The 1,153,433-nt window shown below is 36.7% G+C and overlaps 1 protein-coding gene across 3 annotated transcripts; it reads left to right on the top strand.

Moving 5' to 3' along the window:
• The first annotated feature begins 209,065 nt into the window (after positions 1–209,065).
• On the top strand, positions 209,066–1,149,996 carry ZNF385D (zinc finger protein 385D). 3 transcript variants are annotated; one of them, XM_082729121.1, is made up of 9 exons: positions 209,066–209,536; positions 453,206–453,424; positions 920,420–920,562; positions 1,028,626–1,028,736; positions 1,063,843–1,064,005; positions 1,136,877–1,137,107; positions 1,143,745–1,143,923; positions 1,144,966–1,145,067; positions 1,146,914–1,149,996. In XM_082729121.1, exons 1-9 carry the CDS (start codon positions 209,431–209,433, stop codon positions 1,147,145–1,147,147), a joined length of 1,488 nt encoding a protein of 495 aa, XP_082585247.1. In that variant the 5' UTR covers positions 209,066–209,430; the 3' UTR covers positions 1,147,148–1,149,996. The 3 variants fall into 3 exon arrangements, with proteins under 3 accessions (XP_082585247.1, XP_082585249.1, XP_082585248.1); XM_082729123.1 differs by lacking the exon at positions 209,066–209,536 and adding an exon at positions 209,828–209,906; XM_082729122.1 differs by lacking the exons at positions 209,066–209,536; positions 453,206–453,424 and adding an exon at positions 845,086–845,699.
• Positions 1,149,997–1,153,433: the final 3,437 nt, after the last annotated feature.

Below are 1,153,433 nucleotides of genomic sequence, written 5' to 3'. Positions count from 1 at the left end.
TTACTGGTTGTCGGTCTGTTCAGGCTTTCTATTTCTTCCTGGTTCAGTTGTGGTAGTTTATATGTTTCTAGGAATGCATCCACTTCTTCCAGATTGTCAAATTTGTTTGCATAGAGTTGCTCATAGTATGTTCTTATAATAGTTTGTATTTCTTTGGTGTTAGTTGTGATCTCTCCACTTTCATTCATGATTTTATTTATTTGGGTCCTTTCTCTTTTCTTTTTGATAAGTCGGGCCAGGGGTTTACAATTTTATTAATTCTTTCAAACAACCAGCTCCTAGTTTCGTTGATTTGTTCTATTGTTTTTTGGTTTCTCATTGATTTCTGCTCTGATCTTTATGATTTCTCTTCTCCTGCTTGGCTTAGGGTTTCTTTCTTGTTCTTTCTCCAGCTCCTTTAGGTGTAGGGTTAGGTTGTGTACCTGAGACCTTTCTTGTTTCTTGAGAAAGGCTTGTACTGCTATATATTTTCCTCTCAGGACTGCCTTTGCTGTGTCCCACAGATTTTGAACCGTTGTATTTTCATTATCATTTGTTTCCATGATTTTTTTCAATTCTTCTTTAATTTCCTGGTTGACCCATTCATTCTTTAGAAGGATGCTGTTTAGTCTCCATGTATTTGGGTTCACTCCATACTTCCTCTTGTGGTTGAGTTCTAGCTTCAGAGCCTTGTGGTCTGAAAATATGCAGTGAATGATCCCAATCTTTTTACACAGGTTGAGTCCTGATTTAGGACCGAGGATGTGATCTATTCTGGAGAATGTTCCATGTGCTCTAGAGAAGAATGTGTATTCTGTTGCTTTGGGATGAAATGTTCTGAATATATCTTTGATGTCCATCTGGTCCAGTGTGTCGTTTAAGGCCTTTATTTCCTTGTTGATCTTTTGCTTGGATTATCTGTCCATTTCAGTGAGGGGAGTGTTAAAGTCCCCTACTATTATTGTATTATTGTTGATGTGTTTCTTTGATTTTTGTTATTAATTGGTTTATATAGTTGGCTGCTCCCACGTTGGGGGCATAGATATTTAAAATTGTTAAATCTTCTTGTTGGACAGACCCTTTGAGTATGGTATAGTGTCCTTCCTCATCTCTTATTATAGTCTTTGGCTTAAAATCTTATTGATCTGATATAAGTATTGCCACTCCTGCTTTCTTCTGATGTCCATTAGCATGGTAAATTCTTTTCCACCCCCACACTTTAAATATGGAGGTATCTTCGGACTTAAAATGGGTTTCTTGGAGGCAACATATAGATGGGTTTTGTTTTTTTATCCATTCTGATACCCTGTGTCTTTTGACAGGGGCATTTAGCCCATTAACATTCAGGGTAACTATTGAGAGATATGAATTTAGTGCCATTGTATTGCCTGTAATGTGACTGTTACTGTATATGGTCTCTGTTCCTTTCTGATCTACCATTTGTAGGCTCTCACTTTGCTTAGAGGACCCCTTTCAATATTTCCTGTAGAGCTGGTTTGGTGTTTGTAAATTCTTTCAGTTTTTGTTTGTCCTGGAAGCTTTTAATCTCTCCTTCTATTTTCAATGATAGCCTAGCTGGATATAGTATTCTTGGCTGCATGTTTTTCTCGTTTAGTGCTCTGAAAATATCCTGCCAGCTCTTTCTGGCCTGCCAGGTCTCCTTGGATAAGTCAGCTGCCAATCTAATATTTTTACCATTGTATGTCACAGACTTCTTTTCCCGGGCTGCTTTCAGGATTTTCTCTTTGTCATTGACTCTTGTAAATTTTACTATTAGGTGACAGGGTGTGGGCCTATTCTTATTGATTTTGAGGGGCGTTCTCTGAACCTCCTGAATTTTGATGCTCATTCCCTTTGCCATATTGGGGAAATTCTCCCCTATAATTCTCTCCAGTATACCTTCTGCTCCCCTCTCTCTTTCTTCTTCTTGTGGAATCCCAATTATTCTAATGTTTCGTCTTATGGTGTCACTCATCTCCCGAATTCTCCCCTCATGGTCCAGTAGCTGTTTGTCCCTCTTTTGCTCAGCTTCTTTATTCTCTGTCATTTGGTCTTCTATATCACTAATTCTTTCTTCTGCCTCATTTCTCCTAGCAGTGAGAGCCTCCATTTTTGATTGCACCTCATTAATAGCTTTTTTGATTTCCACTTGGTTAGATTTTAGTTCTTTTATTTCACCAGAAAGGGCTTTTATATCTCCCGAGAGGGTTTCCCTAATATCTTCCATGCCTTTTTCGAGCCCGGCTAGAACCTTGAGAATTGTCATTCTGAACTCTAGATCTGACATATTACCAATGTCTGTATTGATTAGGTCCCTAGCCTTCGGTACTGCCTCTTGTTCTTTTTTTTGTGGTGAATTTTTCCGCCTTGTCATTTTGTCCAGATAAGATTATATAAAGGAGCAAATAAAGTACTAAAAGGGTGGCAACAACCCCAGGAAAATATGCTTTAACCAAATCAGAAGAGATCCCAAATCGTGAGGGGTGAGAAAGGGGATAAAAAGAGGTTCAAAAAGAAAGAAAGAAAAAAGAATGAAAAGAAAAGAATTAATAAAAGAAAATGAATAAAGAAAAGTATAAAAAATAAAAAATATATATATTAGATAAACTAGTTAAAAAACGTTAAAAAAGAAAAGGGCAAAAGTTAAAAAAATTTAATAGAAGAAGAGAAAAAAAATGAAAAAGAAAAAAATTAAATTAACTGCAGACTGAAAGATCACAGGGAGAAAGCCATGTGTTCCGTGCTTTGCTTTCTCCTCCTCTGGAATTCTGCTGCTCTCCTGGTATTGAAACTGCATTGAAACTGCACTCCTTGGTAGGTTAACTAGGTCTTGGCTGGATTTCTTGTTGATCTTCTGGGGGAGGGGCCTGGTATAGTGATTCTCAAGTGTCTTTGCCCCAGGTGGAATTGCACCGCCCTTACCAGGGTCTGGGCTGAGTAAACGCTCAGGTTTGCTTTAGGAGCTTTTGTTCCCTGAGTGCTTTCTGTAGAGTTCCGGAGGATGGTAATACAAATGGCGGCCTCCTGGTCTCCGACCCAGGGGGGCTGAGAGCCCGGGGCCCCACTCTTCCTTGCGCCCTCAGAGAACAGCGCCCAGTAACTCTTGTCTGCCTGACCTCTGGCCGCGTTACGAACTCACCGAGCCTGTGGCTGGTTCAAGGTAACACTGAGCTGTGAGCTTACTGTCGGCTCTGTCTCTGTAGCTGGTTTTCTCGTTCCAATACCTGCAAGCTCTGCGACACTCAGACACCCCCGATCCTTCTGTGACCCTGCGGGACCTGAGGCCACCCTGACCCTGCATCGGCTTCGCCCCGGTTTAGCCTCTGGAGTGATGTCTCTCAGTGGAACAGACTTTTAAAAGTCCTGATTTTGTGCGCGGTTGCTCCGCCGCTTGCCAGGAGCCGGCCCCTCCCCCCGGGGTCTATCTTCCCATCGCTTTGGATTCACTTCTCCGCCAGTCTTCCCTTTCAGAAAGTGGTTGTTTTTCTGTTTCCAGAATTGCTGTTCTTCTCTTCGATCTGCAGATGGATTTGCAGGTGTTTGCAATCTTTAGATAAGCTATCTAGCTGATCTCCTGCTAGCTGAAGTAGTCTCAGCCTTCTACTTCTCCACCATCTTGACTCCTCCTAATACTAAAAATCTTAAATACAAAAATAATCTTCTATACAAAATATAATCTTATATACAAAAATAAGTTCCAGATGGATTAAATAAAGGTCTGTTTTTCCTGAGCCATTTGAGTTAAAGTCGCAGACAAGATGTCGTCTTACCCTTAAATACTTCAGTGTGTATCTCCTAGAAATAATCACAGTACAATCAAAATCACAATCAAAATCAGGAAATTACAATTAATGTAATATCGTCTACAATACCAGAAAATTCAAATTTTACCAATTGTCCCACTAATGTTAAATGAAAAGGGAATAGTAATTTGCTTTTTCTAGTCCAGGATCCATTTCAAGATATCCTGTTGTCCTGTCTCTTTAGTTTAGGTTAATCTGGGATAATTCCTTAATCTTTAACTTTTTGGGCACTTCTGATTGAAAAGTCTTTGGCTTTTATGACCCTGATGTTTTTGAGGAGTATAGAATTTATTCTGTAGAGTGTCCCTCAGTTTGATTTGACAGAACTAAAGACATTCTTAACCGTACTTTTGATTGATGTATTCTATCATGACTTTCAAACAGTGGGCTATTCTACTGGTTTGAGCTGTTCTGTGGCAACAGTGGGATGGACCTCTGGTTCAAGGGCTTACCATTCAAAGCCACTTGCTAATGACCTCCTGATAACAGCCACAGGCGATAGAAGAAAAACCTATCATTTCCATATTACTTGGAAATTTTAGTTTCCTTGTACTCTTCTTAGATTCACATTGTTTATAAATGACTAGAATGACTTTTGCCTACTTTTTGGTCATAAAGGTGATTATATGGGGAATACCCTTATGAAAACCTTAGTCAACTTGGTAATGAAATTTTATATCCAGTTTCATCAGGCTCTGATGACAAGTCTGAGAAGTAGACAAGTAGAAAGGAAAAGTAGATGGTTTTGTACTTAATTCTGATTTTTTTTTTAATTGGCAGGTAGTGGTTGTCTTTGTAGTAAACACTGCTATTTGGTCAGCTGGCAACAGTGTTTTATTTTGTGTAAATTCTTTTGACTTTCTGCCACTCTTGCAAAATCTCAAAGATTGCCAGCCAGATTTTCAGCTGGTCCAAACCTCTTTAATACATGTAATTTAATTTCCTGCCTTTTTCTTTGCAAAATACTAACATTGTAAAGTTTATCAAAACACTTATAAACTGATTACCTGTTTGCAGTGGACAGGCTAAGTGAAATAAGCACTGCTCCAGGAAACCAGAGCCCTGGGTTTTTCCCCAACTTTTCAATTAGTGTGGTTAGAAATCAGGACCTGTGATATTCCCTAGATAAGACCTTGGTTCTACTACTTTAATATCCATTTGACCTCAGACTTTGGTCATTTAAAAAAAATTAAAAATTTTATTTGAGAGACAGAGAGAGAGCAAGAGAACAAGAGATGAGGCAGGTAAGGGCAGAGGGAGAGGAAGAGGGAAAGATCCCATGCAGATTCCATGCTGAGCATGGAGCCCAAGGTGGGGCTCTATTTCATAACCCTGAGATCATGAGCTGAATCTAAATCAAAAGTCCAATGGTTAACTGACTGAGCCACCCAGAAGCCCTGTGAATTTGGGCAATTTAATTAATACCACCATATCTAAATTTCTCACTTACCAAACAGCAATAACAATGTTTGATTTTTCATAATACTCATCTTAATGTGTGGAAGAAATTAAATAATGATGCATGATACATAGCATCCATATAATAACATTTAGTAAATATTATTATTATAACCACTTATGTCACTTTGGTAAATTATGTAAATGAAAGTTCTGGTTATTTATCAATGTGTAACTATACCAAACCTAGAGGTTTAAAACAAAAAGAGCCTGGTGGTGGGTATTATGGAGGACACGTATTGCATGTAGTACTGGGTGCAGTACATAAACAATGAATTTTGGAACACTGAAAAAAATTAAACTAAGAAAATCATTTTATATTCATGATTTGGTGCAAGATTTCGGGAAGGGGTGGGCTGGTTATGGCATCACCTACTGATATTCAGTCATTTAAAACTGAAGCTAGGAGTCTTGCATAGTCCAAAAAAGCCTTATTTGTTCGGGGTCATGATTGTCTGATGGCTTGAGAGGGACAGCTGCAAGACTGGTATACTGGTATCAACTTGGTCTCCTTCCCTTTGTATTTCTCGGTCTTCTCCATCTGGTCTTTCCAGCAAAATAGACTACTTACATAGCAGCTCAAGACTCTGAGACTCTAAGCTCAAGACTCTAAGAGTGTTCCAAGATAATGGAACACTCTTAGAGTCTTGAGCTGCTGTGTAAGAAGAGAGGCAAATCTTCTAAATCACAGCTTGAGAAGTTAGTATCACATGTGCTACATTCTTTTGGTTTCACAGGACTGGCTCATATTCAATGTGGAAAGGGATAATTAAGTACATGAACACCATTAGGCATGATCCATTGTGATATTATTTTGGAGATAAGCTACCACATTGAATCACTGTGGTTCCTCAGGGGTATTCCTTCGCATTTGCGTGTAGAGCATGCACTAGTTGGGTAGGTGTCCAAGATGTGTTACTGCAAAAATGCTTGAAAAAATAATTACAGATTCATTACATGGAATGGCTTGAGATTTTCTGTATTTCATTTTTGGAATGGTATGGCCTGGGATATTCCAAGAAAGTATAACTAAGAACATATTCCTCTTTAGACTTTGTATTTCCTAATTTTTAATTTCTTCTAATTGACATTATTTGAGGATTTTGAATATATTACTTGGCTGTTGCTCAGATTGCATTATATAAAGAGCATTTCAGTGGTTTATAATACGTATTTCCTTTTCTCAGGTCTGTGGTTCCAGCTGTGTCTCATCTGAACTTGGCTGAGATTAGTTGGAGTCAGCTGAACTATGCTTTTGGCTGTGGGTGGGTCTGGGTATGTTCCACTTGTGTTCTCATTCTGGAACCACGGTATAGTTCCATTCTGAACTTCAGATAAAATGTAGGAGTTCTAGAGGCCAAAAAGACTCAGAACATTCAAGAACATCTAAGACCTCTGTTCATGCCATGTCTGCTTAAATTCCATTAGACAAGTCACACCACATGGATAAGGCCAAAGTCAACAGAGCTGGAGAGTAAATTCTACCTACAGGGAGGCCATGGCAGAAAGGAGTAATTGTGAACAAGTAATACTCTCTACCACTGAGTCTAGGCAGAGTAGAATAAGGACTGTTTTCCTGGGCTTTCATAAAATGCTGAAAGGATTGACAAATTTCCATTTATAAATCTATCTCCCACATAGTAGATGAGAGGATCTACCTTATAAGGGGTGTGTGGGTGTGTGTGGGTGTGTGGGGGTATGCTCAAAGTTCAATCCAAAGCATCAGATTTTTATTGTATAATATGTAGAAATTGCTACCCTATTTTTGGACTTTTTGTTATTTATATTCATACTGTGTTTATGAAGCACCAGTGCTGTATTCAGCTATTGACAATGCATAAGAAATTGGTCTCTGCCCTGAGGAATTTATTTCAGAGAAATTCAAGCTGTTTAAATCAGTGTCAGGCTCTCAACTTTGAACAGACAGCTGTGGAGAGGAGATAAGCTTTTGAAGATGCAGCAGAAATGGTGTTTATACAGGGATGAAAGTGGGAAAGATGATAGGCAACCAAGAAAGGAAGAGTTTATCCAAACTTGCAAAAGGAGTGATGGGGAGGCAAAAACCAACAGTTCAGGTGATGAAACAGACAAAGGTGAGGCTCCAGCTCTACTTTATACTTCACATTTTCAGAAATCCTGAGGAATTTAGATGTCAACTGGATTTATTATTTGACAGACTTACTTCTTGAAGACTTGAGGTTTATTATCTCTTCATCACATACTTGTTTTGTGCTGATAACATGGAGTAGTTCTCCTTGAATGTGGTGAATTTTTCTCTGTCCCTGTGGGTATGCTATAAATGGAGACTGATAGACCTTGATGATGCTCCAACTCAAGTTAGCACGTGACTTTAGATTGAAACAGAAACTTCCAATATATTGTCATTTCAGGGTTTCCACAGGCATTTATACCTTCAAAACAATTTTTGCAGCCAAACTCACCATGTACCTGATAATACAAAATTACATACCTCATGATAATTGCTCTGTATTTCACAGAAATTTAAAATGACAAGACTATGAATAGTCTCATAGATACTGTAGCTCATGGGATGGCCACATGATGGAAGGAGATTTGACAGGAAGATCCAGGCTGGCAGAAGAATCCCCCACCCCCACCTTGCCACCAGGAGCTGTCTATTCACTCTCGTCAAACTCCTCTGCAGGCTCTGTAATGGATGTTTGTTTTTGGCTGTATAAAACTGTGACTCTTGTTTTGTTTTGTTTCGTTTAAGATTTATTTATTTTAGAGTGTGCACAAATAAGCATGGGGTGGAGGAAGGGCAGAGGCAAGTAGAGGGAGAGAGAATCTCAAGTAGACTCTGCTGCATGCAGACATCTACGTGGGCTTTAATCTCCCAGCCAACCCTGAGATTCACAACCAGAGTGGAAATCAAGGGTCAGACGCTCAACCAACTGAGCCACCCATGTGCCCCTTACCCTTCTTGATATCCCTCATTATTGTCTTCAGGTGAATTATTTCTAGCACATGGTGGGTAGTATTTGCTGGTCTAAACAGAGAAACTGTTTTGCTACTCTGGTGTGTTGGTCTTCTGATGTGTCAACCTGTCTACCCTACTGTCCCTAGCTATTGAATGAAGCACTAACCTAGGTGATACTGTGAATATGTTTTACACATGTTATTGAAATCCATAATTCGTTGACTTTAAGGAGATGACCTTCAATAATCTGGGTGGGCTCAGTTCAATCCATTGAGAGACCTTAACTGCAGAGTTGAGGCTTCCCTTGGGAAGAAGTACTTCTGCTTATGAGCAGCAACTTTCAGCCTGTGCCTAAGAATTTCATCCTTCCCCTTCCTGATGGCCTGAGGAGCCTGGACTTACCTAGCCAGCCCCCATAACCTTGTAAAACAATTCTTAGCTATAAGTCTCTTCATACAGATCTCCTATTGGTTCTGCTTCTCTGGATTAACCCAGACACATACACCTTTCCATTTTTGCTTTCTTACAAATGGCCATTAAGGGATGCCTTGTAGTGCTTAGTTTCTTCCTCATCAGATCCCTGCTTTCATTGTCTCCATAAGGCCTGAGGGTGGACATGAAGCTAAGCTTGGCCAGCTGGTGATTTTGACTGTCTCTCTTTTATTTCTTGCATCATTCTACTCCAGGGAAAGTCTAATACCCTGATATTTTGAAGTTTTTTTTTTTTTCTTTCTAATAAAACTGTCTTAACAAGATCCTTTAATAGTTTCTTTTCCCTTTGTTTTTGCTTTATTTCCAGTTTCCAAAGAAATTTTCCTTTTGCTTGGCCACAGCGGAACAAAACAAAAAACTACCACACCCAATTCTGTCATTTGGAACAAGAACAAAAACACCTTAACTGATACAGCCCCTGAGCACTTTGAAAAATTTAAATAAAACTTGAGCCCCATGCAAACCTGAGCTCCCAGATTATGTCCAGAGAACCCCTGATAGGGTCTATAATCAAGTTGACTGGGCTTATTATTTTGCATTAACTTACAGGGTGGGGAAACTATTAAAAGGTCAGTGTTTTCTTGTGGGAGAAATACATTTAAGCTATTATCCATTACATAAATTTTAGTTCAACTTTGCCTATTCATTGAGACAAGCATGTGTGGAAATCCAAGTGAATGAGGGAAAACATCGTGTGGATTATGTTGCAAGGGATGTTAGGAAAGGGCTAGAACATGAGACAAAACATGAAATGTGTCAAAAGGCAGAACCTTATAATAGGAGATGGTGGTGTAGAAATAGGTGTTAGGTAGGGAATGGAGAAGTAGGATGCAATAGGGGAATGGCATTGCCACACCATTATAATGAAAGCCATGCTTACTCTCTAGGTAGGCAAGATAATAGCCCCAAGAGGTCTACATCCTAATCCCAGAAACCTTTGAATATGTTATTTTACATGGTTAGGAGGAATTAGGTTGCATCTGGAATTAAGGTTGCTAATTGGCTGGCCTTAAAGTTAGCCTGCATTATCCATTTGGTTCAGTGTAATCAAATGAATCTTTAAAAGTAGAAGAAGGAGGCAGAAAACCCAGTGTCAGGGCTGAAATGTGGGAAAGACTTGACCAGCTATTGTGGGTTTGTAAATGAAAGAGCCCTGTAAGCCAAGGAATACAATGTAGCCTCCAGAAGCTGAGAAGGCAGGAAGCAACTGATTCTGTAGAACGTCCACAAGGAATGCAGTCCTATGCACACCTTGATTCAGCCCAGTGAGACCTGCAGCACATTTCTGACTTACAGGACTGCAGGACAATAAATTCCTGCTGTTAATATGGATAATTTGTTCTGTTCAACAGAAAACTATTAGATCCTAGAACCCCAGAAACACAGAAAGAATAAGAAGTTTAGCCACAAGTCCTGAGGTGGTCTGTATAGTAGAAAGGTACAGATAGTTTTACTGCTCTGCCATTTAGTGATGCTTTGCAATTACTTAATTTCTCTAAACTTCAATATTATCATCTCAAAAATGGGCAGAAGTTACATATTTTTCAAGGTCTCTCTTTTCTTTCCAATCTTTTCCTTTGCCTTTTTTCCATAACGCAGTGCCTAGTTCTTGCTGAGAGAACTCTTCCTAGCTCTGACTGAGGCTGGGATTCAGGGGTGGGACTGGGTATATTCCGGCAGTCTGGGAAACAGAAAATAAGGGGAAAACTGATGTTTGTAGAATGTCAGGTCAGCATAGGTTCAGGAAGAGAAGAGAATTGGTGACATGAAACCCGAAGTGATAGGGCCCAGAGTCAACAGCTGGCTTTGAGCAGAGGGTTAGCACTCTGGCTTGGTGAGATTGAAGGGATGAGTTCAGGAGTGCAGATGCTGGAGGGAGTCAAAAAGGCAAGGGTTAGCAGCAGGCTTAAAATAATTATGTGTGTGTGTGTGTGGGGGGGTGTTTTCTAAGGAACCCCAGATAGTTTAAACATCTAATGGTAGCTGACTAAATACAGATTAGTGGGTTTTTTAAAATCATATTTTGGAAGATTCCAGCCATTAGTAGTTGCAATAATTTTTTCCCCTTCTCTCTTATCCATTATATACATGGCTTATATGCATGATGTTCCATATTTCTTTTTTTTTTTTTAAGATTTTATTTATTTGACAGAGACACAAGCAGGGGAATTGGGAGAGGGAGAAGCAGTTTTCCCATGGAGCAGGAAGCCCAATGTGGGGCTCGATTCCAGGACCCTGGGATCATGACCTGAGCCGAAGGCAGATGCTTAATGACTGAGCCACCCAGGTGCCCCATATCCCATATTTCTTTGAGATGTTTTTTTTTTTTTTCTTTATACTCCTCTTCTCTTTGTTCCTCAGATCATATAATCTATAGTGATTTATAAGTTTGCTGATTCTTTCTTCTGCCAACTTATATGCACTGTGGAGCCCCTTCAGTGGATTTTTAATTTTGGTTTTGTACTTTTCCATCTCTTCCATTTGGTTCTTTTAAATAACTTTTTATTGATCTCTATTTGAAAGGACCTTGCTGTGATAACTTTTTTTTAAAGCGTAGCTTCATTTAGTTTGTTAAACATCTTTTTTATGTCTGCTTTGTAGTCTTTAGCTTCTAGACCCACCATCTAGACCTCTTCAAAGGCAGTTCTTATTGTCTGTTCTTTCCTCCTCCTCCCCACTGCAGCCCCCCTCCAGCTATGGGTCACACTTTTCTGTTACTTTATGTCTCAGAATTTTTGGTTGAAAACTGTAAAATGTTTGGTTGAAAACATTTTAAATACTGTAGTAATTCTTGATACTGATTACCTCAGGAGTTACTATTTTGTTTGCCTGGTCATAGGTTTGCTTGGTCACTCATTTGTGTGATTTGGCTGAACAAATTCACCATCCTCTTGGTTGTACTTGCTTGGCTTAGAATGCTGTCAGAGGGGCGCCTGGGTGGCTCAGTGGGTTAAAGCCTCTGCCTTTGGCTCAGGTCATGAACCCAGGGTCTGGGATCAACCTCCCCCATTGGGCTCTCTACTTCGCGGGGAGCCTGCTCCCCGCCCCCCCGCCTCTGCCTGCTTGTGATCTCTGTCCATCAAATAAATAAATAAAATCTTAAAAAAAAAAAAAAAAAGAATGCTGACAGAGAGGGAAATTTAGAGCACAAAGCTGTATTGTGATGATATATAAGCAAGTGAGTCTTGGCAGAAATGCCACAGGCTTTGATTATTCTTCCAGATTGTCATAAATCAACATTTCTCCGTTAGTGGTTTTTTTTTTTTTTTTTTTTTTAAGATTTATTTTAGAGAGTGTATGCATGTGTGGGGAGGAGGGACAGAGGGAGAATCTTCAAGCAGACTCTCTTCTGAGCATGGACCTGACCCAGGGTTTGATCTCATGACCCGTAAGATCATGGCCTGAGACAAAACCAAGAGTTGGAAGCCCAACTGACTGAGCCACCTAGGCACCCCTCCATTTGATATGTTCTTAGGACAATTTCTAGAGACTTCAAATGATTTTTTTTTAAAGATTATTTATTTATTTATTTGACAGAGATCACAAGTAGGCAGAGAGGTAGGCAGAGAGAGAGGGGGAAGCAGGTTCCCCTGCTGAGCAGGGAGCCTGATGCGGGGCTCGATCCCAGGATCCCGGCATCATGACCTGAACTGAAAGAAGGCAGAGGCTTTAACCCACTGAGCTACCCAGGTGCCCCTCAAATGATTTTTAAAAATAAATTTTACTGGTTAAATTTTTGTTTTACTGGGGAGGGTCTGAGCTCCTTGTTATGCCATTTTGGGAGTCCTACCTCTCTTGTTCGTTGTTTTTATTTCATTAACTTGAATATATGCTAATACCCTTTTAATAAGTGAATGCACATTACTCCTCAGTGTTAACTTTGATAAATGAGAAGTTCTGAAATGTGCCCAACTTGATTGGGATCACTGACACTAATCGTCTATTTTCCGGTAAGAATCCATAGTCTCAGAAGCAGCAGTTGGAAAGCTAAGCTTCTATCTGAAGCAGTGGTTTTAATACAGTGATTGGTTGTGGCATCCATTTAGCAATGCTTGCTACAGTCTGACAGTGGAGTTGAAGATATATAGGGTTGACCCTCCCAGCATATTATGGGCACTTAGTAGAACTGCTTTTCATCTAGTAAGAAGGAAAGATGATAAATGAGCTAACAAATTGAAACTTCAGGTTTAAAACAAAAGGCTTTAATGACAACTGAAGAAACACAGGTAACGATCAGAGTACCATTGTGGCTAATAGTGTATCTTAGTGTGCTGATAAAACAACAGGGTCCTACTGACAACTTGATTTCTAGATTTTTCATATCCAGAACTGTGTGAGAATAAATTGCTTTTATCAGCTAGTTTGTAGTAATTTGTTATGGCAGCCTTCGGAAGCAAATGTCTACTTATGTCTCATGCTCCACTTCAGTGTAATTAATGTATATCTTTGCAATTGATTGTTCATGTATTTTGTGTGGATATATGGACATCCTTGATAAATGTCTAGGCTTATTAGCAATGAAAGAAATTCAAGTTTCTAATGGCTGTAAATCAGCTAAGTCTACCAACAAAAGGCCTTGAATTTGCCTAACAAATTCTGAGGGCAAGAAATCTATCTGGTAGTCCCAGAAGTCCACTTAGAAATTCTACTGCCAAAATTGGTAATCATCACCACAGAGCATCTTTTAAATTACTATAATGATAAAAATCAATCCATCGCCAATACAACAAACAGGTAAACCTGTGTATTACTGGAGGTATTATAAAGGGATGCAGTAGTTGTAAATAGCAACTTGACAATGTGAAGTAAGAATCATAAAGATGACACCACTTGCCTTGTTGACACTATTTTTACAATTATACCCCAAAGAATAACTACAAAAGAAAAAAAAAAAAAACTAAAGCATTTCTGTACCAAAACAAAACAAAAACAAAACCACTGGAATGACCCAAAGGCCAAACTGTGGGCTAGTAGCTAAACAGACTTTGTTTCACTCATTCATACAGTAATTTTTTTACTTATTGAACATTCTAGGTGCTGAAAATAAAGATAAATAAAGCAAAATGACATCTTGAAGAAGACTAAAACTTAATTTGTTATCTCTACTGTGACAGAAAACACTCTGAACAGTGATAGTGTCTCAATCTAATAATGATTCATAAGGGAGTAAGGAGGTATGTATGTGTGTGTAATTGTGAGAGTTGATGGTGGGGTAAAGGGTAGCCATGTTCCCAATGGTGCTTCTCAGAATTCCTGAGGAATAGGTTTTTAGTTTCAGATTAATTTTAATTTGAGAAAGCCCTTCTGGGGAGAGAGAAATTGAAACCACTCCCAAATAATGTTAAGAATTAACATCAGCTGAGCACTTACTTTGTGCCAGGTACTGTTCTACATATATTAACTTGCGTTACTCTTTGAGGTGGGGAACCCTGGCAGCCTACCTCCAGAGCCAGTGCTCATAAACCCTACACTGACTGCTTCTCCTCTGACCCAGTGAAGATGAGTGTGTTATTAAGCTGAACTTAGAAATCATGTTGAGTAGGAGAGACAGTCTGGAAGAAAAAAAATAGATCTTGCAATGTAAGAGGCCTATTGGAGAGCAATGTCATCATTATATAAGTATAAATAGGATAAAAAATGGTTACAGCAAAAGTTATGTTTTGTTGGAGCTGAGCACAGCCCTATTGAAAGCTACATGACACCTTCATCTTGGTGGACCCCAAATTACCAATCAAGGGTTGAATCTCTGTATTTCCTCATTTATTGATTACTTGATGCTAGGTCCTTGTTATTCTGGGTAATTATTTTTTGGTTATTGGTTCACTATACAGCTGAATATAATTGAAAATCATCAAAGGGAAAAAGCTCAATTAATATTCAGGTTATATTGTTTTACTCTGTGCACATACCTGCTTTACTAACATGCTTTGCAGGGTGTTGGCCTGTTTAAAATCAAAGGGAAGGAGTGCCATATTATTTAAATATACTCTGTGTGGTCAAGTATAATGCTACTTTCTATAGCTTCACATATTTCTTGTATTCTGAAGGCCTATCTTTTTTTTTTTTCTGAAGATTTATATATTTTTAGAAAGAGAATGAGAGCACAAGTTGGGGAAATGCAGAGGGAGAGAATCTTTGAACAGAGTCCCTAGTAAGTGTGGAGCTAGAGCCCAGCTGGAGCTGAGGCTGATGTGGGACTCAATCCCACAGCCCATGAGGTCATGACCTGAGCAGAAACCAAGTTAAACCTTACTGATGGAGCCACCCAGCCACCCCAAAGCCTATCTTTTTAAGTTCAGATTTTTAATTAGGAGGGGGGTTACATTATTTTCTCCAGTCTTTGGCCTTAAAATTTCTTAGAAAATGAATGTGAGTTTTCCACTTCACCTTGCTTACTATAAGAGGGCAGACTATTTAGTAATTATCACCTGCCATATAATTGGTTGTTTAGATAGTCATAGTAGATGTAATAAGACAATTTTAGTGCCCATCCAAGGGAGAAGTAATAAAAGCATCAAGTGAGATAATTGGTATATATATTACTTATCTCTAGCATGAAACACTAACAGCTGGTGTACATATATGGTGAGGTGCCATCACCTCATTTTATAATAAATACAGCTGAGACAAAAAGATGTCAAGTGATTTGCCAACAGTCCCCAAACATTAATTAGCTGACATTTAGGGACTAGTTCCTAGAGTTCACTAGATGTGTATATGATAACACTTTCTATTGAAAACAATCTAGGTATTTACTATCTATCAAAATTTAAACCCTCTGATCATGTATTATTAAATAGGTTAAACCAGTTCTCAAACTGGAGCAGAGGTCAGAATCATTTAGAGGGCTTGTTATATAATAGATACCTGGACTGCTTCCCTCCTAGGCTGTCATTCTGGAAGTAGTGCCTACAGTTTCAAATTTTTAAAAGCTTCCAGGTGATGCTGATGTTTATAATGTGGGGATAACACATTAAGAACTGTCATGAACAATAAAGAGGTTTATTTTGAATAGAAAGAAATCCTGGCAGGGTGGTTCAGTGGGTTAAGCCTCTACCTTTGGCTCAGGTCATGATCTCAGGGTCCTGGAATCGAGCCTTGCATTGGGCTCTCTGCTCAGCAGGGAGACTGCTTCCCCCTCTCTCTCTGTCTGCCTCTCTAGCTACTTGTGATCTCTCTCTCTCTCTCTCTCTCTCTCTCTCTATATATATATATATATATATATATATATATAATTTGTTAAATAAATAAATAAAATCTTAAAAAAAAATAAATCCTGGGATAGGGCAGCTTCAGGGCTGCAGAATTAAGCAACTCAGATAATCAATTTAACAACCTCACACTCCTGCCTCCTATTACTCTTACACAATAGCTACTTCAGTACAACTTACCTCAAGCAGTAAGAGAGTCCAGTGAAAAGAAAGAGATCATCTTTTCTGGTGTACTTTGTGTGTGTGTGTATGTACTTTTTTTTTTTTTTTTTTGAAGCATGGGGAAAACTTTGCTCAGTGTCCCTAGCAGACCACTATTTACCACACATACATGAATTTATACATAGCTCTTAACCAATCACTAGCAAGAGGAATGGCATTACCATCCTAGATTTGGATGAATAAGGATTTACCTCTGAGTGGAAGATAGGGACACATTGCCAAGTATCATAGTCATGACTTGGTCAACAAGGGAGATCTGGGTAAGGGGTTTGGACTGGCACCAATGGCATCATTTCTACTAGAAATTTAAGATCTCCTACAGTTTAGCTTGATAACAACCTAAGTACATAAGTACTTAGGCCAACATAAGTGTAACAAGAAATATGACCCTAAGTGCTTCTGTCTGCTACCTAGTAAGGATCCCAGTTAGTGGACTATTCTATCTTGCAATGGTGGAATGTAAGTAGACTACTCTTAAAAGGGTTCCAGAGATCTAGGTTGACTTTCCTCAGGTGGGCATGTATTGCATTAGAAATATTTAAAATGACATCTAACCTAATTTATTAGGAATAAGGCTTTTAAGTTTTTTTCTTGCCAAGTGAAAATTAGAAGAGGTGCTGCCTGCTTAACAAATTGGGTGAAGCTTTTAAGAAGGGCTGAAGAAGCATAAAGTGAGCAGTACAGGTGAGGTTTTCTGTTCCACGCCCTTCCCCCACCCCACTGGTTCTTTGCTTTGCCTTCTTTGTGTTTCCAAATATAACAAAAAGACTATCAGTTGGGATATTAAGACAGAGAAAATTCCAGCAGTACTTTGAAGGAGAAAATTACAGATGAGATCTATATGTGTGTTGCAGATCCATTTGTCCATGAATTTCTAAGACCGTCTTTGAAAAATGTGGGAATTGGTTTCTGTGTCTCTGTGTCAGATGGTGTGAAACCCATAGTGGACAGAGCAAATAAATTCTGGGCCTTTAGAGATGCTGTCTTAACACTGGTGAATTCGTCAGCTGTAATGAAATCTTTAGGAAGTAATGAGTTTTGAGTGTTTATTAACTTTGTTTTTAATATAATTTAATTGCAAACTGATATAAATTTATTTTAATATAGCATATTTAACTGGCTCACAAATTTCCTGAAAATTTATGAGCTGTTGTGAGCCAGCTCTAGTGAATCACTGGATAAATTGTATATAGGGAGATAGGTTAGAGCTGGTTAAGCCAAGGCCAGTGGTATTGCTTCTGCAGAACCTCTACTTCAATTGTTGGTGCTGAAATGAGGGTGTGCTCTAAATGTATATTAATTTTACTAGCTGAAGCCCATGTCAGAAGGTCTATTTCCTTCAGACCCAGGCTGACCCTGTGCTTCCATGGCTCTGAGTATTCTAAGTAAAAAATCAACTGTAACTCAAGTCGGAAAATTGCACGACAGGTGACAATATCAACCCCTACTTAACTGTCCTCCCCAATGTGTATAAACTCCTCTGAGCCAAGGGTATACCACTCAGTACTGTGGTTCCATTTACTGGTCCTTGATCATCATGTGCAAACCCAAACTTCCTTTTTAATGTATGAGTGAAAACAGGAAGAGAAGAGAGATGCAGTTGATGGTTGGGTTGAAGGGCATCAGGGATTAGGTATGGAACTACATTTTTTCCCATCCTGGTCTCAAAAGAAATTATAAAAACTGATAACATAAAATCATTACCGGCAACCAGCTTCAACAAAAGACTTGAGATGGTGTCCCCTACATCAATTATCACAGTTCTATATCTTGAGAGCCAGAGGTTCAGAAGATATTTTGAGATTTGTCTTATTATTTGACCTCTAAAGAAAGTCAGCATGACTCTTGTCCGCTTCCTATTGAGTTTCTAAAATGTGTGAATTGTACAGGTAACAGGACATCATGAATGGGCTGGAGCACAGACTTGGACAAGCCAGTGTGAGCTCTGGTAGGAATGTTTTATAAATTAGACTATATATATATATATATATACACACACACACACACACACACACAGATATTATATGTATTTATATAAACATATAAATACATTTAAAATATTTATTACAATAAATTTTTATAATTTTATAATTTTATAATTATAATTTATAATTTTATAAGTTTATAATTATATAAGTATATAATTATAATTTTATAAGTTTATAATTTATAGTAAATATATTTACTATAATAAAATATAAACTATTAATATACTTTAACATATTTTATATATAATATATAATAAAATATTAATAATAAAATATATACACATAAATATATATTTATAAAACATTTACATATATATTAGCATATACTTACATTTTCTGGCTTTCTAGTGTCTGGAAGTTTATGAGAAGGAATTTGAAATGTACCTTCCTTTAGAGTTCAGTCAAATAAAGATTTTCTTAACAGATCTTTGAAGAGAGGTAGAAATCCTATTGCAGGGACAGACAACACCTTAGCAAAGCATACCCATTGGTAAGAAGGAAATTTGGCGTGGAGGCTTACACTGAGCTTCAGGATCTATAGATGAAGAAGGAGCAGAGGTTCTAAGTAGACCTGCTCTATGGTCTACATGACTGCCTGCTCTACAAGGAAGAGAGATGGGAAACCCTCTCACACCACTAGATATTTATAGTGGTTGAATGATCGTCTTCCCATCTCCCACTCCTTATATGTCCATCGTGTCCTAGAAACGGAATTTGACCTTATTTGGAAAAAGGGTTTTTGCAGGTGTAATTAAGGTGATTGAGATGAGATCATGCTGGATTATTCCAGTGGATAGTAAGTGTTTTCATAAGTAATACACAGAGGAGAGACCAGAAGAAGGTGAAGGTGGAGATTGGAGTGAGGTAGCCATAAGCCAAGGATCCCTTGCAGCCTCCAGCAGCTAAAAGTGGCAGGAAGGATTCTTCCCTGAGGCTTGGGAGGAAGCATGCCCCTGCTGTTTCCTTGATCCTGGATTTCTGACCTCTAGAACTATGAGGGAAAAATCTTCTACTCCTGTAAGCCGAGTATTTGTGGTAACTTGTTATTGCAGTCCTGGAAAACTAATACAGACTGCATGAAAAAAACCTATAGATCTGAGCCACCCAGGTCGGCTGTGGTATACCTTCTAAGAGCAGGCCAGAAGAAGGGCATTAACCTTTCCCCCGTAGAAGGGGGCAATGGAATTTCAGAGTCAATGATACTGTCTATCAGCAAGCTGCAGAAAATACAAATACTGTAAGAGGTATCACAAACTCAGTGCTGCCACTCTCCTCAGTGGGGTGGAGCTACAGGATTGCAGTGGTCAGTGATGGCACCAACTACATCGTAGTGAGCACACCACTGGAGACACTGCAAGTGATGGATGACAAGAGCACACTGGTGAGCCAGTTCATGGCTGGGCTTATCTGCCAGATGTGCTCCTCCCTATGAAAACCTAAACTACACAGCAAGGAGAAGGGCTGGGGTCCAACAAGTTAACAAGACAGGGGATTTGATCCCAAGTACTGAAGAAGAAAATATTAAAGATATTTAATAATCTTTAATAATAAGTATATTAAAATATTTAATATTAAAATATTAATATTACATTGCCTAGGGCCTATAAATTGAAGGGTTCATAAGAACATTCTGGTCACATATTTTATTTAGCCATGAATAGACATAATCCTAGTACTAACATTTTCTACATTATTTGGGAATAAATTATTACTACTGTGAGAGTTAATTATTGTTGCCCCTATGGACAGAACCTGTATTTCAGTGTAGGTACCATGAATACATTTTCCAAGGCAGCTTAAAAGACCTGATGGTAATGTTGTGCCACCTTGAGTAGTAAATGAGATTCAAGGAGATACCATTTAGGTGATAAAATGCTGGAAATTTCAAATCATGGTGGGAATGGGCAGTTCAACATAAGACATAAAATTGGCTTTGTTCCAGAAAACCCAGATGGTGGAAACAAGGAATTAGCAGCTCTTATTTGTTTTTGGTTTTTGATAACTGAGACTGGAAAAAATCAACAAGGCATTTGTTTTTACCAAAATATAATTCTACTCAAAAATGGTGGTATTAATTAAATCTCTAATGACAACTCAGGTACCATAAATTTCAAAGTGAGACTGTACCTGGGGTGAAAGATGGTACGCGTACTAGTCAGTTTCTACAGTTTCTGAGTGTGATGAACCTTGAGGCCTCAAGGACTGTGTGGTTCAGTTTCCTCATTTTGCAGGTATAGAAACTGAGGCAGAAGCTGTACAGTCTCCAATGAGTCACCCAAAGTGTGGGTTCAAGAGGCTGGAAGAGAACCTGGACTACTGTACTGGGTTCTGGTCTATTAAACTTTTCACCTCGCTGAACCCTTCAGTGGTGTCTATGTAAATGCTGAACTCTCCCCGCTGACAGTATTGTTTTTGGCCAATTTTTGTAGCTCCTGGATGCTTATCATTGCCTTCAGCCTTTTCTCAGCTGCTTATCAGAAGTAAAGCTCTAATTGCCTCCTTAACACCCAGTCAGTTCTACTTGAAAGTCTGAGCTGGGCAGGCTACTCAATTCTTCAATGTTCCCAGACATTCTGAGCTCTCTTCCTCAGAGCAGCTCCAATTAAAAATCAGACCCTTTAATTACAAACTTTTATTTCCCTAGAATTACTTACCTCAGACTTAAACACTTTTTTTTTTTTTTTTTTGGCCAAAACTTATGAAGGCTTTAAAAGTGCACACATTTTTTTCATACATGATTAATATGGTCGGTGCTAATGTGGGTCTTTGTGAACTTTCACATATGTTGTGGGAGGAGTCATGGCATACATGTGGAATATAAAATCTAAGAATCAACAGGCTGTTAATTCAAATCCGAAATCAAGTAGATCAAGCCCAGTAGACTTTTCTCCCCCTCATCGTGGGATAACCCAATGGAGTTACTGTTATTTTTCAGTGGGTTTCTTGAGATACAATGAGAGAGGAGGGATGTAGGAAAGTTGAGCAGGAAAAACCTCACTCCTAACTATAGTCCCCCCCCCCTTTTTTCTTAATCTCTCTTGGAATTCCTTTGGCCAATAAGAGCAGTAGAAGGCCTCTAAGGAAGTCATTTCTAGTTGCTTGAGATTTCATAAAGCTATCCTTCACCATCCAGTGACTGACACAGGAAATTTACTTGCCAGCTTGGGGACCTAGAGGTAGCTCTGCCTCTCTTTCAGTTATATACATGGTAGCAGCCAGTGCTGAAAGCAGGAAGATATCTTCAAAGTGAGAGTAGTCCTAATCCAGTGGCTTTTGGAATCCCCTTCCTTCTCTGGGGATTCATCATTCTCTCTACTGCTCTAGCTGTGCTAGCAGAGACAGACAGAGACTCTGTCGGAGTGACTGCTCTAGGAATGCAGAGTTGGAATTGATGGTAAAAACTGTACTCTAAAACGGCTGACCAAACCAGCAAGGGAATTCCAGTCCCTGTCTCAAAGCCCTTCTGGATTCTTCGTTCCCGCCCCATCTCCTGTGCGCGCCAAAAGTACCAAGTGTGCGGAAGTAGAAGGATATAAATCCCCCTCCCTGATTGTGCTCTGGGCTCAGACCTTTGGAGAATTACCTCGTCTGAGCCTACCTGTGTTAAATAAACCTCCGATCCTCCAAAGTCTCTGAGTGCTGCTTGGTTCTTCCACCAGGATCCAGTCCATGTTCTGCAACAGAACCTGAATGCATTACTAGGAGGTACTTGAGTCCTGGTCCAGATTCAGCACTAAATTAATAAGGAAAAATACAACCCCAAAAGGAGTGCTTGTGGGAACCTATCTTGCATTAGTAGTGCTCTCTCTCACACTTTACCAAGCTGGCTCCCCTGTGGAAAAGTGGATGTGGGTGAGAGAGGGTGGCTCCAATGGCTAATCGTGTCTCCCTCTCAAGTTATTCATGAACTTACATTTAGTCTATAAAAAAAGTTTATGTTCCACAATTCAGGTAGCAATTCCCCACTAGACTTCCTATTAGTGATTTATTTAAGATATATTTAATGGATACCTACTCTAGGGCAGGACATCCACAGTATTCCCATAGCTGATAATGGTGTTTCAAGTTACTGTTAATATATTGCCTTGTATGCCTGTATCATCATCATCATCTAACCCACCTATTTAGCTTTTTGTGTAAATCAACATCTTTTTATCCCTCAGACTTTTATTTGTTTCTGCTTTGTTTTGTTTTATTTTTTGGTTCTCAAATCTGAGTCCCATGTCCTTGTTCAGCTTTACCTAGAGGTCTCAGTCTCATCTGGAGCCTGAGACCCCCCGAAAATAGTAATTTTTTTATTGTAACTCTGTGTATAGACTTGAGCCAAATATATTAGAAATTTCTGACTGTGGTGGATTTGCAGTTTATTCCTAGCAACTTGAGAATCACTCCCTCCTTCATAATAAAACAGATCTCTGTGTTTAAATACTCTGTATCTATTTTTTTTTTTCCTGGAATCCCCAACCCTGCTTGTAAGCAAGAAATAAAGCAGCAAAAACCACCAAAGCAAAAATAATGATACATTTTCAGCTTTTTTATTAGAGGTGAATTATTGTTTTTCAATTTATAATAATATCTTTTGGGTAAACTGCTTCTCCTAGCTTAGGAGTTTCCATTTGGTAAACTCAATTTTTTTCTCTTTTTGAGTAACATCGCAGTCTTGTAAGACTTTTTGCTCTTTCTTTCCTTTTTCCTAGAGAAATTTTACCCAACCTCACATAATTGATTGTAGGGGCTGTGAGTCCCTGTGTGGATACTATAAATGGCCTTCAGTTGAGATATAGCTTGTTTAAGCGGAGTTATTGGGTGTTGCTGTCTGTGTTTGCTGTGTCTTCAGGTGAGAAGTTTATGGCTGAATTAAAGCATGGCTTAAAATTCCCCAGCAGCAATCATGGAGAACCTAAGTATCTCTCCCTGCTGCTTGGCTCCTTGCCTCAGCCTAATCAGGTGCTACTGCCCTCTGTGACTCAGACGTTTCATCTCACTTCTGATCTTGAACTGTCCGGTACTCGGCCTGGATTGTAGGAGGTCCTTGGTCTGTATTACTGTGATCATTCAGTAGGTACATTGATTTTTAAATCTTCACCTGCTTCTTCTGTCTTTCCTATAATCATGTGTGGCCTTCTGAATCTTTAGCATGCATTTTGAGCAAGCATAGGGAAGCTGTATTTCTAGGCCATAATCTAGGATACCTGCCCCCTTACTCATGAACAGCATTATATAGTGTTTACACAAATTGTTAGACATGATGAAGTGGAAGAAGAACACCAACATAGCTGTGCTTAGATTCTTCTTGAAGCTATGTGGGATTTTTGCTGTTGAGCTTCTATTACCCTGAAGTTTTTACCATGAAGGATCTGTTGCCCCTTGGGCCTTTGTTCAGGGCATTAGAACATTGAGTTCCAGAGGAGAAACAATCTTACCCTGGTTATATCTCATCAAAATTTATTTCTGAAGTTGTACTTTTCTTTCTAAGGCCAGAGAACTTTGTAATTTTCCTTCTGTGACTAGAGCTGTGTCTCCATCAAGTTCTTTCTCTTCTGTAAGATAAAACTCTCTGCTCAGATTTCCAAGCTTTCCTGTTGATAAGTGAGTCAGGCTTGGGAATTTATAAGGTATTTTGTCTCTAAATAGAGCCTGGACATTCAGGACTCTTATCATGCTATAGACTCAAGAAAATCTATATATTTTTAGGTTTAAAGCTAAGCAATGATTTCTTTACTCTAGGCAGCCTCTGACTTCCCTCAGAAATGAAAGGCCATTAAATGAGAAGCCAGAGGCAACATGACTTATGGAGATAGAAGAATCATTGTTTTAAACATCTCAAAATAGAAGGCTTTTTACAAGAGCAAAGACCATATTTCATTTCTGAGTGCCTCGTGCTTAGCTCAGTAACTGCCATAACTGCCACACAGTAGATACTCAATAAATGTGTGGTAGATGAAAGGATAGTCTCATTTGCTTTTATTCAGATTACACTGAATAGGATACCCTAGTCTAAGGAAAATGAACTGGAGGATGAACAGGAATGAATGAAACACGTTTATACTGGACCTGTTTCTTGTGTCCCCCACATTCACTCAGTCCTGCCTAATTCATGGATCTAGGCTGTTGTCACCTCACTCCTCACACAATGATTCTCTATGTGTGGTGTCTGGATAAGCAGCATCAGCATCTCCTGAGAGCTTGCAACATCCCCCATGCCAGAACTATGGAATCAAAAACTCTGAAGTGGGGCCCATAATTTGTTTTGACAAGCCCTGTAGGTGAGTTTGAGGGATAAAATTTGAGACCCACTTTTCCAATACCTCTATCTAGTTCAGCTTTCCCAGGAATGAGAATAAGAATTTATTCTCATCTGTAGCCCACCTGGAAGGAGCCTTAGCTTCTCCCATACCCAGACTCTACTGGGCCAGATACTCAGTTTCTTAGAAAGTCCAGATAACACCCCCCCCCCCCCAGTGCCCAGGGTGTTAATGCCTTGTACAGATATGTTACAGTCATGGTGAGAGTCTATGCATGAACTCAAGTCAATGAGCTTTGTTTTCTTGTGTTTGTAGTTGAGATGAATTTAAGGCAGTATGAGGGTCAACGTATGGTCTGAGACTCACATCAAAATTGAACCTCTCAAGGGGGTGGAATTATGGACATTGGGGAGGGTGTGTGCTTTGGTGAGTGCTGTGAAGTGTGTAAACCTGGTGATTCACAGACCTGTACCCCTGGGGATAAAAATATATGTTTATAAAAAAATAAAAAAAATTAAAAAAATTGAACCTCTCTAAAACAGCACTCTGTAATGTGGACTATTTATCTGGCTTCCTAATCCTGATGACCAGAGTCTTACTGCTTTTAAGTCAATAAAATTATGAAATGCACTGTTAATATCTTGAGTCAAGACTTTCTAGAGAGACATTAAGAGGACTTTGAGTAACTAAAATTTAGGGGGAAATGTATAGGATGTAGAGTTCATCTAGCAGTTCAAGTAAGCATGATTATAAATTATATACGACATACTTCCCCAACATATAGTATTGTTCTGAAGTTAAATCTTCAGTACATTTTCAAGAAAGAATTGGTGGAAACCGTAGGGAACTATCTCTGGTCTGCTCCTATTTTTCTCCTTCTGGCTGTTAGTCATTCAGTGAGTCTCTAAGTCCCATCTGTTCCAAGTCCCAGGATGTCTGTGTTTGAATGGTTGCCTTCATCTTGACTGCAGAGACCTTTCAGTTCTTTGTCCGTCATGTTCAAAGTTTTTGGGTGTGTGTGTGTGTGTGTGTGTGTGTGTGTGTGTGTGTGTGTGTGTGTGTGTTTAACATACAATGTATTATTTTAAAGTTTATGTTGATAACATAGCAGCCTGATTAAGTGTGTGCATTGCTTTCTCCTCTGATTAATATCTACTGTAAATTTCAATTTAGTTCTGGAACTTGGGAACATTTGCTTTTGTAATGGCTGTTCCATTCCTCTGAGGTCTTCTATCTCTTGAGGGTTTTATCACAGTTTGCTCTCTCTCTTTGTTCTGAATGCTTGCATCCCTGAAATCTGTCCCTCTCCATTGAATAACAGTGGTTTTTCTTGGATGGAAAAAACTCTTTCCAATCAGATACACCTACAAAAAGTCTTGTCTTTGACCTTCCTTCCAACATAGATAACATTTCCTGATAATTGTTATATATTACTGTGAAATATTTTCCATGCCTTAGCCATATAAACTATTTTTAACTCCTATGTTTGCTTATGTAAAATTATTAGAGGAATAGTATCATTAGTAACAGAGGAAGGTATCTACTGAAAACATACCTGGTTGTGGGCCTTCAAAAGGGGATAAAAATGAAGTTAGTAAAAAAAAAAAAATAATAATAATTAAATGAAGATACACACACACACACACACACACACGAAGTTAGTAGGTTTGGGTAGCAAACCAGAGTCAAGGTGTGCCTGCCAAAAAGATCAAGGTCCAGGTTAAGACTGAATGGCACAGATGTAATGGACTTTGGGAGCATGTTTTATCAACCCATTTGGTAAAACTGTGATTCATAGGAATTGAGACCAAGATAGTGGAAGGTCAGTTGATTTGGTGGAAGATGTAGGCATTTAATCAAGGTTACTGAGACTGAGTTGGTGCTTGCAGAGCCCAGGAGGGTAAGAAGTTAAGGACAGCCAACAAGATAGCAGTTGGGTAGAGGAGGTGACATTGCAGAGTCCAAAGTGAGATATAAGAATTATTTCATGTTGCCATAAAACATGTTAAAACCCTTTGTTACCAAATAAAGCACTCCCAAGCTTCAGAAAATCACTTGTTAAAAATTCGTAGTGTGCAACACAAAGATTCTCATAATGTATTTGTATAATCAGGCTTAGAAGTCTCATCTTTATCTAGTAGCCCACATCATTTTCCCACACTTTCAGAAACATCTTCTGAGTGAAGTCCAAATTCCTGACCATAAAAAAAATGAGTGTCCTCCAAGATTTTTCAAAGCTCTTCAAGCATTTGTTGTTGTTTGAAGTAATTCTTAATGACATTGAGATTGAAACTTTTCTTTTTTAGAATGCTGCATTTGATACCATTACTGTAGAGCATTTGAACATAAAAAACAGCTACTTGTTTACATTTCTGTCCTCTTCTACAAGACAATGAGCAATGTCACTTGCCTCTGATTTCCCAATCCTTGGCACAGTGCTTAGTATAGAACAAGCCCTCAAAAATTAGTTCTATTTTGGGGCACCTGGGTGGCTCAGTGGGTTAAGCCTCTGCCTTCAGTCCAGGTCATGATCTCAGGGTCCTGGGATTGAGCCCTACATTGTGCTCTCTGCTTAGCAGGGAGTCTGCTACATGTCTCCTCTCTCTCTGCCTGCCTCTCTGCCTACTTGTGATCTGTCTGTCTAATAAATAAATAAAATCTTAAATTAAATGGTTTTGTTCTATTTTATCTATAAATGTAACCAAGTGAAAGTTACTCCCATCTCTTTAGGAGAACAGATATTGCTAACTAATGTTAAAAGATCAGTTATCGGGGTGCCTGGGTGGCTCAGTGGTTAAGCCGCTGCCTTCGGCTCAGGTCATGATCTCAGGGTCCTGGGATCGAGTCCCACATCGGGCTCTCTGCTCAGCGGAGAGCCTGCTTCCCTCTCTCTCTCTCTGCCTGCCTCTCGGTCTGCTTGTGATCTCTCTCTGTCAAATAAATAAATAAAATCTTTAAAAAAAAAAAAAAAGATCAGTTATCGTTATCCTCCCCCACAGAATCAGCAAATGATACTGTATTGTTACCATTGCTCTCCTTTCTTGTGAAGTCTGGCTTTGATATCAAGGTCATCTTAGCTTAATAATTTGGGGAAGTGTTCACTCTTCTATTCAAAATTTTGCTTTGAATTGGAATATGTGTTCGTGTATGTGTGTTTATACATACACATATACATATTTAAATGTTTGATAAAATTCACTAGTAAAGTCATCTGAGCTTTGATTTTTGTTTGTGGGAAGATTTTTCATTACCAATTTCTTTAATATATAGGCGAATTCAGATATTCTATTTCTTCTTGGGTCATCTCTAGTCATTTGTGTTTTTCTAGAAATTTCTCTTTTTCATCTAAACTGTCCAGTGTATTGATATAAAGCTTTTCACAGTGTTCCCTTATGATCCTTTTAGTTCTGTGTTTTGTAGTGATAGACCCTTTTGTTTTTTTATTCCTAATTTTGGTAATTTGTGTCTTCTCTTTCTTGGTCAGTTAAGGTAAAATGTTATTTTGCTTTTCAAATAACTTAATTTGGGTTTCAGTGATTTGTTTTGTTTTCTGTTTTCTACATTAGTGATTTCTGTTCTGATCTTTAGTTTGTTCTGCTTATCTTGACTTTGATATTTTTTCTTTCTTTAGTTTCTTAGGTCTAAGTTATTGACTACAGAGCTTCCTTTCTAATATAAATGTTTAAATTTACAAAGTTTCCTCTAAATACACAACTATATCACATAAATACTAATGTTTCTCTCCAGATTTTTTAATATTTAGTTTGATGTTTTAAAAATTTCCTTGTGATTTCTTCTTTGATCTGTTAGTAATTTACAAATGTAGATTTTAAGCATTTCCCAAATTTCTTTTGTTGTTTGCCATTTTATTCCACCATAGTCAGAATATTCTTTGTGTAATTTAAATCCTCTTAAAAATGTGATTTGTTTTATGGCCTAGCCTATGGTCTACCCTGGAGAATATTCAATGTATGTTTTAAAATAATTTGCAATATGTATTCTGCTGGTGGTATAAGGTTATATGCAAAGCAATTAGGTCAGGTTGATTGGGGTGTTATTTAAATCTTCTATAACCTTAGGGTTTGTCTGTCTAGTTGATACAGCAGGTGTTTTCATTGAATAGTAACTCACAGAAATAGAAATTGGACTTCTTCTAAGATTCTGTGATTATGCAGGATATAAACTGATAGAAAAGGAAAGATATTTTTATTACTAATTTGTTGAAAGTTATCTGTATCTCGCATAGAATTGTAAGTGGGATAAGAATTGTTTTTAGGGGCGCCTGGGTGTCTCAATGCATTAAAGCCTCTGCCTTTGGCTCAGGTCATGATCCCAGGGTCCTGAGATCAAGCCCAGCATCAGGCTCTCTGCTCGGTGGGGAGCCTGCTTCCCCCTCTCTCTTTGTCTGTCTCACTGCCTTCTTGTGATCTCGCTCTGTCAAATAAATAAATAAAATATTTTTAAAAAAATGGTTTTTAAATGAGTAATTTAAAACTGGCTTTTGTTAGTAGGGGTAATGCTTTTAGCATTAGTAGCAAAATTATGCTTTTTGGCTTTCTAAGAAATAGAAATATCAGTATGTATATATTGCAGGCACATGGTATGAGCTACATTAGCTTGGCTGGACTATTCTAATCAAATACTAATCCAGGTATTGCTGGGAAGGTATTTTGTCAATGTGGTTATCATCTATAATAAGTTCACTTTAAAGAAGATTCCCTTTGATATTGTGGGTGGGCCTCATGCAATCCAGTTGAAGGCTTTCAGGGCAAAAACAGATTTCCCACAGAAGAAGCAGTGTTACTTCAAGATGGCAGCACAAATTCTTGCCTGTGTTTCCAGATTGTCAGCCTGCCTTATAGATTTCAAGCTTACTAGCCTGTATAATTGTGAGCCAATTTCTTTTAAATAAAAGTCTCTGTGTGTATAATCAATGTAAGTATATAATATTTATGTAATACCAGTACATAAATACAGACACACATGTATTTCTATATACTCTCCTATTCCATTTCTCTGGAGAAGCATGACTGATCCTTCTGGCTCCTTCCTAGTTTCCTGGTACCATTGTGTTCTACTCTACTTCTTTGAAAAATACAAATTTATTGAGGGTATAATTTAATGGTATCAAATGCACACATCTTAAGTGTACAGTTTGATAAATTTTGACAAATTATACAGTCATGTAATTATACATCAATCAAATACAGGCACTTTAATCTTAAATGTGTCAGACAATGAAAATAAAACCTGGCATATGAAAATTTCTGGGATGCTATAAGACAACATTACAGTGTAGTATAACAGCACAAAGGTGTGTGGACACAGTATTGCTACTTCCCCCATTAACTGATCATAGTTCTTTGGTCCAATTCCTTGAATCTGGGCCAGTCTTGGGTCATACTTTGACTAACAGAAGTGAGGAAAATGATATTATGAGTTTTGAAGTTTCTTGTAATTTTTGTTCTCATACTATCGAACTCCTCAGACTACCCTGTTCTGAAGAAGCCTCATCTAGCCTACCAAGTGATAAGAGGCCACAAAGGAAAAAGGGAAGCAACCTAACTGATAGGCAGAGGAACTACCAGATATGTGGATGACACCATGTTGGTGGACCTTTAGCCTAGCCAGTCCTCCAGCTTAGGGGTTAGCAAGCTTTTCCTACAAATGACCTGATAGTAAATATTTTAGGCTTAGTAGGAACCCCACTGTACAGAACACTACCGTGCATATTAAATGTCCCTCCTAGATGCTCCTATAGACCCTGCTCATGTCTTCCTCCTATGTAATAGATGCTGGATAACTTTGTGTATTTCCTAGTAGACCATGGGCTCCATAGGGCCAGTGATCACATTTCCTGAGTTTATAATTGCCTTTGAGTGTCTAACATACTTGTTGTCATATAAGAGACAAATAATAATTGTGAATGAATGAAAAAGCGAAGGATACAGTAGGGGGAAATCTATTCACATTCTTGTTTCATGAGATATTTAGACAGAATTTTTAAAAAAACATGGATACTTAACTTGGGCTCTTGTTAGGTTATAAGTTTACAAACCGTAACATTTTCTGCCTTTAAGAATGTTAAAGAAGATAAGCCTAGAAATAGATATTACTACTAGTAATGGAACAACAGGCAACTGTTGAAATTGGTGTATTGAATAGACTTTGAATTTGAAATGACACAAATAGAAAATGGCTTTATTTTCCTCCAAAAAAAGGTGGGGGGAGGTCTTCAAGCACCCTATGTTGGATTATACTTCCTCATCCCTGGGTGATTTTTTTTTTTTAGGTAGATTCTGTAGGTATTAAAAAAGCTGAAGCCATTCAGAATGGAGTGCAATATAGATTTTAAGTGCTAAATGAGGGATTCTGATTACATTTTGTACTAAATGTTAAGATTTCTAAAGTTCCATTCAATATAAATTTACTGGGCAATCAACTAGACTGTGACTCTACAAAGGTTTATACGAAAAACTGTAATCTGTGTTTAGAGAGAAAGTGAAGAGTGCTACAGTATGTGTCTGTACACGTTGTCATGACAGCAGAGAGGAGAGGTCACCTATCTGGACTGGTGTTGTGTTTGGAGAAGATGCCTGATCTGAGTCTTGAAAGTTATTAAGGAGAGAAGGTATGAGGAGGCATTTCTAGTATAAAAACACAGCCCAAATGATTAAAAATGAAAAAGCAGCTTCATGTATTGCTGCATTAGTTTTTGGTTATTTGGGAAAGTATTTTGCAATTTGGGGGTTGGTAGAGATCCTGGAGTTAATGTAATTTTCCAATGCAGTTCACGCATTCTAACTCTAAAATCCCTAGCACATTACTCCATACAATGTTGTCTGTTATTTCTCTACATGTAGCTAATGTTACTGACATTCCAAAAAGGAAAGAGAATCAAAAAAAAAAAAAAAAAAAAGAGAACCTCTAGTCCCAGAACATACTGCTAAGGACTGAGCCTTCTGTTTTTGGATTCCCCATGATGCACAGAACTTTCCTTGGGGGCAAAATTAAGTATTTAATATATAAAAGCTTATTGCAAGATGCATCCTAAAAGCAGTTCAAAATGAAAAACCATCATTTCAGTGACTACAGGGAAATCCAGCCTTGCTCTTCCCCACCCCTCCAGAGTTACTGATGCTAGAGGATATCTGAATACATAAGCAACATAAGGTAGTCAGGAACCCTTATAGCTTGTATACCATGAAGGAAAGCCATGGGCATTTTGTAAGGGTGGCTATATAATGATTGGCTTTTAGTGGAAATTGCTCATCAATCCAATCCTTAATCGGGGTAACAGATGAAGGCAGGTAAATGCTGATGGTATAAGACACAACTAGCCAATTATAAAAAGAATCTCATTTTACATACACTGGAATTCTGGGAAGCACCTTAGAAGTATGGAGATTTTAGAGCGAAAATGGTCTTTACTTTAAAGTACTTCAATTCCTTTTTTATTGCTGTTGAGAAAACTGTAGCTCAGAACATTTTCTTCTTTCCTAAAGTTGTCCCGGGAGTGGTTCACTTCATTAATCTCACTGGTCAGCAGGCAGTCTGTCCAACTTGATCAAGCAGATAGACCTAGCCCATCACACAGATTTATTTCTAAGCCAGTGCTTTCATACAGGTAGAAAAGTCGATTGTGCTCTGTTAAGATAGCAGAGAAGGGAAAGAATAAATTTTGAAGATCTCACATTACCTGTTCCTGGAATATTTGCCTATAAAATACATATGTTCTATGCAATAGTTTTAATTGGTTTAACTCATACTATGCTTCCTAGTAAGAGGATCTAAGTATTTTGAGAATGACACTAGCATTTTAAAAGATTAAGAAATAATCATTATTGATAGTAACATAAGCAGATCTTAATCAGTATATTGATAGCAACATGAACAGGTCTCAGTATAAATCTATTTTCCTTTTTGTTCTCTCATAAACTCATATCTCAAACTCAAGAAAAATATGATACTACTCTGTATTCTTGAATATGATACCCTGAGCATAAGGAAATTTATTTTTTGCCAGTGAGAGATTAAAGGAGAGTTTTAAGACAACTATATATATTCAATGAATACTTGAATGCCCAGCATATGTCAAACACTGTCTGATGTGCATGATATCCAACAGTAAACAAAACATGCATGCATCTCAGGTCTCATTAAAATACGAACTTTAAGTGATAGAGATGGAATCATAACATTAGTGTACTGTTTAAGTCATTTGGTCACTGTGCATATTTAATAGTATATACCTTATAACAAGAATTTTGAATAGTCTCTTTTTCAAAAATCTCATATTTCAAAAACAATTTTGTTCAGACTTATATGCAATTTTTAATGTAATTCTTTTAAAAAATCATGATTCACTTAGCATTTTTCAGAGTAAGAATACAGTTTTCACTTTTATCGAAATTGAAATAAAGATGCGATGTTTCAAGAATCCATATGTGGGCACCTGGGTGGCTCAGTGGGTTAAAGCCTCTGTTTTCAGCTCGGGTCGTGATCCCAGGGTTCTGGGATCGAGCCCTACATCAGACTCTCTGCTCAGCAGGGAGCCTGCTTCCTCCTCTATCTCTGCCTGCCTCTCTGCCTACTTGTGATCTCTGTCTGTCAAATAAATAATTAACTCTTAAAAAAAAAAAAAAAGAATCCGTATGTATAACAGTAACATTGTTTTCTCTTTTTTTTCCTGTGGGTAGATATAAATGGTTTCCACAAAGTAAACCCTTATTATATTGCCATTTCAAGTAATTGGTGAAGGGCATCTTCACAATTACATTCAATGATGCAATAGTGATGTCATATCCCTACAAATATTTACTAAATTCATGTTAAATTTTTAGATCATGTTTTACTGATTGTGTCAGATGACCCCTACTAACATTAAAACTATTGTTGATTGGTGTTACTTTATGGTAAAATATCTTCCCCGAATAGTTTTATTCTTTAAAAATAAATGAGAGAGGTTCTTGGGTGGCTTAGTCAGTAAAGCATCTACCTTTGGCTCAGGTCGTGCTCTTGGTATCCCAGGATCAAGCCTTGAATCAGGCTCCCCTGCTCAGCAGGGAGTCTGCTTCTCCTTCTGACCTTCCCCCATCTTGTGTTCTCTTTTGTTCACTCTCTCTAAATAAAATCTTTGAAATAAATAAAAGTAAATGAGAAAGCTTGCCCAAGTACTACTACTAATCATAAAGACTTAAAGATAATTCCTTGGCCAAGTGGTACTCTTTTTTAAAGACTATGTTTATTTATAGAGAGAGAGAGAGAAAGACACTTTGAGTGGGGGTGGTGGGGAGAGGGGTAAGGAGAAGGGGCTCCCCACTGAGCAGGGAGCCTGATACGGAGCTCAATCCTGGGACTCCAGGATCATGACTTACACAGAAGGCAGAAACACCCATAGTTAGGATTGTACCTTCCCTGTGAGTGATCTATTTCTCCCACACTCTTCCTTTGGAACTCTTTTTACAAAGATTTAAAAAGGTAATGCCTTGGCTTCCGTGTCTTTATGTAATTTCTTTTCTCCCCCCATAGAGTATTCTAGGGCTATTTTCATTAGTTAATGGTGGATGATACTGTTAGAGGCCAATCATTGCTCACAGTCAGAAAGCTAGAGGGGTTTATACCTCACTAGGCTTCCTTGTGCATTTGGCAGAGAAATGATCCGAGTCAACAATCCCTATCCAACAAAATGAGAATCTGGCTTATGTACAGTTGCTAGAGGGATTGTTTTCAGTATCAGGTCTGTATGGGGTTGTTCCATCAACACATGTTTCTGGGGCATCTACTGGAAAAGATTGAAAGAATTTCTGAGCACTTAATCACTGTGTTTTGAGCCTGGGTTTGCTCCCTTTCATCCTCCTCAAAGCTGACAGGAGCTCTTTCCATCATTTTTAAAAGGATGTTAAAGCCATGTAAAGTAAGTGTCCATCACAGTGATGGGTTGTCCCAGGAATCTGCTCCAAAACCAAAGTATACATGGCATTCTATTTTTTTCTTTTTTACAAACCGTCAATATGCTATTTTATCTATCATAGTATGAATGTGATAGAATTAGTCTTCCAACTGTTCTTTTTGACAGGTGACTTTGCCTGCTTAGCACGTGGCTGTTGGAAAAACCCCATGATTAACACTGTTAAAAATCAAACATCATTATATGCTTATGATTTGGATCACTCTAAAGATTGATTTGGGAAAGGAATAGGGACATTGTTTTGAAAAATGTATGCCTCTGTTTTATCTTTATATATAGATGAGCCATAAACAACCATTACCCAAAAATATAGTTATGTTGCTGAGATATTATGACATCTTGCCCTGCTGCATAAACATTTTGCATGCATTTCCTTCCATAAATATATGTATCTTCATGTGCAAAAATACAGTTTTACACATCATAGAACTATTAATGATCCATTTTTAGAATTATGCAGATTTAGGTGTATAATATGGAATAAAATCACTTTTATTTCTTCAAGCCATAGAACTGGTAAATTGTTTTATAATTTGTTCTTGTTAGAACAGCTTCTTTTGAACTGATAGCTTATTTTCAAGGCTTCTTGTGAAAGTGAGATTATAAGTCCAAATGGTTCACACAAATTAGATTTGTTTATTTTGCATATTTTGAATTTTGGTAGAAATAAAAACCTACTATCTCCTAGTCTTTTGTTCCAGAGTTACAAATAATGCCACAGTTTAATAGACTAGTGCGAAGTAGCCGCAGTCCTCACACATTACATGACAGTATGTCTCATGTCAATCGGCTAAAAAGAGGACTAACTTTTAAAAAGATTTTTCTATTTAGACTATAGAAGTTAAGTTACTAGAATCTTATCAGGTTGAGAAATGCTAATCAGGTCTTACTCAATTCTACTATGATGGCCGAGATGTATGGAACAGTAACACAATAGTTCAAGACTGTCCTTCCTCCCGTTTGTTTTTGTTTTTGTTTTAATATCAGTGCTTATACTTTGACTCCAGAGTGTTTAAGCAAGCTTAAAGTTGATGCTTTGGGTATAAACAATTACATATTAAAAATTACACTTTTAAAGATTTTTTTTTAAAGATTTTATTTATTTGACAGAGATCACAAGTAGGCAGAGAGGCAGACAGAGAGAGAGGAAGGGAAACAGACTCCCTGCTGAGCAGGAGCCTGATGTAGGGCTCCATCCCAGGACCCTGAGATCATGACCTGAGTCACAGGCAGAGGTTTTAACCCACTGAGCCACCCAGGCACCCTTAAAAATTACACTTTTAGAGGGATGATGTCAACAGATGAAGATTACCCAAAGGAGAAATGAATGTTAAGTAAACACACTGAAATTATATTCATACAACAGAAATTCCCTCAGAGCTCCTAAAAGACTCTCTAATTAGCCTTAAGGAGAAACTTGGGGCTTATTTTCTAAAATCCCAAATGGGGCTGTGACTACCAGGCTTACACATAACCTTTGCCAGCACCCTGACTGCTTGGGGATAAGGTTTGGTTCCTGTGGCTTTGACGGTTGGGCCCCAGTACATTCTCTCATGTAGTAAAGACGTATCTGATAGACCTGGGTTCAAATCTTGTATCCTTCCCTGACACTACAATCAGAAATAATTTCTCTTTCTTCTTAATTCCCACAATAAAAGCACTGGAGGTTCTATTGCAATGATAAAGCATCTTATCTTGAATTAAGGTATTCTGGTTTATATCTTATTTCTGCTACTCGACTGCATATGCTTTGAAGGGCCAGGGGCGTACCCTTTATATTGTTGTGACTCCCAATACCATCCAATTAGAGAATTTCACAGGGTAAAAATAAAGATGCCTTTGACAATTCAACAACAACAACAAAAAAAACCAACAAAACCCAGGGTCTCCTGGGTGGCTAAGTTGGTTAAGCGTCTGATTGTTGATTTCAGCTTGGGTCATGATCTCAGGGTATGAGATTGTATCCTGAGTTGGGCTCTGCACTAGGTATAGAGCCTGCTTGAAGATTCTCTTTCTCTCCCTCTCCCTCTGCCTTTCCAACCCATTCCCTCTCTAAACAAACAAACAAAAAAACAAAAACAAAACCAAAAAACAAAACCCAAACTGCAAAACCCAATAATCAACCACAGAAAAATTATAAAGCTATTTAGACTATAGAAGTTAAGTTACTAGAATCTTATCAGGTTGAGAAATGCTAATCAGGTCTTATTCAATTCTACCATGATGGCCGAGATGTATGGAACAGTAACACAATAGTTCAAGACTGTCCTTCCTCACGTTTGTTTTTGTTTTTGTTTTAATATCAGTGCTTATACTTTGACTCCAGAGTGTTTAAGCAAGCTTAAAGTTGATGCTTTGGGTATAAACAATTAGACCATGACTTCCCAGTTATGCTCCTGGTAACAATCTGCTAGGGCCTTGCTGCTCAAAGTGTGGTCCTTTTATTAGTAGCTTCAGTGTCCCCCGGGAGTTTGCTAGACACACAGACTTTCAGATGCAACTCAGATCTACGGAGTCAGAATCTGCATTTTAACAAGTTCCCCAAGTGATTAGTTTTATATTAAAGTTTGAGAAATGCTGAGCTAGGACATTTGTTCAAAATACTGATTCACAGGCCCTCTGCCATAGATCCCTCTAATGCACAAGAGGGTTTGTGCAAATCCTTATTTTTTAGCGCCAGTGACTTTTTTAGAATCATAAATCAGATTTTTAAAAGTAGCAAAGTAGTCCAGTCAGGGACAGAATGTTTAAAAATGATAACAAGTTTACTTTTCCTTACACAGTTCCAGATGTTCTGTAGGTGGAAGGGAAGAAAAATGGAACAAATATCTATTATGAAACTCTTGGGCCCCCACTGATAATCTACAGTAGGTGTGTTCCTTATTTTTGTGGAGTATACCTGGGCTTTTTCTTTTTCTTCTTCTTTTTTTTAACCTTTAGTTCTTTTGGATGGAAATATTGTAACACTGAATTTTTATCCTTCCTTACTCTGGCAACATAATCATTTTTTGAGGATGATGTTTTCAGTTTGATGTGTATATTTGTATAAAGGTGTTATAAAACAGCATCCTGGGACATCTCGGGTAGGTACTGATGGCTGCACATGTGGGGGCTGATCCACACAGATGGCTAGAAAGTGTATATGTATGGGGGTGTGTGGGTTTGTGTGTATAATTTTATATTCACAAATATTAAATATATGCATGTATATTCACAAAAATTCGCATGTACACTTTAACATTTGTGTGTATAAATTTGTGTCAACACCAAACATTTTATTAAAGTGTTTTATCCAAAGTATTTGGATACTTTATCCAAAGTATTTATTCCTTGAAGGAAGGAATGAATTTAAAGCTACCTTTTTTCTTTCATATTTTGAAGTTAATTTAAAGCTCTAATGAGACATTTACTGAGTCAGACCTATTGTAAAAATAACGAAGGACAGATCTGAATCAAATCTGTGATGAGTTTTCTTCTAGCACTTGCCACAGAGAGAACAATATGTTTCAAAGCAATTCAGCGGCATCAAGGTGAATAGGGAGTTGTGGTGAATCAAGGCCCTTCGTGGGAAGGATATTCAGAACTGAAGAGCAGTTAGCGCAGAGAATATACTAGAAGGTTTGTTCGTGGAAAAATAATGACCTGACAGACTATGTGCTGAGAATCAATCTCTTTAAGCTCCACAGCAAAGGCTTTTTGGAAATCATGCCAAATGGTGACTACAAACAAAACTTTCTCCCTCACCACCTCCGTGAAAATTTTGTGTCCTCCACTCCCATGGTTGTCATGTTGCCAGGGGTGGCGTCTGGGTGCGGTTAGGAGTGTTCTATTTGGATTTATGGTTCTGAATACTGATGACGGAGGGCTTTGGGGGAAGAATGCCTCAAACTTTCCTATTTCCTATAAAATGTTTCCTTTTCTATCCACATGCAGCATTACTTGTCTGTGTCATACATCCTCGACTTATTCATAAACATGCTTTCAGTATTAGGTAACTGTCTTTTATGTATAAATCTCAATACTCTTTTGAGTGAGGATCATCTGGTTTAAATCCCGAACACTACTTATGAAGTATTCAGTGCTCAGTACACTTTGTCTAGATAATTTGAGTACAGATACACCATTTGGAAGGTTAAAATTCATTCCACAACTATTTTTTCAGTATCACCATATAATGTAAGCTGACTTTTATTAAAGTAATAAAAGTCAGGGATGGGATATAAGGTAAATGTGATCCCTTCTCTTAAAAAGCTTAATTTTAATGTTGGGATGGGCACAGAAGTAAAGCAGAGATAATTATTCTGATGGAAGGGGGGGACGTAAGGCCAACTAAGCTAGAACTGGGACTGAGGGAAGGTTTTCAAAGGAAGTGTTCCTTGCAGTAGTCTCAGGACAATAGGGCTTAGAATAGAAGGTGGTGGGGAGGAGTCAAGATGGCGGAGAAGTAGCAAGCTGAGACTGCTTCAGCTAGCCGGAGATCAGCTAGATAGCTTATCTAAAGATTGCAAACACCTGAAAATCCATCGGCAGACCGAAGAGAAGAAGAACAGCAATTCTGGAAACAGAAAAACAACCGCTTTCGAAAAGGTAGGACCGGCGGAGAAGTGAATCCAAAGCGACGGGAAGATAGACCCCGGGGGGAGGGGCCGGCTCCCGGCAAGCTGCGGAGCAACCGCGCACAAAATCAGGACTTTTAAAAGTCTGTTCCGCTGAGGGACATCGCTCCAGAGGCTAAACCGGGGTGAAGCCCACGCGGGTTCAGCGTGGCCTCAGATCCCGCAGGGTCACAGAAGGATCGGGGGTGTCTGAGTGTCGCAGAGCTTGCGGGTATTGGAACGGGAAAGCCGGCTACAGAAACAGAGCCGACAGTAAGCTCACAGCTCGGTGTTACCTTGAACCGGTCGCAGGCTCGGTGAGCTCGGAGCGCGGCCGGAGGTCAGGCAGACGGGAATAACTGGGCGCTGTTCTCTGAGGGCGCACTGAGGAGTGGGGCCCTGGGCTCTCGGCTCCTCCGGGCCGGAGACCAGGAGGCCGCCATTTGTGTTCCCGTCCTACGGAACTCTACGGAAAGCGCTCAGGGAACAAAAGCTCCTGAAAGCAAACCCGAGCGGATTACTCACCCCAGCCCCGGGTAAGGGCAGTGTAATTCCGCCTGGGGCAAAGACACTTGAGAATCACTACAACAGGCCCCTCCCCCAGAAGATCAACAAGAAATCCAGTCGAGACCAAGTTCACCTACCAAGGAGTGCGGTTTCAATACCAAGGAGAGCAGCAGAATTCCAGAGGAGGAGAAAGCCAAGCACGGAACTCATGGCTTTTTTCCTGTGATTTTTTTTAGTCTTGCAGTTAATTTAATTTTTTCTTTTTCATTTTTTTTTTTTCTTTTTCTTCTCGCCCTCGGGTAAAATTTTTTTTTTTTTTAACTGTTACCTTTTTCTTTTTTAACGATTTTTTACTAGTTTATCTAATATATATATTTTTTCTTTTTTACATTTTTCTCAGGTGTTTTCTATTTTAAAAAAAATTTTTTTTCTTTTCTTTTTTTTTTTTTTTTTTTTTCTTCTTTCTTTCTTTTTGAACCTCTTTTTATCCCCTTTCTCCCCACTCACGATTTTGGATCTCTTCTAATTTAGTTAAAGCATATTTTTCTGGGGTTGTTGCCACCCTTTTAGTATTTTACTTGCCCCTCCATTTACTCTTATCTGGCCAAAATGACAAGACGTAAAAATTCAACGCAAAAAAAAGAACAAGAGGCAGTACCGAAGGCTAGGGACCTAATCAATACAGACATCAGTAATATGTCAGATCTAGAGTTCAGAATGACAATTCTCAAGGTTCTAGCCGGGCTCGAAAAAGGCATGGAAGATATTAGAGAAACCCTCTCGAGAGATATAAAAGCCCTTTCTGGAGAAATAAAAGAACTAAAATCTAACCAAGTTGAAATCAAAAAAGCTATTAATGAGGTGCAATCAAAAATGGAGGTTCTAACTGCTAGGATAAATGAGGCAGAAGAAAGAATTAGTGATATAGAAGACCAAATGACAGAGAATAAAGAAGCTGAGCAAAAGAGGGACAAACAGCTACTGGACCACGAGGGGAGAATTCGAGAATTAAGTGACACCATAAGACGAAACAACATTAGAATAATTGGGATTCCAGAAGAAGAAGAAAGAGAGAGGGGAGCAGAAGGTATACTGGAGAGAATTATTGGGGAGAATTTCCCCAATATGGCAAAGGGAACGAGCATCAAAATTCAGGAGGTTCAGAGAACGCCCCTCAACATCAATAAGAATAGGCCCACACCCCGTCACCTAATAGTAAAATTTACAAGTCTCAGTGACAAAGAGAAAATCCTGAAAGCAGCCCGGGAAAAGAAGTCTGTAACATACAATGGTAAAAATATTAGATTGGCAGCTGACTTATCCACAGAGACCTGGCAGGCCAGAAAGAGCTGGCATGATATTTTTAGAGCACTAAACGAGAAAAACATGCAGCCCAGAATACTATATCCAGCTAGGCTATCATTGAAAATAGAAGGAGAGATTAAAAGCTTCCAGGACAAACAGCAACTGAAAGAATTTGCAAATACCAAACCAGCTCTACAGGAAATATTGAAAGGGGTCCTCTAAGCAAAGAGAGAGCCTACAAGTGGTAGATCAGAAAGGAACAGAGACCATATACAATAACAGTCACCTTACAGGCAATACAATGGCACTAAATTCATATCTCTCAATAGTTACCTTGAATGTGAATGGGCTAAATGCCCCTGTCAAAAGACACAGGGTATCAGAATGGATAAAAAAACAAAACCCATCTATATGTTGCCTCCAAGAAACTCATTTTAAGCCCGAAGACACCTCCAGATTTAAAGTGAGGGGGTGGAAAAGAATTTACCATGCTAATGGACATCAGAAGAAAGCAGGAGTGGCAATCCTTATATCAGATCAATTAGATTTTAAGCCAAAGACTATAATAAGAGATGAGGAAGGACACTATATCATACTCAAAGGGTCTGTCCAACAAGAAGATTTAACAATTTTAAATATCTATGCCCCCAACGTGGGAGCAGCCAACTATATAAACCAATTAATAACAAAATCAAAGAAACACATCAACAACAATACAATAATAGTAGGGGACTTTAACACTCCCCTCACTGAAATGGACAGGTCATCCAAGCAAAAGATCAGCAAGGAAATAAAGGCCTTAAACGACACACTGGACCAGATGGACATCACAGATATATTCAGAACATTTCATCCCAAAGCAACAGAATACACATTCTTCTCTAGTGCACATGGAACATTCTCCAGAATAGATCACATCCTCGGTCCTAAATCAGGACTCAACCGGTATCAAAAGATTGGGATCATTCCCTGCATATTTTCAGACCACAATGCTCTAAAGCTAGAACTCAACCACAAAAGGAAGTTTGGAAAGAACCCAAATACATGGAGACTAAACAGTATCCTTCTAAAGAATGAATGGGTCAACCGGGAAATTAAAGAAGAATTGAAAAAAATCATGGAAACAAATGATAATGAAAATACAACAGTTCAAAATCTGTGGGACACAATAAAGGCAGTCCTGAGAGGAAAATATATAGCCGTACAAGCCTTTCTCAAGAAACAAGAAAAGTCTCAGGTACACAACCTAACCCTACACCTAAAGGAGCTGGAGAAAGAACAAGAAAGAAACCCTAAGCCCAGCAGGAGAAGAGAAATCATAAAGATCAGAGCAGAAATCAATGAAATAGAAACCAAAAAAACAATAGAAAAAATCAACGAAAGTAGGAGCTGGTTCTTTGAAAGAATTAATAAAATTGATAAACCCCTGGCCCGACTTATCAAAAAGAAAAGAGAAAGGACCCAAATAAATAAAATCATGAATGAAAGAGGAGAGATCACAACTAACACCAAAGAAATACAAACTATTATAAGAACATACTATGAGCAACACTACGGCAATAAATTTGACAATCTGGAAGAAATGGATGCATTCCTAGAAACATATAAACTACTACAACTGAACCAGGAAGAAATAGAAGGCCTGAACAGACCCATAACCAGTAAGGAGATTGAAACAGTCATTAAAAATCTCCAAACAAACAAAAGCCCAGGGCCAGATGGCTTCCCGGGGGAATTCTACCAAACATTTAAAGAAGAACTAATTCCTATTCTTTTGAAACTGTTCCAAAAAATAGAAATGGAAGGAAAACTTCCAAACTCATTTTATGAGGCCAGCATCACCTTGATCCCAAAACCAGACAAGGATCCCACCAAAAAAGAGAGCTATAGACCGATATCCTTGATGAACACAGATGCGAAAATACTCAACAAAATACTAGCCAATAGGATTCAACAGTACATTAAAAAGATTATTCACCACGACCAAGTGGGATTTATTCCAGGGCTGCAAGGTTGGTTCAACATCCGCAAATCAGTCAATGTGATACAACACATCAATAAAAGAAAGAACAAGAACCATATGATACTTTCAATAGATGCTGAAAAAGCATTTGACAAAGTACAGCATCCCTTCCTGATCAAAACTCTTCAAAGTGTAGGGATAGAGGGCACATACCTCAATATCATCAAAGCCATCTATGAAAAACCCACCGCAAATATCATTCTCAATGGAGAAAAACCGAAAGCTTTTCCACTAAGGTCAGGAACACGGCAGGGATGTCCATTATCACCACTGCTATTCAACATAGTACTAGAGGTCCTAGCCTCAGCAATCAGACAACAAAAGGAAATTAAAGGCATCCAAATCGGCAAAGAAGAAGTCAAATTATCACTCTTCGCAGATGATATGATACTATATGTGGAAAACCCAAAAGACTCCACTCCAAAACTGCTAGAACTTATACAGGAATTCAGTAAAGTGTCAGGATATAAAATCAATGCACAGAAATCAGTTGCATTTCTCTACACCAACAGCAAGACAGAAGAAAGAGATATTAAGGAGTCAATCCCATTTACAATTGCATCCAAAACCATAAGATACCTAGGAATAAACCTAACCAAAGAGACACAGAATCTATACTCAGAAAACTATAAAGTACTCATGAAAGAAATTGAGGAAGACACAAAGAAATGGAAAAATGTTCCATGCTCCTGGATTGGAAGAATAAATATTGTGAAAATGTCTATGCTACCTAAAGCAATCTACACATTTAATGCAATTCCTATCAAAGTACCATCCATCTTTTTCAAAGAAATGGAACAAATAATGCTAAAATTTATATGGAACCAGAAAAGACCTCGAATAGCCAAAGGGATATTGAAAAAGAAAGCCAACGTTGGTGGCATCACAATTCCGGACTTCAAGCTCTATTACAAAGCTGTCATCATCAAGACAGCATGGTACTGGCACAAAAACAGACACATAGATCAATGGAACAGAATAGAGAGCCCAGAAATAGACCCTCAAATCTATGGTCAACTCATCTTCGACAAAGCAGGAAAGAATGTCCAATGGAAAAAAGACAGCCTCTTCAATAAATGGTGCTGGGAAAATTGGACAGCCACATGTAGAAAAATGAAATTGGACCATTTCCTTACACCACACACAAAAATAGACTCAAAATGGATGAAGGACCTCAATGTGCGAAAGGAATCCATCAAAATCCTTGAGGAGAACACGGGCAGCAACCTCTTCGACCTCTGCCGCAGCAACATCTTCCTAGGAACAACGCAAAAGGCAAGGGAAGCAAGGGAAAAAATGAACTATTGGGATTTTATCAAGATCAAAAGCTTTTGCACAGCAAAGGAAACAGTTAACAAAATCAAAAGACAACTGACAGAATGGGAGAAGATATTTGCAAACGACATATCAGATAAAGGACTAGTGTCCAGAATCTATAAAGAACTTAGCAAACTCAACACCCAAAGAACAAATAATCCAATCAAGAAATGGGCAGAGGACATGAACAGACATTTCTGCAAAGAAGACATCCAGATGGCCAACAGACACATGAAAAAGTGCTCCATATCACTCGGCATCAGGGAAATACAAATCAAAACTACAATGAGATATCACTTCACACCAGTCAGAATGGCTAAAATCAACAAGTCAGGAAATGACAGATGCTGGCGAGGATGTGGAGAAAGGGGAACCCTCCTACACTGTTGGTGGGAATGCAAGCTGGTGCAGCCACTCTGGAAAACAGCGTGGAGGTTCCTCAAAATGTTGAAAATAGAACTGCCCTATGACCCAGCAATTGCACTATTGGGTATTTACCCTAAAGATACAAACGTAGTGATCCAAAGGGGCACGTGTACTCGAATGTTTATAGCAGCAATGTCCACAATAGCCAAACTATGGAAAGAACCTAGATGTCCATCCACAGATGAATGGATCAAGAAGATGTGGTATATATACACAATGGAATACTATGCAGCCATCAAAAGAAATGAAATCTTGCCATTTGCGACAACATGGATGGAACTAGAGCGTATCATGCTTAGCGAAATAAGTCAAGCAGAGAAAGACAACTATCATATGATCTCCCTGATATGAGGAAGTGGTGATGCAACATGGAGGCTTAAGTGGGTAGGAGAAGAATAAATGAAACAAGATGGGATTGGGAGGGAGACAAACCATAAGTGACTCTTAATCTCACAAAACAAACTGAGGGTTGCTGGGGGGAGGGGGTTTGGGAGAAGGGGGTGGGATTATGGACATTGGGGAGGGTATGTGCTTTGGTGAGTGCTGTGAAGTGTGTAAACCTGGTGATTCACAGACCTGTACCCCTGGGGATAAAAATATATGTTTATAAAAAATAAAAAGTTAAAAAAAAAAAAAAAAAAAAAAAAAAAAAAAAAAAAGCTTGTTTAAAAGAAAAAAAAAAAAAAAAAAAAAAAAAAAAAAGAATAGAAGGTGGTGGGGATGGAGTCCTAGGCCCCGGGAGGACCATTTACAGGTCTCCTGCATTAGGGAGAACATGGTAAGTTTAAAGGCCCCCAGATTGGATGTGCTGGAGTGTGTTCTTGAGTAAGAATGTCTGGCATTTGTAGTGCTCTTCAACTGTTGCTAAGCACTTTATCATGCATTATCCCGCTTATTACTCACAACAACCACAGCTGACATAAATAAGATCAATAAAGATGAAGTAAGTTCCTGGCTCAGAATTACAACTGAACCTCAACCTTCTCATGCTGAGTTCACATTCCATAATGTTAATGTATGCCTTCTAATATATTGTCATTCAGTGTCTATAAACTTTGAGATCATCCTCAGAGTTTGGGGAAATCTAGTTGTCTATCAGCCTATTTTATATGTGAAAACAGCTCTTTCTCAACAAAAAATATATACATATATGTATATATTTATATTATAAAAATATATATTGTAAATTATAAAATATATAATGCCCTCTATATTATAAAATATATAATCCCTTTATATTATAAAAATATACACTTTATAATATAAAAATGCAGATCATAAAAATGTAATACATTTTATATTATAAAACAGGAATTTATATTGTAAGATATATAATATTTATGTTCTAAAAATATATAAAATATGTTTTGTATTATAAAAAATATATATATATAAGAAAGACTCTAGGGCCTTTAAGATATTCAAACCTCAGGGGAAACTCTTGGATAGGTTAATTAACTCAAAATTGACAGTAATTAAAATATGATAAAAAAGGATGCTTTATTGGGCCATAAATTTCACAAAGTACAGATTTAATGGATGTCAAGAAAGAGCAGTGTTAGCAATTATTTAAGGAGGGACTCTACCCTAATTATAATTTTAAAGAACTCTCAGTTATAGAGTTTTATTCAGCAAATGATCTTGAACTATCTCTTCAGTATTTTTAAATCAGATTGGCATTTAATCTATAAACAAGATAAACCTAAATTTTTAAAATAATTTTTTTGTTTGTGAGTGTGCTTTTTTTATAATTTAATTTTTTCAGTGTTCCAAGATTCATTGTTTATGCACCACACCCAGTGCTCCATGCAATATGTGCCCTCCTTAATACCCACTACCAGGCTCACCCAACCCCACACACCCCACCCTCCAAAAACCTCAGTTTGTTTCTCAGAGTCCACATCTCTTATGTCTTCCCTCCGATTTCCCCCAACTCACTTCTCCTCTCCATCTTCCAGTGTCCTCTGTGTTATTCCTTGTGCTCCACAAGTAAGTGAAACCATATGATAATTGACTCTCTCTGCTTGACTTATTTCACTCAGCATAATCTCTTCCAGTCCCATCCATGTTGATACAGAAGTTGGGTATTCATCCTTTCTGATGGATGCATAATACTCCATTGTTTATATGGACCATAACTTCTTTATTCATTTGTCTGTTGAAGGACATCTTGGTTCTTTACACAGTTTTTTGACTGTGGTCATTACTGCTATGAACATTGGGGTACAGATGGTCCTTTTCTCTATGTCTGTATCTTTGGGGTAAATACCCAGTAGTGCAATTGCAGGGTCATAGGGAAGCTCTATTTTTAATTTCTTAAGAAGTCTCCACACTATTTTCCAAAATGACTGCACCAACTTGCATTCCCACCAACAGTATAAGAGGGTTCCCCTTTCTCCACATCCTCTCCAACACTCGTTGTTTACTGTCTTGTTAATTTTGGCCATTCTAACTTGTGTAAGGTGGTATCTCAATGTGGTTTTGATTTGGATTTCCCTGATGGCTAATGATGAGGAACATTTTTTCATGTGTCTGTTAGCTATTTGAATGCCTTCTTTGAAGAAGTGTCTGTTCGTGTCTGCTGCCCATTTTTTGATGTGACTATCTTAAACCTAAATTTCAAATGGAAAAGTTAAATCCTCATGCTTAGAAAAATAATAGCATAAGGCAATGAACCTTATTGGAAAATAAACAGGTTTCAAAATCTTTCTACGTACTTGTAACAAAGAAATTATGTTCTTTGAGGCTTGGTTCCTATGTCTGTAACAAAGTCTTTTTTGTAAGGCTGTTGCAAAGATTAAGTAAAAAATAACCATTTTATATATTCATTTTATATTTATAGAAAATCTGGTTACTGAATAATAATTTTTGAAATCAATTCTTCCTGATCTTCCCTGTTTCTCCTTCTGATCTTTCCTGTTTCTCCTTAAATACTAAAGAAAAATAAGGCTATTACCATGAAGGAATTCTGGGAAATGTAAATTTATTTCGACGTATATAGAACATGGCCTTGGAAATGGAATATGGTGAGAAATGATTAGGTGAATGAATTCATCATTAATAGAAGGGCAGACTAAATATGTAGAACTTCAAGTACTCATTTGGAAAGAATGATGTGGATACAAGGAGATTTGCCACCTATTTTGATAAAAATCACTAAAAACTTGGAAATAAAACAAAAGGAGGATGGCATATGTTCTCATGTCATACCTGAGCATTGTTCAACAAATCTGTCCAAAGACTATTTAATTTTCTAGGATAATGTAACTTTGTTTTACCATTGATTATGGCTGGCCAAGACTGTGAAGTTACATGTTACCTGGTAGATTTTTGTCTCCCAGAGAAGCAAAAGACTTCTTCTGGCGCAGATGCAAATGAATGGGTAACTGTAGTAGTTACAGTTTTATTATCCTGGAGAGCACTAACCTGTCCTTTCTTGAGCTGAGCAAAACTGTTTTAGCAGATTTTCTCTGAGAGGCTGTATAACTCTGTTTCTCAAATGCTGTTTGAACCAGCTTTACCATCCTGCTGGGTCCCTCCCTTGTGAAATAAGTAAATCTTTGACATATATATGTTCTACTTTTGTAAAATGGCTCTTACTTTTTTGAAAATTAAGCTTGAAAGTTTTAAAGAAAATAAATTTGTTGGTTTCCAAAGAGAATGTCGGAAAGAGAAAAGAACCTATTTAAATGCTCCATTATTAAACACTCTTTCCTTTGTGAACAGGGTGAGTAAAGACATGAAGCATTATTTTATTTGCAAAATTTCTTTGGCCTCATATACTTAAAGCAGCAGGATGAAATAACATTTTCTATAGAAAGAGAACTAACAAATTACGTAGCTATTTTGATATAGTAGTACAGATTAGGTAAGTGGAGCTATATGAATCATTTGAAATAGCATAGATCTTCTAGTTATATGTGAAGGGATGCACTCTGGAGATTTAGATTTTGCTTTTATTTGTCCATTTGTTTTTCTTGGCTCTCTGGAAAGGGGCCAGAAAGTTACTATCTGAAAGGAGAAGGGGATTCTGGATGGTAGAAAATCTTGGAAGTATTTAGAATGCCTACTCTTAGAAAGAGTTCAAGCTGGGAAGTCGAATTTTGGGAAGGGACAGTTACCTGGTACGTGGATATATAAAATTTGAAGGGATAGAAGCTCAGGAGGAGATTGGGAGATGGAAGGTATATGTTGTCTCAGTGTCTGGGTTTATGACTTTGTGATTTCTTAACTCACTCTGACCAAGAATTCTGAGGCTGGGACTGGGATGGTACTTGGAAGACCCTTCAGCGTGATGTTGAATGGACCTGTGTGAACAGTGTTGTGTCAGAGCCCGTGGGTCTAACAGGAATTTAGGAATCAAAGCTCCACTGGTTCCTACCTCTTTTTCAGACCAAACACTACTGTGGATGGTGCACTCCCTTGTGGTTGCCCTGAGAAATGCATACTAATACCTCTAATGCCCTTGATGGAGCATCTGGGTTCAAGAACTCATTCTCTGGTCAGGCTTAGTACAGTAAGAACCCAAGAGATGATATTGGTAATAATGAGAAGGTTAGAAAAATGTCCTTGTTGAATTCATTCTGTAAGAGATCAGAACACTGGGAGTGAATGGAAACTTTTAAGATAACATAAGAATTGGTTCAAAAGATAAATGAATGGTAAAGAAACAAATCAAAAGTATGCGTGTGTGTCTGGATTTAGATTTCCAGGTAAAATGATACCTGGAAAAGGCTAGCCCCCTGATTTAGAGATATGTTTCATATGTATGACAGTAGTTTATTAGCATTAATTAGCATTAAAGGAGAGACAGGGTCTTTACATCTAACTTTAAAATCACATGAAAATATTAAAGCCTGTATTAGTTTCCTGTTACTACAAATTACCACCAGTTTGATGGCTTAAAAAATGCAAATTTATTTAATACCTTACAATGCTTGAGATTGGAAATCCAAAGTAGGTCTCACTAAGCTAGAATCAAGATTTTGGCAGAGCTGAATTCCTTTTAGAGGCTCTAGGGAAAAATATGTTTCCTTGTGGCCCACTTGAATAATCCGGGATTATCTCACTATATTAAGTTCAGCTCATGTGCACCCTTAGTTCATCTGTACCCTCAATTCTCCTTGACCAGGTAGCAGAATATTTAAGAGCATATTTATAGATTCTCAGGATTAAAATATGAGCATCTTGGAATGGGGAGTATTATTCTTCCTGCCATAGGTCACAAAGACAGAAAAGCAAGATGAAGTAAGAGAAATATGAAGTAAGTTCCATGGATCATAGGATATAAAAACTTTTAATTTTCTTGACTCCATTGAATGTCTTATTAGTGTATCATAAATATTTATAAAACATAAATGTAAAACATTTACACTGATGGGAATTTTCAAGCCAGGTTCATTATGATTTGATGTCATTTCTAAGTTAATTTTGGACCAATACTTAAGTAGCTTTTTTCAAGATAACAATTGTTTAGTTATCCTTTTAGTGATTATAGAATAATACCTTCTCATAAAAAAGACAAAAAGATGAGAGAAATATGTAAAGAAGCAAATGTTTAAAAAAAAAAGTGTAATGTATTCATGGTTTTGTCATACGGAGAAAACTCCGAGTGCATTTTGAAATATCCTTCAGGTATTTTGCTAAGCCTAAAAGCATATAGCAGTATGTTTGTTTAGATAATTGGGGTTATCTTTTGTCAGTGATGATAGAGATCTACATCATGGTGTTTAATTGCTTTTCAGAATCCTTTTTATGATGTATCATTATTTAAATGATCTCTTATTGTTGGACATTTCACATAACTCTCATTTTCCTTTTTTTAAAAAAATACTGCAATTAAATATAAAAAATACTGTTGACATTTTTGTACCTACTTATTTCATACAGTTTCTGTTGATTTCCTTAGGGCAAATTCTAGAAGTAGATTGAATGGTAACAGATATCCATTTAAATTAGTTCTTGAGGGGCACTTGGATGGCTCAGTGGGTTAAAACCTCTGCCTTTGGCTCAGGTGATGAACCCAGAGTCCTGGGATGGAGCCACGCATCGGGCTCTCTGCTCAGCGGGGAGCCTGCTTCCCTCTTCTCCTTCTCTGCCTGCCTCTCTGCCTACCTGTGATTTCTGTTTGTCAAATAAATAAATAAAAAATCTTTAAAAATAAAATTAAATAGTTCTTGATTCTCAAAGACATGAAGAAAACAACTAATAGTCTTGGAGAATAGAGATCTTACAACTGGATAATTTTAAGTAAACTATATTGAAGAATAGTAAGAATGACTTCTACATAAAACATTAGAATGCTTATTATTTGTATGATTGCATTGCATTCTAGTACAAATTGATTTTATTAATTGTTTAAAGCTCCCTTTCATTATTTCTTTGGGATTTTATAGATCCTAACACTAACAGTGAGATCCTTAGATAGGAAGTAAAAATGAACCACAAAAGGTCATTCCATCTATTCTGAATAGGAGGAGATGGGCATGTAGCTAGGGACCAGGTACATGCCTCAGGTCATTTAGGTTACCTAAGGGTGGCCCTTGCTTATCTGTGGCCCTTGCTTATCTAAGGGTAGGGCTGAAAAATGATTGAGTTCCATATGGCTCTGACATTCTGTCAATATTTAGTGCTCAGCACTGTATAAAATGACATTTTGATGTTGAATTTACTAGTTTACTTTATTTCTGTATCTTCTTTACTTCCAAAAAGGTTTTAGCAACTTATAATGAAAACTTGAATATAAGGCCAAGAATAGCTATATAATAAAAGTCATGTTACTCAAACTCTGTGCATCAATTTTATTGGTAGAAGCAGAATCTGGACAACTGTACTACATAGCTGTCAAGCGGATGGTCTAAAATAGTGTATATAAAATTTCCTGCACTGCTTATGGTCTATAGTTCCCATCCCTATTTTCTCAAATAAAAGAGAAAAAACAGGGAAATATTATAATAAAACTCTGGTTGAAGAATATTGTACCCTAACAGGCCCCAGCTTCTTAGCATCTAGAGAAAAGTGGTGAAATGTGGGGGTAGATGAAGCTGATGCTGGCTGGAAGCAAAATTGAAAAAGGGACAGATTTCTTTCTGTCCATGAATTCTGAGTAGATCTCATCTCAAGAGTCTTTATAAATGGCCTTAACCTATTGCATATCTATAATAAGAATCACATAAAAATGTTCTTCTAAGTAAAAAGGTTAATTGTAGATTTTAAAGTCAAAATTAGGGATGCCTAGGGTGGCTCCATCAGTTAAACGTCTGCCTTTGGCTCAGGTCATGATCCCGAAGTCCTGGGATCAAGCGGGTCCCTGATTAGCGGGGAGCCTGCTTCTCCCTCTGCCTGCTGCTCCCCCTATTTATGCTCTGTTTCTCTAACAAATTAAATCTTCAAAAAAATAAAATTCAAACTTAGATTGGAAAATTATTAGAAGTATATTTATCTAATATTTTGAAACAACCTATAACCAGTAAGTCCTGGCAAATTTCTTAGACATCTGACATTAATTAAAACATTTAAAGGTAAATTATTATAAGTAAAGAACTTTAAGTACACCAATCTCTGACCTACTAATTGAGCTTTTAAAGATCTAAAGTTAAACCAAATATAAAACCCAAAAGAGCTTAAGACATCAAATTTTTACTGCAGCATCAATTTTAGTAGGTAAATAGTCGACATGGTGTAAGCAAACCAAAAGTTTAATAAAAGGTAATGGATTTTGAGGGTGCTGGGTGGTTCGGTTGATTAAGTGTCTGCCTTCAGCTCAGGTTGTGTGATTCCATGGTCCTGGGATCAAGTCTGCATCAGGCTCCTTGCTCAGCAGTGAGCCTGCTTCCCCTTCTGCCTGTTCCCCCTGCTTGTGTACTAACTCTTTCTCTGAAAAATAAAATAAATAAAATCTTTAAAAAAAAAAAAAACAAAGGCAATGGATAAGTGCTGATATACATGCTTGGCAAAAAAATTTTTTAAATATTAATTATGATAAAATATAGTAACAAAATTGGCCACCTTAACCATTTTTTTTAAAGATTCTATTTATTTGACAGAGAGAGATCATAAGTAGGCAGAGAGAGAGAGTGGGAAACAGGCACCTTGCTGGGCAGAGAGCCCCAATGTGGGGCTCAATCCCAGGACCCTGAGATCATGACCTGAGCTGAAGACAGAAGCTTCACCCACTGAGCCACCCAGGTGCCCCACCTTAACCATTTTTAAGTGTACTGTTAAATAATGTTAGCGACACTCACATTTTTGCTCACCCAATCCCCAGAAGTCTTGTCTTTTGGCAAAACTGAACCCGTACCTATTAAACAATTCCCCATCTCTTCTTCACCCCCCATATCTGGCTAACCACCATTCTACTCTCTAGCTTCATGAATTTGACTAGTCTAGGTACCTTACATAGATGGAATCATAGCATATTTGTTTTAATTTTTGTTTTTTGTTTTTTCAGGGTTTGGGTTTTGTTCATTTGTTTGTTTTGTTTTGTTTGGTGTCTGGCATATTTCACTTAACGTAATGTTCTCAAGGTTTATCTACCTTGTAGCATCTGTCAGCTTTTTTTTCTTTGTATTATTTATTTATTTGTTTTAAGATTTTATTTATTTGCCAGAGAGAGGGAGCAATCACAAGCAGGGAGAATGGCAGGCAGAGGCAGAGGGAGAAACAGTCTCCTCACTGAGCAAAAAGCCCCATGTGGGACTTGATCCCAGGACCCTGAAATCATGACGTGAGCTGAAGGCAGACGCTTAACCACTGAGCCACCCAGGGGTCCCAGATTTTTTTTTTTTTTCCTTTTTAAGTCTAAATAGTATTCTATTGCATGTATACACTACATTTTATTGATCCAGTCATCCACTGATGGGTACTTGGGTTACTTCTACTTTTTGGCTTTAGAGAATAATGTTGATAAAAACATGGGTACACAAATATCTCTTCAAGACTCTGCTTTCAATTATTTTGGGCATATACTCAGAAATGGAGTTCCATAAATACACGGTAATTCCTTTTTAATTTTTTTAAAAGATTTTATTTATTTATTTGACAGAGAGAGATCACAAGTAGGTAGAGAGGCAGGCAGAGAGGGGGAAGCAGGCTCCCCGCCAAGCACAGAGCCTGGTGTGGGACTCGATCCCAGGACCCCGAGATCATGACCTGAGCCTAATATCGTGGCCTAACCCACTGAGCCACTCAGGTGCCCTCCTTTTTAATTTTTAAAGAAACTGTAACATTATTTGCCATAGTAGCTCCATTTTACATTCCCACCCAAGTCACGAGGGTTCTAATTTCTCCACATTCTCACCAACAATAATTATTCACCCCCCCCCTTTTTTTTTTAAAAATAGCCATCCTACTTTGGGTGACAAGCTACCTCATTGTGATTACAGTTTACATTTCCCTCATAATTAGTGATATTGAGTATCTTTTCATGTTCTTAATGACTACTTGTATTATCTTCTTTGGATTAATCTCTGTTTAAGTCCTTTGCCCATTTTTTTAATTGGGTGTTTTTGTTGTGGGTGTTCTTACTTAGTGATTTACAGATATATGATTTGCACATATTTTTTGCAAATACATTTTTCTCCCATTTTGTAGGTTGCTTTTCACTCTCTTAGGTCTTTTAATGCATAGAAGTTTTAAACTTTGATGTAGTCTAGTTTATCTACTTTTATGTGTGTTGTCACCTGACATAATTTATATATACATTACAGTGATGGTTATGAAAAATATATAACACATGATTATAATCATATTACCTAAAAAAACAAGACAAAAATTGTATGGAAGAAATCTCTAACAAAACATAAGTGCCACTTAATAGTTTCAGTGACACAGTTATATACTCAATACTTATTTCTGATAGACACAGTGTAACATACACCCTATTTAAGTTCTACAAGCCCATTTCATACCATATAAATGTTAATTGATCATAAAATGACAAAAATATTTTAAAGAATGTATTAACAATATGCTGCCAAGTATTTAAATTATAAGGCACATTACCTTTATAATTCTAGTACTTCTGTTTGCCCAAGTCATTTGTAGTTCCTAAAATACTAGAATGTTTTTATTAGAGATGACTCTCTTTTCCTGCTTTCTTTGTAGTAGACAAGCATTGTTTGTTATGTTGAAAAACTACTGCATTCAAATTTCACTGCATAAACTTTGTCTGCACCAATTTATTTGCTTAGTGCTTATGGTGGTTATAAAGGTGATTAAGTTATAGCATATCTTGATGGAGCTTCTTTTGGGGAAAAATATTATGCAGGGGAGGTACATAAACAAATGAGGTAATGCCAGAGAATAAAAGTTTCTATGAATGAAATAAAACAGAAATTGTGACCAAGGCAAAGGAAGAGCTATGCTCTTGAAGAGTAACATTGTTTATTTTACATGCATTTATAATTAGGAAAACCCTAGAATGTTTTACCTTAGATATAGTTTTTAAACCTAGTTCTTTTATATCCCCACCAATTCTGGGCTTTTACATTTCAGTAACAACTTCAATGCTAAGCTTTTTTAATCCAGTGATCCAAACTTTGAAAGAAACTTTGAATTCTAGGATACATGGGGTGTTTGTCATGATTGCACTGATAATTACTAATATGATATGCAAAGTCCTTAAAATCCTGACCGAGTTCAGGGTAGTTTCTTCCAAATTCCTTTATGATGGACCTCTGAGCTGTCATGCTGGGCCCACCAATTCTCCTGTTCAGGAGACACACGAAAACGGGAGTGTCAGGATCCCCAACCTGTTTGAATTGTCTGTTTAGAGGTATGTTAATTCACATCATCAGATTTTAGAAATCCAGAGTCAAGCTGTCTCATTCTATGAATCATCACAATAGCTGTCTTATTAGTGCTTGTCTTGGCCTGGCACTCTTCGCTCCTTCAAGTTTTTTTCCTTGGATGAGGGGCTCACTGTAGAATGGAACAATTTAATCTCACTGGGAGGTGGGTTTCTTTTTCCTTGATTCATGTTAATTTAAATCACCAGGGATTAATTTTACAGACAAAAGATTTTGCTGACTTGTTTTAAATTTGAAATTTTAAGGATCATGCATTGTGTTAGTCACTGGAAACATAGTTAAGTACAAAAGAAATTTAAAAATGGAAGAAAATCCACAAAAGTAAAAGTGAATTATGAAATAAGTGTCTTCACTGTATATACATGATTGTAAATGAGCTTTCTGTGTCCCAGTATGAAATATGTACTTCAATGGCAATCTTTCAGCAATGGTAAATGTGAGATATGGTTACTAACTGAAATTTAAGTTAAAAAAATTATAAATGTTCAAAAATCAAGCTGTCCTAACATAGATCCTTGCTTAAAAAAAAATTGCACATGTAACAGAACATAATCTCAGATTCCCAAGAGAAAGAGTGATATTTTGGGGCACCTGGGTGGCTCAGATGGTTAGGTGTGTCTGCCTTTGGCTCAGGTCATGATCTCCAGGTTGTGGGATCAAGTCTCATGTTGGGCTCCCAGCTCCGTTCAGAGTCTGCTTCTCCCTCTCCTTCTGCCTCTCCCCTGGCTTGTGCTCTGCCTCTCTGTCTCTCTCTCAAATGAATAAATAAAATATTTTTAAAATCTCTGTACCATAACATAATATTTATTAAAGAAAGTGATATCTCTTAGTTCTTTGCCCTGCATTCCCCCTATAATATGCCTTCTTAAAGAAAATACAAACTCACTAAAAAGTAAATGCAGTATAGTAGCAAGTATACATGGTGCATAATTCGGATGAAATACCCTGAACTATATGGAAGTAGATTGAAAACATATTAGTAGGAAAACTAGGAACAGGGAGGGGCATGATTCTATTAGGTCTTTTTCAATTTTAATGTAAATAATTTATGTCTTACTCCCATTGAAAGGAGAAAATAAACTATCAAGTCTTTGTTGTAAAACAAAGCTAAATTTAAAAAAAACCTAAACTATTAGAATTTTAGAATTGATAGAAACCATAGAGCTCATGTCCCATTTTTTCATGTCCTAGATGGGAACTTAGAAGTTCAGCCACGAAGTGATTTACCCACAGTCACACACAGCCAGCTTGACTTCCAACCTGGAGTTCTTCCACTGTCTATCTGTGGGTGGGTAGGGGACTAGGGACTGTGGGCTGATTTTCCAGCTGTAGGAGAAAGTTCAGCTTGGGCAGGAAGGGCTCCCCTCTTCCATGTTTCAACCCTTTATGGGGGAGAGCAGAGTGGGGGCTGTATCTGTGACATGACTATTGTCTTTTTACTGCCTCTGTAGAAGCAAGCTATTTCCATTTGTGCCTGATGTCCTTCATTTTAACATTAAATGAATGATACTTGGAACTCTTGTGTATCTTGGTTTTATATTCTGCTTCCATTAGTATATGCAAGTTATAATCATTCCCAAAGCATCTGAAGCTCTCCTTTCTATCACAAACACAAAGCCTAAGAGGTACATTAAATCTGTTTTGTTTTGTTTTGTTTCTTCCTTCTTGTTCCTTTATGAGCAACTCATTGCACTCCAGGTCACTTGTCAGTAACGTTTATTTAGCTGAGTTTGTCTTTCTGAGCTGAGACCAAAAAAATCGTTGATTGAAAAGTCAATGCTCATGAGTTCAACACTCTGCAATCAGCAGGATGATCAAAGGTGCTGAAGCATTTTCCCCAGGTTTAGATTGCCCTGTATCATGCCTGGATGCATGATTCTTAGCATTTGTACTTTAAATATTGTTGGGCCTAAAAGGCCACATAAACATTACCTGAACCCTGATTGCCACTGAATTGGAGGCAAAACAGCATGTCTAAAGATTTTAGAGTCAGCCTTGACATTTTTGTGGTTTGGGAGATTTGTGGAAGGTTTATGAGTATCAATAAAATGTGAAGTCTCACTGAGAATCTCCTTGAATGAATGAATGCACATATGTGTAGTCAGGCATGTGTGCAGCCCTGCACATTCCACGGTAGCAAAATGACTGACCACAACAGTCTTTGAGAAGATAGAAGGTAAAACATAGGTATCTTGTAAGTCATAATGAAAATCTGGGTGAGGATGTAACTTATTTTCTCACTTTTTCTGACCTTTTAGTTGCAAGTTGTTTGGTTGAGATTGTTGGCCTGGGCATAGACTTGTTTCCTTAGGCTGTGGTGCAGTAAAACTCATTTAGTCATCACCAGCACCACCAGGATCACCACTGACACCCTGACAACAAATCACTGTGCAATCTGCAAAATTGCAATAGTCCAGTGACCTGTTCCCACTAAACTATATATATACACACACACACACACACACACACACACACACACACACAGTTATCTAACAAGCAGTAGTTTTGAACACCTACTTACAGGTCTTCTGCATATACATTGCTTATTATGACAATTATGGTCCCAGCTATCCTGGACCTCAGGATCTAAATTAATAAAATTTTAAGTATTAAGAACTCTGAATTAGTGTCATCCAGAAAATGGCACCAAGGAGAAGGCATTTGAGTCTGCCCGTCCTAAGCAGTCATCATGTCAAAATCTGGAGAAGGTCTTTCCAGACAGATGAAAGAACAAGGGAAAAGCCTCTAAAATAGGAATAATCTTGAAGTGTTTGAGAAACATAATGGCAGCCAGCGTAACAGAACTTTTGGAAGCAAGGAAGTGGGTGAAATAATATGAAGTTGGAGAGGGCTGGGGTGGTGTTGGGCTATGGAGAGTGTTGCAGGGGATTCCTGTTGGGACACCACTGGGCGAGGAGGTTAAGTAGGGGGAATGAGATTGGATTTGTGTGTTAGAACTGCAAGGAATAGATTATTATTTTTCTTGGGCATGGATTGACTATAAAAGGGATGAGAATGAGTGTTCCATGAGGGCAGGATTTGTATGAGTTTTATTCACTACTATATCCCCACCCCAGAATGATACTGAGAATATAATAGGTGCTCTAAAATATGTTGAATATACAGATAGGGTCTGTGTGTGTGTGTACCCTCTACAATTATAGGAAAAATTATATTCCTGTAATTGTTAATCATTTTTGCTCTAGAGTTCCTCCATCTACATATTTTCCCTTTAGAAAAATAGCTTTATTAGAAGTTCAACTTGTCTTCACAAGAAAATTGATAATGTGTTTGTTCATCTGTGCATTTTACAACTACAAACTGGACATCCCTGAAATTTCATATAAGAGCCTATGCATTTTATATTCTTCAATCTGCTATACATTATATTTTATACCTTTCTTTTTGTAGCACAAAACTGTGCACCAAGTGATTTTTCCTTTACAAGAGCTCGATTTTCTTTTCTTCTTCCGGTTAATTTAATTCCTTTGCTACTAAAAGCATCCTTATCTGTTCCTTACACATTCACCTCTATCTTATTAGCTCATTTTCTCTTTTATTGTTTTACTGGATTTTGTATCAGGGTATTTAAATTGTGCATCTTCACTTTGTCTCACCTCTGAAGGTATATTTTAGATTTCTGGAGAGAGCTATTTCTTCCTTTATATGACTAACAAAGATGCTTACTACTTGTATAGCAAGTTGTTAGCTTGCCTGGGGATATGACTACACATCTAATGATGAAACTTAAACATTTATAGGTATGTTACTTCTAAACACATGCCTTACTGTCTTTTTCCTGCAAGTATTTCAGCAGTTTGAATCATGCATTCTTTTCTAGTACTTAATAAACCTATATGCTTGTATTTACTGTTAGGCCATAAATGAGTCTCAACAAATTTCAAAAAGTAGTCTTATGTAAATGATATTCTCTGATTGACATTAATATAGTAAATATTCATAGCTATAATTGACATAAACAGAAACTCTTCGAGGTCCTCTATAGTTTATAAACACATAAAAAGGTCATGACATTAAAATGTTAGAGAACCAGTGATGTATTTAAACTTTTCCTCCCTTTCCTCCCTTACTCATTCCCACATAAAAAAATTCATCATGGTTCAATAAGTTTCACAGTTTCATTTTACAAGACTAAACAAAGTATATGTAAAATATATTCTATATTTTTATGTTGGTAAAACTATCTTAATATCAAATTCTGATAAAGATTGTAAAGGAAGACAACTCACAACTCACGAATATAGGTACCAACTGTTTCAATGAAACATAATAATTAAAATCTAACATTGTATAAAATAAACATCAAGTATAGTTGATTCCATAATTACAAGGATGATACACATGAAAAATTAATGTAATCTATTGATTAATGTATTAGGGAAATACATATCACTTAAGTAAAAAAGCATTTGGTATAATCCAAAAATATGCTTGTTTAAAACCTCTTACCAAAATAGCATTAGAAGGGAGTTTCTTTAATCTTGTACACAGTACATATATATCATCATCACAGTAGTTAAGTTTAGAAACAACCAATTGTATCAGAAATAATACAAGTGTGACTGATGTCACCTCCACTGTTCTTCAGTCTTGGTAATTATAGCCTATGTAATAAGAAAAAATATTTAAAGGAAAAGATAAAATCATTATTTATAAATAAAAAGATCCATGAAATTTACTAGCTAAATTTATAAATTAATCTAAATTCTAAGTGCCTTTTTCATGACCCTTGACAAAATTATACCTTTAAAATTTAATGGAAGGTGGGTGGAAGTTCCAATAATAGTTGAGATAATTTTTATGGAGACAACCAGAAAACTCCTTCCATAATGAACAAATTTTTGCTGTTGTTGTTATGGTTAAGATAAAGTGATTAAAGTAGTGCAATATTGATGCCAAGATTGACAAGATCAACAGAACATATATAGAAACTCAAAACAATGACTTAGTAAAATGGCATTGGAAAGTGGCTGGCTGACATTTGAAAATAAAATTAGGGGGTGCCTGGGTGGCTCAGTTGTTGGGTGTCTGCCTTTAGCTTGGGTCATGATCCTGGGGTCCTCAGATTGAGGGTTCCCTGCAGTGGGTTCCCTGCTCAGTGGGAAACCTGCTTCTCCCTCTCCCTCTCCCCCAGTTTGTGTTCCCTCTCTTGTTGTCTCTCTCTGTCAAGTAAATAAATAAATACTTTTTAAAAATTGAAACATTAGGTGACTATAGCATCATATAAAAATATTATTGTGATAATTTTAAAGAAGACTCTCAAATTCTCAAAGACAACATAAGAAAACATTATTATGATTTGAAGGTAGAAAGGATTTGTTAAAGAAAACACAGGCATAATAATCCAATCAAGAAATGGGCAGAGGACATGGACAGACATTCCAGCAAAGAATGAGATATAACAATGAGATACTACCTCACACCAGTCAGAATGGCTAAAATTAACAAGTTAGGAAATGACAGATGCTGGCGAGGATGCGGAGAAAGGAGAACCTTCCTACACTGTTGGTGGGGATGCAGGATGGTACAGCCACTCTAGAAAACAGTATGGAGGTTCCTTAAAAAGTTGAAAATAGAGATACCCTATGACCCCATAATCATACTACTGGGTATTTACCCTAAAGATACAAATGTAGTGATCCGAAGGGGCACATGTACCTGAATGTTTATAGCAGCAATGTCTACAATAGCCAAACTATGGAAAGAACCTAAATGTCTCTCAACAGATGAATGGGTAATGAATGTACATATACACAATGGAATACTATGCAGCCATCAAAAGAAATGAAATCTTGCCATTATCAAAGACGTGGACAGAACTAGAGGGTATTATGCTGAGCAAAATAAGTCAATCAGGGAAAGTCAATTATCATATGATCTCCCATATGATCTCCCATATGATCTCTCATATATCATATGAGGAATTTGAGAGGCAGGTTGGGGGCTTTGGGAGGTAAGGAAGGAAAAAATGAAACAAGGTGGTATTAGGAGGAAGACAAACCATAAGAGCTTCTTAATCTCATGAAACAAACTGAGGGTTGCTGTGGGGAAGAGGGAATGGAGATGGTGGCTGGGTTATGGACATTGGGGAGGGTATGTGCTATGGTGATTGCTGTGAAATGTGTAAACCTGGCGATTCACAGACCTGTACCCCTGGGGAAAATAATACATTATATGTTAATAAAAATAATAAAAAATAATTTAAAAAATAATAATTTAAAAATTTATAAAAGAAAACACAAGCATTACTTGGAATAAAAGGTTGATAAATTTGACCAATTTAGTATTGAAAATACCATAAAGTTATATATTAATTTATAGACTAAATGAATTTGTGCAACATATTTATCAGAGGAGCTCAATATTAAGAATATATAAAGAATGTATATAATCCAATAACTAAATGATTAACAACTCAAAAGAAAAGTGGGCAAAAGTTAAAGCATAGGAAAGGAACCCAAATGGTGTTTAGACATAAGAGAAATTCACCCTCAGTAGTCATCAGAAATGTCAACTAATGAAAACAGTGAGATAGTTTCCTGTTAAATTAATACTAAACCACTAAAATTCATCATTTTCTATAGTAGCAAGTAGCAAGTTTGGAGAGTTTTGTCTACTACTAGTTTTTTTCCTCCTAAACTCATGTGGGGTTTAAATGAATAAAAACAAATGTAAAATGGACTATGCATGGCTGATGGCTATGGGAGGCTGAACAATGGCAAGTGGGAGATGTCCATGGATATCCCTGGAGCTTGTGACTTGACTGACCACCTTATATGGTAACCAAATTAAAGATTAAAGATGGGGAAATTATTCTGGACTTTCTAAGTGGGTCCCATACAATGGCAAGCCTCCTTACAAAAGGGAGGCAGGAGGATGCAGGACAAAGAGAAAAGCTGCTGTGAGGATGGTAGCAGAGGCAGAAAAGGCAATGTGATGCAGAACCTTGAGGTAAGAAATGAGGGGCAGCCTCTAGAAGCTGGTAAATGCAGGAACAGTTTTTTTTCTAGAGCCTCCAGAGGACTGCAGCTGAGCTGGTACTGATTTAAGTCCACTGAGACTGATTTTGGACTTCTGGCTTTCAGAACTATATGATTATATATATTACTTGAAATCACTAATTTATGGTAACTGGTTACAGCAGCAGTGTGAAACTCATACCTGTATGGAGTATGGAATTTTGCTTCCACTATTTAGTGAAATGACATCAGAAAATCCTTGATCCATCAGAAGGTTCCGTCAGGTTCCTCTAACCCCAGCCTATCTATTTGCCTCTACCCAGGCAAATAGCTCCCCAGGGGAAGGGTCAGTTTACTGTATTACTTTGTTACTCCCCAGTGACTCCTTCCGTGAAGCCTGCTTACATGACACACATTCTTGGGCTGTCATGAGAATTGATAAAGATGTAAACCAGTCCTTGAGAGGTAAGAGACAAGCTCTCCTCATCTGTGGGCAGGAAATAACTGTCATTGAGAGTACAAATAGCACCAATGGTAGATAGGAAAGAAGACTTACCTAATTTATGCAACTTGATGTTATTTTTGTTAGGTCACTTCCAGGCTAACATTTGGAAAGTACCCCGAGATTCACAGCCACCTTAACCTGAGTTCCTCCAGCCTGGGCTTTTTAAGTCTAGCCAGTGCATCTCTTTGGGGGAAGGGAGAAGGCAGGTTTGGGTTCCAGCTCAGTCAGTGACAGGTTTCAGTCTGTCCTTGTATAGCCGTTGATTTGTGAGGTGACCGAAAGTGCCAGACAGACTGAGAATGAATGGCCGCAATTTTCAGTGTTCTTGCTAGCAGACACTATGTTCCCGTAAGTCGCAGGAGCCAGACCAACTCGTTACAGCTGATGTACTTCTAATGTCTTTTTTTTTCTCTCTCTGTGTGTGGCTGCCTATATCTGTGGAAAATGGTCCATTTGTGTTCAGATAGGGATATTCTCATGTAATCGAATTTGTTGGTCACCTAACAGGGACCAAAGAGATCACTGAAAAGAGAACGAACCCCCACAATGGACCACAGGTGGGACATGTGTTGAACAATAACTGCCAAAGAGAAAGAAAAAGGCACCATTAGAGTAAAAATACTGTGTTATTAACCAGGGTGTACCTTGTGTCTTTTCTAGGCATACTGGGCATGCTAGATTATTCTAGAATTTGTGAAAAAATAGACTTTAGTTGGATTTTGGGAGCCTGAGGTATGCCTGGTAAGACTATAGTCAGCTGTAAATAATGTCCATTTAAAATGTGGTACAAGAAACTGTGATTAAAATTCCAAGTGAAAATTTACAGTGTGAAAGACAGATTTATAATTTATTTTAATCCCCTGGTTTATTTTTAAGCGTAAGTGGTCAGTTGTTTTTCTCTTTTCATAAAGTTATCAGTGTCTGGGTGTTCAAAGGTAGAGTGTCTCTGGTAGGTGAAGGCTGTTATGGTCAGAAAAAGAAATGTTGTTTTGCTCTTCTCCATATTAGGTGCAAAAGTGCCCCAGCCCACCCACTAGGTAGGTGGTCTCAGCACTTTGTGCTCCAAATGACATCTTGAGCTCATGGTGAAACAAAGCGTTCTTGGCAGCCCATAGCTGTTGCATTCCTTTGTATTTTTCTTGGCCTGTATTTTCTTTCTTTCTTCCTTACAATCATCTTTGCTAGGTACGTAAGAAAACTGAGTCTTAAGTAAGCCGAGAGATTTTCCCAAGTTCACAAAGCAGGTAAATAGCAGAAGTAACTTCTTGAGCTATTTTTTGGAGCAGCTCATACTTTTTTTTAAAGATAAGTCCACAATTTAGTTACACAGTATTTCCAAGAAATGATTAGAAATTATTCATTTACTGATTTGCCTGAACTTGTCTGTCTGATGAGAATATTTAATAATTTTCCTTTAGATGTATTTGTCACATATTCACAATCTTAACTCACAAGAATTACAGTGACCTAAATATAATTATTGTTCAGTTCTTTGCATATGGCTTTTGATATTCTTTTGTGTATTTGTTATTGCCATTGTACTTTTTAAGCCACAAGAAGTTGTTAGCACTCAGTTTAGGCTCCTTATTACCATTGGGTTTTGCTAAACATCAGATAATAACCCAAAGATTAAAAACCTTACTTTAAAAATTCGAGCCTTTATTATGCATTTTCCAACACATACTTTAAAGTAGCAGTGGTACGTTCAAATGACAGGGCCTGCTTCGTGTGTTTTGCTTTCATTATTTTTCTCTGTGCTTATAATTACACCAAGCTCCAATATATTTTTAATAACTTTTAAAAACGTCATTGCAAAGGCACAAAAAATAGAATGGCAGAGATTTGTAGCATAATAGAATTAATTTCAGTGTCCTTTTCATATGGCTGATAACAGTTGCCAGGTTTAATCACAGCTATCCATCCCCAAGGAACTATTTGGTTTGCAACAATTTTAGATATGAAAGTTCTTTGACCTGAATTCTGGGCATCCTGGAGTGGGGAAAAATGAGGGTTATAAGTAAAAATGATATCATCATTTAAAATATTTAAAATAAAAAAATGTATATACTTTGAAGTCACTAAAAAGCATATTCATAAAAATTTTAAGGTGTGTGTGTGTGTGTGTGTGTGTGTGTTTGTGTTTGTGTGTGTGTGTGTTGGGAGGAGGAAACTTGTTTTGTTGCTCATTTTTCTCTGAACAGGTGTGAAGAACATGCTTTGCCAGCGGGAGCCTGGGTGATTCATTAATTTCTTCTCACTTCATGCAAGGGAGCTTTCTCTCACACCTGAGGTGCTTACACTCTGGCCCACTCTGACCTTATCTAAGGCCAGGGAATCCACCTTCAAAATAACAACAGAGGGCATGTGTGTAGTCTGCACCCCTTTTCTCCCCCCTGGGTTATGTGGTCTCCAACACTTTACCCATTTTAAGGGTAAAGGGGCAAGACACGTTAAAAATAAAGAATTTGTATCCAGACAAAACTGCATTTGAGTCCCAGGTCTACCACTGGTAGTTTTGTTAAATTGTGGATGGAAGTTGCTTTACTGCTGTGAGCATTAGTTGTTTCATCTGAAAAATGTAATTAGTGGTCTCTATCTTGCGGGACAGTTTGGGAATGTGAAATCATGACATACACAGTGTATGGGACGCAGAAATCTTTTGATATATGGAAGCTATTTGTATAGATGTTACTGTCTTTGACTTTTCCACTAAATTCCAGTCAGTGGGGATTGTGGATGTCTCTTTACGTAATGTGGAACTAATAGGGTCCAACTTGCTTGGGAATATTGCTTCAAAAAGAAAAAAGTGATATGTCCAGAGTAGGGTCCACACAGGAAAACAAATTTGGCCTCTTCTTACCATATTGAGAGAATCAAAGATTTATCATTTAAATTGGAGTTTAATTTATGTAGAATAAATTGCACAAATCTTAGGTATATACCTTAGTAAATATTTACATATAAATGTATCTGTTTCATCAGTACGCAGATCAAAATAGAGAAAACATTTTCAGCACCCTGGAAAGATCCCCCTGGCCTTTTTGCAGTCGGTGACCTCCACTGTGCTCAGAGATAATCAGTAATCTGACTTTTATAACTACAGATTAATTATGTCTGTTCTTAAACATCATATAAAGAGAATCATATAGTATGTCTTTTGGGTCTGGCTTCTTTTGCTCAGTATAATGTTTTTGAGATTCAACCGTGTATTAGTAGTTCATTTCTTTCACCTCTGAATAGATATTTGGGTTGTTTCCAGCTCTTGACTATTATGAAAAGTATCTATCAATCTTTTATAAGTATTTTTGAGGACATAACCTCTCATTTCTTTTGACTGTATACATAGAATTGGAATTGGTAAGTCATAATGGAAACATATGCTTAAAATAGTTAGAAAATACCAAGTGTTTTCCAAAGCAATGTTCCAACTTTTACTCTCTATGGAAGTATATGCAAGTTCTAGGGCCCCACATTCTTACCAAAACTTGCATTGTCTGTCTACCTGATTTTACCCTTTTAAAAAATTTTGTGGTAGCTTTTTATTGAGTGTTTAATATGTATCTCCATGAATATCCATCAAGTTGAATGTATTTTCATATGCTAGTCATTCAGATATCTTCTTTTCTCAATTGTCTATTGATAAAACCAAAGATACAGACCAGTTGCATTTTTGGGGAGTCCTTGTGTGTAGACGGTAGATAAGTATTTTTCTTGGAAGTAATCAGTTTTTTAAAAATATTAAAACAATACAAATATACTTTAATTTTCTAGACCAAAGCTAATTGGTTGTAAAGACCTATGTCCTCCTTTAAGAAAAATACACAGTGGTCTCCTTCAGTTGGTTCCCAAAAGATACTGGAATAAGATGTTCCTACTGTTCACAGCCTGTTGGAACATAGACATCACTGGGGAATGCTTTATTGCTAGCCTCTGTTTTGTGCCTGGGGCTGGATGGCTGCTCGCACATAGAAGATATGATTAGGCATTTTCACAGAAGACAGCTCTGAAGGGAGCTGTCTGACAGCTTCCCTTGCGTCTGTTGCTCCACTGAGGTGTTCAGAGGCCCTCGGGGTGACATCCGGTGAAAAGGGTGGTTTAAGCAGAAAGTGTCTGGATGGCTATTACTTGGTGGCTGTTATTGAAAATGCATTTCAGCAAGCAGAATGTCATAAGCAAAAATGAACACACGGCACATAGAATTATAGGATTTTAAAGTTAGAAGGGGCCCTAGAGATGATCTAGCCTAAACATCTCATTTTATGAATGAGGAAATCAAGACTTAGTATGATACTGGACTGTTTGGAGCTTGCAATGCTAGTCAATGTAGGAATTAGATTTTTTATTTTTTTTTAGAGATTATTTATTTGAGAGAGAGAGCACAGCAGGGAGAGCAGCAGGCAGAGGGAGAAGGAGAGGGAGAAGCAGGCTACCCAGCAGGGGGCCCAATACAGGGCTCGATCCCAGGTATCCCTGGGATCATGACCTGAGCTGAAGGCTCAGGTGTCACCCAGGTGCCCCAGGAGCTCGATTTTTTATAGTCTTCATAAGAATTAGATTATCTGGAGTAAAATTAGATTGAATGTAAGGACTTGGGGGTAAACTTTTCTTTATTTAAGCAGTCTTACTAACTCTTACCACTGCTCTTTATTATACTCCCCTGAGCTCATTCTAGTGGGAATCTGCTGTGTTATTCTTCTGTTCCCCAGCACATGCATAAAGCCTTGCCTGGGGTCTGAGCCCCTTTTCCTAAGAAGGAAACTATGAAAAGCAGGCGGCAAGTAAGCAGCAACTTGAGTAAGTGGAATTGAAGAGTAAGTCACAGAATTATGCCTGAAGAAAAAGTTCAGGATCAAGCTGAAGAAGTTCCTCTCAAATTCTGTAAAAGTCAAGAGCCTTGATGTAAATTTCAATGTATTGGGCAAGTAATGGGAAATTCAACAAAATGTTGCCCTTTATGATCTCAAATAACAGTAAGCCTGGAGGCAGGGACTTTCCAGGTTTGGTTAGCTTAGTAGATCAGTGGCACCAACAAGGACCCAGACATCTGCCATCACTCCATATGAAATCCTCAGCTGACTGGCTTGCCTTGTGGTAGACTGGGGAGATGTGCTACCCAGGTCTTTCTTCAAGAAAGTGCTTGCTGTGAGGTGACCTTAAGAACCTGTCTGCCATCATCTGTCCACTCCTTCAGTAACCTAGGCCTCAGCTAAAGAGAGCTGCCTCATTCTTTGGATATCTGAGTAAAGTGAGGGTGTAATGAAGCAGCAATTTCAGTCTAAAGAAGGAAAACTTCTAGGGTATTATCGGTCTAGAGCTCTTCGTATTGTTGGCTGGAGCTTTGCTGGGACTGCATCACAGTTCACTTCTGCCTTGCCCTAATCCTACTCCTTCCCACTTTCTCCCACAGGTGTTGACCCCTATCAAACACATTGTACTTTATTTATTTTTTTTGAAAGATTTTATTTATTTATTTGACAGAGAGAGATCACAAGTAGGCAGAGAGGCAGGCTGAGCAGAGAGCCCGATGTGGGACTCGATCCCAGGACCCTGAGATCATGACCTGAGCCGAAGGCAGCGGCTTAACCCACTGAGCCACCCAGGCGCCCCAAACACATTGTACTTTAATCTCTCTGCGTGTATGTGTGTGTGTGCATAAAGATTTTATATATTCTAAATTATTTTCTCAGGTTATATTCTCAGATGTAGAATTACTGGATTAAAGAGTATGCCATTTTAGAGGCTTTTTGATTTTACAGCTTACAATTGAGATACAATTGATATGCAAATGATGTAACTGAAATACAATTGATACACAAAAATTATAGATATATATACATTTTGGTGAGTTTGGACAAATGCATATACTCGTGATATCATCATCACGATATATTCATCACTGTCAATACATTCCTTGTGTCCCTTTGTAACATGAGATGTACTGTCTTAAATTTTTAAATGCATACCACCATTAACTACAGGCACTATGTTGTACAAGTCTCTAGAATTTATTCATCTCCTGTAACTGTAGCCTTAATACCATTGAACAGTAAGTCGCCATTTTCTCCTCTCCTTTTCCTCTAGAAACCAATATTTCATTATCTGCTTCTGTAGGTCTGACTGTTTTAGGTATCTCATAAAGGTGGACTCGTGCAGCATTTATCTATCTGTGACTGACTTATTTCACTTAACATCAGGTCTTACAGGATCACTCATATTGTCACAAATAATAGGATTTTCCCCTTGTTCAAGGTTAAGTAATATCCCAACCCCTCTCTTAATGTCTGCTTCTGCCATATCCAGTTCATGATAGCTTCTAATGCTGGGGCTCCTTCCTAGGATTGCTGTCCCAACTCCAGGTGGCAGAAGTAGGTAGAAAGGTAGAAAAGAACACACCTCTCTTTAATCCCATTTAAAAAGTCTGGCAATCCATCCTGAAACACTCAGATTTTGTCTCGTTTTTATTGGCTGTCATTGTGTCACACGCCAATGCCAAGAGCAATCACTGAGGAAGGTGAATGAGACCATCATTATTGGTTTAGATCAGTCAAAACTTACCCCTTGGGACTTGGGTTGTGGCCCAGCTTCTCATTAAAACCAAGACTGTACTGAGGACAGCAAATAAAATTTCAGCTCTGAAGAAAAAAGACAGGGAGTAGGTGGGAGGGAGGAGGATAGGCAGTAAGACTTGCCTTGGTATCCAGTCAGAAGTGGCCAGGAATCTTATGGCTGAGAGGTATGTGTGAGGCTTATGAAAGGTAAAGGGAGAAGCAGTTTTACTGTATTGGAACATGTACATGGCATGGCTTAAAAGAAGGACACAAAATAATTTGGTCAAAGAATACTTGCTGAATCAGTGAGAACAGGTGTTTTTCTTTTTTTATTTATCGGTCCCTTTTGGGTAGTGGTCTTAAATCTGCCTTTCTAAATTGTGATTCCATTGCAAAACTACACATATGATACTTTAATGGACATGTGCATATTTTAATAAAATCACACCAAATTTGTAAGAAATAAGGTCTATCCCTGTAGACATTTTCCCATTTCAGCCTGGCACTTATAAAATAAATTCTAAAAGTACATGAATCACAAAGTTATTTATTTCTGGGTTTCAGAATAGAAATTTACATGAGAAAATAAATATAGCTATAATAATTAAAAATGAATTACTGAGTTTTAATTTCTCTTGATAAAAATGTGATGTTTTTCATAGATAACATTAATAAAGACATGTATATCTATAAAACAGTAAGAAAAATTAACTTTCATAGTTAAAATATAATATATTGAATTTACAGATAATTTAAATTTACATTTTAACAAATTAACATGAATAATATTAATAATAACACATGCATCATTAATTTTCCTGCTTTTGACTTGATATATAAAATCATTTCGTCTTTATAAAGATACCCTAACATTCTTCTTCCTGAAAAGCAATGTGAATATACACGCACTAATCACCCTGCTTTCATCTGTTTCTGCCCTTCTTCCTTTCAAGCTTTTTAACCCATGGATAAAATGAAAATCAGAAATATAAAGTCACAGCTAAGATGTGCAGTGATAATTTGCAAACTACTGTGAGGTGTGCCCATGGAGTTCTGTCCCTAGAATGGATGAATGAGACAAACTGTGCAATTGTAGCTGGCAGCTGCTACAACTCTAACCTTTCTATACCGGTTCAAAAAGCATACTAGATGCAAATGTGTGAGAGAGGTAATATTCCAAGACAAATCTTGAATCAGGACTGATGTGTATAAATACCAGCCTTCACAAAAGTTTTACGTTGACCACTGATTACAAAATATTAGTGACCTACCTCTCAATATTTAGTTAGGAGTCGAGAACTGAAGTCATACTTAGAACACAGAGTAGTTTATTTAACTCTAGGGTACCTCTTCTTTTAGTGTTTATTTTTTTCTTTTTTAAATTGAGATGAAATTCTCATAAGATAAAACGAATGATTTTCAAGTGCACAATTTAGTGGCATTAGTGCATTCAAGATGTGAAACTGCTGTCCCTAAGAGGTTCTGAATCATTTTCACCATCCTAGAGTTTTAGTATGATTCTGATCCCTTGTGCTGCTAAATTTTACATAAATCTTGTATTGGATAATGGAGGGACAGTATGTAGAGACCATTTAGGAATGATACTCTAGTAGAAAGTGGGTATATCCACCTTCTAGGAAAGTGGTGAATTTGGAAAAAGGCCACTCTATTATTTCATTTGTTTGGCAAATTGATAAACACAGCCATTCAGTCATCAACTTTGGGTATTTAGACAACTGAAATGAAGGTTGCAGTGCACACATGCACACTCGCACATGCCATCAGACATGTCTACTGCTAAAATGTAGAAGTATTTGTTCTAATCATAAGACTAGCAAGTAGCAGGATAGACGGAAATTTTTGTAGTCTTAAAATAAAGATTATTTCATCTTGTTGTGCTATAGCACTTCAAAGATGGCTTTTCCATAGGTTAAGTTGTCAGTCATTGATCCAGAATGACTGCTCAGATATCTTCATGGCATCCACCATCTGTCAGTGGATCTGGCTTTTGAGATGTTAGGTTGATGGTTGTTGAAAGACAAGAAGAATCTGTTGTGACTAACTGTTAATCTCCTTTTCTTCTGGGATAGATTTTTCCCAGAAATGGGTGAGAGCTCTTATAAGTAAATTGCAGAAGCTCAGTGGAGGAAAACCTCTGTGCTCTGTGTTTTTCCACTTAGGTTGCATTCTTATTTATTTACAGTATGAATTTACTTGCAGCCCTGATCTCTTATAAGTTCCAGTGCTATCCTTCTTGTGTTACAGTTGCTTGAAAATCTTTGTAGTAAACCAGAGAAATATTTGTGAAAAACTATTTGTGTATACTCTTTGTGGAGAATGAAAGGAAAGTGTTAACTGGATGGGAATCTTTACATTTAACCCGAATGTTAGAACTGTCAGTGTATGAAAAATACTAAAGAAGAGGATGCTTTCAAAGATTTAAAACATACCAACAACACAGGAAAAACTTTAAAAATTGAGGAAATAAAACTTTTAAAAATAAAACCCCAAACGTCTATAAAAGAAACAGAATAAGCAAAATGAAAAAAAAATAGGATAAAAATTAAGGGTACATATAAAGGAAATTACACATGAATGTAGAAAACACGCTATTCAATAGGTGACTGTCCTAAGAGGAATCTTAGTACTCAAACCCAAGAAACTCAAGATCACTAGTAAAGGAATGTATGCAAGTCAAATCCCAAATCAAATAATTAACACCATTTCAAACTGACAAAGTTGAAAAAGACTCAAATACCAAATGTTGGAGGAGTAGGGAAATACAAACTGACAAAGTTGAAAAAGACTCAAATACCAAATGTTGGAGGAGTAGGGAAATACTATGATACTCATATTATGATGTTTATGGGTTGTAATATCAGTTGGTTATATTTAACCACCTCAGAGATTAATTTGACAATATCAAATATGATTGAATGTTTATATCCTCAGTTATTCTCCTGGCTATAATTCAGGGAAACCTAATATAGATCACCAGGAAACACAAAAGGATGTATATTCCAGAATTATGAGCAGCATCAATATTTTAGAGAGAATTTAAATGTCAACCATATGAGTGATAATAGCATTTTGCTTTTAAAAGTAGGAGAGATTAAATATTATGAAGAGCTTTGTGCTGAGATAAAGAAGATATTGAATACAACTAAAACTTATGTATAAGGAGAGCGATTATCAGGAAGGAGTGAAAAGAAAGGGAAAAGGTGGTCCAAATTGTGAAATCAGGGCCATAAATATTAATTGCTTAAACTTTTCAATTAAAACACAGTGACCACTGGCCACCTGGGTGACTCAGTCAGTTAGTGTGAAGTGTCTTAGTGAAGGCTCAGTGTCTGCCATCAGCTCAGATCATGATCCCAGGGTCCTGGGATCCCATCCGCAGCAGGTTTTTTTTCTGCTCAGCCAGGAGTCGGCTTCTTCCTCTCCTTTACCCCTCCCCCTCTGCTTGTGTGCTCATGTATGGGCTTCTCTCTCTCTCTCTCTCTCTCTCAAATAAATAAAAGCTTTAAAAACAAACAAACAAGGGTGCCTGGATGCTCAGTGGGTTAAAGCCTCTGCCTTGAGCTCAGGTCATGATCTCAGAGTCCTGGGATCACGCCCCACATCAGGCTCTCTGCTCAGCAGGGAGCCTGTTTCTCCCCTCTCTGTCTCTGTCTGCCTCTCTGCCAACTTGTGATCTCTGTCTGTCAAATAAATATATAAAATCTTTAAAACGAACAAACAAAAAAAACCCGCAGTGACTACCAAACTGGATTTTAAAAAGTAGAGAAACAAAAATAGAACATCAAAAAGCCTTTTTTTTTTTTTTTTTTGCTATTTGTATGAACCATGCTTTAAACATAAGACTATAGGACAGTAGAAAATTAATTTGAAGACCAGAGTGTTTCTGGAGGGTTAGTGTTGGCTGAATACCTTTCTGTATGCTTTTCCTGCTTTTCAGCAACTTAGATTTAAGGTATAGGTCTTAGAAACAGCATGTATTTGTGTTTGGGTGGTCACCAAGAGTAGACAGACATTCCAGACACAAAAGCATTTCATAACATCTCCATCATTGGAAAGTTTTTATGTATAGATGTAATAATGTATATAGCTTCAATATGTAAAGGAACATAATAAAATAGATTTAATGCATATCTCTCAGTAGCCAATAAAATAAGCACATATGGATAACAAGAATATATACCATTTGAGCAATACAATCAGCAATTAATATACAGGACATCATACCCAACAGCTGCAGAACACACATTCTTTTCAAGCACATATTTGAACATTTATAAGCATTGGCTGTGGGCTTAGCCCGAGAGCAAGTTGCAATGAGTTTCTTAAAATATTACAGCATAGGGATTCCCTGGGTGGTTCAGTGGGTTAGGCCTCTGCCTTCAGCTCAGGTCATGATCTCAGGGTCCTGGGATCGAGCCCCACATCGGGCTCTCTGCTCAGCAGGGAGCCTGCTTCCCCCCCTCTCTCTGCCTGCCTCTCTGCCTACTTGTGATCTCTCTCTCTCTGTCAAATAAGTAAAGTCTTAAAAAAATTATATTATACAAACTATATTCTTTGATAATTGTGAATATGAAAATCAAAACCAAAATGACACTGGAAAATTTCCAAATAATCATTTCTAAATAACCCATAGGTCAAAGAAGACAAAGTGGATACTAGAACACATTTGAAATAAATAATAATGATATCCGGTATGAAATTATGTGAGATATAAACCATAAGTGTATATATTAGAAAAACCTGGTGAATACTAATGTTCAAAGATCCAGTTTAAAAATTTAGCAAAAGAATAACAATTGAAATCCAAAAAAGAAAGAAAAAAGCATTAACCAGAAATCAATGAAATGAAGAACACAATACAATTCACAAAACCCAAATGTACTTTTTTGCAAAAGACAAATAACTTGGAAAAACTTGGCAAGACTGATCAAGAAAGAAAGCACAAATATATGATATTGTATAAATACATTAATATATTTTGGACAAATTCTTAGAAAAACACAAGATCACTTCATTTGTGAATTTTTCCAAACATTTAAGGAATAATTACCACAACTCTTCCAGAGAATGAAAGATGATGAAACCACTTCCTAATTCATTTTTTTGAGGCCCCCAGAAGATGGTCATGAAATACTATTGAGAAAATTTCATGAAAGAAAAATTATAGTCTGTCTTTCTCATCTACATGGATGGAAAAATCCTAAACAAAAATATTAAGACTATAAATCTAGTGTGATATAAAAAGGCCAGTATATTATATATTTTGTTTATACCAGGAATATAACAGTAGTTTATTTGAAAATGAATTGATATAATTCACATTTACATTTAAAAGACAAATTATATAATTTTTACATTTAAAAGACAAATTATATAATTTCAATAAATGTAGGAAAAGCATTTGATAAAATTCAACAGCCATTGATTGTTCAATAAAAATCTTAGGACCAGAAGGATACATTTTTTTTTTAAGATTTTATTTATTTGACAGAGAGCTCACAAGTAGCCAGAGAGGCAGGCAGACAGAGAGAGGGAAGCAGGCTCCCTGCTGGCAGAGAGCCTGATGTATGCCTTGATCCCAGGACCCCAAGATCATGACCTGAGCTGAAGTCAGAGGCTTTAACCAGGTGCCCCTGAAGGATACATTCTTAATCTGATAAATGACATCTTTAAAATTTTAGAGCAGTTGCCATACTTAATAGGACAATTTTAAAGCTTTCTCCCCTGATATTTGGAGGAAGACAATGTTTGATATAATTCTTTTTATTGAATGCTGTACTTAGTATCCTATTAAGCATAATTTTCCATTAAAAATAAATAAAACTTGTGAGAACTAGAGAGGACAAAGTGATAATGTTATTTGTAGAAAACATAATTGTGTATTTAGAGAGTCCAAAAGATTCTACAGCTTAAACGTTATAATTATTAAGTAAATTAAGTAAGATTTCTGGATACAGTAGGAAAACTTTGAAAAATCAATATTACTATTATGTAGTATCAACAAGCAACTGGAAAATTAAATTTTAAAATTATAATTTCAGGTTGTATTAAAACATCAAATATCTAAAAATCTAAAAAAGCATGTTTAAGAACTCCACACAGAAACTATAATAATTGAGAAAAAAATAAAGCAGGCAAGTAAATTGAGGAATATAGCTTGTTCATGATTTGAAACACTCAATGTATGTTAAACTACCCATTCTTCTCCCAAAGTGTCTAAAGATAAAATGCATTGTTAATCAAAATTCAGTAGTTTTTTGTAAAAAATAACAAATTTGATCCTAATCTTGTGTTGGGAAATTCAAGGGGCCAAGATAATCTTCAAAAGACAAAGTTGGCTGATTTTTTTTTCTACTGATCATCAAGTCTTACTACTAAATCATAGTAATTATGAATATTATATTGGCACAAGTATAGATAAAAAGAACAATAGGGATTAGAAAGCATGGAAACAGATTTTCACAATCATGAATAATTTATTTGTGGGAAAATGGCACTTTTGGACAGCATTTACCGTAAGGTTGATATAACTTCCAAATGAAGAAAAAGATATTGACTTCAAACATCATAAACAAATACCTGTCCCCACATATATACAATTTTGAAGAAAATAAATACAGGTCCAAAAATGTGTGATTCTATTCATAGAAAATTTTAAAATTACTTAGAAACCTTCTGTGACATCAGAGGGGTCAGGGTAGTCGTTGCTATGGTGAAGGAATGAGGAGATACACCCAAGAAGTGCTTCTGGGTACTGATGGGGTTTAATTTCTGGAGGTTGTTGGTGGTTACATGGGTTTGTTCATTTTATGGAATGTCATTTAGCTATGTTTTTGGTTAGCATCCTTTTCTTTTGGTTTGCTATACTTCAATAAAAAAATTACTTCAAAATATGGTTAATTGATAGTAACATTTGTCAACTGTGTGTCTGATAAGTAGGTGTATGATTTATTCCTTGCACTTTTCTCCATTTCTAAAATAATTCTTAATTTATAAATAAAAAAATAAAGCAAAACAAAACCATTGGTAAGCAATCTTTCTCTTGAAGGGATTGAGCCTTAGTATACAGATAGACTTTTCCTAGTGTCAGTAATCAATTTATGAATTCAGTGAGTTAATTTAAGAGTTTAATCTTCCATTTTCTGGTTCTGCCCACTGTCTCTCTCACCCTCTTAAAAATAGCCATCAAACTATTTTTTGAATATATATATATATATATATATATATATATATATATCAGTATCTATATCTTTTTTTCCCATAAAATGATAGCCTTTGTGGAATATTCATGCTTAGCACTTTCTGGGAAATAGAGTATTCTCTGAGCTAATGAAGAATCCAAGCATCTTAACTCCTGTGTCTTCTCCCAGAAAGCTGTTCATCAATGAGCTAAATTGAAGGGCCACAGGATAGTAACACTTAATGTTTTTTCTTAATATCATAAAGGAGCTACATATTTATTACATTAAAAGATAATTATCCATATTCCCAGATAGTCTACCCATCTCTTCTTATATGCTGATTTTGTAGAGAAAAGCTAATTATAAAATTATAGTACTATATGTAAATAGTTTTATAATCTGCCTTTTCCCCTTAACATAGCATGAACATTTACATGTAATTCGATATGATGGTATTCTTTAATCAGATGTTCTAGGATCTTTAAAAATACAATGAATGCATAGAATGTAAGGACCATCATCCTTATAATGCAATTATTTACCCAATACTCGTGAGTATTGCTTTCTTGGGTGCTAGTGTAGAGTGTTCACTGTTAAACTGTGTATTTTCATTTTCCTTGTAAAACAGGCCCAACTCTATACCCAAGCTTGGATACCGTTCCATTTTAAAGAAATGCCCTTAAACCTGAGGAGGTTGCATGATGAGGGACTCTTGACAAATCTTTAGTCCAGGGTTGCTGCCCCATTTCTATTTCTGAAGTTACCTTTTCTCCTCCTGTCTACTGAACTCAGAGTGGGTATTTATTTCCCTTTTTCCCCTTGGCACATAAAATCATGATCAGAGTTACTCTAAGACTTACTTATATGGACTTGGGAAAACTAAGCTCACTTCTTTCCAAACCTAATTATGGGAACAAACAATATTCCAAAGTCATTTTTTGGCTGTCTTTCACTTAGTTTCTCTATTTCCATTTTCAGTGTAGCTTTAGAAGTCTTTAGAAATACTGATTACATTCTTTGTGCTTAGCTTGACAGAAGAGTGGTAAACTGTTTATTAATACCTCATAATTTTGTAGTTATATATGTTTAAATTGTCATTTTAAGCTAACTTGTGCATCAACCCAAAGATCTTTATTTTTAAGATTTTATTTATTTATTTGAGAGAGAGACAGAGAGACAGAGATAGAGCACAAGGAAGGAGAGGGAGAGAGGGAGAAGCAGACTCCCTGCTGTGCAAAGAGCTGGACCTAGGGCTTGATCCCAGAACCTGGGGATCCCAACTTGAGCCAAATGCAGCCATTTAACCGACTGAGCCACCTCGGTTCCCCAACCCAAAGATCTTGATGTGCTGCTTCAAAGTATATCATCTGCCTAAAATTAAAGCATAATTTGGAAGTCCCCTCTGGTAAATGTACAAAAACCTATTTAGAGGACTGTAACCAGAAAAAAGTTTTTGTAATTGAGCTACAAAGAGAGTTATCTATGGACTTACACTCTCAACTTACTTTTTTCTTCTTGCTAGATTGAGTCTGTAGGTACTTTAAATGAAATAATCAGAAATTAAATACATATAAAGAAACTTCTGACCCAATGTATACAATTCATAATAAACCACTAGAACATAATGGAATTTACTGATTAAATATTAAAGACAATGTTTTAGTTTATAACATTCTTTGGAGGAAATAATACTTTTTTAAAGAAGTTCAAAATGATCTGAAATGCTGCTGTTCCTTTCTGGCAAAGATGGGATGTCTAAGTGAATTCTGGCAATTGGCTTTAGGGACTTCAAAGCTTCATTTTATCTATGAAGTGCTTCATTATTAATGCCCTGATGTAGCTGGTAATGTTTAGTCTAATTGGATTTAAATAGCTTATTGTAGGAAGCCTTCATTTGAAGTTATTTTTACAGCCTCAGTGATAATATCTTGAGTTACTGACTGTTTTCCTAAGAATCTTTGCCGGGAGACAAACATTGTCAGCTGAATAGCTGTATCTGATCATCAGTTAATGATGGGATAGATCAATCTAGTAACTTTGCTCGTAATAATGATCCTAATTTTTCCTGAGTATATAAACATCAGAGAGATCTAGTTCATTTTAGTTGTTTAATCATAAGATTATAGGCTAGCCCTGTGAGGTTCAGATGGAAAGAAAGGGCTACTAGTAAAAATATCTACCTCTATCTCTACAAGAAATCTCAATATCCTTGATCCTGCCCCAGTGGAGCAAGACTAAACAGGGACTTCTGGGAAACCAAATGATTGGGACAGGATCACTGTATTCCACAGCTTACAGTCATTCACAAGGAAAACTGAGTGACATGTATGTATGTATGTATCTACCTACCTACCTACCTACATACCTATCTATCCATTCATCAATCTATCCATCCATTTATCTTACATGGAGTCTCACTGTGAGCTAATCATTGTTCTAAGTGCTTTGAAATATTACTGATAAGGAAGCAACATTCATAATGAGGTAAACTCTGTTTTGTATTTATGGCTTAAAAAGAAAGAACAATGGTAACATCATAAAACAAAACCAAGCTATAGCCACAACATCATGAATTATGAAAGGCAAGCAGACATGGGAGGGTAAACCTAATAGAGATTCCCTTCAACCAATCTTGACTGGGAAATGGGCTTTCTGCTATGGGCATGGTGGATTGTGTCTGTCAAAGGACTAGACAGCCTCGGGGAATAAGTCTTCAGGAGCAGCTAGGAAAGTCAGAAGGATGGATGAACCCAAATTTTGCTACTTTGCTCTATTGATTAAAGAATTTTACAGGTTTGAGAGAATTCACTGGTTATTTTGGAAAGTCCATGTTGTATTTAATAGAAATCAACAGATTGTCTGTTGTTCACTTTTTAAAAGAACACAACATGGGCCTCAGTTCCACAGACGCCCTAAAGTTACAGTTGGAATCAGTGATGATTTCACTGTTATCAGCTTTTTTATCTTCAATCTCTAATGTGTTTTCATTTTCCTTACTAATGATCTACCTTGATTTTTACTTCCCAAGCCACTGGAAGGGATAAATTCCCTTAAGCATTTTGAAGTAGAGTGGAAATTACTTCACTGCAATGGCCAGCAACTATCTCAGAGACTAGAAGGCTGTCAGGGTCACTAGACAACACCTGGAGTTATTATAAGCACATCAATTCTGAAAAATCAGGTTTAGAAGAAACAATCTCTTTAACAGATGATTATAATAGTCATCACCAGCAATATTATTTTTCTGCATTCAGATGAGATTTTTAGAAGTAGTAGTATAAATCTAAATAATAGCTAAAATACTTTAAAAAGGAAATGAGTCCAAAAGCAGAATTATCTTATGTACTCTAAGACTGAAAATCAATTTCTAGAACAGTGCTGTCCAGTGGAACTTTCTGTGATGATGGAAATGTTCTGTTATCTCTACTATCTAATATAGCCACTGGCCACATGTTGCTGTTGAGCAACTGTTAGGTAAATGGGATTGAGAAAATGAATTTTTAAATTACATTTAAATGTAAGTTTGATTTAAGTATAATTTAAGTGTAAATATGTGCCACATGAGCCAAGTAGTTACTGTATTAGGGCAGTTCTAATTCCTTTTCTAAAATTCTAAATAAAAATTGTGTTTGATAAGAAAATTACACACTGAAGAAAAATTGTATTTATTTTACATTATACACTATATATCATCATGTAATTTATATGAACTGTAAAAAAGGAAATACTTGGTTAAATATATAAATTTCCAAAATTACATTTGGCACTATGTTTTAGTATTTCAAATATTTTTCCTATTGACACTATGCATTTTTGGTTTTTTCAAGAAATGTGATTTTTGCTAAAAACATAAAATATAATTCTGGCAGTATTGAAACATTTTTGATTTGAGGTTTTATTCATTTGCTGAGAAGACCATATATTTTTAAAGTTTCAATGAGATACAGTTTATCTACCATAAAACTCATCTATTTAGTGTACAATGCAGTGTTTTTTTTGAGTACTTGAGTTGTGCAACCACCATCATAATCTAAATTCAGAACATTTTCTGCACCTACAAAAGAAATGCTATTCCTATTAGCAGTCATTCCCCATTTCTTCTCTAGCCCCTTGCAACATCTTTCTCTATTGATCTGCTTATTATAGAAATTGATAGGAATTGGAATTACATACTATGTAGTAATTTGTGACTTCCACTGGGAGTTGTATTTCTTCACCCCAAGAACCTCTTTCTTTGTCTGAAACAAAATAAGTAATTATAGTTTAAAAATGATAAATTTTATTTATAGGAATGTTATAAGATCCTAGAAAAGGGAAGGAAAAAGTCCAACCAATCTTAATAGGGAAGTAGCATAATTAATAAAACATCTACAAAACCAGTACCAGAAACCTAGTCCATAAAGTACTTAGTCTTTCTTTTGTCTACATTCATTATACTTGAAGGTGCCCAGTGCAGACACAATGACCCAAGGAGTTGTCCTGGGAAACTGTAATCTTCTTGAGCATGTTATTGTTGTCCCTCAGGTTCTCTGTGCAGTCTACCCTCCTACACAGGTGCTGCCTGTTCCATCATGGGAGTTCAGAAAGACTGCATGGAGTATACTGAATGTTGTGGTTAGTGAGGGAAGGTATCCTTTTCTGATTTTCTAGTAGTTTACTCCTTAAAGGAAATACCAAGACAGATCTGTTTCTGTCCCAGTGTTTTATGGAGCTTTAAGTGAGTAGCTTCTTATAACTTTTGCTTACTTCTTCCTTTTCCCCTCTTGCTTTTCTCTCATATGCATTCAGATAGGTGTACATTAAGGGGGACTAAAGGGTAAATGCCTCCTCCAGAATTGATGACCTGATCAGAATTTCTCCTTTTTGCTGAGGAATAAAGCTGTACTACTGTAGTGGGTCAGTGCAACATACTGTGTTCTGCTCATTCTTCCTTATAACAAGTTTTTGTCTAGAAATTGCCTTAGTTCCTCATAAAAGTTGGTTTCCAGTAGGTCAAACTCCCCAGTTTGTCAGACATGCCCAGCTATTTTGGAACACCAGATCTTTGTGTAGTTAAACTAAAGTTGGGAAATTTACTAAATTTCTCTTTGTTGTGTGGTAGGATATTTCAGTAGAGAACAAGGGTGGAAATCTGTGTGGAGTCATCTGTTGATAGGACCAACACACAAACCTTCCACCACGCCAGATTTTTACTACTGTGGAATTCTCATGTTATATAGGTAGAGCTTTTCCCTTACATCTGGGATGGTAGTTTCCAATTCTCTAGTAATGCCAAAAACCATCATGTTTCTCATATCCAATAAGTTGACTTCTCAAAAGTCTATTTTACAGTTAGAACTAAATAGAGTAAATGCTTGTCTAGAAAGTTTATCTTGAAAAGGGCGTATGGGGGTGCCTGGTGGCTCAGTGGTTTAAACCCCTGTCTTTGGCTCACATCATGATCTCAGGTTCCTAGGACTGAGCCCCACATCAGGTTCTCTGCTCAGCGGGGAGACAGTTTCCCTTCCTCTCTCTCTGCCTGCTGCTCTGCCTACTTGTGATCTCTATCAAATAAATAAATAAATCTTTAAAAAGAAAAGAAAAGAAAAGGGCTGTCTCTCAGTGACAGCAAGACAACTAGTAGGAAAACTAAGCATTGTGTGAAACATTACAAGTAAAATGTTTACAACATTCAGAGTTATTTGGTGCTTTGTGATCCAGAAACTGGTTAACTGGTTTTTGCTTATAGTAATTATCAAATTCTGTCAAATGAATGGTTTGTGTGCTCAAAGGTACTTACTATGCTAAAAACATGATATAAACGGAGTGAAAAATTGCTCATTCTTGTCACTGACACCATGAAAAAAGAGAAAGATGAAGAGTTTGGACTTTCTTTTTTTTTTTTTTTAATCTTTTTTTTTTTTTTAATTCATTTGACAGAGAGAGAGAGATCACGAGCACACAGAGAGGCAGGCAGAGAGAGAGAGAGGAGGAAGCAGGCTCCCTGCTGAGCAGAGAGCCCGAAGAGGGGCTCGATCCCAGGCCTCTGAGATCATGACCTGAGCCGAAGGCAGAGGCTTTAACCCACTGAGCCACCCAGGTGCTCTGAGTTTGGACTTTCTTGAAAAGCTATTTAAGTCAGTATTAAAAATTTTTTATTTTATTTTTTTAAGCTTTATTTGACAGAGGAAAAGAGAGAGGGAGTGAGTGCACAATCAGGGGGAGGCAGAGGGAGAAGCATATTCCTGGCAGAGGATGGAACCTGATGCAAGACTCTATCCCAGGACCCTGGGATCATGCCCTGAGCCCAAGGCAGATGCCTAACCAACTAAGCCACCCAAGCGCTACTCCCCTCACCCTCCAAAATATTTTAAACGATCCTGTATCTATACAGACCTCAGAAGGAGAAAGGAAATCGCTTCCTTCAAGAGCCTTGGAATGTAGCAGCCACCATTTCCGACTTGAGGGCTTTTTTTTTTTTTTAAGGATTTTGGGAATATTAGAGGTTAGATTTTATCCACAATACTTTAATTATTTTGTTCTCTAACCTTATTGTATGGACAGATGTGACCAGCATACAAAAGATGACTCTATTCTGGGGTTAGAGCAAGGCAAAGGACAGTAGCTGTTCTGGGCTGTGTCTTCATGGGGGAATAAGAATGCTGATTTCAGGACAGAAATAGTTATTTCTCCTGTTTGAGAAACTTGATGTTTTCTAGAGTAGTGTGTTAGAAGAACTCTTCCCATTTTCCTTTCACTTCCTTTGTCCTCTAACTGTAAAGAATCTATCAGGAGTAGAATTCAGACATAGTCTTCTAACTATATATAGTTAGTATGGGGTGAGCCTTAAGCCTTCCTAAGTTCTTTCGGTTATTTTTTTTTTTTTTAATTCTACAAACAAGTATTGAGTTTAGAAATTATTGGAAATAGGAGGAGGGTTAGTAAAACAGATCAGTGATAATGGATAGTTTGATATGGGGGAAAACAGAGGCAAAGTTTTCCTGTGCCTTGGAACCATACACTCTTGGTTGGAGAAGAGGGACTTGAGATATTTTTTAAGAGAAACTGGTGCTTTTATAGGAAGAGTGGGCTAGTATGCTGCTGAAGGCTCTATTATGGTCTGTGAATTCTGATATCAAAGCCAATTTTTTTTTTTTAACCTAATGAATACTCTCCCCTCCCTGTGGCCCTGGGTGAATTCCAGCTTGAAAGCAAGAACAGTGTCTCTTGACCCATGATTTAGATTTGGGAGGCCACATTCGTATCCTGACAGACACTGACAATAAAACAAGACATTCTTAGCGTTCTGAAGGAAATGATGATCTGATAGTAGGCACTTCCAGGTAAACAATCACTACCTGGCATTATATGTAGTGATAGAGACTCTTTGGATTCTAAAGGGAGCCTAGTAAAGAATACAACTATTTCAGTTTGAGGACAGTGACATTTGACCTAGGTATTGAGGGATGGGTGGAAAATTTGCAGGTAGTAAGGAACAGAAAGGGAAGAGAGTTGTTGAAATAACGCCTTGGGAGAAAGGTGTGCAGATAGGCCAGAACAAGCAATGCTCTCCACTCCATCCCCCAACAAAAATGAAACAACAACAACAAAAAAAAAAACTTCTCATTTTTATAATCCTTGGGCTGATAAGACCTTTGAAATGTGAGTGGGAGCTGGGTTCTTACTTTCTTTTATGCTATTCTGTAAGTTGATGTATGTGTGATGCCAAATGGAGTTTGTGCTTGAAATTTCCTAATCCATTAATCTTCAGGTGTTTTTCGCATTTTCCATTTGAGTGACTGCAGTAGATCCACTGACCCCTCAAAAGGTTGGTAAGGCAGAGAGGAAACAGCAGACTCTGAATGATAAGTATTTATAGAAAAAGCAGTTCACTTAGAGTAATTACTCAGGGAAGTTAGGGGGGAACATTTATTAGTTTAGAATTAAACCAAGTATAATCGATGGACAATGGATAGAGATGAGTTTTTAAAGTAAAACCTTTCACCCTAGTAATGCAAACCTCTGACACAAGGGCTGCTTCTGTGCTGAATCACTCAAACTGTGGCTCAATGCCCAAAACTCCATTTCTTTTGTTTGGTGCCCTCTAAAGCATGTTCTCTCTGAGACTTCGCTTACCCTGGCAGAACTTTGCCTCACTGAATTTTGCTTGATTTGCTCTTCCTTTTTGAGTCTGATTAAAGTTTCCTACCCTTTCCAGCACCCATTTGTTTCTGCTTCAAGTAAGGAGCTTGCTTAGTTAGCTCGATTTGATTTCCCTTGTGGGTTTTCCCCCTGCATGTTTCTTTATTGCGGAAGCCCTTACAGATAGAAATGTGGCCTCTTGAGCGGATAATAACAGCTCTTGTTAACTAACAGTACTAACCCCTCCTTGGCTCTTATTACTCGCTGGGTACGGTTCTAAATGCTTTTCATAAATTAATTCCATCTTCACTAAAACTGGCAAGTATCATTATTCTTCACATGTTGTAGATAAGAAAGGGAGGCCCAGAGAGAAGAAAGAGCTTGCCAAAAGCTCGCAGAATGGTAGCCGAGTTCTGCTTCCGTCCCAGGTGTCTGTGCTTCCAATAAATAGTATACTCTGTAACCCGTCACTGAGAGCCAGGGACTTTGCATAAATTTGCCTTCTTACTGCTCACACCCTCCTTGGAAGAAATGTGGGTAGTTTAATCTTAATTTACCTATGAGAAAGCGAAAGTTCAAAAAGCTTATGTAACAAGTTCAAGTTACCCACTGGCTGAGATGTGTTTCAATTGCTGGGGTCTCTAACATAAAATTCGTTGCTCTTAACCACTGCATTCAGCACTTTTTTTATTCCTCCCCAAAGCTGTGATCCTGGACCTCAGACCCAGATCTCCCCTTTTTCCTTGCATGATCCTCACTTATGGCTTTAAATAATTATCTGTAGTCTGATAATTCCCAGGTCTGACATCTTCCCTGAGTTTCACTTCATGTATTGGGGGGTTGTGTCAGAAAATGCTTTCTGTAAGACCCAGCTAGTAAATACTTTAAGGTTTGTGGGTCATAGTGATGAGGGAGCAGGAGGCTGGCTGAGGACAAAGCAAAAGCTGGCGCCTTGCACCCCCTCTTCACCCGCTCCTCTCCATATGTGTAGCATTCCTCAGGCACCCCTGACTGCCATAAAATGATAAATAGTTAACTTGCAGGGATTGCAATCCTGCAGAACAGGAATCTCCCTTGCTCTACAGATGTCCTAGAGACCTAAACAGGGAGGTTACCTTATCAATAGCACAAATTTCCAGAGGCAAATAACTCTTGGTTCCTGAAGCCCTAATGTCTCCCTCCCACCATAAACTGGAGGAGACTGAGGTAGAAGGGAATGTAAATGATAGCCGGATCATAATACCCCACCAAGAATCTCCCAACTATCTTGATGTTAATGCCTGACCTAAAGACGACATTGATCAGGCCATAAGGGCAAGGACTCCCCCCGGCACCTTGTAGGCCCTCCCTAACATGTGAAAACTCTGTTGAAATCTCCCATCCCTTCACCACCTCCCCCCCCAACTGTGAGGTATATAACATGCCTACCCTCACAACCCAGGGCAGCCACATCTCCTCCTGCCCACGGGCCCTGTCCTCGTGCTCTAATAAATCACCTTTTGTACCAACGACATCTTAAGAATTCTTTCTTTAGTCGTCGGCTCCGAACCTCCTCACCCCACCGAACCTGACTTAGGTTCTGGGACCTCATCAATAGGTTATGTCTCCAATGGCGTGAGCAACTTGAGTGTAAGAATTGGATCTTGTTCATCCTATTGTCCCTGGTGCCTAGACCAAAATCTGGCAAACTATGTTCTCGGAATTTGCTTGTTAGCTGAACAAATGAATGGATATACAATATTATCCTTGAAGAGATGTTGCTGAAAACCTTGCTTACAGATACTGTTTGCTGACATACTCCTAATACACATTAGCTACTCAGTGCAAGGGAAGTATTTCTCAAAACCCTGGTACCTCTGAAAGAAATAGGTTCTCTCTCCGTACTCTTAAATATAGTACTTTTGAAAAAAATATAGAAATACAAGGGGCCATCATCACTGTTGGTATTAATTTTGATGTGCATGGTCGTTTAGAATAGTATTTAGAGCCAGACAAAGCTGTATCAAATGGTAATGCTTCCCATTAGTACTTTTATGACAATATGCAAATAATTTAAGCTCTTAGCCTCAGTTATAAAAGATGATGTGAAAGTTTTACAGCCTCTGTAAAAGGTGCATTATGTCATGTAAAAGATCATAAGGTTATTATGAAGATTAAAGAATATATGTTCTAAGTAATATAGTGTCGTAAACTACTAGTTGCTCAATTAATGGAAGTTGGTGGTGTTGCTGTTCTCTTTTTCGTTAGAGCCATTGATTCTTACTAGGTCAAAGTTTCTTTCAAAAACAACAGTACATCTCAGTACAGGAAATCATAAACACTACCAACACATTGACGCTAGCCATGAAGAAGTTACTGTTCAAGGGGTTACTAGGAATGGAATGTCTAATATCAGTGTGGTTGATATTGATTCATGACTAAGGCAGGGTTCTAACACTCTCTTTAAGAGAAGCCAGCTGAGATCATCAATTATAGGTACTTGTTGGGTCAGATGCTATGCTAACAATTAGGGCAAATGAAGAGGAACCCTCCACCTTGAGGAGCATGTCATCTAGTTAACGAGATGGTATACCAAAGGGAAGGAAAACAGTGTAGATTCTATTGTAGTTGCTTGGTTAAAAAAAAAAAAAAAGTGTGGCCTAACATTTTAGAAGACAAAGATAACCCATCTAGTAGTAGGACTTTCAGAGGCTCCCTTCCTTTTGTTATAACCCTCATCCTAATTTTCTTAAATTATATTTAAGAATATATATATATATATATATATATATTCATTCCTCCTCAGTGTTCCCAGTGCCAAGCCCAGTGACTGATATATACTCCATGTTTGATAAAATCAGTTGAATAAATAAATGAATGAATAAAAAAGTGCTCAGCACAGAACATGGAAGAGATATAGGATTATAATAATATTGACAGATTCTTTGCCCTTCATATTACATATTTAATTTCATTATCCATAACTAATTCATGAAAAGGTAACTTCCTCAGCATCACCTTTATGATAACATAAAAGCCTGAGGGATATTAGTGAAAGTTTAAGTAAATTATCTTACCAAATCTTACCAAGAGCATGATGGTAGCTAAAATAAATATCTGGTTAGAGCCATTGATTCTTACTAGGTCCAAAGTTTCTTTCAAAAACAACAGGATTGGGGCACCTGGGTGGCTCAGTGGGTTAGGCCCCTGCCTTTGGCTCAGGTCATAATCTCAGGGTCCTGGGATCGAGTCCCACATCAGGCTCTCTGCTCAGCAGGGAGCCTGCTTCCCTTCCTCTCTCTCTGCCTGCCTCTCTGCCTACTTGTAATTTCTGTCTGTCAAATAAATAAATAAAATCTTTAAAAAAAAAAAACCAGGATTTCTTATTTCTAAAAATTTTCATTTAACCGTTTTAGTTAATACATACCATAATAATAATCTCAAATACACAATTTAGTGACTCAACACTTCCATACAACACCGAGTGCTCATCACAAGTGCACTCCTTAATCCCCATCTCCTATTTAACCTATCCCTCACCCACCTACCCTTTGGTAACTATCCGTTTTTTCTCTATAGTTAAGAGTCTGTTTCTTGGTTTGCCTCTCTTCCCTCCACCCCTCCCCCATCCCCACTGCTGTGTTGGTTTTGTTTCTTAAATTCCACATACAAGTGAGATCAAATGGTATTTGTCTTTTTCTGACTTACTTCACTTAACGTAATATACTCTAGTTACATCCATGTCATTGCAAATGGCAAGGTTTCATTCTTTGATGGCTGAGTACCATTCTAGCGTGTGTGTGTGTGTGTGTGTGTGTGTGTACCATTTCTTCTTTTTCCATTTATCAGTCGAGGGACATTTGAGCTGTTATAATTTGCCTATTGTAGATAATGCTGCTATAAACATCAGAGTACATGTATCCCTTTAAATTAACATTTTTGTATTCTTTGAGTAAATATCCAGTAGTGCAATTGCTGGATCCTAGAGCAGTTCTATTTTTAAATATTCGAGGAATGTTCATGCTTTTTTACCACAGTGACTGTACCAGTTTGCATTCTCACCAACAGTGTAAGAGGGTTCCCCTTTCTCTGCATACTCAACAACATTTGCTGTTTCTTAAATTAATTTTGACCATTCTGAGAGATGTGAGGTGATACATCATTGTAGCTTTCATTTATATTTCCCTAATGATGAGTGTTTTGGGGCATCTTTTCATGTGTCTGTTGACCATCTGTGTGTCTTCTTTGGAAAAATGTCTCGTCATGGCTTCTGCCCATTTTTAAACAGGATTGTTTTTGTGTTGTTGTTGTTTTTTTTTATCCGACATGTCATTGCAAATATCTTCTCTCATTCTGTAGGTTGCCTTTTAGTTCTGTTGATTGTTTCCTTTGCTTTGCAAAGCTTTTTATCTTGATGAAGTCCTAATAGTTCATTTTGCTTTTGTTTTCCTTGTCTCAAGTGGCTTACCCAAAAAGAAGTTGCTATGGCTGATGTCAAAGAGGTTACTAACTGTGTTCTCCTCTAGAATTTCTATGGATTTCTGTCTCATTTACATATTCCATTTGAATTTATTTTGGTATATAGTGTAAGAAAGTGATCTAGTTTCATTCTTCTGCATGTGGCTGTCCAGTTTTCCCAACATCATTTATTGAAGAGACAGTCTTTTTTCCATTGGATATTCTGTACTGCTTTGTTGAAGATTAATTGACCATATAGTTGTGGGTTCCTTTATCAGTTTTCTGTTCTGTTCCATTGATTTATTTGTCTGTTTTTATGTCAGTACCATACTGTCTTGATGATCACAGCTTTGTAATAGAGCTTGAAATCTGGAGTTGTGATACCTCCAGCTTTATTTTTCTTTTCCAAGGTTGTTTTGGATATTTGGGGTCTTTTGTGGCTCCATACAAATTTTTGTATTGTTTGTTCTAGTGCTGTGAAAAATACTCGTGTTATTTTGATGGGAATTGCATGAAATATTTAGACTGCTTTGGGTAGTGTAGACATTTTAACAATATTTGTTCTTCCAGTCCATGAACATAGAATATCTTTCCATTTCTCTGTGTCATCTTCAACTTCTTTCATTAGTGTTTTTCAGTTTTCAGAGTGTAGATCTTTTACCTTTTTGGTTAGATTTATTCCTAGGTATTTTATGGGTTTTGGTAAAGTTGTAAAATGGGATTTATCTTCTAATTTCTCTTTCTGTTAGTTCATTATTGGTGTGCAGAAATGCAACAGATTTCTGTTGATTTTGTGACATGATTTTGCTGAATTCGTATAACAGATCTAGCAGTTTATTGATGGAGTCTTTGGGGTTTTCTACATAGAATATCTTGCCATCTACAAATAGTGAAGGTTTGACTTCTTGCCTATGTGGATGCCTTTTATTCCTTTTTCTTGTCTGATTATTGTGGCTAGGACTTCCAGTACTACAATAAATAACAGTGGTGAGAGTGGACATCCCTGTCTTATTCTTGGCTGTAGAGGAAAAGCTTTTAGGTTTTCTCATTGAGGATGATGTTATCTGTGGGTTTTTCAGATATGGCCTTTATTATGTTGAAATATATTGCCTCTAAACCTACTTTGTTGAGGGTTTTTATCATAATGGATGTTAAACTTTGTGAAACACTTTTTCTGCATCTACTGAAAAGATCATATGGTTCTTACGGTTTTTTTTTAAATTAATGTAGAGTATCACATTGATTGGTTTGTGAATATTGAACCACCCTTGTGGCCCATGAATAAATCCTACTTGATCATAGTGAAAGATTCTTTGAATGTACTGTTAGATTTGGTTTGCTAATATATATTTTTTAAAGATTTTATTTATTTATTTGTCAGAGAGAGAGAGCGCACAGGGAGACAGGGGCAGAAGGAGAAGTAGGCTCCCTACGGAACAAGGAGCTCGATGTGGGACTTGATCCCAGGATGCTGGGATCATGACCTGAGCTGAAGGCAGCCGCTTACCGAACTGAGCCACCCAGGCGAACCTGCTAGTATTTTTTTTTTTTATTGTGTTATGTTAATCCCCATAAAATGTATCATTAGGTTTTGATGCAGTGTTCCAAGACGTTTATGTACAACACCCAGTGCTCCATGCAATATGTACCCTCCTTAATACCCTCCACCCCAAATCCTCAGTTTGTTTCTCTGAGTCCACGGTCTCTCATGGTTTGTCTCCCCCTCCGATTTCCCGAAATTCACTATTTCTTTCCTTCTCCTAATGCAGAGCATTAGGAGAAGGTTTGCTAGAATTTTACTGAGAATTTTTGCTTCCATGTTCATTAGGGATATTGGCCTGTAGTTCTCTTTTTCAGTGGAGTCTTTATCTGGTTTTGTTTTCAGGGTAACACTGGCCTCAACATGATTTCTTTTAGGTCTTAATTCTAATGGTTTATTTTGTACAACTGAATGCTGCTCAAATTTTAATGTGTCAAAGAATCACCTGGGGATCTTAATAAAAGACAGAGTCTGATTCCAGAGGTCTGGGTGGGATCCAAGATTTTTCATTTCTCAGAAGCTCCCAGGTGATGTCGATCCTGCGGTTCAGGGACCATGTCTTGAACATCAAGCACATGGTCATGATTCGCCATATTTCAGGTGGTTCTTTTCTTCATGGAATTAACTGCTGGCTATTTTGGTGACCCTGTCATTATTGCGACTAATCTCAGAACCATCTCAAGCTGAAGTTTATGTATATATTTCAACATACTTATTATTCATAGCATGTCTAATTCTATGGAGCTCTGTCTTTTTATCTGGAAAGCTCTACCAAATAAATGCAACCCCCAGGGGCTTCTGCATTTGAGAACAACTTTTGTGCTGTCCAAGATGATAGTATATGTATACAGGGTTTGACTACATAAATAACATAATCACTTATTACAGATTATAATCCTTAAGGGAAAAATGAAGGATTGCTTGGGCAATAGGGAACTTCAGAATTCTTATCAGACCTTACACAGCCAACTTTGCCACAAAGAGGTCAAATACAATCCTGTGATATTTTTATATTACATCAAGAATAAGTGTTACATAAAAAATGAATGAATGCTATATTATAAATGAATGTTGTTAAATTAGCTCTGAGTCTGTGTGCATATATAATGCAATGTTTTCAGTTTCTTTCTATAAGTAATTATCTAGCTATAAGCCAGGCAATTTTACCTCCTAAATTTTCAGTGAGTCTTATGATATGATTTAAAATACACATATTTTAGAACACTAGCAATTTATTTAAAAACACTGACATTTTTCATCAAAATAAATTCTGTGTTGGAATTTCCCAGTTTTTTTAAAATTTTTTTTTAAAGATTTTATTTATTTATTTGAGAGAGAGAAATCACAAGTAGATGGAGAGGCAGGTAGAGAGAGAGGGAGAGAGGGAAGCAGGCTCCCTGCCAAGCAGAGAGCCTGATGCGGGACTCGATCCCAGGACCCTGAGCCGAAGGCAGCGGCTTAACCCACTGAGCCACCCAGGCGCCCCTGGAATTTCCCAGTTTTATCCCAACATTTTACTTGGGATTTCCCTTACCACTGCAGATATATTGCATCATTATTTTGAATATTTTGTCACTTGACAATATGTTGATATTTTTTAGAAATAATTCTAATAGACAAGGCCAAGCATTTTTTAGTGCTCTAAAATAGCCAGCCATGTAAAATACTGAAACAGAAAGCTCTTTAACCATTACCTAGAGAGAAATAGAAAGTTTTCAGGGAAGAACATGGTCAAATGCTTTGAAGAAGATAAATATGCATTTGTGTGTGTTTGTCCCATAGGTTATTTTGTTGTCTAGCAATAACGTGTTCTTCCCACATAAGAATTTTAATAAAGAGCTTGTTGCCAGATTTAACTAGCAAGACAATTAGCCCCAGAAGAGGATCCAAACTATTGGCTTCTTTTAAGCCCAAAAGATCTCAGGTCACTAACTGCCCAAGGGAAAGGCAAAATCTGTTATAAAATTGCCAGGCCAAACTTTGAACTTTAGATTGAAGAAACTGGAAAAGAAAAGAAAGCATGAAAATAAGCTTTTCTCTCTTTCTTAGGCATTAGTAGGTCCAATCCTGGAAATGTTTAAAGACTGCCTTACATCAAAATGAGATATGTATGAAGAAAAATTGGGAAACTCATACTATGTGATATTAAAACATCCAGTGTTTATAAAGGCTTGTGTTATCTAGGGCATTGCAGAAACAAAGGAAAAATATGCACTCAGTTTTCTGAGAAATAACCAGACAATGACTGACCAAGGAAGAAAATCATGGTAGAAGGGGTGGTGTTTATACTTCAGGTCATACTTTGAGTATAGTTGACACACAGGATTATGTTCGGAAAACAATCAAAGTAAAGTGGTTTTATTTCCAGCACATTGTTAGTATGGCTATTTTATTTATTGAGTTGATAACTTCCCTTAAGGATTTAAAATTTTTGTTCTTTGGGTGTTGAGTTTGCTAAGTTCTTTATAGATTCTGGACACTAGTCCTTTATCTGATATGTCGTTTGCAAATATCTTCTCCCATTCTGTCAGTTGTCTTTTGATTTTGTTAACTGTTTCCTTTGCTGTGCAAAAGCTTTTGATCTTGATGAAATCCCAAAATTTTTGCTTTAAAATTAAGTATTTTAGGGGCACCTGGGTGGCTCAGTGGGTTAAAGCCTCTGCCTTCGGCTCAGGTCATGATCCCAGGGTCCTGGGATCAAGCCTCACATCAGGCTCTCTGCTCAGCAGGGAGCCTGCTTCCTCCTCTCTCTCTCTGCCTGCTTCTCTGCCTACTTGTGATCTCTGTCTGTCAAATAAATAAATAAAATCTTTTAAAAAATTTAGTATTTTATAATAATGTTAATCCTTTGCAACATTTTTATGTTAATCCTATATTTTTGTATTACACTTAAATCTATGTGTAATAAAAGAGCAAGAAGTAAAATAATTTTTTAAAAAATATTTGCATGATAAAGCTAAGCCAGGTTATGCTGCAGAAGTCATCTCTTGCCCCTCCTGCTATCTTCCCCAGAAAGTGGTTTGGCATAACACACAGTGTTCATTGGGAGTCTGAGTTGCTCTCCAGGCATCTCTGCTGGATGATCAGTCTTTCAGGCTGTTTTGCTTCTATGGCTCCTGCAAATAAATGCCTCCAGGTTGTTGAGGGCTGAGATGACATGGAAGAGCTCCCACAAGCTCTGAATGTTTGTATCCTGCAAGTTACAAAATCATTTTTACCCATACTTCTTTAGTTGAAGTAAGTCCTACTCTTACATGTATTTATCTTCAAAGGGCAGTTAAGTATAACCATCCTATGTGCTGGAAAGTAACATTTCCTACAGAGCTCTCTATTTGTATATCTCTGGTTAATTCTTTTCTTTCCTTACACGTCACTTTGCGGGTGAGGCCTTTTTAACCTCTCACGTAGACCATTGTTCTAGCCTTATCTGTAGACATCCTCATTATCCTCTCCTAATCCTTATTTATCTTATCCATAGTCACAAAATATGTTTCCCTAAACCAAAGAGGTTTCTATGCAACCTTTGCCCCATATCAACCCATTCTTTCCCTACTGGCCCTTCTCCTAATGTGGCATGACACTGAAGGGTTAAATGTGGTTGGGATCTAGGATAGAGGTGAGGGAAAGGCCAGAGAACAAGCTTAACCTATATGTGATCCAAGAGAGAGTAATGATAGACAGAATGTGGCATTCATCCAGACAGCAGTTGGCATTGAAAAGCCTCAACCAAGAGAGATAAGGGTCTCTTTTCAGTTAGGCAGATCACAGACCTAAGAATTTAAGAGCACTGACTAAGAATAGGAGCAGGAAACAGAGTGCCAAATAGAAAACTGGGGTCTCAGGATGCCTGGGTGGCTCAGTTGGTTAAGCCACTGCCTTCGGCTCAGGTCATGATCTTAGGGTCCTGGGATCAAGTCCCACATCGGGCTCCCTGTTCAGCAGGGAGTCTGCTTCTCTCTCTCTGCTTCTGCCTGCTTCTCTGCCTGCTTATGCTCTCTCTCTCTGACAAATAAATAAATAAAAATCTTAAAAAAAAAAAAAAAAGAAAGAAAGAAAAAAATAAAACTGGGGTCTGGGACTAGATTCCAGTCCCTGAGCAATGTGGAAGGAAAGGAATCTGTTTTGAAGCACTGAACAGGTTAAGAAAGTAGGAATTCATGTTTTAGAAGACAGCTAGAACTTAGAGACACATAGTCATCTACAAGGCACTATCATTTAAATCTTTTACTATTGTTTCAAAGGAAATATTCAGAGCCTTAATATATTTAGATGACAGCGGAAATCCTCTGGTTGAAGTAACCATGGTCTTCACCCCTCCTTGCTGTACAGTAGCAACCCCGACAGTAATTTTTTCAGCATCCATAGTATTCCACTAAGCAAAAATATAGTCTTAGTTTAAAGGAACGTGGCAGATGTAGAGGTTTCAAAGCTGGGCAAGCAGAGAGGAGGGTAGGAGACAGAAGGTCAAAAGAGTGTTAGTAATAAGAGCAACTGACGAGTGTTGCACTGTGACCCCCCGGTGTGATGAAACAGACCAGACTTTTAAACCCCATTGGATGGCTGTAAATTGGACCTAAATCTGGGAGCAGAGGGAGCCTACAGAGAGGTGCTTAGGGACCCTGAATGTGGGCAGCAAGGGCAACAGATGAGATGACACCTACCACTCCTTCTTTGTTCTTTTTCCATGGAAAAATGTCCCTGCTACAATCAAAAGTATTTGTTCTTTGGATCCCAGGCCCTCAAACCTTTTCAAAAACTTTACTCCTCAAGTTCTTTCTGTCTTTAATCACTGATGTCTTTCTCTATATAGGTCCGTTTTCTGTAGCACGAACACATATTCTAAGGTGTGGTTCTCAAAGTGTGGTTTCTGGATCAGCAGCAGCAGCATCACCTGGGAATTTGTTAGAAATGGGATTTCTTATGTTCCAACAAAACCTCCTGAATTAGAAACTCTGGCCCCACAATTTTTTTTTTTTTAATAAGACTGCCAGATAATTCTTACGTAAGTTAGAAATTCTGAGAACTTCCCCAGCATAACACACTTAAAGAAACTTGGCTCCTAACTTTTCTGTAACCACGGCCCATTTTTCTGTTCCCATCTATGATAAAACTCCTCCAACATGCTGTGCACACTGTCTTCACCTCCCACATAACTTTTAATTTGACTTCAGTCCCTACCACTTCACAGAAGCCGTCCTTTTCAAGGTCACCCAAGATCTCAATGCCAAAGTTAATGGGCACTGAAATTCACAAATGTTAACTCAGTCTTTTATCAGGATGTTTCTGTTAATCTCATCTTTTTGAAAGAAATTTACCCTCTTGATTTTCATGACATGATAGCGTTCTTTTTTTTCTTCCCTGTCTCCTTCACTGGCCTTACCTTCTCTACTTCATCTCTATTGGTATTGTTTGGGTTTTGGAACTTTGCCTGTTCCTTTCCCTCTTTTCACTCTCAGCCAAGTTGATTTCATCCAGGTCTAAGGTTTAAATGACATCTATATCAGACAACCCCCACATTTAGAGTTCTAGTCTGGATTTTTCTGAGCTGTAGATCTGCAAATTCAGTATATCTCCACCATATCTTAAATATAACATAATATAATCATATATTATACATTATTATGTATAGTAATATGTATTATATATATATATCACAGTATAATCAGACATACTAAATCCTTCCCCACAGCTCTATTCCTCCACTCCAGCTCTCCTTACATGATTCACTAAGACCACCATTCTTTAGTACCACCATTTACCTCTGTCCAAGCAAAATATTTAAGCATTGTCTTAGAATTCACCATTTCTTTTTTTTTTTTTTAAGATTTTATTTATTTATTTGACAGACAGAGATCACAAGTAGGCAGAGAGGCAGAGAGAGAGAGAGGAAGGGAAGCAGGCTCCCTGCCAAGCAGAGAGCCCAATGCAGGGCTTGATCTCAGGACCCTGAGATCATGACCTGAGCTGAAAACAGAGGCTTTAACCCACTGAGCCATCCAAGTGCCCCAGAATTTACCATTTCTATTTACCTTTCCACACCCCTCTGATTCATTTTTTTTTTTTAAGATTTTATTTATTTGGGAGAGAGAGTGAGAGGGGAGAGTGAGAGAACCCCCACAGAGCTGGGAGCCTGATGTGGGACTCGATTCTGGGACTTTAAAATCATGACCTGGGCTAAAGGCAGTTGCTTAACCAGCTAAGCTACCCAGGCACCCCCATATTACTGATTCTATCACTAATATATATTTCAAATCTATCCATTTCTGTGTGTCCACTGCCATCATCTTGGTTGGGATCATGGTGGTTTCTCATTAGCACAAAGTCTACCACCTGGCCTCCTAAATATCACTCCTTCTCTATGTAAACCCATTCCCTGCATAGTACTGAGGGATCTTAAAATAGAAATAAAATTTCTTTTATTCTTTCCTTAGAAACCCAGATTTCTCTAAATGGGCAAAGGACCAGATTGGCCTCCATCCTGCTTCTGCAGGGTCATGGGTGATCCCTCTCTTTTTGACTCCCTGTACTAAGGCCACATTCATCTTGAGTTAGTGTTTAAACTACTCATGGTTCTCTCCCTGTTCCAGACCTTTAGAGTTCTGTTCTCTCACTCAGAGGACTTTTACCTTGGTTCTTCCCATGGCCAACTCCTTCCCATGTTTCAGATTTCAGCTCATATGACCCTGTCATTTGGACATGGATAACCATATCATCTAAAATCCTGCCAGCCCAGTTATTCCCTATTACTGAATCCAATTTATTTCCTGCACAGCAGTTAGTACCTTCTGTAATAAGTTGATGTGTCTATTTGTCTCCCCACTAGAATAAACTTTCCATGAGGGCTGAGTCTCTCATTTTTCATTGTATCCTCAAGACCTAGATAAATCCTGATAATAAATATGTTTCAAATGAATAAAGGAAGAATAAAGAACAAATGCAACTCAGGTCTTGATATGCATTCTTTTCCAGATAAAATTCCTAAGCCTGTCATTAAATGGACCCTCACAGAGACGTGTTTCCTTTCCAGCCCTTCCTTAGGTCTGTACCCATGTTCCATCTTCTTCATGATAGTGTTCTTTATCATCTAGCCCTCCAGTGGTAGTGTTAGTTATCTCCACACATCTCACCCTGATGCTGTAGTATTGTTATTCATTTTGTGTGTTTATGTCTTATCCAGCTAACCCATTTATTGAGAAAATGCCCTGTATCCTCTGGTGTATTTGGAGCTCCTACTATGTGTTGTAGTGGTCTTGAGGGCAATGATATACTTTAAAACTTACAGTGTTGGGCAGGGGGTTGCTCATAAAATGCATTCAACAAATGATTGATGATTAATTGAATCCATCCTTGATGGATGTTATCTATCAGCATGGCTGTTAAGCAGTAGTTGTAACCTTTAGGGTAAGTGTTGTAAGAATTTTAAGTTTTGTTTTTGTTTTCATAATGGAAAAGATTCAGCCATCACTGAGGTATTCTCGAATCCCAAGGGCATCAGAATGAATTATCAGTTGTCAGCTTTTTCTTTTTTTAACAGGAATAGGTCTCATACTTTTTGCCTCAACATCTAGAAAATGAGTCCTTTCCTTATTTCAAACCAATTAAGTCATTCATTTGCCTATGACCTTTTGGAAAAGTTGTCATTTTGTTAATATATTGTACATATTGCTAATGTGAATTTGCAGTGACTTTGTTTAATTGTACTTAAAAATGGTGAACTCAGTTTTTGAAATTAAGCTTCTTTTCCACAATTAATATTTTTTTAAATCTAAAATTTTCATGGCAAGTTTTTTGTGTGTGTGAAATTCACTCAGTCATTCTATACTTGTTGGGATTTTGAGATCTATCTCAGATTTCCTATTTATCAAATATTTACTTACTTTCTGGGTCTGTATCCTGACTCTGTCACTTAAAGTTATATAACCTTAGGCAAATTTCATAACCTCACTTTGCTTCAATTTTGTCATCTGTGAAATGTCTACAGGCATTAGTAAGGAACAAGACTTTTTTTTTTAAAGATTTTATTTATTTATTTAACACAGAGAGAAAGATCCCAAGTAGGCAGTGGGGGGGAGGGTGGAGCAGGTTCCCTTTTGAGCAGAGAGCCCGATGTGGGGCTCAATTCCAGGACCCCAAGATCATGACCTGAGCCGAAGGCAGAGGCTTAACCCACTGACCCACCCAGGCACCCAGGAACAAGACTTTTGACTAATAATTTTCATTGTATATTGTATATTGAGGCTGATAGTAATTATACATGTGATTCTGCCTGTGGACCACCTCTGTTGTGAAGACATTTACTCTTGTCTACCATGTGGTATTTGGAGATGGTTAACCTGCCCAACACTGTCACTAGCTCATAATAAATATTTCTTTTGTCTTGAGGAGTCTGTGACCTCAATGTTTCACCTTCCCTGCATACACATTCTTTGTCATATAACTATGTATTACCCTCCCACTCTGACACTGGGCTTGACAGTGTGATTGGATTTGGTCATTTTTACTTTGAGGGTGCATGGCTTCTCACCTCTGCCATGGCAAGAAAGTGCTTTTAGGTGTAACAGGTAGAATAGCCCTCAAAGATGCTGCACCCCAGTCTTCAGAACCTGTAGTTGTGTTAGGATACATGGAAAAGATTTTGAAGATATAATCAGGTTTAAGATAGAAAGATTAGGGGTGCCTGGGTGGCTCAGTGGGTTAAAGCCTCTGCCTTCAACTCAGGTCATGATCCCAGGGTCCTGGGATCAAGCCCCACATTGGCCTCTCTGCTCATCAGGGAGCCTGGTTCCCATCCCCCCCACCCCACCTACTTGTGATCTCTGCCTGTCAAATAAATAAATAAAATCTTTTAAAAAAAAGATAGATTATCCTAGATTTTTAGGGGTAAGATCAATGTAATCACAGTATAAAAACAGATACCTTTCTTAGTCTGGGGTCTAAAAATGTGCAGAAGAGGCAAAAGATTGATGCAACAACGGAAGGGGAAATAAAAGAGAGTCTAAGGGTGAGAAGGGCTCAGCACCCTGCTATTGGCTGTAATATGCTCACATGTGAGGACCAGAGGAAAACCTCTAGGAGCTACAGTCAGCAAGGAAAAGGGACCTCAATTCTATAATTATAAAGAAATAAATTCAACCAACAACCTGAATGAGCTTTGAAGTGCATCCTTCCCAGAACCTCACAATAAGAGCCTAGGTAGCCGACAGCTTCATTTCAGTGTTGTAAAATGTGGAGCAGAAAACCCAACTAAGACGCACAGTCTTAGTTGTGGCTAAGTTGTGCACAGTGGCTCAGTCAGTTAAGCATCTGACTCTTAATTTCAGCTCATGTCATGATTTTGGGGTTGTGAGATTGAGTCCTATGTTGGGCTCCATGCTGAGCTTGGAGCCTCCTTAAGATGCTCTCTCTCCCTCTGCCCCTTCCCTCCACCCATTCTTGCTCTCTCTCTGTATACAAACAAACAATAAAAATGAAAACAACAACAAAACGGCTGAGATAACCCAGACTTCTGAACTGTGGAATCACGGGATAGTAAATTGAATTGGTTGAAGATGTTGGGTTTGTGGTTATTTGCTAAGACAGCTATAGAAAGCTAATATACAGGGCTATGATAGAACGGGGATGAATTACCCTCTCTTCACAACTGAGGGCAGCATAGATGAGTTGACAGCTATGGGATCCCAAGGTATAAGAGTGTGCCCAGCCACAGTCAGCAGCCCCACACCCCAGCCAACCACCCCACATGCATGAGCAATACAGGATTGTCTATTCCTCTTATGTTTTATTAGTGGTTATGCAACATGGCAATGGGTATTGGATGTGGAGGCCCAGGGACAGCTGGGTGGATGTCCTGTTTTTTTTTCACAGAGTGTTCTCTTGGAATAGGTGGGTGAGAATAATCTGATTAGTTATGAGATTCAACCATGGAGTAAGACTCTAAGGTAGGTTCTGACAGAAATACTCTACTAAGGAAGAGAGAGAGAAGACTTGGATTATTTATCTGTATCATTGATTTTATATTTATGAGAATACATTTAAGGGGAAATGGAATTTATTAGAACTTCACTTCTATTACAAGCTTTTTATGTATGGCCTAGTCAGTCCAAATGATGTTCACATTTTGAAAGGTTTGGAATTCATTAAAAGAAAACAAAGTATCAGTGACACTGCTTCTTTGCCAAACTAGTAAGTAAACAAAAATCCAAATGAAGCAGTTTAATACTTAGACTTAAATGAGATAAAAACTCCACAGAGTTAAATAAAGCATAAAATGGATATTTCCACTAAGGCTATCGTAACTGAAGAAGCTATTTTTTTAAGACAAAATTAATGTAATTCTGGCTTAATTTAGTTTTGTTTTATCAAGTCAGCAGAGTTAATTCTATGTCAATAAAAAAAGAAACTCAAGCTGTGCAAATCATTTTACACTCTATGTGAATTTCTGGAGGAAATACTGAAAACATATTTAAATTGCACCACAGGAACTGCGAGTACATTTAATTTTACATTAAAAAAAAAAGTGTCGTTTGTGTTTCTTGGAGAATAAAACAGATCCAAACAAAACAAACCATTCCATAATTCAGTGTTTGGGACACAGTGGGTTACCAATTGAAGAAATTCTCTCCCAGGCCAAAAACAAACACTGCCTAACATATTGTTCCTCTAAGGGATACCAGACTCGGCAAGGCTGAGGGTTTGTGGCTGCCTGTTTTCTCTCTAGCACTTTAAGGTAAGTAACCATACTGTTTTATGAATGAAGGAGATGTGGCTTCTGGTGGAGTGACAGTGTGGGAGTTATTGCACACAATTCACAGTGTTCTTTTTTGACCCCCTGAGAGATCTTGTCTGGTCTGAGCTTGTACCTGTAGGTAAATAACTGTTTAAAGAGAACCAAATAAACCAGTTGTGTGATGTGTGTACAGCCCAACTTCATCTCCAAAGAGCCTCTAAATAGCCTCAAAAAAGAATAAAAAGCAATTAAAATTCACATGCTATGTGCTTTAAAAAGATGAAATGAAAGACAGTCGTTTGCTTTACAGGCTGTTTTAATTGATTACAATTTGCCTTGGAGTACCTATGTGTGAGAAATTTGTGTACCGTGAGTTTTGTAGTCTATTTGATCTATCCATGGCAGTCTAATTTTCCTGTATTTTAAGAAAGGGAAAAATTGATCCAGGTCTTTCCAGGAAAGATAACTTTATTGTTTTCTCCAAGATGGAAAATAGAATTGGTATTAAAACATCAATTTTGCCAGCAGGATGAGACTGGAACCTTGGTAAGGAGACATGCAGGACAATTCATAAACATAGCTGATACTTCAAAACACAGATTCCCTAACCATGGGGAAGAAAAAAAAAATCATTCAGATGTAACTTCCCTAGGTGTTTCTGTGTGTGGCATCTCTTCCTACAGCTCTGAAGATCCTGTCATCTGATAGAATCTCTGAATATTTTAAAGTAATTTTCTCCAAAAGTACATGATTTATTTATTTCAAATGAGGATGAGATGATATGTTTTTGACATTGTTATTTGCATTTTGAGTTTATTATTCATTCATTCATTGCCTTCATTACACATTTATTAAGGCCTTGCTGTATCTAACATATTCAATATCTGGAGCAGACCATTTCAACATCCCGCTCTCCACCATGTATTTCAGCATCGTGTTCAGTAATAATGATGAAGTGAAACAAATACACACATGTAACTGAAACTTACACTTACCAAACAAAAACAGTACAGAATGCAGCTGACATTCTACTTCACTCTTCTGAAATTTAAACATAAGTAAAATCTGAGTGGTCATACAGAAGGAGAGAATCGGATTAACCCAAGTTCCATTTCTTTATCCTTACAATCACTATGTTACTGTTAATTTCAAATCTAATGTTTACATGCAGGAATCTTAGTACCACAGGGTTTGGAAGCACACTGAGTCTGAAGTGTGTCCAGATATTCCTAACTGCTATGAACTTACTCTTAAAATGAGCACAGGGTAGCTGAGTCCACATATGCTGGGGCAGATTACATAACTGAGATTTCTCCAAATTAATTCCATGTAGAATATAAGGCTTATTAGAAGACAGTAAAATTTTACTAACTTTAAGCACACACACATAAATATACACATGTGTATTATTATATATGAAATATCACATAAGCATATGTAAATGCTTGTATATTATCTATCTTGCTCGTTAAATCTCAATGTTGCCTGTAGCAGTGTTTTAGAATTTAAAGGGAAGATATTTTGTGGGGGGGGGAGGAGTATTTTGCTGACATTATTTAAAACTGCTATAGTACAGTGATAATAAAAAGCAGCAATTTTTTTTCCTTCTTTCATTGGGACAAAATATACATAACATAAAATTTACTGTCTTAACTGTCTGAAGGTATAGTTCAGTGGGATTAAATACACTCACACTGCTATGAAGTATCATTATTATTCATCATTAGAACATTTCCATCCTCTCAAACCGAAGCTCTCTATCCATGAAGCAATAAACTTTCCATTCCTCCTTTCTGCCATTTCCTTGTGGTCACCATTCTGTTCTCTGTCCCTGTGATTTTGAATACTTTGGGTACCTCATATAAGTGTAATCATTCAGTATTTATGCTTTTGTGTCTGGTTTATTTCACTTAAATCACCTGGTTTATTTTACTTTGTTGTCTTTCACCTGGAAGACAAGAGCATATTGTCTTCAAGGTTTATCCTTGTTGTAACTTGTATCAGAATTTTATTCCTTTTTATGGCTGAATAATAGTCCATTGTATGTATATGCCACCTTTTGTTTATCATTTAACCATTGGTGGACATTGGGGTTGTTTCCACCTTTTGGCTATTGTGTCCCATCAGTAATAACCAGGCTTAGCTTCCGAGATCAGACGAGATCGGACGAGATTGGGCGCATTCAGGGTGGTATGGTCACAGACTCACCTTTTGGCTATTGTGAAAAATGCTGCTATGAATTGTTTACAAATGTGTTCAAGGTCATAAAGCAGATTGATTTCAGTTGGGTTTATTATCTTTAAATCTCCACAATGCTCCCTCTTACCGTCTTCCTTACCATCCATGTGCACTTGGTATCTCAATATACTGAGCCACTGTGGTGGCAGGGAAAAGGTACAGTGGTAGGTACGAGATTCAGATTTTTGTATCAACTCAGTGGCTGTGTGAATGCAGATGTCACATCCAAGCCTCTGTTTCTTCACTGCTAGAATGAGATTGTTTGATGAAATCCTATGTACTATTCACTCCGTCTTACAACTTTATGAGTGTGGACAATAATGACACAACTCTGTTTGGAAAGTACTTCTGCCTTCGAGCATCTCATTCTTCACAGTAGTGCTATGATGTTAGTTTTATGGTCATTCCCATCCTATGAGGATAGTGATCCTTTTTTGTTTTGTTTATACTGTCTCCCAAGACTCTAGTGTACTGTCTGGTTATAAAAAGCTCACAGTAAATATTTGTTAAGGGAATGCATTTTCAAATGATATTAATAGAGTTCAGAGAAGTTGAATTACTTATCTTGAATCCTTTACCCAGTAAATAATGTCGGTTCTGGAACTTAGTCTTCTAAGTCCAATTTCTTTGCTATTTTCACCTTTCGCTTTTGACTTACTATATTTCCAGCTGTAGGAGCAAATATTAGTTTTGTGCCTTGCTGAAGACTTCATTTTTATTATTTCATTAATTTTACAATGTACTCTGAGTATATAAAACTGTTCTGGGTTTTATAGATGAGGAATATGAACTTAGGGAATTGATGAAATGATTGGTCCAAATAGGTAAGGGGTAAAGCTAGAATTTAGACCCCAGTCTTCCAAGTTTGGAGGGAAGTCCTATAAGTAACTAAAATGAGCAGATTCTGCTACTTGATAAAAAGGTATTTGAACTTAGCCCCAAAAGAATTGCAGAATAACTCAGGCAAAGTTATGGGAACAGTAGAATAAGCAAGATTAGGGAAGGAGATGAATGGGTCTGTTCAGAGGGGGCTTTTTGGGACATAGAGAAGGTAACTGGAGCTGCTGGAAAAGTTCAGGGCTGACGAGGTGGGTATTGAGAGATGGAGGGAAGTTTCTCGGTATTTCAGGGCACACTTGTAGTGGTTGGTAGGTTCAGCAGTCTGTTACTTAGCTTTACACAATAAGCCATTCAATTCCATGAATACACCAAAACATCATCAGCCTCTGGCAAGTTGATTCATATGGACAATATCATAAGAGAATGACTCAAGTCAGAATAATTTTACAGTAGGAAATTTGCTTCACCTGAGAACTAGTGAGGCCTGGTGGGTGAGAGAAATAGAGTGGAGATTTGGTAAGAGGACAGCAAGCATCAGTGCAAGAAGTTACTTTGGCTCAGGAGATAAAGCAAATGATTTTTTCTTGCATATTAAATCTCCTCCAAAGGAATTGATATCCTTTCTTTCTAAAGTAAGTTGATGAAATGTAATTCTAAACTCTAGAACTATCTGTGTAGGGGCCTGAAACTCATCATGTAAAAATCTCATCTCCTCCAGCAGGTACAGGATAAACACTCCTTCCTTCTTGCCTTTTGCTGCTCATTTCTTAGACCAGGATCACATTCTCGTTTGATCATTGTTTCTCTGACAATCCTGAAGTTAATAGTTGTAAAGCCATTTCAGAGCATTGGGTTGGGAGTTGAGGCCCATATTCAAATCTCGGTTTTGTCAGTAATTAGACAGGGGACTTGAGCAAGGCACTGCCACAGATAGGTCTAAAAATTCTATAAATAAGCCTACATTTCCTCATCTTTATCAGAAGTGTTACAGTAGAGAATAATAAAGATTCTGTTCTACTCTAATGGATTGTAATATATTTAAAACCGCTAAAGGCACGTATTTACTTTTTAAGGGAGTTTTCTATAATGGATCTCTGCTGTTTTTTGACTTCTCAGCATCTATTCATTTTGTTAGTTGGCTTAGTTGGAAGAGAAGTGACTTAGGGGAGTTCCTTGTGTGGGTTTTTAATAAGTCATTGTTAGAAACTGAATTCTAGTGCTCTGCCTCACACAGATTTGTTCCTTGAAATTCTAACACCCAATGTGGTGGTATTAGGTGGTGAGGCCTTTGGGAGATGGTTAGGTCATGATAATGGAGCCTGCATGAATGGGATTAGTGCGTTTACAAAAGAACCCCAGAGACTTTTCTTGCCCTTTCCATCATGTGAGGACACGGGTAGAAAATGGCCTCGTGTGAACTAGGAAGTAGGCTCTCCCCACACACTGTCAATACCTTGATTTGCCTTGCAGCCTCCAGAACCATGAGAAATAAATACTGTTTAAACCACCAAGTCTGTGGTATTTTTGTTACAGGTGTCCAACAGACTAAGAGAGTCCTCTTAATTCAACCCAATCAATCACCCATTTCTGCTTTTTCCTCTTCTTGGTGGTTAAGGAGACTCTGAGGATCTGGCTGGTATCCACCTCCCACAACCCTGGGTGCTTACATTCAGTGCTCTGTGAAGTCAGATGTCACTCCTCCCTCTGCTGTCCAGTGTCCCCACCCTGGTGGACATCTCTGCTCTTTTTCTCCTATTTTCATGGTCCTTGCTAGTTACATTTTTTTTTTTTTGAAATGTCTACTGTCGTTTTAATGGGGTTTCAGGAAATAATGGAGATAAACACATGCATTCAATTTGCTGAGTTTAGCCAGAGAAATCACCTCTGTAATATTTGATTGAAGGGATGCAATGGAAAATGTTGGGGGAAATTATTTTGGCAGCCATGTGTGAATAATGGACTGGAATAGGTCAGGAACCAGAGCCAAGGAATCAAAGAAGGCTGTTTCCATAAGTATAGTGTAAAACGATGAAATAGGGGTTTCCTGATGAGAACAGCTTGAGTCAGAAAGTTATATTTGGAGAAAGAATAAAGTAGGGTTTAATAAATTTTAAGGTGCTGAATAATCATGGTCAAACGGGAGAGAAATTGAAGTAAACTCCGGGATTCAAAGCTGTTTGAGTGCTGTTGATTGGAGTCAGGAAGACCATGTCAGTGTTAAAATGAAGCCAGACTTATATGAATTGTTGAAATGTTTAACACTGAAGTGAAAAAGCACCAGGGAAGGAATTAAAGGCACAAGAATTCAGACAAGGATTTCAGTTTTATTTTGAAAGGGTTGAGACCTGACCTGAGCATTAAACCAGCAAAAGAATAAAAGATTTTGGTCTATGGGAGGAAGTGGGTGCTCCCATTTAGGTAAACCAGAGCTCTTCCCAAAGTGTGTATTCTGGTGGTGCCATGAAGGCTGGTTTGACTACAGGATACTTTGTGAATTTGATGGGTGCCTGCCAGCAATGGTTGCATGCAAAACTTGGAATCATCCTGCTTCTTTCTGGATGGTCAGCTTTGGGTTTGCCCACTAGTTGCTACTGTTAAAATACTCAGAGCTACCTAATCAGATGGTTACAACTAGTTCTATATGATCTAACCTATATTTCTGGCACATTTCTGTTTCTCTGTATAGATTTTTAAGGGGACACTTACTGATTTTCCCTTAATTCCTGATGAATCCAGTTTCAGGATCTGTGCCACGTATGGCATCCACTAACTCATCCCTGAACACATTGGTTCTAAGACTGTACACTCCAACCCAGTGCCAGAACCCCCTCTCTGCCTTCTGAGTAGTTGACTGATAGCTCTTACAACCCCCACCAGGCATTTATGACTTAGGATCTGTATATATTTGATACTTCATTTTGTGTTGAGATATTTTATTCATCCCTCAAATCTTGCTTTATCATTTTAAAAACCACTTGAAAACTATCATAAAATTATAACATTTTTGATGTTGTTACAGTTACAGTCTGGCTCCTTCCAGCTTCTGGGATTAGTCTTTTGCCCTTTTCCTGATCCCTCTGAAAGAACAGATTCCTCTTGACATCGACATATTCTAACTTTAGAGGTGGATTTCTTTCTTTCTTTTTCCCCATGGCTGTGTCTCAGATGTTTCAGTGGGAGCGAGGTGTTTTAGGTAGTGTCATTCTTTTAATTTTAGGATTCTTCACACTTTGCAGAATCCTGCTTTGTCAGCTGCTGCTGTGTGTGTGTTCACAAGGGCAATGTATAGGCCCAGTCAGAAAATAGCCGTAAGAATCCAGAAGTTAAAACTTCTGAGGGTAAATTTGGGAAAACTTGGGACATACACATAGGAAGTTATTTATTGTGTAATTTCATTTCAGAATGAAGAAATACTATCAGTCTTGGGAAAAAAAAACTGAATACCAAGTATAGATTAGCCAAAGGTGTTTGTGACACAGATGGACAAAATATCTAGTTTTATGATGAAGTAATTGGGAGGAATGACAGAAATGAAAATATATTTCTGCCAAGGAACTGACTAGGGACAATAAATAAAATACAAGGGAGTATGTGTTGTGGTTTGAACTGAATAGATTATTAATACAGATAGGAAACAAAGAAGTAATTGAGTCAGTACAATAGAATATGGTGAAGAAGCAGTATATATATTAATTCATATACTATAACTGCTTTTTTTTCTTGGAATTTTAAAAAAGTGAACAGGTAGTTACTGTTGGAGAATATTGAACTCTAGAGTGTTTACATAAGGGATAGAGAATGGAGGTATTAATACATTATCTTAGGAGTTTGACGGAGGTCTCTAGATGATGTGTCTGGGGAGCAAATCAAGAGACTTCTAGGACATATTTTGAATGTGTATAGTTAAAAGGAATTTCAAAGGATAGAAAAATGACCAGAATCTCAGGGATTCATAATTGTCCAAATTTTCTACCAATAGAGAAGTACTGAATTATGTATTTATGAGTGGACATGATATGTTGAGAAATGGTGCTTATGAAGCAAAAAAGGTTATAAGGTAATAATTCATTTTTCTCCTCTTTATGTTGAATTGGTGGACACAAAATAGCAGGGGGAAGTGAATAATGATCTTAGGTTGAAGAACTATAGCTGGTGACAGTCTGTCTGTCTATCCTGAGTTTGGAAAAAAATAGCAATATTTATTAAGTCTCTGAAATAATAAAAATAAATCCTCATACACCCACGTTTTGCTTTAAAGCCACCTAGATATTTGAGCATCCAGATTTCGATTCAGAGGTGTCCCATGTTGCACTGGATGGGAAAGGTGCTTTGGAAGTGATACATAATTCAAAGATAAAAATGAAGAATCCCTCTTCCTTCTACATTTCTGGTCATAAGGAGTTAGTTTTTAAATGAAATTTTCCAACAGAATCTTGGAAGAAATCCAAGTTGTTAGTTGTATTGTTACCAAGACCCAGTAGGTTTTATTGTTTCCCTCTTAATCTCATTTCAAGAGCTTATGTACTCTGACAAGATTTTTGGAATCCCTCATTCTTCATGTGAGTTTCATTTCAATAAAGTATCCTGTCAGTTAAGCTAGAAGTACCAAGGAAAAAGGTGGAGAAATATTACTTTTGCTTGATTATAAAATGCTCTTGTTGGATATATTGAGTTGAAAAAATTACAGGAAAGCCAGTGAGTGGATCAGAAATGAGATACTCATAGAAGAAACAAGGGAAAGAAGCCATCACATGTAATTTAAAAGGAAATCAGGTTGTCAGAGGAAAGCAAGTGTTCAGAGAAGATGTGATTAGAAAAATTTCTTGCTATAAGTAGATTGTTAGAATATTTTATTTAGTTCTGCTGTGATACAGTGAGTATATAGGTATGAGGTCTGTGTGTATACTTAAAGTTATTAAATAAATGGACAAAAGAGAGTTGATTGTACCTAAGAAAGCAAATTAATAATATGTGATTCTTTCAAGTAAAAAATGATTTAAACTAGCCAATGAATAAAAGAAATGTGCAAAAGTCAGGCTTACTCTAAATACCTCAGAAGGAATAAACTTATAACCCTTGTAAATGATGACCCGTCAGAATTAAAGAATGTCATGGTACTCCTTTGTTAAATTTTAGTAGTGTGAGCCGTCGGCACAATTGGTAATAACTTCCTACTTTTGAGACATGGGCTGTAGATTTCATTTCCCACATGGGCTAGATAACTACAACATCTGGACTACTCGATAAAGAGTTTGGTAGTATGGCTTCTTATGACAGCCACCTATGAGCTCCAGGTAATCAAGATGTGCCATCCTAGTGCATACAACCCAGAATGTCTGCCTTTTTGATACATCTTGGAACAACCGAAGCTGTGGATATAGACATGACCTTGCCATAAATTTAAGTGTATAAAATCCTGTCTTTGGATAGTGGGGCAGGTAAAATCCCATTGCAATCTGCATACTGTTTTGTCAAGAAACAATTTTCCACATAGTATATGTAACTTGTAGCAGAAGTTAATGGTGCTAAACTGTGATAAGACTCCATTCTGTAAGTGGTGTTGCTTGCTTATCCAATCAGTTTGTCATCTCCCCCTGTCAACTAGGTTTTATCTACCTATTTCTTTATCTCATCTACTTTGGGCTTTCTAATAGTCACTAAACCTCAGTAAGAATTGAAGGCTATAGAAACTTTCTGTACACTCCCTGTAGCAAGCATGTATCAAGAGGCTTTTTGTCAGTTCCAGAGAATTTTCAGTCTCTGAAAAGTCTAGTGTTAAACACAGGGTTTTCAACAACTGCATTTTTACTGTTCCAGCTATTGTGTAGATATATGCTTATAGGATTTAGGATGACTTCATCTTTAACATAATTTTCAAAATGCCTGCTCCAGTGGCTGATGTCTCTAGGAAGAGTTGTACTGTTTGTGTGGCTTTAGTCCTTTAACCCTCTCTAATCTTTAGAATATCTATCTGTACTGTTCCTCTCTGATTAGGGGTGGGAAATAGCTTTGTTGAGCTTGCACACTTGTAACAAGTATTAAATAAAGCATAGAGAACTAATATACAGTATGATGAATATAGACAATATTATTTTAAACATCACTATGTACTATGATAAATATCACTACAATGGCAATCATATTATAATATACAAACATATCAAGGCAACACCTGTACACCCTAAACTTATGCTATGTTACACATCAAATTTATTCAGTAAAAGATGGAGCAACAAATAAAAACACACAAAAAAAGGACCTGATTTGAACAACATGAAAAACCCTTAACTCCTGTCTATTTCTCCTGCCTTTTGTCTTTCCTGAGTAGAATCATCTACCCCTTCTCTCCAGGAGGAGCATCTGCTCTCAGCCAAGAGCTCTTAGTGTCTTATTTAATAATCCCAACCAAGCATTCGTTCAGTTACCCTTGGCTTTTCAGCCGAGTCTTGTGACAATGCCTCAGTATTCCTTAAAAAAAAAAAAAAATGGGCAGTAGGTAGGAATATAACCATCTCTTATACTTGTAGTATATTTTATGGCTTTATTGTTTGATTTCCTGTAACTCTCTCCATAGTCCTATGAAATAGACCATTGTTGCTGGTGATATTTTACTTGATAAAGGAACTAAAACTCAGACATGTGTAAATTTGTAGGAAACAAAAGCAAGAATTTTGGGGTGCCTGGGTGGCTGAGTGGGTTAAAGCATCTGCCTTCGGCTCAGGTCATGGTCCCAGGGTCATGAGATCGAGCCCCGTGTTGGGCTCTGCTCAACAGAGAACCTGCTTCCCCCCCTCTCTCTGCTTGCCTCTCTGCCTACTTGTGATCTCTGTCTGTCAAATAAATAAATAAAATCTTAAAAAAAAAAGCAAGAATTTTAGCATCCTTTTCTCCTTCCATGCTATCCTTCTAAACCATCTTATAAAAAGTTGATTTCCCAGCAAGACAGTTGTATGACTTTAAATAGGACATCTGCCCGCAACATTGACAGGAAAGGGTAATCACCTTAAGAGGGGAGAAGAGAATGGGTCCAGAAGCCACTACCCATAATCTCTTATTAGGGATCAGGCATGGCTTGAAAAGGTGAGGGCTGCAATTATAGCTCTGCAGGAATTATAACATTTTCAAGTGTTAATTACCACAGTTCCTGAAGCCCTGAATTATTGCTTGGCACAACTGAAACTGTTGGGTGTACAAAATAATACTGTCATAAATTTAAGAGTATAAGTTCCTGTCTTTGAATGGTAATACAGATAAAACCCCATTGCAGTTTGTACATTGTATAGGTTATGAAATACTTCCTGCATAAGTGTAATTGTCTATTAGTAGTAACAGAAAAATATCTACAATAAATTTCCAAGACTCCCAACAGTGATGTGTGTGGGAGGGAGGTAGAAGGGATGTGGAAGGAACGTGTGTGTATATATGCATCTCTAGTAAATAAATGCTTAGCAAAAAAGCAAGGCCTAGAGTGTCTCAGACTTATGATATCTATTTGGATATGTTCCAGCATTTTAAATTGCAAATATCGCTGACTCTGTATTTTGTTCTCCCTTGCATAACGTCAGTTGGGACATAAAAGCAGAACTTTTAAATGAGACTCAGCTCAATATAAAACAGCTTCACTTGGTGCAGACACAGTTCAAATAGAATTATTTTAGGGAGTGGCCCTTTCAAAGACATGGTGCTCATTCATCTCAGGAATCTTAAAAAAAAAAATCCCAGGAACCAGACAACTTTTAACTTTTGTTGTACTATTTGATTCTTTAATTTTGCAGGTTTCTGTTGACTGAATGTGTCCCCTTCAACTTCAAAAGTTAAATCTTCATATTCCATGTGATGGTTCTGGGAGGTGGTAGGCCATGAGGGTAGAGTACTCATGAATGGCGTTAGTGACCTTGTGAAAGAGACCCTTCACCATGTGAGAACACAGCAAAAGATAGCCATCTATGAACTAGGAGCCGACCCTAACCAGATAGTGGATGTGCTGTCACCTTGATCTTGAACTTCCCAGTCTCTGTGAGGAACTGTGAGAAATAAATTTCTGTGATTGATAAGCTACCCAGTCTATGGGAGTTTGTTATAGCAGCCCAAACAGAGGAAGATATGAGTTAAAGGTTTGTGTCAACAGCATGAGCTTAATATCCAAATAAGAAGTGGTCTCTGGTTATGACAAGTGCACACTCATGTTTGGACACAAAAATGATACATCAGCCACATGTAGACATTAGTCATAATTAATAATTATCATCCATTCTTTGTGTTATGTTACAGTTCTCACCTCCCTCCTTGTCTCTTATCTGGCATCTTCAGCTCTTGTCACCTAAATGAATAGATTGTTCAAAGAATGCAAAAAGACTCCAACCAGCTATCCCAAGCACACATCCACACATCGTCAGCGGTGTTATCGGCCTTAGCAAGAGAGTGTGGCATTTAAATGAAATTGATTTTTTGAAATCATGAGTTATTCATTGGAAAATGGGGAATGAAGATAACCAGAATTTTTTTTTTATCTTTTATTAAGGTAGATAGCATAATTCTTCTCTAGAAATGGTGTGTTTGAAGATAACCCAGCAGTGGTTTGGAAACTATCTTTTGGTTAGACAAACAGATGGTATAATCTTTTTTGTTATCTTAGTAAAAGTCATTATTTGCTAAAAAGACATGAGTACTTTCTCTCCTTTGCTACTAGTCTTTTGCCTTACTCTTATATAACTTAATGCTTTTCAAAATACTTTCACTATTTGATCCAAAGGGATGTTTTCCAGCTCTCAAAAGAACAGCAGTAACAATAAAGTCTGTCACGGTGAAAAGATAAATACAAAAGGCCTGGAAATGAAAACACATCTAAATGTAGCTGAAACTATTGAGAAATAAGGACTATGAACCCTCCATCCCATGTGATAGGATGGTTCTTTAAATCATGGCTATACTAATTTACAAAGAGCTCTGTTTTAGGCACTGTTTACATACTGTACGTGAGTTTTAAGTCATTTCGTTATCAAAACAGCCCTATGAGTTTCAAGTCATTTCATAATGAACACAACCCTGGACAGTGTCATAATCTTTATTTTAACAGATGAAGAAGCTGAGGCACAGAGATATTAAGTAAATTATTTAAGTTATGTGGCTAGTAAAGCAAGAATTCAAACCCAAGGAATCTGTCATTCAAGTCTGCCTTTTCATGCATAGCTTATCAACAGAATTTGTTTTGGGTAAAGGAAGAATTTATCTTTGAAAAACTCAACTGAAATACTGAAAATGTACTTGTTCTCATCTAACTTTAATTTTTCTTTCCCCTCCTTTCTCTTCCAAGCAACACTGTTGAATGTTAATGAGTATATATTTTATTCAACCTCAGCCAGTCATTTGGGGGTAATTAATCTGAGTTTTACACATTCAGCCTCTGTTTTAATGAGTAAACTTTGAGTAAAGCATGCTTCCACCCTGAGTATTTGCTTCTGCTTGTAGAGGTAAATGAGCAGCATATATTTGGTTCCTATTTTGCTGTTCTTGTTACTGAATTCAGTAGTAAAGAAGAGTGGTAAAACCATTAATCAAAGTATAGCGATTCATTTTAGCAACAGATTGTGGGAACCTTGACATGTACAGATACCTAAATGCATCAACAAAAGACAAACACAGCCTGTGATTTGCACAGCTGACACGTAGGCACCAGTCATTCTACAGCACAGACAGTGGTATTTAAATAGAAAACTGTCAGCAAGCCATTTGCTCTTTAGGAATGACCAGCATTAAGTATCAAGTTTAATACCAGAATCAGGATGGTTTCTCCATCTCTGTTAATTTTGCTTATATCTTTCTGCCTTTTAACCTTGTTTGAGGTTTTGGGGCTTCCCTGAGTTTTGTTTCACAGCTTATCTGGTCATAATTTCCCAAGATTCTGCAAGTTCCTAGGAAATTCTTAAAGTGCTTGTACATGTTTAAAAGAGATGAGGGAACAATGCTCAGCTTCAGAGTATAATACTTGAGGAACTTGGGGTACAGGACTGCCCAAGGGGGTGTGGCTTGGGCTCAGGAAGAGATGACTAAGACTTTAGGAAAATTTACATTGGAGGGCTCAGCCCCCCTCACCCCCTTTTGTGAAGTGCAGTGTTTGACTCATGGTGGATATATCACAATCCCTTAGGGATTGAGTATATACATGACAGACCCACGTGTGTGCACATACATGCAGTCAGCCTTACCTCCATTTGTTCCAGCTCCACTGGCTGTTGGGGAGGACTGGGAAATGGCTCTGATGGAGGCACTGGTTTGGGGAAAGAGGCAGATGTGTCATGGTATGTGACTTTTATGCTCTAGTTGTAATCCTTGCACATGACATATAAAGGAATGCAGCATGCCAGATAAAAAAAAATCGCAAGAGCTTTGGCGCCAGATAGTCAAGGGCTTCAACCACAGCTCCGCGATTCGCTTTTTGCCTGTCACTGGGCAAAGCTTCTCTTTCTAAGTCTTACTTTACTCTTTTGTGAAATGGGAATGGCACCACCTACCTTGTAATGCTGCTGTGGGGATTTTCATAAATATATACAGCGCTAAACCAGAACTAGATAAGTGGCAGTCATAAAATTAAGGAAAACAAATAGTAGGATTTTTAAATTACACTTATTAGAGCATATCTATTAAGCACTTTACCCAGTTGACTATTAACTCTGTCAATTGGGTAAATTATTGACTATTTTGATAGAATTAACTGAATAAGTGAAAAGATTGAACCTGACTGCTTTTTAAAAATTTAACTATTTTTCCTACTACAGATAGGAACAATGGTGTATTTTTTTTTTTGGTTCTTTATTGTTTTTGACTTAGCACATGTACACATGTTCTGATGGTTACCACAGGAATATAGAAACATGCATGGTTTTAAAAATATTGGCTGAAAGGGTTTATTTCTTCATATATTTTTATAAATAATATGTGGTAAGGAAAATTTTAAATTAGAAAGGAGAACATGCCTTGGGCAGTATATGAGTCATTGTCAAGAACTAAGATAGGACAAGAAACAATGAGTATTGGCAAGAATACAGAGAAAAAAGGAAGCCTTGCGTACTATTGGTGAATAGCAAACTGGTACAGCCAATCTGGAAAACAGTATGGAGGTTCCTCAGAAAGTTAAAAACAGATCCACCCTATGATTCAGTAATTGCATTACTGGGCGTTTGTCCCCAAAATATAAAAATATTAATTCAAAGTGACCCATGTACCCCTATGTTTATTGCAGCATTATTTACAATAGCCTAATTATGGACACAACCCCAGTATCCACTGACAGATGAACGGATAAACAAGATATGATGTACACATACAATGGAATATTATTCAGCCATTAGAAAGAACGAGATCTCGCATTTGCAATGATATTGATAGAGCCAAAGAGCATAATGCTAAGAACATTAAGTCAGAGAAAGACAAATACCATATTTCACTCAAATGGAGAATTTAAGAAACCAGTAGAGAGGAGGGAAAAAAAAGAGACAAACCAAGAAACAGACTCTCAACTGTAAAGGACAAATTTATGGTTATTGGAGAGGAGTGTGGGGGGATGGGTGAAACCGGTGAAGGGGATTAAGAGTACACTTATCACAATGAACACTGAGTGATGTGTAGAATTGTTGAATCACTGTACGGTACACATGAAATTAATATAACACTGTATGTTAACTACACTGGAATTAAGACAAAAACTTAATAAATTTAAAAATTAAAAAAAGAACTAAGCATAGGATAGATTCTCAGCCTCCCCACCTTTTATTCTTCCCAAAGCACATCAAGATAGCATAATTGGAAGACATTATAGAATGAAATGATTAGAAATAGAGTGGTCCCCCCTCACACCCACCCAGGATTATTTGGAAGTATGAAATGTGCTTCTCATTTGTAGCATGCATGTGTCTTTTAATTTCAAAAATAAAGATAGACGCATATGAAACACTCAAAAGAGCTAGTTTATGAGTAATTCAGAAGGATCAGGCAGAGATAGTATGTGTATTATACGTAATTCACTGCACATGTAATGATTGCGCTTAGTGTCAGCCCATTAAGAAACATCTGCCTTCACAACTGCCACTAGACTAAATTATGTTTGTGCCTCAGAGGACATCTTCAGTGTAGATAAATAATATATGTTTAGAGATTTTATGGATTAACTTAAATGTGTCTTATTTTTCAATTCTATGGGAAACACACTCCTCAGGAACATTTGACTTAATTTCAGTTCGTTATGATTACCCTGTTTCAGACTTGAAAATCTCATCCACAAAACCATTTCAGATCATTTTTATCAGCATGTCCTCAAAATAATTGTTTAAAAAACTGATATTCAGCCTCTTCTAAATTCATTTTCTTGGTACCTTTTAATAGTTTCTACTAAGCGTTTTTGAGAACCATTTTAAGATGTAGTTTAGAGTATTTCTTGTCAGAACTTGTAAAATGCTTAGAAAAAAGCATTTACAAAACCTGCTATCATGTTGATTGTTACATTTAATGTAAACGTGTGTCCACATTTACATTAAGAGAACGTTTTGTGAACAAGGCAAAATATTTTCCTCTAATCTTTGTTCCAAGACTATACTAACCAGTAAATGAAGGAGATTATTTTAACCTCACCACATTTGTAATATTGTTACAATCAGTAGAAATTATATAGAAAGCAAATGGATTTATTAAAAGCAGGTGCATGTGTGTGTTATGGTATCATATGTTATTTAATATAGCTAAAGTTATTTCAGATATGAAAGGCAAAAGGTATATCTTGAAGAATTTCTCAGATGGAAATTTTATGAAGAGATGTTAGTGAAAAGAAGACCTGCCTGATCAGGCAGAGAACATGAAATGATGGATAAAGGAAGGAGTTTTCTTGGTTTGGCCAAGGGTCTGAGAGAAAGGGTCTGTGCCTGGGGTCAAGGTGAATTGAAAAGAGCTGGTTTTGAGAAGGGGCTCTCTATCACTGGTTGTATGGTCATGAGAAAGTAATTTAGTTTTACTGGCCTTCAGTTCATTTATTAACAAAGAGAGAAGATTTGGGCTGGTGATTTCCAGGGTCCTGTCCTGTGCTGTAGTTTATCATTATATTGTTCCATCATCCAAGGCTAGGCCATACTCTGCATCATTGCTTCTATGGTTCTGTTAGGATAAAACCTGGGATTGTTCTTTCCAACAACTTTACTCTCCAAGTGCAGTGTGCCTGCTGTCACTTGAATTATTTGATTCATACTATCACTACTTTTCATACTTTATAAAGTGTTGTTTTCAAGGACAATTTAATATTTAAATGACTTTGTTTCTCAGAGAATGCATTATTCAGATATTGCCATCATCAAAATTATAGAATCATAAAATATTAGAGTATAAAGGGCCCTTAGAGGAGCTGCTGTTTAAGGGAATTTGCTTTTTTAAAATTTGGATCAACACTTATCCAGGGTGATAAAAGCTCCAAAATAGAAATAGCCACACAATCACTGAGTTGAAAATGGAAGTGTCAATTTAGATACAATCTACTAATTAAGCTGATTGTTACTGAAGAATAGCCAGTCATAATTGTCAGCAGTTCTACTTTTAACATGGAACTTGTCCTACACTATTAGAAAATATAATTTTAGGAAATAGTTTCTGTGCATGTTTAAGATCAAATTTTATCAAAAGAAAGTAATCAGCTTCATGTTTCCATAACCCCTTTTTTCAAATATATATATGTGTATATATGTATATACATATATATATATATATATATATATATATATTATTTTATTTTTTCAGTGTTCAAAGATTCATTGTTTATTCACCACACCCAGTGCTCCATGCAATACGTGTCCTCCTTAATACCTACCACCAGGCTCACCCATCCCCTCCCCCCTTCCCTCCAAAACCCTCAGTTTCTCAGAGTCCATAGTCTCTCATGGTTTGTCTATACCCCTTTCTGCTTCACAGTCATAGGCCTCATCAAAGCTAAAGTTGACCAAGCCTTTTCTGGATAATAGTGTCTTATGTCAGGTTTCCCTTGAAGTAGACTTTTTAAGATGGAGATGGTTGTACATGAAGTTCGTTAGGAAATGGTATTGTGATCATCACCTGTAAGAGAATGATGGATGTCCAGAAAGAGAAGCTGGATTTTAGTACAGTCTTCTCTGCCACTCCATGGGTAGCTCAGGATCTGGCCTTTCAGAGTTGTCCTGAAATGATACAGTAGATGTCACTGACCAAGCATTGGAAGTAGGATACCCCCAGGAAGAGACAGCTCTTTGACTGAGAGCAATTCCCATTGAGTGACTCAGCTGAGAGCCGTGAACTGCCAAGAACAGTGGAAGAAGATCTGTGTGCCTGTCTGGAGATAGAACCCCATAATCAGGCACTGGCCAATGTGCCTTACATGACCTCTCTTGTATAATCCTAACAGTAATTCTGGAGTTAGTAATTATGGTTTTTTCATTTTTACCATGAGGAGATGAAGTCTTAGAGAATTAACTTGGTCGACATCATACAGCAGTAAGTGGGTGTAGCCAGATTCTTAGCTGTCTGACCAAAGTCTGAGCTCTTCCTTCTCTCTGTTCTAAGGATATGACCACCTGGATAATGTCCATCTGAAATTATGATGCTGTCTTGAATTATGTAATAGCTTTATAGTTTAGTTCTAGATTCATGACTATACCATAGCAGAGTGATGCCAATACTAAACCCGATCATCTTGAACTGTTTCTTTGAATCTATATTACAGATCTGAGATAATGTGGCACATTATATAGACTAAGTAGTGGCCTGAACCCACAAGGTAAGAGTTTCCCATCTAAAATGCAGTTTGTATACATATTTTGCTAAAGCATGGCTCTTCTATTAAATCTGTGAATCACAGTGTCTATTGTTCTGGAATTTGGGAAGTGATCCTTGGCTGGAATGGGGGTTACTGATTACTGATGTGGATTATATATTATATATATAAACCAGGGTTACTGATGTGGAATATATATAATACCTATCTCTTATTTTTTTAAAAATAAGTCTCAAATAGGGTACCTGGGTAGCTCAGTCAGTTAAGTGTCTGACTCTTGATTTTGGCTCAAGTCATGATGTCAGGGCTGTGAGACTAAGCCCCACTCCAGGCTCAATGCTAGGCATGGAACTTGCCTGGGATTCCCTCTCTCCCTCTCCCTTTGCCCCCCCCATCTCCCATTCTCCCTCCCTCTCTTGAAAAAAAAATAATAATAATAAAATAAAAATAAGCCTCAAACAATATAAAACATATTGATAAAAAACTTACTATCTGATATATTATTACAGAGTGAAAAAAGAATAATTGTGAGAGAGCTAGTGTTCAAAAAGTTGACACTAGCCCAACTCTTCTTTTGATTATGGGTAAAATCTTTAAGTAAAATGACATCGTTTAGTTTTAATTTCCCTCCTAATAAATATGCTTATATAGTCTGTGTTGATGTGACTTCTGCATACTCTGCTTTTGTAACTAATGTGTATATGTCTAAATGATACCAAAACAATTAAATAATTGAAAAGACCTTTGGCTCATGGAGTTAAAATTGTGAAAAGGAAAAATATTCACATTTAATTACATTATTTTCCCACATTCTCTACATACTGGTAATGGAGGATTTTGCCTAGGATTTGTACATTACAGGAAGGATTTTATTTCTTGTGTATTCTCAATCTCTTCATTCCAGCCACACTGAACAAACAGCATTAATTAGTATTCCTCTTGACTGTATGTGGCTGAAAACCCAACTTAAGCTGGCTTAAGCAAAAATGGGATTTATTGATCCAGGTAATTAAAGAATCAGCCATAGGGCTTGCCTCAGGCCAGGAGCTCAGGCAACTCTCAAGCTTCCTCTCTACCTCTCACTTACACTTTTTTTTTTACTTTGGTCAATATCTCTGATTTGCTTTTCCTGCCTGATGGCAAGAGGGCTGGAGTAGTTCTAGCTTATATTCTCTCATGTTCAAGATCAGGAAAAAGCATTTGCCTCTCTCTTTGGAGCCCAGTAGAAGTCTCTATTCTCATTGGTTCTGGATCAGTCACCGTGGCCAAGTCAAGCCTAATCGAAATGCAGCTAGGAGTGGAGTCAGTAGCAGCTAAGCCCCACAAGATATCTCTATGAATGGGTTCAGAGACAGCCTTTTCTCTGAGTGTAACTGGAAATGTTTTTCTTCCAAAACTAGATGTTTTTCTTCCAAACTAAATGTTTTTCTTTCAAAAACTAAAACCCTGTGCACATCCATCATTACTATTTAAATCTGTAGTTTCCTTTTCAGAGAGCTATTGCCAACAAACTTAAAGCCTAAATCATGTGATATATTATATGCCCTAGGGTCTGAAATGAAAATAAAGCAAAAAACATGTAAGAAATAAACTGTGACAGTAAAAAGGAGCTTCAAGAGAGAGGAAATATATGCACAGAAGTAAGTCTCAAGAGCAGGTGTGAGTTATATGCAAAGCACTTTAAACTATTCATGAATGTTGAGTTTCCTTGAACCTTAAGAGATACTGTTTTATTAGGATGAGAAACTTCCTTTCAAGCTCACTGTGAGTTGATAATTTTGCAAACGGTCTTTTATTGTTGCAGGAAAGATGTGAAATACCCCTATCAGTTTAGAGAGTGTTGATGGGTGGCAGCTTGTCAAGGTTACTCCTGTCAATTGGAAGAGTCATGTTTAAACATGAGTGCATTATTCTCAATGTTTGATTTTTGTCATGGTTTTTAATGGCTTTTGTGATTGTTCCGGGGGGAATGGAAAATATGTGTATATAGTAGATGACACTTTCCATTAACCTTGCCAGAATATAATCTTATAATCTAACTACAAGTAACAGAGCTGATGGGTTTCTTTCCCTAGCAAGTTTTCAGAATTTATACATACAGCTCTTCTGAAAGTTAGAAGGGTGATTATAATGGGTGGATTAGAAAATATAATTCTAAGCCTTGTTCTAGAGTTCTGCGTAAACTAGTTTATGTAACTTTCATGCTCGCACATTGAAGACTGCTTTCAAATAAAGCATCTGCTTATGAATACACACATTACTAATGGCATACCTTTGATGGGTTTAAGCTTCTTTCTCCTCTTCCAATATTGAAATGGTTTCTCTTGCCACAAATGGCTGCCAGAAAATGGTGGTGGTGGTGACTTACTTCTGTGCATATATCTCCTCTCTCTTGAAGCTCCTTTTTACTGTTACAGTTTATTTCTTACATGTTTTTTGCTTTATTTTCATTTCAGACCCTAGGGCACATAATATATCACATGATTTGGGCTTTAAGTTTGTTGGCAATAGCTCTCTGAAAAGTAAACTACAGATTTCCTTTACAGGAAAGGATCTAGAGTGAAACTACCCACTGGGCTTGAGAAATACTGAGGGGACAAATCCACATGTGGGCAATTGGAAGATTTTCCTTTGGACACATCCATACTGTGCCAAGACTACCTGTGGTGCTCCAGGGAAGCATTTGGTACCCACTTTAGTGTAAGGAAGAGAGGTGCATGTAGGGATAATGAAGCAATCGAGGCAACATAGCAACAGTGGATTTACAAGCATGAATTCTTCAGGGATTCACAAAGGAAATCAGAGTCTAGGGCCTTGTTGAGAGTAACTTCTATTCCTAAATTCAGAAACAAGTTTGCAGACTCTGAGAGGAATTGTTAGCATGTATCTAGGACCTCAGTCTTGGAGGGATTAGAATTACCTAACCAAGGACACAGAACAGGAGAATAAAACAGAAATCCAGTAATTGGAAGAGGGCACAACTGGAAACTTTGTTTCAAAAATAAAGCAAAAACAAGGGTCTTCTTCAGGAATTATGATCCATGGTCCAGGAGCTACAGCATGACCTAGCTACTTACTAGAAATGCAGTATCTTGGACTTTCCAAGATTAAGTGAATTATAATCTGTACTTCCTTATTTTAACAAGGTCTTCAGGTGTTTCATGGGTTCATTAAGATTTGAGACATTCTAGGGCCCAAGGCCAGGGCTAGAAGACCCAAATTTTGGTTAATCTTTAATTGGTCAACTTGAAGGGGATTCATGCCTGTAGAGCTCCTTCCTCATATGGACACTATCCCTAGTCCTTTTCTTCTATCTTTTCTCTTAATCTTTACATCAACTTTGTGATGTAGACATTACCCTTATTTATTAAATCATAGAACTGGGATTCAGAAGAGTTAAATTACTCACATAGAATTAAACTATTTATAAGTAATGAAAGGGAGGTTTCTAAAATCTTTTTTATTATGGAAAATTTCAAGGATGCACAAAATTAGACTAATATTAAGAACCCTGTGTTCCCTCACTCAGAGATTCCATAAGTGTCAATATTTTGCTACTTTTGTTTCATCTTCCCATATCCCTGCTCATATACTTTTTTTTTCTTCTTCCAGTTGCCACCACTCTTGTAGAACCTGGATTGAATGTGGGCCTGGTTGACCCCAGAGAGATTATGTTATATCTAAGATGTATTTGTTATGGAATATTTGACAATGATGGTCACCTACTTCAATTGCTATGATTGTTACGAGAATTGCCACAGAGGCTGATAGGGAACAGAGTCCAGAGACAATATAAATGGAGCAAAAGTGGGAGGGAAACGGGGAGGGAAGGTTTGGAGCCTGAAAATCAGACCCCTAGACAGTTACTTGATAGAAGTTCTGTAGCCAAGTCATCCTTGTGTGAGTAACACACTTCTTGCTTCTAGAAGTAGTTCATTTCTCAGTCTATAAACATTTGTGAACATCTACACTGGCACTCACTTCTTTAAAGGTCATTTGAAACTTATGGTCCTACATGGTGTTTCCTCTGTCTGGAATGGTTTGTAGCCTGCCCTCCAATTAAGTCTCTCTCAAATCCCAACATAAATATTATTCAGAAGAGCTTTCCTTGACCAGTGCACCATACTTTACCACCATCACAGACAAACATAAACTAAGTTATATTTCATCCTGTGGACACATCATACTTAGTAATTAGCACAGTCTAGAATCTGAGCTCTGAGGGATGGTGACTGGGTTTATATTGTTTGTCACAGTCTGCATTGTTATAGAAGACTGGTCTTCAGAGATAAGACAGATAGAATGTCTGAGAACTTGGGTATTCTTTCTCTTTCCTTCATCCGTCTAAGAAAGAACATTCTGGCATTGCTCACTTACTTTCTTCTTCTCCCTTGCTTTCCACTGAGGGCTCTACCATTGCCAGACCAGCTCTTTGCGATGTTTGTTATACAGATTTCTTGGAAAAATCATGGGCTCCTCAAGGAAATAGAAGAAACTGCTATAGGAGGTTTTGGAGAAGCTGTAGAGTGTGAGGAAAACTAATAGTTACTATAACTTATTGCTTATGAAATGTCTAGCTCAATATTAGATGCTCATGTGCCAATTATTTAATCCTCACATCAATTCTGTAAGGTAAGTATAATCACTGTATAATAAATCGACTATATCATTACTGATAAAATGGCAATATATTTTTGCTTCTTCCTGCCTCTTAACAAATTCTTATTGGCTAAAGCCTGATCTTAAAGTGAAGGAGACATGTGAAGAAAAAAGAGGATCTACGAATAGAAATAATAAGAAAAGTTGATTTCTATTCAGATATCACAGTAATGCTACATGGTCTCTACTTAGCCCTGTGCAGAGATCACAATATTGAATATAGAATGGGATATCAGCCATTTACTGAGCTCCTGTATTAGGATAGAGGTTTGTATATAATTTAAGAAGCAATAGGATATAGCAGAGTGAATTATTTATTTTCAACTCAATTCTGAGCAGGAGCTACTGTGGTTCTGTAATTCTTAAAATACCTTGGATACTTTTAAGCAGTTCTGATACTAGGATGAACTTGACACTATGTGCATATTTACTGTGGCAGTAGCCATTCCCCAAACAAAAACAAAACCGCTATTGACTAAACTGGTGGTGAATCTTAGAATTGATAGCATCTTAGAGAGGGGAAAAAAGTACTTTTTAGGAACATTTTCTAACCTGATTTACTATACCCTTGCTATAGAATAAGAATGCTCAGGTTAGAGGAGAATACAGAGCCACGTCATAGTTATTACTGTTCTTACCAGATCAACCAGTTAACCAGTTAGCAAACACTTAAACATTTTCTTGGGACTCAGTAAATTGTCAACTGTTAAGATCTGCATTACAGAGTACAGAAATATCCTTGATTAACCAAATTTATTCTTTTAGGCACAAGTTCTATAGTAAAGAACTGGAAATTGATTTCAAATCTATTTTTTTTAAAGATTTTATTTATTTATTTGTCAGAGAGAGCAAGAGCGAGCACAGGCAGACAGAGTGGCAGGCAGAGTCAGAGGGAGAAGCAGGCTCCCTGCGGAGCAAGGAGCCCGATGCAGGACTCGATTCCAGGACACCGGGATCATGACCTGAGCCGAAGCAGCTGCTTAACCAACTGAGCCACCCAGGCCTCCCTCAAACCTGTTTTTAAGGTCATTTTATATAATCAAATGCATGATAAACTGCCTCACAGTTCTTCTTCCAAAGAGTAGATTGGTCATTTTCTACATATCTATTGCCATCTTCAAATTTTTCCAGTAAGTTTCCAAAACTTTCAAATATATATAACATACACACACACACACACACACACATAAACACACACACACACACAATATGATGCCTGAATTTACTGGCTGCTTCTTGGCAATTAGTGAAGATGATGATGCCTACAGTTAGAAAACCATGTGAATTGTCTTTGCTTTTTTCTTGTATTTTGTTTTCAGAATAAATTGTCACTATCTTTTTTTTTTTTTTTTTTTTTAAAGATTTTATTTATTTATTTGACAGAGAGATCACAAGCAGGCAGAGAGGCAGGCAGAGAGAGAGAGGAGGAAGCAGGCTCCCCGCTGAGCGGAGAGCCCGATGCGGGGCTCGATCCCAGGACCCTGAGATCATGACCTGAGCCGAAGGCAGCGGCCTAACCCACTGAGCCACCCAGGCGCCCCAAATTGTCACTATCTTTTTAAAAATATTTTTAAAATCCCCTTCATACGAAGTACACCCTTTGGAATTATTGATCACTATACATATAGTGATCAATATATATATATTCTAAATATATATATTATATATGTAATTCCATATATACATATATATACATATATGTATACATAATTATAGTTTCAAGCATTTGAAACTTAAGGTGAATGCTACAAACATGTACCCAGTGCCTCACCAACCTCCCAGATCAACTGCAAACATAGAGAACTGGTTTAGTACCATCAACTTGTCTCTTTTATGCTTATCTTTTGCATACTTGTATGGATACAAATTTTTCTGGATATATATGTTCCTGCTGGTTTGGTTAGTTCTGAGACTTCTGGGAGTTCTGAAGGAATGACTCTGTATGCAGAGTAAAGTGACCAAACTTCAGTGTGACTCAAGAGAGGCTCCATTCCATTAGACTAAGGTCTTATTTTAGAGACGATGGAGGGTAGAGAATTACCAAATGCATCCTTTTGACTTTGGAGCCTTTTATACCCAAATTGGCGGCACTCTCTACTCAGCCTTGACAATCTCTCAGGAACAGATTGGCATAAGCCACCTGGTAGTAAGGCATCTGGTAATTCTCATCCTAGGATATTCTTAGCAACCCAACATGACCTTATCTTCTGATGTAAAATACTTGCCATTCTGTTTTAAATTTTAAACAGAAAATGCTGTAGGTTGTTTGTTAATGACAGTAAATCCTTGCTTATTTTTTGCACACAGACTAAAATTCCCCAATAAATGAGTTTCAGGGTACCATCTTCTCTAGTGTATTTCCCAAATATGGATCATTTTTATTATTTGTTTCTAAACCATCTCCAAGTTTCCTTTTTATTCAAGTGCTGGTTCTCAGAATGGAATACGGTCTTCTTTATGAGAATGAGTATCCCCAGCAGGAGATATTATTACTCACTGGTGTTGGTTTGTCTATGTGAGAGAGGCCTGGATTTGAAGTTACATAACATGGTTTCCCAGACCAGTCTCCCACTGATTTCCTTGGCCTTGAGTAAGTCTCTTAATAATTTCTTTTGGAAGTAGGTTTCTTGATGACAAATGGGAATGGTTATCTTCCCCGCCCCCCCATGACCACTTGACAGAGATGTCAAGGTAAGGATATAATTAAGTGGAAGTTATGAAAGTGCGTCATAAAAAGTCAAAATCCCTACACAGGTGTAAACTATTATTACTGAAAAGAAGTTTGAAAAGCTCAGATCACTCACCTAACCTTCATTTCTCCAGGGCTAAGAATGCATTTTTAATGCATTTTTTTTTAAAGATTTTATTTATTTATTTGTCAGAGAGAGAGTGAGCGAGAGCGAGCATAGGCAGACAGAGGGGAAGGCAGAGTCAGAGGGAGAAGCAGGCTCCCTGCGGAGCAAAGAGCCCGATGTGGGACTCGATCCCAGGACGCTGGGATCATGACCTGAGCCGAAGGCAGCTGCTTAACCAACTGAGCCACCCAGGCGTCCCTAAGAATGCATTTTTAGATGATATGTGTACTTTCTTTCATAGGGTCTTTTTAATCACATTAAAGGATTTCATTAGGACTGTCACTATTAATTTTATAACAGTATGCTGTGCCAAATCAGCCTTTAAAATTATGATTGTCCCCCTTTGACTAAAGACTGCTGAGAAAAGGTAATATGTTCATTTGTTTGTTTTGAGCTGGTATTATTATAATTGGATTATTTTTTTAAAAGATTTTATTTATTCAATGGACAGAGATCACAAGCAGGCAGAGAGACAGGCAGAGAGAGAGAGAGGAGGAAGCAGGCTCCCTGCTGAGCAGAGAGCCCAGAGAGCCCGATGTGGGGCTCGATCCCAGGACCCTGAAATCATGACCTGAGCTGAAGGCAGAGGCTTTAACCCACTGAGCCACCCAGGTGCCCCTATAATCTAATTATTCTTTCTAAATTCTTTTGTCTTTATCCAAGCCCTTTCATTTGCTTTCCTGCCTTTTCTTAGCTATACACTTGATGCATAATCAACATACAGATTCACCCTAGTGTCCACCTCAACCAGTTGTCTTTCTTCCTTTCATTGTACGCGTCACTGCCAGCCATGGCTCCACCTGATGATCCTGGAACCTAACACATGCCCACTGTTTTTGTCTCTTCCCAACTTGTAGCTCCAACAAAGGGCCTTGGCTAATTAGTTCTGGTTAGTTCTTGCCCTTCACCAAAGATTTTAAACTAAATTTAACAGAATTGGTGTGGTCAAGACATGTGTCTTTAACTAAGTAAGCCATTATCAGAGGATGGGGCCGAGGGATGCTTTTTATCCTTCACCGTTTATGGAAATGTGTTCTCTATGTCATCCCATGTTCTGCTTCAGACTGATTCAGAGTTGAGCACTCTGGAGATATGCTTTGATCTTTGCTATCCTAATCTTTTACTGAAGACTTTCAACTTTAAAACACTTGATACCCAGACCATCATCAAGTTCACATTAAATGCTTTAAAATTAATCATTTAAAATTAATGATTAAGCCTCTATATCAGTCAGGATTTATTACCTTGTGCTGCCATCACAACCCCAAAATCTTACTTCTCAAGCTGGTTATATATCTACTGATAGTGTTCTAAACATTGTTAACAGTCAGGAACCAAGGATGACAGAATTTCCAACTCACACATGTCTTTGTAATTACCATAAAGGGGCAAAGGGAAAATGACAATCCTGTGCTTGCTTCTACAACTTCTCAGAAGTGACATATTTACTTTCACTTACATTTGATTGACCAAACAAGTCCTATGGCCATGAAAGATCAAGAAAACACAATCTCTCCATCTGTCTGGAGAGAAAATGTATGAAAAGCCCTCTTAGGAAGCATGATAAAAACAAAGAATTAAACAAAGATATACAGTTGGGTCGTCAGCTTAAAATATTAGCCACACATAATGATACATGCTAATTGAAGAACTCTGATATTCTTAAAAAATAGAGTCAAGAGAACAGGCTCACTCTAGAAAAAAAAAATACAACTTTTAAGTTAAGTAGAGGACACTATATGTATCCTATAGTAATTTTTTCCCATATTTTTTTTTCTTGTTAGATGTATGTTTCTGGCCCTGTCCATGTTTTCCTTTCACTTACATGATGACAAAGTTACTTGTACTCTAAGTTTTAGTCCATTATTGAGTATGTTACACAGCTGTTACTCGACTGGGATGGTGACAGACTATTATTAGCTTCCATAACATATCTTTATTTTCTGATAGACTTGCCAGCAGCAGTGAGCCAGTAATAGCAATTGCAGTGGTAAGAACTGTGGAAGTCCATCTGGAAGGAGCTCACAGACACACACAGTCACGAGGCGGCATCTGGGGTACAGAGAAAAAAGAAACTCTCGGTTAGTTTACCAGAGAGAGTGGGAGAGAGGGTGCTACAGGAAGCACTATTATCCATGAAATTCCATTTTATTTTAAAATATTATATGAGAAAATTATAAAATATTATATGAACACTTTTCTCTCCAAAAATTTCACAGGGCAGGTGACCACCCTACTGCATCCTGGAACCTAACCTTGGGTTTAGGGAAAAGGAACTTTGGCAAGGGCATTCATCCTACTCTTTTTTCTTTTACTGAAAGTTACAGGGCAACTTTATATCCACACACTGTAGCAAAGGAGTCACTTTCAAAGTCTTATTTTAGAGACTTCTTTCAAGAATCACTGTCAATCCCAGAGAAGATGAGAAGACTATCAATGTCTAATCCTCGATTCTCTACAGTGAACAAACTTCAGCTGTTTATCAGGAAAATACTCTCCAGTGAAATCCATTATAGTCTTTGAGTCTTTACTGACTCAATTCAGGAAACATTTCTTGAGCATTTATCTTGCATAACAGAGTTTTAATACCTTAATTTGTTTTATGAATTTGTGAGATATTATTAGAAAGTTCTCATTTTACTGATTAAGAAATCTGAAACCCAGATTTTGGGCTATAATGTGTGTCTTCTTTTAGGAATTCAGGGTTTCTACTACTAGGTGCTGTTGCAGTGAATACAGACCTGATCTTAGGAGCTCTCTGGATCTATATGAGAGGAGGAAATGACTGGTGGACAAATGATTAAAAATGCAGAATACTTTGTATGCATAAGGCGATACTATATACCATTTATTTAGTTCTTAATATATCTAGGAATTACTTCAAGGTCCAATTTAAAAAATTTCCTTTACTCCTCCCCAAACCCACAACTGATTGATAGAAGCTAAGCTTTACAGATGCCAGATAGCTTGCCAAATTTATTAGCTCACAGCTAATAAATAGTGGGCCAGGGACTGGATCTTAGGTTTGACTCCAAATTCAGGTGCTTAGCTACTTGGCTAAGCTACCTTAATAAAGATTTTTTTTTAAGATTTTATTTATTTATTTTATGGAGAGAGAGAGAGAGAGAGAGACCACAAGTAGGCAGAGAGAGGGAAGCACGCTCCCCATTGAGCAGAGAGCCCGATGCAGGGCTCGATCCCAGAACCCTGAGATCACGACCTGAGCTGAAGGCAGAGGCCTAACCCACTGAGCCGCCCAGGTGCCCCAATAAAGATTTTAATAGGGAAAAAAAGATGTTCTACTTACCAATAGAAATAAAAGCTGCAAGGTGCTGTGGGTTCAGAGGAAAGATGAGTTCCTACAATCTACAACATTGTCTTTAAGCCTTTTTGTACTCTTCTTACATGGACTCTGGCCTGGACTGTCTTCCATCCTGCCTTATTTATTAATTTATTATTTCTACTGATTAGAGTTTTCCCTGCTGCTCTCCCTTCTTCCATTCTTCCTCCCTCTGACTTGAGTGTAAGCTCCGTGCAGGCAGAGATCATTGTTTTATCTGTGGTGAATACCAAAAGTGTAGAGTAACACCTGGCACATAGTAAGAGCTCCACAGATATTTTCAAGTTAATATCTTAATAATATTCTTACTTACTTCTTAATATTCTTACTTAGGAGAATACCACTTGGAAGGTATAGCAGAATTTCCAGGTGGTCATGAGATTTTTGTTTCAAAAATGGAGACTAAAGTATAACAAGTATGAGGATTCTCCCTAGAGTAAATAATCTTCAAAATCTTGGGTGACCAGGAATGTATTAGAAATGTATGTTACCTGCTGCTAGTCCTTGAGACAGCTGACAGTGTATCCTTATGTGATGCGAAAGAACAGCTATTCCGTTTAGGTGTTCTTTTATATCACTTGGATTTTGAAAAGCATTATCTTTTTTTAGAGAAAGCTGAAAAGCAATTTAAGGAGTTTTCCCTTTGCTCTTGTCATTCCAAATCTGTCTTTTGAGTCATTCAGATTTGTTGGCATAATATTTCCTCTGCCTTTTCTTCCGTTAATGGCAGAATCCCCTTCTTGGCTTTCATTGCTGGTATCTAGATTCTGTTGGTGAACGTTCTTTGCTGAGTGAGTTCAGACAAGGTGTTGTGACTTGACATGGGGGCTTCTGTGCAGATCTGCAGGTCTGCAAAGAAACCAGAGATTGGCCATAATTCTTGGTTAAGTTTCAGAACCAAAGATGGCAATGGGACTGTGAAAGACACCATCTGTTTGAGCGTAGAAATTACCTAGCTCTACTAGTAACAATTGAAATCTGAAATGCTTCCCATTTATGTTGGAAATGATAGTGGTGGAAGCCTTCAGAGATTCGAGGAGGTGATGCTGACCTCCTGGACTAGTCAAAAGCCTCTAGGGCCTCCCATTCTTTATTTCTCATCTTTTTGGTTAAGGGATTAGAAATGATGTCTGGGTGGTTAAATTTTTTTGCTTATGTTTTGAAACATTGGTAATTTGATCTATTGAGAATATTAGAAATAATTTTCTGGAGGATGACAGTTGAAGACAATACACAGTTCAAAGTCAGATTTCAGTTTTTAAGCAGCTAGACATGAAGCAGCAACCTAAGAACAGGGCCAAAGTTGGGTGAAGGTTTAGGAATCAACTGTCAACAAGACTGAGTTGGGAAGACAACTTGGACCAGAGGCAGAACAGCTGACTGTGGAATTCTGAGGCAAAGGCAAAATGCAGTTTTGTGTGTTTCTGTACAACCTTGTATGTGCGTATCAGGTGTACATAGATTGACTTAAACAGAATAAAAAGTATCTTGACAAGCAGAAAGAAAAATTAACATCTTCCTCACTGAAATGATAGCCAACACAGACATTTTTCTTGCCACCTCCCCTGGAAAAGTTCTAGGATTTATTATTTTAATAGAACCTAAACTTTTATTATTCACCCTCCCCCTATTTCATTCCACTATGAAACCTAAAGATTCCATTAATGGGATTCTGAGTTCAGACATGTAGGAAGAGGGAGCTCTATTCTTTTATATCAAAGTTATGTATCTTGGTATTATAAATTTTTATACTAAATTTCAGGAAATCTGCTAATGGGATTTTCCCAAGACTATTTAGGCAATAAACATATTAACCTAAAGAGTCTTTGCAAAAATTAAGTGTTTGTACAAAATGCTCTACTTTTATTTTTTATATATTTTTTATTAAACTTTTAAATTTTTTAATAAACATATAATGTATTTTTATCCCCAGGGGTACAGGTCTGTGAATCTCCAGGTTTACACACTTCACAGCATTCACCATAGCACATACCCTCCCCAATGTCCATAACTCCACCACCCTCTCTCTCTCCCCCTCCTCCTGGCAACCCTCAGTTTGTTTTGTGAGATAAAGAGTCTTCTTTGTCTCCCTGCCAATCCCATCTTACTTCATTTATTCTTCTCCTACCCCCACACCACCACGTTGCATCTCCACTTCCTCATATCAGGGAGATCACATGATAGTTGTCTTTCTCTGATTGACTTATTTTTCTCAGCATAATACCCTCTAGTTCCATCCATGTCATCTCAAATGGCAAGATTTCATTTCTTTTGATGGCTGCATAGTATTCCATTGTGTGTATATATATATGTGTGTGTATATATGTATGTTGTCTTCCCAACTCATATACATATATATGTATATATATATATATATCACATCTTCTTTATCCATTCATCTGTTGTTGGACATCTAGGTTCTTTCCATAGTTTGACTATTGTGGACATTGCTGCTATAAACTTTCAGGTGCATGTGCCCCTTCAGATCACTGAGTTTGTATCTTTAGGGTAAATACCCAGTAGTGCAATTGCTGGGTCATAGGGTAGCTCCAAAATGCTGTACTTTTAGAATAGGTCCTATTTACTTCTCTCAGTGGATATTAGGTAATACAAGCTAGAAGTAGCATACAGTGACACCTGGACATTACTGGATCCCAGAGAGCATAAAGCAGGTTTTCCTGAAGAAGCTGGGTCCTTCTTTGCCTGATTATTGTCTGTGGTGTTAAGGTAGGTTCTTCCTATATCTCATCTTAAGTCAGTGACACAGAGGATAGGAGAATTGATACAGGAGTCAAATGCACATCCTTAATGCCCACTGTATTGTCTTTGCTTTTAATACTAAGCTCCTTGCTCTGTGAAGTGTGTCTACAGCTAAGGACAGCCCTAGGCTTCCTCTCCATTGCCAGATCAGTTGATTTGCAGTCTGAGAGCACTTAGGCTCAAGAGATTGTGCTATGGTGGATTAACAATATTTGCTCAGGGTGTGGGTGGGAAAGTGAGTTTCAGTAGCCCCTAAGACTGATATGTAAAGTTAAAGGACAGAGCTTACGATGCCACTACTGGATCACAGATTCTGTGCTCCACTCGACTCGGCCCCCAAAGTTAACAGCTGTAGACTCTTCAAGAACGAGTTCTTCACGTTATGAATACAGAACTGGTTGTCTTCACAAAGAACCAGAGGGATCCTCATGTCCTTGACAACATGATGAATAAACTGGACCTTAACTCTGGGGAGCAGATGGATTTCCAAGAATTTCTTAATCTTACTGGTGGCATGGCCATAGCTTACCATGATTCCTTCATGATATCGTCTATTTCCAGAAGTAAAATTGAAGGGCTCTTGGGCCTGGCTTCCAGACCACCCACCCCCTTTCCTTCCAGCCTCCTAATTTTCTGTTCCTCACAGTGCACACTTACCCGGAATCCAGCACCCCACCAACCCATGCAAGACACCCCTGCTGGTAGTAATAATGCAGTAGCATTGGTAGAAGTCCATGCACACACAAATAAAATAACTTAAAAAATTGTAAAGGACAGTTGCAAAGTATTCCCCCTGAACCTTGAACATAACCCGTTTAGGACCTCTCTCTAATTACGTTTCCTAGAAAAGAGAAATGCAAAATTATAAATTTCTTAGCTATGGTACTGAACAAATTTTCATTCAACTGATCTTTGACACTTGTATTCTATTCAGTATTTAAAGTGGTTTTTTAGGGAGCCTGGGTGGCATAGTTTGTTATGCAATTGCCTTCAGTTCAGATCATGATCCTGGAGTCCTGGGATTGAGTCCCAGAGTCAGGATCCTTACTAGCAGGAAGTCTGCTTCTTCTGCTGACTGCTTTCCTCTCATGTTCTCTCTCTCCCATTCTCTCTCTCAAATAAATAATAAAAATTAAAAAAAAAATAAAGTGTTTTTTTTAAATCCTTTTCACTTTGTGTTTCAGAGTCCAGTAAGCTTGCTCTCTATTTTAGAGGAGGCATTTTCTTTTGTTTAGTGAAACTTACTTCAAGTATCAAAGGGGTGCATATTCATTTCTAATGCAATAAGACATATAACTAAACCTGTCTTGTCCTTATCCTTTCTCTTCACAATCACAAATATGCCACATTGCCTCTTGGCCTCCCCACACCAGAGCCTTGGTAGGGGTTAGGGCCACAGTGACAACTAGACTTGCTCTATCTACAGAAGAAGAATGGGAGTGGTTTCTGGGTCCTGTTCCAGAATGGTATGTCTTAGCTCTCAGATCCTCAGTCTCTACATTTTAGATTGCTGACCCAAATAATGGATCAGCAAACTACAGACTATGAGCCAAATTCTGACCACTGACTTTTTCTGTATGGCCAAGACCTAAGAATGACTTCTAAACTTTGATGGAGAGAATATTAAATTTGGATCCAAACGAAGTCATATTTCTTGTTGGTCCATAAAGCCTAAAATATTTATCATCTTGCCCTTGATCGGAAAAAAAATTGTAGACTCCTCATTTAAATGCACACATAATTAAATAATAATACATTTAACTAACTTTGAAGCATACATAATTACTGGTTTTTTTTTTTTTTCCCAGATATGCTGCCTCATGAGATATTCAGAATGTGAAAGTTTTGTTTTTATAAATGAAATCAAAGAATTTCAAAATCAAAATCAGGCTGGATAATTAATTGGCAGAGATGTAAGAATTGCACACATAAGAAAGTCATTTTGTATTGGATTATCATGAGAGATTAACCCTTCAATACAAGTGACACAGTTAAAACAATTTCAGATTCAGGTTGGGAGGGGCTGTTTTTGAAATCCACCTGAAGGGTTTTGAACTGCTGGAATATATTGCACACTAGGGGGCAATCTTTCTAGCCAACTTTTCATACATTAAAATACATTGTGAATCCCTAGAAATTGCTTAAGTGTTGATTCTGGATGGGGCAGGTCACTGGCTCAGCCCGAGATTCTGCATGTCTAGCAGGGGTTCCTGAGGCTGCTGCTCTGGAGTTCCTGAGTTGAGAAGACTCTGGCACTTTCCACTGGACCTCACCACTTTTCCCTTAAGCTATGATGAAGCCTGACTACAGAGGTAGTGCTTTGACCTTGAAAGTCAAAATCATAAAAATCACAAACACCTGGAACCAAGTTTCTGTTTTACTGAAACATTTTATAGCTCTGGTATTCCATCAATCAGAGAGGTTGGTATGGAAATGATAAAGAACAATTGCCTCAAAGCATGCATGTTTACCTCTTGGCAGAAGTGACAGTCTGATGGCTGTGCCTGTGAAATACAAATGCCTTGTATTAATTGGTCCATGTAAACAGCAGACAAATGCTGACGAGGAAAAAAAGACAATCCATAATAACCATAGATAACTCACATATCATAAGCTAAGTTAACTGTTATTGGGGTTATACTCAAGTTCAGCCCATCTGTGTCCTGTAAGTACTGCAGTCACCAATGTCCCATCATGGCATAGGATGCAAAATTGTGAAGCTTTGAGCTTTAACATTATTCTGGTTTCTGAATCTTGCATCATCGGTAATAAAAGTGCTTGTAAATAAGCTAGCAGATCGAATTAACAACTTCCATTTCTTGAGAATTGAGCCTTTTGGTATGCTTGCTTCTGATATCATTTTGCATATTTAAATTTATTCGTACGGAGCATCTTCTTCCTTTTCTCCTCCTCCTCTTTCTTTCTTCCTCCTTTTCTTGCTGTTTGCTTGATTCCTTCTACTTTTTCTCTTTTGCTTTCTTGGAAGGAGATTTTTTTGGAAGAGATTTCCTGGTATTTAAAGCAGAAAGACTTTGCTATATCTTATATTTATGTAATTCACAGTAACAGAGTAAAAAAAAAAAAAAGTCTTCTTCAGTCTTTTTTTTTTTTAGATCCACAGTCACATAAGGAAATGATTTGTGGAACTGAGAAGGCTATGTCTATAAAGCAAACCAAGAAAAAAAGAATTTGATGTTATTATTAATGAAGCAGGTGGCACATCTTTTCAAAATCCCATTTTAGCTGGGCAGTGATTTGCAATGAGAGCTGACATGTTCATTTTTGCCAGGCTAACACACCCAAGGCCTACTGAAAGTCAGGGTAGGAAAAATAAAATAAAGAAAAGGAAAATATCCTTGAATAAGCCTGAAGTTTTGTTGCAGAATTTTTGTTGCATTCCCTTTAGAAAGTTAATTCTTTGCTCTATTTGTTACTACAGACTTGCTAGCATGGTAAGATCAATCAAACAGGAGCTTTGCAGTTACTTGTAAGAATCACTCTACAAACTAATAGTAAATGGTTATTGATGCAGGAATGGAAAAGTTTGAGGCACTCTTCTTTCTGCGGCTATTCTGTAAGACTTTTATTAGATGAAAAATGTAATAGGTTACAGTAATCTCTGCTCAAGATTTCTGGGTTAAGCTGTAAATTATTTAGCTGTGATGAAATGATGAACATGTTTGGTCTATTAATTAGAAGTGTTCCATCACATGGTCCCTCTACTTTGATTAAATCATGTGACTAATCGAGGCAAAACAGGAGATAACTGACCTTTAAAAGTAGTCTCACATTAAATCTATCTGGGCCATAATTCTTTCTCATTTTAACAGAACAGATTTCAGTACTTATGAATATTTTAGAGTTCTACTTAGACTTTTCTCCCTTCAGTGAAAAAAAGAGCTATCCTGAAATTAATTTTTTTTTTTTTTGTAAAAGCAAGGTCCATGCACCTAGCTAGAAGCAATTCACACAGTAACTAATCCTAAAGCCCTAATGCACCTGTATTGTAGGTAGGAATGGTTTAGAGTATTAGGTGCATCAAAAATGACTGAGTAATAAGGATCATATCTGATTTAGGGCTGAGTTGCTAAGAGCCTAAAGAAAATTAATTCACCTGTAGGATACAGATTCTGACCCCTCAGTTCTTTCAGTTATTTAAACTGGGATGATTGTCAAAGAAATGAAGTAGACAAAAACATCATCTTCAGTGAAGAAGAGTATTTTACCTTTGTATTATGTAGCATATTATAATTTCTAATACTGTGTTAAGTGTTTTTTATCTAATTATGTTTTTGAGTTGGCATACCATTCATTGTTTAATATCTACACAAACACTGAAAAGAACAGGTGGCTTAACACCCAGATTTTCACTTTTTTGGCATTTCATGTGAAATATGGTGCTCATTATTAGCTATTCATACTGTGACATGTCACATTATTTTCTTCGAAAGCCAGTGTTTTCTTTTCCTTCCACTTTTATGCACAGTGTTGCTAGCTGATGAAACAATGTTTAAAAGAATCCATTTTTAAATCCATTACTTCCATAGCTTTGTCCTTACAGAGCTCACAAATTAAGTTTACCACTAGTTTGCATTCTTCTTTAGGTCAACCTCCACACACTTGAAGGAGAATCCCTCAGTCCTGTGGCTCTGTGAACAAGATTTTTCCTGACTCTCCTGATGCACAGAATTATAACAACAATTCCATTAGAATAACATCACCACTATTAAAGATGCTATTAAATTGCAGACACTTTGTCAATTGGATCTAAAGATAACTTCTAACTACCAAACTAACAGTGATGTGTATAAACAGTATTAAACAACCAAACCCTGCCATGTCAGAGAAGAAATAGTTGTTTGAAAAACAGTTCATGTGCAAAAAAATGTCCAATATAATGTGAGCTCTTTTAAAAATAGGATCTAAACTAGTTGAAAATATAAACTATAATACAAATGCATATGAAATGTTTCTCTAGACCGTTCTCAAGGAAGAAAAATGAAAGGATAATTGTAAACAGGTAATGAAGTGGATAGGTTGTGATCAATGAATTTGCTTATCCTGATGAGAAAATATAACTTCAGTCTTCATGTTTGGGTAGGAAAACTCCCTGTCTGCTCAGTGAAGGATCTAATGTCTTATATTTGCATTAGGATTTATGGCAAATTTATTTTTCTACCAGTTATTCTGAGAATAATGGTTCTTTTTTTAATGGCCTGTTTTTTAATATCTCCAGTTCTCCACCATATCAAGAATCATTGCAATGGTGCTCACAAACCATGTTTTTCTTTTTACCTAGTGTTCCTTGTTAGATGAGCAATTGTTCTGCATGCAATGCCCGACATGGCTGTCAGATGAATTCTCGTAAAACTCAGTATTGCATTGACTTTTATTTTTTCACCAATTTCTGAAGACTTTTCTTGGGTTTGGCAAAACTGAAGTTGCATAAATTATGGTAGGAAACAGAATTCTACCTGTCATTCCTACCAGAGAAGCAAAAGGCTAGATGCCTGCTTTTCTTGACCTCTGGCTTCTAAAGCCCAGCCAAATGGGTGCTCTTGCCTGGAATTTAATTGAGGAATGAGAACATAAAAAATAGAGATAGTCTAGAGGAGCAGTTCTTAGAGGATTGTTCAGGAATCTCCATGGGTCCCTGGAGCCCTATCAGGAGGATTCACAATATCAAAACTAATTTCATAAAAGCACTAGCACATTATTTGCCTATTTCCCACTGATTTTATCATGGGCTTACAGTGGAATTTTCTAGAGGTCACATGACATGTGCTATTACAACACACTGCTGCAGAAGCTAGGAGAATCCAGCTATCAGACATGGAAAAGATTTTTTAAAAATGCAAAAAAGTATCATTTTCACTAAATTTGTTTCCTTTAGAAAATATAGTTATTAAAAATATTTGTGCTAGGGGCCCTGGGTGGTTCAGTTGGTTGAGTGTCTGACTCTTGATTTTGGCTTGGGTCGTGATTTCAGGGTTGTGGGATCAAGCTCTGTGTTGGGTCCTGTATTCAGTGTGGAGTCTGTTTGTCCTTCTTCTGCTCCTATCTCTCTATCTCAAAAAAAAAAAAAAGAATAAAAATCTTTAAAAATTTTTGTGCTAACATGTAATATGTTTATTTTAAAAGAAAGAATACATAAATATTTAAAATTATTTTAATTTCTAATTCATTAAATATTAATAGAGATAGATCATATAAACAGAATCTCTTTGGCATCCTCAGAAAAATGTAAGAATATAACGGGGTTCTGTGACAACAGTAGAGTACCACTGTTGTATAATTCCCAGATCTATCATAACAGCATCATCTGGGCATTTGTTAGAAATGCAAAGTCTCTCTGAGATGTATGAATGAGAAATTCTGGACGTGGAGCCTACCAATCTGTTTTAATAAGCCTCGCATGTAGTTTTGATCAATGCTTGTATTTGAGAACCAGTGGTCTAGAGCAATAATTTTCACGTTAAACTTGCCTCAGAATTGCCTGGAGGGTTTGTGAAATGGCAAGTTCAGCTGAGGGCTCCCACCCCCCATCCCAGATTGTGATGAAGTAGTCTGGGATGGCAAGTTCAAGAATTTGCATATCTGACAAGGTTTAAGGTGTGATGTTAATACTATTAGTTCACAACATCGAAACTAATTTCATAAAAACACTAGCACATTATTTGCCTATTTCCCACTGATTTTAAAAAGACTGTCCTAAATCTTTTGGGTGGTGGTAGTGGTGATACTGCCCATTGTCCCAGCTATCCAGTGTCTAGTAGATCTTCTAATCTCTTCCACTGCATGACTTTGCCCGTAGTTTTGTCAGCATAAAGTCTCTTGGCTTGTATTTTAATTTTTTTTTTAAAGATTTTATTTATTTATTTGACAGAGAGAAATCACAAGTAGGCAGAGAGGCAGGCAGAGAGAGAGAGGAGGAAGCAGGCTCCCTGCTGAGCAGAGAGCCCGAAGCGGGACTCGATCCCAGGACCCTGAGATCATGACCTGAGCCGAAGGCAGCGGCTTAACCCACTGAGCCACCCAGGCGCCCGTATTTTAATTTTTTTAATGCAGTTCTCTAGTCTCAGCCATTATATATACACACATTTTTTAAAAAGACGTAGTCAACAAAACTTAAGGAAAGCAGTAGACTCTTGTTCTTCCCCTGCTCACTTTTCCTACTTATTTCCAGAAATAAGCACTTGCAATTCTTTTTTAGCTTTTTGGTATTTATCTTCACATCTTTCTGATAAAATACTTATTTTGCCAGTTCTTCATTTAAGAGTTTTAGGCATATCAGCTTCCCATTGTGGCAGATGAAAACATCACTCTTTTTCACTGCCCTGGCCCAGACCACAGATGAGTACACTTTTACCCCCATTTTCCAAATACAGTTATATCATAATTTTGTTTAGATTAATAGTCCTTATGTTTTTATGACTATGTAAATGTTATTCAGCTGACCTATGCTGTTTGCAATGATTACTTTTTCTTTCTGGCCCAACTTTTCCCCTTTGTTAGTAATAACTGCCTAATTCTGTTTGCTTACTTTTGTGAGTACTTAGTCTTTGTCTCTTTCTCCTTCGGGTAAAATTCATTTCAGTATATGAGGTACTTAAATTATTTCATTTTCTTAGTCCACTGTTTTTTTTTTTAGACATTTATTTATTTGGCAGACAGAGATCACAAGTAGGCAGAGAGGTGGGTGGGGTGGGGGGCTCCCTGTTGAATGGAGAGCCCAATGCTCTCCATCCCAGCTCGATCCCTGGACCCTGAGATCATGACCTGAGCAGAAGGCAGAGGCTTTATACCTCACTGAGCCTTAATCATCTTTGATTAGAATATTATCTAAATAAATTTTATTAGAGTATTGGAGTCTTGGACACAGAATGGTTGCCTTCTGTATGGATGCACTTCCTCTTTTATGAGTTATCTTTGTTATTGCTGGAATACCTCCAGTTATTTCCTTATAAGCCATGTATGGGATGGCAATTTTTGAGAAGTTTTGATTTTCTGAAAATTTCTGTAGATTACCTACCCATATGTAGTAGATTGGTTTCGTTGGAAATAATTCTTAAGAATTTTGAAGTTCTTTATCCATTATTTTTCCAGGTTTTAGTGTTGAGCCAATTCTTATTGCCATTTTTTCTATGTAACCATTTTGTTTTTAAAGTTTTCCTCATGTATTTCGTTGATGCTGTTTCTTTCTTAAATTTTCTTTCAACTTTCTTTCTAGAACTGCTATTAATTGAATGTTGGATCTCCTGTAGATTTCTCTAATTTTATCTTTTCTCTATCATTCATTTCTGACATTTTTCCTTTGTTCTGGGTATTCCAACTCTTCAGTTGAATGTTCAAATCTAAATTAATAGATCATATTTTTGTTTGAAGATTATTTCTCTCTGTAAGGCCTTTATTTTAGTGATGTAGCTTGCCTGCTTGCTTGCTTGCTTGCTTGCTTTCTTCTTTGTGTTTGCCTTCTATTTTCAAGTTTTTTCTCAAATGTGTAATCCATTTGCCTGTTTCTTTGTATTTAAAAGTGACTAATATGTTATCCATGATGAAAGATCTTGGGCTTCTTCCTTTTCTTATTTTTATTTTTTTTAAGATTTTATTTATTTATTTATTTATTTGACAGAAATCACAAGTAGGCAGAGAGGCAGGCAGAGAGAGCGGGGTAAGGGGGGTGTGAGAGCAGGCTCCCTGCTGAGCAGAGAGCCCAATGCCAGGCTCGTACCCAGGACCCTAGAATCATGACCTGAGCCAAAGACAGAGCCCCAACTGATTGAGCCACCCAGGCACCACTGGGCTTCTTTTAAAAAATTTTTTTTAAATTTAAATTCAATTAGTTAATACATAGTGTATTGTTAGTTTCAGTGGTAGCATTTAGTGATTCATCAGTTGCATGTAACACCCACTGCATATTCCATCAAGTGCTCTCCTTATTTTTTTTTAATTTTTTATTTTTTATAAACATATATTTTTATCCCCAGGGGTACAGGTCTGTGAATCACCAGGTTTACACACTTCACAGCACTCACCAAAGCACATACCCTCCCCAATGTCCATAATCCCACCCCCTTCTCCCAAACCCCCTCCCCCCAGCAACCCTCACTTTGTTTTGTGAGATTAAGAGTCACTTATGGTTTGTCTCCCTCCCAATCCCATCTTGTTTATTCTTCTCCTACCCACTTAAGCCTCCATGTTGCATCACCACTTCCTCATATCAGGGAGATCATATGATAGTTGTCTTTCTCTGCTTGACTTATTTCGCTAAGCATAATACGCTCTAGTTCCATCCATGTTGTCGCAAATGGCAAGATTTCACTTCTTTTGATGGCTGCATAGTATTCCATTGTGTATATATACCACATCTTCTTGATCCATTCATCTGTTGATGGACATCTAGGTTCTTTCCATAGTTTGGCTATTGTGGACATTGCTGCTATAAACATTCGGGTGCACGTTCCCCTTTGGATCACTACGTTTGTATCTTTAGGGTAAATACCCAGTAGTGCAATTGCTGAGTCATAGGGCAGTTCTATTTTCAACATTTTGAGGAACCTCCATGCTGTTTTCCAGAGTGGCTGCATCAGTTTGCATTCCCACCAACAGTGTAAGAGGGTTCCCCTTTCTCCGCATCCTCGCCAGCATCTGTCATTTCCTGACTTGTTGATTTTAGCCATTCTGACTGGTGTGAGGTGATATCTCATTGTGGTTTTGATTTGTATTTCCCTGATGCCGAGTGATGTGGAGCACTTTTTCATGTGTCTGTTGGCCATCTGGATGTCTTCTTTGCAGAAATGTCTGTTCATGTCCTCTGCCCATTTTTTTATTGGATTATTTGTTCTTTGCGTGTTGAGTTGGCTAAGTTCTTTATAGATTTTGGACACTAGTTCTTTATCTGATATGTCGTTTGCAAATATCTTCTCCCATTCTGTCAGTTGTCTTTTGATTTTGTTAACTGATTCCTTTGCTGTGCAAAAGCTTTTGATCTTGATGAAATCCCAATAGTTCATTTTTTCCCTTGCTTCGCTTGCCTTTGGCGTTGTTCCTAGGAAGATGTTGCTGCGGCTGAGGTCGAAGAGGTTGCTGCCTGTGTTCTCCTCAAGGATTTTGATGGATTCCTTTTGCACATTGAGGTCCTTCATCCATTTTGAGTCTATTTTTGTGTGTGGTGTAAGGAAATGGTCCAATTTCATTTTTCTGCATGTGGCTGTCCAATTTTCCCAGCACCATTTATTGAAGAGGCTGTCTGTTTTCCATTGGACATTCTTTCCTGCTTTGTTGAAGATTAGTTGACTGTAGAGTTGAGGGTCTATTTCAGGGCTCTCTATTCTGTTCCATTGATCTATGTGTCTGTTTTTGTGCCAGTACCATGCTGTCTTGATGATGACAGCTTTGTAATAGAGCTTGAAGTTCGGAATTGTGATGCCACCAACGTTGGCTTTCTTTTTCAATATCCCTTTGGCTATTCGAGGTCTTTTCTGGTTCCATATAACTTTTAGAATTATTCGTTCCATTTCTTTGAAAAAGATGGATGGTACTTTGATAGGAATTGCATTAAATGTGTAGATTGCTTTAGGTAGCATAGACATTTTCACAATATTTATTCTTCCAATCCAGGAGCATGGAACATTTTTCCATTTCTTTGTGTCTTCCTCAATTTCTTTCATGAGTACTTTATAGTTTTCTGAGTATAGATTCTGTGTCTCTTTGGTTAGGTTTATTCCTAGGTATCTTATGGTTTTGGGTGCAATTGTAAATGGGATTGACTCCTTAATTTCTCTTTCTTCTGTCTTGCTGTTGGTGTAGAGAAATGCAACTTATTTCTGTGCATTGATTTTATATCCTGACACTTTACTGAATTCCTGTATAAGTTCTAGCAGTTTTGGAGTGGAGTCTTTTGGGTTTTCCACATATAGTATCATATCATCTGCGAAGAGTGATAATTTGACTTCTTCTTTGCCGATTTGGATGCCTTTAATTTCCTTTTGTTGTCTGATTGCTGAGGCTAGGACCTCTAGTAGTACTATGTTGAATAGCAGTGGTGATAATGGACATTCCATGCCGTGTTCCTGACCTTAGCGGAAAAGCTTTCAGTTTTTCTCCATTGAGAATGATATTTGCAGTGGGTTTTTCATAGATGGCTTTGATGATATTGAGGTATGTGCCCTCTATCCCTACACTTTGAAGAGTTTTGATCAGGAAGGGATGCTGTACTTTGTCAAATGCTTTTTCAGCATCTATTGAGAGTATCATATGGTTCTTGTTATTTTTTTTTATTGATGTGTTGTATCACATTGACTGATTTGCGGATGTTGAACCAACCTTGCAGCCCTGGAATAAATCCCACTTGGTCGTGGTGAATAATCCTTTTAATGTACTGTTGAATCCTATTGGCTAGTATTTTGTTGAGTATTTTCGCATCTGTGTTCATCAAGGATATTGGTCAATAGCTCTCTTTTTTGATGGGATCCTTGTCTGGTTTTGGGATCAAGGTGATGCTGGCCTCATAAAATGAGTTTGGAAGTTTTCCTTCCATTTCTATTTTTTGGAACAGTTTCAGGAGAATAGGAATTAGTTCTTCTTTAAATGTTTGGTAGAATTCCCCCCGGGAAGCCGTCTGGCCCTGGGCTTTTGTTTGTTTGGAGATTTTTAATGACTGTTTCAATCTCCTTACTGGTTATGGGTCTGTTCAGGCTTTCTATTTCTTCCTGGTTCAGTTGTGGTAGTTTATATGTTTCCAGGAATGCATTCATTTCTTCCAGATTGTCAAATTTATTGGCGTAGAGTTGCTCATAGTATGTTCTTATAATAGTTTGTATTTCTTTGGTGTTAGTTGTGATCTCTCCTCTTTCATTCATGATTTTATTTATTTGGGTCCTTTCTTTTTCTTTTTGATAAGTCGGGCCAGGGGTTTATCAATTTTATTAATTTTTTCAAAGAACCAGCTCCTAGTTTCGTTGATTTGTTCTATTGTTTTTTGGTGTCTATTTCATTGATTTCTGCTCTGATCTTTATGATTTCTCTTCTCCTGCTGGGCTTAGGGTTTCTTTCTTGTTCTTTCTCCAGCTCCTTTAGGTGTAGGGTTAGGTTGTGTACCTGAGACCTTTCTTGTTTCTTGAGGAAGGCTTGTACCGCTATATATTTTCCTCTCAGGACTGCCTTTGTTGTGTCCCACAGATTTTGAACCGTTGTATTTTCATTATCATTTGTTTCCATGATTTTTTTCAATTCTTCTTTATTTCCCGGTTGACTCATTCATTCTTTAGAAGGATGTTGTGTAGTCTCCATGTATTTGGGTTCTTTCCAAACTTCCTTTTGTGGTTGAGTTCTAGCTTTAGAGCATTGTGGTCTGAAAATATGCAGGGAATGATCCCAATCTTTTGATACCGGTTGAGTCCTGATTTAGGACCGAGGATGTGATCTATTCTGGAGAATGTTCCATGTGCACTAGAGAAGAATGTGTATTCTGTTGCTTTGGGATAAAATGTTCCGAATATATCTGTGATGTCCATCTGGTCCAGTGTGTCTTTTAAGGCCTTTATTTCCTTGCTGATCTTTTGCTTGGATGATCTGTCCATTTCAGTGAGGGGAGTGTTAAAGTCCCCTACTATTATTGTATTATTGTTGATGTGTTTCTTTGATTTTGTTATTAATTGGTTTATATAGTTGGCTGCTCCCAAGTTTGGGACATAGATATTTAAAATTGTTAAATCTTCTTGTTGGACAGACCCTTTGAGTATGCTATAGTGTCCTTCCTCATCTCTTATTATAGTCTTTGGCTTAAAATCTAATTGATCTGATATAAGGATTGCCATTCCTGCTTTCTTCTGATGTCCATTAGCATGGTAAATTCTTTTCCACTCCCTCACTTTAAATCTGGAGGTGTCTTCGGGCTTAAAATGAGTTTCTTGGAGGCAACATATAGATGGGTTTTGTTTTTTTATCCATTCTGATACCCTGTGTCTTTTGACAGGGGCATTTAGCCCATTCACATTCAGGGTAACTATTGAGAGATATGAATTTAGTGCCATTGTGTTGCCTGTAAGGTGACTGTTACTGTATATGGTCTCTGTTCCTTTCTGATCTACCACTTGTAGGCTCTCTCTTTGCTTAGAGGACCCCTTTCAATATTTCCTGTAGAGCTGGTTTGGTGTTTGCAAATTCTTTCAGTTGTTGTTTGTCCTGGAAGCTTTTAATCTCTCCTTCTATTTTCAATTATAGCCTAGCAGGATATAGTATTCTTGGCTGCATGTTTTTCTTGTTTAGTGCTCTGAAAATATCATGTCAGCTCTTTCTGGCCTGCCAGTTCTCTGTGGATAATCAGCTGCCAATCTAATATTTTTACCATTGTATGTTACAGACTTCTTTTCCTGGGCTGCTTTCAGGATTTTCTCTTTGTCACTGAGACTTGTAAATTTTACTATTAGGTGACGGGGTGTGGGCCTATTCTTATTGATTTTGAGGGGCGTTCTCTGAACCTCCTGAATTTTGATGCTCGTTCCCTTTGCCATATTGGGGAAATTCTCCCCAATAATTCTCTCCAGTATACCTTCTGCTCCCTTCTGTTTTTCTTCTTCTTCTGGAATCCCAATTATTCTAATGTTGTTTCGTCTTATGGTGTCACTTATCTCTCGAATTCTCCCCTCATGGACCAGTAGCTGTTTGTCCCTCTTTTGCTCAGCTTCTTTTTTCTCTGTCATTTGGTCTTCTATATTACTAATTCTTTCTTCTGCCTCATTTATCCTAGCAGTGAGAGCCTCCATTTTTGATTGCACCTCATTAATAGCTTTCTTGATTTCAACTTGGTTAGACTTTAGCTCTTTTATTTCTCCAGAAAGGGCTTTTATATCTCTCGAGAGGGTTTCTCTAATATCTTCCATGCCTTTTTCAAGCCCGGCTAGAACCTTGAGAATTGTCATTCTGAACTCTAGATCTGACATATTACCAATGTCTGCATTGATTAGGTCCCTAGCCTTCGGTACTGCCTCTTGTTCTTTTTTTTGTGTTGAATTTTTCCGTCTTGTCATTTTGTCCAGATAAGAGTATATGAAGGAGCAAGTAAAATACTAAAAGGGTGGCAACAACCCCAGGAAAATATGCTTTAACCAAATTAGAAGAGATCCCAAATCGTGAGGGGGGAGAAAGGGGATAAAAAGAGGTTCAAAAAGGAAGAAAAAAAAAAAAAAGAAAAAAGAAAAAAAAAGAAAAGAATTTTTTAAAAAAGAAAACAAATAAGAAAAATATAAAAAAGAAAAAATATATTAGACAAACTAGTTAAAAAACGTTAAAAAAGAAAAAGGTAAAAGTTAAAAAAAATTTAACCAGAAGGCGAGAAAAAAAAACAAAAAATGAAAAAGAAAAAAGTTAAATTAACTGCAAGACTAAAAAAAATCACAGCGAAAAGCCATGAGTTCCGTGCTTTGCTTTCTCCTCCTCTGGAAATCTGCTGCTCTCCTTGGTATTGAAACAGCACTCTTTGGTAGGTGAACTTGGTCTCAGCTGGATTTCTTGTTGATCTTCTGGGGGAGGGGCCTGTTGTAGTGATTCTCAAGTGTCTTTGCCTCAGGGAGAATTGCACTGCCCTTAGCAGGGGCGCGGGTGAGTAATCCGCTCAGGTGGAGCTTTTGTTCCCTGAGTGTTTTCCCTAGAGTTCTGGAGGACAGGGAATACAAATGGCGGCCTCCTGGTCTCCAGCCCAGAGGAGCCGAGAGCCCAGGGCCCCACTCCTCAGTGCGCCCTCAGAGAACAGCGCCCAGTTACTCCCATCTGCCTGACCTCCAGCCGCGCTCAGAGCTCACCGAGCCTGTGACCGGTTCAAGGTCACCCCGAGCTGTGAGCTTACTGTTGGCTCTGTCTCTGTAGCCGGCTTTCCCGTTCCAATACCCGCAAGCTCTGCGACACTCAGACACCCCCCGATCCTTCTGTGACCCTGCAGGACCTGAGGCCACGCTGACCCCGCGTGGGCTTCGCCCCGGTTTAGCCTCTGGAGCATGTCCCTCAGCGGAACAGACTTTTAAAAGTCCTGATTTTGTGCGCCGTTGGTCCGCCTGCTTGCCAGGAGCCGGCCCCTCCCCCCCGGGTCTATCTTCCCGTCGCTTTGGATTCACTTCTCTGCCGGTCCTACCTTTCAGAAAGTGGTTGTTTTTCTGTTTCCAGAATTGCTGTTCTTCTTCTCTTCGATCTGCGGATGGATTTTCAGGTGTTTGCAATCTTTAGATAAGCTATCTAGCTGATCTCCGGCTAGCTGAAGTAGTCTCAGCCTGCTACTTCTCCGCCATCTTAAGTGCTCTCCTTATTAATGCCGATCACTCAGTTATCCCATCCACCCCTCCCCTCTAGCCACTCTCAGTTTGTTTCTTAGAGTTAAGAATCTCTTATGGTTTGTCTCTCTCTCTATTTTTATCTTATTTTTTCTTCCCTTCCCCTATGTTTCATTTCTAAATTTCCACATATGAGTGAAATCACATGGTATTTGTCTTTCTCTAACTGACTTATTTCACTTAGTGTAATACACTCTAATTCTACATGGCAAGATTTAATTCATCTAGATGGCTGAGTAATACTCTATCTCAACACACACACGCCATATTTTTTATCCATTGATTTATATCTGACTCTTTTCATATTTTCACTATTGTGGAAATTGCTGCTATAAACATTGGGGTGCACATGCACCTTCAAATCACTGTTCTTGTATCCTTTGGGTAATGTCTAATAGTACAATTGTGTCATAGGGTAGTTCTATTTTTAACGTTTTGAGGAACTTCTACAGTTTTCCAGAGTGGCTGCACCAGTTGCATCCTCACCAACATCTGTCATTGCCTGACTTGTTAATTTAGCCATTCTGACTTGTGTGAGGTGATATCTCATTGGGGTTTTTATTTGTATTTCCCTGATGCCAAGTGATGTTAAGCATTTATTCATGTGTCTGTTGGCCATTTGTAAGTCTTCTTTGGAGAATGTCTGTTCATGTCTTCTGCCAATTTCTTGACTGGATTCTTTGTTTTTTGGGTGTTGAGTTTGATAAGTTCTTTATAATTTTGGATACTACCCTTTATCTCATATGTCATTTGCGGATATCTTCTCCCATTCTATAGGTTGCCTTTTAGTTTCATTGATTGTTTCCTTTCCTCAGCAAAAGCTTTTATCCTGCTGAAGTCCTAATAGTTCATTTTTGTTTTTGTTTCCCTTGCCTTCGTAGACATGTCTAGCAAGAAGCTTCTGGGGACAAGTTTAAAGAGGTTGCTGCCTGTGTTCTCCTCTAGGATTTTGATGGATTCCTGTCTCACATTTAGGTCTTTTATCCATTTTGAGTTTATTTTTGTATATGGCATAAGAACATAGTTCAGTTTTATTCTTCTGCATGTGGTGTCCAATTTTTCCAACAGCATTTGTTGAAGAAACTGTCCTTTTTCCATTGGATATTCTTTCTTGCTTTGTTGAAGATTAGTTGACCACAGAGTTGAGGGTCAATACCCAGGTTCTGTATTCTAGTCCTTTGTTCTATGTGTCTGTTTTTGTGCCAGTACCATATTGTCTTGATGATTGTAGCTTTGTAATACAGCTTAAAGTCTGGGATTGTCTAGTCCTTTGTTCTATGTGTCTGTTTTTGTGCCAGTACCATATTGTCTTGATGATTGTAGCTTTGTAATACAGCTTAAAGTCTGGGATTGTGATGCCTTGAGCTTTGGTTTTCTTTTTCAACATTCCTGTGGCTATTTGGGCTCCTTTGTGCTTTCACACAAATTTTAGAATTGTTTGTTCTAGCTCTGTGAAAAATATTGATTGTATTTTAATAGGCATTTCATTGAATGTATAGATTTCTTTGGGTAGCATAGATACTTTAACAATATTTATTCTTCTAATCCATGAGCATGGAATGTTTTTCCATTTCTTTGTGTCTTTCTCAATTTCTTTCATGATTGTTCTATACTTATCAGAGTACAGGTCTTTTACCTCTTTGGCTAGGTTTATTCCTATGTATGTTACGGGTTGTTTTGGTGCAATTGTAAATGACATCAAATCCTTTATTTCTCTTTCTACTGTTTTATTGTTAGTCTACAGAAACACAACTGATTTCTGTGTATTGATTTTATACTTGTGACTTTGCTAAATTCCTGAATCAGTTCTAACAACTTTTTTTTTTTTTTTTTGTGGATTCTTTTAGGTTTTCTTCATAGAGTATAATGTTGCTTATGAAAATGAAAGTTTGACTTCTTTGTTGCCAATTTGGATGCTTTTTATTTCTTTTTGTTGTCTGATTGCTGAGGCTAGGACTTCCAGTATGATGTTGAACAACAGGGATGAGAGTAGTTGTACTTGTTGTATTCCTGACCTTAGGGGAAATGCTCTCAGTTTTTCCTCATTGAGGATGATATTTGCTGTAGTTGTTCATATAGAGCTTTTATGATGTGGAGGTACTTTCCCTCTGTTCCTACATGGTGGAGAGTTTTTATCAGGAAAGGATGCTATATTTTGCCAAAAGCTTCTTCTGCATCATTGAGAGGATCATATGGTTCTTATACTTTCTTTTATTAATGTGGTGTATCACACTGATTTGTGGATGTTGAACCTTCCCTGTAGCCCAGGAATAAATCCCTCTTAGTTGTGGTCCATCTAGCTACCCCCACTGCTCAAACTGCCCCAACTCAAGTATTTCTGACAGTCATGGGGGTAGAGGATTAGGGTTTAATGACATGTTCATATGCTCATCTGCCAGTGATAGTCACTGTGTATTGCTCACCCACATTGTTATGTATCTACAGCCCCAGTTACCTTCTGAAGTTGTCCTCTTCACAAAGTCATTTGTGGAAACTGTGTATGTTGTTGAGTACTATGTTTAAACTACTAATGATTAGGCTAAAAACATTCTTAAAATGCTAGATCCAGGGGCACCTGGGTGGCACAGTGGGTTAAAGGCTCTGTCTTCGGCTCAGGTCATGATTCCAGGGTCCTGAGATCAAGCCCCGCATTGGGCTCTCTGCTCAGCTGGGAGCCTGCTTCCTCCTCTCTCTCTGCCTGCCTCTCTGCCTACTTGTGATCTGTCTGTCAAATAAATAAAATAAAATCTTTTTTTAAAAAAGTGCTAGACCCATGTCAGGATCCATTGACACTTCAAGCTGGATAATTCTTAATTTTGAGGGGATGTCCAATGCCTTGTAGGATATTGAGAAGTGTTTTTGGGCTCTGTGTACAAATACCAGTACCACTCCTCCCTGGGTCTCAACCACCAAAAATGTCTCCAGACATAGTCAAATGTTCTTGGTGAGGGTGAGGATGGGGACAAAATCATCCCAAGTTGAAAACCAATATTTTAAAGTCTTTCTGTATGATATATATCAATTTGCAAAGATTATTTAAGCATCTGGGCCCACTTATGCTGTAGACAGCCATCCTCTTTCCCATTGGGTGGTCATGGGGGTTAGTAACTTTTCATTCTCCTATTCCTTGTTGTTCTTCAGTTTTCTTCTTCATTTTCTGTAATCATTTCAGGTACGAAAGCTAAATTCTCAGTCCCTCTCTTTACTTCTAGACTCAGAATCTTTTGAAAGTGACAAAAAAAGGAAAAGAAAAAATCTAACATCTGCTAGTTCCTTCACCCCATCTTAGTGTTAGTTTCCCTGTTTCTGCTTCCTCTCACAGGCAAATCCCCCACCTGAGTGTTCTCTGATTTATCTTCTCAGTGTACAAACTCGTTAGCATCTGTGAGTGCTTACATTCACTTTTATCATTCTTTGTAGCACCTTGAATATAGAGGCAAAGGGCTAGGTCTTTCACCATACCTGCCACCTGTTCTTCTTTTTATTTTTTTGCTAGCAATAAAAATATTAAAGGAAGTTAGTGTATGCATGGCAAAGAGCCTTTACAGCCCCGGACTGGAATCCTAGCCAAACTGACCAGCAGTGTAACCTTGAGCTAGTTACTTTACTTTTCTGTTCTTCCTCATCTATAAAGTGGAAATGATAAACCCTCCTCACAGGGTCATTTTGAGTATACAACTGTTCATTAAATCTATTATTTATAATTTATGTGTCTATTATAATCTATATCTCTGTCTACTTGTAACAATATCTCTTCATCTCTAATCCATATTCTTCTTTCTATATCTCTCTAGATGATAAATGCTCAATTGATGGTTTTTTTAAACAATAATAGTAATAGTGGATAACCAGTATTTGATATAATTGTACAAGCAATATTCTTTTTCTCATACTTCCCTTTTTTAGAAAATGTCATTGGCTTATCTTTTAAAAAAGGAAGGTAGAAATCTGGGTTTAAACTCAAAATTTAAACATTAAGGATGTTCTCCTAATTCTACCGCATTAGTAAAAGTACACCGTAAATTGAGACTGGGTTAAAACCATATGTTTCATTCTAGCAAAGTGTTTGAATCAATGATTCTAGAAACTTCAAAACTTAAAATTGGGTAGATATAATTATTGATAGATATGTATTTATTGCCATTTTATTCCTTGTTTGGTCATTGTTTCTGGAGATTTTCTCTGATCCTTTCTTGTCTCTGTCACTTTTGGTCTCTCCTATGAACTCAGAGTTCCCTTTAATATTGTGTGAGATATCTATCTATCTATCTATCTATCCTTCTATAGATCTCTCTCTCTCTCTCTCACACACACACACAATGGGATATTCCTCAACTATAAAAAAGATGGAAATCTTATCATTTACAATGACACAGATGGAGCTAGAGAGTATTATGCTAAGCAAAATAAGTTAGAGAAAGACAAATATGATATGATTTCACTCATATGTGAAATTTAAGAAACAAAACAAAAGAGCAAAGGGAGAGAGAGAAAGGGTGAGGGACAAACCAAGAAACAAACTGGTAACTATACAAACTGATGGTTAGCAGAAGGGAGGTGGGTGAGAGGACTGGGTTAAATGGGAGAAGAGGATTAAGGAGGGCACTTTACTGTGATGAGCACTGGGTATTGTATGGCAGTGTTGAATCCCTATATTGTACACCCAAAACTAATATTACACTGTATGGTAACTAACTGGAATTTTAAATAAAAACTTAAAAAATAGATAAATTGAGTAGGTATAAAATCATGTTTCCCTTAATGGGAATATAAGATTTCTTCTCTTGCTATATAAAGTTTGCCGTGAATTGCTTTGGAGTCTTTCAGTGGTGTTCTCTGAATGCCTAAAAACTGCTTGTTTTGGCTATTCATTAAGTATAATGTATGGGTTATGAGGACCAGTACTGGAGTCTAACTGCCTGGGTTTGAATCCTTGTTCTCTAGTCACTTGACAGAACCTTGAACATTTCTCTCAACTTCCTGTTAATCAGTTTCCTCATCTGTAAAGCAGAATAAGTAATCATTCCTATTTCATAAGGTGTTTGTGAAGCTTAAACAAGCTAGTATACTATGACAACCCTTAGAATATAGAAAATATTCATTATACTATTCTATTAGAGAAATTTTGCGATAACAGAAATCAAACATTATGCATATAGTACATGTAGTTTGCAAATGTTTTGGATTATATCTGCCTTATTTGTAATAAGTAATTTATAGTTCACAAAAATAAAATTTGGAACTTATTTTCTACTTTTTTGAGTTGGCTATAGTAGCCCCATGAATAAGAAATAAAAAGACAGGGTGCCTGGGTGGCTCAGTGGGTTAAAGCCTCTGCCTTGGGCTTAGGTCATGATCCCAGTGTCATGAGATCGAGTCCCGCATCGGGCTCTCTGCTCCGCTGGGAGCCTGCTTCCTCCTCTCTCTCTCTCTGTCTGCCTCTCTGCCTACTTGTGATCTCTGTCAAGTAAATAAATAAAGAAAGAAACAAAACAACATTTTCTCATATATTTTTGTTGGATAATAATTGAACCTATTCTGGGATTGAATTAGCAGTGTCTAAGAAAAATTTGTGTGATGTTTTTGATTAACTTTTAATTATTCTAACGGTAAGACGAATATATTTCTCTGCTCTATGATTCAACATGCATTTGATTAATCAACAAAAGCCTCCAGTATAAAATGTCTGTAAACATCAGCAAGTGCTAGATAAACATTCAATGTGACAGACATCTCATATTATTGCTAAATATAATAAAAATTAGTGGGACTTAATGTCAAAAGAGAAGACAAAATATGACACAATTAGTGTTTATTATCATCAATGTTGTGTAAAATTTATTTGTGCAGCATGCAAGATAAAACAGCTTTTCCTTCCTTCGTCTTAGCTTAAACAAAAGTAACTGCTACTCATTTTATGTTTAGGCCATACATTTTTGTATCTCAAAAAATCTATTACAACACTATGGTTGATTTTTTTTTCATTTTTTACTATTTAATTAATTACTTATTTAAATAGATTTTTTTCCAGTGTTCCAAAATTCCTTGTTTTTGTACCATACCCAGTGCTCCATGCAATACGTCCCTTCATAATACCCACCACCAGGCTGCTCCCCACCCGCCTTGCCTCCAAAACCCTCAGTTTGTTTCTCAGGTCCACATGGTTCATTTTTTAAGAGTAATACTATTGACCTGAGGTGAGAATTTGGATCAGGAATGTTTTTGTTATGTTGGATAAATCGTATTTTTTTTCCATTTTGATAATCTTACATGTTCTGCTGTCTTGCTCTCTTAGCATCTGTGAATACATGTCAGTGAATAGCTACGGGACATAGGGACACTATGCTGTATCTTGTAGGAAGGGTGTGTCCCAGTGCCTAGAACTGACAGAAGTTACCCATCTCTCTATTGAGAGTGATCATTTCAATAACACTCTTTTCAAATGTTAACTACTGATTGTCAAGAAAGGAGCAAAAGGGAAAATTTTATTTTAAACTTTATGGAAAGAAGATAATAATTGATATACTTAGTGGATGGAATCACATAGGAAGTAGTATCTTCTCTATATATTTAAAAAATTAATAGATGTTATTTTGCAGAGATGTAAGAAGTTCACAGAAATAGAGGTGGAGAGTAGAATTCCCATGTACCTTGTCACCCCCTTCCATTTTCCCTTATTAGCATTTTGCATTAGTGTGGTGGATGCATTAGCTGCAATTGATGAACCAAAATTGATACATCATTATCAACTAAAGCCCATACTCTATATTTGGTCTCACTCTTTTTGTGGTACATTGTATAAGTTTTTTTTTTTTTTAAGATTTTATTTATTTGAGAGAGAATGTGAGCACAAGTGAGGGGGAGAAACAGGTTCCCCACTGAGCAGGGAGCCTGATACAGGGCTTGATCACAGGACCCTGAGTTCATGACCTGAGCCTAAGGGGACACTTAAACTACTGAGCCACCTAGGCACTGCTCTATGAGTTTTAGCAAATATGTACAGGCGTGTGTCCATCACTATATCATATAGAATGTTTTCACTTCCACAAAAATCCCCTATGGTCTACCTGATGACCCCTCCTTCCCCTCATCCCCCTCCTCCTCCTAAACTGAAATCACATTTTTGCCATCCATAGATTTTTTTCTTTTCTAGAATGTCATATCTTACAGTACATAGCCTTTTCAGATTGATTTCTTTTACTTAGCAATATATATTTAAGTTTTTTCAATGTCTTCTTATGGCTTGATATCTTATTTCTTTTTAGTACTGATTAACATTCCAATACATGAATTCCACAATTTGTTTGTACATTCATCTGTTGAAGGACAGATGCTTGCTTTCCAAGTTTGGAAACTTATGAATAAAGCTGCAATAGGCATTCATGGGTAGGTTTTTGTGGAGATGTAAGCTTTCAACTTTTTAGGGTAGATATCAAGGAGTGTAATTATTGGATCATATGGTAAAGTATGTTTAGTTTTGTAAGAAACCATCAAACTGTCTTCCGAAGTGGCTGTACTGTTTTAAATTTTCAACAGTAATGAAAGATTTCTGTTGCTCCATGTCCTCACCAGTGTTGGTAATGTCAGTGTTCTAGATGTCGGCATTCTAGATTTGACCATCCTAATAGGTATGTAGTGGTATTTTGTATTTTGTTGTGTTAATTTTCCTTTGTATTTTTAATTTTATTATTTTTTTTTACAAGTTATCTTTATGGAAGGCAGTGTTCTCATTTAATGCCAATGTAGGGGTTACTTAAAAGCTATGCATAGAGCTACGACAGTCACACATACAGATATTTCTTTGTAGGCCAGTGTTAAGTGGGGAAAATTCATAAAGACAAACATCCTCCTAAATCTTGATTCAATAGGTTTAAAAAGCTAGGGAAAAAGATAATTTGACTTCAAAGAGGCTTAGTCCAATTGTTATTTTCTTTGAGAGTCATTTACGTTTAATATCAAAGTTGGAATAGCTTGTGTGACATTAACACCTGATTCATTTTAAATTTCTTATGGTCTTAAAGTCATTATCTTTTAATCAAAGCGTGTCACTGGAATTCAGATTAAATTTGAACATACAAGTAGGAGAGAATAGCCAAATCATTAGACTGAGTAAACAAACCAAAGTGTCCAGTAAGACTGTTTAGAATTTTAATACCCAAAAAATAGAATATTGAATGACAGGAACCTTCAGCCTGCCTTGACCTGTGCGCTCTCAGGCTCTGGACAGTTAAAAACAAAGCAAGCTGACTAGTTAACATGGTGGGATTTGACGGACTTCTCTCAGGTAGGACTAGGAATTCAGACTCATCTTGACCTGTGGCTCACTAAGGGGTAAAGAAACTGAAGTTAAGCTCCACTCATGGAATTTCTTCAGGGTAAAAGTTGAGAAATGTAATATAAATAGCCTAAATTTGTCTACCCTAATAGCATTTCCCATGCCCTTTTCAGAGTAATCTTTTAAAATTTGTTCTTCTTAGCTCATTGTGAAGATACTGGCTGGGTAGTTACCACCTACCAGGGCTTCAAGAATCAGGCACCCCATAATTGTTGATGGTCCTCTCTGCTGAACTCCCAGACACAAATGTCTTTCTTTGATTTCTTGATGCATTGATTGACCAGTAGAGAAACTCATTGATGCACATATTCATTAATGGTCAGGTAGATCAATGTATCAACTAAGAGGTTTTGCACAATTTATTAAAGTCTCTGAACCTATTTTCTTACCAACTTTGCAGGTATAATAGTACATGCCACTCGAGCCATAAAGTTATTGTTTTATTTATTTATTGTTAAAACAGTGTTTGTAATCTTTGTGTCTGGTTTCCTACTACCACTTCCTTAGCAAAGAGTATCTTCATTTCTTTCCTGGACTATTATAATAGACTTCTGATTAGTTTATTTACCTTTTGTATACTTACCTATTTATATAAATTCTCTGCCTGGTGATACACAGTCTCCACACTTCCACCAATGTTAGTTAGAGTTAGGGAAGCAGAGGCCAAGGGACAAAAGCAAAGTTCACCTGTGGAGGGAAACAGAAGATATTCAAAAGACCTGCATAAAATGTGCAGACCTAAAATCTTACTCATGCTCCAGAAATAGGTAATAAGCCCTCCCCACCCCAAACCTATGTCTCTACTTACAGGTGTCATTAAGGAAGGCAAAATGGAGTAGGGCAAATTTGAAAACTGACAGCATTTTCCTGCAAGGAATTTTTTTAAGCTAAGAAGACACTATTTCACTAGAATGAGGTAGAGATATCATTCACTGAGAACTTTATATTTCCCTGATAGTTAATAAAGAGTTCAGAGGAAGATAAATTAGTTCAGGAAATAATGAAGAAATATATTTTATCTTCACTTTGAATATGATATTTGTAAATTTGCATCCCTTCAAAAGAGACATAGAGTGGTGTCTCAAGGAATCATGGTCCTGCTATTTTCTAGGCAGTGGAACTTCACCAAACTCTTCTGACTGAGGATTGTTTCTTAGAAACCTTCATTTTTTCACATACTGTTTTATTAAAAATATATTATCTATAAATTTAGTCTGCTAGCATCATATTACCCCCAATATTCAGTAGAAATTTTGATAAGACAACCACTCATATCAGACCACACAAATCTGACCTTCAGCTTTTCCGCACAAGAACATAGTGATAAAAGGCCTTCAAAATCTTTAAGGAAATGAAACATGACATATTCTAGAGTTTATAATTAGCCAAATGGACATTCAGGTATAAAGACAACAAATAGTTTCGATCATGCAAACCTTCTCAAAGAAACCAGATGTTAAACATTACCCAGCCAAAGATAAAGAGACTGTTGGAAAGGACTTGGGATGGCTCACAAAGTCATTTTTGACTCTAAGTCAAAAATTAATAGTAATATGGGGATTATGGTAGGAGAAAAGAATAATAGAATCTAAAAACTTAGTCCCTGCTTTAGTTCTTTTCTTTGCTACTTCTTCATAGTTCTCAAGGCCCTTTCTGTGCTAAAATTCCCCTGTTTTTTCCTAATGAGAGAGAGAATCTTAAGTAGCCTCCATACCCAGCATGTGAGCCCAATACTGGACTCAATCTCACAACCCTGAAATCATGTCCTGAGCTGAAATCAAGAATCAGAGGCTTAAATGACTGAGCCACGAAGGCACCCCTCACACTAAAATTCTTGAAATCAATGATGGTTTACCACAGAGCCTCTACACAAACTCTTCACTCTACTGAGACAAGCTCACCCAGGTCCCATCAGGTATTCAGCCCTACCCAGACACTCTTTTCCTCTTCCCCACCTCTTCATCCTGACACAGCTTCATCATCCCAGGAATTTCCCACACCTTCCTCTATGGTGCTTCTGCACTGCATCCCTCACCACACTTATCAAACTGGAGGAGAAATTTCTTCTTTCTAACCATTCTCCCCTTTCACCGCATTGTCTAAAAAACTTAGTATTGTACCTGTGGAGATAGGTTCTGCTATCTTCATTTGATTTCAAATCCCTAGCATATCTCAAAATGCCTGATCTACATAAGCACTCAAACAAATCAATACACATCAGGGTGGGAATATGGTTTTAAGTTTTTTTGTTTTTTTGTTTTTTTTGCTTCCCCTTGTCTTGTAATTATATATGCGTGCGTGCGGGCACACACACACATACACACATTGATGTGAAAAATATTTCAATTAAGCCCAGATATGTATTTTTTAATGTTAAGTAACACATTTCACAATCTGTTTTGACTTGCCCAGCTCAAGATTTTAGGTAAGACCAATGAATACTTTTTTGATCGTTAAGCTATGTCATTTCACATGATGATTTTATACCATTGAAAGATTAACTTTAACACTTATATTTGCATAGCATGCCATTAACTTGATTTATTATGAAACTGCAAACTTACTTAATTTGACCAGACACCATGCTGTCAGTAATTTGACAGTAATGATACTGTTTTCCCCCTAGTGACTGAGATTAACAATATCAATTTGCTAAGTTAGTGCTTGTGTGGATATTGTCAATAAATAATTGAATGAATAACTTGGATAAATTAAAAGGCAGATTTTGATATCAGGACTACTGAATTGAAGAGTTCAAGTTTAGCCAAATAAGCTACATTTCTAAACTATATATGTGAAATATAATTATTTATTATTTTAAAAAATATATTTTATTGCATATTGAAAAACCATTGCATATAAAAGATCAAAATATCAGAGTAAAAGATGAAATCAAATTAGAAAATATTATTATCTAAATGGCTCTTTTAGAAAGCAATAATCATCTTTCCATAATTGTTACTATAAAGGTTTTCACCTGAAGAGCTCCTGGTATTATTATAATATCTTGATTTGCTAAAATTCACTTTAATGAATTATTTTTAAAACAATGTAATGATGCTGTTAAATATATTTTATCTTTTGAAGTTTATACACATCATATAAATATAGGGAGAATAGTAAGTCAGGGGCATTTAATTATCATTTCACTTCCTTTGAAATTAGAGTAAATTTAGAATTAAGACTTTTTTCTGCTTCTAATTTTTTATTTCTCTATAAAAAAAACTAGCTTAATGACTCTATGTTAAAACCAAATAAGGAATAGTTTCAGACTGTTCAGACTGGAAACATGATTTTCCAGCTGATGTTTGTAAATATGCCAACTGCATCAAATTTTGGACAAAAGCTCATCCTTTTTCTTGGGATTATTTCTTTGTTGCATTTGGAAAAGGATATGAGACAGTCTGGTATCTTAGTCACGTAATGACTACTTAAATGAAAACAATATGTACTTAATTTATTTCATTCTGAAAAAAAAATAAGAAACTGAAGAAATATTTTATTTTATTTTTTAAGATTTTATTTATTTACTTGACAGATAGTGAGCACAAGTAGGCAGAGGGGCAGGCAGAGGGAGAGGGAGAAGCAGGTTCTCCACAGTGCAGAGCCTGATATAGGACTCAATTCCAGGACTCTGGGATCATGACCTCAGCTGAAGGCATCCACTTAACCAACTGAGGCACCCAGGCGCCCTTGAAGAAATATTTTAAAAATTGAAATGTATAAGTTTTTGAAATTAGAGATGACCAAACTCCTCTCTTCTTTTGTAACTGGAACTGAGAATCAGGAATTTCATCCATATTGTGAGTTATTCTAATCAAGGTCCAAGAAACATATAGCTCTGGAGCATAGCTCTCCCATTGGATGTATGTGCTATGTGGAGAAATAAATGGATAATCTTGTAATGCCTGGGATGTGAGGCAAAGGGACTAAAAATGAAAAGTAGGATATTTCTACGAATTTAATGGTCACGATTCCACCAATAAACAAAGTTCTTCCAAAGTATGCATAGATACACTTTGATTTAGGCTTTCTGAGTGAATCTAACAGAATCAACACCTACCCCTTCTCCAATGTATAGCAGGGCGACTCTTTAGCTGTGAATAACTATAAACATTGATGGCTGCATAGTCATTTACATAAATGAAACACAGGATTATTATTTACATTGCATATAATGACATAGTAATGACAGAGGAGATTTTTTTTTCTTCCCTTAACCAGAATGCTTTGAAGGAGAGACTTGCTTATGGTTAGAATAAATACTTTATCTTATTTGGGGTAGGAAGTGAAACTGCCAAATAGCATACTCACTGACCAATAGGCTATCTTTACGGAACAGGAGGTACTCCATTAATTAGAGAGCTTTTGTTTTGCTAGAAAACAATATGAACGCAGTATGTAAGTGTGGGACCAAGTTGAAACATAGGACACTAGAGTGCCTGAGAATGATTACCTCAGGTGGCAGGGTATGTGACGAAGAAACTTTGGGTACCTGCTTTATCTGATGATGACTACAGAGGTGGATTTTGTATGGGATTTGTTCTGTTTTGATAAGCTGTCTTCTGTGTTGCCCTGTGAAATCTTTGATATCTTTTTCATTCCTCCATAATGATTTTTGTAAGTAGAATACATGGAAGATTCATGAAGAACTGCTTCAAGGTTGATGATAAGTGATAATAGAATACATGCAGAGGACACCTGAGTGGCTCAGCCAGTTAAGCGTCTGCCTTTGGCTCAGGTCATGATCCTGGGATCCTGGGATCAAGTCCCATGTAGGACTCCTTGCTCAGCTGGGAGCCTGCTTCTCCCTCTCCCTCTGCCCCTCCCCCTGCTTATACTCTCTCTCAAATAAATAAAAAAATTCGTTAAAAAAAAAAGAATACAAGCAGAAATCGTTGAGGATCTGGGTCATATGTGCATAGATTCTTACTCAATAACAAGACTGTTATCCATATAACCTATCTTATAAGTGATGTTATTGAGAAGTATTTTTTCACCAGGAAGTTTATTCTGGGGGCATATTCTGTTTCTACCTATTCTTGCTACATGTGTGTATACTTTTCTGTAAAACACACATGTATTGCCTCTTGATTCACTTACTAAGACAAACCCATGCTCTGTGCAAGAACAAAAAAAAATTCTTTAAGTCCTTCAAATTTGTTCTTTTGAGTAAACAGAACAAGAAACAACTTCTGTCTCTGTCTGAATAATATTTACTACATGGAACCAGAATTTAAACCTTAGAGATTCCTGAGTTCCCACACATTCCTTTAGGTTTTATATTTGAAAGGTCATCTTATATTTTGATTGGGATTGCATTGAATCTATAGATCAATTCAAGGAGAACATATATCTTAACAATATTTGTCTTCTAACACATAAACAAGACATAACTCTTATTTAGATCTTCCTTACATTCTTTCAATAATGTCTTAGTTGTCAGGACATAGGCCTTTCACTTATACTATTTATCCTTAATATTTTTGAGGCCAGTATACATAATTTCTGATTTGAATTTATTATTATTTGTTGTAGTATGTAAAAATATAGTTGATATTTGGTTGATTCCATTACATTTTCTATGTAGATGATCATGGTGTCTGTAAAGAAACCCTGTTTTATATGTCCCCCACCCCCTTGTCTGGATGACTGTTCTTCCTTTTTTTCTCTTTCAATTTACTTTCCTTGTTTTATTTTATTCTATTTTTTTATGTGACTGCACTGGTTGGAACCTCTAATGCAATGCTGGATGGAAATAGAGCAGAAATTTTTTCCTTGTGGCTACAATTAGGGGAAACCATAGAATTTTGTAGAACCATTTTTCAGATTGAGATAGTTCCCTTCTATTCCTAGTTTGCTGAAATTTTTTTTAAAAATAAAGAATGGATTTGAAATGTGTCAAATTTTGTGAATTTGTAGAAATGGTTTTATGTTTTGTTTGAATTTCTTTCTTTTTTACAGCTTGTTAATATGCTAAATTACATAAATTACATTCATTGATTTTTATATGTTAAAGTTCATTCTCAAGATAAATAGCTAGCTCTTGGTTATAATATATTTTTATATAGTGTTACATCCCAATTGCCAAAATCTTGTTTAGGATTTTTATATCAATATTCAGACAGATTGGTCTGTCATTATATTTGTAATGTCTTTGATTTTGTTATCAGAGCAATGCTGATCTTACAAAATGTATTAGGAATAATCCTCTTTAATTTTTTGGAAAATTTTGTATAGACTTGGTAATATTTCCTTCTTAAATAAATAAAGACGTATTAGTCTGGAATTCTCTGAGAAGATTTTTGAACTATAATTTTGGGGCACCTAGGTGATTCAGTCAGTTGAGCATAGGACTCTTGATTTTGGCTCAGGTCATAATCTTGGGGTCCTGGGATCAAGCCCAGATTGATATTGTTCTCAGCTGGAGTCTGCTTGTCCCTCTCCTCTCCCCCTCTGTCCCTCTGCTCTCTGTCTCTCTCAAATAAATAAATCTTTAAATGGACCATAATTTCAATTTCTTTAGTAGAGACAGGACTATTTATTTCTCCTTGAGAGAGCAGTGATAATTTGTGTCTTTAAAAGACTTTATCCATTTCATCTAAATTGTCAAATTTATAAGCATGGAGTTGGTACAGATACTTACTTATTATCCTTCTAATAATGTCTTTAGAATCTGAAAGTGGTCATCTTTCTCGTTTCTGGTATTGGTCATTTGTGTCTTACATTCCCCTTTACCCTCTAATTAGTCTGCCTGGAGGTTTATCAATGATACTGATCTTGAAGAACCAGCTTTTAATTTCATTGACTTTTCTGTTTTTTGTTTGTTTGTTCTTAATTTCATTGATTTCCACATTTATCTTTATTATTTTCATTCTTCTCATTTTGGGCATCATGTGCTCTTTTTTTTTTTATAATATCTTAAGGTATAAAATGAGGTCTCTCACCTGAAATCTTTCTTCTTTCTGGATAGAGGGGTTTATTGCTTTAAAGTTTCCTCTAAGGACAGCTTCACAGGCATTCTACAAGTTGTGACATATTGTGTTTTATTTTTGTTCACTTCAAAGAATTTTCTAATTTGCCTTTTGAATACCTTTAAATTAAATAAAATGTGCTATTTAATTTTCAAATATTTGGATATTTTTCTACCATCTGTATATTATTGATATCTAATTTGTTCCACTTCAGTCAAAGAACATGCCTTGTTTGACTTGAATCTTTTAAGACTTACTAAGATTTGCATTATGAATCAGAATGTGCCGGTAAATGTTCCTTATTTATCGGGAAAAAAAGTATATTTTACTGTTGTTGGGTAGAAAGTTTATTTAAAGTCAATTACGTTAAGTTGGTTGATAATGTTGCTCAAGTATAGCTTTGCTGATTTTTTTCCTACTTTTTCTATCAGTTATTGAGTGATGGTATTGAAATGTTTGACTATAGCTGTAGATTTGTCTGTTTTTGCAGTTCATTTTTGTTTCATGTATTTCAAAGCTCTGTAATTAATACATAAATATGCAGGATTGCTATGACCTTTTGATGAATTGACCTTCTAATAGTCCTAATAACATTCTTTGCTACAAAATCTACTTTGATCTTATTAACTGCCACTGCAGCCTTTTTTTGAGTAGTGTTCACGTGATGTTATGGGTTCTTTTCTTTCTTAGTACTTAGTACTTCAAAGTTGCTTCGCTGCTGTTGTCTTGCTTATTTCGTTTCTGATGATGAACGTGCAGCCATCTTTGTCTCTCTTCTGTACGTGGCATTATTTTATTCTGGCTGATGGTAAGTTTTTCTCTTTCTCTGGTTTTGAGTAATATGATTATTAAGTGCTTTTATGTTTCTTTTTCTTGGGATTTGTCAAGTTCCTTAGAACGTCACATTTAGGGACACCTGGGTGGCTTGCTTGTTGGGCATCTGTCTTTGGCTCAGGCTGTGATCCTGGGGTCCTGGGGTCGAGCCCTGCAACGGCTTCCCTGTTCGGCAAGAAGGCTGCTTCTCCCTCTCCCACTCCCCCTGCTTGTGTTCCCTCTCTCTCTGTGTCTCTCTCTGTCAAATAAATAAATAAAATCTTTTTTTAAAAAAAGTCACATTTATATTTTTTACAAATTTTGGACATTTTTCAGCCATATTTCCTCAAATATTTTTTGTTCTTTTCTCCTTTGAGGATTCCTAATTACATACAAATTAACCTGCTTAAAGTTTCAAAGTTTGCTGAAGTTGTGTGTGTGTTTTTTTTCTTTTAATTTTCTTTTTTCTCTGTTTCCATTTAGATAGCTTTACTACTATGTTTCCAAGTTCCCTATTGTTCTCTTCAGAAATGTTTAAATTTCTGTTAACTCCACCTAATATTTGTTTTACATCAAATATTGCAGTTTTTACCTCTAAGAAGTTTTATTTGATTCTTAAAAAAAATCTCCCATTTCGTTACTTAATGCTTTGAACATAGAGACTACAATTATAATATTTAAATCTCTTTGTCTGTCATTTATAACACCTGTGACAATACTGAGTCATTTTTGTTTATTTCCCTCAGAATGGGTCATGTTTCCTAGCTTCTTTGCATGCCTAATAGTCTTTGATTAGATGGCAGATAGGAATCTTAACTCCTTGAGTAATGGATATTTTTATATCTTTATTAATATTCTTGTGCTTTTTTTCTGGCATAAGTTAAATTACTTGGAAACAGTCTTATCCTTTCTGGTTTGCTTTATGATTTGTTAAATGTATCTGAATTAATGCTCATCTGGAATGAAGCATTTCCCATTGTTGACGCAAGACTTTCCTGAGCATGCTACCTATGCATGATCAACTTCTCCAGTCTGTCTTCTGGAAGCAGGAACAGGCACTGTTTCTATCCCCATGTGAGTAGCAGGCACTGTTGCATTTGTTCTTTTCAGATGATTCTTTTTCAGGTTTTGAGTAATTTCTTCATGTTCTTTTGTTGATTAGTATTCAGCTAAATAGTCAAGACCCTTTGCAGTTCTCCAACGTTCTTTTTCTGTGCAGTTCTCTTCTCTCTGGAGCTCTAAGTTGTCTTGGGTTTTCCCAGACTCTCATTTGCATCTCCTTCATTTGTTGAGATCCCCAAGTTTTGCCTGGTTCCCTCTCTCCTTGCTATAGCCTTGGAACTCTCTCAAGCTGGGGAATCATAGGGCTCATCTTGTTTCTCATTTCCCAAGGATCACCATTCTTCATTACCTGACCTCTGTTGTCTTGCAAATCATCATTTCAAATCTTTTACCTTTTGGTGGGGAGGGTCAGTTTTAGATGAGAGCCTAAATCTACTTCGGATTTATTTTTGTTGGAAGCAGAAGCCCACGTTTGAATTTTATATTTCAGTCTTTTCATAGGAGTGGAGGTAGTCTACAAAATAGGACTTACAGGATTGATCAGGAAACATGGGGGCTTCTCATGTTATGTGAGTCCATATTATGATAGGCTAATTTATTAGCCTTGAAAATATACACTCTCCCTCTGAAAACATTAGATTGGCTTATATCCAAACCCACCTGAAATTACAAATGGCATGGGTTACTGGTATCACTAAAGTTGTTACAACGGGAAGGAATTATCTTTCGTAATCTGCGATCTTGGGAAGGTAGTTCAACCCGCTTTGTCCCTCCTGCATTAATCATCAGATACATTGCATTTGAATAGTCCTTCAGAATATATAATGAAGAATGTTGAGTAGGTCAAGTAAGGCTGGCTGGCTTCTCCTGTCAGTTCTATTCATTTTATCTTTCAAGTAGCCTTACTTTTTCTGTAAGCCTTCTGCCTCTGGGGAAACAAGTAATAGATTTTTAATCTTTCCTCTTAGGATAACTAAGTTGGTCCCATTTTAAGTGTCCAACCTTCGGCCATTAATGACCTGATGAACAAGACTTTACAATGCTCTGATCTGCTTTCTTCTGGTTTTGTTCTTTTCAATGAGCAAGCTAACAACAAAAAACAACACTGTGGACTTTTATGAAAAACTTTTATGCTATATTCCATTGCAGAAAATTTATACCCATGTTATTCTTATTTTAACAATTTGTCCCCTCCCACTGCATGTACATTCTTAGGGAGCAAGACCATGTCCCATACCTTCTGCCACCTGGCTGTCTGTCATCCCATTGAACAATTTTTAGAGAATTTTCTGCTTCCAAAATATAAAAGCTTCCAATTATGTTATAACCTAAGTGTTTTTCACCTAATTTTCATATTTTAAGTTTCATTGCTTCCTATTTGTAATTTTAGATCACAGAATATTTTTTCCCTGTGTTTAAACCTTTGAGTTCATACCTTATCTAGGCAAAGAAAGTTGTTTGCACAGGTTTAAAATTACATTTTCTATTCTATGTATCTAATATAGAAAACCTCAAAATATTATGCCACATTCAACACAACACATGTTAGCTGTACTCTTAAAATATATTTTCATTGATTTTTAATGGATATACTATTTGCCTATCAAGAATTGTAATTAAGGGAAATATATGGACAATATCTTTTCTGCAGATGTTATTAAATTTAAAAATGGGTTTATCTTTGAGATATTTAAATATACATTACAAATATTATATCAATAGTCAATACCTAAAAACATCTCTTTTTTATTTCATCAAAATGGCGAAGGCTTTAGAGGTTTTTATTTTATTCCACAAGCTCAAGATCCGAGGAAGACTACCAAAGACTTTTTAATGAGAGGCAAGATTCAGATATTCTCAAGGGGGAGATGTAAAACAGTTTTAGTTATTAAAAGATAATATCAAAGAGAGCACAAGTGTATAACCTGAAAAATAGATCAATTAGGAATCTATTGTATCCTTGGGAGCAGGAGCACTTCAATTAAAAAATTGAGACCATGGCTATTAATATTTTTAAATGTAGACAACAAAGGTTATGATACATTTTCATTTACTACTGTAATACCCAAGGGCCAGCTGCAGCTAGCATAGAGGCCACTTCCTCATGACCACATGAACTCTGTACAAGTAGCTTTGATTACAAAAAAACTTCATCCCTTTGAAGAGTTTTCTTGATTTGTTTAAAGCTTCAACCTCCCTTCTGCATGATCTACAGTATTTATTGACGATTTGCTGGAGAAAAAGAGAGAAGTCCCTTCTCAATATTATAACCAGGATGTGATATCAGTATATCTATCATACATAAATACAAACGTGTATTTATTTTTTCCAGGAGTTTATTAGCGAGACACTGTTGATACTAGACATCAGAAAATTCTGTTAACTCTATCTTCTAAGCCAGTGGATAATCTGATCACTTTTCATCTCATCTAGTATTAGCACACCAGGCTCAGACATCATCATCTCTGCCTGGATGATGTCAGTAGCATACTAGCTGGGCTCCCTGCTTTGTCCCCTTCCCCTTTCTTTCTACCAAGAAGTCAGGATGATTCTTTTAAGGTCATGTCCAGTAATATTCCTCTCTACTTAAATCTTCAGTAGCTTTCCATTTCAGTGTAAGTAAAAGCAGAAGTTACTTAGGAGGAACTATAAGGCTTTATGTGATCCTTCATGTTTTTGCCACTCTGGCTGCTTCCAAAATCTCTTTCCCACATTCATTTGGCACCAGCAGCACTGGTTTCCTTGTTCTTCTTTAACACATAAGGCAAGCAAACATTATGAAGTGGGTGTACTCGCTTTTCCTTCTTCCCTGGGCTACTCTCTCCCTGAAATATTCTCATTGCTACCACATTCCCCTATGATATCTGAATCTTTGTTGAAATGTCTGCCTTCCAAAGGAGATTTTCCTTTGCCACCTATTTAAAATTGCCAATCTCATCTACCCCCAGCACTTGTCTCTTGAATAGTCTTTTTTTTTTCCCCATAGGAAATAATAGGTACTTAATTCGTATTTTTAAAATGAAGTAGTTGCATTAATTTATCTCAGTGACACTGCAATCAATTCTTTGTATATGGGATAAGGCAAGCCAGGATAAAAGATTTACTTTACATTTATAGGACAGATAGTCCTTTATTTAAATCTAATTTCAACATAGAGAGATTCCTTTATTTTGCTTCATTAGCATCATTTTGACCAATGCATTATGAATAATGAATGCTTTGTTGTACATCTTAGATTAGATCATGCATACACAGGATTTGTATTGTTTAAGCAAATTTATTGAATTCACTGGAGAGTGTATGGAGGAACTGATAAAAAGTAGAGTTCCACACTTTGAATCCAGTTTTAATTATTTATCTGTCCTTGGGTTAGAGTGTGAACTTCATTTCTGTATACCTAAGTAAGATGTCCTTCTTCTAGTCTGGGTGAGCCATAGAAATTCTTACTACCATAAAGCTTCAGTAGCCACTGCTTTTGTATAGAAGTTTTGGATGGGTTTATTCCAAAGGAAAGAAAAATGGATCGTATATGTGTCTCTTTTAGCTTACATATCCATGTTTTCATTAGACTGGACATCAGTATTAGAAACATATCTAAAGCTCTGGCAGCGTATTATTTATTTGAATTGATTTATATTACTTGAAAGGAATTTTTTCTAGACTACCCTTTGGTATGTAATGAAGCCAATGGCTAAACGTCCATAAAACCATTTTAAGGTTTAACAATATTTTCCTTGTGTAAAGTGGCTTTTAAAACAAAACATTGTTTACTAACCTGGAACACTTGACTATATTTATCTAGTCTGAATGTTAGAAATATTTCACACCTGTAAAAATAGTTACTGACATTGTAGCTAAATGAATTCTTAGTTTGTCTTACCAGCATTATTAATACATGTTTTTCACTCACCGTATTTAGGAAGAAGGGTTAGAGGAACTGAAAGCTTTTGCCAAGATGCTCTTAAAGTCTGTCTTGCAATTTTTTTTTTCCATTCCAAAATATAATGGTGATTGCAGTATGTAGTCATACACAATAAAAATGTTATATATGCAAACAATTTCTTAAAAACACCCAAGCATAATGGCATCTCATTCTAGCTATGAAATTACAACTGTGTGTGATCAAATACAGTTTTACTCTGTCTTCATCATTATTACTAGAGCATCTGGGTATTTTTACAGATCTAGTTGGAATACTCTGGGTTTGTACTTTGAGATCACCTTCTCAGTAATATTTCAATGACTCATACTTTCTATTCCCCTTTGTTAGAATAGTAGACATTTTGGTATTTTAATGCTTTTTTTCTTTCCTTTATTCAACAATTATTTAGCATACAGTCAAATCTGGGTATCACTTAAAATTCTTATACATTTAACTCAAGTCCCCTCTAGGTAGTAGTTTCTTGGTCATAAGTAAAGGTCACTTCCAGATCAGTGCTTATCAAGAGAGTTTTTTTGTGATGATGGGACTGTTCTATATCTTTACTATTCCATGTAATAGCTACTAGCCACATGGGATTTTTGAGCACTTGATATGTGGTTAGTGTGACTGTGGAATTGAATTAAATAGCTGTATGTGGCTATTGGAACTCTCAGGCAAAGATATTATTTCTACAGGGTTCATAGAACCTACAAGGAATTTAGACAAACATGGCTGTGTTCTCTCTCATTCAGCTCTTGGTCCCTGCTAGATTTGGGCCATTGCAGCTCCCTTTGAAGCTTTAATGTAGTGCTGATTATTAGGTTAACTATGGATCACTTACCCCACTGCCAGTTGGCTCCTTAATCTCTAGTTCTCTACCCACACTGTTGCTGGTGTCCCTTTGAACCCTGGGGTGACCTTGGAGAATTTGGAGTCTGAACTGCCCCTTGTTACTACTTAATATTTATTGCTACCTCTTGCCTTCCTAAAGCTATCGGTCACCTCTGGTGACCAACACTTGAAGAGCTCAGTCTCTTAGCATGAGGCAGATTCTGTGGAACTTTTTAAAAAGTATCTGCTGTTTAAAAGTATCATGATGTTCCACCATGTTCATAAAACCAAGCAGGAAACCAGTTTCATAATGGGTGTCATTTTAAAATTTTATTATAAAATTTATTGAAAAGATTCAAAGGGTGGTTCCTGAAGCCTGTTGACTTCCACACTACCACTACACCTCCACACTTGAATGCTGGACCTTGACCTCTTATTTACATTTAACTTGTTACACCAGTATGTAGGTGTATTTTCCAAGATGATATTCAGTAGGGGTGGAGGACTGTCTTGACACCAAATTTAAAAATTTCTCCTTTAATTCTCCTTTTCTTATCAGGTTGGTGGGATGACAGATGCTTCTAGGAATAGGGCATAAATATGTGGGTTTTGTGAGGGCACTCACTGGATTTTTATGCTCTTGCGGGCCTTTTCTGAGCTATCTATATAAACTTGAGCTGTCATGTCAGAACTTCTCAGGAGAGAATCTGTCCATGAAATATAGGTGTTCATCCCTTTTTCTAGCCAGTAAAATAATAATAATAATAATAATAATAATAATAATAATAGTAAAAAATCTTTTCTTTTCTTGTGTCAATTTCTATGAGAGTCTGGTCCTCCAGCACTGTGGTTTGTGCTCCTGGGGATACAGTTTTCATTTCTACTGTGGTTTCTGCTCTTCTAGGGTGCATAGGCATTTGGTTGGAGAAGCTGGTCTAAGGCCTGGTTGCATGTACCCTTGAAATGTGCTTAGAATTAGTCCCCTCAGAAACCCAAGTCACGGGCGCCTGGGTGGTTCAGTTGGTTGAGCGACTGCCGTCAGCTCAGGTCATGATCCAGAACTTCCGGGATCGAGTCCCGCATTAGGCTCCTAGCTCCTTGGGAAGTCTACTTCTCCCTCTGAGCTTCTCTTCTCTCATACTCTCTCTCACTCATTTTCTCTCAAATAAATAAATAAATAAAATCATTTAAAAAATTGATTAATTGATTAATTAAAAAAGAAAGAAAGAAAGGAACCCAACTCACTCTAAGCCATTCTGTCAGATTTCTTCTTCACCCACATGTATTTTCCTTTCTAAAGCTTCTTTGCTCCGTTCATTGGCTGCTTTTGATAATTAAAACTCCCAAAGCCCCAATCAATCTGTTTGTATAGGTCTGAATCTAAATTGTGGACAAAGTTCAAGATCTTTCCCACAGGAATTGTGGGCCCCACATAAATCATTGCGTATTGATGAAGGTTTAAATATTCCTGAATTGGTTGCAAAACCCTGTCTGCCTAATGTACCCACAGACCTCTGATGGCTGTTGTCCTAAACTCGACATGGTGGTGTAACAGGCCCATCTGACCCTCGCATTTGACTGACCCAGGGTGTTCTACCTTTAAAAAACTGTTCATAAAAATGCAAGTGACACCAAAAACCTTAAGCTAGAAAAGCCACAGATGTCATCATCACAACATAAATATTCTATTAGGGAAGAATATGATGGGCCTGGATCATATGACTGTATACCAAGCACATTTGCACTCTTGTCTTGAAGAGGTAAGACAAGCACATTTAGAAAGTGCTTTCACATACCTTGATTTACTTCATTCTGATGGAAATTTACTGACATGCCCAGGAATGAATAAACTGGGATCCAAAGAGGTCAAGTTACTCATTCAGTCAAATTATGATAAAAATAAGTTTTCCTAGTGGAAACTGTTCAAAAATCACTCAGAAGAATGCAACTTTATATTTTGGGACCTTTATTAACCTTTTATCAAAAACATAAACCTTCTGATTGGGTTTCTTTGCCATATGTTTAATGAGTTCCTTCATTTGTTTCTAAAACAGGAAAGTTCTAATGAATTCACTGGAGGTTTTTGGGGTTTTTTTTAAGTATATTGAAGTATTTTTCCTTCATTTTTGTTGTTGTTGTTGGGAATTTAAAATACAAAAGGAATCCGATCCAATGATGTCACAACTCCAATTGTTAGGCAAAGCAGGTGCTTGACAGTCCTCCATACTCCTGTGGCCTCAGAATGTAGTTGTCACATTTGTTCTGATATTTATTTTTCTTTTTATTGGGAGGTATTGGTCTGACAGGATTGCAAAACGCAAGTTCAAAAGAAAGTCTGCAAGATTGTCTTTGTTCCTTTCCCTTTATGGTCATTGTGAGCACAAAGAGAATATGAGCCTCTGATAGAGACAGAGCTTTGCTTCACTGTCCTCGTCTGCCTAACTTTTCACCCTGACAGTTCTGGAGGACAATGATTCTTTCCCCCTTTTGCTCATTTACAAACATGCTGGCTGATGGTGAGCTGTGCAGATTGGTTTTCTCAAGCCCTAAGGTGTACGTAATGGAGTGGAGACAAGAGGTAATGGAGAGTGTCCTTAAAACTGGCAGAAGAGTTCCTCGCTCTCCATCACCCTGTTCAGTTGGGTATCATTAAATGCATATTTACCTTGGGAAAGTTGCTGCTGCAGTAGAAGAAATATGTGCAGTAGAGGCTGGTGGTTTTTCTTGCCATAAAAGGAGAGTTTTAAAGTAATGGTCTTTCATTATCCTATAACTAAACTAGGTATGGATGTATATGCTCATGTGGAGTATATAAAATAAAAAATACATATATATTGATGGAAAAAGAGCAGAGTGGGATACTGAAAAGAGCTTAGAAAGAGGTGCCAGTGTTGCCTCTGATTAGTGATGTGACCTTAGAAAAATCCCTCCAAGTCACTGTATTTTACACTTTCAGATCAAGTAGAAAATGCTAAATCTGGCTGGCTTATAGAAGTTGTGTGTAGAACAAATGTGGAAATATTTTAAAAACTATAAAACACTGTGGAAAATGATTAAACTAATTACAATCACATTTAAGGTATCTCATTTGGAGAACAAAGAGATAGTGAGTATGCAACATCCTTTATTTTAAAATAATCTTTTAATTTGGAGGAACATAAATTTAATAAAATAGATTATTCCAGGGAATAAATTACATCTTAAGAATTAACTGGGTACTTTGGAAGCTACATAAATTTGAACAGTAATTTTCTAGATGAGGTTCTGATATTCTTAACTTTATGCGGCTTATGAATTGGTCAACTCACAATCAAATAATTTATGGATGAGAAAATCTGATACAGTAGTTTCAAACTCTTACAGTCAATTAGCAAAATGAATGCAGTGCTCTATAAATGTTGAGGACTGTATTAGGCAGTAATGGGGCACAAAAGAGATAGATACTACATATAATGAAGAAGACATTCTCTCAAGGAAAAGGCTTGAGTCATTTAAACAGAAACAGATGGCATAAAGTCAGCTAACTACGGTGAAGATATAGAGAAAGAAAGTAAAAATGAAGGTGAGCTGAAACTTGTCAAGGAAAGCTTTTGAGGGGTGACATTTTAAAAAAAGATTGCATTCTTTAATCTGCACTATTACCACAAATCAAGTTTACTTGCCCTGAGAACTTTGTATGATTAATGTGACTTTTGAATACCTATCCATTTTCTAAATAACAAAATGATCAATAAACATAAATCCAAACTGTATTAACTATGAATTCCTTAGTGAAAAATTTAGTCTAATTTTTCTTTTCTTCCATTAAAGGAGCATATGTATGGGTTTAGTTACACAAAATCCTTCCATAATTAAGTCTGAGGATAACATACATATCTCAAGGAGTGAGGAAGAAAAACAACATTTTTAGATAAGGTTGTTTCATGAAAGTCACTTATTCACTTTTAGTCCTTGTATACTTTCTAAGCCTAAGTATGCAATCTGCCAGGCAGTTTTTGCTTAAACTGAAATGTTACTTTATAGGAACTACCAAGGGCAGTGAGGTAGTCTCTCCATCTTACTGTCCCTGGGGTGTGTCCACTGTCCAGAGGATAAAACAGTGATCATTAGGGAACTAGCCAGGGTAGCATGTCCCATGGTCCATAATTCTCTTATTATCCTCTGTCCAATGTTAGCTGAGACCAAGTGCGAAGCCTCACTTTTCCTTATGCTCCTCCACTTTGTAAAAGGACATTTGTAAAACTTGAGTTTTGCCATAGCCTATGTGTATATTTCAAAGATTTTTTAAAAATTTTATTCATTTGAGAGAGAGAGCACAAGCAAGCGGAGCTACAGAGGGAGAGGGAGAAGCAAGCCCATTGAGTAGGGAGCCCGATGCAGGGCTCGATTCCAGGACCTTGAGATTTTGACCTGAGATGAAGGCAGGTGTTTAGCCTACTGAGCCACCCAGGGGCTGTATTTTAAATAGTATTTTAGAGATATAAAATAACTGTACAGGATTTCTGATCCACAGAAGCTGAAATAGCAAATATTGTTGTTTTAAGCCACTAGGTTTGGGGTTATTTGTTATGTAGCAGTAGTTAGCTAATACAGATATTAAGGAACATCTCAGGATATCTCATTGTTTGCTTTCAAGACTCATAAGACTTAGAATGGATTTTTTACTACTATTTTAGCTGACTTTCATCAATTATGCCAACTATACACCTGTGTGCTACATCTTGCTATTCTTTCAGTGTCCAAATTGAGTATAACTTGAGAATAATTTTATTTTAACAATTTCTGGATACGCTCCGCAGAGTATGGCTAAGGCAATATGATAAATGTTCCCTTGAAAACATGCAATTTTTTCTATCATTTTTGGACAGATAACTTATATTGGTTTTATAAATAGCCTTAATTCTTCTGGTACTCTGCTATTTGCCTCTGCATAGTATCTTTTATTTCCCCTGACCATGCTACAAGCCCCATTATCATGCTTCCTTAGACATAGAAAATGAGGTCCAGAGACTTGTCTCTTATCAAACACATACAGCTAGTATCAAACACATACAGAGTGAGGATATGAACCCAGATATGACTAGTTCTAAAGCCTTTTAAACTATTTGTGCTTGTCAAGGACATTATGCTTTTGTGGCCTTTATAAAGCCCATCTTACAAAGCATTTAAAGATACTGCATTCAAGGCAGAGATATTTCTTGGGTCACGTGTTAGTGAATTTCCATGTGCAACTGATTCAAGAGTGCCTTCTTGGATTGGAGGCTCTGAGAAGTCCCCAGTTCTATTCCTTCAAGCATCACATATGCCAGTAGAGTTCAAGTAATTAGTGCAAAGGCTGGGTCAGATGGAATTGTGCTGGGTTCCTTTTCTAGCTGAAATTGTCAATTCTTCTGAGAGTAATTTAAGAAATCCATTGACAGTTTCCTTCAGTTGAGTTGTTTTAATGGTAAAATGCTTTGTACTCTGGTATTTTTTCTTGACATGAACTTTTTTTTTTTTCTATCCATTTGTACTCCCCCTTGCTGTGATAAGTGAAACTTTCCCTGTGAAAAAGTTCTGCCTCATATTCACTTGAAAACACCCAGCTATAGCTTCATTTTGATCATAGACACATTCGAGAAGGCAGTGTGTTCAGTCACCTTGGTAAAGGCCCTCTTTGAGAAAATATGAAGTTGTGTTAAACACAGCATGGACCAATATTTCCCTTCCATATTTGGTCCTAAGTATTCTAGAATCTTATACTTTCAGCATTCATAAAATTCCTTTATTTGACATGTAATCATACAATGTGATATAAAACTGCTCTTTTCTAAGAATTTTGCATGAAATTTGAAAGGTTTACTATCTGAAATTTTCCTCTCTGTATATATATATATATATATATATATATATATATATATATATATATATATATATGCATCTTTTAGAGACCATAAAGAGGCCTCTTTCCTTTTAGAGACTGTAAAGAAGGCATGGGGCTGGTCTGTCCAGTAGATACTACAGAGGGTACATTTCCAGGATTCCGATCCTCCCTTTCCTTCCTTCAAATATAAGGCACATTTTAGATCTGTTTGCAAGTTCACTTATTGCATGAGTGTAGTATAAGCTACTTCTAAAATTTGCCTGGCATATAAAGACATAGCCTTACTGCCTTGTGCTTTTTATGGAACATTATAAATGTTGTATATATTTCAGTCAGGATGCATCCCTGAACTGCTGCATTGTAAATCCCAAATGCAAGGGAAGACTGCAGTTTATCGTTTATGGACCCCTTAAATTTCAGGGTTTGTACACACGGGGTGATTAAATATTAGCAAGTTAAGATGAGAATTATGGGTACAGAGCCCTAATATTAATCATAAGGAGATCTTTATATTCAAACACAAGTGGAAAACTGCAATGAACTCAGAGAGCCGGAAAGCTTGCATACATCTTCTCCCTCATTCTTTAATATTTTCTAAAGCTAAAAAGCCCTTTCCTACAAAAGGAACTTTCTAGTTTTACTTTTGACTGCAGATAATTACTTTAGAGTATGTTGTTAGACTGACTATATACTGATGTCTCGTAAGACAGATAGGGTTCTAAAAGATAAGAGGACTCCATGTACAATTTGGGTGAGAAGTTCAAAAAAAATCCCAAGTAAGTGTGTTGTAAATATTTTTATTCTGGTATAAAGTTTCTTAAAGAATTTAACTTTTTCTGGATTATAATAGAAGTATCAATATGAATTTATCACCTTTAAAAATAATTTCTAGCTATAGTATTAAATGGGCCAAAAGAGGTGTCATCTTTTTAAAAACTGTCATTAATCATGTGGAACAACCTATTTGCAGTTGGATTTTAGTTTTTCATACTTTTTTACCCAAAAAAAAAAAAAACAGAGTTCATTGTGAAAGCGAATTTAGGATGATCCAGGACCTTCTTGTTGTTACCAGAGAGAAACAATATTAAAAGAATAATATTGAATTAAAAAATAAAGGTGGTAGTGGTGGTAGTGGGATGTTTTTAAAAATGTTGGAGCGGTTACAATGGTTTCCACAAGGAAGTTGTTAAATTTTAAATGTTATAAAGAAAACAATAATTCCCCAAAGCTAGGAATCCCTAAACATACTCAAAATTAGGCAAATAATAAGAGGTTTTTAAAAAAGAAGACAGCTGAGGGTGCCTGGGTGGCTCAGTAGGTTGGGGCCTCTGCCTTTGGCTCCAGTTGTGGTCCTGGGATCCTGGGGTCCTGGGATGGAGCCCTTCAGCGGGCTCTTCACTCGGCGGGGAGCCTGACTCCCCCCATTTCTCTGCCTGCCTCTCTGCCTACTTGTGATCTCTGTCAAATAAATAAATGATTTTAAAAAATCTTAAAAATAAAAGGAAGACAGCTGTTAATTTCCAATAAGTTATCATGTAAGGATATATATTAAACAGCTTCATCTGTGCACATACTACATTCTAATTTTTGTTAAACATCTAAAGTTAAAACCTGCAAAATTTTCAAATTTTCCATTGCACCTAGTGAGTTAAAAAAAAAAATACCTTACATAAAAGACCGTGGTAGGTTATGCTCTAGTACCCATGGTGCCGAGGACCCTTGTACTTTCCATGTCATTTAGTCATGAAGTGTTGGCTTCCCTGTGAAGGTGGTTGTCTTGTGAGTCTACGTGATGGTAAGATGGCTCCCAGCAATTAAGTAGGAAGAGAGAACCGCTCTGCCAATCCCTCTCCTCAGTCTGCTCTGGACAGCTTTATCCCAATGCTTGCTTCTAGGTGGCCAACAAGAGCCTCCTCTGCTTTCGCTCTGATTGACTTAGATTCATTAGGAAGCACACTTGAATTAAGGGTGGGGACAGATTCCTCTGATTATTTAGAATGAATTCCTGAACAAAATCAGATTCTGTTAGGAAAAAATATGGTGTAAAGGATAGCTGATAGGCAGCTAAGCATGGCCACTACCCACTGTAAAGTGTTTGTGTGTGTGTTTTTTTTAAAGATTTTATTTATTTATTTGACAGACAGAGGTCACAAGTAGGCAGAGAGGCAGGCAGAGTGGGGTGGGGAAGCAGGCTCCCCGCTGAGCAGAAAGTCAGACAGGGGCTGGATCCTAGGACTCTGTGATCATGACCTGAGAGGACGGCAGAGGCCTTAACCTACTGAGCCACCCAGGCACCCCTGTAGAGTGGTTTTTGTTTTTTGGGTTTTTTTTTAAAGATTTTATTTATTTATCAGAGAGAGAGAGGGGGAGAGAGCGAGCACAGGCAGACATAATGGTAGGCAGAGGGAGAAGCAGGCTCCCTGCCAAGCAAGGAGCCTGATGTGGGACTCGATCCCAGGACGCTGGGATCATGACCTGAGCTGAAGGCAGCTGCTTAACCAACTGAGCCACCCAGGCGTCCCTGTAGAGTGTTTTTTAACCAAGATTTGGAGTTAAAAAAAAAAAAAAAGCCTTGGGTAGTCAAAGTAACATTAAGTTGTGACAGAGGTTAAAAGATAAAGTTTTTAAAATTATCATGAAAGGCACAGTAATAGTTATGTAAGATGAAAACCTAAGAACATCCAGGGGATCAATGATGTGCAGTTTGGAGGGAAAAATAGGGACTTGGGAAAACCAATTGTAAGGGTACAGCCCTTACATACCAGTTCTACTCAACTTACTTGGGAAGTGCCCAGGTTTCTGGTCCCAGTTACAGCTCTCTGATTGATAGCCCAAATTTATAATTGTATCCTACTCTTAAATTTTCTACTGTTAAGAAATGGTTGAAATTGATATAGTGACTTCTACTCTCGATAAGTACTAGATGACTATACAGTCCCTGTATGTAAATAGGGATAGAGATGATGAATAAATGAGCCAAAGTAATTCAATTTAATTATAATTATATTAACAATTTCTGTAAACATTTCATAATTTATGTAGATTTCTTTTCTGCTTCCTAAGGTGTTTTCAATCTCTTGGAAAATTAAGATTTAACTTGTAGGTGTTTTAATTGCTTAGAAAATTATGATTAATATTTAAATTATTTAAAGTAATTTAATCAATTAAATATGATAATGTTTAGAGAACATAAAACTGTCAGATTCATAAGCTAATCAAGAAAAAACGTGAAAGTGTGTATTTTTCATTTTAATTCCCAAGTCACTAGATTTTATAAATAAAATAGCAAGTTTTGTAAGTTGAGCTTAAGGGATTTAAGATAAAAAATTGTATTTAGACTTTTAATTGAAATTACGTATAATGACTATAAAGGTTACATTTTATACATACAGTTTCCCTTCAGATAGTATCTAGGATCAGGTTTGGCATGCTATGAGCAAGGATACAATTTGGGGAAGATGAAGAATGTATGCCTCCCCAAGCAGGTATATAAAATAGCATCTGTGTAACTTAGGACTTTGGATTTATTGACTAAGGTGATGAGGATTCTGGCTATGACTCTTTTGGTGGTGTAAATTATGAAAATCAAAGGACAAGAAAAGGCCCCTGAGTAAGATAAATATCCCAAACATCACTGCTTCCCTCTTTATTATGTATGTGGTGATAAGGTCAGAAAGAAGGAATTGAGAGGGGCTGAAGACTACTTTGCAAAAGTGGAGCTGGTAAAATCCTTACTGGCTTCTTTTTTCAGCCTTGGACCAGAGTTGTATTTGAGTTCGTAGTGTTGATATTGCGTTATTGAGAAATGAATCAAGTGTCTGTAAGTCATCTGGCTTCTCCTTCTTAAATTGTCTTTAAATCCCAAAGGGCTCCCTGTTTGATTGATGAAGATGGTGGGGGAAGGGTAAGGGAGAACAATGATGAGTCCCAATACCAGTTCCTGATAGTTTGGTTCTTTGCTGTAAAGATTATCTTTATTACTACAAGCTTATCAACTATCCTGTTTCTAAGTGAACGACGAATAGCAAACATATTATGATGCTAGTATGATGGACATTTGAAGGTTCTGCTCTAATAAAAGACAACCTTCTAAGCAACTCATGTACACTTAGGTTGGCTCAAATGCCTTGAAACACTACTTAAAGTGGCTCTATTATAGAGCTCAAGAAGGCTTCATACCAACCCCACTTCCCTTAATTTTTAGGAGAATCCTTTCTCATTTGCTAAAGATATGGATCATACTGCCCTAACCAGATTAACACAGGTTGTCCATGCTTTCATCAAAAGAGTATATTGCTTTGACTATAACAACGTCATAGAAGTCATTCCTTCCCCTATCCCCCACCCCCACTAACCATGACAACAGACAATCTTCCTTTATAAAATAAAAACAGAATTAAAAAAAAAAGGACAAGATCTGCTGTGGACTGGGTCTACCATATTATGGCAACAGGAATAAATTCAGGACATATTTAGTAAAAAGGGTCAACTGGACTTGGATAAGTGGGATAAGATAGTGTATTAGTCCAAATACTCCAAGAAGCAACATCAAGAATGAGATTAAACATGAAAAAGTTTTATTAGAGGAAGGAACTTTGTAAGAGAAAATAGTGAGCTAAATGAAGTTGGGAGAGCCAGCAGATTATGAGGCATGTCTAACCCTAAGTGAAGGAGAGAGGGAGAAAGTTAGGTGCAAGTGTTCTAGATTACTATATAGTCTAATAGAATTCCTACAAAGTTATTGGTGAGTACTCAAGCTAAATTTGGTCATCTGAAGAGTCTCTTTTCTCCAAGAATGGTTCTACCATGGCATTCCTAATATCCTCTGTCAATGGCTCCTGGGAATCATAGGGTCAGTGTAAATGTGGGAATCGAATTTCAAAGTGCATCACTTTATAGCCCTAATTGGTGATCTGTGAGTGTTTTCTCCTGGTCACCATGGATGACATCAGGGATAACCCTCAGGTTCCTCACTTGAGCATCTGGAATATTTATTAAAATAGGAAGATACTTGAGGACATACAGAGTTCAAGCTTGTACTTGACTGAGGCACATTCAAGTAGACAAATTGGAACAATGAACATATAATTTAAAAATAAGGCTATAGAACATACATAGTACAAAAATGAGCAATTTGGGCTGGAGATAAAGATTTGGGCTAATTATCAGACAGGTCATCGATGTAGATGAGATGAGTCTCATGATACAGAAAAGTACAAAACTAGCGTAATGGAAGGAATCCTCAGGGCAATGGTTCCTGACCTTGAAAGATGTGAAGGAGTTAGTAGAAAGAGTGGAGCAAAGGTGCTCAGGACAGAAGGGACGTCCTGTGCGAGGGTGTACGGGCAGCAAGGGCATCGTGCTTTCAAAGCACTGCATTTCTTTTGCTGGAGGTGCATATGGAAAAGTGTAACAGAAGTTACACTAGAGAAGTCCACAGTACCAGGCCATGACAAGCTTGCTAGAGTTTGGATTTGAGTGATTTCAGAAAGAAAGAAAGAAAGAAAAGAAAAGAAAGAAAGGAGGAAAGAGAGAGGGAGAGAGGGAGGGAGGAAGAGAGAAGGGATAGAGAGAGACGGAGAAAGAAAGAGATGCAGACATTCCAGAGAGACAAAAAATGTTCATTTTAGAAGATCGCACTGGAACTGGGTTGATGTAGGAATAGGGTGTCCTCTAGTAAACTGAAGAGGCCTACTCTGTCAGAAGGGCGGCGTAGGGTTGCCAGATTTAAATAAAGAAAAAAACTCTGATTTTTATGGGAGATTCCTAATTATTAAATTTTAAAGTAGTTCATGTAAAAATCACACACTTGTGCATTTTGTGGGGAGCTGTTTTCTGTGCCTTTCCCAATATGACTTCTGGAGGGATAGAACTCATACCTGCCACACTTCAGGCTCTGGAACCAGAAATCTGAGCACTGCTATTGTTCTTGTTGCTAAGGAGCTTCTCACCTACCTACCGGGATTTTAATTCTTTTTATGAATGAGCTCTCTGCTCTCTGGCTCTCCTCTTCCTGCCTCCCAGCAATTAACATAGTCCCTCCCAACCCTGCCCCTCCGTGGGTTACTTCACTGAAGAAATAGTTGTCTTTTTCTGAATTTTCATTCACAGTTTGTAATGGTTGTGGGATTTAATGCTCATGGTGCTGCTGCCTTTAACCACCCCTCCATGCTCAGTCTCTCTGAGACTTCCGGTTTTTTTACCCACCATCTTTGCCACTGCTGCAGTCTGCCTCTCTAACTTCTCTTATCCCATGTCTGCATCTCTTTTTCTCCGTATCTCTCTATCCCTTCTCTCTTCCTCCCTCCCTCTCTCCCTCTCTCTTTTTCTTTTCTTTCTTTCTTTCTTTCTTTCTTTCTTTCTTTCTCTTCCTTCTTCCTTCCTTCCTTCCTTCCTTCCTTCCTCTTCCTTCCTTCCTTCCTTCCTTCTTTCTTTCTTTCTTTCTTTCTTTCTTTCCTTTCTTTCTTTCTTTCTTTCTTTCTCTTCTCTCTTGCTTGCTTGCTTGCTTTCTATTTAAATTTCTCAGTCTCCCAAGTATCTGAGTTTCCATGTTGACCACTTTGTGATGGGAAATGACACTGTTTCTGAACCTCTTATAATTTTTAGTTGGTGAGCTAATCACTTATATAAAATGGGATAATCTTCATGTTTTTGTCAATTTTTTTATTTTGCAAGTATTAGAGAATAATAAGAGTCTACTCTTGAATTTAAATCCTATATCTACCACTTTCTAATTAACTTACATATGTTATTTTATACCCTCACAGTATCAAGTTTCCTCATTTGCAAATATGGGAATGTTAATAGTAAAGTTCTGTAGGGTTATGATTTGAACCAAGGAAGTTAGTCCATGTAAAGGGTACATCAAAATGCCTGGAATGAGGTACATTTTCAGTAAGCATTGGTTTGTATTTTCAAGATTTTCCTCCTTCCACTTATTGTTATATCTTCTCTCTCCCTTTCCCACTGTTTACTTCTTAGATTTAGAATCATTCCAGAAATTTGAAAACTCTAAGCAGGTGCTTAGGATACATACGATGTCCCTATGTGTGATTGTTGTTGTTATTATTCTTCATGGGGAAGATGTTGATGGGATTGGCTTCTATCTTACATAATCTCTGGATTTACTGAATAGCAAGCTCTGTTAATAAACAAGTTTCCAGGTAGAACTGGAAGTAGAAGCCATAGCTGGTGAATTATAGCCACAAATACTGATCTGTTGGAGCAAAATGTGGAATAGAAGACAAATAGACTGGGAGTTAACAGAATCCTCCTTATAGCATTACCATTGCATAGTTGCTGGTCGTAGTCGAGTTTAGCTGGATGTCATGGGTCTAGGTGGAGATTAGACCAAATCTATGCTTTTTTTTTTTTTAAGATTTTATTTATTTATTTGACAGGCAGAGATCACAAGTAGGCAGAGAGGCAGGCAGAGAGAGATTGTGGGGGAAAGCAGGCTTCCCGAGGAGCAGAGAGCCCTATTAGGGACTCCATGCCAGGACCCTGGGAATGTGACCTGAGCCAAAGGCAAAGGCTTTAACCCACTGAGCCACCCAGGTGCCCCAAATCTATGTTTTTTATTCAGGGATACTCATATGCCAGGACTTTAGGGTTCTGTGACTACAAGTGTTTAAAAAAATCTGTAGTATTAACATGGACATAACTTCTGGAGCACAGTATTATTTAAAGGTTTGGGAAAAGAAATATTATCCGAAAAATAATAGATAAATATATTATCACATTTTAAGGTAAAATATGTGACTTCAAAGAAATTGGAATTAATACTTTGGCTCCTTTGGATTAGTTCCTCAGATATGCTGGAGTACATGTCACACCTTCAGATATATTTTGGAAGAAATTTGAGAAGTCTCAGACCTTTAGGGCTAAAATGTATTAATTTTACAGTGTCTGCTTTTATTAGTATATAAATAATGTCTTTTACTTAAGATCCTTGGTTATCAACAAAATTAGTATATTTTTTCTCTTTATAATATATACCCTATTAAAATAGCTTAATATAAATTACATTTTCAAAGTTTTGAAAAAAAATATATTTGGGGGGTGCCTGGCTGGTTCAGTCAGAAGACCATGCTACTCTCGATCTTGGGATTATGAGTTCGAGCCCCACACTGGGTGTAGGGTTTACTTAAATAAACAAAACTAAAAATTAAAAAAAAGTATTTAGGATATATTGTTTACATGTTTTTTTGCATTACAGGACATTAAGCATATATTAAATTAGGTGTTGTGTCATTTCTTAAAACCCATCCTTTTTTGTTAAATTTTAAAAGATGAAACTAAACAAAATTTATCCATAAAAATATTATAATCTTGACTATAACATTGCTCATTTTAATGATGACCTAGTATTAATTTCTCAGTATTAGTTTAGGGAAATATTAGTGTCATTATTTTTTATGATAATTGCTGCTTGAATTTTAAGTTTTGCTTGAAGCTATTAATAAGCCAAGATAGGTGAACAATTATAATTTCTTTTTTCAAAGAGCATTTGAGTATTTGTAGTCAATTCTCATGAAAACTCATGCAGATAGAATTCTGGACTCTGACCTTATCATTTACATTATTTTAATTACTTTTGGGATCAAATGAAAGTTCCAACAGACTCCCATATAATGAGTAACACTTAATGTTATTTGTAAATTGTCATACTGACTTGAATCTGTAGGCACACTGACAAGAGATTAAATTTCTACAGCAATATTCACCATGAAAATTTGCTTTCTTTTCAAGCAGAAAATATCAGGATAATGATGCTAGCATTAAAAAAAAAAAAAAGTCTGCATAAAGTTTTATAGGCAACAAAAAGGTCACTTTTTATTTTCAAAAAGATGCCTTTTAGCCTGGCTTAATTTTTTTTTTTTTTAAATAAAAAGAGAGCAAAAACTTAAGTCCTTTCCCAGTGGCTATTTATATAACAGTAGTTACTGTTAATTTGGGAAAGATTATTTCCTGACCCTAAAACTTATTTGACAAAATTTTTTAAACAGTCACACAATTCTTGGGTAGTAATTTTCTTCAAATATTATACTATCATTTTGTATTCCTTCTGAATATGCCACATGATGGTTGGGTCTTCAAATGCAAAGTAAAAGTAGGGATAATTTCAGGCATTCAGTTCTTAAAAAATGCCTTCTGAAATATATAATTACTTCAAATATTTTAAAAGATTTTATTTATTTATTTTAGAGAGAAAGCAGGTGGCAGAGGGAGAGGGAAAGAGAGAATATCAAGCAGAGTCTGTACTGAGCAGAGAGCCTAACTTGGGACTCCATCACACAGTCCTGAGATCATGACCTGAGCTGAAATCAAGGGTCACATACTTAACTGATTGAGCCACGTAGGCACCCCATTACTGCAAATTTTTAAATATATATATCCATTATATAAACAACTACCTACCAGAAACTATGTAATATCTACCACTTAACATGTGAAGATGAAATGATAAAACATGTGTTAAAGGATCTGTAACCTACTGAATAAGCATATAGTTACCATTGTTTTAAGTCTTCCCAAGGTCTGTGTGTGTCTATGGGCATGCAGTTATAAAGTCCAAGTTCTTAGAAATGTTGCCTATGAAGCACATCAATTTCATCTTCATAAAATATCTGCTTAACTGCTATGGAAATATTGTAAATCACAAAGAATTTCCATTATGGAGTGCCTTTCTTTTAATAATTAAATATTTTAGAATAACATAATGAGGTTTTTTTTTTTCCTGGTGGTAAATTTTTCTTTGACATGTACCATTGAAAATTGGTTTCTCTACATTGATATTTGAATGATCTGCCTCTTTGTCTGATAAATATACCAGAGCATTTTAGGGTGGACACACCAGTTTTGCAAATACACTTAGTGCTTTATATCTCCAACTGGGGTTTTTTGATTATTAAAAATCCTAGAAGTTTATTTTCTATACAGGAATTCATGGAAGAATATGCATGTGTGTTAAGGTTCTAATAATTGTGATGATTAGTGATAGGCTCTTTAATCAACTGTTCCAATCTAAAAAATATTGGAAGGTAAGAAGATTAATTTTACAAATAAGATAGTATGCAGGCAGGCAGAATTTGATTGGAGATAAAGGTCAGTAGCCATCTGTTCCTCAGTCTTATTTAGAAGAGCAGAAGGTGTGGTATGTCATGCCCAAGCTGTTTTCAAATGCGTAATAACAAAAGATGTGAAACCATTTGGAAGGTGAATTTTCTGAAATTTCACCTTGAGACAAATTGCTTCCTAAGATAAACACAATAATATGTTTAGTGTCTGCTAAGAATTTTTCCTATGAATTTTGAAAAGCTGTGCAGCTTCCTAACCTAAATGAATGTACCCTGGAATTTAGTCTTTTGAAACAAATTACAGCAAACAGAAATGTCATAGAATAGAGGTATGAACTCTGTACAGTAAATTCTGCAGATCTGCCAATAATTGGTTAGTTTCTCACATAAACATTTTGTCTACCTGTTCTTTAGATGGATTAATAATTGATTATTATTATCACTGTTATCATTATTTACTTTGGGTATACATGCGTCTTTGTAGAATTTTTGTAAGAACGTAAGTGGGCAATACTTTTGAGCTGTGATGTCAGCAGTCAGGCAACTTACTAAGGGTTCCAGGTGGGCATGAGTCTTAAAGCAATAAAATATGTAAACATGACAATTCTTTTTAGCTGCATCAACTCTTTTTGGTATTCCTACAGCTGATCTCAATTTTCTCTTTTTATGCAACTCAGTAAGGGGTTTTACCAGAGCAGACAAGCATGAAATTAATTTTCCATAGAAGTTTACTGATGCTGGGAAACTTGCTGGTCAGTAATATTGATATAAGTCCTATACTGCCCTCGCTATTTCATTTTCTTCTTTTTAATTGCAGTGAATTTTACCAGCATCAGTTCTATAAAGCATATAATATGCAAAAGCTTTAAGTGAAGGAATATGGGTTCTTTTCATATTTAATCTAAATTTTTGCAAGATTTTTAGTAGTGCAACACTGGATTTTTTTGCTAATAACAAGATAACTTGATTTGTTTTGGCACTTGCTGCATTTGACCTACTGAATGATGGAAGAAAGAAGCTGCCCCAATACTCCGCATACTAACTAAAGAGCTGAAACTCCTCTTAGGCTTTTTTAGAACTAGCAAAACTTGAATACGTTAACTCTAATTTGGATAATTTCTTTCCCTACGTTGTTAAGTCTAAAACGCCTCTGGTGTCTTGCCAATCTAATAGATAGATCTCTGTTAGATGTAACTGTCACTTCAAATTCTTTAGGAATTATACACTACCTGTTTCAAGGGTGTAAATGATTGATAGGAAAGGTCATTCTGAATTTTATGGATCTAAGAATTTTTGGTTGTTAGATACCCTCAATTGAAAGAGGGACTTGTAAAGTATTTAAACAATCTGGGTTATTATGCTGAGACGTTTGTTATTCAGATCTGGTTCTGGGTAGTGGCTTTAGAGACTGGTCATCTGGACTGCCCTTAAGGTACCTTGCTCTTGAGGTGAACTTTCTTAGCAACCTCTGTCAGATGCATCACTTTCTTGTCTTAAAAGCCTCAGCATGGTTCTCCCTTTTGTGCTGGGTGCATCACCATGGAATCTGAGCTCCTGCCGACTTTCTCTTTCCCTGTTGATAACATTTAAAAGGAAAAATTCCTCCCTTAGTTTCTGAGACTAACATGTATTTTGTAAATGGTGTCCTGTGTGTCCTCAGGAGAGTGAAGCATTCACAGATGGAGCAAATCTCCTGCTTGTACACTACCCCTGGAAAGGTAAATGGGTTATATTGTTTGATTTTTTGCCATTTAAATGTATTTGAGAGGTAAGACATTGGATGTGTAAGAATAGAAATATAAACTCTTTGAAAGGATTGTGACAAGTGGAAGGTGAGGGGAGAGGAGAATGCCCTCTAGCCTCCCTGCCCTCCTCTGCCCAAGGATTGGAACAGACTTAGACTGTTTAACAAATACTCATATAACACTCATTCGGCGCAAGGCAAAGTGCTAAGTTAAAGGGCTACTAAACAAAAGAGCAAGAACAACAAAAGCCCATGGTCCCTATCCTCAAGGAGCTTGTGGGTACACTAAAAAGTGTGCAGGAGCATTTAAACCAAAAATCTGAGACTGTGTACAAATAGGCTGTTTATGGAATGCTTAAATGTATTAACTCATTAAATGCTGACAACTATTCATGAGGTAGGTACTGTTATTTTCCACATTTTCTAAAGATGAAGCTGAAGTTCAGGAAGGTTGAGTAATTTGCCTGAGGCTGTATACAGCTAGCATTTGAACCAGGGAAAACCCAGATCAGGAGCCCTCAAGCTTACCTGTTAAGCTGTAACCCGCCCTCCTCCCTGTATAGCTCAGAACAGCAGCACTAAGTGTTCTTACAGAACAAGGATTGATTAATTCTTTTTGATTGAAGTGTAGAGATGGAGTTACAATGGAGTGAGCAGAGTTTTGAAGAGTAAACAGTTTTCGTAAGAAAAGGGGGGGCTGAGGGCTTTATGGTGGTGGAGGCATCTTCTAGACAGAGAAGCCAAGGAATTATTTTTTTAAAAAGGAAAAAAAAAGTTTGGCTTTTCTATATCACAAACTTTCTTTTTTTGAAATTCGATTTAATTGTTTCATATAGCAAGATAACAGGCAGAGAGGGCAAAGGGAAAGGGAGAGAAAACCTTAAGCAGTCTCCATGACCGGCATGGAACTGACTTGCGGCTTCATCTCATGACCCTGAGATCATTACCTGAACCAAAATCAGGAGCTGGATGCTTAATCAACTGAGCCACCCAGGTAACCCTATATCACATACTTTAAAGGCAGAAGAGGCAGGGGATAAAGTTGGAGAGGGAAACAGGGCTGAATTCTGAAGGGTCTTATAAACAAAGTGAGATGATTAGAATATGAATTATGGGGAAAGCATCACTTGGTGTCTAAACCTGGAAAACTATACATTTCAAGTATTTCCATCAGGAGGAACCAAGCTCCAGTGGAAATGGAGGATAGAAAGCCCAACAAGGGGGGGCGCCTGGGTGGCTCAGTGGGTTAAGCCGCTGCCTTCGGCTCAGGTCATGATCTCAGGGTCCTGGGATCGAGTCCCGCATCGGGCTCTCTGCTCAGCAGGGAGCCTGCTTCCTCCTCTCTCTCTCTGCCAGCCTCTCTGCCTACTTGTGATCTCTGTCTGTCAAATAAATAAATAAAATCTTTAAAAAAAAAAAAAAAAAAAAAGAAAGCCCAACAAGGGATAGTGAGGTAATCCAGATGCTTATCAAAGCAGGAAACCATAAGTTCCCTAGGTTGGAGGAACAACAGAAGGCAACAATGCTGCATCTCAGGACCAGAATTACTGGTAGAAGCTAGGTCCATTTGAGCCTGACTTGTCAGATAGGGAATGCAGCCAATGCCAGAGTTGCTAAGTCATTAGGGAGTTAGTGGGGAAAAAGAGTCCTCCACTCTCTAGCCAGTGTTTCCCAGTGGACAAACAGCAGAAGCCTGGGGAATGCTGCTAAGGATTCAGCTCTCACCCTCTAGCATACAGATCAAGAAGGGAAGGGAAGGCATGAATCTGAGGGGGCAAAAGACCTAGGACCACCACTGTAGGTGGTCCTACCTAAATGTGAGACATGCAGTTGGCTATAATTGGTATAGAGATTTAGTAACAGAGATTGGTGGAGTCACAGAGGCTGTTTGGAGTGCTATAGCATTTGGCAGGGCTTAATAAGGAGTAGAATTAAATTAGGGTCTAAAGGAATGGATCACTTTTCTCATGGCTTCATTGTAGGGAAACATTTCATAAATAAGACACAAAAATCACTAACCATAAGTGAAAAAATGGTAATGTCATTATATTAAAATTGAATGTTCTATTTATCAAAAGACAATGTAGAAAACTGTAAATGCAAATTATAATCTGGGAGAAGATATTTACAGCACATATAATCAGTGAGTCATTAATTTTGAGAATAACACTGCTACAAATCAATAAAAAAATGAAAAACAACCAAACAGAAAAATGGGCAAAGGGCATGAACTTGCATTTCACAGAAGACAAAACCTGAAAGGCTGATAAGCGTATAAAAAGATGCTCAATATCAGTAAACTGGGAAATGCAAATTAAAACCATACCATGATACAATTTACACTAACCAGATAGGCAAAATTTAAAAACTCAGATGCTACAAAGAACCAAAGGACACTGAGAAATAGGAATGCTTTTTCCACTGATTCTGGGAGTATATGGGTATACCCATTTAGGAAGACATTGTGGTGTTACCGTCACACCCTCAAAAGATGGTCCTATATGTGTGCAACATTTTATCTGTAAAATAAAGACCATTGTTTATAAAATTAAAAGTAAAATAAGTAAAACAATGAAATAATCAGAGGCTACTTAAAGGCTTATTCTAAGACGAACAAATACCTTGTATCATATTCATACGCCATAATTATATACAATAGGGAAATGAATGAGTTATAGTTTACCTGCAAAAATGGTTGTATCTTGAAAATATAAAGTTGAATAAATATGCTGATCATAGAAATATATAAATAAAATGTTAACATTTATAAAGTTTGAAATATATAAAACTTAACCATATACTACGTACATGTATGTATGTATAACTATGACAAAAAGTTATGTTCAAAACTTCTGGGAAGGTACACAGGAAGAACTTCATAAGAAACTTCTGTTTCTCAAGATGTGTGGTAGAAACATATTTCTTTCTTTTTTTTAAAAGATTTTATTTATTTATTTGACAGAGAGAGATCACAAGTAGGCAGAGAGGCAGGCAGAGAGAGAGAGAGAGGAGGAAGCAGGCTCCCTGCTGAGCAGAGAGCCCGATGTGGGACTTGATTCCAGGACCGTGAGATCATGACCTGAGCCAAAGGCAGCGGCTTAACCCAATGAGCCACCCAGGCGCCCCTAGAAACATATTTCTTATAAAATTAATTATTCCTTATTCCTTTGTATTATAATATTTTATATTAAAAGCATGTTTAAAATTTAAGGAGGGTTTGAGCAGCAGATACAGTAGAATCAATGTCCTAGAAAGCTAGGAGTGAGTGGAGACTTGAGATCTTAGGGTGTTAAAGGTTGTTAAAGACTATGGCATTCTAATGTGTAAGAAATCAATAGTTTACCTCCATGGAATCATAGCTTAAAATATAAGCTTCCCGAGGAGAGGTATTCTACCTTTTGCCCTTTTATGTTCCTCTTTGTGCTAGTAATCTCTAGTGCATGTTTATGATTTAGAATGAGGGGGCTGCTGGAGAGAAATTAATTAGCCTTTCTCCTACCTTCCTCCCATTCCCATTCTGTGATTGGGGACAAAAAAATCTCCCTCATGTGTAGGAGAAACATAGGAAAACTGGACTGTGTCTCATTCTAGCTTTGTCATCAGTCAGATGGTTAACCTTAAATTCACTTGGCTTCTATGGCTAACTAGTTTCTTTAATTTCTGAAAGCTGAGGGTGAATCAGAAGTTCTCTTCCACTTTAAAATTCTAAGGTCAAGGATGTCACTGTAGAGATGGATTCATCATCTGCAGACCTTTCCACTTTTATGCACATAAATAGTTGTTTCTGTGCTTGAAATCCCTAGTTACATCCTGTCTTTTTTTGCATAACTGATAGCAGATAGTTTTTATTCTATGTGAAATACTGTGTTTCTGATTGCTGTACATCAAAATGATGGGTTTGCCATAATTTCTCAGCTGTCAATCTGAATGTTTTTAGGATTTTGAGTGTCCTTGAAGTGCTTCATCAACTTTGTTGGTATTATACACAGAAAATAGAGGAACGCATGATCCCGGCTTCAGAGTCTAGGGGCACTTGATTTTGGTTGCTTTTTAAGCATTGACTTTTAAACCACAGCAGTTGGCAAATTTTGTTTTTAAATGCATTGTCTTGTGATCTTAAACCTACAAATTCAGTTCATTTTCTGTTTCTGTCTGATGCCAGAAAGTAGAATGATCCAACAACTGTATTTTTATGAATTCACATTGGTATTCATTTCTAAATAACACTATCCATAATTTTTACTGTACCTATTTTCAGGACATGAGTTTGACATCTATAATTGTTGCTGTAAGTTATGAGGATAAGCTTCCTCTTGCAAGAATATATTTCTCTTCCAGCGCATTTATTTTCAGAAATATTCAAATTTAATAGTGAAATATATGGGCCTTTTGGGGATGCCAGCAGTGTCAGTGTTCAGGAACACCATTAGTATCAAATACTGTTGAATTGAGAGATGTGACTGGGTTGCTGTTGCTATCATGTTGTGGGGCATTTGGTTGAATTCTTTTATGTTTTGGGACTGCCAGTCTTCTCTTCTTGCTGATCTCTTGTTAAACTTAGGGAATCTGTTTGCCAGTCCATCATTTTAACTTCTATTCTTTATTTAAAAATTATAAAATTATGTTTCATTCTTAGTTTTTGAACATGCCATTCCCCTCATGTTCATGCATGCAATTCTGGAAGATTGGGTCCAGCATTCAGGTTGGAATCAGTTTTCAGGTATGCCTCTTTATGTTATCTGTTTTGCCTACATGATCCCAAATATTGGTAGTTCTTGGTGTAGAATTATTCTCTAGTGATTCTCTACAACTAGACCTTTTGTAAGAAAACAAATGGTTTTACTTCTACCAAATGTGTGTAGAATAGTTTATTATTTCTAGGCTAGTGCACAGTCAAGAAAAAATGATTAGAAGATTGATACATGCGAGCCTGTGTATGGGCTCAAAAAGCTGTTGTGATTAATACCTATTAATTCATTCCTTCATTTAACAACTTTTAAGTCAATATTTACCTTGTTTCAGCATTGTGGGCATTTGAAAACTGAGAGAGAGAATAGACAAGTTGTCAAACCTATTCCCAGGTTAGTCCAGGAGCTGGAAATAAAGATGCATTCTTCTCTGAAAATATTTCCAGCATTCAGGATTTTTACTCCAGTGTCAGTACATAGGAAGAGTGAGGGATAGTCACTCCTGTGAGATGATTTTCCAAGAGAAAAACGTTAAGGAAAAGTCAAGTCAACCTACCAGGACAGATCCTTTAATTGTTTAAGCTGGGTTCTAGAAGAACAGTGATCTTAGTGGAGCCATGAAAATGAAGATGGGAAAGGTCCAGATGGAGTATTCAAAGACTTGGCTTTATTACTGTAGGTAACTAGAAGTCAGTGAGGTACAAATCTGCACTGATAGCTAACAAAGGAATTTGTATTTTACTGCTTAAATATTGAAAATTGTGGGATTTCTTTAAATCCAGGATATTGTTGTTAAAATAGATTATGATTTCTGAAATCCTACTACTTGGGCTCACATCTGAGATTTGTCACCTTGAGCAAAGTCTATTATTCATTTGTATCTTAGTTTCTTTAAGTGGGAGTAATGATACTGCTTATTTCATAGGGTTTTTGTAGTAGAAAATGAGATAATGCATGTAAAGCACTTAATACAATGTCAAAGATAGAGTAAACATACATCAAGTAATTATTATTATCCGTAACATACTTTAATTGTAGTCAATTAGTACATACAATCTTAAACTTGGAAGAGATCCATTGCAGGAATTTTCTCCAATATATTTTTGAGATATGGTTGCGGAGTAATAGGGTGATTACTACTTTATAAGCATTCCATTTCCTCTTGAACAGTTCTAATCATTGGAAAATTCTTGCTTGTTGAGCCAACATCTGTAGTGTCTAACTTCCACCTATTGTTTCTGCTTCATGGAGCTTCATATAACATTTGAGCTTTTTTCCACTTGGCAGCCTTTCAGATTTAAAGACAGATATCTCGTTTTCCATATATTTTCTCATTTCTATAATAAATCTTCTAAATGGTTGGGTTTCTGTTATAATATTCCATTTATTGGAATATTACAGTGATGGGCTGGCTAATTAAATAGCCAATCTGAATTCTGTTTTCTCTTGCCTATCTTTAAAGTGAGGTTTGAAAAGCAGCTAAGGGAGCTATGAGATTCCATTTTCATTTATTGATAATTAATAAATTAATTATTAATTAATTTAATTAATAATTTAATTTGTATCTCATATCTCCTTATATGAGATATAAGGAGGACTCAGTGGAGACTTTTTGGGAACGCCTTTAGTTTTCTAACAAAAGTGATCTTCCCAACTGGCATTGTCTCTTCTCTTTTATCACCTTTATCTTCTTTCTTCCTGTCTGGAGTGAGAAATGATTACTGGAGCTTCAGCAGCCATATTGCAGACTTGAGATTATTTAGTTTGAAGGAAAATGTCAGCAAGCTAATTCCATGGGAATGGAATAATCAAAAAGAGCCTAAGACTTGTTGACCACGTCTAGCAGTGAATCTAAAGAAAGCCAGAACTAAAACTAGCAAAATCAGGTATAGGAATTTTTATTTCTAACTCAACAATGCACAAAATATCAAACAAATGCCCAAAACATATACTATGTCCATCTCATCTTTTTTCAGGACAATATGAAAATAAAATTAGCTTTACTGTTTTATAATACTTTGCAGTCATAAATTGCCTCTTAAGCAGCCTGACAACTGGATATTTGAAAATTGTCTCTGGGAACCTCTTTTTATAAGTAATTTTTCAACTGATAAGAGATGTTTAGTACTGCTATGCACCATCACAAATTTGCGTGAAGGTGCCAGTCTAGGTTACAAACCGAGACTACAAATCCCAGCCAGGCACCCTGGCATGAGACTACCTCCATCTAGAAAGGGGACATTTTCCCTCAACTTCAGAGCATAAGGAGCCAGAACCCACTAGTTACTCATCTCCCACAGTATCATAAAAATATCATGACATTCCCCTGGATCCAGACACCATTTCCAAAGGAATATGGAGCAAGAAGACATTTGGAGAGCAGAAGTGACCTTAAAGGAAATTCAAACTTTGAGTTGATGGAGTGTTTACTCAAACAATATGATCTGAAACCAGAAAAGACTGAATTAACTTTGATTTTAGATATTTTTTCTTTTTTTAAAGATTTCATTTATTTATTTGACAAAGAGGGAGATCACAAGTAGGCAGAGAGGCAGGCAGAGACAGAGGGGGTAGCAGTCTCCCTGCTAAGCAGAGAGCAGAGAGCCCGATTTGGGGCTCGATCCCAGGACCCCAAGACCACAACCCGAGCCAAAGGTAGAGGCTCAACCCACTAAGCCACCCAGGTGCCCCTTAACTTTGATTTTAAAATTGTCTTCCATCCTCTTCTCTTCTGCCTCCCCCTACATTCCATCAGCAGGGAAGAGGTCTCTCCAGGAAGTTGTTCAAGCTCAGAGACTTAGAGGAGCTACTTGTTTGTGTTTGTTTTTGTACCTTGTGAAGGCCAAGGGCAAGTCACTCCAGGATGTGTTGCTCTGGCATGCAGATTATTTCAAGCAGAAAATAATCAAGACCCAAAAGACTCAGGAAGATTCCTTGATCCTCCCCATTAAATTCCTAAAAGTCTGTAGAGGACCTGCTCCAGGAAGAAAAGGATCATCATAGATCACTACAGCATAATGTGAACTAGGCTTGGTAGACAGGGAGGAACTTAGCAAAGTCTCTTTTTAAAAATTCTTCTCTCTGTCCCATTGTTTCTGGATGGCCCAGCAGCCATATTTTGGGCAAATATTGAGGTTTTTTTTTTTTTTTTTTCATCTTCCTGAATTGTTTTCCTTCCTTTTGAAGTACCAAATGCCTACCTCCTCTTGAGTTCAGGATGACATACACACTGCATTTTGCTGGTCTTTGAAATCTCATGTCTATGTGGGGTCCTGATATGTACATAATTAAATTTGATTTTCTCCTATTAATTGATCCTGTCAATTTAATTCTTCTAGCTAGTCTCAGGGTAGAGTGATTATTTTTCTCTCCACCAATATCTTAATTGTGGTGTTTGAATTTCAACCTCACCATGTATGTAAAATTTACCACCTATTTCAAAGGGTAAGAATTAACCATAATAGGAACTTAGATGTGATAGCACACAACATATATAAAGTTTAAGTTCTTGCCCTGGAATTGCTTACAATCTAAACTGGAGAAAATTGACATTGATATAAACATTTCTGAATATAAGTAAAGCAATTCTAAGTTCATTATGCAGTTAGTGAATATTGTTCATTTGCACAATTAAATCGTATGCAATCTTCCCTTAATTATCTTTCTCTATTTTAGATGTTTTAAAATTCATGAGATATAACAATAAATACAATAAAAACTTCCCAGTTTTAAAGAATTTTAGTTAGTATACTATAAATAAGTGTGTATTGAAAACCATGTGGAGAAAGAGATGTAAATAGAACAACTGCCATTTCTTGGATGTTATTTTAGGAAATTTATCAAAATGTGAACTTAATTTCTGTTCAGGGCTGGGATTCTAATTGAAGTAGGCTATTTCCTATATGGTGTAATTTGCATAGTAATATTTTTTCTTTTTCTGATTATTGAAATTCAACCATTAGTGATTCATTCTCTAGGTGCAAGCATTGTGGTCTTTCTGTAGGCCTTTTAAAATGCAAATGCACATGGAAAAGTGCAACCAAATTAAGTTCTTTACAATTTAGAGTGGTTGCAAATATCAGATGCATTCTTTTCTCAGCATAGCAACATAAATGTTTTTAGGTGTTCCAAGCGAAACACACAGAGTAAGACATTAAAAGTAGGAGGGAAGGCAATTTTTCAGAAAAGTGAGTGGAAAGGTGCTAAAATCCAATAGCTTGTACCTCACAATTGTAGCTATTGCCACTCCTTTCTTTTTTTTTTTTTTTCATTCTGTATGTGTGTAGGTGCTAACTGCTGTAATGAGCACAGCATCTCATGAACTGAACAATAAAAGAGAATGTTCTGACAGGATGTTTGGCACATGGTGACACTGTCAGACCCTTGGACCTTGGAGTCTTCCATTGTTTCTCTGCTTCAATTCTACAGATGACAGGGGAGAGAGAAGGAGTGAACAGGTGTTTACACAAAAAATCCCAAAAGATTTTGGGGGCCAAGACTTGAGGCCAGTGTTTTCTGTTGATATTTCCCTGGTCAGAAGTAATCATAAGCCTTTTTTTCTGGATGCCAGGGGTTGGGAAAAGTAGTTTTTTCTTTTTCCCAGGAGAAAAATGAAATCATTTGGTAAACATACTGTACTTTCCTGTCACTGTTAACTTTCAGAATTATTAATAGGAATAATCATCTTAAAGGCAAAAAAGTCTTGAACATCTGACGTAGAACAGAAATTTGTTCAGCACTAGATATGATTTTCTAAGTCAGAGCAAGCCACTTTGTAGTCCTCCATAACATTTCCCATCTATAGTAAATTAATAAGTATTGACTGAGTTCCTGTTGTAGCAAATTTATAAAATCATCACTTTTGTTAATACCTATTTTCTATATAGGTGGACTCTGTGTTGTCTACACTAAAAAATTTAAGTAAGTAATTAGATAGAAAGTTTTATCTGCTATGTTCAGATCAGTAGGTCAGTTATAACAGGACATATATAATTCAAGTATTTTTATTTTTAATTTAGTACATATAAGTGTATATTCACCTTTTTTTTTAAAGATTTTATTTATTTATTTGACAGACAGAGATCACAAGTAGGCAGAGAGGCAGTAAGAGAGAAAGAGGAGGAAGCAGGCTCCCCGCTGAGCAGAGAGCCTGATGTGGGGCTCTATCCCAGGACTGTGGGATCATGACCTGAGCTGAAGGCAGAGGCTTTAACCCACTGAGCCACCCAGGCGCCCCTCACCTTTTTTTTTTTAATGTACGGCAGAGATATTCCTTTCAGTATGAGTGTTCATAGTCATTTGTCTTTTGTAACTCATGATGCATATTCTACCTGGTGCACATATTGTGGGTTTCCTGTCCAAAAGCTATTCCCCCCCCTTTTTTTTTAATCTCTCCTCACCTCGCCCCTTCCGCCCCCCCGCCCCATGTCCTCTCCTTTCCCAACTGAATTGGGCGATTTTCCACCTCATCAGCAAATGATATTAGGTATTTAACTGGCTCCTGGCCAATGAGACATATACACACAAAAAACCCTAAGGAGTTTCTTTGAAAGACATCTTTGCTCTTAAGGGGCAATGCATAAGGGATCCCAGGGTCCCTTTCCAGCCTTTGGCTATTGATTTATGAGGGTGGGATGCCTTGAGCTGCAGCAACCATTTTGACTCAATGAAGGAAGTCTGCCAATAAACTATAAATGGTTGGATAAAAAGGTGGAAAAAAGTTGATTTGATTAAATGGTCATATTAAACAACCCTGGAGGTTTTCTACCTCAGTACTTCTGGCTAGCTGGAATAATAATCCCATTATTATTTTGCCTTTCAAGTAGAATTTGTGTTATTTCCAGCTGAAACATCTTAATTAAAATACCACAATTCCTAGTTTGCTTCTTCAACTTGCAGTGAGATATTAAACACATTCATTAAGATACGCCATGTGAACGATCTTTCCAGATTGTTATGATTTTCCTAATCTTTTTCAGCTGTCTCCCACCTAAATTCAAGAGCAGATTGGTTAGTTCGTTGGTTGTTTTTGAGCAACTTTTTTTTTTAATTTTCCACTTTTACTGAGAAATAATTGACATACATCACTGTATACATTTGAAGGGTATAACATGATGGTTTCATTTACGTTACTGTGAAATGATTATTACAATAGGTTCAGCTAACATCTACCTTCTCATATAAATAAAAAGAATAAAGAAAAAAAATCCTCTGATAAGAACTCGTAGGATTTACTCTCAAAACAACTTTGCTATGTATCACACACAGCAATGTTACTTATAGTCATCATGTTGTACATTATATCCTACTACTTACTTATTACTGGAAGTTTGTAACTTTTGACTACCTTCCTCCAATTCCTCCTCCCCCACCCCCATCCCTACTTCTGGTAACCACAGGTCTGATCTCTTTTTCTATAAGTTTAGGTTTTAAAAAACATTTAAGATTCTACATACAAGTGAAATCATATAGTATTTCTCTTTACTCTTATTTCCCTTAGCATAGTAACTTCAAGGTCCATCTATGTTGTCACAAATGGATTTCCTTGTTTTTATGAATGAATAATATTCCAATATGGATATTAAAATTCCATTTCTTTCTACCTATCACAACTTCTTTATCCATTTACCCATCTACGGACACTTATGTTGTTTCCATGTCTTGGCTATTATAAATTATGATGATATGAAGAGGGGAGTGCAGATATCTTTTTCAGTTAGGGTTTTCATTTTCTTTGGATATATTCCCAGAAGTGGAACTGCTGGACTGTAGTTTAAATTTTTTGAGGATCCTCCCTACTATTCTTCATAGCCACTATTCTGGCTGTACCAGCTGACAGTCCCACCAACAGTGTATGAGGGTTCCTATTTCTCCACATCCATACCAGCATTTGTTATATCTTGTCTTTCTGATGAGGACCATTCTAACCGATGTGAGATGATATCTCATTGTCATTTTAATTTGCATTTCCTTAATGACAAATGATGTTGAACATATTTTCACATACTCCTTGTGCTTTTATAAATCTTCTGTGGGGAAATATCTGTTAAGGTCCTTTGCCCATTAAAAAGATTTCCTATTAAGTAGTGTGAGTTCCTTATGTATTTTGGATATTAACCCCTTGCCAGATATATGGATTACATTCCCTCCCCGCCCCCCCCATGGCTATCTCAATAGATACAAAGAAGCATTTGACAAAATGCAGAATCTACTCATGATTTAAAACTCTTAAATTAGGCATAGAAGGAATATATCTCAACATAACAAAGGCCATATATGGCAAGTACACACCGACATCATACTCAGTTGTAAAAGATTGAAAGCTTCTCCTCTAAGCCTAGGAACAAGACAGGATGCCCACCCTCACCACTCCTAGTCAACATAGAAATCCTAGTACTAGTCCTAGTCCTAGTACTGGAAATCCTAGCTAGAGCAAACAGGCAAGGAAACAAAGGTGATAGAATTAGAAAGAAATAACTGAAAGTATCTCTATTTGCAAACAACGTGATTTTTTATACAGACAATCCTAAAAACTCAACCAAAAAATCAAGCTGGGGATACAAAATTAACATACGAAAGTCAGTGGCATTCTTATACACTAACAATGAAGTTTTTGAAAAAGAAATCAATCAATCCTATTTAAAATAGCATAAAAACAAGGAGTTAATTTAACTGTAGAGGAAGAAGATCTCTACTCTGAAAACTATAAGATATTAATGAAAGAAATTGAAGACCTCTATGGAAAGGTACTTATGTTCACGGATTGGAAGCATTATTACAATAAAAATAACAATTCTACCAAAAATCATTTAAAGATTTAATGCAATCCCTATCAAGTTTCCAGTGGCTTTTTTTTTTAACAGAAGTAGAAAACACATTCCTAAAATTTATACAGAAGCACCTAATATTCTGAGTAGTCAAAGAAATCCTAAGAAAGAAAAAGCTGGAGACATCAAACTTAATGATTTCAAATTATACTATAAAGCTATAGTCCTCAAAACAATATGCTACTGACATTTGGGGGAATATACAAAGCATTAAATTTAATTTTCTTAGAGGCAACATGTTTTTTCACTTTCATATTCCATTATTTTATGTAATATTTAAATAAAATGCACAACAATAATAATTAAGTACAACAAATTGGTTGAAGCCCAGTAAATACTTATTATCAGTGTTAGGAACAGTAATTGGAGGCACATGAAAAAGTAGCCTTCACCAAGCTGAGAGCTTTCAGAAATAGGGTGTTTCTGATAGGCTGGAGGTTAGGGTACAAGACAGAAACTGATTAACAGTGGTTTTGAGATTCCAAGCCTGACAAGAATGAGGTATCACTACAAGCAAAATAGAAGTCAGTGGGAGGAGATGTTGCTGAAGAAGATAGAGTTTGAGGTGAGGGGAATTTGAGTTGCCAAGTTTATTCTTTTAAACATCCAGGATAGCAGTGCTTTCAAAAATCCAAAAGTACAAATTTCCATATATCTCCCTGGGAAGATAGCTAGATGAGCAAGATGAAATATATATAATTTATGCTTATATATTTAAGAGAAACTTCAGTCTCTGCTAATTTATATAACTCCATAGCAATCAAAACATTAGTTATAGAATAGATTTGTATTTGGGTGGCAAAATAAAAATGTTCTGAAGCATGAATGTATTACATAGCCCATAGTGCTATGTCCTGAGTTTATTACAGACTTGCCACCCCATGAAGTTGCTTTGTGTATATAATTCAAGGCATCCCTCCCGTTCAGTTGGTTTCAACAACATACCACTCTCTCAAGGCTGCATCCTTGAAAAAGGTTCCCACTGTGACAACGGTGTGTGGAACATACATTCCAAGGACAAGGAGAGGGTAAGGAGTCTCTGATTGCCTGAGTCTAGTTCCTAGATTAACCAGTGGTCACATCCTCTCGATGACTTCCTCTACGTCTTTCACTCATTATCAGTTTAATCTTTTTCTTTTAACTTCCCAACTATTGATTGAAAAAGATCCAGGATCTCCAGACAATCACAACTATGTTCTGTATTGGGCCATTACATTGATCTTTCTTAGTTAACATGTACTCAGAACTATTTTCTGTTGACCACAGTCCTCTCCTCAATTAGAGCTTGGATAAGCTCTGATTATTTTGAGCCAAGATTTTGTTATAGTTTTATATGTATTTTTCATTGGCAATTGCAGAATTTCACTAGTGATGGGAAAGGATTCTTAAAACAAAATTTTAAAGGAAAAATATATTAATCAGTGGTCCTTTTCTCATATCCTGTGAGGTTTTTAATGCATATTTTTGTTTGTTTGTCACTTCTAGTAGAATAGGTAGACACACTGGTGCCGAGGAATTCCACATGTAAAACATATGGAAGGAAATTTGTATTAAGATTTTTCTGAAAAAAAGCGAAAATAAAAACAATCTAATCCATGTATCAACATAGCATAGTTCAGTGCTTATGGGGTTCAGGGCAGGCCACCCCAAAATACAGCACTTTGGCATATTGATGATTTTGAATTTAAGTTACTTAAATAGCCAGTGCAAGAGGAACACTCTGACTTTCCTCTGTCTGCCTGAAATTAGGAAATAATTCCCCCATGTGAAGGGCGTTCTCCCTGCACTTGGAGAGTAGAAGGCATCCTTACTACCAAAGATAGGGAAGTCAGGGCCCAGAAGCTCTATTAGGAAATCTTGTTGCTTCATTAATTTGCTACATCAAGCTCAAGCTTCTCTGTCTTGGGAACACTTCACAAATGTTTCTTTGTCTAAAAGGTATAAAAGCTGCCTGCTTGGGTCAGTTCTTTTGAGTTTTATGCTTCTATGAGCACGTACAACAGTAAAATTTGTTTGTTTGTTTGTTTTTTTCTCTTGTTAACCTGTTTTTTGTCAATTTAATTATTAGACTAGCCAAAGAACCTAAAAGAGAAGAAAGGAAAAGTTTTCCTCCCCTGTGGTGCTGAGTCATTTGGTCAGAGACAGTCTGAAAAGATATTAGTAGACAGCAATCACACTCTTGAGAGTTAGAGAAGAGAATTGCTTCAGGATATTCCCGAAGGATATTTGCTCTGGGAAAACACTGAGTTAGAGAAACACTACAGCAGTGGTTCTCAAATTTGAGTGTGTATCAGAATCTATACTTGGAGAGCTTATTAAAACAAAGACTGCTGGGACCTACAGAGTTTCTGGTTCAGTAGGTCAGGGGTGAATCCCAAGAATCTGCATTTCTACTAAGTTCCCAGGTGATGGTGATATTGCTGGGCTAGGAGGAACACTTTGAGAAGTACTGCTTTAGAACAGTCTTTAGAAAGAGAGGTTAGTAGTAGGCAGGAACAGGAGAAAATCTTGCTTCCAATTTCTTTCGATTGGGCACAGGTTATTTTTCATAAAGCAGTTTTTTATTTACATTTCTAATTTGCTCAACAGTTTCACTCTTTATTTTCTTCTAAATTAAGTCTTAATAATTAACTAGACAACAAAAATCATTAGCAGTGTCCTTAGCCTTTCAGCTATGTTCTTGACCTACTCGTCTACCTGTTGGCCCTCAGAAACTGAACCCACTGATGTCTCTAGTTAACAAAGCTACACACTTCATAGCCAAAGAGGAGATGATACATAATCTACAATAAGGAGCTCAGTGTCCCTAGTGCTTTTAGAAAAGGGCACTACTTCTGTGCCTGTGCCTTCATGCTTTGCACACTGGTTCATTTTATTTTTCTTCCTTGTATGTCTTCCTATCTTCACCACTATTTTTGCATTTCAAAGTCCAACCCCTTCTTGAAGACTGAACTAAATTCATTTTTCTTCATTAAATTTTCTCAGATAAAATAATAGTCTCTTAATTTGGACTTACTGCATAATGTTTGTACTTGGTCATTTGTATCTTGCAAAACCTTCCATTCCCATTTATTGTAGTTGGAAAAAAACACTTTTATAGCATTTATTTTGTGGAGCGTTTTAAATTCTCAGATCCACCCTAAGACACAGATATTAAAACATCTATTTTGTAGGTAATTTACTTCTCTATAGTCCTTTGTACTTTAAGTTACATATCAGACATGTGACTTAAATAAATTTGTGTTCCCCCACAATACCTATCGTAGTACCTTGCAAAAAATAATGTTTATTAAAGTAATAATTGTTGCATTCAAGATAGGTTTCTTTGGGTTGCTATTAAGCAGTAATGATGAAATATTCAGATACTTGGGTGGGTTAGTTCTACAGGCTTCTTTGTGAAGTAAATTCTGATCATGAGGAATGACAGATCAATATGACAGTACAAAGAAGTATCTCTCTGTCCTCAATTCAGGATAACTCTGAAGGGTCTATTCAGCCCAGAATTCCTTTGCAATTGGTGGAGGATTTGGCTGAGACTGAACTGGAGTTCAAATTTCCCTTTTACTGAGTTCTGGTTCCTTTTCTCCCTCATAGGTGTTGACCCTAAGAGTCGTTCCATTGAACTCCCTGCACACAGATTTCCATGTTTCCAAATTTGTTTCCTGAAGAACCCAACTTAAGTCAAAATGAATGTGGACAGACAGGATTTATTAACCCTATTTTGTTATTTTATTTATTTTTTTTGAAAGATTTTGTTTATTTATTTGAGAAAGAGAGAGAGAGAGCATGAGAGGGGAGAAGGTCAGAGGGAGAAACAGACTCTCTGTGGAGGTAGGAGCCTCACGTGGGACTTAATCCCAGGACTCCGGGATAGTGACCTGAGCCAAAGGTGGTCGCTCAACCAACTGAGCCACCCAGGTGCCCTTTAGAGACATTTTAGAGTAGATATAAAATATGCTTTCTAATCAGAGAGAGTGGAATTTATTAGGTACCATCTCAGGGAAGGTACTTTATCTCTCTGAGCATGTTTTCTCATCTTGGAAGAGTGATTTTACTAGGTTGAAGACTGTCCTACAACAGCATTTGACAGAATCCAGGTGTTCAGTATAGGGAGGCCTATACGTGGGTAAAGCTGAGTCATTAGAAGGTTAAATGCCTCGATTACATTTTCTGAACCCCTCCCAGATGTGCTTTTTATTAATTGTGTTGTAATACTATGTCTTGATTTGTAGTAAAGCTTCCTCTTTAAGAAGCCACATGAGTTCCGAGTTGCTCAACGTTCCAGGGGTGAGCTTGTCCCTCAGTTTTGGGAGTAGGGGCAATTTTTACACCACGAGAGACTGGGATTTACAGATCTTCTTCTCAGACAATGACAATTATTTAACATCACTGACTCCTGATTCTCAGGGTCTTCCAAGGCTGAGAGTCTGGCCCTGTCTTCTCTCACAGTACTGATGTTAACCCACTCTATTGACAGATTTGCTGTTCTTTCTTGATCCAGTTTTCTCTCTCCATTATCTGATTTCATTGTTATGGCATTGGTGTTTTATTATAAAACATCATTTTGGAAAACACTGGGTTAAGCATAAATTGATGTCCAAGATTTTGATCTTGAATCTTTCCCATACTAAATACAATCTGTGTTTTTATGAACTTGATCAGTCTTTCCCTATAATCCCTGTCCATTATTCATCTTTTGTTTCATTTGTAGCCTTTTCATCTTGGACGCTACATTTGGCTATTATACCTGAAGTGAGCATGAACCCTAAACACTAACCACTGTGTATTTATTACTTACTATGTACCAAGTGTTTTATTAAATGCTTTATGACAAGGTTTACAAAGGGTGGTTTCTAGGCCAGAAACACCAGTTGTGCTGGTAAACTTCTTAGAAACTCTGATTTCTGAGACTCATCTAAGATCTAGTAAACACTAACTCTAGGGGTGAGGCTCAGCAGTCTGTTTTCACAAGCCCCAAAGTGATTCTGCTGAATGCTCCAGTTTAAGAACCACTGCTTTGCTATTACTGTCTCATTTTATTTTATTTTTAAAGATTTTATTTATTTGACAGAGAGAGACACAGCAAGAGAGGGAACACGGGCAGGGGGATTGGGAGAGGGAGAAGCAGGCTTCCCGCTGAGCAGGAACCCCAGTGTGGGGCTCGATCCCAGGACCCTGGGATCATGACCTGAGCCGAAGGCAGACCTTAACTGACTGAGCTACCCTGGTACCCCATTGTCTCATTTTATTATAAAGGTCTAAACTGAAAGGAAAATAGTCTTATCCTTATCCCTGTTTACAGTTGAGGAAACTAACTAAGACTCAGAAAGATTGGGTAAATTGTGCAAGGTCTCACACACTCCTTGGCAAACCAACCCCAGGTCCGAAAGACGTTGAGAGTCCCTCCTTTCAAGTTCCACTCCATGAAACCCCTTGCTGGATCTCCTACAGTTTCTAATATGTTGATTACTAAACTTGGGTAAGCCATACTGCACACTTCATTTTTGTGCTTTTGTGTTTTACCCCTGAGGTAGGTTCTCACCTCTCAGGATCACTTGGTGATCTTGATTCTCATCTATTGTGGATTCACTGAGATATCCCTGTCAAAACTTGTTCCAAATATTCTCTACTTTTTTCTAGCTCATAATGCTATTTGTTCAGTGGAAGTCCTCATCTCTGTTTTCCTAGACATTCAGGGACAAGATAATGTAAGCCTTTCTTACATCCTGTCATTTCACTTTAGAATCTCAGTACATCTTTTTGTTTCTATTCCTGTGTTCTTTCTTCTAAGGAAGAGGTGACCCTTTTCTCTGTTAAGATTGATTACCTGTACTCTTGGTTCACTAGTTCACTAGTTCAGATATTGCTCAATCAATTCTCCCCTTCTCTTACCTGGAACTTCTTTCCCATGCAGTTGACCCCTTAACCTCATTAATAAAGTGTGTTTGGACTTTTCCTTTTTCTACAGAGGAACACCCTTCCTCAACCCTGCTATCAGGGTTGCCCCCAGTCTCTCTCTTTCATCTTCAGTTGATTGTCAAATTTCTTTAAAGAAAAATCAAAGATTCTTCTTTAATTCCTTTGCCACACATAATAGTGATACCTTTTTGGTACAATAGTAATGTTGAAAATAACCAATTAACTTTGTGAAACTGGAGTCTCCTCCAAAATGAACCTAAAATGTTCCTCAGTGGTTTCAATGTTTCTCCTTTAATACCTCTGTCCCATTTGTTATCTGTTGTCAGTTCTGTCTCTGTAACAAAACTTTTCCCTTAGTTGGTTTTCATGACATTGAAATAACAGATCCCACTTAGCCATCTCTTCCCATCTTTTCAGTTGTGATTTGGTGTCTCTTACTCTACCAAATTAATTCATTCAGTGAACATTTTTGGAGGTTACTATTCATTAGGTTAGTGCATAAAATACATAAGTGAGAAAACAGTACACTATCTCAATCCTCAAGATGACTTTATGTAGAGGATTCTGTTATCTGTGGTTCATGGATGCTGGTGGAACTGAGGAACTGGAAGCAACACAGTTCTAAGCTTCTCTCCTAAGTAAGTACTTGTTTTCTTTCTCTGTTCAACCCCACTAACTTCATTCTCCAACAATTTATATACATGCCCAGGGCTCTAAAAAATGAAAGCAAACACAAGCTCAAACATACTACCAACTGTATGTTTCCTTCTTGACTTCTCCGTTCTTAATGGTGTCCCCCATTTCTAGTACTCTAGGCACAAAACCTTAGAGATCTCTTGAATAAATCTCTCTTCTCCACACAGTTACATTATGTTACTGTTAATTATGTCTCCTTTTAAATATCTTTATATTTCATTTCCCACAACTGGTATCATTGTTTGTATCTTCATGTCTCTTATGTGTGGCTTTCACTTCCTAAGTGCTTTCTACACCTCTATTTTCTAGTTCAGCCCTTTAACTGTTTTTATCAAGCCTTCTTGCTGTATTTCTGATGATGGTGGGTCCCTGCTCAGTACTTTTCAAGTGTGGTACAAACTGCTCAGGGTAGCCGTCTTTTAGCCAGCAGGTAGGTAGCACCTGCCAGTCTTTTAAGCCGTTTCTTCCAGCATCTTCCAAGCATGTATGTTTGGTTCAAGGGTCCACTACTTGCCATACATTTCTGGTCTTACTCTTTTACTGTTAAGTGTCCTTCCTTTTTACTTCTGCCTGATGGAATCATATCATATTTAAAGGTTTGTCTAGAATGACTTTCCTTCTATGAAGTCTCTCCAGACCTCTCTGCCTTTTGAACTCTCTGTGCTAATGTGTTTGGTATTCTCCTGTTCCCTATTCTCCTGTTAGGCGCCACGGACTGCCTAACATCATGTTTATTGGTATAAGTAAAATTGTTCTTTCAAAGCAAGGACTGTGTCAGATTCTGTTCACCCCAGGAAAGGCCTTTAATATGTTAAAGACTAACTAACACTTGCTGAACTAAAATGATAGGATGAGTATTTAAATGCAGATGAAACATGTGGAGAAAGGATCAACCCAAACTAACATAGTCATGATAAGTTGAAACAATATATCTTTTAGTACATTTACTATATTTCTTTTTATTTATTTCTTCTTGGCATTTACTCTTTCTGTTTTTTTTTTTTTAAATCTATTAGCTTGAAAAGTGATTTAACTACTTGATAATACATACTTGAACAGTACTGCATATCTGCCAAAGTCAGCAACTGGTTGAGAGGATGAATAGACTATACTTCAGAGTATGTTACTTCATGTTTTCTTTCTAAATGACCCTGTGTTTGGGGGGGGGGGGGGTCTGATTATTTTTTAGAGCTCTTTAGAGAACATACAGCAAATTACTATTATCTTTATATACTTTCATCAACATTAGTATTCCTAATAATTTTATCAACAGCAACATATATAAATAAAATATATATATATAAAATGACAATACTGACAGCATTGTATATATGGGGCATTTTATACCTTTGCACGCCATTCACATTTTTTAAGTTATTTGGCCTCCATAGCATGCTGAAACTCCATGCAAGACAGTGTCTCAGTGACTTGTTTCAGATTATCTTGCAAATAGTTGGTGGATCAGCTGGTACTAGAAAGCGAATTTATATTGTTTGTGTTTTGCAACTCAAAATGTGGTCCTTGGATCAGCAGCCTCTGCCACACTATTAGACTTGGGGAGAATCTCAGGGTCTACTCCAGACCTATTGGAACAGAATCTGAACTTTAACCAGATTCCCTAGATGCTAAGTATGGGATACAAAGTTTGAGAAACACCCCTCTACCTCCTAATAAAGGACAATAGAGGGTGTGTTTTCACCCCACGGTATTTGTAGTTGGGGGGAAGGGAGAAAGGGAAAGGGCAGGGGAGAGGGAGGTAGGGAGAAACAGAAAGGCCACTGGCAGAGGTATCTGGTGAAGGAAATAAATCCCTTCAGTAGGACCCAGTAGGACTGGGGTCCCTCAAAAGAGGTTGAAAACTGTGGTTTTGTGTAGGTGGAACTTTCATGTGATTTTGTAGTATCTTCACTTGGTCACTTTGTATCTGTACTCGGGTTGGAGATTCAATGTTTAAAAAAGAGGGGGGTGGTGAATGAGGGGTGGGGGTGAGGTTGTTTTCAGGTAGAACTGTAGGCAACCCAGGAGGATAAAGGATCTAAGCACAAAAGGAAAACCCCTTTCCTGAGTCTCCCAAAGCAGCTCAGGGAGCTCATTTCTAATACCTCTAGTTTCTGGATGCATTTCTCTCCCTCGCGTTTCCCTTTAACACCCGGGATCCACTCACTCCGTTAAAGCTAGTTCCTCGCCTCTTGGTTTCTTTCTCTCTGCTCAGTCTTCTTTCCATTCCCGGGCGCCCCCGGGCCGGCCCCTCCCTCCGCGCCAGCTTGCACCTCTCCCCAGCTGGGTGCACCTGAGGCTGGCTCGGGTTCCGGACGCGTGCGGAGCGCCGCCGGGTGCGGTGGAGGCAGAGGCGCGCTGACAGCCACCTCCAGCCCTCGCCTGAGGGACAACACGCGTGGCGCTTGCTTCGGGGACTATTCTCTGCGGCGGCCGCTCACGCCTCGCCTCGTGGTGACTATCAACCACCGAAGCTGCAGGCGGGCAGTTGTGCGCCCCCGGGGCCAGTCAGCCCGGGCGGCCGCTCCTGCTCCCCAGATGCCAGGGCCAGGGCGCCGAGCGGCCGCCAGCAGGAGGATGAAGGGCTCGGCGGGAGGAAGGAGAGAAAAGCTGCTGGGGGCGACGAAGGCTCAGCCCAGCCGCGGTAAGTTGAGTGCAAAAGAGGTGTTTCGGTTCGGGTGGCGGAGTTGGCCGAGGTGCTGGGCGCGTGCTAGGCTTGTGTCCCCGCGAGAGGTGAGGCGCACGGAATGGGCATTTGCGGAGTCCACACCCGGGACGTCCCCCTTCTCGTGTACCCCATAACACCAGTCTGCTCCCCTCCCTCTTCAGCTCAGCGGCCAGCAGAGATGTGAGGTTGATGTGGGTGGGTGGGGGCTGGAGTGTCCAGCGCAGAGCTTGAGGGGCTCCCGCTGAGACCAGGGGCAGAGAAAGCAACGGCGGGGGGCGACTGGGTCAGCCAGGCTCTGGCTGGAGTCGAGGGCTGGGCCACCGAGGATGGGCCTGTCTCCTATTGGGTATGTGTGTGGAGGGGGGCGCTCTGCTTCCTTGGGAAACCTGGCGAAGTTGTTGGGATAGGAAAGCACAGCGAGCCAGCTTCGTGATTGTATTTTATTTTTATTTTTTTCCTTCGTCTATTTTTTTTTTTCCTTCTTCTTTCCTTTTTTTGGGGGGGGGGCGGGGGCTTCTTTTCAAGATCTTTAGGATGCACGAGATTTGCGGGCAGTGTGGGAGGCTGTTGTGTTATAGGAAGCCTTCTTCCAGGGGAATAATTTTAAGATTCAGGTTGGACTTGGGAGGTTAGGGTAAATCAGTGTCCCGGGATCTGATTGCATTCCTGCTCCAGGAATGAGGGAGCGCAGGGTAAGGATACCTTGTGACTTCCAGCATTTGGGGAGAGGTTTTATTGTGGGCACAAATTGGGGTCAGAGGAAACCTGCCTGACCCAATACCGTCTTGCCCCTTGTGAAATGCTCAATTCCCTATGTGTCTCCCCACCCTCCCCCCTTGGAGTTCAGACTTGCCTGCATCACATATTTCTGGAGATAACGTTTGTCTGCTCCAGGGTGAGCTGCAGTGAAAGTAACAAGGGATGTGATGTTCCTGGGTACTTGAACATTCCCAAATTCTGAAACCTTGAACTGACTTGGAAGACTACTTTATGTTTTGTGGGTGTAACTAAGGACCCTGGAGCTAGGGACTTTTTTTTTTTTTTTTAAATGACATTCCAGTGTTGTTTTCTTGGAATGTCATGAGGGAAATTTCTCTCTTCTCTTGAGGTTGGTTGTTAGCTATCTGTTAAAAGTGATTTTCATGTCTAGTCAATATTGGTTCACCATGTTTCCTGGAACCAACTGGAAAGGCTTATCTCCCTCTGGGTTTTCATGTCACCCTTGCCCTATACTGGGTAATTTAGTCACTATACTCTGGTTTGTAAGCATGAAAGGCAAATATGGGTCATTTCAAATTATGTAGATTGATGCAGCACAGTGTGTCTGGGTTTTGCTGCAATTTCTTCACATTTCCTTCCAGATGTTCCTCGGAAATTAACTTGAACACTAACCATGGAGCTAAAATATAGACTGGGGAATGGGCAAACATCTTGAGTTAATGTATTACCTTGGATTTCAGTAAATGAAGTGCTGGAAGCTCGCTGTGTTAAGAAAAAAGATCCTAGGACAAAATATAGGGTATTTTAACTGTTTTTGCTCTGTGACAATGTGGCTGAAGAACGTTTGGGGTTATTTGACAACACCAAGAACATTAGTAATGGCATCTAACATTTTTTTTTTTTGCACACTAAGCAACGTATTAAGGGCATTACAGCTTCTGTAAATACATAACAACCCCAAGAAGCCAACATCCTTATATCTCCATTTTGTGGATAAGGAAAAAGGAGTCTTAGACATGTAAAACTTGGAAAAATTCCAGAGTTAGTATTTTAGAACCCAAGATTGCCGGACTCCAAAATTTGTTCCTTTAGGCACTATACAATCTGGTACTATTCAAAATGGGAGTACCATCTCAGTTCTCAACCCTATGAAAAATAAGTAAGGCGATGGCCACATCATAGATTTATTGATTCACAACTATTTAAAATTTTTAATTTAATAGAAGTTTCAAATTTAGACTTCAAATCAAATGAAAATTGAGTGGCATTTATGTAGTTGGGGCTGCCATCTCTAGAGAGAGCTAAATGCCGAGGTCTTGGTGTTCCCCTTGACAGTGTTCCTTCTTTGAGTCCCTTTATTGTAAATCAATAGTAGTATAGTCTAGCCTTTCTCTTAACAATGTGTGATTTATAACATCAAACATACCTGGTGCTAACATCACATTTGTATGACTCTCTAGAATTATTCTGAGGTCTACCTGGACACTCTTACATTTCAGCCAGCTTATAATTAATGCTCAAATCCTAACAAAATGTTGAATTTCTATTAAAAGATACTAGCAGCTTCTTTGAAAATTTCCTGTCTATTTTCAACAATATTTTCAAAACAATTACACCCCCTGCTGTGATTTGCTATTTACTAGGTGCATCAAAAGTTCAGTAATGAAAAATGTTTGCAATTCAACAAAACATATTGTCTCATCTATGATAACAACTTTGGCTAAAAGATTCACATCCAACTGAGGGCTTATTTTATCTGAAATTTAATTAAGATGTTGCATTTCTTCCTGCAAAGTTTATGCAGGTAGTTAGGTACGTGTCTTCCACTATTTTCTTATAATCTCCAACTTTATAAATTCATTAGTGATGCGTTCTTCAGATAATTTATGTTCGTGCTTGTCTAAAGATTTCGAGGTTTTAAAACTGAGAGCAAGAACAACAAATAAGATGTATGTATCGTATTTTTTCACAAGATGTAATTATGCTTATCTGGGGAATAGTGGTATATGTTAAGTCATAGTTCTAATTTGCCTGCACATGAATAGAATTACCAGATAAAAGTATATAAATCCATTGGGAAACTAATATTCACATCCCAGATGTGGGAACAGCTTTGGAAAATAGAGAGTCTTTGAGAAGTTAGGCTGTTTTACTATGTTTCATTGCACTTACACAGTATCTTATTGTTTTCAATAAGATACTGCATTTCTCTATTCTAGTAAACTAGTGGTTATTCCCATGATTTCTTTTGTTTTAGGGTTAAATTGTGTTTTCTGGTAGTAACTTGGCATTGCATGAAATATATATTTGTGTCTTTTGATGTACTCGAAGTCTTAAAATCATATTTTGCCTACTATAAACAATACATTTCTGAATATATATGGGTTTTAGAAGGAATATAAAAATAGTGTAGTAATAACTTGCCTAGAGGTTTTATTTTTTGGAAGTAGGTAATGAGGTTGTTATAGTGATTAACATGTTTAACCTTAGTTATGAAGTATTGAGACTAATTTTGAATATAAATTCATACGAATTCATGCAATGAATATGCAAATCAACAATTGCAAAATACTTTAGGAGGAGTATCTTGTAAGTGGGTTAACCTTATAATCACATGAACATATGTTCTGTGTTTTACAAATTTTTTTCAAATTTCATATTTGCACAATAGTTATATTAGTTTATTTTATATTATTTGATGATTTGAACAACTGGGTTTCTGGTAAATGATTTAAACTCAATAAGCATCTGAGTCACATTGATATCACAAACTGAAGAAACTAATATGGGGAACAGTTTTTAATTTTGAATGTTTCAAGAGCTTAGAACTCAAGGTAAGTGAGACTCCTTAGTATTTTGACAAGTGTTCTAAAGAGAGAGTCTGAATAAGATAAAGCCTGTGGGTTGAACATCGAGCAACCACTTTAGTAACCTCTTAGGAAACCTGGATCAGCTCAAATGGAGTTATGTGCCTGAAATTCATCAGGGCAATTAATCTTTTGAACAAGTGAATAACATGTTTGAGATCATTTTAAAAATTCCAGTACCTTAATAATGTGTTAATCTTTATGTTCTAGGGCCTGCTAAAATTAGCAGTAACACCTCTTTCTGGATTGACCCAGGCTTTTCTTTTAAAATAAATAAATAAATAAATAAAGTTCAATGACAGAGAACTTTAAGGATATTGAGAGGCAGAGATGAATCAAATTTCTTCATGACCTCTTTATCCCATTTTAAATATGATTGTAGTCATACCCAGATACTTCTGTATCACTTCTGTACCCAGATTGAGGATGGGATTCAAAGAGTATCTTATTCCTAACCTACTGACAAACTGGTAGAGAATACTAGAACAGCAGTCTAGAGTGACAATAGGGAACTTTAGACCATTTAATGATTTTATTACTTTGTCTATAGTGTCATCCAACCATATGTTTGTTTCATCTTTTGACTTATTTGAAACACAAAGGGGAAGTTCTCCCTGATAAAGGAATTGCATGTAACCAAAGCAGGCAGACATGCAACATTACTAATCTGGTCTTTTAAGTGAGAGGTTTACAGTAACAGAGTTCTTTCTTTACATCCATGCAGTTACGAAGCCCATATTCTGTCAAACAGTACTAATCTTGGCATATCTTCATTACCCATTAGACCTGCCTGTCACCATGAGAAGAACAAATACTAATACAGTGCAGTATTAGGGAGGTCCATTTGAGGATTTAACTAAGGGTTTCTCATAACATGGGGTCATACGTTCCCTGCTTAGTTGTTTTTGTGCGTGCGTGTGTGTGTGTGTGTGTGATCCTGTAATGTGTCCTTTTATATCTAAAGAGTTAATCACTGTTGTTTTTATAATTTATTATTAAAAAATATTAGAAATTTCTCTCTCCTTTAACAATCTCTCATCTACTCTGGACTGAAATGAAAGAAAAATCAATAAAATGTTTCTATCTTATTTTTATCTTACCTAGACAGAGGAATACACTTGAAACTCCAGAAGGCATCCTGAATAATCCAGATTTTAAAACTATTTTGTTTAAAAAACTCTATTTTTATGAGTTGGTCTTAGTGTACCAAATCTATCCAGAACACCTAGAATTTAAAGAAAAAAGATTTCAGGTACTGGGTTGAGTTTTTAGGTAGTCACAAATTTTATATTCATAGTACAATTTGCCATTAAAGTTAGAGAGATGAAACAGTCATTTAACAAGCTGCAGAATTTAGGAATGTGAACTCAAGAACTAGAATACCTGTATTTAAATCCTCACTCTGGATCCCAGGGTCCTGGGATTGAGCCCCTCATTGGGCTCTCTGTTTGGTGAGGAGCCTGCTTCCTCTTCTCTCTCTCCCTGCCTCTCTGCCTGAAATAAATAATCTTTTTTTTTTTTTTAAAAGGTGCTTCAAATAGTGTCTAGTGCAAAGTGAATATGCCATAGTTATTAGCTCTCATTGTCATACATGAGTTTTCTGTAGTGACTGCACCAGATTGCCATAAACCTGGCAGCTTAAGACACACAGATATATTCTCTCACAGTTCTGGAGGTCAGAAATCTGGTATCAGTATCACCAGGCTGAAATCAAGGTATCAGCAAAGGTGTGCACATTCTGAGGCTCTAGGGGAGTGCCTGTACCTTGCCTCTTGCAGCTTCTGGTGGCTGTTGGTGTTCTTTGGTTTGTGTCACATCACACTGATCTCTGTCTTTGTATTACCATTGCCTTCTCCCCTGTGAGACTAATTTCCCTCTGCTTTTCTCTTATAAGGACATTTGTGATTGCATTTGGGCCTATCCTGGTAATTCAGTATAATTTCTTATATTAAGGTCCTTAGCTTAATCATATCTGCAATGATTATTTTCCCAAATAATGTGACGTAGGTTCTAGGGGTTAGGATCTGAGCAGCTAGAGTGGGGAGTGGGAGGGTTGGGTGTACATTATTTTGCCTACTATAATCTCATCCTCATATTCTTATGCTGTGTTAGATGTATGAAGAGATGGCAGAACCAACATAACTAAATTATGGAAAATGTATAAAGGATCATGTATTTTTGAAGCATATTACCTTAATTTATGTTCAAATTTTTGACCAGATTTTTAGATCAAAGACTTCAGGGCCATTAATTATTTTCTGTTCACTTTAACATAATGCAGTCAGTAAATATTTGATGAGCGGTTACTATGTGCTAGAATACTGGTGCTAAGGATATCAGTGCTGACCAGAAAAGCAAGGCCCTGGACTCATGGAGCATTCAGTGTATTAAAAAAAAAAAAAATAGCTAGACAACTACTACCTTTTAACTAGTACTTTTAGGAATTACAATTGGCTCTTTATATTTAATCTCAAAATTTTAGGAACAAAGAATTGCTATTAAACTTACACTAGAGATAAGGAACTAGACTAAGAAATACACATATACATAGCTAGGATAGGACAACTTTTGAACTCAGTTCCTTCTGGTTGTAGTACTATATATGCCATTAAATAAAATGAAAAAATCAGGAATAAATTTAAGAAAAGAAATTAAAATACATTTTTAGCAATAAAAACAGAATTTTGTCAACCACATAATTAACTAGAAATATCAACTAATAAGATATTATGGTTAATTGGACTTGGGTTTAGCTGAAAAGTTAAGAGCTTTTCTTTTGGAATTATTATATTTTACATTTTTTTCCTAAAAGGTATTCATTGATTTTCTGGCTTTAGTGAATTGACACTATTTAATTACTTATTCTTTATCTTTATTTTTTTTAAGATTTTATTTGACAGAGAGAGAGCTCAGGAGCAGGAAGAGAGATAGGCAGAGGGAGAAGCAGACTCCATGCTGAGCAGGGTGCCGCACTAGGGGCTTGATCCCAGACCCTGGGATCATGGCCTGAGCCAAAGGCAGATGCTTAACAACTGAGGTGCCCAGGTGCCCCAAACTCTATCCCTTTTAAGCAATAACTCCACATGCCTCTTCCTCTCATTCCCTGGCAACCATCATTCTACTTTATGTCTGTAATATTTTGACTACTGTGAGTACCTCATACAAATGGAATCATTTAGTATTTGTCTTTTTGTGACTGGCTTATTCCACTTAGCATAACGACCTCAACGTTCATCCAGGTAGTAGCATATTTTAGAATATTTCCTTCCTATCATCAAATGTATATATTACACTTTGTTTATCCATCATCTATCAATGGGCACTTGGGTTGTTTCACATTATACCTGTTTTGGGGAATGCTGCTATGAACATGGATGTACAAACATCTCTTCCAGTTTGCCTTCTATCATTAAAAAGATACCCAGAAGTAGAATTCCTGGATCATATAGTAATTCTATTTTTAATTTTTTTGAGGAACTGCCATAATATTTTCCCTAATGGCTATACCATTTTTCATTCCCATAGCACAAAGATTCCAGTTTCGCTGATCCTTGCCAAAACTCATTTTCTGTATTCCTTCCTTTTTTCTTTCCTTCCTTCCTTCTTTCCTTCCTTTCTTCCTTCCTTCCTTCCTTTCTTTCTTTCTGTCTGTCTGTCTGTTGTTTTAATGGTAATGATTGTAGTAGACATGAGGTGCTATGTTTTCCTAATGATTAATGTATTGAATATCTTTTTGTGTTGTTTGTATGTTGACCATTTGTGTGTCTTCTTTGGAAAAATGTCGAAGTCCTTTGCCTATTTTTGAAGTAGATTGCTTGTTTTGTGGTTCTTGTTGGGTTTGAAAAGTTCTCTATGTAGAGATGCCTGGGTGGCACAGATGGTTAAGTACACAGTTCTTGGTTTTGGCTCAGGCATAATCTCAGGGTTGTGAGGTTGAGCCCCACCTCAGGCTCCACGCTTGAGTAGTGTTGTGTCTGCTTAAGGTTCTCTCTCTGCCTCTCTCTGCCCCTCCTGCTTGTGTTCTTGCTCTCAAATAAATCTTAAAAAAGAAGTTCTCTATATATATTGTTTGGAATATGATTTGCAAGTTTTTCCCATTCTGTGGGTTGCCTTTTTACTCTGTTGGTAGTGTTTTTTGATGTGCAAATTAAAAATTTTTCAAAGTCCAATTTGTTCATTTATTCCTTTGTTTCCTGGGCTTCTGGTATCATATCTAAGAAAACAATGTCCCTTCTTTACCTCCTGGTAATGAGTTTGAGATGTTTTAAAAACAATGTAAAATATTGTTAAATTAAATTTACAAAGTAAGGAACTAGAAAGAGAAGGAATTGACTATAGTTGCAGACTAACATACGAATTAGCTCACAAATGTAATGTTGACCGATGAAACTTAGAAAATTTAAAAAGCCTGATTCTATTCACACAAAGTTCAAAATTTAAGCTAACTTATGAATACATCAGAGTTATCAGGGTGGAAGGGCAAGGTGCTGAAAATGTTCGGTGTCCTGATTTGAGGGTTGATTAGTGAACTAATTCACTTGTAAAATTCATCAAATTGTACATATAATTTTTGTACTTCCCTATATTTGAATTATACTTAAGAAGGTTAAAAATCAATTTGTTGGGGCGCCTGGGTGACTCAGTTGTTAAGCAGCTGCCTTTGGCTCAGGTCATGATCCCAGGGTCCTGGGGTTGAGCCGCACATCACGCCGCTGCCTCTTGGAGGGAAACCTGCTTCTCCCTCTGCCACTCCCCCTGCTTGTGTGCTCTGTCTCTCTCTCGCTGTCTCTCTCTTTGTCAATAAATAAATAAATCTTAAAAAAAAGTCAATTTGTCATTCAGAAGTACATGATGAAGAAAAATTTCCTTAGGAGTCGGGGGAAATGTTCCAAGTTATTTATATTCTAAGGGTTTATCCATTTGGAGGACTTGGTCTATAAATTTGGCCTTCAGTTTTTAAACAACAATCAGATCCATTGACACAGATACCATCAGAACTCTCTTGTCTAGGAGAAAAACACCATTCCTAGGACTGAGACTGGAGGGAATTTTCTTCATGAAAGGGGAATTGAATGGTGCGGTGAGCAGCATCTGTGTTGTTAATGTGGCAGAGACTTTCATAGGATCTTTCTGACAAAGTACAGAGCAGTTTAATTACTGGCTACTTAAATTTGGCTTACCTCTGATTTGGCTTAACTTTAAGCATTTCAGAGTTTCTACAGGAATGAGAAAGCCATGTAGCCCTTAGACAATGCTCAATGCTTTATAAATTTTGTTCCCTTTGTGATACTTTAAGCCATTGTTCCATGGCAGTGAGCTTGAGCCCACTTTCTTAGATAAATTCGTAGTGCTGGTACTATTTTTTGATGAGTTATAAATTGGAGTCAGCTTGACTCTTTGGGGAGCCCGAGAAAATGGATACCTTTGGGAATGAGACTGTATGAGTTCCTGGCAAGTCCATGTTTGCCTAGATTAATAAGTAGGATACAGTGAACTGTACAGTGAACTGATTTGGATTTACCTTGACAATTCATCACAGTTCTTCACAGGCCTCCCTAAGCATCAATAATCTAACTAATGATAGCTACAGTCCCATAGAGAATAATTCCATTATGACAGGGACCATGTCGTATTAATCTTTTTACCTCTTGTAATGCTTGACAGTGCCTTGAACAAAGTAGGTATCCCTAAACATTGTTGAATGAGCAATTAAATTCCACTCTGTGGTTGACTTAGACTCTGTACAAAATTGAGCTAAATAATTACCAAAGTCCAACAGTACTCCAAAAATTGCCTCAAAAACAGCATAATAATCAATCAGATTTTGATATAGTGTGTCATTTGCTCTCTCCAGAGTTAAGTAGATACAACTCAGTTACTGGCTAATTAATGGCTTTAGTAGGTTGAATAATGTTTTTTAGCACCTCATAAAGAAGAGTTTGACTTTAGGAAATTGCTTACAAAATACATTTTTCAGTTCTTGTGGATTTTGTTGAGCACTCTGTAAAAAATTCTTATTAATTAGTGGCATAACTCTTAATTATTTATTAATCCTAAATTATGTCTGATGCCAATGCATACTTCTTTGACTCTTTATAAATAAAAAACCATAACAAGTTAACCTGAAGAGATGACACCAGAACTTTAAAAAATGTTTTCTCTTCTTGGATTGTAAATTAGAGCATGATTTCTTAATTTAAATTTTCAAAAGTTGAAGAAGAACCATTCAGAACTCTGAGGAAGTTAGAAGAAAGAATCTCTTCCTTTTTTTTTTTTTTTAAGATTTTATTTATTTATTTGACAGCGATCACAAGTAGGCAGAGAGGCAGGCAAAGAAAGAGGAGGAAGCAGACTCCCCACAGAGAAGAGAGCCTGATGCGGGGCTCGATCCCAGGACCCCGGGATCAGGACCTGAGCTGAAGGCAAATGCTTTAACCCACTGAGCCACCCAAGTGCCCCAAAAGAATCTCTTCATTAAGAGATTGCCTTTAACAAAGTAAAAGTTTACCTAATTAAGATGTTTTAGCATGCATAAGAAAGTTTGAGAAAACTAAATACTATTCAAGGTAGAAGAGGTTGCCATTATGTGAATGTGAATAACGGGTTTTACATTTCTATATTCATTTAGAGCAAGACTTCTTTTCCTCTTAATGCACATACTAAAATCTAATATCGAAATAGTTTCACTGAATATAGAAATGACATCTGTATTTTCTCATTTGTTTCTTCCCACAAATTAGGGGAGGTAGGTGTTACCATTAGCCACATTTACTTTTTTTTAAGATAGGGAAACAAAAGGTCAAGTGATTTTGCAAGGCCAAGTAACTTGAAGGTAGCAAAGCTGGATCATGAACTCACCATGTCTGACTCAAAGCCTTATGTTCTCTCTGCTACCCTGAATAGTTTCCTTTTCTTTTCACATACGCAGTGAAATAGCTTCTGTTAAGTCTATCATATGCTGGAATGAATTACGGGGGACAGTGATAGTGTATGACTGGCATGGAGATGAGAACAATCAATAAATGACAGTATTAAGGGAGTACTAATGAAACTTTAATTTGAAAATTGCTCTGAAATGTATTCCAAGATAGGTTTTATAACCATACTCAGATTTGATGTGAATATAAACTAATTTTATGCAAATGTTAAAGTGACTTTAACAGTTATGTTATATACCTTGATGTGGTCCTTAAGGAAAATTGTCAGGACCATTAATAAGTTTCTAAATTGATTAGGCTAATTTGGTACTCCAAAAGGCATCTTCCTATAAATTAATGCTGCCTATTACAATCTGATTACAGCAAATTGCTTGCTTTCCATGCCCAGGTTTGAAAGTTTCCAGTCTCTGCATTTTTGTGCTTTCCCAGTTGCTGGCTTTCTGTTTTGTCTTGCCACATCAGAACAATGAATCATCTTGTCCATTAACTGAGTTTGGAAATTCTGTGTTACTCAATGAAATTGTTTTTACTCCATCCCTTTGATAATTTGAAACCTGGCAACTTAACTACTTTCTCAAATGTGTTTGTGATGCAATGTCAATGAGCTTTGTTTTGAACAGCAAAAGACTGCAGTGTTTTTTTTTTTTTTAACCTTTATAAATAAAATGCAATATTTTAATAACTGACATTGTGTGTTTCAGAATAATAAAAGGTTTAAGGTAATAATAGCTAGTGATCTCTAGAGGGGCAGCATAATCAAATAATATTAGAAAGCTCTCAATTTTTATAACCTGATGGAAACAGAAATGTGCCAACTGAGTGATCACCCTGATTATCAGAGTCTCATAGGAATACACAGTTATTCATTTCCATTTCATGAATTCTGACTAAAGGAGAGTCAAAACATTAAAGTCAAAGTGTTATTTCTTTGTTTCTAACACTGAACGTATGAGGTGAACAGAGGGACACACAGTGAGACAACGTATGCCAACACAATATACCTCTCATGCTCCCTCCAGTGAACAGGGCATACAAGGGCATTGGTATTTGTTCATTTTGAGAGAATTTTTAAGATTTCATATAATTGTTTTCTCATTAAAATAAGCAACATTGGATCTTGGAAGTCAGCTTTTACTGAAGCATGAGTATAGTCTAGTAAAAATTATGGTAATAAATTATTGAAATTTGGTTGTCATAATGTGTATAGAGAATACAGTAAAGTGTGTCCTTTAAGATAGTTCCGAAAACTGCACAGTACTTATTGTGTCTGGGACTAGAATCATGGTGCTGACTTCGTGAATATGGCTATGTGTGCATGGGACTATAGCGTGTGTCCACATACTAAAATAGTTTGGACGTCACTGGGAGGTTGGAGGATGGTTTGGCATATTTTGTGGAAAATCATAAAAGTAGTTTGCTCTAAAAGAAAATTACCAGACATATGTTTCAAAGAAATAAATCATGCTCTTCCAATAGTCTAGTAAAGGTTTATTTAGGTCTTACTTTATTAGTTCCTGAAATTTTTCAGAAAATGAAACAAGTTGTCAGAGTTGAACTGTGAACACTTTCCAAGATAACATTGGAAATGTCCCCAGAGAGGTTGATTGTTAAAACTAGTCAAGTGGCTGTGATTTTAACAGGATAATCCCAACCTCATGTGTCATGCTGTTTGTAGCTCTTCTTTTGCCTTCCATTCAAATAGTAAGAAAGTGATCCCATAAACAATTCTGAGAACTGAACTCTCTGTTAAAAATGCCTTTTCATTGGACATTATGCTGCCTTTACTATATATATATCTCGTTCTCTTTTACAACGTACATAAAAAAATCATATGGCCAAGGAATAGAAATGATATCATACATTCATTTGTTTACATATGATTTATAACTAATTTTCATACCAGTGAGAGATTTACTATCTCTATAGGGCAGCATTTCCTGTCATTTCTACTGGTATTCCCATTGTCTTCTCAAGATGAGTTAGTTCATCACTTTGGCCCTGAATTCATCTCCATTTCTTCTTGACTTAACTTTTTCTTTCAATACCAACATTGTTTTCTCAGAGTTTAACTATTTTTGTACATTAAATATCAGGTACCAATATTGACTTACAATGACAGGAATTACCTTGTTACCATTTTATGTTAATAATCATGAAGAACATAAAAAAGTTCCTATAGTTAGTATCATTATATGAATATTTTCAGTTCTCACTGTTACTGTGACCTGTACTAAATTTCATCAATGTGCCCAAAGTAGGAGAGCATCTACATATATTCAAAGAAGTTTTTGCTTTATTTCTGAGCACAATGCAAAAGCTATCTATTTTTTTTTCTTGTAAAAAAGCTAATACCAGCTCATTTTTAAGGAAGGATTGGATTTTGCAAGACAGAAAAATCTCTTGGAAGTTGCATAATATTTTAAGTTAGTTGAATCAATTCCAGCCTCCTCCAATTCCAGCATTACCCAATGATGGTAGATTTAAAATGGTCATACTAAGAGAAACATTCTGCAATTATATTTTTATTTCATTCTTAGAAATTAAGTCAAAATTGGCAAGCATGTTTTCAGGTTCATTTGTTCGTTCGTTCCTTTTTGTACAGGGAGTGAAAGCATCACACTTTTTTGTTAGATGTCAGAAAGAGGTCATCTGTTTCCATTTCCTGGGTTCTGAGCCTAGGTGTGTAACGGGATGGTTTGGAGGATTATGATACTGGGTCACTAAATCACATAGATGGTTTTTGTAACTTTGGAGATGAGTATTTGCTTTTGCCATTTAAAATTTCAGTTCCAAGTGGACATCCATTAAAATGCCATCCATTCTTCTAATGCTCAGGGTGTGCCTTCTTATAACTGCCATTCTACCTTTTGTACTGCATTTCAAATCCTTGGTCCAATGCCTCCTCTTAAATTCAGAATCTTATCTGGTTTCTGTTTCTCAGATGAAGGAAAGATCATTAGACAGGGACGCCTTCAAATTTTCCTTTGGTCATTACCAGGCACAACTTTATAACCATCCTGATTCACTTACACCTCTATCTCAAAAGGATTGCTGTCCCAATGCCTGCTTACCTATTTTATGATCCCACTCCTTCCTGGTACCTCTTGGGCATTTTATCAATTACTCATCTTCTCTCTTAAAACTTCACTCTCCTTTTCACCTGCTCTTCCTCCAGATCTGTTGTACTCTCCTTTCTATATAGAAAAACTTCCTTCAAGTTGCTGCCCTAATTCTCTCCTTGTAATCATCGTCACACTTTTGGAAAGGGCAATCTCCATTCTTTTCTTCCATTTCTTCACTTCAATTTGCCTTACTTCTGAGACACTTTTCAAGGGTTACACATGAACTTTATGTCAAATCCAAAGGTCTCTTCTCAGTATTACTTAGTCCTGAACATGCTGAAATGCTTGACTCTGCTGACAGTCCTTGTTATTCATTCAACAAATACTTACTGAGGGCCCAATACAGCACAAGATTCAAAACCTGGAAATACGGATAAGATTCAACATTTTATCCCCAGGAACTTAAAGTTAACTGGGAAAGGAGGAAATAATCAATTTAAAATGGAACATATAAAATGTCTGTAGTGATTAGATCTGTTTACAAATCAGTCACTTGGAAGGCTTGCAGTACTCTACTTCCTTGAAGTAAAGTTATGACATATCAATTTGCTTTGGCCAAGAAAATGTGACTGGAAGTGATTTGTCACTTTTTGGCCAAAGTCTTTAAAAAGCTGGTGTGTAGTTTGTTAAGCTCCTTTTTTCAGTCACAGAGACCGGCAGTGTTTCAGATGGTAGAGACTTTGAAAGCTTGTGACCCCGACTGAGGATAATTTGCATTGAAGACCCTGCCGATCTCAGATGAACATGTTGCATGAGTCAGAAGCAAGTCTTTGTTTCCTTAAGACACTAAGATTTTAGGACTTTGTTACCGCAGTGTAACCTAGCATATCTTGACTGATGCAGTGCTACGCAAAAATGTAAAGTACTATGAAGATAGAACCCTGTACTTCCAGGCTTCTACTAGACTTTTCAAACAGTATGTTCCAGTTTCTCCTTGAACCCAGCATATTAAAAATAAAATTTCTTTAAAAAAATAAAAGTAATTGCTAAGCTGGTCATGATTGAATTTGATTATCTCGCCTCTAACTGAAAAGTGGTGGACGGTCTGTGAGAAAATGAATTCACAATCAACTATATACATTTCTTAATGGACTCGTTATTGTATTTCAGGGCTACTCTCAAGTTTTTATTTCCTTCTCCAGAAACTTCTTGAAACTTAAAAACGTTTCAAGTTCACTTAGAGATTTGGGGATAATGATATGCTTTGGTCTATTTTTCTTCCTATCTGAAAGCTTCATTGTGTTAAGGCTGGAAAAGTACTATGTAATTATGTGTGTGAACTTCTTGATAATCTCAATGATGGAATTTTCTTTTTATGTGCAAATGCTTATTCCTGCACTTTTCATATAATTAATGTGCTCACAATAATATAGGACCTATTATAACTTACTATCTCATTTCCTATACATACTGAAGAGAGTGCATTGTCTGGATGGTAAATGTTTTGCTCACTTAATGGTAGACTCTGATTTTGTTACCACCCTTACCTCTTGTTCTTGATACTTTATATCATATTTTACTTTCTTTTAAATGTCTCACCAAAGATTTTATTTTGTAATACGTCCAATAATATATATATAACTGAGGATGACATTGAATGGACCAAACCTTTAGAATGGTCTTATCTTTGATTTGTGCTTTTGTTTGTTACTTTATTGCTGTGTCTTTATCTCTTAAAGAATTAAGCCATAACAGTCCCTGTTCTATTAATCTATGTAATCTTGATACTTGTAATATTGATACTTGAAAACTATCTTTATGTTTCCTTGAAAACTGGCATACAGAAAATCATTTGGGACACAGAATTCCAGCATTGACAGCCTGCTGACTTTTGATTGAGATGGGAATTTCTGTGGCCATGAGGAAGGATACCATGATGTTTGCCCTCTTTTTGTCTCTTTCCTCTTCCCTTCTCTTAGGCCTACCCTCCCTCTCTGCTGCCTCTTCTCCAAATACCCCATGAAAAAACACTTTCCTTAAGAAATAAAGGTGATACTGAAAGAAAAATCCCATAAAGGTAACACTCAAAACAGCAGATTGTGTAAAATTTAACACTCTATATGCATCAAAATATACCTCCTGGGGGATTTGCTGTTTCATGTGTGGACCATTTTTACAGATGCTCAATAATAATGCAAAACTGGATATCTGTGATGTATAAATACAGATGCTTTGGTTAAATACTATTGTTTGGTCTCTTGGTTTCCATCTCAAGCTAGTTATTGGAACCCAAAGTAATTAAATCCCAAGCTGCTTAAAACACGCCCATGTGCTCACACAGGCATATATCCATATATATGAAATAAGAGTTTTTATGATTCCACATGTTTTTTGTGTATTTGTTCTTTAGAAAGGAATTGGAAATATTTGTAACCTATATGCAGAAAAGAGAAATAATACTAAAAGAATAACACAAGGAATTTACTAAGTTAAGTTCTATTTATTATACAGCTTTTCATGTTTCATAGCTTCTGTACATCATGATTTGGAAATAAATCTTTCCTAGTCTACAGGCTCTACCATTAAATTTGTGATACAGGTGTATACTGTATATGTTAAAAATCCTTTATTCTTTGAGTTAAGGACAAATAAATATTATTTTCTTAGATTCTATAGATGATTCAAAGTCATAATACATTTTAGCTTGCTTATTATTTGATTATGATATTCTTGTGACTTTATAAAACATTTTTTTTCCTGGAAACAAACTTACTTACTTTCTTTCTTTCTAATGGTGGTTCTAACTTTCTTCTTTCTTTCTTTTCTAATGGTGGATCTTTTTCTTTATCATCTTGCTAATGTTGTTCAACTTCTTTTAATTTCTTGGAATCATATAAGGATCCTTCTTTTAAGTTTTCATGAATTCACTGGTTTCTTCATTTCCATTGCTCTCCAGACCACTTAGACAGCTGCCACTATGGGATTTTATTTCATTTTTATAAGTGCTTATTTTCTTCTATTTTGTATTTCCCATGTCATCATTTTCCTGGATCTTAATATCATTTTACTGGAATATGTATTAGGTAACTTCTGTTAGAAAGGATGTGTGTGGTGTAAAAGATACCTGAGTCTTTGCAAAAGAGTTTATAACATATGTCCAATGCTTTAAAATGTATTTATCATTTGATACAACAAATGTGTGGGGATTTCTTCTAAAATAAATTTAATGAAAATATTATATATAAAAACTTAATGATCAGTTCATAGCTGCAAATTCTTTGCAAGACAATGGAGACTATATGAAGGACATCAAAATGGATCCTAGCAACATGATGGGAGCAGCCTAAACACATCCGTTGACACTGAATTACATTTACTATAATGTGAATGAATAAAAAGAATGGCAATCATATGTTGATTTTAATTTTTATTAATTTTTATTGTTAGGTGTGTGTAATAAAGTTTATAGACAGTGTTGTGCAGTAGAATTTTCTGTGATGAGGATAATGTTCTACATCTGTTTTGTCCAATATATTGTAGCCACTAGTTAATATATTGTAGCATTTGACATATTGTTAGTGTGACCGAGGAACTTAATTTTTAGTTTTGTTTAACTTAAATAACCACAACACCATATTGGACAGCATAGGTATAGAAAACTATTATATTACAAGGTGTTAATGGTGATTGTTTCTAGTAGGGGGTCATTGATTATAGGTTTTCTTACTTTTAAAATTTTCGTCTGTATTTTTAAAGTGAAATTTATGTTAAAAGCAGTACAGGAAGCTTTATTTTGAAGAAAACATACCTGATAGATATTGTTAAGCTATGAAAACCATGGCATCTAAATCATGATTTAAGATTTTAATAATATATAAACAAATTGTTCATTCACTTCATAGCAAAATTTCTGCCATATTTCAGAAATAATTTAATTTTCTTTTTTTTTTAAGATTTTATTTATTTATTTGACAGAGATCACTAGTAGGCAGAGAGGCAGGCAGGGGGACATGGGGGAAGCAGGTTCCCTGCTGAGCAGAGAGCCCGTTGCGGGGCTCGATCCCAGGACCCCAGGATCATGACCTGAGCTGAAGGCAGAGGGTTTAACCCACTGAGCCACCCAGGCACCCCAATAATTTAATTTTCATAAGGGATGTGCCTATGTCTTTGGGATCAAGTTTGTGTTTTAAAGGAAATAAATCTATTTTTAATAAAAGCAACAACAGCCAGCATTTATCAAGACTTACTAAGTGCCAGGCACTGATTAAGATGTACTAACTCATTTAATTCTTATGGTATATATTTGAAATATGTGTAGATAATTTCTCCATCTTACATGAAGAATCTGAATTTAAATAACTTGTCCTGATTACTCAGCTAGAAGATAGGCGTGTGGAAAGGAGAATCTGACTTTCAAACCCAGGCAGTACAAAAGCCCTATAATCAGCTCAACTCCATTCACATTCACAGGGGGCTTGCTGGTGAGAAGCAGGTGGCATATTAGATTTAAGAAAGAAGATAAAGCAAGGAATAGGTAAAGGAGTTGAGAGTTCATGTGTGTTTGTCATTAGAATGATTTTCCATGGAATTTAAGTGCATAAGATGGAAAATGAGAGCAGAGCAGGAGAAAGAGGAGCACTGAAATGTGATAAGAAGGGGTAAAAAGTCATGTCAGTTCTGGCAGAAGAACATGTAAGCAGGAAAGATAGGAGGTGGTGGTCAGAGAGCAGGATGTCTGAAATCCAGGAGGGGTTTCACTTACTTGAGGTTAAGACTATAGATACAAGAGTATGTAGCTGGGGTAGGGTAGAAGGTATGATCACTGTGGGTTAAAAAATTGAAAGAACAAGGATTTGGAAGGACATCTACATGCAGGAGATCACCATGACATATGGCAGGAGTAGTTTTGGAGAGAGCAGTTGTGAGCCAGGAACTAAAATCTTTTTATTATTTTTTTTAATATTTTATTTATTTATTTGAGAGATGGAGATCACAAGTAGGCAAGGAAGCAGACAGAGAGAGGGGAGGAAGCAGGGTCCCTGCTGAGCAGAGAGCCCTATGTGGGGCTCGATCCCAGGACCCTGGGATCATGATTTGAGCCAAAGGCCGAGGCTTTAACCCACTGAGCCACCCAGGTGCCCCAAGCCAGGAACTAAAATCTTGCAGTGGTTTGTGGATGACTGCATCCAGGAAGGGGCCTGGTACTACAGTGTGCCCCGTGGAATTCACTGCCATGTTCTATTGTTCCATGTAACACCAGGTTCTGGAAGTTGCACTAGGATATCATGAATTTCAACTGGGCCTCGTTCCTGCACCTGGTGGGTGGGCTAGTATAGAGACTACAACAATAAATCAGGGAGGAGTAAATATATCTTGCAGGAACATTGCTGAGGGGCTGACTTTGATGAGCGTGATGCTGCTGGGTCATAGATATGGTCCGGAGCTCATAGGAGGAATGCTGAGGGCACAGTCTGTGTTTCCAACTTTGGCATGACACAGATAAATGAATTTCCATGCATAGAGGACCATCCACTGAGTGAGGAGATTCCAGCAGCAAGAGGCTTTGGCAGCGTCGATGGGTTCAGCTATGACCAGATCACCCACACCAGGAAATTACTTGAGGTCATGGGAGTGAGGTCGGTGACAAGTGTTGTCCTCTTGAATGCTGCCCACACAGAGGAAATAAGCAGGAAGGAGTGCCTACGATCATTCTTGGCTTGTGGGATTGTTCAAGTAAGGAAGCAACAATCCTAAGAAGAAGACAGACGAATCTCCACGGGCTAGCACAGAATAAAAACATCTTTTCATCCTCTTCTCCCTTCATATGTCTTCTGCAGTAGAACTGGAAACTTCCTGGAAAAAAAGAAGTAGTGACATCAGCTGAGTCCTCATGTCCCTGCAGGCAGAACTCTGGAGCCTGGAGGAAGGAGGATTGGGGAGCATTTGACCCAACATTAAAGTTTCAAAATGGCTAGGAGTGACTTTTAGTAACTGAAACAAACTCTTAGATTATAGAATTAGACTGAAATCTTGTCTTGTTACAAGTCTCCCCTTGTTAGGGGCGACTGTTCCCTAAAGGAAAAGACTAACAGAAAGTATTTGGTAGCAGTTTTTTAGAAAGGTATATTTACCCCCAATTTTTACTGACTGAATATTTGTGGAGTGAATGAATAACTCAGACTTTATGACAACTCAATATTATGTACTAAAGAACTAAGATATTTGTACATAAATCTTTAGTGACAGGAAATTACATAGACCCAGTGGTTAGGTCCTCATCAGGTCAAGATGAAGCTACTGCTCTAAAAATGTGTTAGGAAATAATTACGTTGTAGGAATAAAAGTTCCAAAGAAAAATTTTAATTTAGAATCCAAGAATCTTAAGACAACTCTCCATCTGGGCTGTGAATTACACTTCTCACCTCAGAAAATGCAAACCTCAGTCACACCATGTCCTGCATAGGAACAGGGTCACGTGTTTAATTGTGAAAATGGGGCTCTGCTAACAGTGAGGGATAGAAACTATCACAAACACTTCACAATACTTTGGTGAACTTTGACCCATTGCCTAATTGAACATTGTTATCATCTCATTAGATGAGGAATGAAAGGAGCTCTTATCATAGTTTTTTTTAAAAAATATTTTATTTATTTATTTGACAGACAGAGATTACAAGTAGGCAGAGAGGCAGGCAGAGTGAGAGGGCGAAGCAGGCTCCCTGCTGAGCAGAGAGCCCGATGCGGGACTCGATCCCAGGACCCTGAGATCATGACCTGAGCCGAAAGCAGAGGCTTTAACCCACTGAGCCACCCAGGTGACCCTCTTATTGTAGATTTTTAAAGCAGGAAACTGATAACTTCTGTCTTTTTTTCTCCTTCAGATTTCTTTTATATGCTAAGAAAAGGAAGGGATGTAAACTCCCTTTAATTTCAGGTGATTATAGACTTCTCAGCCTTGCAGGAGAAGAAAGACTTTCTGTGATATCCATTGTGCTATCCAGTCACACCTTTCTTGCCTCTGTGGCAATGTCTGTGGCTGCCTCAGATAAGGAAACATTGACATATTCCTTTTATATTGGTTCCATGAATAGTATGAGGTAATGATAATATGAGATAATAATATCTATGTATCTATATAAATAAAAGAAAGCCCTGCTTAAAGGTCAGTGAGAAGAAACAAGCAGTCCTTTTCTTTCTATTCAAATTGACACCATTTTCATGCCATATTTGGAAGAAAAAGTAGTTTAAATCTCCCACTCATACTTAACTTGATTTGAATTACCCCCTCACCCCCCAGCCTTTTTTGGTAGGGAGGGAAGCAGTTTAGATCTTGGGACTATGAATTCTGTGAATCTCATAATTGTACCATTACTTGAAATCAATGTTGAAGATATGAGTTAATCTTAAATGTGCTTCGTGCTGATGGCTATTTATTTAGTCTTAAACTACTACATTTTTCACTATTGGCGTGTTTGCATTGGATTTTCAGCCTATTCTGATTATATAGAGTTCTTGGATATATTTGTATTTGAAGCAAATTAGTTATTGCAAGCATAGTACTTATATTGCAGCTTGGTGGGTAAAAATCTGGTTCAGATATTTGAAATGCGCTATCTCGGAAATGACAAAGTAATTTTTTAGTCTGATTGTCTAGGTTTTTTAGCAGTTATGCTTGTATATCCCTTTCTCTGAATATCTCTTTGAGCAGCCTACTCATTTCTGGAATATAGATTGTTCTAGAAAGTTCTGAGAGGTGCTCTAGGAACAAACCATAGTGAACATTATATTGCTGTGCTTTTCAGGGCACGATTTTGATAGAATCTCATAGACTTTGGAATGCAGTGTATTTGTTTAGCTAAATTAAAATTGCTATTTTTGTTGTCAAACATAAACAATTCTGACTACTTTGCATTTCTATTTTATAACCTGTTTAGCTGTTTTATCAGTCTAATTACTTTTTTAAATTAAACTTTTTATTTTGAGATAATTGTAGATACACATGAAGTTGTAAGAAATACTACTAATTACTTTTTGCTGAAGTCAGTATAGCATTGTGGTTAAGAAAATGTGCTGAGTCAGAGAGAAGCAGGCCTATTCAACCAGGTCTGACATGTCCTAGTTATGTGATCTTGTGCAGCCTCACTGAAGAGTTTCTTCATCAATTAAATGTGAAAAATAATTTAGATCTCTCAGGATGATTTTAGATGCACTCAGGGTGTAGGGTGCACCTGCCACTCCTTAGGCAGTGGTTATTATTAACAGTATCTTTAAAGTGTTGTGATGAATTACAGCTTTTTTAAAACCACAGAACACATCTCCCACATAGTAAAACACAGTGGAATGTATGCTTAGATTTATAGATCTGAACATTTAAATACTTATACATTTAATATGGGTACTCTTTTAAGACTGGATCCATTCCATAAAGGAAGCTATAATTACTCCCAATGTGTATCTTACTTATAAGAGATATTACTTCTTGGAGTATTGTTACTTGAGTATATGGTTATCTTTTAAATTCCGTGACTATAATGGCTAAATAGAGAAATAGTGTTTTGCACACAGTGTGTCTTCCAGAAATATCAATTAAGGTTTGCCAAGGTTTATTAAGCCCTAAGTCAACAGCTTCCAGAAATAGATTTGTTTTGGGCTACTGTTCTAAATGCTCATAGTGTTCTAAATGCTCATTAATAGACTGTTTAATTATGGAGAATAATTTTCATATTCAACATTCTATTAAGATTTCATCCACATTTGGGTTCAAGGGTGAATATGTAAACAGATGGACAATGCCATTCTAAAGAGTTAGGCCCAGAGAAATTTTTACTGAGATATTTCCCAACTACACATCTCTTTGTTTTTCTTTTTAAAAAATAATACTGAATTTCAAGTGATCGGATACTTTAAATAATGCAAAGTGGAGACACAATCATAAGTAATAATTGACTTAAGATGTTAAAACAATTGTACATGTTTTATTTTTTCCTAGTCTAAACCTTAAGTAAAGAAGATTAATTTGCATAAAATCAGCTTGGCCTAGAGTCATGGGTAAGTGGTATGGGTGCATTGGACATCCAGAGCTGAAGTATCATGAATTCATTCATAGGACAGAAGAACATTTTAATAAGTTCTACTGAACATTCTGTAGTTATATCCTAAGCAAATGAACTCACTTGAGTTCACTTTTACTTATATTCAAATTTTATTTCACATTTTACACGGTTGCATCATTATATTTCCTCACTCTTATTTAGTAATCTTATGCTTGTATCTTGTTTTCCATCTTACATTATTAATTGCTTAATGTCCTACTCTACAGTTCTACACTAAAAATAAAAATAATAGCAATGCCTAGAAGGTTATGGAAGTTAGTAGTTTTTAACACACTTTGGAACATCTTTTCATTTTGTTCTCACAGTAAGAGTGGTGAGACTCCGACTATAAATATTATATTGGAACTACATAACTCAGCTGCCCTTTTGATTTATGGTCTGTGCATTTATTATCTTTTACCAATCCTTGAACACAAGTGGCTTCCATTTTTTTTATAATGAGGGATACCAGATGCAGTAAAGGCATTGGGTTTGATCCCAGAAATGTTAAACCTCATAAAAGATGTTTTTAAAAATATATGCATTTGCACTATTTTGTTTATATCTCAGCCTTAGTTTTAGCATGTGTGTTAAGAAAGGAAGATAGCACCCATGTACCATTTGAAGAATAGATAGGGAGCTAAATGATTTATTCAGAGTTTGGCACTGCTCTCGGACCTCATAACTTGTAGCTCCACATCGAGCAGTCTTTCTGCTAAACCACCTTGTTTCCATGCAGGGAACAGTGCCACCCTTTGTTCACATTGTAACGGTGAATACGGTGAACCTGGCACCCTGATTACCTCAGGCTAACTTGACCGTCTGCTGCTGCTGCCTTATTCCACCAAATGAGCATCCGTTCATTCACTACAGATCTTTCTCGACTCACGGGATTACAGCCCGATAAACCCATCGTAAGCTGAAAATACCTTAAATCAAAAATGCATTTAATAAAACTAATCTACCAAAACTCATAGCTTAGCCTGCCTACCTTCAATGAGCTCAAAACCCTTCTGTTAGCCTACAGCTGGACAAAATCATCTTATACAAAACCTATTTCATATAGGTTTTGTAGAAGTAGGTATTGAATACCTACTGAATACTGTGCAGAGAGGGAAGAAAGGCGGTTGTTTGTAAGTGTAGCAGTCGTTGCCCTCCTGATAGTGCGTCTGCCTGGAAGGGGCTGCAGGGCAACAGAGGATTGTCCCCACATCACTAGCCTGGGGGAGGATCCGAATTCAAAGTTTAGAGCACAGTTTCTATTGAATGTGTATTGCTCTTGCACCAGGGTAAGGTCAAAAGAAGGTAAGTGGACCCACTGTAAATTGGAAACCATTTGTACTTCATGGGCTCATTCCTTTCTTTGAAGCATTTAATGTGTGTTAAGCACTCGGCCTGCTAAGAAGACTAAATACTGTGTGTATGTGTGTGTTTTCTCATGAGAAATCATCTGTAATCTGGTGGAGTCACAGGCTTCTGAATTTTAAGCAAATATTAACCTAAAAAGGAGACTAATTCCATAAATAAGAAAGAAAGATTAATTACTTGATTCATGAAGGTAACAATTAGCATTTGTGCTGGTTGGAAATCATTTGCTCTCAGATAACTACAAGAGTAAACAACTATGTATTTATACTATTTGATAACTAGCTTTGTTTACATGCCTGCATTAGTTTTTCTAGGACTGCCATAACAAAGAACTATACATAAACTGGGTGGCTTAAACAACAGAAATTTATTTTTTCATCATTCTGCAGGCCAAAAGTCCGAGATTAAGCTGTTGGTAGGGTTGGTTTCTTTGAGGCTTCTTTACCTGGTTTGCAGTTGTCTGCCTTTTCATGCATGTCCACGTAGTCTTCAACTTCTGTGTCCTAATTTCCTCTTCATAGAAGGACACCAGGAATAATGGATTAGGTCCCGTCCTAATGATCTCATTTTAACTTAATTACCTCTTTAAAAAAATCTTAAAATTTTTTTGTTTGTTTCTAAGATTTCCTAAGAGTTTCTGCTGCCCTGTTGTGAAATCTGTGGTATTATGGCACCTAAAATTAACTAGTTTTTCGTTTTTTAAGATTGTATTTATTTATTTGTCAGAGAGAGAGAGTGCACATGAGCATGGGAGAGGGGCAGGAGGAGAGGGGAAAGCAGGCTCCCCACTGAGCAGGGAGCCCAATGTGCGACTTGATCCCAGGACCCTGGGATCATGACCTGAGCTGAAAGCAGACGCTCAACCAACTGAGCCACCCAGGCATCCCAAAATTAGCTCGTCTAAAAATAATTTTATAGACTTAGCAACAATTTAGTTTAAACTTTGTAGTGTTACTACCAAATAGAGACTAGAGAATGGACTCTTCTCACTCAGATTTTGATGTTGTTGAGCTGTGAATGGCCCCAACTTCTGCTATGTCTGATTATTTGAAACTGCATTTTTCTCATGATATGCATCCTTACCTCAAATTGACTTAGCATCAACTTTCCTCTTCTTTGGGGGCGATGGATCAAGTACAGTTTACTATTATGGTTCAAGGAGAGACTTTTTGACTTCAATTCAGAGCCATATAGATCAAAACTCAAGGAGATAAATCTTTCTTCCCTGCTGTGGTTTGACCTAAAATAACTGTTCCAATGCTACTGACAATATATTTTCCTGTAAACTGTAGTTTTTAAAAACCTATTTGTAAAAAGGATAGCCATGATAAATATAATTAAATGCATTACTCAAATATATAAATGATTAAAATATGATTAATAATGTTGTGGACCAAACTACATGATTTTGGTCAGTAACTCAAAATGGAATAGATTATGGGAAGGATAATAAAATACACTACATATTATATAATATACTATGCCTCTCCGTTTTGTGTCACTTTCCTTTTTGTGATGTCTTATCTTAATACTGGAAATTTTTTTTTTAAAGATTTATTTATTTATATGACAGATCACAAGCAGGTAGAGAGGCAGGCAGAGAGAGAGGAGGAAGCAGGCTCCCCAATGAGCAGAGAGCCCGATGCAGGGCTCGATCCCCGGACCCTGGGATCATGACCCGAGCCGAAGGCAGGGGCTTTAACCCACTGAGCCACCCAGGCACCCCTTAATACTAGTAATTTTACTTCTTGTTTCAGCATACTTATATTAGGTGGGATTTAGTCACAAACTGTCAATGCATCATGTGGTCATTGGTTTTTTAATTGTTCTATTAGCATATTAACAACATTTAACTGATTAAGAAGTAGAACAAAATAAAAGAAAGCATTTTGGTAGTGGAGTGTAGCACTCTAGAGGGAAAAAAAGTATTTTTCTTTTTAAAGTAGGAGAAAGTGTCAGGTTGTATTTGAAATTTATACTTTTTAAAAAGTACACGGTTGTCTTTATTTTCCTAATTAGTGTAAAATATACTGAACTTCTTTTGGAATCTCGGAAGAGAATGGGAGTTTTAAAATAAATATATAACTTGGCACTTAACCCTTAGAATCATTCTCAAATGGTGTAAAAGGCAACTCTAAATGGTGGCCAAGGGTCAAGAGTCCACTGCCTGTGTTTAAGTCAAAATTTTACGAGCTATTGGATTTGGTTCATTGGACATATTTACTTATACCTGGTAAACTTCAGATTTCTTCTTACTATAAAGGGATAATAGTAATTTGTAAATCATAAAGTTTTTCTAAGGATAAAATAAGATAATGAATACGGAGGCACTTAACTTACTTGAATCATTGCAAATGCTCTGTAAATGTAACTTGCTATGATTGCTACTAAAACATTTCAGAATAGAGTGAAGGGAGATTTCCAAGTATTGTGTTTTAAATAATCCAGATTCTCTTTTCTTCTAACACATAAGTCATTATTTATATTTTATACAAATATTTTTGGAGAAAGTAATTCTTTTCTTTTTTTCTTTTTTCTTTCTTTTTTTTTTTTAGCTGAAGAAAGTGATAGACATGAGTTTATAGAGAGCCTGGCTTATAAATTAAGTCATTCTATAAGCATAAAGGCTACTGGGAGCAAGAAATAAATTCTGGTATGCAAGGGGATGCCAAGGGAGTCAAGCAGACATTCAGTTTCTGTTTCTAGCACATTGCAGTTGGGTTACACAAGAAGCAGACTCTGGAAGGAGATTAGTGCGCAAGGAGTTTATTGGAATCAATATGTGTGAGGGAAGGGAAGAAAGCAGGACTGAGATAAAGGAGAAGCTGGACTATGATGCAGTCACAAAAAGGATTTCCCCAAACTGTAAGCTCTAGAACTGGGATGGATCCTTAGAGATGTCCCAAGTTGGTGCAAGTGTCCAGGCTTTATATCCCCTTATTGACTAGCCACTGGGTACAGGTTGTCCTGAAAAGGGGGCATGACCTTGGGCCAGGGGACTCTCTTCACCTCAGTGAATACCAGGATAGGTATGACAGCTGGGTGTCAGCCAGTAGCATTTCTGGAAGCTGAAGTCTTATGGGGATACCTGGGTGGTACAATATGGAGCCCACAACACAGTTGTTCTCTTGTACAGAACTGTTTTATTTCTTCTGTATACAAGTTATATTAAGTATCCATTAAGTTATTTGGTTACTGTCTGTCTTTCCACCAGAATGAAAATCCCATGACATCAGGGTGCCTGTCCTGTGTATTTTCATTGCTTAAAATAGTACTTGGGACATTGTAGCCAATCATTGTCATAAAAAGTAATCCAAGATACTCATTTAACAAAAGAATTTGAAGGTTTGGTGTTATAAAATAAGGAATTTACTTCATGTGTGATGAGGTCAGTAACTGCATAGCTTTTAATTATTAGAAAGTAGGTACAGGGGCGCCTGGGTGGCTCAGTGGGTTTAAGCCTCTGCCTTCGGTTCAGGTCATGATCCCAGGGTCCTGGGATTGAGCCCCGCATTGGCTCTCTGCTCAGCAGGGAGCCTGCTCTCTCTCTGCCTACCTCTCTGCCTACTTGTGATCTCTCTCTCTCTGTCAAATAAATAAATAAAACCTTAAAAAAAAAAGAAAGTAGGTACATATATTTTTGAAATCCACACAAAGAAGTTTATTACTGTAAGGCAAACTGAGGAGTTCGGAACTTTCTGTTCTGAATCTAGGATGATCTTGTCATGGAAAATAACAGAGTTAACAGAGAACTACCATAAGCACAATTCATAATAAAAATAGTAATGCCATTAATCATTATTAATATGGTTTGCATTTTTTACGATTATTATTGTTATAGCTAATAGTCTACATCATTTGATTGTATCTTTTGAATACCAGTGTGTGAGAAATGTTACACTAGGATTCATGGTCATCATAAACATTTAAAAACTTAAAGAAACTTAGAGCTAGTGATTTTCACAATAAGATCCCCAAACCACTAGAACTGAATTATATAGAAATCATATAAAAGTAGAAATTATGGACCCAGAGCATCTCATTGGGCTAGGGCAGGGCAGCTGCATTTTTCAAAATCTCCCTAGGTTATGCTCTTGCACTGTAATGTTTTAGATGAATTGGTTAGTTAGTGAATTGATAGATTATAAAAACTCAGGAAGAGAAACATAACCATCATTTATGCATCATTTGTTTTGTGTCAGGACTGTGTTAGGTGTTATCTTCATTAACTTTATTTAGTTTTAACCAAAGAAAGGCTGAAAGGTAGATAGTAGTAGTTTTGCTTTTTAAATATGAGACTCAGCTTCGAAAAATTCCTAGTACTGAAGTTAGAAATGAGTGGAGATAAAAATTCTAACCCTGCTCTGACTTCAAAGCACATTTCCTTTCTGCTGGACTGTGAGGTTTCCCTGGCATGTAATTTACACACACACACACACACACACACACACACACACACACACACACACACACATATTCAACAAAACCCAAACAAAATAGAAGAGTTTGGGGCGCCTGGGTGGCTTAATAGGTTAAGCTGCTGCCTTCGGCTCAGGTCATGATCTCAGGGTCCTGGGATCAAGTCCCGCATTGGGCTCTCTGCTCAGCGGGGAGCCTGCTTCCTCCTCTCTCTCTGCCTGCCTCTCTGTCTACTTGTGATCTCTCTCTGTCAAATAAATAAATAAAATCTTTAAAAAAAAATAGAAGAGTTTGTCATTCATCTCCACAGGAAGAGTATACAGCTATGCAGTGAAGTCCCTGCAAACAAGAATCTGTCTTTGCGAAGGCATCATGAGGAAGGAGGAACTGTTGTCCAGTGGCAACTGTATCTGTGTCAGTACCAGTGGGGTACCCTATTGGTTGTTCAGGTTTAAGGGAAAAAAAATGTTGTAAAATGTTACCTAAAAGGTTACATAGAGGTTACATGTGCTCTGAAGTGTTGCTCCTCAAAGTGTGGTCCCCAGACCAGCCATATCCACATCACCTGTGAGCTTGTTAAAAGTGAAGAATCTGAGGCCCCACTCTGGATGTGCTGGATTTCAGCAGGATCTTTAGGTGAGTTGTGCACAGTAAAGCTTAGGAAGCACAGCTCTGAAAGTAGTGGGCTGGTGTTGCTAGAACCAAGAGTGAAAAATGGACTAAGTTAGCAAATATATCTGAGCCAGATTGTGAAGCACTTGTGCTTCAAGACTAAGGTATTAAGATTTTAATTGTCCAATACCCTATCAAAATTCTAAAACATCTAAGATGAAAAAAGTTAAAATATAGGAAACTAAATGCTATTTATTGAGAAGACCATGTAAAAGAAGCAGCAGGAATAAGAATTACTTGAATTGTGGTTCTCTAAGTGTGGTCCCAGGATCAGCAACAGCAACAGCTGTGCCACCACCACTGCCAAGAATTTGTGGAGATGCAGATTCTCAGACCCCATGCAGAATCAGAATCATTCTGAATCAGAAACTATAGAGGTAAGATCCAGCAGTCTGTGTTTTAAAGAAGTCTGTCAGGTGATCTCAGGTTGCATTCAAGTGTGAGAACCACTGGTATTAACAACACTGAATGTGACATGGGTTTCCAATGAAAAGAAAAATAGTAAAATATTCTAGATATATTTTTAAGCATTCTTAGACACATGCATAACTTAAGCTGGATGGGAATTTATTAAAAGAATACTGAGTAGCTCACAGCATCCATTGGATTACTAGGGAGTGAGGTGAAAGAAATAGAAACCAAGGGTATCAGAGCACCAGAGAACATGGCCATTGTCAAGGTCAAGTCATGGGTATAATCAATAGGGTACCCCACTGGTACTGACACAGATACAGTTGCCACTGGACATGTTTTGCTATTCCTAGCAGGATAGTCAATTGTAATTAGGCACCTAGTTGTTCTCTCTGTCCCTTCAGTTCCAAAGCCCTAGGGTAGAAGTTTTTGACTGGGTGAGCTGAAGCCAGATGTTTTACTCCAGATCCAGAATATAAAGGGAGGGTGTATCTAGACACTTTTGACTCTTATAGAGGAAAAAGTCCCTAAGATGAGATTCTATATATGTCATAATAATTTCTGCATTTTTGGGGTTATGAATAGTTTATTTTTTTATTTTTTAAAGATGCTTATTTATTTATTTGAAAGAGAGAGAGAGAGAAAGGGATCATGTGCAGGGAGGAGGAGTAGAGGGAGAAACAGACTCCCCACTGAGCAGGGAGCCCATGTTGGCCTCAGTCCCAGGATCCTGGGATCATGACTGGAGCCGAAGGCAGATGCTCAACCAACTGAGCCACCCAGGGACCCTCAGTGAATAGTTTTAAAGAAACTGTTTTTTTTGAAAAACCTAAAGATTCATAAAAAACAAAACAAAACAAAAACTATAGCAACAATAAACAAATACAGTAAAGTTGTAGGATACAAAATCAACAAAAAATCTGTCGTGTTTATATACACAAGCAATACACTATCTGAAAAGGAAATTAAGAAAATAATTCCATTTACAGTAGCAACAAAAGGAACAAAGGACTTAGGAATGAATTTAACCAAAGAGATGAAAGGCTTAAACTGATGTTTTTAGTGATGGGTCTTTGAATCAGCTTTTAAAACCAGTTCTATCAGCTGGCCGGTTAGCTCAGTTGGTTAGAGCATGGTGCTGATAAAACCAGTTCTATCAAACAGAAATTCAACACAAACTGTATGTATTTTAAGCTTTATGGTAGCCATACTTTTTAAAAAGGAAAAAGAGGTGTGAAAATGTTAACAACTTATTTAATTATATATGTCCAAAAATTTAGTCAGTTTGGAATAGTCATATTTCAAGCTCCCCAAATCTACTCAGATCTAATTACTACTATTAGACACAGAAACTTTAGATTATTTGGTACCTTCAATTGTGTTTTGAAATACTCAGGAGACTCCTCAGAGCTCTCTTGAACAAGTCTTTTTACAAAAACGTTTAGAGTATATGACTAACATAACACAGTGAAGATATTTTTGCAAGGCTAAGGTACTCTGTATTCTTTGTTGGTGAACTAACTTCATTCATGGAAAATCACCTTGGAAAATACTGGACCATCAGTGTTCAGCACTGCTTCTCCTTTTCCTTTCTTGCTTAAAAATCTCCAGCAGATTTTTCCTTTCTTGCAGCAGCTGTCTGTTACGTATAGTTTAAAATCTACCCTCCTACAGAGATCCATTCTTTAGGTAGTTGCCATTGAATTCTGTCAAAACATATTTCAGAAATGATGGGATAGATGTACTTTTCTAAAGGACTTACTCACGTAGAAGGAAAGGGAGACAATTCTAGATGCAGGGAGAAGAGTGTGGAGACTCAGATTCATAAAATTTACCAGTAACTAAGCAGCAGAATTTGATTTGGGTTTATAAGACACATTAAAGCCAATGGTAGGCCTGAGGTTTTAACATGAGTAACTGGTAAAATTAAATTATCATTGGTATTAATTCATAGACTCTTTTAACTCATTCATGAATTCAGCAAAGGTTTATGAAGTGTTTACTACGTACTTGGCACTATTCTAGAAACTGGAGATACTATGATAATTAATAGTAATAACTCAAATTTATGGAGCACTTACTGTGTGTTTGAAATTGATATATGTGCTTTACATAAAACAGTATTGTTTCAAAGCTTATAGTATATACCATACTTTAGGAGATAGTGAATGATAGAAGAACTCAGAGTATAACTTGGTTTGATTCCACTGGCAGTTATGAATTTGATATTTACAACCACCACACTTTATAGCCTCTAAAAGTTGTGATTGTGACTCTGTATAATATCGATTTCCATGGGACTGCCTCCTAAAATGAACAGAGAAAGAATGGAGGAGAAAGAACATAATGCCGCTTTGCTATTCAGATAAGGAATACGTATTTGGGACTCGGCGGAGCATCCAAGTCTTAGCACAATAATTAGTTGAGACTTCTGGGGAGATCAGAGGAGGATTTGTAGATTTGTTGATCAGTAACCTTTTATCTGTAAAAGGCCAGATAGCAAATATTTTGTGGTTTCTGGGCTATATGGTCCCTATTGCAACTACTCAACTCTGTCCCTGCAGCACGCCATACATGGGTTTTGACTGTGTTCCAAAACATGTGTATTTACAAAAGCAGGTGGCAGGCCACATTTGGCTTATAGACTCTAATTTGTGGTTTCCGATGTAGGTAAAAGTATTATTATATCATGTTGAAGTTTGAAGAGAAATCAGTAATCATGAGATTTAATGTCCTCAATTTTGTAGATGATGAGAACAGAAGGGTAAAGAGAGCCAGGGATTTTCAAAATCATTGATACTGCTATAACTAGAATAAAAAGACACATATTCTTGATTTTTATTCTAGGTCCCTAACCCTCTTATGTTGATACTCTCTTTTGAAAGGCATCAATTGCCACCTTAGTGCTGCTGGAGTTATTCTGCATGAAAGGTCATGACTGGTACCTGCCATTGACCTAGTAAGTGGGAAGAAATAGATTATGAAAGAGAAATACCTCATGATTATACAGCAATGAATTCCCTTATGTAATAGTAGGTAGATATTAAGGCTGATAATGGCACCTTCCCTATCTCAGAGGTATAAAGACTATGGCTCCGGACTCCTTTATCCTGATGAGTTCCTCACTCCATGTGGGTGTAATTAATCTATAATTTGGTAGCATATTTTTATGGATCTAGAGAGACACTAAGGAAGATGTGTCCCATTATGCCCCTGTATCTGTATCTTTTGTCCTATTCACATTTTACTTTTTTGGGGGGTGGAGTAGAAAACAGAAGAAAATTTCGATGGGTGTCAATTGACATTCATTCCAATTTTAGAAGCATTCGTTTTCAAGATAACAATTTAACATACAAACTTATAATTTATATTTAATTTAAAGTCCATCTTTCATAGGAATTATTTTGAGATAAGCAAAATTCTGAATATTTCCCCAAAGAGGTAGTCTTCTATCTCCATTCATAAATATTCAATATAGTTTATTTATTTATTTATTTTAATTTTCTTGAGATTTTATTTATTTATTTGACAGAGAGAGAAATCATAAGTAGGCAGAGAGGCAGGTAGAGGAAGAGGGAGAAGCAGGCTCCCTGCCAAGCAGAGAGCCTGATGCGGGCCTCAATCCCAAGACCCTGAGATCATGACCTGAGCTGAAGGCAGAAGTTTAACCCACTGAGCCACCCAGGCACCCCTTAAATGAAATTTTTAATTGAGTTCTTGAAGATGGCTGAGTTTTATGAGGCAGAGTGGGAAATGAGTATTAGTACATAGCCGGTGACTCAACTTTGAAAAATGTTCACAAAAAGTAGGAGATAGGAGAGAGAACAACACACAGTATAGAGAAGAGCTCAGAGAGCTGGTTAGAGAAACTGAATAACTCAGAGAACCAGAGATTCAGAGGAAGGAATGGGAGAAAGAGTGAATGTTGAACAGTATCAAAAACTGCAAAAACTGTAAAAACTATTTCAAGGTGATTAGTGACATTTTTAGTGTCAGTATGCTGAGGCCAGAAACCAGGGCACAAGTGGCAGATGTCTAAGTGGCAAGCAAATAGAGCACACAAACATTGATTTCAGAACCTTAGGCAACTAAAATGGATTATGGATCATCAGGTTGGTTGGGTGTTTTGAGAAGGAAGCTTTTGTTTATATCTGAACACTAAATGGAAGGGGCTAGTGGAAAAGTGATATATTAATACCTAGAAATTATTGGATATGTTGAGGGCTTTCAGCTCAAATATCAATACTGAATACATACTTTAGTCCATGTCTTTCATCTCTAACCGCTTCTTTGGGGTAGAGATATGGTTTATGAATTTTTAGGTATTCAGCACCTAGCATGGTACATGGCACATAGTATGTATTGAATAATATTAGTTGAAATAAAAAGACACCCCACTGTTTACAAAGAAAGTGAGAGAATGATATGATTGACAAAAATGAGCTATATCAAGATATCCGCGAGTAATTTCCAAATTTCTTAGCTACATACTTGGGTAACTTCTGTTTCCTTACTTGTGCTGTCATATTTGTGCATTTATAGTATTCAGTTATTGGGCTTCAGCAAAAACTACTAAACTTTATACATGGTGGAAAGCAAAACTAAAAAGGGAAGGGCAGTTTTTAAGCAAGGCAGTGTGCAGGAGAACACACTTTTTTAATTAAAAAATTTTTTTAATAGTTTATTTGTCAGAGAGGGACAGAGAGAGACAGAGAGAAAGAGAGATCAGCAAGGCAGAGGGAGAAGCAGGCTCCCTGCTAAGCGGGGAGCCTGATGCAGAACTTGATCCCAGGACCTCGGGATCTGACCAGAACTGAAAGCAGATGCTTGACTGACTAGCCCCCCAGGCATCCCTTTATTTTTATTTAAAAAAATATTTATTTACTTATTTTAGAGAGAATATAAACAGGGGGAAGGGCAGAGGGAGAAGGAGAGAGAGAGAGAGAGAGAGAGAAGCAGACTCCATGCTGAGCCTGATTAAGGGCTTGATCTCATGATCCCCAGATCATGACCTGCGCTGAAACCAAGGGCCAATGCTTAACCAGCTGACCTACCCAGGTGCCCCAGGAGCACATACTTTAAAACACATATAGAAATATAATGTGCATGCATCTGTGCATCTACATATTTATAAGGTATCTAGATACACCTAGATCTACACGCTTATCTAAACAATGACAATGTTTTCCTTTTAAAAAAGCCCAATAAACTTTGTTTTGTTGTACATTATCTTTGTCTTTACTTTCTTCTTAGTGAATTTCAGGTCTAAAACTCCTATTATATTCCATGCTCTGAAAGCAGCTCTCAAAGTAGAGAGAGAGGACAAACAATTACAGCCATTTATATTAAACTTCTTCCCGAGTCAGCACCGTTTTCCATTCACCCTATATTGATATTTCTGTAATTTCTGCTTATCCATTGTGAATATCACACCTTTCACATTTTCTTCATACACTGTTCTCTGCACATATACAGATTGTAGATTATTAAACTCTTCATGGAATTCTATGTTATCAAAACCAAGACATTTTCTCTCATGTCTTTATGTCTCTTTTTTAATTACTAAAACAGAAGTTCATAGAGAAATCATATATTCACCAAAGATTTTTTCAGAAAATAGAATTTCCCCAATAAATCACTTTCATCATGTGTTATGCTTATGGAGAGTTAAGTGTATACTAAGTGGAAATTTCTTAAACTAATTAACAGACACCTGCTGCAGTTCTCTTAGATATTAACAGTCAGCTTCCTTCTACCTACTTTTCATGTTTCTCAACTTATTAGAAAAATATTTCAGGGTGCCTGGGTGGCTCAGTGGGTTAAATCCTCTGCCTTCAGCTCAGGTCATGATCCCAGGGTCCCGGGATCGAGCCCCGCATCCCTGCTGAGCAGAGAGCCCGATTCCGCCTCTCTGTCTGCTTGCTTCTCCACCTACTTGTGATCTCTGTCTGTCAAATAAATAAATAAATAAATAAAATCTTTAAAGAAAAAAAAAGAAAAAAGAAAAATATTTCAACTAAATGAGAAGTTTCTATGCTTTCAACATTTTATTAGAGGCTCTTAAGACAAATGACATGTATTTGAGACAGAATTCTCACCCTGGGGGTATTTCAGCTCTGGTTGGGAAATAGGCTGTGACTTTTCTTTGTTCAGTCAGGTTTCTGTATAAAAAGTTTTTGGAAAATCAAAGGACCCACTCTCTTTACTCTCTGTGAGATCTGGCCATCTTCCAGTCAATGAATAACTGGAGGTAAAACCAGACACAGTGAGGGGCACCTGGGTGGCTCAGTGGGTTAAAGCCTCTGCCTTCGGCTCAGGTCATGATCCCAGGGTCCTGGGATCGGGCCCCACGTCGGGCTCTCTGCCTACTTGTAATCTCTGCCTGTCAAATAAATAAAAATAAAATCTTAAAAAAAAAAAAACAGACACAGTGATAATTCTGCTCATTTCTAGGTCTTCTCTCACACCCTGTAGATGTAAAACTAAGGTGGTACCATTCTTTTCATGCCCTTTTGAAATGTTATGAATTCATATAAATAGAAAAAGAAAAGGAAAAAAGATAGTAGAGAAAATACAAGTTTTTAATTATTTCTGCTACTTAGTTTCCGTTAGTGTTGGTCTCAACCTAAAATCAACAAGCATTTCTTTCTTTCTTTCTTTTTCTTTTTTCTTTTTTTTTCTGGGCTCTAATCTTGATCTATTTTTCTTTTTTTAAAATTTTATTTAAAATCAATTAATTAGCATATAATGTATTATTAGTTTCAGAGGTAGTTTAGTGATTCATCAGTTTCATATAGCACTCAACGCTCATTACATCATGTGCCTCCTTAATACCTCTCTTCAGTTACCCCTTCCTTCATCCCTTCCCCTCCAGCAACCCTGACTATTTCTTATAGTTAAGTCTCTTATGGTAGTTCATCTTATTTTGTTTTTCTCTTCCTTCCTCTATGATCTTCGGTTTTGTTTCTTAAATTCTACATATGAGTGAAATCATAATTGTCTTTCTCTGATTGATTTAATTTCACATAGCATAATATCCTCTACTTCCATCCGTGTCATTGTAAATGGTGAGATATCATTTTTTGATGGCTCAGTAGTATTCGATTGTATGTATAGGTATCTTCTTTATCCATTTATCTGTTGATGGATATCTAGACTCTTTGTCTAGTTTGGCTATTGTGGACATTGTTGCTATAAACATTGCGGTGCAGGTACCCCTTGGGATCACTATGTTTGTATTTTTTGAGTAAATACCTAGTAGTGCAATTTCTGGGTCTTAGGATAGCTTTATTTTTAACTTTTTGAGGAACCTCTATACTGTTTTCCAAAGTGGCTGTACCAGCTTGCATTCCCAATAGCTGTGCAAAAGGGTTCCCTTTTCCTGTATCCTTGCCAACATTTCAACAAGCATTTCGAAAGTCATGTGAGTTAATTGGTCCTTTTGGGTAGGTTGTAATACCAAGTGAGCATCTTAACTATGTTTTGACAAAATATGAAACTATTCATTCTTGTAATGAGTGTACAGATTTGGAAAAAATGTCATAGAAAAAGTTAAGCTTTATTTCCAAATGTTGAATGATTCATAAAACAGAATTAGAATGATTTACAAAGTGTTACTAAATGTATAATTCTTAATGACTTTCCACCCTTCAGCAGCAAATAAATGAATGGGCTTTTAAGACTCTTGAATTATTGTACATAAAAAAAAAGCTGCAAGAGGTATGCATTAATGGTGGATAATATATACCTTCCCCACTGACACCGTAGTTTTTTCCTCAGGAAAAAATAAAGCCCTTCACACAGTGTTGTGAGGATGTCACTCATTACCATTATGTCTGTAATAAATTATTTTAGGCACAGGTGACATTTCCCTTAAGCACTCTGGTCCTAACATATTAAAACTTAGTGTTTCAAGATTACTAAACCATCTTATGTTCAAGAGTGGCTTAAAGTGTGGTTGTTTTTAGGAATGCTATAATAAAATATTTTCTTTTTTATAATGGAGAAACAATTTTGGTCTAGTTTGGTATTTAATTTTACTAGTTGTAAATATGAACATTTGATGTGTAGTATAATACTTGACAAGATGCTCTGGAAAATAGCCATCATATGTGACAAAATAAAAATCCATAATTTCCTCCCTAGGTCACTAGCTTAACTTTTGAAAATAACAACTTGGATTTCTTCAAAAAGTCATATGAAGTATATAAATAACCAGTGTTTAATTAAGACAAAAAAAATCAGAAGGCCCACACTAATTTAGAGTTAGTGCTGAATAAGTCAGTTTCATAAATCTGTTTCTGATACAGTTGAATGGTTTTTGAGTTCCAACAAATAAAAACAAAATTAGGTTTAGTTATTATGCAACTTTAGTTATTTCCCTAGGAGGACAACTCTAAATATTTCACTTGACTTTCCGTAATACATTACAGTGAACTATATCTTTGTTTATATCTTGAAAATTTGTGGATTTTACTTTATTCCTTACTGTATCTGCCTACTTCAAGTCAGTGCTTTTACCTGGTAAGGCTTACCCAATGAGGAGACAAACATATTATCTGGGTTTCTTTGTAGGTAGGGTTTAGTTATAAGCATTCATAGTTCTTAATTTAACTTATATCAATAATTTAATATATTTAATCTATAACAGCAGTGCTGGATGGTTTTTAAAATATAATTGATTTTTTTAGTGGACTTGGAATTCTGAGTACATAGATATTTTAGAAAATTTAGCAAAACCCAAAGTAAAAATACAAATCATCCAAAAACTCACCACCCACATATACTTAGTATTTTCATTTTTGAGACAATACAAATATTACTACATTTTAAACAAAAATACTTGGAAAGAGATATTATATATATTTATGTAATTCTTTTTTTTTTTTTTTAAGATTTTATTTACTTATTTGACAGACAGAGATCACAAGTAGGCAGAGAGGCAGGCAGAGAGAGAGGAGGAAGCAGGCTCCCTGCGGAGCAGAGATCCGATGTGGGGCTCTATCCCAGGAGCCTGGGATCATCACCTAAGCCGAAGGCAAAGGTTTTAACCCACTGAGCCACTTACATGCCCCTATGTAATTCTATTTAACAGGGGCACCTGGGTGGCTCAGTGGGTTAAAGCCTCTGTCTTCCCCTCAGGTCATGATCCTGGGGTCCTAGGATGGAGCCCCACATCGGGCTCTCTGCTCAGCAGGGAGCCTGCTCCCCCCTCTCTCTGCTGCCTCTGCCTACTTGTGATCTCTGTCAAATAAATAAAATTAAAAAAATAATAATCCAATTTAACAAAGGTTCACAAATTAACAATTTTTAAAAAAGATTTTATTTCTTTATTTAACAGAGAGAATGACACAGAGAGAGGGAATACAAGCAGGGGGAGCAGGAGAGGGAGAAGCAGGCTTTCCCCTGAGCAGGGAGCCCCATGCGGGCCTTAATCTCAGGACTCAGGATCATGACCAGAGCGGAAGGCATCTGCTTAAGGATTGAGCCACCCAGGCACCCACAAATTAACATTTTTAAGTCTTATTTTAATTTGCAAAGACATACATGTTTAATAGAAATCTGGAAAATGAAAGTAGAAGAAAAATCTTCAGAAACAGTTGTGATGAAACTTTGGTTAATTTCCCTTTGTTTTACTTCTACACATATGCTTCTATTTGTCAATGCTCTCCAGGCAATGACCAACAAGAACACACCTTGTGTTTGAACAACTTGAGTTTATTACCCATTTTGGTGAGGAAGAATATGTTACATGGGGACTGTTGAGTAAAATAGTATTAGGAATATAACAGTGTATTAGAAAAGATTAAAGGATTTAGGTTTGGGTTAGGTGATTTGGAGGAAGGTTTATGGAATTGAGGCCTTGCTTTGGATTAGCTGCTGTTAGGAAGCAGGGCTAACGCTGGTATTATGTTAATAAACCTATCCAGGAAAAGGGAAGACTAGATTGAGACTAATATTCTTAGTGAAGAAGCAATAATCACTCATATAGTGGAATGTCATTTTTGTTGTTTGGCAATGTTCATGATTTGTCTGTGTTCAGGCATTGCAAAATAATCTTATTTTTGTCTGGAATCGTCATGATCACAACGTAACCTTGTCTGATGTTGATGTTCCTTGAAATTCCTTTATCCTCAGCAAGAGAACAAGACCTTTCTGTGAAGACTGGGCAAATTCATGACAAAACCAAGGCATTTTCTGCCCCTGGATCACAGGGGCTGCTTTTCTCTTTCTCATATATTATGGTCATATTTTATATTCAGTATAAAAATATGGTACTCTAGGAAAACAATAGACTCATTCTGTTCATGGTTTATTTGCGTTCTAGCAGTTCTATTATAATATGCACCCATGGAGCTTTTCTTTGTAATTCTTGGTGTTCATCGTATGACCTGAATCTATGGCTTAATGTAGTGTATAAATTTGAGAACATTCTTAGTCAGTATGTCTTCAAATACTGCTTCTGCTCTATCACAACTTTCTTTTTTTCTTTTGAAAGATTTATTTATTTATTTTAGAGAGCCAGCATGAGAGTGGAGGAGGGGCAGAGGGAAAGGGCATCTCAAACAGACTCCTTACTGAGCACAGAGCCCAACACAGAGCTCCAGCCTAGGACCTGAGATCATGACCTGAGCTGAAATCAGGGGTCGGATGCTCAACTGACTGAGCAACGCAGGCTCCCTCTATCACAACTTTCTTATTGAGATTCCAACTGTACTTTTATTAGACCTATTTACTGTATTTTTCATTCTCTCTCTCTCTCTCTCTCTCTCTTTTTTAAGATTTTATTTATTTATTTGACAGAGACATCACAAGTAGGCAGAGAGGCAGGAGAGAGAGAGGGGGAAGCAGGTTCTCTACAGAGGAGAGAACCCAATGCGAGGCTCGATCCCAAGACCCTGGGACCATGACCTGAACCGAAGGCAGAGGCTTTAACCCACTGAGCCACCCAGCCACTCTCTTTAAAAACAGAATGGTGTAAGTTTTAAATCTGATCATTATGGATTTAATTGGATCACTAATGATATTTCTTCCTTAGAATTTTGGAAAAATTAGGTGGATCAGTAGTGCATCTCAAGTAATTTCTAGCAAATAGAGAAGGCAACATTATTAGGTTTCCTATAGCTGACATGAATTTTATTCTCTATTAATTTAACAAATACACATGTCCATACTATGTTTTGGGCAGTATTCTACTGTGGAGTATTCATTTATGGCAGACACAAGTCCCCACTTGCAGGGAGTGCATGTCATAGTGAAAAGAAGCTCATGGACTACCTTGGAGAGCCAGATTGAGAAGGAAAGTGAGAAGAGAAGTGACTGATGAGACACTGAAACATTTTATCGCTTGACCTGGTAAATTACCAGGTAGCAGAGGATGAGATCTGAAAAACCATGGTAGGACTTGAATTTCAACTAAGGGTGCCTGAGTGGCTCAGTCGTTAAGCATCTTCTTTTGGCTCTGGTCAGGATCCCAGGGTCCTGGGATAGAGCCCCACATCACACTCTCTGCTTGGCAGGAGGCCAGCTTCTTCCTCTCCCCTAGATTGTGTTCCCAGTCTCACTGTCTCTGTCAAACAAATAAATATAATCTTTAAACAAAACAAAACAAAACAAAAAGAATCCCAGGGATGGAGATAAACTCAGAAACTGTTATAAAGGGAGGGAATAAGAATAAAGGCATTAATAAAAATAAACTCCTACCTAAATGATCCTCAGATCTAAATTCTAAAATAGTTGAATAATTTTAACTTTAAGAAAGACAGTAAAGATAAAGACAAAACAAGAGAAAAAAGAGCAAAAGAAATCTCAACAATTAGTATCTAAAGTCACTCTCGATAAAAGTGATGTTATGGGACATTCTGACAAAGATTTTAAGTAAATATTTGGAATGCTCAAATGGATAAGTGCAGGCTTAATTTCCCTTGAAAATTAAAGGTGAAACTATAAAATAAAAGACAGAAATGATAAGAGAATAGTTCTTATAAGAATGAATCAATTAGAAATTTTGGAAGTAAAACATAACAGTCACTGACATAAAAGCTCAAAAGATTGGATAAATATAAGATTAAGCTCAGTTTAAGGGTGAATCAGTCAGTTTGGCACCCAGATAGGGAAATAAAGATATAAAAGAGTAGTTTAAAAATACGGAGAATAGTTGGGAGGTTATAACATATGCTGATCTATATAGTAGCTATTGGGTATAAGGGCCAAAGAAACAATTAAAAGGTGGCTAGTCCAAATTGCTATGTGCTGTAAGTATAAAATACAAAGCAGATTATAGGGACCTGATTCAAAAGAAAAGTGTGAGGTATCTCAAATAATTTTTATATTGTTCTTAGTAACTTCATATTGACTTATATTGATATACAGTAATATTTTCAATATACTGAGTTAAATAACAAACGTTAAAATTAATGTCTTTTTTGTAAATTTTTAAAGTGGCTACATAAAATTTTGTTATGTATGTGGCTTGCATTACATTTTTGGTGGGCTAGTGGTGGTCTATATAGAATTTACTCTTATGCAGGAGTTCCTGGAAATAATTTAGAGGAAATAGTGGGAAAAAAAATATTTGAACAGATATTATGAAATTATTACATTTGAAAAAAAATGTAGTCACATGGTATAAGAGTCAACGTTGAGGATAAATAAAGACATATTCAGAAAGCTTGCTATGAAGTTGAAGAAACTCAAGTATAAAAATAACAATTTTAAAATTTATAGATTGCACTAATGGGTTATGTATGAAAAACAGTTGGATCAGTAGTAGACTCCTCTGAGACCACAGAAAATGGAGTAACATATTTAGATTGATGAGCAAAAGTAACTGACAATCTAAAAACATTGTTCCAAAATAGATATTCAAGTAGAAGGAAAAAAGAAAAGGAAAAAATGTATTTTCAAATAAAGATCATGTGGTTAGTTTACCATACGTAGGTCCTCACTTAAAAGATTTCTGGAGGAATGTATATCAGCAAGGATAGTGGACCAGGGGTAGCCATGGGATACAAACAAGCCTCGAAAGTGGGAAAATATTAATAACTTTAACTCTTTTTTAGTAACTTCTTTTTGTTTGTTTCATAACAGGTAAAGTAGTAAAATGGGTCAGGGAAATGTTCAGTGTTATGTTAGAGTATAGAAATATTCACAGTCAAGAATATGAACTTAATGGTAATCCTAAAAAATAGAAGTGTAATGCATACTTTCCAAAATAGAGAAAAAGAAAAAAGGATTCCATAGAAATGTAATCCTCTTGAATTGACAATAAGAGTGTGAAGTAAAGGAGGAAAAAAGTCAGGGGGGTGAGTAAAGGTAGGGGATATGGATAGTAAGCAAGAAACAAAAGAATATATTTTTAAATTTTTTTCTTTATTTATTTGAGGGTTCGAGTGAGTGAGAGAGAGAGCGCAGGAGCAGGGGCAGAGGGTGAGGAAGAAGCAGGTTCCCTGCTGAGCAGGGAGCCTGATGCAGGGCTCCATCCCAGGACCCAGGGATAATGACCTGAGCCGACTATTTAACCCACTGAGCCACCCAGGCACCCTAAGAACATCTTTTTTAAGTCCAAATGAATCAATAAACACATTGTGTATTAGTTGATTAAACACTGATTAAAGGTCCAAAATCACCAGATGAAAAGAAACCTAACTTAAATAGAAGGCATTTGTAAAATATGAGTGAAAGAAAAAGGAAGAGAAAAATGTTCAGAAGAGTGATTACCGCCTACTAGGAATTCAATAAATGTTACTTATCATTTCACAGTTTTCTTTCAGATATGTTTTCATGTTAAAATTATCAGATTCTTTATTGTAGACCTCGAAGTGTTGAACAGAGACAAATGAAGAGGAATGCTTTAAGAAATAGCAATCTTCTTCTCTGCCTAGGGTCAACATTTACAAAGCATAGAGACAAAGGTGAGAAATCACTGAACTATAGTCCTTTTCCAGGGCCTGGATATCTGTTTAAATACACATCAGGGTCTTCTCATCATCTGCCAAACAGTATGCAGTCTGCCACCAGGCAGAGCAAAATAAGAAAACCCGGTGCTGTCAGCTCTGTGGAGATCTTAGTTGGTGAAGAAATTCTTAACTGAGTCGGTGGATCCAGTTGGTTCATGTGAACCTTCAGGAAATCTTTGGACCCTCAGAAATGATAGACAAAATGTGGCTTTATGCGTTTTGTCGGTGTGATAGGTCAGTGACTTCCATCACATTCAGGAAGAGTGAGCGTCTCCACAGAACTTAATACCACCACTTTAGCATCCATTAGCTAATGTGTGCCAAGTGCCAATGGAAGTTAAGAAACAGAAACTCTTTGACATTTTTAAATTATTTTTTTTACTTATAATTTAACAGGAAATTAGATTTCTCATTTTACAGTATTGTCATCTGAAAGTCACTTATTTTTCCCCCTCCTGCTCTCTTTGGGCTTAAAGTAGTTCTCACATTATTCAACTTGTAAGGTTTAATGCTCCTGACAACCAGGTTTCAAATTGACTTTTGTGGCCCATTCTCAATTATACTTGCAAATTAGTAAGGGTGGTCGAGTGATAAAAAGAAAACCTTGGATAATCTCCAAACCTCATTTTAGCCAGTAATTTCAGCATTTTTCTCATTCCTTTTTTTTTTTTAACAAGAACTTCTTAAAATAGATTTCAAAAATAAGTCATTTGGATTTTGCTTCCATCTACTGTCCCTATCCCCTCTAGCAAGGATATTAATGACCCATAGCAAAAGACCTGGAACCTTGTAAGTGACCCAGGGAATTTAAACATGAGTTAATTTCCTATTTTCTGGCATCTCAGCTGCTTTTATCACCTCACTTTTAATGTTATGATATATGTAGACATGGATGGGAACAAATAATATATTTCATGTGTTGTGTTCTCATAAGCTTGCTTATTTTCTTAGGCAAAATCAGGACAAAAGTTCACATAATAAAAAATATATGTTACATATAATAAAATATATGTACATCATTAGAATTTTACCATTTTTATGTAATATGTAAAAATAGATAATTCATTGTTTTTTAAGGATTTTGTTTATTTATTTGACAGAGATCACAAGTAGGCAGAGAGGCAGGCAGGGAGTAGGGTTGGGGAGGAAGCAGGCTTCCTCCTGAGCAGAGAGCCCTATGTGGAACTCGATCCCAGGACCCTGGGATCATGACCTGAGCTGAAGGCAGAGGCTTAACCCACTGAGCCACCCAGGCAGCTCCTATGTGATTCATTTTTTATGGAATGTGTGGTTGCTTTTATAATAAGTGAAAACCTTGATTCAAGGAGGTTCTGTGGTATTTAGTAACCAAGCCACCCTACATACATCTCTGGGATCAGCTCATCCTATTGAGTTTAACTTTGGTAACAATTGTATATTGTGTTTTAGACTATAATACAGTTTGTTACAAGCAGAGTATCTTTTAGTGAGGACTCTACCTAAATTTACGCTACTTAAATTTAAATTGCAGCTTTACTGCTACTCATAATTAGATTGACCTTGGACAGTTGACTTGACTTTTCTAAGCCTTAGTTTTCCAGTCTCCAGAGCGGGTATTGGTGTCATCACCATTATCATCTTCATTAGCAACAGCAGCAACGGCATGGGTCATGACTTACAGGGTCATGGCAAGGACAGAATAAGATAATTCAAGTAACATGGTTAATACAGGCCCATTTTCGAGGAAGGAATATTTAATAAAAGAGTGAGTGCTTTTTCTCTTATATAGTCAAGTAACATCAGTCCTTTTTTCTACTTTAGCATAGCAAATATAATACTTTATCACTTTCTTCTTCTCAAATATTTCTGAGTATTACTAAAGAATGTTTTCTTGATGCTAAAAACTATTACATACAAATCAAGAAAAAAAAATCCCACCAGCACAATACTGAGTGAACAGAGCCAAATACAGAGAATTATAATCTGATTCCATTTACCTTTTACATAGGGCAGGTAGTAATTGTAAGGCAGAAGAATGGAATCTTCTGAGGTACTAGGAATGTTCCTTTTCTTGAACTGGCTGCTCTTAAGGCAAAGGTATTTAGTTTGTGAAAATTTATTAAGCTGAAGACCTTTTTTTTTTTTTTTTTTTTTTTTTTAAGAGAGAGGGAGAGCTAAGTGGGTGAGGGGGCAGAGGGAGAGGGAAAGAGAATTTCTTTCTAAAGATTTATTTATTTGAGAGAGGACAAGAGCTTGCATGAGCAGGGGGAAGGGCAGTCGGAGAGGGAGAGACAGTCCTCAAGCAGACTCCCCACTGAGCACAGAGTCCAACACAGAACTCTATCCAAGGACCTTTAGATCATGACCTGAGCCAAAATCAAGAGTCAGGCATTCAACCCACTGAGCCACCCGGGCATACCTACCTGCAAACTTTTGAGCCATATGCTTCCAAAGGTATATTTGTTCACTAAAAAAATTTTTTTTAAAGGTTTTATTTATTTATTTGACAGAGATCACACGTAGGCAGAGAGGCAGGCAGAGAGAGAGTGGAGGAAGCAGGCCTCCCGCAGAGCAGAAAGCCCGACACGAGGCTCAATCCCTGGACTCTGGGATCATGACCCGAGCCAAAGGTAGAGGCTTTAACCCACTTGAGCCACCCAGGTACCCCTTCACTAAATAAATTTAAATGCTTTTTTTTTTTTTAAACATTAGTCCATCTAGGTATTAATTGTTTTAACTTCTGGCCATCCACCTGATGTTGATACTCCATTGTTGACTGATTTCTTCTTGCCTTGTTATCTTGCCTCTACTTTTGCTGTTCTAGATTGTCTTGTGTGTGGGTTCAGATCTCCTCCTTTAGTCCTAAAGCAGAGAATAGAACAGACTGATAGAATTTTCCACAATCTGTGTGTGGGGAATAACAGAAAAGAGTTGAACCAATGCAGCAAATGCCTCAGAGATAAGCAGGAGCAGAAATGCATGGCCAGAACCCTCTGCACGAGTTCTTGGCTGACTTTTAATAAGGCCATTGCAGTGACATTGTGCTGTGGCCTAGACACCCCTTCACATCCCCCGACTGCAAGAGTCTGATGCTGCTCTTCCTTCTCTAGCTGGCGTTCTGGATCCCCGTATTTCTCATGGTTCGGGGAAGGCGGTTCCCCTTTGTCTGAGACTCAAGTCTATTCCAAAGTCAGGAATTTTGATCACAGCAGACACACCTTATTACATAAAGCAGGGCACAATGAAGTGTAAGTATGCATGACCTTGTCCCTTGTCATATAATGAATGGAGATAAGACTCAAGTCCATATTCAGAGAAGCACAATTGAACCACATACTTTAATATATATATTTTTTAAGATTTTATTTATTTATTTGACAGAACGAGAGAGAAGCAAGAGAGAACAGTGGCGGAAGTGGGGGAACACAAAGCAGGCTCCCCACCAAGCAGGGATGTGGGGCTGGATCCCAGGTCCTGGGATCATGACCTGAGCTGAAGATAGCCCCTTAATGACTAAGCCACCAGGTACCCCTGAACCACACACTTTAGGAACTAACTGGAGGGAAAAACAGAAGGGAGGGCGAGAAGGAGAAAGGACCTATCTTTTCAGCTGGAACCAGAGACCACTTAAGGGAAAGGGAGCCAGTGTGCCCAGATTCTCCATGAAAAGGGAGAGTTATTGAACTTCTATGAGATATGGTGTTTTGGGGAAGGAGATGCATAATGACTATTAGGAAATTTTCCCTTGTGTGCCCTCCGTGCCACCTCTCTAGAAAATTCTCAGTTAAGAACTTCTGGGCCTTTAGAGAATATTGTTATTTATTTGGTTCCCTCATGATACTAGATAAGTATTGAGAGTGCAAAATGGTTCAGAGTAATCAGATTTCATGAAATGTATTAATACACAAAGATTAATTGTATGGTTTATCAGAACTTATTATTTAAGGAAAGGTTTTTTTTTTTTTTGTAATTTTATTGTTGTATAACTGAATGATCAATTCAAGAACTTGTCTTCCTCCCCACTAAAATAAGAACAAAGGTACATTCAACACCATCAGCATCTCTAGGCATATTTAAAAGTGCTGACACTAGAGTTTCAAATTAGTTTATTTTTCATCCTAAATTTTAAAAAATCCTGGAACAGTTTTCTAACAAAACTCAAGGCCAAAACACCTGGACTTCCTTTCCGTCAGAATTTATTAGAGTAATAATCTTAATTTACATTCATATAGCACTCTGCAGCATACATTGTACTAAGTAAGAACTTTATATTTTCACTTAATCTCTACAACAAAGCTATGAAGTGGCTACTATTATAATTCTGATTTCCATTTTACTGAGGAAGAAACATTCACACTGCTTAAGGTCACACAGTTGGTAGTAGCAGAGCTGAGATTCAAGCTGAGATAGTTTGCTTGCTTCATGAGCTCTTTTTTTTTTTTTTTTTTTTTTTTGTCTCTAAGGAGACCACTTTGTCAGTCTCATACCTACCTACATAGTGATAGTAAGTCAAAGAGGGGGCAGGATTACAGGTCACACTTGCGAGCAGAGATCAAGATGTGAAGGGGGCAGTAAAAGATCTCTTTCTGAATTGTTCTTGCTTCATTTTATATTTTCTTTTCCAGTTGCACTTTGGAATTAATTTGTCAAACTGCATTAAAAATGTTCTCGAAATTTTGATTGGGGTTGCACTGAATATTATAGATAACTAGGGGAGAATTGAAAGTTTTGGGTACTGAGACTACTATAGAATCATGAAATACTTTTCCATTTTATTTCTTTTAGTTAGCAAATGTGTATATTTTTCATCTCTGTTGTACACATTTTTGTAATTTATTTCTGTTTTTATTTGCATTACTACTATGAATGGACTTCCATCATATTATAAATCCTGTTTTTGGTATATGGAAGAGTCGTTAAATTGCGTATTTATTTTAAAAATGGACACCTTTCTGAAATACCTTAATAGTTCTAGACTGTTGGGGGAATGATTCATATTCATCACGTAACACATTACCTGACTCACTGTAAGTACCTAATAAAGGTTACCTGCTTTTTGTTAGCAAAGGGATTCAATTTATTACTTTACAAATGATTTTGTGTCTGTATCTATAAATAAGATTGTTTTGTAGAATTTTTGTGTTAACTTTGTTTTTTAAAAATTGGTTTTTAACCATCTTTAAGAACAAACCATTATTAAATACTCCCTTGCTTAGAAATTTAGCCATCTTTAGGTAAATTCCACAGTCTCCCCCTTTTGCCTCCCAATTTTGTACTCTTGAGATTTCAAGTCTGGATGGTTGGCATAACTAAATATGTAAGCATTATAAGTCATCAGCTGGTTCAGAAGATGGGGAATCTCGTGACTCGGCATTTCCCCCACTTTGCACTCCATTCCCCAGGCTCATCTTATTATCAGGAACCCCAGGGGACCTTATGACCATCAGAGATCATGGGAAATGTCTTCTCAGATACGAGCCAGGCATATCCTCCTAATTTAACCAGGACAAGGCCCAGGAAGGGATATATCCCTTGACCCAGGGAACGCTGTGGGCCCTGAGCATGGCAATGATTGGTAGTAACCTCAAACACTTGTGCCAGATGTCCCTGCAAGCCACAAGGAGGTTGGGCATCCTTCCTGCCCTGAGAGTACAGGAAGAACAAGAACCAAGAAGATTCTTCTGCAGAGGCCTTTTACACACATTCTGGCTGTGAGGGTAGAGATTGCTTCCTTTTCACCATTGCTGGGACTAAGTCACCTACAGTGTTATGGGTCCCACTGAAAGAAAACAGAACGATAGAAGTCCATTTAGGTGCCCTAGCAATGAGAAAGAAGAGCAGAGCAAACAAAACACCTACCCAGCACTGCTGGCAGAGATAGATGGTAACCTGATTAAAAATAGTAAAAGTACTTACACGAAGAATGTCTGTCTTGAACTTAAAACAATTTATTTCTGAGCTTAATAGTTCAGAGAGTTGAAGGAGAAAAAAAATCATTGAATGGTTGGGCAAATGGAAAGGCAAAGCATAAAGATGGATACTATGTGAGAAAATACAAACGATGTGAAGAATATGTCTGATAGATACTGTATGTAAATAGTACGATTCCATTGGGAGAGAGAAAAAAGAGAAAACAGATGAAGGAAGGACAAAAATTAAGTAATAGATCAAAATATCCCTGAACTGGAACAGTGGCAGATTTAGTAGACTAAAAGAGCAGGAGTGGTGAGAAAAGAGTGGGATAGACTGGTAAAACTCTTAATGTCCAAGATTAAAGGGAAACCTTATAAAAATCTATCTAATCCAGTCAAGATTCCTAAAAAAGTCACATTGTGCTTCTCTTTTATATTACTGGGGGATAGAGTGCAGTGTAGTAGTGTCTAGACTTCAGAGAGAAAAATACTACAATGTAGTATTACTATACTAAGTCAAGATAGCCTTCCTCTGTTGAGATGAAAGAATAATAATTCAGGATATAAGTAATTCAAAGAGGAGGTCCCATGCCCCTGTCTGAGCAAAGTATATTTAAGAAAATATAAAGCAAGCAGGTAGGACAAATTAGGGAAAGATGAAGAAGGGAGTAAAATAGTGCTGAGAAACAGTATATATGGTATTTAGTAAAGATAGATTGCCTGGGAATAAATAATAATATATGTGTGAATGAAGGACTTTAGAAAATATATATGCTAACCAAATTTAGTAGCAGCTTGGACATAAAGGCTCTAAAGTATCTGGGAAACAGCTGTGAGATAGAGAAGGAAGAAAGTTTTCTGAAGATCTCAGTTTATAGGGGATGTGAGGGCAGTGAGAGGGGAGGCAGGGAGACACGTTAACAGTGAGATAAACAACTTTTGTAGGTAGGGGATATAATAGTCTTAAAAATTAATTGTAGTATTGTAAAAACATTTAGTAAGAGTGTAGCTGGTAACAGAATGGAGATCATTAAAAGAGTAGAAAAGCACAGCAGATCTTTCTGTTTCCCAAAGGAAATGAAGAATAGTGTCATTAACACGAGCAAAGCAAAGACAAAGGGAAAAAAATGACCAAACAACACATGAAAATGAAGAAACAACACTTGAAAAATGAAGAAACAATACCCTAAAGCAAGTAGAAAGGAATAAAATAGAATTATCAGTCATTATATTAAATACAAATATACTGAATTTCTGCATTAAAGTGTAGGGACTTGTAGGAAGGGTTAAAAGAAGAGTATATGTTATTTATATGAAACACACTTAAAATGAAATAATGAAAGATTGTAATAGAGTGGTAGTAAAAAATATACTAGAAAGTCAGAGGGGGAAAAAAAGGAAGATCAGCAATGTTAGCATCAGATAAGGTGAAATTAGAGTTAAGAAATGCAAACAGGATGAAATGTGTAATGAGATATTATAATGAGAAAAAGTACAATTTGTGAAACAGTTATGAAAATCAGGAGCTTAGGTACCAAAACAAAATAGCCAAATTTATTATGGTTTTCTACAAATTGGCTTTAATTTCAACAAAATGGTTAATTTTATTGTTATAATCAATTTTTGTTATAGTAAGAGACAAATATAAGCAATTAAAGAGTTATATTCAAAGCATACAAAATTTAAATGTATTTTCATCACAAATAGAAATAAGTGAAAATATTAAAAACTGAAGAATTAATTTATATAACATCATTAAAGATACTTTCCTTTGAAAGTATTTAAACTTATCTATTAAAATCAAAGGACAAAATGATATTTTTTAAAGGAAGTCAACATCTTAAAATCAGTTTTTTAAATTTAATTGCATTCTATTAAATATTTTCATAAAAGAAAATTTCCCATTTTAGTGTGCTCTAGAACTCTAAGAATACCAGGGAAATGAATCTTGAGGCAAGAATTTATTGTATTCATAACAACTGAAAGGAAGGATTTGGGACATGTTAATTTGTTTCTCCCTTTCCTGGAGTATTAATCCCACTCAAATCCTCATTGAGCTTTAAAGCAGTATTCATCTCTGATATTAGCTGCAGAACAACCCATAAACTTCATGACATTCAGAAAGAGTCATCTTTATTTTTGAACACACTGGTTAGGAAATGTGCAAAAGTGTTTTCCCTAGGGATGTATCAGTGTAAGTTACAAGAATGGATGCTGATGTTGCACAGACCATCAGATCTCACACAAGGCACACATGTACTCTCTCAAAAAAAGTTTGTTTATGTGAGTTCTTGTGATATGAAGACTCTTCCAAAACAATGCCCAGGCAGGGATCCTTTTTGCTTGCATCCAAGGTAGTTCTGATTATAAAATATCTCAAAATAATAAAGGGAAAGATCAATTTTCAGGTTAAAATCTATGAGATAGTAACAGGATAGGAAAATGGAAAAAGTATAAAATCCTCTCAAAGGAAAAAGTATAACTAAAATGCTATCACTTAAAAATATCTGTCAGAAATTGGAAAAACTTCAAGACCTACTTGGGCAAATGGAAAGCAAAGCATGTGCAAGTTAAGCACAGTTGTCTGTGATAACAGTTTTCTGCTTCTTCTGGCATTTTGATCCTCAGTCTGTGCTTATCTTTTTGTATTAGATAATTCTGTTGATATTTTGATAAATCATCTGATTGCTTTTTGGATGCATAGCTTTTCATAGGAGGACATTATGAAGCAGTGTTCAGCCATTTATAAACTAGACCCAAAAACTATAGGGAAAACTGAGGATTCCCTAACATTGTAAGCAAAAATTTGTATTTATTCTAAATTACATTTTTCTTCTACTTGGAGTAGAAGATTTATGGCTTTTATCATATTCTTTTTTAAAAAAATTTAATTCCAGTATAATTAACATACAGTGCTGTATTAGTTTTAGGCATACAGTATAGTGATTCAACAATTCTATACATTACTCAGGGCTCCATCCTGATAAGTGTACTTTAAAAAAAAATTATTTATTTGAGAGTGAAAAAGAGAGAGAATGAGCATGAGCCAGGGGAGGGCCAGAGGGAGAGAGAGAAGCAGGCTCGCCACTGAGCAGGGACCGCCCCCCCCCCACATGTGGAACTCGATCCCAGCACCCTGAGATAATGACACTTAACCAACTGAGCCACACAGGCATCCCACTCATATGTGGAATTTAAAAAGCAAAGGAAACAAAAGGAACAAAAAGAGAAAGAGGTAAAAAACTAAGAAACAAACTGTTAACTAAAGAAAACTGATGGTTACCAAAGGAGAGAGGGGTGGGGGAATGGGTGAAGGAGGTTAAGAGAAAAGGGCGCCTGGGTGTCTCAGTGGGTTAAGCCTCTGCCTTCAATCTAGGTCTTGATCACCAGTCCTGGGATCAAGCCCCACATTGGGCTCTCTGCTCAGCAGGAAGCCTGCTTCCCCCAGAGAGAGACTCTGCCTGCCTCTCTGCCTGCTTGTGATTTCTCTCTTTCTGACAAACAAATAAATAAAATATTTAAAAATAAATAAAATAAAATAGGGCAGAAAACACGAAAAGACATTTCCCCAGTGAATGCATACAGATGGCCAACAGACACATGAAAAGATGTCAAAATCCTTATCTCCTTCTTGATCTTGGGGGAAGAGGTTCAGTTTTCCACCATTGAGTATAATGTTAGCTATGGGTTTTTCATATATGGCCTTCATTATGTTGAGCTATATTCCATCTCAACCTTCTTTGTGAAGGTTTTGTTAATCATGAGTGGATATTGTAGTTTGTCAAATGCTTTTTCTGCATCTGTTGAAATGCTCATATAATTTTTATCCTTTATGTTGTTGATACGATGTATCATACTGATTGATTTGTGACTATTGAAAAACTTGCATCCCAAGAATAAATCCCACTTGATCATGGTGAATGATTTTTTTAATGCATTGTTGGATTTGGTTTGCACTTTAAATATTTTGTGCCATTCTCTCTGGCCTGCAGAGTTTCTGCTGTTAAATCAGTTGCTAGCCTTATGGGGTTTTCCTTGTGTGTAACTATTTTATTTTCTCTTGCTGTTTTAAAATTCGCTCTTTATTGGGTCACCTAGGGGGCCCAGTCGGTTAAGTGTTGGACTCTGGTCATGATCTCAGCATCATAAGATTGAGCCCTGTGTTGGACTGTATGCTCAGTGTGGAGTTTACTTGAGATTCTTTCTTCCTCTGCCCCTCCCCCTGCTTGAACGTTCTCTCCCTGAAATAAATAAATAAAATATTTAAAAAAATTCTCTGTTTATCACCCCCCCCATCTTAATTAGTGTATGTCTTTGTTTGGACTTTGTTGGGCTGATTTTACTTGGGGAGGTGGGACAGTTCTCTGTGTATTCTGGATGTGGATTTCTGTTTCCTTCTCTGCATTTGGGAAGCTTTTAATTATTATTTCTTCAAATAAATTTTCTGTCCCCTTCCCTCTCCCTTTCCTTTCTGGGATCCTTATAATGTGAATATTATTACTCTTGATAGTATCACTGAGTTCCCTTATTCTATTTTCATTTTTTATTATTTTTTCATTCTGTCATTTGGTTTGATTGTTTTCCATGATTCTATCTTCCAGGTCACCAATCTATTCTTCTGCTTCTTCTAGTCTATTATTCATTCCCCCTAGTATATTTTTAGTTTCAGTTATTGAATTCTTTTTATCTTATGGCTCTTTTTAAATGTGTTCTCTTTTTTTGAAGGTCTCACTGAAGTCTTCTACTCTTTTCTCAAGTCTAGTGAATATCTTTATAATCATTACTTTATTATTATTTTTTTAATAATCATTACTTTAAATTCTCCATTAAGTATATTACTTGGGTTGCCGGGGTGGCTCAGTCAGTTAAGTCACAGCCTGTGGCTCAGGTCATGATCCCAGGGTCCTGGGATTGAGCCCCACATCGAGCTCCCTGCTCAGCTTCTCCCTCTGTCCCTCCCCTTGCTGGTGCTTTTTCTCTTTCAAATAAATAAAATCTTTAAAAAAGCATATTATTTCTGTTTTGTTTAATTCTTGTGTTGTGATTTTATCCTGTTCTTTCATTTAGGACATTTCTTTGTCTCTTCATTTCATCTAACTCTCTTTATTTCTATGTGTGGGAAATATATCAACATTTCCTGCTCTCAAAGAAGATGTCCTATAGTGCCCTGCAGTGCAGTGTCCCCTGTTCACCAGAACCTGGTGCTTCAGGGGTGTCTTCAGTATGTATTCCTTTCCCCTCCTGTTGTAGCTGAGACATGTTTGTCTTCAGTCTAGTCATCTGCAATGTCTCTCTTTGCCTGTTGTTGGAAAGTTTTCGTCCCTGTATTGTTAGTGGGCAAATATGGGACTGCCTTGGGCTTGAGTTTGGTCAAACCAGGTAATTACCAGAACTGTGGTTGTACCGATCTGCAGGGCACTCTTCTTATGTTGTCCCCTGGAAGGTTTTTGTTGGTGGGTGGACCCTATAGTCAAACTGGCTTTCTGCCCCCAGTCCACTTCTGGGGACAGCCAGACCAGTGTGTGTGGTTATAGTTTTCTCTCCCTGGGACACAAGCCACTTTGACTGGTAGTGGCCCCCGTTGGGTCTGCTTACACACTGCCAGTCTTATGGTGTTACTTTGGATGGACACCAGCCAAGGGTGTGTATGCGAGGGGGTGAGTCCCCAGGAAAGCGAGGGCCAGGCACTTGATGCTAAGCAAGATTGATGCAAGTCCACCACAGTAGGTTACCTGCAGTCACCCTAGAAAACTGTGTGGCCAGGATGGAAGGGGCAGGTTGATAGAGTGCAGGGATGGAGTCACAAGCTAGCTGGAGAGCCTTTGGGCTGTAATGGTTTCTGCAGGTGTCAGTGTATCTAGGCTGGGGGACAGGAGAAGGAAATGGAATCCTCCAGTTCTTTTGTTCCTGGAGAAGTCCCCCATCATCTCTACCCCTCCTGCACATGCTCTGAGATTAGTAAACATATCTTCCATCTGTATGTCCCAGGCATTTTTCAAACTGCTGCATCTATGGTGTATCACAGCAGGACTGTTTGTTGTTCTGTCTCTTTAAAAGGATGGGGACTCCATTTCCTATCACCCTTTTGCTCTCCCAGAGCCTCGCAGCTGATTTTCAAAGTTCCAGGTGTTTTGCTTTACTGATTATAAGAACTCTTGAAGTTAGGCTCCTCTGGTTTTCAAAGCCAGGTATTAGAGGGATTCTTCCTCTTCCCATTGCGGGTCCCCTGCACCTGTGATGCTTTGTGTGGGGTCTACTCCTCTTCCTCCCTTATTCCCATGATTTCCCTCCCTCCTGTGAATAGTCCTGCAGTTCAGTTCTGTGGGTCAGTTTGGCTCCTGACTGCATCTCCACCCCCTCCTGCTCTCTTTAATGAGGACTTTTTCTATATTTGGCTGTGGAGAGTTTGCTTTCCAGTTTTCAGGTTGCTCTTTGTGTTATTTACACTGATGTGGATGTTATCTTCGTGTATCCATGGGGATGAGGTGAACCTAGGTTCCTACACTGCCATTGTCCCCGAAAGTCTTTATTATATTCTTAAAGAGATCCGTGAGGGGAAATGCTTCTGTGAGTCTCTGTGTGCATTTTATTGATATATCTTTTGATCCTAGCATTTGAAGAAAAACATCATTCCTAATGTCCAATATAGTCATTTGACAACTTTCTCCAAAGTTTTTCAGTATTACTTTTGTTTTTAAAGTAATTTGTAAATGTACCTGAAAAATTTTTTTATTAATTTTGATGAAATTTTACAATTTCTAGGGAGTCTCTTTAATAAAAATATTCCTTTATGCATAATATGCAATATGTATAATAATATTGCATATTATTCTATGTGTTATTTATTGTGACTTTAATAGACCTGAATATCTATTTAAAAGAGCTCTTTGAATTAAATATTTATGTAACTAAAGATAAGTTAATGAATGTTCTAGATGATATTTTATAAAGCTTTGTAAAGATCTTTACATACAGTAGAGATTAGGTAAAAATATAGTTTTGGTCCTTTTCCCTCCATATGCCTTTAAAAAACTATTTGCCATTTAGTGTTCTCTGTGGTGTTTAAATTAGGCAGCTGCATGAAGTTATAAATTTAGCTTTTGCTTTGTGCTAATTTTTGGCATATTTTTTGAAATGGAACAATTTCTAAAAGCCTGCACTGCAGGCATTTAAGGTGAATTCTTTGGTCAATTTTATGGATAATATTCATGGTTTTAAAAAACATAGTATTCTTGGGCGCCTGGGTGGCTCAGTGGGTTAAGCTGCTGCCTTCGGCTCAGGTCATGATCTCAGGGTCCTGGGATCAAGTCCCGTATTGGGCTCTCTGCTCAGCAGGGAGCCTGCTTCCCTGTCTCTCTCTCTGTGCCTGCCTCTCCCTCTACTTGTGATTTCTCTCTGTCAAATAAATAAATAAAATCTTTAAAAAAAAAAAAACATAGTATTCTCCCTTTAAAAAAATGCATTGCAGGGAACTTAATCTCTGAATATTTCTTCTCAGCTTCCATTTTCCTTATTTCTAATGATATTTATCTTCTCATCATTGACCTCTATCTCCTTAGTCATTTTTTTTCTATGGTGTATTTTCATTTCATCTACTGTACTTGATTATTTCAGCAATGTTCAGTCCAGTAGGCTAGGATTCTTTTCTATCAAAAATTAGAGACTTCCTGGGATCTTTTCCTTTTAGTCTTGTGTTGCTGATTCTCAATCTTGGATAATTGTTGCTACTTCATGTCTGTTTCTCTGCTTGCTGCTTCCAAAATATTGCTGAAGAATGTCAGGCAGTGGGCCAATTGATTCGACCACCAATTCACTTAGTGCTAATTCATCTTGGCTCCGCTCTCCATCAGAAACACTTATACTCAACTTAAATTTCTCTCCCACTTTATTCTCTACATCTCTAGCTCTATAATTTCCCATTTACCTCAAGCCTCTGACCTGAGTCTCTTCACTCAGGAGATGCACTTGTCTGATTCTCTGTTGATTTATCAAGGTTATCTAATGTTTGCATTCTTCATGATTTTCCTTTCCATGTCAAATTTTCCCTGCATCATCATCCACTTTCTCAGTCTTGCCTCTTATATTTGATAAAAAATGTTATTTCATCCTACTTAAGGCTTCCTTCCCATTGGGGCATTTAGTGGATCTCTCTTCCATCTTCACTGTGTTGTCTTCCTTCACATGTTCAGTGTAGTAATATTTCAGAATTCTTTCTTGCTGTTAAATATTAGCAGAACATTTTGAGTACTCCTAATGTACTGACATTCTATGGCATATTTCACATTAATTATATAATTTTATTATTAAGATAATCTCGTGTGGCAAGTACTGTTATTAGTCCCATTTATAGATGAGCAAGCTGAATCATAGAGAATCTAGATTAAGGGCAAAAGTGGGTTGCAAATCTAGACCCATATGACCCCAAAATAAATGTTCTTAAGCATCTAATTCCTATATAAGAATGAAACATTTAAGAACCCAGAAGTAGATTTTTTTCTCTCCTTTGAGTTGGATAAAGGAAGGAGAATGATAACACAGGAACTAGATGCTTAAGAATTTATTGCTCTCTTTTCTTTATCCAACTTATTGGAGAAAAAAGAATCTATTTTTGGTTTCTCAAATGTTTCATTCTTCGTTTCCTGCTTAATCACAGTGTGTCTCACACATAGACATCTGCCCACTTCATTTAAAACCCTGTCCCTTGGGCACCTGGGTGGCTCAGTGGGTTAAAGGCACTGCCTTCAGCTCAGGTCATGATCTCAGAGTCCTGGGATCAAGCCCCACATCGGGCTTTTTGCTCAGCAGGGAGCCTGCTTCCTCCTCCTCTCTCTGCCTGACTCTCTGCCTACTTGTGATCTCTGTCTGTCAAATAAATAAATAAATCTTAAAAAAAAAATAAAAATATTAAAACCCTGTCCTACTGCAGACTTCTGTGTTGTTTGATGTTGTTGTCAGTGAGACAACTTTTTCTACTTCGAATTTCTTTTCTCATTCCCCTTCTGTGATATTGTGGTCTACTGACACCACTGCCATTATTTGTCTTTCCTTAGTATTTTTCTTTTTTTCTGCCCAGATAGTATTTCTTAAAGTTCTGTTACATAATCTCTTGTCCGAGTATCTCATCCTCTTCCAAGCTTTCAAATGTCATCTATAAGTCAGTGTGTACCTACTATAAACATCAACTTTGAAGTTTCTCTCAGTTGCCAGCTCTGAATTTCCAGGTGCCTTATGATCATCTCTAAGGGCAATCACAATATCCATAAACAAGTCATTATTTCCCTGAAACCTTCATTTACTCAGCTTGACTTCCCTTCATCAAAGGCATTACCACCCACTCATTTTGCTAAGCTGGTTTGGCTTCTATTTTCCTTTTGTCCTCTGTAATCAGATGGTCATGAAATTCTACTGATTCTGTATTAGAGAGGTTCAGCTTCCTTCATCTTTTTCTTTAGTTCATTCTTTCTCTTTCTTCCTTTTTTCCTTCCTAACAACTACCTAACTTCCTCCCTCCCTCCCTCCCTCCCCCCCCCCTTTCCTTTCTCTCACTCTCTTTCTTTCTTTTATTCTATGGCCTGTCACCCTGATTTCATCATCTGTGTGAATATTACCTGTAACAATAACCTTGATTGTTTGCCTTGAGTCATTCCCTCATTCAATTCAATCTTGCCTTGACAGTTTTGCATAAATAGCCATTTCCTCAAAGCCTAAATGTGTTGAGCCTTTATCATTTTTTAACCCATCCTCTATATCAGTTCACCTTCCTCTTTATCATAGTACTGTCAAATTCCCTTTGTAGCATAATCCTTCTGCCACTTGTTTATGTGGAGCGGACTCCATCCTCACTTGTAGGAGAGCACATAATTCAGGCCTGGCCAAGAGCAAAAGGCCTTAGCGGTTGATTTAGAGATAGAATACAGAGCCACTCAGACTCCAGAAGGAGCCTTATTCTCAATGGGGAATGGGCCTAAGGAGGTGAGAATTGGTTCTTGTGGCAGAGATGAAAAAATCTTAAATTTTACAATGGTTTGTGGAGCTGAACTGTACTGTTCAACCCTAACTGATATAAAATCTTACTACTTAATTTCCTGGGGCAGGGGTGGGGGTGAGGTCTGGCAATTAGGGAAAAATGTGTTCAGAGTCTCTATAGGGAAAGATAATTTAAAAATCTTGAGAATCACTAAGCTAGAGTGATTGAAAGAGTGGTAATCATCTCCTATGGGACTGGCATCTGAAGAAAATAAAGGTTTGATCTTCTGTAACCTTTTAATGCTGCAAAATAATAGGCTGTCTGAGACCAGAGCCAAAATGAGGAAGCAAACTCAGGGATGAATAAGAAAGGTTGGATCCTGATGGAACCCTTTTTCCCACTGAATCCAGTGATTTATGAAATGAGAACTAATGTTGGATTTTTTAGTTAAGTAGGCAAATTCCCATTTCTGCTTAAGCCATTTTGGGTTGTGTTTATTTATCTTGTTTAAAATCACTTTCCAAGGTAATAGTCCTTAAGAATATTCTGACTCTGCCCCATGTTTATATATACTAACCTGCTACTCATCTTCTTTTTCAATTTTGCCATAAATTATACATTTATGTATATTTTAAATTATTATTTTTAATTCCACTGTAGTGAAAGAACAGTGTTGTATTAGTTTCAGGTGTACGATATAGTGATTCAGCACTTCCATACATCACCCATGCTCATCACAGCAAGTGCTCTCCTTAATCTCCACCACATACTTCACCCATCTCCCCCACCCAGTTCACCTCTGGTAACCATCAGATTGTTCTTTATAGTTAAGAGTCTGTTTCTTGGTTTGCCTATCCCTCTCTCTCTTTTCTCTTTGCTAATTTGTTTTGTTTCTTAAATTCCACATTCAAGTGTAATCATAGTATTGTATTCCATTGGTGTGTGTGTGTGTGTGTGTGTGTGTGTGTGTGCATTTCTTCTTGATCTATCCATGAACACTTTCACTGTTATTTGGCTATTATGTAAATAATGCTGCTATGAGCATAGGGTTACATGTATCTCTTTGAATTAGTGTTTTTATATTTTTGGGTAAATTCCAAGTAGTGCATTCACTGGATCAGACGGTAGTTGTATTTTTAGCTTTTGGAGTTACTTCCTTATCTCCACTTGTTTTCTAAACCACTTTGCATTCTCACCAACAGTGCAGAAGTATTCCTTACTGCACATGCTTGCCAACACTTGTTTCTTGCGTTGTTGATTTTAGCCATTCTGACAGGTGTGAGGTGATACTGCATTGCAGTTTTCGTTTGCATTTTCCTGATGATGAGTGATTTTGGGTGTCTTTTCTTGTGTCTGTTGACCATCTGTAGGTCTTTCAAGAAATATCTATTCATGTCTTCTGCTACTTTTATATATCTTTACATTAGCTTGAGTTTTTTTTCCTTTAACTGTAATGTTGTTTGCTTTATGAACTCCTCTTTTTAAGACATCATTGAAAATAACACCAGCACCATAGTCCTCAGTTTTCCCCAAACCATAGGAATTTATTCATAAGTTAATTTTAGTATTTTTTGTATCATATTTTTTTAAATTGGTATGGCTTATTCTAGTGAGAATCTATGATTTTCGGGTTTTTATGAAGATTGTTTTATTAATCTTTTTTTATCTCCAGGTTCTAGTAGGATGCTTTCAAAATAAGAACTACCTAAGAAAATTGATTTAATTGCATTTTTACTTGTAGATTACTGTGCATATTTAATTTTTCCTCAATGGTTCTGAAGAGAAGAGGGAAGTTGATTATCAGAACAGTATGTGCACATGTCAAAGATGTAAAACCTAACCCAAAAGGAGGAGACCCAGAATCTCATAAATGATGAATTAACTGAGTCCCTACATACTTTGGCATTTTTGCCACATGGAGTCCGTGGAGTCTAAATGCATAGTGTGAGGACTTCCAGCACTGTGGTCTAAAATGGTGGTTGGTATTGGAGAAGGGATAATTGTAGGGCTCCAGTGCCCCAAATGATGTCTTATTGCATAATGCATAAATCAGGGCTAATTTATGTCAGAACTAGCATCCTTCATCAGTCTAAAGGCAAGTATGCCACTTGACAAAATTGTAGGTATGTGGTAGTGCTGCTGGGAATACTAATTTCATAGCTTGACAGGGATGATAATTGTAAAAATTGACATTTTATTGTAGAATCATCTGACTTTCTGAGGCTTTAAAAAATATCAGATTGCATCATTTTATGAACTAGCAAAGCACCAATATTGTCATCTTTTCCTCTCTTCTTTTACATCACATCTTCCACCAGGATTTTTTTCTAGTTTTATTGAAATTTAACTGACATATGACATTGTATAAGTTTAAGGTGAATGGCACAGTAATTTTTTTTAGCACAGTAATTTTATATATGTATATATTGCAAAATGATTACCATAATAAAGTTAGCTAACATATCTGTCATCTCACAAAGTTATAATTTTCTGTGTGCGGTGAGAACTTTAAAAATCCACTCTTTTTCAACTAGAATTTATATTACAAGTTTTATATATGCCCAGTTGTATAAAATTCTATAGAGTTTACTCCTATATATTTAGAATTGTTTCTTGATTTTTTTTTATCTGTTTTTCTCTGTCTTTGCCTAGGTTTGGCTTTAAAACAAAATTTAACTGCAAGAATAAGCAGATAAATATATTTGATACTACTTATAAAAGTAAGAAAGGGGAATGTACCCTACTGTAAATGAAAACACATTGTGAAGATACATTCATTATTAAAGTGATAGAATATTAGAAATAGTAAGACTTAAAGCAATCTAATATAGTTTTTAAACATTCTTTGTAAGAAGAAAAAAATCATGTTCACATAAAATCAAATTATTTTTATTTTTCACTATATATAATTTCACTTACAATGTATTAATGTTTTTAATATGGAAGTGAAAGTATTAATATTATGTAATCTTTTATACCTGGACATAGAAATCTAAGATCAAATCATTTTTATTTTATATATTATATATTTATATATTTTATGAAATTTTGACTTCATAAAATATAATAACTCTTCAACATGAAAAGCTTCATATATAAAATTAAAAGTTGGAGCAATTGTATTTAAATACAATTAAAAAGAAACAAGACAAACTTCTTTCTATATAAATTATCCTATAAATCAATGAAAAGAAAATGTCATTTAAAAGTGGATGTACCACATTACCCATTAATACAAAAATGGGAAGGAAGCCTATGAGAGGACTGTTGGACCTCAATAATACTAAAAGTGCTAAACATGGAAACAACATACTGATTTTCAGTTGCAAAATTTATGAGCATTAAATCAAATATTCTGTATGGTGAGATGAGAAAGATAAATGACTCAAGTTTTATTTATTTTTATTTTTATTTTTTTTAAGATTTTATTTATTTATTTGACAGACAGAGATCACAAGTAAGCAGAGAGGCAGGCAGAGAGAGAGAGGTGGAAGCAGGCTCCCTGTGGAGCAGAGAGCCCGATGCGGGGCTCGATACCAGGACCCTGGGATCATGACCTGTGCCAAAAGCAGAGGCTTTAACCCACTGAGCCACCCAGGCACCCCATGACTCAGTTTTAAATTCATTTTTATTTTCAAGTAAGCCATTTGACAATAAATATTAAAATATTTGAAGGTGTTTATTTTTATTTTATTTGGGTCAGTAATTCTTCTTCTAGGAATTTTCCATAAACAACTAATCAGTGGTACTGATTGTAGTAATATGCGTATACTAATTGTAGTAATATGTGTAACAGTGAAAACCTGGAAATCACAAAAATTTTCAAAGTTTAATAATGAATCAAACACATTATATTATACTACAAAATGCAAGCTTTCAAGATTTTACTTACATAGTGATGGTGTTAATTATATAATGGCATAAAAGTCATACATTTTGTACTAGGCTCTATGGTAAGAACTTCCATGTAATAACTCATTTCTCACAGCCATTCAGGAAATATAATTTTTCTGTTTTAAGTATAGTAGGATGAAGCTCAGAGAAGTTAAAGTACTTGCCTTTGTTCACACAGCAAGTAATTTGTGAAGACTAGATTTAATCCAGGAAATTAATTTTTTCTGGAGCCCACTTTTAACTTATGTGCTATAGTGTCACCAGAATGGTCAATGATTACAATCCAGTATTGTGAAAACAAATACGATAATATGCTTAAGATAGTGTAAACTCCGAATCAGCAGATGTGTTTATTGGTTGGGTCTTAGCTCTGCTTGGATCAACCCCTGTCCCAGTGCAAAGAAACTCTGACCTCCAAGGAAGGAACTTTTGTTCAGTCTAATAGGGCATAAGCACTCTTGAATTCATTGGGGACTAGCAGGTTTTCTGCCACTTATTTTGGGTCCTGTAATGTCTGCTCCTACTGGGGATATGAAATTCCACCCTGTTGGTCATTGGTACATTTTTCTCTGGGATATCAAAACTAGTTCAGAATGATAAGGTACAAAGGCAGACAGTAGAAAGAATAGAAAGATGAAGTATGGAAAGAGTGAATTTTGAAATGCTAGAGTAGTTGAGTTGATTATAGAGAAAGAGGGAATAACACTCTTTCCACAGAGTGACTAACTTTTGCAACTTACCGAAAACAGGACATAATTCAGAAGTGAATTTGGTCAACATAATTGTCAACTATCACCACTGACTTTTGAATAATTTTAAAATATAAGTGAATTTTGGAACACTGAAAAAAAAATAAAATTAAAAAAAAAAGAGAGAGAGAGAAAGAAAGCTAGCTAGGTGCATTTTAGTTTATTTTCATCCTGGCCATGACTTATCCAGAAGCTTGTCTTTTACATTTAAACTTTACTTAAATATTTCAACTCTTAAATAGAATATGTTTTTGACCTTATATTAATGCTCTTTTTATATATAGCCCAGACAAAAATAGCTCAATGTCCTTATTTTCACCTTTAAAAGTGAAAAACTGGGACAAGGTCGTGCCCTCTTAAATCCAAGAAGTGTTTTATTTATACTTGTTTCTCCCCTTCCTTTGAATGCTTTATTATAGGAAGGATTGCCATATGAATAATTAAAGTTTTAAATGTAGAGGGCAGAGATAAGTAAATAGTTACAGGCAAAAACTCATTTTTATTTAAAGTAAAAGCAGCTACAGAGGAGAATTTCAGATGGTACTACTTTTTTAAGAAAGGACAAATACCTTCTTCCTTTCTACATTTTAGTGCACTTACTCAAAATGGTGAATAGCCTGGAGATTAACACAAGGACTGCTTTTCCTTTTTTGTTTCAGATCCATTAGTGGAATATCTTGGCACCCTTAGAGCTGCACAGTGTGGTTTTCTGGGTTATTATTTCCTTTCTGGCAGTATTTTAATGCAAGTACAGAAAATGGAAAAATTATCTGTAGAGCCTCCCATTTTATTGCAGAAGCGACGCAGGGATTAATCAATTTGCAGTTAGAAAAAAATTTCCTAAATTATTAAGCAAACTTTTGAAATTTATTAATTTGCAATTCACAGAAGGATCTTGGCTATATTTGTTTTCTCTGTTGCTGAGAGAAAATTGGAACCTTACGTGAAAAATGGATTGGCCCCAAAGTTCATATTCTGCATGGAAATATTTTTGTAAGTCCTTGTTAAAATCTCCACGTTTTGATTCCCCAACATGCCCTTTTTTGCCACTACTTTGTTTTTTTCAGAGTAGTCTAAGTCTGGCATGAGATCCCCTGTTAATAAATTCTAATATTCATAAACTCCAATCTCAGTGCTTTTTCTCCATGCTGCCTCTGTCAGGAAGCCTCACCCATCTCTCTGCCCCTCTGAAAGTGTCAGTGAGTGATCCATTGTCAGAGAACGTCTACCTTTTCCATCTCTAAGTTTCCTTTTTGGTTCCTTGGGAATCATTTAATAGAATTCAAGGTAATGATGCCACCTTTCTTTAAAAAAAAAAAAAAAAAGGCAGCCAGTTGTAGTGTTCCTACAGTTTTTTGTTTTAAGAATGTGCTTGTCTTTAAATAATATGCTTAGTAAGGATGGTAAGCTATGGTATTAATACTTTGGAATTTATATAAATAAATTATGGAATTCACGTATAGGAATAACAAAATTTTTTTTGAATTGTAAAATTCTATTCAGAGATGAGTAATAATGTGAAATAAAGACTAAAATTCAATTTGCAATAAATCTTTCCTAAAATAATTATCTATTTTTCTTTTTTAAGGTCATATTTAAATTCCACTTAATCTATAATATTAGTTTCAGGTGTAGGACTTACTGACTCAACACTTCTTTTTTTTTTTTAAAGATTTTATTTATTTATTTGACAGATAGAGATCACAAGTAGGCAGAGAGGCAGGCAGAGAAAGAGAGAGGAGGAAGCAGGCTCTATGCAGAGCAGAGAGCCCAATGCAGGGCTCGATCCCAGGACCCTGGGATCATGACCTGAGCCAAAGGTAGAGGCTTTAACCCACTGAGCCACCCAGGCATCCTGTGACTCAACACTTCTGTATTATACCCCCGTGCTCATCCCAGCAAGTGTGGTCCTTAATCCCCACCAGTTAGTTCACCCATCCCCCTACCAACCTCCCCTCTGGTAACAATCAGTTTGTTCTCTATAGTTAACCATCTGTTTCCTGGTTTAACTCTTTTTTTTTTTTTTTTCTTAAGATCATTTGTTTTGTTTCTTAAATTCCATATGAGTGAAATCATATGGTGTTTGTCTTTCTCTGACTGCCTTATTTTGCTTAATGTAATACTCTCTAGTTCCACCCATGTTGTTGCAAATGGCAAGATTTCATTCTTTTTCTTTAAAAATTTTTTTTTAAATTTATTTGACAGAGATCACAAGTAGGCAGAGAGGCAGGCAGAGAGAGGAGGAAGCAGGTTCCCTGCTGAGTAGAGAGCCTGATGCAGGGATCATGTCTGGAGCCGAAGGCAGAGGCTTTAATCCATTGAACCACCCAGGCACCCCATCATTCCCTTTCTATGGTTGAGTAATATTCCAGTTTGTGTGTGTGTGTGTGTGTGTGTGTGTGTGTGTGTGTGTGTGTATGTGTATGTGTGTGTATCACTTCTTTATCCATTCATCAGTTGATGGACATCTGGGCTGTTTCTATAATCTGGCTATTATAGATAATGCTGCTATAAACATTGGGGTGCATATATTCCTTCAAATTAATATTTTTGTAATTTTTGGGTACGTACCCAGTAGTGCAATCACTGGATCATAGGGTAGTTCTATTTTTAACTTTTTGAGGAAACTCCATACTGTTTTCCATATCAGTTGTAGCACTTTTTCATCGCTACCAGCAGTGCAGGAGGGTTTTTCTTTCTCCACATCCTCCTCACCAACACCTGTTGTTCCTCATGTTGTTGATTTTAGCTCTTCTGACAGGTCTAAGTTGATATCCCATTGTCATTTTGATTTGTATTTCCCTGATGATGAGCATTGTTGAGCATCTTTTCATGTTTGTTGGCCATCTGTATGTCTTCTTTGGAAAATGTCTGTTCATGTCTTCTGACCATTTTTTAATTTGGTTCTTCATTCTTTGCATGTTGAGTTTTATAAATTCTTTATATGGTTTGGATACTAACTCTTCAACAGGTTCTTCCTTTGCAAATATCTTCTCCCATTAATAGGGAGTTTGATTATAGGGAGTGTTGATTATTTTCTTCACTGTGCAGAAGTTTTTTATTTTGATGAAGACCAAATAATTTAATTTTACTTCTGTTTCCCTTACCTCAGATGACATTTCTAATAAGAAGTTGCTATGGCTTATGTCAAAGAGGTTAATGGCTGTGTTCTCCTCTAGGATTTGTTATAGTTTCATGTCTCACATTTATGTCTTTAATCCAGTTTGAATTTACTTTTGTGTATGGTGTAAGAAAGAGGTAAAATAATAATAATTTTAGTACTTTTGCCATCTAAAAGTAGATTTTCTTTGTACTTTAAATAATTTGCAATCTTTTGGAAGTTTCAGTAATTTAAGATCACCAGAGCTCTTTAATTACTATTTCAGTGCTTTAAACCATGCTACTTAATGCTCTATTACCCTGACCTAAAAGTATGGGAAGCTTTCAAGAGGCCTAAAATAATAGTATAGAATTTAATTATACATGAAAAAAGTCTGATTCAACTAGTTAAAAAATTAAGGATAATTTTAATTTTATTTGGCTTTAAAGGACTTCATTTTTCTCTTATAATTTTCCCCTTAACAACATAATCTGTTTGATCCTATTAACCTTCCCTCCAAATAAGTAGCATTGTTTCTTTGCATATATGTCTTACGTACTTGCCTTGAAGCTTGTCTAGTTTAAATTATCATAAGAAAACAACTTTATTTTTAAGCAGAGAGAATAAATTCTGGACATATCGATATTACAACCTTTAAACAAACAAACAAATACCTTCTTACTTTTAAGTCAACATACACATACACACACTTATACCTTATTCCATAAGAAGCTAGTCTACCCCAGTGCATTTGTGTTATGGTTTCCCCCCAAATACCACATGTGTTACAGCTTTGTGGTTGGATAAATGGCATATCCACACAGATACAGACAATATACATATACATAATACTTGAAACTTTTCCAAATAATCACATCAATTCCCATGCCTTTCAACCATTATGGTCTTGAAGGTTTCCAAAATCTTTATCTGTAGTCCAGTTGTGCTCCTAAATGTCAATTCTTTGATAGAAAACTCTTTATTCCCTACTTTATTAAGTTTAATGTCTTCATTGTAGCATTGAAGGCTTTTTGCATTTTGACCTCAGTCTGTCATTAACAGACTTATCTTCACTCTTTTCGTTCTTCTGCCCATTTGAATTAAACTAGTCCCACCCAGAACAACTTTTCTTAGACAGTTCCTTTTTTTCTGTTCCACCCTTTTGGGGTCAGTTCTCATGCTCAGAAGCCTTGGGTTTATCCCAAAGTTTAAGCTCTAGAAGAATAAAATGAGTTCATTTCCTTTATGACTATCAAAGTCCTTTCCATGGAGCCATCAATGAGATATCATCCTTACCTCCCTGGAGCTCTAATGCTCTATAAACACTTCAAAGAACCTTGTAGTCATTTCTGGAGATGTTTTTTTCCTTATCAAAGTGGAGATGCCTTGATGATGGCCAGTCCCTCTGAAATATAATATCTGTCATTTAGCTCACTAGCTTTATGTGTAAGTACACCTAGGCTATAATAACAAAGTCCATTCTTCCCTCACCCCTACAACCAGTTATTAGCAAATCCCATCTCTCTGTCTGAAATATCCCATTTAACTTACACTGCAGCTATATAAAAGAAACATACATGCAAAGGATTTCTTTCCAGTTAAGCTGCTGATCCCTCACCTTGCTGGAGTAAAAGCTTTTTGATCAGCCCCAGTAGCAGTGTCCTCCTTCTCCATCCATACAGATAGGCTGCTTCTTACTTGTTTCTGAGGGTGGTTACTTAATGGAACCATAGTTTCTTCTGCACTTTCTTAGAAATATTAATGAGCAGGCAAAAGAAAAGGTATGAAGATAGACCAAGCTTGGTAGGTTAAATAAGAGTATCAACTTAATATGATATTCTCCTGGAGGAACTTTTACAAACAGAATGTGCTCCATGTGCTACACCAGACAACAGGTGTGGAAGAAAAAGTGGACATTTTTTTAACCACAAGGAGAAAAGTTTACCCCACTTGATATCCATAGATAAGAGATTTAGAAGTGTCACTTACCAGAAAACTGAAAAGGACTTATCTGTGCCATCCTTCTCAAATTCGTATACATGAGAATTGCTTATGGTTTTTGAATGTAGCAACAAAGTACATTCTATGAAAGAAATAATTGATAAACTTTACTTCATTAAAATTGAAAAACTTCTGCTCTGCAAAAGAGTGTCAAGAGAATGAGAAGGGGCACCTGGGTGACTCAGTGGGTTAAAGCCTCTGCCTTGGGCTTGGGTCATGATCCCAGGGTCCTGGGATCAAGCCCCTCATTGGGCTCTTTGCTCAGCAGGGAGCCTGCTTCCTCCTTTCTCTCTGCCTGCCTCTCTGCCTACTTGTGATCTCTGTCAAATACATAAATAAAAATCTTAAAAAAAAAAAAGAATAAGAAGACAAGGCACAGACTGGGAGACTATATTTGCAAAAGACATATCTGAACAAGGACTGTTACCCAAAACTTATAAAGAACTCTTACAACTCAACAATAAAAACACAAATAATCCAATTAAAAGTGGACCAAAGACCTTAACAGACACCTTACCAAAGAAGATACATAGATGACAGATAAGCAGATGAAAAGAAGCTCCACGTAATATGTCACCAGGGAAGTGCAAATTATTATTATTATTTTTTAATAGTCAATCACCCAACTTAAAAAAAAAATGTTTTACTTTTTTTCCAGTGTTCCAAAATTCATTGTTTATGCACCACTCCCAGTGCTCCATGCAATACAGGCCTTCCATAATACCCACAACCAGTATCACCCAACCCCCTACCCCCCCTCCAAAACAAATTAAAACAATAATGAGATATTACGATACACTTATTAGGATAGACAGAATCCTGAACACTAACATCAAAAGTTAACAAGGTTGTGGAATAAGAAGGACACTGATTCACCATTGGTGGGAATACAAAATGGTATAGTCACTTTGTGAGACACTTGGGCAGCATCTTATAGAACTACGTATTTTCCTATTATTTGATTCAGCAGCTGTGCTCCTCAGTATCTACCCAAAGGATCTGAACACACATTTCCACACAACAGTTTGCACAAGGATGTTTATAGCAGATTTATTCACAATTGCCAAACCTTGGAAGTAACCAAAATATGCTTTAGTAAGTAAATGGGTAAAAAAATAAGCTGTGGTACATGCAGACAATGGAATTATACAACACTAAAAAGAAATGAGCTATTAAGCCATGAAAAGACATGGAGAAACCTTTAACACATATTAATAAGTGAACAAATCAGGTCTCAAAAGGCTACATAATCTATGATTCCTACTATATGACGAAACTACATGACAGTCTGGGTAAAGATAAGACTTAAAAAGATCAGGGGTTGAGAGAGGGATGTGTTATAGGACTTTTAGGTCAGTGAAAAAAAATCTGTATGATATTATAATATTAGATGTTCATCATCATGCATTTGTCTAACCCCTAGGATGTACAACACCAGGAGTGAACCCTAAGGTAAACTGTGGACTTGAGTAATTATGATGTGTCAGTGTAGGTTCATGGATTGTAGAACACACCACTTGGTGGAGAATGTTGATAATGAGGGAGGCCGTGATTGTGTGGGTGCAGACGGTGTGTGGGAAATCTCTGTACCTTCTGCTCAGTTTTGCTTTTAAAACATTTTTTAAATGTCCTTAATGAAGTAGCTCAGGGTAATTTATGCACACCTCCATTTCCATCCTCATCCTCATCATTAAGTAAGAATAACTTGAATTCAGAAGGAAATAGGAATGGATAGTGGGGAACTCTGACTATCATAATTTCCTTTCCTTTTTTTTTTTTTTTTTTTTTGCTCATAACAAGCTTTTAATAAAATAAAAAGTTCAAGTGCTTCCAAACCCCCAACATACCCCATTCAGGTGTGGGGGAGGTGAGGGACTTTTCCACACCCTCCTTGCCCTACTTTTGCAAGGAAACAGCTGTAGACTTAAAAAAAATATATTGGGGGGAGAGGGGAGGGATTTTCTGTCACCTAGGAAAAGAAGTAGCCAACAGCTAAAAATCTTTATTTTAATCATAAAAAATTCTTTATTTCAATCTTTGTGACGGGAATGTATTGTGAAGCCTTTTTGAAATTAGATGTGTCCATGTGACTTGTTTTGGCCAGTGATGTATAAGTGGGTGTCAGGATCACTTCGGGGTCTGAGTTTTTAAGAGCTAGTGTGTCTGTTCACTCTCATCTCTTTCCTGTGCTCTGATAACTGGGGACAATGCACAAAATGGAGGTTTCCTCACCCTGAGGTTCTACATAATGATGACATGAAGAAAAGCCCAGTGCTGACTGGAATTTGAATATGTCATATGAGCAAGAGATCAACTGCTGTTGTTTTAAGCCACTAAGATTTTGATATTGTTTGTTACTACATTATACCCTCATATCGTTGGTAAACCGAGAAATGTTGGGTACTATATTCGTGCAATAACAAATGAATTTAAAGAAAAAAGAAAAAAAAATCTCTAGAACCTATGAGAAATTATCTGGAACAAACAAACAAACAAAAAGAGTAACATAGCATCTGGGAATAGATAAAGAATAACACAGTTTGGGAAAAAAAAGAATTATATATACATTTAGAAAGCTTCTTCACTGTGTTTTCAATAAACTCTAATAAACCATAATTCATGAATAAAGAAATTATAAAGAATAAAGTGATAAAAAGTGATTAAAAAAACCTGCATAAGATGAAAGCTGAGATTAAAATAAGAGCTGGATGAGATAAGGAAAATACTTGGAAATTAAAATGCAAAAGTGAAACAGAAGTCATTATTGAATATAGTAACAAAATTAACACTGTAGAAAAAGAAAAAGAGTACTATACTAAGTACTCAATGCTCTCATTATAAAAAGAAATAAGCAAATGAGCTAATGATTTTACTAAAACAGAGAGGACTTAAGTTGGATGGATGTCTACTGAAGCAGATATTAATTGAAATACAGGGAAACAGTAGTAATGATAAAATACCCAACTGCTTAAAAATCAAAAATACTTTTTACATGCTTACCCATGTAAAGAGAGAGAAAAGGAGATATTCAAAATAGCAATAAGAAAAATATTTTAGCCATAAATATGAAGAATTTATGAGAAGAGAATATTAGGTATAGTAGGAAATCTCATTATGGTAATCATTATTCAAGGAAAAATAAATGATCCAAATTGATTCTAGAAGAAATGGTAAGTGTGATTATATCACTAACTATGAAAGATACTAAAAATTTATCAAAGAATTATCTCCAGGAGTGTCCTAACCTCTGATGGATTTAAAGGTTATTTATTTCAAAATTTCTGGCACATAAAGAGAAATGTCTCCAATGCATTTTACAATGTCCACATAGCATTGAAATTAATAGCAGAAAACAAGAAAGATGCACATCAATGTCAGCTAAAATATATGTATTCAAGAAACTTAAATAAAATGCATATAATTTGAATTCAACAGTATATAAATCACGAACAAAAAGGAATTTGACTTTTTAAATATTATATCTTAAATCACAAAGTATAATGTTGTTTGTAACATTCAAAACACATTTCTGATGAAAAGTCATACTTAATAGGAAGATTTATTGAGAGGGACTTTAATTTGAGAAGAAGACAAGAAAAGCCTCCTCAGCATTTTTATTGAAGATCTATGTCACAAGAAAATAGAAATAGGTGTCAAAAAAAACTGGAAAAGAGGAAACCAAATTATTAATTGAGGTTTTATGATTTTTTCCAATAACTTATATACAACATAAAAAATTAATGGTTTGACTTTAATAATAGAAATATAATTTAATAGGTAAATTGTAAACTGTCCTGAGACAGAAAATCTAGAAGTACTGCATAGACTAAGCTTTAAAAAATCACTTTAAATGCATAGATTAGCTGAAAAATGAAAGAAAATCCTCTTAAGTGGAAAAGGAATGAGTCAAGATAAGTGAAAGCCCTGGAGAGCTAACAGCTGTTCTGGTCATACAAGGTGATCCCTGGCAGTTAGAACTTTTGCTTTTCATCACTTATATATGTAAAGGAGGGAACTGGTCTGGGGACAAAGCCCAGAACATATGCAAGTTGAAAACTCCCATTGATAGTTCATTAAACTAGTCTACTGACAGACTGCGCTGGTAGCTGCAAAGGAAGCTGGGGAAAGTAATCTTCACCCTCAGCAACAAGATGTACCGCCAACAAACTTACTACTACTTAGAAGAGAATGGATATTGGGGCAGGGGGCACATACAGGAAACTATCAAAGAATTGGTATGCACTAATCATTTTCTCATATCAGAGTATAATTAAGTTTAGCAATGTTAACAAAAACGATGAACTATCACCTTTCAAATTTGGGAATTCTAAAACTAAGAAGAAAATTTGCTGTCAGAGCTACTATTGGACATTTTACTCATTTCCTTACTTAAAGAAATAAGATAAAAATATATACTGTTCCATTTAAAATAAAAACAAAAGTAACAGGTAACTAAGAGATTTAATTTAATTTAAAAACTTGAGCTTATGGGGTGGGACACCTACGTGGCTCAGTCATTAAGTGTCTGCCTTTGGCTCAGGTTATTGATCTTGGGGTTCTGGAATATAGCCCCCTGTCGGGCTCCCTGTTCAGTGGGGAGCCTGCTTCTCATTATGGTAATCAGGCTTTTCTCTCCCCTCTTGTGCTCTTGCTCACTCTCTCTCAAATGAATAAAATCTTGAAAAAGAAAAAAAAAATGCAAGACATTTTTGGAAAAAAAAATAGACATTTTGGAAAGATATTAGAAAATAAATAAGTAGTGAGCCATGTATAAGAATACAGGGTCTAAAATTTTAACGATCTTATCTCCAAATTAATGTATGAATTTATCATATGCCAATTAAAAACCCAACAAACATGGTTGTCTGAATTGAAAATTTTGTTCTGAATATATATACAGAAATATAGCATCACTATATATATATATGTAATTTACAATTGATTGGTAGAAATACAAATTAAAATCATAGCAAAAAGTCAGCTTACAGAAATCAGAATCAAAAATCTTGAAACTGTGTAATGTTAAGTTTTGGTAAGGACATGGAACAACAGAGTCTCTCGCAGAGAGCTGGTGTTAGAATTGGTATAGCAGTTTTGGGGATAAATTTGTCAAAAGATAGTAAAATTGAATATCTACATTTGTATACTCTGGAAGTGTGAATCCAATTGCGCAGTTGAGAAAAACTCTGTTAAGTGCATAAAGAGACACAAGTAAAAAGTTCATAACAGTGTTGTTTGCCATGTGTAAACCTGGAAGCAACATAAGTGTAGTGAATAGGAGACAACATAAGTGTAGTGAATAGGAGAATGAGTAAATAATAAAGTGTAAACTCTCCACAAATAATGTTAGATACAGTAGCAAAACCAAATGAAGACAGACATACATCAGCACAGAAAACAGTCTCAAAAACCCAATGAAGAGCAAAGAAAAGCAAATTGTATATAAGTTTTGAAATATGTGGAACAGTGGTGTATATTGCAAAATAATATGTATTTGTATATAATGCCAAGTTCATATACAGTAACTTGAAATAATAAGCCCTAATTCGTAACAATGGTATCCTCCAAGAGCAAGAATGAAAAATGAGTTTGGATAGAGGATTTAGTTATTTTTTCTGTATTTCTCTTCTTAAGTTTGTTGTTAATGGAAAGACTTTTCTTTTTTGTATGTCTGAAGTTGTTTACTCCAGAAAAAGTTCTTATTTTAATTGGTATTCTTATAGAATATTTTACTTTTGCTGTTTTCCAAATTAGCGTTTTTTCTTGTTACTCATATATATTCCTCTGTTCTCTGTATGAAGCAGCATAATCCTTTTTGTTTTTTTGATAACTTTTTTTTTTTTTAAGATTTATTTATTTATTTGACAGAGATCACAAGTAGGCAGAAAGGCAGGCAGAGAGAGAGGGGGAAGCAGGCTCCCTGCTGAGCAGAGTCAGGCTTGGCTAGATCCCAGGACCCTGAGATCATGACCTGAGCTGAAGGCAGAGGCTTTAACCCACTGAGCCACCCAGGTGCCCCAGGCATAATTCTTTTAAAGTACTTAAGTAGGAAATACTCTCAGCATTTGAGTTACTCAGGGCCTACATTAAAGTAGTGACCTAAAGAGGTATTTTGAGAGTGGACTTCTTTAATTTTGCCTTTTTTTTTCTTTTTTTTGATCAGCTACTAGAGCTATATTCTGAACTGTAATCGTCATATAAATAATAATCTTAAAAGAACTGATAGTAATTTCCACCACAAACTTGTATAGATGTTAGTCATTTTATTGGTTATTAAAGTCACCATCGGTCTCTTTAATTTCCACAGACCCAGTGAACCCTAAAAGCAATTTGAGAAGAGCTGCTAGTTCATTATTGATAGAAGCATATTCTCCTCCTGACACAAGCTCATAAAATTTGAATTACGGTAGAAACTGCTCTATAATATGTTTTAATCATAAAAGGGCCTTGGCTCTGACAGTACCCCTCTGCCAAACCATGTTTTCCTAAAATTAAGTAGAATCAAAAGAATGTTGCAATTCTTTTTTTTAGAACTAATTGTCTAACACAATATGTTATAATTGCATGGGTTTTGTGGGAAAATAAAATGAAAGATCCTGTCTATTCCCACATACGCTCAGGAAACTTTTAAATAAAGTTGAGCAATTTATTTACTGTTTCTCAAAGACGTTTAGTGTTTTGATGCAATGAAAACTGAATCCTGGAAATGGAAATCTGATCATTCAGGATCTTTTGTTTTATATTTATTTTAGAGTTTTAGCCCTGCCTATTAACATTATTTACAGAATTGCGCTTGAGATGCACTGATGTAGCATTCTACAAGAAAAGAGGGCTATGGGTGGTCACAAAATGCTGCTTTTTCATCCCTCTCCACTTTGCTTTTGTAAGCCTCTGTCAACTTTGCATCTCCACTAAATGGTCCACTGTACCATGACCTTTAAGTCACCAAATGTGATGACCTTTCCTATGTTTTTGTTCTCTTTGACTACTGTATGTCTTTTGAAATTCTTAACAACCTTTTAAGAAGTTCTACCTTTAATAGCTTCCATTTCCTTTCAGTTTAAATTATTTGACTTAATTTTTTAAAACATAGAGAAGTATCTGCCTGTTTTAAGAAATCAAATGATAAAGACACATGTGAGAAAAAGCTCAGAAACTCCCTTTTCAATCCTATTCTGTACCCTCTACTCATCCCAAAAGTTATCTGTGTTAATATGTGCTCTATGACAAAGCTTTGTCACCACTCATCTGAAAGCTATGGGAACATATTTGTAGATGTGCAGGTTATTTCTTGGTTTCATTGTTTCTAAATATTGGATTAAAATACACATTATATGTTAAACATGCTTTTGAAATATAACCTTGTATTGTGTCCTTCTAGATCATGGCCATTCATTTCAATACTTAGATTTTTATAAATTTCATATGTATTTAGCGATACTTTTATAAATTTTTTTCTATATTAGGTAAGAATGTGCTCAATGATATATTTTTCCACATGTGTTTACTAGTTATTCTGTGTTAGAGAGTGCTATGAAAAGGAGACAGGAATGAGTCTACCCAGGGTTACACTGTTCTTGACACTTCCAATTCATCACTCAGTATTGCACAGATAAAGAGGATTTCTGCCTTTTACAGAGCTCTGTTCTGGCCCTGGTCCTTGTGAGGTAAGAAGTCTGTGGACCAAGGAGCTTGTTCTTTTATAGTCCACATCTGTCACTTTAGCCTTTGCTCCAAGTAGGCAGAATCATGGATTCCTCCAGGGTCTGTGTGAACCTCTACCCTGAGCCATTTCCCAGAGCAGACTGTGCCAGAGAATTATGGGATCTCACGGAGCAGAGAACTAGGAACCGGTCGATCTTACTGTGCTGCCACATTCTAGTGTGAAGACCTGTGAAGACCTGAGAGTTCTCAACTTGAGCCTGGTCTTTCAGGTCCTTAGGAAATTGCATTTGCCAAGATAGGGGAATGTCATAATCTTAATAGCTTACTAATTTAATACATAACAGAAATACAATTAGTGACATACATAATTAGAAGGTAAGAGGCTCCAATTAATACTAGTGCTTTAGGACCTGCAAATGTGAGGAGGGGCCTGTCCATGCTTTCAGTGTATATGGTTACTTTGGAGACTCTCACTGAACTCTGCACTCTGGTATTTACATTCTTGTGTCATCTCCTTGCCTTAAATATGGGCTCTCTCGCTTTGGCTAGCTTTCACCAATACAATATAGCAGAAGTGGCCCTCAGGAGAAACCATACACCATGCCCGAGACCACTGTCTTGGGAGGGAGCTCGAGCTATCCTTGTGGAGAATCACATGGAGGATTTTTTGGTACCCATGCAGGTGCACATCCTTTGAGAAGGAACCTTCTAGTCAGCATGGAGTTCAGTTAACCGAGAACTGCCAGATGATGCTCCTTCACACTCCACCTTCATGTTCAAGGTGGAGCCAGGCTTGATCAGTCAGCTCCCAGCCCATGACTGGGCAGAGTGGGAATACCAGGGTCTGGCCACTGCTCAACAGGACTGTGCTGGGGAGCCCCATGGTAAATTGACTGACACCTTGTCCTCTGTACCAAAGTCCAAGGCTCTCCTTGCCAGATTGTTTCCTGCCTTCTTACATTTTATAGGTTCCAAATTTGTATCATGACTGAAGGCATTTGCTGCCCAGTTAGGCCTCTTTTAACTTTTATAGGCATTGCCTCACTTATCCCCCTAGAAAACTGCTGGCAATCCCAACTTGATCTCAGTATCTTCTTCCTGGAGGACCCAACTGACACAGCCATTGAGGCACGAGGCAGCGGCAAGAACCTAGGACTCAAGCAGGTGATGCTAGTGGAGTCACTTCCATAGTCCTGAGCCATTCAGACTCCCCCAGCTGATGCCACATAAAACAATGACAAGCTGTCTGCCCCAAGTGCTGCCCAAATTGCAGAATCCTAAACAAATAGGAAACACCATAGTTTGAGGCTCCTTTCAGTTTTAGGAGTGGTTTGTAGCAGTAGATAATGAAACAGAAATTACCTGAAGCTAGTGATCTCATAGCAAAAATCCTAACACATACAGCATTGGCTTGCTTTGTAACCTTTAAATGTTTAGATATTTAAATATATGGTATGTGGACCTCCATTTGTACTCTTACTCCAGGACTGCTCATGCTACAGCTGGGCCTGACGTTGGCTACCTTGAAACTTTGCTATCTCTTTTCTTCTCCTCTGCCTTGAATATTCTTATGAATATTCTTTTTCCATCTTCTAAATGTCAGTCTCCTTCAAAGATTAGTCTTTTTTTTTTTTAAAGATTTTATTTATTTATTTATTTGACAGAGAGAGAGAGAGATCACAAGTAGGCAGAGAGGCAGGCAGAGAGACAAGGAAGCAGGCTCCCTGCTGAGCAGAGAGCCCAATGCGGAACTCCATCCCAGGACCCTGAGATCATGACCCGAGCCAAAGACAGCAGCTTAACCCACTGAGCCACCCAGGCGCCCCCAAAGATTAGTCTTTTTGCCACTTAATCAAAAACCCATTTGGGAGGGACCACAAACCAGGGGTGGTATTTTCTCTGATCACACCTTCTAAAGATATGGCTTTCAGTGGTTGCTGAGAAAGTGGTGGAAATTGTTAGATGAAAAATTGTTAAATGAGGGCCTGAGTCATCTGAGTTCAGATTGTGTGATGCATAGACAAAGTAATTAGGAAAAAAAAAAAGAAAGTGGCACATTGTCTTGTATGTTCATCTTTTTCTACCCACCTAAGGTTCAGGTCCATTCCCTTCACCTAGTTCAAAGTGGGTCATCCCACTCATGACGGAAACTTCTTTCATGAAGGTTGAAGTGCTCTCTTTGAGTGTTCTTTTTGCGCCAGATCACAGTCTTTGAACACATGTAAGTTAAAGTCATCAGTTTCTCTTCCTAGTATGTGTAGGATGTGTAGCTTACTTTATGTCCCATGTGTTTATCTCAAAATTCAAACTTTTTTCCTAGAAGATCACCTAGATTTTGGGCTAACATTACTCATAAATACATTGGGGATATTTTTAGTAATACTCTGATATAATTTATCTAGCCCTTTAAAGACTGCCAGGTTTAGTTTAGGAATTTTTTTTAATTTTTTATTTTTTATAAACATATATTTTTATCCCCAGGGGTAGTTTAGGAATTTTTATAGTTTATTATTCAAGTGTAGAGGAAGAATTAGTTGTTACCTATGATATGTAATTCCAAACACATGTTACAGTTAATACCACCATGAAGACTTTTCCATTAATAGGAACACTGGAGATTTCCTACTAATAATAGAAATTAATGGGCCATAAGCAAACATTTTGAAACCAATTATTGTTCTATAGTGAAAGGTGTATGTGAGTGTGCATGTAAATAGATAGACAAAGATAGATGGTTATTCCTCTAGTCCTATAATTGAAACCAGGTATATAATTTTCCCACTCCTTTGGATTAATTTGCTGAATGCTTTTTGTAAGCCAAAAGATATCTAATGGTGGCAAAGATTAAAGATTTACTGCTTAGTAACTTTGTAATAAGAACCAAAAGCATTAAATTCCTACTCATTCTTGATGTCTTATTTATTTTGCATTCTTACAACGATCTAGAATCTTGCATCTTTTTTTTTTCAATTGAGAAAGTAGAGTCTAAGAGATGTTAAGTAACTCATCCATCAACACAAAGTTGGTGACTTTTAACAACAGTATCTGCATCCTGCTCTCTGACCCTGAATTTCATGTTGTCTTTTATTTTATTTATTTTAGCCTTGAAGTCTTAAATTAAATCAGTGTATCCATTAGCTAGTCAGTTGAGATCAGGAGGAAATAGAAATAATTGAAAGTGAGAAATGAAATATAATATATACACACATATATACTTTTCCACATGTATGTTTTTGTATATATGCTTTTATATACATTATTAGGGAATATATATACATATTTCCTAATAATAGAATAAGGAGTAGATTCAGATTTTCCTCTCAGGAGAGATCCTTTTAAAAAATAGGATAAAAACATTACTTAATACTGGCAGCTCATGAAGGAGAGAAATTGTATGAAGGGACACTAATCAGAGTGTAATGTTGTGGGGAAGCTAAAATTATCTGGCTCCTTTTAGAGCCTGCCATGATTTTGTTTCTCAAACCTACTCAGTACAAGTACATAATGCAGCATCAAGGTTATCTTTAGAATGACCTCAAGGAATCTTGAATGTGTGTATCCAGCATTTCTCTACCAAATACCCAAGAGAATATAAAAATTAGGGGGAAAAGTATCAGTAAGTATTATAGTCTAGGGAAGAATAGAAATACCAATGTCTGGAGAAACAAAATCATTAACCCCAAATTTAACATAGATGAACAAATATGTCAGGATTTTACAGGTGAGCTCTTAGACCAGGTGTGTGTGTGTGTGTGTGTGTGTGTGTGTGTGTGTGTGTGTGTGTGTATTTAAAAGATTTTATTTATTCATTTGAGACAGAGAGAGAAAGCATGAGCAGGGGGAAATGCAGAGAGAGAGGGAGAAGCAGACTCCAAGCTAAGCTAGTATCCCCACTCGGGACCTGATCCCAGAATCCTGAGATCACGACCTGAGCTGAAGGCAGACACTTAACCATTAGAGCCACCCATCTAAGTGCCCTAGGCCAGGGTTTTTAAGTTTTAGCATTCATTAGAATCACTGGGACGAGATTACTGATTCAGTACTCTGGGAGTGGGACCCTTGAATTTTTATTTGCAGAAAGGTGCCAGGTGATGATTCTGATGCTGAAGTTGATTCGTCTGGTCTGGGGACCACACTTTGGGAATTACATCTAACATGAGGAAATGAGGCTGTGGAACTTCAGAGGAAAATCTCCAGATGGAATTCATTTGGAAAAAAAGAGGTGTGACCTCAAATATATGAATATTACTATGGAACTAATTTCTAGTTTCCCTTGTGTTAAACTAGGTATAACCATAGATGCTGCCATAATTAGCTTATAAGAATAATTATTGAGAGGATATCATTGACCAAGGAGAGAGACATTGTACTGGCTCAACAAAAAGGAAAAACTTTCTGTATTCCCTTCCTGAAAAAACAACAACAATAACTTTCAAAAGGATATTGTAACTCAACAAATGATGAAATTAGGAAATTGTCAAGGTGATCGAAACTATATTAGATGCTACAGAATTAGGTAATTAGAAACTGTTAACCATTTGGGTTGGTTCTAACACATGTACCATAGACTAGGTTGCTTAATAAAAACTTATTTGTCACCATTCTGGAGGCTGGGAAGTCCAAGATCAAGACACTGTCAGATTTGATGTCTGGTGAAGCCTACCTCCTGGTTCATAGATGGACGTCTTCTTTCTGAAGGGATATAGGGGCTTTCTGAGTTTCTTAATATGAGCACACTAATCCCATTTAGGAAGTCTCTGTCCTTAAGACCTAATTACCTCCTCCAAATTCTACTTCCTAATACCATCACATTGAGGGTTGGGATTTCTGTGAATTTTGGATGGACACACAGTTTGACCTATACCATAAAACAACATTAAGAATTCATTCAGCTCTCAAGAAAAAAGGTGGAGATGAAAATTAAGGGGATAAACTTCTCTTTTCTCAGGGAAATAATAGAGCACAAAGTATGATTCTCTTGTATGAAGATTAATTTTCAATTGATTTTATGAATCCAATGTGATTATAATACCAAATCTGAGAAAGATAATGGAGGAAAAGGAAATTCTTGACTAATTTCTTAGATGAAAATTGAAATTGTAAATAAAATATTAAAATTGAGTTTTTGCATGTTGAAAGGATGTGCATAAATGTGATTGATCCTTATAATGCAAAGTTTTTCAATATAATTAAATTTGTTATAAAGTATCACATCATTAAATAGAAAGTATTTCTAATAAAGTAAAAAAAAAAGAGCAAAATAATCACAAACTTATCACAACTCCACTATTTAAAACAACTTAAAAAGATATTGGTAATGCAAAAACTACTGTAATGAATAATATAAAACTATCACTATATGCAAATGTACTTAGTCAACTAAAATTTATTATAAATGAAGTTTAGTAGGATACTCAATTATAGATGCTATACAAGGAAGTTATGAAGGTTTACATATGGTAGAATATAAAATTGAGTGGAGAATTATTATGTTTAATAATTTACTCTCACTTTGTCTTGAAATGAGATTATCAAGAAATATGTTGGATTAAAAAAAAATTCAAAAGGGAAAAAAATAAGACTTGATTAAATGTATAACAGTGTGTGTAACTTTTTTCTCCAAATCAATGTATTATTAACATAATAATCACAATGAATATTTTAATGAGTTTTGGAGGAAGTATTGCAAAATAAATTTAAGTTTGTATAAAGGAGATAAGAAAATAGTGAAGACCAGATTCCTGGGAGGAGTCAAGATGGCGGAGAAGTAGCAAGCTGAGACTGCTTCAGCTAGCCGGAGATCAGCTAGATAGCTTATCTAAAGATTGCAAACACCTGAAAATCCATCGGCAGATCGAAGAGAAGAAGAACAGCAATTCTGGAAACAGAAAAACAACCACTTTCTGAAAGGTAGGACCGGCGGAGAAGTGAATCCAAAGTGACGGGAAGATAGACCCCGGGGGGAGGGGCCGGCTCCCGGCAAGCGGCGGAGCAACCGCGCACAAAATCGGAACTTTTAAACGTCTGTTCCGCTGAGGGACATCGCTCCAGAGGCTAAACTGGGGCGAAGCCCACACGGGGTCAGCGTGGCCTCAGGTCCCGCAGGGTCACAGAAGGATCAGGGGTGTCTGAGTGTCACAGAGCTTGCGGGTATTGGAACGGGAAAGCTGGCTACAGAGACAGAGCTGACAGTAAGCTCACAGCTCGGTGTTACCTTGAACCGGTCGCAGGCTCGGTGAGCCCGGAGCGCGGCCGGACGTCAGGCAGACGGGAGTGACTGGGCGCTGTTCTCTGAGGGCGCACTGAGGAGTGGGGCCCTGGGCTCTCGGCTCCTCCGGGCCGGAGACCAGGAGGCCGCCATTTGTATTCCCATCCTCCGGAACTCTACGGAAAGCGCTCAGGGAACAAAAGCTCCTGAAAGCAAACCCGAGTGGATTACTCACCCCGGCCCCGGGTAAGGGCGGTGTAATTCCGCCTGGGGCAAAGACACTTGAGAATCACTACAACAGGCCCCTCCCCCAGAAGATCAACAAGAAATCCAGCCGAGACCAAGTTCACCTACCAAGGAGTGCGGTTTCAATACCAAGGAGAGCAGCAGAATTCCAGAGGAGGAGAAAGCCAAGCACGGAACTCATGGCTTTTTTCCTATGATTTTTTTTAGTCTTGCAGTTAATTTAATTTTTTCTTTTTCATTTTTTGTTTTTTTTTTTTTTCTTCTCGCCTTCGGGTAAAAAATTTTTTTTTTAACTGTTACCTTTTTCTTTTTTAACGATTTTTTACTAGTTTATCTAATATATATATTTTTTCTTTTTTACATTTTTCTCAGGTGTTTTCTTTTTTTAAAAAATTTTTTTCATTTCTTTTTTTTTTTTTTTCTTTTCTTTGTTCTTTTTTTTTTCCTTTCTTCCTTTTTGAACCTCTTTTTATCCCCTTTCTCCCCACTCACGATTTTGGATCTCTTCTAATTTGGTTAAAGCATATTTTCCTGGGGTTGTTGCCACCCTTTTAGTATTTTACTTGCCCCTTCATTTACTCTTATCTGGCCAAAATGACAAGACGTAAAAATTCAACACAAAAAAAAGAACAAGAGGCAGTACCGAAGGCTAGGGACCTAATCAATACAGACATCGGTAATATGTCAGATCTAGAGTTCAGAATGACAATTCTCAAGGTTCTAGCCGGGCTCGAAAAAGGCATGGAAGATATTAGAGAAACCCTCTCGAGAGATATAAAAGCCCTTTCTGGAGAAATAAAAGAACTAAAATCTAACCAAGTTGAAATCAAAAAAGCTATTAATGAGGTGCAATCAAAAATGGAGGCTCTAACTGCTAGGATAAATGAGGTAGAAGAAAGAATTAGTGATATAGAAGACCAAATGACAGAGAATAATGAAGCTGAGCAAAAGAGGGACAAACAGCTACTGGACCACGAGGGGAGAATTCGAGAGATAAGTGACACCATAAGACAAAACAACATTAGAATAATTGGGATTCCAGAAGAAGAAGAAAGAGAGAGGGGAGCAGAAGGTATACTGGAGAGAATTATTGGGGAGAATTTCCCCAATATGGCAAAGGGAACGAGCATCAAAATTCAGGAGGTTCAGAGAACGCCCCTCAAAATCAATAAGAATAGGCCCACACCCCGTCACCTAATAGTAAAATTTACAAGTCTCAGTGACAAAGAGAAAATCCTGAAAGCAGCCCGGGAAAAGAAGTCTGTAACATACAATGGTAAAAATATTAGATTGGCAGCTGACTTATCCACAGAGACCTGGCAGGCCAGAAAGAGCCTATTTTTAGAGCACTAAACGAGAAAAAAATGCAGCCCAGAATACTATATCCAGCTAGGCTATCATTGAAAATAGAAGGAGAGTTTAAAAGCTTCCAGGACAAACAACAACTGAAAGAATTTGCAAATACCAAACCAGCTCTACAGGAAATATTGAAAGGGGTCCTCTAAGCAAAGAGAGAGCCTACAAGTGGTAGATCAAAAAGGAACAGAGACCATATACAGTAACAGTCACCTTACAGGCAATACAATGGCACTAAATTCATATCTCTCAATAGTTACCCTGAATGTGAATGGGCTAAATGCCCCTGTCAAAAGACACAGGGTATCAGAATGGATAAAAAAACAAAACCCATCTATATGTTGCCTCCAAGAAACTCATTTTAAGCCCGAAGACACCTCCAGATTTAAAGTGAGGGGGTGGGAAAGAATTTACCATGCTAATGGACATCAGAAGAAAGCAGGAGTGGCAATCCTTATATCAGATCAATTAGATTTTAAGCCAAAGACTATAATAAGAGATGAGGAAGGACACTATAGCATACTCAAAGGGTCTGTCCAACAAGAAGATTTAACAATTTTAAATATCTATGCCCCCAACGTGGGAGCAGCCAACTATATAAACCAATTAATAACAAAATCAAAGAAACACATCAACAATAATACAATAATAGTAGGGGACTTTAACACTCCCCTCACTGAAATGGACAGGTCATCCAAGCAAAAGATCAGCAAGGAAATAAAGGCCTTAAACGACACACTGGACCAGATGGACATCACAGATATATTCAGAACATTTCATCCCAAAGCAACAGAATACACATTCTTCTCTAGTGCACATGGAACATTCTCCAGAATAGATCACATCCTCGGTCCTAAATCAGGACTCAACCGGTATCAAAAGATTGGGATCATTCCCTGCATATTTTCAGACCACAATGCTCTAAAGCTAGAACTCAACCACAAAAGGAAGTTTGGAAAGAACCAAAATACATGGAGACTAAACAGCATCCTTCTAAAGAATGAATGGGTCAACCGGGAAATTAAAGAAGAATTGAAAAAAATCATGGAAACAAATGATAATGAAAATACAACGGTTCAAAATCTGTGGGACACAACAAAGGCAGTCCTGAGAGGAAAATATATAGCGGTACAAGCCTTTCTCAAGAAACAAGAAAGGTCTCAGGTACACAACCTAACCCTACACCTAAAGGAGCTGGAGAAAGAACAAGAAAGAAACCCTAAGCCCAGCAGGAGAAGAGAAATCATAAAGATCAGAGCAGAAATCAATGAAATTGAAACCAAAAAAACAATAGAACAAATCAACGAAACTAGGAGCTGGTTCTTTGAAAGAATTAATAAAATTGATAAACCCCTGGCCCGACTTATCAAAAAGAAAAGAGAAAGGACCCAAATAAATAAAATCATGAATGAAAGAGGAGAGATCACAACTAACACCAAAGAAATACAAACTATTATAAGAACATACTATGAGCAACTCTACGGCAATAAATTTGACAATCTGGAAGAAATGGATGCATTCCTAGAAACATATAAACTACCACAACTGAACCAGGAAGAAATAGAAAGCCTGAACAAACCCATAACCAGTAAGGAGATTGAAACAGTCATTAAAAATCTCCAAACAAACAAAAGCCCAGGGCCAGATGGCTTCCCGGGGGAATTCTACCAAACATTTAAAGAAGAACTAATTCCTATTCTCCTGAAACTGTTCCAAAAAATAGAAATGGAAGGAAAACTTCCAAACTCATTGTATGAGGCCAGCATCACCTTGATCCCAAAACCAGACAAGGATCCCACCAAAAAAGAGAGCTATAGACCGATATCCTTGATGAACACAGATGCGAAAATACTCAACAAAATACTAGCCAATAGGATTCAACAGTACATTAAAAAGATTATTCACCACGACCAAGTGGGATTTATTCCAGGGCTGCAAGGTTGGTTCAACATCCGCAAATCAGTCAATGTGATACAACACATCAATAAAAGAAAGAACAAGAACCATATGATACTCTCAATAGATGTGGAAAAAGCATTTGACAAAGTACAGCATCCCTTCCTGATCAAAACTCTTCAAAGTGTAGGGATAGAGGGCACATACCTCAATATCATCAAAGCCATCTATAAAAAACCCACCGCAAATATCATTCTCAATGGAGAAAAACTGAAAGCTTTTCCGCTAAGGTCAGGGACACGGCAGGGATGTCCATTATCACCACTGCTATTCAACATAGTACTAGAGGTCCTAGCCTCAGCAATCAGACAACAAAAGGAAATTAAAGGCATCCAAATCGGCAAAGAAGAAGTCAAATTATCACTCTTCGCAGATGATATGATACTATATGTGGAAAACCCAAAAGACTCCACTCCAAAACTGCTAGAACTTATACAGGAATTCAGTAAAGTGTCAGGATATAAAATCAATGCACAGAAATCAGTTGCATTTCTCTACACCAACAGCAAGATAGAAGAAAGAGATATTAAGGAGTCAATCCCATTTACAATTGCACCCAAAACCATAAGATACCTAGGAATAAACCTAACCAAAGAGACACAGAATCTATACTCAGAAAACTATAAAGTACTCATGAAAGAAATTGAGGAAGACACAAAGAAATGGAAAAATGTTCCATGCTCCTGGATTGGAAGAATAAATATTGTGAAAATGTCTATGCTACCTAAAGCAATCTACACATTTAATGCAATTCCTATCAAAGTACCATCCATCTTTTTCAAATAAATGGAACAAATAATGCTAAAATTTATATGGAACCAGAAAAGACCTCGAATAGCCAAAGGGATATTGAAAAAGAAAGCCAACGTTGGTGGCATCACAATTCCGGACTTCACGCTCTATTACAAAGCTGTCATCATCAAGACAGCATGGTACTGGCACAAAAACAGACACATAGATCAATGGAACAGAATAGAGAGCCCAGAAATAGACCCTCAAATCTATGGTCAACTAATCTTTGACAAAGCAGGAAAGAATGTCCAATGGAAAAAAGACAGCCTCTTCAATAAATGGTGCTGGGAAAATTGGACAGCCACATGCAGAAAAATGAAATTGGACCATTTCCTTACACCACACACAAAAATAGACTCAAAATGGATGAAGGACCTCAATGTGCGAAAGGAATCCATCAAAATCCTTGAGGAGAACACAGGCAGCAACCTCTTCGACCTCTGCCGCAGCAACATCTTCCTAGGAACAACGCAAAAGGCAAGGGAAGCAAGGGAAAAAAATGAACTATTGGGATTTCATCAAGATCAAAAGCTTTTGCACAGCAAAGGAAACAGTTAACAAAATCAAAAGACAACTGACAGAATGGGAGAAGATATTTGCAAACAACATATCAGATAAAGGACTAGTGTCCAGAATCTATAGAGAACTTAGCAAACTCAACACCCAAAGAACAAATAATCCAATCAAGAAATGGGCAGAGGACATGAACAGACATTTCTGCAAAGAAGACATCCAGATGGCCAACAGGCACATGAAAAAGTGCTCCATATCACTCGGCATCAGGGAAATACAAATCAAAAACACAATGAGATATCACCTCACACTAGTCAGAATGGCTAAAATCAACAAGTCAGGAAATGACAGATTCTGGCGAGGATGTGGAGAAAGGGGAACCCTCCTACATTGTTGGTGGGAATGCAAGCTGGTGCAGCCACTCTGGAAAACAGCATGGAGGTTCCTCAGAATGTTGAAAATAGAGCTACCCTATGACCCAGCAATTGCACTATTGGGTATTTACCCTAAAGATACAAACGTAGTGATCCAAAGGGGCACATGCACCCGAATGTTTATAGCAGCAATGTCCACAATAGCCAAACTATGGAAAGAACCTAGATGTCCATCAACAGATGAATGGATCAAGAAGATATGGTATATATACACAATGGAATACTATGCAGCCATCAAAAGAAATGAAATCTTGCCATTTGCAACAACATGGATGGAACTAGAGCGAATCATGCTTAGCGAAATAAGTCAAGCAGAGAAAGACAACTATCATATGATCTCCCTGATATGAGGAAGTGGCGATGCAACATGGAGGCTTAAGTGGGTAGGAGAAGAATAAAAGAAACAAGATGGGATTGGGAGGGAGACAAACCATAAGTGACTCTTAATCTCACAAAACAAACTGAGGGTTGCTGGGGGGAGGGGTTTGGGAGAAGAGGGTGGGATTATGGACATTGGGGAGGGTATGTGCTTTGGTGAGTGCTGTGAAGTGTGTAAACCTGGTGATTCACAGACCTGTATCCCTGGGGATAAAAATATATGTTTATAAAAAATAAAAAATTAAAAAAAAAAAAAGAAAATAGTGAAGACCATTTTGACAAAGAAGAGTAAAGGTGTAGGAGGAGGGAAACATTGTATTAATAACAACAACAAAATATCCCCTAAAACTAAAATCATCAAAATACCAATAATTTTAATTCAATGACCAAGTATTTATTGAGCATGTATAAAGAATGTTGGACAGCAGACCTAGTGCCATCTTTATATACATGGTATGGATGGACCTTTGTCTCCAGCAAACTTATTTATAATCTGTTTTTGTGCTCCCTCTTCCCAGCCTATTCAGTGGGGATTGACATCAGGTCTTTAGTTGGGCATAACTGTCAGATGTGGTTGGTGCAGTAACAAAATTCGGTGTGCTTTGCCCAGATCTGGAACATCAACAGAAACATCAAGAAAAACACTCAGAGTTACTAGCCAATTTCTTGCAGAAGCATCAGAGAGGAAATAAAAGGAAGAGAGAAAAGATAAAGATGGGAGAAAGAAGTGCACAAAAGACAGAGAAGTAACAGAAAATAGGGTAGGAGGGAAGAAGGAAGAAAAAAGGAGAGGAAACGAAAGAAGAGAAAACATACATAAGGAAGGAAGAAAAGAAGGAAAAAATAAAATGAATTTTCAATTTAGAATTGTGCAGATGAATAAAAAAGAACCTTGAATTGATTAGACTTTAGAATATGAGAGAGAAGCTATTTGAAAGAACACATAAGATTTTTAGGAAATGGAATTTGGATAATCAATTAATATTGGGGGGGCAGAGTTGGATCCCTATTTCAAGTTATGTAGTCAAAGTACAAAATGACAAAAATTTTTCAAAGTATATGACAAGAATCAGTATCTTTCAACATATGAAGGCATCTTATAAATCAGAAAAAAATAAAAACACTGAGAAAAGTAGCCAAAAATAATTAGTGTATGATTTGTGGAAGACAAATAGAATAAATATTCATATAAGAAAATACTTAGACTCCATGGGATGTCTGGGTGGCTCAGTTGGTTAAGTGTCTGCCTTCAGCTCAGGTCATGATCCCAGTATCCTGGGATCGAGTCCCACATTGGGCTCCTTGCTCAATGGGAAGCCTGTTTCTCCTTCTTCTTCTGCCTGCCGCTCCCCTACTTGTGCTCTCTCTCTCTCTCTGACAAATAAGTAAAAAAAAAAAAAAAAAAAAAAACTTAAAAAAAAATAAGAAAAGAAAATCCATAGACTCCATAGTAATGGAGAAATGCAAACTGAAGTATGAGTGGTCATTTGTTAACTAAGATGTTGGCACATATGAACACATACACAAGGAACATTTTGGGAAAGATACAAAGAAATTGGTTTTCATACGCTTTTGTTATTGGGACACTTGTGGGAGGCAGTTGGGAAATACATGTGTTCACTTTGATGTTTCTCTTTTAGGACTTTATGCTAAGGACACAATTTCAAGGGCACAGAAAAATATACATCTTGATTAGTGGACAAATCATGGCAAATCTCTGCTATGGAATACCCTGTAACCATTAAAAAAATTCCTTAAAGTTTCTAAATATCTAATGGCCAGGACCTATCATATAGGAAGTGGAAGTGGATTTCAAAATAGCACACATACTATATTCAGCATTTTAACTTAGTGTTCTGCATGTTGCTATTTTCATTTAAGACTATATCTTACAATGTTCTTCATTAAGAAGTTGTAATTAACTTTGATTCTTTTTAGCTTAATATATCTTTGAAATCTCTTTTCAAAGCCAATGTAGGCATTTGCCACATTAGGGATGTTGTAATGGGAATATCAGGCTGACCTGAGGCTGTTGGGAAGCCTGGTATCTGCCTGAGGTGAATAGAGGGATGTGGAAAGTATGTGTAGGTCATGTAATAATATTGTATGTTATGGTCATACCTTTAAAACATTGTTAAATGAAAGTAACTCTAAGGCTACTCCTGACTCTAAAATTCTGTGATTTTCTTATATCCTGTTTTTGTCTCTTCATTACTTACCAGTCCTTCTTACATTGACTTTAGTTCTGGGAACAAGAAGGATCTAGAATAACAGTGGTGTCATATTTACCCTTATACCTGGTAGCAACTTTATTTCTTAGCTGAAGAGACCCTCTTTCTTTTCTGAGCATTTGATCAGCTGTTTTGATTCTGGTCTTTCACGACTATCTGGTTGTGATTCCTGTTTTATTTGTTTTGCTAAGAATCTGTAGGTTCCTAAAATTGCTTTCATAAGTCCTAGGAAATGATTCCAAAACTAGGAAGCCATTGTACATGGGGTAGTTGGGAGTTTGTGGAATGTAATCTCATGGCCAAAGAGATGTATGATATTCTGTTTGAATATTTAAAACTAGTGTTTTTGATATCCTTTATTGAACTTTATTCAAAGTTCCATACATGGAAGCAACAAATATTCAAGTTGTTTTTTCAATTAATGAGAGACAGTATTACCATTTCTTATAATGTAATCCAAATCATGGATTGTGTGAGAATCATAAATGTGTTTCAATAATCTTTTCTGTGGATCATTGAATAGATTGTGCTGTCAGAAAAAGAATGAAAATCCATACTTACAATGAGCCCTCATGTTTACTTTTATGATACTGAGGGAGTTCAAATACAATCAGCCTAACAATAATACCAACCACAAAACCTCATTTATAGTCAACGTATTTTTTTCGGGCTTAAGAATCTACCATTATATTTTTAAATGGTGTTGACTGAGATGATTGAAACAAAGTGATCATTTCCAGAAAATGGAAGAATTCAGAGCTCTTCTTTCTATGAGTACTTTTAAAACATGGTTTTGTTTTTGTTCATTATGCTGTGTATTATTGTACAGGTATTAATGCATTACACATTGTAGAAGAATTAAAAACATGTCAATTAGCTGATCTTAAAATTAAACCCAAAATACGTTTGCTGGATTTTATTTATGTTGATAAGTGATAATGCTGAAAGTGTCCCACATCTTATAAAAAATCAATACATTGAGTCAAGAGAGATGAGAGTTAAGTGTTACCTTTACCCCACTGCAGTTTATTTCAAGCCTTTGAGTGAGTGTGGCCTTACCTCCTCTATTTACAAAGGAAATGAATTTTTTTTAATTTTAAAAAGATTTTATTTATTTATTTGACAGAGACAGAGATCATAAGCAGGAGAGAGGCAGGCAGAGAGAGTGGGGAGCAGACTCCCTGCTGAGCAGAGAGCCCAATGCAGGACTCGATCCCGGGACCCCGAGATCATGACCTGAGCCGAAGGCAGCGGCTTAACCCACTGAGCCACCCAGTGCCCTACAAAGGAAATGAATTCCTAGGTGACCAACCCACCTGAATTTAGGTGCAGCTTCTTTCTATGTGCTCAGAATATGGTTTGGTATAAAATTTATTTCATCCACAATTCCTCACTCGGAAAAAAATGGAATAAATAAAAACACACTTAAGTTACCATTGGGTCCAATATTTTTCAACCAACTAAATGTAAAATAAGCATTTGCTTATTTGTGACAGTCAGGTATCTCTATCTACAGCTGGACGTGTACAGTTGAAGATAGGAGCATTGTGGATGCTGAGGGAAGGATGAGCCTCTTATCACCAAAAACATTGCGGCTTAATCAGAAGCACTTACAAGATAGTCTGTGTTTGAAGATACTTTCTCTAAGGATACTACTCTTTCTTTATAACCAAATTGATAATTCAACTGGTTTGTCACAGAAACACTGCTTATAATCACTACTGAAAAAATTCCTTTTTCTATCTTTTGAGTTTGTGCAAGGCCATTTCTAATGGATTATTCAGCAGCATTTAACTCATTGTTCAGCAAACCTAACATTTACTCCGTTACTGTTCTTCCTCTTTGCTTATTTTCCTTTTCTTCTTGTTCCTTCTATATTCACTTTGCTGTGTGACTTTTTTCTTGTCTGCCCTTTTAGTGTGATAAAATATTCTCTTATCTAAAAATGATTTGGGTCTGTCAAAATAGACTCTCTCAGAAAAGATTTTCTTTTTTAAGCATTCCAGATTCAGATTCTTTTCTTTTCCTCTGACATTCTTACATGATGACTGAATTCTCTCTTATTCCTTTCCATAAGAATGAATGAGTCATAGAACAAGCACACTCAAGTGGGAAGTAGCTGTGTTTTGATACACTCTGTGGTTGGTTCACACTTGCTTTTCTTTTATTTCACATGGGATGAAGAGATTTTTCAATATTAGCTGTGTTTTTGAAATTGAAACCAGTTCTCGTGTCTAATGGTTCTGGAAGGATCACTCTTCTTTGTGGTCTGCCACAGAATTTAGAATTGATATATGATATGCAAAAGATTTGGGGTGTTTGAAAGATAGCTGTGTTTACTGATTATTCTTACATTTTTAAAGAAGAAGCTTGTTGGATGTAGAATGGCACTCTTTGTAGTATCCTACTTCATGTTAGTATAAAAGGATGCTAGATGTTCATTTTTCTCTTCTCTTGGAATTATAGCCAAGTATCCACACTGAATAAAGAGAGCCACCAGATACATCATGAATGGCCTCGTTAAGGAGTATCAGACCCAGTTACAGGAACACAAACATCCCACCCTACCCTTTTCTTAAAGAACCAGATGAATCTGAGGGACAGAAGCAAATGCATTACTCCTGTTAAGGGATTTTCTCTATTCCATCTTTTGGAAAAAAGATGGAAGATTAGACCTTCTCACTGAGTTCAGGTACCCAAGAGAAATATAATAGTAAATAGCATTCATTGAGTATTTAGTCTGTGCCAGGGAGTAATCTGAGCACATCACACTTACAGTGAACTTGTCTGCTTCTCATAGCTACCTTCTGATGATGTGGGAGCTGCTATTATCTCAAATTTACAGATGAGGAAATACAAATTTAAAGAGTTATGTTAACATATTAATCTTTAAAATTTCAGCATATCTAATTACTACTTCATGAAAATGGACATTAAGTGGCCTACTAAAAAAAAATTATTAAACCTGTAGTTACTAAATTTTGGACTGATTTTTTTTTCTTTTAAAGTAGAAGTCACACACTCTCTGAAGCTTAAAAGATGAGTGATTTAAACTTTAAAATTTTGTGGTCTGAGAATTTCTTTCATCCAGATTCTACTATTAATAAGTCTGTACAGATTTTGGTACCTCTCTGGTGAAAGCTGTAGCTATTCAGTTAGTTATATAGGCCTGACTGGATAGTGGACACATTTTACTGAACAATGATTTTGTGATGATATCAGTGACATCTGAGTAATTTTTGAAAAGGTATTGTTTTACTGCCCTACCCTTTAAAATGAATCAAAAGTGGTAAAATAATACCATGATTTTCTCTTAAAAATTAATTATTCATATTCTGTAAAGCCTTATTTTTCAGCACATTAAAAATCAATATTTGGGGACACCTCAATGGCTCAGTGGGTTAAGCCTCTGCCTTCTGCTTGGGTCATGATCTTAGGGTCCTGGGATCGAGCCCTGCATCAGGCTCTCTGCTTGGCGGTGAGCCTGTTTCCCCCTCTCTCTGCCTGCCTCTTTGCCTACTTGTGATCTCTCTCTCTTTATCTGTGCCAAATGAATAAATAAAATCTTTAAAAAAATCAATATTTGATATTATAAAATATAAGAATATAGAGAAATTATTGGAGTTAATTTAAATTTGGCCTTCTGCAATTCTGTATAATTTATCATTTTTTCTCAAAACTTTACACACAAAAATAGTGTGGAATAGCTTTAAAAAAAAAAGCTATGCTTTTTTCCAAGTGTTATTTTGTTTAAAGGTTAACTAGGCTGTGTTTTAAATTTGTGAAATATTTTGATACATTTTATTACTGAAAGTCATTACCTGACTTCACTTGCAAATAAAAACTCTCATTTAATTTTTAGTTCAATTTTAAACACTAGAACTTCGGAGTATAACTATAAGTAAGCCATGCTGAAGAATTTAAAATACTTTTCAGGGCAATTCAAGTGACCTCATTTTTGTTCTTTTTTATTCCAGACAGTATTTCTGTCATTGGATCCCTAATTTGTAGCACTAACAAATAATCTTTCAGTGTGAACCAAATTTATAAAATTAATTTTCTATATTTTAGTGGTAAAAAGCAGTGTAATAGCTTTTTGTCAACTAGGACTTTTTTGTTTTTGTTTTTGTTTTTTAATATTCAGGGGCTGACAAGGAATGACAAGACTAATAGCAATAAGGAATGTATGAAATTAGAAAATACAGGAAACTGGGGCGCCTGGGTGGCTCAGTGGGTTAAGGCCTCTGCTTTCGGCTCAGGTCATGATCCCAGGGTCCTGGAATCGAGCCCCATATCGGGCTCTCTGCTCAGCAGGGAGCCTGCTTCCCCCACTCTCTCTGCCTGCCTCTCTTCTCTGCCTACTTGTGATCTCTCTCTGTTAAATAAATAATATCTTAAAAAAATATATACAGGAAACTTAAGTTGCAAAATATCAAGTGTTTGAAAATCGAAGTTCAGGAATTATAAAATTATTCTTTTAAAATATCCATTAGCGAGAAAATAAAATCTTCAGGTTGTGGAAAAAAGATTGAAATAAAACTCCTTTACTTTTAAATTTCATAATATTAAACATACTCTTTTCTTAATTCTTATTTACATTAATAAAGTCAGTTCAACTTAAAAAGAAAAAGATGTGTAAACATCTTGCTCCAAGTTACAACACCTACCACCCCTCAGAATCTGGCTTCAACTCCATCCATATTTTCTGTATCCAGTTGCTTTACTCATTAAGAGTTATATTATATTGCCTCTCATTGACAGGGATTGACTCATGGCAAAAAAAAAGACTAGGACACTATTCCTTAGTTGGGCATCTGCTTACACATCAGACTTCCAGATTTGTGCTCTGTTCCTGTTTAAGAAGAAAAGAAGGCATTAGAAACTCAGAGTGGTTAACGATAGCACCATACTTCTACTGTTTCTTATGGCAGAATGCACAGCTTTCCTGTGCATCAGGTGGACACCATAAGGAGTAGAAAGTCTAGGTGTATATTTCCAAAATCCTGCCCAACAGAGGTGCCTATTGACAAATGGACCAAAAAGTAGAGCCACAGAGAATGCCAGTGCAGGAGGGAACTGGAGAGAGGATTTGGAAACAGTCATATCAATCTTATTTCCTGTGCAAAGCCTATCAACCTAGACCCCATTAGAGAGTCAGCATTTGGATTCCTGCCTGAAGGAGAGAATTGTTGAAAAAGAAAAGACTATATTTTTATCTTTTTAAAAATTCAGGCACATTAAAAAAAATCAGGCATAATTAACACAAAACTTGGTATTAATTTCAAGGGTAGAATGTAATGATTCAGTATTTGTATAAACTCTGAAATGTCTACCACAATTATCTAGTTTTCCCATCATGACATAAAGTTACATGATAGGCAGTACAATGTTGTTGACTATCACCACTATGTTATGCACTATACATCCCTATGACTGACTTACAATGGGAAGTTTGTATTCCTTTACCCAACCACCACTTCCATCTGGCAACTACCAATGTGTTCCTTACATCTAAGTTTTGTTTTCTTCATGTTTTGTTTCACCCATGTTGTCACAAATGGCACAATTTCTTTTTTTTTTTTTAAGATTTTATTTATTTATTTGACAGAGAGAGGCACAGCGAGAGAGGGAACACAAGCAGGGTGAGTGGGAGGAGAAGCAGGCTTCCTGCTGAGCAGAGAACCCGATATGGAGCTTGATCCTAGGACCCTGGGATCATGACCTAAGTCGAAGACAGACATCCAACAACAGAGCCACCCAGGCGCCCTATTTCATTCTTTTTTAGGCTGGATAGTGTTCCATTGCATATATATCTATCACACTTTCTTTGTCCATTCATCCATCATTAGACACTTAAATTACTTCCATTTCTTGCCAATTGCATATAATGTTGTAATAAACACAAGGATGCACTTATCTTTTTGAATCAGTTTTTGTTTTCTTTGGAAAAATACTGAGTAGTGAAATTGATGGATCATACAGTAGTTCTATTTTTAGTTTAGTTTTTGTTTTGTTTTTGAGGAGACTTATACAGTTTTGCATGTGGCTGCACCAGTCTACATTTCCACCACTAGTGTACAAGGGTTCCCTTTCCTCCACATCCTCCACATCCTCACCAACAATTGTTATTTCTTGTCTTTCTGATATAAGCTGTTCTGTTAAGAATGAGATAATATCTCATTGTAGTTTTGATTCGTATTTCTCTGACAATTAGTGATGTTAAACATACTTTTATGTGCCTGCTGGTCATCTGTATGTCTTCTTTGGAAAAAATACCTATTCAGATCCTCTGCCCATTTTAAAATAGGATTGTATTTTGGTATCAAGTTGTATGGGTTCTTTATGTATTGTGACTATTAACCCCTTACCAGCTGTACGGTTCACAAATATCTTCTCCAATTCAGTAGGTTGCCTTTTTTTGTTGTTTTTGATGGTTACCTTCACAGTGCAGAAGCTTTGTAATTTGATGTAGTCCCATTTATTTTTGCTTTTTGTTATCATTGTCTTTGGAGTCAAATCCTAAAAAAACGATTGCCAAGAATAATACCAAGAATCTTTCTCCCTGTGCTTTCTTCTAGGAGTTTTATGGTTTCTGGCCTTAAATCCAATTATTTAATTCATTTTTAGTCAAGTTTTATGTATGGTATAAGTTAGCTGTCCATTTTCATTGTTATACATGTCACTGTCCAGTTTTCCCAGCACCATTTATTGAAAAAGAATGTCCTTTCTTACAATTAAACCTTTTAAGTGGAAAAAAAATTGTCATTTTTTTTTCTGATTCTTATCTAAACCTCATCGCTCATCGCTGAAAGTTCTGGAAGAGAAGTAGAGGTGGCAGGAAGGAAAATGAAGAGCACAGATTTCCCTTCCTTAGCCTTTGATTTCAGGGAAAAGGGTTGAGGCAGGGCTGAAGGGAAAAATTAGATAAATAAATTAGATGAAAATTTAAACTGGATTAAATGAACTGGATTGTTCAGTACTTGAATTATTAGAAAGTTTTTGGATCTGCCCAAGTTAATTTTAAGGCACAGAAAAAGAGTAAACAGAAACAAGATTATTGGGGGAAAAGAACTGGAGAAAAATAAATCAAACCCTTTGATGAGGTTTATCTATGGATTCAGATTGTTCAGTAAATTAGACACCTAGGACTCTGATTTCTTATTGTAGATGAGACACTGCTGACTTCAGATTACAAATATCTTCACATGATCAAAATAACGATACACTTGGGTCAGTACAAAATGAGTTTTATTTTCTGTGACTGTGTGGTTTTTGAATTCAACGTTGTGTACTTAATGACTACATTTATGACAGCATTGTTTTTCTATCCAATAGTATATACTGAGTGTGTATCTTCTTGACACTGTTGTAGGCCATGTGGTAATTAAACACAAATGAGACTTTCTAAGTAAAGTGGTGCTGCACTTTCTAAGTAAAGTGGTGCTGCAGTACAGAAAATGTAATGTCAGGTAGGTAGTGATTACAAAATCTAGTAAGTACAGTGGTGGAGATGTGTTAGGAAGCACAAAGAAGGGCAACTGGCCACGCTGGGAAAAGTCAGGAAGTCTTTGTGGAAGAGAACTAGATCAAAATATGAAACATAGTCCTTTATCTTGATGAGACTATGGACTCTGAAAAACAATCTGAGGATTTTGAAGGGGTGGGGGGTGGGAGTTTGGGGTACTAGGTGGTGGGTATTATAAAGGGCACGAATTGCATGGAGCACTGGGTGTGGTGAAAAATAATGAATACTGTTATGCTGAAAATAAAAAATAAATTTAAAAAAAAATATGAAACATATTTTAGAGGCACTACTCCTTATTTTCTGTACTTTATCTACACCATTCTTTGAACATATTAAACCTTTATCCACATCAGGAAACTCCTTCATGCTTTGAACATTCTCCCTCTGAAAATCTAATGTTTAGCCATTCTTAAGATTCTGGTGAATTTCTTTAGAAGGAAGGTAACCTGAGCAGTAAGTCTTTGCCTCCCTGTTATTTTGTCAGAGCTTGCTGATTCCTTCACATCTCCTCACAAATAATGCCTATGTCAACTTCATTAATACGTTTATACCCCCAGGAAATTATAAGCTTCATGAGACTGAGTACTATCATACTTCTGGCATCTTGCAGGTACACAATAAATATCTGCTGTGTTACTTTCATTGCCATTATTTAGTGAATCATTAGTGTGTGATTATTTTGGCCTTTGGCACTCCTTTCTTCCTGCTGCTTCCTTGAACTTAGTGATTTTATTGTTCATGAGCTACCTAGAGCCAATCTAAATGGGCCTGTTGCCTTTAACTACAGTTGTTCCAGGCTGCAACTCAAGTCCTGGCATTCCATAAAAAGATTCCTTCGTTTGTAGGAATTATATCAAGGAATTCTTCTAGGCTCAGCCTCTTCAAGCTACTTACATCCTCTTCTCTCAGTACTTCTCTTTATATTTATTTATTTTTCTCCTTTGGTTCCTTGAATCCAAAGTCTCCTTTCTAACTCTTACCAGTGCTAATCTCGTGGTCTTCACGTGCCCTCCTTCTCCCAGCTCTGAGTGTGTATCTTCTCGATACTGTTGTAAGCCATGTGATATATGAACGTGAATGAGACATGTTTTGTACTTTTTACTTCTTTTGGGGAAGTTCAGAGACAGTTTTGGTGTGGAAATAATTAAATCTGTTGTTTAGAATTAGAATTTTGAGCTGTCTCATGCTTTAGAGGAAAAAGAAGCATAAATAAATGCAATACAATGAAATATGATGTTATATTTAAATAGTGCTTAGATTTTCTATTTTTTCATTAACAGCCTTTCAAAGGAAAATATTAAGTGAACTTATGTGGTTAAAATAACTGATCTTCCTGGTAATTTTACTCCTATAATCAATTTCCAGGTATAATAACTTGAACAGAAAGGAGGCTAAAATTTCACATTTTGTTATTTGGTTCAGTCCTGTATTTCTTTCCTTTGACATCCTCATACTGATAATTTTTGGTTTCCATGAGAATGCCATCCAGAAGCAACAAAAGCCAGTACAAAACAAAAAATGATGATGCAAATATTCTATGGCCATTTGTATCACCAACAATGATATATATAGTAATGATTAAAAAAATCACCTATCTTTGCTGTGATTTTTCCTTCCACATTTCCCAAGTTCTTTTTTTCAGATTTAATTCCTAAGGTAGCATTGTGATTTAACCTAGGAATGCCTTCCATGAGCTTACATGGCTAAAAAGTTGGTAGAACTCGGTCTCAAATATAGGTTTAGGTCCAGACCTGTGTCTGTTAGACTTTGTACTTTTTTGAGAGATTACTATGTCAATAAAAGCACCATTGAAACATTTATTAAGTGTATAAATAATAGTACTGGCTATCATGAATTAATATCTAGTAGCAATTAAAGTACACACTTATTGGAGGATGAATCTTCCTAATTAAAATTCTGAATTTCCATGCAAATGATTGAATTCTAGTGCTTCCCCTACTGACATCCCAGAAGTATTGAAATGCACACTACAAAAAAAAAAAAAATTGAATTCATTTCTAATAAAGAAGCAATTTTCTTTTTGTGCTGGTGCCTCATGACTGTCACCATTTCATTTCTCATAATTCTTTAAAGAAAATGAATATGCAAAATATTTGAAAGTTGCTCACTTTGGAATTTTGCCACAGAGATCTTCTGACATCTCCAGATATAAGGCTGTGGATTTTCTGTCATTTTTAAAGTTGATAAAAATACCTTTATTGCCTTTTCCCAACTTCAAACACTTAGGTTATCAAAGGTGAAATAATTATTGCCTTATATAAGAACATTAATCTAATTTATTAGCTTTTGGAAATGGAAAGCAAAGCCTAAAACCCCAAGATTGGTAGAGACATACTGTTGTATTTTTTGACCTCTGCATAAGTGAACTGTGTCTTAAAAACACCTCAATCTTAGCTTGATAAATACAGTATAAGCCTCGACGAACCATTGTACTTTGTAATTACCTTGATTAAAGAAGAATAAAAAGGTTTCGCAGCAATCAAAGGGCTCTCCAACTCTTACATGTTAACAGTCATTATCTCCCTGCTTCCAGCACACAGGTGTAAGTTGAAGTAAGGACTAGTTATACCCTACTGACAGCCTTTGATTAATCTCTTTTGATTAGCTCTTTGCAGAATAAAAAAGAAATTTTTAAATTTGCTAATCAGGTTTCCTTCTGATTAATGCCACAGTAATCATTTAAGGAAATAGAATACAATGTAAAATGCCCCTCACTGAAAGTATGCTCTCACTAGTAGAACAGAAGCATTTATCTTTACTATGTGTTACCATTAGGTATTTGTAAGACATGATAGTCTTGAGTAATTGAGTAATAATAGAACCTAGCTGACAAAGGTGGCATATTTGATTCTAATTTTTAAATTAGTGATGGCCATGGGTTCGTGGGATTCAGGTTTAGTAGAAGAACTGTTCATTATGCATGTCAGCTATCCATTGGGTTTAGCTTATCTTCTAACTGATTGATACACAGTGTACACATTCGTCTTGTTTCTTTACCCAAATTGAGTTGTAATTTATTAGGTTGATCTTGGTTTTTATACACTTAAATGTTTTCAGCTTTTATTTTAATAGTAGCTCTGTCATTCTGAAGTCTAGTTTAAAAATAGTCTTAATCATTTCAACATTTAAACTAAAGAGAGTAAGAAGCAAGACTTTCAAAAAATGATTAACTTTCTTTGAATCCTAGGCGCACATATCATTTCTACTAGAAGATTACATAGAGAAGATTATATTAAGTGCAGAGTGTTTCATTTATACATATTTGACTTCCTTTTTTTTCTAATTTAGTAAAATGAACACATTTGGTATCATTGGCTGTTATTTTCACATTCACTCATCCAAACTGTTAGAAAGCCAAAGGAATTTAACATCTTGATTGCAATGCATTCTTGATCAACCTTGGTGAAACAGTTCACACATAATGAAGTTAAGATGGTGAGCCATTAAAAATCACAAGTGATTTATATGAAGTTGAATTATCCATGCTTCCTTAGGGGCCTTTACTGGACATTCTAAATAGTCTCTATTAAACTTATTGTCTCAATCATTTTTTCCAGGCCTATGGTTTTCTATGAATCATTAATTTGTCCTCCATATAGATTATTATGAGATATTATACTGTCCTCATGGTTATGCTATAATGAAAAATGATATCGTCTTTCATAAAGTCCATTTAAAAAGACAAAACATTTGATTCTAGTTTTAGTATTTAGTCAGGCAAAGGCAATGCAGTAACATTTTTTCTTTCTCCTATGTTCTCTATTCTGATAGAGCTTAAGGTTTGTTGAGGTGGAGGGTAGAGAAAATAAATTTAAGAAATTGATTTTAGATGTGCATCTTCTAGGAGAAGTGGGTCAGTTTGAGGAGATACTTCAATTAGAATCAGTTTGAAATATTAAGTAAATAGAAATATTCTTCACAGTCTGACCAAACTCTCTTAGTGAATATCACTACAAGACTGCCAGAGAGTACTTGGCCAATGTCAGCATTTGATAGTGATCAATTTTTCTATCTCTCTTTTCTGTAGGGAAAGAAAAAAAAAGTATGAACTTCCATAGAAAACTATCCATTGTCCATAGCACACCCTTCTGTCTTACCTGATTCTGATTCAGTGGGGGATTTTTCTACAGTTATGCATATTGAAGATAATCTCTATGGGTCCAATAGAAATTCAATTGTATTCCCTCCCTATCATGGAAAAGATAGTTTTGCCTCCAATTGCTCATTAATTTTACTTTCCTGATCTAGAAATATGCTTTCTGGAATCTCTTTTAAATATATATATTTTTATTTTTATTTATTTATTTGACAGAGAGAGAGAGATCACAAGTAAACAGAGAGGCAGGCAGAGAGAGAAAGGGGGAAGCAGGCTCCCTGCCCAGCAGAGAGCCCAATACGGGGCTCCATCCCAGGACCCTGAAACCATGACCTGAGCCAAAGTAGAGGCTCAACCCACTGAGCCACCCATGTGCCCCTTGGAATCTCTTTTAAATCATTTATGATATCTGTTTGGTTCTCTCCTAGTTGAAATAAATTCTTTAAGACATACATATTTTGTATCTGTATGGGAATCATGATTTTATTCTATTTTGAAAATTATTATTTATCAGTTCTCCCTCTAGGGCGCATGTTCTCAGTCAGTATTTTTGGCATTTGGGACCAGAAAATTTTTAGTTGTGAGGTACTGTCCTGGGCATTACAGGATGTTTAGCACCTTCTCCAGCTTTTACATACTAGATGCTAAGAATACCACCTCAGCTGTGGCAACCAGAAATGTCTCCAGGCATTGCCACATGTCCCAGTTGAGAATACTTAAAATCACCCTTGGTTGATAACCACTGCCATAGGGTAAAATGATAGGCTGTAATTGCCTACAAAATTAATGACTTCTGTTCATTTATTCATTTAACTAATATTTATTGAGTAACACACACACACAGTTGTTTGTGGTAAGACCAATCACAAATTTGCCTATAGGACACTTGTAGTGAATTCCATTTTACTGTCAAATCATTTCTATGGAGATTCTTGTTTACCTTTTAGACCTTAAAAACATTCTTTATTACGTCAGGGAAATTTTCTTGTTTTATCTGCTATTTCTTTTTATCCTATCTCTTTCCCTGACTTTTTTCATTTGTGAGTTAAATAATGGCCCTAGTCATAACATAACTACATGCCATGTATTAGTAAGTCAGCAATAGTTGTGTAAGTGAAAATAGTAGTCATAAATTTGGTCCTCTGTTTTCCCTCAGATTCCTGGGAGTTGGCTATGGAGGGGACCCACAAGTAAAAGACTGAGTGAGAAGCTACATGAATATTTAGAATATATTTTGGCACATAGGATGTAATGTATGTTAGAAAAGATACAGATACTTAAGACTTATCTAAGATACTATAGTTGAGTTTACTGGTGACAAAGCCAGTTAAGAAATGCAATTATTCTTTAAAGATATTTTGTTTGTTTGTTTGTTTGTTTATTTATTTATTTATTTATGAGAGGGAGCAAGAGAAAGAGTACAAGCAGGGGTAGCAGCAGAGGGACATGAAGAAGCAGACTGGCTGCTAAACAAAAGAGCCCAACATGGGGCTCAGCCCCAGGACCTTGGGATCATGACTTCAGATGAAGGCAGAGGCTTAACCAACTGAGCAACCCACATGCCTCCTGCAATTATTTACATATGTCCTTCACAAGAAATATATCAGATCCTCAATATAAATAATTTTTTGACAATTATCTCAGAAGGAAATAGAAAAACAATTTTGTGAGTAGAGGGTCACGCTGATGACACAATGATAGATTACACATTCAGAATATCCCTACCTAAACCTAACCACAGGTTTTTACAAGGCTGCTTTATCTGTAAGAAATTATAGGTCACTGCTCCCTCTGCACCCAGAGAACATGTTTCTGCAGACAGAGTAGAGGAGATGTAATTATTAAGTTGTGGTCAGTCAGTACATATTTGCTGGAGTGTATTCTGGGTACAGTCTTAGATGTCAAGGATGTAGAATAAAACTCTAAGACAGACATCCAGCTCTCAAGGAGTTTATATTCCCAGGGGAAAAGAAAGTTGGTAAATTCGAAGTTGAAAAATAAGATAATTCTAGCTATTGGAAAGTGCGAAGGACATTGAAAGTAGGGTAAAATGATTGAACCTGACTAGTGGTTTCATACATGGGGTTAGGGAAGTTAGGGAAGCCTCTTTGAAACAAATTAGTTAAGAACAGTTTAAAGATGAGAAGGAGGCAGACAGGAAGCTCTGGAGAAAAAGTCCTTGAAGCTGAAAGGATATGTACACAATTTGAGGTCAGAAAGAAGTTGATAGGTTTCAGGAAACACAAACCTGGGATATGGCTGGGGTTGGTCAACTCAAGGCGATGGGGAGAAAGTTGGGGTGAATTTGGAAATGTAGGCTGGGGTCAGATGAAGTGCAGGTTTGTAAGCCATGGTAAGACATCTATTTTTTTTTATTCCAAGGGTAATTTCTTTTTCTCTATATAATCAGGTTCAGTATTCTTGTGTTTATCTTCAAATTATTTGAGCAAACCCTTGAAAGTTTGAAGGAAAATATTTACAAGAGAAAAAAATGTTTTAGAATAAAAAAAAGTCTGTATAGAAAGATTGTGTGGTACATGAACCCAAATTCATCTTCTCCAGTGTTTTTATTTCTTTCTTCTATCTCTTTTCTTTTTCTCTTTCCTCCTCTTCCTCCTTTCCCTCCACTGCTGAATCCTGACTGTCTTTAGCCAAAGGACAGAGTCCAATGTATTACCAGGTGCATTTTGAACATTTGATAACAGTGGATATGAAGAAATGAATGAACAGACAATTGAATAGATAGATAGATGGCAGGATCTCTGGTTCAAGGAAGAGAATGTCCCAGAAAGAGTTTGCAGGGATGGGGCATCTAGGGGCGGTCTTTGAGAAAAGACCTCAGAGTCACATAGAGGTAGCAACAAGGATGGGAACTGTCACAAGGCAGAACCAATAAGGGTCACACTTGGAAATTAATGAGAAATAGTCCAAGGTTAACACGATAAGATGTATGTGTGTGTGTGTGTGTGTGTGTGTGTGTGTGTGTATAAGAGAGAGAGAGAAGGATAAGGGTTCTTCAGAATTTCACAGAGCATTTCAGTCTAGAGAGAGAAAGCAAAAAAAAAAAAATCATATAAGTGAATTCAACATATTTAATTAAAGGTGCATCTATTTAAAATAATTCCATTTTGGGTAAGATTCAAACATATTCAAGAGATCCTACTCATGATCGTACTACTTCATAGAGAAAAAATACCACAAACACTATAGGTTATTACCACAAATAATGTTGTAATAACCAAGGGTTTCATGTTGTGTAGATTTACATTTTCTATACGCTTTCTTACTATAATAACAGAACATCTAAATTTTATTATACCTGGACAGATATATTATGCTATCACTTTTTTTAAATAATAATATAATCTAAAATTTGAACTAGGCTTTGCTTTTTTAAATTTAATTATAAGTGTGCCCAACAGAGAATACATTTACAGAAAGATTTTCAGGTGTGTTAAAAGAAAGCAAAATCAAGAAAAAATGTGCTGTAGATTTTAGCTGAAGAGGAATGAAACAGGCTTCTGTTTGAGACTCAAAAGCTGTATTTGAAAGCCTTGTTGGATATCTTCAGCTTTTTAAAACTCTAAGATACTGTCCTAAAATCCCTAACTGTAAAAATCATTTAGGCATCTGCAGGACATTGAGGTTATGTTCACAAAGTGAATGTAGAAAGAGTAAGTGACACTAATGTTTCTATCTGAGCTGTGAGCAAAAGAGGACCCTTTTCCAGGGAAGAGAACAGAAGTTGAGGCACAAAATAAGAATGAAATGTTCTCTGTAACTTTGTTTCTCTTAAGTTGGAAAGCTCACCCACCAGCCGCTTTTTAGAGACAGATTCTCAGACTCCACCTCGGATCTGGTAGCCAGAATCTGCCCTTGACCAGGTACCTAGATGCACTCCACACCTGTTCCAGTCTGAGAAGTGCCCCTGCAGACTGTGAAAGAACACTGATGAAACTTTGGGCTCTCTAGTCAGCACAGGATAAAAAGAAAGTGATGCAAGGGAGAGCAAGCTATGATTTGCTGCTTTAGGTTCATTAGTGTTTGGGGTTAGCATTGATATTTAGACCAGAAACAGGATTAAAGAATATGAAAAGATGATCTTGTGGCATTGTGTTTAGAGGTCATATTGACAGTTCTGCACCTACAAAAAAAAAAAATTTTTTTTTCAATTGTATTTTCTCTTTGGAGACCTTGAAGTAGCTGGAAAAATCCTTTTCCCCATGTTGTCATTTAATTCGAGTTCACCTTGCAATCTATGTCTTTTCTTGAAATACGTTTTAGTCTCTGATGGCCAGCGCTCCCTCCCCATTGCTCAGAATTATTCCTGACTTTCCATGCCCTCCAGAAAGGCATTCTGAAGTCATCAGATGAAGTCTGAACTTCCTTGGCTGTATCCGAGCCCCAACATTAAATTCCTTAGAAGATGCAGATTTGACCTTGTTCTCGAGACACCCCTAAGTGCTCGAATTTCTAAGAAATGTCTGATGTTAGCACCTCCCTGTATAATCATGCCTCCTGCCTTTAGTTAACTCTCGAGGGCTTCTGTAATCCTTCATCACCAAGGATGTCTGTTAGTTCTTATGTTCATAGATTCATTCAGGCACTTCATCCCTCATTCACTTCGCATTTCCCAACTCTGTGTTAGACAGTAGCTTAGTGCTGCCCGGATACAGGATAAATTAGCCTCAGGCATAGCCCTTGGGGACTTAGAATGATTTAATGCATATAGGCTTCTCATATAGTGGCACTGCATGCATTCTTGTTTGTTTATTATTTTCCGATTGCAAAGAAATGCCAGAAAATATGAACGCACCCTTCTTTTCTTGACAGGCTATGGTGTATGGCAATGAACTTTTATTATAGTAGATATTCTTACTCAGTTCTTAGGATTTACCAGGCATGCTTCTGAGTGGATTATCTACCCTGACTCACTTAACCCTCACAACAACCACATTCTTCTCCTCCACCCCACCTTTTCCAGATAAGGAAGGAGAAAAGACAGAATTAAATAACTGGCATAGCTCAGAAAGCTGGGGAGCAGAAGAGCTTAGATTCACATGGAACTGATCTGGCTCCAGAGTCCTAACCTCATAAGATTTTTTTTTTTTTTTTTAAGATCTTACTTATTTATTTGACACAGAGAGAGATCACAAGTAGGCAGAGAGACAGGCTGAGGGAGAGGGGGAAACAGGCTTCCTGCTGAGCAGAGAGCCCCGATGCAAGGCTCAATCCCAGGACCCTGAGAACATGACCTGAGCTGAAAGCAGAGACTTAACCCACTGAGCCACCCAGGTGTCCATAAGATTCATTTGGAAGCACATTGTAACCTATAACATAAAATGCCTCTCAGTACCTTTTTGACACATGAAAATAATATTTCCCTCATTTTATGTTCCCATTCTCTCCTATACCAGAGGTCTAAAACTTATGGGCCACGACAAATTTATTTTTGAAAATAAAATTTTATTGGAATGCAGCCATGCCCATTTATTTACACTTTGCCTATGACTGCTTTTGTGCTAAAATGATGTGGGGTGAGTTGTGGCAGCGACCTTCTGCCTGAAAGGCTAAAATATTTATTATCTGGCCCTTCAGTAAAAAATTTGCCAGCCCCCTCTAATATAAGTATAAAGCCAATTCGTACCTTACATATTACATAAAAACAATTTGAGCTGTAATGCTTTCTATGCTGAATATAACACTTAGAATGAAACTTAATGGAAAAAAATAAAGAAAGTGCATTTATTTAAGGCATCTGATTTTGAAATAGTCTTAGTAAGAATTAGAGAATAAGTAATTCTTTATTTCAAAGAGATGGCAGCTTTATGCCCTTGCTCAGTGCCTCTGTGGATGGCATCAGTGACTGGGGTTTTGGGAAAATAGGTGGCATACAGTTACCATTTCCTTTTATTATTGTTTCATGTCTCCAAGGTCAATCAAGCTTTTTAGTTAGCAATTATTTTTCCCCACCTGAAACTTCAGAATAACATTACGTATTATTTTCTCATGTAGGGGGGCCTAGGTGGCTCAGTCAGTTATGCAGTGGGCTCTTGATTTCTGCTCAGGTCAGGGTCTCAGGATGTCATGGGTTTGAGCCTCAAGTCAGGCTCCACGTTCAGAAGGGAGTCTGCTTGAGATTCTCTCTCTCTCTTTGCCTCTCCCCTTCCCAAGATAAATAAAATCTTAATAAAAAAGAAAATAATTTCTCATGTAGTGCATATTTATACTATTGTTGGAAAAGAGGAGAAAGAATATTTGTTTTATTTCAGTTATTAGAATGCCAAGACTTGAAAAAAATATTAAATCAGATTTATTTTTTCTTTTTTCACTGTAAGTGGAAATGTGGTCTGTAGTCTTGTTTCATCAATGCTTTTGATTGCCTTTTGTTTCACATAAAATATGAAAAGTATGCTTTGAGTATTTTTTTTGCTACTTTAATTACTTAGAGACTAATTTGTTTTTAATAATTTAATAGATAAAATCAAAATAGAGCATTTGATTATATATGCATCATTCTAATTTGGGAGTGCACTTAAGGAAGGCAATCATTTGCACAAAATCATTTTACATGACAAAGTAAAGGAAATTGTAATTAAAATAAAAATTATGTTGTTTTAATAAAGTTGAAAGGATTTTTTAATCTTTCCTTTATTGTTCATCTGGGGTTGTGAATTTGCATTTCTTACTGAGAAATATTGATCTCGCTCTTCATCTTATTTTCACTGAAACTACAATTTTTGAAAGTAGAAAATTCAAATCATTTCAAAACCAGAAAGAATTCTAATTTTTCACATGCAAATTATTCTTTATGTTTTGTTTCTTAACAATGGTAATGTAAATATGCAGTTTAAAGAATCATGTTCTTTGGTAAAATATAATGAAAAACAGTTTGGTTAGAATTAGAAATTAAGAGATTGATTCTTTAGATTGTGATATGGAAGTATATGGGTTTCCATACATGTAAATTCTACTTGGAGCGGTTTAGACTCTGCTATTTATCCTTTGAAGCTTAATTATTTAGTTAATTTAGACATGTAATAGCTACTTCTCAAATACTTTTTCCCATGGACATTTGATACGTTTAAATGTCTTTTTTTTTTTCTTTTTAAAGATTTTATTTATTTAATCGAGAGGGAGAGTAAAAAAAGAGAAATAGAGAGCACCAGCAGAGAGGAAAGCAAAGGGAGAGGGAGAAGCAGGCTCCCTATAGGGAGCCTGACAAGGGACTGGATCCCAGAGTCCTGGGATCATGACCTGAGCTGAAGGTGGACCATCTGAGCCACCTAGGTGCCCCCAAGTTCAACTGTCTTTTTGGGATTTTTTTCTGAGGGCAGCTATGACTTAGAATGGCTCATTTACTTACTTGAATAAGTAAATGGACTTTTTTATGGTCTACTAATTAAAATTCAGAACAGAGTATCCTAGATTATTTGTGTTTTGCTTTAAATCATGCATGTAAGCTGTGGATATTTAGAATACTGTGTCAAAGCGTTGAGCACTATATTTATTATCATTTCATATCCTTGGTAAGAAAGTTTGTTTGTTTTGCTTAGTTACGTGAATGGAATGATAATGATGGATGACACTGCTTTTCCCAGAAAAGAGAACCGGACTCCACTAGGGTATGCGTGCATTGTCACATACTCAGGAACAGACTCTCTGATAATATTTGAGCAGCCTTATCAAATAATGATAAAGTTGAAAGTAGCAGCCAAGGAGAGTGCTGCTTGGGGACATGAAATATAAATATATATCAAATTGGAGAAATAATACTTTTGCAGCTAGAATAAAAAAATTTCCATTGCCTATTGCTTACCTGTCCTAACTGTCCCTTCTCAAAAAAGGCTGAAGGATGTTGATATTCAAGCCAGTCCTTTTGACTGCTCCTTCCTTTCATGTCCATAATGCTATCACTCAGTAAGTTTAGACTGCTGACTCACAGGCCTGTGTCATAATCCTTCCGTGACAAAAATTGATTTGATAGCGTGTGTTAGGTTGATGGCGACAAGGTCAATTGAGTTCGATTTGCTTTCGTCTCTAAGTAATCAACTTTGTTGCTCTGGTATGTGGAGACCTTAAAAGGCCTGGAGAGGTTTAAATGTTTCTACTCTACAAATATTTATTATTTAGGTACAAAAGAGTTTGACCTCCTTTGCCTACAATGTTTCACAAAAAGTTTTTATAATTTCATGATGAAAGCTGAAGGCATTTTGTTCATTTAAAAATAACTTCACCACTTTTTTTTTTTCTTTTTAAATCATAGAATGGTCTTAACTAAACACACCTCCTCAGAGAGGTCTTTGCTAATTATATTATCTGAGTACATCACTCTGTAATTCTCTCTTTGGCTGGAGTTTTTATTTATCTTTTTTTGGTGCCTATCATGATTTGAAATTACATTTGTTAATGCTTGCTTCTTTCACTAGTTTGTCGACTCTACAAGAATTGAGGCTGGGTCTGTTTTGCTCATAATTTTATCCTAAGCACCTAGTCACAATCATGGCACATACAGATGTTTAACAAAATACACATTGAAAGAAAAACATGTTTATTATCAGAGGAGTTTGGAGCAGATGACAAGGAAGTCCCGAGGCTACTACAGAACCTGGTTTGGAATCTCCTTGGATTGAAGGGGTTCAGTGCAATCATTTGAATCCTTTCTTCTGATACAGGGATAGAGAATGGAATTTTAGATACCCCAGCATTCATTTTAGATATGAATTTTTTTTTATTATAGTACAGTTCATTGCTGTGTATACCTCTATTCATTGTTATTCAGCAGATGTTTATTAAGCAGACCCTGTGTGCCAAACACTACACAGATAGGACTCTTTCTCCAGCAGATTTTAGAATGTGGTGGGGAGACACACATTAATCAAGCAAACATTTTTGGAACATGTTACACATATGGTGATGAGAAGAAATCAAGTTGAAAACCCAATTTAAACTGTGGGAAGAAGAACATCTCAGAAGCTCTTTCTAAGAAGCATAAAGAGTCTGTGCCCCCATGTCATCTCTCATTAGCCATTCCGCTCTGACCCTGGTTGTCTCAGAATTCTTAATGGATTTATGCCTTACTGGGTTCAGATGATCCCTAGTCCTTACCATATAGACACACTTCTGTCACTGACCCATTGATTGTCTTGTGTCCAGTAAGCACTTACCTTTCCCAGTGGGATTGCTGTCCTGCCCTGCAATCCATCTCTTTTGCCTGGGACCCTTCCAACCCCTTCTTAGCCACTCCTTTTCCAAGGGGAAGCCCACTGTTTCCTCTATAGCTGTGTTGGTTCATCCTGTTCTGGATTAACTGATGAACGCTTTTGGTCTGCTGCTAGCTTCATGTTGTCTATACTTTCTGCTACTGGCTTCATGTTTATACTTCTTGCATTTCTGTCAGGATGTAGCCCAGAGTTACCTTAAATGTAACTTGGATTTTGATCAGTCAGATTCCTCCAGTCTTCTCTTCCTTCAAATCTCTCTTTTGTTTTTTCTACCCTCTTTACTCTATGTCATGTCCTTCTCAGTTCTATATTTTTATATTTGCTTTGCTGATGACTATGAAATATGCTACACATATTTACATTTTTAGCCTTCTGATCAGAGTTTCTCATTTTCAACACTATTGACTTTTTATGTCAGATAATTTTTTGTTGTGGGGACAACTCTATGCACTGTAGGAGGTTTAGAATCTCTCTCCCAGTTGCAACAACAAAAATGTGTCTAAACATTGCTAAATATCATCTTTGGTCAAGCTTCCCCAATTGATAATGAAATATGCTTTCAAGTAATTAAAGTATGTTTTACTCACCCATTTATTTATTCTTCCACTCATTTAATAAGTATTTATTGAGTAACCTACTTGGTGTCAGAGCTATTCAAGGCACTGGGAGTATCACTGTAATAAATGCAGATAAAGCCTTTGCCCATATGGAGCTCACATTTTTCTAAAAGGAAAATATAAAAAATAAACAATATAATGCCAATTCATGAAACAAATAATGATTTTAAGGAAAGAAAAGGAGGTAGAACACCATTTAGAGAGAGTAGTCAAAGTCTTTCTGAGAAGATGGGTTTTGAGAAGAGACAGAAAGGAAGGGAAGTTTAGAGTTTTGTGAAGATCTTGGACAGAATCATTGCAGAAAGAAAGAACCAGAAAGTTCCTGAGTGGGAACAAGCTTGTGATAGAGAAATAGCAAGATAACCTACATGGTTAGAACTGAGGGAAGAACAACTGGGCCAGAGGGATGGTCTTGGGTATGATGAGAAGTCATTAGAAAGCATTGATCTGTGCTGTAATGAAATTGGATTTTTAATCAGGAAGGGACATTCTGACTGTTCTGGACAGAATCGACAGTAGTAAGGGAGCCAAGAATGGGATCGAGGAGATCCATTAGCGCTTGCTGCAGGAGGATAAGTGAGAGAAGATGGAGCCTAGAACTGTGATGATGCCACTGGAGGTGTTGAGATGTCATTGTAGTAAGAGATGTCTATTGAAAGAAGGCCTGGCTGTGCCTGTTCATGTATTGGATATTGGATGTAGGTTTGGGGGCGGGGGCTAACACTGATTTGTAGACATGTGAACCAAGGTGACTATTTCTGCCATTTTCTGAGATGGACAAGACTGGAGGAACATGCTGGGGGTGGTTAAGAGCTTCAGTTTGCATATTTTAAATATGAAATGGCAGTTTGTGGGAATGTTGAGTATAAATAATTACTTATACTTCAATTATCTTCTTTTTCCCCTCTGTCACCTCAAGACAAAAGTGTATATAGGTAATTGGTGCAACCTTTTTCCCACCTTTTAAATGAGGAAATGAAAGCTCAGAAATTTTGGGCAAATCAGGATTTGCACACAAAAATTCAGGCTCTAAATTGAGACTCTGAAGGAGTACCCTTAATTAAAGCTGCCAGTGATTGGCTTTTCTTTCTTTTTTTTTTTTTTTAAGATTTTATTTATTTATATGATAGAGATCACAAGTAGGCAGTGAAGCAAGCAGAGAAAGAGGAGGAAGCAGGTTCCCCGCTGAGCAGAGAGCCCAATGCAGGGCTCTGATCCCAGGACCCTGGGGTCATGACCTGAGCCGAAGGCAGAGGCTTTAACTCACTGAGCCACCCAGGTGCCCCTGCCAGTGATTTTCTGTTGTTCTTATGTTAAAGTGCAAAAACAGAAATCATCTTCTGTTATACTTTGCAACAACTAAAAAGTAAATACAAGTCCAAACTGAAAATTCATGTTTCTAAGGTACTTACATATTTATTTATCTCTATTATTATTAAAATGAAGGATGAAATTATGGAAAAAATTATCTGAATGTTTGGATTTATCATAACATAATCTGGCAAACTTCCTCCAAAGACTGTTTTTGGGTCCTAGCCTTTTTTCTTACACATTGAGCACTCTATGCATCTCTTGGAAGATTTTTATAGATGTCTCTCTCATAGTGTCTGCAGTATTAGTAGTATTAATAAGTGGTTTCCATTTGCATGGAGTATCTTTTTCCATATTTTTACTTTTAGTTGTATGGGTCCTTACATTTAAATTGAATCCCTTGTAGGCAGCACACAGGTGAGTCTTATTGTATGCTCATTCAGCCACCTTATGTGTTTTGATTGGAGCATTTGATTTAAAGTAATTATTGATAGGTATGTGCTCTTTGCCATTTTGTTAATTGCTTGCTGTTTTTGTATTTCCTCTCTGTTCCTTTCTTCTCATGCTTTTTTCTTTTGTGGTGATTACTTTCTCTAGTGATGCACTTACTTTCCTTTCTCTGTCTTTTGTGTATTTGCTATAGGTTATTGCTTTGCAATTACGTGAGGCTTACATATAATAAGATTTCTCTAACAGTCTATTTTAAGTTGGTAACATCTTAAGTTTGATCCCATCATAAAACTCAACACTATTTCTTCATTGCCGTGTTTTGTTTTCAATATCACATTTACATCTTTTATCTTGTGCATCCCTTCAGTGATTATTGTAATCATATTTTTTACTACTTTTGTCTTTTAACCTTTATGTTAGCTTTATAAGTGGTTAACCTACTACTTTTACTACAAATTTAGCTTTGCAGTCAGATATATCATTTCATATATATTCTTATAACTAATTAGCACACTTTGTTTTGTGTAAGGCCAATTTAGTTGTGAAGAACTCCTTTAGCTTTAGCTTGTCTGGAAAATTTATCTTTTCTTCACTTCTGAATGATAATTTTGCTGGGTAGCATATTCTTGGTTTGAAATGTTTTATATTCAGCACTTTGACTATATCTTATTCCTGTCTGCCCTGAATATTTATGCTAAAACATCTGCTGTTAGTCTTATGGTGGTTTCTCTGTATGTAACAAGTTGCTTTTCTCTTGATGCTTTTCAGATTCCCCCCTTGTCTTTAAATTTGACATTTTAATTATATTGTGTGTTGGTGTGGGTTTCTTTGGGTTCCACTTAGTTGGAAGCCTCTTTGCTTCTTGGATCTGAATATCCGTTTACTTCTCCAGGTTAGAGAAGTTTTCAGTTATTATTTCCTCAAATAAAATTTCTACCCCTTTCTTTCTCTCTTCTTCTGATACAAAGGTCTGGGATGCAAATGTTAGTCTCTCTGATGTTGTCCATAGTTTCTTAAACTATCCTTTTTTCACCTTTTTTCTTTTTGCTGCTTTGATTTGGTGAATTCTACTGCCTTGTCTTTGAGTTGACTGATCTTATATTGTGCTTCACCTAGTCTGTTTTTTAATCCCTCCACTGCATTTTTCAGTTCAGTTATTTTATTCTTTAGCTCCGTGACTTATATTTGGTGCTTTCCTACATGTTCCATCTCATTGTTGGAGTTCTCATTTTGTTCCTCCATTTTTTTTCCCAGTTTAACAAACACCTTTATGACCATTACTTTGAACTTTTATAAGGTAAATCACTTATCTCCATTTTATTAGTTTTTTCTGAAATTTTATTTTGTTCTTTCATTGGGAACATACCCCTTGTTTCCTCATTTTACCTTAGCTCTGTGCTAGTTTCTATACAGTAGATGAAACCACCTCTCTCAAGTTTTGAAGTAGTAGCCTTGTGTAGGAGGTGAAACTTGTTGTTCAAACCTTCCTATACTCTCGGTTGTCTCTCAAAGCTTGTGCTTTGTTCGAGCATCCTATTCTGTTTTTAAGAGTTCCAAGTAGTTGAGGATGGCCAAGACTTGTCAGTATCCCAGCAGGGAGGATCTCAGCTCCTAGATTTATCTTTAGGCAATAGCTTTTAAAAGTATACAAATACTTTTTTAAAAAGTGTATGCAAATATATATAGTCCTGTAGGTTACAAGATTAAGCCTGCTGGCCACCAGATAGAGGTGATACAGTAATATGTGCCAGGTGGTAGCTGTAAAAATTGGGGCACCAGACTCATGCAAAAGCTCTCTTCAAGGTGACACTGGTACTCTGGAGTACAGCTAGTGAAGCATAAAAAGATGGCACCCACCAGTCTGTCCTTGGAGAGTGTTCTAGCAATCTCTTCGGTATGTGTGTTAAATTACATGCCTCTCCTTCAGACTGATTCCTTATTCAGTTTAAATCTGGTTATGATCCCCTCTCTCTGGGATGGACCCTGGAATAGGTGGGGGGGGGGAGTTGAAACACTTTTTAAGCTTTTATTTTAATACCAATTAGTTAATATACAGGGTTATATTAGTTACAGGTGTACATTATGGTGATTCCATACTTCCATATAACACCATATAACACATGCTAAATGCGTGAGCACTTTAAGAACATTTTCTCAGATCTGTAGAGTCTTGTGGGTCTTGGGAAGTGAGTATTGTTGGTTTTCAAAATTAGATGTTTTGGGTGCTCATCTCTCAAGTGTGTGTCTTAAAAGTTGGGATGCCTCATGTTGGGTTTCAACTTCTCATTTCCCAGGGGGAAGCTCCAGTTTTTGAGTTCCCTGTAGCTCATGGGCCATTGCATTTGATGTAGGGTATATGGTGAGAATATATCCAAGCTTTACCTGCTTTGATGATGTTTTCTGTTTATCCAATATGTGGTTGTCTCGAGACCAGATTTTAGGTTATTTTGAGAAAATTGTTTTATTTGTAACTATAGACTCCTCTGTGGGAGGAGATGAGTTCAGGATCTTTCTACATTGCCAACTTGAACGAGCTCAGAATACTATTTTTAAATATATGACAATTTACTGGAATTTTTTAAAGTAAAATAATGGATCCATTTATTCTTCAGAGTTTTTATATGTGACACTCTCAAATAGGGTAATTACAGAGAGTTTAATGAAAAGAGCAAGGTTGAGGTAAATCATCAGGGGATCAGATGCATCACAAGGCTTGAAGGATATTGCCACCCTTAGACTTGATAGGGGACTAGAGGGTTAGTTTCAGAAACTTAAAGAGAACCCTGTGAGAAGATGACCACAGACATATACTATATCTTTTGGTTGATGAACACAGCAAACTTGAAGCAACATGGTGGAGGCAATTGAATATTTCAGCCTCACTTTCTCTACCCTCAAGTTTCCTTGACAACCTTCCCTCCACACACTTTTGATCAGCCCAGTCAGAAAGCAAGAGGCCCGTTGGAGCATATCATACAATTCTGGCTCCCAGGCTCCCTCATCCCAGAGTGAGGAATGGTGAAAGTTTTTGGAGGGACAAATCTAACACATTCATTTACTCAATTATTAGTATTATTTTTAACAATATTAACTCCTGGAGTGCTTATACATCCTTGTCTGTTCCTCTGAAAATATTTTGCATGCTGATTGCATGGGCCTTACTGAGCTAATTTAACCACATCTTATTAAACCAAATATCACCCAGTGTGTTTGCATACCACTTTGCATTGTAAATCCATGTCCTAAATATGATCACCTCTCTTTGAGATGGGCCAGTTGTTTTCCTAATATTTTACTGTGCCATTTTCTACCTCATCTTAAACTATGTTGTGGCAGCCTCTCTAGCCAGTTCTCTCTCTCATCTCCAACTACTTAAATATGTCCAAGTTCTTACCCTTTTGCTTTTAGAGGATTGTGGAAGTGCAGAAAGTAATAGTATACAAGTAGAGAGGTAGAGAGGTAGATATAGAAATAGATAAATAGATATTTCTGAGAAACATTGTTGTTTAAAGTAAGTGCAATTTACTTCTTATACATATTAATCAAATAATTACCCTCATTGAAATCACATTAAAATGCCACTTTAATTTCTTGAATTTCTGAAGGATTCCATAATAAATGATTTAATGTAATTTTGAAATAATAGCATAATAATTAGATTTATTAAACACATTGCTTCACTAAAAATCATTTCCACAGAAAAATTGGTAAAAACATGTTTCTTTAGAATTAAAAATCTGGCTATAATTTTGAATTTGATAAGCAATAGATATATCACATTTTATGTTTAAAATTAAAGCCATAGCAAAAATTTATAGTTGGATTAGCATTTTTATATAGAATGAGAAGATATTTATTATGTTAAGTAGAATTGCTTCCTTTTGACAACAAGCAGATTTATAACCATTTTGCTAATGAAACCTTGTTCAGAATTAAATAGAAATCCTAAAATATCTAGCTTTCAAATTTATACTCATTTTATTCTTCCTACAAGAGATTACAAAATGATTTATAACCTATCAAAATCAATTCTACTGTAATATTCATTTATTAGATACAATAATCACAACTTTTAATTAGAATATAATTTAATTTTCCATTAAAGTCTATATTAACAAAGAAAGCCTGAATGAAATGTATTTGAATAACTTACTACTTAGAGTGAAGCACATTGAAAATAACCTGACTAATTATGTCTTTGTATGGTTAATTGTACATACTAGGTGCTTATCTCTTTTACACATTGAATTTCTCTGTTTCCTTTACTATCCTTTTATGTCAGAACAACCTTTCTCTCTTTTATGTGGGTTCTGAGGTTCTCAAAAGTAGGTAAGTAGAAGGTTGATAATTCTCATTCAGAGAGCATGAGAAGGAAAAACAGTTTTCATAATAAAATCATGATTCTTATTTGGCTTTTCTCACTGTGTTGATGCTTCCACTGGTAGTGAACAAAGCAACAGTGGTAAAAATGCTGGCACTTTGTACAAATCAAGGCAGTAGCACCAACTGTATTAGTGGTCATTGGGTTCTTCATGTTATGTGCAAACATTTAAAAAAATATATTAATAAGACTTTAGTTTTTAGAGCAGTTTTGGGTTCATGGTAAAATTGAGGGGAAGGTTCAGAGATTTTCCATATACCTCCTGCCCTCACACATGCATAGACTTCTCCCATTACCAACATCCCCCAACATAGTGGTACAATTGTTATAATTGGTGAACCTACACTGGTGCATCAGAATTACACAAAGTCCATAGTTTATATTGTTGTTCACTCTTGATGTTATATATGTTCTTGGTTTGGAAAAATGTGTAATGAAGGACATGTATCCATCATTATGGTATTATACAGAATATGTTTAATGCCCTAAAAATCCTCTAGTTTAAGAAATTCTTCTATGAGCAATAAAACATTTCTTTTATTAAATCTCAAAAAATAACTATACACAACTTTTTAATATTCTAGTTATAAAAACCTCTGGAAGTACATATAAAATATTTCTACATATTGGAATATGACAGTTATCTCCAGAACAAGTCCGGTGTGACTGTTTGAATTGCAGGCTAATCTAGCAGCTTTTATCATGGAGTACCAATTGTACTTGAAAGAACAACGGACAAACTATGATTATTCATACATTGGTAATTATAAGAATGAAGTGAACTTATCATTTCAAGGAAACTAACTCTCAGTATTTTCTGCCAATGATAAAATTCAAACTTTCAAGGAAAAATTAGAATTTTGGAAAACTTGAATCTGCTACCATGAATTAGTTTCCTTATTCTTAATGGTTTTGCTGATGAATTCAGTTGTAATTTTAATAAATGATATTTAAACACACACACTCACACACACACACACACACACACACACACACACATTGAAATGCGCCCAAATTTGGAAGCACAATATAATTCAGTAATCCAATATTTTCTAAATGAGCTATGTATGTTATAAAATCATGCATGAAGGATTTACTGAAGTGTAAGATGGATGATTTATAATACTTTATTGATAATATTTCAGAAACCATATAGCAACTAAGCTTTACAAACTATCCATGTTGAGCTTTATCGTAGTATCAAAGAATAATCTCCACAATTCTTTAGAAAGACTTTAAAGACTCCTTTCTTGTCCAACCATATGTCTTTAGGAGACAGGTTTTTCTTTGCATATTTAAAGCAGAGCAATACATTATAACAGATTGAGTACCCCCCCCCCCCAAAAGACTGACATAATTCTAAAACAGTGCTGCCTTTCTTCCTGATTTTACTTTTGTTTTGGTAAATACAGATTTTTTCATATTTTCAATAGTTCTTTTAAAGAATTTATTTTTAGGGGTGCCTGGGTGGCTCAACGGGTTAAGCCCCTGCCTTCAGCTCAAGTTATGATCTCAGGGTCGTGGGATGGATCCCCACATCAGGCTCTCTGCTCAGCAGGGAGCCTGCTTCCCCCCTACCCCACCCCCCAGCCTGGCTCTCTGCCTACTTGTGATCTCTCTTTCTGTCAGATAAATAAATAAAATCTTAAATTTTTTAAAAAAAATTTTTAAGTAATCTCCACATCCAATGTGGGGCTCAAACTCACAACCCCAAGATCAAGAATTGCATGCTCCACTGAGAGGCAGCCAGACATCTCAAGAAATTTTCAATAATTTTTAGAAGTATAAAGGAGTCTTGAGACCAAAAAAGTTGAGAACTTCTACAGTCAGTCAAAGTAGTTTACATCTGTTCTTCGATGCCTTTTTGGTGGGGAAATATTTTGAGTTCTGTCCAGTTGTAAAAGCAAAATATTTTTCATGATACTATACAGAGTATTTTGTGAATCTCTTCCAAAATAGCAAGAAAATTATTTGTTTCCCAACTTACTTTTGAACCAAGCTCTATTTAAATATTCACAAATCCTGACTTGAGAAAATTGAGCAGTATTCTTTTTTCTCTTACCCTTCCTAATTGAATGTTATACAAATGTGGCTGCATTAGCAATTCTTTTGTATGTCCCCTCCCTTTTAGAGCAAATATTACCTCCAACATTTATAGCTTGTTTGCAGTAGTAGACCCCGAGGCTTGAAAAACAAATTATTCTAATTAACTTTCTTTGGCAAAGTTTTTCCTAGACAGACTAAAAATAATCTGCTTTAGTTAGAAAGAGTAAACCTTTACCTGAGCCACAAACTCATTAGTTTATTTGACATCCTGTTGTACTTCTGCAGGAAACATTTAGCACTGAGTCTCTTTAATACCTTTCCTTCAAGAAGATAACGATTTTACTCTTAAATTAGCCTCAACTAATTAAAAAAGATTAAATATGATGTAAAATATTTTGTAGTATTTGCTGACCCGATTTTTCTTTTGCAAACATCAAAAGAAAGTGAGTTGGTACCAAAGTATGTGTTCTTGAAATGATCACCAGGAAATTTTTTATTTTTTTAGCTTTTCAAATCAGTTGTCTGATTCAAACCTGGTAAGAATTAGAGTCAGTATTACAACAGTTCTATTCTCCGCTCAGTTACTCTATTAGGAGATATATGTTTCAGTCTTTATAGGATTCACTGTCTGGAAAAGAAGATCAATTTACATAGATATGTGATTATAAATAGGCATGTACACAGTGATTAATACAATATATAAATTGCAAGCAAAATTCAGGACAAGTAATTCATTCTTTTGGGGATTGGAGGGATATTTGGATGCCTTCCCTCAAGATGCTATACCTTAACATCATCTAGAAAGATGAATAGAAATTTGGGAGGAAAAAACGTATAGTGTGGATATTTTGTTCAGAGAAATAACATTTGTAGAGATCTTAGAAATATGAACAAATATCTTTACATGTTGATTCACAGGTTCCTCCGTATTAATGAAGCATCAGTTAGTGATGAGAAACAGGGCTGAGAAGCAGAGTAAGACCAGATCAGGGAAGAGTTTGACTTTATACTGCGCGTATATGTAAGTCATAGAAGAGTTTAAAGAGAGGAGTGACTGACTGAGAAATTTGAAGTTAGCCCTACAGAAAAGAAGACTGGAAGGGGAAATGGCTGCAGTAGTCCAGAGTGCAGAGGGAGACAGTATGAACTGAGAAGATAGCAGTGTGAGTGTAAAGGGTGAAATAGGTTTAAAGGGGTTTGGGAGGAGAGATTGATAGGACTCCATCTTCACACCTTTTGCTCAGATGCTGGGCAGGGTGGAAGTGTTCTTTATCTTCCTTCATCTCCAACATATATGAGTCTCTTAAAATATGTAGACTGCACATAGACGAGAACTGCATCTGAAATCCTAGAAAAAACTTACACTGAAAACGAGAGCATAATAGAAGGTCATAAGAGTAGAGAAGACAGGGGAGAAGTCACCAGGGAGATAGAAGGGGAAATAACAATACAATTCCAGTTAAGGGAGAAGAAAATTTAAGGCATATTGGGCAAATGGACAAAATACGGAGAGGTGTGTTGTGATAACTGAAAGATGTTAGAGGCTTTGTACCATTTCTGAGAGTGGTAGTGTCTGGTGGTGTTTTAATTTGAAAAATGTAAAGGAAAAGAATATGTTCATATTCAGAGTGTAGAACTGAAAAATTCTATTAAGGGACAGAAGACATGAGCACAGATAGAAGCTGAGCCAAGGAGTTTGTCAAAAGAGATTGAAAATACAGACACAAGCTTTCCCTGGTGGTACTAAGAAGCCTATTGATTATCATATGGAAATTGCCTTTAGAAACTGGGAGGAAGCCTATTGAGGTCATGGCATTTCAATCTCCCGAGTCTTCTGTATGTTCTTGAAATACATCACTGTTTCTTCTACCCCAGGAATTTTATTCTTCCTTCTGACTGGAGAATACCTGAGATCTCAGGTCTTGGATAACTTTTTCTCAAAGAAATCTTTTTTGATCTGAATAATATTCTTTGTCCATATGAACCCATTCTTTAACTCTTCCAGATCACAAAAAGTGTCATTGATATTTACTTGTGTTAAGTCTGTCTTCACTAAGGAAATGTAAACCCCGTGAAGATGGCACTGTTTTTGACTGGTCAAAAAATAAGTCCAAGATAAGTGGCAGGAATTGATGTTACAAAAGATAGTTATTAAATATTAGTGGAATGAATATGTATATAAAGATGGCAACTGGAAATATTGGTTATAGAAATATGGTCTTAAAAGACAATAGGCTAATCATTTATCAAGACAACTACCACACTACAAACAATAATGACAGTAAAGGTTATATGACATTTCATTTGTAGAAAGAAGGAAATATTATAAATTATATATTGTATATATTATATTGCTACCTCATGACTTATACCCACATATATTCTAAATCAAAGAAAATATAGAAATATACAGTTCAGCTGGGGAATAATTATCTGAAATCTGACCCTGTGAACGGAAACTCAAAGCAAAGATTGATAAATTCCTATTTTGTGATTACTAATCATTACATGTGGCAATAATCAAAAGCTTCCCTATTAGCAGAGTTCATATGTAACCGATAAAGATAAAAATTAGTTGCGATAAACTGGGAAGATATTTATTAATAATGGAAGCGTTCCTGCTGATCAATAAGGTAAACCTGAGCCCCAATTAGGAAACAAAAAATAAAAAACAAAACTGAGTTAAGGATATAAAATTGAAACTCTCAGGAAAATAAATAGAAACTAGTAGTAAACGTGCATATAGAATCTTATGACTTCTTGGGATGCCTGAGGGACTCAGTGGATTAAGTGGCTGCCTTCAGCTCAGGTCATGATTACAGGGTCCTGGGGTCGAGTCCTATATCAGGCTCCATGCTCAGTGGGGATCCTACTTCTCCCTCTGCCTGCTGCTCCCTCTGCTTGGGCTCTCTCTCTCCCTGTCAAATAAATAAGTAAACACCTTTATAAAGAAAAATCTTATGACTTCTCAAGGAAATGAACATGAAATGGATAAGGAAATATCAATTTTTTTAACTTATTGCTTGCAAATAAGTGTGATGTTATAATATTTTTAAAGACTGAAGATAGGCATGTAGGAGTCTAAAGGAGATCACCATTTTGGCAACTAATTGGCAATATGCGCCCAAAACCCTTTGACAAGACAATTTTGATAAGAAATATTTTTAAATAAATAAATAAAAGTTTACGAAAATTATAATTACTAAGAATAAGAAAAAAATGTTACAAATACTATGAAAAATGAGGTATATAAATTATTTCATATCTACAAGATGAAATATAAATAAAACAACATTATGCATGTCTATTTATTGATGCTCACATTATATAAAGGAAAGAGAAAATAGAGGTTTTAAAAACAGTCTGATAATTTCCATTTTGTGGGAGAAAATCTTCCATGTTATAGAGTCAGAGTCAGCATTGATTTGACTCAGGGCATTGGTGATTACAGAATTTGTTTTTCCTTATTGTATGCTTCTAATTAATTAATAAATTAATTAATTTTTAATCGACATATAATGTATTTTTATCCCCAGGGGTACAGGTCTGTGAATTGCCAGGGTTACACACATCACAGCACTCACCATAGCACATACCCTCCCCAGTGTTCATAACCCCACCCCCCTCCCCCAACCCTCCTACCTCCAGCAACCCTCAGTTTGTTTTGTGAGATTAAGAGTCACTTATGGTTTGTCTCCCTCCCAATCCCATCTTGTTCCATTCATTCTTCTCCTACCCCCTTAACCTCCCATGTTGCATCTCCACTTCCTCATATCAGGGAGATCATATGATAGTTGTCTTTCTCCGATTGGCTTATTTCACTAAGCATGATACCCTCTAGTTCCATCCATGTCGTCACAAATGGCAAGATTTCATTTCTTTTGATGGCTGCATAGTATTCCATCGTGTATATATACCACATCTTCTTTATCCATTCATCTGTTGATGGACATCTAGGTTCTTTCCATAGTTTGGCTATTGTGGACATTGCTGCTCTAAACATTCGGGTGCACGTGCCCCTTTGGATAACTACATTTGTATCTTTAGGGTAAATACTCAGTAGTGCAATTGCTGGGTCATAGGGCAGTTCTATTTTCAACATTTTGAGGAACCTCCATGCTATTTTCCAGAGTGGTTGCATCAGCTTGCATTCCCACCAACAGTGTAGGAGGGTTCCCCTTTCTCCACATCCTTGCCCGCATCTGTCATTTCCTGACTTGTTAATTTTAGCTATTCTGACTGTTGTGAGATGATATCTCATTGTGGTTTTGATTTGTATTTCCCTGACACCGAGTGATGTGGAGCACGTTTTCATGTGTCTGTTGGCCATCTGGATGTCTTCTTTGCAGAAATGTCTATTCATGTCTTCTCCCATTTCTTGATTGGATTATTTGTTCTTTGGGTGTTGAGTTTGCTAAATTCTTTATAGATTTTGGACACTAGCCCTTTATCTGATATGTCATTTGCAAATACATATCCCATTCTGTCAGTTGTCTTTTGATTTTGTTAACTGTTTCCTTTGCTGTGCAAAAGCTTTTGATCTTGATGAAATCCCAATAGCTCATTTTTGCCCTTGCTTCCCTTGCCTTTGGTGATGTTCCTAAGAAGACATTGCTGCGGCTGAGGTCGAAGACGTTGCTGCCTGTGTTCTCCTCAAGGATTTTGATGAATTCCTTTCTCACATTGAGGTCCTTCATCCATTTTGAGTCTGTTTTCGTGTGTGGTATAACGAAATGGTCCAATTTCATTTTTCTGCATGTGGCTGTGCAATTTTCCCAGCACCATTTATTGAGGAGGCTGTCTTTTTTCCATTGGACATTCTTTCCTGCTTTGTCGAAGATTAGTTGACCATAGAGTTGAGGGTCTATTTCTGGGCTCTCTATTCTGTTCCATTGATCTGTGTCTGTTTTTGTGCCAGTACCATGCTGTCTTGATGATGACAGCTTTGTAATAGAGCTTGAAGTCCGGAATTGTGATGCCACCAACTTTGGCTTTCTTTTTCAATATTTCTTTGGCTATTCGAGGTCTTTGGTTCCATATAAATTTTAGAATTATTTGTTCCATTTCTTTGAAAAAAATGGATAGTATTTTGATAGAAATTGCCTTAAATGTGTAGATGGCTTTAGGTAGCATAGACATTTTCACAATATTTGTTCTTCCAATCCAGGAGCATGGAACATTTTCCCATTTTTTTGTGTCTTCCTCAATTTCTTTCATGACTACTTTATAGTTTTCTGAGTATAGATTCTTAGCCTCTTTGGTTAGGTATATTCTTAGATATTTTATAGTTATGGGTGCAATTGTAAATGGGATGGACTCCTTAATTTCTCTTTCTTCTGTCTTGTTGTTGGTGTAGAGAAATGCAACTGATTTCTGTGCATTGTTTTTATATCCTGACACTTCACTGAATTCCTGTACAAGTTCTAGCAGTTTTGGAGTGGAGTCTTTTGGGTTTTCCACATATAGTATCATATCATCTGCGAAGAGTGATAGTTTGACTTCTTCTTTGATGGTTTGGATGCCTTTAATTTCCTTTTGTTGTCTGATTGCTGAGGCTAGGACTTCTAGTACTATGTTGAATAGCAGTGGTGATAATGGACATCCCTGCTGTGTTCCTGAGCTTAGTGGAAAAGCTACAGTTTTTCTCCATTGAGAACGATATTTGAGGTGGATTTTTCATACATGGCTTTGATGATATTGAGGTATGTGCCCTCTATCCCTACACTTTGAAGAGTTTTGATCAGGAAGGGATGCTGTACTTTGTCAAATGCTTTTTGAGCATCTACTGAGAGCATCATATGGTTCTTGTTCTTTCTTTTATTAATGTGTTGTATCACATTGATTGATTTGCAGAGGTTGAACCAACCTTGCAGCCCTGGAATAAATCCCACTTGGTCATGGTGAATAATCCTTTTAATGTACTGTTGAATCCTATTGGCTAGTATTTTAGTGAGAATTTTTGTATCTGTGTTCATCAAGGATATTGGTCTCTAGTTCTCTTTTGTGATGGGATCCTTGTTTGGTTTTGGGATCAAGGTGATGCTGGCCTCATAAAATGAGTTTGGAAGTTTTCCTTCCATTTCTATTTTTTGGAACAGTTTCAGGAGAATAGGAATTAGCTCTTCTTTAAATGTTTGGTAGAATTCCACTGGGGAGAAGTCTGGCCCTGGCATTTTGTTTGTTTGGAGATTTTCGATGACTGTTTCAATCTCCTTACTTGTTATGGGTCTGGTCTGTTCAAGTTTTCTATTTCTGCCTGGTTCAGTCGTGGTAGTTTATATGTCTCTAGGAATGCATCCATTTCTTCCAGATTGTCAAATTTGTTGGTGTAGAGTTGCTCATAGTATGTTCTTATAATTCTTTGTATTTCTTTGGTGTTAGTTGTGATCTCTCCTCTTTCATTCATGATTTTATTTATTTGGGTCCTTTCTCTTTTCTTTTTGATAAGTCGGGCCAGGAGTTTATCAATCTTATTAATTCTTTCAAAGAACCAGCTCCTAGTTTCGTTGATTTGTTCTATTGTTTTTTTGGTTTCTATTTCATTGATTTCTGCTCTAATCTTTATGATTTCTCTTCTCCTGCTGGGCTTAGGGTTTCTTTCTTGTTCTTTCTCCAGCTCCTTTAGGTATAGGGTTAGGTTGTGTACCTGAGACCTTTCTTGTTTCTTGAGAAAGGCTTGTACCGCTATATATTTTCCTCTCAGGACTGCCTTTGTTGTGTCCCACAGATTTTGAACCATTGTGTTTTAATTATCATTTGTTTTCGTGAATTTTTTCAATTCTTCTGTAATTTCCTGGTTGACCCATTTATTCTTTAGAAGGATGCTGTTTAGTCTCCATGTATTTGGGTTCTTTCCAAATGTCCTCTTGTGATTGATTTCTAGCTTCAGAGCCTTGTGGTCTGAAAATATGCAGGGAATGATCCCAGCCTTTTGATACCAGTTGAGACCTGATTTAGGACCCAGGGTGTGATCTATTCTGGAGAATGTTCCATGTGCACTAGAGAAGAATGTGTATTCTGTTGCTTTGGGATAAAATGTTCTTTATATATCTGTGATGTCCATCTGGTCCAGTGTGTCATTTAAGGGCTTTATTTCCTTGTTGATCTTTTGCTTTGATGATCTGTCCATTTCAGTGAGAGGAGTGTTAAAGTCCCCTACTATTATTGTATTATTGTTAATTTTTTTCTTTGATTTTATTATTAATTGGTTTATATAGTTGGCTGCTCCCATGTTAGGGGCATAGATATTTAAAATTTTTAGATCTTCTTGTTGGACAAACCCTTTGAGTATGATAAAATGTCCTTCCTCATCTCTTATTATAGTCTTTGGCTTAAAATCTAATTGATCTGATATAAGGATTGCAACCCCTGCTTTCTTCTGAGGTCCATTAGCGTGGTAAATTGTTTTCCACCCCCTCACTCAAATCTGGAGGTGTCTTCGGGTCTAAAATGAGTTTCCTGTAGGAAACATATAGATGGGTTTTGTTTTTTTATCCATTCTGATACCCTGCATCTTTTGATTGGGGTATTTAGCCCATTAACATTCAGGGTAACTATTGAAAGATATGAATTTAGTGCCATTGTATTGCCTGTAAGGTGACTGTTACTGTATATTGTCTCTGTTCCTTTCTGATCTACTACTTTTAGGCTCTCTCTTTGCTTAGAGGACCCTTTTCAATATTTTCTGTAGAGCTGGTTTGGTGTTTGCAAATTCTTTCAGTTTTTCTTTGTCCTGGAAGGTTTTTATCTCTCCTTCTATTTTCAATGATAGCCTAACTGGATATAGTATTCTTGGCTCCATGTTTTTCTTATTAAATGTTCTGAATATATCATGCCAGTTCTTTCTGGCCTGCCAGGTCTCTGTGGATAAGTCTCCTGCCAATCTAATATTTTTTACCATTGTATGTTACAGACTTCTTTTCCTGGGCTGCTTTCAGGATTTTCTCTTTGTCACTAAGACTTGTAAATTTTAATATTAGGTGACGGGGTGTGGACCTATACTTGTTGATTTTGAGGGGGGGTTCTCTGCACCTCTTGGATTTTGATGCTTGTTCCCTTTACCATATTAGGGAAATTCTCTCCAATTCACTTTCTGCTCCCCTCTCTCTCTCTTCTTCTTCTGGAATCCCAATTATTCTTATGTTGTTTCATCTTATGGTGTCACTTATCTCTCGAATTCTTCCCTCGTGGTCCAGTAACTATTTGTCCCTCTTTTGCTCAGCTTCTTTATTCTCTATCATTTGGTCTTCTATATCACTAATTCTTTCTTCTGCCTAATTTTTGCAGCAGTGAGAGCCTCCATCTTTGATTGCACCTCATTAATAGCTTTTTTGATTTCAACTTGGTTAGATTTTAGTTCTTTTATTTCTCCAGAGAGGGCTTTTATATCTCCCAAGAGGGTCTCTCTATATCTTCCATGCCTTTTTTGAGCCCGGCTAGAACTTTGAGAATCGTCAATCTGAACTCTAGATCTGACATATTACCAATGTAAGTATTGAATAGGTCCCTAGCCTTTGGTACTCCCTCTTTTTTTTTTTTTTTTTTTTTTTTTTGTTAATGGTGAATTTTTCTGCCTTGTCATTTTGTCCAGATAAGAGTATATGAAGGAGCAAGTAAAATACTAAAAGTGTGGCCAAGACCCCAGGAAAATACACTTTAACCAAATCAGAAAAGACCCTAAACTGTGGGGGCGGGGGAGAAAGGGGATAAAAAGAGGTTCAGAAAAAAAACAAGAAACAATTAAAAATAGAAAACAAATTTTAAAAAATGTAAAAAACAAAAAAATATATGTATTAGATAAACTAGTTTAAAAATGTTAAAGAAGAACAGGGTAAAAGTTAAGAAAAATTAACAGCAGATGAAAAATTTTTTGAATTTTCAATTCAAAAAATTGAAAAAAAAATTAAATTAACTGCAAGACTAAAGAATCATGGGGATAAAGCCATGAATTCCGTGCTTTGCTTTCTTCTCCTTTGGAATTCCGCTGCTCTCCTTGGTATTGAACCTGCACTCCTTGGTAGGTGAACTTGGTCCTGGTTGGATTTCTTGTTGATCTTCTGGAGGAGGGGCCTTTTGTAGTGATTCTTTTTTTTTTTTTTTTTTTAAGATTTTTATTTGTTTATTTGACAGAGATTACAAGTAGACAGAGAGGCAGGCAGAGAGAGAGAGGGGGAAGCAGGCTCCCTGCTGAGCAGAGAGCCGGATGCGGGACTCGATCCCAGGACCCTGAGATCATGACCTGAGCCGAAGGCAGCGGCTTAACCCACTGAGCCACCCAGGCGCCCCATGTAGTGATTCTCATGTGTCTTTTTCCCAGACAGAATTGTCTGCCCTTACCAGGGGCCGGGCTGAGCAATCCGCCTGGGTTTGCTTTCGGGAGCTTTGGTTCCCTGAGCACTTTCTGTAGAGTTCCAGAGGATGGGAATGAGGATGGCGCCCTCCCAGTCTCCATCCTGGAGTAGCCGAGAGCTCGGGGCCCCACTCATCAGTGCATCCTCCCTCAGAGAATAGTGCCCAGTCACTCCTGTCTCCCTGGCCTCTGGCCGCGCTCTGAGCTCACCCAGCCTGTGACTGGTTCAAGGTATCCCTGAGCTGAGAGCTCACTCCTCAGCTCTGTCTCTGTAGCCAGCTTCCCCGTTCCAATACCTGCAAGCTCTATGACACTCAGACACCCCTGATCCTTTTGTGACCCCGCGGGACCTTGGGCCACACTGACCCTTCATGGGCTTCACCGCGTTTTAGCCTCTGGAGCGTTGTCCTTAGCGGAACAGACTTTTAAAAGTCCTTTAGTGCTCCCTTGCTCCACCATTTGCCAGGAGCCGACCCCTCCCCCCGCGGTCTATCTTCCCGTCGCTTTGGATTCACTTCTCCGCCAGTCCTCCCTTTCAGAAAGTGGTTGTTTTTCTGTTTCTAGAATTGCTGTTCTTCTTCTCTTCGATCTGCCGATGGATTTGCAGGTGTTTGCAATCTTTAGATAAGCTATCTAGCTGATCTCCTGCTACTTGATGTAGTCTCAGCCTGCTACTTCTCCACCATCTTGACTCCTTCCTCCTGCTTATTGTATTTTTGCTTATATGATAAAGATAATTGTGTATTTAGGAAATGATATATATTTTATAGTTAAAGGTGTGAGGAAATAGAAAAGTAAATAACCTTGTTATAAGCATGGAAGAATCTTGCTAAGTCAAAGAAAACTCACAGACCTAATACACTTGATAAAGGTTTTTAAATACTTCAGAAGGCTGTTCTCAGAGGAGGGGGCACTGTTTATGTGGGGAAATAAAATTAAATATGTAAAATATGCATTTGCCAGTTGAATGAGCACAATGTACATTACTTCTTTAATTTGCACAGTTATGATTTCTAGTAATATGTTTCAAAGTTTTGAAATGTTTATTACTCCTTTCCATTCCTTCTTCTTGCATTTGTTTCTGCAAAAGGCTCTTGATATCTCTTTCTTTTTTTTTTTTTAAGATTTTATTTATTTATTTGACAGATGGAGATCACAAGTAGACAGAGAAGCAGGCAGAGAGAGAGGAGGAAGCTGGCTGCCCACTGAGCAGAGAGCCCTATGTGGGGCTCAATCCCAGGACCCTGGGATCATGACCTGAGCTGAAGACAGAGGCTTTAACCCACAGAGCCACTCAGCACCCTTTGAGTTCTCTTTCTAAGTGATATGTTAAGTGTATACATTAAGGTCACTGAGACTTTTTAGACTATAGATATTATAAATAAATCCCCCAGTTAATTATGGACTTCTAAACATGTTGATGGTGTTTTCTTTAACATACAGAAAAAAATTTAGATACCTTTTTTAGCTTAGGAAAGGATTTTTTCAAAACCTAGTTTGTTAGATGGGGGGAATCTAATTTTACTTTAATTTCCTAATAGTTAAACCAGCACAAATGGATAATATTTTATTTTCCTACTGATCTGAAATGCTTCTTCTCTCATATTTATGCTTATTTCCGGATTGTCTTTCTTGTTCTAACAATCTGTTCAGTCATTCTTGTGCCAGAGCTACACTGTTTTGGTAATTATGTTTTCTAATACGTTTGCTCATGTAATATTTTCTAGATTGATATTGTCTAATTATTCTTCCAGATTCATCTTGGAATGAATGACAAAAATCCCAAAGTAACCTCATTTGAGATGTCAAATTAAATTGCATTAAACTTGCTCTGTTGAGTGCTGTGTAATGTGTGAACCTGGCTGTTCACAGACCTGTACCCCTGGGGATAAAAATACATTATATGTTTATTAAAAATTAAATTTAATTTAAAAATTGCTTTAAAATATAAAATTTAGTATAAGAAAATTTGGATCTTGTCATTGGTGAGCCTCCCTATATTATGGTAATATGATATGTTTTACCTTTAAGCAGATTTTTATTTATCATCCTTAGCATTATTAAAAGAAAAAGCATTATAATTATTATACTGGCTACAAAGTTTCTAATTTTTTTTTTAATTCCAGTATAGTTAACATAGAGTGTTATATTACTTTTAGGTGTGCAATATAGTGATTCAACAATTCCATACATGACTCAGTGCTCATCAGTGATAGGTGTCCTTTCTTCATCCCCACCCCTATTTCACCCATAGGTGTCTTCCTTTTGGCAACCATCTGTCTTCCTTTTGGCAACCATCAGTTTGTTCTCTGTAGTTAACAGTGTGGTTTGTTTGTCTTTTTTTCTTTGTTTGTTTCATTTCTTAAATTCTACAGGTGAGTGAAATCATAAGTTACCATCTTTCTTTGTCTGAGTTATTTAACATTATACCCTCTTTGATCTATATGTGTTGGTACAAGATTTATTTTCCTTTTTTTAAAGTTTAAAATTAATTAACATATAGTGTATTGTTAGTTTCAGAGATATAGCTTAGTGTTTTGTCAGTGTTATATAATACCCAATGATCATTGCATCAGGTGCCCTCCTTAATGTCCACCACCAAGTAACCCTAACCCCCAAACTCCTCCCCTCTAGCAACCCTCAGTTTTTCCCCTATGATTAAGAGTATCTTATGGTTTGTCTTCCTCTCTGATTTCATTTTAAGTCTTGCTCAGTTCCTTGCATGAGTGTCTATATTTTTTGGAGTAAACTTCCTTTACTTCTTTAGTCACGTTTATTCCTAGGTATGTTATGGTTTTTGGTGTTATTGTAAATGAGGTCTATTCCTTAGTTTCTTTTTCTTCTGTCTCATTATTAGTGTATATAAATGCAAGTGATTTCTGTGCATTGATTTTATATCCTGCCATATTGCTGAGTTCCTGTAGGAGTTTTAACAATATTGGGATGGGTTCTTTTGGTTTTCCACACAGGGTATCAGGTCAGATATGAAGAGTGAAAATTTGACTACTTCCTTGTCAATTTGGATGCCTTTTATTTCTTTTTGTTGTCTGATTGCTGAGGCTAGGACTTCAAGTACTGTGTTGCACAGTGGTGATAGTGGACATCCTTGCCGTGTTCCTGACCTTAGAGGAAAAAATAAGTTTTTCCCCCTTGAGAATGATATTTACTGTAGGTAATAGGAAGGTGGTTTTTATGATACTGAGTTATGTTCCCTCTACCCCTACAGTATGAAGAGTTTTATCAAGATAGTGTGTATACTTTGTAAAATGCTTTTTCTGCATCTGTTGAGAGGATCAAATGATTCTTGTCCTTTCTTTTATTAATGTAGTGTATCACATTGATTGATTTTCAGATGTTGAACTTTGCTTTTAGCCCAGGAATAAATCTCATGTGGTTGTGGTGAATAATCCTTTTGATGTACTAATGGATCCTATTGGTTAATATCTTGGTCAGAATTTTTGCATCCATGTTCATCATGGATGTTGTCTATAATTCTCCTTTTTGGTAGAGTCTTTGTCTGATTTTGGGACCAAGGAAATACTGGCCTCATAGAAGATTTTGGAAGTTTTCTTTCCCTTTTTATTTCTGAAACATCTTCAGAAGAATAGGTTTTAATTCTTCTTTAAATGCTTGGTAGAGTTCCCTTGGGAATCCATCCAGCCCTGGACTCTTGCTTTTTGGGAGATATTTGATTATCACTTTAGTTTCCTTGCTGGTTATGAGTATGCTGTTTATGGGTAATCTATATGGGTAAAGTTTTTCTATATCTTCCTGTTTCAGTACTGGCAGTTTATACATTTCTAGAAGTGCATCCATTTCTTCCAGATTGCCCAATTTGTTGGCATAGAGTTGGTCAGAATATAGTCTTATAATTGTTTGTATTTCTTCCATGTTAGTTGTGATATCTCCTCTTTCATCTTTCATTCATGATTTTACTAATTTGGGTTGTTCCCCCCCCCCCCTTTTTTTTTTTTTTTTTTTTTTGATATGTCTGGCTGGGCGGTTATCGATCTTAGTTCTTTCAGAGAACCAGCTCCTAGTTTCGTTGATCTGTTTTACTGTTCTTTTGGTTTCTGTTTTATTGATTTCTGCTCTAATCTTTATTAATTCTGTTCTTCCACTGGGTTTAGGCTTTATTTGCTGTCCTTCCTCCAGCTCCTTTATATATAGTGTTAGGTAGGTTGTGTATTTGAGACCTTTCTTGTTTCTTAGGACTTGTTATACTACATACTTCTTGTTTTTGTTATACTACATACTTCCCTCTTAGGACCACCTTTGCTGCATCCCAAAGGTTTTGAACAGCTGTGTTTTCACTGTGTTTTCAGTTTTTTTTTTTCTGTGTTTTTTTTTTTAATTCTTGAATTTCCTGATTTATCCATTTATTCTTTAATAGGATGCTCTTTAACCTTCATTCTGAGTCCTTTTCAAATTTCCTCTTGTGATTGCGTTCAAGTTTCAAAGCATTGTGGTCTGAAAATATTCAGGGAATGATCCCAATCTTTTGGTACCAGTTGAGACCCGATATATGACCCAGAATTGATCTATTGGAGAATGTTCCATGCACACTCAAGGAGAATGTGTAGTCTTTTGCTTTAGGATGGAATGCTCTAAATTTATTTATGAAGTCCATCTGATCCAGTGTGTCATTCAAAGCCCTTATTTCCCTGTCGATCTTCTGCTTAGATGATCTGTCCTTTAGTGAGGGGAGGTGTTAAGGTCCCCTTCTATTATTGTATTATTATCAATATGTTTCTTTAATTTTATTATTAATTGGTTTATGTACTTGGATGCTCTCATGGTTAGGCCATAAATATTTACAGTTGTTAGATCTTCCTGGATAGACCCTTTACATATGATATAGTGTTCTTCATCAACTTTTATTACAGTCTTTGGCTTAAAATTTACTTTGTCTGAGACAAACATTGCTACCTCAGTTTTCTTTTGATGTCCATTAGCATAATCAATGATTTTCCACTCCCTCACATCCAATCTGGAAGTGTCTTTGGGTCTAAAATTAGTCTCTTGCAGACAGCATATTGATGGGTCTTGCTTTTTATCCAATCTGATACCCCATGTCTTTTGATTGGGGCATTTAGCCCATTTACATTCAGTGTACCTATTGAAAGATAAGAATTAGTGTCATTGTATTACCTATAAAGTCACTGTTTCTGTATATTTTCTCTGTTCCTTTCTGGTCTGTGTTACTTTTAGGCTATCTCTTTGTTTAAAGGATCCCCTTTAATATTTCTTGCAGGGTTGTATTAATGATCAAAAGTTCTTTTAGTTTGCCTGTCCTGGAAGTTTTTTCTCTCTCTCCTTTGATTTTGAATGACAGCCTTGTTGGATAAAGTATTCTCTGCATATTTTTTCTCACTTAGCAACCTGAATATATCATCCCAGTCGTTTCTGGTCCGCCAGGTGTCTGTGGATAGGTCTTTTGCCAGTCTAATGTTTCTACATTAGATTACAGGCCTCTTGTCCCAAACTATTTCCAGAATTTTCTTTTCATCTCGGATTTGCAAGCTTCACTATTACATGTCACATGTCACATGTTGACCTATTTTTATGGATTTTGACTGGGTGAATTCTCTGTGCCTCCTGACTTGAATGACTGTACCTTCTCCAGATTAGGGAAGTTCTCCACAGTAATGTGCTCTGAAATATCTTCTGCCTGCTGTCCCCTTTCCCCTCCTTTTGGAATCCCAATTACCCTAATATTATTTTGCCCTATGGTATCACTTATTTCTAGAATTAAAATAAAATTTTAATAAATAAAATTAAAATAAAAAAAGATGAGAGAGAATATAGTCAGACAGATAAACAGAACAGAGCAGTACATTGGATCCTGTATATGTTTTAGTCTGTTAGAAAACTAGATCTCAAAATTGAAGAGAACTTAAACTTATGTATATGAAAAATAAAATTAAATAGAATGAAAGGATAGAATGTAACTGTAATGATGAAAATTTAAAAAGACAAAGAGTTGATCAAATAAGAAACTTGTTGAAAAGGATAGAAAACTATTAAAATTGAAAGACTAAAGAATCAAGAGGAAACAAAATGAATTCTAAATACTATTTTCCCCTAGTGCTGGAGGTTTGCAGTTCTATGTGATCAATAAACTTGTTCTTACCTTGCTAATCTTCTGGGGGAGGCTCTTATTGTGTGGATTCTCAGGTGTTTTTGCCCCAGGTGGAATTGCTCCGCCCTTACTATGGGGCCAGGCTAACTAAGTGGCTCATTATTACTTTATGTGACTTTTGTTCTCTGGAGGCTTTCCATGCTGCTTTAGAGGATGAGAATGAAAATGGCAGCCTCCTGATCTCCAGCTCCAGATGAAAGCTTGCACCACCCCTCACACTCCTCCATGTGCCCTTAGGGAAAAACAGTCAATCACTCTTATCTCCCTGGTCTCTTTCTGTACTGTGCTCCCCCCAGCCTGTGACAGGGACTTTTATCTCAGGCATGTTACCCTGCTTCAAGTCTCCAGACCTTGCAGATTCCTGTGGTGTGCACACATGCAGCTCTTCGTGGGTGAGAGAGGGAAGTCTCTCCATGGTTCTGCTGCTTGTGGACCTCTGCTTGGGAGTGGTCAGCTGACTCTGTAGCATTTCACAGTTTATGGCCCCATCAAGCTGTATGCCCACCCCTGGGCTCACTGATTGCAACTGGCTTCCCTGCTCTGATGCCTGGGAGCTCTGTCACACTCAGGTAGCTGTTTTCTTCCTGTAACCCCAGGGATCCTGAGATCATATTATCCCACCTCAGATTTGGCCCTGCTTCACCTGTGCACCTTTCGGGCAGGGATGTCCCACACTAGAGCGGACCTCTGAAAGTTCTGATTTTGTGCTCTGCTACTACATTACTTTTGGAGGCTTTTGGAGGATCCTTGCCCCTGTGGTTTATCTTCCAGTTTATCACCTCGGATTCACTTCATCATAGTTCCTACTTTGCAGAAAGTTGTGGCTTTCTATTTGTGGAATTGCAGCAATTCTTTTCTTAGATCTCAAGTTGAGTTCACAGGTGTTCAGAATGACTTGATAGCTATCTAGCTGAATTCCTGGGACCAGACAAAACTAAGGTCTCCTACTCCTCTGCCATCTTGGAAACTCAATTTCATTCTTTCTTAAGGGTCAATAATATTTCATTGTGTGTGTATATCATAGCGTCTTTATCTATTCATCTATTGATGAATACTTGGATTGCTTCCACAGTTTGGTTATTGTAAATGATGCTGCAATAAACACAGGGGTGCATATATCTTTTTAAATTAGTGTTCATACACTTTAGGTAAATATCCAGTAGTGGAATTATTGGATCATATGGTAATTTTATTTTTAATTTTTTGAGAAGTCTACACTGGAAAACTCTTTAATCTTTATATCTCAAGATTTGGCTGGCTAATGAGAAAATTTTTTTATAACTTATAATTGCTAAGAATTTGATATCAAAGTTGAAATTGAAAACCTATGAACCAGTCAACTGCTCTCTTGATTATAACTAACCTTATGGTTTTAATTACAATAAATTCTATAAGTTTTTACATCACTGTCTTGGTCCTAACTCTTTCCCAGCCTACCACCAAGATTCAACAACTATTCCCAACAACCTACTGGACAGCATAGGTATTCCCCCAACACCAAAACTTAACATTTTCTTGCCCTCTAATATGACTTTTTTACATGAGTATTCTTTATACCAGTTAGTGTTACCATAGTCTATCCATTTCCCTAGGGTAGAAGATGGATATTTGTCCAGAACATTTCCTTTCTTGACTTCTAACATCTCATCGCTTATCAATTCCCTTGCTCTTCAATTTAGGTTCACACTATGACAACAGTCATCTTCTTGAGAATAGATTTTACTCTGTCATGCTGGGACTTAATCATTTGTCTTCCTGATGTCTTTAGAATAAAAAATAAACTCTTAAGCCTGGAGTAAGAGACATTTTTATGGTCTCGGCAAGGTGCCTTTTGGTTTTCATTTCTATGTTATCAACTCAAAAAAATACCTGTGCCTGAATCACATTAAACTCATTAAACTTAAGTCTCTATGTGTAAAAGTGATTTATTTTTCCTGTAATTCTCTTCTCTATTTTTATTTATTTGACAGAGAGAGAGAGAGATCACAAGTAGGCAGAGATGCAGGCAGAGAGAGAGAGAGGGAAGCAGGCTCCCTGCTGAACAGAGAGGATGATGTGGGACTCAATCCCAGAACCCTGGGATCATGATCTGAGCTGAAGGCAGAGACTTTAACCTACTGAGCCACCCAGGAGCCCCTGCTCTTCTCCATTTTTAAAACACCTCTCAGATGCCCATGAATAGCCCTTAAATATCCAGGGCAAACTTTTGCTGCCTTCTTCAGCTACCCACATAGTGAAATGAGATAATATGTTAAATACTCAGCAGAAACCTCAGCACCTAAAAATATTTGAATAAATCATCATTTTTAATAACAATAGTTTTTTTTTTAATCTTTGTGGATAAAAATGGATTCTGTTTACACCTTTATCATATCACTTACTTTGTGATATAATGATATACCTAAACACATCCAACCACCTGGACTAGGATTTATAAAGGCATGAGTTGCATCTTAGGCTTCTTTCTGTTGGGTTCATTTCCCCACAGCACAGTGACCTCTTGTACTTTTCTGATTAAATAACTGGATATTAGATAAATTTCCAAAGGAGCAAAATCCAGCGTAATGTTATAAAATCTTCCCTTCAATTTACCTTTACAAGGGTGGACCGAAACATCTGTTAAGAAAGCATACAGTTGTTTAAACCTTCCTAAGTCAGTGTTTTGAAATTCTGAAGCATTCAATAATAGAATATCACAGTCTAAATTTCACATCCAAATGGAGGAAAACAAAAGTTCTTAGTTTGGGAAATGTATCACTCTCTCTCCTTTTCCCTGAATTCTTTATTCTCATTTTATCGATTTGAATTAAGTTGCATTTCAATTGCAGTTTTTAAATAACATTTATTGAATTGTTAACATGTGCCAGGTACTAAGCTAAGCACTTTACAAGCGTTATCCATTCAATATTGACTGCAGTCCTATGACGTAAATCTCATAAGCTCCATTTTACAAAGGAGGAAATTAAACTTTAAAGAGGCTGTGTGAATTTCCCCAGCCCATGCAATTTCTGAGTGACAGGGAACTAAAAATAGTATCTATAGGATGCTGGGCGCAAACTCTGAACTGTTGTTCTATTCATTTCATTGTTTATAGAGTTAGGTCTATGATAGTAATTCTCAATGGACGTTGGGCAGTCATTTTGCCCTGCAGAGTGTATTTGACAATGTCTGGACATATATTTGGTTCAGCTGAGAATAGGGATACTGATTTATGCATTAAGGGTCTTTAGATGTATAAATAGGTATGGAAGCCCATTTTACTGAAGTGGTTGGTTGATTTTCAAGATGGAATTAGTAAAGTTCTTTGGGTTTTTTGATTCATGAATCAAGGTTTTCTTGGCAAGAGGGATTCAACTGTAAAATGACTAGGTACCCACAAATTAATACTGGAACTCTCCACTGACAGAGAGTTTGCCTTTTGTTCACTTGGTCACTCCTTTGTTTTTGCAATAGTCTTGAAATACTTTGTAGCCAGGGCTGTCTTCCTCTTTGGATAAGCAGTGGCAAAGGGCCATGTGCTCTGAAAGTCCCACCACATGATTTGTTTAATGCTCTTCTCTCAACATCTTGAAATAGTTAACAGTTTTTAAAAGATTTTGTATATTTGTTTGAGAGAGAGAGAACATGAACAGTGGGAGGGGGAAAAGTGGAGAAGGAGAAGCAGAGAGAGAGAGAGAGATCATGAGCAGGGAGAGGGAGAAGCAGACTCCCCACTGAGTGGGGAGCCAGATGTGGGACTTGATTCTGGGACTCCGGATCATGTCCTGAGCTGAAGGCAGATGCTTAACTGACTGAGCCACCCAGGCGCCCCCTGAAATTCTTAACTACTGAGCCAAGGGCATACATTTTCATTTTGTCTTGGGTTCCCATATTTTATAGCTGGTTCTGTACAATAAGTACATTTTGATTACATATTATTAAGTTGAACATGCAGAGTATTGGGGGCAGTATTCCCATGCACTCCTAAAGGATCAATTAAAAGAAAAGTCATTCGAATCTGAATAAGTGACATTCCCCAGGGAGGAAAAAAAAAAGAGAAAGGTAGACTAGAGAGTGCAATAATTAGGAATATACCTGCCTGCAAAAAGTCATCGGTAGATGCCATGTATGTTAAAATCGAAACTGATAAATCTGGTTTAGTACCCTTATTAGAATAAGAATTTAAAAAAGTAAAAGCCTTTTGCAATTAAAAAAGAATATGATACAATCCACTTAAGGAATATAAGAAATTATTTTATAAAGATATCTTCTTCTTTTTTAATTATATCACATGATTGTATAGCTCTGTGTTTTGCTATATATAAATGCAATTTGGGGAAAATAAGTTTATTACATCCTTGGCTTGTTCTTCCCAAAATTACAAATTTGGGAGTGAATATTTGTAAACACATAGAAATTTAACTGTGCAGTATGAACATTGAGATTTGTTTTTTGGCAGAAGTTAGTTTCCATCCTGTGTACTTGCTCTAGGTAATTTAGATAATTTCCCCCAGAGAGAAAATTTGATGCCCAGTTGGCTTAGAAGGGGTGATCAATATCCTTATAGACTATGTGATAGAGAAGCTTCTTTGCAGAAGGGAAAAGCTGACATGGCGTATACACCCCTCCCTTGTTTCCGGTGGACACTACTAGACCTAGGTATAAATAGAGGTAACACTATTTTAGCTTCTGTCATTTAGAAATTGAGCATCAGCGTAATTTCAAATAATGCACATTTGCACATTTCTCAGAGTTTTCAAAGAGTTTGTCAAAAATTATTGCTGATGCTCTTCATTTCTATATGGATTTATCTCTAGTGTACCAATCTCCATCCTTAGTAATTCCCAGCATAACGAGTCAGCCTGCTGACCTCACCCCTTGCCATTTGTGAAAACATGGGTGAACACAGTGGACATGATGGTAAATGAAATAAATCAGACTCAGAAAGACAAATGTTTTATTGGTTTACTCATGTGAAGTCTAGAAAGCAAAACAATGAGTGAACAACAAAAAGCTGAATCAGACTTACAGATACAGAGAACAAAATGATTGTTGTGGGAACAGAAGGGAGGGAGATGGGCAAAATGGGTGAAAGGGAATGGGAGACAGAGGCTTCTGGTTATGAAATGAATAAGTCATTGGGATAGAAGACAAAGTGCTTGGAATATGATCTTGGTATTATAATAACGTATGGTATCGGATGGGAGCTACACCTGTGAGCATAGCATAACCTATAGAGTTATTGAATCTCTATGTTCTATATCTGTCACTGATGTACCATTGTGTGGCAACTGTGCTCAGAAAAAAAAAAAAAAAGGTAAAAGAATTCACAATGGGGAAATGAGATTTTTTTCAATAAATGTTGCTTGGAAGACTGCATATCTACATGTCAAAGAATGAAATTGCATCCTTACCTTATACTGTAAGCAAAAACTAACTTGAAATGGGTTAGAGGGTTAAATATGAGACCTGAAACTATGAAACTCCTAGTGATGATTTTTTGGCAGGATATGAAACTAAAAACGAAGGCAACAAAAACAAAAATAAACAAGCAGGATTATATCAAACTAAAAGGTTTCTGAGACTTCTGTACTCTGTGAATGCTGACTAGTGTCTACCAGAGAATTTACAGATGACCTCTCCTAGTGGCTTTGGCTTCTCTCAGCCCAGCAGATGCCTTCCAAGAGCAAGCATCTGAGAGAGACAGGTATAGCCACATAACCTCCCTGACCTCTCTTGAAGAGTAGAGGATCACTTCTACTTCTGCCTGCTGTCACTGCTGAACTTCAAGTGAACTTCAAGGTCACAGCAGTCACTGCTGAACTTCAAGTGAGGATCCATAAATGCTCCTAATTGTATTGTTTTCATTCCCTCTCCCTGCCTCAGATACTATTTTAAATTGTAAGATCTACACTGAAGTTGTCTCCAGCACACTCTCCTTGGAGTTCAGTGGTATCCTAAGTGGTATCCAGGTAACCATTACTTAGGCCAGCACTGTAAAGCTTTGGGTGTCTGAGACCCCAGCCATAACTAAGGAGGGAGTCCCTGTAAAGAGTGTTGTGATGCCACCAGCTCCACTCTTCACTTTTCATGGGAGGCACGGAAAAGACTTTGCAGTCCCCCTTTAAAATGTCTGCAAGTAGGAATTAATTCCGGCTGTAGAGTTTACAAAGAGGAGACTAAAGGTTGAAAATTTTGCCCAAGTTCACAGAGCAAGGAAATGACAACACCAGAATCCAAATCCAAAAGCCTGTGCCTCCTAAACAGTAATGCCATTTGAAAAAAACTCAGTTTCTATTACTTTTCATAATTATATCTTAATTGTGCATATATAATTGTGTGATTTTTTAAAAAAATTCTGTCTCCTCTTTAACACTTCATGAAATGATGAGGAATCTGTTTATCTTCTTCCATATATTCCCAAAGCACATATTAATCGCTCAGTACATGTTGGTTGGATGAATGAAGGGATGGAAGTTCAATTTCATCAAGCTTGGATGAATCTTAGCTTGTCTTTCCATACAGCTATATGGTCCTGTATGGGACATGTGGTCATTGTGTCCCTTGCAGGTAACTGGCAATTGTTGGATTTCTCTCCCATTACACAGTGAATGCTTTGACTGGAATAACCTTGATTACTTTGGGATGTTAGTTAAGATTTGTTAAGACTTTGTGTTAAGCTTTGCCTGATTCCGGTGCGTGGGTGGCTCAGTGGGTTAAGCCGCTACCTTTGGCTCGGGTCATGATCTCGGGGTCTTGGGATCGAGTCCCGCGTCGGGCTCTCTGCTCGGCAGGAAGCCTGCTTCCTCCTCTCTCTCTCTCTGCCTGCCTCTCTGCCTACTTGTGATCTCTCTCTGTCAAATAAATAAATAAAATCTTAAAAAAAAAAAAAAAAAGATTTGCCTGCTTCCAGGAAACAGAATCTTCAGAGAGCAAGTTTGTATAGTTAATGAACTATTGCATCAGCTTGACAGAGGACTGGGAAATGATTCTGTCACTTTTTGGTAGACTTGAAACTCACGCTTTTTGTGAGCTTATTTTTATAGGACATATAGTAAAATTCTTGTTTTCTTTATACATACACTCTAGAATCACAGAAAGTCTGCCTTGCAAACTGCATATCAGAAGCTTCTGAAAATTTTGGCATATAAATAGCAATCTGTTAAGTATTGGAAAATATATCAAGTAAGCTTAACCTGTGTGATTTTTAAGGATAATGCTGGCTCCCAAAACATCTCTGACAAATCTTCATCAACATATGCATTTTTTAAGATCTCTTATTTTTCATTGACATAATTGTTGGTATAGGTTAAATGGAGCATAAATTAGTCTTCATCAACAATTTTTCATGTGTTTTAAAAATATGGTTTTAAAGCTTATTATACTTACATGCTAAATATGCACACTTTCTCCTGACTTTCAGTTAAATTTTTAGACTTAATTGAAGGAAAAAAATGCTCCTAGTTTAAATAGTTAAATAGTTAAAAATTATTTTTAAATAGTTAAAATAGTTAAAAATTATTTTTTCTACTAATCAGTAACTTAATAAGTAATCAGCACTCTGAAGGACAACAAACATGGGAAGTAAAGCTGCATTTTTGTGACCCAAGATAATTGTTTAAAAAAAACAATATAGTTCTACTTACGGATACCCAGCAATTCAAAATCTAAGAGAACAGAAAGGACAAATGAAACTGTAATATAAATAAAACTGTGAGTGTATAAATGAAATTGTGTGTATATGTCTGTGAATAAACTGAACTGGCTGTGTATTAATTGGCTGTCAGTTCTGGAAAAAAATAAGTTAACCTTAATAGAATCATAGGCTGCTGTAGGAAGAGCAGTCATGGTTTATCAGAAAAAGTGTAAAAAAGTCAAACTTGAGAATAGGAATGTTTAAAGTAGAATGAGAGAATTCGTAGAGTCTCTCACAAAGTCATTTCCGAAAGGATTTTCTTTTTTCCTATCTTCATCATAGGATTAAAAAATGCAATAATCTTTTCCCCCTTTGGTCATATATTATGAAAATGAAAGCTACTGAAAGCTTTCTTTTTGTTTGAATGATTTAGTGTGCATGTCAGGGAATTGAGATGCTAACCTCAAATTTTATACCCTAAAGTTAACTACCCTCTAGTGCATTTCAGTTAGTTTTATAACAATGTCAGTTCTAGGTTTGGAGTGAGAAAAAATGTATCTTTGGAGTTCATCAGTGTGGATCAGATTGTGGTTTCTAACTTGTCAGTTGAGTTTCCTTTGGCAAATGTGTCTACATGTTTTTTTATTTTTTATTTTACTTTTTCAAAAGATTTTAATTATTTATTTGACAGAGAGAGAGACACTGAGAGAGCACAAGCAGGTGGAGTGGGAGAGGGAGAAGCAGGCTTCCCGCTGAGAGGGGAACCTGATGCAGGGATAGATCCCACGACCCTGGGATCGGGACCTGAGCAGAAGGCAGGTGCTTCACAGCTGACCCACCCAGGTGTCCCTCTGTGTGTTTTTTTAATTATTTAATGTTTTCTGGTAGCAAGGATGGTGTTTATAACACACAAGGCAAGCCATTTCAGCTATGGCAGGTAAAATGCTTAAGAATGGACAGAGGTCAACAAAAGGTGCATTTAGTCCTATGTGAAAAATCAAGGCCTGAAAAGGAATTTTGCCAATAGCCATGGAGAGGCATATATCTGACTGAGGGATATTCAAGAGAAAGATGGAGAGTTAGATTTGAAAAGAAATATACTTTTTGGGGCAGCCGGGTGGCTCAGTCTAAGCATCTGCCTTTGACTCCGGTCATGATCCCAGGGTCCTGGGATCGAGCCCCACATAGGGCTCTCTGCTTAGCAGGGAGCCTGCTTCCCCCTCCCTCACTCTGCCTCTCTGCTACTTGTGATCTCTGTCTCTCTCTGTCAAATAAATAAATAAAATCTTAAAAAAGAAAAAAGAAAAGAAAAGAAATGTACTTCTTCTTGTGTGGGTCATTAGAATAATTGTAATCAAATGCTTGAATGGAACTTTACATTTAAAACATTCTCTCAGTGTCCATGATATCAAAATCCCCTGGACAAATGTGTATCAGAAAATAAAAGTAGTGGCTGACTGGCTTCATGGCACTGTCCCTATCCTGAGCTTGGCTGGAACTGAGACTTCTCCCTTCATAAGGAGCTCAGATTGAGGCAGAACACGTCAATCCAAACCACTTTGCAGATTTTCCTGGTAATGATTCAGAGTGATTACTTGATTAGAGTGGTTCTTCATGTCACTTTCAATCACAATTCCTTCCAATTTGTGACAAACTCAGAAAGTTTGTCATCCTCCTGATAAGCCAGGTAGGACTAAATATTTTTCACACTGACTAAAAATAATTTTTAAAGAAAAAAGAGAAAATGGAAAACTTGCTAAAGTATTTTCTTTTCTATAGTTTTCACTAAACCTTTGGTAGCTGCTGTGTAGCATACATCTATCTGTCTTCTCTTGTTTCAAGCTATTAAAGCTAAAACAAATTTGCTGTTTTAAAATTGAAATGTTTTTACCAGATGGGTTTAAAATGCTGATAAATGAAAATAGAAGAAGAAGTGTACTCTTGAATTTTTTGTTGCTATTTTGGCAAAATCAGATAGCTGAGTAGTATTTCACTGCTTCTGAATATTTGGTAACACACTGGTTTGTGTAGAATTTGCTCCAGCAAAGCCAACAGTATGCTTCCCTAGGAATGCAGAAACCACACCTCTACGAATCTGAGGACACATGTCATATAGTAGGAATGTTGAGGCGGAAAGGGTGGTGAAAAAAATCAAGATAGAAATCCCATCTCTATTTACTGTGACACATCTTTAATAAAAAAATTTGCATGAAGAGTATCCTGAAAGAGTAAAAAATTAACAAAGTTACTGAAATTAATCAATTCATTATTTAGACTTTCTCCTCAAACTCTGGAACCATAGTTTCCTTAAATATAATATACAGTAAGTACTAGCTCAGATGCCACAATAGAATACCACAGACTGAATGGTTTAAACAACATATATTTATTTCTCCATGTTCTGGAGGCTGGGAAGTCCAAGATTAAGGTGTGGTTAATCCAGTGTCTGCTACAGCCTGCTTCATGGGTTGCCCGTGGTTAGCCATTTCTTGTATCATCCAGGTGGAGAGCAGAGTGAGAGAAAACCCTTTTGTCTCTTGGATTCCATTAATGGGAGCTCCACTCTCACGACCTAATTACTTTCCAAAGTCCTCACCTCCTAAGACCATCACACTGGGTGTTGGGATTTCCACATAGCAATCTTAGGAAGGGTCACAAACCTTTAGTCTGTAACACAGTATTTCTAGCTTGCCATTGAGTAGCATTGAAAAATATAATACTTCTTCTATTCACTTGCAAGTGATTTCCTCAGGAAATTTTAATGCAAGTGGACACAACTTAAGAAGAGTTAAGGTAGACCATTTTGGACCTGGGATATGCCAAGGTCAGAGTTCCTCAAGCATAAATTTTGGAAAGCACAGCTGGTATTGAGACTTTGGAAGACTTGACACCCTGATATTTATTTAGCTGGGCACATGCTAGACCAAGTTGTATAGCAGATGTGCTAAAAATTTTATCCCCCCTAAAATTACTAAAAAATAATAGCCATACCTGAATGTTTTTAGTCTTAGCTATTACTTTTAAATATGCCTGCAGAGCATGAAATACCTGTATTTGGAGGATCCCATGAAGTAGTAAATTCTGTATAGAGTTATAGACTGTGAAGTCATTTGCATTTAAGGGGTATTAAACACACTTTGAAACCTATCCTATTTCAAACTTATCAGTTGTACTTTGGGAGCTGATGTGCCTGAAAGGGACATTAAATATTAATCATTCTGAGCCTCTCATTTTAGATTTTATGATCCTGATTCAAAGTAGCTAAGGTTGTACTGTGATTGGAGTATTTGTTAAGAGCAAAAGATAAAGAAAAGAAATCCACTTGTTGGATTGAAAGGAATACACCTAGTATTTACTATACTTTTCTGCTCCGCTATTTTCAACTATTTTCATTTCCAGTTGTCTGGTATCACTTTGCTTCAAAGCTAGTAAGGAATATCTCTTGAAACTCTCCAAAGACTAACACAATTTCAAGTTAAATCACTTCACAAGTCTTAAGCAGTTATAACAAAGCAACACATTGTGGCAAACCGCAGGTGTTGTAAACCCTAGAACAAAAGTTTAATGATGGTTATTTTATTTCCTCCCTTATAGAGATTCTTGCTCAGAGTATTAATACATTTTACAACTGCAGATTTTATAGAAATTTGTTGGTTTCATGGAAAAATTAAAAAAAAAAAAAAGAACCAAAAACCTCAAGAGAATTTTCAATAACTTTCTTTGTTCTGGCGAAGAGTGTTAAGTCAATGAAGAGATTTACTCAATGAAAGATTGACTGTTGTCATGAACTATAAATTTCTTGTCATTATTATCAGAAATATTTAACAGCTATATTTTAGAGATTCTCTTGTTCATCTTCTGAGCTTGTTTCATACTTTCAGTTGTTGATTGAGTGCCTCATTTGATGGAGTGCTGAGCTCCGAAATCAAAGTTCTGAACATTTTTCCTAACCCAAACCCAGTTCTTAGCCCCACTTGTGGACTCCTGGTAACAGTGTCATTGTTTTGGTAGGTTTAAAATTTGCCTGCTGCTTTGTCTTCTTCTCTTTCAAATGATCCCAGTTCGCACATTGGTTAGCCTGTTTTTGCCTTTCAAATACTCTGAAACCTTTTGATTTTCATTTCCATTGCCCCAAACTGACTGGAGCAATGATTTGTGTATTTTTCCTGTCATAGTAGCAGACTAATTTCTCTCCCTGTTCCCTAACTCAATCTGCCTTTCAATACACACTTTTTAACATCTTATTCTCTTGCTCAGAAGTCTTCAATGGTTCCATACTGCTCTATGATGTAAGTATATATTTTTAGCTTGTAAGTCAGGGATAGATTACTTTTTTTAACCTGATATCAAACCCTCAAATCTAAACCTTGACAACTTCATTTTCCTCTTTTCAAAATATTTGACTTCAATAATTCAGATCATGCCAATTTGCTAATCTATAGCATGGCCACAAGGTCTATATATAAGCAGTGTTTGACATATCTGACCACATTAAGTGATCACTTAATGCCTGTCTTTGATGGTCTAGGGAAGGGAAGGCTGCATTGAGTGATTTTGAAAGGTTGACAGACCACCTAGGATTTCCAGTAATGAGGGACTCTTTTGGATGATAATTTCCAGAGCTGGATTGGATGATATGGTCATGTGGAATGGGATGTTGGCTTATCTGATTTGAAGGAAGTGTCTTCATTTCTTCCATACAGTAATGTTATAGGGCCATATTCATTTAGTGAAGAGATACAAATTGCAGATGCAAATGCAAGAACTGATGGAAATACACTACCTCACTGCAGTTTTCTGTGGCACAGCAAGAAACTATGCACATTGCTAATGAGGGACAATGTACTGAATATGGTATGTAATGTCAATGAATTTGTTATGTACTGTCATGTAATAAAGATAAGTGATTTTAATGTATATTATCCTGATTTTAATGTATATTATCATTCTACCCTGTAGAATGTTCTTTCTTTCTCTTAAACAATTATAACATTTCTTTAATAATTTTTTTTTCTATCTCCAAGTTGGTTTCTTTCATAACTTCTTTCCAGGTAACTCAGTCTGGAATAATTTGCTCAATTTCCACAGAAATTATTGTTTTGTCTGTGATGGGATATTTGCAAGTATTACTTAGCAAAAGTGGTGTTTTTTCTATGAGTTTTTAATTCTTCTCTTGACTTTTACCCCAAACATCCCCTTCTCCCACACCTTGCTTAGAGAATTAGACATGAGTGTCCAAGTATTTTTCCAGATGATAGTCATTGTAGAGCCACAGAATTTAAATCATGTAAATCTATTCTTAACATGTAAGTGTGAATACTGATAGCTTGGGTGTAAAAAAGAAATGTGTCTACATCTGAAACATGAGTTCTCCTTTTCTCAGACTGGTTAATATTCTTTAGGCTGCAGAAGGGGAGGAGAGAGATGATGTGGACAAGAGAGCAGTTAGAACCCTCCCTGAAGTTCTACCTCACTATCATCCTAAGTGAGCTCTCCTTTTTAAGCAGCTGGTCTGTTACCTAGTGACCACTGGGAGGCATGAGGTCAATTTGTACTTTGAGATTTTTCTTAGCAGCTTGTTTTATAAGCAAAATCTTTGTTCTAGTGGCCAAGAATCTTTAGTATAATGCCTCTCACATCATCTGTAGTGAAACCCAGTTGTGTGTGTATATTTAAAGTTTTCATTTCCAATCAATTGCAAACTTATATTTTGTAAAATATAATAAAAATGAATTTCTAGAAAAATGGGATTAAAAAAAGATATTCAAAAAAATCAAATCCAGTATCTCGTAAGAATCAACAGCTGTAACATTATTCAAATTATTATAGAAGTTTTTTTAAAGTATTAGAACGTCTAGGTTTATTTCATTCACGTTAGTAACAAATAGTGTCCAGACCACCACTCATCTGTGGACGATACTTGGAGTAACTGTGTTCTAGTTAGTCTCTGCTGTCAAGTGTGGAGCTGGAGCAACTAGAGGTCATAGGGAACTGAGAAAGTCACCACTCAGCACACTTTAATAACTATGCATCTGGGAGAGGCTGGGCACGCTGGCCAACTGAAACAACCTGGTATCTCTCTCTGCCCTGAAACAGGGGTCTAGCAAATACTTTCCACCCCCATCCACTTCTCTCCTCCACAGGCTGTTTCTTTAATCCTTAATTATGAAATAATCTCTTCGTGGAAGGTCCATCATATTGTGGTCTTAAAAATTGTTTTAAAAAATGGGGCACCTGGGTGGCTCAGTCAGTTGCACATCTGACTTCAGTTTTAGCTCGGGTCATGATCTTAGGGTGGTGAGATAGAGCCCTGCATTGGGCTCTGCACTGGGTGTGGAGCCTACTTATGATTCTCTTTCCCTCTTCCTTTGCCCTTACCCGCTGCTACTCATGTACACTCTCTCTCTCCAAAACAAACAAACAAATAAATATTGTTTTAAAAATGTATTAATATTTATTCTTCTAAGTTTGCACTTTATTTTCCCCTGAAAGATCTTAAGATTCTTGGAGTTAGGCAGTAAATTTTATTTTTCTTTGCATTTCCCACATTTTCTAGTTCAATGCCTTACATAATTGCCTGTAACAATTTATTTGTTCTGATTAAGCAAAAATGCCACTCAATTCCAAAGAAAACATAGCAAAATTGTCATTATTTAAATAAGCTATAAAAGCCCTTAAAAGTTATTTTTGGTATTCTGGATTGTCTCATGCATACTCGGGTGGAGTTACTTATTTAGGTTGATAGAAAACTAAGAGGTCAAAAGGGACCTTGACATTTCTAAACTTTAGTTTGTTTCCTCATCTGTAAAGGAGATGTAAGAGCAGCTTTACTTCTAGGTTACTTTGAAGGTTACGAAGCACCTAAAATATGTTTTGTACATAGCAGTTACCCAAAAGGATTGGTGGATCTCCTCCTCCTCTTACTGTTAGCAGTGAGAAATCTTAATGCTTTGCTCTTGTTGCAACCAGCTTATAATACATGATTGTTGATAAAATGGCTTTTCTTCCCTTTATTTATTGATAGCATGCACACAAATATAGCTACTTAAAGGAAGAAAATAGTTTTTAAAATCTCAATTTTAGCTTTAAGGAGAGACACAACTAGTTAATGAAAATGATAATACACATTTCTTCCCTTTATTTTTAGTGCCAAGTTTGCAATACTTTACCTACATTTATATTCCCCAAAGAATCTTGTATCCCTGAGGAAACCATCTGAAAGAGACAAAAATACTGATTTTGCCTCAGGGGACTCTAAGAATTTGGACCAACATCTTCCCTGGAGGATCACCAACAAATTGCTAATGTCGACTTGCATCATTAACTTAGCCAAGATCTCAACATCTTAAATATATTTCTCATTACTTACTTGTTCTTAGTAAACAATTAAACTTGAATTTTCTCTTTAACCATCTCGTAAATTCACAATTCTAATTTAAGGCTATAGTAGTGAGAGGGGAAAGGAATTTTTGTGTTCCTTTCTTAGCTTTGAATTTGCTGTTAGGAGCAATAGACAAAATACCAGTCTAGAAAGTAACCTTCTGTTGTGTTATTTCCCTTTGCTTTTAAACTTCTTTGTGTTTTGGGGTGCCTGGGTGGCTCAGTCAGCTGAACAGCTACCTTCGGCTTGTGTCATGATCCCAGGATCCTGGGATAGAGCCCCACATCGGGCTCCCTACTCAGCAGAGAGGCTTCTCCTTCTCCTGCTGCCTGCTGCTCTGCCTGCTTGTACTCTGGATCCCTGTGTCAAACAAACAAACAAACAAACAAACAAAAAACCCTTTAAAGTTCTTTGTGTTTCACTAGTACTCTTGAGTTTGCTAATAGGTGTTATTTTAAAGCCTATTGTGTACTTGCGAATAGAGATTTTTTTTTAATTTTTTATTTTTTGTAAACCTATATTTTTATCCCCAGGGATACAGGTCTGTGAATCACCAGGTTTATACACTTAACAGCACTCACCAAAGCACATACCCTCCCCAATGTCCATAATCCCACCCCTTTCTCCCAACCTCCCTCCTCCCAGCAACCCTCAGTTTGTTTTGTGAGATTAAGAGTCACTTATGGTTTGTCTCACGAATAGAGATTTTTAAACAACATATAATCACATACACATGTGGGGATAGTCTGGCATATTTTTCATTCATTTGCTTAGTTCCAGTGTAAATTTTCTCTTTTTCATATTCTGATTTGACTCTATGTTCTAAATACCAATAGTCCTTTTTTCCCCCCAAAACCTGTAGTTGGTTTCAATACCACAAATTGATTTCTTTAGATTTTATGACTCTGTCACTTCTCTTATGTTTTTGGACATAATCCAGAACCTTTGTCTTCCAAGGATTTTCTTTTGCTGCTGGTTGTCTTTTCTTTTGCTGCTGGTTGTCTTTTCTTTTGGTAATTAACCATTATTTATTCTTTTGGATGAAGAAGCAACTCATTTTTATTTTTTATTTTAAAAGATTTTTATTTATTTATTTGACACAGAGAGAGAGAGTACAAGTAAGCAGAGGGGCAGGCAGAGCGGCAGGCAGAGGGAGAGAGAGAAGCAGTCTCTCCGTGAGCAGGGAGCCCAATGTGGGACTCGATCCCAGGACCTTGGGATCTTGACCCTCATGAGCTAAATAAAGGCAGCCACTTAACTGACTGAGCCATCCAGGTGCCCCTCGTTTTTATTTTCTAAACTAAGGATAGGCATTCTTCCTCAGTGGAGGAACTAGACCATTGCTTAGGCCACTTGACTACTCACCATTACTGGTTACTTACCTGGTCTACATGGTCAGTCACCCTCTGGACTGTATTTTAAAAAGGAGTTATACATTGTACAACTAAACTTTAAATCAACATGAAATGATTTCCCGACACTGTTGTTAGCAGATGTTAGTTCTGGTATAAACCCTGGATTCATTTCTTTAAAAAAAAAATATTTGAAATCATTTTAGGTTTTGAGGAGACTTGTATGGTTAGAACAGAAAGTTCTATGTACCTTCACCCAACTTTCTGTATGTGAACATCTTACACAATCATGATACATTTTCAAAACTAAGATATTAAAATTGATTTAGTACTATTAACTAAATTATAGACTTTATTTAGATTTTATTAATTTTTATTAATTTTTTCCAGTAATATTGTACTGATGTTCCAGGATCTAGTACTGTATACTACGTTATATTTTGTTGTGATGTCTCTGTAATCTCTTCCAATCTTCAAATCTGTAGTAGTCCTTTTTTCTTTGTCTTCATGATCTTGGTATTTTTCAGTTGCAGACTGTTCCTTGGTTTGAGCTTGATATTTTCTCATAATTACACTGAAGTTATTAATTTGAAGGAAGAATACCATAGAAGCCAAGTTGTATTTTCAGTACTCTCTATCAGCGTTGACATGATATCAACATGCCTTATTCCTGGTGTTGTCAACTTCCTGATTTGGGTAGGATGCTTGCCAGATTCTCTACTGTAGTTACTCTTCCTATCTCCCCTACAACACTTCCCTGCATACATCCTGCCCCTGCCATTGCCCAGAAGTGAATCACTAAGTCCAGCTCACATCTAGGACAGGAGAATTAGCCTCTACCTTTAGGAAGGAAACCTATCAAAGAATTTATGAACATATGTTAAAGACATGACAGTGATTAGTAAATATTTTGGGGATAAAATATTTTTAAAGATTTGTTTATTTATTTTACAGAGAGAGAACACTTATGAGAGAGAATGTGAGCAGGGGGAGGGGCAGAGGCAAAGGGAAAGAGAGAATCCCAAGCAGACTCCCTGGTGAGGGCAGAGCCCCGAGTGGGGCTTGATTTTACAACCTGAGATTATGACCTGCATTGAAAACAAGAGTCTGCTGTTTAACTGACTGAGGCATCCAGTCATCCCTTGAGGAGATAATTTAAAGAATAAGGAAATATCATTTCTCTTTAGAGTTTTGCCCATTATTTTTATAATTTATTGGTAGATTTTGCCTGTAGCAATTATTTTTTTGTTATCTCAATGGTGATTTTCAATTTTTCTCATTCCTTTTACATTTATTACTTGGAATTCTAACTTAAGGAAAATCTATTCCTTCTGCATTTACTCATTAATTCAATAATTTACTAAGATAAGGATGGACAGATGTATATTTACTCTATTCCTTGGGTTATAAACAATGCTATCATTATTAGTTTGTTGTTTAAATTATTCCAGTTTTGGCCATTGAAAGATTTTTCAGGTTGTTCTCTGTCCCCTTTTGGTTTACCCCTATCCTTTTTTGTTCCTTTAAGCTCTCCTTCATTTTCTTTTCTTTTTTTTTTTTTTTTTTAAGATTTTATTTATTTATTTGACAGACAGAGATCACAAGTAGGCAGAGAGGCAGGCAGAGAGAGAGAGAGAGAGAGAGAGGGGGAAGCAGGCTTCCTGCAGAGCAGAGAGCTCGATGCGGGGCTCGATCCCAGGACCCTGAGATCATGACCCGAGCTGAAGGCAGCAGCCCAAACCACTGAGCCACCCAGGCTCCCCTCTCCTTCATTTTCTGACACTAAAAAATGTCCCATGCTATCCTGTCTTTCTTTGTCCTCTATCAGCCATAGAATCAGTGATTTCTCTAAAGGGTCTGTTATGGGTTGAAATGTTTGTGCCTCTCCAAAATTCAAATGCTGAAATCTAATCTGCAATGTAATAATGGTATTCAGAGGTGGAACTTTGGGGAGATAATTAGGTCACAAGAGTGGAGTCCTCATGAGTGAAATTAATGCCCTCATAATAAAAGGCCAGGGAGCTGGCTTGCTGTCTTTCTGCCTTCTGAGGATAATGAAAAGTTGTCAGCTTACAACCAAAAAGTGGCTCTCAGCAGAATCTGACCATGTTGGCACCCTGATTTCAGATTTCTAGCCTCCAGAACTGTAAGAAAAAAACCAAACAAACCAAAACAAAAAGCAAAAAGCAGAAAACAAATAAACAAACAAAAAAACCACAAAAAAACAAAAACAAAACCAAAACAAACCAACAACAACAAAAAAAGACCTTTTCTATTGATTATAAGCCACCCAGTCTATGTTATAGGTTATATGCTATAGAGGTATTGTGTTATAGCAACCTAATCTCACCAAGCAAGAGCCCCAGAACCTTTCCTTGGAGAATACTTGGAAACCAAGATTTGGGTGCTGGGTGTGCTTATAGTGCCTTTGCTTTTCATCCTGCTCCATGGACTGAGCTCAGTCTCCTGGCCAAAATATATGTCTATCATCCCTATTCATCCATTAAACTAACATGATTTTGTACTTACAGATCTGAGTCTAATTTAGTACCAGAGGGTCCATTCTAGCCTTCTCCCTTACTTATAACATCTTACTTGTAACTAACTTAAAACTTCTTTCTCCATTAGTGTAAAACATGGCTCCCATTAGCTACAATTCATTTATGCTTGTTTGTTGAACCCTGAACTACATTAAAAGTAGTGACAGAATTACTAACCCATACAGTGTTTATATATAATTCATTTTATGATTAACTTTAAAGTTTTTGGTGAAAATGTCATTTCCCAGAATTACTTAGAGCTACTCCTTTTCCTCTACCTTCTTTAGTGAACTTAGATTAAGCATTTGCATACAGTTAGATTCATTTGTAACTATATGCATCTTATCCTGGCGTCCCCTGCCATCTACTGATCAGAAATAAACTTGTAAATATAGAAAATAAATTGGTAGTTGCCAGAAGGGAAGGAAGGGTTCAGGAGAAATAGGTGAAAAGCCTTAAGAGGTATAAACTTTGCAGTTATAAAACAGGTAGCTCATGGTGATGAAAAGTACGGCATAGGGAATATAGTCAATAATATTTGTAATAACTTTGTATGATGACAGATGGTAACTGCATTTATTGTGGTGAGCATTGGGTAATGTATAACATTGTTAAATCACTGTGTTGTATACCTGAAATGAATATAACACTGACAGTGAACTATACTTTAGTAAAAAGACACGCATATTCTTATTCTGTGTAGGGTATAATTCTGTGGGGTTTGGCAAATATGTAATCATGGGGACACCTGGGTGGCTCAGTGGGTTAAAGCCTCTGGTTTTGCCTTGGGTCATGGTCCCGGGGTCCTGGGATCGAGCCCCATGTTGGGCTCTCTGTTTGGCAGGGAGCCTGCTTCTCCTGCTATCTCTGCCTGCCTCTCTGCCTACTTGTGATCTCTCTCTGTCAAATAAATAAATAAATAAAATCTTTTAAAAAATGTAATCTACCACCCCAACAGCATATAGAGCCTTTTCATCATCCTGACAATTTCTTTGTATGACCATTTTGTTGTCAACAACACTCTCCCAACTGTAGGGCAACTACTGATGTGTTTTCACTATAATTTTGCCTTTTTAAAAATGCCATATAGGGGCACCTGGGTGGCTCAGTGGGTTAAGCCTCTGCCTTCGGCTCGGGTCATGGTCTCAGGGTCCTGGGATCCAGCCCCACGTCGGGCTCTGTGCTCCGCAGGGAACCTGCTTCCCCCCCTCTCTCTGCCTGCCTCTCTGCCTGCTTGTGATCTCTGTCAAATAAATAAACAAATAAAATCTTTTTAAAAAATTGCCATATAAATGATAGCATGTAGCATCCTTTAGATCGGGCTTTTTTAGTTGCTAAAATTCATTTAAGATTCTTTCATGTTGTTACATGAATAAATAGGAGTAGGATTGCTAGGTCATATGGTAAATGTACATCTGTCTATGTTTTTGAAAGTGGTTGTACATTTTGTATTCTTATCAGTAATGAATGAGAGTACCGTTGTTCTGGCATGTTACCATTATTTCATAATGTCAGGTTTTGCTTGTTTGTTTTTAACCATTCTAAGAGGTGTGCAGTTGTATCTCATTGTGGTTTAATTTGCACTTCCCTAATAACTGATGATAATGAGCAACTTTTCATATGCTTATTTGTCATTAATTTATCATCTTTGGTGAAGTGTTCTGTTCAGATAATTTGCATATTTTCTTTAATTGGAGTTGTCTGTTTTCTTATTGTTGAGTTTTAAGTGTTCATTATATATTCTGGATACAAGTCCTTTACCTAGATATAATTTGCAAATATTTTCTTGTAGTTTATAGCTTGCTTTTCCCTTCCTAATAGTGTCTTTCATAGAGCTGTTACAAAAAGTGCTTGATATTGACAAAGTCCAGTTCATCAGTTTTTCTTCTCATGGAACATGAATTTGATGTCTTCTTGAAACACTTGTGGTCACAATGATGTTCTCTTTCCTTCTCACAGTTTTATATTTTTACATATCACACTTTAGTCTATGATTAATTTTTAGTAAGTATATAAAATAGAAAGAATGGAATGTTTTAGTGCTCATTTTCTTACCTGTGGATGTCCGGTTGTTTCATGAGCATTGCTGTAAAGATTATTTTTCCTCCATTGAATTCCTAGCAGTGTTTGATAACTGAGAAAATCTCTTAACTACAGAGTAAATTGTTAGGGTTTCCATCCTAAATTTAAACTTCTCCTTTAGTGTAATCTGCACATAATATTCTACTTCTTAGGATGTGAATATTTATAACTTTTGCCACTCTTGTTTAAATAATTTTTTTTTGTATAAATATCACTATGATATAACAAACAAAAAAGTAGTATATTCAGGGGCACCTGGGTGTCTCAGTAGGTTAAGCTTCTACCTTCGGATCAGGTCATGATGTCAGGGTCCTGGGAATGAGCCCCACATCAGGCTCTCTGCTCAGTGGAGAGCCTGCCCCCCCCCCTGCCAACTGCCTACTTGTGATCTCTCTCTCTCTGTTAAATAAATAAATAAAATCTTTTTTTAAAAAGTAGTTTATTCAGAATATGTAAGAGTTATTAATGCAGGAGTACATTGTGCTTGGGATTGCTTGTAGAATATGTACTAATCACTGTGTAGCTATTTTTCTAGGAAAAAAAAAAGTGTTCTTAAGTGTTTTTCATTTCAACCTCAACTAAATTTAAACAATATGAAAGTTTTCTTCCCTTCCTTTCTAGGAAAAAAAAAAAAAATGGATGTAGGAGGTAGCACCATTTCCCAAGCCAAGAAGCTAGGTGAATTCATTAAAGGCTAAAAAACTATAGACGTAGAAATAATAAACTTAAAACATGTAGCAGGCATAACTCAAATGTCTTAAGTGTCTAACCAGAGTGCAAAAAATAAATCTTTTCCATGACTGGGAAGCAGTCCAGGATGGACCAGTACCTAATCATTCAGACAATAGAGAATTCCAGTTAAAGGTGAATGGAAAGCCTGCAAACATAGAGCAGGCCAAGATCAAAGCCAAGAGAGTTGACAAAGAGGATATGTATGAGAAATAAGGTGAGGAATTAGGGAGTGTGTGGGACCAGTGCCCTCTAGAAGTCAGTTTCATTTATGAAGACCAAAGCCTTGCCCCAGCCCTCTAGGACACTCAAGTTTTCTTTCACTTTCAGTGTTGTGGGTGATTTCCTACTAACATTATTTGGCTCTTATTTTGGGGAAAGGGGGGAAACATCTCAGAGCTTTTAGGAGAGTTGAGTTTCTTGAAATGCAACGTATACTGAATATCTGCTTATAAGTACCTCACTGGGTATTCAGGACTCAATGCATAACTGAGCAGACAGTCACAGATGGCCTAAAGTATGTATGGGCTTGTGGAAGATATTTATATAGTCTAATAGAAACAAAAGGTGTTGATACAAATTAATTATATTTCACTTTGGTATGCAACAATAGAAGCATGCACTTTATATGGAGGTACTGCAGACAAATGATTAGATCTGTGGACGTAAAGTTAGGGGAAGATTAGTGAAGGAAGGCTTCTGGGAGGAGATGGCATGTGTGCTGGTTCTTGATAGAATCCTTCACTTCCAGGTTCATAGTCTGGAGACCAATAACCTAGTATTTATTGCTTAAGTGTGGTGCAGTAAGAATGCTCAGAAACTAAATAGAAATTCAGAAGGATAAGAGAAGGAAGGTAAAAGGAAGAAAAGGAGGGAGAGATGGTTGAAGAGAGGAAGGAAAACAAGGGAGTGACTGAAAGGAAATATATCACAATTTCAAAATTATTACTCTGGGTTACTGGATTATGAAATATTTTAAATATATACGCGTTGCCATTTTTCTGCTAATATGTATATCAGTTTTTGAATTGGGAAAATATTAAGAGTAATTTTTTCAAAGTTTTGGCAGAACTTTTGCCTTTAAGATAGCAGAGTAAAAAAGAACTCATTTTTAGGATGGGGATCATGGAGAATTTCTGGATGCTAACAGCAGAAAAGCAACTGTCATTGTAATATTGTCTTTAAATTTTTCTTTAAAAAATCATAGACCCACATGCATGAACTCCACTGTTATGCCAACTCTCAAACTCATTTTCATGATGAGGGAGATCACAGAAAAAATTTTTATCTATTGAAATGCTTGCTAGGTTAGAGAGTATAATTTTAGAGAATTAAAGAAATGGTGAAATCTGATTTAAATGGCTATTTAAAATTCTTCTCTAAAGTACTAGTGTTAACTGAGGAAATTAAAAGTCAGTAAATGTTTCCGCTGGGAAGCCTGAAAATGGACAAGTTAGGTGGCATTATGAAAATTACTGGTACATTCTGAAAATCGGAAGTGTGCCAAACCCTGAACACTGTGTACTTTCCATCAGACGTCATTGTTTATGCTCAGTGTTTTTGTTTTTTTCTTGAATCTGTTTTCCTTGCCTCTGTTTATACATACACACATACATATATTGTCTACAATTTTTATGAGAATAAAATTAGCAAAAAATATTGAATTATTCTTAAAATCTTCTAGCCATGTGTGAATATGGAAGGAAAAATACGGGGTGAGGGGATTGATTTTTACTGTTTTGATTATTTTATCTTTTTGGTGAGTTATTCTTTTTTGTCTTTCTATAAATGTTATTTATAGTATTATAAATTTTATACATGTAACAAATATTAATGATTTGTTGCTTTATTGTATTTTTTACTCCAGTGTATGGAAAGAAATGCTAGTAGCTTTTTTAAACTTAGACAAAAGGAAAAGCTTATGAAATGTATGTAAAATTGAATATAGTAAACCATGAAGCCTTGGTCAGAAAAGATAATTACAATTGGAAAGTAAAATTGTTCAAATAGTATAATTAAATATACTTCTTTTTTCATGTCATTTATTTATTTGTTTCTAAATTGAAGTATAATTAACATATCATACCCTGTTGGTTTCAGGTGTACATCATAGTGGTTCAGTATTTTTATAACTTATAAGATGATCTGGATGATACATCTAGTCACCACACAGAGTTATCACAGTATTATTGACTATATTCCCCATGTGTGCTATATACTACATCCCTGTGACTTACATATTTTAAAACTAGAAGTTCATACCACTTGATCCCCTTGCCATATTTCATCCACTCCCTACATCTTCTTCCATCTGGTAGTCAGTGTTTGTTTTCTTTATGTATGAGTCTGTTTCATTTTTTTGTTTGTTTAGTTTCATTTGTTCATTTTCTTTTCAACACAGTGAATTTTTTTCCATTTTTTTAAAATTGAAGTACACTTTTTTCCAGAGTGGGCTGTGCAAGCTTGCATTCCCATGAACAGTGTAAGAGTGTTCCCTTTTCTCCACATCTTGCCAACATTTATTGGCCCCTGTCTTGTTAATTGTAGCCATTCTAACAGGTGTAAGGTGGTGTCTCAATGTGGTTTTGATTTGTATTTCTCTGACAGCTAGTGACGTGAAGCATTTTTTCATGTGTCTGTTAGCCATTTGTATGTCTTCTTTGGAAAAGTGTCTGTTCATGTCTTCTGCCCATTTCTTTCTTGGATTATTTGTTCTTTGGGTGTTCAGTTTGATAAGTTATTTGCAGATCTTGGATACCAGCCCTTTATCTGATAGGTCATTTGCAGGTATCTTCTCCCATTCCATTGGTTGACTTTTGGGTTGTTGACTGTTTCCTTTTCCATGCAGAAACTTTATATCTTTTTTTAAATTAATTTATTTTCAGTAACAGTATTCATTATTTTTTCACTACACCCAGTGCTCCATGCAATCCGTGCCCTCTATAATACCCACCACCTGGTACCCCAACCTCCCACCCCCCTGCCACTTCAAACCCCTCAGATTGTTTTTCAGAGTCCATAGTCTCTTATGATTCACCTCCCCTTCCAATTTATCCCAACTCCCTCCTCGTGTCCTCCATGCTATTTGTTATGCTCCACAAATAAGTGAAACCATATGATAATTGACTCTCTCTGCTTGACTTATTTCACTCAGCATAATCTCTTCGAATCCCATCCATATTGCTACAAAAGTTGCGTATTCATCCTTTCTGATGGAGACATAATACTCCATAGTGTATATGGACCACATCTTCCTTATCCATTCGTCCGTTGAAGGGCATTTTGGTTCTTTCCATAGTTTGGCAACCATGGCCATTGCTGCTATAAACATTGGGGTACAGATGGCCCTTCTTTTCACGACATCTGTATCTTTGGGGGTAAATACCCAGGATTGCAATTGCAGGGTCATAGGGAAGTTCTATTTTTAATTTCTTGAGGAATCTCCACACTGTTCTCCAAAGAGGCTGCACCAACTTGCATTCCCACCAACAGTGTAAGAGGGTTCCCCTTTCTCCACATCCCCTCCAACATATCTTGTTTCCTGTCTTGTTAATTTTGGGCATTCTAACTGGTGTAAGGTGATATCTCAATGTGGTTTTAATCCCTGAGGGCTTGTGATGATGAACATGTTTTCATGTGTCTGATAGCCATTTGTATGTCTTGATTGGAGAAGTGTCTGTTCATATCTTCTGCCCATTTTTTGATGTGATCGCCTGTTTTGTGTGTGTTGAGTTTGAGGTGTTCATTATAGATCCTGGATATCAACCTTTTGTCTGTACTGTCATTTGCAAATATCTACTCCCATTCCGTGGGTTGCCTCTTTGTTTTTTTTTTTGTTTGTTTGTTTGTTTGTTTTGTTTTTTTTTGACTGTTTCCTTTGCTGTTCAAAAGCTTTTGATTTTGATGAAGTCCCAAAAGTTTATTTTTGCTTTTGTTTCCTTTGCCTTTGGAGACATATCTTGAAAGAAGTTGCTGTGACTGATATTGAAGAGATTACTGCCTATGTTCTCCTCTAGGATTCTGATGGATTCCTGTCTCACGTTGAGGCCTTTTATCCATTTTGAGTTTATCTTTGTGTATGTTGTAAGAGAATGGTCGAGTTTCTTTCTTCTACATATAGCTGTCCAGTTTTCCCAGCATCATTTATTGAAGAGACTGTCTTTTATCCACTGTATATTTTTTCCTGTTTTGTCGAAGATTAATTGACCATAGGGTTGAGTGTCCATATCTGGGCTCTCTACTCTGTTCCACTGGTCTATGTGTTTGTTTTTATGCCAGTACCATGCTGTCCTGGTGAACACAGCTTTGCAATAAAGCTTGAAATCAGGTAACGTGATGCCCCAGTTTTATTTTTGTTTTTCAACATTTCCTTCATGATTTGGGGTCTCTTCTGATTCCATACAAATTTTTTGATTATTTGCTCCAGCTCTTTGTAGAATACTGGTGGAATTTTGATCGGAATGGTATTAAAAGTATAGATTGCTCTAGGCAATCTGATCCAAGAGCGTGGAATGGTCTTCCATCTTTTTGTGCCTTCTTCAATTTCTTTCATGAGTGTTATGTAGTTCCTCAAGTACAGATCTTTTACCTCTTTGGTTAGGTTTATTCCCAGGTATCTTATGGTCCTTGGTGCTATAGTAAATGGAATCGATTCTCTAATTTCCCTTTCTGTATTTTCACTGTTAGTGTATAAGAAAGCCACTGATTTCTGCACATTGACTTTGTATCCTGCCACGTTGCTGAATTGCTGTATGAGTTCTAGTAGTTTGGAGGTGGAGTCTTTTGGGTTTTCCATATAAAGAATCATGTCATCTGCGAATAGAGAGAGTTTGACTTCATTGCCAATTTGGATACTTTTTATTTCTCTTTGTTGTCTGATTGCTGTTGCTAGGAACTTTATATCTTCTAGAAACTTTATATCTTGATGAAGTCACAATAATTCATTTTTTCCTTTGTTTCCTTGTCTTTAGACATGTGTCTTGCAAGAAGTTGGTGTGGCCATTGTCGAAGAGATTACTGCCTGTGTTTTCCTCTAGGATTTTAATGGATTCCTGTCTCACATTTAGGTCTTTCATTCATTTTGAGTTTATCTTTGTTTATAAGAGAATAGTCCAGTTTCATTCTTCTGCATGTGGCTTTCTAATTTTCCCAGCACCAATTTATTGAAGAGACTATCTTTTTTCCATTGAATCTTCTTTTCTGCTTTGTTAATGTTTAGTTGACCATAGAGTTGAAGGTCCATTTCTGGACTCTCTATTCTATTCCACTGATCTATATGTTTGTTTTTGTGCCAATACCATGCTGTCTTGATGATATCTCTTTGTAATATACCTTGAAGTTAGGCATTGTGATGCTCCCAGCTTTAGTTTTCTTTTTCAAAATCCCCCTGGTGACTGTTTTTTTTTTTTTTTTTTTCTGGTTCCATACAAATTTTAGGATTATTTGTTTCAACTCTGTGAAAAACGTTGATGGTATTTTGACAGGGATTGCAGTGAATGTGTGAATTGCTCTGGGCAGCATCGACATCTTAACAACTGTGAAGGTTCCTCAAGATGTTAAAAATAGAGTTACCCTGTGACCCTGCAATTGCACTACTAGGTATTTACACCAAAAATACAGATGTAATGAAGAGAAGGAGCACATGCACCCCAAAGTTCATAGCAGCAATGTCCACAACAGCCAAAGTGTGGAAGGAGCGAGATGTCCTTCAACAGGTGAATGGATAAAGAAGATGTGGTTCATATATATAATGAAATATTAGTCAGCCATCAGAAAGGATGAATACCTACCATTTGCATTGATTTGGGGGGAACTGGAGAGTATTAAGCTAATTGAAATAAGTCAAGGAGAGAAAGACTATTACCATATGGTTTCACTCATATGTGGAATAGAGCGAGGAATAGAGCAGAGGACCTTAGGGGAAGGTTTAGTAAACGGAATGGGATGAAGTCAGAGAGGGAGACAAACCATTAGAGACTCTGGACTCCAGGAAACAAACTGAGGGTTACAGAAGGGAAGGGATGGGGAGAAGGGATAACTAGGTAATGGGAATTAAAAAGGGTATATGATATGATAAACAGTGGATGTTATATGCAACTAATGAATCATTGAAAACTACATCAAAAACTAAGGACATACTATATGTTTGCTAATTGAACATAACAAAAGAAGATCAACCATTAAAAAAATAAAAATAAATAAAAATTAAATAAATTGAAGCATATTTGAAAAACAGTGTTATATTAGGCATACAACATAGCAACAAATCTACATGTTATGCTATGTTCACTACAAAGGTAGTTACCCTCTGTCATCATACAACACTATTATAATACCATTGACTGCATTGCCTGTGCTGTACCTTCATCATTATGACTTACTTATCCTATTACTGGAAGCCTGTACCTCCAGCTTTCTTTCACCCATTTTGCCATCCCCTCCCCCTAACCCACAACCACAAATTCTCTGTATTTATGAGTCTGTTTCTGTTCTGTTTTGTTTTTTAGATTCCACTTATAAGTGAAATCATATGGTATTTGTCTTTATCTGATTTATTTCACTTAACATAATGGCCTCTAGGTTCATCCATGCTATTGAAAATGTCATATATACCTCTTAAGTGTCTTAAAGTTGCTGGAAGTAACCAGTTATGAGTTGTTGCCATCTTTAAGGGTCCAAGTGGTTTATGATTTGAAGTTAAATGCCCTCAATAATATAGATTTGTAATATTGTAAAAATCTAGGTAATAGGGGCACCTGGGTGGCTCAGTCATTAAGTGTTTGCCTTTGGCTTGGGTCATGATCCCAGAGTCCTGGGATTGAGCCCCACATCAGGCTCTACTCCACGGGGAGCCTGCTTCCCCCGCCACCCCACCTACCTCTCTGCCTACTTGTGATCTCGGTCTGTCAAATAAATAAATAAGTAAAGAAAAATTAAAACTTTTGGTTATTAGCATGAATTATACTATTCTTTATATTATACAAGTTATAAATGCAAATATAAGAATATTTAACCCACATGAGGAATCACTGAAATTAAACAATTCCTCTTCCATGGTTTATATGTGTGTGATTATTGAGGTTAACCCTTAAAGTACTATGTCAAACAGTAATGGTGATAGTGGACATATTTTTCTTATTCTTGCTCATAGAAGAAAGGCTCTCAGTTTTTCCCCACTGAGGATAATTTTGAGTTGTGGGCCTTTTGTATATGCCCTTTATGGTGTTGAGCTATGTTCCATCTATCCCTACTTTGGTAAGGGTTTTTATCAGAAAAAGATGCTGTATTTTTTCAAATGTTTTTTCTGCATCTACTGACAAGATCATATGGTTCTTTACTTTTCTTTTATTAATGTGGTATATCACATTGATTGATTTGCTAATATTGAACCACCCCTGCAGCCCAGGAATTAATCCCACTTGATCATGGTGAATAAATCTTTTCATGTTCTGTTGTATTCAATTTGCTGTTATTTTGAGAATTTTTACATCCATGTTCATCAGGGATATTGGCCTATAATGCTCCTTTTTACTGGAGTCTTTTCCTGATTTTGGAATCAAGGTAATACTGGCTTTGTAGAATAAGTTTGGAAGTTTTCTTTCCCTTTCTCTCTCTCTCTCTGATCAGTTTGGGAAGATAGAATGCCCCTGGGAAATCATCTGGTCCAGGACTCTTATTTGTTGGTAGATTTTTGGTTACTGATTCAAGTTCTTTGCTGATTAGGGTATGTTCAAATTTACTATTTCTTCTTGTTTCAGTTTTGGTAGTTTGTAAATTGTTAGGAATTTATCCATTTTTTCCAAGTTGCCCAGTTTGATGGCATATATAGTTTTTCATATATATATAAATATATATATAAATATATGTATACAATACAAACAAATATATATAACATATATTTGTTTTTCATATATATAATTGTTTGTATTTCTGTGGTGTTGGTGATCTCTCTTCTGTTATTTGTGATTGACTCTATTTGGGTCCTTCCTCTTTCTGATAAGTTTATCTAAGGGTTATAAGTTTTATTAATTCTTTCAAAGAATGAGCTCTTAGTTTCATTAATCTGTTATTTTTTTTTTCTGCTCTAATCTTTACTTTACTTCTTCTGCTGAGTTTAGGCTTTATTTTCTGTTTCTTTTCCAGATCCTTTGGGTATAAGGTTAGATTGTGTTTTTGAGACTTTTTTTACTTCTTGAGGTAGGCTTGTACTGAAGTATACTTCCTTGTTAGGCCTGCTTTTGCTGCAACAAACAATCCTAATCTTGTATGGAACCACAGAAGACCCCGAATAGCCAAAGCAATTCTGAAAAAGAAAAACAAAACTGAAAGCATCACAATTCCAGATTTCAAACTATATTGCAAAGCTGTAGTCTTCAAGACGGTACAGTCCTGACACAAAAACAGACACATTGGGGCGCGTGGGTGGCTCAGTTGTTAAGCATCTGCCTTCGGCTTGGGCAGGGGTCCTGGGATTGAGCTCCACATTGGGCTCCCTACTCTGTGGGAAGCCTTCTCCTTCTCTGTCTACCTTTGCTTGTGTTCCCCCTCTTGCTTTCTCTCTCTCTGTCAAATAAATAAATAAAATCTAATAAAAGAGGGATGCCTGGGTGGCTCAGTTGGTTGAGCAGCTGCCTTCAGCTCAGGTCATGATCCCAGCGACCTGGGATCCAGTCCCACGTTGGGCTTCTTGCTCAGCAGGGAGCCTGCTTTTCCCTCTGCCTGCCATTCTGTCTGCCTGTGCTTGCTCTCTCCCCCTCTCTCTCTCCGATAAATAAATAAAAAAAATCTTAAAAAAATCTTAAAAAAAAGAATCTTTATAAAAATGATATGAGGAAGTGGTGATGCAACATGGGGGCTTAAGTGGGTAGAAGAAGAATCAATGAAACAAGATGGAATTGGGAGGGAGACAAATCTTAAGTGACTCTTAATCTCACAAAACAAACAGGGTTGCTGGGGGGAGGGGGGTTGGGAGAAGGGGGTGGGATTATGGACATTGGGGAGGGTATGTGCTTTGGTGAGTGCTGTGAAGTGTGTAAACCTGGTGATTCACAGACCTGTACCCCTGGGGATAAAAATATATGTTTATAAAAAATAAAAAAATTATAAAAAAAGAAGTTGGAGCAGTAAAAATAAACTTATGATTCATTAAAAAAAAAATATCAACAACAACAACAAAAACCAGATGCATTGATCAAAAGAACAGAATAGAGATCCCAGAAATGGACCCAAAACTATATGGTTAACTAATCTTTGACAAAACAGGAATGAATATTCAATTGAAAAAAGTCAGAGAAAGACAAGTACCATATGATCTCACTCATATGTGGAATTTAAGGAAAAACAACAACAACAACAGATGAACTTAAGGCAAAGGGGAAAAGAAAAAAAAAAAAAAGGAGAGATGGAAACATACCTTTAGAGACTCTTAATGATAGAGAACAAACTGAGGGTTGATGAAGGAAAGTGGGTATAGGTATTCAGAAAGGCACTTGTACTGATGAGCACTGAATGTTGTAAGAAAGTGACAAATCACTGAATTCTACTCCAGAAACCAGTTTTGCACTGTATGTTAACAATCTAAGATTTAAGTGGGGGAAAAAAGAAGTATGGCATCATGGTCATGTTAGTCCCTATGCTTATTCATTTGTAGATATAACTCACTTATCTTGTACTTAGCTTAAGTTGCGGAATTCCAACGTTTTGTGGGTCCAACAGAATTCTGTGCTGCTGGAGTATGGTGAACGCTGTGTATGAGTATAATGGCAAGGAACTGCAGATGTTCATAACTGTGCATCCTTTGCTCACTCACAGGCTCCATTGTCCTAGTGGAATGCATGCACAAACACAAGTTCATAGGTACAACCATTACATTTTAAGATGGTGACGGAAATGCACTACACCATAGGTAGAGCTCTTTTGGCAGGGGGCCTCTTGGTGATGGCACAAATCAAATGCCAATAAAGTTGGCCCTAAGCTGAAGGCTTGGCCTAGCAGGATGTCTAAGAATGGCTCAGTCACACAGCTGGCAGTTAACTAACTTTTAGCTAGAATATTTACATGCAGCCTTTCAAGCATGGTGGTCTCAGGATAAACTTAGTAAAGGTCTGGCTTTCCCTAGAGCAAGCATTTTCAATGAACCAAAAGTAAGTTACATGGCCTTTTATGGTCTAGCCACACTTTACCAATGAAAGCAGTCCTAATACCTTCCAGATTCAAAACAAACAAACAAACAAAAAAGGACCCCTACCCCTTAACAGAAAGAAATGTCAAAGAACTTGCATCTATTATTTTTTCAAGGTTTTATTTAAATTTCAGTTAGCTAACATACAGTATAATATTAGTTTCCAGTATACAATACCATGATTCAACACTATTTTTAAAAAGCAGATGCCCTGGTGAAGTTTAGAATGTAATAGTAGACATGATAATAGTAATAAAGCCTCAGGTAAGTACCATTAAAATTGAAAATCTCCTTTCTCCACTGATCAACTTTCTAGTGTAATGGCTATCAATATTTTGAGATACTATTATATATAAGCAAAATATATGTGTATGCATATATAAATAGGCACATATATAACAAATATGCACATTTATATATAAATGCATATCATAAAATGTTGGTTTCCAAATGATATCATTGCTTAAATGATATCTTATGACTTGCTTTATTTGCACTTAAAAATTTTAATTACTCTTTGTGCTGGTTGTAGATTATTCTAGATATACCTTGTCCTCCTTTAAGTCTTTCCATATTCTTTGCTATTACAATCAGTGTTACAGTGATTTTTGATGTCAATATTGTCAATTTTGTAAACATCTGTCCATAGAAAATTTATGGAAGTAAATTATTGGGTCAAAAAGCTTATGCAGTCTTGAATTTTAATTCACCAGTGCATATTTCCTACTTCTTGTTTTCCAGGCATTAAATTAGGCACTTACTTTAGTGGATATTTTCATATTAACTTTCAATGACATTGTACCAATTTGTACTCCTACAAGATAATGTGTGAAATTATGTTTCCTCTTGCCCTTGTTAGCACAGAGTGTTTTTAAATATATTAATCTTTGATAAATGTATAACTGTAAAATATTTTGATTTCCAATTTTTGATGCTGAGTGTGATTGAACATAACTTTGTTTATTTGTTATTTCCCTTTTTTTAAAAGAAATTGTCTGCACCCATCATTTGGCCATTTTTCTTTTGACTTATGTTTAACCATTAAGAAAATTTTCTGTTTAGCACAACAGTTGCATATTTCATTTCTAGTTGTCACTTTTGCATTGTGTGGGGTATTTTGGCCATGCTGAAGAGTCTAAGATTTTTGGCTATATCCATCTTTTTTTTTTTTTATACAGTTTCTGAATGTTTTGCCATATTAAAATGAATATTATTTTTCCTCCTTTCCTAGTAATTAGCCTTAATTTCCTTTCCTTCAAGATTACAAACAAATTCACAATTAGTTTCTTCCAGGTTTATTTTTCACATTTAAAATTTTATTGCACTTAAAAATGGACAAACACCTTAAAAATCAAAATATTCATTCCTTTTGAGAAGATAATACATGGATATCAAAATATGTGAAAGACAAAGATTTGGATTGGGCAGAAGGTAAAATTCTCATTTCATATAAAAACAGTTTATTTTTATTTTTTGGTTAGATGCATAAAGATTCCCACATGCACACATACACAATTTTATGTATACATAGATACTGTCCTTAATCAACCTACTGGGAGTTCTTTTATTAAAAGTTAAATCATAGGTGCCAACCTATCTGACACCATTTAAAATCTTCTTATTATGTGGTTGAGATTTGGCATACATAATGAAATGAAGAAAACTTATATTTACTTGATTGATGATACACATATGTTTGTTTGAAGATATTTGGCCTATCTAGGTATCAAGATAGCCTTAAGTACATTATTTGATAATTGACAAGATTATAATATAGGATGATTGGGGATATATTGAGTTGCTGTTTTTATTGAGGACCTGCAGGAGCACTAGTACAGAGATGTTTGACAGCATTTCCCTTCAGACAGAATATGGTCTGAAAAAAATGAATCACATATTCATTCAAATCACTACAATACAAAGGAGTGTATAACTCGTAAATATTTGGGATAAACTAAATAATTTAGAAACATGTAGAGGATGTATCCCTTAAGCAATCATAAATAAAATCATTCTGAAGGAGATGACACCTGCTATGTCATCCGGGCATTGGTAATCATTACAAGACATGTCGAGGATAAGATTATGGTGGGATACTTCTATGTTAAGAGAAGAATAAAACAGAAGTTCAGGAGTGAAAATTTAGGGAGTTCTCAGGGGAACAGTGCTTCTTTTCAGACTAGTGAAATGTGTGATTTGGATTTGAGGATAGAATTAATAAGCCTACAGAGGAAGAGATTTCCAAGGGCTCAAGATTTGAGACTCTCTTTAAAAGGCATTGGTCAAAATATATGACCTTTATGGTTTATTGAGCTGCTAGGTGGAACCACCACCACAATGCATTTCAGGCAATAAATATAATGGCAGTAAATAGAATGCTTTGAAGAGATGAAGTTTAAAATGAGAGTTCTGAAGGGAAAGAGACCAATTGTATTGATAAGGCTACAGATAAAGGCCTGAGTTCAGATAGATATAATGGGAATGGAGAGTAAAATCTGAATTTGAAACTCCATACAAATAATGTATTTATATACTTGATGGATGTTTGGTGCAAATAGACATAGATAAAATTATTTTGAAATTTTTAATTTGAATATCTGCAAAATTATTAGAGAAGTGAGGAGGAGTGCTTAGCTTTAGATTGTAGAATGGATTTGTTTTTAAATATGTGAATTTGGAGATGAAAGTATTGGGTACATGTTAGTAGAGTGTAGAGTTTGATCTTATCACAAAGGAGACATTAATTGAAGCTTTAGGAATTCATGGTAATTCATGAGCAAGGCAATGGGGCTTTTTGTGTTTGTTTGTTTGTTTGTTTGTACTGTTTTTTTTATTTTTAAATTATAGTTGACATATATCAATTTCATTTGTACAACATAGTGATTTGACAATTGCATACCTTACTACATGCTCACCATATTAAGTATAGTTACCATCTGCCACGAAAGTTATTACAATATTGTTGACTATATTCCATATGCTGTAGTTTTCATTCCTGTGACTTATTTGTTATATAACTGGCAGTTTGTACTACTTAACCCTCTTCACCCATTTCACCTTCTCCCAGGGAACCTCCCCTGGTTTGTGTCTCCATTTATGAATCTCTTTGTTTTGTTTTGTTTTTTGGATTCCACATACAAGTGAAATGATATAGTATTTGTCTTTTTCCAACTTATTTCACTTATCCTAATGCTCTGTGGGTCCATTTATGTTAAGGCAAATGGCAGAATTTCAACTTTTCTGTATGACTGAATAATATATCATTGCATATATGTACCACATCTTCTTTATCTTTTCATCTATTGATGGAAATTTGGGCTGCTTCCATATTGTGGCTTTTGTAAATAATGCAGTAAACATAGAGGTGCATGTGTCTTTTCAAATTAGTGTTATCATTTTATTTTGGGGGGTAAATATCCAGGAGTGCAATTGCTGCGTCATATGGTAGTTCTGTTTTTAAATCTTTTTAGAAATCTACCTACCGTTGTTTATAGTGACTGCATCAGTTTACATTCTCACCAACAGTGCATAACCATTACCTTTTCTCTACATCCTTAACAACATTTGTTATTTCTTGTCCTTTTGATTCTAGCCATTCTGACTGGTGTGAAGTGATACCTTACTGTGGTTTTGATTTGCATTTCTCTGATGCTTAGCGATATTGAGGGTGTTTTCATGTAAACAAATGTAAACACACTGGTCATCTGTATGTCTTCTTTGGATAAATTTTAAATCAGATTATTGGGATTTTTTGTTTGTTTGTTTGTTTGTTTGTTTTTTGGTGCTGCATGATTTCTTTATATATTTGGATATTAACTCCTTATTGGTTACATAATTTAGAAGTATCTTTTCCCTATAAAGACCTTAGCAAACTCAACACCCAAAGAACAAATAATCCAATTGAGAAATGGGCAGAGGACATGAACAGACATTTCTGCAAAGAAGACATCCAGATGGCCAACAGACACATGAAAAAGTGCTCCATATCACTCGGCATCAGGGAAATACAAATCAAAACCACAATGAGATACCACCTCACACCAGTCAGAATGGCTAAAATTAACAAGTCAAGAAATGACAGATGCTGGCAAGGATGCGGAGAGAGGGGAACCCTCCTACACTGTTGGTGGGAATGCATGCTGGTGCAACCACTTTGGAAAACCGTGTGGAGGTTCCTCCAAAAACTGAAAATAGATCTACCCTATGACCCAGCGATTGCATTACTGGGTATATATCCTAAAGATACAAAACGTGGTGCTCTGAAGGGGCATGTGCACCCAAATGTTTATAGCAGCAATGTCCACAATAGCCAAACTATGGAAAGAACCTAGATGTCCAACAACAGATGAATGGATAAAGAAGATGTGGTATATATACACAATGGAATACTATGCAGCCATCAAAACCCCTGAAATCTTGCCATTTGTGACGACATGGATGGAACTAGAGGGTATTATGCTTAGTGAAATAAGTCAATTGAAGAAAGACAAATATCATGTGATCTCCCTGATATGAGGAAGTAGTGATGCAATATGGGGGGGGGGGTGGGAGGGTAGGAAAAGAAAAAATGGAAGAAGGTGGGATTGGGAGGGAGACAAACCATAAAAGACTCAATCTCAATAAACAGACTGAGGGTTGCTGGGTGGTGGGGGGACGGGAGAGGGTGGTGGGGATATGGACATCGGGGAAGGTATGTGCTATGATGAGTGCTGTGAAATGTGTGAACCTGCCGATTCACAGACGTGTACCCTGGGGATAAAAATACATTATATCCTTATTAAAAAATAAATAAATAAATTCAAATAAATAAAAGCAAAAAAAAAAAAAAAGAAGTATCTTCTCCCATTCAGTAGATTATCTTTTCACTTTGTTGATGGCTTCATTCACTGTGCAAGAGCTTTTAAGTTTGATGTAGTCCCCATTGTTTATTTTTGCTTTTCTCTTGCGTGAAGAGAAAAAAATCAGAAAAAAGTTGCTAAGGCTGATGACCAAGATATTACTGCCTATATTCAATTTTATGAGTTTTATGCTTTCTTGTTTTACATTTAGGTCTTTAATTCATTTTGAGTTCACTTTTGTGCGTGGTAAAAGAATATGGTCCAATTTCATTTTTTAGCATTTAGCTGTCCAATTTTCCCAACACCATTTATTGAAGAGACTGTCTTTTTTCCCATTGTATTCTTGCCTCCTTTGTTGTAGGTTATTTGACCCTATATGCATGGTTTTCTCAGCTCTCTATTCTGTTCTGCTGATTTATGAGTCTGTTTTCATGCCAGTAACATACTGTTTTATTACTATAGCTTTGTAGTATAGTTTAAAATCTGGGATTGTGGTACCTCTAGCTTTTCTCTTCTTTCTCAGAATTCCTTTTGCTATTCATGGTATGTTGCAGTTCCATAAAATTTTTAAGACTATTTTTTTCAGGTTCTGTGAAAAATACTATTGGTATTTTGTTGGGATTGCATTGAATCTATAGATTGCATTGGGTTGTATGGACACTTTAACATTATTAATTCTTCCAATCCATGAAGATGGTATGTCTTTCCATTTGTTTGTGCCATATTCAATTTCTTTCAAATTGTGTCTTAGAATTTTCAGAGTATAGGTCTTTAACCTACTTGGTTAAGTTTATTCCTAGGTATTTTATTATTTTTGATGCAGTTATAGATGGAATTATTTTCTTAATTTATCTTTCTGCTAGTTCTAGGATCAGCTTTGACTCCTTTTCTTAGAAGTTGTGGTCTTATATAGTAGAAGTTCTGTGGAGCTATAGCACAGCCCCCTTTGGTCATCAAAACCAGATGTTCCAAGGATGTCGCCTATGTGGGCTGCATACGCCCTCCTGTTGGACTAGGTTGCTACTGCCACTGATGTCTTGATGGGTGTGTCTGGCCCTCAGCCTGGCTGTCAACAGTAACTGGCCATGACCATTGCAGGAGCAGTGGTGGGCAAGGCTTGTCCACGTGCAGCTGAATGAGTGGACTGGCTGTAGCATCTGCATGTGCATTAGTGGGTGGGGCTAGATCCTAGTACAGCTAAGAGGCCTTCTAAGGCTAGTGGTGGGGCTAGCTCCCCCTTCCTCAGGACAGGAGTTACTCTGAACGGCCACCAGTCCTGACTGGGGCTGGCTATCAGGTGTGGCAGTGCAGCAGTAGCTCTGGGGGATGCTGCCCACTAGTTGAGGAGGGGTAGGAGCCACTTTGGAGGGGTGCCTGCCATGGCTGAAGTTTGTGTGGGGTCTTTCTGTAAGGAAATGCTGGGGCAAAACAAGCAATACCAGCAAGGTAGAGGAAGCCATTATAACTGCCTCATGAATGTGTCTGGCCAGCTAGCTTGATGGAAGGCAAGAAGAAGATGCCTGTCAGTACTTCTGTTCCTGGATAAAGCCACTTTCCTTTCTAGTATATGTCCTAAATTGTGAATAAATCTCCTTCATATATACCTCAGGCACTTTTTAAGCTGTTATTTCTGTGTTGGGTCTTAGCCTGCTGGTCTTTTAAAACAGAGACTCAGTTTTCTATAGTCCCTTGACTCTCCCAGAGTTAAGCCTGGAATTTTAAAAGATATTATAGGGGCTTTTTTACCTGGTTGGTTGTAGGTCCTCTGGGCCAAGGGTTCCATGTATAGGGCTTGATTCCCTTGTCCCTCCATGCCTATTTCTCTTGTGGGTATATTCGTCCAACCTTGTGGATTAGAGATTTGGTTCCCAACATCATCTCTCTCCTTCCTACTCTTCATTTATCTATGTGTGTGTGTGTGTGTGTGTGTGTGTGTATACACACACACATATATATATTATATATTAAATTTTTAAAAAATATTTTATTTATTATTTGACAGAGAGACACAGAGAGAGAGGAAACATGCACAGGGGGAGAGAGAGATGAAGAAGCTGGCCTCCCAGTGAGCAGGGAGCCTGATGTGTGGCTTGATCCCAGAACTCTGGGACCATGACCTGAGCCAAAAGCAGACACTTAACTGACTGAGCCACCCAGGTGTCCCCTTCCTACTCTTCTTAGTGTGGTCTTCTCTTTATCTCTTTAGCTGTGGAAGATCTGTTGGGCCAATGTTCGGGCCACATTCAGAGTGAGTTTCATTACAGGTAGTTGCCTCAGTGTGTCTGTGGGAGAAGATGAGCTCAGGATCCTCCTATTCCACCACCTTCCCCTATTCTTAGACTGGTTTGGCAATGGGCTTTTAATACAACCATTAATTGCTTCCAAATGTCAAAACGAAAGTAGAGGAGTACGAATTAGGGAAAAGATGTTGGAAGGATGTTTAACTAAGTAGGAGGATAATTAACTCTCCCTCCCTGGAAATTGGAAAAAGGAGAAAGTTGTAAGAATGTAGAGACTTGGATTATATTTGTGACACTGGAGTAGTTTCATTGAAGTCACGTGAGCAAAAGCCAGATGTCTTTGGGGTTAATAATCTACTTTTAAGGTCATATACACAATAAGTAGGGAGTATTTTTAAACAAGTTTTATTGAAGTATAAATGATATTCAGTAATATGCACCAGTTTTACATATGTATTTCAATGGGTTTTGATGAATTTATATACACCAACATAATAAAAATATAGTCTATTTTCATTATTATACAAATTCCTTTTATGAGCCTTCTCAGTTCACTCCCTAACTTATTTCCCCAGGCAATCACTGATCTGCTTTCCTTCACTACAGATTAGGTTTGTTCTTTATAGGATTTCTCTTAAGTGCAGTCATATAGTGCATAATCTTTTGTGTCTGGCCTTTTGCACTTAGCATGATTTTGAGATTCTTTCATGTTGTTGTATGTGTCAGCAATTTGTTCTATTTTATTGGTGAGTATGTAAAATATGTTTTTGAGCAGTTTTATTAGTGACATAAGGTATAGACCATAAGAGAAAAATATAAATAAATGTCATACTTTTTTTTTCAGATAGCAAAAATCTGAGAGTGTTTGTAAATAGAATAGATAAAAGGACTCAATACAGAAACCAAATAGAGAATACTAAATAGGAAATAATTTATTTAAAATATTCCTAGAGGACTCTGGGTTATAAAAGGAAAAATGCCATGAAATGAGAGTACAAGCAAGGAAGCTAGTCTTAGAATTAAAATAGATAAACAAAACAAAAAAGCAGGAAGAAAATGTTTCTTTAACCACAGTGAAAGAGATAAAGTAAATTAAAAAGGAAGTCTGGTTAAAATGAAATTTTCAAGATATAAAGAATATCTCAGGGATTATAGCGGAAAAAAGATAGTGGTGAAAATATACATCAAATAAACTAGATTTTCCTTGTAAGAAAGTGAAACCATCCTCTCAGAATTAGAAATATGGAGTTGGAGTTGAAAATGTGAGGAAAAAAGGTTCTATTTTATTAACATGGCACATGGAATCAGCTGATGACTTCTTGTACACTCAGCATATATATATATATATATTTAACTTATTCTAGCAACATTTGAAAAGAAAGAAGAGAGCATTGGGTTTTGCACAATAAATAGGGTATGGGGTCAAGAAAAGGAAGGATTTCATTGTGCAAGGAAGTATCATTTAAAACACTAACTCTGGTTATTGTAAATAATGCTGCGATAAACATAAAGGTGTGTATCAGTGGGTTTTTTGGGGGGTGGGTATTTGCTAAATACCCAATAGTAGAATTGCCATGTGATATGGTATTCCTAATTTTTATATTTTGAGGAGCCAATGATGTTTGCACCAATTTGCGTTTCCGCCTACAGTTCATGAGGGTTTCCTTAGAAGCAACCCAAATTCTACCGATAGATGAATATAGAAAGAAGATATGGTATACATACAATGGGATATTAGTCAGCTGTAAAAAAAGAATGAGAACTTGTAATTTGTAACAACATGAATGGACCTAGAGGGTATTATACCAAGTGAAATAAGGCAAACAGAGAAAGATGAATACCATATGATATCACTTATGTGTATAATCTAAGAAAAAAACGAAACAAATGAACAAACCAACAAAAAAGATACAGACTCTTCAATAAAGAGAACAATTGGTGGTTGTTGGAGGGGTAATGGGGTTTAAGAGGTACATCCTTGCAGTTATAAATAAGTTATGGAGATGAAAAATACAGCATAAGGAATATAGTCAATAATATTGTAATTATATTGTATGCTGGCAAAAGATGATTACATTTATTGTGGTGAGCATTGAGTGGTATATAGAATTATTGAATTAATATGTTGTACACTTGGCATTAATATAACAGTATATGTGAGTTATACTTAATAAAATAAATTTTTTAAAACCCACTAACACTGGGATCTAGATTAAGGGGAAAGAGAAGTCCAGAAAGTTGATGGATGAAGAGAATAAAAGAGGAAATAGAGTGAGGGAACAATGGTGGAGAATGTGGAAAAATCCAATCTATTCAGTCATGGATGAATCTCATGATCCCGAAGTTAGGCACCATTGTGTTCTCTCTTTAATATAGGGTCCTTTGGCTATTGATGCTTTTCCTGGGTTGGGCTAGAATTCTCTAAAGGCCCTTTGAACAAAGTAATTAGAATCACATGCACTTCCTCAGAAAAATTCTATGTTGCCTTGCATTCTACTCCCATCTTTGTCTTTAATTTGGAGCTTCCAGAATTCCCTATGGTATGTGCTCTTTTTTTTTTCTTCCTTTCTTTTGTAGTTTCTGCCCTAGCACTTGACTCTGATCCAGTAATGAAATCCTCTAGCATAAAAATTTAGAACAGCCATAAATTCCACTTATTATCATCTCTATTGCCTATATCAAGACTTGTCGAGATTTAAGGTACATATGAATAATGTGAAGTGTTATTAAATGCAGGTTCTGATTCAGTAGGTCTGAGCTGGACCTGAGAACATGCATTTCTAGCAAGCTACCACAATATGCTGATGTGCTTGAATAACATTATCAGTAGCCTAGATCTGGCATATACCTCTCCATCTTGGCCTTTGCAAGTAAAAATATATCAAGGAAGGATGAGCTGAAAGGTATGACTAAACGTGGGAAATTGAATGGAGAAAATATTGAGGTCTTTGGAGTTGTCAGCATTGCACTGTTAGGAGAAAACACAGATGCTAACTAATACCATCATAATAAGATGACAGACAAAGTAGAGAGAAAAATAAATGAAGTGGGTAAAAAATGTGATAAAAATAAACTGACTGACAAGGTTGTAGATAAGATGGTGTAAATGGATGACCTAGTCTTTGAAAGAGGCAACTGTTATCATCAAGACAGCATGGTACTGGCACAAAAACAGACACATAGATCAATGGAACAGAATAGAGAGCCCAGAAATAGACCCTCAAATCTATGGTCAACTCATCTTCGACAAAGCAGGAAAGAATGTCCAATGGAAAAAAGACAGCCTCTTCAATAAATGGTGCTGGGAAAATTGGACAGCCACATGCAGAAAAATGAAATTGGACCATTTCCTTACACCACACACAAAAATAGACTCAAAATGGATGAAGGACCTCAATGTGCGAAAGGAATCCATCAAAATCCTTGAGGAGAACACAGGCAGCAACCTCTTCGACCTCTGCCGCAGCAACATCTTCCTAGGAACAACGCAAAAGGCAAGGGAAGCAAGGGAAAAAATGAACTATTGGGATTTCATCAAGATCAAAAGGTTTTGCACAGCAAAGGAAACAGTTAACAAAATCAAAAGACAACTGACAGAATGGGAGAAGATATTTGCAAACGACATATCAGATAAAGGACTAGTGTCCAAAATCTATAAACAACTTAGCAAACTCAACACCCAAAGAACAAATAATCCAATCAAGAAATGGGCAGAGGACATGAACAGACATTTCTGCAAAGAAGACATCCAGATGGCCAACAGACACATGAAAAAGTGCTCCATATCACTCGGCATCAGGGAAATACAAATCAAAACCACAATGAGATATCACCTCACACCAGTCAGAATGGCTAAAATCAACAAGTCAGGAAATGACAGATGCTGGCGAGGATGCGGAGAAAGGGGAACCCTCCTCCACTGTGGGTGGGAATGCAAGCTGGTGCAGCCACTCTGGAAAACAGCATGGAGGTTCCTCAGAATGTTGAAAATAGAACTGCCCTATGACCCAACAATTGCACTATTGGGTATTTACCCTAAGGATACAAATGTAGTGGTCCAAAGGGGCACATGCACCCGAATGTTTATAGCAGCAATGTCCACAATAGCCAAACTATGGAAAGAACCTAGATGTCCATTAACAGATGAATGGATCAAGAAGATGTGGTATATATACACAATGGAATACTATGCAGCCATCAAAAGAAATGAAATCTTGCCATTTGCGACAACATGGATGGAACTAGAGCGAATCATGCTTAGCGAAATAAGTCAAGCAGAGAAAGACAACTATCATATGATCTCCCTGATATGAGGAAGTGGTGATGCAACATGGAGGCTTAAATGGGTAGGAGAAGAATAAATGAAACAAGATGGGATTGGGAGGGAGACAAACCATAAGTGACTCTTAATCTCACAAAACAAACTGAGGGTTGCTGGGGGGCGGGGGTTTGGGAGAAGAGGGTGGGATTATGGGCATTGGGGAGGGTATGTGCTTTGGTGAGTGCTGTGAAGTGTGTAAACCTGGTGATTCACAGACCTGTACCCCTGGGGATAAAAATATAGGTTTATAAAAAATAAAAAATTAAAAAAAAAAAAAAGAAATGGGCAGAGGACATGAACAGACATTTCTGCAAAGAAGACATCCAGATGGCCAACAGACACATGAAAAAGTGCTCCATATCACTCGGCATCAGGGAAATACAAATCAAAACCACAATGAGATATCACCTCACACCAGTCAGAATGGCTAAAATCAACAAGTCAGTGTGTGACAGATGCTGGCAAGGATGCAGAGAAAGGGGAACCCTCCTACACTGTTAGTGGAATGCAAGCTGGTGCAACCACTCTGGAAAACAGCATGGAGGTTCCTCAAAATGTTGAAAATTGAACTGCCCTATGACCCAACAATTGCACTACTGGGTATTTACCCTAAAGATACAAATGTGGTGTTCCAAAGGGGCACATGCACCCAAATGTTTATAGCAGCAATGTCCACAATAGCCAAACTATGGAAAGAACCTAGATGTCCATTAACAGATGAATGGATCAAGAAGATGTGGTATATATACACAATGGAATACTATGCAGCCATCAAAAGAAATGAAATCTCGCCATTTGTGACAACATGGATGGAACTAGAGCATATCATGCTTAGCAAAATAAATCAAGCGGAGAAAGACAACTATCATATGATCTCCCTGATATGAGGAAGTGGTGATGCAACATGGGGACTTAAGTGGGTAGGAGAAGAATCAATGAAACAAGATGGGATTGCAAGGGAGACAAACCATAAGTGACTCTTAATCTCACAAAACAAACTGAGGGTTGCTGGGGGAGGGGGGTTGGGAGAAGGGGGGTGGGGTTATGGACATTGGGGAGGGTATGTGCTATGGTGAGTGCTGTGAAGTGTGTAAACCTGGTGATTCACAGACCTGTACCCCTGGGGATAAAAATATATGTTTATAAAAAAATAAAAAATTTAAAAAAATTAAAAATTAAAAATTAAAAATAAAATAAAATAAAATAAATTTAAAAAATTAAAAAAAAAAGAAAAAAAAGAAAGAGGCAACTGTTGAAAGCTTGTCTAGGGTTAAAGTCATAACAAAGCACATCATAAACAAATGAAATTCATGTTCTGCTTGGTAACTTTAATCACAAATTCCTAAATAAGCAAAAAGTAATCATTACACATGTGTTGCCAAGGTTACTGTTTTCACAATGTAAAAGTGTTTTCTCACCTATGGATGGGAGAAAAAATAGTTGGCTTTGGAAGATAACTTCTGATGGCTCTATAAAACAATAATCTTGGTATCCAGGAATCCTCACCTAATTTCTGCTGAGCTCTTTTCCCTTGTGCTTTATACCTTCCCCAAATGACAGTCCTTCTCATTGTTTGTTTATGATTCCGAGATTTAACTGTCCTGTCATGCTGGGCCTCTGTGCTTCTAAGCACCTTTATTACTGCTGAGATCTTGCTTATAATTTTTGTGTCCAGCTGTGGTAAAAGTAAATTCTGTTAAAAAAGGAATTGATGGAGTTTTTTCTTTATATAGAATCAAACTTGGAAAAGGGAACATCAATATAAAATGAGCAATGCAAATAACTTTCTTTTTTTTTTTTTTTAACTTCCATTTACTTTCGGAGAGACAAGTTAAGATTCTATTCCACTTAGAATTTCTTTTCATGTTGGACCTGCAGTATAGGTACAATAACTGGGCATGTGAAAGTAGCCAGTAGGGTTTAATTTTAGTAGGAATTAGAGGTGGGTTAAAATAGAGGGAGTGGTTTAAAGAACCCTTCTCATGTTCTTTCAGATACAATAGAAACTACTGAAAAGTGGTATTTGTGGAGAAGTCATTTTAGCTAAACTGAACACACTGAATGTGTTAGTGTGGCAAAGATCGTTTGGTAAATATTAACAAGATCACATTTGCTTAAGTCTGGCAAATTCTACATTTTAGATGACTGTGAAAATTTGCTATTATTGTCTTAGTTTGGGTTCCCTCAGAGTTAGACCTGTGACAAGGATTTGAGTTTAAGTAGTTTTGGGGAGTGTTGAATCCAAATACTCTAGAAAGAAATGCACATGCTGGTAGTTGGACATCAGGCTAGTGTGCAGTGAAGTAGAAGTATGAAAAATTCTGGATTGAGCACTGCTGGTGTTTACTATAGCCTGTAGTATTGAATTCCAGTTTCTATGTGTCCTCTTTCTAACAGGTATATGTTATTCAATTAGAACTATTTTGAATTTAAAAAATAATGGGAGGAAATGCTTACTATATGAAATCAGCAATTTAGAATTGTGAAAATGTGGCAAAAGACTTTTAGAACATAATTTTATCTGTGATTATAAATATATGCTATTATTAATGGGACCAGAAATCTATCAGACCTTTGTCTTAACAATGAGATCTACTAGAAACCGTGTTTTCAGGGATCAAATTTCCTTCTTTTGTCTTTGTTTTTTAAAGATTTTGTTTGGTATTTGACAGACAGAGATCACAAGTAGGCAGAGAGGCAAGTAGGTGGGGGGAAGCAGGCTCCCCACTGAGCAGAGAGCCCGATGTGGGACTCGATTCCAGGACCCTGAGATCATGACCTGAGTCGAAGACAGAGTCTTAACCCACTGAGCCACCCAGGTGCCCTACGATCAGATTTTCTGATGACTGTAAGTAGCAAACTGTAGTGAATAGAGGCGTACTGGTATCTCTGAGAGTTGATTTGCCTACCATGCCCTACAGCAGGAGCAGTGCCCAATAGCTGAGTTGAGAGTGTTCCAGCATTCACCTATCTGTGGGTAGTGAGATCACTTTGATAGGAATAGCTCAGTTTTGACTGGATTTTGCTATGACTTCCTGACAGTGCTCTTCCACATCTTTTTCCCTTCCGTATAGTGCTTTTTTGGATTTCTAGCTTGTGCACCACTGTGTCTCAACTATTTTCAGTGAGCCTATTATCATTAATTATCGTTTGCTAGACACTGTAAAACTTTAATAGGTGTTCTGGGTTGTCTATCATGCCTTCAAGGTCAGAATGGCAGTAGAATCTTTTGAAGTTAAACCATATGAGTTGTGAGAGTATAGAGAGGTAGAGTTTGAGGTAACATGGAGAATACATGCATCAAGTGAAGATACTTAAAGTCAGATATTTTAAACATTCACCACAATACAATACAAACCTGAAATATACCAAGCTGGTGAATAAGTGGCAAGTTTGTGACTATTACTCCAGTGAAGATTAAAAATATAAATTAAAAGAAAAAATCTTTTGTTTTATTTTCTTTTTATAGTTGAAATAACAGTTCCTTCCTCTGAAATCTACCTGTATTGTAATTATTCATATCTTATTGTCTTATTATGAATATCCCTTCTCCTCAATCTTTTATGGAGAGGCAAATCCATCACAAGTTTATCTTTAGTGCCTCAAAATACTTCAGCAAATGCCCTGGGTCTTGTTGGAATAGGCAGGGTTTTAGTAATTTTTTAAGTGCATTCATTCTTTTTATAACTATTTGTGTGGTCATTTTATGAACCAGGTATTAGGGGGGATAGGCTGTGAATAATGGTGACTATAATAGGCAGTGCCTCTGAGTTCACATGGTTTCATTCTAGTGAAGTTGGCATGCAGTAAAGAATCATTCAGTCAGTAAAATTTTTATGATAATTTAGGATACATGAAAATACATAATATATCTTATAATTTTACAAATAGTAGTCAAAAATTATTAAGCTACAGACTGTTTAACTTTCAGGTTTTTATTCACCTTATTTTTTGTTAACACACTCTTTACATCTTTGATTTTTTATCTCATGTATTTTATTTATTTATTTATTTATTTACTTACTTACTTTTTATTAAATTGATTTATTTATTTTCAGAAAAACAGTATTCAACTACACCCAGTGCTCCATGCAATCCGTGCCCTCTATAATACCCACCACCTGGTACCCCAACCTCCCACCCCCCTGCCACTTCAAACCCCTCAGATTGTTTTTCAGAATCCATAGTCTCTCATGATTCACTTCCCCTTCCAATTTATCCCAACTCCCTTCTCCTCTCTAACTCTCCATGTCCTCCATGCTATTTGTTATGCTCCACAAATAAGTGAAACCATATGATAATTGACTCTCTCTGCTTGACTTATTTCACTCAGCATAATCGCTTCGAGCTCCATCCATATTGCTACAAAAGTTAGGTATTCATCCTTTCTGATGGAGGCATAATACTCCATAGTGTATATGGACCACATCTTCCTTATCCATTTGTCCGTTGAAGGGCATCTTGGTTCTTTCCATAGTTTGGCGACCGTGGCCATTGCTGCTATAAACATTGGGGTACAGATGGCCCTTCTTTTCACAACATCTGTATCTTTGGGGTAAATACCCAGGAGTGCAATTGCAGGGTCATAGGGAAGTTCTATTTTTAATTTCTTGAGGAACCTCCACACTGTTCTCCAAAGAGGCTGCACCAACTTGCATTCCCACCAACAGTGTAAGAGGGTTCCCCTTTCTCCACATCCCCTCCAACAGATCTTGTTTCCTGTCTTGTTAATTTTGGGCATTCTAACTGGTGTAAGGTGATATCTCAATGTGGTTTTAATTTGAATCTCCCTGAGGGCTTGTGATGATGAACATGTTTTCATGTGTCTGATAGCCATTTGTATGTCTTGACTGGAGAAGTGTCTGTTCATATCTTCTGCCCATTTTTTGATGTGATTGCCTGTTTTGTGTGTGTTGAGTTTGAGGAGTTCATTAAAGATCCTGGATATCAACCTTTTGTCTGTACTATCATTTGCAAATATCTTCTCCCATTCCGTGGGTTGACTCTTTGTTTTTTTGATTGTTTCCTTTGCTGTGCAGAAGCTTTTGATTTTGATGAAGTCCCAAAAGTTTATTTTCGCTTTTGTTTCCTTTGCCTTTGGAGACATATCTTGAAAGAAGTTGCTGTGGCTGATATTGAAGAGATTACTGCCTATGTTCTCCTCTAGGATTCTGATGGATTCCTGTCTCATGTTGAGGCCTTTTATCCATTTTGAGTTTATCTTTGTGTACAGTGTAAAAGAATGGTCGAGTTTCATTCTTCTACATATAGCTGTCCAGTTTTCCCAGCACCATTTATTGAAGAGACTGTCTTTTTTCCACTGTATATTTTTTCCTGTTTTGTCGAAGATTAATTGACCATAGAGTTAGGGTCCATATCTGGGCTCTCTACTCTGTTCCACTGGTCTATGTGTCTGTTTTTATGCCAGTACCATGGTGTCTTGGTGATCACTGCTTTGTAATAAAGCTTGAAATCAGGTAACGTGATGCCCCAGTTTTATTTTTGTTTTTCAACATTTCCTTCATGATTTGGGGTCTCTTCTGATTCCATACAAATTTTTTGATTATTTGCTCCAGCTCTTTGAAGAATACGGGTGGAATTTTGATTGGAATGGCATTAAAAGTATAGATTGCTCTAGGCAGTATAGACATTTTAACAATGTTTATTCTTCCGATTCAAGAGCATGGAATGGTCTTCCATCTTTTTGTGTCTTCTTCACTTTCTTTCATGAGTGTTCTGTAGTTCCTCAAATACAGATCTTTTACCTCTTTGGTTAGGCTTATTCCCAGGTATCTTATGGTTCTTGGTGCTATAGTAAATGGAATCGATTCTCTAATTTTCCTTTCTGTATTTTCACTGTTAGTATATAAGAAAGCCACTGATTTCTGCACATTGACTTTGTATCCTGCCACGTTGCTGAATTGCTTTATGAGTTCTAGTAGTTTGGGGGTGGAGTCTTGGGTTTTCCATATAAAGAATCATGTCATCTGCAAATAGAGAGAGTTTGACTTCTTCATTGCCAATTTGGAAACCTTTTATTTCTCTTTGTTGTCTGATTGCTGTTGCTAGGACTTCTAATACTATGTTGAATAAGAGTGGTGGTATTTGATTTTTTAAAAAATTATTAGAGTATATTTAGGACTAAGCACAATGGCTCGTACATACTATGCTTTCCATAAAACTATTTATTAATGTTAAATGCATTATGTTCTGCTAATGATCAGGAACCCTGCCACATACTTTCCATTCACCTCTGTTTAATTTCACAACAACCCTATGATAAAATCACTAGTTTTTTTTAATATTTATTCTTTCATTTCATTGTATTTTATTTCTTTTCAGTGTTCCAGAATTCTTGTTTATACATAATACCCAGTGCTCCATGCAATACGTTCCCTCCAAAATACCCACCACTAAGCTCACCCAACCCCCATCCAAACCCTCATTTTGTCTCTCAAATCACTAGTATTATCCACAATTTACAGAGAAGGTTATTTGTGGCCCAGGAAAATTAAATAATAGGTCAATGTTGTACAATTAAGCAAGTTAGTATATGTGTAGAAATAAAGATTTGTTTTATTCAAAGCCTACTTTTTTAAATACTATACACAGTAGCTCATAGTAGCTCATCTTGCCGGAAACTGTAACTACACCTGTGAAAAATATCAACCATTTCTATAAAAAATAATCCAGATCTAGAAAACATGAAGAAAAAAATAAGCACAACAAATTAAAATTCTCATTAGTTGTCATATCTGATTTTCATTGGCCCACCTTGATTTAAATGAACTGAGAACATTTATAATTAAAGCCTAAATATTTGCTTGTGGAAAATTGGAGGAGGAGTAATAAGAAACCAGAGAATTGAAATTGATTTCATAGTTTTTATTTTCAAAACATTAAATGATATTATACTAGAAATTATGAGGTGGTAAAAGTAAATTCTTAATATCCTTTAAAATGGAAATAATAACATATCTAACTAAACTGAATTTTTAAATGGCTGATTACATTAAGGAAGACTTTTGAGATAATAACTAAATGATTAATACAAACAATGCAAAAAGGACAAAAAGGTGTTAACTGGTGTGTATAAAATCAACGTTGAATATTTAGATGCACAATATCAGCAAAAAAGGTTTTAACAGTCTCAAAATGTTCATTATCATTAAAAAAAAAGTCTTCTGTGGTTCTTATTTTGGTAGCAAGACAAAGCATCCATCTAAATGGCTGAGTAATTTGACTAATAATAAAAATAAAACTCAACATTTTACTTAGCACTTTGTAATTTGCAAAAGTATTTTTAGATCCATTCTTCCATTGGCTCTTATAGTGAGTGTGAAAAGTCGGTTGTTATTTCTCTTTTATAGATGAAGACGTTGAGGCTCAGAGCAGTATAAGTGGCTTACCCAAGTTCTCATTGCTAATCCATTCTTCTGCCCCTTATGCAAGCCCAGTACAACTCCAGCTTTACTAAAGCAAGTTCAAACTGAAGTTGTCTGTCCCACTCCTTGCTGTCATTGTCCTTATAGAGATATATGAAGAAATGACCTTTACCCTTGAGAACCCTTAATTTTTTAATATTTTATTTATTTATCTTAGAGAGAGAGAGAGAGATCACGAGCAGGGGGGAGGGGTAGAGGTAGAAGCAGACTCTCCCCTGAGCAGGAACCCTGATGTGGGACTCAATCCCAGGAGTCTGGGATCATGACCTAAGCTGAAGGCAGACACTTAACTGACTGAGCCACCCAGGCACCCGAGAACCTTCACTTTGAATATATTTGATCTTAGAACTTTCTGGTTTTTTTATGATGACTTTAATAAGTGGATATAAATTTTGTTCATTGACTAGGCTGTCATCCCAGATTTTTTTTCTTTTTTTAATTTGGGGCTGGCTGCAAAGACTATGTGGTGAAGGACTATGGTTAACAGTGTTGAGGGTGGTTAACAAAATCATCTGCATAAAGAATTTTGGAAAAGGTTCTAGAAAACCAGTGGTTTCTCTGTATTTATTGAGGGCACTTACTTTGGGTATTGGGTCATGGAGATGTGTCTTTAATGGATGTCTTAAAAGCTTTGATGAGTAAAGAAGACAAAGATTAAATTGTGTCAATCACACAAAAGTGATTAATTTATATTTAAATTAAATTCAGATTTTTAAAAATCTTTGCACCAGTTTTATGTATCTATACTCTGTAATTTAGGTACTGTCAGCCATGCACACTATACGCCATTAAGATGTCTGTATTAACAAGTTAAAAGGAACAAATGAGTTATCTTTTTTATTAAAAAGATCAAAAACACACAGCTACAAAGAAATCTAGTTTCTCAGAAGCTCTGACGTGATTATAAATGTCTATAAAATAAAGGAAAATGAAATTAAATAATCATTTTCCAAAATTGCCTCTGTGACTTTGAAAATTAGTGAAGATTTTCAGTCTTAACATTCTAAGCAATGCTTCACACAAATGGCCATATTTATCAATGAAACGTGATGATATCTTGGATTTGCTTCAAAATAAATGAGGTCGGGGAGTGCCTGGGTGGCTCCATTTGTAAAGCATCTGCCTCCAGCTCAGGTCATGATCCCAGGTCCTGGGATTGAACCCCCCTTCAGGCTCCCTGCTCTGTGGGAAATCTGTTTCTCCCTTTCCTTCTGCCTGCTGCTCTTCCTGCATATGCTCTCTATGCTCTCTCTTTCTCCACCATATAAATAAATAAAGTCTTTAGGAAACCAGCCAAACAAAAACAAAATAAATGAGGTTGAGGATGAGGAACTGTATAGGGGTATAGATGTAATGTGTTTGACCATGAATTGATAAATGGGTTGGGCAATGGATAATGAAGTTCATCATCATAATTTTTCTGCTTCTATAAAAAAAAGTAAAAAAAAAGAAAAAAGTTTACCATTCTAATATTCTACATATTCATTAAGTGCATTTACATAAATGTATGTACATACATAAATATGTATGGCTATAGTGCATGTATGAATGGTTAGGTATGCATGTGTTTGTGTGTGTATGTATATATACTTACACATATGCACATGACACTTCTAACTAGAAAACATGGTAAATAAATATTTGGATTCTGGTTACATGCTATTGCTACAGTGTTTTGGAAGAAATTAAGTACCACATTTAGAGATAAAGGATTTTTATTTTTCTTCTCTTTAGAGATTATTTTGTATATATGAGAATCAGTGCTTTCCTAAGGAAAATTAAAAACTAATGCATTTTTCTGACAATATCCATATGAAATGTAAATAATCTATACTTACAATGATGGAATAATATTAAAAATTAAGTTCTATAAAAAAATTTAAACCCCAAAATAACTATTGTAGTATAGTAGAAAATAATAAAATGATGTTGGTTGGGGTGGTGTGTGGGGAAAAGTGATAGTAAGGGCTTTAGGAATTTAATATTAAATGAATCTGTGAGTTTATGTGATTGAGAGGTAAAATGAAATTTCACACAGAGACAACTGCATAAGTATACACCCAGAAGTATGAAAAAAAAAGGTATATATGGAATGTTTTAAGATTATTATGACTTAGAAATAGTATGTGTATTAAAAAAAATTTTTTTTAATATGTCAGAGAGACTCAGATGACCAAGAACTTTTATTTATGGAAGATTGGTTCCAGTCAATAGCTTTAAATTTAAAGTCATACTTATAGTTCAGTTTTACATGGTCACTTTTCTAATTGTTGCTATGAAATTCTGATTGAAATTGGGGAGATTAGAGGCAGAGATAACGATTAAGAAATCATAACTGTCCAGTTGAGAGGAACAAAAATCTATATTAAGGTAGTAGGAGTACAAAAAAAATTTAAAATAATAACTGGGAAATGGAGCTAAACCATCATGTTGAACTTGGTAGAAAAAGAGGAAGAAAGTATTAAAAGACGACTCTCAGATCTCTAACTTGGGAAAAGGACTATAGAGTACAGTTCACAGTCATTTATTTACAGTTCCAAAATCTATGTGTTCCTAATAAGAAAATTTTTTTACCTTTTCTTTTTACCAAATTGCATTTAATAGCATACCATTTTTTGAATTGATATAAGATTATTTAAAAAATCTTTTTTCTACATAATATGAATATTCATACATCTGCTACAGAATTATTTATAGCAGCATTATCTACAATAGCCAAATTATGGAAACAGCCAAATGTCCATTGACCGATGAATGGATAAAGAAGATATAGTATATGTAAACAATGAAATATTACTCAGACATGAAAAAGAATGAAATCTTCCCTTTGGCATGTACATGAATGGAGCTAGAGAGTATGAATGCTAAGCAAAAAACATCAGTCAAAGAAAGACAAATACCGTATGATTTCACTTCTATGCAGAATTTAAGAAACAAAACAAATGAGCAAAGGGAAAAAGAGAGAGAAGCAAACCACAAAACAGACTCATAACTATAAAAAACAAACTAATGGTTAGCAGAGGGGTGGTGGATAGGGAAATGGGTTAAGTAAGTAATGGTGATTAAGAAGTACAGTTGTGATGAACAACAGGTGTTGTATGGAAGTATTGAATCACTATATGATACACCTGAATCCAATATTACACTATATGTTAACTAACTGAAATTTAAATAAAAATTTGAAGAAGTATTTAATTACGAAACATTTTTCTAGAAAGAACTGAGACTATTATATAATACATGTATATGTACCTCAGTATATGTACCTCAGTATCTTTATAAAATCCAAAATATTCTCAATACCAAATCATATTTAGTCGTAAGGGTTTCTGATAGAGATTATGGATTTGTAGTGCTATTTAATAAGATATCATTTATTAAAAAGATGCTACCTAGTCTCTTAAAATGTAAAATAACTCTATAAAATTCAATCATGATCTTTTTGGGCATTATCTGGAGAATAGGTTGTTAAATGAATGTTATCAGGGCAATATGATCAATGATTGACTCACATGTGTATGGGGCTGAATATAATTGAATTTTCCTATTTCTAGATTTCTGTTACTTAACTTCTTTATATTTCCCTAACTATAGTACACATGAAAATATAGAAAGGGGGGGGAACTCTGTAAATAGAAATAAAAACAAAGACTAAAAATATCTGAGCTGTTAGGAGAACATTGAAAGAGGAGTTCAGTTTCTGATACACCTTTATAGAAAATTTCTACAAAATTTATTGGACATTCTTTAAGAATAACATTTTTTTATAGTTAGTTTCAGGTTATATGAAACAGACAAAATAATCTGTCTCAGCCAAAAAGAGAGCTGCAATAAGTACAGCACATCACCATATACTTTGACTGAGTTAGATCTATTGATTTGCCTTCCTTGTAGCTTAAGCCTTGAGGATGTTCATTTGAAATGTCCATCAAAAGGGGAATTACTATTTATAAGACAAGTATATCACATAATTCTCTGTAGTGAGTTAAAGAGAGGTAGTTTTTTTTACTCGTGTGTAGGAAAGAATAATTATACCAGTCAGAGTTAAATAAGCAAGGAAGATTTTATTCAATACTGTTGTAATGGAGATCAAGATTATTACAGCAGGAGGAGATTGGCCCCAACTCCATTGAAACAAAGTGGAGAGAGTTTTGAAGCACTTGGGTGAGCTTGTGCAAATGAGATTAAGCCATCTGTGTTTTCTAATGGGCACTTATCTAACTTAGATTCCTACTATACCATGGCAACTTAGAGATAGAAGCACTGTTTTTTTTTTTTTTTAAATGATTATATTTCAAAGAGATGGCTCCAAAGACCTTGGGAAAACTGTCTGGGTTGTAATACTGGCAAGAAGCTGGGAGAAGATTGACATCTCAAAGGGGAAATGCCCTAAGAAAAGTGAGTTCAGAAGCCAGTAGGAAGAAAGTTGTCTGAAGTTCAGTCAAGCTGAGAGGAATAGTAGCCTTCTTGGTTAAAGCGAACAACCTCCAAGATGTATTTTTTAATGGGAAAAAAAAAAAAAAAAAAAAAAAGAAGTTCTTGGTAATGGCTGACTAGATAATTCAGATGAAATTTGCACAAAGCACAGGCAGAAATTCTGGATAAAAATTACACTTAAAAAATCTTCTCGAGGGGGGCGCCTGGGTGGCTCAGTGGGTTGAGCCGCTGCCTTCGGCTCGGGTCATGATCTCAGGCTCCTGGGATCGAGTCCCGCATCGGGCTCTTTGCTGGGCAGGGAGCCTGCTTCCTTTTCTCTCTCTTTCCGCCTGCCTCTCCGTCTACTTGTGATTTCTCTCTGTCAAATAAATAAATAAAATCTTAAAAAAAAAAAAATCTTCTCGAGGGGCATCTGGGTGGCTCAGTCGCTAAGTGTCTGCCTTCAGCTCAGGTCATGATCTCAGGGTCCTGGGATTGAGCTCACATTGGACTCCTGCTTGGTGGGAAGCCTGTCTTTCCTTCTTCCATGCTACCTGCTTGTGTTCCCTCTTTTGCTGCATCTCTCTCTGTCAAATAAATAAATAAAATCTTAAAAAAAACTTCTTGCAGGCTATTAACTATTAAGTTAGTAAAAACTTAAGATGCTATATCAGCAACTAATATAGAAATTAAAATTTCTGATTATTTGAAGAGCTAGAAGTGAAAAAAATGGAATAAAAAACTGGGAGAACATATGGGGAAATATTAAATTTCGAGATGGAGATGAATTTTTAACATGAAAGTAATAAAATTAATTAATAATTTAATGACATAAGCTTTGACTAAATAAACACTCTCCATTCTATAAAAATATAAGAAGAGGTAAACAGCAATTCTGGAGAAATATTTAAACATAAAAATTAGGCAATAATATTGCTGTCATCTGAAAAGCTTTTGGAAATATAAATAAAATATTCCAATCAAAAAATGGGCAAATAATATGAACAGAGACACAAATAGAGACATAAATAATATGAAAGAGACGCAAATGACAGTGGAACAAGAAAATAAATCAGCTTCCCTTGAAATCGAATCACTGCATATTATAGATAGATACACTTATCAAATTGGACCTCAGTATCAATATTAAACAGATATTGGTAATAGCTCTACATTTATACTCTACCTCAGTATTGAAAATTGGTACATAATATTGGAAAATGGTTTGGCAAAAATGTTTCAATCTTTCAGCTTATATTTCTCTTAATACTGAATTTTTGGGAAATAACATTAGTGTATGTATGTACATTTGAAATAACCTACATGCCCAATAGTCCAGGAGTTTTAAAATCAATCAAGGAACATTTATAGAAAATTAAATACTCAAAATATGGAATTTAGTTGAAACTAATGTAATATTGAATCCATGCATGAGTAATGAACATAAGCCAAACTATGTATAGTAGATTTTCTTCCTTATACAGTTTTTTATTTTCTTATTCCAAAATAGGCATGCTAATTTTAAAGAAAAAAAATATTTTAAAATGTCAACCTTTTCCTCCTCTTCATGGAGAGTTTTACAGTCCTTTATTCCTGCTCCATTTTATTCTTTCTTCCAAACTTCTACAAATAATTATATATGAATATAATATTAAATGAATACACAGACACAGACACACACACACACACACATATATATATACACTCATCATGTACACAGAGAGAGAGGCGGATAGACACATCTTTCTTTATATCTACATTGATGGGATTAAATTACTTCTTGAATTAAGTCATGATTTTATGGTGTAAATATAACCAGACATTAACTTCCACATAACTGACTTTTTTTTTTTTTTAACATTTGGATTTAGAATAAAGGCTCTATAAATATTTGTTAGTTGGTGAGTAGAAATCTTGGACTAGTAATTGTGTTTCAAACATTTATTCTCATATGATAAAACTTGAGTTCATCCAGAAAAGGCAAGCTAATTATCCCTTTTTTTATGTTTATCTTATGCTTGTTTTCTTCACAGGTTAAAAGAATTATAGGATGTCTGGTTTCATAGCACCAAAGCAGCACTAATATGACTATATTTCTGTTACCTTCCTGTACTTTAATGTAATGTTAACATTGTGTTTCTCTGAAGCCAATGATAATCACTCATGGCTTGTAGTGGAAAATTGTTAAGCTTTCCACAGCAAAAAAGAATGCACAAAAAGGAAGGAATAAGTATGTCTCTGGGTAACACAAAGCATTTTCAAATACCTTGGCTAATGGTTATATGGTAAACTATAGCATCTTCAGTGTTTTTAGGACAGTGACCATGTCCATTTTGATACCTTACTTCAGTACCCAGTACAGTGGTTAGCAAGAAGTAATCAATTAATAAATACTGTTTTTCAATGAAATTTTATGTCTGTATAAAATGGGAAAAAATAACTTTTATAAGTTTATCTGAAATTCCTTGTGACCTGAATGCTACTTCCATCTTTTTTTAGACTCCAGAGGTAGAGCTTCCCCCAGCTGCTTCTTAACTAATGCAGTTATCAGCTGCATTGGGTCACTGCTAATTTCCTTAACTGCTATGTAAACAGTAATCCAAAGAAGGGTCAGTCTTCTGTTAAAGTTTCTGGGAATGACATTTGCACCCACAGTGAGCCTGCAGTGAAAGCCAGTCCTTCACTTTGTCCATGTACATGTGTATGAGAAGGGTTTTGTGTTGCTCTAAGAATTTCATTTTTGTAGCCCTGAGGGTCCTAGTTAAGCCATTTAATTTATCCAGCATGGTTAACGTACAAAGAAAAAACCCTGCCTACCGTAGTTATTAAAATTTGTGAATGTCACTTTTTTTGAGTAAGGATTTTTACTATTTGAAGATTTCCATACTTGGTTGAGAATTTGCTGAGAATCAGGCTCAGTACTAGGCACTGTTAGAGGCCATTACCTCATTGCAACATCACAGCATTTCTTGGCCCTGGATTTAACTACATAGAGTATCATCTGAGTTTTTTCAAAGCCACATGGATAAAATATGGCCAGGTCGAGACCAGGGACCTTCTGATTTCATACCCTACTATGCTGTACACGAGGGTTCACCTGCAGGCAGCACGTGAATGGATAACATCATAAATTTCACCATAGGTAGGAGTTCCTTTGTTACATTTTTTTAGGGTTTATAACTGTCAGCTCTAGTAATCACAGAAGCAGGAGAAGAGATCAATCATTCAAGTCTAATTACAATTATTCAGTAATTAAATAACACATATGACCATGACTTAAGCAGTCCCATTAAGCACTCTTAAGTAGTAAATGTCTCAAAGCGTTTCTAACACATATATATATAATTTAAAATTAGATGGTTGATGCTACTGGGTACTTACCCAGAGAATATGAGAACGCTTAATTAAAAGGGATACATGCATGCCTATATTTATAGCATCATTATTTATAATAACCAAGAAATGGAAGCAGTCCAAGTACCAATCGACTGATGGATGGATAAAGATGTAGTATATGTACACAGTGAAATATTATTCAGCCACAAAACAGGATGAAATCTTGTCATTTGCAACAACATGGATTGAGGTTTAGAGTATTATGCAAAACAAAATAAGTCAGAGAAAGATAAATGTCATATGATTTCACTCCTATTTGGAATTTAAGAAGCAAAACAAATAAGCAAAAGGAGAAAAATAGAGAAGGCGACAAACCAAGAAATGACTCTTTTTTAAAAAAGCTTATTTGTTTATTTATTTGAGAGAGAGATCACAAGTAGGCAGAGAGACAGAGAGAGAGGGGAAAGCAGGCTCCCTGCTGCGCAGAGAGCCTGACACGGGGCTTGATCCCAGGACCCTGAGATCATGACCTGAGCTGAAGGCAGAGGCCAACTCACTGAGCCACCCAGGCACCCCAGGACATGACCAATCTTAAAAGAATTCTTTTCAGTTTTTGAATTTTTAGTGAAAGTTCCTCAAAACAAAGATTTGGGCCTGTATCCTTCCTCTCCCCTTTGAGATGATAAATTCTATGAAGGCAGGGACTCTATGACCCAATTATTTCTCTTATAACACCTTACACAGTGCCTCCTTTAGAGGGGGTAGGAGTAAAAGAAATGTTTGCTGAATGACAATATAGTGTGAAGACATTGAGGGTTGTATGTATTGGTTAGGACTGGAGTAACAAAGTATCGCAACATGGGTGGTCCCAAACAGAAATTTATTATTTCATCTTTCTAGAGGCTGGAAGTCTGAGATCAAGGTGTCAGCAGGGGTCCTTCTGAGGATACGTAGGGAGAATCTTTTCCATGCCTGTTACTTAGCTTCTGGTGTTTTGTTGGCAACTTTTGGTATTCCTTGTCTTGTAGAAGCATTGATCAAATCTCTGCCTTCATCTTCAGACTTTGTTTCCCTGTGTGTGTGTGTCTTTGTCCAAAATTTCTCTCTTTATAAGGACAACAGTCATATTAAATTGGTCTTAATCATGGTTTCTTTTTTCTGTATTTTGTGATGGCTTGACATCTTGGGGCATTGCTAGTCCTGGAGACTTCCGCTCAAAGGGCTAGCTAATTTCTAGAGAGACTAAATGACTTGCATTCAGGCACACCTTTGATATGTAGACCAGCCAATCCAGAGCCAACACTCTGAGCCACTTTCTCTATCTGGTTTTTATATTCCAGGAGGCAATATTCCTCTGCTCTAATCATCCCAGGGGCAGGTATCAGACAACTGGGGGCAACCCTGTACACCCCAGAGCTTACTGAAATATTCAAACTAGCTAATTCCAAACCTTTTCATCCCGTTCCCCTGTTTTACACATTCCTTCCCATGAAAACCGCAAGGAAGAATTTATCCATACTTTTCACTCTTTCTGTCTCTTGCCTTACCCAGTGCTTCTCTGTGTGGTTCTACATGTTATGTTGTATCTCTTGTTTCTAGGGAACTATGAGAAAACACCTCTCCTTTTGTAACAATAATCTCCTGATCTGTTAGCCTTGATATGCCTGATTGAAACAGATCCTAGCTGCATAAATACAGGGGACAGCTCTGTTCCAGGATGGCATCATCTTGACTAATCACCTCTGCAATCACCTGATTCTCTATAAGGTCACATTATGTGGTACTGGGAGTTAGAACTTCAACTAATGGGCTTTTGTGGGACATAATTCAACTCATAACAGAGGTTTATTTATTTGTGTACTTTTTGTGTTAAAAACATTCAAAAACTTCAGAACACGTAAGATTGTATAGTGTATAATGTAATGGCAAATATATATAGTATATTTTGGGGAGAATGGTAGGATTGGAAAGAAGGAGCAGAGAGTTACCTAAACACAGCAGATAACTGAAGAGGTTATTGAAGCTAGTTTTCATGTGTATAATGAAGGATTTCTAATGCTATTACCTGTGTAGTATTTGACAAATTTTCTCTGCCTCTCTGATTTCATAATCACTACTCTAATTAGCGCCCAGCTTGGACTCTAAAGTGGGGCTTAATCTCAGGACCTTGACATCATAACCTGAGCCAAAATCAAGAGTGGGACCCTCAACAGACGGTGCCATCCAGCTACCCCTACAACAGCTTTCTAACTGGTTTCTCTTGCTCTTTCAAATCTGTTGTCTTTAGCTGTTTTCCTTTTATTACTTTTAGGTTATTAAGGTAATACTAGCTTTTTCAACAGATAAGTGTTTTAACACAATAGAGGTTTTGTTTTTATTTATGAAAATCTAAGACAGATGCTTCTACTTGGTAGGTACTTTTCTTCCCAGCAGTGATTTTGTAGCTCACCCATCTTCAACATGTGACTTCCAAATGGCCACAGAAAGGAAAAGAGCATCGAAGAATCAGGCATAGGAGGCTTTTATGGGCCGGACCTAGAGTTTACTAAATCTTAGTTACAAGGCCACATCTAACTGCAAAGGTGACTGGGGAGTGTCATCCACCTGTTCCTTTAAAGGAAGAAGAAATGGGTTGGTAAACTACGAGTAGTGTTTACTGCTGACAGTCAGTTTTTTCTCTGATACTTCCCAATCTGCTTTCCCAACTCATACTGCCCATTCATCCCTTTTATGAACTTGTTGTAAACCAAAATGAGAAATTGTTTAATCTCCACGTATTTACTTTCTGTTTTCACATGTGGGTGAATGCTTCAGTTTTCCTCGATTTAAAAGCCCTACTTCTTCACTTCTAGGTCTCAAAACAGTGTTGCTTATCTTTAAAGGCCTAGATCCAGTACCATTGCCATCAATAAATGTCTTCTATCTTTTCCATGACTTAAAATGAAAGGGGACTTCCCTCTCTTGGATTTCCATAGCCAGTTATTCTGAAGGCAGTTTTGTGAACAAGACAGCCATAAAAATCTCCAATGTACATTATTTGGAATATTTATATTTATGAAACGATCAAATTTTTTATTAAAATTTTTATCAAATCATGAAATTTGGTAAATAAAAATATGTTCTTTAATATAAGAAAAACTATTTTGACAACAAGAATGAGTGACTCTTTAAAGTCAGATTCTGCTTAAATATGTAATCTGTTTTAGAGGAAATTGTCTAAACTTTAAGGACTGGAAGAGGTAACTGAGTCAGAGAGGATAAAGGGAGAAAAAGGCATCATTTAGAAGGAATAATTTTGCTTGGAATACAGAACATCCCAACATCATAGGAGCAGAACTGGCAGCAATCCTTAGCTCTGTCCAGAAGTAAGTTACTCTGACTCACAAAACTGTCTAGTTTTTACTTGTTTGATGGATTTGTTCTTAATAATTGAAAAATCTGACTCAACAAACTAGTTTCTCTAATTCCATTATAAACAAGCAAACTTTTCTTCTTAAATTGGCTTATTATATAAACTGCCTGAGAATAGGAGAACACACAGGCCACACAGATAGAAACATTTAACATTTGGGACTTTAATCAGTCTCTTGTGATTTTACTTAATGTTAATCTCATCTCTGGCGTGCCTGTGAGACTGCATTTCTTGATAAGTACCAGGATCTGCTCCACGGAAAATTTGTCCTCTGAAACTTTTTGGAGTTTTAGTGACCTAATGAGCAATATTTGTCCAGCATCAATCACCTGAGGGTTCCTTATGACATCCATCACTATTTTCTGTTATAGTCCAGTGGGTATAGTAAAATAAATTTGTCATACTAATTTTACATACTGTATCTAAGACTGAATTATCATGATATCTATAGTGCCTGTCCAGAGCTTTGTTGGTGATCAACCATAAACTAACATTTTTAAAATTAGGAGCCAATGTGAATGTGAGATACACATAGGAAGTATTCTACTTCCTGAGGAAAATCGTATCTGGTTACGTGACAACTAAATCCCCATTTGTTTTATAGTAACAAAACCCCCTCGGGTAAATTCATTCTGCGGCTTGTTTTTTGTTTTAGTTTTTGTTTTTGTTTTACTGCTAATGAGCTAAGCATGGTTTTTGACATTTTTTAAAGCTTATAAATACAACAAACAAATAGAAACAAGGGAGAGAAGAATATGAAACAGAAAATGTATGTGGCCCACAAAGCCTAAAATACTTACTATTTAGCCTTTTATGGAAAATATTTTTCTTTTCTTTTTATTTTGTAGAGAGAGAGTCAGGAGGTGGGGCAGGGAGGCTCTGGCAGAGGGAGAGGGACAGAGAATCTGAGGCAGGCTCCATGCCCAGCACAATCTCATGACCCTGAGATCCTGACCTGAGCCAAAACTGAGTCAGACTCTTAATTGACTGAGGCATAAAGGCACCCCTGGAAAATATTTTTCAACTCCTGTCTCACATTACCAAGCTAAACTGTGATATTATTCTAATCTACCAATTATTATGTTACCTGACTAGTTTTCTGTAATTATGTCTATTCCTTCAGAAATGTCCTTTCCATGTAAAGAGAACTTTCTGAAAAGAATGTGATTTATTAACTTCCACAAATTAACCTGTTTATCAGAAGCTAAAAAAGATTTTAGTTAGCATCTTACTACCTCCAAAAAAGTGCACTCTAATCATTACATTTAAATAGTCTTTCATTGGTTCCAAATTAACACATTTTGTTATTTTCACTTTAATTAATGCAATTAATTTGGATGTGCATCTTAGCCCAGTATCTTACAATTAAGTATTGCTTAGTGATTTCTTCTCAGAAAGGCTATAAATAAGAGAACAAGTGAATGCTTTTAGTTTAGATAATTCTATACTAACTATAGCTATACTTTTAGCTTTGCCCTAATTTTATTTTTCTAATTATAAAAAGAAAACAAGCATTATACAGTACTTAACCCTAAGATGTGCTTTCATTTGCCTTCACATTCTCTCACCAAAATCATCTTTATATTGACATTAGAAATGGCCTTTTCGACTTATTTAAAATAGTCACTTGAAAGAGAAGCATATTAAGGCTGATTTGCTTAATGATGTGGGAATAAAGCCTGACATTTTAGAGACTTACTGGTTCCAAGAAAAGAGACTCTCTTAAGTGAAACATCACTAATGTGTTTCCAAAGGTCAATAGTTTATTACCTTATAACAGGTGGATCAGAGCCACTTGATCTAGACTAATCAATTTCTTTTTTTTCCTTCAATCTTCCTGATTTAAAAATCATTACAGGAAGACAGATGAATATAGAAATGTAGCAAGATGGTGTGAAAAGATAGAAGCATAGTTTTGTTGTTTTTGTCCTTTTGTGGAGCAGGAATTGATAGATGGTTAGAGTGAAGACTGAGCTGTGGTGAGCAGGCAGCATGATGCTGTATTTGATGGTTCATTGTCTTCTACCCATCTTGTCATCTTCTTCCTTTGTGTTTTGCAGTCCACTGGGAATAACTGAACAAGAGATTGTCAGGTCTTTTTTGTATTCACAATTGAAAATACAATTTTTTGTAGGGGAAGCTACCTATTGTACTGCTGCTAAAATACTTCTATTGCCATAGTATCTTCGAGAATTGCCTCTTATGCACCAATAATCACCTTATATCTAAAAGATTATTTTCAGGGCAGAGAAAATTGGAGAATTATGAATGGAACACTGTTTAGGTGTGCGATACCAAAGCCAGGACTTGTTTGGTTGAATTAAAAACAGTCCAAGTAGATTCAGAAAGGAAACAGGAGATGAAGGAATTTGTTGGAAATATATAGTGTGATCTTATAAACTCTAGTACAAGAAATTCAGTCATGTCCCTATAAAAGTGGGCCCAAGAAATACATGACACTCAGGAACCACTGGAACACTTTTTGCTGACACTCCCTCTCTCTACACCACTGTCTTCCATTCCTGTTTGTTTTCCTGCCCTTTCTTGTGATCTTTCCTGCCGCTGCATTCTGCCTCGAAGCAGCATTCTCCCTTCTCTATAGATTTGATTTCTTGGTATCATATACAGGAAAAACATACACAGTTGCTCCTTCTAGTTCAACCACCAAATGAAACGCTAAGTCTGCTCTCTGAATCTAGATTCCAAATGCTAACATGAGAGAATCAGATTGTCCTTGTTTGAGCCAGCTGCCCATTTGTGACATGATGAGCTGCCATCTCTGGGGTGAAGTTACGTGATCCACTGACTGCCAGAAAGCCTAGGGAACCAGATTATCTAAAGGGTTGGGACACTAGGGTGTGATGAGTGGCTACGACATTACACATTGAAGACATTTATTTGGGGCACCTGGGTGTCTCAGTCAGTTAAGCATTTACCTTCAGCTCAGGTCATGATCTCAGGGTCCTGGGATAGAGTCCCACATTGGGCTCCTGCTCAGTGGGGAGTCTGCTTCTCCCTCTCCCTCTACCCCCCACCCCCTGCTTGTGCTCTCTCTTTCTCAAATAAATAAACAAAATATTTTAAAAAATATTTTCATTTGGTTTTCCAATCATTGTGAACATTGAAGAATATTGATTCATTCACCAAATGCTTAATGAACATCTGGTGTGTGCTCAAGTTATAACAATGAGTAAGATACAGTCATTTCTTTTAAGGAATGTATAATCTTCTGGGGTTGACAACTCTGGAAACACTTTTTATGAAATCATTTCTTTACCGGCGTGTACACAGTGTACCCATGTGAGGAGTTTTGGAAGACTCAAATGATTTCCTGGGAAAAGAGTAAGACACAAGCTACCCATTAAATGATATATAGAAATTTGTCAGGTGGAGAAAGTTGGGGAAACCCATACAGAGAGGATCTAAGTCCTTATCAAAGGACTTATCAAAAAGTCAATTCACCAAAGAATCAATTTGGCAAACTTGTCTATTATCAAAACTCATTTTAAGGAATATCATTCTTTTAATACTAATACATTCAATAGGTATCAAAATGAGTATATTATGTTTATGAGGTTTATAATTGAGTGAGCTTTATAATTTTACTGAATTGTTCATTTGATGAAATTGATATTTAGTAAATTTATAATTCAGTGCATTGCCTTTGTGTTGCTGGGGAGAAAAACCTTCCTCTGCCCTTCAAAGTCCTTCTAGCTGGACTTAGAATGAAATCCACATGAGACAGATTAACAGGAGAAAGTCAAACTTAATAACATATGTACAGGGAATTCACACACACACATCAGATGCCAAAGACAGTGAGCTTATATTAAGCTTATATGAGCTAAGGAGTGGGGTAGGTCTGAGGATAGGAAGGGGAGGATAGTCATTAGCAGGAAGGTGAAAGGAGATGTTTTAAAAAATAAAGGTTGTTCTATTTTCCAGTTAAGTTTCATAGGTAAAGGGAAGTCTCTATTAATAATACTTTTCCTGGCAAAAGCTCTCCTTTCCAATGTAAATGTAGTCTCTTGAGGACCAGGAGGAGAGCTGTTAGTGTATCTGCTGGGTTTTGATTACTTTTAATTCAAAATAATATTCATGCCAAATTGGCCCATCTTGGGGCAGCTTCCCCTTGGCCTTGGGCACATTGGTATGCTTTCAAGGCCATAGTTCCAGAGTATGAGGGAAAAAGTTTTGTTCCTTATGGGTAGAGCATGAAGTATGACTTGGGCCAAAGAAGATGGTTTGGGAGGGGGAAAGGAAGAGAGGGGAAAATTAAACTACCTCTTAATAGGCTTTTCTGTATTGACAAATGTTAATGTCTAAAAAAATATGCATAATAAAAATACGTCAGACACATTATTTATATTGATTTTATGTTTACCCATATCTGTTTCATTCTAATGGGTTATAGGCTTTTTGAGATCAAGAAGAATATTTTTTCTTAAACTAAATTATCTCTGATTTGTTATGGTATTTTAGCGTATACACATTTTCTTTTTTTCAGCTTTATGAGTTCTGTGAGTGATCAGTATATATATTTTAACTGACTAACCGCTTATGCTCATTAAGATTAAGTATAATTAGACTTTATTAATTTCCAGTTGACTTGCAGATGCCTCTGTTTCTTCAGAGATAAAAGTAGAGGACTCTTACACAGATTTCATTATATTTTTATGCTTTCTGAAGTAGAAAAGATTTGTCCCTTTTACAACATTAGCGACTTAAGATATTAATCAATGTAAAATAATGACATGTATTTAACATTTGGAGCTACATCATATTGCAGGTCTCAATTAGTGTTAAGCACAGCAAGCAATGACGACTTTGTGACTCGTTCCTTCACTTCCACAAGATCTTTTCCCAGGTTTTAGCTGATACAAATAATTTGAAACTACCTCTTTAGTTTTCTATAGATTTCTCTCTCTCAAAACATCTTGGTACTTAGAAAAATATGATCCAGAAAGAATATGATACTTTAAATTAAATAAAAATTAGTATAATTTTGGATAAAGAAGTGCTTAAGGTATCTAGAAATTAAGATCAGAAATTATGTATGTCCCATTGCTATGGTAAACGGTTGGTTTTCCAAAGTGAGTATTTATGCCTGTACCCTCTCAGTGGTAAGGCTGAATATATAATTGCCTCATTATGTCCATATTGACCCTTAGTTGACTTTTATGTGTGGGTCTGTACTGTTGCTTGGTTAAGTGAAAGACAAAAAAGAGGAAGAAATGATTGTTCTATTAAAGATTAAATCACAAGTAAAGGCCACACAAATCATGGTGGAGTCTGTCTCTCTCACTCAAAAAAAAAAAAAAAAAAAGGTATTGGGGTGCAACTGGCACCCCAGTCAGGTATCTGACTCAGTCAGGTATCGGGTCAGGTCATGATCTCAGGGTTGTGAGATCAAGCCCCGCATTGGGCTCCACACTGAGCATAGAGCCTGCCTGAGATTCTCTCTCCTTCTTCCTCTACACTTTGCTCCACTTGCACTCTCTCTTTAAAAAGTTTAATGAATAATAACAAACAAATCACTGTGGCAGGGTACCAGTAACTTGATATCTTGGTGGAGTTTCCAAAAATAAATGTAAAGGAATAAAATTATTGCAAGAATACTTCTGATGGGGCACCTGGGTGGCTCAGTGGGTTAAGCCTCTGCCTTCAGCTCAGGTCATGATCTCAGGGTCCTGGGATCGAGCCCTGCGTCGGACTCCCTGCCCAGCGGGGAGCCTGCTTTCCCCCTCTCTCTGCCTGCCTCTCTGCCTACTTGTGATCCCTCTCTCTGTCAAATAAATAAATAAATATATTTTAGAAAAAAAGGATACTTCTGATGAATAATCTTGGGGGAAAAATGAGTTGTTAGTGCACAGAAAGAAAACATGATTTCCTTATAGCTCATGTTTATATTTTTCCTTCTCAAATAAACTTTATTATAAAAATATACTAATATGAATAACATAAACCAGATGTGGGATAGAGGAATTTAAAAGCATTAATAATGAAATACACACAATAATTTTACTAAATATGAATGCCTTTGAAGTGTTGGTGTACTACTCTACAGTTGAGTCAGTTCTTGCTGTGCTTGTCAGTCTCTTTAACCAGGCTCCACCAGTAAGTTTATTTTAACAGGTTATTCCATTTGTATTTATAAGACTAAACAGGAATGGGAGTATTTGTGACATGTCTATGGGAAGTTTCTGTTTTGTAACTCTAAACTTTTCAAGGGAATATGTCATATCTGCTCTTCTTGTAACTATCCCAAGATACAGATAAGAGTGTTTTGTTCATATCGTGCCTTACCTAAATATTATGTGCTGACTGAATGGATCTGAGAAGCAGGATGCTTTAATGGCCTCTGCTTCTCCATTATAAGACCATTGTCAATGACTCCAGGTGGCCATATCAAAGACTGAGACACTTAACATTTATAGTCTCATAAAGTGGGGAATCACCTTGGAATCTATAAGTGGAACTATAAACTGGCAACAACCATTACAAAACTGGCAACAAAGATTCCCCAGGATCTCATTTCTAGGCCATCACATGATTCTCTAGGAGGCCTTTTCAGCTTTAAGAACTGTGATTCAACTCTGCTATCTCCTTGGTTTTGCCAGATTGTAAATTTTGGAAACTGCTGACCATTACTCATCTGGTGACTGGTAACACCTATCAGAAAGCTGTCATGCACAATAAGCAGTTTCAAGGAACTAAAGCCTTTGTTATTTCTTACCTAACCCAGACATACCTTCCTGGGTGGCATCAGGAGGTTATGCTACCATTTCTTTGAAAAGTCCTTCCACTTGCTTCTGAGATGAAGGAGACATGGCTGAATCTGAACTCTTCCCCAGAAGATACACTACCAACTTTTTCCAAAGATCTTTATCAGATCACTAGCAGAATCCAGGAAAAATGCTTTCAGTCAAGTTTAGGTAGGCTCTGCCATCAACTTTCTTATGGGCTGCATTTTAATTGAGATAATCCTTCCATCACACCAGTAAAGTATCTGTAGTTCACTCTATTTTTTTTTTTAATTTTTTATTTTTTACAAACATATATTTTTATCCCCAGGGGTACAGGTCTGTGAATCACCAGGTTTACACACTTCACAGCACTCACCAAAGCACATACCCTCCCCAATGTCCATAATCCCACCCCCTTCTCCCAAACCCCCTCCCCCCAGCAACCCTCAGTTTGTTTTGTGAGATTAAGAGTCACTTATGGTTTGTCTCCCTCCCAATCCCATCTTGTTTCATTTATTCTTCTCCTACCCACTTAAGCCTCCATGTTGCATCACCACTTCCTCATATCAGGGAGATCATATGATAGTTGTCTTTCTCTGCTTGACTTATTTCGCTAAGCATGATACGCTCTAGTTCCATCCATGTTGTCGCAAATGGCAAGATTTCATTTCTTTTGATGGCTGCATAGTATTCCATTGTGTATATATACCACATCTTCTTGATCCATTCATCTGTGGATGGACATCTAGGTTCTTTCCATAGTTTGGCTATTGTGGACATTGCTGCTATAAACATTCGGGTGCATGTACCCCTTTCGATCACTACATTTGTATCTTTAGGGTAAATACCCAATAGTGCAATTGCTGGGTCATAGGGCAGTTCTATTTTCAACATTTTGAGGAACCTCCATGCTGTTTTCCAGAGTGGCTGCACCAGCTTGCATTCCCACCAACAGTGTAGGAGGGTTCCCCTTTCTCCGCATCCTCGCCAGCATCTGTCATTTCCTGACTTGTTGATTTTAGCCATTCTGACTGGTGGGAGGTGATATCTCATTGTGGTTTTGATTTGTATTTCCCTGATGCCGAGTGATATGGAGCACTTTTTCATGTGTCTGTTGGCCATCTGGATGTCTTCTTTGCAGAAATGTCTGTTCATGTCCTCTGCCCATTTCTTGATTGGATTATTTGTTCTTTGGGTGTTGAGTTTGCTAAGTTCTTTATAGATTCTGGACACTAGTCCTTTATCTGATATGTTATTTGCAAATATCTTCTCCCATTGTGTCAGTTGTCTTTTGATTTTGTTAACTGTTTCCTTTGCTGTGCAAAAGCTTTTGATCTTGATGAAATCCCAATAGTTCATTTTTTCCCTTGCTTCCCTTGCCTTTTGCGTTGTTCCTAGGAAGATGTTGCTGCAGCAGAGTTCGAAGAGGTTGCTGCCTGTGTTCTCCTCAAGGATTTTGATGGATTCCTTTCGCACATTGAGGTCCTTCATCCATTTTGAGTCTATTTTAGTGTGTGGTCTAAGGAAATGGTCCAATTTTATTTTTCTGCATGTGGCTGTCCAATTTTCCCAGCACCATTTATTGAAGAGGCTGTCTTTTTTCCATTGGACATTCTTTCCTGCTTTGTCGAAGATTAGTTGGCCATAGAATTGAGGGTCTATTTCTGGGCTCTCTATTCTGTTCCATTGATCTATGTGTCTGTTTTTGTGCCAGTACCATGCTGTCTTGATGATGACAGCTTTGTAATAGAGCTTGAAGTCCGGAATTGTGATGCCACCAACGTGGGCTTTCTTTTTCAATATCCCTTTGGCTATTCGAGGTCTTTTCTGGTTCCATATAAATTTTAGAATTATTTGTTCCATTTCTTTGAAAAAGATGGATGGTACTTTGATAGGAATTGCATTAAATGTGTAGATTGCTTTAGGTAGCATAGACATTTTCACAATATTTATTCTTCCAATCCAGGAGCATGGAACATTTTTCCATTTCTTTGTGTCTTCCTCAATTTCTTTCATGAGTACTTTATAGTTTTCTGAGTATAGATTCTGTGTCTCTTTGGTTAGGTTTATTCATACATTAGGAATAAACCTAACCAAGGAATAAACCTAATGTAGTTCACTCTTATTGTGTAGATTAAAAAAACAAAAAAGAAAAAAAAACCTTAGAAAGTAAATAATCTGACTGAAGTTTGCTAGATCAATCCCCAGCTTCCTGGTCTCAAATCGGGAAGAAAGACTTTTGGTATAAAAATGCCCAAGAGAATATTAAAATAAATTTTGTGAAGATTTATTTTATTTTATTATTCTAAGAGGCCAATCACAAGGAGGTAGGTAAGGGACAGAAGGAGAGGGAGAGTGAGAACCTCAAGCTGACTGCATGCTGCGTGCTGAGCCTGACCTGCAGGTGTGGGGTATCTAATGAGGGCTTGAACTAGTGACCCTGAAACTAGGACCTGAGCTGAAACCAAGAGTCTAATGCTTAATGGACTGAGCCGTCCAGGCGCCCCTTTGAAGACTCATCTTTTTTTTTTATTTTAAAGATTTTTTATTTATTTCTTTGACAGAGATTACAAGTCAGCAGAGAGGCAGGCAGAGAGACAGAGAGAGGAGGAAGCAAGCTCCCAGCTGAGCAGAGAGCCCGACACGGGGCTCGATCCCAGGACCCTGGGATCATGACCTGAGCCAGCGCAGAGGCTTTAACACACTGAGCCACCCAGATGCCCCTGAAGACTCATCTTATATCTCAATTCATCTAACTCACTTTTTGGTTTTTTCTATGTAGTAACTGAGTAACTGATTTTCTTTAAACTTAAGTTCAAAGGAAAACTGTAAAAATAATTCTGTTGTCAAAATTATAAAATTAAAATGATTTTATATTTCATTTTTTAAAAGATTTATTTCTTTATATGAGAGAGAGAGTACAAGCAGAGGAAGCAGCAGAGAGAGTAGAAACTGGCTGCCTCCTGAGCAGGGAGCCAGAAGAAAGGCTGGATTCCAGGATTTTAGGACCGGAATTGAAGGTAGACACAAACAACTGTGCCACCCAGGTGCCCCTGATTTTCTATTTCTTTTATCAGGACGACCACTCATACATATTCCTTTTTTATATATAAGTGAAAACCTTTTATGGCTAGAAGAGTAAAAAATGGTATTTGGATATTAACTAAATTTCAAGAGTTGGAATGAGAATGAAGCAAAATGTTTATATAAACATCTTAGTTGACTCTATCATATTGTCAAGATTAAAGCTGAATAAAAAATGACCTTTTCCCCTTAATTTCCTAATCAAACTTATCAATATAAATTCTCTTAGGGCTGTGTGGTATAATGACCAGGGCATGGATTCTGGAGTTTCCCGTTCTCACTAGAACAGATTCATTCTTTCTTTCTTTCTTTCTCTCTTTCTTTCTTTCTTTCTTTCTTTCTCTCTCTTTTTTTTTTTTTTAAAGATTTTATTTATTTGAGAGAGAGGGAGAGAACACGAGCAGGGGCTGGGGTAGAGGGAGAAGCAGACTCCCCATTAATCAGGGAGCCCAGTAGTGGACTTGATCCCAGCACCCTGGGATCATGACCTGAGCTGAAGGCAGATGCTTAACAGACTGAGCCACGCAGGCGTCCCCTCATTGTAACATATTCTAATTATGTGATCCGGGTGGAACTTTCTGTGACCTCTTTCTATACAGTCTTTACATATAAAATCAGAAAAATACTAGTACGTACTCTATGGGGTTTCTTTGATGATTAAATGCATCGGGGCAGGTAGAGTCTTTTAAAAGAATTTCTAGCATATGATAAATATCCATAGTGTTAAGTATTATTAGCTTTTGTTCTTATTTCAGTTTCCATAAAACTCCACATTTTATCCTTTTTCCTATTTAAAGTATAATCTATAAATTCTGCCTGTATATCACATATATGCATATCTTTGGTTAACTATATATTAATTCTCTTCAATTTTTGGCCTTACAATTAGCCAAATCTCATTTAAGTCAAAACTCTGACTTTAAAAAGCTTTTTTTTTTTTTTTTTAATTTTTTACTTTAGGAAATTTACTTACAGTTTTTGGCTTAGTGTTCCCATCTGAACAATGAGAATAACAATAAGACATGTCTTCTTGGATGAGTATAGCTTCTCTCCAGCAGTCAGAATGTGCATCTGCTTTGTTCCCTTCTTTTTTCTCTTCTTCAGTGTACATTATGCACTTTTATAATAATGCCAAATCTGAAGTCAGCAAGTCTAATTCCTTGACTAACAGAACCTGCCAAGTGAAACTTTAAACTTTGAATATTTCCATGGCCTAGCATCTTATTATTTTTCAGGGACAAACACTCCCTTTTTGGATAACTCTTGCATTCAGCCTATTGTCAATCATTGTTGTTAATGATGCCGCCTATTTAAGTATGCATTGAATAAAACATCCAAATTGTGTTATTTATAACTTGTGCATTTCTTTCCACACATTTCCCTGATCTGAGATGTAAAATGCGATCTACACTGGGCAGACAATTACAGCTTGGTGAAACAAAGGGATAGAAAAGCAAAGGAAAAGCACGTTCGACCATAAAATGACAAAAAGAATGTGGAGATGGGATTGTGAGACTGTGATTTTTTTGTGTGTTTAGTTAGTTTTGGTTTTTTGCTTTTTTTGTTTTGTTTTTTTTTTTTCAAGTCTCAGAATGAAGAAATTCTAGGATTTTCAGAAATTGTAGAGAAGCAAAGACATGTGAGATCTAGTCAATGAGGAGTGGTACGTGTGATGATCAATAATCACGAGATGTGTTGAAGAGCAGTAGATGGTGTAAATTTATATTTTTACAGATGGTAAAGAAGATAGATTTATTGAAATGTATACTGACAAGGAAATTTCTATTCTTCCTTCAATTAATAAGAAGCATAAGACAATGCAGGGAATTTAGGAACCACCATTTTCTATTTAAAATAGAAAAATCTAACTTGAGAAAAGGAAGTTAATGACGGATTACATTCTCATAAATGGAGACTGAGGAAAGGTTATTTGTTGAATTGTTTGCTTTTATATTAAATGTGTACTTTATTACCAGGCTTGTCTGACATGTATATATTTTAACAATAGTAATATAAGTATGTGGTCATTTGTTTTACTTTTGTGTTAGCATGAAGTATAAGGAGAAAAGCAATATAAAAAGTCTAAAAGGAGATTTTAAGCTTGCCAAGACAAAGCAATGCTTTTGTTGAAACTTTTTAAAAAAATTCTCTTGCTTTAAAAGCACTTGCAATTCAATAAAACAACAAAACTAACTCCTTTCTCATTTTCCATATCTCTTCTCTGAAGGCTTATTTACAAAACAAGGACTCATCAATTATCTCCTATGTATAAAAGACTTAGAAATCTGTCTCACAATATGCTTAGTACCAGATCATTAATTATCCTAAAACTATCTCTCACTGAATGTCCTTTCACAAATCAAGCTTGATATGTCCTCACTGCAAATACCAGTGGTTGCCGTGGCATTGTAAATTGGAAGTACTGTTGTCCTCTTGCTTCTAAACGTGAAATCAGTAAAATTCTCTTTCTTATCTTTAAACTTAATCTTACTTTTTAAATTTACTAGGTGAGCTTGTCAAATCCAGAGATTAGGAGATCTTCATTCATTGTGGTTCTCTTTTGTGTGTCTTTGCTTAAAAATTTTCTTTGGGATTCTGTGCATAATTTCTGTGTCTCTTCCTTAGCATTTTAATCTGTATTATTAAAACATTTTACTTTCCTTTACAAATGATATATAAGTACTTCACGAGTACATACTTGTTGGATAGCACCACGTAAATATATAGGGTAAAATATAGAAGTAGATATCATTTCTTGACTATGACAGAGTAGTTTGTATCAAGCCAATCTTCCCTTTAAGCACAACTGTGAAGGCAACATAAAATTACAATTTGAAATTTGAATACAGTAAAGAAATACAGATCTCTGGAGGCAAGGTTGTGAAGAAAAAATAAAAAAAACAGGAGAGAGAGGTATTTTAAGCAGCTTTTATTCATCAAGACCTGTTTCTAATCCTCAACTGTGGGGAGTCATGAGTTCCAGAAACAGAACAGAATGAAGGTATAGAGGCTGAAATTCTAAGGAGTGCTTCTGGCCAGAGAGCTGGGACACAAACATGGGAATTCATGGTCTGGAGGGAAGCTTGGGGTAAACACCCTCCTTTCGTCTGAGGCTCCTGAAGACTTTTTCCCTGCAAGTAAGGGCCAAAAGTATGGACTATCATCTCATTTTCTGATTGAGTCAAGAGGATCTGCTTCAATTCTAGTTGAAGGCCAGAGGAAAAGTAATCTCTGAAGGGGACATCCATCTTTTGAAGCCCCTATATATTTTTATATGCATTTCCAACAATTTAATAAAATTTTTCAAGTATATGAAAAAACATTACCAAAAACCAAGAGAAAAGGTAGAGCCATAGACCACAGATCATTCAGATACTGGAGGGATCAAATATAACTGAAGTCAGTATATTGACAAAAATAAATGATACATTGTGGAATTTTGCCAAAGGACTGGGATCTATAAAACCAAGTCAAACTCAAATTCTGTAACTGAAATACATAATATTTAAGAGCTCAATAGATGGAGTCACCAGACATTTGGTCAAAGCTGAAGAGAGGTTTTGTTTTTGTTTTTTTTAATTGCCATACAACTCAGTAGAAACATCTGTAATAAAGCACTGGTACAAAACAAAATTGCAAAAATGCAGAGAAAACAAGATGAAGATATATAGTTCACCAAGAAAAGTTCTAATGGTGGAAGTCTAGTCCCAGAAAGAGAGGGGAGAGACTCTTGAGAATAAATAATATAGATTAGGGGCAACTGGTGGCTCAGGTGGATGAACATCTAACTCTTGGTTTTGGCTGAGGTCATGATCTCAGGGTTCTGAGATCAAGACCCCAGGTAGCACTCCATGCTCAGTGTAACATCTGCTTATCCCTCTCCCACAGCCCCCCACCCTGCTCTCTCTCACTCTCTCAAATAAATGAATAAAATATTTTAAAAAAGAAATAATATAGATTAAAAGCATTAAATTTTTAATAATATTTGGATCATAGATCTCTAAATGCAAAATGTAAAACTCTAAAATGTTTAGTAGAAATTATGCAACATCTCTATGAACTGGGTCAAGATAAGTGTTTTAAAACATGTCATCAGAAACAGAGTCCATTAAAGAATAAACTGGTAAATTCCATTTTGTCAAAACTTCAAGTCTTTGCCCTGCAAAAGACCGTGTTAAGAGAATGAAAAGGCGTACTACAGATTGGCAGAAAATACTTGCAAAATGCATATCAACAAACAGTTCTGGCTGCATATGATATCTGGGGTCAGCGCAAAATGAAAAAAAAACTGGTCTCCTGTTCAAATAGCAGGAGAAAAGTGACATTAAGTGAATTAAAATAAAACTTGTCCTTATCTTTCATGGTTTCTTACTCAGTCTTCATAGTATTTTTAAAAAAGACTTTATTTTTTAGATCAAGTGTAAGTTTAAAACAAAATTGAGGTGAAGGTATGGAGATTTTCCATGTACTTCCTGCCCCCACACGTGCATTCTCCCCCATATTATCAACATCCCCTAACAAAGTGGTACATTGGCTATCATCAGTGAACTTACAGTGATACATCATGATCACCAAAGTCCTTATTTTACTTTATGGTTCACTCTTAGTTGTGTACATTCTGTGGGTTTGGACAAATGTATAATGACATGTATTCATCATTATGGTATTATACAGAGTATTTTCAGTGCCCCCCAAATCCTCTGCGCTCTGTCTAGTTGTCCCTTCACTCCCCATTCAACACCTGGTAACCACTGATATTTTTCCTTTTTCCATAGTAGCGCCTCTTTCTAGGATGTCGTATAGTTGGAATCATATAGTATGTGGCTTCCTCAGGTTGGATTCTTTCACTTAGTGAGATGCATTGAAGGTTCCTCTATGTGTTTTCATGGCTTGATAGCTCATTTCTTTTTAGCACTAACGAATACTCTATTTTCTGGATATATCATAGTCCACTTATTTATCTGCTAAAAGATATCTTGGTTGTGTCAAGTTGGGGCAGTTTTGAATAGAGCTGCCATAAATATCGATTTATAGATATTTTTCATTGACATAAGTTTTCAACTCCTTTGGGTAGCTGATTGCTGGATCAAATGGCAAAGGTATGTCTAGTTTTGTAAAAAAAAAACATCAAACTATCTTCCAAAGTGGCTGTATCAGTTTGCATTCCCACCAGCAATGTATGAGAGTCCCTGTTGTTCCACATCCTCACCAGCATTTGGAATTGTCAGTGTTCTGGATTCTGGCCATTCTAATAGGTACATAGAGAGGCTCCATTGTTGCTTTAATTTGCATTTTCCTGATGATGTATGACATACAGCTTCTTTTCATATGTTTGTCATCTCTGTATCTTCTTTGCTGAGATGTCTTTTAAGGCCTTTCGCCCATTTTTAAATCAGGTTGTTTGAGTTCTTATTGTTGAGGTTTAAGAGTTCTTTGTACATGCACAGACACACATATACATACACATAATTTATGTATATCCATATCCACATGTATGTATGTGGGTGGATATACATAAATTTATACATACTTGCTCTTTTATTACTTTAATTTATTTAAGCAATAATTGGAAGATTACATGTAAACAGTGGGTCTACTGATAATTATCAGAATAAGTACTCAGACTTATTTAGAAAAGGATTTTATGTTTTTGTATAGTTTAGATAACAGTTATTTCTCATAATTATCTCTTGCAAATGTTTTCTTCTAGTCTGTGGCTTGTCTTTTCAATTTCCTGCCATGGACTTTCACAAAGCAGGAGTTTTTAATTTTAATGAAGTCCTGTTTATCAATTATTTCTTTCATAGATTGTGCCTTTGGTGTCATATCTGAAAATCATAAAGCAATTTTCATGTATATAAATTTGATGGGGATGGCAGAGAGGAGTCTTCCAGTTTTCTAGCAAGTGACACTTCTAATTCTCTTGTCTATGGATGTTAAGTGGGATAAACTTTTCTCCTTGCGATTTAAAAAAATGTCCTCTTTCTTAAGCACCTGTTGTCTGGTGCAGCACATGCAGCCATACTCTGTAAAAGTTCCTCCAGGACAATAGCCTATTATTAAGTTGATACTCTTATTTACCAAAGCTGGTCTGTATTTACATATATATTTTTTGACTGTTCATTAACATTTCTAAGATGAGGGAGAGGAAACTATGCTTCCATTAAATAACTACCCCCAGAAGGAATAAGAAGAAGCTGCCTGTATGTGGGGAGGGAGAAGGAGGTGGGCACTGATGTTGGGGCTCATCAGGCTCTGCTCCAGCAAGGTGAGGGGTCAGTAGCCTAACTGGAGGGAAATCCTTTTCATGTCTATAGGCTTTATAGGGCTGCATTGTAAGATGAGTGAGCATTAAAATAGCAGGGGAATCCTCTGTGCTCCCCCTATTTATCCCTGCCCTACTGTCATAGTGTTTTTATTTGTTAAAATCTCTTGTTCCCTCACAACCTACATACTATAACCTACCTCAGGGTGGGGAAGGCTGTCTCTACTTTTCATAAGGTCATGGCACCTACAATGTGGGGTCAGAGAGGGGAAGACAGGGCCTGGGCACCACAGAGTGGAGTGCAGACAGCCAAAGACTCATCCTGGGGCTGCACAGTGGTGGCATGTAAGTCAAAGCCCTGAGCACCCATCTCCCTATCATACACTTCATTTTTCTAATAGAGTTTACTTGCCAAACACAAAATCAAGGACATAATTAAGAAAGTCAAGGTGATGACCACAAGAACATTAAATTCCAGAAACAAGGTCCTCCTGAGTGCAAGGCCTCATGCAGCCACAAAGATTAAATGCCCTTGAAGATGGACCTGCAATAAAAGTCATGTTTCCAGAATATGTAAATATGTAGTGTCTGTATTTTCACATTTTAAGCTCCAAATTTCTTTTATATAACCCTTTTGTGGATATGATAAAAAGAATACAGGTTATGAAACTACTGTTGAAAAGATTTGAAAGAGATGAAAATATTGTGAGTGTTGGTAATTACAACTGAACAATTGTCAAAAGTTAGCACAGCTTGTCTTTGGTGCTGCCCAACCCCCCATCCTCTGGTAGAGTGTGCTTATTTTATTTTCATATTAGAAACAAAATATATTGATTTATGTCTAAGGTGGCTATTATTTGACATCCTTCTTACATAATTCACCATTCCACCTATCTAGTCTTCTACATAGAGTTGACCTCAAATCTATAAGATTTTGACTAATGGATTATGTCTAGTTATATGGAGTTTAATATTTTTTATTAGTTTGTAAACAGAGATGGCATCTATTTTTTTTTAAGATTTTATTTATTTATTTGACACACACACACACACATAGAGAGAGAGAGAACACAAGCAGAGGGAGCAGCAGAGGGGGAAGGAGGGAAAGGCTTCCCCTGAGCAGGGTGCCCGTGCCTGATATGGGACTCCATCCCAGGACCCCGGGATCAAGACCTGAGCCAAAGGAAGATACTAAACAATGGAGCCACCAGGCACCCTGAAAGTTTTGTTTCTAAGGTCCCAGCTCTTTTTTTTTTTTTTTTTAATAAGCATATATTTTTACCCCCATGGGTACAGGCCTGTGAATCACCAGGTTTACACACTTCACAGCACTCACCAAAGCACATTCCCTCCCCAATGTCCATAATCCCACCCCCTTCTCCCAAACCCCCTCCCCCCAGCAACCCTCAGTTTGTTTTGTGAGATTAAGAGTCACTTATGGTTTGTCTCCCTCCCAATCCCATCTTGTTTCATTTATTCTTCTCGTACCCACTTAAGCCCCCATGTTGCATCACCACTTCCTCATATCAGGGAGATCATATGATAGTTGTCTTTCTCTGCTTGACTTATTTCGCTAAGCATGATACGCTCTAGTTCCATCCATGTTGTCGCAAATGGCAAGATTTCATTTCTTTTGATGGCTGCATAGTATTCCATTGTGTATATATACCACATCTTCTTGATCCATTCATCTGTTGATGGACATCTAGGTTCTTTCCATAGTTTGGCTATTGTGGACATGGCTGCTATAAACATTCGGGTGCACATGCCTCTTTGGATCACTACCTTTGTATCTTTAGGGTAAATGCCCAATAGTGCAATTGCTGGGTCATAGGGCAGTTCTATTTTCAACATTTTGAGGAACCCCCATGCTGTTTTCCAGAGTGGCTGCACCAGCTTGCATTCCTACCAACAGTGGAGGAGGGTTCCCCTTTCTCCGCATCCTCGCCAGCATCTGTCATTTCCTGACTTGTTGATTTTAGCCATTCTGACTGGTGTGAGGAGATATCTCATTGTGGTTTTGAGTTGTATTTCCCTGATGCCAAGTGATATGGAGCACTTTTTCATGTGTCTGTTGGCCATCTGGATGTCTTCTTTGCAGAAATGTCTGTTCATGTCCTCTGCCCATTCCTTGATTGGATTATTTGTTCTTTGGGTGTTGAGTTTGCTAAGTTCTTTATAGATTCTGGACACTAGTCCTTTATCTGATATGTCGTTTGCAAATATCTTCTCCCATTCTGTCAGTTGTCTTTTGATTTTATTAACTGTTTCCTTTGCTGTGCAAAAGCTTTTGATCTTGATGAAATCCCAATAGTTCATTTTTGCCCTTGCTTCCCTTGCCTTTGGAGAAGTTCCTAGGAAGTTGTTGCTGGGCTGAGGTCGAAGAGGTTGCTGCCTGTGTTCTCCTCAAGGATTTTGATGGATTCCTTTCGCACATTGAGGTCCTTCTTCCATTTTGAGTCTATTTTTGTGTGTGGTGTAAGGAAATGGTCCAATTTCATTTTTCTGCATGTGGCTGTCCAATTTTCCCAGCACCATTTATTGAAGAGGCTGTCTTTTTTCCATTGGACATTCTTTCCTGCTTTGTCGAAGATTAATTGACTGTAGAGTTGAGGGTCTATTTCTGGGCTCTCTCTTCTGCTCCATTGATCTATGTGTCTGTTTTTGTGCCAGTACTTGATGATGACAGCTTTGTAATAGAGCTTGAAGTCCGGGATTGTGATGCCACCAACGTTGGCTTTCTTTTTCAATATTCCTTTGGCTATTCGAGGTCTTTGCAGGTTCCATATAAATTTTAGAATTATTTGTTCCATTTCTTTGAAAAAGATGGATGGTACTTTGAAAGGAATTGCATTAAATGTGTAGATTGCTTTAGGTAGCATAGACATTTTCACAATATTTATTCTTCCAATCCAGGAGCATGGAACATTTTTCCATTTCTTTGTGTCTTCCTCAATTTCTTTCATGAGTACTTTATAGTTTTCTGAGTATAGATTCTGTGCCTCTTTGGTTAGGTTTATTCCTAGGTATCTTATGGTTTTGGGTGCAATTGTAAATGGGATAGACTCCTTAATTTCTCTTTCTTCTGTCTTGCTGTTGGTGTAGAGAAATGCAACTGATTTCTGTGCATTGATTTTATATCCTGACACTTTACTGAATTCCTGTATAAGTTCTAGCAGTTTTGGAGTGGATTCTTTTGGGTTTTCCACATATAGTATCATATCATCTGCGAAGAGTGATAATTTGACTTCTTCTTTGCCGATTTGGATGCCTTTAATTTCCTTTTGTTGTCTGATTGCTGAGGCTAGGACCTCTAGTACTATGTTGAATAGCAGTGGTGATAATGGACATCCCTGCCGTGTTCCGGACCTTAGCGGAAAAGCTTTCAGTTTTTCTCCATTGAGAATGATATTTGCGGTGGGTTTTTCATAGATGGCTTTGATGATATTGAGGTATGTGCCCTCTATCCCTACACTTTGAAGAGTTTTGATCAGGAAGGGATGCTATACTTTGTCAAATGCTTTTTCAGCATCTATTGAGAGTATCATATGGTTCTTGTTCTTACTTTTATTGATGTGTTGTATCACATTGACTGATTTGCGGATGTTGAACCAACCTTGCAGCCCTGGAATAAATCCCACTTGGTCGTGGTGAATAATCCTTTTAATGTACTGTTGAATCCTATTGGCTAGTATTTTGTTGAGTATTTTCACATCTGTGTTCATCAAGGATATTGGTCTATATCTCTCTTTTTTGATGGGATCCTTGTCTGGTTTTGGGATCAAGGTGATGCTGGCCTCATACAATGAGTTTGGAAGTTTTCCTTCCATTTCTATTTTTTGGAACAGTTTCAGGAGAATAGGAATTAGTTCTTCTTTAAATGTTTGGTAGAATTCCCCCGGGAAGCCATCTGGCCCTGGGCTTTTGTTTGTTTGGAGATTTTTAATGACTGTTTCAATCTCCTTACTGGTTATGGGTTTGTTCAGGCTTTCTATTTCTTCCTGGTTCAGTTGTGGTAGTTTATATGTTTCTAGGAATGCATCCATTTCTTCCAGATTGTCAAATTTATTGGCGTAGAGTTGCTCATAGTATGTTCTTATAATAGTTTGTATTTTTTTGGTGTTAGTTGTGATCTCTCCTCTTTCATTCATGATTGTATTTATTTGGGTCCTTTCTCTTTTCTTTTTGATAAGTCGGGCCAGGGGTTTATCAATTTTATTAATTCTTTCAAAGAACCAGCTCCTAGTTTCGTTGATTTGTTCTATTGTTTTTTTTGGTTTCTATTTCATTGATTTCTGCTCTGATCTTTATGATTTCTCTTCTCCTGCTGGGCTTAGGGTTTCTTTCTTGTTCTTTCTCCAGCTCCTTTAGGTGTAGGGTTAAGTTGTGTACCTGAGTCCTTTCTTGTTTCTTGAGAAAGGCTTGTACCGCTATATATTTTCCTCTCAGGACTGCCTTTGTTGTGTCCCACAGATTTTGAACCATTGTATTTTCATTATCATTTGTTTCCACGATTTTTTTTCAATTCTCTTTAATTTCCCGGTTGACCCATTCATTCTTTAGAAGGATGCTGTTTAGTCTCCATGTATTTGGGTTCTTTCCAAACTTCCTTTTGTGGTTGAGTTCTAGCTTTAGAGCATTGTGGTCTGAAAATATGCAGGGAATGATCCCAATCTTTTGATACCGGTTGAGTCCTGATTTAGGACCGAGGATGTGATCTATTCTGGAGAATGTTCCATGTGCACTAGAGAAGAATGTGTATTCTGTTGCTTTGGGATGAAATGTTCTGAATATATCTGTGATGTCCATCTGGTCCAGTGTGTCATTTAAGGCCTTTATTTCCTTGCTGATCTTTTGCTTGGATGATCTGTCCATTTCAGTGCGAGGAGTGTTAAAGTCCCCTACTATTATTGTATTATTGTTGATGTGTTTCTTTGATTTTGTTATTAATTGGTTTATATAGTTGGCTGCTCCCACGTTGGGGGCATAGATATTTAAAATTGTTAAATCTTCTTGTTGGACAGACCCTTTGAGTATGATATAGTGTCCTTCCTCATCTCTTATTATAGTCTTTGGCTTAAAATCTAATTGATCTGATATAAGGATTGCCACTCCTGATTTCTTCTGATGTCCATTAGCATGGTAAATTCTTTTCCACCCCCTCACTTTAAATCTGGAGGTGTCTTCGGGCTTAAAATGAGTTTCTTGGAGGTAACATATAGATGGGTTTTGTTTTTTTATCCATTCTGATACCCTGTGTCTTTTTTTTTTTAATTTTTTATTTATTTATCAGAGAGAGAGAGGGGGAGAGAGCGAGCACAGGCAGACAGAATGGCAGGCAGAGGCAGAGGGAGAAGCAGGCTCCCCGCTGAGCTAGGAGCCCAATGTGGGACTCGATCCCTGGACGCTGGGATCATGACCTGAGCCGAAGGCAGCTGCTTAACCAAGTGATCCACCCAGGCGTCCCATACCCTGTGTCTTTTGACAGGGGTATTTAGCCCATTAACATTCGTGGTAACTATTGAGAGAAATGAATTTAGTGCCATTGTATTGCCTGTAAGGTGACTGTTACTGTATATGGTCTCTGTTCCTTTCTGATCTACCACTTGTGAGCTCTCTCTTTGCTTAGAGGACCCCTTTCAATATTTTCTGTAGAGCTGGTTTGGTGTTTGCACATTCTTTCAGTTTTGTTTGTCCTGGAAGCTTTTAATCTCTCCTATCTTCAATGATAGCCTAGCTGGATATAGTATTCTTGGCTGCATGTTTTTCTCGTTTAGTGCTCTGAAAATATCATGCCAGCTCTTTCTGGCCTGCCAGGTCTCTGTGGATACAGAGATGGCATCTTTATCTTATAGGTACATATATTCAGGAAATTCCTGCCAACAAACTTGAATAAACACTTCATCAAAGAAATATATATATATATATATATATATATATATATATATATATATTTATTCCTTTAATATTACATTCTTGAAAAGAATGACAAAGAATAGATCAGTAGTTGCCCAGGGGTAACAAGAGTGTGACTACAAAGAGGGTAACTCAAGGGAATTTTGGGGGTGCCAGAGTGTTTTATATGCTGATTATAGCAGTGGTTACACAAAGTTTCATAGGTGTTAAAAGTAATGAAATTTTACATAAATGGATTTTCACAAATGAAATTCTAATAAAAACATATAGATTTGTCCAACCTTCTAATAAAATAAAAATAAAAATATTCCTAGCTACGTGTTACCACTTTTCACTTATCTCATTCACAAAACTAAGCAAAAATAGAATACCTTATGCTAACAAGAGTTCAATAAAACTGACATTCTCCCATCTTCTTTGCTGTAGTGTAAAAATGGTTATAATCACTTTAGAAGCTATCTAACAATATAGATACAATATAGATCTAAGTTATTCTTAGTCTTTGAAGCAGTACTTACATCTCTATGACTGTAATTTAAGGAAATTGTCCAGAATATATGCAAAACCATGTAAACATCCAAGGATTTTTTATTATAGACTTATTTATAAAAGTGAAAAAATTACTAAGACTCTAAATCTGTAATGGAATATTGCACGCATTCACAAAATTCCATAGAAACCTGGTCCAAAAGCTTTGTGATAAAAGAATTTGGTGGCTCAGTAAATTAAGAAAGTCCCAAATGCTATGTTCTTCATTTGTAAAATTACAATAAGAATCTATATATTAAAGTTTCTAAGATGTCTGTCAAGCAGGAAATAAATGTCCTTAATTTTGTTTAATGCAGATTTTGTAAGCCAATGTTTCCTTAGATCTATTTTCCATGTAATAACTGTTAACACAATATGAATTTTGGGAAATTTTAGGAAAAGCAGTGTTAGAATAATCGCATTAAGATTTTAATGCTTTTCTCAGGGAACCTGGGTGGCTGATCTCAGGGTCCTGGAATTGAGCCCCGCATTGGACTCTCTGCTCAGTGGGGAGACGTCTTCCCTTCTCTCTCTCTGCCTGCCTCTCTGCCTGCTTGTGATCTCTATCTATCAAATAAATAAATAAATAAACCTTTAAAAAAAGATTTTAATCTTTTTTTCTATTTCAAAATTGTATGATTGTAGTATTTTATAATAGAAAAATACATTAAAAAGGCTCAGGTCAAATTACTGTCTTAAATAAGTTTATAATCTGTTGGAGGGAGAAAGCCATTTCTAATTAATAAAGGCTCCTTGTTAAAGGGTTATGTTAGTCTTATGAATCAACTTTTAAGTGACCAAAGTGTTGGGAAAATTAATTCTGCCTGGAGGGGAAATGTTGGAAGAAGACATTAAGTATATAAAAGACTTCCTTAAAGTAGTTGAAATTGAAATATCCATAAAAAAGTATTATTAACTTTCTAAGAATTAAATTTATATTAACTAATAAATTCTTATGAATGTATGATATTCAACTCTTTTCAGATAGATGGAAATATGAACCATAGAGTCATGGTGGAAAAACTTGGGCTTTAGTTTTAAATAGACCTGTGTCTAAAACCTGTTTTGTTTTGTTTCTTGGCCAGTGTACTTAAGTGTACTCAGTTATGATTTTTGATCATAAAAATAACAAAAGTGGAGTTGTTAAAGGACTGGAGAGAATAGTTAAATTTTTGATCTAGTGCCTGGTTCATTAGAGGTATCCCTAAATGGATATTATCATATCATCAACAACCCTAATCATACTCTTTAAGCTGCAAGTGACCTAAAACCAAATCAAGTACCTGAGCATAAAAAATAATCTATTGACACTTATAAATGGGAAGGATATTGGGTATCTTAAAGTTTGAAAATAAAAAAAAGTCAAGCAAAGTAGGCCTTAAGTTTGAATACTTATGCTACAATTCTTTTTCCTTTTATTTCATCATGACTCTACTGACTTCAGTATTAGTTACAAATCTCTGTGTAATACATTGCTCTAAAACTTAGCATCCTAAAACGATATTTATTTCCTCACATATTTTCTGTAGGCTTGGAATTAGCTGGTTTGCTAGCTGGTTCTGGCTCAGGGTTTCTCATGAGGTTGCAGCCAAGTTGTTGGCATGACATCAATAATCTCTTGTTGGGGGTTGGAGGATCCACCTACAAGGTGTTTCACACACATGGGTGGGGAGCTGGGGCTTGCTCTTGGTGGGAGGCCTCAGTTCCTTGCCATAAATACCTTTTCTAAGGGTTGCTTGAGTGTCCTTGCAATGTGCCGACTGGTTTCCCTACAAGCTGATGATCTAAGAGTATGCAGGGCAGATGCCTCATGATGCTAGATCAGGACTCACACACCATCGTTTTTGCACAAGAGCATGATTACAGAGAGGTGAAGAACATTGGGAACAACCCTGGAAACTGGCCAGCATGGCTTCATTCTCTCAGGCAGCAACAGGATTTCTTCACTCGGGGAAGCAACGGCTGTTAATAGCTAACACCAGACTCACAGCTTGCAGTGTAGAGAAAATAATCTTCTCAGCATCTGAACATAAAATCTCACAGAGGGTCTCTGACTGACCCAGTTTTGGGTCATATGTTGTCTTTTGGAATAAGACACCATGAGTTGCTAGTCCTGGGTCATTCTCCTAACCCTGAGGTGAAGAGCAAGTAACTACGGTTCGTGGGGTGGAAAAGCAGAGAGATGAGGGCAGGCTTTTGAGGTGGCTGGGTAGAAGAAAATTACTTCGTTATCATCATATCGAATTCTATATAGGAGAAAGTTCTATAAGGGAAGAATCTTGCTTTATAAATGGATTAGAAATCATGTTTTAAAGAGATTTTCACTTCAGAATGATTCTATGAGAATCAATATTAAGATATTCATTACATTTTTCATGTGTTTCTCATAAAGTATAATTTTTAGAAAGTTTTTTTTACTAATGTCTGGGTCATTTTATTCCCCCACTGAAATATTTTAAACTATAGTCTTTTTTTAAAGATTTTATTTATTTGAGAGCAAGAGAAAGAGAGAGAAAACACAGAGGGAGAGTGAGAGGGAAAAGAGGGCTCCCCAGCGAGCAGAGAGCCCAATGTGGGGCTCAATCCCAGGACCCCGAGATCATGACCTGAGCCAAAGGAACACACTTAACTGACTGAGCCTCGAAATTATAGTCTTTATTTTAATTCTGTTTCCTTAGACTGTGCATCAAAAGTATTTATTCATTTGTGGCTTTTTGCAAGTACTATACATTTTACTAGTGTCTCTTGATTTTTTGAAAAAATAACTATCAGCATAAAGAATTAAAAACTATAGAGAGCAATGTAATACAAAATCTCATACTGTATCATAATATCTTCCAGCTAGAATTAATTCTAGAAGAAAAGTATGCTCTGGAAACACCTGTAAGTGATCACAGTAAGCAAATAGTCCTAAGAAGTCAGTATAATACACTATTTAAAAATATACTTTACCCAACCAATAATAATTACCTAGTCCAATTAACAATATAGAAAATGATTTCTATTCTATACTACCTGTATTTATAAAGAAAATTGAATGCTATGCTTAACTTAATTCACTATGTTAAATCAATAATTAAAATACTGCCAATTTTACTAAAATTGGGCATATTTCTTTTTTTAAGGTTTATTTATTTTTGGAGAGAGTCACGGGGAGGGGCAGTAGGAGAGGGAGAGAGAGTGAATCTCAAGCAGACTTCCTGTTGAGCCCAGAGTCCTAGACAGAGCTGGATGAAAGGATCTTGAAGTCATGACCTGAGTCAAAATCAAGAGTCAGATGCTTAACTAACTGAGCCATCCAGGTGCCCCCAAATTGAACATGTTTCTTATAGATGAATAAAGAGTCATGTAATCTGAAAGAAAAACTTGTTTGAATATGAATTTTTGTTATTTTTAAACATTTTTTGTAGATTTCAGAATTTCATAGAGTATCTTTTGTAAATAGTCACTATGAAATAATAGGTCATGTTCTTGTTATTTTAACATAGCTGAATCCACCCAAAATTACAAGAGTGGAAAGCTATCTATATAGAAAAAAAGCCCCTTATCTATGTTCTATTACTTATTATTTCTAATGAATGGGTGGGTTTAAAGGATTGCAATTTTATGAAGGAACGGTAGAGAAGCATGAAAAAATTTCTGTGAATTATCTCTAGTGATCTTTCTAGATCAGTTTTATACATATCAATATTTAATTTTACCTCAGTATCAAGTCACTTCAGATAGTTCTTGCAAACTTGTTCCGTATTTTTGGGTTGCTATTTATATAACCTTGATCATTTAAAACCCACGAACAATTGCTTTACGAACTTGTAGCTGCTAGACATTATGCTCAGTGACCACAGCAAAATCCAGAACACATGTATTTGAATAAATTACTTCTAGTCATTTCAAAAAAGAACTTCTCAGTAATTTGAAATGAAAGCAAGGTTACAAATACAATAATTTAAAAAATAAATTTGTGAAGAACTATCATCAAAAAAATCTATTTGCTATAATTTTAAATGCAACCATCATCACAGAGGGTAGAAGCCAGAATAAAATTAATACACGCTGTGGAATGTGAGCCGAGGGAATATGCCAAAACATAGACAGAATGTCAGTCTGAACTTCAAATTTCCCGTCTTGTAGATTTGCTTCTCAACTTTGACTATATTTGAATATTATTAATATATTTGTCCACAAGTAATTGTTTTAGAAACTATTCCTCAACGACAATATAAAATCTCAAACTGTGATGGCAACACTTGCCAAGAATACTGGTTTTATTACTTCATTACACCCACTGGGCCATTTTTATTGTTGAATATAATGGGTAAGTGTTCGTTTTCCAAATAGTGCAAGCACATCAGGGCAAAAGTGTGTTAGATTTAGTAAAGAATAACAGATGGCATATGATAGTTAGCATATACATAGCTCTGTAAGTAGAGCTCACTTTCTAAGATATTCTATTATCATTTGGAAGGTAGCGTTTGCTTAATGAACAACGGGACACTTTTACCGGGATACAAGGCATTATAGAATCTTCTTAGGTCCCGTGTCTATCTGTTAACAGCTGCTTTTGTAGATGCCAAGCAAAACAATTTTAAGTTACTAAAATTTGACTTATTGTCCTCTCCTGAAGAGAAACATACAAAACAAATTTAAAAATGTAAGGTTTCTGGTTGTGAGAAGGATAAAAATTTGTGTTACTGCAACATCTTTTTTTAAATAATATGAGCCAAATTATTTAGGTCTACAAACTCATCCAAGTTTACCCAGTATCAGCACAACTCCCTCCCTTCCCCTACCCCTTCCTTTTTGGGTTTTCTTGCTTCTGATTCAAATTTCTCCTTCGTTATTAGTTTTCCCTTTAAACTGAAGTTTGAAGACTATGAATTGGCACAGGTCTGTGAAATAAAATGTTACTTAGAATGTGTAAATATCTAAATATTCCTCTGAGAGGTAATACATTTCCTTCTGATTTCAGTACTTACTCCACTCATCCTACAAAATGAATAAAACATATATGTCATATTCAAAAAGTATACTTATGCATGTATGTATAGAGAGAGTAAGAGAAAGAAATGAGTCACTCTTTTCAAAGTTGATTTTGTATTTTAAGACTTGATTTTTGTAAATTAATTATGGTCTTAAACACTTTTAAACCACTCAGAGTGCCCCATTAGTTGGCATGAACATGAGAAATAAATATGTATTACCAGTTAATTGAAAAACATATGTTGTTTAGTGCTTAGCCATCTTATTTTAATAGATCTCAATTAAATAAATGACTGCAGTGGATTCAGACTCCAAGATGCCAGTTAAAAGTTGCTGCTAGGAAAAATAGTACTGAACCAAGAGATGAATAGATTTCAACAAAAAATAGCCAGATACTCTGTTAACAATTTGTACAAAGAATTTGCCTTTTCATATGTCAGGAGATTTTTGATTGTACAGTCTCCTTATTTGTTACAATCTAGATTGAAGAACTCATTAGGCACTGGCTCCAGAACCAGAGCCTGAGTTTAAAATCTAGCTCTGCTACTTAGTGGCTATATATCCTTTTTCTCATCTGTAAATATGGGTTAATTATAGGATACAGTATAACCCTCATTGGAAGTGTTTTGAAAATTAATATTTAGAAAGTGTTTTACCAATGTACAGCATCTAGAAGAAAACTACTTCTAAATTAGTAGTCATTTTTTTAAACAAACGTTTAAAAATCTCTGACATTTTCATTAGTGTTGTAAAATATGAATTACTTGTGAATGCATTTCAAATATGGTATTGGTGCCAATTACTCTGAACACATGTTTTAAGTGAGGCTAATTTTTGAACACTGAGGTGTAGTCCATCCAGCAGGAGCATGAAATGAAATAAGACACCAGCGTTTCGGAAGGAATGGACCTCATGGGATCAAAAACATATCAGGTTCCTATGATCAGCTCATTCTCCCCTTATACACATTTCCCCTGGATACATAAAAGGAAAGACAGATCAAAGTCAAAGGGTTGTTGTTGGTCACATAATCAGGACAGGTAGAATTAAAGGAACTAAGTGTTTTATGGTATCAGGACATTGAAGCCGGCAACAACTCTCACAACAGATATGGTCATACCTAAAGTTAGTTCCTTTCCTCAGGCATGGTCTCTTCTGGACAGTGTGTTACCAGATGCATGTGACCCTTGCCTCTCTGACTCTTTCATATGCTTTTCTGGTTGACAATCCCTGGAAGTGAATATTTCTTCATAAATCTGGATGCCTTGGTTCACCTTATTTTAAATTTCCTTTGAATTGGTGCTGTTCTGGGAGTATTTTTTTTTTCCCATGGTAACTTTGCAAATCTCTTTTCCAACCCATAATGTACCTATTTCAAAGGTTAATTCTTCAAATACTTTTCTTACTTTCAAGTTCTTGAAAAAGTCTCAATTTTTAACTGCAATGTATATTGAGTAACCTTACTTAATTAAGCAATTGGAGTGTGAAACTAAGTTGAATTTTGAAATAGTTAAAAGTGTGATTCTTTTGTACAGGGATGTCTCAATTTAGGCCCATTTCCAGTTTAGCAAAGTATTATTATTAAGAGTTGCATTAAAATAAGCTAGCAGGAGTTCAGTACAAATACTTTCTGTTATGCCAGCTTTCCACCATTGTCCTATCTTTGGTTAGAGTTAACTTAAGAGGGTTCTTAGGTTAACACATCATTAGATTGATAAAACAATCAGTGATAAATTCTTTTTCTTTTCTGGGCAGATTTCAGATACAACATAACTAACATCTCCCTTACCAGGGTATTTTTCCAGTTGGGAAAGAAAGAAAGAAAGAAAGAAAGTAAGAAAGAAAGAAAGAAAGGAAGGAAGGAAGGAAGGAAGGAGCTCATGAGTGCTGAATGGTTTCCAACGTATTTAAATATTTATGAATTGTTTTGAGGAAAAAAGTGGAACTTATGTATGCTTTTTGCACACAGAATTGTAGTCCAGCTTGCACTAAGGCTGCAATAAAAGTTGTTTTACTGATAAGCATCACTGAGTTAGAAATGAATATGAGACTGAGAATGCTATGTCTAAACATTTATCTATTATGTTGTTTCATTTGGCTAAAATGTTCTCTCAGTGTTCTATTTCTTTCCTGGTCCATTATTGGTTTATACATTTATTCCCACAAATTTACAATTTTAAAGTTTCCATGGCCTTTTCCATCTTCATCACTGGCACTTTGGATCAGATAAAGTAGATCATTCTCTTGTTAAATTAATTATATTTATATAATTATTATTTATATAAATTATATTTATTTTTTAAAAAGATTTTATATATTTATTTGACAGAGATCACAAGTAGGCAGAGAGGCAGGCAGAGAGAGAGGAGGAACCAGGCTCCCTGCCAAGCAGAGAGCCCGATGCGGGATTCGATCCCAGGACTCTGGGATCATGACCTGAGCAGAAGGCAGACACTTTAACCCTCTGAGCCACTCAGGCGCCCCAGTAAATTATATTTATAATGAAATGAAGTTGATAATAAATAATGTTCAATGTGCAGCAACATATATGCTGCTTTCAGCATTTCTGAAAGGAAAGGCATCTTTATTTAACACATTTTAATTTAAATATAACACAAAAGATAGGATTTAAAAATTTGCTTTTTTCTATTTAATAGCCACATAGCACTACCATAAATCTAAAAATCAGAGGTATATGGTGTGACAAATCTATAAAACCTTGAGTGTTAAGGGACTTCTTGGCAATCTGATGCACTTGCCCATTCTTGACTCTTGGGCTATCAAGATTTTGCTTGAGTAGTTTAATTCTTAGAGGTATCAGTCAAAAGCAATAGTCTTTTTTTTTTTTAAATTAAAAATTTGAGTATAATTGACACACAGTGTTACATCAGCTTCTGATATACAACATAGTGACTTGATACATTTATACATTATGCTGTGCTCACCCCACGTGTAGTGATCGTCTGTCACCATACAATGTTATTAAAATATCACTGACTATAATCCCTACGCTGTACCTTTTATTTCCATGATTATTCATACCGTAAGTGGAAGCCTGTATTTCCAACTTCCCTTCACCCATTTTGTCCATCCCTCCCTCCCTTGCTTCTCCCCCTCTGGCAACCACCACTTTGTTCCTATATCATTAGGTCTGATTCTGCTTTTTGTTTGTGTATTCATTTAATTTTTTGGTTTTACATACAAGTGAAATCATATGGTATTAGGTTCTGTTAATCTGACTTATGTCACTTAGCATACTATCTTTACGTCTGTCCAGGTTGTCCCAAATGGCACAATCTTATCTTTTATGGCTGTGTAATATTCCATTGTGTATATATATTACATTTTCCTTATCCATTCATTTATTGCAAATGCTTAGGGTGCTTCCATGTTTTGGCTATCTTTTTTAGTTAGTATTTTCTTTTTTTCCAGCAGGTACCCAATAGTGGAATTATTGGATCATATGGTATTTCCTTTTTTTCAATTTTTTGATGAAACTCCAAACTGTTTTCTGGAGTGGCTGTACCAATACATTCCCACCAACAAACTGTGCATGAGGGTTCCTTTTCTGCCACATCTTCACCAACACATATTTCTTTTCTTTATGATTTTAGCTATTTTAGCAGGTGTGAGGTAATATCTCATTGAAGTTTTGATTTGCATTTTCCTGATGATGAGTGATGTTGAACATATTTTCATGTATTTCTTGGCCATCTGTATGTTTTTGGAGAAAATGTCTATTCCGGTCTTGTGCCCAAATTTTAATCAGTGTTTGTTTTTTATTGCTAAATTGAATGAGATCCTTATTCTATTTGGATATTTATTCCTTATTGGATATGTGATTTGCACATCTTCGCCCGTTTAGTAGGTTGTCTTTTTGTTTTGTTGATGATTTCCTATGCTGCGCAAAAGCAAAAGCAGTAGTCCTAACAGTTAATTAATTAAAAGCAGTAGTATATTAATTAATATATAACACACATTGCTCAAGATTTGAGATCTGGCACAATTAGAGGAAAATTAATTGAGAACATATATGTGAACATCATTTATCAACTCTTGAAGTACAAACAAATACCAGATTAAAAAATTTATTCTAAAGACAAAGCACAATGTTGCAGTGTGGTCAATAATGGAAACATGAGTATGGGTGTAAAATACCACTTTCCCAAACTGGACTACGTTTTGTAACCTTAGAAGGCAACAGATCATTTATTGGTCCACCTCTTTCATTTTACAAATGTGGAAACAGAGCCAGAGGGGTGAAGGATTTTCTAGAGACCACACACCTGAAAAATGTTAGGATAAGTACACTTCAATAAGCCTTGATCTTTATACTATGAATTCATGTTCAGAACTTGTTAAATTAATCTTTGGGTTCACCAGAGAATTAGAATTGATATGTAAGTAAAATCCAGGTATTAAAATACTGAAACTCGTGGTTTTGTATCCCCTGTCTCTTAATAAATCTTAACTTAAATAAATATTAGAACTTTCTTTTTTTAATTAATTTTTTTTCTGGATTATAAGAGTAAAATAACAAAAACATGAAGTATGTATATTGTTGAAAATTGAATTAAGGAAAAATACTCAAGGGGCAAAATGAAAAAAATCACTAATTGTTCTGAGACCCAATATTCTGCTTAATTCCATTTCAATTAAAAAGCAACATTCAAAGGGGTGATTATAATTTATTTTCCTACTAATATTTTTTTCAGATTTTATTTATTTAGTATATTAGGAGAGAGAGAGAGAGAGAGAGAGAGCACACGAGTTTGGGAGGGTTAGAGGGAGAGGGGGAAGAAGACTCCCTTATGAGTGGGGAGCCAGTCCAAGGATTTGATTCCAGGACGTCAGGATCATGACCTGAGTTAAAGGCAAATGCTTAACTGATTGAGCCATCCTGTTTATTAAGAATTTTTTTAATGAAGAAATATGTATTAATGGTGGGATATAAATATACTTTTATAAGAAACTTTATTTCTTGAAGAACCTTTGTTAGTGAAATTTTTCATTCCCTGGAGATCAGAGCATTTGAAAAGAGCAGAATCCATTTTTTATCTTTAAAAGGATTTAATTTTAACTACCCTAGATGGATAAAAGTCTATTAAAAAACAAAAAGAAAAGCAAAACACCCAGCCAAAGAAGTATGTTAATGATAGTACTGTATGTAGCCTAAATTATTCATGTTGTAGCTTAAAGTCATGTAGTATTATTCTTTCATTAAGAGAAATGAAACCCACCTTCAATTTAATACTATTCCTTTATATATTTTAATACCATTATTAAGGTTCTCCTTAATCTTTTTTTAGGTGTAAGAAACCTAATTTGTTATAATTTAAATTTATGAATTCACTGTCTAACATTTAATGGTCTTTTACATCTCTTCTTAGACCCATATTCTCATCTATCATGTCTCTATTTGGAGCTTAAATCTCAATATAATTCATTTGAGAAACATGAGTATAATGAAATCTTTATTAAAAACTTCTTCACAGAAAAACCTACTGTTTACATATATAGTTATTTTCTATCTTAAATTTACCATACTGCATACTTTTTAATTATAATAATTGCTATAATTTAACAAAGTCATTTAAAACTTGCATTATTTTTACTGGGTTAGAATTATTGAGGTCTACAAATTTAATTAATGATCTTCAAGCCTATCATCCTGATAATAGAAAAAAAATATGTTAAATATGAAAAATGACTACTACATAGTTTTATCTTATTAGAATATAAAAATTTTTCTTATTTTTTAATCAATTTATTAGTCAAACTTGACAGTGATATCTTAGTCAATGTAGTTCATATAGCAAATACAATTTCATCTTACTTGGCAAATCCAAACAATTTGTGAATCCCTACATTGATGTGTTAAGTGTGTGAAACAAAATCCAGGCTCAGAAGGGAAGAATGTTATAGTTAATTAGTGATGTCTGCCATGGAGATATATATATATATATATATATATATATATATATCAGGTGATTTAGTTCTTCATGGGGGAAATTATTTTTCTATTTGTTTTACTTGAATATGCTTTATATGTGTGGAGCTCAGAGACAGCAGATATGTGTTAAATGGAAGTATTTAAGGCAGAAATGACTTAAACCTTTTTGAAAAAGCTCTGGTGGTAAGTTGTTGACTTTTTCTAAACAAATATATTTTCTTGGAAATTTGGGTTCATTCCTAAATTTACTGATAAGATATAGAAGAATTAGTTGATATTAGTTAATATTAGTTATCTGTTGTTGTTACACAATATCGTAGTGAACTGAGGGGCTTAAAAATAGCACAGATTTATAATCCCATAGCTTCTGAGCATCAAGAATCTAGACATTGTTAAGCTGGGTTCTCTGGGTCCTCTGTCAGCTTGCAGCTGATGATCAAAAAGAGAAAGGCTAAGCATAAAAGTTCTCTGATTGGCTAGTTAAAATACTCTTACTCAGAATCAAATTACTTAGTGACATACCAATTACATTGTGTGGGCTTAAGAGTTTTGGAGCAAAACAGCTCTAAAGAAAACATATCATCCGAGAGCACAGGGCTAATGGCTGCATGAAATACTGAATAAGAAAGCTGATTAAAAGAAGTAGGGGCACTTATGGTTTGTCTCCCTCCCAATTTCTAGAACTTGTTTACCAAGATTTAAGCTGGGGCTTTGCTCTAATCTAAAGTCTGATCCTCACTCATTTTGTTGGTACCATTCAGCTGGTTATGATGGCCTCAGTTTCTTCCTGATTGTTGGTCAGAGACTACCCTACACTCCTTGCCAAGTGGACCCATCCATAGAGAAGCTTGTAACTTGGCAGCTTGCTTTTTCAAAGTTAGCAAGGGAAAGAAAGTCTCTCTTCACCTGCTGGGTATATTACAGTCTCATCTAGTGTAACATAATCATATTTGCATACTTACATACATCCCACCATCTCTACCATATTCTATTGGTGGAAGCAAGTTATGGGTTCTGCCTACACTGTGGGGGAATGGACTATGCAGATGTCTGTCTTCTATGATGTAGACTATCTTAGAGCATGTCTGCTTGATATGAGAAAATATTTTTATGTAGTCTGAAGATATTCTGAATTATAAGTATTATCTTTTCTCATCCTTTGATACCAGGACCGAGTGTGTGAATGGAAATATTGAACTAAAAGTAGTTATGTCATTCATAAGAATGGTTATGATAAAACTGCATGCATAATATCATGAGAAAGTCCATATTATTTAAAAAAAAACAAAACAGACATAGACAACAACTGAAATCACACAAATATCAAAATATGTCTTAAGAAGATAAAGTCTAAGAAAAAAGAAAAGAAAAAACCCTGGGACTTTAAATATTACGAATAAGATGAAGGCATAGCTGTTTCTTGAAATAAATGAATAACTCAAGCACCCAACTGCTGAATTTGCAAAGCTAAATCTTAATTGCAATAAATACCAGTTTTAGTCTTTCTTGACTTGTAAGCAATCACCAAGTCATCCTCAAGTTAATATAACCTACATTTTCACTCTATTGTCAAACTCCACAGAAGACTAGGGTATTTGTTTTTTGGATGTGCTAATATCTTCAAATGCCTAAAAGGGTGCTGCACATAGAGGGGGTGCTTTAAATACAATAGCCAAACTATGGAAAGAACCTAGATGTCCATCCACAGATGAATGGATCAAGAAGATGTGGTATATATACACAATGGAATACTATGCAGCCATCAAAAGAAATGAAATCTTGCCATTTGCGACAACATGGATGGAACTAGAGCGTATCATGCTTAGCGAAATAAGTCAAGCAGAGAAAGACAACTATCATATGATCTCCCTGATATGAGGAAGTGGTGATGCAACATGGAGGCTTAAGTGGGTAGGAGAAGAATAAATGAAACAAGATGGGATTGGGAGGGAGACAAACCATAAGTGACTCTTAATCTCACAAAACAAACTGAGGGTTGCTGGGGGGAGGGGGTTTGGGAGAAGGGGGTGGGATTATGGACATTGGGGAGGGTATGTGCTTTGGTGAGTGCTGTGAAGTGTGTAAACCTGGTGATTCACAGACCTGTACCCCTGGGGATAAAAATATATGTTTATAAAAAATAAAAAGTTAAAAAAAAATATGTTTGTCAGATCACTTCTCACTGATCTTCTGGGTTCCTGGTTCCTTCCCTCACAGAACTTTTCAGCAGATATAAGTCAAAGCAATCTATCTCTAATTTAGATCTTCACAAGTTTTTCTGGGGCAAACCATTCTTGAGTTTTATATAAACTGTTTTAGATGCAAAATAGGATACAGATGAAAGTACAAAGATATTTGGTGCATTTTCAAGGGAACAGGGCTAATATTTAAAATAGCATCAAAAAATTATATAGCTTGAAAACTCAGGAACATGGCTTATAATCAGGCCTTCAACAACTTGGTAGCGTGGTGGGGATACTGGCTTAAATCCAGGGGGTCAGATTTTGCCACGGAGCTGAAGTCATGACTGATTTCAAAAGAGAGTCCTAAAATTAAATAAATAAATAGATAGATAGATAGATAGATAAATAAATGAATGAATAGATAAATAATTTTAAAAGGCCAGAATATGGGGAAATATCTGTGCCTTATTTATAAAAAATATATTAAGTCATTAGGAAGTTTTTTCCATAGGATTTTGAAACTTTAAGAGATGACATTAATAACATTGAAATTGAAGATTTGTCTGAATAATTGGTTTTAATAGAATGTCTTTTATTAAAAAGTTAAGACTTGCCTTTGTTTTTATTTTTGAGATTAGACTATGAGCTCTTGCTTGGTCTCAAAGACATTTTAGCCATGATTTCATGAGGAGTTACTTGAAGAGTAAGGTAGGATTTTCTTTATCTGAGGCCTCACACTGGAAATTCTGAGTTTACAATTCTGAAAGCCCACTGCCTAAGAAAGGGAAAAGAATATATTTAAAAGTTGCATTCTGTATATCATCCTTACATTCCCAGTTGAATTTTGTATGTTAATCCTTGAATATTTAGTAAGCTCTCCCTCCTCACCTTGTGAAAGCCATAATCTTATTGAGACTGACAAATTTGGTTTAATGCCATGATGTAATAGACTGTTATTGAAATAATAATCTATTAACCTTGACTTGTCTTATGTAATTTTCTATAATATCATTTTCCTATCATAAAAGTAAGAATAATACTAATTAAAATGTCCTAATTTTTAAAGTTCCACAGTGATATTTAAATCAGAAAAGTACATAAAACAGTGGCTGCTCATTAATAGATAACTACAGTAGCATGATGATTAGATTGATTTAGAGTGTCTGCTTTTCTATGACATTCTTCCATTTTATTTTTAATGTCTCATTTTTTTGGCGAAATTTTGGTGAATTTACATGGAATTAATTAGATGTACTATATATATACATGCCACAAAAGCTTAATATTGTGTATATGAATATGACTGTATGTGTTATATATTTACAGAATTAGAGTAATGCTATTTTTATGGCCAGTGTTATAGGAATCTCCAGATACTGTAGTTTTAATTTTAAATTCATACTGCACTCTAGTGGGGAAGGAGATCAATGCAAAATTTGTTCTTATGTTGGTACTTTAAAGTAATTATATAATTACAGACTATTTACAGTTTTAAAATTGAAATGTACAAGAATGTTGTGATCTATAATTTTCTCAAAGGTGAAATGCTATAAATGTAATTAATGTATTATGCATAAAATTGATATATTTAGTATTTGACCATTATAGTAAAATATGATTTCTTTCTACATTAGTTTTATAAACAGAGGAAAATTGACTGCTGAAATAGTTCACATGATTTCTTGCAGCGTATCTGGAATATCTATATTTATCTACATAGATGTAGATATAATTTATGCGATGTAAACCCTAATTTAGGGAAGTGTTGAATAAAACTCAACCCCTCATATTTTCTACCAAGAAGAGAAAAGAATGGTTAAATTTCTTCCATAAACTTCAAGAATGATGACTAGATTTTAAAATATTTGCTTATTGGGCCACCTGGGTGGCTCAGTCAATTATGCGTCCAACTCTTTGGTTTCAGCTCAGGTCATGATCTCCATAGGTTGTGGGATGAAGCCCAGTTTTAGCTCTGGCTCTTCACTCAGCAGAGGCACTGCTCGAAAGATTGTCTACTTCTGCCCCTTCCTCTGCTCTTGCTCTTTCTCTCTCTCCCCCCAAAATGAATAAATCTTAAATAAAATATTTGCTTATTTTATTTCATTTATGATTCTAATTTCAAGAAGCAACTTCATTGAAACATTGACCAATATTTGTCATCACTAGACTCACCTTTCATATACCTAATGGTTGTTTTATTTTTTAAGTTATTTCAAATTAAATGAGTCCTTTTAAAATCTGTTTACAATATTGTCTCTGGAAATTTTATTCCAAGTTAACCAGGATCCAATCATGTAAAAGTAGTATAGTGTTATTTTTTCAAGTATTATTTTGCTCTATCAATACCTATTCAAGATGTTCACAATTTTTCTCTGATTTTTAACATGAATGTTGTAAGGTTTCTTCAGAATGACATCTTACAGTTGTAGTTATGAGATTATATTCTCACAAATAATGATTAAATCTTTGTTATATTTATTTTTACTTTCTTTTTTATTGATCCAGTCAAGTAAAGTCATACAAGAATGAATTACAAGCTCTATAAGTATTTGTACAGATTGTACAAAGTACAATTTCTCTTTAAGTGAAATGGTCTAGAATTCCATGTCCTCCCCCCAAAATACTTTTTTTTTTCTTAATAAAATAATTGAGAAAGTTCTTTATAATAGATTCTGTAAGGAACTTAATATCAGTAGATTCCTCTTTTCAGAAAGATAATTTTTTAGAACAAACTTTGTCTTACATTTGAACAGTTTTTAGATGTTTGCTTTTATTTTTTTCAAAGAAATTGATTTTGAAAGAAATAGATGAAATGTATCATCTTTTGTCCTTGTGTAAGTACTACCAAAACTCAAGGAATTAAAGCTACTTATCAATTGAACTTACGAGTTCTGTTTTCTTGGTAGCTGTTATCCATTTGAACTATTCATTTCTCATATCCATAGATCAAATATTTATTTTATTTTCATCTAATGACAAATAATTGCTACATACATGGTTATACCAAGGTTTCTAAATGTATTTTTAGTGTCTGCTATTTAGTTATGCCACTCTTTATGGAAATCAGTCTATGATAAATATGTTCTATATGTATAAGGCCCTATTTCATTTAAAAAAAATTCTATGAAAGGAGAAACCATTGAAAAAACAATAATCATTGGGGGGCTTATGCCATTTATTACTATATGAATTTATGGGCCAATTGTAAACTCCCCCCCTTTTTTAAGAATTTATTTATTTGTCAGAAAGAGAGAGAGAAAGAGCACACCAGCCGGCAGACACAGAGAAAGAAGCAGGCTCCCTGCCGAGCAAAGAGTCCGATGCAGGACTCGATCCCAGGACCATGGGATCATGACCTGAGCCAAAGGCAGAGGCTTAACCCACTGAGCCACCCAGGCATCCCTGTAAAACCCCTTTTAATGTATGGTTTATTATGCTCTAAACTACCTGTTGGCAGATGTTATCTACTGTCACTTCAAAATATTGTAGAACCTTAAGATTCTTGAAGATTTTAAAGGATTATCTTTTGATAAGGTAGCAGATCCAAAACAAAGGGCAACCATGGGCAAAACGACTGAACTTGGCTTGTTAACTTTGAAATAAAACACTGAAATTATTGTAGAAAAAGTTTTCACTCAATTAAATTAGGTTTGTTTCTCAAATAATATACACTCCTGTAAATGCTTCTAATATTATATTAATGGCTGTTGATTGTTTTGGTAGGATTGAAATACCAAAACTGGAGTTTGTGAATGCTTTAATATATGGAGATTGGTTGGATAAGGTGTGTGTGTGTGTGAATAGCTGTCTTCATCCTGATTGGAATTTATCATAAATAGACAAAAGGCCTCAGTTGAGGTGTGTTAAATTTTTCATTAATGGGTTTGTTGGTCGGTTATTTAATAGGCAAATTAAATTTGAGAAAATATCTTGGAACCATGGGCCATATTGGATTTCCAACCTTTTCCTGTCTGAATTTCATTTGCAATTTATATGCAGGGGAGCTGGAAAATTCTGGGCCTTCTTTCAAGGATGTGCATCTTTACACTTGAAGTTCACATAAAGGAACTGAGAAGAGAAGAAAATGTAATTTTTTTTAAAGTCTTATTTTTGTTTAAGTAATCTCTACAGCCAACATGGGGCTCAGACTCACGAGCCAGAGATCAAGAGTCACATGCTCTTCTGTCTGAGCCAGTCAGGCTCTCCAGAAAATGTCATTTTAAGTGAGTTTGAAATATAGAGCCAAGATGATGGGCCACACATGAGGTGGTGATCCTTTCCCTCACCCTCCCAATCACACAATTTATTTTTTCTGATTGGAGATAAATGAGCAAGGGATGAAAAAAGAAGAGAAGCTTCTTTCTTAGTTCTTTCCCAGTATACAGAAGTTCCAAAGATATTCTGGCTTGATGCCTCAAGGAGAGAGAGAACGGTCCCTGACCTTTCCCCAATCTAAAATAAATAAATATCTTATTTTAAAATAGTTTTAGATGTGTAGAAAAGTTTCCAAGTTACTAGGGTTCCCATATATCCCACCCACTCAGTTTCTTCTATTGTTGACAGTTTAGTATGGTCCATGGACTAATAATAATGCATTAATATTAATGAAATTGCATACTTTATTTAGATTTTATTTATTTATTTATTTATTAACCTAGTGTTCTGACTCTTTCAGGACTCCATTCAAGATGCCACTTTTCATTTACTTTTTTTTTTAATTAACATATAATGTATTATTTCTTTCTTGGGTACAGTTCTGTGATTTATTAGTCTTACACAATTCATAACACTCACTATAGCATAAACCTTCCCCAGTGTCCATCACCCAACCACCCCATCCTTTCCATTCCCCTCTTCTCCAGTAACCCTCAGTTTGTTTCCTGAGATTGAGTCTCTCATGGTTTGTCTCCCTCTCTGGTTTCATCTTGTTACATTTTTCCTTCCCTTCCCCTTTTATTCTCTGTTGTTTCTCAAATCCTCATATCAGTGAGATCATATGCTAATTGTCCTCTGATTGACTTATTTTGCTAAGCATAATGCCCTCTAGTTCCATTCACATCATTGCAAATGGCAAGATTTCAAGGGTTTTGATGGCTGCATAGTATTCCACTGTATATGTATACCACATCTTCTTTATCCATTCATTTGTTGTCGGACATCTAGGTTCTTTCCATAGCTATTGTGGACATTACTGCTATAAACATTTGGTTACACTTGCCCCTTCGGGTCACTACTTTTGCATTTTTAGGGTAAATACCCCGTAGTGCAATTACTGGGTTGTAGGGTAGCTCTTTTTTTCAACTTCAGTTACTTTTAATATTTCCTTTGGCTCCTCTGGGCTGTGATAATTTCTCAAACTTTGTTTCGTATGACCTTGAGAGTTTTCAGGAGTAACAGGTATTTTGTAGCATGTCCTTCATTTTTTTGTCTGATGTTTTTGTCATGCTGTGACTTGGATTATGTGTTTTTGTAAGAAAGACATGTAGAGGTGAAAAACCATTCTCAATATGTCATATCAAGGATACATGCTGTCAACCTGACTTATCACTGCTGTTAGCCTTAATTACATAGATGAGGTAGTGTTTGTCAAGTTTCTCCACTCTAGAGTTACTTTTTCTCTCTTTCCATTCTTTGTTATTTAGAAATAGGTCACTAAGTGTAGTTTGCTCTTAAGGGATGGGGGAGTTATGTTCCATCCTTCTTGAGGAAGGGTTATCTATTTAAACTATTTGGATCACTTCTTTATGGGTGGTTTGCATCCTCTTCCCCATTAAAAAAAATATCAGTATGTATTCGTTGATATTTTATATTTAATGTAAAAAGTATTCTATACTTTGGACTATAATCCAATAATATGGCATTTAGTGGGTTGTTCCAGCTTTGGTCATTAGGAGCTCTTTTAATTGACTTTTCTGTCTATTCCCCAACTTTTTATTATTAATAAGTGGGATTGCACCAAACTTAAGGTTCACCAGTGTTATGGCCTGTTACCCTGGGGGTGGTATGGGGAGGAAACAATCAGCAATTTCCAGGGCAGCCTTAACACCAAAAGCTGGTGCTTTGGTTCAAGTAACATTTCAACTTCTACTTCAGAAGGTTTCCAAGTGGGTCAGAGCAATGTACTATAAATCAACTTCAAGAACCCTGTTGCTTCCCAGGAAAAACATTATTTTCACTTTTATTTTTCTCCAGTTATGTTCAGAAACATGGTTTAATATAGCTTACTAAAGATGAGTTCTCTTATGTACCCCCCTTTTATTTCTATGATCATAGGATTAATTTAAACTTTTGTCTACAAAATTTAAACACACACACACATACACACACACACACAAATACCTGATTCTTACAGTAATCATCCCTAGAACAATGCTCATTCTTAAACCTATTACATGATACAGTCTAGATCCACATTATTTTGTAAAGCCATAGACTTTCTTAGTGTCTTCAGTGGTTCTGAGGGATAGAGGTTAGATGGGAAAAAAATTAATAGATAAGATAGTTTGGGTTCCATGCTGGTTACCTAAAACCTATGTAGGACCACTGAATTTTTTTCTCAGTGAAACTCAGATGAACAAAATTTCCCTTCTAGAAGCTAAATGATTGTTTTACGATATTAGGAGTATAAAATTAGTTTTTTCTCCTACTTTGGAGAGTGCCATTTGAAACATGGCTGTTTTCTTGCAAATTCTATAAATGTTTTGCAATGTCACACCCCAGTCACAAGAATTTATTCAATATTTCCTTTTTTTCCTAATGTTCATGGCCACATGGTTAATGTACCTTACTTTTTAGTTCCTTTAAGAGTTGTTATACTTGCCTCTCCCTGCTCCCAGTGCAAAATTAATTGTTGACTTTGGGGACCTAGTCTTCACTTTCTTTAGTGATCAGGGAAGCCCTCAAGCATAAGCAAATAAATTTCATAGACTTGGTAGAAAATTTCTTTTCCAGTATTTTCTCCTACTAAATTGTTGGCAGACATTCTTATTTTATAGGTCAAAGTAGATATGTGAATCAAGGAAGAAAATGTTTCCTTCCAAACATCGGCATGTATTTATTAAAAATGATGTGTCACAAGAGCTCATGTACTGGGACTATCTGTGTAGTTTGGCTTAGTTCTGACAAACCTACCATTCATTCAGTAGGATATAGGTTCTCTTTTTTTACTTATTTCTTTCAAATATATTTATTTTTTAAAAATATTTATTTATTTGACAGACAGAGATCACAAGTAGGCAGAGAGAGAGAGTGGAGGAAGCAGGCTCCTGCTGAGCAGAAAGCCAGATGTGGGGCTCGATCCCAGGGTCCTGGAATCATGACCTGAGCCAAAGGCAGAGGATTTAACCCACTGAGCCACCCAGGTGTCCCACAAATATATTGATTTTTAAAATAATAAATGTAGTAAGTGTTCATCATGTAAAGTTTTGAAAAATGAGGAAAAGATGTAGAAAAAAAGCCAACTGTAATCTCACCATTCAAGATCAGCGTCTATCATTTTTTCTAAGTTTTATTTGTATTTTATATAGTTGTAAACATTTGTAAATTTACATTTGTTTTTGTTTAATTATATAGAAAGAATTTCTTATGTTATAATTTTTTCTAATCTGTTTTATTGGCTATACAATATCACAGTGATTAAATGCACCATCCTTTACTTAATCTTTTCCACTAAATGATATTTGAGATGAAAAGTTTAGAAATATAAATCAGCTCTAGAAAAGGAAAGTTTTGAAACATTCTGAATACAACCTGGAGCAGATATTTAAATTGTTTTTTTTAGATAAAATAAGAAAAACAAATCTGTTTAATATATATTAACAAAATATATATATTTAATGTATATTTAACAAAAATTTTGTGATTATTTCACAAAATCTATACTCTTTTCAATATGGTCACTTAAATTATATGTTTAATATTTTGTAATAGGGGCTACCTGAGTAAGAAAAATGAAGTTTCCTTCTTAAAAAGAGGTTAACATATTTTAAATAACTTGGTCCCCCCCAAAGCATGGATTATATACTTACTCTGTTTGGAAATTAGATTCTTCAGTATTCTTCTTTTTTAATTTTAAAAATTTTTTTATAAACATGTAATGTATTATTAGCCCCAGGGGTAGAGGTATGTGAATCACCAGGTTTATACACTTCACAGCACTCACCATAGCATACCCTCCCCAATGTCCATAACCCCACCAGCCTCTCCCTCCCCTCCTCCCCCTGGAAACCCTCAGTTTGTTTTGTGAGATCAAGAGTCCCTTATGGTTTGTCTCCCTCCCTTCCTACCCCCAAAACCCCCCACATTGCATCTCCACTTCCTCATATCAGGGAGATCATATGATAGTTGTCTTTCTCTGATTGACTTATTTCACTAAGCATAATACCCTCTAATTCCATCCATGTTGTTACAAATGGCAAGATTTTATTTCTTTTGATGGCTGCATAGTATTCCATTGTATATATACACCACTGCTTCTTTATCCATTCATCTCTTGATGGACATCTAGGTTCTTCCCATAGTTTGCCTATTGTGGACATTGCTGCTATAAACATTTGGGTGCACGTGCCCCTTCAGATCACTACGTTTGTAACTTTAGGATAAATACCAAGTGCATTTGCTGGGTCATAAGGCAGCTCTATTTTCAACTTTTTGAGGAGCCTCCATACTGTTTTCCAGAGTGGTTACCCCAGCTTGCATTCCCACCAACAGTGTAGGAGGGTTCCCCTTTCTCCACATCCTTGCCAGCATCTGTCATTTCCTGACTTGTTAATTTTAGCCATTCTGACTGGTGTGAGGTGATATCTCATAGATACTTCAGTATCTTTTAACAGATTTAAGTACTAGGTGTTTGCCTTGATTTTGTAGGTAAATTTTGATTGTTAAAATTATTTTGGTATTTGTTATCTTGTTCGTATGATGCCAAAGCCCATCTTCTAATGAACTTCTTATCATTATTAGTAAGCTGAATAATGTTAGGAACCATTCTCATTTTGCTTATCAGTTTATCTCCAGCACCTATGATATTGCCTGCCACACAGGCAATTAATAAATGCATGTTAAAATGATTGTTGCTTTCCTCTGCCAATATTTTCAATGACAATAAAATAAATCCTTGAAAAATCTGGAAATTGGAATGGAGAAACCAAATTTAGACCATACGAGTTGTACAGAGTCCCATGCAGTGAAAACACAGTAAAATTCTAGAAAGGAGACATTGTTTTAAGTAATTTCTAAATGAATAGTAAAATGTATATTGCAGTAGTTAATTATTACTGTGTCAAAGCCAGAGGTACTGGAATTGTCAATGGCCCTTTTCTCTTGGATTTGAGTATACAAACCATTTATTTATCCCAAAATAATATATTCTATTGTGATCCATAGTTAAGTTATACTTTTTATACCCTAATTATGAAGGTATCTTAGGTATTCAGAATTTCTTTTGTGTTCCAGGTATAAAATACAAAATTTTAGGTATTGAAAATTTTCATCATTTTTATATTTATAGGATATATCCAACCAGATGTAAGTGCCTTTACTTAATGGGCAAGGAATAGAAAAATAAAAGGAAGTTACTTATTTGAATCAAAAGGGAAATATCTAGTACATTAATACATGCTAGAAAACAAGATGATGAAGAATTTGGGATTTGGAGATTAATGAAACTGCTTATTCCACCATTTATTTATTTGCTGTGTGACCCTAGCCAAGTTACTTAACTACCCTAAACCTCAGTTTCTTCACCTATGAGACAGGAAAATCTATAGTGCCTCTTTTGTTGTCAAATGATTGAGAGAAATGATGCATGCTAGACCTTATCAGGACTTTAACCCACTATTTGACGTAGAAAAACCGAAGTGAATATTTCTCATTTGTATGCCATTAAAGAAGCTATCTACTTTTAGATGGTATGAAAGCGATGTACTAAAAAGGGAGGAAGTGGAAATTTTTGAATTCTTATCATCTAGAGCAGTGCTTATTTGCTACCCACTTCAATACTAGGAAAGAATCTAGGAGTCTCGATCAACCTGTTCATAAATTCCTTTGCACCCCTAGATTTCACATGTGCACATGATGGAGAAAGTGAGGCTGAATTTTTACCTGATGACTTTGAAGAAAAACCAGAAAGAGAAAAGAAACATACCAATTTCACTTTGTGCAATGTTTGCAACATTCAGCTGAATTCGGCAGCTCAAGCGCAAATCCACTACAATGGCAAATCACATCAAAAAAGATTAAAACAACTGAGCAATGGGATGCTGAAAAATGACAATGGTAAGTTTTTTAAAAAATATAGTCAATTTTACATTATCAACTTAAACTGTTTGTGTACCTGCAAATATAAATATAAAAGAATAGACTAATCTATTTTTAAAATCAGGACAGCACGTCAAGTAAAAGCTTTATCAGCCCAGTAGATTAAATTAAATACTCTCCCACAGCATTTTGGATGAAAAGGGGAAATTCTGTTTGTTGTATATATTTAATTCTGTTTGTTGTGATCACAACCCTCCAAGATATTTGCTATAATTTGAAAAAGTTGATGTTATAGTTTTTTGATATTCACCTTTAATATAGATTTTTGGAAATGGACATCCTTTTAAAATTTATATAAAACAATATTTAGAGTTGTTTTTGCATGTGAAGGGCTTTAGTAGGTTAGTGAGATTGCAGTTAAATTGAGAAAAATACATATCTTACAAACTAGATGTTTTAACACAAAGTATGATCTGTAAATACAGATTGATTAAATTGTTAGTGAAAATTCATGGTTTGTTTAATCATTTTGGAATATTTTTGAAAGTGTGGATTGAGTTTTGGAGTAAACAGATTTAAAAAATAACCCAAAGATGCACACTGGGAAGAAAGCCAACTTTATTAGAAAAAGCCTGGAGAGGTGAGGGAGACGAGGAATGGATTCCTTTGAAAAGCTAAATCAATAGCAAACAAAATGTTACAATAGTGTATTCTGGTTGGGTGCTTCACATTTGATAAATAAAATATATTTTGTCAGAATTTTAATGGTATTTAAAAATGAAACTGAATTTTGATCTGTTCTCATGGCTTGCCATCAGGGAGATTTTTAAATGTAAATTTTGTAGTTTGCTTCAAGGCTACCAAATAATGAGAAGAAAAACAGTACATTTTTTAAGATGGAAATTATTTCTACCTTGCTTTGTGGTTTTTAGTAGGACTAAACTAAAATATTCTAATAAAAAGGACTCCATATTTCTCTTTCTGTTGTATGGCAAATAGTTAATCTTGGATATTATTTGTCAAAGGCATGTAAAAAAAACAAAAACAGTCATCGGAAAATAATTGATAATTACTAAATTCTATGGGCATAAGATGAACTAGTAAGACAAAATGTGTTCGCTTAGGTCATGTTTAAAAATATATATTGCACAGCCTCTATTCTGAATTTCTTAATCTTATATTTGACATTTAGGTAAAAACTTCTTAAGCACAGTATGATTCAATTTCAACTTGTTTTTCTTTAAGTCTGTATTGTTGGAGGTAATGGTGCCAGCTTTTGCATTTTCCTTCACCTGTGTTTATACTGACAAACCTCTTTTGGAGGAATCATAATTGATATCATAGAAAGAAGCCAGGACAAAAGTCATGCCTGGCTTAGAAACTCAAATCAGAGCCAGTCCCAGACAAAATTTAGAATGGTCAAAGGTTTTCAAATGCTAATAATAGGAATGAGTTCCCTGAAATGGATTTTTTTTTTAAATAATTTCATCAACTCATTTATAATGGGCTAGCATTGTGGTAAAGTCTTTATATGCATTTTCTTATTTAATTTTCCCTTACAACCACAGAGATGTTGCCATTATCTTCTTCTTATAAATGTGGAAATTGAGGATAACATCGATTAAATAGTGTGATGAAGGTCACACAACTATTAAATGGTAAAACTAGCAATCAAACTCAGATCTTATTCATTTACATACCTGCTCTTCTGAAGTCTACTGCCTCCTCAGAATGAATATTCTGCAAAAAGTGTGCCTTTCTTTACTCAAAGAGAGAAATCATTTTCATAGAACCTAAAAAAATACTATCATATTTCCAACAATGCCTTGATCAATATGGTGCTTAACAAAATTTATTGCTACATTTTCTATTCATATTTTTTCCCCAAGGCTCTTTCTAGTAAAAGTCGTTAAAAACAGCCACAAATTAATAACACCTGGTTTGGGTCATAATTAGTTTGACTTGGGATGATACTTCATAGGAGTGATCACCTGTATCTCGAAGGGGATCTAGCTATGGGCAATCAACCTCACAACTGAGTTAGTACCTTACATTTATATAGAAACATATTATTTCTTATACATATTCCTTCATCTCCCCACTCTAAAAGTGTGCTTTTTTAGACCTGTTCAGAATAACAAAGGAGCCTAATTCCAAACCTTATATATCTATTAATGGTAATTCCTTTATCACAGAGAAACCAAGCTAAAAATGGAATTCCTAAGAATAAAGGATCATATAAATTCTTTGTTGAGAACATTATCATTTTTATTTAGAGAAAGATATGGAAATTATTTTAGTCTTCTTGAATGTGCATACTTGCAAAATGGACTGCTATAATCTGCTTCCATTTAAGAAAATCTTCACTTCAATCTAGATTTCAAATGGTGAATAATTAAATGTAGTAGTGTCAAGAAAGCAATATGCCAATAGATATGTTTACCTGAATTCATCCAACCTTGTACCTAATTGATTTATTTTTAAGGATGCAAATAAAATAAATAATAGACATGGAACTAATTATTATTATTATTATTAATTTGGGATTATCTAAATGGAGCAAAACATACTATCATTTCTGTCTTTAATGAAGAGTATTGTATAATTACATGCCTTAAAGCACATCCTAACACACACTGCAAAGAACAGGAGTGAACCAGATACTCAATCACCACATCTAAAGTTTAGTTTCTGTATTTCTGAGCAAAATAAGGCATTTCTCATGTCATCTCATTTATTAGAGAAAATGATCATCTGAAGATCACAGTGAAAAAATGTACCATGTGTACTAATTAATTAATAGACCCCATCCAGCACTTTTTATAGAAGTCATTATATGGAATGTGTGTGCTCCAATCTTGGGTTAATGCTGTCCTGCGTTTCCAGTGCCCCTCCTGCTGAGTTGAAGCATGCCCTCAGCCCAAGGAAGCTACATTTCCTGAACTTGTTCCCTTGTTGGGGGCAGGCTGCAAAAATCCCAGCTCTTTGCTTCAAAAGTGGGTAGACAACTCTAAGAGGCCATTCCAGCTTCAGATTTGCAGATGCTACTGTGGCAGTGCTATCAGAGCCTCACCTCATCCCTGGCCCAGTCCTGCTTTCCTCATGCCTCACAGGTATAGATCCCTCATTCACCACGCACCCACACTTATCTGCGTCTACTTCCTGGAAATCTATCTAAGATACCACCAATGCTTGCTGTATCTTAAAAAGTAACATGCATAGTATGCTTCATTGTGTAAAAGCAACAAAATTTAATACTTTCCCCATGTGCATTGTCTATTTGATGCCTGAATATAACCGTTGTCATAAAAAAATGCAAAGAGAGCAAAAAGTGAGCTAGTATTTATTGTTCCAGGTGTGTTCTAGATATCATCTATTAAATCCCAGTCAACAACTCTGAAGAGCATATATTGTTCTATTTTATAAATGAGATAGTTAAGAATCAAAGGGACTAAGACATTTGCCAAATAACTCTATCCATAAAGTTGCCTATGTCTTTATTATCAACAACATACCAAGTTCCCTAGTACACTTAAATTCTAGTGTCACAAGTTTATGTCATGTATTTGGACGTATTCTTATGTTGTTGAGTTATGATCTTTTTAAAACTACTTACTTTACATTATTACAACAAATCTGATGTTTCCTTAAATTCTCTTTACCAAATCTAACTTCTGAAAATGTTTTATAGAGAATAGTCATGTAAATAGGTCTTTTATAATTTATCACTGTTATTTCAGAAATACAGTTATTTTTGTTGCACATTTTTTAAAGTGAGAAGATACAGAAGTGGCAAAAGGGTATTCTGTAGTTAAAAGTTGCTTAAGTGTGTGGACTTTATCATACTCTGGAGTTTCCATGCCTCACCCTCTCATAAAAACTATAAACTAAAGAAATTCCAGTACAAACTGTGTTGCTTACTCATTTTCTCTTTGGAAAATATCTTTAATTTTGTATTTACTTAGAAATTAATTCTGTAAATAATAATTATTTTTCTGATGATATTCATAAATGTACAAAAGTAATATAAAAATCGGACTATTCATAAATGTACAAAAGTAATATAAAAATCGCCAAGAGTCCTGCAAAGGTAACTTCATCTAAATTGTCACAGTTCTTTCACATATGCAAATAAATGTGAGTAAGCAATATTGGATGTACAGTATTACAAGAATGATTATATAATAGTGTTTGCATATCACCATCTTTTTATGAATGCGTATTTTTAAATTACCCTAAAGAAATTAATAATGGAGTTATGATTTCTGGCTAAATATTGATATTTTGCTCACATTTGTCATTTTATATTCTAATTATGTAATATATTTTATATTATATATATTATATGTTTTATAATATATATATATTTTATATTATTGTATATACAGGGATTTTATAAGATTTTGAAGAAGTATAAAATCGAGTATTAAAATGAAGTATACCAGATATATACTAGTACTAGTATATATATATATATATATATATACTAGTATATATAGTATACTAGTATACTAGAGTATATAGATATATTTTTATCTAAAAATTGAAATTTGAAAATTAGCATAAACATGCTCCTTTGAGTCATAAGAGCATTTTGGAATACATGTAACAGAGGGTAAAACTTTCAGATGATTTAAAGTTTCTGTGACCAACTAATTTAATTCAATTTCATGAGCTCCCTCACCATGGTTAAGCTGTTGTGAAAGCTTGTTAAAGGACTGAGTAACAAGTTGACCTATTGTGACAATTTTATTTTATTCATAATACCTTTGTCATATTTGAGTTATTTTATTAAGCCTGGTGTTCCATTTTTATTGGGTTGAAACTGCTATCAAATAATTCAGTTTTATCTTACAGTATTCTAGAGGTTCAGTGCCCATTGTTTTGTAGCACATAAATCTAGAATATTGCCGCCCTCATCTATCCTCTTAGCATTAAATTTTCTTTTATTTAACAGAAAATCTAAATAAAATTTTCCTTTTGAGCTCTCACTGATATATTTTCTTTTCTCTTTTCCATTGATTGTCCCAAATGAGGTTTAAGGTGTCAGTGGATTTTCAATTTATAAGAGGTGCCTTCTCTTGCAACATTGGTAGTTAATAAAAATTCAGAATAGCTTCATAGAACTTTTTATTACTTTAGGCCCTGATTTTATAATATATTCTTCATTTATATAAAAATTAGTTTTACCTTTTGATTTCCAAAGACTATTTGTGCTTTTGTAGAATGTCAGTAGACTAGTTGGAACTCACTAGTGTAGTTATAGATCAATAGTGATGCCTTTTGGAGTCATTTTATTAAGTAATGATAACTGCTTTCTTAATAATATCTTCTCTATATGAGTATGTGACATATTGTGACATGACAATAAGGAATTTTGCCTTTTCTCAAGCTTCTCTCTTCTTGACTATATCGTTTAGAAGCTTCAGCCTAGGGGAGACAAGGAAAAAATGCTGATATTAAATTGTCCAACATTATGTAATAAGAAATTTTGTTCTTCTTTGAATGATCCAAGTTTCTTTTTTACCACTGAAGGATAAAAATATGGGAGAAAATGACAAATGCTAGTTTTGTCATGTTCAAATTTTGAGTAGGTTTTTGGCTTTGGTTATCAAATTTGTTTCTTCTCCATAAAAGGAAAACACATTGATCATTTCAAACAGGTGAAATTCTAGCCACTAGCTACTTGCTGCACTTGGACTTAACATTAAATTCATTGAACAGTAGCATCTTTGTCAACACAGAGATTTCTTTTCCAGTGTATATCTCTCTCTTTTTTTTTTTTTTATAATCTGACATTTTATAATCTGAAGCTGATAATCCAGCATGACCCCTGTCTGGAGATCACCTCAGTAGGCAGCTGTGCCCGAAAAGAAGTGTACTCTGGTTCTTCATGATTGTTGTTATTGATGAAAAATGAGATGAAAAAAAATGAGGTGAACCGGCCACTAAGAGAAGCCTTAAAAAAAAAAAAAAAAATAGAATGAGTTAAATGCATGTTATTTAGTTTGAGAATAGAAGGTGTTTGGGATGTAAGAATTTTCTTTGGTAATTTTCTATCTGTATGTGTGTGTTTCTATTTGGGGAAGGTTTGAAGAATTGGAAATTTCCAGCAGCAGTATCATAAACTGAGGGTGCAAAATAATTCATTTGTGCATTGGAACTTCAAATCTGTTTAGCTCAGGTCAAACTCTCGTTTCCTCACCTTTTGCCCCTTTCGGTCACTAACTACTTCCACAATAATATCTTCCAGTTCTAGTGTTTCTATTCTGTAGGCTTAGGAATATAATCACTTTCACTTTTCTATTTTTGAAAGTACACCTATTTTTCATTATTTTTCTATTTCCTTTATGTTTCCCCTAAAAGTAATTTGCCCATGGTAACAATGCTAGAAGGTAATGGAAATGGGATGCTTTTACATATGAATTCCCCTTTCCTAAACAGATTAGTTTGCATGTAGAGGCCAACCCTACTTACACTGGCATTGAGAAGTTTCTACAGCTTCGCCCCAGGCATGGCATGCTTCATCATTTTGTGCTTGTTTCTCAGAAACACTAAACAGTAGTATATGTGTATGTGTATGTGTTTTTCAGTTAGTACTTTAGATTAATTCATTAAATAGACCTCCAAATTATTGATTTTAAGTCTTTGAATAAGATGTAAGAAACTAAATTTTCAAAAATAGCAACCTAGATACATCTATTTGCTCTTATTATTTCCAAATTCGCAATGATGTGACATAAGAAAGTTGAGAACAAAAGTAAATAAATCCATAACCGCATGCGCAGTGAAGAGTAAAATAGGAATTTCTGGAAGATATAACAAAATATGATGAGAATGAGGTAAAACCCTGAATCTAAACACAAATATGGAAACCCATAGTGGTAGGGGGGGAAAAAAAAAACAAAAAAACAAAACTCTACAGTTTGAACTTCCAACAAAACTTGAGAATACCTCAAAGATTAATCTGAAATAGCCTTAAAGATGCAGCTCAGTGTTTGATGAACATTGTGATGAATTTAGTTATGTTGGTTTGCAGTTAGAGATGGGATATAACCTACCTGCAACCTAATTATAGGCAAGTGAAGAGCAAATGAGTCTGGGGACTATGAGCCAAACAGGTTGGAAAGTGAAGGTCTTCATGGGATGAGGGACAAGGGAAAGGAGGGGCCAGACTTATCTAGTCTGAAATTTTAATTTGTTAACTTTATAATGTGTGCTGTAATTCTTTCTTAGATGTCACTTATGGAATCTTCAGTAAAGATTTTAAAGTAAAATGTTTAATATAAACATATAAATGGAAATGTAAGGTAAACGTGTAAAAATGTGAAAATACATTTTTAAAGTAAAATGTTTACTGACTTTTTTTTTTTTAAAGATTTTATTTACTTGACAGAGAGAGAAATCACAAGTAGGCAGAGAGGCAGGCAGAGAGAGAGGGGGGAGGAATCAGGCTCCCTGCAGAGCAGAGAGCCCGATGCAGGGCTTGATCCCAGAACCCTGGGATCATGACCTGAGCCGAAGGCAGAGGCTTTAACCCACTGAGCCACCCAGGCGCCCCTGTTTACTGACATTTTATATGCAGTTAGATTCTTCTTGGAGAACTTAAATGGGTGTCAAGACTATCCAAGTTGAGGCTGATACTCTGCACACAGGTAGAAAGGCAAAAGACATTATATATTTCCAACCACTTGTATCAGGTACAATGTTGAAATCAAAGATAGGAGTGAGACATATTTACTATTCACTTAAGGTTTGCCAGTCTTTAGAGGAGAGAAGAAATGAATGTAAATTTCAGTTTAAGATTTTACTTTGGAGAGAATATGTGATGAAAAACACATATAATTTTCCTTTAAGATTTTATTTCAATGGCTAAATAGAAGAACACAAGTATAGAGGGTTGTATGAATTAATCAATGACTTAAAGGTATGAGTATGGTTTCAAAAGGAGAGAAATAAAAAGAGAATTAATTTAAGAGTATTTAACTTCTTTAAGATCTATTAAACATGTATATGCAGTAGTAATTCTGACAATAATTCATTTCTCAATTCAAATCTTCTAACAAAGAAAATTCATGCAATATATATGTAACTACCAGGAGAAATAAAACAGTGAATACAGCTTGAATGAAGAATTAACAAGGTTCTAGATTAGAGCCCTATTTGTATGCTGTGTGACTATTATTAGATTAGTTTAGAACAGTGTGGTTGAATGTTAAGACTGAACAGAGGAGAAGCTGATTGGAGGGTAAGTAACAAAGATGATAATTTGACTAACTGCTCACTCAGTTTGTGCTACTGAATGGAGTTTTAGCTCATTGATAGAAGAACTATTGCTGAGGGAGTTATGAAATAGTCAAAATAAAGAAGAGGAAAAGCATCCTTAAAAATTTTTTTTAATTTTTTATTTTTTATAAACATATATTTTTATCCCCAGGGGTACAGGTCTGTGAATCACCAGGTTTACACACTTCACAGCACTCACCAAAGCACATACCCTCCCCAATGTCCATAATCCCACCCCCTTCTCCCAAACCCCCTCCCCCCAGCAACCCTCAGTTTGTTTTGTGAGATTAAGAGTCACTTATGGTTTGTCTCCCTCCCAATCCCATCTTGTTTCATTTATTCTTCTCCTACCCACTTAAGCCTCCATGTTGCATCACCACTTCCTCATATCAGGGAGATCATATGATAGTTGTCTTTCTCTGCTTGACTTATTTCGCTAAGCATGATACGCTCTAGATCCATCCATGTTGTTGCAAATGGCAAGATTCCATTTCTTTTGATGGCTGCATAGTATTCCATTGTGTATATATACCACATCTTCTTGATCCATTCATCTGTTGATGGACATCTAGGTTCTTTCCATAGTTTGGCTATTGTGGACATTGCTGCTATAAACATTCGGGTGCACGTGCCCCTTTGGATCACTACATTTGTATCTTTAGGGTAAATACCCAATAATGCAATTGCTGGGTCATAGGGCAGTTCTATTTTCAACATTTTGAGGAACCTCCATGCTGTTTTCCAGAGTGGCTGCACCAGCTTGCATTCCCACCAACAGTGTAGGAGGGTTCCCCTTTCTCCGCATCCTCGCCAGCATCATTTCCTGACCTGTTGATTTTAGCCATTCTGACTGGTGTGAGGTGATATCTCATTGTGGTTTTGATTTGTATTTCCCTGATGCCGAGTGATATGGAGCACTTTTTCATGTGTCTGTTGGCCATCTGGATGTCTTCTTTGCAGAAATGTCTGTTCATGTCCTCTGCCCATTTCTTGATTGGATTATTTGTTCTTTGGGTGTTGAGTTTGCTAAGTTCTTTATAGATTCTGGACACTAGTCCTTTATCTGATATGTCGTTTGCAAATATCTTCTCCCATTCTGTCAGTTGTCTTTTGATTTTGTTAACTGTTTCCTTTGCTGTGCAAAATTTTTTCTTGTTGTAGAGGAGGAAGCGAAAGGGTATCTTAAGAAGTTAATGGTGTCAGAAATGTAAAAAATGAGTAATATTCATTGTGAATTTGCTTTGTGCCATGTATGTTATCAAATGTATATTATTAAATCATATTTCTGCAAGTTACTGTAGTTTATTTGTGTCCATTATGTAGACCAGTAAAATGAGACAAAGAAGGTAATTTGCCCAAGGTCTTTTAGCTAGAGAGAGGTGGAGTCAGACCCTGATCCCTGGTGAGCTGGCTCCAGAATCTATACTGATATCCACGATGTTATATCACCTCTCAAGCCTGGAGAACAGCTATGCTTGCTCAGGGTTTGGAAAGCAAAGGAGGAGAGAATTTTAGAAAAAGAATGTGGTTAACCACTGGGTCCTGAAGGCTTTATTCAGAGAGGTTGAGAAAGGCAACCCTTATTGGAGATCCGAAAATTATAAAATGGCAGGCTTCTTTGAGAAATTATTTCAGTGAAGTGGAAAAAGCCGAGCCAGATTTTGAAAGGTTAAGACAATGTTTCTCCGTTGGTCTGTTGGTGATTCTTATTCAGAATCACCCTGAGTGTTTCCTTAAAAATTCACATTCCCTGGATATACATTCCAAGGTCCTTTAATTGGGATTCTCCAGCACCATTTAGTTAGAAGAAATAGAAAATCAATAAGAGGGAATGGAAGAGAAAAAGCAATAAGATGGTCATGGCCTAATTTGCATACTTCATTCAGCAGCAAAAGTTCTCCTATAGAGGCATTTTAGTGACCATCTGTTTTTATTTTAACATGTGCTGGGGAAAGATGAATTGCAAACCCAAGAGACTAATCAAAGTGTTTTCTTGTTATGTTTTCAGCCACGTTTCAGGGACTCTCATAGATCTACAAGTCTTGAAACCAAATGGCTCTCTCCCTCTATATATCTAGCTCTGGTGGTTGTGAGTGGGCCCTGAACACTGTAGGTAATTTGAGGAACAGATAATCCATCTGTGCGGGAGCAGCAGGGTTATGTACACCACAGTTTGCATCTGGTCTTGCTCTTTTGTTTGGCATACTGACCATGAAATTTTACAACTTAATCATAAAAAAGTGTCCAAGTGTATATACTTTATTGCAAATTACCTCCTTTGGCAATATTTTATATGTTTTTATTTTTTCTTTTTATATCTTCACTTGTTGAGAATGTCATCTTCATATGGTGGTCATTTTTTCTCCTAGAAATACATTTACATTTTTACCTAAAAAATACTTACTGTATAATTATCAATATTTGTTGAAGACAAGTGTTCTGTCATGTCTCTTTTACTTTTTACCTTAACCAGCCACATATGTGCTAGAGTCCCTAGATCCAGTACGTTCTTGTGTGTGAGAGATTTACTGAGATAAGAGGTCTTAGTTTTTTTCCTTTTCATTTCATCTCCCATCTAAAATTCAAGGCTTATACTTTATAAATTGATTTTTACCCTGGGCTAAGTGAATGCTTTTTTGAATACTGGTAACTTTCTTTATGTTTAATTCATCCATTATTAAATGTAAAAGAAATCCAAATTAAAGCATCTTAATAACAAACTATATTACTTTTATTTTATTTCAACAAACATGGAGGAACCTCTGCTAACATCATTTTTTATCAAGACAAAAAGAGGTTTAGAATTATACTCAGTTACTAACCTCAAAATGCATTTTTTTGAATGCTGAAAAATCACAATTTTACATGTAGTGGAAATGTTTTCATTATTTAAATCTTTTCATCAAGAAGTCATATGTTGAGATAATAAATCACAATAGTGTCAGAACAACCTAACACATCTTATAGGTACTCAATAAATATTAAAATATTATAATCCTGTCAGACACATTTTATTTACTCAAGTATTCAAGGACCCTGTTTGCTAACATGACTAATGAAAGTGTTAATGATGTTTGTAATTCATGCTATCAGGATTTTATTCCTACTTTCATAAAATATTTTTCCTTCTTAAATAAAATTTCCTTAAGAAATTTCTTTAGTTCATGGAACATCTTAATAATGTACAATATTCTCATTATTATAAGCATCAGGATCCTTTTTAATTATACTTCTTAGGTCGAAATTTTAAAAATCAAAGTGAAGATCCCTACATTCAATGTGTATGATCCTGAAATAATTTCTTTAACCAAACTATCAAAGATACTGTCTTTGCCATCACATACTGCGGTTGACTTATTAATTTTATGATGCTTACAAATGTCTTTTCCTTGATAAACTATTTAATGACTGCCTTTATTAACTTATATAAAAGCCCACCACCAAATATCATATGCTATAACATAATATCTCTGAGATTCAATTACAATAAAATTGTATAAACCAAACAGCACACTCAAAAAACAAATAACATATTTCTTTTAACATCACCGGAAGAGGAATGCTCTTTGTTTCCTTTGGAGTTGTAGCCTTAGTCATCTAGCAGTTGAAGGAGCTTAAAATTTAATAAATAAAATGAGAGAATAGAGTTATCTAAAATATTTCTGAGTTATTTGTTATTATGAACAGTACCAGATATTTGTTTACCATATGTGATTCAGGGAAGTATTAAAATTAAAGAAGGGGGGTTGTAGTATAGGGGAAAACTGGAAGTGAAACAAGAAGTCCCAGAGAGGTAAGATATATTAGGGATCTTAAAGAAACATCAAGGCTTAAAGAAGTATTAGAACTCACTCCAGAATAGTTCTACTTTGGTGAGTTTGTGCCAAATAAAGAGACAAGAAAAGGAGGGCTTAGGTTGCACAGTAGAGCTTTGCTTAGTTTTCTGATGGAAGGAGAAACTCTGGTATTTCCTTATGTCTCCACATGGTGAAATCATACATAACTGAGTTGCTATGGGGTCTGTCATGGAAAGAGGCAAGGAATGGCCCACATCCTAGACTTGGTCTTCGTTTGATGATGTAGCAGAGACTCAAAGTGGTTTATAGCATTAACATGAATCAATATAAGGTCAGGTTAGCCAGATTCCTCATCTAGATAGAAATGAAATGAGTTTTGGTTATAATAGCCATGTAAATGGTAGAACACCCTAAGATGGGTGCCCAACCTGCTGCACCCCATTGACATCCACCAGCAGATTTCAAAAAACCATCATCATGGTGCCAGAGATCACCCTTACTCCAAATTTGTTCACGTAAGACTTGCTCCAATACCAAAATCTTCTTGGACAGGAACAGAGGAAATAGAGATTAAACTGAAAGGCAATTTTAAAACTGAAAGTGACTGAATTATCCAAAGAGGAACATTTGAATCAATACACAGAGAGAGCTACTATACTTAGCATATTTAGCTATTCATTTGTAACTCTGCTACATTTCCCATATGGTATTTTTTTTTTTTCTATCTCTAGTTGTGCCGTTTTGCTCTCTCAGTTCTCAGATTGATTTCTTGGGTGTCCAGATGATTTGGTGTTTATATAGTTGTGTTCAAGGGATGAGGCAACCTAGAGTATCCCTGCTCCTCTGCCATCTTAATTCTGTCTCTGGAGATTTGTGGTGTAGTCACCCCTTCACCAACATGGTTTGATCCATGCAGGTCTACTTATATGTGGATTTTTTTATACTACAGTGCTATAAATATATTTTCTCTTCCTTATAATTTTCCTAATAACATTTCCCTTTCTCTAGCTTACTTTATTGTAAGAATACTGTATATAATAAATATAACATATAAAGCATATGTTAACCAACAGTTTATGTTATAGTAAGGCAACACTAGGCTATTAGTTGTTAAGTTTTGGGAAAGTCAAAAGCTACATATAGATTTTTGATTGCACAGGGGACTGGTGCCGCTAAACCTTATGTTGTTTAAGGGTCAACTGTATTTGTATTTCTGACTTATTTAATTTAACATAGTCTCCTCGAGGTTCATCCATGTTGTCTGAAATAGCAGAACTTCCTTGTTTTTTAAGGCTGAATAATATTCCATTCTATATTTATATCCACATGTATAATATTCCATTGTATATGTAATCCAAACACATACACAGACACCACATTTTCCTTATTAATTCCTCTGTCTATAGATACTAAGGTTGTTTTCATATCTTGGCTATCTTGAATGATACTTCAATGAACATAGGAGTGTACATATCTCTTTGGATACTGATTTCTTTTCTTTCGGTTATATACTCAGAAGTGGAACTCCTAGATTATAGGGTGGATGGATCCAAAGAAACCCACATGGAGACACATTATAATCAAATTGCCAAAAGTTAAAGAGAGAACTTTGAAAGCAGCAAGAGAAAAGTCACTTGTTGTGTACAAGGAAGCTTCCATATGATCATAATGGATATTTCAGCAGAATCCTTAAAGTCCAGAGAGGGAGATGTATAGTCCAATACTGAGAGGAAAAAAACCTGCCAACCAAGCGGCTATACCAGGCAAGCATGTCCTTCAAAAGTGAAGGAAAGATAAAGACAAATAGGTGCGCCTGGGTGGCTCAGTGGGTTAGGCCACTGCCTTCGGCTCGGGTCATGATCCCAGGGTCCTGGGATTGAGTCCCGAGTTGGGCTCTCTGCTCAGCGGGGGGCCTGCTTCCTCCTTTCTCTCTCTGCCTGCCTCTCTGCCTACTTGTGATCTCTCTCTGTCAAATAAATAAATAAATTCTTAAAAAAAAAAAGATAAAGACAAATAAAAGCTGGGGGAGTTCATCACCACTAGACCTGCCTTACAAGAAATGCTAAAGAGAATTCTTCATAGCTTATCATAATAGTGGTGGGTCATCATTTTTAAATTTAGTAAAAGTTAGGGCGCCTGGGTGGCTCAGTGGGTTAAACCGCTGCCTTCAGCTCGGGTCATGATCTCAGGGTCCTGGGATCGAGTCCCACATCGAGCTCTCTGCTCAGCAGGGAGCCTGCTTCCTCCTCTCTCCCTGCCTGCCTCTCTGCCTACTTGTGATCTCTCTCAGTCAAATAAATAAATAAAATCTTTAAAAAAATAAAAAAATAAATTTAGTAAAAGTTAAAAGATAAAAGTGCTAAAAATAACTATACCTGAATTATTTAGTAATATCTAAATAGACTTAAATTGGGAATCACTTTTTGTCTTCAATGCTCCCCAGATGGTTGATTTTTAGTTCCCTGTGAGATAAGCCTTCCCAGGAGGCTCAATGTTCAGACACATCATCTCCTGAGGGATCCACCCCACACATGCTTTATAGATGATTGGATAGGTCTATATTTTTAGATGAGTGTAGCTCAGAGTTAGTTAAAACCTCCAGTAGCTATACTTAAATTTTGTTGTAAGTTCTCCTTTCTTAATGTAAATATATTGTAAAAACTAATATATGGGTTCACAGCAGGCTTGTTAGGTCATGTTTTAACCACTGTCTTTATTCTTCTTTAGTTTAAAGTGTTAGCAGACTATTGGGTTAGTTGCCTGAAGGAAGAAATTAAAAATATTTATCTCCCACTTAATACTCAAAGCAATGGGTATGACTTCTATGTAAAGAATTCCTTTCAGAACCTAGGGGAGAAGAAACATAAGCACGAATTTCATTACTAATTGTTTTTTTTTTTTTTAAAGATTTTATTTATTTATTTGTCATAGAGAGAGAAGCGAGAGCAATCACAGGCAGTCAGAGTGGCAGGTAGAGGCAGAGGGAGAAGCAGGCTCCCTGCCAAGCAAGGAGCCGGATGCAGAACTTGATCCCAGGACGCTGGGATCATGACCTGAGCCAAAGGCAGCCGCCCAACCCACTGAGCCACGCAGGCGTCCCTCATTACTAATTATTGATCTAAACCCCCCCAAAAAACTTTTTGCCTACTTTTATGTTTCTGGGGATGTTATTCCAAGTATGTAACACTTGATTTCTTTAGGTAAAATCTAATGTGAACATAACTCTTTCCAACTGAGAAATGTTTATGTGAATAAAAAATAAAACTAAGGTGTATGTAATATACACACATATAACAATTACTGCATAATTTTGAAACTATGGACCTGTTTGAACATGTAGAAAAAGATGGAAGTATTGTTATTCTGAAAGGAGGATCTCCTGAAACTGAGACTTATTATTCAGCTGCTAATTTGCTTTCAGTTCCTCCTAATTTTTTGTAGCATTATTTTATTTACCTTAACAATTTAATGAGATTCTTGACAGAAGCAAATGAAGTAATGTAGGTGGAAGTATTTCAACAAGCTCTTTTTCTTACAAAGATGCAAATTTTAATTAGTCATTTCTTTGAAGTACATCTGAGTTATTTGAACATAAATACCCCAAGAATTTAATAGGAAGTTAATTCCACATTAACTCCTGAAGTAAAAGTCAAGGGAATAAACTCTGAGGATTTGTGAGATTTCTGGAATGCTTTTTACACAGAAAAATTATCCATTACTCTGTAGTAATTAGCACTGATAACATCAAAGCCAAAAACATTTCAGACTTGGGGCCAGTCAGGAGGAAGAGATGTGGGGAAAGTGCATTGTCTTTTGCAGGTGGCTTGAAAAAAGAGGCAAAATGAACTGTGGCAACTGTGAGATGGGGGGCCCAGAGAGAATCCCTAGGACTACACAATTTTTTTTTTTTGACAATGAGTCTGCATTGGAGATGTAGACCCAGGTAGTCGAATTGAGAGATACTTATATTTGGGACTTTTGTATTAGTGGTCTTAATCAGCATTACCTGAGTACTTTCCAGTTAGTTCTTGAAGGCCTACCCCAAATTTATTGCTTCAAAAACTCTGGTGGCCGGCTAAGCACACTGTTTCTTAAAAAGCCCTTCACATGCTTCTCGATGTAGGCTTAAGTATGAGAATCACAGCCTTATGTCATAAATGATCTCAGAAGGAATAATTTTAGCGTGAAATAAAGTAATTTATGTAATGTACTTAGTGCAAGCATGCAATAAAATAAGTGTTAGATATAATTATAGTTAGTCCTTATGAAACCTATGATCAGTTGGCAGAAGAGTCAAGATTGGAAAGTATATAGGCAAAGACTTTTAGGACTTAAAGTGTCCTTATAAAAATACTTCAGAGACCCCCTCCTACTGTGACCTGCATACAAATCTACTGGGGATTGCAGATGCAGATTCGTACTCAGACTGTCTGGTGCAGGGTTTGAGATGCAACATTTCTAACCAGCTCCCAGGCAATGCTATTGCTGCTAGTCCTGGGGCCACATTTGAGTAAAAGAATCTGGTGTGTGACTCCTTTTCCTTCTAATTCACAATTCTTTGCAGCCTCCAAAGCAATATGAAGCAGAAGTTTGTGTATTCATAAGAGACCCAAAAAATAGAAAGCTAGTTCCAAGTTGGGATTCTCTGGAGTTCATGTCATCTACTCTCTTGAATTGTAAATTTTGTTTCTTTTTCCTTAGGAAGCAATTTAATGGTTCTTAGAAAAGAGAGTTTGGAAAATAGCCATAAATTTGTAAAGTTTTATGATCACTTCCCATTGATTTCATAATTTCAAAGAGAGATAAATCGTATTGCTGGACTAAAGAAAGTTCAGACAGATGCATTAGATAAACTATGTATAACTACCACCATGTAGATTTTACTTTGCAAAACCATCTGGAAGAGTCCATGCTTCAGCTTAGCTTAGTAAACCTTATGCACTTAATTTTCAAAAGCAGCTCCTTTTTTTGTTTGTTTCTGAAGCTAAATTTAGTTTTAATTGTTGACTCAAATATATAAATTCTTGGTATGTAGTCACATATATTTTACCAAAGGGATTTTTTTTTTAAAGTTATGTTTAGGGATGCCTGGGTACCTCAGTGAGTTAAGCATCTATCTTCAGCTCATGAACCTAGGGTCCTGGGATCAAGTCCCACATGGGGCTCCTGGCTCAGTGGGAAGCCGCCTTCTCTTTCTGCTTCTCTACCTGCTTGTTCTCACTCTTTCTCTCTCTCTCTTTCTTACAAATAAATAAATAAAAAATCTTAAATAAAAAAAATATGGTTAATCATGGTCATCCCCTGCTTCTGCAGTTTTGAGGAGTTTCCAAGAAATAATAGAAGATAACGGTCTACATTTTAAAAGAGGGAGCTGGGGAGGGTTGAGTAAATGGTTCTGTTCTTTAACCAAAACAGTTAAGTGTTTAAAAGCATGGTATGACAGACCAGAAATAATACCTTTTATTTAAATAGAATCCATTTAAATGAAAGATTTTCACTGTTTCTGGACTCTGCTCTTTTAGGTCTGGTAAATTTGTACTAATTGGATTTGATAGCTCCATCATGCATGACTGAAGACAAATTTATAAAGCACAAATTCTAACTCAGTTGAGTTTCCTTAAATTATATGGCTTTATATTAAGATTGTTACCTAAATTTTATACAATTGGAATTCTATTCATGAAGCTTTAGTCTAAAGTGGAATTGAATAATAAGAATAAGATATATTCAAACTACATCTTTATATTAAATAGTCATAAGACAATTATCACAGAAATGCAATATTTACTCAGTGTCAGCTTCAGAACACTGTTTTTTAATCCCCATCTGTCCGGTGACCCTTCCCCTTTGCTGAAGCCCCCATTGTCAGCAGCTCCAGGCTTCCATTTTCTCAACTCTGAGCCCAGTGAGAGACAGTTCCTTTTTCCTAGTTATTACAGGAAAAAGCCTCCTTTATCACTGAATTCTATGGCAGATAGAGGGCTAGGGATTTGGTGAGTAGGATCTCAAGAGTCTACCCTGACTCTCTCACTCTGGAGAAAATATTTCCTGAAAGGAGGTACCTGAAAAATTACAGGTTTAAAGCCCTTATGAGGAATTCTAGCGATTTAAAGGATAATAAACACTAGTTAGTCTCTTGCATGGACTGAGAATAAAATCTTTTCCAGAACTTTTGTGGGGAAAATCATATATAATTTCTACAAACTCGAAAAAGGTACTTTGGCCTATAATAGAATTTTTTTAAAAATTAATTGCAATATAGTTAACATAGAGTGTTATAATTAGTTTCAGGTGTAAAATATAATTATTCGAAGAGTCTGTACATTACTCACTGCTCATCAATATCAATGTCTCTTCATCCGTTTCACTTCTTTCACCCGTCTCGCACACAGTTCCCTTTTGGTAACCATCACGTTGTTCTCTGCAGTTAAGGTCTATTCTTTGATTTCTCTTTATTCCCCTTGTTTTGTTTCTTATATCTCACATGTGAGTGAAATCACATGGTATGTCTTTCTCTAACTGACTTAACTGACTTAGTGCTACACCTTCTGGCTCTATCCATGTTGTTGCCAATGGCAAGATTTCATTCTTGGCCTGTAATGGATTTTAAATGCACCTCTTTAAACATCAGATAATAGTACTTGCTTTGGCAGAAGGCAGCACATATACTAAAATTGGACACACGGAGAAGATTAGCATGGAACCTGCACAAATGACACACAAATTCATGAAGTGTTCTGTATTTATTTATTTATTTTTATTTTTATATTTTTAAATTTATTTGAGAGAGAGAGAGAGATCACAGGTAGGCAGAGAGGCAGGCGGGGGAGGAGGAGCAGGCTCCCTGCCGAGCAGAGAGCCCGATGCACCGCAGAGTGTTCTGTATTTTAAAAACAACAATAATGGGGTGCCTGGGTAGCTCAGTGGGTTAACCTTCAGCTCAGGTCATGATCCCAGGATCCTGGGATGGAGCCCCACATCGGGCTCTCTGCTTGGCGGGGAGCCTGCTTCTCCACCCCTCTCTCTGCCTGCCTCTCTGCCTACTTGCGATCTCTGTCTGTTTAATAAATAAATAAAATCTTTTAAAAAAAATAAAATAAAATAGTACTTGACTAACTAGTTTGTTCTAGTGTAAATATTAGTTTGCTAATATTACACACATATAGCCTATCTTATGTTAATTTTTTGTTGGGTGGGCCAAATTATCTAGTTAACTTTTATGTTAGCTCAGCATACTTGTTACTGTTTGCATTCATTACAGTGCTGTTATTATTCAGAACTTTTCACTGTCAATGTCAGAAAAAAACTGACTTAAAAGGGGAGTATATTAACTCCAATATACTCCAATATACTCTATGAGTATATTAACTCATTTAATGAGAAGTAGAAGGTGGAAAGAACAAGGTGTGTGTGGTTTCAAGAGCATAGTCTCTGTTGTCCGCATGTCCAGGTTCCACTATTTACTAGCTATGATTCTGCACATATTACCTAAGGTCTTTCAACTCCAATCTTCTTGGCTCTGTAACATGTATAGTAATGGCATCTTTTTTTTGAGTATTATATTAACAGACATGATGCTTTTAGAATGAGACCTGACAGATAAAAGCATGCAGTATTACCATAAACAGTCCCTTTACCAATCTCCATATCTCAGGTGAGTTTTCCTCTGTGTTGATAATACCATCCTTACCAGCAACTCAAGGTTTCCATTTTCCCAACACTAAGTTCAGTGAACATACCCCTTTCCTAGTTATTATATGGAAAGCTTCAGGATAATTTTCACTAAACTGACTGGGTTATGGTCAGTCCCCTTTGCCAGAAAGAATATGTCCTGCTCTGATAAGCCAGTTTTGGGTCACATGCCCACTCTTGGAAGTGAAATCAGTCTAGCATGGTGATGGAGTAGGGGCTGGTGGTTTTGCAAGGAAAACAGGTTCTCTTACCAGAGGGAAGGAAGTAGATTTGGGTGGGCAAAAATAACAACTGTTTATTTTTAAAGTTCTTTGAACATTGATTCTAACACTTAAACTACATTGTTATATTTGTTCTAAGTTGTTTGGTCCCTTTCTAATTACAAGCATTTACAAAATACCAGTAAGAATATTTACTACCCAATTTTAAATCACTAAGCATAATTGAGATACAGAATCACTAATAGTTAGGATGAGTCTTTTGGTTACCCAAAATGTCTTCTTCAAAAAGCTTTCTCTATCGTTTTCCTGTTTTATCCCCTTTTAATAGTGAAAAATGAAGTAGTCTCCCGGAAATAAACAAAAAGCTTCAGAGAAGTAAATCTTCACATAATGTGATTACTTCACAATGTATAAGAAATTCTAGATAAACTGACTTACAGATCCTCTTATTTTATTTTATGATATTATCATTGAGATGTATTATTTTGGTCTGTTTTATAGTCTTGTGTTTTATTCATCTAAATTATTTTATGAAGATTTTTTCAATGTTGTGCAAATTTTTAGGCTTCAAGTGTCAGGAAAACCAGAATGTCAGAATCAACATGATCTAAATGTAGTCATAAAATATTTTATGTCATCTGGTTATTCATTCATTCAACAAATTATAGAGAAACTTTTATTTGCCAGGTAAAGATCTTTGCCTTTATGGAGTTTATAATTTGACAAGTAGAGAGAGACAATAAAATCTACATCATAAAAAAGCAAATTATGTTATAACACACTGTCAGTAGAGTATAATGTAGTATGGGGACAATGTAGATTTTATTTTAGGTACTCAGTGTGATTTATTTCAATCTCAAGCTTAAAGACAGCAGGGAAAGACATACAAAAAAATTTATTTTGTCTAACCTATTGTTACAGCCTTTTGGTTTATAACAGTTCATCATATTAATAGAGAACTCCTGTGGACTGCTTATTACTTTCAGCATTCTTAAGTAATAGTAAATAAAATAACTCTAACTGGAGCTATTTCTCAGATATTACTGTTTGTTCTATTTAAATGAAACATTTTAGAAAGGCTAGGTCAAATCCTATAAATAAAAATGAATCTTTCCTCCTCCTTTTAGTAAACCAGATGATTTTTCCTCAGGCTAATTAGTGCTTTCCTTGAATGCTCACAGGGCTCCATAAGCACCTTTTTTCACTGTGCTCATTGCAGTCCACAGTTGGCTTTGTTTCAGGCATGGGTGCATGTCACGGCCATCTGTCTTGCAGTCACTGTTCCATTCTCCCTTTGCTGAATAGCCGAATTCTTCAGGAACATGTTTCTAGCACTGGATTTCTTTTGCTCTAACATTCATAGCAAATATCTCTAGTGTTTACCCCGGCTAGGATGATTTTATTGATTTATTGGAGAAAAATGTGCTCTTCTCTGTGATCTCCAACTATCTGGAGGTTTATCTCCTTCCAGCTTTCCTATTGACTTGGACCTAGTGGCCAGTATGGTCAGTGACTAACATAATACTCCTTACTGGGGAAACAATAGCCTCTAAACCCCACTTTTAGGCTAACACTCTAGATCATTATAAGTACCTGGTCTAAATGCAGAGGGACTGAATCTTTATTCTTTTAAATGTGCTCTTTATATCTGGATTTATCACTCCTGATGCCTTATCCTCACCTGATCAAGGCTAGTTTTTGAAACTCAAAACCTATAAATTGCATTTATTTGTTCTTTTTGTCCTACCCCTTGCTTTAGACATAAATCTGGGGATTCTACATGGACTAAGAGGACATATCCAGAAAAGAAGCCTAAAATTGCATTTCAGAAAAAGTATTCTTCCTGAGCAACTTCCCTACTAGACACTGAGTTTCCTTCATAAATAAAGAATCTTGCCTACTAACGAGAGGGAGCATGGTGTGTTTCAAAGTGCAGGGGTTTAAAAACAGGGGGCCTTGCATTGAAATAAAGTTCTGTTTGCAAGGTTAGGGCTTTTTAATTTCTTAGCCTCTGTAGTTTCAACATTAGGTCACAAATGATAGCTGTATTCCATGGTGGTTGTGAGGAATAGGGAAAAAATATATATATAAAGAATAAAATGTAATATTACTCTTTTAAAGAAGGTATGTCATAGTTGCTAATATTCAAAGAAAATTCTCTAATAGATTAGATTTCATATATATACACATGTGTATAATCATGACTTTAAGTGAAATTGTTTAATGAAGAAAAGCATGATGCTGAATAAGAATTTTTTAAGAAAGTAACTTATTAATCATATATATGGATGTCCATCATATCATTGTGGGTAACAATAGAAAAGTTTAATAAATCTGAATATCTATCATTAGGGAAATATTTAAAGATAAGTCACAGAAGAATATGCATCGTATGATCTAAACAGAGCAAAAAGAACAAATTCTCTGCCAGTATGTGTATGTAAATGGATAGAAATAGATCTGGTCTGTACGTAGGGAATAGGTATAGTTGCTCATTCTGGAAACCATAGAGATTTGGTGTATGAAAATGTGTTTCACTCTACTTTGTATTTATCTTTATTTTAACCTGAATACATAAAACACATGCTACATTAAATGAATTTCTCCATATCCATATAAATATCATTATCACTGTCATCATTCAAAACCCCAGAGAAAGCAGGTGACATACTCAAACTGGCAGACAGTGAGAAGGGCAATCTGATAATAGTGAGCAAACATTTAATAGTGAGTGATTACCAGCACCCGTCGTGACAGAGTTGAGGGCAGAGAGCTTTTAGGAACCCAGGGCAGGGAAAATCCTGTGCAGAAGGCTGTTCTGAGACTTGTGCCTTTTGGCACAGTTAGACCCAGGTGATCCCCAGGGAGAGAACTGGGAAATAAAACACTAAATGTTCCTGAGCCCACTGACCTCATTCATCATCTTTCCTGCTCCCATCTCCTGCTGGGGCTCCCTTTTGGCTGAAGGCTGCCAGGAAGTAAGGACACCCACTGAGATGGCCTGCCTGATAAGTTCCTCAGGTTGAAGAACAGAGTAGAGAAGGATGGAAAGAATAGCTACAGAATCAAACAAATGTCCTAAATGAGAATTTAAACAAATAAGTGTTTGTATGTCCAGCTGACTCCTGAACAACATGTGGGTTAGGAACATGGACCCCCTACACAGTTAAAAATCCCATATAAATTTTGATACTCCCAAAACTTAACTACTAATAGCCTACAGTTGACATGAAGCCTTCGTAATAACATAGTTAACATATATTTTGTATGGTATATGTATTATATACTGTATTATAATAAAGTAAGGTAGAAAAAAGAGAATTGAAGAAAATTGTAGGTAAAATACATTTACAGTATTATACTGTATATATTAAAAATCTGCATATGAATGGACATACAACTAAATTAATTTATAGATGCATTTTGTTGACAATTTCATCATAACTTCTAAATTTTTTCGTTTCATTTGGTTTTCCAACACCAATTTAAATTTGGTCAGTTTTAGACTCTAAGAAAAATGGCTATGGAGAGAAAAACAAAGAGGAAAAAAACAGTAAAATTTAAAATGAAACCCAAAGAATAAAAAGTACAAAACATATAAACTCATAATAAAAAACTAGTAAAAACAAACCAAAATGAATTAAAAAAGAAAACATAATTTTGCTTAGTTAAAAAAAATTACTTAAAAAACTAGTAAAAACCATGTTGAAAAATCATAGTATGAAACCCGAACATAAAAATGACCCCCCCAAAACAACAACAACAACAACAAAACCCCATATTACTGTGGGCAACATATTACCAAAAATAGAGCCATCTCCTAGGGTAGGCTTGGGTGTTTTCCAAGTTTCCTTCACGACCTAAGTCTTTTTTTGTCTGGGAATTATAGTATTCTCATGTTTCAGTTACTCTAAATAAGCTGTCAACCTGATGATGCTTTTTAGCTATCTGTAAAATTGACTGTCATTTAACCATGAGTTTGTGGATAAATGTTGAAATGCAGGCACTCAGTGTCTTTTGATCTATATATGTTTAAGAGGCAATAATATACCACAAGGCAGGGAGGACCAGCTCTGGGGATAAAGAGATCTGAAATTGGGTTGGCTAATTGTATGTCCTTTGTGAAGTTATTTACCTTTTCTTTTTAAAGATTTATTTATTTATTTATTTGATAGGGACAGAGAGTTGGTGGAGAGGAAGAGAGAATCCTAAGGAGATTTTGCTGAGGGCAGGGCTGGTCATAGGGCTCACTTTCACGACCCTGAGATTAAAACCTGAGCCAAAACCAAGAACTGGGGGCTTAACTGCCAATGCCACCCAGGCATTCTAAGGCATTTACTATTTCTATGCCTTAGTTTCAACTGTAAAACTGGGAAGTGAATAACAACTTGGGCCCCTATATTTCTCTGAGATAGTACATAGTAATTGTTGGGACAAAATGCATGTTCAACACAGGTGGTTTTTCTTTCTTTGATATGCTGCCCTCCTCCTGTTCCCCTGGGTCAGTGCTTTTAGTTGTGTGTGTGTGTGCGCGTGTGTGTGTGCGTGGACGCGCGCACTTTTAGTTCTTAATCTGATTCTTGTCTCCAGAAAGTGAATAGCCCACCAGTAAATTATTGCTATTCTTATCAGAGAGGCTCTGGAATTCTCAGATACATCAGGCTGAGTTACAAGTATTTTGTACTTTATATGACAGTGCTTTCCTCCATTGGTACAAAGGGAATTAATCTCAGAAAGTTTAGCAAATTGAAAAAAGTACCTAGGATTCCTGCTTTGTTTCAAAAAAAAAAAAAAGTACCTAGGATTCCTGCTTTGTTTCTACCCAAGATGTAAAAAATCAGGATTAGAAAAAAGTAGGTGAGGAACTAATTTATATTTAAAAATGTATATTTTTAAGTATTAAGTTACTCTTTTGGGGGGTCTTTTGTTCTATTAGGTGATTTTAAAAGAAAGAAAATATATTCTTTGAAAACTAGTCTTGCCAGTCGGTTTTTAAAATAAGGGAATATTGCTTCGGGTACGTTAATTATACCTGTCACAAAGAAAAGGTGACTCTTTATATTTCTATATAAAGCATGCAAAGAAGTTTCAAAATTTCTTCTGAAGTATTTTTAAATTTCTTTAGAAATCCAATAAACCTTACTTATATTTTTAAATAATAAATTATGTTTCTCTTTAACTATTTGGCTTGCAAGTGCATTAGAGCACGTCTTTTAATCGCTGAGTATTTATTATATTGTAAATTGCTCAGGACTTGAATCCTAGTGGCCTTGTTGTACAATTTGTGTTTTTACATTCAGCAGTTACGTAAGATTTGGTATACCTTATTTTATATAGACCAAACTAGTGTACCTTATCTACTGTAAACCTCAAAATATAAATGGTTAAGGAAACAGGACATTTTCCCATTTGTCCTCTGACAAAAATGAAGCTAACAAAACATAGCACACCCCTCTCCTTCTCTTGGCCTTCAAGAAAGTCATTTTAGAAAGAGCAACAGCCTAAGGTTGCATATTAGCTGAGAGTTTCTACAAATCTATCAAACTGATTTTATTTTCCCATATGCACTTTAGTTTTCTTTGTTTTTAAGTAATTTAAGACTTACAAGATCTTGCAAAAATAATACAGACAATTTTTGTGCACATTTTACCCAACTTTCCCCAGTGATAACATCTACAGAGTACTTTATTAAACCAGGAAATTGGCATTGCTACAATATGGTTAAATTAGATTTATTTGGATTGAATCCATTTTTACATGCATTCCTTTTTTTTTTTTTTTTCATTTTGCTTTGTATGGTTCTGTGAAAATTTATTGCCTGGATAGAGTTATATAACCACCACTACGAGCAGGGTACAGAATTATTTTATCACTAGAAAGAAGTTCCCAAACTACCTGTAACACTAAACCCTAATTCTCTTTCTCTAACCATTGATCTGTTCTCCATTACTATAATTTTGTCATTTTGAGAATGTTCTATAAATATCATATAGAGTATATATAACATTTTCAAATGTCTTTTTTTTCCATACAACATGAGAATGAAATCCATGCAAGTTGTGTGTTTCAGTAACTCATTTCTTTTTATTGTTGAGTAGATTTCCATTGTATGGCTGTATATCAGTTTATTCATTTAGCAGTTGAAAGATATTCAGCTATTACAAAGGAAGTTGCTGTGAAAATCTATGTACAAGTTGTTGTATGGACATAGTTTTTGTGTCTGAGGAATAAATAAACCAGGAGTGCAGTTGCTGAGTATGTTTAACTGCCACATTGCTTTCCAGAGTGGCTTTACCATTATACATTCTAGCTAGAAACACAGGAGAAATATGGTAACTTCACATCCTCATCAACACTTGATTTAAGCTCTTAGTACTTTGTTTATTTTTATTTTTCGTTTTGTCCATTCTAATAGTCTTTCATTGTGCTTTCATTTGCATTTCCCAAATAACAAATGATATCCAACATCTTTTTGTCTGCTCAGTCTCCATATATTCTCGTTGGTCAAATGTCTGTTTACTCATTTATTAATTGGCTATTTTCCTTTATTATTGATTTTAGAGAGTTCTTTAGACAGTGTCTAAAAACAGATTCTTTATAGGATATCATTTGGAAATACTTTCTCACAATCTGTGATTTACCTTTACACTCTCTTAACAATGTGTTTCACTGAGGAAAAGTTTTTAATTCTGACGATGTGCAGGTTATTGTTTATTTCTTTTTTTAATGAATTGTGCTTTTGGTGACATGTCTAAGAACTCTTCACTACCTTAGGTCACAAGGAATTTCTCCTATTTTTTTCTTCTATTAGTTTTGTCATGCTATATTTTATATTAATAATTTTGATCCATTTTCAGTTCATTTTTGTATAAAGTATTGGGTTTAAGTTGAGGTTATTGTTATTGCTATTATTCTTTTGCCCATGGATGTCCAACTACCCAATACTATTTGTTGAGAAGCTGACCTTTCTTATTTAATTGTTTTTCACCTTTATCAAATATCCATTGATGTGCTTGTATGGGTCTACTTCTGGACTCTCTGTTTTGTTCTATTGATCTATGTGTATACTCTTGTCAATTCCAATATCCAAATTACTGTAGCTCTATAGTAAGACTTAGTATTGTGTAATGTGGTGACTGAAATTTTCTTTTTATTTTAAAATTATTTTAGTGAATAAACTTCTTAGCTCCTATTCTTTTAAGTGGTAGACTCAGCTTATCTGTATCTGCAAAAATCTTGTTGGGATTTTAATAGGAACGTATTAAACCTATAGATAAATTTGTAAAGATTTGATACCTTTACTATGTTGTGTCTTCCATTATACGAACATGATGCATTTCTTCATTTATTTAGGTATTTGTAGTTTTAGCACACAAATTGTGGATATGTTTTATTAGATTTACACTTAAGTATGATAATTTTTAGAGCTGTTGTAAATGCATGTAAAATTTCTGTTTTCAATTGTTCATTGTTTAGAAATAAGATTGATGGGTGCATGTGTGTGATGAATTTGTTGAAGTCTTTTATTAGTTATAGCAGTTTTGTTTCATATAACTTAAAAATTTCTATATAGCTAATTAGATCATCTGCAAATAGGCAAGTTTTATTTCTACTTATTGAATCTATATTTCTTTTGTTTGTTTTTCTTACTTTATTGTGCTGGCTAAGATTTGCAGTATGATGTTGGTTAGGAGTTAGAAGAGTGACCACCCAAATGTTTCGAGATTTTCTTGTTTTCATTCTTTTTAAGATTTTTAATACAATTCCCTTATGAGCAGGGAATATAGTTTATATGATTTTTCATTATTCTTAATTTGTTGATGTTGGTTTCATGAATTAATATGTGTGGTTTCTTGATGAATGTTGCTTGTGCACTTGAAGAGAATGTGTATTCTGCTGTTGTTCAGTGGAATGTTCTTTAGTTATTGGTCAGATTTTGTGGGTTAATGATGGTATTGAGATCTTTTCCATACTTGCTCATTTTCTGTCTTATAGTTTTAATGATTACCAAAGGAAAGGTTTTGGAGCCCTAACAACATTTATCCTTTCACTTCTGTCATTTTTTTAATTAACATATAATGTATTATTAGTCCCAGGAGTATGGGTCTGTGAATCGTCAGGCTTATACACTTCACAGCACGCACCATGGCACACTTCTGTCATTTTTGCTTCATATATTTTGAAGCTCTATTGTTGGATGCATATACTTTAGCAATGTTATATTTCCCTGGTGATTTGACCGTTTCTGATTTTATTTGTTCTGAATTCTTTATCTAATAGTAATATAGCCCTCCAGCTTTCTTTGATCAGTGCTTACATGTAAATTCTATTCCTTTGCTTTTGTTTTTTTTTCCAGCTTTATTGAGATATGATTAACATATAATATTATGTAACTTTGAGGGGTACATGATGATTTAATGTATATTGCAAAATGACTGCCACAAGATTGATTAACACCTCAAACACCTCTTATAATTACCCTTCTTTTATATGCGTAGTGGGATTTCACATTTAAGTAAGTTCATACCATACTTGTCCTTCCCCATCTGAGTGATTTCATTTATAGGATGACCTCAGGGTGCATTTCTGTTGTTATATATGACAGGATTTCCTTCTTTTTATATGGCTGAATAATATTCCATTGTGTATGTATGTGTATATGCATATATCACATTTTCTTTATCCATTGATCTTTTTAACCTATCTATCTTACTATATTTGAAGGATATTTCTTTTAGATTGTATCTAGTTGCATTGTTTTTTAATCCGTTCATAAATCTGTCTTAATTGGCTTGTTTAAACCATTTATATTTAATAACATTATTGATATCATTACATCTGTCATTTGATTATGTGTTTTCTGTTTCTTCTTTCTGTCTTTCCCCTTCTTGCCTTCCCGTAGCTTCCTGAACATTTTCATTTTCTTATGTGAGCCATTTATGGATCTGCTCAGAAGTTTATACATAGCTTAAAAAATTCCTTTCATCAACAGTGTTGTCTTGCACAATTATCCCTTCACTCTATAGACAGGAAGGGGAGACCTGCTACTCTTTGCTGTCATTTACTTAGTTTATGTTGAGGGTGAACTACCAGACTTTTTCCTTCCTGTGTAACTGTGGTGTCCATTGAGAAGGGAAGTGTGCTGTTTCTACTGTGTTAGTGTAGGGCAGGGAGGGTTAAGAGAAGGATCATTTCTTGAGTTCTGAAGTCTCTTTCCAGTCATCCTTCTTTTCTCTATCTTTCGATCACCTGGTGGTTGCTTTATATATTTTGCCCAGGGTTTATAGTTGTATTTAGCAGGAGGTATATGTTCAATATGGGTTTTTGTTCTGTTTTGTTTTTGTTTCTTAACTTGCCTCAAATCAGAAATGTGATCTGTATAAAATTCTTAGTCATTTTTATTAATTCATGTGGCCATTGTACTGTGCTCTAGTATCCTATAAAATAAAAGTACATTTTTTTTATTGTTTCTCTATATAGCCTTTGTCTCCTCCCCTTTCCCTCTCCCTCCCCCTCTCTTCATACACACCCCACATAAAGAGTTCATGTTCAGTATTCTGTTCCATAGTCTGGCTGAATTGCTTTTTAAACCTTAGAGTCTTCATGCTATTGAGGAGGTTATTAAGCAAACTTTATTTTGGGGATGAAGAGGAAAAGATCTTGAAGATATGAAGCATTTCCCAAAGTTAAAAAATATTCTATTTAAGAATCCAAATATTTTGTTATCTCTGCCAGGAAAGGGTAAAAAGGGAATATTTGAGGGTATTTAAAGACAATAATATAAAAATAACTGCTGTTTTATTAAAAGAGATAAATTAACTGTACTTCCGGCTAATAAAACATTTAAGAGATTTCATAAAGAGCTAAAATTTTGGTTTTGGGAAGGGCTATAGAGATTTCTAATCCAATACTTTCATTTTAAAAAGGAACACTTTAAGGCAACTTCTGAATATTCATATAGTCTAATTCTATTGTATTATTATTTTCTTAAGTTAACAGAGTTTTCAGTGAATAACCTGGATTAGTTAATCTCTTCCTTAAATGTTGAAATATCTTTAAAATTTTACACAGGTTCATTTTCTGGAATTTCAGAAGAGGAAGAAATTATTACTAATTTAGGGGTGCCTGGGTGGCTCAGTGAGTTAAAGCCTCTGCCTTCGGCCCAGGTCATGATCTCAGGGTCCTGGGATTGAGCCCCATATCAGGCTTTCTGCTCAGTGGGGAGTCTGCTTCCTCCTCTCTCTCTGCTTGCCTCTGCCTACTTGTGATCTGTCTGTCAAATAAATAAATAAAATCTTTAAAAAAGAGAGAGAGAAAGAAATTATTACTAATTTATCATAAATATACTTTCAGTGTCTTTTTTTAAGATTTTATTTATTTATTTGACACTCAGAGATCACAAGTAGACAGAGAGGCAGGCAGAGAGAGAGGAGGAAGCAGACTCCCCGCTGAGCAGAGAGCGAAATGCAGGGCTTGATCCCAGGACCCTGGGATCATGACCTGAGCTTAAAGCAGAGGCTTTAACCCACTGAGCCACTCGGGCACCCCACTTTCAGTGTCTTTTTGATAAGTTACTGTTAAAGACATGGGTAAATTATTAAGTATCTACAGTATTCATATTTCCTAGGCATCAAATCATTAGGCAATAAATTCCTGCAATAGTAATAAATTAAAGACCATTAATTTAATTACTATACAGTAACATTTCTATTATAGTTCCTCTCTAGGAATGTTTTTACAAAATGTATATAATGGAGCACTAGTTATACAATATACTGAGGGACATATTGAAATAAGTATGTTTTATTTTTTTTATTTTGTATTTTTTTAAAAGATCTTATTCATTTATTTTACAGACAGAAATCACAAGTAGGCAGAGAGAGGGGAAGGGAAGCAGGCTCCCTGCTGAGCAGAGAGCCCAATGCAGGGCTTGATCCCAGGACCCTGGGATCATGACCTGAGCTGAGACAGGGGCTTTAACCCACTGAGCCACCCAGGCAACCCTGAAATAAGTGTGCTTTAAACAATCCATTGTATTGGTCTCGCCATCTATTCACTGTTATCTTTATCTTCTTAGTTCTCTCCTTACTTATTTGTTACACATTTTACCTTACATGTACCCTAAACTTCTTAACTCCTTTCTTATTTGGTGAAAAAATAACAATTCTGGTTAAATCACGCAACTCTCTTTCTATTTCAGTTCTGCACCCATGCAGGTGAAGACACACATACACAGGAACCCCCACACATATTCATGCTCACTTGTTTCCATGATCACTGACTTCCAGTGGGCTCTCAAGGCTGCTGGGTAATTGCACTTTACTTCCCCGATTATTTTCTCCTAATCCACTAGATGCCTAATTTCGTCCTTTCCCTTACTCCTCAAACCTTCATAGACTTCTCTCCATCTTTATTCTTGCCTGATGAATTTGCTTCCTATTTGACTATGGAAATAAAAGTGTTTCACAAAGAGCTTCCAGGAGCTCCCCCTGTGGCATCTTCTTACCTCCCTCCATCTATGCTTCTGTACAGTGTGCCTTCTTGCCTCACTCTGGATGATCACCCATTCTCCTGGCAGTGGCCAAGATCCTGTCCTCTTTTCTAGTCAAGTCGCTTCCCTGTACTCTCCTGACACATCAGTTTTTCATTCTCTGCTGGGTGTTTCTCATCACTCATCAAACATCCTACTAATTCTTGCATCTGAAAATTACTCTCCTTTATTTTCCCTCAACCTCTTTTATCTCTTTCCCTTCCTAGAATACTCCTTGAGAGAGTCATTTATTATAGTTGCCTCCAATTTCTTCCTGAATCTATTCCAAACAGGTCCTGCTTCCTTCACCTGTTTACTCAAACTGTTCTATTCCAGGTCGCCAATGAATTCATACTGATGAATCCCAAGATCAACTCTCAGTCATTATCTTCAGTGACTTAGTAGAAAGAGCTCAATGTTGTGTTATTGAAAGACAGTCTTTACTGGGCCTCTAACCTACTGGTTTTTCTCCTGCTTCCTTACTATACCTTCTCTGTTTGCTGATTCTTCACCTCCTTGACCTCTAAATGTTGAGGTGTCCCAGGGCTTAGTCTTTGAAAGTCTTCTTTATTTTATTTTATTTCCTTGGTGATTTCATCCAATATCATAGTTTAAGTGCTGTCTAAATATTGCTGATTGCCAATGGAAATAGGAATTGCCAATGGAATTGGTACTTCTGGCCTAGATCTCTTCCCTGATCTCATATAGCCTTATGAGACCCAGGTAACCAATTGCTACTTAAGGCTTGTGTAAATACGTAATAAATAAATTTCTTAAAATGTGGCCAGTATAAAACTGAGCTTCTGATCCTTCCCTTTAAGTTTTCCTCTTCTCACTGTTTTGACAAGTCAGTATTCTGTTTTGTTCTATTATACGCTGCCCTATATCCAATGCTGTCTCATTCTACCCCGTCCCATCCCGTCTGACCCCATCTTTTTCTAATAACTCAAACAATCTATCCTTAATACTTCAGCCAAAGTGTTCCTGTCAAAACAGAAGTCAGATTATGTTTCTCCCCTGCTTTAAATGGTCCAGTGTCATTCTACTGTATTTGGAATAAAAGCAGGATCCTTATAATGGCTTTCAAAGTTCTATATAACCCCCTATTACCTTACCTACCTCATTTCTTGCTCCTTTCCCTTTGCTTATTGCATGCCAGCCATACCAGCCTACTAGCTCTTTCTCTGAGGCAAACTAAGCTTGAATTCACCCCAGGGCATTTGCATTTGCTGCTGCTTTTATTTAAAGCATTTTTATTTAGAGAATTGCTTGACTCATTTTCTTACCAGTTTAGCTCTGTACTGAAATGTCATCATCTCAGTAGACCTTTCTTGGGACTTTCTACATCCAAGTCATGACTCCTTCATATTTTTATGGGTAGATAAATTTGCTTTTTTCTTCTCTTTATGGAAATTGTCATCATTCAACCAGCCATATATTGTGTTTTAAAATTTTATTTATTTATTTTATTTATTTTCTTCCCCACTTGAAACTAAACTCTATGAAGGCAGAGTTTTGTCAGTTTTGTTTAGCTATAACTTCAATAAATAGAAAGGAACTTGGCATATATTGTATGCTTAACAATATTTATGGTGTGATTAGTGTGATTTGTAATGAATGGAAAATTTTTTCATACAGAAGAGAATCCACTTGATAAAATTGTTGTGAATTTATTTGAGAGAATACTATTGGGAAATGACTTGTACAACCAAGTTACTCTAAAATCCAGAATCCATTATAGTAAAAAACAAAAAAAAAAAACAAAAAACAAAAAAAAAACTAAATAAACAAATAATTTCCTCTTGGTTGCAAGAGAAACCAAAACCAAATCATTTTTGGGTCTTTAGGGATTATATTTCTGCAGGTTTTTCTATCTCACTTTTCATCATAAATAAAGACCACATCATTCCACAAACTTCCTCTCAGTTTTTTTTTGTTTATGAACATGACAATGAGTAGGTATTTTTACCGCTTGTTTTGTATTGGTGCATTGGAAATCCTTAGTGCATTGTTCACACTGTTCATCCTGTCACACAAGCTCACCAATTCAGAGCATTTTCCTTTTTCCTTTGAACAGGTTACCATTTTAAGATTCTTTAATCAATACCTTTTTCCATTTGCATCATATTAGGAGGCAATTTAAAAGTTTAATCAAAGACTTCAGCAATTGTTGCTGATTATGCATGCTGAATTAAATCTGGGGGCTGCAGACTGTGAATTGATTCAAGTATGAGGTCCTCTGTGGTAGGAAATGAAGGGAAGCAGGATTTCTTTCCATGCTGTAAGCGCTTGCAGGAGTATTGATCTATTTGCCTTTGTGCTTCAGTGCTTGCCTGGTCAATTATTTACAGATCACTGAGACGTGAGTGTTCAGGAGCAGGTAAAAGAAGGAGGTTGAATTTCCCGTGCTCAGAGTTTGAGGTTAATGAAGAAGTTGATAAAATGAAAACATGCTGTCTTAAAGAAACAGACACGTCCCAGTGGCAACAACCAGGGGCTTAATCAGGGTCTCTTTAAGTGAAAATGATTTTGATATAAAGCAATCTTGCATTTCTATGGGTTATTTTTGGTGGGCTTCCAGATATTGAATATGGCCCAGTCAGAAAGAAAAGCACAAGCTTGGTGACACATTTTAGTTTACAGATAGAAAAATGGCTAGACTCAAAACTCCTTTCTACCTTTCAAAGTCACTGCTTCTAATATTGTATGCATTTTGTAACAAATTTTTTAAGAACCTGTTTGTTTCAAGTCAAACATAATGTCCTAGGGATGTAGCAAGTGAATAAGAAAAAATAATTTTGAATTTCCTTTTTAAGGAGCTACCTCATAGGGTTGTTATGCATTTTAAGTGAGGTAAACAGTAGTATATTACCTGGATTGTGTTATTATTTTAAAAATATAGATGAAGAATTTGAGACAGCTTAGTTTTCTCTTAAATGATTTATGCAATATCACATAGCTAGTAGAAAATAGAGATGTAATTCAAACTGGGGTGCCCTTAATTTCAAGCTGGAACATTTATGTGCGATGCTGTGCCCCCACCAAATTCATATGTTGAAGTCCTAACCCCTTGTGTGACTGTATTTGAGATAGGGACTTCAAAGAGGTGATTAAGGTTAAATAAGGTCATTAGGGGTAGGGCACTAATCTAACATGACTGATGCCTTTGTAGAAAGAAGAGATACCAGAGATGTGGCAAACACAGAAAAAGCCATGTGAGGACATGGCAAGAAGGGGGCCATCTGTAAGCCAAAGTGAGCTGTTGCAAGAGAAACCAAACCTCTAATACTTTGATCTTGGACTTCCAGGCTCCAGAACTGTGAGAACTACATTTCTGTTGTTAAGCCACACAGTCTGTGGTAATTTGCTACCACACCCCTAACAGACTCAAGCACTATGCCTTTCCCAAGTAACAAAACCTTTTACTTTTTTTTTTTTCCAGTTGGCACCAGTGCCTAGTGTGTAGTAGATGCTGAATAAATATTCAGTAATAAAGACTCATCAGACACTGCCCAAAACAATATATCAAAAGAGATCCTAACTGATTCTGTGACAGCAAATCCACTGGATTCATGATAGAGCCTATTTTTCAATCCACAATCCCTAAGAGGTCCCAGAGGTGACTGGTGTTTGGTGGCTGAAGGGACTATCAGAAGGGGCTATCAGAAGTGCCTAGAAAGCAGGGCAAATGATCAGAAGCTACTAGAGAGACAGTGGCTCAAAGGTGAGCAACAACTCTAAAAATGTACTAGTTGAGGGGAGTACTAAGGAAGCTAAAACACTTAAAGAAACAAAGAACAATAAAAGGGATAAGAATTATTAATAAAAATAACTTGAGCATGCGCATATATAAGAATACTCCCCCCTCAGAATAATTTCCTTAATGAGCGGCGCCTGGGTGGCTCAGTGGCTTAGCATGACTCTTGGCTGAAGTTGTTAGTTTGAGTCCCATGTTGGTTTCTGCCCCACGCATGGAGCCCATTTAATAATAATAATAATAATAATAATAATAATAATAATAATAACAATTTCTAAATGAAACATGTTTTCAGATTAAAATGGAACTAAACTACTCTAGAATGAGTTCTAGTTCATATGCCAAGGAAATAAGATTTTAGAGGAGTAAATTTGTTAAAATTTGGCATAGATCAATGCCTTCTTTTTATGTTTGTTTAATATTTCTTTTGACTTAATTTTACAGCAATGAAGATGTTGACTTATATCCTTAATCCATGTTGAGTCGCTGACTAGGTATTTATCATATATTAAGTTCCAAGTAAATCCCTTATGAAGGCAGAGCCAGTAGCAAAGTTCATCTGACAGGTGGCATTCTTGGCAGCCCCACACTGGTATCTCATTGGTGGGCTCTGTATCTTCCCTAGAACAGTTAATCTGGACCTGATTCTTTGGTATACAAGATAAATGAAGTTCTGTCTTTTCAGAATTAGATAATCACTAAAGAAACAGTGTAAAATAGGTGACAGTTTCCTGTGTCTTGGATCATATTACATAATAAACAACTAAAAGCATTTTCAGTTTGGTTGATAATGTTGTAAGAATTGTAACTGTTTCTAAGAACTTTTAAGCAAAAAAGTTAAACTAGAAAGCTCAAGTGGAGTGCTCATATCTCTGTGTTTGGAATGAGCTAAGAATTAGTGTTAAAATAGTGTTTCTGTCATGTTCCTAAGGCCTATGAAACTCTAAACCTGGAATTGCTACTGTTAGCTGAGGATGTGCTAAATCAAGTCAAAGATACTATGTTTTAAAGATACTACATCTATCTGTTTTCTGCTTGTCTTTACAGTGTATACGCTGCACTTCCACACCAGTTCCAACGATATATTTTTTTTTAATCTCCCAGTGATTTCATTGGAAAAACAAGTTTAGTTTCTTAATTAAAGGTACTAGAATTCCCACTGGCATAATTTAAATGTGTGCTACCATTAAAAAAGAAAACTTTTGGGGCACCTGGGTGGCTCAGTGGGTTAAGCCTCTGCCTTCAGCTCAGGTCATGATCTCGGGGTCTTGGGATCGAGCCCTATATCGGGCTCTCTGCTTAGCAGGGAGCCTGCTTCCCCTCTCTCTCTGCCTGCCTCTTTGTCTGCTTGTGATCTCCCTCTCTCTGTCAAATAAATGAAATCTTAAAAACAACAACAACAACAAAAAACTTATGTAAGCAACACTCTTTAGTGATGTATACTCTACAACCTATACAACTGTATACAACAATCTTCTGTTCATTCTCTCCATCCACCCTCATAACCACAATCTCTTACTCTGAGCACCATGCTTGTATTTTTACTTCTCTGGCAATTTCCTAAGATTTCTTAGCTCTTGCTTCATAAAGGACTTTATCAATTATGGCAAAACGCTTAATCGTTGGGAAGGATTAACAACTTGAAGTCACTTGCTCTCTGCCAGTTATCTGTGATTACCAAACTCAGGAAAATATAACATACTTTAGAATCATAGGATTTTAGAAGTAAAGGGGGCATTACTAATGCCAAAGTTCATAATACCATAAATAAAGTGTACTGCATTTAGTTTACTTAACAGTTGTAGAACATGTCTGTGTCTAATAGTCTTCGTGAAGAAAACAATGTTTTCTTTAAATTTTATTGTAGTACTGTTACTACAGGCTTTATATAAACAAATTTCATTTTGTTGGTGCTTCTTCAGGTTCTTCATGCTACATATATAATATCCATCAGAGGGCAGTAGAGTACTTGGTTCAGATGCTACGAAATTGTGCCTCATGAAATTCTTAAAAAAAAAAAAAAAAACCCTCAACCTCAGAGTGACTATTATCATCGTATTAGATTAAAGAGAATGCTACCTTTGCCCCATAACTGCTGCAATTTAGCAAAGTGAATATTTTTTCCTAATTTCTTCTTGTACTGGCAATAACAGAAATTCATTCTCTCACATAAATACTTCTATTCATTAGTAACAGCCAGTGGTAATATTAGCAGTGATGTTGATCAATTAAAGGTATATGACCATTAGGGTTATATAAAAGTAAATACCTAAAATATTCGATTTGAGCCTATTTTTTTAACTGAGAAAATATCAAATATTTGTTTAAAAAAATCTAATGGGATAAATTCATCTGAACTCAGATGCCTATTTAACATAGGAAAGGCATCTGAGTTCAGATGAATTTATCCCATTAGATTTTTTTAAAAATAACTTTTTAAATTAACTTTAATTAACTTTTTAAAATTTTTAATTAGTTAACCTGTTAATTAACTGTGTAATACCACTTTTCGCTGGACAAGATGCCTGTGCCTAATCTATTCCTTCTGAAGCCAGGGAGACAAGAATTTTTTTTAATTTCAAGATCAGCATTTGTATAACCATCCCCTATAATGAAGTTGGCTCATAGCTAACATTCCCACATAGCACATTAGCTCAGTTACAAGGAACCCATTCTTCATCCTGCTTTTAAGCGTCTGCCTTCTGCTCAGAGCATCATCCCAGGACCCTGGAATTGAGCTCCCTGCTTGGCGGGAAGCCTGCTTCTCCCTCTCCCCCTGCTTGTGTTCCCTCTCTTGGTGTGTCTCTCTCTGTCAAATAAATAAATAAAACCTTAAAAAAGAGAGAGAGAGAGAGAGAAGTTGTATGGCTCAAAGGATGGCTTATGAGCGGTTTACTAGGTTCCTATTTAATCTTTAAAGTGCACATTTCGTGATATCAAAAGCATACTTCTGCTTGTAATGATTTAAGATAATTCCATAAGCTCTATATTGCTTGACTTTTCTGTTTCTAAATGCTGAGATATCATGACAGTGGGCCTAACCAGTGGGAATTCATAACGCCTAGATTCTTAGAGCCTGATTTTGGAGTCATAAGTGCGGAATCCTGTTTATGCCACTGACAGATAATTGATCTTGGACAATGTATGTAATTTTCCTAAGCCACTTCCCTGATCTGTTGAAAGAGGGTAATAATTTTGCCTATTACATAGGGCGGTTAAGATGGTAAATGGCCTAACAGTTATGGGTAAATGACCTAACAGTTATGATACATAGTAACAACTCAATGTTATTATTATTAGCTTTAGCATTTTGAATGGTTTCTATGAAGAGGTTACTAGAAATAGCCTTATAAAACCTATTGTTCTCTTTATAGAAAATATATATTTTAAGGGCACTGTCACTATATTGCAGGCCCCATGGAAGAAATGTGTTTCTAATTTTAGCACTGCCATGCTTTAGATTATGTCGGCAATTTATTTGACTTTATCTGATGATCGCTTTGAATCACCTGTCTGTTATAGCTCTGTTTTTGCCCTTGTTGTTAGAAGGCTACATTCTAGCAAATTTTGTGTAATTTAACTGTCCACATTCTGTAATATCTTCTCTCTTAGATACATTTTTCTTTTTTCTATGTTCTTCATCCACATCTGTTAAATGTAATTGTGTGTGTGTTTCAAAAAGCCTTAAATTTCTTATTGGACCAGTTATGACGTACATTCATACGTGTAGACAAATGAGCAAAGTAAATCTGAGTGGTTCCTGAGGAGCAGATTTTCTCATTTATTGAAAAGGGAGGTGGTATGTGTTAACTGCTGAAGACATCACTCTATGAGTTGTAGTAATTGTGACCTCAGCAGAAAGTATTATTTGATATGAAATCCTAAATATAGATATTTAAGAAAGCTGTATGTAATAGATTTAGGAGAAAACCCAAAGAAAGCTTTGAGATTTGAGAGACGGGTTCTCTCAGCTGTCTCGCTCTGGTTATCTGTTCATTATAAAAATTCACTGATTCATTAAGATTATAATTTTAGCCTGGCATGGCTGAAATCATACTCATGTGTAAATTCTGACAGTGCCCAATGCTTGCATTCTTTATATGGACACAGAGGCCCCAAAGAGACCATGGCTAACCTTCCAGTTTTCATCTGGAAGTGGTCAGAAATAGGTATCAGCTCCCTTTACAGTATTATCAAGATCATATGTTGCAAAGGTCACTTTGTTTTGAAAAAGCTAAAACCTCTTGCCTTATGAGATTGTAGCCCTACCTCTAGAGGTCTTTTCTGGTAATTATTCAAAGCACCCTAGTGTTTCAGAGGTCATATGACTAAGGCTGTGCCTATTTTTTCCTTACATTAGAAAACCTACCATTAATTACATTGCATTTTGGGCTTTGCAACAAAGTTAGTTAAGTACCTAAAATTCTCCATATGGTTCACTAGAAGCTTATGGGATTCAGTCCTGACAAGATCTCTTTAACTTTCTTTGATATAATTGGCAACATGTAATCAATTTTCCTTGTCATTGTTACTGATGGCTGCCATGTAGCATTATTATCTCATCATTTGGAATATGTTGGGAATGACTATTCTCTTTCTATTTGCAACACAAAGATGAGAGGCAACAACCAATAATATGGGTTGAGGTAACAGAATTATTTTTTACGAGATCTGAGAACACCTATGCTTCTTTTCTCTTTTGTGCATGAACCTTTTTTTTTTTTTTTTTTTTTGCTAATTTTCTTATTGTACTAAAATCATTGATTTTCAAGGTTTACTAGTTTTACTAGAAACTCCATACAGGCAGAATCCATGCTTCCTTTTTATCTCTGCAATGTCTAGCATTCTCCCTGGCTGTTGTAAAAATTGTCAACACCCTAAACAGGTCCACTAGGTTTTCACCGTTTGCCAATGAATTCTTGCTGTCAGTCCCTACAATGGTTTGCTTGATGGATTTCTTTGGCCAAAGGAGAATACACCCTAGGCAGTCTAGAAATACCAGAGAGTTTACACTCCTAGGATAAGCCCTCTCCATCAATAATTAGTGGGACTTGGTTAGAAAATACCTCAATTTTCTTAGGCTTTGGCTGGGAGAACTCTCAGGTATGTTGTATATGCTATCTTCCAGCTGCTGCTGGTGAGATTGAGCCCAATTTTCTTACAATGGTTATATGTTCATCAGTGTACCTTCTGTTGTCTTCCTCCCATTTGCTGTTTCTCTTCCCCAGTCTCCTAAGGTTTCCTGGAATCATCTCCCAAATAAACTAGTTGCACTCCAGTCTTTATGTCAGGATGTACTTCTGGGGAAACACAGAGTGAAATACTGTATGTACTAGGGTCACAATACATATTTGTTGAATGATGGCTGGATAAGCAGATGGATGAGTGGGTAGATGGGTAGACATGGATAAGTTATACCTTTATTTATGTTACCAAGGGTTCCTTTTCAAAGGAAAACTTTAGCTGGATAGTATCCAATTAGCTAAAGCACCAATCTAAACATCTTATCTCTATTTCCTCAAAGTTATCTCCTTGCTTTATATAATGTCAACATAAGAAAATTTAATAGCTAGATAAAACGTTCTTTGTCACAGTAACTAAGGGGGAGAAATATGAGTTGTCCTTCATGTGTAGAAAGACCTCTATAGCTATTTTGCCCAGATATTTATGGAGAACTGATATTGCACTTTGAATTTAATTCAGTGGGAAAGGACAATCTGTCAAGATATTGTCACTTTAAACTATAAGCATAATAAATCTATTGTAATTGCTACGAGGAGAAGAGAAATCAGATATACCTGAAGGAAAAAAAAAGGTGCCTCTGTTATTTCCATTTATGCTGTATTTTATTAAGGCAAAATTTGAATGGTGTTATTTCTGAAAGTTTTCTCATTAAAAGGCACATACTATGATTTTTTTGTTTATAGTCAGAAGCTTCATGATCTCTAGATCATGGAAAACAGTGCCATGATTCAGTTAATACCTTTAGACATTCCCATAACAATAGTTTTTTGTTGTTGTTGTTTTTATTTAAATTACAGTTAGCATTTAGTGTTATATTAGTTTCTGGTGTATAATGTAGTGATTCAACACTTCCATACACCACCCAGTGCTCTTCACAGCAAGTGCCCTCCTTAATCCCCATCACCTATTTCACACATTCCCTCCCCTCACCTCCCTTCTGGTAACCTTGTTCTCTATAGTTAAGATTCTGTTTATTGGTTTGCCTCTCTCTCTCTTTTTTTTCTCATTTGTTTTGTTTCCTAAATTCCGCATATGAACACAACCATATGGTATTTGTCTTTCTCTGATCCATTTCACTTAGCATAATGCTTTCTAGCTCCAACCATGTCATTGCAAATGGCAAGATTTCATTCTTTTTTATGGTGGAATAACATTCCATTGTGCATATATAACATCTCTTTTTTATCCATTCATCACCTGATGGACAGTTGGGCTCTTTCCATAATTGGATTGTTGTAAATAATGCTGCAGTAACATCAGGGTGCATGTATCCCTTTGAATTAGTATTTTTATATTCTTTAGATAAGTACCTAGTAGTGCAATTGCTGGATCATAGGGTAGCCAATAAAGGGTTAGTATCCAAAATATATAAAGAACTTATGAAACTCAACCCCCCAAAAATGAATAGTAGACATTTCTTCAAAGAAGACATACAGATGTCCAACAGAACCTGAAAAGATGCTCAAAATCACTCATCATTGATTTGCACAAATGCAAATCAAAACTACAATGAGCTATCACCTCACATCTGTCAGAATGACTAAAATCAACAACACAGAAAACAACAGTTGTTGCCAGGATATAGTGAAAGGAAAGTTCTCTTGCACCATCAGTGGGAATTCAAACTGGTGCAGCCACTGTGGAAACCAGTATGGAGGTTCCTTTAAAAGCCAAAAATACCACAATAGTTTTATATGAAGAAATTCTAATTGTTACACGTTCACTGTGAGTAAAAATGAAAATTAAGATTTTAGTGTAAAATAAACAACACCTACCCTGATATATTTTAAAATAACCTTTAATAGTATATTCTTGATCACCCGATCACCATAGCTGCTGAATGGTCTTGAAGTTCAAAAGCAACATAAAATGGAAAAATTTAAGTTCTACCATTCCTAGTATTATAAAAATAAGATATTCTATTTCTAGGAAAGCTCATTATATAACAATTTACAGATTTTGGGGTGGGAGGTCAGAGTACCAGGTGGTGGGTATTATAGAGGGCACGGATTGCATGGAGCACTTGGGTGTGGTGCAAAAATAATGAATATTGTTATGCTGAAAATAAAAAATAAATTTAAAAAATTTGCAGATTTTATTTCTTAATCTCTCAAGTACTGTATCATAATCACCATAGTCTAGCTGTAGAACCTGATTTCTAGAAATATACAGCTTTTGTAATTTTTTTGTATTACTGAACAATCTTATGTAACTGTTCTAATGGTTATTATTGAATTTTGTATTTCTTTAGATACTGTGGAGGGGTTTTGTTTTGTTTTGTTTTACCCCCTCATAATTTTGTCACTTTCTCAATTGATCATTTTTACTTTTCCTGGGTCTGATCATTAAAATATAATTTAAAATATTAAAAATGTTTTCTTCAGTTACAGTTATTCCCAATATTAGTACACAGAATAAGAATATCACATACATGAAATGAGTATCAACAAGGTAAAGCTATGTCTGTGACAGACATCAGTAATCAATCATAACACTCCTTTCTACTAAGAGCACATTTTTCAAAACCTTCTCAGATTATCTCTTCAGAAAGCTTTTACAGAAAGTTTGAAATTGACAAAGTGACTGTTCAGTTTGTCACTTTAAATAGAGAAGTAACTAAATGTAATTTCTTAAGACTGCATACCTATATGCATATATATGTAAGATGTGTATCTACCAACATGCAGATACATAAATAGCTTGTTTATCACTTATCTGCACTCATATTTTTATCTGCAAATGTATATATGAATTAATATTTATATTTCTGCAAATTTAAATATTTATCATATGAATCTTTACCTCTAGATAATTTTTTATAAAGAGAAATAAATACACAACAGGCAGAAATAATTTCACTTAGCGTCTAGCAGTGATTTGAAATTTAGATAGTTTTGTATTTTCAATTAATTACTATAAACATGTATTTTTAAATGTTCTTAAAGAATATGACTTGTGTTTTATTTCCCTTGTTAAATATTTATTAATCCATTTGTAATTCTGTTAATAATTATAACACATATAATCTGATTTATTTTTATTCTCAACTTGACTATTTTTTTTTAAGATTTTATTTATTTATTTGACAGACAGAGATCACAAGTAGATGGGGGAAAGGGGTGAAAGCAGGCTCCCTGCTGAGCAGAAAGCCTGATGGGGGACTCCATCCCAGATCCCTGAGATCATGATCTGAGCCAAAGGCAGAGGCTTAACGAACTGAGACACTCAAGCACCCCACAATTTGACTAATTTAAAAGTAAATGAAAACCATTAATGATTGCCATAGTTGGGGTTGGTAATTCTAGATCTAATAAATGGACTCTAGTATTTCTATTTAGTTTTTTTATTTAGATTAGCAAAGGAGAACCATGTAATTCAACCTGGGTAATGGAAATGATCTCTATTGATATAGTCATTCTCAAAGAAGACCCAAATTGTTTTTGTTGTTGTTATTGCTGTTTACTTCCTAGGCTAGAGTAGTCCCCAAGTAACACCATAGCCATTGAGCTTTCTTTTGTATCTAAGTATTATATGGTCAATTTCTCATCACCTATAGCCTTCACTTCTGGACACATTCCATTCTTGGCAATAAGGCACGTCTCATGATCTCCTGGTTTCTGGATTTTTGCATATTTTATTTATATAATATTTATATATATTTATGCATATTTCAGTCTAACACTAATCTTAACGACAACTTGTCACATACACAAGACCTTTGTCCTTTTTTCTTATATTTATTATAGACCCCATTTTTTCCAAGGTCTACTTCTTCATAGGTTAGCTATATTGATCAGTTAATTTGAACTAAGGTGTTAATGATTAATTATAGTTTAACCTGATAATAGCTGCCTTTATTGCCTTAACCAAAAAGATGAACAAATATAGAAATTTAAACACTTGCTATGAGGCAATGTGGTTGAAGGTGATATTTTTAAGTATTGGGACCTTTCCTAATGCTTGTCAAATGAGTGCCTGCTTCCCCTGCATGTTTCAGCATTACCTATTATCTTGATGTTAAATTATAGAGTCACAGAGATTTAGAACTACAAATTACCCAGGGATAAACCAATTCATAAGTAGCAAGTAAGCAGCACTTGGCACGCCAAGTACTTACCACTCGTTGCATTCTTACCTGCTGAGCTGCGACACAAGCTCACAACCGATTTCAACATAGCACTGAGCTACTTTTTCCAACCCACCATTATTGACACTTGATGTGAAAATGACTTGTCATTCTGAGTTTAATCTACTTCCTTATTTTCATACCTGAAACAAAGAGAGATTAATACAGGTGACCAAGGCCACACAGCTAGCTGAAGAACAGGATAAAAGTCCGTATTTCCTGGGCACATTCACTTCCACTACACATGTATGTAGTATATCACACTTTCATTTGTTCATATCTGGATTCACTAAAATAACATCATTGTAGATAATTGCTTCTATATTATCTCCCCATTGGGAAAAGTGACAACTCATCTTCTGAGTGAAACAGAGGCTTAGCCAAGAATGGAACCTGTATTTCTTAATAGTCCCTTTTTTTTTTTTTTAAGATTTTATTTATTTATTTGACAGACGGAGGTCATGAGTAGGCAGAGAGGCAGGCAGAGAGAGAGAGGGGAAGCAGGCTCCCCGTGGAACAGAGAGCCCGATGTAGGGCTCAATTCCAGGACTCTGGATTGTGACCTGAGGTGAAGGCAGAGGCTTTAACCCACTGGGCCACCCAGGCACCCCTTAACAATTCATTTCTTAACACTTCAAAGCTTTCACCCTTTCCTGAGAATGGAACTCATGTCTCTCAATCTTCTGTGCATAGTTTTCTCCCTATGTCAGCTAGGTTTGTTGTTTCACATTACATCTGTATATATCCAGCCCTCATTTATAAAAACAAAGCTGGATCTCAAAGTGATCATGCTAAGTCCTAATACTTATATAATCTGTATATAATTATAAAGCATATTAATAAATGATTTATAAAAATTAATAACTATAATATAATATAGAATTATATAGAATTTTGATTATCAATGAGAAATAATCACTAGTGTTAGTAAACTTATTGCCCACTATTATCCTTCTTTTTTATGTTCTATAAAAATTATATGCCCTCTCATACTTTTGTGCATAATTTCTTCATTTTCCTGATGGCTGGAGGTAAATGATTGGTCTAAAATGGTTAATTACTGGAAGATTTCTTATGGTTACCCATTAGTTATTTTAATTTCCCAGAGTATAAACTTCAGAAATTATTCTATTTATAGTTTATTCAAAAAAGAGAAACTTAATTTTGCAGCTAATGCTAATCAGATATAAGAGTAGTGAATAATATGCCCTTAAACAGTGGAATTTACCATTTCTGATTTCAGGAAACTGCCACTTTGGTTGCATCTCCATGTTAATTTGCAGTATAAGTATTAGCTCTTAGCTACAGCATCTTGTCTATTCTTTATTAGTATTTAAGACATGTGAATTTGGTTGAGATTAGGGTAAAGGCTAACTTAGCTGTATTCCTGCAGCCAACTTTCTACTTCTTAATGGCTAAGGTGTGTTTGACGGAATTAGACCAAGGAGCAATAGGACTGAATGTGGCATCTCTTATTCTTTTCACTAGTCAGTCATGTATTTTCTGTCCTAGAAACCTAACCCGTGTCTCTAAAACCAACAGAACAGTAAGTTAACTCCGCATTTCACTGTTAAGATTGTCATGAAAGTCTTAAGCAAAAACATTTGGAAAACTGTCAGGAGAAATGAAAGAGAAATAAATAGAAGCTTGATCTGATTCCTTCTGCTTATGGATAGAAGCTTGCCATCTACCAACACAATGTAAGTCTAACAACAAAGCCACGTGTTCAATTCCCTGAGTCCCTGCAAGGAAATTTATAGGGATTTAGCAGTGGTTGAACAACATGCCAACATGGCAAATAAAGAAAAGCATCAAGTAGTGTCTGACCCAAGAGTTTTAAGTCACTTCGATGTGGCTTTTTCACAGTCCTGAACATAATGACTCTTGGTGATTGCATCATCGCATGCATTCCCTGGAAGTTTGACTCCAGACTCCAGGCAGTGGAGAGCTCTTCTGCAGGTCCAAGCCACATGCCCTTACCCTGATTACTGCTCTGCTTGCATCTGTTTGAGCTTACTAAATTGAAGCTCTCATATATATCTAGTAAATGTACATGTACCAAGTTCACAGTCAGGACAGATTTCTACCTTCTAGATATTCCTCATCTTTTCTTAAATTATTCTTGAGTAAATAGAGCTGTTTTCAGACTCCTTTTCACATTCAGAGTGTATAAACCAGTCTCCTGAGATCACAGAAAGGCCTTGTGGAGCCTCAATATGTTGTTGCCTTAGTTTCAATATTCATCCATTTCAGGCTAAATTCTTATAAAGTGTTAGGCCTACTCTGAATTTATACCGTTTTAATCTGCCTTTAAACATGATAACCAGAGTAGCTTTCCCAAACAACCACAAAGTCTTCATACTGCTTTTCAAAATCACCGGTAGAATCCATTTCAGGTTTCTTGTCGCCCGTACAAGACTCTGAGGCAAATCCAGCCTTCTTGACAGCCACATCTTCTGCGGTAATCTCATCAGTACCTCAAGCCCCTTTCGGCACTTGTATTTACTTTGATGTTATCTCATATTGCCTTCACCTTCGCTGCTTTCACTGGGAAAAACACTATTAATTTTGCCTCTAGCCCCATCTATCTGGAAAATAGCTATTTGTTTCCAAAATTTGGTTCAAAAATCACTTTCTCTAAAACACTTTGTCTCTACCATCCAGGAATAGGCTGTAATGCATTCCTCAAAAAGTTCAAGCTTTACTGTATACATACGTCTGTAATTATAGCTGTGACACGTTAGGCACTTACATTACATATTGTATACAGGACAGCATCTTATATGTATTCTTGTATGTTTATATATTTTTTTAATACATGGCACATACTAGTAGACCAGTAAATCATTATGGGATGAATGGGTGTAAGAGAATAAATGAATGACTTTGTGAATGAATGAATGAATGTGTGGCCTTGGGCCTCCTTCCAAAATGGCCTGTCATCTGAAAAAGTTGATTTTGGTTATCTGTAGCGGCAAGCAGCAGAAATCAAATATAGTTTCCTTCCCTGACAGGTGTGTGCCAGTGAAGCAGTCGTATTAAGGATGCAGACAAGTAATAGCTCTCATGTGTGCAAGGCTACCCAGTGCAAGCATCATCACTTACTGCTTTTCAGATTAATCTTATTTAGACTTTATAACAACTCTCTGAAGTGATTATAAATTGTATCCATTTCACAGATGAGAGAATTAAGCTCAGGAGGGTAACTTTCCTAAGGCTACTCCGATAATGAATCGAAAAGCTTGAATTTGAACTCCAGTCTGCTCCAGTACAGAGCTTTAGCTCATACAGAATGCACTAATTTGGCAATAATTTCATGGTGAGGGGGATCAAAAATGTATCTAGTCATTTGAATTTTCCTATCTCTGTCCCTGTCAAGCTATAGCTTCATTTCACACCCATGCTCCTTCTCTCTTCAGGAATTTTATGCCTAGACAGACCATGCAAAAGAAACCTCCGTTATACTTATAGCTACTGCTGAAAATCACCTCTTGGGAGAAAACCACACATTGGATAGCTTTTCTGACCACAGATATGGATTAAAATGAAAGGGAAATTGCTACTGAATATAGAGCAAGGTACAAAGAAGGAATCCTCTATTCTATCAAGTTTGTGTATGTAAGCAAACACAAATATTATTTATTTTGTACAAAAATATCTACATGAGCACCATTATTAACATTGAGCTACATATGTATATAAAATAACACACATTCACTTACTTGGCACCATAGAACACATGCACAAAAGAGACTGTAAGGAATTGTATTAATCATTTGCAATTAGCTATTGGTGGACTTAATTTTTTTTTAATATTTATTTATTTATTTATTTGACAGAGAGAGATCACAAGTAGGCAGAGAGCCAGGCAGAGAGAGAGAGAGGAGGAAACAGGCTCCCTGACAAGCAGAGAGCCCATAGACTTAATATTTTTCATGTTTATTTTTTGTTATAGGTATATGTTGTTTTTATAATTTAAATTTATGGAATTTATAGTCCTTAAAGTAGTCCCTTCATGTTAGGTTCCAATTTAGGTTCCAGCTTATTTTTTTGACAGAGAGAGACACAGTGAGAGAGGGAACACAGCAGGGGGAGTGGGAGAGGAGAAGCAGGCTTCCCGCCAAGCAGGGAGCCCAATGTGGCTCTTGATCCCAGGACCCTTGGATCGTGACCTGAGCTGAAGGAAGACGTTTAAATACTGAGCCACCCGGGTGCCCCTAAAATCTTCTATACTTACCTAACCTCATTTTATTTTAAAAAATTACAGATTTTTAAAAAATTGGCAGTTTCTAAAATTCATTTGTATGTAAAACCTCTGCTTTCTTCTCATGTTTTTTCTACTTACTAGTCCATTTACATCTCTACGTTCAGAATCTGGAGACTTTAACATAATTTTCTGTCAAAAGGGGAACTTCCTTTTAAAAACGGTAATTGCACATTTTTTTCTATAATTAGAGAAGATGGCTGTTATCTTTGAGGTCTGCTAGGAGATCCTTTCAGGGAGACTTTGGAGAGAGAGCAACAACCAGCCCGAGCCGGGGGAAGTGGAAGATGAGTTAGATGACCTGTTCCGTGAAGAACGAACGTCCAAATCACCCATATAAGGGATCATCGTGACATAGAGTCTGAAAGATCTCCATCCAAACTGGTCAGGCTTTTCAGCATTGGGTAGGTGAGTGAGTTATAGATCCAGGTGGGTCATGCAAGGTAATCCAGGGGGACTGGAAGATAGTTCCAGTTGCAAGGGTTAGGTCCAACCTAGTGCTGGACCAGATGGCAGGCCTCCAGGAAACTGGGCTCCGGTTCAGAGATGGGCTTACGGGAACTGGTACTGAACCAAGTAGGAGGGACTAGTGAGAGACTCCAGCTGACTAACAGGGCCTCAGAGCAGACACTTAGGAACTAAAGTGACATCGGGAGAAAGGTTAGCAAACACGTTCTGAACACCCATGGATATTTAAAGTAGAGGGTCCCAATATGTTGTGCATTCAGGTTCTGAAAAGCAGTTTTTTGGAGTGCCTAGGTGATTTAATCAATTAACTGTCTGACTCTTGGTTTCACCTTAGGTCATGATCTCATGGATCCTGAGATTAAGCTCCACACTCAGTGGAGAGTACTGGATGATTCTCTCCCTCTGCCCTCCCTCTGCGTATACACACACTCTCTCTCTCTCTCTCTCTCACTTTCTTTCAAATATATAAATAGAAATCTTAAAAAAAAAAAAACAGGTTTTTAGTGCTTATACCTGGAACGGGTAAGAAGGTCACTAATAGGATGATCATATCTCGGTTTCTTCATCTGTCAAATGGGAGCAATAAGTTTCCTGACCTCATACAAGTTTTGTGTGGAATAACTAATGTGTTAAGTGCTTAGGTTTATTATTTGGAAAACTTGATTATTTTTGATGACCACTTCCTTATAACCTGGTGTTTATATCAGTGGCTCTCGTTGAGGTAGCTGGTGAAAACTGCCCTGGGAGCTTTTCGTAGCTGCAAAGAGCTGGGCTCCACTTTAGTCCTATTGAATTAGAATTTCTCAGGCTGACATCTGAAGGTCTCTAATCTCTAGAGAATTCCAGGGGTGGTGTATTCTGTAAGGAATGACTAAGCATGTGATAGTGACCCTTATTTTTTTTTAATAAAAATTATTTATGATTAAAGTAACAAAAAAAATCACTTATGATTACTTAAAGTAAAACAATTACAGCAGATGGATACTATTCAGTTAGATAAGTTCACAGTTTTAGAACCGAAATAACTACTACACTAGTCTCTGAAGAAAAAAAAAAGATCATGTAATAATCACTGAGTTTAATTATCTTAAGTGTGTTAAAATGCACTTTTGGGCAGTTGTATAAACATAGAGAAAAGCTTGATTCTAATGATACCATTTCATGATTCTGATATACAGAAGGCCCTAATTCTTTCTGCCTTTCTCCCACAGCCCTTCCATGTGTAAATGAAGGAAGGAAGGAAGCAGTGTCTAAGAATAGACTGTGAAAGTGAATACGTATTCTAGTTTCCAAATCTCCTTGTGAAAGGATTTCTTTTTATTGTTGAAACAGAGTTCAATTTCAAATATGTCAGCACTTTAATCTTCTGAACCCCTTTGATTTTCTCATAATACTGGGTCAGTGTAAAGATACCAGGCAAGTAGCAACAGACTTGAGTAAAACAGTGGCCATTCTTTAGTACTCCTTTCAGTTACACCAGCAACCAGTGGGTGCCCTAGAGAAAATCTCCTTTAGTTAATTCACTCAAGTTCATGGACTGTTTTCTTCTTCTTTTTTTTCCCCCAGACAATATACTTTCAGACAGTATGCCTTGTGGCACGGAATATGATTTATACTTGCTAGATGGTGCAATTTATCTCTCATAACAATGCTTTATTTTCTACTGCTTTTGATTGGAACAATTTTTCTTCCTAGTGTGGGTGGGAAGAGACTAACAGCTTTGGGTTGTTTTTATGCCATGTCTTATGTTGTAGTTTTTAAGTAGAATGCGATAGAACTTCATAATTCTAAACAATGAAGAAACAGAAACATCACCAAAAGGTACGTGTCTCATCAGGAACTGCCTGCCAAACCCAAGGAGCTGTAAAGTATTGAATGAAACATTTACAGTCAGTGAAAAAGGAGAGATCACTGTTAAAAAAAAAATTGAGTCCAAGCATCATAATGCTACCTGCAGAAGAACGTCATTATTCATCCTCTAAAACAGGGCAATGACAAGAATCAACAAAGTAGATTATCGTGAACAAGTAATAAAATATCATCTTTTTTCCAACAGTCTTTGATAGCAAGAAGCACACTCAGTGAATTTTAGTGCACAGAAAGCTGGGAGTGATGGCACTCTACAGAGGATGCCATATGTAGGAAAAGAGAAGGTTTCCTCAGATGCGTCTCCTGGAATCCATCATAGAAGTGAAGGCAATTGCGCTGGCAGAAATGCATTTTCACTAAGAGCTAGACCAGTTTGTTTCCAATGTGGACAATTGGACATTGAAAATATGTGGACACCTTCTAAAGGGAAGAATGGAAAGGCTCTCACAGATCTCTTTACCTCCCTGAGGTAGGCACATTATTTTTCTAATATAATTTTTATATATTCTATATAATGCATATGTATATATGTCCTATATATTATACATAATATATGATATATGTTAATTAAAAACAAAGAATACATTCCTGATTCTGCTGGCTTTTATGCAATAAGTCAAAACTGATTTACCTATTGATTTCAAAGAAAACTTTAAAGCCCAACAATTCAAGTTAATCATGTTAATTTCATAGGGATGAATGTTAGTGTTTTCTTAAGATGGGATCATCCCTTTCAGTGTGAAATTTCCCCACATGACTATGAGGAGGCTTGGTTTGCCATTCTAATGTGTACCATATGAGGACTTAATTTTTATTTTCTAGTTTGGTGGTTAAAATTGTTAGGAATTTTATTTCACTGGCAATGTTGCTTGACCTTCACATGGTACCAATATGACCCCAAGCACCAACCCAAATGTGGGCACTGAAGTTCAGTTTAAATGTAGGTCAACAAAATGCAAACAAGCCATTTAAGAATAAATTACAGAAGAGATGTCTTGATGCCCTGAGATCAGGCTGTTAGACTCCATTTGAGAAACAAGGAGACTGAGAAGACAAGTTTATCGAAATCACCAGATCATCAGTATTGCCTGTAGGGCAACCCTGAGTAGACTGGGAGTATTAGGTAGAATGTGGGGCAAATACTTGCTTTGTATCCATATGATTTCATTCTTACTTTTTCCAAACATTTACTGAACATTTACTATCCCAGGTACAATCGTAGGCACCGGTGAGATAATGATAATTTAGATGTGCCCCTTGTCTTCAAGAAACTCAGAGTTTATCAGGAGAGACAAATTCGTATTTTGACAGATGGTTCCAGTGCAAGTGTTCAGTCCCAACACAAAACCACAGAAATATAGCAGAGTGCTGTGAGGAAACATAGAAAGGAACGTGATTTTTCTTAATCTCTTGGCTAATGAGGACTTGGAGATCAATCAAAAAACCTTTGCAGTTTAAAGATGAGTTAAGTTCTTTCTTCTTTTCCTTTTTTTCTATCCCTGTTTTCCTGCTGTCAGTGTATAATTTTTCTCTTCTCTGCTTGCACCTTGTTTGGCCAGTGACTCCAAAGATGTTGCTAACTTTCTTAGGGAGTTCTCCGTATTCAAAGGCCAGGCTCCTGAGGTTTTAAACTATGTTTTGAGAAAAATATTGGACCTTGATGTTTAGTAATGTGGGAGATAGGGAATCGGTTTAGCATAAATTGGTTTAGGTAAAGTACAGGGACTCCTGGCTCAAACTGCAGGATTCAGATTCCAACTTTGACTATCTGATCAACCTTGGACTCATTGCTTCTATTTTCTCATCTGTCAAATAAAAATAAAAATAAGAATACATGTATGGGGGTGCCTGGGTGGCTCAGTGAGTTAAAGCCTCTGCCTTCGGCTCAGGTCATGATCCAGGGGTCCTGGGATCGAGCCCCACATCGGGCTGTCTGCTCCGCGGAGAGCCTGCTTCCTCCTCTCTCTCTCTGCCTACTTGTGATCTCTGTCTGTCAAATAAATAAATAAAATCTTAAAAAAAAAAAAAGAATACAATGTATGGTAACTAGAAGAGTGAAATGGAATCATGGACGTGAAGTGCTCAGCACAGCGTCTGGCAGTTATCAAGTGCTTCCATAAATAGTGGATAGTGTGAGAAGTACTACCAGCCCTTGAGGACACATGAATAAAAGGTATTCCCCTGGGGAGAAACACAGGGACAATTAAACTCCTTTGACTATCATCAGTCCTGGGGCATTTGAGTTCTAATGGAGAATTACTGTGGTCTGTGCTTTTCTTTCATATGAGGACTATACGTTTCCATTGATATACTTTTTAACTTTTCTTCTATGAGGAAAAACAATAACAACAACAACCATGGTACAATGGAAAGGTAGCAGGATACTAGATCCTGTAGAACTTGATCTTTTTAGAAACCCAATTTGTCTACTACCTCATTCGGATAGTTTGAGTGAATCATTTTGCTTCTCTGAGCTTTAGCTTACTCATTTGTAAAATGAAGTCTGTAGTCACCAGATGATTTAAAATGTGTCCTTGGATTCTTTCGAACATTTCCAAGAAGTATACATTTTTTGATAATTGATTTCATCTTCTTTTGGATCTACAATTTATGGGGCCAAGAACACTGCTGACTTGGTATAATTTTTGCCAGAGATTCTGGCAAAAACAATGTGGTTTGTAGCTGAACTGATACTTTGCAAAACTTACATTTCCCTATTTTTTTTTTTTTTTAAGAAGCTATAGTTGGCAAAATCAAATATGTCTGTTTCTATTCTGGTGTTGCCAGTCTTAGCACAGTATAAATAGAACTTATAAGGAAATGGTTCAGTGTGGGAGTAATAATATGCTATTTTTCAGGAATTTGGATTAATGTTTAAACTCAGTATCTGCTGTTTATTATAAGTATGACAATAGAGGTGATATTTCACCTCTTTGGGGATAGTTGGCACACAGAGTGGCATAGGTACCTGCTCAGAGAACTGACATCCCTTTGTTTTGCTTTTATACAAGCATCTTACATTCACACTCAAAGGAAGTCTAGATAAATAGACAATTATCTTTATATATCTCATTGTTCTGAATTTTGCTGTAAGTTAACCATTTTTATTTATTACTTAATGGTGAATTTTGGTGTTTTTTAACTCCGAAGAACATTTTGAATAGTACTAGAAAAGACTTTTGGTTTTTGTAAAAAGTTTTGTCCAAATAGAGCCTTATTATTCATGAGCAATTAAGATTCCACACTCTCTCATTTTCCCTAATTTCTATTACTTCAGCAGGGAGGGGCAGAAGGAGGAGAGAAAAGCTCTTAAGCAAGGTCCACACTGGGCATGGAGAACTTGGGGCTTGATCTCACAACCCTAGATCATGACCTAAGCTTAAGCCAAGCATTGGGTGCTTAAAGAACGAAGCCAACCAGCCGCCCTAAGAAGTTCTTTACATTATTCATACTCATTTATTTATTTTATCCACTCATCATTCATACCGGTTTGCTTCCTTTCTCATGGGCCACTTGTCGATTCCAAACCTTCAGCACTTTCCTCAAGTTGTCCACTCCACTTGCAAAGAGGATGTTCACATAGATGTGTTTTGTGTGCACGATGTCATGATAACAATAGTATAATACTGTGCATACTCATTTATTGTTTGCTTTTTCATTTAAAAATTATCACAGACATTTTCCCATGTCACCCTCTAACAGTAGCATGAACTTTTTTGTCTGTTTGGCATTCTACTGTTTAGGAAGACCGTATTTTATTTAGTCCATCCCCCGAGTTTAAACAAGCAGATATTTTTCTCTTTCCTTTCTATCGTTTCCTATTTCAAATAGTGCCGTGATCAACATCCATGGATAACTTGATAACTTGGGCACAGTTCTAATTACGCTTTTAATGTGAAGTATTCAAGTGGAGATTGTTGGCTTAAATTGTATGCAAGTGTTGAAACTTTTGATAAATAATGCCAAGTTTTCTTCCAGGAGTTTTTGCCTAACTGAATTATCAGTATCCTCCCATTGTTCCACTCTGTCATTAACACTCTTTGTGATCCTTTTATTTTTATCTCCCTTATGTAGTACTCAAAAAATAGAGTATTTATTTAGTGCGCATTTCTTTGATGACTAAAGAAACTGGACAATTTTTTGTGGGTTTACTCAACATTTGACATTTTCCCTCTTGTGAATAGACTCTTTGTGTCATTTGCACGCATGACTACATGGCAAGTTCAAATGAGGACTATCTGATTAAAACCAGAAGGCTTGAAATCCTGTATTTGGTGTTGGCAAGATGACCAATCTTGGAGGGACTTCTGGAAGGTGGTTAAACACCCAACACTTAAATTAATGTCCAATTACCCTCATACATTTAGCTTGATTTCCTTTCAGATGATTTCTCCTCTTGAACCCTTAGTTGGTCAAGTATTTGGAAAGCCACTCTCTGTACCTTATATGACAATCCATGTATTTACAGCTCATGCACTTCCTTGGGGTATTTGACTTGGTCTTTCTCCTCCCAGAACAACTGAGTCAAATTAAATGGTCACTTTCTCTCATACCTGTGTTTTCTGGAAGTGGTTGTAGATAAACATTTTTGCTTTTGGAGCAAGGCTGCAAATAATATCATATTTTGTTGGTTATAATATTCCATGGTTCAATATGGAATATTGGTTCAATATTCCATGAACTCTGCCCTCTGCCTAGCTAGGAGGAATTCTATTTCAGTTGTGTTTGGTGGATCTCTCCCCTCCCAAGGTCACTATTACCCACACATATATACTCTGGATATCACCTTGCCTCAGTGTAGCTGGAAGTTTAGGATATTCTGGGAAAAGTCCTCTGGTTTTCAATGGCCATTGGTCAACACTCACATGCTCCTTGTCCGAGCTTACATGATCTTCTAAAGAAGGGCAGCTCCACTATCTCTATGTTATTGGGGGCAAAGGCTATTACTGTTCCCTGTCAAGGTCATAATAACTGAGGTACTCTATCAAAGCTCTGACTTGGTAGGGGTATCTGGATGAAATTGAAGTCCCTTGTACACAGAGTTCTTTCTCTTTCACAAGGGATACTGTACAAATTAATTCAAGTCTACCTGCTTCCTATTTTACTTCTTCAAGCATACATCCCCTTCTACTCAGGGATAACATGGAATAATTTCCCATATATGGACATCACAATATTGTCCTTTCTTTACTGGGGGATAAGAGTGGAGACATAAGAAAATCCTAATTCTCTTGTTTCACATTTTATCACAGTAAAAAGAAGCTCAGTAGAATATCTTTCAGTATTCTGGCTAGAAAACTGCTTAACTAGATTTGAGTTCATTAGGAGTATTTACTACTTTCTACAATACTGTGGGTGATAGTTTTGTCAAAATTTTCTGTCAATTTCTCCCAGGATCTAATAATATTTTGCTTGTCTTTCTTTATGTACGAACCAATTTTGTTTTATGTCCATGACTCCTCATGTATCTTAGGCTCCCATCAGCACTCTCTCCATGGCCCTTTTTCTTGGAGAATCATCTAATATATGTTTATATTTCTATTACGCAAGATTTAAAGAAAAAAGACAATAATAGTGCAATGCCTACACATTTCTGAGTTAGGGAAAAAAACAAATTTAAGAACAAAATACCTACCCCAAGTTACCAGTTAAATATAAAGGCCAGATGCGTATATTCTCAAATATTCAAGAACTCAGAGATTTTTTAGAAAACAATATTACTTGGCATTGAAATACAACCAAAAGATGAATATGATAGTTCACCTTAAAAGGAAAATAATCAAAAGAATACTTAATTCCAGAGGACATTATAGCAATGAATTCATCTGTCAAGGAAACAGGTGAAATAGATACATTTTAAAATGTGAAAGGACTTAGGGAATTCAGTAGCAATAAATCTTTTATTTAAAAAAAAATTGAAAATAAAATCCAGTATTCCTTTATTAAAAATCAAAAGCATTTAATTGATAATCAGTTTAGGAATCGAGGTACTGGTTCCCCTGGGATAGGTGTGGATAGTAAACGGAAGGAAGCAAATGGGTGCGGTGCTGTCTGTAGGGATAGTAATGCTCTACTTCTTAGTCTGCGTATGATTGTATGAATTTTCCTTGTTTATAAAATGTCTAAAGTATATGTGTATTTTCTGTGTATGCATTATATTTTAATACAAAATTTACTTAGAAGCCATATTAACATAGAACTAAGCCTAAACAGCTATGGGAATTATAGATATAATCTGAATGTTGTCAGTCTTGAAGAAATAAAAATAAGGTGAATAACATGAGTAATAAAAATGGGAGTTAGCGAACAAGGTAAATAGGAGGATAGAGCTGAGTGCTCAGTAACTTTCTCATTGTTTGCTCATAATGGGTTCTCAATTGATATGGTGAATGAGAATTTATTATTAAAATCACTAAGCTTCTCAACATTTTCTGAATGTTTTTACTCACAAATGAACTTCTAAATAATATCCTTTGTGGAAAAAATATTTATATGAAGTTTAGAAATTGTATTTATTTCACTTTGATTTTCTTTACTTTTGCTAAAATCAAGTGAAATAAATTTGACATATTCCATTCAAATTACATTCTTATTAAATGGTAACTATTTAGGCACCTAACAATTGCATACCCCTTAATTTATATCTATATGTAGATTGATGTCTAGATTGATTTATATGTATTAAAAGACTATACTTTCTGAGTTTTAGGTGGTAGGTGGTTTGCTCTTTTTAAAAGAAGACTGTTTCATCTTTACAAAGAATAGTACAGTCAGTCTTAAAACTAAGTAAAATTTTTAGCCACAATTGAATGACTTTGTTTCCTGGGGAGTTTTTCTACTTCTTTATTATGTGTGATGCATTGTATAGCATGTGTCTCCAATGAGTCACCTCTCCCAGTGTCCATACTTCACTTTGACTTCCTACTTTAAGGGCAGGGAACTATGACCTCTCTGCCTCTAGACACTGGACTCAACTACATGCCATGCTTTGGGCAATATAATGTTAACAGGCGTGACCCCAACAGACACATGATATGAGCTTATATATTAACATTGCCATAACTAGCAAAGCTGCCCAACCCTGAGTGAACCCTAAAACAAGTGAACAAAAAATGATTGTTTTATGCCCCCAAAATGTTTGTTTACCTCTTATGTAGCATTTATTGTGGCAGTAATAGTAGATATGTTATTGTAATGTGTTGTGCACTTACCAATTATAGAGTACATTTAACTCATATCTGGTAGTGAGAAATCATTAAAATGATCCTTCATATATCAGATTAGTGGCTAAAGTCCAAAATCCTTGGCAAATTATACATGCCCTTTATGCCATGTCCTTCCTATTTTTCCAGTTTCATTTCCTACTTGACTCTACATATGTTCTTGTTGTATTCCAATATGGCACATCCAGGACCTCAAACATTTCTTCTACTATTTCTTCATTATCTACTGGAATCCGACTTGTTCTCTGAGACTTAGTTCAAGGGATGCCTAGGTGGCTCAGTCAGTTAAACCACTGCCTTCAGCTTAGATCATGGTCTCAGGGTCCTGGGATGGAGCCCCATGTCTGACACCTTGCTCAGTGGGGATCCTGCTTCTCCCTCTGGTTGCTGCTCCCCCTGCTTGTGTTCTGCTCTCTCTCTGACAAATAAATAAATAAATAAATAAATAAAATCTTTTAAAAAGGAAAATAAGACTTATCTCAAAAATAACCTCATTCATTGGTGTCTGTCCTCTCACCTCCCCTTCCTACCAGAGTCCGGCTCTTTCTCTACCTTTGAGTTTCCAAGCATATTAGACATTTCATTTGGAACACTCTTTTGTTTCTTTTTATTTTAATGTGAAGAATTTTCTCCCTAAAATGTAAGCACTTTGAATTCTTAGATTCTAAGATCATCTTCTTAACCCCTGACCCTTAAATGAAAATGGGCCTTTGAAAAATCATAGATGAATGTATACATGAGTGAATGAATGGATGAATGAATGAATCAAATAACACTAGTTATATTCAGTTATATTAACATATTCTTAATTACAGAAACAAGGGAAGACAAACCTTAAGATTAAATATATAAAAATAAGTTATAAATTACTAAAATTAAAGGCATTTGCTATTTCTTTCCTGGTTTCTCCTTCTGTTTTAAATCTTTGAAAAAAAAAAGAAAAAACCCTGTACTCAGTATTGGATATGATGATATTTAGAGGAAATAATCAAATAATGCAGTGCTTTGATTTCATGCTTTTCTATCCAGACTACAATCCAAAGAGTGGTATTATGTACTTTAATTCACACTTTTGTGTGCCTGTATATTTTCTCTGTAAACTTCTAATGTCTGGATTCTACAGAGCAATGCCTGTAACACATTTCTTTAAAAATCTATGATCAGGTTTTTTTCTCTTTTTGGGGGGAGGTTGCCTAAGAATAAGGATGGTCATAACTAACAGAATTTTGCAATGATACATGGGTGAAGAAATCTGTACTGGAGCCATGTAGGACCCATAAAGCAACAATAATATCAATACTCTAAGATTTTGTCTTCATTAAACTGCATATATTTAGTATTACCATGAATAAATAGGACAAAATTGAATCTTGCATATTCTTTTTACATAGGCTTTTCTCGTAATGCTGAGTTTTGATAGATTTACTGATTTTTACTTTATTTAAGTAACATTGAAAATAATTATTTTATTACATCTAATTCACTTTAGATAATTTTAGGAAATGCATGAGTTGTAAATGATTTTTAAAAACAACAACAACTAGAAATGAATGATTCCTGGGAGATTATGATTAAATCAGACCTTAGTTTAATACTTTTTTTTTCTTCAGCTAAAATATACTTTTTTTTCCTTCAGCTAAAATATTTAACTTTTAAGAGGTCTGTCAGTCAGGATTCAGAAGATGAACACACACAGAAATCTGGGCATCAAGCATTATTAACTATAATTGGGGACTGGCTGGCAGTGAATAAACAGATGTGTAAATAATATAGTGATCACAAATACAGGAATAGGGCCACTAACTTTAGGGCTTAAATAGTGCCATGAACAGGACATGATCTGGGGGAAGCCCTACAGACATATTAAGATCTAAACTTCATTGGAGAGATTGTAGCCATAACTGGACCGCAGAGTTTCTTGAAGCTATAGAGCTGCTCATGGGGGTGCCAGTGGAAGCCATCCACAAGGTGAGGTCATGCCAGTGGGACTCTGCCATGTGCCAACTGAGAGGACTCCCTGGTAAACTCTACCTGAATGCCTGGAGCAGCCCTTGGAAAGGCTATGGGTGTGGTTAGAGCCAGACTGCAGAAATTAGATGTCCTTCAGGAAACTGCCTCAAGGAACATGCCAGAACCCAGAAGAGAAACCCGTTCCTTTTCCATCTTCCTTCAGTACACTCTACTACCAAGCTCAAGTTGTGCCAACTACCAAGAGAAATGTTCACAGGGTCCAGATCAATTATCGTAGAGAAGAGAGAGAATTCTATCATAGAGAAGAATTCATGAATTGTGGATTTGCAACTGTTGCTGTCATTCAGCAATTTGTACAATTAAATATTGTGCTTGATTTTTGGCAATATCAGCCTTGTTGCTACAATAAATAAAATACTCTTTCATCATTCTCCTGGTAGCTCTCTGGTCCTGAGGCTATGACTTAGGCAGACAGCTTGTCATTTTTTTTCTCAGTAAGTGTTTAAGTGCACTCAGAAAAATCTGTCCTATGCCATAGTCCTTGTACTCATCATTACTGTCATAATAATCAAGTGCAGCAGCCACGTGAGCTCTCAAGATGCTTGCTTTAGTTGGCTTTTGACCACAATCCATCATAGGTGATAGTTTGATTAATTATGATCTTATCGCATGCCATAGATTCCTAGAATCCCATTTGCCATTAGCAAAAATCTCCACACTGTACTCGAGCCTAAGGTTATCATAAAACCACTTCCTGAATCCCATCTTTGCTGTTCTATTGCTTGGGAACCCTCCCAGGGCAGTACCTTGAGCAGGAAAAGTTTAATATGAGGAATTATTGGTTACAACAGGGATTGAGGTAATGGAAGTCATGTTAGTTGTGATTGCCCCTCTGACTGAGATAGTATTACCAAGGAATCATTAGGAACTGAAAGATCCCCTTTCCCCGGGCTGAGATCTAAACCTCATCGGAGAAGGTGCCCCCATGCCTCACGGTGTAGCAGAAAGTTCCCTGGTATCAGATCCACCAGGGAGAATGCCAAAGGAAGCTCCTCCCAGGGAACCACTGTATGCTGCTCTATGCTGTATGCCACCGGGAGCTACTAGCAGCACACCTGCAGAAGCCACGCTCACTGTGGAAGGCAGGTGTTTGCAGAAACTGCAGGGAAACACTTTCTCCCTCCAGTGTCCCTTTAGCACCCTCTGCTGACAAAGGTTAACATCACGCCAGCTGACAATTCAGAACTATTTAAGGGTCCCTCAATGTTATTTCCAAATAGGCAATGAAGGGTGGATTTAGAATAGAAAGATAAAAATTAATGGCTATCACAGAGCACTGTCAGATTAGGACTACAGACATGGTTTGGAGATCCTGTAGGTTCAGTTCAGGGTCCTGCAATAAATGCAAGAAAGTGAATATCACAATAAAGTGAGTCAAATGGATTTTTTGCTTTCCCAGTGCATGTATTATCATGTTTATACTATATTGTAGTCTATCAAGGGGGCAATAGCATTAGGTCTAATATATATATATATATACATATATATATGTATATATATATATATATATAACCTTATGTAAAAAAAAAAAAAAAGCTTTACTGTTAAAACAATGATAACAGTCATCTGAACTTTCACCGAATTGTAATCTTCTTGCTGGTGGAGGGTCTTGCCTCAGTGTTGATGGCTGCTGGCTGATCAAGGTTGTTGAAGGTTGATGTAGTTGTGGTGACTTCTTAAAGGGAGGCAAAAATGCAGTTTGCCACATCAGTTGACCTTTCCTTTCATGAACAATCCATCTCTCTGTAGCATGTGATGCTGTTTGATAGCTTTTAAATCACAGTAGAACTTTTTTTCAAAATCAGGGTCAATCCTTTCAAACCCTGCTTTAACAACTCAGTTCATGTAATATTTAAAATTTTTCTGTTGTCATTTCAATAATCTTCATGGCATCGTCCCCAAGGGTAGATTCCATCTCAACAAATCACTTTCTTGGCTCCTCCATAAGAAGTAAGTCTTCACCTGTTCAAGTTTTATCATGAGATTGTAGCAATTCAGCCTCATCTTCAGGCTTCAGTCCAAATTCTAGTTCTCTTGCTATTTCCATCACGTCTGCAGTTATTTCCTGCTCAGAAATCTTGAACCTTCAATTTGTAAAAAGTGCAACAAATGCAATAAAGCAAAATACAATAAAATGAGGTATGCCTATATATTTGCAGATAATTTTACCTCGTAAGTCTGAATAAAAGTTGTAATATATTGTGGAGAGTACAGGAGAGGGAGCCATTTTTCTGATAATACATGGGTGAAGAAATCTGTACTGGAGCCATGTAGGACCCATAAAGCAACAATAATATCAATAACAGTCATAGAAACTGAAGAGAGACTGTTAGAGGAAAACTGAGTCTATTCAATGCACTGCTGAATCACCCAACATAACATTTTAACAGATGTTGATAAAAAGAAAAGAAAGCAATGAATAATCTGAACTTGGAATAAACTGATAGATTTTTCTCTGAAGTTACCTGAAAGAGGTTTCTAATAATTAATTTAGCCTCATTCCAGTGCTTCATGTTGTTATAGCTGTTTTATTCTTTTACGTGACTCAGAAATAATAATAGATAGGGTGCATGGGTGGCTCAGTAGGTTAAGACTCTGCCTTCGGCTCACGCCATGATGCCAGGGTCCTGGGATCGAGTCCCGCATCAGGCTCCCTGCTCGGTGGAAGCCTGTTTCTCCCTCTCCCTCTGCCTGCCGCTACCTCTGTTTGTGCTCTCTTTCTCTGTCAAATAAATAAAATCTTAAAAAAAAAAGAGAGAGAACAGATACATCAATTATTTTACTCTTTTAAGAAAATATTCTCTTCTGAAGCTCTTTGGTACTATGAAGAAAAGGAGTGGGTCATATGTCTTCTCTTTGAACATTGTAAATACAGCGATCTAGCTGATTAACTCACACAACACTTAAATGTATAAAGAAAATAAACATCATTATGGTTCTTTTAGCTATTCTAATCCTCATGATCCCTACTCATTAGTTAAGGGAAAAAAATAATACAATGTGAATTTTACCATTTATAATCTTTAATTTGATAATTTTAGAAAGTTCTTTAAAATAAACTCAGTCCTTTTAAATATAATGCCATTCTCTCTGATCTCCTCTCTTCTCTTGGTGGTATTGGCGGTCCGGGCAAGGTGACTGAGCTGCAGTAGGGAAGCATGAATCTCATTTCTCACTGGTCACTGTTTTTTTTATCTTGCTGCAATGTTGTCTGTTTTTCTTTTTCTATTGCTAATATTTCAACTTGGTTTTTGTTGTAGTTGTTGTTTTGTTTGTTTCTTTGTGGGTTTTTTGTTTGTTTCTTTTAGTTTTTTTTTTTTTTTTTCTTGTTTCTTTGTGGGTTTTTTTGGTTGGTTGGTTTTGTTTTTTTTCTTGTGTTTGTTTTTGGTTTTTATCTTGAGCATTAGTATTCATTAGTGATGCCCATGGCCCCAGAGAAACCCTCTGCCTAAGACTCTACCACATCCTGGTCACTGCTCTGCCTCTGTCCTTGCCCTCTACTAGAGCTCTTATCATTGATCCATACTCAGACCCAACAGCATTTTTAAGTCTCTCACCCAACAGTCCCAGAGCAGAAGGAACTGGCTTCAGATTCATCCATGTACACCTTTGCTCTCATACCACTTTGGGGGAGTGCAGTGCTGAAGCTGGACCTGCGAGCCCAAAGCTGAAACAAAGGAAGGGAGTCACCAAATGTGGTGTTGCCAGCTCATTCACATTTAGTGAAATGCTCCCAATCATGTCACCTATGAAGAGCAAGGAGGTGCTTCGGAGCCCCTCGTGTGTTATCCTATATTTATCTTCTCACAAGATCTAGGGCCAGGAGAGGAAGACTCTGGGTTTTGTTTTTTTACAGCGTATATATTTTGTGCCAACGCTTACATTCCTTGTGGCCTAGCGTCATGAGAAGAAGGGTTATTTCTAATTTCATGGGAGGAAATCTATGATTTCTGCCCTCCCTTCTATGCATGGTTCTGATATATTAAGTTAAATTGGTAAAAATCCTCTTGTTCTAGACAAAGCTCTGTTTTAATTCTACCTACAGGATCTTATCTTTGGGTACCAGAAGCTGACTATTAACGTTCTTTCTCTTTGCATTCCTGATGTAACAACTGTAACCAAATAGGCATTATTGGCAGACTAGCAGGAATATTGATAAAAGGAAATAGAGAAAAGAGTCATTAATATAGTTCAAAAATATCCCTCTCACAGTCTTTTGGATAATCTCCCATATATGCTGCCATTGGTTTTTGTTGTTTTTAAATTTTCAGACTGTTCTGTTTCCTTTTTCTGATTATGAATAAATCACTAATTTTAAACTTGCTTATCTATTCTACCAAATAGGATTACAACTGTCCTCAAGTGACAAGACTCAAAATAAAAAAAAAATTATTTTAAAAGTTTATTTCTGTCTTATGTAAAAATAGGCAGTCTTGGGATAGTGCAATGGCTCAGAAATCATCAGGGATTTAGGCTCTTTCTTTTTGAAGCTCATCTCAATAACGAATTTCTGCCTCAAGGTCCAAGAAAAACTCCTCTGCTTCAAACACCATTATACATTTCAGCAGAGAGGACAGAAGTGGAGAAGACCACATCTTCCTTTTATTCCTGGAATTTGTATACCTCATTTTCACTTACTTCCCTTGGCCTGAACTTAGTCACATAACATAGCTAAGGAAGATTGGTTAATCTTTTTTTTTTTCCCTTCTGAGCATCCATGTTTTTAGCCAAAAAATAAAGCTCAGAGGATATAGTTATGGCAGACAATTAGTAGTCTTTGTGGACATCGTAAGTGAGAAAATAGTATATTGTTTAATTTTACTCTTTTACTTGAAAGACAAGATGTGACTTTTAGGAATAATTTGCCATGTTCACATAATCAGTGTTCAAAGAAATCTCACAATTACCACTTTGCTGATTAACCTCTTCCAACCAGAAAATCTCTAACACTGTATATAGTCCCAACCGTTCATTTTGGTTGTTAGAATAAAAATATGAAAGGAAACCAAAAAGCAATCATAAAACAACTACCTTTGACACTATTTAGGGGGAAAAGCAGACAGTAATTTTAGGAGAATTTAGTACCTTGTGTTAGCTATAGTAATACTAGATCATATAATGAGCAAATAGAACAATTTCAGGGGTTTTACAGAGCAATAGTTTATTTTTTGCTAAAGTAGGGAAGATTACTTTTTTTTTTTTAATAAAGTGTCAGATAGTAATTATGTTAGGGTTTTTTGTTCAATAGAGTCTCTGTCACAACTACTCAGCTCTGCTGTTTTAACTCGAAGGCAGGCATAGCTAATACATGCATGAAGGAATATATTTATGTCCCAATAAATTTTTGGTTGTGGAAGCAGTTAGGTGTCAGTATTTGGCCCTGGCTTCCTGTGGGTATTTCTGGCCAAGACATGACAGAAATACTCAATCTTCTAGAACACCAATCTCCTAGAAGAGCCAAGGCTCACTGTGTGTTCAGGAGAAAGAGAAAACTACCTTAGTGAATGGCTAGCTCATCCCTGCCTCAGCCGTTTCTGTAACAATTCCTTAACTTTCATATTATTACCAAGTTTTAAAAACATGTTTGTGCATATAAATGTATGAATTAGAAAATTTGGATATTAATAACAATATTTTGTAGGAGATGGGGGTTAAGTATCTTGCTCAAAGAAACAGCTGTAAAATGTGTAGACAAGGGTTTAAACTCATGTTCCCAAACATGAGTTGTATAGCATACTGCTCTCAGTATTTTAAATTAGGGCCCACAGGTGGATGGAATATAGTAGGAGGTTAGGAAGAATTTTGTGGAAATACATTAATAAGCTAAGTTAATACCAGGCATTTAACAAAAATCCTTGAGCGTCTACTACATTTTATTCAGTAATATATTAGAAAGAGATAAAAGATATGTTTGTTGAGTATTGGGAACTTCTAATTTAGTTGGAGAAACATTGTATGTGTAATGTTTTATATTCACACATATATAGATTACCTTCACATAGAATATATGTAAAGTATACTTATTGATATAGTTGTATATATAACTTACAGCTACTGTCGGTATTTTCAACTGTGATAAATATCCTGAGTGGCAAATAACTGTTATAGCTTTGAATTACATAAGGTATTTGAGTTTTCTTTAAAGTCTGCGAGTTTCTCTCAAGATAGAGGGTGAAAGTAGATTCTTTGTTATTTATTTGTTGTCATGGACATTGGCTTCCAGAAAGACAAAAGTAGAATGAGTGTTCTCAACATGTAAGTTTAAAGCAAATGTGTCAACTGCATAGATAATTATGTCAATTGTCTATGTATTAAAGTCTCCCAAGTTCATTGACATGAAATCATCACAGCTTTGGAGTTTTTAGGGCCTACTCTGTCAGTAACACTCGGATTTGTGTGATAAAACAGAATGAGTTTTCAGGATGCATTAATGTAAAGAGGTAGACAAGAAACATTATATAACTTCCTAAGTAATTGCATGATAAAGTGTAATGGCAAAAACATGTTAGGAAATGATCCCTGAACATTTTGTGTCTTCATTAACATAGCTATGGGTAGGCTGTCTGCCAGGTTAGCCTCTCATCTTAGATATTCTTCCTTGAGCAGATATTTAAAACAATTGCTCTGATATTTTTAGATGTAATATGTATACATACATTTTTAGGGATCTATTTTTAAACATATACAAAAAATCAGAATTAGCCTATGCATTTCACACACGTGTCTTTATAAAACCCATCATTCCTGTGTCTTTATTTTCTCAACAGAAGCACTCTTTCCTATAATTTTGAAACTCGGAGGCAGAAAACATCTTCAAAGGAGATAATGATACAAATAAAGACATACAGTTATCTAATTTTTGGATACCCTATGCTATCAATGAAACTGGAATTACCTTCCTTAGGGCAACATCTCCTTATTATAATAGGATGGAAGTATTTCCAAGTAATGAAAATCCTCTTACCTGCCTTGAAGAACTGTGAGGCAACACTTGTTATATTGTGCTTGAGTCTACTAATTGATAATTACCACTAATTCACTTCAGAAACCTCTCCCCATTCTAGTTTCTAAGCTCTTGAACTCTCACATTCAAAAATAAAGGAAAGACTTTCAAAATAATGTTTCTTCATTTAAATATCATTGTTAGTCCAATTTGTACTTGGTAGTTTCATATTAAAATGTATTAATCATATAATTCATTTATTAGATTGCGACATGATTTTTTTCAGTCACACTGAGAAAACTCTGAAGGCTTGTTTAAAAAATAAAACCCATAGGCTGTTCAAGTTTTTGGTCTGTTGTCAATATTTTTCTTTTTTCAGCTCATTTCCTTTTAATGGTAAATATTGCAGCTGTGTGTGTAGTATGCCACCCAAGTTCAAGATTGGCTACATTAAGTAACAAATAACTCCCAAGAACTACATCCATTCTGTTTATTCCTCGTTATCCAGGTGTTTGCTCACATGTCTTGACTAAATTTGATTCCATCCTATCTCCCACATCTTCTACTTAAGTTCTGGTTATTCTAAAGATTAGAGTTTTAGCTATTAAAATTAAGGTAAGCATCAATACTTTTCCAGGATATAGTTGAAAAAAAGGAATATAGTGTAGTTACACAGATATTTGGACAAAGTACACATTTTTAGGAATAAGATTACTTTCAATTTTTAAGATATGTGACTATATTCTGCTCTATGGTATTCATCTTGCCTATCTGTCCATATTATTTTTAAATAATACTATCTATATTCTCTATAGAAATGTTATTTCCTAAATCCTTCTTTAAATTTATGACATTTACTTCTACAACCTGCCACTATTTATGATACAGATTCCTGACAGCCATGGCTGAGAAGTAGCTTGAAAAGACACTGATTACCGTCTCCTGTCACTGGTAGAGATTTCTGTTTTGAAGATAATGTCAACAAGGTGACCAGGCCTTATTGCTTTTGTTGCTGAATTCTTGCCTTGTTAAACACTGCGACTTCTCTGATTTTCCTTATAAAATACTGACAAATTCTCTCATCTGTGAACTTGGAGACAAAATATCTCAATACCATATTCTTACCCATCCATCTTTTAACATCTTGTAACAGGAATAAAAATCAATCAATGAATAAAAAGGGCACTTATGCATTTGATGATAGCACTACAGTTGGATCATTTTCTCTGTTTTTGAGTGGACTGACATCATATATTAGACTGAATTGCTCCACTTAATCTTTTATGGAAGACATTGAAAGTTATAGGCTAAATTTTGACCTTCATTGAAGATATCAAAAATTGTTTTCCTTGTTACCTTTCCATTGTAATTAGGTCTTCATTAATACTGTGGTCAGCCAGTGTTATTAGAAACTTCATGGCTTTAGCCAAATGGCTAAATGATGATCATTCATGGTACATTTTCTGTGAAAAAGGATGTCCCACTGGGACAATAAATAGGAACCTATCACGAAGGCATTTAATTGAGATACCCATCCTCTTTCTTTTGTTGTTAGAAATAGCTCTTAAAGGCAGGAATTATGTTATATTGTATGTTGTATATATGTGGCTAGGTCTGTATTTTGAAACATCTGTTGAAAAGAATTACTATATGATGAGATTATTCAGTACTAACCAAAACAAAAGCAAATGTGTGCCAGAAAACACAAAATGTTCATATGATTCTTTGCATTGAGGAAAGTGTTAAAAAGGAAATCTGCTTTGTGTTTAAGTGCAGGATCATACTCTCAATAGGCCTTGCTAAGGTAAAAGACATCCAACTTCTGTAATAGTCCACTGGCAACAAACCTTGCCTATTTCAGACATGGCTGAACTGGACAAAATCATATTCTGCATAGATGGTGTAGTCAGTTGATTACTAATATTATACAGTTTCAATTTTTTTTCCTCTATTGAATCTAGGAATGTTTTTAAAATTATTCAGCTTCTAATACCAAAGATGCTTTTTTGAGGGTAGTGGAAATAGGCAAGAAAAAAGCAGAACAGAAGCAAAATTCTTGATGGGGATGGAATCTAATACAAGGGAATTTATAATTTATCAGTGCAGCATACAATGATGAAGCGAAGAAGGAGAAAAAAAAAACACTCATACAATCTTGATAAAAAGCAGATACAAATACTGAACTATAGTATGGGAAGAGGGTGATGTCCGTTGAAATTTGCAAGAGAAAATGGGCAATAGATGTTTGAGTCTAAAGCTCTGATAAATATATAAGATAGATCTGAGTGTTTTACTTAAATGATACCCCAGGGAATGAATCAAAACTTATTTGGGAAGAGCATGCAAGAAAGAAAAGATAATGCACGATTAAGTCCAAAGGACCTCCAAGCTTTTCAGTGACAGAGAAGGACACGTTTACGAAAGAGTGGCCATTTTGGAGAAAGAAATCCAAGGGCAGGGAGGGGGATAAGAGCAGAGGAGGAGCATTTGGATTTGGCAACATGGAGTTCACGGGCAGCTTTTATAAGGGCATTTTCAATGGAGTGTTTAGAATTTACATTGTAGTGTATTTTTTTTAAAGATTTTACTTATTTATTTGATGCAGACAGAGAGAGCACAAGTAGGCAGAGAGGCAGGTAGAGAGAGGGGGAAGCAGGCTGCCCCTACATTGTAGTGTATTGAGTGGGAAATGAGGAAGAGAGGTGATGGCATATGGTTTCAAATACATGGTATCTGGAGGGGAATCCTGAGAGAATCTCAAAGGGAAATTTTTTAAGTTAAGTGAGCAGGGTGTGCATATATGTTGATGGGAGTAATTCAGTGGTAGAAATGAAATTGATAGTATAGAAGCAGAAAAGGCTACTAGCATCAATGGTTTTACCTCTGGTGTCCTGTTAGAATCACTGGGGAAGGGGCGCCTGGGTGGCTCAGTGGGTTAAGCCCCTGCCTTCGGCTCAGGTCATGATCTCAGGGTCCTAAGATCAAGTCCCACATCGGGCTCTCTGCTCAGCAGGGAGCCTGCTTCCTTCTCTCTCTCTCTCTCTGCCTGCCTCTCTGCCTCCTTGTGATCTCTCTGTCAAATAAATAAATAAAATCTTTAAAAAATAAAAAAGAATCACTGGGGAAGATTTAAAAAGTATCAGCAATTAGGCCAATCCCAAAACAGCTAATCGGAATCTCTGGGAGTGGAGCCTGAGAATTCATATTTTTAAAACATTTCTCATATGATTCAGATACATAGCTAGTGTTGAGGGCCACTGCACTAACTCAATGGTTTCTCAGACTTTAGAGGATATTGGTTTCACCCTCCAGATTTTCCAATTCAGGTTCTAAGTGATGCTGATGTTGCTGCTCTGAGGGCCACATTTTGAGAACCACTGAATTAACAGAGGGGTCGTACCCCCAAGTGTGAAAGAAAAGGGGCCCATAGTATCAGTGGACTGGTACCCTGGATGCACTCTGGACATACAGAAGCTTATTTCCCTTATTATCATAGAAGGGAAAGTGACCATGGGAAATGCAAGATTGATCTGTGATAGGAAGACAAGGGCATATCCATCTCAAGAAAGTATATGTCAGGTAATTAGATAAGATCTAGGTGGGGAATGGGAGCAAAAAAGTTTGAAGAAAGGGAAGTTATTTTCTTTTATTGTGGATATTAAGCAAACTGTGGAAATATAGTAGGAATGCGAGACATTCCTCATTTTAAGTCTGAATCAGAAATTTTAAAAGAAGGAGGGCCACCGGGTAGCTCAGTGGGTTAAGCCTCTGCCTTTGGCTCAAGTCATTGATCTCAGGGTCCTGGGATGGAGCCCTGCATCAGGTTCTCTGCTCAGCGGGGAGCCTGCTTCCCCCTCTCTCTGCCTGCCTCTCCCCCTACTTGTGATCTCTCTCTCTGTCAAATAAATAAATAAAATCTTTTAAAAAAATTTAAAAAGAAGAAACAGCCTACTTATATAATTTTCTCATATGGCAACCAGAAGTGATCAATATATAAGGTTCTTGTTCAATTGCCATTTATTTGTAATCTTCTAGGATTTGACAGTGGGCTAGAACCATTTTGCTTAGATCCATCCATAACAAAAAACAACAACAACAACAACAACAACAACAACAAAAAAAAAACAGAGTTGGCTTCTCTGCCAAGAGCTAGATGATAGCAATGAATGGAATTATAGCTATTGAAACACTTCAAAGGCTGTTTATGGTAACTACGTATCTAATTATTCTTGCATTGACATAATCAATGCCTTCACTCCAGCTGATCATTGTGGGATCAGCTTGTCTTTGCCTTTTCTTTTCAGAGCAAACGAGCTGGCACAGGCAAGCAAATCAAGCAGCTGTTGACACTTGTTTCTGTAAAACCCTTTGGGAACTTCACTCTAGATGTCTTCATCTTCCAGGTACACAGCAGCAGAAAAAATTAGTCTCATGTCTACCAAGAATTACTTAGGGTACCAGAATACTTAGGAATAAAAATTGAACATCCCTGGAAATGTGCAAGGAACATTGAATCAATCAATTTAATACAAACAGAAAAAAATGAAAGTAGCAGATTTTTAATAATGTTGTTCCTTTCAATACACGAGGATAAACAGCCCTTTTAAAGGATGCAAAACGATTCATGAATTGTATAAAACAATCTTGTTTGTAAAAGGTTGCTTTTTAAAAGAGAAATGTTTCTCTTGCCACAAATGTGCACATTGCCTTGAAGAAGTGTCTAGTTTTTGCATTTTTTTATGATACTAAAAATAGTGGGTTTTTACCTATTCAGAGAGCTTCCAAATGTATTCTATTTGGCAAGAGTTCTTAATCCTTTCTGTCCAGCCTACCCAATTTTTTAATTCCCACGACAAACTTGTAAGACAGGGAAGCCAATATTACGTTCCTTTTACAGGTGAAGAAGAAGGAAGAGCCTGAATTATTTGCGTAGTCTTATAACTGATGCCAGAAATGGGACTAAGACCCAGGTTTTAAGATATCTTGCCAATGTTTTTTCCTAGGAAATGTTGTTGTGTATGACTTTATATACTTTTTAAAAATAAAACAATCATTGAATTTTAGGAAAGGTAATTTAACTAGAAATTTAGAAATTTAAGGTAAGTTAGCCAGAAATCTAGAAATTCGAACTACTTTGACCCTAAGGAATAAAGCATTAACAGTGGAGCCGTCGTGCTTGGCGCTGTTCTCACCCCGTCCTCCGTCAGCAGAAATCATGCTCTTCCCCTTCTCTCACTGCCGGTCTCTTCTTGTCATAAAACTAATTTTAACATAAAGTAATTTAGAAAATGAAAAACAGGGACCGGAAAGGGAAATATTATTAGACTTATCTCCCAATTATGATTTTAATTAACAATTTGGGACTTAAAAGACCACTGAAGGTTTGGCTTTTGACCAGAGCCTCGCTCTGTTTCCAGCAGGTGTATTCCAAGGATGTTTTGAGCCCGACAAGAGTATTTGTCTCTGGCTTGAGGGAAGCTGCTTTTTTAGGACTACGGAGCTTTCTAGTTCAAGGGTGACTGGAGGTGCTTGGAGCTAGAATCTGAACTATTGAAAAGAAAGGAAGTGTCTGTCCAGGGGCGCCTGGTTAGCTCAGTGGGTTAAAGCCTCTGCCTTTGGCTCAGGTCATGGTCTCAGGGTCCTGGGATCGAGCCCTGCATTGGGCTCTCTGCTCGGCAGAGAGCTGCTTCCTCCTCTCTCTCTGCCTGCCTCTCTGCCTCCTTGTGATCTCTGTCTGTCAAATAAATAAACAAAATCTTAAAAAAAAAAAAAAAGACACTTATTAAAAAACAAAGAAAGAAAGTGTCTGGAAACCATCTTAGAGGCAGGCTAGTCATGGCTTCTTTCTGAGATCAGGGGCTTTTAACTTGGCTCATGTCTCCCAGGGAACCTCACTTGAGGATCAAACAGCTCAGCCTCGGGGATGAGTATGTATTCCATGGCACTAGGAATCAAACGCAGACCTTTTCTTTCATTCCTCATTTTCTTAGTTCCTCACCTCCATTCTGCTTTTTCTCATCTCTAGTATTTCCTCTTTATTTTCTCCTTGTGTGAGTGTTGCTGTGACCCTTCCTCCTCCTCCTCTTCCCTCATCATCCACTCTTTCCTTGTTCTCTAACCTTCCCCTGCTCCCTCCCTTCCATCAGATCTAACTTCCATTCCTTTACCTTTTTTGTTTAATTTTGCTTACTTTCTATAACAATATATCATAGATTGGAAAATCCTTAGCTTCACGATTTTTAACTCTGTAACTAAATCCATAGGAGAAAATGTAATGAGTGTAATACTCCTTTAGGAACCAGCACTTCAGCAAGTAGCTGGTGCTCTTGAGTTCTCGTGATCTTCAATGGTATCCCTGAAAGAATGAATGCTTGATTCTGCTAGAAGAAACAGAAATAACCCTCCAGGGAGTATGTAATGCCCGAGTATAGCCACAGTAGTCTGTTGCACATGGCTTTTGTCCATGTCAGTTATGGAATTTCCATGTCCAATTAAGATGTTCTACCTTTTCTCGGACCTTCTTAACATAGATAGGGGAGCTTCAGTTACTATCTATAACACCAATTTGGAATAAAAGTCTCATTTATAATCCCATGAGTATAAGATTATAAGTATAAGATTATTATAAGATTAATCCCATGATTATAAGATGATAAATCTCATGATTATCAGTTTCCTCAATGCTCAAATCCATCATTGTCCCTAAGATGAGGAAATGTAAATAATAATATTACAATTTACTTACTATGGGTGTTACAGGGATAGATTATTATCCTTCTCAAGAAAATAATTTTACACCATATTTTTTCTGAATTTGATAGCTTCCTACATGTACCTTGATAAACAGTTTCGGTTACTAAAGACACTGCAATGTCATTGTATTAACAGTCTTTGACTTACTTCAAAGTGGTCTGTGGTAAGGCCATTGTTGGATATTTATAAATGGCAGAGTGAAAATAGCATGAGCATGTGTGTCAGGCATTTAACTGCACATCCAGAAAGAGAAAATTTTAGAGCTTTTATGGACCTTCTTCGTGTCTTTGAACAAAAGATATATTGTGTACCTCACCTTCCTCATCTGCCAACCCAAGAGAATGTGAGTTAACTCATAAATAATCAGGGATATTGTCTAAGTACATTGAAATATTTAGCTAATGTTTATTCTCTGGAAAAATGAGAGAAATATATGAGGATGAGTAAAATCAACTTCAAAGGTGGCTCCAAAAGAGGAGGGAAGACCAGTGATGGCGGATTTGTAATGGGTTTAAAAGGTACTGTTAGGAGGCAATGCCAGCAATTTCTCTTCAGTTACCCAGTGACCTCTATCGTGAAGGTGAATAAAATCTTTTTCAGGTTTGTGCCTAAACTACTGTTGTATACTTTGAGAGGAATATGAGGCTGCCCATTGTTCGATAGGTTGCTATCTGTCATGAATATGATGGAGATTCTCACTTTGAGTATAAGTGACTGAGAGATACTGAAAAATATGATCAAAACTTTGTAATATTATGGATCCATCAGATACTATAAATTTAGGTTTTGTAGTTAGTGAGAGGGAAGGTAATTTGCAGCGTAAACATGTGTTCTTTAACCTTAAGTAAAACCAGCACAGGACCATTCCATTCAGTAGCCACAAGGGAGCTACTTCATGAATATCATGTTACCTTTCTGTTTCAAAGTGTTCAGTCCACAGACATTTTAGGTTCAATATATTCATGGATTTGGTAAAAAAACAAGTGGAAAGTTTTAAATTTTGTCAGACTTTGGAAAATGTTGGACTTTTTTTTCTTAATATAAGTTAATATGCTTATAATTAAAAAAATGTTTCAATATAGTAAGTGTTTTCTGAAGACACATGAGAAGAGAGCTTAATAAAAGTGGTTGGATTGAATCTTGTTGAAATTATAAGTTGTTGCAAATTATATCACTGAAGCTGATCCTGTTCATTGATTTTTTTGTTTTGTACTTTCCGTAATTTCATAAATGACTGGTAAACCCGGAAATGCAGAAGGCTTGTTTTGGCTCTACTGTTTATCTAGATTCTTCTGCCCCTTAACAAAATTTCAACATTGTAAATACTCTGATTTTATTTGGAGGTTTTGTTTATTTCTCCAACATCTTTATTCAGTATTTTCCCGTGCCCTTTACCCTTGAGTGACGGTAGGACTTTTTGTAACTAGAATAGCTGTGTGTCTGTTTGAAAATAGGTTCAAAAAAGACAAAAAAAAAAGACAAAACTTTATGTTTTCTCATCATAATATGTCCAAGGATGGGAAAAGTCTTGGAGAAACCATTTCATTTTTCTAGGTGTAAATATGAAATAATGAGCAAAGTACACAATTCTTTCTTACAAGTCATAACAGAAACAGCAATGTGTGTGCCATCCAATGACCTATTAAATATAATGTCTTAACATTTAGGAATAATGTAACTGGAAAGCAGTTACTTCACAGACATCTATTTCTTCGCAGTACAGTTGACCCTTGAGCAATGTGGAGGTTAGAGGCACCGACCCTCACCCTGCATAGTTGAAAATCCGCATATAACTCTTGACTCCTCAGAAACTTTACTGTTGATCAGACGCCTTACAGATAAAACAGTTGAATAACAAACATTTTGCATGTTTATGTATTATATACTGTATTCTTACAATAAAATAAACTAGAAATAGGAAATGTTAATAAGAAAATCATAGGGAAAATATATTTATAGTACTCTTTGTATTTATTAAAAAAATCTGCATTTAAGCCAACCTAAACTGTTCAAACTGTGTCATTTGAGGGTTCACTATATAGATTACTTATCTTTATTTATTTACAAAAATAATAATTTACAAAAATAATAATTTCAGGTAGTTCCACTTATAAACTAGTGGACCGGTTTCTTTATCCAGGATCTAAATTGTGCTTTAAATGGATGAAACCTGTGATTTTTTCAAAGTTGTGGGATTAGATAACAATTATTAAAAAAAATAAGCTTGCTTATATCTAAAATTCAAAGTGAGACATTTGTGGAAAATTATTAAATGACAAAGGAAGTTAATGGATTTCCAATTCTAGAAAAGCACCGTTACCCATATGAGGATGTTTTACAGAGCTCAGCCAGTTTGTGAGTGGAAAAAAAACAATAAGAGTGGTAGAGCAGCAAAAGTCTCATTTGGCCTACCTTGTTCTTTTCTCTAAGTGTAGCAGAGAGCTTCAACACCCTAAAGCCCATCCTACACCAGAGAGCAGCAACAGAGTAGCAGGTGACAAGGGAGGATTAAGGAAGGTGCTGGTCTTCATTTGGGGTTCTGTGGGCTGCTGGCTTGGTTCTGGCTATTTCACAAACAATGGAGGGAAAGACAGCCATGGAAAGGAGGCCCAGTTTATTTCCCACTGTGATATATCTATTATCTCCACACCTAGAGAAGGAGTCCAAAATCCTGGAGTTTCTTCTTTTGTCCTCCTCGGGGAAAATTATAGGAAGAGAGAAACATTGTGCGGTTATTTTATTTCTCTTTAAAGAACAAAACACTGTACCATATACCATCCCAAGGCACTGAGAAACCACTGCAATTCTTTCGTTTCAAACTCTTCTTATAATTTCAGTTCTCTAAAGAGCCAAATCCAAAATCTCCAGCAAGCCATTTTTATTGTTTATTTTACCTTTATATCACTTAGGGTACAATACCTTCCAGCCCCTTTGGGATGTTGCCGTATCCTGAATATATCTTTTCTCACTTTTCCCAAGTCCCAAACTCAAACTGTTAATCTCTTACTCAAAAAGCATTCATTGTTTCCCCCTCAAACATCACTTTCTTGCTGTTAGGACCTTGATTTGTTGGCTAATGGAGAGGGACCCTTTCCTGTGAGAAGACCCATCTGCCAGTTCCAAGAAATTATCCATAATGGCCTAAGCTAGTCCTTTGCGATCTTATTTTTCTTGGGATCTTACTTGACTCAGTACTGACCAGTGAGACATAAGGAGAGGTCAGATGGTAGAGAGAGGATTTGTTAAAATATTGCATTTGCTGACACAAGGGCCATTTGTAGCTAATCCTGTCCTTTATACCTTCTTACTGGTTGAACGCAGGTGTAATTTCTGGAGACACGGCAGTCATCTTGGGGCAATGAAACAGTGAGCATAAAAATGAAAGATAAGAGCTGAGTGAGGGTAATGGAGTGTAAAGATATAGCCTGGGTAGGTAATGACATCTTGAAGCGTCTTATCCAATTCCAAGATACCTTCTTCCATATTTATTGTGAACTTTAAATGCCCAGTGATCTAAGCTACTATTATTAGATTCTCTGTTACTTATAGGAAGAAGCATTTCTTCCAGGTTGTGCATTTTGCCAACACTTTTGTAGCATTCTTCCTCACATAGCAGCTGCAAAAATCCAGTTATCCTTTGTATAAAATTTGATCAGGGTTCAAGTAGAAGTATGCAAAATGAAGAATTTATTATAGGAATTAGACACTGTACGAGTGTGGGATACAATGGGGAAAAGAATCCCAAAAGGATCAAATTAAAATCACTAACCAGATTAGGGTATGTGTGAATGGTGTTAAACTTGTAGGAAGTCAGCAGCTTCGTACTGCTAGGGCAGATCTTCCATAGGATAATATAAAACGGAATAGAGCTCAAGGGGTATGGGGAAGAGGGAGGGAGAGAAAGAGGGTCTGAGAGAGAGAAAGGGGAAAAAGAAAAAAGGGAGAGGGGAGAGGGGGAAATATTCAGCTGTGTTACTCCATGTGGATGTAGATCTTAAGGACAGTATCTTGAACTTTAATGTCCAGGAGGAGACAGGAAATGTAGTATTGCTAAAAGTGTTGATCTGAAACTAAAATAGTACCTAGGGTACCCTTCATAGTATTCCTATGAAAAGGAAGTGTTACTAGGTATAACAAAGAGTAGAATTATCATCACAATGTCTAGAATTAATACAACTATCTGTAAGTCTTTAAAGCACTTTTAAACTGAAAAAAATAGCCATAAGGGAGATAATACATAATAAAGTAATGTGATCTTGTTAATATTACTGAATTTAACAACTTATTTAAATTCAATTAATTCCAATTTCGATAGCCAAGGGTAGCCAGTGGGGACTGTTTTGGACAGAGATGTCTTAGATATTTTTGTATTCTAAATACTTGCTTCTTTCATTTGTGTAATTCGAAGTTGTGAGAGAAAGCTATCCTTTCCCATTAAAAAAGTACTTTTGTTTGCATAATAACAGACATCAAGTTTTGAAAATCGAAGCGCATCATCTACGAGGGTAACTTTAGTGTTATGAATCATTAGAAAGAGAAAATGGGAAATGCACTTCTGTTTTGTTATAGCTCAAAAGAAGATTTCCGAGGCTTTCTGAAGCTGTTGCCAACTCAGAAACTATATTACACAAATCTATAGTGACTTCATTATCTGTTACCTGTTATTGCCCTGTTGAACTAAAATAAACTGTTGTATTATGTGACCTGTAAAACGGTATTAGGCATTTTATTACTCGCTTGCTGTCAACTTGAACATAAGACAGTTATTAAAGATTATACGGAGAAGATTCAGAGTACTACAAATGTTATTTTACAGAGCTGACAGGTTGCCCTTAATGTCTCTAGTCATAAAAGAAAAGAAACTGGATAAATCTGAAACCAGTGATATTAACTCAACAGGCAGTGTGATGAATAAAACACAGACATGAACAATCTTCTTTTCCATATTCCCTTTATTTTTCTAATGCCTATGCCATTACTTTAGCAGCTTCTAACTGATGTAAATTGGAAAGCAAGAACATTAAAAGAGTAATTCCACGGAGGAAAAGAATGTTTCTTTATAGTCACATTAGGTGTCTGAGTGTGATCTAGACTTTCATAATCCAGCGCTGAATTTATGGATGTTAGAAAGTAGAGAAACTAAATAGGAATGGGGCACTTCTGATTATAGGCATCATTGATTCTGATGAAGCATCCAGCAGAGGTGAAACTTACTTAGCATCCTAGATTATATTTCCAAAGAAATATATTTTCAAAAAAAAATTTTTTTTTAATGTGGCCTATTCCCTTTCTAGAAAAGATTTCTCCCGGGTCGGAACAACCAAATAGGGAACATCAAGCAAATGTAAATAGCTAAGTGCACAATACTTAGCTTCTTAGCTGTTCCTCCCAAACTGAACTCCCTTTTGCTCTAGTGGCCTACTTAGGGCTTAGAAGAGCTGCTCTGGTCTCATGGCGCCCCCTCGTGTACATGCAGGGAACAGTCTCATCCGGCATCTTTTCACTACCCCCTTCCTTGCTCCCACAGCAACAAGGAAGCTACACACTGTTTTTCCTTTCCTTCATCTTTGATTTTTCAACGCTATATGTATTGTTTCATAAGAAATCCCCTTTTTTCCGTGCCTAGAAATAGCTTTGAATTCTAAACCAGTTTATTGAATGGGTTGAACATAATATGCCACAGGAAATGACTTTATTTTTTTCTTCTATGGGTCCTTTCAACATTGCTCGATTGGCTTTCCTCTTCTTGCTCCCTGAAGACATCACTGGAAGATACACCAGCTCTCTTGTCAATTTCAATGACCACAACACCATTTTTAAAAAAATTCTCACTTTTGAGAATAAACAATCCTTAGGTGATCCAATTTCAAACTTGAGCCTCAGATATTGTGCAAAGATTCCCCCACTCCATCTACCTTGGAGAACTTTAGATGCAGCTCTGTTATGGTTTCATTCTCTTTTTCTTTCTGATTTTTCCAAAATTGACATGGGGTGAGTAGAGATTAGAAGAGAAAGGACAAATCATCTTTTATGACTGGTACAAGGTATGGGTATTGGTGACCTTCAGTAATGACAGACATTTATTCTGGTTCTTTTTAAAAAATATATATTTTATTTATTTATTATGATAGAGATCACAAGTAGGCAGAGAGGCAGGCATAGAGAGAGAGGGAAGCAGGCTCCCCGCTGAGCAGAGAGCCCGATGCGGGGATCGATCCCAGGACCCTGAGATCATCACCTGAGCCGAAGGCAGAGGCTTTAACCCACTGAGCCACCCAGGCGCCCCTAGTCTGGTTCTTTTACGCAGTGTATTTTATGTCCTTTGGGAACACCTCTGTTCCCATCCACCTCCCATTCCAGGAGATTTCTGGTCCTCATGTATTTACTTAATTGGAGCAATGCTTGTGCCAACTTCCCACTTCCTTACATTCACACCCATTCCTTCCTTCATGAATAGATTTTATTTTATTTTACTTTATTTTATTTTATTTTTGCCATGCCCAAACAAACAGCCCTCTTGGGTTGAAGTCTCTCCAGGTTGGCTCAAGTCTGGATTACATTGTACACCCACCAGGCATGGGGAAAACTGGAAAACTCACTTATCCATGTCATACCAACATGGTATAACAGGCCATAAACTCTTGCCAAGCTACTGTATCTCACCTTCAGAATTTTCTGGAGAGGAAGGCACCAGACCTTATAGTCAAGTAGAGAGACAGTTTCTCCCAAACACTTTCTGTGGACATCTGAGTTTTGGTATAAATTTGATTGCTTTCACCCTTTGTAGGCATCTATCTAGCTTGGGGATGGGATGTTTATCTCACCCTTTTAAAGGTCCTCATTCTCTTTTAGTACTTCTCCCAGCACATCTCTCTGTATTAGGAGGACAAGAGAATAGCCAAACAGTTTCCTCTTTGTGTCTAAGACTTACTAACTCCAGAACTCTAAACGAGTTCCCCTTCTGCATATATTTAAGTTAATATTTATATTTCTATTTGTTTAACATTTCAGTTGACAAATAAATGACGACTTATTCTTTTACTTTATGCTCACTGCAGAAATGCTTTCAGAGTTTGTTTATTCCCTTGAATAAGGAAATAAAGTTAGTTTAGGAAAATAGTTTGTACAACCACCAAATGATTAAATTCTTGTTTTCCTTATTACCCAAGGTATAGCTACATTAATACTGTCCTCAGAGAATGAAGAAATAAATAAGGCTTATAAATATCCATGATTATCAATTCATTATCTATTTATATAGAAGTTGTTTAGTAAAAATATCATCAGTTTGATATGAAATTAACTTTATTATCAATTTGCAGTTTCTTTTGATAACATAGTTTATTCTTTATGAACCAAAGTATTCTTCATCTTGTGACTGAGTAATGAACGAGCTCAAACTCTCTTCTTTAAATAATAGTCACTGTTTTTTTTTTTTAAGATTTTATTTATTTATCAGGGGGGGGGGGAGAGCAAGCACAGGCAGACAGAATGGCAGGCAGAGGCAGAGGGAGAAGCAGGCTCCCTGCCAAGCAAGGAGCCCGATGTGGGACTCGATCCCAGGACGCTGGGATCATGACCTGAGCCGAAGGCAGCTGCTTAACCAACTGAGCCACCCAGGCATCCCAATAGTCACTGTTTTTGTAAAAACTCATGTATGGCTTTTCTTACTAGATTTTTTTCCTTATTTTCTAACTGAGAAGTGCTAACCTAATAATAATCTAACATATTGTATTATAGATATGCATTTAATTTGAATAATCCAGACTTAATTTCTTCATGCTTAAAGATTGATATTTCCCATACATGTTAACGTGTTTTAAATGAGAATTAGGATGAATTGATTTTTTAAGAAAGTTTTGGAAATATTAACAAAATTCAAAAAGAAAATTCCTCAGAATTTTTTAGAGCAGAATATTATTATGTATTTTCTCTTTCCAAAGAGGAAATGTGATTTACAAAATTAAAGCTTATGACCAAGTAATGGCTTAATTTCCCCTTTAGAAAAAAACTTAGTTACCCTATTCCTTTCATTAATATTACTCTCCTTAGTTATTTATGGAAAATAGAGTATATATTGACAGTTGGTTGAAATTCAATGTGAATGTAGTCGCTGTCATTAATTTCTCAATGAGTATTTGTCGAGCACCTGTTATTGGCGCTGAGGCCCAAGGATATGTCAGTGAACAAAACTGACATAATCCCTGCACTTTGGAACTGACTTATATTCATCGAAATGGAGTCCACGTACACATCGGAAGACCCAAAGACAGTGCAAGAAGCTGGTTAAGAGTTTAAGGGAGGGGGCGCCTGGGTGGCTCAGTGGGTTAAGCCGCTGCCTTCGGCTCAGGTCATGATCTCGGGGTCCTAGGATCGAGTCCCGCGTCGGGCTCTCTGCTCAGCAGGGAGTCTGCTTCTCTCTCTCTCTCTCTCTGCCTGCCTCTCTGTCTACTTGTGATCTCTCTGTCAAATAAATAAATAAATAAATAAATCTTTAAAAAAAAAAAAGTTTAAGGGAGTATAGGGAATACAGTTCCAGATTTTCAACTCTAAATGAATGTACCTGAGGAAGCCGCTGGCAAATGCTTCCTGTCCTACACCCCCACCCATTCTATGACAGAGAGCATTTTAAAGTTTTGCAAAAGAAAAGTAGCCCAGTGACCCATATCTTAATCTCACTTCTGGGCATTATTTCACAGAAGAAAATCTTCCCAGAGCCAACTGTAAGGTTGGTGTTGATATCAAGAAAGTAATTAACCCAAATCCACTGGTTCTCACATCCCAACCCCACATTTATACACAGTCTCTGTTGTTCTGTCTCCCTCTTCCCCTCTCTCTCTTCCTCTGCATTTCCCCCCTTTCTCTTACACACACAGTCACGCACACACTTGTCATTTAAGTGAGAAGTCTTGTTGTTGTTTAATGCTCTGTGTTAATCACAAGGAAGGTCACCTCCAATAATTACATGTTACCATTATGAAGACATAACCTCTGATAGGTTAGTTCCTGTGCCAGGTCAGCAAGTTATTTCCCAGCTGCTTAGTTGTCCCCAGGGCAATGTGCCACACCAGTGTCCTTTCTTTCTCTTCAAACCAGAGCTGGTAGGAGGTTTCAGAGTGATTAGAGTAAACCTCCTATGAATTCAGTTACACTCTTGGCTAATAAATATCTCTAAAAATTATATTAAGAGGAAAAGGCTTGAGTTACAGGGAGATACCAAAGTTCTTGCTATGAAGGTGAGCAGTGGTCCACCTAAACATCGGTCATTTCTTTCACAAGCAGCCAAATATACAAAGGAAATTATAAATTAAGGTTAAAATTTTAGGCTGGATTTCAAAAACTCATTTAATATATCATAAACTTGAAATAGTGTAGATTTGTAATAAAAATGGTTTAAAATAATTTAAAATATTTAAAAATACAAAGAAAACACACAATAAGGTCATATTTTTTGTTTTAGCATCACTAAATTATGTAAATACCAAAACTCTCAATACATAGTTCTGAAATATTTTTTGCCACTGCCAACAACTTTCCACATCCCATAACCCCTGGCCACTTAGAGGCTGGAGTGGTAGCACTTGGAGTGCCCAATTCTATGAAGAGTCCTGAGTTCATGGGAGAAGTGGGGAGAGTTGGAATGGGCAAGCCCATTTTGTCATACCAACTTTTAAATAGAGGAGTTCAAGAGAGCAGCTCTCCTGGCTTGAATCCTAGCGGCCTGCGTCCCAGGCAGCTGTTGATAATGGGAGGCAGCTTGTTGGAGTGAGTTCATATCAAGTTCTGTTCCCCATTTTTTATTCTTCAATTGAACTACTTTGAGTTGTGTTTCTTTCATTTGTGGAGAAAAGTGTTCTGATTAATATACTTTGTTTTGCCCAATAAGGCATTGAATTATATGGTGCTATAAAGACCTGAAACCCATTATATAGTGGATTAATAGGATTTTAGATTTTATATGGATGCATAATGTAATATTTAATGGATTAATAGACTTTCAGAATTAGATAAAATGTGAGAAATTAACTCATTAAAAATTGCTTTGTTTACATGGAAAGATTATGAGCCTTAAATCTATTTAAGGATTTAGTAAAAAGTCAGAAGCGTCACTATTGGCAGAGAGAAATCAGGTGAACTGTTAATTTACAATCCAGCTACCAGGACAGTTTATCCTCCAAATTCTTCAGTGTTAGTTAACTGAAGGTTAATGTAAATCTTAGTAATCATTCTCTGTTTAGATGTTGATCTAATATGGACATGCATTTCCCAGTTACCTTGATTGATCTTATGGAGTATAATCTATTTTAAAGTTTTTCTAGTTTCCACTTTTCCTTTCCTTTACTGAAAAAGGCTTAAAATTATTCCATAAAATAAATCACCTCTCCCAATACAATTCAATATAAGAAAGTGCCTGTCTTTGACTCTTCTGCAATATTCGCCAAGTAAAGTATGGAGCTGAGGATAAGATGTAACTCAATTCTGCCCACTGCAGCTGGAGTATAATTTTCCTTGAATGAATTAATGAACAGCCAGTGAGTTTCGTATTAAAAGTAACTCACAGAATCAATTTCAAGGCATTTACAATCACTTACGTGAATGAAAATGACAGAAGAAAACAAAAGCAGGAAACATCAATGGAAGAAAAGAAGGAGACTGCTTTCCTTTAGTGGTAGTTCTCTAGACATTGCAGATAACAAACCTGGGGGGAAATGGCTTGTGTATTGTCCATTTTGGTTAAATGACAATGAGCTAACTTAGAGGAATTTTAGTCAATTTACCATGTCCTTTCTATAGGAACATAGGCTGTAATTGGCTGTCAAGGCATTGTCTCTCTTAGGGAACATTTCTATTGAGTATTCTGGAATAGTGAGGGAGATAGGAAAAAATAGGCTTGAAAACATGGTTAATGAAATTGCAGCAGAAGTGAACAGTTTTAGAAAAGTTTATCTGGTTTGCAAAAAATGTGTATTGGTGCTTTGAATTGAAACATTAAGTGAATATTTTCCTTTGACTTTTTCCTCTTAGTGGCCATTTGTTTATTCCACTTAGCAGATCCCCTGCTGCCCAGTCCGCGGTCATTTTAGTTGGAACAGTTGTGCTGAGCCACTATCATCAATTTTCCTCCCAGTTGAATCTGCCAAGGCTGACAATTATTATACTAACAAGTGCTTGTTCAGTAATGTTCAGTCATTCAGATTGCTTCCCTCATTATTTTTCTTCCCTGGAGGCATTTGATGTGAACAGTCCCTAGCTCTTCACCTGGGGCTTAGAGATAGGGAAATTTGTTCAGATCTCAGTCATCATTCTACCCTGATTAATGGCAAAGAGGTTTGAGTCTCATTTCTTGGGAGCAGCTGTTGTCCTAAGTAGCCACGTACAGAGAACTTGGTCATGTCCCCGGGTCTCCAAATTTTATTGGTTTGAAAGAAAGTTCTGGAAACCAAACTGGAGAGGGAAAAAATATAGAAACAAGATATTCTGCATAATCTCCAAAAGTGATTATGGTATTTTATACATAAAAAAAATTTTTTTTTAGGATCACCTTGAAGCATTAGAAATGGTAATGAAACTTGTAGAGAAGTTCCCATACTTGGTGGTGGTAGAATTAAAAGTTGTACATGAATAACTCTATCTCTGAATCCCTAATTAAGCTGTCAGCAATTAGAAATGGGGTAGAAATCGAAAGAGGGGTCGGATCCGGCAGCATTCCCTTTCCAGCTGGCAATGAGTTGGCAAGAGTTCCAAATGCTATGGGAGACTCAATTCTGTTCTGGTTCTGGATCATACTTTCCTTCTCACTTCTCGGGAACCTTTCTTCCGTAATTATCTTTTTCTACTGAGAACATTCTATGTGTGTTTCCACGTGTGTTCTATATTAAATCATACTTAAGCAAAAAAAATCCTTACTCCCCATTCTGAACCATACTTCCAATCCCATTGACAGTAAACCTTTACAAGGGACTTTCTACATTCAGCATGTCTTTCTATCATCCAAAAGACTAGACAATGTCCTCTTTTACTGTTATTCCTCACATTCAGCTGAAGTCCTTTTAAAAAAATATTTTTAATTCAGCTGAAATCCTATTTTTTAATTTTTAAATACTATTTTTAGAGCAATTTTGGTTCACAGCAAAATTAAGAAGAAGTTACAGAGTTTTCCCATATACTTCTTCCTCCTACATATAATTTGGATATTTACCCCAAAAGGCTTTTTGCTTTGTTTCTTTTAAACTGAGTGACTGTGGCTTCTATTCGCTGAGTGGCAAAGATGTCAAGAAGATCTTGTAGGACAAAGCCAGCTGCCTTTGGCTCTGTGTGGAGCCTTGATCAGTTCTGGACTTTTGCAGACAGTTTATAGTTCCAAACTATAGCCTTGTGAATAGAGTCCAAAAATTAGAGAACTACGACTCATCTCAGTTGTAAGAATTAGAATTTTAAGCTGGAGCCTTGATTCAGTGACTGCACAGCCCACACCTCTAACATAATATGGAATTAAAAAAAAATAGTTGAATGGTTTCTTTTTGACACAAACCTGTGATTTTCCAAAGATAATCAAACAGGTCAGGCCTCAGACATGGGTGTTTGTTTTTATTGGGAAGCTGTATGTTCTTTTGCTCTCTTATGTTTATTATGAGGGTATATGAAGAATCTGGATCTTCTTACTTAATTTGGGTCTCCACAATAACTTCTGAGGATATATTTATTGACTTCTGGTCAATTATTTTTTTATTGAAATTAGACTTTTGATTCTTTAAAAGAGTGAAATGTTGGAGAACAAACTATGGCTCATAAATAGGCTTTCCCAGCAAAGAAATACATTACTAGGGCTTCATAGCCAAAGAAATGGACCTCAACGACTATGAGCTCAAGGAAATAGTTTTTTGCAAAAGGATTAGATGAACACTATATAGTCTCTTATGCTCTAGAACAATAATTTAAGACCCTCAACTAATCACATGTTTAGTAACACAAAGAAATTCTTTTTTTATTTTTTAAAGATTTTATTTATTTATTTAACAGAGAGAGAGATCAGAAGTAGGCAGAGAGGCAGGCAGAGAGAGAAGGGGAAGCAGGCTCCCCGCAGAGCAGAGAGCTCGATGCGGGGCTCGATCCCAGGACCCTAAGATCATGACCTGAGCCGAAGGCGGAGGCATAACCCACTGAGCCAACCAGTCACCCCAAGAAATTGTTCTTTAAAAAAAAGCTTGGGGTGCCTGGGTGGCTCAGTCAGTGAAGCATCCTGACTCTTGATTTTGGCTTAGGTGATGATCTCAAGATCATTAGAATGAGCCCTATGTCAAGCTCCATGCTTAGCACGGAGTCGGCTTGAAGATTCGCTCTTTCCCTCTCCATGCTCCTCCCCTCTATGCTCCTCTCTCTCAAATAAATAGATAAGTCTTTACTGAGTGTTATGCACAAACAATGAATCATGGAACACTACATCAAAAACTAATGATGTACTGTGTGGTGACTAACATAACATATGAAAAACAAAACAAAACAATAACAAAAAAAAAAAAAAACCCTCTGTCACAACTATGTAAGCAACTCAGCTCTATAGTGAAGAAGGTTAAGTACCCATGATCCCCTATGTAGTAATAACGGCTAATATTGAACACATGTTTGTATACTAATCTAAATGTTCTGTGGTATTAATAATTTAACACAGCAGCTCTAAAAGTGATAGACTATTTTCCTTGTTTTACATTTGAAGGAATGAGATGTGTAGAAGATAAGTAAATTTCTCCAAGTCCTATAAATCTTAAACATTGAGATGAATTTGGGTCCTACCAGTGTGATTCCTTACAGAATGCCCAAGTTAGAACTACCTTAGACCAATCCTAGTCCAATGTATTAACCCATTAGGTAATTCCTTTGGTAGAACATATGAGAGGTGGTTATTAAACTTCTGCTTACCACCAACAAAGGTGGAGGGAGAAAGCGGTTATTGACTTACCTGTTTCTCTTACTTAAACATGCTTCTAATTTTTATAAAGCAATTGAAATACAGATGAAAGTTAGTATTTTTTGGTCTTAATTCTGTCTCCAAGATTTACTTTGTATGAATCTACTTTGTATTCCACATAAAAGTTCTTTAATATTGGAAGACAGATACTATAACCTCACTGAAATGTTCATCATCTCGTTTGAACATCCTTGTTTCTTCAACATCAGCGATTGTGGTTTGTAGATCCATTCTTAAGTCTCAGTTCTTCAGTACCTCTCATAAAATCTGGTGTTTATCACCTAAAATGATATTCCAAGTGTAATCTGAGAAGTGTAGCTGCATATAAATATTGCCTTTATTGCTGTGAACAATGTACATGGATCAATTGAGTCTGTGCCTATTTTTTAGTATCCACATTACCCTGTTGGTTCATACTGAGTTTCATATCGTCTAAACATCTAAAGGTAAATTACATCAAACTAAAAAGCTTCTACACAGTGAAGGAAGCCACCAATAAAACAAAAGGAGCCTACTGAATGGGAGAAGATATTTCTGAATCATATATCCAATAAGGGGTTAATATCCAAAATATATGAAGAACTAGCACAACTTTTATCAAACAAACAGCCTGATTGAAAAATGGGCAGAGGACTTGAATAGACATTGTTACAAAGTAGATATAAAGATGACTAACAGGAAAAGATGCTCAACATCCCTAATCATCAGGGAAAATCAAATCAAAACCACAATGAGATATCACCTCATGCTGGTTAGTTTGGCTGTTACTAAAAGATAAGTAATATGGGACAGCTGGCTGGCTCACTTGATGAAGCGAGTGACTTTTTTTTTTTTTATTTGACAGAGAGAGAGAGAGATGATCACAAGCAGGCAGAGAAGCAGGCAGAGGGGGAGGGGGAAGCAGACCCCCCACCAAGCAGAGAGCCCGATGCAGGGCTCGATCCCAGGTCCCCGAGACCACAACCGGAGCCAGAGGCAGAGGCCCAACCCAATGACCCCCAAAGCGAGTGACTCTTAATCTTGGAGTCATGAATTTAAGTGCCACATTTGGGTATATAGTTTATTTAACAAAACTAAAGGAAAGACAAAAATAGCAAGTGTTGGCAAGGATATAGAGGAAAGGGAAAATTTGCTTTTAGTGGGAGTATAAATTGGTCAGCCACTGTGGAAAATAGTATGGAATTTCCTCAAAAAATAAAAAAAAAAAATAGGACTACCATATGATCCAGTAATTCTACTTCTGGGTATTTATACAAAGAAAACACTAATTTGAAGAGATATATACACCTCTATATTCATCTCAGCATTATTTAAAATAGCCAAGCTAAGCTATGGAAGCAAACTAAGTGTCCATTAATAGATGAATGGATAAGGAAGATGAAATATTGCCATTTGTCACAATATGGGGGGACCTAGACCTTACCATGCCAAGTGAAATAAGTCAGACAGAGAAAGACACTACTCTTATATGTGGAATCTAAACTAACAAAACAGAAACACACTCATAGATACAGAGAGGGCAGGTCTTGCAGGGGAAGAGTGAAATAGGTGAAGAAGATTAAGAGGTACATACTTAGAGTTATACAATAAATAAATCATGGAGACATACATGTACAGTATAGGAATACAGTATAAATTGTAATAACTTTGTACGGTGACAGATGGTAACTAGACTTATCATGGAGATCATTTCATATTGTATAAAAGTATTGAGTCAGTATGATGTGTATCTGAAGCTAATAAGATATTGCATGTCAACTATACTTCAACAAAATACAGTTAAAAACCCCAAGACCTTTCTAATATTAATAATATTGTGGTTAAGCAATCCTTATTTTTTATTTTTTTAATTGTTCCTAATTTTTTAAAAGATTCATTTATTTATTAGAGAGAAAGAGCACTGGGGAGAAGGTAGGGGAAGAGGGAGAGAGAGAATCTCAGGCAGATTCCCCACTGAGCATGGAGCCTGGTAAGGGGCTTGATCTGATGACCCTGAAGTCATGACGTGAGCCAAAATCAAGAGTTAGACCCTGAACAGACTGAGCTACTCAGGTGCCCAAATTGTTTCTAATTTTGTCATCAGTTTACATTGTTTTGACTAATACAACCCTCACTGACTCTTCTTGCAAGATCTTTCTGATTTTTTTTTTTTTTTTTTCTGGATGCTACACTTTTTCAACTTGGATTCATGTCATTGTGTGGAGCCATTTCTCTCTCCTGGATGGTCATGTGATGCATGCCTGGCCAATCAGAGCACTGCAGTCTTCTGGTGACACTCCAGTCATAAGTCATTTGTCTATTTCATGGCCAGTGATATATAATTCTGGGTAATTTGTAGAGATAGTCCAAGAAGAGGTTTTGTCTTTTACTGGATCTAAACCCAAGAGACAAAATATTGACCCTCATAGTGACAACTTTCTCAAGAATGAACATAGAAGAAAGCAGAAAATAAATTTATAGAAGGGGAGAATTCATCGGTTGACATCTTTTGAACACCTTCATTAATTTTTTTTAAGATTTTATTTATTTATTTGACAGAGAGAGAAATCACAAGTAGATAGAAAGCAGGCAGAGAGACAGGGGGAAACAGGCTCCCTGCTGAGCAGAGAGCCTGATGTGGGACTCAATCCCAGGACCCTGAGATAATGACCTGAGCCGAAGGCAGAGACTTTAACCCACTGAGCCACCCAGGCACCCCCTTTCATTAATTTTTATTTAATACCCATTTCTAAAATCTTTTAGTTAGCTGAGTTGATAAGTACTCTTCTCTGCTTAAGCCTATGAGTTGGATTTCTGTTTCTAATAACCAAGTTAGTTGACCAATATAAACATCGCACAATGCAATATTTATTGCCATGCAATCTTAATTCATTTACCTTCTCTAGTTTTTCCAGCTCATTAACATTTTTGAAATTCTTTTAGTCTTCTGTTCCAGCTTATCATCATCTCCAAATTTAGTAAGTCTGTCTTCATTGTGTTTCCTTAAGTTCTTGACAAAAATCTAGGAACTCAAATGGTAAATCTCCTAAAGTCTAATTAAGACCTAATTTCCATAATTCTTGCTATTCTTGTAAAAACATACCATAAGAGACAATCTACACATGTAGTAATCCACTCTAAAAATTTGTGATCAGCATTATTTCTTCATAGTAGTGTGTGATCTGGAATTTATTTTTCCCCATTTTATTAAATCAGGATAGCAAATTCCTATACCCTATCAAAACCAGAGTCTCTGGATTGCTGAAACTCCAACACTAGATCCACAAAGCAGTATATAATCTTGGTCAAGTTAATCAGCCTCTGTGAGCTTCAGTTACCTTGTCTATAAACTAGAGATAATGATCAAACCTTCCTCAAAGTGTTGTATTAGATGTGAATAATGCTTATAAGGAATTTAACTCTGTATCAGTTAGAATTCCAGATGACAGATGAAACATTCAAATTAGGATGATTTACACATGGCTTAATAAAGAGACCATTTACAAAGCTGTGGGCAGCATGTAGGGGAATCATGAGGATAATGGTGGAGTTGATCCTACTGCAAGCCTAAGCAGGGAGAGGAGAGGTCTCTTAGAAGAGCTCAGAAGTAGAGAGTCAGGTAGACATTAAACCTTGAGAATAGCAATGACCATCAGTGGAGATGCACAGCCAGGTTCATGCAACCCCGTAAGAGGCGGCAGGAGATGAAGTATCCAACCTCCTACTCCTCCCAATGTCTGATCTCTTGGAAGGGATCCCCCACTGTTTAAATAAAAGGGCGCCTGGGTGGCTCAGTGGGTTAAGCTGCTGCCTTCGGCTCAGGTCATGATCTCAGGGTCCTGGGATTGAGTCCCGCATTGGGCTCTCTGTTCAGCGGGGAGCCTGCTTCCTCCTCTCTCTCTCTGCCTACTTGTAATCTCCCTCTGTCAAATAAATAAATAAAATCTTAAAAAAAAAAAATAAATCCAATTAAAAGCTGGAGGGAAGCCAGTTTGATGTAATAGCAAATATAGATTACATTACAGAAAGGGTGAAAAATGATGGACAGTGGTATTGAAGGGACACCTGCCATACATCCATCAAAAGCTCAACTCCTAAAATAATATGCTCTATTAAAAGTAATTTTTAAAAAATCATTGAGTTACCTATTCAGGTTCCCTAACAATCCGAGGATGTAATGTTCCTGTATTTTCAGAAAATCTAACATGAAGTTGTGGGTTGTCTTTTTCTATGTTGTCTATTAAGTTGAGCCACATGAAATTTTTATTCTGTAGGTCAAAAATATCTTACTGCCTTTATTTTCATAGGGGGGCTTGAATCCCCTCTAGTCTGATGGGACTAGGCTTTACTTATTTATTTTTTTTTTAAAGATTTTATTTATTTATTTGACAGAGACCACAAGCAGGCAGAGAGGCAGGCAGAGAGAGAGGAGGAAGCAGGCTCCCTGCTGAGCAGAAAGCCCGATGCGGGGCTCGATCCCAGGACCCTGAGATCATGACCTGAGCCAAAGGCAGCAGCTTAACCCACTGAGCCACCCAGGCGCCCCAAGATGGGACTAGGCTTTAGAGTATGCTTTGGATTAAATTTGACTGGAGTGGTAGACTGGACACAGGTAGATAAGGTATATTGGATGCTTTATTAAGACATTCTGAACTTAGCATGTACTCACTTAAGAAGCCACTGGAGATTTTGTTGTTGTTGTTGTTGTTATGGTTTTATAGATTTTTTTTTTACTTTTCAATTTCTTATTTTTTTTAAGTTTTTATTTACATTCCAATTAGCTTACATTTGTAATATTAGTTTCAAGTACAATATAGTGATACAACATTTCCATACAATACCCGGTGCTCATTATAAATGTGCCCCTTAATCCCCATACCATCACTTGTTTCACCCGTTCCCTCCCCCCACAGCCTCTCCCCTCTGGTAATCATCAGTTGGTTCTCTGTAGTTCACAGCCTGTTGCTTGGTTTGCCTCTCTCTTTTTTTTCCCCTTTGCTAACTTGTTTTGTTTCTTAAATTCCACATATGAGTGAAATCATATGGTATTTGTCTTTCTCTGACTGACTTATTTCACTTAGCATAATAACCTCTAGCTCCAACCATATGTGCAAATGGCAAAATTTCATTCTTTTGATGGCTGAGTAATATTTCACTGTTTCTATATCCACATTTATTTATCCATTCCTTAGTGGATGATACTTGGGCTGTTTCCATCATTCAGCTATCATAGATAATGCTGCTATAAACATTGGGATGCATGTTTCCCTTTGAATTCTATTTTTGTTTTCTTTGGGTAAATCCCTAGTGGTGCAACTGAGGAATCATAAGGTAGTTTTATTTTTAAGGAACCTCCATATTTTTTTCCGGAGTGGCTTCACTAGTTTGTGTACCCACCAACAGTGCCAGTGGGTTCCCTTTTCTCGACATCCTCATCAATACTGGTTGTTTCTTGTGTTGCTGATTTTAGCCATTCTGACAGGTGTGAGGTGATCTCATTGATCACTGGAGATGTTAAAGCTGGAATGTGATGCTATCAGTCCTGAGAAAGGAGGCTAATATTTTCTAGAAATAGCATGTGCTTTGCTCCTAACAATGAGTCTGCTTATACTTATTCTTTCTTTTGCTTGGATGGATCTTAGCCAAATAGAACATTTCTATAATTATTCATATTTTTAGAAACCTCTATTTATTATTTATATCAGTTATATTTGTATCCTTTGTGGGTTTCACTTACTTTTTGCAATAGCTTTGCTATATTCTCCTAGTCTCCTACTTCTGGCTCATTTGCATGTTTTCCATAGGTATCCTTTACAATTATTTTGCCCTTACTTCATTTTTCATTTGCTCTTATATCATTGTTAGCATAACTTCTCTAGAACACCACATACATGTTAAGGCATTGTTGAATTGAAAGATAAAATTTTACAATTATAATTTAGAGTCTTTAATCCATAGGCTCATACCTTGTTGTATATAAGTATCTTTGATATGATGGTTCCAATAATGACCATATCCATCACTGTAGTGGACATTTTTTTAAAAGTACTTAAATATGGAGACATGAGTGTTTATTTCTTTTTTTACCATGTATGGAATCTTTGATGATTATCATTCATTTTATAAAGTTCTCGATACCAGTATATTGATTTTTTTCTCTTTTGGTTACATCCCAAAGAGTTAGAATTGAAGCTTCAAATAATGCTAATTTGCCTCAAATTTTGATTGATTAAGCTGTAAAGAAGGTAATTGAAGAATGTTTGAGCTCCACTTGTGTAGAATAAAATTTACTTCCATCTGTAGATTACAATAATGATAACAACAACAATATTACCAACATTTGTCAGTGTTAATTCTGCTCTAGGCTCTATTCTAACTGTTCCACCTGTCTTATCTCATTTAATTGTCTTCAATGAAACTGTGAAACAGGTACTACTACTATCTCTGTTTTACTGATGAAAAAAACTGAGGCCAAGAAAAATTAGGTAAGAAGTGCAAGGACGTGCAGATAGTATGAGAGACAGTCACTATTCTAAGCGAAGCCATTTGATTAAAGGGATCATGAATTTAGCCAGTATTTTATAAAATTCCCACAAGTAATTTGAGGGAGCCCATCACTAAAACATTTTTGACTTTCTTGAATGTTTTGTCATTTTAATCAAGAAAACTTCTTCCTTCACATGCATTATTCATCTTGTCATTGCTTACACATTGTAGTTTAGCACTTTGCTTTTGGTTAGTGCCCAGTAAATCAAGATAACATTCAGCTTCATATGACATGTGATGTTCATATCACTACTGCTTTTTCCTTCTTTCTTTCCCATTCAGGTAGTCCATTCTCCCTTTGGTTTGTGAACTTCTTTATGAGTCAATATTCTTGTCAGTTAATGTTATTCTTGCTTTTCCTTCTGAATCATTTCATGTGAAGATGATGTATTCCAATTGTTACTCTCAGACTGAAACTTGGTGATGTCTGTGCTACCACAGTTACCAGCATGCTCTAAAATGTAGCTCTTTGGTTAAATAACTGTGCTCAGTTGTGGGGGAAAGTGATTATTATCTATCTCCTCCCCTGTTGTTTTCTTCTGAGAACAATTGAGTATGTTCTCCCCCATAGATCTGCTCTTTTTTACCTGTGGTCCTCAATTGATTTTAGTTCCTGTTGTTTATCTGAATCCTTCTCTCTAACTCCTGAACACGACTGAATTTATGCATGTTGTTTTAAATGCTCAAGACGGAGCATTAAGTACAAGCTTAAGACTCTTGCCAGAATGTCCTTGTCTTCATATTAAGCACCCAGCAATATGTCATTTTAACCCTAGGTATCAAGATCTAGAAAAACAAGTACATTTTGATTTTACTCTTCATTTCCCATTTCCACTTTTCTCTTTTACTCATGCCTTTATACTTGTACTGTTCACTTTCATTGGGTCCTTAATCATTCATCAGCAAGCCATCTGCAAACTGCATGTCTCTACTTTCTGGAACTTGTAGTAGGATCCGTACCATTTCTGGATGCCAGAATTCTCACTACTTTTCTGCAGGGTGGTCATGCTTTTGTCATCTACATTCTGCATCTTAAGATGAAACACAACCACTTGTTCCTTCCAGGAATCCCACTTGGAAATAGCCATGGTTCATTGCTTGTTTTATAGGCATCTCCTTGAAAAGGTGGAAATCCATCAGTTTTAGCTGATCTGGCCACTTCTCTTTTCTCTCCTCTGTTTCTGCAACATTTTACTGTTAGAGAAACTTATCAAAGATAGTTGTTGTGGTATATACTCATGGCTAGGTCCCAGTATGTTAAAACGAACAAAAAAAAGTTTTAAAACCAATTTTAAAATGTTGGTTTCAAGAAACCACTTATTCTTGGGTATGCTCTGTAATGCACTGGGTTAAATGTTGAGTAAAGTGTTTTTATTTTTAGCTGAAAGTGTAGCATGCTTGGTACATGTAGCATTTTACTTAACATTCAAAACATTCTTTAGAAAAGGGGGTTGTAAGGTGAACACTGAGAACAAGGTTGTCCAGCTTTGAATCTCATATAAATAGCATTATGCGGACCTGTAAGGACAGGGTCGGGAAGTTCTGTCTATTCTACTATTTGTCTTACTCCACTAGTTATCTTGAACCTGATTGCTTATTGTGGAGATCAAACTGAGTGATATAAGTGATTTAACACACTTCATTCCGAATATTTTATATTCACTATAGAGTTCATTGATACCCAGATGTAGGCTAACATTAGACTGCTCAATGTTCAGTGATTTTCTTGCACAGATGGTAGTATATAAGTCTACATCTAAAAACAATGTAAAATGATTAAGTGGTACCATTTTATAAATTTTCCTATTGAAAGTATATTTTAAAATATTTGACATCTAGGGGCACCTGGGTAACTCTGTCATTTAAGCATCTGCCTTTGGTTCAATTTATGATCCTTTATGATCATGCCCAGATCAGGGTCCCTGCCCAGCAGAAAGCCTGCTTTTCCCTCTCCCTACTCCTCATGCTCACTCTCTCTCTCTCCAATGAATAAATAAAATCTTTAAAAATGTATTTGACATCTAAATCTTAAAATACCAGTATCCTAAAGGATAAATTCAACATATTTCTGGGCTGTTATTTGATATTTTTATTCCATTACCCTATAAATTTATTTTGCCTTGAGTATTAAAGACAGCTTTTAAATGTACAATATTTTATTTTCCTGAGTATTCTTTTAACCACATTTAATGATACTTATATTTTTAATATTTATTGAGTAATTCTTGCATTAAATTATTTGTAATAATCACAACATTCTTGAATATAACATGTCAGTAGGAAAACTGGTGTGAATTAATATCCCTTGGTACCACTTATATCACTTATATCATTGGATAGTTCTAACATCCATTTGTTTTGTTACACATTTTAAATTTATGATACATATTTTTAAAGTCCCTGTAGTCAAGTTGACTTCTTCCTCTTTTGACATGACTTTATGTCAGTCATTTTTAAGCATGTAAATTCCCCTTTTGAGATCTAATTCATGAAGATTATGATGGGACTTTAACATACTGTATTATCCTTCTAGGATAACCAAACATCTTGTTTGCCAGGACTGACAGGGTTTTATGGGAAAAGGATATTCAGTTTTAAAACTGGCACTGTCCTGGGAAAAAGCATCCCAGGTGGCCTGGAGAGAGGGGTTTCCTGGGATGCATGACTTTTTCTCAGTGGTAAGGAGAGTTCTAGATGAATTAGGATGCTTGATGACCTTATATCCTGATGATGACTGTACATTTTAACTTAGAGCCATTTTTATCAGGTGCTTGGTACTGAAGTGAAAATGATAGTCTATTGTAACTTATACAGTCAGACTATTCAAATAAATTTTTCCTAGAAAATTGCTTTGTATGTTTTTAATTACTTCTCGATCCCAAGTTGTTTAGGCAGTATTTTTTTCCCCCCTGGTAGTATAGCCTTGATTTCTATGATGATAGCCCAGAGAGTGATTAAATTTGCCCTTTCCTTTCAGGGTGCATTCCTTTGGTGGAATCCCATCCTGTACAAGAGATAACATCTCCATCTGCTGTTTACTCCTGAATTCAGTGAAACCCAGTATCTTTTAAAAATATGCCATTCCTTTTTCTTCCCAGATTTTCCTGGTTCTGTCAACTTCTGTCTTCAAACTATCACACAGTTCATCCTCTACTCTTGGAACCTTTCACTATGCAGTTTTGAATGTTTTGGACAAGAACTCAGTCTCTGACTGTTTTTCTTCTTGTGCGTAGTATAATGTGGTAACTAAGAGCAAGAACTTCAGAATTAGATGGTGTAGCTCAAACTTTAGCTCTGCTGTTTGCCAGCTATGGGATCTTTGGCAAGTTTCTTCACCTCTCTGTGTAGTATTCTCAGCTTCTTAACTGGGGCAGTAATAGGATCTCTAGCTCTTAGAAGATAGGGTAAAGATTCAAATTAACGCGTCTAAAGCACTTAAATTTGTCCATAGCATATAGTAAGTATTTCATAAGTACTGATATTATTCATCTTGATTCTTCTTTTTTCCTGATCACTGTAGTGTCACCCTCATACTCTGATTTTACTTCATTTTTTAATACCTGTCAGTAATTTAAATGGGCACTTCTCTGTTAAATCTAAACATCTAGAATGAAGAAATTCACCTCTGTTATCAATTCTAAACAGTGCTTGAACCTTACATATACTGAGTCCCTTAATGAACACATCACTGTCCTCATTCTTTTTTTTTTTTTTTCATTGTTAGTCACTGCACAGCACATCATTAGTTTTTGATGTAGTGTTCCATGATTCATTGTTTGCATATAACACCCAGTGCTCCATGCAATACGTGCCCTTCTTAATAACTATCACCAGGTTAACATATCTCCCCTAAAACCTCTCTCCCCTCTAAAACTCTCAGTTTGTTTCCTGGAGTCTATAGTCTCTCATGGTTTGTCTCCCCCTCTGATTTCCCCCCTTCATTTTTCCCTTCCTTCTCCTAATGTCCTCCATGCTATTCCTTATGTTCCGCATACAAGTGAAACCATATGATGATTGATTTTTTCTGCTTGACATATTTCACTTAGCGTAATCTCCTTCAGTTCCATCCATGTCGATGCAGTGGGTATTCATCCTTTCCGATGGCTATGTAATATTTCTTTGTGTATAGGACCACATCTTTATCCATTTGTCTGTTGAAAGGCATCTCGGCACTTTCCACAGTATGACTGTTGTGGACATTGCTGCTATGAACATTGGAATGCATGTGGCCCCTCTTTTCACTACATCTGTATCTTTGGGATAAATACCCAGTAATGCAATTGCTGGTTCATAGGGTTCCTCTATTTTTAACTTTTTGAGGAACTTCCACACTGTTTTCCAAAGTGGCTGTACCAACTTGCATTCCCACGAGCAGTGTAAGAGGGTTCCCCTTTCTCCACATCCTCTCCAACAGTTGCTTACTGTCTTGTTGATTTTGAACATTTTAACTGGTGTAAGGTGCTATCTCAATGTGGTTTTGATTTGAATTTCCCTGATGGCTAATGATGTTGAACATCTTTTCATGTGTCTTTTAGCCATTCATACATGTTCTTTGGAGAAGTGTCTCTTCATGTATTCTGCTCATTTTCTTTTGGACTTGATTATTTGTTTTTTGGGTGTTGAGTTTGAGAAATTCTTTGTAGATCTTGGATACCAGCCCTATATCTGTAGTGTCATTTGCAAATATCTTCTCCCATTCTGTGGGTTGCCTCTTCATTTTGTTGACTGTTTCCTTTGCTGTGAAGAAGCTTTTTACCTTGATGAAGTCCCAAAAATTCATTTTTGCTTTTGTTTCCCTTGCCTTTGGAGATGTGTCCTGAAAGAATTTGCTGTGGCCAGTGTCGAAGAGGTTACTCCTCATGTTCTTTTCTAGGATTTTGATGGATTTCTGTTGCACATTGAGGTCTTTCATCCATTTAGAGTTATCTTATGTGTGATGTAAGAGAATGGCCCAATTTCATTCTTCTGTATATAGCTGTCCAATCTTCCCAGCACCATTTATTGAAGAGACTGCCTTTTTTTCATTGGATATTTTTTTCCTGCTTTGTCAAAGATTAATTGACCGTAGAATTGAAGGTCCATATCTCGTCTCTCTATTCTGTTCTATTGATCTATGTGTCTGTTTTTGTGCCAGTACCAGCTGCCTTGGTGATCATGGCTTTGAAATATAGCTTGAAATCATGCAACATGATGCCCCCCAGCTATGTTTTTCTTTTTCAACATTTCCTTGGCGATTCAGGGTCTTTTCTGGTTCCATACAAATTTTAGGATTGTTTGTTCCAGCACTTTGAAAAAATGCCGGTGGAATTTCGATCAGGATGGCATTGAAAGTATAGATTGCTCTGGGCAGCATAGACATTTTTGAGATGTTTATTCTTCTGGTCCATGAGCATGGAATGTTTTTCGATCTTTTTGTAACTTCTTCAATTTCTTTCATAAGTGTTCTGTAGTTTCTAGAATATAGATCCTTTACCTCTTTGTTTAAGTTTATTCTAATGTATGTTATGGTTTTTGGTGCTATTGTAAATGGAATCAATTCCCTAATTTCCTTTTTATAGTTACATTGTTGGTGTATAGGAAAGCAACTGATTTCTGTGCACTGACTTTGTATCCTGCCACATTACTGAATTGCTGTATGAGTTCTAGTGATTTTGGGGTGAAGTCTTAGGTTTTCCACACAAAGTATCTTGACATCTGTGGAGAAAGAGAGTTTGACTTCTTCTTTGCCAATTTGGATACGTTTTATTTCTTTTTGTTGTCTGATTGCTGAGGCTAGGACTTCTAGTACTGTGTTGAACAATAGCGGCAAGACCACTCTTTGGAGTGGAACATGACCATCTTTGTCTGTTCCTGGTCTTAAGGGAAAGGCTCTCAGCTTTTCCCTACTGAGAACGATATTTGCTGTGGGCTTTTCATAGATGGTTTTTATTAAAATTGAGGAATATTCCCTCTATCCCTACACTCTGAAGAGTTTTAATCAGGAAAGGATACTATATTTTGTTAAATGCCTTTTCTGCATCAATTCAGAAGATCATATGGTTCTTGTCTCTTCTCTTATTAATGTGTTCTATCACATTTATTGATTTGTGAATGTTGAATCACACTTGCATCCCAGGAATAAATCCTACCTGGTTGTGATGAATAATCCTTTCAATGTACTGTTGGATCCTATTAGCTAGGATCTTGTTGAGAATTTTGGCCTCCATGTTCAGCAGGGATATTGGTCTGTAATTCTACTTTTTGATGCGGTCTTCACCTGATTAGGGGATCAAGGTAATGCTGGCTTCATAGAATGAGTTTGGAAGGTTTTCTTCTTTGAATGTTTGATAGAATTCCCCAGGGAATCCATCAGGCCCTGGACTCTTGTTTTTTGGGTGGCTTTTGATCACTGCTTCAGTTTTATTACTGGTTATTGGTCTATTCAGATTGTCAGTTTCTTCTTGTTTCAGTCTTGGTAGGTTATAGGCTTCCAGGAAAGCATCCATTTCTTCCAGGTTGCTAAACTTATTGGCTTATAGTTGTTGATAGTAATTCCTAATAATTGCTTCTATTTCCTTGGTGTTAGTTGTGATCTCTCCCCTTTCATTCATAATCTTATTAATTTGGGTCCTTTCTCTTTACTTTTAGATAAGCCTGGCCAGTAATTTATCCATCTTATTAATTCTTTCAAAGAACCAGCTTCTAGTTTCGTTGATTTGCTTTACTATATTTTTGGTTTCTAATTCATTTGATCTCTGGTCTAACCTTAAGTATTTCTCTTCTCTTATGTGGCTTAGGCTTTATTTGTTGTTCTTTCTCCAGCTCTTTAAGGTGTAAAGTTAGATTGTGCATTCAGGATTTTTCTATTTTTTTGAGTGACACTTGGATGGGCTATATATTTCTCCCTTAGGATTGCCTTTGCAGTATCCCAAAAGTTTTAGACTAATGTGTTTTCATTCTCATTGGTTTCCATGAATTGTTTAAGTTCTTCTTTGATTTCCTGGTTGACAAACATTTTTGAGCAGGATGGTCTTTAGCTTCCAAGTGTTTGAATTTCTTCCAAATGCTTTCTTACGATTGAGTTCCAGTTTCAAAGCATTGTGGTCTGAGAATATGCAGGGAGTAAACTGATTCTTTTGGTATCCCTTGAGATCTGATTGGTGACCTAGGATATGGTCTATTCTGGAGAAAGTTCCATGTGACTCAAGAAGAATGAGTATTCTGTTGTTGTAGGGTGGAATGTTCTGTATGTATCTATGAGGGTCCAGTGTGTCATTCAAAGCTCATTTCTTTGTTGATTTCCTGATTAGTTGATCTGTCTATTGCTGAGATTGGAGGCTTGACGTCTCCTACTATTAACATATTATTGTCAATAATCTCTTTATTTTAGTTAATATGTCAATATGTCTCTTCATTTTAGTTATCAGTTGGCTTGTATATTTGACTGTTCCCATGTTGGGGCATAGATATTTACAACTGTTAGATTCTAATGCTGGATAGACCCTTTAAAAATGGTATAGTGTCCTTCTGTATCTCTTACTACAGTCTAGCTTAAAATCTAATTTTCCTGATATGAGAATTCCTACCCTAGTTTTCTTTTGTGGTCTGTTGGCATGAAAAATGGTTTTCCATCTCCTCACATTCTGTCTGGATGTATCTTTAGGTTCAAAGTGAGTCTCTTGTAGACAGCATATGGATGGGTCATGTCTTTTTGTCCAGTCTGTACCCCTGTGCCATTTCATGGGAACATTTAGGACATTCATGCTGAGAGTGACTATTGAACGTTATGATTTTATTGTCTTCATGTTGTCTATGAAGTCCTTGTTCTAGATTGGCCTCATTCTATAGCACTATGCCAGCTATAGGGTACACTTTGAAGTTCTTACTTTGGGCATTTGTCTATAATAAAATGTACTTTTTAGCAGTGTGAGATTCACATGACTCAACCTACAATATGTTTGAATCCATGATATACTATTTTCTACTGAAATTCACTGAATCATCTATTTGAAATAAAATGCATTTCTTTGCTTTCAAATCATATTTAGAATGTCTTTTTGTTTGATCAACTTCTCTGCATTTGCCCTCAGCCTGAATCACCTTAGTCATTTATCCTAAAGGCAAAGGGAAGAAACATTGTCAAAATGACTCCATTTTATTCTCAGTGAAGATGGGTTTTAATGTAAAACTTTAATTTGATAGGAGAAATCAGATTAAGTTTCTCAGTGTGATCCTTTTTAGTGTTCTATGCTGCTGATTTTTCAAATATTAATATAAAAGTGGTGTGTGCATGGTTATAATATTATGACCATGTTCCCTCAGTCCTGGTCTTTTAGTCTAAAGCTTATGGTCTCTACACAGTTTGATTGATGGCACAAAATATGCATGAGTTGGGTTAATTCCTGACCAGTCTCATTTGCTACACTGCTGGCTCCTTTTCTTTCACTTTTGACTGATCCTTTAGTCTCTGCTTCTCCTTCATCATCAGTATTTCAATTGAACCATATTAATTGAAAGGTTCATGATAACATGCTTAGACAAGGCATGGGCAGGGAAGATAAAAATAAGAAAAGGCCTCAGTAAGGGGGGAAACACTTAGAAAGAACAGAGAAAAATCCAGGTTTTTTTTTTTTTTTTTTTTTTTTTTTTTTTTTTTTTAGGTACAGAGAACTGTGTACTTCTATTTTATCTGTATTTGCCTCTTCCAGAGCCCTCACATTTATCTTCATTACTTAGACTCTTTTCTAATCCTCACAGAATGAGTACTCATCGACTTCCTGGTTAAATAAACAAATAAGCAAGCCCCACTGGCCTGTCTTTTAAAAAATATTCTCTTTTCTGATAATTATTTTACATGTTATTTGAAAGAGTAGTTGCTATTTCTGAACAGTAAGTTTTAAAAATTTTTAAAGTGTTCTTGAAATTTTCCTTCTCCAATTTTTTAATATAATTTTTAAAAAGATTTTATTTATTTATTTGACAGATAGAGATCACAAGTAGGCAGAGAGGCAGGCAGAGAGAGAGGAGGAAGCAGGCTCCCTGCTGAGCAGAGAGCCCAATGCAGGGCTCAATCCCAGAACCTTAGATCATGATCTGAGCCAAAGGCAGAGGCTTTAGCCCAGTGAACCACCCAGGCACCCCTCCTTCTTCAATTTTTTTTTCTATTCTTTTTTATTCTTAAAAAAGGTGATATACTACATGATGGAGAATCTCTTGAGTTTGGTTAGGACAAATACTGCTTTCTTTCTAGAGCTGTAGATTTCTGATTAGATCCCGGGTATGCTATCAGAGTGTCCGTGTTTTTGTGCTAATCTTAAGAATTTTCTGATATGTCATTTTTTTTTAAAATTCATTTCCTTTAGGGTGTACTTGTTTTAGGTACAAATAGCTGAATTAGGATCACTGAGTGGTGTGTTATTTCTTTTTGCTATTAGTTTTCTCTGGAGTTTTGAGGAGGTAAGAATAAAAAGTTTATAGAGCAGCCTCAAATTGAGAAGGTCAGAGTTCCAGAATGGCCTTTTTTATGAAATAAACTATCTTCATTCCATAGCCATTTTAAAAATTATATTAGGCACCTACCTAAATATAATTTTCAAAAGGATCATTCTGCTTCAACTCATATTGAGCACTTGTAATGGACTTGGCACTGAACAGAGAAGTTCACCTGTGTTCTCTCCTTCTCCCTCAATCCTTCCATAAAGTATGTAAGGAAACTGAGGCTGAGAGAATCAAAGCAACTTACTCAAAGTCATAGACCTAGTCAGTGTAGAGGCCAGGAATCAAAACTCAAGTTGGCTTGGCTTGACTCAGAACCCAAGAAGAGAGATTCTGGGAATAATATTGTTTGTTTCTATTTTGAGGTTACTTTTCTTTGTCTCTAATGTTATAGTACCTGGGGGAAATTTGTGTTTTGAGTTTTTGACAGTGATTTTAACTGACCCTGACTCCTCATGAAGCTTTGAGGTTTAGAGCATCCACATTTAGCATAACTCTGGTTGCTTCCCATGTTGAGAGTTTAATCATACTAACTGCTGTGTTTAGAGCCTTATCTATATTTAGGCTCCAGCTGTTGTTGCTGATGAAACTGCTGGAGCACAGAGACTATCTCCGTCCTTGGTTCCCCATGTGGTTCAACTTTAGAAAAAAAGAAAAAGAAAAAGAAAAAGAGCTTCCACTAACATCCTTGAAAACTATGCAGCCAGCATTGCCCCTACCACCTGGGTCTCCTTTTAGCAGACATTATGTTGGCAGTCACTTTTGTATGTTCTTAACATGCAGTCACAGCTCTGTAACTCTACATTACTTAAAGAATTTCCTATCATGCATTGCATGACAAATCATATATTCGTTACATAGAATCCAGAATTTCCTAAGCATCCCATAATGAGAGATTCTTCTCAGAGAATGCAAATTAAATATTTGTGTTGCATTTTTAAAATTCTGTGATTTTTATTTTAAAATTAACAGAGTTGCTTATTTTAGTAAAAGTTCAGGCTCGGTGGGTTAGGCCTCTGCCTTCGGCTCAGGTTATGATCTCAGGGTCCTGGGATTGAGTCCCACATCGGGCTCTCTGCTCAGCGGGGAGCCTGCTTCCCTTCCTCTCTCTCTGCCTGCCTCTCTGCCTACTTGTGATCTCTGTCTGTCAAATAAATAAATAAAATCTTTAAAAATATATATCTTTTAATTTAATTACCAAATGTTATCTTTTGTTCATTTCCTGTTACAGCATTTGGAACATAGAAAATTAATAAAAACATATTAAGAAATGAATTAAGTTTATTGAATCTTAGAGGTACTATATAGAGAAGCAAAGCCTCCTTTGTGGGTCTTTTACTTGTGCAGTCACAAATGGCTTTATGCTCTGAGAGACCCTATACTCAGCTTAATGCTCTGCTGTTATTAACTTGAAATATTTAATAATTTGTGAAAAAGAGCCCCACATATTTATTCTTCACAAGTTCCCACAAATTTTGCATTGGAGAATAGGGTTATGTAGTTTCTCCTGCATAGAGGACATATATTTAAGCATAGACTTAGAGTATCCAGAAATGGTTAAGAAGAACTTTGGCAGGGGGAATTTAGACTCCTAGCACCAAAAATGTTTATCACAGACATCTAAAAAAACCTCTTGGTTATTATAATGAAGATAGAGATAAATATTTAAATAAAATGATTTCCTTTAGAATTAGGCCGAATAGTCATGTTCTGTATATACATATTCATATTATCCATTTAGTATTTTTACTGAATTTATATGTGCTAGAATTTTAGCTATTAGTATGTGAAAAGGTTTAGGCGTATTTTTTTACCTTAAAGGTGTCCTTAACTGATGAACCTATCTGAATGAATTAAAATGAGCTTTCCCATCTCTCCTCATAAAAATAAAAAATATGAAGATGTAACAATAATTTAAAAGAATAGATATTTGAGCTATAAGAAATTCTCATGTTCCAGAAACAAGGTGGGAATACCATGTCCCAAAGGATTACCCTAGGGTCTTGGTTTATTTCCCGTCTATGCATGGGAGAGAAAAGAGTAGAAAGAAATTCCTTTATAAAGTCAGGATCCTCTAAAGACAGTCCCTTTAAAAAAGGAGATTTAAATAACACTCTTCATGAAACTGAGACTTGGCAAAGAAGCTATATTATCTATCAAGGCTGTAAGTGTGCCTAGGTGGAGAAGGGAAGGGAGGTGGAAATCGCACTTCTAAACCCATGTTCTACAGGTATAGAGTCCAAATTTATATATCCTGTGCATTGTGAATTTAGTTTCAAAAAATAACTTAAACTCCATCAAATTCTGTGAGACAGCTGAGTACAATGCACAAGCAAAGGTCAAATGCCTTTGTAGGGACACTTCCACAACGCAGGGCACACGATCAAAAATATCAATAGACCACAATGAAGGAGAGAAAGCAAACACAAGTAGCGGGAGAATTGACACTTGAAAGCTGGACAAAAGTGAACACTCTAAAAGAAACTAAATAATTTTGAAAATTAATAGAGAAGAACTCGAGCATATAATGGAAGATGAAATGAAAACAATTAGAAAATTAGAAACCAATCAACTGACTACAAGTAAAGAATATAATAGGGATAATTAAAATTCAATAAGGAAATTAATAGACAGGTATCACAATTTTGAAGAAAGAGTGGTTAGTGTGTTGGAAGGTACACAGAAAAATACAAAAAAAATTACAAAGTTGTAAAGACAAGACATTTATAAAAGGAAAGTTAGCAGAAATGGAGTTTAGAATAAGGCATAATCTGTATCTTGATAGAATATGCAGAGTGAAATAGAATGAGTTAGAGATAGTAAAGAAAAAGAAAATGATTTTCTGAAATTGCTTAAAGAAAAGCATGCATTCTTTACAGATAATAATTACACATAGTTTTGAGTACTCGATATTGCAAATCACCATAAAAATTAAAATGAAGAGAACATTTTAAGGGATACCAGAAAAAAAGACCATTTAACTACAAATAAAAATAAACTTAGCTGACATTTGAATTACTATCAACTAGAAGTTAATGAAATACAATCTTCAGAATACTGAGACATAAATATTGTAAAATTCTATACCCACTTAACTATCATCCGATACTATGTGAAATGAAGACAAGATAAAGTCTGAATTTCCCATTCAGAGAACTGTACTGAAATAAATGCTACAGCTGTAATTCAGTAAGAGATTAATTGAATTTTTAAGAAACAAGTTAGATGCAAGGAGAAACCCAGTTCACATACATAGGCAAACATTAACATCAAGATAAGTAAAGATGGGAAGATGGCGGAGAAGTAGCAGGCGGAGACTACTTCAGTTAGCCGGAGATCAGCCGGATAGATTATCTAAAGATTGCAAACACCTGAAAATCCATCGGCAGATCGAAAAGAAGAAGAACAGCAATTCTGGAAACAGAAAAACAACCACTTTCTGAAAGGTAGGACCAGCGGAGAAGTGAATCCAAAGCGACGGGAAGATAGACCCCGGGGGGAGGGGCCGGCTCCCGGCAAGCGGCGGAGCAACCGCGCACAAAATCGGGACTTTTAAACGTCTGTTCCGCTGAGGGACATCGCTCCAGAGGCTACCCGGGGCAAAGCCCACATGGGGTCAGCGTGGCCTCAGGTCCTGCAGGGTCACAGAAGGATCGGGGGTGTCTGAGTGTCACAGAGCTTGCGGGTATTGGAACGGGAAAGCCGGCTACAGAGACAGAGCCGACAGTAAGCTCACAGCTCAGGGTGACCTTGAACCAGTCGCAGGCTCAGTGAGCTCGGAGCGCGGCCGGAGGTCAGGCAGACGGGAGTAACTGGGTGCTGTACTCTGAGGGCGCACTGAGGAGTGCGGCCCTGGGCTCTCAGCTCCCCTGGGCCGGAGACCAGGAGGCCGCCATTTGTATTCCCGTCCTCCGGAACTCTACGGAAAGCGCTCAGGGAACAAAAGCTCCTGAAAGCAAACCCGAGCGGATTACTTATCCTGGCCCCGGGTAAGGGCAGTGTAATTCCGCCTGGGGCAAAGACACTTGAGAATCACTACAACAGGCCCCTCCCCCAGAAGATCAACAAGAAATCCAGCCAAGACCAAGTTCACCTACCAAGGAGTGCGGTTTCAATACCAAGGAGAGTAGTAGAATTCCAGAGGAGGAGAAAGCCAAGCACAGAACTCATGGCTTTTTCCCTGTGTTTTTTTTTTAGTCTGGCAGTTAATGTAATTTTTTTCTTTTTCATTTTTTGTTTTTTTTTTCTCGCCTTCGGGTAAAATTTCTTTTTAACTGTTACCTTTTTCTTTCTTAACGATTTTTTACTAGTTTATCTAATATATATATTTTTTCTTTTTTATATTTTTCTTAGGTGTTTTTTTTTTTAATTCTTTTATTTTTTTTTCTTTTTTCTTTTTTTTTCCTTCTTCCTTTTTGAAACTCTTTTTATCCCCTTTCTCCCCCCTCACAATTTTGGATCTCTTCTAATTTGGTTAAAGCATATTTTCCTGGGGTTGTTGCCAACCTTTTAGTATTTTACTTGCCCCTTCATATACTCTTATCTGGACAAAATGACAAGATGGAAAAATTCAACACAAAAAAAAGAACAAGAGGCAGTACCGAAGGCTAGGGACCTAATCAATACAGACATTGGTAATATGTCAGATCTAGAGTTAAGAATGACAATTCTCAAGGTCCTAGCCAGGCTCAAAAAAGGCATGGAAGATATTAGAGAAACCATCTCGAGAGATATAAAAGCCCTTTCTGGAGAAATAAAAGAACTAAAATCTAACCAAGTTGAAATCAAAAAAGCTATTAATGAGGTACAATCAAAAATGGAGGCTCTCACTGCTAGGATAAATGAGGCAGAAGAAAGAATTAGTGATATAGAAGACCAAATGACAGAAAATAAAGAAGCTGAGCAAAAGAGGGACAAACAGCTACTGGACCACGAGGGGAGAATTTGAGAGATAAGTGACACCATAAGATGAAACAACATTAGAATAATTGGGATTCTAGAAGAAGAAGAAAGAGAGAGGGGAGCAGAAGGTATACTGGAGAGAATTATTGGGGAGAGTTTCCCCAATATGGCAAAGGGAACGAGCATCAAAATTCAGGAGGTTCAGAGAACGTCCCTCAAAATCAATAAGAATAGGCACACACCCCGTCACCTAATAGTAAAATTTACAAGTCTCAGTGAAAAAGAGAAAATCCTGAAAGCAGCCCGGGAAAAGAAGTTTGTAAGATACAATGGTAAGAATATTAGATTGGCAGCTGACTTATCCACAGAGACCTGGCAGGCCAGAAAGAGCTGGCATGATATTTTCAGAGCACTAAATGAGAAAAACATGCAGCCAAGAATACTATATCCAGCTAGGCTATCATTGAAAATAGAAGGAGAGATTAAAAGTATCCAGGACAAACAAAAACTGAAAGAATTTGCAAATACCAAACCAGCTCTACAGGAAATATTGAAAGGGGTCCTCTAAGCAAAGAGAGAGCCCACAAGTGGTAGATCAGAAAGGAACAGAGACCATATACAGTAACAGTCACCTTACAGGCAATACAATGGCACTAAATTCATATCTCTCAATAGTTACCCTGAATGTTAATGGGCTAAATGCCCCTGTCAAAAGACACAGGGTATCAGAATGGATAAAAAAACAAAACCCATCTATATGTTGCCTCCAAGAAACTCATTTTAAGCCGGAAGACACCTCCAGATTTAAAGTGAGGGGGTGGAAAAGAATTTACCATGCTAATGGACATCAGAAGAAAGCATAAGTGGCAATCCTTATATCAGATCAATTAGATTTTAAGCCAAAGACTATAAGAGATGAGGAAGGACACTATATCATACTCAAAGGGTCTGTCCAACAAGAAGATTTAACAATTTTAAATATCTATGCCCCCAACATGGGAGCAGCCAACTATATAAACCAATTAATAACAAAATCAAAGAAACACATCAACAATAATACAATAATAGTAGGGGACTTTAACACTCCTCGCACTGAAATGGACAGATCATCCAAGCAAAAGATCAGCAAGGAAATAAAGGCCTTAAACGACACACTGGACCAGATGGACATCACAGATATATTCAGAACATTTCATCCCAAAGCAACAGAATACACATTCTTCTCTAGTGCACATGGAACATTCTCCAGAATAGATCACATCCTCGGTCCTAAACCAGGACTCAACCGGTATCAAAGGATTGGGATCATTCCCTGCATATTTTCAGACCACAATGCTCTAAAGCTAGAACTCAACCACAAAAGGTAGTTTGAAAAGAACCCAAATACATGGAGACTAAACAGCATCCTTCAAAAGAATGAATGGTTCAACCGGGAAATTAAAGAAGAATTGAAAAAAATCATGGAAACAAATGATAATGAAAATACAACGGTTCAAAATCTGTGGGACACAACAAAGGCAGTCCTGAGAGGAAAATATATAGCGGTACAAGCCTTTCTCAAGAAACAAGAAAGGTCTCAGGTACACAACCTTACCCTACACCTAAAGGAGCTGGAGAAAGAACAAGAAAGAAATTCTAAGCCCAGCAGAAGAAGAGAAATCATAAAGATCAGAGCAGAAATCAATGAAATAGAAACCAAAAAAACAATAGAGCAAATCAACGAAACTAGGAGCTGGTTCTTTGAAAGAATTAATAAAATTGATAAACCCCTGGCCCGACTTATCAAAAAGAAAAGAGAAAGGACCCAAATAAATAAAATCATGAATGAAAGTGGAGAGATCACAACTAACACCAAAGAAATACAAACTATTATAAGAACATACTATGAGCAACTCTATGCCAATAATTTTGACATGGATGCATTCCTAGAAACATATAAACTACCACAACTGAACCAGGAAGAAATAGAAAGCCTGAACAGACCCATAACCAGTAAGGAGATTGAAACAGTCATTAAAAATCTCCAAACAAACAAAAGCCCAGAGCCAGATGGCTTCCCTGGGGAATTCTACCAAACATTTAAAGAAGAACTAATTCCTATTCTCCTGAAACTGTTCCAAAAAATAGAAATGGAAGGAAAACTTCCAAACTCATTTTATGAGTCCAGCATCACCTTGATCCCAAAACCGGACAAGGATCCCACCAAAAAAGAGAGCTATAGACCAATATCCTTGATGAACACAGATGTGAAAATACTCAACAAAATACTAGCCAATAGGATTCATCAGTACATTAAAAAGATTATTCACCACGACCAAGTGGGATTTATTCCAGGGCTGCAAGGTTGGTTCAACATCCGCAAATCAGTCAATGTGATACAACACATCAATAAAAGAAAGAACAAGAACCATATGATACTCTCAATAGATGCTGAAAAAGCATTTGACAAAGTACAGCATCCCTTCCTGATCAAAACTCTTCAAAGTGTAGGGATAGAGGGCACATACCTCAATATCATCAAAGCCATCTATGAAAAACCCACCGCAAATATCATTCTCAATGGAGAAAAACTGAAAGCTTTTCTGCTAAGGTCAGGAACACGGCAGGGATGTCCATTATCACCACTGCTATTCAACATAGTACTAGAGGTCCTAGCCTCAGCAATCAGACAACAAAAGGAAATTAAAGCCATCCAAATCGGCAAAGAAGAAGTCAAACTATCACTCTTCGCAGATGATATGATACTATATGTGGAAAACCCAAAAGACTCCACTCCAAAACTGCTAGAACTTATACAGGAATTCAGTAAAGTGTCAGGATATAAAATCAATGCACAGAAATCAGTTGCATTTCTCTACACCAACAACAAGACAGAAGAAAGAGAAATTAAGGAGTCTATCCCATTTATAATTGCATCCAAAACCATAAGATACCTAGGAATAAACCTAACCAAAGAGACACAGAATCTCTACTCAGAAAACTATAAAGTACTCATGAAAGAAATTGAGGAAGACACAAAGAAATGGAAAAATGTTCCATGCTCCTGGATTGGAAGAATAAATATTGTGAAAATGTCTATGCTACCTAAAGCAAATCTACACATTTAATGCAATTCCTATCAAAGTACCATCCATCTTTTTCAAAGAAATGGAACAAATAATGCTAAAATTTATATGGAGCCAGAAAAGACCTCGAATAGCCAAAGGGATATTGAAAAAGAAAGCCAACGTTGGTGGCATCACAATTCCGGACTTCAAGCTCTATTACAAAGCTGTTATCATCAAGACAGCATGGTACTGGCACAAAAGCAGACACATAGATCAATGGAGCAGAATAGAGAGCCCAGAAATAGACCCTCAACTCTATGGTCAACTAATCTTCGACAAAGCAGGAAAGAATGTCCAATGGAAAAAAGACAGCCTCTTCAATAAATGGTGCTGGGAAAATTGGACAGCCACATGCAGAAAAATGAAATTGGACCATTTCCTTACACCACACACAAAAATAGACTCAAAATGGATGAAGGACCTCAATGTGCGAAAGGAATCCATCAAAATCCTTGAGGAGAACACAGGCAGCAACCTCTTCGACCTCTGCCGCAGCAACATCTTCCTAGGAACAATGCAAAAGGCAAGGGAAGCAAGGGCAAAAATGAACTATTGGGATTTCATCAAGATCAAAAGCTTTTGCACAGCAAAGGAAACAGTTAACAAAATCAAAAGACAACTGACAGAATGGGAGAAGATATTTGCAAACAACATATCAGATAAAGGACTAGTGTCCAGAATCTATAAAGAACTTAGCAAACTTAACACCCAAAGAACAAATAATCCAATCAAGAAATGGGCAGAGGACATGAACAGACATTTCTGCAAAGAAGACATCCAGATGGCCAACAGACACATGAAAAAGTGCTCCATATCACTTGGCATCAGGGAAATACAAATCAAAACCACAATGAGATATCACCTCCCACCAGTCAGAATGGCTAAAATCAACAAGTCAGGAAATGACAGATGCTGGCCAGGATGCGGAGAAAGGGGAACCCTCCTACACTGTTGGTGGGAATGCAAGCTGGTGCAGCCACTCTGGAAAACAGCATGGAGGTTCCTCAAAATATTGAAAATAGAACTGCCCTATGACCCAGCAATTGCACTACTGGGTATTTACCCTAAAGATACAAATGTAGTGATCCAAAGGGTCACGTGCACCCGAATGTTTATAGCAGCAATGTCCACAATAGCCAAACTATGGAAAGAACCTAGATGTCCATCAACAGATGAATGGATCAAGAAGATGTGGTATATATACACAATGGAATACTATGCAGCCATCAAAAGAAATGAATTCTTGCCATTTGCGACAACATGGATGGAACTAGAGCTTATCATGCTTAGCGAAATAAGTCAAGCAGAGAAAGGCAACTATCATATGATCTCCCTAATATGAGGAAGTGGTGATTCAACATGGGGGCTTAAGTGGGTAGGAGAAGAATCAATGAAAGAAGATGGGATTGGGAGGGAGACAAACCATAAGTGACTCTTAATCTCACAAAACAAACTGAGGGTTGCTGGGGGGAGGGGGCTTGGGAGAAGGGGGTGGGATTATGGACATTGGGGAGGGTATGTGCTTTGGTGAGTGCTGTGAAGTGTGTAAGCCTGGTGATTCACAGACCTGTACCCCTGGGGATAAAAATAAATGTTTATAAAAAATAAAAAATTAAAAGAAAAAAAAAGATAAGTAAAGATGGTTAAATAATAAGAACATACTAATTTTGGCAGGGTGTTAAGAACAAGGCATGCCAAAATAATAGGAAATATAATGAAAATATGAAGAGAAATATGTTAATTTTAGACTTTGTTCCAAGTTTACAACTTAGCAATTAAATATAATTCCTAAAAGCATTAAAAAATGTATAATTCATTTATTCCAAATGAATGGGGTACAAATGAATAAATTAAAATATATAAATCTAATTATTGGAAAATGGGGAATCAGAAAAGAAGCAATGATAAAACAAAAATATATGTAGAAGTAAATCTAAATCAGAGTAAATACAAGCATATTGACTTTCTAGGGATAAGAAAGAAATTATCAACAGAATTAGAAACAACATAATAGGATTTTTTTTTTTTAACAAGAGATGCAACTACAAGATAACACAATAACAGTTGAAAGCAGAGCTGGGAAGAGATATGCCAGAGTTTTACTAACTAAGGAACACTTGTGTAGAAATACCAATCTAAGACAAAATGGACTTAATAAGAACAATTACCCAAAATGAAAAGAGTTATTTCATTCTGGAAAAAAAGAGTAATTCAGTATGTCTTCATGTAATCCCAAACAGATGTGCATTTAACAGCACAGCCTAAAAATATTTGAAGTAAAAATTGACAGAAGAAAAATGAGCTTGTTTTATCTAGTCATGTCTTAATACCCACGATATTTATAACAGGTTATAAAAGGTTAATGTCTATTAAATGTGAATGGCAGGTACACTGATACCTTTCATGTTACTCTTTGTACTTTATAATGTTTGAAATATTTTCTAACAACCTTTAAATGTAGCTTTTGCAACTTACAAATTGGGTATTTATTGTTCTAATTAAGTCCTTTCAACTAAGCAAGAGTTTTGTATATTTCTGTGTATGTGTGTATACATATAAATGCCTGTATACATATAAATTCATGAATTCAATGAACATTTATGAAATGCCTTGAATTTTCCAACCATTAAGGCAAACTAGGAGCCTGGAATGTGAAGATTAAAGTCAAAGGGATGGGCTAGGTTGTGTTGCAAAAAACTCGCAAACTTCAGGGGCTATTTTGAATTTTTTAAAATCCATTGCAAGTTCAGGTGACTCTCCAGAGCTACTCCACTCAGCCTGATTTGGGCAGATAAAGCCTCTTAAATGTTGAAGGTAAACTTTTGGTCTATATGGAAGGAAAAATGAAAAGATGAAGGATCACATGCCCGTTCTTAAATGGTCTCACTCTCCCTTATGTTTCATGGACTAAAGAAGTTCAGATGCCCACGCCTAACCTCATACAGGCGGTGAAATGACAGTAAAGAAAAAAGAATTCAAAATTTTTCTTTAGCATTGTGAGAAAGAGCACAATTTTCCTGCCATCTTGGAACTAGCTAGAGTCTAGATCAAGATTTTTTAGCGTAGCACTATTGACATTTTGGACTGGGCAATTCTTTGCTATGGAGGGTAGTTCCATGTGTTCCAGAATGGTTAGTGGCATTCCTAACCTCTACCCACTAAATGCTGGTGGCATCTCTCAGGTGTGAAAGCCCAAATATTTCCAAGCATTGCCATGTCCCCTCCGGGAAAAATTACTCCTAGTTGTGAAACACTGGTCTAAAAAGAAATGAACTATCTTATAGAATATGCCTTTGAGATTCCATAACAGAAAGTAGCAAATGATAAAAATATAAATAAGTTTATCTTAAAGTTTATGTTGATTCCCCATGACTTTCAGAAAGTCCCTTTAACAATATGAGAAACTGGGATGCCTTGGTGGCTCAGTTGGTTAAGCAGCTGCCTTCGGCTCAGGTCATGATCCCAGCGTCCTGGGATCGAGTCCCACATTGGGCTCCTTGCCCTACAGGGAGCCTGCTTCTCCCTCTGACTCTGCCTTCCACTGTGTCTGCCGGTGCCCGTTCTCACTCGCTCTCTCTCGGACAAATAAATAAATAAAATCTTTAAAAAAAAAAAAATATGAGAAACCTCTACCTTTTTGATTTGCTCCCAAAGGCTGACAAGCATATGCTCCTACAGTGTCCATTGTTCCCTGTGCCAGTGAAAAACATGCCTTTTTGCCAGGAATGTGGGCACATTATTCAAGTGTCATCCAGAAAATAGAGCCTTGGAATGTTTCTCTAGAACCCTGGTGGCATGGTGGTTCAAATATCAAAGCGCTGAGAGCATTTCAGCCTGTCACGATAGGGAAGGCGGGAGATTACCAGAGGTAATGCTGAAAGAACATACTGGGGCAACAAAAACAAGAGGAAGACCAAGAACCAGGAGCCAGATGGTTTCTGTAATAAAACACTTACTGCTGGAAATAAGCAAGAAGTGTCATGTTTGTGTTCATTCATAGAGGAGTATTTACAACTCAAATTTCCAGGCAGTGAGATGTTAGCACAAGGGTGCCTGACTGGATCAGTGGACAGGAATGGAACTGAGAGTCACCAAGTACAAAGCTGATAAACCAAAGGACTGGATATGAATTCCAATGAGCAGCTAGGCTTCCAAAGAGTGTGGAGACAGCATTGTTGCTAGGTAGAGGGAAAAGAGATAATCAGTTCAAAAGTTGTGACAAGGACCACCTGGGTGGCTCAGTCCTTAAGCATCTGTTTTCATCTCAGGTCATGATCCCAGGGTCCTGGGATCAAGCCCCACATCCTGCTCCCTGCTCGGCAGGAAGCCTAATTCTTCCTCTCCCACTCCCCCTGCTTGTGTTTCCTCTCTCGCTCTCTGTCAAATAAATAAATAAAATCTTAAAAAGGATTTTTAAAAAGACTGTTTAAAAAAAAAAATAGTTGTGATAAGCCCAGCTGCCTAGGGCCTGGGTGGCTCATTCAGTTAAGCATTGCTCTCTTGATTTCTCCTCAGATCATATCCCAGGGTTCTAGGATTGAGAACTGCCTTGAGTTCCCGGCTTACTGGGGGGTCTTCTTGAAGATTTCTTTCCTTTTCCCTTTGCCTTTTCCCCCATTCATGCGTGCTCTCTCTCTTTCTTTCTCTCTCAAATAAATAAACAAAAATCTTAAAAAAAAAATAAAGTTGTGATAAGCCTAGATATTTTCTTTCAAGTTGCTTTAGCCATTAATGACATGGAAGGGTTTATATCATTTTATGTTGCATTATGGAGCATTGGGAAGTAAAAGTTATAAGGCAACAAATGTGTTTGTAATCTTTTAGCTATTACCAATGTTTATACACTAATTCATGATATAATAAATTGATAAAGTGGTGCTATAAAATGTACCCACAGACATCTTGTTTAATGCTTGACACGAAACCTATTTACTTTAAATTGAATCCTGTAATTGGCAAGGAAGTAATTGTTTAGTATCTTATTCTATAAATTATTTGATTAGCTGAATAGCAGATAGACCCATCTTGTGGCCACCTATATTTAAATTTTTAAAAAACAAATGATACATGCTCATTATAAACAAGTGAAATAATAGAGACATCTATAGGTGCACCTGGGTGGCTCACTTGGTTAAGCGGCTGCCTTCGGCTCAGGTCATGATCCCAGGTCCTGGGACTAAGTCCCGCATCAGGCTCCCTGCCGATCAGGGAGCCTGCTTCTCCCTCTGCGTGCTCCTCCCCCTGCTTGTGCTTGCTCTCTCCCTCACTCTCTCTCCCTCTCTGTCAAATAAATAAATAAATAATCTTAAAAAAAATAAAGACATCTATAAAGAGTGAGCATTTTCTTATTCTGCCTCTAAACCACTCCTTGAACCTTTGTAAGAGTTACTTTAAACAGTTTTCGGATTAATTTGTCGACTTTACTTTTAGGTTGAAAGAAAATTTTTTTGTGAACTCTGTTCCCAAAGATTTCCTTTTGTCAACATTTATTAAATCATATTTTTATTGCATTATGTAATTCTGTTTTGAGAATATTTACATAGAATTATAATTATTAAAAATTATATAAATTACTCTTCCTGGCAATTTTATTTGTTCACTCTAATTTTTTGTATGTCATGTCTTCATTTTCCCTTTAAGTCATTTTTCAGTTTGCATACACCTATCATCATATTTTTTAAAGTTCTCTGTTTTGAATATTCTGGAGGGTGAGTGTGTATTTCAGGTTCAAAACTTCCTTAGCAGCTTTTACATAATGATACATTTTGTATTTTTCTTTGTTTTGTTACCATTCCTTATTTCTTGATATAAATGAGTTTGGTTCATATTTCTTCATAGATACCATCTTTCTTCTTCCCGGGAGTTTATGGTAGTGTTGTTTTTATCTTTGGAGATTTCACTGTCTAGGACGGTGGAGTTTGAGGATGTATTAATACTTCTGTATTCTATGTTCTGGAAGAATCTCTTTCCTTGCTTTTACACAGATTTAATCTTTTGTGTTTGTAGAATTTTCTATTTCTGTTGGCTTTTCTTTTCTTTTTGTTTTCTTTCTTTTTTCCCCCACCTTTAAAAATTTCAGCAGCTATATTTTTAATTTCAAAGAATCCTGGGTTCTTGGTTTTGTTTTTAAATAACAAGGCTTTCTATTTTTAGTTATGTGATAGTATCTTAAAACTCTTTGAAAATACAAATTACACATTTTTTTTTTCATTGATTTCTTTTCTTTCCTGATTCAGCTCTGCTTCTTGGGTTCACTCCTTGCTTTTACAGACTTAACTCCCAATGATATTCCTCAAATATTTAGTGAATTGGACAGTTTGTGTGTGTATATATATACACAAATACACACATATATGTATTTCTATATATACATATATATGCTTACAAATACATTTGTATGTAAATGAGGGTCTTGACTTACCAAAACTATTAGTAGAGGGTCTTAACTCAGTACTCTTGAAGATCTGTATGACTCATCAGATGTTGCTGCTGGAAACCTGCAGTCCAGTTGGCTTATTTTCCCCTGTGAAGCTAAGGCATCACCGAGCTTTATCCTCCAACTTTCTCAACCACTTTGTGTCTCCTCAGGGATTGCTTTTAGCAAGATGTACTTAAAGCCTTAGTCTGGCTGGACCTTCAAAGCTAACCAGCTACTTAATTAAGTTTTCTTTCTATTACTCCATGGACTGATTTTTGCTTCCAACATTGCTACCTGAGTTGTTGGCGCTATCTCAAAGCTCTACTAAGAAAATGTATTTCTTCAATTATTTTTGGGAGGCGATAACCCAAATATCAAACATATTGAAGTATTCCTATGTCAACAGCAAATGGCAATATTTTGAGGGACACATGGGTGGTGTAGTCGGTTGAGCATCCCCTTCTTGGTTTTGGCTCTGGTCATGATCTCCTGGGTCCTGGGATTTAGCCCCACACAGGGCTGTGCACTCAGCTGGGAATCTGCCTGAAGATTCTCTCCCTTTGCCCCTCCCCCGACTTATGACTTCTCTCTCTCACTCAAATAAGTAAATAAATCTTTACAAAGGAAAATTTTATAAGACAAAAATATACTAATTAAAGAAATTTTTGACCTAAAATAATTAACAATACAGTTGACTCTGATTTCTCAGCAATCATCACCATCCCTTTGGATTCTTGCAAAGTGAGAATATCTAACTTGATTAATGAATGTAATAAAATGTTTGTATATTCTATATTTAACAAGTAAGACAGTTTTTAGAATTTTAAGTTCTGTGGACATTTAAGAAAGTGTGTTTTTTCATTTGAGGTTTTTACTTTTTGTATTTTGTGTTGGGTCCATTATCAAAGGAACGAGACTGAGACAAAGTGAAAGTTATGTAAACCTTATTCTATGCCAAGAATTAGAAGTTAGACTGACAGGCCAGGGGAATGAGGCTGAGACAAAGTGAAAGTTATGTAAAGCTTTATTCTATGCCAAGCATTAGAAGTCAGACTGACCGGCCAGGGCCACCTCTGAAGAAAGCAAACCCCCTTGGTCTTACAGATTAGTTTTATAGGGTGCAATCAAAGACCTCTATGTATGTGACTTCGGCTGATTGGATGTCTCCTACCTGTGTATTTTAGTAACGGTTACCCAGAACCAATACTAGTAACTACTGAGACATTTATTAAACAACAAAATGGCCTTGTTTTAGGTATGTGTTTTAGCAACGGTTACCTGGAACCGGTATCAGTAACTGCTGAGGCATTTATTAAACAACAAAATGGCTACCTAAGCAACATAGGGTCACTATGGCTAAGTAGGCCCAGGCAGGCCCTAGGGGTTTAACAGGTTTTAATATGGATTCGGCCCCAACATTTTGAAGCCATTTTTCAAAATTTAAACAGTTCTATAGATCTTAGGCAATGACTCTTCTTTTAACTTGTGTGGTTTGCTTATTTGTTAGCTTTTTGGGGTTTTTCCTTCTTTTCGCACTCATCTACTTTAAATCTTCCATATATTCCTCAAATTTTGTCCTATTAATAGTCTTTTTCTACTTTACAGTACTAATATGAATTCATTTTCAATTTTACATTTCTTCTATCATTCTAGTGGGTTTGGGGCAGTATAAAAGTGAAACACTGCTATTGTGTCAGCTATCTTTGACCAGAGCCTACAATCACTCTTGATTGAGAAACTCACTTTGACCATATATATTGTTCATAAATATAATCTATTGTCATTACTTAAATTTAGACAGAAGCTAATTCCCTCCTCCTAGCAATTCTGTGTTTAGCAGCTCATGGAGAATGTTCTTAACCCTGTACTGTAACACGGTGGGGTGGTGACTCTTGGAGGACTCTGAATGTATCTAAATACCGGAATATATCATTGTCCTTTCTTGAAAGTGAGAGAGCAATTGAAACCAGCACTGTAATGTACACCATGGTGCTGTCACAACAATATTCTTATACTAATTATTTTGAGTATTTGTTTACAGATGATTTGATCTCTTACTAATTAGACTACAATTTAGGGATCAGAATTTGTTCCTCTTTGTAATTCCTAATTATGGGGCACTTTCTGGAGCAAATGTGTTTTCTGGAGGAGAGGGAGAGGAAGAGGGAATATTGGAACAAGGGAAGGAATGAGGAGGATAGAAAGAGAGAGCATGAGGAAAATTTTATGAGCAGTGTTTCACAACTAATGTTAATAAAGGTTTTATTTAGTTTTTAGTATTAAAACACATTTATGGAATATATGTATGTGTTATTCCTTTAGGATTGACCAAACATTTGATGATTGTTAAATGAAACTGCTATTTTGGTAAAGTTCAGAAAGTGCTATGCATTTTAAGCTTACAAATGGGAATATTTTAGGACAATAATTCGTAAACTGTCAAGGAGGAGCTATGTCATGCATCCTTTCAAAGTCTAGTATTGAAAACAAGGCTCTTCTCCCCAGAAGAGTAAAAACCAAACTGTGTTAATAATTCTAGAAGAGTGGTGAACTCTCTGGAGTCCTTCTTATGGAAATTGAATATAACTTAATGCTTGACACTATACACAGGCACTGATTATTTTATGTGTATCTTGATCCACAATATTTGGAAGAAATGAAAGAAGAAAGGAGAGGAGAGAGGTGTCGCTCTCGCCAGCAAGAATGACCAGGATACCTCAGCGAAGCAAGCTTTATTTCTGCGTAGCTGTTGCGATTCCTCTCTCCCCTGCCCGTGCATGTCTATATATACCAAGGTTGCACAACCAATCACTCGCAGCCACATAGATACAAAATCCTAAGTTCCACCTACTGGCTCGCCATCCAGCCGCCATTTTAATGGCGTGTTTACTTTCAGGCACCGAAAAAGTCGTGCGGCGCCCGCCCCCCCCCCCCCGCGGGCCCAGCTGGAGCAGCTCCGCACCATCGCCACCCAGCGGCAGCGGCAGCCGAGGCAACGAGCGGGCACGGCGGAGCCCAGAAGCATTACCACGCATGCGCTACAAGCCGCTCGGGCACCGACATCTCCCCCTTTTCTTTTATATTAGGCATGCAAGGCAGGAGATCGTGCCTGTCTTAGGTTTTCAGCTGCCATGAACATGCTTACCCGTCATCCGATAATTCCCCCTGGTTGGAGAACTCCTGGCTTAGGTTGCTATGTGCATGCAGCCAATCTTACCCGTCAATTGACTACCGATCTAGCACTGCCAGCCAGATTTGGGGAAATGTACCAGCTTCCAGTGCCATGCAAGCTTGTACTAGCGCCAACTGTTGCCTACATTGTTGTTTACGTAATGATGCAAAACGGCGGAACATAAGGATTTACAACAGATACCCAATCCTGTAATGGAGCTATGCCACTCTTATCTGCTTAACTCTTTCGACAGATTAGCAGCGATAGAAAGGTCATTATAGGCCACGGAGGTTATGCAAAGTCCAGAAAGTGATTGGATGCATCCGGTCGTCAATAGTTTCTGGAGAATGTCCACTTGTTACAGATGTGGTGAGAGCTACAGCCGCTGCAGTTGCTGTAGCTGCAGAGGCTGCTACAGCCGCAATAATGGCTGCAGTGATCCCAAAGTCTCTTTTATGTCTTGAGAGCAATACAGGTGAATTGTTAGGATTTACAGAAACGGGCATGGGAATGAAAGTAGGTATACAGGAGGGAGGATGGCGGACTCATTCGTCAGTGGCATGGGGAACGGCCAGGCTTTCACTATTGCCCATTGGTGCATCTGTTGAAGGGATGCTGGTGTCGCCAGGATCGCTATCAGGCTGAGCATCAGGATGGGATGGGCCATGTTGATCGATTCTTCTAATCAGTCGCTCCAGGACCCAGATAGGCACTTGGGCATCCTGTGGAAAAAGACAAACAGAACCTCGGTGCCATCTTAGGACCGGGTCAGGGCCTCTCCATTGACCCGTGAGTATATCCTTCCACTTTGCCTGGGCTAGAGTGCGTTCGGTAACTGCTGCATGACTGTCTGCTGCAGATGTACCATTATGGTCCAAGGACAAAAAATTTAAAATGTAAAGGGTGAGAGATGTAAGATCACAGGGTGACTTGTAGTCATCCCCTATTCCCCCTTTTCTTATTTTTTGTAAGCATTGTTTGAAGGTGCCATTGGCACGTTCAATTATTCCTTGACCTTGTAGATTGTAAGGTATACCTGTAGTATGGACTATACCAAATTGACTTAGGAATTGATGGATAGATTTTGATGTATATGCAGGTCCATTATCTGTCTTTATTTGTTTTGGGATACCCCAATCTGCGAAGCATCGTAGGCAGTGTGTGATGACTTGTTTTGAGTTCTCCCCCGTGAGGGGAGTAGCCATTATGATACCTGAATAAGTGTCCACTGATATATGTACGTACTTTTGTTGCCCGAATTCAGGTACATGTGTGACATCCATTTGCCATAGGTGATTAGCTTGAAGGCCTTTGGGATTTACCCCTAAGGAAGGCTGAGGGAGTAATGTGGCACAATTCCCACAGGTCCTTATTATATCTCTTACCTGTTCTTTGGTGATATGGAATCTATATCTTAAGGTATTAGAATTCACATGCCATTTGCTATGGAACAGCTTTGCCTGTTCTAAGGTAGGGCAAATAAGTTGGAAACGACTATTGTGGTCTGCTAGAGCATTGCCCTCGGATAATGGTCCTGGTAGGCTCATATGGGCTCTGATGTGATCTATAAAAAATGGTGCAGTGCGCAGTTGCACAACCTCTTGTAGTTGCCTTAAGATCCATGGAATAGGTGAATCACTTAAGGAGAGGATGGCTGTTTCAATATTTTTTGTTGCATTTACCACGTATTGACTATCAGAAATAATATTTAGGGGAGTGTCTGAAAATCTTTGGAGCACTAGGAGCACTACTAGTAGCTCTACTTGTTGAGCCGACCTGTCAGGAACTATGACTGGGTTCACGATTCCATTTATGATATAAGCTCCTGTGCCCTCTTTCTTCCATCTGTAAAGACAGTAGAGGCTTCTTTTAGTGGTGTCGATCTACTAATTTTTGGTAGTATGAATTCAATACCCTTTGTGAATTCTATAAGTGGGTGTGAAGGATAATGATGATCAAATTCTATTGAGTAAGAGGTGGTCAGTATCGCCCAATCATCTAGGGTAGCACATAGTAGGCGAATCTGTTCCTTAGTATACGGCACAATGCAATTGTCAGGTATGATTCCAAGAGTAGAAATACAAACAGTGATTAATTTGTTAGCTAGCATGGCTACTGCAACTGGATATGTTGTGATTATCCGAGGAAGAGTGTTTGGGAGGTACAGCCATTGTAAGGGCCTACCTTGCTATAGCACTCCAGTAGGTGAAGAAGGGGATGGAATCACTATGGCTTGGACTATCTGGTTAGGATCACATCTATCTGCTGAAATCAAGGCAAGCCTGTACTCCACAATTTTCAAAGCCTATTTCGCCTCCAGAGTAAGGCTCCTAGGAGAGTCTAGACGGGCATCACCCTTCAGAATATCAAACAATGGTTGTAATTCTCCTGTAGTTATTTTCAGGTAGGGTCGAATTTAATTTATGTCCCCCAATAACTTTTGGAAATCATTGAGTGTTTGTAATTTGTCAGTTCTAATGGAGGCTTTTGAAGGTTTTACCATGGTATTGTATAGTTTCATGCCTAAATAGTCTTTGATGTTGGAAGCCTGTATCTTTTCGGGGGCTATAATTAACCCACATGAATTTAGCTCCTTTTGTAACATTACTAAGGCTTCCGAAACTGTAGTAGAGTCAGATCCACACAACAATATGTCATCCATGTAATGGTAACACATTAAATCAGGGTAAGTCTCTCTAATAGGTTGTATGGCTTTAGAAACATATAATTGACACATAGTGGGGCTATTAGCCATGCCCTGAGGGAGGACAGTCCACTCATATCTTTGGTTAGGCTCTGCATGATTAATAGAAGGTAGGGTAAAGGCAAATTTAATTGTATCCTCAGGATACAGAGGGATAGAGAAAAAGCAATCTTTTATGTCAACCACTATTGATGGCCAGTTTCTCGGTAGGGCGGTTATCATGGGTAATCCCAGCTGTATTGGTCCCATGTTCTGCATTTGCCTATTAATTTCTCTAAGATCATGTAAAAGTCTCCATTTACCAGATTTCTTTTTAATAACAAAGATAGGTGTATTCCAAGGTGAGGTATAAGGTTTCATATGGCCCGCCTCTAACTGTTCCTGTACCAGGGCTTTAGCAGCTGATAGTTTTTCGTTAGTAAGGGGCCACTGAGGCACCCAGCAGGGCGTATCTGTCTTCCACGTTATTTTCATTGCCTCAGTGGCCCTTACCGAAAACCCAGGCCTTGCCCCTTATATTCTGAGGTGAAAGGGATGGTGTCTATTTTACCTTGCTCCTGTTTCCCTAACCCTTTTCCTGGTATGTATCCCATTTTTTTCATCATAGCTATTGATCGGGGGCTGTATATAGTTTCAGTTGTCAGGCGGACGCTCATCTGTTCCAAAACGTCTCGTCCCCAGAGGGAAATAGGAATATTGCAGACATAGAGCTGAAAAGTTCCCCTATGGCCTTCGTCATCCTCCCACTCAAGGGTAGCTGCACTTTGATCAGGACTTTGAGCGATTCCTAAACCCCGGAGTGTTTGTTTTGCTTGTGTTAGGGGCCATCTCGGAGGCCACTCTTGTTGGCTGATGATGCTCTTATCGGCGCCCATATCCAGTAACCCTAAAAATTTTCTTCCTTGCACCTTGAGGGTAATTATGGGCCTATCAGTCATATCCAGGGTCAGGCATGTTAGGTCAACTCCCGTAGACCCCAAACCTCTCGTACCTTTTTCTTTTCCTTTACTGGGAAAGGCTTCATGATGGCTAGGGAGTATGAGAAGTTGAGCTATCTGATCTCCTGGGCTAATTGCAGTAACTCCCCTTGGTGAAGACACCAGTATCTTGATCTCTCCCTCATAATCTGAATCTATTACCCCAGGTTGAACTATCAGACCTTTGAGATAAGTGGAGCTTCGGCCAAGTAATAAACCTACAGTACCATGAGGGGGGCCCCCTCTTAGATCAGAGGCCAATGCTTGAATGCCCATCTCCGGAGTTAGGACCATTCGGGCGGGTGCTCTGATATCGAGCCTTGCTGATCCAGAGGTTGCGCGCCTTTCTCCGAGGGAGGATACCATGTCCTGGGCATTTGCGTTAGTGCCCCATAAATTTGTGTTGGGCCCCGGGGCGCGGGGCCCTGCTTCCCGGTTTTTGAGTAATTGGATTGAATCCAGTTATTCGGTGGCAGGGGATTTCCTTGAATATCTTTCTGGGACCTACATTCATTAGCCCAATGATTCCCTTTACGGCAACGAGAGCACAACCCAGGTGCAGGCTTGACTAGTCTAGGAGGTTCTTTACCCTTTGGACAATCCCTCTTAAGATGACCGTCCCTTCCACAAAGGAAACAAGCCTTGGAAGAACTCCTGTTTCCTCCATTGAAACTTCTTATCCCTTGGGCTACTGCTGCTGCCACAACTTGGCCCTGAACAACTGTATCAGTGATGTCTCGACACACTTTGATATATGTAATCAGGTCCTTAGACTTCGAAGGGCGGATAGCCTCTTTACACCATTTATTTGCTTGTTCATAGGCTAATTGTTTAACAAGGGGCATTGCTTGGTCCACATCCCCAAATATGTACCTTGCTACTTGGAGCAGACGATCTACAAAGTCAGCATAGGGTTCATTAGGCCCCTGCAACACCTTGGAAAGTTGTCCCTGCAAATTGCCAGAACCCTATATGGTCTTCCAAGCCCTAGTGGCTGCAGCTGCTATCTGTACATACACCCCTGGGGGGTACCCAATCTGATTGTTTTGTCCCACAAATTGACCTCCTCCCATGAGCATGTCAATATTCCAGTGGGGATTCCCTGACGCGATGTTACGCCGGGCAGTTTCTGAGCTACACTCTTGCCAAGCAGTTTTCCATATCAAGTATTGTCCACCAGACAGAGTTGCTTTTGCCATGTTACTCCAATCGTCTGGGGTAAGGTTCATGCTACCGACTGCTTCCAAAAGTGAAAGTGTATAAGCAGCCTGTGGCCCATAAGTAGTGACTGCTTCCTTAAACTGTTTAATAAGTTTGAAGTCTAGTGGTTGATGAAATCTCTGTTGATTTTGATCTTCTAACACTGGGTATGCAAGAGGGGAGGGTTTAGTAAAGTCCGTAATGTCCCTCCATCCTGCATTTCTACATTCTGGACAACCACATGCCCCTCGGGAGCATGAAGTGTTATATGGTGGCGGCCATTCTGCAGGTGGCGCTATAGGCCTACATTCAGGGGTAGGAATTCTTGACCTTCTGACAGAGGGCGCTAGGGAGTCATATTTTTTCCTGGCTTCTTTGTATGTCTTTCCCTTTAAAGGTTCGTTAGGGACTTCCTCTTTTAATTTTAAGTGTGTCATGGCTTCCCCAAGTTCATCTTCAGAGGAGCTCTCCTCTGAATTTTCTCCCCCTCTGCTAGATCCTACCTTAGAGGCTTCTCTGACCTGCTCCTCAATAACATTTTTAACCGTTTTATGGTTAGAGTCCAGCGGAGTGCCGTTAGCCTTAAGCACCTCCGTCAGTAATCCTCCCATCTTAGTAAACTTTGATCCCATTATTTCTTGTCCTATGCCTAGGAACCCTTTTACTTCTCGTCCTATACTTAGGAACTTTCTCACTTCTCGTCCTATACTTAGGAACTTTCTCACTTCTTGTCCTATACTTAGGAACTTTCTCACTTCTCATCCTATACTTAGGAACTTTCTTATCTGAAATTTTTTGCACACTTACCAGATCGTTGCGTTCATTGAGAACTCCTTGGTGTAGGTTTCGGGTTTCCCGGGTTTCAGCACCACTTGTCGCTCTCGCCAGCAAGAATGACCAGGAGACCTCAGCGAAGCAAGCTTTATTTCTGCGTAGCTGTTGGGATTCCTCTCTCCCCCGCCCGTGCATGTCTATATATACCAAGGTTGCACAACCAATCACTCACAGCCACATAGATACAAAATCCTAAGTTCCGCCTACTGGCTCACATCCAGCCGCCATCTTAATCGCGTGTTTACTTTCGGGCACCGAAAAAGTCGTGCGGCGCCCGGGCCCCCCCCCCCCCCCGCGGGCCCAGCCGGAGCAGCTCCGCACCATCATCACCCAGCAGCGGCGACCGCTTGAGGCAGCGGTGGCCGAGGCAACAATCGGGCATGGCAGAGCCCAGAAGCATTACCGCGCATGCGCTACAAGCCGCTCGGGCACCGACAGAGAGGGAGGAAGACGAAAGTTGCTCTCTACTCAGGTCTTTTTTAAAAGATGTTTAATTTGTTCTGCTAAATACAAGGTGTATTGTAGCAGCATAACTATTGTCTTGAGACTTAGAGTTTTGGCTTAACAACTTTACCAAAAGTGTAGTCTTAGATAAATTACCATGTAACTATGTTTTTGGTAATTCTCTTCTTAAAAATGGGATAATAATAATTTTCTATCTTCTTCAAGGGATTGTTGTAAATAGTAAATGTTGTATAAATTACAGATTGCATTATTAAATCATTAGATTATTTACACCATACTTATTAGTGCAAAACATTTCCTAACCTACTATTACTTGAATTCCAGAATGTTCCTCTGATCATCCATAAGATTATTTTATGCACTAAAATTTAAAAGTTCATTAGGAATATCAAATTTTATTATTATGTGTATATCTCTTTTCTATGTTTCCATTAGATCCCATGAAGTTAAGACTTGATCTTTTTTTTGGTGTAAGCTGAATCTGCTAAGCTTATCACTGTGAAGAAATGAAGTCAAGTAGACAGTAACCCCCTACTGAGTTCATTCTTGGGAAGTTTGCCTCTACTTTAATGATAGATGTATTTGGAAGGAGAGGATTATGCTCTAATGAAATATAGACAGGAGTTTTTTTCTAAGCATAAGTATACAATATTTCAGTATTTTTAGGTGCTGCCTGGGTGGCTCAGTTGGTTGAGCCTCTGACTCTTGGTTTTGGCTCAGGTCATGATCTCAGGGATGTGAGATTGAGCTCTGTGTCTGGCTCGGTGCTTTACCCTGAGTCAGTTTGGGATTTTTCTCTTTTCCTCTCCCTCTTCCCCTCCCCCACTCAAATAAAATAAGTAAATAAAATATTTTTAAAAAGTTACCATCTAGCCATGATTTGTATTTTTTTTCCATAAAAGCTTTCTTATTGGGGACTTTTTGTTTACATATATTTATTTTAGAAACCATAACCACAGTGGAATTTATCCATAATTTATGAAAGTTATGTGCAAAAATACATCAAACTCTAAGTAATTATTTATTATGTTTCTGGGAACAGTTTAGGGATGATTCATTAACAAAACTTGTAGGAATTCACATATCATGTCTTCAATGAGTTATTTTAATAATGAAACATTTTCAATTATGATCGGTTGATATATTCTTTCCAGGATTCTACCATGTATATTTAGCTCTGAATAAATGGTATTTTCACTGGAGTTTGGGGAATGGGTAGAAGAAAGGCTGAAAAGAAAAAAGGAATTCAGATAACATTTATTGAAATAGCTCACTTTATATCATTTCCCAGTTCAAAATAAAAACCCAAACAAAATCTATTAAAATAATTATTGACACAATACAGCAGAAATTGTTTAATTTTTATGAAGATATAGTGATACACATGGAAAGAAATACAGCTGGTTTTCTTCTGCCTTTGGGGTGACATTTGGCCCCGAAATGTTTTTGCAGTGTTGGGCCCATGGGTGTCTTGTGTGCAACTAGTTAGAGAGTCTTAGATTCTGGATTTCTAGGCTTAAAATGTAGTTATCCAACTGCATCACACTGGGCTCCCAGTCTGCACACTGGACAGGACGCGGGTTTGAGCCTACACAGAGCAAACTCAATGTGTGTTTGTCCCCTCAACAAATTCAAGGTCTGGCTTAAAGGTGAACTGGGATTGGGAGTAAATTGCTTTTGGAGATAGTGTTTCTTTCTTTGCCAAGGCAGAAAGGATGTTGTTGATGAATTCTGTTTCTAGAACTCTTGTGAATTTTCTCTGCCACAAAGTTAATTTCCTAAATATTTTGATCTTGGGACATAGACTATTAAGGTATTTATGGCAACAACTGCTAAAATGGTTCCTGATCTTTCCACCTTTTATTATTGTGTCTTCAGTGTACACCTGCTTTTTCACACAAGCTGCTTTTTAAAGTAAGTAACATATTTCCTCCATATTTTATTAATTATAATCTTCTGGTCTTGAAATACCTCATAGGCTGTTTGTTTGTTTGTTTGTTTGTATGTTTTGTTATTGTTGTATTTTCCCTACAATAAATTATAAGGGCAAAGATAGTCAGGTGGATGATTAGCCTAATTGTAGGACTTCCCTTTAAAAGGGACTATGTTAATTTGATTTCTTCCTTTTCCTTTATGCCTTTTTATCCTCTAGTCTATTGCTTGTATTTCTATTCTTATTTCTACTTCTGTTCCTTTATCTTATTTTTTTTCTTTGTAGTACTTTAGTAATACATTATTTATAAAACTATGGATTCAATATGATAAAAAACTGTCTGCTCATAACCAGATTTAGGAAGTAAAACATGTCAGTGCAGTTGATAACCCCTGAATACCACTTTAAAATGGATCTGTCTCTCCTTTAACTTTAATTTAATTAACTACCACCTACATTTTGAAATTTAAAAATTCTGTATTTTAGGGACACCTTGCTGACTTAGTCAATGGAACATGTGGCTTGATTTTGAGGTTGTAAGTTAGATCCCCACATTGGGCATAGAAAGTAATTCAAAACTTAATTATTTTTTTAAATTCTGTATTTTAGTATTTGCATATCTTAAACATATAAAAATTTGTATATTTGACATAACCTTCTGCAACTTAATTTCTCGTTGAATTTATTTTTTCAAGATTAATTTATATGGTATAATGCTCTGTAGTAGGGATATACCACCATTTATTTATTCTATTATTGAGGGATATGAATATTATTTACAGTTTTCCCTATTCTAAATGTTACTTGAGTCAACATTTTTGCATACACTTTAGTGGACTGCTCACTCGCGGATAGTATTACTGGGGATTGCTTGTTTTAGGATATATTGTGGTTTAAATGAACTAGATAAATTGTTCTCCAAAGTAGTTTGCTACTTTAGTCTCCTGTTATCAGTACATGAGAATTTTTTTGTTTGTTTGTTCCTCCACATTTTTCCTAATAGTAGGATCTGTACAACTCTGTAACATTTCTATTTATTTCTGTTATTTGTCTCTTTTTAAATTTCTTTTTTCCCTGTCTCTTTTGCTTTATTACATGTTTTAATTCTGTCTTCCTGTTAGGCATGACTCAGTCATTTTCAGGCATTCCTATTTTCGAATATTAGTTTAAATGTACAGTTTTATTATACACAATGATTTAACTAATTATTACTTGCCTTGTTTCACAGTAGTTTTGTAATTGTTTAAGCATTTTCTGATTTTAATTCTTATTACTCAAGTGTGTGTAAAAATTTTCTCACGCCTTTTCCTTGTGTTTTGTTTTTACTTTTCAACTTGATTGCATTGTAGAAAGAAAAATCAAGCCTGTATGAAAGTGATTATGGCTGTTGAGCTTTGCCTTATATTCTAGAAAGTATTTTTCTCAAATGCAGGCTGATAAAAGTAATCTCCCTATGCTTCTAAGTGCTATTTTTCTAGTCTATCTTGTTTTGAAAGTATAGCAGTTTAAAGGTCTAAATTTTATGAGGGGACTCAGTTTCAAGGTTCATCTAATAAATGTTTTTTAAAGATAAATAGTAACAGGTCAACTATATAAAAGTTAAAAAATATAATTGGACCTTACCTCTCACCAAACACCAGAATAAAGTCTAAATGCATGAAAAATCCAAATGTAGAGAGACAAACTAAACAAGGACTAGAAGAAGATTAAAGGACTATATTTACAGGATTATAAAGTTCCTTTATAATTGGCATGTGGGAAAACCTAAACAAAACTCAAAATTCTTATATAATAAAGAAAAAAACTAATAAATTTGACCATATAAAATTATAAAGAGTCCATAAACAAAAAATAAAATAAATGATAAGCTAGTAAAAAATATTACATATTATGTATATAATATATATAAGATAGATATATCACACTGCTATATATATAAAATTACTATAAAGTCAGTAAATAAGTCAAGAAAATACATGGACAGTTAAAATTAAGTATATCTAAATGGCCTTTATACAAATGATGGATATTAAGTTTTACTCATAAATTTAAAAATATAAACTATCTGGGCACCTGTGTGGCTCAGTGGGTTAAAGCCTCTACCTTCGGCTCAGGTCATGATCCCAGGGTCCTGGGATCAAGCCCCGCTTCAGGCTCTCTGCTCAACGGGGAGCCTGCTTCCCCCTCTCTCTGACTGCCTCTCTGCCTACTTGTGATCTCTGTCAAATAAGTAAATAAATAAAATCTAAAATATATATATATATATATATATATACTAAAAGAACACTAAACTATTATTTCTCTTATATTGGCAAGAATTCAAAAGCCAGGAAGTACACTCCATTGATGAAATTGTGAAGAAGTATTCTCATAAATTGCTGATAGGTATACACAACATCTTTGGGGAAGAATTTGTAAAGTTTATGAAAAATAGATGTATTTCCCATTGAGCCTGCAGTGAATTCTATTTATAGCTATATACACTAAGGATAAAACTCCATACATACCAAACAACTTATACACAGATGACTCATGCAGTGTTATTTGTGATAGCAAGATTTTGGAAACAACCTAAATAAATGCCCATAAAAGCCTGATTTGACTAAACTATGGTAGACCATTAAAAGACCATTATTCAGATGTTAAAAAGAATGAGGATGACCTCCAGGAAATTTTTTGGAATGATTTCCAGAATATATTGTTGGATGAAAAAAAATCAGGATGTGGTAGAGCATTTCTTATTTTGCATAAAGAAACATGGAAAGATGAACAGAAAAACCGAGGATAATGGTTCTGTTCCTTAATAGGAGTGGGTGAAGCCAGCATAGAAATGTGTGGATGAGACTGAAAACTCCTCTGTGTGTCTTTTCAAATAATTTTTCTTAAACCACATAAACAATTTACCTTTTCAAAAATATTAATAAATGAGGATTTTATAAGAAACAAAAAACGAAGTTGAGTCTAACTCTTTGTCAAGCTGACACCATGAGCATCTTCCCATTAGACAAGACCCATGGTTCATCGTCTTTCCGGCAGACCTGTGGAAACCCAGGCCGCTGTCTATACCATCTGTATGCCAGCTTCTCATGTTTTTTACTTACCACACTTTTCTTCCTCTTTCTTTTCATCTTTGGTCTTGGTATTACTACTTTACAAGCTCTTTTTTTTTTTTTTAATTTCAAAGGATTTTTTAAAAATATTTATTCATTTCTTTGTTTTTACAAAAATTTTTCACAAATCTAACTTGTTGTACTTGGAAAAATAAAAGGTTTTTTTTTTTTTTAAAGATTTTATTTATTTATTTGACAGAGAGAGAGAGATAGCACAAGTAGACAGAGAAGCAGGCAGAGAGAGGAGGAAGCAAGCTCTCTGCTGAGCCGAGAGCCCGATGCGGGTCTCGATCCCAGGATCCTGAGACCGTGACCTGAGCTGAAGGAAGAGGCTTAACCCACTGAGCCACCCAGGCACCCAAAGGTGTTCTTTCTTGATGTCTCCTCTATTCCCATTTCTTTCCTTTCTTCCCACTTTTCTCTCCATTCTACAATTGACTTTTTAATCTTAGAGCAACTTTGTTTCACGTTTTTTACCTATGATCCAGCTTCGTGACTCAGGGCTAGCCCTGTTCTCCATTTGTTACTATGGTCAAAAGAGATAATTATCCAAAGTCATTGTTATGTAATCATTAAAGATGACCTAAAAAGTTGCCTCTGAAAACACCTGTGTTTTCCTAAGCTTATAAATTTGAAATATTATGTTGCAAACATTTCTAATTGCATAAGCATTTCGTTAAGTAAAACACATAAATACAACCCAGATTATCTTGAGACTGAAAACCCTAAAATGATTTGCAGTTGACTTTTTTGTAATGAATATCCACAAGGGTGATATTTTGTCTTCTAAAGATGTACCAGTTCATTTTCTTTCTCTTCTTTTCTGAAGAATTAAGACTGGTGTGAATTTATCTAAATGTTTTCATTTTGCTTCTTCTTAAAAAAAAAAAAAAAAAAAAAAGTGCATCTGATGAGTAAAGAATGATCCAAACCCAAATTATCATATGGCATTAAAGCCAGAAGGTGTTTCTCTTAGGCTGTATTAAATACATAAAATTGCTATTCTTTCCCTTTACTTTATAGTCAAAGCCCAAAAAGACACATTCAAGAATGGAGAAAAGCTTTTAAAACTTAAAACACCTGTGAATAGTCAGTCATTAGAGATAGAGATAAATCTCAATATAATGGTTATATATTTCTGTTTCTGCTTTTAACTACTCTAACACTTATTCCTATTCCTACTAGTGTCTGTTCAAACAAAGGAAAGGGCATTTTCAATAAAACAGTGGCATTTTGAAAATTCACATTTACTATTCTAAAAATTGTCTAATGGTCTCTCCTTCGTTATATTAAATTTTCAGAAGGGGGCTCATAGTGGACCATTCCCTAGGTGGGGGGGGATGTGGAATATTTAATTGCAATTGCTTATACTTACATTATATGACAATAATCTATCATTTTCAAAGATTAAGCAATTAGTTTAATGAGTGGGCATTCACTGACACATATATTTCTCAAGAAAGTTTTAAACTTTTATTAGCATAGCTTTGTATCTCTTTTAAGCTATGATCATTGTTAATTCAAAGATTTTATTTAAATGTGACTATTCCTGCAAAAAAAATAGTCTAAAAAGTAGTGGGTGGGGAGAGAGAAACATGTGACTCTAGCAGTCAAAAGAATAAAAAAAGGAAAAGAATATGATGTTCTTGGCAACATGTTGTAAAATTTAAGACAATAAAATATTACTAATATCTTTGGACTTCTTATAGTCACTCAGATCAATGATATATGACTGTTTTAGATAACTATTTCATTTCCATACTTGTCCATTTAGTTTCCTGGTGTACAAGCTTGCCTATAAATTCATACTTATTTCTCTTTGTTTTATTGAAATATATTCAACATGAGCATTCTGTATGTTTAAGTTGTAGAGTAAAATTACTTGAATTACATCTATTATTAAATGATTAGCACATAGGGTTTAGTTAATATCCATGAACTTATATAGATACAAAATAATTGAAAACTTTTTTTCTCTGTGATAATGAATTTTTATTTCATCATTAATTTCTTTCTCAGCTTTTATCTCTTTCAGGTGATCAGAATTTTGTTTAAGTTTTCAAGGAAATGGCAAATTGTATTGTAAGATAGAAACACATTAATATAGAAGTTCTTAATTTTTTTTAAATATTAAATTCTTCATGAATTTGTGTGTCATCCTTGTGTAGGGGCCATACTAATCTTCTCTGTATCTTTCTTACTATATGTGCTGCTGAAGTAAGCATTAATGTATTTCTGAATTTGGAGTCTGCGTATAGACTCCAGTAATTTTTTTGTTTGTTCGTTTATGTTGTTGCTCTTGTTTGGTGTGGGGTGTTGTGCACCTGTGTGATTAGAAATTTTAAAAAATCATGTCCTTATTTTTAGTTATATTTACTTATATTTCCTCTAGAGGAAATATAACATTTCTTTCCATTACAAATATAGATGACAAACCTTATTACTATTGGCAACTCCTGTGATTTTGTCACCAAGAGACATAATAGAAATCTGTTGTTGTTGCAGTTAACCTGACTTATTTATATTTATGACCACCTTGAAATAACAATTGTGTTTAAACCTGCCAAGAAATCTGTTATTTAATGTGTTAATAAGAAAGAACATATATTGGGACTCCTAGGTGGCTCAGTGGGTTCAACGTCTGCCTTTGGGTCAGGTCATTATTTTGGGGTCCTGGGATCAAAACCCAAGTCCAGCTCCCTGCTCAGCAGGGAGTCTGCTTCCCCCTCTGCCTGCCCCATCCCTTGCTTGTGCTCTTTCTCTCTCTCTGTGTCATATAAATAGAATTGTTAAAAAAAAAAAAAAAAGAGGGGCGCCTGGGTGGCTCAGTGGATTGAGCCGCTGCCTTTGGCTCAGGTCATGATCCTAGGGTCCTGGGATCGAGCCCCGCATCGGGCTCTCTGCTCAGCTGGGAGCCTGCTTCCTTCTCTCTCTGCCTGCCTCTCTGCCTGCTTGTGATCTCTCTCTGTCAAATAAATAAATAAATTAAAAAAAAAAAAAGAAAAAAAAAGAAAAACCACATAGGAGCATATCACATTTTTAAAAATAATTTGATAACAGCATTTTAATATAATTGGTTTGTTTTATAGTTACTTGTACTTTAATATTTTATTTCAGGTGTTTAAAACCATAATTACACATGCATAGACTTGAACAGACTACCAAAGGACTCCATTGCATGCCCTCTTACTTGTACATTCTGAAGAGTTCTTGCACTAATTTATACAATTATATAACAGCAGAAAGTTTATTTTGCAATGTATGCTCCTTAAAAAAGGATTTATTTTGCAGTATGTACCCCTTGACAAAAAATTTATTTTGTGATATAGAACCCTTGAAAAAGAATGATGTAGACTCAGTTGCCTGGGTTCCCCAAGTTTAGTTTTTAAAAGGCCTTGCCATACCTCTTAAGTCCTATTTGCTATTTACAAACATACTCATTCTGGGTTTCATTTTAGCAATATAGATGTCCAGCCATACACATTAGTCAGGCTCAATGAGTTATAGGATTTCCCCTGTAGTATTGTTGTTGTTTTTATCAATAAAAAGCCAAAGGCATTACATTGCATTAAAATGGTACAGAGCAAAGATATTTTCTGAAAGTTTCACTGACAATTTCTATGAAGTTTACTTGATATCTTAACTATTGTTGCATCCATCTAAAAAGACACTTAAAACAAGGCAAAGTTGTTTTTTCTTCTTCCTACAATATCTAAACTTCACAAAAACAGGTTGTACTACAGTCTAAGCACATGAAATGAGAATATTTAACATTGCTAGTTTGGGGGCACCTGAATGGCTCAGTTGGTTAAGCAGCTGCTTTCAGCTCAGGTCATGATCCCAGGATCCTGGGATAGAGCCTCTCATTGGACTCCCTGCTCAGCAGAGAGCCTGCTTCTCCCTCTCCTTCTGCCTGCTGCTTTGCCTACTTGTGCTCTTTCTGTATCTCTCTGTCAAATAAATAAATAAAAATCTTAAAAAAAAAAAAAAGCACCACACACACACACACACACACATTGCTAGTTTGATTTCAATACTTTGTGAGTATGGATCTTCAAAATGAGGAGAAGTAATTGGATATCACCAACATCCTTGGACTGCCTTTTTTCTATCAGTACATTAATTAAATTCCTTTTTTTAAAAGATACATTTATTTGTTTGTATTACTATTTTATTTTTTATTACATTATATTAGTCACCAAACTTCATTAGCTTTTGATGTAGCTCTTGATTGTTTGCATATAACACCCAATGCTCCATGCAATATGCACCGTCCTTAATACCTATCACCACCCTAACCCATCCCCCTCCCCTCCCCTCTGAAACCCTTAGTTTGTTTCTCAGAGTTCATAGTCTCTCATGGTTTGTCTTCCCCTCTGATGTTCCTGCCTTCATTTTTCCCTTTCTTCTCCTAAAGTCCTCCATGCTATTCCTTATGTTCCACATACAAGTGAAACCATATGATAATTGTCTTTCTGTGCTTGACTTATTTCACTTAGTATAATCTCTTGGAGTTCAGTCCATGTTGATGCCAAAGTTGGGTATTCATCCTTTCTGATGGTTGAGTAACATTCCATTATATATATGAACCACCTCTTTATACATTCATCTGTTGAAGGGTATCTCAGCTCCTTCCACATGAGAAAGAGACAGAGCACAAGCAGGGGGAGAGGTAGAAGGATAGAGAGAAGCAGACTCCCCACTGAGCTGGGAGCCTGACATGGGGCTCGATCCAAGGACCTGGAGATCATGGCCTGAGCCAAAGGCAGATGCTTAACCATCTGAGCCACCCAGGTGTCCCCACATTAAATTCTTTAACTTCATTATATTATTGGAAAACAGAAATACAATCTATGGAGTCACTATGACCAATATTCAAATATGGCTCTGCCATTAAAGAAATTATTAACTAGTATATCTCACAGTGTTCTTGTTTATTAAATGAAAATTATAGCAGGTAACACACATGACTGTTTAAAAATTAAATGAAATTATATGTTTATGTACTGTTTATCTGTAAATGTGTATATACAAACACACACACACACAGTGTTCTGCAGAGTCTGGCATATAGTAAGTGTACATAAGAAGTGCAGGATAGAGAGCAGAAATTGCTATTATTTCTAAGTCATTAACTCCAATGAATCAGCAAGGTTGACCGACCTTTTCATAGGACAAGTTCTTTTAGAACAGGTAATTTCACTACATGTTTTTATTGAGTTTTCATACTGTCCCATAGCATTTAATCAAATACATTATTGATTGATGAGTAAATGCATAATTCAAGGAAATAATGAACATTTAATTGAAACTCAGAATCATTGTGCTTTTGTGACAAGTGCTAATTAAATTTGCTGAAGAAATTTTTACTCTCTGTTAGGTCCTGGAAATCTAATAAGTCATAAGATCATGTGTTCTTCAGCAGCTCAGCAGCTCATAATCTGGAAGAGGCAAGAGAGAATTAAATCATAATTTCACTATAAGGAATAAATGATAGCATAAAGCATGTGCATAGGTCAGAGAATGGAACAAACTTTGTTTATAAAGATAATGCGAAAATTTCCCAGTGCTCCATGCAATATGCACCATCCTTAATACCTATCACCACCCTAACCCATCCCTCACCCCTCCCCTCTGAAATCCTTAGTTTGTTTCTCAGAGTTCATAGTCTCTCATGGTTTGTCTTCCCCTCTGATGTTTCTGCCTTCATTTTTCCCTTTCTTCTCCTAAAGTCCTCCATGCTATTCCTTATGTTCCACATACAAGTGAAACCATATGATAATTGTCTTTCTGTGCTTGACTTATTTCACTTTGAATAACCTCCTGGAGTATGACAATACATTGGGACTTGGAGTTTTAGGAAATTCTGTGAAAGCAAAGATAAATGCAAGGAGAAGAATGAAGGGTAACGATAGATAGGAGTGAATGCTGAAGTATTGTCCACGTGTCTTGTTTCAATAAATGGTACTTTTCTCTCCAAGCACCCAATGGAAATAAAAATACAAATTAAGGGGCGCCTGGGTGGCTCAGTGTATTAAAGCCTCTGCCTTCGGCTCAAGTCGTGATCACAGGGTCCTGGGATCGAGCCCCGCATCGGGCTCTCTGGCGGGGAGCCTGCTTCCTCCTCTCTCTATCTGCCTGCCTCTCTGCCTGCTTGTGATCTCTGTCTGTAAAATAAATAAATAAAACCTTTAAAAAATACAAATTAAATCAATAGGAGACTTAAAACTCTAACTCATTGATAAGAAACTTTTAGAAAAAGATGTATTTCTAACATTCAGGATTGGCAAGGATACAGTGAAATGAGCAAGCTCTAAAATTATGGAAGGGAGAATAAATTGCTATCACATTGTTGGTGGAACAATTTGACAATTTATATTTAAGGTTTTATAAATGTTCACATACTTTAGCCTTGTGACTCCACTTCTTAGAATCTATATTAAGAAACTAATCAATTATCTATACAAAACTTACATAGGCAGATTTGTATTACAAGTAATATAGAATACCTAAAAGACTAGAAACAACCTAAGTATTTGACAGGACAGAAAGGGGTAAATAAATAATGGTATAGGCATACACTAGGACACTTTGCAGCCATCCAGGAAACATGTTTATACAGAACATTTAATAATATGGCAATATGCTCATAATATGATAAGGATTGCAATAGAGTATAATAACACACACGTTAGACTCAGAGAGACCTGAATTCTCATCATATCTTCATCCCTGTCTGTATAGCCTGGGAAAACTTGAAGTTAACTGAGCTTCAGCCTCTTCACTTATAAGATGGGTTAAAAAAAAAAAAAATAGTGCTGGGCACCTGGGTGGCTCAGTGGGTTATGCCTTCACTCAGGTCTTGATCCCAAGGTTGTGGGATCGAGCCCCACTTCGGGCTCTCTGTTCCGTGGGGAGGTTGCCTCTTCCTCCTCTGTCTCTGCCTGCCTCTCTGCCTACTTGCGATCTCTCTCTGTCAAATAAATAAATAAAATCTTTAAAAAAATAATACTTGTTCTTCAAGGTCGCTTTCAGGGTTCACTGGGAAAACATTTAAAGAGTTTATTTAGAGCTTGGCATCTAGAAGGAGTAAGGACTGAATAATGATACTATGATGGATGATGATGATATAATTTTAAATGGCTGTTTGTCCTTTATTTCATAGAAATCGTTCTTCTACATCCTTCTTTCTGCTCTCAGATGTTATTTGTATGCCTTCTATCGTATTTAACATGAGCTTGTTTGGGTAATGGCCCTACTGTATCCTTATATTTTGCACACACAGCAAATAGTGAAGGCATCAGATGCCTACACCTATGCTTTCTAGAGACTTTCTGATCTTTGACTATTACTGGATATCTACCTTCTGTAAAATTAGCTATTATGTTATCAAGTAGGCAATATGTATAGCACTGCTGAGTTGGAGTGGAGGTAAGATAATAGCAAATTACAGATAACATACTGACTGTCCGGAATTATGCATTTATATGTAGGCTAACTCATTTAATTTTCATAGCAACCACATGAGGTAGGATTGTTATAATTCTTATTCCACAGATGAGCATACTAGATAGATTGGTTAATTTGTCTGCATTCACACAGATAAGTAGTGGACAAGTGGGTTTTTAAGCCCATATAATCTGGCCCCAGAATCCATAAGTCACTAACGTGCTAAACTGCCCTTTTAAAGGGTTGCACTGTATATCCATGTGGACAGACACCATACTAGACTTCTTAGTACTGAAACTGCCTTTACTACCACTGTGATTGGTACAAAGTAACAATTCAATAAATCTTGTCCAGAGCAGGACTGGCCAAAGTGAAGAAGATAGATATTTCAAATTCCAAATGCAGTGTGGTACTCCTGATAATCATTCTGTAGCTGCTTTATACATCCGGGGCTTTCAGGTAAAGTATCTGCTCTTGAGACTATACCATAACATAGTTCTCCATCTCTTCAGCCTTTATACTGGAGCGTTCCCTTTGTGGTAGAAACATTGTTTGCCAGCCATTTGGCTAATCATTTTTAAATGATGGAAATAATCAACCTAAAACAATTGCATGACTTCCAAATTATTTTTTTTCTTGTTTTAACTGTATGAATACTACAGTCTTTTATCTCCCCCTTCTCCCAATGTTTTCTAACAAAACAAATGTGGTTTTTGTCCCATTTTATACTTAGAATATTCATGGCATTGTGGTGGCATGTGGTTACAGATCTCAAAGCTAAGAGCATGATTTTGGCTCTTGTTTTCAGTTTGCTTGACTGAATAGTTTATAACTACAATTTCAAAATTCCTTAGAAACATGAAACAGTCTTTGCCAGGAGTACAACTGCTTTCCATCTAAAATGCCAGCATTTCAGTGTGTCTTGCAACATTTTAATTAGCTTGCTTATGGAACCAAATACACTCATAAAACACTGAAGGCAAAAGAAAGTCTCCCTCGCCATAATTACTTTTTGTAAAGGATTTACTTACATTTTCATAATTATTCAAGTGTTTTTGTACAGAGAAGTTTACATTTTAAATGGAAAATTATACCTCCACAAAATCCTCTGCAAATTAGCAGCTTTAATATAAGCATTCTAATTCTCAGTACAGTGCACTGTTGATACTATTGTGGGACCACACACTGGTTGTTTAGAAAGATAAATTTGCTGCAGCAACCTGTTGAATTTGAGTTATTGCCAGAAGATTTGTGTTGTCTTTAATGTAGCATTCTGTTGTCAAAGGAAGTCCAAGCTGTACACATTATTTGCCAATGGTTTAAGAAGCTCAGAATTTCCCCATGTCGTTAGCAATAAGTATTTCAGCTCATAATCTTTCTCTGTTAGAGGATGTAGAGATAGGCTGAGCTCTATAAAAATAAAATTAGAAAAGGACTCAATAAGATTTCTATACCTACATGTAAGTCAATTTGTAACTTGATATATTATTTCTAGTATCAGTGTGCCATATAGAGTTACTGTGTTTACACTAGGATATCATTTATAGTACATAAATTATAAATTAAGTATGAATATGATCATTAGTAATTGCTTATTTATATAATAGAATAGAGTATAAATATGCATTAATTCTTAAAATTAATGCTAAGGAATATAAATAAACAGAAATGAAAATAGAAATAAATTCTAATTTTATTATCCAGAAAAAGGCACAGTTAACATTACCAGCCCTTAGTAGGAAGTTAGGTAGGTTCATGCTCCGGTAATATATAAAATGGAACATGATTTTTAATTTTAAATTTGTGAAGATTTCCTTGTTGCTTCTGGTTAATCATTGGTATTGACCAAAAGTTTGTTAGATAGGATCATGAGAAGAACCATAATTGTTCTTCTGTCAATAGATCCCAAAGATGACAGAGGAATTTCATTAGCAATCATGGAATTTTAGCTCAGGGATTCCTTTTTTTTTTTTTTTTTCCAAAGAAAATATGCACCCCATGACAGTTATTCTTATATGACACATCCCTACAAACTCTTAGGAAAGGTCATTGAAAAAAACTTTTTTTTTTAAAGATTTTATTTATTTATTTGACAGAGAGAAATCACAAGTAGATGGAGAGGCAGGCAGAGAGAGAGAGAGAGAGGGAAGCAGGCTCTCTGCCGAGCAGAAAGCCCGATGCGGGACCCGATCCCAGGACCCTGAGATCATGACCTGAGCCAAAGGCAGTGGCTTAAACCACTGAGCCACCCAGGCGCCCCTGAAAAAAACTTTTTAAAATAATAGCAGAATTTTGCATCTGGAGTCAGGGCAAAATATACCAATTTTTATAACTCCCCATTTAAGACTTGTCTTCAGTTAAAGCTGAAAATGAAAAAGATAAGTGAGAAGTGCTAGAAAGGTTACATATAAAGCTTTGCATTAAATGAAGCACACATGTGAAAGCTCTAGAGAGACTAGAAGTAGAAATAAATTCTCAACAGCTCGATATATTCCGTCAGTAGAAACAAGTAAATGGCAAGGGTTGTGTCAAAAAAAGATAATAAGTTATAGAAAGGCCAATTTTGTGTTACCTGGTTCAGCTGAGGCATCTTAATGGGATTAAAGTGAGGAGAGCACTCCAAGGTAATTACATACTTATAGACTGTGGTTGTGTGTTTGTGTGTTTTAATGGAAAGAGAATGTGTTGTCCTAAGAACAACCAGAGACTCTAAAGTTCAGAAGAAAATGACTTTTGGTACTTATGACTGTGTAAGGTATTTGAAGAATATTTTATCATTTACTCAAATAGTTGTTCCAGGTTTAAAACCCAAATTACCTTTTGCAAGAGAGAATGATCATCATTTGCTAATAATTATCTTTTACATGTCTAAACTGAGAGGTAATCCACAAACAATTAATTTCCAACTCTTGCATCAGAACATTATGCCAGAAAGTTCTGGCTATTTTGCCATGTGATTATAATTTAGAAAATGACAAACACATTGAACAATGTGTCCTGAGACACTGAAGCACTGTCCAAATCAGAAATAAAACAAGTTGGTAGAAGTCCTGTCCAGTAGGTTGAACCATATGGAATGGCTGATCTACAGCCTACAGAAACAATGATTTCATATGACTCACTCCAATAATGGTGTTTTATGAGTTATGTGACAGTACTTTTCACTTCAACATGAAAACTTTAGTAGTTATCTATTGCATTGTAACAGCTTACTCCCAAATTTAATGGTTTAAAACAATAAAGATTTATTATGTTGCCATCTCTGAGAGTTAGGAGCACAGCTCAGTTGCCTGGTTTTAGTTCAAGATCTCTTATGAGATTACAGTCAAAATATTGGCAAGGGCTGCAGTTACCTGAAAGCTTGACTAGGGCTGGTGGATCCATTTCCAAGGTGACTTACATGCTGGCAAGTTAGTATCAGTTGCTGGCAGAAGGCTTACATTCTTGCCACAGTGGCCTCTCTATAAGGCTGATTCACTGTCCCCACAGTATCAAAGCTAGCTGAACCTAGTAAGAAATCCAGGAGAATGAAAGGGAGTCACAATGCCTTTTGTGACTTGTTTTGGAAGTCAGGCACCATCATTTCTAACATTTTATTCAGTTAAAGTGAATCCCTAAGTTTAGTCCAAAATCAAGAAGAGAGGAATTACATTCTACCTTTTGAAGAGAGGGCTATCAAAGAATTTATGAACATATTTTTGAACCATCATAACAGCAGTAGTTACTTTGCATGTAAATATATGATTGATTCTCATCCAGTATTTTTATTTTATTATAACTTTTAAAGATTTTATTTATTTATTCAACGGACAGAAATCACAAGCAGGCAGAGGGGCAGGCAGAGAGAGAGTGGGGGGAAGCAGGCTCCCTGCTGAGCAGAGAGCCGGATACAGGCCTCGATCCCAGGATCCTGAGACCATGACCTGAGCCAAAGGCAGAGGCTTAACCCACTGAGCCACCCAGGTGCCCCACATCCAGTATTTAATACAAGTTCCTTTCTTCCAAAATTCGATATGTGTTTTTCAACCCTGGTGCTCTATTTCTCTATTTGTCTCCTCTTCATCTTGAATCTTCCTGCAGGTTTTGCTTTTCTTCCTTCTCTTGCTCAACATATCTGCTAAGGTGGAACATCTAAAAATCGTAGTCGTTTTCAGAGGCCTAAGAAACAATAATTGTTGAACTTTCCCTGAAGAAAGTAAAGGTTTTACTGGACTGGGGAAAGACATTTATTATTTCCCTGTTTATTTTAAACCTCAAAATCACACATTTTGGAAAGAGCTACCCCAAAAGTTTATTATAGGAAAACCTCTTTATTGTTGGCCAGAGTAGTTAAATTGTGGTTATGCTTAGTTACTAGTTAACTGTCAAGTGTTGGGTAAGAAGCTCAATGTCTAGACCTTATTGTTCCTTATCTCAAGATTGTCTCTAAGGTTTTATTTAATAGTTAAGATATTATATGACTATGATTAATAGTGATGCATGGAATTAACTATACATAATAGGATAGTATGGAATTTATTTTTTTCCTCTCTTCTGTTTGGTGCAGTTGTATGGAACAGTGACAAAATATTTCTGGTATTTCTGATTCTTGTATACCTTTGTATACATTTTTTTGTATACCTTTTTTGTAATGTTTGGTCCTAGCCCAGAAAATTTTTCAAGCGAATGAATCATCAACCAAGTATCATTTGGTCAAAGTGGAAATTGAAAAAGAAGATGGGCTTCCACTAGAGACAGTCCCAAGTATTTTCCGCTGTTCTCCATCTCATCATGTCCATTGGCAAACTCCTGGAGCTGGGGAAGCTGGGTTGTTGGAAGCTATATTCAACGCAAATAACCTTTTCAAACCTAAAGTTACGATTTTGATATTAACATAAAGCAAATATGTTTTTTCATACATTTTACATTCTTCTAGGGTTTGGTTTTGTTTTTTTTTTTTTTTGGTTTGTTTGTTATGTTTTTGTTTTGTTTTTGTTTTTTTACAGAATTGAACTCAGTTGTGTAGGAAACATTTGTGGTAACACTGAACTTGTTAAGGTAGCTTTTGCATGCCATCTTGCCTCACTCCCCAGGAAGACTTTTTAAAGTGTTAATTTGCCAATTTGTGATTTTCTTCCTGATTACATTTGCGGGGAGCCATCTAGAGACATAATTAGTAGGAATGCCTTGTACTCTCAAAACAGTAATTGGATAAAAAAGGTGTATGGAAATTTTTACTAACATCCAGTCTAGTCTGGAGACAAATGCAAAGTCTGATCATAAACATATGTGCCAGATCACAGCAAAACCTCTAATCTCGGAGAAAATTTAGCAACATTTTAAATCACAACAGGACAAATATATCCTAATATATGCTTGCTAATGATGGTGTAGTTCCTGGGTTATTTTCTCCCTCTCTCTAGGACAAAAAAATGCAAGATATGTACCATATCTAAAATACTACCATATTAGCCTTAATTTAAATCCTGGGTTTATTTTTTAATTTTTTAAAGATTTTATTTGTCAGAGACAGAGAGAGGCAGAGAGCACAAGCAGGGGGGGCAGCAGGCAGAGGGAGAAGCATATTCCCCCTGAGCAGGGAGCCAGATGTGGGACTCCATCCCAGGACCTTGCGATCATGCCCTGAGCCTAAGGCAGATGCTTAACTGCCTGAGCCACCCAGGTGTCCCCAAATCCTGTGTTTGGATTATGCTAGTGAGAAATACCATACATACGTTTAGTACTTTCTCTTTGATTGGTGCTTGATTAGGAAATATAGGTACATAACTGAGTAAGAAATAGCAGTCAAGGAACTCAGCATCTGGAATCCAGCAATTCTAATCAAAAGAAATAAAGCAGTGAAATAGTCTCCAAATAAATCTGGGACATTTTATGTCTAGAAATGGTGAAAAACAAATAAACAAACAAATAAAACAAAAAATAGAGAAAAATTAATTTGTTATCTGGAAATAAGATTGGAACTAGTTTTTTTTTTTTTTTTTAATTTAATTCCAGTGTGGTTAATATATAGTGTTGTATTAGTTTCAGGTATATAATATCATGATTCAATAATTCCATGTTTTACTCAGTGCTTATCAAGATGAGTGTACCATTAACATTTTGATTTATTATTTGTGTATAAATTCTATACTACTGTTATTGTTAATGTCTAGTATTTCTGATTCTTGCCTTTGGCTATATCAACTATCCGTAAGTCTGCTGGATTGCTAAAGGAGAAGGACTTGGTGAAACAGTTTACCTGGTCTCCAGCAGGCTCCCTTCTGCTTATTTCTTTAAGGACATACAGAGCTACTGAGTAGTCTTACGGGTACACACACATCCTCCACCCCACCTCCCATTACTTTATTTTTTTCATTTTTGATGTTCTTTCTCCTGATTAATTCTTCACATTCTTGGAAAGCCAAAGACAATCAATGTCCAAATAAACTTTTTTTTTTAAAGATTTTATTTATTTATTTGACAATAAGAGATCACAAGTAAGGCAGAGAAGCAGGCAGAGAGAGAGCGGGAAGCAGGCTCCCTGCCGAGCAGAGAGCCAGATGTGGGGCTCCATCCCAGGACTCTGGGATCATGACTTGAGCCGAAAGCAGAGGCTTTAACCCACTGAGCCACCCAGGTGCCCCCCAAATAAACTTTCTTAGGAGTGGGAGAATGAAAGTGATTTAGTTTATCCCTCAGAATTTTCATTTTAATATACTTAGGTTTTAATTGTTTAGAATATTTTTTAATTGAAGCCTGGCATACATACACAAAACCATACAAATCGTAAGTGTATAGTTCAATGGGTTTTCACAAAGCAAATACATTTGCATAACCAGCATGGAGTCAAAAATTAGAATATTGGGACAAACCATAAGTGACTCTTAATCTCACAAAACAAACTGAAGGTTGCTGGGGGGAGGGGGGTTGGGAGTAGAGGGGTGGGGTTATGGACATTGGGGAGGGTATGTGCTATGGTGAGTATGTAAACCTGGCGATTTATAGACCTGTACCCCTGGGGATAAAAATGCATTCTATGTTTATAGAAAAATTTTAAAAAATTAGAATATTGCCATCCCTAGCAGCCCTAGTAATTAACCCCTCTCTGATAATAATAATAATAGATTGATTTTACCCATTTTAAAATTCTATATAAATGGCATCATATAGCATGTACTCTTGTATATGGCTTCTTTGTATAGTATTATGTTTGAATGATGCATTGTTTTTATTTGTAACAGTGGTTCATTTATCAACACTAAATAGTTTTCTATTACATGAACATACCAACATGTAGTTATTCATTCTACTGTTGATAGAAAATTTGGAATTGTAAGTAATACAGATATGAAAAATATAATACATGTTTTTGGGCTTATCTGTTATATAGTATGTTTCATGTCCTCTTCTCTGTACTTTCCATCTATTTTTCTCTCTGTATTATAGTCTAGATGTTGTGTATTGATCCATTTTCCAGTTTATTGATGTTTCTTCAGCTGTGTCCCATCTATCATGCTATGATGTCAGTTATAGTATTTTTCAATTAAAAAACTTTCCATTTGATTCTTTTTTTATTTTCTGTGAGAATTCTCTACCTGGTCATCTAGTTGCTTAAAGATATTAATCACAGTTATTTTAAAATTTCATGACTGTCATGACTGTATTATTTGTGTCACTTAGCATTGCCTGCCTGTCTTTTTTTTTTTCTTTTTATCTTATTTCTTAATGTCCCAAGAAATTTTAGTTTCACTGTTAATCTTGTGTGTGAAGAGTTTTAGTGATGATTTACCCTATCCTTTGGCAGGCCAAAAAGAGTCATATCACCTAAGTCCAGTTAGACCTTGAACTAATTCGATACTAGTTTGCAGTCTTATCTACCTCTGGTTTACCCTCATGGTTTATCCCTCCAGGGATCCCAGTTAGAGCCTAGAGGGTTTACTGGTGCCACTCCCTTTTGAAGGGCTTTAATTTTGATCTCCTGAGCAATAGGGGAATGCTGAAATACCATACTACTCTTTGATTGTATTTGTTTGCTTTACACATACTTTCTGCTTGGCTCCATTACATCTTTTCCTATGTAGCTTAATCAGATAATGACTCAATGAGACAACAAGTCTTGAGTGCCAGTCTCACTTACATGAACTTTACTTATCAATGGAATTTTGGTCAATCAAGTCCTAGATGCCTTGTTGTACCAGAACTCCAATTCTTGTTTCCTCAAACATCTGAGATTGCCAAAAGCTCTTTTGTATGTTATGTTGCTTAGAAGCTTCTCTATGCAGCTTAGTCACATCTTGGTATATGTCAAGAATCAATAAACGTCCCAAAGAGAAAGACATTGTACAGAAAACCTAGCTTACCTCAATGAAATTTTCTTTCTCTCCAGGATCTAGTCCTTCAAAACTAAGCAGTTCTCTCCTGCTTTCAAATCCACTGCTTAAAATTTCATTATGTTGGGGCACCTGGGTGGGTCAGTGGGTTAAAGCCTTTGCCTTCGACTCAGGTCATGGTCCCAGGGTCCTGAGATGGAGCCCCACGTCCGGCTCTCTGCTCAGCAGGGAGCCTGCTTCCTCCTCTCTTTGTCTGCTTCTCTGCCTACTTGTGATCTCCGTGTCAAATAAATAAATAAAAACTTTTTAAAAAAATTCATTATGTTACTTTTTGCTCTTAGAAGGATTATTGGTTTGCTGTAAGAAATCTCAACATAATTGGAAATGGATGTTCTAGGCTTGAAATATTTTTATCCTTTTTTTTTTTTAGAATAAATACTTAAATGGTAATAAGATGAAGCATTTAAGACAGTAAATTTAGGAGAAGTGAATTATGTTCATATTATGTAATCTTAAGGAATTTGGGTAAAATAGAGATATTATTTTCTTACCCGTGACTGAAATAGGTCAAAAGAAGCTAATGATGCCAAAGTTAAAACTTAAAATAACGATCATTACAGTACTCCTAGATTTTATATTTTCACAGGTGTCTGCTTTTTACAAGTCAAATATACAAATTTTCTTTGTAAAACTTATGTATGGCACTTTTCAAAATTATTTGACCTTATTTTGTCATGTACTGTAAGCATCATCTGTGTACACATGTTCTTTTGGATTTATATACATGGTTTTCTGCTCTACAGCAAACATACAAACTCAAATATCCACATGCATGTGCATGTGGATATTTTAAAAAATCAGAAGTAAACCTTCAAGTTGACGCTAATAGGCTTTATGTGTGAGACTATAATTAATCAGGAAATGAATATAATAAAGCCTTTGCTGTACATTGTAGATTTGACCCAGTCCAAGCACTGCTAGAGTAATTTAATTGAAAGCGACAGATGTGTCTTTACTACCTAAAGTTTTTCATTTCTTTCACTTATTAGGAGAAATGAAAGTGAGGTCAGTTCCTTAGCTTTGAAATGTCAATATGTTATTTATGTTTGCTACACATTGAGTTCGTTTTCCAAATAAAACACCAGCTTTAGAAACTGTGCCAGGTGTTCAGGGTTGTTTTTCAACTCGTTCAAGTCAGTAATACAATTCTGCCTAAAGTCCTGTACTACAAAATTATTGAATTCATCAAATCCATTGAGGTAGAACTATACTACTCGATATGGAGGACCTACAGAGTGTAACTCTTAATTTCTACTGCTGAATTCTGATTAAGATTAGCAAAATTCACTCTAGAAAGGCAGGTTCCAAAACAAGGAAAAAAGGGAATGGTACTTGTTGAATTACTTTTTACCTTTATAAAAGTGCTTTTATATATTTTTTTATATAATTTCAAACTGATAGAAAACTTTCAAGAATAGTACAATGAGCTCTCACATAGACTTTATCCAGACTCACTCTTACTTGAATTTGGCCCAACTGCTTTATTGTTATCTCTCCCCTTTGCACCTTCCCTCCCCTTCTCCTTTCATATTTTTGATTCTTTCAAGGATTGGGGAAACATTTTATTCCATTAAACCAGTATACTCTAGTGTGATTTTCCTAGGAGCAAGGATATCTTCTTACCATAGAACAGTTATCAAAATCAGGAAATTTAATACTGATATGAAATTGCCAAATCTACAGTTCATATTTGGATCTGTCAATTATTCCAATAATGTCCTCTGTACCCATTTCTCCTCTGTGTTCTGTCCACTGTAGGATTATACGCTGCATGTAGTTTTCTTGTTCTTTAGAGTTCTATTGTGAAACAGTTCTTTGACCTTTCTTTATCTTTATTTGTGAAGAGTACAAGCCAATTATTCTGAAGAATGTTTTTTGATCTGTATTTCTGACATTGTATATTTGAAATGTGTTTGTTTTCTTGGTTGCTTTCTGTATGCCCTGATAGACTATATCTAGGAAATGTTTCTGTCTTGCTCAGTTGTGTTTCCTCATCCTTAGGTTTGGTACACATTAGGTATTCAGTAATTGATTTTTGAGTAAGTGAGTGCTTGTATGTGGCATGCATTTTATGCATATTATTTTATTTCCTGGCTACAACTTTGAAATTGCATTATCCTTAAACCTATTTTGCAGATAGGGAAACTTAGGATCCAAGTCTACTAACCACCGAAGTTATCCCCTTTAATCACTTAATATCCCTTTTAATCACTATCAAGTGATTAAAAGTATCCCTTTTAATCACTCTTAAGTGATTAAAAGTGATTAAAAGCCAGGTCTCCCTTGGTCAAAAATGTTTTCACTTCAAACTCTGCTCACTCTCAGAGTACAGTTTTTTTTTTTTTTTTTTTTTCCATTTTCTGGGCATAGTACTTCGCAATTCTAGTGTCAAAATAGGAATTCACTATGCTGGAAAACCATTAAGAGATAAGTGTAACTGGATAGAATGAAATAAACCTAAGCACTAACATCATTTTTATCTGCTTAGTATGTGAACACATGCATTTTCCTCAGTTCAGTATCTTCTAAAGATGTCTCATGGTCTTGTATTGCTGGTATCCAAATACAGTCTATAAGAATAGAAATTACCTCCAGACATAAAACAGAATATTCTGTTACTTCAAAATCTTTGAAATTGGAGACTCTTCTCCTTTTTTGAAGGACCAACTGTGGAGCAAGTACTTAAGAATTCTCTGAAGCAAGTGTTTATAAAGAGCCCTAGAGATATATATTTTTTCATTTGTGAATATGTTTTCACTTTGTTGGACATATAATGATGCCAACTGCAGGTTTTAGTAGATGAAGGAGATGCTGAAAGAGATAAGAAATGACATTTCATATTTAAAACCCTTTAAGTGGGGGCGCCTGGGTGGCTCAGTGGGTTTAGCCGCTGCCTTCAGCTCAGGTCATGGTCTCGGGGTCCTGGGATCGAGTCCCGCATCGGGCTCTCTGCTCAGCGGAGAGCCTGCTTCCCTCTCTCTCTCTGCCTGCCTCTCCCTCTACTTGTGATTTCTCTCTGTCAAATAAATAAATAAAATCTTTAAAAAAAAAAAAAAAAAAAAAAAAAAAAAAAAAAACCCTTTAAGTGTAACCAGTTTTAATTTTTTTTCCTGGCTAATGATATTTTGTTCATTCTTTACTCAAGATTATAAATTGATTTGTAAGTCGAATGGATTTATACGTTTTAGATTATTGTATAAAATTGAATTCGAAGAATTAAACAGGCATGGTATGATGCCTAGCATTTATATACCCTTTATTATATCCCTAGCACTGCACAGGACACTTAGCCTGCAATTCGTTGAGTATGGATTATTCATTGAGATTCAACATCATTGTTGGAACCATCATTTTTATTTATACTTTGTGGCTTTTATTTTTTTTTTCAAGGTTTTATTTATTTATTTGACAGAGAGAAATCACAGGTAGGCAGAGAAAGATGGGGAGAGAGAGATGGGGAAGCAGGCTTCCTGCTGAACAGAGAGCCCTATGCAAGGCTTGATCCCAGGACCCTGAGATCATGACCTGAGCCGAAGGCAGAGGCTTAACCCACTGAGCCACTCAGGCGCCCCTATACTTTGTTGCTTTTAATGTTATTTCTGGAATCTTGAGTATGCATTTATCTTTAATTACCAAGAGAAGAAATACCTAAAGCTGTCATAAAGACATCTCTTACATATTCACTGTATTATATCTTAAAGGCTGTTGTATACAGAAGTTATCTGACCATCAGGGGCAGCAAATTATAAAATAAAGTGTTTTTAGAAGAGGAGTGCATTGTTTTGACTGCTTTAGATTTTCAGAATGTAAATTCAGGCCAGGAAGTTTCATTTAGGTGATATCTGTGTTCACAATCTTAGGTAATAAGGATAATTTGGGTAAGGAGAGGAAGAAATGAGAAGAAGCAATAGGAACTTCTTCTCTTCCTTATCCTTAGCTATTTTTCCACATGCTACCAATTACTAGATCATTGATTGTAATCTGAAAAATTAGATCGGTACTGCTCACTGTCCTCCTGAACACTGCCTTCACCCTATGTCCAAACACACCACACCATACACAGAGCCAATGCCACCCCAAAGATAGAAGATAACATGCCAAACAGATGATAAACTTCTCCCGAAAGGGTGCTACAACAGAGTTGTAAGTGGCACACCCCAATTTGTGCAAGATTTAACATTTTGTAAAGCCTATGAACATTTTAAAGTATTTCTACACAAATTCTGTGTAATCTCTTCAGAAAGGATCATGTGGCCATTTTGATTTTTTTAAGCCAGGTTAGAACTGTTGAATAACAGATACTGCTCAGGGGGCATCTGGGTGGCTCAGTTGTTTAAGCATCTGCCTTAGGTTATGATCTCAGGGGCCTGAGATTTAGCTCCTTGTCTGGTTTCCTGCTCAGCAGGGATTCTGCTTCTCCCTCTGCCCCTCACTCCACTCTCATGCTCTCTCTCACTCTCTCTCAAATAAATAAAACCTTAAAAAATAATACATTTTCACAGAGGTCTCAACACCTTGCTAGCTAACAAAAGTAGCCAGCAGCCAGCATGAATATTGTGTCAGATTTCCCTTCTGGAAACTGAATTTCTGGATTCTCTCTGAAAAAAGTCAGTACTTCCAAGTTTTAGATTTTTTTTTTAAGATTTTATTTATTTGACAGACAGAGATCACAAGTAGACAGAGATGCAGGCAGAGAGAGAGGGGGAAGCAGGCTCCCTGCTGAGCAGAAAGCTTGATGTGGGGCTCGATCCTAGGACCCTGGGATCATGACCTGAGCTAAAGGCAGAGGCTTTAACCCACTGAGCCACCTAGGTGCCCCACCAAGTTTTAGATTCTTATAAAAAAAAATAATAAAGAACCCAAATTTCTTTAAGTATTTAAAATCCAGACCAAAATTCTTTCTGATCTACATGTTAACTTCAGAAATCCCTATTTATTATTTACTTCTCTTTATGTCTACCACTAGGATTCTCATCAAATCTGTAGTCATTTCTTTTTTTTTATTAATTTTTTATTTTTTATAAACATATATTTTCATCCCCAGGGGTACAGGTCTGTGAATCACCAGGTTTACAAACTTCACAGCACTCATCCAAGCACATACCCTTCCCAATGTCCATAATCCCACACCCTTCTCCCAAACCCCCTCCTCCCAGCAACCCTCAGTTTGTTTTGTGAGATTAAGAGTCACTTATGGTTTGTCTCCCTCCCAATCCCATCTTGTTTCATTGATTCTTCTTTGTAGTCATTTCTTTGCAGCAATGATGTCTAAAACTTTTCTATTTTTACATTGTCCATGATTTGTTCTCCACATTAATTGAAAAGGATCTTTCAAAGACACTCATATGATCATATCTTTTTTTTTTTTTTTAATTTAAATTCAGGGGCGCCTGGGTGGCTCAGTGGGTTAAAGCCTCTGCCTTCGGCTTGGGTCATGATCCCAGGGTCCTGGGATCGAGCCCCGCATCAGGCTCTCTGCTCCGGGGAGGGCCTGCTTCCTCCTCTCTCTCTGCCTGCCTCCCTCCCTACTTGTGATCTCTCTGTCAAATGAATAAATAAAAATAAAATAAAATTTAAATTCAATTAGCCAACATATAGTACATCATTTGTTTCAGACGTAGTATTCAGTAATTTATCAGTTGCTTGTAACACCCAGTGCTCATCATATCACATGCCGTTCTTAATGCCCATCACCACGCCATCCAATATCCCATCCCCCCAGCCACATCTCTTACCCCGCTTTACATTCTTCAGTGCCTTCCTATTGCTTTTAGGATTAAGGCCCAGCTCTTTAGGCTGGCCCAACAATATGAACTACCAGCAACCAAACTCATCTTCCTTTTGGGTGACCTGTCTTCCTTTTATTCTCTTCCTTTTAGTGACATTATTCTTCTTTCAATTTCTCATAGGTTCTATGGTCCTTTTCAGAATCATACAAATGTCTCTCCTTCTTTGAAAATTGCTCCTCGTCAAGTCCACTATGCTCTCCCACTAAATAATGGATTTGTTAGTATCTTTTAGTACTAATGTCTCCAAGGAAGCCTTTCCTGAGCCCCCAAAGGGGTCAGAAACCCCTGATGTCACAGCTCTTGACATCTCTACACTATGGTGTTTACCACAATTTTAATCTAATACTTAACTGGTTAATTAGTTGCTGAATGTTTGTCTATCATTCTAAAATTAAAAAAAAGATGGAGATCACTAAATCCACCAAATCTAGCACTTAGCTAAATGAATAAAAGCTTGGATGAATTGTTAACTCAGTCAGGGGATGGATGGATGGATGGATGGACGGACAGACAAATGGTTGGTTGGGTAAAGGAACAAATTAAAATATATGTATATAATGTAAGCCCATGTATATGTATATATGTATATAATCGTAAGCCCATGTTCTACGGATATATGAATATGTTTGCATGCTAAAAGATAACCTCAATTTTTATTGCTTTTGTTATTCAGTAATAATTTTGAAAGTGGGTTCTCTTTACCTCTCCTTGTTCAAGTCAATTTACCACAGAAATATAATCTTTCTAGACTTTGAAACTGTAACGTGAATCACTCCTTTTGTTCGCTATTTTCATTTGTATTTAGCTTGTATTGTAGTGTTAGAAGTTACTATCTTTGCTACACATGCTTTGACATTCCATACCACACTGAGTGGGAGGTAGGATATTTTTTGAGGAGGAGGAACAATGTGCATATTTTTTTTTTTTAATTTTCTAATTTTTTCTAATTATTTCTAATTTTTTTTCTTTTTTTAAAAAAAGATTTTATTTATTTATTTGAGAGAGAGAGAGTGAGAGAGAACACAAGAAGGGAAAAGATCAGAGGGAGAAGCAGACTCCCCATGGAGCTGGGAGCCTGATGTGGGACTCGATCCCGAGACTCCAGGATCATGACCTGAGCCAAAGACAGTCCCCCAACCAACTGAGCCACCCAGGCCCTCATTTTTTTTTTTTTCTAATTATTATCCATTTTCTGGAAGCTACTGGAAGCTATCCATTGTCTGGAAGGCTCACTTCCAAAATGAATCAGTTATTCATTATTGAAATATAACAATGGTAAGGTTTATCTTCCATGTTTTTTCCCTTGGATTATTTGTAATAAAAAAACACTGGTGTATAATTTAATAAGAGAAAAAATAATATTATAAACAGACATGGTTTATATTTAGCAGATTTTCTGATTGCTAAGCCCCAAGCCATTCTGGCTTAATATTTATTTGGATTTCTTTTTCAATTGTGAAGTTTTCTGCAATGATTTGGAAAAACAGGTTTTCTGGTTATTTTATAATTTGGCAACATAATTTACTTCTACCCTGGGATTGTATTACAGGTGAAAATGTACTGAGAGGAATTGTTTTATTTTTTATTAAGTATACAGCTTCTTGTCAGCAATAATAATGATAATAACAATAAAATAAGAGCTCCCATTTATTAATTATATATAATATTATATATATATGTACTCAGCAAGGTGGCACTATATATTTTGTCTCATTTGGTCCCACAGCAAGCCTATGGAGAAACATTATTTTCCCATTTTAGAGATGAAAATATTGGGATTTTGAGATATGAAATGTATACAAAGTCCAGCAATTGGAAAGCAGTACAGTTTTAGCTTTTATCTAATAATAGGTCTTTGGGTGCCTGGGTGGCTCAGTGGGTTAAGCCTCAGTCTTCGGCTCAGGTCATGATCCCAGGGTCCCGGGATCAAGCCCCACATTGGGCTCTCTGCTTGGTGGGGGAGGGGAGAGCCTTCTTTCTCCTCTCTCTCTACCTGCCTCTCTGCCTACTTATGATCTCTCTCTATACATCAAATAAATAAATAAATAAAAATCTTCTTTTTTTTTTTTTTAAAGATTTTATTTATTTGACAGAGATCACAAGTAGGCAGAGAGGCAGGCAGAGAGTGGAGGAAGCAGGCTCCCCACTGAGCAGAGAGCCCGATGCGGGACTCGATCCCAGGACTCTGGAATCATGATCTGAGCCAAAGGCAGAGGCTTTAACCCACTGAGCCACCCAGGCACCCCTAAATAAAAATCTTTAAAAGCAGATCTCATATTCCTTATATATGTTGCTGTAATTCAGGGTCCCCATCTACAAAATATAGGTGGTCTTATTATGATCAGCTAACAAAATGATTTTGCACAAGCCAGTAGTCTTAGGTAGAGATAGAATATGATCTACAAGACTTAGTTACACCAATTTTAAAAATCACTAAGGAAACAAGGATTTTCAGGGAGGAGAGCGATAAGCCTGCACATGTCCATTCCAATGAATTGTAACAGTTTTATTAAAAGAGAGTATCTCCATAACTACTGTGCTCCCATGACCTCCTTCTCTTTCTCTGTGTGTGTGTGTGTGTCTGTGCGCACACACACAGGCATGTGTGCCAGTATGTGGAGTAGCACTCAGGTAAAGTTAGCACTTGGGCATATCAGGGGTGGTCTTGAGAATTAGGATGCTTATTTAAATAGAACTGTTTCATCCAGTACTGTATGCTACCCATACCTCCAAATTTGTGGTCAATTAGTACACTGAATGAAGCTGGTGTATCCGTTCATGTCTAATAAAATTTACATTTTATTTTCCAATACAGTAGCAGTACAGTTAGTTTTGTGGGGTCCAGAATGGAGAATTGAAGGGGAAAAAAGTCAAGCAATATGTTGGAAAGACAGAGGAAAATGTGTTATCAGCTTTTCAGCTGTGAGAGGAAATCTAGGTTGGGGGGAAATGACATGAAAAACAGGGATGGCCAGATGGTTGTTTTCGGAGGCAAAGGGCTGGGAACAAAGTCTGCCATAACCCACCAAGCCAAGCTGCACAGCATTACAGCACTATCGTATTTCTATCCTCTGGGCAGAGTTGTGTCATAGGAGTATATAGAGACAGAAAGAGCATAATTTTTACCTTTAAGACCATTGAGTAGGATTGCAGCAGGAAGTTTTTCCTCCCAGAAGAATGTTCTTCTTTTGCAGACAAGAATGAGTGTTATTTTAACCCACAAGGACACTATTATTCTTAAGGTAGGCAGGTTCATGAAGCTTAGTAATGGGACAGAAGTTGTGGTTTTGGCACCAGGAAGCAATACTTATCCCAGAGTCACTACCAGAACAAAGTTGCAAAACAGAAGTAGAATTTTAAGGAAAGAGTATAGTTGGCAACAATGATTGCATTTGATCACCTGCCAGGTTAAGACAACCTTAACGCAAGAAGCCATTAGTACTGAGGCGTACTGAATATTCAGAGATTAATACACCTTAAATAAAGGTTAAATTGGATCACTTGTTGAGGAAAGACTATAGACCACAAGATAAAATATTATAGATTTCTTTCTGCTTAAGTCTGGAATTGGCCCCTGCAGCTGTGCATTTCTGTTTCTGAAAGCGGCTCATTTCATGATTATTTTGAGAGACCATGCTTAGCATAACACTTCCTCAAATTACTGGAATCATGAATCAGTTCTTATCACTGCACAGGCATACCAGAAAGCAGAAGGTTTCATCACTGTGAACATGTTTCTCTGACATATTGATTGCTTTAAATATGATGCTTTGTTGGCCAGGAACTCCCTCCCAATTATTGAGAAGTTAGTGGAAAAATTTAGTTTTCCGAGGGTAACTTCTTAGTTGTCTCCTTTTTATTTATTTATTTTAAAGATTTTATTTATTTATTTGGTAGAGAGAGAGATCACAAGTAGGCAGAGAGGCAGGTAGAGAGAGAGGGGGAAGCAGGCTCCCTGCTGAGCAAAGAGCCTGATGCAATGCCAAATGATAACATTGGACAGAACCAATACTACTTTTTTTTTTTTTTTTAAAGATTTTATTTATTTGAGAGAGAGCATGAGAGGGGAGAGGTCAGAGGGAGAAGTAGACTCCCCGCCGAGTTGGGAGCCCGATGTGAGAATCAGTCCCGGGACCCCAGGATCGTGACCTGAGCCCAAGGCAGTTGCTTAACCAACTGAGCCACCCAGATGCCCCCAATACTACTTCTTAGAGTAAAATTTGAAACAACTTTATAAACAAACAAAAAAACAACAACCCTTCATAAAAAAAGGTAAGGTACCCCCCACCTCAATTAATATTATGAAATTAAATAAATTGAATCAGCATTTATCTTGCATCTGTAGCTATTTATATGTACTCTGAAAGCAATGGTTTTATAAAATCTAGTTTTATGGGAATGTTTCACCATTTTATGACATATTTAAGGTAGAGGATAGTATGTCAAATCCGTTTCCTTTCGGATCAGGGAGGAAAAATTCAGCGTTAGTAAGCAAGTCAAGCTCCATCATTACCATATTGTCTCAGTGTGTTGATCAATTTACTTTAGAAATAGTATTCCACCATGGTTTATATCCTTCTTATCTACAGTTTGAAAGAAGGTTGAACAACATGTTTATTGATGATAGCTAAACTGAAGGATGTCTGAAGCCAGTATGTTCTTTGAAACAGTGGGGGAGAAATAGAAAAAAATGGTCAAAGAAAAATATTCTAAATGTTTCTGTATATGAGCAGCATTGACTGTTAGAAGACCCAAATTTTTCAAATCCATTGATCATCTAAGAGCTGCTTTAATATTTTTCCTATGCCCTAGCAGTCTGCTATTTAACTATAACTATAAGCTCTACTCACCACTCACTTTAATCTGTCTATGATAAATAGGCACTAATAAAGGACTCTGTCATTTAAATAAATGGCATACTTCATCACCTCCTTTTAACAGTTTCTGCCACCCTTTATATTATCAGTACAGCTGACAAGTAGCAAAATTAAATGAATTGAGTCTCATCTCTGCCTTGTAGTCTGCCTACCATCTGGAAGGTTATCAGTGCCTTGACGTCTGTGTTTCGGCCTCTGTTATTTGCTTTAATTTCAAGAGATTAAGGTAAAATATTAAACTTAAATTGTCTAATACTTCTTGCTACTACAAACATTAGTGCTAATTGCTTTTGTTTTTAATTCTTTTCAACAAGTGCATTCAAATAAGTATCAGTGGTTCAAGTTTGACTTTTTGGTTATAACTAGTCCGTGTTAGACCATAAATTCAAATATTTGTGGTTAGAAAAATAAGCAGTAATAAATACATACAGAAGTGTTGAGAAATGTCACTTGTCTTAAGTTATTATTGTTACTATTGTTATTGTCTTAATGAAAATGACAAAGCATATTAAAATAATTTATTTCCTGTTGAATTGCATGTTTTTTTATGTCATGGAATGTACTTTTGAGAAATAATAACCTGTTTTAGAGGGAGGCATGCTGACAAAAATTGTGTATATGGCAGTAAATGAAAGGGATATGTTGAATATATCAATATATATTACACAATTTTTAAATTGGAAAATATAACCAACAATATATTTAGTAGTACAATACTAGATGGGTTTTCATTAATGTCAGAAACTGTCTAAATTTGCTCGCTATCAGTAGTATCTTTTAAAGTTATTCTGAAAGTTCTAGTCACTTCGGTTAGAAAAGAGAGAAAATAAGAGGTATAAATATTACATAACAAAAACACAAATTAGACAATAATATGATATCCAAAGCACTAGTGAAGAATATTACAAATTCAATAAAATGATTGGGTATAAAATGAATATTAAAAAGTCAATATTTTCTAAAGCCACTTCAAACAGGTTCAAATATATTTTAGAGTAGGAGGGTATGTTTCCTACTTCTGTTGAGGACCTGTCTTCCAGCATGTATGGAAAGTTCCATCAGGCATTCTGAGTTCTCCAGAGTCTGACCCTGATCCAAGGCAGTAGTTTGGATTCCTCATATTTGGTGCTGTAATGGAGATGGGGACAAGGATATAGCTTATGATTAAGAATCTGGGTAAATAAACTCAGGTTCTTATTACTTGTGAGAAACTCATAAAGATGTTCACTTCCCTAATTTATGGAAAATTAATTATCTGTATAACTCTTGTGTTGTTGGTACAGAACTGACTTGCCTTGGATACCTAATATATGATATAGTTAACCTTCCTGGCACAGTAATTTGATGAGTGGATCCAAAATATTAAATTACATAAAATGAGAGTTAACAGAATGGCCAGAATGATGCAAAATTTAGACCTGTCCAAGTTCTTGCTTGGCACCAACTGATGGTGTTCGCTTGCCCTGGCTTAAGGAATGTGAGAGATGGTTCTGGATCCAGTGGCTACCTGGGGGCTTCCTGGACAACATCAGAGCCTTAAGTAATCACCTACTTAGGTGATATTTGTTGGCCAGATTTTGGAAGTTAAGCGTGGGAGAATATTGGAGATGAGAGGATCTGTCCTCCCTCTCCCCATTTCTTAGGGTGGAGTGACATGGATTTTTCCTCCAACCTTGTTATTCCTTTCATTTTCTATCCCATACCCCTCAAGAAAATAGGAACTTACTCCTACACTCCACCTGTGTCCCCTCTACCCTCAGCCAGTTTGAGAAAACAGCCAGGAAGAAGGTTAAGCCAGTCCCTGAGAGTGTTGCACTAAGTTTGTGTTACTATGCTAACAATACCATGCTATCAGGAGATGGAAGGATTTCATCCTGCTGTTTTCCTTTGTTTGAGGAAAGAACTTGTCTTAGCTTTCCATGAAACTCTACTTGTCACAACACAAAAGCCTCTGTTGAAAAAAAAAAAACCTTGAATTTTCATGATAAGAAATAGTTATTTAAGGTCATGGTTCCATACTGTGTGCAAATGTGGTCCAAAGCTCTTCAGTAAACTCCCAGTAAATCATCACATATTTTAAATTTCTCAAGGACAACACAGCCAATCAGACACAGCACAAATCACTTTATTGAGGCTATTTATTTAGAGTTTCAGGCTTAGATCATATATATTACTTTTTGCAACATCATATTTTTGTCCAGCTTAGTTTGTGGTAGTGGTTGTAATAAAAAGCAAGTACAACACAAAATCAGTGAGGAACAGGAAATGACAGTGAAAGTGTTCACTCTTATTCTAAAGTTTGAGAAATTATGTCAGGCTTAAGGTATGAGCGTTTCATTATTAAGAAATTGTGGAAAAGAATGAAATAAAAATAGTGTTTTATTTTCATTAATATTTATTATTTAGTCATTTGGCAACTAATTTTTCTAGGACATAAATATTTATTATTTGGACTTAACTGCTTAAGAAACAGGACTTACATATTTCTTTTATCCCAAAAGTACCACGTAAAAATCACTAAGATATTGTGAGTACCACAGAATGAGAAAGTCTAGAAATCTCTGGGTTGCGGAGTTATTCTTACTGCTCTTTAGGTCCCTGGAATTGCATGAAATAATAGAGTATCCCCATTATGAGAAATTGCCAAAAACTACAATTTTGAGCAAATCGAACTCTATGTGGTTACTTGAAGCAATATATATATATATATATATAGAGAGAGAGAGAGAGAGAGAGAGAGAAAGAGAGAGAAATGGATTACTTTCTTGAGATAAATTCCATCTGTAACAGGTCAAACATCACCCAATAAAAACTTGTTTCCTTGTGTCTTTCTGTCCTTGTTTCATGTTTTCAGTCAGCTTTTGTTTGTTGATGATATTTTAAGTGTGGCTTAGCAAAACAGATTAGAAAGGGTCTCATTTTAAAACAAGACTCAGGCAGTGTTTTGTTGTAGATGACCTGTAAATTTTTGTGTGTGTGTTCATGTGTGGGTACTACTCTAACTGGAAACCACCTTTTCTAATTTACTCTAATATCCAAATACTGCAGTGATATTTTTGTGTAAGCCTAAATTAATTGTCCTCTCATTCTCCATATTCATTTTAGTTACATGAACATTTAAAAAAATGAATGGCTGGTCTTATTATTTACTGAAATCAAATGAAAGTGAAAAAAATGCTCTGTAGTCCTTGAATGTTAAGAAAGTACAGGGTTTATGTCAAACCAAACTGTTAGTTAATGTCATTTTCCCGAAAGCTATATTATTTGAAAATATTCCCTATTAACTGAAGCTATTTCATATATTGTATTTTAACCACTTGGTGAAATTTTGATAAAAGTTTTACATGGAAATAACTACTTAATCTTACTGAAGTTGTATTTATTCAGGAGATTTCAAGTATACCATAATGGAGATAGTCTTGAAAGATGAGTCAGAGGATAATGACAGGAAAAATCACAATGGAATTTGAAAAGCCGGTTAATTCCACTTTTTCCAGATGTTTTACTGCCACTTGCAGACTAAATGTTATCCATTGAGCTTGATGTGACATTTGAGAGGGAAAAAAAAACAGTATATTCCAAGCCCTAGTTTGTAAGTAGTACTGCTTGAAATGTTTGTTTCCCACATGACCTCTATAGTGTTTTATTACAGTTCATTAGACAGAGACAGGGGTATAAAGAGACACTTGAGGAAAATCCAGAAAGGAGAGGAGATAATATTATAGAGTATTCAGATTTGATAATTGTTGTAGTTTGTAACCCAACAAAGAACATAAAGTTAAAAATAAAGGAATTGGCCACCTGTAATCTTGATTTTGATCTTGCTGAATGTGTTCACCAGAGAGCATAGGAAGAGAATGTGTTTAAGGCAGCATGGGACACCTTTTGGGAAGTCCTGTGTAGCTCATAGATTCTCAACATTTTTCATTTATTTAGCCATTCTTCCTTAGTTAGCTAAACTTCTTTTCTTTGAGGTTAGTTTATCTGTGGAAATGCAAAGTAAGTAGATGGGCCTCCTTTTGGAACTTCTTTGAAATCATCACACAAATTAATCTGAATCAGGTACATTTTATTATAGTATCATATAACAAAACTTTTATACTATTCTTCAAAAATTACTTTATACTTACAGTAACCAACATTTATTGATTGTTTTGTGCCAGACTCTGAATTAGAAGCTTAATTTGACCATTTTGTTTAATCATCACAATCATTCTCTGAGTTATGTTCCTTTGTTATCCAGTATTATCTATGATTATATCTATGCATCTATTCTTGTCTATTTTAAGGATGAGGAAACTGAAATTCAGGGAAATTTCAAGATCAATGGACAATAATGGAAAAGGAACTCGACCCCAATTCATTTGATCACAGTTTATTTAAATTCCAGTTAGTTAATATACAGTATAATATTAGTTTCAGGTGTAGAATTCCGTGATTCATCACCTACAGACAACACCTGGGGCTCGTCACAAGTGCCCTACTAATACCTATCACCTGTTTAACCATCCCTCCATCACCTTCCCTCCAATAACCCTCAGTTTTTTCTATAGTTAAAAATCTGGGGGCGCCTGGGTGGCTCAGTGGATTAAGCCGCTGCCTTCGGCTCAGGTCATGATCTCAGGGTCCTGGGATCGAGTCCCACATCGGGCTCTCTGCTCAGCAGGGAGCCTGCTTCCCTCTCTCTCTGGCTACCTCTCTGTCTACTTGTGATTTCTCTCTGTCAAATAAATAAATCTTAAAAAAAAAAAATCTGGGGTTTTTTGTTTGTTTGTTTGTTTGTTTTGCCTCTCTCTCTTTTTTTGCCTGATGTTCATCTGTTCATATATTTTTTAATTAAAAGTTTGTACCTCCTAACCTCCTTCATCTATTTCACACCCCTCCAATTCCTCCCTGCTCTGGTAAACAAATATTTGTGTTTCTATTTTATTTTTGTTTTGATGTTAGTTTGAAAATATAAGTTAGCTCCTATAGTATTTGTCTTTTTCTGACTTATTTCATTTAGCATAATATGATTATGCCCATCTATGATGTCACAAATGGCAATATTTCTCTTTTTAGAGACTAATATTCTGTTGTGTCCATATAAAGAACTTCTACTTTATCTGTTCACCTATCATTCAACACTTAGTTTGCTTCCATATCTTGCCTTTTAAAAATAAGGCTGCATTAAACATAGGGGTACATAGTTCTCTTCGATTTGTTTTCATTTTCTTTGGGACAATATTCAGAAATGGAATTATAGGATCATATGGTAATTCTGTTTTTAATTTTTTTTTTGGTATAAATATCTCTTTATTTTTTTTTTAATATAATTTTTTATTTTTTTATAAACATATATTTTTATCCCCAGGGGTACAGGTCTGTGAATCACCAGGTTTACACACTTCAAAGCACTCACCAAAACACATACCCTCCCCAATGTCCATAATACCACCCCCTTCTCCCAAACCCCCTCCCCCCAGCAACCCTCAGTTTGTTTTGTGAGATTAAGAGTCACTTATGGTTTGTCTCCCTCCCAATCCCATCTTCTTTCATTTATTCTTCTCGTACCCACTTAAGCCCCCATGTTGCATCACCACTTCCTCATATCAGGGAGATCATATGATAGTTGTCTTTCTCCGCTTGACTTATTTCGCTAAGCATGATACGCTCTAGTTCCATCCATGTTGTTGCAAATGGCAAGATTCCATTTCTTTTGATGGCTGCATAGTATTCCATTGTGTATATATACCACATCTTCTTGATCCATTCATCTGTTGATGGACATCTAGGTTCTTTCCATAGTTTGGCTATTGTGGACATTGCTGCTATAAACATTCGAGTACACGTGCCCCTTTGGATCACTACGTTTGTATCTTTAGGGTAAATACCCAATAGTGCAATTGCTGGGTCATAGGGCAGTTCTATTTTCAACATTTTGAGGAACCTCCATGCTGTTTTCCAGAGTGGCTGCACCAGCTTGCATTCCCACCAACAGTGTAGGAGGGTTCCCCTTTCTCCGCATCCTCGCCAGCATCTGTCTTTTCCTGACTTGTTGATTTTAGCCATTCTGACTGGTGTGAGGTGATATCGCATTGTGGTTTTGATTTGTATTTCCCTGATGCCGAGTGATATGGAGCACTTTTTCATGTGTCTGTTGGCCATCTGGATGTCTTCTTTGCAGAAATGTCTGTTCATGTCCTCTGCCCATTTCTTGATTGGATTATTTGTTCTTTGGGTGTTGAGTTTGCTAAGTTCTTTATAGATTCTGGACACTAGTCCTTTATCTGGTATGTCGTTTGCAAATATCTTCTCCCATTCTGTCAGTTGTCTTTTGATTTTGTTAACTGTTTCCTTTGCTGTGCAAAAGCTTTTGATCTTGATGAAATCCCAATAGTTCATTTTTGCCCTTGCTTCCCTTGCCTTTTGCGTTGTTCCTAGGAAGATGTTGCTGCGGCAGAGGTCGAAGAGGTTGCTGCCTGTGTTCTCCTCAAGGATATTGATGGATTCCTTTCACACATTGAGGTCCTTCATCCATTTTGAGTCTATTTTCGTGTGTGGTGTAAGGAAATGGTCCAATTTCATTTTTCTGCATGTGGCTGTCCAATTTTCCCAGCACCATTTATTGAAGAGGCTGTCTTTTTTCCATTGGACATTCTTTCCTGCTTTGTCGAAGATGAGTTGACCATAGAGTTGAGGGTCTATTTCTGGGCTCTCTATTCTGTTCCATTGATCTATGGGTCTGTTTTTGTGCCAGTACCATGCTGTCTTGATGATGACAGCTTTGTAATAGAGCTTGAAGTCCGGGATTGTGATGCCACCAACGTTGGCTTTCTTTTTCAATATCCCTTTGCCTATTCGAGGTCTTTTCTGGTTCCATATAAATTTTAGAATTATTTGTTCCATTTCTTTGAAAAAGATGGATGGTACTTTGATAGGAATTGCATTAAATGTGTAGATTGCTTTAGGTAACATAGACATTTTCACAATATTTATTCTTCCAATCCAGGAGCATGGAACATTTTTCCATTTCTTTGTGTCTTCCTCAATTTCTTTCATGAGTACTTTATAGTTTTCTGAGTATAGATTCTGTGTCTCTTTGGTTAGGTTTATTCCTAGGTATCTTATGGTTTTGGGTGCAATTGTAAATGGGATTGACTCCTTAATTTCCCTTTCTTCTGTCTTGCTGTTGGTGTAGAGAAATGCAACTGATTTCTGTGCATTGATTTTATATCCTGACACTTTACTGAATTCCTCTATAAGTTCTAGCAGTTTTGGAGTGGAGTCTTTTGGGTTTTCCACATATAGTATCATATCATCTGCGAAGAGTGATAATTTGACTTCTTCTTTGCCGATTTGGATGCCTTTAATTTCCTTTTGTTGTCTGATTGCTGAGGCTAGGACCTCTAGTACTATGTTGAATAGCAGTGGTGATAATGGACATCCCTGCCGTGTTCCTGACCTTAGTGGAAAAGCTTTCAGTTTTTCCCCATTGAGAATGATATTTGCGGTGGGTTTTTCATAGATGGCTTTGATGATATTGAGGTATGTGCCCTCTATCCCTACACTTTGAAGAGTTTTGATCAGGAAGGGATGCTGTACTTTGTCAAATGCTTTTTCAGCATCTATTGAGAGTATCATATGGTTCTTGTTCTTACTTTTATTGATGTGTTGTATCACATTGACTGGTTTGCGGATGTTGAACCAACCTTGCAGCCCTGGAATAAATCCCACTTGGTCGTGGTGAATAATCTTTTTAATGTACTGTTGAATCCTATTGGCTAGTATTTTGTTGAGTATTTTCGCATCTGTGTTCATCAAGGATATTGGTCTATAGCTTTCTTTTTTGGTGGGATCCTTGCCTGGTTTTGGGATCAAGGTGATGCTGGCCTCATACAATGAGTTTGGAAGTTTTCCTTCCATTTCTATTTTTTGGAACAGTTTCAGGAGAATAGGAATTAGTTCTTCTTTAAATGTTTGGTAGAATTCCCCCGGGAAGCCGTCTGGCCCTGGGCTTTTGTTTGTTTGGAGATTTTTAATGACTGTTTCAATCTCCTTACTGGTTATGGGTCTGTTCAGGCTTTCTATTCCTTCCTGGTTCAGTTGTGGTAGTTTATATGTTTCTAGGAATGCATCCATTTCTTCCAGATTGTCAAATTTATTGCCGTAGAGTTGCTCATAGTATGTTCTGATAACTGTTTGTATTTCTTTGGTGTTAGTTGTGATCTCTCCTCTTGCATTCATGATTTTATTTATTTGGGTCCTTTCTCTTTTCTTTTTGATAAGTCGGGCCAGGGGTTTATCAATTTTATTAATTCTTTCAAAGAACCAGCTCCTACTTTCGTTGATTTGTTCTATTGTTTTTTTGGTTTCTATTTCATTGATTTCTGCTCTGATCTTTATGATTTCTCTTCTCCTGCTAGGCTTAGGGTTTCTTTCTTGTTCTTTTTCCAGCTCCTTTAGGTGTAGTGTTAGATTGTGTACCTGAGACCTTTCTTGTTTCTTGAGAAAGGCTTGTACCGCTATATATTTTCCTCTCAGGACTGCCTTTGTTGTGTCCCACAGATTTTGAACCGTTGTATTTTCATTATCATTTGTTTCCATGATTTTTATCAATTCTTCTTTAATTTCCCGGTTGACCCATTCATTCTTTAGAAGGATGCTGTTTAGTCTCCATGTATTTGGGTTCTTTTCAAACTTCCTTTTGTGGTTGAGTTCTAGCTTTAGAGCATTGTGGTCTGAAAATAGGCAGGGAATGATCCCAATCTTTTGATACCGGTTGAGTCCTGATTTAGGACCGAGGATGTGATCTATTCTGGAGAATGTTCCATGTGCACTAGAGAAGAATGTGTATTCTGTTGCTTTGGGATGAAATGTTCTGAATATATCTGTGATGTCCATCTGGTCCAGTGTGTTGTTTAAGGCCTTTATTTCCTTGCTGATCTTTTGCTTGGATGATCTGTCCATTTCAGTGAGGGGAGTGTTAAAGTCCCCTACTATTATTGTATTATTGTTGATGTGTTTCTTTGATTTTGTTATTAATTGGTTTATATAGTTGGCTGCTCCCACGTTGGGGGCATAGATATTTAAAATTGTTAAATCTTCTTGTTGGACAGACCCTTTGAGTATGATATAGTGTCCTTCCTCATCTCTTATTATAGTTTTTGGCTTAAAATCTAATTGATCTGATATAAGGATTGCCACTCCTGCTTTCTTCTGATGTCCATTAGCATGGTAAATTCTTTTCCACCCCCTCACTTTAAATCTGGAGGTGTTTTCGGGCTTAAAATGTGTTTCTTGGAGGCAACATATAGATGGGTTTTGTTTTTTTATCCATTCTGATACCCTGTGTCTTTGACAGGGGCGTTTAGCCCATTCACATTCAGGGTAACTATTGAGAGATATGAATTTAGGGCCATTGTATTGCCTGTAAGGTGACTGTTACTGTATATGGTCTCTGTTCCTTTCTGATCTACCACGTAGGATCTCTCTTTGTTTAGAGGACCCCTTTCAAGATTTCCTGTAGAGCTGGTTTGGTGTTTGCAAATTCTTTCAGTTGTTGTTTGTCCTGGAAGCTTTTAATCTCTCCTTCTATTTTCAATGATAGCCTAGCTGGATATAGTATTCTGGGCTGCATGTTTTTCTCATTTAGTGCTCTGAAAATATCATGCCAGCTCTTTCTGGCCTGCCAGGTCTCTGTGGATAAGTCAGCTGCCAATCTAATATTTTTACCATTGTATGTTACAGACTTCTTTTCCCGGGCTGCTTTCAGGATTTTCTCTTTGTCACTGAGACTTGTAAATTTTACTACTAGGTGACGGGGTGTGGGCCTATTCTTATTGATTTTGAGGGGCGTTCTCTGAACCTCCTGAATTTTGATGCTTGTTCCCTTTGCCATATTGGGGAAATTCTCCCCAATAATTCTCTCTAGTATACCTTCTTGTCCCCTCTCTCTTTCTTCTTCTTCCGGAATCCCAATTATTCTAATGTTGTTTCGTCTTATGCTGTCACTTATCTCTCGAATTCTCCCCTCGTGGTCCAGTAGCTGTTTGTCCCTCTTTTGCTCAGCTTCTTTATTCTCTGTCATTTGGTCTTCTATATCACTAATTCTTTCTTCTGCCTCATTTATCCTAGCAGTGAGAGCCTCCATTTTTGATTGCACCTCATTAATAGCTTTTTTGATTTCAACTTGGTTAGATTTTAGTTCTTTTATTTCTCCAGAAAGGGCTTTTATATCTCTCGAGAGGGTTTCTCTAATATCTTCCATGCCTTTTTCGAGCCCGGCTAGAACCTTGAGAATTGTCATTCTGAACTCTAGGTCTGACATATTACCAATGTCTGTATTGATTAGGTCCCTAGCCTTCGGTACTGCCTCTTGTTCTTTTTTTTGTGTTGAATTTTTCCGTCTTGTCATTTTGTCCAGATAAGAGTATATGAAGGGGCAAGTAAAATACTAAAAGGGTGGCAACAACCCCAGGAAAATATGCTTTAACCAAATTAGAAGAGATCCAAAATCATGAGGGGGGAGAAAGGGGATAAAAAGTGGTTCAAAAAGGAAACAATAAAAAAAAAAGAATTTTTTTAAAAAAAGAAAACACCTAAGAAAAACATAAAAAAGAAAAAAAATATATGTATTAGATAAACTAGTAAAAAATCGTTAAAAAAGAAAAAGGTAGCAGTTAAAAAAAAAATTTTTACCCGAAGGCAAAAAAAAAAAAAAAAAAAAGAAAAAGAAAAAAATTAAATTAAATTAACCGCAAGACTAAAAAAAATCACAGGGAAAAAGCCATGAGTTCCGTGCTTTGCTTTCTCCTCCTCTAGAATTCTGCTGCTCTCCTTGGTATTGAAACCGCACTCGTTGGTAGGTGAACTTGGTCTCGGCTGGATTTCTTGTTGATCTTCTGGGGGAGGGGCCTGTTGTAGTGATTCTCAAGTGTCTTTGCCCCAGGCGGAATTGCACCGCTTTTACCCGGGGCCGGGGTGAGTAATCCGCTTGGGTTTGCTTTCAGGAGCTTTTGTTCCCTGAGCGCTTTCCGTAGAGTTCCGGAGGACGGGAATACAAATGGCGGCCTCCTGGTCTCCGGCCCGGAGGAGCCAAGAGCCCAGGGCCGCACTCCTCAGTGCGCGCCCAGAGAACCGCGCTCAGTTACTCCCGTCTGCCTGACCTCCGGCCGCGCTCCGAGCTCACCGAGCCTGCGACCGGTTCAAGGTCACCCCGAGCTGCGAGCTTACTGTCGGCTCTGTCTCTGTAGCGGCTTTCCCGTTCCAATACCCGCAAGCTCTGCGACACTCAGACACCCCCGATCCTTCTGTGACCCTGCGGGACCTGAGGCCACGCTGACCCCGTGTGGGCTTTGCCCCGGGTAGCCTCTGGAGCGATGTCCCTCAGCGGAACAGACTTTTAAAAGTCCTGATTTTGTGTGCGGTTGTTCCGCTGCTTGCTGGGAGCCGGCCCCTCCCCCCAGGGTCTATCTTCCCGTCGCTTTGGATTCACTTCTCCGCTGGTCCTACCTTTCAGAAAGTGGTTGTTTTTCTGTTTCCAGAATTGCTGTTCTTCTCTTCGATCTGCTGATGGATTTGCAGGTGTTTGCAATCTTTAGATAAGCTATCTAGCTGATCTCTGGCTAGCTGAAGTAGTCTCGGCCTGCTACTTCTCCGCCATCTTGACTCCTCAGTCTGTTTTTAATTTTTTTGAGGAATCTCCATACTGTTTTCCATACTGGTTGCATCAGTTGGCATTTCCACCAACAGTGTATGACTACTCCTTCATCTCCAACTCCTCCTTGCCAATACTAATTTTTTTTGCTTTTCTGACTCCAGCCATTTTAACAGATATGAAATATTACCTCATTGTGGTTTTAATTTACATATTCCTGATAATTAGTGATTTTGAGTATCTTGTTATGTACTTGTTGGCCATCTGTGTATCTTCTTCGGTAGCATGTCTATTGAAGTTCTCTGCCCATTTTTTAAATTGGGTTGTGTTTTTGTATAAAAGTTGTATAAGTTCTTCATATATTTTAAATATTAACCCCTTATCAGATATGTAATTTGCAAATATCTTCTCCCATTTAGTAGGTTGCCATTTTGTTTAATTGATGGTTTCCTTCACTGTGCAAAATATTTTTAGTCTGATGTAATCCCATTTCTTTCTTTCTTTTCTTTGTTGTTGTTGTTGTTGTTACCTTTGGCTGAGGATGTTAGCCCAAAGAATACTACTAAGACCAATGTCAAAGTGATTACTGCCTATGCTTTCTTCTTGGAGTTTTATGGCTTCATGCCTTATGTTCAAATACTTAATCTATTTTAATTTATTTTTGCATATGATATATGATAGTGATCTGGCTTCATTCTTTTGCATGTACCTGTCTAGTTTTCCCAATGCTATTTTTTGAAGAGGCTTATCCCTTATTGTCTATTCTTGCCTCCTTTGTCTAATCTTGCCTCATAGATTAACTGATCATCTAGCATATATTTTTACTGAGGCTCTCTATTGTATTCCATTGATCAATGAATCTATTTTCATGCTAGTACCATATTGTTTTTATTACTATAGATCTGAATTATAGTTTGAAATCAGGAAACATAATACCTCCAGCTTTGTTCTTCTTTCTCAAGATGGCTTTGGCTATTCAGGGTCTTTGTAGTTTCATACAAATTTTAGGATTCTTTGTTTTAGTTCAGTGAACAATGATATCAGTATTTTAATGGAAATTGCAATGAATCTTTTGATTGTTTTGGATGTTATGAGCACTTCAGCAGTAATAACTTTTCCAGTACATGTTCCTGATATCTTTACATTTACTTTTGTCATATTTAATTTTTTAAATCAGTCTCTTACATTTTCAGTGTATAGGTCTTTTATTGCCCTGGTTAAAAAAAATTATTCTTAGATATTTCATTCTTTTTGATACAACTATAAATGGGATTGTCTTCTTCATTTCTCTTCTGAGAGCTCGTTAGTGGTGCGTAGAAATGCAACCACTTTCTGTATGTTAATTTTATATCCAGGAACCTTACTGAATTCATTTATTAGTTCTAATAGTGTTTTTACTTGAGTCTTTAGGGTTTCTCTGTATAGTATCATGCCATCAGCAAATAGTAACAGTTTTACTTTCAAATTTGGATACATTTTATTTCTTTTTCTTGATCCAGCCAGGACTCCTTTGAATGAGCATAGTGAGAATGGAAATCCTTGTCTTGCTTCTGATCTTAAGGGATAAGATTTTGCCTTTCACTATTGATTCTGGTGTTAGCTGTTGGTTTGTTTTTTATGGCCTTTATTATATTGAGGTACATTTCCTCTGTACTCACTTTGCTACAAGTTTTTTCTTAAGTGGTTGTTGAATTTTTCAAATGCTTCTTCTCCATCTGTTGAGATAATCATATCATTTTTATCTTTCCTCTTGTTATATGATGCATCACCTTGAGTGATTTGAAAATGTTTAGCCATTCTTGCATGCCTGAAATAAATGCTACTTGATTGTAGTATATGATCCTTTTATTGTATTAATGAATCCAGCTTGCGAATTTGTTGAGGATTTTTCATCTATGTTCACTGGTGATATTTGCCCATAATTTTCTTTTTTGTGGTATCTTTGTCTGGTTTTTGTATAAAGGTAATGCTGACCTCATGTAATGAGTTTGGAAAAAAATTTTTGGGAAAATTTGAGGATAGGTACTAACTCTTCTTTAAATATTTAATAGAATTCACTTGTGAAACCATCTTGTCCTAGACTTTTGTTTGTTTGGAGTTTAACTATTGATTCAAATTCATTGCTTGTAATCAGTCTATTCAGATTTTCTATTTCTTTATGATTTAGTCTTGGAAGGTTGTATGTTTCTAGGAATTTATTTATTTCTTCTAAGTTTTCTAGTCTGTTGGCATAAATTATTTGTAGTAGTCTCTAATAGTCATTTGTATTTCTGTGGTATCAGTTATAATTTCTCTTTCATTTCTGATTTATCTCCTTCATTTCTGATTTTATTCATTGGGCATTCTCTTTTTCTTGATGAGTCTGGCTAGAGATTTGTTATATTTCTTTGTCTTTTCAAAGAACCAGAATTTGGCTTCATCAGTGTTTTCTATTTTTTTAGTCTCTATTCATTTATTTGCACTCTGATCCTTATTATTTCCTTCCTTCTACTAACTTTGAGTTTTGTTCTTTTGCCCTTTTTTTTTAAGTTCCTTTAGCTGTATAGATTATTAGGATTTTTCTTATTTCTTGAGATAGGCCAGTATCATTAAGTTCTTCCATCTTAAAACTGCTTTTGCTGAATCCTATAGATTTTTAAAAGTTGTGTTTCTATTTTAATTTTGTCAAGGTATTTATTGATTTCATTTTTTTTCCTTTGTTGACCTATTTGTTGTTTAATAACATGTTTATTCTCCAAGTGTTTGTGTTTTTTCCAGTTATTTTCTTATAATTGATTTCTAATTTCATACCATTGTGGTTAGAAATGATGTTCTATATGATTTCAGTCGTCTTGAATTTATTGAGACTTGTTTGATACCCTAATATGTGATTGGTTTATCCTGAAGAATGTTCTATGTGCATTTGAAAAGAATGCATATTCTACAGTTTGGGGATGATTTCTGTAACATTTGTTAAGTCCATCCAATGTGTCATTTAAGTTCAATGTTTCCTTATTGAACATTTAGGAATAAGGAATTATTCCTAAATTATTTAGGAATAAGGAATTATAAAGGAATAAGGAATTTCCTTATTCCTTTAAGTTCAATGTTCCTTATTTTCTGTCTATATGACATATTCATTGATGTTAAGTGAGTATTAAAGTCCCCCTATTATTCTTGCTTATAACTGTCAGTTTATCTCTTTATGTCTGTTAATATTTGCTTTTTGTATTTAGCTGCTCCTAAATACAAATATTTACAAATGTTGTGTTTTCTTGTTAGATTGACCCCTTTGTCACTATATAGTGTCCTTTCTTGTCCTTTCTTATGTCTTTGTTTGAAAACCTATTTTGTTTCCTGACTAACAAGTCAGGAAACAACAGGTGTTGGTGAGAATGTGGAGAAACGAGAATGCTTTTACACTGTTGGAGGACATGCAGACTGGTACAGCCACTCTGGAAAACAAGTATGGAAGTGCCTCAAAAAGTTAAAAATAGAACTACCCTATGACTCAGCAATTACTCTACTAAGTATTTATCCAAAGGATACAAAAACAGTGATTTGAAGGCTCACTTCCATCCCAGTGTCCATAGCAGCAATGCCCACAATAGTGAGATATAGATATATAGATGGATAGATAGAGATAGAGGCATGCATATATATATATATATATATATATATATATATATATATATATATATATCCAAGCCATCAAAAAGAATGAAAGCTCATTTGCAATGACATCGATACAACTAGAATATATCATGCTAAGCAAAATAAGTCAGCCAAAAAACACAAATACCATAAGGTTTCACTTCTATGTGGAATTTAAAAAACAAAAAAGATGAACATAAGGGAAGGGAATGAAAAATAAAGTAGAAGAAAAACAGGGAGATAAACCATGAGACATTTCATTTGAAAGAAAACTGAGGGTTATTGGAGGGGAGGTAGGTGAAAGGATTGGGTAATTGGGTGATGGACATTAAGGTAATGAGCACTGGGTGTTATGTGCAACTGATGAATCACTAGGTTCTACTCCAAAATTAATAATACACTATATATTAACTAACTTGAATTTAAATAAAAACAAACCAAAAAACCCCCACAGAGCCCATTTTGTGTGACAGAGTATTGCTAGTCCAGCTTTCTTTCTGTTTTCATTTTTCATGGAATATCTTTTCCATCTCTTACCTTTAACCTGTGTGTCTTTGGATTTGAAGTGAGTCTCTTAAGAACAACCTGTAGAGATGAATCATGTTTTTTAATCCTTACACCTACTCTATGCCTTTTGATTGGAACATTTAGTCCATTTACATTTAAAGTAATTATTGATAGGTTTGTACTTATTGTCATTTTGTTAAATTTTTTTCTGGTTATTTTTGATTTGGTCTCTGTTCCTTTCTTCCTCTCTTAGTCTCTTTTCTCATGGCTTGATGATTTTATTTAGTGTTATGTTTGGGCTCCTTTTTCTTTATTTTTTATGTATCTATTATAGGTTTATGGCTTATAGTTACCATGAGGTTCATCTATATGTATACACACACATATATGTATGTATATATACATACACACATATGTACATATATACACATGTGTATATGTGTGTGTGATGTGACATATGTATATATACATATGTGATGTGACATGCTGTTATATATCAGTTTCTTTTAATTTTATAGTTACATAAGTTGAAAAGTATTTTAAAAGCACTACATATGTACTCCCTTTCCTTATAATTTTGTTTCTGACATGATATTTTATCATTTTATTTTGTGTATCCTTACACTGCTTATTATAGTTATAGTTGATTTTACTGTTTTTGTCTTTTAACATTTATACTGGCTTTTTCAGTGGCTGATCTATTGCCTTTAATATAATTGCCTTTACCAGTGAGATTTTTAAAATATGTTTCCTTATGTCTAGTTATGGTGTTTTTAAGCTTTTCTGCTTAAAAAAGATGCTTAAACATTTCATGTAAGGCCCATTTACTGGTGATCAATTCTTTTATGTTTTACTTGTCTGAAAAACTGTTCCGCTCTCCTACAATTCCGAAATGGTAACCTTGCCATCTAGAGTATTCGTGGTTGTAAATTTTCCATTTCAGCATTTTAAATACATCCTGCTTTTCCTTTCTGGCCTCCAAATGTCCTGCTGAAAAATTAGGTGAAAATCCAATGTGGTTTCCCTTTTATGTGGCTATTTCTTTTTCTCTTGCTTCCTTTAAGATTCTTTACATTTTACCATTTTAGTTATAATATGTGTTGTGTGCATGTCTTTGGATTCATCTTAATTGGACTTTTTTTGTTTCATGGAATTGGATATTTGTTTTCTTCCCCAGATAAGAGAGGTTCTCAGCCATATTTCTTCAAATGAGTTTTCTATCCCTTTCTTTCTTTATTCTCCTCCTAAAGTTCTATAATGTGAATATTAGTATATTTGATGTTGTTCCAGAAGACCCTTAAGCTATCCTTTTAATTAATTTGTTTAATTTTGCTGTTTTTAAAACAATTTTAAAGATTTTATTTCATTTGTCAGAGCGAGAGCGAGAGAGAGAGAGAGAACACACAAGCAAAGCAAGTGGCAGGCTGTGGGAGAAGCAGGCTCTCCACTGAGCAAGGAGCCTGACATGGGACTCAATCCCAAGACCCTGGGATCATGAGCCAAAGGCAGATGCTTAACCAACTGAGCCACCCAGGTGTCCCTATTTTTGCTGTTCTTATTGGGTGTTTTTTTTTTTTTTTCATTACCTTGTTTTCCAAGTTGCTGATATATTCTTGCTATATCATTTAATCTGCTTTTGATTCCCTGTTTTATATTTTTATTTTTCATTTTGTTAATTTTTTTTCTTCAGCTCTGATTGGTTCCTCCTTATATTTTCTTTTTTTTTTTTTTTAAGGTTTTATTTATTTATTTGACAGAGAGAGAGAGAGAGAGAGAGAGAGCACAAACAGAGGGTGTGGCAGGCAAAAGGAGGGGGAGAAGCAGGTTTCCACCCCGAAGGGAGACTGATGTACTAATCCCAGGACCCTAGGATCACAACCTGAGCCAAAGACAGAGGCTCATCTAGCTGAGCTACTCAGGTGCCTCTCTTCTTTATATTTTCTATATTTATTGAAGTTCTTATTATGTTCCTTCATTCTTCTCCAGATTTCACTGGGCATCTTTATGACCATTACTTTGAACTCTTTACCAAGTAAATTACTTATCTCTATTTCATTAGTTTTCTTTCTGGGGTCATATTTTGTAATTTTCCTTGGAACATATTTCTCTATGTTCTCATTTTGTTTGACTTTCTTTATTTTTTAAGTTTTTTTAAAAATTATTTTTATTAACATATAATGTATTATTTGCCCCAGGGGTACAGGTCTGTGAATCATCAGGCTTACACATTTCACAGCAATCACCATATCATATCCCCTCCCCAATGTCCATAACCCAACCACCCTCTCCTCACCCTCCCCCAAGAAACCTTCAGTTTGTTTGTGAGATTAAGAGTCTCTTACAATTTGTCTCCCTCCCGATCCCCTCTTGTTTCATTTTTTTCCTTCTCTACCTCCCAAACCCCCCATCCTGCCTCTCAAATTCCTCATATCAGGGAGATCATTTAATTATCTTTCTCTGATTGCTTATTTTGCTCAGCATAATACCCTCTAGTTCCATCCATGTTATTGCAAACAGCAAGATTTCATTTCTTTTGATGGCTGCATAGTATTCCATTGTGTATAGGTACCATTTATTCTTTATCCATTCATCTCTTGATGGACATCTAGGTTCTTTCCATAATTTGGCTATTGTGGACGTTGCTCCTATAAACATTCGGGTGCACGTGCCCCTTTGGATCACTACATTTGTATCTTTAGGGTAAATATTCAGTAGTGCTATTGCTGGGTCATAGGGTAGCTCTATTTTCAACTTTTTGAGGAACCTCCATGCTGTTTTCCAGAGTGGCTGCACCAGCTTGCCTTCCCACCAACAGTGTAGGAGGGTTCCCCTTTCTCCATATCCTTGCCAACATCTGTTGTTTCCTGACTTGATTTTAGCCATTCTGACTGGTGTGAGGTGGTGTCTCATTGTGGTCTTGATTTGTATTTCCCTGATGCAGAGTGATCTTGAGCACTTTCTCATGTGTTTGTTTGCCCTCTGGATGTCTTTGCAGAAATGTCTGTTCATGTCCTCTACCCATTTCTTGATTGGATTATTTGTTCTTTGGATGCTGAGTTTGATAAGTTCTTCACAGATTTCGGATACTAACCCTTTATCTAATGTGTCGTTTGCAAATGTCTTCTCCCATTCTGTCATTTGTCTATTGGTTTTGTTGACTGTTTCCTTTGCTGTGCAAAAGCTTTTGATCTTGATGAAGTCCCAATAGTTCATTTTTGCCCTTGTTTCCCTTGCCATTTGTGATGTTTCTAGTAAGAAATTGCTGCAGCTGAGGTTGAAGAGCTTGTTGCCTTTTGCCATCAATGATTTTGATGGATTCCTGTCTCACATTGAGCTCTTTCATCCATTTTGAGTCTATTTTTGTGTGTGGTGTAAGGAAATGGTGCAGTTTCACTTTTCTGCATGTGGCTGTCCAATTTTCACACCATTTGTTGAAGAGACTGTCTTTTTTCCATTGGACATTATTTCCTGATTTATCAAAGATTAGTTGACCATGGAGTTGAGGGTCTTTTTCTGGGCTCTTTATTCTGTTCCATTGATCTATATGTCCGTTCTTGTGCCAGTACCATACTGTCTTGATGATGACAGTTTGTAATAGAGCTTGGAGTCTGAAATTGTGAAGCCACCAACTTTTTTCAACATTTTCAACATTTCTCTGGCTATTTGGGGTCTTTTCTGGTTCCATATGAATTTTAGGATTATTTGTTCCATTTCTTTGAAAAAAAATGGATGGTATTTTAATAGAGATTGCATTAAACATGTAGATTGCTTTAGGTAGCATAGACATTTTCATAATATTTCTTCTTCCAATCCATGAACATGGAATGTTTTTCCATTTCTTTGTGTCTTCCTCAATTTCTTTCATGAGTACTTTATAGTATTCTGAATACAGATTCTTTGCCTCTTTGGTTAGGTTTGTTACTAGGTATCTTATGGTTTTTTTGGTGCAGTTGTAAATGGGATTCACCCTTAATTTCTCTTTCTTCTGTCTTTCTGTTTTTATATAGAAGTGCATTGATTTTATGTCCTGACACTTTACTGGATTTCTGTATGAGTTCTAGCAGTTTTGTAGTGGATTCTTTTTGGGTTTTCTACATAAAGTATCATATCATCTCTAAAGAATGAGAGTTTGGCTTCTTTGCTGATTCAGATTGTTTGACTTCCTATATTTGTTTCTATGAATTAGGTAGAAGAGCTACCTCAGTCAGTCTTGAAAAAGTGAACTTGTATAAGAGCATCCTCCATGTAGAATGCATGTTTCTGGCTTTGGCAGGCTGGCTGGAGCTGAAGTGGGGTTGGGTTGGGAAATCCTTGGGACTGTGATTTAGTGACTTCCTGGGGGGATGGCTGGAGTTGCAATGGGCTCAGGCCAGAGCCATGACCCACCACTGCAGGGCTGTCTCAGTAGGATGGTTGGGTCAGATGCAGGCCACGGGGTCCTGGAGTGTACCATACTGTGACTACTTTGGTGGGATGTCTGAAACTAAGATAAGCACAGGTGATGTCCCAGAGCATACCATGCCAGGGCCACCTTAGGGGGATAGTGGATCTGCTTTAGGCCAGGATCCAAGGCACACTGAGGTGGCTGTAGTAGGCTTCCTATAACAAATGTACCCTGCAACTAGACACACTATCAAGGAGGGAATATAAAAATGACACTTACCAGGGTCTCCAACTTCCAAGTAAGCTCCAGTGGTTACCCACATGTTTGGTATTTGCTGTAGGACTAGTAAATGGATTTCCTTAATTTATAGTCTAAGTACACCTTGAACTGCTGCTGTTTTCTCACTGTGCTCTGGGGCAGATGAATCTGTGTATAGGCCCTGAGTGATATCCCTCCCTTCTGTAGATTATTCTGTCAGGTTTGGGCTCTCATCATGTCTCTCTCATGTCCCACCATGTCTCTATCTCTTCTGGCTTTCTCTACATAGTCCCTCAGTCACTTGTTGTGCAGAAGCTCCTCAATCAGCCATTGGTTCTTCAGGAGGAATTGCTCTCTATATAAGCATAGATTTGTGTGTTCTCAGAAGGAGTTGTGTTCAAGGTGTTTCAACACTGCTAGCTCAGCCAACTATTCCCTCTAATTCTTTCATTTTAAAGGAAGGATGGAAATGGTTAAGTTAAAACAGAAAATCCAGAAAATCAAAGAACCAGTGCATCTACAAAAGAAGAGATCCTAATTTTGTGGTTCACCAGTGTATGACTTTGGAGAAATACATGAATACATTTGGTGAACTGATCCATGAACTGAGCAGGGGTCAGCTAAATCAGCTAATTTGCCATATGAATATACACACTTCATTAAGTAAAATTAAGAGATGATTACTGGATTCAGCTTAAATTCATATTACTGTGAACTGATTTCTTAATTTTTAGAGAGCTCTTAAAATTGAGCAGCATAATGCAAAATATGATATTTATTCTTATTAATGTGAATTCCTTAAAGAGGAAATGAAGCATAGTCACTTATGTTTCTGGAATAAACACACAGTCCCAGGTCATAAACTTGATATCTCAGTGCACATATTTAAATATCTTACTTTTAAGGTATGTTCACAAAGTTTAGCAATTTGGTGATATAGGTTTAATATAAGGAGTCTGGTTAAGGATATGATTAAGATGATACATCAATTAGGCATGAGATCATTGAGCAAATACACATTTTAATATAAACATAAAACATGTTTTTGAAGATAAATGTTTGCTATCATATAAAATTCTGAGTCCAGAAAAACCAACATTTGTTCTACCTACTTCATGTCACATTCCTTGCTATGAACAGAATAATTTAATATTGACAATTTTCTTTTTTTTTTAATTTTATTTTTTCAGTGTTCTAGGATTCATTTTTTTATGCACCATACCCAGTGCTCCTTGCGATACGTGCCCTCCTTCATACCCACCACCAGGCTAACCCATCTCCCCACCACCGTCCCTTCCAAAACTCTGTTTCTCAGAGTCCACAGTCTCTCGTGCTTTGTAATATTGACAGTCTTCTAAATAGTTATTATTTTTTCTGTTTTATAGATGTTGAAATTCAGTTTTTAAATGAGTTAACAATGTTCACACACTAAAGAGGAGAATAGGCTTAAAAAGTTTTGGCTCTTTTTGGGCGGCTGGGTGGCTCAGTGGGTTAAGCCTCTTCCTTTGGCTCAGGTCATGATATCAGGATACTGGGATCAAGTCCCGCATCAGGCTCTCTGCCTCCTCTCTGCCTACTTGTGATCTCTGTCTGTCAAATAAATAAATAGAATCTTAAAAAAAAAAAGTTTTGGCTTTTCTTTGCAGAAAACATAGAACTAGCATGAATCACACCATAAATATGCATTGTGTATGCATGAACATCAGTATAGGTTATAAAGATTTTTTAAAGTCTGGATAATATTAGAGGATAGAAATATAGTTGTAAACTCTATTAAGTCAGATACCATTTTCTTGTCCCAGCCAGTGCCTTTGTGACATAGAAACAATCCCTTGCCTCTCTTTCTCTCTTTCCTTCTTTCTGTATGTGTACACACATATATATATTTATATATATATACACACACACATTTGTATAGTCAGAGAATTTGTGTCCAGTTTTTGAGAATTCTTAACACTATAATGTATATTTTCTAAAATCTACCTATGTGTAAATAGAAAATAAACAAGATTTTCAAATTTCATATTGATAGTACATTTGTAAAATTTGCTCTATAACTGAAAGTTCTGTTACTCACATGAAATACTTATCTATACTCATCTGTGAAATGAAAGTGAAAGTCCTGACCTTACAAGTACCTTGCATATATATCTATATTTTAAGTAATCTGAATTTGACTTACAAATAATTTCTGAGAGAGAACTTGGAAGACCTCCCTCCCAACCATACCTCATAAAACATAATGAACATTTTCTTGTTAAAGATGATAGTTAAAAATTTTCACATTTCTTAATTATTCTGTAAACCCAGTTGTTCTCTCGCCCTACAGCTGAACAGCTTTGAAAATACAACATGCAAAGCTGCAGATTATCAGTACTTAGATGTCCGGGGTTGATGTAATTTTAGGCTGCTCGAATTAACTCTCTCTGACAAGCCCTCCCTTGCAAACCACCAGCAGCAAAGTGCCTCTTTGTCTACAGTTAAAAGCCAGGCTCCAGTCTCTGGGAGTATTCACATTGTTTCTAATATATTGGTGCTTGGACAACGTGGAATCATCCCCTATGAAAGCCTGACTGCCCAAAGGGTATAAACCCAATTGCCAGTGGTTTATTCAGCTTTGACAGTTCTCAGTGTGATCCAAACAGCCTTTGGTAAAACAAAAAGGCAAGAGAAAATCTCCAGAAACTTCCTTCTATTCATTTCTTTAATAGTTTTCTTGCCACAGGAGACTTAAGAAGATTTGTACAGCCCACTCTCTTTTCATTAGCAGCAAGTGCAATGCTGTTGGGTAAGTTAATGTGAAAGACTATAAAAAAGCAGAATGCTATATATATGAATTTTTATAGCATTTAAAAAAATGTCCTTTTACTTAAGTACAATATAACTGAAACCATAAAGAAATAGTAAATATACTTCGTGTTTTCTAAATCATAGACTTGGTGTTTGGCTTCATTCTGTTTGCTGAATGCAATACCATGGTTCACTGGTTTTTTGGTATGAACATGTTAAAATTATCATTATTGGACTGACAAAGAAACCTGATTGAATTTTCAGCACAATCATAGTTCTTGTCATACAGTGTAACAATATTTAATGATTTCTTTGTATTTCCATATGCAACAAAATGCATCAGTATTTTCAGGCTTAGTTTGGCCATTCCATTAAACCTCCAGAACTAAATTATTGTTCCTGTAGCATTCTTCTTTCCTTCTTTGCCAAAAAACTATAACTAGTTAGTAAAATTTCCAACTGTGGTAGAGAAAAATATACATATTCATAATTGGTATAGTACATTATACTAATCTGTGAGTGCATTTATATATTATATGCATGTAAGAGCAAGATATTTCCCCTTTAAAGTATTCTTACCAGCTATATCCTTTATAATTTATTGGTTATGTGTTGTTCATAATTTTTCTTTTATAATTTACTCTATTTTATTATGCGGGCCAATTCCTGAATTCAAGGATGATGAAATATACTGAATATATTATAAATCATTAGTAGATGTATTGTTTACATGAAGTTATTACTGCATAAGTCACTAATACTTTAAAGTTCAATATTTGATAAATTAGGAGCACAGAGAAAGAAACTAGAAAACCAGAATGAGTTAAATAAGGAGGAGTCTGTTATTTCTTTAAGGTACTTTTTGACCTAATAGGATATATAGAAGCAGAAATGAAATGGGTGTGCTAAATTAATCATGCCCTTACTTTTAGGTCTTCACATATAAAATAGTTAAATTCAGCATAATGTTAAGACTTTCTCTTGTTTCTCTGATACGATTTTTTATTAGAAATATAAGTGCTTATTGGAGTGATATTATAGTTATAAATTCTCATGTATTGTAAAGAAGATTCCTTCATGGACCTAGCAGGGTTAAATTGTAACATCTCATGAGGCAAAATAAATGATGATTTTAAAATAAGACTGATGAACTTGACATTTAGCTTTTAGTGAAATCCTCATTTTTCAGAAAAGTAGCAGAACAGCATGTATTATGTGCCTGTGATTAGGGACATCTCAAACAATGACTTGATTAAGAAACTGCAGATAGAAGTGTTCTTTCCTCTCCCCACATCTTTACATTTTTTTCCCCTGACAGTTTGTGATGGCGTGTTGACATTTTGAAATATCAAAGCAGAGAATAACCATTGATACAGCTGTCTGACTTACCATGGTTCCTTATTATAGCAATCATGTTACCACGGGCCATACTTCTGTCAACAGCACTTCATCACGGATGCCCCAATTGCCCATATATGCATGGAAGCTTGGAGCATTGCCTGCCAAAGATGTAATAAATCAAGGAACAAATTATGTGGTTGCTTCTGCAGTGCTCAGGTTTTCTTGTGTCCTCATGGCCATGTGTCTTATCCAAAGTTAGTAAGTCTCTAAACAATGCGTTAGCTAGAGGATAAGTCCCTGCATTCTGTTTGTATCATATTTTATAGGACAGAAGGATGACTCACTGGAAATCAGAATGTGGAGCATAATCTTAAAGAGCCCTTTACTCGGGCTCAGTTTTAGAAAAGGAACTTGAAACAATTATATGTGTATATCGTATGTAGGTTCTTTATTTAAAAAAGACAAAATTTTGTAATGGAGAATTATCCAAAATAAAAAAGGATAATTATATGTTACCTGATTGTATCTAGTTATGTCTCTTTGTAAAAGAACCTAAGTCTGTGAAAGAGAAAGAATAAACACAATATTTTTTAATCTTATTTTTCTTTCCAGATGTAGATTTAATGTTTTAATTGCTTCAAATTATTTGTGAAACAAGGTGGGCCATGTTATAAAGAGGAAACTAAATAGTCATGGAATTAATATTAGAAAAAACCATATAAAACATCCAGCCTAGTTACTACATTTTATAGATCATTATTTTCTTCACTTTTTTTAGCTAAGCAGAAAATTGCATTACACCTGACATAGGATTCAGCTTAGTATATACATATACTCTACTTTATTTTCAAAGAGATTGCATAATTTACCAGAGAGGGTATTGGTCTTTCCATAAAAATGAATTTTCTACAAAACTGGCATCATCAAAAAAGTAACATACAGGCTATAAAAGCTAGACCACACAGCTAAGAAAAATCAGAGCGTAGGAACCCAGATATTTATTTTCTAAAGTTTCTCTTTTAACCACCATATAAAGACAGTATTTGAGACACATGGGTGGCTCAGTTGGTTAAGCCTCTGACTTCATTTTGGCTCAGGTCCTAATCAGAATTGTGAGACTGAGTCCCAGGTTACGCTCTGTGCTCAGTGCAAGTCTGCTTGAGATTCTCTCTCTCCTCTTTCTGCCCCTTCCCACTGCTGTCTGTCTCTCAAATAAATAAAATCTTAGGAAAAAAAAAAAAAGGACAGTATTCAACTCATTGTATTTATTAGTTTGTTCTTGAAAAAGATAAAGTAGATACTTGAAAGTTATCACTGGCTGAAATCACAATTTCAAAGACACTTTGTTTTTGTTTCTCATTGATCATTATTAGTCATGGATTTCAAATACTTTAGATTTAATATTCTTTATCTTTTAGCCACTGATAAAATACCAATTACCCAAAAGTGCTTGGATGAATCCTCTGTGATGTATCTTTTTAAAGTTAATAATATTTTATAGTATTCAAAACTATTTCCAAATTGTTACTTTATTGACACATAATTTGTATAGCATGTTTCTTCATATGATATCTTCTTTGTTAAGAACAAATCTATATATTGGGATTCCCTGGACAGCTTATCTGATCTGTCTGCACCCATAGCTCCACTTATATCTTCTGAGCTTATATTATTTTTCTTTGTAGAATTTAACTATAGCTAAAATTTATTATATGCTTATTTTCTGAATTTTTTTTTATCCCCCCAACGAGCATGTAAGATTCTCAGCAGCAGGTAGACTGTTTTGTTTTGCTTATTGCTATGCTACATTATGAAAGAGTTTCTGGCATAAAATAAAATTTTTACATAAATGATAAAGAATTGATAATACCCAGAGCTAGTATTATATTTATTATAGTGTAAAAGTAGTGTTTTGCATATGTAATTTCTAATTTTCACATCAATCTTGTCAAGTAGTTACCATTTTTACCACTTTATAGATTAAGATGTGGGACACATTGTGTAGATGACTTGCCACTAAATGGCTGAGCTTGAATCAGATCTAGCTCTGTCTGCTTCAAAACCTGTGAATACATTTTTGCTACATCACATTTTTTGATGATATATTGTACTTGCAAAAAAAAAAAATATTTCACATGTTGAAAAGTTTTTTTTTTTTTCTTTTGAGGAAGTTCCTTTATACGGAAGGGGGCGAAGGATAGAGAAATGGAGTAAATGTGATGGTAAACAATGTCACAGTTCATGATTGGCTAGGAACTTATAAAAGAACATAACAAAACTCATCTCCAAATACATTCAAAATAAAGAGCCCAGAGAAGAAAAGTAAAGAAGCCAAAAGAAGTGAAACATGCACAGCGAAAATTCTTTTAGTTCCAGCTTTTCCTACAACACTAGTCCAGAAGGCTTTAATTTTTTTTTCCTCGAGACAACTTTCTTTTTCTATGCTTTCCCCACTTTGGGACAACTTTCCAGCCTTCCACCCCTCATGTCTTATGTGGACTCTCTCCTTTGGTCAAGTGTGTTTTTTCAGTGTCATCTGAAACAAGAACTGTACTTAACTCCCACCCCCAACTCTGAGGTCATCACTTCTTAGGACAGAAATCCTTCCCATTCATTTCTCAAGTTCTTTCTCCTAGCCCACCTAGTTATTTAAGTCTTCAGCCTGCAATGAATATTACCCCCCATATGAATATTTAAAACTTAACATCCAAAAATGAATAGTCCAATAAAAATGGGCAAAAATCATGAAGAGATATTTTTCCCAAAGACATACAGTTGACCAACAGACACATTGAACAATTCTAACATCACCTATCATCAGGAAATGCAAATCAAAACTATAATGAGGTATCACCTCATACCCATGAAAGTTAAAATCAACAACCAAAAAATTAACAGGTGTTGACAAGGATATGGAGAAAGGGGAACACTCTTGCACTGTTGGTGTGAATGCAAACTGGTGTAGCCACTGTAGAAAACAGTATGGAGTTTCCTCAAAAAGTTAAAAATAGAACTACCCTATGGGGGTGCCTGGGTGGCTCAGTCAGGTAAGCATCTGCATTCAGTTCAGGTCATGATCCCAGGTTCCTGGGATCAAGCCCCACTTCAGGCTCCCTGCTCCATGGTGCGTTTGCTTCTCCCTCTGCTTGTGCTCTCTCTCTCTTTTCTCTCTCAAATAAATAAAATCTTAAGCAAACAAACAAAAAAACTTCCCTACAATCCAGCTATTGCACTACTTGGGTTTTCCCCAAAGAATACAGAATACTAATTCAAAGGGATACATGCTCCTCAGTGTTTATAGCAGCACTATTTACAAATAGCCAAATTATGGAAATAGTCAATGACCATTGACTGATGAATGACTAAGGAACATGTGGTACACACACACACACACACACACACACACACACACACACACACACACACGAATACTACTCAACCATAAAAAATAATGAAATCTCTCCATTTGCAATGACATGAATTGGAGTACTATGCAAAATGAAATATGTCTATCAATGAAAGATAAATACCATTTGATTTCACTCATATGTGGAATTTAAGAAACAAAACAAATGAGCAAAAGGATAAAAAGACTGAGAGAGGGGCAAACCAAGAAACACACTCAATTATAGAGAAGAAACTAATGGTTACCAGAGGGCAGGTGGGTGGGTGATGGATTAAATATATGATTGGGATAAGGAGTACACTTGTGTTGAGCACTGGGTTTTAGAAGGAAGTGTTGAATAAATATATTGCACCTCTAAAACTAATGTTCCCTGTGCTAACTAACTGGAATTTAAATAAAAACTTAAAATTATCCCCATAAAACTTAATGTCATCAGTTATTAGATGTACCACATAGTGCTTTAGAATATTTTTTATTTTGTTATATTTTTATGTAATTTTTGACTTCTCATTATTCCTAATTATATAGATTAGGTATTTTAATTCCTTGTATACTTTACAGTATCTAGATACTCGACAGGTCCTGACTGAATATTGCTTTTTAATAATGTATAACTAATGAATTATAGGTAATTTTGGTGAGCAATTCACATTTAATGAACAAATATATAGTTTTTAGAAGCCCTAAGCTCTTTTTACAATTCTGTGGTTAAAAAGCTTTAAGGTCAAATGAAAATAAGTTTTTATTTAAGTTCTTATTCTTTTTTTTAAAAAAAGATTTTACTTATTTATTTGAGAGAGAGAGAGAGAGATCGCAAGTAGGCAGAGCAGCAGGTGGGGTGGGGGAAGCAGGCTTCCTGGTGAGCAGAGAGCCCTATTCAGGGCTTGATCCCATGACCCTGAGATCATGACCTGAGCCGAAGGCAGAGGCTTAACCCACTGAGCCACCCAGACTCTGTGAATAAGTTCTGAATAAGTTCTTATTCTTATACCTGCAGGATAAGAAGTCTTCAGCAAGCTCCTTACTCTAAGACTCCTTTTGCTCATCTGTAAAATGGAGATAGGGATACCTGCTTAATATTGCTGTTATTCTGACTAAATGAAATGATATATCTATTAAACCCCTGGTTTAGAGCGTGACCCAAAGTAGGAGTCCAGCAAACACTAATCTTTGTTGTAACTGCGGTTGTTGTAATTGTTATTTTGTAGATATTTCAAGTAGTCACACATGGGAATTTCAACACTCTTCTTATCCTGGCAATGATGGCACAAGTTACTGTTCACATGTCCTTGTCCCTACTGAATGGTTTTCTACCTTTTGTTCAGCTGCCAGCATGAAAAACCAGTTCAGTGACAAGCTTACCCATTCAATATGACATCCAGCACTGCTAGTGACCAAATTGCAGGAGGCAAAAAATATGGGTCATGACCAGGGGACCTTACAGTTCAGTTAGATGATGAACTAGTGGGCTTGAAGCAATTAAAAAAATATGCGCTAAATTTCAAGTAAGGAAAAATTAGAGTAAGGATAATTTGTATTGACTGAACTTGGATAAGAAATAGAAGTGAACTTGCTCTTGGCTTTGAGGGATGATGAACTTTATACTGAGTAAAGGTAGAAAGACAGATATGTCAGACTGGGGTGTTGGTATTAGTTTTGGGGCAATGTGCACTTTAAACAGAGAGAGGAATGAATGAATTTAGTGTGGGTCAGTATTGGATGATGAGCAATAAGTGTGACTGACATGGCAGGTGTCTCACACAGTTGGAGATAAAGAACATGGCCAAATTGTAGAGGTAAAATGTAAATAATAATTTATTGTGAAGTAATAGAGAGGGATAAAAATGTCTTATATTTATCATCTGGGGCAATATATGATGGATCATTGCATAACAAAGGGTGATTCATGTTTGGAAAGGGGGCAAGTAATAATTGAGGAGACGCATTCAGCCTACTGTCATTCTCCATGCATACCTTCACGGGAGTTGTATTCAGGCTTGAACTGATAGACTGTGATACTAGACAGACTGCCCATAGGCCTTCTCATCTGCCAGGCTCACCAGTGTCAGGAAACAAAAACTTTCTTGGTGCTTTTTTCAGATTTTAGCCTGATTGGGAGAAAGTTCTTGCCAGGTTATAAAAGGTTAAAGCTACTGAGGTGGTAGGGTGAATTTTTCTACTTAATGTGTACACTTAAAATTTTTAGTTCAGTGTATAAACACAGTTAAATTTAAAAAATGAAACTGTCCACAGTACTCCATGCACTGAGATTTTGTTGTGTTGAGTCTGACTTGAAGCAAATAAGAAAACTTGGACCTTCTTTTTTACATAGATATTTGACATTCTGTTAATATTTCTGGCAATTGTATGTGTGGCATATGGAAGAGTTTGGACATTTGCTGCATGGAAGAAACAGGTCTTTTTGAAGAACATTATTTTCTACTTTTGGTCTTTTGGTTTGAGACTTTAGTAATTGAAAAATATTCTTATTTTATAAAGACTATAAAATAAACTATGATAAAATATATAAAACTATATATAAACCATAAAATATGTTATAAATTATATATAGTATACATGGAATATATATTCAGAGAATTTTGAGATGCTAAGGAATTGGAGACTGTATAATACAATTAAAATTAAAATTACATATTTTATTCATCCTCAGAAGGAAAAGAGTAATTGTTTTCTCATTAATATTAAACTGTAGGACCGCTAACTTCTATAGGGAGAGTTTTCCCCTTAATTTCAAGACAAAAGAGCATAATGAAGTATGAATGTCCTTTGTCTTTTTATTTTTAAACATAAATGTTTAGTTAAATAATTTTTATTATTCAAATAGTGAAAAATTCAATATAGTTGAAGATACCTCATCATCAATAACACAAAATATCTTTTAAGTTTCTTGATTATATTTTGCAATCCCTTGTTATACTGTGACTAAAATACCTCTAGCATAAACAATTATTAATACAATGTCGAATAGGTCCTTAGGTGAACTCAATTACAGTGGCACAATGGGGCAAATAACTGTAAAAGCCATTGGCATTATTGTTCTCCGAAGGTCAAAGGCACTGGAGTGGAGAATGGTGAAATTAGATGACAGAGCAGAATAAGAGGCTGTGATTGAAGATGTTCTGGATCACAGACCTTTATTGTACTTTGATTTTTTTAAAGCTTACTTTATTTGGGTCTTTCATCTGTGAAAAAAATTAGTGTATGCTGTACTCTACTTTGATTGAAGTATTTGAACTTTCATGAACACATTTATTTTTTTCCATCTCAAGAAGTACTTTTTCTTTCTGGTAGCACTCCAGCTGTGAGGTTAACTTCTGTTAGTTTCAACATAAATCTCCCTAATCTAGACTAGTGCTTTTCTCTCTGCTTCCTACAATGTTATACTACAGCCTTTTGTATTCTTAAATATTTCACATCCAAGAACCTGAACAGTTGAAGTGTTAATGTACTTTAACCACTTGGAAAAGGGATGTTTAAATTTGGCAAATTCACTGCTTACTTAGTTGCTACTATTCCTAATCTTTGATTTCTAAAAAGAAATCCAGAAAGTTTATGGACTTTTATTTCATATCTTAACACAGTAATATGAATAGCAACTCCCAAATACTACCTCAGTTTTTTAATCTTTTAAGATTAAAAAGATCTTAGTTTTTAGTAAGGAGAAGAAATCTAGATCATTTATTCATTTTGTGCCATAAACTATGCTAATAAGTGGATATACATTGCTGTAAAATGAAATAAAGTACATGACTTCATAAAGAACTATTTAGTGAAGGAAACAAACACTTCACTAGTGAACATATAAATGAGATATGATTATAAATTATGATAAATACTATAAAGGGAAAAATGGACTCCATGAGAAATTAGCATGATGTACCAATTTAGACTGATTATCTCACAGAGTAGGTCTAGTTATAGTGAAGAAATTTAGTATTGACAAAAAGTTTCTCTACACAGATCAGTGCTGACATAACAACAACAAAAATCTCAACTGAGTTCTACTTTTACAAAACTTGAGCATTTTTAGCCTCGGGAAGCTAAATGATGATCAAAATATGCAATCCCTATCAAAATACCAACAGTGTTTTTCACATAACTTGAACAAAGTGTCCTCAAATTTGTACCAACAGTGTTTTTCACATAACTTGAACAAAGTGTCCTCAAATTTGTATGGAAGCATATAAGACCCTGAATAGCCAAAGCAATCTTGAGGAAGAACAGATCTTGAGGAGGTATCATAATCCTGGATATACTATGAAGTTACAGTAATCAAAATACTATGGTACTGACACACAAAAAATAGACACATAGATCAGTGGAATGGGATAGAGAGCCCAGAAATAAACTTATATAGTGAATTAATCTATGACAAAGGAAACTAGAATTTATGAGGTGGGAAAGATGGGCTCTTCAGTAATTGGTGCTGGGACAATAGGACAGCAACACTGAAAACAATGAGATTGGACCACTTTCTAATACCATACACAAAAATAAATTTAAAATAGATTAAGAATCTAAATATGAGACCTGAAACCACAAAAACACTTAGAGGAAAACAAGCAGTAATTTCTTTGACATTGAAGAAACGTTTTTTAAGATATGTCTTTACAAGCAAGGGAAACAAAACAAAACAAAACAAAAAACTACTGAGATGATATCAAAATAAAAAGCTTTTACAGTGAAGGAACCTATTAACAAAACAATAAGGTAACCTACTGAATGAAAGAATATTTGAAAATGGTTTATCCAAGAAGGAGTTAATATCCAAAGTATATAAAAAACTTACACAACTCAACATGGAAAAAAAAATATGATTAGACAATGAACAGAGAACCTGAATAGACATTTTTCCAAAGAAGACATACAACTGCCAACAGACACATAAAAAGATATTCAACATCACTAACTATGAGGGAAATGCAGATCAGAAGAACCACAATGATGTATCACCTTACACCCGTCAGAGTGGCTAGAGTAAAAAAGACAAGTAACAAGTGTTAGTAGGGATGTTGAGAAAAAGAAATCCTAGTGCACTATTGGTGGAAATGCAATGTGATGCAACAACTCTGGAAAAAAAAATATGGAGGTTCTTCAAAAAAGTTGAAAATAGAATTATTAGGTGATTCTCTAATTCCGCTACTGGGTGGAATTAACTCAGGAATATGAAACACTGAATCGAAAAAGATATATATATTCTTCTACATTTATTGCAGCATTATTTACAATAATCAAGATGTGGAAGCAACCCAAGAGTCCACCAAGAGATGAATGGATCAAGTAGAGGTGATGTGTGTGTATTTCTGAGTCAGAGAAAGATGAACACCATGTGGTTTCATTTATATGTGGAATTTAGGAAACAAAACAAATGAACAAAGAAAAAAAGGGACAAATGAACAACAAAAACAAAAACAAAAAAAAAACAAAACAACAACAACAAAAAAACCAGACCCTTAAATACAGAGAACAAATTGATAACTGCTAGAGAATAGATGGAAGAGGGTGGGTGAAATAAAGGGGATTAAGAATGCACTTACTGTTGTAAGACTGAGTTAAAAAAGCATATGAGCCTTTTGTAAGTTGTTCAAAAGTCACATTCATCTTCTGTCTTCTAACTCTATGCCACCTTTCCTGCTTCTCTTCTTTCAGGAAAGATTTTTCTCATCTGGTGATATGAGTGAAACAACATTTTAGTTACCCATGCTTGAAGCTCTGGCATTACCTTAGACCTCCTTCTCTACTTTGTCTCCCTTTCTCATCTCCTTATTTAAGTTATTTATAAAATTTTCTCTTTCAGTGAATTACTTCACTTCATGCCCATGTCTTAGTTTCCTTATCATATGGGGATAACACTTAATCTGTAGTTATTTTGAGGAATATATTAGTTAATGAGACACAGAATAATTAGTGTTGCTTGGTAAGTGCTATGTAAGTGTCTGTTATATAAAATAAGTGATAGGTGTTTTTTCAACATGGTGTTCTTATGAAGACTTTTAAGGCATGCATAGGGCTAAAAATTAACTTGTTAATTACTAATGCCAACAGTGTCTACTTTTTCATGATCAGAGTACACATACTCCTCCACTGTCTTCTCCTGTATAATTTGTTACTGTTTGATAATTGTATTTTTAACTGACTAAATCGTCTGTAAAGGGGACTTAGTAGAAATATCAGGTAGGGACACCTGGGTGGCTCAGTGGGTTAAACCTCTGCCTTCAACTCGAGTCCTAGTCTCGGGGTTCTGGGATCCAGCCCCACGTCAGTCTCTCTGCTCGTCAGGGAACCCGCTTCCTCCTCTCTCTCTCAGCCTTCCTCTCTGCCTACTTGTGATCTCTCTCTCTGTCAAATAAATTTTTAAAAAAATTAAAAAAAGAAATATCAGGTAAAATAATTGTGGTGTTATTTTAAAAAGCAAACTTAATAGTGACAATACAACTAAGAGCAAACAGAGTCCAAAAGCGCAGGACAATGAGGTAAAAACAATTTTTGCTCAACTCTCATTCCACATAATTAAAGCCATAGCTAATATATGTGCAGTCAATCCTCTAGATTTAGGTGGAGGTCAGAATAATTCAGTAAATAAGAAAATGGTCGATCAATGTGTGTGAAAAACCAAATTAACTATATTTAACAGATTTGTTTACTCATTTGCTTGCAAAACAAGTTCATCTGTTAGTAGTCAAGCTGCCAGCCAAAGCAGTCTTCCTGGAGGCTAAAATTGTTTAATTATCCCTTAACTGGAGCAATTTAATCCCAAAATCTGAACTCTTTTATTATATCATTGGGTTTCCCTCATGCTGTGTTCTCAATCTGTCTCTAATTTTTGATCATTAATATATTTTAATGTCTTTATGATGTATTCGATAAAGAGTTTGTCTTAGAAGTTAAAGCTACATGTACTTTTTCTATATTTAATTGTAAGAAGGGGTCTTCTGGTAAAAAGCCAAGATCTTTACATGCTGCTGGATATTTAAAAAGATAATTTATTAAAAATCTCAGTATAAAGAATTGATGATAAATTGTAGTAGTTTAAAAAGCAACAACATAAATTCCTTTGGAACTCAGATAATCCATTAACTGTAATTTCTTTTTTTATTTGGAGGAAATACACAGAGCATAGAGCACATTTCAACAAATAGAACCCCTAGTATTCTAGGTTTTATAGACTTTCCCTCTAAATATATTCCCTCCAAGAAGATCAATATGATCAACAATAGATGTTTTCAGATGATTTCCAAAATAGGATTCAACAAAATCAGTAGTATTTGCTTCTTAGAGCTAAGGGGAATAATATAGGATATGTTGAATATTCTATATTTTCTTATCTGAAAGACATACTCAGATTTCTTTCATATGAAGACCAACTTGAAAAATTGTCATTTTCCAACACTTTTTCTGCCCAAATAAGTTTCATTAGCAATGAATTACTATGTAAATAATACTAACTAATTAGCTGAAAGCCAACTATGCACTAGCCAACTTTGTTAAGTACCTTATATACATTATCTTATTCAAAATTCCTGGCAATCCTATGATCTAAGTAGAATTAAGATTAACTTGGTTTAGATTTGGGGAAACAGAGGCTAAGAGTTCTAATGTTCTATTTAAGAGACCAGGAGATGTGAAAGTTGTTCAGATTTTGCTGTTTGTAGGACTCTTCAAATCGATTTGCACATATTTTGATTTTTCAAGATTTAATCTATATGAAGAATCAATGGTAGAGTCATATTAAGATAGTACCCATTCATCAGTATTTGTCATGTTGTACAGAGGTTAATAAAGGTTTCCCCCTTATCCCAAATAAAAAAGTAAGTGTTATATATATATATATATATTTTGTTTTCTGTCTCAGTGCTTAAAACCAGTAGGTTAGGACCAGTAGATACAAAATAGATAATTGCAGTTGTGATCCTGAGATACTAAAAACGTTATAGCTATGAAGCATTGGCTTTTTGCAAATGAGTAAAAATTCCATGTATTCATAGTATCTTCTTTAATTACTAACACTAATCTCATTATATAGTTATAAACCATCTCACAGTTACATGAATTCAAATGTATTATGCATTAAGCCACACTTGTTAAATAGTAAAATCTAGGGAAAGTCACATAAATTCCTTTAGGGAACAGAGAAAAAAAAAGAAGCTGTGATGATCCTTTTCGGTACTTCAGGTCACAGATCTAGAGAAGATTAAGATATAATGGGAAGGAGGGAAAACAACATAAAATATTCTTTGGAAATTAGGAATTGTTCCAACCATATTTTATTGGGCTTTAAATATGGAAGTCCCCAAGTCAAGACAAGTATCACTATTGCAAAGCCCATGTCAGTAGCACATGGGGAAATGGTACATGAGAATCAGTTCACCACTGCCAAATCCAACAAGTTTCCTTCCATTTCCCTTGGGTTCAGTATGTCAATGTCTCCTTAAGGAAAGCCTGGTTTGGAGAAAGCCATGTATGTGCTCTAGCCCTGTGACCTTCTGTCTCTATTGACAGTCTCAATAAATACTTCAAGAAAGGTCCAGGTAGCAATCCATAAGTAATTATTATTGTCATAGTTAATATAAAATTTGCATCCTTAGCATGGCAATGAAAAGGAACAGGAATGGTTGTAGAATTGCTTTATATGCTGCTGTTATTCTGTGGCATTTTCTGGTGCAGACAGGACTTAGATGTGGCTACTGTTTTAGAAATTGTTCCCCAACTTGAGAAAGCAAAAAGTCAAGAAATAAGGTGGAGTGGCTTTCTGTTCCAGCATGTGTATTTTCAAGCTACTTAACTTTCTCAAGAAGGGAGTAATCCTGACTCCAGCTCAATTGACTGTTAAAGCTTATGGCTCCCCACCTAATCAGCCACACAAAATAACTGCTCTCTAGATACTTGTCAAGGATTATAACGTCAAACTCACTGCTATTCAATATTTAATCAAGAGTTGGGTAGAAAAATATAATACCTATGGCAGATAGCCTGAAGGAGATGCTGCCCATTGCTTAAATGTAAAAACATCTATCCCTGTTTCTAGCCATAAAGTGCTACATCATGTACCAAACACTTGATCTCACTAATTTCATTTTCTTCATAGGCGTAGATATAGGAAGATTAACAAAGGCAGCTAAGTATGGTATTTACTGTATTTTATTTGCCTCGATCAAGTCACATGTTTTAGCAGCTTTGTGAAGTGTAATTTACATACCATAAAATTCACCCATTTAAGTATAAAATTCAGTGATGTTTAGCATACTTACAGAAGTGTTCAAACATCACGACAAAATAATTTGAAATTTCCCATTATCCTAAAAATATTTCCTATGTCTGTTGCTGTCAAGGCCAGTTTTCATTCCCAACCTAGGTAATCACTGATCTGTGTTCTTTTGTCTATAGATTTTTCACAGAAATGTAATCATACAATGTATGTGCCCATTCAGCTGACATCTTTCAATGGCATAGTATTTTGTGGGTTCACCCATGTTGTAACATGTCCCTGTTATTGCTAAATCACATTCCATTGTATGGATAAAATAAAAAATATTATATTTACCTTTCACCAATTGATGGAAATGTAAGATTAAATCAACTTTTGGTTATTATAAACAATACTACAATGTATATTTGCATGTACATGTTTGTGTGGATATATGTTTTTCATTTCTACTAGCTAGATACCTAGGAATGGAATTTTTAGGTCACCTGATAAGTTTATCTTTAACTTTTTAAGCTGCCAAATTATTTTCTAAAATGACTGTATCATTTTACATTCCCACTAGCTGTACATGAGAGTTCTAGTGTCTCTACAATCTTCCCAACACTTGTTACTGTCTGTCATTTTGATTATAGCTGTTCTATTGACTGAAAAATCATATCTCATTGTAGTTTTAATTTGCATTTTCCTAACTACTAATGGTGTTGAGTATTCTTCATGTACTCATTAATTAGCAGTTTGTGTATCTTTTGATATTCAGATCCTTTGCCCATTTCTAAAAATTTAGGCTAATTGAGTTGTGAAAGTTCCTTATATATTCTGGGCACATGTCCTTTATCAAATATGATTTGTGTGTATTTACTCATTCTCTGTGGCTTGGCTTTTCATTGTTGTAATGTGGTTTGGTAAAGCACAAAATTTTTAAATTTTGACAAAATCAAAATTATAATTTTGTATTGGAATGTGCTTCTAGTGTCATATCTGAAAAGCCTTTTCCTAACCCAAAGCTCTAAAGATTTTCTCATACATTTTTTTTTCCATGTAACTTAAGGTTTACCCCTAACATTTAGGCCTATGATAAATTTTGAGTTCTTTTGGTATGCATGTAATGGTATGAATCATGGGTTGAAATTTATGTTTTGAATATAGATATCTAATTTTCCTAATACAATTTGTTGAAAAGGTTATTCTTTATCAGTCTGAATGGCCTTGGCATCACCACCACAAATCAATTGACTCTAAATATAAGGTTTAATTTCTGGTCTCAGTTCTGTCCCTTGCCTCTCCTTATCATACAGTCTGTATCAACAAAGCTAATCTCAAGTATTCCTGCAGCATTTACCAGACTCTAATATTCATGTGTATTGTGCCTTCTCCAAGATAAAAGAAGGGTATGGAAAAGAAGTTCCCAAACTTCATGGAACTAGAGGGGATTATGCTTAGTGAAATTGGTCAATCAGATAAAGACAACTATCATATGATCTCCCTGATATGAGGAAGTGGAGATGCAACATGGTGGGTTTGGGGGGTGGGAAAAGAATAAATGAAACAAGATGGGATCAGGAGGGAGACAAACCATAAGAGACTCTTTTTTTTTTTTTTAATTTATTTATTTGACAGACGGAGATCACAAGTAGGCAGAGAGGCAGGCAGAGAGAGAGAAGAGGAAGCAGGCTCCCCACTGAGCAGAGAGCCCTATGTGGGGCTTGATCCCAGGAATCTGGGATCATGACCTGAGCCGAAGGCAGAGGCCTTAACCCACTGAGCCACCCAGGTGCCCCCCATAAGGGACTCTTAATGTCACAAAACAAACTGAGAGTTGCTGGGGGAAGTGGGGTCGGGAGAGGGTGGTGGGGTTATGTACATTGGGGAGGGTATGTGATGTGGTGAGTGCTATGAAGTGTGTAATTCTGGTGATTCACAGACCTGTACCTGTGGGGCTAATAATACATTATATGTTTATAAAAAATAAAAAAAATTAGAAGTTCCCAAACTTCTTTGACCAAGCCCCCCATTCCGCACCATACCACTTTATTTTATCCTTGAGAACTTTTCTTTGAGATGTAATTTACATATGATCAATTAAATGGGTCTAAAATGTACAGTTCCGTAGGTATTGGCAAATGCCTACATTCATGTAGCCAATGGTGGTAGCAAGGTATATAATATTCAGGTTAGGAAAGCGAGCAGGTTCTTAGACTCATTTTATTTGCCATATGGTAAGCTTAGTGTCCTTAGAATCTGGTAATATTCTGGTCTAAATCTGGCTCTGCAGAGTGTCTCATAATCTTGAAGAGAATAATTCCTTTCAACAACAGTTGTATGATCACTTCCAGCACTGTATGAGGTAAGGCGATGTAGGTTTTCCTGTTTTGTTTGTTTTTAAGGTAACCAATATTTCAGAAGTAGGAACCATAGGACCTAAGGACTTTGAGCTGACCCCATGACATTTAAAAAGAAATGAGGGATCATTATAGCATCCTCAGTGAATTCCACTTCTGTGTTTTTGTATAGTCTAGTCAAGAACTTCAAGTGCTCTTTACTAAAAGAATGCCATGCCACTAAAAACATTTAAGGCATCTGGAATCACAGAATACCCATAATCTTAGGATTGAATAATAAACAATGCAATCTGACTGACTTTTGATAATAGTCTGTTCTTTCTGGTAGGCCAAAATGCAGACTAAGGACTGTCTGTCAGAACCTGATTTCTTGTACTTTTTTACCGTGGAAAATTTATACATAGGAACATAGATATTTTATATTTGTGTGTGCTACATAGGGTGCTAACAATGTTTTCCTAGATGAATTATTGAATAGGTTTTTTTTTTTTCTGTTAGCACTCATCAACGTAAGTGTATTTCTGGGTTCTCCATTCTATTCTACAACTATTAAGCTATTTTATGTTAATACCAATACTACATACTCTAAATTACTGTAACTTTATAAATAACTCTTGTTATCTGATAGGGCAAGTCTTTTCATTTTGTTCATCTTCAAAATTGCCTTGGCTACTCATTGTCCTTTTTCTTCCATACAATTTAACCATCATCTTCTTGAATACTATGAAATACGTTTTGAGATTTAGATCAAAATTGCACTACATGTATATTTTAATTTTGAAGGAATTGTTAATTAAGGCATAGACTACCCTTCATTTATTTAGGTCTTTCTGTATGCCTTTCAGTATTTTTTTCTCTAAAAAGATCCTGTGTAGCTTTTACTGCAGCTTTATTTATAGTACCTTATATTTAAGTTGCCACTGCGGTGCTATATTTCTTTTCTAATTTTATTTTCTGTTGTTATATAGGAATAGAATTTATTTTTATATTAATCATGAATCTAGTTACACTGGTGAATATTTCCTTTATTTTTAATCATGTATAGATTCTCATGGTTTTCTGGAGTACAGAATTACAGTATTATTGGCAAGCAATAATACTTGTGTTTTTTTCTTTGCAAACCTTTGGGATTTTAAAGTTATTGTCACTATTGTTATTGCACCTGCTGGGATGTTCATGGTGACTACAAGTAGTGGTGTCGGGGATATTTGTCTCATTCTTGATTTAAAAAGAATGTTTTCCCCTTAAATCCAGTGACTATATATTTTTTAAATTAAAAAAATTAAATATATATATATTTATTTTCAGTGACTATATTCATGTCTAGCTTAAAGTTGAATTTTAATAAATATTTGTGAATGAATGAGCCTGAAGTTGGCTATGTTTCTCAGAAAGTATAATATTTCATTTTTAAAGATTTTTTTTCTGAGAAGTTTCTTTGTTTGTTTTGGGCATTTTATAATAGGATAACCAAAATGACCTACTCTTAGATTTTATGCTTACCGAAAAACCTGTTCCTGCTCCATCATATTTTCTCTTATTCTCACACTTACCAGCATCCACTCCATCTCTCATGGCAATAATGTCTTTCTTTCTCAGAAGAACTATGCATGTACATAAAGTGAGAGTAGAAAGGAAAGGAAACTCTAAAAATTAACAGATTTCATATATATTAAATAGTTTCCAAACTCACCTTTGGCCAGTTATTTTTTTATATTATGCAGATTAAGATCATAAAAACAAAGTAAGAGAAATAAAATTTTTACGGATACAGTTTGTATTTTGATTTTGAATTTTTGAATTTTTTCTTGAATGAATATATACTGAAAATACACTGGGCCACCTATCAACTATCAACTTTGAGTAGTTCAATATGTAAAAACTGAGTTTTTTAATTTTCCAATTAATTCATGCTCAGCCTAGAAAATGTGAAAAGAAAAAAAAATGAAAACCACTGTAATGTAATATAATCTATAACATTGATAATAAGCTACTGTTGACTTTTTGGTGCATTTTCCCTCAGATTTTTCTCTATACTTAGTATTATTAAGCAGGGACACTGTAGTATACTATTATATGTTCTTCTAAATCAACACAATGTTTTTAATTGCTTTATAGTATTATATAGAATAGAGATAGACAAACTATGGTCTGGAATCTAAATCTGTTTGTTTGTTTGTTTGTTTTGCACAGGCCACAAACAAAAAATGGATCTTGTGCTTTTGAATAGTTAAAATAGCAAAATAATAGTAATATAATATTTTATGACCTGTAAATTATTGGAAATTTAAATTTGAGTTCCCGTAGAGAAAGTTTTTTTTTTTTTTGTTAAGATTTTATTTATTTATTTGACAGATGCAGATCACAAGTAGGCAGAGAGGAAGGCAGAGAGAAGGAAGCAGGCTCCCCGGCAAGCAAAGAGCCCGATGTGGGGCTCGATCCCAGGACCCTGGAATTACAACCCGAGCCAAAGGCAGAGGCCCTAACCCGCTGAGCCACCCAGGCGCCCCAAGAAAGTTTTATTAGAACACAGCCACACTCATTTGTTTATGTATTGTCTGTAGCTGCTTTTCTACTACCATGACAGAGTTGAGAAATTCCTGAGATAATGAAAATATTCATTAAAATATTAATGAATTTTTTTGAATAAAATTCAAAATTGAATAAAAATATTCAAAAAAAACCAAGATGGGGATGGTTGTACAAATTACTGTGAACCTATAACAAGGGATAGCAAGTTTCTCTGTAAGTGGTGAGATAATGAAAATATTCATTATTTTGTTTGTACAACCATCCCCATCTTGTTTTTTTCTTTATTTAAGATTTTATTTATTTATTTGACAGAGAGAGATCACAGTAGACAGAGAGGCAGGCAGAGAGAGAGAGAGGGGAAGCAGGCTCCCTGCTGAGCAGAGAGCCCGATGTAGGACTCGATCCCAGGACCCTGAGATCATGACCTGAGCCGAAGGCAGCGGCTTAACCCACTGAGCCACCCAGGCGCCCCCATCCCTCATCCCCATCCCCATCTTGTTAAGTAACAACTTGGTTCCTGTTTTTAATTGTTCACAGATGACCATGTTATGAACTTTCTGATTGTATAAGACCCTTAAGGTCCAGTATTCCACAACGCTGTAGATTTCATTCTCTCAGAAATGATGGCAATGTTAGTAATGAATATATTTTACACTTGCTAAGTGTTTACTCTCTGCCAGAGTTTACGCTAAGTTTTTTATGCTATTTAACTCATCAAATCCATAGGTTATGTACAGTCATAATTTCCATATTTTACATGTTGACAACTGGTAGGTGAATTAATTTGTCCCACATTCCATGGCTAGTAAATAGAAGAGAAGCTTACCTCCAGCCACTAGGTTTGCACCTTTCGAAGTGCATTATAGTTGTAATTGTCTGTGTGTGCAGCTGTAAGGCCAACCTCTTTGATGCCAGGCAATATGTATACTATGTCTTCGAACTCCTAGTGCCAACCTTGGTTCCTGATAAATATTTAGACCGTAATAATGCTGAATAATGAATGAATGGAGACTGAATGCTGACATTATTCACCAATATCCTCTAAATCCCTTGGCAATTTTACAATAAAACTATCAAAGACAAGATAGGAGGGACAACTATTCAAACAAGTGTTGCTAGAGAAGACCATGTTCCTGATACAATTTAATGCATTATGAAACCATTTGATAGCAAGTGAAGAAATTTTTAAATTAAGGCTGTCTTTATTTAATAGGAAGGATTTGGATATTTCCTCTTAGATGTTTGGATCTAGAGCAAGCATTTGAAATAACCTTTGAGCTAATAAATAGCAAAGGCTAGGCCTGAAGATAAAGACATTGATTAATATCACAAGATCTCCCTGTCAAGACATCATTTCAAGCTGGTAATTTAACTTTAAAAATTATAAGATGATATTGGAACAGAGAAAGAGAGGGAAAATGTCAAGAGAAATGAATAATTGTTTTTAAATCATAGACCATGTAATCCCCTATGTTATTATTTCACTTCTCTTATCAGATATGCTGATGACTATAACTACTGACATTAGTGTCAAAAGGACAATTTTGAATGTTTCACATACATTCTCCAGTATGAAGCATAAAAATACTTACATCACTCAGGCAAACTACCTATGATTTTCTGAAATATCAAGGAAGGGGATTTCAGAATTACAAACCCCACTGGAAAAGTCACTGTGCTTGCTGCATTCTTGAATAAAAGAACTGAAATAGTAACAACAACAATAATAATAATGGCTTCTTCCAACACCCAAGTACCAAGCAATAAGGGGCTAGGTCGATAAGTTGTAGGAGAACTTTACAGCCATTTAGTAAGAATTAGTTGAAATTACTTTTATGGAGAATGTTTAACTACACTTGAAAAGATTAACAGTAGAGTATTCAAATTAAAAATAAAGTTACAAAATAGTATAAATACTATGAAAAATTTGTGCCAAAGACTATATGCATGACCATACAAAGTGTATTATCTGTGGTTAAAATAGTTACTTTGCGTAGAGGAATTTATGTTTTTTTTGTTCTTTATGGTTATTTTATTCTCTAAAATTCTGTAACAGGTATTATTCATGTAAAGTAATATTTTAAACAGATATACATAATTAAAAATATGCATCACCAGTGCCTGGGTGGCTCAATTCGTTAAGCATTTGACTCTTAGTTTCAGCTCCATTCAAGATCTCAGGGTCCTGGCATCAGCTTAGAGTTTGTACCTTTCCCTCCTCCTCTGTTCCCCCCCCTGCTCAGGCATGCCGGCTTTCTCTCTCTCTGTCTCTCTCAGGTAGATAAATGAAACCTTTAAAAAAACGTATGCATCAGAAGCAGCCAAGTATAGAATTAACCCAACAGAAAAATAATGTGGAAGATCTACTTGAGGAACTAACAAGAAAATAAAATAAAGAATAGATTCAACTACAAGAAATGTGTACACAGTAGTTTACTTAAGTTGATAACATCTCTCCAGGAAAACTTTATTACTTTCCAAATACTCTAACTTTCTATCTTTTTTTATTATAAATATCCAGTTCTGTTTCCTTCAGGAAGTAGAACATAGCCTACAGAGTTTTGATTCATTGAGCCTTGATGTAACATACCTTTAATATTTATGGCCAATTAGAAAGGGAGAATCAGGGGCGCCTGGGTGGCTCAGGGGGTTGAGCCTCCGCCTTCGACTCGGGTCATGATCCCAGGGTCCTGGGATCGAAGCGGTGGGCTTCGGGCTCTCTGCTCAGCAGGGAGCCTGCTTCTCCCACCCCCCACCCCCCACCCCCTCGCCTGTCTCTCTGCCTACTCGTGATCTCTGTCTGTCAAATAAATAAATAAATAGAAAGGGAGAATCATTTCTGATATTAACATATGAAGTTTGAAATCTATTTATTCATTCATTGGACAGACAGAGATCACAAGTAAGTAGAGAGGCAGGCAGAGAGAGAGGAGGAAGCAGGCTTCCTGCCGAGCAGAGAGCAGGGAGCCTCCTGCGGGGCTGGATCCTAGGACCCCAGGACCATGACCTGAGCGGAGGCAGAGGCTTTAACCCACTGAGCCATCCAGGCGCCCCTGAAATCTATCTATTTAAACAAGATCTAGTATGTACCTGGTTTTTATCAGTCATCTTTCTTAGTTTTAAGCTAGAATTTAATGGGACCAATTTAGCTTTTAAGTTGCCATTGGCCAGAATAATGAATGCCATAGCATTCATTATTTCATTATCTTCTTTCATTATTTCATTATCTTCATTATCATAGCATTCATTATCTCAACAAGAAGACTTCATTTCTGAGTAGCCTCTTCATGTGCATGTTGAAACTCAGACATTAGGGACAAAATCTATCCAACTAGACCTCATTTTGCTCTGAGTCCCATTAAAAGTATGAGGTGTGGACAGTATCTTTGCTTTCTGCTCACTTTTTAAATAAGTCCTTGACTTCCAACTTAATACTTGATATTCTACCTTCTTAAAGCTCTATTTAACTGATCCCCTTGTTGTTTGTTTATAGAGATATAAGCCACTTTTGTTTTTCTTGTTTTCACTTTTCCTTTTACGGTCGGGAGTAGGAGAGTATTTTCAGGTTTCTTGAATGAACCAGTTGCTTTATTGTAACCACTAATATAAATCATCACTACAGACAGTATTGAGAGAGAAACTCTTATTCATTTTACCTGATAACAGAAAAACATTAATTAAAACAAGAACATTAAAAGATGAAAATGAAAGAGAGATACCTACATTAAAAAGAAGCATGATAGGGGTGCCTGGGTGGCTCAGTGGGTTAAGCCTCTGCCTTTGGCTCAGGTCATGATCTCAGGGTCCTGGGATCCAGCCCTGCATTGGGCTCTATGCTCAGTAGGCAACCTGCTTCATCCCCTCTCTCTGCCTGCCTCTCTGCCTACTTGTGATCTCTCTCTCTATCAAAAACAAATAAAAATAAAAATAAATAAAATAAAATATTAAAAAATAATAAAAAAGAAGCATGATAGCATTCCTAAAGTTACACAGTGCTGTTAGATGTTTATGCTTACAATTCTATTTGCATTGTCTTGAACTAACACATACCTGCAGTAGTAACACCAATCTTTTAAAGGGAAAACTAACATCCACCCAAGGTGCCTTTTGGGAAATGGAAAGCAGTGTCAGCAGTTTTATAGTGTGTTGAATTTTAATGAGCTAAAAACCCTTTTTCTGAGATTCTGAAAATATTTATCTTATTCCCAGATAACCACAGCACTGTCAAGGCATAGCACCCACAGTCCCTGGGTAGTAGGAAAAATATGCCATATTGACATACGTCAACATGACAGAGAGGTATGCAGGTATTAAGGAACATGTAACTCTCTTTTTTTGTTGTGCTTTTACTAATTTTTAAAGTCATGTTCACACTCTGGCTTTCTATTGAATATGGTTGTGGTGACTCACACTAACCAAGTCTCTTAACTTCTCCCCATTTTGGTGGTCTGTGTTCACATGCTATTTCTTATTGGAGTGGTTCTTTTTTGCCATTAGGTATATATGTTTTTTAATGTCCAAATCTGTCTGTGCTAAACATTGGGGTAATTTTTCACATTATTGTTAGATTTGATCTGAACTCCTTATCAGGTAAGACTTAATCTTTTAGATAATGATGCTATTTTTCAATACAAATGAACCAAAGGGCATTTCAGATATTTTAAATAAAACCATTTTTGTTTTAAAAATGCTTTATATTCATAATTTTATATTCTACTTTTTAGCAGCAATACACAGTATTTGTTTTTATTGTAACTTCCAACACAATGAAATGATACAACATAATTAGATGCCTTTCATCATAATGTTTCTAGAAATATTCATAATTTAAATAATTGTGTATCTTGACTTTATGCCAATTAAGTTTGTTCATCTAGGGACTGAATTTTAATGAGGTTTTTGAATGAGTTTTCGTTGATACGATCATTTGGCAGGGACACAATCAAATGAGAAAAGGTTTAGTCTCATATATTTTCATTTCTTCAATATTTGAAAAAGACAGATAAGACACTCCCCACTAAAACCAAAAAAAGTCAAATAGAAGCACTGAACAGAAGATGAGTTAAAGACTGAATAGTTTAAGTGCATTCAAAGATCATTTACTTACTAACACTTGAAGTCAATTTGATTGATCTCAGAAATACAGTAGGAAGTATTAACTCACCTCTTCAAGGATATTAAAATAAGAAACACAGTGGAGAAGTTTTGTCATACTTGAACTAGTGGGCTAGTTTTAGAGAACTTACATACTAAAATTTTAGAGATGACTTCATTAAAAAAATTAGAAGAAAGGAGGGAGGGGAGAAGGAAGGAAGGAAGGAAGAAAGGAAGAGTGATTTAAAATGCTTCCCATGTTAATAGTAGACTACATGTGTAGGCGACATGTGTCTCCCTGTGCATGGACAAAGCACAGCTCCCCGGAGGAAGAGGATTTTATTAACTAAATGTCTGACAGCTGCCTCCCAAGCATGAGCCTAGAAAAACCAAACAAGCTGCAAATCTGTGCACCCTGCATGAAAGGCCACATAATACAAGCTGATTACTTTAGGGCTTGCATTAATGTGGCTGTGAATAAAAATAACCAATGAACAAATCCTTGCCTAATTTTAACAACTACTGATGAGGAAATCTAAACAGATGGGTCATTATGAGGTATGGATTTATGATGAATTAGCATTGTGACCAAAGCCTGGGGGGTTGGCCTTTGGAGAGGAGTGAGTCGTAAAGGAGGTGGAATTACTAATCCTCACCAAGTAAGAGTTCTAATCTCTCTTTAAAAAGCCAGGCATTTGCTACTTTTATCCCAAGTTGACGGAAATACAATAACCTTTGTAAGAACAAAAGGGAGAGCATAGGACCTTTGATTTAATAAAGTTTAGTTTAATAAAAACAAGGTTTTAGGTGGAGAAGCTTCCCAAAGACAAACTAAATAAACAAATTGATATGAGTACCTCTTTGTAGAAATCCATCATTTCTATCGGAATATTAAAAACCATCATCTTGATGAAATCCCAATAGTTCATTTTTGCCCTTGCTTCCCTTGCCTTTGGCGTTGTTCCTAGGAAGATGTTGCTGCGGCTGAGGTCGAAGAGGTTGCTGCCTGTGTTCTCCTCAAGGATTTTGATGGATTCCTTTCTCACATTGAGGTCCTTCATCCATTTTGAGTCTATTTTTGTGTGTGGTGTAAGGAAATGGTCCAATTTCATTTTTCTGCATGTGGCTCTCCAATTTTCCCAGCACCATTTATTGAAGAGGCTGTCTTTTTTCCATTGGTTGCTGGGGGGAGGGGGTTTGGGAGAAGGGGGTGGGATTATGGACATTAGGGAGGGTATGTGCTTTGGTGAGTGCTGTGAAGTGTGTAAACCTGGTGATTCACAAACCTGTACCCCTGGGGATAAAAATATATGTTTATAAAAAATTATAATTAAAAAAAAAAACATCATTTCAAGGGCAGTAATAATTCCTGGAATAGAATAGTCATTTGCCAAATGCTTTTCCATGAATTAGCAATAGAAAACTCAGAAATTCATGTAGGTAGTCTTCTAACATCAGGTTTGGGAAATGGAATGTGCTGAATTTTTCTGTTAATCATTATTTCCTACAAAAAAAGATGCATAACCTGAGGAAATCGTTTTTGGGAGGAAGAAACAGTACAAGACTTATTCTGTAGGTTTAGGTAAAACAGTTATAACTAGGACACACTGCGGCACTGCAGGCTCCCTCTCCTCTCTTCGCTATTCCTTTCCCTGTGCACCTACCCCCAGTGGTCATCAGGATTCATTCTCCTGGTGAGAAGGTAACACATTACTCACCTTTGAAGGAACATTGCCTCTCTGTCCAGAAGATTCATTTTGATTCAATCACTATTTCAAGTACATTCCCAGAACCCTCATCCAGAGTCATTATCCACTGATCCACAAAAGTGAGAACCCCATCCAGAACGTGAACGATTTACCCTTTTCTTATCATCCTTGTGATTCTATTTCAATCGTCTCAAACCTCAGTAAGATTGTCAGTACTATTTCAAATTCTTAGATGTGGAATCCAAGAAAGTTTAAGACTTTTCTTTGTATTTTTGGTAGGGAGCCAAATGCTATTTCAGAGAAGTGTTCAAGAGTAAAATGGCAAATAATAGAATAGGAATGCCAGTCAATCTTATTAACAGCTTTTCTGTAGAGGCCTAAGTGTAGCAAATGTATTGTCTGAATGTTGTAGAATATAATAGAATTACTTGGATTTTCTCCTTGTTTAAGTTCCAGAAGGATGGTAGAAGTTCTAATGATAGCCATTTCTTCCTGATGCACATTTAGGTATCTGTGTCTAACTTGCATGGACTAGAGAACAATCCACTGGATTGCTTTGAATGGCACAGAATTCCTAGATCAAAGCATGACACTTTATTTAATTTTCTCAGCAGCTGTTCAGTTTTATCTGTACACCAGTGAGAAGAACACTTTACCATTTATCGTCAAGAAGGTAAAAGATATTCATATCTTATCTCTAGATACTATAGGAGATGTCTTAAAAATTGTTGTCAGTAGGGGCACCTGGGTAGCTCAGTGGGTTAAAGCCTCTGCCTTCAGCTCAGGTCATGATCCCAGGGCCCTGGGATCGAGCCCCACATCACGCTCTCTGCTCAGCGGGAAGCTGGCTTCCCTTCCTCTCTCTCTGCCTGTCTCTCTGTCTACTTGTGATCTCTGTATGTTAGATAAATAAATAAAAATCTCTAAAAAAAAATTGTTGTCAGTAAAAAATTCCTTAGACATCCAGTAGAAAAATCTGTTTATGAAATCAAACTATGTTTATTAAACCTACAGCAGCAAGGGAGTACACCACTTAAAGTTAATAATGTCTCAGAATAGGAAATTAGGGCAGGGCATTTAACCAGTGTTAGGGACTACGCTGGATAATTTTAAGGCAGGTCTTGCATGGTAGATGAATGGTTGAGATGCAACATAATCGTTTTGAATTGTTGTGAGTAGCAAACGGTCTCGAACTGAGCCATAAGAAAAGCATTAGTCTTGATAAATAAGTTTTTTAGTTGGTTCACAGTCTTAGAATCCAAGAGCAATTATTTCATGGAGTAAGAAGCTAGGTTAATTTTGTTTAGTCTGAGTATTGTTAAACGATGAGATAGGACCTTATTTTAGTTTCAGTTCTCACTAATTTCATTTCCAATGTTCTAAATCAATCTCAAGTTTATTTTTAATTTGACATATTGATTGATAAATGTCCATTTTACTATCTTTTATGACTACTGAGAAGCTTAACTAAAGTGACCATGATGTAAGCTTTTAGAAATCCATCTTATAAAATAATAATTCTTTCTAAACCTTGGAATGATTTCCTGGTATGATAAATAACTACCTATAAAGATGTAAATCCTTCATATCTCTTCAATTTTAATAAAATAACTTGTTGGCAAATAGTTAAATAGGGAAATTACTTAATGGCCTTTAATGGTAACACACATTATGCAATACTGAGAATAGATCAAAAATGTTCTTACCACACACACAAAGTTATTATATGAGGTGATGTTGTATAAACTCACAGTTTTATCATTATCATTTCATAATATGTGCTTATATCAAATCATCACTTCATACACCTTAAACTTACACAATGCTATATGTCATTTATATCTCAATAAAGCTGAAAAAATAAAACTCAGTTGAAATGTTAAAAAAATTATACGACTTCTACATTGTAGCTCTAATTTTTTTTACTATTTTTAAATTAAATTAAATTTAATTTATTTCAGTGTTCTAAAATTCATTGTTTATGCACTACAGCCAGCACTCCATGCAATACCTGCCCTCCATAATACCCACCACCGGGCTCACCCAATCCCCCACCCCACTCCCCTCCAAAACCCTCAGTTTGTTTCTCAGAGTCCAGTCTCTCATGGTTTGTCTCCCCCTGTGATTTCTTCCACTTTCTTCTCTTCTCCACCGCCCAATGTGTAGCTTCAATCTTTTTTTTTTTTTTTTTTAATTTGAGAGAGACAGAGTGAGAGAGCATGAGAGGGGAGGTCAGAGGGAGAAGCAGACTCCCCATGGAGCTAGGAGCCTGATGTGGGACTCGATCCCAGGAATCTGGATTCATGACCTGAGCTGAAGGCAGTCGCTTAACCAACTGAGCCACCCGGGTGCCCCATGTAGCTCTAATCTTAAATAAGAATGTTCTAATATGTTGAGTGTTTCCAATTTGTCTTGTTGAAAGAGCTTTGCATATCATCTTAGATCTTGAGATTCTCAAATAACTTTATGAATTGAATATTAGAAATATGGCCATATTACAAATACAAAACCCGAAGAACTTATGTAACTTGCTGAGAGTCATGTAGCTCATAGCTGGTAAAGGAGGAACATGAACTCAGGTCTTCAGCCTCCTTAGAGCATGGCCTTGTCACAGTGGGCATATTTATCACTATGAAACCAGTAATCTACAAAACACCTTTTATTTTCTTTGTCTTTATTGAGTATCTTAACAGTAAGCTTTACTAATGTTTCTTACAATGTGACTTAAATATAAAAACGAGTGCTAATGAGATGTCATAAACCCATTTTAATTTGTTTAAAAGTAGCAGTTACTTCTATATTTTAGAGCTACCCCAAATATTTGCAGTTTTTGGAATCATTAATATTTACAAACTTATTTTGGGTCTTAGAAGCTCTGATACTATATGTAAGAGATTGTTATCATTTCAAAAACAGGCAGAGCTCCCTTATCTCCTCATCAGCATCCTCTTCCAGCACATAGCACTCATGCAAACAAATACACATTCCATTCCCAGGAATCTAGAAAATACCATGTAGTTTTTCAAATATGAATGAAAGAGCACTATGCTTCTTTTTTACTTCAGACAAATGTGAATAAACATTTAGTCATCAAATATAATAAAACTCTACAACTAAGTTTAATTTTAAAGCCAGTTGACACTGTATTTTGAAATTATGAGTCCATTATTTTGTTACTCAAATGCCATCAGTTTATTTTCAGGGAATTTATGCAGTGTTCTTTACGTTCTCTCTTGCTTCATCCAAAAAAGACTTTCTCTGTTTCCCCTTCCCTGACCCACATCACTTACCATATTTCCACATTCATTCAACCTATCAATTATAACTGTACATTGACACATGAATAGTGTACATGAGATGTGATGACTACGAGTCTGTGTTTCTGGATCCTGGTTAGAATTTCAAAGACTTTTTAACTCATTGCACTGGAGCAGCTATATCATTTTTAGATGAAAAGTTTAATAATTTCCCGAAAGTAGTAAATTCCATTTTTTATTATTTGTATTTTTAGAAGCAAGCACAAGAGACAATATTTAAAAGAGTTTAAATTATGTGCAAAAGCTCTCTGCATTTTGGCATTTTTAAGAGGTTGTTGAGCTGAGAAATTTTAAGATTATCATGTTAGCTGCTTTTAAATAAGCCACGGTCTCTTCCCTATTTTAGAGATCTGGAAACTACACAGAACATATGGAACCTAGATAATAAACACATGGAAGAGATATAACTCCTGGCGAATGTTACCATTTCCAACAACAATGAGCTAAATGGCTGAATGAAGCCCTAGAGTCACATAGCTATTGGATGGCAGAGTTATCGCACCAGTGGAATGAAGTAGGACAATAACAGTTTAGGTAAAAGAAAGATAAGTGGTCATTTGTGTGTGTATCTGTTTGGGCATGTATATTAAATGTGTTTAACCCACAACTAGTTAGATCTATACACAATTTTTATTTTTTTTTATTTTTTTTAAGAGAGAGAATGAGGAAGGTGGTGGGGGAAGCAGACGGAGAGGGAGAAGCAGGCTCCCTGCTGAGCAGGGAGGTGGACATGGGGCTCATTCTCAGGACCCCAGGATCATGACCTGGGCTGAAGGCAGACACTTAGTCTGAGCCACCCAGGTGCCCCTATACACATGCTGAAATGCAGCGGTTAGCTAAATAGTTACTGAAAAGCAGTTTATATTTTTTCTTCAGCCACCATTAGTTGCCTGTTAATTGTCAAAGTCATACAAGCTATTTGTTATAAATTTTTATCTGGTGTATTAGCAAAGACACATTGTTCATAAAGTTAGGCTTGCAATACTTTTTAAGAGTTGTGTCATGTATATTCCTATTTTTCTTTTGCATGCTATAGTCTCATTAGTAGTCCCATTTTTCATTCATTAAAACTGAAACCCATTAAATACCAGTGATTTTTTGAAAGCTTTCTCAGAATGAGATGTCTGGAGTTTGTCTTGCTACTCCACATCCTGTGTTCTTTCTCCCTACTACACCTGTGCTATTCCTGCTGCGTTTATCCATGAGAAATGGGGTAATGACTTTGGAACATTTCATTCAGAGCCTTGAACTGGAGATTCTAAGGATGGAGTAGAATTTGTATGCCTATCTATTAACCGTGTCTCTTTTAAATTTGACTGTGGAGCTCAATGTTTGCTATATTTAGAGACAAAAAGACTGTTACAAAGATTTTGTTACCATTAATGATTCCCATCTGTACATAAGCCAGAGGACAAGCTTTTCTAATGTTATTATAAGTAATGTTTGTTCCCTTTTCGTTTCCACCTGACATAATGGAAAATACAATGTTGCCAAATTCTCAGACTATCAGAGTTATTTTGTGTTGTTAAACCGAATACATGCTGCATAAATAAAATTAAAAAAAATGGGGAGGTGGTTGTATTTTATGCAGTGACAGAGTTTTGTCAAGTGGTTCCAAAATAGAATGTGATTGCTTCCATATGCATTCCATATTATATTCCGAGGAACTTACTTCTCACAGTACATGGCCATTCCGTAGGAAGAGAAGTTATTTAAAGAAATGGAACAACTGTGTTTTCAACACTTGAGCTATCAATGAGCAATTAACTCTTTGTTCAGGAGCTGAGACCTTTAGAGGAAAAGCAATTTAAATATTAGAAACTGTATTTTGCTTTGTTTTACCATATTTAAAAAAATACTAATCTGAAGTTTCCGTGACCTTTTAATAAAAGCTAAAAACAAACAAACAAAAAAAAAAACCTTGTGATTTTTGTACTGTGCTAAATAGAGCTGGCCCATGTCTATAAATAACTCTCCCATTCTGTAGTCACATAACCTTTTTAACTGCTGCATTGTCATAACATTGACACATGGGTGTGCATGTTCATAATTTGCATATTTCTCAGGCAAAGGGTTTTTTAAGGAGCTCACACTGTTAATAACCAGTATACTAAGGGTTACTGAATCTAGATGAACATGGATTTGAGAACTTCACCCATGTTTTTTCTTTTTCCTGGAATTGCTCCTTATTCTGGCCAAATCTGCTAAATCCTGCAAGCCCTGATTTACAGGTTATATCCTCTGTGAAGACCTTCTTCACACTGTGGGTGGTTAATCCTTTCCTCATTCTGCTCCTGCAGCACTGTGCCCAGCCTCAGTTTGAGAACTCTGCTTATAGGATCTTTCCAATTGTTCTCCTGCTCTGCCAGGGAATTCTTTACAAACTGGGCTCCTCAGCCTTTATTTTCAAAGGTTGCTCTGCACAGAGGGTGCCCAGAATTATTCCTTAGAATAAATGAATGATAAATAGCATAACACCCTTCTCAATAGAGAAGGGATCTGTTTCTCAGGTAGTATCATTCGTGTTGTTTCTTACATATTTTACATATGTTTCTACATATTTTCTTTTCCTTGCAATTTTTCTTAATTCACCCTTCTAATTTTTCAACTCATCTCCTCGCATCTTGGTTTCCTCCTTCTTTCCCTGTGTCTGACAGTCCTTGTTTTTATGAAATATATTAAGAAAGTAAACAAATATCTTGCCCCTTACTTTCTATCAGTGATGTTTTAAACATATTTTTTTTTCCTCTTCATCTCGAGAATCATGGTCTCTGTTCTTTAAATGTTTCACTCTTTTACAGACCCCTCGTGGTTTGTATTTCAATGGTTTGCTTATCCTTGCCTGAGAAAAGGTCAGAAAGCGGACCCTGTTGCTTCTATCAGGCAGGTTCATTTACTATACCCCCCAACCCACCCAGTCTCCCCACCTCTGCTTGGGTCCTCTTTGTATTCCCATCACAGAGCTTAAGCTCCAGGCCACAGTGATGTGTACAATCTGCAACATTTTCTGTTATTGAGGATAATGGCCCTTTCTTATATCTTATTGTCAAACATTATAAAACGTTAATAGTACTGCATGGTGGTGAGAATGTGCTTCTGGAAGAGTAACTGGAGAAACTTTGTGAAGCGTTCTGTGTATCAAAGGGTCCCAGAGTGTGAGTCCCTTTGAAATGATTCGGGTAGGAATTCTCTTACCCTGACTAATATACATTCATGATCAAAATGTCCACTACAGTACTGTTTATAGTAGTGAAAAAATGGAAGCCTTCTGAATTCCAACCATTGGAATTATTCATATAAACATTGGTCATCTATACAATGAGACATAATTTAGCTATTTAAAAAGTATACATATTTAAAAAGTATCCATGGAAATGGATTTTCTTATAGAAAAAAAAAGATTTCAAGGTGTACGAAAATGCTATTTTCATAATAAGAACATATATTTATGTATTGTAGAGGTAAAAGCATTAAGTTATATACCACAATGTTGTCGTTACTTACTCCTAAATGGCAGAAATCAGCTATGCTATTTTTATCTTATTGCAAATATAAATATATATATCATTAAATATATAAATATCTGCTATGCAATATATATTTATATATTTGTGTTACATAAATGTTTAAATTTTAAATCTTTGTATGTATACTTATATATTTGAATTTGTATATTGTTACATATACTTAATATATATTTATGTACTATGTTCTAGAAATTTGAATTTAAACATTTAACTATTTACTAAAGTGAACTTTATTATATACCTAATTTTAAAAACCTAAGATTAAGAGGTCATTGGGTTGCCTGTGGAGGAAGTTTGTGTTCTGATAAACAATCTTGATGAGCAAGTGGAAAATGTATTTTCCAATGGTCTGGTTTAAGGGGCCACATTAGCAGCACTAGAGATTGATATCAACATGGATCCTGGGCAGTATGTGTGGCTGTACTCTGAAGAGAATGACTACATCGTTAGCTCTCAGGCAGTGGGGAATGGGGCAGGGAAGAACGCTAGAATTAGTACAGACTCAATGTAACCTGCCAATGGGCTCTGAAGGGCACAGAGGCTGAAGACTGGATATGCAAGAACCTGGGGTGTGTCCTCTTTGATCACACTCATTCTCTCAGCTGTTCATACCAGGGACAACTGGAAGACAAAGCAGTGTGGCAGACAGACAAGGACCCAGGATGTGAGAACAATAATAGCATCCAGAAGTCAAATACCTAGGAATAACTTTTGAATAACGTGAATCCCTGGCCGAGCCTGTGGTTTGGAAGCCATGGCTAGGCACAAGAATAGAGTGGCACTGGTTTGTGGGTGTTGGGGCAGGAGCCCAGAGAAACCAAAGAGAGCATACTGGGTGAAGACAAGTTCAGATATGAAATCATAAGTAAGGGAAGGAAGCAGAGAAAGAGAACTGGATTTCTTAGGGAAATACAGACAACCTTGCAAAAGAAATAATTTGGCGGAATTGTAAGAGAGGAGTAGGAGCTAAGCATGTGGTGATGAAGTTCTTGCCAAGTAGAAGGAACTGAATGCAGAGAGAGCACTGCCTCCTTTGGTAGGGCTTGCATCACTGTTAAGACATATCTTTGTGGGGTTTTCTCCCAAGTATCCATAATTCATAAAACTTCTAGTTACACGGCTCAGCCCTTTTATGTGAACCTTTAAAAAAAAAAAGAGAGAGAAAGAAAGAAGAAAACAGCAATTAACACTTTATATTTAGCATCTTGATCTCTTGTTTAAAATACAGTTTTTAAAAAGCAAAATCATGATTGGCAGGCAAATATGAAGTGAATATGTGGGAATCTTTTATTCCATTTAACTTGTTAATCAGACAAAAAGAAAGTTATTACCAATTCAGAGAGCATTTGAAAAATTAAGTATCTATGAACCGTTGAACAAATAAATCTTAGGATAAGATGACAGAGTTTTATTTTAAAAAAACACTGATAAGTATTTAAAAGGCCATGAAGTTGGATTTATTTGTTTCAGAAAAAAAAATATTTACACCTCTATCAGACAAAAATCATTAAGTTAAGAAGTAAAGAGGTAAACTAAGTATGAAACTGGTAATCAACAGTTAACATTGATTCAGGCTTAAACTGAATATATTCTTGTATATAATCCTTAACTAGCCATTGCTCCCTAATGGCACTGAAATAATGGGCCACTGCCTTTGCACATTATGTTCAAGTTTTAGAAAATTTTTCTGATGCTCTAGACTTCTATTATTTGTTTTCTTTGCTTTATTCTGGTTTAGTTTTCCTTGGGCAAATCCATTATACTATCAGCACTTCTTAGGTCGAAAATTGTGCCCTGGTTTGAAATGGAGAAAGATTGCCTGGTGCTAACAAGTTAAAGTTTATGAATAAATGCAACCTTGAATGAAATTTAGCCTTTATGTGATAAGAGAAAGCCCCTGCTGCTATCTCTGAATATTTATCTCTAAAATATTAATCACAACTTGGCTTAAGCATGCAAAGTGACAGCTATGTGAAGTTGGTTTTGTGCCTTTTCCTGTACAAAAGTAAAATAATCAGGGCAGGTTTAGCTATTTTTGTATTTTATGTTAATGCAAGCTGGTGCAGCCACTCTGGAAAACAGCATGGAAGTTCCTCAAAACGTTGAAAATAGAACTGCCCTATGACCCAGCAATTGCACTATTGGGTATTTACCCTAAAGATACAAACATAGTGATCCAAAGGGGCACGTGCACCCGAATGTTTATAGCAGCAATGTCCACAATAGCCAAACTATGGAAAGAACCTAGATGTCCATCAACAGATGAATGGATCAAGAAGATGTGGTATATATACACAATGGAATACTATGCAGCCATCAAAAGAAATGAAATCTTGCCATTTGCGACAACATGGATGGAACTAGAGCGTATCATGCTTAGCGAAATAAGTCAAGCGGAGAAAGACAACTATCATATGATCTCCCTGATATGAGGAAGTGGTGATGCAACATGGGGGCTTAAGTGGGTAGGAGAAGAATAAATGAAACAAGATGGGATTGGGAAGGAGACAAACCATAAGTGACTCTTAATCTCACAAAACAAACTGAGGGTTTCTGGGGGGAGGGGGTTTGGGAGAAGGGGGTGGGATTATCGACATTGGGGAGGGTATGTGCTTTGGTGAGTGCTGTGAAGTGTGTAAACCTGGTGATTCACAGACCTGTACCCCTGGGGATAAAAATATATGTTTATAAAAAATTAAAAATTAAAAAAAAATAATGGCTACCATTGGACCTCAAGTAGAGAAACTGCTATTGGTGACCATTTTTGATTCCTTATAAATCCAAGATTCTATAATGTCATAATTTCTAAAATATATGGTTATTTCCACAAAAGTCAAAAATTCATTCAACTACTTCCAATGAAAAATAGTTTCATCTATTATAGATCTTTTGTTAAATATTAGTGAGATGAATCATTGCTTCATTTCTTTTTTATCTTTCCCTTGCCAATAATATTCTTTTCCTTTCTAATATTTTCCTGATAACCTTAACTTCTAGAACATTCCTCATAGCAAATCCAGTCTGCAGCAAAGAAATTAGTATATTTAGAGGATCTGAGTGAGATAACTAAAAAAATTTCCTCATTTCCTCTTCAGCATTGTCCTTCTCCAAATCTAGTATAACAAAAGAAAAGAATTAGGTGATAAAAAGAGAGAATTTCCAGTTAGTAAAATTAGAGCCTCTAATCCATGAGATAAGTGTGATGTGTGCTGTTCCATGTTATAGAGCCTTGTCTGGTCTAGCCCGTTCATTCTGCAGTAGCAAAAGTAGACATAGATCCAGAAAGCCAAAATAATACAACGAAAAGTGGTTTCTAGAACATGTGTTGCCTCTCAATGGGTACAATACTATGTATTTAGGAAATTAGCCTTCATCATCATATTTCTTATATATATATAAGAAATATGATGATGAAGGCTAAAATATATATTAGATTATAATATGTAATATAATATAATCTAATATATTGAATATATATGTATATATATTCAATAATCCCAGAGAAGAATGTTACATTTAATTTTCTTGAAACAATAATAAGATGAGTTCTTCACAGTGAATATGCATACCAAGGTTGAGCTTTACCAGTTTTAATGGTGAGTTAATGTGCATGTATAAAGGTAAAAACCTTTAGAAATCTACTAAGCATTCTGACGCATTCTATGATTAGGTTGATAAAGGAAAAAAACATATTCAAGTGTCTCATAGTAAGTGACTAGTTCTGTCTTAGTAAGATAAAGTTCCCGATAGATCTTTAATTGTCGTCTCCAGTTTTTCACAAGGAAGTCCTTCTGCTCATGACTGCAAAGGCTTAAATGCTATATTTAATCTTTATTAGTGTGCAACCAGAACTGACTTCACGGGTTCTATTGCTTTTGCCAGAGGGGCATGTGTTCATGGTCAACATGGACAGCTGTCATTTTTTAAAATCAACTTTATTGAGGTACAATTTCCATACAATGAAAGGCACCCATATTAAATGTATGGGTGAATGAATTTTGACAAATGTTTACACCAGTGTAACTACCATCACAATCAAAATGCAGAACAATTCCATCAACCTATAAAGTTCTGTGACAGCCATCAATTTTGATTTTCATAGAATGCTTGCTTAGACACTTGGCCTTTTGCCTGTCTCAGATGGTGCTGTTAATCCAGCCTTGCAGACTCTGAGGATCCTTTTAAAATAGAGCACAGGTGTGAATGTGACACAATAGAGCTCGGGTCCTATTTTAAATGACTGAATCATTGCATCAAATACTGTATTTTGCCCTTGGCAGTAGTTCTTATTTGAAGTGAGCCTCCTCACATACACATCTAATTCTGTGATACTGCTTGAAATAAGAGGAAATGCCTTCCCAAATCCTTCTAATGATCAGTTTCTGCCCTTAGGCTAAAAAGCTTATGCATATTACTAGTTATTAAAGCAGGGCATCCCTTTTTAGAAAGATGACTCGGTGGTTTGGTTTATTTTATGGTCTCAAGACCTCATGTCGCGGGTGACAGGTGCATTCATTTTATAGGTGTGGGGTTGCAGAGCCAGCACTGCAAATGTTTACTTAAAATCACGATGACAGAATCTTTGTTATCCTTCCTTTGGGCCTCTGGTGAAGTTTGAGTGGTGATCCAAAAGACTGAAGAAACAACCTTATATTGATGGGCCTAGTTAAAGGACAAAGACAATTAAAATTATCAGAAAATAAAGCAGCGGGTTATTCCTATGAAGTAACTACGTTATACATCTCTTAAAAAGTTCTATTTTTTTGGGCACCTGGGTGGCTCAGTCAGTTAAATGTCTGCCTTCGGCTCAGGTCATGATCCCTGGCTCCTGGGACTGAGCCCTACATCAGGCTCCCTACTCTGCTTCTCCCTCTCCTTCTGCCTGCTGCTCTGTCTACTTCTCTCTAATAAATAAATAAAATCTTTAAAAAAAAATTTTTCATTTTCTTTCAGACACCTTTGACTTACTTCCTAGAAAGTAAAATCAAAATATTAAAATAAATACAAATAATAAATCAAGAAAAATAACTTTCACTTATGTCATTCCATTGGTTATTGGATAAGCTTCGTTAAGTGCTATTCTCAAACTCCATTCATTCCTGCTTCCTTTCTTTATATTTTTAAAAAAAATTTTCATGAAGACAATCTTATTACACAAAAAGAGGAAGGAAAAGAACATAAAGTCAGATAACTTGATCTATTCCCATCAAATATTAAGCTGTTTCATGTTGACTGATCAATAGTTTGAGACCTCTATGAGTCATTGAGGCCTCTACAAAAAATGTGCATTCATGAATGTTTTGCACTAATCTTAAAGCTAACCTGGAATGAATAAAGTTTTTAAATGCAAACAGATAATATGTGTTCTACAAATATTTTGACACAGAGAAAAGCAACTTCTGATTATGTAGGTCCAACATTGGATTTCACTTGATCACTCTACATTTCTAAACTCTACTTGAAGTTGAGCGTTGTGTTTCAGATGACACAAAGCAAAGAATAACAGCCTATCACCCTGTGGAGGGGAAAACTGAACATCCCTGACATTTTGTAAGCTGACGCTGGCAAGCAAACAAACTATACATACATTTTTTTATAGACTCTTCTTCATCCTTTCATCCTCTTTTTTTTTTTTTTTTTTTTTCCTTCTGAGATCCTTTGCCCATTATCTGAATCTTCCTACTTTCCTTTTTACCCTTAAAATAGCCTGTCAATCTGGGTCTTCCGGTACTAACTTGTGTTCTGGTCCTTCTAACTCTCGCAGCTCTTTGCAAAGTGGACTGTTTTGCTGTTTAGCTCCCTAGGTGAGCGTGCATGGTTTGGAGGTAAATAGTTAGGGAACAAAAGCCCTTTCTACCAGTCAGTAGCTCACTTAACCATTCTAAGTCTTTCTGTCACTTAACCATCATTTCCTTTATCTGTGAACTGGAGAAAATAATGTATCTTAGAGGATTGTTGCAAGGCTTAACAATATTTTAAGGTATATATGCATGTAATGCATGCCAGTTATTGGTATCTTTCCAGAACTGTTAATGTTACAGAATTTGTGTCCCTTTAGTGCCTGGGGTTCTTGGTCATGCTGCTTCAAAGAATGAAGAGGTAGACCAGATGAACAATGGTGAGCACCAAAGCAAAATTTCTCGTGCAAAGGTACAAACCTCCCAGAGGAGGAAGGGGCCCAAGAGGGTTACCCTCGAAGTTTCTAAGTTGATGGGTTTTTATGAGCTCTTGTGAGGAACTTTTTAAAATAATCAGAGTGTGCTGAGTCATGCCAATCAGGGCTTTGGTCATGTATCTGTGTACCTTTTAGGTTAATGTCCATGTGCAGATGGTCCTTTTCTGCTGACATCTGAGGGCTTAGGTCTTAACTGCCCCCGGCCCGTGATATTGACCAATGCTTTTGTGGCTAATTGTCTTATTTTAAAACATTTTGCAGAAGTCATTTCTGCAAAGTCTACAACACAGAATGTCAGTGTGGTCCTGTCAAAACTATAAAACAAAATGTTGGTGCTGTTTTATCTTAGCTGTCCTGACTCCATTTTGTCTTGTTGGGGACCCTGGCCCTGACTACTTAACTGTTCAACTAACATTAGTACAAAATTACCCAATGCATATGCTGCTAACTATTCAGTGTACTTTTGGAGAGAAACAGGCAGTTCCTAAACCCATTTTAATTCCCTTTCTACATTCTTCCAAACTTTGTTGACTAAATCCAATAGTAAATTTGATGATGGAAAATTCCATTTGAAACCAGAATTTAGAATTGGGAGGTGAGAGTAGAAATTAAGAACTAAATCAAGACAAGTGGGGCCTTTCCATCTTTCTAAATCCCTAATAAAACAACGAATGCCTCTTTTCAAACAGGCTAGGTGACTGTCAGTGGAAAATTTGTATCTTCTTTTGGACGTCCCCCACTCCTTTCTTTCCTCTTATTAAAAAAAAAAAGAAAGAAAGAAAGAAAGAAAAACAAAAGTTACCTTAAAGAAGAAAATACAAGAAAGGTGTTTATGTGTAGGCCTTAAAATCATGCAGACCTGCTTTAAGAATTGTATGACCTTGAACATACCCTCTTAATTTTATCATCTACAAATGGGAATAGATAACAGGATTATATTGGGAATTAAATGGGATAACAATTTGCTTAGCACAGCACTTGTGACTCAATAAACGTTAGTCATTAACCTTATGATGTTTATCATCACCATCCAAGGGCAACACTAGAACTACAGTAGAAAGAGCATAGACTTTGGTGCAGGACTAGTGTGGTCCCTTCATCTCTTTGAACTTCATTGTCTTCATCTGTGAAATGGCTTCCTGAGAAGTCTATTATGTGCACTAAATTCAACAATGTCCATAAAAAGCACCAGGAATGGACAGTTTGCTAATCACTAGCCTTTATCCTAGTCCAAGGGCAAGGTCAGTCAGACTTTTTACGAGGCCTACCTAGTGAACAAGTAATTCATGAATTATTTTTCTCCTTGTGTGTGTACATGTGTACATAAATAGGTCAACGACATTGTTACTATCCTCGTACCACTATTTTTATTTTTCAATTTACCTTCTTGGCTTAATTCCATATTATAGATGATCTTGTACGACTCGTCAGTTCTTACTGTTTTCCCATCAGTTGTCTTATTTTTCCTTCATACTATGTAAGCACTTATAAAGTATAAGTTCCATGTTATAAAGTTATAAAGTTATAACCCAGACTTCCATGATATACTTAAATGAATGTTTTTCCTAAAATCTCTTCCTTTTTCTGTATGTTAATAAGTAAAGGTATATTGTCCTCTTCATCATCAACATCGTTGTGATGAAATAACCATAATGCTGTTCTCTTGTTTCAGAGCTGGTTATTATTTTTGCACAGATCTAGTAAAATCCCACTTTACTCTCTGTTCGATTTTTCCCATAATTTGATATCTCTTTCTTATTTGATTCTGTCATCCTTCTAGAGCAAAATTTGCTAAATGGTGTCCACTGTGGCTCTGGTTGTTTTTCCCTGATCACCCACATTCAGTGTTTCCCTTAATCACCCACATTCAATGTTTTCTTTTATCTTTGTCAAGACACAGGAATCATGTCATGGTTATTTTAATTGGCATGTTTTTGCTGGTTAAGTTGCATATATTATCATTTTCTCATTAACAATTTATATTTCTTTTTTTGTAAATAGCTTCTTCAGGATCTTATTGCAGTTTTTCAAATGCTGTTCCTCACAAAAGAGAGGATGTCTTACTGGCTGTCCAACCATTTACCTTAAACTGTATCACCTAATCTAGAAGCTAACTGTTTTTGGTCTTCTGCTTAGAAGAAATTGAACTGATCTGTTTGGTTTTAAACATGGTTCAAATTTTACTACATCTTAAGTAACTTTTCTAGTTTTCTGTTAATATGATACGAATACCATGAGGGGCAGGGAGTGTAATTTCAATGGGACACTTTCTCACAGAGGAGTCAAAGCTCACCTAATATAAGGCCGTATATCTTTGATATATTGTTGATTTTACCAGTGAGAAAGTAGAAGCCCACAGAGGTCACATTAATTGTCTAAGGTCACACAGTCTGATCAATGCTTATTCATAATTTCCTAGGGTATGGATGACTATACTGGTTCTCAAACATGTGGTGTTTGCATAAGTATCTCCTGAAAACTTGTTGGGAATGCACGTTTTTGAGCCCTCATTCCAGAAAAAAAGAATCACAACATCTGGGAATGGGGTCCAGCAATCTTTAATTAACCCTCCAGGCTTACCTCCAGGGAAGGCCTATGAAGATGATTTCTTTCTTTCTTTCTTTCTTTCTTTCTTTTCTTTCTTTCTTTTCTTTTCTTTTCTTTTCTTTTCTTTTCTTTTCTTTTCTTTTCTTTATTATTCCCCCTCTGACATTTTCTCAAGTTTGAGAACCGTTGATCTTATAGAGTCCTTTCCCCTTTGGGTTCTTTCTAACAGAAACTTGATTTTTTTCACTTATCAAAAGGCATTCTATGGCATCTGGATGGCTCAGTGGGTTAAGCCTCTGCCTTCAGCTTCGGTCATGATCTCAGGGTTTTGGGATCGAGTCCCACATCAGGCTCTCTGCTTGTCAGGGAGCCTGCTTCCTCCTCTCTCTCTGCCTGCTTTTCTGCCTACTTGTGATCTCTCTCTCTGTCAAATAAATAAATAAAATCTTAAAAAAAAAAAAAAGACATTCTAACCACAGGAGATGTGTGAAATCCTAGGATAAACTTTCTCAACCTTGGCACTATTGACATTTTGAGCCAGATAATGTTTTGTTGAGGGGTAGGGGTGCCATTCATTTTTTTCTGTCCTCTATTTTAGGATGCATAACAGTAGTGCTGCCCTCTACTTATTAGATTCTAGTAACATCCCCCTTCCCTAAGTTTTGACAATCAGAAATGTCCCCAGGCAGTGCCTAGTGTCCTCTGAGAGCAAAATCCCCCTTCTCCTAATGGGAACGACTACCCTGGGGGATGAATCATATTTGTTCTTATCTGAGCATCATCACCAATTCCTAATTGTCTGTGATAGAATTCACGGCATGTGACCTAGTTCTTGTTAATGAGATATAAGGAGAAGTCTTCCTCATGAACATTTTTCTGCACAAATTGGAGATGAGCAGGAGGAAAGCTTCTTCTTTCTTCCTTCTCTTTGAACCTTATCTTTCGTGTGTGCGATGCTTGGAGATGTGGCAGCACTTGCATCATTAGGGATTACCTATAAAATCAGAGAAAACGTCATAATTGACCTACTACATCAATCAGTTCAGTAAACAACCACCATCAGGCTTCCTATTATTTGAGAAAATAATCTGTTTTTGTAATCTTTAGTTGATTTGTGTTACTTAAAGTTAAAACATCCTACCTTATATGTGCACTATGACTTAAGATACTGCATTTATAAACTGATAAATGGGGAGTTAATATATATCTTAGTCTTTCAAATAACTAAACTGCAGCAAACTGCAAATATAAATAATATTAAACAATACTGAAGTATATAGAAAAGATAATCTGAAAGTAGTTTATGCATTAACAACATTTTCTTATGTGTTTATGTATGAAGTTTGTCTTCCAATAGCAATGAAAATGAAACCTTCCCGAAATCACATTCAGATGTCTATATTAAGAAAATTCCATTACAATGAACTATTTTAGTGTAGAGTACTGCCTTTATACTACATCTCAAGGGGGTTTTGTTAGTGAATATATGCCCAGGTGTCTTTGCTGTTCAGCGATAATGAAAGTTTTTTGTGATATTGAACATCACTGAAATGCAATTTTATCTCTTTAGTGTGCATTGTTCCTTTTTTTGTTGTTTTAAAATAATTGGCCTCAAAAGTAATACTTAAATGCTAGAAGAATGGAAAGTTGTACATTTTGATTTATGTACTTCGTAGTCTAATATTTGAATGAACAAAAATACAACCTCAGTGCTTATGATTTATTTAGTCATCTCTGTTTACAAAGGAACCTTTTGGAGAGTAAAAAAATGAGGATTAAGTTTTGGTTGCTGTTAAGATAGAAGCTAACAGTAACAATAAAAACAATAAATAAATCAGTATTGGGTATGGATTAGGATGTATTTTGCTCCTTTCCTGTATATCAGTGGTAAGATTCAACTCTCAGACCTAGTTAAATTAACACGACGGTCACAAGAATGCATCTCAATGAAGTTGTGCTCACATAACTCCATATTCATTTCTTCTCTTGCTTAGCCACAACCCCACCTTAATATTCTGAAATCTAGGAATTAAGTTACAAAGTTAGTCATAGCCAGTGCACCCTACAGAAAAGAGTAAGGGGAAGGGAGGTAGGAGAAAGGGGAATTAGCTAGCATCCTCAAATAAATATGTGACACAGTCTGGAAGGAAGAAAATAGCTGTTCCAGTCCTGATTTCTGCAACTAATCATGAGGCTACAAGTACACAAAAGGATCACATTGGATCTCCTGGGTTTAAAATATATTCTTTCTTTCTAAATGTCGTAAAGCACTCTATTTTCACTTGCTAGACAAGATCAATCACCCAGGCAATGAATGTATTCCCTTTTGCCTATTTTCAATGGCACGGGCACTGTGAAATAGCCACATGACAGTCTCAAGGGAGCCGCTGCTGTAGTCACTGATCTACGCATTCTTATTTAGGTGTTTAAAGACCTCTAAAGCAGGAAAGCCCAAAGTGGCAAGTCTACTGAAGCCTGTACCTAATCAGCTGAAGTCTTGCCTTCCATAGGCTCTGCATTTCATGTGTCCTTGGATGATAATTGCAATAACTGTTTTATTCCTACTCTTTGTGGATTTACCAGTGTTCCATCCTCACCGTCTATAACCATAATCATCAGAAAACTAATCCCAGAGTCTTATTTCCTTAAGGCGCTGCTGCCTTCAATGACTTCTACCAGTCGTTTGTGTACTGGCCAGAATTCTTAATTGCGGATAACAGTCTCACTTCTATCTAGTTTAAGCATAAGTTTTTAAAAAACACATTGGAGAGAAAGAAAAATAGACTCTAACATGTCAAGAACATTTTCCTATAACATATCACTAAAATGCCAACCGTCATTACTCTCAAACTGGAGCTTCTGCCTATATCATAATCATACATTATTGTATCAGGAAACTCCTACACAATTGCTAGCTTTAAAACCACATGATAATAGGGGTGCCTGGGTCACTCTGTCAGTTTAGCATCTGACTCAAGCTTAGGTCATGATCTCTGGGTCCTGGGATGGAACCCTGTGTTCTGCTTTCCCTTCAGCAGAGAGTCTGAGGGCTTCTCCCTCTTCTTCTGCCCCTCCCTCCACTCGTGTGTGTGTGTGTGTGTGTGTGTGCGCGCGCGCGCGCACGTGCGCTCTCTGTCTCTCTCTCTAATAAATAAAATCTTCAAAAATTAAAAAAAAATCTACCACAATCAGGGAGCTCCTAGACAGTAAGTTGCTTTCATAGTCGTTTCAGGAAAATGATGCCTGTCATAAAACATGACAGGGGAGAAAAAAAGGGGGCTAACCTATGCCTTTCCTCATTCCCTTCAAAATCAAAGTTTCCCATGGTTGTATCTATAGAACCCAACTCACTTGTGTGTCTTAGTATCAGAGGAGACTGGGAAAATAAACGTTTTTTATTCTACTTTGGGAATTGGTATCTACACTGTTGGAAACTATTAAATAATGAACTTCGGGGACAAATATGAATGACATAAATCCAAAGCATCATTCCTAAAGATCAGCTATTCCCCACTCAAACCTAACATGTTAGTGGAGTAAACTGTTCAGGTTCTGAAATTTCAGATTTCCCACGCTTCTCTTTTTCTAGTTTCCATGAATATTCTTTCCTATAGACACATAATGTCACAAAATGTCTTTTATTGACATAGGAGCAGAAATATTTCAGTAATGTCACTGATTCCCAATATTAAAGAGAAGAATCCCTCACCCATGCACCAAATTAACTTTTAATATTGTTCATACAACTATTCCACTCATTAAATATAATTGTCATTGATGACATTTAATAAATTTCCATTAACATAATTTTAAATTAAAACAATTTATAAATTAGATACTAGTTTGAATTTAATGTAAACCTGACTTCTAATATCGTCATAGACACATTTTACCTTCTCTGCCCTGCATCTAACATCTTAACATCTCTTGACTCTATTTACTTATTTCCATTTTTCATTCTCTGGCATTTGCTTTCTTCTGATCCCTTATTTTTTTTTCCCTAAGAATTACCCAACTGAATCCCCAGAACTTGGTTTCAATTCTTGCTCCAATCTGCACTGTACACCACCACAATTTTTCCACATGGAAATCTATCCATGTAACTACCTTAAAAAAAAAAAAAATTTAGTGGCTCATCCATATCAAGAAGGCATCTTCCAGATAGGAAGGTTGAAATCACGCGTCCTCCATATTTTGACTCTTATCTTCCAGAACACCCTTAGCACTTTCTAGTTACACAGGTGAACTCTAATCAGTCAAACAGAAACACTTCTTTTTTTTTGTATATGCTGAACGTTTTATGACTCTGGGCCTTTGAGCATGCTGTCCTCTTTGCTTGGAATGTCCCTTCTTTCAAACTACATATTCTTATTTTATGATCCCTTGAAAGTCTTCCCTAAACTACCTGGCTAGGATTACCTCACTTGCTCTGTGGGGTCTCTACTCCACTTTGGGCATGCCATCATTACTGTGCTCACTTCCCAATGTTTTTGATGGGTGATGATTGTCATTGTTTAGATGCATGTGTGTCCTCTATTCAAACTGAGTTTCTGGAAAGAAGTTGCCTCATATTTTGAATCTGCAGAGGCTGGCATGGTGCCCGACACATATTTTAAGCTCTACCATTTCTTGTTAAATGAATAAACGGATGAACGGTTATGGATACCTGCTCACCTGATAGTTATTTTTCCTTGTAAGCTTTAAACTCAGAGATTTTTAAACCATGGCTGATCGTTGCTCAAATAAACTTAGTAGTATAAAGTAGCCATTTTAAGAGATTTGTGGATGTTAAATTAGCCACTGGAGGGAGCCCATATACCATGAATTTAAAGAATCATTACCACTTACAAACTATGTTAATTAAAGATAATTATAAAGTAGATCTTTAAATTTAAAATAAGGAGAGTTTTGCAGTTCTAAAGTAGTAAGTAAACCACTCCATGAGCTGAAAGGAAATCAGATAAAAGTCCAAGTTTGTTTTGATCTGAAAGACAAGTTATGTTATTGACAGTGAGGAAGAGAACAAATGGGAAAGAAATAGGAAATCCAAAAGCAGGAGTGTTTTTAGTTTGAAACATTGGTTCAACAATTTTTCTTTGCATTTATGACCATATAATCTTTAAATTTGTTTTTTAAGAAGCATGTTTTTCAACTAGTAATATTTGATGAACAGAGCAATTGTAACTTACTTGTCTTTAGACGGTATTATTGGATATATGGAATGGTTTGTTATTAACTCAATGACCTGAATCACTTTCATTTTAATTAATTATTAGATAGATAAAGACGTTGGACTTCTTGTTAAATTGGTGTAAGTGATATAAGTCAGAAATTTTCTAGACTGAGGTAATTTTAAAATACCATTGATATACATGATTATGCAAGTACAAAAATTGGAGAGGTTTTAAGAGATGTGAAGCACATTTCTGTGCCTAGAGACACACATACAAAGATTCTATCGTTGGATCTTTCAGAATTTGCTAAGGCTGGTTGAAAGTTTTGAATGTATTAAAAAGTTGCTTTGGGGAAGCATCTAAGGCAGTGATTGTCTTTAGATTGATCTAAAGCCCATACAATTAAAATAATTTTCCTTTGGAATGATAAAATGAAAAAAACAAATTCCATCTCAAGTGATGCTGTTATTGAAAGTCTGCACAGAATTGAAACTGATGATTGCCTAACTCAGGTACTAGAATGCATTAACAGTGGCTTTGATAAAGTGTGGAATGTCTCTTTAGCAATTCTCTAAGCTCTGAGACCGCTAGACAAGGGAATTCGAACAATAAGGAAATTCTAATTGGCTCTCAACTTCAAATTTCTCTACGAAGCAACTTTCAAAGTTTGGACTGATGCTCTCTCTTGGCACAGTTAACATTTCAGACTTCTTGAGATAACTAATTTGAGTGAGTTCAGGAGAAAAGCATTCGATGAGCTAAATTATTTGAGGGCACATTAAAACATTTAATGAGTTTTATATTTCATAGAAATGCTAAGTTATTTATGGTCAAGCCTTTTAAAATGTGATTCATGGAGCTCATGACTCATTTTTGCATATCTCTTGTGCTAGCTCCCAGACCACAGTGCAGCAGAATAAAACAGGTTGATGACGTGGGCATTGATTAAGAGTCATTTGGCTGTTTGCAATGTGCAAGACACTTTTTCTGTTTGTTGGTATTTTTTACCCATATTTTAAATTTTGGGCCAGGTCTTCCTCACTTCTGTAAGTATGTCACTCACATTTGGAATCTGGCATCTCTGTGACAAAAGCAGCTGTGGATGAGATCTGATGTCAGTCCAGTTTGTTCTATCTCGTGTTCAAAGTGGTTCTAACTTACTGATATTCTTCCAGTTCTCCACCTGGAACAATCATTACCATTTTAGATGAGAAATAGGAGATTGTGAGAGGTTACCGACTCTGTGTCACACAGGTAATGTTATAGCCAGCATTTGGGCTAGGCCTGTTTGCCTCTAAACTCTGTTCTTGTCTCTACTCCTGTGTTTTTCAAGCCTTTCTGATTGGAATCCATTCTAAATGTTTTACCTGTGACCAAATGCAGATACACACAATCAAAAATTTTTCAAAAAATACTTATCTTTGGATGCCTGGGTAGCTCAGTCAGTTAAGCATCATCTGCCTTCAGCTCAGGTCATGATCCCAGGGTCCTGGGATTGAGCCCCACACCAGGCTCTGCTCAGTGGGGAATCTGCTTCTCCCTCTCACTCTTCCTCCGAGTTTCTCTCTCTCTTTCTCTCAAATAAATAAAATCTCTTTAAAAAGTTTATCTTTACAACCTGTCATTTATGTTGATATTTTGCTTTCTATTCTATTTCATTTTTTAAGACAGAAAGTAATAAACTGATTTTATAATTCATTAATTGGTCACAGCCTATGGTTAGAAAAACAGTAATCTTCTTAGGCTTTATCTTGCTGTGAGAATAAATAGTTTCTGGAAATTAGAGTGTGTTTGACTAGTTGAGGTAAAAAGAGTAGAAAAGTTGATGGAATCAGTGTCTTTTAAATTAAATTAAATTAAAAATCCATTAGAGGCCAATGTTTAGGTACTTTGAATATAAATATGATTTGTTATGGAAGGAAACCAATATATCTTAATCTTGATATTTTTTCAAGTGTATTCTGAGAGAAGTCATGTTTACATTAATAAGAGTTTTAGCATAAGAAAATTAAATCAGTAAGAAAAATAACTATTTTAAATCAATGAGAGCAAAACATAAACAAGTCTATTTAGAGACATACTGTTAAGGATTAAGAGTGCATTTTGAGAATGATTTTTCCAGATTGTGACATCCTTAGAGATTTCTTGTGGAATTTATTTGAGCAAACCTAAGGCAGTCATTTACTTTTGTTTTCCCCTTGAGGTTTCTGTGCTGAACCAGCATATACGTGACATTGTAGGTATTCAAGGCTGTAAACTACAGGGTCTGAAAAATTTAGGCATTTCTCACTCTCTGTAAGTTTAAATTTATCCATTTTATTTATTAAAATAAAGTTTTATTTGAGGTAGTTTAAGTTCTCTGCTTAAAGTAACATTCTCATTTAGAATGCCTCCTATCCCATGATGCAGGTATTGGAACTTAATTTTCCAAAGTAAATTTCAGTTGCCTTTAAAATGAATAGGTATCATATAAGCTACAGTGGAATTAAAATGGTTATTTTACATGCACACACAGAGACCAATATCTTTGTTGCTGTTGGTAATATTCTTTTGATTTAATATTTTGTGATCAGCTTGGATCTCTATTTCAAAGACTATTAAGCAAACAGAGTAGAATTTTCTAAATCACATCAATGATGGATAATCCTTCTATGGATTACTGAATTTGGTGAAGTAGTATGGATTTAAAAGCAAGAGAAACCTACTATGTCTTCAGAGTTTTAGTTATATACCATATAGTAATAACGATAATACGTTGCAAACTCTTTAATTTGTGTCTCAGATAATTAAGAAATTTCAAGTCCTCTCAACCTGATTTGAAACTGATTCAACCACTTGGGTAGAACATTAGCTGGATATTTTCTGCTGCTATGAAGTCGTACCATTCATTTCATCAATGAGCAGTTACTGTTTTCTGTGTGCTAGTCTCTCTTTGTTTTTTGTTTTGTTTTGTTTTGTTTTAAGAGAGGAAGAAAGAGCATTGCGGGGGCGGGGGGAAGGAGAGGGAGAGAGAATCTTTTTTTTTTTTTAATTTTATTTATTCATTTGACAGACAGAGATCACAAGTAGTCAGAGAGGCAGGCAGAGAGAGGAGGAAGCAGGCTCCCTGCTGAGCAGAGAGTCTGTCCAATGCGGGGCTCGATCCCAGGACCCTGGGATGAAGGCAGAGGCATCAACCCACTGAGCCACCCAGGTGCCCCAGGGAGAGAGAATCTTAAATAGGTTCCACACTCAGTGCAGAGCCTGATGTGGGGCTCAGCCTCACCACATAACCTGAGCCGAAATCAAGACTCAGTAAGAAAAATAAAAAGTCATATACCGACGCTTAACAGACTGAGCCACCCAGGCGCCCTTAGACACTCTTTGAAACACTAGGTACACACATGTGAAACTGAAAAAACCTATGCTTACACTATTTATCTTCTAGTTAGGAAGAAAGATCATAAACAATCACATAATAACAGTGTCTGATTGTCATGATGAAGACTTTCAAAAAACAGAGTAAGTAGTTGGAAAGTGGAAAGTCGGAAGTTGTTTTACTTGGGATGGTTGGGGGGGACCCCTCTGAGCAAGAGAGATTTGGACAAGTCCTACCTTTTCTCAGAAGCTGCACTTCAAGATATCAAAATAAATTTCTTTTCCTCCCCCACCTATATTTCCAATTCACTGTCCTTTTTCTGTGCAGGAAAGTTAGAATACCGTGCATTTTAATGCTGATAAATGGCTTGCCTTTAGACATTCCTAATCACAGAAATTTCTATTTAATATTCATTGTTGCCATGAACAGTGTTGAAGAACTTTCTCTAGAAACTGCCCAAGATGATAGGATTAAATAAGAGAACACTAATGTTTGGTTGGCTTTTCATTTTATCTGCCTATTGGCCACATTGATGCCTAATTTTTATTCTTTTAAAATAATTAAATTTTGTTAGGGAAAGAACTTTTATGTTTGACTTATAAGCATACCTTGATGGACTATTTTATACATCACTATTTTTCGTTGTATATTTAATAGGAGGTTGCAATTAATTTCATCTAAATCATGCGGGGTTTATTTGTTTTTGTTTTTGTTTTGTTTTGTTTTTACCCACCTTGTAGAATAGAGCCAACATGGCAAATAGTCAAAGTAAGTAGAGATACTTATTAATAATTGTAGGAGAATGAGAGAATCCACAAGTCATTCTGTTCTGTGAACTGGTTACTCATGGAGGACTTCTTAATACAGCTATGGCAGACAGACCCTAAGGTGACCCCCAACAATTCTCACCTGTTGGTGTTCTCATCTTTGCTTAAACCCTTCCACTGCTGTGTAAGTAGGATCTGTGACTTGCTCCTAACCATATCATGTGACCAGGGGGATGAGATGGCATTCCTGTGAATATGTTATATTAAAAATGACTCTATCTTAGGAAATAGAGCTAGAGATTCTCCTTATGGACTTGATGAAGTAAGTGACCATGCTGGAGAAGCCCATGTGCCAAGGAACCTTGACTGGTCTCTATAAATTCAGGGTGGTCTCTAGGAACTGTGGGTGGTCTCCAGAAACTCAGGATAGTCTGTAGGAACTCTGCCTGGTTTCTGGAAACTCTAGATGGTCTCCGGGAGCTCTGGATCATCTCTAGAAACTTTAGGTAGTCTCTAGGAACTGTGCGATGCCAGTTGGATCTGACTTAACCTACAACTGAGAGTAATAAGCCAGGACCCCAAGTCATACAGATGTGAGAAAATGAATTCTGTCAGCAACCTGATTGAGCTTAGAAGTGCATTCTTCCCTGTTTGAGCCTCCAATGAGAATGCAGCCTATCCAACATCTTCACTGCAGCCTTATGTGAACTGGATTGCAAGATCCAACTAAGCATGACTGATTTATTAAACGATGGAAACTTTGAGATAATAAACATGTGCTCTTTTAAGCAGCTAAGATTTGATAAGTTTTTACACAGCGCCAAAGCAACTAATAGAAACATACTTAACTCCTCCATGTCCTTTTATCTCAAGCAACCACTGAACTACAGAGTTTAAAAATGATGATGGAGATAATGATAATCTTAACAGTAAAAACAGAAAAATAACCATAATAAAAATTGAATATTGAGTACCTACTGTTTACAAGCAATATATATTAGATACTTTCCTCTATCATTTTGTTTATTTCTCATAAAGACCCTAAAAAAGAAAGTATTATTTTAACCATTTTACAAATAATGGAAGCAAAACTTTCTAGAAAGTGTATAAACTTGCTGCACAATGAATGTGAGAGACAAAATTCAAACCTATATCTGTCCAATTCCAAGTAGTTCTTTTGCTCTGCCGTTCTGCTTCAAAAATGTACTTTGTCTTCTTACTCTCAAACATTTTAGTCCTTCTGGGGACAAAACAAAAACAAAAACCAAACAAACCCAGAAACAAAACGCACAGCCAATGTGGTTTGAAGCCACAGAAAGTTCATGGTTTCTCTTCTCTTTTGGCCTCTCAATATTGAGTCAATCTTTATTTCGCTGTGACCTTTCTTATGACTCCTTCCATCAGAAACTGCCATGCTGCTCCCCTTGAATGCTTGGGCCAACCCACTTCACTGTCTCTCTAATTCTCTAACCATATAGCAAGCTCTGTTTTCTTATACCCATCTGTACCCCTACAACTTTTCATAAGACTCGCGTGAACCTACCATCATTCATTCTTTCCTACTACTTTCTAGTCTAAAGGTTTTTCTTTTATCTCTCAGTTTTGAGGCTGATCTATTAACTTTACTTTTTATCCACTTTTTAAAAATTTTCATTCCAATATGTTAACATACAGTGTTATATTATTTTCAGGTGTACAAAATAGTGATTCAGCACTTCCATACATAACCCCGTGCTAGTTATGTACTCTTTACATACAGAGTATGTGTACTCTGTTAATACAGAGTTAGTGTACTCTTTAATCCCCATCACATGTTTAACCCATCTTCCCTCTGGTAAGCATCATTTTGTTCTCTATAGTTAAGCATCTCTTTCTTGGTTTGTCTACTTTTCTTTTTTCCCTGTGTTCATTTCATTTGTTTCTTAAATGTCACATACACGTGAAATCATATGGTATTTGTCTTTCTCTGGCTTATTTCACTTAGCATAATACTCTTTAGTTCCATCCAAGTTGTTGCAAGTGGCAAAATGTCTTTTCAATGACTGAATTGTATATATATATATATATACCACTTCTTTAATCATTATTTGAAAGAAGGATATATATATTTATATATACATAAATATACCACTTCTTTATTTATTCTTCTTTCAAATATATATATATATATACCCCATTTCTTCTTTATTCATTCTTCTATCAATGAATACTTTGTCTGCTTCCATAATTTAGCTATTGTAGATAATGCTTCAATAACATAGGGGTACATGTATCCTTTTGAATAGGTGTTTTTGTATTCTGGGGGAAAATACTCAGTAGAGCAATTACTGGAGCATAGGGTATTTCTATTTTTAACTTTGTGAGGAAACTCCACACTCTTATCTACAATGGCTACATCAGTTTGCACTCCTACCAATAGTGCAAGAGGTTTTGTCTTTCTCCACGTCCTTGCCAACACTTGTGGTTTCTTGCATTTTTATTTCAGTCGTTCTGACAGGTGTGCTTTGACATCTCATTGTAGTTTTGGTTTGGATTTCCCTGATGATTTTGAATATTTTTTCATGTGTCTGTTGGCCATCTGTATGTCTTCTTTGGAGAAATGTCTGTTCATATCTTCTGCCAATTTTTAAATTTGGTTATTTGGTTTTGGAACGTTGAGTTGTATAAATTCTTTATATATTCTGGATACTAGCCCTTTATCACATATGTCATTTGCAAATATCTTTTCCCACTCAGTAGGTTGCCTTTTAGTTTTGTTGGTTGTTTCCTTTGCTGTGCAGAAGCATTTTATTTTGATGAAATGCCAATAGTTTATTTTTGTTTTTGTTTTCCTTGCCTCCAGAGACATATCTAGAAAGAAATTACTTTGGCCAATGTCAAAGTTCTATGCTCTGTGTTCTTCTTTAGGATTTTTATGGTTTCAGATCTCACATTTAGGTTTTCAATTACTTTTGAGTTTATTATTGTGTATGATGTAAGAAACTGGTCCAGTTTCATTCTTTTGCATGTAGCTGTCCAGTTTTTACAGCACCATTTGTTGAAGAGACTTCTTTACATTGGATATTCTTTCCTTCTTTGTTGAAGATTAGTTGCCCATATAGTAATGGATTCATTTCTGGGTTTTCTTTTTTTTTTTTTTTTTTTTTTTTTTTTTAGATTTTATTTATTTATTGACAGACAGAGATCACAAGTAGGCAGAGAGGCAGGCAGAGAGAGAGAGGAAGAAGCAGGCTCCCTGCTGAGCAGAGAGCCCGATGTGGGGCTCGATCGATCCCAGGGCCCTGGGATCATGACCTGAGCTGAAGGCAGAGGCTTTAACCCACTGAGCCACCCAGGCACCCTCATTTCTGGGTTTTCTATTCTGTTCCATTGATCTTTGTGTCTGTTTTTGTGCCAGTACCATATGATTTGATATCTACAACTTTGTAATATAACTTAAAATCTGGAACTGTGACACCTCCAGTTTTTTCTTTTTTCAAGGTTGCTTTGGCTATTTGGGGTATTTATTGTTCCATTGTTTAGGAATCATTTCTTCTAGTTCAGATTTTAGGATCATTTCTCCTAGTTCTGTGAAAAATGCTGTTAGGTATTTTGATAGGAATTGCATTAAATGTATAGATGGCTTTGGGTAGTATAGACATGTTAACAATATTTGTTCTTCCATTCCATGAGCATGGAATGTCTTTACATGTCATGTGTTGTTTGATGTCTTTCAATATTTAATAGTTTTCAGAGTACAGATGTTTCAGTTCTTTGATTAGGTTTATTTCTAGCCATTTTATTATTTTTGGTGCAATTGTCAGTGGGATTTTTTCTTAATTTTTCTTTCTGATACTTCATTATTAGTATATAGAAATGAAACAGATTTTTGTACATTGATTTTATATCCTGTGGCTTCTAAATTCATTGATCTACAGTTTTTTGGTGGAGTTTTTCTGACTTTTTATATAAAGAATCATGTCATCTGCGAATAGTGAAATTTTTACTTCTTCCTTACCAGTTTGATACCTTTTATTTCTTTTTGTTGTCTAATTGCTGTGGCTCGGACTTCTAGTACTATGTTGAATTAAAATTGTGAGAGGGGACATCCTTGTCTTATTCCTGTCCTTAGAGAAGAAAGTGCTGTTAGTTTTTTTCCACTGAGTATGCTGTCAGCTGTGGGTTTTTCATTGATGGCCTTTATTATGTTGAGCTAAGTTCCCTCTAAACCCAATTTGCTGAAGATTTTTATCATGAATGGGTATTGTACTTTGTCACATGCTTTTTCTGCAGCTGCTGAAATGATCATATGGCTTTTATCCTTTCTGTGGATTGATGTCATATATCACATTGATTGACTTATGAAAATTGAACCACTATGGCAATCCAGGAATAAACCCCACTTGATTATGGTCAAGGACTTTTAAAAAATATGTATTTTATTTATTTATTTATTTGACAGAAAGAGGGAGGGAGACCAACTAGGGGAAGCAGCAGAGGGAGAAGGAGAAGCAGGCTCTCCACTGAGCAGGGAGCTTGATGCAGGGCTCAGTCCCAGGACGTTGGGATCATGACTTGAGCTGAAGGCAGACACTTAACCAACAGAGCAACCCAGGTGGAACAGTTTGAGGAGTATAGGTATTATCTCTCTAAATGTTTGGTAGAATTCACCTCTGAAGCTGTCTGGTCCTGGACCTTTGTTTGTTGGGAATTTTTTTGGTGGTTGATTCAGTTTTGTTGCTGATAATTGGTCTGTTCAAATTTTCTATTTCTTCCTACTTCTTGCTTCAATTTGGTAGGCTATATGTTTCTAGGAATTTATCCATTTCTTCTAGGTTTTTAATTACATAATTTTTCAAAATACTCTTTTTTAATTGTTTGTATTTCTATGGTGGTGGTTAGTATTTCTCCTCTTTCATTTGTGATTTTATTTGAGTCCTCTCTGGCTCCCTGATGATGTGTCTGGCTAGAGATTTATGTTGTTTAACCTCCATATATGTGTAGTCTTTCCAGATTTCTTCTTGTGGTTGATTTCTAGTTTCGTAGCGTTATGGCCAGAAAAGATGCATGGTATGACTTTGATCTTTTTTGATTTACTGAGACTTGTTTTGTGGCCTAATATGAGATCTCTTCTGGAGAGTGTTCCCTGTGTACTTGAAAAGAATGTGTATTTTGCTGTTTTAGGATGGGACCTTCTGAATATATCTTTAAATCTATCTAGCCCACTGTGTCATTCAAAGCCACTGTTTCCTTGTTGATTATCTGTTCAGATGATCTGTCCATTGATATAAGTGGGGTGTTAAAGTCCCCTGCTATTATTGTATTACTATTGATTGTTTCCTTTGTTTTTAACTGTTTTATGGTATTTGGGTGCTCCCACGTGTTGGGTGCATATGTATTTACAGTTGTTATGTTCTCTTGTTGGCTTGTCCCCTTTATTATTACATAGTGTATCTCTGTCTCATTACACTCTTTGCTTTAAAGTCTCTTTCGTTCAATATGAGCTTTGCTATCCCAGCTTTCTTTTGACATCCATTTGTGTGATAAATATTCTTCCACCCCCTCACTTCCAATCTGCAGGTGTCTTTAGGTCTAAAATGAGTATCTTGTAGGTATCATATAGATGGGTCTTGTTTTTTATCCATTCTCACACCCTGTGTCTTTTGATTCGAGCATTTACTTCATTGCCATTCAAAGTAATTATTGATAGATATGTATTTATTGTCATTTTGTTACTTTTCTATAGTTTTTGTAGTTTTTCCTTGATCTTTTCTTGCTTGCTCTCTTTCATGGTTTGCTGATTTTCTCTAGTGATATGCTTGGATTGCTTTCTCCTTATTCTTTGTATATCTATAAATGGTTTTTAATTTGTGGTTATCATTAGGTTTGCATATAACCTCTTTTGCATATAGCAGTGTATATGAAGTCTATGGTTGCTTATGTTTGAATCCATTCTCTACTCCTTTCCCCCTCCCTGTTTTAGGTATATGGCGTCATATTTTTTGCCCTGAGATGAATGTTATCTAGTTGTATCTGTGGGATGAACTGAGATTAGGGTCCTCCTACTCTACTATCTTCCCAAGAAGTCCTAATCTATTAATTTTAAATCCTCTCCCTTCTGCTGTGCATTAATTATTCTCTTGTGTAATCTACATATTCAAAAATTAGGACTTGTCAGGTATTATGGGTTGAATATATCCCCCACCTCTTTCCCCTAAAATACATTGGAGTTCTAATCCCCACTATGTTAGAATATGACTTTATTTGGGAATGAGTTTTTTAAAGAGGTAATCAAGTTCAAATGAGGTCATTGGGGTGAGCCTAATTGAATACGATTGATGTCTTTTAAAAAGGGGGAAGTTTGGATACAGATACAGAAACATATATACAGAGATGCCATGTGATGAGTTATTCTGCCAGGAGCCAAAGCACTACCAAAAAAGCTGAAAGAGGGGCCTGTAACTGATCCTTCCCTACGGCCTACAGAGGGAGCACAGCTCTCTGACACCTTGATCTCAGGCTTCCAGCCTCTGGAACTGGAGGTGATAAACTTCTCTTGTTTAAGTCACCCAGTATGTTGTACTTTGTTATAATAGTTCTGGGAAACAAATACACAGGGTGGCTTGAAGAAAAAAGCACTTTGTTCTCTTCCCCCATACCCACTTGCTCTTCTCTGTGTGTTTCTACCTGGAGGCTCTTTCTTTCTCCCCCAGGGATTTCTCTTCTCTGTAGTTACTGAGAAAAAGGAAGAGGCCACCAAATCTTGTTTGATGGTTGCCGATGTAAAATGCAGTTTCTTGTGGCCTGGCAGACATTAAAAGCCATCTCCTCTTTCTGAGAGGGCACAAGGGAGGGATCTGTTCTATTTAGCGTCTGTAATCTGATTGGTTAGTGTTCTGTTCCTGGCCAGGTCACCTGGTACCTCACCTCCATCATCTTGTGCCTTCAGTCTCCTTGCCTCTCTCTATGGGCCTTTTAACATCTATGGCCACGTCAAGCCTGCTCTGTTTCTCATGTGTGTCCTAGCCGATCCTTGAGAAACACACACCTTTCATCTGATACGAGAAGGTCTGTCAGATGGTACCCAGGTGGCTAAGTCGGCTAAGCTCTTGATTTTGGTTGAGGTCCAGATCTCAGGGTCATGGGATTGAGCCCTACATTGGACTCCACGCTGGGCATGGAGCCTGTTGAAGATTCTCTCTCTCTCTCTCCCTCTGCCCCACACTGCTTGCTTTCCTTCTCTCTCACTCTCTCTTTCTCCCTTTAAAAAAAAAAAAAAAAAAGGCTGTCAGTATTTCACATATTCTGTGCTGTTGCCACAGCAGCCTCAGCGATTTGCTTCTCTGTTGGCTACTTTCATTGCCAGATGCTTGTGCACTCTGTCCCCTAAAGTGCTCTTATCACGGTCTCTGAGAAGTTTCTGTATTGTGCCTCTTACCCGACGTCTGAAGGACTCATACTATTTACTGTCTTCAAAGAAATCATCTGTAGTTTCCTGAGGAACTCAGATCTCCAGCCTCTTTTATTGACTTGGAGGGAAAAAGTAAGGTAATTTTTTTGTGTGTCATCCTGCAAATCCTGCTTATTGAACAAGTAATTGGCTGGACATGGGTGGTCCGAGAAGAGCCACACATCAGGCCTTTGCTCTCTCCTTGGTACCCCGAACTTAGGTGAACTGGCATCTTACTTTGGAAAAACTCACCACCTGTTATTTTGCTATCAATCTGAGGTCTCAGATGAAATGAAAAATTGGTCTACTTTTAACATCCTATTATCACTTCTATTCAGCCTCTGTCTACCTGCCCCTACACCTTATTTCTTTTCCTTTTCCAGCCAACCTTTCTGAAAAATGTAGCTAGACTTGTTTCCATTTTTCTCCCATATCCTACTCAATTCACAGTTCTATCTGCTTTTTCCACAACAACACTAAAAACTCTCCTGAAAGAAATTCATTAATAAACTGTTAATTATTCCAACAATGTTTATTTCTCCGTTCTGAACACTCTGGAAATTTTGAACCTCTCTGAACCTCTCTGAACCTCTCCTTCCTTCTTAAAACTCTCCTCCATTGGGTGTGGTGCATAAACAATGAATCATGGAAGACTGAAAAAATAAAATTAAAAGAATAAAATTAAAAAACCCTCCTCCCATGTGCTCCAATATACTGTTGTCTCTCATTTTCTCCATAACCTCCCAAAAGCTCCTCTTGCTCTTTCCTCCATTAAGTGCTAGTGGTCTCCAGGTTTCCTTTTTGGCACCTTTTTCTCTCTTTGCAGTTTAACCCAGTATAAAAGTTTTTTTCTCTAATCACTTCTAAATCTAAAGGGCCACACTAGCTCACTTTCCTTAATTCCAGGTAGTTAACTACCCAATGAACATTTTCAAACTATACAATTTTGAACTCTTCTTGATACAAAAATTTTGTAATCTAACAATGGAGGAAAAATTGTCTGGAATTAAAAACTTTCAGTAGATTATGTCTCAAAGAGGGGGAACAATTATTGAGTCTGAATAAAAGCAAAAAATGAAAGGGAAATAACTTGTTAATCATTTAATCACTTTACTTTAAAAGTAATTTTATTCATTGTGGTATGCTTCATGAAATGTTCAAGCTTTTTTATAATATACTAATGTGATTTCAGTTGAAATATATCACCCATTTGGAAAAATTCTGTTACAGTTTCTTAAAAACAACATTTAAAATCATTTTTATCAGTTTATTAATCATGCTTTTTTTTCCTCTTTGTTTGCTTATATTCTTCCTAGCATTATAGGAAATGGTGTTAGACATCTTAGAAATATATCTTTTTCTATACATTATTTAGGAATCATCAGAGCCTAGGCCAAGTCTTAGCCACTTTGTTAGATTATTTTAAATATGATTTCCCTGTTCGCTATGCTGAATTATTATTCTTCATGTTACATATTTTATTTTTTATTTAATTTTCATTTTTTAAGGATTTTATTTATTTATTTATGAGAGAAAGAGAAAGAGAGGACAAGCAGGGGAAGCAGCAGGCAGAACAGGCAGAGGGAGAAGCTCCCCGCTGAGCAGGGAGTCCAATGCAGGGCTGAATCCCAGGACCCTGGGATCATGACCTGAACCAAAAGCAGATGCTTAACCAACCGAGACACCCAGGCATCCCTACTTACTGAGTTTTGCTTTCATCACATTGTTTTGTTCCTAAGCAGCTTGCAAGAGATCAAATTCCATTAATATTGCTAAGTTTTGCCTGCTGAACATGCAGCAGCTGATGTATATAAAATTGTTATAAATATGTTCCTTTAAAATTAAACCAATCTTCTTTTTTTATGCTTATTTTCATAGCATTTGCTAGACTTATACAAATTTAAGGTTTTAGTGTTGCTGTTGTTTTTCACTGTTCTAAATTCTCCATCCAAAGTATTGTCTCTTCATTTCATAAATTCATTTTTTTAATAAACTATGCCATTAAACTGCATAGGTGTGTTTCCTTAAATGATTGCCAAAACGTTAGAATCTATTATTGGTAGTAAGTAACTAAGGGTCACTCTCAGAAATAAACAGTTATTTAATACTAAATCCACACAAAAAAATAATCTTTCATGGCATTTCAAGTTACTCCAGAATTGAGAATCTACAAACTGCAAAAAGCCCAAGTTCCAATTTCATCCTCATAAAAGTTTCCCAAAGGTAAATTTTTGTGTAAATACTCCCAGAGGTCAGGGATTATTTCTTCCCACCAATAGAAACATTGTGGAGAAACTTAAACACCCCTAAGAAAAAAACAAAAAAATGTTGCTTCCAGAGGGATATCTTTGAAGAGAAGAGGAAGGGAAGGAACATTTGCCAAGCCTCTTTAAAAAGTCTGGCATCTCATATCAGGGAGGGACATTGGGGAGGGTATGTGTTTTGGTGAGTGCTGTGAAGTGTGTAAACCTGGCGATTCACAGACCTGTACCCCTGGGGATAAAAATATATGTTTATAAAAAATAAAAAATTATATTTAAAAAAAAAAGGAAAAAAAAAAAAAAAAGTCTGGCATCTTATGGGGTTCCAGATGTTCTAACAGGTGACGACACATATAATGAAAGAACATGTTGCAAGGGGACCTGCAGGGACATTGTGGACCTAATCATTACCAAAGCTGAAGATGAAGTTAATGCCATTAGGTAAGAACAACTATTAAAAAAAAAAAAAAAAAAAAAACAGCACATTGTCAGGTCTGTTTATGCAAGGCCAATGTTAATTATGCATTTGAACTCAAATCTCATCAATTTATCATGGTCTTTGCTAAATGTAATCCAGAGAACATTCCATAAATAATCATCAGCTGTCCATGCCTCTATTTCTTTGTATAGATGCACTCCAATTGCATATGGACAAGAAAGCATTCTAAGATTTAACAAGACTAGGCCTACACAGATTTATAATTGTAGAATTTGGTATGTTTGTTGTTGTTGTTGTTGTTGTTGTTTGTTTGTTTGTTTTGAGCCCTCTATCCCACATCTGCCTGAGGCCCAGACCTAGCTAGTATGTCCACAGTCATTGTGCAGTAAATTGAGTGTGACCTAATCTATGCCGTGATTCACAGGTGAGAGGAGTTTTATCCATCCTCCAGCTATAACTTTAAAGTACAAAGCTGAACAGCCTTTATTAAATAGGCAGGACACTACAGGATTTTCAGAGTTGGGGTTGAGCCAGGGTTAGTGCGTCCTGGTCAATGTTTAAATGGCACTTAAAGAAAAAAAAATATCTATAAATATATATATAATGGTTAATTTTTTAGTTCAAGTATTGTTGATGCATAATGTTACAATGGTTTACAATGGTTACAGCAGTGTATAATATGGTAATTCCACAAGATTATACATTATGCTATGCTCACCACAAGTGTACTGTCTGTCAGGATACAACACTATTACAGTATCATTTCATTGACTGTATTCCCTACACTATGCCTTTTATTCCCATGATTTATTCGTTCCGTAACTGGAAGCCTGAGTCTCCTACGACCCTTCACTCATTTTGCCCACCCCCCCATCCATTCTTCTCTATTAACTATGTTCTTTGTATTTATGGCTCTGTTTCTGTTTTTGTTTGTTCATTCATTGTCATTAAGGGCTTTTTGTTTTGTGTTTCTGTTTCTTTTTTTTTTTTTTAAGATTCCACATACAAGTGAAATCATAGTATTTGCCTTTCTTATTTCATTTAGCATAGTACTCTCTGCTCATCCATGTTTTCAGAAATGGCAAGAGCTCCTTTTTATGGCTGAGTAATATTCCAGTGTGTGTGTGTGTGTGTGTGTGTGTGCGCGTGTGTGTGTGTGTGTGTGTGTGTGTGTGTGTTCTATCACTTCTTTTCTAACTACTCATCTATCAATGGACATTTGGGTTACTTCCATATCTTGGCTATTATAAATAATGACGCAATGAATGTACAGGCACATATATCATTTTGATTTAGCATTTTCATTCTGGGTGGGAGGGATGGTAGATACCCAGTATAGAATTACTAGATCATATGGTATTTATATTTTTAATTTTTTTTGAGGACTCCTTATATTGTTTTCCACAGTGGCTGCACCAATTTACATTCCTACCAACAGTGCTCGAGGGTTAATTTTCTCCACATCCTCTTCAACACTTGTTATTTATTGTCTTTTTGACTCTAGCCATTCTGACAGGTTTGAGGTGGTATCTCAGTTGTGGGTTTGATTTGCATTCTCAGATAGTTACTGATATTGAGCATTTTTTCATGTGTCTGTTTGCCTGTGACGATCAATTGTATATGTCCAGTTATTTGGGCCATGGCACCCAGATATTTGGCCATTATTCTGGATATTCTTATGAAGGCAATTTTTGCATGAGAATAACATTTAAATCAGTGGACCATGACTAAAATATATATTACCTCCATAATGGGGAGAAGTGGGCCTCTTCCAATTATTTGGAAACATTAATGAATCAAAGACTCATCTCCCCTCAGCAAGGAAGAATTGTGCCAGCTGACTCCCTTTGGACTCTGCCCTGGGTCTTCACATTGCTGACCTACTCTGTAGATTTTGATTTACCAAACTTCCATAATCATGTGAACCAATTCCTCAAATCTCTCTCTCTCTCATTTTTTGTCTGTCTTTATCCTCATATCTATATCTATGATCTATATATCTATCATCTATCCTTTTGGTTTTCTTCCTTAAGAACTCTAATATAATATATATATTTATTATAAATGTTACTGATATAAAAGTTGTGTAGTGCACAATTAAAAAATAATAAAATATGTAAAACTATTGTATTCTTTTTTCTTTGAAAGCAAACAAAAGCTATGCCTTCTGACTCATTTTTGCAAGAGATTTGACCATCATCACTCATGCTTGGTAGAGACTCAGAGGCAGAGAGGGGTTTGGGAATGTCATATGGTAAAAAAAGGGGAAGGTGTCAATGTATGTTCTGGCAGAAGGTTGTTGGCATGGGGAAGTTTCTAGTGGATTCACTAGAAACAGGGCATTCTATGTGATCTATTTCAGGAGCATACTTGGCTTTCTCATACTGGTCCTGAGTTGGAAGCATGGACAGAAAGATAAGGAAGTTGGCAGTCATGCCCATGTCCTGACTGTTTGGGACCCATTGTTGAGAGACTGACATTTGGCTTTCTGGGTTGGTTACTGCAGAGATTGTGGGTTAGAGTTCTGTTGCCATATATGTTCTGGCCATTGTCCATTTGTATATTCGTCTCTCAGATGACATTCTGAAGAGAAGAGACTGGAAGTCCTCAGCCTGCTAAACACACAGGGAAAGAATATTCTAGGCCTAAGGTATAGCTTTGCAAAAACAGAGAATCCTGTTTTATGTCTTGAAGGAATGATTGCAAGTTCTACAAACCCTGTAAGCTGTGAAGTGGTGATATTACATAGCATACATATTATAAAAATACAACAAATTCTGTATTTTATTAGTAAAAAACCCTCATTTTTCTACACTTCCTTTGTATTTCCCTTATTTTGAGATTGAGATTGCTGCCAAAGACTTCTACATTCTATTTTTAATCACCTCCACTCACGGATGATACTCTTATATTTTAATGATACTGCCAATCATTTCACTAAAACTATTGTAAATTTTTATAGTAAATTGATTACCATATGCTTTCTTGGTTTTTGACAACCTATTTTACTGGTAGATAGCATGCAGTTGTAATTTAACTGAGGTTTGACAATGGAGTTATTTCCCAATCTGCTGATTCTTTTCTCAATAAACATATTATTATAAAATCTGATACGTGAATGTGTGAAATCCACTATCAGTTTTATAAAATTCTATTACTAATACTAATGTCACCAAATCAGACTACAAATGTTTAATTATTATTCAGTTCAACAAAGAATCAGTCACATCATTATGAACATAAATAGTTTGAAATGAAATGTTAGTTGCTATTTTAGTTTATATTAACAAGTAAAACAAAAGGGGGAGAATAGAGATGTACTTTGTACCTTTATGTGACTTCTTTCCTGAATTGAATAATAGTTTTACAATACTGGAAAAAATGTCCTCAATTTCTGGGCTATTCTCAACATAACAGGGACAAACCTGACATACTTTCAAGTTAAATTAAATTAACATTTTTTCCACTTTTCTTAAATCCAGAGCAGGAGTTTTTGATTAAAGTTTTTGATTAAATGGTCAGATAATAACTGTTTTAGGCCTTGTGGGCCATGTAATCTCTGAATCTCAAGTATTTAAGCAGCCAGAAGATACTTAAAAGAACATGGCTATATATCATTAAACTGTATTAACAAAAATGGGTAGCAGGTTAAAAGGTAATACTTTCTGATCCCCCTAGTCTAGAAATCAAAAATCAAAGTAATCAAGCCTTGATGTGTTGTGTTTGCTGATGTCCTTGATGTATGCACTCCATCAAGCTATCAGCATGATGTCACTGAATCTAACATTGGACCGAGATGTACAGTATCACAACATTGTATAGTATTTCCACCAGACAGATACAATACCCATAAATAACCTCAAGAGAAAAGATAATAATAAAATGCATAAAATAATTAGAACTGATGAGTTCTATTTATTACTTTTGTTTTTAATATAATTTAATTGTAAGTATATATAATCTAATATGCAATATTGACTCTGTTGAACAACTGACTTGCAATATTTTTAAATACTTAAGAATTAGCTCTTGTGAACCAATACAGGTTGGCTTCAACACACCACTAGCCAGGGTCAAGAACCAGCTTAAAATCTGGGTCAAGGCCATGAAACTATCCCAGGGCGTAACCATTGGGTAGAAACATAGATACAAGATGGAGATATTAGGCGGAACACTCAAGTAGCAGCAACAATTAAGGGATGTGTTACTTAGGCAAAACTACTTTAAGAGTTATCTACTGATTTTCAAGACACACTCTGTACCCAGTGCAACTGATAATTTCAGTTTAGCAACATTACGGAATTAAAGGAATTTTCTGATTTGACTAGAGAAAATTATTATTATTTCAAATGCTACTTTTGTGGGAAAATAAATCTCAGGTTTCAAACAGCCAACTTGACAGAGACCTTTTTAGAACACTGTGTTTATAATTTGTAGACTGCCTGTGTATAATAAAGTAAAAGGGTCATTTTTGTGTGGGTTAATTATATTTTGCCAAAACGGTATTGAATAGAAGTCATGGAATGGTTAAACATTACATCTGAAACTAATGATGGACTGTGTTGGCTAGGTGGATTTAAATTAAAAAAATAGAATTCATAGAAATCGTTTTACCAAGTGTTGAATTTAGTAATTCTAATTTTTTTCTTGCCAAATGGGAACAAGCAATCATGTAACAAACCCTCAGTCTTGCTTTCCCCTCTGCAGACCACCTGCATCATGATTCTGTGTCTTGTGCTCCTCATTGATACTTAAAGTCTTAGCATTCTTTATTAACATGCAGTTAAGATTCCACAAAATGTGCACAAATTGATTCTCTTTGAGAGACCAGAAATTTGACTTAGTGTCTATGATTTCCTGCGGAGGATAGAGAAATAGATGGTGTATTATGTCTCAATCTGAGACCGATTGTTCTTACCTGTGGTTTTGCCTACATTAGTCACTGAAAGAACCTCTAAGACAGCGATAGAAATGCATTTCTTTAATGAACAATCACGCTTCCCACACTTATAAATTCTATCCTTATATGTACAACAATTTGATGAAATATAATAAAAATGGAATGATCATTTCTTTAATCAATATGCTTTATTTTGCTGTATAGAAAGCATTGTGCATCACCAAAACCCATTTCTCATCATTTGTAGTTAATTTATTTAAACTTGTGCCATTCCAAGCTTTAGGAATCTTGAAAGTCTACCAAACTGTATGTGTCTATTCATATCATAAAATAGTGTGATTAATAATAAATGGTAGATTCATATAATCATACATTTTTCTATAGGACTATTTATCATAAAACTTCATAATCAGGTAAAATCTTTTCATTTTACAAATGGGAAAACAAAGACCTAGAATAAATAAGTAACAGTCAATTTAGCTAGACACTTGTCTGGTTGGAAGAACAGTTTTATTTATTTTTCTTTTTGTGGGAGGAAAAAAGAGTTTGTTAGTTTTTATTTTTTTTTTAAGATAAATTATTTTAAATGATACATGCTTCTAACTTGAAAATCAATTTGACTTTTCCCCCATGAACTAATTCTTGTAGAACAAATGATTACAAAATAAGAAATAGGGTTCTTGATGAGAAGACAAACTACAAAGGCATCGTCATAAATCTAGGCAAAATGGTGAGATAATAATCTTATCGCCATACAAACTAACCCGTGGATGATTTATGGTGTTTTCTTATGACATGTCTTTAATGTGGTGGGAGACAGAGCATAAATCTGTCACCTTCAAATAACCATAAATAATATTTATTTTCAGAATACTATTTTAATGAGGGTTTTGTTAAATAGTGAAAAGTATTAAGTTGTACTCCATCTTCCAGAGTAAATACTCTAAATGTAAACACTATAACCTAATGTTCCTAATCAGTTTTACCTTTATCTAAAGGGTCTTGAACACTTTTTTGAAGGCAAAGTGGAGGAAGTTTCCAACTAGTTGTTCTCTTAATTAAAAAAAAAAAAAAAAAAAAAAAGTCCACAGAATTAGCAAAGCAAAACACTGTGTTGCAACTGCTGATTGCAGTTGTTCTAATGAAAATTAAAAACAAAAGTACTACTGACTGTCATATAGGGCAATCCTCAAACTTTAATGGTTGAGAATCAGGGGATCTTGTTACAGTGCAAATTTTGATTTATAAGGTCTGGAATAGGGGTGGGGACGAGAGTGCCTGTAAGTCTAAGGATCTCACAGGTGAGGCTGATGCTGCTGATCCAGACCATATTTTGAGTAGCAAAATCATCTGGTGTGGTCATTTTTGTACTTCTGGAGTCTTCAGAGAAGGCTAGATAAGAAGCCATAATGCCATTTGAATCACTTTTGGCTTTATTTGCATGCTATTTGCATATCCATAGAAGTTCTATGTGTTAAAAGATTACTTAATTTATTAGCTTTATTACTGCCCTGCAGAGCCATCTCCAAGAACTCATTTGGTGGACTGACTTTAACAGCTTGAGGGAACATGGGAGAAGGGTTTGCTCTCCTTGCATTTTCTTCCTTGTAAGGTGAAAACGTTAAGAAGGAAGGAATAATGTCAACTCTCCATTGTAAGACTAAAGGGATAACATCATGAACTGAAGTAAAGTCTTATGTATTTATGCATCCTCTGATACTGAAGTTTGTAAGCAACTTTGCAAATGAGGACTCTTTGGTGTCTTTTTAAATGTAGCACACAGTGGCTCAGAGAGAGCTATTTTTATTGTGTTTAGTTATTCCTAAACCATGTGAATATTTATTTTTTAATTGAAGTGCTGCTGTGTGTTATAGCAGCTGTGAGAAAAGTGTTGTGTTTAGACTGTGTGAAGGACCTGATACTTAAGTTAATAAATTCATCTTGAAAAGCTTCTTGCCTTTGAAAAAAGGTTGGTTTACAGCAGATCAGCTAATACACAAAAGCCTACACTGTTTTAAGATTACAGTCTGGCTATTCATATTAGAAGTTATGATGACATAATTATTTTAATATAAAACAACTATATTGAGAACACAGACAAGAAACATTTGTAAAGGTAGCTGAGAACAGGTATTCTCGTCTCAAAGATGGTGATAAACGGATCCCAGGTGTACTCTCCTTAGCAGACTTTCTGTCATTTAGACATTCCTGCAGTTTGTAAGAAATAATGTATGAAAACAAACACTTTGGAGTCAAGAGGACTAAACCCATTATGCTGATGGAAGGAATATGACAAACACAGGACTTTTTTCTCCTCTTCATGATTTTTTTGATCCAATAAGAGGTAAATTTTTATCAGATCATTTGATGCCACATCAGCACCATTTGTGACAGGCAAAGTGTCACAGCCTTAATGTGTTTTACAAATTTGAGAGGTATTTGGGTGATGAAAAATAACAAGGGCAATTTTTTTTTTTTTGGAAGTATATCACAGAACTGCTCTTGGCAGCAAGTCTTGTCCTATTGCTATGCTCTTCAAATGTACAAAGTTCTTTATATAAAATATCTTTAGAGTATGTGACGAATCTAAATCAAAATGGTATAAAGGATTCTCTGCATGACGCAGAAAAGCACTTCAAATTAGTTTGAGAAATAACTGTTCTAATGTATAGTTATAAATAACTTGCTGATCTTAAGAATAAAGTGCTATATATAACAGGCTTGGTGTATTATAGCTAAAATATTTAAATCTTCTAAAAAAGCAAATATAAACATATACATGACCCAAAAATTCCAGTTCCTAATATCTACTTAGAAAATAATTTGTTTAGGGGTACCTGAGTGGCCCAGTGGATTGAGCCTCTGCCTTCGGCTTAGGTCATGGTCTTGGGGTCCTGGGATCGAGCCCTGCATCGGGCTCTCTGCACAGCACGGAGCCTGCTTCCCCCCTCCCTGCCTGCCTCTCTGCCTACTTGTGATCTCTCTCTCTGTCAAATAAATTTAAAAAAAAAAATCTTTAAAAGAAAAGAAAACAGTTTGTTTAAATTGAGAACGTTAAAACATTTTTTGTTATAGGGTTGTTTATAATAATGTAAACATGAAAATGACTTACATATCTATTCCTATTATAGAAAATTAGGTAGCATCTGAAAAGGAAGTTAAAAAGGACTTCATGCAAAAATTATTGAATGATGAAAACAAAATATAAAGATTTGCACAATATGATACACTCTTCTGTAAACATCCACAGAATACTGTATATTTTCTATTTTCTGTGTATCAATGTCTTCTACTGATGGGACAAAAATGAAACTGATAATTGTGGTTCCTTTTGAGAAGGTCTTGTTCAAATGGCGCTTCAGTCATATCTAAATGGATCCTTGAGACAACATTACACAGGAATTAAGGATTTGAATCTGGAACTAGGTTGTTTACACTTAAATCGCTGCTCCATTATTTACTAGATATGTCACCTTGAATAAGTTACTTAAGATCTCTCAGTGCTTCAGTTTCCTCTTCTGGAAGACGGGGAGTAAAAGCAATAAGTCCTTTAGAAAGTTGCTTACATTTCCTTAGTTGCCATATTTTACTGAACCAAATATGCCATTGATTCTAAGATTCACTATTATGATACATAATAAGCTTTAAAGATGTCAAAATAGAAAAATACATATAAAACATTTATAAGGAGCACTTTGTATATGTTGTTTATCTTTATATTCAGAAATCTTCATTTACTGCTCTTATAATTAATAAAACATCAATGCATAAAATAGAGATCGGCTTTATTGAGGCCTCTGTGACTTCAAAAGTAGATTTATTTTGGGAAACCATGAAAAAGGTTAACGACCTTCATTAGGTATCCTCCACATGCAAGTGCACTAATGCCTCAGCCCTAAAAAAATCAGGCAGTAACTGCAGAGTTAATTTTCTTGGGTTCATCCATTGCAAATCCCAGTTCCAACAGCATCTGACACGGCAGCTCATGTATTCCACTACAGGCCCCTTAAGAAAATCAGCTTTATTAACTAAGTACTAAAAATAGTTTATAATCCAGAGCAAACAAGAACCGTTACACAGCACAGCTGTGTTTTCCTTGAACCATTTCCGAGCCTCTCCAGAATCAATTATCACTAGTAGTCTTTTGTGCCTTATAGTTTTAGGGAAAGGTCAGATTAAATTAATTAACTTTAAATAACTACCGAAGTCTGTATGACACCACTGTCATGCCTCTAATCTAACACGTTTCTGGGAATTTGCGTGCTACCTAGACTCATCGGCTCTGAGAACGGGTCATATATTGGGGGGCATCTGCTCTTGAATTGATTTCCTTAGTGGATCGAAATTCTGGGCCACTGTGCTTTTGAGACTCCACTTTAGGCTCCAGTAGATATTTGGGTATAGGGCTTGCTAGGTTGATTCTCAGCTTTATAGAGTGTAAAAACAGGGTAGTTATTATAATGCTTATTCCTGTGCAAACAGAGCATCCAAAATGACCTTGTTTACCAAACCTGAGTGTTTTTGTGTTCCGCAGGATAAACCTTGCCTTCTTGCTCTACAAGTCACTTAGGGCAGAAGAACAAACTTGATCCCATGGCACTCAAAACTCTCCAGGAATCCACAGTCACTGTGTTTTACTGCACATGCAAATGGATCATAGAAATTAAACTGAGCTTTAATTATTGTGTTAACAGTTGCTCTTAATCCTCCCTTGGAGTGGGGATGGGGTGGAAAGGAATGCTTCCCTGGTTAATGGGCAAAGGAATAATGTAAACAATGATTCTTTGGGAGATTAGTGATCCTAAAGAAAGCAATTAGAGAAAGAAAGAACATTTAGACAGAAGCTAATGCTTAGTAGCTTGCAGCAGGATGAACCTGAGCAGAATTTTATTTCCACATCAGATGGAATTCTTTCGAAGCTTTTGTGTTATACAACAGGAAATTGAGTTTCCAATGATTCCAAATGATACAACAAATTACATAAAAATAAGAAAACTGATCCAACCCCTCATGTTATTTTTTACTTATGAGTCATTGTAGAAAATCTATTTTGTTCTTCATGTATGCACAATCCTGAGCACAGTGCCTGGGATATAGTAGATGTTCACTAAATGTAGAAAATTTTAGCTGATTGAAAACCTAAATGAACAAATGAAGGAGTAAGTCAGCTTTAACAGTAATTAATAAATATATATTTTACTTTTACATTTTCTTGAAGACAAATGTTTGATTAATTTGTACTGACAGATTAAACTTGGGGTGCCTGAGTGACCCAGTCAGTTAAGCATCCAACTCATTCTCAGCTCAGGTCTTGATTTGGGGGTCATGAGTTCAAGCCCACATTGGGCTCCATGGTGGGTGTGGAGCCTATTAAAAAAATTTTTTTTTTCAAACAGCCAGAGCTCTTTAGTGATCCCAAACAAATTATTTTGTCTATTCCATTTTGGCCAGGCAGAAGGGGAACAATAACTATTTGGTTCCCCTGAGTATGTAAGTAGAAGGACAGAGGAGGAACATCAGAAGATTTGGAATACAAAGTTTTACCACTAACAGGGCATGTGTTTTTGCAAATCACATACATTTCCTAGCCCTGTTTTTTTGCCTTTTTTTTTTTTTAACAAAATGAATACAGTATCTGTTCTCGCTCTCTTGGCATAAATTGAATGCTTTATTACATGTGAAAATGTTTCAAAAGACTGGTACTAGTGGGTGGCTCATTTGGGTAATCATCTACCTCTGTCTCAGGTCATGATTCCAGGGTCCTGGGATCGAGCCCCATGTCAGGCTCCCAGCTCAGTGGGAAGCCTGCTTCTCCCTCCCCCTGCTTGTTCTCTCTCTCTCATTCTCTGTCAAATAAATAAATAAATAAATACCTTTAAAAAATAAAAGAAAATGTTACAAAAGACTATAAAACAATTATTTGTCAAACCAACTATGATAAAGGGCCAACTTTTTTCTTGGTTTTTAATTTCAAATTAGTTGAGAATTGATACTTTCCAATGTTCACATTTCAGTGTTACAGAACTGGTACATTGGTATCAAAGTTTTTGAAAGCTTTCTTTCTGTTTCAGTCCTTATTTTACTGTGGATTGGTAAGAACTAGTCTGCTAACAAGTTGTGTCTCCCAAGCTTTTGTCTTTGAGGACCAAGGCTCTTAGTGTCTACAAAAATAAAACAAGGATGATGATGATGATGATAGTGATAATGATGATGAGGGTGACATAACAATAACACCACTGCCGCTGCTCAGCATGGGTATCAAAGGCTGGGCTGGATTTTAGTTGGTTCAGGAGAAAATGAAAATACACTGCGTATATAAGGAAGCATGAGAGAAGCATGAGATGAGAATCACATATCAGCATCAAAGATGTCTTACCGGGGTGCCTGGGTGGCTCAGTGGGTTAAAGCCTCTGCCTTCGGCTCAGGTCATGATCCCAGGGTCCTGGGTTCGAGCCCTGCATCAGGCTCTCTGCCTACTTGTGATCTGTCTCTGCCACGGAAATAAATAAAATCCTTAAAAAAATAAAAGCTGTCTTATCATGAAGCAGATTAGATATCTTCAGAAAATAAGAGGTGAGAATGAGATCTTGAAGGACAGAGGGGTTTAGCAGGTGAGTGATGGCTTACAGAGGTCTTTATAGATGCTACATTTGCCAAACTAAAGAGCTATACATGGAAGCAGGAATACAACTTACTATTCAACATATGAGGTGACAAATGTCCAAACTAGTGACTAAGGTGGGGTCCAAAAGATATGGATGTGAGAAATATAATGAAGAATTATTAAGTCATCTATCAGGAAGATGAGGAAGAGAAAAGAACGAAAGATTATGCAACCATGAAAATATAGTAATAAATAGAAACAGAAGGAGCCATCTAGTGTATTATATGTGAGAACAAATATCGAATTCAGACTATATCATGGCTATGCCATTTGCCAGCTGTGTGTCTTTGGAGAATTCATTTCAACCTCAGGAAATTACTAAATTTTAAAAAGCTGTAAACTAACTTTAAAAACATACCTCATGGGGCGCCTGGGTGGCTCAGTGGTTTAAAGCCTCTGCCTTTGGCTCAGGTCATGGTCCCAGGGTTCTGGGATCAAGCCCCTCGTCAGGCTCTCTGTTCCTCCTCTCTCTCTCTGCCTGCCTCTCTGCCTACTTGTGATCTCTCTCTCTGTCAAATAAACAAATAAAATCTTTAAAAAAAAACCTCATGGGCTCACTGTGATATTGAACGCTGTTACATATGTAATATATACATATAATACACACATACACATGTATCTATATGTCTATATATCTGAACTATAGCATCATCTTCATATCATATAGATGTCTACCTATGTAACATATCCTTTTTCATTCCAAAATATATTTAAAGTTATCAAAGCCTATTTGATACAAATGTAGGTACACTTTAAAAGAAGGAATTAGATAGACTGTGTGAAGCAGTGACCTTGATTTGACGTGGGTATGTGCTCTCCTTTCATACAACCTTACTGATAGAAAATAGTGTCTCCTTTCATACAACCTTACTGATAGAAAATAGTGTAACAATTGTGTCATTATATCTAGGACGCACACACAGTAGCCGTTCAACTGTAAAGAAAAGTTAACACTGTTTTGTGGGCACTCATTGTTACTGAGACCGACATTATCAGCTGTATACTCTCAATGCTCCAAATCATATGGATCCAATTACAGTTTTAGAGAAAATATGTTATCAAGACAGTATGGTGTTGGCTTGAAACTTGCTGAAAATAGACAGTTATATTTTGTGATGGTCCTTTGCTTCTTTAGCTGTACTGGTACCCAACCCTGCACAAGTTTAAAAACAAAATTGAAAAAATCCAGACGGAGAACAACAAATACTGTATGAGCTCACTTACACGTAGAATCTAAAAATTTGTACTCATAAGAAGAGTAAAATGGTAGCTGCCAGGTACGGGGCTGGGGTGAGAGGGAAAATAGGGAAATGTCAATCAAAGAGTACAAACTTTCAGTTATAAGGTGAATAAGTTACAACCTAGTGTAACATGTCGTATGGGAAAATACAACTTCAGATGCACTCAAATAAAAATGTTAAGGCTGTATTATGAAAGACAGTTGTCCTCAAGCATATTTAAACATGCATCATCTCAGAAAATTTCTATATTGTTTTGTTTATGTGTCTATTGATGCATTTATAATTTATAAATGATCTACTCTAATAATAATATATATATATAAATATATATATAAATAACTTCAAATATAAGTATTAAATAGGATGCTTAAAAACCCATATTTTAATATATGTGTTAAATTAATAGTATACAAAAAATACTATATAAAAATTACCAACAATCAAAATGATGGAATAATTTCAAAGTCTGTTTCTAAATTCCATTTAAAACAAAGAATTTGGTTGACATTTTAACCAAATTTAATCTCTTACAAAGATACATAAATCCAATAGGAGATATAACCACTTACTAGATTGCTGATTTTGATACTCATTTCTTCATACATTGATTAGTTCAATATGTATTTACTGAGTTCTTAGTACAAGCCAAGTACTGCTTCAAACTACAGGGATAGAACAACAAATAAAGCAAAGTTGTTGCCCTCCAGGATGAGAAAGAAAAAACAGACGTAAGGACTACTGTAAGCAATAGTGTGCTGGCAGATACTAAATCCAGCTTATGGAGGGGAAACAGTATGTATATTCATGGTATATAGATATGTTTAAGGCATATGTGCATATATATATATATATATACACATACATATATATATATTTAAATAAAATAAAAGATTTTTTCATTAGACATTGGCAGGCTTTTAAATTTTAGGTTGACTTAATAGAAACTTTAAAAATTAATAGGCTTTACTTTCTAGAAGTTTTGGATTTACAGAACAATTGAACAGATAGTACAGGGAATTCCTTTATATTCCTCCCTCTACATGTATGTAAACATAGTTTCCTCTATTATTAACATATTGTTTCAGCATAATACTTTGTTATTATTAATGAACCAAAATTTATACCTGGTTATTAACTGAGTCCATAACTTATATTAAGGATCAGTCTGTGTTCTACAGTTTTGTGGGTATTGACAAATGCATATCATGTATCCAGTTTCATACAAAATAGTTTCATCACCTTAAATATTTCATGTTTACTTTTTTATCCTTTATGTTCTTATTTTGTAAGTTTTTATTTAACTTCCACTTAGTTAACATACAGTGTAATATTTGTTTCAGGTGTACAATATACTGATTCAACACTTCATACATCACCTGGTACTCATCACAACAAGTGCACACCTTATTCCCTTCATCCATTTTATCCATCTCCCCCCATTCATCTCCCCTCTGATAACCATTAGTTTGTTCTCTATGGCTAAGACTGTGTTTTTGTTTTGTCTCTCTCTTTATTTTTTTTCCCTTTGGTAATTTATTTTATTTCTTAAATTCCCAAATGAGTTAAATCATGGTATTTGTCTTTCTCTGACATATCACTTAGCACAATACTCTCTAGCTTCATCCATATCATTGCAAATGACAAGATTTTGTTCTTTTTTATGGCTGAGTAATATTCAATTGTAGAAATGCACCACATCCTCCTTATCCATTCACTAGTCAGTGAACACTTGGACTGTTTCTATAATTTGTCTATTGTAGACAATGCATCTATAAACATCAAGGTACATGTATCTCTTTGAATTAGTATTTTTGTATTCTTTGAGTAAATACTACTAGTGCAATTGCTGGATCATATGGTAGTTCTATTTTTAACTTTGAGGAGCCTCCATACTGCTTTCCACAGTGGCTGTATCAGTTTGCATTCCCACCAACAATGCAAGAGGGTTCTCCTTTTTTCACATCCTTGTGAGCACCTGTTGTCTCTTGTGTTGTTGATTTTAGCCATTCTGACAGGTGTGAGATGATATCTCATTGTAGTTTCAGCTTGTCTTTTCCTGATGATTAGTGATGTTGAACATATTTTCATGTGCCCATTGGCCCTCTGTGTGTCTTCTTTGGAGAAATGTCTATTTACATATTCTGCCCATTTTTAATTGGATTATTCATTTTGGGGATATTGAGTTTTATAAGTTCTTTAGGTAGTTTGGATACTAACCTATCATCACATATGGCATTTGCAAATATTTTCTCCCATTCTGTAGGTTGCCTTTTAGTTTTGTTGATTATTTCCTTTAATGTGCAGAAACATTTTATTTTGGTGAGGTCCCAATGGTTTATTTTTGCTTTAGTTTCCTTGCCTCCAGAGACATATATATAAAGAAGTTCTACGGCCAATTTCAAAGAGATTACTCGGATTTTTATAGCTTCAGATCTCACATCTAGGTATTTAAGGCCGTTGGAATTCATTACTGTGGAAGGTATCAGAAAATGGTCCAGTCTTATTCTTCTGCTGTCCAGTTTTCCCAACACCATTTGTTGAAGAGACTGTCTTTTTATTTTTTTTAATTTTTTATTTTTTATAAACATATATTTTTATCCCCAGGGGTACAGGTCTGTGAATCACCAGGTTTACACACTTCACAGCACTCACCAAAGCACATACCCTCCCCAATGTCCATAATCCCACCCCCTTCTCCCAAACCCCCTCCCCCCAGCAACCCTCAGTTTGTTTTGTGAGATTAAGAGTCACTTTTGGTTTGTCTCCCTCCCAATCCCATCTTGTTTCATTTATTCTTCTCCTACCCACTTAAGCCTCCATGTTGCATCACCACTTCCTCATATCAGGGAGATCATATGATAGTTGTCTTTCTCTGCTTGACTTATTTCGCTAAGCATGATACGCTCTAGTTCCATCCATGTTGTCGCAAATGGCAAGATTTCATTTCTTTTGATGGCTGCATAGTATTCCATTGTGTATATATACCACATCTTCTTGATCCATTCATCTGTTGATGGACATCTAGGTTCTTTCCATAGTTTGGCTATTGTGGACATTGCTGCTATAAACATTCAGGTGCATGTGCCCCTTTGGATCACTACATTTGTATCTTTAGGGTAAATACCCAATAGTGCAATTGCTGGGTCATAGGGCAGTTCTATTTTCAACATTTTGAGGAACCTCCATGCTGTTTTCCAGAGTGGCTGCACCAGCTTGCATTCCCACCAACAGTGGAGGAGGGTTCCCCTTTCTCCGCATCCTGGCCAGCATCTGTCATTTCCTGACTTGTTGATTTTAGCCATTCTGACTGGTGTGAGGTGATATCTCATTGTGGTTTTGATTTGTATTTCCCTGATGCCGAGTGATATGGAGCACTTTTTCATGTGTCTGTTGGCCATCTGGATGTCTTCTTTGCAGAAATGTCTGTTCATGTCCTCTGCCCATTTCTTGATTGGATTATTTGTTCTTTGGGTGTTGAGTTTGCTAAGTTCTTTATAGATTCTGGACACTAGTCCTTTATCTGATATGTCGTTTGCAAATATCTTCTCCCATTCTGTCAGTTGTCTTTTGATTTTGTTAACTGTTTCCTTTGCTGTGCAAAAGCTTTTGATCTTGATGAAATCCCAATAGTTCATTTTTTCCCTTGCTTCCCTTGCCTTTTGCGTTGTTCCTAGGAAGATGTTGCTGCGGCAGAGGTCGAAGAGGTTGCTGCCCGTGTTCTCCTCAAGGATTTTGATGGATTCCTTTCGCACATTGAGGTCCTTCATCCATTTTGAGTCTATTTTTGTGTGTGGTGTAAGGAAATGGTCCAATTTCATTTTTCTGCATGTGGCTGTCCAATTTTCCCAGCACCATTTATTGAAGAGGCTGTCTTTTTTCCATTGGACATTCTTTCCTGCTTTGTCGAAGATTAGTTGACCATATATTTGAGTGTCTATTTCTGGGCTCTCTATTCTGTTCCGCTAAGGTCAGGAACACGGCAGGGATGTCCATTATCACCACTGCTATTCAACATAGTACTAGAGGTCCTAGCCTCAGCAATCAGACAACAAAAGGAAATTAAAGGCATCCAAATCGGCAAAGAAGAAGTCAAATTATCACTCTTCGCAGATGATATGATCCTATATGTGGAAAACCGAAAAGACTCCACTCCAAAACTGCTAGAACTTATACAGGAATTCAGTAAAGTGTCAGGATATAAAATCAATGCACAGAAATCAGTTGCATTTCTCTACACCAACAGCAAGACAGAAGAAAGAGATATTAAGGAGTCAATCCCATTTACAATTGCATCCAAAACCATAAGATACCTAGGAATAAACCTAACCAAAGAGACACAGAATCTATACTCAGAAAACTATAAAGTACTCATGAAAGAAATTGAGGAAGACACAAAGAAATGGAAAAATGTTCCATGCTCCTGGATTGGAATAATAAATATTGTGAAAATGTCTATGCTACCTAAAGCAATCTACACATTTAATGCAATTCCTATCAAAGAACCATCCATCTTTTTCAAAGAAATGGAACAAATAATGCTAAAATTTATATGGAACCAGAAAAGACCTCGAATAGCCAAAGGGATATTGAAAAAGAAAGCCAACGTTGGTGGCATCACAATTCCGGACTTCAAGCTCTATTACAAAGCGGTCATCATCAAGAGACTGTCTTTTTTATATTGAATATTCTTTCTTGCTTTGTTGAAGATTAATTGACCATGTAGTTGTGGGTTCATTTCTGTGTTTCTTACTCTATTCTACTGATCTCTGTGTCTATTGTTGTCCCAGAACTGTACTGTTTTGATACAGTCTTATAATATAATTTGAAATCTGGAATTGTGATGCTGCCAGCTTTGTTTTTTTTTTCCCCCTCCAGGTTTGCTTTAACAATTCAGGGTCTTCTGTGATTCCATAAAAATTTTAGGATTGTTCTCGTTCTGTGAAAAATGCTGTTGATATTTTGTTAGGGATTGCATTTAATGTGTAGATTGCTTTGGGTAGTATAGACATATTAACAATATTTGTTGTTCCAGTTCATGAGCATGCAGTGTCTTTCCATTTCTTTCCAGAGTCTTCAATTTCTTTAATCAGTGTTTTATAGTTTTCAGAGGAGAGATCTTTCACCTCCTTGGTTAGGTTTATTCTTAGGTATCTTATCATTTTTGGTGCAGTTATAAATGGGATTGATTCATTAGTTTTTCTTTCTTCTCCTTCATTATCAGTGTATCAAAATGGAACAGATTTTTGTACATTGATTTTGTATCCTGAGATTTTACCAAATTCACTTATCAGTTCTAGTAGATTTTTGGTGGAGTTTTATTTTTTTATTTCTTTTAAGATTTTATTTATTTATTGCCAGAGAGAGAGAGTACACACAAGTAGGCAGAGAGGCAGGCAGAGGCAGGGAGAGAAGCAGGCTCCCTGCGGAGCAAGGAGCCTGATCTGGAACTCCATCCCAGGACCAGGATCATGACCTGACCCAAAGGCGGCGGCTTAACTAACTGAGCTACCCAGGCATCCCTTGGTGGAGTTTTAAATAGTGACAGTTTTACTTCTTCCTTGGTGGTTTGTATGCCTTTTATTTCTTTTTGTTTTCTAACTGTCATGACAAGGACTTCCATCAGTATGTTAAATAACAGTGGTGAGACTGGACATCCCTGTCTTGTTCCTGAAAAGCTCTCAGTTTTTCTTCATTTGAGGATGATATTAGCTATGGGTTTTTCTAATATGGCCTTACTTATGTTGAGGTATGTTTCCTCTAAACCTACTTGGTTGAGGGTTTTTATCATGAGTAGATGTTTTACTTTGTCAAATGCTTTTTCTGAATCTAGTGAAATGATCATATGGTTTTTATCCTTTCTTTTATTAATGTGGTGTATCATGTTGACTGAATCTAATGAAATGATCATATGGTTTTTATCCTTTCTTTTATTAATGTGGTGTATCATGTCGATTGATTGATGCAACCCAGTGACAAATCCCACTTGATCATAGTAAACAATTTTTTAATGTATTGTTGGATTTGGTTTACTAGTATTTTATTAAGAATTTTTGCATCAGTGTTCATCAGTGATATTGGTCTGTAGTTCTCTTTTTTAGTGGAGTCTTTATCTGTTATCTATCAGGATAATGCTGGCCTCATAGAATGAATTTGAAATTCATCCATCCTCACTTTCCCCTGAATCCCTCATAACCACTTTTTATTTTATTGTCCCCGTGGTTTTGCCTCTTTAAGAGAACACAGAGTAAGAATCGTACAATAGTCTTTTCAGACTAGCTTCCATCGCTTATTTGAGTTCCCTCCATCTCTTTTCATGGCTTAATGGCCTATGTCTTTTTCGCACTGAATAATATTCCATTTTATGGATGTACTGCACTTTATAAATTCAACTATTGAGGAGCATCTAGGTTACTTACAGACTTTTTCAGTTACTAGTATATTTGCTTTAAAGATTTCTGGGCAGGTCTTTTCAACTCAACTGGGTAAATACATAAGGATGTGATTGCTAAATCATATGGTAAAGACTATATTACCTTTGTAAGTAACAACTAAAGTGTCTTCCAAAGTGACTGTACTATTTTATATTTCTACCAGCAATGAGTGAGAGTTCTTGTTGCTCCATAGATCCATCAGCATTTGGTATTATCAGATTTTTGGATTTTAACCATGGTAAATCATTGTGTTTTTAATTTGCAAAACCTAATTTCACATGATTTTCAGGACTCTTCATATGCTTATTTAATACTGGTATATTTTATTTGTTGAGGTGTCTGTTTAAATCTTTTGTCCACTTCAGTTGGGTTCTTTGTTATCTTATTGTTTAATTTTAAAAGTTCTTTGTATATTTTGGGTATAAATCCTTTAACAAATAAGTATTTTGCAAATATCTTCACTCAGTTTGTGGTTTGTCTTTTCTCCTAACAGTGTCTTTCTAACAATAGACATTTTTAATTTTAATATACAACATTACTTCTTTTCTCATAAGTCATGATTTTAGTAAAATTTCATCTCCAAATCTAGAGTCTTCTACATTTTCAGCTTATGTTATCTGCTGGTTTTATAGTTTTGAATTTTACCATTAGGCCTATGATCTGTTTTGACAAAACTTTTGTGAGAGGTTTATACTCTTCATAGTCAATGTCTGGATTCTTTTTTTTTTTTTTTTTTTCTTTGCATGTCAGATTTCCAGTTGTTCCAGCATTATTTGTTGAAAAGACTACCCACTCTCCATTGAGTTGTTTCTGCTCTTCTTCAAAGATCAGTTAACTACTTTTGTGTTTGTCTATTTCTGGACTCTTTATTGTTTTTCATTTATCTATGTGTCTATTCTTTCACCAATACCTTGATGCTCTGATGATGTAAGTTTTATAATAAATCTTGGATTCACTAGTGGCAGTCCTTCAGCTTTGTTCTTCAGTGTCCTCTTTGTAATTCTGTGTCTTTCTCCTTTCATATAACTTTTTAAATGAGTTTGATGGCATCTACAAAATATATTGTTGATATTTTAACTGAGATTGTGTTATGTCTCTGGATCAAACGGGAAGAACTGACATTTAACAGTACTAAGCCTTCCTGTCCATGGACATGGGAGATATTCCCCTTTATGCAGATGTTCTTTGATTTCTTTTATGAAAAATTGTAGTCATCCTCTTATACATCCCATACATACATAGTTAGTTCTATGCTTATATATCCTTTGTTGTTGTTATTATTGGTAATATAAATGGCATTATGTTTTTAATTTAAAATTCCAATTAAATTTTTAATTTAAAATTCTAATTTCATATATAGGAAAGCAAACGATTTTTGTATATAAACTTGTATCTTATAACCTTATGATAATTGCTAATTAGTTCTAGTTTTGTTGTTGTTGTTCTGTTTGGTTTGATTTGGTTTCATCAATGCCTTAGGAGTTTGTATGTATACAATCATGCCATCTGCAAATAAAGACAATTTTGCTTCTTCCCTTCTGATATTTATACATTTTACTTCTTCTCCTTGCTTTAGCTAGGCCTCCCAGCATTCATCAATTGAATAGGAGTAATGAAAGGAGATATATTTGTCTTATTCCTGAGCTTATTGGAAAAGGTCCCCATTAAACTCACTGTCCTTTCTCACCACTAGTCTCATCTTAACTGCAAAGTTTTTGTAGATGTCCTTTATCAAGTTACAGAAGTTCCTTTCTATTTCCAATTTGCTAAGCTTTTATGAATAGGTTTTGGATTTTTTCGAATGCTTTTCAGCATCTTGATCATAGGATTATTTTTTTCTATAGCCTACTAATGCAATAGATTACATTCATTGATTTTTGAATATTAAACCAGGTTTCATACCTGGAATAAATCTTGTTTGGTCATGGTGTATAATTCTTTATACACTGTTGGGTCCAATTTGCTAATATTTTAAGAATTTTTACATCTAAGTTTATAATATAGATTAATCTGTAGATTTTTTTTTCTTATAATGTCCTTGTCTAGTTTGGCATTAGAGTAATGCAGATCTCATAGAATAAGTTAAGCTGTGTTCCCTCTGTTTCTCTTTTCCACAAGAAATATAGAGAATTGGCACCATTTCTTCTTTAAATGTTTGGTAAATATCACCAGTGGATAAAAGGGTGGTTCTTTCTTTTTTGGAAGGTTTATTATTTATTCAATTTTGTTAATTAATATAGGCCTGTGTAACTGATCTATATTTCTATGTGGGATTTTTGGTCATTTGTGTTTTTCAGTAGATTGGTCCATTTCATCTAAATTATCATATTTGTGTTCACAGAGTTTTTCATCATATTATTTTATTATCATTTTAATGTCTAGGGAATCAGTAGTTACAAAACTGTTTTATTTGATAATGATAAATTGTGTCTTCTTTCTTTTTTATTTAATAGTCTAGCTAGAGGTTAATCAATTTTATTGATGTTTTAAAGAACCAAATTTTGGTTTTATTGATTTTCTATATTAATTTCATTTTTCAATTTCACTGGTTTCTTTTTTTCCAAAGATTTTATTTATTTATTTGAGGGAGAAAGAGAGAGCATGAGCTGGAGGAAGGCAGATGGAGAGGAAGAGGCAGACTCCCCACTGAGCAGAGAGCCCAAAGTGGGGCTAGATCCCAGAACCCTGGGATCAGAATTTGAGTCAAAGGCAGCTACTTGATTGACTGAGCCCCCAGCCTTCAAATTTCATTGATTTCTAATTGTTATTATTTCTTTTTTCCTGCCTGTTTTAGGGCATTGTATTGCTCTTTCTTCCCTGTTTTTCAAGGTAGAAGCTTAGATTATTTAATTTAGGGTTTGTTTGGGTTTTTTTGGTCATTTTAATATGTGCATTCAATGCTATAAATTTCCCTCAGAACATTGCTTGTGTTTCAGTTCACAAATTGCAATCAATTTATTTCTTATTTATTTTTATTTTTTCTCTTAAAATTCCTTATTCTTTGACCTATATGTTATTTAGAAGTATAAGATTTAATCTTCAAATATTTTGGTATTTGCCAGCTATCTTTCTGTTATTGATTTCTATTTTAATTGTATTGTGGCCTGAAAGCAAACACTGCATGATCTCTATTACTTTAAGTTTAGTAAGTTCTGTTTTATGGCCCAAAATATGGTCTCTCTTGGTGAATATTCTATATAAGCTTCAGAATAATGTGTATTCTGCTGCTTTAGGAAGGATTACTATCGAAATGTCAGTCAAACCCTGTTGATTGATGGTGTTGTTCTTTATGTTGACTGATTTGCACCTATTGGATCTGTCAATTACTGATAGAGGATTGTTAAAATCTCCAACTATAATAGAGGATTTTTCTATTTCTCCTTGAAATTCTATAATTTTTTGCCTATGTATTTTGATGTTCTATTTTTAGTTACAAAAACATTAAGAATGGCTGTTTCTTCTTGAAGGATTGACCTCTTGATCATTATGTAGTGCCCTTCTTTTATCCCTGATAATTTTCCTTGTGCTAAAGTCTGCTTTGTCTGAAAGCTTCTTTAGCTTTCCTTTGACTAGTGTTAGCATGATATATCTTTCTCCTTCTCTTTACTTTTAATCTATATGTTATAGTTATATGTTATACTTATAATCTATACTTTTATATTTAAAGTGCCCTCATTGTAGACTATATAGTTGGGTGTTTTGTTTTATTTTTTAATCCACTCACAGTCTTTATCTTTTATTTTGTGTACATAGATCATTGCATTCAAAGTGACTATTGATATAATTTATTCATGTAGTTGGATTAATATCTACCATTTTGTGTTTTTTATTCATTATTCTTTTCCAATTATATGTCTCCCATCATTTTTCTGTCTTCTCCGATTTTAGCTGAATATTCAATGTTAATGGATAGAGTAAGAATAAGGAGAACAATTTATTTTATTTTACTTTCTCTAACACTCTTCTTTATGCAGATAAGAGTTTCTGACCTACAATTCTCCTTCCTTCTGAAGTGGTTGTAATATTTCTTACATGGAATATCTACTGGCAAAATGTCCCTTAGTTTTTGTTTGTTTCTCTATACTTTTTGAAGGGTAATTTTCCCGGTACAGAATCCTATGTTGGTGGGTTTTTTCAACACTTAGATATTTTGTTTCACCCTCTTCTTTCTTGTGCAGGTTATGATAACAAGTCCAGTGTAATTCTTCTCTCTTCCTCCACAGACAGGGTCTTTTTATTTCAGCTGGCTTTTAAAACATCTTCTTTTTGTCTTTGGTTGTCTGCTGTTTGAATATGTTGTGCCTAGGAGTGAACATTTTCTTTTTATCTAAATATCCTATTTACTGGTTTCTGAGCTTCCTGGATCTATATTTTGGTGTCTTTCATTAATTTTGGAAAACGCCTAGCTATTAATTTTGTTTTCTTCTTTCTATTTTTCTTCTCCTATTATTCAAATTATATAAATATGTATTTAGATATTACATATAAATATATATGTATATATAATATTACATATTTTACAAATGTTTCATAGTTCTTGGATATTCTTTTTTCATCTTTTTTCTTTTTATATTGTACCCAGGAAGTTTCTACTGAGACATCTTTAAATTCATGTACAGTCTACAATCTCCATAAAAGTGTTCCTCTTTTCTGTTATTATACTTTATAGCATATTTTTATTGTCTTAGAATTTTCACTTCTATGCTTACATTATGCCTTTGTTCTTGCATGCTCTTTACTTTTTCATTTATGCCTCTTAACATATTAGTCATAACTACTTAAATTCCCTATCTGATAATTCTGAAATATATGTCATGTATGAATCTTGTTCTGACACTTTGTCTCCTCATACTGTTTCTCTTCCTGTATTGTGATATGCTAAGTGATTTTTTTGTTGTTGAAAGCTAGACATAATGCTTCCTATTGTAGAACTGAGGTAATTAGGCATTTAGTGTGAGGATCTGTGCTGTGATTAATATTGATCATAGCTGTAGGCTTCAGACTTCAGTTCCTGTGGTCTCCTTTTTTCCTTCCTTGTGTGTATTTGTGCTTCCCTAAGAAGTCCTTCTTGAATAGAATGTGCATCTCTCTCAGTTATAGTCTTGCTATCCTTGAGTCCCTATTGATATAGTGTTATGATGTGGGAAAGGAGAAATATTCTTTAATCTTATGATTAAGTCTTTTCTTTTACTGGCCTGAGTTCCTGGGTTGTGACCTTCAGAAGAATTCATTAGCCTTTTTGTTTTTATTTCCATTAGCCAGAAAGCTGGAGTGGCCTGGAGTTGCTTTATGTATTTTTGTCTTTAATTAAGTTTTTTTGTATTAATTCCAGCATTGTTAACATACAGTGTTATATCAGTTGCAGGTATACAATAATTCAAATACAAGAATTCAAGAATTCTATACATTACTCATGCTCATTCTGAGCATGTGAGGTGATATCTCATTGTAGTTTTTTTGTTTGTTTTTGTTTATTTTTAATTTATTTTTTATTTATTTTCAGCATAACAGTATTCATTATTTTTGCACCACACCCAGTGCTCCATGCAATCCGTACCCTCTATAATACCCACCACCTGGTACCCCGACCTCCCACCCCTTCAAAACCCTCAGATTGTTTTTCAGAGTCCATAGTCTCTCATGGTTCACCTCCCCTTCCAATTTCCCCCAACTCCCTTCTCCTCTCTAACTCCCCCATGTCCTCCATGCTATTTGTTATGCTCCACAAATAAGTGAAACCATATGAAAATTGACTTTCTCTGCTTGACTTATTTCACTCAGCATAATCTCTTCCAGTCCCGTCCATGTTGCTACAAAGTTGGGTATTCTTCCTTTCTGATGGAGTTTTGATTTGAATTTCCCTGATGATGAGTGATGCTGAGTATTTTTTCATGTGTCTGTTGGCCATTTGTATGTCTTCTTTGGAGAAATGTCTGTTCATGTGTTCTTTCCATTTTTTAATTGGATTATTCATTTTCTGGGTGTTGAGTTGCATATATTTTGACCTGGACTTATTTCAAGCCAGATAAGGCTCAGATATAGTAATTTGAATGACAGGACTTTCTTATGGAGAATACCTCAGGAGTAACTCAAAATTTTTACTTTTCACCTCCATCTGTTCAACACAGGTGTAGGTTTTTCTCCAATCTTCATACTTGGGAACTTGATGGGATTCTTGGAGGTAAAATCTATGAGAGTATCGGGACTCCCTTTTAAAACTCAGCCCCTAAGATTCTAATTCTCTAACTGGTCTAACTCAACCTCCAGTAATTCATCAAATTTCTGTTTAAATGTTCCTATCAGTTACTGGCTTCGGGAGCTTCTCCTTCAGGTAAGCTGGCCTCAGGTACTCTCTGTCTCTCTAGATTTGGCAGTGGTAGTTTGCCCTGTAGCTTCAATTTGAAGAGGATCTAAGAAAGATCATTGAATTTCAGTTTGCTCAAGTGTTTTTCTTGTTGTGAGTTTGGGGATGATAATTTCCAAGCTTTTTAAATGTTGGAGCTGACACAAGAAGTCCATCTTTAAAATTCTATATTTCTACATAGAGCTGAATTACAATTCTTGATGTACAGTTTTTGAGTGTATTTACCCATATGACAGTAATGGTTAAGCATCCATATTTCTTTTTTTATTATTTAATAACTTTTTAAAGATTTTTTAAATTTCTTTGATAAAAAGAGAGACAGTGAGAGAGGGAACACAAGCAAGGAGAGTGGGAGGAGGAGAGAAACAGGCTTCCCACTGAATAGGGAACCCAATGCAGGGCTTGATCCCAGGACACTGGGATCATGACCTGAGTTGAAGGCAGACGCTTAACCACTGAGCCACCCAGGCACCCTGCAACCATATTTCTTTAAAAAATTTCTCACTACTGTATATTGATCAAGTAATTAAAGACATTATAGAAAAGAATTTTTAGTTTACTAATGTTGTCTATTGTTTTGTTATCACATCTTAGGACTATAGTAAGAATTTTATCAGATTGGAAAATTATTTGAAATAGCCTAAAATTAAATACAAACTCTATTACATAAATGGAATTTATTTTGGGAGCCCATGACGGTCCTTCAAGTGAATATACTCTATATCTTTAAGGAAATAGACAGTTGTCCTCCAGATAGACATTTTCTAGTTCAGTTGCGCAGAGTAGAAGAACAGAAGCAGCAGCATCTGTGAACTTGTTAGAAATGTAGACTCTGGGTTATATGTCAGATGTATTGAATCAGAGCCTCTAGGGGTATATGGTCCAGGGGTCTGTGTTGCAGCATGTCAAGGGGTTCTGTTGTACACTGAGTTGAAGTTTGGGACCAGTAATAGTATATTTGCACAAGAGTTTCATGTGACAGATGATGCCCTACAAAATAAAATATTACTAAAAAAGATATTACTGATTATAAATATGAACCCCAAACTGCAAGTTATAAAGTCAAAAATAAGATTTATAATAGTGCTACTTTTTACATGAGTCACAGACATGAACATCCCATAGGTTTATTTAGTCATGCTAGCAGTAGGATTCATTTATTTATTTAATGGCAAATTTATTTGTGTACTAGATATAGGCATCCATATCTTGAATCCAGTCTTACTGTTACCATGATGAAACCAGAGCTAGGGCTTACCTTTTGCTTCAAGCTAACATCTAAATAAAAAGACATATCAGGGAGGAATTTCTCAATCTCTGTATATCATCTGTAGATCTATTGATCATGCACGGACATTTTAATTTATAACTGATAGAAAGGGGTCAAAATGTCCAGCCATGTTTGTTGAAAACTGTGATTTGAGTCAGAAAGAATGTTTTCTTCCTGGGAAGATAATTTCCGAAATATTTAGCTATCTATACCACTGAAACGTTCTTTTAGTTTGCAGCTGTAACTTATTTAATGAATATTTTTGGATTGACTTCCAATTTAAAACTAGGTATATATATTCTATACATTGAGATTTTTTAAAAAATTCCACAATAGCATACAAAACACATCTCTTGTTTTATCATCTTTAGTAAGCTTCTCTTACCAATTTTGAGCTTATCAGTTTTCATCTAAAGTAAAGAAATATTTGCCCTAAAGCTGAGTTGCAACTTTCCTTTTAAGAGATTCACAACTACTTTATTGAACTAGTTTTAATACTGCTCTAGCAAGATTTCTTAAATTTATTTATTTTTTTTAAAGATCTCATTTATTTATTTGAGTTGGAGCAAGACCAAGGGAGCTAGAGAACAAAAGCAGAGGGGAGGGCAGGAGAGGAAGAAGCAGACTCCCTGCTGAGCAGGAAGCCCTCTGCCAGCTCCATCCCTGGACCCTGAGGTCATGACCTGAGCAGAAGGCAGAGGCTTAATGGACTCACCCACCCAGGTCCCCAAGAAATTTATTTAAATAATATCTTTGATTGACTCCAGGCTTAATTTTCTGTTTTATGGTAGAAGAATGTAATCTGTGTTCAAAATGGGTGGCATTAACAAATTAGTATACTGCATAACATGTTTATTTTTCTTCTTATATAGCATTAAAAGCTAAGAATAATATAAAATTTTTTCACTGAGTACATCTAAACTGCACCATTTAAAACATTTACTATTTTGTAAGCCTGTATTTAGCTTGTCAATTATTCATTACTGATCCCTCACAATATAGATTAATGTTGCTTATTCAATGTATTTAATTTACTTGGTGGATTTTGCCAACCTTCAAACCTGTCAGTATTAGGGTTGCTCTCTGAATAGAATACATATCCCTTCCTTAGAAAAGATGCCTTTATGGGAAGTGGGGGTGTCACATGTAGAAGAAATTTTTTATTGCAATGTTTGTGATAGTTTCTATAGGCATTATAGTTAGTAACCATAACTATAATAATAATAATAGAAGCATGTCTTAATGAGTGTGTGTTAGGGAAGCTAGTTATAGAATGTGTACATTCTCCCTCTGAAAAGGGTCTTATTTGAATATCATACTATTTGACATTGCACCTCTGCCCTGTGAAAATATACCGATCCATTAGCCCTAGAATGATAGTCTTTAAATGAAACGATAAAGTAATTTCTTTCTGTTGGCTTAATCTGTGTGCTAATGAGTTTGTATAATGTTTTTTCCTGGGTCCCTCAAAGCATTATTATGCACTGCGCAACTTTGACAGGAGGGAAAACAGGCACTTTAAATTAAAAAAAAAAAAAAAACTCCAACTGAAATAGAGACAAAATGAATCTTTTCCCCCATAATTCTTGCCACCTGATGTTGTGGCATTTTAATGTTTCGAGTTTTAGGCAATCTATAGAATATGAGAGAGCCTAAAATTTCACCTCTGAAAATAGGGTCTTATTCAGGAAGGCACAATTTGCCTCAGGCATCCGTGTAACAGATGGATAACATGTTTACAATGAAAAAAGAATGAAGTTAAAGAAAGTATTACTATAATTGAGAATACTATATTCAGGTAAAAACACACTACCTTTTACTGACCTATTTAGATGCTAGGAAAATGGCTCTTACTTTCCATTTGATTTACATGTGTGAAATATTGTGCTTTTTCTCACCATGATACTTTAAATATGCGTTTTGGATTAATGGTAGTATATTTAGAATTAACTTAAATGACAAAAAATGTCTAATATAGTAGTGAACCATTCCCTCAAAATGGCAACATGCTGCATTTAAAAAGAATGTTATGAAGGAGAAAAAGGAAGGAGGAGAAGCAAGGAGTACATACATTGTTAATATACTGAAATAGTAAAAGTATACTGAAGACCTTTTTTTTTAATGCAAATGAAAAATTATTGTTTATATCAAGGGATTCTAATTTTTGTTACTATTCCATTCCCATTAAAGGTTTGTTTCTGCTGTATTGGAGACTATGAACTTTAGAGCATATATATACCAAACTGGCTTTTGTCCCAGTGCCAGTTACTTTCTGAAGATTTAATCATCCCTCATCTCTTCACAGTTACCACAGATGTCTTCACCCTATACATCAAACACTTTTATCATAAGAGTTCTAGATCTGTATGTTGACTGTACACATTATGGCAGCAGTTTTGTTTTAGATCATAAAATGTTAAAACTTGAAGGTCTTTGACCCTATTGATAGCTGGGTAATAGTTATGCCACGTTATTCTAAAATTGTGTTGGTTTTTTGGTCAAGTAGAATACTACATGGTAATACACTTTTGCAATGTTTCTTATGTAAACACAAACTTCAGCCCTATGCTTTGGTCCTTCCATATGTTGTAAGTCTTCAGAGCCTAATTAGATTTTATAGTGGTCTTCTTTACTCTTGATTTTCATGACTAGTTATGTTACATGGCTTATAGAATACTTTTGAGATTAGCCACTTGGAATTTCTTTTAGTTGTTTGAAGAAAGTATTCATGCTTTTCTAATAATACCTTAAACTCATGAAATGGGAAACCTAACATGTTTCTTTGTATTCTAAGCAAAATTTTAGGCAAAATAGACATTTAATAGATGAATGTTAATTGAATTGATTTGAATTCCAGTGAAAAGTGATCTCTAACTTCTCTAAATTGCTAAATATTTAGCCTCTACCTCTCTTAAGTCAATATGTATTACAGTGATTTATATTCATTGCATTTCCTTACTTGGACTCTAAGTTCCCTGGAAAGAATCATGCTGTATTTTCTTGTCTTCCACAATAGGACCCAGCAGTGTTCCTTGAAGATAATAGTCATTTAATTACTGTTGGGCAAAATAATAAACATATATAACAGATCAGCTTCTTATAGCTTTATTTAATAATATACATAAAGTCATTAAAGTGTTCAATTGCTGTGTAATAGCTCTGCTTTCTGTCCAATAGTTGGAACCAAGACTTGCACCATGAAGTCTCAGCTTACAAGCCCGTTATAATAGTGAACCTAATAAGAGTAAAAAGACATTTGTCTTTGAAGAGATGACCCAGAAAAAAAAAGCAGAGGAAGGAGTTCCTTATTATGGATAACTCGTGTCAAGAAGTGATCTCCTCTGGCTGCAATGCAATAACACTCAGAAGTAGGGAGGTGCATGTTGAGACATTTGTTCATAGTGAAAACGAGGCACTTGCTCTGCATTCACTTTCTGCTATGCTTTCCTCCTCTATAAATGTATAGGGTTATCCTGAGCAGGGTCTACAAATTATGCTCCATAGGACAAATCGTTCCTGCTACCCATTTGATAAATAAAGTTGGTTTCATAGCCATCCCCATTTATATATGCATTGTCCATGTGTGCTTTCACTGCAGCAGCAGAGTCGAGAATGTGGGTTAGAGATCAGATGGCCTAAAACCTTACAATACTTACGCTCTGGTTCTACAGAAAACTTTAAACAGCTACCTGTCAAAAGAATCAAAGGTAATAATGTATGTTATTCTTTAGCACAGAGTCTACAACTTAGTAAATCTTTAAAAATCCAACATACATAATATGTATATATGAGTATTATTAGAAATTTAAAAAATAATTACAACTACTTGTTAAGATATTCTAGAACAGTGACTACAGTATAATTGCCAGGACTAGCATCAGCATCAGCTGTGGTACTTACTGGAAATGCAAAGCTCTTACTTTCTACTCAGACTTACTGAATCAGAGACTCTTAACAAGGTCTCCCTCTGTTTGAGTCTGAGGCAAACCCAAGTTTGAGAACAGCTGCCTTGGGTGCATAGCCGTGCACTCATGAAACCCGGGCAGAGGTGGTTTTTTGTTGTTGTTTTTTTAAATATTAGATTTATAAAATCAAGATAAAACCATTTTTAATATTTTGCTACTATTTTTAAATTATCATTGTGGGGGGCGCTTGGGTGCTTCGGTCAGTTAAGCATCTGCCCTCTGCTCAAGTTGTACTCCAGGAGTCCTGGGATCAAGCCTGCCCAGCGGGGAGCCTGTTTCTCCTTCTCCTCCTCCCCTCTTCTTGTGCACTCTCTCTCAAAAAAAAAAATCTTTAAAAAATTATCATTGTGTATAAAAATGTATATATGTATACAAATGCTATAAACATATCCAGATTGAAGTATAACAGTATATTATATTTACAATTCTAAAGATTTTTTTTTTTTTTTTTGACAGAGAGAGAGAGAGAGAGACAGGGAGAGAGGGAACACAAACTGGGGGAATGGGAGAAGGAGAAGTAGGCTTCCCGCCAAGCAGGGAGTCTGATGCGGGGCTCGATCCCTGGACCCTGAGACCATGACCTGAGCTGAAGGCAGACACTTAACAACTGAGCCACCCAGGCACCCCTACTTATAATTCTAAATGGTGATATAATCTAAATCTAGCATTATTTTCTAATCTAGTGTTTAGTCACTTGAAATCTAGATGTAGTTCTTGTGAGTGTCCTTTGCACTGTTACAGCAACTGGTTACCCAGATTGCATAAATTATAGCTCTAAGCTGCAAATGAAATATTTATATTTGCACTTAAAAATCTCTCAGTTGCATTGAAGTAGTAATGTGCACACATTTGAAAAAAGTGACTAGTTCAATAATGCAGTACTCAAATTTCAGAGACCTTGGTATTAAGCAAGGCAATTTTTTTTAAAAGATCTTTTTATTTTATTTATTGGACAGAGAGAGAGAGAGATCACAAGTCGGCAGAGAGGCAGGCAGAGAGAGGGGGTGAAGCAGGCTCCCTGCTGAGCAGATAGCCCGATGAGGGGCTCTATCCAAGGACCCTGATATCATGACCTGAGCCGAAGGCAGAGGCTTAGGCCACTGAGCCACCCAGGCACCCCTAAGCAAGGCAATTTTAATGGGAAGGTAATTCAGTCTATGTCAGTGAAAGCTTTTTCCACAAAGTAAGTTACTCAAGTTATACAACCTAATTTAATAGTTTACCCAGCAATGTTCAGTTACCCATCCTACCTTAGCAACTTCTCAGTGAAGACCTTCTGTATGGTTTCTGTACAATTTATTTCATAATGTTCACGAACATACATTAAAAATATTGTCAAAAAAGATCTGAGAAGTCTGCTTTCATGAACTGAAAGCAATGTTGGTGTGTAAAGCACTGTATCCCCTTCGACCCACTTAAAATACCTTAATGATAGGTTATCTGGGTTGCTCTCTCCGTTAAACATCTGTCTTTGGCTCAGGTCATGATCTCAGGGTCCTGGGATTGAGTCCCACATTGGGGCTCTCTGCTCAACGGGGAGTCTGCTTCTCCCTCTCACTCTCCCTTTGTGCTCTGTCTCAAATAAATAAATAAAATCTTTAAAAAAAGAAAATACCTTAATGATAATACATTCCTTTAAAAAGGTAAATGACCTTGTTATACTGCTAAACATTTTTCCTTCCATAAATAACAACAAAAAATTCAGTCAGACCTATGTCCGATAAATCATAAATTCTAAACTTGTATGGAATGACTTTCTGAGGTTTCACTGTGTATTGATTCCATCTATTTATAAGTTTGTAAAGAAGATTCATGATGTTTCTTGCAGGGTCTGGAAGCCCACAACGTGCAGCCAACACTCTAATTACTTGTAGTGTTCTATAACAGGCTAATCTTCGAAACAATAACTGGAAGAAACACAACTGTATTACACCAAATGAAAGTAAATATGGCAAGAGGTGGGCTTTTCTGAAAGTAAAAATTCCTGTCCCCCAACTCCCAGAGTATTTGTTGCAAAAGAGAAGAAAGCATTGTTCTGAAGGTAGGCTGGTCTTCCAGACTGTTACAATCACACTAACAATGTTTGACTATTTGGTCAGTAGCACTATTAACTCTGAAGGCTTCATTTCACACACCACTTGCATTTACTTGACCTACATTTCTGAGTTATTGGCATAATAAAGAATGATATTTTACAAGGACATTTTTAGGCTTGAATACTAAGCTTCTTAGTAAGAAGATACAATGAATAGAATTAAACAAGGTGACAGAAGGGAATACATAATGGAATGGGAAGCTTTATAGTTATCCGCAGACACACCCACAGCCAAAAGGCTAATTTTAGAGCCATAGCAGTAACAGTAAACTTTAAAATTCCTTTAGAAAATGGATAATATATTGGATTATTTTATGAGTTTTTATAACACTGTCATTTAATGAGCATTCATGATGTACCAAAGACTGTACTAAGAACTTTAAATATAGTCACCTTTTTGATCTTTACAGGTCATATTTTATCCATAATTTAAAAATAGTGAAACCGAGGTTCATAAGGGTTAATCAACTCTTCCAGTGGTGAATTAGAGGAGCAAGCAGTGAGAAAAATAAGGTAAATGGCTCGAATTATACATGATGCAACTGATGCTTGGAGAATTTGTAGCTTTCCTAAGACTGTCTATCCAATACATTTCCTTTTCATTGTAAATAGAGTTGGCATAAAAAGGATGCTTAGCTGACCAACCTATCAGACCTCATGATAAGGATCAAATATCACTTATATATTTTTTTAAACAATCTTGGTTGTTGAGCTCAGGGTTTCAAAATAGCAACAAAAGGACTAGCTGAGACTAAACAATGGAATTAATGTTGTGTGTACGCACACATAAGCAAGTTATAGACACAGCATATACATTGGTGAGGCATAGTCATTATCTCGATCTTCTTTATTCTTGGTGAGGATCCTGAGGGGTTTTTTGCTAAGAAATGTACATCCACGAACCAGGTGTATGGGCATCATCTGAAAGCCAGCTGGAGATGTAGAATCACTCCCAGATGTAGTGAATCAGAAGTACCATTTTGAACAAGATCCCCAGGTTATTCCTATGGACATCAACATTTGAGAAACACCGAACATACTGTGTTCATGTTCTATAGATGTCTGGATCTGACTGGCGCTTTCTTATGTCTGCCCAGGCACACTAATAGCTCCTAATTTCTTTCTCTGTTGGCAACATGTGTCCAGTGTTTGAAATTCTGACCTTTCTGCATCAATCATCCTGACATATATTGACTGTTTGTCTTTGCAAGTCCTTGTCCTTTTATGAGTTAAACCCTTGGCGAATAACTCTTCCAGTATTCAATAGACCCTCCATAGCTTCTTATTTTGTCTCCACTATTGAATTTGCCCAACTCTTGAGTTAAATACCATTTAGTTAAATACTGGTTTACCCTAAGGAACATAGATTTAAAAAACCTATGATTTGATGACCATTTTATGTGTGTTAAATGTGCGTACTATTTTTATTTCTCACAGCCAAGAAGGTTGCTCAAAGAGTGAAGACCAGTGTTTAATATGAGCATTTGACATTTATTAATTCATTCATCCATCTGTGCATTCAACAAGTAATCAGTACCTCCAAAGGCCTAGAGAAGAGAAGATAGAGACGCCTGAGTGGCTCAGTTGGTTAAGTGTCTGCCCTCAGCACAGGTCATGATCCCAGGGTCTGGGATCCAGCCCCATACTGGGCTCCCTGCTCAGTGGGGAGCCTGCTTCTCCCTCTCCCTCTGTCTCTCCCCTGGTTGTTCCTCTTGCATGCACTCTCTCTCTCTCAAATAAATAATTTTTAAAAAAGGAAATGGGGAGATTCAAATTAAAACTACATTGAGATATCACCTTACAACAGTTAGAATGGCCAAAATTAGCAAGACAGGAAACAACATGTGTTGGAGAGGATGTGGAGAAAGGGGATCCCTCTTACACTGTTGGTGGGAATGCAAGTTGGTGCAGCCTCCTTGGAGAACAGTATGGAGATTCCTCAAGAAATTAAAAATAGAACTTCCCTATGACCCTGCCATTGCACTCCTGGGTATTTATCCCAAAGATACAGATGTAGTTGAAAGAAGGGCCATCTGTACCCCAATGTTTATAGCAGCAATGACCACGGTCGCCAAACTGTGGAAAGAACCAAGATGCCCTTCAATGGACAAATGGATAAGGAAGATGATGCCTCCATCAGAAAGGACGAATACCCAACTTTTGTAGCAACATGGACGGGACTGGAAGAGATTATGCTGAGTGAAATAAGTCAAGCAGAGAGAGTCAATTATCATATGGTTTCACTTATTTGTGGAGCATAACAAGTAGCATGGAGGACATGGGGAATTAGAGAGGAGAAGGGAGTTGGGGTAAATTGGAAGAGGAGGTGAATCATGAGAGACTATGGACTCTGAAAAACAATCTGAGGGTTTTGAAGGGGCGGGGGATGGGAGGTTGGGGTACCAGGTGGTGGGTATTAAGGAGGGCACTGATTGCATGGAGCACTGGGTGTGGCGCAAAAATAATGAATACTGTTATGCTGAAAATAAAAAATAAATTTTAAAAAATATATGATATATGAATAAATATATATGAAAATATATATTACAAAATATAATCAAACACTGGCGTTTATTTTAAAAAGAATGTCAACACTTGAACATTTAGTTTGACAACATTGAAGTAAATGGAGCAAATGACGAAACAGAGAATGAAATAATTCTACCGGCATATAATTTTACATTCTAAACGATACTTTGAATTCAATACCAATAAGTTATTTTTCTTAGAGATGAGCTCTAATATGGTTTCCCTACATGATTTTTTTGCTACTGGCCTCTGGGATTTTGAGGACAGTGGACATGAATATTTACATGTGTATTTTCAAATATGTATACACTTTTGCAAGAAGATTATTTGCATATATTTCCACATATTTGTACACAAATTGAGGGAAAGTGGATTTTTCAAATGAAACTAAGTGAGGTGGGATGTAGGACAGCATTAGTCGACCTTCATTAGGGATCCAGAAATCCTGGAAACAATGGAAACCAGATATAATTGAGCTAATAGTCCAGTTTGACTTGAAGTTAGGTGTGTCTTAGGTCATTAGAGCTGTTGGCACAACACTTGCAGGTCTGTAGTGACAGATGTAATGGGATCATGCAAAGAGAAAATAGACCATTATAAGAAGGCCCAGCTGCCTGCCTGGACAGCTTCATCTGAGCTGCAGGATGATGGCTTCCAAGGTCTTTTGGTTTCTTCCAATTTAATTACCTCTCTTTAGTATAAGCCTTCATGCTGGAATCCCATATACACAGTACAATGAGGACATGAAGAGAACTCATTCAAATGTGCCACATGATGTGGTGATGCAGGTCACCTGGGACATTTTTATCAAAGTATTGGCATATCTTTAGTCAGGAATGATAAAGGGAAATATTTTGTTCTGTTTCTGTTGTACATTTTTATTCCTGTGATCCTAGTATGATATAAGACTCTCAAATTGGTTCACATTCCATGCTGATTCATATCACTTTGATCATGTTCCATAGCAAACCTGTTGTACTTACCACATTTGTCTTAGGCTTTTAACCTAAACTTGCTAGAAAGACTTATCTTGCCTTTTGCATACAGAATTAATTTATCAATAATGTTTCCATGGTAGTGCTATTTCTAAGCACTTAAATACAGAAATGTGGAAGACATTTTATAACATTTTAAACAGTTTAAAAAAAAGATTTGGTATAAATATAGAAAAGTATTGATATTTTTAATATAAATGAGATACTGGGGTATATCCATCTCAGTATTTAATTTCCTATACATTTAAAGTACTTTATAATTTACAAGCATACATTATACTTATTAAGGGTTTATTTAGATCATATAACCAGATGGTCTAGCTTTATGATTGATTTAACTGTTTAATGATGTCTTCAAGGCATGGCATGGCTTTCTTGACGTGTGAGTAACCTTTTTCATATAGCTGCTAGAACTTTTCTTCCTGTCTCACTGGCCAAGATAATGTGTGCAAAGTATCTGGGGACCACTGTGTGCTGATTGGCATAGAATGGATTATCTCAACCAGCTGGCTAGCAATGAGATGGAATTACCTTGATTTAGTGATACAGAACAGAAATTATCCAAAAATTTACACATTTCATTAAATAAGAGAAGGAAAGTCTCTTGGGGAGACAACCACAGCATTCACCACATTCTCCTATTCTGCAGAAACCTATCCATGTATGGCTAGTGGAAGAATTCTTTCACCATATGCCATTTGGCTTTTCCAGCTACGGTTTGCAAAATAATGCTGGCTGATCAGTGATTTTAGTGTTAATCTGTTTCAAATCAAGTATATATAATGGTCAAATTCTCCCCATACTCATTTTAAATAATTGCATTTATTTAAATTTCCATGTGGCACACGAGAATTGTCCTGTTTTCAAGATCGTATTAGAGATGTCATCAGAGTACAGCACATTAAGTGATATGAGTGAAGGCAATTAGATAAATGCATTTTCATGAGCATCAACTGATGCTCCTAAATGAAAATTCCCCTTACTTCTGAACATAGAAAAATTGTAGTTATTCAGAATTTTCTAGTTTATGATGACAGACTATATTGATATCGTTGAAACACCTGTACTGTGGCATGACAAAAAAATAGAGCTTGTTTTGAAAGCAGTCTATTTCCCTTGGATTTCTTAGATGCACTGAAGCTGAAGCAGGAGGCTGGCTGTGAGTTGAGCAACCTCACTGGCTTGGCTGGGTGGACCGAGATATCTTACTTTGACCTTGAACTGGCAGAGTTTAAACTCTGCCCTCTGCCCCGGGCTCTATATTATAAGCATTGCAAAATACGGAAGTATCTTAATCAAACCTTTACCATAGATCAGCCATAAAAATAAGCCCTGGCAGATGTGCCCAGAGACTGAAAGAAATCAGAACAACTAAATGAGAATTAGGCAGTGAATCTAAATGGATGTTGTTACATTCTGCCCCTATTCATTTGATTTAACGGAGATCTCCAAATGGAACTCCGTGTGAAGTTGCTACAGACAGATGTTCAAATTCCCTTCGCCTGGCCTTCCCTGGAGCAGCAGAAAGCCACTGCAGTGGAGACGCCTTGGGTACCAATGGCTGAAATTAATATATGATTTTGAGGCAGAAGTTAGAGAATATGTATGTAAGCCCGGTTTGGGAAACTGTTTAGATTTTATGAAACCTGATGATGGAAATGTTAAACGTAATACATACAGGACGCTTGATCTGTTCCCAGGAGCACTTTGATATTGGCAATGTAAGTCTCTCCCTCCTTACTTGATTCTGAGGTGGGGAAATCTGTACTTGCCCAGCTGACAGAAGCAGCCCAGGAATGTATAAGGGGAGTAATCAACTTACCAAAGGAAGCAGTAGTGCTTTCAAACATTTAACTTACCTCATAAAAATATTAATCTGTAAAAGTATATTCAACATCAGGAGTTGTCGAAGTGCAGCCGGCTGGTGAAATCCTTTTGACCTCCCGCCCTTGTAAATACAGGTTAATTGGAACACAGTTCCGCCCATTTATTTACATATCGCTGTTTGTGCACTGCAAGGACCAAATTGGGTTTTAAAATAGGGATCATGTCACCACACAGCCTTACATATTTATATCTAGCCCTTTACAGAAGAAGTGTGCTGAAAATTGGTCAATAATAATCTCTTTCAGAAATACTTCTTCTTTTTTTTTTTTTTTTTTAACACAGAAGAGTGTACTTCTGTGGTCGTTAATGTGCTATTTCAACATCATCTTAATTTCATATATTTTTTTACCCCCAAAACCCCCTCTGTATTAGTAAAGTTCCTGAATCTGAAAAAAGTGAGTTCCAAGGGATTTTTTTCTTTTCTTTTCTTTTTTAAGTTTTGATACTTTTTCAAGTCAAACTCTGTCTGAAATTATTTCCCCATTTCAGCGGGATGCGGAGCGTGACATCCTCCATGTCCCAGGGAAGTACGGCATACATAATGCATGAATCTTAGGAAGATCTGAGCCTTTGAATACACAATTACACTTTGGGCTTAAAATGGAAAGTGCCACGTTTGGAAGCAACTTGAAGTTTCCCAAAATATTTGTTTGCCGTTCTAATTTCAATAATTAACATACGGATTAAAACATTTTTCTTATCTTCCAATTCCAGCAGTGAGGTCAGCACCTCATAGCTGCAGGGAAAAAAACGCCTTTAGAGTTTCCTGAGTCAAAGCCAGCAATAATGTTGTTTCAGTGGCAGGCTCTTTGCAGGAATGAGAGTTCTGTGGGCTGCTGAGTTGATGGGCCTCCACCTTGACATGGCATGAAACATGCTGTTTTGTCTCTCTGTCTCTTCTTTTTTTTTTTTTTTTTTCCTGAATGCCCTATTTCATGGGCATTTCATGAGAGCAAAGGGAGGAACAGTAGAATGTTCTTTTCATCTGCATGACCATAAAAATGGGTAACTATATTTCTCCCTTTATTGTTTTCCAACTTTTTCTATCTCTTTCTTTCCAAACCCATCTACTCTTTAAGAGGTAAGATAGCCACACATGCATAACCCTGACTCTCCAACTCCTGGGCTCTCCACATGCTGCTTTTGCTCCTGGCTTTCTTCCCAATGCAGAAGTAAATCTGCAGACAGAGTATAAAGTATAGCTCTGCCAAGGGAAGTTCTTTGAGCTTCTGGGATTTTAGAGCAGAAAAGCTCAGTAGCTGCTTTGAGGTTTTCATCTCTTACCTGTGTTTCCTTACTATTTACAGAAATAATAAATTCTAGTTCCAGGTGATTTTGCTACTTAAAAGAATCCCTTCCCCAAATCTCAGATACGAAAGTTGAGTTTTACCTTTTCTCCTCGTATGCAGGGGGTGATGGCTGTGGTGTCTGCTATTCTGGCTTCCTGGTATCAACTACATTCCTAGATCTCTTGACATAAAGCAGAGCTCACAAAAAATGGAGTATACAGCCAGGAAAAACAGAACTGCATGGCATTTACAGATTGGCCCTGTTATCTAATGGGTGGTCATTGTGAAGCCCGTATGTCTTACCTGCATGCTAGGTGAGCAATTTAGAACTGCACAATGGCAGGAAGTTGAATTAATGATGTGATCATTGAAAACCACCTAGTTAAATGGAGGAGTAACAGTCAGTTACAGAATTTACACAGAACTATGAAATTCTGGGCATGTATATCTACTCATCTGTGTGAACATTTAATTTAACCAAAGGGTCTATTGTGTAAATAACCTCCTTACCTTACCCTTCTCAGAATTACCTTTTGAGTTTTATTGTGTTTTTATACTCTTAGCATTCTTAAAAGTTTCTGAGATAAATAGTCATTTGGATTCAATTTCCTTTGAAACCATACCTTAAGCCTTCCATTTTTTCCATGACTATTAAATGCATATTGGTTGTTCTCTGATTGTCCCTCAGATCCTTCTCCATCCTTCTCTGCTTGGCTCTTTGCCTTGAAAGGCTGGGCCCCTGGCCTGAATTCCTGGGTTCCTTTGATCTCAAACTTTCGTTGGGCTTGGCCAATGGACAGCGTCAGCAGGAGATTCAAAGGCAAGAGACCACGGAGTTCAGGGCATTTATCCTCTTCTCCCTTGATGCTTCCAGCTGTAGAACTGAAGCCATTCCCTTTCCATACAGGCATACCACTTCTGGCAGGCAACTCCCACCATGGCCTTAGCTTTTACTGGGCTCTAGTACCTCTTTAGCCTCCCTACTTCTTAGGCTGTAGGATTATAAGGACTTTCTATGGTTGCCCCATAGAAATTTGTGCCCTAAATCCCTTATTGATTGTTTTTACACGTTTCCCTATGTAATTTCTACCTTAAAAAATATATATATATCCTATTTAAGTAGAATTCTGTTTTCTTCTGGGACCTGAACAATACAAGTTCTATATGTGAGGCACTATTCTAGACCTAGGGATGCAATGTGAACAAAATGTCAAAACAAAACAAAAACCAAAACCCTACCATCATGTCATTATAGTCTAATAGGGGAAAACCACAGTACAAAATATAAAATGTAAACACTAAATGTATGTTGATGGTACTATGAAGTGACATAAAAGAAGATCAAGGCAATAAGGAAAGCTAGTGAGGGCTTAGATCAAGTTAATAGAGTTTTAAATGCAGTGGTTAGAGAAGGTCCCAATGAACAGAGTCAAGAAAATTGCTTTTTTGCTATCAATATAATACACGTCTTGGGTGGAATCATAGTAGAACCTGTGAAGGCTATTTACCTTAGCTCCACTTAGAATGGTTCCCTTGAGTTTTATTTTTTATCTTATGTCTATATCTTCTTTTTTTTTTTCAGATTTCTGAAATAGTTACTTGGAATCAAGTCTAAGTTTCCTTTGAAATCATATTTTACTTGGTATATAATAAATTCTTTATAAGTGATAAAAAAAAGGAACCATATTTTAAGGACGTTGCATTGTATTTGTTCAAAAGAGCTCTTTACAGAACCTATGAGCTGGTTGTTCCTTGTGTGCTTTCTTAGAAGTATGGGAGCGAGAATAGAAATGGGCTACCTAGTCAGGAAAACCCAGCTAATCCCAGCTGGGTTAGCTAAACCCAGCTAACGTGATGGTGGCTTGGACTGGGTGGCAAGGAAGGAAGGGATGAGTAGTGTTTAGAGTCTCAACTTATTTAAAGTGAAGAGCCAACAGATTAACTGGTAGATTCTATGTGGTTTATGAGAAAGGGAAATTAGAAAAACAAAACAGAACTCCAAGATTCCTGGCCCGAGCAACTGAAAGGATGAGATCGACGACAATTAGAGCAGACTTTGAAGGGAAGCTCAGGAGTTTCACATTGTACGTGTTATTTCTGAAGTGTTCGTTGATATCCAGATGAAGATGCCCCAATGGTCATTAAGTTTGGAGTTCACAGAAGGGGTTCAGGAAGAAGAGAGAAATGGGAAATTTTACTTAAACCCAAGGAACTAGAAGAGAGTACAGGGCGAGTGAATGTGTGTAGGGAAGTAGGCGGGTGGGTCTATGGAAATAATCCTGGAGAATCCAATGTCTGAACTTCAGTCATTGAAACACATTCACATAAGGGCTATGAAGAAATGATCAGTGAATGCAGATGAAAGTTTGATGTCAACCAGAGCTATAAAATACACCATGTGAATAATTTTTCTTGGAAATTATAGCAAGAAAAAAAGTATACACACACACACACACACACACACACACACACACACACACACACACACTGTTCTCACATAATGTATTCTATGTATATGTATGTGAATATAAGTAGATGTTAGATAAATTTTATCCAGTCTTGTGTTTGGTGGGTATAGTGTAACCAGTTACCTCCTCTCAACACCTTCAGCAGGATGTAAATAAACGGAATTAACATCACAATATACTAGAATTATTGGCACAAATCATTGTTATAAAACTTTAAATGTGATTTCAATGAGCTCATAACCCTTACAGCAACATTTACATTCAATAGAAATGTCTTAAGTATTACTTTACATTCACTTCAAAAAAAGCTTTCCTTCTGTATCTTTCAGTACAAACGTTTAAGAAAGAGTCTTTGGGACAAACTAAGTAAAAACTCTGCAAGCAGAAGGGCTCGAGGTCTATATTAGCTTACATCTCATTTGGACAACTTTTTCTGATATATATGAGAAGGAAGACTAAAAACTGTGCTTTCAAAGGTCTGTGATTAATGCAGTGATTCTAATTTCCTGTGAATATAGGAAAGAAATGAAATTCAGGCTCACAGGATTAAAACACTAGAAATGACAGGGAAAGCCTTAGCTCCACAGAGGGCAAATGATATGGAGCTTATAGTACCTTATCTTCATAAGGAAATGCAACTCCTCAGCAATCTGTGGAGAGTGTGCATCTTGTCACATACTGCACTGTGATGAATTTCCTAGGTGGTGCAGACACAGTCTCTGCTTGAGCAGGGCAGTTTGGGATGCCAAAAAGTACAATTTTTCATCAGCTAAAAAAAAATTCTTAAGGGAAGGGAAACAAATTGTTTTGAGACAATATGTTAGGACTAGCTTGCAAGCAAATTCTTAGAGAAAATAACAATATACTAAGTTACTTTCTGGGTTGGGTATGGGAATGGGTTTGGGAAGTGGTGATATAGCTATTGATAACAACATGGCCCATTTATTAAGAGACCTTGAAGCCACTGAGAAAAACTCAGTGAGAGCTGAGCTTTGAACATAGTGGTCTTTGCGGGCTTTGAACATAGTAAAAATCATGGTGTCCCCAACAGTTGCCTTTTAGAGGGTGTGCTTCCAAAACAAAATGGATATTGCAATGTATCCAATATGACTTCCCTAGTCATTTCCTCTTGTCCTCCATTTCTCACTTCATTGACAAGGAACAAATTGCTAAGTGAGTTGCCAAGGAATGATTTTATAAGGATATAAAATGAGTTAAAGTTTAAAAGAAAATTAGAAAGTAGGCTTGAAAACAATATGGCAGCATGCCTAAAACTCACTTATTCTGCCCAGCTTTACTTTCAGTTCCTGCCATGGTCTTTAGAGACGAATGTACTGCAAAGAGGTAGTGGTTTTTGTTTCTTTGCCCCAGGCATAGGGTAAGGAGGACAGTCAAATCAGTCCATCAAGGATAGGAAATGATGGATGTGATTGCCAGCCAATCAAATCTTCTGGCACACTATAGGTACTTAATTAAATATTTGTTGAATGAATTTGCATATCTGATTAATGAGTAAATACAGTTTTCAGTTTACTACTCAACTCCTTTATCATTTCTTAACTTGCCATATCAATCTCTTACTCAATAACATTGATTAATTCACTCTGTTATTAATTAATTCACCCAGTTAATGGGTCAATTAGTTATTCTCTCAATCAATAAATATTCATGCACTGCCTATTAAATGCTAAGAGTTGTTTTGGATTTTTTTTTTAAGATTTTATTTATTTATTTGACAGATCACGAGTAGGCAGAGAGGCAGGCAGAGAGGCAGGCAGAGAGAGGGGAGGAAGCAGGCTCCCTGCTGAGCAGAGAGCCCAATGAGGGGCTCAATCCCAGGACCCTGGGATCATGACCTGAGCTGAAGGCAGAGGCTTTAACCCACTGAGCCATCTAGGTGCCCCTGGATTCTTAAAATAGAAATGGAAAGCCATAGTCATGATTAAAGGGATTCTTGGTAAGTTAAAGAGTCAGGGAAGTAAATAATAAATCCCAACGAAAAGATACTGGTCAGAAAAAGGTCAGAAGGTTGGAACCTAGTTCATAATTTCAGGACCTAAAGCAACATGAAAATACACACTCCCTTGTTGAAAAATTAAGAATTTCAAGATGGCTATAGCATAACATTAGCCAAGTGTAAAGCCTTTCTAATCACAGGGCCCTGTACTGTCTCTATGGTTGTATGCCCATGAAGCTAGCCCTGCAATGGGAAATTATCTGATTATCTGTGTAGAATACTTCTTTTTGGAAAGAGTGACGTATAGGATCTGTTATGAGGGAGGACTTGGAGTTGGTTCAGTAAGGTTGGAATAGAGTGTAAATAAGCAAAGAGGTGGGCCTTTTACAATTTCTTTTTAACTGTTAAAGGCAAACATTGTGGCCAGGAAATAATGATTGGTTCAAAACAATTTTTGAAGAAGGAGAATGGAATGGTCAGACTTGAGTATAAAACAGAAAAGTAGATAAGGAACCAGTCATAACTGTCCTCATGGCAATGCTAAGAAGCATGGATGATAATTACAGTAATACCTTCCTTTTGTTTATTTTATTGAGATTCAATTTACAACAAAATACATGAATCTTAAGTGCACATCTTTATGACTTTTTATATTGTATATAAACTTTAAACCACCTAGATAAAAGTATAACACATTTCATCATCCTTGAATACTCCCTTGGGTTACTTTCCATTCAATAACCCAATCCCCCATAATCATTTTCTGATTTCTATCACTGTACATTTGTTTTGCTTTTCTTGAACTTCATATAAATGGAACCCTACAGTATATACGCTTCCTTTTGACATGTACAGGATATTTTAATGAATGACTTTACAGCCATATTTTCAATTGTTACATCAACACTTCCAGGAAATTATTCTTTTTTTTTTCTTTTTTTTTTCATTTATTTATTTTCAGCGTAACAGTATCATTTTTTCACCACACCCAGTGCTCCATGCAATCCGTGCCCTCTATAATACCCACCACCTGTACCCCGACCTCCCACCCCCCCCGCCACTTCAAACCCTTCAGATTGTTTTTCAGAGTCTATAGTCTCTCATGATTCACCTCCCCTTCTAATTTACCCCAACCCCCTTCTCTCCATCTCCCCATGTCCTCCATGCTTTTTGTTATGCTCCACAAATTAGTGAAACCGTATGATAATTGACTCTCTCTGCTTGACTTATTTCACTCAGCATAATCTCTTCCAGTCCCGTCCATGTTGCTACAAAAGTTGGGTATTCATCCTTTCTGATGGAGGCATAATACTCCATAGTGTATATGGACCACATCTTCCTTATCCATTTGTCCATTGAAGGGCATCTTGGTTCTTTCCACAGTTTGGTGACCGTGGCCATTGCTGCTATATTGCAACTAACTAGAGAGGTAAATTTTAATAAGGTCGTTTTGTTTTTGTTTTTGTTTTTACTACGGTGCTGCTGTATATGTAATGTCTAAAAAAGTTATTTGTAAATAAGTTTTTACAATACTGCAGATATCACTGGGTCTACTATCTATAAAAAATATACATATAAATATATATATACTGTTTGTTTAAAATAGAGTATTTTTATTTCATTCCTTAACTCATCATCACAGCAGTGGTATATTGCACTTCAGATGACATCTAATGACTAATTTGTACTGTATGACCTATGGCAACTTGCTCCATTTTATTCAGATTTTTCTAGTTTTCTGTTTTTACTTTGTACATTGAGCATTGCTTATTTCCTTTTAAGAAATGAACAGAACTCTGAAATGTAGAAATGAAGTGATGTTGACATACCACTTTTAAAGAAAAGAAAACAAATAAAAGATCATTATCTGAAAAAAAAAAACAAAACAGATAGCCCTTCTTTTCACTACATCTGTATCTTTGGGGTAAATACCCAGGAGTGCAATGGCAGGGTCATAGGGAAGTTCTATTTTTAATTTCTTGAGGAATCTCCACACTGTTCTCCAAAGAGGCTGCACCAAATTGCATTCCCACCAACAGTGGAAGAGGGGTCCCCTTTCTCCACATCCTCTGCAACACATGTTGTTTCCTGTCTTGCTAATTTTGGCCATACTAACTGGTGTAAGGTGATATCTCAATGTAGTTTTAATTTGAATATCCCTGATGGCTAGTGATGATGTGTCTGATGGCCATTTGTATGTCTTTCTTGGAGAAGTGTCTGTCCATATATTCTGCCTATTTTTTGATATGCTTGTCAGTTTTGTGTGTGTTAAGTTTGAGGAGTTCATTATAGATCCTGGATATCAACCTTTTGTCTGTACTGTCATTTGCAAATATCTTCTCCCATTCCGTGGGTTGCCTTCTTTTTTTTTTTTTTTTTTTTTGACTGTTTCCTTTGCTGTGCAGAAGCTTTTGATTTTGATGAAGTCCCCAAAATTCATCATCGCTTTTGTTTCCTTTGCCTTTGGAGACATATCTTGAAAGAAGTTGCTATGGCTGATATCGAAGAGATTACTGCCTATGTTCTCCTCTAGGATTCTGATAGATTCCTGTCTCACCTTGAGGTCTTTTATCCATTTTGAGTTTATCTTTGTGTATGGTGTAAGAGAATAGTCGAGTTTCATTCTTATACATATAGCTGCCCAGTTTTCCCAGCACCATTCATTGAAGAGACTGTCTTTTTTCCGCTGTATATTTTTTCCTGTTTTGTCGAAGATTATTTGACCATAGAGTTGAGGGTCCATATCTGGGCTCTCTACTCTGTTCCACTGATCTATGTGTCTGTTTTTATGCCAGTACCATGCTGTCCTGGTGATCACAGCTTTGTAGTAAAGCTTGAAATCAGGTAACGTGATGCCCCCAGTTTTATTTTTGTTTTTCAACATTTCCTTAGTGATTCAGAGTCACTTCTGATTCCATACAAATTTTAGGATTATTTTCTCCAGCTTTTTGAAGAATACCAGTGGAATTTTGATCGGAATAGCATTAAAAGTATAGATTGCTCTAGACAGTATAGACATTTTAACAATGTATATTCTTCCTATTCAAGAGCATGGAATGGTCTTATATCTTTTTGTGTCTTCTTCAATTTCTTTCATGAGTGTTCTGTAGTTCCTTGAGTACAGATCCTTTACCTCTTTGGTTAGGTTTATTCCTAGGCATCTTATGGTTCTTGGTGCTATAGTAAATGGAATCGATTCTCTAATTTCCCTTTCTGTATTTTCATTGTTAGTGTATAAGAAAGCCACTGATTTCTGTACATTGACTTTGTATCCTGCCACATTGCTGAATTGCTGTATGAGTTCTAGTAGTTTGGGGGTGGAGCCTTTTGGGTTTTCCATATAAAGAATCATGTCATCTGCAAAGAGAGAGAGTTTAACTTCTTCATTACCAATTTGGATACCTTTTATTTCCCTTTGTTGTCTGATTGCTGTTGCTAGGACTTCTAATACTATGTTGAACAAGAGTGGTGAGAGTAGGCATCCTTGTCGTGTTCCTGATCTCAACGGGAAGGACACAAGTTTTTTCCCATTGAGGATGATATTTGCTGTGGGTCTTTCATAGGTAGATTTGATGAAGTTCAGGAATTTTCCCTCTATCCCTATACTTTGAAGTGTTTTAATCAGGAACGGATGCTGGATTTTGTCAAATGCTTTTTCTGCATCAATTGAGAGGACCATGTGGTTCTTCTCTCTTCTCTTATTAATTTGTTCTATCACATTGATTGATTTGCAAATGTTGAACCATCCTTATAGCCCAGGGATGAATCCCACCTGGTCATGGTGGATAATCTTTTTAATGTGCTGTTGGATCCTGTTTGCTAGGATCTTTTTGAGAATCTTAGCATCCATATTCATCAGTGATATTGGTCTGAAATTCTCCTTTTTGATAGGGTCTTTGCCTGGTTTGGGGATCAGGGTAATGCTGGCTTCATAGAAAGAGTTAGGAAGTTTTCCTTCTGCTTCAATTTTTTGAAACAGCTTCCGGAGAATAGGTGTTATTTCTTCTTTGAAAGTTTGGTAGAATTCTCCAGGGAATCCATCAGGTCCTGGGCTCTTGTTGAGGAAATTATTCTTGGTCCTCCTTTTTACAAATGAGAAAATTAATACTTATAAAATAAGTATCACACCACATGATTAACAAAAAATAAAATCAAGGCTCAAAATCTATTCTTCCAAGTATAAGCTAAGTTTCCCCACTATTTTTTCTCTACTTCCTACTTGGACATTCATAATCTGATAAAGTGACATTTCAGAACTCAAAAAGAATAGGTATGTAAATTTTGAAAAATTAAATTCTAAACCTTGAAAACTTTAGCATTTTCATTACTAATTGTAATGACCTTGATCATGATGCTATAAATATGCAACTGGATTGACTAACCAAACACAGTATTTCTGAGCTAATAAAGACAACCACATTTTTTCCTCAAAACATTTTTTTTAAACCACAAAACAGGAAAATTGTTTACTTAAAGAAAAAGTCGGTTTTTTTTTTCTAGATCTTTTACACTATTTTTACTAAGAAAGACCTGTTGGGATTTCATACCAATAATAAAAAATCATTCCTTTATGTAGGTAAAATTATTAACACCTAATTATAACATATATTTGCTGTTTAAAAAAATTACTCTGAATGTATCTTTTCATTGTTTAGTTTTATTTTCAAACCACTTTCAAGTTTCCTTGGAAGTCTGATTTTTGAAATGTATGTAGAACTTTAATTGCCTTTTACCACTGGGAAAGGAAAATCTTAGCAAATCTTAGATATAAATGGATTTTGTATTAATATGTGAAGGGAACAATCGGAAGAAATTAAAATGGAACTTAGGTCTCCCACAATATTTCTGAACATGGATATATAGATATATATATATGACTTATTTTCTTTGTGGGATTATTCCATTTTATTTCATGATGACTTTATCAGGAGTTTAAGGGGGAACATTTTCTCTTTGGACACATTTTTTTTCAGATCTTTATATCTTTCAATATCCTAACCCCTATTCTATTCCCTTTTCCATTAAAGTTCAATCACTAATAATTACCCTTATCTTTTAAAATACTTTCTCAGGGGTACCTGGGTGGCTCATTGGTTAAGCCCTGCTCGGCAGGAGTCTGCTTTCCCTCTGACCTCTCCCCTCTCATGCTCTCTCTCTCTCTAATAAATAAAATAAAATAAAATACTTTCTCAATTTATAACTTCCTATCTTTTCCACTGTTTTGTTCATAGTCAATTCTTACTAATTGCAGCAGCATCATGTCCTGAATACTACTATAGACATAATAGAACTTAATGCTCAGCTCAGGACAATAATTACTGCCTACTCTTATCCTGTTCAAAATCACAGCAATTTTTTGGAGAAGATAATTCCCTTTACAGTCAACCATTTAGCATGATATTCATTTTGGCTTTGACTTTGATACCACAAAAGTAAAAACAGTGTAGAAATCAATAAAGCCATAGGTCTAGAGGTGACAGTTTTCAAAGGAATGCTGTCTATTATAGTCACTTAAGAAAGCTCTTTTATGAACAAGACCTAGGAACAGTGTCAGAAATGTCCTCAGGGAAACTACTCTGCAATTAATTGAACTTGTTGAAATTTCTACGTTCTCTAAATTGTGTTGCAGTCAAAGATTCCTTAGAGATCTATAGCCAAATGAGAGACATACCATGTGCATCCTTTAGCTTTAGGAAACAGTAAATTTACATTGGAAAATAGAATAATATTTTATTATTATTGCTCAAAAACACCAAAATGTCTTTTTTAAAAAATAGTCTATAAAAACAGTCTTTATAAAAACTACTTGGCATTCATTCCTCTATTGGAAAAACATTTTGAGGACCTACCAGGTGCAGTTCAAGGTAATGGAGAGGGGGAAAAAAAAAAAGACAAAGGTTTTGATTTTGCTGTCATGAAGCACATTAGAGAGAGAGAAGAGCAGTAGTAACAGTGATAAAAGTTTGGAAGGTGAAACATTAATAAAATAGGGATGTCTACAGGGACTGCTTTAGGTTGAGTAACCAGGGGACCAAGGCCAAGGTAGGTGTGAATTTCTTATGTCTGAGGAATAGAAGGATGTATACATATCCAGAACACAGATATGGAGGAGAGAAGTGCAAAATGAGAGAAGAATCTGGCCTCTGAGTTGAGGAATTTGTATTTTATTCTAACTGCTGTAGACTTATATCGGAGAGTTTTGAATGAATAGCAGTGAGAGAGAATTTTTTAAAATATAATTTTTATTGCTGAAAATATTGGTCACTTGGTTTGCTGCTGTAAAGAGAATGGACACCAGGAAGCAAGAGGTAAGAATGGAAAGCTGTTGAGTGGAGATCTTCAGACCTGGGGATGCCTCCCCTAATAGTAATCATTATAAAGGGTACTCTGTGGCATGAATTGTTTTAAGGGAATTATTTTACACCTCCTCAACCTCTGTATGTATTCTTTTCTTTTCTTTTTTTTAAAATTTTTTATTTTTTATAAACATATATTTTTATCCCCAGGGGTACAGGTCTGTGAATCGCCAGGTTTACACACTTCACAGCACTCACCAAAGCACATACCCTCCCCAATGTCCATAATCCCACCCCCTTCTCCCAACCCTCCTCCCCCCAGCAACCCTCAGTTTGTTTTGTGAGATTAAGAGTCACTTATGGTTTGTCTCCCTCCCAATCCCATCTAGTTTCATTGATTCTTCTCCTACCCACTTAAGCCTCCATGTTGCATCACCACTTCTTCATATCATGGAGATCATATGATAGTCGTCTTTCTCCAATTGACTTATTTCGCTAAGCATGATACACTCTAGTTCCATCCACATTGTCGCAAATGGCAAGATTTCATTTCTTTTGATGGCTGCATAATGATCTGAGCAAAAATCAAGAGTTGGATGTTTAACTGACTTGGAACTAGTTAGTCCCCCCGCCCCATATTCTTTTCTAAAACTAGTCTTCCTGAAAACACTTTTTGTTCATTCTATTATTTTATATTTACGTTATTTTTCATAATTTACAAAACAAAGTTTCAGCTTTTATCCATTTAAAATCTATTATGGTATACTGCCCTGGTAAAATGCCCTAGGATACCAAACAAAGGGCAATTAGAACCATTGGTTTTGGTACTGAAAAAGTGAACGAGTAGTTACAAAATAACAAATTCCTTAACAAATCAGGTGATTCACTATTTGTCATATTACTAAGATTGTTGAAAGTGTTTTTTTTGGTAGATCACAATGTGGTGATTAGCACAGAGATCCAAAAATTTGGTAATATTACCATAACAATATGTGCATTATCCATCTTCTTACTCAAATTAATATAATGCCCAATCTTTATAAATACACAAAAAAGGAAAGATAATCCTGAAGACTATCATTGTTACTATTTTATAAAATTTATTTTATGTTCTTTTAGTCTACTTTTATTAACATTAATCACAAAAAGTTTACAACAAGGAACCTTAAGATTACAAGAGATTTTCTTTTTTGCTCTTTCTGTTGCTTAGTATTCCTTTAAGAGTCTGTGCTACAATTTGTTTAGTCATTAGTTATTTAAGGACACTTGAAAGGTATCTAATTTTTAAGATTTTAAGTAAAGGTCTATGAACATTTATGTGAAATATGCTTTCATTTCTTTTGTGTAGACACTTAAGAGTGGAATTACTGAATCATATGGTAAAGGTATATTTACCTTTACAAGAAGTTGCCAAACTGAAATGGTTGTACACATTATATTCTCACCAGCAGGGTGTTATCCTTCTGGTTGCTCCACATTCTCACTAATATTTGGTATTTTTGGAAGTTTTAATTTTAGCCAATCTGACAGAGGTGTGCTGATGTCTTACTGCCATTTTAATTTGCATTCTGTGATGACTTATGTTACTGAGAATTTCTTCATGTCATCACTTATATACCTTTTCTGAAAAATTTGTTAAAATCTTTTGCCATTTTTAAAAAAAGAGAGTTTTCTTTTTGTTACTGAACTATAAAGTTTTTTTAAAAACAAGCTTTAGATAAAAGTTCCTTGTAGGTATATGTATTAGAAATATTTTCTTCCACTCTGGCTTATTTTTCATTTTCTGAAGGAGAAATTTTTAAAATGCAAAAACTTTTAACTTAAATAAATTCCAGTTTATCTTTTTTTTCTTTTATGATTAATGCTTTTTCTGACCTAAGAATCTTTGCCTATCCCAAGGAAATAAGATTTCTCCCACATTTTCTTCAAGGAATTTTGTGATTATTCTTTGGTACAGTTGAGTTTAATTTTGTCTATGGTGCAGCATGGGCTCACAACTCATTTTTTTTTTTTTTAAAGATTTTATTTATTTATTTGACAGAAATCACAAGTAGGCAGAGAGGCAGGCAGAGAGAGAGAGAGAGGAGGAAGCAGGCTCCCTGCTGAGCAGAGAGCCCGACGCGGGACTCGATCCCAGGACCCTGAGATCATGACCTGAGCCGAAGGCAGCGGCTCAACCCACTGAGCCACCCAGGCGCCCCACAACTCATTTTTTTAATATCTTTTCCCATTAAATAACATTTTCATTTTGAAATTTAATTAACCATTTATGTATAGGTCCAATTTTGGGCTCTCTACTCAGTCGTGTTGACTTACATGTCTATAGATTTCATCCAAATACTAAATTTTCTGTACTAATGCAGTTTTATAATATGTATAGATCTTTTGATTTTGTTCTGATTTTTCAAAATTATTCTTGTTAGTCTATATGTTATTTGAATTTCTACAAAATTTTTAGAATTAGAATGTTAATTTCTGTAAGGAAGTATGCATATATTTTGAATCTGATGGTATTGATTGTCCAGATTACTTTGAGGAAAATTTCCATTTTAATAATATTGCATACAAATCCATAAACATGGTATATCTTCCTATTTATTTTGGTTTCTTTAGTTTTTCTCAGAAGGATTTTGTTCTCTTCAACATATAGGTCTTGCATATCCATGTCTTTGTTGAAGTTATCCCTGTGTGACTTAAGCTTTTTAATGTATCAAAATATTTTTAAAATATAGTATGATTACTGATCATATTCAGAAATATAATTGCTTTTTTTATCTTGTACTCTATAATGTGGTAAAACTGCCTATTTCTAGTAGCTTTATATAGATTCATTCAGTTTTTTTGCTACCTGATCATGTCATCTACAAAAAAATATAGTTTTACTTCTTCCTTTCCAATTTGTAACCTTTTATTATCTATTTATTAGTCCCTTATTTATTTATTATTTAATTATTTTAAATTAATTTAATATTTATTGTATTGATTTTTTTTTTGCACTGTATGGTACTTCGATATAACGTGGAACAGAAGTAGTGTTTTAACCACTGATTTAAAATTTCGAGCCTTGTTTTATGACTTAGAATATTGTCAGTGTTAGTAAATGTTTCCTAAGTACTTGAAATGAGCATATATTCTACATTTGTTGATAGTATTTTATTAAGTAATATAAGTTGTACTAGTCTTATAGATGATGTTTATCATAATACCTACCTACCTTTATCTCTGGTAATATTCCTTGTTGGAAATAATATGTCTGATAATATAGTCACTCCAATGTTCTTAGGTTTACTATTTGCATGATCTTTCTTTTAACATAATATGCAGAGAACAAAGATAGGTTTCTTGAATTTTTGAAGAAATGTATAAATAAGAATTTAGAAGTCACCTATATTAAGTTATATGAGAGTAGTTTAGGCAAAAAAGGTATTTAGGGTGGTGCTAGGAGTAAAATTGGAAAAATGAGTGGGTTTGACATATGCTTTGGAAAATAACAACTTTATTTGGGGATAAATGGAAGAAAATATTAGGAAAGTTATTTTTTAAATTATTTTAATGACCCATTTTAGGATCTATGCTGTATATTAAGAAGAAAAAAAAAAAGAAGAAAAAAAAAAGCCAATGTTAGTAAGAAGAAAAAAAAAAGCCAATGTTGAAGAAAGGGCATGTTGAATATTCAGATTTTCTTATTCTCTTGTGTTAAAAAAAGAAATAGAAAAATGTGTTACATAGTAAGTACTTAAAGGAATAATTCATGAAAATATGAGATAATGTTTAAGTATTAGCTCATGCTTTGGTATTACATTAGACTTCACTTTCTTACTGCATAGGATGTGGCATTATTATACTGAATATGTAAGATGTATCAGGTAGATTAAGATTTTTTTTTAATTTAAATTCTGTTAGCCAAGGTGTAGTGGAAACACTTTGACATTTGTATTTTATGACTCATAATATGTAAAAATAGTAAAATACTTTGAATATAAAGTATAAATGTTAACAGATATGTGCAGATATATACCTTCCAAGTACAAATAATATAGGTAACCAATGATATGTAGAGTTTAAATATGTTATAAAATGCAGACAACATGAGAATAATCATAGACAAGTATTTTTATATATTAATAAAACCTTACGACAGGAGTGTAAAATGAGTTTAAGTAATGAAATTTTTGCAGGAGATAATGTTCATATCTCTGCAATGTGGGTATGTTCAAAATAAAAGAATGTCTATTGGTACTTTTAGAGTCTATGTTGGGCTGGAGAAGATGATCAGAAGCTAAGTAAATGTAGTATTATTAGTTATGTACTATTTTCTGATGGAAAAAGAGAAGCTATATCATGATAAAGAGATCTTTCAAATTTCTAAGCTAATCAACTAGTCAGTTGTCAAGGTTTCAGTCATTTAGGACTCATTTAATGATTGAGTGTATGTGAGTTTGGAACATTTTTTATTTTAACCACTCTGTTACTTGATTAAAATACAGTATTTGGGGTATCTGGTGTGGGGACAGATATTTAAAATAAAATAGCAGCATCCTGTTGATACTTTAAAGCTAATCCTTATTGATAAGTCTAAAAGAAATCTACTTTATGCTAACTTAAATGCTAGAAAAATGTTTTTTTCTCTCTTTAAATTCCATTGGCAATATCTAGAACTCATAAAAGAATAGAAAATATTTTAAATGATACTTGGAAAACTATTTGAAAAGGCTTTTCATCTTTTAAGCATTATTTTCAAATTTGTCATTTGAGATCAGATCATAGAGAAAAGTAGCCAAAAAGAAAACAGAGCTATTGTCAATTTATTTTTGTCTTTTGTCTAAAACTATTGTTCTGGATCATAACTAATCATGATTGTAAATATTCCGTCCAAATCTCTAATGTTCACATGGGAGACTGAGATCATGGAAGTCCTTGGAAGGTGCAGTCGAACTGACTTCTAGCCCAAAACTCCTACTTCACATGTGGCAGGGACTTTCCCCCTAGAATCTAAACACAATGCCTGAGCATTCATCGTGCTTTACTGCAGGGTTCTAGCAGATTTGCACAAGTTTATGGGGAAAAGTAGAAGGGAGAGATGAGGTAAATTTGGGCATTCCATGAGACTAGAAGGTAAATCAAACTGTCTTGCAATTTGAAAAATAACGTTTCGCCTTAATTAGGATTTCACCACATTTCTCCTTCACTTTCCTCTTTGCTATTTATATGTTCCAATGTTTTCAAAAAGTTATTGTGTTTTTTTTAAATTTTTTAACAGTTGTTTTTGAAGGGACAAACTTTTAACTTCAATTAAGTTGAGTGTATGAAATTTTCTACAGTTTATGCTCTTTATACAGTGTTTTAAAAGTTTTTGCCTGACCTAAGTTCATGAATATTTTCATATATATATATATATATTCCAGAATGTTTATAATGTTATTTCTTATGTTTAAGTCTATAATTTATTGTGAGTTAGTATTTGTGTATTGTGTACTGTAAGGTTGAGTTTCATTCTTCTTTTTTTATTGTTTTGCATATTGATAGATAGTTACTTCAGAACGATTAGATGAAATGATTATGCTTTGCCTGTAGAATTGCCTAGGCACCTGTGACAAAAGTCAACTGGCCATTTATATGTGGGTTTATTTTTGGACTTTCTGTAATATTCCAGTCAAACATATGTCTGTTTTTATCTAGTACCACAGCATCTATTACTATAGCTTTATAATAATCCTTAAAATAATGAAGTATGAGTCCTAGAATATTGCCCTTTTCCCCAAATATTTTGACTACTCTAGGATATATATATATATAATGCAGAGGAATATATATATATATATATGTATTTATATATATACACACACACACATACATAAATTAGCTTGTCATATATATATATATGTAACTGAAAGAAGTTATATATATATATATGTATATATATATATATGTAACTGAAAGAAGTCAGACATAAAGAAGTACACCCTCTATTATTCCATTTATAATGAAATTCTGGAAGAGACAAATGACGAAATGAGAGTGATAGGAAATAAATCACTTGTTTGGTTTTTGCTTTTGTTTCTAGTGCTGTTTGTAACCATGAAATAATTCACCAAGATTAGTGTCGTATAGGTTTTCCCCCATGTGTCCTTGTAGGAGATTTACAGTTTCAGACCTTGTTTTAGTCTTTAATCTACTTTGAGTTGATTTGTGTATATGGTACTGAAATAACGGTCCAATTTCATTTTGAATGTAGATATCCAGTTTTCCCAGCAACACTTGCTGAAGGATATTCTTTCTCCATTGTGTATTCTTGACACTGTTGTCTAACCAGTTGACTATGCATGCGTGGATTTATTTCTGTGCTCTCTATTCTGTCCCACTGGTCTTCATGTATGTCTTAATGCCAGTACCATAATGTTTAGATTACTGTAGCTTTTTAATATGTTTTGAAGTCAGGGAATATAAGACCTCCAGCTTTTCTTTTTTTAACTATTCAGGGTCCTTTGTGATTCCATGAGAATTTTAGGATTTTTTTCTCCTATTCCTGTACAAAATGCCATTGAAGTTTTGATAGAGTCCATTGAATCTTTAGATAGCTTTGGGTAGCATGGATATTTCAACATTACATATATTAAGTCTTCCAGTACAAGAACACAACATGTCTTTCCATTTGTTTTTGTCTTCTTTAATTTCTTTCATTAATGTTTTGTGTAGTATTCAATGTATAGATCTTTCACTTTTTGAAGTTTATTTCTAAATATTTTCTTTTTATGCCATTGTCAATGTGATTGTTTTCCTAATTGGCTTTTCAGATAGTTTGTTGTTAGTATATGGAATACAAATGATATTTGTGTGCTGATTTGATATCCTGCCACTTTACTGAATGCACTTATTATTTCTAATGGTGTGTGTGTGTGTGTGTGTGTGTGTGTGTGTAATCTTTTGGATATTCTATATATAAGAATATGTCATTTGCAAACAACAATTTTATTTATTTATTTCTGATTTGGTTGTCTTTTATTTCTTTTTCTCGACTAATTGTTCTGGCTGAGGCATGCAATACTATGTTGAGTAGAGGAGGCAGCAGTGGGCATCCTTGCATTATTCCTGATCTTAGAAGAAAAGCTTTCCGTTTTTCACTGCTGTATATGAGATTAGCTGTGGACTTTTCACATATGGCCTTTTTTGTATGGAAGTAATTTCTATTCCTAGTTTGTTGAGAGTCTTTATCATGAAAAGATGTTGAATTTTATCAAATGCTTCTTTTGCATTATTGAGATGCTCATTTGATTTTTCTATTCTGTTTCTTTTATTTCCATTTTTTATTTTCTGCTGTCTCCTCTGTAAACTCCGTTTCTGTGTATTTATCCAAATTAATGGGAATTGAGATCACAGAAAGATATCTCCAGTCCCATGTTAACATGTTTATTGCAGTACTATTCACAATAGCTAAGATGTAGAAGCAATCTGAATGCCCATTGACAGATGAATGAATAATGAAAAATATGGTACATACATGCAATAGAATATTAGTTAGCCTTACAAAAGAGGGAAATCCTGAAATATGTAATAGAATAGGTGAACCTTGAAGACATTGCATTAGGTGAAACATGGAGTCAGAGAATACAGTAGTGCTTGCCAGGGGCAAGGGTTAGAGCAATCAGGAGTTGCTAACCAATGGCTATGAGGTTTCAGGTATGCTAGATAAATAAGAGATCTGCTGTACAACATTGCACATGTATTTTACAGTAAGACATTGGACACTTAATATATGTTAATAGGATATATTCCATATTAAGTATTCTAGTCAGAATCAATTAAAATGAAAATAAAGAAAAGAAAACTAATCTGTTGCTACCAAAGATCAGTAGTAAGGGAGAAAACTAATTACAAAAGAACAAAAGGAGACTTTCTGTGAGTGATATAAATGTTCTATATCATGACTGTAGCACCACTTGTAAGCCTTCACACACTTACCAAAAGTCTAACATTATGCACTTAAAAAATTAGTGAATTTTATTTTATGTGAATCATATCTCAATAAAATCGACACACACATATCCAAATGATGGGGAAAACTGCAAAAGCATTATTCAATAAACTATATCCACTATGTAATTATTTAATTCTTTTTTCTAGTAATCTAAAATGTTAGGAGCTTAAGAAAGATCCTCATCAAGATGGAACAATTGTATTATTAAAATGTTTTGTTATTAGTCCTGTCAATAGGATAGAAATGTAATCTTTTACTTAACTGATGCAGCTTTATCAATGTATACATTTATTATTTTATTTTGTTTTTAATTTTGATAATAAGCCATAGACCCTTTCTTTTCTTATTCTCAATGCCCCTGCTTCATTACCCAGCAGCAACTGTTTTGAATATAGATAATTGGATGCTTCCAAACAACTAACAAAGCCCTTTGCATATGCAGCTCTTTTTATTCATACATGGTCTCTGGGAAGTGAGTCATAAAAATATAAATTGTTCCATGTTTCTACTGGTGAAAAATAGTTTTAGCAGCTGGATTTCCAGAGGTGAAATCTTTGGCAGCTGATTTGGGATAAGAGTTTAGAATTAGTTTCAATTGAAAAGTTGAGGTTGGAGTCCTATAACAGAAGGAATCTGGATGGCTGGAGAAATTCTGGGTTTTTCTTTTGCTTTACCTTTGACTGGTCATATAATCTTTGTTAAGTCATAAACCCACAGGCTGTATAAATCAAGTATAGCAATAACAAGCCATCAGTACTCTCCTTTGTTTTTACCAAGACAGGTTCTGTCTCAAGCCTATAAGGTCCTTTTGGATCCCAAATGTCTATGGCTTTGGAAATGGATGTGTGCCTGATGTGGGCTTCTTAGGTGTACCAATAGGCCACTACTTTCAGCAATTCCCATTCTCACTCTCCAAATTTGAGGTGTAGGTTGGCAAAGAGTAATGCCTCAGAGAGAGACCCAAGGTCGCAGAGAAATCTCAGTTACTCTCCATTCTCTTAGGTTTCCTCTGCATCATAAGTGTACTCAGCAGCTTTCTGCCCTTCCAGCAATGTGTCATAGTTTTCTAAAAAAAAATCCTGTTTTTTCATATGCCTAGAGGAAAGCTCGCTTTACCTTTCAGCCATGGCAAAAGCCCTAAAGCAATGCATTACAAACTCTGGCTACCTGCTGGAAGTCAAAGGCAAGAGAGAAAAAATCAAGAGAACATAGACAAGTCAATGAGTCAGTAATTTTCCCACCATACTAGTTTATGAGAAAGTGAATTTTATATCTGTAAAACCCTAATGCAACTTTAAGAGTCTTTTGCATGATTTGTATAGTACTTGTTCCAGGGCTGGGCAGAGGTAATGAAACGTGAATTGCTACAGGACATATTAATAAGTGTGAGCATCTATAGCACTCAAGAATTGAGAATCACTTCTCAAATACTTTTTTCCAAACCTTCTTGGCCTGTTTCCCCAGCTGCACAAACATAAGTAGGAAGCTGTTCCCCAGCAAAGGCTAACATGCAGTTGTATCCCTGACTCCCATGGACCGAGTTAATACAGCCTGCATGTTCATTCTCAATTTGGAGTTTTCCCTGTATGTAACTAGCAAGCTTACCAGCAATCAGAAATGCAGTGCAATGTCAGCTCTGACATGTTTGGAGTACTTTCTGCATTGTGCAAAGCTACTTAATGGTCTTTGTCAGTAAGATTAATTTATTTTTGCTCTAATCACCTCTTTTTGTGTGAATTGCCAAATATTTCCTTATCATCCAGTGTATTTTCTTAACCTGAAATTGATACTGAAATTGCAGTCAAGCTTTCTCCTTTCAAAGTCAAAGACCTTGATTTGTAGGAACTCTCACTAACCACAAAAATCTCATGTCTAATAATCAAGTCTTTTAAGCCCTTTCACTGAACATCCTGATGTTATAATACGGCAAATGTGGCTGAGGTTATTCAGGGTTTTTTTGTTTGTTTATTTTGTTTTGTTTTGTTTTGTTTTTAGGGGGTATCTTTATACATCAGAAAGCTCTTACAAGACTATTTAAAAAGAAAAAAGAAAAAGAAAGAAAGAAAGAAAAAGAGAAAGTCCTTCCTGGAAGAGATTGTAATGTTGAAAGTTTTTTTGATCAATGGAAACTGGCATGGTTTGTTCAGTCCATTTTTCTAAAATTTAACACTGAAAAATTTATTTTTCCCTAGAAAGCTCTCCATATCAATTCAGAGAGTAGATTTCCTAACTGAAAAGAGATTTAAGGAAAGAGAGGTTGGAGAAAAAGAAGACCATAGCACTAGTTGCAGGAGCTACAGTGTACTTGGTTACTTTTATGACTGATTTATGTCACAATCAAAATGATCATCCCTGATATGTTACATTATACCAGAAGTTATTTTGTGTCACTAGGCACATTTAAATCTCCAGACTCTTTTTCTTCTTTATTTTTAATCTCAGGAAGCTGCATTCTATTACAGACAGCAAATCTGCAGCACAGATATGCAACCTGTAATCTGGCATTTTCTTTGAACTAGACGGAAGAGTAAATGACTAATACTAGTTCCCACCACTTTAACTCTTAAGTGATCCTTTGGAAGATAGAAGTTGCAAAATAACTTTAAGACCCGTGTATCAGAGATGAGCAAATTCTGTGTCTTTTTATTGTTATTTGTCTCTGTTTGTCCTTTGACACTATATCAACACATATTTTAAAGTGTCAGAAGTATAAGAGTACTGTAAGTGAAAGCAACATCTATAAAACCAATCCTAAAGTCCATCGGGATATCTTAATTATCTAAGCATAGTCGCAGTGCACTATACAACGATGCTTATCTGTTTGTGAAGTTGAATAAGGCAGCTCCGTAAAATTACAGTAAAACTGATCTTTTTCGCCTTTCAAGCTAAATGAAAATACTAGCTTCCAAGAGAATGTGGACAATTTGGTGATAGTCAATTTTGTTGATTGGGACAAACTCCTCATAGGCCTAAATATTTCAGATTTTAAGCATCTTTCACTGAAATAAATTTTAAAGATGATGTCATGGCACTGAATTTGGACTGAATGTTCACACAAAACATAATACCTTACCTTGTGTATCATTTTTAAATGGCCTTCCTGTTTGATTTTATGAGTAGGCTTTATGACTGCCCTCTTGACTTATGGGGAAACTGAGCTTCATACAACTTCAGCATATAGCTTGTCAATCATGAATGCCAAGAGACCATCCATAATGTCCAATCTGCTGATGGGCTGGAATAAAGCAACTGATTCTTTGGCCCACTTCAGGGTGAATTCCCTTTAGCAAGAACAACCTTATGAAACTACTGTTGAGGAATGAAACACAACTGCAACAAAAAGTAATAGAAAAAGCCCTCTTTTCTTACTGAGTTTCATCACCTGTAAAACAGAGAGAGTAATAAATTTTGGCCTGTTTTGTCTACTGCTCATGGTTCTTTTGAGATTAGAAGTAGACCATAGTGAAATGCTAGAAGATGTGTGTGCTTTCAAGTCCCTTGGCTCTGGCCTCCTGTCATGCTGAGTATCTCTCTAAATTCCAACACAATTCTCAGAACAAGGATCTATATATATTTCTAGTGTAATGGATAATTTCTATCTTGTATCACCTTTATTTGAGAATATGTCTTATCTCCCTACTGAAACTCCTTCCTGCATGATTCATGTCTGTTTCAACTTTGTTCCCGCTATAGGAAGCATGATGCTTTTAATGGAGTTGATACTTCTAGAAAGTGAGAATAAGTTTTCTCCTTTGACCTTTGGAGGTACCAGTCCTCCTATTTCCACCCAGGACCCTTGGAATTGTTCCTATTCAAAGTCCATATTACATAACTCTCTCATTAAGAATATATCGACTTCTGGGATTTACTTCCTGAGTGTCTTATATATTTTAAGGACTTGATAAATGTTAATTGAATTAACAAATTAATGTTTTCAGTTGTTATCACCGAATCTAACTTTCACTTGCTTGGATTATAGAATATGAGAAATATAAGAGGCTCCGTATCCCTGGAGCTCACTTTTCTAAAATAGACAACAGGCTTCACTTTTCCTGGGCTGAAATATAACCTCAGAGATAACCCAAATGGCCAGGGTAACTCCTGGGGTACTAATGCCACTCTGGTGATCTTTTAGACTAGGCCCATTTTAAGACCCAAGCAAAAATCAAAGTGATAAAGGAATTAATATTATTTCTTGGGTGTTTACACCTTGTTCTGAGACCCTTTTCCACACACCAAAGAGTTAGTCCTGATACTATCTTCTAACTGGTCAGAGTACCCCACAAAAGATGTTTCTGTTCAGCTTGTTGTGATCATTCTCTAGCATTTATCTAGAAAACTATTCCCTAGGATAAAACAGATTCCAATAAAAGCCAAACCAGCTTCTAAAAAAAAAACTTCTCTTGAAAACTTTTACTCTAAACAATTTCCAAAAGGACCAAACATTCTTCAGAAAATATAATGCAGTTCGATTTGAAAGAGAATGGATTTTCAGAAGTGCCCCCAACAATGTCTGGCAGAATATTATTTATTTGACATTAATGGAGGAGACTATTATGTTTTTGTTTTGAATTCTGTCTTTAGAAATGGTCTTATCAAAATAATGCTGGTGCATCAGCTTAACTGTTGTTTGACAGCAGATCAAACATAGAAATAACCAAAGCTAAAAAGTACTGTATTTTGGCATTCGAGAGGTGATGGATTGACTATGGGGCTGAATTTAGCAAGAAGGGACTTTCATTTCACTTTCAAAAGTCTTACAATTATTATACAACCCTTTAGATTTAAATTCACGTTCTTGGGCCAATAAGTAAGCAACCATTCCAAAGATCTAATTATAGCATTAGTATAAAGAAGCATTACCATGAGCATCCACCATGGCTCCCAAGAACCTCTGGTGAGCCAAGTCAGTAAGATTTTAAGTCATCTTACATGATTACCAATGGCTGCCTGACCTTTCAAAAAGTGCATCAAATTCAATTCAGAATTGCTGGAAATAATGTAGAGGAAGATTCACGTAAACAATAGAAACCAGATCTGAGAGGAATCTCATTTTGGAACAACATTCATTTGCTTTCCTTCCTTACCTTCCTTTTTCCAACTCCCTATTAGCACATCTATCCAAAATAAAAGATATTCTAAAGATTTTTTTTTTTTTTTTGACAGAGCGAGCACAGGCAGACAGAGTGGCAGCAGAGGCAGAGGGTGAAGCAGGCTCCCCACTAAGCAAGGAGCCCGATGTGGGACTCGATCCCAGGAGGCTGGGATCATGACCCGAGCTGAAGGCAGCTACTTAACCAACTGAGCCACCCAGCCGTCCCCAAAATAAAAGATATTCTAAATGACATTCCTACTGTTTGATAGTGGCTGTTCTCTCATATCCCAGCTGACTTATCCTAGTGAGAAAAGATTTTATATTTAATTATTACTTATATCGGGGCACCTGTGTGGCTCAGTGGGTTAAAGTCTCTTTCGGCTCAGGTCATGATCCCAGGATCCTGAGATCCAGCCCAGCACCGGGCTCTCTGCTCAGCAGGGAGCCTGCTTCCACCTCTCTCTGTCTGCCTGACTCTCTGCCTATTTGTGATCTCTGCCCATCAAATAAATAAATAAATATATTTTTAAAAATTATTACTTATATCAAAACCAGTTATCTATCTTTTTTTTTTCCTGAAAGATAAAGCAACCCTAAAATGATAGTTCTAGGGTGAACAAGAAATCTAAATTTTAGAAATGACAGAAATATTAGAGTAAATTCAAGATAGGGGAGACTTTCTAGAGGAAGTTCAGAAACTTAAAAATTTACAAGAACAAAGAATGCATATGCATTTATTAAATTAAAAATAATGTCATAACTAAATATATTATAAGTGATGTTAAAGTCAAAGTCTTCATAAAAAATTCAAAAGACAAATAATGGGAAAATATGTATAATTCAAAAGAAAAATAGTTAATATCCTAAGTATTCAAAAGAAGCCCAAAAATGATGGGAAAAAAAAGACAATAGGGAAATGCTCAATGGATAGAAACAGACTAATCACAGAAAACATTTTCAACATCATCAATGGTTCAGATAGTACAAATTACAGTGAAGATCTCTTATTATTGAGCTCATTAAATCAGCAAAATTTGGGGGCGCCTGGGTGGCTCAGTAGGTTAAGCCTCTACCTTCGGCTCAGGTCATGATCCCAGGGGCCTGGGATCGTGTCCCGCATGGGGCTCTCTGCTCAGCAGGGAGCCTGCTTCTCCTCATCTCTCTCTCTGTCTGTCTCTCTGCCTATTTGTGATCTCTCTCTCTGTCAAATAAATAAATAAAATCTTTAAAAAAAATAAATCAGCAAAATTTTATAAGATTTGTACTTGCACTGCTAGATGAGAGGATAAATCAATATAGTAGTATGACTTTTTTTTTTTTTTGGATGAAATACCCTTTTACTCAATAATGTCAAATTGCAGATATGATCTTAGGAGAAATCAAAACAGGTAAGCATACAGTTATACATAAATGAATGTTTATGACATTGTTTGTAGTAGTGAAATCCTGAAAATAATCTAAAAGTCCAAGAGTAAAGGAATAGTTGAATAATCTACCTCTCGTTCTGGGACTACTATGTAGCTATTAGAAAAAGTGAAGTAGTTCTTATCACCAATCTGTAGGGATGCTCATGATACACAGTTTAGTGAAAAATGTAAGCTGCAGGGTAATGCGAATAATTGGTGTCATTCTTGCTCTTGAATGCCCTTGCCTTCTCGCTTTTGGCATGCTTTCCTTCTCTTACTTGTGCCATCTAGCTCACCTCATTTTTATGTATTCTTAAATTTCTCATTTTTTTTAAGATTGTATTTATTTATTTGACAGAGAGACACAGCGAGAGAGGGAACACAAGCAGGGGAGCCAGGAGAGGGAGAAGCAGGCTTCCCGCGGAGCAGGGAGCCCAATGTGGGCCTTGATCCCAGGACCCTAAGATCATGCCCTGAACGAAAGGCAGATGCTTAACGATTGAGCCACGCAGGCACCCCTTAAATGTCTCATTCTTACATATATCTAAATGCAGCAGGAGCTTCAGCTTATCAGGAAAACTAAATTGACCAGCCCAGGTGGGATATATGTTCATTACCTGTACTGCCGAATTATTCTGACCTCAGTCATGGCCATATATGCAAATCTTGGTTCCTTGTAGACCACAAACTCTTTGAAGTTGGGGACTATATATTTTATCTCAGCATCCCTAGCATAATATTTAAATATAGTACCAGACATAAGGAATTATTTATCAAGCTACATTTAATGGATGAAAAAGTAACAGTTCAACCACACTCTAAATGTTAATGCTTAAGTAAGTAGTGGTAGGATATTAGAATTAGATGGAACATCACCGTATGCTGAAGAGTGTCATCTGCTACGTGCTTTCATGTGGAAGCAGTGGTATTCCACTTAGGAGTTATAAAATCCTGAATTCATTTATGTGGTGACATTGGATAAAGACAAAACGTTTTTTGAAAGTTCTCAAAGTTGCCCATAAAGTACAGAATTTTTAAGATTATATATTTGTGGTAATTCCTATGCTTGCTAAAGCTTGAGCACTACTGGGTTATCAAAGAAGAAGAAATGAAATGTCTACATGGAATGTATGGAATAGAAAGCACTCTGCCTTTTACCTAATGAGCACATTCTTTACACTGCTCTCTGATTGGTGGAAAAGTGAATATGATCTCACTTGCTTGCAGCTTTTCTCCATTCTGTTTTAACTTCAGATCTTTGAAGCCTTAATTTGTCTTAACTTGTTTGTTTTTGTGACGGTTATTTGAACAATATCTTGTCCATGCCTATGAATAATTTGTATGAAAAACCATAGTGGTAAGTGATTAAAAGTTCAGGTTTTGGGGTTAGACCAAGGATAGAATCTTAGCTTTGCATTTACTAGCTAAATGGCCTTGAATAGGTGACTTCATCTCTTTAGCTTCAGTTGCCTTGTTCATGTAATAGGAATTACAATAATAGAAAGTCCTTCATGGACTCTTATAAGCATTGATGGAAAAATATGTAAAATGCTTAACATGTTTCTATGCTTATTGCTTAGTTCATGCTATTTTTGTTATTATTACTAGCCAGTTCTGTTACCTCTAATAAGCATGTTTTCTTATAATTTGTCTTTGGAATTGATCAGGATTCATGTTTTGTTGTTGTTGCCTGTTTTTATAGAGGGAGAGAGTGGGGGGAGGGGCAGAGGGAGAGGGAGAGACATAATCCAAACCAGGCTCCACACCCAGTGTGGAACTCCATGTGGGACTTTATCTCAAAACCCTGAGATCATGGCCTGAGCCAAAATCAAGAGCTGGATGCTTAACCCACTGAGCCATCCACATGCCCCAATCAGGATGCATCCTAACAATTCATGGCACCTTATAATTATAGTTACTGATAGTATATAAATCAGAATGCAGCTTAAAATAGATGGCATCTTAGAGTTGAAGAAACAGGTTATTGCTAATGGCTTTATCAGGTTTCTGGGTGGAGTTAACTTGAGCATTATGTCATAGGGGGATGTGTCAGGATTGTCCTGCAGCAGTATCATAACCTGGCTGCACCTCTCCTTCCCATCACTTGATTACCACTCAGAACCCCAGATTTTTCCTAGCAACATTTGAAATCGTATCTTGCAGTACTATAAAGATCTAGCATGATATTCTAGATAAAGACTGAAGTAAATCTGAACTAAAACACTCTGACATGGAAGGCTGGTCACTTAATTTTTGACTCAAGTCTATTGTTGACTATGACAGCTTCTGGGAGCTCTTCCTGATCCACGGTTCTGACTGTGACCATGACCAAAGCATTCCCATACCTTTGTTTCTACGGTCTTTACCATGCATTACTTCCTTTCTTCCAAATTTTCCAACTGCTTATCCTGAGCCTGTCCCTCACATATTTGAGGATCTCACCAGCATTTTCATCCTCTGTACTGTGTTCATCCTCGCACTGTCTCCACAGACAATCTTCTTGAATTTTCCATATTATCACAATGACAAGAGCCAACACAAACCAATTTGATGACACCTAGTGTGTTATGGTAGGTTATTTGGTGTCCATAAATTCTCTATTGAATCTAGGCTAGAATTTGGTCTTGCTTGGAACAATAGAATGTGGAGAAAATGATGCAGTGTAAATTCTTGAGCCTGGGCTTCAAGAGGTTTTTCAGCCTCTACCCATGCCACTTAGAATATTGCCCTGAGCTCATACTATGTAGAAGGCTAGGGTGAAGAGAGAAAGGCCTAGATATGCCAGCTGTCCCAGATGAGTCCAGACCCCTGTCTACCCAACCAGTTGAAAATTACGTGAGTGAGCCCAGGCAAGACCAAAACTCCACAGATAAGCCACCATATCGCTAGACACAGTAAATTATTGTGGTTTGAAGACATTAGATTTGGAGTGTGTTTTACACATCAGTAGGTAACTGAGAAAAGCCAAATAAAAGCTTTCGGTAGCTAGAAGTCATTTCTCTAAATTAGAGGTTGAAAAAAGCTTGTAGGAAGATATGTGACAATGAAATATGAAAAAAAAAATCTTCACTTTTTTTTTAAGCTTTTGTTTCTGTCATTCCAACGTTTGTGACATATGAAGGGTTTTATACTTTATGTGAAATCATCACAAAGTGAAATTCTAACAAGTTACATGTCCCTACTTAAATATTTCTCATCCTGCAACATACAAAAGTGACATGATTAGTTCAAGGAATGGGGAGAAGAAGAAGCCTAGCATAAGCTGGATGATATCTTCTGGTTTAGAATAATATCATTCTAAGATAACAAAAATGGGGTGGATCTAGAGCAGAGTCAGCCAACTGAGTGACCCAGGAGCCAAATTTGCCACCCTACATGTTTGTATGCCTATGAGCTAAAATGTTTTTTGTTTTTTTGTTTTTTGTTTTTTGTTTTTTACATTTTTTAAATAGTTGGAAAGAAAAATAAAAAGAATGGTAATATTTCAAGATATGTGGAAATTATATGAAATTCAATTTCAGTGTCCATAAATGAAGTTTAATGGGGACATAGAAATGCTCCTTCATTTACATATTGCTATTTATGTTGTAGTCTATGGCTACTTTTTCACTGCAATAGCAGAGTTGAATGGCTGTGATAGAGGCTCTATGCAACAGCTGAAAGGTTTACTACCTGCATCTTTATAGAAAAAGTTTGTCAACTCTAGGTCAAGAATGCAGTTTTGAACATTTTCTTTTTAGGCTGCTGTAATGTGTTATATCCCATGGTTGTATTTGTCATCCTGTAAATAAACACACCCAGCTGACTTCCTCCAGCTCCCCTCACAGTCCTCACAGCCCACTGGTCTAATATGGAAAAGTGTAAAGGTGTTTAAGTCCTAAATTTCCTTAGGGGAGTAATAAGGGAAGGAGAGAGAGTGAGAAAGCAGTAGATCACGGATTAAGAGTTGGGTGATAACAAATGAAAAGGTGACTCTTAAAAACTCCATATTCATGTTACCCTTTTGGTACCTCTTTTAAATAACTTTTTTGTTTATAAATCAAAGCTGTTTTTGAAGAGCTGGAATAGCAAGTGACTAACAGCATTTGTCACAAAAGATAATTTCTTCCTCTCTACGTGCTTCCATCATGAGCAAATTTCTCCAAAAGATTTACTTTGACAGTGTCATTGACAATAGATAAATAAATATATAAGTAAAAATGCTAGGTACACTTTTTCCTTACCTGGTTGCCTTTCACAAGTTCCCAGGCATCCATCCCGCTTCCTACTCTCCCTCAAAAAGTTGTTCCTAATGCACCCTATGATTTCTTTTATAAATCGTAGTCTAAATCCATTAAAATACCTTGCTACTACAAGGTATTTTATTTATTTATTTTATTTATTATATAATAAAATATCAGAAAACCAAATTGAAAGAAACATTTGGTTAGAGAAATAATAATTGTTAGGTCTAGAGGAATTTTCATAATTTTTCTGGAATGACATACCATTACTTCTAAACAGAAGAAAAAAACAAGTCCTCTTTCTTGTAACAATAGTTTCAAGTATAATATCTGGTTTACCAAGAGCCTTTCCAAATAACATATAACATCTTTTCTACTTTAGGCTACATGACTCTTTCCCCAAGATTTTTTAGCTTTTCCTATTAGACCATATGCTAATATTTATTACTTTTACCTTTCACCTTAATGAACATATGCATTTGGTTTAGATATTTTTAAAAATAATCTGACTTTGATTCAACCTCCAAATCGCATTGTGTTTACCACATTCCTGGGAGGGCTAAGAGTAGTTCAGCAGGAAACATTACCCAGCTGGAAAATTTTGGAGGCAACATATGCTATTTTAACAACTTTCTGGAGAGAAAGCCTATTCTAAGCAAATTTTACAATGGAAGGATCATAAGCCATTTGCTATACAGTCTCACAGAATCTATTTAGTACTAAGAACTACTTCTTCTTCTTCTTCTTCTTCTTCTTTTTTTTTTTTTGCTTCTTTGCCCCAAACTTAAAAAAAGAAAAAATGCAAAGTATAATTATCTTCACTACTTTTCATCTTTCCTTCTTAGCTATTGAGCATCTCCTGCTTTCTGGTTAATTCTCATATATGACACTGATTTTATTTAATTTGAATCTAAATAATAAATAAATTGGAATTAAGTGTTCATTTAGGGCCAGTGAACAGGTAGATGTATTTAGGGCTTTAAGCATTTGTTAGGCAGCCTATCACTTAGGATATGTGCAAATGACAAAGTATAATTCAAAATTGCCTTTCAAAAAATAGGACTTTTTATTACCTTGCTTAACTGGGAAGGTTAAGGTAGGGTGAATTTCAATATTGACTGATTCAAAAGATCAGTAGTAGAATCATTAACCACTCTTCATTCTGCAATCCAAAGTGCCAACTATCTCCTAAAATGTCATTGGATGACAAAAGTTGCATTCATTCTTATTGGGTAGAAGACAGAGAACTCTCCTAAACTCTCTCCCTGATTAAAAAAAATAATAATAACTTTCTAAGCAACTCTCAATAGTGAGTCCCTTGTGTCTCATTTGTCATATTTGGCAAATGTTCATTCCTGAGCCAATCTTTTCTTTATAAAGATGGTAGAGTTTCATACTTGGACTTGGAGCTCAAGATGAGAAGTTGAGGTCAGCTCTGAGTTACATGGGCTGTGTGGCTATTTCAACATAACTAGGGTAATTTGGAAAAGAAGGAGAAAGAAATGGCTATCAGATAACCAAACATCAATATCTACTTCAGCCAGCTATATGTGTGTGAAATGCAGTAAAACTTTGATGTTATAAAGCAAACCCATGCCCCTTTTCTTTATTACCTTCTTTTTTATTTTATTACAAGTATTAAAGATCACATATAGGTAAAAAATTTTGTGCACATTTTATTATCATCACAAAAGTAATTCCAAAATACTTACTCATCTTTTCAATTGAAGAACTCCTTTAAAATAACTTAATCTTTTATATAATTTTTAAATGACTGTTGGCTATCATATCCAAGCGCATTCCTTGGCTGGTGGCCAAGTCACTCTGTTCAATCTTTATATTATCTTCTCAAGTATGTGTAGTGTTGAACCTCCCCCTCTTCTCTATTTTAAGGATAGATAAGATTGAATATACAGCCCACCTGGATAATAAAAGATAAACTCCTCCTCTCAAGATCCTTAGTTTTCTAGTATTTTTTTAAAGATTTTATTTATTTATTTAAGAGAGAGAGAGAGAGAAAGAGAGAGAGAGAGCATGAGAAGTGGGAGGATCAGAGAGAAAAGCAGACTCCCGGCTGAGCAGAAGCCCGATGTGGGACTCGATTCTGGGACTCCAGGATCATGACCTGAGCTGAAAGCAGTCGCTTAACCAACTGAGCCACCCAGGTGTCCCTCAAGATCCTTAGTTTAATCACATCTTTGTCATATAAGATAATAATCAGAGGTTTCAGAGACTAGGATATGGACATATCTGTGGGGCCACCTTTCATCCCACTAAACATACCGTGCTAAAAATCTGATTAAAAGAAAACTCAGTGATAACAGGATTCCTGCCTACCTTGATATCTGCTGTGTTCCTAGTATCCAACACAACACAGTGTCTGGTATAGAAGTACTCAATAAACATTTGCCGAATGGTTGAATAATAAATGTATCCAGATACGAGGGTGGAAAATGTCCCAGTTCTGGTGAATGTGTCCTACCTTTGAAAAGAGGCTGTAGGTAAAGAACATGGGTGAGGAAGTGAGACTGGTTTTATATAAGATATTCAGATTACTTATGAATAAGTCTTTGACCACAAGGATGTCCTTAAGTGAAGTCAGAAGCATAACTGAATATCTGTTGCATTAATCTTTTCCCTATTATGGATGGGAAATGACACAAAAGGGAATAAGCAAAGGAATTCATAAATCAGATAATCAAGTTGGAAAGGACCTGAAATGTTGCCTAGTCCAATTACATACCCAGTGACAAATAATCACACTTGTGAAACACTGACAGTTTCCATTCAAATGCCGCAATGCTGAGAATTACACCACCTGACTCTTCAGCCCATTTTTCATTGGACTGATCCAGAAGGGTGAAGGTGAATTATACGAAGCTTCAAATGTGTGTGACCAATTACCAGAGTGGTGCCTCAGCAGCTATAATTCCAAGTTTGGAGAGAGTCTCTTACTAAAGGGAGAGCAGCTGGGGCACCTGGGTGGCTCAGTGGGTTAAGCCGCTGCCTTCGGCTCAGGTCATGATCTCAGGGTCCTGGGATCAAGCCCCACATTGAGCTCTCTGCTCAGCAGGGAGCCTGCTTCCCCTCTCTCTGCCTAGCTCTCTGCCACTTGTGATCTCTCTCTCTGTCAAATTAAAAAAAAAAAAAAATCTTAAAGGGAGAGCAACTTCCCATATTGCAAATTCTTAAGATCATGAAAAGTTACTTGCTTTCCTAATCCATGAGAATATATGACACTCTATTAAGTGTAAGGTTATTTCTTCTCAGAAGTAGGGACTGAGCACCAGTGGTTTTTAAATTATTTCTTGAAAGCAATGTTTATTATTTATCATAAAGTCCTGACAGAATGTGAATGAGTCTAACAAAATGCTAAAATGCAGACGACATTATAGAAATGACTTGATTTGCTGTAAGGCTGGTTACATTAGGGGTGCCTGGGTGGCTCAATGGGTTAAACCTCTGCCTTTGGCTCAGGTCATGGTCCCAGGGATTGAGGGTCCCTGGGATTGAGCCCCAAATCAGGCTTTCTGCTCAGCAGGGAGCCTGCTTCTGCCCCTCTCTCTGCTTGCCTCTCTTTGCTTACTTGTGATCTCTCTCTGTCAAATAAACAAATAAAATCTTTAAAAAAATTTTAAATTTTAAAAATTTAAAAAAATTTTAAAGATTTTATTTGTTTATTTGACAGAGATCACAAGTCAGCAGGCAAAGAGGCAGGCAGGAGGAAGCAGGCTCCCTGCTGAGCAGAGAGTCCCATGCAGTGCTCAATCCCAGGACCCTGGGATCATGGCCTGAACCAAAGGCAGAGGCTTTAACCCACTGAGCCACCCAGGCACCCTGACAAATAAAATCTAAAAAAAAAAAAAAAAAAAAGACTTGTTATATTAAAGAAAAATGTTGTAATTATTTTTCATATTTGCATTGGATCATTTTTAAATGAATGTAAATATGAAAAAAAGAATCAAATAAGACATGTGATCTATTAACATATTCAATATTATAAAATTTAATAAAAAGAAAAAAATTAAATATATGGGCTTTAAATAGAAGAAAAGATAAGCAAAAGATAATTTAACAACACTGTCTAGAAAAATTGATTGAGTTGATTTTTAATGTTTTTATAACTCAGTCTGGAAAAATGATATCCATGCTAGTTAAAAGGATAATGTGTTTTAATGTCAAAATGTTTATATTTTAAAAGCACATTTCTAACCCCATTTCTCATAAGATGTTTAAGTATGAACGTGTACATGTAAGCTTTTTTAATATTTTTAAACTGTACGTTATTTTGGTATGAGCACAGGGTTATGCAATATCAAATATGTTACTGAGATAACATAGTTGAAACCGTATGTGTGGAAACCCACCATAAAAATCCAGAACTGATCAGATTGTTTCTGACCTCAGTGTTGGAACTGTGGCCTCTAAAAGAATCCCATGCACATTTACCCTTCAAAGAGGGGAAAGCAATGTCCCTCCCCAGTGGTTGCAAAGCTTCCAACTGTCAGCGTTCCCAGAGGTTGCGTTCCGGGGTAGAACAGAGTTGATTTGAACCAGATTGAAGCTCAGTGAACAAATGAGTAGGGAAGAGGAATAGGTGACCTCTGACCCGAGTATAGAACCGTCGGGGTTTAAGTTCAAATACCACCACTAGCCCGGAATAAAGCTGAGGCTTTCTTATCCCTAGTCCAGGGTTGATGCATGAAGAGCAATTTGTCAGTGAATCAATTAACTGTAAAAGGGCTGAAGGAATATGAAAATAAAATAAAATACATAGAATTTTTGTGTACCTACCATGTCCACCACATGACTTTGCATATATATGCTTTATCATAGGATCCTGTGAGGTAAGTATGATTCCGTTCCTCCTCACCACAAGGGAGGTTAATCAGGGGAGTCCTGGAACAGTTACATTTGAAGGAAATAATAAAACATAAGAGAAAGGGCATTCCAGGTAGCAAAGGAGAGGAAATTTTTAAGCAAAATGTTTTTACACAGTTATTGAATTGTGCCTCTAAAAACAACCTCGAGTGTTGATTTGTTTTGAAAAGAAATGTCAAGAAAACATTTCCTTTCATGCTTAGATTCCATCTCCAGTCTCACTATTGTACATAAATTCTGAAGTACATAAATTCTGACACGTTTAGTTTTATAAAACTTCACTCTTGAAACTGAGTTTTTTTTAACATCAGTTTTTAAGCCAATTTTTGACATGGCATCCACCATGTGAGTTTGATGATAAATTAGATCAGTTACATGAATATTTTCCTCCAAATAATTCCAGGATTTCTGTCTCTCCCAAGGCAATGACAAATATGGACCTGCTTATTTTTTTTTTCCGCCCAAAATACAAGGTTTCTTTGTACACTGCAAGCAAAATTTCCAGACACAAATATTTGCTAAGGAAAAGAAATCACAAACATGGAACACCTACTTAAAATTTGACAGGCACAGCCCACAACTCTGCTAATAAAGATACTGTGAGCGAGATGTTGGCCAGAATTCACCTCATCCTAGACAGACAGGGCAGAGAAGTGAAGAAAGAAAACAAAGCAACACTGGGTAAGAATGGCCAAGCAAATACAGTTTGGGCTACAGAATTAATTTGACATCAAACAATCATCAGTACAAATTATATGTAAAGGCATAGTATCCAAGAGGTTATTAACTATGATTATTACTAGCAGTTTTATATAAAGGAATTTAAGTGTAGAGCTCAGAATATAGCTGCATCAACACTGCTAAAATAACAGATCAATCCAATCAATTCAGCCAAACAGCTGATCAACTCATTAAAACACGTATCAGTCAAATCAACTGCCAGACCAGATGAACTAGCAAACAATCCCCAAATACTCAGGTCTGTTATGTATGTGCAGAGTAGATGCTGTTGGTTTGGTGGATATAAAGATTACATTTTTGCTAGAGTAACTAGAGTCTTAAATGAAAATATATTCGGAGCTATTCTAAAATATGTTCCAATAATTTTGCAACATCTCTCCCATGAAAACTCTGATCCAAAGCACCACTGCACCCTACAGGGCTACTGCAGCTCCTCCCCCCACCTGTCTCTCTGTCACCAGCTAGACCCTTTATGGTCCACATTTTTTTCAAGATTTATCTATGTATTCTAGAAAGGAAGAGAGCAGGAGGAAGGGCCAAGGAAGAGAAGCAAACTCCCCACTGAGCAGGTAGTTCTATGTGGGGCTCCAACTCACAGCCCTGAGACATGACCTGAGCCCAAATCAAGAGTTGGACACTTAACTGACTGAACCACCCAGATGTCCCTCTGTGGTCTATTCTTTAAGCAGCAGCCAAAGCTTTCTTCTCAAAGGATAAACTACATGATGTCTTTCCACTGATTATAATTCTTCTCTGTTTTGCCTTCTATTTTAGCTCAGATTCAAGGGGTTTTTTTTGTTTGTTTGTTTGTTTTGTTTTGTTTTTTACTATGACCTACAGAGGCCTACTTGGTCAGGGCAGCCTTGCTCTCTGAGTCTTCTGCCACTGGGACCATCTGAGCCACTACAATAGCCTTTTTCTTGCCCTAACACCCAAACTTGTTACTCATGCTGCGTCTTTGCATTTCCTGTCCCTTCCACTTGGAAAGTTCTTTCTTTCTCTCTCATGACTTAGATCTGAATTTTCATATCTCAGAGGCTTTCTCTGACCACTCCACATAAAATAGCCACTCCCTCCATAACTAATTACTCATTCCTCTGTTGCCCATTTAATTACGGATTCATTCCTGAAATTATTCATTTTATTAATTTGGTTACATATTTGTTGTCCTCCCCCTAGAAGACAAACTTTAAGAGAGCAGATAGAATAGCATCCAAGCTCCACAGGTGACAAGATCCTTATCCTCAGAAACTGTAAATAGGTTTTCTTACATGGAAAAAATGCCTTTGAAGATGTGATTAAGTTAGAGACCATGAGATGGGAAGATTTTTCTGGATATCTGGATACTTTTCTGGACAATTATCACAGTATAATTACAAGGGCCTTCATAAGAGGGAGGTAAGAAGGTCGAAGTCAGTAAAAGGAGATGTTTGGAGAGAACCAAGGGTTAGAGTGATGTGGTTTGAAGATGGAGAAAGGGGCAATGAGTTTAAAAATGCAGGTGGCCTCTAGAAGCTGGGAAAGGCAAGGAAATCACATTCTCCTAGCATCTCCAAAAAGAACCTGCCTTGACAGCACCTTGAATTTAGTCTAGTAAAACTAATTTCAGCCTTCTGACTTCCTTAACTTTAAGAAAATAAATTTGTATTTCTGAACGTCACTAAACTTGTGGTAATTTGTTAGGGCAACAACAGGATACTGATTCATAGGTTCCTTTGTTCAATGCTGAATTCATCCTGTCCACACCTGCCTGACACATAGTGAAGAGTCAATAAAAATTTGTAAAACGAACAATGGTAAACCACATGCCAGAATTACCTTATGAGAAGACATGAGTGCTGAAGCGATTCAGACTGTATATTAGCAAGACTATAGTTAGAAACCCCATTTGTTTTAAAAAACAGTAAGATTTCCTGAGTCTCTTTTGCTTACTTCTGTAGGAGGCAACAAAACATAGTAATATATATGTTGATTTTATCATTCAGTTGATGTCTAAAATATGAACCTTTGCTAACTTCATGGTTTAGTAAAAGCTTCCTCTAAACATACCTATATGACTGTTTCTTTGGAACTGACCTTCAGAGGTAGCACGTGCAGGATGAATATAGGTGACAGTACAGTCACAAATACAGACGAACATATGAGCTTAAAGGGTATATTCTGTGTAGGGAATACGGTTCTGGTTTTTAAAAATTATAACCAACTCTGGGAGGCATAGATTTGTTTTTTTGTATAACACATTTATGGTTTATATTTCGGATTAGTTTATTGACATGATACTCCCATAGGCTTAGTTATAAGTACAGGGTAGGAATGAGAAAAAATGGTAATCAGAAGAAAAAGCATAAACTGTAAGTCAAGTTTTCTTAATACCCAATACAGCTGACTCATAATGGCATTTATCCAGGTAAATAAGCTGAAGATTAATTGCCCTCAATATGTCGAGCCTTTTACCAATACTCTTTGAATAGAGAAACATAGGCTACAAATTTAACGTGTTTCTTCTTGCACTATATATTTAACTAATGAAAGGCAAACTTCAAAAGAATCAGAAATTGCATTTGAATGAAGAGCTGAATGTCACACATATTTTAAAGACTTCTTTTTAGAATAGTAGCTCCTGGGAGAATTGTTCTTTTTGTAATTTGTCATCCTTCAGCATTCCAAGAGTACTTGTAACTCTTCAAAACAGAGGCCCTCCAGTATATTAATATGAGGAGGCTATTGGTATGACTACTGATCTCCTTCCCATATAAAATGTGGATGAAATATAAACTATTTAGCATGTGAATTTAGTTCAACAAGTGATTTTACTGATCTAGTGTGGCATGTGTCATCTTGAGACACAAGTGATCTTAAACCAGGCTAAGGGGAACTGTTTGCACACGATTGCTAGCTGATCTCTTAAAAATATTTGAAGTAGTCCAGGAGTCCTTCTAAATCAGGACTCTTAAGCCCATAAAAGGCTTAGAATGGTCCAATTGTACACACACACACACACACACACGTATATGAGTGCATATATGAGTTTATACATAGTTGGCACAACAGCTGACTTAAAGATGCATGAATATAAAACAAACAATAATCAGGGAGGTTGTGGTATTGCTTTCAAATTTCTTCATGAAGGACTGCCAATTCCTGACTCAAATGTGGCTTAAAAGCACACTGATGGTAACAGAAGCTAACGACAATTAAATATTTATAGTGTGTCGATGTTCAAAGCATGTCACATGTATTACCTAATTTTATTCTCACAATAACTATACGAAGGGAGTATTAATAGAATCCTGACTTTGAGATACAGAAGGAGAGGCACAGAGAAGTTGAGTTGATAAAAGCTGTATAGTTGAGCAGGCAGTTGGGCCAAGCTCTGTGCTCAGGCACTTTGACCTTGAAGCCAGTACTCATCACTGTTATCAGTCAGGTATGTCCAGGAGTGAACCTCAGCTGAGACCACCTATATCCTTGTCCTGCGGGAGGGTTTTCTGTCAATTTCCTGATTCTTTAGCAATCCTCTCATTTCTTCTCTATTTATAGTAATTGCATAGAATTCTCTAGCTTGCTTTCTGGAGTTGTTTGATGATCAACAGGGTCTTCATTACCACATGTATCTTTTTGTAAAATTCTGGAACTTAAGGAGTGTATCCTCACCCCTGTTACAATTCAGGTTCTTCAAAGTAGCTGTTGTGTATGACCCCAACCCTGTTTATTTCTCTGTCTGTACAGTGGAACATGTTACTTGGATCACATATACTTTTCTGAAGAAAGGGAAAAACTCCCAAGTGAACTGCTACCCAAACCTCTCTTTCACCCTCCCCATCCATCACACCAATAACATATGGCTGCCTGTGTGCCCGATCAAATATTTCTTCTGACTAGTGGCATGTAGGTGAATTTTATTGGTGGTGTTAAGCTACCAGCACTGAACAGACTGCTCTGCTGGAAACACAAGTAATACACCACCGGGACCAAGTCTGGATAACCCACAGTCAGCTTGGGGTATTGTAGTAGCCTTTGTGGTTTCCCATCCACAAGGCATTCTCCTCTCTCATCTTCATATTAGTAGACTGAGCCTTACATGACAGAGATGACAAAAGCCAGGTATCTATTTTCCCAACTTAATTTGCTCCTGGAAATTAACATGTGACCTACTTCTGATCAAATAAACGTAAGGAAATTCCTCTCCAGACTTTATGGGGAAAAATTAGGCTCCATGATTTGAGAGAGAGAAATGGGCAAGATGATCTCATTCTCCTTTTCCCACTCTCTTTCCTTCTGTCTTGCTCTTAAATGCTGCACTGTGAAAACTTGGTGTTTGAAATATTGCAGCCATTTTGTGACCATGAGGCAAGATAGTGGTAATGACTTGAGGAATGCAGAGTGCAAACAAAGAGCCTAGCTATTTCAGGAGGTTTACAAGCCCCTGAAACAAACTGGAACAACCTAATCATACCCTTTTTGTTATTTACAAACAATATAAAATGTTTCATCAATTTTACTTTCAAATTTTGTTTCTTGAAACTAAAAGCAATTTGATGTGGGGAGATAAACTGCAAATAATGGAAGTGATTTGAGTAGAATACAAAATAGTGTTCATTCAAGCAGCAAAATAGTTCTGGCAATAAATGCTATAGGTGAGAAAAAAGAAATGGTACATGAGTTTGGTGCACATTTCATGGAGGTTATAGAATTTCACTTGGATCCTAACTTCCTTCTGACATTCCAGTTAGGAATGCTTGTCCTTTTAGAACATTCATTAGGGGGAAAATTGTGTTCTTTTCCTTGTTTGCATTAGTGTGTGCATTTATTAAATATTGGTGGGTAATGTAGATAAGTATTAGGAGAAAGGTTTTCTTTATAAATGACTGTGTGGTACCAACACTTATGAACCTTGAAAAATTTCAAATAGACAATTTGGAGCAGTATTTAAATGATATGGGGATCTCTATAGTATCTTAAAATCTGCATATATTAATTGCCTAAAAAGCATTTATAGATAACATTTTGAATGGAACTAATTTTGTTTGAAATGCTGCATTGTCATATTATAGTTACAATCAGCACTATGGCGCAAAGGAGAAAAGCAACATCTCTTCACCATTTCCTTATAGTGTAAAAAAAAAGTCATTCAGTCTTAGCTGGAAATTTTAGGACAATTTCTGGGTTTTGCCTTAAATTCTCTATTATTTGTTAAGATATTAAACTTTTCCATTTTAATCCATAGCTAATGTTTTGCACATACTGGAACTTGTACACTGATGACACCGTTGAGGGCAATCATTTATCTCATTTCAATTTCTACTTAGTTTTGCCACTAATCTGTATCAACCTCTTGAAGGAAAAACTAGGCTTTGCATATAACTCCACAACTATCCATACATATAGTGATACAGATGCAGTATATGACTATATATAATTATATATGTGTGTGTGTGTGTGTGTGTGATCAGGATACCTCAGAATATGGGATATGGTGAAACAAAGATACAGACATATATGTATATGAAGGTGTGTGTGTATACATGTGTAAGTACATTTATGTGCATATGTGTGCCTTTAGGCTTAAAGGAGAAAATACTATTTATCAGTCTTGTATATGGTTTTCATAGGTATGCATATTCTTACATTAGTGGACTTATGTACGTGGACAAAGGCGTCATTCAGACAAATGGACTTTTTTTCACTTGCCCCAACAGTTGTCTTTATAAAAGCACCATTGCTATGTAGCCTTTTTAATAAAAATTCCTGAAGATATAGATATTTTGTTTTGAATATAATGTTAATTTCAACAGCACGAGGAGCGAGTTTTCCCCTTTTGCTCAGAAGTCTTACGGCCTCGGGTGGTGCACTGTACTGTGATAAAATGAATTTTGAAAGAAGTCGTGTTTTCATTAGTCACCTTTTGTCATCTCCTTTCAGTTTTAGGTTTGCACAGATGGCCATGCTGTGTTCAGGGAACTGACAGAAATGCACCATTTTGCATTACTAAAACGCACAGTCTATACCCAAAATGCTTTTCTTCACAATTGCATTTTGCTTTCATGCATCATTAAATAGTGTAATAATTTAATGATTTCTCAATAAAGTGACAACTTCACCTCAGGTTTGATATACAGCTCTGTGCAATCCATTAACATAAATTGACTTTCAGTAAACCTAAGCGGTAGAGGCCCCTCGGGACTTATGGAGGCTGATTTTTTTTTTTTTTTTTTTTTCCTGTAGCAACTTTATCTGACGATGTGGCACAATCATCTTGGACCATATGTAGGTATTATGTGCTCCATTTGCATTTACTGGCGTGTTCTTTAGAAAACATACCCTCTGTGGTTAAGGAGTTTTCTGCTCTGATATTACTATTGAATTTTGTTTTGCTGGTTGAGTTTTCTGGCTCACTTCTGGGATATTGCTATTGACTGTGTGCAAAATTATCTCCTTGGGCCAGAAAATTCATCTGAACATAGCAACGCTTGACTTCATCCCCGGAGAGAGCCTGTAATGTCTGATGAAAAGAGAAGTGAATTAAAACAAAATGTGTTTATATACTACATACACATAGTGTGTGTTTAGGGGCGTAGCAGAGAGCACACAGGTGTGGGACATGTAATGAATGCAAGTCCAGTAAATCAACATTTAGGACACAAATGAAAATAGCCAACACTCAGAAAGTTATTACAGTGAAGATCTGGGTGCAATGATTAAACCTAAAGTTGCCCAAATTGGTATGTTACTAATTTGCTTAAAGACGTATTTGGCCTGAATAATAGCCACATAAACGACGATGTAGAAATTACTATGTACTCTCTATTTATGCAGTCTTTCCAGGTTTTTATGCAGCATATCATTAATGCCCAACAATGTATATAATGTACATTTGCAGTATAAATATGGCAATAAAGACACCTGTGTATCCCCTCTGCAACATAAAAAGTAGAAAATTACAAGATCTTTGAATTCTCTTGTGTCACCCTTTTTGATTACAAACTCCTTCTCTTCTTGCTACCCTCCCAAGTAGCTACTATCCTGAATTTTGAATGATCCATTTCTTTTCTTTTGTTTACAACTTTATAACATATGCACATATCTCTAAACAGTATTTTATGCAGCTTTGCCTGCTTGTTTTTGATCTTTATATAAGTTTCCCCAGGTATTCTTTTGTCACTTGCTTTTCTCCCTCAGCAGTGTTTTGGAGACATCCATGTCAATGCACATGTCACCTTACTTCCTCCCCTTTCCTGTCCTCTAGTCTATAGGTACAAACACTTCACTAAGCCATTTTACTGCAGCTTCTTTCCAGAGTTTGCTTTCTTGATAACGTCACTGTCAACTTTGTTGATCAGGTCATCTGTTGTACCTTTGCCCAAGTTTCTGTAGATCATATACCTAGGAATAGAATCACTGGGTTACAGAATACATGCATTTTTAAGTTTTCTCAGTAAACTGACAAATTGTTTTTGCAAAAGAGTTGGACAAATATGCACTCCCACCAGCCAAGTATGAAGGTCCCTCTTGATTCACCAATATTTATGTTTAGCCAGTTTTTAAATTTTTCGCAACCTGGTGAGTGTGCAGTGACATTGCCTTGTGTGTTATGTGTTCCTGATTACCAACAAAGTTGGACATCTTTTCACAAACATGGTGATAATTTGGGTTTTTTTTTTCTTCTTTTATGAGGTCATCATTCAAACCTTCTGCAAAATTTTCTATTGGGCTATCATTATTCTTATTTCTGATTATTATTATTTTTTATTTTAATTTTTTTACCCATTCCCCCTGTGACATCTCCTCTGACTCCCACCCATCTTTTTTCTGTATTTAAGATCTTTTTTCTAATTTTAAAGTGGATGGACTATACATTTTATTTTTAAATATTTTAAATATTATGTTTGATATATACATTATATATGTAAATTCATATATATATATATATATATATATATATATATATATATATATAAATTCTAAGTGACCTTTATTGGTAAAAAAAAAAAAATGCTCTCTTCAACTTTTAGTAGGTTGGAAGGACTTTTTGTTTGTTTGTTTCTGTCATCAAAAGTTTTTTTTTAATTGTAAAATGCCTAATAATTTTCCAACATTATAATCATATGTAATTTTTACTTGAACTGACCTTGCACTATTAAGACAAAACCAACTTGTTTGTGATAGATTACATATTTTAAAGGAACCTACTGAATTTGGCTTATTCATCCCTTGTTGAAAACTTTTTCAACAAAGCTTATGAGTGAACTTGTCTTGTTACATAATTGCCTTCTGCTATCCTTGTCTCATAAAATAACTTAGAAAGTTTTTCTTGTAAAATTTTATGTAAGATAGAATACATGTAAGATTGGAATTGTCTATTCATTGAAATTTGGTAAAACATCTTTGAGAAACCATCTGTACCTCTTGAAATATTTTAAAATATCGATTCACTTTACTTCACTTCTGTGAGTTTGTTGAGATTTTTAGATTTTTCCTGAGCTGTTTCTAATACTGCTCATTTGCATTGAGCTTGAAAAACATGTATATTCTACAATTTGTTCTTTGCTGGGGAATTGTTTATTATCATTATGTAGAACATTATATTCTATTAACTTTTTTCTTAAAGCATAATTTTTATGTTAACATAACACCCCCAAATATTTTTTTTCAAAAGTTTTGTTCTGTTTTTCTTTCTTATTGAAGTACAATTAACATACAATGTTATTTTAGTTTTAGGTATATGACATAGATTTGACCATTTTATACATTACTCAGTGCTCAACATCATAAAAGTAGTCACTGACATCTGTCACCATACGTTATTAAAATACTGTTGAGGGCACCTGGGTGGCTCAGTGGGTTAAGCCGCTGCCTTCGGCTCAGGTCATGATCTCAGGGTCCTGGGATCGAGTCCCGCATCAGGCTCTCTGCTCAGCAGGGAGCCTGCTTCCTCCTCTCTCTCTCTCTGCCTGCCTCTATGCCTACTTGTGATCTCTCTCTGTCAAAGAAATAAATAAAATCTTAAAAAAAATAAATAAATAAATAAATAAATAAAATACTGTTGAATATATTCCCTCTGTTGTACTTTTTATCACCATGACTTATTTACTCTGTAACTGGAAGTTTGTACTTCTCAATCCTCTTCACCTATTTCACGCATCCCCTCACCCATCTTCCTTCTGGCAACCACTAGTTTTTCCTCTGTGTATAAAAGTCTGCTTTTTATTTTATTCATTGATTTTATCTTTTAGATTCCACATACAAATGAAATCCTGTGGTATTTGTCTTTCTCTGACTTACTTCACTTAACATGATACCCTCTAGGTCCATCCACATCATCACAAATAGCAAGATTTTATTCCCTCTTATGATAGTCATATTTTATATGTGTACATTTTACACATAAACACTACTGGTTCTTTATCTATTAGTCCATTGATGCACACTTGGATTGGTTCCATATCTTGGCTATTGTAAATAACTGCAATAAACAGAGGGGTATATATATATCTTTTTGAATTAGTATTTTCATTTATTTTGGGTAAATACCCAGTAATGGAATTACTGAATCACATGATATTTCCATTTTTAGTTTGGTTTTTTTAGGAACCCCCGTACTGTTTTCCATAGGGTTACACCAATTTACATTCCTACCAATGGTACATCAGTGTTCTCTTATCTCCACATTCTTGCCAGCATTTGTAATTTCTTGTCTTTTTGATACTAGCCATTCTGACTGGTACAAGGTAATATCACATTATGGCTTTGATTTACATCACCCTAATGATTTAGCAATGTTGAGAATCTTTTCATGTGTCTGTTGGTGATGTGTATGTTGTCCTTGGAAAAATGTACGGGTCCTCTGCCTATTTTTTAATTAAGCTATTTGCTTATTTGTTTCTGGTTTTGAGTTGTATAAATTCTTTTTCTATTTTGTATGCTAACCCCTTATCAGATGTATCATTTACAAATATCTTCAAACATTCAGTAGGTTACCTTTTCATTTTGTTGACAGTTTCCTTGGCTTTGCAAAAACATTTTATTTTAGGGACACCTGGGTGGCTCAGCTTAGGCTTGGTTCATGATCTTGGGGTCCTGGATCCAGCCCTGCATCGGGCATTCTGCTCAGCAGGGAGCCAGTTTCCCCCTCTCTCTCTGCCTGCCTCTCTGCCTACATGTGATCTGTCAAATAAATAAAATCTTAAAAAAAAAAAAAAAAAGAGCTGCCCAGTTTCATTCTTTTGCAGGTAGCTTGTTCAGTTTTCCAAACATTGTTTATCAAAAAGACTATCTAGGGTACCTGGCTGGCTCAGCTCCTTAAGTGTCTGCCTTCATCTCAGGTCATGATCCCACGGTCCTGGAATCGAGTCCCATATCAGGCTCCCGGCTCATCAGGGAGCCTGCTTCTCCCTCTCCCTCTGCTGCTCCCTGTGCTTGTTCTCTCTCTCTCTCTGTCAAATAAATAAATAAAATCTTTACCCCCCCAAAAAATAAATAAATAAAAGACTCTCTTTTCTCCATTGTCTTCTTTGCCATAGATTAATTGACTATATAAGTGTGAGTTTAATTATGGGTCCTCTGTTCTGTTCCATTGATCTATGTGTCTGTTTTTGTGCCAGCACCATATTGTTTTGATTACTATAGCTTTGTAATATACATCGGAATCTAGGATTGTGATACCTCTAGCCTTGTTCTTTGTCAAGATTGCTTTGATTATTTGAGATCGTTTTTAATTCCTTACAAATTTTTGGATTATTTGTTCTAGTTCTGTGAAAAATGCTTTTTGTATTTTGATAGGGGTTGCATTAAATATGTAGATTGTTTTGGGTAGTATGGATATTTTCACAACACTAATTCTTCCAGTCAGGAGCACGGTATATGTTCTCATTTATTTGTGTGGTCTTCAATTTCTTTCATTAATGTCGTTTTTTTTAGAGCACGTGTCTTTTACCTCCTTGGTTAAATTTATTCCTAGACATTTTATTCTTTTTGGTACAACTATAAATGACATTGTTTTCTTAATATCTCTTTGTGTTACTGTATTATTAGTATACAGAAACACAACAGAATTCTGTATATTAATTTTATATCCTGTGATTTTATTGAATTCATTTATCGGTTCTAATAGTGTTGTGATAAGAGTTTTTAGAATTTTCTTCATATAGTATCATGTTATCTGCAAATAGTGATAGTTTTACTACTTCTTTATCAATTTGGATGACTTTTATTTTCTCTTTTGTCTTATTAATGCAGCTAGGACTGTCAGTACTTTGTTAAGTGGTGGCAATGGACATCCTCTTCTTTTTTTTTTTTTAAGATTTTATTTATTTATTTGACAGAGAGAGATCACAAGTAGGCAGAGAGGCAGGCAGAGAGAGAGAGAGAGGAGGAAGCAGGCTCCCTGCTGAGCAGAGAGCCTGATGCGGGACTCGATCCCAGGACCCTAAGATCATGACCTGAGCTGAAGGCAGGGCTTAACCCACTGAGCCACCCAGGCGCCCTGGACATCCTCTTCTTAGAGGAAAATCATTCAGCTTTTCACTATTGAGTACGAAAACAGTGAATTTATCATATATGGCCTTTATTAAGGTATGTTCCCTGTAACCCCACTTTGTTGAGAGTTTTTAGTTGAATAAATGTTATATATTGTCAAATGTTTTTTTTCTATCTTTTGGCATGATCATGTGGTTTTAATTCTTCCTCTTGTTAATGTAGTGTATTACATTGATTGATTTACAAACATTAGGCCATCTTTGCATTCCTGGAAAAACTCCCACTTAAATGTGGTGAATAATCCTTTTAATAATGTATTATTGAATTTATTTTGCTAGTATTTTGTTGAGGATTTTTCAATCCATGTTAATCAGGGAAATTGGTATGTGGTTTCTTTTCTCTTCTTTTTTTATTTTTTTAATTTTTTTGTAGTGGCCTCAGGGGATGAATTTGGAAGTTTCCATTCCCTTTTTACTTTTTGAGATAGCTTGAAAATTATAGGTATTAATTCTTTTTTAAATGTTTGGTAGAATTCACTTCTAAAGTCATCTGGTTCTGGGCTTTTGCGTATTGGGAATTTTTTTGATTAACTGATTTAATTTCCTTACTAATAATCAGTCTATTCAAATTTTCTATTTCTTCCTACTTCTGTTTTAGAAGATTTTATGTTCTTAGGAATTTTTAATTTTTCTATGTTGTCTAATTTTTTGGCATATAATTTTCCATGATATCCTCATATTTCTTTGTATTTCTGTGACATTGGTTTTTTTCTTTCCTTTCATTTCTGATAGTATTTACTTGAATCTTCTTTTTTCTGAGAAGTTTGGCTAGAGCTTTATCAATTCTATTTATCTTTTGAAAGAAACAGATCTTGGTTTCACTTATCCTTTTTATTGTTTTTTAATGTCCATTTCCTTTATTTTTGTTCTAATATTTATTGTTTCCTTCCATCTACTATTTTGGGCTTTGTTTGTTATTCTTTTTCTCATTACTTTAGGTGAAAAATTAAATTGTTCATTTGAGATTTTTTTGTTTCTTAAGGTAAGCCTGCATTGCTATAAACTTTCCTCTGAAACCTGCTTTGGCTGAGTCCCAAATATTTTGAACTATTTTGTTCTCCCTTTCTTTTGTCTTTATGTATTCTTTCATTTCATCTTTGATTTCTTTGTTGACCCATTGGTTGTTTAGTAACATATTGCCTAAAAAGATGAATTTTCTTTGTAATTGATATTTAGTCTCATACCATTGTAATTGAAAAAGATGTTTGATATAATTTCATTCTTCTTAAGTTTATTTAGACTTACTTTGTGGCCTAACAGGTGATCTATCCTGGAGAATATTCCATGTACACTATACTTTGGGATGGAATATGATATATGTATATCTATTAAATCCATCTCATTTAATGTGTCATTCAAATCCATTGTTTCCTTGTTAATTTTATGTCTAAATGATGTATCCATTGATGTATTTGCTATATTAAAGGCCCCTACTTTATTGTATTACTGTTAACTTCTACCTTTATGTCCGCTAATGTTTGCTTTAAGTATTTAGGTGTTTCTATGTTGGATATATAGATATTTATAGTTATATCCTCTTGTTGGATTGATCTCTTTAATGTTTCCATTTGCATAATGTATGTTTTTCCATCCCTTCACTTTCAGTCTCTATGTTTCTTTACGTCTGAAGGGAATGTCTTATAGTCACCGTATAGATGAGTCTTGTTTTGTTTTAAAGATTTTATTTATTTATTTGAAAGAAAGAGTGAGAGAGATCACCAGTGTGGGTGGGGAGAGGGAGAATCAGGCTCCCCGCTGATCAGGGAACCCAACACAGGGCTTGATCCCAGGACTTTGGCTCTGACCTGAGCCAAAGGCAGATGCTTAATCAACTGAGACACCCAGGTGCCCTAGGTATTGTTTTTTTGTTTTTTTAAATCCATTTTGTCACCCTAAATCTTTTGACTGAAGCATTTAATCCATTTACATTTAAAGCAATAATCATTAGGCATGTACTTATGGACATTTTGTTAATTGTTTTCTGGCTGTTTTTGTAGTTCTTCTCTGATCTTTTCTTTTTCTTTTGCTATCTTCTCTTGTAGCTTCATGGTTTTGTTTAGGATTTTATTTGGATTCCTTTATCTTTATTTTTTGTGTATTTACTATAAATTTTTGGTTTTGATTACCTTTAGGTTCATATATAACATCATATGTGTACAATAGTCTATATTTAGTTGATAGTTGCTTGAGTTCAAACACATTCTAAAAGCACTAAATTTTTACATGTCCCTCCACATTTTATGTACATGATGTCCTATCTTACATCTTTTTATTTTGTGTATCTTTTGACTAAGTTTTGTAGATATAACTGGTTTTATTAGTTTTGTGTTTTAACTTCCATATGGCTTTATATGTGATTAATCTACTACCTTTACTATATGTTTGCTTTTATCTGTAAATTTTTATACTTTTATAATTTTCTTACTACTAGTTCTGGCCTTTACTTTCCACTTAAAGAATTCCTTCTAACATTTCTTATAAGGCTGAATTAGTGGTGAAGTCTGTTAACTTTTCTTTGTCTGGGAAACTCCCTATCTCTCCTTCAATTCTGAATGATAATCTTCCCAGGTATAGTATTGGTTATAAGCCTTCCTCCTCCACCCCCCATCAGCACTTTGAATATATCATGCCACTTTTTTCTGGCCTATAAAGTTTCTGCTGAAAAATCAGTATATGGGATTGCCCTTGCATGTAACTATCTTCTCTTGTTGCTTTTAAGATCCTATTTTTATCATTAATTCTTGCCATTTTAATTATTATGTGTCTTGATGAGGACCTCCTTGTATTTATCTTGTTTGGTGCTCTCTGTGATTCTTAGTCCTGGGTATTGCTTCCTTCCCCAGATTACAAAATGTTTTAGCTATTATTTCTTCAAATAAATTTTCTGCCTCTTCTCTCTCTCTTTCGCTTCTGGGGTCCCTATATTGTGTATGTCATTATACTCAATGATGTTGCAGAGGTCCTTTAACCTATTTTCATTTTTATTATTCTTTTTTTCTTTTTGATAGTCAACCTGGTTGCTTTCCATTACCTTGTTTTCTTGATCACTGATCCATTCTTCTGTATCTTTTAATCTGTTGCTGATTCCCTCTAGTGGATTTTTCATTTCAGTTATTGGATTCTTCAGGGTCCTTGTATCTCCCTCTCCTCTTGCCCTCCCCCTCCTCATGCTCTCTCTCTTTCTCTCTCTCTCTCTCAAATAAGTAATTAAAATCTTTCTAAAAAATAAAGAGCATATAACCTTTTAGTTTTCTAATTTTGTCTGACAATCTTTGTCCTTTAATTCTAGAGTTTAGCCTAATTTATGTTGATTTTGATTATTAACATATTTGAATTCATTTCTAACATCTATTATATGCTTTTTATATATTCACTTTTTTATAGTTCCTTTTTTCCTTCTCTTTTTTCTCTTGTTCTTTTTCTCTTTTTTATTTATATTTTTAATGACTACTCAAAATAACATTTATTATGATAACTATAAATCTGAGTTAATATCTTTTTCATCCCAGAAAAAAAATACAAGCCCTTTAGAGCTAGTTAAGGTCAATCATCTCTCACTCAATAACTTATATGTTGTTCTCTATTATAACTTTAATTCTGTTGTTATTTTTAATATGAAAAATTAAATAGATTATGTGGCAATGTTGATTTGATTCATCCTGATGTTCTCAACTTTTTTGTTCATTATTCCATCTTTAATCTCCCTCTTTGTTTCTGTCATTTTCTTTAACCTGAAATTACATTCCCATTAGTATACCAAAAAATTTTAATGTACACAGAAGAGAATTTTATCACCCAGCTCCCATAATTATCAACATATGGTCTAATAAATGTTATTTATCTTATTCAGTATTACCTTTCTTCTATTTCCTCACTCTTCATTCCCTAATGTGTTATTTCAAGCAAATCCTAGTTACATTTTAATATAGAAAAATTGAAAATAGATCTCTAAGAGATGATTCTTTTTTAAAAAAATAAATGCATTATCATGATCACACCTAAATATGAAAAATAATTCCTTGCTACCATCTCATATCTAGTCAATATTCAGATTTCACGCTACTGTCCCACTAATATATTTTTACAATTGATCATTTAAATCAAATTTCAAACAAGGTCAAAACATGGCATTTGCTTGATCGGTCTCTTAAGTAACTTTTAAAGGATCTTTTAATCTGTGAGACTTATCCCCTCTCTATTTATTTTCATTAAAAGAACCAGATTATTTTTTTATAAAAAATTTTATATTCTAAATTTGATTGATTATAACCCTTAGGTGGCATTTAACTTGTTTTTCTATTCCCTCTGTTTCCTATAAACTAGTTGTTATACCTATAGACTTGATGAAGTTCAAGACCGTTTTTTTGTTTTTTGTTTTTAAGACTATCTTAGAAGTGGTTCTGTGTACTTTCTATTGAATTCTCTTAGAAAGTAAAAAATAATATTTTATTGTCTTTTTTTTTTCTGAGGTATTAAAATTCAGCTGTGGATCAAGTTTTGTTTATTCTCATCCATTCATTATACAATACAGTTAGCCTTTTACTAAATAATTTAGCAACAATTGATGACCAGTGCCTGGGTACATAATTTTATTAGAGTTTGCAAAATGATGATATTGTAATTCTATCTTCTTCATTAATTAACTGAAATTACTTTATAAGGAGGTACAATTCTTCATTAATTAAAGGCAGAATAAATACTTTCCTTGTTTTCTGAGTTTTTGGAATGATTAATTGGTGCCATATATTAGCAACTTCCAATTATTGTTTGAGTTTTATTTTATTTTGTGTTGTTTTTATTGAGTTTTCGTATTTTAATGTTCTATTTTTGTGAAAATTGTCCCCTCTTGAGAAGTAAGAGACTCTTCTACTGAATTTTGGGCCTTTTGAAATTATCATGGTAGTCATTGATAAGGTTTCCTGCTTTCTAATATGAATGTATATTCTGGTGTCATTTTGAATATTTCCTCTCCCAGTCTTGAGAATCAGCAATTTTCTTAAAAGGTCCTGGTTCTTCTAAGTACAAAGTTATTCAAAGGCCATAATCCCAGCAATTAGAGTGTTCATTGCTAGGCATTTGTCATTGCTTCCAGGATTTTTCAACATATGAGTTAGGAAATAGGATTTATGTTAAATAGAATAAAATACAATTTGCTGGTATTTTCAATTCAAACTGAAGATTTCAGTTTATTTTTATTAATTTGTTTGCCTTTTGCAATTGTATCCCTTTTCTCTGTCCTTTCTCCTACATGGAGAATGTGGTCATTAAAGACCTTGACATAATTACTTATTTCATACTAATATATATAATAATATGATTATCATTTAATTTATTTTTGTAATTTATTTTATTATTTGGATATATTCAGTAGGAATGTCTATTCAAAGTTAGTTGTTTAAATTCACTCAAAATGATTCTTGCCTGTGTAGTTAAGTGTCCAACTTGATATATAGCTAGTGTCATTTGATTCATTTTGTTTAGTATTTATATAAAATATTTATAAGGGTCCAAAACCAAATAAATAAGGTATATTCAGGGACTCCAGCTATAATCTCTATTATCTCCATCTTGTTCTATTCCTTCCCCATAGGTAACCAATTTCTTTAGTTTTAGTTTTTACATCTTCATCTTTTAATATAGATATATATGTGTGTGTTTGCATGTGCATCTGTGTATACATATAAACTATTTTTTTCCTTTTAGTAATGTATCTGGTAAGTGCTTCTTCCACATCAATTGATGAATTCATGTGGTTTCTGTCCATAGATTTATTATTTCAATTGATTTTTAAATATTATACTTGCCTTACTTTCTTGGAATAAAACCCACTTGATCATGGTATATTTTTTTGCATACATTACTATATTTGATTTACTAGTATTTTGATTACTTTTCTGTTAATGTTCATGGAAAATACAGGTCTGTAATTTATTTGTATTATTTTTGCCTAGTTTTGGTATCAGGATAATGCTGTTCTCATAAATGCATTAAGAAATGTTCCCTTCTCTTATATTTTCTGAAAGAGATTGTGCAAAATGGCTATGTTTTCTTCCTGACATGTTTTGGAGATCCACTGAAATAATCTGTGCCTAGGTGTTTGTTTGAGAAGGTTTTGGGGTTTTTTGTTTTGTTTTGTTTTGTTTTGTTTAACACTATGAATTTAATTTCCTATTTAGTTATAGCTCTGTGCAGGTTATCTATTGGTTTTCAGCTTATTCTCTCTCTGTTTTTTGTTCTTCTCTCCTTCACTTCCTACTTGTTCATTTTTTAGTATTCAATTTTAATTTATCTTTAGTGTTTTTGAACTTGTATTGCTGCATCATAATTTTAGTGGTTGCTCTAAGGTTTTCATATATTCCTAAGTTATCACAATTTATAATCTTGTTTCAATATTTTATGACTTTAAGGAGAATGTAAAAACCTGAACATTTTTTAGGTCACTCTTCCTGTCTCACCTTTATAATATAATTATCCTAAATATCACCTGTATGTTCATTGAAAATCACATCAGACAGTGTTATAATTTTTGCTTTTAATTATCAAGCATAAGTCTACAAACACAAGAGGATAAGAATGCCATATTACATTTACCCAGATATTTACCATCTCTTTTATTTTTTATTTATTTCTGAAATCTTTTTCAATTACTATTTTTTCTTTACATTCACTTTTCCTTCCTCCCCACACTACCCCCAAGAGGATTTGTAATTGCTTCCTGGAGCATTTTATGATAGCTGCTTTAAATTTTTCATCAGATAATTCCAATTTATGTGCCATCTTGGCATTTGGTATCTTTTGATTATCTTTTCTTATTCCAGTTGAGGTTTTCCTAATTCTAGATATGATGAGCATTTTTTCATTATATCTTAGATATTTAATGTTATGAGACTCTTGTTCCTATTTAATTGTTTTGTTATATAGTAAATTCCTTGAAGTTTAGATTGCATGTCCTGGCTGTCCTTCATGGGCTGTGGTTCAAATGTCAATTTAGTTTTCAAAGTCTTTGCAACTATTTATTCTTGTCTGTCCCATTTGTGTACTTCCCTGAGGCCATTTGAAACCAGGGCAGTGTTCCACACCATTGTTCAGTTCTCAAGGCTTTTATGTAGTTGATTCTGGTTGTTTCTTGGGCAGCTCCAGGGTATGCCCAGGGACTACATACACTGATCTAAAGCATTGTTTTCTCTAGCTCACTTTTTTTCCTTAGTCCTTCCCTTAGTCACTAGTTAAAAGAGTTTGCCTCCTTGTTGTCATTACTTGGGGCAGGAAAGGGATAGTCAGCAGTGTTCCAACTAACAATCTCAAGGCCACTGACAAGAAGGGGAAGGTATGGGGGTTACATTAATGCAGAGAGGATCTAGTCAGCAGGGTTCTCCTCACACTCCATACAACTGCCATGTCCAGATGTTCGGACAGGAGTGTGATGGATGTCATCTGTGCTTGCATTCACTTATCACAGAATGGGGATGGTCAATGAGCACCTTACCACAATCTTCAAGAAGGCAGCACAATGTAGCAGATGGGAAGTTTGGGCTTCTGGAGTTTACCTGCAGAAGGGCAGTATACTCAGAAGGGATTTATGTCCCAGGTCCTTTTGTAAAGAGAGTGTGCTTTTGTGGGATAACTTTTTTAAAAAGTTTGCTTGTGCTATTTAATTCAGTCCTATAAGCATCTTCAAGTTAACTTTTTCTATGTATTTTAAGAATTCCAATCCTTATTTTCTTAGGCTTTGTCACTTATTTTATATGCAAGCATATAGCACTTAGATAAGCATTCTGTCTTTTTAATAACTGAGCTCCTTAATAAACTCTATATGAATTCTTGGCTTTATCTTTATCATTTAAACTATCTGAGAAATAGTTACTTTCATAGTTTTCTTGCTTTCTGTCATTTTATTATGCTATATGTGTTTTTTAAAAGATTAGTACTAGTAATTACATATGGATATATGATATTATGTATTTCATATGTATATTAACCCAGTCACATTAAAATAAATGTACAAAATATGCATTCACTACCTTATCTTTGATCATTAGCACATTTGACTTTTCCTAAATTATACAAGTTTTGCATGTATCATAATATTTGATAAAACATATATGATAATATATATTCATGTTATATATTTTCCACATGTTCTTAATGTGTTAACTTCATTTTCCTTAATTATTTGTTTTTAATTTCTGAAATTCTTAGTTTTCTACAAATATTTTTCCTCACCCATAGAAATTATTTATATAGCATGAATTATTTTGGAAAGAAACCTAGTAAATTGTAACAAAGCCTATTTCAGAAAAAGCATACTAAAATTGATGACTTATGACATCTCTCATCTTTTTTGTGGACTCCAACATCTGATAAAACTTTTGCATCTGAAGCAGATGGACAATCTTACGTTTTCTTATAATTCAAGGGAAGACAGGACTATGTGCTTGGCATGCAATAACCATCACAATTGACTTTCTAGGCAATGAGAATATCAGGATGAGCTATGGAACAGACAATTTGGAAAGAACAGATTTAAAAATCAATTTAAAGAGTTTATATATTATATGTAAGAAATTACTTTCTATTTCTTATCAGCACAATGCAGCTCCTGTCTGTAGACACCATAAGAAGTTTCTGACAGTGTTTGGAGATATTTCCAGCCAAAGTGAACTGCTTTCTGGTTTTCTCAACTCAGTACCTCAGCAAAGTAAAGATGACCCTATTCATATCTTTAATCCCCAAGGGACAAATATTTCAAAACTTCCTCCCTAATCATTGTTTTCTACCCATAATTTCACCACGTCATTTATTAATAAGAATATCCCAATGGCCATAGCGAAAATCATATCAATGACAAAAGATTCAAGGAGTCAGGGGACATTTTTAGTATTTTTACTATTTGAGGCAATTGTCATGCAGAGGAGAGAATACTGTTATCATTGAGCTACCTCTTCCTTTTTAAGAATGATAACATCACTAATATATTCAGAAGAGTTCTTCAGTGGTTTTTTTTCCCCCCCAAGAGTTTGTTATGTTTTCAGAAGTTTCTGAACGGACTAATATCACCTATAGGTGAAAGAAGGCTGGTATGGAGACAGTGATCTATAAGCCTGGTCCTTAACACTTTTCTGACTTTTTGGCTCGCTATCTTTATGGCCAGCCGTCATTTTCATGCCATTTGATCTGAAGATGAATGACTAATTTTTCTTCAGACTTCAACACTACAGTCCAGGCAACAAGAGGAATTGTGAAGGCTAGTGATAAAAGGGACAAATTCACTAGGTCTTTCCCAGTGTAAAGGGTTTAACTAAATGTTCAACCTGAAACTTCTGATTACATTTAAATGATTATCACTGTGTCACATGGACACCCTGACTTCAAGGTAGGCTGAGAAATATTGATGTGCCAAGTTAATTGAGGTTCTCTTTATAAAGGGAACTCGAAGACTAGAGAGTGGAAAGTTATCTAAAATATGTGTCACTCTGTTTAATGATATATTTTGAATTTGTTTCATATTAGGACCTCAGGAGATTTGTAGCTATTTTTATCATTACACAATTCATGTTTATGTGTGTGTACTTGCACATATAAGAAAAAGCAGTAAACACATATATACGTTAACACATATATACAATGACAACTACAAAGAAAAATGTTACCACTATTCATTATGCACAGAAACTTATGATTGACAAATTATTTTTTTGTCATTACACCTTAATACTGCTTTTGGCTTCCTATATTTTGATCATTTTATTGCAGTATCAGGAAAAAATGATAAAAATAGAATCTATACTAAGCTATTCTGTTTTCAAACACATTTGGCCATACGGAGGCTAGACCTAATACAAAATTAAGAATTGAATTATTGGCACAAGGCAAACATCCAGGAAATAATTTTGTTATATAAGTTTAATTTAGATCCTAAAGATTATAAAGATTTTGAATTTCGAGGAAGAAAGTATAACTGTGAGCTTATAATATTTCTTAGGACTTTGTCTACCTCAAGAAGCACATTTTGTTCCACATGTTATCAAGGAAATAGACTTTCAGGTCCTTGTACTGACATTTCACTTAGTCTGTATTCCTACTTTATTTTAACAAAATAACTATGGAAAATTTATCTGGGCTTTATTTTTAAAGGTTACATATAAGGATCGGGTAAATTAGTTCACTCCTAAAGCATCTCAAAGACATTGTTCAAGCCTTCCTTAGATGTGGAACCATTTCAAAAACCAGTGTATTTAGAGATACTGTTAAAAAAAACAGAAGTTTGTCTTCTGGAAAGCTTAAGAAATAGAATAAACAGAGCTCTTATTTTGTTAAAAATATAAAGGAAAAAGAAACTCAAATATCCTAACAAATATTTTTTCCATGATTCCATGGAAATCTACTAATATTGAACTTAATTATGTCAATATATACATAAGTATAATTTTTTTTGCATGGTAAGGATTACTAATATTTACAAATGAAAATTAGAATATATTTTCTATTGTATGAATTAACTCAATACTATTTTTAGACAGTGAAAATGAAAATGAAACTATCTACAGGAAACTCTAAAGCCAGGCCATATTATTTGTGTAACCGGTGTTCTGGTTTTCTCTTCCCTTTTTATCTTAAATAAATCATCATTAAGATGTCTAAAAAACTGTTGCAGGGTTTTTTAAAGATTATTTACTTTTTGAGAGAAGACCGTCTGTGCATGAGTGGGGTGAGGGGCAGAGGGAATCTTCAAGCAGACTCCCCGCTAAGTATGGAGCCCCGTGCAGGGCTTGACCTGCGGCCTGATCTCATGACTCAGGAGATTATGACCTGAACCAAAACCGAGTCAGACTTAATCGATTGCGTTACCCGGACAAACCTGTTGCAGTTTGTCTTGTTTTATTGTTAAAGATTTTATTTTTTTGACGGGGGCTGGGGGAAGGATGGGGGGGGGAGTGGCAGGCAGGAGAAAAGCAGGCTCCCCACTGACCAAGGAGCCTGACAGGGTTCGATCCCAGGACCCTGGGATCATGACCTGAGCTGAAGGCACTGCCCAACTGACTGAGCCACCCAGGCATCCCCCAGTTGCAGTTTTTTACAAAATAAATGAGTAGGACAAATTAGAGTTACTGTTTACTATTATTTTGTCATAAACAAACATATTCTAAATCTGCACCAGATACAGTGACCACTGAACACTTAAGAAGTGACAAGGCCAAATATAGGTACACTTTAGGCATAAACCAAACTTCTAAGGCTATGTTCTAAAAATGAATGCAGACTACCTCAATAGGTTTTATATTATTTACGTGTTGAAATAATAATGCTTTGGATATATTAAGTTATGTAAAACATGCATTCAAAATTAATTGCAATTCTTTTTTTTTCTTTTTAAAATATTCCTTCTAGGAAATTGCAAATTACACACGTAATTTGCATTATATTTTTATTCAACCGTGCTATTTTCAATCCTTCATTTCCTCCCTTTTCCTTTTTTCTAGTTTTCTACTGTGGGACTATGAAATGGGCTTGACTTACATCAATCAGAAAAGTAGGAGGGAGGTTGGCATTGATTTCAGAAAAAGCACACATAGCCGATGCAATTTCTATCAGGAGGCATATCAATGACTTCCAAATTTGGCTTCCTCGTAAAAATTACTGCTGATGTGTTCTGAGCATGCAGATTCTAAGGTTTCTCTCCTTGAGATGCTTATTTCAGGTCAAGGGGGGAGATTCCAGGGTTTGTATTTTTAACAAGAGCCCAGAGTAACTTTTCTGACCAGGAAAATTGGGAAACCATGAGTAGAGGGAAATACAAAGTTTTATGAGTTGATTTGAAAGCTAAGTGTCATTACTATGTAACATATGTTTCTTTGTGCTGACAACAACATTTCCCCTATAAAAATAGCACTAGCTTTATGTACACTTTTATTATGACCTCACTTAACCACAAACAAACTAACTCCCTCTAGTACATGTAGTTTCCTTTGGTCCTGATTAGCTAGAATAAAATAGTAGTGTCATATTTAACAGAGGAAGTAGATTTTAAAAATAAAACAAGAGGTAGAGAGCACTTGGAAAATGGAGTTCTTGGAGGAGATTCCTGGGATCCTGATAGTATTTTAGAAAGGGAGTGAACGAGAGTCTTGATAAAAGGGTACTGGAGTCCATAGCAACATGAGTGTTAGTGTATACCTGTGTCATAACATTTTTGTTATAGAGAATGCAAAAGGATTTTAGATTGGTATAACAAAATTCGAAAGGGAAGGAAGGATGAGAACAGAAAGGAAGGGAGGGAGGAAGGAAGGAAGGAGGCTCCACTTGAGTAATAGACAAATAAGCATGCTCTGTTTGGCTATGTGCCTATCAGTTGCTCAGGGCAAATGAGAATAAGGGTATATGCAACATTGTTTATTAAAATACATTTTATTGGGCACCTGGGTGCCTCAGTGGGTTAAGCCTTTACCTTTGACTCAGGTCATGATCTCAGGGTCCTGGGATCGAGCCCTGCATCAGACTCTCTGTTCAGTAGGGAGCCTGCTTCCCCCCCCCTCTCTGCTTGCCTCTCTGCCTACTTGTGATCTCTCTTCCTCTGTGTCAAATAAGTAAATAAAATCTTTTAAAAAATAAAATGAAGAGAAAATACTATTTATTTATAGACATTATATTTTTATAGTTTCCAAACCATATTGAAAATGACCTCTTTCAGATTCCCATCATCTGGTCAATGGAGGTAAATAGAAAGGATATACAGTGGGCATTTCACCCAAATTGTAATTACCCAGGGAGGAATGTTTCATTTTCTATGAGGTCCCATATTCCAAGCAGTAGCCTATGCTTTCCCCATGTCTGCATTGTGGCTATTTCACTGGTCATTAGCATCTCTACTTGATGGATAGAAAAGAAAGTTAGGCGCGGTCTTGTCAGAGGTACTACACTCCTGGCAACTCTGAGGTTATTTGTGATTGGGGAGGGGGGAGGAATCTTAATGTCAGAGGTGGGGTGTTCAAAGATTGCTGAGCTCATTCATTTTATAAACAATGAAATTGGTCCCCAGGGGAGCTGCGGGTCAGAGACAAATCAATGAATCTTAGAATGGTCTTTTGTTACTTCTCCATTTGACTTCTTGTCTATCAGACTCTAAGCTGCTTCTTGCCTGGAGCTGGAGTTTTAGCACTGTCTTGTCTAATGACAAAAATGTGTGTGTTCCCAAAATTCTGGGCTTATTTGTTATTTTACAATATGATTTCCATGTGAGCACATACCAGCCAAAATACTTAAAGATGAACACTGCTATATATGGTTGTAAACATAAGTTAAAATACCATGCCTGAGAGTAAGACAAAACAAAACAAAACAAAAAGCAAATAACACACTAGTGACTATAAAATGCATTGTTGGAAGTCCTGGATTGGAACTCTAGCCAGAATTACCAAACAGAAATTTGTGTGATAATGAAATATTCCTTATTTGTGCTTTCCAGTATGGTAGCCAGGAGTCATATGTGGCTATCAAGCACTTGAAATAGGATCCTTTTAACTGAAGAGTTTGTGATTTTTTTTTTTTTTAATTTAAGGATGAGAACAGAAAGGACATTATTATTCAATAACCACATGTGACCAGTGACTATCATAGCAAATAGCATGGCTCTATTCTAGACTCTTCAAGAAAGTTTTATTATGGGGCGCCTGGGTGGCTCAGTGGGTTAATCCTCTGCCTTCAGCTCGGGTCATGATCTCAGGGTTCTGGGATCGAGCCCCGCATCGGGCTCTCTGCTTAGCAAAGGGCCTGCTTCCTCCTCTCTGCCTGTGTCTCTGCCTACTTGTGATCTCTCTCTGTCAAATAAATAAATAAAATCTTAAAAAAAAAAAGCTTTATTGTGGTCTAAACTTTAATTTCTCAAAGAAGAAAAATGATAACTATAAAATGTTTATTCTTAAGACTGATGTTTCAAGCAACATTCTTTCTAATCATAAAGTGACAGAGGAAAAGAGGGTAAGATAGTGGAGACAATATGAATGTAATAGTATTGAACCAAGATAGATCCACCTTCATCATTTATGATCTTGGAAAATTACTTAATTGCTCTGACACTCAGCCCCCTCATCTATAAAGTTAAATAAGTGATCTAAGTAAAAGTTAAAAACAGTTTAAATTAAGTAAATTATGAAGAATCTGAAGACAAGAGAGGTTAATGAATTGCCTGGGGATGAACAGCTTTAAGTGGATGGAGGAGTTCGAACTCTTGTCTCCTGATTTTCCCCGTGCAGTTTTCAGACACTAGGGGGCTCCACTTTGTTCAAGGCTGGACACAGGGAAAAGAAATACCACTGCTTCTACTTTTGAATCATCTTTTATTCATAGTCATTCTGCATTCCCTGGAGAAATTGAAGCATTTCCTTGGTGATAGTTTTACTTAATTTTTCATCTGATTGATTTCTTAAAAATCTTTCTCTTCACTGGTAACTGCCATCACCACATGTGTTCTTTTTAATTATAGCTCCAAATAGAGACCTATTTAGCCTTTTCAATTCGAGACAGTGTTACAGTTTATCAAATAAGAAAAGAAATTAAGAATTCATAGAAGACAAGAATTGTGAACAATAGGCTTGTGGTATAGAAAAATACAATTCTGTTTACTAAAACAGCCACATCAAACACATTTTAATTCAGTCATAATTGTATGCAAATAGTTTCACTGTGGGTAAAAAATGTGCAGTAGTTTTAATTTGCCCTGTGACTGTGCTGATTTCTCAGCTAAAATAATTTATACCTTTAAAAAAACCCTTAACTTTGGTTTTTTATGTTACCTCTAACAAAGATACTTTCATTGGCTAAACATGAAATAAAGCACTAAAGAACCCATCAACACACCTATTGAATTTGAAAAACACTGAATTTCTCATCCTCAAATGACAGTGCCACAGTGGCTGAGTGTACTTCCTAAATGAGTGATGATTAATTATCCCACGGGGACCTGTTAAAGAGCTCCCTCCCCTCCACCATTTTGCTTTCCAAGACTCTTGGATAAATGATTTCATGCAAACTTTATTTCATATGAAGATATTTAAAAACTACTTGAATTTTTCCAATTTCAAGAAGCCTAAAAAATGGTGAAGCAAGAGAACAAGGCTTTTATTTCTTTATGTTCTGTCTGTGAAAGTTACATCTTATATTGAATTGCGACAAGGATGGTATATGTATCTTTTATGTACCAGAACAAACAACATTGCCTTAAACTGTTTTCACATCTATTCTACATAGCTTTAAAGAAAAATATTTTTCTTTATTGTCAAATTAACCTGAAAACGGAAACATTTTAAAAGGCTGTATTATTATGGAATATTTAGGCTTTATGCTGATTTCTGTAACCATAATTCACTTGCATAGTTATTAAAGCATCATGATTTTATAATTTAATTTTTTTTATTTATTTGAAGTGGGGGGAAGCACAAGCAGGGGAAGGGACAGAGAAAACGGAGATAAACAGACTCCCCACTGAGTGAGAAGCTCCACTCAGGGATCAATCCCAGAACCCTGAGATCATGACCTGAACCGAATAAAGAGTTGGACACTCAACCTACTCAGCCACCAAGGTGCCCCAAAGCATCTTGATTTTAAGTGTCAGTGACTATATCTATGCTTATGCAGAACAAAAGCTGTGTCTAGACAATTTTTAGGACACTCTTAGCAAATGAAAATATGGGGGAAAAAATGAACTGTTAAGGAAAATGGTTGGAGTGGACATTCCTGGCCCACCCCGATCCTAGCAGAGCACTTTTACCGTTTGATCACCATTCCCCCACCCTCACATTTGCTGGTTTTCTCGTCAGATGCCCCTGCACCTGTGATCCTCTTTCAAAGAGGGCCCTCAGGTTCTTAGAACAGCTTTGCTCACATACACCGAAAACTGAGTGGCTAAGGGGTGTTTATCCCAGAAGGGAGACCTTAGGAATGATGTACAGCCACCTTGCCTGGAGTCAAGACAAACTGACATAATTAAAACCCCGAAGATCCCTGAAGGATCAAGATTGCTTCAATTCCCACGCTTCCCTCTTTTCCCACTTCCTTTTACTTCTTTCCTGACTCCCTTCCTTGTTTCTCCTGGGAACACTCTCTAATCACTTGCTCATAACTCTTTGAAAACTTACATTTGCTTAGGTCCGGTGGCTTTCAAAGCATTTCATACACTTTATGTTATTAAGCTGCCCACATGGGCAGGTAAGCGTTTGTATCCTTCTGTTAGAGGTGTGGAAACAAAGGCTCAGAGATGATGTGAGTCGCTCCAGTTCACACACATGCTGAGATGGGATTGCCCACACAGTGTTCTGCTGAGGATGCTGCTGCCTCCAGAACCGGAAAATCATCACAGATTCCGCTGGTCTATGTGGACTTCCTTGCCTGTCAGCCAGACACAAGCAGGTTAGGTCGCTTTATGCGCCAAAATGGATCCACTCAGAAAATAAAATACGTTTTTTCTGCATGATAAAGTGCTGGTTTTCAAGGGTTTTACTTATTTGAAGAGGTCTGTTACAGAAACACTGTTTTGACTCTCTGCTTTTGAAGGGACTCAGAACCTTCTGCATCAGAGCTCTGAAGTGAAGAAAAAACAAGTTTTTTTGGAAACAATAATGGAAAATCCTTCCCAAAGAAGTGAGTCCATTTCCCTATGGAAACAGTAATTAGACTTATCAAAGAAATGATTTCATCCCCATACTTGAAGCTCAACGCCTTTCTTGTTCTCTCCTCTTCTGGGAAACAATATTTAACATATGCTAACTCCTTTATATACTCCTGGATAATATTGGAATTGCAATCTATAGTAGCTGATCTATATAATCTTCATGAGCCATAAATTAGATTTTTATGCACAATTTCCTTGTCTTTCAGGAAACATATTGATTAGACATTTCTATAGACTCTGACTGCCCAGTGTGTGATCTGAGCAATAGTTTCTAAGAAAGATATCTGGTTTCTTACAAAAGTTAAAAATTAGATACTTTCCTCTTTGTGGAGAGATGTACTGTTTCTTAATTGTTTATGTTTTCCTTTTAGTGTTCATGAGCAGACATTAATTCCTTATAGATGATGTATCTTCTAAATCATCCACGTTTCACCCACGTTTCAATACATCTAAGATAATAAGAACAATTTTCTATAGCTCCCAATTTTAAGATGGCAAATGACCTGTTCTGCACCTCCAAGCCACAGCAGCTGCATAGACAGTCCACTGCCATCTCACTCCCATGTGGCCCTCCTGTTTCGGGTTTTACTTTAGTAGATTCACAGTGCAAGTGTTTTGAGCAGAGAGGGAAAGGAAACAGTGCCTCAGTTAAGTTCCAGCTTTGTTAGCCAGAAGTTTATACTTAAAATAGATAGATACAGGGATGCCTGGGTGGCTTAGTCGTTAAGATCTACCTTCTGCTCAGGTCATGATACCAGGGTCCTGGGATCAAGCCCTGCATGGGGCGCCTTGCTCAGCAAGGAGCCTGCTTCTTCCTCTGCCGGCCTCTTTCCCTGTTTTAACTCTCTCTCTCTCACAAATAAATAAATAAAATCTTTAAAAATAAAATAAAAGAAAAAGGAAATAGATAAATAGAAAGGTAGAGTGTGAATTGGTAATAATTATAAAAACAATTCTCTCAACAAAGAAAAGCCCAAAACCATATTGTTTCACTGGTGAATCTTACCAAATATTTAAAAATGAATGGACACCAGCCTTCTAAAGTCTTCAAAAAATTGAGGAGAAGGAAATACTTCCTCTCATTCTGTGAGGCCAGCATTACCCTGATACTAAAATCAGATAAAGACATCAGAAGAAAGCCCTAGGCTGATAGCCATGTTTCATATCAAGCAAATACTAGCAAACTGAATCCACCAGCATGTTAAGAGTATTATACACCAGGATCAAGTGGGATTTATTCCAAGAATGAAAGGGTAATTCAACATATGAAATCAATCAATGTAATACATCACATTAATAGAATGAAAGGAAAATAATAAAATGCATGGTTATCGCAATTGATGCATAAAAATCATTTGACAAAATCCAATACTGCTTCATGATTAAAAACAAAACAAAACACTCAAACCATGAATAGGTGCCAACTTTCTCAATGTGGTAAAGGGCATTCATGAAAAACCTACAACTAATAGTTTACGCAATGGTGAAAGATCAAGTATAAGACAAAGATGTTAATACTAGAGCTTCTAAACAGCAATTTCACAGGAAAAAGAAATAAATGACTTATAAATTAGAAATAAAGAAATAAAACTTATCTCCATTTGCAGATAACATGATCTTGAAATAGAAAATTCTAAGGAGTCCTAAAGAAATCTCCCAAAAAAGCTATTAGAACTAATAAACAAATTTAGCAAAGTTATAGAATACAAGATCAATGTATAAAATCAATTTTATTTCTATGTACTAGTAATGAATGAACAGTTTGAAAAATGAAGTTAGGAAAGACAATTTCATTTACAAGAACATAAAAAAATACTTAGGAGTAAATATGACCAAGGAAAGGCTTGACTTATATAGTGAAAACTAGCACGCATTGCTGATAAAAGTTAAAGAAGACCTAAATCAATGGAGAGAAAGCTCATAATCGTGTGCTGGAAGACTTAATATTGTTAAAATGGCATTAGTACGCAAAGCAATGTGCAGATTGAATGTACAGATTCTATTGAAATCACCATGGACATTTTTACATAAATGAACAAGCTGATTCTAAAATTCTGTGGGATTGCAGGGCACCTCAAATAGCCAAAGCAATCTTGAAAAAATGAAACCAAATTAGACTACTAACGCTTCCTAATTTCAAAACTTACTACAAGCCACCATAATCAAAACAGTATGATACTGACAAGAGGATAGATGTATAGAGAGTTGGAGTAGAATTGAGAGTCTTGAAATAAACCTGTAAGTCTGTTGATTTTCCACAAAGATACTATACCATTCTATAGGAAAAGAATAGTCTCCTCAACAAGTATTTCTGGGATAACTGGTTATCCATATGCAGAAGAACTAATTGATCCATGTCTCATGCCATATATAGAAACTGAGAGTGAATCAAAGGCCAAAATATAAGTGCTAAACTCTTAGTAGAAAACATAGGTGTAATTCTTTATGGAATTTGACAATGAATTCTTAGATAAGACTCCAAATGAACAAGGATTAAAAGAAACATAGAGAAATTTTATAAAACTATCTTTCAAAATTAAAAAAAAATGCATCACAGGATACTATCAAGAAGTGGCAAGACTCCCTACAAAATGGGAAAAAATATCTGCAAATCATGTATCTGATAAGGATCTAATAACATGAATATACAACTCACAACTCAATAACAAAAAGGTAAACAACCCAATTGAAAAAATGACCAATGGACTTGTTCTTTAGACATTTCTCTAAAGAAGATATAAAAATGGCCAAAAGCACATCAAAATATGCCAAAATTATGAGGAAATGCAGATCAGAACCACAGTGAGATTTCACTTTAACAGCCACTGGAATGGCTATAATTACAACAACAATAACGACAACACCTGAAATAATGAGTGTTGCTGAATATGTAGAGAAACTGGAACATTCACGTATTGCTGGGAGAAATGTAAAATGATGCAGCCACTGTGGATAATAGTTTACTGATTATTGTATCGTCCACAAATTCCAGTCCTAACTATATGCTCAAAAGAACTGGTAATAGACATTTTAAAAACTTGTACAGGAATGTTCATTGTAGCACTATTCCCCCAATCACCAAAAAGCAGAAACAACACAAATGTCCATCAACTGTTAGAAGCTAGGCACAAAAGGTCACATACTGTGTGATTCCATTTATACAAAATATCCAGAATAACTAAATCCATGGAGACAGAAAGAAAATTAGTGGTTTAGAGAGGTCAAAGGGAGAGGGTAATGGAGAGTGACTGCTTAATGGGTATGGGCTTTCCCTTTGGCATGATGACAATATTTTGGAACAGAGGTGATTGTTGCACAGCATTATGAATGAACAAATTTCTATTGAATAGTATACTGTAAAATGGTTAATTTTATGTTCTCTATTACCTTAAAAAAAAGAAGTATTTTCAAAATTCAAAAATAGCTCCCAAGAGTCTCACCTCCTTGGGCACGTACTATGTACGATCCCTCCCCTTAGGCGATAGCAGAAACACCTATGATGTGAATATGATGAATATGATGAAATGCCACACCCACAGTTAGGTTAAATTATATGGCAAAGGTAAGGAATTTTACAGATGTAATTAAAGTCTAATTTGTTGATTTTGAGTTAGTCCTAGAGGGGATTATCATGGGTGGGCCTGACCTAATTAGGTGAGCCATTCAAAAAAAGGAGTTGCTGAAGCAGATGCTCTCCTATGAGCTTGGAAGAAGTATGCTACTATTTCAAAAGGAGGGGACCATGTGGTAAGGACCTGAGGATGGTCCCTCATCTAACACTAGCAAGAAGACGAGAACCTCGGTTTTATAGACTTAAAGAAATGAATTCTGCCAACCCCCTGTGGATTTGGAAGAGAATCCTGAACCTTAGAGCAGATAGCAGGCCTAGGCAATGCCTTGATTTCAGCCTAGTGAGGCCATGAGCAGAGGAACCAGCTAAGCTGTGCCTGGTGTTCTACCCATGTAACTATGAGATAATGAATTTGTGTTGTTTTAAGCTGCTTAGTTTGTAGTAATTTGTCACACAGCAATAGAAAACTAAGATGGATAGAGAGAATTCACTGCAGTGAAGTTTTCTAATACACTCTTAACTCGGTGTAGAAAGCTCCAAAGCACTAGGAAAATCTACCAGAACTTGATTAAAACACACACACACACACACACTCACACACTCACACACACACACCTCACCACCACAAATGTCCATAGTATTTACATCCAGATGCCAAGTGGAAAAAGAAACAGTGCCACCTGGGCTTTGCTACTGCTCTTACTACTCTAAATGTACTTATATGTGGCCCCTAGATCTTTCAAGGATAGGTCTTAAAAATTTTTCTTGTCTTTGTAGTTTTTGTATTCCAGGTCTTAAATATTAATATTTATATTTTTTTCAAAATAATATTTCCTGTTTGCCATTGAGGATGAGAATGGCTTTCTCTTGCATGCTGTTCCATAGTTGTCCTGTCTCCATATTTGAGTGCTTATAACTCGAAGAAGTGGTAGAAGAGTCAGAATTTCTTCTCACATATTCTTTGAGTGTCAGGCACCTGTAGACATCTTGTTCTCAGCCTTGTTTTCCCCCCATCAAGAGATACCCTGATCTTCTTCTTCCATGGAAATAATACAGTTATTTTGGCTTATCATTTCTGTTTCAGGAGCCAGAAGATAAACTTCCCCCAAATTTCTTTCGGCTTGTTTTTTTTCCCTGGGTGACATCAAGAGGGCATTATCTCAGTCACTGTCAATTATTTTCTGACCGAGCTTTCTTTGTGCTCACAGCTCCTACTCCACCAAAGTGGAACAGACGCTAATGGCCATGTGCTCCACCCTCAGACAAGTGTCTGGCAGTGGCCACTAATAAAACCATCTGTTACCAGGGTGAGTCCATGGCCTGCCACTGCTATAATTTGGGGAGGCACAGACTTTCCAGGCTCCTCAGTTATTATAGGGCCAATGGGGCCCCTGAGGCCGATAGCAACTGTGTACATAATTACATGAAAGACTTTGATGGCTTTTCCATTCACACTGGGTGATCTTAGAGCAGGCTAATACTGTGGTTAGATAACTAAACTTGAAGGGTGAGCCAAGGACAACCAGGGCTGGCACACTTAAACTTAAGCATTAGACTCTGTTCTTTTTTTATACTTTTTCCTTTTGTTTTAAGTTAGGATTGTAAATAAATTGTTGGATGCATTACTCAACATAGGATGGATACTGAACAAGAGAGTGTGGACTAACAATCTGAGCCTTAGTGAAAAACGGAGGAGGATGGAATGAATATGAATGAATATGTCATGATTTGTTATTTCAATTAATTATCATAACATGCGCCATGTGACAATAAGTCACAGTCTGAGTGAGGAAACTCAGAGAGGTTGACTGTGGTAGATAAGGTCACACAGTAATGGTAAGTGGCAGAACTGGGTTCGAATCCAGGCTTCTATGATGCCAAACTCTTGGTCCTTTTAAGACATTCCAGCGTGAGCAGTAGTACCAGCTTCCTAGATTATCACTTTTTAAAAATGTGATCATTAAACTTGGATTATTTTCCCTTCCATTCTAGTCTACCATACTCAAGGGTCTGAGAGATAAAAGATAAGGAAATGGGTTCACCCAGTTTCTAAGGTCTGCATAGTTGTACCCCTGAGTAAGTCTTCCATTCTGAATCCCTATTGCTCCCTCAGTGTGGTGGTCTGAGCTAGACAACCTAGAGTCTGTCTTTTCTTTAAGCCTGAGCTAAAAGCTCTCCATCCACTCTGTTTTCTATCATCTGAGAGGGAGTCTGGCATCTCTATCTCTTGAGAAGCCTCAGGGGTTAGTGGCCTTACTAGAGTAGAAGTTCCCAGTGGTCTAACCTGCACTCCCTTCTCCTCCCAGTTTTAGCTCTTGTTTAAAACTTTCCATTTCTTCTAAATTATTTCTCATCCCCACACTCCTGCTTCCCTGACCTGGTCACTTGCTCCTGGTGGCAGAGAATGGGAAGGTGGAGATGGGGGGCCTTCCTCTCTAAGTCAAAGAAACTTTCCCCCTCACCTCAGCTCTTGCTATTGTTCTTCTTGGTTCTACTATCAGCAGCAGCTTCTGTTGTTGTGTGTGTGTCTGTGTGTGTGCGTGTGCTTTTAAAAATACCCCCAGTTATTCCTTGTTCCTCTCTCCACATCTTCTTCCATGTGATGTCTTTGATCTTGTTATTTTCTAAGACTACTCAGTGGTAAGGAGAGTAGCCAATAAAGACTATATAATTCTCATGACTGATTTTATTCCATCCCAATGAGATATTGCAGGGAAACAGACATGCCACTTTCCATATTTTGTAGATTAAAAGAAGATCTGGAAATTCGTGATTCACCCTGACAGTGGTTCCATGACCTCATAATGGTAGAAGGAAACTCTTTTTGGTTTTCAACAGCTTGGTCAAGCAGTTTTGATGCTTCCTACAGCATGTTGTGTTTATTGAATGATATGTCTATCTTTCACTAGGCAATGAGCACTCTGGACACAAAATTATTTTGAGAACATTTCTAAAATCAAATACCCGTGTACTCCCATCACTTTGCAGCTTGGCTCGTGCAAAAACCCAGCATGTGCTGTGATTTCTGTAGGCCTCAGTTTCTTTACCTGAAGGAAATGAGCCTTATGAAGTGATCTGTACCCTATGGAGAGAGTTTTCTATGGCAGTCTTCCTTAAGCTTTAAGAGGCACACAAACCACCTGGTGATCTTGGTAAAATGTAAATTCTGATTTATTCTGAGTAGTCTGTAGAGGGACCTGGGCATCTGCGTTTCTAACAAACTGCCTGGGGACTGCCTGGAGCTATCCACCCGTGGACCACACTTTGAATACAGAGTAGCTAAGGTTCTTTGTTATCTCCTGTGAAATGGGTTGTCAAAATCCCTCACCGCTCCAGTAGGAAGGTCTGTGTAATAATTTACAAAACCCTCTCTTACACATGACCTCATTTCATTCCTATTACAGCCTGTGGAGTAGACAGGACATTTATTAATTTCAGTGTTTAATAAATCGGGAACCAAAGCATGCAGCGCTTCGGTGGCCTGGCCTGTCTGGTTAGTAACAGAGACAGTCATCAGCCGGCTCTTCTGGCTCCTCATCTGGTATTCTCTCTGCGAGGTCACATTGGTATTCCACCCAATATAGAAATCTTGACCTTTATGATAAGACTACTGTACAAATTATCTCATTGCAAAACTGTGGTGGCTATCTCTTATGAAGTTGTAGGCCAGTATGAACCAACCACCATGCAGGAAAGAAAATCGAGAATAAAACCTTATTTGAGGGGCGAGTGGGTGGTTCAGTCAGTTAAGCCTCTGCCTTCAGCTCAGGTCATGAATCCAGGGTCCTGGGACTGAGTCCGGCATCAGGCTTCCTGCTTAGCAGGGAGCCTGATTCTCCCTTTGCCTGCTCCTCCTCCTCCTTGTGCACTCTCCTCTCTCTCTCTCTCTCTCTCTGACAAATAAAGAAATAAAATCTTAAAAACAAAACAAAACAAAACCTGTTTGAATTATGCAAGCTCATTTTCCTGGGGAAGGTCCACAGCTTTAGCCCTATTCTCAGAGAGGTCCGGGACCAACCAAAAAAGTCAGAGATTAATTAAAATGGACAAAGCAGGGGCACCTGGGTGGCTCACTGGATTAAAGCCTCTGCCTTTGGCTCAGGTCATGATCTCAGGGTCCTGGGATTGAGTCCCACATCGGGCTCTCTGCTCAGCAGGGAGGCTGCTTCCTCCTCTCTCTCTGCCTGCCTCTCTCCCTACTTGTGATCTTTCTCTGTCAAATAAATAAATAAAATCTTAAAAAAATAATAAAATGGACAAAACAAAAATTTAGAGCATTTTTTAAAGATGATGGAAACAAGTTTTGGGTGTCAAATAGCTGCATGTTCCTGATAAAACCTTGTCTTTTAATTTAAGGAATCTGGGTATTCGGTTTTGCCCAACTGGAGGGAGTGGCAGGTCCCCTGGGGAGCCTGCCTTTGACTGTGTGTGGACCTCTGCATTCTTCTCCTGGACACCTGCACTTTTCTCAGGTTCCCTACATCAGAGAATGTCCTTAGCAGTTCAGAGATTTTCTGGACCAGGTATCAGCAGACTCTTTCTGTGAAGGGCCCATTAGTGAATATTTTAGGCCAGATGGTTTCTGGTGCAAGTCCTCGACTGTACTGATTGTAGCCTGAAAGCAGCCGGAGATAATAAGCAAACAGATAGATGTGGTTGTGTTCGCATAAAATGTTATCTACAGAAACAGTGGCTCGCCAGATTTTACCAGAGGTCTGAAATATGCCAACTCCTTCTCTAGACGAATATTTATTTACCTAGATGCAGTGAGTGGTTGCCATGACTTTGTAAATCCTTGGGTCTTTTAATGGAAGGAGCGAAGTGCTCTACAGACAGAGAAAAGTACATCTTAGGCATTGAATATTAAAGTCAGGAGAGACATACTTCATTTTACAGATAGGAAAATATAAGTCCCAGAGAAGCTAATTGCTTGAAATAAAACAACTTACAGTTGAAAGAAGCTCAGAATTTTCAGCTCCTTTTTTTTGATTATCAAGTATCTTTGGCAGAAGAGGACAAAGAGAATAGAAAAATGATTAAAGTCATTTAAATAAAAAATGAATTACTATATAAACTTTCACAACTTTGCTTTAGTTTTCATCCCGATGCAAAATGTCAGAAATCATTAAATAATGAAAACCACTAGAGCGGCTAATGTTTTGTAAAACGTCTCTTGGGATGGGGTGGGGGGGTGTTGGAGGGGGGAACTATTGTAAGCACTGGCGGAGTTCCAGATTTTTTTCCCCAAAACAGGATGGGAAGTCAATGGAGCCAGATTTCTTCTTTGGGGAAGGGAGTTTCTCTTAAAACTTTCAGCCGAAAACCTTAAATTTAAGTGGCCAATGATCTGTAGTGAAGACATTTCTGCAATACCTCCCGTATTTGTCAGATTTTCTCCTGTCGGTCTCATATACCACCGCACGTTTCATGTCTGTTTCTTAGTTTGAGCCACTGCAAGAATGTTTATTGTTAAAAACGGGGGCGCCTGGGTGGCTCAGTGGGTTCAGCCTCTGCCTTCGGCTCTGGTCCTGATCTCAGGGTCCTGGGATCCAGCCCTGCTTTGGGCCCTCTGCTGAGCAGGAAGCCTGCTTCCCCTTCTCTATCTGCCTGCCTCTCTGCCTACTTGTGATCTCTCTGTCAAACAAATAAATAAAAATCTTAAAAAGAAAAAAAAAATGGACCTACCTGAAATCAAAACAACTTGCTGAGCTGGAAACAAAGCAATTGCTCTACCTAGTCATGTTGCAGAAGAGACAATTAAAAAAAACAAAAACAAAAACAAAACAAAAAACAAGAACAAAACACCCTCTATTGCATTCCTTTTATATGCCTAAGAAAAGGACAGAAAACATGCAACAAAGCTGATAAATTCCACGTTGACCTTTATAAAGGCATTTACTTTCCATGAAAAGTACTTGGGATTTTTAGAACCGTAACCTCTGGTAAATTGAGAATGAAGTTCCTTGTTATTCTGAAATGGTGCTGTGTCTCCTTGGCTTGAGTGCCACTGGTTCTGTGAATATCTTCGTATTAGCTTATAGTGTTTTGTTTTGTTTTCCTTAGCTCTTATTTTAACATATCTGGCAACTTAGGTCACAGAAAGAAAAAATAAGTAAATAAAGGACAAGTTAAAAAACGGTCCCCGTGCCCTCACTCATCCAAGCTTGCAAAAGCTCACATTCTGTAATTTACAATCTTTACAAAGAAAAAAAAAATCATTTTGATGATGGGGAACTCCTTAAGAAAATCTGAGCAGATGCCTAATTCACATATTGGAGAGAGAAAAGTCAAGCATAAAAAAGACCTAGTCTGCCAAGGTTTAAATAGCAACTCGTGCCTCTACAGCAACAATTTTCCTTGAGAAAATCTACCATATGCTTTGTATGAAGTCCATCTGCAAATGTAATACCCAGATGCTTGTTCTCCCCTTCCAGAAAAGCTACATTCTGACTGCACATCTTCTCTGCTCTAGAGAATTGATAAAGGAAGAGCATGTCTTCCTCTTTCTTCTTTTTTTCTTTTTATTGATTTTTTTCATTTTTAAAGTAATGAAAAAAAAAAACCTAGAAAATGTGTAAACTTCAAAAAAAATGGCAAAAAAGAAGCAACAATCATTCCAAATTTCATAACCAAAAGATAACTGTTTGTTTTATACACGTATGATAATAATTCCTTTTCCCTTTGTAACTTGATCAATCTTTCCATTCTTTTTCAAAATTATTTATTTTAATGGTACCATGCTAAGAATAGGCATTTTGTGTTTTATCCTTATTAACCTCATTCTTATTGAAATAAACCATATAAGAATAAAGTTACAAATTAGAGTATTAAAGAATTCTGAATGAAATATGAATCTTTCCCTGTGTTTTCTTCCTGAGAAGCCAATGCAGTTAGTGGTATAGTAGGTGTCCTCCTTAAATCAGTCTGTGTATCCACAGTCATAAATACTGGGTGTGTATATTTGTGTGTATATCTGGACACAAAAGGAATCAGAATACATGTTCTTCTCTACTTCTTGATCTTTTTACTTATTAATCTTTACTGGAGATTTTTTTGATGTAGATCTATCACAGCCTCGTATCAGCTTCAAAATGTTTCATTTTAGGATCTGACTGTACTTAATCAATTTCCTGTTGAGAAACTTTGAGTCCCTTTAACCTATCCTCTTGCCATATTCTGACAACACTGACAAATTAAAAGAAGTCAAGAAGTCATATACATGAAGGTCATAGAATATTCATCAATTCAAAAATCTGTTACAATATGTGATAAATGCAATAAAAATACAATAATCCTTCTAAATAAGCATTTTGGATCTTTATCATTTAATTTAATTTCTTGTTTTGCCTTATTCATTTTTTAAAAAATATAAACATGCAAATCCAGAATTTTTGGAAGTTGTTTTCTTACCATGTAAATGGGTGATATCTACCTTTATTTTTTTATTTTTCAGGGAGATTTATTTGCAGTAATGTAGTTAAAAGGCATCTCTTGTTTTTTTTTTAATTAATTTATATATTTAACAAATGAACACATGTTCCATAGTTTGAAAGTCAAGCAGTGATTTAAGATTTCAAGCAACAGGGTTGCCTGGGTGGCTCAGTCAGTTGGGTATCTGTCTTCAGCTCAGATCATGATCCTACCGTTCTGGGATTAGATTTGCATTGGGCTCCCTGCTCAGTGGGGAACCTGCTTCTCCTTCTCCCTCTGCCTGCCATTCTCTCTGTGTGTGCTCTCTTGCAATCTCAGTTAAATAAATAAATAAAACCTTAAAAAAAAGAAGAAAAAGATTTTGAGGAACAACAAGACCAACATTCTGCCCAGATTCTCCCCATCCCCACATCCTGCTCAACAGAATCTACCACTTTCAATTCTTCTACATCATTCTTCTGGATTTTACTTTTCCTACTACTAATATCAAGAGTTTATTGCTCTTGGTTGACTTTTCATTTTAAGCAGTGTGTCTTGAATTTCTAAATTGGAATGTGTGTGGTACACACACCCTCCCCCCTACTCTAAAGATAATTATATTATAGATTTAATTAAATCAGTATTTTGTGTTTTCTATGTTATGCCTGTGCACATCCTGTTCATGATGAACCCAAGTAATGGACTATAATTACTTTTACTCTATTGTACAATTTTCTTTTATTTTTCTAGGAGTTAAATATAGTTTTATTTATTTTTTTCCTTTGCTTAGGATATTAGGGATCTTTTTTTTTTTTTCCATATCTTCAGTAACACATGGGCTAGTCTGCCAGATACTCTATCTCATCCATTTTTTAAAAAAATGTCTTGTTCTTGATACCCTCAGACTTCCTGCCCTAATTTAGACCAGCAGTGCTCTAGGCCCCCTATTTGATCAAAACATCCCATTGGTCATCACCTTGGAAATTTCCAAAGTTCTAGCAGGTGTGTTGCATCACTGATTCCAGTTTCTGGATTCTGTGTTTCCTCTAGTGTGATTACTGACTCCTTAGAATGAAGTGCCTCCTGTAGTGGAAAGAGTAGAGAAGCGTTATTCATTGGAAAATTTAGTGTCTCAAAAATATTTTTATTCTGGCCTCATGCTTACAGGATTTGCTTTCATGAGGATCTTGTTTCCTCTTTTTAATTTATTTTACTTGATCCCTATATATCTTGACATGTGTCTTTCCACATAGGTAGTTTTTTTTTTTTTTTTTTTACTAATTTGCTGTCCTTAATTTTATTTGTGGATCTCCCGTTAGGCAGATATCACTGTGTGGAGATCAGTTCTCTAATTTTGTTATCATATCTCTCCTTCTTTCCATTTAATTGTCTTTTTATTTCTACTCTTTGGAAGATATCCTTAACTTTACCTTCTAATGCTTCTGTTGAATATTTGATTATTCCTATCATGGTTTTAATTTCCTAGAGCTCTTCTTATCTGATTGCTCCTTTTCATGGAACCCTCTTTTTGGTTTTTTTTTTGTTTTTTTAAGGATACAATATTAACTCCTATTTTCTCTGAGCTTATTAACTACTGCTCTTTTAAAAAGAGATATCTCTTCTGCCACTGGTATTGTCTCTCTTTCTTTGAATTATATCCTTAGTTATCTTGGTCTCTGCTTTTCATGATGGAGGTTTTCTCCAAATATGTGATCTTTCTGTTCATTCATATTTAAAAATGAGGTGTTAAAAAGTTGATGGCATGGTTTGTGGGCTGGTAACCTTCCTTGTAGGGTGATTGGCTGGCTTTTTCTTGGCAGCTTCCAAAATGTCAGCTGCTGAATGTCACTTTTCTGGGATCTTTCTGTGTCTCCGATGAAGGAGCTTCTAATGTCCTGCAGGACAGAATGTGTGTGGTTGGTGTTGTGCTGGATATTAGTGTCTGGATAATGAGCAGAGGCAGAAAGGGCTTGGGGACAGATGAGGAAATGGTAGCTATTCCCATGCAGTTTTCATTTTTACTAAATACTTCTGTTTTCATTTCAGTTTCTCCCAGCCACCCTTTTCTATACCTCCTGTCCCCATTTAGTGAGTCTTCGAAGTCTCCTTTCTTATACAAAAGGTTGAGGAGGAATGCACCTACGCCTTTGGACATACCTCACTCTTCCAATTCCTGAGCCTTTCAAGGGTTCTGGAAGTTCAACAAGCTGATCTCTCATCAGTATCTCCTCTGGATACTGAAATTTTACCTTCACTGCTTTGCTAGATCATGTATTTTTCCTCCATTTTCTATCTTCCAAAATGAGTTGATATCACTTATGTATTATCATTTCCTGTCTTATTTCTTTGCCTTTATGGATTAATGCTTTTCTTAGGCCCTGCAGTCATTTAAGTTCATTTCAGGCAAGAATGAAGATAAACACATGTGTTCAATCCACTATGTTTTATTATTAGGTTTAAATAAATGTAAATTTTTCTTTTTCTTTCATTCTTCTTTTATTTCTGGTAGCATAATTCCTAAAATAACATAATGAACTACTTCATATGGGCTTAGGAAAATATATTTGGAGATTTAGCTTGGGAATTTGTTTCTGGTTTAAAAGATAAGCTTCATTTATACAAAAAATAATTTCATTTCATTCATTAGCATATGTCCACAGACATGGCAAAGCTTAATGCTGAAAAAATTACTTAGATACAACTTGGTTTTATGAGTTACCAAATAGAAAAGTATAAATGGCCTTATTATTCTGTCAGTACTGATGCTGTACTGTTTCAGATCATAGTTTTTGCACAATGGGAAGTATTCGAAAGTTGTTTTTCTCACTGATGGCCCTGCATAGATTGATTCAGAGATAATGTACTGGTGAAGACAGGATATGTGGTTTCAGGGCAGTGGGAATGAGAGCAAAATTTCTGATTAAAGCCTTTTGAATAATTCTTGCTGGAGGCTCTATATCCCATTTGCTGTGAATTGTGTATGTTCAAAATCTGAAATATGTCAAAGCAAACAATGAAGATTTAAAAACCCTGACTTCCCTAGAGAAGGACAGTACTCTCAAACCATTCTTGGCTTTCTTAGACTGAGATTGTCAAAAACATTTCTGGGCAGGCCACGGAGGGGCCCACTGTACTTGTGTCGCAGTGCCCTGTCCTTCCTGGCACAGCCAGGAGGACCACCCTTGGCATTCGGGGGAGTTTTAAAGTTCTCTTGTCAAGAACTCTGGAAAAGGAGAGTCAAAAAGAGTGAAGTTTGAGTCCCATTTCGATCATGTATATTTATAAGTTTGGGCAGATTATGAATCTTTGCCCAACTCTTCAAGTTCTAGAATAATAAAGGCATCAATAGCCACAAGGATTTTATGAAGGTGAAATGAAATCACACGTAAAAATATCCTAAAGTACCAGCCCTTAGGACAGACTGCATACTCCACAGTTCGTGCTTTCCTTCATCCCTTCCTCACGTCAAGGTTAAGCCTCCATGGAGATGAAGTATTATTCACTTTGATTTATGTGAGTGGATGTTAGGCTGGGGGACTGTCCACATTTAATAGACTGTCAAAGAGGTTTCTGTGCCCTTCAGTAGGCCATGACTATCCTGAAACTCAACGTGTGTCATGTTTGTCGTTAAATCGCCAGCAAAGTGCCAAAAAGTAAGGACATATACTCACTAGGTGCTGTTGAATTGAACTTGTTGTTATAATCCTGATTCAAGGGAGAGACTGTGTCACCAAGTGGTTAAATATGGGGCTCAAGTGTGACCCTACACCAGGAATCACATGCTAGCTGCCTTTTCAACTCATTCAGTGATTTGGGCAAGGCATTAAATTGCTCGGACCCTCATTTTCCACAACCCTGCTCTCCTGGCTTGGGGAGGGCCAGTGGTGGTGTTACAAGGGTTGCCCGTGGCACCCCCCCCACCAGCACGTGCACCCCTTCCTGGGCAGAGTAGGGTGAGGTGTATGAGGTACTTGCCTCCATCACAGAATTTCAGGGATTGCCAAAGAACTCAGTAATCGAGATAAATAATATCATAGTGCAAATTTTTTCAAAATTAAAATGCAAAATAATCCATGATGAACAAAATCTGAAAGTTTTTTTTTTTTTTAAATTTATTTGTTCATTTGACTGAGAGACACAGCGAAAGAGGGAACACAAGCAGTGGAGTAGAAGAGGGAGAAGCAGGCTTCCCGCTGTGGGGAAGCGGGGAGCCGGATGAGGGGCTCAATTCCAGGATTCTGGGATCATGACCTGAGCCGGAGGCAGACACCCACCTGAATGAGCCACCCAGTTGCACCTTTTTTTTTTTTTTTTTGGAAGTTTTAAATAAAAATGCAAATCAGTAACAGTGCCAAGTGGAGTCATATTGGGGCCTAAGGCAAGTGGAGAAATGAGGAAGCCTGCTTACATCTTTATTTAAAAGTTTTATGTTTTCTTTATGATGGCTTTTTTGGGCATTAATTTTGACTTCTCTTAAAAAATGTGTTCAAATACCTTCTTTCTTGGTTACTGAGATGTCTGAGGCCCTCTTTAATTTGTGCATGAGGTGAAAACTCTTTCTCTACTACCCTGGTCCATTTCCTGGTTCTTCCTCTATCTCTATACATATATACGTGTATGCACATTCACACAATACTTACAAGTAGACTATTTGAAACTTCCTTATAGCTTCCATTTATCTGAAATCTGTATCATAAATAACCATCGTAAAGCCACATAGAAGAGAAATGCCACCACCTCAGAAACTCCAGGTGCCAACAAAATGGCTGACATGATCATGCTGGCATTTTGAAACGTTAATACCAACAGATAGATCTTTAGGTGAGTAAATAAGTAGCCCACACCGTGAGTTGGCTCAGAAGGCACATTTATGTTTTTAAGAATACCCATCCTATGGCTTCTTATAATTTCCTTTTAAACATGTGGATTTTGAAGCCATAATTCTTTTTCTCTATAGGCTGATTTTTAAAGTTTTATTCTTGGCAGAATTTGTTCCCAGTAACTCAGTTCTAATACCCATGGTGCACTAAATGACAAAGTTCTTACAGGAGACTGATAAGCACATGTATGAGAGAACCCAACTGTCCGCCGAATTAGTCTGGCAATTCTGATAACGCCGCACTGTGGTATATGAAGTCTGATAGAAAAAGAGGAATAGGCAGAAAAAAAAAAAATCAATGCCATAACTTTCTTTCTGGAAGACTTGCTTACATGCTATATTTTTAATCTTGTCATAGGAAGTGGGTGTTGATCAAGATATTTTAGGGAAAGCTTAACTTTCTTCAGCTATATTGTAAGCTTATGAATTTTTTTTATTCAAATAAATAGTAAGGGAAGAGATCGGCTAGCTTTTTCCAGTGCTGCTATTTTATTTTATTTTATCCTATTTTATTTTTTTATTTTACTGGTGTTGGTGAATAGCATCATTTAGCTGGTACCTTTGTGTTTCTGTAATGGCTCCCCTTTTACATTCAGAAAAGCCAGGTGAGAAGCCTGACAACGTGCGAGCAAGGGTGGAGAAATGGCTGGTTCAGTTTTAGCTGGACTTTCCAAAAGCTCAAGGCTTACACATCAAACTGTTGTGGAAGCATCTGAGGTATTTGAGGACGATTTTTTTTCTATTTGTGCTTTAGATAGTCTACACACAGTACTCTCTGAAAAGCTTTCTGCCAAATGACGGTGACGTGTAGCAACATCTATGTGTCTTCCTTGGAAAAGGTGCTCTTTCCTTCCCCCTACCTGGAAGATTTTCAGAGAAAGTCTCTTCTCAGGTTTTTCTCTGCTGTTCTCATGGAATGTCTGACACTATGAAAGAGCTTAACTTTGAATGTCTCTTGATGGATGCCTTGATCACATGAAACTGTACCCATGCAACTTTGTCTGTGCTAATGCGTTGTTCACTACCTATCCAGGTCTTTCATTTGTCAGCTTATATCAGATATCCACGTATATATAACCAGAATATCACAATGCACGTGCATTCCTAAATATAATTATCAAAGGACTATGGTATTCTCCTCCTATGACGAGCCAAATATTGAGCCAAAGATCAGAAAGAATAGTGAGAGTTACTATAACTAATAGTTACTAATCATGTAAGTCAGGTGGAGCAGAGGGGTGAAGATTAGGGCTGAGTAGGACACATGGTTGAGGCACAGATATTTTAACTAAGTCATGTTTCTCTAAGTCTAAATGCAATTACAATTGCATAATGAATTTTCAGGTAGGTAAGCTTAATTATCCAGGATATGAAGTTACCAAGGAAATCAAGTTCCTGTTTTGCCTTCCCTCTCACCTTATGTTTAAATATACTATAACCTGAATTTTTTCACTGCTATCCAAAGAGTAATGGTGGGAAACCCACTTTTATCAAATAGTTTAGTAATAGACTGTGTTTTCTAAAATGTCATCTAACTGAATTCTCTGAACAATCCTAAGAAGAATAGAGCTATATTAATCATGTATATTGTGATAGATGTTTTTACTCATAAAGAAAAAATTTCAAAGCAGTAAAGTATCCTGTTGCAGTCACACAGAGAGCAAATCTGGAGACACTTTAAGGTAAAGAGAGGCTGGAAAAGGAAACACAAAATAAGTTGCTGATATGCCTGTATGTATGAAAATGAAAATGGTCAGAATCTAGTTGAAAAAGTCCCAAGTTAGAGGTTCATTTGTCTGAAGTCAAATGGTGATTCAAAGAAACCTCAATCTCTCCAAGCCTCCATTTTCTCACTTAAAAGAGAAATGTTTCAGTTCTCTGATCCCTAAATTCCCTCCAGGTGATGATCATTTCTCTCATTTCCAGGCTTGCAGATTTTATGTTGATGTCTCACTGACATAGGTGTCCACATTGTGCCGTCCGTGTGGTAGGTATCACTGAGCACCGCCCAGGATACTGAATCCTGACAGGCACATATGAGCAGCTCTTATAGGAGTAGCTATGGACCTCCAGGAAAAGCAGAACAGTGTCTTCTCTGAATGAATTATGCTAACAGTGCAGTAGATGATAAAAGAGTGTCAGTTTTTGATCCAAGTCATGAAATGTCCCTCATCATCAAAGAGAAGGAGCAGAAAAGTGTGGAGTAAATGGTAGAGGTGAATCTTCCCCCTGGATGGAGGCAGAGAAAACCATGAAAGTAAAGTGCCTATTTTATTGATAGAGGCAATTTTCATCAGTTTGAGGAGTGATGGAACTTGCTAGTTGTTCCATCCCCATTTAGTCCTTTCAGCTTTCACTTTATTGAATAGCTTTTTTCTGGGTCAAATGCCATTGCTGGGATGTCAGTTATTGGATTCATCTTGACCTGTGGGCTAGAGGTCTACTTGTAAGAACTTTTCTCTGTCTGGTAAAGGGATGAGCCTCTAAAACCCATGCTGCTTAGATATTTATAACCTTTGACATTATGAGTTTAAGAGTCATAATAATAATAAGACTTAAGGGTTTGCTCAAGGTGTCTGGCTTATGTTGTCAAGAACAGCAAGGAATCTTTAGTCATTCTCTGGCCTGAATTTATACGAGGTATTATTAGAGACAAGACTCATGGAACACTTGCCCCAAATGACTTGTAAATGAACTGATATTCAAAAGGTTTTCTATAAAGAAATATTTGTTTTATCAAAATATTACAAATTGCATGGACCCTCAAGAATTGGACACTCCTTGGAACAGCTTTCAATATATTTAATATTTGCTATACATGATTCGCTTCCAGATAAAGTCTAGAGGGAATTGAAATACTTTAGGAATTTTGGGCATATTTCATGCACAGTCTCCCGTTTAGATTTAGAGAGACTGCCCATTCTACACAGGCAAGAAAGCTTTAGATTTCCACCTCCCATTCCTTCTGATGATATCTTTTTTCTGAAAGGGTTCAGTAATTTTCTTTTCTTTCTTCCTGAAGTCCACAATTTCCTTTTTCTTTTTCTGCCTTTCAAGGAAAGTAATAGTTACCCTATTCCTAGACTTCATATTTATCTTGAACCTTTTTATTTTCCTAATTTTTTGAAAGATTGATATAGCTGACCTTAAGTATCTCTTTTGGGTTACTTCTCTGGTATAATCTCCTAGCTTCCACAGTCCAATTTGGGGGACCCATTAAAACCACTGCCTCAAAATTTCTCAGATATTGTGGATCTACAACTGAAGGCTTCAAATTCTCATGTCTTAAGTACTTGCCATGACAGCTTTGGAAATAGACAACCACCCATCATGCTAGATGGACTTCACAGGAGAGGTTTGGTTTTGTTGTTGTGTAGCTAATACCCCAAATACTGTTATTGGTCACCTGATGAAGGAGGTTCCAGAAAATGTTTCCTCAGGTGAACACTGAAGAAGGAAGGGCTAATTTGAGGAAAATGCAATAGCCCCTCTAAAGGTCCTCTAGATTACCCCACTAGAATGTTGTAAGGGGCCCTAATGCTATACCTGTGGACTTACTCTAGTCAAAAGAAACTCTGTGTGCCTTAGTAGCACTTTTATGTATTAACTATTATTGGTTCCTAACACATCTTAACTATTCTGAGAGAAAGGAAAAGTAGGGACACCTGGGTGGCTCAGTCAGTTGGGCATCTGTCATGATCCCAGAGTCCTGGGATTGAGTCCCACATTGGTTTCTCTAGTCAATGGTCAGCCTGCTTCTCCCTCTGTCTACCGCTCCCCTGCTTGTGCTCTTTCTCTCTTCTGTCACTCCCTCTCTCTCTCTCTCTCTAGCAAATGGATAAATAAAACCTTTAAAATAAAAACTTAAAAAAAAGTAAAAGTAAATACAAACTCAGAAAAGAAAACATATTCATGTTTTTCAACAAATAAATAATATCAGAAAAATAACACAAATGTATATTATATCCAGATTCGGAAGACATCGAAATGGAAGAATACATAGGCTGAGCAGTTAGAAGCTAAAGTAGGTGAGGAAGAGAGGGAAATGTCAAAAAAAACTCTAAACTGTGACAGGACTCCCCTGGTAGAAGCTGTAAAGATAGTGTGGCCTACATCTAGTATTCACTTAGCCATGAGCGCTCTGCTAAGCTGTTACTTTCCTCTGAAATGTGTGAAACTGGTCTCATAGGACTGTTAGGAAGATTAAAATAGTTAATAGAAATAACACATACACAATACTGCCCCGCACATACATGGTAAGTGTTTTGTGTTTGTGGTTATTACTATTGTTGGTTCTCCAGATGTATTTAGTTCCTGTATAGATGGCTGTGTGTGTTTCTGTGTTCATGTGTGCTGTTCACTCATATCCTAGTTAAATCCTGAAAGTCACTTTCACGGAACACAATAGATAAACCCATCTTTCTCTGTTGTTCTTCATGCAAAGGCAGCCTCTTAAGACAATGCCCGCAAATTCCATGTAAAGCCTTCTGGGTCTCTTTTATAAAAAGGTAAATTCCATTTTTGGGGCCAAGTCTAAGGAAATACACAGTGAGGACAGAAAAAGAATGAAAAAGTTATTTTGAATGATTAAGTTAGTAGATCCTTTTCAACAGAATATAAAATCTGATCAACCTAAGGCCACACTCCGGAAACTACAGCAAACACGTCTGAATATCTGAGAGCTTGCAGTTCTAAATGGATATGTGCTTCACGTCCTACCGATTCTTTGTTCATGGATTTTTTTACTGTACTGTATTAAACAAATTTACATATGTAAAATGAGTGTCTTTCAGAAGGTAGTCAATGTTAATTCCCTACCCCTTCGTTTTTCCCCAAGGTAGAAATTAAAGTCAGAAAATAACTTTTGTTTCTAACATTCAGAGCAATAGCTATTGTATAAATTCTCTCATTGCAACAGATACCTCAATTGCCTTTTTTATTATACTCATAGTAAACTATAGATTATGCTTCAGGCCATACAATTTATAAATAGGCAATATTCAACCCTTTTTAATGTGTTTTTTCCACGTATTTAAAAAACAAAACCAAACACAGAAAAGTAAATCAATTTCTCCACATGGGCTATTTAGACATGTTTCCAAATACAAACCTTTGAGACTTATGATCACTGAGATAGAAATTGATTTGACTTGCATAATCTGCTCAGTTTTGTTGCACAGAATATAGAGCATTTGGAATGTGTCTGTCCTGAAACACCTAGTACAGCTTAATGACATTCGTGTTCTAAATTTTGTCATTGGTGCTGGGAAGGTAATGTGTGCGCCATGGCTAATTCCTAGGCAGGCTGATTTGTTTTTTTCTGCTCCAGGCTAAATAAAAGTGGTATGCCTCTGTCCACGTCAGCCACCAGCTCAGCACTTACTGAGGGTTGCTAAAAGAATACCTCCTTTTCCAACCTGGTTCTCCATGGAAAGATGTAGTTCTGCCTAATAAAACAGGCTAGGTTTGTTGTCCTTAGAAAAGCAGAGATATTAATAGGATCTGGTCCACATAGAGTAATGTTCCAGACTACATGCCAGACGGTGGTTTTATCCTATTAAAATAATCTTTTCATCATGATATTTTTCCTTGAGTTTGCTGTTTATAAAGCACTCAGCCACAAGTGGCTGATTGATTTTGGTAAAACTGAGTCACGACATGATCATTGGAGGATTTGGATTTGGCTTTTTGAGTTTATTTTTAATTAAATTATAAAACAAGTAAATCTGATCCTCTTTTCCATTGTGAGAAATAAGAAATGATACAAAATATGGGATGTGATTTCTCGGCCTCATTTAAGGCAGTGTACATATATACTTTTTTCCTGTGGTTGTAGATTTTGTTTTTCATGAGCCATGCCCTGAATCAGAATTGTTTCTCTGCATCTTTCAAGAGCTGGCAGTGAGAGCTTGCCTGATTGACTACAGAGTGCTTCAATGTTTAGATTATCCCTGTGAGATGAATAGGAAATGGGAAGGCTTGCTTTATTTCTGAACTCAACCATCACCACCTTTCACTCAGGCTCTTTGCATCTCTATGTGTTGGAAAAGAGTGTAGTTGGGAGCCGCTTTGAAGAGCAATGCCTAGGTGTTTTGAGGGGGGAATAAAAGTGTATTTGTAGTGAGAAATGTTTCCTTAAAAGCCAGCAAATAGAAATGTTTCTGGTGGGAGGTACATCTCAAGAGCTATGAACAAGGATCTGAGGAAGCTGGACATCACCATTCCTAAATGAAAGGGGCCGATTGACTTTCTTCCCAACTGAACAGTTTTTAATTTTTTTAAATTTTTGCATCGAGTGTGTAAGTTGTTAACCCTTGTAAGGGTATTGTATTAGTTTGTGGTTGCTGTTTAACAAACCATCCCGGGACTCACTGACACAAAACAGCAATTGCTTATTATCTTCATTTTTTGACACTTGCTGTATATTGGCTTGGGTTTAGCTAATCTAGGAGTGGCACAGCTGAATATGCTTGTTTCAGGCTGTGATTGCTGAGCAGCTCTGTGTATCACTTTTGAGGTTTGAAGCTAGGTGGGTTGTCTCCGTTTCACATGTCTCTCATTCTCCTGGGACCAGCAAGCTTGCCAGGGTTGGTTCTTCTCATTGTGATACCAGAGGCATAAGAGAGCTAAGTTCAAATACAGCATACCTTATCCTATTAATTAAAATTAGTCACAAAGCCAAGCCCAATATAAGGAGGAGGTTGAAATATAATATGCCCATTATTATATGCAGGAACTACACAGTTACATGGCAAAAGGCATGCATATGGGGACAGATGAAAATTTAGAGCCAATGGTGCAGTCTACAATGGGGGATTCCTATGAGCAAGTTCACAGACGTCATATGTGGAGTCCATGCGTGGAGTCGTGTAGTGTTTCAAATGATCCCTCTTACCCTGTTTGATTACTTTGAAAGCATTTCTTCCCTCTGCACATGATTACTCTCTATTCATAGCTGCTTGATATTTGTCAACTTCTCTGGTGCTGGGATCACTCATGGAAATGTTTCTTTTGTCTGTCTCCTCTCACTGTCCTGCCCCAACCAGGGTAAAGAGAGAGGCATTTGGGGAGAATGTGGACAAGAAGAAAAGAAATTATACAAAATTTTGCAAATATTTATTAAAGGAAAAAAGTCAATTTGGACCAATGTGATGAAAATGAGTTCTTGACAAAGATCAGAAAAGGGTTTGGAGTCAGAGTGGATTTATCAAAATGCAAATATTTTAAACAAAACAGGACGTTGCAATTGCATACAGAAGCTATCCTTTCTAAGCCTACTGGGGACATTTTCTAGTTTACATAATGTAATTAAACTCAAGCCTGATGAATTCAAATTTATCCCAAAGACATTATTGGCAACATGATCCCATGTGGTGAAAAGACTGAGGAAGTATCATGTTTGGGGGCCAAGGAGGAATTAGAAAATCATATCTAAAGCTCACAGCAATTGTTTGCAAGAATTCCACTACAATTCTGTTCAGCAGTGATGAAAAGGGATCTGCAATCCTGAATCTCGTCTTCACTTTAAAATCCAACTGCATCCATGGACAGAAGAAAACACCTTCAGTATATGCGCAAAGTGGTAGTAAATTCACCTTTCTCTTGGGGTTCTAATAGTTGTAAGGGATAATTTTTCTTTTTGCTTTGTGTAATTACGATTTGTAAACATCATTTTCATAGTTTAGCTTTATTTTCCCTTTTACGGTAACTGCTGATGCTCTATTTAGAGATTATATTTCCAGAAGCTCAAATAAAGTTTATTATTTCAGTTACCTCTAAATTGCATCAAATTCCTTGGGTATGGTAAAATGCTAAACATCAATAGAAAAATGAGCAAGAGATCTGAAGAGAAAGTCACACACACACATATATACAAACACACATTTCTCCTATAAAAAAATTAACCTATCTTAATAAAAGAAAAATATATGCAATTAAGAATTAAATACTAGTTATTGCTTATAAAATGGAATACACACACACACATGTGTGTGTATGCATATACACATGCATTCCCTTTTTTAAAGATAATAGTCAGTGCTGGCAATGGTAGAGTGAAAACAGATCTTCACGTACAATGCTGATGTGGTTGTAAACTGGTACAATCATTTGATAGCACAATTGAACACTATGTACCAAAATTCCTTGCAGCAATTCTACCCTTTAACCCAGTAACTGCATTTCTAGGACTTTATCCAAAAAGCAGTGAGTAATAAGCATAAAAACTAATGGAAGAGATATCCACTGCCATTCCACTTATATTATAAATAGTGTCCAAAATTAAAACACTGAAGTGTCCAAAATTAAAACAGTATTTAAATACATATGATACACTCATAACAGAGGATTTTTTTCAACAATTAGGATTATATTTTTCAGAGTTTTAAAAACATGGGGAAGATCTTGATAGTATAATACCAAATATCATTTGAAAATGTAAAGAAATACTCTCAAATATTTAATATATAAGCAAAACATTACTATCACGAATATAAACTCTATACTCGTTAACTATCTGAAAAGAAATAATATTAGTAATATTTTTATATAGGATTATGGATACTTATTTTTTCTGAATTTTCCAAATCCCTTAAAAAGGGCATGTCATGGGGCACCTGGGTGGCTCAGTGGGTTAAAGCCTCTGCCTTCAGCTCAGGTCATAATCCCAGGGTACTGGGATCGAGCCGCGCATGGGGTTCTCTGCTCAGCAGGGAGCCTGCTTTCTCCCCTCTCTCTGCCTGCTTGTGATCTCTGTCTGTCAAATAAATAAAAAAATCTTTAAAACAACAACAACAAGGGCATGTCATAATTTTATAAGTAGTGAAAAGTGCAATTAAAAAATGAATTCTAGGGACGCCTGGGTGGCTCAGTTGGTTAAGCAGCTGCCTTTGGCTCAGGTCATGATCCTGGCGTCCTGGGATCAAGTCCCACATTGGGCTCCTTGCTCCACGGGGAGCCTGCTTCTCCCTCTGATTCTGCCTGCCACTCTGTCTGCCTGTGCTCACACTCTCTCTCTCTCTCTCTCTCTGACTAAATAAATAAAATCTTTTAAAAAAATGAATTCTAGAAATGAATATATACTATTTTAGCTTAGATTATGCAAAAATGTACTCTAGAATCATATCCTTGTATCAATAAAAAATGATTATTCCTTTGTCATTGAAAACCCCAAATATTTTAGTATAAAATTTCTGGGTTGGGGGGCACCTGGGTGGTTCAACCCATTAAGTGTCTGCCTTCAGGCTCAGGTAATGATCCTGGGGTCCTGGAATCAAGCCCCACATCCAGGTCCCTGCTGAGCAGGGAGTCTGCTTCTCCCTTCCCTCTGCCCGCCTCCCCAGTTGTGCTCTCTCTCTCTTTCTCAAATAGATAAATAAAATCTTAAAAGAAAAAAAAAAAAAACTTCTTGTCTTAAAAAAATCTGGCAACATATGCATATATGGAGGAGGAAAAGATGAAAAATACCAACAGAGTCATGATAAAACTATAGAAGATTTAAATTTGGAAATCAGATAACATACAACGTTCTCTTTGCTGAAGGAGATAGCCAGAAGTAGTTTAACATCTGACAGATGGAAATAGGTTCATTGAGAATTTAGACTACTTTTAAGAAAATAGAGACATGAAAGTAGTTTCCCTCGTCTTGTCATCCCCCTCTCCTCATGCCTCACTTTTTTTAGTAAGTGGAAGCTATTCTACACTTACTTTCACCTTCGGATGACCTTGTGACATAGCAGGTGTTATAGGTGTCAACAGTGAAAGCTCCAATATGATATAAGGAACAGATGCCAATTGTTCCTGCAACTACTAAGCAACCCTGCATGAAAGAGTTAATAAAAAAGGAAAGACAAGTGAAACAGAAGCAAAGGAGAGGCAAAACCCATCTCTTCTCCAGAGAAATTTACTTCACTTTCCATGGATACTTAACACCTTTGATTACTTCCTGCTTCTTGAATCACTATTATGTGGTGGAATGGGTTCCCCCCTCCTCCAGCTCTGCACATCTCTTCTGAAGCTATGCTGGTTGTATTATACTATGAAAGTGGTGTCTTAGTGGGAATATCTAAACCATGGATATTGGCAAAGGCTATCAATCAGGGCTTTGTTTCCCTAAAGAGCCAGTTGTTAAACACTTACCAGCATGCAGAAGACTACCTAAATTCTTCTGCTCAGTTTCAGACCTTTTCTTCAACTGCCTAATGTCATTTCCATTTCCTTGTGTCAAAGTAATGCAAAGATCTTATCCAAATCTGTTACCTTTGCTCCTTAAAAGGGGCTTCTTCAAAGTTCCCCAAGAACTTCCATCAAAGATAGTCACTGAACTGAAAAAGTCAAAACCCCAAGTTATTCTTAATCACATGCACTCCATCAACCCACCATGACCCATCAACATCTGCCTACTTAGTCGAGATCTCTTCAGAATTTCTCCAGTAAGTCCACTTCTCTCCACTCTGTTACCTACTATGAGATCCTTCCTGGGCATTATTATTTCCTTTTAACTAGTCTCTGGGCTTTGTAATACCATTTAATTGAGACTCCACTTCCTCTGTCCCCTTGTGTGCTTGGGTGATTCTGTCACACTGGCTTCTCTTTTTAAAGGTATTACTAATTTTTGACCCACTTTTAATGGGAAAACCCACTATACAGAAGATAACACTAAAGAAGCCTGGAAATTTCCAGGCATAAAAGCACAAAATAGCCCATTTCTTTTTAATAGTAATATAACTATATTTTACATTTATAGAAATTAATATTAAGACATTAAAAAGATGGATGATAATGATGATAGCAGCTATTTATTAAACTCCTATATGAGCCAACTGTTCAAAACCACAAAGTAAAGAAGGGATTATTATCCCATTTACAGACGGTGAAATGGAATCTCAAAAGGTTAAGTGACTTTCACGGGGTCACATAGCTGCTGAGTGGCAATGCTTGGATTCAGTCCTAGGTCAGTATTACTCCAAACCTATGTTCTCTCTTCTTTAACATTCTGCTTTATCAGCATGCCCAAGAGGCCTATTGTTTCTCGTGTTGTAACAATCTTGGTTCAAGCCTGGTAGATATTTAAGATTTATTTTTATTCTTATTTTTTAATTTTCTGGTTGTATCTCACTGCTAACTTTTAACATTTTGTTTACCCCATCCACTTCTTTCCTGCAGGTGTATGCATTTACCATTTACTTTTTCTGTTTCTCTTTTTTTGGAATATGATTTACATTTGCTAAAAACACAATTCTTAAGTTTAAAGTTTGATTAGTTTGACAAACGTACCCATTTAGCCAAAACTTTAATATACACAGAATTTCTACAACTGAACACTGTAAACCTAGGTTTGGTAATAAACCATAGGACTTCTGATAATACATAGCAATAAATATGTGTCTCAGTCTTGAAAATATCTGTACAGCACTGTCCAGATGAGTGGGGCACTAAATTTTAATGGCATAAACATTAGGGACATAAGATAGGAGTTTTGTTGAGGACATTCCTTTGGCCTGGATATACCCATAAGTCTTTCCATCTCCCATTGCTCTGATGTTATGTTCCCTTAGAACTGATTATCTGACTAATACTTCAGTTCTTCAGATAAATGATATTAGGAGAGAGAGAGAAAGTCTTAGAAAAACAATGGCATATCAGTCATTGGATTTTGTAGAATAATTGTACAAGCCTAAGAAAGAGGTGTAGCCTCAGTCTTGTTTAAAGATAGTCCCATACTATTCTAGTATTCCCCCGAGAACTGTGATTTCTGTAAGGATTTCAACTGACAATATTTGTCACTAAATTCTGTTTCACTGTAGGCTTAGACAATACCTACATTGTGTGTATAGGGGGGAGGTATTCGTACACACATTCTTTACTTTCTGTGAGTAAAAGAAAAGATTGGATTTGATAAGATCTTGTATTTGATAGCTACATTAAATATGATCATGGAGCTCATAACTTGAATCAAGTACTGGATTAGGTAAGATTTATGTTAATACAAACTCCTCTGGCTGTCCTCTTTACCCGTAGCCACAAATCCTTTCAAGTACATTTGTTCAAGTAGAAATTATATTTCTAGTGAATATAATTTTAACTATGTGTTTTTGACTTCAAGGATCTCGTTGCTTTAACCTGCCTTCTAGCTCATTGTATCCTTTCATTCTACTTTTACTCAATTTAATATACGGTCTTTTAAATTTCATGTATTCTGACTTGCTCTTCTTGTCTTTACTACTTAATTCTCTGTCATCCTCCATCCCATAACTGATGTTCCGTAGTGGTTTAATAAAATTTTCTCTGTTCTCCTTCATGATCTCTCCTGAGATTTGCATCTCATAGCAGAGTCATTATGGACTACTAGAAATTGAAAAAAAAAAAAAAGAATCAATGAATCCATGTTACTTATGGCCAGTGATATGCTAAGTCCTAGTCTTCATTAAAACACAAATTCATCTCTAGAAAGTTTACTGACCATACCTCAATACGTGAGTCATAGTCATGATTTGGGATTCTAACACTTCCATAGGACATTTCTCATCCATAACAGATAGGAAATTATCTGGTTAACAAAAATCAATTCTCCTTATCACTTTATTAATAAAAGAAGTTTTGAATACCAGAAACACAATACATAAAAATAGAAGGAATATTCGCTATATACCAACACTAAGAGACAAAAACCTTTACTCTTATTGCTTACATATACATCTTCACAAAATATTGGTGGAAAATAAAGATGGGAAATACATCTTTGATTTGAAAAGCCAAAAGCAATTATTCTTTCCTTGTAGAAACCATTGTTGTTATTAATAAAATATTAATATTAATATTAATTGATATTATATTTATTATTATATTATTATATACTGCATATAATATTATTTATATTATTATATTATTATATACTGCATATAATATATACTATATATTATATATGGTATATTAGTATATTAGTGTATACTGTATATAATATATGAATGTCTTCTAATTACCTGAAGGTATAATACAAGATGTTACTACTGGAGGAATAGAATCTTATTAAAATTGCCTGGGGGGTTGGGGTGGGATGGTGAGATTATTGGAAAGGTGAATGGTAAAAGAAACCATTGAATAATCAAAGCTGACCTATAAAAAAGAATGTGCCTCCCTCTACACCCTAGCATCCAGCATGGGAACTCTTCTCAGTCTCTGCCTCCTCCCCATTTCTGCCTTCTTATGCTTATCCATCTTACATATGAATCTGTATGACCTGAGTCTATATGACCTTCTAGTTCCACGACCTATCACCAATTGATAAGTTCTTTCTCTGTCTCTTAGTTTATGTTTTCGAGAACAGACATGATTGTCTCAGTTCATCTTTTCAAGCTAGGTCATACAAGTCATAGGTCTCAGAAAACACCTATTCAGAGGCCACCCTAATCAAATCAGTCATGTCCACGGGTGAGTAAATCCTGTATATTTCACATGAAAAAAAGAATTTGCCCAGAAAGGAAGATGGCCTGGCAGATACCCTGAAATATGTCAAGAGTACCCTACATTTCCCATCAAGATTGATTCCTGACTTGTATTTCTAGAAAAGTAAGACAGTAAAATCTCACATGCTCACATTACATATATTCAGTGTGTGGGTGCTATAACTTTATAACCTGTTGGAAATGGTTTTATTTTTCTAAAATTAAGGCATTAACTAACTTATTTGCTGAAAATATTACTGTGATTAGAAAGACACTCAGTTTTGAAACTTTAGAGAACAAGGCACTCTGGCCTCTGCAAATATTAATCAACCTTCCATTAATTTCTTTGAGGCAACTATTGGCAGTGGTAATCTAAGAATACTCTTCTGTGGTCAAGATCTTCAAAGAACAGGGCCACCCATAATATAACAAGTTATTTAGAAAATATGCAGTCAGGAGAGAATTGAACACTTGAAAAAAAATGGGTTTACAAGTCAGAAATGTAAAATTATACCACACCTTGCATATAAACATAAAAATTTATGGCATATTCCTTGAAATGTCATTTTCCCTATTTTCTTCCATGCATTATACATATATAAGTACATATATTTAACATTAATATAAATATTAATATTAAAAATTATTATTACTAGTCAAAAACACATAGTTAAAATTATATTCATTAGAAATATAATTTCTACTTCAATCAATGCACTTGAAAGGATTTGTGGCTATGGGTAAGGTGCACAGCCAGATGAGGTTCTATTAATACACATGTATATATAGGTATGTGTGAACATATATAATATATGTATAATGTATATTATATGTATAAAACTTTATATATATTATACACATATACATATATATATATATATATATATATATATATATAATTACAGTGCCAGTATTTGTGTAGTATAGAATTCAATATAGCCAATATAGTGACTCCCATCATTTGAAGGCTAATCTGGATCAATTTTCAATCAACCATTTAGTTTTCATTCTGTTATTCAAATCTCAGCTCTGATGACAGCTAAAAAACCTGATTTACCCTGAAACTGTTGAAACTGTTGAATGGGTGATTCCCAACTAGAGGAGCCCAGCCATGCAAGACATCTTTTTCTTTCTTTTTTTCCCCCCCTTTTCTTGCCTGTTGTGTTTCATTGAGTGGCCTATAGACAGAAAACCTGAGCAAGGAGAATTGTGCCTTGTACCAGAGATTTGCAGCATTCACTGCATATACTTTTCACAATGTCATATGATTATATAGGAGCTTTGCCATATTGCCACAGGATATAACTATTCTAGTAGCTTTTAAATCTATAATCATATGGTTCATCACTTTCTTGATTAAAGCCTTTGTGGTTTTCTAAATTTTTGTTGCAGGTTCATGATTGCCTCCAAGCTATCAGTCCTCTCTCATTTTATACCACTTTTCCCCTGATTCTCCTTATTGAACTTCTCTTATCCCCATACCTTTCTTTTTTGGGTATTCATGCATTGCTATTAATTATGCTTTATTTTTATCTGACTCATTCCAAACTTTCTGCCCTCTTTAGTTTAGATGTTTCACTCTCAAAAGTCCTTTCTCTAACCTCCCTGACCACCTTCTCTTCCCTTTCTGCCCATTTCAACAGATTATTGCAACCATTAATCCACTTTCCATTACAATTTTCCATTCTCTGTAACACTGTAGGTTCTATGAAGCCAAGGACAATACGTGTCTTGATCATTCCTATATCCCTAGTCCCAAGCATAGTGCTAGACAAATGGGTGGTCAATGAATATTTGTCAAATTAACAAATAAAGAAAAACACTTGAAAGACTTCTAGATTAAACACTGGACTTGAAAATAGGTGGTAAATCCACTTGGTTTATGTCTATACTCTGTTGTTGGTAACATGTAGTCAGAGGTTAAGAAGGCCTTATGATTGATAGTTTCATTAACGTAAATGCCCCACACATATCTCTACATCATAGATTTTTCTAAGGTAAATTTTTGCTTTCCTCCAGAAAAAAAAAATGGTCTTGTTATTTAACTAAAACATGGTAAATTTTAAGAGTATGTGTTATGTACTATAGGCTCCAAAGAACACGATAAATTACTCAGTTTGAAAGGATTTCTCAGGAAATTTATACTTCAAAATTATGAAAGTTCCTCCAACCTCATATATTTTTTCATGCTTAAATTAATTAAGGTCTTTTACTCCTTTAGTTTTTTTTTCTCTTGAAAATGAGGAGGAAATTTTCCACTACATAGAAATCCTTGTGAGACTTTTATTGTCTTTTCAAAGTAATGACATGTTCTAGAAAAGATAAAATGCTGAGTGATTACCTTTGTTGAAGAGAAAGAAGAGAGCATCATGATTGAATATCTCCTGGCAGACCTGACAGCTCTGAGCCATCACCATTACTCAGACAGAGTACACGGACCAGGGCATTCATTTAAATTCTGGGCTTTCTTTTCCTCACATTAATTCCAAAAATCAGTAAGTTTCTGGGTAAAAGGTGGGCTTTCTTTCAGAATTATCAACACCTTTCAGGCTTCTTGGAGAATGCATACTCTCTTCTTGGGAAATTAGTCCTGTTTGTCTGTGGGGATGTGGGACTTAAATTGATGCCACCAGGAGTTTACTGAGTATCTGCTCAATGATGGTGTCACAGAATAGGTTCTCTGGGAAACAGACTGAGATGAAGGTTAGCATGAAGGATGTTCACTAGAGAATGCTTTAGGTCAGCATTTGGAAGAGAGAAGTGGAATTGGAGTAGGGAGAAGGAGAAGTTGAGCTATGATGCAGGGCCAAAGTCATCTTCAATGCTTCAGAGTTTGAGTGGCCCAACATGAACAAGTTGTCCCAAGTTTGTCTAAGATGGTCAGGCCTTGTGACTTCTGCATTGATCATTGGATAAGATTCACCATAAAGGGGTGAAACTTTGGAAGTGCCGATTCCCTGCAGATGAGAGAATACATAAAGGAGACAACAGTTGAAAGACAGATGTCTATAGCACTCCGGCAGCAAGAAACAGTCTTTCCTTTTAGGGAGATCCGGATGGTACACTGCAGACAGACATTGTAAAAATGCTCAGTGACAATAAAATTAATGAGACATTAATTTTGCCAAATGAGATTTTACATTATAAATAGTGAGACATGCCTAGGAGGACTCAAGAGATAAAGAACATTACTCTTGAGGTATAAGAAAAGTAATCACTAATTGTGCCTGGCAATCAAGCAGAGCCTCCTAGGAGAGGGATGCCATGTGGGGGGACCATCAAGGACAAGTAGCATTTCAACAGGCTAAGAAAGTGTGGGCAGGAGCCAGATAGGTTAAAAAGAGAACATATGCCAGGCAGAGAGAAATATATGTTGGTAGATGGGTGGGAGAAGTTTGTGAGTTAGAAAAGGGTAGAAATAGGGGGAAGGGAAGGATAGAACAAATGAGTATATAGCAGAGATCTTGGAATAGAATTCTTAAGATACTGGAAAATGTGCGCACAAGAGAGAAGAAAGTGTTCAAATAGAAGTTTTAATCAATAGCTTAAGTTGAAGTCACATGAAATTTTTATCAAATGTGTAATGTTTTAGCCATGGAAAGTAAGAAGTGGGAAAAAAAATGAAGAATCTGGCAAATTTCCTCATGGCATACTGTCAATTGAAGTGAAGTAACAGACCCTCCCTTGTTATTTGATACTCTTCAATCCTCTCAAGTCTATAATGCTTCTCTATAAACATATATCTGACTTACTCTATGCAGCTGTGTGACTTCCCTCACCTCTCCCTAAAGGATCTTACATTAGTGACCCTCATTCATTCTTACATCATCATTTCTTGGATTTAGAAACCAAGACCCTGGGTGTCTGGGTAGCTTTCAACTCTTTATTTCAGCTCAGGTTATGATCTCAGGATTGTGAGATCAAGCCCAGTGTCTGGCTCCACACTGGGCATGGAGTCTGCTTAAGATTCTCTCTTTCCCTCTCCTTCTGTCCCTCCCCACCCCACCAAGCTCTTACGTACATGAGCTCTCTCTCTCTCCCTCTCTAAAAAAGGAAAAAAACCCAAAACCAAGACCCAAAAGAATACATGCCTCTTCAAGGTCATGTGCCTATCTCTATCTCAGCTGAGGTCTACATTACATTGCCATAATTTTAAGTTTAAACTAAGGCTATGATGCATTAGTTATCTATTGATGCATAGAAGAAAATCACCTCAAATTTAGGAGCTTAAAATAACAATAAATGTTAATCATCTCACACAGTTGCTATGGGTCAGGAATCTGGACGTTGCTCTGTTGGGTGTTGGAATTACTCGTGAGTTGCATTTAAAATGTTGGTCATGGCCACAGGCATCTGAAGAGTTGACATAAGTTGGAGGATCTACTTCAAAGGTGACTTATTCAGATACTCACCAAGTTGAGTATCTTTCCCTAGAATGTGTGATTAAAGAGAGAGAAACAGAACCCACTTTGTCTTTGATGAACTAATCTTGAATGTCACAACTGGTCATTTCAACAACATCCTATTGGTTTCACACTTCAGCCCTATTCAAAGTGGGAAGGGACGATCCAAGACTGTAAATACTAGGAAACAAGAATTGCTGGGTCTGAGGGCGCCTGGTGGCTCAGTGGGTTAAGCCGCTGCCTTCGGCTCAGGTCATGATCTCAGGGTCCTGGGATCCAGTCCTGCATTGGGCTCTCTGCTCAGCAGGGGGCCTGCTTCCCTTCCTCTCTCTCTGCCTGCCTCTCTGCCTACTTGTGATCTGTCTCTGTCAAATAAATACATAAAAATCTTTTAAAAAACAAAAAGAATTGCTGGGTCTGTTTTGGAGACTGGCTTCCACACACGAGGAAAGGGGATACATTGCAGTCTTGTTTCTCTTCATCAGAGCCTGCCATATATGTTGGCTCTTGGTGAATTCTTTTTCTAGTTCTTCGTGGCTATCTCATAGGTATGAATTGACTTTCATATAGTCAAACTGTGATAACATTTTATAAAATCATTCCAGTTTTTTTTAGTAAACTAAACTATGGTCAGCATTGAAAAAAATAACACAAAATAATGCATGTAAATAAAGTTATATTAAACCAGTCTTTCAAAAATACGCCAGAGAGGGGTGCCTGGGTGGCTCAGTAGTTAAGCATCTGCCTTCTGCTCAGGTCCTGATCTCGGGAGTCCTGGGATCAAGCCTGGCATCAGGCTCCCTGCTGGTGGGAAGCCTGCTTCTCCCACTCCCACTTCTGCTTCTCCCTCTCCCACTCCAGCTGCCTGTGTTCCCTCTCTCTCTGTCAAAAAACAAAACAAAACAAAACAAAAACAAACAAATAAAAAAACACTTTAAGAAAAACAATGACACAGAGAGTGGATACTACCATTGGGTTATCAGTTCTGTTCTGTTGTTCCATCATTAAATCCAATTTTCACCTAATCTGCTTACCAGGGGTCAGTGATAAAGTCTAGATTTCTTATGAATTATATTCTTTATTTAGTACAGTCCCAGATAATGCACTAAGCATCAGTATTCATGAAAACAATATACAGAAAATTATGACCTTTTGTATCAAATACATCATCTATGTATAGATTTTAAAACAATTTTCCTGATGGGGACAGAAGAGATATTTATCTTTCCTGTGTTTTTATAACTTAAATATTAAGTGTGGGGGTTACTTCCATATTAGAATAGTGATGATAATGTCCATCTGCATAAAAGCTCCCCAGCATAAAGGTGAGTCTTTGTTTACCTTTTGAAAATGCTTGCACAGGAAACTGTGGATAGCCATTTCCAATACAGAGAAGGCCAGTTGATCAGATAGCAGCAAAACTAATGAAAAGCATCATGGAAGTGACAGCAAGATTAATTAAGTTCCTCCAGCCCTATTCACGTGTGGCTGTGCGGAGTTCCTTTGGGTACTGCTGCAGTTAAATGGTATTCATGGTGACAAATACTGTAGATTTCCAGAACTGACACTTTTGAGTCAAGGGTAAAAATCACATTCGGTCATTTTATCCACCCAAAGGATCAGAGATGAGCCCTTAGGATTATTAGTATGTTTGAGCAAAGCCAAGATTGAAATTGAGATATAATTAAAAGAATGTTGAAACTGTAATATTTTGTTTTCCATTTACACATTCCCTTTATGTGTTTTGGACATTTTGACAGAGGAAGCCAAACAAATTTCCATCTACTGTATTTGACTGGAGGCACAGAATTATGCACACTTGGAAACACTTTCAATTACTTTGTGAATTCTTGCAATATTGGGGCAGAGTTGCACTGTCTCTCTCCTTACCCTATATAGTTATTATCACAGCATATATAAAAATGGAATGTCTGTGACCTAAAGCATCCAAATTTACTAGAGCTGTACTCAATTTATCTTAAAGGATCTTTTTTTTTTTTTTTTAAAGCAAAAGAAGAAATTCAATATGATCCTGTTTTCTTCTTCCATTTTGTTTGCAAGCACATTTGTTGTGGGGCTAGATGGGGAAAGGACTGATTCTCAAATTGCTGCCCAGGAACCATAAGTGAATTTTATTTTAAGAAAAATTGGAAACCTCTGGAGTGTATAAGATCTTTCAACCTGCTATACAAGATATATTAACTCATGTTATTGTGTCGCCAAATGTCTTTGGAGGAGGCATATTATTATATTTCTGTCCTTGGAAACACTTTGAGGCTCATTCATGTATTCATTCAGCAAACACTTCCTACATAACCTGCCAAATAAAATTAAAACCCTTTAACCAGGAATGTGAGATCACGTCCAATAGGGGTTCTGTGTTTTCCTCTCTAAATTTACTTTGCATGGAAATCTTTTATGAAACTTGCTCTTTAATACTCTAATTTGTTCTTGCTCTCCCAGACATATCATTCACAATCCCATCCTTGTTTTATGTCATTTGCCAACTTTTTCTGCATTTAATCAATCGGAACTGAAACCAAAGACCAAGTTCAAGTTCCACTTCTTCTGAATAGCTTTCCAGATTTACCTGAAACCATCATAATTTTATCTTACTTTTACAAGCACGTCCTACATTGTTCATTTGTCATTTACCTTATATTAACTTTGGTTTTACTTGTATTTTTGGATACATGCTTCATCTCCTTAAATAAGATACCAAGTGCTTTTCAGAACAGGGTGGTAGCTTAAACATTAGAGTTTGGTACTTTGATATTTAGGATCTCTACTTTTATTTATTTATTTATTTATTTATTTATTTATTTATTTATTTTGCCAGTGGTGATGATACTAGTTTTGGTCTCACTTCCTTTTAGTGAGGCACCAAACAAGGCAGTGGGAGACTTCTAAACTTGCAATGTGGTGGCCATCAATTTTTGAAGATGGTATCTACATAGAGGAAGAGAAACTTTATTAAAAAAAAATAAAACCAGATAAAAATATACACTTGTTGAAGGATTTTGGGGGAAAGAACATGGCAGGGAAATAATAGTCTGAAAGGCTTCAGAAAGGAAGCTAGTGATAATTCCTGTTATAAGGGAAACAGAACTATCAATTAATCAGGCCAATGCACTAATAAATCATCTGTTAGAGAATCTAGGGGTTTAACTAGTGTCCCCCTGAATCATTCTCTCCTTAAACTCTCTTCTGTTCTTGGGGCGCCTGGGTGGCACAGCTGGCTGAATGCCTGACTCTTGGTTTCAGCTCAGGTCCTGATCTTGGGGTCATGACATCAAGCTCCACACTGGGTTCCAGGTACCCTCAGTCTGCTTGGGATTCTCTCTCCCTCTCCCTCTGCTGCTCCCACTTGGGCTCTCAGTGTCTATCTCTCTGTAATAAATAAATATTAAAAAACAAACAAGTAAAAAAAGAACTTCTCTTCTGTTCTTGACTTCCATATTGGCTTCCTGACTTGCCCATAACAAGTTTTTATTTTTTAGACTTCATTAATTTATTTGTCAGAAAGAGAGAGGGCACAGACAGGGGGAGTGGTAGGCAGATAGAGAGGCAGTCTTCCCTCTGAGCAAGGAACCCGATGTAGGGCTTGATCCCAGGACTCCAGGATCATGACCAGAGCCAAAGGCAGACATTAAACTGACTGAGCAACCCACGTACCCTTGTCCACAACACTTTCAATCTCTATCTTGCCTGATAGGTGATCAGTCATCCCATTCTTTTTTTTTTTTTAATTTTTAATTTTTTATTAACATGTAATTTATTATTAGCCCCAGGGGTACAGGTCTGTGAACTGCCAGGTTTACACACTTCACAGCACTCATCATAGCACATACCTTCCCCAATGTCCATAACCCAACCACCCTCTCCCTCCCCTCCTCCCCCTGGCAACCCTCAGTTTGTTTTGTGAGATTAAGAGTCTCGTATGGTTTGTCTCCCTCCCAATCCCATCTTGTTTTATTTTTTTCTTCCCTACCCCCCAAATCCCCCACATTGCTTCTCAAACTCCTCATATCAGGGAGACCATATGATAATTGTCTTTCTCTGATTAACTTATTTTGCTCAACTTAATACCCTCTAGTTCCATCCACATCGTCACAAATGGCAAGATTTCACTTCTTTTGATGGCTGAATAGTATTCCATTGTGTGTATATATACCACATCTTCTTTATCCATTCATCTGTTGATGGACATCCAGGTTCTTTCTATAGTTTGGCTATGGTGGACATTGCTGCTATAAACACTCGAGTGCACATGCCTCTTCAGATCACTACATTTGTATCTTTAGAGTAAATACCCAGTAGTGAGATTGCTGGGTCATAAGGTAGCTCTATTTTCAATTTTTTGAGGAACCCCCATGCTGTTTTCCAGAGTGGCTGCACCAGCTTGCATTTCCACCAAAGTGTAGGAGGGGTCTCCTTTCTCCACATACTCACCAGCATCTGCCATTTCCTGACTTGTTAATTTTAACCATTTTGACTGGCACGAGGTGGTATCTCATTTGTGGTTTTGATTTATAATTCCCTGATGCCAAGTGATGTGGAGCACTTTTTTTTTTTTAATTTAAGATTTTATTTATTTATCCGACAGAGACCGCAAGCCGGCAGAGAGGCAGGCAGAGAGAGGGGGAAGCAGGCTCCTGATGAGCAGAGAGCCCGACGCGGGGCTCGATCCCAGGACCCCGAGATCATGACCCGAGCTGAAGGCAGAGGCCCAACCCACTGAGCCACCCAGGCGCCCCAGTGGAGCACTTTTTAATGTGTCTGTTGGCCATCTGGATGTTGTCTTTGCAGAAATGTCTGTCCATGTCCTCTGCCCATTTATTGATTGGATTATTTGTTCTTTGGGTGTTGAGTTTAATAAAGTCTTTATAGATTTTGGATAGTAACCCTTTATGTGATATGTCATTTGCAAATATCTTCTCCCATTCTGTCAGTTGTCTTTTGGTTTTGTTGACTGTTTCCTTTGCTGTGCAAAAGCTTTTGATCTTGATGAAGTCCCAATAGTTCATTTTGCCCTTGCTTCCCTTGCCTTTGGCAATGTTTCTAGGAAGAAGTTGCTATGGCTGAGGTCAAAGAGGTTGCTGCCTGTGATCTCCTCAAGGATTTTGATGGATCCCTTTCTCACATTGAGGTCTTTTATCCATTTGGAGTATATTTTGGTGTGTGGTATAAGGAAATGGTTCAGTTTCATTTTTCTGCATGTGGCTGTCCAATTTTCCCCAACAACATTTGTTGAAAAGACTGTCTTTTTTCATCAGACGTTCTTTCCTGCTTTGTTGAAGATTAGTTGACCATAGAGTTGAGGGTCTATTTCTGGGCTCTCTATTCTGCTCCATTGATCTATGTGTCTGTTTTTGTGCCAGTACCATACTGTCTTGATGACAGCTTTGTAATGGAGCTTGAAGTCTGGTATTGTGAAGCCACCAACTTTGGCTTTCTTTTTCAATATTCCTTTGGCTATCCGAGGTCTCTTCTGGTTCCGTATTATTTTTAGGATTATTTGTTCCATTTCTTTGAAAAAAAAAAAAAAGGATGGTATTTTGATAGGGATTGCATTAAACATGTAGCTTGCTTTAGGTAGCATAGATATTTTCACAATATTTGTTCTTCCAATTCATGTGCATGGAACATTTTTCCATTTCTTTGTGGCTTCCTCAATTTCTTTCAGGAGTACTTTATGGTTTTCTGAGTATAGATTCTTTGCCTCTTTGGTTAGGTTAATTCCTAGGTATCTTATGGTTTGGGGTGCAATTGTAAATGGGATTGACCCTTAATTTCTCTTTCTTCTGTCTTGATTTTATATCCTGATACTCTATTGAATTCCTGTACAAGTTCTAGAAGATTTGGAGTGGAGTCTTTTGGATTTTCCACATAAAGCATCATATCATCTTCAAAGAGTGAGAGTTTGACTTCTTCTTTGCCGATTTGGATACCTTTAATTTATTTTTGTTGTCTGATTGCTGAGGCCAGACTTCTAGTACTATATTGAATATTAGTGGTGATAATGGACATCCCTGCCATGTTCCTGACCAGCCATCCTGTTCTTAACTGGCCTTTCCACAAGCCTTTGGGATTTCTCTAACCTAATGTCTCTTCCTTTTCTGATCCTTGGCTCCAAGCATGGTAAAGTTTGCTGCTTCCTAAATCTTGGACAAAGTTTGATGTTAATGGCATAATCTACTCACTAACCCCAAAAGACATGCCCCTGGCATACATTTCTGCTGTGTCCTGGAGTATGTTAAAACATTCAAGGAATTAACATATATTTCTATGACCCCAAAGAAGCCTTCATTCTACTTGGGGGATATTGATAATTGGGAAGGTCACTGAAAGCCAATCTAATAAATACTGTAATGGATTTCTATAAAGATTGTGTGAGTGCTCATTAGGGGAACACATGAGTCAGACATAAATCAGTCCAGGGAAGACTTCTTAGAAAACAAAATATCTTAGCAGTTTTGGATGTTGAATATAAGTATTTAGACAAAGGGGAATACAAAAGGGCATTTATGGTAGAATATAACTATATTCTCAGTAAGACCAGGATAGAATATCATCCTGAGGTAGAAGACTTTTGGGATACTTCTTTACTTAACAAATATTTATTGTATACCTGCTCTTATCTAGACAGTAGATATAGCATGAACATGGTAGACATGCCCCTTCCCTCATGTCCTCATCATACTGGGGGGGAAGGAAACAATAAACTGTAACCAATGAATGTATGAATGAGATAAAGGATATTTTAGGTCCTTTCCTCCACATGGAGAAAGGTGAAAGATGTTCTAAACTGTAATAGAGAAGCTGATAGGCAGAAACCTCTAGAATGTAAGCTTCTTGTAGACAAAGATTTCTGTAACTTCATCAATGTTCCTTGAGCACCTAGAATAGTACTTGGCAAATGAATACCGAATACTCAATATGTTGAATAAATAAAGAAGCCTAGGCCACAGCCAGCTTCAAGGTAAGAATTCTAAGAGTGCTCCTAATGCTAGGTACTAAATATTGTAAAGAGCTCCTATTAATTGACTATCGGAATAGATAGGACCATATGTAGAAGGATGTATTTGGTGTCTCCAAAGACAGAGAAATTCAGATAGATAGAATTTTGGAATATCATAGTATTAATAGTTTTTTTTTAATTATTCTTAGCTCACAATTAGCACTTCTTTTCTTGTAGGCAATTCATTTTCCAGACTAAGGTCCCTGGGCATTTGATTTCAGTGGAAGCATCAAGTAAGAATCTAGGAATAAAAATGATTTATGAATTTGTAACAGTGTCTACACAATCTAAAAAATTGATCAAAAGACTATGAGGATTAATTGAACTAGACATTTGTTCTCATATAGACCAATTACTTATTCTCCCCTTTCTAAATTATTTTAAGGGTGGGTGGTGATGTATCAGACAAAGACAAACTCAGGCATAAAATAAATAGTCTTCTATCAAATATCATTCATATGTTGACAAATATTCATTCAACAAATTGTTACACTTTCAGCAAATATCAGTCATCAAGAATCAATGTATTTGGCCCCTTGCTCTTACAATGTTCCAGTGTTCAGTGTTGACCCTCTTTTCTTCTTCCAAAAGAATATACTCCTTTGAAGATATCATCTGGCCTCATGGATTAATTACCATCTTTAAAATGATGACTTTCAAGTTTAAATATAAAGCCCAAACTTCTCCCCTGATCTCTAGACCTATATAGCCAAACTTCTGTAAACACTTTCACTTGAATATATAATAGAATTGTAAACCACAATGCCCCACATCGACCATCTCCTAAAGCATGTTCTTCCAAAGCATTCTCCACATCAGTTAGTGGAGATCCCAACCTTTCGTTGCTCAGTCCCTCAGCCTTCAGTAATCCATTATCATTTTATTTCTCTTCTATTTCCTACCCAACCCACAGCAAACCCTACTGACCTATTTTGAAGTCTGTGTGTACTTCAAAATAGGTACCTCCACTGCTCCTACTTGATCCAAATCATCATTTCTTTTCTAGATTCTCACAAAGTCTTCCTTAAATGGTCACCTTGCATCTTCCCTTCCTTCCCTTTATCCATTCTCTATGAATCAGTCATAATAAACCTATTGAAATATGTCAAATCATTTTATTCCAAAGGCATCCTATATAAACCAGAATAAAAGTCAAAATATGGTCTTATAATATTGTCTACAAAGTCCTACTGAATTAGGCTCTATGTGACCACTTTGACCTCATTTCTTTTTTTTTTAATTGAAGTATAGTTGATAATGTTATTTTATTATTAAAAGGTAATAGTGATGTAACATGAAGAATGGATGGGATTTGGGGAAGCTGGAATTAGGAACATTGGATAAAATTTTATTGCTGCAATATAGTAAGAAATGAAAGTGGACGAAATTAAGGCTCAGGGGACGCAATGGGAGACACAACTAGGCTGTGCTAACTCAATGCTAAATTACTGCGGCATTCAGCGCTGAGAACTTGAAAGGACAAGCAAGCTCACAAACTGTGGCCTGCAGTAACACCTGGCATCGGTATTGCATAGAATTTAGGAACAGCTGCTGCTAAGCTTGGACAAATTCAATTTGTGTAAACATTTTGTATAAAACACCATCAACATCAAAGAACTGACTGCAGGCACGTAGAAAAGTATGATGTTTTACACCCAATATGGTTGTGTTCAGTATGTTCATTCATTCATTCTCAAATATTTATGGAGCAGGAACAAGTGCCTGATACCCTTGTAGGGATGGTAGATATAGCCATGAACAAAAATCCCTACCCTCATGGAGATTATATTCCAGTGAGAAGAGATAAAAATAAATGGATATCTACAGTAGTGTGTCAGATGGTGACAAGTCCTATGGAAGGAAGCTACGCTGACAAACTTTTGAGCAAGACTTGGAGAAGAGGGATCTAGACAGGCAGCTATTTGGCTTTTGGAGCAGAGAGAAAATTCTCTGCCTACCATAACGTTTTCACTCAAAATATGGATTTGGTTTTAAGGCATCTTTTGTTTTAATCATGAAGGGTATATTTCTATCTGGCAAGGAGTGACCTGATTCCCTCTCAGGATCCCCCAGCTTCTCAGAGCAGCTTAGAGACAGATAATGGTCATGGGTGTGAACCAGGTCCTTCCCTGAAAGCAGCTGAGTCCTCTTCTGGATGTGACATATGGAAGCATCTCTCAGGCACAACAGACATGTCCACAAACCCATGTCTAGCCAACATGAGCTATGCCTTTATTTGGATGTTATTCTATTTTAAAATAAAAATAGTTGTTTTTCCCTTTATAAATACAATGCATATAAATAATTTTAGGGGAAATAATAAAAAGTGTACAATTAAAATAAAAATCACTTGTTTTCCACCCATAGATAAGCACTGTTTCTATCTGAGGTTTTGATATTCCAATAACCCTTAGTTGAGGAAGGGTGAGGCATAGCCCTTTAAATAAAGCAGGTGCCTTCCTTTGTGGGGGTTGAACAGAATTCCAATGCGTGCATGTAACACTCAGTTCCCTTTCCGATGCCATACTCTTCCAGAGGTTAAATGCTGCTTTTAAAGGAAGATCCTCTATAGACCAGACAGGGGTTGGAATATTCTATGACTGAATATTCTCTGTCTGTATATTCTGCCCAAGTAGATACATATTTTCCTGGAGCATACAGTGACATAATTTGATTGGGGAAGACCTTTACCTGAGCCACTATAAATGGGAAATCTTTTATTTATTTGTTTATTTATTCCTTCCTTTCTTTCTTTACTTTTTTTTTGTAGGGGGAGTGGAAGGGGCAGAGGGACTAGGAGAGAGAGAGAATCTTAAGCAGGCTCCTTGCTCATTGTGGATCCCGAAGGTGGGCTTGATCTCAGGACCCTGAGATCATGACTTGTGATGAAATCAAGAGGCAGAGCCACCTAGGCGGCCCTGTAATTTAGTTCTCTGAATAAAGAAATCTTCTGGGGATGCTAACATAAATTCAAAATACAAGGAATAAGACAAGTATACTTTACTGATGGCACCACTGAGAAACGCTTAATGTCTCTGAGCCTCCGGTTCATTTGTCCTCAGTTTCAAGGTCCTGTTCATCAGGACAGTGATAATATCCACTTTTTTATATGTCAGTTTGTTAGTAAGAAAGATGGCATAAGTGAAAGTATCTTGTGACTGCAAAATGCCATACAAATGCAAGGTGTTATTAATTATTAAGACAGTCCTTTAGTGTCTTAAACCTCCTGTCTTAAACTCAACTCTTCAATGCTTGCATCTTTGAACTACAGGAACACAAATGGACCAGGAACTGTAGCATTAAACTACAGTGCCCCCTAGCCCATGTAGGAGGTCAGGACAGCTGATGAGCTTCATGAATAAGCTCTACCACAGATGGTTCCTTTGCCTGGGGGAAGGGCCATTAATTGTACTTTTGGATGATTTCCATCTGTCCAAAAGGAAAAACACTTACGTTTTTTGTGTTTTTTTTTTCCAGTATTTTCCTGTAACGTTCTTTTTATTACTGATTTTTAAAAAGGAATAAAAAAATGTATTCTTTACTATTTAAAATTTTGTCCTCCAAATTGCTTTCAATGAAGAGTATTTCTAACAACAACAAAACAAAAACAACAACAACAACAAAACAACTAGACTTATCCAAAGACTCATTGTAATGTTCCTGACTTACATATGATTACCCATTCATAGTCACCAAATTCTTTATAATCCATTGTAAAAGAGGATATTGGTCATAGTGTTTTTTTCACAGAGAGGAAATAGGGGGTTTAGCTTTTTTTTTGTAAGATTGCCAAACACGCTGCTATTATGAGCTTCAGCCCAATATTCGGTTCCAATATGCATTAAATCTACCCATAGAGACAGGATTGTGCAAAGAAAGACCACTGGTTATTTTAATATCACAATGTAGAAATATTTGCTATCATGGCTTATAAAAACCTGTATTGAAAATATATCGACTACTTCATTCCATAGGTTACAGTTCTTTTGTTATCTTCAGTTCTTAATTTTATAGATTTTTGTGGAAATTTTTAAGTTTCAGTGGTCCAGTGGTTAAGTTGGATCCCAAAGTGATGAGTCCTTAGGAAACTGAACTTGTTTTATGGGTTTATTTTCCATGCTGAGCATTTAAGTATTAATCAGCGCCGCTTTCAGGGATTTCTTTCTAACATCCTTTCCTATGTAAGATAAGGACTGCAATTCATTAGACTACTGGAGGAGCCAGAGGCTTTGCTAAGCTTTGCCTTTCTTGACTGTTCATCTCAAATCTAATGTGAGTTTTTGTGTGCTTGTGCGTGGGCGTGTCTATACTGGTGACCAGACCTGAATTATGACACAATCTTGGTTGTCTGGCTAGATTGTCTCTCCTCTTCAGGGGTCAAAGATTATTTCAGCCTCAGTGTCCTTTCTGCTACCTACTATGGGAAGCAGCAAATGGGAACTTGTGAAACAGAGGGGTGACTTTTATCACGTTATTTTTCTTTACATGTCTCTATCAACCTAGCTCAGAAAATACTGAAGAAATAAAAATAACACCTCAACTACTAGGTTTCTGTGATCTGATCATTTCTAAAGTGAAAACCTCTATTACCCTAGCAATGGTCCCTTGAGTGTTTTATTCCCCTTAGGCATAAACATCACAAACAACAAACCCTCAAGCCCACAGCAAAGAGAATGCAGACACAGGACACCGTTCCTTTTCCCACTGCTTTTTTAACTTGGGGTGGTAGACTAAATTTTGGCGAGGATGGTGGCATTCACGGGAGGGGCGGGATAAAATTGTGTCTAATTACACGTTAATGGCAGCGCTCGCCTTAACCACTTCCCCTCCCGCACTGTGCTGAATTTCCCCTGTGTGCTCCCATGTGGATCCGGAGACCCTTCTCTCTTTAAGAGAGCCTCCCGCGCCCCTCACTCCGCCCCCTCCCAGGTCTCTGGGCTCGTCCAAGCTTCCCGAGAGCCATGGTTGGTCCAGGCAGGCAGTTGGAGCACCTCATGGAGCCGCTGCTAACCGGGGGTGGGGTGGGGTGGGGTGGGGGGGTCTGTTTGTAGTACTCTCAGTCCTGATGTCACAGGCGCGGCAAGGACATCGCAAGGAGGAGTCGGATTACAGTAAGGATGGGCAGTGCAGCAGGCAGCCGGAGCGCACGCTCCAGCCGCCGGGGATCGTAACCCGGGAAAGGCAGCCTGCAAGTCGCTCATCCCGCGGAGGACGCACGCTCAGCGCTCGCAGCTCTCCGCGCCGGGGACATTTCCACCGAATGTAGCATGAAACGGCTCTGCTCTGCGTGTCAGCCTTGGGTGCGAGCTGATGCTGAAGACGCCGCGGTGGGGTTCCAGCTGTCTGATTAATGAGAAACATAATGTATTTTGGTGAGTGTTAACTCTGATGATGTAATTCTGGGGGTGTCCAGCCCTTCGTCAGTGCAGACCAGCCCTTTAAAAAATCTTTAAGCCGCGAGAATATATTACGTTAAACCTACCTTCAGTTGGCAAGTGGAGAACCGAGCTGGTGCAGCCTTCAGGGCTTCCTTTGTGCTACAATTGGGGCTGTTTATTTGTCGTGGTTGAGTTTAAGTTGGAAAAGAAAGGAAACTGGTGGGGGTGGATAAACTTTGCCTTGATTTGTCTGCATGAAGTTGGCTTTTTTAGCTAGGTGAAGAAGGAGAAATGGTGCGGCGTGGGAAGTCATGGGCTCACTCAATGGAATGTAAAACTAAGTTCCTGTACTATTGATGCTGTGAAAGCTTGGTCTGTATCAACGTTTCATTAGACGTTTTGGTTTTTCCCTAATTCTGAGCCAAAAAGGGAAAACATTCTTTGGTGTGCCGTGATTGAACAGCTGAGGACGCTTCTCCATACCGTCCCATTTTCCTTCTAGTTAGAACAGCCTAGCCCAAAATGCATATTATTTTAAATCTTTAGAGGTCTCGAAGCTGTTAAATATTTGTGCAGTTTAGTTGTGTGCTACAGTGGAAAGCTCCCTGAAGATTTTCAGCTGAGCTGCCGGCATTTCCAGAAAACATGTTGAGGCTTAGATCTGGGCTATCACTGGAGCACTGTAAGCGGGCTGGGAGCTTGTGTTCGCACTGTAACGCTGCAACTTACTGCTGGGAGAGAAGGCTCAGCCCCTTCACTAAATAAGAAGCAGCCAAGGGTTGGGACTGACCCCCCCCCCCCCCGAAGTTATGCTTTCCTTCTGTAAGTTCCATCCCGTGTCGTCATCCGAGGGCATCTATCTGATATTAAGAGGTTTGTGAGAACAGCTGGAGAGGGGCCAGGGAAGAATTCCAAGATGCAAATGCTCTGGGTCATTTCTTGGTTTGCTTTAAATCTGAGATGGAGAGTCATTTTTCAGATTAAAGAGGTGCTTGAGTAAACTTGTGTTGGGCGAGTATTCGATTCCTGGCCATTTATTTGTGTTTACTGTTTGCTTTTGTTTTCTTGAGACTTTGAAATATTTGTGAAAGTATGGAAGGAACACAAGTTGGGAAAGCTGAATGCCTTTAGCTGTCCTGATAGCAGTTGTGATTTCCCTATCATGTGTGTCATATTAGAAAAGAAGTCTTAAAAATAACTAAAGTTGATTTGGAAAAAACAATCCTCATTTCATAGCCAAATTTAAGCCGAATCCAGAGTTGAACAACACCTCTTTCCAGGCGTAGTGATGGAGGTGGTAACCTTGTTTATTGGCAACCTATAAAACACCAAGTTGTTTTTCGTGAATATATTTTTGGTAAATGGGAATTCTTGTAAAGGAATATGTCTTTTGCACAAAATAAAATTTTGGCATCTGTAATGATACTGAGGGATAGGAAGTAGATTATAATTTTAGTTAAAGTTTTCAGCCTCTTGTAACAATTCCTTATGTGATTGTGTTGAGGAAGGAAGGTTGGCCAGAGTAGTGGCATAGTCCAAAAGTACTGGTCAGTAGCCATCCGTGCTATCCTGGATTATCATGTGGCTGTTGGAGAAATGTTCACTAGGCTAGCTCATGTTAACTGTAGGCTAGTCCAGCTGTCTTGTAAAGCAGGGTGATTCACAGGGCAATTAGTTTCACTGTGTAATGCAAGTTTTTAATAGAACCAATTGAAATGTGATGTCCTACTTCAGATGAAACCGTACTCTTTTAAAGGCAAAGCTAAAGTTGCCCTCTGTGTCATGAACAGGGTTCAGTCTCACCATAATTCCAGCATGAGATACGTTTTTCTATTCCTGGAGGAAATCGTGGGTATTCAGGAATGTCGTTTATTTCAGGTTACGCTATGCAGCCCCTCACTCAAGCTGTTAGACATTCAGAACTCCGAGAGCCCACCTATCTCTAATAAAATGCATGGTGTAAGAGCTAGGGCAAGAAGAATTGAGCAAAACAACCCAGGCATTTTCAAGATTCAGTAGCATGCTAATGTTTGCAAATCCCTAAGATGACATATATATATGTGTGTGCGTGTGTGTGTGTGTGTATTTGTATGTTTGTGTGTATTTCCAAAACTTTAGGTATTTCAGGTAGTTTTTTGAAAGCAATACTTTCACTTTTTAGTTTGGTTGCCTGTGACTTTCTTCTTCATTCTTGAACTGAGTTAGGGAGAATATGGACAAAGAGCAAGAGGGGGCTGCATTCCTGGGCTTTTCTGGTGGTTTGTGGGAGTGGAGTTGAGGCGGCAGAAGACTTATTTGCTTCTCCAGCAGGGAGTGATGAGGAGCACGGTGATGCTGTAAAGCCAGGTAAACTGATATGTAGGCAGGATACTTACCGCCCTTATAAATAATCTAATTTGTCAGTGTTGCTCAATACCCCCCTTCAAATATAACTGAAGCATCATTGCCTGAACAGGCTGGCCCAGCCTGCCTGCTTTTCTGTATGTCTTTCTCACCTTAGGGACTGGACTACTGGACCCCGTCCTTGCTCAGTTGGAGTCAGTTTCCTGTGTGTGCAAGTGGGTGGAATATGTAATATTTCCAGTTCTCAAGAATAGCTCATGTTTTGAGTGTGCTGTCTCAGACTTACAAGACTAATGGACCCTTTTAATGACTTAAGCCTCACTCTTACCTCCTATTGAAATTTTAGTGCAGTGTTTTCAATAATTGTTCATTTGCACTTACTGTGCAGTGATTTAAGAGTTTGCTGTTCAGTCACCGTGGATACTTTTGTTACTTATGCTATCGATCTTGCATTCATTACTTGGAGTTAAAAATAAGGTTCACAGAGGAGAGAGAGAAGCAAGGAAAATCCCAGCCAGCCACCTGATTGGGGATTTATAGTAAAAGCAAGGAAAAAGAATAAATACGTATGAAACTCCCTCCCCACCCCATAAATATTTTACATAGTTAAAAATTACATGTGCCAAGGATGAATAACCATTAATAATTAATCCAGAAATAAAAGCAAGGCAGCTGGGAGGCTTCTCCTCAGATGAAGGAATAGAGGCTGTGGGTGGTTGTCACTACAACAGACCTGAGCTGCTGGGTTACAGTTTGGTTAAGAGGAGTGTGCTGGTATGAAGGGCATGTTCTTTGCTTGAGTGCATCCCGGCTATTTGTCAGAGCCTGGCAGAAGGTTGTAACCGTGTACTCTCTCCAGCTCTAAGCGCCGTATGTCTGAATCATCTACCCCCTCCATCTGGCCCACCACATTTCTCCACTGCTGGAGCGGTGAGTCGTTGCCAGTGGTCAAGTCAACCTCAAACATTGTCCATCGTTGGCCAGAGAGGGGCCGTGTCTTGATCCCTTGCCATCAGGAGAGAAAACAGGAGGCTGATTGCACTGAGGAGATTCTGTGTGGCTGAAATTAAAGATGTTTTCAGGCCCAGGTCCACCAGCTGGAGACTCTGGGGAGCTTACAGCCAATCAGAGACCGGGGCTTGCTCCATGAGAATAATCTGAAAAAAGGAAATGATACACCCTCAACAAATGAACAGAACGCAGAGACAAATAATAGAGCCCACTCTAAATGCTCCTGTTAACAGTGTGCTAAATAAACCCTGAGAAAGGGGCAAACTCAATCGAGAAAGTGTGAGAGGGCCATTCAAGTTCAGCTTACTGTTTCTTGTGGATCAGCTGTTTCCCTTAAAATGCCTGCAAAAAAACAGAAAAAAATACTCTGCGATATGCCGATCATAACAGAAATACTTAATTGAGGAAACTTGTAATACAACTGCTAGACAGAAATCTGATAGGAAAATTCTAGCCCAGAAACCTATTCCCCAGCCTCTAATAGATACGTTCGTACATTGTCGTAAGAAGGACTTTTGTTTTTCCCCTGGGATACTGAGAACATTCTCACGTCAGCATTTACACTTTTGGTTGTGGCTGGACCATCAAGTTTCACCTCTGAAGCAGTCTGTTAGGAAAACAGTTAAGTGGCAAGGTTATGGGGAAGGAAATGAGCAGAAAACAGCAGGCAGCAGAGAAAAACATTCCTCTTTTCTTGTGTGTTTTCAGTGGAAACATTTAACTCGTCCTAATTAGTTTGTACTGAGTGATCTGTTATGGGGAATTAGGTCCACTAGAGTCTCTCTAAATGCTCTGGAGGTGTTTCTATCTTCCTGAGGCTGACGGGAGGACAGAATAATCGGGAAGGAACTTGCTAGTGCAGATTACCCTTTTTAAAGCTTGAAGTCATTACCATTATGTTTTATTACAAATGAATCTAAACGACATGCAATAAATTACTACATAACAGGGATGGAGAATGTGACAGGTGAATCCTGTCAGAAGGGATCACGTGCAGGAACCAGCAATCGAAGAGAACTTGGAAAACCATAAAGGTTTCTTTCTCAAGGCACGCTCTCTTTTAAATTCATGTGAAGCTCTTATTTTAAGGAAATGAATGCTAGATTTGATCAATATGCCAGTAGCATGGAATCCTTATTACGCTCTTAAATTTTGAGCAAAAAAATATATTTTTAAGGACCTTATTAGTTGCTGTAATTATATGGAAATGAGATGGGTTTATTTAAGGGATATGTTCCAAAATTCATGAGATAATGACGATTTGCAAAGTTACCATTTTGTGGGTGGCATAATTGTTCCAAAAAACAAATGAAAAATTTAAATTAGTGGTTTCTGACTTTCATTCCAGAAGATTTGGTCACAGCTGCTTTTGACTGAAACCTCCCCTGATAAGGCAAGATGTGTTGGCGTGTGTGTGTGTGCGAGCGCATGCACGCTTCATATTGGATCATCAAATAGTGCCTTTTTATGTATATATCTGAATTTCATTGCTCATTCACATCTTGTATGTGTTCCTGAATCTTTGCACATCATTTAAAAGGTAAAACATTGGTTTAACAAGATGGATATTAAACTATTTTTTTTTTTAGCACAGCTGGCTTCAAGTTTAACAACCATTATATACATTAGAGGTTTTAAAAAAATCAAGTCATAAGGCTGATTTTCAAGCCTTTTTCTGCTTAAGAAAGAGCAATGCTTGTGCAAGCAGAAACCTATCTCTACTTTGACCTTGAGAAAGAGATGTTTCCATTTGTATTACACTATGAAAAATATGTCAAAAAAAAAAAAAGGTCATAACTGCTGCCCCCCCCTTTAAAAAAGCCATTACATATCATTTCCCACAAAGATTAGTTTTGCAACAGAATTTCACACATGATTGGTGGCATTAAGAGAAAATACAGCCTAAGAGGTGGCTAGAAATATCAAAGCTTAAAGTGGTTGAGATCATGCTTGAACCAAATTACTAGGGTCGAAAATAGGAAGACGCTTTGCTCTGTCGCAGCGTTAAAATCATTATGAAGCAGCTGGAAGTCGGGCTTCCTTGCATGTGAGCTTTCAGGTTTACACAGCTTTTAAAATGTAAGGTATTTCCAGGAAACCCTCTTTACTCCTAAACCTGACATACATGTGAACCGCCACTGGAGCATTGGATGGGATGCACTGAGCCCCTTCTTATCAGCGTTTCCATCTTCTCTTTTTTCCTACCCTTGCAGTATCACATTTCTGTAAGTAAGGAGGAAAGAGCGAAGTCACCTGCCCAAGGTCAGAAGGGAGACAGCAGTGGCAGGATTGGTGCTCTGAGCAAATGTTGTCTACCCCAAAGCATCATTGTACCTGGTGGGAGATGAGGGCTGTGGGGTGGGGATGGGGTGGGTGGGCTGAGTGTTCTTGTTCCAGGATGAATGCTGTTGAATTTGTATCCTCAGCACCCCATTTAGCTCAGTGCCAGGTGCGTAGGCACTTCCAAATAGTGTTGATGGTGCACCACGGAATGGGCTGGAGAATTAGGGAGGACGGCTGTCCTCTTCCTCAGCAGGTCCTTTAAGGCTGATGTTCCCAGCCATGTATATGTGTGTTGACAAGAGAAACACTCTCTTTGGCCCTGAAAACATTTTAGCTGCCCCCCGCCTTTTTTTAAACCTTTAAAAGTAAGGGCTGGTCCTTAGAAATTCGATCTTAAAATACATGTAAGGAATTCTACAGTCTCTTTTTTGTTTGCATTTATGTCTTTCTTCACAGGACTCTGCAGTGTAAAGAGGAACAGATCTGTAGACTAGTAAGACCAATGGACAAAAATGTCTGAAGAATACCCAATTAAAATCAACATAGAAGGCAGTAGAATTGCAGTTTTTATCCATTCACTTGATCACAGCTTCAGCTCTCAGCTTTACTTGGCTTCAGTGAGTTTGCCCCCCTCCCCACCCCTGCCCCGGTGTGGACATGCTCTTGCCACAAGGCTGGGGTAGATAGGACAGTCTGCTCTGTGCAAATAGCCAGACGTGCCCAGGAGGGCCACCAGTTTTGAAGACGGTTGTTCCTGAAAGCTGAAGAAAATGGAGATAATTTTGACTACTGTATGAAAGGCTTTTGTAAAATTGTTCTTCACACTTACCTTTTTCATATTCATGCGTTTTGCTGATGAAGGAAAGTGCCTGTGGCAGATTGCTCTGAGGATAAGAACACCATAATGAATGTAAACGCACTTGGATAAACACAGTCCTTTACACTTCTATGGCAATTGGTATTTTTTGAAATGCATCAACATTATGCTTTTTTTAATCCTTCAAATGACCCATTGCAGGAGGTAGATAAAATATAATTATTTCTATTTTGAGATGAGGAATTTGAGCCTCTGACGACTGAAACAACATTGTCAAGGTCGCACAGCTAGTAAACCTTAAGGCCAGGACTCCAGTTTGGTTCTTCTGTGGCTTACTTCAGTGCTCTTTACACCTGATGGAAGAGTAGAGGGGGATATATATGTATTTTTTGAGAAGGAGATTATTTGTAACCTTAATGCTAGAAAAAATATTCCAACTGATAGATAAAGAAATGAATATAGATGATTGTGAAATAAGCAGGTATGTTTGTGTTTTGACTGGGTGGAATCACAGTAACAGAGGTCTGAATGTAATTCATATTTTTATGTCAAATAATTAATAATTTAAAAAACCTACAAGTAAATTATTAGAATACTAATCGGCCTCAGGCAGGACCCGGCTTTTTCCACTGCCTCTTGTTTTTCCAAGGCAGTGTTAGATATTAAGGCTTGTATTAATTATAGGCTATATATTCCTGTTGTGTTCCTACTTAACTCAATGCTTGCAAAAAAGAAAAAATCCAGGTCATTTGTTCTACAAACTCTTTGATATTTACAGTGACACCGTCTCCAGTATTTGTTCAAGATGGAGTCAGCCTGGTCTTTATTCCATGACTGAGAAAAGAGGGGAAAATGGCCTACGTTAGAATTTATCCATTCCACTTACTGGCTCTATATTCTTGGGCAAGTCCCCTCACATTTTTGATATCCAGATTTGTGTAAAAGGAGAATAATGGTAATATGTTTCCCACAGTTCTATTTTGAGGACTAAAATATACAAGGCATATAAAAGTGCCAAGCCCCAGGAAGTACATGGTAAGCCGCCAGTAAAATCTGATTCTTCCTTACTTTCCCCCTCTATATCCAGCCTAATATACAAATGTATAAAAATATAAAAAATCAGAAAACAGGAACCATGCTAACTGAAAACACTTCAAAGCAGAAAACACGAACCATGCTGATTCACAAAGGACTTAATGCAGGTAATGTTAGATGGGTGATAGAACCACTGAGAAGCTACCTGGGGGCTGGGGGAGTCAACCCAGAGATCAGCAATAGCAAGGAACTGGTAGTTGTAAGATGGAAAGACAAGAGACATAGACCTGAAGGCCAGGCCCCAAGGGTCTCCTGGTGGGAGCTGGAATCATGGCAGACCTAAGACATAAAAGGATGGAAGGATTCAGTCTTAGGCATGAAGAGAGACAGAGACATCCTCTCCCTGGCTTCTCCTTTCCAACCCAGTGGTCTGCCTTTGCCTCTCACTAGTAGAAGGGAGCCAGAGGTCAACTGACAGGGCAGCCTAGACAGCGGATCCTGCAGATGTCAGCACCTGGGCAGTCCAGGGGAAGGTCAGGAAATAGACCTCAGGGCAAATTGGCCTAGAACCTGGAGGGAGATCTTACACCTGATATGAGTAGTGCTTTAAATGAGAGGGTCTCTGCACAAACATCTCAATTATCAGCAAGAGGTTTGCTTGGGAGAGTACGGTTCTGCAGCCCCTCACCAGTCCTCCAGGTTACCTACTTTGTCAGTTTCTGGTACTGTGACGTTGGATAAATTGGTGAATCCGTCTCTGCGTCAACTTTTTCATTTGTACAGTGGGTTTGACAGCGAGGTTCAATGAATTGCTGAATGCAAGCTTCACAATATGCAAAGCACCATGTGAATGGGCCTTGTTATGAGGATGTAAAAAAACAGAGTGAATTAGAAAGCGAAGAGGGAGCTTGAAAAAAAAAAATAACAACTTGGAAATATATGTTCAGCTATGCAGTTTAGCATTCCAGCAGGGATTTCTGAGTGCACTGAGAAAGGAAACATTTGGGTACATCCTCACATAGCCTCTTGTGTGGTGAGGTCAGATGTACCTGTGAGGCCATGTCTAATCTGTTCTTTGTGATTATTTTATAACAGGGGAATTGCAGGAGCAAAGGCAGGGGAGAGAAAGTGAGCTGGGCAGGAAACCCTCTGTAACGATTCTGTGCCCCATATTCCTTCCTGTCCAAGGCTCTAACGGGAATACACACATTGAAAGCTGAGGGAGTTTATTAATAGTTGCTTGGGAAGGGAAGAGGGATTTGATATCGATTTTACCTATCCTTCCATGTGTTGCTGGACTTTTAAAGAATGATTTCTTTGGCTGACTGGCCCTGCTATTAAAAAAAAAAAGAAAAAAAATTGAGGCAAAACATTCTGCCCTTCCTGTATGGAGTTATTAGCATCTCTTTCAAAGCCTTCTTGTAAAGCCCTGTGACAGTTCCTAACTTATGGTGCCTTGTTTAGAAGCAATGCCAGGTAACTGCTCGGAGCATTGCCCTTGCCCCGCACGATGTGGAAGGCACATGATTGCCACTGGGTGTCTCAATTAGCTGCTCGGAGGGATGGTGAGATATACCTTAGAGGGCTGTGTGGGTCTTTAGGGGAACTATCCTAAGGTTATCGGTTAAAATGTGCTTTAGAGGGGCACCTGGGTGGCTCAGTGGGTTAAAGCCTCTGCCTTCGGCTCAGGTCATGATCTCAGGGTCCTGGGATGGAGCCCCTCATCGGGCTCTCTGCTTGGCGGGCAGCCTGCTTCCCCCCCCTCTCTCTGCCTGGTTCTCAGCCTACTTGGATCTCTGTCTGTCAAATAAATAAATAAAAATCTTTGAAAAGAAAATCCTTCCCTAAAAATACAAAAATGTGCTTTAGAAGGCAGCTTGTCTAAAAAAAAAAAAAAGTTTTTTTTTTTTTTTTTCTTTTTTTCCTTTAAAACATGCTTAAGATCTTAAACATGAACTTTCTGGTCAATTACTTTTTTTTTTTTTTTTTTTTTTAGCACTGTGGCTCGGTTTTCCCTAATTTTAAAATGCTTAATAACTTAATAAGTTAATGAGAACGTTATAGTGAGAAGCCCCAGGTATTGGCTTTATGGACAGCTTGGTTTCCTGAGAGGGTTTCCCAAGCCCTGTTTGTGGAGAGCAGGCCTGGTGCTGACAGGCAATGCGGAGCCACTGACTGAGAGGGGTTTTAACAGCCTCAGGGCCGGCTTTGTGCCAGGGGCTGGCGTGAGTTAATTCATTGCATCTCACCACCCTCCTTAAGGGATGATCAGTGGATCTAAATCCTGGCTGCTCTCGGTAGCTGCATTGTCAGGGCCCCATTGCCATCCAGTCAGATGAAATCTCCTTCTCTGCGGGTGGAGCCTAGGCATCTGCGTTTTCTTTCAACACCTGCCTCCGTGAATTCTGAAGGGCAACCAGAACTGAAAACCACTGGGATGGGTCATTTTCACCAGAGCTCATCCTGCACCCTGGGATTTCCCAGCTTGCCCAGGTCAGCCGGGCAGCCGGGTCAGGAATCCAGCCGAAGACGTCCCCTGGAGCCAAGCCCGTGTTCTTTCTCCCTCAACACACTGACTCCCCTTCGGGAAATCAGCCTGTGGTGTAAGTCCTGGCCCCATGACAACCTTCTTGGGCTGCCCTGTTGCCTCTGGAGCGGAAGTCCCTAAGAGATGGGCTCCCTCCTTTCTATTTGGGGATCTTTATAGAGCTGTCACCCAAATGAGGTTCATGCTAGTCGGTTCAGAATCACGGTGGTATGTTCTGGAAAGGATTTTAGAACCGTACTTGTCGAAACTCGATGTTCATACGTATTACCTGAGGATAGTAGTACACGGCAGCTCTTGATTCAGTAGGTGTGGGTGTGGCCTAGGAGTCCTTTTTAGTAAGTCCCCAGGTGCTCTCGGTGCTGCTGGGCCGCTGACCACACTCTAAACAGTAAGGTGTTAGAGACTATTTGTCTGAGCTACAGCTTTCTGCACATACGGGGATTCACCTCTAAGACTCTAACCTAAACCTCCCTATTTCTATCAGGGGACCAAGCATCCTGCTTTGCCTGGTTTCCAGAATGTGGGCTTTCAGGGCTAACACTGAAAAAGTCTCAAGCTGATGACGGTGGTGAATCAGCCACTCTGGTTCCAACAGATCCAGCTTCTAGGAGCTCAAGACTGAGTTCCCAATGGAGAGCTTGGGCAAGTATCTTGATCCCTTTGAGACTCAGTTTCCCTGTCTGTGAAGCAGGAATGATAAATGATAAACTGCCTAGAATAACTGTAGGTATTAAATTAGGTGGTGAGTAGAAAGCACTGGTTCAGTCTCGCTAAATGCTGACTGTGCCAATTGCCCCGAAGTCATAGACGTGAGCCCGCACTCCCTTCATTACTGAAAAGAAATACCCCAAAGGTCAAGGGTCGGTACTCACAGATCATCTGTATTCCACCATCTCTGTGCAAAGAAAACTTGTAAACCACCTCCTGCCCCGAGAGGTGATGGGCAAGCCGGGGTGAAGGCGTTGGTGTTCAGTGTATAGTTTTCCTACACTGAATATCAATAGGAATGCTTTTTGTTTGCTGTTTAGGGAAAGAAAGTCCTGGCTAAGGCTTGGCCACCTTGGGACATTTTGAACTGGCCCCTGGTGTTGCTGTCGACCTTGTTCATCCATTAGTGTTTCTCTGAGCTCTATAACAGCTTATGAGGGCAGCGGCAGCTAATGACTGTGCCTTCCATCTCCTGACCTGTCATTGTGTTAACAATCAATATCCTTAAAACAACATATATACACACACACAAACAGATGAGGCAGCACCTACCTTGCAGCTTTTACTAAAAACACCCATGGAGAGGAAAAAAAGAAAGACTTTTAACTCATACGCTTCTTAGCCCAAAGCCTGACACACAGGCAGTGGATCCGTCAGTGTTTGTTGAGTGCAGTGCCGAATCTGTGGGCATCCCTCTTTCATGCAAGTGAATTTCTAATAGAGAGCTGAGGTTCCATTTCCCCGTGTTCAATTGGCTGGTATTGAGTGATTGAGGCTGGCTTTGCCAGTCCTTACCTAGGAAGGCTGATTCCCTTACCTCCTGTCAGATGCCAGCAGCTTATCAGAGCACTTAGTCTGCCAAATATGTGACTGTTATAGGTGAACCAGGGTGCACTTGTGTTTTTCTATTATGACTAGTGAGTAGGACTGCTACAAGCAGCAAATTACTCCACAGTAGGGGTTACCAGGCCTGAGCTGCTGCAGCCTAGCATTTTAGACAAGAAAGCAAATGTACAACAAAGCGGAAGCTATTCTTGCTTTTCTCGAGCATGACATGCAATTGCAGAAAAGGCCCAACACAAATCTTTCTTTCCCTTACATCCATTTTAAAGGCAAAATTGGGAGATTTTTGTCTCTGGTCCCAGCGCTGCTTACTGTAGTCAGAGCCTAATGCCATTCTAAAAGGGCATTAAACATGCAGAATCGAAGTCTGCGTCTCATAGACAAGAAAATAGGGGCCCAGTGATTAGTGATTGCTTGTGTCTGGCTAGGAACAAGACTCAAACTAAAAATTAAACTTATCTTTACCTAGTGGTGTGAATTTGGATGAATTGTCCTGGGCCTCAGCTTCCAGATCATTAAATTGGATAATGACAAGTCACCCTATCTCACCAGGCAGCACTGTACCTACTAAAAATAGTTGAGGTTTTTTCAATGCTTAGTCCCTGCCATCACTGTTCTAAGTATATCCCCTCAGCTCTTCCTCAGAACATCCCTGTGATGGAGGAATGATCAGTATGCCTATTTTACAGATGAGATGGAGTTACAGAGAGGTCGAGTAATGGGAATATAGTAGTAAGGGGCTGAGCTGAGGCATACCTAAGATACCTGGCTCCCCAGCACAGGGCTCATCCACCAGCCTGTTCTATGTGACCCTGAGTATATCTCTCAGCCTCTGAAAACCAGAGCCCAGGAGCATATTCTCACTATTCAGATCCAGCAGCAGGTTTCTGAAGCAGTCAAACAAACTAACAAGCAAACCAACCAAAAAGACCACTATCATATGATCTCCCTGATATGAGGAAGTGGTGATGCAACATGGGGGCTTACGTGTGTAGGAGAAGAATCAATGAAACAAGATGGGATTGGGAGGGAGACAAACCATAAGTGACTCTTAATCTCACAAAACAAACTGAGGGTTGCTGGGGGGAGGGGGCTTGGGAGAAGGGGGGGTGGGGTTATGGACATTGGGGAGGGTATGTGCTTTGGTGAGTGCTGTGAAGTGTGTAAACCTGGCGATTCACAGACCTGTACCCCTGGGGATAAAAATACATGTTTATAAAAAATAAAAAATTAAAATTAAAAAGCAAACAAACGAACAAAAAAAACCTCCTCTTCGTTTGCATGCCAAAAGCCACCTGGTGGTGGGGCTGAGGCCCAGATCAAGGGAAGGTTCCAGTTCCCTTCCGGAAAGACTGTCCCTCCAAGGGCAGGTGACAGGAAATCTTGTTCATAGACCACGTTGCACCAATCCCAGTAATGCCTCAAAATCAAGCTTGCAAATCATGTCATCACAAGGACAGCTGGCTTCTGTGTGCCGGGAGAAGTGCGGTGGCTTTCTCCTGTGCATGTGTGTACCCCTTCCAGGGAAAGCACTTTCCTTGTTCAGTGACTTCTTCCTGGACACATCACCCATGATAATTTCTTGTCAGATAATCCTCTGAGCTTATTTTAGTTCCATAGAGCAACAGGGAAGTGAAGGAGACAATTGTCTCTATACCCGGAAGAGATTATTTTCTCTTCTTTTGGAATAAGCAATACATATATAATTTAAAAAATCAAATATTATAAAAGGGTAAATAGTGAAAATGAAATCTTTCTCATTTACTCTTGTGTGCTTTCTTATATTTGAGAGTCTACATTCTGTGGAACACAGGGAAAGGAGGGTAGGAGAAATAGTTGAACGTGGTCAAGAGGTACAAACTTCGAGGTATAAGATAAATAAGTCCTGGGGACGTAGTATACATCATGGTGAGCATGGTTAATACTGTATTGTGTATTTGAGAGTTGCTAAGAGAGTAGATCTTAAAAGTTCTCATCAAAACAAAAGAATATTATTGAAACCATGTGAGGTGAGGTTGACTAAACTTATTGTGGTCATTTCTCAATATATACATATATTAGATCAGTATGTTGCATACATTAAACTTATATACTATTGCATATCAATTATATCTCAGAGCTGGAAAAAAAAATAAATTCGATGGGAGAGTATATGTATATACTCCCCTCTTGTTTTTACATGGAATGGAAACCTACCACGAACCCTGTTTTTCATATTGTTTTATTTAGCATAGTTGATGTTTCTCATTCTCTTTATTTTATGGCTACATAGGATTCTAATGCAGGAACATATTGTGATTGATTTTACTGGCCCTTTTGTAAGAGAAATAACTTCTTTCCATTCTTTTACTGATAAAAGCAATGAATATCACATAATTCTTTGTGTGCACGAACACACATATCTATAGGGTAAATTCTTTAAAGTGGAATTTATGGGGCAAGGCGTATTAAATTATCATGGGTATTGCCAAAGTGCCCCATGGAAATTTTTTCCTGATTTCTACATATATTCCTGTCATTAAAGAGTAGAAAAACTTTCAAAGTGGTAAACTGTTTATGTGAACGTTGCCTTGCAGACTTCTCAAATGTGGGTTCTCAGACTGAAACAAAATGAAATGGCTTTCTGCATTTTTTGTCCTTGCTCCTCCCTCCCCAGTCTGTCTCTCCATTTCACTTCCATTGAGCTGATTCCATATGGATACTAGTTTCAATTTCCAAAAAAGGAGTGGTGCCCTAAAAGGAAAGATGCCTTATCCTTTAAGAATGGGGACGTATAGAACAGGAGGTTTGCACCTTGTAAAGAAAATTGTACCCTCTGCCTCAAAGTTAGAAGGTTGGTCCTTGAGAGATCTCTACATCACTTAGATCTTAAGCCAAATATGTTTGGAGGTTTAATTTTCTTTGGAGTCAGTGGGCATTAAAAGGTAAAGGCCCATTGCACAATTTTGTATTTCAGGGTTTTTTTCTTCTATTCCTAACTCTGTGTTCTTCTTTGACTTTTTCAGTGTCTCTATTTGAATATACTAAGCTTAGAAATAATCTGGAATATCTATAGCATGTTTCTTTAGTAAAAATGCCACATTTATTAATAACATAAAAACATAGGGTGCCTGGGTGGCTCAGTAGGTTGAGCATCTGCCTTTGGCTCAGGTTGAGATCCCAGGGTCATGGCACTGGGCCCTGCGTCAGGCTCCCTTGTCACAGGGGAGTATGCTTTTCTCTCTCCCTTTGCTCTCCCCCTGACTTATACGCTCTCTCTCTCTCAAATAATTAAATTTTTAAAATCTTAAAAAAAAAATTACACAAAAACTCCAAAAAAAAAAGCAAAAACAAAAACAAAAAAACCCCAAAAAACCCACAAAGACTCTAAATAGCGATGATGGCTACCATTTATTGAGGTCTTGATTCTTTACAAACTTTGACTATGTCTCTAAAGTAATGATTTTTTTGGTTTATTTTAATAATGATATTGTTTAAATGAACTAGGTGTCATTCTCTCTGGTTTACAAGAGAGGAAATACATGCTTAAAGACCAAGTTTCTTGTCCTAAGAATATTGAAAATGGCAGGCACGGGTTTCAAACCCAAGACCATCTAACTGGACATCTGGTGTGTCAAAATGCTGACACCACCCTTTGGTATTTTCTGTCTAACACTCTACTCTTTGGCCACTTCTGTGGTTTCTTGCTATAAAGGAACATTTATGTAAAGTGGAGGTCCTTGGTTTCCTGGTCCTTGCTATGGAAGAGTAGCAATCCCTGCTAATATATAGACAATTTTAAGAGCTTTATCTGCAGTATGGGGACCTGAGGAAGGAGGGGGACCGATCTTCTTTTCTCTCTTATCTTGGAAGACAGAAGGGAGGGGGATGCTCATTGTCTCATTTTTTTTTTTTTCCCTTCACTACCAATCTAGGAGATGAGTATTATTATTCTCATTCTATGGATGAGGAAACGGACATTAAGTTACTTCCCCACTGTTATAGAGACAGTGTGCAAGTCTGGAGCTGAATCCAGGCTCACAGGCTTTCTATTCCTTCTCTCTGCCTCCTGGACTCCAGGATCCAGTCTGCTATCATGTGCTTTAAGTTTGAACGTGTGTGGGTCTGTGGACTTCTTAGGGTCCAGATGAATTCAAAAATTCCTCCCAGCCCTAAAATTCCTGGATCCTCCATTAGCTTTGGGGATAAAGAGGTAGTACTCCTTGGAGGAATAAATCACTGTAGCTCACACAAGTTCCAAACACATGAGCAAGTGTCCCTCGTTCTATCCCTCACTGTCTGCAGAACACATTATTTATCTTTTGTGTAAACTGTCATAATCGTCCCTAATGGGTTTCCTGACTTGATTCTTTTATGCTTCCAATTCAGCCAACATTTTGCTATCCCCAGTCATAGCTATAGACACAATACCCCCCCAACACACTCGTACTTAAATGCCTCCAGTGATTCTTATTTCCTGATACAGAGCTTCCAAACTGCTTATCTAGGTAGTCAGTACAGTCCAGGCTTTGGCCCCTAAAAATTTACCTTGCGGTTTCATTTTTATCCAACTACCCTTATCTCATCCATTCTTTTTTTTTAAGTTATTTTTTATTAGCATATAATATATTATTTGCCTTAGGGGTACAGGTCTGTGAATCATCAGGCTTACACACTTCACAGCACTCACCATATCACATACCCTTCCCAATGTCCCTAACCCCACCACCCTCTCCCTCCCTCCCTCCCCCCAGCAACCCTCAGTCTGTTTTGTAAGATTAAGAGTTCCTTATGCTAAAACCTGCTTCTTAACCCTTTTGAGACTCTGTCTCACATTGTCTTTCCTACCTGATACATAGGTTTTTGTCTCTGTGTCTCTAAAATTCTACCCATTGATTATCTTCTTCACTCTTACTCTTTTCTATCCTTTAAACATTTTATGTAGAAACATAATCCACTGCAAGTGTACCTCCTTTAGGAAGACTATCTAATTCTTTACAAAAGGTGTAAACACCCTCTCTGAATTTCCATGTCTGGTATTTCCAGAACCTATCTGAACAATAGCGTGGAGTGCTTGAATATTCTGATTCCTATTTTCCTCTAGATTTACCGAATCAGAATCTCCAGGGATAGAGCCCAAGAATCAGGATTGTCAAAAACTACCGCCAAATTTAATATCTCAAGATTGTTGGCTCTCCATAAATAAACCTATAAAGGCAATGCAGTTGAACTTAAAATACTAACAGGATTTAAATGTGAACTAGAAAAAATTATGTCACAATTTATCAGAAAGAAAAAACATAAGGAAACACTCCACTCCACGAAATTATGAACAAAGACTGGTCTGACAGGGGAGACTTACCCTAAATTATATAATAAAACCATAATAATTAAATTATTTGGTCCTGAATAATAGGTAATAAAAAACAGATTAGAATATCTAGAAATCAACCTCAATACTTAGTATATGGGGACATAGGCTATGATAAAAATGACATTTCAATTCATTGTTAGAAACAGTAACCATTAAATAAATGGTTTGGGTACAACTGGATGAACATTTAGACAAATAAATAAAGTGGATTCCTATTCCCCTTCTTACATGAGGATAAATTATAGATTGAACAAAGATTCAAACATAAACACTGATGCCATAAATTTACAGAAGGAAGCCTGAATGAATAAATTTATACTCTTGCACTAGAAAACATTTTTGTAATCAGGACCCTCACCCAAAACTATAACATGGAGGAACAATAGAACTTTAGTTACATAAAATTAATAGCTTGTGTTTGAGAAAAATTATTCAAACACTGAGTAAAAAAGGACAAAATTTATTTAAATACCAATATCAGGTAAATGGCTATTTTTTTAATTAATGAAGAGCTTGTATAAGACTCAATAAAAAAAAGACAAACAACCCAGAAGAAGAATGAATATGAACAAACATATTACAAGAAATTTATATTGCCTGTGAAAATATAAAACTATATTCAATTTCACTCATAATTAACAAAATATACATGGAAATAAGGGATATTTATATCTGCTAAGTGAAGAACTATATGTATAGTTCTTCATATATGTATAGTTCTTCACCTAGCAGACTGGCAAATATTTAAAAGTTGGGCAAATTTTTAAGAATTGGGTGTGGAAGAAACCAATTTTATACATAGTCGTGTGTGTAAGGGAGCAAATTTTCTCAACCTCTGCACAAGGTGATGTGATGATATTTATATAAGCATATTCTTGCCCTAGCAAGTTTTTTACTGGAGTTATGCTTTATATTCTCAAAAGGTCCCTCACACATATGAGTAAGAATGTTAAATGCAATGTTGGTTTTTAAAGCACAAAGTAGAAACAACGCAAGTGAAAATCAGTAGGGGAGACATTAAATAAAGTTATGGTACATTCAAAATGTTGGAATGTACAGCCATGAAAAAAATGAGTACATCTTTATGTTGTGATACGGTAAAAATCCAAAATTGAACACCAATAAAAGAAGTCTCAGGAAGGGAAAGAGAAATCCCAAGAGAAACTTCTTTGGGAGTAAAATTTTAGGAAGGTTCTTGAACAGCTATACTGGTAAATCCATGTGCATTTTCAAAGAAAAACAAGAAATCATTATCAGTTGCTAGATTGGGGCAGGATTTATACTTTTTTAAGTCACCTTGTTTGAATAGAATGTTCTACAGGGCCTGAGATCATATCTGTTTTATTTACTTCTTGACACCTTAGCATGAGATCAACTCTTGGCAATCAGAGGTTCTTAGTAACAATGGAATATATGGAACTATGTAGAATAATTGGTTTGCTTTTTTTTATTTTTTGGCCTCTCAGCAAGGGTGATCTGTCATGGGAATAAGAACCACTTTTGTTGTTGTTGTTCTCTTTCTATATTTCTCTGCATTAACAAGGATAATAAATATATTAGTTAAGGATAAGAAAGATATTAGGATGAATGTACATAAAAGCTTCTTTGGTGGTCCCGATGCTCAGCCAGACTTAGAGAGCCCTGTTGGGGGCTCCCCTTTGGGACAGTGTCTCTCAGATAGCAGGACAGATGTTTGTGCTTGGGAATGGTCCCTGGTTCTAGGGTTGCAGGCCTTTGCAGGTAGAGTTGTCTCTGTTGCACAGTGCTGAGAAATGATTTAGGTGTCATGGTCTGTGGTCAGGTTGCCTGGTTTTAAGCACCAACTTTTGGGCCTATCAGCTGAGTGACCCTGACCAGGCTCCCTGGGGTTCCATCTTAGTTTCTTCATAGGGTTGTTCTTAAATTAGATGATGTGTGTTATGTACATAATACCATCTTGTTAGTATACAGAGTAGTGGTGTGTCATCTAGCATGGAGTGATGCAGCGGGTGAATGATTACTGAACGGAAGGAGAACAGGGAAATGGAAGAAGTGGCTCATGCATTCTGAGCGCCTCCACTTCCCACCCCAGGCACGCTCTGCCTGCATCTCAGTAGCTTAGGGAGGGAGCTGAATGAAAATTCCTCCAGTGGTTTACCCAAACTGGATACACAGTCAGCCCCCTTCTAGCTGCAAGGAGCTCTTAGTCTCCATTTCTTGCTTCTCAGCCCTGTCACTGATGGGTGCGGTTCCTCGCAGGTTTCAGGAGTGGTGTCATCTCCTGGGTTACTGAGGCATTTCCTCTGAATTGTCCTGGGTTTCTAGGCTGTTTCTGTCCTTTGAAACCTCTTTTGTTTTCATTTTGTGCGAGGATTTCCCACCCAGACAATTCAGGACTGGAATCAGAGAGATTATAGAAACCCAGCTTGCTAAGGCACTGAGGGAGCCCAAGATCTTATTTTTAAAGTACTTTGTGGGGAGAGAGAAGCTTCCTTCCCACTGGAGTTCCTCAGACTTGACAAGATTGCCAAAGTCCTTGAGTCACACTGTCTTCCACTGCTTGTGGAAATGACAGTTTTATCTTCAAATACAGTGAAGTGGGAGATAATCTATTTTCACTGTGGTGTATAATGTTAAAATAGCTTGAATGAAGGTCTTTTAGCCGACAATTAACAAACCAATATTTAAATAAATACACTTTATTTTATTATTATTTTTTAAAGATTTTATTTATTTATTTGATAGAGATCACAAGTAGGCAGAGTCAGGCAGAGAGAGAGGAGGAAGCAGGCTCCCTGCTGAGCTGAGAGCCCGATGTGGGACTGGATCCCAGGATCCTGGGATCATGACCTGAGCCGAAGGCACAGGCTTTAACCCACTGAGCCACCCAGGCACCCCAAATAAATACACTTTAATGAGCAATTAGCTTTTAGAGTTTTCTTGGTATTAAAATTCTTATTGTTTATAAATTTTTATACCTCAAGGTGGAAGGCATATTTGAATACTTACAACTTTGATTTTTGCCATCGGTAAGATGAGAATGGTAGAAGTCCTCTTGCTTACCCCTTCCGAGTCATTAGCAGGGAGAGTGACTTGGCATGGAATGAAATTGGATTTCTATTTCCATGCTCAGAACAGAGGCAGTATGGAGCAGTATTTAAGAACATAGGCAGTGAAGGCATTCGGCCATTTTTTTAGTAGAATTCTCCCATACACACGGTTCTACCATGTCCCAGGCACTGTTCTAGACACCGTGAATGAGTGAATAAAACAAAGATCTGTTCCCTTGAGGAATTTACATTTTATCTGGAAGAGACAGACATTAAACAACAAACATAATTAATAAATTAAGTGTATAGTATGTTAGAATAAATTAAATGCTACAGGTGGCAAATATAGGTCAAGAGAGATCTGACCCAATACTACAGGGGTGGGAAGGCATGTGGTAGGGGACCTCATACATGAACCAAAATTTGAAAGAATTGAATCTTGCCTCTGCCACTTCTAGGTGATTGGGTTGATCAAAACCCCTGACCCCACTGAGGCTGAATTTCTTCACCTGTGAAGCGGGGACAAATATCTTACTATGTTGTGTGGGAATTCAGTGTTCAAATCCCAGTAAAGGAACGGTCCTCAGGAAGCTGTAGGGTTTTTATTACTTGTTTTATTATTATTATACTTTCAGATAGTTTAAAATTTTGTTTTAAAAAGATAAGTAAAATAGTTTTTAACTGAATGTATTTTTTTTTTTTTTTAAGTGGCTATATGCCTTGTGGTGATGTCACTCTGCAAAAAACTTTGTTTTTCTTTTTGTTTTTCTCCTGTAAGCAGAGCTTGGGAAAGAAAATGCCACCCTACTGACTGGGTGGGTATCTGCTCTTTTCTTCCTTTTGTCTTATATAATATTGGGGAAACCACCTAGGCCCTAACGTGAGCGGGCTTCATGTAAGATGTCACGAGCAGAAGGTAACACACAGCGGATAAGCAGCTGGGTGGACTGGGGTGCACAGGCCTGGGAAACTAGTCAGGGGGCAGCGGGTAAGAGACCCACTGTCCAAGAGGTGCAGCAAGCTCACAAGAATCTGTTGAGAGGTGGAGGGGGAGACAAGAAGTCTGGTGAAGGGGGTCAGCTACACTATAGCTTTGGAGGTAGTTTGGGTCACTGAAAGGTTTTAGGGCCTTTGTGTAGTGCCAGCAAGATTCAAAGTTGGTTTGAAAGCTGGCAAAAACGGATCTGGTCTCTTCGGTATGGAGGTTGATGAGAGAATCTAGGTCATATCGGGGACAGGAGATAGAGGGACTTTGAAGCACGAGGCATGAAATCCTAATGGGCCCCAGGAGGGGGGGATGAGGGAAAACAAAGCTGCTTCTCAGAGGCCACAGTGGCCTCCAGGCCTCCCCGGACTTAGCTGGGAGCAAGACAGAATTCTAAGCTACTCGAAGAGGGACCCGGGAGCCTGAGAATTCAGGCTCTGGTCTGTCAGGTAACCCTGGGCCAGCTTCATGGGTACCATTGCATCTTCTGCCTCAGAGAAACCTAAAAGGAAAGGCAAAGCAAATAGGGTGTAGGCTCCGGATGGCTGAAAGCATTGTTTTTTCAAGGATAAAGGGGAGAGGGAGGGAGAGAGAGGGAGAGGGCTATGTATGCATCGTACAAAATATCTATTGTGCACACACTGTGGTATCTAAGGAGAAGTTTTTATCCAGAGTGGCTCGCCTATTTGCGCAGCCACAGGGGAGTGAAGTGCTGTTGTAGAGCTTGTCTGTTAGAAACAGTGAGTTTGCTGGGGGCAGCCATTGACTTAGATTACTAGTCCCCTTTGGGGACCAGGCGCCACCCCTGCTGCCCTGCTATTTGTTTGCAAATACCTCTGGAAGATGGGACACTCTTAGGGCTCAGACATAAAATACCAGGCTGGGCTCCAGATTCCATGCTGATCTTTATAAAATACAGTTGAGAGGCTTTGTGTATTTATAAACTCATCTTTTCCATAAAGTGTAACATTTCACTTACATAACTTAAAATAATCTGAATTAATATTACTATCATTGCTAAGGGATTTAAGGATCAAAAGTATTTTAAAATAAATTAGGTACTCTCCAAAATAGGATTTTCTTGTCCTCATTTTCATTATAAGACCTCAAAGAAACTCAAGGCACAAGAAAATTATTTCTTTATATTTAAAGATGGGCATTTTCCTGTTCTGGTGAAGTCCTTTTTTAGGATATGCCAACTTTTGGTCCTCCACTGTAGGATTGTTTCTTTTTATAACCATGGGAAGGATGTTTCAGACCATTGGGAGACAGAGCCTGTCCAAAGGATTTTAGTTGCTCTTTCTTCCTGCAGGATAAAATGTCCAAACATGTTCAGATCATACCCACTCTGCTTCCAACTCTCTGCCTAAAGGTGGAAATCTTAAATTCTTAACTGGTTCTAGGTCTTGGAACAGGCAGAGTGAGGGCCAACACCAGCTGGGGTCTTGTAGGGGATGTCTCAGCAAGCATTTAGCAAAAGAAAAGAGGGTGTATGCCCTTTTCCAAGAATATAGACCACAGTATATTTATATTAAACTCTGCTCATCAGAAAATATTCCATTACAACTTTCTCATGATAAAAAGAGATATGTTGGGGCACCTGGGTGACTCAGTGGATTGGGCCTCTGCCTTTGGCTCAGGTCATGGTCTCGGGGTCCTGGGATCGAGGCCCTCATCTCTGCTGAGCAGAGAGCCTGCTCCCCCCAACCCGCGCCTGCCTCTCTGCCTACTTGTGATCTGTCTGTCAAATAAATAAATAAAATCTTTTTTAAAAAAATAAAAAGAGATATGTTTTTAAAAAAGGGGGGGAAATCTAAGCAAAGCATGTCATTTATCAGATGGGTATATGCTAAGTATGCCCCCTCAATTGTGAAGTTCATCTTAGAGGAAAATGGTACCAAAATTTACATGGTGGTTGTCAGGGATTTTTTTTTTTTTTTTTTTTTTTTTTTTTGGTCACCATTTGGAACTCTTACTGAGAATCTCCTCTTTTTTCCTTTCCCCAAAATAGAAAGACTCCAAGTTAAATATCATGGGACTCTTGAGGTAAACATATTGTTAACATACCTAATCAGAAATACATGCTCAGATTATAGCTGTACAGGGGCACCCGGGTGGCTCAGTTGTTAAGCAGCAGCTTTCAGCTCAGGTCATGATCCCACTGACCTGAGATAGAGCCCTGCCTCGGGTGGGGTGGGGGGTCTCTGCTCAGCAAAGAGCCTGCTTCTTCCCCTCCCACTCCCCCTGCTTGAGTCCCCTCTCTCACTGGGTATTTCTCTGTCAAATAAATAAATAAATAAAAATCTTCAAAAAAGTAAAAATAAAAAATAAGATTATAGCTGTACAGAATAAAAGGGGCATTGGTGATTTCTCAGGTCAGGGCTCTCTAGGTAGAGCATACAGAAGAATCACCCAGGGTGCTTACTGAACACAGGTTACTGGGCCCCACCTCCAGAGCTTTTGATTTGGTAGGTTTGGGGTAGTACCTGAGACTTTGAGTTTCAGAGTTTCCAGGGGGTGCCGATGCTCCAGGGCAAGGGAGCGCACTGAGAATCACTATCCCAAACCAGTGGTTCTCACTCATGGCTACACGTTTGAACCACCAGGGAAAGTTTTAAAAATCCCAATGCCCAGGCTACACCCCTGACCAGTTTAAATGAGTTTATCTGTAGGTGAGAAGTGGGCATCAGTGTTTTTTTCAAGATCCCACATGATCCCAGTGTACGGCCAACCACTGCATTAGAAATACCACTATCCTAGGTCCATTCTTCTTTCTTTTAAATGAAGAAATGCAGGCCAAGAGAAGGTATACCACTCTGGGTCATACAGCTAGTTGGTTCTCCTGATATCCAGGCTAGGGCACTTTTTACCACATGACGCTTCTTTACTGGTATGCCTGGATTTAAAATTTAGCAACAAGTGCCTAATGTGACCTCTTCAAAAGAGTTGCCTCAGATCTTGTTAAAATATGGAGTCTGACTCAGCAGGTCCAGGGTGCAGTCTGAGAGTCTGCATTTCTAACAAGTCCCCAGGTTTGGTCCATATACCTCGTAACAGACTGCATTTTGAGTATTAAGGTTGAAGTGGACATTATCAGTATTTCAAGTGGAAATATAGTAAAAATCATGTCTCCAGATGTAGGTTAATAACTACTACAAGGGAAATTGGCATATCTTAAGCAACTGTATTAGACCAATTTGTAGCCTTTTTAAGTAATTTTCCTTCATTCACTTTTTAAGTTAAAGTCTTAATAATTTATTTTTTTTTTTAACTCTGCTGATAATATAGTTTAAAGGTAAGAAAAAAGCAAAAATTGATTTGGGGTCAACTAACTTCCATAGTGCTACTTGATTTTAAAATTGATCCAACTGTTTTTTAAGTTATGGCTGAACATTCCCAAATCATGTTGGGAAGTAAATACTTTAATTCTGTTAGGTTTTCCTCTTTCCTGATTTCATAGTTAAGACAAGGTAGCGTAGCACCTGGCTATGACTTTGGTTTCCGGAATTAGAATATCTGGGCTCAAGTTCAGGCTTTGCTACTACCAAGCTATTTAATTATTAGCACAACATTTAATCTTGATGAGGTTCAGTTTTCTCATCTACAAATTCAAGATAATGATGGTGCCTGCCTTGTAGGGTTTTTGAGAGGATTTAATAAAACGATACATGAAAGTTCTTAGCAAATATCCAGGCACTTAGTCAGTGTGTAGATAAACATTGGCTTTCATTGTTATCCTACCTCGTTGGCTGCTGGCTATAGCTGGGGGACTGATGTAGCCACCAGTGGTTCCCAGGACTCAGTCTTCTAACTTGGCTGCCAGGCATGTCCCTGGAAGGGATTCCCAGGAGACTAAATCAGAACCATTCTTCCTGTCAGCTCCAGGGGATCAAATTGCAGAGTGCAGTTATCTGAGAGGAGCCCTGAAGGATTGGTCAGGAGAAAATTTGGAAGAGCAATCCAGGAATGCTCCCAGCGCGTTGCCTAGAGGGTCCCAGACTGCCCATTTCTGAAGTATATCATGTAGGTTCATCTGGAGGAGGAACTGGGAGGAAAGCAAGTATGTTCATTTGTTTAGCCCAGTGGTTTGCAAAGTGTGGTCCCAGCACAAGCAGTAACAGAATTTCCCGTGAACTTGATGTGTACATTCTCTGCCCCCACCTCAGACTGACTGGTTTTGAAATTCTGGGGTGGGACCCAATAGTTTGTGTTTAAGGAGTCCTCTGGATGATTCATTTGCTGGTGAGAATTTGTGAAGCATTGCTATAGGCATAGGCAATCCTAAAGGACTTTAGCCAGAGGAGTGATGTGATGGAACTTTATATTTTGGAAAGATTACCTTGGCAGAAAAAGTGGAGTGTTGGTTTCAATCTCTGGATCACGACTGCAGGGAGATCCAGGAAGTTATCACAAGGGATTTGAAAATCTCATATGGCTCCAAATATTATCTGTAAGTTTGAAAATTCCAGAGCGGCTCAGAACATCCTCTAGGGCATATCCCCTCCATCTTTCCTTGAATGTACTAAGTGATTTCATGATCAAAACAGGCAAATCCATTTGAGGACACAAGTGTATTTATAAAACTTTCTGCCGTGTATTTTCTAGTCAACTGATCGCTGGAAGTATAGCAGTTAGCCACTTAATATTTAGTAGAGATTTGCCAGAAACTTTTCTAGACACTGGAGGCAGAACAATGAAGCAAAAGAAATGAAAATTCCTACCCTAATGTAACTTGCAATCTAGTGGGGATACAGAGAGATACCAAGATGAGTGAAGTATTTCCCATGCTATATAAGAATACATTTAAAATACTAAAATAAAGGAAGGAAGGATGAAGACAAATGTTGGGGATCAGGGAAGTTTTCAATGAAAGGGTGAACTTGGAGCAATATATTTAGGGAGCTAAGAAATCAAGCCAGACAGATATACGGGCAAAAACCATCCCAGGCACAACGGACAGCAAACGTCAAAGGCCTGAGAGAGAACAGTCTGTGACATTATTAGAGGAACAACCTGGAGGCCAGTGTGGCGTGAGAGTGATGCAGAGTTGCAGGAGGTGGACTTTGAATGGTGGGGGTGGTAGTGGTTGGAATCATAAAGAGAGATAATAGAGTGATTATATAAGGACTTTGGGATACTGTAAGAACTTTGATCTTATTCTGAGTAAGATGGGTAGATAGTGACTGCTTCTGAGAAGAAGATAAAAATAAGCCAACACTTTGGGCACCTGGGTGGGTTAAGCCTCTGCCTTCGGCTCAGGTCATGATCTCAGCGTCCTGGGATTGAGTCCTGCATCTGGCTCTCTGCTCAGCGGGGGGCCTGCTTCCCCTCTCTCTCTGCCTGCCTTTCTGCCTACTTGTGATCTCTGTCAAATAAATAAATAAAATCTTAAAAAAAAAATTCAATATATGTGTAAGTAGAATCATTCTGGTTGCTATGTTGGGAATAGCTTCGACATGGCCAAGGGTGGAAGCAAGGAAATTCAATAGGAAGCTATCAGGGTATTTCAGTTGAGGCATGATAGGCAATGGAGGAGGGTGGTAACAGAGGTGGTGGAAATGTCTAATTTTTTTTTGAAGCGTTCATTTTATTTTATTTTTGAAGATTTATTTGTTTATTTTAGAGAGAGCGCACCCTGAAATGGGTAGGGATTGCAGCAATGATTGACATTATCATTGTAGTGAATTGTAGTGAATGACAGTGGCACTCTGAATATGTAAAATTTGAAGCTGGGGGTGGGAAGGAAAAATGCCTGGAAATGGCAGTGAGAGGAATGGAGAACATATCTCCCACCTTTGTGCCCAAAGCACAAGGAAGGTGGAGGAGAAAAGCGGTGTGGGAGGGGGAGGGTCAGAGGGAGAGGCAGAGAGAAGATCTTAAGCAGGCTCTGCACTGAGCACAGAGCCTGATGCATGGTTCCATCTCAGGATTCTAAGATGGTGAACTGAGCTGAAACCAAGAGTCAGGTGTTTAACCGACTGTACCACCCCAGCGCCCCAAGGAAATGTCTATTTCTATTTATTTATTTATTTATTTATTTAAAAATTTTATTTATTTATTTGACAGACGGAGATCACAAGTAGGCAGAGAGGCAGGCAGAGGTGGGGGGTGTGTGGGGAGCAGGCTCCCCGCTGAGCGGAGAGCCCGATGCGGAGCTCTATCCCAGGATCCTGGGATCATGACCTGAGCTGAAGGCAGAGGCTTACCCACTGAGCCACCCAGGTGCCCTGGAAATGTCTCTTTTAAAGGTAGAGTTGACAGGATTTTTCTGAGGGGTCGGATATAGAACATTATAGATTATTCAGAGTTTGGAGCTTGAGTAACTAGGAGGATGGAGCTTCTGTTTCCTGAGATGGAGACAATGCTGAGAGCAGATCTGAAGGGTGAAAAGCAGGAATTTGGTTTTGGACACAGAAGACTTGAAATACCTGTTAGATATTCATGTGGAAAATACTGAGTAAGCAGTTGAATGTAGTGAGTTTGAGGTCTAAAAGAAAGTTCTGAGCTAGCCATGTAAACATAGGGGTCATTAGAATATAGATGATATTTTATTTTATTTTTATTTTTTTTTAAGATTGTATTTATTTATTTGACAGAGAGAGATTACACGTAGGCAGAGAGGCAGGCAGAGAGAGAGAGGAGGAAGCAGGCTCCCTGCTGAGCAGAGAGCCCAATGCGGGACTCGATCCCAGGACCCTGAGATCATGACCCGAGCCGAAGGCAGTGGCTTAACCCACTGAGCCACCCAGGCGCCCCTATAGATGATATTTTAAACATGGACTGGAAAAGATTGCCAAAGAAATTAGTGAAAATAAATTAGAAATTCAGTAAGTTACAAGGACCAGACTCAGGTGTTTGCCATGGAGAGATGAGGTTGAACTGAAAGGAGAGTAAAAAAGAGTGAGCAGACTGGTAGAAGTAAAACCAATGTCCTGTAATCTGAAGAGAAGGGTACAATTGGTTAAGTAATACAAGGACTGAAAATTGTCTTTAGTGATCTCAGTGAGAGAAGTTTCCATGACATCGTGTGAACAAAGACTTGGCGGGAGTGGGATTAAGAGAGAACAGCAACAGGGACTTTGGAGACAGCAATTACAGAACCCTGTCAAGGAGTTTTGGTGTAATGGAAAGAGAGAAGTTAAGAGTTAGCTGGACAAGGGTATAAGATCAGGAATCTTTTTTTTTTTTTAATTCCAGTTTTTTTTTTTTTAATGTTTGTTTTTGAAGATGGGAGAAATAATAACATCTTTAAAGATGACCAGGACTGGTACAGTAGGGAGGGAAATTTGATGATGAAGAAGAGAGAAGGAAGAATGAAGAAGCGATGTTTGTGTTCAGACTTCAGGGCAGAGATCAAGAGGAGGAATTGGCGTTCTCTTGGAACGCAGTTCATTTATAGACAGCAGGAGTAGTGAGGATGTAGGCACAGATGGGATCTTGTGATGTTCGTTTTTACGGTATTCTTTGGATGCTTCCCTTTCCTCAGTGAGATGTGAAGCAAGGCCACTGGCGCAGAGGTGGGTTGTGGAAGTGTTGGAAATTAATAAGAGGAGAAAAAATAAAAACAGTTGTCCAGAAAAGGAGAGTGAGTGAACAGACTCAGGAAAGGTCTTTGTTTACTGGGCAGCATGAAGGGCCCACTTGATATTGACTATCATGAGTTTAAATTGAGAGTAGTCATTATAGAACATTTAATTCTTCTGCCCGATTCCGGGGCATGAGTGCAGGCATGAGTAGGCAAAGATTAAGTTTAAGCATGGTTTCATTTAGTTAAGGGGATAAAGAAGCAAGAAAGGGCTAGGGAGTTGAGGATGCTTGCAAGGGTATTAAAATCATTAACCAAAGACTTAAGCTGAGTAAAGATGGAAAAACATGACCAAGCTGAAGGACTGAAAGGATGGTAAGATCATCAGATTAGGGGTATTCATGGGATAAAGGATTGTTTGAGTTGCTACAATAAGAGTGACTTGAAAATAGAGTAGGTGGTGTCTGGAGGGCAGGATGTTTAAGATTGAGTTTGTGGTGAAGTTGCAGTTACTGTGAATGACAGATTCTAGGCCATGGCTGTGGGTAAGAGTGGCTGAAGTGGAGTGGAAGATAAGATTTTTGGAAAAAAGGGGCCAAATAGCAGGAATTCCAGTAAGCTGGAAGTATTGACTATGCATATATTGGAGTCACTACGAGGTATGCCAAAAATAGCACACAGGGTAAGTGGTAGAGAATCAAGCGCTGAAACCATCAAGAAAAGGAGAGGAGCACCCTGAAATGGGTAGGGATTGCAGCAATGATTGACATTATCATTGTAGTCAATGACAGTGGCACTCTGAATATGTAAAATTTGAAGCTGGGGGTGGGAAGGAAAAATGCCTAGAAATGGCAGTGAGAGGAATAGAGAACATATCCTCCACCTTTGTGCCCAAAGCACAAGGAAGGTGGAGGAGCAAAAGCCACCACATGAAAGGATTACGGGGGAAGTGCCCAAGCTATGGAAGGAAGTATCATAGAAGAGGTTTGCAGGTGCACATGGTTCGGGGGCTGCCACTTGGCTCCACCAAGTGGAGGTCGAGAGAACGCGTCATCTTTTCTAGTATGGGACTTCCCATAAAACTTGCTGGTTGAGCCTTTCATGTATTTGGGAAGGGCTTCTGACAGTGGAATTAGGAGAGTAGTCTTAATTTAAGCACATGGGTACTCCACTGACTGTCTCCATTGGAGGCCCCAAGGTATAGTTGCATGGTAGGGAAGTAAAAGAAAATTTTTTTTATATTAAAAAGTGATACTCATATTTTTAAAAATCTGGTACCACTGGTAAGTTGAAAATTGTGTGTGTGTGTGTGTGTATGTGTGTGTATGCGTGTAGTGGGTTGAGACTGAAAGCATCAAAGCCAGTGAGGATTCCATTGCACTATTTCAAGAAATAAATAGAGAATGAATTAATTCACTGCCAGTAGAGGCTGAAAGGATATGATGGATTCAAGAAATAAATTACTCTTGATGGAGTAGAGAAAACTGTATTTGCTCAGAGTAGATAAAGGCAGCCATCAGGTCTTATGTATTTAGACAATAGTAAAATCCATGTTTTCAAGAGCTTATGTATTTGTAAACCTGAGTAATCTTCATATGAACTATTCTTACTTCTTTCTGCATGAAATTTTCACATTGGATACCAATGTGTATAGGGTGAAATTTAAAAAAAAACAGAATTTCACAAGGATGTTCCAATTATTGAGAAATCTTTTTCTTATATCTGTGCCTTTTCTATTATTTAGAATAGCATTATTTCATGACGGCTTAAGCAAATATGATGATGTAACATTATAGAAACATTATAGGTTGTAGAAACATTATAAATTGAAATGTGAGGATGAGTGTGAAAGTCCACAGGTCAGGTTGCCAATGAGCTCTGCTAGAACAGACAGGTGGGGTACTCAGTGGAGAATAAGGAATGCAGGACACCTGTCCTTAAGAGGCAGAGATCCTGCTCCGTAACATGGGCATCACATTCCTACAGTGATGCCTTAGAAACAGACATGGCCAAGGAAGAGAGGGGAGGATTGTGGACATCTGTATGGTTCTCAAGAGGAAAGGATATTTTATGGCAAAGTGACCATAGTGAATAGAGGCACAGAGATGTGAAAGAACATGGCAAGTTTGAGGAGTCATTACTGGTCCATTGCCATAGACAGTAAGGGCTGTAGTAGCAGAAGGGTCCAGGTCCAGAAATGATGGTGGGGTCTTTAAAAAAGGCTTCAAATGCTCCATCAAATAATGGCTTAGGTATTATTACAATGGAGTATAGGGAATTGTAGAAGGGTTTTAATTAGCAAAATGCCCTTCAAGACAGTTATTTGGTCTGTAATTCTGTGTGTTCATTGTTCTGAGCAGTGATATGGAGAAGGTAGAACTGGGATTTCCAGATGGAATTCCAGTCCTAGTGCTATTCGCCACCTTTGAGTCTCAGAATTTTCTCTCTCAGCTCTTAGAGGAGTTGGGGATTGGCCTTAGGTGTTGCTATTTATTTTCCTTTTAATATCCTTCATGATGCATATGTCGGTAAAGCTAAATATAAACATCCAGGTTACTTGGGTGTGTTTTAAAATCTGAAAAGGCAGAATGAATGAGTGCCTTTTGAGGAATATTTCTGTTCGTCTTCTCCATATGAGAGCTCCAGACTACATGGCGATGATGTATGGACTCTGGGGCTGTCGGACTGCATTATTTATAACAGAATTATCCCATCATTACTCCTGTTGAAATGTTTTTTTCATTTGAAATGAGCTAGAGGTGAGGTTTTCCCAAAAATCCTAACCATTTCTTCTATATTTACAAACTTATATAAGAAATCATTCTAGGGAAAGGAGATCATATACTTTATTGATAGAAAACCTTTGGAGGAATGGGGAAAGTCAGGTCCTGGGAGTTTAAGTTGCCCAAGAGAAAAGGTCACATGGCTGTTTTAGAGGAGGGAGTAAGAGAATTTCAGAGAGGTTTCAGGTTAGCAAAAATAATTTGAGTATTTTAGTTCATGAGGTGTGGCTGAGTTTTACAAAGAATTCCTTAACATCAGGGCTGTGGAAGAATTAATCAGTCTAGCTCATGTAGTGATGAGTTCCTCCGCCCTACTGGTTTCCAAGGAGAGGCTAAGTAACTCCTTGGAGGAAATATTATACAGAAGATATTCAGGCATCTTTGATGCAGAGACCTTAAATGTCAATTCCAGTACTGAGTATCTGCAAAATTAACACAGATCCCTTCTTTACTATGGCTGTAATTTCACAAATCCTGTCACAAACATGCCTGAGTGAAGGTAAAAATGACTAAAGATCAAAACTGGGAAAATGTGAAGACTGAAAGACACTAATTTTAAAAATGCAGCACAGGTTAGGCAGTGCATGCTGGTGTGCATTGTGGAATTGAGCCATCCAGTCCTCAGATGTTGGAAGGTTATGATAAAGATTCAGGAGATAGGGGCTTCTGGCTGGCGCAGTCATTTAAGCATTGGACTCTTGATTTCGGCTCAGGTCAGGATCACAGGGTTGTGGGATCAAACCCCACGTGGGGCTCTGTGCTCAGTGGGGAGTCTGCTGGAGGATTTCTCTCCCTCCCCCTCTGTCCGTACTCCCACTCACACTTGCTCTCTCTCTCATTCAAATAAGTAAATAAATCTTCTTAGAAAGAGAGAGAGAGAAAGAGTTAAAAAGAAGTCAGAGCACCTCGCGGGAACTCAGAAAAAGCCAGGAAGTTGGACCTTGTGGAGTACAGAATAGGTTTCGGGGATGGGTCGGAATGTAGTTGTCTACTCAGCAGCAGTTGGTGGACTCTCATTCTAGCCCTTCTCCAATGACTTGGCTCAGCTACTGCTTCTCTTATGCTGTGTGTTTGCTTTCCACTACCCAGTGTTCTCTTTCTCCATTTTAATTTCTCCAAAGCAGTTTCGAGAACCCAAGCTAAAGCCTTGGGCAGATTTCTTTTCTTTTCTTTTCTTTTTTCTTTTCTTTTCTTTCTTTTCTTTTCTTTTCTTTTCTTTTCTTTTCTTTTCTTTTCTTTTCTTTTCTTTTCTTTTCCTTTCTTTTTTCTTTTTTTCCTTTCCTTTCCTTTCTTTTCCTTTCATTTCTTTTCTCTTGCCTTCACTTTTCTCTTTTCTTTTCCTTTCCTTTCGTTTCTTTTCTCTTGTCTTCACTTTTTTCTTCCTTTCCTTTCCATGCCTCACCTCTCCTCTCCTCTCCCCTCCTCCCTTCCCTTCCCTTCCCTTCCCTTCCCTTCCCTTCTCTTTTCTTGGTTTTCTTTTCTTTTTTCTCTTCTCTTCATTCTTTTTAAAGCGTCTACATCACAATAACTTCAAAACACTGTCCCAGCATTGACCCTCACTCCTCACTCTGGGTCCACTGCACTGTGGCCAGGGAGAGATACGACTCAATCATGAGATATAGAACATGCTACTTGTTCCTTGTTCCTCAGCCTTTCCCCTGAGAAGGCTGCTGTCATTTGTAGGGCAGAACTTTCTCCTTGCGATCGTTTTTCTGATATTTTATAACATGTGTCAGCCTACACCTGTTTCACCAGGTCATTGGGTCTAGTAGACCTAATTTATTTTGAAAAAAAGTTTATTTTCTACTTATTTTTATTAAACTATGATCTATCCCTTTAGTTTATAGTTCAATAAGTTTTGACAAATGCATATAGTCATTTAACTACCACCACAATGAAAATATAGAAGGGTTCCATTTTCTCCCCCAAGTCTCCCATGCCTCCTGGTAGTAAATGCCTACTTCCAGCCCCAGCTTCTAAAAGAATTCATGGATTTCTGTTCCTGTACTTTTGCCTTTACCAGAATATCATGTAAATGAAACCATAAAGTATGTAGGTAGTCTTTTGAGAAACTCCTTTTACTACCCTTAAAGGCTTTGAGACTCAAAGTTGTTTTATGTATCAGTACTTTGTTCTGATTGATTGAGAGATTCATTCATTCATTCTTTTACATGTGATATTTCATGTATGGGTGCACTATAATTGTCAAACCAGCCACTTGTTGAAGGGCAGTTTCCTTATTTTTAGTTTTTGATGATCACAAATAACTCCACTGCCTGTGTTCAGAAAAAGTAGGAACTAGGTTACCTAGGAGCGAGAGAGCTGAGTCATGTGGTCATTGTATACTTAACTGGATAAGAAACTGGGAGAAATGCTCACTTAAAAAAAAAAAAAAATATATATATATATATATATTTAGGGACGCCTGGGTGGCTCAGTGGGTTAAGCCGCTGCCTTCGGCTCAGGTCATGATCTCAGGGTCCTGGGATTGGGTCCTGCATCGGGCTCTCTGCTCAGCAGGGAGCCTGCTCCCCCCTCCTCTCTGCCTACTTGTGATCTCTATCTGTCAAATAAATAAATAAGATCTTTAAAAAAAAATAAAAAATAAAAAAAATATTTAGAAAATATATCCTATAGTCCTTCCCATCCTTGAGTCTCCTTTTGTTAAGTTTAATGTGTGGTAGTAGTCTCTTATAGTTGATAAAACCTTGAGATTTTTAGTTCCAACATCATGCAAGTGTCACTTGTATGGAAAAGAATTAGGAAAAGAAGAAACTGATGGCTTAGAAATAGAGAAAGAGGCTAAAGAGAGGTGAAGTTTTTTGTTTTGTTTTGTTTTTTCACAGAAGCTTAGGTAGGGGTATGATCATCTGAGAAAGCTCCCACTCCTGATAAGAGGATGGTAAGTGAGCTGAGGGCTAGAGGGGCTTTCTAGAACCACATGGGCCTTTCTGGAAACCAAGATATTAGTGACCGGTAGTTACAGATAACTCTGGGTTCTAAAATCAGAAAGGCATTGAATATTCAGAGGGAAGAGCTGATACAGAAAATAACGCACCTGGCCCTTAGTGTACCTGCTTGCTTCACCAAGGTGAAATGAAACGATGTGCGTCCTCATTACTGAAGGGATCTGAGATCCTGAAGGAGATGGGAAATGGAAATAAACATTTGGTTTCCATTGCGACTAATGTAAAAGATGTCATATGTCCTTGACAGACACTATCTATTTGTGATATGATACATTTTAGTTTAGGAAAGTCCCAAGAGGACTGTAAGAGTTCATCACAGTTTTCCTGCCAGTCCACCCATGCGGTCTCAAGTCTCTGACTGTGGGTTCTTCTACTGTGGGAGCTTGGGAAACAAACCTCACCTTCAAGGAACACTTGCTTTATAAATAAGGACGGTATGATCAAGGCATGGCTCTGTGTGTGTGTGTGTGTGTGTGTGTGTGTGTGTGTGTGTGCACATTCCAGATGTTCTAATCATTGACTCAATTAAATAGGTTAAGTGTAAAAAAAAACAAAAAAAAAAACCAAAAAAACAAAAAGCCCCCCCAAAACTAATGAAAGCTATTGACACAAATTAATTGAAATTCTTAGATAATTAAATATATTGTATGTGTATTTTAAGAGTTTATTTATTTATTTGAGAGAAGAGGGAGAGAGCACTAGCAGGAGGGAGATGTAAAGGGAGAGGGGGAAGCAGGCTCCTTGCTGAGCAGAGAGCCTGATGCTCGTAGGATCCCAAGACCATGACCTGAGCCAAAGGCAGATGCTTAACCAACTGAGCCTCCCAGGTGCCTCCAAATATATGGTATTTTAATAGTTGGTAATGAAATACAATATTAGGATTGAAGGGACTCAAACCAATACTTTATTAAAATTATTTTTAACATTTAATACCAAAACAATCAATGAAGAAATATAAAATTAAATGAAAAGGAAGGATTAAAGCATCTTCCTAAGTAATGTGAAACAACAATATCAGATTTATTTTCATACTCTGAGACTTGGGATTAACAATTTCTTAAATATGATTGGCAAAATAGGAAGGTAGCTTGAATGTCCATAGATGCTAGGAAGCTATGAGATTAGTTAGAACATTCAGGAATCTCAGACTACATTAGGAGGTGATAGTGGGTAAGAGCACTTGGCACTAAGTCAGTCACATGAGTTGATGTAAGTTTGAATCCTATTTCTGCCACTTAACAAGTGGGGCTGTTTTGGTTGTGTAATTTCTTTTACCTCACCCTGAAGGAAATCACAGCTCCCTCACATCATAGGAGCTGCACAGATCTCAGCTCAGTACCTAGACCACAGCACGTTTTCTGGAGTTACTGCTGCTGCCCATGTTAGGAATAGAAAACAGAATTAACCCCAAATGGCGGTTTTTATTGTTTTTTACTTATAGTCTCCAGCCGCTTTAAGCTGATACTCAGGAGTTTTTGCCTTACATTAGAATTCAGCTTGTCATAGGGTTTGGAGGCTAATAGGGAGTCCAGATACATTTTCCAGGGGCCGCTTTGATAGATGAGGAAACTGAGTTACAGGGCAGTTGTTACTTTCCAAGGTCCCACGTGCCTCTTACACCGGAAACAGCACTAAAACCCAGCTGTCTTTTCCCAGCCTGGAGCCTCCCCTCCCATCACCACAAAATAAATGGCTTCGGGTCACTAAGCTCAGATGCACACATACATAATTCTACTCATTTACTTCTCTCATCTTCTAAAATTTCAAAATAACGGATTTGTCATCTCCTACAATTTGTATCTTTTTCCAGTCTCTGGGGCTGATTAGAGACTAGATATTACTAATTGCAAACACCAACCAAAACACCGTTAAGGAGACCAGTAGATTCTCCAATGCTCCTACCTTCAGAGGTAATTCATAGCAGTGCTCGGATTGCCTGTGCCCTTTCCAAACACTGCCATCCCAGGGGAACCCATTTCAAGTTTGGCCCATATTAGCCTATACTTCCCTGATCTGCTGTCTTTTTCTCTCTCAAAAGCATTTAGGGGTTTAAATATTTTCTATATGTAGAGATCTTTCCTTTTCGAGGTTCTATCAAAGAAGCACTTGCAATATTTTTAAGGAGATACCGTGATGGTCCCTGAGTCATGAAGTTGATCTGTGCTGACAGTTGCATCGTATATAAAGCTTCCTTGTAACGATCCTAACATTTCAGCGTTAAACGGTATTTACTGCACCGTGAAACACAAATGAAAGCTTGACTTCCTACTCTACCAAGGGACTGTCAACAATCCCACACCTGTGCACAATTTATAGTAAATCAAGTATTCGGAATTGCATTTCATGTTGAATATTTTAAGTGCCTTTAATAAAGATGATGTGATTTGTAAGTCACATAATGAAGCCAATCTAAATAGGAGTTATTAAAAAAGAATAATAACTATTTAAGCATCTCTCTTTCCCGGCAGTGTGATTCAGATCAACAACTCGCTCGATTCTTTCTTTAAATAATAACAACAAATATTCTTGGCAAGTAAGGCCTAGCCACATTTGAATCACATCTGGGTTTTATTAAAGGTAAGCTACTGAAAGCCTCTGAACTTATACTTCATCATGCTTTTCAGACTCTCTGTGGGTACATCTACATGGACAGGGGAATTCAGGTGGAGGTGGCCACTTGAAGAAGGAGGAAGAAAAATAAACTGTCAGCTTTGCAAACCTGATTTTGTCTCTGGTCCTAGAATCTATATCATCTGTCTATCTATTTATTACCTACCTATCTATCACAGGTGTAAATGACTCTGCGGACCTCGTTAAGTAGCTGCCCTCAGAAGCAGAGTATTGGGGAGCATGGTCCTTGTTTACCTTACCAGCAGCCTTCATGGTGCATGGTTATGTGCGAAACAATAGGTTTGGGGGTATTGGTCTTCATTATTATTGACTCTTTGATATGTAAAAAGATCAGAGAGTTAGACAAACCCTCCTGGTTCATGATCACTTCTAATGACAAGATTCTAAAGCTAATGTAGCCATGAATTTGAACACATGTCCCTGGAGCCCTAATTTCTGCCTCTGCTCAGGGGCCAACTGTAGGTTACAAAAAAAAAGAAAAAAACAAAAAACAAAAACAGAAAATCTTCTCTTTTGTATCTTCACATCATAAATACTCTGTGACTCATGCAAAATCAATTCCTGGCTTGCTGTAGTTGCTAGTGAACTGCACACCTTTTTGTAGAGATCTGTGATCTTTCATTGACCCCAGTCTGAGATGTTTCAGGTAAGCTATCAGAAGTTGCTTGCTTTAAAAGGGATGAATTGTATGGTGTGGGAATATCTCAAACTCTTAGGAGGAAAAAGCTGATTGTATGACAAAGACAAATTACCAGGATGAGAACTTTGTGATAAACCAATGTGTAGTGTTTTATGGCCTTGTTGAAGTCTCTTCTGGTTTGGTGCTGGGAGGAAAGTACAGTGATCATTGAGTCATTGCTAGTTCCATCATACATGAGTAACTAGCTGAAGGACAATCATCATGTGGCAGTGAGTTAGACCCTCGGAGGAGGCAAAGCAATGCATCAGATGTTCCACAGCAGTCAGGGATGGTAAATTTCCACTTTCCACCCCCACCTTGGCCATCACTGGTCAAGTTATGTTTACTCCTTGGGGGCTGAGCTCATCTGGGCACATGTCCCAGGCTGAGGCTTTGGCAAGTGGGGCTGGGTGTGGGAGTGGCAGGAGTTGGACCATTGAGTACTGCTGGGTCAGGAAGTAGAGAGCAGTCCAGAGAGTCAAATCCCAACATGAGTGGTGCAACAAATTCCACTAAAAAGGGTCTAAGCCACAGGAGAGGTGTGATGGAGCAGGTGGATTTGGTGGGTGTTAGAAAGATGCAGTGGGGCAGAGAGTGGGTTCTTTTTTTCCATCTCTGCCATCAAGCAGGTCTCATTGCTTTTATAAAAGAAATTGTTGGGCAAGATGACTTTTGAGGAATGTTTTTTATTCTCATATTCTGTGCCCTGCCATGCCCGCTTAGAAAGAAGAACCTCATTACAAACAAACTGAAGGTCATAGGATCCTTGAGATCATTGAGTTTTTAGCACAGTAGAATTCACTTTAATTAAGTTTCAAATTAAGGGCTAATTAGTAGTTATATCTCATACTCTTTGTGACTTCTACAAGAGAACATTTTAAAATATAAATATACAAGCTTCTGCTGTTCCTTATTAATCTATATTAAAAATTAACTTTTGATATTTTTAAAGCAATGCCCTAATCCAAGATGCTGATATTTGTTAGTTTGCTTTCTTTTATGGATAAATTTTTTTAGGGGAAATATATGGGTTAGAGTTCTCAAATGGGTAGCCTACTTGATATATTACACTTGAACACATTTTACTTAGGTCACATAATTATACTATTTTAAGTTAATTACCACTTTTGAAATTGAAGAAACTATAACAGAAAAATCAAGAGCTTTGGCTTTTCTTGCAATATGGAAAGATCTGGCAGCACCAAGCCTATATTCCCAAATGATAATAAATGTCTGTCAGTGAATCCAAGCTGCTCCTTCCACAAAGCTTAGACCCTCTCTAGTTCACCATGGCTGCCTCCATGCCGAACGAGACCTCTTCTCAGAAATAGATGAACTATAGTCAGCCTGTTACTGTGGTGCGGTACCAGAGTGGAGCTACTCAGCATTCAAACAGGCCTTTATTACCATCTCCTCTGTCTCGTACTTGTGAAAAACATGAGATTATTTGTTCATTCATTAATGTGACAGATATTTATTGAGGACCCATGATGTGTCAGGTTCTAGTCCTGGTATGGGGATACTGTGAGGGACGAAACATGATTTCATTGGAACTTACACTTTCATGAAAGAAAAGGAGAATAAATTAAGAAACAAATAAATAATTTCAGATGTTGATAAAGATAATAAAATAAAGTAAGGAAAAGTGATAGAGAATGAAGAGAGGCACTTGAGGGGAAGGCAGGGGACCCAGCAATGACACTAAGGTGTGCTCAGGACTCTGATGGAAACACAGACACCATGTTTCAGGTACACATGAAGTAGGGCTCTTAATCCAGACCCTAGAACTTAGTGGTGGCTTTTAGCAAGAAATCGCACCTGAGTAAAATATTCGAATACAGAGGGCAGCATTAGTGGTTGATTGAGTATGCAAACCAACCATGAAGTTAATACAGTCATGGAGTGTTACTTCAAGAGTAAGAAATTTTGGTCTCAGAAAACTTATGGGGGAACAGAAGCCCTGGGAGACTCTGTTCTAATTTCCAAATGTGTACATTTTGCATTTTATGGTTGGGAACGGCTTATATTTTGACACACAATTGCTTTTCAGTGTTCATAGTTGCTAAAGGACCTGGGAAGGTATAACCCCAAAGAGAGCAGAAATGGGCGCCGGTGACAAGTGGCACAGTGTGCAAGGCAGAGTGTGTGAGGGGAGTTTGACATGCCTTCCCAGCAAAAGAGTGTATGGCTTAAGGAAGGACGTGGAGGGAGGTGGCCATGAAAGGGCAGTGGGCTAATTGCTATGTAAGTGGCTGGCCTCAGTATAAGCTCAAAGAAAGAGCCACAAATAAGAAATTTGGCTAACTAATCAGTCTGATGGTTAGGCTCGTGTAGCAGCATGAGGACAACAACTCTCTGCAGTGCTGTCTTTACACAATAGTGTGTATGTCCTAGATCTTTTTAATGAGAGAATATACAGTATAAGTTACCTTTATAAGTTTGGAACAGCTTCTTTCCCATTTAAATAGTTTATTTTATGCATACTTACCAATGACAGGGACCCAGCAGAAAATAGATGTCATACTAAAACTGTATAATTGTGAAGGGTTAATAAAGGGACTATTTACAAAAGTTGGGTAGGATTTAAGGAAACCAACAGGGATTGTGTAGCACCTTGGCCAAGAAGAAGGGTAGTGATCTTTGAATGGCACGGAGAGCATTATCCCTGGGAAGTTTGGTAGGCAGAATGGACAACCAGTGGAGACCTATTAGGGAGTAAAACCTCAAACTTATGCTCATTCTGTTTTCGGATAGTTTATTGCTTCCAATGGCCAAAGTAATCAGAAACTGGAAGACTGAGGAGCCCATTGCTGCAATCAGTACAGGTCAGCCTCTCAGGAAAGGGTGAAAGAAGCTAGAGTGTATACACAGGGGGGCCAAGGAAAAATGTCCAGAACAGTTATTGAACAGTTATATATATATATATATATATATATATATATATATATATACAGAGAGAGAGAGAGAGAGAGAGAGAGAGAGATGATAAACAGAGACAGAGAGATAATCTGAAGGAAATCCTTTTTAACATTAACCTATGGGACATATATATATAGACATATAGATAGATAAAGATATAGATACATAAAAGTATATGTTAATCTGAAGGAAATCTTTTTCAACATAAAGCATTATAGGCAGTTTTAACAGAGATGAACTAGAACTGTTTTTTGGAGGTTTCTCCTGTAAGTTTTTATTATGAAATTAGCACATACATACTACTTGAGTATTCCAGCGTGATTTTTCTTGCATTATATAATTTAAATAACTTTCTAAAGCTTCACAACAATTCTCTGCAGAAGGCAGATATTCTTATTTACCTTTCTCCATTTTACACACCAACTGATGAAACCCAGAAAGACCAAGTGAGCTTCTGAATGGCACAAGGTCATAAAACTTGTCACATTCAGAGTGCACTCAGGTCTTCTGTCCTGTCCAGCTGTTTTTCCTTAATTCTTAATGACAGTTAATCCTGGCTCTTTCTTCTCAGGAATAGAAAAGTCAAAACTAATTTTTAAAATTAATCATATGGTATAAATGCAGATCTATAAATATCTTTTGAGGCTGAATAATCATTAAAGCTAAAATTAACTTCTTTACTAGGTGTCAGGTCCTTTTTTACTTGTGTAGGATAAATTATTTCATTTATTCCTGACTGTTCCCTCAGAAGGAATGCTTCTTTCCTCAGAAACCCACATGACTCTCTCCCTCACTTCCTTCTAGTCCCCACCCCAGTGTCATGCTATTAAGAAAGGTATTCCCTGACCTTTCTGTGCCTCCATCACTCTCTATCCAAGTAGAAATAGAAATACAAGATAAGCCACAATTGCAAAGCACATAGGTAATTTTAAATTTCCTAGCAGTCACATTTTAAGGAAGCAAAAAGACACAAGGACAAATTAATTTAAATAATGTATTTCATTTAACTTAATTTATTCAAAGTATTATCATTTCAGCTTGCATTCTTGAGATATTTTATATTCTCTTTTTCATATTTAAGTCTTCAAAGTCTGGTACTTACACTTAGGATACCTCTGGTAAATACACTGTATTTATACTTGGAATGCATCTCAGTTTGGACCAGCCACATTTTGAGTGTTCAGCAGCCACATGAGATAGTGGCTACCATATTGGTCGGTGCAGCTATCTGCCTTTTACCCCACTTTACAGTATTATTCCTATTACTGTTGTTATTATTGTTATCATGAGGTTCAGCAAGGCCAAATGAGTTATTCAAAACAGATCACAAAAGTTACTATTACCAAACCTACGATGGAACTCAATTTACCACTTTTGACATATTGCATGTTGATTTATTGTCTTTCATCCTGTGATTATAAACTTGTTAAGGGCTGGGAAATTAGTCTGCTTTATTCACTGTTGTGTCTATAATGGCTGGAATGCTATGTCACTCAAAGCAAGCCCTCAGATCTTTGTTGGATGAATAACAAGCTTATGAGGCAGGTTCAGCTTTGACTCTTTGCCCCTCCCCCATTTATAAGAGAAGAAGATAGGGCACCAGAAGCACCTTTCCCCAGGCCACACAGCTAGTTAATGGGTTTCCACCCAGGCAGTCTGTTCTTCAAGAGCACATACTTAATCTGAGCTACTCTGCTGAACTTAAAAAATACACAGACACATTGATGAGAACGATAAACTGCCACTTTTTTCATGTTTTTCTCATAATTTTCCTTTTTTCAAATACTATTAAAATCAATACATATTAACAAGACACAAAATGATTTACAAGGTGATAACTTCAGGTCCTCCCTAGCTAGCGGGAGAGGATGGCTTCAGTGCTAAGGCTCTTGCTCTCTTCAGGCCCCGGTAATTGTGTGCTGCGCTGATTTACGAGGAGGTTGACTCTGGAGTAGAATTTTCCCCACAATAAAGCATTGTTTGATATAAGCTACGTTCTTGTTCTCATTATTTTGCTGGACAATTCTCTGGAAATGCATTATATGGACTTGGATAGACAATGATCAATTGTTTAAAGAGCTGGAGTTTGACGGATGTGGGTATGATACATGGACATGGTTATTCTGATTTGATCAGAAAGCCTCTTTATTGATTGACTAAGTGGTTTAAGAGAGAAATGTTTAAAGGCTCTGCGTTGTAGCTAAATTTACTGTCTTGCTTTCACTCATCTGGGCCAGCATCTATGTGACTGTATATAATGATTATGTGTTGTCACTACACAGTGACATGTCATAATAACAACCAATATTTGTCGTGTGTTTTCTTTGTTTCAGGTATATAAGGGGCCTGGGATTATCTCCCACATGCTTAAGAAGGAGAATTTACTGTTTCCATACCATAGATAAAGTAAGGGATGGGAGAGAGAGTACGTAAATTCCCTGAGGTCCAACACCTGCTAAGTGTCAGTGCTCTGATTTGAATGATCTGAATCCAAACTCCATGTCCAACCTTCCCACTTGCCCCCCTTAGGTGATTAGCGCCCTCACTCACCAGGTCGCTGCCTCGTTCTATTCTCTGGAAGCAGTTCAAAAGAAGTACACTCTGCTTGGCTCTGGAGCCAACATAACTGGGTCCTCATCCAACTCTGACGATTACTAACTGTAGGAAATTGGGTGAAATGATTTACCCACTGAGAGCCTCACTTCCTTTATTTGTAAAATGGGGCTATAATACTGATAGCACTATTATGATAAGTATATCTAAGCTGCTTAGCACAGGGTCTAGTGTTGAGAAGACACATAATGGCAATTACCTCTATAATTACAAAGTACTTCAGGAGAATAAAATGCTGTTCTTATTTACACTACATCTTTTTGCTCTAACAAGAGGTAGCAGCAATTAGAATTAACAGGGAGGGTATTTTAAAAGAATAAAGTGAAATACCTTCATACAATCTGTATGTGCATAACATATCTCTAACAGATCTGCAATTTGACTACAAGGACAAAATTATTAGGGTGGCTGTAAGATCTCATGCTTCATGGCATAGCTTGACGACTGGCTGAGGTCACGAATAAATTCTCTCTGTGGTGTAGTTGAGCCTGGTGAGGGATATATGATGCCTTTTGTGCTTTCCATTGAAGCATCTGACATCATTTGAGGAAGAAGCCTGGTGTTAGCTGGGTGGACTATTGGTCAGTTCTACTTAAGCTGTAATACATACTGTGTCCTGCAGCGATGCTTGCTTAAAATCACATGTGGCTGCAACCTTTGAACTAAGAAGTGCTGCCCCGGTGCTATCTTGCTGCTGACACACATTTTGCAAACCAGACTGTGTCCCTCAGGTATTATGCTCTACTACGGATCAGCCTCACTTTCACTCAGCTCTTGAAAATCACAGGTCTCCAGAGGCATTTAAGATTAATTTAAAAGGGAAAAGAAAAGTAATTTCTGAAAGCTACTTTAGATGAGAAAAAAATAACTCCATTATATTGCTCTTCTTTTGTCCTTTTGGATCCATGACTCTGCTTTTTGCATTGCACTTTTGCATTCTGGAGGTGATACACTGCTAATACTTGTAATGATGGGGAGGACAGTGACGTGCATGATGTCCATTTATGCATTAATCCTATGTTTCAGGCACTTTACATACCCCATTTCTGATTTCCAAGATCATGCTCTCATTTCATAGAAAAGTTAAATGATTTATTAAACACAAAAGCAATTCTGTGGCAGAGAAAGGATCCAAGCCCAGGTTGGCCTCACTTCAAAAGCCAAGCTTATCCTTCTACACTTTTTCCCTCTGCCTTTCTTTCCTACCTCCCTTCTTTCTTCCTTGTCTCCCTATTTTCTTTCCCTTCCTTTCCCTTCCCTTTCTTTTAATAATTCTCTTGTTTGTTTTAATTAGACTCAGTGAAATTGGACAGCTGGCTTGACCCTGCACAGTTAATAAGAGCTGGATCTCCAGTGGCACAGCAAGGTTGCTTAATTGAAATCCGTCACAAAAAGCTTGCTAAGTTGTCCTCATTCATTGTCATATGTTCAAACACCCAAGGTTCCATCTTTTGTCTCTAAGCACACAAATGAGCACTCAAGTAACCTTCCAGAAAATGAGCTCACATAGTTCTGATCTCTTTCTTTCTTTTCTTTTTCTTTGTTTCTTTTCTCCCCTCCCCCCGCCCCTGAATTGTCTTCTTCTATCAAGTATGGGATGCTCGAAGATCTAAAAATCCTTCCCTAGTGCCCAGATCTGGCTGTAAGACCAGTTAGTATTTTGAAGGGCTGAAAGAAAACAGATTGAGGTCACATTGAGAAGTGACACCTTCTAATCTGAGCTACTTCCAATGTTGCAGGTTTTTTTTCTATAAGCCCTGGTTATATCAGAAGGTGCTCCTTAGAAGATTCTACTACCTGATTTCCTTAAGTTTTACAGTAATTTTATTTTATTTTTAAAATTTTTATTTATTTATTTGAGTGAGTGAGAGCACAGAGGGAGAGTGAGAGAGAGAGAGAGAAGCAGACTCCCTGCTGAGTGGAGCCCAACGTGGGACTTAGTCCCAGGACCCTGAGATCATGACCTGAACCCAAGGCAGATGCCTAACTGACTGAGCCACCCAGGCGCCCCACTATCAAGTAATTTTAGCTATAGTTCCTACTCCTCTCTGACTAGTTGATACTTCATTTTTCTTATTTTCTTAAATTTATAAACCATTCATTGCCTTTTGTTGGTTTGCATACTGTGGGAAATGTTTTCAAAAACTTTTGAAAATAACAATATGGAGATAATTACTTCTAATATTTCTAACACCTGATATACTTTAGAAAGAAAATGTACTTTTTCAGCCTATGAGTGTTAGTACTTCTTAATATATTCTGTTTATGGATAATGGAGTACTGAGTCGCAGGAAGGTCAGGTAATTTGCCCAAGGTTACACAGCTTAGAAATGGCAAAGACACATGAAAGATTTAGTATTCTGATTGTAAGTCTGAGATTTCCCCGAAAAGCAGAGCCCAAGACAAGGGTCTGCCTTGCAAGTAGTTTATTTTGGAAGAGATCACAGGGAACCAGAATGGGGGATTGGGAAGAATCAAATGAAGGTATATTATCACACTGATCGCTACTCTGGACAGCTAGGCTCAATCATACTGTTGCCTCTAAGGTGCTGTACACAGTCGCCTCAGAATTTCCACTCAAGGGACTGAAGAAGAAGGCAGTCCTCCAGTTTCTGTTTCCCTTTGGGTATGGATGGCAACATGGGATAAATCCTGCAGAAATATAAATCTGCGCATGTGTATGAACTCAGTCTCCCATAGGCATCCCTCATTGAGTGCCAGAACAGCTCTGGGGAAGAAAGCAACAGATACCCACTATCACTGAAGCCAAGAGCTAAGTGGTTACAGCTGTGTGAAGCTAGATGCCAGAACTATAGCTGGAGAAAAAAAATGGCTAAGAGCTTATGAAGTGGTCACAGGAAATACCCAAATATACACATTGTCTATTCTATTTACAAGTAGTAATTATCTTCAAGATGTTCACAGTAACTTGGAGAATGACAGATACTCAGATAATGATAGTATTACAGTGGGCAGTAGCATTAATAATCATAACTCAGAGAAAGACACGGTTACTCTGTCTGAAACAGGTGGGAATGTGGGTGGCCTGGGAGACTTCACAAAAGGAACTTATGACCTGGGTCTGAAGAAAAGTTTGTTAGAAGGAGTGGGAAGAAAAGGACATTATGAGGAGAATATGGGGAGGAGAATGGAGCCCTCTTGTCCTGTTCAGGAGGGACAGACATCCTGTGCAGAGTGCTGTGAGGGTGTCATTGGCAGATAAGCCTGGAAAAGTAGATTGGTGCTGGGTTAGGAAGACACAAAACGACCAACTTTGAGTGGGAGAGGAGAGAGAAGAGATGCTTAGAACATCCTTGGTGACCCTCGATGGCCAAATTTGGAAGAATTTGTGAAGTACATTGAAAGCAGGAAGTCAAACAATTATTTTTAGTATTGAATAGAATTGGGTATGATTTTAGAAAGGAGTGGGTAGTGAGGGAGAAAGCCAACTTGACTGAGGGTGAAAACTAATCCAGTGCAATCTTCAGAGAAGTGCAAGTGTATGAGATAGAGCCTGCAGGATATAGTGGAAATACCTGGAGACACAAAGTTAGGGGTTTTTTCATCCAATTACCCCCACCTGCGTAACAGCTGTTTGAATATGAACAATTTAGTTAATCTCTGTAGACCTCAGGCTCTTCATCAAAAAATGAGGTAAAAAGTAGAATCATACAAAAGTTTTCTGAGAAGAAACAACTCAAATATTCATTGATGGATGAATGGATAAACAAAGTGTGGTATACACATACAATGGATTATTATTTAGTCTTAAGAAGGAATGAAATTCTGATACTTGCTACAACATGGGTGAACCTTGAAAACTTTACGATACGTGAAATAAGCTGGACATAAAAATACAAATATGTGATTCTACTTCTATGAGATACCTAGAATGGTCAAATTCATAGAGACAGAAAGTAGAACAGTAGATACCATGGATGGAGTTAGAGAGGGAAATGAAAAATTACTCTTTAATGGGTAGAGAGTTTTAGTTGGGGATCATAAAAAAAGTTCTGGAGATGGGTAGTGGTGATGGTTGCACAACAGTGTGAATGTACTCAATGCTACAGAACCGTATTTTCAAAGATACTTTAAATAGTAAATGTTTATATAATAAATATTTTACCATGATAAAAAAGTTAAGTGTTGTGAGAATTAAAATGAGCAGTGCATACAGATAACACAGTTTCATAGCAATGATGACCAGAATGTTCAATGGGTAGGCATCAAGGTCTTGGTGACTGTAGGACAGGAGAGAAGGGAGATGGGTGAAAGTGGTGTAGGAAGGGAGGTGACACCGCGGGGGAAAGAAAGGAGGAAAGGATGGGCATGAATATTTGAGTCCATTTTTAGGTAGAGGGTAAGGAAGTGTAAAGAGCTCCTGCCTGGTGATACTTCTCTGGGTGAAGGAGTGTGAAGGTTGAAGATGAGGTCGGAGACGGGGAAAGTTACGAAGTTGTGGAACAGCTGTTGCGGGTGGGAAAGGAAACAGACTGGGGATGAATAAAATAATTGCCAAGTAGCCGAGAGGAACCAGCTGAGGTTGAATATAATAAATTTGTAATGGAGCCAAGTAAGCATGGCTATGTCATTTTCTCTAGCAGCACTTGGCAACACAGAAACAACCCAGAGAAACAGTCAGTTGGATTGATTTAGGGTATGGCATCGGCAAGACAGTTGTGGTCAAAAGTTAAAGAGTTGAGGAAATTGAGGGTACTCATGAGAATACAATTTACTTGGTTGGCCATGTGGTCCAGGCTGGAGAGAAGAGAAAAAAAAAGAAGGAGGGGTTGGGACACTGCGAGGAGACCTAGAAGCAAAGGACCAGAAGTTGTGGGAAAAGGGACATAGAGCAATCACGGATTGTGATCAGAGGTCAGAATGCCTCAGATTTTGGAGGAGTGGTTCCAGATACTAATCAAGTAGATGCTTGGGCTGAAGGCAGGTGGGTGGTTTCAAGTTTTAGGTGTATCAGAATTGCCTGAGGTTCTTTAAAACATCCTTTGCTGGGTCTAAAACCCAGAGTTTCTGATCCAGTAAATCTGGGGAGGGGCTAGTGAGTCTGCATTTCTAACAAGTTCTCAATTGATGCTGATGCTGCCGGCTTGAACACCACACTGATAATCAAGGGAATAGAGCATTGAAGAAAGTCTATCTGACAGTAGGGGGTAGGGTAGATCTTCAATATAGTATTATACACGGGAGATGAAGAAGGAGTGCTCTGTTCCATGTGCTGAAGTTTTCAAAGAACATGAGGAAATGGCCTGGGTGTCTGCAGATGATCATCAGGAGAGTGTAGAGTTAGTGAGGGATAAACATGAGATCTCTGCTAGGTTGACCAGTTTACCATCCCATGAGGGTTTTACATGGTGTTCAAAACTTGGTGTGGCCTGAGTCTGCAAGTTCAGTTACATTGAAGGAGCCCTAAACAAGGCTACACTCAGTTATTGTAGGTGACTTAATGTCTTAGTGCCTTTTCAAGTCAATATTCTTTGGATTTGTGTTATGTGGGCATATATGTTTATCTATATATATTTATTTTATATTAAAATTGTGATAGGGGTGCCTGGCTGGCTCAGGCTTGTGGGGTAGAGCTTGTGACTCTTGATCTCAGGGTTGTAGGTTCTAGTCCCACGCTGGTGTAGAGATTACTTAAACGTTAAAAAAGGTAAAAACAAAAATTAAAAAAATGTATTTTTTTCAATAAAAACCTAAAAATGGATCTTTCTACTAAATAAGTTAAAATTTCATGTGTATAAAAGTCATACAAATTTTAGGCCCGGAATAAAGGATTTCTTACACGTACCTTATAATTGATATATTTAATTCTCATCTTTTCATCACTCAAAATGTTTAATGGATCACACTCATTAGGACAGTTGTAAATCTCATTGAAAATAAGTCCTCATTCTTTCTTATTGGCAAATGTTTTCTACTTAGAATAACAACAATACTCTTTTTTTTGTAATTTTTGACCCAGCCAAATTTTTGGAAGGCATATTAAAGACTTTCACACTTGTATTTTTAGGAGAATGAAGATAATCCCCCTTTCCTCAGTCAGCAGCACCAAGGCATGCATTATTCAGTCTTAGAATTTTAGCTGATGCTGTCTAGTATTTTCAGGCATCAGTGAGCTCACTGATCTCAGAACTGGTAACAAGATCTGTCATTTCAGAGTTGAATGGGGTGAATGCTATCCCTATTCGTTGGAGATAAGTGGGTGAAAATGAGGTAAGATTTCCAATTTCTGCTGGTATTGGACAGATTTTATGAGCTTCCCTGGAAATTCTCAGTACCTCCATTCCCTAGCATTCCCTAGACCTTCAGTTTCTTTCTTTCTTTCATTTTATTTATTTATTAGAGAGAGAGTGAGAAAGAGCATGAGAGGGGAAAAGGTCAGAGGGAGAAGCAGACTCCCCATGGAGCTGGGAGCCTGATGCGGGACTCGATCCCATGACTCAAGAATCATGACCTGCACCTAAAGCAGTCACTTAACCAACTGAGCCACCCAGGTGCCCCAAGACCTTCTACTTCTTACACTAGGCTATCCACTCTCAATGCTAAGGAACAGACTCCCAAAGCCACCCAATGTCATCCATTAGTGAGTCTAGGAGGGCCAACTTTGCTTTTGGGCTGCTCCTAGCTTGTTACTTTAGTTATTGCTAAGCCCTGGGTCTCTGGCTTATCCTGATACTTCCAGACTTGGGTGAAATACCACACCTCTTGAAAAGTGAAGTGTGGTTTTGCAGATGATGGAACCTGGGGGGTGGTAGGGCTGGAGGGGGTGACTTCTTATGGGGCATGCTTAGGATGGTTTGGAGAAAAGGAGAAAGAAAGGTAGCCAAATTCCCTCTCCTTCGCATTTCTCTCGTTGGCTTCTCCACAGTAGTTTCTCTGCACAGCCTGTCTGGAAACATCCGATGTCGTCCAGCAGAGCTGGCTGTATCTCTTCACGGCTTCTTGTGAAGCAGTGCCCATGCATCGCCCTGTGACTCTTGCCAATCTTCCCTGTCTTGCATCCCATTTCCTCCCTCTCGTTGCCCAGGCTGTGCACCTCCTAAATATAGAATTAATATTAGTTCTTGCCTTGGGCTCTGTTTCCTAAGGAGCCAGGTCTGAGACATCACTCAAGGGCACTATCTACTTTGGTAGGAGCAAAAGCACTTACATTTCACTAGGTCTGTGAAGAGTCATATTTAGAAAAGGTATAAACTGCCATAACATTCCCAGTATAATCCAAGGGTATTTTAGGGCAGTGACTCTCAGTATAAAGTCCTCAAGGCAGTACAGTCAGCATCACTGGGGAAGTTCTTAGAAATGCAAATTCTCAGGTGGTAGGACCCAGAAATCTGTGTTATTGTTGTTTTAAGTCCTTTGGGTGATTCTGACAAATCTTGAGACTCACTGCTTTAGGGCTTGTGATAAGATTGATGCCCCAGGCAGCTACCTGACTGTCCTCCCAAGACTCTGATACTGTTACAAGAAGCAAGTCAGTCTCAAAGACCAGCATGTAAGAACAAAAGGCATGTGAGACCTAAATGTGTCTAATTACTAATGAGCAGTTAAATCTATACTGAATTTCCCGTGACTCTCTATTTCTAGCAGCTTTTCAAATCCACCCTTCCCGGCTGCTGAAAAGACCCAGCCTGTCTGCAGGTCGCTTGGTGAGCATGGGAGCAGAAGGAACTTGATCATTTTGAGTGAGAGTCCACTTAGATGCTGCAAGGTCATAGGGCTTACGCTACCCTACAATAGAACACATGTCTCCATGGATTGAATACTAGTGGTTCATTAAATCTAATGTTGTTCTGTTCTGGACAGCACGGGATAAACAGCAAAATTCTCTCTCTGGCATCTACTTTTATAGTATTGTATTAGAGCACATTCAGCTTGGCATAAGTGTTCTGAGATTCAGTTGCTCAGTCTTTAATTGTGATAGGATCTTTGTGCTTCCAGAAAATAAAGTACGGAAGGCCAGATGATTCTAAATATTTGGACATGAGGAAAATCTCTGGATGTTGACATTGCACAGTCTCAGCTAGGGGAGTATGTAAGATTTGTATCTCCAACTTCCCTTTCATTGTCACGGAGAATATTTTTCGTAGCTTATTTGAGTAGGTAATAGTCTTCTTGGCAAAGGACCTATCTCTCTATATGTATTGAAGTATGTTGTTGGGAACATAAGCACATTATAATAATTTCATAGTATACACATGCTGTTTTCAGATACCCTGGTGTGCTCTTAATTGATCTTCTAAACATATGGTATGGTGAAAAGCTGTTGAATGAGAACTGAGAAATTTCTCTTTGTCGTTTTAAAAATTATATGGCTTGACACTTGGTTTTCGCATTTTATTTCTGGAGTTACTAACTGAATATTAGAATACTAATTGAATATTCAAATTTCATCAGATGACAATAGTTGCAGCATAATTCATGGATTTTAAAAGAGTTTATTATTTAAAACATGCGCTATGGAAATAGAAACATTGGTAAAAACAATTGAAGCTGCTGAGACTTGAAAAGAATACTGTTAATATCTAGCTGTGATAAAGACTTTTTTTTAGTTTTATAATATGAAGATAACCACTGAATACTGATATAATGATGTATCTTACGGTATGCCTTATCCCCTCCTTCATTAATGGATTGCCTCATTTTATTTCACTTGAAATAACTTACTTATGATTGTTAAATTATTTTATGTCAGTTTTATTTATAATGGGGAAAGTTGGACATATCATAAATGCCCAGTAATGAGGCATTGGTTAAATCAGTTATGATATGTCTCTCAAATACTTTTCAAAATTTCAAATGATGTTTTAATAGTATATTTATTAAATGTCTTCTCAAAAGAACAAAGGCAGTTTCAAATGATTCTGTGTTTGTTAGCGAATATATTTGCCCCCTTCAAGTATTTATTTGAAAAAGGAGCAAAATTGGGGCCCCTGGGTGGTTAAGTCGATCAGGCAACCCACTCTTGATTTTGGCTCAGGTCATGATCTCAGGGACATTAGATCAAGCCCCGTGTTGGGCTCTGTGCTCAGTGGGATCTACTTGAGACTTTCTCTCTCCCCCTGCCCCACCCCAAATAAATAAATAAATAAATAAATCTTCAAAAAATAAAATGAAAAGGAGCAAAATAATTGAGGTACCAAAAGTAACAGAGGTGATTTCTGGTAGTGAGATTATAGTGATTTAAACATTTTTCTTTTCCTATTCTTTATTTATGTTGTCTAACTTTTCAATAATGAACATAAAGCTTCATTAAGACCTTCAGCTATTTTTCAAATGGAACAAATAAATACTGTACATGGTTATCATTGATGAAGCATTGTTTTTCCTTTTTTTGTATTTTTTCCCTGTGAATTTAGAAGTACCTTTTGCTTTACTCAGAAAACATAATGGGTTTGGGGTTAATAGTTTTGTTACTTCTTGCTTAACACTAACTCTCAAACTGACTTACAACAAAAACAGTACATTATTCCTCATGGTATTTTGGGTGTGGGTACTTCTGCTTATTTTGTCTGACTTATTCACATAGCCACATTTATCTCAAGAGTTTCTGGGGCTTTAAGGTCCAAGATGACCTCACTCACCTTTCTGAAGGTTGGTACTAGCTGTTGGCTATGAACCCTGGTTCTCCTTTTTATGCCTTCCCATCCTCCTCCCATTAGGTTAGACTGGTCTCCTTTTTACTGGTCTGCAGGCAGCCTTACTGGATGGCAAGGGCAAGAGTGGGAAGCCTCATGAGATGCAGACTCTGGAATGCACATGGCATCACTTCTTTCATATTCCATTGGAAAATCAGGTCACAGGGTCAGTGATAGCTCACAGGGTGAGAAAATGGGCTCCTCTTCACAATGGAAGGATCAAGAAAGTATTGATATCTATATTTAATTTGCCATAAAGGTGACCAAACCATTAAAGGTAGAATCCCACTTTTACTGACAAAAAGTATTTTGTGGTTCTCAAATCTTGAGACTATGAGTAATTCCAATGTCATATTAAAATACTCTATTAAAACTAAAAAGTATTAGATGTATAATAAGTGTGAATTATCTCATTTAATCAAGAGAACAACACTTAATGGTAGTTATAGTTTTTTGTTTGTTTGTTTTTCCATTTTACAGAGAAAGCAAATTAGATTGAGAAATATTAGACTTGCTGCTTAGATTACAGACAGTTAATGGTGGAGACAAGTTTTAAAATCAGATTCTGACTCCAAAATCTGATTTCTTAACTTCTCTCCCTTTGTTGCCCAGTACAGTAGTTACTAGTCACATGTGGCTGTCACAAACTTAAAATGGCTAGTTTGAAATGAGGTACGCTCTATGTATAAGATGTACACTTTTTTTATGAAGACTTAATACAGAAAAGGATTATAAAATAGCCGATATTTTGATATGCCTTTTTATGTGAGTTGAATCAAATAAAACATTATTAAATTAATTTCACCTGCTTATTTTTACTGTTTTCATGTGGCTTTTAGGAAATGTAAAGTTACATATGTGACTCACATCTGTGGCTCACATTATATTGAAGTTGGTCAGTTTTACTCTATACACTGATGCTTTTCAGTTTCTCATAGTTATTTCTTTAATTGCATGATTAGAGACCATACATGATTTCAAAGCATAATATTTAAATCTCTTTATACCAGTGTATAATCTGCACTTTTCCACAATAATAATAACAACCTTAAAATCCAAACATCGTAATAATTTAGTGTTATGTTTAATTATATTACTGAAGAGAACAGTTACAAATTGAGTATACATTTCTTCACGTTATTGTAACATTTACAACTACCAAATAGCTTGATGTGTTAAAAGAGTTAATTTTAAAATATGTATTGTATCTATTTCCTTTGCCTATATTATTTATCTTTAATTATATGACAGTAGGTCCCATGAAAGGTTAGAATATTTCAGTTTGCCTTTATCCATTATTTGTGTGGAAACCCAAGCCAGATGTTTCTGACAACCAAAGATGCCTGCCTATTAGTTTTCACTATTGTTCTTTTTCTTTCCCTGGTTGACCCATTCTCCCTGCTCTGATTGTCTCAATTGAGGAATTATTGCCTGGGGAATTCACCTGTCTTGCTGTCACACTTCGCTTAGTGCTTTACCGGTCCCTTGGCCAAAACCTCAGGGTGGCTGATGATTTGTACTTCTAGCACTTCATTTTCTAAATTAAGATAGGCAGATGTGTTGTTCCATACAAGAAAGGTTTTCCAGAAATCTCATGTCATTAGTAATTTGGCAATGCCAGTTACTAATTTCATCAATTTCTCATGGGTTTGTACTTGGTCTTTTTATAAGCTGTGCTATTTGGAGCCCTTGAAATCTAGCTGGAGTGTTTGGTTTAAACATCCACCAGGTGAAGAAGGTCTTTGGAGCAATACTTCTCCTTTTTAGAGCAAAATTGTTCGTGCCAGCTTGTCTGTCTGGTTTATAAAGTTCATCACACGCAAGGTTAGAAGAACTGATATGGACAGACCGAAGAAAGATAAATTTAAAAGGCAAATGCTTAAAATACTGCCACTTCTGCTGTCTTTTGTGAACGGTTAGGCTGTACCATGCTATGTGTGTGTTTCTTTTGTTAAACTTAAATATTTTGAAAGTGTGCTTGTAATTCAAGAGTAGGTTGTGAATTCTTGCCCCTAAGGCAAATGATGTTTCCAAATACCTAGTAGCCAAAAAAGTCTTCAGGGACATTCCTCTTTCTGCCATTTCTTGAACATTAAAACAAAAGAAGTCTATTTTTTTCTTACATTCAACAAGAAGGAGTCCAGTCTCTCTCTTGCTAAGATAAAATGGGAAGGTAATTGTTTGAGAAAGTAAAGTTTAACACCTGTATGGACCCGGATTTTGCAGTATTTCTTAGCAGTAGTAGGATGTGTTCCTCCCTTCACATGTAAATTAGAAAAGGCTCATGCCAATACCCACTGGATTCTTTATGAAGCTCATAGACCTTATTGGTTTCCTTGCTAACCAGCAATGTACTTGCTCTAAAGTATTAGCTTAAAAGTTAGAATTTTCCAAATTGCCATACAAGTTTGCTGAACTAGCAGAATACATCCCTGTCATTTATTTTCCTAAGCTATACTCCTGTTTCATTTAAAATGAAGACATCCCTTTGAACAAAATTAATCATTAATTTTTTTTCCCAAGTAGGCTCTTGAAAAATGTGACATTCTTAAGTAGCTAATATATTCAGAATAAAAATGGGAAATTCTTTGGAAATCTGTTTGCAACCTAGCTTTGCTCTGATTAATAACCCTTGCAAATGTGTGCTTATTATACCATAAACATGACCTTTATAAGAACATTAGAAAAATCAAACTATGGATATGCCATGTCAGAGACTTTTTTAAATGTCAGAAAATGTAATGCTTTTAAATTAATGTGATTTTTGTAATACTTAACTGTTGAGGGTATTTTTGAACTTCTTATGGATTTGGGGTTTATGAAAGATTCTTAAAGGGGTTCTATCATTGAAATAGTCAGGAATGGCTGAAATTACTTGCTAAAGAACATAAAACTCCTTAGAAAGATAAAAAACAATGAACTATTTTTAGGTTTAGTGAGGTTAAGCTTGCCAAACATATAAGCTATTTATTACCTAAGTTTCTTTTAGCCCCTGACCAGAAGAGGGGACTGAACAGTTAGAGAAGTTTTTAACTCAAAGAGAGATGCTTCCTAAACACAGTGCTTTGGGGGATATGTGTATAAAGGGGGAAGGGAATGGAGCAGAACACGTCTGTTTTTTGTTGACATTGATAATGATGTCTGGTGGTGGATATGTAACTGGTTTAGTAGGGGAGGTTTAGGTCTAAGACGGGGCATACACCTCACACAGTGTTAGATTTCTATTACTGTGTAATAAATTTACCAGGAATTCGGAGGCTTAAACTAATACTCATTTATTAGTTCACAGTTTTGTTGGTCAGAAGTCCAGCGCTGGTGTGGTTGTGTCCTCTGCTCAGAGCATCATAAGGCCAAAATCAAGGTGTTGATTGGACTCATCTGGAGACTTTGGGGGGGAATAAAACAAACCTATTTCTAAGCTCATTCTTGTTGGCAGTGTTCAGTTCCTGTGGTTGTAGGACTGAAGTCTGTTTCCTTGCTCCTGTGAGCCTGCTCCTGTTCTGTCTTCCTCAACCACGTGGCCTCTATCGGCAAGCTGGCAACAGCACATTGAATCCTTTTGGTATTTCTGTGGCCAGCTGGAGAATGTTCTTTGCTTTTAAAGGGCACATTTGATTAGCTCAAGCCCATTCCAATAATCTCCTGACTCGGAGGTCATGTCATGCAGATTAACATAATCTCAGGAGTAATTCCCACCAAATCCACAGTCCTGGGGTTACGCACAGTGTGTCCCGCAGGAAGCAGGAAATCTGAGGGGCCGTCTTAGTATTCTACTCAACACACATGGACACACATACCCTTGCCTGAACCTTGGACTTATCAATTCCATTCTCTGGCCTAAGGGCTCTTAGCGTATGGTCTCTGGACCAACAGCATCAGCATTGTCTGTCAATGAGTAAAACATGCAAATCAGCAGGACTTACTCAAGACTCAGTCAGAAACTCTAAGTAGAGGTTGGCCTCAGGAGTCTGTATTTTAACAAATCCTCCAGGTCCTTCTGATGCTCACAGAGTTTGAGAACTAACACTTTCCACCAGGGTCAGCAGACCTAGAGCTGGTGCCAGAGAACTAAATCTGGTTTGATGACTGTTTTAGTAAATAAAATTTTATTGGCACATAGTCATGTTTATTGGTTTAAATATTGTCTGTGGCTGCCTTCACACTATGATGGTGGAATTATAGTACAGACCATATGGTTCACAAAGCCCAAAATATTTATTATTTGGCCATTTAAAAAATACAAAAAAGTTGGCTGTTCCTGCTCAGGGAATCGATGACTTGATTGTTTAAGTCCCATCCTATTCTAACTTGTCCTGATTTTTTTTTGTCTTCCCATATGAACCCTAAAAAACTGTGGATGAGATGTAGAAGCTCATTTTTAAAAAGTTTTAACCCTTGACAGTCATTCCACATAGAGGACCTGAAAGTGTGCCATTTCCTCCAGACATGGTTGCAACTAAAATAACTTTTCTTATCCTTCCTCTGCACTTTAAGTCCTTTGCCTGCTTTTTCTGTCTTAAGTGAAAATGGAGAACATCTGTTCACCATCCTTCCTATATTACTTTTCAAATACTCGGAGGCTATTAAGTCACACTGAGTCTCTTACCTGCAGGCAAACATTGCCAATAACTTTAGCTTTTCCCCATTTCTTCTCTTTCCCTATGTGCCTACCCTTGAATCATGCCCTTTTCTCTGCTTTGAATATTTATTAAGATGTACACCTCTTTCATAAGCAGTTAGACATTGAACATACGTAACCAATCTTTCTGGCACCATTAAAATAAAACAGAACAACAAACAAATGAACCTTCCAAGAGTCCAGATTTTAGCTTTTTATTTTGTGAAGACTTCTATGTAATTGTGTTTCTTCTGACCTTACCTTTGTTTGAAGTTCACTGAATGTGGCCTACATGCCTTACTTTACACCCCTTTCTCTCCAAAATCAGTTTAATGATCATGCTTAAAAGGGTCAATTCTTATGTTCTGAGGCTGGACTCACTGGTGTCAAACATGTAGTATACTAGGTGCTCTTCACTGGCATCTGTTATTTTTAGTAGGTCAACCAATTTGTTCAACATACTGTAGGTGCTAATTCCAATTGACAAGATTCTATGCCCCCATTTCTGTCCATCCTGTGACTCAGTCAATGAAATCTCTCTTTTCCCTTTCTTCCATTCATATTGAGTTTGATCTTTAGTCTTGGTATTTTCTGATGTATTGCGTGAAAAATATACACGATAGTTTTGTATGTGGTTGTTTTGTTTCGACTTTTTGTACTTCTTTTATCATACTTTGTCTGGATTTTTCCAGAGCATGTGTTTTTTGTATGGGTTGCAAATATATGCAGGGCTGTTGTTCTGTCCCTTTTGGTTTCTCTTCTACCACTTTATCTGTGATGTACATTTGTGCTTTTGGTATTATGGATGTCTTTGAGGGATAGCCAGTTTTCCTAAGCTTGCCTCTTGAGGTATGCCCTGCCATTTCCTTTAGCAGCTTAAAGCCTGCTCATTTGAAATATCTCATTACTGAAATAATCACTTTTAATTTACCAATTGTACAGCCTTTACCTTTCCAGAAACATAATGAATAATATAATTTGCTCCATGCCAATCAAATTCGCATCCCATGTGCCAGAAATGTAGGATTTTATTCATGAACTATATTCACATAAGCTCTCTCAACATAGGATTTTTTAAAAATAAAAAATAAACATGTTTTGAGGAATATTTATTTTACCATGTTCTTATATTAGCAGGGAAGGACTTCAGATATTTTGTAACTGTATAGTATTCTGAAATGTGGTGAAAGAGTCTGAGTTCTTTGCAAACAGTTTCATTGTGCTCATATCTATAGGTGGAATTCATCAATTTGTTGAGATCCTACCCAGACTAGCTATATGAAAATGTAACCAAGGATAAATGAAAGTGGAGGAGAAAATTAAAAATGAAAATATGGACTCTCCAAAACATCTCCCTGGCTTTGTGGTAATACCCATTAAAGAAAGGCTGAGCATACAACATGGCTGTCTGTGGGGAAAAGGAATACAAGATTGTGAGCTTGTGTATAAGAATAGAAAAGAAAGGAATTGTGTAGCAGTCATGATTTGGCTAGAGGTATTTGAAAAAAAGAGCCAACTAAAATTTTGGCTGGACTAATCGAATTCTTCAGCTACAAGCAGGACTGCCATAAACAATTATTATCAAGATTTCCCCAGTGTCAATATGCCATCTAAAACTGTCTGTCTGGAATAGTTGGTAAAAATGTAGCAAATGGACAAAAAAGCTACTCATAAAATTAAGTGGCCTTGATTCCAGTCCATGTGAATACCGGAACATGTAGCATTTTGTTAAAAAAGAAAAAGAAAAGCGCCAGTCATATCATACTGTTAATTAAACATCACAAACATCACACATGACTGTTTACTGAAAAAAGGTGGGCTTCTAACTATATGAAAATATGGAGAAAAGACCCAAGTAAGGCCAACCAATGTCCAGTGAGAGGCTGGTTTGCTTTTGTTAGTAAATGTTAATATTAACATATTTTCCTTGTTTTTACTTGATGGCTGAGAGAAATATTTTATTAAACAAGAGAAAACTATTATTCCAAAAACGTTGCTGAAGAGAATAGGGATGGAAAAAAGAATGTGCTCATTCTCTTGCTATTGCTTTCGTTTTATCTTTATTTAAAGGGCTCGGGATCATATTTACTTTTATTAAAACTTACCCAGTGCATTCATGACAGTGGGCAACCAATAAATATATAATGAATGTTTGTGAGAGAGAATGAATGTGCCAAGAAGTAAACCTGAGAGGACAGAGAAGTGAGGGACAGTAAGAGAGAAGAGGTGACTGAGCAGGGAAGTAATCGCCACGAAGCTAAGAAGGGATGACTGTGAGTCAGTGCGCGTCTGTTTTTCCACTGACCAGAAACACTAGTGAACCTATGTCCTTGCTGGATTCTGAGCCGGCTATTTTAGACACAGCTGGTCTCTGTCTCATGCAGTACTTTGTCAGATAATGCCATGCACTTAATTACTTTCTAATTTAAAAGATGGAAATACTTCTCTGGGTTACCATGAGATCTTCAAAGAGTGGGTGTTTCCATATAGGACATCTTTTTGGGTAGTTTCCATGTTGTTTACAGATTGTTTCAGTAACAGCTCTGTGTAGGTCAGACGGGTCATGTGTGTATCTGATTTGAATATGATCATTCCCCAGGTTGCTTTTGTGAACACCTCCTCTCCCCTCCCTCCATAATCCCTCCCTTCCTTCCTTCCTTCCTCCCTTCTTATTTCTCTGTCTCTTTTTAATATTATTTCCTATTCCTACACCACAATGCTCATACATTGAAAACAGGCATCACTGAATATTTCATGTTCTTAGTAGGAATGAACCAAAAATAGTATTAATGAAATTAAATGTAGTTTGCCATTTCCATTTACTCACTTTGGATTAATTTTCAGAGAAACTGTGTTATTTATCCATTCATTTATTCATTCACTCAAGTACACTTAACTGTCCATAAATTTCAGAGCACTTCATTAGGCATCCTGAGAAAAAAATTAAGGTACATTCCCCTTCAAGAAATTAAGGTAACACTCCATTTCAAAAACTTTTTACACCATAGCCAAATAACTCTACTAGTGAATAAAAAGTAAGATACAACATAATGATTAATGATTTCAACAATAACTTCAATGAAATCAAATTTCATAAAATATGGCATATCAATTTATTTCCTATCATTTAAATAAAATAATAATGAAAACCACAGTAAGAAGAGTTATTATAATTTAGTATTTACTTTGTTAAATATTTCTCTATGTAATCCGTAAGTCCTGTGGTTTAGATGTTATTTTCCTTAATATATAGGAAAAGAAACTACAGAGTTGTTAAGTTCCTTCTCACATGAAAATATTGGAATTTGGATTTCATCAGATTTCTGATAACAAAGGCTGTTCTCATAACTACGTAAAATATTATGTGGAAGTTTGCAAAAGAGGAAATTGATTTTGGTGCTAAATGGACAGGGGGAGGGAAAAGTGGCATTTCAGAGAAACCTTGAAGGGCAGGGAGGAGTTAAACAAATGACACAAATGTGAAAAAAATTAAACAAGTATTTTCCTTATCTTAGTTATATGATGAAGCCACTCACTGGTATGAATAGGCAAGAAAAGGTCATAATGACACTGATAACATGGGAGACAGATAGTTAGCTCTTGGAAGGCATAATGACTTTTGAAAATGATATGCAGGACAGATTAGAATCATTCAGGAAAATGCAGGGCCAATTTCAGAAGAGATGCTTCTTGCAGAATTTCTCTCCTCTCTCAGCAGGCATCCCTGCTCAAAGCAATTTGACTCATTCTGTTTTGTTCTTCCTTTGGGATTAATGTCCTTTCAAAAGCACAAAATAATCTTTACAATTTAAGGCAAACAGGCCCATGAATTTAAAAGGACTAACTCCAATTCTCCCTGTCTGTGATCAGAACCTCTTCTCCATTTTCTTTATCGGGTTGGTGGTTCTTTTGTTTTCCACAGACCTTTCTGGCTTTACATTGATCAGGTGAGTGCACAGGCTTCCACTGTCTGAGACAGATCAATGAGGAAGAATAGCTATAAGGAAGCTGTATATTCTCAAGGTGTTCCTCATATCCAAATCAGGAAGGGGTTTCACAAAACATATTCACTATGTCGGCAGTCATTGTTGCAGAATGCCAAGGAGTGGGGTCTTCCACTAACTGAGGAGCAAGTGCAAATCTCCAGTTGTCCTCATAACCTGGGCAAGCTTTGACAGAAAAGTCAAATGTCCTTCTTAGTCCTTTCACCAGATTCTAACCCAGAGAACGCTAAACATTTTGCCAAATAGCTTGGCATAAGGACACCCTGAGGGTGATTCCACTGTCCATCTTCCCACGCTGACAAAACATTTCCATGTGTCTTCTAACCTGATGGATAAGAGCAGAGTTTAGGATGCCATAATGTCATCATGTTTAGGTCATTTTGAGTATCATGTTGAGGGTAGCAAACTTTGATCAATTGGATTAGATACTGGTATATTGTGTTCAAGGTATTCTGAGGTCATCTAGATTTGTGATTGACTGGTAACTATGCCCTGAATACTAGAAAGGAAAGCAAGATCATGGATTTGTTTCTTTGGTTTATGGAGACAATGGATAGAATATGATTTTTACCAAGAACAGAAATATTGAAATCAATCGATTAGTGGTTGCCTTCCTACTTTGAATTAGTTGCTACAAAGTACTTAATCTTATAAAGCCTCAGTTTCGCTACTATAAAAGTTAAATTATGAAGTGTTAACAGATTGTGAAAATTAAAATCCTATGTATATATAAAGTGCTCAAAAATTGAGAGTGGTTATTATTATTATTTTAATGTTTATTATTATTATTTGAAATTGAATAATTCAGCACATGTAGTCCACCACACACCAGCAGAGTACAATTTAATTACTGGAATATTTTATCCTAATGGATAAATTAAATATTTCTCTTCAAAATTTATTTAGGCCTGTGCTCTCTTGGTACTCAAATTCTAATTCTTCTAAGAAAAAGATGCGCTTCTAGTAAATTTGTAGTCAAAGAAAAATCAAAGACAATTTCTGCGATGCCCTACATTATCCAGTTAGCTCTGACTCAGTCTGAGTTGAGTCAAATGAATGGATCACTTCAGGATTTGTATCTACCTCATGGCAAGAGAAGAGCTATATAATTTAGGCTGGGATTCACAGAAGGGTGAGAAGGTGATTATGGCAAGCAGAAAAAAATCTGTGTTCTCCTGTTTACCTTGGACTCTGGTCTTGGACTTTTGGCAAGTGCCTGTTATTCCCTGAGCTCAGAGCCACTCCAGAAAGTTCTCTCAGACGGACCCTTTATAGTCTGTCATCTCTACCAACATGGCTCCCAGCAGTAATAGCTCCCAGGGATTATTTGCTTCCCATTCATTTTAGTTCCACTTTAATCCTCATTTTTAACTGCAGCATTTTATGATGTCTTTTATTTTATCACAATATAGATGTCTCTTTTCATTATGTGTTATGTTTTGGTGATGGCTCCATAACCTTGGTAGGATGACTTTCTCTTCCCTGAGGCTATTAGCAATTTCTGTTTTTGTTTTTTTTTTTGCCCCCTGCCCCCCCCCCCGCCCCCGGATTTGTAAATCCTGTATCTGCTCCTTCCTAGCTATTTGAATCTGAAAACTTAGGTCCTTCACTCAGAAGCAATCTCTTTCCATCAATACCTCTTTGCCATTGGTGGGAATCACAACTTGGTAGATATTTGAGAGGAAGAAGGGTATAATAAAATCAAAGAATATGGGCTTTGGAATCAGATATATCTGTTTTTTTAATTCTTCTCAGTTCTACCACTTAACAAAGTGGCTTATCTTCAGTAAATGGAGCTCACTCAGCCTCTGTTTCTTCATCTATATAATGAGAACAAGGATATCTTCATTGTTTACATAAATAACATATATAAAATGCCATCTAGCACAGAACTTAGAATGTAATAAGTGCTCAAAATGACGGGATTTCTTATAAAAATAAAATATGGCCATGTGTATCTTCTCACTTGCAATCACTTTTAGACATTTTATTTCTCTTCCATTTTAAAGCCAGTCATTTTCAGGACACCGTAATTACTACAGTTCCATTAGTAACTGATTTTACATCTTTTCCAAGGACCAAATGTTTCAGAATTAAAAGAAAATATAAAGTTAGGTTTGTTTTAAGCAAAACCTGCCAGAAGAAACAATCACAGTGAGGTCGAGACTAAACAGAGCACATGTCAGCTCCACAGGGAATGTTCTTGAGGAAACTGAAATCAGAATTTCTTTTTGCTATTATAGGACTTATAAGAATATTCACCAAAGCAGTGGAAACTAGAACTCACAGTTTCTACACCTTAGAAGGTAATGGATGCTATTATCACTAGGATAGTGTAGGGGCCAAGTGTAGGACCTTTAAGATAGCAAAAATGTGATTGTCCCTCTTTTGAATATATCTTCTTTTAATTTGGTGATGGTGATAGTCTCTTCGATGGTTATTTCTCAATGTCACCTAGGGCTAACTCCAGCTGCATTTCCTAGGAATTCTGTGTCATGACTGTTATGAAAGAAAACTCAATGGAAATATGGGGGAAAAATCACAGTGAAACATTGATGAAAACATTCACAATCAAGTGAATGCTTTAGCAGGTATTAATCCTAAGTTCAGTAGAACTAATTATGATGGATGTTAAGTTTAACTTCTACTTTGTTCTTCTAGACTGTGTAGATGAAGTGAAAAGGAAACTAAACCAATAACAGGTTAATTCAAACAGAAAAAATGGTATCTTTGGATGAATGCATCTGCTTAGTTCATTCAGGTTGCTTTACTGGAATACCACAGATTGGGTGGCTCATAATTAACAGACATTTATTTCTCACAATTCTGGAGACTGGTAGGTCCAAGATCAAAGCACAGGCATATTCTGTCTGGTAAGGCCTACTTTCTGGTTCACAGACTTCTGCCACATACGTGGAAGGGGTGGAATTCTTTCTGGGGCCTCTTCAATAAAGGCACTAATCCCATTCTAAAGGGCTTCACCCTTGTGACCTAAACACTGTCCAAAGACCCCACCTCCAAATACCATCACACTGGGGACTGGGTTTCAACATATTAATTTTGAGGAAGCACAAACGTTCAGTCTATTGCATTATGGTATCTGGCAGATTCATTATATGTATAATATGCAATATACTGGATTATAAGCACCAATGGAGCAAGAAACTAAAATCGCTTCTTAAATATTCCAGTGCCTTATAGATGAGTCTGTCTCTGTATGCATTCATTTCATTGTCTTTGGCAAAGTTTAATTGAAATCAGCTTTTTGTTTATAGAAGTTGTTGTTCTGATTACACATCATCAAAGAAATGGCAATATCTGAATAAAATGTAGCTATAATGGCTTCGACTCTGCAAACGGAATGTTTGGTGTCAAGTTTTGGCTCTACACCTTACTAACAGTGTGACCTTGAGCAATTGTCTTTAACCTCATCATTATTCCCTTTTTTTTTTTTTTAAATTCAAAAGACCATGAATGGACAAAGGAGCTGTATACTACATAGAGTTCTCTGCACAGTTCTGCCTGTGCAGGAGCTGAAACGTAATTGCTCCTAGACTGATGGAGGAAGGGGGAGTTGTTTAAAAGACAGAATAAATTCACACCTAAAAATGAAATCCATGATTAAGAAACTTGTGTTGAGAAAAAATGCTAATAAAATTATGTTATAAACAAATTAGAGCATTTTATGTTTGGACTATGTATTTATTTATTGTTTTTAAAGAAAAAAATAAAAAATGGAAACTTAATTGAACTAATTATTGGACAAAATTGGACTAAAAATCTTTGATCAAACATTCTTTGTCTTTTAGCAATATACACCAATAAACTCTGACAGTTTAGGGCCCCTGCGTGGCTCAGTTGGTTAAGCATCTGCATCCAGCTCATGTCATGATCCTGGGGTCCTGGGATTGAACCCCATATGAGCCTGCTTCTCCCTCTGCCTCTACCTCTCTGTCTCTCATGAACAAATAACTAAAATCTTAAAAAAAAAAAAAAAATCCTCTGATAGTTTAGTCCCCATTTCTGTTCTCTCCTTTCAGAAAGTTGCTGGCTTGTTTGCCTCTGGGTAGGCGTATTTTCCCCCTCTTGTCTTGCTCTTTCCAGTCCTTCTGGGTCTTTCTCACTGGGCCAAGGATCAAATCGTCAAGGCCCAGGGTTAGGCCCAGGCCTCTTGTATGCTTTCCCAGAGAAATCTTTCTCATGTCCAGATTTCCTGTCTGACGACTCTCCAGGGTCAGAGTGGAATCTGCCCAGAACTGGCCTCTAAGCAGTGGACCCTCTTATCCAATGGCTACTTTCCCACTTACTCTTCAGGCTTTTTAGGTCAAAAACTTAGCTTGTCTACTCTTAGACTTGCTCTTCTTGTCAACTAATAGCTTCACCATTTACATGATAAAAATACTACTTAAGATAAATGAAGGTAGTGTGTAGTTCTTATTTAGCTCATTTTATTTTATTATTTTTTAAAGATTTTACTTATGTATTTGAGATAGAGAGGGAGAGAGCAGGAGAGAGGCCAGAAGGGAGAGGGAACAGTAAGTTTCCTCCTAAGCAGGGAGCTCACTGGAGGCCTCCATCCACCCAGGACTCTGGGATCATGATCTGAGCCAAAGGCAGCCACTGAACCAATTGAGCCACCCAGGTACCCCCTTATTTAACTCATTTTAATGGTAACTGGGAGAACTGCACTCAACCAGTTAAGCTCAGGAGATGTTTTATTAATACCTTGGATCACATTTAGTACCTACACAGATTGACAAGGGCTTGGAGATGAAGCAAAAAATGTAACACAATTATATCATGAGGGAAACAAAACCAAACAAAACAAAAAAACCATGAGGGAAGATACTTAGTAGGCTCTGGAAAAACTTCATGCCCAGCTCTACTGGCATAGCAAAGTTCACGCACGGAAGTCCCAGGTGAAAGGCACAGATCATGAAAAACGATACCAAGTAACAAGACTTCAGCCTTGTTTTGTTTTGTTTTGTTTTTTCTCTTTAGAGTGAGAAGACTAAGGCTTAGATATTACGAGCAAAATTACCTCGAGAGACAGATGTAGTTAGGCAGGTTTAACTGCCTGCATTAGCTGGATTTAAACACTTGACTATGATTGCGGCTGCACTGTGACACAGTTTCATGAAATAGAAGCTTAGTGATAGTACTCTCAAAGACTATCAGATATTAATAAACATTCATTTGCCCTAGGACTGGCCCTTTTTGCATCCTTGCTTTGAAAAGGTGGCATCGTTTTTATCCAAAGCACTCATTATGCATTAATATTGATTTCAGCATTAAAAATTTTTTAAATTAGGTTTCCCATTGAGTGTTATCATCATTGATCACACATGAAGATTCATATTGTCCACTGTCTTCTCCAGGAGTGGATGAGTAATCCTTTTTCGTATGAATCCAACAGTGTCTGCCTCTGCCAGTGGCCACATTTGGCTCTTGGAAAGCTCTCCTCCTACCCAGAAGGAGAAGAAACCAGGAGAAAGGAAGACGTCCTCAGCAGTGCATTCTGAAACACACTGTATCAGGCACCTTATCTGTAAATTACTCGTCACTGAAACATGTTGGCTTTGCACTGAAGCTGTAATGCCAATAGAGCCCTCAGTGATGATAGAAGTGCTAACTGCTGCATACAGTGTGGTAGCCTCTAGCCACCTATGGCTGGTGAGCACTTAAATGTGGCTAGTGTGGCTGAGAAATGGAATTTGTAATTTTACTAATTTTTAATTTAAAATAGCCACGCATGGCTAGTGACGACCATATTGGACAGCTTGGTACTAGAGCGTTTTTATTACTACTTATAATTTATTTTATGGAATTAAATCTTGGGTAATTCCTCTTGAGGAAAATTTTATATTTTAACATTTTATATCATTGGTACTGAGTTGAGAGGAATTTTTCAAGCAAAATCCTTTTTTTTTTTTTTTTTAAGATTTTATTTATTTATTTGACAGAGAGATCACAAGTAGGTAGAGAGGCAGGCAGAGAGAGAGGAGGAAGCAGGCTACCCGATGAGCAGAGAGCCCAATGCAGGGCTCAATCCCAGGACTGTGAGACCATGACCTGAGCTGGAAGCAGAGGCTTAACCCACTGAGCCACCCAGGTGCCCTTCAAGCAAGATCTTTTGACTTCTTGTGAGGAGGTACTTATCCTGAGTTACATACCCTTTGACAGAGGGGCTGAAGTACAGGGTTAAACGTCTAAAACCCCTTACTCTGGCAGTACTAACCGAATCTTCTCCAGTGTTTCCCAGACACCAGAAATTGTCATGATAGTTAGCTAAATAAATGAGAGATTCTACTTTTCGTCTCGTGAAGACTTAACTCAGGATATTGGCAACTAGATAATAGCCTCTTTTTTTTTTTAATTTTGGTTATGGCATTCACTGACAGTGACAGAGAAAAATGTTAGCTAGCCCTTCTTAGGTTCCTTCCAAAATGAGTTTTGAGGTGATTTACTGAAATGCTAAAATACCACAACTTGAAATGAAAAAATACAGAATCTGAAGAGGGGAAAACACGGCTGGTTCACATGTGTTTTCTTTCATGTTTTAAGATGGAGTCCTGACCATTGACTTGGGCTAATGTTTCTGAATCGGTGTTTCCAGAGTGATACTCCAGTTGTCTTGACTCACACTCCTATTCTCACCTCATCCCTTGACATGGTTAGAACAGGATGTGAGACAGCAGCCACCATCCTGTGGGGCTTAGTGCTGCCACCTGCCTCGGGCATCAGACGTTGCTTTAACATTTGAATTGACTTGCCAAGGGGAAGTCACATAAGGCCAATGAGGACTTGGATCCTGAGAGAGGAAGTGCTGGGTCAGCTTTCCAAAACCTGATAGATAAATTAACAATCTGAAACGAGGAGATGAAAGTAATAGAAGAAATATTGTGACCAAGTCACACTAAATTCAGATTTTACTTCAAAATAGTTCTAGTTTTATCACTCAGTTGGGAACAATATTTAAACAAAGATCAGAACTGAATGGGAGTTTGGATCACTGAGTTTAAGGAGACACGGTAAACGTAAGTTTTCTAGCCACAAAGTAGAAAGATCATCACAGCATTGAAGTACCCAACCAACAACCTTGAGCATTTGAGAGGCAGTCACACAAGCGGATGCAACAAACATGTATTAAGCGGATGCAACAAACATGTATTCTTTTTCCTGATTTGGCAAGTAGATGTTAAAGAATGCAAACTTGAGGGCTTTTGAAACATGTTTGATATGATATGCATGTCTGTCTGGATTCTCCCTCAAGTATATGGCAGTGCTAGGATGTTCCCATGGTAAATAAATATCTGCGATAAATACTGAATATTCATTTATTATAGTCTTTACAAGGAATGGGTTTATTGTTTTTTTTTTTTTTTGAATAGTAATAAAAATTTCAAGATTTCTCATTTTAATGCCTTACGTCTGGCTGCAAAGGAGCTGCTTGTCCTTTATGGTAAAACTGACTTTGTAGAGGATTCCTTTTACTGTTACTTTGTTGATTTTTGTGGTTGTTTTAATTTAAAAGCTGTTTTCATCCATGCTTTGAAATGTTTAAGGTCACTGGGATTCATAATAGATGCCACTTCTTACCTGTGCGATTTTAGGTAAGATATTTTGCCTCCTAGAACTTTGGCTTTTAAATTTGTAAGGTGAGTATTACAGTAGATACATTCAGAATTGTGCATTTTATTATGTTTTTATTTTATATTTTTAAGTTTCTATTTAAATTACAGTTTGTTAGCATACAGTGTAGTATTAGTTTCAGGTGTATGGTGTAGTGATCAACACTTCCACACCTTAATCCCCTTCACCTATTTCACCTCCTCCCCCCAACCTCCCTCCCCTCAGGTAACCATCAGTTTGTTGTTGTGCATTTTAAAGGAATTAAGGGATAGGAGACCAGGTCCATGCAATTACTCAGTAGATTTATAATATTCAACAGTATTCTCTACACTTATTCCTACCCATCCTTGCTGGCCGATTTCACTCACTACAGCACTCTGTGGCCAGTGCTTTGTGTCAAATCAAGTTTTACTTTTATGCATCCAATCCATCATTTGTTTTCTACTCCATGCTAGTGGTATCAGATCTAAATATTTTTCTGTCCACTATCACACAGACCCTGGAATTCGGAGAGCACCTCTCCTTCCCGCAATGCACATGACAAATTCTAACTGAAATCGTTGGAAATGGACGTGAATAGTGTTTCATGTGTATCAAAGTAGTTGCTTCACAAGTAACTACTCAGAACTTGATACGACTTAAAATGCTTTTGGGGGCGCCTGGGTGGCTGAGTGGGTTAAAGCCTTTGCCTTTGGCTCAGGTTGTGATCCCCGAACCCTGGGATCAAGCCCCGCATCGGGCTCTCTGCTCAGCCAGAAGCCGGCTTCCTCCTCTCTCTGCCTGCCTCTCTGCCTACTTGTCATCTCTGTCAAATAAATAAATAAAATCTTTAAAAAAAAATGCTCTTGATGTTTTCTTGTTAGATATGAATATTCTGAGTGGTTTATTAGCTCAATCATAGCTCAATATTGAAACATATTATGCTTGTATATAAGTATATATGTAAAATTATATATTTAATACATAAATTAATATGTGTATATTTAAATAAATAAAAATGTATAGTTAAAGTTATATATGTACATATATATGTGTGCTTGTGTGCATGTGTGTGTGTGTAAAACTGATGGTTAAGGAAAAAGTACCATAGAAATTACTTATCTGATCAGGAAATTGAGGATTTATGCTGATTTTTATAAATGGAGACTTAAAATATTTTATGTATATATAATGTATTATAATAATTATGTATGTTCTATATAATTATATGCATATTTTTACATGTATATATAATTATATTTGGTATATATATATATGATTCCCAGTTCTAAAGCATACATGGTTTTGAATATTTAACAGCTGCAACCTTTGATTATTTTGAACTTCAGTTTTGTCATTTGGAGAAATGAAAGATTAAGTAGTAGGTTAAGCTGTCAGGCTGTCAGACAGGACATCTGTGACTATTTGATAAACCCTGAATGCATGAATGGATTAAGTGCAGAAGTTCAAGGTTAAAAGTGTTATATTACAGAGAGAACACTCTCTCACTCTGAAGGAGTATTTCAAAATATTGATTTAAAAAGTATCTTCTTTGTGAAGATTCTCTTTCGACAGGGTCAAAATAAACAAACTGAATGATATGAACATGCTTTAAAAATTGTCTTGATTGACTGCTTTCAGAGAGCCCCAATTTGTATCTGGAGGAATTTGAGCAGCTCCTCTGCAATTCACTAGGCTCCTTAAAAAAATACATGCCTCACTTAGTGGACCCATTGGGCTAAGTACTATACATACAATATCTAAAAAGATAGGCATCGAGTGGCAACTGCTGGCTTTGAATATTCTTTTTTCTGTATGAATTATTAAGATGAACTTTTCCAAATTTTATATTTTAATTTGATTTTCAGAAATGCAAACATTTGAAGTGAATGTGTCATACTCTGTCACATAATATTTATTAACAAATACTCCATTAACAAATGGGTTACTCTTTTTTTTTTTTTCAAATTCATGTTTGTACTTTTGTGAGCATAGAGCTGTCTTGTGAGCAGACCAAAGTAATATTTAATGTTTGCTCGATAGTTCAAGTCTAAGTTCTAAATATAAACTAGCAGAATAAACATTAAAAAGGGAAATTTTTATGAACTTTAATGATTATCTTACTTACTTTATTTACCTAAATTATTCAGTACTTTAGTGTCTAACATACTCTACTCAATGAATGTTTTTATTTGCTGACTTTCATGGCATATTAGAAATTTGGTATACAGAGAGATATTAACTGCTCTGAAATCAGAATAATTTGTTTGATTTGTTAAACCTGTGTCTGTTAAAGTTGCATAGGGTATGAAAGAGGTGGTATTAGACATAGGTAGGCAGGGTTTCAAACAGAAAAGGTATGAACTTACATTTTTTTCAGTCTCCCCTCCTCAAGGCTTCAAAATGCTTTCCTCAAATTAAGAATACTAATACTTCCAGACGTGTGATATTCCAATGAATGTAAGAACACTGTTGGTAAATAATAACAACAAAGCTACTCTTCTTAACAGATAATAATGCCTACCAATTTATTATGCATTTTGATATTCATTATCATTAAGGTCAGTTTATAATAAAGAAAATAATAATAAACATATATTTGTATCCTAAATGCAGTAGTTTCTATTTAAAAAAAATGAAGAAATGAAATGACTGTTTTCCCAAGAATATTTTAGTCTGCTTTACAAATTAAATGGGTTTTATTTGCTGATCTTGATTTTGCCCTATTTGCAAATAATATTCTTGCTGCTGAACAGTTTGGTGCAAGGAAGTATTTCAGGACATATCCAAATTTTAAAAGGAGAAATGTTAGTCACAGATAATCTTTAAGAGGGAGCTTCAGTTTTTTACCTTAATATCAGCTCTGTGGATTTTGTGGCAAATATCTATTTTAGAATAAAGCATTCGACATTTCACTTAGACTCATGAATAGTTATACCCTGCTGTCCAAGTACTGTAAGTGGTCCCAGAGTTTGCTGGAGATCATCTTCTCTGAGGAGTGAAGCATATAGGATTGGGCAGAGGGAAAAGTCGAACTGTGATAAAGTCACAACAGAGGCGTCTAGATCTTATGAGGAGTTCTAGAACAGAAATAGAGCTCCAGAGTCGTCCTGTCTTGAGGCGAAAGGGAGAAGTCTTGACACCCCTGTTATTAATCAGTCATTAGACTCTGGAAGAGTTTGACCTGTGGTGAGGCGGTACCCTCTGGCCCAAGACAGTGTATGTGTAGGTTCTAAGGGCCCGTCTAAGCATCCTGCAGCATCCACTACACCTGTATTTGCATAGCCAGTAGCCAAAAACCATGTAGTCACGTGTGCTCTGCTTTCAAACAGCCTTTTTGGCTTATCTCTTCAAACAGGTAAGAAGAGATGGGCTCCAATAGTTTGCCAGGTTCTCCGAATTTTATGACTCTTTCTTGATATTTGGTATCCTCTGCTAAAGAAAACCCAGTGGCAACAATGAGAGAAGGTTTTGAGCTACATGTATCAGTGTATATGAAATGCATACTTATCTTGGAGGAATGGAGGTGAGAATTAATTTTATCAAGCAATCAATCTACTTTGTGCCTCTCATTGTGCTGGATAAAATAAATAAATATGCTTGAGCTATCTCTTTAACTTTTTTAGTCATTCCAAACCAGAGGGGGACTTATAAATGAAATAATTACAGAATATGTTCCTGCTTAGTTGTATTCTTTGAATCACAAGAACAGAAGGTTTCAATGGAAACTACTTAACAACTGAAGAATTTTTCCATTTATTTTTTCTCCATAGTATTATGTTAGCCCTTACTTAATTTCTGATATTTTAGGCTCAAAGAAGGTAATGGATATATGTGAACACCTTCTTTAAAGCATGATGTGTGACACAGATAAAAATAATACAAAATTATTTATTAAAACTCACTATTATTTGTGTTCACATTAAACCATATCATTGATTTCCACCCAGACATATTTTACTTTGAGTTTTCTACAGACCTACTGACCAAAAATTCATTTTGGTTCTTTAACTTTTAATCAAAAGAAATTATTAGTAATACTGAACTCAAGTCAGATCTATCACCAAAGTTTTAGGGATGCTTTCTCTAAAAAAGTTTAGACACCCATACTCAATATACTAACAGGTGGACAATAAAACACATGTACGGTGTGCTCTGGTGAATGCAGACTTTTTATTTTTTTGCTTTGATCTATGTTTGTTTTAACATCTGCCCTTTATTTTCTGACTTGTACTACTTTCTATTTTAATTGGTTTGCTGATTCAAACTTGCTGCTGTTGGCCTTGCTGTTGTTAAGGAACATTTTCAAAGGGAAGTGAAAAGAGTGGGGGAAAACACTGGTTTTATTAATTTGACTCCAGCTGATTTTATACCTGGAAACAGGAGAGTTAATGGTTTTCTTGTATGGTTAATTACATCTTGCGCCAATGGCTTCTGTTGTAGGCATTAAGTCACCCACCTTGTTAGCAGATCTACTGGTCTAGTAGGGTTAGATTCACCATCAGGGAATCATTTTTAAAATGTTTACCTTGTGTTCAGGTAACTGATTCAAGGCAGGATGATGGATGTGTCCAGCTGACCAGAGAGGTGATTGTGAGATTTTTGAAGATTATTCCTATGGGTCTCACTCTGCTTTGAAAACAAAATGGCAGGCCAGTGAGTGGCACAGACATGAGCTTCTCTTCTCTCTTCTGTCCCTTAGAGTTCTTTTCCATGAGAAAGGAAAAATCCCACTGTATTTTGTTTTCCTAATGCTTCTTGGATTTTCACCAGCAGGTTTTTACAGTCTGTTGCTTGCCTCTCAGATTAGAAGAATGCTGGCATATTTTAACGGTTTCCTAGGATTCAAACAGCCTTTAATTAACAGCAAATTGATGTTTTGGAATGTTACCAAAATATGGGAGACTGAACACTGAGATGGGCTTCTTTCCTTCCAGCTTCTGAGTGCATGAAGTCCAATAATGGGGAGTGAGGGAGAGGAGTGGGGGCGCTCCCTTGCAAACAGCCAGTTGCCTACTAGTATGCAAAGGGTGTCTTTGTTGGCATAATATTCCCACTGCTTGCTCATTGGTGGCCTTCTAAATTCCACCTACTCATGACTGGGAAGGACATAGGTAGTCATCGAATGCTCAGAGCTACCAGCGTGCTGAACAGTTCAGGGATGGCTGGGTTTGTAGCTGGGTTTGTAAGTGGGTTCACTTGTTTTAATCCTCCAGCTGCCAGGTCAGTAAGGTGTGGCTGCCTGTCTTTGTGGTTAAGTTCATGTCATCTTGCTGCCAGAGTTTTGGATGTGGTGGAAAAGAGCAGTTCTGTAAAATAATCGCTTAGACTGTATGGGTGTTCTGAGTAGAAGTTCCTTTTCAAAGAGGGGTGGGCGTGCAACGAAGCAGTTTTCCTTTGGAATCAAGGGATCTTAGGGAAAGATTTGTTGCTGATCCGATCCAGAGCTTTAGCCCAGAAAGGAAAGATAGATTGTGGAGTATGAAATGTTTGAAATGTTTACTGTTACGTACACAACTGTACAGTTATTATCAGAGGGGCGAAAGGGAGCAGCCTCACTAGCTCTCTCTGCCTACTGGCAGGTCGTCGGCTCACTGGCCACTTCATAGCGGAGGCCACTACAGTCCCTGTCTTGTTTTTTCCAGTGACCCACCAAGCTGGCCTTTGGGGCTCAAAAGACACATTGATGGTTTCTTCTTTTTGTCTTAGCTTGCACAATGTCACTGATGGCACCCTTCGCTCTCCTCTCTGCAGGTGGTACATGCCAGAGCCCCGCTCTCCCAGCCCTGGTCCGTCCACCAGCCCCTCCTCTGCAGCCTTCGCTGGATATCAAACCCTTTCTTCCCTTTCCTCTGGACACTGCGGCCGCAGTCAACCTCTTCCCCAATTTTAATGCGGTAAGTCCCCAGGTCACATTTGCATATGGCAGAGTGGTAAGTGCCAGGGGTCCTTTGGCGTTGTTGCTATTGTCGTTTTTCTGTTTTTGAAAGAAAGGATTATCTTAGTTTTTGAAATTAATGCTCATATAAAATGTTTTGTTAGTTCTCAGAGGAGAGTCTGCTGCAGGGTCTTTTCAATACAGTAGTTGAGGTCATAGGGTTCCTCTTTTATAGCTGAGCCTTTGGGACTTGTTATGAACAATAAATTCATTTGGCCACAAAGCTGTAACCTTGGTTCAGAATAGAAAGAGAAGAGTAGTCCTGATGTGCGGTGAATTGGCCACTACCTCTATTTTGCTGTTATCATTTATTCTGTGGATTGTCAGAATGCCACAAGGTACCTTGTTGCCTGCTTATGTAAGGTCCCCAGAACTAGGCTCCTTCAAGGGAAAATGAAGAGATTTCATCCAAGTGGGTTGATCTTGAGTTCATGTTTCCCATTTAGTGTCTTTCTGGGTAATACTAACAATTCCATTATTTTGTTGGAGTATATCTACATTAAAACTTAATGAATTTGTTAAAGAGAATGTTAGCATTCAAGTAGATGTCTAAAGATTTAAATGGGTTTCTTCTATCTGGGTGCTACACTTTAATTTTCAAATTTGTTGCTTCTTTTCTTATTAAATAAAGAGGAACCCAATAATCACAGTACTGATGAATTCCATTTGCAGAGTACTTTTTTCTTCCTTAACTTACAGCAACTCTGCATTCTGGTGGTAGGTGGGTTTCTTTTGTTGGTTTTACTTTTTTTGTTTTGTTATGTTTTTTCTTCTTACTCTGCTCAGGTTAAGTCTTACTTAAATTACTTTGTTTTTGGGGCTTTGTTAATGGTCTTCTCAACACAAATTCAATTACTTTCTTGCTTCTATTTTCACTCCTAGTCTTTGTGAGTTGGCAGATTCCCCATATTCATCATCATCTCCTTTCGTACAAGCACTGGAAGTAGTCTTATGATGAAAATAGAAATAAGGGTTGAAAAGGTTAGAAACCCGTGACTATTTTTTCCCTAGTATCATCTGATTCGGATTTCAGCAGTTTGTCATAATGGAGGTCTGAGCTTATCAATGATAGGATGTGTCAACACAACCAAAGAAGATTAAGATGGGAGGTCACTGAATGCCCAGTGATCTAAATAATACAGATTTTCTTTTTGCGACTCCCATGATGGAGTTTTAAAAATCTTCCCACGTTAGATCTTTCGCTTTCAGGACACAGAAGTGGGTCTTATTTTCTTTAACAGTACTTCATCATGGGGACTCTTTTCATGCCAATGAGATGGCACAGTTATATGCTAGTCCTCGCTAAAGGGCAAGGCAGAACAGAATGATTACTTTGCTCTTTTAGGGGTGAGCCGTTTTCCCTGGGAATCTTATTTTAAAATTGATGGAATGTAAGTGGAGGAACATCAAAATCACGTTTCCCAAGGAAAGATTTCTAATCCTAGGTGTTTCAGTAAGAGTAGAGGAAAAATTGCTCAGCATCAAATTCTCTGATTTTTAAATGACCACCCTCAAGTCCCGTGAGTTCCCTTTCTCTGCTCTTCTGTTAAATGGTTTCCTGGCACAGTCTTGCTTCCCAGACACCCAGAGATGATCCATCAAGGTGTGTCACCTCACCTCTAAACCCACTTGGCATCCTGTCAGCTTTAGAGCGGTTGAGGTGAAATTCTTGGAAGGCTGTAAAAAGCTGTGTTTTAAACTGTCAATTTGCCATTTGAGAAATATTAAAAGCAAAATGATTAATTTGATTGACGACTATTGCTTGTCATAAAAAACAAAGATGAGTGATTTGCTGAGCTATTTGACACTCAGCAAGCCTCTTTATCCTCTTTGCTACAATTTTTTAAAATTAATTAATTTATTTATTACCATTTACTCCTCTTTAAAATAAAGGGAGTAGACCTAATAATCTCTTCCTCCTCTGGAGTTTATTTCATTCAAATATTTGAGCTTTTGTGGGCAAAGGCAGCATTGTGTGATGGTCAAGAAGCCGGACCCTGTAACTAAACTGACTGTGTTCAAATCTCAGAGTTGTTGCTTGTCATCAATATGACCTCGGGTAAGTGATGTGACTCCCATGTATCTCAAAATCTTCATCTGTAAAATGGGACTAATAATTAACTTACTTCTTAGGTATGTGGTAATGCTAATGTGTGTTAAATCATGTAAAACAGCACTCAACCCATAGCAAGCACTGTTTGAGTGCTAACTGTTATGTTCATTCATAGCGTGTAAACTTCTTTTTTTTTTTTAAATGTGGCAGTTCATTAAGTAAGAGCAAAAGTTTGACTTCATTCTTTTTCCTCTGTGATGAAATTTGACTTATGTTTGTATTTATTCCATTTAAATGAGACTCTCTGTTGCTATTATTTCCTTCCAGTGCTAGTCAATCTGTAACAACCAAGGATTAAGCCACTCTTTGTTTAATATTGAGGGGGAAAAGCCCCATAATCAGGTGGCTTTGGACTCAGAGTATAGAGCATTTCTCTAAATAACAGCCTGACTTCTTGATTTTGTAGCAGGTCTGAATCTCAATCCATGAATTCAAGGTGTCTGAAATATAATTTTTTATTGCTATAAATTGATTTTTATTCCTCATTCAAAACTCCATTTTAGGGGCGCCTGGGTGGCTCAGTGGGTTAAGCCTCTGCCTTCGGCTCGGGTCATGATTCCAGGGTGCTGGGATCGAGCCCCACTTCGGGCTCTCTGCTCAGCGGGGAGCCTGCTTCCTCCTCTCTCTCTGCCTGCCTCTCTGTCTACTTGTGATCCCTCTCTCTGTCCAATAAATAAATAAAAATCTTTAAAAAAAATAAAAAAAAAACTCCATTTTATGGTGAAGGGAAATTCAATATAATTCTGTTTCAGGGTGTGCTAAGGTTGTGGAATCAAGCAGGTTATCCATCCAGCTCTTGGTGGGTTACTCCCCTATTCATCAAGTTATTTATCTACAAAGACAGTCATAGATGGTCAGCACCTGGTTAGCATGGCTAGGTAAGCCCCCAGCTCCCAACTTTAGACATACACACTTTACAAGGCTGTTGGTGGTCCGTTCCACCTAGATGTGCCAAACAGCTATTATCTCTTTGCCAAGAAAATGATGAACCATCTGCCACCAAACAACTTTCCTGCATCTGACCTTGTTGAAGCAAGTTCATGACAATCACAGACTGACTGCCTGTTATATTCCCCCACTGAGGCTTTGTGTATGGTATCATCTGTCTGTTGGGAATAGGGTTGGGCAGAATGTTGAAGGAAAAAAATATATATATATAAAATAAAATCATGAAAACATAAATGGATATCCCTGATTATTATCTTTCCACAAGAGCATAAGCCACTGGGTTTGGATGTAAGTCAAGTAGAGTAATGAAACATCTGTAAAAATATGCATAGTTAGCAAGGAAAGGAAAAACAGGTGGCATATCTGAGCTTGGAAGAGGATATAAAAGAGGACATTCAATAAAACCATTTCCCTTGTTCTTCTCAGTCAATTTTTAAAGATTAGCAATAAAAACTGTTCCCTTAACCTAAGGATGTCATATCCTGGTTGTTTCAGTAGCTTTCAGACAAGAGAGAGTTTTCCTTGAATTCCTCATGTACCCTCTAACCTACCCCTCAATCTCTTAAGACAATGTGGAGTTTCAGTACTCCAGGAGTACTCAGGAGTACTCAGGATCGTTCTGATCCCATTCTGCATCAGCATTTCTCGAAAGGAACCAATCCTGGAAATAGTCAGATGGTGTTTAGGAAAGAAATATTAGGAAGTGGTATGAGTTTGGTCCATTCAATCAATTGCTGTTAATAAGTGCATCACTACGTGACAGGAATCATGATAGCAAAAATTATATTGTGATGCCTGCCCTGAAATAATTCAATTTATAAAGGAAGCTTGAACAAATAAATATTGGTAAATATGGGTGCTTTTATGAAGAAAGATGTATAGAGTAGAATGGCAGGCTGGGGTCAAGAGTAGAAGGTTGTGTGGTTGGCTTAGTGAGGGTTTGGTGAGAAAAACAAAAACTGTTCTAGGCATGCAGACAGGAAGGGACTTAATGTAAGGATTTAGGTGCTTTTAAAGCCTTTGGAGGTGCTATGCAGGCAAACAAAGGTCAGAGAAGGCTACTGTTGGCTCTCAGTTTTCATGCTTGCTTTCATGGAATCAGGAAGTTGCAGAAATACAAGATGCTCAGTAATCCCAGTTACTTTCATCCAAATCCCATGAAATGCCTCTCTTTATGGGGTCCATGCCTGAATACTGCTAGCAGAGACCCGTGGGAATGTAACCCTAGGGCTTCCAGTCCTTGTGATGTGCGGGAGAGCACAGAGGAGGGAAGGCGGTGCTGAGCTGCCAACAGACTTGACGTGAGGGCACAATGGAAAGGTTATGCATAATCAGAAAACCTGAGCATGTTCGCAACCATGGATGAGAGGCTAAATCCTTTGGAGCCTCAGTGTCCTTTTCTATAAAATGAGAATGAATACTTTTCTCTTAGGTTTGTGATCGGAAGGAGAGCTGACTTTCAAAATGCTGGAGACTGAAGCTGAGAAGTGGCTTGGGTTACTTAGGATGTTGTTTATAGTGGGAGCTGATCATCAAAAAATACCTATACTCCTTGACAGTTTTCTCCTTAGGTCTCAGAATTCCCCTCTTTTTCATTACTCTAACATATTAAAACTTCATATCCTCCTCAGTAGTTATGACAATAATGAACCTTCAAAATTATGTTGAAAATGTACAACTTTGGGAGAATGTGTTCCTGGGGACTGACTGTAAGCCTGATCTTATGTCCGACCTCTCCTGTGGCTTTAACCTTCCATTAAAGGTTAAATGAGTAAACTGACCTAATGCACCTGCATATACCAGATTCTCAGTAAACACTAAGGTCTTTCTCCTTCTAGGAGATGCACAAAAAAGAATAAAGTCACAGAGAGGGCCCAAAGGCAGAAAGATGGGCAAATAAAGGAGAGTAACTCTTTGCCTTCAATTAGCCTGGGCTAATACTTTATATATTTTTTTAAGTTTATTTATTTTTAGTAATCTCTGCACCCAACATGGGGTTTGAACTCATGACCCCGAGATTAAGAGCTGCATGCTCTTCTGACTAAGGCATCCAGGTGCCCTATATTCTCTAACATTCAAAAAAAGTAAATCAGTGTAGAAATGTTGACTCTGTGTTATTCCTGTGTCTTATATGATTTCACTAGGGGAGAGGGAGCCAAGGGAGTGACAGGAGTGGGGAGGGAGATGCTGAGAAAGAGAGATCAGATCTTAGCATCTAATTCTACTCTAATTCAACCTATTTCTCAAAAAACAGCAGCTGGACACTTGAGTGTGGTGTTAGTTTGAGTTCAGGAATGTTATCAGTTGCAGGGAGGGGGGACAGGAAGGTGAAATTTATGTGATTTATAGCAGTGTTTCTCATACTGTATGGTGCTTATGAATCCCTGGGGGAATCGTATTAAAACTCAAGTTCTGGGGTCCCTGGGTGGCTCAGTGGGTTAAGCCTCTGCCTTCACTCGGGTCATGATCTCAGGGTCCTGGGATCAAGCCCCACGTCGGGCTCTCTGCTCAGCAGGGAGCCTGCTTCCCCCTTCTCTCTATGCCTGTCTCTCTGCCTATCTGCGATCTCTGTCTGTCAAATAAATAAATAAAATATTAAAAAAAAAAAACAACTCAAGTTCTGATTTAGTTGTTCAGGTTCGGGACCTCAGGTTTTGAACATCTGTGGGTATTGGGAGGGGAATCCAGAGGAATGATTAAATACACTGGACAATTCTTATACTCCTAGAGCATATTTCTTCATTCATTCAACACAAGTTTATTGAGGACTGACCATGTGCCAGGCCCTTCAGAATCAGTAGTAAATCTAACAGACTAAATTTCTGTCACTGTGAAACTTACTTTCTGATGTTTGTTGGTGGGGTGTTAGGGAGGTTTGAAGTATTGGAAGCTACAGTTGTATGTTGAGAATCAACCTTCTGTGGTTCTGTTTCATCTCCCAGAAATGCTGCGAGCCTCTCTTTTTGGATGACATTGTGCAAGACATTGGCTACAGCTGCTATTTATTAAATGCTTGTTATGGGGCAAGTATCTGACACTATCACCTGCCTCCCAACTGGTTAAAAGCAAAAATTTTCAATGGAACTTTCAAGCTTTTATGTGTGTCACAGTCCCAAAATTGTTAGTGAGGAGAATATATGACTGAGTTTTTTAATTCTCTTATTCATTCAATAATTTATTCATTCTACAAATGCTGGAGTCCCACCAAATAATTCTATAACTTGAGACACAGGCCTCTTGAAAGTAACAGTTCCATCAAAGACATCTTTTATGAAGATGACCCAAATAAATGTAATGGAGAATATGAGGAAGAAGATGTAATTAATCTCTTCTGCATTGATTTACTTATTGGATGTTTACTAAGCTCTGGCTCTATATCTGACACTATAGCAGACAATAGAAAACAAAAAGAAGAAGGAAGAAGAGAAAGAAGAAAGAGGAGAGGAGGAAGAGGAAGCAAAAGGGCTGAGGGGGAAGTGGAAGAGGAGGGATTTTCCTTGTGTCTATTATTATTGAAATAAGTTGATTAGCCACTTCTTAAAACACACTTCTACCAGTGACTGGTATACAGCTGGATGTTAAAACATTGCATTAGACAGTAAGATTCAGGCAAGCAAGAACTCCATCTATATAGTTTTCTTCATTTGTTGAAAAAATGGGGTAGAGTAGTTTAATCATTCTATGAAGTCTCTGTAATTAAATGCTTAAATAAAGTCCTTTGAAAGTAAATGCTCCCTGAGTTCAAGGGAAGGTGAGGTCACTTGGAGGTGGCCAAGGAAAGCTATATGGTAAAGGTTAATGTTTAATTTGGGAACTGAGATCAGCTCCATATTAATCTGTTTAATAAAGTAACCATAGCACAGAGCCTGGGACAGTACAAAGACTCACACAGTATTCTAGAATGAGTGAATGGAGGATAGAGGGATGCATGAATAGACAGATAGATAGATAGATAGATAACATAGAAGATGCTTGATAGATAATAGAAGATAATACAGTTGTGCCATAAGAAAACATAATTGACGGGAATGTTTCAGTAATTTAAAAAATCTAAGTACTCACTGTTTTCATACATTAGATTATTTCCATCTAACCAAAGTTATTAATTTAAGCAATTATTAGGAAACATAAACAAGCGTAACATCAAACCATCCCCTTAATTTACATCCATAATTTTATGTTGGCTTATGCATTTATTTACTTTGGTTATGTAAAAGAACAGTGATATTAAAATCACAGTGGTTATTTATAGAATGTCCTCTAAAATCAGTATTTTATAATATTCATCAACTCTTTCATGTAAATCCCGAAAGACTTTCATCATGAAATATTGGGAGGCACATTAGGACTCTAGAAGGACAGCATTGCATGTGTATGTCATATATTCTAGAGCTGTAGCTTAAGCAAGCATTTATAATATCATAATAGGTGAAGGACAAAAATACAGAACCCGAAATAGGAAATGTCAGATTCAAGTTCTTGTTTACTTCAGATTTATACCCTTCAAGATCTTCATTTCCTCCATCTTTAAAATGGAAGTACCACCATGTTTATTGGCACACGGGGTCTCCTTTCCTTTCAAAACCTATTCTTTACTCTTGCTTTCCTCTGACGTTCTGTATTTTGTTAACTGCTCCAGCTATGGAGATGCCTCCCATCCCTCAACCAGTGTAGGAGTTAGAGAAACAATAGTTCAGCACACTTGCACTTGTTTTTTTTAAGATATTAATTAAATCCAGCTCATACATTAGTAACTGCTCTTACTAAATGTTTACAACTGCTGCTGTCACTAAAATACGTAGGCAGCCAGCTGGAAACTATGGGTAGAAAAAAATAAGACTGTCTTTCTTAGTCATGATGGGTAGAGGGTATGGAAATTTTTCAGGTGAAAAATGCCATAGTAAATATAACATTGATTGCTAAGTTCCTTGTTCTTTGAAGACAGAGGTAGCAGATTGCTAGCTAGTCTTCTGTGCATTAAGTGGATCATATTTGTATAGCAAAAGCCTCATAAGAAACATCTGCTTATGAAGTCTTCTTTCATTATATGTTTTCACACTGAAACAAATACGTGATCTTATTTGCTGAACCCCGTAGCTTCCTGTGAAGCCCAAAGCTGTAAAAGTCAAGCCTGCTTATGAAGACTCCAAAACACAAAATAACTTAAATATAGAATATCTTGGCTTGAAAGTAAAAGGCTAATAAACAAATGCACAACACATGAATATTTCTTCTATTCTAACACTTGCTTACTCTTTGAGCGGGTAACACATTTTCCTGTGATTCAAACTGTAAAAAGAACAGCAGAAAAGTTTCCCTTATTCTTCAGAAAAGTTTCCCTTATTCTTTTCCCCTTGCCACTCTGTTCTCCTCTCTTAAGGGACAATCAGGGTGGTCAATGACTCTTCTATCTTTCCAGAGATAGGAGTATGTATGAATATGTTTCTTTTATTAAAGGTTGTGGCATAACACACATCATATGCTTATTTTCCCTTATCAGTTATTCTAATCATGATGAGCTGAAACTTTGCTTTTGCAAAGAATATATTTGACCTGTTGGCTAGTTTCTTGCTAGGAATTTTTTACTGTTTGATACTGGGAAAAGAAGGGGACCCAGACAAGAGCCCATCTAAGCTCGGAGTATATGGGATTGTGCATGAAGTGGGTCATATTTGTATAACAAAAGCCTCGTAAGAAACATCTGCTTATGAAGTCTTTTGGAAATCCCTACTCCACACTTAGATATAGACATTTTAGAAATGAAATAAACTTTTGAGAGTCAATTTGTTTCTACTCCAACTCACTTATTTTACAGATAAGCCTAGAATAATTGAGAGAATTCCAGTTTCTTGGCTAGTAAGTGGCAGACATGAGAAAAAAACCGAGACTCGTGTCTTATGTTTCATGAGGATGCTAATCATTGAATCATAATGTTATGGATTGAATTGTGTGTCCTTCCCCGCCAAAATATAAGTCATTGTGCTTTGAATGCGATCTTGTTTGGAAATAAGGTCATTGAAGATGTAATTAGTTAAGACAAGCTCATTAGTGTGAACCCTAACACATTATGATGGATTATCTTTATAAGGGAAAATTTGGACACAGAGCCACACATAGAGGGAAGACGATATGAAGAGACACATGGAAAACACCATCAATAAGCCAAGAAGATAGGTCTAGAATAGATCCTTCCCTTACACTTTGATTTTGGAATTCTAGCCTCCAGAACCGTGAGGCAATACATTTCTGTTGTTTAAGCCACCCAATCTGTAGTACTTTGTTATGGCAGCCCTAGCACGAGACCATTTTTATTTATTTATTTATTTATTTATTTATTTATTTTTTAAGATTTTATTTAGTTATTTGACAGAGAGAGATCACAAGTAGGCAGAGAGAGAGAGAGAGAGAGAGAGAGGAGAAGCAGGCTCCCTGCCGAGCAGAAAGCCCAATGTGGGACTCGATCCCAGGACCCTGAGATCATGACCTGAGCCAAAAGCAGAGGCTTTAGCCCATTGAGCCACTCAGGTGCCCCAAGAAAAGATTTTTAGAGCCATCTAATTTACCACCCACCCAGCCGTCACCAGACTCCATACTACAGTGTTTCTGACAATTTCTAATCCAGCTTTTTATTCCCTATCTGCAGTGATGGTAAATAAGTCTCCCTGGTTGGGGAGAGACCCTACACTACAGGGAAATTTTCTTTATGGAGCTGGTTCAGGCTCCCTGGAGCTCCTAAAAACGAAGGAAAAATAAAACACACAATATATCACATTTTTTTTAAAAAAGATGTATTGGTCATGAACTGAGTGATAAGAGCTCTTAAGGAAATTTTACATGCACATCTTTAAAAAATCTAATTTCATAGAGTCTTGTGTGTTATAGCTATTACCTAAATAACATGGGTAAGGAAACCTGTAGGTGAGAGAGAAAATAATTTGCCCCAAATCACACAAATACTGATCATCAAATCATGTCAAGACTTAGGTTCAGTGATCAGTGCAATTTCATCTATAACAAAGCTAACTGATCTTGTGTCTGAAAACAGTTGTAGTTTCTTTAATCAGCTATCAGAGCCTTGGTTCTATACTAGTCAGTTAAGTAATCTGTAATTTCATGGAAGACTTATCTCCAAGACAGTAAGCTGAATAATATTCTGGCATGATTGGACAAGTATGGAAAAGAACATTTAGATCGTAAGTGAGGACTGTATATTACGTCACTCTCCTAAGTGTTTATGTTGTAAATGGGCAATCATTGTTAGGGGGATAAAAAACTTTAAATGGCAATAAATTAAAAAAAAAAAATCCACTCCTACCCCAGCGACAATTTAGGCATCTTAAGACTCAAGACCCATGTACATGCATAAGGAAAAAAAAAAAACACTAAACTTAGAAATTAGAAGGTTTAAGTTCTACGTTTAATACTTTCCCTATTGTGAAACTCTGAGTCCAGATTTTCTCATTCGTGGAACTAGAACAATCATGTTGACCTCATATGAGTGTCTAAAGGTGTTAAAGTTTAAAAGGAATATAGAAATAGTAGATATTAGGGAAGTCCATTGAATCAGAGGTTCTGGTGTTGGAACCCTTATAAACATTATTCATAATATCCCCAAAGCAATTCCTTTGCCCCTTAAATGTTGAGAGTCAGTGTTTTCCACCCTGTGGTCAAAATGGGTGGGAAAATCCATTTTTATAGCTCAGTACAGGTATAAAAATAACCTTCTTAGACAATCTTAGGAGGAAAGTTGTCTTTTCATATGTCCCCTTCAACACAAATGTAAAGAACAATGTGAATGCTGTTTCTCACTCTCTTAGTCAAAGGAATGAGAACTTTTTCGCCAGCAAGACAGTTTGTGGTTTCATGACCCGGTGCTTCTCAAAGTGCTGTTCTCAGAGCCATCCTGGTCCAAAAACTGTTGCCAGGTCTATGACAGGTACAGAAATAGAGAGTGAGCAGCATTTGGAAGTTTTTATAGCCCTGTAGAGCAATTTTACATCTGTTGAAGCCAATAAAGAACTGTGATTTAATTTGGTATGTTTTTTCATTTCATTTTTTCCGGTAATTCATTTTATTATATTTTATAAGAGTTTTGGTCTGTGATTGATGAGGGGAATAGTTGGTCCTTCAGCAGAGAGAATTGAGAAGCACTGCTCTACTCTTATTTTTAAGGATTTGAGTTTCATCTCCACACAGAAAGTGATGGGGACTTTGAAGCCGTTATTTAGATAATTCGAACGATATATTGAGAAAGCCACAAATACAATTTCACCCAAATTCCTTTAGTGCTATCCAATTTCCCTTATCCTGGTGAGGTGTGGCAGTGGTAAATGGCACTCTCTGAAACTCTTAAATCAGGACAGTATCAGTCAAAAATAAGATAATATGCATTTTGCCTTTCTCTGAAGCTTAACCCCGTGAGGCACATTTTATCTTGAGTTTGGGTGAATATGAAAGAGGTAAAGTTAGCAGTTAATTCTTGAGCTTTCCTTCCTGAACACTCTAAAATGGAATTTATTTCAAGGACCTTACTGAGGGATTTTCAGAAACTAAAGGAAAAAAGAAAAAAAAAGAAAAAAGAATTTCAATTGACTATATATGGAGATAAGAAACTAACTTTATTATTTGGATTTCTAAATCCAAATTATCGTTTTAAAAAGAGAAACCAGAGAAAAGATAGTCTAGTAGTACAGTAAGCTGGAGACCTTTTTGAAGCATTTTTTTCAAAGGAAATCAGACAGAAAAAAACAACCATTTTTACCAAAACATCCTTGTGCTCTTTAGAACAGATGTGCATACCTACTGTTTTAGGACTTCTGGGACTTTCATCACGTGCTACGTTGAAAAGCAATGGTCCCTGCTTTCCTAGGAACTTGTGATAGGAATTATATAATAGAGAGGTAATCAGCACTTTCTGGCACTTTCTACGCAACAGAATTAATATAGCCAAATAGGTAGTTTTTGTGTGTGATGGTCTCTATGGGGAGACTGGCTTTTTTTTCCCCTGCAGATAACCTTACTTGTTCTTTAACTAGAAAAAAAAAAAAAGTCAGAAAATACTAACTTGTTTTTGAGATTCAACTTAATTAGCTCTTAGACTATCAGGTCCTATTGGCATATCTGGTTTTGAGATCTTAGTTTGGAACGAGGGCAAAGAGATGAAATAGAATGATTTTGAGTTAGAATTAGTTTTTTTTTTAATTCTACTTACCTAAAATCATACTAAAACATTTAAAATTTTGAGTAAGGAAAAACATATATATACACACATGTATATGGATATCTATGTTTAAAGCACTGAATCTAAGTATGTAGAAAAACTTCCATATCTGTGTCAAGAAGCTTAATTCACTGATGTTCATTGAAGCAATGTTTTATTAGCCAAAAGAAACAGACAAAACAACTGCATGACAACAATATGATTATCAATAGGAAAATGGATAAACATTGAGATCTATTTAATAAATATATCAAGAGGTATTTGAAATAAAAGAATTGTTTTTACATGGAAATATCATAAAAGCAAAAGGTGGGACGGAGAGGAAGCACAACTCGCACAATGTGTATAGAACTATAGAACATATGCACATATGCATATTTTAAAATCATATGGCAATGTGATTTAGAAAGAAAGAAAGATTGATTTATGGCATATAAAAACATGGGCTGGAAGAACACACATCAAATCCTTATTTGCAGAGGATTCTAAGGAATGAGAAAGAGACAATATGGCTGGTGAAGGGGTACAAAGAAGACTTCAACATGTCTATAATGTCCAGGTTGTGTTGTTTAAAAAAATAATAAATTCTGTAACAAGGCAAAGAGTTGCTAATACTTAGTTTTTCACTCTAGGTGATCAATACATAGTTATTTATAACACTCTATGTACTTTATGTTTTAAAAATCTTTTCAAATTTTATTAGTTGCAAATGTCTTCAGCAAAATACTTTATTGCAACTTATGCTATATTGCAACTATAACATATGATTAGTTTAGGGCTTAGCCAATATTAATACTTAGATGTGCCGGCTTCAGACACAAGTCTCGATTTTCTGATCAACATGTTCCCAATTCTGAGATTTCTGTATCACATTTATGATTAGGCTTGCTCAAAGGCTTCTCCTAAAACTATTTAGATTAATACCCAAATAGAAAGGTTAAATTGTTGCCTCTTGTAACTTTCTACTATTTATTTTATTATTTTTAAAGATTTTATTTATTTATCTGAGAGAGTGAAAGAGAGAACAGAAGTGGGGGGGTGCAGAGGGAGAGGGAGAAGCAGACTCCCCACTGAACAGGGAGCTTGATGCGGGGCTTGATACCAGGACCCCGGGATCATGACCTGAGGTGAAAGTAGACACTTAACTGACTAAGCCACCCAGGCGTCCCTTAACTTTCTAGTGTTTAGAGGAGACTGCACTATCAGAGAATGTATAATCAAGCTTGACAACTTACTCCTAAAATGCAATTCAAATTTACTTATTAAAAATATTATCATGTAAACACTTGCCTATTCATCGAGATCAAAGAGGTTAGGAACATTTTGGGGTCTAGTTATTAGTATCAGTTGTCATGGAATTTGATTGAGATGGTGCTCTGCCTTACATTGGGTTTCATAGTATAGGTGGCATGATAGTTTAGAGTCTTTGGCAAATTAATATCACCATTCAAACACCGCCCTTTGGTTATTCCTCAGCAATGGTCAACTTTGGGGCAAATTTAAAATGTCAATGTGATGCTTAACTTTCTATTGAAAGGTCTGTATTTTTCAAGGAATGACTGTAGTTTAGAACCACTGGGTTCTGAGTGTTAGGAAAATATTCATTTTAGAGGTAAGGATCATTGAACCCACTATAGCATATCTATCATAAAACTCCTAAATGAGGTTAACAAGTCCAATTTAAATTTAAAGTTGGCTAACTGGACTTGTTAATACTTGTAATCTACCATATAAATGGTAAAACTCTTCAGCATAGTTTTAGTAATAACTTGTAGGACCTCTCTCCCATTAACAACCCCCCCCCCACAAAAAATCCAGACTGCTGTGCTTACTAACCCAGATGAAACCATAGAACTTTCTTCCACACAATAGAATGAAGTGATCACATATACACTCTGTGGTACACCTGATGAATATACTCAATTTTAGCTGAATGAAAATAACATGAGCTAAAACAGAAACGAGATAATATTTTATAGGTTCTTAGGCCCAGAATTTGTCTTTATTTTTTACTTTGTAAAAAGATTTAAATTGTCAAGATAATTGTAAGGGTCTGAAAAACATATTTGTGTCAAAAATAAAAACTGAGCCACGCCTGGGTGGCTCAGTTGGTTAAGCAATGCCTTCGGCTCAGGTCGTGATCTCAGGGTTCTGGGATCAAGTCCCATGTCATCCGGCTCCCTGCTCAGCGGGGAACCTGCTTCTCCCTCTGTCTGCTGCTCTCCCTGCTTGTGCTCTCTCTCCAACAAATGGATAAATAAAATCTTAAAAAAAAAAATAATGAAAGTAACAATATAATTGCTAACTATTCCTTAAAAAAGAAAACAACCCACATCAACATCAACAAACTTTGAACCAATCAACTACTTAAAAAAGTTTGCTGTGTCCAAAGCCAGTATGCTTGTCTCGTCTCAGAAATTGTCAGTAAAGCTGCAATGAGGAGGTAAGACTCCCTGCTTTGTGTTACCCTGGTTAATTTCTAACTTCATTGAAATGTGTTGGGAATCTGTGAGAGGGGAACATGAAAAACCAGAGAATACATGTTGCTCTCAGAATTCTTTTGAAAGCATGAGATACATGGCATGTGTTATTCTAAATAGTATGTCATTTGCAGATACCTGCAAGCTGTTGAAGGATTTTTAAAAAGTCATGTTTTAAAGACTTTCATGCCTAAATACAGAAAAATAAATGAATGCATGAATGTTTTTCTCTTAAAGATTTAAAATTTTAGAGAGAGGGAGTGGGAGAGAGTAGTAGTAGGGGAGGGGCAGAAGGAGACGGGGAGAGAGAATTCCAAGCAGACGCCCCATTGAGCACACAGCCTGACGTAGGACTGGATCCCAGAATCCTGAGATCACAACCTGTACTGAAATCAAGAGTACATTGTTTAACCAACTGAGCCATCTAGGCACCCTTTACCATTCTCTCTTATCTATGTATTTTGCTGCCTATCCTGTTTTCAATTGGAGAAAAAGATCCTTACAATAGTTGGCAGGGAGACGGGTGTTAGCTTTACTCTTAATGGAGCCAAATAAACCTAAAAGAACATCCGGGAAAAAATAAATAAATAAGAAGCAAAGAAAAATGTTCCAAGTTGAATGTTGAATGTTGGCTCCCTGAAATCGGTCCAAAGATTTAAAGTTGACAAAAGGTGAAATTTGTTTATATTTAATACACAGTTACACAGGTCTGGGGAATGTTGATTACATATGCAGTTCCTCATATTCCGCATTTATTTTGGCCACCTTTCCCACATTTTCGGTGTTTGAAATACTAGGACTCCAGGATGCTTGCCTTCTCATCACTTCTTTTGATCTTCTTGCCAACTTTAATGTTTGACTGTAAATATGGTAATTAGCTCTGCAATTACTATCTAATTCCATATTTAGTACATTGGCCTTCTTCAATAGAAGCTGCTTTCTTTATTTACATGACTGGTTGGTGGCCATTATTTTTAACTGACATTGGCAACTTCTATTTTTGATTAGCTAAAGCGGAAGAATAAATGGCTCTAGATTTCTCCCTATGTCCTGAGGAGATCTGTATTAGTTTCTTCTTTTTTAAATTTTTTGGAGAATGACATAAACAAAAATCTTACAGATGTCAGATGCTCTAAAAAACACTTGTTATAAAAAAATGTATTTTATTTCTACCCTTTTTAAAAATTGTCTATCTGTGAAGCACTGATATTTAAAGACCTGCCTTAAGGAATTCTGCTACTAAAATCATGAATGCATGTTTCATAATTGTGGACTTTGTTCTTATAAATTTTGACTCTTGATAATGTGAATATGAAGTGGGAATGAACTTTGAGAAATAAAAGAAACATATATAAATACATAAATGTGTTTATCAGGTTGATTGCTAGCACACAATATTAAATCACAACATATGTGAGCTAGTAGGAAATGAATAGAAACTGAAAACTTTGACAATAGCTGGTTTTATTTAATTGATAATTAAATAAAAATAAAAATAAAATAAAAATTGATAATTAAATTATCAATTTAATTGATAATTAAATAAAGGTGTTTAATACATAAGGGTTCTGTTGTTAATTTAAATTTTAAGATATACACAGACCTGTACCCCTGGGGATAAAAATATATGTTTATAAAAAATAAAAAATTAAAAAAAATAAATTTTAAGATATAAAATATTCACATGACTGTCATAAAATGGACATTATTTGCTTGCTAGAATTAACATATTTCACAGTACCCTTCAAGAGTGTGGCAACTTCCTAGTTCTCTGCAAACTTTTACTCATTTATTAATTTAGTAAATACCCTGTTACTGTCAGATTTCTAGCTTGGGAGATACAATAATGACCAAGGCCCTGATCTTTCCTTCAAGGAATGTGGTCTTAATCCAGAGAAACTGAATAAATTTCATTTTAGTTCATGAATCAATAAACACATTTATTATGTGACTAATACAGATCTGTACCATACTAGACACTCTCAAGGATGCAAGTAACAGACAATTCATAAATGTTTATAGAATGTTGTAGAATAAATGAAGAATAAAGCTCATAATTTAGCTGAGGAGGCAGGCACAAGAAATCAACATATTTTAAATAATTTAATTCGCAAATTCAATACTACTAACTTGACAGATTGATTCCCTTTAATGAGCTGACTCTTATTTGAACAAAGTCAAAGAATTGAAAAAAAAAATTTCTATCCTATCACATTATTTTTTAGCTAACTTGCATTTATTATAAAAGAGCTATATCCAGTTTTGCATTTGATACAAATTAATTAAATTTGGTCTTTGAGTTATTTAAAGCATTCAATAAAAGATACGGGAGTTCTAAATATTTTCTGGTTCTGAACAGTTGCTTTGCCAAGATTGCTCCTTGTATAAATGGAAACTCTCATGAAATGCATTTTTTTCATTATTTTCTCAGAAAGGATGTTTATTGTCTTTGGTAAGGTAGCATTCTGATACAGCTGGACAACACTTCCTAGGCAAGTTCAGCAAATTTCCATGATGTTATAGCCCTAAGTAGTTTCTGGGGACACGAGTCCATGGCCACTCCCTTCATAATCTTCCAAGAAGCCAATGTGTTCATGCTGTTTTATAAAAGGAGGGACAGAACACCCTCTGGTGACATCCAAATAAACTCTTTGTCTTTCAGAACTTTCTTCTTGGGATGCCAGTGTGGCTCAGTCAGGTAAGCATCAGACTCTTGACTTCAGCTGAGGTCTTGATTTCAGGCCCCATGCTGAGCCTACTTTAAAAAAAAAAAAAAATTCTTTTTACTTGCCCTCGAGCCTTGGTTTGCCCATGGCTGAGTACTACTTTAAGCCCATACCTTAAAGCTATAAAGAAATATATAATGTAATTTAATTTACTATTATTCATATTATTGTTATAGTGTAGAGCAGTTCCTGAATATCTGCATGCAATTAAATCAGAAAATGTGTTTCTAAAAAAGTTACAGGGAAAGCTGATCCTGCTCACCAGGGACCATATATTGAGGAGCAAGGCCATGGAGCTGAAGACAGTGGGTTTTGGAACCAGAGTCTAAGGTTTATATTCTGGATTCACTACTTACTATATAGTGTAGAGGAAGTTACTTGGTTTCCCTGTACCTCTGTTACTTCATCTGTAAAATGAAAGTATTACTACTAACTGCCTCATGGGTTATTTGTGGGTTAAATGAAATATCACATGTATCTTATTTCTTGGGACACACTGACCTGAAGAATATGGTACCGGCTTTGGGCAGTTGGGAAAGCAGCAAGGAAGATTGCTCCTTTGCGATTTCCTGATAGATCTTTTCCAGTTCTTTTGTCATCTGCTAGCATCCTTTAAATCTGTTGAATTCCTGTTGTGGGATATTTTAATCAAGGAATCGTAAAAGATGTGTAAGAATCACACAGGCTTTCACTGGGAGTGGTTCTCATCTCCATTTGTTATCGATATTTATAGAAGACTAAAGCTATGAACGAGATCTTGATTCCCTGGTCTTCTCACCTCGATTTTTTTTTTTTTTTTGAGGTATGACTGTTTTTTTTTTTTATATAATTTTTTATTTTTTATAAACATATATTTTTATCCCCAGGGGTACAGATCTGTGAATCACCAGGTTTACACACTTCACAGCACTCACCAAAGCACATACCCTCCCCAATGTCCATAATCCCACCCCCTTCTCCCAAACACCCTCCCCCCAGCAACCCTCAGTTTGTTTTGTGAGATTAAGAGTCACCTCGATTTTTGTAAGAAGCAATTTACGCTGCAGATCTGCAAGAAATAATCGCCCTCAGGTACCAGCGACTCTAGACCACCTAAGTCTCTCTGGGTCTCACAGTCCTTCAGGCTCCTCTTTGCATGCAAAACATCCTCGTCATAGAGATTAAATAAAGTGCTCTCCAGATTTGTCAAGTCTTAATGAGAAAAATTGCTTTAGAATAAGTTTTAATAAAGCATCTTAAGTAACATTTTAATCAGTTGAAGTTTACATCGTTTTTCTTAATAGCATTCATATGAAAAAGATCAATGATTATTTTATTCTGCTAAGCCTATAAAATTGGTAGTGGATGACATATAATATTATAGCCCATAAAATCTACAATTAAATGTAGGCAGTTGTTAACCTGTTTTTTAAAGCTACATTTAAAATGAAAAGTGATGTACTTTAAGGAATTATTTGATTAAGCTAGTCAGGAATATAGAGGGAGAAGCACATTTTACCACCCCAATTAATTCTGTGGGTAAAAGAAACAGACTTACAGATAATGAAAATGGAACAAAATCATTATTTTAGGAATTCAGCTGTGTTAATGGGTATTATATAATTAGCTGTGTTAACGGATGTTCTTCAGAACTGAAAGCACTCTTGAAAAATAAGCAGGGGTTTGTTTTATCTGGGTGGCAAGTATGGAAGGAAGGAGGGAAAGAGCGAAGAAAGGAAGCAAGAAAGGGAAACAGAAAGAAAGAGAAAAAGAGAGAGGTGGGGAGGGTGAAAAGAAAGAAAGAATTGATTCATCACTGTCACGTCAGGATATTCTGCCGAAGAACTATAGGACTAGAGATGATTTACAGTGGGACAGTAAGGAAACTCTCATATTGAGGTTTTGTGTTATTTTTATTACATGTTATTTAGGCAATCGCTTTAAAAGATTAGTGCTTAGAAAATACCTTAATTTCCTTAACAGCCATATCAGAATTTGGATAATAAGAATTATTCTGAACATTTGGATTGTCTGTAAATTTAATATTGAAAATCTTAGATCTGTCTGTACTTGCTGTTTTTTTTTTTTAAGATTTTAATTATTTATTTGACAGAGACAGATCATAAGTAGGCAGAGAGGTAGGCAGAGAGAGAGAGACAGAGGGAAGCAGGCTCCCTGCTGAGCAGAGAGCCCGATGCAGGACTTGATTCCAAGACTCTGAGATCATGACTTGAGCTGAAGGCAGAGGCTTAATCCACACCCAGGTGCCCCTGTACTTGCTGTTTTCTTTGAGTATTCTGTGCTGTTTAAAAAGGAGAAACTGCCTGTCACTAAGAAATTGATTGCCAATTAAAAATATCACTTGTAGCATGGTATAAATGACATATTACAAAATCACTTTGGACTTTGGACTGGCTCTCTGTTCTCTCTACCCTTAACTTCAACAAGCCCTAGAATTAGACAAAGACAGGCTGAGCAGTGTGGCCATGAACAGGCAACAGCACAGCCCTTTCCACTGCTTTCTGTTTGTGACCTGGCATACTGAAGCCGCTGGCTCTGAATGCTGGTTGAAACATTGCCGAATAGTACATGGAAAGAAAATGAAGAGAGTGGAAATGGGAGGAAAGGTTAGTTTCCTTCTTTGTAACTCTGAAGTGGGTAGAGCCTATAGCATGGTCAACACTATCCCATTTTCTCTAGGCTTGACCTGTTCCCAAGTTGCACGATTTGCCATTTTTCCCCTATTGGTGGTCAACATGCTGTAGATTCTCACTTAATATTGGCTGAATGAATTAGTCCCAGTTACCACTGAAAACAGTCTGTGGCTGTTAAGTCCTCTTTCAAATTTGTAACTTACCTTCGAAAATAGAGATCTGGGTTCAAATTTAACATTGCTGCTCAGCAAGTGTGGTTCTTGGTCCATTTACTTCACCTTCCTGGGCAACTGATTCCTCATCTAGAAAATAAGGATGATAATGTGGAACACCACAGTAAGCAAAACCTCCAAAGTAAAAACTTTATACCATTAAGAACAGTCTTGAATAAGTAGGTGCTCAGTGAATGGTGTTTTCCTTCCTTCCTCATTTTCCTGAACATAACCAAATCCATGACTGTGTTTACTTCCATGGCCTATCTCTACACCCCCAAATTTTATATGTATGTATGTGTACATACATATATATATATATATATATATATATTTTTTTTTCTTCATGAAGTTTTGAAAAGAAAAACAAATTTTAAAACTCTTCTTGAATTTTTTCCTTCTTAAAAAAGTATCTGAGGGACGCCTGGGTGGCTCAGTTGGTTGGACGACTGCCTTCGGCTCAGGTCATGATCCCGGAGTTCCGGGACCGAGTCCCGCATCGGACTCCCAGCTCCATGGGGAGTCTGCTTCTCTCTCTGACCTTCTCCTCGTTCATGCTCTCTCTCACTGTCTCTCTCTCAAGTAAATAAATAAAATCTTTGAAAAAAAAAAAGTATCTGACCCTGTTATCTTTTACATCTTTTCTCAGTCCCTGTAAACTGGGACTGCATTTCTCTGAGCTTTACAAGATGCTCATTTAAACTCCGTTCTTGGAGTTGACTGCCCTTCCAGGTAGAAGACAAATTTGCGACTCACCCATAAATTATAAACTAATGAAATGCCAAACCTAAACCCCTGGCTAGCAAAAGAGGCATTTGCTAAGTTTTATTAACATGCAGTTCTTCTCTATACCTAATGCTGAACGTGGGCCTAGGAAAGCTAAATTTAAAACGAGACCCAGCCACTGTGACTTAGTAATGAGGAGAAGAGAAATGACTCGTTGGCATGAAGTCGCTTTATCTTTGTCCGGTTGCCCTTCTCTCTGACGCTCCTTGCTCCACGCAGGGACTGATGGTGTGAAACTTGGCTGACAGGGAGGGCTGGTGGCTGGCTGCCTTGGAACTAGGTGGGGACTGCAGGGAACTTCGGCTTTTCCAGAAAATCTTAGGTCATACACACTTCTGTAGAATTCCTACAAACTAACTAATTTAATAGCTTTATTTTTCTCAAATCCCCCAATTTTGGCCTGCCAGTGGATTTAGAGGTTTATTATTTTATTTTATTTCTAAGCCCTGTTCCCACCTTCAAAACAGAGGCTGTGCTTCAGGAGTATTACCCCTGAGTTTCATTTGTTCATTTGTCCAGTCTTTCTTTGTGGATTTCAGCTGCAGTTAAGACCCCCGCTATTAGGAGGCTTAGCGACGAAAGGGTTAGGAAGTTAATTCTACTAGAGTCTGCAACTGTGTGGGTCACAAAGCTCTCAGCTGACCTCTACTTCCTGTCCCTTTTCGTTCACACCCCAAGTCCCAGCTGCTGGTGCGATCTCACCAGCTTGCACCATCTCCCTCTCAACAACTGTTTATTTTATCAACGACTCTAACAACCTTGGCTGTAATTTGATTTGGACAACTGTTAACTGATTAGTGTGAATTTGACAGGCACAGCTGTTGCCAGTTCCGGTACTGCCAGTGGGTGCAAGAACCTGGTATTTTCTACAATTTGAAATTTGTAAAACTTTCTCAGGGACCATGGTGTCAAAGACATGCCAAGTTTTCTGACTTAGAGGACTTCACATTCTCTCGGCTCTTCCTGGCTGCTTATTCTCAGAGATGGTTTTGTTGTTTTTAGATATGGCTGTGTTCCTTCTCAGATACATGCTTTTATTTTGTATGTCCATAACAAGATGTTTTCGGGAGTAATAACCGGAAAAACTACCGGTTTTGAGTGCCGTCTATCAACCAGGTGTATAAACTAGGCATCGTGTTGTGCATTTCATATAGGTGGTGATAAGAATACATTCTCATCCTTAAAAAATGCTACAGTTACTTTCACACAATAGTGTTGCCTATTTTATCTCGGGGAAACATGATTTATGTGTGATATGCTACAGATTTTGATTTATAAGGCTACGTGTATAAGAAACTTTTTTTTTTTTTAACTGAACATAGTTTCTATTTTGAACTTCGGTTCTGTGTGTGGTAAAAATACAATGTTAGTTAATCCAGAGTCTTTCTATTTCCCTGGATTATATTTATATTCTGGGTGCCTTAAAAATCTCAGGGGGCAGGAGACATCTGGTTCTTTGTCCTTCCTGTTCTTGTTGTAGGAGGTGGGATGTTCTCTGGTCTATTCATATGATTCTTGGTGGTTCAGCCACATAGATTGCTTTTATCACCTGTTGTTCTAAACCAGTGTTGTGCAAGTGAACTTTTTATGATGTTGAAAATGTGTTGTGTCTGCTCTGTTTGGGTAGCCACTAGCCGTGGGTGGCTGTTGAGCACTCGAAATGTGGCTAATGCAACTGAGTACCCAAGTATTTAATTGTATTTAATTTTAATGTATTTATACCTAAAGAGTGATTGGTGGCTCATGGCTACTGCATTGGACAGCACATCAGGTCTCTGCAGGTTACGTCATTTCTATCCATTTCTACAACCTATGAAGGATCTTGAAATCAATCCAGTCATTTCTTCATGACACTCGCGATCCTTGGAAAATTGAAGTGGCTGTCTAAGGCCATCAGAGCATCAATGATACTGTGATGTGAATGAAAAGTTCATTCTGTTGAACGTTGCATCACTGGAACATTCTTTAATTCCATGATTTGACTCACTCATTTTTTTAGATCCTTTCTACTCACCCACACAGACATATATTTTGCTCCTGAACTATGGTGGGCCATGTAAGCTCCAGGATCTTGCAGTGTCACTGCCCTTTCTTGGCATTGGTGACGTAGGTCAGTGATGAAGCTGAACAGGTCCCCTTGTCTCTGCTTTCCTAACAAAGTACATGATGGCCATTTTCCTTCTACTCAGCTTGACTCTTCTTTACCCACCAACACTAAGTTTTTGTCTTCTCTGACTCCATGGGCCTTCCTCAGCTACTATGCTTTGACATGGGAAAAATGGGTTTTACGTGAACTTTCATTTTTCTCAATCTGTCTTGTTATGGTAAGAACTTTACACATTGTGGCCTTTAGAACTTACACTCAAAAGCCCAACTCTTGGAATTCAAAAACATGGGCTTTTGAAAATCACATGTATTTTTTCTGCTTTGGCTTTTTTTTTTATTATACCAAAATTTACATAATTAAAATTTACCATTTTAGCCATTTCCAAGTGTATAGTGCAGGAGCAGTAAGTATATTCACTTTGTTGTGCAACCTTCACCCCATCCACCTTCAGAACTTTTTTATCTTGCAAATCTGAAACTCTGTACCCATTAAATAACAACTGGCCTTTCCCCTTATCTTCCCGCCAGCCCCTGGCAATCACCTTTCCACATTCTGTCTCTAAGGGTTTGGATACTCTGGGTACAGTGTTTGTCATTTTGTATCTGGTTTATTCCATTTAAGATGTCTTCAGAGTTCATCCATGTTTAGCATGTATCAGAATTCCCTTCCTTTTAAAGGTTGAAAAATAGTCTATCGTATATTTGTACCACATTTTGTTTATTCATTCACCCATTGATGGATATTTGGGTGGTTTCCATCTTTTGGCTGTTGCAAGTAATGCTGCTATGAATATAGGTATACAAATATCTGTTCAAGTCTCTATATTCAAATCTGTTAAGTATATTCCCAGAGGTCTCTTTTCTCTTAACTAGTGAGTCCTGCTGACTAAGTGATGGTAGAATGAAAATGCCACAAAATGCATCTTAACTTGTAAGGAGATTTTCAGAAGATTGCTTCAAAGAAGAGCTGATTTGTTCTAATAACAAAGTGAGAAAATTTTTGTTTGGTCCGAGAAATTGGAAGATGTGTGGAGATAGAGAACATAAATGTAATACGGTTTAATAAGAAAGAGAAACCTGAGGACATGGCAGGAGGACTCGATGATAGAGGGATGTAACTCATGAAATTCCCAGTAATTGGAAATAATAATAATAATAATAATAATTTTCCATTTTCTCTTCTTTCTCCTCCCTCCTGTTCTCTCTTCTTCCTTCTCCTTCTCTCCCTCAGGTCTCTTTCTTCTCCTGTTCCTTCTCCTCCCTGTCCTCCCCTTCCCCCTTCTAATCCAAATTCTCTGGTTCTATACCTCATTCCTCATGCTAAAATTTACTCTAGGTACCCTGTAATTGTTTATGACACTCAACTAAACACAGAGCTCTAAGAAAATGGAAAATGAGAGATAATCTACAGTGTGAACAAAAGCAGACCAAGGAGAAATGCTGCTCATTGCAGGAGCTAGCAGGGATGAAGTTCTAGTGAGGGCACGTGCAGGAAAACTCAAACTCTACTTATAGCTTTTGGTGATGTTGCTGAGAATTTGGAGTGTTCCATCACATTAAGATGAACATCATGATACTTGCTTATGAATGAGTGACCTGAAAGATTGAATGACTTTGTTGGGGAGGGGGCATCTTGGTTTGAACACATGCAATTACACATGAAGCTAGAACAATTTTGTGTAGTTTAAATATCCCCATTTTAGTAAAGAATATGAGACATAAAGGCAGAAATGACTTTATCTATGTTCATAAAGCTAAAACTTGATAGATTAATGTTTCAGGCCACATTTTTCTGATTGGATACTCAAAAGGTAACTTTGGAGTAACTGAGGCACAGATATCAAATATGGCATTTTAGTCAAATCCACATGTGTATGTATTTACAGCAAAAATATTTAGAGGTGAATGTATGGTTGTCTTTTTTATGTGGACGTGCATGCCAGTATCCTTTAGTACATTAAGATCTAGAATTCTATTAGTGTTTTTTATAGATGGTGAACTTAAGGACCAGAGTAATTTGGTGATTTACTTATGCTTAGTCACCATGTCAGAATAGAAGCCAGAACAAGCTGAAAGTCACCAGACTACAGCCTGTGGGCCAAATCCAGTGGGTCATGTATTTTTGTAAATAAAGTTTTATTGGAACACAGCCATCCTCATTAGTTTACGTATTTTTTTTATGGCTGCTTTCATGCTACAACAACACAGTTGAATAGTTGAGACAAGACCCCATGGCCCTCAAAGCCTGAAATATTTACTATCTGGCTCTTTACAGAAAATGTTCTCAATCCCTGGTCTAGATGGTGTCCTATTCCAGTTCTCTTGTATTATAAAAGGACATACCAGGTTTTGCTTCACATGGTTCTCAGCTCTTCATACAGCCAGCTTACAGGCCAATGAACTTAGCTAGCATTGGCATAAAACACTCATATTTAGTGTGTTGGAGTGACTTTGGCCCTATGGTCAAGAAAACAGAAAGGACCAGCCAATGATGGCCTTTGTCACAAAGAAGCTGAACTCTTTTAACTGTTGGAGTTAACACACCATCCCACCCTTTCTCTTCATTTCCTCAGAGACCAAGCTGTATGTTCTCACACGTACCATCATACATACCAAAGAATGCACTCATAAAAAGTTCTGGATCATTGTTACAAGTATATAGTTGGTAGCTCCCAATCATAAAAGACACTTTCAATAGTCGATATACTATGCCTATAAAAAAATACAATAGGTTTGGAAAACCTATTGAATTTCAAGAGTAGTGAATCTGAGATGGTCTTTTATTTGGAGATGGATATCAGGAACATGTTTTGAGTGGAGTGGCACAATCTTTCATACCCCCAACCCCCTACCAGTATCATGGCTCAGTAAGAAAGTAGAAAAGAAAGACAAAACTATGAAGATAACTTACTGGGATAGTCTCAAGAAATGTGTATATATGTGTGTATGTGCATTTCAACTGGAAGACCCACTTTCACCATTTAATTCCAGCAAAATGTGTGAATCAGACACATTGGGAGGACCAATATAAGAAGTGCAAAACGTTCACAGTACAGAGTGGATTTTAAGCTTCTTTCTTTCTCAAATATTTGCAGAAAGAAAATAAGTTAAAACTTTGAACAAGGGGAAGAAGAACTCCAATTTTAAAATCCAAGATAATTTTGAGTGAACAATTTCAGTGTGTAATTACTTAAACTGTTGTGAGAAGGAAATAATACAGAAAGATCATTTGAAAGCCGTGAGGTCTATTTATTCTATTCATTATACAATAAAACAAAATCTGCGATGTGGTCTCAATTTTTCTTTTTCTAAACTGTAATAGTGAAGTGAAGGGATTTCTCTTTGTGAGACTCATATGATGAATATTTTTGAATAAATAAATCTACACTGTAAATAGTTATACATTATCCTAAATTTTTAAAGTAGGGCAGATCTAAAGCACAATTGGTTTCCATCTAAAATTGTATGTATAGGCATTCACTGAAATGAGAGTACATACTTAGCACTAAAATATCCAAGAATGAATATTCATGGAAGCATAAGGAGGATCATTTATAATATGAAAACACTGGACAAAAGCCAAGTGTCTACCGATGAGGAAATATTTAAGTTATGGTAGATCAGTAAAATGGAATTTTATATAGTCATAAAAAATAATGACTTGAAAAAATATTTAATGACACAAGGAAAGGCTCATAATATTTTAATTTATAAAGCAGAATATAAAACTTTTTTCAGTAGTTTCATAATTTTGTAAAAAATCAATTAGCATATCTATTTGTTTAATGTATTTATCAATTCAGCATTTATTGGGTACATACTATGTATCATATTCTGTTATTGCTCTAGTGAACACAGTGCTTCACTTTAGTGGAGAGAGGTAGGTTATAAATAAATAAACAAGTAATATATAAAGGGTGTTAGATGATACTATGTACTCTGGAAAACAAAGTGGAGGAGAGATACAGATAATGTGCAGTGGAGGGTGTGTATTTCTCTGTTGTTGTAGGACTTAAGTGTAGAAATATTGTATATTACCTTAATTGTTCTTAAATAATTTGAAAAATTATAGTTGGTTGCTCTCCAATGAACTGAAGTTCTGAAAATCTGTTAAGTCTCAGAGTGTTAGTTGAATTAGATGGGAATATGAATATAACTCTTTCTGAAGTTGGAATGTGTGGTTGTCTTTTTTATGTGGACATACATGTCAGTGTCCTTTAGTACATTAAGATCCAGAATTTTTTTAATGTTTATCTTTATCGGGTGAATTTGAGAAACTGCCTTTTGTAGTGTCTTTGTGGTTTCATAGCAATGAATAGGTATGTATGCTTCAGCTATTGAGGAAATTTCTCTAGATAAAAATTTTGGATATGATTGCCATTGGGTCATTTCTTGTCAAGTTCAAGTACAAGCTTATGTTTCACGATGTGTTCTTCCAAAAACCTGAGGATTACAAGAGGTAGATAAAAATTTAAGTGAAGGATAACTAGAATAGTTTTCTATACACAAAACCAATGTACCTCTTATTCATTTGGATCGGAGATGTTACACTGACTTGCAAACTAAGTAAGTCTACCACAGATTTATAGATGTTGGTGAAAGACATGAGACTTCTAGGTCAGAGATAAATGACTTTATTGCTGGAACCATTGAGCTTCACGTTCACATTGGCTTGCTTTGCCTCCCAAGTCCACAGGGTGACGCCAGGCTGGGCACAGATTGGTACTGCACAGGTAGTGACTTTGTATCACAGCCAGGGGAACTTGAGCGTGGCAAAACGACAGTCTTTTAAAGGGGGCTCCCAGGAAACCTGCACAACCTTTGCTCTGGAGAAGAGCATTATTTTTATTACACTGGTCAGGAAACATTTCTGTCCTCTGCCCAGAGGGAGACACTATCTTACTTACAAGATGCGCTAAACAAACATCCTAGAAAAGATCGTCCAGAACAAAGCTGTGGAGTCCCTTTGCTTAGAAGTGCAGACACATAAAACCCATGGATTTTCCTTCCAATTTTATTTTGAATATTCAGTATTCTGGTGAGTTACTTTTACTGCTGCATTTCTTTTAATTTCCTCTGGTTATCATTTGGAATTTTTGTGGATGATGTGTTCAATAACAGAGAAGAATAGGAAAATCGAGGGACATATAAATTAGGACTTAATTTTAGAGTCAGCCCAGTTGTTAAAGTTTTGGAACTGTGTGATAATCAGGAATATCTAAAAATTCTGTTTTCTCCTTTAACAACCACCACCACACAAAAAAGCAATTTACCCTGAGCGTGATCCATTAGAGTCATCTAAAATCTACAATCTAGATTTTTGGGAGAGAGAAGTTGGAGAGGGAAAGCAAGCAAATGGAAAGAGAAAAATTGGACCACTTGGAGACAATACATTTTTTGAACTCTGCATTGTAAGTTACTAGGCAAATGTGGATGGGTGGCACTGTGTTCACAGGGTCTGTTACTGAAGTTCGTGCAGTGTTTTAGAGCATAGGTCCTGGAGCAAGATTGTCTAGGATTCCCATCCGAGCCACTTTAGTAGCTATGTAGTTTTGGACAAGTAGCTTGTGTCTCAATTCCTTGTGTCTGTTTCTTCCTCTCTATACAGGAGATACTAGTGAAACATAACTTGCAAGATCCCTACGATGATTAAACTAGTTAATATACAGGCATGTGGTGGGCACTCAATACATTTTCATTCTTTTAAATATCATCTAATTGTTAATGATTTTTTTTTTTTAACCTTAAGAAACAAAGACATTTTCTGAATCCATTTGATTCTGCAAGAAAGGAACCAAGTCTAGCCTGATCACCATTATGCTTTTAGGCAACCACAATGTCTCACTTGTGCTTGATCAATATTAATCAAATAGAAGAACAAAATAAATATTTTTAATCAAAATCCTGAAACAGAATCTACAGGGATGTAAAGAATGTCTGTGATTTATTCTGTATACATGTGTATGTGTTTGTGGGTTTCTATTGGCATAAAGATCTGCTTTGACTTTTAGGGAAGACCTCTGTATAGCAGCACAGACAGACCTGGAGAACAAAACCATAGTTTGTTCCCATTGAAATTGTAAGCTAATGACACATTACCCTTATGTGTATGAATAGATTTATTTTCTTGACTCATATTTTAATTACATTTCTTCTAAGTGACAGTTTTCTTCTCTTTGTAAAATGAAATTTTAAAAAACTGCAACCCCCAAATTTGTAACCTTAAATCCTAGAATGTACTGAAGGAAAATACCAGGTTTGAGAACATTGTTTTATTTACATGTAATTTGGTTAGCTGGATATTTGTGTACTTAAGAAGCCATCACAACAACATAACATACATGCCTTTCACCTAAAATATTATTATGTAGTTGGAAAAACTAGAAAGATGCTACTTAGCTTTTATGTACTTCTAAACTAAGAATGTCATATGTTCAGCTTTTTATTGATTGGCAAATGAAAATTAAATTTTGGTAAGCACCCCTCAAATTTAATGTTACAAATACATTAAATATTTAAAAATAACAGATATATGTAGAATACAATGCTGTTTAGAGCTAGAAGATCATGGATTTTCTTTATGGCTGATTTTATGGTTTATTTTTATTATGAAAAAGAAAGCCTTTTCCTTCTATTTGCTTTGCACAGCCACCAATATCACTGGTTAGAACATTAACTAAGTTTGCGAGTAGAAGAACATATATTCATTAGGTTTATCTGTATGTTATGAGTAATGCAATATATGCATTAATGAGAGGCGAGAGTTGGAAGAAATATGCAATTTTATAAAATTTTTATACTTGATTATCAATTTTCTGTTTACTGGAATCATTAAAGAATGCAATGCTAAAAGCTCCATCTCTCAGAATTTTAGTGAATTTATTATTGAAATAACTTAGGATATGATTTGAAGTTTCCTCAGTGAGGTCAGGACATCCAGACTAATATTTAGAACAGCTTGAAAATAGTAATTCAGCAAAATAGCTGCATACGGGTAAATATATTAAAATTATTTTTTTTCCTGTTTAACCATACCCCCTTACCTTTTGTTTCTTGTTTTATTACTAGTTTGTTTCATTTTTCTACATTTGCTCATGTACTCCAGTTTAAAGATCTGTCATTTTGACACATACTTTGTGTAATTCAAGGGCTACAGCAAGCTCTTATTCACAGTAGTTGCATAATCATGAATAGTAGAGTAAAATAAAGATAAGATCATACAGTAAAATAAAAACTGCTGCACCACCAATGATTTTGCTTTAATTTCACTCTCATATGATAAGGAATCAAAATAAGTGACTTTATATTCCTTTTCTTTCTCTGCCTTTAAATACCAGCTTATGACAGCTGCAAAATTGATAATTTTCTGCTAAATCTCAAGAATATACTGAGTTTTAGATTTTTTCAGCATATTTCAATTTCATCTAAGTCAAAAAATTTCATTCTAATGGCATCATAGGTTTCTTCAAAATAAATATAATAAAGTAAGAATAACTTTCCCATAAATTAATTCATCAAATAAAGAAATAAAATAGATATAATGCAAATGTTTCAGTTATAAACATTATGATATTTGACTAAGATACATGAAAAATAATTTCTCAGAACTTCAAATTGCTTGATGACAATGTAACTTGATTCCAATTTTCACACAAAATGATGACTTCTATTTTGTTTCCCCAAATTTTGTCACATCCAATCCAACAGAGATGATGTGTGTTCTACTACAAATTAGGGAGAAGCAACAGTCCGTGTCAGCTGAATCTGAAAATAGATTTGTTATGTCTCCTTTTCCTGGTATCTTTCATTAAAGAATAGACTCTGTGGTCCAATTCATATCGCGCATTATTGTTCAATCTCCCAGAGCAAAATGCTATTATATTGCCTTTTTTTTCCCCTTAGCTACATTCTTTTGGAAATTAACTTAATGCATTTCATGCAGAATTGTTTTGAATTGACAAAAATCAGCATGAAAAGTGAGTAAAATTTAATATATTTCCCAAGGGTTTAAGCTAATGTTGTAAACTCAGTAAATGAACAAATTAAGAAAGCCAATCTCAAATTGGTCACTTTTAATTAAAATTTATCAGCTACCGTTGCCTCACCAGTATTATGCCCTGTCTCCCTTCCCATATTAGTTTTCTACATAATACTTACCAAATCTGACATTATTTTGTATTAGTTATATTTGTTTAGTGTCTCTCTCTTCACTACTATCTGTAAGTTCTCGGAGGGTGGGAATATTATAATTTCTCTACATTTTTAATTGAGTACCTCTCCTACCAGTAGATTGCAATCTCTGAGATAATGAGGATTTTTATTTTTTGTTTATCATTTGTCACCGATATGAAGAATAGTGCCTGGCATACATTAAGACATTAAGAATTCAGGGGCACCTGGGTGGCTCAGTGGGTTAAAGCCTCTACCTTCGGCTCAGGTCATGATCTCAGGGTCCTGGGATCGAGGCCCACATCGGGTTCTCTGCTCAGCAGGGAGCCTGCTTCCTCCTCTCTCTCTGCCTGCCTCTCTGCCTACCTGTGATCTTTGTCTTTCAATAAATAAATAAATAAAATCTTTAAAAAAAAAGACTAAGAATTCAATAAATATTGGTTAGATGTGAGAGAAATCTCTAACGGACACCCATAAATGGATGTATATGTAGTATCAATAAGACTTCTATAAATTTGGACTTTATGTAAGTTCCAAATTAATAAAAGTCCACCTCTGAAGCCATAAAGGAAATGCTTTAATTTCCGGTAACATGCTGAGAATATACCCTTTAAAAAAACTTAATCTGGTTGCTTAGGAGAACATTTGCTTGTTTGATACCCAGGTTTTGGCATTAAGAAGCCTCCTTCCCCTATCTCAGATATCTGGAAAAAACTCATTTATGTAAGACTCAGGACTTCCGTGGTATTTAGCTATGAAACTCAATATGACGATTTGGAGTTTTACCTTACCTTCATCTCTTACTAATATACAGACTCAGTCAATTGTTCCATCCCTTTAGTCTCTTACCTCATCTTTACAATAAAGAAATCAGTAGTACCTAGCTCAAAGGTATGTGAGAGAAGTAAAACTACACAGTGATGAGGATATATGTGCCCAGTAAGTAAGAGTGATGGATGTTGTAAGGCAGGTGATGATGATGATGATGTAGAAGAACTTCAAGTCCACATTCCTGATGAGAACAGTGATTAAAAATTGGGGGCACCTGGGTGGCTCATTCAGTTACGACCTTCAGCTCAGGTCATGAACCCAGGGTCCTGGGATCAAGGCCCACATTGCTCAATGGAGAGTCTGCTTCTTCTCCTTCCCACTCATGCTGTCTCTCACTATCTGTGTCTCTCAAATAAATATATAAAATATTTTTTAAAAAGTTATCATAGTATCCAAATGAGAATGTACTTTGGAGCTTGTTTAGTTTTGTCTTCCTATTTTATAGATGAGCAAAGTGAGGTTTGCAAAGATGAAATGTTAGTGATACTGAGATACAGGTGGTGTTTCAGAAGTGCAGTTAAACTTTTGAAATAAAGGTTGTGAATTTGGAAAAATGGTGACTTTGAATACTGATTCCTCTATCATCTACCTATCTAAAAGATTTATTTATTTGAGAGAGAGAGTGCACATGTCTGTGTGTGTGGAAGTGGGAAGAGGGGCAGAGGGAGAGAGTTTTCAAGCAGACTCCCCACTGAGCATAGACCTGGTTGGGAGGCTAGATCTCATGACCCATGAGATCAATATCGGAGTGGAAACCAAGAATCAGACGCTTAACCGACTGAGTCACCCAGGTGTTCCTGGTTCCACTATTTACTAGCTGAATAATTATGAGTAAATTTCTTAAATTTTATAATCTTCATTTTCTTCATCTGTCAACTGATAATGATGACAACACCTACTTCACAGAATGATTTTTTTTTTCACAAAGAGAATATTCTGCTTTACTAGGAAGATCTCGATTGCCCATCAGCTCATAAACAGCAGCATTGAGGAAAAATACACAGAGGGACACTTTCTCGAAGAATCTTCCCTGAGAAAACTCCATCAATGTGATAAATATTTAATCACATCCTTGCAGCAAATATTGTGATGGGTTTCCTCAACCTTATTTGGCAGAAACCAGTAAAATGATGTCAGAATAACATTCCATCAAAGCAATTCTAGGGTATAATGTGGGTGCCAGTACAATGTGTTCCAGTTTTACATCTCTCTGTTTAATCCATGACTAGATTTTCAGAAGCTTATATAATACATCTTAGATACTCTTCACTGATAAATAACTAGAAACCAATTGCTTATAAAGCTTAAAATAGTAGCCCACGTGGGAGGAGGCCACCTTTCCCTTGAGAAAATGCTGGTGTGAGGAAAAGAAGAAGAAGAAAAAGAAGAGGAAAAAGAAGAAACAACTCCACATGTGTAGACAGAAGTCTGTGCTTGATTAAGTAGTCATTGACAGCAGTTCCTATCACCTGGGCAAGTGATCATTTTTCTTGTATTTAAACCTTTTACTTTCAAAGTGAACGGTAGAACCTGGAATATATGTATTGTTCTGAGTTGATACTGTCTTTTAAGAATGAGCTGTCTTACCTGGTAAGAGAGGAATGGCCCTAGAGAAAAAGAGATGGGAATTAGTAGATTTTCCTGGGGTGTTGTGTGGGAGGAGCTACCAGCTGGATGCTCTTCTGTGCTTCCAAGCTCCAGCCCTAGCTTAGACAGTCCTGACCAGAGAGGCCTGACAAAGAGCTCTGCACCGTTTTTGGTTCTCCTTCCCATAACAAATAGCTTTGATAGACCACAACTTAGAGCAAGCCTACAGGAAGAGAGAAGGGGCAAGTTCCCATTGTAACAGACTCATTCTCCCCAGAGTTGACTTGGACAAGAAAAAGAGACTTTTAGGCTGATTCTCTGCATTTTAAACAACACTTACTAAGTGTTTGTTAATTATAATGTATAGGCCGATTGGGAGATTAAAAAAAATAGGATCCTTCCCTTAATACCAGGCAAAATACGAGAGGGAAGGTACATGGAATCACAAAATCATGGAGTTAGAAATGTCATGTTTGAAGAGATATATACCTATGTTATTTTAGGAGGCTCTCTGGCATCTAGTCCATGCCCTAGGTTAACTGTTGTTGTTTTGACTACAACTCTCCCACTTTGGGTTAGGTGCCTGAATTATCTGGGGTGCTTATAACAATTCAAGTTCCACGGCTCCTCCTCAGCCTTACTAAGTCAGAATTTCAGAAGTGGTTCCCAAGAAGCTATATAATGAAGAAGATCCCAGGTTATTCTGATGCTGCCGCCAGCCATTAAGCCATGGAATGGAATTCCACAACCACTGGTAGACTCCTCTGCCCTTACAGAAGACAGTCAATGGAGGCTTGGAGAAGTTAAGCTATGTCCCTGTCTCTTCTTACTTAATTGACCTTTTTATTTATCTAGGTTGTCCACATAATCTACCTCAGATCCTTTATCTCCAAGAATACTCTTTAAGAAATGAATAAAGGGGCTCCTGGGTGGCTCCATCAGTTAAGTGGCTGCCTTTAGCTCAGGTCCTGGGATCGAGCCCCTTTGGGCTCCCTGCTCAGTGGAGAACCTTCTTCTCCCTTTCCTCTGGCTGTCACTCTGCCTACTTGATCCCTCTCTCTCGGACAAATAAATAAATCTTTAAAAAAAGAAAGAAAGAAAGAAAGAAAGGAAGGAAGGAAGGAAGGAAAGAAATAAATAAATGAGTAGAAATTACTCGCCTAAGGTGATATTAGCCAGTTGATGACAGACTTGAGAATAAATCCTCCTTTTTCTCCACTGCCAGTTAATGTTTCCTCTGTTGAACCCACAGCTTTCCTCAGTTAAGTCTTCTTAACTTCTTCAAACAGCTGTGTTGTTGCTTTTGAGCACTTCAACTGGATCCTATCCCACAATGCCATGTCTCTTAAAACCCATGGTGTCAAAGTGAAGACTTTCTGCCACAGCCTTTACTCAACCCCAGCCTCAGTGTTTGTTTGTTTGTTTGTTTGTTTGTTTCTTTCTTTCTTTCTTTCTTTCTTTTTTTTGAAGATTTTATTTATTTATTTGACAGACAGAGATCACAAGTAGGCAGAGAGGCAGGCAGAGAGAGAGGAGAAAGCAGCTCCCTGCGGAGCAGAGAGCCTGATGTGGGACTCGATTCCAGGACCCTGGGATCATGACCTGAGCCGAAGGCAGAAGCTTTAACCCACTGAGCCACCCAGGCGCCCCACCCCAGGCTCAGTGTTTCTAAATGCATTGCCACCTTACATGCTTTTTCAGACTTCTGGAAAGTAGCAGGCATCTATGCAGCAAGCCTTTGTCCACAGTGTCAAGGTTGAGTGAGGAAAAAAAGAAATGGTGGGAGAAGTAAAGTCTTTCAGGGCCTTGCTCAATTTTGTCATGCAAATTGCAATCTGTCATGCAAATTGTCATGTAAATTACAAGGAAATTATGAATATACCCCTTCTTTGTTTTAGAATATATTTGCAAAGGAAACACTTGACATGTTGGTTTGCTCTGCTTGTTGTATGCACAACAAAATTTAAATAAGCTCTTTGGATCAGATCAAAATCTACCGATATTGTTGCATGATTCAAAAGCAGTTAAATGACCAGCAGACCTCTTTCCATGTAATGATACTTTAATAGAAAAGTTCCTTCTGCTCCAGAACAGTAAATATTTCATGACTGATGCTTTGCCCCAGCAGCACACATTTTGATGTATCGTTTCATGGGAAAAGCATGTCTGCCCTTTAGTACTGTGTATTGCCTAAGGCAGCTGCTTTTAACTTTTTTTGTATGTTTATTTTCTTCTGTATCTATGCTGTTGTTTGTGCAGTTTAGAAGCCCCAATAAACAAAGTGTATAATTTCAGTAATTGGAATTGTGTTGGATTGTGAGAAAAAGACACTTGATCTATCACCTGATTTCTCACAGCACCTTTGTCTTCCAAACTTTCAGCTTCCCTCATAAAATACGGCACACTGATTAAAGGGTAATTCTTTAAAAGGTTTAGGACCCAGTATAAACTGCATAAACCACAACATGTGGAGGACCTAAGCATATGGAGCCCGGGCTTAGCTTTCTCACTAACTGTCCCATAGCAGAGTAGTTCCTAGACTTGGCTATCACAAACCAGAAATAATTCTCTCTCTCTCTCTCCTCCTCCCTCTCTCTCTCTCTCTCTCTCTCACACACACACACACACACACACTCACACACATCTTTTTGAGCTAACAAACAAAATTATTTAATTTTGACAAGTAGGGAAGGGCATAAAAATGAACAAACTAGCATTTATATGGATGGCATTTTATTTAAAATAGACATTTTAAAACCAAATGACATAACTTCGGCTGGAGGAGAGAAAGATAATTCTATAATTGTGGTCATCTAGTTTTATGAAAAAAAAAAAAAGTAAAGAAAACTTCTCTAATTGTCCTAATTTTTAAATTTTATTTTATTGTATAACACAAAAACCCATCATTGATAAGCATCATATCCCTAGTCAACATGTGCTTTTTCTTCCTAAACCCCTCAACACCAAGTCTTTTAAACAGGCAGATCTGGGCCAAATCTATGTGCACTGAAGCATATAAAGAGCCCACTGGTCTTGACCGCTATTTCTGAGATCACTGCCCAGTCACAAATTCTAATGTACTTGTTTCCCTCTCTTTCTTCCTGGTTTTCTCTCCCCATTCTGCCTCCAAATACTGTTTGTTGTAGGTTTTCTTATATTGGTACCCAACTGGACTCACTTTTCAGGTTCCATCTTGACAGTTCCCATCCGTTTCAGGCACCTCAGGCAAAGGTGGGTGGCATTTTCTTTACCTATCTCGGCTTCTTTCAGGGGAGGGAGTATATGCAGTGGCCAATGTTGCCACAAGGTGGTGATAGCCATAAACTTCTCAGTGCTTTCTCCTGCCTAGCCACTGGGGATCTCTACCTCAAATCAGACAGGAACATCCCACAGGAGAGAAAGGAAATGCCACAAATCAGAAACAGATCTGACCTCAAGAGATGGTATTTCATCCACTCTAATAAATAAGCGAATTTATTGCTTTAGTTCGATGACCATCACTTTCCCGATCTGTTTATTTGTATACATTGTACTGGGCTTTTTGTGAAGATTGTGACAACATATCTGGCATAGTTCCTGGCACAGAGGTGACATTTAGGCCACGTTAATTTCCTTTCTACTTTCTCACCCTGTGACATTTTCACCCAAAGGACACATACGAAGGGCATTTGGGTGGGTTTGCCTCCTTGTCTGTGTGTCTCTGAAATATCTTGGACCAATGAATTCAAAATCTAGAAGCTATAAATCATAGGGCATAGAGCAGGAGCCCTTAACTAGGCAGACCTGGGTTGAGTGCTAGGTATGTGACCTTGGGCATTGTGTTTCATTTGCCTCAACTCCAGCTTCCTCATCTATAAAATGAGAATTATATCATTTGTCTCATAGGACAACCCTGAAAATTCAATGGAGATAAAATGTGGAAAGTACCCTTTCAATAGTATGATTTAAATAAAATGGTAACTTTAAGAAATTTGAAAGGAGAGAAGGCTTGAATGAGCCTCAGCTTTCTTTGATTACCACAGAAGGGCTTGCTGTCCATTAGAACTTTCTGTGATGATGAACATGGTCTGTTTCCATCTAGTGTGGTAGCCACTCAGCAGGTATGACTGTAGAACACAGGAAATATGACCAGTGAGACCAAGGAATTGAATTATTAGTTTTAATTAATTTAAGCTTAAGTAGTCCCCAGTGTCCATAGTATTGGCAGCATAGGAAGAGAAACTGTATGACTTTTCTGTGTCTCAATCACTCAACCTTAAAAATGAATAAGACTAAGTTCTTAACATATTGCTATTTTCCAAGAGCTAAATTTTTTTTTTAAGATTTTTATTTATTTATTTGGCAGACAGAGATCACAAGTAGGCAGAGAGGCAGGCAGAGAGAGAAGGGGAAGCAGGCTTCCTGCTGAGCAGAGAGCCCGATGCGGGGCTCGATCCCAGGACCCTGAGATCATGACCTGAGCTGAAGGCAGAGGCCTAACCGGCAGAGGCCTAACCCACTGAGCCTCCCAGGCACTCCCGAAGAGCTAAATTTAAGGCTGAAGTTAAGACTCTTTCTCCTTATGTAGTCAAGTAACATTGTTCTCCTGATTTGTTCAAAATTAGTGGATATGTGTGTGTGTGTGTATCTAGAGCTACCAGTGAAGGTAAGAGCAAAATATTACTAAGTATTATTGTTTAAGAGGACTAGAGTCAGAATATGATTCAGTGGATAATTTTGTTTCCAAAGTCCCAAAGCTTCACTTCATTTGAGTGCGTCCTAAAGAATTCTCAGGTAGGCTGTCCATCCTGGTTGTTCCTCCTTTGGATCATTTCATAGTCTATCAACAGAAAGGGCAAAAGCATCTAAAATGCCTGCATCCACAACAACAGGAACTTTAGGAAGACTTAGAAAGTCCTTTGCCCTGAATTTGGGATCATTAAGAAATGTTTTCTTTGCTTCTTATTTATAAAGCTACTTAGACTTTATCTTTACTATTTCATTTGATTATTGAGGTCCAGCATCAAAATATTTTAAGTATGTTCTAAAAATCAATTCTGTTCTGTCACGTTACATTACAGTTTTAAGTGGCGTTTCCGTAGTGTAGTGGTTATCACGTTCGCCTCACATTACAGTTTTAATTCATTATTCCTTAAAACTGGTTTCAAGAGAACACTGAACAGACAGGCAAGAGGTAGATTAATTAAGAAGTATTAATTTATTAATGAAGAATTATTATTCAGAATAGATTAAGAAAATACTCATGAGTGAACGGATGCTTACAAAATCTAATTTTCGTTGAATTGTAATCTCTCTTTCAAAGCCTGTTTGAGGGTGGAGATTGGGTAGGTTTGGCAGGTCACTATAAGGAGAAGGAAATTTTTACCTCTACTCTTTAAAAGATTCAAACTTGGCTTCCACTAGGAAATAGGAAAACAGTCTGGACATTACAGTGTGACTTGAGTTGAAATAAAATGTTCTTCCCCACTTAACAGGATTCAAATTGCAATTGGCCCAAGGTTTTCCTGGAATATTCAGCAGTAAACCTGCATGATGCCTGAGTTGGGTCTTCTGAGGCTGGGGAGTGATGGTTTCCTTCCTGAGTTCTGGGTAGGGACTCAAGATTTCTCTGTGCACTTGTTGAACCAGCATTTTCCCAGCTGCCTGGACTTCCACCAATCTAATTCTTCTTTTTCTTTTTTTTTAAACTTAATTTTATTTTTTTTCAGTGTTCCAAAATTCATTGTTTATGCACCACACCCAGTGCTCCATGCAATACATGCCCTTGCCAGTAGTCATTATAAGGTCTCAAAGTATGATTATTTCCCAGATTTCTGTTATTTTAAAATAAATTCTTTCCAATTCAGGTAATGTATCCTTTTCATCTTTTATATGTTATCTGTCTAACTGGAAATAGGATTATTATTTTTATCATAGCACTTTTTGAAAAGAAAAAAAGAATTACTTCCATTAATGCCAGTTTTTAACATCAGGCTGATTTTGTATGTCACCCAGGGAAGCTGATAGATGACAGAGTGCAGGGGAAAGCTGGGCTCCATTCTAAGGTTTGTGGCCAACTTAGGGAGCTCCAAAGGCCAACCAAACTGTACTTTCTTAAAACTGCATTATAACAGCAGTAAAAAGTACTTTTAGGAATAGAGATACCTTCTGAAATAACACTTTTGGTTTTCATAAAACAAATAATGTTGATTGGTTGCATGTGAAGTAGGAGTAAGAAGCTTATCTGAATACTTTTAATATTTTTCTCTATTTTGTTCCATGTTTGTTAGGTACATGATTCAGTCCCTTTATGTTTCTGAAACAAACAGACAAACAAATGAACAAACCACTTGCAGACACTTTAGGGCCATGCCTCCCCTTTCTCAATACACCCTAATGATTTTAATACATCTCAGCTTTTCACGTCAAACCCATTGACATGCGTCATTCAAGACTAATCTTTGTCAATATTTTATTGCTTTACATTTGTGAGAAAAAGAACATGCAGCTCAGGTAGATTGGAAACAGTGGATGGGGAGAATAGTTTAAAATCAGGCGCGCCTGGGTGGCTCAGTGGGTTAAAGCCTCTGTCAAATAAATAAACAAAATCTTTTAAAATCAGCATCATGAGGCCAAGCCTTATTAAAAGAGATAAAACAAAACTGCTGTAGCATGTGCAATTATACAATATACCGTAGTGATGTAAGGATCATATGGAAATTTACTTTTTGCTGACATTTGTAATTAACATGCAATAAATGTATCACCAAGGCAAAACATTATTATATGGCTTATGATAAACTAACAAGAACTTGTATTTATTAAACACGTTCTAGGTTCGAGGTGCTGTTATATAATGTCTTGAGCCAAACCATTCATTGGGATCCTTACAGCAACATACTATAGTGGGAGTTGTGTTGTCTTTATAAAGAGCTGAAATAACCAAGAGCCAGATCATGCAGCCAGGACAGACCAGAGCTCTCCTATGAAGGAAGGCAGTATAAAATCTGAGCTCTTCTTTTCAAACATGAGTTTTTACTGCCTCTAACCAGTAAAAAAATGGTAGTTCCTCTAGTTGAGTACATTCTTTTATCACCACTTTGTTTCAGTGACAAATTAGAAAAGGCTAATAAACATTTTCATTTTCATTGGGGGCAGGATTTTTAAATTATTATTTCCCTTTACCATTATATTTTGCTTGGAACATCCACAGAAATCATTTTGAAGGAACACATGAATTTTTTTAAAGACGTGGGTCTTTGTTACAATGAGCCTTGGCTGTACAAGTATTATGGCTGTCATCAAATAAAGTGAGAATTAAGCAAAATGCAACATATATTTTACATTAAAAAGCAAAATAATTATGTCCAAGAGAAATTAAAAATAAGGCCTCTTGAGCTACATAGATGGACTGAATAGGAGACATAATTTATTTGTATAGATATATAGACCGTATATCTGTATCTATTTATGTGTTTTTCATCCCATAAAAATAAAGAAAAAAAAAAAAAACGGGTGTGCAACAGAATTGCCTCTAGCATGTATAAAATCTGAACAAAGACTCTTCGGTGTGGCTCCTGTCCATAAAACCAGTGGACTACAAAATGCATTACAATATTCATGGGCCTAGGAGGCATAGTGATTTATTGAAGAAAAATTAAAGTAATGGGTAGAGAAGAGCTACTGATGTATTTATTTATTGTCCAGTCAGTGCCCCTTAAGACTCTTTGTCAGGCCCAGATACCATCTCTTCCTATTCATTATCGTTCAATGCACATTCCTTGTGGACTTCATCTCTTGATACTGTAAGAAGGAGGGAACGAACAGCATTATGATTATGGTGTCAGAGTTCTTCACAGCTGGCTTATATTGAAGCAGAATAGATCTTGCTTCTTATTTTCCCTAACACCATTAACTTAAGGGTTGTTACATTATTACATCTGATGAGCTGCCTTATCTTTTATGTTCCAGGGGAAGACTGGATCCCAGTGACCCTCGCAAAGGTTGTTACTGTGGTTTCCCCTTGATGATGAACAGGAAATGCAAATTGTCCTGGGCATGCCAGAAAGTATGAAGGATGATTCTTTGTTGGTGACTCTAAGTTTACTGTTTGAAATTTTCTAGCGGAAGTGTAGAATATCTTACAATATGTTTCAAACGATTCAGGATGTAATCTTTGGCTTCCTACAATGTGATCTCTGTCAGTGGGGACCACACCCTTGCCAGCCACAGGAGGCCACCAGCCAGGAGAGTCTTGGCCTGCAGGAAGAGTGACAAGAGCAGTTCCATTCTAGCCAAAAGTGTCCACCGTCATCAGGCTCAGCCTAAGATCACGGAGACAGGGAGAGGTGGGAGACATCAGTAGGAGGTAAGGGAGGACACTGACTGGCAGGGTATATTGGCATTGAGGAGGAACATGTAGGAAGCTGATAGAGACTAAACTGGGAAGTAGGTGCCCTTCCTGGGTGTTGGCAGTGAGGTTGCACATAGCCAATGTTGTTGCTCATTCCTCATGTCTCCCGATCTGGGGACATGGTTAGTCAGAACCACACAGGGCCCACATGGGCAACTCCTGCAGGGTGCATGGTGGACAGTGGTAGCTCAGAACCCCAAACATGGTCTATGCCATGTGACTAGTCACCCCAAATCAGATATCAGCACCAGAGATGGCCTGATCTCATGTGGAAGAAACAGTACACAGAGCAGCAGAAGTGACACAACCCATCCTCTTAGAACTGCATGGTACAGTGACCACCTCAAAGGCAAGAGTCACTGAGCAATACGGGCATCTGTGCCCCATTCAGGACGCCTCAGGGGCTGACTCTGACAACTCCTGCAGGCCCAGGCAGCCATGCAGTTCTTGGAAAATTTCCAGGAAGGTGATCCAAATTACAGGGTCAGGCAGCTGCCTCCCTTCCCAAATCTAAGGCATGTTTTGACTTCTGGCCTCTGCTTTGGAGATTCTGACGGGCACGGCCTGAACTGAAGATGCATCTTTATTGATAGCTATATATCACACAGATCACTGATTTACATTTATGAACACTGTGCTATCTATAAAAATCGCATGGAGCCTTTAACATCTTAATACCTTCTTAGTAGGAAGGAAGATAGTGTTTTATCCATCCTTTTGATGGATGAAAAATCTAAATTCCAGGATTTTTTTTCCTTATAAGTGACAAAGCTACAATGTCACCCTTGATCTTTTCACTGAAAATTTAGGACTCCCTTTATTCTATCACTTGACTTTTTAAAAATTTACCTTTCCTCTGATTTGTGAGGTTCAATATGAATCTAACTGAAAAAAGGCAAGTCCTATACATCTAGAAAGTTTACAAAGGATGTCTTCAGACTGATAACTTAAATCGAGGCAGAATTGTGATATTGAAAATTTGAGGGCAAATTATCTTAGCCTTATTTTTTTTTAAAAGCATTATTTTTTAATCCCTGTCTCCTCAATCACCTTTCTCCTATTGAAACAGATTTTTCTTTTACCTATGATAAGACCCAAGGGGGAGTTTATTGCATCAGAGTCTCATTTTGTGAATAGCAAAAAATAAGTGGAAATTCTCAGTGCCCCCTATAAAAGAAACTGTACCCTTTATTAGCAAATTGAGTTTCTTCTTGGCTGTAAGGCAGCAAAGCACACATTCCTGGCTAAGAAAATAAAAGCAACACAAAAATTTGAAAGACTTAAAATCCAGAAGAGCAATAAATTTCCCAAACAAAACACACACACACACACACACACACACACACACACACACAGTGGTAAAGGGTTGGAAAGGACACTTCAAGTTAATTCAAGAAGAGAGGACATAAAATTAGTAATCAAACTGGGAGCTTTTTGTGATGAGAGCAGCAAATGTGCTTGAGTATCTCTGAAGATAACACACCACATTCATTTGTCCTCGGTAGCTAATTTCACTCTCCCGAGTTACAGCTGGCATGCCTCTGCTCTTGCCTGATTAGCTGAAGTCCACATTTCCCGCTGAAAGGTTGTCCTTAGTGGCGATCATTTGCCGCTGCCTATAACAAACAGCTTTACACATGCACACACGCGCTCCCCTGCACGCGTGTGCACATGCACACACACACATACACATGCACACACACATTTTTTTTTTAACTGATGCCACAGTGAATTGGCAGTTTCTTGCTCACTGCAATGTGAACACCGTCTGCATTTTCCTCCCTAGTAGCCACTGCTTGGGTCTGCCTTTAATGACTCCACTTAAGCTTTACCACAGCTGCTACTAAGGTACGTTTTACTTTTTCCCCACCACAAACTATTTTTTACAGAAGAATGTTAATTAGTAACTGATAGATATAAAGATTGCCAGCGACAGCCCATTAATTCCATTTACTTTAATAGGACTTAGAACTTAGCTTGCAGTACAGCTGTATTCAGACTGGATTATAAATGTAATTTTTTGCATCATTAACTTCCCTGATTAATCTTCGACAGCAAATGCATAATTATCAGGGGAAAAAGCCACCCAGTATTTGCAGCAGAGTCCAGCTCTCAAAGTTGTGCTTTTGCAGGCCCCTCATTAACATCACAGCAAGTAGCACAGGATTTTGTAAGGGGATGATTTCTTTCCATTGCTTAAGGTTAACCTATGCCAGGTACTTGGTACTTCTGAAAATAAATACTGTATGTGCGGTACTCTGTGTGTGTGTGTGTGTGTGTGTGTGCGCGCGTGCACACACACGCCCATGTACACAGCACCCATACATACACACAGTCACACTGCCTTGCTTCCCTACTGTTTCTGCTTTGTGATAAGTTCCCTGACAAACATTTGCAAACTAGTGTCACACCATTAATAACCTGCATATGCAGCTTTCCACCTGTGGATCTGGGAGTCCCTTGCCAGTCCTGCGTCTTGAGCTCTTTATGGAAAACTGCCTCCTACTGTGACACTTCAGGGGTGACATGTAGTGGGGTAGGCTTCGGATCACAGCCACCCATGTTCCCGTTGCGTGTATGGCTCTGATTCGGCATACTGGGCAAAACCAAAACATGGAATCAGACAGGAGGAGGGCGTTCAAAGAAGGAAACCAGCAGACTGAGACTAAAATACTTTGCTTGTCATTCTGAGCTACTTGGTGCTAAAAGGACAGGTTTAGATGCTGAAAGAAGGCGGCCCTGGCAGAGGGACAGCCCGAATCTGAGGTGGTGAAGCTGTAGGCAATGGCTGCTTAGAAGAAGCCTAATTACTGGCTCGTTAGTATAAAACGGCACTTTCTTAGCATGAAGCTTCTGGCTGAGGAAGATTGAAAACATCTCAACCCAATCACGTGTTTATTCATCACCAAAAAGAGCCTCCAAGAAGGAAATGGGGAGCTGAGGAGAGAGGGACGGAGGCAGAGATTCTTAAAAAATTGGTAAAATGAAGGCTCTTCTCTAATGAGTTATAGTGTTCATGTGAATAATAATCAGTTCCCTTTTAGCTGTTGTTCCTCTGTTTTGAACACAAGCGGTGGGAGACTTGGGGCCTAGATCCTTTGGGGCCCCAGTTTCAAAGGTAAAGTAGCCAGAGATCTCTGCTTTTGTTCTCAAATTTCCCCAGACTGTATTTCTGATGTACTGATCATCGCTTTCTAAAATAATTTTCCCTTACTGTGAAATATGCGCTGATCTTTAGTTAGTAGGCTCTCGAATACTTAGAGTGATAATTCTGATCAATTTTCAGTCAGGTGATGCATACCTTTGCCTTATCTTTGTTAATATGCCTGATCGGTACCCAGAACAGGTTGTGGTCTCCATACACATGAACTGGTCCCCTCCCCTCATGCTTTCTCAGGTAGAACAGGGCAGTGGGGGGCCGGATTTGGGGGTGGGGATACAATTACTAGGGATTATAATTGCTTACACTCCTGTCTTTTCCTGATCAGTGGTTTCCCAGAATCTCCTTATCAGATTCAGAATATCACAGGTTCTTTCTCATCATAACTCCCTCAGTAAATCTTGGCCAAGACCATTAAAGCAGCTACAGGTTTTGCAACCTTACTGCCAGTCCCCAGAGAAACAGAGGCTTCAGGGAATTTTTAATGGAGTCGAGTCTCTCTTTTACAGCATTGCAGGTGTTAAGCAGGAGAATAACGTGATCATCAGGTTTGTTTTTATCACTGTTGTTTTGGCTGGATAGTGGAGTATGAATTTAGAAAGGAAAAGCTACAGGCATGCCAGCTTAGATCTAAATATATGTGTACTTATACATATTTGCATATATAATCACACATACACCCACATAAAGGTTAAGTCCAGAAGAAGATGGTCTGAAATTTCATGTTTTCTCAAGCATCATTTTATATTTGGTAGACCCATGTTCCTTTATGGATGGATGCCTTCCTTGTTTAAGCTTACTGTCCCTGTTCCCAATTTATACTGAAAAAAACAAACACAAGAAAACAAGAACCAAAGTATATTGATTTCTATGAGGTAATTTTATATTTGTTGCTCATTCACTTTGCAGTCATTGGGATATAAAGATGATTCAGAGACCACTCTTCGTCTTACCTAATTCACCCTGAACGGGGTACTGTATTGGTTGGTGGGGTTGCTATAACAAATTACCACATAATGGGTGTCTTAAAAGAATAGACATTTATCCTCTCATATTTCTGGAGGCTGGTACTCCAGAATCAAATGTCGGCAGGGTTGTTTCCCTCTGAAGGCTCTAGAGAAGGATCCTTCGTGGTTTCTGCTGGCTCCTGGCAATCCTTGGTCTCCTTTGGTTTACCACGGTTTCATTCCACTCTCCTCCGTGTGTCCCCATGTGAAAGCTCCCTTTGGCTCTATTTTATATGTACACTTACATAAGCTGCTTCTAATTTGTTTTTTGGGAAAATTGGTTATATGTAAAGTGTAGAGAAATATGTGGTTTGCAAGTTTAACTATGCCCTGTTTTGTAGAGGCCTTTTTAGGGATGAAAATGTGTTTTGCTGTGACTAGTTACACAGCATTTAGGGCCCACCAGGGAAATCTTACCTCACAATCCTTTACTTCCTTACATTACAAAGATCCCATTTCCCCCGAAAAAGGCAACCTTAATTCTCTTAGGATATAAACTAGTATTCACATGTGGCAGGGGTTCTGGGGATTAGATATGGATGTATCTTTTGGGAGACCACCATTCATTCAACTAACTACAGAGGCAAAAAGAAATCATTGTCCTGGGAATCCAGGCTTCTGTTCACAATAAGTGATGTGCCCTTTGGTAATTCAGAATTAAAATTCCACACATGGAGAACAGTAGGTGACTTTTAGGATGTGTATAGCACAAAAAGCTTATTGGAGACCTTCCTGGCAGCATATGACTTCTGAAAGGTGCAGGAGGGAGAGAAAGCCAGTTGCCTGGTTGCTTGTCCAAGTTCTTCTCCTTACGGCACGTTAGCTGTCTCAAAAAGTTTTGCCAAGGATACCAGACCTAAGTTCCTTGTAGGAGAGATTGATATAAATCAGAGTACATTAGTGATAGGAAAGACCTTAGCAGTGTAACAGGGTGGCTAAGAGCAGTTATTCCCGGTTTGGATTTGCTTCACACTCACTTGCTGCTTTGCTCTTGGGCAAGGTTCTTCACCTCTCCATGCCTTAAGTTTCTATGTCTCTTCAGCAAAGATTCTCAAAGTACCTTCCTTTGGGGAGAAGTGAGCTAACACATGTAAAGCACAGAGAAGTACCTGGACCATGAAAACACAGTAACATTAACTATGTAGCAAGTACCTTGTCGGAATAATTCACTTTACAGATGCACACTGGAAGTCTGAAGAGTTGTGACTTGTTTAAGGACACATAGCTATTGAATAACAGAGCTAGATTCAAACCCTGCTCTCTGAAACCCAGTCCAGTTCTCTGTACCCAGCATTATTATACCCCAAGTTCTTGCCAAAAAACTCTCATGAAGTACTTAGCTTATTGTTCTGAGAACATGAAAGTTGAGACCCCTTGCTCTCAACTCTATTAAATGGAGATAAAAATTTGGTATCCTTAATGGCTTGAATTCTCTATTACTCAACTCTTTAAGGCTTATAAATGTAGAAATTATTGATGGAACAGGTTTCAAGGACAGAGAGGAGATTGCTGAAATTCATGCTTTTGCAGAGAAGGAAAATATCAGGTTTGTATTTTCAAAATAGGGGTGAAATCAATGTGTTCTAGTGATTTAGTCACACGGTACCTTCTGATTTTGTTGAGGCCTTTCTAAAAATAATCAGTGAGCAGGAATTAATAATTTGGCTACTTGATGCAATAAAGAACTCTATTGCAGAATCGGAGGTGATGATAATGGGTATATTCCTTTTATAACACAATGGGATTCCAGCTTCAAAGTAACCACTGTTAGTAAATTATACAAGCCTACAAATATCACAGAAAGTATTTTGTGCTATGCATTTAGACACCAGATACTGCAGTGAGCACGGTGTGCACACCCGCACATACGTTGTTCCAGAGCTGTTCACCATTGTTTGGAGACATTTGAACAAATCTCTTTTCAAGTGTAATAAGCAATAAGAAATAAGCAGGAGAATATGAGTTGTTTTTAATTTTTTTAAATGGTGAAACTAGTTGGATTGAACAGCTAGAGAAGTATTTGCGACTTGCAGACATTAAATGTGCCCTCTTTGATAGAGGTCATTTTAGGAATGAAAGTGTGTTTTGCTTCAACTACTTATTTAGCATAATAGAAGTTCCCCAGCCTCCTTCAAAAACTCTCCTGCAAGGAAATTGATTTTCTGATGGAAGGTACTGAAGGGTATCTTTAGCATCAGTGGAGAAGCAACTAATTTAGCACTATCAGTGAGTCAGATGTCTGTATATTCCCAACAGTAAACAAGAATTAAGCCATTCCTTACCCTGTTTCTATTACCCAGATTCCTTTGCAAGGAAATAGCGTGAGTTGTGTCCACCATGAATTCTTAAATAACCTGACAATATGTACCCTCACCCCTTCATTTTACTGTTATTTTTATCACATTGTGCACATTATATGATTACTATCAGACACCCTTTTCTTTTTTGAAGTCTTTTATTATATTCATTATTCATTTTTTTTTATATTATGGGGGAAGGTAGTCTTAAGGTGATTTTGTAAGATGGGATTGTTTTTAAAATTCTAATAGATTTCAGCTTGTTTAAAGAGAACAACCTGATGCTTGATTACAGTTTTTCTTTTCCTGTTTTCTATGCATTAATTCTATTCCTTAATTTTTTCTGTTCATTAATTCTGATTAGCCTTTCAGAAAGTTATCTTTTCCTGTCCTACGTAAATAAAACTGCGCAAATTCCTGAAGCCTTGTTTAGCTTGTTATGCCTTTTCCCCTCTTTCACTGAATAATGAGGTCTTTTCAAATTGATCAGTTTTTTTAAATTACTCTCCAACACCTACATAGTCACACACACAACTGAAAAACAAAAACAAAAACAAAAAACAAAAACTGTAGCTTTTTAATGTTGAAAAAAAAAAGTCAAGGACATGGCTAGAGGGCAATATTAATAATACTGGGAGATGAGAAGAAGAAACAAAGTTAAGTGAAATAAAATTATATTTGTTGGGTTCCTGCTATGTGAAACTAATTGTTTCATTTGAATAAGGAGCCTACAGATTTAGATACAGTGCTGTGGCAAGGATGCATGCTTGTCCACCAAAAATGTGTTCCAACCTTCCATTGTGTGAGCTTTCGTGGCGAGAGGGATGCCCAGGTACTAAATTTCCCAGCTCTCTTTGTGAACACAGCCATTTGTCCAAGTTCAGTGAAAGGAATGGGACTGCAAGTGATAGTTTCTTACCTCAGGCCTGTCTGCAGTAAAAAACACCCATTGATATTTTTCTCCATAGTCCTTTCTGCATCTGTGTGACCAGAATCAAGAGAACCCCCAGGATGATGGTTTTGGATTGAATTGTATCCCTCACACCTCAAAATGTACGCCTCAGTACCTCTGTATTTGGAAAGAGGCCTTTAAAGAAGTAATTAAGTTAACAGGAGACTATGAGGGTGTGCCCTCATCCAGTCTGACTGGTGTCCTTGTAAGAAGAGAACTTTAGGACACACAGGCAAAGAGACACACACATATAAAGGAGAGGCCATGTGAGGACACAGCAGGAAGGTGGCCACCTGAACGTCAAAGACAGGAGACTCAGGAGAAACCAAAACTGTCAAGACTTTGATCTTGGACTTGTAGACTCCAGAATTTTGAGAAATCAAATTTCTGTCATTTAAGCCACCCCCCCCAAAAAAATGGTTTTCTTTTGGTTTTCTGTTTGTTTGTTTGTTTGTTTTATGGCTGTTGTAGCAAACTCGTACAGGGACTTGGAAACCACATGTTAAAGCTGGTAGAACCTTTGTGTCCAGGGTCCCTGAGTGACCACTGGGTGATAGTGTCACTTCAGACCTATTCGCCCTCCCTACACTATCTTGTAGGGGCACCTGGCTGGGTCAGACAGAAGGCATGTGACTGTTGATCTTGGGATTGTGAGTTCAAGCTCCACATTGGGTTTAGAGATTTCTAAAATAGACAAACAAAAAACATCAAAAAAACCAAGCCCCTAAAACTTCTGTGTTCTTGAGTCATTGTTATATTTAGAGTCTAATTGTTAGAGCAATTTATCTCCCTAAATTAGCATAGGTGGTTTCTATGTCCAACAAGATACACAGTCAGGGATTGATTGCTCAAATAAACATGGATGTGGTATGCATGGAAATGAACTGAGAAACATGTGTGTCCATTCGCTCTCAAAGCAGCTTTCTTTTAAAATTTTTTATTTTTTTTTTTAACATATAATGTATTATTAGCGCCAGGGGTACAGATCTGTGAATCAGCAGGTTTACACACTTCACAGCACTCACCATAGCACATACCCTCCCCAATGTCCATAACCCCACCCCCCTCTTCTTACCCTCCTCCCCCCAGCAACCCTCAGTTTGTTTTGTGAGATTAAGAGTCACTTATGGTTTGTCTCCCTCCCAATCCCATCTTATTTCACTTATTCTTTTCCTACCCCCCAAACCCCCACGTTTCAAAGCAGTTTTCTATGATTCATTCATATGCTTGGTTCCAACTTCCAACCTCAATATTCTCATTCTGTCCCCATCTGATAATACAAGTCTGCCTATTTATTGCTTCAAGAGTTCAAAGGACCATCTAATGAATAAAGAACAGAGTGTACTTAATTACAACATTGGAAAGTTCACAAAGGGTCTTCTTGACAAAACTTCATGTGTTCTGAGGTTTTCTTGTATAGTATCAGTAATGCACAGAGTAACAACAGAATTGTCAGGTCAGAGTTTAGATCTCAATATGAACCAATTACAAAAAGCCTAGCTCTAAAAGTATGTGTATAATAGAGGAGGGATGAGACTTGACATCTGTGGAACCAGAAACTTGTCTATGGAACATATCTCTAAATCTTATAGCTCAAGTACAGAAGAAACTTAATAGAAGTGTCTCAAATTTGACAAGACTCGTAAAAATTTACCTTACAAACTATTATTTTAAAAACAGTCAACCAAACCAGAAGAAAGACTGATTTTGTTTCTTTAGTTGCCTTCATTGAAAACTATAGTATGAAATCATTGCCCTGTGAAGAGTTCATGAAAGAGTATGAATCCAAAAGGCATGGGGGGGTGCAGATAAAAGCATTATCTAGTGGGTGAATTAGAAAAATATATATTTTTCAGAATTTTATGTTTGTGTTGTCTGTCAGGTTTTTTCCTTTTAGATTTGGAGTTGGTTAATGCATCTCATTATTAAAAAAATATTCTTTTTCCATTCTAATTTTGTTTTTGTAAGTATGTGTTCTCTTTCTTTTTTTTTTAAATTTTTTATTTTTTATAAACATATATCTTTATCCCCCGGGGTACAGGTCTGTGAATCACCAGGTTTACACACTTCACAGCACTCACCAAAGCACATACCCTCCCCAATGTCCATAATCCCACCCCCTTCTCCCAACCCCCCTCCCCCCAGCAACCCTCAGTTTGTTTTGTGAGATTAAGAGTCACTTATTCTCTTTCTTAAAAATACTCACTAAAATTATATGAACTTCAGCTTTAGGCCCTACAAAATCCTGAATCTATGCCACTAACAAGCCTTAACTTGAACTCTTCTGGTGACAAGAGCCACGTACCCTACCCTTAGGCTCTCCTTTCAGGGGAGGGGGATCTATCTGTGACAATATCTGTTGTGTTCTTATGGCTATAATTATCTGTTTGGTTGTTTTGACTTAACTCCTGAAAGCAGTTTTGACCTGGCTCTGCCTGGGACATGGGGAGAACATTCCGTTCCTATTCTATGTATTCACAGATACACATTGGTGTTATAGGGAAGTAGATATGTGAAGTTTAGCGTATTTTTAGATTGTTTCTATTAAAAGATGTAATGCTTTCAAATGAAACGTGAAAGATTAAGGGGAAAAATACATCTCTTTAAATAGCATGCCTATATTTCTTCGAAGCTTGTAACATTGTATCATCATTTCTGAAATTAGTTTACTTGTGGGTATGTAATGATTAGAAGCCAGTTATTTTAGTTAGCTCTTTCTTGTACATATTTTCACTTGCTATTATATTCAAGAGGCTTCAAAGTTGTTCTCATGAAAACAGAGTGTTCTTAGGTACTCTGGTGAAAGAAGATACCACATGAAGACGTTTGTTTTGGACTGGTACCCAAAGAGAAATGGATCCAAGACTGGATTTGCTTCACCCAGGGCTGTGATCATTCCTTGTAATTGTAATGCTTTATTTTTAGACATTTTAACTAATTTGATTCCAGTAAGGGCTTTGTGAAAAAAAGAGCAGAGGGAATTGGTACCTTGTTTACAGATGAGAAACTGAGGCTTGGACTATAAAATCTAAATCAGTTGACTTGGACACACGGCAAGTTAAGAGTATAGCCAGATGAGGATACATATCTTTTGAATCCCCACTCAGCGGTTTCTCTTTCAAAATATGGTGACATTTAATCTGACTTTTCATTGCCTTTATGTACCTCCGATATAAGAGCTCAATTACCCCTTGGTGATTTAATAACTGAAAAATAAGTAAATTCCACTATGATAATATATATATATATATATATATTTAAATATATATTTCTCTGTTGTGTCCAACTTGAAAAAGTCTTGGATTTAAATTCTACATTGTCAAATTTATATGACCCTGATTCAGAGTTTCCTAATCTGAAAATAAAGTTAAAAATGACTACTTCACAGAACTTCTTGAAGGTTAAATGAAATAATATCAATGAACTGCCTAGGACAATGGTAACTTTTAGCAGCTGCTCACTAGATGTGAACTTCCTTCATTTTCCCATCTATTAATACCAAAGACATTTCTTTAAATCCAGTCTTTATAGCTGTATTATAAGGCATGACAAGCAAAAAAATATGAGTGAACCTATCTGTCCTGCTGTCAACGTTCTGGAGTATCATGTCTTGGTGATGGTGAAGTATCATGTTGTCTTCAGACAATTTTATCTTTATGTCCCTCTGCCTAACACAACTGAACTTGGTATCACCCTGCGAAAAGCATTGTTTGATATATTGGCCTTTGATCATGTAGGTGCATTCTAGCCAGCTTAGAGTATACAGAACAATGTACTCGAGGAAAAGAATTTTGAGCAATTAAGTTGATAGTGTCATCATTCTTTATTGTAGGGATACAGGGTAATATTTTTAACACAATATTCTTATAATTTCAAAAGCTATAAAATGTTTTTATTTATCATTTCTGCTTGATAGGAGAAAAATGTGAAAATGAAGAGGTTAAGACTTAGTCCCAGCTCAAATGACTAGTGAATATCAGGTCTGAGGCTGATATTGCCAAATGTTAGTTTTTCTTTTTCCCATAAAGAGTAGTTCAGTGGAAATAGGTTGCCTGGATTTGAAGCATAGCTGTACATTTGCTTTGTGAAGAATGCCTCAGCATCCTCATCTGAGCCCCATCTTCACACTCTTATGTAATTCCTCCACTTGTGTGTGGGGGTACGCAAGATGTATTTTTTTAATATATATTTTTTAAGATTTTATTTATTTATTTGAGAGGGAGAGAGCGAAAGAGAGAGCCAAGGGGAACAGCAGAAGGAGAAGCAGACTCCCTGCCAAACAGGGATCCCCTTACAGGACTCCATCTTAAGACCCTGGGATCATGACCTGATCTGAAGGCAGATGCTTAACTGACTGAGCCACCCAGGTGCTCTCATGATGTACTTTTAACCAAAAGAATATGACAAGTGTAAGGGACACAGTTAAATGCATACGGTTATATTGTGTATGATTGAAACACCTGTCTTACAAGGTGATTTTCCCTTTTACTGACTTTGGAAAAGTAGCTTGCCATGTTAGTGAGTTACTCATAGAGAGATTCCCCATGACAAAGAACTTGGGGCAGCCTCAGGCCAACAACCAGCAAGAAAATGAGGCCCAGTTCAACAGCCCACAAGGAACTGAATGCCCGCAACAACCCATTAAGTAAAGAAGCAGTGCTTCCCCACCTACGCCTCAGCTGAGACTGCATCCCAGGCTGACCCCTTGCTCGCAGTCTTGCAAAGGACCTGGCAAAACTTTGTCTGAACTCCTGACCCACAGAAACTGCCAGATAATAAATGCATGTTGTTTTAAACTCCTAAATTTGTACCTAGATTGTTATATGTCAGTAGATAACTAATTTACCCTAATAGAACTATTGTAGGATAAAATCTTGTAATAGAGGTGAAATGCTTATATCTATGGCAGACATATTGTACCAACTCAAAGGCATCGTCATTGTTGTTTATTCTTTAATCCATTAGTGTAAGGATTTTGCATTCATATATATATATATATATATATATATATATATATATATATATCCCTGTCCTTTGTTAAAATACACTCTCCTAGAAGCTTCCTTTTGAGGGCTTTGTTGAGACATATTTCTACATTTATGCATATTTATATGTTTTTTGTAGACATGACTACTGCCTGAATTTCCTCTATAATTCTAGGATCTTTGAAATGAGGCAAGTCTCAACAATACTTGAGAGAAAGTAATTCTGGTGTAGTGGCATGCTAACAAGACATTTTGATTGTAAGTGACAGAAACCCAAGTTAGATTAGGTTAAGAAATATGGGAAGTTTATTAGGCTGTATAATTGGGAATGGTGAGAGTAGAGCTAAGGACAGATGGAAGAAGGGACTCAAATGTTATTAGGCCTCTCTGCTCATCTCCCCTTCCATCTTATCTCTGTTTCCTCTGCATGAAGATTCCATTCATCCTTTGTGTGGCTTCAGAAATGGCTACAAACCAACTGAACTGGTACATTGACAGTTCCAGGACCAGAGAGTCAAGGACACATCCTCTCTTAGCTTCTATTTTGCCACTTCATACCAATGAGTACAACCACCATAGGGCAAGCTACTCGAAGGGGCCCAGAGTAGTTCATGAATCTACTCCTATTTCTAGAGTTTTGGTAGAACTATTCCCATAAGAAGGGTGGGAAGACATGTTAACTAGACAAAACAATGATGTCTAGAATTTATTTAGGAACATTTTTCTCAAGTGCCTGGAATTTAAATATTTACTACTGGAAAACCTGATTTGGATAGCATTCTCCATAAATGAGCCATTTGGCTTGCTAATAGATGATTATGAAGCATAAATTCACTCCATCCTTCTGAGCACTTTTTTTCTTCCCTGTTTTAATTAGTGATTCTGGAATGAAAGGCCCAGAGATTGAAATCTGAAAACAATTAATGGTAATTCTATCTATAGCTGACCCTAATTATGTAGCTCAATTGGCTAGAGCTATGTGTTAATGAGGCTAATGTGGTGGGTAAATCCCTGTGTGGACCAGTCGGTTTTACTCATTGTCGAGTATTGGCTCTGCTCTTCCTCTCACCTTCTTCTGACAACACTAGCTTTGGGATGTGGGACAGATCACATGAAATTATTCAGCACGATTCTATTTAGCGCAGCTGAGATAACAACTCCGCAGTAACTCTTCAAGAAAGTGGTTGGCCATCACTTACATTTATGAAAGACGGCACAATTATTTTCATATTAGGTACCAATTATATCCCACGGTTGTCTCACTTACCATTGCCAAGGTGTTTAAAAAGATTTTTTCTCCCCGTTTCTGTGAACTCATCATCCCAACACAATCTTATGAGAATGAATGAAACTTATTGGAAATTTAAACAAAGATTAAGGAAGAACCATAAATGTTAATATTAATGGCTATGGCAGAAAATTGGTTTTTATTGCACAACTGGATTTGGAACTGCTTTCATTTGTAAATGGAATTTTGATGCTTCTCCATGAAACCCAAAATGAAGCTTTATCTGGAGAGTAAGACAGGGAAAAAGAGTTGTGGAGATGATCAGATCAGATGATCTGATATAAAAAATAAAAATATAACTGCCTTTTATAAAAAAAATAACTGCCTTTTTTAAAAGCTCTTCTTTGGGTCAGTTACTGTGGTAATTGCTCTCCATATATTACTCATTTTTGTAACAACATTTTCAGGTAGATTCTTTCATTTTCCATATTCTACAGCAGAGAAAGCAGAATTACTTGTTTTATGTTACACTTTTGCAGAGGTTTGAACATAGGCATTCTGAATCCAGAGCCCACAATTTTAACCGCTCTCTGATAATTCTACATTTTTAGTTATCTGACATTCCACTAATGCCTATGGTTTAATAACCAACCACACTCAGAATTGGTCCTAAAAGACATACATAATTATCAGAAGAAATTATAGTTTGGCATTATGGGTCACTTGGTTGCAAATAATACAACAATATTCAAACTTGCTTATGCAAATTAAAGGAAGAGGTAATTTACTGGAATAATAAAGGGACATCTCACAGAATTCAAGGCAGGATTGACCATCAGACCTTCTACAGGGATGAGACAAAATAGCCACCAGGGAGTTGGATTATTTTCTCTTTCTCTCTTTCTTTCCAGAACTAAATGGTCTGTCATCTTTGTTTCACTCTGGAATTTTGTTCTCTGTTTCTGTAACTAGCTCTCTGGTCCAACATGCACATGGCCTCCAGCTTATGTTCCCACAGGATATTTCCATTTAACTACCAACAGAACTGAAACCACTATTTGCAGGACCCAAAGCTAAATTGCCAGAAGAAACAACAGGATGTGACCAAAGGGGTGTTATCCCTTTATGAGTTAGAGGGTAGAGGGGTATTCAAGAAGATGTGGGGACTGGAAAGAAATCATTGGCAGAGGACATTGTTGGCAGAGTCCTCATCAATACAGGCATCCTCTGTGGATCAGTGTGATAGTGGTATTGCGTCAAGAGTACCAGAAAATGGAAAGCGTGTACACTGCTTATATAGGAAGGCTTGTGTTCAAATTCACAGTTTTCTACTTACTACCCTGTGCCAGCTTAGGCTGATTTTATTAATTTCAGTATGCTTCGATTTTGTCACCTACTAAACAACAATAACAATGCCACCTTAAGTTATTGGATAATCCCATAAAGTCATTAACATGAGTTTCCCCAATTAAACAATAAATACATTTTTATCATTCTTTATTATAGATGAAACTAATTTCATATTAGTTTTTAAAGACTATGTATATATGTTTTTAATGTACTTGTATATTTGTGTGTGTGTGTGTGTGTGTGTGTGTGTAAGAGACCATCAATTGTGTATGCCATCAATTTTAAGAATAATTTTTAGGAGAATAAAACATAGCGAGGAAGTTAATTTTGATTAATGTGAATAAATTCTCTGCTCTGTAAATGCATTCATATTAAGGAATTGTTTTTAATTAAAGACTGTGTTCCTCAATTTTGCCTGATAATCTGTGATTTGTTGTAAGTATGCAGGAGAGGGAAAGAGAACAATATATCTGCCTCACACACCCCAGAGCCAGAAGCGGGTATAAGAACTTCCTCCATTTGCAGCAGAATTGATCAGAAGAAAATAGTTTTGACCCTTAAGTAACATCTCTTTTTGAAAGCTAGCAGCTTTCTGCCTCTGACACGGAGGTTAAATCCTAATTATCTCCATGGAGAGAGATGGTAGGACTCTTCTTTCAATGGGGTGGAAAGGTTTGACAGTGGAATTTATTTAATAGAAGCCACAGTCACTGTCTTGCAGCTGCTTCCTCTAATCAAAACCTTTTGTTTTCCAGTTCAGGTCTCCCTGTGAGGGAGACCGCACTAGGGAACACAAATTGTCTGTTCTGGGAGTCCGGAGACCAGCCCTTCTCCATCTCACTCTTACTTGCTTTGCAGCTGGGATCCAATTTATTTCTCCAGCCCTCAGTTTTTTCATTTCAAATGCATTCTAAAGTCACCTATGGGTCTAAAAGTTATTATTGATATTCCATTTTGTACACAAAATATGTGGGATTTCATATACCTTCTGTGAATCAGGGTATGGATAGGAAAAATACCTACTTGGCAGGGTTTCATGGAACTCTTAAAAGGACTGTGCTCAGAGGTGAAGGCAATGCTAGAGGAACCCACAAGTCATGTAGAGGCCTCCAGACATGATATCGTGGCCATTCCTGGGCCAGAAGGGACAGCGGGAGGTAATGATGATGTTGGAGCCCCAGAGATCTGGCCTTGGGCAGAAGGGCCATGGGACTAAGCCATCAGTTACGGTATTAAAGAGAAGCAGTTACTATCAGAGTGGTGTGAACCTTTGGAGAGAGCTGAAGAAGATATACACAGACCTCTCTCACCTCCACCCCTTAGTTTTCCTGTTGGTGCCCATGTGGACCAAACACAGCCAGAATCCAGGAGGAAGGGATGCAGGTGATGGAGTCCATCCACACACTGAGCCCCTCAGGGAACACAGGATATGAGAGAAAGTCAGAGAGTGGATGGAGGTGATCAAAAGACAATGACTGGTCTAGTCTGCTCATTCTAAGGTGTGCATTATGGGACTTCCTTTTAGTAGTGTACACATACCTATAGTGTACATGAATCATTTTGGATTTGATTTATCGAATGTTGGATAATGTCAGTAGAGTGAGCTGCTACTGTGAAGTGTTCGTAGTCAAATATTTTAATGAAATCATTAAAGATCAAGGTAAGAATCTATTTCTTCATCTATAAACTTGCAGTTAATGATAATGCCTAACTGACCAGATGGTAATAGTGATTAAATGAGATAAAAATGAGGATTAGAAAAAAAAAGACAATTAGTCTTCACATTAACCTTATAGATACTGCTGTTATATCCATTTTAGAGATGAAGAAACTGAGGCATGGAGAGGTTATCCATGCCACGGAAGTGAGTCAGGCAAAAATGCTGAAGGACATCGGAAGAGGGAATGATCCATTTTTCCTTATGTGATCTGGAAAAGCTACCACTCAGGCCTATCACTTGTAATTGCCACACTTGTAATTTCCTAAGCTGGCTCACATCTGTCCCTGGGCATTTGGAAAATTCACTGCTAGATGCTATGACTCACACATTTGCCACCACTGAGAAAGTTCAGTGATAGACATGCTATGATTCAATCTTTTACCTTACTCTTCTACTTCAATTTAAGCCCAAGGAGACCCCACTTCTCTGTTTTCTCCACTCCATCTCCGGGCTGCTGTGCCTAACTGGAGACGTTTACCAGATCTCTCTATGGCGTCCAATAGATATCCTTTCTCTTTGTATCCAAACCCCCAGTGTGGCTCACATGTTTACGCTTCTTCCTTCCCCACTCCCTTTCTATTCCTAGAAATGAAATGTCCTCAACGCCTTCACTGTCCCTTCCAGTGATCTCACTTCTAGACTGCTTGCAGCCTCCACACTCTGATGGAAAGGGCCCACCTTTTGTTTCCTCTACTGAGAACTGTTAGGACTAAGGTTAATTTCCTTGTGAGCTTCCTCTTCTTCACCTCAGAAGCTTGCCCGGGTTTCACCTACTTTTTTGTGCTTCTGCTTGAGTCAGAAGAATGCTCTGGGCTGCTCTCTGACCTGTGCTTGTGACTCCATCCTTTGGTACTATGTGTGGGCCATTCATTACGACCCTCTAACTGTCCTTCTCCCCTCCTAACCTTACACGTCTACGACCACGAATATTTCATTACCTTCTCTATCTAAATAAGTAACTTATTTTTAGGGAAAAAATAACAGCTTTTTTTCACTTAAAATTTCTTTTTTTTTTTAATTTTTTATTTTTTATAAACATATAACTTTATCCCCAGGGGTACAGGTCTGTGAATCACCAGGTTTATACACTTCACAGCACTCACCAAAGCACATACCCTCCCCAATGTCCATAATCCCACCCCCTTCTCCCAACCCCCCTCCCCCCAGCAACCCTCAGTTTGTTTTTTGAGATTAAGACTCACTTATGGTTTGTCTCCCTCCCAATTCACTTAAAATTTCTTAAAGCTGCTCTCATGTCTCCCCTCTTTGCTTATTTCTGTACAGAGTTTCCTACACTAAGTGACCCCATTTCCTTACCATCTTCTCACTGCTCAAACTCTTACAACCCAGTTTCTTTCTTACTCTACTAATTACTTTATCTAAGTTTATCTGTTAATCACCAGAATCACTTAGTTCTCAGGCCTTACCTGATTTCACCTCCTTGGATTCTATATTGTGGGCTGTCTGGCTCTCCTTCCTTTGTCCTTGGATTCTAGAACATAAAATACTCCCAACTTTTCTCTTACTCTGTTTTTCTCTCCTGGTTGCCGAATACCCCTCTTCCGTTTCCCAAACCAGCTATCCTTCCTAACATAACACTGTTAGGCTGATTTTCCTGAGTAGTAATTGATATTCCTAGACTTTGATCATGTCACTTGTAGCATAAAACAAAAACAAAAATCAAACAACCAAAAAACTTCCAGCAACTTATTAAATCCAAACAAATCGAATGCAACTCTTTGTTTTGGCAGGTGATTTCATTTCCCTTTCAAATCCAGGTCACTTTCTAAGCATATATGTGATGTTATTTCCTCTTCTGATGTCTGCGTCAGTCAGGCTGGGTTTGGCTCTAGTAACAAACACCTCCAACTCTCAGTGGATTTGCAGCAAAAGTTTGTTTTTCACTCTGGAGGCTTCACGTGATCACTGAGCAACTGCTCTCAGCGTTGTGTTGCTACTCAGTGTCCTTTTCCACCAACTCAACACAAATCCTTCTCTCTGTTTGAATCCGAGAACACACAGGCTCTCACCCAGTCTAGATAGAAGATACGCCACTTCTACGAACATTTCTTTGGGTGGGACAAATGACATGGCTGTGTATACCTACTACATGCCGCTCACCCTTTGTGTAGAATCCTTCCACCAACTCCACGTCTGGGAAACATTACCTTTCAAGGCCCGTATAAAATCTCCGTATCTCACCTACTCTGTCCCTTCATACCACTGTCCTATCAACTATAGACTTTTAAAAAAATAATCAATTATGAATACGATAGCCATGCACTGTTAAGATATTCAAATATTAAAGAGTAAAAAATGAAAGACTGATCCCCACCCCATTCCAGTCCCACTTCCTTGAGGCAACTGATCACTACTTGTACTTTTCAACTGTACTTTGATCATTTTAATGTATATAACAACATATTTGCATAGGTGTTTTTAAACAAATGCAATCATATTTGCTATTTTCATATCTTATGTTTGAGTTTTTTCTGTATTAGCTTGTAGAGAATGAGCACATTCCTGTTCACACATATTCTTCTTATAGATACAATACCATTTCTGTTACCACATCCTATAAGTGGACACTCAATTTACCAATTTTGGAATCTTACAAACACTGCTCTAGTCATTAAGGTACATAAGAATTTGAATGGATATAGGAGAGTATGTTTATGAGAAATTACTAGAAATAAAACTGCTGGATTTGAGGAGACAGGGACTTTTAACTTAGAGAGACATTACCAAATCCTCTCCACCCCCTGAATAAAGCAAAACCGTGGCCTTATTTATATCCCAACCAAAAGTGTGTAACAATGGTTTTTCTCAACCTCTTACTGGACTCTAGATATTATCAGTCATTTAATTACCTAATTAAATGGTGTGCTTCCTTAAGAGAGGCCACTTACTATCCGTCTTTGTGTCTCCTGTATTGCTTGGTATATAGAAAGGATTCAGCATTTTCTCTAATTTTTTTAAAATTTTTGTAATTGAATAAGATAGAATTTAAGGCGGACCTTGTATGGTAGTAGGTTTGGGATAAAGATAAAGGCAGAGAACAGAGGCATCAAAAACAGAGTCAGGCAGGGGTAAACTGCAATTATTTAAATAATAAACAGAACTTTTTGTCCAGAAGTATAAGACTACTGGAGGATAAGTAATGGAGAAGTTTATAATTATTTTTTGTGGCTTTTCAATGTAGGCTAATGAGGTGTTTTCTTTTTCATTATTAGTAATAAGGAAGCAGGAGATCTAAGTTCTGCTCCTGTCTTTGCTACTAACCTGTTCTGGGCTAGTATTTGCATCTTTAGTAGTGCATTTCCTCATCTCTAAAATGAAGAATTCCATTTATTTCTTCATTCTTTCCTTCAATATTTGTACATCTACCAAGGTGTGTCAGACAATTCATTAGTAGCTCTGTGTATGACAATGAAAAAGTTAGCTGGTTCCCAGTTCTCTTTGAAAATCAAGTATCATGGAGAACAGGAACCGGATGAAGAGATCATTACAATATAGTGCTAAGTGCTCCAAATGGAGACATGTAAGGATGCCTGGGTACCATTAGTTGGATTACTTTTCCACCACAACAGGAGCTGATCTGCTCAAGCTCCCTGCAGGAAGGGACAGCTGCAATCATCGGAGGGGTCAAATGTGCCTTCCAGATCATTAATGCAATGCACTTATCTGGCTTGATAGGGAGCAGACATCTTTGGATACTTGTGAGCAGAAGTGATGTGATCTTTTGTTGTTTACAAAATAATGGTAACGTTCTATAAATAATTAGCATTAAATTTTACTTTCCTTAACTGACTTCACATTTAGCAACCTTATAAAAGTGAAGCACTTGCTCTAATCCAGGCTTGGAAGTACCAGAAGATACTGCCTTTTAAAAGATGTTCATTTGCAAAGGAGGCCAGATGCTTTTCTTAACTCCTCAGTTTCTCCTCCCCAGGGAATTTCCCCAGCTTGGGAGAACAGCCTCTAATCTTATATGTTACTTTTTACTCTTGGGGTTTCTTTGTAACACTTTGTGCTAATCAATTGAAGTATTCATGCTAATGAATTGCACCAATGGCCTCATTAGCTAGAGGGTTGTTTTTTTTTTAGTTTTATTTCATTTTATTTTATTTATCTTTTTTGAGATTTTGAATGTTTTACTTCATTCTTGCAGATGAGTCAGCAGGAGGAATTCAGATCTGTCTTGGCCAATCATTTATCTTCTGCTTTCTAAAGTGAAAGATCTTTTGGGTTCTCCCTCAGGAATTGATCTCTTATGTAATTTGTAAATAACTTGATCACCCATTCAGTGGAATATATGAATTCTACTCTGTTTTGTAAAATTGTTTTGGGAATTTCAAATAATAATTATTATTTAAATTTTATCAAGGTTTTTTTATATACACAGTAAAAGTTGTAATGATAAAATGCTCCTAAAAAATAACAATGGCGAAGGGAGGAGTCAAGATGGCGGAGAAGTAGCAAGCTGAGACTGCTTCAGCTAGCCGGAGATCAGCTAGATAGCTTATCTAAAGATTGCAAACACCTGAAAATCCATCGGCAGACCGAAGAGAAGAAGAACAGCAATTCTGGAAACAGAAAAACAACCGCTTTCTGAAAGGTAGGACCGGCGGAGAAGTGAATCCAAAGCGACGGGAAGAGAGACCCCGGGGGGAGGGGCTGGCTCCCGGCAAGCGGCGGAGCAACCGCGCACAAAATCAGGACTTTTAAAAGTCTGTTCCGCTGAGGGACATCGCTCCAGAGGCTAAACCGGGGCGAAGCCCACGCGGGGTCAGCGTGGCCTCAGGTCCCGCAGGGTCACAGAAGGATCGGGGGTGTCTGAGTGTCGCAGAGCTTGCGGGTATTGGAACGGGAAAGCCGGCTGCAGAGACAGAGCCGACAGTGAGCTCGCAGCTCGGTGTTACCTTGAACCGATCGCAGGCTCGGTGAGCTCGGAGCGCGGCCGGAGGTCAGGCAGACGGGAGTAACTGGGCGCTGTTCTCTGAGGGCGCACTGAGGAGTGGGGCCCTGGGCTCTCGGCTCCTCCGGGCCGGAGACCAGGAGGCCGCCATTTGTGTTCCCGTCCTCCGGAACTCTACGGAAAGCGCTCAGGGAACAAAAGCTCCTGAAAGCAAACCCGAGCGGATTACTCACCCCGGCCCCGGGTAAGGGAGGTGTAATTCCGCCTGGGGCAAAGACACTTGAGAATCACTACAACAGGCCCCTCCCCCAGAAGATCAACAAGAAATCCAGCCGAGACCAAGTTCACCTACCAAGGAGTGCGGTTTCAATACCAAGGAGAGCAGCAGAACTCCAGAGGAGGAGAAAGCCAAGCACGGAACTCATGGCTTTTTTCCTGTGATTTTTTTTTTAGTCTTGCAGTTAATTTAATTTTTTCTTTTTCTTTTTTTTTTTTTTTTTCTTTTTCTTCTCGCCTTCGGGTAAAAATTTTTTTTTTTTAACTGTTACCTTTTTCTTTTTTAACGATTTTTTACAAGTTTATCTAATATATATATTTTTTCTTTTTTACATTTTTCTCAGGTGTTTTCTTTTAAAAAAAAATTTTTTTTTCTTTTCTTTTTTTTTTCTTTCTTTCTTTTTGAACCTATTTTATCCCCTTTCTCCCCACTCACGATTTTGGATCTCTTCTAATTTGGTTAAAGCATATTTTCCTGGGGTTGTTGCCACCCTTTTAGTATTTTACTTGCCCCTTCATTTACTCTTATCTGGCCAAAATGACAAGACGTAAAAATTCAACGCAAAAAAAAGAACAAGAGGCAGTACCGAAGGCTAGGGACCTAATCAATACAGACATCGGTAATTTGACAGATCTAGAGTTCAGAATGACAATTCTCAAGGTTCTAGCCGGGCTCGAAAAAGGCTTGGAAGATATTAGAGAAACCCTCTCGAGAGATATAAAAGCCCTTTCTGGAGAAATAAAAGAACTAAAATCTAACCAAGTTGAAATCAAAAAAGCTATTAATGAGGTGCAATCAAAAATGGAGGCTCTAACTGCTAGGATAAATGAGGCAGAAGAAAGAATTAGTGATATAGAAGACCAAATGACAGAGAATAAAGAAGCTGAGCAAAAGAGGGACAAACAGCTACTGGACCACGAGGGGAGAATTCGAGAATTAAGTGACACCATAAGACGAAACAACATTAGAATAATTGGGATTCCAGAAGAAGAAGAAAGAGAGAGGGGAGCAGAAGGTATACTGGAGAGAATTATTGGGGAGAATTTCCCCAATATGGCAAAGGGAACGAGCATCAAAATTCAGGAGGTTCAGAGAACGCCCCTCAAAATCAATAAGAATAGGCCCACACCCCGTCACCTAATAGTAAAATTTACAAGTCTCAGTGACAAAGAGAAAATCCTGAAAGCAGCCCGGGAAAAGAAGTCTGTAACATACAATGGTAAAAATATTAGATTGGCAGCTGACTTATCCACAGAGACCTGGCAGGCCAGAAAGAGCTGGCATGATATTTTTAGAGCACTAAACGAGAAAAACATGCAGCCCAGAATACTATATCCAGCTAGGCTATCATTGAAAATAGAAGGAGAGATTAAAAGCTTCCAGGACAAACAACAACTGAAAGAATTTGCAAATACCAAACCAGCTCTACAGGAAATATTGAAAGGGGTCCTCTAAGCAAAGAGAGAGCCTACAAGTGGTAGATCAGAAAGGAACAGAGACCATATACAATAACAGTCACCTTACAGGCAATACAATGGCACTAAATTCATATCTCTCAATAGTTACCCTGAATGTGAATGGGCTAAATGCCCCTGTCAAAAGACACAGGGTATCAGAATGGATAAAAAAACAAAACCCATCTATATGTTGCCTCCAAGAAACTCATTTTAAGCCCGAAGACACCTCCAGATTTAAAGTGAGGGGGTGGAAAAGAATTTACCATGCTAATGGACATCAGAAGAAAGCAGGAGTGGCAATCCTTATATCAGATCAATTAGATTTTAAGCCAAAGACTATAATAAGAGATGAGGAAGGACACTATATCATACTCAAAGGGTCTGTCCAACAAGAAGATTTAACAATTTTAAATATCTGTGCCCCCAACGTGGGAGCAGCCAACTATATAAACCAATTAATAACAAAATCAAAGAAACACATCAACAACAATACAATAATAGTAGGGGACTTTAACACTCCCCTCACTGAAATGGACAGGTCATCCAAGCAAAAGATCAGCAAGGAAATAAAGGCCTTAAACGACACACTGGACCAGATGGACATCACAGATATATTCAGAACATTTCATCCCAAAGCAACAGAATACACATTCTTCTCTAGTGCACATGGAACATTCTCCAGAATAGATCACATCCTCGGTCCTAAATCAGGACTCAACCAGTATCAAAAGATTGGGATCATTCCCTGCATATTTTCAGACCACAATGCTCTAAAGCTAGAACTCAACCACAAAAGGAAGTTTGGAAAGAATCCAAATACATGGAGACTAAACAGTATCCTTCTAAAGAATGAATGGGTCAACCGGGAAATTAAAGAAGAATTGAAAAAAATCATGGAAACAAATGATAATGAAAATACAACGGTTCAAAATCTGTGGGACACAATAAAGGCAGTCCTGAGAGGAAAATATATAGCGGTACAAGCCTTTCTCAAGAAACAAGAAAGGTCTCAGGTACACAACCTAACCCTACATCTAAAGGAGCTGGAGAAAGAACAAGAAAGAAACCCTAAGCCCAGCAGGAGAAGAGAAATCATAAAGATCAGAGCAGAAATCAATGAAATAGAAACCAAAAAAACAATAGAAAAAATCAACGAAAGTAGGAGCTGGTTCTTTGAAAGAATTAATAAAATTGATAAACCCCTGGCCCGACTTATCAAAAAGAAAAGAGAAAGGACCCAAATAAATAAAATCATGAATGAAAGAGGAGAGATCACAACTAACACCAAAGAAATACAAACTATTATAAGAACATACTATGAGCAACTCTACGGCAATAAATTTGACAATCTGGAAGAAATGGATGCATTCCTAGAAACATATAAACTACCACAACTGAACCAGGAAGAAATAGAAAGCCTGAACAGACCCATAACCAGTAAGGAGATTGAAACAGTCATTAAAAATCTCCAAAGAAACAAAAGCCCAGGGCCAGATGGCTTCCCGGGGGAATTCTACCAAACATTTAAAGAAGAACTAATTCCTATTCTCCTGAAACTGTTCCAAAAAATAGAAATGGAAGGAAAACTTCCAAACTCATTTTATGAGGCCAGCATCACCTTGATCCCAAAACCAGACAAGGATCCCACCAAAAAAGAGAGCTATAGACCGATATCCTTGATGAACACAGATGCGAAAATACTCAACAAAATACTAGCCAATAGGATTCAACAGTACATTAAAAAGATTATTCACCACGACCAAGTGGGATTTATTCCAGGGCTGCAAGGTTGGTTCAACATCCGCAAATCAGTCAATGTGATACAACACATCAATAAAAGAAAGAACAAGAACCATATGATACTTTCAATAGATGCTGAAAAAGCATTTGACAGAGTACAGCATCCCTTCCTGATCAAAACTCTTCAAAGTGTAGGGATAGAGGGCACATACCTCAATATCATCAAAGCCATCTATGAAAAACCCACCGCAAATATCATTCTCAATGGAGAAAAACTGAAAGCTTTTCCACTAAGGTCAGGAACACGGCAGGGATGTCCATTATCACCACTGCTATTCAACATAGTACTAGAGGTCCTAGCCTCAGCAATCAGACAACAAAAGGAAATTAAAGGCATCCAAATCGGCAAAGAAGAAGTCAAATTATCGCTCTTCGCAGATGATATGATACTATATGTGGAAAACCCAAAAGACTCCACTCCAAAACTGCTAGAACTTATACAGAAATTCAGTAAAGTGTCAGGATATAAAATCAATGCACAGAAATCAGTTGCATTTCTCTACACCAACAGCAAGACAGAAGAAAGAGAAATTAAGGATTCTATCCCATTTACAATTGCATCCAAAACCATAAGATACCTAGGAATAAACCTAACCAAAGAGACACAGAATCTATACTCAGAAAACTATAAAGTACTCATGAAAGAAATTGAGGAAGACACAAAGAAATGGAAAAATGTTCCATGCTCCTGGATTGGAAGAATAAATATTGTGAAAATGTCTATGCTACCTAAAGCAATCTACACATTTAATGCAATTCCTATCAAAGTACCATCCATCTTTTTCAAAGAAATGGAACAAATAATGCTAAAATTTATATGGAACCAGAAAAGACCTTGAATAGCCAAAGGGATATTGAAAAAGAAAGCCAACGTTGGTGGCATCACAATTCCGGACTTCAAGCTCTATTACAAAGCTGTCATCATCAAGACAGCATGGTACTGGCACAAAAACAGACATATAGATCAATGGAACAGAATAGAGAGCCCAGAATTAGACCCTCAAATCTATGGTCAACTCATCTTCGACAAAGCAGGAAAGAATGTCCAATGGAAAAAAGACAGCCTCTTCAATAAATGGTGCTGGGAAAATTGGACAGCCACATGTAGAAAAATGAAATTGGACCATTTCCTTACACCACACACAAAAATAGACTCAAAATGGATGAAGGACCTCAATGTGAGAAAGGAATCCATCAAAATCCTTGAGGAGAACACAGGCAGCAACCTCTTCGACCTCTGCCGCAGCAACATCTTCCTAGGAACAACGCAAAAGGCAAGGGAAGCAAGGGAAAAAATGAACTATTGGGATTTCATCAAGATCAAAAGCTTTTGCACAGCAAAGGAAACAGTTAACAAAATCAAAAGACAACTGACAGAATGGGAGAAGATATTTGCAAACGACATATCAGATAAAGGACTAGTGTCCAGAATCTATAAAGAACTTAGCAAACTCAACACCCAAAGAACAAATAATCCAATCAAGAAATGGGCAGAGGACATGAACAGACATTTCTGCAAAGAAGACATCCAGATGGCCAACAGACACATGAAAAAGTGCTCCATATCACTCGGCATCAGGGAAATACAAATCAAAACCACAATGAGATATCACCTCACACCAGTCAGAATGGCTAAAATCAACAAGTCAGGAAATGACAGATGCTGGCGAGGATGTGGAGAAAGGGGAACCCTCCTACACTGTTGGTGGGAATGCAAGCTGGTGCAGCCACTCTGGAAAACAGCATGGAGGTTCCTCAGAACTGCCCTATGACCCAGCAATTGCACTATTGGGTATTTACCCTAAAGATACAAATGTAGTGATCCAAAGGGGCACATGCACCTGAATGTTTATAGCAGCAATGTCCACAATAGCCAAACTATGGAAAGAACCTAGATGTCCATCCACAGATGAATGGATCAAGAAGATGTGGTATATATACACAATGGAATGCTATGCAGCCATCAAAAGAAATGAAATCTTGCCATTTGCGACAACATGGATGGAACTAGAGCGTATCATGCTTAGCGAAATAAGTCAAGCAGAGAAAGACAACTATCATATGATCTCCCTGATATGAGGAAGTGGTGATGCAACATTGAGGCTTAAGTGGGTAGGAGAAGAATAAATGAAACAAGATGGGATTGGGAGGGAGACAAACCATAAGTGACTCTTAATCTCACAAAACAAACTGAGGGTTGCTGGGGGGAGGGGGTTTGGGAGAAGGGGGTGGGATTATGGACATTGCGGAGGGTATGTGCTTTGGTGAGTGCTGTGAAGTGTGTAAACCTGGTGATTCACAGACCTGTACCCCTGGGGATAAAAATATATGTTTATAAAAAATAAAAAGTTAAAATATTAAAAAAAAAAAAAAAAAAAGGTAAGTCTGCCAAAAAAAATTCTGTCACACACTGCAAAAAAAAAAAAAAAAAAAAAAAAAAAAAACAATGGCAGTAAAAATAATACGTATTCCTCAGACTTCTACTTCAACTTTCTTTGCAGATTTTCTCAAGATTTTCTTTTTTTCTTGGATTCCACTTGTCAGATGTAGGCTCTTTATGTTGAATATTTAATTTCCATATCTTTTCTCTTATTCTTCATACTTTTGGTTTAGTTTTTGGTTTTGTTTTTAATTTTGAAGATATTTTCTTGAGTTTTCTTTAAAGTTTTCCAACTACATTTTGCATATGTACTTTCATATTTATAATTTCTCAGAGATTTTTTTTCCTTACATTTCTCAGAGATTTTTTTCCCTTACATTTGAATATTCCTTTTTAACAGCATCGTCTTCTAATTTCATGCATGAATATATTCTGTTATCTGGCATAGACATTTTTTTTTCTGTTACTCGCCCTGCTCCTTTTCCTCTGTATATCGTGTGTGTGTGTTTTGTTTAGGTCTCTGTCTTCCATCTTGAAAGTTTTTCTCGAATGTTTTATGATTGATCATTAGTTTTTGAAAAGGCAAATTTGATGCCCTATGTGAGTGGTGGTAGGATCAGCAATGCAAGGCAGTAAGTCAGAGCTATTTTTCAGTAGAAGATCTAAACATTATAGACTGTAGTTCTTATTTTGGGGATTTCAGGTGTTTTGAGAGGCACTATTTAATCTTCTCTGGTGACTGCAAGATAGATTGCTCATTTCTTTTTTTAAGATTTGATTGATTGATTGATTGATTGATTGGACAAAGAGAGAGACAATGAGAGGAGGAACACAAGCAGGGGGAATGGGAGAAGGAGAAGCAGGATTCCTGCAGAGCAGGAAGCCTGATGTGGGGCTTGATCCCAGGACCCTTGGACCATGACCTGAGCCAAAGGCAGATGCTTAATGACTGAGATACCCAGGTGCCCCAGATTGCTCAAATCTTTAATGCTGTCCAGTCTGTCTGTTCTGTGATGATGGGCATGTCCTACACCAAGCTGTCTAGTATGGTAACCTCTAGCCATGTGTAGCTTTTGAGCACTTGAAAGGTGCAGTTGAGGAACTGGGTCTTCATTTTGCTTCATTTCAGTAGCCACATCTGGCTACTGGTACCATATTGGACAGCACAGTTCTAGATGTTGGAGTGAGGAAGGGGACTGGAAAATTTTACCAGTTATTTTATTGACCTTTACTAAATTCCCATTTAGTTAATCGCTCCACCCCAGATGACTGCTCTGTTCGAACATTTCCAAGAATATACCTCTTGGTTGCCACAATGATGGATCAAAAGTGAGCACAAAATAGAAAATGGCAAGACCTGTAGGACTAACCACTCCTTATAAAGCACTCACTGCTTTTATAGCCTCGAGTGTCACCCTTCCCCCCAGGTTCCTGGTGGCCCAAATCCCTGATGCTCACTATGACTCTGAGATCTTGTTAATGTTCTCTTTCTTGAAGTTTCTAGTTCCTCTTTTTTCAATTGGTTTCCTATTTGTGTTATCATCTCATAGAGATTTTGATTCTGGTTGTGGTGTTTATTGATCTTTTTTTAGGTGTTGTATTAAAGGAGAGAGGGACAGAAATTTATCTCCCATCTCACGATAAAGTTGTTTTACTTTCCATTTTAATTGTTGTGATTCCATACAATAATGCTTTGTTATTTGACTTTCTTCAAATATCCAATTTAGAAATTGTGCCAACAAACTTAGAAATTAAAGTTTCTTAAGAATTTAATATCTCAGGGTGCCTGGCTGTCTCAGTCAGGTAAGGGGCTGCCTTTGGTTCATGTCATGATGTCGGAATCCTAGGATCAAGTCCCACATCAGTCTCCCTGTTTAGCAGGGTGTCTGCTTCTCGTTTCCCTATGCCCCTCACCCTGTTCATGCTCTCTCTGTCCCTATCTCTCAAATAAATAAATAAATACAATCTTTAAAAAATGTAATATCTCTGTTATCTTTTAATATCTTAAAAACGTGATCATTTAAGAATATGTTGCATAGGAATTCATGGTGTTAGTCCAGACCTGTCCAAAACAATAATTGAAATGTGTTTGATTAAAAAATTTTATTTGTTAACGTGCTTTTATTTTTTCTTTACAAAACCATTAAAATAAATGTTCAATGTCTTTATATTTTTTATGAGTAAATGTAATCTAGTTTATTATGACACTAATATTTTAAAATTTTACATTAAATGAAAATAGGGCATAATGGAATGAAAAATTTTCCCTTTTTAAAAATGGTATATCAAATTGACATGATTGACTTTGTACCAGTTTTGTATAACTGACACTAATAAATACAGTTGTTATCATTGGTAAGAAAAAAATCAAAATCAGGAGACCTTATTTGGAAAATTTTAAAAATGCAAAAATGCGTAACTACATATTAGAAATATTCTGCTGTTAGAAATTTTAAAAACCCCTCAACTACTATTTTCTTTCAACTAATTCTTCATCAGCCTTAAGTATTCGTTTTGCATACTCTGCAACTTTAAGTAAATAACCTCTCTGAGCATGATTTTCCTCATCTGTAAAGCTGGAATAATAATACAAAACTTCAGATTTGTACAATGGATAAGTATTACAGTCAACAAAATATTAGCATGTGGCAGATTCTCAATAAATAGTAGCCATTCTAGTTCACCCAGAGAAATTGTCTCCTATGCAAACCTTGGAGGAAATACTTAGGCAATTTAGGAAAAATTTGTTTTTAAAACTACAAAATGCAAATACTTGATGTTTAATGTTTTTGCCTTTTGATACCTTACATAACTCACCCACTCAATAAATGTGTATTCAGTATTTTGTATTTTCAAGCACTATACTTATCCCTTAAAGAATCCTTTCCAGAATTCTTCTGAACTTTCTTATTCTCACATATGGAATAACAGTATTTCAACCAAATCCATAAAATGGCTTGCCCTCCATTTGTTGTAAACAGGCTGTATGTTTTTCTGTAAACCAGCCTGCCATGAGAACCGGCATTAACTTTTCAGTGACCTCCTGTAGAAAAGTTTAATGTGACCCCAGATTCACATTAAAAAATAGTAGAAGTTCATTTGGAAATCACTGCCTTTTTTAGTGGAGCTTTCTCTAGCCATTTTTATTAATATGACATTGGAAATAGTTTAAGACATGGCGGGTAGACTCAAGGACACCTTGTTCCATTCAGGTCAGCCCAGTAGATAATCTCTAAGATTTTTCTGAACATTAGAGAACATAGTGAACTTGTCTAGAATCATTAAAGAAGTTGAATAAGTAATATATAGTTTTGAAATGAAATAGATCTGTTATTTGCCTGAGAGGCCAGGATAAACTCTGGTAACACTGGGTATTTTATATTAGAAATTTGCATTTCCTTTTCAAGTCCCCAAATATTTATGTAGTTTACCTAAGTTGTAGTACTAATTTGTGCTTTAAATGAAAGAACATAAATTTATATATTCATAAATTAATTAAAAGCAAAAATTGATGCTTGAGGTTTTTGGGTTTTTTTTCAGGATCCAAATCAACAGACATTATTTGAGACACTAGTCTCTTGTCTATTGGACAGAAATCTCACTCTCTTCAGTCAGTTTTGAGCAATGGCATTGCTTCAGTGTCATTAAATCCAATTATAGTATTTGGTCCACTTATAATATTTATTCACATATAAATGATCCAGTTGGGAATATGTTATGTAGTGCTTGCCAGTTCTTTCTACTAAATTTCCTTCTTAATGACCAAGCTTAAAATGCTTCTGTGTTTTCTAAAATTTTTATTAAGGTTTGTCTCCTATTAAGCTAAAAGCTGCATGTACATGGTTTCCTACTGCTGTCTATTCTTACTTTTTGAAACAATCTTTTAAATCTAGAACTCTTTGAAAATAATTTATATATGAGATGTGTACCTACAATTTTATCCATATAAATATTAAGCTAAATATATCCTATTGATATTGTTTTAAAATGATGAAAAAAATCCCTTATTTCCAAGTCTGCTCCCTCTGAGACTCCTATGGTTATCTTCTATTATAAATAATCCAGTCCCTTAAGAATTATTACAGTTATAACAGGAGTTCTATAAAGTGGGTTCTCTTTAAGGTGCCATCTGAATCAGTAGATATCTCACTAATTACATTTCACTCTTTTTGGCAATTTCAGTCAACTTTTCAGTTCACATTTTGTCTTTTGTTGCTCATTAAATGTTGCCTGGATCATTATTCAGACATCTCAGGTTGCTAACTCTTCTCTTCTCTTCCCTATTCACCCAACTCCCTATATGAATGTTGGGTTCACACTTTCAAGGACTATGATGCCATTTCCAACCTATTCAAAAATACATTCCAGGTCTTTGGTAAGCTCATATTACAACAACCTTCTTAAGTTTATTACCCATCCCTACCCAATACATTATCACCCATCCTTACCCAATGCTTTATCATGTCTCTCTGCCCATTGCTTTGCTACCTCCATGCCTTTTCCATTCCTTCCATTCTGATATATAGTTGGCCTGTCTGATCTGACTTTCAACTACTCCCTTCCACTTTTATGGCCCCACACAACAGTCAAACCTAAGCTCTAAACGTGTTTTCCACTGAGTCTTCCTTCTTTACTTCTGTCAGAAATTGCTCTCATTCTCTCTTTCTACCATCTGAACTCCTATGTCATCTTATTTATAAATAGTTGGTTACTCTCTGTATATTCTGGAGATTTTTGTTTTGTTTTGTTTTGTTTTTGAGAGAGAGGGAGAGAGCACAGTGTGGGAAGGGGCAGAGGGAGAGAGAGAAATAGAGAGAGAGAATCTTAAGCAGGCTCTATGCCCATTATGGAGCTTGACTTGGGGCTTGATCTCACAACCCTGAGATCATGACCTGGGCAGGAATCAAGAGTCAGATGTTTACCTGACTGAGCCACCCAGGTAGAGTTAATGTATCATTTTTCTTTAGATCCTTCACCCCTTCTTTAATAACACAGTTTCTAGCTCACATAAGTTGAATACAGCTGCAAGGATTTTCCTTATTTCATTTAATAAATATCAGTGGAGTGTGAATTGCAGGACTTCTTGACTCACTTGATAACACTACTTAAAATAATCTCTAGGAGTGTTCCCACTAGAAAAGAAAATGAAACCACTAATTAATTAGGTTATCTATTATAACTAGTTGAGTAAACCTTGAACTGAAACATAGCTTCATTTTTAAAGCAAACCTTATTTAATTAAAATGCCTGCTTTTAGGCCAGTAGTCAATATTTTTTTTTTCAAATCTATGAATACACCAACTGTTGGATATATTATCCAGCATCAAAGTATCTGGCAGCCATTGACACCCACAAAAACATGGGGGAAAGCAGCATAGCTCTCAGGAAAGTAAAACTTGCAGCTCCTCAGAATGCATTAGCAGAGGGATGCATTCTTAGACTGAATATGTTGTTTTCAGGTCTGGAAGTGGGGCAGTAGATGATAAAGTGTTACTCCCTTTCCCCGTCCATTGTGAGATTTCTCTGTACTTCTTAACTATGAAGAAAAGGCAAAGGTGAGGTGACAAGTACTCAGTTCCTCACAAACATGGTGGGACGTGAAAACTACTCACAGATGCACCTCTCATTATGTTGGCTTCCTTTCCCTCAGAGCATCACCTCAGAAAAATCAAAGGATGTTTGACTGATGAGAAATTTGTCTTATGACTGTATCACACAGCTTGTGGACTATTTGAAGATGAAACTAGGAGCCTCCAAAGAATACTAAGTTCCTACCCTTCTGAGGCTTTGTGGCTCTGTCTACTCAATAGTGTAGTTTGTGACTGTCTAGTATTTGCTTTGTGATTTTAGGTATCCTCTTTTATTTTCTTTTAAAGACTTTTTATTTCTTCATGTAACAGAGAAAGAGAGATCACAAGTAGGCAGAGAGGCAGGCAGAGAGAGAGGGGGAAGCAGACTTCCTGCTGTGCAGAGAGCCCGATGTGGGGCTCGATCCCAGGACCCCGAGATCATGACCTGAGCCGAAGGCAGAGGATTAATCCACTAAGCCACCCAGGTGCCCCTTAGGTATCCTCTTAATTTTGTTAGAAAATTATTGAAGCATTCGGCAGTAAATTACTCTCAAACTCAAATTACCCTCTTCCCTTCATGCAGCTGCTAAAACTGAAATTCAGAACCATTTTGGATAACTTTCTTTCCTATATCATTTTTTCTTTTAATTAAAAGATGATTGAAAAAAGAGTTTCTGTGAACTTTTGCAGTGAAGTGTTCATTATGTTTCAGTCAAGTTTATCAAATTGCTAGTTCTTTGAAAAATAAAAACGCCTTTGCATTATAAAATCACATTGATACCTATGTCTGTAGATTAATGTTTTTAAAAGAGACTCAGTCTTCAGTTAGGTATTGTGCCTGTGTTTGGTGGAAAACTACCATGGAATGAAGGATCAGGGGGCTGATGTTCGGTGTACGATGGTATTTATAAACGATCACTCTAAGATTTTCATTCTTCTTTACTTTGTCATTGTTGGTCTGAAAGCTTTGTGTCTGCAGACAACTTTAGTATACTTCACTAAGGGAGCTTTGCCATTCATTTTTTATTTTTTTTTAAGATTTTATTTATTTATTTGACAGACAGTGATCACAAGTAGGCAGAAAGGCAGGCAGAGAGGGAGGGGGAAGCAGGCTCCCCTGCTGAGCAGGGAGCCCGATGTGGGGCTCGACCCCTGGACCCTAGGATCATGACCTGAGCTGAAGGCAGAGGCTTAACCCACTGAGCCACCCAGGTGCCTCTGTCATTATTTCTGCTGCCCAAAACCCATCTTGGTTGATGAAAGGTGATTCAGCCTAGAATAATGTGTTTCTCCATAGTGAGCAGGTGCCATTAGGTGGCCCACATTGATTACTGAGTCCTGGGATAGAAGAGAAAACTATAGAAATTGGAAATCTGGCATTAGTTCATCTCAATTTCTAGAGGTGGTCTGGTGTTCAATATTGGTCATGTCATAGGTCCCCCATTTTCCTGTTTTATATGTACAGGGTTCCTGTGTTGAAGTGTGTTAAAGTGTAGACTATACACAAATAATGGGGTCTCAAAGGTGAAGCAAAGCTCTGAACAAAGGTGAGATGTCTCATTGTTAAGAGGCTTTGCAAAGACTGACCACTACAGGCATTTATAGAGCCTGGAACAGCAGAGAACCACGCTTACAAGTGTGCTGTATTCTTGTCCCTGGGAGAAATATTGGGTGAGGTCCAAGTCTGTGGCTAGATGTAGGAACTCACAGTAGCCCTGGTATATGTGAGCTGTGATATGCATGTTTTTTCAGGGTTCCTTCTGGGGTAAGCTCTGTTCAGACAAATGTACATTTTTAAACCTGAATTAAAGAGTGTCACAACGACTTAATTATTTAGTACTAGTTATGAAATGTTAGAACCTTTAATTAACTGCTAATTTTACCTGTGATAGCAAGTGAACAGTTTAATTTTATATTGTATTGATGGACTGAAATATAGGTATGGATATATGCTCATGCATTTTTTTAAACTATATAAGTAATTAGCATTATGGCTCAATAGCTAGTCGTAAAAGCAGTTGTATAGTAGGTCATGGGTTTATTTGGAGTCTTCTTTCTATAGGTCATGACTAGGGAATCAAAATGTCAATATACATGAACATAGGCTTAAACCGACTGAGTAGTTTAAAAACAATTTGTTGGGCATAAGGCAAGATGGGGGGGATCTTCTAGTTGATAATTGGCTTATGTCTTTCTCCAGTTCTTATTCACATCAGACGCATCACTAAGCTTAAAGTTTCCAGTTACTATGTCATGGCTGCTTAAAGGGCCTGTAGTGGCTGTTTGTTGTCCATTATCCACCCAGATCACCTCGATCCCCCTGACTGTATCCGTATGCCCTTCTCAGCTGTGGTATGCTTTTGCTTCCAGCACTTTGTTGTGAGGCTCCTAGAGCCACATTGCTAACCTGGGCAGAGAACCAGAAGTCTCTGAAATTTAAGATGCCCAAGGAAGGTCCTTAATGATGATTGACAGATGTGGGAACATGTAAGCCTAGTTTCTCACGTCTTGTCAGGACAAACTATGGTGTGACCTACACTCCAGACATCCCTAGAGGATCAGGCTGAAGCCCTTCTCCATAGGCAGGGCCTAAAATCACATCATTGATTGTCTTCTGCCTTCTCGGTCTTGCTTCCCCATAAATACACTGGTCTCTCCTAGCATCATGTCATTAAAAATCACTTGTACAGTGTGATCTTTATCTAATCATCTGCTTTTGGGAAACCAGACCTAGGACAGGTCTGTTCCAAAACAAAAATGCACAGACTTCATCTGTTAGCTAGCTCCATTCCTATTTGTCATTCCACACTTTCGTGAAGATGCTACAATCACAGGAAATTTAGAAGACAAATGCCCACTTCAAAATAATTAAATGATTTTGGCAGTTCAGACATGACGTATTACACAGAAACCGCCATGGTCTTCATTGATAAAAGAACAACTTTTGAGCATTGCCTGAAGGAATCCACGCATCGCAAGAGCTGCTAGAGTTGCATCTTTTCTTCTATTACCAATGTTCTTCTGGGACAGCAGCTCTGGTGAAAAGCTATCCATTTTCTGTCTGGTTGGAGTTGTATACTGCTTTAACTCTTTTTTGTCAACTCTAACATTAAGCTCCAAACTGGGAAGCCAGATTGAGACAGTGAACAGCAGTGGGAATAGTGGGTCTTTAGTGGCAGGACAAACCCATCAGACATTCCTCCTGGTTCTGGTCACTGCCCTGGCACTTTTGTTTTTCTCCTTTTAAAACCCCTCTTTTCCTCTTGTTCTGTACTTTTCTGGTACTGGCTGATCTTTTGACCTGTTTTCATTGTGAGTAGTTTCAGATCACATTTTCTTTCTTGTTGCCCACTGTAATTGTCAACAAAGTTTGTAATATATAGCCAAGGATCTGGAAGCAAAAATAAGCTCGGTTCACATTTTTTAAAACCCATCCTGTGTGTGTGTGTGTTTGTGCATGCGCGCGTGTGCGTGCACATATTTTTCAAGTGGCGTGCAAGCTGCGTTTAGAAAGGAAGATTTGCTACTAAATGCCAAAAGCAAGAAATGTCAAAAACACTCTGCTTTACTTAGGTGCCCCTTCCCCACCCTTCTCTTTTTCAGTGAAAGTCATGGAGAAAAGATGGAACTTTGTCCATAAAGGATGGCATAGGAGTCATTTGTCCCTCAGAAGTTGTTCTGGATATTTTGGCCCAGAGCTGGGTCTAGTGTAAGGGTGAAGAGAGGAAGACAGAAGATTTGTCTGGGATGAGGCAAAGAGAGGGGAAGCTAGAGACATTGCTAATATCACAGGCATTGGAGCCGGGGAAAGTGGGGAGGGATGGAGAAAAGCCAGCCAAACCTTGGTCACCACACCCCCGGTCCCTCAGTCCCTCCGTCCTTATTTTAAGAGGGATAACCAGAGTCTTCACTGCAAAATGCAAAGTAGAACGGAGTTGAGCAATCCAAGCAGGACCAGTTGGGTGTAGCCCAGAAAAATGCTTCACAGTGACAAGGGAAAAGGCATTCTGTACTGGGGCTGTTGAATGTCCTGGTGGCGGGCTATGTGCCAGGACACTCTGAGATCATGCAAGGATGTGCATTTCGCCATCAGCAGCTTGCTGTGCAGGCCATATTTTAGCCTTTGTTGTCCCCTAGCCAGTGTAGGGAACAGAGCACATTAAGAAAAGCGCCTGCCTAAGAGATCTACCTTTTCATTTGATTTAGATCAATGAGTGGCTTTATGTTCTAGAATGCTTTTCCCTTGTGGAAGTTTTACACTTTGATTGACAGATTCTAACTGCTTTCTACTTAGAAGAAAATGGAATAGGTTTTATTCTTGAAAGGTACCTGTTGCTGGGTTTCAAAGTCTTAAAATAGAAGTTGCCATTCCTTTCACATCTAAAGAGCTGTGATTTGAGAACAAGAATGTGAGCAACCCCAAGTTTTATAGATGCATCCTTTTTAAGTTTTTGCTTTTTTCTCAAAGAGCAGAAAATTGCACATAATTCAATAATTAATTGTATTTTGCCATGAAGACAATGTTATGAAAGAGGGAAGGCTTTATAAGAAAATATAAATCCTATTAGAGAGGACACAGTGAGGCAGGACGAATACAGGATACATCAGTATATTACCCTCTGTGGTGATCTTTGACTTGTTTCTCTTGATGTCCTTTGGCAATTTTTAAAGAAGTATCCTTTTATTTATAAGGCACTAAATCGCAATAGATAAATAGGTCCTCAGGTTGGAATACAAATGGAATACTGGAGAATGGTATCATTTAAAGGGTAGACAGAGAAACAGCTTTCTGTGATGGAATTTATAGAGAAGTGCCAGGAGTGGAGAAACCAAGCAGGAAATCTACATGAGGGTTTCATTTTTGTCTCAGATAAGGAAAACTACTAAAAGTCACAAGTGATAATTATGAGAATTTCTTATGTGCCATAAAATATACTAAAGTCCTTTGCAAATATAATCTCACCTGAAAACCCACAACATAACTGTATGTCACATGTTATTATCTTAATTATGAATACTCGAGCTTAAAGAGGTTAATTATCTTGTCTAACGAATCACGACCAGGAAGGGTTGGGAATTGCTACTTGAAAGGATATCAGACTCAACAACTGGTAAGAAAATAAATAGCAATAGTCAAAAGGGCTAAGAATTCATATGTCTGGCTGATTTGTGATGGGAATTTTTCAGAAAAAAAAAATGTGATGGAAGTATAGTGGAATAACAGACATGAAAGTCATTGCCCTGAAAGGTTTTTAGGCTTGAAACTGGAGTCAGAAATACAACTGGAAAGAACTAGTATTCTGAAAGAAGTTAAAAACAAGAACTAGTATTCTGAAAGAAGTTAAAAACAAGAACTAGTATTCTGAAAGAAGTTAAAAACAAGATACAGTGGGGGAAAAGCTTGTGGCCAGAATGAGGGATGCTTTTGAGATTTTAGAGTCAGGAAAGTTCCTACTAAATCAAGATTCAGGGTATGATTGTAAGACTGGACAAATACATACTGAATTAATTGCTGGTAGGTGTTTTCTTTCTGTAAGGACAGCACAGTAAACATTTATGAATACCTAATAAGTTAATTTATGTTCATATTAGACTTAATATTGTTGGCTTTTAAAACTAGACATTGATTATCACAGTGTCTTACCATGTAATGCACTCATTAAAGGGTGAGTCTGGATGAACAATGATTAAAATTTATTGAATTTCTTTCACCTTGTTCTATTTCCATATCTATTCAGTGATTTCTCCCCCAAGACGTATTTAAGTAGTATAAGAACTAATAGAATCTTCATTTCTTTTTGCTTGGTTAAGTGAGACTATCGTAAGATAGTTTTGTTTATCAAAGAGGCAAGAGTTGCTTATGAAAAAAGAGAAATTTATAATGTGGACTGCTAGTTTATTATAATTTAATTTTAAAAGAACATGAAGAATGAGAAACCTTTTCCATACTTATTTGTCTGAGTTGCCATGTCTACGTGTAATTTTAAGATTCTGTATACATATTAAGGGGTGCCTAGGTGGCTTAGTTGGTTAGGCAACTGACTCTTGATTTTGGCTCAGGTTATGATCTCAGGATGGTGGGATTACCCTGTGTGGGGCCCCACACTGGGCATAGGGCTTGCTTGGGATTCTCTTTCTCCTTCTCCCTCTGCTCCCCCCAACTCTTGAGCACATTCTAAATAAATAAATAAATAAACAAATAAATAAATATTTTAAAAATAAAATCTTTAAAAAAAGATGCTGTATAAATATTTAAATTTTTAATTTATTTTTTACAAAATATAATGGAGTTTAGATTCATTTGAGTATTTTTGTTTTTTGTTTTTTCTTCTTGATTTTGATAGAGATCTAGATAGCCATTGAGAGGTTTTTTTTGGTGGTGGGAGGGTTGCTCCAGTGCAACATAGATGCTATAATCCTTTTATTCCCTGCTCTCTCCCACCAGCAAATGACAAGTAGGAGAAGAAATAGAAGAAATAATCACTACCTCCACTTAGTTAATTTTAACTATCTTAAATTCCTAGTAGTATGAGCCATTTTTCAGGATTCTTGGGATAAAAATTCAATTGATAAAGGTTTATTTATTTTTATTTTAGAGAGGGGGTACAGGGAGAGAGGGAGAGAGAATCTTAAGCAGACTCCATGCTGAACACAGAGTCCAATGTGGGGCTCGATCTCATGACCCTGAAATCACAACCTGAGCCAAAACCAAGATACTGATGTTTGGCTGACTGTGCCAACCAGGAGCCCCCAAAATTCAATTAATAAAACAATGTAACTCATTTTCTCATGATGCGTTTTTTAATGTTCCCTGTAAGCATTATTTCGTAATGTTTCATAAACTCTCATCAACTCTCTTTTTACAAACTCTTTGACTTTTTTATAGGAACTATTTGTGTCTACAAGTATATGTGCCATATATGTAAATTATAAAGCATAATATAGTATAAACACTATGTACCTCCTATCCAGCATAAGAAATTTAACATTATCTTCAGTTTTTAAGATAATTTGTTCTTTCTCCCATTCATCATATACTCTTGCTTCCCTATCAAAGGTAACCACTATCAAAAATGTTTTATTCATTATTTCCTTATTTTTCTTTATTGTTTTAGCCCCTAAGGATATATATTTGTAGGGTTTTATGAGGTTATAAAAAGTTTCCGGGCACCTGTGTGGCTCAGTAGGTTAAGATTCTGATTTTGGCTTAGGTCATGATCTCAGGGTCCTGGGGTTGAGACCCGCATCAGGCTCTCTGCTTAGTAGAGAGCCTGCTTCCCCCTCTCTCTCTGCCTGCCTCTCTGCCTACTTGTGATCTCTCTCTCTCTCTCTCTCAAATAAATAAACTCTTTTAAAAAAAATTAAAAGATTAAAAAAAAATTTTAAAGTATTTTATATATGAGGTTTTTATAAGGTTATATTAATATAAATATATATATTATTAATTACATATAATTATATACAATTGTATTTCAATTATATATAATATATATTATAATATAAGGATTACATAGTTCTGCTTGTTTTTCAGCATCACAGAACTCTCTCTTTCTCTCTCAGTATATCCATGTATCTGTATAAAGATATATAGAGAGATGTATCTCGTCTGTCATTTATTTTTCTGCTCAGTGCCATGTGTCTGAGATTCATCCATGTGGGCACATTTAGCTGTACTTAATTTCTTATTGTATTGCACAGTCTATCCATTGTATGAGCAGACCATGGTCTATAGGTATAATCTACTACAGATGGATATCTAGCTCTATTTTTGGTGTTATAAGGACTGTTACTATAACCACTCTTGCACATGCCTCCATGCGTAGCTGCAGTTTCTCTAGAGTCTACTGCCTAGGGATGGAGTTGCTGGGTCTTATAATACTAGGATTTTAACTTCCATAGAAGTTACTAGAGAGCTTTTACTTCCTGAATGTGTAAGAGTTCTTGTTGTTCCACATCCATATCAAAGATTGGTGCTGTTGTACATTTTAAAAACTTTATGTGCATTTGTTGAATGAAAAATGGAACCCTAAAGTAATTCTGTGTATTCAGAAATTGCCCTACTAACAGGAATGATCAAATCTTCAAATGTTTATCAACTGTTTAGTTTTCCTTTCTGTGAAATGCTCATGTTCTATTAGGTTATGACTATTGAATTGTTCAACTTCTTTAAATGTCAAGGTATTAATCCTTCATAAGATTTGTGACTTGTCATTTTACTATCTATACAAGTGACTTTTAATGAAGAAATGTTCTTAATTTCAAAGTTGTTTGAACTTTTTTTGTCTTAAGTGTAAAAAAAAAAAGTCTACCTTAAAGTCATTGAAATATTCTCCCTGTCTTCTTTTATTGTTCCTTTGTCTTCGAAAAGATGAGGACTTGTTTTTCATACTTAAGTCTATAATCTACTCAGAATTAATTTTTACTTACTGTAAGAGATATGAATCCGATTTTATCTTTTCCATAAGAATAAACAAATGTGGGGCGCCTGGGTGGCTCAGAGGAAAAAGCCTCTGCCTTCGGCTCAGGTCATGATCCCAGGGTCCTGGGATCGAGCCCCACATCGGGCTCTCTGCTCAGCGGGGAGCCTGCTTCCCCTTCTTTCTCTGCCTGCCTCTCTGCCTACTTGTGATCTCTGTCTGTCAAATAAATAAATAAAATCTTTAAAAAAAAAAAAAAGAATAAACAAATGTCCCAACTCATTCATTGATTTGTCAATTCTTTCTTCAGTACATGACAATGGCATACCTGATTCAGGTACCATCCCATTTCAGAGTGTTTGCACTGAATTTGCCCGTTCTCTGAAGGGCTCCCTCCTTCACCTCCTTTGGGCTTTTCCTCTAAAGTCACTTTTCAGTGAGACCACATCCATTTATATTTAAAATTCAACACCCCCAAACTTATTCAGTCCCTTCTGTTTGCTTTGTTTTTCTCCATCACTCTTATGACTATTTGAATTTGTATACCCTATTGTTATATATTTTATTGTGCATCCCCCCACCATAACATAAGTACAATGAAGAGAAAGGTTTTTGTCCTTTTTAAAAAAGATTTTATTTATTTATTTATTTGACAGACAAAGATCACAAGGAGGCAGAGAGGTGGGCAGAGATGGGCAGAGAGAGGGGGGGGGAAGCAAGCTCCTCACTGAGCAGGGAGCCCGATGCCGGGCTTGTTCCCAGGACCCTGAGATCATGACCTGAGCCAAAGGCAGAGGCTTAATCCACTGAGCCACCCAGGCACCCCGTTTTTGTCTATTTTGTTTTACTGTTGTTTTGTTCAAAGCACCTAGAAAATTCCTAGCACATAATCAGGTCTCAATAATCCATATTAAATGATGGATAAATCAGCATATTACATTTTGAAAATTTATCTCTTCATGGGCTTCAGACCTGTTCATTGCTCTATTATTTCCTTTTCTCTGGCTGGATATCATTAATCAATGCCTTTATAATAAGATTTTTTTCTGATAGGACATGCCTCTCCAAGCTCTCATTCTTTAAGGGTAAGTTTTGTTTATTCTGGATAATTTCCACACCAGGTCAATTTTAGAATTATCTATCAAATCCCATGAAAAACCTCACAGCTATTTGATTCACACTGCATTGACTCTATAGTTTAATTTGGAAAGAACAAAGAGACATTTTAATTATTTTTCTGTCCATAAATATGATGTAGCCCTCATTTATTAGATTCTTCTTTAATTTTAAAGTTAAAATTATTTAAAAATTGTTTTAAACAATTGTTTTAAATAGTTAAAAATTGTTTTGAAAATGATCTCTATAATGTTATACATGGTTTGATAAATTCTTATTATTCTCCTGGACATAGTTAAGCTATCCATATATACTTCAATTAAATTATGATGTCCTTATCTTTAACTGAACATTGATGTTATGCATTCTAAAAATTAGATCATAAGTTATGCATTCTAAAAATTAGATCATAAGTAACAAGGATTTTTGAATGAAGGTAAAATTTTGAAAGAAGCTAGTAATTATAATTCATCAGAAAATTTCCATTTAGCTAAGAGATGAGAATCTAAAAAGAAAAGCCTAATTAAAACTACTGAGAAAGCTTAAAGGAAAAAGCACTTTGCTCTTAACTTGCAACTTTTCTCCCACTATGAAGCCTTCTGTGACCCATTCCCAACAAAATTCATTAGTGTTTCCCCTCTAACTATGACCCTGTTTTACAGTAATTATCATAGTATTTTCTTGTGTTAAAATTATCTCCCCATATGTTAGCTTCCCCTGCCCTACCCCTTCCCCAGGTCTCTGCCCTGCCCCAGATGACACATTTATTAAGATCAGGGACTGGGGCACCTTGGTGGCTCAGTCATTAAGCATCTGCCTTGGGCTTAGGTCATGATCCCAGGGTCCTGGGTTGGAGCCCAGTATCAGGCTGCCTGCTCAGCGAGGACCCTGCTTCTCTCGTTCACTCTTCCTGCTGCTCTCCCTACTTGTGCTCTCTCTCAGCCTGTCAAATAAATAAATAAAAACTTAAAAAAAAAAAAAAGAACAGGGACTTAACCTTGTGTTTGGATCACAGGGCTCAGTCCCTGTGCCTGTCATATAGAATACAGGCTCTGTAAGTTTTTGAAAATGAAGATTGGGCATCTAAAATAGATAACAATCTACTCTCAGTGAAGTCTTCATAAATGAGTCCCATCTCTTTTGGTCTAACTCAAAAGTTAATTCTGTAATAAAATCTTTTTAAAAAGATGGGGGACGCCTGGGTGTCTTAGTGGGTTAAGACTCTGCCTTTGGCTCAGGTCATTATCTCAGGGTCCTGGGATCGAGCCCCACATCGGGATCTCTGCTCTGCATAGAGCCTGCTTCCTCCTCTCTCTCTCTCTGCCTGCCTCTCTGCCTACTTGTGATCTCTCTCTCTCTGTGTCAAATAAATAAATAAAATATTTTTTTAAAAAAGTTTATTCTGTATCATCTACTCTCATTATTCAGTCATACCAAGAATTACTACATTTGTACCTTCAGTACTAAGTACACTTAAACACCTGAGACTTATTCTAATTTCCTACATATCTATAACATATCTCATATAAAACCTGTTGTTAGCACATGAAATTTAATATGTTCCCAATAATGAACTCATTAATTTTTGTACCCACACATACACCTCCACACGCACCTTTCTGAAATTTGCCATTCTTCCTTTATTCACGTGGTGGTTAATGTAGTCACTATCCATTCTCTTGCTCAAATGAGAAGAATCAATCATTCTCAGGACTTACTTCAAATGGATAATGCTAACTTAAAGCCCATCTCCTAAAAATCTACCCAAGCTCTCCCTCATTCTCCCAATTGCTAGTGGCTGATTTATGACCTGTGTTTTCTGCGGGACTATGCGACAGTCTCTTGATTTGTCTTCCTGACTCCAGATGGATTTTCTCTCTTCAGGTTCTTCTCTAGATAATTTTTCTAAAAATACAAATATTATTACATATACTTTTGAGCTGCATGTTTTCTTAGAGCTTAACATTCCTCAAAGGACAAAAGCCCCAATTCACAGGGCGCCTGGGTGGCTCAGTGGGTTAAAGCCTCTGCCTTCGGCTCAAGTCATGATCCCAGGGTCCTGGGATCGAGTCCCTCATTGGGCTCTCTGCTCAGCAGGGAGCCTGCTTCCCCCTCTCTCCCTGCCTGCCTCTCTGCCTACTGTGTTCTCTGTCTGTCAAATAAATAAATAAATAAATAAATCTTTAAAAAAAGAAAAAGCCCCAATTCATCAGCCTAACACTCTTAATGTACTGCCCCAATTTACTTTGTACTTTCATTTCTTTTAGTCATACTCTGCTCCGTTTATAACTAAATTTTAAATGTTCATTTGCAATATCACGTTCTTCTATGCCTTCACACGGGTGGTTTCTGTTATAATTGTCCTTTTCCTTTTTCTATCTAAACAATACCTGCCCATTCAACCCAAACATAATCATTCATTTGATGTCTTCTAGAACACCCCTAAACTGAGTAACTGCCTCCTCTCTTCTCTTCCCATGGTACTTTGCTCATATCTTTATTTCAATACTTGCTAATTTGAACTTAAATGTATTATTTATAGTTTTTTTCTTTCATTTTTTTATTATCTATTATTTCTTTCTGGAGATCAAAACCATTTGTTTTACATTACTGTACCTGTCCCAATAGTTAAATTACATCTTCTTTCATGCATGAAAGTCTGTGGAGTTCTAGAAAACACCTTTTGTCTACTTCACAGGCATCCCTCCTTCTCACCAACACTAGTCAACGACCATCCTTCCTGGAAGCCTGTATGTTTGGTCAGTGTGTTCAGTTTCATCCTAAAACCCAATCAAACTGATACACTCGCTCAGCTGATCTTTAATTTGTTGCTTTCCATTTATTGTATTAACCAATTTCTCAATCAACATGTTCCAATGCTCATCTACTCTTCACTACACTCTTTTAAAAGGTTTTATTTATTTATTTGACAGAGATCACAAGTAGACAAAGAGGCAGGCAGAGAGAGGGGGAAGCAGGCTCCCTGCTGAGCAAAGAGCCCAATGAAGGGCTTGATCCCAGGACCTGAGATCATGACCTGAGCTGAAGACAAAGTCTTAAACCACTGAGCCACCCAAGAGCCCTTCTTCACCACATTTTTTAACCCTATGTCATCTTTATTTTATTCATGTGTAGATTTACATAATAAAGTGCAAATGGTTATGGAAACTCTTGCCAAGCTATGTCTTAGAGTACATGGGCTTTCTGGATTTCCTTGTTTAATATTTTGGAATTGCTTGAAATTCAGCTTAGCAGCCTGACACTTGATCTGTGATATGTTTTTCTCAAGACTTAACATTGCTCTCCCAGAGGTGCTCAGGCAGCCAGAATATTTTGCCAGGTAATTAGCAGAAGTCTTTAGTACTAGGACATTTTCTTCATTGTGTTTTTTTTTTTAATGTTTTTCTTTAGCCAAGATTTTTTTTTTTATAAAATATAAATCATTATCAAGAAAGATCTAGAGAATTGGTTTAGAAAGTTCACTTAAAATATAAAGCATATTCAGTAACAGAGGAAGGAGGAAAATGTAGTTTTTAGCTGTCATGTATTGTTTTCATGATTGAAGGAATTACTTATTCTAAGAAGTGGAAGAAAGCAGCTTTCACTAAGAGTTCCCAGAAGATTTCAGAGGAAGTGACATGATCTTAAATCATGTTCTTGATGTTAAAATGGTGTTTAGAAGGGCAGTTATTAAAATGGAGTAGTTCTTTTCTAATCAAATATGAGCAACAATAATCCTTTACCAGCAAACTATAATTTATTGATAGCAGATATCAGGTATATTGGACTACCGTATATTTTTAGGAGCCAAGGTTACTTCTCTTCAGATTTGTTATTTAAAACACATATAGAAGGGCACCTCAGTGGCCCTTAAGGTCTGAACCCCGCCATTGAACTCCCTGCTTGACAGGAAGCCTGCTTCTCCCTCTCCCACTCCTCCTACTTGTGTTCTCTCTCTCATTGTGTCTTTCTCTATCAAATAAATAAATAAAATCTTAAAAACACACATACTCACATTTAGGATTAACTTCTAGTTTTATTTTAAAATGGGACAAAGATCCTACAAATATAATTCCTTTTCTCCTAAGATTTCCTTGAAATAAATCTGAAAAAATACCAAAAGGAGACCTAGCTACAAAAGAACAAAGGTGTTTTGGTTCTCCAAAAGATGAAGGTTTAAACATTTCTGGAAGCCAGGTTTAAACATTTCTGAGATGGTGGATGGATGTGCACATACAAATAAAGTGGAGAAAAGTATGAAGTCAGAACCTTGGAAAAGGTCTGGAGTTAGGGTCTGTACTCATGATAAATAAACAAAGCAGAAAGCATGAGACGGTGAGGCTAAAAACATGGGTTTTGATTGAGAAGAAGAAAATTCATTTTAAATTAAGGTAAAACTCTTATAGAAAAAAGCATACAAGAAACTATGAAAAATTATGGTTTGTATATTTATTAGTCAAAAATAGGACAGAATTTCAATCAATTGATGGATAATAAAAAAGTAGAAGCTGCTTTGCTCTAAGCTAAAATACTCTCTTTTGAACAGAACAAGATTTGTAGCTTTAGAATCATAGAAAAAGAAATCTAATCCTATGAAATTACCTCATCAGCAGACAAAATATTGATAAAGACAATGATAATGTTGTTTACTAGCTTTTAAATTTCATATTTCTTTTTAAGGATTTTATTTATTTATTTGAGAGGGAGAGAGAGAGAGAGAGAGAGAGAGAGTGCATGCTTATATGTGCACAAGCAGGGGGAGCAGAAGAGGAAGAAGCAAGCTCCTTGCTCATCAGGGAGCCCAATTCTGGACTAGAATCCTAGGATCAAGGATCATGACCTGAGCCAAAGGCAGATGCTTAACCAACTGAGCCATTCAGTCGCCCAAGCTTTTAAATTTTAGAGTTACCCTTGGACAAAGCCTAAAAAAGTGGGCTAAAGTTAGAGAACAAAATATCTCCGTTAGAAAATTTTGAACATTTTTTTTTTAATTTTGAACATTTTAAAGGGAAAACATAGTTGAAAGAATTTGAAAATTGGAAATTGAAGGAGAATAGATGTAAGAAAACAAATATATTCCAGCAGGGAATTTGAGAACCTTACTCAAGTTAATGAAACCAAATGTAAATGTGGAGCTGTATTATGTAGAGTTGCAAAAATAATAGAATATTCAAATTAATAAAATTTTGAAATGCTCTATAAAGGAATATGGAGAGATAAACAAGTATGAGGAGTGTTTGGGTTGGTTAGTTGGTGAAATGTCTGACTCGATTTTGGCTCAGGTCATAATCTCAGGGTCCTGGGATCAAGCCCCTCATCATTGTGGGGCTCCCTGCTTAGCAGGGAGTCTGCTTGTCTCCCTCTTCTTCTTCTTCCCACCTCCTTTGCCCCTCAAATAAATAAAAAGTCTTTTTTAAAAAAAAGTGTGATAGTGTATATGTGTTAAATTCTCACCTTTGTGAGTATTTAGAGATAAAAATACATTAGTATGTTATTTAGAGCTATGATGTCAACAGGCAGAAAATAATAATAATAATAATAATAATAAACATTTCAAGCATTTACCTCTGGACTGGGAGGGTTAGAGTAGAAGAGTTTTGCTTTTCATCTGAAGTTCTTTTGTACTATTTAGTTTGTTATCATGTATGTATTATTTGATTAAAATAAACAAAAATAGAAAAGAATTACAGCACAATATATTCTGAGAGTCCCTATGAAGAATACTGGAAGTGCATGGGAAAAACAAAATGTACTAGGTAGTATTCAAACTGAAAAAATAACCTCTTAAATCTACTATTCTCCACTTGCTTACTCCTGGGAATCCATCTAGGATTTGCAAATCCCTGGTTTAAGTGGTTACAATTTAGATTTTAATTTCTACAGTTTCATTGTAGTTTATACAAGAAGCTACCCATAGTCCAACAGCACCGTATTTGGGGTTTTTCAAGAGTTTATACACATGTTTCTATATGATATACACCAAAATTGTTTAAAATACAAACAAAATGTAACTGTACTTCGTGGTTAAGAGAGGTCCTTAGGTATTGCATTATCTTTACTTTGGGTTTAGGTGGCTTTGACCTTGAGGATTTCTGGGAGTCCCAGATAGCCCCATCTTGAACCTTCCTTGATCTCCATAACTGAGAACATTCTGCTAAACATAAGCACTTGGTCTTCATAATATCTGTTTCAAGATTCTAACTAGTTCAACTTTATATTAGTTCCTTTAACTTAAACCCTTAAAAAGGTCAGTAAGTGAAAAATAGACAATGTAGAGAAAGATCCAGAAAGAAGTGAATCAGTGCTTTAGCACAATTTGGGGGATTAAAAATAACCTGTAATATAATAAAAGTAAGTCAATTGTTAGAAATACTTTCTGATAGCCTTTGTTGTGGTGTCATTTTCTTCCTTAGTTTTTCTTTTCTTTTTCTTTAATGTGTGTTTGTTCCTGTCCTTTGCCAATTTCCAAGAACCTCAAATTCAAATCCAGTTTAAAGTGAGTCCAGAAGATTGTTGCACTATGACGCAGCTGAGAGTCAGTGCAATCTGTAGGAAGAACACTGAATTTTAATAAACCTGGATTTCAGTCCTGGAGCTGTCTGGTAATAGAAAGGTTACCATAATAGGTCATTTATCCTAGCTATTCCCCAGTTTTCACTTCTGTAAAATGAGGATAATACCACAATATTTCACTAAAATTTATTTGTTGGTGAAAAAAAGACATCGGTTTTCTGGGAAACATTTGAGGAAAACATTTTAATCACAAGAAGTTAATTCTGTTACCCGAGTTTTAGCTAGTACTTCTTAGCCACCACCATGAGGGTCCTTTAAAACACCGAATGAATTTACTTTGCACTGGGACCTTGGTTGGGTGTCTTAAATATATGGTAAGCATTTTAAGAGGCCTTTTATTATTTTTACTTTCTAAATATGTGGTTTACTTTGAATATTTACATCAAAGCTCCAAACACAATTAGCCTCAGATGACAATGCAATTTTTCTATAAAATTGAATAATGTGGCTTCAATCAAGAATAATACCTTGGGCCACTTTTTTCTATTTAAAGTGAATGACAGTTGGCTAGAATGGCTACTTTTACATATCTAATTACTTTCTTTGACAATAAACCTTTCTTGAGCATTTTCTATGCTTAGACACCTGTTTTTCAAAGATGAATAACACTACATATTTTGCAATTTGTGGAGGGGAGAACTATAAGCAGACTATTTGAGTGACAGTCTGACAAGATACTAGAATGCATAGGGTGTTGTGAGGACAGGGAGGAGGGGTCTTTAGCCCCACTGAAAGACCAAAGGGGATCCTCTTGGGAAAGATGACATTTGGAGCAATCGACAGGAATTATACATGTAGAAAATAAGTAATAAAGAGCCTTAGAAAAGATGAGGGTCAATAAACCACAGTTGGATTATGCAAGATATTGCCAGTAGATCTGAATTAGAGGAGCCAAATATCAGAGGCAAGGAAGAATGGAGTTGAATCCAGAAATAGAGGTCTGTGCTAGCTCATGGAAAGCAGTGTTAACAATACAAAATGCCCCTTTATGGCTTGAATTCCATATCACTGGCTAAGAGAAACAGGTATATATAGGCAACCTATGAAGAAGAGGGGAGGAAGTGTGTGTAAATCAGTGAATGAATACTTCAGTGCAAAGAGAGGTAGAATATTTCAAGAAACGATCAAGTCTAGCCAAACACAGAACAATAGAAATGGAGTCATGTCAAATTCCAAGCAGTAGGAGATTTTACATAGGGAATTGGTGGATAAATACTGGTACATAAATTAGTACATAAATAATATGCATGCAGGTGAATACATACACATACATACACACCTACAAACATGCATGTGCACATATATGTATATTTATATTTTTAACAAAACAAAAACAAGAAGGAATATTCTTAAATGCTTAATTTTAATACGTGTATTATCTTGGTATTTCCATGCTAGAGCAGATCTTATAGATTACCTACAGAGAAGGAATTTGTATAAAAAGATACCAAACATTATTATACTTTTTCAAAAGCATTAAGTGGTGGTTTAAACAAAGAAAAAAATTAAGCAAAGGAGCAAGGAAAAAAATATGATGAAAAACATGTGTCCACAAATCTATGTCATTTTTTTAAATTTTTTTATTTTTTATAAACATATATTTTTATCCCCAGGGGTACAGGTCTGTGAATCACCAGGTTTACACACTTCACAGCAATTTAACCAGTTAAAAATCAGGATATTCACTTACCTAAATCATACTGATGTGCCACTGTTTTTAATCTTTCTGTAGACTTCATAACTTTCACTTTGGACATTCAGAAATACCTTGCTTAAATTATTTGTAGGCTTGTTCATAAGGATCTGCACTACCTTGTTCAATTCCATCCTCCTCATCTCTATGTATATTTCAATACTTTGAACTTATTTCTTCTTCCTACACCCTTAGGGATTGCAAAACTCTTTGAGGCTTAAAATGATCGTGTTAAGAAGCTGTCAGGCGTGGAATGGTCTCAGTGATCCACTGTTCAAATTTTCCCTTTCAGCCACTAAGACAAAGAAACTGATTTAATTCTATTTTTCCTTAACCAAGAAATCCTAGAATTTGTGCTTCAATTAAATTTTACAGAGATTTCTAGATTTTCACATTGTCCATTTCCATTTGTTATGGGTTAAACTGTGTCCTCCAGAAAGATATGTTGAAGCCTGAACCCCCAGTACATCACAATGTGACCTTATTTGAAAATAAGCTCTTTGCAGAGATAATCAGATGACAGTGAGTTCAGTAGAGTGATCCAAAATCCAATATAACTGGTGTCCTTATAGAAGGGAAATTTGGACACAGGCATACATAGGAAGAATGTGATGTAATGGCATTGGATTATGGTAATCATTGGCATCTGTAAACCAAAGGTTGCCGAACGTGTCTGGGAAAACACCAAACCTAGGAATAGGCAGGCAAGATTCTCCTTACAGACTTGAGAGGAAGCACGGCTTTGCCAAGACCTCACTTTTGGACTTCTGGCTCCCAGAAGCATGAGATAATGAATTTCTGTTGTTTTAAGCCTCCAAGTTTGCAGTATTGTGTTACAGCAGCCCTAAGAAACTAATGCATGGTTAAAATATTAAAAAGAAAATGTTAAAAAGCCAACTAACATAGGAGTTTTGCATTTTAATTTTTCAAGCCAGAACTACCTAACTAATAAATAAATAAATTCATCTGCTAGCACCATGACTTTTCAAAGCAAGAAATTCAAGGGAAAAGTAGGAAGGACATACTTTTAGAATAAGAGAAAATGCTTTCAATTTAGCCATTTGTAATTTATGTACAATAGTGTGTTTGTTCCTACCTTTCTTTTCATCTCAGAGTATAGCAGAATGCAACACGTGGCCCATATTTCAACAGCCTGCCCAGGAACCAGATGTGTTTGTGGAGTTCTGGTACAGCTGGTAATAGAATGGATTTCTAGAATTTATTTTCTTGCTCAATCAATAATGCCATGCTTTCTGGGGCATTCCATGTAAAAGGAATCCCAACTCTGGAGTTGTTGGGTCTGATTACTTTAGACCTTATTCAGAGAGACCAAGTCTGAAGAGTATTGAGAAACCTGACTCCTTGCACAGGCATTCATTGTCTTTGGAAGAGATTTTGCTATTGAAGTCCACCAGAAGCAAGATTCTGATCAAAACATTTGAGTCAAATTAAGTCCCAGTAATACTGATTACAAAGTTTCTAAAGTGTGCAAATTAAACACTGGAATCTTCTCTACAGGGCATTATTAGTGTGATCAGTCAAGATTCACTCTCTTCAAAGAAATTTAATATTCTTTTGGCTAGAAAAAATTATCACATTGCAGAAAAAGGAAGCCCATCAGTGGAATGAAATCACCTTCCTTTCCTTTTTTTTTTTCTTAGACTCCCTCCCCCACTTCAGGGTATAACTTTTCTCATTTATAACCTGAGAACTTTCTATAAATTTTAAATATATTCTGAGTTCCAGAGAAAGGAATGAGAAGCACAGGGTATATGAACATGTGTGAAACATAGACCCTACCCACTGAAAATATCACAGAGAGATAATTTCTAAAGTTCTAACCGAGATTGAACCTCCATGACAGAGACATTGTATTGGTAACAATTTCATATTTGCCACTTAAAAATATCAAAATGCATGTATCTGTGGGCAATCCATGACAGGGCCATGATACATAGGTGAAATGCAATTTGCATGGTCATATAAATGATTCTAAGAAAAATAATGATGTTTTAAGATCCCCCTCAAGCTAATCCATCCTTTACTTTGAGCTTTCTACATTTCACTTTATTAGCCTACTCTATTAGCTAGAGAACATTAGGAAAAGTAACCATGGCAGAGAGCTACTGACAATGAAATCTCTGACATTTGTACATGTCTTTGCTCACTTAAGTTCAAGTATTGGTTTTCTGAACAAAATCATCTTCTCCTTAACTGAGCAGGGGGCCAGTATGGCTGTTAGCCTTTGTCTAGGATGATGCCTGATAGAAAAATGATCTCACGTTGGTACATAAAGAGTAGGTGAAAGAACCTATTAACAATGGCCCTATTGCTTAGATGGTAGTAAATTATATGCAAATTCTGCTTAGTAGATTAGAGTTCTAGATTGCACTCCCAGAGTCTATATCTTACATCCCATATTTTTCATGGAGTTATTTCTCACATGACTTTGCTTCTAATAAGCTCACTTTACTTCCTATGCCTAAGGTTTCCTTGTGAATCCATGTTTTCTCACTGCTATTGTAAATACCATTCCAAGATTGGTATTGTGTTTTCATATTGGGTTTCCATATTATTCAATTTACCTATCAACTCAAAAGTCATGTGTTGAGCCCATGATAAGTGGGAGCTACTCTACTAATTGCTGAGACTAAGAAAAAGGGGACCCAGCCCTCCTTTAACTATCAAGGGAGAGACTCGTCAAGGGAACTATTTGATGGTGTGATTGAGTAAGTGGGAGGATGTAGCCCGTTTGAAAGAAGTCCCAGCTAAGTATCCTGAAAATTTGAGTTCTTAAAAGTGGGTAGGCAATAGTCAGGGGAAGATACAATCAAAAGCATGAAGAAAAGAGTTTTCAAGGCAGAGAAAGTGGAATGTATGTTTGAAAGAATTGAAGGTTGGTGCTTTGAAAAATGGCTATGCCTTTAATGTGCCTGTGTGACTTATATGTGTTCTATTTCCTACTTGATTTAAATCAGCAGATTTGGGCATGACCTGATTAATGAGATTCATGGGAATAAGCATACCTCTGGTCGAATGAAGTTATTTGTGGAGTGAACTCATGCACATCATTTGCTATTTGGCAAAGTAGAAAACTATGAGATTTGATGCGTATCGGCCCTCATATACCCCACTCAGAGTTGTGTATGGATCTTGGGTGATTGGTACTTCTGTTAAATTCCCTACGAGCCCAAATGTCAAAGAAAGAAGTGTAAAGACATTCATCCCTCAACTTTTTTTCACCTGTGTACAATCTACTGAGGGATTCACACATGATTTTTTACTTTTTGATCTTTTAACATAAATGAAAATTATGATAAGTATTATAACAGAACCCAAATTAACCCAGAATTTTACAATTGTTAATATTTTATTGGTTTTTCTTCTAGTTCCAAACTGAGAAGAAATGTAATGTTAGGGGCGCCTGGGTGGCTCAGTGGGTTAAGCCACTGCCTTCGGCTCAGGTCATGATCTCAGGGTCCTGGGATCGAGTCCCGCATCGGGCTCTCTGCTCAGCAGGGAGCCTGCTTCCTCCTCTCTCTCTCTCTGCCTGCCTCTCCATCTACTTGTGATCTCTCTCTGTCAAATAAATAAATAAAATTAAAAAAAAAAGATAAAAAAAATAAATTAAAAAAAAAAAAAAAAAAGAAATGTAATGTTAGGAATATAACTGTCGTCCTCTATAGCCATTGTCCCAGTCATATCCTAAGATCCCCAGAAGACAACTGTTGTGAGCTTGGTATGCATCCTTCCTTCCACTTTGGTTCACATATTCTTAGATACACATAAACACATACACAAACCATTTATAGACTGTGAGTGCATGTGTGTGTGTGTGTGTGTGAGATTAATGTTAATTTTGTCTTATGGAGTATTTTAAGCATTTACAAAATGAAATAATGAAATGAAAACTCACATAGCCAGCACTTACCTTCACGACCAACCTTCATCAATATCCTCACTCACTCACTTAGCTCTCAAATATCCTTAATTATTTTGAAGCAAATCAGAACCATAATATTTTCTCAGTGCATAAATAATAGTGACTTTTTTTTAACACACAGCTATGCTCTCATTATCACAACTGAAAATAAAAAATAATTCCATATGATAAATATCCAATTTTATTTCCCCCTGGTTGTCTTCTAATATTTATTATACTGTTTGTTGGAATCAGGATCCACGTAAGCCCCATTGTTTGGATTTGATCACTATGTCTCTTAAGTGTCCTTCAAGTTATAGGTCTTCTTCCCATTATATTCTAGCTACTTATTTGTTTTAAAATGCCTGACATGTGTTCTGTTGTTCCCTACAGTTTGGAATTTATTGACTTTATTAATGTGGAAACTTTTTAAAATTGAAGTCTAGTTAACATATATTATTATATTAGTTTCAGGTGTACAACACAATGATTCAACAACTATATACATTAGGCAGTGCTTAGCTCCTGGGGTGTAGCAACCATCTGTTACTATACAGCATTAATACAACCCTACTTCTGCATGCTGTACTTTCTATCCCCATGACTTATTTATTTTATACGTGGAAGTTTATACCTCTTAATATCCTCCAACTATTTTGCCTGGCCCTCCACTCCCCTCCCCTCTGGCAACCACCAGTTTGTTCTCTGCATTTATGAATCTGTCTCCACTTTTGTTTATTTATTTGTTTGTTCACTTTTTTTGGTTTGTTTTTTAGATTTCACATTTATGTGAAATTATATGGTATTTGTCTTTCTCTGACTTACTTTTCTTATCGTAACACCCTCCAGGTCCATCAATATTGTTGCAAATGGCAAGATTTCATTCTTCTTTATGGCTGAGTAATATTCCATTATATTTATATGTGTGTGTGTATGTGTATACATACCACATCTTCCTTATCCATTTGTCTATTGATGGCCACTGAGGTTGCTTCCATATGTTGGCTATTATAAATAATGCTAAAATAACCATAGGAGTGCATATATCTTTTCAAATTATTGTTTTCATTTTCTTTGGGTAAATAGCCAATAGTGGAATTATTGGATCATGTGGTATTTCTATTTTTAATTTCTTGAGGAACCTCCATAATGTTTTCCACAGTGGCCACACCTATTTACATTCTCACCAATAGTGAATGAGGATTTGCCTTTTTCTATGCATGGGGAGGCATTTACCATATTCTTCTATCCCTATTTCCTAAGAATGGGTAATTACATCTAGAGGTAATGAATTTGATGAAATGAAGGTTTGTTACTTTGAGCATGACTTCCTCACAGATGGTTTTGTACTTCTTCAAGAGATGTCTGCTGTCCACTGGTCCCTTTTTGTTCAGTAGCTATAATTGATGGCCCCTTCCTAGACGCATTATTTCTTTAGGAGATATAAAATGGTGCTCCCTTAATCATTTCTTCTTACTTTATCTATTGACTATGTATGTGTGATTTTTTTTTTAGTGTCTAATGTCATATTGTAGTTATTCTGATGCATTTTATTTTAACTGTCATTACTGATGAAGAAATATTTAACGGATTCCTTATAACATCTATATGATGTTCCATTTTATAGCTCTTTGGCTATTTACCATTGGCTATTTAGGTTGTTTTAAAGTTTTTACTGATACAAACAAAACTGCAGGGAACTTCTGGGTAATAATCTTGTGGTGCTCATAAGCCAGAGTTTCCACAGAAGATGAATGTTTAGATCTTATATTCTGTTCATTTTCAGTTTTACTAGATGATGCCAAGTTTTTAAGCACTTTTCCCAAATCCTTGTCAATACAAAATACTGTTAGACTATTTTTGCTCTCTTTGTTATTTTAAACTTTACTTCCAGAATAACCAATATGGTTTATATTTTATTGACCATTCAGATATTCTTCTGTGCACATTGCCTTTTAATATGCCTTGAACATTTTGGCTTTGATATGTTATCTTTTAGAAATCATAGTGATTTCTAGATCTCCTCTGTGTAGCCAAGTACATAATCTTTGATCAATAGGGATGTTGCGGACATTTTCTCGCCCCCCCATTACCATCTTTGTGTGTGTGTGTGTGCAAAGGTATATTTTTTAGTTTACTGATGAAAGAAAATCTAGCACAGTGTTTAGAACTATGAAAATGATAGTGTGAGACTATCTGAATTCGGACCACAGCCGTAGAACTGCCTAGCTGTGGAACCCTAACCCAATTAACTTCATGTCTCATACCTAAACATTTGCATACATAAAATAATAGCAAAAAGAGTATCTACTGCTGTTCCTTCTGCTTAATTTTGCTGTGAATGTAAAATTGTTATAAAAAATAATCTTTTAAAAGGAGAAAAACAGAAGTAGCTTCCTTGTGGGTTTACTGTGAAGACCTAATGAGACAGACAGGTTTTTTTGACAGTGCCTCACACATGTAAGTGTTCCTTTAAAATTAGCTGTTGTTGGGGTGCCTGGGTGCCTTAGCCGGTTAAGCATCTGACTCTTGATTTCCATTCAGGTGATAATCTCAGTGTTGTGAGATCAAGTCCCACATCAGGCTCTGTGCTGGGTGTGGAGCTTGTTTAAGATTCTCTCTCTCCTTCTGTCCCTCTCCCCTGCTCCCTTTCCTTCTCTTAAAAATAAACAAACAAACAAACAGACAGACAAATAAAATTAGCTATTGTTTTATTTTCAAATATAAATTTTATCACAGTTAAGTTTATTTTTTCTTGAATGGTTTTGGATCACTTGGACATCTTTTTTTTTTTTAATTTATTTTTTATTTATTTTCAGCATAACAGTATTCATTATTTTTGCACCACACCCAGTGCTCCATGCAATCCGTGCCCTCTTTAATACCTACCACGTGGTACCCCAACCTCCCATCCCCCGCCCCTTCAAAACCCTCAGATTGTTTTTTAGAGTCCATAGTCTCTCATGATTCACCTCCCCTTCCAATTTCCCCCAACTCCCTTCTCCTCTCTAACTACCCATGTCCTCCATGCTATTTGTTATGCTCCACAAATAAGTGAAACCATATGATAATTGACTCTCTCTGCTTGACTTATTTCACTCAGCATAATCTCTTCCAGTCCCGTCCATGTTGCTACAAAAGTTGGGTATTCGTCTTTCTGATCGAGGCATAATACTCCATAGTGTATATGGACCACATCTTCCTTATCCATTCGGTCCGTCGAAGGGCATCTCGGTTCTTTCCACAGTTTGGTGACCGTGGCCATTGCTGCTATAAACATTGGGGTACAGATGGCCCCACTTTTCATGACATCTGTATCTTTGGGGTAAATACCCAGGAGTGCAATGGCAGGGTCATAGGGAAGTTCTATTTTTAATTTCTTGAGGAATCTCCACACTGTTCTCCAAAGTGGCTGCACCAACTTGCATTCCTACCAACAGTGGAAGAGGGTTCCCCTTTCTCCACATCCCCTCCAACACATGCTGTTTCCTGTTTTGTTAATTTTGGCCATTCTAACTGGTGTAAGGTGGTATCTCAATGTGATTTTAATTTGAATCTCCCTGAGGGCTAGTGATGATGAACATTTTTTCATGTGTCTGATAGCCATTTGTATGTCTTCATTGGAGAAGTGTCTGTTCATATCTTCTGCCCATTTTTTGATATGATTGTCTGTTTTGTGTGTGTTGAGTTTGAGGAGTTCTTTATAGATGCTGGATATAAACCTTTTGTCTGTACTGTCATTTGCAAATATCTTCTCCCATTCCATGGGTTGCCTCTTTGTTTTCTTGACTGTTTCCTTTGCTGTGCAGAAGCTTATGATTTTGATGAAGTCCCAAAAGTTTATTTTCGCTTTTGTTTCATTTGCCTTTGGAGACATATCTTGAAAGAAGTTGCTGTGGCTGATATCGAAGAGATTACTGCCTATGTTCTCCTCTAGGATTCTGATGGATTCCTGTCTCATGTCTTTTATCCATTTTGAGTTTATCTTTGTGTACAGTGTAAGGGAATGGTCGAGTTTCATTCTACATATAGCTGTCCAGTTTTCCCAGCACCATTTATTGAAGAGACTGTCTTTTTTCCACTGTATATTTTTTCCCGTTTTGTCAAAGATTATTTGACCATAGAGTTGAGGGTCCATATCTGGGCTCTCTGCTCTGTTCCACTGGTCTATGTGTCTGTTTTGGGGGGACAAGATGCCGGGGAAGTAGGAGGAGGCGCCTTTTAAACCTGTACCCTAAAGTGAGCTGATTACCAACCAAAGAACTCCAATCACTTGGACATCTTAAGGCATCTTTCTACTCTTTTTTTTTTCTTCAGTTTTCTGCTTCTGGAAAGGAATGTGGTATTTACTATCACTGCTATAAAATAATAATGGAAGAAATACTTACCTTTATCTAGTGCTTTCTATGTTACAGACACAATGCTGGACTCTGTATACATAATTCATTGTACATAATAACGCAGCATGATTATCACTCCACTTAAAGGTAATGACATAGAAGCTTAGAAAGATTTGAAAACAGCAAATAAGAGCAGCAACAATTTAGAGTACATTTTAACCATTTGTTACTTCCTACTTGGAGGGAAAGAAGAAGGATTAGACTTGCTGTCATATATTATAGCTACAAGAACCTAAAACTGGGATGTGGAGAATTGGATTGTTGTGCCTTTTCTAGTCCTGGTAGAAATATCTCTGGGCTTTAGTGGGCTTGTCAATAGAATCAGAAGGCAAAATCTAATCACTCAGATTCTTTCCAGTTCTAAGATACTCTGGTTCTTAATAAAAGTTGCACCCATGTAGATGATCTGGGCAGGGCTATTTAAAACTGTGACCACCTTAATATCCAACAACAGAGAATAAACTAAGTAAATTATAGTACAATTATTTAATGAAATATTATGCCACCATTTAATTGCTAAATATGAAAACTGACATTTAAATGTAAGTATTCTTATGATACATTGTTAAATAAAAAAAGAGAAAATATACTATATTATGCTTATTATGCTTACAACTGTGCAAAGATATGCATTCAAAAATATAAAGATATACAATGGTTGTGTAATAAAGAATTTGGCTATCTTTGTCCTCAGTTTTTAAATTTTATGTAACCTCTAACATCTTGGAATTTCCTGAGTGATGAGAGGCTTTGTGAATCATGCCCACCTTGGATCACACCTGAGTTTATGCTAATGAGATGACTTGGGATGGAGGTCAGTCACCAGGAAGACTAACCATGATTAGAAGATTGGGCTTTGAGCAGGTAATATTAGTCTGGACCTCCAAGAAGGGGAAAGGGGCTAGAGATTGAGTTAATTCACTTTGCCAGTATTTCAGTCAGTCATGCATATGTAATGAAACCCCAATGAAAATTCCAGAGAGCAAGGTTTGGGGCAGATTTCTTAGCTATGAGGTTTTGGGAAGGGGAATGACGCATCCTAATTTCTTGGGAAGGGGACATGGAAGCTCCATTTTCAGTGTTCTACCAGATCTCACCCTCTGGGACTCTCCGTTTGGTTGGTCCTGATTTATATCCTTTATAATAGAACCTTTAACCATAGGTATAGTGTTTTCTTGAGTCCTATTAATCATTTTAGCAAGTTATCAAACATGTAGGAGTCATGGTAACCCCCAAATTTACAGCCATATAGTCAGAAGTGCAGGTGGCTTGGGGACTCCCAAATTTGTGCCTCCATTCTTGGAACCTTCTAGATTGCTGAACATGTTCTATGTGTTTATTGGGATGATGATACCATGGAATTATGCACAGGTGTAAAAAGTCAACTAATTATGCACTTAAGAAGTATACACTTTTTAATATAAGTTATTTGTCCACTTAAAAGTTAAAGAAAAAGATCAACATTGCATATGTTTCAAATGAACAAATTTGTTGTAGGCTTGGGATAATTAGGATTTTTTATTAGTGTGTTCTAATGTGTGAATGTAATATAAACTCAGATTTTTCTAACTCATAGTTGGTATAGTAAAGCCACCAGGGCCTCAACCCAGTGTCACCTAATACTAGAGTCACAAATGTCCAGGACAATGGGTATCACAAAGCTTGATGGTGGTACCTGAGGGAGACGGGGGCAGACTGGGCGGTTGTGCATCTTAGCTGGCTCTGCCACGTAGTAGTGTGTGATAGTAGGCGAGGGGCAGTGAGAGTATCTCAGTAAGCTGATAGGATGGAAATGACGATGATAACCATAAAAACAATCAGTAAATTCCTGTGAGTGTAACCTTTATAGTTATCGTTACTGACCATTGTTACATAGAAATACCACCTGGAAGAGACAACCTTTATATTTCTGAACTTCTAAACTTCCTGGCATTTCAGTTTTTATTCTTTGATTTTAAAATTGAAAGACACAATAATAAGAGGAACAGAAAAAGAGAAAGTCTCATAGATCAGGAAAGGTAAACTCAGGGCTAACCTCTATCTTCAGAAAATACAATGGGCGTCCTAGAGAAGGGACTCTTGAGCTGTAGCTGTCCCTTGTCTACTCATTTACAAATCAATTTAGCAGAATGCCCAGAGGAGATGTGAAGGAAAAGCAAGACCTGAGATAGAAATGCAAAGATGCTTAAGCTTGAAATGAAGAAAAACATATTCATTTGGCTTTAAATAAGGCCATAGGCTGAGTTTGAAATTGAATTTTAGACTAGAGTTTGGATCAGCATATCAATAGGTAGTGTATCATTCTTACTTTTGTTTGTTTGGGGGGCTGGATAATATATTTAGAATACCCCACTTCAGAAATTAGATAAATATGTATTACAATAACAGGAAGATTTTACCATTTAATTTAGTTAATTCTAGGCTGCCTGAGTTAAGCGGAATGTATCGAAGCTTTTATGGATCTGATTTCTCTGTGTTACACTTTTAGTTTGGCGTCTTTGCTTTCTTTTCAAGGCTTTACATTTCATTCATATTCTTGTATTGGTCTATATTACTGGATCATTATTTTCCAAACTGTATGCATTGAACAAGGATGCTAAATTTAAAAACAAAGAAAATCAGTTTTGGTTATATTATTTTAGAAATTATTTATTCAAAACAGATGTTTTTTATAACAGGTCATCTCAGAGAATTTAATATTTTATTGTGTGCTGTGAATGTCTAGGCTGTACTATCCAGGTTTCCTGCAATTTTTTTGACCCAAGAACACTTTTTCCTACCTACACCCATTGGCATCACTTGAGACTGACTGTGTGGAAAAACTCCTAATGATAATATGCATACACACAATAAAGTATCATTGTTTTGGCAGCGCATACCTATTGTGGGTAAAACCAACACATATGACTTTATTTTCAAACAAAATTTTTGATTATAATGGCAAAAAATGATATGTTTTGACAAAATTCAAAGTGGCTATGTATGTGTGTCTGTGTATTGGTGTGCGTGTGTGTCCCCTTGATTGATAATAGGTGCTACTTTTAGTTACATACCATGTGATATTATTTAATTAACTATGTAACAATAGAAGTGGTTATTATTGAGATTTTGTCCTTTCATGATTCTTTGTTGTAAATGGTTTTACTTATACTTGGAGATGTAGATATTAGAAAGGTGAATATGATTCATGCTCATCAATAAAGGTATTAAACTTACCATTTCATTGTACTGGATTTCTAAAATGATAAAGAGAATTACTTTTGTTGGTGTAACTATAGTTTGTTAAATCCATCTTCGAAATATAATTCAGTTAAGTGGGTGTTTTTTTTTTTTAAGTATACTGGGGAATAAAATTGTCTCTGAAGAAAAATACACTACTTTGCATCTTGAAATTTGATTTTTGTACTCACAGTGATCCGAGCATCATTCAATGCAAATAAAAGAATTAAATCTAGAGAATATGCCACATTTGCATTAAGTGTCTAGTTCCAAAACACCTCCTACACAAATCTGGATTGAATATGGTGACTGCTTTCCCAGTGTTCCTGAAAGACCAAAATAATATGCTGCTCACTAATATATGATAAAAATTCAGTACTATTCATTTTCAGAGAACATCTTTAATATAAATGCATAATTTATTCTTATTTTATAGTATCATTATAAGAGGATTTCTTATAATAACCCATTCCTAAATGGGTTATAGACATAATTCACCTTATCCCCAAATAGAAATGGTTCCCATTTATGCACCGAGCAGATGCAGTAGCATATGATGAAGCAACTATCTCTGAGTCCGTGACCTCTTTCTGCTTTTAATACTTCTTTAGCTTCTGGCTAAAAGGCAAATTATTCCCTAGTGTTCCCTGTGATTGTTGTCCAAGCAGCATTGTGATGGCGTCTTTAAAAAAGTTACAAAAGTGATCCGGGGAAGCAAAAGGAAGGCTATTGGAGTATCCCAGAGTCACTCCTGGCTTTCTCCAGCCTCTGCATCTTCCACTGGGCTCTAAGGAAATGGGGGTGAGATGGGATTGAGGCAGGTTTGGAAGATTAGCTGGGGTAGAGGTAAGGGACTTGAAAGAAAAATATATAAAGAGAAAAGAACTGTATACTATGGCCTGTGACTTTTCATACTATTATTCATACTACTGACAGTAGGTCTAGTCTAAGAGGGAGAATGTAATTTTAAGTTAGTTTTTAATGTCTGAATTAAGATGCCAAACTGAATTTAGGAATGAGCTTTAGACTGTGTGTTAAGACTTGAAAAGGTAATACAATTTACTGGAGGCAATTCACATATTCATCCCCTGACAAATGGATAAACACATTGTCATTTATCTGTACAAAGAAATACTACTGAGCAATAAAAAGGAATAAGTTACTGATTCATGCAACAGCATGGATGAATCTTTTTTTTTTTTTAAGACTTTATTTATTTATTTGCCAGAGAGAGCGAGCGAGCACAGGCAGGCAGAGTGGCAGCAGAGGCAGAGGGAGAAACAGGCTCCCCGCCAAGCAAGGAGCCCAATGTGGGACTCGATCCCAGGACGCTGGGATCATGACCTGAGCCGAAGGCAGCCGCTTAACCAACTGAGCCACCCAGGCGTCCCAGCATGGATGAATCTTAAAAGAATTATTCTAAATAAAAATGTCAGGCACAAAAAACCACACATGCTCCATGATTCCTTTATATGATCTTGAAGAAAGGGCAAAAAAATAGTGACAGAAAGCAGACCAGTGATTTCAGAAGTGGGGTGTGGGAGTCAGGTGTTGAGAGGGACAGTAGGAAACCTTCCCAGGTGATGGAAATGTTTGTGTAATATTACTACTGTGTGTATTTGCCAAAGCTCATCAAATTCTATACCTAACATTGCTATATTTTATTACATATAAATTATACCTAACTAGTTTTAAAAAGTATGATATGATTTTTTAAAGTATGATAAAATTCACTAGTAAGGAGAGAGGGGTTCTTAGTATTTACTAATACTTGGAAGTGACCAGAAAAATAAGGGATAGCTGAGTTTCCTCCAGAATTAGGGAAAGGATTAACATCAAATAAAAAATGTCACGTGATGATGGAAGGTAAAAATGATTACACCCATGAGTTCTTCTTGATCATTGTAACTGTTTAATATATAAACCACCTAGCCTAGTGCTTAGCACATAGAAGACACTTTTAATAAATGCTAAGTGCATTATTTTTATTGTGCATTAGGAGTGCCTAGACAACCTAATAGAAATTGTGACTTTGTAGACAGAAGCTTCCTTCTACTTACTATGAAGACAACCTATCAATGAACTGGTTCTGATAATTTGAAATACAAAAGAGATGGAATTTATCAATGACTTGTTTAGGGTAATTAATAAAGTACAATGTATCAGAGAGGCTGAATATTAGAGAATCATTTCACAGACACATTCTTGGCCTTTTTTTTTTTTTTTTTGAGTGTCGTATTATTTCTGAGCTATCCAAACCCATTTTGAGAACTCTCGGAAGAACTTCAGGTCTGATGAGAGTTGAAGTTCTGAACTTTGCAGGCATCCAACAGAAGTCATGGCCATATGTGTAATGTTTGATTTATTTTAAATGTTTCTTGGCCATGCGAGAAATTAGTCGTGTGCCAACAATGATTATAGGAGTGTGAGGCTCTGATCTTCATGTGCGCTGTGAGAGAGAAAATATAATAGCCAACATTTATTTACACTATAATGTGCTTAGCACTAGGTAGATTTCATGATTAGGTAGATTTATGAATTATCACTTTTGAACCTCATCACCACCTTAGGAGACACAGATAAGCAAAGACGTTGCACCAGTATTAAGAAGCAGATAAAAATTTTTATCTGACTCCAACAGTTGAGAACCACTGATGTGGACAGTAGTACAAAGCTGGTGAGTTTTATCAGAGCCAAGTTGCTGACATTATGTCTTTGGTGTCACTTGACCTAGCCTGGGAATATGGGATGGAGAAAGATAAACTGGTTTGGTCCAGACTCTCTGAACCTCAAATAGTAAGTCCATAGGAGAGCAGGCTATATTAAATGGTCATAAATGATTTTTGAATGAATAGATAGCTCCATGCATTTGAATTCTTAGAAAGTAAGATTTGTATACTATATTCTTACCACAGAAAAGATAACCAAAAGTAGCATAAGGTTAATGTTGGATTATGGTGTATAATTTATTCTCAGAACTACTCCTCTGACCAAGTCTACTTATAGGCCCATTTTAGGGCAGTGGCATAGACTCACTTCTGTGTAAGATTGCTGGCATTTGCAATAATTTGAGTTTTGATAAACCTTTAATTATATTTTAGGATTATCAAACTGAGACAATTGTTGATCAAAAATGAGAAAAACTGTTAATATGCAAACTCTAATGGGTACTTTTATCATTTTCTTATCATACTGAGCTTTGAGCTTATTGTCTATTTTCCAAGAAAGTAGAAATGCTGTTTCCTAGAATAAAAATGTTTTTCATAATGTGAACAGTAGATTCAAGCTGTACAGATTGGCTCTTTAATGAAATAGGCAACATTCCAATGGAACTGACAAGCTTTATTTCTATTTGTTGTATTTTCTTTCTCATTACAGATGGACCCGATTCAGAAAGCTGTAATAAATCATACATTTGGGGTTCCTCTTCCTCATCGAAGAAAGCAAATCATATCATGCAACATTTGCCAGTTGAGATTTAATTCCGATGTAAGTTTACCATTTAGTATTCACTGGAAAAAAATGTATTACGATGTTTTAATCTTGCAGAAGAGATTTTTTAAACATTTTTCTCCAATAACTGAGAGTGTCAAAATTTGAAGATAACATTTTAACTCCTTATGTTCTTTAATTTTGGAGTTTATTTTATTATTTTTGGTTGTTTACTATGGAAACATATATGTTACCAGTATTTTATACTTGCAGTTTAATGGTATATCTCTCTATATATATTTTTGGTCTTTTGATAATGTTAAATTTAGGTAATATACTTTCCCTTTGGGGAATAGTCAGATTTAGGACCAAGACTGTTTTAATAAATTATGCCTCTAATATAAGTCCCAAATTATCTTTCAAGGCCAACATTTTGCTTTGTAATTTTTAAAATCTGCCTTGGTGATCCCCAATTCCAGACCAGCCCTTGTGTCCTTAGTGATGTTTGTGTTAGAGTTCTCGAGTTATTACCCTAGAAGTATTGGCAGTTTAATAGGGAGTCTTAAAGATCTCCAAGCTCTCAAACCCCTGATGAATAAATCTTAAGTGGAGAAAATGACAGTGAGGAGACATTTGTGGACCTGACCAGTGCTTGGCAAATCATTTGCAGAGAGTCATTCATATCTTCCATACCTTTCTAAGGATCACAAAATCTCTGGATTCATCACAGTGAAGCTCATTTTGGCTTGTGGTCAATGTGAAAAATACTCCCTGCCTTCCCCAACCTCCTTTGGTGTGGAGTTGGTCCTGAGAGGTACAGAAAAGAGAAAGAGTGTTGGTTTGGAAGGAATAGGAAGAGAATACTGCTGAAGTATAGATATTCTAGGCAAACAGAGGACCCTATCCTATCAAAGTTGCCCGACCTCCGAGGTGCCATTATCTTGCCCTAAGTGGATGTGCCATGTGGAGAAGACCACCAGAGCGATCTGGACGCTGGAGATTGTTAGGCCCTCCAATATTTAATCTTTCTAGGCAAGCAGGTCCTTTAGGTGCTCTGGTAATGAAGAAAGCATGTGAGGTAGTCATGCACAGAAAAGAGATGTAACAAATAAACTGTCTTTTATAAACAAATAAATTCATTCTGTGAGACTATCTCATTTTGTGTAAGGATTGCTATAGTCTTATAAAGCCATACCTATTAGTACAATCATCAGGTAGTTTTATAACATTTCTTCTGTTGGCTTAAAAAAAAGTAGATTGCCTGCATATCACCTAGACAGTATTTGCTGATCTAAAAAGAGAATACACTGAACATATAGCATTTTATTTAAAGAGAGGTTTTTGGTTTTTGTTTTGTTTTGTTTGTTTTTCAATACCGAGTGCTTTGATTTGATTTGGATTTTAAGAAAGTTGTCATAGTTTATTAAGAAAAAATCTTTTCAACTGATAAATGTCATATAATAATCTCTTTCAGTAAAAAAAAAAAAAGTCCTCTTGACCTGTACATAAGAGTTCTGAACTCAATACTTGCAATTTTGATCATTTTTGAACATTTAGTAAACAATCATATAGTTCTGTAATTGCTGTTTTAAGTCTATCTTTCTTGATTTCTTTCCTTCTTAAATCTTACTGATATTTCACTTTGGAACTGATCAGATAATAAACAAAAGTCTCCCAGGAGCCATGCTGTCAGCTCCTTACATCTACTAGGGGTTATTTCAATATCTCCTCCTGCCAACAATTTCACTGTCAATATTTTCTCCTCTGTGTTAAGTGAAAATCCTGTAAACTGGGAATCAGAAAGAGACCTCAAGCTCATTGCCCCCAGTTTCACACTAAATCTAAGAAAACCATCTGCCACATCTAGGCTAGGTCCTTGGTTGGTGATCTCCAGCTGTGGGTCACTCAACACTTCAAGAAAATAGTCTCTCTCTCTCTCTCTCTTTCTTTCTTTGAGTGTTTCTAATCCTGTTGATGGATATCAAAGTCATGCTTAAGAGGTCTTCAGAATTATTACCAGCTATGCATTAACAATAACATACAGAACATTTACGTCTTTTATAAAATGTAATCTTGTTTTATTTCCTTGATAAGAGAGAATAACAATTTATTTTGCCAATGAAGTTCAAGTTGATATAGAAATCAGTATGTATTTATCGGGCACAGTTGATTCTCATTCTCACATTGTGTTTTCAGGTGTGTATGGCATGTGGTACATGGAAACTGGCCAAGGTATTTGGAGAATTTAGACTAATTGGTCTGGGTCATAATGGTTACCGCATTAATCTTCAATTACTGCTATGATAAATCATGGCAAACTTAGTAGTTGAAAACAACATAAATGTATTATCTTATCTTTCTGGAGGTAAAAGTCAGAAATGGGTTTCACTGGTCTAAAATCACATTGTTGGCAGGCTTGTGTTCCTTCTGGAGGCTCCAGGGAAGAATTCAGCTCCTTGCCTTTCTTATCTAGCTTCTAGAGGCTACCCTTTTGCTCATGACTCCCTTGCATTGTTAGAGCAAGCAGTGGCCAGTTGAATCCTTCTCACATTGAATGACTCTGATGCTCACTCTTCTGCCTCCCTATTCCAAACTTCAGGACCCTTGTGATCACAGCGAATTCATCTGGATGATTCAGGATAACTTCTCTATTTTAAAATCAGCTAATTAGCAACCTAATTCCATCTACTAACTGAATCCCCCTTTGTCATATAATGTAACATACTCATAGTTTCCAGGGATTAGGTCTTAAATATGATTATTCTGCCTGCTACAGATACTCATTTGGATGTTTGGCTTAGATTTGAACTGAATTTTATGACCACTTGGATTTATCAGATAATTACCCAGGATAGCTTCATTGCTCTATATAAACTGGACACGTCTGAATTCGTTGCTTGTTTTTTATCTTGAATCTCAAATGAAAATTCACTATGCAGTGCTAATTTTTAAAACTGCAGTTTTTAAAAATGTGAAAACTCAGTGGTATTAAATTTATAAATGACATGGCAACCCTTTACCTATGATTTACAAACAAAATATAATTTTTGTAAAGCTGAAGTACAGGAGCAGAAATTCCTTTAGAGACTTAAAAAATGTCTCTGTAGCATTCTTATGTCAATAAGGGAACTAATGTTCTGGAAATATGGGATTCGTTTATGAGTGACTGGCCATGTCCACAAATATTACTTTTATAAAATATTTACTACTGAGTGCCATGATCAGTTGGATTTATCATCCATTCATTCACATAGAAGAAAATAATCTACATTAAGAGGAAATACAAATATTTTCTAGAGAGATACATATAGATATATCTCATATTTGACCATTTTAAACCCAAGAAAAGACTTCTTAATCCCCCTAAAACTGCATCTGCTTCTTCCAGGTGAATCTGGAACTTATCTTCCTGTTTCCGTTCTTAAACCTAGAATTATTTTGGAAAAGTAACACTGTAATTCACTTGTGTGCTTGGATGCATCCTCAATCACATAGGAAAGTATTTTTGCCTTATGAACCTTTTTTACATTTCAAAGCTTCTTCCCCTTCCAATGAAAATAATAACTTGTAGTTCTTTTCATCTTTGCATCATGAAAATTCAATTTCCTTTTCCTCTATGGTTTTACATATTTTTTAACCCTTCATATTATAACCTGTGTAGTTTGGTGTTATGTAATACATATACAGTACGTTTTCTATTTTTGGCCCTGCAGAAATCTTTTTAAATGGCATATTATACTATATGCACTTAACTGAGATAGTTTTCTCCTAATATAGGCTTTTTCTTTGGGAAAAAAAAAAAAAGAGAGATTTTCTCGACATTTACATGAAACACACATAAGGGTTATGCAAAAAGTTCCCGACTGAAGACCAGAAGGTTGTAATTTGTCCGGTTATTTTATCAGCATCTTAAAATAAGCATAATTTACCATTGAACTGAGCAAGTTATTAAGTGTATCTTTGAAAGACAATTTATAGTAGTACCAGCATGGATGTAATGTTATTAAGTGAGATGTCAAATGATTGTTTGATGACTATTTATAGAGTGGAAAGTAAGATCTCAGGCCCCAAACCAAAGAATCATTAAGTTGTAGCATTTAAGAGTCAGTATGGTTAACTGACAATAGTATTTCATAATATGTTAGAGACAGAAGAAAAAGTTTCTAATGTCCCATATGGAACCTGAGGAGCAGAGAATATAGGAGACATACAAGGCGACCCAGCCAGTCACTGGTCACTGGCCAGCAAGGTCAGTGTCCACTCTTGTGGACACTCTTGTCACTCTTCCTGCCCACCTGGTCTAGGCCGAGTAGCCAGTCCATTCAAAGGCTCCAGCCAATCCTACAGTAATGGTGTGGCTAGAGATCTATGTGCTGCTGGCGAGGGAGGCCTGGGAGCTCCTTCCCTCGCAGAATTAACTGGATGTATTATATGCTGGGGAAAGTCCTCTAGAGCCTGGGCTAGGCCTTGCCTGACAGTGCTTGTGAGTACTTTCCAATGGCATCACCCATATTCAGTCACATGATTGAATCATAAACATGGTAAAAATTTAAGTACAAATGCAAACTAGTGAGTGATAATATAGTAGCAATGTATCCTTTATGACTTAGGACCATCAGGCATCAATTACAATGAGATGCTGTTTTGTAAAGAAGAAGGGAAAACTACCTCATTAGAAGGTCACAATCCTTGTCGCCCAGATCTCCAGAGGGGATCCTTGGGATTATCACTGAGATAATTGATACATTTTTCAGTGGAATTATAAAATAGAAATTACTGTTGTTTTTATATATTTTAGCACCCTGGGATGTAGTAAAATTAACCAATATGTCTGAATTTAATTTATATCTGTGTTAACTTCTGTAACCAAATGAAACAGTATAATGATGAAGTTGCGAAAAGGAACATTTTTCTTACCAAATGACTAAATTAGATAATTAAATTCTTGTAATACCACGACTTCAGACACATCTTTTAAATATTTAAATCTATAGTCTTCTGGGGGTGTTGATATTTAAAGGAAATACTGCATGCAGGGAGAGAAAAAAAACCAATGGTGGTTGTGCTGGAGTTGAAGAACTCTTCCTACTTCTTTCTACTTTTATTTTCCAAATTTCCTTTATAAGCATGCTTAAATTTTATAAGCTAAAAAGGAATTGTTGCATCTACTATTCTACTATGACTTAAAACACACACACACACACACACACACTCACACACACACACACACATATTTTGTCCTAAATTATAAATTCCATTTTGAAGGCCTCAGTTAAAATTTTCTAAATATTTCTTGCCTATTTCTGGCAGTGTCTGCTGTCTCAAAACATGTCCAGGAGAGTTCATAGATATCGTTGTCTCATTCAGATTTCAGCATTTTATTGCATATCCTAGGATAAGGGTTAATAGAAATCTATGCATGCGGGGGGAACCTGGGTGGCTCAGTGGGTTAAGCTACTGCCTTCTGCTCGGTCACGATCCCAGGGTCCTGGGATCGAGCCCCGCATCCAAAGGGCTCCTTGCTCAGAGGGGAGCTTGCTTTTCTCTCTGCCTCTGCCTGCCACTCTGCCTGCTTGTGTGCGTGCTCTCTCTCTGACAAATCAATTAATCAATCAATCAGTCTATGCATGGGGATGTGCATCTAACCCCAAACCCAAAAACAACATCCAGGGAAGCTAAGTATAATGGCAGGAAGAGCACTGGATCAGGAATTAGACAACCTCTTGTTTAGATCTGCCCCTTTTTCAGTTGGCCCTGTGTCCTGGGGCTCTTTGTCGAATTTATAAGTTCCGTAATCACCTTATTTAAAATGAATAGCCAGCGGCTCCTGGGTAGCTCGGAAGGTTGAGAGCCTGCTGTCACCTCGGTCCTTATTTCCAGGTCCCGGGATCGAGTCCCCACGTCAGGCACCCCGCTCAGCAGGAAGTTTGCTACGCCCTCTCCCTCTGCAGTTCGTCGCAGCTCGTGCTCAATCTCTCGCTCTCTCTCTCAAATGAATAAATAAATACAATCTTGAAAAAAAATTAAAAATAAAATGAATAGCCATTGCTTATGCCAGTTGTAAGGATTATACAACAGAACATGCAGGCAATTGGATTATAAACTGCATAGCCAATGAAATGGAAAGGTCATTTTTATGTTACAGGATGAATAATGTGGTTATCACTGTTTTGCTCTCTGAATGTAAATTAATTCTAAGAAATACTGAAGTTGGAAAATATCTATCCTTAAGAAAAGTACTTACAGGGATCTACCCTGTTGGAAGTGCCTGTATTCAATGTATTTGTGGGTTGATTTGAAGTTCTCACTACTCCTGTATCTTTACCTTTTACCTTTTAAAAACTGCAGGGTTACCTTGTCCTGAGCAAAGCTGCATTTCTTAGAAACTCTCAAAGTTTCTTTAAGTCTGTTGCTGCTGCTGCTAAGTCCCAAAAGATTTTCTGAGGAATCCAGTCAGAAATTAAATTTCAGGCAGCTTTGAAACAAATACCTCTTTCCTAAGAGAGTGTCTCCTGTTCATCTTCAGGACTCCCAGGGCTATTTAGAACTTTGGCCTGTGCACTGTGGCATTCCCATGGGGTGCTTTTTCTTCTTCAAAAGTACTTCTATGACAGGGCCATTCAGCTTGTGTATGAAGAGACATGTCTGGGGCCTAATGAGGTTTAGTTGCACTGTCATGTCACCCTTGTGTCGGGAGCTAGCTCTGGGGCGTGTGGTAATGGACTGTAGGTTTGGCTGCTTTTGAATCAAGGGCCTGAGAGGTCCCTTTTGAAGGGCTTATACTTTGTGTGTGCATTTGGGCCCCATTTCATCACTCAGCCTCACTACCTTCTGCTTCCTGAACGGAGCCTACAGCTCTGTCAGGAATTCTCAGAAAACAAAACTTGGAACTGAAGGACTAGGCAGGAAATATTGGGTCTGGCTCTTAGAGATTTCAGGAGAAAACGAACCAGTCAGGAGGATAGGAACCTATTTAAGCATCGTGCTTCTTTGGCAGGCTTTTAAAAATAAAACTTCAACACTGTGATATTTCGGGACTCTCTGAATCAGGCTTTGATATTCCAGAGTTTCATCTATGGATGGGATGAAGGGTAAGGGACCGAGAAAAGAGAACTCTTTATAAAAGAATCTATATTCCTCTGGGCTTTTTTCTTTATAAACAAAGAGAAACAAAATAATGAAATTCACTCTTCTATCAGATTCTCCTACGCATGGAAAATTTGACCATTTTCTCTAGAAAGAGAAGTTGATTTAAGATATTATGAGTAGATGTGTTATATAACTTCTGGGAATCAAAGTGATCTTTGTATTGCTATGAACTACTGTGAGCACCTCAGAGAACAGTCGTGTATGGGACTTAAAGATGTCTAAGAAGTCCTTCTTTCCATTTTAGAGATTGTAGAATTGGAAAAAACGAAGGTCAGAATATTAGTTGACTTTTCCAAGGTGTCTAAGCTGTTGGAACAGATGGTAGGGCTGGGAACAGGGCTCCTAACTCCCAGCATAGGCTTCTATTTGCCATATCAGGTGACATGCCCTAAGAGAAATTTATCTTGAGGTTTGCACTGGCGTCAAGTGACCATTCTCAGCTAAGACCACTAGTCACTTAAGTTCTACACTCAATACAGAAGTTAATCAAGGTGGATACGCTCATTGCTAAATTGCTAGAAGTACAGATTGCTGGAGTGTAGAAACACCTTTCAAAATTGAGAATCACTTAAAGAACAGTATGGCTATACTAAATATTGAAGGAAGCAGGAGAGAATCTGTGTTGAGCTCTGTTCATCCAACAGCACCTACTGAAGGCAGAGTTTTCAGAAGAGTGTTAAGCATGGGCAAAGCATGAAAGGACAGAAAGTGGAGAAAGTAGAATGTGAAGCAAGATGTGTATTTCTTTTTTCTTTTTAAGATTTATTTATTTATTTGAGAGAGAGACAGAGAAATAGCATAATCGTGGGGGGGTGCGTGCGGAAGAGAGGAGCAGAGGGAGAAACAGACTCCCCGCTGAGTGTGGAGCCAGATTGCAGGGCTCCATCTCAGGACCCTGAGATCACAACCTGAGCTAAACTCAAGAGTCCTATGCTTAACTGACAGTGCCACCCAGGGGCCCCTCCCTTGTCCTTTTTGTTATATGTCATTATGGTTCATTCAGCACTTAATACCATCAGTTTTGCCATGGCCCTGTAAACTAGGGCAGTAGAGGAATTTGTTCCTGGGCAGAGAAATAAAGGAATTTAAGAAAAAGTTAATTCCTATTAGCGTCTATTCTTCTGTCATTTTGGATTTTGTGGCCCTTTGTGTCCTGGCTTCCTCAGCTCTGTTGCTCTGTGCTATCTCTTGTTGAGTCCTATTGTCTGCATTAATTAAACCAGAATCATTGTACCTTTTTCAAGGGTTCACATGGCCAGGAGATTATAGATGAAATGAACATACCCATTCATTTTACCACCTCCACACTAAAACTTTCTGTGATGACTAGTTTAAGGGTGGCTATTTGGTTTTACTGCCAGCTTAGGGAGATTGAAAATTGTACCAAGCATGCTATAAATTGCACGCTGCATTGGGATTATGGTGCTAGAATTTCTTAGATGACATTGGAACCAGAACTTGAGAAAATGGATGTATTCCTTCAGACTCTCTAGATTTCTGTATAATCTAAGTCTGTTTTAGAACACTGTAGTACACCCAACATTCTGGCCCAGATTCACCTTTTTCAAGCCTGCCAAACCTCATTTTAAATGCAAAATACTGCCTCTGGGATCTGTTGTCTCCGTCCAAATCTATGTTTTGATGTTAATTGAATGTGATAGTGGTAAAGGTTGCAGTCATTTGGGGAGTTTATTCCTTGGGAGGGGGAAGCGGGGAGGGCAAATGGAGGCATGGTGTGCTATGAAAGTTTAATTTTCTGTGTCTGTGTGTGATTTTCAGTAATACTTTGAGAAGCAGAGAGATAACTTTTAGGAATAGCACAGGTAACATAGAGCTATCGTGGTTTCCTTTCTAGTGTGCCTAAGTGAGCCTTTAAATTCCTTACATAGGAAATCTGTGGAGACTGAGGTATGGCAAATTTATTCTTATCAGGTTTATGGGGATATCAGATCCGTCTGTACAACGTACACCTTCTCTTAGATGCCTTTATAAATAAGGTTGCAGAAGGTAGTCTCCTAACAGGTTTTTTTAATCCATTTCCCAAGCAGAGCTTATTTTCTCTGCATCAGCGAACTTGTCATGATAATCAACTTTTTTGTCCCAACCATCAATCACTCTTGATTACAGCTGGGTAGAAGTTCTGTTCTGTTGATCAGCTCATCAGTGCACATGATATTACACCTGGAGGCCAGTACAAATCATCCCTCGATGGGGAAAGCGTTTCCCTTCAAGGCTTTTGTCGACGGTTTTATCATTTACATTTGGGTCTCATTGAGTTGTCATGCCTATCTTTAACTCTGCTCTCTCATATGAAATATTCTCCTGAAATAGCTCTCAAGGTTTGGTTGATAATTTGTGCTATATTGTTACTATTATTGTGCTTTTGCCTTCCTAATTCAAAAGGGTAGCTTATAAACTATTGTTTCCTTATTTTCATATCAACTTTTTCCCATTCTTAATGCAGTTATTGTAGAAATTAAAATCATATGAATTATAATTCGATGAATATTCAGTACTTCTGTAAAAAAACAGTTTAGCATATGTTTTAGTAGAATGTTTGCAAGTCTAATTTTGTTGATTTTTAATGGTTTCCTAAGTTAGGGTTTTTTGTTTTGTTTTGTTTTGTTTTATGTTTTGGCTTGGGCTAGGGAATATTTATCTTTAATTTTCATCTTATTTTAAGCAACACTAAGTAGCTATGTTCATGTTTTAAAAAACACTGAGAAGTAAATGCTTTAAGATCAATTAACCAAAGACAGCATTACTCTTAGCTGTGTCTGTAATATATGTTATAAGCAGTAAAATTATTTCTTATCTAGGTCAACTCATATTTCTTAAAACAGGAGCATTTTCAGAGTAGTACTAGGGCAATGATAGAACATTATCATGATAAAATATTTATTGATTTCATAAAGTATTTAAAATAAATATATGATTAAAGAAACATTTAATGTATCCTTTGTGTATGCCACAAAGATACTTTCTCTCTTTGATGCATTTTGTTATATTTTATTACTTTATAAAATCCAAAACAGTAATTTAGAGAAGCATAAAGGATATTTTAACATTTAGAGTGCAAAACATAAAGAAAACTGAATGAAATATGAAATTAGAAAATAATGTGGATTTGATTGGGATTTCTGCCTTCCCCTTAAAAAGGTTAACTAGAAAAGCCTGAAATTTCTTCTATGGCCGGACTTCCTATGATGATGATTTATTCCTATTTTCGAGTCAAAGAAGACAACAAGGAGAGACTGCTATTTTCATTTGATACCAACATTTAGGTATTATTAGTTCTTACTTTAATCGATAAAATAAAACAAGGGCAAATGGCATCAATTAACAAGAAAGTGATCCATGTAGAAACAGAAATTTTATTACTTTATAGAATCCAAAAATAAACACTAAATTGGATTTTTTTTTAAGTTTTTATTTATTTATTTGACAGAGACAGAGATCACAAGTAGACAGAGAGGGAGAAGCAGGCTCCCTGCTGAGCAGAGAGCCCGATGTGGGGCTCAATGTGGGGCTTGATCCCAGGACCCTGAAACCACGACCTGAGCCTAAGGCAGAGGCTTAACCCACTGAGCCACCCAGGAGCCCCAAATGGGATTTGGTTTTGAAAGGCTGAGTTAACAGCTCAAACTGTGGTCTTGAGAGAAATCTGTGGTCTTGACTCTCTTCCCAGGATAGGAGCTGATCACTTCAGGCAAGAGATGCTTTGTCATTTTGCAGGCTTGACAATTAACAAGAGTATTTGCACCCCCTCTTGTGGCTCCTCATTAACAGTCAGCAGACTGGATCTTGTAATGAAGAGTAGGTCAAAATAGTTCATCTCTTCTTAGCCCAGAGACTCGAGTCAAAAGGTTTGCCGCAGGAACTTGTCATCTTAGTCTGCCATATGAGTTTCATACTTTTAAACAGTAGCTACAGTGTATAACCTAATGCCCAACTTTGAAAATCATACCTGCATAAGTGGCCATGTTTATATTATATTCATAAAAAAGATTGACTGAAAAATTTATTACAGTTTATTGGAGACTGGTATGAAATGACAAACCTTTATTTTCAATAACTCAAGGAGAGGTTTCCTACTTTTTTCCCCCATTGTTTACCCTGTGGAGATGTTTAGTTACATCTAGGAGTAGTTCTTTAGCACATTCCACATTGGCAGAAAATTTAATGCAGATTTTGGAAAGTGAGAGATTTGTGGTGGGATCCAATTATGAAAATTTTACCATGTCACCTCCTCTAACTTGAAACACATTGTCAGTCTTTACATTGAAAAAGAAATGCTGAGAATTAAAACCTCAGTGGAAAACAAAGATTCCACCAAAGGTATTTCCATTGAAGGTACAAAAACCAAGGGGGTTCTTTGTTGTTAAAAAAAAAAAAAAATTCCTAAGCTACTGAAGAGTCTTGAAAGAGTAGGTGCTAACATAGGTATATCTCATGAAGAGATATATTCTCTATAAAAAGTTTCTGAATTCTAGTTTACAGAAGAATGACTTTAGTATGTAGAGGTGGAGGAGGGGAATAAGTTATATCTATAGATTTCAAGATGGCATCCATATTTATTTCTTCAGCTGAAATCTCTTCCTCAACTTCATATTTGAATATCAATGGCTTACTTAGTATCTTCACTAGGTTAGCTAGTAGACACTGCAAATCTAAAATGTTCAAAACTATAGACCATGTCTTGTTCCCTAAACCTGCCTCATAGATAGCATTTCTCTGATAATGGTGGCTTCATGTTTCTGATTTATCTAGAAAAAATACTGGAATTATCTTTTCTTACTATCTCACACCTTATGTTCAATACTACACAAATTATGTTGGTTTTACCTCCAAAGTATATCTCGAATCTGATCACTCTCCACCGTTTCCATGCTACCTCGCTGGTCCAAGCCACCATCCATCATCTCTCATTTAGATTATTATGAACATGTGTTTAATTATTCTTACTGCTTCTACTCCTTTTACTCAACATTTTAAAAATATAAGTTCAGACCAGATGGCTTTTCTGTTTAAAACCCTCCAGTGTGGTATGTTTCCCTAGATTTAAAGACAGAATCGTTAGAATGGCTATCCAGCCCTATGAGATGTGACCTTCAGGGGCCTATGTGACCTCTTCATTCCCATCACCACCTCACTTGCCCCTCTACAGCCGCACTGGCCTCTTATGCAGAGCCGGGACGAGGGTAAGGCAAGGGAGGCACTCAGGTAAAATCTTGAAGGGTTGCTAAAAATCTGAGCAACCAGAACAAATACTAAACACAATAAAAAGATAAAATTGGCCAAATGTGGCCCATAGGCAGGTCACCTGCCTTTGTAGATAAATTTTTACTGGAAAAAGTTGAAGGAGGCAGAATTATATAAGTACAGGACTGGATTTTGTGTGATTTAAAATTCTGATATTTTGTCCACCATGGATTTTCTTTGCATTCATTTTAAATTTTAAAAAATGTTGCATGAAAATATTATTCATTTTGATCAAAGAGTTTTTAGTATTCCCTTAAATTTTTCTCCTGAGGCATGTACTTCACTTATCTCAACCTAGTTCCAACCCTGCCCTTACTATACCTTGAATACACCAGGCTTGTTCCTACCTCTAGTTCTTTGCATGGACTCTCTCTCTGCCTGGAATTCTCTTTCTTCAGATTTCTACATTTTTTTCAAACTTTATTCAAATTTTATCACTGCATGATGCAACCACTGTGTTTAGGATTTCAACCCCTATCATTCCTACTCTCCTTACCTGATGGTTTTTCCCCTAAGAACTAATTACATCCTAGTATACTTCACCATTTATTTATTTATTAGGTTTGTTGTCCACTGCCAATTAGAATGTAAGCTCTATTGGGGCAAAGATTGTTTGCATGATGATTCACTGTTTTATCAAGTAATTAGAGCAGTGCTTGATAGATAGTGTTTAATAAATATTTATTAAGTGTGTAAGTTAATGGCTAAATGATGTTATGATGCCTACCTGAGATATGTATGTGTGTCTGTATATATAAAGTAAAGCTTTTATACACACACACACACACACACACACACACACACATGTGTATGTAAGCATGCCTACCTGAGATATGTATGTGTGTATATATATGAATATATGTATATACATGTATATGTATACATACATATGCATATATTAAACACATATACATATATACACATATATGTGTATATATACACACACATACATATATACGTGTGTGTGTATACACACACGTCTTGCTCTTCTTTCATACTCAAACCAGAAAAGTCCACACCCCATGACAAGGAATGGAGAGATTCTTGAGGGAGATGGAAGAAACTCCCTTTGCCCTAGGTCACCCTTTGTGAACGAATATGGTCTTCCTCCTGTGAGTTTGCTTCATAGTCTGACTTCAAAGTGTTTGGTCTGTCCATGTACATTAGATGGTTTCACAGTGGATCCAGGCTTTTCTTGGTATCTTAATACCAAACGCATTGTTAGGCTCTGCCGTCATGTGCTGCATCAACAAGTAAGATGAATACCTAATGATGTAAATATCCATATGTCCACTAGGGCAATAGTCAATGGAAAAGAAAGGCACTGTATTTCCAGACGAATTGTTGGTATTTTATCCGCAGGAAGATTTAGGATGATCAAGGGCTCTGGCTGCCCCTAATCTTTGAGAACACAAGGGGCTATCAAGCTTGAGTAGATGCAGCGCCAGCTCCCTGTTGCGACTGCTGTTGAATTCATGGCATTTCACTAACCCCCACCTTCTCTACCAATGACGCATGTTTATCAGTGATATAAACAGCTATGTATCTGAGAAAACTAAGGGCTCACAAGCGATGGTGTGTGGTCCTGGAAAAGTGGGATCACCAAATAGGCATGATGAGTGGCACCGTTTCATTTTGTTTCTTCTGTGCATGATGGTTCCTGTGGAAGAGCGAGCATACGTCGAGGTGACCAGTTAGAGGCACTCATGGGTTAAGAGAGTTTCTAGTCTAATATTCAAAGTCAAATAACTTAGACTCACTTAGACTACCAACTTTTCTCTATACAAAGCCAAACTGAAAGAATAACAATAAAAAACCCAAAGTGGTTGTATCTTCCCTTTTCTAATCCTTTACCTGTTAGAGCAATTTCCCTTTATTCTTATTCTAATAATTCTTTGAACTGATCTGCAGTTACACAATAATCGTTCTCCATGTCTAACAAAACAGGAACAGATCAAGACATACATTTTTCTGTTGCTTTAACTCTGACGGTTGCCAGAGATGAGATTTTCATAGATATAGTACAAGCCCGGGTTCCTTTGGTAGCTTGGTAGAATACTAAGAAACTTCCTAATAACCAGGGGTTAATATTTTCTAAGATTTTGTTCAACCGAAAAGATGAGGATCGAAGCTGTAGAATGATTCAGTGAACTCTTAGGCATTAGGTATTCTAGAGGGGCACTGTTCGCTGGCAGTTAAATGAACAAAAAGAAAAAGAAAGTCTATCAACTTCATTTGATAATTCATACCTACAGTAACAGGATTCTTCAGAGGCAGAGGCAGTGATGGGTGCTGACCTTCTTCCTTTCTTGACACGACAAAAAACTCTAGGCAAAATGTTACATCCCCACTGTTCTTTGTTCTTTAGATGACTTAGCCTAAAATCAAGGAGTCCTAGATACTAAGAAGACATTATCTGAAAGTTAGTCTACACATGTGTCTTCTGATATCAATTTTATTTATGTGGAAAAGAGGGCTGAGGCAAATTGAAACACCTGGACCCTCCTCCGTGGGGCTTCAATTCCCCCTAAAGAGACAATTGCTCAAAAGAAAACAAATAAACACAAATGGCAGCTAAATATTTCTCTTTCCATAATACTAGAAGGCATAGGGTTATCTTTCATGAACTATTCCTTCAAAAACCATCCATCACTGCAACAGTTTTCCCATAGATGAAGGACTAGATTTGCATTCTAAATTAGTTCTTCCAACAGCTGCTGTAAGATAACTTGGCTGTAAGTTAAGAGTTTGTATTTGATCATCTGCCAATGAAGATCATAAAATTCAGCTTGGCAACAGAATTTAGGAAAAGAGGTCTCCTCAGCCCAGCTGTGCTCATCCGAGTGCGTGGCAGGGGTAAAAGCACCAGCGCTCTCCTTCCTGGTCAGCATGTGAGTGATTTGCTGCTAAGGGAGGTTGAGCTTGGTTCTAGTTCCTTTGTGTCAGAGAGCTGAACCACCTTTTGTTGGAGTTTGGAGAGGGGCGGAAGAGGGAGGATTATATTAAAGCTGCTATAGTAAACATTCTGGAGTGTTGACGCAGCAGTCTGTTCAAATCTTTGGGTGATCCCTTGATAAATCACTAAGACCATCATTTCAGCTTTGCACCTAGTCCACGCAGTGCAAGTTCAGCTGAGAAAGGAGTTATTTTCTAGGTTACTGTTTGCTCCAGATTCATGAAATGGAAAGACTAGGGGACTTGGATCAGGCTAATCCTGTTGTAGCATGTATGTATTCCTTGTGTGATTTCGAGCAAGTTTGTTTAACTTCTACAAATCTAGGATTTCCACTTTGCGATGAAGGGGATAACAGTACTATGCAAAGATGTCTCTGAGGTTTAAAGAGAGTATTGTAAGAAAAGCAGTAGATTCACAGTAGATATTTAGAGTTAATTTTCTTTCCTTCTTATATTTGGTATTGGCATAAGACACGGTCATGATTTTCATACTTGTTGTCTTTCCAAAATCACAAACTACATACCTGTGACAAGGATTGGTAGATATCTAACTCCTCCTTTATCTGCCTTCATCAGTTAGATAATTGCATGTTAACTGGGCTCTGCCGATATATTTTATCCTTTTGGCCAACCCTTCCTTCCAATAAAGCTTTGACTATGCACAGTCACTAAGTTATTTTTTTAAATATAGGTATATGGTAGAAATTAATTCTAGGAGCAATTTATAGCTTGACTCAGTCACTGACAGGTTGATTCTGGGTTTTCTCTTTTCATTTTCTAATCCTAAGGCACAGATCGTATATAATAAATACAGGTTTGACCTAACATTTTTCAAAAATGATATCTAGAGAACTGCTGTTCAGGTATCAGACAGTTGGCATTTTGCATCGTATAGATGGATAATAAATGCATAGCTCTAGTTACAAATAAATAAATTTATATGCCATTGACAGATCCGTGAAAGGTATCCTGCTGTGGGATTCAGCGGAAGATGACTGGAGTTCAAATGCTCAGTGCACCAGAATGTTCCTCAAAGAGAACTGGCCTTTATTTCCAGATACGAGGCTGTTAGTGCATGGGGGTTGGGGGGAGGGGAACCCAGGCATTTCCCAACTGATAAATAATCGCTTGGTACTTGTGGTTTTCTAAGTAGGGCAAAGTTTCTTATGTCAGCAGTTCATGCGACAGGCCAATGATGAAGTGACTTCCTCTGCTCTTGTTAAATGGCGAAGTACTTATTTCCCAGTCCATTGGGAAGATTTAGAGCCGCAGCGTCCAGGGCGAGGGCCACCTGTTCTTCCACACACCAGAGGCTTGGTACTCCATCAGTGATTTCAGGGACCTGTGATGGCTTGTGGCCTTGTTTGTCACGATCACTTTATGCATAACTCATCAGTTGATGGCAGTGATTATATCCATCTTCACGGAATACAGACTCAGGGTCTGAATCACAAGATCTTTAACCCTTGAAGGGCAGGACCCCGTGCGAGGCAGTTGCACAAACTCCAACATCAGAGGTTAGTGATACTTTTGGAGTGTCGCATAATGGATTTGGGGGGCTATTTTCCTTTGTAAAAGGTTTTGATTTACTACCTTACATGTGTTTTTGAATAACAGCTCCTAAATCATTTCTGGCCATCATGAGCATTCAGTAACTGTTGGATAAACTGAGTATGTGCTGGAATGAATTGGGGAAGGATCAACAGAAATGCAGACAAGAATGTGATGCTGGAAGTTGCCGTGCACGTTTCAGTTTGGAGCATTTACTCAGGATATTATATTGCGTACAACACACAGATACAGGCTTCTGCGCAAATGCTGCCTGTACGTGTTCCAGATATGGGGTACAGATGATTTCATTTTAAAAGTATTTTCCATTAGGCTTGACAATTCATATTGGAGCTATAGCCAGGAGGAAGGCAGAATGTTCCATTTTTAAGAATATTTTAAAATCTAATTATCAGAAATCTATATTTAGTTAAATATGATGTTGAAGAGAGTGAAATTTGCAGCATGTACTATTCATCATTGGGTTCTCCTTCCCACATACGTCTTTTCATGCACACCCCCACCTCAGGCTGACATCAGAATGAGCATGTGAAATTGCTGATTTTATAGGTCAGAAATGATCACATGTTGGCAACTTAACATGATTCATACAAATGTGCATGCAAATGCATTTTGGTTATTCTAACCGCAATCTAGTGTGGGAGAAGCACACTTCATATGAAAGTGAATTGCTCTTTTTGTTGTTTCCTTTTAAAATGGAAATCTGGAAATCTCCTAACAGCCCCATAACCTGCACCATGGTTGGTCTACATGTCATAATAATCACAGTATTCTGAGCAATAATAGATGTAACTATCATGTATTGAGCACTTAGTGTTTTGAAATTCACGGACTCCTTTAATCCTTATGATAATGCCAAGCTCACCAAGGACAGGGACTGAATACTGCCCCCCACCCGCCTTTTAATTCCCATCACCACAGCCGTAGTGTCTAGCACAGAGTTTAGTACATGGTGTGGGTTATAGCAATGTTTGACAGAAGGATGAATGAACAGGTAATCATAGATTGTTACTTCTACTTCGCCAATGAGAAACTTGAGCTTTATTTATTTTTTATTTTTTTATTTTTTGTTTATTTGAGAGAGAGAGAAATCACAAGCTAGGGGTGGGGGTGAGGGGGAAGGCAGAGGGAGAGGGGGAAGAAGACTCCCCACTGAGCAGGGAGCTCAGTCCCAGGACCCCAGCATCATGACCTGAGCCGAAGGCAGACACATAACCGACTGAGCCATCCAGACACCCCGAAAAACTTGAGCTTTAAATTCCCTGTACCAGCAGCAGAAGGGCTAAGATTGGAAGCAGGTCTTCTGAACACAAAATCCACACATTTCATTAAATACTGTGCTTCCCTGTAGCCACCATAAAAAGCCACCCTGTTTTCTCGAATGGTCTTGGGAAAATGTGACACAGATCTGAATTACAGAGCAAATGAGGGAGGGGAGTTGAAACCAAGTGTGAAGGTCGTCATGTTGGCATTTAATGAAAAACATAGGACAACTCTGATGTTTACCAGAGGGGAAGTGGTTGGAGGGGGGTGGGTGGAATAGACAATGGGGATTAAGAATGGGTCTTATGATGAGCACAGGGTGATGTGTGGAAGGGGTGAATCACTATATTGTGCACCTGAAACTAGTATAATGCTGGAATTAAAATAAAAACTTAAAATAATGAAGTTACAAGAAGAAACATTAAAAATAAAAATGTATTTTATGTTTATGTTTATTTTTAATGTTTCTTCTCATAACTTTTTATTATTTTAAGTTTTTATTTTCATTTATCATTTTTAATTTATTTTATGTTTCTTTTTATTTTTAAAAATGAATAATAAAAATGAACAACAAAAAACTATTTTCTCGCCCAAAGTTAAAAAAAACACAATAAACTGAGAAGCGTCTTTTCAAGTAATTTTAACAAGAATTAAAATATTTGAGGGAGAAAAAGGAATGTTCCCAAAACTCTGAATAGCTTGCTCCCTATTACTTTAAAATGTACCATGATGGCGCCATACTGCTTTAACTGATGCACCTCTTGAGTCCTGAGGGTCCCAAAGAAAGTTCCCACAAAACATCTGAGGGGGGATAAACTGACATCTGTAAGGGGGAAGACCAAAACTTTGGGGATCATTTTCCTGCCTCTTTGCAAGCAGAGCCTCTGTATTCCATGTTACCACCAAGTAAGAGTGATTTCTTTGAAACAGCTTTTAAGAACATAGCTGTGTTAGAACCACATAAAAATATGTGGTTCTAACATAGCCATAATGTTAAGTTGGGAAGATCTAGCCCATTACCAGTAAGGAAATCATATATTAGATGACTATACATGTTCACAAATTAATTTTTCTCTCCGGTCTAATCATCTGTCAGTCCCTAAAATGATCCATTGGTCCCTTTGGATGGCAATTGGGGGTTCCTTCCTCCCTCAAATCCTCATCTTCATTTACTACTTTACCATTCTCTTGGTCTACTAACACTCTGATAAGTTGTTCTATTCATTTCCACCAGAGCTGACTCTCCATCGCTGGCTTCCATTTGGTGTCCTTTAGCTGAATCTGCAACAAGGAAGGGCAACTTTTTAGATCATACCTCGTTTGGGCTCTGGAGGGGGTACTGAGATTTCTCAAGTTTCTTAGGATGAAATACCCATAAAACAAACATTTTTTAATAGTGCTAAGGGTCTATTTTAGCATAATTCTCCTAAGTTATTATGAATACATTTTTAAAATATTTTATTTATTTATTCGACACAGAGAGAGAGAAATCACAAGTAGGCAGAGAAGCAGGCAGAGAGAGGGGGGCAAGCAGGCTCCCTGCTGAGCAGAGAGCCCGATGCAGGTCTCCATCCTGGGACCCTGAAATCATGACCTGATTTGGGGGAGTTTCATCAGTCACTTGCAGGACTCTTTAGGAAGGAGCAGGATCTTTTGATTTATTCTGTCAAAATCAGATAGGATAACAGAAACTGAAATTCCATTGCCCTGTGGTAAGAACTTATTACCTGGTTTCAGTGAAAAGTCTGAGAAAACCCTCAGTCATGGTTCCAACTTTGGTTTCAGGTAGAGAATTTGGGGAAACTGAGTATGCCAATCATACCAGAAGAATATTGACTTAGAAAGAATCAATAAGGAAATATATAGAAAGGATGATTTGGGTCTGTCCAATCTATGGTTTAACACCATTTCTCAGTCTTTCTTTACTCTAGGCTCTCCAAAGAAATACCCAAAGAGGCCCAAAGAAAGATACATCGCATTCTTGATTCCTTTAAAAATCATATAACATGCAGTTTTTCAGAGTACTTTGGTCCTCATTTAGTCAAAGACTAGCTGAAAAAATAAATTTGCAAACTTAATCGTGTCTATCTGTTTATAGTCTGGCTCATCTTTTTTCTGGCTGGGAGCCCTACATTTATCCAGATTTAAAGCATAATAAGACAGTAGATGCATTTATTAGTTTAATGTAATTCCGGTTGCTGTGTAAATCAGTCAAAAGATGGTAATAGCTCTAGGTATGCCTGGGTGGCTCAGTCAGTTAAGCGTCTGACTCTTGTTTTCAACGCAGGTCATGATCTAGAGGCTGTGTGTTGGATTCCATGCTCAGTGCAGAGTCAACTTGAGATTCTCTCACTCACCCTCTGCCCCACCCCCTACTCTTTCTCTCTCAAATAAATAAATAAATAAATAAATGAAATCTTAAGGTGGTATAGCAGCTTTAATAAAATATCTAATAACAGATATTATTAGATAATAGATATTATTGTCTATTATTATTATCTAATAAAAGTAGATATTATTAGCTCTAAAATATCTCATAACAGATGTTGTAAATTTTTCTCTGTAACACCCAAAATATGTGTACTCCCTCCATTGGCACATCTCTTCAAACTGGTGATTCAGAAATCCAGGTCCTTTCATCATGTGGTTTCAACATCTTTAGTGTGGCGTTCAAGGTGGCTATGCTTGTTTGCATCCAACAGGAGGAAGGGGAAAAAACCTGGAAAACTATGCTTGGGAAGTTTTGGTGAACTGAGGCTGGACACACTGGTCATTTACATTCACACTCATTGTCCGTTACTCAACCACATAGCCACTTACATATAAGAGAAGTGTAGTCTGCCTGTTTGCCAAAGAAGAAATGTGTTTCTTCTAGGAGTCCCTGACATTTGTGCTCCAGAAAGTAGGCAGTGTATTACCAAAAATACCCTGCTTTGTTTCTTTGGTAAAGGTTGAGGGCCATAGGAGAAAAGAGGAAATCTGTTCTATCAGAAAGTACTTTTTAAAAATTTTTTAATCTTTTCTCCTCTTCTGGTTACATACATTTTTTTCATTTTCATAAATAGCTGCATTAAAGACAGAACTCTTTGAAAAATTTGTCTTGTTGTTTTGGAAGTATTATGAGTTTTGGGGACTGAAAGACCTGACTTCAATGTTTCTTCTCTGGCTCGCTCCTTATGAACCTTGGGCAGGTCACTTAGACATTATGAAGTTTAGTTTCCTCATCTGTGAAATTAGTATAATAAAATCTAATTTTGAGAGAAACAGATTTAGGTAAACTCTGTTCAGTAGTAAATGGAATATATTCACTGGCAAATATTTGGTAGCTATTATTATCATTACCAGGGCACTTTTCTATTATTTGTTCCTCACCTGAAAATCTGTGGGAAGGATTTGATCAGTTATGTTCATGCCAAGCTGCTGTAACAAATAGAATTTAAACTAGAGAGACTTGAGAACATAGGTGGTTATTTCTCTTTTACTAATTTTTCTGCAGTGAGCATTTTTGGTTGTCAGGCATCTCTGTTCCATGTGGTTTTGGTGATGTAGCAAGTCATAGCCACTGAAGACATGGAGAATACTGAAGGCCAGAGGGTAGACAATTTCAAATGCTAATCTACAGAGGAAATCCTAAATGTAATATTTCTATGAATAATTAAGATTGGACCCTAATTTAATCTTTATCTAAAAGTTTGCTCTCAAAGTAACAAATAAATCTGAAAAGATTAACACTAGATGGTTTGTGTATAGGTTATTTTACATTAGCCCTTCTCTTTATTTAAACATTTAAGATTTTCTACTTTAAGGGCTTTGTTAAAAAAAAAAGCGAAAATATTTTGAAATAACTCATTGACGATATTGAAAATATTAACTCATCTTTGTGCTATTATGAACGATAGAAACAAACTGCAGGTCTGTTTCCAGATATCCACTTATAATATGGAAACATGTATTACTAGAATTAGATAAGAGAATAGTGCTCAGTTCAGCATGAAAGTGTCAGATGACAAAGTTTGCATCTGGAGATACTTCAACTGGCAACTCCATGACCAAACATTCAGAAACTCAAGCAATCCAGATCTTCCCCAAATCCATTGTTCCAATCAATTGACTAAGCATTAAATTATCCCATCCTGTATTACAGTTACCAACGATATATGTGTTGTAAAACCCAGAGGACACTTCCATGCTCTCCTTTATTTGTTTTTTAATATTTATTAATTTGAGAGGGAGAGAGAGAAAACGAGTGGGGGAAGGGACAGAGGGACAGAATTTCAAGCATACTCCCTGTCCATCACCGGGCTCCATCTCAGGTTCCTGAGATCACAACCTGAGCCAAAACTGAGAGTCGGATGCTTAACCGACTGAGCCACCCAGGCTCTCCTCCTTGTTCTCCTTTTATCTGATATGGCAGCAGTCAGTGCTGATAACCATTCCCTTCCAGAAGCTGTTACCTTTCTTGCTTTTCAGTGATACCAGATTCTTCAGGGTTTTATCTTATTTTCATTGTTACATCTTCTTCATCTCCTTTTCTTGATCCATTTCCCATAATGCTATCTATATTTGGGATGCCCCACAACATAAACACTTATAGCATACATAGATATTTAATAAACAGATAAGCAAGTAAGTAGATGCGATCTTCAACGTTAAGTCATGACACTAATAGCATTTCAGGAAATGGGAACATAATGAGCCGAGGAGCCTGTGGAACCCTTCCACTTGGAAGATTTCAGGACTCACCTTCAAAAGTGCAAACACAGCTTTGGCTAAACAACCCAAAGAACAGGGTTTCCACAATTCCTTATTGAAAGCTGATTTTAGGAACAGTTTTTGCAAACCTCATGTTTTATTTTTCTCTTGGTTTCCATGCAGCTTGAATCACTGACTCATTCTTGAAGTTCTTTTGTTGTTTTAATACATTAAATTAGCTCATTACAGCTGAATATGTAGTGGAAAATAGCATCTGTTTACACTGTAATAATATAAAAATTACTTACTAGTAACAGAATAAAGAGCAATTTGCAAAAGCTAATCATATTTGTGCACTTGTCTGCAAAAAGTAAATTGTTAATGTATGCCCAAGAGGGGAATCGCTTGCTGGTTTAAGCATTGGGAGCAGTGATATTAACAAGCATCACTTAAAACAACTCCTGTATTTAAGATTGGATCCAAATATTCCAACCTGTCATGAAAATACAGACGCTTATTAATTTTGTTTTGACCCTGGTAAATTCAAACAATCTGGGGATTCAGATAATACTATCGAAAATCCAATTGTTAGAAATTTCTTAATATTTACAAAATCGAAGTTTTAATGTCTTCTTATTTAGAGAACACTCTTTTTTTTATTTTTCTTAGTACTAATCATAAATACTATTAGAAAAAAAATGTCAAAAGCAGTCCTATATATCCCCAAAGCATTAAAATTAAAGCTCCGTTCAAAAATTGAAAATTAACATTTGAATATATTGAAAAATTAGATAAAGATCTTAGATTTAGTAATCTTGTGGAGTTCTGGGTTTTTATTTATTCACATGTACAAACCAGAAAGTGCTTAAATTTTATAATTACTGACTTTTAGATATTACATGTACACAGATTTTTAAAAACAAGACTCAGAGAACAAACTCTCCTTTGGTCGTAATAGGTAGAGACGGTGTTAGGTCTTTGGTTTGATTTTGTTTCTCACCCACATTTATCAGGAGGAAAGAAAGAACTCTAGATGAAGTTAATCTTTAAATTCCCTTTTTCCAGATGCCAGGATGAGGCCTATTCAACTAAGACAGTCTTACTTCAGACATGTTAATAATATTCATTAAGCACAATTCTCTCTTACGTTTAGTCAGCTGCTGATTAGTAGTCTCATCCTACCTTGTTGCTTTTGACCTACCCTTTAATAAGATTTCTGTAAATGGCTAATTCCATCCACTACAATTTTAACTCACAGGACAACCTTACTGCCGTGTCTGGAGGCCACTCGTTGTAGCCTTCAATCGCTGGGCTTTACCAATCCTCATTTTGCTGCTCTAGTGATAGTACTTTTATCTTTATGAATCAAGGCTCTAGAGACCAAATGCTGAGGTATGGTATTCTATATAGCAGAGAGAATCGTGTCCCTTATTTCTAGTTAAATTATGGTGGTGTGAGATTAAAAAAGGAATGATTCACTCTGCGGCTGAAACTTGAAGATTTTAAGCACTTTAAGGAAAGACTTTTTTTGAAGCTAAGTGATGAAGTATACTTGAGCTCAATGAAAAATTTGGAAATTGTTTTCCCATGCACTATCAGCCGCAGTCTTCATTAACTCATTCAAATGTTGCAGCTGATTAAGGATTGTGTTTCACTGGTTAAACAGGAAAAATCTTTTATTTGCCTTTCAAATGGCATTTCCCAGTGGTTTCAGTTACCATCTGTTTCTGATAACTCCCCAGTTTAGCTCTAGCCTAGACTTCCATCTCTCAACTCGTGACCACATAGCTAAGTGCAGAGCCTACACCTTACTGAGATGTTTTAAAGACTCATGAACTCAGCATATCCCAACCCATCTTATGCCCTTTCCCCAAACACTGGGACTTCTTTCACCATCAACAATTCTAGGGATGGAACCTCCAATCATGTTTGCAAGAGGCAGAAATACACGAGGCATATTTGAGACCACAAGTCAAAGTTCATTGTCAATTCTTGACATTTTTAACTAATATATTAAGTAAATCTGTGCATGCTTCTGTCTCCGTATTTGCTTTCATCATCTGATTCTTAGCTATAGCCGTGTCTTCCTTGGGCCACTGCAGTAGGAATCTGCCCCTCTGCTCCTTTCCCACTCTGGCCCTCCTCCTCCTATCCAGCGTTCTTTGCTCCTGCTGGGGTGATCTCACAAAAACGTAAAATGTTTGTATTTTTTGTGTAGCCTAAAACTCTCAAGCAGCCTTTCCTTTGAACAAAGAGTAAAAAGTATAATCTTTAACCAAGCCTACAAGGCTCTCTGTGCAAGAGCTGACTGGTGCCCTGTGATATTTCCTGATGTCTGTAGGCTTCACATTTTGGGATATAAACAAACATCACATAGTTTTCCATACCCTGTTTAGAACATCAGCATTACTTTATTGGAGCTGGTATGGAAAGAATTGAACTAGGTAGACCCTCAGAACGATGCTAATAATTGCATCTAAAACATGAACCTAAAACAGATGATGAGTAAAATTATATGAATTAATGGCCACAAAAATCAAGAATAATTTCTTGTTCATGAGCTCAATATCTATGCATGATTTAGCCTTACTTATGTCCTTTGCAAGGTGAGCTACTATGAAGTTATTGAAAATGTTGTCCTCCATGTTCTAGTCTCTTTTGGACTGGTACCAGGAGCTGTGTTGTGGTCTTGGAAGTTCGACAGATAGGTGCACACCCTGCATTGCCCTTACTATGTGGTTGAGTGGCTCTAGCTTTCCATCTCTCCATTTATAAAATGCTCAAGGTAAGTGTGTAATTCCCTCATAGGTCTTTGCAAGAAACGACTGAGAATGTTCATTTAGAGCCCTTAACACACTACCTTGCACAGATGAACATTCCACAAATGCCTCCTACAAACATCCTCTGTGTAAAGGAACAGCAGGATCTCCTTCATGCATTCATGACACACAGAGCTCTTCCTCCAGGCATCAGTCAGGAAGAAATCCCTCTGGCCAGAATTCCACCAAGGACTATGATTGCCCAAGGGGGATGCTGTGCTCTTAATAACCTCACCATTTGTGGAAGCTTTCTCTAAGCACTAAACTCATGGAATTAGTGTTGCCAACACAACTCATGCATCCCTGCTCAATAAGGGAAAATAAATACTTTCTTATGAAAGGGGAAGAAATTTTGCCATAACAAGAAATCGGGCATTTATGCATGCCCGGATAATTCAGTCTTCTAGGGTCATAGCCACTATCTATTCCCAGCTCACTCTTCTTCCAAAAGTTAATACAAGGTCAAAGCCATTTCTACCTGCAACTTTGGTTATAATTTAAAAACAACAACAACAAACACTGTTTTCTGTCCACCAAATATTTCCCTCAATCCAAGAGACCATTATTTGAGAAGTTGGGTGATTTTGCTGGGTTTTGCCCCAAGTTCTCTTATGTTAGACCTCTTTGGTCAAAAGAGTGTCTTGAGATGGGGTCCAGTGAGCATTACTGCTCTTATTAAAAAAAAAAAAAAAAAAAAAATTTCTTCTCTTTCTCCTAAACCCCAAATTTTCACAAAATGACAATTTATTCACAATTTTTTTTTTTTAATTCTGGAGTTCTGACCTAGGCACTAAATTGATTTATACAGATGAACTCTAGCTTTCTTTCATTTTGACCAAAGAAACGGGCCATTTATTCTCATTGTTGAGCCCCCATTCCATCCCAGGAAACCTTAGGTGCTCTGAGATCATTTATCCCATTGAATTGCGTGAAGGCTTTGCCAATTTTTCTAATCATTGGTGTGTTTTTTCTCCTGATTTTCTAAACATTCTTTATGGAATGTGAAGTTTAACCTCTTTGCAGTAGGATTTGCAAGGATTTTTCATAGTTTTTTTTTTCAAATCTTTTTATTTTGCCTTAGGTGTTTTTTTATAGAGAAGATGTGTAAATGTAATTTATCAGTCTGACTTGTCTCTGCTCTATTCCCATTACTACAATAATGTCTGGCTACAGTTCTGTGAGTCCTTTGTGAATGAATGGGCAGCAGCTGGAATATAGGTTGATTATGCCTATAAGGGTCTAGGTTCTTGAGCTTATTTGTCATCTCATTCTTCATCTTTTCCCGGTATAGTCAAAGTACTTCAGAAAACTGTTATGGTGCTTAACACTGACAAAACATCTTTTTCAAATATAGATAGTTATTTGTGAACCCAGTGAATCTAATTAACAATTGCATATCTTAGAGGTCTTCTCTGGGACAAGTTCATTAAAGTTGCAATAAGAACAATTCTCAAATTTTAGGAATTAGAGATTAGAAATGCTACAAAATAATAGAGGGAAGCCCTTCCTTGGTTTATAGAAAACTAGGGAATTTAATCATTTTTTCCCCAATGGAAGGTGCTTTTTTTTTTTTTCCAGCAAGTACAAGGTATATATTATTATGTGAGTTATCAGGGAGGAAATTGGGTTAAGGATGTCATAGTTAACTTCCCTGCATTGTTTTAGATGATAAAGTATTCCGTTTTTGAAGTTTAAAGAATGTTAACAGAGAAGTAGCATTTTCTAAGTACTGAAAATGCTTATATAAGAATTTAGTCTTTCAGAGAAATCTTAAATTGCAGACTCAACACTGGAATAATTCATTACATTTCCAAGATTAAAAAAGAATTATTAGTTATTTATCAAAATGTTTAGAATGTGAAACAATCTCCACTTATTCCTTTGCTATATTCCATGCAGAGAGAGTTCCTGTAAATAGCACAATTTGTGGTTGATGATAAGCTTTCTCCCTGAGAAAAAATAATAGTTTGTGTTTGTGCCAGATGCTTTTCCAGCATTAAGTGCCATAAAAACTCCCTAAAGTGTGTTCAACAGATAAGGCAAAGTGCCAAAGAATGGCAGAGAATTAAGTTGAACCCTGTTCACATACAAAATCCGTTGAGACACCATATGCATTTTTCCATTTTAAAATCAAAATGTTAAATTAATTCAGCACACATTTAATAGGCACCTATTCGGAGATCCATACTAGGTTCTAGGGCCAGAATGATGAGTAACACCAGGTCTTTCTCTCTCTGCTGAGAGAGTGATTCTGTATTAGAATAAACAGACATTGAACTCTTCTTATGTCAGTGACATAAGTGTTATAACACAGAGATACTCAGGACTCTGTGGGGGAGGTGACACGTGATGAGTAGATATCTGCCAAACAAGTAATGGTTCTCCAGACAGAGGGAAGGAGTCACGCAAAGGCTTGGAAATTATTTCTTCTTGTGGTATTACCCTTAAGAGAATAAAAGGAAGAGCTATGGCTCCCTGAGCTACACAGCAAGCAGGTATTCTCTCTAGAGAGCATACATGGTGACTGTGAGGGGTCAGGACTGTAGGGTTGTGCCAGGGGACAGGTAGGTTGCCTGGAGGAGGAAGTTGGGGGTTATTTAGAGGAAGCACACATGCCATGCAGGGAAATAAAGCCCTTTTTCTCTGTTACTGATACCAATACCTATGACAGCTTGACCCTCAAATATAATTAGATTCAACATTTGTAACTCCCGTCCCACATTTTAAGTGGTACGTGACCAGCACATACTGAGCAGAATGTTAAGCTATGGGTGTTGTGACAGGATATTGAATACTGGTTGAGTGGTTAGACAAAGTGGTTTTTCTGATTTCCATATAAAACGTTGTTTGTGATTATATCACTAGAGTTAAAACTCATTAGAAGTATTAGGCTTACAAAAAGCTTCTATCAATATTGACCAAACTTAGGCAAAGCCAGATATTCCTTTTGGCTTCATTACATCATCTACATTCCATACTTACATCATGCATCCATACCAGAGCCCACTGTGAGCCAGTGCCCCCCAGCCAGGACCCCACCAAGAGAGGTCAATGAGACAGCTGTTTGGATTCCAAATACACAAAAACAGTGGTTTCACAGCAGGAACCAGGCAGGACCTCTCAAATTAGCTTCTCTCACTCAAATATGTTCTGTACTTTAGCACTAACCTTAAATACTTAAAAACATTAAGTGCTCAATGCTTAAAAGTCATGAAGTCTATAGATGCATTGAGAAACTTTGATAAGTGAGTCCATCTAGATTACTTTTTTTTACAGCTACATAAGTACTTAGTGATGAGGTATTTTCTTTGCTTATAAAAAACCAAAGAGTTACTTAATGTATCTGAGAAACTGTGACAACCCTCTCTTCTTTTTCTTTGTTTATTTAGAATTTCTTTCTTCCAGAGGGTAGTGGTGGTGTATAAAAATCACTCTACTCTTGTGGCACTATCTCTTTTGTTCTATTTTTTTTTTTCAATTCCTGCAACTCTTACTGTTCATTTCTATATTGAAAAGTACAGAAGACAGGAACACATTTAAAGTAAGGCATCAATCACTTGAGCTCAGAGAACACTCTTAATTGAATCATGTTTTTTTACTTCGGTACTCGGTGCAAGGAAATTTTCATTTTTATTCATAATGCACTCATCTACTTACATGTTAACTACACAATCAAGTGTTAAAATAAATTATTAAATATTCTTTATGGGACATGTGATTAAGTGATAAAAATATCTGTATCACATCATTTTCCCCATTATGTAAGAGAATTTGAAAGGTACACATATTCACAGCAGTAAGGCAAGTGCAAAACAATGAACTATTCTGTCTTTTAAATTTCTTCTTCAAATATTTTGTTAAAAGGATCAATAGGAGAGACACTTTCTTAACTTACCTGAATGGTCTTCATTTGTCTGCTGGCTAGAAGTCTCCCTTGGGAAAAGAGCCCTAAATACATAATGAAAGAAGCTAGACATGACTAACACTAAGTCAGTTGGATGCATGTAAAATAGTAGATTAGATACTTGTTATAGGAACATTTTAAACGTTGTGCACAGGGCTTGATTTTTATTTATTTTTTTCATACAGCTGGGACTATTCCCAGGCCCCTGAAAAAGAAACCATAGCAAAGCATTCAATATAAAGGTTAAATAATGGGGTCAGAGGATCATTCTGCAATAATAATTAGCTTGAAAAGAAAAGGTAAAAACTGGAAAGAGAAAATTTCAAAGACTTGGGAAGCACTTCTATGGGGTTTTAGAATTGCTTGAAAGTTACTAAGGTTGATTTGCTCTTTTGCATCCATCCCTCTTTGGTAGAAGTTCCCCAACTACCTGTGGTCAGTTATTTTTTATTTCTTACTGTGACTTGTTTTAAAGGAAAGGAACTTTTGGTTTGTCTTGGGTGATACCCATTGTTCACATTTAATGTTAAATGATTCGATATTAAGCTTTAAAAATCTAGACTTTGAGGGATGCCTGGGTGGCTCAGTTGACTTTAGCTCAGGTCAAATCTCAGGGTCCTGAGATAGCCCTGTGTCTTCTGTGGGCTCCACACTCAGCAGGGAGTCTACCTGAGATTCTTTCCCTCTGTCCTTCCCAGTCCCTCTAAAATAAATAAATCTTTTTTAAAAAATCTAAACTTTGGCTATTTATTAAAGAAGGGGCCATCTTTGAAGGAAGTGCTCTAGCATATTTAAGATGCATGGTTCTGCAAACCATAAGTGACTCTTAATCTCACAAAATAAACTGAGGGTTGCTGGGGGGAGGGGGTTTGGGAGAAGGGGGTGGGATTATGGACATTGGGGAGGGTATGTGTTTGGGTGAGTGCTGTGAAGTGTGTAAACCTGGTGATTCACAGACCTGTACCCCTGGGGATAAAAATATATGTTTATAAAAAATAAAAAATTAATAAAAAAAAAAAGATGCATGGTTCTGAAACTTTAGTATGGGCTACAAGGACCTGGAGAGGTTGTAAAACCCACTTTGCTAAGCCCCCAGCTCCATTGTTTCTGATTCAGAATGGCTCAGATAGAGGGTGAGAATTTGCATTTCTAGAAAGATCTCTGCTACTACTGGTCTGAGGACCACACTACGAGAACTAATTATTTATATCAATGACAATGAAGCTGAGAGTTGATAATAAAAGAATTAAGATACAATAGGGATAGAATAACAATAAGATAGAATAAGAATAGAATAGAAATCTCCGATTGGCATTGCAAAAGTAATATTTAGAATATTTAATAAGCTGCTGACCAATATAAAATGCATACTTGTCCTAACCTATAGGGCCGAGTCTATAAACACTACCTCAGTACTAAACTTGAGAGAGTATATACAACATAAAAACAACTGTACATGGATAAATCGAAATGTTGAACTTTTTCATGAAGTGATTTTTAATAATCCCTAAAATGTAAATCTAAAGTAAGTGTTTTAGAGTTTAGGATACTATATCATGTTTTATCATTTTCTTCTTTATGTCCAAAACAACAATTTAAGCTAGAATTAAAAATATCCGATACTTTCCAGAAAGAAAGAAAGAACGAAAGAAAGAGAAAGAAAAAGGGGAAGGGAAGGAAAGAAAGAAGGAAGGAAGGAAGGAAGGAAGGGAGAAAGAATTCATCTGACTTAAGTATTATCCCTCCCCTCCTCAAAAAGGATTATGACTTGTCTAGTAACTACTCTTTCTTTTTCTGATGTTGCCTTTTAATATGATAGTGTTCATTTAGTTTTAATGCATTTTCATATATGGTAAAGTTACATCATATTTGCTCAAGCTCACAAAGGCTACCATGTTCCTTTTGAGATCACATTTGTTCATGAAGACTAATTGGTTATGGGAACTAGATGCGTGTGCTAACTTAGTTTTTAAAAATCATATTAAGACACCTCCTATTAAAGAGGGGTAGAGTAAAAACATACAATGTGTTGGTGCTAACGAGATAAATGGGATTTATGGGATGATAGATGGGACGTCTTTCCCCAAATTTTCAGTGAGCTTCATAAGATAAAAGTGATTTAGCAATTGGCCTCTTACTTAGATAAGTAAAACAAATGCATGTGTGTGTGTGTGTTTAAAAGAATGAGATTCCTCTCCCACTGTGGACCATGTAACAATTATTTTTGTCTGCTTTGGGACTTCAGTTGCATTTAAACTTGAAGCCATTTTGAAATGCTAAAGATGAAATTTGAAGATGAGAAAGTCTGACTGGCTCCTGATAACTGGGATGTGGTGATGACATTTAAAGTGGCATCATTCTATTCTACAGGAATGTGTGTACATTTCTTTAATGTCAGCACTTGCCTCTGGGATGACACTTGTTAGATTTCATGCTGTCATGTGCTATTTCAAGGTCAGTAATAGTGATGTTTATTATACAGTACCCTAATATCACACTCATTATTTAAAAGGAAGTTGTCAAAGCCCGGTTTCTATTGTTCTGCTCACGTCTGTGTGTACTGTGATCACCTGATTCTGTTTCAGTTTTAAAATATGGAATGCTGAAGTGTGCCATAATGAAGTAGTACATTTATTTAACCTTGAAACTATTCTTGTGAAAAATAATGGTTTGCTTGTGTCTGATGGTTTCCAAGTTTCCGGGAGTGACTTGATTCAGAAACTGGCTAATAATACGAAACAACCCTGAGGGGTGGGAATATAGGGTGGTATGGGGCATCCAGTGCCTCTCTGTGCAAAGGAAAAGCAGCTGAGGTCCAAAGAAACATCTCTGGACAACTGCTGTTTTTTCAAAATCTCCCAGCGGGACTCCAGCTTTGTCTATAGTTACAGAAATATTAGATGGAGCTGAATAATTTATTCAATCCAGGAAGTGGTCAAAAGGGGTAGAGAGAGCTCACTGGGTGTACTTCCTTCACGCAAGAAACACACCTTCATACAGCCCACCTGTATCAAGATGGATCAAAAGTTAGGGGGTCAATATGCATTGACTAGAAAAATCTAAACCAGGAAAACCCAAGAGCAGTCCAATAAATTCTATAAGCATTCAGTGAAAGTCTATGACAAAGAAAATGTGAAATATCCAGGAAGGGCTATCTGTTTACATTCAATTTCCAACTTATATGCCTACATCCTGTATGCCCTGCATCATTGTTATCACCTCCAGGGCTGTCAACCCCTCTATACTTTATATTTCCCCAAATTTTACACATCCAGATCTCTCTGCAGCACTTTGGATCTTCATTTATTTTTCATATTTAGGGAAGGCTTAGTTACCTTTTTCTTTTTTTTTTTTAGTCAGATGATTTTTAATTAAAATAATTATTATCAAGATGCTTTGGGACTATTATTCAATTAACAAGTGAGTAAGCATTTTTTTTATCATGATTTTTAATGGATCAGGTGTCGCACTTAGGAGCCCAACAACTATTGCTCATTCTGTTACCCCCTTTTCCTCATGACTTCCTGAGCCATTTCACTGAAATGAGCCAGCTCATTTCACTGAGCCTGAGTTGGAAGCATTGGCTTAGCTGTATCTGTGCAGAAAATATTTTGGGGGTGTAAGTACTTTCTTCACTTGCAGAGGGTTTTTTGTTTTGGGTTTTTTGTTTGTTTGTTTGTTTGTTTTTTGAAGTGAATTTCTCAATATCCAAAATAGTGAGATTCACCTGGTCTTATGGTATGTTAAAACAAAATCTTGTGTGATTTGAAATCCTACTGAGAATGAAGATTTGTTAGGAACCCTAAAATGTGTATTTTGGTGGTGAAGTGGAGATAGCACTGTTAATCTAAACCTTCTCTTTTAAAATGTATTTTATGTAAAACATTCACTTTTATGTCAAGGGTAGGAATGCTGATAGAAGAGAAGAACTTCACTTTAAGGGAAGTATGTAGCCAGATGCCTAGAGAAGATTACTATTTATATTGTGGATTTAATTGAATATAGCATATTGCCCTCAAAAGAAATGGCCAAAGGACTTGATTTATTAAAAAAGGAGAACTAGGCAGAAAAAAAGGGGGATGCAACTATGTTCATCAAAGTAGCATTCTTTATGTAGAATCAACCCAATCCAATCTATTACTGGTTCTTCAATTAACTCTAGCAAGTCTTAACTTCACATTTTGGCTCATACTATGTCTTTTGATGTTACGTGTTGTTGGAAAACTTGTAACTGATGCATGAGTGTCTTCTCTGTTCAAACTGTTTCTAATATAAGTTCCTTGTCCAGTGTTCTTTCAATAACGGTACCTAGTCCTTTGAGAACACTTGTCAGAATGATGCAAATGAAGGTGTGGATTATTTATTTATCTATTTATAAAAAGATATTTTACCGTAACCCTCCCTACCACAGTTGCTGTGACAGAGGAGAGTGTGGTTATTATTTTTTCTGGCAAAATGGAGCCAGAACACGGAGTGGAACATGGAGTTTAAATAAGTCGTGGGAAGTGGTAGGTAGTCTTACCGATACAGTCCTCCACTGAGATTTCTTCTTTGTGAGGTGACTTTTTAAGGGTTTTGAGCTGATCTAAGAATCTGACCTAAGAATCTCCCTGCCCTCTCCCATCCCAACCCAAGCCACCAAGTCTTCCTTTTTTCCAATAAACACCAATAAACACAGAGTTCTTTAAAATGATTTTCTATCTTAATTATATGTGTCTCTAGTAACAACAACAACAAAATCGTGTTAAGAAAATGTAAACTTGGGAAAATACATACTGCTGTTGAAAAAGAAAATCCCGGAAATCACAGATAAAAGAATAGTATTAGTGTATTGGCCCCATTAAATAGTCAAAACACACTGGAGCCTCCTGACAATGGGCTAGAGCGTGAAAGACCCGCATGTTTAAGGAATGCCACTCCCTGGAATTTCTCAGGCTACCTCTGTAGGAAGCAAGGAGAAAGAAAGAATCAGAAAATTGCCCAACTTCTGTGTGCTTCATCTGGATTTAAGCAGTGCATTTGCTTTTGAACTCTCGAGCTTCAGTCTTAGTCTCCGGGGTGCCCACTTCCCTTGGTATATGTGAACTTTCCTTGTAGACACCTGTTGAAGGTTGTATTAATAAGACACACTGTAGAAAGAGAAAACACATTTCCCAAGCCAAGAAGGTGAGAGCTACTCTTTTTTGTGGGGCCCTTGTTAATCTTCGGGAGCCCATCATCTTCTGTAGCAAAACAAAAGCAATATGAGTATAGATTCTTACCTTTTTTTTTTTCCACTCCACCAAGAAAACGTTGTCAGCGTGTTAGTGTCCAGCTACATTTCTCTTAAGACAAACAATAGAATATTTCTTCCTTCGGTCCAGAGGTTTCAGAACGTGATTCCCGTTGCTTTCTAGCATCATTCTAAATAGCACCCTATTGTTCGGCCACCACCAGAATTAGCTTGAATGGTACCTATTATTGAAAGGGAGTCTGTATTTGCAGTAATACAGAGAAATGCCAGTTTAGAAATGAGCCTGATTGCATGGTTCATTTTGTTCTCCTTTGTAGAGCCAGGCTGCGGCCCACTACAAAGGCACGAAACATGCCAAGAAGCTCAAAGCACTGGAAGCCATGAAAAATAAGCAGAAATCTGTAACTGCCAAGGACAGCGCAAAGACTACCTTCACCTCCATCACTACCAATACCATCAATACCAGCTCTGACAAAACAGGTTAAGCGATGATCTTTGTTGTTGTCATCATCGTTGTTTGGGGGTCCCTTCCCTTGTCTAGCCCCATGTCTGTTTCCTTATGTTCCTGCCACATCGACTCATGCTTGATCCATCTTTCTGCATAATGGTAATTGTTTCCCCTCCTTTTTCCAATACCCTTAAGCAATTGATTAAGATAATCACTAGTTATGTTGCAGATTTTGCATTCGAAATGGTCCTGGGACTGCTTTAGGGGGACACGAAAGCATAAAGGCACTTGAAGCCGTGTTTCTGAGAAGCAAACCTTTTCACTATGTATCGTTTCTGTCTTGTACGCAGCACCTTAGCCTATAACCGCATGGCAGATTTGATTTAACTGTGAGTACACTGCAACGTATGCCAAATGAGTCGAGAAGGCCCCAATAAGGGCATTATTACTGACAGGACTTATTCTCATAAATCCCAAACACTGCATTGTTTTAAGTAGTGGCTGTGTGATTCTGGGCTTGTTATGGCTGGGTAACCTTCCCTCTGCATACCCAGGTAAGTGTTATTGATACCAATTATTCTTTTTAACAGAGTCTTCACAGTGAAATAATGGCCTCTGAATGGCCTCTTGGGATAGTTCCTGCAAGCAACCAGTTTATTCATAGCGGGAGAAGCCAGTGGGGTTTCCCTAAGCTGACGTTTTTAAATATAAGACCGCTGGTCCTCAATATTTACATAAAAAGTTCTGTGTGGCTCATTGATGTATCAATCATACATCAATTTATAGAACACAATGGCCGGTACCTGTTGGTTGTTTTCTAATCCCTACAAAGGACTCTGGTCAAGAAGCATTTATGTCATCATCAATAGTAATATCTTAACTAGAAGAGAATCTTCCAGCCATAACTGATGAAAATGTAAAATGCTACAGTGAACAAACAGACCAGATTAAAGCAACTTTATTATACATGGTGGCATCGATTAGACACATATATGCTCCTCACAGGTTCTGGAGAGATGTGTGCTCCTCCGTGAATCTGTAAGGGATAATGATGTTTGCTCTGAGTTCCCATGACACACGTCATGTCCTTTACCTAAGTATTATTGGTAGATGCATTGTGCTGCCTACTCCCTGAGAACCCCATGTACTCTCTGAGGCTGAGCGCACCTGTCATCTCTGTACCCTGGAACCTGGTCTAGCATGCTGTAGGTACTGAGTAAAACATCTGTTGCATGGCTGCATTTTCTCTCACTCCTTTGGTTCTCTGACTCATCCAGTTTTCTGTCACAGCATACTAAAGGGGGAAAAAAAAGCTCTTTTTATGTTCAATTCTTTGGTATCCAGAGCAAGAGCTGGATTATGCCATCTTATTAATTCAGATGTAAAACCTTATCAAGAAAGCATTAATCTTTTCTCTATTAACTGAAAATTCACTGCCTTATTTTGGGTGCTGTAGGGGAATGAAGAGTAATGAAGCAGGTGAGTGTAATTTCTGCTCCTAGATATCAGGGTACAAATTGGGATCCCTAAAGCCATATTGCCATAAAGAGGTTTTTTTTTGTTTGTTTTTTTTTGGTTTTTTTTTTGGCAAAGGATAGGAAGTAGGAAGGGCAAAATAAATTCGTTTGATATAAAGAGAGGGGTTTAATGTAAAGTTTTTGCTTGTCCCCAGTCTTTACTGTTCTTAGCTAATTTTATCAATTGCTATTTAGGTTACCTTGTCTCCCCCCCCTTTTTTTTCTTGACTCTTATTTAAAATGAAAAAAATCTGTTAAATTGAGGATTCTCTTCATTTAAAAATATATTTGTACATGGTGGGTAAAACTGCTAACTTGGGTTAGGAAATGCTCCCATGTATATTGTCTCTGGATTATGTTTATTAAGAATAATTTTGTAAAATTAGTAAAATGTGATTTAATGCATCTTTGTCTTTTATGTGTGGATAATCCATGAATCACAAAACAACCTTGCATATTATGCAGTAGGGTTAAAATTTTATTGTTAAAAAACACATGATCTGTGATTCTAGAGTCTTATCTCTCTCTCCTTCTGCCTCCAAGTATTTAACTATTCTAGGAAACAAGAATAATAAATGAGTTATGAATTTATGAATATATAACTCCATCCCTCAATCTTAGACACTGAAATGGAAAGGTTGGCAGTCATCAAGCTTCTGTCCTTTTAGAAGTTAAATGGAAACAGGTTTGGATTGGGCTGTGGAGAGAACCTACATTTAAATAAATAAATAAATAAATAAATAAATAAATAAATAAAAGAAATAGACTCCCACCAGAGAGGTCAGCACTTATCGAATGGTTGGAATGGTGTTGAAATGGTGAAGGACCCTTTCAAGATGAAGCTAAGAAAATTTCAGAAGGACAGAAAGGGTAGCAAAGTCTATAAAGTTTGTACAAATATCATGAAGCCAAAGGAAGAAAGTTATGAGCGTCAGAATTACCTTCCCTTCCTAATTCATGGGAACTTATACCCAGAAAAAAAATCATTTAAGTTGAAAGACTAAAAATTTCAGCACACTCATCAGATGCTTTACACTGAATTCTGTCCTTAAATTGGGATTTCAACAAATCTACCTATGAGAGGTAGCTCAAGAGAGCTCCCGTCTTTTTATAGCCTTCTTACCCATTTGTATTGCAATATAAATTAGTTGCATCTATGCTGAAAAATTGGAGTTTTCTTAAAATTGTTACTTGTCCTTTATTACTGTCTGCTCCTTCATACTGATTAGGAAGAAATACAACCCTGAAAACAAGATGGGTCTCTGAGCCAGTTTCCTAGAATAATCAAATACTTGGAGGCAGAAGGAGAAAGAGATAAGACTCTAGAATCAAAGATCATGTATTTTTTAAGAATAAAAAACTTAACCCTACTGCTTAATATGCAAGGTTGTTTTGTGTTTTGTGGGCTTATCCATACAAAGCAGATATAGATGCATTAAATCACATTTTACAAAATCATTTTTAATAAAAATAATCCAGCTGTATAAAAAACCAATTGCTTTTAAAAATGCCAAGTATACAATGATTTGATAGATGAGCACCTTAAATAAGGGTGGACAACAATAGTGAAAAAGATAAGAAGTGGTGTGGACTTTAATTAGAACATTGATTTGGAGATTTTCCTGGGTTTCTCTAAAATACAAGCAGTAGAATAGTCATAATAAGCAAAGTTTCAGTGCAGAGCTGCTTGATAAAAATAATTTTGACAGACAATTTCTCTTAAATTCCTAAATCATATATTATGGGTTTTAACTGGTGTCTTAGGGGAACAAATATGTCTACATGACCTGTGGGGTAAGTTCTTATTCATGATCTATAATTTTGGGATTTTTTTTTTTTTTGTCATTGCTTATGTCAGTCTGCCTGCTGGCATGGTGAGCAAAAAATAATATTCAGTTATCAACCACCAACTGCTCACAGAAAGCCTACTTCCCCTACCTTTAGGCAAGATGAAACTCCCTAACATTAAAGCATAATTTTATTTCTCATAATTTAATGAAGGGTGTTAGGTTAGTGAATTGACACAAAGAAAAATTTCCAGACAAAAATAATATGTTTAAAAATATATTAAACACTTAAAATTGTTGGTACGTAAGAACGGTTGCTAATCATTAGAGATAATTCAAAGAGCAAATGTTTCCGAATATGGCCAAAATGATTTTGTCTCATCTAGCGAGTTTTTTCTTTTATAAAGTCGGGTTTTTTAACACAGAAAAAGTAATGAGAAAAATTAAGAAGTATTCCCAAAGTAACTTAGCAAATGTAGTTCATTCTTCTTCCTGTGAAATGACAAATTCACAAACGTAGAATTAAGTCCCAGGCTTGGTCATCTTCTGATCTTTCTTTAGTTTTCCATTTTGGGTAATCTTGTTCATTCCCATGGTCTATGAGTTAAGTTAGGTTAGTTTATACTGCAGTCATAACCAACCTCCAAATCCTAGCAGCTTTTACAACTAATTATTTCTCACAGTACATATTAGCTGTGTGTTTTTGTTGTTGTTGTTGTTGTTTCCAGATTAATATAACTTTAGGTTAAGCTAATGAAGGACTCACTAGTTGGGCATTGCCAAGTCTATAGTAGGGGTAGAAAAAAGATTGTGAATCAATAGGCTCTCAAAGCTTCTTAGTGGGAGTGACATATAATATTCTTCTCCCTTTACTTTGTCAAATCTCATGATCAAGATTGATTATAATGGGCAGGGAAAAATAATCTCCTCGAGGAAGGAGAAGCCGAAATTAGCAAGAAGTAACACAGCATTCCTTTGTGGCTTCAACTATCATTTGTCCCTAGATGTCTCAGCATACCACATTTCTAGGCTAAAACCTGACCTGACTTTCCATAACTTATTCCATGACTTATCAGTCATTCCCTGGGATGGCTTTTCAACACCTGTTTTCAGGTTCACAAGGGGAAAAAAAAATAAAAAAGCTTAACCTTGACCACCATCTCCAACTTTGTCTCATCCTGTCTTCCTAGTTTCATTTTTAGTCCTGTAGTTCACAGAGTTGAAACATCCTAGGTGTCTCTGCCTCTTCTGTCTCAGTCCATGTCTATTCAGGTGCTGGAATCCACTCCCCTCTCATCCTTTACTTGTTCCGTCTTGGTTACTCCCCTCATCCTAGCCTCGTTTGAGTCTGTGCCTTACCCATACAATTGCCCTAATCTCCGCGCAAGTCCAGGTGTCTCCTCTTTTGTCCCTTGACAACCATATCCTTCATTCTCTTGTCCATTTATACTATACAGGGAAGATCACAACACCTACCCTTTCAGAAACCTTCAATGTACCTTCGTGGCTTAGCCTCCTGGTCCTCTGTGGTTTGACCACAACCTACCTTTCCAAACTTCTGTTGCTCACCTGCAATTTTCTGCACCATAAACACACCTTATTTTTCTGTCTCAGCTTCATTTTCTGTCTTATTGTTCTTCCAAATTTGTCCTTAAAAGTATGTCACTTTTCTTCTCTCTGCATCTCAAATCCCATAAGAATCCATACCTATCATATTCTTCCTAAATATAATTTTTATGTCTTTACCTCCACCTATTGCTAGATGACATATTCATTGAGAGTATATACTTGATTAATGATTAATCTGGTTATTTTTTACAGAGTACTACTTATACAAAATATAATAAGTAAGAAGCTTTAAAACTTGAAGTGGTCAGCTTTGTGTTTTTGTTCTTGATTGGGGGAATATCGCAAAGCTTTAGACTTTTATAATTTGTGCATAGATGGTTCCATGGAAGAACAATGGTCCTCATTAATCTAAGGAATTCTGAGATACTGCTCATCAGATTTCAGGGTTTTCATAAAGGTCATCAAGTCTAATCCCTAATGTTTGTTTGCTTATTTGTTTTGAAACTCTCTAGATCTAGAGGTAAGGAACACTTGACATTTCTAATGTCCCTTCAGTGACTATCTGTCAGGAGTTAATTAGGCTATATATTGAGTATAGAGATATACCTTAGTCATCTAACTGGTAAGATCTGAGAACATTTCTTCTGGTTCTAGTATATAGTTCTCTTTATCAAGTCTCAGTGAATTGCAAATATATTCATGGGATAAAGTCGCTATGTTATTTAAGTTTGCTCTATTCATCCTTATGATTTAGTCCTCTTTGTATCCCCTTTTTTCCCTCTCTCTCTCTCTCTTTTTTAAATTTAAAATTATAATCCAGAGATATTGTATTCATATGACTCAAAGGTGCTGAGAGTGAAATGTTGTTGAATCTATTATTGAGAAGCAGTAGAAATGCAAAGGAATATTTGCTTGCTCTGGGTTAATTGACTCCAAGTGTTTATTTGAATTCACATTATTTGATCAGGCACTTGAAGTGATAAACCTTTCTAATGACAAAAAGATTTTTGAGGGGTGTCTGGGTGGCTCAGTCAGTTAAGCGTCTGCCTTCAGCTCAGATCATGATCCCAGGGTCCTGGGATCGAGCCCCATATCAGGCTCCCTGCTCAGCGTAGCCTTCTTCTCTCTTGCCTTCTGCTTCTCTCCATGCTTGTGCTCATTCTCTCTCTCTGTCAGATAAATAGAATATAAAAAAGAAAAAAAAAAAAAGACTGAAAGCAAACATCCAGAAACAAAGTCTCTTTGGGAAATTCAATCAGTTGGAAGGTCACAAAATCTGGGTTCTTTCCTAAGAATTACTCTCTAAAGTCAGCTGTTTACAGTAGGCCCAGTGCCAGGCAAAGATAAGCACAAACATTTTTCCCCCTTCCATTTTGGTAGAATCCAAATCATAACAGTGGTAAACTGGAAATAGAAATGGTAGATGAATATTTTGTTAGGAAATACTAATTCCAGTGTCATTTAGGAGATGGGTACACAGTTTTTAATAGAGAAAAAGTGGGAATTAGCTTTGTTTTATTTTCATAAGGAAGATGGGAAAAGTTGTTTTTCTTGACATAGTCCTCAAACAAATATCCTAAATGTTGAAAATAACAACAATATACAAGCTGGGCTTGATATCAGAAAGTTATGTATCTTTGGTATTATATTGTTTGTATATATGATATAGTATAGTGTATAGTATATATAAATATAACTATAAAACATACTTATTTATATGCAAGATTCTATCTTTCATGTCTGCTCCTGAAATATCCCATGGTCTTCCTAATCAGCATTGCCTGCTTTCTATAAGGAGAGAAACACATACTTTTGTGGCTTATGAATCTATAGCTCTGTTGAAATTTAAGGAGAAATATGAAGTCATTTGAAAAGGGACACATTTCTATCAGCACTTAAAGAGCTGATGCAGTGGTGTACAAATGCTCCTCTTGGCTTAGTGGAAATTGTGCTAGCTCCTGGGGTCTTTCTTTTCTGACCCATTCTTCCAAACAAAACCTCCCTGGGACAATCAGTACTATGATAAAGGACCCCATTGCATGCCTCTTGGGCCAGGAGTTGAAGTATCATTGTGAGAACATTTATGCCTAAATTGCTTTTTCTTTTCTTAGCACTGGCTCCTGACATGCTTCAGACTGGTCAAAGATAGAGACTTTTATCAAGTGTTCCCTTTTCAAGATGTGTGATAAGTGCCAGCAGAGTGTGCTGGTAGCAGATCTCTAGAGAGAGATTGAAAAAGAGAAGGGAAATTCAGAAGGGAAAAAAATCTAACACTCATTTGAATATTGTGGCTCCAAGAAATATGTATATGAATCGGTGATGACAACTGTATATTAAAGATGATGTGGAAATAACACAAGATATTCTATCCTGTTCTTCTCATGCATGAAGAAATCAAGATGAATGATGTTTTGCTGGTCCTATTAGGCTGATAAAGGTTTTGTCTTAGATACACTACATAAAACTGCTTCTTGAATCACAGAAGAATTTCATATTGAATTATTCATCTGGACAAGAACATGCTGTCTTCCTCAACATAATGAATGAGTGAAGCAGTTATAGTCCTAAAATTTGTAAAGGACGTGTTGTCCAGCTTTGTTTGGGTGCAGGTGTATGGTGTGCAAGATAAAGGAATTAAGACTACCTTGACAAGCTAGTGCATAATTTTATGTTAGAGTCTAAAGCAACTGGGTGTCTAGCTTGCATGCATACGTGTGTGTATATGCATACATGAGGTGTGTATATATACACACTCTGTATATGTAATTGTCTTTTTTACCAGAATTATCAAATCTTAAAATAAATTATAGGCTAAGCACCTAGCCAGTATCTATGAAATACCAGACATCTGGATGAATTTTAAGAATTAAATTAAAACTCCCGGAGGCTTTGCCTACAGATGCCACACTTCTGAAAACATCTGTGTCTCTGTGTGTGTTTGTATATATTCTTCTTCTTCTTCTTTTTTAATTCATGGAAAGATTTTTCCCTCCTATTTTTATGTTTTTAGGAATTGCTTAGACATATGCTTATATAAACTATTTCAATGGCAAGATAATAATTCTTAAAGGTTGAATATCTACTACAAGAAAAAAAAGTTGAACAATGATCAAATATGACAGTATGTTAAGTGAGCACCTGTAAAAACATGTGGACAATTAGAGAACTTTGTCTTCAAATTGGGAAAATGAAGAATTTTCTATCTAATAGTGACAGACAGGAAATGTGGAACAAAACATATCAACAGTGTATTTCTTGCTGTCGGGAGACAAAGAACTTCTACTGAATTCTGTAAAACCCAAACTGAAACACATATTTAAACTAAAAATTACACTTTTATTTATGTCCTACATATGCCAAACTGTGAAACATAGCATTCAAACTTTTTTGTAATCTAGCTCTTGCCTACCGTTCTGTCAGTCCTCCGTATCTGTCCTTAGTTCCAGCCCAACAAAATCATGTGAGGGTTGCAATCAAGATGTGTATGTTCTTTTGCTTGGAAAAATTCTTTCTTTATCTCAGCCTACCCAATGCATCACATACTGATGCACAGAGGAGGTACCTGTTATGTACAATGTATATGTGCATGGATGCACAAATGCATAAAAACACATTCACACTCTGCCTGATTGATTCCTGTTCCAAGCTTCTAGGTAAGCTTATTCTAGCACTTACTGAAATTGTGTGCTTCCAACTTGTAAACCCCATGAAACTTTCACCTCCTTGCTAGAACAGATACCTTTATACCATACATCTTTGCCCCAGCCACTAACACTAAAAATATATCTATATTTATTTATTTGAGAGAGACAGAGAGAGAACACACATGAGTGGTGGAGGGAAGGGTGAGGGAGAGGGAGACGCAGACTTCCTGGAGCCAGGAGCCCAACGTGGGGCTTTATCCCAGAACCCGGAGATCATGACCTGAACCAAAGGCAGACATTTAACCCACTGAGCCACCCAGGAACCCCGGGAACTAGACATTTTACATTAAAAATATCAGAAAAGGCACCCAGTGGGCTCAGACTGTTAAATCTCTGACTTTTGGTCTTAGCTCAGGTCTTAATTCAAGCCCCAGATCAGGTTCCACGCCCAGTGGAGAGCCTACTTAAAAACAGAAAAAGAAAAGAAGTAGCATGAAGAAAAGAAAAATATGTATCTATAAATAATGTTGTGTTAATTTTATTTTCGGAAGATAATCTTAAGAATTCTTTTAACAGTGAAAACTAACACACTCCAAAATATTTAGCAAAAATTTGAATGCATATAGTCCATAAGTTTTACTAATTGAAATCCATCACATTTAACTACTTTATAATAGAAATTAAAGATATTAACCAGTGTAACTCAGAATTTGAATGTGCAACCCTTGGGTTGAACGTTTCCTAAAGACAGCATAAAATTAAGTTACTATTTTAATGATTGTAATTGTAGTCAGATTCATCATGAAATTACTGTGCTACTCCAGTTTCTAAGAAGAGTGGGAACATTTTTAAAAGCGCTATATAGTCAGATTGACTATGCACTAACTTCAAGTTCTGACATTGGCATCAGGTTAAATTTGAGGGCAAAGAGCTTATTTCACTCCATGGGGTTGAATCCGTGCCATTCCGCCAGTGTGCAGCCGGTGCTTGTTTTGCTTTGCTTTTGTTATGACTCAGTTTTAGGGGCAGCCTTGACATTTTACACTTACGTGATTGTTCAGATCTATCACACTCAGACTAACAGTTGGTGCCTGGCCAAACTCCAAGGTGAAGGTCAAGATGCAGAATGTGTAGCAGTAATGATACTGACCCATTTGGACCTTATTTTATTTATTGTCCCGCCTCCTGTTTTCCTGCCAGATCTCTAATGGAATTAAGTAAAATAAGAAAAAAAAAAATAATGTACTTCTCTCTTGCTGCCAAAGTAGAAAGACTTCTGGAAAAGGAAAACTCCCCCACTCCTCTCTGAAATGGTCAGATATTAGAGAGTCTGACTCGTGAACTCTGGGTTGTTTATTTGTTCTTTCATCCATCCATCTGGTGATACCTACTCGTTCAGCTGCAAGTATTTTTGCAGTAGGTAAGATAAGGCAGGAATGAAAACTATGATGCAGAAGAGGAGTTCTCCCATAAGGTTCTTTAATCTGGTTGAGAAAATAAGAAATAAGCCCAAAATGTAATCCAGCGTAGGACATGATTTTTCAGGAGAAAAGAGCAGATAATGGTACCATGAAAGTCTAGAGCCATTGGAATGACCCTTTCATATGAGGGAGGTAGAAGGGTGTGAATATTAACTGGTGTATGATAAACTTAATGTCTAGAGTATGTCATCTTTAAAATGACTCCTTTGTTGAAATGTTGCATTTAGCCAATTTAGCAAGTACTCAGTATTTGCTGCCTTTAGATATAACTTCTATCCTCTAGTGACTCATTTAGCGAAGAAGACAGAACAAAAGGCTATCCCAAGTGGTTTAGAACTTCTGGGCTAGAGGCTTATGAAGGTTATGGGGAAGTACTTGACTCTTAGAAATAAACTTTCTTAATTTGCAGGTAAAGAAACCACTTTCTGAATTGAAGAACTTGACTGAGGTCAACAAATTTGTAAGAAACAGAGCTAGGGTTCGAACTCAAGTTCTGACTCCTTTTGACTTGCTGTCTTCTCTTAGGCATCCCATAACCCTTGTTAGCACTAGCCCCAGTTTTGGTTGCTAATTTATATCATCATGGCTGTGGGTCACCCAAGATAGTTCCACTTATTTTGCAAAACACTCAACACCCCTAAGGGTGCTGCTATATATCTTTGGCTATGTGTAGCAGCCCTTAGACCTGTTACAAGATTCTAATGTGTGTGTCTGCCCACATTTAAGCTCTTCACATCTTTATTGTGGTTGTGAATGGCAGCTGGTAAGAGAAGATAAGGTTAAAGACCAAAGCTTTGTGTTGGTCTATGTTTTGTTAGTGAAAACCATGCTGTTATTATTTTTCCAGACCAGAAAGCTTCATGTATATTGGAAAGTAACACCTTTCATTTCCCTGTGTAAAATTTACAGGAGATAATTTAGGAATTGCATGTGAAACCATTGCAGCCTTAATTTTTCTGTGTAATTTTGTAATGCTGTCTACACAGCGACAGAATTCTCTCCAAGAACAAAACTACAAAAGAAACAAAAGCGGGAAATTGGAAGGGGAGGTGAACCATGAGAAGACTATGGACTCTGAAAAACAATCTGAGTGTTTTGAAGGGGCGGGTGGTGGGAGGTTGGGGGAACAAGGTGGTGGGTATTAGAGAGGGCACGGATTGCATGGAGCACTGGGTGTGGTGCAAAAACAATGAATACTGTTATGCTGAAAAGAAATTTAAAAAAATAAATAAATTCAATTAGCCAAAAAAAAAAAAAAAAAAAGAAAGATAAAGAAACAAAAGCAGGGTTTTTTTTTTTAGTCAAATGTTAATTTTTCTAAATGAATATAACAAAATTATCAAATAAAGATATGAGATTACCTGCATTGCAAGAAGTTAGAGTTTCATAGGACATGTATCATCTGCTAGGAGTTTCTGCTTTGGAAAAGTGCTTTAATTCTTTCAGGCAACTAAAATGATATTTAGTGGAGTAATTCTAGTAATTGAAAATCCAGTAACCCAGAAAGGATTGGTTCAGGGCCCATAAATGCAAGCTTCTTCCTATGTTACTAAAACATTTTAGATTAGCATATGGTGATATTTAAAAATAAGGTAATGGAATGTAGAATTCAAGGTCACAAATAGTTTTCCTTATAAAGTTGGCAATTTCAAAAACAGGCTAGTTTATATATATATAACTTTTAAGTTTTCAATACGCCATCAGATAAATTATCACATTTTATCTTCATACAGAAAAATTAAAAATGAAAAGAGCTATTTCTACGTTATTAGCACCCCCATTTTAAAGAATTTGCTTTGAAGAAAACTATGTGTATCAGAAATGGGACAGAATTATACTTATCTTCCTATTAGCGGAAGTATTTCATAAATCTCTCATTTGTCAAATATTATGGAAAAATATATTAGCGATGTAGTATCTGTCTACATCTAAGTCTTAGTATGTGTTAACTTTTGTTTCCTAGGAAGGGGAGGCCCAGAAGTATTCATTACCCTAAAGGATGTGTGGATTTTTAAAAGGTTTTAGAAATAGTAGATGAAAAACAGTTTCTTAGTTTAGAGTAATCCAAGTTTCCAAACAGATTATGTGTCTTTGTGTTAAAAACCACTAATCTAATAGCTATGGTTGGGATATGGACAGAATAATTTATTTGCCATGTTTGTCAAATCCATTGAATATTTCTGTCCACTATTAGTCCCTTTATTCAGAAGGGTAAAGGTAACATCTTCCACCAAACTTGCAATTAGCAGAGGAGGGTTAGATAGTTTTTTGTTTGTCTGTGTTTTTTTTTAACTTGTATGCTGTAGAAATTTAATTTTTTATAATGCTAAGAATAAATAAGGAAACATGCCAAGTTGACCTTGATTGACAAAATGATTTTTCCTGCAGAACACATTGAAGTTCCATAAAGCAGGCCTATTCAGTGTCTAGGTTCATTGTCATCAGATGAATTAAGTTTAGATGTTGGCTTTTAGGAGCATTTACCTTTAGGTAAAAACCTGAGAAATCCTTTGTTTTATTTTCATCAAAATCTACTCAGTGTAAGCTTCTGCAGTCAGGAGTTGCCAGTATTATTAGCAGTTTTCTTATTCCAGAAAGAAAAACGTTTTATTATAATGTGGTACACCCCCTGGTTTGGTCAATGTGCATATTTACTTTTGGGTTCCTCAATTCATACTCAGTTCAACATTCAACATTACTATTAGGAAAGCCACGTGTATGAATATTTAGCATCTCTGTGGTATAGTTGAGTTTAATGCAAGTTTTACCAAAACGCATGTGTGTATGTGTAACTCTACCTTTCATGTACAAATTAATAGAAAGCTTTATAGAGCTGGATAGGAAATTAGTGGGCAAAATGGTAAAAATCCAAGGTCAGAGCTTAAAAAAAAAAAAAATGGAAAAGATTTGGGATACCTGGGTGGCTCAGTGGGTTAAGCCTCTGCCTTCAGTTTGGGTCCTGATCTCAGGGTCCTGGGATTGAGTCCCGCGTTGGGCTCTCTGCTGGGCGGGGAGACTGCTTCCTCCTCCTCTCTCTCTCTGCCTGCCTCTCTGCCTACTTGTGATCTCTCTCTCTCTGTCAAATAAATAAAATCTTTGGAAAAAAAAAAAAAAGAAAAGATTTGAATCTCCCTGATTGCTAATGATGAACATTTTTTCATGTGTCTGTTAGCTATTTCTGTGTCTTCTTTGGAGAAGTGTCTGTTCATGTCTTCTGCCCATTTTTTGACACGATTATCTGTTTTGTGTGTGTTGAGTTTGAGGAGTTCTTTATAGATCTTGGATATCAACCCTTTGTCTGTTATTTGTGAAGATCTTCTCCCATTCCATGGGTTGCCTCTTTGTTTTGTTGACCATTTCCTTTGCTGTACAGAAGCTTTTGATCTTGATGAAGTCCCAAAAGTTTATTTTCACTTTTATTTTCTTTGCCTTTGGAGACATATCTTGAAAGAAGTTGTTGTGATACCACTTTACACCAGTTAGAATGGCCAAAATTAATAAGAAAGTAAACAACATGTGTTGGAGAGGATGTGGAAAAAAGGGGAACCCTCTTACACTGTTGGTGGGAATGCAAGTTGGTGCAGCCTCTTTAGAAAACAGTATGGGGAGATTCCTCAAAAAATTAAAAAATAGAGCTACCTTATGACCCTGCAATTGCACTACTGGGTATTTACCCCAACGATACAGATATAGTGAAAAGAAGGGCCATCTGTACCCCAATGTTCATAGCAGCAATGACCACAGTCTCCAGACTGTGGAAAGAACCAAGATGCCTTTCAGTGGACGAATGGATAAAAAAGATATGGTCCATATATACAATGGAGTATTAGAAAGGATGAATACCCAACTTTTGTATCAACATGCACAGGCCTGGAAGAGATTATGCTGAGTGAAATAAATCAAGCAGAGACAGCCAGTTATCATATGGTTTTACTTACTTGTGGAGCATAAGGAATAATACAGAGGACATTGGGAAATGTAGAGGAGAAGTGAGTTGGGGGAAATTGGAGGAGGAGACAAATCATGAGAGACTGTGGCATCTGAGAAACTGGGTTTTGGAGGGGAGGGAGTGGGGATTGGGTGAGCCTGGTGGTGGGTATTATGGAGGGCACGTATTGCATGGAGCACTGGGTGTGGTGCATAAACAATGAATTTTGGAACACTGAAAAGAAATAAATTAAATGGAAAAAAAAAATAGGGAAAATAATGGAAAAGAAATTAGCCAGTTGCCTAGATCAGGGTTCAGCAATCTTTGGTAATGGGGCCAGGTATTAATATTTTAGCCTCTGTGAGGCATGCACTCTCTGTCACGGCTACTCAACGATGACATTGTCACATGAATGCAACATTGGCCATATATAAATAAATGAACTGGATCCCAATAAAATCTTAGCTACTAAAACATGCAGTAGGCTGGATTTGGCCTCCTGGCCATACTCTGCAAATCCTTGAATATGCTGCTGCATATTCAGGTATTTAATCTGTTGTTGCTGTTATTGTTGTTTTCCAATTATCTCTGTATATGAAACAAACGACTCCAAACTTAGTAGTGGGAAAAAAAAATCATTTACTATCAGTATCTCTCATGATTATTAGTATCTTAGTAGTAGTAGTGTTAGTATTGTATTATTACTATCTCATGATTCTGAGATTAAGTGGGTGGTTTTTGCTTGGGTGGAGGAGTAGAGAGTGCTGTCTTCCATACAGTTGCATTTAAATGGGAGCTTGTGTTGGAGTGATTTCAAGACTTTCCTGACTCACATGTCAGGCTACTGATACTGCCTTTTGAAGATTAATGAATTTGTTTATTGGGGAGGGGGAGTTGGGGGACGAGTAGAGGGAGAGAGAGAGTCTTAAGTAAGTTCCATGCTGAGCAATGCAGGGATCCATCTCATGACCCTGAGATCATGACCTGAGCTGAAATCAAGTCTCAGACACTTAGCCAACTGAGCCCCCCAGATTCCCCTGTTGCTGCCTTTTTGGCTGGACCTCAGCTGGGCTGTCTGCCAGAGTACCTACTGATGACCTCTCCATATGTCCTGGGCTGTTCACATTGAGGTTCCAAAACGATAGCCAAGCTGAAGCTTTATTTCCTTTTATGACTTACCTCTACAGTCACAATATCTGTCTACCATACTCTATTGTTTGTGACAGACACAAGGGAAGAGGGCTAGATTCCACCCAATGCTGGCAGAATGGCAAAGTCACAATATAAGATGGCCCTATGAGATGAGAACCATCTTCGTAAATGAAATCTGCCGCAGTGATATTCCATTCTATTCTATTGTATTCTATTCTATTCTAACAGCTGCAATAGAAAAGACAGGATGAGATTTAGAAAGCAAGAGAGAAACTGGGACAATAAAAGGAAGGACATATTGATCATGATGGCTGAGGCAAGCAGGAGCTAAATCCAACTTAAAATGAGATTCAAAATACTGGAGCCATCAGTTGAAGTAAAAGAATTTTATAAATATATGTAAAAAATAAATAGATAGCTTCAAGTTTTCAGAGGAAGGTTGTGAATCTATATCCAGACAAACAAGGAAGAAAATCAGAAAGTGATCTCCATAACCACAAGAGTGAGATGTCTTTAACATTAAGGCTACATTTTGACCAACCAAGAACTTCATCATCTCCTGGAGGTCTCGAACCTCCTGTAGGTCAAGGACATTGGGTGGGGCAGGCAGATGAATATTCCTAAAAGGCACGGGGGAACCAAGTGTTGACTGTGAGGTTTAATTGTGACAGCTATCAGAAAAGCAAAAGTCTCACCAAAATGACTGCATCGATGGGTTGGTTTGACATCACAAATCCAAAATAGATGAAACAGCCCATCTGGGAAGTGAAAGAATGAGCAAAGTCTTTAAAAGTCCATCCCCTAACTTCTCTCATTTTTGCGCTCAATAAGCCATTTTCCCCATTAGAGCCCCCGGAAGAGCCCTTCTGAGCATGCACCTTGATACGAGAGCCCCGAGACATCTGTTGTGCCATTTTAATCCTCTCTCCGCTATACTTGGCTCTCTCTGTCTGTGGACCAAATGTGCCTATTTTTTGCTCCACTGATTTAATAGCCCCAGGAAAAGTTGATAATGTAATCATAGTTCTGTCTGAGTAAAACATCTCGAGTTTCATCTCCAGACTGTCTGTGGGGCTCTTCAGGCTCTCCAGACTCTAGGCTTTGCTCCATTCCAGCTACATTTGGTGTTGAGCCTATGGAAATTAATCTCTCAGTTGTGTGTGTGTGTGTGTGTGTGTGTGTGTGTGTGTGTGTGTGTGTTCCTGTCCCTCTATCAACTGCAAGAAGAATTTGTCTTATTATTTAGCAGCATTTTAACAGGTTTCAGTCCATTAAAAGCAAAAGAGAGCATTAAATAGCAATCTTCAGCTTTTAACTGGTGAGCTTTCATCAGTTTATTAATAGACTCTAACTGCAAATGTGTTTGTTACCTGCTAGGGCTTTAGGCCGACTGTAGCAGTAACAATGGTGTCCTCTGGGACCAGAAATCCAATTCTAAGTTCTGCCTTCAGGTAATGCTTTTGGACTTCTTTAGAGAGATTAAACAAATAAATGCTGAAACTTTCCTTCCAGAGAACTGAAGCTGACTGGATTTATTCATGTCCTAAAAACCCTAGTCTAACAAAATGGCCAAGTCTTAAGTAGCAAACTGCCCAGTGGGCCCAGGCCTATTCTACTTGCAATCTCCTGAATGTCATTGATGTCCTATTTCTACAGCACTTGTGACATCAGATGAACAGAAGGTCGAGAATCAGGATAATCAGAGGGATCCTTTTGAATTCTTCTACAGATAGATGTACTAGATTAGGAGTTTTGCCTTGGTAGTATGATAGAAGATTCTATTCTAGATATGCAGATATATACAGGTGCCAGGAAAGCTAAATTAATATTAGCTCTCTTTGGAGCTGACATACATCTTGCTTTTTCATAATGAGTTGCTTTCCTTTTTGCCTTGACCGCCAGGAAGATAAGAACAAATTTTATGAACAATTATAATCCTCCTGAAATTAATGGAGGGGAAGAAGAAGAGGTAGATCAAGCACAGGAAGAGAAAGAGACATAAAATTTTAATTTTGCACCATAGGGTTAAAAGAAATCCAAAAGAGGCTATTCAACCTGTACACACTATGATGATATAAATACACAAGTTCAGTGTTACAGTGTATTTTTCTACCCCCTTCCAATTTAGCATGAAGGAATCTCTTTAGAAAGACTGACTTGGTTTTAACAAATGAAGAAATTGCATTTTCAGTGCATAATTTGTTATAAAAACAATAGCATATTTATTTCTAGCACTTACTTTGAGTCAAGCAGTCTATATATTATGGATAAACATTGATTCTGATCTTATTCTCATTTTGTGATGAAGATACTAAATTTCAGAGTGGTTAAGTACTTGACCAGAATCACACAGCTGGTAATGATAGAACGAGAATTGAAATCCAGCAGATCTAACCTCACAAACCTGATCCTGAACACTATGCATGTCGCCTCTGCAATGCAAGGTTGTGATCCTGCCATATGGGTTATATTTTCAGTAAGCATATTATTTAACTCCCTTTCTTAAATCAAGTCTTCTCCATTTTATTGCTACATTAACATCACACACACATACCACCTAATATTCACATACATAACAATGTTAGTTGTTATACACATGGGCAATATACACAACACATATACATAACACAATATACATATTGTGTATACATAACTAACATTGTTATGTGTATATTAGGTGGTATGTGTGTGTGGTTACCTTTGAGAGTATAGGTGTACAATTGACAATGAGGAAGGTGATGGCATTCATTATTAAATGTACCGTCATGATTTTAGGTGGAATTTGGAATTTGCAGTAGAGACAATGCTTAGTAAATATCCCTGTATTCTTCTCTGTGTTTAAGCCCTCTTGCATTTATATCAGGGTCATATAATTAATTGTAGTGAATGTGATGATAAGCAAAGGTGATAGATGAGCAAAGGAAACAACCTAGCACGTAGGACCAGAATGGTGAATGAAGGGCCATAACATGTTGTCAAATGTGAAAGAGTTACAACCATTCTGGAGGCATTTGTCCTGCAGAAGATTTGAAGGTGAGATGCTAGTTATCCTCAGTATCTGTTGTGGTGCCATGTACAAGAAAGAAGACAGCCTTGTTCTGTATGGCATGCAAGTATACAACTAGGGCTAATGGATGGAAAATATAGAGGAACTCCCTAGGTTCACACTATCACAGTTTTGTTTATTGCCTGCTACTTCCAGTGGAATAGATATTCCTTAAGAACAGGAACGTGTCTTGTTCATGGCTATTTTCCTAGTCTTGGCAAAGCATGACAACCATCAAATGAATGAATGAATGCATGAAAATGAACAAAAGAATTTCCTATCAAATAAAGCATCCAGATATTTTCCTGACTCTGGAGGAATTCTGATATAGGCCATAAGACTAGTTGTTAGGAATGTTTTGGAGCAAGTTCCAGCTCTGGATTATGGTTATACTAGCTGTGATGTAATGTCTATTCCAATGCTCAGGTCCCCCCCTCCCTTTTTTTTTCTTTACATTTGAGCTTTCCTGATAATTAAAGCCTTTGGCTTTTCACTCCATGGAATAAAAAAATCCAGACAAGATGTTGGTTGTTGCAAAACCACTGAGAAATATTGAAGGTGCTCCTTTTAGCCCTACCTGTTTGTGAGGACATTTATCATCTTTTGATAACATGTCATCATGTTCAGAGAAATGGACAGTGTGTACTTTGTAATCAGGACAGGAGGCTATGGCATGACTGATGGGAGCCTTTATCAAGTATCATCGTCATATATGAGTCTCTGAAATGTGTGTATATGAAAGGCTTGTACTTGCGTTTGTGACACTTGGCTCCATTTCTTCATATGTAGCTATAAATTATTGCATACAGTGACACCTCTTTTCAAGTTGGGTGCGCATAGGCATGCATGGTCAAATTTTGATTATCAATCCGATTAGCCTCATTATTCACTGAGCATCTCTTCCACTCAGCTAGGCATTGGCTGGATTTGTGACTCTCTAGATAAATTTTTTTAATCTCTCAAGTCAGTTGCTAGAGAGGGACAGCCTCTAAATTGGCAGCTATGAAAATCAGCAGCCACTCAACACCTGACAGGTTCTGTGTCAGTTCAGTGTTTTAAGACCTGAAGTAATTCACTTCCATCAAGGAGCTTTCAGTCTTGTTTAGTAGATAAAACCAAAATGGAAACACAACGAGATATTACCTACAGGCACAGGCAAAAACGGGTGGTACAGATGTGGCAGGAGGGGTTAGAGTCAAGGGCTGGGTTTGGGAAAAGTAGAAGAGATTTGGAAACCTACTCTAGTTTTCTCATCTCTACGATATCGTTTATTTTTTTCACCAAATAATGAATTGTAGTGAGGATGATCAAAAGTGTAGTTAAGCAGGTATCATAACGCCTGGCACAGAGTAGATGCTCTGAAATGGTAGGAAGGTTATTCTTACCATTTGGTGGTATAAAACTGGAAGAGGGGAGAATTAAAAAGGCATCATCTATACAAAGGAAACCCCGGGGCGCCTGGGTGGCAAAGTCAGTTAAGTGTGTGACTTGATTTCAGCTCTGGTCATGATCTCAGGATCATGAGCTTGAACCCTGGGTCAGGCTCCATGTGCAACAGGGAGTCTGCTTCAGATTCTCGCTCTCCTTCTCCCTCTGCCCCTCCCCCTGCAAGTGCACAGTGTCTCTCTCTCTCTCTCTCTCTCAAATAAATAAATCTATTAAAAAAATTAAAACATAAAAAATAAATAAATAAAAAGGAAACCCCATGGAGGAAACCAATAGCCAGCGAAATCAGAAATGATGCTCTAGCCAAAAGAATACCAAGGCATTCCCGGACCTTTAATGTTGCACAAAGATGAGAATTGATGATGCTGAACATACATTTGCTTCCACTAGCTGGTTGTTTAGGGCAATTCAAGTACTTTCTTCACCTGTTCCAATATTTAGTAAGGCTTGCCCTTCATAATAACATGGGTATCTCTTTAATGCCGACATTATGCCCCATCTTCAGATTTAACAAATAAGAAAGCTTTGCAGATCAGGATAAGCATTTTTTTTAGAAGGAATTTTCCTGAGCCAGCTGAACATGACAACACCATGGCTCAGAAACCCCTACATATGGAATAAGCCTTGACATGCTGTCTAAGGAAATAAATCAATTTAAACATAGGCTGTGGAGAGTTTCTGGTTTCAGAAAAGATGAAGTAAGCACACAGCACCCCATCTCCTTGTTAATTATGACTATAAAGCCTGGGCAAAATTCACGTGACCACTATCAGAAGACTGATTGGTAGATAGATAGAGGATTGCCTAGGAGCCTACAGACTTGAGGGATGACTCAGTGGGAATTTTGTTTTGTTTTCCTCCCCTAAGTGCCAGTCTGGATGCTAGAACAGCCTGTAACGTGGAACTACCAGTGAGTGCACACACAACAGCCCCAAGGAAAGCTTTCTCTTTCCAGCCCTATTATTGACTTGCAAGATGGTAGCTCTGTAGGATGGGCCCATTCTGGGTATACACACTTCACTCTAGATGAACAGAATAAAGAAGCTTCTCCTCACTGTACCCTTCAGAAACTGTGGGGTGGAGTTCTGCTTACCATCCATGCTCAATACTGATGTAAGCTAGAGGCAGGACCCCTCCCCAGCAGGCACTGTGAAACTATGGGGCAGAGCCCAATTAGCTGGCCTCACTCAGTGAAAATGGATCTATGTGGGCCCTTCTAAATAGCTTTCTTTATTTTTCTTTTCTTTTCTTTTTTTTTTTTACCAGCTGGCATTACGTTAAGCTTTGTCAGTAAAGGGCACAGGAACGACACTGAAGGAGAAAGGAATTTTTCTTCCTGGGCTTGGACTCATTGGCCAGACTCCTGCAGTGTGGACAGCTTCTGCAATAGACACCCAGCTCCTACTGTGCATGATGGCCAAAAGCACACATGGGCCAACAACTTCTCCCAACTCACCAAATAGAAATTTTGTAGCTTTGTGCTTCCAGTTTGACAATTAATCATGAACAGCTGGTCCTTTAGAGGCCAGATTCCAGCAAGGACCACCAGGGACACCCTAAAGCAACCATTCAGTGGGCCATGGCCATACCCTCTCCAGCAAGGTCTGGAGTTCAGCTCTCAGAGGGATAGGCTCTTCCTTGGGCACATGACCTCAGCCTTAGGGGTGTTAGCTGCCTTGCGTATCTGTTAGTCATACATTAGTTAGAGATACTAGCCAATCATCATAATGCTATCTCCTCTTAGTGTTAATAGTGAACTTTCCATGTGCCAGTTACTATGTAGTTTATCTCTCCATATTGGACCTTGAGTGATAACTGTGGCAAATGCATGATCCATAAAAGAAAAAAAATGGATAACTTGGGCTTCATGAATTAAAGCTTTTGTTCTGTGACAGAAAAATGTTAGTCTAGGAGAAACTGCATTGGGCTCCCTGCTTAGCAGAGAGAACTTCTTCCTCTCCCTTAGTCCCTCCCCCGGCTCGTTCTCTCTCTCTCTCAAGTAAAAAGATAGAATTTAAAAAAAAAAAAAAAAAAAGACAGACATTCCAATTAGAAAATGAACAAAAGGCTTGAACAGATATTTCCCCAAAAAATGCATGGATGATAAATAAGCCACAAAGCTATATTCAACTTTTTTTAGCTACCAGAGAAATGCAAATTAAAGCCATGATAAGGCAGCACTACACACCTACTAGAATGGCTGTGATAAAATAAGTAACAAAAACTGCCAATACCAATACCGATGAGGATGCAAAGCAACTAGAACACATTGATGGTGGGAATGCAAACTGGTATAGCCATTAAGCAAAACAATTGGCAGTTTCTGTAAATGTAAACTCTACTTGCCATATGACCTAGCTGTCTCACACCTGGGTATTTACCCAGCAGATCTGAAAACTTATGTTCACACAAAAACCTGCATACAAATCTCTATACCAGCTATATTAATGCTCACTGGATATTGGAAACAACCCAAATGCCTTTCACTGGGCAAGTGGATTAACAAATGCTGATACACTGATACTATACAGTGCTACTCAGCAGTAAAAAGGAATTCAAAAAAACCACTGATGTGCGCAACAAGTTGGATGGACCTCAGGGCATCATGGGTAAATGAACAAAACCAGTCTCAAAAGATTCTGTACTTTATTGCAGAGATTATTATGATTTGATTCTCCAAATCATAATCAGCCACAGTTTTTAGGATCTGGAGCTGCAGGGAGGCTATGACCACAAAGGTCACTTGAGGAAGTTTCTTTGGAGGAATAGGCTGTTTCCTGATTGTGGTGGTGATTACAAGAATATACACATGTGATTAAATTTCAAAGAAATATACACTAAAAAAATTGAATGTTAGAATTGCAAAATCTGAATAACCTCTGTAATTTAGTTAATAGTATTGTCCACAGTCATTTTTTTCTGGTTTTGATGATTTTGTTAATCTTATATAAAATGTTATCTTTGGGGATTCTGAGTGAAGACTTCATGGGAATTCTCTCTGTACTATTTTTGCAACATTTCTGTTGGTCTAAAGTTATGTCAAAGTAAAAATTAAGCAAACACAAACAAATAACCACAACAATAACAACAAAACCAGAAGTAAATGAAGGATGTTAGAAGGACAGGACTAAAACAGGGGTGCCACTGTCAGGGATTAGTCAAAGCCACACCCTTGAGTTTCTGAGTTAGTTGACCTAGTTTGAGACCCAGGAATTGGCATTTTTAAAAAATTTCATAGATAAATCTAGCAATTGCAGAGGTTGGGGAACCACTTGAAGGAATTACAAAATTACTAATATTACTAAATATTACTAAATATTGTAATATTAGTAATTACTAATATTACAAAATATTAGTTTTGCCTAGGAGGGAGTAGTTTCCTTTGTTCCCTTGCGTTTGTAATGTTTGGTGGTACTGCTTACATTGGCATGAACTTTTTTTTTATAAGAGAGAGAGCGCAGGGGCACCTGAGTGGCTCAGTCGGTTGAGCCTTCAATTCTGCCTTCAATTCAGCTCAGGTCATGTTCTTAGGGTCGCCAGGATCAAGCCCTGCATTAGGCTCCCTGCTCAGTGGGGAGTCTGCTTCTCCTTCTTCCTTTGCTCCTCCCCCATTCATGCTTTCTCGCTCTGTATCTTAAATAAATAATAAATAAAATCTTTAAAAAAGAGAGTACTCGCATGAAGGGGATAGGAGATAGAGGGGCAGAGGGAGAGAGAGAGACCCTTAAGTGAAGCCTGACATGGGGCTTAATCTCATGACCCTGAGATCATGATCTGAACCAAAATTAAGAGTTGGACGCTTAACTGACTGAGCCATTCAGGCACCCCTGTGTTGGCATAACCTTTAATTGATTTTAGACAAGGATCAGCAAACTTTTTCTGTAAAGGACAAGATGGAAACATTTTCACCTTTGCATTCCATACAGTCCACGTCATAGCTACTCATTTCTGCCATTGTAGAGGGAAAGAAGCCATGTGTAATTCATAAAAGAATGCCTGTGCCTCTGTTCCCATACAACTTTACATACAAAACAGACATAGACCAGGCTAGGCCTGTAATTCACTGGCTGCTGATTTAGAGGATTGAGTGAACCACACACTTAGTAGAAGTCAACCTACTCCTTATCCTAGACCATGAATTTTTGCAACCCTACTCAGAACAAATGAGTCCCAGGTGTAAGAATCAAGGGTTCTACTTACTCTGCTCTTGTCAAACTGAGCTTAGTGCATTGCCCTTAGTTCTTATCGTCTCACTTCAGAAAAAGTCTGTGAAATTGCTCCAGGCTAGAACTGATCCTTAGGAAGGTAAAAGTTCTAAAAACCACACAAGGAGAGAAATACCCAAAGCAACTGGAATTTTGAACCTGATGAAAATGTTGAGAACAGTGTCCAAATACTTTGTTATTTGGAAAAAAAGATTATGAAGTCTATGACTTCAAAAATAGAGTTTTTAATACATTCCTTCATTCATCCTACAACTGTATATCATGCACTTAATACATTTTTGTGCTATTCTAGGCCTCAGAGACAGAACTAACTTGTCCAGAGCTAACCAGACAATGAAGGGAAGTTATAGAAAATTGTATTCCAATTCAATAACAAAGCCTTCTCCAAAATTTAAAGCTATCTGCAAGGGGACTGGACTACCTTGGGAGGTGATGAATTCTCAGTCTTTGTGGTTGTGCAAAAACAATCCCGCAAATAGAATAAGCTAGCCTGGGGCATTTTAGTCAATATGATTGGGGCGGTGGTTCAGAAGCTGCTTTGTGGACCCCAAGGTTCTCACTGAGTTCCATAAAGGATTTGGTTCATGAGCTAAGCTTACAAATTTGAACGAGTCAAATATCAAATATCATCAGTCAAACAACCTACTAGTGAATCAGGCCATATGTGCTATGCTTTTCAGTGATCATCAAAGTGAACAGGAAATCCTTCTTCATCTCCTGGATCTTTCCTTACTGAAAAGAGCTGCTGATCTGGATGGATGTGATGAGGATAAGGGAGCAGTTAAAGAAGGAGACCCCTGGAGGATGAATTGATATCAAGTGACAAATGGCCTTACACTTACTGTGATACCAAGTGGCCCATCCTCCTAAGATCCCCCTTTTTTCCATACAAGTGAGGACTTTATCCTTTTTTTAAAATAAATTTATGAGTCTACCATGTTTATTATATGCCGTTACCTCTGTATATGGCTCATTTAATATGGGGAAATGATACTAACGCAAAGCATATTTAAAAAGCAGATATTTCCAATTTCTGGTGGCTGTAAATTTTATTTCCATTTTAAAAAAGAAGACCAGAAGGAGTAATCTGTGTGTTTAAATAGCAATAATTAGCATAGATTCTACTTGCATTAATACTGTCTGAGTACATTATGAAGCATTTGTCATAGCTAATGCATTTCTGTCAAATCAAGTAATATTAGAAGGGGGCTTTTGTAATGAATATTAATGTAAGAGACAGCTGTAAGTAAAGCAAATTATAGAGGCAGGTAAATGTAGAATTAGCTGCAACTGCAAAGTAGCCTTTCATTACAAATTAAGTTCTTAAGATGTTAATAAAAATGTAAAGTTCTAGGTAGTCATCTGGAGCCTGCTGAACACTGGTAGGAATTTGGAAATGCTTTTCTAGTACTCTTCAGTCTAAATCAAGAGCCTTAAATAAAGTTGTCATGCAGAAGAATATTTGCATGTCTTAATTTTTTATTCTTACCCTTAAATAAATCTTATTTTATAGAAATCTACTCTTTAGTGGAGTTAATTTATTTAAGTCCAAGGTTAGTTCCAGATGCATATGTTTAGAGAATAAATTAAGTAAATAGAGTACTTTGTGTTCATTGAAGCTAGATGCTGTATAAATAAGAGATCATTAACACATCATTACATGTGTTAATTACACATGCTAAATTATGGATCAGGTCTGAGAAGGAAAATTTCCACAAAAGTTACATAAAGCAAAGATAAATTTCTCAAGTGGTATCATAGATGAAATTATACAGAAAAATATGCATTTCCTGCCTGAATATTGAACAAAATTAACTTACAGCTCTAGAATCTTCTAAAGTTTTCTATGGAGGGAATAATATTAATACTCTAGGCTACCCATTTAAGTATAAAAACATTAACTTGATAACTTATGTTTTGATCTGAAATAGGTAATATATTCAGAAAAATATTTCTATTCAAAGTTTGCATGAAATTTGTAGTTCTCACTTTATCCTCTCATATATTTATTACTAATATTTTGGTTATACATTGTAAAAATTCATTTTGCATATTTTATAAGATGTATATGGCCTAAAAGGTTAAAAAAAAAAAAAAGAAAAAACACCTTACATTAATCCCTTCCACCTCAAATATCTCCTGCTACCTCCTGCAAATTTGAACAAAAGTCAAGAGAAAAAATGAGGTCTCATCTCTTTTTCTGTCCCTCCAGTCAAGTCAGTCTGTTTTTCGTGTTACTGGGGACAGTGTTTTTGCATTGAATAGATTCACAAAGTTGTATTTTAAAAATTGCCCTTTCCTTCTTTCTGAGACAATAGCTAGTACTAGGAGAGAATAGTCCTACTTCAAATATTTGATTCTCTCTGTATGAGACAGCTTAGGCCAAGTTATATTATGGAAAGAGATTACCCCAAATCTCAATGGCTTACAAAGACTAAGATTTGTTCTTTGCTGTAACTTTGCTGAATAAGCTTTTATTTCTGGGCATGGTCTGATAGAGTAGGTCTATCTGGGATAGCCTGTCTTATGGTACAGGGAAAAAGAAATAAATGGTGAGCCACCCATTTTCTGTTAAATTATCTGCTAAGAGATAGCATGGGTCACTTTTACTTGTGCTTTTCTGACAGGGGAGCAAAGTCAGTCACATGATGAGTCCTTAGGTTGTGAGGGATTTACAGTCCTCTGGTAGGGAAGGGGACTGTGGAGAAACGTTTTGGATTATTTTGAACAATGATAGTATCATCCCCAGTAAATATTTGCTTATATAATACATATTTTGGAACATCTATTATGTGCTAAGTTTTGTGCTAGATTTTAGGCTAGAATAATAAATGACATAGATGTATTTTCTTCTTTCGTTGGTGTTATGTTGATTGAAATGTTATATTCCTTTCATAGAGACTGCAAATACTACTTTCTGAAAGAAATTTCATTAGGGATAGGAACCAAGAAATGGTCCAAGAACATTTCCATACACATCCCTGGAGAATCATCAATTCTGGAAGATGCCCCCCTCTGACTTCATTGTGATAATAGAGACAATTCTAGCCACCCATAGATTTGAGTCTTTTAGAAATGGGGTTCATAACTGATGGGCCGGAAAATTGTGGCAATGCATCTGTCTTTACTGGTTTTCATTTCCGGGGGCTCCAGAGAGATGTAAAATTTAAAGAAAGAATTTGCTTGGACACAGACTTTGGGGATGCCAGAGTAGAAACAAGCCTGATGGGAGTGAGCACGGATCAAAATGGGGTTGCGGGAATGAACATGTTGGTTGATGGGGAGTTAAAATGCCAGGGTTGGGTAGGCGGGATGGGACTGCAGTAAGGAAAGGCAACCACGGTACAACAGCTGTTTGGACACCAACAGTGACTTGAAGAGCAAAGTATGTAGGGAGATCTTTGCTAAATTGTAAGTATGATACAATCATTTCCCAGAACAAAGCTGTTAATAGGACAGGAAAGGAAGGGGTAGGCTGGAGAAGCCTTGAAGTATGGTGGGTTTGGTCTATCAGAGTAAAGGAAGAAGTAACAGTGCCTTAAAGACTGTGAGTTGGAAGGTCTTAGAATTGTGGAGGCGGTGATAAAGATGGTCAAGGTGACCAGGGGACTCTTCAAGGGATGGGAACAGAGAGAGGGCTGTGAATACGGGTGAGACTGCATCCAGAAAGACTGTCATCCCAGAATCTCTTCCATGCAAGGGAAAGAATGAGCACCCTCTGGAACTAATTTTTGGGGGAGAATTAGGTTCCAGCCAAAGGGAAAGATGAAAGGAGATAAGAAATAGATTTGGGGTAAGAAACTTTTTTCTTTGCTAGAAGAGAAGTGCTCTATTTTAATTCTGACCTAATTCAAGTTCTGCAATCTGAAAAAGTTAGCCATTCTCACCTAAAAAACAGTTCCATTTTATATGCTGTAAGTGCAGAATAAAAAAAAGAGTTTAGGTCTCTTTCCAACATATGCACATGCACACACACCACACCCTGGACATAAATGTCTTAAAGACATAATTCAAACAAATATATGTGATATCTTCGACTGTATGAGGAAAATTAAGTTCAATGTCATTACAAAAAATTCTAATTTATGTGTGAGGGAAGTGGATGGTCTAATTTCAGGATTATTAGGTAAATAATAAATTTGATGATAATTACTTTGATCAGTCCCCTTTTCTGACTTGTTCTTGTTCTGTTCTTGTTCTGGTCTGTTTTAGAGGCTTTGTGAACAGCTAAAGAAGGAGTGGCCTTCCTTCATGTAGGCAGAGTTTAAATCCAGTGCACGACTGAAGTGGTTTAGTTGTGTTTAAATGCTGTGTTTCAACAGAGTAAAGCTGCCACACACACTATCATAGCTTGCAGCTTCTCTTCCCAAACAAATATCAGCCGTTTAAATGTCTAGCGTTACAGTTGGAGTTGAGGAATATCTACAAAACCATGTTCCAATAATCAGGAATCTTTAACTACACTCTGTCTCTTAATCCATATGACCAGCAATTGCTGAGAAAGCAACATGCTTATGAATCTGTTGTTGATTTACTGTGCATGCAAAATGCCTATACACATGAGCTGTATCTAAAAAATGAAGTCTTTTCCATACATAATACATTGGAAATGATTTTATATCAAGCCATAAAAACCAAGAGAAAAGAAATAGCTTTTCCCAAGTGTGCCAATGGAGTCTACTTTAAACTCAAAATTTAAGTACCTATAAAGTGTAATCCTTTTTCCTGTCTTAAATTTTATTTGCACTAGTATAAGTCTGTATTGATTGTTTCCTAGGGGGACTGAAAGAGTTAATGGGCCTGACATTTGAAGTGTGTATGTCTTTAACTTTGAGCATAATGGAGCCAGCTCTTTCATTTATGAGAAAAATAAAGATGCTTTGAAATTTTATACAATTTTAGAATGTTGGATCTAGGAGGATCTTTCCTCTTGGATCTTTTCAAATAGAGAGTCTAAATAAAGGCTTTGGATTTTAAGAAAAAAGAAATATTTTGTTTTAGTAATTATGAGGGATTTATTATTATTTTTTAAAGATTGTATTCATTTGACAGAGATGACAAGTAGGCAGAGAGACAGACAGAGAGAGAAAGGGAGACAGGCTCCCTGCTGAGCAGAAAGCCTGACGTGGGACTTGATCTCAGGACCCCGAGATCATGACCTGAGCCAAAGGCAGAGACTTTAACTCACTGAGCCACCCAGGCGCCCCGATTTATTATTTTTTAGAGATTTTTAAAATTTGTTTATTTTGAGAGAGAAAGAGAGAGAGCATGAGCAGAGGGAGGGGCTGAGGGCGAGGAAGAAGCAGATTCCATGCTGAGCAGGGAGCCTGATGCAGGGCTTGATCCCAGGACCCTGGGATCATGACCTGAGCTGAAGGCAGAGAGTTAACTGACTGAGCCAGCCAGGTGTCCAGGAGCTATGAGAGATGTTAAAGTGAGTATCAAATCCCTAATCTCCTGAAGACAAAAGAGGTACAAAGGAATCGTTAGATATTTTAAATGAACATAGGTCTTATTTTATAAATGCCATTATTCAGTAAAACAAAACAGAAGTTGACTACTCCGCATGAAGTAGATGCCTTCAGATATATCGTTAACAGAATACATACATATTTTAGTATAAAATAGTCTGATTGTATTACCTAATATAAATATCAGTTCAACTATTGGTAATGATAAATGGAATAAAACAAAGCAATTATTACCTCCCCCAACCAACTTTTTCAAAGGGCCTGGGAGATAGGACAGCACAGAGACACAGTCCCATGCTTGCGATCCTCACCACTCTGAGGCTTTTGCTATGATTTGCCTCAAGGCCAGGGCCTGGGGAACTTCTTTTACTACTCTGAATAGATACTCCCTCTTGGTTTCTCTAGCTGAACCACAGTCAATGAAAAGCAATGAAAGAAGAATGGGCTGGTTGAAAAGTTGGACAACTCCGAGAAGCAACATAGATTTAATTTAAATATCTTTATGTCATGCACTCTCCAGGGAACTAGGTATGCATTGCTGAGCAAGTGGCGGACCTTTCAGTTTAGTGGCTAAATGTGATAAGCAAGGTTACATAGATATAGATATATGTATATGCTATAAAATAGCTGGTATTTGGTATGTGTTTATGTATTATAGCTTCTATTAACTATTGTTTAAAAAACAAACAAACAAACAAAAAAAAAAAAAAAAGAGGGTCACCTGGGTGGCTCAGTGAGTTAAACTGCTGCCTTCGGCTCAGGTCATGATCTCAGGGTCCTGAGATCGAGCCCTGCATTGGGCTCTCTGTTCAGCGGGGAGCCTGCTTCCCTTCCTCTCTCTCTCTGCCTGCCTCTCTGCCTACTTGTGATCTCTCTCAAATAAATAAATAAAATCTTAAAAAAAAAATAAAAATAAAAAAAAAGAAGTGGGATATGAAAAGGGTCCCAAAGAAGGCCACCCCAAGACTTTAAAAAAGAAAAAGCTTAGCATATTAAGCATATTAGAGAAATAGAAAATAAATATATCATTCAGAGTTGAAGAGCTGGATTTAGAATTCATCTTAGCTTGTTTCAGGAGGAAGGACAAAATGGATTGCAGATTTGTTAGGAGAGGTACAGAAAGAAACGACCTGTAGAACTGGGCCAGCAGGGGGTCGTGTCCAGTAGCAGGAAGACACTGCATCAGGAAACAGCCCACGTGGGAAAACATCCCCAGGAAAAACTGAACCTTCCTTTATACTACTTGCCAAAAAAGAGGAGAAAAAAAGAGAAAGAAATGTTTTTCTAAATCCCTTCTTCCAGTCTGATGCAATCTAAATGGTAGAAATCGAACCAGAGCCAGGACATAATGGGTGAATCTAGAACCTGGAGTCTGTAGCTCTCCGGACTGTGGCATGGATGCTGAGCTGAGGCCCTCTGTCCTCCATAAAACAAGACAGGAAGACAGAAACAAAATCAAGCAAGTTTTGTAAGCTATAATAGAGGTTGGACTTTTTTTTTTTTTTTTTAAGTAAACCCTACACCCAGCATGGAGCTTTAATTCACAACCCCCCAAGATCAAGAGTCACATGCTCTATCAACCAAGCCAGCCAGTGCCCCAGTAGCAGTCAGAGTTTTAAGAGCCATGGGAAGCCATTGCAGAGTTTTAAGTCAGAGTCGTCTTCTTCGTGTTTCAAAAATGTTTACGTTTGTTGTAGCGCAGGGAGTAGATCAGAAATTAGGAGCAGAATCAGGGAGAATAGAGGTGGTTACACCAGTCTAGGCAAAAGTGATGGTGACTTGGAACAGTGTAGGGGGAGAAGTGGTAGAACGTTTTAAAGTACATTTTGAGATAGAAACAAGCAGGCTTGTTGATTGATCGAGGTGAGACGTAAGGGAGCAAGGACAGCCCAGGGTCGGATGTAAGCAGCTGGCTGCCTGGTGGTGCCATTTGTGGCCGAGGCTCGGATTTCAAAATAGGAGTCATCATTTACTGTATCGCTAATATATAATATATCACTTTCTCCATGCTATAGCTCTCCTCTTATGTCCCCTTGCCATTGGGTGAAGTTCTTATCTGCTTCCTAGGCTTAGGTTTAAGCTCTTCAAGAGGAGAGACTTCTTGTCATGTTTTAAAATTAAAATTTGGGGGTGCCTGGGTGACTCAGTGGGCTAAAGCTCCTGAAATCAAGCCCCGCATCGGGCTCTCTGCTCAGCGGGGAGCCTGCTTCCCTTCCCCTCTCTCTCTGCCTGCCTCTCTGCCTACTTGTGATCTGTCAAATAAATAAATAAAACCTTTAAAATTAAATTTTGTATTCCTCTAAAGTGCCTAGCACAGTGCCTTATGTCGACAAATGTTAAAATAGAATTAAATGTCCTTCTTTGGTCACATTCCAACCCTTAGCAACATGACTTTATTATAAACAAAAGGAATTATTACTTTACAAGCTTATGGAAAAAGTTTAACCTTGAGGCTTCATCAGAGTGTAACATGAGCTGAAGTTTAAATACTCAGGTCATGTTGTCTTGAGCAAATTTCAGTGCAGACCAGTCCTCATGTGAACACAAAATTTCTCTCTAAATTAAGCAAAGTAATTTGGCAAACTTAGCATTTTGTTTTCTGAACCTATGTATACGATGAAATGGGAAGAAATAACTATTACATTTCCCTCCAAAAGGAATGGAAGAAACATAACCAGCAATAATTGATTTTTTTTGTGTCTCTGAGATTTTCATGCACAAAGATATTTAGAAAGACCCTATAAATATACTCAGAAAGAAATCATTTTTCCAGTTGTGTCAAAACTAAAGAGTCTTAAGGGAAATGTTACCCTACGCACTGCAGGCGATTTCAAATAAGACAAAACTGATTATAATAAAAATATTTTGCGGTTTTAACTTGAGGGATGAAAAGTGTTCTCTGTACTCCATCCTCTGGGATTTTTGATTATTAGAAGATTTCATATAATAGATTAATTAACAGAAATATTTCCACCATAAATATAAGAGGCTGACATTTTACTGCAGAGAAATGAGCTTGCATTCTTGCTCTGGGTTCAGAGAAAGTATCAGAGCTGCTTTGGGGGCTATGTTTTAGCAGAGTCTCTGCGGTACCAGCAGACTATGGCTTTGAACTTGCTTCACAAAAACAATGTCCTCATATAAACAGGTCCTGCCAAATAATGGTAAGAAACAACTCAGGGTTTAAGTGAATGAGAGAATGAGAGTGAGAGTCAGAAGATGGTGCAGTGGAGGAAGTCCTAACTCAGAACTCAGGAGAATTTGAAATTTAATTCTTATGTCACTAATTCATTTTGAATAATGTCTTTGATACTAATTCTATAAAACAATATATTTTTTTAATTTTTTAATTTTTTATTTTTTATAAACATATATTTTTATCCCCAGGGGTACAGGTCTGTGAATCACCAGGTTTACACACTTCACAGCACTCACCAAAGCACATACCCTCCCCAATGTCCATAATCCCACCCCCTTCTCCCTAATCCCCTACCCCCAGCAACCCTCAGTTTGTTTTGTGAGATTAAGAGTTACTTATGGTTTGTCTCCCTCCCAATCCCATCTTGTTTTATTTATTCTTCTCCTACCCACTTGAGCCCCCATGTTGCATCACAACTTCCTCATATCAGGGAGATCATATGATAGTTGTCTCTCTCTGCTTGACTTATTTTGCTAAGCATGATATGCTCTAGTTCCATCCATGTTGTTGCAAATGGCAAGACAATATTTTTAAATGTTAAAAAGGTTTATATAGAAATTTCTGATATAAACAATATTTTTAAAGGTTAAAAATATTTATATTGAAATTTATGATATGCTTCCTCAGTCATTTTATACTCTGACAGCTTTATAGAAATTTGAGGGTAATGCAGGTAGAATACATTCAGCCCCATCACATTTTCGAATAATGGTAATGACTGGGTCAAGAATTCTAAATCCGGACAGCTACCTACTTTCCTTAAGCTACACAGACAGTTCCTCTGTATCCAGCACATTTTTAATTTGAAGGCCTTTTACAATGTACTCTTAATCCTTTAGTTCTATCAGTACACATTTGTTAAAGAGTTGGTTTGTGCAGCACTATACCAGGGAAAACAAGAAAATAGAGAAGTACATGGTATGTTCCCTTACCATGATTATGCAGTGAACCTATATTTTTCAAGGCGGTGGGGAGAATGCTCTAAGTGCCTAATAAGACACATAGTTAGCAAAGTGCTGAGAGAAAAACGGTTATCCTTGGTTGATATGACTTCCATTTTTTCCAACTTTAAAATCAACACATTCCATTAGTAGCTATATTCTTAGTCCTCTTACCCATCATTTTTTTCTTAATGCACCTGCTTTTTGGAGTACTTTGAAAGAAATGAGAGATTGCTTTGGATCTCCAGTATTAAACTTCCAGACCATAAAACAATTATGAACTCCCCCCCCTTAAGTCTTCTTTGTACTGTTTTTTAATATCTTGAGTTCCACTTTAATAATTCTTTCTTGAGCTTTAAGTGGCCATGCCTATGTCAAACTATTTGTTACACTGAAACAAGGAAAAGAAAACTTAAAAATCTTTCTCAAGTAATTGCATTTCCATCAGTCTATATAGTTATTTTAAAAGAGAGAGAAAAGAATATTTTAACTAGAACACTTTTCCCATAATATGAACCCAAATCTGTTATTTTATCTGAAGAATGTCCAATGTATATTAATTATTATCATTCAAAAATTCCACTTATTTTTCCCAACATTTCTTAAATTCCCTTTGGAGGAAAAAAAGCAACTTAAAAAGGAATGTGTAATGTGCTTATATTTTGTCCTCCAAGAGAAAACAATGTGTACCAAGATGCATTCTGTGAAGCATGGGGTCAGCTGGAGGTGAGCTCAAATTTTGGCAGGTTGCAGAGGGAGCTTAGGGTGGCATCTGCCTTTGTGAAATCACAGTGCAACTATGATTATTTTCCTAGTTCATGGCAGAAATGTCTCTGCCCCCCTCCCATATTACATTTACAATACAAGGATCAGTATGAATGAAGAGATTTCAGTTCCTTTACTGTTCTATTAAGGCATACTTTACAGATGGATCTGTTCACCAGTACAACTATCACCCTGGGGAAGATATAGGACCTTCCCATCACCCAAGCAACTTCACTCATGTACCCTATTCCAGTCAATGCCTTCCCTATTCAGAGGCAAGTGCAGATCGGCTTTCTGTCATGGTAGACTAATTGTGCCTTTCTAAAAGGTGACATAAATGAAACCATACTGTGTACTTTTTTGTGCCTAGTGTCTTTTGCACAACATAGGGCTCTTCAGGTTCATACATATGTTTTTGTGCCACTTAAGCTGTTTCTTTTTGTTGCTGAAAAGCATCCCCTTCTATGAATGTATCATAAATTCTCCATTTACCTGGTCATGGCTGTTTGGATTATTTCTCAGTAGCACTTTTATGTACAAAGATGCTCTAAACATCTGTGTACTCTTTTTGTGGATATATTTTGATTTTTCTTGACAAAACCTAGTAGATTGCTGTGTTCTAGGATAAATGGGTTTGACTTTATAAGAAATTGTCGAACTTTCTTCAAAGAGATCATGCTGTTTTACATCTCATAGACAAAACCTAAGTGTCATTTACTCCATAGCCTTGCCAACCAATGGAATTGTCAACCTTTTAAATTTTAGTCTTTCTAAGTGGGTGTGATAAGTATCTCGCTGTGGTTCACATCCCCATTCTGTAGATGCAGAAACTGAACAAGTTAACATTTCCAAAGATTAACTTGTTCAAATTCACACCACCCACGAAGGGCAGAACCAATATTTCCAAGAGACCTGTAACTTCTATGCATACTCTCACATGTACAATCTCTGGGTCCTGAAGCATATGGAATCCATAATAGACCCGAATGGCCATTGAGGAGAAGCCCAAGTTTGCTGGGACAGAACCAGGATATTATGAATGCCCAGGGAGATCCCACAAAAAGAGGTCACGGACACCAGACATCTAAGACCAGGAGGAAGCTGTAACAGTGGAAGTGAACTGAGATCTTTGTGTTTGCTCATTGTTAGTACAAATGTGTTCTCCTTCTTCCTCAGGCCAGACTGGAAGGGAAAGGAATACGACTAATAAAAACAAAAACAAGGACAACAGCAACAACAACAAAACAACCTCACACACAATTTTGGAAAACTGTTTTGTTTTCCCCAAGACTATGAAGTCTGTATGCATCAGTAATAAGGTCTCAAAGAAACTATTTTACTTAGTCTTTCAGCTTAAATTTACTTAGAATATTGTTTTGGCAAAAACAAACAAACAGAAAACATTTCTAAACCTCGAACACCAACAACCACTGCACCAGCAAAGAGAAAACCATTCTTGGTTTTTGTATTTTGTAAGAGCTGTCAAGTGCATTCAATAGAGAAGTAAGTGCAATATGTTCAAGTTGACACACTTCATTAATTACATTTCCTTCTTAATTCTGCTTTCACATGTTACTGGTGAGTACATTGGTAAAGAGCCATTAATGAAATAAGCTGCCCCCCATCAGCATTGGTGTGGATAAGATGTACACATGAGGGCCAGTGGCACAAGAATCTTGTTGGAAGGAGTCGATGAGAAATTCTTGATCACTGATAAGTAGTTTGGCATAGTCAAGAGAGCACAGACCAGGGATTTAGAAGATTCATGTTTTGGTCTAGAGCCTGCTTCTCTCCAGTTCCACTTCCTGGGCAAGATGTTTTGTGTCTTTGGGCTAGTGTGCTGCCATTTATCCAATTACAGGACAGTACTAGATACTGTCCTAAGTTTTCAGTCTTCTGCTTTCTTCTGTATTTGCCAATAATTCATGCAGACCTAAGGTGTGGAGAGAGGTCCTGTGCAATTGGGAGAGAACATGGAATTAAAGAAGATGGAACCAGCTCTTCATTAAGTTAACAAATTTCTGTACCAAATAAATGCTAGAGCAGTACTCATAAGACATAATGGAGAACAAAACGGATGTTACCATTTCTTATGCAGCTTTCAGACTAGTGAGGCATGCAGCTGGTAGACAGGAAATTGAGATACAGGCGTTGAAAGCTATGATTGTTAGCAACAGCATGTGGGAGGGGTTCACAACCCATTTTCGGGGATCCTTGAAGGCTTCCTGGAAAAAGAACTTTCTTAGCTGAGAGACAAATGGGCTTTACCCACATGATAGGCCAGATTATTAAAGGTGAAGGAGACATACTGTTTGAAACCTTGAAATAAGGACAATTTCCAAGAAAAGGGAAGACATTCAGTGTGCTAGAGCATCAAGTGGATATTTAGGAGTGAAAAAGGAATCTAGAAAGTTAGACAGAGACCACATCCTTAAGGACCTTATAAGCCATATTAAGTTCATTGGGTTATATATCCCAGAATGTTGAGCAAATGAACATATTATAAGATAAATGTTCATAATAGATTTACATATTAGAATGGATTGAGGTGGTGTAATAGAAGACATGCAAGCGTCATTTACAGAGCTATTTCAGTGATGTAGGTGAGAACAATCAGTATTCTGAACTTTACTGTGGAAGTAGATGGAGATGAGAACTTTCCTTGGAAATCCTAGCAGAGGTGCCTGGCATACAGTTATGCAGAGAACAGTAGTAGTCTTCCCAGTAATTTTCAGAGCCTGAAGCTATGATGGAGACTGAATATTCTTTAGCCTGAGAGGGTCAGCCTGCAGGCCATGAATCTGGTTACATGCCAGATCTTACCCCAGTGCCTGGTGTTAGTCTGCTGTGCGATTAATCACGAACATTAAATGAGTAATAAAGAAATGGATTCAAGGGATGTTGTGAAATTCACACAGGTGGACTCTGAATGGCTTATTTTCACAGTCAAGGAAGAAGCAGAGTCGAGACAGAAACAAGACACATTGAGACTCACACAGATGTGAGACAAGAGTGCCAAGAAAACTAAATAACTGTAATACATTCTTGGAGGAATTATTTGAGAATGTAGGCTTAAGTTCTGATGGTAATTGACAGCTTTGGCTTCTGATTCATTCATTCTTTTATGGCTTTTCCTGGACTTAAAATATTTTGTCTTGTGTTATCCACCCTTGCCAGGTGATGAGAGGCTGTGGCCGACTTGGGGCTAAGGGTGCTTGAAAAACATGAATAGGAAAAGAGAGACCCATTAGATCGAAGGTCTGTGTGAAATATTTAAATACATGATTTTCTCCACTGAGAAAAGAGAAAGTACTTCACACTGACTAAGATTATATATGATATTGGTAGACAAATTTACAGCACCTACATAACCATGGCTCCAAATAAAAAATAACCAGTGAAGAGAACAATGTTTAAAAATTAAACCATAAGTGACTCTTAATCTCACAAAACAAACTGAGGGTTGCTGGGGGGAGGGGGTTTGGGAGAAGGGGGTGGGATTATGGACATTGGGGAGGGTATGTGCTTTGGTGAGTGCTGTGAAGTGTGTAAACCTGGTGATTCACAGACCTGTACCCCTGGGGATAAAAATATATGTTTATAAAAAATAAAAGATTAATAAAAAAAAATTAAAGCATTTTTCATTAAACACTTAATGGGTTACGTAAAAATATAATCCAAAGCCACACACACACACAAATAAAACAAGAGGAAGACTCTATAGTTACTTACATGGAAATAAAATTTAGGTTTCCCAGGTGGTCAAGAAGACAGTAAAAACATATGTGCAAAAAAATATTTAATAGAAAATACCCCATATAAAGAGATATGGATGGAAATCTGTTAAACACAGAGCATAGAGGGGCGCCTGGGTGGCTCAGTGGGTTAAAGCCTCTGCGTTAGGCTCAGGTCATGATCCCAGGGTCCTGGGATGGAGCCCCACATCGGGCTCTCTGCTCAGCAGGGAGCCTGCTTCCTCTTCTCTCTCTATCTGCCTCTACTTGTGACCTCTGTCAAATAAATAAATAAAAATATTAAAAAATAATAATAAAACACAGAGCATAGAGTACTTGGATGTAAAATCTTTCTGTGAAGATGACTAAGTATTTAATAAGAAAGAAATGTATAGCTTCTTACTTTGTATCAGAGTCTTTGGCTGACACTAGGGTCACATGACCACCTCATAAATTTGCTTGGATCTCTCTGCCTGCACCCCACTGAAAAAGCAGAGAGTAGCCAAGTAATGTTTGCGTAAGCAGGGGTACTCTCATTTTCACATGGGTGATATTTCTCTGAACATTTTAATATACTACACATTTGCTGTGATTTTGTTTTTCTTAATCCAGAAATTACTGCAGAAATGGTGTTGCGTTGTGTATATGAGAGTATGAGTGGGCACACAAGAATGTGCATGTGTGTTATTTTCTGGTGACTGTAAATAATTAAGCATGCGTGTCTATTTTTTTTTAAACTGGGTTTTTGGAAACTATGAGTTGAAAACATGGCATAAACGTATTAACTTTGGACTGCAAGCTTCTAACAGCTGTGGTTTTAAAACCATGCTTCTAGAGCCTACTCTGTTTGGGGAGGAGCTGACTGCTGTTGTCTCTGAAGCTAATACGGTGTTCCAGGGAGGAAAAAAGCAATCAGTGTTTTGAGTTTGAGGTTCTCTGGGTGGGTGTGCCTGTGTGTGTGTGTGTGTGTGTGTGTGCACGCGCGTGCATATGCACGTGCATGCCTACAAGGAATGACACAGAGAGAGACAGCCTGGGAATATGTTTTGTCTTTTTAATATAAAAATGCGTTTATTGGCATTAAGATTTATTTGCTTCAAATTAGTAGACTCACTTAAAAGAAAGCTTTTGGTTTTCCATTTGAAAATATAAGATTGCCTCTTTAACAAAAAAAGTGTATGCAAATAATGTGTTACTCTACATTAGCTTTCCAGTCAGGAATTATAAAGTTATTTTGAAACCTCAGCAATTACTTTCTCAAAAGTCTTCTTTATGTGTTTGAAGCAAATACTCTGTGAATATTGTAATATAAAATATTTACTTTAGGTAGAGATTTAGATGAGTTTAAGGATTATTGTAACCTTTGTTCCTTTGCTTAAACCAGAATTGTATGTAACATTTACCTCAGCTGAGCTCACTGCAGTTCATTGCTTTGTTTCAACTGTTTCATTTGTACGTGTGCTGTCACCTCCTATAAATGAAACAGATGAGACATACACTTGTTCCTGTTGCATATGAAGAAATTGATGCTAAGTGGCTCTCTCAAGAGGACTCTATATGAGAGTACCAATTAGGAAAGGAAAATGTCATCTTTAAAACGTAAACATTTAACCCTATCCGTAATGTGGAACTTCATCTGGTAAGGTCTGTCCTTGAAAAATGAAAGACCTCTGATCTGAAGAGGTTTCTCCTGATTCCCAAATGTTTGGGCTCTAGTGTAACCACCTGGAAATGGGTATCTTTGCATATCTGTAGGGATCTGTGGAAAAAATCAGTGAGTCTGGAGTCCTGAGTGAGGAAAAGCTAGGCAGCTAGGCAGCTGTCAAAGAGAATTCCGTCTTCAAGGGGCTTAGCTGTTTCTCGCTCCACCGTGGCCCTCAGCTCTGAGCATGCCCTCAGGATTCTCAGGCTCCCACGTGTGCCTCCCAGCCTCTTTGGGAGACTCACATGCTGGCCACTGGTCAGTGCTCTGTCTTCATTATTTTTTTTTTATTATTTTTTTTAAGATTTTATTTATTTATCAGAGAGAGAGAGGGGGAGAGCGAGCACAGGCTGACAGAGAGGCAGCCAGAATCAGAGGGAGGAGCAGGCTCCCTGCGGAGCAAGGAGCCCGATGTGGGACTCGATCCAAGGATGTTGGGATCATGACCCGAGCTGAAGGCAGCTGCTTAACCAACTGAGCCACCCAGGCAGGCGTCCCTGTCTTCATTATTTTAAGTAATTAGCATTCTATGAATTGTGAAAGCAATAAATTATGTATATGTTTTGTTTTTATATTTTTAAATTTTTTTCAATATTTTTAATTATGCTCAATTAGCCAACATATAGTACATCATTAGTTTTTGGCATAGTGTTGAGTGACTCCATTAGTTGCATATAACACCCAGTGTTCATCACAACATATGTCCTCCTTAATATCCATAGACCCATCACTGGTGTATGTGTTTTAATACAGAAAAAAAAGGATTGTGTCAATCACTTATATATCCTTCTAGTCTTCCTTTAAAATTATATGGGATGCAGTTTTTATAAAAATGGGACATATCACATATAATGTTTTATAATATTATGTTATTGAATATTTTCTGTTCTACTTCATTTTCTCTTAATCTATTTTATTTTTGTATACTTTCAACTTTATTTAGCTAAACTAATACAGTTATATGCTATTACCTTTAATATCATTGTAGCTTAGTGTACTTATTTGATCTTTCTCATCTATATATTTGTCTTCCATCAAACAATATTTTAAAAATTGTTTCACTTGGTGTTGCCTGCTTAGTTTTTTAGGTTTCTATGTAAAGCATGATATAATTACTATTATATATAATTATATTCTACATATAATTATGTGTATATACATATAATATATACATATAACTACATATAATTATGTGTAGTATATAATTATATATAATAGTAATTATATTTATATATTATATATATATTATATATTATATATATTATATAAGTTATATAATTATAATGTTTCCATATATAATTCAAACTTTATAATATTTAAAATTCATTTTAATTTCTTTTCTCTCTTGCCTTCATTATCAGTTTTATCCTTAGACTTCTAAAAATTGCTATTTACTTCTAGCATACTGTTACATGTATATATTTTAATATCTAGTTTTACCCATAAAATAATATTTAGCTACTTCTCTACCAACCTATATACCTATTTATCTCTCTTTACTTGTAAGTTCTATTTCTTCCCTTGATTTACTTAATGGCAAGCAAGCATTTTAGGTGTCAGGAACAGCTCTGAAGTAAACATCTCTTTCTTTGCCATTTGGTTCTATGACAACTTATCTAGATACTCATTATACAAATTTTCTCCAGAAACTATATCATATCTTATAGTCTGAGAAATCTTAAATACCAGAGACTTCTTGCATCCTATGCCGGGGTTATAGGAGTGGTAGAGATTAAATTAAATTCTCAAAGTTTGTGTTTGGATTTGAATATAACAATGCCAACTGCCAAGCCACTGTGGGGTGCCCTGGAGTTTCTAGTCTAAGAGATTTGTTGTTGATTATTGTTGTTACTGCCACCATTGGATATACAAACGATGTGTTGGACTGTCAAATTTCAGTTATGAAAATGAGGAAACTAAAAACATGAGCTCAATCAGAAAATATTTATTTAGCAACTACTATATAGTGTCCTATTCTTACCCATTATGCTGGGAACTAGAAAGTCACAGAGAGTATCTAAGCCAGATATGAAGTGCTCAGAGGTTAAAAATACTTGAAGATGCCTGCGGATGTGTTTTTGTCCCAGTATGTAGCAGCGAGCAGCCTTCCTGGACGTTTGTAGGAAGAATGATCTCAGAAGACCATTCAACTCAACTCCTTTCAGCAGACATTTGAAATGTACAGCTACAAGTTGATAATGTGTGATTTCAACTGGCTGGAGGTCGAATTAGTGCTGTGCAAATTTGAAAACAAATAAGTTATTATTTAACATTTGGCCCAACATGATTAATGTTATAAATTGAATTTATAACATCTGTACTAGAATTGCTCTTTTACACTGTCCTCTTCAAAATTAGAATTTAATTCCAAAGAGAAGTTTTACATTTAAAAAATTCACGTAGCATTTAGAATGTGAAGGCCAAAAAGGAAAAATTAGACCTTGAAAATGATTTTAAAAGGTGAAAGTCAGAGAGTCGGTATTCAGTCTGCATCCTTTTCTTACCTCTCAGTTCCCTATGATACCATAGGTGATGGGAGAGGTACACCATGGTTTTGGTCCAAACCTGCAGAGCTTGGATCTTTTTTTTTTTTTTTTAGATTTTTTGAATATTTTTTTAAAGATTTTATTCATTTATTTGACAAAGGGAGATAGCACAAGTAGGCAGAGTGTCAAGGAGAGGGAAAAGCAGGCTCCCTGCTGAGCAGGGATACCGATCTGGGCACCAAGGTGCCCGGAGCCTGAATCTTTAGATGAGTAAATTCAAGTCTCCCACCTTTCAATTTTGTGGGTTTTTTAAAAAAAATTTCCATTTTCTTGAGATATAATTGACATGTAAAACTTTAAGATATTTAAAGTAGGGACGCCTGGGTGGCTCAGTGGGCTAAAGCCTCTGCCTTCGGCTCAGGTCATGATTCCAGGGTCCTGGGATCGGGCTCTCTGCTCAGTGGAGAGCCTGCTTCCCTTCCTCTCTCTCTGCCTGTCTCTCTGGCTACTTGTGATCTCTGTCTGTCAAATAAATAAATAAAATCTTTAAAAAAGATATTTAAAGTATACATGATGATGATTGATATATATATTTGTTGTGAGAGGACTCCCCCCATCTAGTTCATTTACAGAACACATCTATCACCTGACATCTCCCTCTCCTCCCCCGCCACCCACTTTGGCAAGAACATTTAAGTTCTACTCCTTTAGCAAATTTGAATTATATGGGGGTGCCTGGGTGGCTCAGTAGTTAAGCCTCTGCCTTCAGCTCAGGTCATGATCCCAGGGTCCTGGGATCCAGCCCCACATCTCCCTGCTCTGCGGAAAACCTGCTTCTCCCTCTCCTGCTCCCTCTGCTTGAGTTCCCTCTCTCTCTGTGTCTCTGTCAAATAAATGAATAAAATATTTTAAAAAGAATTGAATTATACAATACAGTGTTATGAACCACAGTCACATTTTAAAAGATGCAACAATTGCTCTTGCTCTGATTTTAAAGAATTTTGTGCGAGTGAATGGATGCAAAAGCATTTAGCAAATTGCACAATGCTAAACAAAGCTTAGATGTTATTAATGCAATTAACTTTATATTTTTTTCATGAAAGAAAGATGGGTCTTAGATTTTTCCAGAACTAGATCACAAATCCAGTTGTCCTAATTAATTGTTCTTTTCATTAAAATGTTGTACTTCATGACTCTAGAACAAATTATAAAACCTTCAATATTAGAGATTACAGCTACTCTATTAAGTAACCTTGTTATATCTGTTTTCCTTAAAACTTATTGTAGCCAATAGAAAATGATATAAAATATTATTTCTTATACACATAGCACAAAGACTACACACGTAAACACTTCTGTGTTTATTAAAGGACCTATTTGTTATAACTTCATCACAAGATTACATCCAAAGATTTAATTTCTAAACTGCATACAATATAATATTTTAAAGAAGAATCAATTGCTTTGTCCCTTTATCACCACTGAAGCACACAATTTAAATTATTAACTTTTTTAAAAAGATTTTATTTATTTGTTCAGAGAGAGAATGAGCACAAATAGGGGAGCGACAGGCAGAGACAGAAGCAGGCTCCCTGCTGGGCAAGGAGCCTGATGTGGGACTCAGTCTCGGGACCTCAGGATGCTGAGATCACAGTCCAAACCAAAGGCAATGGCTTAACCTACTGAGCCATCCAGGCGCCCCATGAAGTACACACAATTTAAAAGTATGCTGTTAAAACTTTATACTGAATATAATCTGGTATAAACAAAGTTAAATGATAAATACTAATACCACCAGCTACTTTGTGCTCTCTATACTATTTCTAACATTATCTGATATCTATGAAATAGTTACACAGAGCATTAGGCTAAGATATATAAATTTCAGGGAAATACAGAAACCAAAAGCACTCCCCTCCAAATCTACAACAGTCATTCATGAAAGTTAGGGCACACAACAATAAACCATATTTGAATTTTATTTTGTCTAGCACTAGAAAGAAAAAAGAGGGTGTTGTAGAAAAAGCATCTGAGCATGAAACTGAGATGAGACCCGAGTCTCTTGGGAACCCTTACGTAAACAGCACAACAGAAACATGAACACGAAGGAGCAAACTTAATGTTCAGAGTAAACTGACTGAGAATTCAGAAAATTGGACAGGTGATTTAGCAACAGCCAGTAATATTAGTGATGTAGGCCAATGCTTGTTGCAGCCCAGGTTATGAAACAATATTATGGGAGGTTGTAAGAGGTTAGCTCAGATCTGGAACAGAATTGTGTCCACCCAAACATAGAAATTGGGGTCCCATCTTAGAAGTTGCCACCTAAGGTGAAAACTGGGTATTATCATCGTTACCCTTGAAAATATCTTAAGAAAGTGAACATTTGGTGTAGATATTCCATCTCTCCTGAATGCCAAGCCTATTCCATTGTCATCAAGCAATACAATAGATTATGGTACATTGAGTGAGTACTAAGTTGAGGTAGTTGGCTTGTGTTTATGAGCTGTTTTGTTTCAAAATAAAATACCCTTAGCACGGTGGAAGTCTCTCTTTCTCTGTTTTTAAATTTTAATTCCAGTAGAGTTAACATACAGCATTATATTAGTTTCAGGTGTACAATATAGTGGTTCATCAGTTCTCTATATTACTCAGTGCTCATCAGGAGAAGTGTACTCTGAATTCCCTTCCCCTGTTTCACCCATTCTCCCACTCACCTCCCTTCTGGTAACCATCAGTTTGTTCTCTGTATTTAAAAGTCTGTTTCTTGGTTCATCTCTTTTTTTTCCTTTATCCATTTGTTTTGTTTCTTAAACATATGAGTGAAACCGTATGGTATTTGTCTTTCTCTGCCTGACTTATTTCTTTTATTATTATTATTATTATTTAAGATTTTATTTATTTATTTGACAGACAGAGATCACAAGTAGGCAGAGAGGTAGGCAGAGAGAGAGAGAGGAGGAAGCAGGCTCTCCGCGGAGCAGACAGCCCGATGCGGGGCTCGATCCCAGGACCCTGGGATCATGACCTCAGCCGAAGGCAGAGGCTTTAACCCACTGAGCCACCCAAGCGCCCCTGCCTGACTTATTTCACTTAACATTTTACCCCCTAGATCCATCCAAGTTGTTGCAAATGACAAGATTTCATTCTTTTTTATGGCTGAGTGGTATTACATTTGTGTGTGAGTCTGTGTGCGTGTGTGTGTGTGCGTGCACACGTGTACATGTACCAAATCTCCTTTATCAATTCCTCTGTCAGTGGTCCCTTGGGTTGCTTCCATATTCTGGCTAGAGTAAATAATGCTGAAATAAACATGAGGATGCATGTGTCTTTTTAAATTACTGTTTTTGTATTCTTTGAGTAAATAGCCCGTAGTAGAATTATACTGGATCACATGGTATTATTTTTACATTTCTGAGGAACTGCCATACTATTCTCCACCCTGCCTCCAGGGGTTTGTATTCCCACCAACCGTGCAGGTGGGTTCCTTTTTTGGTAGAATGCTCTCTAGAAGGGGAATGAAAACTCATTCAGAGTAAAACGTGTCCTGTCAGTTTCGTACCTATTCCACACCATTGTCCACCCATTTAATTTGTGATTCCCTGCACCATTTCCATAATTTTAAATTTATATTTCACTTATATTTTTTCACTTTACTTTTCTTCTCCTTTCCTGCGGAGAAGAGATGTGAATCAGAGAGAGTTAAATGCAACACTAGATTCAATCATTCATCCAGCCAGCCAAATAATAAGTACTTTTTTAGGCATTCACCAAGTGCTAGATATTGCCCTTGGGAGACTCACAGTCTGGGGAAAAGATTACTAATTTAAAAAATAATTATGGGGGCGCCTGGGTGGCTCAGTGGGTTAAGCTTCTGCCTTCGGCTCGGGTCATGATCTCAGGGTCCTGGGATCAAGCCCCATATCGGGTTCTCTGCTCAGCAGGGAGCCTGCTTCCCCCTCTCTCTCTGCCTGCCTCTCTGCCTACTTGTGATCTCTGTCAAATGAATAAATACAATCTTTAAAAAAAATAATTATAGTAACATGAGTAGTACCCAAATAGAAATATGGGCAAAGGTGGTATAAGCTTATGGCGAAGGAATTGCCAGATTTCTGCAATGACAGTTGTGCTGAACCTTGGCCATAAGATGCATGCAAAGCTAGAAAAAGCCATAGCACATGTGGCAGCTAGGACAGTATAACAAGATTAAAATACAGTGTACAGGCAAGGAGCTTGAATGGAACCTTGAAAGCTTTCAAGAGCCAAACTGGTATATTACACAGAGTAGGTTAGATTTTGTTCTACAGGGTTTTTACCAGAGGCATAATTACAGTTGTCTTTCAGGAGGATCCTTTTGGTTTGAGATATATGATAACTATATTTGTGTGTATTAATTTATAAAGCTCAGCCTCCCAACACAGCAACCTCAGGGCCTGGCAGGGGACACCTGGTCCTTCTTAACACTTCTAAAGTCCGCCACTGCACCCACATGACCATGGCTGTATCCTCCAGGTAGCATGAATCAACACTGGGTCATGCTTCCTCATAGTAAAACCAGAAATGAAAGAGCTAGAATTTAAAAGACATTTTCACAGCTTACTGTGTTTTCTTAATAACTGCTTTATTGAGATATAATTCACATATCATACAGTTTGCCCATTTGAAGTATACAGTTCAGTGGTTTTTAGTCTATTCACAGAATTGTGTATTCATCAACACAATCAAATTTAGAGCCCCCCAGAGAAACCCTAGAGCCATTAGTAGTCACCCTCCATTTCCTCCGAGCCCCCCCTGGCAACCACTTGTATGCTTTCTGTCTCTGTAGATTTGCCTATGTTGGGTATTTCTTGAAAATGAAATGAAATAATACCTGGTGTTGTGTGATGGATTTCTTTTACTTAATATTTTTAAGGGTCATTCATGATGTCCTATGTGTCATGAATTCATTCCTCTTTAGGGCACAACTGTCGGCCATTGCATGGATATACATTTTATTTTTCCTTTTGTCAGGTGCTGCATGTTGGGATTTTTCCATTTTGGGAATATTCTAAATAATGTTCTAGTGAACATTTGGGTACAGGTTTCTGTGTAAGCCTAAGTTTTCTTTTCTCTTAGGTGTGTGTGGAATTGGGTAGGGTGGGAGTTGCTAGGTCACCTAGTAAGTCTATTTCTAATGCTTTGAGAAATTATGTTAATATGTTTTCTAGTGTTGCTGCATCCACTTAAAGGTTTGAGTCTACTTATTCTTAGCTACCAGGTCAAAAATTGCCTATCAAAGTCCCTTAGGTTCGTACTCTTAGGAAGTAGGCTTTTCACAGAATTAATTACCCGGAAAAAAAAAATCAGTCTGGGTTTTTATTTAATGATGGTGTTTCTATAAAAACAAAACAAAGCATTCAAAATGAATAAACATAAAGCATAACCACTAACTAGTCTTAATAATATATATGAAATTCATTTAGCTTTAGAATAAGATTTAGAGAACCTTAATATTTAGTATAGTAAACCTTTTTTCATATTTTTACCTATAGCTTTTTTTTTTTCTTTAAGATTTATTTATTTATTTGTCAGATCGAAAGTGCACAGGCAGGGAGAGCAGCAGGCAGATGGAGAAGCCGGCTCCCATCCAAGCAAGGAGTCTGATGTGGGACTTGATCCCAGAACCCTGGGATCATGACCGGAGCTGAAGGCAGACACTTAACAGACTGAGCTCCCCCCAGGTGTCTCATATTTCTACCTATAGTTTTAAAGAGAGAGAACCTCAATCTGTTGCTTAACAGAGTCACATTTCCTAGGTTTTACACTGTTTGACATTTGAGAGTTCAAATTTTACTCATCTTTTTTTCTTGCATGACTGACTTTTATCTCAATCTCTTTTTCAGCCTCTTAAAGTTAATTGTTTGTTTTCCCCCAAGAGTCTCAGAAACTCACTTTTCTGATCTATATCAGCCCTTTCTTCCTTATCTAGCCAAATGGGAAGGGGGGAAAAAAAGACATTACAGTATTTCCTTGGTATGATTCCTGACATAACTTCCCAAATACAGAAGATAATTTTGTGCCTATACCGTATTGAATTTAGCTTGTTGGCCTTTGGTAAAGAAGGGATAGTGAAGAATTAGTGTAATTCTCAAATTAATTTATTAATCACGTCTTTAGAAAATCTGTGGATCTTACAGCTAAGTTTTAATAACTATCCTGTTTTTCAAAACATGATATTATTTTAGAGCTGGCAGAGATGTCAGAAATCACAAAATTGTTTATTTTAAAAAATGACCACTTTTTAAAAATCAATTAAGTCACACCTGAACGAAAGAAAGCAGGCATTTTAAGGAGATAAACACTGACATGGACATAAATGCAATCACATAGATGTCGGGTCTTCCCCTGCCTCCTCTCACAATTCATTTTCTCTTTTCAAGCATCATTTTATTTCCTGGGGTGTTCTGTTTGTTCACTCATTCATTCAAGAAATATTTGTTGAGAGTCTATTATGTCTCTAGCGCAAGTCTAGATGCTGAGGATCAGCAGAGAACAAAAACGCTGAAAGCCGCTGCCCTTGGAGAGTTTACATTCCGCTGGTGGAGGCTGACAATGAACAGCCGGCAGGCTGTGATGTGATTAAGTTCCACAGAGAAAAAGAAAGCAGGGACGACGAGAAGGAGGGACTGCAGGCCTGGGCGAAGGCAAACAGTTTTACCTACGATAGTAAGATAAATGTTCACTAAGAAGGTGATGCAGAGTGGCACCTGGGTGGCTTAGTGGGTTAAGCCACTGCCTTTGGCTCAGTTCATGATTCCCAGGGTCCTGGGATCGAGTCCCGCATCAGGCTCTCTGCTCAGCGGGGAGCCTGCTTCCTCCTCTCTCTCTCTGCCTGCCTCTCTGCCTACTTGTGATCTCTGTCTGTTAAATAAATAAATAAATTCTTTAAAAAAAAAAAAAAAAGGTGATGCAGACTTCAAGATGGGGAGGGAAAGAGTCCTGTGCTTTTTGGGAGAAGAGTATCCTGGGTAGAAGGAACAGCAAACTCAAAGTTTCTGAGGTGGGAGGCTGCGGGTAGACCAGCGCAGTGTGGTTGTTAAGGAGGGAACCAGAGGGAAGGGTAGAAAAAGATTCAGTCGGAGAGATAACAGAGGACCAGGCTATATAGGTCTGGCTATTGCAAGAACATTGGTTTTAAACAAACAAGTAAAACATTATAGAGATAAAACTCACATACCATAATTCACTGTTTAACCACTTTTAAGTGTACAATCTAGAGGATTTTAGTATATTCACAGTGTTGTATGACCATTATGCCAATTCCAGAATTTTCATCCTCACCAAAAGAAACCCTGTACGTCCTAATTTCCCCTCCTTCCCATTATCTCACAGCTATTAATCTACTTTTTGTCTGGGTGGATTTGGCTACTTTGGTCAATGTGGGGGTCTTTTGTGCCTGACTTCTTTTACTTAGCATCGTGTTCTCAAGAGTCATCTACCTTGTGACATGTAGCAGCACTCCCTTCCTTTATATAGGCCAACTGGTGTTCCCTTGTATGGACATACCACATTCGTGTATCCATTCATTAGCTGATGAACTTTGGGTTGTTTTCACTGTTTGGCCTTTATGAAATGCTACTATGAGCATTCCTGTGCAAGTTGGTGTGTAAAAATATATTTTCCTTTATCTCGGGTGTATATTTAGAAGGAGAACTTCTGAGTCATAGGTTAACTCTATATTTAACTTTTTGAGAAATCACCAAACTTTTCCACAGCCACTGCACCAAGTTTTATTCTTACCAGCAAAGAATGAGCTTCTAATTTGTCCATCCTTGGTAACAAGGATTGTTACAAATTACCTTCAATTGGTAATTACCTTCAATTGGTAACAAATTACCATCCTTGGTAACACTTGTTTTCTGAATGATTTCAATTTAATTTTTCATCATCATTATAGCCATCATAGTTGATGTGAGATGGTATCTCATTGTGATTTTGATCTGCAGTTCTCTAATGACAAGTGATGTTAAACATCTTTGCACGTGTTTTTTTTGGCTATTTATATATTGTATCTGGTGAAATGTCTACTCAGATCATTTGTCCACTTCTTAATTAGTCTGTTTGTCTTTTTCTTGTTGAGTCTGTGGTTTGTTTTTAGCACTCTCTTTATAATGTCTTTGACATGAAAAAGTTTTTAATTTGGATGAAGTCCAATTTATTTTTTTTCTTTTTTATCTTTGTGCTCCCAGTATCTTTTTAAAGAAATCACTGCCTAATCCAAAATCTCACATATTTCAACTATATTTCCTTATAAGAGTTTCATAGTATTAGCTATCACATTTAGGTTATTGGCCCATTTTGAGTGGTTTAAGATATGAGGCAGGGGTTCATCCTAATTCTTTGGCATGTAGATATCCGAACATTAACTTCCCCTTGAATGGTCCTGTCACCCTTATCAAAAATCAATTGGCCGTAGATGTACAAGTTTATTTTTGGACTCTCGATTTTATTCTATTTATCTATATTCTGGTATCCTTATGTCTGTAGCTTTTTAGTAAGTTTTGACATCAAGAAGTATGAGAACGCCAACTTATTTTTTTTTCAGTATTGTTGAATATTGGGATCCCTCCATTTCTATATGAACTTTAACTTGTCCATTTCTGCAGAAAAGATAATTGAGAATTTGATAGATATTACATTTATACTGCAGATCACTTCAAGAGGTATTACCATCTTAGAATATTAAGTCTTCCAATTCATGAATAGGAAATGTTTTTTCATTTATTTAGATATTTTAAATTTTACTTTAGCAGTGCTTTTCAGTGTACAAGACTTGCACTTCATGGTGACATTTATTCCTAAGTATTTTATACTTTTTCATGCTGTGGTATATGAAGTTGTTTTCTTAATTTTATTTTCAGATTGTTTACTCCTAATGTATAGAAATATGACTGTGTTTTGTACCTTGATCTTGCAGTCTGCAAATTTGCTAAACCTATTTATTTGGCTTTATTATTATTATTATTTTTTTTTAGATTCCTCGGGTTTTCTATATATAAGATTATGCTGTCTATGAATTGAGATAGTTTTACCTTTGTCTTTCCAGTCCCAAATTTTTTATTTATTTTTCTTGCATAATAGTCCTGGCTAGAAATTTTAGTACAATGTTGAATAACAGTGGCAAAATGGACATCTTTGTCTTGCTTCTGATCTAAGATAAGGAGTCCTAGCTTTCAGTTAGACATTGGCCTCTACTTGAGAAGATACAGGGAACATTTTGGTAGTTTGAGGAGAAAAGTGATACCACCTACCTCCTTTTTTAAAAGAATATCTTTGTCTTTTTGATGTTTTAAATGATTACAATTTCTAAAACTAAAGCTAGAAATCTTAGTTAATATGATAAATAAGTATTAAAATTCTGACATGGTTCGTTAAATTTAAATAATATAGTAATATTGCTACACAAAAACATTTAACATATACATGTGTCTCTTTTATGGATGATAAAATTAGTTAAAAATTAAACATATAATGTGTTCAAGTCATACACATTGTCTTAGCTGTATCTCCATCTCCCTATCTATCTATCTACATTACTGTATGATTCTGCAATGTCCTATTGATAATAAGCAATTTTTTAATACTTCATTCTGGATAATTAAAGATAATATTTTCTACCAGTTGGCAACAATAAGCCCTAAAAAAAAATCTTGACACTGATAATGGCTTTCCTAATTAACAGCTATGTGGTTCTAGCAAGTGCCTTTATAGCCATAAGCCCATTCTTTAATAAAATAAGAACCCTCAGTACTGTTATGAGGATAAGAAAAGAAAAGTATCTACAAAATTTACTTGAAAACTGAAATGCACTGAGCAAATGTAAAGTATGACTATTAACTTGCATCTTCTAAATGTTTTTTTTTAAATCACATATTTGTTTAAGTTTGTAATTATTTAGGTTACCTTTAAGAGTGTCCACTGTCACACCTGATGGCTATTTCAGGTATCAGTAATGGCATTTAGAATAAGAACCTGTAAAACTAGATAGCTAGGTTGTTGGACTTACTAGAGAGAACCGCTCTACGTCATGCAAAGTTTAAAATAGCAAAAAAAAATAATGAGACATAAAAGTAGTTGAAGAAGCAATCTATCTCATTTTGAGTGATGCATTAACTATCATCTTGGGTATATCATGTAACATATATCTCGCAAAAATCAGCCATAGACTTCTTTGGCATTTATCACTCATTTGCGTTTCAGTGATATTCACGTCAGAATTCATAAGTCAGCATATTTGGTGGCACCTTTTCCATTAGCATCTCAGAAATCCTTATAGAGCCTTCAGTAGAAATGGAGCATTTGTGATGATGTGAGCTTCAAAGATCGAAAGAGAACAATTTCACCCAAATCCTATGGATTGGTCCATCCTATTGATCCAACTAGACTGACTGATAAAAATATCCTTTAAGAGGAGAAGCTCACAAAAGTACTTTCCTTATAAAATATTTAATTTAGAAGGACAAATAGGACACAAGTCTCTCTTGCCCTTCTCTCCTGCTTCTTGTCTCTAGTTCCCTTTTACCTTACAAAAACAGAGCTAATAAGCAAATACAAATAATTTCTATCTCATTCACATCTATTCAACTTAAGTTAATTAAATTTCCAGTCTGAGGAAACACTTATTAACCCAGATTGACAAGTCAGGCAAAAAGAGACTTTTATTGGCTTTGGAATTGTACTTTGTAAGTTAGGTACAGTGGAATTTTTCTGCAGTGTTAAGTAAAAGCAAATCACTACTGAAATTATGGCTTAGCATACTAAAAACGAATAGATCACATGTGGAATGAAAATGAAGTTGTGTGAAAACAAATATATCATTTTTTAAATGTCTAAGCATCTTTCAAGAATTTCCTGGATACTTACAATTATTGTATACTTAAATTATCTAGGTAAATTTATTTCATGCTTCAATTTTGGTCAGAAGCACTGTATTTTTACAAAGCTTGACCTAAGCTTCAATGTTCTCTAGATGAGCTGATGAGAGAAAAAAAAAGGGGGGGGGGATTTCACTGAACTAGGTCATACAACTCAACTCTCTTAACGAACCTGCCCAATTCTTGGTCACCTTTTTTTTTTCTTTTTCCCAGCCAACGTGGAAAGTTTTTAGCTTTCTTTCCCTAGCAATGTCCTCAATTCTAGAGGAACAGCTCATGGGAGCAAGTAGAAATTTCAAAGGGAGAGATACAGACATACACGCATTATTTTGTTGTTGTTGTTGTTGTTGTTAGTATTTTATTTTGAATGAGGTAGGAAATAGGTAAGTTGAGCAAAAGAGGAGGCAGGAGAGGAACCTGAGCCCCAGCCTGGGGCTTGTGGGCATGTTCATCCCAGAATCCTGCTGTGGGAACCAGGGACATAAAGCCCGAAATCTCTAGACGCACAACTGCCATATCTTCCTTTGCCTCTTGTCCCCGTTTTCTGGGAGGTGCAGATACCACTATCTGCATGAGTACTCTTTCCTCAATAAACCCTGACAGTGCTGTCCAAGTGGTAAAGCTCTATGCTAAAAGTAACCTAAGAAGGTCACCACCTTGTCTGCCTGCCGTGGTCCTAAGCCATGTCCTTAAATACCCAAGAGCTGTTTCTTCTCACCCAGCTTGCCTTCTGGCTCTGACTTCTCTTCCCAGCTTTGTGAAGTGGCTGTTGACCTGGCTGTGATCTTGACTGGTTGGCAACAGCCTTCCAAGTTCGAGGCTTGGATGAGGTCTCTGCCTTGCACACTACCCATCCACTCATGCTTCTAACTTCACACATTCAGCCCTGGACTGCTGGTTTTCTTGGACTGGCTTCCTCCCTGAGCAAGAAGAATTTGCCACTAAGGATGTGAACAGACATAGTCACATGCCACAGTAAGGCTTCTAGAAAAACACCATTTCTAGAAAAACACCTTTAGAAGAACTTAATGTTGATTTAAAATAGGCTTACAGAAAACAGGATATATAGAAAAGACAATCTTCTGTCCCAAGAAAATTAATTTTCAAAAAGTGATCTATACAGCAAAGTTGTTTACTCTAAGTGCTGCCCTTAAATTTTAATTGTCACGGTTGGGTTTTGGTAAAAGTAATAGAAATAGTGCTTATTAACAGTAGCTATACAAATATGTATCCTAAATAAAATCATGAGTCTTTTCTAAGCCTAATTAAAAATTATATTTTAAAATTATTTTATCTAGGGACACCTGGGTGGCTCAGTCACTTAAGCATCTGATTAATGCTCAGGTTATGATCTCAGGGTCGTGAGATAAAACTCAGCATTTGGGCTCTGAACTCAGTGTGGAGTCTTCTTGGGATTCTTTCTTTCCCTCTCCCTATTCTCTAAATAAATAAATAATCGAAAAAATTATTTTATCTAAATTAATAATGAAATTTCAGAACTTTTATTCATATCAAATTGTCTCTAATATGGTATTCTGATTTGACTCATGAGATGAGAATCCCACAAAGTAAAATGAAATAGAAATGCCATCATCCTTTGAGGTCAGGTCCCATGGGATAGATTTCTACCCTTTTGTAGCTATAAAAATATTTAGCATTCTGCAGGATCAGAATGGCAGTACTGATTGTCACAGATAATATGAATTTACTTTGAAATTAATTCATAGGCAGGATATCCTTTATTAACACAGCTCTACTTTAAAAATATATTTATCTTAAAGTATTGAATGAAATCTTTGTTGATAGAGCTAACGAAAAAGTCTTTTTTCCCCTAAGTATATACTCAAAATAAATAAATGGATTTGAAGCTGTTTAAATAATGCCAGAATAACTGGTCTTTTAAGTAAGCCCTAAGGAAAATCAAAATGGTTACTCTCTATCATTGACACAAAAGAGAGACTATTTTTTTTTTAATGTTTCAATCAGTGTTTTGGTGAAAGGGCAATGCAATTATAATGAAGGTATTCTCAAAAGCGGAAAGATTATATGATATGGTAAATTTTTGTGCAAGAAACAGTTTGCTGTAACTTGGGATTTCTGGAAATGTATGATAATATATGGGAATAATAGGATAGTTAATTTTATATCTGGAATTTCAGGGAAATCCAGTTTAGTTGCTTCTGTAGGTAAAATGAGATTCTTACCATCTTAGAAAAAGGTCTGTTGGCTCTGCTGGGGAAAAGAGGTATTTGCTCCAGAATTTTATTATTTTTCCAAGCAGTTCTATTAATTTTTCAGCAGCCAACCTTTCAGTAATGAGTAGAATTCTCATTTCTTTTGTTCTATTTTGATGTGTACATGTCCCATAATTTTTATTGCCCCCCCAACTCTTAAAAGTCTTCTTCACTGAAGTATATTGACATTACAAGGAAACAACAACTTTGAGGAGAGAAACTCTATCAAAAAGTGATTGTTTTATATGATGACCTCCCTCTTGTTCCATTTTCAGCAGAGGGGAAAATAATAACAGAGTGTCATCTTGGGAGAAATGAATGGAGTTTGAGTCTTGAGACAACATAGTCTCATAAGATACCTAGGAATAAACTTAACCAAAGAGGCTAAGAATCTATACTCAGAAAACTATAAAGTACTCATGAAAGAAATTGAGGAAGACACAAAGAAATGGAAAAATGTTCCATGCTCCTGGATTGGAAGAACAAATACTGTGAAAATGTCTATGCTACCTAAAGCAATCAACACATGTGCAATCAAACTCATGAGTTTGTCTCAAGTTGTTGTTGTTGTTGGAAAGTTGTTCTTAAAAAGATATATGTAGTATGTTTCCTTGATTTTTTTTAAATTTTTAGTTTTTATAAACATATATTTTTATCCCTAGGGGTACAGGTCTGTGAATTGCCAGGTTTACACACTTCACAGCATTCACCTTAGCACATACCCTCCCCAATGTCTTTAACCCCACCCCCCTCTCCTGACCCCCCTCCCCCCAGCAACCCTCAGTTTGTTTTGTGAGATAACAAAATTATTTTTGGTTTGTCTCCCTCCCAATTCCATCTTGTTTCATTGATTCTTCTCCTACCCACTTATCCCCCCATGTTGCATCTCCACTTCCTCATATCAGGGAGATCATATGATAGTTGTCTTTCTCCGATTGACTTATTTCACTAAGCATGATACCCTCTAGTTCCATCCATGTTGTCGCAAATGGCAAGATTTCATTTCTTTTAATGGCTGCGTAGTATTACATTGTGTATATATACCACATTTTATTTATCCGTTCATCTTTTGATGGACATCTAGGTTCTTTCCATAGTTTGGCTATTGTAGACATTGCTGCTATAAACATTCAGGTGCACGTGCCCCTTCAGATCACTATGTTTGTATCTTTAGGGTAAATACCTAGTAGTGCAATTGCTGGGTCATAGGGTAGCTCTATATTCAACATTTTGAGGAAACTCCGTGTTGTTTTCCAGAGTGGTTGCACCAGCTTGCATTCCCACCAAGAGTGTAAGGAGGGTTCCCCTTTCTTTGCATCCTTGCCAACATCTGTCATTTCCTATCTTGTTAATTTTAGCCATTCTGACTGGTGTAAGGTGATATCTCATTGTGGTTTTGATTTGTACTTCCCTGATGCCGAGTGATATGGAGCACTTTTTCATGTGTCTGTTGGCCATCTGGATGGCTTCTTTGCAGAAATGTCTGTCCATGTCTTCTTCCCATTTTTTGATTGGATTATTTGTTCTTTGGGTGTTGGGTTTGCTAAGTTCTTTATAGATATTGTACACTAGCCCTTTATCTGATATGTCGTTTGCAAATATCTTCTCCCATTCTGTCAGTTGTCTTTTGGTTTTGTTAACTGTTTCCTTTGCTGTGCAAAAGCTTTGATCTTGATGAAATCCCAATAGTTCATTTTTGCCCTTGCTTGCCTTGCCTTTGGTGATGTTCCTAGGAAGATGTTGCTGTGGCTGAGGTCGAAGAGGTTGCTGCCTGTGTTCTCCTCAAGGATTTTGATGGATTCCTTTCTCACATTGAGGTCGTTCATCCATTTTGAGTCTGTTTTCATGTGTGGTGTAAGGAAATGGTACAATTTCATTTTTTCTGCATGTGGCTGTCCAGTTTTCCCAACACTATTTTTTGAAGAGATTGTCTTTTTTCCATTGGACATTCTTTCCTGCTTTGTCGAAGATTAGTTGAGGGTCTATTTCTGGGCTCTCTATTCTGTTCCATTGATCTATGAGTCTGTTTTTGTGCCAGTATCATGCTGCCTTGATGATGACAGCTTTGTAATAGAGCTTGAAGTCCGGGATTGTGATGCCACCAACTTTGGCTTTCTTTTTCAATATTCCTTTGGCTATTCGAGGTCTTTTCTGCTTCCATATAAATTTTAGGATTATTTGTTCCATTTCTTTGAAAAAAATGGATGGTATTTTGATAGGAATTGCATTAAATGTGTAGACTGCTTTAGGTAGCATAGACGTTTTTACGATATTTGTTCTTCCAATCCAGGAGCATGGAACATTTTTCCATTTCTTTGTGTCTTCCTCAATTTCTTTCATGAGTACTTTATAGTTTTCTGGGTATAGATTCTTTGCCTCTTTGGTTAGGTTTATTCCTAGGTATCTTACAGTTTTGGGTGCAATTGTAAATGGGATTGACTCCTTAATTTCCTTTTCTTCTGTCTTGTTTGTGTAGAGAAATGCAATTGATTTCTGTGCGTTGATTTTATATCCTGACACTTTACTGTATCCCTGTATAAGTTCTAGCAGTTTTGGAGTGGAGTCTTTTGGGTTTTCCACATCTAGTATCATATCATCTCTGAAGAGTAATAGTTTGACTTCTTCTTTGCCGATTTGGATGCCTTTGATTTCATTTTGTTGTCTGATTGCTGAGGCTAGGACTTCTAGTACTATGTTGAATAGCAGTGGTGATAATGGACATCCCTGCCGTGTTCCTGACCTTAGCAGAAAAGCTTTCAGTTTTTCTCCATTGAGAATGATATTTGCGCTGGGTTTTTCATAAATGGCTTTGATAATATTGAGTTATGTGCCCTCTATCCATACACTTTGAAGAGTTTTGATCAGGAAGGGATGCTGTACTTTGTCAAATGCTTTTTCAGCATCTATTGAGAGTATCATACGGTTCTTCTTCTTTCTTTTATTAATGTGTTGTATCACATTGATTCATTTGCGGATGTTGAACCAACCTTGCAGCCCTGGAATAAATCCCACTTGGTCATGATGAATAATCCTTCTAATGTATTGTTGAATCCTTTTGGCTAGTATTTTGGTGAGAATTTTCGCATCTGTGTTCATCTACGAAGAGTGATAGTTTGACTTCTTCTTTGCTGATTTAGATGCCTTTAATTTCCTTTTGTTGTCTGATTGCTGAGGCTAGGACTTCTAGTACTATGTTGAATAGCAGTGGAGATAATGGACATCCCTGCCGTGTTCCTGACTTTAGCGGAAAAGCTTTCAGTTTTTCTCCATTGAGAATGATATTTGTGGTGGGTTTTTCATAGATGGCTTTGATAATATTGAGGTATGTGCCCTCTATCCCTGCACTTTGAAGAGTTTTGATCAGGAAGGGATGCTGTACTTTGTCAAATGCTTTTTCAGCATCTATATAGAGTATGGTATGTTTTCCACCCCCTCACTTTAAATCTGGAGGTGTCTTCGGGCTTAAAATGAGTTTCTTGGAGGCAACATATAGATAGGTTTTGGTTTTTTATCCATTCTGATACCCTGTGTCTTTTGATTGGGGCATTTAGCCCATTAACATTTAGGGTAACTATTGAGAGATATGAATTTAGTGCCATTGTATTGCCTGTAAGGTGACTGTTACTGTATATTGTCTCTGTTCCTTTCTGATCTACCACTTGTAGGCTCTCTCTTTGCTTAGAGGACCCCTTTCAATATTTCCTGTAGAGCTGGTTTGGTGTTTGCAAATTCTTTCAGTTTTTGTTTGTCCTGGAAGCTTTTTATCTCTCCTTCTATTTTCAATGATAGCCTAGTTGGATATAGTATTCTTGGCTGCATATTTTCCTTGTTTAATGCTCTGAATATATCATGCCAGCTCTTTCTGGCCTGCCAGGTCTCTGTGGATGAGTCTGCTGCCAATCTAATATTTTTACTATTGTATGTTACAGACTTCTTTTCCCGGGCTGCTTTCAGGATTTTCTCTTTGTCACTAAGACTTGTAAATTTTACTATTAGGTGACGGGGTGTGGACCTATTCTTGTTGATTTTGAGGGGGTTTCTCTGCACCTCCTGGATTTTGATGCTTGTTCCCTTTGTCATATTAGGGAAATTTTCTCCAATAATTCTCTCCAATATACCTTCTGCTCCCCTTTCTCTTTCTTCTTCTTCTGGAATCCCAATTATTCTAATGTTGTTTCGTCTTATGGTGTCACTTATCTCTCGAATTCTCCCCTCGTGGTCCTGTAGCTGTTTGTCCCTTTTTTGCTCAGCTTCTTTATTCTCTGTCATTTGGTCTTCTATATTGCTTAATTCTTTCTTCTGCCTCATTTATCCTAGCAGTGAAAGCCTCCATTTTTGATTGCACCTCATTAATAGCTTTTTTGATTTCAACTTGGTTAGATTTTAGTTCTTTTATTTCTCCAGAAAGGGCTTTTATCTCTCCAGAGAGGGTTTCTCTAATATCTTCCATGCCTTTTTCGAGCCTGGCTAGAACCTTGGGAATCGTCATTCTGAACTCTAGATCTGACATATTACCAATGTCTGTATTGATTAGGTCCCTAGCCTTCATTGCTGCCTCTTGTTCTTTTTTTTGTGGTGAATTTTCTGCCTTGTCATTTTGTCCAGATAAGAGTATATGAAGGAGCAAGTAAAATACTAAAGGGGTGGCAAAGACCCGAGGAAAATACGCTTTAACCAAATAAGAAGAGATCCTAAATCGTAGGGTGGAGGGGTGGTGAAAGGGGATAGAAAGAAGTTCAAAAAAAAAAAAAAAGAAAACGAATAAAGAAAAAATATAAAAAAGAAAAAATATATCTATATTAGATAAACTAGTTAAAAAATGTTAAAAAAGAAAAAGGGCAAAAGTTAAAAAGAATTAACAGCAGAAGAAAAAAATTGAAAAAGAAAAAAAATTAAATTAACTGCAAGACTGAAGAATCAGGTGTAGAAAGCCATGAGTTCCATGCTTTGCTTTCTCCTCCTCTGGAATTCCGCCACTCTCCTTGGTATTTAACCTGCAGTCCTTCGTAGTGAACTTGGTCTTGGCTGGATTTCTTGTTGATCTTCTGGGGGAGGAGCCTGGTGTAGTGATTCTCAAGTGTCTTTGCCCCAGGCGGAATTGCACTGCCCTTACCAGGGGCCGGGCAGAGTAACCAGCTCGGGTTCGCTTTCAGGAGCTTTTGTTCCCTGAAAGCTTTCCGTAGAGTTTGGGAGGACGGGAATGGAAATGGCGGCCTCCCAGTCTCTTTCCCAGAGGAGCTAAGAGCTCGGGGCCCCACTCCTCAGTGCGCCCTTAGAGAATAGCGCCCAATTACTCCCTTCTCCCTGGCCTCTGGCTGCACTCCAAGCTCACCCAGCCTGCAACCAGTTCAAGGTAACCCCGAGCTGAGAGCTCACTCCTCTGCTCTGTCCCTGTAGCCGGTCTCCCCGTTCTAATATGTGTAAGCTCTGTGACACTCAGACACCCCCAATCCTTCTGTGACCCTGCGGGACTTGAGGCCACGCTGACCCCGCTTGGGTTTCACCCCGGTTTAGTCTCTGTAGCAATGTCCCTCAGCTGAACAGACTTTTAAAAGTCCTGATTTTGTGTTCCATTGCTCCGCTGCTTGCCCAGAGTCAGCCCCTCCCCCCCGGGGTCTATCTTCCAGTGGCTTTGGATTCACTTCTCCTCCAGTCCTGCCTTTCAGAAAGTGGTTGATTTTGTTTCTAGAATTGCTGTTCTTCTCTTTGATCTCCCGTTGGATTTGTGGGTGTTTGCAATCTTTAGATAAGCTATCTAGCTGATCTCCTGCTACCTGAAGTAGTCTCAGCCTGCTACTTCTCGGCCACCTTGACTCCTCTCTATTTCCTTGATATTTTTAAAGGTCTTCTCTTTTTCTTTGTCTCTCCTCTTTGCCAGCCATTTTCCATAATTTGTCTAGTAGAACTTACTTCCTAAAAACACCTTTCCTGATCTCTTGAAATTTGAAGGAAAAAAAATCCTTTAATGCAGATGTTTGAGTGAGGCACGTTACATCATGTTATCTTTGGTGATTACAACAGGGTCTGCCTAGTTAGTCCATGAAGCACTAACACTGTAACGAAAACTGGTAAGCAGCTCTCACACATATGATAAACTGCCCAAGCCCAGATGGGATAAGGTCTAAATTAGATCCACACTAAATATTTTATCAGCATGCCAGCCATTATGAGAGCTTGTTTTCTTATCGTCAGGACAGATCTATGGTAGCAAAAAACAAACAAACCCAAAAAACAGAAAAAAACCAACAACCTGAAAACTGAAGAGCTGACAATTATTACTTCCTTCTTAGTCTATGGGCTACCTAACAGCATTCTACAGCAAGGATTTGTATAGAAAGCGGCTTGGCAAAACTATCTCCATGTCCTCAGTTCTTCACACATTCTAAATCCACTAGTCGGAAGGCATGCTCTCTCTCACTTTGTGTTAACTTTCAATTTTAAAAGCTTTCAGGATTCATGATTTATTGTGTTGTAATTTTTAATTGTTAGCTATTATGGAAGGTCACAAGGCAGATCCTTTCTTTTTACCTAAAGCATATGGCCAGAAAGAAGACTATTACTATATATATTAAACAGACAAACTATCAAAGGCAGCTGCTAAAAAATCATTCCTTGGCTTTTTGCCAGATTTCAAATCGAGTTTTTGAGGACCCAGACCTTCTCATTGATGAAATGGGAACAGCTACCGTGACATTCAGCACTTTTCCCTCTGCACGTCTTGGAACAGGGGTTTGCCATTCGTAGATTTGGAAAGATTTTCTTTTCTTATTCCTTTAGAAGCCTAAAAAGGCAGCTTCCTAATCTAGTGGCATCCAAAACACTTAAAATAGCTCTGAAATAAACTGTTTTTCTTTTTGACGTCTACTTTTTTTCCCTTCTGTAAAATTTATCAGAAAGTTCACAAATTCTGACAAAATTCACCTCTTCTTCTTGGTGCCTACAATTGTATGTACAGTGGCCAGAGCCACTCGATGGATTCTACCAAGTCCTAGCAGTCCTATCTTATGATTAACGTAGCTTTGAATGAATTGACTTTAGATTAATCTATGTTTGGAAGGGATGAAGCTGATGTCTTATGAGCAATATAGGAAATGGATTCCCTTGGAAACGCACAGACTGTATATTAAGGAGAGAAGACTATATTCTCAGTTTAACTGCTAAATGGAAGATTAACTAAGCCCCATAGTTAGGTTTCTCTGTTTAAGCAATCTGAGTGTGTCTCCATCCTCCCTCATTTATTGTCACATCTCTCTCTCTCTCCATATATATACATATATATACATATATATATGTATATATATATATATATCTTTCAGTAGAAGTGTTCATTGCTTGCTTTAAGTAGTATCGAAAATATATTTTTAGAAGTCATTTCCTAATTTATCCTGAATTCCCTTCTAGGGTTATCGGCTTGTTGCCAGGCCTTCCCCTGTTCTAGCACTGGAAGTCCTGTCTCAGGAACACCCTTTGTCACAGGCAAAACAGGACAGTGCTCACTTGATCCCTCATTTCCCCTTTTTACATCAGTGACTTTCTATTTAAGTGATATTATAGCTCTAAAGTTGAGTTACCCTAATTGACAGATCTGTCAGTTGCGGTTCTTGACTTGCTGGCAGCAAACCAACAGCAGCAGCCGCAACACTTGGGTACTTGTTAGAAAAGCAGATATTCAGGTCCCAACCCAGACCTGGAAATCATAAGCTCTGAGGACTGGAATCAACAATCTATTTTTGTTGTTATTGTTGTTTTATAATTTTTAAAAAAAAATTTTAATAAACATATAATGTATTATTAGCCCCAGGGGTACAGGTCTGTGAATTGCCAGGTTTACACACTTCACAGCACTCACTATAGCACATACCCTCCCCAATGTCCATAACCCCACCACCCTCTCCATATCCCCCTCCCCCTGGCCACCCTCAGTTTGTTTTGTGAGATTAAGAGTCTCTTACGGTTTGTCTCCCTCCCAATCCCATCTTGTTTCATTTATTCTTTTCCTACCTCCCAACCCCCCATGTTGCATCTCCACTTCCTCATATCAGGGAGATCATATGATAGTTGTCTTTCCCCGATTGACTTAGTTCGCTAAGCATGATACCCTCTAGTTCCATCCACGTTGTTGCAAATGGCAAGATTTCATTTCTTTTGATGGCTGCATAGTAGTCCATCAACAATCTGTTTTATCAAAACTTCCAGGTGAGGGTGAACCTGGGTTAAGCTCAGCTGGTTAAGCAAATGCCTTCAGCTCAGATCCTGATCCCTGAGTCTCAGGATCAAGTCCCACATCGGGCTCCCAACTCCATGAGGAGTCTGCTTCTCCTTCTGACCTTCTTCCCTCATGCTCCCTTTCATTGTGTCTATCTCAAATAAATAAATAAAATCTTAAAAAAAAAAAAAAAACTTCCAGGTGATTCTGAAATAGAATACATTTTTGCAACCACCAGGTTTCCAGGAAGAGGATTATTTTTGATTCAAATAAGTTTCTAACATCTTAGCTTCATCATTGTTGGATGTTGTAAGAACCAAAAGAGCATAGAGAAAATAGAGTGAAAAAAGCAGTGTGTGAAGAATTATAAGACAAAAATGAGGACGCCTCGGCAGTTGGTTAAGCATCTGTGTTTAGATCAGGTCACAATCCCAGGATCCTGGGATTGAGTCCCACATAGGGCTCCCTGTTCAGCAGGAAGTATGCTTCTCTTTCTCTGTGTTTTCTCTCTCTCTCTCTCTCAAAGAAATAAAATATTTTTTTTTAAAAAAGAGGAAATTGATTAAGGATGAAAACTTAGGTTAGCAGGTCAGAGATTTTCTGTTGCTATGCTAATTTTACGTCTTGTGCCTTACAGGGATATGACCTCAACTTTTGAAAGAAAGGCAAATGTCTAACAACAAATTTATTGACAGAAGCCTCTATATGTATCAATTATAAAATATCTGCCAAGCTCTTTCTAGTTGTATTGTGGAGTATGTATATATATATACTAAGGGAATATAATATATCCCCCCTTAGTCTTAGAAACTAAGACTCCAACATGAAGACATTGATAGAGATTGTTGAGGTTACTTTTATCAACCAAGAACATCCCTGAGATATAAAGTTATGAACCCGATACATAGTCGATAAGACACTCCAGGGTTTCCAGGGTTTCTGTGCTAGAACAAGCCCCTTCTTGTGGACTGAAAGAAAAGAATGAAGGCAAATTGTCTGATAAAGAAAAGAAAAGACCAACTCTAATCCTTTCCTTCAAGTAGAGAGAGACCTTGTCTACTGAGGGAAAATCTCAGTCAAGCTATAAGACCAGAGTCTCTGAACAGTTATAGGAATGAGTGTGTCTGGAAGCACAGCCACTGTGTCCCTAGAAAACCTTGCAAAACTGGCAGCCCACAGCTTAGATCGAACACAGAGAAGATTTGGGCCTACACAGGATTTTATACACACACACACGGAATTGCTAATGCTTAAAATTTGGAGATTTTAAATAAAACTTTTTGGCTTTTATCAAAATAAGAATGAAAGCTCTGGTAAAACTGTACAACTCTTTCTAAATATTTTTATTTTTATTTATTTATTTATTTATTTGACAGAGAGAGAAAAATTATAAGTAGGCAGAGAGGCAGACAGAGAGGGGGGGGAAGCAGGCTCCCTGCTGAGCAGAGAACCCAATGTGGGGCTCGATCTCAGGACGCTGAGACCATGACCTGAGCTGAAGACAGAGGCTTAACCCACTGAGCCATCCAGATGCCCCATGGACAACTGTTTCTAAAACAACAGTAACTGACTAAAGTGGTATAATGAACTAGCCCTTTCCTACGGAGTGTGCTCTCCAGTTTACCACAGCGGCTCACACCGTCTTTGTCAGCTGCCTTGCTTCACTCGTTTACACCTTCTGCCTTCCCTGGTGTGTGTGGGGGGCGGAGTGTGAGTGGGTGTGTGTGTGGGCACACTATTGCCTAGCTTTATGTCTGTTTCTACTCGGTGAGATCTCATTTCAAACTAGAAAGGTCCATTTTGAGGTCAAGGACATTTTGGAGACATAAGATACAGAAGTATAAGTAGATCTCCACTTTGGTTGGCCAACTCTTCCAACCTACCTACCTCGTCAGGGGTCTGGACAGTTTCTGCTCCTGAGAGCAGTTCCTGCTCCTAGCTTCCTGAGCTTCAGGGGTCTCTGGTGTCCCTCCTGCTTGGCCTCTTCCTCCACCCCTCCTCCCCCTAGCTAGCTGAACTTAGAGCTGCCTAACCCAAGTCACTCCTTCTTCGCTCTGGTCCTAATCATCACTTCCTTTTAAGGGCTTCTGCAACTATGCACTTACCTGGCAACTTCCTTCCTTAGCTTCTTACTCCAAAACTCTAATCAGTGATAGAAATAACCTAAATTGCTGATAAATTATCCTCTGAAAGTTAATCTAACGTTACCCTCTCAAATCATCGATGCTCCTAAAAAATGGCCATTCCCAATGAAACTAATTGGTCTTAATTTCAAGAGGAAAATCCAAATACATTTCTTTGAAATAATTTATGTTTTAATCTGCATGTGATATACATGGCACAAAGTGAGTTCAATTGAGTTCAACAGATAATCATTATCAGTGTCTCAATCTACCCCTGATGTAATTGCCTCAAAGAGATCATCTTTGGGTAGCTTTGAGAAGCATTTCAAAAGTTGCTGTATTTTGTTTTGTGAGTTTTTGAAATCTCTTGCCTTTCTATAATTTCTAATATGTGCAAGGCATGGAAAATCTAGTTCAAATACTGTAAAGGGAGAAGAATTAAGAGTTTCATTGGATGTTAAGAGTTTCACTGAGGTCACTCTAGTACAAAATATGCCATGTGTTTTAAAAAGTACAGGGAATCACTTTTTGCATGGTACTTGCACTTTTGGAAGCATGATAAAATCAAAGTTTGCATTACAACTCCTCATGCTCATCCTCCTCAAAAAGAGAAAATCCATTGCCTCCTCTCCCCATCGTGTTAGTGCCAAATCCCTCTTGAGTATATAAATTTTACCATATTTATTTCTTCACCTCCAGTGAGTAGCCCAGGGTCTAACGTATGAGGGCTCTTTCAGGCCCAGACCAAAAGTTTCAGGGCTAAGACCAGAGTGCAGATGAAAACCTTATGTCATCCAGGTGAATATTGACATGTTCTACCTCAGTCTTCACCTAGCAACCCCACAGTCTGCACCCCAGGGATTGCCCCTGTGACCTGAAGGGTAAGAGATCTACTCACCTGTGTCAGACCTGAGTCCTGCCAAGGGGTAAGACAGATCCTGGAGGGCAGGGCAGAAGCTGCTCCCCAAGCTAGGATTTTTTGGGTGGTGATTGGATCCACCCAAATCAGGTAGCCTGTGGGGGAGGTACCTCTTCTCCCCGGACTTTGTCTGCTAAGGTGATTTGATGAAGCCCAGGTATGAACAAACTAACCTCTTCCTCTGGTTTCAAGATATAGGCTGTGATCTCCTTCTACCTCTCCTCCCCCTTCATTCCTCTTTCTTTCCTTCTTTCTTTCTGGAGAGAGAAAAAGAACAGGAGCAGGGACAGGGGAAGGGAGAGAAGAGAGGGAGAGAGAATCTTAAGCTGGCTCAACACCCAGCACAAATCCCAAGAAGAGGCTTGATCTTAGGACCCTGAGATCAGGACCTGAGATGAAATCTAGAGTCGGATGTTTAGCTGACTGAGCCACCCACCTGGCAACACACACAGACACATGCACACACACAGATACAGACACATACATACACACACAAACTTGTAAGCTCTGACTCTGTATGCAGGCCTCCGAGGTACCCATTCCAGCTCTCACTTCCCTTTCCTATCTTTCTCATTTGCTCATTTGGTTATCAAACTCTCTAAAAACTTTTTTTTACAAGGGATGCCTGGGTGGCTTCATCAGTTAAGCATCTGCCTTCAGCTCAGGTCACGATCCCAGGTCCCTGGGGTGGAGTCCCACATCCCACATTGGGCTCCCTGCTGAGCAGGAAGCCTGCTTCTTTTTCTGCCTGCCATGCCCCCTGCTTATGTTCTCTCTATCTCTCTCTGGCAAATAAATAAAAATATTTTTTGAAAAACACCTTTTTTTAAACAAGATCAACAAATTCAAAAAATAGACTTTTGTGTTGATGCCTTGTGAAATGTGAAGACCTCAAAAATACAGTATCCAATGTAGAGGTCATTCTTGCCTGGGTCTAATGGTGTGGTCCTGTACTCAATAAATATTAATTAAATTAATTTACATCCACCGGAAAGAAACCACCAGAAATAATTTATAAAAAAAAAACTTGTGGATTTTTTTTATTTTTATTTTTTGGTCACGAGGCACCTTTTTATACTTCAGAATGTCAGCATATTTAAGAGGAAGCAGCTGTTCTGCTCACTTGCTAACAAGCCTGGGTGAGACTTAAATTCACACATAGAGGAAGGACATAAATTGTATATAATTCTGAGTCTCTAATTTACAGGAAAACATGATGAGTATCTTTGGGTCATAATATTAATTCCTGTCACCTGAGAGGAAACTTAAATAACTCAGCTTTAGTTGTCCTATTGGGTAATGAGGTTTGTGTCTAGGAGAATAAATTTCTTACCTAGACCATGTAACTTAGCTGCTCTGTTTTGCTCTCTGGAATTCAAGTCATTGATATTTTCTGAAATCTTTTCTTATGCTATACGGAATTTAAAAAGTATTTGCAGTGTTTTTGCACAAGGATGAGGACCACAAATGGGTCACTCTGAATACTGACAGCTTTTCTCTTGTTCCCAACTAAAACCCCATCCCACAAAGTATTAGCAATCTGTTTTGATGCCAAAGCCAAATACTGACAGTTGCAATGATGAATACTTGCTACAGGATACTAGCAGAAAAACTGCACAGAAATACAGACCCAACCCATCTCAAACCTTTCTCTTCCCACTGAATAGCACCCATTAGTTTTGACTTGTGACATATATAGTTCTTAGAAGGTCACTGGTTGTAGAATGCCAAGAAATCTGAGTCAACCTTTGGGGAAAAATTAAATCATTATTCCAATTTCCCATCTTTGGGTAAGGAAGGAAGGAAATAGGAAAGGGAAGGGAAGGAAAGAAAAGGAAAGGAAAGAGAAAAGGGATGAGAGGAGAAGGAAGGAGGGAAGGGAGAAAGAAAGAGAGAAAGGGAAGACAAGACAAGACCTGTAGTTTACTTTTACCATTTTGCACAAGAGGTTATTTGAGAGCTGTTGATTTTTCTTTTCTCTCCTCCTCCCAAAATAATTCCAATAACATAATACTCAGCATAAATGGATGGTTGGACATACATGATTGACTCTAGCTCAGCTATGTTTAGTTTCTTTTAAAGGCAAATTTTTAAGATGCTATCTTCAAACATGCATAATAAATCATGACCAATTTGAATTAGCTGAAGAGGCAAAAAATACATTAGATGAAGAGAATGTATACAGTTCTTTTATTAAAAAAATCAAATTTTTAACAATAAAAAATAAATGAAGAGCATATGCTTCTGAGCCAAGAGCATATGCTTCTGAGCCAGACTGTCTAAGTTCAAACCCTTGTGCTCCACCTGGCGGCTCTGGCTTTGGGCAAGTTCCGAAATCTCTCCATCCCTCAATTTCTTCTCAAGATGGGGATAAAAATGGTGTTCCCCTCTTAGGTTTATATGAGAACTGAATGAGTTCATACCTGTAAATGTTTTAAAAGTGATTCAATAATCATTAGCTGTAATTGTTATCCATTCATTCATTGTTTTCTTTTAATAAATATTTGAGTGTTTTTCTCATGCCAAGTGTAAGTGCAAGAATTTAGCAATGGACAAACCTGATTAAAGATTTAACTTTACTATCATCAAGTCATCATGAGATGTCTCATGAACCGTGATGGATATTTATCAGCCTTCTCATCCTCAGTGGTTTAGTATATATAGAACCTAGCACAAAACAGCTGCTTAATAAATGTTGGTGGAATCAAGTATGAATCCGTGACTCATTGCAGCACAGGATAATAAGCACTTAATTTAGGATTGGGAGTTGCAATGTCAAGTCCCAGTTTCTATCCTAGAGCACTATGTGACTGAAAAATTGTAATCTGAAACCTAAGAAAGCTATACCAAGAAGCCACTAAGATTTTTTTTGATCATGATTCTACCAGGTAACTGACATGATGTACTATTTGTTGACTGGTTATAGTTCTATTTTTCTTAAATGTAATGAACTTTTCATTTTAGAATAGCTTTAGATTTACAGAAAAGGTGCAAAAATATTACAGAGGGCACCTACACCCCCTGCATCCAGTTTTCCCTTACTGTTAACAACGCACAATGTCATAGTGCATTTATCAGAACTAATGAACCAATAGTGATACATTATTATTAACTGAAGTCCATGTTTCATTCACATCTCCTAAGTTTTTACCTAATGCCCCCCCCCCTTTCTTTCCTCCAGAATCCTAACCTGGCTACCACATTATATAAAATCATCACATCATGTCTCCTTAGACTCCTCTAGATTTGACAGTTTCTCAGATGCTCCTTGTTTGGATGACCTTAACAGTTTTGGGGACTATCGGTCAGGAATTTCATAAAATGTCTTTAAATTTGGGTTTGTTGAATGTTTTTCCCATGGTTGGACAGGGGTTGTGAGTTTGGGGGAGGAAGTATAGAAGTAATTCATCTCACATCTTATCAAAGGTATATGTTGTTAACATAAACACCCACTGAAGATTCTGCTTTTCTGGTTGGATAAAGAATTATGTATAATTGGTAATTTAATGTACCATATTAAGAAAAATTTCTTGACTAGATGTAATTTTCTAGGCAATGTCTAACATAGTTGATTCTCTTTAAATACAGTATAATCTTAAAATACACTTACCTTACTTTTAACATGAAAAATTTCTCTCACCACTGATAAATGAAAAGGAACTGAAAAAATCCATGTCCTGTTATAAATTAATAGTAATCCTACCTATGGATACAAGATTTATATATTAAATTTAAAGTGAAAACTATAACTGTTTGTATTTCTTTCAAATTAAAGGCAAAATTGAGAAAATAACAGATTTGTGCTCAGCTATGAAGTCAAAAAGCAGAAAGAACAGAAGTTAGGCTTTTTGATACTAATTCCTCTAAAACTGTCTCATGCAGAGGACTTGCCTTGAGAAATGTTAATACTTAACTAAGCCCTAGGCATAGAGAATCTGGCATTTCTAATCTTGTGGCATCCTTGGTCTAAACGTACATTATCCTCAGAGGTTAGAAAAAAATACTGATGTAGCTGTTACAGGGATTAGAAGATCTATGGTTTTGTTTATCGTATACTTTTCTTATGAATATCACTATAAATAGGGAAGTTGGTTTAGGATTACTATGATCTATGCTACACACAGTTTTCAGATCAAGACATAAAATAAATATAGTCTATCCAGAGGAGAAGTTGTTAGAAGTTGGGTATTACTAGGGATATCCTTCCCTGGGTTTAAATGAAATAAATACCTAGAGTATCACACAGCTCTAGCATGTAGCCACACTAAGTTAAAATATATATCTGTATTTACGGTTGTCACTCCCCATGGAGCTGATCGTAAGACCAGTTTAGTAGTTTTAGCCTACTTCTGTCTGTCACCTTACTTTGTAAGCTTATCATGTGTCACAGTCATGGCCAAGAGTTCATCCACAATATTTTTTTTAATCCCTGATGTTTTCAAGCTATAAAACACTTTGCCCTAAATCACCATATTCTATATCTATGACCTTGGAAATGTCCTTAATTTCTGGAATTTCCTCAGTTGTACAGTTTGTGTGAAGGTTAAATGAAATTTTACATATAAAACACTTAGCAAATTAATTGGACACTTGTTATTTACTCATAGACATATAGGCCTATGCTTTCAGTCATTTCTGGTTTGTTGGGAGCAATGAATAGATACTAGACTATCATAGTCATTGCATTTGATGCCATATATAGGTTCTCAGAAATATTTTCTAGCTATGACCTGATAATTTTACATAGGCACCTCAAGAGACAAGTAAAAATTAATCGGGAAATGGACCTGTCAATGTTGAGAGAATAAATATATTCTGGTGCAAAACTTGGGATTCAAGTAATTTTATTTATTTTTCTCTAGCCACGAAAAGCTGATGAGCAGACTCTTTTTACATGGTTGGAGGATATTCTCCAAAACACTAAAGGAGGCTTACTTGATGATCTTAGTAGTTAAGTGATTAAACATGTATGAAATGTCAGGCAAAGGAAATAAGATCCAGATGAACTGTTTTATACAACAGTCCTCAACAAGAGCCCATTTTTCTTCTGACTGACTAGTGTTTCTGATGCCATATTCGGGAAAGAAGCTATAACCAATCTCACCTAAACTCCCACCTTTATATCTGGATCAAAGGAGATATCCAAGTTAAAGGGGATCCTATAACTGCAATCAACTCTTGATAATGTGATCTAATAAGAAGTAAGCATTTATGAGGACAACATTTCATTGCAGGCAGACCACTGTCCCTTATAACCACTGCCTAATTCACTTATTATGAACTTTTCACTGTGGCATTAATGACCATGGCAGCATCTGGAATGAAAAACAGTTCCAAGAGCAGGTGGAGCTAGAGAGAGCCTGGGAATATTTTGAATAGGAGGTTAAGAACCAGCCAGCTGGGAGACAAAAAATAAATAGTAGAAAGGTAGGAAGGTTAGGAACATTAGAGATCCTTTGCAATTTGTTATTGGATATGGCAAACATTGCTGATGGTAATTGGTAATTGTCATCTTCAGAATGGGAGCTGTGTATGCCCAAGTGAAGTCAGGATAAAGGACTTTTGCTTTATAGCTTGACCTCTCCAGATTTAGAATCAGACTTTGGAGCCAGAAGGATTGTAGCATTCCAGTACATCAACACTTCCGTGGTCATCAGACTCCTAGAACGATGATGTGACATTAACATGGGGCGACCAGTCAGTGAATTTCTTGTAGAGTGGCCATTGATGTTTGAAAACTACATAACAAACTCTCTGAATGCAGCCCGGTACAAAGCATGCATTTAATATATATGCCAGACCAGAGTTTTTGTACCTGGCATTGAATATATAACTCTTTGTAAATAGGACAATGATTTTCTAAATCGTTGATCTGAACAAACCCTTATGTTATCAGGTTCCATTTTTTTTTCTTTCTTTGCACAAGCCTATAGAAAATGATCAGTACTTATATTTTAATTAAAGAAATAAATGTAGAATGAAAATAGAAATATGAATAATAAAGAAAAATAAAAAATATCTTTAAAGTGTTTATCCTCTATTTTTTAAAAAGCCATCTGTGTAGAAATAGAGGCATACAAAGTACAAGGCATTGCAAATACTATTTTACTAAGGCCATATGTTAACAAGAGAAATCTGTGAGTATGTTTATTTGTCCCACAGGAAAAAAAAATGAAAGTGTATTTGGGTGTATTTTTCAGAATCATCTGCGTATTTTTTTTTTTAATCAATATAGACAACTACACGTGCCCATCTATACAAATTTCTTCATGAGGTGATTGACTCATAGTAGAGAGGCAGCAATTACTGGTTGTTCTCATCATTATTAGCATAATGTAATATTAGTGATACATTTCCAAATAGGGAAAGATAATACCGCTGTTTTCGCCTTCTTTCCTGTTATTTTGAATGCAGACAGTACCGCAGGGACACCAGCAGTATCAACGACAACTGTGGAAATTCGCAAAAGCAGTGTTATGACAACTGAGATCACCTCCAAAGTGGAAAAAAGCCCCACGACAGCCAGTGGCAATAGCTCATGCCCTTCCACGGAGACTGAGGAAGAAAAGGCAAAACGGCTTCTTTACTGCTCGCTCTGCAAGGTTGCCGTCAACTCTGCCTCGCAGCTGGAGGCGCACAACAGTGGTGAGTTGCAGTGATTTCTCTTCTGTCTCAACAGCTCTGCAATTATCCTCCTCTGAATGGATTAGATCGTTTGCAGCAGGGGACAAAGGGGTGGTAGAAAACTGGCAATTATTACATGGAAGTCATCAACCATTAAAAATTAAAAATGACATGCAAAGTGTCATTTGCATGGGCACAAGAGAGGACTGTGGGGCTCCTTAATGTGCTTGTGTTTACAGATGTGTGTGTGTGTGTGTGTGTGTGTGCATGTGCACGTGTGTTATTAAATATTAGGAGATAAAATACAATGTAATTCTAGAGTAAAAGCTTTGCATTTATTTGATTTCAAAACTGCTATGTACTCCCACGCATTGGCTTCTAAATGACATTTTCTAAAGTTTTGTCAATAATATAGCTACAAAATTTGGTTCCAAAACTCAATGTGCTTTTGCCTAAAACCTCTCCATAATGGTTTTTACGGCAAATGACGCTGTTTGGTGTAAATCTATATCACCAGGACAATTAAAGGTAAAGTGCTTATTATGGGCAACCACTGAGGTGTGTTCTCTACATGTAATAGTTTATTTACTCTTTGTGACAACCTAAAGATATTATTCTTGCTATTTGATTGAGGCTCAGGCCAGGCACATGACCAACTAAATGGCTGAGCCATGATTTCAACTTAGGTTATTTTAACTTAAACACTAAACTTGAATATATCATAATAGAACATACTAATAAGCCAGGATGAAATGCTTCCCAATATACTTCAATTCTATCCATCTATTGTATATCTACATCTATAGAAAGGTATTATATAGGTATTATATATCTATACCTATACCTATCTATCTGGATAAGTCGATGCAAAAAGAGAGCCCAGATCTCTATATTTATATCTATATATCTAGATTATATATTTATATCTATAATTAAATTATGTGTAGATATATAGATATAGATAACTGATATATATTCTGCCCAAGATTTTAGACAGCCCTTTGGCCCTAGATTAGATTTCCTCTAAAAGGCTGGGTTCATTGCCAGGACCATGTCAGCAATCACAATAGGAACAGAATCATTTGTAAGTCATACCCTGGGTTAATATTGCAGCTTTATGTTGTCTGTCACTGGCCAATCACTGTGCTGCACGGTAATGCTCAAGTATTGACTTCAGTATTCTACGGGAGTAATTGCAGATGGAGAGCAATGCCTTCCACACATCTCTTCCCCCCTGCATGCAACATGAGCTGTCGTCCGGGAGTTCATGAGTTCAGAGGCTGAGAAACACAGAAAAAGATCTGGCCCCAAGTCAGAATCTATACCGTGCAGACGTGCCTCATGTTTTACTCATGCAATTACATTATTCAGGGATGCCAGATAATTGGAGAGCAAAAACATCATTGAAAGTCCATTTATTTCTCAAGAATTCTTGATCATTCTGCATAGTGACAGAGAAACACATTCATTTGCGGGGCGGGGTGGTGGGCGCTCCGCTTTGACAGATAAACAAACCATACCTTTGAGGCTGGAGTTAATTTATCAAGAATTTGGATGTCCTTCCTGAATTCTTATCAGAAACCTTTGATTAAGAAGCAAAGTATTCTTCGTTATTTCATTATGTCATATCAGGTCAACATTTTTCATACTCCAATTCTATAAATCTTATCTCTGCTTTGTGTGTGGGAAATACCCATAAAGCTTTAAAAGCACATTCACCCATATCACTTTCAGATATATATGATTCCCTATATCTGGGGGTTCTGATTTATTATATATCCAGGCCTGGAAGCCACTATTTGGGAAAAGAAACAAAGCAAAAACAAAAAACCTCAAGTGTTGCGCAGGCAGAGCTGAGAACTACTGGAACCATCTTATTTGAGAGTTTAAGGTGGTAAATGCGTGTAACCTTATAGGAAACCCTTTATAGGGTTGTCCCCTCCAAACCTTCAGTACGGTCAGTGAACTATAACCTCCCCCCTTCTGCCTAAGCTTGGTTCTTTATCCCTGCATTTCCCTTCCTACATCAGAGATTTTTTTCCAGAGTCCAGACCCAGTGCTTATTTTCAGCATCCCACGAGACTTGCACTAGCCAGTTGGGCCAGAACTGGAGGTGGCCCAGGAAGAAGAGAAGATATAGGAGTAGATTCTCTTTAATCCCCTCTGTGCACCATTTTTGATCTGCAAATCAGCTCTCTTTTGTAACTGAAGCAGCGGAGGGCAGCTCATTGTGTCCCGGACGTCCTCTACCTGTGGATGGTGAATGCAGTCATTTCCACAGTCAGACAACTGCGCCTCGTGCCCTGGTATCATCTTTGCCTTCAGATCCCATGTGGGGAAACCCAAGGGAGGGGGATGTAAAGGAGAGGGAATCTCTGTAGGCTCATTTGCCTGCCACAAAAAGAGTAGCTGTTGTAGGAGTCATCCTAAGATTAGTGTGGTGTGTTTTAGTTTGGGTTCCATTAGAAGCAGACTCTGAGACCAGGATTTGAGAGCAAATGGCTTTTAGGCGAGGCCAAGGGCATGGGTCAGGAAATGGGAAGGGGGAACAGGGAAGGGAAGCGGCCAGCGACCGATGCATCACTAGGCAGTTACCAACGTGGGCTACTGGACTTGCCAAACAAAGCCGTGACACCACGGGGCTCCCACTGCGTTTCACTGTTTTAAACATAAAAATGTCCAGTGGTCACACAGAATGACTGAATGGAGTTAGCTCAAATTCTGTCACTTCATCTTTACAATCCAGGTGTTATCATCTCATTGTTCACTTATGATGTATTGTTTACATTAAAAATACAGAGTACCACTGGGGCCAAAGGCATGAACTGCAGCCTTTGTGAGCTTGAATGTTTTCAAACAGGTAGGGAATTGCTAATGAAACAGGAGACTGTAGCCAAATTCCTGTGTGTCTGTGGCCCACGGTGTAATAGAGAGGTCTACCCATTTATTTCCATGTAGCATATGATGTTTAGTATAGGGTAAGTTAGCAATGGGCTAATTTGATATATGCTGAAATCTCAACAGGAAAAACACTGCTTGTTTAGGATATAGACAAATTGTGTTCTAGGACACAGTCCTTTATCATGGACATAGGTTAGAGTTGCCAGTTCATGGTGAAGGTGGAAAGTAGACGGTCTGCTTTAGTCCATTTAATTATTTTCTAGTTCTCTTTCGTGGATCCCTCTATTACCTGGACCCACAGCAGACTACAGTCACTGCCTGTGGGCTCCACTGCCCCCATACTCATCCCCCCAACCCCCCCTGTATCACTAACAGTTCTCTGCTTGCTTTCAGAGCTAGATATTAGGAAACTACTGTGAAGATTGTGCTTTTTTCAGGGAACTCGGTTTGAAGGCCAATTTTGTTCAGAAACAACCAGACTGTAGGGTGGGGATATGTGTCCTGTGCATCTAAATTGTAATTCTAAGTATTTCTCTCCCTTTTTTTCCCTTCCATATGCATGGAATAAGGTCTTTAGTTCTCAATGTAGAGTTATACATTTATGGTTTTTCTTTTTAATCGTAAACCAATTTTGAGATTATAGCTTCCATCGCACACAACCTCTTGTATGTCACCATGGGATGAGCTAGAAGCGCTCAGTCCATTTTTACCTCAGATCCACAAATAACAATTCTGTGTGAACCTGGACAAGTCAACTGTTCTCTTTGGACCTCTCTCCCTCTCTCTTTAATGGCGCTAAGAAGCCCTTGTAAGGATGAATTATTATTAGTGTGACCACAGTTGCTGCTAGCATTATTTGGGGATCAGTTGTGTTATTTCATTTGCTTTCTCTTTTATTTTTCACTGAATTTGCAGTTAATGGATTTATGTTCCACAACATTTGAATGCAGGATTTAAGTATGAGTATTCCCGCTTTGCTTTTTTTTTTTTTTTTTTTAAGAATTTGAGAGAAGTAGTTATCATAGCTTACTGGCATGATTCACAAAACAGTCTAAGAATGTTTAAAACAACTTAAGAGGACATACTCTTTTCAAAAGATCTGGAAGTCTCCTTTCAGTTGTATGTTATAGACACAAATAATACAAAAAAATTTGTCTTTTTCTTGAAAGAAATCTCCCCAAAACATTCTACTAAGTAATGCTTTGCTTAGCTGATTTTGATGGTTTTCTCTACATAATTAAAAACCTTTAAAATGTTTTATAGTTAGTGCTTATTACAAATTTGGGTAAATTTTTCTGGCAATAACTTGAAGTGGTAACCTTTGATAATTTTCATTGGGCTCGTTTGAGCTTTTCTGTCCCTAGACAGGGCTTATTCTATCCCTCACTAAGTTTTAATATACAGAAAAGGCACTTATCAAAGGATAGACTTTACTAACTTTTAGAGATTTCTAAATTTTTGCTTAAACAAAACCAACACTGTTAAGAAGGAGAAGAGCACTAAAATTTACTGAGAGTTCATGGAAGTGCCAAAAGTAATCCTTAGAACAATAAATGCATTTCATGTAACACTTCAGTGGAGCAAATAATTTCCTCTTCCACAGCTGAGGACACTGAAGCACAAAGAAATGTAAACCACACAGCTAATGGAGGCAAACCCCGACTCCTACCATGCCAGAGCCAGAGTCCACCATGCTCTTGACAAATATGTGTTCATTGCTCTTTATTCATACCCAATACTTGAGCTGTATCTCCTGTGGATCAGGCAATAAGAATACAGGATGAGCAAACCCCTGGAGTTGCCTTCAAGAAGCCCATGTCTAATTCGTGCTTCTGTGTTCAGGAAGAGAATTAGGTAAAGACTTGTTTCATCAAGACATCTGTTTCACGTTTCAAGTGAGAAATTCATTTAAGCCACTCAGCTGTGGTCAGTGTTCATGGCCTTATTATTACTAAGGTCCAAAGATTATCTGCCACTCCTATTCAGCTTCTTCCAGGGTAACGGTAAGCCTCCCAATTACAGAAGATATTGGGTGGGTCAAGAGTCCCTCTAGACAGTCAGAATAAGAGCTGCTCTCCTACAGACTGCTTCCTAAGCATTGATAAGCCAAACCAGCCCAGGAATGCTTCTCACTTTGACTGAAGAAACTGTATGGAAAAGAAGTATTTTGATAAAATCACCTGTTTGGATAAAGAAGGTTGGACAACCATCTAGACACACCCCCCCCCCCCACACACACAGTGAGACAAAGGAAAAAAAAAAATATATATATATATATATATATATCTTTGTATATAGATCTTGCTCCCCAAAGCATTGTTTTGCCATACACTGACTTACACCATCTGCAGAGTAAAATATATTTGTGTCTGTTTTGCAAAGGGCAGGTGGAGGGGGCTTGCAAACTGAAAGGGAAAAGCAGAGAGGCCTCCCCACCAGCTCCACATTTCAAGTCCTCCAGTCTACTTACAAGATGTCGACCTTTTTCTCTTTCCTTCATATGTTGGGATATGAACATTTTCATAGATGTGCATAAGAATACGACCTTCAACGTGGGGAATCTATGTTGTAAGAATATACCTTTTTTAATATTGGATTCGGTAATGTTGCAATCATTCTAAAAGAGAGAAACGCGACTGTGAACCTGTTTCTTGTATTCATCACCTCTTATTTAAGGCGATGGTCATTGGCGCTGACCTAGTGTGCCCCTTAATGTGTTTTCCTCGTTGATGGTCAATGGTTCTGGAAGGCTGGTCCAGGAATCCAGAAAATTGAGAATCTTATTTTTTATGCCTCCAGAACTGATAACAATCTAATAAACAAAAGTAGGAAAGAGAAACCACTGAAAAAAAAGGGTTTAATGGCAGAAAGGAAGGACATAAATGATGACGAGAGAAAATTCCATAGCAAAACCATATGGCTAAGTGATAAAAATAAAGAATAGTTATCAACACGAAGAAAAAGAAACTTGTGAACAAAATTTTGAGAGAAAACTCCCATTCATAAACTACCAGGCTAAAAACCAAACAAACAAGTGTTAATAACGGGAATTACACTCATCATGAGTGAGAGTCCAGAGATGTTCATCAGTTTATTAAAAAGAAGCTTTTGTGTATAGTGTAACTTCTTAGCCTTTCATTGCTTATCTCCTTGGTCATTTGTTTTTACATTTGAAATTGAGTTATGACCAGTTTGGGCTTTACTATCCTAATGGGCTTTTTTTTTTTTTTTTTTTTTCAGGCATCAAGATCTTTATACTCTTCCTCTTCCTTTTTGAACCTAAAACACATAGCCAAGAAAGCTTGTTTGTATTCTGTTTAGAAAGTGGGTCTTTAATTAGTGCCACTTCTGTAAACACACCATGTTTAAGCTGATTACATTTGTTACACATCACCTCCAACTATACCTTGAGCAACTAAATCACTCTTCCTCATCTGCTATCATTTATGTCTTATTAGCATCGAGAGGAAGTGCAACAAAGTCACACCCATTTAATTTCATCCAGGGACTCTGGAGTGTAGGTGTTCTGTTAATGGTGCTGGTTTGATATGTGGGACATTGTAAAAACATGAGCAATTAATTATGTAATGTAAGGTGGTCAGACCTCATTGTCTTCTAAGTTAAGCATATCTCAGTCATAATCCCTGCAAGAACTGCTCTAAAACTAGGCATCACATTTTGTTACTGTATCATTTCCCAAAGGCACATACTAGCTAAGATTAATTTTTCTTTCTTTTTTTCTAAATCTTCCTGGCAGGTACTAAGCACAAAACCATGCTAGAAGCTCGGAATGGAAGCGGGACTATCAAAGCCTTTCCTAGGGCAGGCGTGAAAGGCAAAGGACCAGTTAATAAGGGAAACACAGGTCTGCAAAACAAAACGTTTCACTGTGAAATCTGTGATGTGCACGTCAACTCGGAAACACAACTTAAACAGGTAGACAGCGCATATTCTAGAAATGAAAACAACAGATAGGGGACATCCCGATAAGCAAATGTGTGTGCTTCCTTTGTTCCCTTTCTTTCCCGTTTTCCTCTCTGTCCCGTCCGTCCATCTATCCATCCATCCACTTATCTTCTACTCACTGCCTTTATTTATTTATGCCTAGTTTAGTTGCCAAGGAAATAGTAAAATGTAATATTTTCTAAGTCCTTTCAGAAAATGTCTGAAGTGAGTTTGTACTATTCTTTTTTCTGAAGAGTGGGAGGAAAAGGAGTATTAGATCTTTTCTCTGCCAGGTTTCCCACTCAAAAGTGTTGATTTTCTTGAAAGGTCAAATTGCAATGTTCCATTTTTACTTGTTTAGATATTTACATGTTACAACTAATTTTATACTGTTCTATTCTTTTATTTTATGTACTTTATTACATGGTGTTGTACTGTATTGCTAAATCCTGCAGCCACCTGCTAAAGGGATGACTAATCCTATTGCATTCACTTTTACTGTGAATAGCCCTCCAAAGAGATCAGTTAGACGTTGCCAACTAAAGGCCCAGCCCTCATATTGTGTTGTATTTTATATGCATGTGTGCAATATTGTGCTCATTTTATGCACCTTCGTTATTTATCTTTAGAATTTAAGGGGCTGACATTTGGCTGTACAAATGTGAGGGTAAATATTAGTATGGAAATAAATTCATGCCTGCCTGGGCATCTTTGTTTATTTGCACATAAAATTCCTTTAGACATTCCTTCCCTTTGTACACTTTTAAAAAGGAGATCTGCACAGCGATAAAGAAAAAGGCTGGGAAAACCAAGAGCCTTCTATTTGTTAAAAATATACTAAAAAAGGTAACATAAAAATATATATCCTCAAGCCATCAGAACCCAAGGACAAAAGTGCATGCTTTTTTGTTTTTTGTCTCTCCAACTTGTATTAAATAACTAATCTTCTTCCTTAGGTTAAATCAGTATTTGGGGGGGGGGGGTTGGGGGATGATTTTTTTTAAACACTGTCATTTTTAATTGTTTTTAATAGCACATTAGCAGTAGAAGGCACAAAGACAGAGCTGCTGGGAAGCCCCCGAAACCTAAATACAGTCCTTACAACAAACTACAGAAGGCAGCACATCCTCTGGGGGTAAGTGTCATCATCTATTCCCAATCAACAGTGATCTTGAATGTCCCACTGTCTGATGAACTTGATTTTTTTGTTGTTGTTGTCAATTATTAAGTGAAATAAACGGAAGGGACCTTAGTCATAAGAAACAATTGATTGGAAAGTCCCAACCCTCACTCCAACAATAGAATTATTAGTTTTGTGAGTTGTGTGGGTGGTTTGCCACGTTTAGCCACAGTCTGGTAGCTATATCTTTTGGAGTTGGGCTCTGGTTAATGACAGAGCGTGGGGAAGGGAGTAAAGCCAAACTTTTGAGTCAAGTAAGTGATATCATGATATCTGGTCTTGCTGTCAGTGGATAATTTTAGGAAAGTTCAGTGAAAAAAAAGTTCTTGTCTCTCTTTTTTAATATCTTCATGGGACAAAGCACTGGTGTTTTTGATACCCTCACCAGTTTTGGATTTTGAATAGCATGGTTTCAAGGGCATGACTGATTTTATTTAATTATTACACCAAGAATAATATCTGAGGCCTGGGGAAATTCTTCCTGGGAGATGCCTTCTTTCCATTACCCCAAATACACCTTTTTATTAGTGAACATACTAGTATAAATGTCTTGACCTGGAATATTTTTTTAGGAATTTAAGGGAAATCTGTGAAACCTGACAATCTCAAGCTAATATTTATGACCACGTGGCGGGGTTTTGTTGTTTCTTGTTTTTGTTTTCCTGGTTGAATTGACCATAGCTTTCATCAGGGAGACCCAGGGCTCAATGAAAAGTTAAGAACAACTGATCTATACAGCATGTGCTGAATTGTGCATTTTGAAATCTGTTTTCTTCAAAATAGATCTTATTAATAATCGGTGCTATTGTGTGCTGCTGGCACATGAAAATATAGTTAAAGGAAAACTGCAATCATCTATTATGAGACCTCAGTAGGAGTTGACCCAATTAATTTAGTAGCATCACCCATTTTTATGCAAATGAAGTCACTTTACTCTTTTGTACAGAAGCAATTTTAGCTGCATTGAAAGGCTGTGAATTCTGCACAGAGCTGATGTTTCAGCACTAGTCATAACTTTGAGTGCTATTTCTGACCAGCATAGATGCAGCTTTCAACAATCAAGTGAATGGTTCTTAAATAAACAGGGAAGTCAAATTGTGTTAATGTCACCATCCAAAACCTCCTTCCTAGCTCTCACTGTGTTACCGTTTCCATAAATGGGAACATTCTGTGAGAACAGCCATCTTACTAATGCTACTAGCCAAAGAATGAACTGGTTTTGTAGAGTAGGATTGAGAGAATATTGTTACCATTAGCACAAAGAGGAAGCATAAAATGGCAGATTTTGGGGGGAGGCAAGTTTCACCTTGAAAGTGAAACTTTGTTATTTTTATTTCTCTTCATTAATACCTCACACCTTGCTGGGCTGCCCAGTTTATACACTTGGATAGCCTAATAGTAGCTGTCAGCATTAATAAATGTCTCTTTTAAAATATCAATTCTGTGACAGTTCATGTGTGTGTGTGTACAGGGGAGTGAAAATTCCATACTTTCTTCCTCAACATGAATACTTTCCTCAGGTGGTATATTTATGATGAAAAATAAAATAAGGTTGTTGAGTACTTTCCTGGACCAACAGTCCAAGCTGGCCATCTTCAAGTGCTCTTCCAGCTCTTTCAAAGGAAAGATGTTCTACACTTTCCGTTATTCTTATTGACCTTCCCAAGTGTGATTTTTATCTTTGTAGTTGCTTCCTGCTACATTTTAAAAGCTGCCCATCATTCTGGATTCTATGGGTAGATGCCCAAACTCCTGTCCTTCTGTCTTTTTTTTTTTTTCTCTCTCTCTCTCTCCCTTGCAGGTAAAATTAGTATTTTCAAAAGAACCTTCAAAGCCATTGGCTCCACGAATTCTACCAAACCCACTGGCAGCTGCAGCCGCTGCTGCCGCAGTGGCCGTGAACTCCCCCTTCAGTCTCCGAACTGCCCCAGCGGCCACACTGTTCCAGACCTCGGCACTCCCTCCAGCTCTCCTGCGGCCAGCTCCCGGACCTATTCGGACCGCCCACACTCCTGTGCTGTTTGCTCCTTACTGAGTTCCAAATGGGAGTACTTGTACTGCAATAATTTTTCAAAAAACAAACAAACAACAACAACAACAACAACAAAACAACAACAAAAAAGAGAACTATGCAGTGTTTATTTATAGTTTAAAGTCTATCTGAAGAGCCAGGACTTTTGATAGTGAATCGAAAAGATTATTTAAAAAAAAAAAAAAAAAAAAAGAGAGGGAGGCTTAGGGGTGGGGGGGTGGTATTTTCTCTAAATTAAAGCATTCCTCTTGAACACTGATTGTTTTAGAAGTGATCTCCAGCATTGACTTGTAGTGGTATCTAGAATTTCTGAAGCCTTTGTGACTGTGCTTTTGGGCACCTATTTCCCTCTGCATTGTCTTTCCTGCTTTATGAAACAGCTATACATTGTAAGGGCATTAACTGGTTCCAATGTATATATATAATAATTTACTCTGTAGATTAAGATAATATGAAAAAAGAAAAACAAAAAACAAAACAAAAAAGAAAAAAAACAAAAACAAAAACAAAAGCAACACTGTGAATAGTAGTACCCGTGCTGGTCCTCTTGCTATGACAGCAATTACTGGGTATTTATCCCAACAAAAGTAGATACAGTAGATGTCTTGTAAACAATAGTGCTGTGTCTCAATCTATGCCACTAGGTTATAAAGAATTCCAAAAGGTAGAATGAACAACTATTTCATGCCGGTAAGCAGCCAAATGATACACAAACACCGGAGGGTTCTGCGGAGGTCTTCCTGGTCCATATTCTCTCCCCCATCCAGACTATAGGTAACTTTAAGTTGAGGACAAGAGAGCACAGCTTAAGCATAGAGGTGGGGGAGATATTAATAAAGGTCATTTCTTACAAAGTATTTTTTCCTCCCCCTGAAGCAGTGTTGCTGGAAAGAGGGAAAGAAATCTTTGTAATGAAACTATATCTGAAAACAGGTAAACCCGTGCATTGTGGGTGTTTAGAAAGAAATCAGTACAACTGTTCTGTTTAGTGGATAAGAAATTATCGTAACCTAAGATGATTGTTTAAAGTAAAGATTTTTCATGTTAGTACATATCCAAAAAAAACCACAAAAAAAAAACAGAGAATATTGCATCCCTGCAATATCCCCTTTATATCATACCAGTAAGGTTATCTCTTAGGCAAAGGTTTCTGCTTTGAACATGAGGATAGATGTTAGCTATTGTGGGCTTTTTCTTGTTTCTTTTTTAGATTTCCTACTGACATGATATGAACAATTAATATATACTTAAACGCTAGTAAAACAAGAAAAATGAATCTAAGGTGATTGCAGACCGAGGATATAGTGTTGGAAAAATTCTGGTAAGGTGCACTTGACCATGATTTCACTAGTGGAGTTATGAAATACTGGCAGCCTTTGATAGTCACCAAAAGGCTGAAAGGAGTTGATGTTTTACCTTTAAAACAAGATTTATCAGGGGTATATATAAATATATGTATATTGTATATATGTTAGAAAGATTAAGAGAATAACTTATAAAAAGAAATTCTATATAAAATAATTATATAACCATCCCATGTTACATGTTATCATTAAGTTGGTAACAAATGGCATAAAAATAGCTGTGCCTTTAATTTGTGATAAAGGCTATTTGCTTTTTCCCATAGAAAGCTAATGTATACCTATCACTATGATGGGATTCGATGCAGCCAGTCTGTTGCATTAAGAACAAGGACACTTAAACTTAGAACAATGTTAAAACATGTACAAATCAACCCTACATGATTTAGGTTTAGAGAAAAAAAATATTTTTGAAAAGGTTTTGTAAAGACTATTTAAATCTATAGGGAAGGGCTGGGTATGGCCTTCCTGAAACTGCTCTTATCTAAACTGTAGTAACCTTTTTGAGAGGTACAAAGATTCCAGAGGAAACCATTGGAGAGATAGGTATATTGCATTTGTCATTTTATATTTGAGAAACACCCATAGCGTGCTTGGTGCTCAACATCGAACATGGTCTTTGGAGTTCTTCTCCGTCATCCAGCTGTAGACATTTGTCATATAAACATATCTTTAAAACAGTTGGCTTTATACACCTTTTGTTAAACAATCAACAAAATAAGGAAGGAAGGAAGGAGAGAAGGAAGGAAGAAAAGGGAAGATAGCAGGTAGATAAGCTAGACAAAAGACAAAAGTTATTTCATTGGTCTTTGGTAAAAAGAATTTCAAACCACACATCTCTGGTTAAACACGTTAGTTAGTATTAAAATTTGTTTTTTGAAAGTATCCAGTGATTTATGTTTACCAACACCTCTACTCTCTGGTCTTAGCAAGTGTTTCCTTTTTTTCCACACACACCCCTTACTGGTTCAGCCAGATGGAAAGTCACTCGTGAGTTTGTTGTTCGGGGCTCTGTCTATATCCCATGTGACCAGCTTCTAAAGGGTTTGAACTTTAGTTGCCTTGTTCTGGTTTGTTAAATAGTTTGATCTTTCACTGTAACTTAGCCTGAATCCTTACCCAACAGCCTTTACACCTGATAAAACCTCTTTCTGTTGGAGAACTTAATGTTAATTGATGCACTCTCACTACTCCGTGCTTTTACTGTTCTTCCCCCATTTTCACCAAAGTGAATCAGCCAGTCCACTAGAAGTCAGGGCCTTTGGGATGCAAAGAGTCCTGGATCACAAGGTGTTACTAACTTTAATGATTTGCTGGGAACAAACAAATCAGCCATATTTTCTCCATCAGCCATATGAGAAAACTCAGAAATACCTAAATCCCTTCTGCCTCACTTCGCTATGGAACCATTTTTGTTTAAATGGTCTCTTAAATTGGAGTTGTAATCATCAATTGTCTTTTCCTCACTACCTAATAAAGGATGAAGCCTAACTATGGAACTTACAGTGGACTTTCTGTGAATTGCTTCCCTCCACTCCACATTATTTATCAACACCAGATCAACATCCGTTACGGTTCAGACTGCTATAAAGCCCTATCCTTTCCCTTAGGGAACTTTTTTCATGAATAAAGATCAATAATTCAGATGGGTCAGCACCGGTGCTCTGAAAATCCCGAAGGGTGGTCTGACTTTATGGATATATATACCTCCCCACGCATCACACCCATGGCAAAGAAGTGATAGGGAAAGCATCTCCGATTTCATTTGAAACAGATATAAATGCATTGCAAGAGTCAGATGCCTCTGGAAAAAGCATTGCTGCCCCTCATCCGGATCATCCAGACAAATGGGAAACAGTCGTTGGGGAGGTACTGTATTTCTCTCTTGAGAAAACAGGTGATTACACATGACAAATTGCTCCTATCACTGGTCCTAATCTTTGAAGAGTGGTGGTTCTATTCACATAAGCAAACACAGTTGGCTTTTGGCAATTTATGTCATCCCTGCCTCATCTGTAACGATTGCAATCTTAAGGAACTATTAGGCTTCCCTTCACTTATTGCAATAATTCATGCCATTATCATCAGAGCTATAATTTGGTTTTTTTTGAAAGGTGCTACGTATTTTACTGCCAGAGAACTATTTAACAAAGAGAGTGTTCATACTCACTTGCAAATTAAAAGACCAGGAAATCATAAAGTGAAAAAAAATAATAGACAACAAGGCTTTTGAAAATAGGATTATTCAAATTTATCGTGGATGTTCCCATGTAAGTTTCTAAAGCACAGGACCAATATATAGCACACGTGGCATTAAATTTCACCTACAATTAAATTTTAAGTACTTTGACCCCATACCCATGTGGTGGTCAACTTTCCTGAAGAAATCAGATCACAAAGCTAAATGATTCAAGTGGTGTAGAGACCTCTTCCTTCAAATACGAATTAATATTTGTATTAAGGACTACTTTTCTATACATTAGCATGGATGACATTATAGTAATAACTATTTATATAAAGGAAAGCATCATAAAGTGGTGGGGAAAAAATGAGCTGAAAGAAGTCCAATTGTATTGTAGACTTTATCTCTGACCAGCAGGGTAATAATTAATCGACTAATGCTTTGTCCTCAATTTTTTGGTCAGTAATATGGCTGAGCTCATTTACTATATCAGCATTAAAAGACCACTTCTCTCATCCTGTCAAAAATAAAATTGCTTTCTTGTCATGAACAATGGAGCTACTTAAATATTTGCAAATGTCCGGAGGTGTTTTCTGTATTTCCCTCCCTCCTGAGTATATACCACACTGTAGGCCTCTCTCATCTAATCAATCAGAATGTAGACTTCAACTATTATCAGAGGAGTTGCTAATTCACACTGGACTTTTCACAAAGTCATAAAGGATTCACTGTGTCTCTTTTCTCAATCTAGAACATCATGATTTTTGATCAAAGCAAACTCCAAAAGGAAGTTGTTTGTGTGAGTATGGGAGGGAGCGACAACTAAATGCCTCATCCTTATTTGGTTTGTTGTGTTTTCCGTCTTCAGCAGAAAGGGTCTCCCCATCACTAATTCTACCCTGGGTTTGCATGTGTTTTAACTAATGGGCATTTTACTAAGACCACTTTGTCCACAGTCAAAGGGTATCAGTGATGCTCTCATCATTGTTACAGCAAGAATTATTTGAGCTGCGTCCTGACAGTGAATGTTTTCCATATGATTTCTATAGGTTTTCACTAAAAGGGTGGATTTATTTCTAGAGTATCTCTTCGGCACTTTCAATGGCATGCTTTAATAATGACAGAGGCTACCACCAAGAAGTGAAATGGATCACTTATAAGACACATCTTCCTTGTCTACTTATTAGGTCTACTTATTAGTTCTGAGAGTGGTGTCACGGCTTTCAGTGAAAGATGATATGTTGATATATCATCCTCAATTGGCCTACAGGGTTGTTACTCTCCGGAATGGGGTTATAGCTTACCAGAATTATGAAAGTTAATGGAAGGCAAGTTCAGCCCTGGAAAAACCTCCTATGTGCTACTCTCTTTAGAAATCCAAGCAGGTTACAAAACATCACAGGGTTTGAAGAATTCCTTGGCTTCCCCACGTGTGAAAGGACCAAGAACTACCTTCAGTCTGATCACCTTTTTCCTGTTTGCAATGACAGAAAGCCATCTGTCTTAGGTGGTCAAGTTGACTCTACAAATGGCCAAAATGCATTTCAGGTCAAACCTGATGATTAATATGCATGATCTAGTGGAATATCTTTGAGTTTGGTCAAGTTTTCTAAAACCACCAAGAATGGAGTCATGTTCTTTTCATGACTGGTATGTCAACTCTAAAAGTAATTTCCAAAGAGAAGGGCTAAAATGGTTTATAAGAAAAAGAGTTGAACTAAAAATGAGTACCTGAACAATGAACAATTCTAAGGTTTATGTGTGGGTTTATATACACGTGAAGTGATAGAGAATTCATCCTTTTATGAGGCCATGGAAATACCTTTTTCCCCCCCCAATTATCAAGTTGGTTTCATTTTAAGAAGAGAAACTCTATTTTCACATTTGGGAATCTTAATAAACAGGGCATTGGAGAAGTTGACAAGTAGATATAACGTCAAGGTACTATGCTCTCTACTAACATCATTATGCTAGAAGATTGAGTTGGATAATGCAATTGTAACATTTCATACAAGCTACTGACTTCCAATATAGAAGTTGAACCTTTATCAAATCTTCTTTAAATCCAGGTACTGTGCAAGACATGGTAAAACAGGGCTAAAGAAAATTAGCAAGGAGATAGTCCTTTATTGGGGGCCTAGATTGTATTTTTTTCAGGAAACAAAATTTGTTAAAGTCATTTGGCCATTTGATTATCTAAATCTAGTAAGATATAAATCTACTGGGACGCGTGTTATGGCATCTTTAAGCCATGGTAGAAATGAATGGAATTTTATTAACTAAAAATAACAATGTGGGTTTTATTGGATACTTCTCAACTCAATTTAAAATATATCATTGTATAACTTCCGCATAGGACACCAGGGCGAGACAAGGCTAATATTGGGTAAAGACCTTCCGCTAAATGTTTTGTGTCTATCATGACCGTGAGTTAATATTGTTAGGTACAGAAAAGAAATAAAGGTCTCGAGATTCTGGAAAGTTGAGCTTTCATGAAATAGTCAAGAAGAATTTCCTGGGATGACATCTGTTTTTTAAAGTCATTATGGGAAAAAAAAATAATGTGTGGAAGTGGTGGATTTTGCGGAAAAGCCTTGCTGCAAAGGGATCTAGGCATAAGATTGATCATCACAGAACAGTGGGCATGTTTTATGGCTTCAACACAAAATATCTATGAGGAAACTGGGCCAACTTGCTTGGCATTTTGATGACTTGCTTCTGAAAAAAAAAATTAAGAGTAACTATG

Source organism: Mustela nivalis (genome assembly GCF_964662115.1).
Source record: "Mustela nivalis genome assembly, chromosome: 1".
Classification (NCBI taxonomy): Eukaryota; Metazoa; Chordata; class Mammalia; order Carnivora; family Mustelidae; genus Mustela; species Mustela nivalis.
The sequence above is the reverse complement of the archived record's forward strand: the minus strand, read 5'-3'. Positions and strand labels throughout refer to the sequence as shown.

Bases quoted from the DNA above. Each gene is read 5' to 3' on its own strand.
- ZNF385D (XM_082729121.1), top strand. From the start codon at position 209,431: ATGCCAGGGCCAGGGCGCCGAGCGGCCGCCAGCAGGAGGATGAAGGGC. The intron at 209,537-453,205 runs GTAAGTTGAGTG...TTGCACCCCTAG, and splicing joins GAAGGCTCAGCCCAGCCGCG to ATTTCACATGTGCACATGAT. The intron at 1,064,006-1,136,876 runs GTTAAGCGATGA...TTTTGAATGCAG, and splicing joins TACCAGCTCTGACAAAACAG to ACAGTACCGCAGGGACACCA.